Source organism: Cyprinodon tularosa, unplaced genomic scaffold (assembly GCF_016077235.1).
Source record: "Cyprinodon tularosa strain WSP-4 unplaced genomic scaffold, ASM1607723v1 ctg167, whole genome shotgun sequence".
Lineage (NCBI taxonomy): Eukaryota > Metazoa > Chordata > Actinopteri > Cyprinodontiformes > Cyprinodontidae > Cyprinodon > Cyprinodon tularosa.
Genome location: NW_024038504.1, coordinates 424,619 through 1,578,051, shown reverse-complemented (window position 1 = coordinate 1,578,051; position 1,153,433 = coordinate 424,619). Strand labels below are relative to the sequence as shown.

At 37.9% G+C, this 1,153,433-nt stretch overlaps 23 protein-coding genes and 2 long non-coding RNA genes across 40 annotated transcripts in view; 11 read left to right on the top strand and 14 right to left on the bottom strand.

The window, feature by feature from the left end:
* Positions 1–5,159, top strand: part of rnf11b (ring finger protein 11b) — a 13,583-nt gene extending 8,424 nt beyond the window's left edge. Inside the window, exons 2-3 of the mRNA XM_038281129.1 lie at positions 3,324–3,493; positions 4,332–5,159. Of these exons, the coding sequence (XP_038137057.1) occupies positions 3,324–3,493; positions 4,332–4,503 (342 nt within the window). The 3' untranslated portion in view covers positions 4,504–5,159. The remainder of the gene's footprint in view (positions 1–3,323; positions 3,494–4,331) is intronic.
* Positions 5,160–6,666: 1,507 nt separating this feature from the next.
* cdkn2c (cyclin-dependent kinase inhibitor 2C (p18, inhibits CDK4)) lies at positions 6,667–28,146 on the bottom strand. 2 transcript variants are annotated; one of them, XM_038281128.1, is made up of 4 exons: positions 28,008–28,146; positions 26,347–26,456; positions 25,386–25,698; positions 6,667–6,999 (listed from the first exon to the last, which is right to left on the bottom strand). In XM_038281128.1, the coding sequence occupies exons 1-3, from the start codon at positions 28,021–28,023 to the stop codon at positions 25,402–25,404; spliced, it is 423 nt and encodes a 140-aa protein (XP_038137056.1). In that variant the 5' UTR covers positions 28,024–28,146; the 3' UTR covers positions 6,667–6,999; positions 25,386–25,401. The 2 variants fall into 2 exon arrangements, with proteins under 2 accessions (XP_038137056.1, XP_038137055.1); XM_038281127.1 differs by lacking the exon at positions 6,667–6,999 and adding an exon at positions 23,554–23,841.
* Positions 28,147–45,887: 17,741 nt separating this feature from the next.
* faf1 (Fas (TNFRSF6) associated factor 1) lies at positions 45,888–128,862 on the top strand. Its single transcript, XM_038281117.1, has 19 exons — positions 45,888–46,171; positions 48,081–48,149; positions 51,320–51,366; positions 53,189–53,454; positions 53,819–53,910; positions 54,109–54,200; positions 64,519–64,624; positions 75,120–75,206; positions 89,143–89,238; positions 89,344–89,467; positions 89,588–89,651; positions 89,761–89,842; positions 99,836–99,990; positions 105,787–105,923; positions 106,013–106,101; positions 111,968–112,048; positions 113,074–113,151; positions 117,720–117,935; positions 127,985–128,862. The coding sequence occupies exons 1-19, from the start codon at positions 46,112–46,114 to the stop codon at positions 128,066–128,068; spliced, it is 2,025 nt and encodes a 674-aa protein (XP_038137045.1). The 5' UTR covers positions 45,888–46,111; the 3' UTR covers positions 128,069–128,862.
* Positions 128,863–150,830: 21,968 nt separating this feature from the next.
* On the top strand, positions 150,831–153,730 carry dmrta2 (DMRT-like family A2). Its single transcript, XM_038281131.1, has 2 exons — positions 150,831–151,621; positions 152,277–153,730. The coding sequence occupies exons 1-2, from the start codon at positions 151,171–151,173 to the stop codon at positions 153,167–153,169; spliced, it is 1,344 nt and encodes a 447-aa protein (XP_038137059.1). The 5' UTR covers positions 150,831–151,170; the 3' UTR covers positions 153,170–153,730.
* A 108,667-nt stretch (positions 153,731–262,397) lies between these two features.
* On the bottom strand, positions 262,398–362,074 carry elavl4 (ELAV like neuron-specific RNA binding protein 4). 9 transcript variants are annotated; one of them, XM_038281091.1, is made up of 9 exons: positions 361,460–362,072; positions 360,724–360,864; positions 323,267–323,353; positions 316,796–317,042; positions 304,165–304,268; positions 300,855–301,008; positions 280,974–281,208; positions 270,071–270,109; positions 262,398–265,450 (listed from the first exon to the last, which is right to left on the bottom strand). In XM_038281091.1, the coding sequence occupies exons 1-9, from the start codon at positions 361,505–361,507 to the stop codon at positions 265,123–265,125; spliced, it is 1,383 nt and encodes a 460-aa protein (XP_038137019.1). In that variant the 5' UTR covers positions 361,508–362,072; the 3' UTR covers positions 262,398–265,122. The 9 variants fall into 9 exon arrangements, with proteins under 9 accessions (XP_038137019.1, XP_038137020.1, XP_038137021.1 ...); XM_038281092.1 differs by having other exon boundaries at positions 280,974–281,199; positions 361,460–362,071; XM_038281093.1 differs by lacking the exon at positions 270,071–270,109 and having other exon boundaries at positions 361,460–362,074.
* A 12,196-nt stretch (positions 362,075–374,270) lies between these two features.
* On the top strand, positions 374,271–798,924 carry agbl4 (ATP/GTP binding protein-like 4). Of its 2 annotated transcripts, none has more exons than XM_038281088.1 (13): positions 374,271–374,349; positions 378,209–378,331; positions 408,746–408,870; positions 538,730–538,824; positions 605,324–605,540; positions 654,630–654,669; positions 743,775–743,864; positions 744,973–745,087; positions 748,676–748,787; positions 777,008–777,160; positions 783,688–783,850; positions 798,458–798,551; positions 798,651–798,924. In XM_038281088.1, the coding sequence occupies exons 1-13, from the start codon at positions 374,304–374,306 to the stop codon at positions 798,814–798,816; spliced, it is 1,539 nt and encodes a 512-aa protein (XP_038137016.1). In that variant the 5' UTR covers positions 374,271–374,303; the 3' UTR covers positions 798,817–798,924. The 2 variants fall into 2 exon arrangements, with proteins under 2 accessions (XP_038137016.1, XP_038137017.1); XM_038281089.1 differs by having other exon boundaries at positions 798,646–798,896.
* Positions 685,510–699,898, top strand: bend5 (BEN domain containing 5). The gene is made up of 6 exons (XM_038281090.1): positions 685,510–685,808; positions 686,706–686,836; positions 690,032–690,506; positions 691,900–692,048; positions 697,922–698,135; positions 698,309–699,898. The coding sequence occupies exons 1-6, from the start codon at positions 685,625–685,627 to the stop codon at positions 698,503–698,505; spliced, it is 1,350 nt and encodes a 449-aa protein (XP_038137018.1). The 5' UTR covers positions 685,510–685,624; the 3' UTR covers positions 698,506–699,898.
* A 2,285-nt stretch (positions 798,925–801,209) lies between the features above and the next one.
* Positions 801,210–821,913, top strand: spata6 (spermatogenesis associated 6). The gene is made up of 11 exons (XM_038281121.1): positions 801,210–801,341; positions 802,664–802,801; positions 803,501–803,549; positions 803,679–803,720; positions 803,847–803,971; positions 806,355–806,435; positions 811,757–812,182; positions 814,083–814,214; positions 814,878–814,918; positions 817,170–817,376; positions 820,502–821,913. The coding sequence occupies exons 1-11, from the start codon at positions 801,270–801,272 to the stop codon at positions 820,605–820,607; spliced, it is 1,419 nt and encodes a 472-aa protein (XP_038137049.1). The 5' UTR covers positions 801,210–801,269; the 3' UTR covers positions 820,608–821,913.
* Positions 821,394–831,596, bottom strand: dnttip2 (deoxynucleotidyltransferase, terminal, interacting protein 2). The gene is made up of 7 exons (XM_038281087.1): positions 831,457–831,596; positions 827,819–829,710; positions 826,162–826,300; positions 825,939–826,034; positions 824,638–824,802; positions 824,416–824,525; positions 821,394–821,834 (listed from the first exon to the last, which is right to left on the bottom strand). Exons 1-7 carry the CDS (start codon positions 831,529–831,531, stop codon positions 821,741–821,743), a joined length of 2,571 nt encoding a protein of 856 aa, XP_038137015.1. The 5' UTR covers positions 831,532–831,596; the 3' UTR covers positions 821,394–821,740.
* Positions 831,597–836,662: 5,066 nt separating this feature from the next.
* On the bottom strand, positions 836,663–846,209 carry gclm (glutamate-cysteine ligase, modifier subunit). Its single transcript, XM_038281130.1, has 7 exons — positions 845,832–846,209; positions 843,603–843,665; positions 842,525–842,609; positions 842,180–842,236; positions 841,880–842,082; positions 839,445–839,559; positions 836,663–837,819 (listed from the first exon to the last, which is right to left on the bottom strand). The coding sequence occupies exons 1-7, from the start codon at positions 845,967–845,969 to the stop codon at positions 837,650–837,652; spliced, it is 831 nt and encodes a 276-aa protein (XP_038137058.1). The 5' UTR covers positions 845,970–846,209; the 3' UTR covers positions 836,663–837,649.
* A 37,599-nt stretch (positions 846,210–883,808) lies between these two features.
* Positions 883,809–886,501, top strand: ccl25b (chemokine (C-C motif) ligand 25b). Its single transcript, XM_038281051.1, has 5 exons — positions 883,809–883,967; positions 884,344–884,441; positions 885,563–885,680; positions 885,873–885,969; positions 886,062–886,501. Exons 2-5 carry the CDS (start codon positions 884,378–884,380, stop codon positions 886,068–886,070), a joined length of 288 nt encoding a protein of 95 aa, XP_038136979.1. The 5' UTR covers positions 883,809–883,967; positions 884,344–884,377; the 3' UTR covers positions 886,071–886,501.
* An 8,044-nt stretch (positions 886,502–894,545) lies between these two features.
* Positions 894,546–901,730, bottom strand: LOC119780840 (serine/threonine-protein kinase NIM1). Its single transcript, XM_038281056.1, has 4 exons — positions 901,595–901,730; positions 898,955–899,251; positions 898,268–898,536; positions 894,546–895,321 (listed from the first exon to the last, which is right to left on the bottom strand). Exons 1-4 carry the CDS (start codon positions 901,614–901,616, stop codon positions 894,569–894,571), a joined length of 1,341 nt encoding a protein of 446 aa, XP_038136984.1. The 5' UTR covers positions 901,617–901,730; the 3' UTR covers positions 894,546–894,568.
* A 4,704-nt stretch (positions 901,731–906,434) lies between these two features.
* On the top strand, positions 906,435–911,459 carry pole4 (polymerase (DNA-directed), epsilon 4, accessory subunit). Its single transcript, XM_038281125.1, has 4 exons — positions 906,435–906,793; positions 907,448–907,532; positions 911,044–911,085; positions 911,199–911,459. Exons 1-4 carry the CDS (start codon positions 906,545–906,547, stop codon positions 911,210–911,212), a joined length of 390 nt encoding a protein of 129 aa, XP_038137053.1. The 5' UTR covers positions 906,435–906,544; the 3' UTR covers positions 911,213–911,459.
* Positions 911,460–932,191: 20,732 nt separating this feature from the next.
* Positions 932,192–951,139, top strand: ccl44 (chemokine (C-C motif) ligand 44). The gene is made up of 5 exons (XM_038281126.1): positions 932,192–932,418; positions 934,373–934,502; positions 936,890–937,037; positions 950,048–950,124; positions 950,229–951,139. The coding sequence occupies exons 1-4, from the start codon at positions 932,355–932,357 to the stop codon at positions 950,084–950,086; spliced, it is 381 nt and encodes a 126-aa protein (XP_038137054.1). The 5' UTR covers positions 932,192–932,354; the 3' UTR covers positions 950,087–950,124; positions 950,229–951,139.
* A 5,533-nt stretch (positions 951,140–956,672) lies between these two features.
* Positions 956,673–969,543, bottom strand: slc1a6 (solute carrier family 1 member 6). The gene is made up of 11 exons (XM_038281085.1): positions 969,415–969,543; positions 966,165–966,431; positions 965,931–966,068; positions 965,130–965,337; positions 963,902–963,944; positions 963,635–963,763; positions 963,369–963,553; positions 962,963–963,196; positions 961,775–961,969; positions 960,506–960,640; positions 956,673–958,016 (listed from the first exon to the last, which is right to left on the bottom strand). Exons 1-11 carry the CDS (start codon positions 969,419–969,421, stop codon positions 957,818–957,820), a joined length of 1,740 nt encoding a protein of 579 aa, XP_038137013.1. The 5' UTR covers positions 969,422–969,543; the 3' UTR covers positions 956,673–957,817.
* Positions 969,544–982,122: 12,579 nt separating this feature from the next.
* Positions 982,123–989,009, bottom strand: tax1bp3 (Tax1 (human T-cell leukemia virus type I) binding protein 3). The gene is made up of 4 exons (XM_038281049.1): positions 988,821–989,009; positions 986,013–986,132; positions 983,520–983,597; positions 982,123–983,356 (listed from the first exon to the last, which is right to left on the bottom strand). The coding sequence occupies exons 1-4, from the start codon at positions 988,857–988,859 to the stop codon at positions 983,207–983,209; spliced, it is 387 nt and encodes a 128-aa protein (XP_038136977.1). The 5' UTR covers positions 988,860–989,009; the 3' UTR covers positions 982,123–983,206.
* Positions 989,010–994,120: 5,111 nt separating this feature from the next.
* hsh2d (hematopoietic SH2 domain containing) lies at positions 994,121–999,046 on the bottom strand. Of its 2 annotated transcripts, none has more exons than XM_038281123.1 (6): positions 998,999–999,046; positions 998,516–998,644; positions 997,115–997,232; positions 996,863–997,028; positions 996,447–996,698; positions 994,121–995,007 (listed from the first exon to the last, which is right to left on the bottom strand). In XM_038281123.1, the coding sequence occupies exons 2-6, from the start codon at positions 998,616–998,618 to the stop codon at positions 994,546–994,548; spliced, it is 1,101 nt and encodes a 366-aa protein (XP_038137051.1). In that variant the 5' UTR covers positions 998,619–998,644; positions 998,999–999,046; the 3' UTR covers positions 994,121–994,545. The 2 variants fall into 2 exon arrangements, with proteins under 2 accessions (XP_038137051.1, XP_038137052.1); XM_038281124.1 differs by having other exon boundaries at positions 997,115–997,204; positions 998,999–999,040.
* Positions 999,047–1,004,317: 5,271 nt separating this feature from the next.
* LOC119780868 (ras-related protein Rab-8A) lies at positions 1,004,318–1,012,981 on the bottom strand. Its single transcript, XM_038281114.1, has 8 exons — positions 1,012,630–1,012,981; positions 1,009,730–1,009,790; positions 1,009,462–1,009,522; positions 1,009,038–1,009,115; positions 1,008,842–1,008,931; positions 1,008,686–1,008,751; positions 1,006,103–1,006,153; positions 1,004,318–1,006,011 (listed from the first exon to the last, which is right to left on the bottom strand). Exons 1-8 carry the CDS (start codon positions 1,012,751–1,012,753, stop codon positions 1,005,922–1,005,924), a joined length of 621 nt encoding a protein of 206 aa, XP_038137042.1. The 5' UTR covers positions 1,012,754–1,012,981; the 3' UTR covers positions 1,004,318–1,005,921.
* Positions 1,012,982–1,018,451: 5,470 nt separating this feature from the next.
* On the top strand, positions 1,018,452–1,019,841 carry LOC119780858 (40S ribosomal protein S27-like). Its single transcript, XM_038281084.1, has 4 exons — positions 1,018,452–1,018,565; positions 1,018,967–1,019,075; positions 1,019,151–1,019,261; positions 1,019,371–1,019,841. Exons 1-4 carry the CDS (start codon positions 1,018,560–1,018,562, stop codon positions 1,019,397–1,019,399), a joined length of 255 nt encoding a protein of 84 aa, XP_038137012.1. The 5' UTR covers positions 1,018,452–1,018,559; the 3' UTR covers positions 1,019,400–1,019,841.
* Positions 1,019,671–1,050,896, bottom strand: tpm4a (tropomyosin 4a). Of its 4 annotated transcripts, none has more exons than XM_038281080.1 (9): positions 1,050,580–1,050,893; positions 1,048,088–1,048,213; positions 1,026,157–1,026,290; positions 1,025,949–1,026,066; positions 1,025,048–1,025,118; positions 1,024,868–1,024,943; positions 1,023,259–1,023,321; positions 1,023,015–1,023,084; positions 1,019,671–1,020,801 (listed from the first exon to the last, which is right to left on the bottom strand). In XM_038281080.1, exons 1-9 carry the CDS (start codon positions 1,050,691–1,050,693, stop codon positions 1,020,719–1,020,721), a joined length of 855 nt encoding a protein of 284 aa, XP_038137008.1. In that variant the 5' UTR covers positions 1,050,694–1,050,893; the 3' UTR covers positions 1,019,671–1,020,718. The 4 variants fall into 4 exon arrangements, with proteins under 4 accessions (XP_038137008.1, XP_038137010.1, XP_038137009.1 ...); XM_038281081.1 differs by lacking the exon at positions 1,019,671–1,020,801 and adding an exon at positions 1,022,246–1,022,461 and having other exon boundaries at positions 1,050,580–1,050,896; XM_038281082.1 differs by lacking the exons at positions 1,048,088–1,048,213; positions 1,050,580–1,050,893 and adding an exon at positions 1,040,473–1,040,980.
* A 23,098-nt stretch (positions 1,050,897–1,073,994) lies between these two features.
* On the top strand, positions 1,073,995–1,114,522 carry si:ch1073-396h14.1 (disintegrin and metalloproteinase domain-containing protein 10). The gene is made up of 15 exons (XM_038281078.1): positions 1,073,995–1,074,243; positions 1,076,709–1,076,856; positions 1,077,369–1,077,487; positions 1,077,839–1,077,994; positions 1,084,919–1,084,998; positions 1,085,787–1,085,909; positions 1,090,819–1,090,911; positions 1,091,176–1,091,344; positions 1,105,538–1,105,701; positions 1,108,078–1,108,249; positions 1,108,342–1,108,486; positions 1,109,833–1,110,016; positions 1,111,231–1,111,330; positions 1,111,571–1,111,791; positions 1,113,877–1,114,522. The coding sequence occupies exons 1-15, from the start codon at positions 1,074,183–1,074,185 to the stop codon at positions 1,113,979–1,113,981; spliced, it is 2,040 nt and encodes a 679-aa protein (XP_038137006.1). The 5' UTR covers positions 1,073,995–1,074,182; the 3' UTR covers positions 1,113,982–1,114,522.
* Positions 1,086,428–1,089,694, bottom strand: LOC119780855. Its single transcript, XR_005280456.1, has 3 exons — positions 1,089,650–1,089,694; positions 1,087,249–1,087,315; positions 1,086,428–1,087,171 (listed from the first exon to the last, which is right to left on the bottom strand). It is a non-coding gene; the product is annotated as an uncharacterized LOC119780855 (long non-coding RNA).
* LOC119780854 lies at positions 1,090,739–1,093,673 on the bottom strand. Its single transcript, XR_005280455.1, has 3 exons — positions 1,093,624–1,093,673; positions 1,092,228–1,092,338; positions 1,090,739–1,092,124 (listed from the first exon to the last, which is right to left on the bottom strand). It is a non-coding gene; the product is annotated as an uncharacterized LOC119780854 (long non-coding RNA).
* A 1,125-nt stretch (positions 1,114,523–1,115,647) lies between the features above and the next one.
* LOC119780853 (lipoprotein lipase) lies at positions 1,115,648–1,130,075 on the bottom strand. Its single transcript, XM_038281079.1, has 9 exons — positions 1,129,849–1,130,075; positions 1,127,209–1,127,405; positions 1,126,926–1,127,126; positions 1,123,037–1,123,148; positions 1,122,697–1,122,930; positions 1,119,678–1,119,920; positions 1,119,350–1,119,470; positions 1,118,893–1,119,105; positions 1,115,648–1,116,512 (listed from the first exon to the last, which is right to left on the bottom strand). Exons 1-8 carry the CDS (start codon positions 1,129,946–1,129,948, stop codon positions 1,118,961–1,118,963), a joined length of 1,353 nt encoding a protein of 450 aa, XP_038137007.1. The 5' UTR covers positions 1,129,949–1,130,075; the 3' UTR covers positions 1,115,648–1,116,512; positions 1,118,893–1,118,960.
* A 16,029-nt stretch (positions 1,130,076–1,146,104) lies between these two features.
* Positions 1,146,105–1,153,433, bottom strand: part of lpl (lipoprotein lipase) — a 7,967-nt gene continuing 638 nt past the window's right edge. Inside the window, exons 2-10 of one of the 2 annotated variants that reach the window (XM_038281076.1) lie at positions 1,152,842–1,153,050; positions 1,151,677–1,151,856; positions 1,151,082–1,151,193; positions 1,150,037–1,150,279; positions 1,149,512–1,149,754; positions 1,148,827–1,148,947; positions 1,147,574–1,147,756; positions 1,147,376–1,147,483; positions 1,146,105–1,147,284 (exon numbers count right to left, since the gene is read on the bottom strand). In XM_038281076.1, coding sequence (XP_038137004.1) covers positions 1,147,233–1,147,284; positions 1,147,376–1,147,483; positions 1,147,574–1,147,756; positions 1,148,827–1,148,947; positions 1,149,512–1,149,754; positions 1,150,037–1,150,279; positions 1,151,082–1,151,193; positions 1,151,677–1,151,856; positions 1,152,842–1,153,050 — 1,451 coding nt within the window. In that variant the 3' untranslated portion in view covers positions 1,146,105–1,147,232. The remainder of the gene's footprint in view (positions 1,147,285–1,147,375; positions 1,147,484–1,147,573; positions 1,147,757–1,148,826; positions 1,148,948–1,149,511; positions 1,149,755–1,150,036; positions 1,150,280–1,151,081; positions 1,151,194–1,151,676; positions 1,151,857–1,152,841; positions 1,153,051–1,153,433) is intronic. The other variant, XM_038281077.1, reaches the window with a different exon arrangement.

Here is a 1,153,433-nt window from a genome sequence, read left to right as displayed (position 1 = left end):
CGCGCATGGGGGCGCTATTAGGAAATCCTATACACTACTGTTTAGGCTCTAAAACGTTCTAAATGACTTCGTTTCGAGTAAATTCTGGATGCTACCCACTCAGGACACTTGGATTACATTGGACGAGCAGTATGGAGGAATATTGACAAGTTTTTGTGGACTTTTGTGGACCTTTCTGTCTCGGGCGCCATAGACCTCCATTATTTGAATGTCAGCAGACAGCAAGAAGTCTCCCAGATCTCCAGATGCATTTGAGATATCAAAAAAGTACTCCAGAGTGTTGTTCAGCATGGAGGTGAGTAGAAAATGAAGGCTAATCATGTTTTGGGTGTACTATTCCTTTAAGTGGTTGAATCCCTTTCTGTTAATAGAATTGTTACCACTGCCCTCTGCTGGCCTTATGATGAAATGCCTTAAGAACTCCATTTTAGTTTGACAGCAAGGGATGTATGGGTCAAAGAAAATGTGAGAGATTATGACCTGACCATATTAACCTACATATAAAATGCTTTCATTAGAATTAGAGTGATAGGTCTTATTCTGTATTTTGGGCAGTACTTGTCGTCCGTCCTGTTATCATGCTCACAAATATTTCCTGTGTTGCTAATGTTTGTCTTTTCCATACGTTTAAATGATTTCCCTGTCTGGTGTGCAGTTGTCTGCAGGTTGTGTTCAAACACACAAACTATGCAGTAACTAAAGAGAGATCTTGGATGTCAAAGGTTGCAAATACTTCATGTTTGAGTCATTAATTCCTTTCAAGTGCTTGTTGATTTCTTATTTTTATTATTTTTTTTAGATTGCATGAAAGTCTAGAAATTTTGAAATTTAATATTTTTTATAATAATAATATATTTTTTTTCTCGAAATCTTTTAGCCTGTTTCTATAAAATATGTGGAGATGTGTGGAGTCTAAGCACTGCTTTTCTGCTTTCTTTTTCTGCTACTGCAATAATCAATTCCTGTTTTAATGTGACATGGTGTTTGCATAAATTTGACCCATCTAAATGGTATAAAAACTTGTGCATTTTAAACAGTCCAGTTCCAACAATTTTTTTTTTTCATTTTAGCTTCCTGCATCTGCTTTCACTTCTATCTACACAGTTTCCACCCCTCTGCCAGCTCTATGTGGGAAGCCTGAGTCCTACAGGCTGACGGTGTCCAATTTTGTGTGCGCAGCTCCACACTGAAAATAATAATGCAACCGTTTTTGGCATCTACTAAATCATATTTATTTACTTCAATGCAACTGTTTTATGTCCTACCCTGCAACATGAAAAAATTGTGTTAAAGTAATGAAACATGGTTAAGTAAATGCCAAAAACGGATGCATATTTTTGTTATTGAAGGAGGGAAAAAAAAGGTCTTCTCAGCTTCATCCTTCGGGTTACCCTGAGGTTGTTATATTATCAGGCATCGGAGGCTGGCATGACATGCCAGGCATTAAATGGGAGAGACAATGAAATAGCTGACCACTGCAGACTGAAGGATCACAGCTGCTGTCCTGTCGGAGGCCCTGCTAGTAGCTTTTATTATGGTCATACTGTCAGTCGTTGTTTTTCTTCTATGTAGACCAAAGAAGCCAGGAGAGCAGCAAACAAGCTCAGTCAATAAACATGCTGACACAAGTTTAAATGCTCAGCATCTGTTTACAAATTACATTTCTCTAAATAAAAAAAAAAGATCTCTTTAGAATATTTAGAATCACTATATTGAATTGGGGTTCTTGATCTTTTGAGTTGTTAATCTTCTGATTTGAAAACCTATAAGAGAAGAACTAATTAATTGAATGAAACATGAAAAGGAGGAAGTGGAGCAGGCACTGCAAGTAACTGCTGAGGGTGTATGAGTATGTGAGAGCTCAGTGGGAGGAAAGGGGGAAGGAACTTGTCCGGACCACAAAGTGACAAAGATTTTAGTGAATGAAAACCAGTTTAATAAGAGGGTTTAGTTAGCTATTAATCTTTCCAGGAATGTTGATTTATCTTGACATTAACATGAAATTTCACTAAAAAGATGAAAAGTTAGAGTTATACTAATGTTTAAAAAAGATTAAATGACTATTTGAGTTTTGTTTCTTATTTCATGGCTGTTTGAAAGTAAACTAAATGAGCTAAAAGTGGCCAACATTTGTTTAAATGAAAACAGCTTCGTGGAAACACTCCCACCTACTGATTTCCGCCGACATACCATTATGACTAGAGGTTTAGCTTGACCGTATGCTGACAGCAGTGAATGGAAACCTTTCTCATAAGTCATAATGAGACAGATGGTAATATACATGCTAAGAACAAAGGCTGTATTTTTGGTTCTGAAACCTACAAATTCAACTAGGTACTTTCATTGGTTTGTACTGAAGGAATTTCACATCAGTGGTGCAGACATCAGTGCAAAAATGTATAAGGATAACATAAGTCTATGTAAAGGCAGCTACCAAGTCAGCCTTTTATCAACTGACGAACATTTTCAGGATTAAAGGACTAATCTCCAAGCAGGATCTTGAAGAACTTACATGCATTTATCTTTAGTAGACTGATTAACACAATAGTGTCTTTATAGGTTTGCCAAAGAAGTCCATCAGACAGCTGCAGCTGATCTAAAACACTGTAGAGCACATCAGCATATGTCTGAAGTCCTTCCACTGGCTCCCTGCAGCTCAGAGTCTTTAAGTCACTGAATGGATCAGCACCTACATAACAGATTTGTCTTTAGTGTATCAACCTCCGAGACCACTCAGGTCCTCTAGTTCCCGCCTACTCTGTTCACCCAGAACTAGAACCAAACATGGAGAAGCAGCATTTAGGTCATATTATGCTTCACTTATCTGTAACAAACTCCCAGAAGACTTGAAAAGTGCTGAAAGCCTTTCAAGTCAAACTTAAAACCCATTTAGAAATGCCTTTGACTGTTGACATCAAACTGTTAACTGAGGTATTATTAGTTTAAGGTTGTGGTCCAACTGTTTTATTTGTTTTACACATATTTTCTTTTATTCTGCTTTTACTTATCTTCTATTTTATTATCTAATTTGTGTAAATCACTTTGAATTGTCTATGTTTAGAATTGTGCCATACAAATAAACCATGCCTTGCCTTACATTATAGTTGTGTAATTTTACAGGATGTTTATGCTTAAGCTCATTGGTGGCCTCTGCTGCTGTTATTGTCCTTGTTTATTAGATGCAGATCTTAATAAACCAGTCATGTTGGTCGAACCTCCAATAAAAGGTTTGATCTGGGGGAACATACCAGTAAAAATGTAAAGGTGTTTTTGGAGTGACCTTCACTTGTTGGCTATATTTTAATGAGAGTCTCTGTCTGCAGGAGCAGATCCATGTGCCTGTGTACCACCCGACGCCCAGCCAGGCCCGGCTGGCCACTCAGCTGACTGAGGAAGAGCAGGTCCGCATTGCTCAACGCATCGGACTCATCCAGCACCTCCCCAAGGGTGTGTACGACCCGGGCCGTGATGGCTCTGAAAAGAAGATCAGAGAGTGAGTACGAACCTAATGCTAATCTGGGTAGAAGGGAACGACTCTCCATATGTTGGATAGTTTGATTAAAAAACATTTTAAGCCTTCAGCAGCCAATATTCCTGCTTAAAGTATTTATACTTGTTTAATATTTTTAATGCAAGTTTCAGATACCAACCAGAAACTTAAATGTACTGAAGTACTAATTTGTAAATGTACTACATTTATTCTTAGTATATATACTGAGGAACTTCCCATAAAACTATATATTAGGGTATTTTCCTTTTTTTTTGGGGGGGGGGGTTTAAACGATTTATCATTACCCGTACACTTCCATAGATTAGATTAGATGAGCTTTATTGATCTCACAGCTGAGAAATTCACTTGTCACATATTGGCATAGAAGTTACAGAAGGTGCAAACAAGGAGGAAAAAGGTGCATTAAGAATAAGCTATATATACAGTATATCAAGATATAACCCACCTCTTTGTGTTGGTTTATCAAATATAGTCCCATTTAAAAATGCTGCAGTTTGTGGTATTAATCTGCCATTTTTTAAAGCAGCTGTTAAGCCAACAACTAAAAGTAGATACTGCTTCCCTGTTCCTGAAACTGCAACTGAGCTTTAAAGGGAAGATTATGTAAAGCTTAAATAATTATTATTCCAACCATCCATCCATCAATTTTCTGACACGCTTTATCCCAAGTGGGGTTACGAGGGTTGCTGGTGCCCGTCTCCAGCTTTCTTCGGGCGAAAGGCGGGGAACATCCTGGACAGGACGCCAGTCCATCGCAGTAATTATAGTTCAATAAAGTAAATATATTGACCATATCTGAAAATCTTGTTTACCTCCACAGGTGTGTGATCTGCATGATGGACTTTGTTTATGGCGACCCCATCCGGTTCCTGCCCTGCATGCACATCTACCACATGGACTGTATAGACGACTGGCTGATGAGATCTTTTACCTGCCCCTCCTGCATGGAGCCTGTGGATGCAGCGCTGCTCTCCTCCTACGAGACCAACTGATGCCTAGACCATGCTGGATTGGCCAGATCTCCACACACACACACAAAAAAATCCCTCCTCACTGCTTACTTATATCCTGTATTAGTAATACGATGAAATTTAGGCCATGATTTCAGGAGATAAAATACTGGATCAGTTTTGTTTCTGTGCAGATAAATGGACTTAATATCGAAGGCATATTAATGCCTTCATTTCCTCAGTGAGCCTGCAGGACAGGACTGAATCTGAGAAAGGACTTAGGAAATAAAGATGATGGTTCAGACAAGCAGGGGGGAGGCTGGGTGAGAGACAAGATAGGGCCGATCAAAAGATATGATTATGAATAGGTTTTAAATATATATGCACATACAGACTCTTGCACAGTTCTTTCACTTTACTTCCAGCCTCTGAAATGTTCCCACCAGAAGTGAGAGGAGATGGCTGACCTCCACTGGAGGGATCATCATGTTTCCCAGACTGCTGGTAACTGAAGAAGCCCTTAGATGAAAGAAACGTAAAAAAGAGATGAACTTTGAGAAACTGATGCAAAGAGTACCGCTGAGGTAACTCACGAGAGGATGGGGCCTGTGCTCGTCTTCAGAAGCAGACGGGCTTAGTTTTGTTTGTCTGTATGGATATCTTCTGTCTTTGATGGGTTAAAGATTTGATTGACTTCTTGTGAATGTGTTTTTGTTTTTCCAACTAAAGGGCTCTGTTAAATCTGTATTCACCAATAATGTGGGCATAACAAAAAGGACATGCAGTCTGCTTCTTATTTACTAATGTAATGGATTGCTGTTAAAAATTTTCCTTTTTAAGGTTCAGATTCCCCGTTGGGAATATGAGAAAAGCACAATTCAGCCGCTTTTGGTTTTTTTTTTGCACTTTTTAGTCAGATTTAAAAGCAGAGAATCAGCATTACTACAATGTGATCCATTATATCTGCTTTATACAGGAGACTAGGCTAAAACAATGTGTCCAAATCCATGTAGGCCGAAAATTAAAACTTCTTAAAGTCTCAAGTAAGACAATGAAAAATTATAACAGGTTAAATTTAGTTAATTATCCTGAATCATATTTTATTATGTTAATTCTTAATTTCTCTGCACTAAGAGAACTCTGGTTGGGTAATCTCTACTGTATTTTTACATTCCCATTCTCAGCATCGCCCAGTTTACTGGAATGGCACAAGAAAAATATTTGCTAATATGATGTTCTCCTTCTTCTGTGTGGGTTTTTACCGTGAATCTGACAGGATGTCATGTAAACTGTTCCTGTGCTCCTTATATGACTACAATCATGTAAAAACTAGTAAATTGAGTGTGTTAAAGTGTAAGGCTCCCACCCTGAGTGTTTTTGGAAAACCTTCACAGATGGATAGGTGGTTAGCGGCCTGTACCTTAGTTTTTTTGCACAGTACTTTATCCTTGTTGCATATATATTTAGTCTTCTGCCCCCCAGGTGGAGCTCCATGGCCTTATACTTTACACAGGTGAGAGCTGGTTGATCAATATGTCTTTTTATTCTTTATGGGATATATATATATAAAGTCTGGCCCTCTAAAAATCTGCTCTCTACTACAGTACAGCTGAAGACGTCTATCGAAATAAAACATGTTTTCTAGCTGCTTCGTATCAGATTTGGTCTAAATAATCCTGGGGTTATTTGAAAACAATAAATCATGATGCTCCTAAAACAGTGATATGTCTCACTAAAAGTAAGGTCTGCACATGGATGCAGGAAAATTTCCCTTCTTGTTAAAACTCCACAACACACAAGATGTTGCTTTGTCATCACAGAGTTGGTGTTGCACTCTGACTCATTATTTTTAATGACCTTTTAATTTAAATTGACCACGCTCGCTATTATGTGAGTTTTTCATTGATTTTCTTTTTAATTTCTGGGGGGGAAAAAACAGAACAACAAGTTGTTTTCATGTGAGTGGAGTATGTATGTGTGTTTGTGGATGCTCGTAAGAACTTTTCTTGTAAGGTTAAATATGCATATGCTCTGTAATAAAATCAAATAAAAGGAAGCAGAAAGTAGTCACTGGGGGATTAAATGGTCTCTTCATATTTTTGCCTATAAAATGGCTTCCTGGTTACCTCATAAAATGGGCTATTGAACATTTTTATAAGCAATGTTCTAAAAAGTGTTTTCTAATATAGATATTTGGACATTTTCCTATTACAATTAATGCTTTCTTGGCCCTCCTTGCATTTTTGCTGCTTGTTTTATGTAATTCTTGCACCTACGGAATAATTAGTTTTCATTGTCCCAGTAAGTGTAGATTACCCAGGTGTAATAAACAGCTGTAGTAACTTAAATGTCAGAAGTGTTTATTGACAAAAACATTGAAACGTTTAATGTTTATTTTCTATGCTAAACTCTTCTGCCAATTTATTGGCTTTTATTATGTAAGATTTCCCTACAAGAAAATGCTTAAAAAAAATACGTTTATTTTATTTTTCTTGGATTAAACCTCAGATCCTCATCTTCACTGACCATGTCCCAAGTCTGTAAGAGAAAAAAATAGATATTTTAGATGTAGCAATAACTAAACGGATTTTCAAAAATCACAAAAGGAGATAAACTGGCAGAAAACGGAATTAAATCAACGAGAATGGGCGTAAAGTAGATCGGTGATTGGTCAGCCGTCAAACGGCTTCCAGCCAATGAAAACACCGTATCCACCTTTGACTCCTCCCTCTCTGATTATACTGTGCTGCCCACCTCCATGTCAAAATAAAGTAATGCTATTTAATTTTGAATCTCTTATACGCCCTTTTATATTTACTTCTCCCCAAGCAGAAATAAGGGTTACGTGACTTTAGCGGAATTTTAACATAGAATCAAGCCAACGCCTAGACTGAACTGAACACTTTCGCTTTAAATTAGTTTATTAACTTTATTCTTTGTGAATTGAAATAGGCTGCAGCGGATCATGCTCCAATTCAAGGGCGTAGGTTTGATTTGAACTTTGGTAGGGACACTATTGGTCTGGTGCCATTGGTGCTATGCAATATGCATGCCCTTTTTTATGCTCGATGTGAGCATCCGTACTGATAAGAGGAATTCATTGTTAAAAGAGAAAAGCAACATTTTGCTCCATTAATAAAAATGTTATAAGCTCTACACTCATTAGATGCTGTTTATCAATGTTTGAAGTATCACCGGCTCTGATGAATGTGGAATTAGGACTGTTTTCCACTTTGAAAACGGTTTCATTTGAACGACTAAGAGAGAAGGTAAATACAGTATTTTCTTTTGAAGATATAGAATTGTGCAGAGTTAAACTCCACTCTAATATTTTTACCTACTATTCTCTCTCTGAACCAAGCAAAATAATACATTCATTAAAATATGAACTTCACTATAAAAGTTGAACATCTGGGCTGTAGTTACTCTGTGTAGCCAATTTCATGTATTTCATCTGGGGCTGAAAAAATGAATCATATTAATTGATTATTTCAATAATCGTCAACTAATTTAGTAAGTGATTCATCATTAACTGGAGAATAGAGACTTTAAAACATACAGTAATATAAATGTAAAATGTGCCTTTCCCCATAGAGCAACCCACTTAGATAAGTTATTATATCAAAATTGTAAAAAATAGAAACAAAAAAATGAAAACAGTAATATCAACTAAATATCGGTAAAAAGGAAACCCTCACATTTTCTTTTTTAGTTGGCTGTGGCTAAGAATCAGAAATGTTGATGCTTACAGCCTTTATTTGCCCATTTTTTCAGCAGTCTTCAGAACTCCTGGCTGACTCAGAATATTTCGTTTTATAAAAGAAAAAAAAAGGTTTTTGTTTTTTAGTGTACATGATATTCAATTTTTTTATTGGGACTAGTTTTGTAGCCTAATATTAATTGCAGTAACCGCTGCATTAGTGTGAATACATTTTCAATGTTGTGCTCCAAGCACACGCGGACTAGAAAACAGCCAATCAGAGAGAGAGAAGGCGGAACTTAAGGGAGAACAACCAATGAGAGTTGAGTTAAACAGCGCAGCACAGTTCCATGCGCTGCTAGGTGAAAGGGACAGGAGAGACCAGGCAGAGGAGCTGAGAGAGGAAAAGAAGCCACTGCTGCAACAACTACTACTGTAAATTTTAAACATGTTGCTCACATCCAATTATTGGTAGGGACAATTAGGTCGGTTCAAAATTTTGGTAGGGACATGTCCCTATGGTCCCTATGCAAACCTACGCCCATGCTCTAATTGAATGAGTCAATTTAACGGTTTAATGTGACGGGCGGGGGACCGCTTACACAGAGGAAAATCAGGGCAAATAAATCAAAATAGGCAAATATAATCATAATATATGGCAGAATATTAGCGAGGAGATAAAACAGTTCAGTTTTCAGGGAAACACTGCAACCTTTTAATTAGCCAATTGTAAAGAAAAAAAAAGAGCCCATATTAGGTCTCAGAAACCTATGTTGCAGGATCTTCACTGTTCAAAACTCAACAAAACGGAAAATCGCCTTTCGGTCGCGCAGTTAATCAGTAATATCAGTATTATATATATATATATATATATATATATATATATATATATATATATATATATATATATATATATATATATATATATATATATATATATATATATAAAACAGCTTAACAATGTTCCGCAGTCCATACATGGCAATACTACATTGATGTCTTGATTTGAGGTGGGTATATATGACAATTTGCAAATGAACTAAGATTCACATTTAGATTATGAAAAAATTGCTTTTTTTTTTTTTTTTTTTTACCTTATTTCAAGTACATAATATGTAATAATCTTATTTTAAGGTTAAAAACTCTCTTCCACTGACAGATTGTCTTATTTTTCTGCTCAGATTACGGTCGAGTACAGTTATTTTCAGGAAATTTACCATATTTTGAGGTCATTTTTTGAAGTCCAACATGTCTGTCAATAGACATAGAAATTGAAAATGCAACTTCACCTCCCACTTTAACTGTATAGAACCTTATTAAAGTTATTTTTACGAATTATGATAATTTGGCCTTATATGTTTGCTTGTAAATTAAATGTTAAACAGGTTAAAGGTAACTTGTGTGCTGCAGTTGTCATAAAAAAAGACATGTGTCAAAAAGATGTCATCAGGTAGTTCCTAGCCCCCACAAGGATGGTGCAAAATAACACAAATGTGTTTGTGGCGGTGTACTTTGTTAAAGAGATCCTGCTAAAAAAATTTAAAATCTGTTTTGTTTACAGTATAGAGTACCTTTTGTATGTGGCTCATATTTTCCAATGAAAAGCTTCCCTTTTTTTTTTTGGCTTTTGGACTCAGCAATTTCTGCACACATTATGGAAAAAAAAATCCAAGATAGTTAAAAAGTAAGTTTATTTCTGAACCAACAAAGAATTACAAGTAGAAAATGCTACATTCTTACATCTTTCAGATGTATTTTCCCCATCAGTATCAGCTTTGCACCTCTTTCAAATCCCTGCATGCTGATGCATCACAAACCAGCTCTGTTGTTGACTACATTCTTTAAAAAAAGATAAATAAACTATATCAAAGAATACACTCTAGCAAACTTTCCAGAGCACGTGTTCTTTGTCTTGGTTTCTCAGTTATGAAGCCACTGATGCTTGCATCATCCGCTTTGATGATGCAAGCATGAAAGCACAATCATGTGGGATTTTCATTTCAGTTTATAACAACTTAGGGTGTAATTCATGTACAAAATAGATTCATTTATGCAGTAGCATTGTGATGAATATGATGGGAAAATATTTTTTCTTTTATAATTGTTGGACCACGTTTACTCTTTGCTAGCTACATTTACTATCCATCCATCCATCCATGCATTTTCTCCTGCTTATTCTGCAGGCTCGTGGTGGGACTGCTGCTACATCAAGCCTTGTTCCCCCATCAGATACCGTTCCCCCCTTGCAGGGAGAACAGTGCCTGACAGAACAATTAGGCCCATCAGATGCCGTTCCCCTCATATTAAGAAGGGGGGGCGTTATCTGAAAAGGTTTAAAGGCCCATCAGATCCTGATGTTTATAAGTAGGGGATTTTCTGCAGCTTGCGCGGTGCAGAGATGCAGAGGAAACCTTATCTGATGGGGGAACGCGGCTTCATCTCTCTGAAATTGTATAGGTGCTACATTTACCTTTTATAAAATTTTATAGTTTTACGATATTTTAAATTCTATATCTTTTACTTAATTTAGGGCTTATAGAATGTATTTCAGGTAAGAATGCTTTAGTAGAAGGATGGAAAGTAACAAAAGGTGGTAGTATACAACAAATTCATGTAAAAACAAGCCACTAGCTGTCTAGTAATTTGAGCTCTGTTGTTGTTGCCTAATAACAATAATAATAATTCCAATGTGTTTCACCAAATAAAAATGTGCTCCCCCACCCTGATGATGAATGGATGTACAACCTGAGAAATATGAAGCCTATAAATATATTCTAACATGGAATAAAACTATATCCAAAACATGCCTCCAAAATAAAGACGACTGTTAAAGTGTCGTTGTGCTGTGTTTTTGAAACACCATACTCCTAAGTTCAAGTTGTGTCTTTGAGCCAGGTCTGTTAGAGAGAAGTTCAGCGCATGTTAATTTACTGTTTATTTTCTGTTCACACAACGATGAGTTACGGTGTAAAACAATATAACTTGGATCAAAAATAAATAAAAGTAGGCCTAAAGCTAGTTACTTCAAATAATATTTGAACCAATGGACATCTTCCTCATACTGCACCTTTTTCGAGACGAGCAGGTTAGCGGGTAAAAAAAAACAAAAAAAAAAAAAAACACAAAAAAACAATACGATGTGCAAAAATGAAAATATGAACAATAGCCTACACTGCAGTAACATTAAAAATCGGGTGGTGTCCAAATATCGCTGAATCATAGCGAGGATCCTTTCTGACTCCACAGCCTCGGTGGGAACTTTCAAATGGCAGCACGACTAAATACCCAGATTATTTGTTAATACCGAGGTGCCGAAACTGAAACTTTGATAGAAAAAAAAAAAACACAAACGGAGAATTTCAGGTTCAAAGTGAGTTTACGAACAAAAGGGTTTCTTTGATCGGGCGGTAGCTCCACTGAGAGCCACCATTTTGTCTCTAGGAGAGGAAGCTGCTGCGCGCCTCCCGGTTCTGATGCGCCTCCTGTTCCTGCTGCTGGTCCTGCCGCGCCTCCTGGTTCTGGTTCTGCTGCGCCTTCGCTCAAACGGATCAATGACCCAATTAGAATCAGAATTATTTTATTAATACAATCAACATACTATTACCGGTAGCTGTGACGACAAAGCGTGATTAATATCAACAGAACTGTTTACGTGTTAAGGGTAAATATTTTCTTTACCGCGCCACTGAATAAGTTTAATAAATATTTCACTGCAGGGAAACTTATAAACGTCTCACAGATACTAATCGTTCAGAGGTGTACAGGTCGTCCCGCCATCTTTACATTGAGTTTAGAAAGGAGTTACGGCCTCGTCTCACCCTAGACCTTTTCTTTCACAGCCATGTTGTCGCACACCTGGCGTTCATGAATTAATTTAAGCGCGAATTCTCAGCATGTTGATATGCGGCGCTACGGCAGTTGCAAAAAAATATAAAATAAACATATCTGGCTCAATAATGAGGTTACATGATGCAGCGACTCTCTGAGTAAGTTTGTTTTTTTTTCTCCATCTGGGGGGAATATATTCCTCAAAGGAGGTTGTTTACATGCGATACTGTGAACCCTGGTTTATCTCGGAGGTTACGTTCCTAAAAGAACCCGCGATAGGTGAAATCCGTGAAGTAGAAACCTTTATTTTTTAAAAGTTATTATACAATGACATACTCCATACAACATTGAAATCAAGGAACAAAAACGCTTTACAGGCCCAAGCATTTGTTAAACAAATAAAAATACGGTATAAACGTTGTCTTTTTTTTTTTTTTTTTTTTTTTTTTTTTTTTTTTTTACAAATAACTACTGTACTTTACTGTAAAATAATATAGTTATCAATAAATAAGTAATAATTTTAATCATTAATACGAACTGAAGAGTTAATTTTGCGGCACCGTGACGGATTGGGACGGGAGAAAATGAAAAATGATTAAGAAAAAAAATACAAAGTACAGTAGGACAAATAGTGACTGACGTGTACAGTACAGTATTTCACTGCTGCTCTGACGGAGCCGCTGCATCCTGATTGCTCTGTGGCGTTTTTTCTTCTAAAGCAGGGGTGTTAAACTGGTTCCAGAAAGGACCAACCAAGCAATAGTACACCAGAGCACTCCATTCATCTCATTAAGTCATCATGTTGACTAACTCAAGACTGGATTCACTTGATGAGATGACTGGAGTCTGGTGTGCTATTGCTTGGTTGGAAAGAAAACCTGCAGCCACACAACCAGTTTGACATCCCTGTTCTAAAGCCTGCGGTGCAGGTGTGTCTTTTGGAGAAAAGAACATATTATCGGTAGTCGTTGTCGCTCTTTTTCCTTCTGGGCCAAAAGATCCTTATAAACCGACATGCCACCATTAATATGTTTGACAAAGTTTAACAATGCATGATGCAAATCCGTGAAGCAGCGAGACCGTGAAAAGTGAACCGCCTTATAGCGAGGGTTCACTGTATTCTGAGCTGCATAACGGCTGGAGGAAACTCTTATCACTCCAACACTTATCTGGCATCTCATTAAACTCTACTAAACACTAATGTTTTCCTTGGAAATGAAATCAAGCCAATGGTTTATGTACTTACCCTGCTTTTGTCCGCTCAGGCAGATGCCATCCTTTATTTTTGACTAATCAATGCTGCTCATTGGAAGAGGCATGGTTTTTAAATACTGACAGATTTCACTGATTTCTAGTCCAGGCGTATACATTAATGGAGAAAAACTTGACGTGCATTCTTCACAGTTTCTTTTCTTTTCCACTTTTTGTTTCACTTTAAAGTTTGAGTCACCCCAAAATATTAATATTTTTTGGATTTATAGTATATAAACCTGTGTCATTTTGATAACTGTATTTTCCTTTTTTTAGTAAGATTTTTCACTTATCACTAACATTTGTCTCAAACCACCAGAGTATTGCCTATGTGGTTAAGTCATCCCTCTCACTCTTTTTCTTGCAAATAAAGATCACGTCCAATAGAAATCTATCTCTGGCATAACTGCTGTTTACATGTACAAGATTTCAAGATCAGATTGAAATGACTCAAAAACAAAAACTAAATTGGTTTGTAAAGCGAATAAAACAGCTAATCAGACTAAAGCTGTGTCATGTAAACATGCCATTCAGAATAATCTGAAATGTGGGGCATACATATGCAGACTCAGGTCAGCTTGCCTCATAAAAATAACTTGATCCTGAAAAGCATTTACATGCATGCTGATCGGAATGCATTCTTGACAGGGCTACTGGGGGCTAGTGACCTTGTAGAAGTGGTCCTGGCCGCTTTAGTGGACCCTGTAAATAAGGCAAAATAAATTTATTATAAATAATTACAAGCACTGGAACAGAAATTGCAACTGAAAAATCCCTTTTATATATATATTTTTAATTCTAAAGTTTTATTATTGCCGCTTTAAAATTTGATTTGTTGGACTTTTATTTTCAGTCACGTTATTTCATCTGCTAGATTGGAGGTTTCAAGAGCTGCAAATGGCTCTTTGGTTCATTTATTGTATTAAGTAATGAGCTGTTTAATTATTTATTTTTGTCTCATTTTTTTAAAATATCGTGACTCCATCGAGAAACTATGGCTTCACCATGGCCCCCTGCAGTAAATTTGGTACAGAATCACCACTGCTGATCAGACTGCCAATTGGCAAAAGTTGGATAACCATTTTAATGTCAATCCTGTCCGATCCAATCAGAGGATTCCCACTGACATGCTTAGATGTCACATTTTGGTGTGATCAGCTGTTTATTCCATCTCCTTATATCTATATAAATATAGTGTCCCTCATGCTACAAATGCTCACCCCCAGCTTCCTAAGCTTGACCTCTGAACTACCTCAGTTGGCCTTTTTTTTTTTTTTTTAAATGTGCCTGGGTGCTGGTTCATTTCAATTCAGAAATACTTTACTCATCCAAAAGTGAAAATAAATCAAATGAGTGAAAGTGAGATAGATTTTAAGCATGAAAGAATGATTGTGTCCAGCTAATGCTGAGAAGAAGAAATTATAAGGAAAAATAGAAGCTTAGCAAAAAGAGTTGCAGCAAAGCTCTGCTTCAGGATTTGCCACACTTTTATGATTGTGACGGTGGATCATTTTTGTTTCAGTCAGGACACAATGAATGCCAGGACTGGTGTTAAAGGTCATGACAGCTAGTTCCTGAAATGGTTTTGATAAAACTCCACCCACACATGTTGGAACTTTTCTTTTTTGTAAGAAGTAATGCAGTTGCAAAATGTGATGCTTTAAATAGGCCGCTACCTGAATAAAATACTACCGTTAATGTGGTTTAATGATTTAGGGTTTGCAAAAATGTCCTTGTCAGAAAAGATATGCTAATTGTCTGCACTGAAACGAAACAGAAAATATATGCTTTGTAGAATGAGGAAACGTGCAGCAGCCTGAACACACCAAATACGTGAGCTGAGGTGACAATGAATATTACTAATCCATATGAGTGGGCTTAATTTTAAGCACTATAATTGCAGTTGTCCAGTCAAAATTGTTCCTGTCAGGGGAGTGAAAACCAAGAGGTTACAATGTTGTTTTTTCTGCAATGGATGAGTAAGCAGTTTGTGAGTTATAATGTCTCAGAGTTGGAAACATTTTCCACAAACATGATTTTTTTTTTTTTTTTGTGGAAAAGAAAAAAAGTTTTGTTTTAAGCAAGTAGTTGGACCTCCGATATTCTTTTTTTTTAATGTGTAAGATTTTAGACTATGACAATTTAAAAAATGTTAGTCTGTGTCCTAATTTAGGCTTCTGTAACAGGAGTTTTGAAAATCGAAAAAACTGAAATGTCCTGTATCCCTTAACTACGGTGGCCCTGAAGTGCAAACTGCAACTACAAATCTAAAAGCGCAACTACATTAAGGAAATCGCAACTACATAAAGCAAAGCGCAACTACATTAAGAAAAACAAAACTACATAAAGCAAAGCACAACTACATTAAGAAAAAGAAAACTACATTAAGCAAAGCGCAACTACATAAAGGAAAACAAAACTACATAAAGCAAAGCGCAACTACATTAAGGAAAACACAATTACATTAACCTACCGGAAAAGGTAGGTACCAGTGGGAAACATGAGACATCGCTGATTGGACGACGGCGCCGTTTGACCCTTGAACCGGAAGTTGCTTTGTCTGAACAGTCCAGTTTCTTTTAAGTGTGTCTTCAGTGTACGCAAACTAACTGAAATGTCGTGATTAGTCTTGAGCATATCCAGTATCACCTCGTACGTATGTCCTGATTCAAAATATTCCTGTCGGGATCTGGAGGTCTGTCGCCCTTTCTCCAGCAGAGAAAGGGCGACAGCTGGAGCTGAAAGTTGACGACCACACCTGCGGCTCATTGGCTCATCAGGAGACCAGCATTTAAGCAGCGGCAGGACAACACTCCAGTGCCAGAGTGTTAAGCCAGTTATGGTTAGCAAGCCTGAGCCAACCAGCCTGTCTGATTCTCTGACTCCCCTGAAAACCAGAATCTGAATCTAACCAGTTTTTGTCCTCTCTGCTTCTTAGGAAGAAACCTGACTGAACCCTGGAAATCAGGAAGAGTTTCTCAGCTGAAACCTGCCTGCCTGCTCTCAGAAGGTCTGCTGAGCTCAAACTATCAGAACCTGCCTGTCCGCTCTCAAGAAGAGAACTGGAAGAAACTCTGAACCAAAACACTGACAAGTCTGAAGTCGAGCCCTGCCGTTGCCTAGCCCTCTGCCGACCATCTGCCTCTGGACCCTCCTGGTTCCCTCCCTCTGCTGCTTAGCCTGAACCACATCACAGGTACAGACCTGCACAACTCCTCTGACAAAATCATCTGCATCCTGGCTAACCTAACTATCCCTCTCTGCAGAAAACCCAGTGTGACCAGTCCAGGATCTGTTTCCCCAGCTTCAAGTTTATTAACTTTGTGTTTTTTCAATAAACAGTCAAACTTTTCATCTGACTCCGTTTGTGTTCTGCATGTGGGTTAGGAACCTTAATCCCATCATGACAGAACACTCTGGCCAACAACCTAACCCAGCAGTCCACCTCCGGAGGATGATTGAGGAACAAGGAGTTTTGATCCAAGGACACGACTCCACCCTCCGTGAGTTTAACACACGTTTGGACCAGCAAAACCAAACTTTACAGGAATAAGCCGGCTATCTCAGCAATGCTACTCCCAGAGCGGAGCCAGCTCAACTTCCGGTTCCGGAGCCAGATCCGCCTCAAAGGTCAGAACCTGTTCCGTCATTTCCGGAATTCCGTCCATCACTTCCTGAGAAATATTCAGGCATTACGAGTAAGTGCAAAGGATTTTTATTCCAGTGTAGATTGATTTTTGAACATTCGCCATCCAGTTTCTCCAATGATAAGAGAAAAATTAGTTTCATTCTCTCTCAATTGACCGGAAGAGCTCTCGAATGGGCTGAGGCCAGATTCCCCTCTGAATCCAGTTTCAGATGCACCTTCGATCAATTCATCAAGGAATTTTCACAAGTCTTTAACCAAGACTCAGACAAATTAATTGAGTCTCAAGCTCTGCTAAGTCTTAAACAGGGAAATCGGACTGTAGCCGATTTTTCAATCGACTTCCGGGTCAAAGCCGCAGCTTCTGGTTGGAATGAATGCGCGCTTAAAAGCGCCTATTTTAAGGCTCTAGACGAAGAAATAAAAGATGAACTCGCCACAATTGACGAACCAGCTACCCTGGAGGAATTAATCAGTTTAACAATTCGTCTGGATAATCGACTTCGAGCCAGAGCCAGGTCTAAACTAAGGAGCCATGTTTTCTCTGCAACTGCCCTTATGACTATCTGTTCTTCTGTTTTTTCTGCTCCACCTGAGACTGATTCTAGGCCACGGAATCGTAACCAGTCAGCTTCTGTTCCTCCTTCTTTAACCCATGGCGTCTCTCCTTCCACAGAAACCTCTGATTTAGAGCCTATGCAGATTGGTCATACCAGACTCACAACTGAGGAGAGGCAAAGGAGATACAAAGGGAACTTATGCATGTATTGTGGTGAGCCCGGCCATTTTGTGTCCACCTGCCCAGCTAAGGTAAAAGCCGGGGTCCGCCAGAGGAAATGAGGAGTCTGGCGGACCATCTGCAATCTGAAAATTCTCCTCATCTACTGCTACCAGCTACTTTGTTTGCTGCTGATCAGACCCTCACCTTGTCAGCCTTTATTGATTCTGGTTGTGAGAAGAATTTAATTGACTCTAACCTAGTTCAACAGCTAAACATTGAAACCATTCCTCTGAAGAAACCCCTTAGAGTCTCAGCCATTGATGGAAAGAAATTACATGAAGTTACTTATCTCTTATCTCTGGTAACCACAGAGAGACTATAACCTTTTTTGTTTTTCCATCTGCCTGTTCATCTCTAGTTCTTGGATATGAGTGGTTAGAGCAACACAACCCTCATATAAATTGGGCAAAGAGACACATTGAATCATGGTCTGCCTCCTGCCATGTCTCCTGTATCCGTTCCGCAGCCCCTGTCATTCAGTCTCCAAGCAATCAAAGGGAGCCAGACCCACCCGATTTGTCTTCCGTACCACCTGAGTATCACGATCTGGCACCAGTCTTCAGCAAGGTCAGTGCATTGTCTCTTCCTCCTCACAGACCATATGACTGTGCCATAGATCTGTTGCCTGGGGCTCCCCTTCCTAGCAGCCGACTCTTCAATATCTCCAAACCAGAAAGAGAAACAATGGAGAAGTACATTAACGACTCTCTAGCTGCTGGAATTATTCGGCCGTCCTCATCCCCTCTTGGTGCAGGCTTCTTTTTTGTTGGAAAGAAGGATGGATCTCTCCGACCCTGTATAGATTACAGAGGACTCAACCAAATAACCATTAAAAACAAGTATCCATTGCCTTTGCTCGCATCTGCGTTTGAACCCGTCCAAGGGGCTACTGTTTTTACCAAACTTGATTTAAGAAATGCCTACCACCTTCTCCGTATAGGAGAGGGAGATGAGTGGAAGACGGCCTTCAAAACCCCTCTAGGTCATTTCGAATACCTAGTTATGCCTTTTGGTCTGACTAATGCTCCTGCCTGTTTTCAAGCCCTGGTTAACGACGTGTTGAGAGACTTTCTCAACATCTTTGTTTTTGTTTATATTGATGATATCCTGATTTATTCTAACCCTGAAATCCCACATACTCCGTCTGCGCTCCGCTCCGCCCTGCTGCGCTCCAGACCGCCTGCACAAAGCAAAGCCTACAGCCGCCGCTGTGGCTCCCGTCCCCTCCGCTCTGAGTTCCTCGGAGATCGTAGACGGCATGCGCGAGATGAACCAGGGTTTCCGCGGATCATTAAAAATAATTACGATTCATAATTCTTTTTTTAAATCAATTAGTGCCTTAATTGGCACTAAAATTAATTAAATATGTTTATCGTGGCATTTATGATTCTTTAATAAAAATGTTTATAAAAACAATTTCGTCAGATATATTATATCGCTATTAATTTGCGTGGAACTGATCATAAAGCCGTATGTTCGGAAAGGAAGCTCCAGGCGGAGAAAAAGCTAGAGGATATATATATACGTATATATGTGTGTGTGTGTTTACATAATAATAATAATAATAATAAATCCAATTTGTACCGCACTTTTCATTAAGAAAAATCTCAAAGTGCTACACAGTGCAAATAAAATCAAAGATAAAAATCAACCATAAAAATCATGTGGTCATTAACAAAAATCTCAAAGTGCTACACAGTGCAAATAAAATCAAAGATAAAAATCAACAACATAAAAATCATGTGGAGGCAGAATAGGCTTGCTTAAATAAAAAAGTCTTCAAGCCTCTTTTAAAATCATTCGGTGGTTGTGGAGCTCTCAGATGATCTGGGAGAGAGTTCCAGAGACGGGGGGCAGCGACAGCGAAGGCCCGATCTCCCATGGAGCTTAATCTGGAGCGAGGAAGGTGAAGGAAGTTGCAGTCTTGTGATCGAAGAGATCTGGTGGATGAATGTGGAGTGAGAACGTCCTTCAGATAATCCGGTGAGGATCCGTTTAAACACTGATGGGTGATGAGCGCGATTTTGTATTGAATTCTGCAGGTGATGTACATACATACAGGAGTCATGGAACTGTGCTTACAGCTCCTTCATATTTCATGTACACTAATAACTTGTGTACATGGTTCTTGTTGATGGCATTAAAATCATTTCTAATAGCATTAAAATAGCATTAAATTAGAGTCACTCATTCCTGTATGAACCCTGTGAGCGCTTAATTTAATATGACACATTAAAAAAATCCCACCATCATCCAGCATATGTTCAGTTTCTGCCCAAATATATATATAGATTTTTGTAGATTTTTGTAACGGGGATAAGGATAATTCAAAACTGCTTTTTATGAATGAACTTGTTCTCTACTCCCAAACTCAGCATCTCTTTTCATTCCTGTAATTAGAAGTTCCTTTTGAATGGATTTCATTAAACTTTAAGTCCCTCGGTATAAAATAAATATTTTGATGGAGATGAGAAATCTGCTTCCTCGTTGGTGAATAACCAATAGTTTGGATCCAATCATTTAAATAAACGGTGTTAGTTTTTTTTTTTAATATATAAAAATTGTGCTATAATTTCTAGTCACCGATCTGTTGCTGCTATATTTTAATTTGACGAACCGGAATTTGTCGATGTTCTTTTTCCTGTTTGGTGCGATTGCATTTGCGGATCTTGACCTGGCCGGACCGGAGCGGAGCAAAAAATAGCTCGGCTCCGTAATTTGTCGGTGACGGACGGAGAAGACGTACGTGGACGGAGACAAGCGGAGGAGTAGCGGTGGATGTGGAACAGCTCTCTTTGATTTCCATGAAAGACAAGCGCTCTGCACGACGTACGTCAGCGGGGCGGAGCGGACCGGAGCGCTGACGGACTATGTGGAATCTGGGGGTAAGAACCTGTCACACCACAAGAAACACGTTCGTTTGGTTCTCCAAAGATTTCTCAAAAACAAACTTTTTGTCAAGGCTGAAAAATGTGAATTTCATTAACCTTCTGTCACCTTTCTAGGATTTGTGCTCGAGGGCGGGCAGGTGAAGCCATCGGAGGACAAGATTAAAGCAGTTCTGGACTGGCCTACCCCCGAGAATCGCAAACAACTCCAAAGGTTTTTGGGTTTTGCAAATTTTTACAGGAGGTTCATAAGAAATTACAGTCAGACAGTCCAGCCACTCACCGCTTTGACATCAGTCAAAAGAACTTTCCACTGGTCTGCTGAGGCTGAGACCGCATTCAATAAACTCAAGGCTCTTTTTTCCAGTGCACCCATTCTTATTCAACCTGACCCCTCTAAACAGTTCATTTTAGAGGTGGCTGCATCTGACTCTGGAGTGGGAGCAGTCTTATCCCAGCAATCTGACTCTGATAACAAGACTCACCCATGCGCCTTCTTTTCTCGCAGGCTTTCTCCAGCTGAGCAAAACTATGATGTCGGCGATAGAGAACTTCTGGCTATCAAATTGGCTCTGGAGGAGTGGCGGCATTGCCTAGAGGGCGCTGAACACCCCGTGTTGGTATGGACTGACCACAAAAACCTATCCTATATCCAGTCTGTCAAAAGGTCAAACCCACGTCAATCCCGCTGGTCTCTGTTCTTTTCTCGGTTTAATCTGATAATTTCCTACAGACCCGGATCCAAGAATGTTAAACCTGACTCTCTTTCTCGCCTGTACCCGCCTGATAAACCTGAAACACCTGATTCTGTCCTTCCTGCCAGCTGCACCGTTGCAACCGTTTCCTGGGAGATCTCTGACCTGATAAATCTTGCCCTAGTTTCTGAACCTGACCCAGGAAATGGACCTCCAAAACCGAACGTACGTACCCACCTCTGTAAGATCTCGACTAATCCATTGGATGCATTCTGCCAAGTTTTCAGCCCATCCAGGTGTTAGCAGAACCATTGCCCTCATCACTCGCCGTTTCTGGTGGCCGTCCCTCCACAAGGGCGTAAAAGAATACGTTCTGGCCTGTCCCATCTGCGCCAGGAGCAAACCATCTCATCAGCCTCCCTCTGGTCTGCTTCACCCCTTACCTGTTCCGTCTCGACCCTGTCCCACATAGCGGTGGATTTTGTAACCAGCCTTCCTGTCTCCAAGGGTATGACTACAGTACTCACAATCATTGACCGCTTCTCTAAGACCTGCCATCTTGTTCCCCTCAGGAAGCTCCCAACAGCCTTCCAAACAGCTCAACTGCTCATAAAACACGTTTTCCGACTCCACGGCATCCCTCAGGAGATCCTGTCCGACAGAGGCCCCCAGTTCACAGCTCAGGTCTGGAAGAACTTCTGTTCTGCACTTAACTCCAAAATATCACTTTCCTCAGGTTACCACCCTCAATCCAACGGCCAGACAAAAAGAATGAATCAAGAACTAGAATCCACTCTCCGTTGCCTGACTTCCACCAACCCGACCGATTGGAGTCAATTCCTGCCCTGGGTAGAGTATGGTCACAATTCTCATAAATCATCTGCAACCGGTCTGTCTCCATTTGAAATCTCACTAGGTTACCAGCCACCACTCTTTCCTGCCGATGAAAAAGAAATCTCTGTTCCGTCTGTACACCATCACATCTGCCGCTCCCATAAGATCTGGAAAGACACCATCTCAGCCCTGAACCGGACATCTGCACAAAACAAAAGATTCTCCGACCGTAAATGACGCCCAGCTCCAATCTACTCTCCATGTCTCACAAATCAAGCCTGTTCTGACCAGCCCTTTGTGCCCTCCGTCCGACTCCCCTCCACCCGCCCGGGACATTGATGGTTCCCCTGTCTTCACCGTTCGCCAGATCGTGGACTCCCGTCGCCGGGGCCACGGTTGGCAGTACCTGGTCGACTGGGAGGAGTACGGTCCGGAGGACCGCATCTGGGTTCCGGGATCCTTTATCCTGGATCCCCTCCCTGATCCCTAATTGTAGTTTTGTTTTTCTTAATGTAGTTGCGCTTTGCTTTATGTAGTTTTGTTTTTCTTAATGTAGTTGCACTTTGCTTTATGTAGTTGCAAATTTCCTTAATGTAGTTGCGCTTTTAGATCTGTAGTTGCAGTTTGCACTTCAGGGCCACCGTACTTAACTGTATAAGCAGCTAATCATAACAGAGATGTAGCCTTATGAAACTTAATCTATGAAGTACATGAATACATATGTAATTATACTGCATAATGGGGTTATAGTAAATGAGAATTAAAAAAAAAATACATGCTGATTTAACAAAGCTACAAAGATCAAATCTTGTCAAACAGTGATGTTCTTTCACCTGCAATTGTTCCTATTAAGCCTGCACAGCTTTTGGTACGGCACCCACAGCCTACAGGAAGTTACTTTCACAATTCATCTTTCCTGTTGAATTAACAGAAAGTATGCAATATCTTATAAAAAGCCAAACGTCAGCGAACTAAATCCTTCCTCATTAGAGATGTAAGGCATTTATGTTACTTGAGGAAATTATGACAAGGAGCCCCGTTAGTTATTATTTTATTTGTTTTTGAGGTCTAACAGAAAATCACAAGCAGTTTATTTGGGAGGGGTGGAGTTTGCATTATTTTGTTGTTCTGTCTTACTGAAGAGCAACAATGAGAAAAGTCATAGGATGATATCTTTAAAATGAAGGCATTAAAGGTATAGTAGAGGATTTTCTTTTGCCGGGTGGATCATCAAAATAAGTGGTCCTCCTAATTGTCAATCATTCTGGTGATATGCTACCTAAGGCCATCCTACGTGCTGGTCCCCAGTTTCACTTACTGGTGGTGAGTCTGACATAGTGTAAAAATTCCAAATCTTCTTTTGGGAAGTAAGCTTGTATGAGCGATGCAAACAGCAATTTTTAAACAGAGCGTGCACGAGGAGATATTGGCTCGTGCACGCTCTTGCACGCTTTTAATAGGCGTTCCATCTTGGGAGCGGGCACAGGGTTGTGCATGAGCATTTTTTTTTTTTTTTTTTTATGTGGAGAGGGTGGGTCTTTTCAAAAATTTGCGAAAAATCCTCTACTATACCTTTAATATATGTAATTCACAGGATTTCTTTAACACTTAAAAAGATTTAGAAAATTACGGCAACTTCCTGCTTTGGTCCAAAAACAAACACAATTCAATTTGAATGTTTTAGATAAAAAAGCAAAATGTTTTAGAGGAGTGCAGACAAACTCCAGGTCCTGATCTTGTTTGCCCTTTTGGCAAATCTGCAAGAGAGAGAGAAGAGAAAATAAAACACGTAGATGTATAAGGTTTATAGAATTTTACAGTAAAATAGTAATGCAGTGGCAATTAGGCTAAATGCGGAAAAGGCATCACTCTTATTGACAAAATAAGATAAAATAGGGGGGCATACTTAGATCCTTGTTCGCACTACTGCAGGTAATAAAATATCTTATCTTTTAAATTTTAATCACATTATCTACAGTGCAACATCTTTAATCATTAGACATAGAGACTTGCACTTTATTGTAATTTTGTATGCGCAGAGTGTAAACAAAATGAGATTCTGTTGCATACAGCTTACAACAGTGAAATGATATAGCTGTTGGGGTAAGACAAACATTACCATTATAAAGTGCAGCAGTGCTCACATTACAAACAATAAAGGAGAAAAGGAAAGATGATTATTATCATGCTTTGGCACATTATTTGGCACACGGTTAGTTGGCAAATTATCAGACCTGTGAAGAATTACACACAAAACTACAATAAGGCAGCCGTAATTTTCTTCAAGACACTAAAAACTTCCATCACACAAATACTAAAACCCAAATTCTTCACTCACTCCTATTGAGACTGGTTCATTAAACTGTGCTTTGTAAAAAACAAATAAACAAACAGCTACATTTACTTCCAGTCAGAGGAGACTTTTTAATGATGTATTGTGTTTATATATCAGGCAGCTTAGGGATAGGCCCTAATGCTGAAGCAAAGCAGGCACTGGATATATAAGAGATTGTTAATACACCAAATTGCCAGAGTAAAGGAAAACTGGAACAGGCTGTACAGTCGATTAAGGTGTGAACACACGAGTGTTTTTTTTTTTTTTTTTTTTTAACAACATGCATTTTCTTTTGGAATATATGCAGGCTTGCAAAATACGGATTCCATTCTCCTTTTTGCAAAAACGTGAACGGGGGAGATAAGCTGTAAATAAAACATTTGCAGCTATGAGGGAACCTGAAGCTTGAATAGGTTTAAAACCTTTCTTCTTTAACTAAAAGCACTTTCTTCTGTACCCGTTAGGCCTGTACAGAAACAAAAAGCATTAAATAATCTATTGTAATAGCTAAAATAGGCCAACCTATGTATGCTGTTGCTTCATAAATATAATTAGTCAATAATATTATATATATATATATATATATATATATATATATATATATATATATATATATATATATATATTAGACAAACAAAACCAATACGTTTTTATTCTTAACATTGCGTCAAAAAACCCACTGTAAACGTATCACACTTTGCATACTAAAGTAATGTCCCATTAAAAACTCTCAAAGCAAAATTTCATATTTCAAAACAACATAAATTGTTAGTTTGCTCGCATAGACTCCGATAAAAATAAATAATGCATCCGTTTTTGGCATTTACTTAATCATATTTGGTTACTTTAACACATTTGTTTAATATCCTACCCTGTTAACATTAAACAAATGTGTTAAAGTAAGTAAATATGATTAGGTAAATGCCAAAATCGGTTGCATTAATTTTTTAGGCCTTTTACGCGCACCTGTGGCCCTGCGCCATCATGGGCGCAGCTCGCTCCGCGTATTTGGCCCTCTGGGGTCCGCGGTGTGCTCCAGGAGCAGCTTCACCACCTCCTGGTGTCCCTCCCTCTCGGCCAGGTGAAGCGGCAGGTTCCCATGCTGGTCAACGCGGTTGACGTCAGCCCCGTGGTCAATCAGCACGCGGACGGTGTCCACAAAGCCTTCTCGAGCTGCGTCGTGAGTCACGCTGAGATGCCGCACCGGGTCGAGCGCGTTGGGGTCAGCTCCTTTGTCCAGGAGCGCCTCAACTAGTGCGCTGTGCCCCAGTTTCACCACCTCGAGGGTATAAATAAATAAATATATATAAATACATTAATTGAATGAAATTAATTAAAACAATAATTTGACCACCTCCTCATAAGGACATGTGTTCCTGGGTAAAGAAAGTATTTTCATAAAGCAACACTGTTTAGGGGGGATCTAAATTATTTTTATGCCCTCACATTGCCCTTGACCTTTTGGAAATCTAAACTGAGATAAAACAGTCACTTGCATTTTAGAATGAAGAAATTTAGTGGGTTATATGTGTATACACATTTTATAACAAAACACTGACCTCTTTCATTTTCACTAAAAACAGATGTAGGTCTACTTTTCTTATTTATCCTTTAACACATTTGACTAGCTGAGACCACGCCTGAAATATATATATATATATATTTATTTATTTTTTACCAGATATTTTCAGTAATGGCGGTTAAAGATGCATGATTATTTCAAATGCACACATCTTATTAGAGATAATTTGAAAAAACTTATTGGCAGACATGATAAAAGGAACAGACTTAATACTGTACAAAGGGAAAGATGAAACCAAATGAGGAAGTATCTCTCAGCATGTAGCAGCAGGAGTAACCGAAGGAAAAAAAGTATTTACATCTTTAAAAAAAATAGAGCAGAGAAAAAGTAAGGTTTAATACTGACCTGTAAAGCAGTTCTCCCAAATCTGTTTAGACCATTAACATTAGCTCCAGCTTGCAGCAAAAGCAACACTTTCTCTATGTTTCCACTGGCTGAGGCATTGCAGAGGGCATCTGTTAGTGAGTCCATTGTTCATGTAAAAACCTCCAAACACGAATGACTGTAGATTTCAGTGAGATTGGAAGAAGACCTGCACATCACTCTCCCCCCACTGAAATAACTCAAGCACTTCCTGATTGCTACCTCATGATCAGAGGAATTAACTGAAAGCTGGTCAAGATTTATAGAATAACAAACTAAATTGCATGAAGTCAGCTTTTAAATAAATTGAGGAAATTGATTCATTTACACATTCCAAAATATATGTACTTTCACCTAAGTTTAGAATAAAAAACAAGAATGCATAAACATTTATCTTCACAAAGAACAAAAAGATTCCATTATATCTTTGGGTATAAAAGCAGGAAAAGTGTAAATTTTCTGCTGCAAATATACACAGACAACTTTTTTTTTGTGTCTACCTATATTAGGGCCTAATAATGACTTGAAATCCTTTTTGTTTTCTACCTAGCTCTGACATTTACCCTAACCCTCACTTTAATATATACAGTTTTTTTCTGAATCTTAGACTTTTCAGTTACAGCTCAAAGTTGTACACTGAAAAAAAAAATCTAAACCTAGATAAGTCAATTTTTCTTAAAACAAGTGCATTTGTTCTTGGATTGAGGAGTTAAAAGAGACATTTTGCCACGGAACAAGACAATTTACACTTGAAATAAGAAAACACAATTGAACTGTCTTATTTCAAGTGCATATTATCTAAAAACACTCATTCAATTGGCAAATCATTTCATTTACCTACTCAAATTAAGGTTAAAGCCCTTAATTTAAGAAATGTTTTACTTGTTTCTAGATCGTTTTTCGAGTGTATATATATATATATATAGTTACAGCCCATAGTAGTTATATATATAGACAAATACTTTGAGCTGTAACTGAATAATCTATTTATGTATACATAGCCTATATATATATATATATATATATATATATATATATATATGTTATTGGTATATATATTGGTATATGTTTCTACCTTTGCATGCATATTTTAGTCAATCGAAACAAATGTTAACTTTAAACTTACAACATATATCTGGGTATTTTGGTAAATATGTCTTCTGTATTTTATTTTATTTTTTTTGCCATTTGTAAGTTTTGATTATTTCCTACATTTATTTAAGCATCCAGAATAATCATGTTCTCAACATCTATAACAGCGTTTATTCAACATGTTAAAAATGTTGCCTGTTAATCAGTTTGTGAGTTAATATTAAGCTGAAATGTTTACACTGAATAACATCCATGAGGAGAAGCAGCTGTTAGAAATTTGTTTAATTTGCATCATACAGCCTTCATGTAATATTACCGCAAACATAATGAAAATAAAAGTTACTTAAAACGAGAGATAACAGCAGGCACATCTAACACATATTGGTCATAAGGTGATATTTTAACTTATTAAAACAGATCATATATCATAAACAGGCCGAAAAACAAAATGACTGACTGGGCTATAGGGGAAAAAAAGCTGCACCCAATATGATGTCATTAACTGTCACTTCCCGCTCTTTTTTAAACAATAATCACAACAGAAATCTTACTGTATTTGTGCTTCATCCTTAGATCCTCAATTTAGGAGGGAATTATCGCTGAATCATTGCAGGTTTCATTTTCTCTCCAGAAATGACTCATTCGGGTCTCAGATGATGCTGTCACACCATCATCCCACAGATAATTAGAATAATAATAATGTTCAGAGATCGAAGATTCCTCATTCATTCAATATGCATTTTAAGAATGCCTTCGAAAGGTTTCTAAAATGCCTGACGTTTGGACGTTTTGTTTGAACTTCTCTTCAAAAACAGCTCAGATGGCCTGATTGGACAGTACAAAAAGGGGTGTGAACCGAAAGCTGGAAAAAAAAAGAAAGAAAGAAACCATCTTGTATCAACATGACAACATGGAGAAATGGGGGATTCAGGAAATGGAGGATTTAGTCCATAGAGGATCAGTAATCTGACAGAAAGCAACTGGACATTTTCTCAGCCTTATAATCACCAAGAAGTCATCAAAGAAACAAAAAAGTTTTTATAAGTTCATTTTAGCGATAAATGCTTCTGTTTCATAGCTCAATGCCTCCCTCTACTGGACATTTGAGATATTACATAAGTAGTTTATTGGAGATAAATCAGTGTATGAATAACAATATATCTTTTCATTTAATCGTTAATGTACGGAAGAAGATTAAGGCCACTGAAAAAACAAAAAAAGTTAACTTGTTTTTAAATTTTATTTCAGTATAATATGAGGAAAAGGTCAGAATACTGACTTTAATCTCAGAATTCTGACTTTTTTCTCAGAATTCTGACTTAAATATCATAATTCTGGCTAAAAACTCAGAATTCTGACTTTAATGTCAGAATTTTGGATCTTAATGTAGATGGGCACCATGAAGAAACAGATGTGGGAGCGCTCAGCTTCCTGACAAAGATGTGAGTTGTTTGAGAGGGCCAGTAACACATTAGTGGAAAATGACAAAATTAGGTGACTTCTCACGTGCACGAGGAGTCCCCAGTGATGATATTTCATTAATGGAAGAACAGAAGGTGATTAAAATAAGAGGGCCAATCTCTAAAGCACACATGGCTACAGCTTGATGCTAACAGGTAATTAGCTGTCAGAATTCAGTCAGAATTCTGAGAAAAAAGTCAGAATTCTGAGAGAAAAAAAGTCAGCATAGCAATTAACGGAAAAAAACCTGTACTCAGAATTCTGAGAATAAAGTCAGAATTCTGACTTTTTTCCCTATATTAAACTGAAATAATATTTAAAAATCGGTTAACTTTTTTTATACTTTCAGTGGCCCTAATCCTCTTCTGTATTAATGTTTCGTTCATTAAGGGATTAAAATACTTTTTTTTTCTTTTTCCCCTTTCATTTCTTTCTTTCTATTTGTGTCCTGTCTGGCAATGTGGCAATATGAATTGTTGTCATAATGCCAGAAAGAGCTCAACAGATTTTCCTTTTGCAAGTGGAGCATTATCGCTTTTGCCATAGTGCTCTGCTTGATTTATATATGCAAATAGTTTTGTTTTTTATTTATGTAGGGAATAATTAGTTTTATGTGCACATTATAAAAAAGAAGTGAAAATATTGACAAGACTTCATCCATCACCTGTAAAGAGAGATGTAAATAGAACAGCACAACCAACTGATATTGAACTGCAGATACGATACAACATACAGTATTAATCAATACGGAATGCATGAAGTGGCTGAAGATAAAAATCAGCCAGTATGTAAGTAACCAGCTCCAAGCACAGGGGTGGAGCTAGATCAAATTAAAAAGTGTGAACCACTGTGTGCCACCATCTAAAGGATTAGTTTGCTGTTGCATGTAGATAAGTGGCCACAGAAACGGAATTTCAAATTCATGCAATAAAAAAAAAGAAAACCTACTCCAAATTGCAACTTCACAAGCAAATTGTTTAATTTGATAAAAATAGAGATACATTCATAATGAATCTACAGAAAGGTAAGGATATATGTTACAGTGTGTGGGAACCTGGCTGGGGATAATATTTCAGAGCTTTTTATGAGTCTCTTGCATTCAATTTCACATTTCCTGTGAAATATCTATAAAAAAAAGTAGATATTGTCAGGAAAGTATAATCTCTCATTACCTGTAAAAATCACGCTCCCTGCTGCTGTATGGAAGTAAATCTGTGTCGCTGGGATTTGAATTAAAAATGCCACTGAAATTTAAATTTTGTTTTTTTTTTGTACTCACTGTGACACAGATATACTTCCATATTCCATACTGTTGGCATCTGGTACATCTCACCCCCCACTCTGCTTTATTATGACAATAAACATGTAAAACATGTGGAAAGCAACTTTTTTTAAATAGAGAAGCAGTAAAATGTGTAAAATATGTCAAATATATATTTTTTTTATCTCTTTCCTGACTCTCCTGTGACCAAATGACTTATTTTAAATATGTGGAGAGCCATTTTGATCTCAAATTTGCCCATAAATAGAATAGGATTGGGTTTATTCCAAGGATGAACTAACCAGCAATTAATGCCACAGATATCCACCTCTGAAATTAATGTTAACTAGATTGATTGATGTTGGAATGATTGACTTTGTCTAATCTAATATGCAAACAACGTTACACAACTTACAGGGATTGCAGGTGAAGCTTTTCAGTCATCCAGGTCATAGTCATTCCAAAAAAGTAATAATAAAAAAAAACAATCCACTGGACTTTGTTTCTAAATTTGAAGATGTTTCGCTTTTCAATCCAGGAAGGTTTTTCAATTTAAAATGTCAGAAATAGCGTTGAGCTCGAGGCTATATAGAGGGGAACAAAAACAAAGCCTTGTTTTGGCTTAGAAAATGTGCAGATTGAATTGGGTCTGCCCCTTGGGAATGGGCAGTCGTTGGGTTTTTTGTTAACGTGCAATACCCGATACCTGTCTTTGTCTCTGAAAGGGGTTTCATTAAAGGGAATTGTTTTCTGAACAGGGTGATGCTCTGCTCCCCTACATGGGAGTGTAGGCCACAACCAAATGAAAAACGATATTCTTTGAGGACAATAATGTTCACATTTTGGACAAAGAACACAGGTGGGTTGAGCGGGGCGTGAAGGAAGCCATCTATGTTAAAAAACCAACACTAAAAGGGGGGGGGGGTACGGACTCAGATTTCAGCTTACAAAAACCTACAATACAGCGATACAGTTGATTCCATCCTGCTATCATCCCGGTCCCCACCCCCAAATAGGGGAGCAGATCACCTCTCTGTTCAGACAAGCCAACAATTCCCTCCAATGACCTCCCTTTCAGAGACAAAAGCCCCATTTACACTACCCTCAAAAAACTGATCTGTCATGAGCTCTGTTCCTTAAGACCATTTACACACCGCACAAGCACGGTTCCCTGCCTCCTGCTGAAGCTTTCTAGAGGTAAACAAACAAACCATGGCATGGCAGAAGAAGAAGGCCTATGGTGAATTTACTTGACAGTTGGCTTTTGGGAAGTGGATACGACAAACGTTAGTCTAATCAGGGCTTACAGACGCAGGAAACAACAGCAGGAGTTAAGGTTCATCACACTGCTAAGCAGAATCATCACTGGAAATCATGTGGCATGGTAGGAAAGTTAGTACTTTTATGAATGTCTGAAACTTCATGATTACAGAAGTTGACTGTAAGGAGATGAAGCGGTCTGCTCATGCACTCTTTGTTATCAGAGAACCGAACCAGAACTGAACCACGCCGAGCCCTACTGATGAACTAGTACCATATTAGCATGGTTCGGTTGTGTCTGGCATGGTCCGGTTCAGTTCTGCATACCATTTACACTCAACAGTTATCTCAGTTACTGTCCTCGGACTGATCTCCGTACCGTTTAAAAGGGTAGTGTAAATGGGGCTAAAGACATGTATTGGGTATTGCAGGCTAAAAAAGTACCGAACAACTGCCCATTCCCATTCCCAAGGGGGGGATCCGTTTGCCCGGTTCAATTTGCATGTTTTCGAAGCCAAAACTAGGCTTTGTTTTTGGTCTACTCTATAAAGCCTCAGACTCAACGCTATTTCTGACATTTTGAATTGAAAAAGTTTCCTGGATGGGAAGTGAAACGTCTTCAAACTTGAACGGATTGTTTTTTTTTACATTTTGGAAACTTACACGGATTGTTTGGAAAAAAATCTTTTTTTCTGTCAAAAGTTCAAATATGAAGTGTGTTGGATCCCCCACATCACCAACAGGTGAGAAGCTCATGGCTATTAGCTCAGTTAGGGGAACTATTGTCACTGCAAGTTTTCTTAGGACAATATCTGAAGATATTTATAACTGTAAATGTGAAAACTACTCTTTATTTACCTTCACTAGCATTATTTGTTAAGTGATGTTTGTTGCACGTAGTTAATACATTAAAGTGTGGTGTTATAGTGCCATCTATGGGATTTTCATTGTTACTGCAAGCCAATTTTCATACCACTGATATGGGGTTTTCTTTTCAATTGCTGCTCCAAATTTTTAAACCCCGCTCCTCCTTAGACAATCCTCTTCACTGTCTATTTGTCAAACTCTAGAAATTGTAAACACCTTTATTATTTGGCTTTTAACACAGCATGAGACTCTGTTTTTGTGTGTGTGGTTTGTTTTAATGTTTTTTATATGGTTTTATTTGTTTCACATAATATGTTTTATTCTGTTTGTTTTATTCCTTGACACTTATGTTGTTTTTATAGAAGTTTAACTTAACTCTGTATGTTCAGCACTTTGTGGCAGCTGTGGTTGTTTTGAAGAGTAAATAAAGTTGAGTTGGTACATACTTTACTACATCTGCTTTCTGTTCTAGATACCCACGCATCTGCACACATAGAAATACTAATATTAGTGTCTGTACCTTCCTTTTTTCCCATTAACCTGTTATTAATATCTCTTCAATAAATCTTCTAAGCTGCAACATTGGAGTTAGCCTTTTCCTTCTGACTGAGAAAAATGCCATCAGCACATGTAAGACACATAAGCATCTCTTACAGGTATGATAGAGACATGGTTGTTCTTTACATGTGCACTATGAATAAGTGTGTAAAGAAATGGTCAAAATTTTATATTAAAAGTTTAATGATGATTCATGTAGTTTAGTAATAGGATATTATTGGGTCACATGCCTTATTTTTACATGCTCATTGCAGTTAAGTTACATTGTTACAACTTGGTGTTCTCATTTGTGTTACTATTACCCTGCTTAGAGGTTACTAAATTAGTGGATCGATATACTTTATTTTGTTTCCTGTTTTTCTGTAAAGAACCACATGCAGATATGAACCAACAAATAAAGAAAAGTGAAACATCTTGTCTTGCCAAAATGTCCCCCAGTGACCATAATTTATACAAGCTACATTATAAGCTAATAATAAGCTCACCCAAAGAGGTGTACAGTAACAACCATTCAAAATCTCCCTTCCCAGTCAAAAGCCAGCCAAATGGCAGCCCACTCCCCTGCAACTCCCAGCCAAATCCCCTCCAACTTCCAGCTACCGGCCTTCTCCTAGGCGTGCATTTTTTAAATTCTGATTACAGGATCTGACCAGGAGAAGGTGCTTCTCTTTAGATCGTAGTGTCCACAAATCATGACAGAAAGAATATTTTAGTACAAAGATTATTTTTTTTAAATGTATTGTAGAGGACCAGGGAAGGACCAGCCAAGAGCCCATCAAGGAAAGTTACAATCCTGTAGGGCAGGGATGTCAAAGTCAAATACACCAAGGGCCAAAAAAACTAATGTGCTACAAGCCGAGGGCCAGACTGGATAAAAGTTTATTAAAACATATTGAAATGAACATAGCCTATTGAACCAGGACCAGGAATATTAATTCCAGTATTATTAATAAACTTATTAAGATAAATACATAAATGAAAGTGTATGCATCATAAACTGAAAATGCATTACTGTGCTGCTCTGTGGTTCTACCGATCACTGCTGTCAAATAGTAAAATAAGAAAAAAAAATCTGTTTTATTCTCTCTCAGGGCTCTTATCTGCAAGTTGACATGGCCTGTGGGCCGGATCTAATGGAAATTAAATATCATCCAGGGGGCCATGGATAAACAATTTGTGGGCCGGATGCGGGCCTTGACTTTAACATATGTGCTGTAGGGGTATGTCCAAATCTTAATCTTATCAATCTTGCTTATTGAATACATCACATGATGCTATACATAAGGCCACTCCCTAATGTGACTGTGGGTGGCGTTTGGCCTGGAGCTGATGTCATCAGACGGTGCCCAATCTTCACAGGGTATTTTGACCCTTAACCACTACACCCACCAGCTGGCAGGTCAACAGTGGTGGCCAGGTCACTGCACATCATCTACAGGCCTCCAGCCCCCCTCCTCCCTCTTAAACCACAACCAGCATGTGCACAGAGGACTGGTGAGTACTGGCTTGATCTGTGACACATGGAACATTGGATGGATGCAGAGTGAAGGTGGCAGGTGCAGGCAGACGGCAGATAGGTTGATGACGGAGGCGATTTTATAGGGACCGATGAACCTGGGGGAGAGTTTGCGGGACATGGATTTGACTGGAATGTCACGGATGGAAAGCCAAACCTGTTGTCCGGGTGTGTAGATGGAAGCAGGGCGTCTTTTACGATCAGAGATTTTCTTGTTTTGTGCGGATGTCCGGTTCAGGGCTGTGATGGTGTCCTTCCAGATCTTGTGGATGCGGCGGATGTGATGGTGTACAGACGGAACAGAGATATCTTTCTCATCAGCAGGTAAGAGAGGTGGCTGGTAACCTAGGGAGACTTGGAAAGGGGATAGGCCGGTTGCAGATGAAATGTGTGAATTATGAGCATACTCTACCCAGGGTAGAAATTGGCTCCAGTCAGATGGGTTGGTGGATGTGAGGCAACGGAGAGTGGATTCGAGTTCCTGGTTCATGCGTTCTGTTTGTCCATTTGACTGGGGGTGGTAACCTGAAGTGAGAGATGATTTGGAATCTAATGCAGAGCAGAAATTCTTCCATACCTGGGCTGTGAACTTGGGGCCTCTGTTAGATAATATGTCCTGAGGTATACCGTGGAGTCGAAAAACGTGCTTGATGAGAAGTTGAGCTGTCTGGAAGGCTGTGGGGAGTTTTCTGAGGGTAATGAGATGACAGGTTTTGGAAAAACGGTCGATGACTGTGAGTATGGTTGTCATACCCTTGGAGGTAGGTAGGCCGGTGACGAAATCCACTGCAATGTGGGACCAGGGTCTAGACGGAACAGGCAGAGGTTGAAGCAGACCAGAGGGAGGCTGATGTGAGGTCTTATTTCTGGCGCAGATGGGACATGCCAGTACGTAATCTTTAACGTCCTTGTGTAGGGACGGCCACCAGAAACGGCGAGTGATGAGGGCTATGGTTCTGCTGATACCTGGGTGGGCTGAAAATTTGGCAGAGTGCATCCAGTGAATTAAACGTGATCTTACGGAGGAGGGTACATACAATCGGTTTGGTGGTCCATTTCCTGGGTCAGGTTCAGATGCTTGGCCGTGAGTGATTAGGTCAGAGATCTCCCAGGAAACGGCCCCAACGGTGCAACTGGCCGGCAGGACAGGTTTAGGTTCATCGGGTTTATCAGAAGAGTAAAGGCGTGAGAGAGAGTCTGGTTTGACGTTCTTGGATCCGGGTCTATAGGAGATGATCAGGTTGAATCTGGAAAAGAAGAGAGACCAATTAGACTGACGTGGATTGGATCTTTTGACGGACTGGATGAAGGTGAGGTTCTTGTGATCTGTCCACACAAGCACTGGATGTTCTGCACCCTCAAGCCAGTGTCGCCACCCCTCCAGGGCTAACTTGATAGCCAATAGTTCCCGATCTCCGACATTGTAGTTCTGTGCTGCTGGGGAGGGTCTACGAGAAAAAAAGGCACATGGATGAGTCTTGTGATCAGAATCTGAGTGTTGTGATAGGACAGCTCCTACTCCTCAGTCCGAGGCGTCAACTTCTAAGATAAATTGCTTAGAAGGATCCGGCTGAATGAGAACCGGTGCACTGAAAAAGAGAGCCTTGAGTTTATTGAAAGCTGCATCAGCTTCTGCTGACCAGTGGAAGGTTCTTTTGACAGAGGTTAGAGAAGTCAGGGGTTGAGCTGTTTGACTGTAGTTGCGGATGAATCACCTGTAGAAATTGACAAATCCCAAAAACCTCTGAAGTTGCTTACGGTTTTCGGGGGTTGACCAATCCAGCACTGCCTTTATCTTATCTTCAGACGGCTTCACCTGCCCGCCCTCGAGCACAAACCCTAAAAAGGTGACAGAAGGTTGGTGAAACTCACATTTTTCAGCTTTGACAAAAAGCTTATTTTCTAGCAGTCTTTGGAGAACCAGGCGAACGTGTTTCTTGTGGTCAGATAGATTTTTAGAATAGATCAGGATATCATCGATATAGACAAAAACGAAAACATTGAGAAAATCTCTCAAGACGTCGTTGACCAGAGCTTGAAAACAGGCTGGAGCATTAGTGAGGCCAAAAGGCATGACCAAATATTTGAATTGGCCAATAGGGGTCTTGAACGCCGTCTTCCACTCGTCTCCTTCCCTTATTCTGAGGAGATGGTAGGCGTTTCTTAGATCAAGTTTAGTAAAAACAGTTGCCCCTTGAACTGGTTCGAAAGCCAATGCGAGCAGAGGCAAGGGGTATTTGTTTTTAACTGTGATTTGGTTGAGGCCTCTCTAGTCAATACAGGGTCTGAGAGAACCATCCTTCTTCCCCACGAAAAAGAATCCAGCACCAAGAGGGGATGAGGATGGCCAAATAATTCCAGCAGCCAGAGACTCGTTTATGTACTTTTCCATGGTATCTTTCTCTTTTTTGGAGACGTTAAAAAGGCGGCTGCCAGGAAGGGGGGCACCAGGTAATAGATCTATGGCACAGTCATAGGGTCTATGAGGAGGAAGAGACATAGCACTGACCTTGCTGAAGACGGATGCCAGATCATGATATTCCATGGGGACCGAAGATAAATCAGGAGGATCCACAAGCTCGTGATTATCTGGTGAATGTGTGACAGGAACTGCAGCTCGGAGACAGGAGACATGACAAGAAGTAGACCAGGATTCAATGTGACGTTTGGACCAGTTGATGTGCGGGTTATGCAGCTCTAGCCACTCGAAGCCCAGGACTAAAGAGGAACAGGCAGAAGGAAAAACAAATAGGTTATTGTTTCCCTATGGTTTCCAGAGATGAGGAGTTCCAGAGGTCGGGTTTGATGTGTGACTTTATGTAATCTTTTCCCATCAATGGCTGATACTCTAAGTGGTTTCTTCAGAGGCATGGTTTCTATGTTGAGCTGTTGGACAAGATTCGAGTCAATTAAATTTTTCTCACAACCTGAGTCAATGAAGGCAGAGAGAGTGAGTGTCTGATCTGTGGTAAAAAGGGTAGCTGGTAACAAAAGGTGAGGAGATTTTACAGTCTGTAGATGGTCCGCCAAACTCCTCACATCCTCTGGCGGACCCCGGCTTTTGACTTAGCCGGACAATTGGCGAGAAAGTGACCAGACTCACCACAGTACATGCATAGGTTCCCCTTGTACCTTCTCTGTCTCTCTTCATTGGAGAGTCTGGTATGACCAAGCTGCATGGGTTCAATCTCTGACGCTTCTGTAGAGGGATGAAAAGCACGAGTCACATGAGTAGGAGCAACTACTGGCTGGTCTTGGCCTCTAGATCTGGAAAACGGTCTCTGGAGAAATGGAATAAGCAGTAGTACGATGAGAAACTGAGGCAGGCTGAGTGAAAACATGGTTCCTATGCCTGGGTCTGGTTCTGAGTCTGTTATCCAAACGAATGGTTAATTTAATTAACTCCTCCAGAGTAGCTGGTTTGTCTAAAGTGGCAAGTTCATCCTTTATATCCTAATTTAAGGCCTTGAAAAATGCACTCTTAAGGGCACATTCGTTCCAACCAGAAGCAGTTGCTTTTACCCGGAAGTCAATGGAGAACTCAGCAACGGTCTGATTTCCCTGCTTGATGCTAAGTAGGGCTCTGGAATCAATCGATTTGTCAGCGTCTAGATTAAAGACCTGGGAAAACTCCATTAAAAACTGATCATAAGTGCACCTGAAACTAGATTCAGGAGAAAAACGAGACTCCGCCCACTCTAGAGCTCTTCCGGTCAACTGGGAGAGAACAAAACTGATCTTTCGATTGTCATTTGGGAAACTAGAAGGTGAGTGTTCAAAAATAAGTCGGCATTGGAATAAAAATGCCTTGCATTTACTTGCTATACCGGAGAACTTCTCCGGAAGTGACGGGCGGAATTCAGGATGTGACGGATACGGATCTGACCCTGGAGGTGGGGTTGGCTTCGGAACCGGAAGTTGAGCTGGTTCCGCGTTAGCTCCCCTCACGTAGCTGGCTAACTCCTGGAAAGATTGCATTTGTTGGTCAAAACGGTTAGCTAACTCACGGAGGGCTGAATCATGTCCTTGGATCTTGGCGGCTTGATCGTCAAGCATCCTCCGGAGGTGCACTGCTGGGTTAGTTTGTTGGCCAGAGTGTTCTGTCATGTCTGGGCTTAGGTGTCTAACCCACATGCAGAACACCACCAGGAAACAGGGAAAGTTTTAACAGTTTATTTTGGATGCTGTACAAAAGATGTTTGGTTCAGAGATATAGTCAGCAAACACAGGAGAAACTGAAATGAGGCTACAGGCCCGAGGACTGGTCACACACGGAGATCTGGTTCTGAGTTTTCGGACTGACTTGGTTGAGAGGGGGAACCAAGTTGGTCTGGAGTCTGATCTGTGGTCAGATGGCTTGGCAGCGTCAGTTCTCTACTTCAGGCTCGAGGGGCACAGAGCTGCTTCCTAGAAGCCTCTGGATCGCAGGTTCAGTAGAAGGATCTTCAGGTCTGATACTGAGAGCAGGCAGGCAGGCTGGTTTCAGAGGGACTCTTCCAGGGATCCAGGTCTGGGTCTGAATGTTTCTAGAAGATGGAGAAGACAGAAAACTGATTAGAGTCACATCAGGTTTTCTGGGGGACAGAGAATCAGGCAGGCTGGTTGGCTCAGGTTCGCTAACCATAACTACGCAACACTCTGGCACTGAAGAGAGGTTCTGACGCTGCTTAAATGCTGCTCCTCCTGATGAGCTGATCAGCCGCAGGTGTGGCGGTGGCTTCAGCTCCGGGAGATCCAGGGTGCCATCTGCTGGAGGAAGGTGGGCAAAACTCCAGATCCCAACAGTTGGTCCTGGCTCTTTAATAAGAGGATGGCTTTTCTCCTGCCCTGACGGATTGCATTGATGGTACTTGTGGCTTAGTCGGCTGTGGTCTTCTCCTGACCTACTCGAAAATGTCAGCCATCACTCGGAGCACTTGGTCATGCCACTACCTATATCTCCCGATATAGGTAGTGGCGATTTGGCAGAGTGATTTGGCAATTTGGCATCCTGGTAAAATGAGGGCCTCTGTCCCCCTCTTTCCACACAACTGGCAGAGCGTGTCCTCCCTCAAGCCGCATCTGGCTAAGTTCGCTGGTGTCATACACAGATCTCATGAAGAAGCTAACACGGAAAGGTTCCAGCCTCCAGAGCTCAGTCCACGTGACCCTACTGTTTGGGAGGTCCTGTCTGGTCCAAGTTCCCTGGGTTGCCAGCTCCACAGCCTTAGCCTTCCATGTCTCCTCCTCCTGGTGACGAACTTCCGCTTATACCATCTACCGCCTTTGCTGGATGTTTGCCTTCTTCCACTGTGTGAAGTGAGATGTATTCTCACTTAAGATGTATTCTTTCATCATCTTCTTTTGTATTTCAAACATCTTTTTCTTTAACCATCTCACCTTTTTTGCCATTATTATTTTTTCATTGATTATTTCACTTCTCACTGATCTACTTATACAGGTAAAAGCCAGTAAATTAGAATATTTTGAAAAACTTGATTTATTTCAGTAATTGCATTCAAAAGGTGTAACTTGTACATTATATTTATTCATTGCACACAGACTGATGCATTCAAATGTTTATTTCATTTAGTTTTGATGATTTGAAGCGGCAACAAATGAAAATCCAAAATTCCGTGTGTCACAAAATTAGAATATTACTTAAGGCTAATACAAAAAAGGAATTTTTTAGAAATGTTGGCCAGTCATTTTGGAAAGATGTATGTGCCAAAATCAGTACAGCTATTGGTCAAATTGTGTCAGAAAACCCACTGATATGTTTGCTGGGACATATTCCTAAATCACTAGTAAAATATGAGCATGTTATACAGTCACTGTTAATGTTAGCAAGGAAGGCCATTATGGTGAAATGGGTGGGTAGTGAACCCCCCTCCATTTCTTTATGGAAATCGTTAATAGCTGATGTCATGACTCTGATTAGACTTGGACATTACATGGATGGAAGCCTTCAATTCTTTACAAACACCTGGAGGAGACCACTGGAAACACTGGGAGTGGAATGTAAAATGGACTCTAACGGACAATTGCTATGGACATAGAACTCATGGATGGACTCTTATATATACATGTGAGATGTAGTGCTGATATTGTTTTTGATTTTTGACCAGTCTTCTACAAAGTTTGTATGTTTGGGAGAAATTAAATAAAAGTAAAAAAAAAAAAAAAAAAAAAAAAAAAAAAAGAAATGTTGGCCAACTGAAAAGTATGAAAATGAAAAATATGAGCATGTACAATACTCAGTACTTGGTTGGAGCTCCTTTTGCCTCAATTACTGCATTAATGCGGCGTGGCATGGAGTCGATGAGTTTCTGGCACTGCTCAGGTGTTATGAGAGCCCAGGTTGCTCTGATAGTGGCCTTCAACTCTTCTGCGTTTTTGGGTCTGGCATTCTGCATCTTCCTTTTCACAATACCCCACAGATTTTCTATGGGGTTAAGGTCAGGGGAGTTGGCTGGCCAATTTAGAACAGAAATACCATGGTCCGTAAACCAGGCACGGGTAGATTTTGCGCTGTGTGCAGGCGCCAAGTCCTGTTGGAACCTGAAATCTCCATCTCCATAGAGCAGGTCAGCAGCAGGAAGCATGAAGTGCTCTAAAACTTGCTGGTAGATGGCTGCGTTGACCCTGGATCTCAGGAAACAGAGTGGACCGACACCAGCAGATGACATGGCACCCCAAACCATCACTGATGGTGGAAACTTTACACTAGACTTCAGGCAACGTGGATCCTGTGCCTCTCCTGCCTTCCTCCAGACTCTGGGACCTCGATTTCCAAAGGAAATGCAAAATTTGCTTTCGTCAGAAAACATGACTTTAGACCACTCAGCAGCACTCCAGCTCTTTTTTTCCTTAGCCCAGGTGAGACGCTTTTCGCGCGGTTTCTTGGTCAACAGTGGCTTGACACGAGGTATGCGGCAGTTGAAACCCATGTCTTTCAAGCGTCTCTTGGTGGTGGATCTTGAAGCACTGACTCCAGCAGCTGTCCACTCCTTGTGAATCTCCCCCACATTTTTGAATGTTTTTTTTTTTCACAATCTTGACTAGGGCGCGGTGATCCTTATCGCTTGTACACTTTTTCTGACAACAGTTTTTCCTTCCCTTTGCCTCTCTATTAATGTGTTTGGACACAGAGCTCTGAGAACAGCCAGCCTCTTCATCAATAACCTTTTGTGTCTTTCCCTCCTTGTGCAATGTGTCGATGGTCGCCTTTTGGACAGCTGTCAAATCTGAAGTTTTCCCCATGTTTGTGTAGGCTTCAGAACTGGACTGAGAGACCATTTTAAGCCCTTTGCAGGTGTTTTGAGTTAATCAGCTGATTAGTTTGTGGCACCAGGTGTCTTCAAAATTTAATCCTTACACAATATTCTAATTTTGTGACACACGAAATTTTGGATTTCTATTTGTTGCCACTTCAAATCATCAAAATTAAATGAAATAAACATTTGAATGCATCAGTCTGTGTGCAATGAATAAATATAATGTACAAGTTACACCTTTTAAATGCAATTACTGAAATAAATTAAGTTTTTCAAAATATTCTAATTTACTAGCTTTTAACTGTATATACACCATACAATTGTTGTTCCTCTAGTTGAGGAGATTACAAAACTTTCTGTTACATGGCACCAGCTACTGCATAGGATGTACCTAGTGCTGTGACATGGGTCCAGTTCCCTCCCAAGCTCCCTCACCTATATTCACATGGATTAATTCACCGTTGACTGACCAGATGCTTTTTAAAGGTCATGATGGGCATATTATGAGCTACCAGCTCATAATAGTTATCAGTCTTTTAAAGTGGGCAAGGCTGGTTTGGTATTAATAAATATAATTATCCCATTGAAAACTGCTTCTTGTTATGGTTCCCTTTTAACAGATTTTCTCCGTGATCTGAAATGTTAGTGAGACAAATAGGAAAAACAAAAACAGAAAGAATGTATTAAGTAGCAAACTTTTTTATTCCACTATTGTTTTTCTTTTTCTTTTCCTACAGCTTTGTTCATGTCCTGCTGTATGAATACATTTGCAAATTGAACAGAGTTGTAAAGTTAGAAATTTCACTCCAATTTTCATTTTTGAAAGAGTAATGAAATAATAAAATGTTTAGAAATGACTACAAATGTTACTTCACTCTGTATGAGGTGATGCAGTTGAGAAACAGAACATAGGACTGTTCAAACATGAAGGATCCCAAAGTTTACTGAAAACAAAATGCGGTGTATCTTGTTGTTTATCCTGTGTTATTAAGTGAATGCAATTTTTACTTTGGCTTATTATATGGTCAGAGTTTAACAACAACAGATGTCTGATAAAGAATAATAAAATCAAATTAACTTCAAATAGATTTGACATTTATGTTGTTCTTCTCATGCTCATCAACCACAGCTTAAAGTCATATCTCTATTTATCATACTCTTATAATATTTAAGCCAATTAAAGAATGCTTATTTCATTAGAGACAATGTTTAATGATTTACTGAAAAATGCAGTTTGTAATTGCAGTCTTTTACATTAAAACCCACAGTAGGGTCTAAATACGAGGAAAAACTGATGTATCAAGGGCCACCAAGGCATAACCTGGAGAATCTGTCCAATACATCTGTCCAATTCGAATGTGTCCAATACACTCTCCAAAAAAACTACAGGCCATTTATGGATCAGCATTAACTGGTTAAAGGAGAAGTTCGGTTTTTAACACTTTTAGCCCATTTTCTGTAGTGTCCAGGATGAAATCGAATGATCGACACCAAAATTTTGACAATTGGTCCTGTCTCTGCTTTTTGGCTCATTTAGAATCCACCCCTGGCTGCTTTAGAATGGCTTCCATAGAGCATGTCCGATAATGTCCTTAAAACAACCTTAAACGTTCTTTTTTTTAAATATGCTACTCACCGGGTCGTCAGCGCTGTTCAATGACGTTCCAAAAAAAGTTTCGTGAAGAAAAAACGTTCCTGTAGTGTTTTATTTAGCATTTTGTAAATCCCATTGAGTTCTGTTGGAATAGTCAATATTCCCCTGCCACCGGAAACGGAAATGGGGCCTGTTTACACAGTTGTAGTCTTTTTGCTTCACTCTGTGTACTCCGACGTCGAGAATCAAGAATCCACCTTTCGTATTCCATTTTCAGAGTTTTTTAAAGTGTTTAACAGAGACGTTAGCACCTCGACGTCGGAGTACACAGAGTGAAGCGAAAAGACTACAACTGTGTAAACAGGCCCCATTTCCTATGCTGCTATATGGTTAGGCTGCTGGAAAACCTAAAGATGATGTTCTCCATTACTTCTATATTTTGGATTATTTTATGCTATTTAAACGTTCAACTTTACATTTTCTCTGCTTTTCTCTGCTATCCTCTCTTGCTACATGTGACCTGGCACTATGTTTATGCTGTTAAAGGAATAGTACACCCAAAACATGATTAGCCTTCATTTTCTACTCACCCCCATGCTGAACAACACTCTGGAGTACTTTTTTGATATCTCAAATGCATCTGGAGATCTGGGAGGCTTCTTGCTGTCTGCTGATATTCAAATAATGGAGGTCTATGGTGACCGAGACAGAAAGGTCCATAAAAGTCCACAAAAAATGTGTCAATATTCCTCCGTACTGCTCGTCCAATGTATTCCAAGTGTCCTGAGTGGGTAGCATCCAGAATTTACTCGAAACAAAGTCATTTAGAATGTTTTTAGAGCCTAAACAGTAGTGTATAGGATTTCCTGAAAGCGCGCACATGCGCGATCACGACGCTATGGAAGCCGGCAGACCAAACCAGCGCATCCAGCTCGGCAAAGAACTCATGCTCTTCCTCAACACTGAAGTCCTCAGACATTTTTCTTTCGTTGTTTCTTTCTTTGCACAGGTAAACAGCACATTTCTTCTTCTACGCTTGCATTATTGGCAGAGCAGACGCTGAATGCGCACTTTCATCTGGTTTGGTCTGCCGGCTTCCGTAGCGTCGTGAACGCGCATGTGCGCGCTTTCAGGAAATCCTATACACTACTGTTTATGCTCTAAAAACATTCTAAATGACTTCGTTTCGAGTAAATTCTTGATGCTACCCACTCAGGACACTTGGAATACATTGGACGAGCAGTATGGAGGAATATTGACACATTTTTTGTGGACTTTTATGGACCTTTCTGTCTCGGTCACCATAGACCTCCATTGTTTGAATGTCAGCAGACAGCAAGAAGCCTCCCAGATCTCCAGATGCATTTGAGATATCAAAAAAGTACTCCAGAGTGTTGTTCAGCATGGGGGTGAGTAGAAAATGAAGGCTAATCATGTTTTGGGTGTACTATTCCTTTAACAACCTGGGGAAGGGCATTAGCAGAGCTGCTGCCATCAACAACTTCATGTTATAGATAACATATTTCAACCTATCAAAGTGTTTAGTCCTGTTTTTCTTCTGGATTTATTAATTGGATAAGCTGTTACTACACCTGTGGGCTCTCTTTCATCCTAGCCTAAGATACTGAGAGCTCATCTGCTTAACAATTCAAGACAACAGTTATGTCTGAGCCTTGTTTTTCTGGAGGTTTATTTTTTGTTAAATGGGGTTTTTCTCACAACTGTTGCTACGTGCTCATCCAGGAAGGGGTTAATGCTGAAGTCAATGACTTGATCCCATTTTCTGGGTGTCCCTAGACTGAAAATTTTTTAACCAATCTGTCTGTAATATATGAATGAGCTAATTTAAAAAAAGGCGTAAGATTAAAAAAAATATATATTAAATTAAATGTTCTCCATTGATTAAGTACCATTTCAGGCTTAAGATAACGTAAATGAATTGCAGCTCTAGTGCAGACTGATAAAAAAAAAACACACACACACAAACACAACACACACACACACACACAAAACAAAATACATACTTTTCTTCCACATTATAATATCCACTATACACTCTATGTGAGTGTGTCACCCAATTATGTAAAATACATTAAAATATTTGGTTTTAAAAATAAACCAGAAGGAAAAAATACAAACTCTTGACCATTAATGACAAGCAGGAAACAGGAATTTTTTGAGGAGCCCCCACTGTGATGTGTTTCCTGTTTGAATTCTTACTGAGCCAACTCATTGGGTCGATTCGTTCGAGTGAACACAAAGAACTGTTTCGCTTTATCCGAAAATTGCTTGATTGTACTTCTAATAACACATGAGTCATACCGATACAACACAACTTTACACATTATTTTTTTGTAATTACTAAAGGCTAGTAAATAGTCTATATTAAAGTCCCTCAGTCATACAATTTATGACAATGTTCCTATCACTTGTCATCAAGAACCAGGATCATACTATTGGTAGCATTTGTGAATCGGTGTTTAACATAATTGTTAAATATTAAAAGTGTATTTATATATTAAAGTTGTTCAAGAAATGGTAGAGCGTTTAACGCTGTTGCAAAGTATAAGAACCTACTCCTTTAACTTCTAACATGAGACGAATCCCTGAAAAGAGACGGTATTTTTCTCCCGAGTCTTCTCTGGAACGTTTTACGGCAGCCGGAGTCACTTTACGTTAGCGGTAAAGCGATGGGCTAGCTGACGATAATGATTTGAGATAACGGGGCATTGTAACGTAACTTTACACAACTTTAGTGGTTTTTGGGTCGTTAACTCAACATTTACTTTAATATCTATAGTTAACTAACACCAGTCACTCAGCCGTCCCGAAGTACTCAGTTTTATCTGTACCCAGTGTCCCACTTTTAGCCAGTCATTGCTATGGCCTCCGACAGCGGCGACAGCAACATGGATCGAGAAATGATCCTGGCCGACTTTCAGGTGGGTCTCTGCTTGTTTTTCTCCGGCATAGTGTACAGTTAGTGGTGCTCTATCTGTCAATGTTAAAACAAATTATGTTGATGTCATCAGAAAGTATAACTCTGCCAGTTGGAAACAGAAAATATCTTAGAGTTAGCACACAGAGCTAACTAACTGACAGCTTGGCAACGGACTCTGAACACACAAACCGAAAGCTCTGTGTTTACATTACAGTCTGTCGAAACTGCTGGGCCCTGTATGATATACTATTATTTTTCAGTGACAGTTTAACTAAAATTCAGCTTCTGCACTCAATAAAACTAATCATGCTTACACATTACCCCTTGTCGTTCCAGCTTGTAATATTTCACGTTTAAATGTTGACCCATCCTGTAATTCTATCTCCAGTCAACTCCATCTGCGATTGCTATTAACTTGTTTCTAAATCTACTATTTTTTTTTCTTCTGAACAATTCTAATCTGTGATCCTCTGCCTACAAGTGACAGGTGAAGGACTGAGTTCAAAGTGGATTGACTGATGTGTTTGAAAATATTAAGGGAAGGAGGAAAATGGGACTCCAAATCATCTTTTTAAAAGAACCATAAAGTTAGCCAATAAATGTTTCTCCTCTTGGATCAATGCTTCCTGATTGAATAGATGTTCACCTTATGTAGTGATGTTAAAAACAAAACAACTGTCAGTACTGGAAATTGAGTAAAGTTGCAACTAGAAATTGGCCAGTATAGTTTTTTCTTTTTTTTTTTAAGGTCGATGCTAATACCAGTTATTTTGAAATCTTTTTGCTTAAAAGACCTATGAGCCTGTAGAACTATTTAAGATACAATAAAAAAGTAAATATATTAATATTCACTACTTTATTGTGATATACACTTCAATGCATGCAACCAGGGTCTGTAACACACAGACATCATCAGTTTTCAGGTGAATGTGCTAGTAATTGAACTTCACAATGACACTATAACAACATAGATTGGGTCATCTGGTAGGAACCCGAGTCACTGTGTTTATGTCCAAAATTATTTTAAGCAAACCACAAGGACATAATTATGTTATTAGACCAATTGAACGGTATTGAACAGTTCCCGACATCCATTACACAAAGAAACCAACATCAAAATAACTATAACTCTATAATACTATAGTTACGTTAAACTGCACAAATATATATGAAAGTGTGCGGCAGCACCATGTTACTTTGAGCTACAGGCAGGGTACCATGCCTGGTTACATATTGAGATGTGCTCTGGGGTTGTGGAGATAAAGTCTCTCATGAGTGGACAAATCCGAAATGCATTTCTGCGCCATATTTCTTTCTTGTTTTTATCATTATCTATGTAAATTTACTAGTCTGCTGCTGTGAGCGGGATTCCTCTTTACTTGGCGAACTCTAACTTGCTTGTTGTGAACTTGTGTTGATTAGGCCTCAACATAAATAAATCAAAATCAGAATACACATAATAGTAAAACAAAAAAGTCAAAATCATTTCCCAAAATATTCAAAAGAAAAGGAAAAACTTTTGAAATAACAAAGTGTTTAATAGAGGCACTAGGTAGATGTTTATACATCATCAGTGTTTGTTTTCTCTTGCATTCATCCAAAACATTTAAACTTGAGTATTTCATGGATTTTTGTTAAATAGAAATAGAACAGTAAGAACGCTGGTTGGATTTTTGCGAACGTCACCAGTTAAACCTCTTGAACCTTTGGTATTAAGCATTGACACTTGTTTAACTTTTCCTGTGCTGAAGAGCTATTTCCAGGCCTGTTTTTACTATTTTAAAGCTTCTCTAATGTGGCATCTTTTGTGATGTAAGAGAGAGATGTTACAGCAGTCCTACATTTTGCATGCTTCGTATAACAGTAACTACATCGTCACATGTACTTTCTGTTTTTCTTTCGTCTCACAGGCTTGTACTGGAATTGACAACATCGCGGAGGCAATCACCCTGTTAGAGCTTAATAACTGGGACTTAGTGGTAAGTTTATTATCCTTGGTAAGGCTTTACTCTTGGACATTCAGGGTGTATTCACACCTGCCTCATTTGGTCTTCTTTAATTGGACCAGTGTTTGTTTCCCCCCTCGGTCCAAGCCAAACAACTGGACTGAGAACCACTTTTTAAGGTGGTCTCGATCAGCTTCCAAATGGGCTCTGGTGCAGTTCGCTTCAAACCATCCTCTGTCTGACCCAAATGCAGGAAGCATAATTCTCTTAAATTTCAACAAGCAAGCATAGTAGGAAACATCAGATCAAATCAAACCTGTTCTGCTGTCTGTTGCTTAGCAACACTGGTATCAGCAAGTGGTGGATCTCCCATTTTCCCACTATTTTGAACATAAAAATTCTTGAAATCTACATTGAACGAGCTTCTTTAGACATTCGTAGTGAGTTTGCAGCTGTAATGACAAAATAAATATGCAAAAAAGATGTTGCGTGCAGAAGTCCCGTTGTAGTCTACATCTATTTCCAGTTCTGTCCACCGTCCTGCCGTAGACATTTCTGACCAATGGGAGCAGCGATCAGCACAAGTGTGGCTGTGTTTTGACTTATAGTCTATTTGGAGAAAACTGCAATTTGAATACCAAAAAAAAAAAGGTCTGCTTTTGGTCCGGACCAAAAAAGTGCACCTAAGTCTTTTCAGATGTGAAATAATCTGTTCAAGTTTCAGGAGAGCTGTTATCATCCGGTGGCAAGCAGTTTTCTTCCATGCGACCTTCAGCTTAGCAGGCAGTTATGAAAATGTTTAAGTCCTCATTGGTTTAAGGGAGGGAATGTCGTTTTTTAGAAAGACTGGGTCCAGTCGGGTTTACATTAATTCATGATGAGCCCTTTAAAGTGATGTCCTGTCTGGAAGGGTCAGTCTATAATTAGATGCATGCTGGCAGGAACTCAGCAGCAGCGCAGACAGTGGGAATGGACTTCCTGCTGCTGTGGATCTGATGACTTGCACTTTCTCTGCAGTGGGTGTTGTTTTCTGTTTAAAAAAGAAAACTAAAAACTAAATTAAAAATGAAATAAGCACTCTTATGTGCGATGTCAAGTTTTGGACAGTGGGAGATAAGCTAAGCTGTCAAGAGACTTTTTTTTTTTTTTTTTTCTCCTCTTCAGCTACTCTCCGATTTTTACATTTTGTTTGGAGGAGGGATGAGTCCCTGGTATAACTTGCGTTCTCTAGCTATAACAGCTGCTGCAGCCTGATTAGGTCCTCCTGCTTATCTGTTTTATTCACATGTCACAGTAAACGTTTACTCTTCAAAACTGAAACAAAAACTAAGGTGTCTACTCTTTTTACTTGGGTTAGAACACATAAACACTACTGTACCTTTTACATTTAAGTCTGAGTTGTTTTTATTAAAAGCACAGTTGCTGCTATCAATCTCTTAATAAACAAGGACAATAGCCCTCATATCAAACATGCAATTGGAGCTAAAATGGCCGTATGGCCATTTGCATGCTTTATTTAGTATTGTATCATCAAGGTGGTGCTAAAGTCCCAAAGCTTGGTGTTCAGTCCTGTGTGCAGGTTTATATCAGTGTGGAGAAGGATGGGAAATCAAGTTTAAATAATAGTCTCTGGTGCAACGTTACGGTTGTTGGTTATACTTGACTAATCAATTTGATCCATTAATCTATTCTGAAGATAAGACCTGATAAGGAAAGCGGTAAGTAAAAAAAAAAATAGACCTATAGCTTTTAAGATGGGATGCATTTTTAGAAATCTGTGTCTGGGCTTCTGATCTCTCAGTAGGACGTCTGTAATCATGGACTGTGTATGACTGATTACTGCTGCTTGTATGGAGCAGTTAATTGGCCGCCTGCAGGATCCTTACTGGTTTTCTTCAGGAGATTTAAGCAGTCAATGTCAGAGACCATTTTTATTTTAAAGAAATGTTTAAATGAAGTATATTTTTATGTAGAGTTAACAAGATATTCCCAACCTTTAACAGTGTTCTCCTACAGAACTGAGTTAAACTTTTGAGTTAAATTTTTAAACCTTGGTTCGGATTTTATATTTAGTCCCTCCTCGTGACTATTAATCAGTTTACTAAGCCATTCTATGTTACAACTCTGAATGAAGTTTGATTGCATTTCTATGTCTACATAATCAACTTAATGTCTTTATAGTGTTTATAGTATACAGTTGTATTGTTAAAACAATCCTGTTTTCTATGTTCCATTTTAGTGCTAGGTTTAGTTCACTACCAGTAAAAAAAAATCTCTGGCCTTTCTCTCAGCATGTTTTTTTTTTATATAAAAATATTCCCATTAACAAGAAATCTCCTTTTCACTATTTGAACACATTTGATTGTGCTTTCTGCTCTAAATTATGAACTTGGCTTAGAAAAAGGAAGGAAAAACAAACTAGAGATGGATTTTGGAGACTCATTGAGTGAGCTTTACCCCCTCTAGAGTCAGTGTTTGGATTGTCTCACTTTTGATCAGCATAGAACACTGATACAAGTGGAGGAAATAAAAAAAATGTCTTCATGGGCTGTAGATCTAGTTAATTCCAGATAAATAATAAAACTTCCTGCATTCCTTCCGTGCTTCCCTTCCTCCTTCCTTTGCTGTCTGCTTCCTTCTATCCTCCCTCCTTCCTTTCTTCTCTTAAACTCCTTCCTTCTTACTGTTCTTTCTCCTGACCTTCTCCTTGTATCTTTTCCATTTTACCCTCCATTCTGCCCCTACTTTAGTAAAACTATTGAGGCTTTACTGTTAAACCAGAACAACCTAGCTGACATTGTTTTTCCCTGTTGTTTTGCATAGACTGGTGACCATTCTAGTGAACCAATTGTTCACTGAAAACAAAAGTTCACATGTAGAGCTAAAAGGGGTTATATCTGTCTTTTCAGTTGTTTGAATACTCCAGCGGGCACATTCTGTCATCGTTAGTGTGTTTAAATGAAAATTTAAGTCAGCAACTCTAAGTGTCCTTTTCATGTCAGTGTCTCTGTGAAATAAGCTCTTTTTATTGTGGCCCCTGTTTCTCTCTTTGTTGTGAATTGCTTTATTGCTTGAGATAACCTAGATTGAACTTTTTGTATTACACAGCCTGTTTAACCAGCAAGTCTCTTAGTGATTTGTGCTGTACTTGAACACATTGATAGGAATGTTTTGTTAAAAAACGTGTTTCTGCTTTTTTACAGGCAGCCATCAATGGGGTGATACCACAGGAGAATGGGATCTTACAAAGGTAATGGCTGCTTGACTCTCATTGACTGTAAATCAGATAATATTGTTTGGTTATTGGCATAAATATATAGAATTTCATCCACAATAATAAAAAAATAATTTTATTTTAGAAATGTATCAATTTTAATTTACTTAACATAAAGTTAAACTCTGATATTCCATAAATTCATTAAATACAATTTAATTCTACTGAACTATAATGTTAATTGTAAGGATTATTGCTTAAAGCTAATTAAAACTTAAAATTCAATTTTAAAATATTCAAAATTAGACCTTGATTTGTATGAATAATCAGTGCTTTAATATGATAAATATGAGAAGAAATAATTATTCAAAGGTACACATTTACTTAAAAATTGAAAAAGATTCATTAACTTTTTCTAAACATGTGAAACACATGCTGGGCTCAGACTGAATACAGTGCTGAGACTGCAATAAACTATATTCATTAAAATCAATGCATACTCTTACATTAGCCATGGTGCAGTGTGGCTGTGATTACCCAGGCTGTGTGGCTAAACTACGAAGGAAGTTTGGCTGGATGTCACGTGTCTGGGGATGCACAAGTCAAACAAGAAAAGTCTGGCAACAGACTGTAAAGAGCTCTGGGAAATTTCAGGATGAAGCCAACCCAGTAACTTCTGCTAACTTGGCCAGTGTAAACAAAACATCAAAACAGAAACATGAGAAAAAAAAGGATGAAAAGGGATAATTATGCTTATTCATACAAGTTTTGCCCTTGAACCCTAGTAAAGTCCATACGCCCACGTGATCAGGGTGCAAGCTAACGCTAACACATTTCTGTTTGCTCATGTGGATGGTTATAAAGGAATTGGAGGTTAACATAGCTCATAATAAGACTGGTCGTTTTGCTGCTTGCTGCTTCAAATCCACGTCAATCTGAAGCAGAGTGGATCGCTCAGGCAGGAATCACATGTGCAGACTTCTGACCTCATTTCCTGGACCGTTATATAATAACAAATAATGTTTATGCAGTTAATTAACAGCCCTAATAAAGGTTATCATTAGACAAAAGTATAAATGGAGAAACTGAATATTTGAATTCAAAAACAAAAGGAAAAAAAAACATAACATATGGTGATTAAATTAAGAGCTGGCATGCAAGACACTGGTAGAACTAGTGGAACAAACACTTTACTGGTTTATTGTTCTATTTAAAGCCTACAGGTACACTACGTTAGCGCGACGATGCAATCCTGACGCGATCAGTGTCTAACTGTGCAGAGTCTCTTCGCTCTAAAAAGGCTCCCGGTGGAATATGGTGTCTGGGAGAAGCTGAGATGCGTATTCTCTGCTTCCACATTCAAATACAACGAACGCTCTCAGCCAAAAACAGGGGTGTGAAGCATTTCCTTTTTTAGAATATTTGAACTCTTCTTTTGATACTTCTCCCATTCAATCTTTTAAATCCTTTTAATCAGGAGACATTTCTGTTAAACTGTTATTTTTTTGTCGACAGTGCATGCAGCCCAGTGCAATTTGGTTCGTCAGGCCATGAGAAATTGGCAGCTCTCTTGTGAGGACACAGATCGCTTAGAATAGAGACTGACTGTGACTGGGGCGGGCCAACACATTTACTGAAAGGCTGGTGCTGTTATGAGAAGGCTGCCGATGCAGCATGTACATCAGCATAAAAATCCTTTTGGGATAAAGTAAAAGATTTTCTGTTATTTATATTACTGCTGGGACCTTAGGACTTTTTTTTCCCTTTATAAAAGATCTTTACAAAAACTGGAATTTCAATTTCTGGTCTTTGTGGTCAGTTCTTTAAATATTCAGCAACTGCCTTTATCTCTGTGCAGTGACTTTACCAGCGAGGCAAGTCAGGCCACCATGTACGGACCCCCCAGCCGATCAGAAGCAGCAGAAGCGGCAACAACAAGTGAAGGTCCAGCCCCTTCTTCATCCTCTTCCTCCTCCTCTCCTCCATCGTCCTCAGCTTCAGCGTTTTGCCCCATCAGCCCTTCTTCCCGACACATTGTAGAGCGCCAGCCACGCATGATAAACTTCAAGGTGGATTACAGGGAAAGATCAGTTGAGCTCATGCTTGAGGAGAGCAGCACAGTTGGTGAGCACCACAAACATCACCCCTCATTTATGATAAGAGTTTCCTCTAAGAAATTATAGTGTTTGGTAGAGTCGCACCAATTAGGTCTGTCTATGTCAGGCACATCCTGCTAGAACCAAAACGGATTTCATCGTTTTATTTTTGGCTTTATTTTGAGGTCCTAACTGCCATTTGAATTTTAGACTGACTCACTTTTTGTCATTTATGCTCAGGGCCAGTAGACATGGGCTAAAAAAAAAGTGCTTAGTCGTTTGGTTTGTAATTTTTAATCGAGGCATAAACTGTAAATTCAACAGTAAAAGAGCTTGTGAGAATATTCCTGTTTTATGTCACTGATCGTCCCTTAAATTCATAAAACTCACAGGAGATATTAAGGGAATCCTCCAGACAGAACTTGGCATTCCAGCATCCAAAATGCATCTGAAAGGATGGAAGAGTGGAGACGTCTCAGATAGCGTGAGTTCCTGTTTTTTTTGTTTTTGTTTGTTTTGAAAATGATTTACCCACATTTTTGGTTTTAACAATTTATTGTTAAATTAATGTTAATGGAAAGCATTCCAGATTAGATTACTAATTCCAACATTACATTTCCAGTAAAGGAAAGAAGAAATATTTAATGAGTGTGTATTGGTTATTGTCTCTGTGTGTAATCAGACGGTGCTGAGAAGTTTACACCTTCCCAAGAACAACAGCCTGTATGTCCTGACCCCCGACATTGCCCCTACTGCCAGCACCAGCAAAAACAGGTAATATTCACTACAATTGTCTTCACAACTCGCCTTCTTCTTTTACTTTCATAAGAAGTCATAATAATTCATTAAATCCTGTTTCACAATTAAGATCATATGCAAAATAAATTGTCTTTGCCCCTCATTTGATGAAGGAAAAAAAACTCAATGGGCACAAAAATAGTTTGAATCAAACAAAACAAATAATTTTCTATGAAAACAAACAAATGAAAATTAGATATTGCTTTAAAGCCAAGAATGAATATAATATAACCAAAGGGACATGTTAAATATAGCACTGGTCACTAATAAACATTTGTCTGCAATCTTGTAATCAGTCATTGGTTGGATATATAGGGCTACAGGTAGTCACTTTATAAAGCATATTTATTATCACTTATGAAATTCCAGTTACTTGACATTAACCCAACCATTGTAGGGTTTTCTTAATTAAACAAGGGGGACTAATCATTTTGTCCAGGTATACATTATTCTGAGCGCAGTACTTACTGGTGAACTCCAGGTGGAGCAATATGCCAATTTATAAACCAACCAACCAACAAAAATCTTATGGATTTATCAGGCTACATTTGACCTGGCTTTGCCTATTAATTTCCTCACATCCAATGTGACATTTCAAAAGGAGCGCCAGCTACCAAAGTCCGCGCTTGTTATGTAAATAATCCTTCAATCACTTCTTATGTATTTTATTTCAACACAACATTGTTTCTTGTTAAAATGTAGCCTTATATCTAGTTTTTGGTCTCTGCTTCTGCAGAAGCACACACATACAGAGTTTTCCCTAAAAAGTCAGTGATAACAAATGTTGTAATTTTTTTTGTTGCAGTGTTAAGCTGAGCCTTTATCAGTATATGACCTCATAGTATTTTAGTAATGCTTTGTTTGCACCCTTTCTGTCTAAATGTTGAGACAATAGGGGGTTTAATTCACAGCAGTAATTTAATCATAGATGGCAGCTAAATACTCAAGATGTGTTTTTAAACTAATGATGGATTAGTAAAAGTGGACTAAAAGTGTACATAGACTTGAGTAACCATGAGTGATCATGGTCACACAAGCCCGGGTAACAAAAGAGGAGGGGTGAGGGAGATCTTGCAGTAACTAGCCACAGATATATTGGGAAAAAAATGAATAAAAATAAGTAAATAAAAATATGGTTTTAAAAATGTTATGAGAGGAAAGGGGGAGTCACCAACATTAGTCAGTGTGGTCATTCTGCGAGACTCATGAATTTGCTCTAAACCTGAAAGTTTTTCTGATGGTGGTGCGACTCTAAAGGTCCTACCAACATCACCAAAACCAGACTTGTGGTCATTAATGTTGAGAAGGGAATTTGAAAAGGTTAGCATGAAAAATTCAAGACAAAGATTCATTCTAATATAAAGGTTTGACCTGATGGTGGCACTAGGGGACGGGTCAACTCACTGATTTTTAAGGGGTTATTTATATATATTTGTATATTTATTTATATTTATGTAACAAATAAAGTGCATGTGACAAAAACATGATCAACAACATTCTGTAAATCATTTTTTTGGACCATAATATCCCTGGAGTCAAAGTGACCCCATGGTTAAAAATTGTTAGCATATTTGAGGGCAAGAGGAGAGCTAAGGGTCTTGCTCAGGGACCCAGAGTGGCAGTCTGTGGGAGTGTGTGGGACTTGAACTCAGAACCTCTGAGATCAAATTGCAATAAGGAAATGATTATTAATTCTATGCTTAGAATATAGAACTTTAAAGATATTCATTGAATTGAATCCAATATTTTTAATCCATTTTTTTTTCTTTACCTTAAAATAATTTTGCTAAATAAGTACCTCAGTAAGAATCATCTGACACTGTCCTGTTTTTGGCAGAGCCTGCAAAGTGTTCATAGTTTAACAGTACTTAAAGAAAAAAAAAAATCTTCCTCAGTTTTTACCCAAACAAGCACCCATGTCAGCAGACCCTAATGTAGGTCATTTGGCAGTTTGCCTCTTTGCTTGTTAGTTGGGCTAAGTGGTAGTTATATTGTGTTGGCAGCTAATGGCCCTCATCTTCCCGGTTTTCCCTCCCCTTCGCTCTCCTATCTTCTCACCCCCTCTCTAACTGCTGCGTCTTTTTAGCAGCGCCGTTGCCAGTGTTATCGATATCATTTTGGGTGACGGAGCTCATTATTTTGCAATAGCTATTTTAGCTGCGGACAGTTGGAGCTGAGAGGCCTCTATTGGCTCCCGTTGCGTATGTACATGCATTTGTGTGTGTGAACGTATGAGTGTGTGTGTTGACCCTTCTGTCATACGGGGAGAGGATAGGTGACAGATCACAGAAAAAATTAGTGAAGCAGCCCCCCTGGAGGGAGACCCAACAAGCTGTTAGCTGGAAATAAAAATACACTGTTTTCACACCATATATCCACAGTATGCTGGCAATTAGTTTTTAGTCTCCGTAAATTTGTCGCAGTAAATACGGGCCGTCGGCTTAGCTAGACGGGGAGCACATTATTGGCACAACCTTAACTCTACATTTGAATGAGTTAAAATAATCAACATTATCTTGATTTTACTTGTGGTTAGTCCACTTGCTTTTACAGCTGCCATTATTAGCTCAGTTAAAGGAAAGTATGGGGGGATACATCAGTCTGATAACTTAAAATATCCTCAAACTTACACAGAGATTCCAAATGAGAATCATTTATAAAATTAACTTGTTAGGACCTTAAAGCCACAATTATACCTATTGCGTCTAACATAATTCTGAATACTAAATATTACAGTTATAACAATGTTATCTATAAATATGTTTATTCTGATACATAGACTTCAGCAAAAAGGTAGTTTTCAAGTTGATCATGCAGAACATTGCACCTTTTTGTTGTTTAGCTCTTCATAAAGTTATGGTAGGAGAGTACTAGGTTAAGATTAGCTGGTTATTTAGTCAGGCCAGTCTTAAGTTTGCTTATAGTGTAGCAGTATGCTGTCTTTCAGCTGAGTGGCAGTGTGCAGCAACAGGTGTGTGTGTGGGGTGGGGGGGCAGGTCTCTGGTCAAAACTATTGCAGAAAACGTTAGCGCTTTATGTAGCTTCCCATTAGGCTGTAAACCATGGAACAGTATGTATGAAACTTTTTCCCAGTTAAGACTTACTACTTACTTGTCTCTTGAAGTCTTCTAAAAATGTGTTTTCTTATAAATAGACTTTGCAAATGGACTTAGTTAAAAGCATAATTATTTCTGACACATCAAAACACCACAGCACAAGATACATATGTTTCCATTGCAGCAGATTATTTTCCACAATTATAATGTAACTTAAATTTTATTTATAAATGGTTACCGGTAAGTTGATTTGTGCAGTCTTGTACAGTGTCAACTTTTCTAATAATTTTTTTCGTATTTACTTTTGTTTAAACTCATGCATTTATTTGTACTTTTTTGCTCTTGATTGAAATGCAGCTAAATAGGTCAATGTTGGTAATGAAAACACATTCAGACATCACTCTTCACAATGAATATATCTCTGTAGTAGAATAGCTACATTGCACTGAAGTTATTAATAAAATAAATGCATTATGTATGTATTGGAGTTGACAACACAAAGTAAAAGCTTCTTTTTGTATATCAGCTACTATGGTATCACATAAAATATTTAATCTAACACAAAATGAAACCTGTTTCCTAAAATGTATTTTTATATTTTACTCAATTCTACAAGAGTAGAAATGTTTTATTGCATAAAATGCTTTACATCCACATTCTTAATGTAAATAAAAATCTCTCAAATATAGTTTTCATGGATTTGATGTACTTAAAATTGTTGCAGAGTGACAACCCAAATGTCCCATGAATCGTTTCTATGGCGATTACTTTGTAGAGGCTGCCTCCCACTGCACACACCAAAACTGAATCGAGCGATTATGCAGAGCTGCACTGTCATTACGGTCGCCCTGAGCAAACTTTCCTTGCTCGTCTTGTTTGATTAGAAATAAATCTAGAGGCTTTGGGAGATTTTCCTCTGAGCACCAATCCTCCTCAGGTAGTTATTTAGTTAGCGATGTGCAGTTAGCACTGCAGTGTGAGAGCTCGGGTCTGAGGACGGCCACGCCGATGACTCCCTGTGAATACAAGAGAGTGTTGAGGAGGAGCTAATCTCCTGCATTAATGATGAAGGCCTGATGAATATTTCAATGGAGCCTGTTTCCTTTCGTGTTTATTCTTCGCTCCAGCTCGCAGCAGGCGTGTTTGCCAATGAAAGGTTATTTTAATTTGAACTCTCAAAGAAATTTGAAATTGCAGGAGTACTCATTAGGTTTTATGTTTGTGTGTTTTTGTTTCTTTTTTTTATTGGTTTAGCTCTTTCACTCAGCTAAGTGAGCTCTAACTGCAGACACATTACATTTTAGAGGGAGAGCTTATCAAGCTTGATGGAAATGATCCAACCATCAGCATTTTCTATATTTTTTTTGACATGATGGCAGACCAGAGTAGAGCAGAGCCTGAATGGTTTCACATTTTTCTGCTTTGTTGCGGATGCAAAATGTGGCGGAGGTAAGAAGACAATACGTGTGCTTCTTGATCCCCTCTGTGAAGGCATGGCGAGTTCTCTCATATTCTTCCTCTGTGTTTTTTTTTTTTTCAGGAGATCTGAGAAGTAAAAGCACAAATTATAATAATTTGCTTATTTCAGTGAAATTTTCATGAGGGCCTGCCTATTACCAGGGGCGGATCTAGAAAAATATTTATGGGGTGGCAAGAGGGGGGCAGGAATTTTTTAGGGGTGGCAACATATGGCATTTGTTTACACTGAATTTATTCACAGTTATCACAGTTTGGTGAGAATAGTATGTACAGTACTAGTGTTTCATGTGAAACAGTTCATATTAGAAATACATCATACAATGAGATCTCACTTAATAGGAGATAGAAGAATGATAACACTACTTCTAGAGGGGCATTATCACAGGAAAGGTATTAAGGTAAGACACAGGTGCTGAGTCGCAGATGTGACAGATTGACTGTCAGAGAAGCAGCTTTGCAGCATTTGCACAAGAAGAAACGATAGAAAGAAAAAGTTACTGATCAGAGATCTATGGACTGAGCTGTACTAAAGTGAGCAGAACTACACAGTAGAAATAAATGGGTCAAGGCACCTGACAAGGTACTGGACATCTATGTATTGTTTACTCTGAACACACATTTACCCCATTTGTTCCTCAGTAACTTGACATACAGCAGTTACGGCAACATGAAAGGGACATTTCATGCATGTAAATATGCTGTAGATAGAGCTGTATATGGAGGACCAACTCTGCCATATTTAAAAATAAATACAGAAATAAATAAATGCTCAATAAATAAATAAACATACAATTAATTGCCACCAAAAGTACAACCAACAAATAAATGTAATTAGAAATTATATTATAATGGCAGGCAGAAATGTTAAAAGGGCAGGCAGAAAGAAATAGCGGCAAAGAAATAACTAGGGTAAAAAAATACAAAGGAAGAATAAAACAGACAAAAATATGATAACATGCACATAAATAAATACTTAAAAATATAAGTAATGAAAAAATGAAGTTGAAGATAATAAATGACAAAAAAAATAAATAAGGTAAATTTTAAAAAGGCAAAGAAATAAAGAAGCCAATTAAAAGAGTTATATACCTTTATGACTAGCTGTATAATTTAATTTCTACTTACATTTATTTGTTGTTTGTATTTTTGGTGGCAATTAATTGTATGCTTATTTATTTATTAAGCATTTATTTATTTATGTATTTATTTTTAAATATGGCAGAGTTGGTCCTCCATACTGCTGTATCAACAAATCAACAAAAAGGCGGGTTCTGTATGTTACATCAAAATCTCCACAAATCTGAAAAGAAGCAACATAAAAATACATTTTGCTTGTGAGTAGGTTCATACGGGTCATTTCTGGATAGTTTCATATTATATATACAAAAAAAGAAACAACAACACTGCTTCATATTAAGCAGGATTTACACCAGTATCACATTTTTAACTTTTAACACTTTTTGGTTTTATTAAAGGAAATATCAGATTTTCTCAGAAGCCAAAACAAAATGTAACAGCTCTGTAAAGGTTCACCAGAGAGCATAACATAAAGTTAACATGACTATAACAGCTGAATGCAGTGATTTCCATGTTGCTCAGCAAAACGCTTCACAACTTTATTTAGATCCAATGCCTTTGTGCGTTTTGATTTGAGTGCAACCAAACTATATAGTCTCTTTTCTGTCATAGTTGACCGCAAATATGTCTTTATGAGCCTGAGACGTCAGGCCTAACTAACATCATAGTTAGAGAAATAACGTTCTGCAACCTGATTTTTATCATCTCAAAATCAGCCTTGCAGCTATGCTAGCAACATTGTGCTTTCATTATGATTTCATTTCTCTATAGATAGTTAATCAGTTTTTACCTATTTCATCCCGTTTCTCCTCTCCACATCACCCCTGGCTCCCTCGCTTTGCCCCGCTCGGTTTTCAAAACAAATCAGTCTCAGTCGCTCTCGCGTCATCTCGTGCTGCATTCACTACAGTCCGACATTGGAAATTAGCGGTCGCAATTCTCAAATGATCCATAATTTATAAGCCTCGCCACCCCTACCGCCAACTGGGGTGGCAGCTGGGGTGGCAAGGCTGTCATTTAGGGTGGCAGTTGCCACCCTATGCCACCCCAGTAGATCCGCCTATGCCTATTACATACATGTGAGTGTGCTAGTGTTTTTTCACATTTTGTGAATGCATGAGCATCTCTGTGTCTGGCAATACTTCTTTAATAAGGTCTGGAGTCTGCTTTGTGCCAGAGGGACCCGCAGCTGAGATGGCAGGCTTACCTCAGAATGAAACCAATCTGTTAGCCTGCTCTTCCCCCCCCTTACAATGCTCCGTTTTTGCTGTCCATAAAGTTAAATGACATTTTCCTCCCTCACCCTTATGCCCACGTCAGGTGCCTCCTGAGATGTTGCAGGCTGACCTAGATGTCACTGAATGTGTGTGTTGAGTGAGGAAAAAGATCTTTCTTGGCGGAGGCAAACACCAAGACATCCGTATTTTAACCCTAGACTGCTTCAGGGGCCTGCCTCGGAGCATCAGTGGGAAAAGGCCCCCAAAGCAAGAGCTGTAAGGCTTCAAACTACAGAAGCATTGATGAGTTTTTGTGACAGGAAACTTTAGTCTAATGATGTATATTAAAGATGGACATGACTGTGAGATATTATCAAAAGGTGTAAGAAGAGAATTTCAAATATTTATTTCTAGTGTTCCTGTCATGTGACCCTAACCCCTAAGCAAATTTGTTGTCAGTTACTTTGGTGAGGAGATGTTGTCCTGTGTGTAAGAGAAAAAAAATTGCTGTGAAGCAAGATTTGTTTATTCCTTTTGAAACAAGGACAAAATAATTGAACCTTTCTAGCAGTTTTTCAGTATTTAGAGTAAGGGTTCTAGTAGAGCTGTGTGTTTTCAAAATTATTGAGTCCTTTGTCTTTAGCCTCACAGTTTTGAAAATCACATTTCTGTCCATGACAGGAAAGCTGAGGAAGCTAAGGGGGTAAAAAAGAGCAACTATACTGTAAAACAATTTGCCTTCTTGTTATCTACCGAAAGTTTCTCCATCCTCTTCAGCCTAAATGATCCGCAAAGTTTTCCCAACATATTGCAGGAAAGACGGGATTAATTTTAAATAGCTTTGAAAATGCTTTTAATAAAAGACTCAACTAGGGCTTAAACAATTAAATGGATTAATCGTGAATAATCGATTATTGAAATAATCGTCGGCTAATTTAGTATTCCAGTAGTTCAAATGGACTTCAAACGGAGTATAGAGACTCTAAAACATGCCTTTAGTTGACAGAGCAACCAACTTAGAGCAGTAAGTATACCAAAATTGTAAAAAAAAAAAAAAATATATATATATATATATCAAAATACTTTGCATTTAGGACAACGAAAACATTTTGGTTTGTCAATATGCTCCATCAAAAACTCCACAAGTACCGGTAGAAAAGTTTTAGTTTCACCTGGTTTAAATCTGGAAAGAATCTTCTTTAGGGAATCTTTTGCTATTTAACTATTAATTTATTATTTGAAAAAATAATCGACAGATTGATTAGCAAAATAATCTTTAGTGGCAGTGGCTAGACTCTACCATTTTTTTCCTTTGTCAAACACCTCACCCCTAAAACTTAATATATCTAACTTTGAACAGTCTTCCCTCTGACAACTTGTCCACTCTTCATTGTGGAAGTTGTAACAGAGGGAAGTTAGCGTGAGCTGGCTGCGACTGGGTTAGGTTAGTTCAAAAGCTGACTTCTCATTGCATCCCTGCTTGGTTTTTATATTTATTTATGCAGCAAGATTCTTTAAACAGATGGCAAGTTACAAGGAAATGACTCATTATGTATGACAGATTTTTCATTTCCTGCACTACGAATGCAATGTTTGATGTGACTATATTTGTTGTATAGAACATCCCCCCAAAAACTCAGATTTTTAAAAAAGTAAATCTTGAACAGAACTCTATCCACATAAACAAAATGTTTTGTCAGGCTGCCATGAGTGACTGATAAGACGTTCCTTCTTTGCTTGGAAGGACAGAGTAACACTTCCTCTCAGTTTACCCTTTATCTCTGCCTATTTAGGAGTTTAGCTGCATGCCAGCAGCAGCTCGGGACCGTTTCCAAACATAATCATGATATTAGCTGGATCCTTATTTATGTGCCACAACCCCTTCTATTTCTCCTCTTTCTCTCTCTCTCTTTGCAAACACAGAAGCACACCCATCGTTCATCCTTCTGCTCAGCCCCATTACATATGCATCCATCCTTCCCATTTCTCACTTTTCCAATCTTCTCCAGTTAGCTACAACAAACATTACATTTACATATTGATTTCGTAGTTTTAGTCAATGTAAATATGCTGTCATTACAGTAAATTTGAGCTTCTGTTAACATAAGCTCGTCCAGATCTGCACAGATTAAGGGTGTGATTGCATAATTAATGTGTGCGCTACATATTAATTCCCTCATCCTGGTCTTTCTCTAAAGTCTTCCTCCTCTCCTTGGTTTCTGAGCCCTGATTAAGTGCCTGTTTCGGCCTTTAAGCCTCCCATTGCTATTCACCCTCACAGACCCAGCGTTTGCTCAAAACGCTACTTAACCTTGCAGCTTATTGTAAATGAAGCCCCAAAAGTTGAATTCCCCCCCCCATCTTCTCTTTTTTTTTATCTGTTTCTCAGGCATCACTGTAAATAACTTTGTGAGTTACTGAACAACGCATCAGAACCTGGATTACCTGAAAACACTCTTGGCTGCTGATATTTAGCAGTTCCACTCTTGGGTGAAACAAGAGCTGCAATATGTTGCCTTTGCGCTTATTGACTGAAGGAAAAGGTTATGTAGTTTTTAATAAACGAAGTTGCAGAATACTGTAAGAAATCCTGTTAGCAGTTTCTCACATGTGATTTCAGTGACAAAAGAAAGCATGAACTCGGGCCAGATGACATGGAAATTATATTATTCTGTTTACCTTCAAGGCCAATGCAATGTATCACCTTGAGCACCCAATCTGAACTAAAAGTCCAGACCTAAATACAATTCAAAAATTGCTTCAAAACCCGAGCAGTGGTCTTTACAAAGACGCTATAGAATCAAAATAAAATGGAAACCATGTGTCCTGTATTTGCTTTTTGTTTTTTACAAAAAACTTTTAATTCTACTAAAAGAAAAAGACATTTTAGATTGCAGGAGGAAAATTTCCACTAGGTAAGAAAATTGCAGAAAGGTAATTTAAATAGTTTTAACCAAGGTAATATTGCATAAATATAAAGTTAGCAATTATAGCTACAATTTCATGGTAATAGTAATGAACACTGAAGTGTAAACCAGAAATCCACCTGCCATTATGAGGGTAGGTGTTCAGTCCTAACATGTAATTTAGAGTTGGTGACTTTGTGCTGCTTTAGTTTGTATCACATGCAAGTCAGCTTCAGAGGGATTATTGGGTTTTGAGGACCCCATAAGGTTTGTTAGCCTCAAAGCAGATAGATAGCCTCCATGCTGCTGCTGTGCAGGTGGTAATCTTGCGCAAACCTGCTGTGCTGATCGGCGCTCTGGCCAGACTTGTTAAGACACAGCCAGTAAAGTGGCCAAAAGGCCCCTTGAGGGATGCATCCACTTCGCTTGGGGCCAGAAGGCCACTCTCACTGGACAAGTTTCAGCTTGCCCAATCTTTGTCACAGATAATGTTTGTTTTTTTTTCTTGCATCTGTCTTTTCTCTTGTGTCATTACCGTTTTTGTGTGTTTGTCGTTTAGTGCACTTCAGGATTCACTAAATCAGAACTTCCTGCTGGTCATTAGCCATCGTGAAGCTCAGAGAGACTACAACCTCAATTTTCCTGGCTCCAAAACTATACAAGAGGTAAGACACCGCAATATTGTGCGAGCACCGAGCATGGCCCTACTCACAGACATATAAAAGTTCTCTGTAATGCACCCACAGGCTCTTACCTACGTGTCGGTTTTATTGCACCTGATTCTCATTTCCTCATATCACAGTTTGCTTTCTATTTGCCAAACATTGCTAGTCTATCTCCACCATCGATTCATTATTCATCACAAATGATCACATTTCGGAGCACATAATTACTCTCCCAGCTGTGGTCTTGTACAACCCCCCTCCTTTCCTCCCACTCCCTGTATACACTGCATGGTTTTCCGTCTTCCTCTGCAGCTTGCTGAGGGAGAGGCAGTTTAAATCACTAAACACTGTTTGATCAAGGCATGCGGGAGCACTCGAAAAGTCCAATCGTTTTCTTCATCTGAAACTAAACAGTAGATTTGGCTGCTTATGAAATATTAATAGCTACTCATCCTGGACCCTGTGAAGAGGTAGAACATCCTCTGATCCACTGGGTGTTATACCTATCTGCATGGAAAGTAGTTTAAAGGTTATGAAACACGAACATCTAAGCGTGGGTCCATGAGCCTATGCAGATGAGTGTGTATTCATGTGTTTGTGCTTGTAAGCTACTATCACTTGACTGCTCATATATACATTACTGTCCTGGACTCACCCCATCTGTGCAAGGGGCCCCGAGTAAACATTATTCATAATTAACAACAGTGGTCTGCTGTCTAATTTTGGGAAATATTTCTCACAAAGTAGAATCAGGTGGAATCGGCATGCGGCTTAACTTAGTTGAGAACGTCTCGTTCTAGCAGAGATCCACCGATCACTATTTAAAGATTTTCTATTTCTGTTTAAGATAGATTTTAGAGAACAAAGCTGATATTTCAAAATTTCCTCAGCATCTTATTTTGGCGAAGAGTGTGACAAGCCATAGTAAAATTTCTTTATCCGTGTGCAAGGGCGTAGGAATATGTTTACAATTGGGGGGGACACATGTCGGAAATCTGAGATTCGTAAATATTCAACAGAAACATATCTTAAGTACGCTACTTAAAAAAAGGCTATTTAATCTTTTACTTTATTCCTTTATAAATGTGTTTGCAAAAATAATGCATTTAAAATTAACATAATGCATTTGTTCATAAGATGTGAGCATATCACCAAACAAAATGACTGGAGTCTTTTATTAAGCAAAGGGAGATGTCTTTCAAGGGCTTCAGCCCTTGGCATATTTAGTGTCCGCATACGCACTAGAAAATCAAAACAATTCAATAGGCCACACAAGTGCAAAGTTTGATATGTTTTATTTTGTCAAACTTGCAATAATGGTCAAAAATGAATTTATATAGGTTGACTGACAGAGGGAGCTGACAGTGTGTTGAAGAATTATGGACAGGGCGCTTTGAAGCATCTGGTTCAAAAATGCATTATCAACCTTTGGTAGAAATCCATCCATCCTTCCATTTTCTGTACACCCTGTCCCTTAGTGGGGTCGGGAGGTGCTGGTGCGGGGTCCACCCTAGACAGGTGGCCAGTCTGTCCAGACCTTTGGTAGAAATGGCGCCTTTAATTCCAGTTTGCAGTACAGAACAGAGAAAACTACAGAGTTTTCAATGTTGTGTTAATCTGTTTATAGTGTAAAAAAGAGGAGCCAGCAGTTTATTTGAGGAAACAAAGATGCAGAAGTTAATTAGTTGGTTAATTAGTGGTTGTGCAGCAGTCCGCTGCACGACCAATGCGGCCGCCGCTGCTAAGAATTAGAATTAATTCTCCCTGTGGTTTTAACTAACGATCAGGAGCGCGACAGGTATAACATCTGTCCATTTCGGCGAATCAAAACCATGCAAAAAATAAAAAATCCTCGTAAAACGCACGCCCAGACCGGGCTAATTTCAACACAAGTTGTGTTAGGTGACTGTTTAGGTGACTAACCCTCACACTGACGTTTCAATTTAAAAAAAATCTGAGTAAGTCCTACTGCTGTTTCAGCCTTTTAGTTGGTGGTGGCATTGTACTGAAATGAGATATAAAAAAAAATATATAAAAAAAACATTTTGGCTAGCGTGGCAAACGTCTAGAGAAAGTTAGCAGTTAAATATTGGATGAGTGATCAGACCAAGACTACGGAAGAGGATTAGGGCCACTGAAAAAAAAAAAAAAGTTAAGTGATTTTTACATTTTATTTCAGTTTAATACGGGAAAAAAGTCAGAATTCTGACTTTTATTTTCAGAATTCTGACTTTTTTTCTCAGAATTTTGGATCTTAATGTAGATGGGCACCATGAAGGCAGAGATGTGGAGCACTCAGCTTCACTGACAAAGATGTGAGTTGTTTGAGAGAGCCAGTGACACATTGGTGGAAAATGACAGAATTAGGCAACTTTTTATGTGCCCGAGGGGTCCCCTCATTAATGGAGGACCAGAAGGTCATTAAAACAAGAGAGCTAGTCTCTAAAAGAGACATGGCTATGGCTTGATGCTAACATGTTTGTTGTTAAACATACTTTTGTTATATTACATTTGTGTTGTGTTTTCCAAATAGTGTAGAAAATTAATGGTGGGTTTATAATGTTTACCTTTTATGAGCAGGACAGGAAGCAGAGAAGTGTAGCATTACCTCCAACTAGTTAAACTCATAATTATGAAGTTATTCAACAAATTCCTCAAGTAAAAAAGTGCAACTTTTATTTTTTATTTATTTATTTTTTTTACCAGATTTGTTGATTAATTTCAGAATTATGTATTCCTTCCAAATTTCCAAATCTGAAGAATTTTTTAAACCAATATCTACATTATTTAACATTTAGTTTGTTTTAGCAGTACTTCCTGTTATATTTCTTTATACGTATATTTTACATTTTCTTGCACAGCAAGCTCAGCAGATTTGAAATTGTGTGCTTGTGTAAACACAAGTAGTCAATCTTTACTCTAAACATACATTCTGGTTATTTTTTAGTTAGACCTTCTTGTTTTTATATATCTGTATAGTACCCCCCCCCCCCCCCCCCCCCCCCCCAACCACCAAAAAAAAAAAACTGTAAATTGATTAGAAATATTATTCATCTGTCAGATATCTGAGAAAAAAGTCAGAATTCTGAGATTAAAGTCAGAAATCTGAGAAAAAAGTCAGAAGAAAAAAGTCAGAATTCTGAGATTAAAGTCAGAATTCTGAGAAAAGTCAGAATTCTGACTTTTCTCCCCATGTTAAACTAAAAAAAAAAATGTAAAAATCAGTTAACTTTTTTCAGTGGCCCTAATCCTCTTCCTACAAGTCTAAGATGCCTAAACCAAAAAGATTCAGTTTCTATATATGAAAGTGAACTGACAACAAGACGTTATAAATAAGCAATATTCATAGCAGCATTCCCGACAGACCATTTTACCTCATTAACAAGTTTCTGACTTTCTGTATCGCTGTTTCCCTCCCGTCTGAGTGCTCAAACACTCAACAGTTCACAGAGGGGAGGGGGGGTACAGTGACGTAACGCTATGTTGCGCCTTCAAAATAAAAGCACGATAGTTAAAAAATTGTCAAAATCTAATATTTTGCGGTACAATTTTTGGGGGGGACATATCCACCTGGCTTTTATATTGGGGGGGACATGTCCCCCCCGTCCCCCCCGCTCCCTACGCCACTGTCCGTGTGTACACACTGTAGTATAGATATTGTTACCTTGAGATTGCCATAGAAACTGCTAACATTTTCCAGTCTAGCATGTTCTTTGATAAGGATTAAAATTCCAAAGCTTAAAGCACAGTAGAATGTTGGGCTCTTTGTGTGAGATTATTTTTAATTTTGGACTAAACTAATTGATCAACATGAGACAAATATCATACTCTATGGGAAAACTGTGCAGCATTGCTGCTGCTGTAACATTATCTACCTCCCTTTCATCCTCCTCCTCTGTTTAGTGTATTACTTCAATGCTAAAAGAAAATATGCACTTGTTTTATCAAGATTTCCTTTTTTTTCAGCTCAGTCCATTTGATGTTAAAATAATTTAAAATCCTATGATAAGTACCAGGCTTTAGAAAATACACTTTCCTTTAATATCTTCTTGCATTTCTTTTTTTTTCTGACTTTATTCTTGAACATCATAGTTACAGCTGAAAATGGCCAAATTGAACTCTACTTTCCTCAGTTACAGCTTCCACACTGACGAGTGTTGTCAGTTGTAATTGGCTGCCAGGACCAATGATCTGATTGCTGTCATTAGATGTTTTTCTCCGGGAATCTGTTGTTTGTATTAGCTCCTTCTGTGCCTTTGATAATATAATTATAATAAGTGTCCTGCTCTTCTGTTTTGCTTCTTCCAGCCACTGTGGTTAATTCATGGACCCTCCAAGTAGAGTAGGAACGTATAATTAAAAGTCAGGTTTCTAGCAGAGCTTGTAATGGTGCTAATTAATTAAATTAGTCTGCCTAGCATCTTAACTGGAGGCCACTTTCCTCCCTGGAAGCTCTTCTCTCCTCTTTCGCGCTCTACAACTTTCTCCTCATTTCATCATCTCTAATTTTCTTTCGTACTACCACTCTCCTGTATAGCAGATGGTTTTGATGAGCACCCACTGTGAACCTTAAGTGTTGCTGCTGGGATTACAAACACAGGGGAGGGGCTCCTGTGGTGTGGGTGTGGGAGCTGGGGCCACAGAAAAGAGACCGAAGACTGTTAGCTTGGTGGGGGGTGGCGTAAGAAGCAAGAAGGGATAGAGAAAGGACAATGTGGGCTTAAACAGGCCTTCATGTCGTGGTCTTTTTCTTACACAAGTTTGTCTTTAGGCATCTAAAGGTTCCCTGCTGGGAAAATGAGACCTAGAACTTTAACCTGCAGACATCAAATGTTTAAGCAATGTAGGCACAGTCTCCAAAAATGCTGCTGCTGACGAGAAGTGTAAAAATATTCAGCCTCGTTTTGTGATTCAAGATTGCGCCGTGGATGGCAGCCACAGTAATTTAGTGTGCTGAACTCACTGAGAAGAAGCAGGTTCTGGTTCTCCTATGCAGAATAAAATGTCAAAGCTGCTTTGACTCACTTTCTACGATGAAGATGGCAGACACTTGTGAGGAAGGTTGTAACATTTTCAACCTAACTTTGTTGTACTCTACTTGGACCTTGCTAAAGTACTCTTTTCTTTTACCGGGTTCCTATTTTTCTCAGCTTAAGATTCACCATGAGACTTGTCTGTGCATATTGGTAAAGGAGGAGTAATATCTTGTTCTCCTTTTATTTATTTTGGCCCAAAAATATCAACAATGCTCTCTTATCCCACCCTTTGCCATTTTTTCTTTAACGTCTCTCTCAGTGGCCCGCTTCAGCCTTTTTTTTTTTTTTCTTTCATTCTTTTCCATCTCCTAAACCAAAGTTTGTGTAAGTTCTTGATTGGCATAACCAGACAAGAGTTTGGGTTGGGGTGGGCTATGTTACTGGCTAGCTTCTGAGCTAAGCTGCAGAGCAAATGTTTGCCAGGGAAGTACCGGGTAGAATAGGAATGGCTGCTGGGTCCCTATTTGTCCGTGACCAGACTGGTTGTACTGGGGATTCTCCCCTCGTCGCCCCCCTCAGGCCCCATCCCCTGCCCTGCAGCTGGGAGACATAGGGGACGAAATGCAGACAGGGGATGTGGGACTGAGAAAAGCAAGGCTGGATTGAAAGCAAAAATGAAAGAAAGGCATCTGGTGCTTAGATGGGATGAAGAGAAAGAACAAGAGGGAATGAGAGAGAGAGCTTGTGACTGTTTAATGGAAACCTTTCCTTCGCTTTGATTTGCTTCCAGCCAGGGATTATAAGCAATTGGCATTTACAATGATTGGATCGTTGATTTTGTCTTTTGGTGTACTGGCCAGCAGCTGAGTCGCTTTATGTTGAAGAGAACTCAGACGTATACACAGCTCTGGAAAAACGAGAGACGTCTGCGATGTTTCTTGCAAATCAGCATCTCTACATGAATGTCAGTCATTTTGTTTCAGAACGTTTTGGATTGCAGCAGAAACATACTTCAATATATTTAATAAAGTAAAACTTTGAGATGATGGATGGAAAGTTGCTATTGCACTCGAATGCTAGTAGTCCCTTTAAGCTCAGATTTCTTAACTATTCCTAATAAAATAGTGTTTTGTTATTGTAAATGATATCACCTCGATGAATTTGCTTTGTTTGGTATATCAAAATGCTATATTAATATTAGGTGATTTTTTTTTTTCTTTTAATGGGAATTTGGAAGAAACAAAATGATCTTGAATAGAATAAAAAACCTTATTCTTATGTTCAAACAGCTTTGGTGTCCAAACATTAAAATTCATTACTTTAACCATAAATCATTTCAAAATGTTTTTCAACATTTCTTAGATTGCGGTTGGAAATATTAAATTTACTTTTTGTTATTTTCATTTTCTGTCTTCTATATTTTTACTTAGTTCCCCTTTTTGTTATTCATCTCATAATTTGTTTCTTTGTTTATTTTCTTAAATATTGCATTGAAGGATTTTATTTATGTTGCCAAGTTTCAGTTTTTAAGAGCATGTTTTTCCAAATGCAGGTTGCAAAGGGCTCTAAAATATATTAGAGAAAATATAGAAATAGAAGAATAAAAGAAAATACAATTCCATAATTTGTTTTCAGAGCTTTGTATGGTTTCCTGTCATATGATGGATATAGGACATATCTCTCTATTAAATGTATTTTTTTTTTTAATTTTGAGTAGAGATTTCTAATCTAAAGTATATATTATGTTTCGATTGCTTCCAGTTTGACTTATTTACGACATGTCGCTCTTGGTAGACAGGGGGCAGCATTAGACAGTAATGCTTCATTTATGTGGTTTGTAACAAAAATTTGTAATTTACCTGCAGTATTTCTGGAAAGATGTCATACTTCTCTTGGGGTTATTTTGTTCCAAATTCCTTTTTTTTTTTAAAGATTTTTTTTATAACATTTTGTTGACATATGGTAACACCAAACTCTCATATTTGCACCATATTTATGCACGTGTCAGGAGAGGCCTGCACATATCCTAGCTGTGTGGTTTCAGGTAGGCAGGCCGGCTGTTTAGCTGTGTTTTCTTTCAGTGCCGGGATTAGACTGTCCTCTGCCAGGTGTCTTTCGCTGTCTGTCTCCGCTCCTCTCCGCCACCACCTCTCACCTTCCCTCTCTCTGTGGTGGGCGTCAGTTTGTTGTTTCTCTGCTGCTGCTTTAACCTCTGACTGCAGCCTCTTCATTACTAGTGTTTATGCCTCTCCTTTTCCTCTCTTTCCCCCTCTCTATTCATCGGCCGACCAGCCGGTCAGTCAAATCCCTGTAGCCTGGCTGGTCAAACATAGATATTACACTCTGTAATAACACTGGCCACCCGCTTTGACCCCAGCCTGCTATCTTGGCCACGACGTCTCTTCATAAGGACTGACTCTGAGCAGTGTGATATGGGATTTACAAGAGAGAAGCAAAGTGACTGTGCCACTCATCTATCATTGTTCTTTTATAGTCTCGCCTTGTTTGTACTGTAAATTGCTTTGCTCTGTCAGGTTCAGCACAAATATATAATATATTTTGGGTAAGAGGTGGATAACTGAGATAAAATATTTACTCAATCTCAACAAAAGGTGTTCATATCCAGATCTAATTACATGGGAAACAACCAGTAATAAGAACAGTGTTTGTCCTCCAAATTAATACATTTTGTCCTTCAGATTCTCCCTTTAGGATCTAAAATTGCCTTTTAGTTTGTAGCATTCATTAAATTTCCACATCCACGAGCAGCGGCCCTCAGTGTATTGAAGGACTCCTCTTTCTTCGGCGCAGGTTACAAAGACAGGATTTGCTCCATGCATGAAGGGATCTCTTCTCTACAAAAGGTAGTTTTTTCAGTGTCCGTGTCCTGCCCCGCGGGGCCCGAAGTTCAGGATCTTCTCGAACAAACGCACCAGAATCAGCCATCATCGGAGCTCAGGAACTAACTCTGGGCTTTGATCTGCTTTGACTAGAGCACATTCGGGCTGGCGTGAGGGCTTTAAACCAACAACCCACTGGAGGGTGTAACACGGCGCTTGGTTTTAGAGCCGCTGCTGGCTGCTAACTGTTTAAAACTAAGGAATGTTATTAGGTGATGCTGATACAGGGTCTGCACATGAATGGGAGAAGAGAAATACTGTTCATTTCAGAGTGTGTGGCTGTTGTTGCTGGGAATTAGCCGAGGCATCCGAGGAATGCTGACAACACAGGCTCTGTTTTTGTAGTTTTCTTAACATCTTTTTCTTGTCCGCTCTCTGCCTCCTTCCTAATATTCCTGTTCATTTTATAGCAGATAGTTGGTAAATTGAAGCTCTATTTTTATTTGGGAAAAGCATTATAGAATGATATAAACCTATATTAGTTTTAGATGTAATGATGGATAATGGGTAGGCATTGTGGCACCATGAGACTTAAAAGGTGTGCAACATTTAGTAGTTATAACACAGCTTTGTGTGCATAGTTTTATGACATTTCATGTCAAATTTAAACACAAAAATGATGACACAATCTATATGCTTCTGCTGCAAGAACAACCCAACATATGAATTGCTATAATTTATCTATAAGATGTATGTTTACCGATTGGGGCTATACATTTGATCTAAATTACAGTATAAGAACGCTGCAAGTTATTTCACTCTTTTAGGTAATTTTTGAACAGATGATTCTCGAACACCTTAAGATAGAAATTGAATCTGCACAGTGTGTCCAATCATCGTTGTATCCATTAAACTGCCTCCCTTGTCTTTTGTGACAGCACCTCAGATCTGATTAAAGAGATAAATGGGACATTATGATATTAGATAGAATTCAATATTACAATGTTTATGCTTTTCTAATACTATATACCCCTTACCTGAAGTATAACAAGCTGATTAACTAGTTGGGCTGTCTGCTTCAGGAACTAGCCTGCAGCCGACTGCTTAACAGACAGACTTCAGTAATTATACTTTTAAGACATGGTTCCCTTAGTGAGATTGGTTTCTAGTACTCCTCAAAGCTGGGGACACTTTACCCAACTTTTACAGACTTTGAAAAGACTGTTCACAGTAAACAAACTGTTTTTTGTTTCTACATAACCTTCTCAGTAACTTAACCTGCTTCTGGATCACAGACTGTAGGGTTTTTCAAATCACATAAGGCCACCTAAGCACACCAATCTCTCATTGTTCGAAGGAATAAACATCCCAGTAGTAAGGCAAGGGGAGTTTATTTATACAGAACATCTTAGAGTAAGACAGTTTAGTGCTGTACAGTGGCATGGGGGTAGTGAAATTAATGAATATAAATAATTAAAGAGAAAAAACCCCCCAAATAATTAAAATACTTTTAAATCTAATAGAGGTCAGCCTGCAAACTTAAACTGATAATGTTTACATGGCAAAGTGAAAGGCCACTCTAAATACATACGTTTTTATCTCTATATTAAAGGAACTTTAAGTGTTAAGGGTTTCAGCACTTTTTATTTTTTATTTTTCTGGGAATTTTGTTCTATATTAGTTGAGCTCAATGACTAGAAGCTACTTCTCCATGTTTGGTTCTGGGTATGGAGAGTAGATTTGAGTCAGAAGTCTGAGAGCTGAGGGCAGATGATAGACTGACAGCAAGTCTGTAATATGGTATTCTTAATTGGAGAAGTTCTAAGAATTTGCATGGGTTATATTTCTGTTTTACTCCCCCATAAAATAAAGGAGACATTGGATGGAACCTAGAAGTGACATGGTTGACTGAATTCTTTGTTTTATATCTCTCATGTTTTGAACATTTGAATAAGATTTACATCCTTACTATAGTCATGTTAGAGGTATGAATTTGTATGCCAGGTTGTGAGGTTGTTGGTTGTGGGACTGACTGTTTTTATGCTTCGAGTGAAACTTCTATTTCATAACTTAAATCCTATTAACTCTATGTTCAAAACGTAAATAAGGTAATCCAGTGATTGCTTTTATTATTATTTATTTTTATATTTATTTATTTTAAATATATTTTTCATCACTCTTTTAATTTAATTAGCTTGGTTATAGTATGAAATATGGCCAGTGCTGTTTTTATTGGGTATGTTTGTTTAAAACAACTGAGGTCGAGTTGTTCCCCCTCACACACGTCGTCGCTCCAATCTTCACCTCTTCTCATACAAGCACATTCTTTGTGCTGAACGACTCCAATTAGCGCCAAGTAATGCTGACTACAGTTTGTTTTTTCCCCCCTGATTAGTTTTCCACATATTACAGTTTATTTTTTTGTCACAAGTTCCAGAGTAGCTGAACAGCTAAATTTCTTCCAGCCAGCTGACCAGCAATGTGCAGCAGCAGGTTGGGAAGATGCTCAACACAGCCAGAGAAACTGCCACCCCTCAGTCAAATTTTCCGGTCTCTCAGTAAACAAATTTTAGATTGATTTAGTTAAGCTGAAGGAATTATTGATAATGTGGCAATAATGTTTTGTAAATAAGGGTATATTTTACCAAATGTAAATTTTTCTGTTTTATTTTTTCCTAGGTAAAGAGGAACATATCAGACTTGACCAACATCCCAGTTCGGCATCAGCAGTGGGAGGGATGGCCCGCGTCAGCGTCCGATGATTCTGTAAGAACCACGCCTACAGTCATTAATATACCAGATTTAATCATTTAATTTACTTCCATTTCCAACTCTCAAGGATTGTTTAATGGAATTGTGTGAAATATTTGATATAAAACACAAAATGGGCTCGACTAAAACATCACTATTTAACAGGAGTGAAGCCTTTTAACAGCTCGGGGGGGAAAGCTGTGTGGAAACTTGAGGGTTGTATTTTTGATGTTGCTGTAATCTTTTCCTAAATATTGTGGTAGATTTCAAAATTTTCTCATGCAGGATATTCAGATTTTTTTTTTTTTATGTCATATTGCTCTTAAAAGTAAAACACAGATGATGTTTTACTATTAAGTGATCAGAGAGTGTGCCCAAGTACCCAGCCTGCAGTCAGCCACATCATATAAGTGAAAGCAACAGGTAGGGGAGGGTATTCTTCTATGAATTCTCACCATAAAATGGTGCTCTCTCTTTCTCATACAGCACTTTCTCTGGCTCTTGTCATTTAGGAATTTAGGGAAGATCGTTATAGATTTAAAATGTTTTAAATCATTCGTTATTATGACATAAGTTATCATCCCATACATAGGTCCAATTTATCACAAACGTAAGCATTTTCTTTTGCAGTTTGAATATTTTATATATCCTATTTTTTAATCCATGAAAGTTAACTCTGTTTTAATATGATTTTTAAAAGCGTAGCTCAGGTAGTTTTAAATAAGAAGCTGTTATACGTTGGAGTTTTAAGCCTTCTTAAAGTAAGATGTTGAAGCTAATTAAGATGTCAAAGACCATTCCCGTCCCGTGTCCCCTATCTGTGGACATTAAAGCTCACATCATTGAGTCCCGCTGACCTTCCTGTCCCACGCTTGCTCTTCCCAGCCATTCTCTTTGCGCATTGTCAAGCTGATCAGAGGTCGAACCCATACAGAATGTCAAAGAACCTTTGACCCCTTTTGTCTCCCCCCTTTTTTGACAGCATATGTGTTCCCATGCTAACTGTTTGGGATGGTTTATCATGCCACATTGAGGAGCTGCTGGGCACACATTCTTGGGTTAACCCCCAGCTAACGTTTTCCCTTTAGATCTGCATGGCGGCTGTTTGGTTTCGGGTCTTGTTGACTTTGCCTTTATTCTGAAATCCATACTTCGACACATGTGTCCTGTGCTATAAAAAGTGATCGTGTAATAAAGCTGCACAGTCGTGATTTATAAGGATGAGCTCGTTTCATTGTATCCAGTGTTTTGGTGAATATAAGCTATTCATATCTACTAGCTATTGTTGATATTTCAAACACTCAAAGTGAGAGAACAATAGCTGCACCTGACTTGTTATTAGGCTTTAAAGCATTAACAGTAAAAGCAAATACATGAGATCCTTTATGATGCACACATGGGCTGAGATTAAAAGCATACCCACCCTTTGACCTCAAAGAAAAATATTTGCTTCTTGCTTTTTTTGTTTTGTTCATCACAGTTAAGAGGCCAGTTTTTAAAGCCATCAAGCATCAAGCAACATATGTTGCTCCAATGCTTTTTAAATAACAAACAGTCTTGGGTTGCAACAAAAATACAAATGTTAATTCTTGCCCTGAAAATTATTAAACCCATGTATACTGTAGGTCAAGTAATAGATAAAATAAATAATCTGCGCTTTATATTTTTTACATTAAGGAAGAAATGTACACAGATCATTTAGATACTTTTGCACACTAAGCTTATGTGTTAAATTCTTAAAGCTAGCATATATTTTAGTGTTCATTCATTAAATAATGAATAATGAATGTATTAAGTATGTCTTTTTTAAATTGAGAACATTTACTGGGTGATCAAAAATCACTAATGCTACACTTGGTGGCATCCTCTACAATTCTCCATAGATGTGTAGTTTTTAAATTGTACTGGTTTAATTTCATTGGCTTATAAAAAAACGTGTAATACATGATTTTCTTTTCTTCATCAATTTGAAATGAAACATCAATTTATTTTAAAGCTTCTTCTAAATGGTGAGGAGAACATGCCATTTGAGGTGTAATCAGAGGTGTCCAAAGTATTAATATTTATTACTCAAGTCGAAGTATAAATCCTACTTTTTAAAAACACTTTTGAAGAAAGAGTATCAACTTAATTTTTGAATCAATTAAAAGTGTAAAAATACCTTTTTTAAAACTATTTAAAGTATAAAAGTGAAAGTAATGCAAGTTAAGGACAGATGTTTTACTGCACTACCCTATTAAAGGAACAGTTTTCTATAATTCTGGATGATAATTTCCTTAGACTTCATTTTCTTAGTTTTATAACTAATGGTAACAATGTCAAATCTAACTTGAATGAGGATTTCTTTGGATATGTGGCAAACAAGAAATGAATTCTCTCCATAAAACAAATTATTTTGATGTTTTTTTTTTTGTTTTTTTATGCCAACAGGCCTTTACGAAAATGAGCTTAAAGGAAACAAAACTAACGAGTCTATTTTTAAAATTTAAGGAGTAGAAAGCAGAGATAATTGCGAAAAAATAAAAGGATAAGAAATGAAAAAAAAAGATTGTCCAACCAATGTATAGATAGCCAAAATTTCTACTTAAGTAAGGCAACAAAGTATTTGTACTTTGTTAATTGTCACCTTTGGTTGTAATATGCATGTTGACCACTTTAAACAAGGAAGCTCATAAACCAGGATGCAAACATTTAAAAGTAAAACAATTGATGAACTTAATCACTTATATTTATCTTCCTAAATGCAAAATCAGGAAGACGTTAGAGAAAATTTATCCTCCGCACTTAAGTTTTGAAAAATGCATTGAAAAGGTTATAGTTGTTTACTTCTACAAGAAAACATCAATCAATTCATTGTTAAGGATCTTTGCCAGATAAATATTGAGAAGAATCTATGTTTACTGATAAACTAGATGAAATGTATGTTTCATGCAAAAAAAAAACATGAAACCTGTAGCCTGATATTTATTTTTGGGTTTTTATGTTATAGTTGAGAGTTCTGACTCAAATTTGTATATTTTATTTCAAACCTTTTTAAAGATAATTTTCTCATGTTGCTAATTACCTTAAAACTTCAGTTTGATTTTCATTACATAACCAAAAAAATTGTTGCTAATTAAACAGCATAATAAGGATATTATATATAGATAAATCGTTTTTTTGTTTTTTTCTTTACTTTTATTTATTTATTTATTTTTTTTGGTCTGTGGTCTTTAGCTCATAGCTGTAGATTTATTGGCCAAAGACCATGAATAAATTTGAGCTCCCTGTGCCAACAAAGGCCTGGTCCTTGGCTAACACATAACTGCAGTGTCTGTTTTTTTTTTCTTGTTTGAGAAGATATTAAAAAAAGCACAGAGAAGAGAGAGACAGAAGTGTAATAATGGCCTCTGCACTAGCTATAGCCCTCTTATTGAAACGTCTGAAGGTATTAACAGAGAAAGCCTGGGGCTTGGCTGGCCTAGTGGATGGATGGAGAGCCAATGTTAGTGTCTAGCTCATTAGCCCAGTCTCATCTCTTGGGATTTGGCCCAATAAACATGGCAGCTACAGACCCCAGATTACTTTTAGCTCCACACATTCTCCTGCTTAAAATGATTTGGTTGCTACTTAATTTCCTTGCAGCTCATATTTGTTATCTGTGCTTTGTCTACGCCTTTTTACATTCTGGGCTATTGTGAATTTACCGCTGTTTGTTGATTGTGGTAAATATTGTATTAACTACTCCTACATGAAGTAGTTGGTCACTACTTTATGTAGGGTGTCAGTTGAAGTTTTTAGGAATAACATGGGTTACTTTGACTAACATTATTTAACCTAAAACTATAAGTTTAGACAATTAGAAACATGCTGGGTCATTGTGGCACTGTTTTTATTTTTTATTTAACCGACTATGTAAAATGATAAAACATTTTTAAGAATCACACTGACTGTATTGGGTTATTCATTTCTTATATTAGCAGTTATTCCTGAATAACTTTACGGTGTAGTTGTGGATTTGTTTGCCTTTTGAAGCAACAAGTTGCACATGTTTACATCACTGTTTATCCACCTGATCAACCAGCTCATAGTTTCAGCTCATTCTGCTACCCATTCTTGTTCCTGAGAAAGTTTTTTAAACTGTTGTAATTTTAGTTCAGTGAAGTCACATATAGTCAGAGGGAAAGAAAAGAGTCTTGTAGAAACTCCTTTCAGTGAGCCTGGCTTTTGAATGTTGCATCATCCCTTCTCACTCTAAATCTGTTTTATTTTTTTATTGTGCTCAGACTTATTTGTGGCCTGATGAAGGATTGAAACTGGATGAGGATGCATAACGCTCAGTTGGCACTAAATAATGGATTGGTTTATAAAGTTTACTCTAGCTGTTTGGGAGATGGACTTCACTGCCTTGGCTGTGTTTGAGTGATGGCCCTTTGGGCCAGGTCCTGAGGTGGTTGTACCCTAATATATTTAGCTGGTTCTGAATAGGATTCAAGTTTTTTTACTCTACAAATCCATCCCAATGTATTTATTTGGAGATTTCCAAATATTAGAAATATCACTTTTCAGTCATATCTTTGAATTCAGCACATTCAAATCCTTTAAATTTCAGCTGTTCATAACTTACCAACGGGCTAAACTCTTCCTGTAATTGTTTAGTTTTCGTTCCAATGTCATCTCGCTGTATTCTCTAGAAGACAGTTTATAATGTTTTTTGTTTTTTTTCTGAGTAGCCAAATAGAGGCTCTCTAGGAGACTTGCGCTGTCTTTGTGTGAATGTTTACTTTAGCATTTGTCTTCATTTTCTTTGGGTTTTACTGCATCATAACAGTCTTGGTATTACTGGAAAAAGTTCCCAGTCAGATGCAAGTATGTTGGACTTTGCAATAGTTAAAACTTGATGGAGTTCATTTTACTCCAAGTAGATTAAGACAAATACTCTGGCATTATTTGCGAATACCACAATGTAGCTCTAGCTTCAAATTCCTCTTGATTCTTGAGGCTTTGGCAAAGCTCTGCTGAACAGTGCTGAGGATGACAGAGGTCTGTGCAACAGCTGATTTGAGAGGCCAACGGAACATTAACGTCCTCTGCTGTTTGGGAAGACTTGATCAAGCTTGGTCTGTTTCCAGCCGCGCCTTATCTCAGTTGGTGCCGCTATGATTGGCAGTGCCTCCTACACACCTGGTGTAGTGATTGACAGCCAGTGGGACATCCGTATTGCATCCCGCCCCCTCCTCCCTGCCTGTAATTGCTGACATTTATGCAGTGTTTCATGGTGTTTGCTAATGTATTAATGTCGAGGAGCCTCCGAGGTGCCTCGCCTTGTAGGGCAGCGCCTCTCTCCATTTCCCTGCTGACATTAAAGGAATCCTTCTCCACCTGATAGGCGTCGGTGAAACCAAGGGTTTATTGAGGTGGGCCTGATGGTTTCCAGAGCAACAGGGCTCAACGGTAAGCTCAGGCAATCCATAACCCCCCCCTTTTAATCGGTGGCATTCAGGACTAAATTAGACAGTCTGACAAAATTTAGCTTCTAATGCAATTTTTGTTCAATTCAGTTAGTTCAATCTATCTTTACCTTTGAGCTGAGCTTCTGAATCTTTATCGTTATTCATTTCATATTCTGTCATTTTCCTTTTTATGAATTTTGTGCTAGGCGCATATTTTCCTAAAATAATAATAACACAAAAACATTATTTCCTCATAAAACAGGAATTAAACATTTGTCTAAGCCTTTTTATAAAGTGACGGTACTCTTGTATATTTTACAAGATAAGTTTTACGTATTTATTGGGGGTGCAACAACATGAAAATTGTCTGAAACCAAAAAAAAAGCCAAAGGCCAAAAATCAAAATACCAAAATAAATGATGTCTAATATTAGAATCATATAATTTTTGGCAGCAGTGTGTACTAACCCTAACTAAAATCAATGCCTTTCAATAAATCAACTACAAAAGTTTATAAATATTAATTTACCACGGGCATTTTTTGTTATGCCCTTAACCTTGGTAGAATCATTGGGGAACTTTCTTGTGTTTCCAAACGCCTTTATATAATATTTCCATACATCCCTAATATTTAGAACTCTATAGATTAGTCTCTTTTAAAAATGTGATTTAAAAGTAATTAAACCTGAAGGCAAATTAATCCCAAGATCAATCCAAATTGTGCATAAACTCTTAACTCTACTGTATTTGGTTCTGAAGTCATGACTCAGATCTAGTGGATATACTACTCTTTTTCTTTTTTTGCACAAAATCCAAACTGGTTACTTTAGGTATTTAGGGATGAGTTAAAGAGATCATCAAATTATTGTCCTCAGAATTAGGTGGCATGTGATTTTATTTATTTTTGCTTATTCATTTAATTTATTTTAATGATTTCACCAAACCTTAGAAGACTGATTTTGATTGGCTATTGTAGTTCCATTGTCATAACATTCACAATGTCAGCAGCTTTTCTGACATTGTGGATGGTATAGAAGAAGAAGAGAAATTAGGTTCATTTGGCAGGAACACCTTACAGCCAAACCAATGCTGCATAAAAAATATTACATTCTGAAAATATAATATTAAGATATTTTTATATAGAGAGTTTCCATCATATTTATTTTTGCGGTCACCAAATTGTATGATGCAGCCATGTTGGCTAAGGTGACAAACTTCTGATCTCTCGCTGTGTTTCAATAGAGTCCAAAATCATTACTTTCATGTACAGATGGATAGCAGCACTCTTTTGATACAGGTATTTTCCTTATAAACTCTTGACAAACTTATCTCATTTCCTCCTCATCTGTCTATGTTCTCCCCTTACTCGATAACTCCCATTCTGGTGTGAGGTGGTTTGGTTTGCTGTGATTGTGGTTGCCTTCAGTGCAGCTGTCAGTGGTAATTATCTCACACTCACAGCCAGACATCTAATCCAAACACTGCCTCCTCTAGAAAATAAGAAAAAGAATGAAACAGAGAGGGAATGGAGGGAGTGAAAAAGAGAAGAAGAGGACCAGGGAGGGAAAATGTTTGAAGGGAAGAGGTGCATGAGAGGTGGGGGAAAGAGAGGCAGAAAATTCTTTCCCTGTATCAGCCTTTGAATACTTAGAGCCTCAATGCAAGTGTTAATTAAAAGAATCCAAAAAAGAGGAGCCAGTTTCCTTTGTGTGGAGATGTGAGAGAGGGTCATTTAAGGGGGGCGTTACCCACCTCTTCTCCCCCGACCTAATGCCCTCCGGCGCTTCAACCTTGTTTCCACATTTTATCACTGAACTGCCAAGCTGCACTTATGTACTTCAACATTGGGGAAAGCCATCCGGTCAAAGCAAGGAAGAATACTGAGAAGCACTCAACTCAGTTTTCCCCATTTTCAGCTCCCCTCCTGGCATCAATGTCACTTCCAAACCCTTCAGGCTGTCCTTTTGTGGGGAAGTGATCTACTTTATTTAAACACTTATTAGGTTGTTGGACAAGTGCCTCTCATTGTGAAATGCAGCCTAAAGGGTTTCAATAATCGCTGTCAGGATTCTCACATTTGATTGCCCCTCAGTTAAAAGAAATAGACTTGGGGCCACTTGTTGTCTTCCAGGAGGATCAGGCCTCGTCTGGCTCTGCACCTACAGCCATCTGCGCTAATTCAACTCTTAAGGCTTAACACATATGAGGTCCTAATTGGCCGTGGCTTTTCTTAAACCAAGGAGAATACCTGTTCTCATATCAACATTGTATTTCAAATATTGCATAATTCATTATACATAGTCCTTTCTTTTAGAAATTGGAATCTGTAGCTTAAATACTGTTACTTCCTTTTCGTTTTTCTTGTTTCAGTAGAAATGCACAAATTTTGTGTTCTATGCCTGGTTTGCTGTTTCTTGCAGTTTTTACTTGGCCATAGGCCCTTTTTCTGAAGAACTTAGGAAGATAAAATTGCTCAGTAATGCTTATTGTAGCCTTTCTGCCATGAGCAGTATTTATTGTTTGATCGGATAGACAATGATTTGATTTTTTAGTTTCTTCTTCCTCTTAAGTGGTATAGAAGACAAAATGATAAAAAAGAAGTCTCCTTTTAAACAAAAAGAAAAATTAGTTTTACTAACATATTAATCAAAACTTGACTGATAGATTGCAAATGAAAATAGTGCACTATATATGAGGCACGGCTGCTGAATGCACCAATGAACAGATGCACGTATTGACCAGCGCCGATACATGAGAGAAATGCTAATATTAGCCCAAAATACCAACTACGGTAGTCTGTCTACTTCTAGTTTTATTACTACTTTACTACCGAGTTAATATTTTAAACAAATTTTAAAATCTCTCAACCTTGTAGTTTGAATTGCATTAGTTTGCAGTCTATGTCTTAGAGGTTTTTTAGAGTTTAAAAATGTAAACCAGGGCACTTTTGCTGTAGTACGTTAAGCCTTCCTGTTCTCTGCTAGAAGTCTTGCTCTCTTAATCACTTACTGTCCCAGTAAGATGCAGACGTGTATCATAGAAAATTAATTAATTAGAAAAAAAGAATTTCAAGAACTTGACCTTTTTTTTTTTTTTTCATATCACATATCTCTGCTCCTGGAATTGCCTCTAGTTTTCCTATTATCTCAAGAAAGCCAAAAATAATTCTCAGTCATGGTCGATTTTTAGTGAAAACTACAAGATATCGGCAACTTTCATTTTTGCTTACCTGTTTAATTTGCGATTATTCTTATTATCTGTACTTTTTTCATTTTTAAGTCTTGGTAGCGATAATAATCAAGAACTTTCACTCATGTACATGTTCATGCATGTATAAGAAATAATTAGCAGGTTTATACGAATTAGGCTGAGCTATAGGGGACCATCCTCGCTTGTTTTTACTACTAATCAAAGACAAATGAGAGCCAAAGTATTTTTTTGTCCAATTTTTTTTTTTTGTCATTCTTGTTATAGTCCAACACATATATCCTTTACTGATTATAACATGGTAGTCTTGTGTTGGCGTGTTCCATCGTTGGTAATCTACTGGGTTTGGGTTGCTTAAATATTAGTCCAGTCCAGCCAATGTGCTTAAGACAACATAGGGATGACTGCATCTGGATATTATTGTTTCATAGATGGCATCAGTAATACTTGCTTTTCTTCTCTTTTAATAATGACTAAGGAGAGATCGATACAAGTCAATATTAGAAGTGGTTTCAATGTATTCTCAGTCAATGTTTTTTAAGACCTCAGAAAAATAGTTGTTTGCTTCTTAAGGATCATTATAAAAGAGTAAACATCCTGAGTTTGCCTGCTGCTGACTTGAATTTCAACAATCAAAGAATATTACTAGTGCAAAAAACATTACAGAAAGAGGAGAACTTTGGCAGATATGTTTTATTTATTAGTTCTAGTTAAACAGCAGAACATCTGGGTCCATATTGCATTCAAGGTCTGCTGGCTACACTGATCTCTCCTATTGTAGAAGTTGAGGGCATCATGGGCAGTCGCTTAGTTTCTGTGAAACAGCTCTGTTCAGCCTCTTCGTTCCTTTTCAGATTCAATTGGCGTTGCATGTAATCGTCTCTTGATTCAACCGTGTCCAGCTGCTCTTTGTGTGTCTTTGCACCTGACAATAGAACAGATCACAGGACCTCTGCAGGGGACGCCCAGCTTCTGCTTTTCCCTTATCACACTCAGTATGGGTGATGTGTGTTTCTGTTGTTGTTTGGAAGTGCACTCTCCCAGAAAAGTCTTTACATCTGGTCTTTGTGGTGGACTTTTAACACAAAGTCAAACAGTGAACATATTGTTACATTATTGTGCAGTATAACAACAATCAGGGACACATGCTTACACAATAAACAATCCTTCTTTTAGGTGTTGTTCATTAAAAACAAAACAAAAAAAAGTCTCTTCATTACCTGTAAATGTTGATGGTTACATACTTTCTTTGGTTTCAAATAACACCAAAGTTTCTTGGCTATATTGTTGCCATCCCTGGAGGTTAAACCAGCAGATACTAGATGTAATGAGTCCCCGCTGAATGCCAATATTTTCAATGCTGGCTTTGGGTCTGGGAGCTAATTAGTCGGTTGCTCCTTTTCTAAAGACATAGAGCCTCAATGGCGGCTGTTGCAGGTGTTCAGAAACCACATGGAAGTCCTCATTAGGGTGAAAACCATGCTTCTGATTTAGTGGCATTAGAAATATGTCATATGTACTATGACTCTTCCAGGCACCCATGAGTGTATCCATTGTATTAGGAAGCAGTTCTTTTGCTCAGACTTTTTCAGATTTTATGTTAAAGCCACACCTTTCATTTGTCAATCATCTAACATTCAATGCTATTAATGTAATATAGATACAGACAGTAAAGAATCAATTGAGAAGAGGTTTTTAAACCTCTTTACAAACAACCTGAAACATGTTGCTTGCATTTTCGATTGGCCTGTTTTACTCCGATACCCCTAAACAAAACCCTTTGCAATCTGTTGTTTTGGAAGTCATCCATTTAGTAAATACCGTAATTTTCGGACTATAAGCCGTGACTTTTTCCCCATTTTTCAACCTTGCGGCTTTTATAACAATGCGGCTTATCTATGGACTTTTACAGCCAACGGCCACTAGCGTAATACCTAAATCTATGGATTTTACTATCCACCATGTTGATGTCACATTTGCTTCAACACACAAGTACAGTAGCCGCGAGGGAATGCGGAGGTCCTCCGGAAGCAGACTTCTACCGCGAGTGGTACAAGACAGAACGACAGCGAGAAAGACAGACATTAAACATAAAAAAACCTGCGGCTTATAGTCCGGTGCGGCTTGTATATGTACAAATCATGCAATTTAGCTTCTGCAGCTTATATTCAGGTGTCCCGCTAATAGTCCGAAAATTACGGTAGTCAATTTAATCTCAATATAAATGCAGTTGTTCTGTGAAGGCGTCAGAGGTTGGAGCACGTTAGTAAATAAGGACCAGCAGACAGTTTTTGTATAGGCAAGGATAGGTTAGAAAGCTATTCAGTTCTTTTAGGCGTTCTGTTCAACTGACAGGATATGCTAGGGAAATAATATTCAGATAATCAGCCAAGAAATCACTTCTAACTCTGGAGGAACCGCAGAACTCCAAACCTTAGGAAGGAGAATCTATCAATAGGATGACACTGAACTGTAAATTCAGCAAATTTGGAAAAAGAGAAGGCAAAGAGTGATTTTTCAATAGAAAGCCATAAACCAGTTTGTTACAGTTTGTCACAAGGCATGCAAACAAACCAGTTTGGAAAATGTATTATTTTTTTTTTTTGGGTCATTTAAAATAAACAGAAGTTTTTGGTCTACATACGAAAGATCTTCTCTGTTTCATATGGTGATAGCACCACCGTGCTGTGGGAACGGTTTCCTTTGAAAGAAAGGACAGGTAAGTTGGTCAAAGTTGATAATGGCTTGGTAGAATACATTTTGGGCAAACCTGAGGGAACCCTTTCATAAACCTTAAACCACTTGAATATGATGTAGGTTAATCTTCCAGCAGGGCTGATTCTCCAAAAATGAGTCCTGTTGATGCTTATGGAAAGATTAAAAAAAAAAATGGTGAAAGATGCTAATCCTTGTTTATCTCCATCCAGTCTGACTGACCTTGAACTCTACTTCCCACTATTGTCTTTTTTTTTTTTTTTTTTCAAAGTTTTCAATACAACATTAATAACACAGAACAGTTCGACATAGAGAGCAGTTGGCAAAATACAGCTTGTTGAAAGTAGCGATGGATCATGGACCATCTTGAAGCACAGCACATTTTAACCTGTAGGAGTCCCATTTTGACCAAAATTTGTGAAAAATGTCCAGTTTCAAGTGAATTTTAAAAGTAATTTGTTCCATGTTTCTTATTTCAGTCATAATTTCAATCCAGTTTGAAATCGTGGGGGCTGACTGCGTTATCCATTTCTTAGTTATGGCTTTTTTCCAGCAGCAAGCATTATATTCCAAAGGTATTTGTTTACTGTGTCCATTGCCGGTGTTTTCAGTCCAAGGTACATGGTCCTGAAGTTGAAAGGGATGGTGACATTATAAACAGTTTGCATTACATTGTTCATGTCTTTCCAATATTTCTGGATAACTGGGCATTCCCAAAACAAATGATAATGATGCGCCTTTAGGCACCCACATCCTCTCCAGCATCCAGTGTTCCCTTGTGAATAATGAGCGCTTTGACATGGTGTTATGAAGAAACGTGCGATAGTTTTCCAGCTAAATTCTTTCCAGATATGTGACTTATTTGTCTTCCATTGAGATAAACACACACTTTCCCATTCATCCTCAGTTAAAGTAAATCTACCTTCATTTTCCCACTTATTTTTAATATAGGTAGTAGAATGGTTGTCTGGGTTATTAATACAAATGTATAATTTTGATATTAACCCTCTAGGAAGATTTGATTTATATGCTTTAATGAACTTCCCACTATTTTCAATTATGTTTATATATACAGTAGGGCTGCAACTAACGATTATTTAAAAAATCGATTATTTTTTCGATTAATCGATGAATCGGACAAAAAATATTTTTTATATTAACCTCTTTATTCCAAAATAAACATTTTAGACAGAACAAACAAGCAGACAAGTACAGGTTGCTCGTTAACTGTACTGGTGCAATATGAAAAATAAATGTTTGTGTTAAAACTACGCAAACTTACATGAGAAATGTAGCTGTACATCCACAAAATATAGGGTACTTTGTTTCATAAAGCGCAAAAAAAGACATTTTTGTTTTTAAAAGCCCCTAAGGGGTTCAAACAATAGGCCCCCCCATTTCAACAAATTAGTTTTTTTAGACTAGAAGAGTTCTGCCTTTTAAGACAGGAAAGTATAGCAGTTAAAGTTGCTGCTTGAGAAAATACTGAACCATAGAGATAAAAATAGCCCTGTGATTCAAATTATAAATTGTATTTGGAATAAAAATGAGAGAACTAGGGGTGCTAAAAAACACATCCTCCAAAGACAGATATTTACATGGGAATGTGGCAGATAATTAATTGACATATTACTGATCTTGCTGGATTTTATTCTGCTTTACTTCCATAAATTGCAGGATCTTCTTTACTTTAACTTTGCCAGAAGATTTAAACTTTAAAAGCCTTGCCCTCATAATTTGCAAGTTAATTTATTTATAAAGAAAATATAAACGCTGCTTAAGCTAATTCAAATGAAATTAAAGGTAAAATAAGTAGCCAACCTTATCCCTGTCTGTAACCTACTAACACGGTAAGGAAAGCATCAGATGAGCTACCTGAGAAACTAACGTAACGTTTCCCCACTTTAAAACCAAACAAACATGGTGGTTCCGTGCCATGTTAATTTCTTTTGAAAAAAGTTGCATTTTATCACTTTTTTCGCTTTGCAAAGCGCAGCCTATTTTAATTATTGTGATCAATTTGCGCCGTCAATCCCGGTGCATGCGCGCTTCATTTGCAGTCTAGACGCTGAGGGTCTGACTGCAGCGCTTAGAGGGACTCCTGCGGGAAAACGCGGTTGGGGTGGGGGAGGCGCCCCACGGCAGAGTAGGAACGATACATGCTTTCACGTAAGAGTCTCCAAAAGCCGCCAGTGACACCGAAAAAAGTCGCCAGATTTGTCGCTAGAACGCTTTTTTGAAAAATAGTCGCTGGAGGGGTCTGAAAAGTCGCTGAGTTGGCAACACTGCACCTGCGGCGCTGGCTCGCTCTGCCTTTTTTTTTTTTCTTCCTCTTTCAGTCAAGAGGCAGTGATGACGGCGCGGCGGATGACGCAATAATCGCGCGACACAACTAATCGATGATGAAATTCGTTGCCAACGCTTTTAAAAGTCGATTTTTATCGATTTTATCGATTCGTTGTTGCAGCCCTAATATACAGTATATATAATTTCTGTATTTTAATTTGTTCTGTACGTACTTTATTCTGTTTAAACTGGTTGATTTATGTGTGAAGTAAATGTTATTGTTAAAGTTAATGGTGCTCTTGTCTCTTTTAGATGACGTTAGCTCTGTCTGGAATCAGCTATCCTTGCCATCACCTCAGTGTTTGTCGAAGGTCTTCACCAGCTAACGCCCAGGAACCAACAGATGAGGTACATAGGCGGAAACAAACAAACCCAGTCCTCACTTCTCTACAGTACCTATCCAGTAGTTACCTGCATGTTAACCCACTCTAATATAAAGATTTGTTTCTTTAGTGTACAGATGTCCATATGATCAGTGACAGTGAGGGGGACGATTACGAAGATGCGTCAGAATTTGGGGTGGAGGATTCAGAAATGTTTGGAATGACCTCGTCAAGCTGTCGGAAATCACCTATGAGTATGTATAAAATATTTTGCTTCAAAACCCTAATCAGGCTCTTATTTTTACTCCACAATCATAGTTATGGTTTGAAAACAAGCATTCAGAGTTTGACAGATTGAGTCCTTTATCTTGCAGTGCCAGAAAACAGTGAGAACGAAGCGGATGCCTTACTTTACTTTACTGCCGAATTTTCTTCAAGGTGGGCATCTTGTCAGTTGATGATAGTAAGATCAATCTACAGAGGAACCCATCCTTTATGGAGGTACTGTGTTAAACAATGAACTGTCTGGTTGTTATCTGTGTATCAGATATGGAGAGACCCACCCGATGTTCTATATTGGGTCTTTGGAGGCAGCGTCTCAAGAGGCCTTCTACGGCAAAGCCAGAGATGTAAGTAAAACGTTCTGCTGTAAAGATCTCTTGGAAACGGTTTTGATTAAATGTGATACTGTATTTGGTTAAATTAGACTTTGACCTTCAGCACTGATATCATTCTTACTTCATATGGTCTTCTTCCTAGTCTGGTGAGAAGTTGTCTTTAATTAAGATAACATGGAATAATCATTCTAAATTCACTTGGGGACAGTACTTGTATTTTCTTTTTGTTACTGAGCTGGTGGGAACTTAAGAAGTTTTAGTTGGTACTATTACTAACGTCTTGACAGCTGACTTGCTTTCAAATTACAACAGGGCTACATATTTTATATATATATATATATATATATATATATATATATATATATATATATATATATATATATATATATATATATATATATATATATACACCCAACCTTTTTAAGATTGTGGACTACTTCATGATCACTGAGTCATAGCGAGCGCCTGCTCGGGTGGTCAGATCTTCTGAGGTCCTCTGCATGTCAGTGGCGTTACGCTATATGATTGACTGAACTTTGCAACATGACCTAAAACATTGCAGTTGCCCAGACAACAATAATAACAATACGTCTGCAGCATCGGAGCATATGTAATGTTAGCGTGTCAAATGACAGATGAAGTTTTACCCTATTGACAAAAAAACTGAAACTGGTTTATGATTAAAAAAATAAATAAATAAATAATTGCAAGACAATGATATGAAGGGGGAGAGCTGGGTAGCACTGTGTTTAGCTGTGCTCAGTAGCTAACAGGTTAACCTCTTTTAGCTTGGTCAGTTAGCCATATTAAGCTAAACTACTTTTAACTTTGTGTTAACAACAATCATTCATTTTCTACAAGTAGAATAGTTTTTGTTTTCTTTGTTTAAAAATCATTATAAAAGTAATTTTTTTGATGTGCCATTTTTCCTCCCCTGCCCTTAGGGCTTAATAAACAGAATAGCAAGAAGCACTGAGACTTTTTGTGTCACCTTGTTAAATGGCAATGCTCAGTTTGTCTTAGAAGGCAGAGTTTCCTTAAAGATTGAGAATGACTGTTTCTATTTTTGGCTACTTTAGATCACCAATGAAATGTAAAATAATAGCAAAAATTGGTAATAATATGCTGAGACTCCAGAAGAGATCTGATTCTTAAACAGGTGCAATACAGTTTGTCTGGTTGGCATTGCCATATGATGATGTCGTCATAAGAAGGGGCAGGCCCCTGAGCAGGTACCTACACCGCCACTGATACACAGCAGTAAAAAAACAAACAAACACAGATGAAGCAGAGCAGCAGCAGAAACAATGGAGGATTTTAGGACCCCAAGACTTAGAATCTATAGTGACATATTTATTTCAATATGCCATATGCTTTTATGTTTTAAATTTATAATGTATTTTTATTAATTAACCCGCATCTAAAAGGCTGACTGTTAAAAAAATGTAAACTGTGTTAATGTAATGTTTTTAAGGCTATCTTTATCCTCATTATATATACCTCTATTTGGTTTGTTCAAACCATATAATTTCATGTATCAGGGAAATAATTTATGACATCTTCACATATGTGAACTTACATCAAAGCAAAGCTAAAATTAAAACCTGTTTCTATTTAAAGTAAAGTACTTGGATGGATTCCAAGTGTTTTAGATCTAAGGTGTTACATATTTTAATATGTATAGACCAATTAACCTAATGGAAGCCTAATTGTTCAATTCTTAAAGACTGTCAGATTCCATGACCTTCACTCTGTGAAGTGCCTGGAGATGTATTGAATTTAAGTTCAATAAAATTTTAGCAGATTAATAGAACACCTCTTGGAGTCTGTGGTTGTAAAAGAAGTAAAACACCTTTTTTTTAAGTTTTCATTATTGTTTTTCAGTGAATATTACCAAAATGTAACACTGATTTATTAACATTAGATGAATACGTTTTCAACCTGAAAGTTGAGGCTCTTATTTTTAGCTTATTTTTTGTTAGGATTCCTGTATCAACTGACAGCTTGTGTGGATTACGGCCTTATTAGAAGGAGAGGACACAGGAACATGTTTTGGGGGAGGGATGGTTCACATCATCAGGCAAACAAAGAGCAACGGTGATAAAGATGTCTGTGATGATGCTTTATCAAGAACATTGAAAAAGAGAGAATCAGGCCAACATGTCAGCTTGAAATGAGTCAGAATGCCTATTTGTAAGATGAAAGATTGAAAGAAAAAGAAGTAAACAGACAAACTAAAAAGATATTTGGCATCCTGCCTTTTTCCCAGCTGATCCCTCGTCTAAGCCAGCACAATATGGCTGATGTCCCTGGTGTTTGCTTCTTTGTACCATTGTGCTCTACGCAGCAAAGGGGCAAGAAGTATTTATTTTTACTGTATTTTGTGAGGTTCCTTTAGCCTGCCAACTGTGCTCTGGTTAAAATGTTTTTTCAGAGAGTTGATATGTGCAGAACCATTTCAAGGAAAGCAGTAGCAACTTTTTCAATATGGACGACAACCCAAAGCATGCTCATTATTTATGTTTTTATTACACTGTAGCACGTGTGTGAATTATTCCATTTCATCTTCTATCGATACAGCTATGTTTGCTTCCATTTAAACCGAGATCCAGGCTTTGTGTAATCATGGTAGTACTTCATTAAGGGGGTGTTAGAAGAGCGCAGATCTTGCTGAAAAGAGACAACTTCTTGCTTTATAAACAAGGGAATCAGTCTCAGATGCTCATAGCCTGAGAGAGTCTAATCACTAAGCAAAATACTACATTTGATGAAGTGTTTCTGAAGGTGTGTGTTGGGGCACTGTTGAGATAGACTCAATCCATCCTTAATGAAATGCTTTGGGCTGCAGAGCTAAGTCGAGCTGAGCTGAACTCTCTCGGGGATTGATGGATAGTCAGGGCGTACAGAGTGATAGGCCACCCATCACTAACCGCGATCCTCGCTAAATCCCCATCAATGCAGTGGTTAATCACTCTAACCCCGCTCTCCTTCGCTCTTCACTCCTCTCTCCTCTCTGCCACACACAAAGACACATAAAAATTCATAGCCTTGAAGAAGAGAGGAGTTTGGGGATTTATCAATGCCAAGTATCCACTTCAGATCCTAGCGATAGCCTTGAGGACTTGAGAGAAAAGAACAGCAGCCAGATGCAGCAGAAGTCTGGTTCTTAGGTGTACTTATGTCCATCAGATGGAGAAATAGAAAAGTGAAATAGCACCAGTTAGCTGGTGACATGAACGGTCTAACAAGCAGGATAATTATGTCATCTAAGAAATTGACTTTTTTGTTGCTGTAATTAATAGGTGATCATGGATTTTGTACTCCATAAGATGTAGTCTGGGGTTACATATATTACAAAAAGATATAATATTATACTCCTTTTGTAATATTACAATAAATGTTACTATAACCTGTATTTTCTTGTTTTTTTAATTGCAGTTATCCCTTTTAAAGTTCTTAGACTTAGACTTAGACTTAGACTTCTTTATTTGTCATTTTGTATGCACAGGGTGCATACAGATCGAAATTGCGTTACATACAGCTTATGAACGTTGCATTGATATTTCAAATGGCACAAGTTATAGAAAAATACAAAAAGTGCAGCAGTGGTCAAAGTGTGAACAGTGCAGAGGATAAGAGACAGTGTGCAAGTTGCAGTGGTTCAGTGCAAATAGGCATTTGTGCAAAAAATGCGTTATTGAAAAATAGAATGAGATGAACAATTAAAGGGCTAAAAGTTAAAAGTTCAGCAGCATTTGATGCTTGGATTTTGTACTCCATAAGATGTAGTCATATCTCATATCTATGTACTTTTTAGAATAATTATATTAATCCTTTATAAACTATCTATTTAGCTTGTAAAAAATTAAGCATTGGCTAATATTCTAGTGGGCACCGAATGACGATCAGTGGCGGGCAATTTTTGTAACTTGGTGGAAAACGAGTTTGAGCCAGTAGATGTTCTGTTTCTGCTGATTGTGAGTTGGACCTGTGAAGGATTCTGTTCCAAAGCCAGTATTAAGAGCTTTATTTGTTTTTTGAAAGTAAGATGTTCCAGGATTTTTCTCTATATAATATATTTTAAATATTCCTCGAGAAAAAAAAAAAAACAAAAAAAAACAAACAAACCCAATCCATTTATTCAGTAGGAGGATTCCAAACACAATGAGTCAAAGGTCCTAATTGTAAAGCTCTGAATCACACAGGTGTAAGGGAAATATGGGGCTTAACACTTTGATAGCGATTTTACAGCATTTACTGTGATAAAACAACAATATCAGCCGGTATTTTGTTTTTTATTAATATCAGCTTTTCTCCAGTGTAGTGTGGCCCAGCAGCTAAGAGTAGGCTGAGTACCATGTGGTGTGCAGAGCGAATATTGAGAATATTAGTTTTGCTGCATTGTGGGATTTATACTTATGAGTAACATCACTTTTTAATGCGTAGTTTATTCTCTCTTGTTTTTCTGAACATATCTCTATGTAAGCCACTGTTTGCAAAAAAGGAAAGATTGTACTCCACCTAACAGAAAATATTGACAATTTTTAGAGCCAGTTTTTAATACAGCAAGTCTGCATGGAAGAAGCTTGGTTTCCTTCAGCATTACTGTTCGTAGGATCTCAATGGGATAGGTAACTTTCATCTGTTAGGGGATACTTTATATCATGTATCAGCTGTACATCTTTTCTGTTAAAATCTGGTTAAAAAAAAGATGTGACAAAGACAAGACAACAATTTAAAGATATTTTTGTAAACCAACTATTCTGTTTTCCAGGGATGTCTGGCAGAAGAGGACTGAAAATATGTTCTCTGTAACTAGGGACTGCTTTCACAGAGTTACTGTTGGTAGTCATGTTCACTTTGGATTTAGAAATGTTTGTGGTTGTTGGAGTCTCACTATTTGGAGGCTTTATTTTACTCTAGAGACACAAAGACCTCTGATTACAGCGAACATTGCTAACCACACCAGCTATAGAGATGTGAAATCAATCACCAATTGTTACAATTATATTTTGGTGCCAAGTGATCACTAAAACACCTACTAAAAAAGATGATTCTGTGATGTCCAATTCTTCTTAATGTAGGACAGACTTTGCCACAAGAAGCTGGCAGAAATGCGCAGGAGGAGTAGGTCTACATAGTTGCAGGATCATGCATATTTGAAGGTTGCCAACTACAACCTCTAAGAAGTAGTTCAAAGTTTTTACTGGTTTAACTGTGCGTCTTCAGTGTATAACTCTCTTCATGCAAATACCCCCCGAAGACAACCCCACTGCCCCTCCTCTGCAAATAATATTGCCAGGGGGCGATACCTACTCTGTTGAGAAACACTACTCTAGCTACATCACTGCCACCTATTGGTCTGGAGTGAGTTTATCAATGTTACCAGTGTTTGTCTTTATGTTTCAGTCCCTTTCTTTTTTTTTGTATTTACATAGTGGTCTGACATTCAAACCCCTAAAGACCTGTGTCCTCCAACTTTTAAGATTTGAATATTTGCAGTGGCCCTCGAAAACTAGGGTTTTTAAAAGGAGCAGAGAAAATAGTAATTAAGCCCCTTTTTCTGTCTAAATGGGATTTATAGTTTCTTTGAATTGACTTTTAGAAATTGTTTTAAAAGTACTTTCCTTGGTTAATTTTTGAAAGAATGCTGCTTAATTGATGCACATAGATACAACCATGATGAGGCTTCTACTGTGTGAAATCTTTAGTCAGTTGCTCTCACAGGGCAATCTTAGATGTGTTGAACAGGTGTGAGGAAGGGCTATGGGGTCACTATCTAGCTCAGGTTGGACCCAGTAATTTAGCTAAACTGAGGGATCTGCTCCTCCCTCCTGAGACAGGCAACACAATAGGTCTCACTTTGAAAGTGGAGAGGGAACGGAGGGGTATGGACAGTTTAACTAAGATGAATGAGTTCAGTTGGCCAAAATGCCTACTTTGATTAGTCTTTACACTTGGTCTAATTGAGCATGCATGTTTGTGAGTATAAATCCTTCTTTGCCTGTGGGTTCAAACTTAAATTCAGGTTGGGACACCAATATTCGAGTGTGTATCAGGTTCCCCCTCCCTCTCTCGGGTTGTAAAACTCTCACTATCCTAAGACTCATTCCTCCCTCTTGACTGAATTTGCTTGTCTTCTCAGCATGAGTGTTTAATCTTTTCAGGCTGGTGAATCAGCCCAGTGAATGAGTCCCCAGGTCCTCCTCTGTTGGAGCCCTGGAGATTATTCTAAAGCACTAATCGTTGAGCAAACACAGCAGTGCTCTCCCATTCCTATTCGACACAGGCCACAGTATAGCACAACTTCTTCTTTCAGTTTCCCTCACATCTTACGCACTGTGTATTTCTTTTGCTTTCTGGCGCACGTATCCTAGATTACTGCTCCTGAGAAACAGGCCCCTTAGCTCCCACCATCGCAGCCCTGCTTAAAATGAACCGAGCACAGATTGAGTGTTCTTGTTTGTTCTTTTATAAGGCCCAAAGTGACGTGTAATTTAAAGAGCATTATTTCCAACATTGTCCCCTCAAACCCTTTACGTTTGTGGGTGTGTTTGTTTTTTAATTAGATTGTCAGAAGGGAAAATCTAGCAGGCTTATATGATGGTGTCAATATCCCTGGATTTGGAGCTTCGTCAATATTGTCTGGCCTTGCTGCTACTAACCTGAGCAGGCTGCTGGCATTTGGTATAAAATAAATAGAGTGATTTGTCTGTTTTGTTTTTGCTATATCTGCCTCGCATCTATGAGAAGTTTTATTTACACCACTCTCCTTTTGATTGTGTCTGCTATTTGCTGGTTTTTTCAGCTGTGGCCTCGTTTTGAGCTGTAAAAGGCCCTTCGCCTAGTTGTCTTTAATATTGCTTCTTGTTCTCTTACCCATATGCAGTAAAAATGGCAGATAATAGATGAACCTTAATTATATTTGCAAGGGGTGCTTTTTCTGGATCAACTCTAATCAGTAGTCAGAAAGTCAAATGCTGATGATCAGGGACGTGGCTAGACCTATTTTAGGGTGGCTGAAGTCATCCCTTCGTTGGTATTAGCCACCCCATAATTATTTTGCGATTTTTATTGTTATTTTTTTATTTATTGATTTTTTTTTCCATATAACCCCAAACAATTGCAGTAAAGCACTGAAAACGAGCCACCAAGAAGGCAAGTTAATCTGAAGATAAGTTCCTGTTAGTTTATTTACAAACACAATTATTTATACAATTATTAATATCGTTAGGATATTCATTTCCTTCATTGGCTCCGCGTCCAGCGTCACGTCACGTGGTACACGGCCATCAACTGGACCATAGCAGCTGTGCAGTGCAGCAACAGCGCGCCCTTTGAATCTCCACACAGTCATCGAGCTTGATTAGGAAAGTTATGGTTGCGTGCAGATACATACGGTGAGTTTGCCATTTGATGTCAGCGGTTTACATTTTCTTCACTTTACCTGGAGTGAGGAAAGAGACAATATAGGCCTAATAGCTTGTCTGATTCAGTAGGAATTACGTTACCATGGTGAACAAAGTCAGTGGTGTGGGAAAACACGATGTTGTTGTAGCCTACTAGCATCATTATAATAGTTTTGTCACAGGAGCAGTGATGGGCAGTAGCGCCGCTACATGTAGCGAAGCTATTAGTTTAACTACATTTTCAAGTAGCTTGACCGTAGCGTCGCTGCTTTATTTATCAAGTAACTTTCCTGTAGCGACGTTATTGTTTTGATCAAGTAGCGACGTAGCGTCCACAAACGCTACAAAATCCAGGGCAAAACTAAGAAATGAAACCAGGTTTTCTATTTCTAAACAACAATCAGCCACAAAACTACTGTAAATAGCAGTTTCAGCTGACGCTTTATAAGTGGCGTAGTAGCACAGGCACACTCCGTAGGGTTAAACAAGCGCACCTTTTCCGAGGCTGTCGTTCTATTGGCTGGAAAGGTTGCTAGGCAACGATCCAACTGCAGTCTGAGAGAGCAAAACAAATCCGCAAGCAGAGCGTAACTGAGACCCGTGCAGAGCGGAGATGGAGGCAAGCGAGAGGAAAAAATATCTGTGATAATATAGAAAATATCTGTTTAAATCTGAGAGAAGAAACAAAGATTTTTGAGAGAAGAGAAAATATTTGAGAGAGAGCGCATGTTTTGAGTGTGAGCATTATAAGTTTTGAGTGCAAGAAGATGAAATTCTTTTCTCTAATTGAAGTTATGTGCTCTTGCATTATGGCAGGATAATTCTCCCATATCTATGTGCCACCAGTCTGATAGGGCGACACTGTGTGATATGGTAGTGCTTCCTTGGGTTGACTATAGTTCTAAGTTGTACGTTTCATATACTGTTGATTTTGTGTTTTCATTAATACATTGTACTTAAAAATACTTCCTTTATTTGCATTAAAACTTTGTCAGACTGATGTGAAAAAGTCTCAAGGATATCCTTCTTTGCAATGATGCTATTGCCTATTGCCTACTGTCCATTTATGCAACTTGTATTTTGTGGTTAAACTTTAGATTAAGCAGAAATCTATCAAAGATAATGCTGCATTTATTGTTAAGTTCCTCACATATATGTGTTTCTCTCTGTGCCAGGTGTAGAGAAAGACATGCCAAAGTCCAGGTCACACACACACACCAAGCACACACACAGAAACAGGGTTATTGCAAAGCAGACAGGGGTTCCTGACTAGGGGTGGGTATTGCCAAAGAAGTCACGATTCGATTCGAATCACGATTCACAGGCCACGATGCGATTCTATCACGATGCATCACGATACTTGAATTATTGCGATGCATTGCAATATTTTCTCCTCCATGTTTTGTTTTTTAATGACTCGGCACAGTATCCAACGGCCGGAAATGCTTGTGACACAAGGCAGCGTGCGTCAACACATTTGCAGCGACATCTACTGGACTGGAAGTGGTATTGCACTTGTTTTTGGCTGATGTTCGCCAACCATTCATGCAATTTTATTTATTCATTTTTTTAAATTAATAATCGATTCTTGGCATCAAGAATCGATGCAGTAGATCACGAAAATTAGAATCACGATGCATCATCATCACAATTATTTTGCACACCCCTATTCCTGACAGGTTGTGGGTGCAGGGGAGATGGGGAAAGATGAATGGCCAGGTTAAGGGTTTATGAAGATGTTGGGAGTCTGTTGGTTAGACAACTGTCTTCTGTAGAAGGTTTCCATTATGATGAGTGGCGAACCACTTGCCTTCTTCCATTTATGCAGTAATGCATGGCACCTACCATTTACTCTTTGTAATTTAGCACATTTTAACTGGTGTAGTTTAGTTGGTGAAGTAGCATTAGTGAGGGAAGTGTTTCCCAGGTATGTTGCTCTTAAAATAATGAATTTATAGACAGCGCCTTAGAAAGTGCACTGAAAAAATTTCGGCGCGCGCTCCGCGCGCAATATCTTGCCTAGGGGCTAAGCCACCCATGTCTCTCAAACCTAGTGACGGCCCTGCTGATGATCATCACTAAATCCTTTTAAACTAAGAAGTGCATCTGTTTTCCTGTCTACAAATAGTAAACATCATGTACTATGATGCACTTTTTGTTCAGTGTAATAGAAAATATTAAATAAGGGGGTTGGTGTGTTTAAGTCAAACATGTGACCTCTGTCTAAAGAACTAGTAATATTTAATGAGATTTTTCAAATCTAGAGATACTTTTCATAACTAATAATAAGCCTATAAGTGCATCTCAAGTCGAAAATAATGTAATTCTGTTTTTAAAGAAAAACTGCTTGTTTTATTGCAATCATCATTATTGCTACTTTGCAATTATACCTTAAGCTGCTTCTACGAAAGGTGAAAAAAAAATCCATTCTTTAGCCCGTTCTCTGTCTAATAGCCTTTTTTTTTTTTAAAAACAATTCATCTTCGAAATTAGAAAAGAAAAAGGCATCTCATATCACTTAGGCAAATATTTTGATTCTATATGGTAATATTCTTGTATTTTCTGCCTCTAATCTTCTTTTTTTCCTTTCTTACAGAGAAAGCTGTTGGCCATCTACCTCCACAATGATGACAGCGTCCTCAGCAACGTCTTTTGTTCCCAAATGATGTGTGCAGACTCTATTGTCTCCTACCTGAGCCAGAATTTCATCACATGGGCCTGGGATGTCACTAAAGAAGCTAACAAAGCCAGGTAAAGCACCTCAGTTCTTCTTGTTTCCATCAGTGCTGCTTTTCATCTGATTAGCAATAATACCAAGTGTGCATTTTCCAACTTAAAGTTGAAATAATTGGATTTCATTTCATTTAAAATATTAATGGGAGTCAAAAGAAGTTCCTAACATTTTCCTAACAAAAAGTATTTATGGGGTTAATACCACCTTAAAAGGTTTTGAGAATTTATTAAAAGATCTCTTTCCTATACATCCAATATATATTATACTATACATATCTACTTTTTAGTTCCCAATACACCAAGTGGCGTAGTGTCTCAGATGGTTTTCAGAAATCATAGAGATTTTATCCCTAAGGTTTAAGAAGGAACAAAATATATCATTTAATGCATCAATGAAATAAAATGTTGACTCAGCATTTATTCATTTATCTTTTTCACAGTCATTAGACTTTTGATTTGGACTTCAGATTTTTAGGACCCACTTAGCCTTTAGCTGAACTAATCAGAGGTGAAAGTAAACCAGTATCAAACTGACAGATCTGTTCTGACAGGGAGGTTAGATGTTAGAGAGATTTTTTGATTATTCCTCCATTATTGGCCTCCATGTGTTTGCTGAAACTAGGAAAAAATAAAAACTTATTTCTTTCAATTCAAATCAGGAAAAAACAAACTTAACTTGCTGTACTTGTTTGAAATGTGAAAATTGTTTTTTACCATTTCTTCGTTACCATGCTATTTTCATGCTTTTTATATCGATATCTATGACTTTAATTAAATGATTACACACATGTTTCTATAAGCATCTCTTGTACCTATCAGTTATAGTCTGAGGTATTTTATCCTGACAGCTTTAACGTTCAAAATGGCAGCAACTTTGCCTTTAAGGCTGACTGCAAGCTAAATATTTATGTTTTATTCATGTCTGAATTCCAGTCTGGAGAAGTGAACAGTTTTCATTAATATTAAGGTGGATATGAGAAAAGGGATATTGAATGTATCTCACTATAAAATGACCTGCAGACTTGAGAGCTACCAGAGTGTTCAAGAAGATTGCAGCCATCTTCTCCTTGAATCTTACTGGTTACTTCTTGGACTGAATTTTAAATGTTCAACTGTATAACTGTTGGTTAAGTACTCCTTCCAGTACTTAACCATCCCTCAACCATCTGTAGTTGAGGGATTGCTGTTGAGTCAACGACACAATGCATGCGAATGTGTAGTGTCGCTGCTCATCGAGGAGGAGCGAACCCTGAAAAGTCAATAACTCGATACAGTGAGCTGGGTTTTCTTTGATGAAAAACTTTTAACAAATCCGACACTGAGACTCGATTTAATGTTTGTAATCCTTGTAAAGTGTCTTAATATGACATGCTGTGAATTAGTGCTGTATAAACAAACTGAATTGAATTAATAAAATTTGACGCGTCTTAACAAGTTCATGCCCGTATCTCTGTTTTGCTCTCTCTCCAGCTTTATTCTGTGTTTAATCTTGGAGGTTGCATGCTAAAAAGGCATTGTGTTTGCCCGGTGAGGCCCCTGATTGGGCATTTTTGACCAAGCTGTCTGAATAGAGGGTCAGTGGGAGATGGAGTCCCATGGAATCCAAAAATCTCTTTCACTTCAATTACTCTGATAGTCCAAACCTCTTTAACCTGTTTTTGTAATGTGCTGGTGCCTACATCATCTGTTCAGTTTAATTTTCAAGCTTTTTTTAGGATTAAACTGTGAATAAAAAAAAAAAATCTTGCTCTTTTTCTCATTTATATCTCTCCGCTGACATTCTCCCTCTATCCTCTAAACTTGCTGAGTTAAGCCTGCCCTCTGGTAGTAGTCATTTAAGAAAGACTCGCTCCCTGACCTTACCCCCTTCCATTATATCCTTTTAGGAAACTCCCTCATTCCTTCATTCCGCTCTCTTTTCTCCCCTATTGGCCTCCTCTGCTTTTTGCCCCAGCTGAGCCTTTTTGTAGCACGTTAAAAGGGAGGCAACATCTGGAGCTTTTCATTGCACACAGCTAGTCGCAGCTTTGCCGCTAACGCATGCATGCACATGTGCAGGCTAACCGCTCACAAATGCATGGCTGTCCTGCATTCTCACGCTCCCCGGCTGATCTGGAGTGACTGGTGATTGGCATCAGTCACACAGGCTGTTAGAAAGGTATCCTAAGTGTGTAAGCAATAAACCTGCTGCTACTGGAATGTGCTATTCTCACAGGCCGCCTCGTTAACTGATTAATAATGCATAAAAGCAAGGCTGGTGATTGGATGCCAGAGTTTTTTGTCAAAATTGTGGGAAAAGAGCTTTATTATCAGTACTCTGTAGACAGAGCCCTGTAGATGCAATAACCAAATAATAATACCCACTTTACAGCCACAAATGTCAATGCAATTTGTTTGGATTTTATATGATGGAACAAGACAGAGTGGCAAATAATTTGAAAGCCAGTAAATTTTGTTTTTCTTCCTAACACTTTTGAAAAATATAATTCTGAAGTGTAAAATGCATTTATATTTAGTCATCCAGCTCCTATAAATAATGTCAGAGATTTTTAAAGAGAATTGGTTAAAAAACAAAACAAAAAAATACTCCCAGTAGGCCAAGGAGCACAGCAGACATGCCAGGGAGAAATTTATAAAGCAGTGGTACTCAAACTGTTTTTTATTTTGAGTACCACATTAAAAGTATCTATAGGATCTTACAGTACCACCATAATGTTGGACAAAAAAATACAGCAATATAGGCCTGTTTTGCTATAGAAAACGTTTGAAAGGGAGGCAACTGCAAGAGCAATAGTACCAGCTTAGTGTAACCATAATATTAGAAATGCTAAACATACGTTTTAATTCATAAGCTATTGAGAGGTGATTGTGTGACTCTGAACAGTTTTGAGTTGTGTGGATCAGCAGAGGAACTTTCATCTCATCTACATCTAGCTTGCTTCTCTGTTTACATCCAACTGGGTGATGGAATAGAAGCCTTTCCCAGACATAAACATTGTTCTAAAAGGCAACAGAGAGCCTTTGTAGAAAGGATTGGGTATTCATTTTTGTCTGCTTGCACAAAGTGCTGCTTTGGACCAGGTACATTGCTACTTAACCCTGGGAAGCAACATGTGTGCAGCACTTTGAGCTGAAGACAGAAACTCCAGAGCTCTGTGCCTTCATGTGTTTTTTGCTAAAGTTTCCAACAACACAGACAAAAGTCACTGAATATATCTAGCTGTTAGAAGGGTTTGAAAATATGACGGCAAAACTGGCAACAGTGCCCATATGTTACTCACTACAGACATAATGAGAAGTCTTAGCACAAAGGAAAATTAGACCACCACAAGTATTTTTTTTATTTGACACACTTCTAGAGTTCCAATATTTCATTGATATAAAAAAATGCCTTGGTCTCCCTGTGTAATACCTGGTGGTACTTGCATACCACCACTGCAGAATGAGAAAGGCTGCTATTGGCAATATTGTAAGTAATATTATGTTATAAAACAATGTTCCAAGCTTTGAATCAAATGGAGCTCTAAAGGATAGGTATGGCAATTGCTGCATTAATCATAGAATTAGCCTAGAGGTAAATGGTAACTCTAGAAGAGCTGTAAAGATTCGCTGCTCAGATTGTCAATCTTTGGTGGAAAAGCTGTTTGGTGATAGAATCATACTCTGATAAAGTGGTTTTTACAGCAGACAGAGAAGCTGATCACTCTCAATCAAGCTGATGAGCAATCCGGAAAGAAGAAAAAAACAAAAACCGTTTAGGTTATTGCTAAACATATAAGACTTCATCAGAAGTTCTCCTTCCATGTGAGTAGCAACTTTATATTTACAGCCAGAGGAATATTATTTTAGATCGGTAATGTCCAAAAGCAGCCTTCAAGAGCCAGTGTAGGCAGCAGATCTCCACAGGGTCCTGCCCCTGCTAATGCTTCCTAAAATTTGGCTCACATAGTCATCTGCAGGGCAATTATTTTGTAGTCTTAAAGAAGACTTAACGCCTTTGAGACCAATTTTCACACCTGTTCTGCATGCTTGACATCTCTTTTTGACATAAAGCAAAATGAAAACATAACTGGTTCAGAGGGAGAACAAAATGTCACTTCCAAATGAAAACATGTCCATAATAGCTCTGAAACAAAGTGTGTATGACACAGTGGGCTACAAAGGCATCCGGTTCCCAGACTGCTCCCATACAGGTGGCTTGCAGAAACATTCCCTGCAGTGCTACTGTACTTACCTGACTCATCAGCTGCTCGCTGGAGCAAACGCCAGCTCCTCCCTGTCGGCTCATATCTTAATGTGTCAGTTCGATGTGAACTAGGAGGAGATGACAGCACAGGGAAACATTAACTATTTTTGCTGTAGAGATCCATAGAGAGTAAATAAGATGGGATGGGCGACAAATTAGAAGCTGTCAATCACATTGGCTGTCGATGCAGTCTTAAAGCAGGGTATTTGCAAGTTTCGTCAGGTTTTGTCCTCTAAGTGTAGTTTTCCATACAGATGTTTAGAGGCCGTGGGTTGACAGGATTACATTCTTTACCTTGTTAAACTATGCCTGGGTGATGGTGCTGAACTGCTCATCAAAGTTCCTGGAGCAACTCAGCTTCCTCCTGGCCTCAGTGCTGTGTCCTTACTTGTTTATCTGAAATCAGAAGTGCTCCAAGTTGTAGCTGCGGCCTCTTAAATTACTAATGCAAATTTAGGTTTTGTTTCTTAGTTTTACAGTTTTTGTGTTGCTGTTTTGTCTGTTTAATTCTCGAAGATTGACTTTCCGAATTCTTGTGTTAGAAACCAAAGCAGCTTGGCCTCAGTTAGAGCTTTAAGATTAGGTTACCCTTCAGGTTGTTGTCTAGCGATTGTTCTCTGGCCTTTCATTACAGGTTAGAGTTTCCCTGTGGGCTATTGTTATGGTACGGCTGGGTCGGTAGATGAACGGGGACCAATGTCAGATCAAAATCATCTGTGAGATTAGGATGACCCATCTCTTTCAGTGCCAGTCAAGGGTGACTCAGTTCATTTGGGGAAGTTTTAACTAAAATACAGTCCATAGCATTTCCTTCCCTGGTATTTTACTATTACATCCCAGTTTTAGGAAATTATTAATATCAAATTGAGCTTTTGTGTTTAGTTTCTCCATTTTGAAGTTGTGCGAAAAGCTTCTATAGCTTTGAGCCCATCTGTAATGAGTTACACCCCTCTCTCAAGCAGCTGGCTTTCTATCTATGCGCTCTCTCTCTGACCTGCCCTCCCTCCACCCATTCCATTACTTCTCAATTTTACCACTCAGTTATTAAAGTAGGTCTTATTAAAAGGCAGGAGAAGAAGCTAATCTATATTTGCATTCAGTCTATAGCAATTCATTAATATTATGACATTTACAGGCAGCTTGGCAGGGCCCCGGCTGCCGGCTACCCTTTTCCCTCTCTGAAATGTTAATTTAAAAAGTTCTGTCTTTGTAATGGAATAAGAAATCCTCTCTTGCCCTATCAATTCTGGGCGCCTGGCAAGGCATACTAATCATCTGTGCTTCCAATTGAGATAGCATGTCATTTTGATGGAATAAGAAAATGCAGAATTGGTTTTAAAGTCCTTAATGCCATGAGTTGTGTGTATTTTTCTTTTTTTTTTTTCATATCTGGAGAGGAGTGTACCATTTTCATTTGTAGTGAAAATATATGTGCATATTTGTGAACTGCATATTTCTTCTTTATTATTATTCCAAGCTGCAAATTTTGATGAGATGATTACATTTCAAAAGAAATAAACTGTAGGGTTAAACAGAACTTGATTCGCTGGAGCTTCCTTATTTTCCAGACTTCTCACCATGTGTACGAGGCACTTTGGCAGCGTGGTAACACAGACTATACGGACATACAAGACAGACCAGTTCCCCCTGCTCCTTATAGTTATGGGCAAGCGAACATCCAATGAAGTTCTAAATGTTATTCAAGGTAAAGGTTTAATCATTATTGCAAAACATATATTTATGTCTGCATTAGGTTTTGAAATGATCTTATGAAGTTTTTATTTGTCTCTTCAGGCAATACAACAGTGGATGAGCTGATGATGAGATTAATGGGAGCGATGGAGATTTTTACAGCACAACAGCAAGAAGACATCAAAGATGAGGTAGGGTTGGACCCTAGTAAGAAAACATTGTTTTTAATAAATTCTGATGTGTTTATTGTACAAGATACTACATTCGGGGTAATACTGTGCAATGTGTGTTGAAATTTCAAGCCTTTTTTTTCTGACCACCATATTAACAATAAAGCGTTATTCCAAGTAATTTTTTTAACAATGCTTTCACTTCATGAGATGTTCGTATAGTCATTTGTTTTACTTTTTAACAAGTTATGATTTTTTTGTTCTATATTGTGACCATTGTGTCTGGCAGTTACAGGATTCCTGCATTGCCTTGTGAAAGTATTCCTGAATTTTTTTTTTTTTTTTTTGCATCTTGCCACAATATTTCTAATAATCTCAATGTATTTTGTGCGATTTTAAGCAATGCCATAATCAAAGTGATCCTGAAGTGGACGTAATAATATGTTTTTTCGAAGTCAGTTTGAAATACATATCTATAAAGTGTGGCATCCCCATTTTTGAAGTTTAACCTGAGTATAAATGTAGCTTTGATTTGTTGAAGAAAAATATGGAACAGACAGCATCAGAATATGTGTCAAAGTTTTGAACAGAAAATCTCCCTTATTGTGGCTGCATAGCAAAATTGCAAATGTAACAGGGCATGGCAACTATAACGACAGGATGGACGATTAGAGCAATAATCAGGGAGAAGCTGTAAGGTTTTGGCTTGAGCAGAAAAGTGAAAGTGATAAGAATAGACATTCACATGATATATAGCTAGCATTAGCCATTTTGGAGACAGCAATGGTAGAAGAAGGTTCTCTAGTCAGATAAATGTAAATTGGCCACCTTGTCCTACACATCACCCCAAAAGACCAACGTAACAGTTAAACAGTTAACGGCAATCAATGGCGCTTCTTTTTCAACATAGCTTAAGGGTAGATAGAAAATGTAAGGTTTAAAACTGTGGTTTCTCAGGTACCTCCGTCCTGGATCTTTTACGTTTCTCCTTGTTGCCTCACATAAAAAACAAATGGATAATTAACAGGCTTTTGCAGCATTTGATTGCAGAAGAGGAGCCCTCATTTGAATCAGGTGTGTTGGAACTGAAACATATCTGAAATTCAGAGAAGAGGTCCCTGAGGACCAGGGTTGGGAACCACTGGTCTAAAATAATGTGTTAGAAGGGTCTAGTAAGAGTCAAAAACTAAGGCTGGTTGAAAGTTTGAAGCATAACTTTCAAACCTTTGGTCACATATTGTCTCCACCTAGTCTGACTTGGTTTTAGTCATTTCTGAAGAGGCATATGCTGAAAAAATTACCATTGTAAATGCAGTGGAAGGTAATTCTAGTACTTACACTTGAGTCGATTACCAAATTCACACGATGATGCACCCTTTATCTGGCATGCACAATGAATATACAGATTCGCCATCATAATGTGATAAAATATTCAGTTGTTAAACGAACAAACATTTTTTCAGGGCTCTCTGCTTTAGTTCCTCTTCATCCTACTTTATAAATCATGATCCCGTACTTATATTGTTCCTCTCTCAAGCTGTCTTGCTCTTTTTATCCAGTTCTTATAATGGGCCACAAAATTACTTTTATTTATAATTTGATGCAATTTAAACAAAGTGAAGTGAATTTGATTAAGAAGTTTTGGTAGAAGATTTTATGCTAGAGTTAGATTTTCTATGTAAGACGCTTGTTATTAATTATGGTAAGTTTTAGTTTTGGTTCTCTATTGCATGCCTTACTAACACAGGTTTCTGTCCAGCTTTCAAACTCTTCAAAATGTTTTATTAAATAACTGTAGCTACAGATGACAGGCTGTCACTCTGGATTAGCTTTAAACTGGTAAAGACTCAACAAACCAACCAAACTAGCTCCCTTACAATACAGTCACAAGCTTCATAGCATCTCTGTTGTATCAGTAATAAACAGCTAATGAGTCACACACACCTGAGGGTTAAACTCGTTCCAAGTCAGTTCCAGGGTAATGAGCAGCAGCTTCTATATTAATATTTAAACAGTTTTCTGGCTTCTTTTGGATTTGTCACTGTTGGTGAAAGACAGCCATTAGTATCAAGTTACAGAAAAAAGAATGTATATGTAATGTTCAGTATGCTAAGACTGGTTTCCTTTTAGGGTTTTTTTTTATTGTTGCAAAAGGGATACCAGTTAATAACAGTTTCATAGACATGAGCATGTTTTTGTACAATATCCACTGCCTTTTTGGGTAAAATGCTCTGAAAACAAAAAGTCTCCAAATGTTAAATATTGTTCAAACACAAGCTGCTGCACAAGAGATGTGCAGCAAGTAAACACTCTAAAACCTGCATAAAATCAAGACCTAACATTTCACAGAATGGTTATGAATAAAATCCCAGCACGTAGCCGGTAGCATGTACACATTTTAGTTTTAACTGAAGAGCTGTTGACATTTTATTAAATATGGGAGATATTTCTATTTGTCATAAGCCTGCAATCTTTTCTTCCTTTAACATGTTTTTCTTTTTATGTATTCCCTTTTTTCATTATATTAAACCCAAAGGCATTTTGATGGTGTGTGTTACCCTAAGAAAGATTATTATAGTGAGAAAAATTTGAGAGCAAAGGTCCTCTGAAAATATGCAGCATTTCTTTAAACACGTGCAATAATTTTATTTCTGCAATGTTGTCTTGAATGAGAGCGACAGTCTGCATCCTCCAAGTGAGCTGGTCTTAAACTTCTCTTATGTCATCCTTGCAGAAGAATGTTCTCGTCAAGTTAGTTGTTTGATTTGTTTTCTTTCTTATCTTCTTTTTCTTGTTTCAACCTCAGTTATCAGACGGAGACTCAGTCCTGACACGCCTCTTTTACTCCATCTTTGGTTTCTGTCTGGAGCTGAAGCAGCTGCACTTTGACAGTAGACAGCCGTATTGACACTACAGTCATTCCTGAGGTTGTCTGCATTGCAGTTTAGTCTCTACTAGCCAAGTGACTACTACATCCAGGCTTTGTGATCTGCATCCGTCAGCAATGATTTTTACAGATCGTTCTAAGGTCATGTTGTGATACACATCCTACAAATGTGTGAGAAGTGTCTGATAGCAGAGTATAATAGGACCTTTATGAGTGAGTCCTTCTAGCTGCTGTTTTATAAGGGATGACCCTTTGAACTGCTCAGAAAACAACTCTGTACTTCGGAGGTATTTTGTAGACAAGCTTATTCTAACATTGTGTCATGCAAACCAAACAAGAACCAACATCCAGTAAAGAGTCTAGATTTACTCGCTTTAATAAGCAATCCCACAGAAATGACATCAGCAGTGAAATATGACGATGAAAACTAAAACTAAAACATCTGAACACGAAAACTTGTAGTACTATGTAATGTAATTAAAACACGGATAAGCTATATATAGGTTTTAAAATTCCATTACACCTTAAGGTATTCACATCCTCTCAGTGTTTACCTCGTCTAGGTTTGTATACAGGTGTGAATACATTTCTCTGTACAGTTTGTAAAGATGTGTAAAAAGCCTTCAAATAAATCCATCTTATATTAAGGTGGGATAACGTCATATTAAAAAAAATATATAAATTGAAACTTATATTTGAGGATATCTGCTGCGTCAAGGAAGTCATAAAGTGCTAAATAGAATTTGTGGAAATTTGAATCGACTTTAAAAATTAAAAATATAAATTAAAAAGTTGTGTCTGTTTAATTTATCAAAAAGATTTTTAGAAAAAAACAACATTTATGGCACTGGAAATAAAAAATAAAATAAAAAAAATCTTCACCTCACTAGGTGAATAATATCTTATTAAAGGTTGGAAATAAATGTAGATTCTGTTAAGGTTGCATCTTGAAACATATGTGTCTTGAGAGGATAAAGGTGAACATTAAGGGTTATTATGTCAACAGTGAAATTTCCTGACACAATCTATACATGGAGCAGCTTCTCATGCTTCAGTCCAAATCTTCTGAAAAGACTGCCATGGAGGAAACGTGAACAAAAGCAATCTCTATGAAAATATTTGGTGATATTGTTTGCTATTGTGGATGATTGAGCGGGATGTTTTAAGGCAAACATGATGGGAAAGTTGCTGAAAGATCATAAAATGGAAATTTTGGTACAGTTGAATGAAATTATATACTGAAAGAATTGGTGTTCATCATATCAGTCGATGGGGATATCATTTCTAAATTGTTCATTCACAAAAATGTTTGATAAACTGAGACATCTGGAAAAAAATTTTAAAGTTATGAATTAGTTACCATATATTGTGTAAAAGATGGACCAAATTTATATATATTAAATACAGAAAACTTGAACATATGAAGGAAAATAATATTCTATTCTTTATCTGTCACCAGTTATGCTAGAGTGGGTTTACACGCCTAAAAGTTTAGGTGTGGGGACAGGATTAAATCTTTTATCAGCTCTGCGCATAAACTGAAAAGTTTTGGTTGCTTTTTATCAATTTAGAAAGTAAATGATAAGTACTGAAGGGGAAACATTTAGGGACGTCTCAATTGATCTTCTGTAACTGAATCATCTTGATTTATTGTTCCGCAATTTCTAGATCAGTCATGTACTTTGTGGTTCTAATTTCTGTTGTTATAAAAAGACATTAATGTCATCACATTCTTTAAAATCAATACACATCCCCACAGTAATGAATATTTATCATTAACCACGTTCTTTTCTGGTCAAAAGAACAAAATGTCACAATAAGAAAAGAGAAGCATAATAAAAGGCCTTACATTGTTTCCCACCAAATAAATACAATATCTCCAGATCGGAGTGTCATATGTAGACTTTAAACACTATGCAAAGCATTGTATTTTTTTTTTCCATTTACATTTTCTCCAGCATCCAAACTTTTTTTGGAAGCAGCATAATCCCTGAGCTGCTTAGTCCCAAAATTGAAGAGAAAATTAAGAAGAGCCTTTTAAATTTCTTATTTGTTTTCAGTGTGACAGCTTGATTTTTTTTCCGCTCTCTAAATACCAAGTGTATCATCAAGACTAAAAGATGCCTAATGCCGTGCCAACTTGAACAGTAGCCACGCTTTAATTGTGGAAAATCTGTTTCTTTTTTTTTCCCTCTAAGTTGAAGCTTTCAGAGTCAGTGTTTGTGCCGATACATGTTAGAAGAACAGCTTTTACTGCTTCTCATTTGTTAAAGGTTTAAGAAATGATTTAACCAGCACTAAAGTGACTATCATACATCAGACTCTGTGACCTGTTTGCGTGACTCAGGGTCAGTCTATTGATAGCAGGCACTTTTGAAGCTTTTGTCTCTCCCTGCCATTCTTTTACAGTTTCCTTTCACTATTCCTCTATTATCTCCAACCAAAGCACATATGTATCTTTGCATTTTCTGATTCAATGCGACAATAGACGCTGCCATTTTGCTTAGCTGCCTATCTGCACAGTAGTCCTCTGATTGTCACAATGGGCGTACTTTGCCATATCCGGGTCGGCACACAGCATGGGCCTTCAGAAAACAGAAAACGAATGGCTGTGCAGTGTTAACACAATAGGACACTCTTATTTAGACTGAGTCTTTATGAAACACTTTGTAGCCACAGCAGGTAGAAAGAGAAAGGCCTCCTGTCCCCTTCCCTCTGTACAAACAGGAAGAGAGGGGCAGAATGAATGAAGGAGAAAGGGAGGGTGAAGCTGAAAATGGGAAACATAAAAGAGGTTTGGGGTCTGGTAAATGACAATCCGGTCACAATGAAATCCCTTCTACTGCTACTCTTTCATACCTGTTTGTACGTAACCACACTTGACATTATGCATTTTCTTCCTGGCTTCCACAACCGGCACTTCAGCTTAGATGTTTTGTTCTCGTTGTGTCCTTTATGATGTTGTTAAACAAGCCCAACTCTCTATCTCCCTCCACCCAGGACGAACGCGAGGCCAGGGAGACGGTGAAACGAGAACAGGATGAAGCCTATCGCCTGTCCTTAGAGGCTGACAGGAAGAAGGTACGTCCAGAACAGAATATTTCTCTTTGCCTTTCTGATGTTGACCTTTTTTTACCTTTACCAAATTTTCTCTTGTTACAATTACAAATAGCAGTGTTTTTTATTAGTTAGTATATGTTTTTAAAGTATTATTTTGCTTTAATGTCATATTCCAATATAAAATAGCTCTTAAAATATAGAGTTAACAAAGAATGATACATTTTCTGTTTTATTTTTAATACTCAAAAAATAGAAAAGGTGTTTCAAGTCTTTTGGGGTTTTCTCTCATTTTTGAAGGTCCTGAGACAGAGATAGTTCTGATTTAATTAGTTTTTACATCACCTGAATGTAAGACTAATGACAAAAACTGAGAACCAGATTTTCTAACAGCCTCTTCCAGGATTGTTCAGCCCAGAGCTTCACCAATTTTGCCTTTAACTGACTGTCCCTGCTTAGGAAAGCCTTGGCACAGCATGATGCTGCCACCATCCTGCTTCAGTGGGGCGAGAGTGCTTTCATAATAATGTGCAGTGGTGGTTTCTCCAACAGATTATTTTCCATGTCGCACAAAGAAAGTAGCATTTTTGTCCCATCTCACGTCAGCATGTTCTTCCAAATGTCATGATCTTTCATGGTTTAGGGCAAATGCAAGACAACTTATTACTTTCATGAGTTTCCACTTTTAATGGGGGGTACAGAAGGGAATCTGAAGATATGCATACCACACTTTTCACATTTATATTTGTTCAAATCTTTAATAAGTGTAATTTCCCACACCTTTGCCACAAATCTCTGTGTCTATTCTATCAAGTATGACACTAGTGCTAGAGTAAAAATAAATCTGTGGTACAAATATTTCTACAGAGCACTGCATGACTTGAAGTGTAATTCGATTTGTGTATCTTGGATTATGCACCCTGTGCATATCAAAAGAGACCATGCTTAATTTATGAAGTCAAAGTGACGGAGTCTTTGAAACATGTGGCAGGCAGCATAGTAGCCTTTTGGGTTTTGTTTACACATTAAATGTATTTTTTCCTACTCAGAGAGAAGCCCAGGAAAGAGAAGAAGCTGAGCAGGTCCGCCTGGAGCAGATGAGAAAGGAGCAGGAGGAGGAGAAGGAGGTGGGAACCCACTACCGCAATCTTGCCTTATTTCTACATGCTCTTGAACATTTGCTCTCACCAGTTCATTAGATTGTGGGTTTTGGAGAACTCTGCCATTCAGAGAACCCTGACAAATGAAGGAAATCTCCCCATTAAATCCAGTGCTTCTTAACGTCACCTTCCATAAACACTATCATTGTTCTGTAGTGAAGCTTTCTAAGGGCAACACACACACACCAACACATTCAAACCTAACAGGACAAAAGACGGCAGCAGGTCGAGGAGACTGCTTGATGGACAAACACACGCACAACCTAAGCAAACACATATTCACTTGAAAACAATTATTGTCTGTGAAATAGGGGAAAATACACACAGGCAAACACAATGCCTCGCATACAGAAAATAATAATTGTCGGTATTGATGGCGCTAATGTTGTACAGTCCAGATTAATACAGTGTAGTCCTCAGCCATTGTTTACTTAAGAGCAGGAATCGCAATGTGGGCAGAGGTATTGGGTGACCTGGCTCATTCAGATGATTTGTCGCTTTAGTTAAATAAATGATAACAAAAGAGCTCAGGACATTGCCTTCTTAATTATATCACTCTGGTGTGCCAACAAGACACAATAAGGTATAATACACAATAACCCAAATGGTACACCTACCTTTCTTCATATACTCCTGCCTAAATTAATTTTCTGTTCAGGTTCAATGGTATTTATTGGCGCTCTTAAGCTAACAGGATATTCATTTAATGAAAAGGAGTCCTGGCTTTTTTCCTTATCTGACCATCAAACAAAATATTTGTTGAAATTTCTTTTTTTTTATTTGAAAATAAATCACTAGTTTTATCAACTTGTTAGTGTAAATCTTCCTTTACCCAACAAGAGTTTTTCCCTGTACCTGCTTACTTAGAAAACAGCATTAAATCTAGGGCTGAAACGATCGTATTAATCATGATTAATCGACTATTCAAATAATTGTCAACTAATTTAGCAATCGATTATTCGTTGGAGTATAGAGACTGTAAAACATACCTTTAGCTGACAAAGCAACCCACTTAGAACAGTCATTATACTGTAATCGTAAAAAATATATAAATATTTAGCTTTTAATAAAAAAAAAAAAAAAACTTTTTGGCTGTCAATATACTCTATCCAGAACTCTATCCAGGACCCAGTTTTATTTTCACCTGTTTTAATTTCGTAAAAAAAATCTTCTTTAAGAAACATTTTGCTACGCGATTATTAATCGATTATTGATAAAATAATCGTTAGATTAATCGATTTGCAAAATAATTGTTGTTGCAGCCCTAAATGAATCACAATTACAGAGACTTGATAGAGGCACTGACTGTAAAACTTGACAGAACTTCAGTCAGGAAGACTGCATTTGATAGAGGCACTGACTGTAAAACTTGACAGAACTTCAGTCAGGAAGACTGCATTTGCCTTTACTGTGAGCATTCATTATTTATATCATTAGCAGGCGCAACATCGCATTGTGTGTTTTACTATAACAGCTAACGATTTTGCAGCTTTAATGTCTTTAATATTTTGCATTTTTTCATGGTGTGTTAAACTCATCTGCATTAGGTTTTATTGAAATAAATACTGTCACACCTATGTATACTAAAACCAAAAAAATAATGTTATATTTTTTGATAAAGATACATTTGATATAAATAAATACAAAGGTATTCCAACTTTTTAAAAAACATTTTTTTCTTAAAAGGTTCACTCATATTTTCCCGAGGATCCCATATATCCTCTTTTATTGTTATTAATCATCTGGTCTTTTTTTAGTTTAGATTTTATTTTAATCTTATGAGGCCTTGTTCTTGCACACTGTAGGTTGAGGAAGTGCAGACACAACAAAAAGCTAAGCTGCCACCAGAGAGAGGGCAAAGCTAGAGGGAATGCCTTCCCTGTGATTTTGTGCCTTTGTGCAAAGAAAAGGGAGATGAAAGTTAGAGCCTCTGAATTGGGGGTGTGGTTGTATGTGAGCTGACATTATTATTTACCTCCTTCATGGGGTCTTAGCATACAGTTGTGTGGCTGTCAGGTGCTTCTCCTCCCCCACTTCGCATCATGTGTTTGCTCTCTGCGGTTAGCCGTGCCGAGCTGCTGACGCAGGTGAATAGACAGAGATGCTCCTGATTATTTGTGCTGAGCTTCCTGGGCCTGAGGCTCGACCAGACGCGTGTACCATTGTTTTTTGTGGGACGCTGTCTCACCTGAGTGGTAGCTGTGCCCCTGTGTGGTGTTCATTCACCGCATTTTTATTTTAAAAATGCACACTTCTGTCTGTTATATGTGTGTGTGTGTATGACTGTCCCAAAGGGCCCCTTTAACTCAGTCAGCATCAGCTCGTATACCTGGGGGAGCTGATGGTGGAGCGGCACGCGCCCTACCCTGCCCACCCAACACCAGAAGCTGCTAATGAGCTACTGTTGTACACTCTTATGAAATATAATTGCATTATGGTGTGTAAATAAAGCCAGGGTGTGTTGTCACAGCATATGCTCCCCGGCTGGCCAAACAGGAACAACAAGCGGGAGGCGGGAGAAGAGGAGGTGAGGGGTGAGGAACAGAAAGAAGTGGGACGCTCGGGGGAGCAGCTGAAGCACGTTTTTCTGGAACTCAGGGGAATTGATTAGCTTTGCTGTGAGAGATGACAGTTGATGTTTGTCTTTGGTCTTGATCATTCAAACGTAGTCCAATGTCAAACACATTTTGCCACATTTACTGGCTGAGAAAAAAAATCTGCTTTGTCAAACAAGGCATAGATCAATGTTTCATAGAGAGATGCTTTCCACTATTTAGCTCCGTTTAGTGGAGGGAGAAGTCAGACGGTGAAGAAAATCCACACTTGGTGCTTTTTACTATATTTGTATGAAACTTGGCAACCTTATGAGCTACTCAAGACTTTAGGGAACAGGGTGAGAAACAGGGCAGCTAATTTAATAATAATGACCTTAAGAAAACCCCGCTGCTTAATTAAAGCTACAGACTTTGGATTGTATTTCACAGTTTTGATTGTACTCAATTGGGAACGCCATTATGAAATGAATAGTTTGTCTTAACATTTTGATAATCTCAGTAAAATTGACGATACTTATTATTCCAGATGTTATTCTTGCCAGTTTCCGGTCAGCTAAGGCAACAACAGGTTAGGTCTGGTTGCCTTGAAGTGTCAGATGTAGATTTTTTCTACATCTGGGGGAGAATCAGAGATTCTCACAGTTTTAAAATTGGCTTTACTAAATTAAAGGCTGTCAGGCCATATTGGTTCAGACAGCTCACTGCAGAGCTCACTGTCTCTATAGAGACAGAGGAGAAAGATCATTACAGACAGGGGAAACCATGAAAATCCCAACAGCCTTAACAGACAAAATGTAAACAAGATAAGTACAAATGTGGCTTTTTTTATACAGGCAAAATAACAAGAATATCAAAATACATAAAAAACCAAGTTTAAAGTCATAGTTCAAAGCCCTTTTTAGCGATGGGGCAACAGTGCTGAATGATGCAGGAGTTTATCTCTGGTTTGAAGACCAGCTCCATCAATTAATTTAGTTCTTGGGTAAGACACTTTGGCCACCTTACCTACAGATGGTGGTCAGGTTCATCGATGGCGCTGGTTTATGGTAGCCTTGCTTCTGTCAGTGTGCCCCAGAGCAGCTGTGGCTAAAATCAAGGTTTCCACTATCGGTGCGTGAATACATGAAGGTATAACTGACTTTGGTGTCTTTGAACTGGATAAAATGCTAATTAGTACTGGTCATTTACTATAAAACTATAACTGTCAACAGTCGGTTTCATCAACATAAACTTTGCTTTAGAAATAAACTGTATCCATTATCAAAAAGGGTACCTCACTACACAAATCACACCCAGCAGTGCTACTTTCTATCTATGTGTTGTGTAATAATCACCTTTAATCAAATAATGAAATGTATGGATACATCTATTGATATTATGGTCCAAAGGTTAACAGCTTTAACAGTAAACTAGGAATCCCAGACTACTAACAGTTTGTAAGTTTGCAACTGTTGTCTATTTAAATTAATCAATATTATCATGAAATGACTAAATATTACCAATTTGGTTTATTTTTCGGCAGGTATGTGATATTATTGACTAATACTTAGGTGACTAGGTTAATTTGAAAACATTTTTTATAACCTTAAGTTTTTTATATTATGTCTTTCTGTGCATTACTAAAATGAAATGCTCCATACATATTTTATATGGACTCTACTTGTCCCTCTTAGGCTTGAGCTTGATGAAAGTAGAGTGAATGGTGAATTATGTAAAGACGGTGATTAGTTTGTGATATGAAGGCATACATTATGCCAAGTAATTAATTTACATGCCAAATGATGAAATCTGAAAAAAAAGAAAGAAAATTGCTGTCAAACTGTTAAAATAATTCTCACAATAAATGTTAGTAGCTTGTTAAAAAGGGAGGTTATAGCTTGCCTCAAGGCTGTCTGCTTTCCATGATCACTATCTCTAAAACCATCAAATACTCTTATAATAACCCACTGGATTTCTGTTTGAATGTTTTTTTGTTTCTAGGCTATTCGTTTGTCATTGGAGCAGGCTTTACCGGCTGAGCCAGACGAGGAGTCCGGAGAACAAATCAGCAAACTGAGAATCCGCACACCGAGTGGCGAGTTTCTGGAAAGGCGTTTCCTGGGCAGCTGTAAGCTCCAGGTCCTCTTTGACTTTGTGGCCTCCAAAGGATTCCCCTTTGAAGAATTTAAGATCCTCACCACCTTCCCTCGTAGAAATGTGAGCATTCAGCATATTTTCTTAATGCAAAATATATTCTCACTTTGTTATATATTTATGACTTCAGATATTCATTCTCTCCAACATTCAACTAAACTACTATGTACACAAGGGAGAAAAGACTCCTGTAGTTATATACTGTCTCATTTAGGAAGCATAGAACTACAAGGATGTGAGTTTAGGGATTCTCTAGTGAGTCTTTTTCACCAAACCTCAGTGTTAATATAAAACATCATTACAGTTTACTTTACACAAATGTACACAGTGAAAATGGAAGAAGTTTTTGATTGGTACAAACATCTTTGATTGGTTGCTGCCTTATTTCTGCAGGTTTTTTGGAATTTTAGTTCTAAGGCAAGCTGATGGTATGGCATGCTAAATCACTACTCCCTAAATGCTTAAGACCCGAAACAAAAAGGTTTTTTTGTGATCGCAAAGCTTTTTTTTTTTTTTTTTTTTACAAATGTTGAAGTGGTTTTAATGTTCTTCTATGTAGTCTTTTAAAATAGCTCTGCACAGCAGGGTTAAGTTATAACTATCATCTCCTATAGCCATACCATCTGTTGGGTCTAATTGGCTCTTAGCTCAGGTACAGGCTCCAGTTGGACAATAGAAGGCATAATAGTAAAGATAGTCTGTTCTTATTTTATAATATTTTATAATTTTAACCTTTTTTTCCTTCCTGCCTTAATTTTAGTCCTGCTGTGTTTGTATTGCTGCACTTCTGCTGCATTGGTGCCTTTGTTTACGTGTCGCTGGGTTATTAAAATGTTAAATTTGTCCTTGCGTCCTCCTGTGTGCATGTATTATTTAGTAAATATTAATTATTATCGGTCCTCTGTCCCTGCAGTACAATTTGACTTTGTTAGGATACAGTTGTCAGCGCTAACAGTAGTATTCTCTTTGGCTCTTGTGTTGATGCCTGGCAGCAATCAGCTACCTTCAACCAGTCATTAGAGGACTTGGTCACCACGCTCCGTGGTAACGAGCTAATGAGCGCAGTTTTAACAACCAGTTTAATTAACCATGCTGCTAGATTTCCATTAATCAGAACAGGAGTGCATGTGGCGGGTTGGTAGTGGTTGCAAGGAGGTGTGTGTGTAGACTTGCCCAGACAGAGCATGTTGCTGTCTGCAGAGACAGTCAGGGCACAAACACCTAACACACACATTAACGCTTAGCTCACACTCTTGTTTCGTCGCACAATTCAACACATGCACAAATATTTTCAAGCAAACACATGCCCCGCTCACAACTTTGTCACTTAAAGGATTCACAGTTGTCTCTTTATAATCAAGAGTAAACATGTGTTTGAGACAGAGATAAAGATGTGCCTGCATCGCAGATGAAATTCCAGCAAAAACAGGATGGCAGGATTAGAGGAGAACGGGAGGGGGGGAGAGAGGAGTCTGAGGAGGATGGTGATTGCAGAGCTGGTTAGGGAGGAGAACAGAGAGGACAAACGCTTGAACAAAGAAAAGATTTAATCAGAGAAACAGTCTGAAAGACAAAAGGATAAAGAAGACAAGTGGGGACGATATTAAAAAGTAGAAAATGGGAGATAATTCCAGGAAACCAAAAGGCGAGCAGCCGAGTGTTGGTGCCAGTGTGAGGCTGCGAACACAGGCCCCCATCTAATCCAGCAGCTCTGTGTTGTAATTAAATGAGAGGGAGCATAGAAAGCTCCCATCCTATCCAGACGCTCTCACTGTTGCTCTGCCAGGCTCAGAGGATAGAGGATAGAGCACTATTGCATTTGTAGGACTCCACAACTGTTGAAACCTTCTCTTCGTTTACCGTCTGCAGTGTCACTGCTTGTGTTGTTTTCTTTGGTTCCTTCATCTTAGCTCACTTCACTTTACAGAATCCAACTTTAGAAATTATATTGGAGCTGATTATGGTGTTGTTTAATAGCTTAAAAATCAATATTTTTTATTGCGTATATATCTGTTTACAGATGTAATTACATTTATTTCAGCTGAAATTTATTGGCTTGAATATTTAAGTATGTCTGGTTCGTGGCTCGGCTATCTTCTTCCTTGTTTGCGAGTAAGTGTCTTTTATTCTCCAAATTTTGGACTCGGTGTCTCCCTCAGCATTTGGTATCAGAGGCTTATCTCTTCAGCACTACAGCAGGCCTTACACTGGCATCATTTGTACCAGGCTTAGCCGTGCTCAGGGAACTAACCCTTTCTCCGTTTCTATGACTGTCAGCGGGTTTGACGAAGGAGTGGAGGAGGGGGGGTTTCTCAGTGTTTCAGTTTTCAGCTTTTCATTCAAAAATTTCCCATTCTTTTCTTTGATATTTCTCTTAGAGAAAAAGGTTGTCTTCCTTCAGCATGTGGCAAAGATGTTTAGGCTGCCATTAAAACGATTTGCAGCAAGCGCTTCCTGTGCAGCCGCTCTCAGAAACCCAAACATTGTCAAACAAATGTATTGGTTTTCTCAACATGATACTGTAATGCATGTCACCTCCTCCTAATGCCTCGGCTAGCGCAGGGTTCCTGTAAAACCTGAGATGCAGGAAAAATAAACAGTGACAAAGAAAGAGCTGTGCTCTGCACTGAAATAGGTTTTACATCTGCTACATTACTGTGTTTTGTTTTTCTTGTTATCTAAAGGAGTCCTGGGACAACCTGTGGGAGGTTAACCAGCTATTGTTTTTAGATTAAATAAGGTTTAATAGGCTCTTTAGGCTTTTCTTACAGTTTCCCATCTAATATAAATACCGGCTTCATAACGTGATTCGGTTTTTCTAATTCTGGACAGAATGTGTGTGGGACAGCAGTCCTGATCTTAAGAACACCTTTCACTCAACGGTTCGTTTTGTTTATTGTTGCTTTGCAGAAAGATTTTTGGCAACTTTGTACACTGTTGCTTTTCTAAGATTAATCTCTGACAGGAGGAAGTTCATTCTGGATTTATAGCCTAGAGACAGTTTTTTATTTTATTTTTTTTAAATATTTATAGATTTTAGATTAAGATATACACCAATCAGTAAACTAAAAATTGGCCAAGCTTCCCTTAATCACCTCTAATAGGTGATTTATTGATAGGTTTCACAATTTATTAAAAGCAGAAAAAATCATAACTCCCTTAGCTATTGTTCTATAAAGCTTTGATTTCTTTTTGTTTTACACTTTGTTAAATTAATAAAGATCAGCCAAAGTGAATTTGATGGATAAAGCAAAATAATCTGTTAATTACCTTTATGTTCGATTCATAGCTGCTGCATTTTTTAAAGAAAGGGTCTCAATTGGTCAATATCAAAAGTACTTATTGGCGAATCTCGTGGATATTTTTTTAAGATTTTTTTTCATTACCAAATTATATAAATCAGTGGGCGTCTAAGAAGTCAATTTTGGGTCATGAAAGAAACCAAAGAAGCAGTCAGAGTGGGGGGGGGGGGGGGGGGGGGAGCATAAAACATATTAAAAGATAAAGTCCTTGAACAGATGGCGTGGCTCTCAGTTTCTGATGGGAGAAATATGGCGGCCGTCTGTGGTTCTACGACATCCTAAATCCTAAAACGAGTGATTAGTGATCGCATAACATGCTTAATTTGATCAAATTGTTTTGTGGTATTCATTTATATAATTTCAAATGTTACAATAAAAGGTAAACAGTAGCTGAACCAGATGCTCCTCACCCCACGGCCATCAGCTTAATCATTAATAAGTCATTTTTCTTTCTTCTCTTGGGTTGTTAATATCCAGTTAAAAACAGTCAAAAACACAATTACTGATTTAAAAATAAATAATAATTATTAATATGCATCAAATAGGCTTCCTGCATTGTTTGCACTTGTAGGATTAAGCCACAAGACAGTGTAAAGCATTAACACCAAGCATTCGTATTTATAATCAAATTCTGTGGTTGGCAAATATTAGCGTCACAGAGAGTTTATTGTTGTTACTGGATAAAATATATGATATACGGGTAAGGGACGTGATTTTTCTCCTGCTTCCCAACTCGATTATTCACTTATTTGTTCTTTTGTTCATTTAAAATATCTTTACTTATTTTTCAGAAATGTTTTGGTTTTTCTAGCATTTAGTCTTTCCTCGTCGTTCTAAACCTTCCTTAGATTTAACCTCTTAGTAACACTGTTTTTTCAAACCTTTATGATTATTATTTAAGTAAAAGCTGCCTTCTCTTCTCTCCCTCCACAGTTTTTTCTTAATTTTCTTTTATCCTCACCTTTTTTTCTAAATTTTCTTTTAAATCTTTATCTCCCCCCCCCACCTTCTCCAAAGTCCAGTCCATATCCCTTTGAAGTGCCGTTCTCTTTTCTGTTCGTCTCTGTTCACGCCCCAGCACTACATGCTGTCAACGCTCCTGGCAGCAGATAATGATCTCCCACTGCTTTTGTAATTGGCCAAATAAACACTTGACAACACTAGTTTAAAACAGACAATTTATTTGGTTTTAATTAACATAGCAAGGCCTGTAATGGCTTCATTAAAAATGCGTTATTTCAGCTGCACGTCTGATTGTGCTGGAAAGGGACATCTTGAAGGGCCCCATGTTTATTTTCCCTTTCTTCTCTTTCACAGCGGAGCGTTGCTCGGTGTCGCCTCCACTCTTACCGGCCTGCTTTATTCATTTCATTTTAGTGACGTAAAGTCATGCTGTTTAATTCAAACCTTACATTAATTGCTAATTATGTGGTTTTAACTGTGTTAAGACACCCTCTTCCTTAAACACAGATTTTATTTTATTCAAGGAAGAGACGAGAGAGAAAATTAAAGATTGCCGAAAAGCCTCCATCTGTTTTATTGTTTGGATCCAATTTTTAAGTGAGGCTTTGTAATGTAAGGTATCACATTTATCTCTCTTTTTATCTCTTTGAAATTAATCTCAAGTAGGAAGATGTAAATTTAGCTCTTTTTCTGTTGACTCATGGACGCTTTTCTCCTAGTTGATAATTAGCTCCAGATGTTATTTTTCTAAATGTGAGATAAAAACTCAGAGAGCAAATGTCATTTTTTCAGCCATCTACCTAATTCCTCCTAATGATTTCACTTTCTGATTTAAAAATCATATTGACTCAATTGTTATATGTTATCTCTGTGCCGTGTATGCATTTGTATGTATGTGTGTATTTATGAATGCATGCATGGCTGCATAGGAGAAGGGAGAATATGGCTTAGACAGAGCAGAGGAAAAACAACAGCTTTGTTTGTTGACAGATGCCTCCATGCTTATGGTCTGTTAATTGGATAACAATGTAAACAATCACCGATGGCGCCCGTCTCCTGTGTCAGTGTGGCATGTTGTTTCCCTGCTTCACTTTTCCAGAGTCAGATGCTGCTCTCTCTCCCTGGTGCACTCACAAGCAAAAACCCTTCCACCCGAATTTTACTCAAACACACACGCACACATTTGTACTGATCATGCACACACACACCTGCTCCACCACAAAGCCTCATTTACTCTTACCTGATGCTGTGGTGTCATAACAGCCTGTCAGGTTCATTAGCATGGCAGCCATTTGTGATGCACTGCTCCTGAGGTGGGAAAAGGATCGCAGCAGTCCTGTTTCCCCCCCCCACCTTTGGGGATGGAATAAGTTTGTTGCACAGCTCATGCACACAGACTTCTCTGCACCCCACCCCACCACCCATGCTGCTCTGTGAAGCACTTGACTAGGTGATGGGTATAAGGGCGATGAGCTCCCCTGCGCCCTGCTGAGAAGTCAAGGGTCTAAGTGACACATTGAAATGAGGGAGAGATGAAAACACGATCCCAGCTTCCACTCCGAGTGACATTTTCGAACACCTGTGGGAGATGGAGGGTTTATCTCCCGCTGATATATCCTCCTCACCTTCCCCTATTTCACTTGCCCTCTTTTTCCTCTTTTCTCACCCTTTAACAGCCTCTGCTGGGGCAGCTTTGAAGGGCAAGCACAACTGATAGGAGCAGAACTAAAATAACATTGGATAAAACAAAACTGAGATGGATTTTTTTCTCATTAGTCAATAAATAGGGGCGATTGAACATCTCTAAATTAGCTAAAATTTGGTTAAACATCTACTTGGGTCATTTATATTTTGGCACTGATATTTTTACTGGTATCAGGATATATAAATGTTTTCTCTTACATTATTGTTTTTAGTTGAGTCATTGAAAAGAAGGAAAAATCTTGACCACTTCAATCTGTTGACTTTTTGGAATCGTTATCCTGTAATTCTGGTTAATAATTTCAGGCAATATGAAGCTTCTATAAAACAATTCATGATGGTGGGGAACAACCAGTCCTGTTGGCAGAGAACCCCCTGAAAATCTCCTCCCAAAACAGCTTATAGTTATATAGAAATTATTATATATAATAATAATTATTATAAAACATTGGCATAAGTCATTTATAACCAGTTCTTTGTCAATGAAGAAATATATATATATAAATGAAGATATATATATATATATATATATATATATATATATATATATATATATATATATATATATATATATATATATAACAATGATTGGCTAAGTGTTTAATATGGCTCATCTCAGGGTGGCAAAAACTTGAAACCACAAAAATAAACCCTTAATGGGACAAAGTTCCATTTAATTTGCTTACATCTTTGTTAAATATATATAAGCTATTAGGTATGTTATTATCTTCAGCTGTTTCCTATGATTTACTGTAACAAATCTATTTAATTATTGAAAAGAAAAACAAAAATTACAAATAAAATCAGGGTATGTCTTTTCTTTAAAAACCAGGTGTTTATTCTATATCATTTTTGTTAAATTTATCAAAATTAAGCGGGTGATAAATGTTAATTATCTGAGTCTGAAATGATTTAAACCCCTGGAGCTAATCACCAAAGTTAAATATAAAATACAAGCTAGGTTAAAAAGAAATTGCTGTAATTCTAGAGAATTGCTGTAATTCCATCTCAAATCTTCAGATTTGAGATTGAAATAAATATCTTTTGATACGTCACATTTTATTAAATACATTCAGAGATTTATTTATAATATATTTTCAATTCTTGTTTATGCCTTTAACTCATATCTTTTGAATGAAGCTAATTTCTTTACCTTTAAGAGATGAACTTTTTGATTTTGTGACGACCGTGTTTAAGGTGATAGCTACAAGTTGAACCTTTCCCGCCAATAAGTTACTCACTTCTCCTTGCCCTCTCTGATACCTTTTACTGGTTTCCTGTCTGCTTCCTCAATTTGACACAGAATTTTTTGTCGAATTTTGGCTTGAATGTAAGAAAGGTAGAAGACAAGACATTTCTCAGCACTATCACACAGCTTCTAGGATCTGACGATGCTTGAGCTCTGAGCTCTTTAACCTACTGTTCTTATTAGTGCAGAATCCTTTGATTATTTCTGTATGGTAATGAGAAATACATGTTTCTTTTAAACCATCGAAATATATAAATTAATTGTTTATATACTTTAATTGTCTTTAGCAAAATAAATACTTTTATTCTGCACCACTCTAGATGTTCTGTGGATGTAATATTTTTGAGAAATTAATAATTTTTGATGAGACAGTTTTAGCTGTAACCTTTAAATTTTAATTCATTTCATTTTTCGCTGTTAAAACATAATTTTTACTGCAATCAATACATTGCCACATATGACTGATCAGCTAGCTAAAAATGTACTTTGCTTTAACCTCTCTAACAATAAAGGCCATTTAATCTATTTGAAAATATTATTTCTCATGAAAAATAATCTAAATCTCAGCTTCCCATGCCTGTTTCTCTACAGAGAACATTGTTACGCATATGAACCCATGTATTTTTAGATGAAATTCTTTACCCAAATCCCCCCCCCCCCTAAAATTGATTTGTAAATAATAATAAAAAAGAAAAAAAATCTACTACTATCTATATCTGTGTAAACGGTCTATAGATGGTGAGTAGAAGCACAGTTGTGGCTCAGTTCATGGTCATGGTTCATATTTCAGTCCCTATGACTGTCTGTGTGCCAAGACTGGGACTTGACTTGTCGGGGCTGTGACCTTTACGGCGCTGGGCTTGCCCTCTGACCTTTCTACAGCAGGTACAGGGAACCGGCTAATTATCCGGCCGCAGGGTTAGGAAAGGATTCCTAATCAGAGGGGGCTGAGGCAGCAGTGATCAGATAAGCCCTGAACACATCTCTGTGTCACACCAGCTCGCCCGTTCAGCCCAGGTGTTAGATTGGCCCAATGTAACGCAAAACCTCCAGTGATTAACTCACATAAGCTAAGAGGCCCACAGGGGTGGTGGATGTCAGGGAGAGTCAGATTGTCCTGTTTTTTAAAACACAGCTCAGACCCCCCTTTATGTGAGTTAACTTGATCAGCTGCATTGTGGGTGGCACAGCGTTAGTCCTCTCCTTTTTAGACAATTGCTTTTATGGGGTGTTTTTTAGCACCATTAAATGTTTCTCTCCCTTACATCATCAGCTATGCTTCTCTCTGACCTTTTTCACTGCTTGAATTAGTTCTTATTAGCCATTTAAAAAAAAATTGGTTAATTCACTCTCTCACACTCACCTCTCTTGTTCTGTAATCTTCATCAGTTTGTTCTGGATCGAAGCCCTTTTAAGAAAACAAACCTAGTGATTCTCTCAGGGTAACTAGACTCTTGCTGCTCACATTTCTGCCTAATCTTTTTTTTTTTTTTTTCAAACATTATGTTAGAATAATACACACACTTCACAAACACACACTTATAATAAACTACAGCTACACTGTTCTCCAGTATGAATAACAGGGGATATCTGTCCAGACACTCAGAGGGATTCTAATGGCAGTGAGTTAGCTGGGACCCAGCTGACTTAATATGGACAAATCTGAGGCATTCACTGTTTTAGGCATGGTGGGGGAAAAGATTCAGGGCCTTTTAACATTCAGTTGTTTTAACTGCTAAATAATCATACTTTTTATATGATCAAATATTGTATAGAATATCTTTGAATAAAAACCGATACATCAAATCTTTTTTTTAAATAAAGTCAAAGCTGAGTCGGTTTGGATGGATGGATCACCACTATGCACAATACTGATAAAGTCTTTAGACTGATTTCTAACTGGATTTGGTTCTGGACTGCCTCGACTAAATCCCTCCTCTCATCGACTTTGTTGTCTTTGCGTGAGTGCTGATCAAAAGCATCTCAACAGTAATGTGCTGCCTCCACTCTTTCTTGATGCAGTTGGTGTGTTCAGGGGGATGCATAATAACTTGGATGCTGCAAAAAACATTTTGTGTGCAGATTAAAAAGTTTAACTTTAGTCTCATTGGACCAGAGCTGTTGTTTCTACATGTTTGCTGTTTCAAGGCTTGTGTTGAACCCTAACATCATCTGCAATGGTTTTCTTTGAACTATTATCCTCTTATCTGTCTTTCATAAACATTTGGGATGGTTATTGCCCTAGGCCAATAAAAAGTTCACAATAACATTAAAATGTGTTTTCTATCCCAGAGCTACAGAGACCTAGGCACCATATAGTTCTTAAAGCTCTTTTTTGGGAGTTTTTGCTGCTTGCTATTGACACACATTCTGAGTTTCACAATGCATTTCTATTTCATTAATCTTCTTTAACAAACCTCTGATGTCAGAACAGCTAGATTTATAGAGATTAAATCACCTGCAGATTGACTCCAATGGTTAAGCTGTTGCACTAGATTTTATTTTGTCCTGTCAGAGTAAAAGGTGCTCAGTAGAAATGTACGATAAACTACATACGCTGAACTTTGTGATTATTGCATGATAAAATGTGTAAGGTTTCTGCTTTGCAGGGCAGGCTGGTTTGTACGGTTAGTTTTCAGAACAATCATATCAGCATATTAGGAAGGAAGCGTTTTCCTTTACACATGCTAAAAATATCCTAAACATAAAAATGATTTGCTTTCCTTCATTTTGAATGTAATATAGTTTGAATCTGTATTTCAAATGTACAAAATAATACAACAATTTTAGTTATTATGTGAAGTAATATTGGTTATTTTGACTGATATCAACCATTGGCTTGTATTAGGATTTTAATGCAAACACTCCAATGTTTTTCCCACCTTGTTTCTCTCCAGATCACCCAGTTGGATCCTGGGTCAACTCTGCTGGAGGCCAAGTTGTTTCCTCAGGAGACACTCTTCCTGGAGGCTAAAGAATAGGAAGTGACCTTCTGAATGCTGAGAACCTTCTCACTGACTGCAGAACTGGCCGGACGCACACTAGTCGCAGAGCGTGGCTCTTCCTCTACACAGTCTGGGGCATCCATACAAACACACATTAGCTTCCATTTCTCAGACAAGCATACACTGGCATGCACACCCACACACACAAACACACATGTTCAAATAAGCTTTTCTGCCCATGGCCTGTTTTGTGGTACATGCAAATCTGGTGTTGCACAGAGAAGAAAGGCCTATATCACAAGCACACAGCCAAAATTTTCACCTTCCGAATCTTCTGTCCAATTTCCTCAATTGTTCACACAACTGACAACTTCACATCTCCAAACTGCTGTGTCATGGTTCTCTATCTTACAACACAAAAAAACAAAAGCAGTGTTGACAGACTGAATAGACAAATCTTTGTCACAGAAAAAAAAGAATAAATAAAAATTAAGGACTTACTCCTGTTTCCTCATTTGACACACCAAGGCCACTTTTTTAGGACATGGTTTTTGTGTTTGAAATGAAACTGAAATGTTAAAATTGTAATAAAAAGAATATGACAAATAGATGTTGCCCAGTGAAGGTTGGGATCTCACACGTCCGGCTGTATTTACCCCATTAACCTTTCTCTGAGTGTCTGCTTCCTCTGGTTTTAACATGCACTGCTCCACACATCAGGTTGATTTTTTCCTTTTTAGTTTTCTTCTTTTTCCTGACATTTTTTTTTAGTTTGATGCTGTATTAGTTTTAGTTTGATATACGGTATATAAAACATATGAATACAAGCATTTGTTTGTCTTTCCCAGCAATCTGTTGAAAAATAACACACATCCTTATTTGATTTTGTTATTTGTACATTAACTATTTCAGAACAGCATTCTTATATTTTTATAGTTTCTGAGTCATAGGCATACACATGTAAACTTATGAATCATTCCATTTTCAGAAGAAAAATACCATCAAGAAGTCTTTATAGACTATTTGGATTCAAAAGTGAGATTGCTTGTGGATTTTATTTTTTACATATAACTTTTTAACAAGTTCAAATATATACATTCACATTTACTTGATAACATTTTAAACCAATCAACAAGGTCATGGCCTCATTCTGGTCGAACATTGAACTGCTCTGTTTGGAAAAATTGGCAAGAAGTAGAGTTTTGTTTGAATAGAATTTGGGGATGTCTCAGGAGTTTGAAGCTAAAAACACCCAACACCCTTTTTAACCATCCAGTTGTTGATTTGCTTTACAGTTTTACAGTGTTCTCATATTAGAGTGGCTCATCTGATCTCTACAAACAAATATATTGTGACTAAATAGCCTTTATCTTGTTTGTACATAAAACCTTTTTCTATAGTGCAAGTTGCCTTTTGTATGAGATGAGCTGCAGGTTTATTTATGGAAAAGCTGGTTCTTTCTTGTCATTGACATTGGTTATCATAATCTATACTGCAAGATTTTAACCTGTGGTGGTTCCTGCTTTTCTGCTTAACTTCAACCAATTAACTAACCTCCAAGGGTGATAGTTTGGGTCGAATTTTTAAAGCAAGTGAGTTATACTAAACACATCTAAACGGTTTATTTTTATGGATTAAGCAGGTTAACATCAAGCTTTGGAAAAGGCCTCCTAAAAACTTTGACCCCCCTTATTTCCTGACCATGCTTTAAAGTCTGCAATGGAAATCAAACCTTCAGTGTGTATGTATGTGTGTGTATGTGTGTGTATGTGTATATATATATATATATATATATATATATATATATATATATATATATATATATATATATATATATACACTTTTTGAGCCTGATTGTATCAGTTTAAATATTAAATAGACAATAACATAAAAATGGGTGTTTTAAATTAAGATCCTTCAATGTCAGAAAATGCAGAAAAAAATCAGGTGCCCAACTTTTGATAAATCAGCACTTCAATTAATATTGTTTTTTTTCAGATTTTCCATGTATAGTTTACACCATTTTTCATTGCGCCAGATCACATCTTTGTTCACACATGCAGACCTTTGCTTACCTCTCTTAACAAATGTTTTAATATCCTCACACCACCTGCTAATATCAGCCACACAGTTTGATGCATCTAGTAAGCAGAGATCACTGAGGCTTAGCCCTCCATCTGCAGAAGGGCTCCTCTGTCAGCTAAAGGCAAAGTTTGAGAAAGAGAGACCAAAACTTCCTCATGGAAAACTGTAGCTCCTTCATCGATTAAACCCTCCTACCTGAAATATACTGCAGCTTCCTCCGTAATATAAAGCGGTTTTCTCTTGTATTCAACGGACAGGACCATTTTGGTTACCCCAAAAGGAAAGATGGATAAAATATAACTTATTTTATTTTAATTCAATCTGAGGATAATTACTTCATGAATTGTTTTGTTGTTTTTTAAAAAAAAAGAAAGAAATGCTCCACAAATAAGCTTTTATATGTTATGCTGCCAAGCAGGTAGAGATTATAGGTAGACTTTGACTAGTAATAAACATTTTAACATGCTGACATCTCCAAAATAGCAAAGGGTTTGAGCTGAGGACTTTCTCCTTTAAGTAATTTCTGATTTTCCTACTTAATGAAATAAAGTTTTTATCTGCATCCTGCAAATAATATTTAGTTTAGAGTGACTACAGTAAGTTTTTTTTACTTTGCCAGCTTGTACATTCATTTAATAGTTATTGAATTCCATTTTATACTTACAAACAACCCATTTTATTTACCTTCTGCATTTTTTTTTAATCTGGCATTGCAAAAATGTTTTATTTGCTTCCTTTCAAACTGCTGTTAAATTTGGCAAATTCTGCGGTATGCTGATAAATTATGGAGAAAAACATTACTAAAAGGGACATGCGTATTTTAGAAATTTTGTTTCATTTTCTTTTTTCTCAAGAAAAGTGTTTCAATCAGTTGTGGTTCTGATCTTTTGTTTTAGCCAGCTAAAATTTCAAAATATTACCAAGTGTTTCTCTTATGGCAAAATGACTCCAAGTAAACTTCTAGTGACAACAGATTTACTGAGATCACGTCACATTTAGTAAAACAAAGTTGACAGCATATCAATGATGACGTAAATTTGATTCATTAGATGTTTAGAAACTTTTCTAAGACCGTCCCATGGCTGGGTGCTCATTTTATCTCAAAAGAAAGTCTGGTATAAGATAACCATCCATCAGAGAACATAAGGTGTGAACTGACCAGATGCTTTCCAGCTTTCTATTCTAAATCACATCAATAAATCTATACACATAAAAAAGCAAGGTAGTACCCTTAAAAGATTCTTAGAATTATGTTTATTTAGGCGTAATAGGATGAAAACCAAAAAAATATTTCATGCCTTAGTGCTAGGAAGAATATTAGTCTAACTTCTTATAGAGGATAAGCTGACTTTACCTAACTTGAAGTTGTCATGCAATCACTTCTAATGTTATTTCAAATCATTTGTAAGCTTCTTCAGTTATTAATACGTTAGTCAGTGTCTCTGTGACTGTGTTGCTTCTCACGCAAAGAATGAGTCGACCTAATGTGCTCAGTCAGCCTCACCACCTCTGGTTCAGTCTGACATGTCGCCTTCAGGCTCAACTCAGACACTGAAATGCAAATCACTCTACTACTCCAATACATTGGGAAAAATGCCTCGGCACCTTTGGTAAAATCTTTTGTTTAGAAAAAAAAAAAAAATTTAAAGGCTTTTTCAGCACTTTATACTTGAAAGAAAATCAATTACAGCAAAGCTCTCCTAATTTATAAATTCATACTCAAGTTGGTGTCTTTATAATGTACTAAATAACATCAGCTTTCTGCTCAGTGTAATCCTTGAACTATCCTTTTTTTCTTTGGTTATTGAAAGCATGTGTTTCTGCTATCGCCGTTTTTGAATCAGAAATCTTTTTTGTCATTATGGACTCATAATGGGATCTTTAAGAGACTTGGTTCAGAATACACATTAAAGAGCACAGGAAAAATTACAACCTTTAGAAGATAAATGAGAACCTTAAAAAAAAGGAAAATATACAAATTAAAGGGCACACCAAGAGGAAAAGCGGAGCACTTACAGCAGCTGAAAAAAGGCATCGCTTGGAAGTTCACACTTCTTATTTGCTTCATTATGATTAAAATTTTTCTGATGTATTGAACCCAATGCTGAGTTTGTAGCAGGAGAACATTTGAAAAACATTTAGCAAAACTTTGCAGTGTGAAGGGAACCTGTTTGAATGGGACTTACAAAAGCTGGAGAAAAACCAAATGTAAGCATCACACGTGGTGGCTTATGTAGCCATCAAGATAACTATCTCTTTTTTTTATTTTTATAATTTGATCACAGATTTTAATTGACTGACATGTTAAGGAGTTTGTGTGAGATCGGTAATAATTGCAATAGAATGTGGATGGATTCCCCCCTAGCTTTGTAGTAACACGCTGAAAAACAAACTTGAAATGATTTCCTGCTACAATTTACTCCAACATTTCCTATCTGCCATTCACTGATCCTTTTTAGTGTAATAATAGAGAAAATAGATGCACATTAAATTAGGTTTTCTCCTCCTTTCAAAGTCATTTGCCCGTGTGGCTTATTCAATTCAGTTTATTTCTATAGCAACAATTCACAACACAAGTCGTCTAAAGGCACTTTACAGTTCTACCAGATCATACAGTAAAATTGATTCAAAGTTTTCTATCTAAGGAAAACCAGTTGATTGCATCGACTCATTGACTCAAATGCAATCCCTCACACTAAGCATGCTTGTAGCGACAGTAGAGAGGAAAAACTCCCTTTTAACAGTAAGAAACCTCCAGCAGAACTAGGCTCAGTGTGAGCGGCCATCTGCCGAGGCCGACTGGGGTTCAAGGAGACAGAAGCAGAGATTATCACTCTTATATTTTGCTAGTATTGGAAGATATGCCACAGGAAAATAACCCCATCTTCTCCCTTCTATGCCTTTAATATTACATAACATAATCAGTACATACCCCCGCCTGCCATGGTTTCTTTTAACATGTTGATCATTTCTGCCACATGACATCTGTGCTTATCACACCTGATGAATTACCCTACAGATGTACCACTGCTGATGAACCAATGAAGCTACAACCTAATATTGGGCTATGCAATGCAGGTCTTTACTCACCTTGGGATGCTTGAAACTTTAGGCATCACTTACTATCCAATTGATTTAAATAGTAAACAGCTGACCATTGACATCCCTATTGATTCAAGAATCAGAATTACTTTATTACTCCCTTGCAGGATATTCTTTTCTTGCAGAAGATAAGAATATAAGATTTTAAGTACAATAGAGCAAAATAGAATATATCATAATAAGACAGAATAAAATAAGTAATGTAATTACTTGTAAGAAATGCAATGGTAATAGTTGATCCTTTAATGTTGAACACATTTTTTTCAGCCTAAAACAGTGTTGCATATAAAGAGCTCATAGCTCTGGTCCCAATAGATGGACACCATTTAGAACAGCTCTGTATAAGTAATGCACATCATTTAAATACATGATTAGGAGGATATGTTCTGCAATATCGCCCTAATATTTGTCACATTTAGAGATTTATTTTTTAACCAGACCCTGAGATAGTCATCTGGATGTTCAAGTGGCCAAAAGGGATGCTTGATCAAATCTATCAATAAAACTTTTATGGACCTTTTTTGTGGCAACTCTATTTTTGATCATTGATTAAGTTGGCTTGTATCTCAGGCTTCTTACCTTTTAATCAAGAGCAGACCTCTCTGCTTTGTGTAGGACACTCACGGCTGGTTATACAGAAACCAAAAGTCAAGGAAAAAGTATACTTTTTCCTTCAAGTAGATTTATAGTGATATTGTAAAAGAAGTCCTTAACAGTCACAGGTAAACTACTTTAGTGTAATAAATGCTTAACATTTGCAAAGTTTTAAAAGAATATATATGTCTAAATGTCAAATGGATTAACTTAAAGTGCACACAGATGTCTAGGTTGTCTGCAGCATTGAACGAGGGCTGTACAGGCACATGTGGCTCGGGGCAAAGGCGAGGTCGGAACAGGATGAGGAGCTAAGTAAGTGTGAAGCTGAGCGTGGTTATGAAAGAGGCAGACAGGTGCATTTCTGCTCCTCTCCGTGTGTGTAGTCCTCAGGGATCACGCACATAGTGGAGCTCCTGTCAACTGTGAGATTACAGTTTCTATCATGCAGCTTTCTGAATAAAATGTGCACAAACATGCTTTCCCATTTTCCTGCAAATGATGATGGTGATGCAGTCAGATATGCCCATGAGACATAATGATATTCCTCTCATACCTGACCAAACTTGTCATGAGATATTTTTGCTGGCAGAAGTCATCGGGTTTGTGGTTTATGTTGACATTTATACATCACAAGTTTCTCTTTATTACCACGGCAAAACAAAGCATGACAAAAACATAATAGTAAAGGCTTCTCATGTCTTAAAAATGTTAGTTATTATAGATAATTTTCATCAATGTAGACCCAGATGCAGACCCAGAACAACTAGAGGATTCATACAGTGACTTGCAGCAGTATTGATAGCCTTCTTCTTTTGTTCCATTTTTTCATGAGATCCCAAGCTGTTCCCGAGCCAGAAGGAAAAGGCATCTACCGGTACTCACATAGATATTTAGAGCTATTAAATTGTGGATGTTACAGCCAGAAACCTCAAGACAGGTACAGTATTAGTATGTTATGTGAAAGACTAAAAAACGCACTGCATATGTGTTAAATAGTATAGAATAGTGGATGGTTTCTACTTACAAATAAGTGGAAGATTAAATGCATTCATATTTATCCAACTTTGCTCCGATACTCCTAAGAGTAAACAGTTTATGAGTTAATTACTTCAGCACATAGAGAGGAGTTGCCTGTGATTTATTTGTCTGTGCTTATTTAAGTACAGCTGTCCCTTTGAGGTCTTAGAGGAGAGTATATGTGATCAACCTGCATCATTGAATGAAAAAAGAGAAACGCAGCAGACAGACCATGAAGAAAATTCTACTGTTTAAACTGCAGTTGAGTTAAAAAACCAATATAAATGCGTTGAAGATCTCACAAAGCTCTGATCAATACATCATCCAAAGACTGGAAACAATGTGAAGCAACAACAAACCCTTCATGAAATGGTTAGTTACAGGTTGGACAAGGACGGCATCAAACAGAAAAGCAACCAGAGACCCCATGAAGGAGCTGTGGAGATACACAGCTCAGTGAATGGTGTGCACTCCATAAATGCAATGTGTATGGAGAGGCAGCCAGAGCAGAGCCCAAAAAAGGGCAAAGGTCCTCTGGTCAAATGAGATCAGGATTGATCTATTTCAGCCTACACCAAAAATGCCATGCAAGCAGCAACCTAACACATTTGGACAGACCATCTCCATAGGAACACCATAATAAATACATAACAGCATCGGGGGTAAAATCTGTTAAAAACTGAAAAAGCCAAGAATGAAGGTTTACTTTCCCCCAGAATAATGAAATCTACTGCTACAGTGGACTGGTTTGCAATGCATATTAAGTCTCATAAATGAAGCACCTATGTTCTGCATGAATATGAGATGCGTGGACACAACGTCTGCAGCTTATACTGTGTGGAGCTTTTCCCCTTCTACCTTATATTCTGACTGATTTGAAATGGGTATGTATGACAGAGAGCATTATACACACAGGTACATTAAAATTCAGAATCAAATCCATTTGGTTCTATTTTCATAAGGAGAAAATTCCATTAGGACATAGAGTAGGCCTAAAGAATTGTAGATCTATCATCAGCCAAAGGTGAACCCTTAGAGGGACTGATTCAGCAAGCTCAATATAAAGGAAGTCATTTCATATTTCTCAGACTATCAACATTTTAAAACTGAACATTATTTTCAATTAATTTCAAAATAATGCTCTACTTTTGTTGGGCTTTCACCGTAAATCCCAATAAAATGTGTTAAAGTTTATGTTGTAACCTAAGTCAAACTGCAAGGTACTGTAAATGAATAGATTAGCAAGGTGCTGCATATTTCTTCTGGCCGGGAACATTTCGGATGATTGAGCCAGTATTGCAGTGGGGAAGATGCCTGAGTTCACATACTCACCTTCTTACCTTTGTGACCGAAAAATAGTTTTCATATGCAGTACATCTGAAATTACATTTAAGAAAGAAATGTTTCACATTTGATTATTTCAGGTTCTGATATTTCAATTATAATAGAATGCAAAATGTAATAGAAAGTACACAGCACTAGTCATTATATTTTAGATGATTTGGGTTTAGTTATCACATACATAGTGTTCTTTTAAAGTGTCTCGTTTTGGATGGATGTCTCAATCAGGGTCTGTCTAAGTTGGACAATGTGGAAAAGGGTCAGGAGAAAGCGTGATAATGAGCTCAGTCTGCTGCTTCAGCAGCTAAAGATTCAGGATGGCAACATCAGGTTGCTGTCTCGCCTCTGAGACGACAAAAGAGGAACGCATCCATGATGTTTAACCAGACCCGCCAGGGTCAAGAATGCAGCCCATTGGCAATGAAACAAAATTCCTGAGTGATCTCCCCTTCTTCCTTTTGAAGTGAGACCCTCTGTGATCTCACTGGCCAACCAATCCTTGCATTGCCGGATCCTTCCCTAAATTCTAGACCAGCCTAACCTGGAGGGTCACCCTCTAGTTTACTTTCTCAGAGACGCAGCCCTGCTCAAAGAAACAGAATCTATGCAGCTTAAACTGTTGTGTAGACACAAAAGGAGGGTCTTCTCTGCCGCTCGGTCCCCTTCTCTTCACAGCTCTGTTTGCCAGCGACACAATGGACATGAAGCAACTTTGATTTTTTTTTTTTTTCCTGGAAGGAAAAACAGGACATTTTATTCAGCCATGTCACAAATCTGATTAGGTTTGGCTTTTAAATGGATCTAAATTCCTTAAAAGCTTAAATATGTTAGACTGAATCTTGTTTTCATGTTTCAATAGAAAAGCTTTTTGTGTTAAAAGCCAAATTAATATGATTCAGTACATGAAAAGAGAAAATATAGCATTCTAATTAAATTACATAACATGCAGACGAAAGGCAGCGGTTAAAGAAAGTGACTTATTTTTCTGTTGGTTCTTAGATTAGTGCCATTTTAAGGTAATACTTTCACATAGTAAATTATTAGCTTTAAATACTGAATCAGATTTTCTAAAAGAACAAAGAAAATCCTTGTTCCTTCATTTTAAAAACTTTACTCCTCACTCATGTTTAAAGATCAGAATGTATTGCCTCAATTTTTAAAAATTATTTGGATAGTTTACATCGTTTCTTGTAATGTATACATTTATAATTACATGTTTTTTGTTTTGCTTTATTGGTCCTAATAATCGGTTGTAGTGGCAGCGTGAATATTTCAGAAGTTATTTTATTATTTCTTGTCTTTGCTGGGGAAAACTTTTTTCTTAACTTAATTAAACTTGATTACATTGTATGGTGCAGAAAATAATTCAACATTAATTAATATGAGTCAGTCATTGCTTTACAGGTCAGGTCAGAATTAGATTTATTCATACAACTTCCCTTTTAATGCACAGAGCAACACTTTTTTTCCACGCACACACAAAGAAAAAACATAAAACTGCAAATGTAAAATTTTGAATTTGTACCTTATGGTAATAAAATTGGCAAATATACATAAGATACAGAAAGATTTTACTTCTGACCAAGTAATGTTAACACAACAGACACTTTACCAGTTTAAAGATTCATTTGTTTAAAAAAAATAATAAAAAAAACTACCGTAGTTGAAAAATGCTAAATCTGGTCAACAGTAAGAGTTTTGATTGTTCTAAATCCAAAACCAACAACTATTTTGTTCCCTCTGATTGTTGATAAGAAAATATATTATGGTAGACATGTTATTTCTTTAAGAGAATATAAGTAAAACCAGTTAAATAGTTTTTATCAAAATCGGTCAAGCTTTTTTTTTTTTTTTTTTATAGTTTATATATATTTTATTTTTGTTAATTCCCCTTTTTTTGATGGGTCAGTCTTATTTCCTATTAATAACAAAAATCATAGTTGAGTAAAACTACTTTTTGTTTTAACATTTGCTTGAAAAAGTTGCAGATACATACAAATGTAAATTGAAGATCCATCAGATTCTTTATTTCTGATTTAATTCATTCTTATTTTAAAGATGTTTTCATATGGGCACCTCAACCCTACCTGATATTTATACCAATTTATACAGATTTAACAGAAAATAATTTGCCTTTTTATAAAAAGTCGAATGAAGAAAGTTTTCTTTGTGCAATGATGACTTAAAAAATGTATCATTTTGAGTTTTCTGGTTTTTTGCTTTATTTTTGCATTTAAATTTGCAGCCAACGTCAGTTTTGCATGCTGGCTTATTTAATGACAACCTAGATTCTGAAACAATTTGAGGATTTAAAGTAATCAGGAGATAGGGAAATATAAAACTGCAAATCATCAGCATTTCTATGATTATTAACTCTGCATTTCAAAATAAAGGGATTCATGCAGAGACTGAACTGTGGGAAGCTTCCCTCTGCAGCTCTGGATCCACTGGATGTTATTTGGGCTGAAACATCCAGATATGTCCAGGTTAAATCTAACGTGGCATCCATTCAAATCTATTCTAACATTGCGGTTTCTTACACTGATAAGATACAGAGGAAATAGTTTAAGCCCAATTCACTACTAGGAGCAGTTTTAATTTTTGTAACCACCCCACAGCATCATACAGCCTCCCCCAGAATCAGTAAGCTGTGGGTTATGTATCACATTCTCAAAAATATAATTTACATTATCGAATCCATACAAAAAACAATAGAGAAATAATAAAAGAAAAACTTTACCGCCTGATTTTATGATGTTGTCACTCTTTTAATGTCACTCTGTACGCTTTAAATATTGTTTGATTGAACATCTTAATTTAAACCCAGTCAAAATGTTTAGGAAGAATTAGTTACAAAAAAGTATCCTTAGATTTGCAGTTAATGCATCAAATTTGAACGTATTTTTATGCCTTGTTATAAAAGTTCATTTTATGATGTTTTGCCTTATTATCTGGTGTTAGAATTAAGGGAACACTGACATCTTCTCTCAGTTGTTATTAACCCTTAATAGGGCACTCAGTGAAATACTTTGAAAATCATAACTTCAAGCCAATAGTGTTATTGGAATCCAGGGCAAGACCTTATTACCTTTGTAACATTAAAAAAATATGGATATTTTAATGGCAAAAAATGAATGTCAGTGTAATAACAAGGAACACCAACTTGCCCGAATATATAAAGAAAAATAACAAAAGTGCTTCTTTTGAAAAGAAATTCATGAAAAACACTCTGAGAGTAGAAGAAACATTTCTTTTAGTACAACATAACCTTACGGTATTAATGCTGATAATGGCACTTACATTTTTTACTTTATAAACCTAAATATAAATGTTAACCAGGCTTATTAACCTTTGAACTTTACTTTTCAATTAGCTTTTTTCCCCGACTTAATTTATAGTAGGTAATATATTATTCAAGGGGCGTCTCTAGGTTTAAGAGACAAGGGTGGCTCAGCCCCTAGAAGATATTGCGCGAGCATGGCGCGCGCCGAATTTTTTCAGTGCACCTGCTAAGGCGTTGTCTAAGACAAGGGTGTAACTTTGTGTTGAAAGTTGGTGGGGACGGCTCATAAGGAAAGGGAGCTACCTGCGCGACGCCTTTTTTTTTTGGTGGAAAGGATAAAGCCAAAAAAATGCGAATAACATTTATCAATTTAATGCTTACAGTTGAAAACATAACTGTTACAATATTCACTTATATATTTTGTGCAAAAAATATCACATAAATCTAAACAGACAGTACAAATCAAAGAAATCAAATAAATATATCAATTTTGTAGAACATTTATTGACAGTCAATTTTGGGTCACTTTTTAAAATTAATTTACTTTTAAACCAGGACTCGGACAAGATCTTATGGGGCCTTAAGCAGAATATGATTAAGCAACTCTGTCTTTCTGTCAAGAACATCCACTAGCAGGGTATCCAGGAGGGGATTTACCATTAGGCAATACTAGGCAGTTGCCTAGGGCCCCAAGTTCCTGGGGGCCCCATAAAACTCTGTTTCCATGTATGGTTAATACAACTAATCCTTATTTGTGCACATTAATTATGTTTTTGATAAAAATCCTTTGGCTAAAATGCCATCAGAACGCTGATAAATAGAGAGGAAAAAGGGACAAGAAGAGAGGGACAAAACCTAGAACAAATAATGGATGTCTATTCTATTAACATTTCTCTATCTGTAGAATTGGTCTGTTTTATGGGTTTACTTCTCAGGGGGCCCCCTGCCTGTCTTTGCCTAGGGCCCCAAATTTCCTAAATCCGCCCCTGAGGGTATCACTACTGATTTGATAGAATCTGGGAGAGCGGACTATGTTCAACCATCCATTTTCTTTAACCTTATCCCTCAGTGGAATCAGGAGGTGCTGGTGCATATCTCTAGCCACGTTCTGGGTGAGAGGTGGGATCACCCTGGACAGGTCACCAGTCTGTCGCAGTATGTTCAACCAGCTTAAAAGTAATCGCTAATCAGATTTATTATTTGCACTTTTACTAAGTGAACTTTCTAACTCCCTTAAATCTGAAATTCCAATGCCAAAACTGTTTAAATCTTTTATCTTTGGACCCCCTGCAGAGTGACCTCACACCTGCAAGATCCTATCCTTACCTTCCTGCTAGATTGCAAATAGCAGCTTGCTCATGAGTTGTCAACATAACACGCTAAATCTTAAATGTACGTGTACATATAAAAGAAAAAGGGGCGCAGTGCTTGCTACTGAATGGCAACACTATCAAAGTCAGGAAAAAGTTTTAAGTAAAGCCGGGATTAAAACAGTAGCTACAAGAAGCTTCAAATAAAAAGGTGTTCTTTATGTTCAACCTAAACACCAACTCCGATAGACCATCAGTAGAGCAGGTGTTTAAATTAATCAATCACTGCTGCGAAAGCTTATAGCAGTGAAAGCTAATATACCACAGCCATCACTTAATAAACGCAAAATAAACAACCCTCTAAAAACGGAAAACTGTAATGGACTGAAAGTCCTGTTTTTTATGTGGGAAATTATTTGCGTGTGTTTTAGTATAATTCTGATATATTGGCGCTGTTGTCTGTTTCTATGGTAATGATACTGAATGTAGTGTAGCTTAGAGACCTGCATGGGTCGAGTTTTACCAACCCGCACCCGCCCGAACCCGTTAGGATGACTACCGAACCCGACCCGTCACCCGCGGATATCTTCAATTCAAATGTTATGGGGAGAGGGCGGAGGGGGGTGATGGGGAGAAAGCGAGAGGCAACAGATTCTTTTTTCTGAGTTTTTTTGTCGGGGTTTGTGGACGGTGAGCAGCGGGGAGAACTTTTTTTATTTTCTTTCTGAGGAGCGGCATGAATGGGGTTTTAATCAGATATACACAGCACCGAAAGCAAAATACGTGTACAAAATATTGGTGGGGACATGTCCACACCAGTCCTTAAGGAAGTTACGCCTATGATTGTTCAGATTAACTTGTCTTCTTTATGGCTTTTATTCGGTGCTTTACTGCATTTGTTTTGGGAAAATATGAGGAAAAAATAAATACAGAAAAAAAATATATTTTTTTTAAAATCGCAAAATAATTATAGGGTGGCTAATGCCAAAGAAAGGGTGACTGAAGCCACCCTTAAATAGGTCTAACGACGCTTATGATTCAAGGGCTAATCTAATTGATCAAATGCCAAAGTTAGATGCACAGCCATGTAGCAGTATCTTTGCTGAATGGCTGGATGTAGATCTTGTGCTTCTATTCTTCTATGCAAGTGATCAAAAATGGTATCTTGCCCCATAAAGGGTTAACGTGCTAACGGGGACCGGAGTTATTAATTACGAGTTTAATAATGACGTCTAAATTATTGTTCTGTCACCTTTAATCTTCCAGAGCTGCTTCCCTTTATGTTCCGTTTATTTATAACCATATTCGGGTCCGTCTCTTATTTCACACCACAGAGGCCCCTAGAATAAAAAGGTGGTCGCCTATTCGGCTTATCAGCGGCTTAGGATAAAGCAATAAATGGGCCTGCGGGGTCCCGAATGGGTGCAGCGGCGTGAAGGGGAGTGATTACAGCTTCATATTAATTGTGTTGTTTTTTTTTCCTCCTTCTCTACTGACACACACTAACACACACGCACACAGACTGGTGTCATCTAGGAAGGCCCCGTCTTTGTGCTGAACACTTCAAGTTTCAAAAACAAGGCCAATTGAAGCGGCGCAGCTCAAAGCCGCCGCCATTGTCGGTGAACACATTGAGTTTTGATTGGGGACAATGGTGTTTCTCAAATTTCGAGCAAAGAGAAAGCCATACTCCATCTGTGATCTCAATGAGCGCCTATTCATGGGCTTCCTTCTTTTCTGCGCCATTCGGCAGTGGAGAAAAGGAGGCAGATGTGGAGGGATAGAGCAAGGGAGAGCGCATTTTAATTGGCTGCAGTGTGTGCAGCCCCCCCCCTCCCCCCCCCCCAACACACACACATACACACACACACACGTTGGAGGTATATGCCGCTATAGTCTGTGCAGAATAGAGAGCGAGGCTGCCCAATAATCTCGCCGTGTTGATGAATACTTGTAGCCCATTCATTAAACAAAGATAATCCCTGCCAACCTATCTCGGGGGCAAAAAACGTATTTTGTGTTTGTGTGTGAGCAGAGAGAGAGAAAGAGAGAAAGGGAGGGGGGTCTGATTGCAAGCCAACAGCTTTGGCAGAGAGACCCTTCAAATCTTTGAAATATTCATACGCCACTCAGGGGTTATCCCCCATTTATAAATAAGTGTTATTCTAGCTTCTGAGGAGCGATGCTTCAGGGACCTCTTCAGTTTAAGTGCCTCCTCATCTCATGGCCTACACAGCCCAGCAGTCACGGCATTTAACCACCATAGACATGCGAAACCATTGCAGACGTTTGCTTAACGTCAGGAAAAATGGCTTTGAGTTCATTTGAGTACATCATGATGCTTGTTTAGAGGATTGTGTTATTAATTTGTTGAAATAACAGTTCAGACCAAGGTTGACATCAAGATGGAAAGACCAAGGTGGCTTATAGCCCCAGAGCCTGTTGGAAGCTTTGCTGCTATCCAAGCTGAGATGTCATCAAAGTGTTTGGTATTAAACCCCTTCCACAATTTAGGGGAATAGATCCACATGATCACAAAGTTTTTGTTTTTTTGTTATAGGGAACTAAGGAAGTCATCTCCCAAAAGATACTAACACATTTTAATGAAAGCATCTACTTCAAAAATCTTCAATAAAAAAGGTAAATGTAGTACTTTTCTCAGTAGACAGTGAACAAATCATTATCAACATTGAAGCCATAGAACACTACATGATCTCTGACTATTCAAAATACTTTCACTGGTGATGATTTATCTTTGAGGAAGAGCTGGAAATCTTTGATGTCTGAGGGTATCCTTACCATCACTCTATTCCTTGGCATCCTCCACAGCCGATTAAATCCACTATATCACAGCAAGGGCAGCTGCTATCTTAATAATCAGGTAACAGATCTTTACTGGTGACTCAGTGGGTTGTATTTGCTAACCGTTACATTGGACCAGTCAAAGGCTGGACCCTGTCTCAATTAAAACTTTGCAAAGGAACCTTAAGGGACCTTTATTCTATTTAATTTCATCTTTGTCCTTTTTTTACCTTGTTAATTCTTTCTATTATCTCTAGTAGACTATTGTGCAAGTATTCCTTTGCAGGTGCGAGAAACTAAATGTTTTTCATGTGTATAACTCAAGGTTGCTGTCTGCATGAAGAAATGTCTGTGCATCACATCGTGAGGAAGAGAGGTGAGTAGAGGATGTGTATTATCAGGGAATCAGAGGAAAGTCTTGTTACAAAGAGAGAAAGGATTTAGACAAGGTTACAGAGAGGGAGGAGGTGCAGGTGCCAGCTATCCAATCCTATGCTTCCAGACTGTGACCAGATAATAAACCTATCCTACCAAAGAACTTATACTAATGCGCAGCTATATTGATCCATGGTTAATCATATGTCTCAACAGGAGGGATGGTATTATAGATACACTTAATTCTTATTTAAAAAAAATGTTACTTATTAAAACTTTTTTTTTTTTGTTGAAGGCAACTTTTTCAAGTAATTCATATGGATTTTATAGAATTAAATATATGCATTTTCACTATTTACAGCTAAGCACTTCAGGTGCTATATATATATATATATATATATATATATATATACATATATATGTATATATACACTATATTGCCAAAAGTATTTGCTCACCCATCCAAATTATTGGAATCAGGTGTTCCAATCACTTCCATGGCCACAGGTGTATAAATTCAAGCACCTAGGCATGCAGACTGTTTTTACAAACATTTGTGAAAGAATGGGTCGCTCTCAGGAGCTCAGTGAATTCCAGCGTGGAACTGTGATAGGATGCCACCTGTGCAACAAATCCAGTCGTGAAATTTCCTCGCTCCTAAATATTCCACAGTCAACTGTCAGCTGTATTATAAGAAAATGGAAGTGTTTGGGAACGACAGCAACTCAGCCACGAAGTGGTAGGCCACGTAAACTGACGGAGCGGGGTCAGCGGATGCTGACGCGCATAGTGCGAAGAGGTCGCCAACTTTCTGCAGAGTCAATCACTACAGACCTCCAAACTTCATGTGGCCTTCAGATTAGCTCAAGAACAGTGCGCAGAGAGCTTCATGGAATGGGTTTCCATGGTCGAGCAGCTGCATCCAAGCCATACATCACCAAGTGCAATGCAAAGCGTCGGATGCGGTGGTGTAAAGCACGCCGCCACTGGACTCTAGAGCAGTGGAGACGCGTTCTCTGGAGTGACGAATCGCGCTTCTCCATCTGGCAATCTGATGGACGGGTCTGGGTTTGGCGGTTGCCAGGAGAACGGTACTTGTCTGACTGCATTGTGCCAAGTGTAAAGTTTGGTGGAGGGGGGATTATGGTGTGAGGTTGTTTTTCAGGAGCTGGGCTTGGCCCCTTAGTTCCAGTGAAAGGAACTCTGAATGCTTCAGCATACCAAGACATTTTGGACAATTCCATGCTCCCAACTTTGTGGGAACAGTTTGGAGCTGGCCCCTTCCTCTTCCAACATGACTGTGCACCAGTGCACAAAGCAAGGTCCATAAAGACATGGATGACAGAGTCTGGTGTGGATGAACTTGACTGGCCTGCACAGAGTCCTGACCTCAACCCGATAGAACACCTTTGGGATGAATTAGAGCGGAGACTGAGAGCCAGGCCTTCTCGTCCAACATCAGTGTGCGACCTCACAAATGCGCTTCTGGAAGAATGGTCAAAAATTCCCATAAACACACTCCTAAACCTTGTGGACAGCCTTCCCAGAAGAGTTGAAGCTGTTCTAGCTGCAAAGGGTGGACCGACGTCATATTGAACCCTATGGATTAGGAACGGGATGTCACTTAAGCTCATATGTGAGTCAAGGCAGGTGAGCAAATACTTTTGGCAATATAGTGTACATATATACATATACATGTATATACAAGTATACATATATATATATATATATATATATATATATATATATATATATATATATATATATATATATATATATATATATATATATATATAAATTGATTAAATAAATGTATTGAAGAAACTGGGAAATCTATTTGTTCAGATTTATTTATCACATTGTAAAATGTGGGTGTTTAAACCTAACATGAATTTATTGGATTAGAACATGGGTTATACTTTGTTTCTAACACCCAGATATTTTGATTTAATCTTAGTTCAATTAGTTGAAATTGTTTATTCTATTGTTCTTGAGACTTAAAACTTTGAGAGTTTATGTTATTTTGTTTTCATAGAATTATTATTTTGAAATATCCCTGCGTACTGAAAGTACTCTGGCATAGAAATACAAGTACAAGACAGCCTGAGTTGCCCATTCTACAGTATAATCTATTGTGAATGCAGAAAATTCAGAAAACAATATCAGGAAAAGAAGCAGAAATACCATTTCAATGTAACAATAACCTCTATCTATGGAAATTCATCTTTCATATGTAAAATGGATATCTGCATTTTTAAAAAAAATTTAAAAACAAACCACTGGACTTTGTTTTCCAAGTTTGAAGATGTTACGCTTCCCGTCCAGAAAAATTTCACAATTCAAAAAGTCTGGAGTAGCGTGGAGCTCCAGGCTTTTATAGACTAGCCCCTTTGTAATGGGGAGTCGTTAAGGTTGTCGCTGGCCTGCAAATAACCCGAAACTGGCCCATGCCTCTTTAGTGGAACCTGGAGCTCCATGCTACTCCAGTCATTTTGAATTGAGAAAGCTTTCTGGATGGAAAGCGAAACATCTTCAAACTTGGAAAACAAAGTCCAGATGGGTTTTATTTTTATTTTTTTAGAATAACTATGACCTGGATGACTGCGAATCTTCACCAGAAGTCTGCATTATTTAGAAGCAGGCCTATAATATTTATAATTTATATGTAATATATATTTGTATAATCACTTATGCGTTTTTTGGGCATGGAATATTATGATAAAAAACTTTCAGGTGCATGCTAAATGTGCATGCATCGTCTGCTAATATCTGGGGCTGAGGTGCCCCCCTCCCTTTCATTTTTTAGTTGCACCCCTGTTGGCAAATGATTGCCTTTAATTAACGCCAGGCTACAAATTACTCAACCATACTTCTCAAGCTTTAGAAACGATGAACAAATTAACACATTCATTAATAATTTTTTGCAAATCACCGCAGAAAGCTTCTTCAGGCTATAAAACTTTGGATGAAATGGAAATAAATAGTTTGATTCATTAAGAGGAACATTTTTGCTCCATTATGGATGGATAGTATAGGGCTATGCTTATTACTTTATAAAGATAACAGGAACGTCTGTTCTTTTATGTTTTGTGAGGTTGTATTTAGCAGCCACAGCTGTGAAGCTCTGCCTGCCTTATTTAGAGGAATCCATTTATCCTGATCCATTTCTCTGGCCCTGGAGCTGGTGGGAAGTGGCAGGTTAACAGCCTCTTGTTTCTACACTCGGTGTGCCCGTCAAGCGTGTAAATACTTCAGCTAACCCCCTCCTCCCTGTCTCCACAGGCCCTTGTCTAACTGCTACTCTAACCTCTGCCTCCGCGGGACAGAGAGCGCTGCAGCGGCGGGGCGATTGGGAGGGGATCCGGGCCCCGCCGGGCTGCGGGCGGGGCAGCGGCGGTGGGAGAGGCCGCTAAAGGAGAAGGAAAAAGGCCCCACCGGGGTGCAGGGGTAGCGGAAACATGCTGCTACATATGTTGGGTCAAGCATGGCCTTTGTTGTGATCCTGAAGGGTGTTAAAACTCCACTCATCTGTGCAGCCCTCCTGAAAGAAATGAAAGCATCGCGTGGTTTTTTAGATGCATATGGGCTTAATGAAGTGGGTAAAAGAATGTTGGATTTTCAAAGTGCTCACAGTCACTTTTAATTGCATTGGGGAGGGGGGTTCACTATTTTTAATTGGACCACGACTAATCTTTATCGCATAAAGCATATTTCACATACATTACATTTCCATTGGTCCACATTAAAGCTGAATTAACTATTAAATTATCTGGGGGGCATGATGTTCCACTTGTTTATGTGGTTTAAGCTCTTTTTAATGCTTCAGCACAAAAACATGATTCTTTCTAAAACATCTAAATCAAAATAGCAAAGCAATAAATTAGTCATTATTGCCTAAAAAGTTTTAACTAGCACACACATTTGCACAAATAGAATATTTTGAGCATCTAAACCATGCGGTGGCTCCCTGCTCAGGGCGGCATGGTCTTTGGGGTCCTCCAGTCAATTGTTCTATTACTTATGTCTAACCAATGTCTAACACCATGTAAGCACAGAGAGAAAATCTGAATATGTCAGCAGCTTGTTTAAATTGCTATCAGATTTGCAACATTGGAGACTTAAGTAAAGATATTTTTTTCTTCTGTATTGTATAAATTTTCATCATCCATGGCTTCTGGAACTCAATCCACTGAAAACGGTATAAATAGACCACAGTAGAAGATTTAGAAATCTCGTTATTCCACACAGATATGGACCTACTAACATTTTTGCTCTTATTATAGTTAGTTAAAACTTTCAGATTTGTGTTGGATAAAAAATAAATAAATGAATAAAACAATAGAAACGATTAAAGCAACCATAACTGTGCAACCCTTGTTTGGTTAGATGCAACATTTTCGTTTTGTTTGTTGTGTTTAGGCGATTGGTTCGATCTGTGTGGACAGGATGGTGATAAATCAATATAATTTAATTAGATTCTAATTTACGATATATATATATATATATATATATATATATATATATATATATATATATATATATATATATATATATATATATATATATATATATATATATATACTATTTTTAACTGTGTTGACTGGCCTGAGAGAAAAATACAATTTTTTTGCAAACAGTGAATCTGCTCATTCACTGTTGCAAAGCTGTATGGATCGAAATTTCGTTCTGTATACCCTCTGTGCATACAAAATGACAATAAAGTTTGTCTAAGTCTAAAAAAAATATCTTAAATTAGGCGTATTTACCCTTAATTTGAGTAGGAAAATAAGATGATTTGCCAATGAAATGAGCATTTTTACTCTCAAAATAAGATAATTAGATTGTATGCACTTGAAATAGGAAAATGTAATTGCTTTTTTCATATTTTAAATGTAAATTGTCTTGTTCCATTGGCAAAGTGTCTCACTTACCTCCTAGAATCGAGACAAACTCCACCTATTTTAAGAAAAAATGCCTTATTTAGATTTTTAAAATTTGCATTAATGTATCATTTTACAGAAAAACATCTAAACCACTACCTGAAAAAAAAAACGTGAAAGTTTCATCCTGAAATGAGACTTATCCATAATCAAAGTGTGAACCCCTTCAGATTTAGTGGCACGCTTGTTTTCTTCCTCTTTCATATATTGTTTATCAGCGATGAAATGCGCCCTGAGACGAAGACACTCTTTTTCTTTTGTCTCAATCTAACACTTAGACCAATCCGGTTTTTTTCTTCTTCTTCTTTTTTTTTTGTTTCTATTCCTGAGTTGAGCATCTATTAGGTTTCCAATAAAAGCCGGGCCTTCTCTGCAATTTCCATGCAAACGAGATCAACGCCCATGCAGATAATTACTTTGAATGTCAAAAAGATGTAGTTTTAATATCGTCTCTATTAGCCCGTTGGCAAGGTAATTAAGGTGCAGATGACAGCGGCGAGGGAAACAGATGGCATTTGCTTACAGTGATTCAGAAAGTAAACAATGAGCCTGGGGGGGGAGAGAGGCAGGGCTGCTGCAGAGCGCGCTCATTGCTGCAGCAGCAGCCATTTATCTCGGCTTCAAGGCGTTGATCACCAAGGCTGTTGTCATCCTCAGAGGCATTGACAATTGTTGATTAGAGAAAACACCTAGACGTTTATTTTTAATTTAGAGACGCCCAACAGCAGCAGGAGATAGTGTGGTTCCTGATCGAGCAGGTAAAGGAGCAGGTGTTGCTCTTTGGCAGCTCAGATCAGTGCGCACTGCTTCCATCACCGCTTTATCACTATGGAGCCCATAATAAAATGTTCTTTTCCCCAAACATAATAATAATTAAAATAATATACAGGAAAAATAAATGAAATAAACATAAACTAAATACTGCCTTAAAATATATAAATATAAAAAACACAATTCGGTGCAACTTCAAATAAATTTAAAATCATCTCGCTTAACAGTCAGTCATTTTTAGATTTCATCCGACTGAACGAATGTGTTTCATTTGCTGCAGACGGCATTATTTGTTCTAAGCGCTAAATAATTAAATCTAATTAGCCTTTTCTTGATTTAATTTTTTTAAATATATTTTATTTACCGTTTATAAATATTCAAAATATAGCCTAATTCTTGCAGAATAAAATGAGGAAACAAAGGAAAATAAGACACAAAACGCTTGTCCAGCATGGGTTTTTATTAAATAATAGAAATAGCAGAGTTGTCCTCATTTATTTATATTGCACATAAAAAAGATAGATTTATTCAGGTTAAATAAAGTCGTAAAAAGAAAAATATGAAAACGAAATTTAATATTTTATCACTTCTTTCTCTTTAATTTAATTTGGTTAAAGCGCTCCGGGTAAACAATCATGCAACATTGTCTCATGCCGTAAATAATTGGGAGCAAATAAGTAGTTTGTCACTCAGATAGTAAATCTGACCTCTTCTCATAACAACAAAGTAACTTATACTTACCTTACTGCAGGCGCGCTTGAAAACATTTTTTTTTATTGGCTACTCCATAATTTATATATAAAAAAAAAAAACAACAAAAACAGTAGCATATATATGAAATATACTTTTAGTTATTTGTGAAATCTCAATTATTAGATTAGATAAAATATCTTTTTAGGGGGCCATTTGATGCCATAATGCTGATTCAACTGAAGTAGCCTAATAACACACCTGCTGTTTAAAATATATTGAATAAAAATTTGGAAGCATCGATTTGAGCTTCCTGGGAACTCCCATCAGATTCTTAACACTTCTTATTTGGAAAAAAAAAACAACTCAGGTGGACACAGTTGAAAAAAAAAGAAAGAAAGACACAAACCAATCAGATCGCTCCTTCTCCCTTTGGCCAATGACAGACGCCACATTGTTGTCAAATTTGTCTAATGAAAACGTAGGAGCAACAATAGAGAGAGGAGAGAGGGATCTGTATCCACTGACGATCTCAGGAGGAAGATAGTGTCTCAGGCAGCGGCTGCTGGACACTTTTGAACTTATAATCAAAGAGGACTGATCTCTTCTCTCTGTTTTTGGATTTAAACTCGCCCGATCATTTCTGGATAGCTTCTTCCAGAGTTACTTTTCAAGTGTGCTAGTAGAAATCGTTGGTTTTACTTGTTGCGCAGAGATGTTGCAGGTGATGTAATCAGTTTAGGGTGAGTTGAACTAAAACATATCATTCATCCAACGTCGCTTACCGAGTTGGTTCCTTTTTTGGATCACTGACGAATACACAGCATGGACCTGAGACCGGAGCTCCCGACAGCATCCTCCGCTTCACAGGTTCACCAGGCGGCCGCAGCTGCAGCCTCCATCCCGGTGTCCATGGCCAGCAACCTGCTGCGCGGTCCTCCTCTTCTACTGCGCGCCGCGGACAAGTATCCGCGCACCCCAAAGTGCGCCCGCTGCAGGAACCACGGCGTGGTCTCTGCGCTCAAAGGCCACAAGCGCTACTGCCGCTGGAAGGACTGCATGTGCGCCAAGTGTACGCTGATTGCGGAGAGGCAGCGGGTGATGGCTGCGCAGGTGGCGCTGCGGCGGCAGCAGGCGCAGGAGGAGAACGAAGCCAGAGAGCTGCAGCTGCTCTACGGCACCGCGGAGGGCCTGGCCCTGGCCGCCGCTAACGGCATCATCCCTCCGCGGCCCAATTATGAGGTGTTCGGCTCTGTCAACAGCGAAAGCAACTCCGGTGAGTCAAGAGAAATGTGTTGAGTGTGAGCAGGTGGATTCATTGAATATTCTGGAAACATGCCTTGATAAGTTAAAGGTATATTTCTGTAAACATTAAACCACATTAAAATGGGACCTATTCGTTTAAAATAACAAGATTTCCTGTTTCTAATTCAGCTCTGAAATGATCGAATCCTCAGTACGTTTCTTAGCTGTAAACAAACAATTTTAACAACAAAACATTTGTGTAGAAAAGTTTGCTGGGGCCTGCTACCTAATTCTCTTTTTTGTTTTCCCAAGATGGTTAATTTAATATTCCTTTGGGGAACATTGAAGTAATTTCAAAATGAACTGAAATGAATTTTAGTTGAAATTAAATAAATTTAAATTATGAAATATTGCACAAAACGCGCGAGGCGGAATGGAGGCATAATCAAACATTTCATTGGGAACGAAACGACCAAAAAGGTAAAGTTAGAAAAGGAACATGTGTCCTGATGGTTCCAAGTCAGCAGAATAATTCTTCATCTTTTCACTGATCACTCTCAGCAGGTGTTGCTATTTGAATCCACCTTCCTGCATCAGAGCAGTTTGTCTCCAACTTTTCCAAAGGGGAAATCATTTGATTTATTCTTACCCTTTATTAATCTGAAATCCATTGCTTGTGTCTGCAGAGTCTAGTATCCAGAAGTATGAGCTGTTTCCAAAGACCCCGCTGTCCAGGTCAACCACCCCTCAGAAGTCTGTTGGGAAACCTGCGTCCACAGAGAGCGACTCTGCACCGGGCATGTCTTCTCCAGACGGCCGCCACGGAGCGGGCTCAGGCTCAGAGAACGGAGACAGTGAGTCTTTCATCAACTCACCAGTGGCCAAGCCATTAAAGGACGGAGAGGAAACTCCTGGCTCCGTCAGCTCCCTCGGCTCGGACTCCGGTTCAGAGACGGACAAAGACGAGCAGGATCCCTCCCCGTCCTCCGCGGCATCCCGCCAGATGAACGCCATCGACATCCTGACGCGGGTGTTCCCCAGCCACAAGCGCAGCGTCTTAGAGCTGGTCCTGCAGGGCTGCGGCAAAGATGTGGTTCAGGCCATCGAGCAGATCCTCAACAACAGCGGCGCACATGCCCCCAGCAAGGCCGGACCGGAGGAGACGTGGACGGCGGAGAGGATGCTTCAGAGCGCGCAGCAGCCTCCCGCTGCTACATCTGCGGCCGCAGCCACAGCGACGAGGCCGATGCTGCCCGGAGCCATGACGCTGAGTAACCGCTCTGCGTTTTCTCCGCTCCAACCCAACGCCCCGCACTTCGGCGCAGATCCTGGTACCTACCCACTGGGTACTCACCTGGGACTGAACCCGCTGCGGTTGGCCTACTCTGCGCACAGCCGGGGACTGGCTTTCATGACGCCCTACTCCACCACCGGGCTCATGCCCACATTGGGCTTCAGACCCCCTATGGACTATGCTTTTAGCGACCTGATAAGGGAGAGGACAATAATGCACAAGGAGCAAGGCTATGCCGGCGGCCTTTACGGGCCTTTAGTGAACAACACGCCGGACAAACAGTGAGACTAGACTGAAAAAACAACAACAAAACACTTCATTGTATTGTAAAAAAATTGTGATGTGTTCTGGCTGCTCTCTGTGTGTATCAGGCATAATTGTTCTGGGGGGAAAACTAAACCTAATTATGTGTAAGTTTAAAACCTATTTTATATGTTAGATTGCAGAAATTTGGACACTTTCCCCCATTTGTCACTTTCATGAAATTATTACTAACAATCTCCAAGTTCCATTGAGCTTGGAGAAACTCAGACTTTTAAAGGCAGGTTTTATGTGAAAATATAATGAGATCAATATTTATCATTGGCTTTGAATTTTCTTTTACAGTCAACTGCCACAACAAATTGGATAATGAACCAGTATTGTGTGCAGGTGCAGGCCCTTTTCCCTTGTTTTTTTTTTGTGTATAATTTTAAAAATCTCTCCGTTTGCTTGTATTATATAACCAAATGCATTTGACATGGAATTTAGTTTTGATTTCTTATCTATGCGTTAATCAGACCCACTTCAAATGTTAAAATATGTTCTGTCAAATAAACATACTGAAAATAAATGTTATTTTAAAAATGTGTGTAAGTTGACTATTACTGTTTCTTCTCTTCTATTCTTTTCCTTTTTTTTTTTTTTTTTTTTTTACAATGCTGTCCAAATTGGACTATATTTTCAAAAGACCCCCTCCAAAAATCAGATGCCCACCTCAAACTTTCATCCCGTGGTTTATCAAGTAAAACATGAGATGACAAAACTAGCAAAAAAAAAAAAAGAAAAAGAAAAGAAAAAAACACAAATTAAAGTCTGCTTATTTCATTTTTAAACAGAACTGAATAAATATTACATATGCATATCTTTTGTTGTGAATACTATGTGGTCTTGGGACCTGATTTTACGCATAAATGTTGTGTTAGTATGAGAAGTGGTGATAAGAATAATAATTGACTTATAATAATGCTATTACTTTTATTTTAAATTTGCAGTATGCAAACAACAACTTTCTCTGATTCAAATATTGAGTTTCTGTAATTATTCTCTCAACTTAATTGATCCGACTCATTGAAAACGGATTAAAAAAATGAAATCATTGGACATACAGTTAAAACATACACCGAAAATACAATAAAGATAAATAACAAAAGCCATCACTGAAATAACTTAAGTTAATGCTTATTATAGGCTTCTAATAAATGAAAAATAATAACAAAAATTTAATAAATTCTAGAGAGCTGTAATTAGCTATTTTCTGATTGTGGTTTATCAAATCTTCTAACCACCCCATAAGACTCAAAAAATCTGTATCACTGAAAATATAACCTGTTTAGAAATTATTTTAATACAAAGTTAACTATTTTAATTTGAAGGTAATTCGCATTTGGCTTTATTTCACTTCGCTACACCTAATATTAATATAATAAATATAAATCGCTTGATCCCTACTTTCTCAGCCTGACCATGACAGCGGGCTGCGTTTCCAAAGTGCAAGACCGCCCCCTACTGGCCACTGCTGTACGAGAGGTATGCATCCCTAAGATTACCAACTTTTTTTTTTCTCAAAAAAAAAAAAAAAAAAAAAAAAAAAAAAACTGAAAAATTTCCTTTGCTTTTTTATGTTGATCACCACAAGAGATGTATTTGTATGTCAAAAATAACATTCTTGAGTCAAAATGTTTTGTGTTTAATTAATATGTTGCCAGAGAGTGATTCCTCTGGGCCTTCTGCTGTATTTTAAATCAGCAATAAAGGCAGGAAGCATTTTACAGAAATAATATGGATTTTTTTTTAAACTGGAAAATCAACATGATTTAAAATGCAACAATATTCCAGATAGCGGAAACTTAGTTCACCAACCCATTGATAGTCCATGCGTCTGACAGACATTACCACTAGATGGGGGTCTTATCAAAGGAATGCCGTCCCCAGTTTAACAACTTGAAGGAGATGCGTCTGTAAATCCAAATAGGTAAGACATTTGATCATATTAAACACAATTATGTGTGAAAGGCAGCTGATGGTTTTAAAGTTTGTTACAAATAAAAAATGTGAAGGAGTGAAATGGGCATTTCTAGTTAGTCCCTTTCTCTCTGGTACCAACTGACCATTTGTCTTAAGAATTCATCTAATAAGTAGACAGAATCCATCTGTGTGTTATTAAAAATAAAGTAAGAATGCAGCTGATCAAATCTGTGATGGCTAACATGGTTGTTCACCTAATCTGACAAGCCTTATCATTAGAAGGGTAATAGGAGCTGCAGAGATCCTTAGATTTGGTCTGTAAACCTTTAGACTTGACAGTTATTAGTTATCAACTATAAAAATCTGGGCTTTATGGAAAAGATCACAAAACATAAAAAACATAAAACAACAAATGTGAATGGAAATTCTCTTGCAAAATGAAACCAAAGCTGAACTTTTTAATCCATATCTAAAAATCTTGTGATGGGACCCTGAACAGTGAAGCTGATAGAAACATGGAGGGATCTACAAAGCAATCTTAGGAGAAATGAAGGCCACAGTTGATCTGAGACTGTGGAGGAGGGTCACCTTCCAATAGGACAAGGAAAGTAAAGTGTCACATTATTTAATGGTATAGAGGAGAATATTCACAAATGTTTGAAAATACCCGCCCTCTCCACTTAAAAAAAAATGCACATGCACAACCCTGTACCCGCTCCCAAGAGGGAAAGGCTATCAAACACGTGCGAGAGCGTGCATGAGCCCATTTCTCTTCATGCACGCTCTGTTTAAAAGTTGCTGTTTGCATCACTCATACAAGCTTACTTTCCAAAAGAAGATTTGCAGTTTTTCCACTATGTCAGACTCACCACCGGTAAGTGAAAATAGAGATGAGCACATCGGATTGGCTTACGTAAACATATCATCAGAATGATTGACAATTAGGAGGACCACTTATTTTGATGATCCACTCGGAAAAAAGAACATCCTCCACTATACCTTTAAAACAAAAGTTATGGATCATTGCCCAGAGTGGCATGGCCTTAGGGTGCCTCAGTCTAATGCTCTGTAGCTTATTTTCATGTCTTCCCTCTGGGGAATGGGCATCCCCTGTTGTTCACCAAGGTGTAAGCACAGTAAGAATATAGCAGTACACCCATATTTGTCAATAGATAACCGGTTTTGGTTCTTCAATAAAGGAATATTTCAAAGTTGTTTTTCTAAAACTCCATTTGACAATTTTTCTTTTAGCAAGTCTTCTCTGAAATTGATTAGTTTAGGTATGGATGCTTAGAAATATAATTTTACCTGCACCTTCTATGCTTAATTTGAAGATAATAAATACATATATTTTTCAGGGCCAAGGGACAATCATAGTTGAGGACCTCATTCAGGAAAATAAAAACAACACCCTTCAAAGTCCTCACAAAAATCCCATCAAGAATTAATGGCACCAGTACTTTTAAAATTGCTGTTCATAGACAATCTCTATCCAATATGACCGAACCTCAGAAGACAATTTAGTATATAGGCTAACCTAAAAATACATGTGGCAGAAAGTTTTTAAAATTTTTTTTTTTTTTATTTCTGCTTGTAACAAAGATTTAAAATCACATATTAATTTTCCCTCTTCACAGAAATGCAATACCTAATGTTGGGCAATATTCATTAAAAAAGACAACAACACACAATGACCTCAAGTTTTTGTCTGTATCATCATAAAATGCTGAAAAGGAAAGGGAAATATTTTTGCAGCCTGTAGATGACAGAGGAACACATCAACTGGATTTTAATTCTAACATAAAAACACCAAACAAAGACAAAACAAAAACAAGCACAGACAGTGGGGTTTTATAAAAAGCCAGTGAACTTATCCCAACCTGAACTTCTGACCGTTTTCTGCAGAGTAAAGTCCTACATCACCATCTGCTGGTCATCTATGTGCAACGCACTTGGTTAAATCTGTCCCTGTTGCAGCGTTTTTGTAGCAGTTAAGGAGAGGAAACCTTTCTTATTTCTGCAGGTTCACTAGCACACAATAACTCCTAAGCACCACATGCTTGCCATTGTAGAAGTAAAAATGTAATTTTCATTGATGCTGTGGCATTGTATGACATCTACTACAACAGGCTATTGTTAATAACTGTACATTATTGTTTTTTTGTTGTTAATTTTCCTTGCATGTTTTCATTTTTTTTCCATTGTCCTGTTGCTTCTGAATTTCCAGCAGTAAAGTTTTTTTTTCACTAAGTTCTACTAGAGATATACACTTTAAGATTTCAATGAGTGCAAATCCTTATGCTTGGTTTAAAACTGTGGAAATGAAGAGACAGTAGGAGCAGCAGCCTGCGAAGCATTTCTGGTTTTTGCAATCATATTTTGTGTGCTCCTTTCACTGTGTTTGCTAATGAATAATTAGACAAAAGCAGATAAATAGCCACAGGCTTCCACAGTGGTGGAGGAAGACATGGGGGAATCCATTTATGTTATTACTCTATACATAAAACCCATTTTCCTTTTCAGAAGCGCTGTTTGGCTTACTGTGACAATGACAAAATGATAACAGCAAAACAAACCGCCACCAAGACAACAACAATTGTGCACATTGTTGACTGAATTTAGTGCCTCCAATCTTACAGCTCAGTAAACTTGTAGCAAAACAGATAAAATAAGAATTAAAGTTTTGTTTTGCTACAGTATGCACTAAAAGGTTTTATAGCTTGGCTGAATAACCAACAATGTTTCATCAACGAGCTGCAAGTGATGAAAATAATAAAAAGCCTTGCCTGCAGCTGCACAAATACCAACTGTTCTGCCTAATAATAAAACAGCAGAAAGATTAGCTTTAGTTCACCAATTCTCATTCCATTTACCTTCAATGAAAGAAACAATCCGAGTATTAACGAGGATGCACATCCTTCCTTTCAAAGGAGCTCAATCACATCTAATGTGGAGGTTTAGTACTTACTTAAACAGAGAGCAGCCTTAACTGTCGTTAGATTCTGTTAAGAATCAGACAGTTCTACAGTATTTCTGTATTAGGCCTCCGTAATTCAAAGCAGTCCAAAAAACCAATAAGATAAGTAATACAGGCGCACGCTAGTATTTTTCACGATATTTATGAAAAAACAAAAGAACTTATTTTTTGGATGGATGGATGGAGGGATGGATGGGTGGAAAGAAGGAAGGAAGGATAGATGGATGACCTTCTTAATGGTGGATGGGGTGTGTCTCTATATAGAAAATGGAATAATGGTGCCATTATTTTTACAACAATGGAGGATCAAAGCATTTGTCCCATTAGTACATAATTACCATTTCAAGAACTGATCGATTAGCTTATCAGGATAGTTAAATAATTGGAAGAGAGAGACAGAGTGAGGCCCTGGAAAAGAAGGCTATTTCATTTCTTTATTGGGTTTACCACAAAATTAAACATGGAATGATTAGATTACATGTCTGCCATTAAAGCTAGAAACTGTTAATGCTTACAGTCTTTTGAATATTTGTTCTGAATGTGCTGTTACGGTTAAACATTATTCAAGGTTAATGATTATTTGGAAGGTAATTGTAGAAGATCCATTCTAAAAACAATGCTATTGGAAACCAGTGAAAATGTGTTTCTTTGCCAATAAACTCCCATTTGTGTAAGGTGACTATTTGTTTTATTAAACTATTAATTTAATATAAAATAAGTTGCAGCCTATTGTGACTTAATGCAAAACCTTAGCAGCTTGTTTTTAAATATTCAAAAGGGAAAAAAGTAAAGCAGAAAGAAATCCTACTCCCTGCTGAAACAGTAATTTATGGAAATGAATGAAAAATCCAGATTAAGCAATAGAAAAATACTATAAAACATGACTAACAACTTATTAACTAATTTATAATCGACTCCAAAATAACATCACTCAGCACTTAATACAAGCTAATTTTCTTTTCTTAATATAAAATCTCTAGAGTAAGCCATTGTGGAGCAGTCAACTAAACACCTAAACAGCAATAATTAGTTTCCAATTCAGCTATTCCACAAACACAGCCTGCTGTTACCCAGTTGAGAGTAGAAAAGACAGCTTGGATGTGGAGTGGTGGTGCTAATGGGAGGTCGTGTTTTGCTGACCTACGAAAAGCATTTTAGAAACTTCTAGAATTGCCATGCTTATGGCAGCTGTGCATTGGAGTAGCTCTGCTTGCATAAGTCTCATGCTACTTTTTGGCAGATTTTTTGTGTTTTGCCTCTGGTGTTGGATGCTGTGCGGCTGGAAGGATTTTTGCCAATGTTTTCTTCTTTTTGGACATTTGCTATCATGTGGTGGCATAGGAACCACAGCAAGTTTTGTCACACACAGCAGCACCTCAATAATATCTCAAAAGCTGAAATAATGCTTCAGCTACTTCTGCAAGTACCAGCTGAATTGAAAAGGAGGCGCCAAGGATGGAGAGCAGGAGCGAGGAGAAGTGAAAAGAGCAGAAAATAAATTTTTTCTCTCCCATGAGTCATTATGGGCCAGTTTCGATCAACTTAGAAGAAGTCCTAGCAAGGACCCAGCCAGAATATCGGCATTGCAGTCTATTATGTTTTACTGAAACATGGCTGTAGGATCGTATTCCAAACCCCAGCATTCCTCTGCAGGGCTTTCTGACCATACAACAAGGCAGAGATTTAAAGAGGACAGGACAACCCGAGGGAGGTGAGCTGGCAGGGATGTAAACAACAAATGGTGTCATTCAGGACACAATACTGTGAAAATTAATCTCTGCGGCCCAGATACTGAACTGTTGGCAGTTGGTTCTCATTCATATTATTTTCTCAGAAAGTTTATGAGTGTTTTCTTGGTACCAGCTGAGTGACATTCAACACTCTGGTGTTACTGACGCTGCATGTGACGTAATCAGCTCCTTTGATGCTAAGCTATGTACAGAAACTACAGCCAAATGCTTTTCAAGTGCTTAAATTGTTTTTTTTTATTGTGATATCATCTCACATTTGCAATTTTGTAGTACAAAATTTGCTTGCATCTTGATTTATAAAGGTCTGGGTTAAAGGTAAGGCTAATCCCTACAGTCCTCTGTGCAGACCAGAACAGAATGATCCTCTCAGCAGCATTTGCAGAGAATGCTCTCCACCCCACAGCTACCAGGACTGGCCTCCCGAGCTATGTAAATCTGGTCAGTTTGGAGTCCAGAGGTTGTGTATGGATGTAGACATCCAATTGTGCTGATACAGCAGAAACACGCTAAACCTCATGTGCAGAATAACAGTCAAAACTGCTGGGACGCATACGATTTGCTGAAATCTGACAGGGTTCATGTGCGAATGGACTAAGTTATTTATGATGTATGTTGGTATGCTGTAACGCACTCTGTATCCTTTTTTCTGATGTGCGAGAACTGCATGCCTGAATAAAATTCTTGAGGAGCTGGGGTATGTTTCATTGCCCCCTGAGGCCATTGCTTTTACTGGGATTTATTACCAAGATAATTATTTGCATTAGGTCCTCAGGTCACTTCCCTCTTCATGCCAACTGCAACTTGTCTAGTGGGACAATATCCCATAAAGTAAAGAAAATAAATGAATGAGCATTGTGAGATGTGAAAATAAGCAAATGAAAGCCCACATAGGCACACTATACATGAAAAGCTGCAGTGCATGGGACTATGGATTCAATGGAAGACACTGGGAGACCGCTTGAAACGTCTTTCTTGCTCCACAAACATGGTTACACCGTTCAAGGTGCCTACTAATTTTCACTCTTGGCATCTCACACTTATAGATGAGTGGGCACGGAATGTTCTGTGGTGAGAGAAGGCAGCTGAGCTGTGAAGAGTAGAGTAAAATGTACACAAAGAGACAATAAGACCTTCACTGCAGGACATACATGTTTCCTTTTTAGACATTTAAAACCATTTCAATCATAAAAAGAAAATTCTCTTGGCTTATAGTTGTTGGAAGCTGGAGAAGTACCTCTCTTCTCCAGCAGAGTCCGCTGTGGATCCTCCTGAGCAGAGCCCTCTGCACAGCTGCTGCTCGTTACCATCATCAGGAGGACCCTCTACTTAAGCTGTCTTCAGACCTTGCCTCAACGCCGCAGTGTTGAGCCAGTTGGTTAGCACCTAAGCCCTGAACCTCTGAGAACTTTGCTTGCTCTGAGATCCTGACAGGATCCTAATCTTGTCTCTGTTTTTCCAGGAAAATCTGATCCTCCTTCGTGAAGCTCTGGAAGAACTTAACCCACCGAGCCTGCCCTCAGAGCCAAACCTGAAGACTTCCCCTGGATTCTCTTGCAGCTCTGGACCAAGAGCTGGAGATCCTAAGTCAAGGTCAGCTACCTTTCAGAAGCAAGACGCTGAAGCAGCTAACGGACTCAGCTAATCAGACTCTCTCCAGTTCCAACAACCTTCCTCTCCAAGATCCATTCAAGGACCCACAAGACTCTGGTGAACCCGTTTGCCCAGGACCATAACCAGAACATACTATCGTTGGATTGTCTTCAATAAACTCTGTTAACTTTTCATCTGTTTCCTGTGTCGTGGTGTTCTGCATAATTGGGTCACATTAGTGTACCGATCATGACAGAACACTGCGGCCAAACACAAGGCCCAGCAGATCACTTCACCCGCCACTTGGAAGAGCAGGCGGCCCAACTAAATGGACATGCCTTGGCCTTACGTGAGCTAAAAACTCGCATTGAAATGCAGAACCAGGTTATTCAAGGCTATGCTAATTACTTTAATAGTGCTAACGCCATACCGGCAGCGCAACCATTTCCGGGTCCAGTTCCACCTCCGCGGTCACCAGCAGTGACGTCATCAGAGTTCCGCCCAAGCCTCCCTGAAAAATTCTCCGGTAATATGAAGGATTGCAGAGGATTTTTATTTCAGTGCAGATTATTGTTCCAGAACTCTCCCAACAGTTTTTCGACGGACTTTAAGAAAATAACCTTTATTCTCTCTCAACTAACAGGAAGAGCTTTGGAGTGGGCCCAGGCCAGATTCCCCTCAGATGAAAGTCTCAACTGCCGATACTCTGATTTCATTTCTGAGTTCTCCCAGATTTTTAATCAAGAAACTGATCAAACAATTGACTCTCGTGCTCTTTTCAGTATTAAGCAGGGAAACTCATCTGTGGCTGATTTTTCGATCAACTTCCGGGTTAAGGCAGCGGCTTCCGGATGGAATCAAAGTGCTCTGAAGGGAGCTTATTTCATGGCCTTAAATGAGAATATTAAAGACGAACTGGCAACTCTCGACGAGCCAGCCTCCCTTGAGGATCTAATCAAACTGACAATTAGATTGGACAACAGAATTAGAGCCAGAAGCAGCTCCAAGTTAAGAAATTCTGGGTCTCATGCCTCTACATCTGCTTCAAATATTATGACTGTTTCTTCTCCTCCCACAGGGCGACCTAAAGCCCAGTCCCTCCCTCTGCCTGTTCAGGCTTCACATTCTGATGGTATGGAGGTCGAACCTATGCAGGTGGGACACACTCGGCTTACTCCTGAGGAGAGGCAAAGACGTTTTTTGAGCAGACTTTGCATCTATTGTGGTGAAAGTGGACATTTCATTGCTTCCTGCCCGGCTAAATCAAAAGGCAGGGCCCGCCAGAGGATCTGAGGAGTCTGGCGGGTCAAACCAACTCTAAGAAATCTCCTCGATTGATGCTTCCTGCCACTTTGTTTTGTGATAATCAGAACCTCTCCTTTTCTGCCTTTATTGACTCAGGCTGTGAACGGAACCTCATAGACTCTAACCTTGTTCAACAGTTGATGATTGAAACTGTTCCCCTTTCTCAACCTCTCCGTGTCTCTGCCATTGATGGGAAAAATCTCCACCAAGTTACTCATCAAACTCGACCCCTCGAGCTCCTCCTCTCAGGTAACCATCGTGAAACTATCACATTTTTTGTCATTCCCTCCGCATGTTCCCCGTTGGTGCTCGGATTCGAATGGCTGGAGAAACACAATCCACGCATTAATTGGACCGAACGTCACGTGGAAGCATGGTCTACGTCATGCCATGAGACTTGTCTTCGGTCGGCAGCCCCCGTGGTGGGGCCTCCTAGAGGGGGGGAGGAGATGGACTCCCCTGACCTATCTTCAGTCCCCTTTGAGTACCATGACTTGGCCCCGGTCTTCAGTAAGGTCAGTGCTACGTCCCTTTCACCACATAGACCATATGACTGTGCAATTGAGTTGTTACCTGGAGCACCGTTACCCAGCAGCCGTTTATACAACATCTCCAAACCAGAACGAGAGACAATGGAGAAGTATATTAACGAGTCTTTAGCTGCTGGAATTATTCGTCCGTCCTCTTCTCCTTTGGGTGCTGGTTTCTTTTTTGTTGGCAAGAAGGATGGTTCATTAAGACCATGCATTGACTACAGAGGGTTGAACCAAATCACTATAAAGAATAAGTACCCTCTGCCTCTCCTAGCCTCAGCTTTTGAACCAGTTCAGGGGGCAACAGTCTTCACCAAACTGGATCTGAGAAACGCATATCATCTCCTCAGAATCAGAGAAGGTGATGAATGGAAGACTGCTTTCAAGACACCATTAGGTCAGTTCGAGTACCTGGTGATGCCTTTTGGTTTAACTAACGCCCCCGCCTGCTTTCAAGCACTAGTGAATGATGTTCTCAGAGATTTTTTAAATGTGTTTGTCTTTGTCTATATAGACGACATACTCATTTATTCACGGAACTTAACTGATCACAAGAAACATGTCCGCCTGGTGTTACAGAGGCTACTGGAGAACAAGTTATTCGTCAAGGCAGAAAAATGTGAATTCCACCAACCATCAGTGACCTTTTTGGGGTTTGTGCTCGAGGGCGGGCAGGTTAAGCCTGCTGAGGACAAGATAAAGGCGGTATTGGACTGGCCGATTCCTGAAACTCGAAAACAGCTTCAAAGGTTTTTGGGGTTCGCCAATTTTTACCGTCGTTTCATTTGAAATTATAGCCAGACGGCTCAACCTCTGACCTCTTTAACTTCGGTTAAGAGGAATTTTCAATGGACTCCCGAAGCTCAGTCTGCTTTTGACAAACTGAAATCTTTGTTTTCCAGAGCACCGGTGTTAATTCAGCCTGACCCTTCTAAACAGTTCATCCTCGAGGTTGATGCTTCGGATTCTGGCGTCGGAGCCGTCCTTTCCCAGAGACTCGACTCAGATCAAAAGATTCATCCATGTGCTTTTTTCTCCCGCAGACTCTCATCAGCAGAACAGAACTACGGTGTTGGAGATCGAGAACTATTAGCCATTAAGTTGGCGTTGGAGGAGTGGAGACACTGGTTAGAGGGAGCTGAGCACCCGGTTCTAGTCTGGACTGACCACAAGAACCTTGCTAGCATCCAGTCTGCCAAACAGGCCAATCCTCGTCAATCCAGGTGGTCCATTTTCTTCTCCAGATTTAATCTCGTTATCTCCTACAGACCCGGATCAAAGAATGTGAAACCAGACTCCCTCTCGCGCCTATACTCCGTCGATCAACCCGAGACTCCAGAGCCAGTCCTCCCGGCCTCTTGTACTGTGGGAGTCGTGAACTGGGAGATCTCCGATCTCATTAACTCCGCCCTGGCCACGGAACCCGACCCAGGTAACGGTCCGGCTAACAGAACTTATGTCCCGTCTTCCGTCAGGTCCAGGCTCATTCAATGGATGCACACTGCCAAATTCTCGGCTCACCCTGGAGTCAGTAGAACCATCGCTCTCATCACCAGACGCTTCTGGTGGCCCACTCTCCACAGGGACGTAAAGGAATATGTGCTGGCCTGCCCCATTTGTGCTAGAAACAAGGCCTCGCATCAGCCACCCTCTGGTCTGCTTCAACCTCTTCCGATCCCTTCACGTCCATGGTCCCACATTGCCATAGATTTCGTCACTGGTCTCCCCGTCTCTCGAGGTATGTCCACAATACTCACCATCGTTGACCGTTTTTCCAAGTCCTGTCATTTAGTCCCTCTCAGGAAGCTCCCCTCGGCGTTCCAGACTGCTCAGCTTCTCGTGAAACACGTCTTCAGATTACATGGCATTCCCCAGGAAATCCTATCAGCCCGTGGTCCTCAATTTATCTCACAAGTTTGGAAAGCCTTCTGTTCAGCTCTGGGTTGTAAGTCTGCTTTGACTTCAGGTTATCATCCACAATCCAACGGTCAGACCGAGCGCATGAACCAGCACCTTGAATCCACCCTCCGCTGCCTAACTTCCAACAACCCCAACGACTGGAGCCAGTATCTCCCTTGGATTGAGTACGCCCATAACTCCCAGAGATCCGCTTCCACCGGCCAGTCACCATTTCAGGTCAGTCATGGATACCAACCACCACTTTTTCCCGCAGATGAAAAGGAGATATCAGTCAGGACGATCAACCAACACATCCGCCGCTGTCAAAGGGTTTGGAAGGAAACCATCACCACTCTCAACAGATCATCAGAAACCTCCAAACGTTTTGCCGACTCTAAGAGACGTCCCGCTCCTGAGTACACCATCGGACAGGAGGTATGGCTGTCTACCCGGGACATTCCCCTCAAGGGAATGTCTCGGAAACTGTCTCCCAGATTCATCGGTCCGTTTAAGGTTTCCCAGGTCATCAGTCCCTCCGCAGTCCGTCTCCAGCTACCTCCGAGTCTACGCATCCATCCCACCTTTCATGTGTCTCAGGTCAAGCCCGTAGTCTCTAGCCCTCTGTGCCCGCCATCCGACTCCCCACCACCCGCCCTGGAAGTCGATGGTCACCCTGCATTCACCGTCCGTCGCATCGTGGACTCCCGTCGGCGAGGTCGCGGCTGGCAGTACCTCGTCGACTGGGAGGGCTACGGACCTGAAGACCGTCAGTGGGTTCCCGGCTCTTACATCCTCGATCCTTCCCTGATCGAGGAGTATGAGCGTTCCTGCCCATCTACTTCCTCCGGACCGCCAAGGGGCGGTCGTTGAGGGGGGGTACTGTTGGAAGCTGGAGAAGTACCTCTCTTCTCCAGCAGAGTCCGCTGTGGATCCTCCTGAGCAGAGCCCTCTGCACAGCTGCTGCTCGTTACCATCATCAGGAGGACCCTCTACTTAAGCTGTCTTCAGACCTTGCCTCAACGCCGCAGTGTTGAGCCAGTTGGTTAGCACCTAAGCCCTGAACCTCTGAGAACTTTGCTTGCTCTGAGATCCTGACAGGATCCTAATCTTGTCTCTGTTTTTCCAGGAAAATCTGATCCTCCTTCGTGAAGCTCTGGAAGAACTTAACCCACCGAGCCTGCCCTCAGAGCCAAACCTGAAGACTTCCCCTGGATTCTCTTGCAGCTCTGGACCAAGAGCTGGAGATCCTAAGTCAAGGTCAGCTACCTTTCAGAAGCAAGACGCTGAAGCAGCTAACGGACTCAGCTAATCAGACTCTCTCCAGTTCCAACAACCTTCCTCTCCAAGATCCATTCAAGGACCCACAAGACTCTGGTGAACCCGTTTGCCCAGGACCATAACCAGAACATACTATCGTTGGATTGTCTTCAATAAACTCTGTTAACTTTTCATCTGTTTCCTGTGTCGTGGTGTTCTGCATAATTGGGTCACATTAGTGTACCGATCATGACAATAGTATCTAAAGACTTATGACGATCAACACAAAGTCTGTCGGGAGGAAGGCAAAATAACAGGTTTTTTGGTAACAAAAATCTTTTGCAGGAATGTTTAATCAACTCCTTTAATCCATTTCCACAAAATAAAATCTAGCACAAGCAAATGATTTCAGAAGATAAAAGGTAATGGAATGAACTTGCATGTGTAAAAAATCCTATTTCAAATAGGCTATTTTGAAAGCCTCACGGTGTTATTATTGAATAGGCATGATAATAAAGACCAAGGAACACAACAGACGAGGGAGGAATGCATTTATGGAGGTTTAAAGCAGGGTTTGGTTAAGTGCAGTAGAATACATCCACCCGTCCATCCATCTATCCATTTCTGACACACTTTACCCCAAGCAGGGTCACGAGGGGTGATGGTGCCTATCTCCAGCTTTCTACGGGCGAGAGGTGTGGCACACCCTGGACAGGATGCCAGTCCATAACAGTGCAACACATTTACACACACACCCACACACAAAAGTCAGTTAAGCTAACAGTCACCATTTTAGGACTGTGGGAGGAAGCCGGAGTATCCACACATGACCAGGGAGAACATGCAAACTCCATGCAGAAAGACTGGAATTGAATTGAATTGAACCCAGAACCTTCTTGCTGCTATTAAAGTGTTCTACCCACTGCTCCACTGAGCTGCCCTACAGTATATTTATACACAAATATCTAAAGACTGTGGTACAGCTCCCCTTGAAATGAAAAGCAAGGCAAGAACAGCCTTAGCAGGGCATTGACAGAAAAGGTAATTGTTAAAAATGTTTAGTCATGCAGAGGACATAAACATGTGAAAGAAGACTATCAAGTCATGAATGAATGAAAATTTACTTCCTTGGCTACATGCAAAACAGTAATTTGACTGAAAACTAGCACTGCACATCACCAACAAACCATCTCTGAAACATGGTGGCAGTAGCATTATACAGAGGTAAAGCTTCTCTCAGGGCACAATCTTTGGAGAAAACCTGTCAGAGGAGGAAAATAAAGCTCATAATTTGGGCAGAGGTTCTCCTTCATATTGTCATGATTTTTGTGGTCATTGCTGACTTGATTGCTCATTTCATTCACCCATCTAGCTCTGGTCTGTTCCTCATCACTCATCAGATCCACCTGTTCCGATTTCCTATTTAAAATTATTCTTGAGACTTTGGTGTTAAGGGTTCTCCAGCGTTACTAGTATAGTGTTTTGATTGTCTGATCCTGATCTGTTTCTGTATTTGGACCTTTCAGCCTGCCTGCCCCTTGCTGATCTGTTTGCCTGATCCGTCTTCAGACTTCTGTGGGATTGTTCTGTGGACTGAACCTGGATTTACCTCTTGACTTCGCCCCGTGGATTATCCTCTTTTCCTTCACCAGCTCAGATCTGATCCTATGTCAGTTCTGCAGCCTTCTAGGCTTCAGCGTCTGAAACTCTCGGGCAGCATCCACTGCGTCTCTTCAGTCAATTGGCTGGAATCATCCTTGTTCCCTGGGCATGGACTAACTTGTCAAACCAGGTTAGTAACTTTTGCGTTGATAATCACCCTTGGTCAGAGTATTTAAGTCAATAATGGTGTTTTTCTCCGATAGACGTTATTGCCTCCGATGCCCTAGCCGCTGCTGTCGCTGCCACTGCAGAATCTATCCGTTGTTTCTTGAATAAACGGTTTTTAAGTATTCCACTGTCTGTCTTGCCGAATTCTGGGTCCTACTTTCTGAGCCATCACACATATAGCCAGAGCTGCAAAGGCTTTGACCATGAACCTTTATTATGTAACAAGACCCAGTAAAATTCCAGAGTTAAAACCAATCCAGAATCTTTGGCAGGACTTGAACATGCTGTTCAGGGACACAGTCTGACTAAGCTCATTGTTGCAACCTGAGGAAAATGGATAAAAAGTGGTATGAATGTGTTTGCATAGCATTATGTATCCTTATGAAATTAAACAAAACTAAGAGGATGAGAATCTTGACTTTGGAATGTAAGGATAATATGTGGCATATATTTACGTGAGATAAGTGGTTTTCATCAGTATGCATATTTTTATGAATGCAATGGCTTAAACTATCATGCACATAAAGAAGAAATAAAAAGTTCACACCTCAAAATGTCTCAGCTGCTCTTCTTATCCTGCGATTACCAAAAGTAATCACGTCCGTACAGTCACTAATACCCCCACTGTCTACACCCCCACAATATACACATCGAGCACCATATGTGATATGCTAATAAATTCCGAACACATTGAAATGTTGCTAGCCTCTCCCTGAGCCCTTATTGCTTGCTGTTTCTCATCGGTGCTTTCTGCTGAAATGCACAATTTGCAATGTGCAGTTAATGAGTTGTTGAAGGCTAAGAATGGATCCCATTCTAGCCATAATTGTGTAAGGTTTCCCATGGGGGGCAAATGTGTGTATGTGTGCATACAAGGGAATTTTTTTGCATGTGTAATTCAGCACATATGCGTGTCTGAGCCTGGTGCCTTTAATGTGTGTATGCATGCCTTGGTTTCTTTGTGGGAGTGTAAGTGTGACTTATTCTCTGGGAAAGCGCAAGTGTATTTAATCTCTATTTAATGATGAAGTTAAAAAAGAGCAGGCAGGCAGAATAGGAGGAAGGAAGGAAGGAAGGAAGGAAGGAAGGAAGGAAGGAAGGAAGGAAGGAAGGAAGGAAGGAAGGAAGGAAGGAAGGAAGGAAGGAAGGAAGGAAGGAAGGAAGGAAGGAAGGAAGGAAATCAAAGCAAGAAACAAAATTGATTAAAATAATAGTTAACGCTGATGAAAAGGGTTGGAGAGGGAAGCCCTTCAGGAATTGACCTATTTGGGTCTTGTTTTAGATGTTCAAATGTTTTAAACCATAAATGTTGCATACAATATTAATTTAGACCTATAACAGTTTTGTTCACTGTCTAGCAAGTAATCATACTAAACGTTTGCTGTTTAAATTGGTTCAAATTACCCAAATTATTAGTATTCATTAAACTCCAGAATAACAAGGATGAGTAATAACTTAGGGTGAAAATTACTTTCTACAGTCAGAATTGTATATGTACTAAGATATTTAACATTATGGGGAAGGCAAATATTATGATGATATTGTGGCTTTCTAAGTTTCTACGAAATTAGATAATATGAGTTAAATAGAGGCATTAACCTTTTTTACTTTAAGGTGTGCAGACGAACATAGGACAGTGGGAAGAAGCTTTAATAAGAGTGCTATTATTCACAGTGAAATTTGTCTTTCACAAAATGTGCTGAAGGCCCCTCAGCAAAGAAGAAGCAATCTCTTCGCAAAAAAACAAAACAAACATAAACAAAACTAGAGTTTGCAAATGCACCCTTGGAAAGAGACAGACATCTTTTTAGCTTATGGTGTGACAGCATTATATTGTGTTGATCTTCTGAGCAAAAGGAAATGGTCGACCCTAACTTGATAGGTGATATTATGAGGAAAGACTAGATGAAGATACTGAAGACATCTCAAGAAGATGAAGCTGCTAAAAGCCTCCCAATGAACATTATCTAGAAGAACATTCCAAAAAAGCTTTACAAATGCAGACTGATAAACACTGGAAAGAAGAAAAATAAATCAGTATCATACAAATTCATTGTAGGTTCATTTTGAGACCCTTCAAACCCATTCATAGCTGAATTGGCATCATGTACCAATGTTGGGATCTGTTGTCCATTATAAACAGAATACATAATGATACTTTATTCTTTTTGTTTTTTTTTTTCCTAATGTTTTTCAACACATCAGTAATTAACTTTCAGTTATTGTTTCGTACATTCATGTTGTATTTCTGACAGTGGGCTTGTAACATGTATGAAATCATGGATTGGTAAGATAGCTTTCTATTGAGACTCACAGACACTGTTTTAATTAGTCACGCATTCAGAGATTAGCATTAAGTTTCCCACCAGTTCTTCAATTCAATTGAGTCTGGGCAGGAATAAAACTTGAGTACAGACAAAACAAAAATCCATCCTCCTTGCAGGCATGTGACGTGAAATCAGAGAGTAACAGTGATAAATTATGTTGTTTTAGTTTGTGGATCTTTGTAAATTAAACTATGAGGGGAAAATGAGGATGGCAGTGGAAGTAGGAAGTAGGCAGATGGAAAGGAGGAGATGAAGAGGAGTGAAAGAGGTAAACTGGGTCAGACAGGAGAGTAGGAAAGACAGGAAGAAAGGGCGAAACCCTAGAAGCTATATTGATGTTCCCCTCTCCCCTTTGGCTCACACTCCCACTGTCTGACCAGCAATTACAACTCTCCAAATTATGATCTATACCAGTAGAGTGAACCTGATCATGGATAGAGATAGATGGAGATAGATTGAACTCTATCTCCTCCTTCCTCTCTGTTTTTTTTTCAAAACCCATCTTTCTGACGTCCTCCTCTCTTTCCTTTCCAATGGTGACAGATGGCGTGGGCCCCTGGCCTTGGCCCCAGCAGATTGATTATTGATCAGGGGGACAGAGATGGATGGAGGAGAAGGAGAAGACACCAAGAAATGCTGGGGTGAGGGTTATGGAGCTGCTGCAGATGTGGGAAAGTGGGAGGATTTCAAGGAATTTATTTGTGAAGAGGGGGACTTAAAGTATGGAAGGTTGGAGAGAGGAAGAGGAGCGACAAGGAGAGTGAAGATGCACACTAAACATTTTCTTTCTCCTTCAGAGGGAGCTATTGACTAAGCTAGATAGTTTTTAGATTCTGCTCAGGATTTCCATTCATACTACATTTCTGTCACTGAAAGTCACACCGCAACTCTAAACAGATGTTAATCGATAGGTGTATACATAAGCAAACCCCGCAAGGAAAAAGCAAAAATACTGTTCACATAGGTAGCAACATGTGGTTTGAATTCTGATTAGCTTGAATTTTCATTTTGCAGATAAAATTATCTAAGCTTTCATTTTTGTTTGATAAACAAAAAACAGCTCAAAGTCACACTCAGAATATCTTCTTTTACTTATCAGCTATAAATTGACTTTGGTTAGATATGAGTGCCTGCCCTTGTGATTTCAGTATGTGTTTGTGAGCGTCCTGATGTGTTGGAAAGGAATAAGTGTCTTTCCTTTGCCAGACAGATGGCTATCAGCAAGGTTTCTGTGAGTAAGTGGTGCTTTACAGTGGAGCCATGAGGTTAAGCTGCAATCTTCACTGTCTTTCTTTCTCCTCTTCTTTTTCTGCTCAGTTCCTGTACCTTTCATCTTCTCAGTGTGCATCCATGTGTGCACGCTCATTTACTCCCTTTGCACTCCTATGTGTGAGCAGCATTGTGTGTGATAACGGAACAGAAGGAGCCTGTTGGCTGCTGAGCACGAGTGTGCTAGAGGCAGATACTGGATGAAATAAATGGCATGCAGGCCACAGCCCAGTACACAGTTTACTCTGGGCACCATCACTGATGGCTAAACCTGACTGTTTGTCCTCCAAAACTCATTAATTAACTTAAAATTCATTTCCAGGAAAGATCAAAGTGCCTGCAAAGTTGATAGATGCTTAAGAAATAAAAATACCACTTTAACAGTAATATTGGCATTTAGATAGCAGAAATGAAGCATTTCTCTGCAGCCTGCAGGCAGAAAGGGAGAAGAGGCAGCTTCTTAAGCACTGCTTTCAACTGTAGTACTAGATGCACATAGATTGTTGTCTATTGGCTGAGTTGGTCATTTGGGGTTTTATTTGAAACCCTTAAAGCTTGAAAATAGATTATGATTTAAGATCTTTGCTTATTTTTCTACAACATGTTCTGGTTATAAGGGTTCTAAAAGTTGAACACTACTGTTACATTTTGCAAAATTGCTAATCTGCTGGCACCTAATCCAGATGGTAGGCTTTGATTTTACATTGGCCTGTTGTTGTGATTTTATGTTCAGTTCAATTCCCAGCCAGCTGGGAATTTATTTTTCTGATACTTTAAGATGTTTATTGCCCGCCCCGGTAGAGGTGGGAAATATCTTATTCAATCAGATATTATTTCGGCTGCTATATATTGTTTGTGAACACACACCCTACTAGCTGTGTGTTAGAGCAATAAATGAAAGAGTGATCCGAGTGCTAATCATGGTCAAACAGTTAATTCTGCACATACATGGAATACATTCATCACAACTTCTGTTTAGATTTTGCCTTAGACATCGATGTAAAGTAGGTAGCTGCTGCAGCTTATTATTGTAGGTTAACACAGGAAGAACATTTAGAGAGAGGGGTTTGTAAATATATTTTAAAACAGCTATCTGTAAACAGCATAAATAAATGTACTGAAAATACAAAGAGAAAAACTAGTGTGACTAAACTACCTGTGAAACTACCTGTCCCTGCAGTGCAAAAAAAAAACTGTCCTAGGACCTCAGCCTTGCATTTTTCTGTCCCTTTATGGCTGCATTATAGTTGTTTTCCATCCAGGGGCAAAGACTATTTCAAATGGAGAGCGAATAAAATAGGAGAAATGTTACCTATTATGTTCATTTTGTTTGCTGTGTTGCCAATAAGCAGCCAAATATTCAGCCACATATATCCACTCTGCAGTTTGAAGCTGCAAACCATCTTCTGTATGCATTAGGGCTTGTCTGTTGTAGAAAGCCCTTGCTCCAAACACTTTCTTGTGACAAAAACAAATTAAGAAGTTTTACAATTTCATTGATGCATACAAGATTTAAAGGCTATGATGATATTTGTCTCTTAAATCTGGAGGAACTGAGATGCTTTCCTTATAAAAAAAATGCAGGACCCTGTAGAACTGATCAGACCTTCCTTGGACTGGATGCACAGTCCGTACTTTCCCCTTCAACAGCTTAAGTATTACCTAATGTTCAAGAGATATGTGAATTGCTTAAAGCTAATCATGATATAATTATGGACAGTGGTTCTAAAGACTAATCGGTTTACAATAGTCACTCAATAAGGTTTCATTTGGATTCGCTGTTATTTATGGTCTTCCCTTCTGTTCCCTGTTGTTTCTTAACATTTAAAAGCTATGATAGTAAAAAACCTATTTCATATTAATTCATTTTAACAATCAAGAGAGACCGGATGTCAATGACTTACCTAGAGTTATTATCTGCTGGGTTCCTTCTTTGTTTTTCTTTCTCATATTTATTCTTACTGTAATTCTTACTGGTGCACTGTGTTCCACCTGGGAGATGGTGAAGCATTAAAAAGTTGAGACAGATATTTTCCAAAATAAATGGTGTCATCAAGCCTAAATAAATCATAGTACCATAATTTATTTATTTCAGACGGACGTATAACTATATTGTTGCTTGCATGTTATACTTTCACAAAAGCTAACACAGGTTATTTGTTTTTACTGCTTGTTACTGTCACCCTCGAGGGGCCAGAAAACTATTGCGGCTAAATTGAATCAATTGAAATGACAAGAAAAAAGCTCCTACCGGGTTAACAACATTAATTTGTATTGTCTTAAATTTCCCCTTTGGGACTTAAAACAATACTAAACGGTCATATGAATATATTTGTAACAAATAGATGTTTTGCAGGCTGTGTTAGTAGGGTGAGTTTACTATTGCTAAAACCACACATCTGTATTTATGTCATATTTATCATAACATTTTCAGACACAGTCCATGAAACCCAGCCTTGTAGACGAGTTCTCAGCAATTTACTCAAAGTGTGTAATACATCTTGACGTTTACCAAGTCAGTGTTTACAGCATTAAAAGGCTGCTTTCAGCTGCATTACACATGCACATCTCGTGAAGCGGATGTGTGGCAGTGGGGTTAATGAATTTTCTCTTTGCTGTGGCGCAGAGAATTATCTAGTGAAGCAGGAGGTGGTTGTCTCTCTGTCTGAATGTCAACAAACAGTGCTGGAATCCTCTACAAATGACAAGAGGCTGTTAAACCTATGTCTAACCACCATTTGATTAAAAAAAAAAACAATGATTGTCACCATAAGAATATTTATCAATTGTTTAAAATTCACACTATGTGATAGATTGGATGCATATCTTATCATGCATATATTATGAGAAAAAGGTGTAGCGCATGAACCGAACGCAACACACGGGAACCGAACCGAGACAGTCGAACCGAACGGTTCGGACGGTTTTCAAAAACCGTTCCATCCCTAGCATATACTGGTTTTCTCTGGGTACTCTGGGTGTATGGCCAGAAAATTATTACTTGATTAAATGGCCACTCTAAGTTGCTCACAGGTGTAATTCCATGCTTGTTCATCTCTGTTACTTTCTGATTGAATTGCCTGGAGACAGGCAATCTTGCAAAGATTAATGGGTTAAAATCAGTTCTTTGAGTTGAGAGGGGATGAGGGGGGGGTGGCATCCCCCTTCTCAAAAAATTCTCAAAAATCATCCCCCTTCTTAAAAGACCATCCCTCTATACCATCCTCTTTTACATTGTATTACTGAATCTGTAAAATTTCTACTATATATTAACAGTAATGGCAATAATATTGCCTTTTCAACTTTTGGCAGGCTGTGAGCTTACGAGTAGCATGCAAAAAAATAATATCAAAGAAGTGTCCTACCATGACAATGAAGCTGATCCCAGAGGGAAATTTGTACCTAACACTGTAGGGGCAGTGATAGCCATGCCAGTCACGGGACTGACTGCAGTTATACTGTAAGCTGACTTGGTCAAGGACAATCACCTGCATACCTGACATGTAACAACAATACTATGCATATTGCTTAAGGTTAATAGACAATATTAATTAGGCTATGTATGCTAAGAAAAAAAATAACTCAACCATCCCTTTTCTTAATTTTTTACAAATAGACTGCTGGTTAAGATACTGGGTGACTGACTACAAGGTGACAGAAATCCTTTTTCTTATTTAATCTTATATTTTACTTTCATCTTGGTTACTACTGCTCTAGAAACCGCCATTTCACAAATTTCGGACACTTAACATTGAATCTTCTGCAATGACTTAAAAAACATTTTTTTGTCTTAGTGATACTTTTTATGGTGCGTTCACATTAAATACGATTCCGGCAAATCTGTTGTGCCAAAAAATCCTCTGGGAAGGGACGATTCACTCACTTCACTCGCTACACCCACTTATCAAATAGGAGGAGCTTTTATGTTATATATGTATATGTTATATTTGGCAGATTCAACTCAACATGGTTGACCTAGATTTTACTGAGCAGGTGACGGTGGTGACAATGGCTTTGGCATTCCTGAATCCACCAGTTCTGTTAAAGACGCTCACAATTGTTGGAGTCCAGGTACTTTGGCTAGATTATGGTCACTGCCCTTGGTACCTCTGTCTGACCATGACCCAAAACTATTGTCTGGCTTTGGGGATGTATCCTTTATCAATAATTATCTTCCATTTAAATTGCAAAAAGCGTGTATCCGCTGCTTTGCATCCTATCTCAGAAAAATCCCTGTCTGGTTGATGTGACGCCAAATAACAGAAAAGTTCTAATTTTTGTTTGTTTAATGTCCTCCACTGATTTTCCTTCATTCTCACTTTGTTCCCACTTCACTCTTATTTCATTCTTTTCACTCCAGTCATGCTGGTCGCATCACTAGAAACGTGTCCTTTGCAAGCCTCACCCTTCAATGCGCTTCTACAGAGAGTTAATATGTAAATTAATAATTCCAGGTGCATCATTAGGGTTTTGTACGAACAAACCATTAGGCCACTGCTATTTACAGTCTCAAGTAGTCAATCTTCTTAGGTTATTTCAATATCAAATTACTATGTTTGAAAAGTAAGTTTCTTCCTGAGTTGAAGATCTTTTAAATCTTGAAAATCTAAGCTAATGTAGGTGGGATTAATACAGCACATGGAGCTTCAAATAGCAGGGGTACTTTATTTAAAAAAAACAAAAAAACAAAACAAAACACAAAAAAAACCGCTTCCCTCTGAGTTGCAAAATATGGAGAATGACCTGTATTTTATCAGCAGGAAGCCTTAGCTTCTGTGAAATGGTGGGCTAAAAAATGCTGTTAGCACTTAACAGAGTACCAACGCAGCTTCATATAAAAACTGAAATATAACCACAGCATATAATAAACGGCAGTGGCACCTCTGAAAGAGAACAAACAAAAAAATACATAACATTATGTCATGATCTGGCCTGTTTGCTCTCCCTTAATTGGTTATTTCTTTCACCTGTCGTTTTCCCCCCTGCCTCAATTATCATTTATTCCTCTCACCTATTTCCTTTGGTTTATATTCTGTCCAGCCTGAGCATTCAGGGCCAGATCATTATTTGTTTTTCTGTTAGCCCGTCTGTTATGTTGATTCCAAGATTCTTGTCCTGGATCCTGGCGGCCAGTGGAAAGAGGTTTTTGTGTCTGTCTTGTCTCCTGCTCATCCACTGTTCCTCCCCTGCGGAGCCCTCTGGGTTTTTGGCTCTGTATGCGGGGAGGTTCAGTTTATCCAAGTAAGCCTGGCTCTAAGGTGGAGAACAGTTTAAAGGTCCTGCATTAAGTTCTGGTTCCACGTCCTGTCTCGGCTACCCTCTTCCACTGAGCCTCCCCGTCTGCATCTGATCCTGTCTGCTCCTGTGTGTGACCGCCTGGTCATGCTTCCGGACTCTGTTGGACTCTGAACCTGCCTGGGAGCTCTATGATACCTGGAAGCCGGGATCCTGCCTGTTCTTTCTGTTCCCGTTCTGTTCTGAATTCCTGACCAGGATCGGCTTCCTGCAAGACCTCTGGTACTGCGGCACTGGGGACATTCTTGGACTGGACTGTTAAACCAGGTAAGTGAACAACTCAGATAATCATCTTCTGTCCGATGATGGTAGTCACTTACCTGTGTTTCTCCCACTAATAGAGTGTCTGAGATTGGGCCGTGCCCCGCCCTTCACCTGCCGACTGCATGCCACATGTCCTAGCAGCTCCCCTTTTAGTTTTGTTCTTCATTTAATAAACCTTTTGAACTTGGCTACTGACTGTCCTTGAATACTGGGTCCATCTGTGCTCGTTTTATGACACATTAGCATAATCTCTGTAGCCTTGTCCACAGAAGAAAATTCAGTTCAAACATTAATTACCAAACACCTTGATCCTTCGCTCATGTGGCCACAGAGTGGTCTTTCCAACAAGTCTTGGCTCAAAAAATGTGCTTCTCTTTAGTTTTAACAGTTACAGTGCCATGATACATAACCAATAGTTTTTTTTTCTACTTCCAGTAATTTTAGACCTCTCTGTAACAACAGCACCACATGCTGAGAAAATCAAGAACTATAACTAGTCAGTGAAATAAAAGCCAAAAAAAACAAACATTTTTTTTTTTTACATTTACCCAGTATTCACTAAAAAAAGTTTATAGCTTTCCTAACGGGGAGAATAAGGTACCAGAATCCCTGCTATGCTATGTCCAAAAGTAATCTTTGTCAGGTATCTAGCTTTTGAAAGCTCACTTCTGCACTTAATATAAGTGGCCTTTGCAATAAAGCATTCTCTTCCCATTGTTGCTTTCAGCCAAATCTTTCTAAATATAACAGATTTAAGGTGGCATTTTTCAGTAAACTTCTCTACCTGAGTTGTAATATCAGGCAGTTTCCATTAAAGGCAGTCCCTCCACCTGCACAAGCACAGATGCAAAAGGACATTTTTTTTTTTAGATTATCATGACTCGGCATGGAACATCAGGTGTTACAAAAAAAGCCAACTGAGAAATAGATTGGAGGAAAATATTGACATACTGTGTTTACAAAATTCAATTATTATTATCATGTGTGTCTTGTGTCAGAATGGCAGCAAGAAATGGGGCTGACAAGCCTTTGACTGTCTCTTTGTCATGGAAAGGTCTGTGGCTGTGTTCAGACTGCTTTAAGATCCTGGAAGAGTTGGCCTGGTGCTCCCAGTCAGGCTGATTGTAACAGCTGACCTGAAACAACAAGAACAAAGCAGGAAAATAGTTCCTGCCAAAGAGAGTCAATCACCCCCTCCCAGTAAAACAGAAACAAAAATGATTTATTCTATTGAAATTCACAATGGACACTGAAAACACATAAGTCTACAGAGCCACGTGATGTTACTCACCTGCACCTTGTTAATAAACCACTTTCAGATACTTCTTAGCAGTGGGAACCCAGTTAAACATAAAAAAGAATACAAAGATGAGCAAGACTGATTAATACAGTAACATTTAACCATATAGTACTTGAGACAAGGTGTCTTTACCACATTGTCTGAATGAAATAGATACCGAAAATCAAGCAGGTAGGACTGGAAGCCATCCATTCAGTTTCTGGTTTAGACACCGAAAAGAGCAGAGAAGAGATAATAGATTTTTATCTGAAGATCAACAGGTACCATGCTGGAGCACAAATACATATTGAAAAGTGTTACGGTCAGTATTAATAATGCCTCTTTTTACATGGTAGATTGGTTTAACTCAGTGTTTCCCAACCTTTTTTGACTTGTGTAACTCTTTTGGCATTTTGTCTTACCACGAGTCACCCTCTGTGTCAAAAGTACTGATGATTGTTCAAAAGTGGAACCTATAATAACTGATTATAAGACTATTTTACTTATTCTCTTAATCAAAGCATTTAATTATAGGCATTTTATGCTTTCCATCTCAAATAAAAACAACAACATAAATGTGCCTGGAAGTTAGTAAGGAATCAAAATAAACACAAATTAAAACCTGTATTTATAAAACTGGAGCTCCTCTGAGTAACTGAGTAACAAAATGCAGAACAAAAATTAAAGTCAGACTGACTTAATTAGTTTTATTTGTTTTCATCAAGACACCTGAACTGCTTTGATGAGCTCCGATAGCTCAGTGTGAAACACAACAGATACCAGGCTGTTCTTTCCTTCCAGTTTGTTCCCCTGCTTGGTTTGATGTGTGTCACAAATAAAGGTAAACTCAAAGAAAAATCATTTATTTGGTTAATAAAAGCTTGTTTCATTTTTTATTTAGGTCCTAGCAAAGCAAAACAGATCCCAGGCCTATTTTATTTTACTACCGAAGAAATTATTTTCACGTACCCCTTACAATACCCTCGCGGACCACGAGGGTTACACATACCCCTAATTGGGAAACACTGGTTGGTTAAAACAATAGTTGATTTAAAAAAAAACAAAAAAAAAACACAATATCTAGAAATTTCTGTTTCTCTAAGTGAAATTAAGCCTATCCAAATGTGGGGCTGCATGAACTGGCTGTATGACAAAACTTTCTCAAGAGTATTTTTGACAGATATTTTCAGTATACCAAAAATCTCAATGGATCCAATTAAAAACAATTTCTATTATCTTGAACCCCCTGTTTAAAAAATAACACTAACCCTGGTTCTGCTGGAAGTTTCTATCAAATAGAATTCTTTCCTCCCCCACTGTGACTGTATGGATAAATCAGTGTAAGGGATTGCGCCAAAGTATAGAACTCAAAGCAAGCAAATATCTACGGTCACCACATGCTTATCAAGGAGGAGCAAATACCACCAATTAGAGACTGACACGGGAGTGGATTTTCACTCCTGTCCCGTCCCACTCCCACAGAAAAAAATGGTGTCCCGTCCCGATCCCGGGCCAGAGTAGAAATCTAAATCCTGTCCCGTCCCACTCCTGGTGAAATTACTCCCACTCCCATCCCGCTCCCATTCAGAATGACTCCCGCTCCTGCACCACTCCCATTCTTGTTGTTTTTGAGCGCGGGTGAAAAACTCAGAGCGGAAGTTACTATTGGTTTGCTCCCGCTCCCGTCTGCTCCCGTTAATGTTTAATCCTGTACCGTCCCAATCCCGTGATCGTTACTAATACTGACTCCCATCCCACGGGAATCCCACGGGAATCCCGTGACCCGTGGGATTCCCGAAAAAATGTCAGTCTCTACCACCAATGTCAATGTTGATTACCTTTAACCAATATGTCAGTATGATTTGACTGAATTTTCCCTGTAAAGTAACTAGAGTTGACCTGTGTTGTGAATTGGAACCATAAAAATAAACCAAACTGAATTGAACATCTATTGTAGTTAGAACCTGCAAACTGTACATCAGGATTGTTGTAACAAGGCATAACATGCAATCATTCAAAGACCTGAGACATTATGCAGCCTATTAACATCAATATAATTCATATCTTCACACATATTCTCTGAGTATATGTGGCACAAAAAATGCACTACCGTGTCCTAATCATCAACCTGGAATGACTCATGCTTCCCCTGATTAACTCTACCTCATTGTTGCTTTTCATCAACCTGTCCATTATGGTGCTGTCAAAAAAGAAGAACGTGCCCTGTCTCTTTTTTCATTGTAGTCTTTTTAAAAAAGTTCATTTGAAATCTTCTTAGCAACAGACAGGATCGATTCTTCATCAGCAGGAAAAGGGTTCTTAGCCTTAGCAATGCATTAGTGAAGCTGTACACCTTTAATACAAGATTCCTTTTGTTTAAATTTCTTTTTGTCTTGTTTGAAAAACTGCAAAGGGTTACGCCTAAATGCAATGTTTGATGTCCAAGTAGAAAAGACAAGGTGACAACAGATTTAAAGTTTTCTTCCCCTTAATTATAGAAAGTACGCTGGCAGTTTTTACTGCAGCAAGAGAAGACAAAAGCACATAAACAGCACACAAAAGCACAAAAACACATGTTATATCAATGATAATATGAAATCAGTGCTTTATTATTTTTACTTTTTTGTTGGCTCTGCATGATGTGTGAACAATTGTAGTTCAGAAGTTCCACTTTTCCTCCTACCTATAAGCAGTAATGTACCTTATAGGTGGGATTATTACTTTTTGAAGATGTATTTACCTGCCTCCGATTGCATCTTCTATGTATTACCACCTCTATGCATGTTTTGATGTACATTTTTCTTAAAATCTGCATCCTTTCAGTGAGTTTCTTGGTGTTTAACTATCTTTAGAAAGTTTTTATCATCAAGTAGCACCAAAAGAGGTAATTTACATAAAACACTTGCTAAAGTCAGGTAGTTAACACAGAAATCTAGCTGTGAGAGTCTCTAGCTGTTTACTCTCTTAACACTTCTTTTATTTTCTCCGCACATCATCAGTCCAACGCTTCAGGGACTGTGTAAAATCGACAGATTTAGCTGCAATTTCAGTATAAATGCTTAATATATTTAATTACATTATGTGGGGTCAATCAGTGACTTTTTTTTTTTTACATAGGATTAAAAATAGTTTGAATATGTTTTTGAGAACTTACCTTTGAAAATATAATTTTCTCGTCGATATATCTCAGATAAATAAGGACACCATACTAAGGATTCACAAGTCCTAAAAAACAGAATATCGCTCCTTTGTTTCACAAATACTTTAAATCATTTTATTAAACTAAAGATAACTTCAACAGTTGGACAGAGGCATGTTTTCACGTGGTCAAATGACACAGGCATACATGGTTAATAAACATTTATTAAGTGACTTTTGGATCTGACCCTCTATGAAAGGCAAATCATTTATTCTTCCAACAAGAACATTGCAACAAAAGAGGCTTCTTCAGTAAAACCTGATCTGCCAGGGAGAGAAAATCACCCATAGATTCTCCACAACTATTTATGCAAAACTCACTGCATCAATTTTTGAAGAGAAAAAAATACAAAACTTCACCTCATCTTTCAATGTTTTCAATGATAAAGATTATCCTTTCTCTAAGGGGGGGTGGGGATCAGGCGGGGGATTCAGGTTAATGTTTTGTGAATAAACTATAATTTGTAACTGTCAGCAGTAAGCATTAAACATGGGTGTATGTATAAAGCGAGGCTACAGCATTTAAACCAGAACAAAACAGCTCTGATTGATGTTTCTGCTGCTCATATTCCCCATGATACACTCACAATGAAGACAGCTAATGCTTACATTACTCTGTACAATACATGTTTATTGTTTCTTTTTTTGTTAAACAATAATAAGAGTTTAGATTCAAATTTGTCTATAGCTTTTATGGCCACATTTAACCACACATTCTGCTTTGAAAATGTGACTGCGATAAAATCATATTGCCAAATCTATTCAAGCAATGCTGGACATGATTAACCCGTAACATGACTCTGTTTCCATGCTGCATCTCTTCTTTTAAAGATTGTTGGTTTATTTGCTATTTTCTTTTGTGTACCTGCTTGCTCCAATAAAGAGATTTAAAGAAAGCAAGTCAGTCCCTGCGAATTAACATTTATTTGAAGCTTGATGTTGTCTGTTAGGCTGATAATGGGCAGAAAAGGAAACCGTGTTAGGTTGATTATAGTTGTGACCAGATCAGAAGAAAGGGAGTTAAAAAAGAGAATAATGTTTATTGGTGGACTCTAAATGCCTCACTATTTAATACAGACCTAAATCCCTCAAGTTCTTGTAAAAACTTCAACAATTTCGCAGCTGAGTAATCTTCCGATTTAATAACCTTAAGCTTCCCTAGCTCCATAAATCTGACGTTCTTACGCCTTTCCTCCCCAACCTCGTCCTACCCTCCTCAACCTCCCTCCGTCCTCCCTCATTTCGAGCCTCTGTGCATTTTATCTCCATAATAGCACAAAGCGGAGCGAGCTGCCTCGAAGGAAGAGATAAGGGAAATTCCTGCCCGTATTTTAATAGCTTCGCTCAGCTATCTCTTCCTACCAACTCCTCAGGAGCTGCCAGCGAGCACACTCACCTTGGACGCAGCACCCAGAGGAGAATCCTACAGGAAATGCCCCCCACCCCTTCTTTTTCTCTCTCTCTGTGTATGTTACAGAAAAGTATTTGCAATATATTTGTGCCAGTCTGTGGCTAAAGTACACCTGAATGTTTCTACTCATCTCCATTTTTTTCTCAAAAAGGCATTCAAATCTGTGCCTACTTTCTAGAGCAATGAGTCTGATTAGGCAACTATAGTTCAATCTGAAAAACACAAAGAGGAAAGACAATTAGGAGACATTCATTGATACAATTACTTTGTCTTTGGAGCTCAGACCTTGGCAGGAAACATAGCTCTTAATTTAATAGATATGCATGAACAGGAGCAAAGAGCAGGGCTGTTTCCCCCCCAGGCCTGAAACTGGTGGTTGGGGTGGAGATAGATGAAGTTGGTCAGTCTGTAGACTGCCGGTTAGCGAGACGGTATGCTAAGCTTTATGGGCCATAGCCATTTTTGATCCTCCAAAGTCCTTGTTTATATAAGGCTCATGGTGACACAGGGGTTCTTCCAATCCAGTCCGTAAGGTCTGTTGTTCTGCACCTTTAAAATTTAAAAACACCACATGAAGTAATAATAAAATAAATGCCAACTTCAAAATGTAATAGAATGTTACTAAAATGACCTTTGGTAATAATTCCCTCAACATATAATAGTCCTGCTGTTTTATGTAATAGCATTTCTGCATCTATTCTTAAAAGATTTGTGAATGACCTTTTCAATGCATTGGACCATTCTCTGCAAAGAGCTCAATGATATTGATCACAATGTCTTAAAATGATTTAGCAGGACCCTGGAAACGCAAAAGGTTTCACTCTCCATGGTGCTGAAAATTCCATGAACTTTTTACTCTAACATTTATGGGTGTTAAAGTAGAGACAGAACTAAAAGGTTCAGTGAACCAGACCAAGGGCTGGACTTGAAGAACCCTGGTGTACACAGAAAAATGTAATTTGATTGTTTGATCAACCCCTGCATTGTCTATGCTGGGAGGTGTACAATCTTCGGCTTGGACTGTGCAGATGTCCTTAACAATCTGTAAGAGTCACTGGAGGATGTCTTGGTGGGAAAATGACCGTTTCATGGCTCCCCACCAACAGTGATAATTTATTTAGGGGCACACCAAGCTAGATGGGATCAGTCCTGTTCTAGGAGCCATATACGGTAACAGCAGAGTTATTTCATTTCTGTGCTCTTAAGGGTGAAGCCCGGATGAAGTTAAGAGTATTTTCTCCCAACAGATTGTGCCACTAATGTTGTTGCTATCTTCAGGGGCCACTTAGCCTAAAAGAGCTCCTGTTTTAGAGTACAGGAACCTAAATCAGTTTAATCTCCTGCACTGAGAAATTAATAAAATCATCGGGGACAAAATTGTGTTTTCCATTTTAGGAGCCCTGGCTGATTTTATTATCGAGAGTGGCTTACAGTAGGCGGGAGGAGAGTGACCTGCTGGAGGAGCCTTGAAAATTAATGCAAACAGCTGAGCTCAGTGGTATTCGGTAAACAGACATCCTGTGGATACATTAATGAAAGTACAATTTAATTTTAAGTAAAACAAAGGATCCAAAATTTACTTTTATATCAAACCTTTAGCATTGTGACTTAACACCTATGACTGATATATTAATTTGCTGTAGATGGTGTGGCCCTCTTTTTACCTCCACTAATAAACACTTCAAAGGGAGGTTTAAATCCTATTACATTGTTTTGACGTGTGCCTGCCAAAAGTGTGATCATCACACAAAAGACCACATGTTCTATTGACCTTTAATCCATCTGAGTCTATAGACATCAAGGTCTTTATGAATGTTGGTGTCCTCAGGGTTGAGAAATTCTTAAAAACAGCTGCCGGATCTTTTGGAAATGAAACAAAACGATGGGAAAAAGTTGATCAGGCTCACAGCAGGAAGTGAGGGCTGTTAGATTTTGATAGGCTTCTTGCCACAGAGAGAGAGTGAAACACTCACACACTGACAACGCTGAGCCCTAGCCACGGACGCTCTGGGACACTGTGCCACAGTGTGTGTGTTTGTGAGAGGAGGAGAGTGTGTGTGTGTGCACAGATATGCCCCCCCACCCCCCTTCCGCAGACACCTCAGACACCTCAGACAGTGCCGCAGATAGCGTTGCATGGAGGAGAGAAAGGAGGCCTCTGATTGGTCAATTCTACATCCGCTCTAAAATATGCCCATTTCATGTTTGGTAACTTACCAGCTTGTCTTGTTTATATGACCGCCATTGTGGAAATTGACTTGTGAAGATGGACCAGCTAGAAGATGGAATCTGCGAAGACGTGAATCTTTTTGTAGATTGATCAGCTGCATCTCAGTCAAGGTGCGCTTTGGTCCAATCACCATTGTTGTTGAATGACCTCCGTAACCGGAAGAGAAACACGCCACCCACCACACCCACAATCCTAGCTAGTTGGTGATTGTCCCTCTTGATTTGTGGCTTGGAAAAACATAGACCGAGAGCAGAACACACTTCAAAATTCGGCATAAATAAAGAATATCTGCGTCATAACTGCGACGAGTTGAATGCAACACACTGCTGCAGGAGCATACACAGCCCTTAAGGCCCATTTTTCCACAAACTGTATTGGGAGGACTCACTGCTCCTAATGGGACCCAAAGTCTGGGCCTCTTGAGAAATAGTGCTGTTTATAAGTGAGTTTTACAGATAATCTGTGAACCAAGTTTAGGTTTAGGAATGTACTGGTAAAGGCTGATTTAGAGTTAGGGGTAGAGTGATGGTTAAGTCATAGAAATGAATTGACTGTTTAGTATGTTTAGCACTGTTAAAGTAATCAATGTTGACTTTTTTTAATAGCTGTAATAGTAGTGAGAGCATAATTTTCAGATATTTTATGGAAATGAACCAACTCTGTGTGCATTGTATTTGAAAATACACTTTTTTGAATTAGAATTTGAGGCAGACAGATAGGTGTGACTCACAAAAGCATTTATTGATATATGTTGGATCTGTAACTTAGCCGCTAGAGTGTCAAAAGTCAGAATCTCTGGTTTTTGAGTTCAGCCTGTGCCCAGAAAAATCCAGCTAGAAACCAGCCGGAATGCTACCAACAGCAGGCTGTGAACGATTCCCAGAGATTTCCAGGAGCCAAAGCCAAGAACGCTGTTAAACTGGCTGATGATTAGAACTAACAGAAAAGGGAAGGCAGGACTTTCCCAAAGACGAAACCAAAGCTGGCGTCAGAGGTTAACACGAGTCCAGGCCAGAACATCAGAGATTGGAGGAGGTACCGTGGAGAAATCCAAGTCGAGGTCAAGAGGCAGATCCAGGTTCAGTCCACATGCAGAAACCACCATGAGTCCGAAGACAGGTCAAGCAAACAAATCTAAAACAGGAACAGGCATGCTCAAAGGTCTGGAGGCAGAACTGGTCAGAATCAGGCAACCAGAACAACAAACAGGTACGCTAGTGAAGTCTCACTGAAGGCTTGAATAATCTGCCAGTAATTACTGGCAGTTTAAATAGAGACTAGAGCAAGTGACACAGATGAACAGTAATGAGAAATGGGCCAAAGCTAGACAGGTGAATGGAATGAACCATTAAGCCAGTCATCAGTGCCAAGATCATGACAAGAAGTCCAAGATCCAGTGTAAAAAAGAAAAAAAACTACAAAAATGTGTATTTCCAAGACTAGTTGATGGATGTGTGTACATGTTCTTATCAATGCGGTGATATAACAGAACAATGCTATTCTCAGTCTTTACATTCTTAAGCACAAACAAAATTCAAAATATATTGATTTATTGATTGGTTCTTACCTTAATGTTTTGTCTCTTCTTGTGTTTGTTATGTAAAGGGATTTTCATTTTGCTTGAGGTTCTAATATTAGGCTCTTACATTTGCTATGGATCTTCTTATTTAATTCATATCAGGAGGTTTTAGGCATTACAAGTTGTCTCCATCTGGCTTTTTCAGATAGTTGTGTGGTACTATAGATGGCGCCATGTCTATTTATGCCATCTCATTGTGCTGGGGTTCTATTTAGGCTCAAAAACAACTATTAAAAGATTACCAGGATGGACAGTTGGTGTGTGTTACCTTATTTTGTCATCTTCAAATGATTTATTTTATTTAATAGATATATAACATGACCTATCAAACTCTAATGTAGTGCTTCAACTATATGATGTTTATTGATGCAAATGGTTGCAATTTCTGGATATTCTTTATTTGGATGTACTTAATTAACATGAAAAATCTAAATTATTCTAGCAAGCTTTCTGTTGATCACTGTCTAGAGGTGGGATAAACTGGCTGATAAGCAAATAAACAATTGTCAACAATTTGCTTTTATTTCAATATATATGTTTCTCTCCTTAACTTGACTCCTTGTAGGAGCAAAAAAGATGGGACTTAAAACAGGCGCAAAAAAAAAAAAAAAAAAAAAAAAAAAAGAGTAAATCCCCCCAAAAAACAAGTAGGAACTAAATAGGGGGGATTAAAGACTTTCTTATATCCCCAAAACCCAGTTTCTCTGTCTGTTCTGGCAGCATCCCCTGGCAGTTCTGGGTAAGGAAGTGATTCCCTCTTATGTAATAGTAATTTGTGGCTTTCAACAGAGGCACGTAAGAAGATTTGGCTAATAAATTTGGAAAATGTTTGGGAAGCAGTTTCTAATGGATTAATGTAAGAGGAGTACATGTGGAGAAAGCACAAAAATAATATTTGGAAAATCCTTCTTAGGCCTCAGCCCCAGTAACAAGATATTGTGAATTGTTATACTTGGGTTGACACAGTCATACAACCCTAACCCTATGTTGAATCAAGCTAGTGTACATGTAAGGTAAGTCTTGTCAGATATCTTCTGTTGTAACTGCATCCTTGCGACACCTGTGAGTTGTTAATTTTATTTATTTCACACACACACAAAAGCACTAAATACAATTACAAGCATGCGTCACATGGTTTCCAGAATTCATGTGTAGGAATTTGTTTTCAAGGCATGTTTCCAAAAGACCCAGTGACCTCTCAATGATGATTTGGATGGTTAGAAACCTACATTTAGTCATTTCAGGCATCTTTGAATATTATGCATGAACTACATCTGTGAGAATTCTATCATAAATTATCACAATTATGCTAAGTTGTACATTTATTAAGATATAACCTCAACTGTAAAAGAACACACAAACAAAAAATGAAAAATTGATCTCAGGATAAAGCAAATGTTAAAATTTTTTTTTTGATATTTGGATAGTCAAATAATTTCAATATTATATTAAATACCTCAGCAAAATGATGAATGGTATATTGACCAATAAAATATCTAGGATTTAGTTAACATAGTACATTCATCTTCAACATATGTACTGCACACTAGAGGGATTAGCTTGGAAGGACAAGTGATGCTGAAATGTGTGATTAGATAAACATTATGAACCAAGATGTGAAAACTTCCTGAAAATAATATGTGGCAAATATGTACTCATTAACAAATAAGAGTATGTTACAGCTTGTGCTTGCAATTTTTAAACCCACATGAAGGACACACTCCAGCCTTCATAACAGTCACGTTAGCATGATCTGCAACCTGTCCAGCTAAATAAGATGGATGGCCTGAGGAGATGTGGGGAAAAGAATACATATGAAAGCTTATTGTGCACATATGGTCCATTAAGCTCTTTCCTGCTTGTTTTTATGGCTGGTTTAATCTATTTTAATCTGTCAGAAAATCAATTTGTTCACGTTGCTGCCAGGTTGCAGAGTGGAGCACTCCATCACACATCCACAGACCTTGCCTGCCTGAGTTCGGCATTGTTCTGGATGCCAGTCATCAGAAAAAAAAGCTATACAGAGATAAATGAATGCAATGGATGGATAGGGAGACAACGACGGAAACAGACTCTAAAAGTAGGCTGAAAGTCAGTTTTTTGTAAAAGAGGGGCGGAAAGAAACATTGAATAGAAGAAAAACTGCTTTCAAGAACTAAAACACATACAGGAAAGATGTGATATCATCAAGATGGTGTCGGCTTAGCAGATATATATATATTAGTGCTGTCAATCGATTAATTTTTTTTAATCGCGATTAATCGCATCAATGCCTAAGTTAACTCGCGATTAATCGCATTTTAATCGCACATTTTTTTCCTGATTGAAAATCATTTAAATACTCTCGATGACATACAAAAAAATACATACAGGCTAGGTTTGTGCCAATGTTATTTTTTTTAAATGAGAACAGGTCACAGATACTGATTTATGCCATAGAAACATATGGCAAGAAGATGGGGAGGCATGTAGCAAAAAATAACAAATATGTTGGCAAAAAAAAGGCCCTGAAAACAGGCTGATGTAAAAGACAGTCTTTACAGTTAATACAGTCTTTTGAACAAAGACAAGCATTTTACCCTACTGCTATAAAATTTAGTAGAGTTAACATTAGATGTTAATTAACCAAGATAATAATGAACAATTTTCAATCAATACATCAAAATCAATAGACCGACATCACTAGATGGAGGTAGTCTATGCTCTAGAAAGTTACTTTTCAGCCTCTTAACAAAAATGAGAACACACACACAAGCACCCACCCACCCACACACACACACACACACACACACACACACGATACCGACCTGTGGCGTACACAGACAGCAAGAGTGCCGTAGCAGATTCCATTTCACCTCAGTAATCTGTTTTCTCAGCGTATTTCAGGTTGCTACTAGTTACCAGACACTCAACTTGTTTGTTGGTGGTGGGGCTTAAAGAAAAGGCACTAGCGCTACCCAGTGTATGAGCGTCTTTTTTCCTTGAGGAGCTCCGCTCTCGAAGCCTATGAGAAATGCATACACTGGGGGAAAATAGCCCCGCCTTCTCGCAGGCTGCAGCGGGATGTACTTGGAAAATTGTACCATAAAACCACATAGCGTTAATCTCACGTTAAAAAAAATATCGCCGTTAAAATGGCCTCGCTTTAACGCGTTAATAACACGATAATTTTGACAGCACTAATATATATATACACTCACCGGCCACTTTATTAGGTACACCTGTCCAACTGCTCGTTAACACTTAATTTCTAAGCAGCCAATCACATGGCAGCAACTCAGTGCATTTAGGCATGTAGACATGGTCAAGACAATCTCCTGCAGTTCAAACCGAGCATCAGCATGGGGAAGAAAGGTGATTTGAGTGACTTTGAACGTGGCATGATTGTTGGTGCCAGAAGGGCTGGTCTGAGTATTTCAGAAACTGCTGATCTACTGGGATTTTCACGCACAACCATCTCTAGGGTTTACAGAGAATGGTCCGAAAAAGAAAAAACATCTAGTGAGCGGCAGTTCTGTGGGCGGAAATGCCTTGTTGATGCCAGAGGTCAGAGGAGAATGGCCAGACTGGTTTGAGCTGATAGAAGGGCAACAGTGACTCAAATAACCACCCGTTACAACCAAGGTGGGAAGAAGAGCATCTCTGAATGCACAGTACGTCGAACTTTGAGGCAGATGGGCTACAGCAGCAGAAGACTACAACAGGTGCCACTCCTTTCAGCTCAGAACAGGAAACTGAGGCTACAATTTGCACAAGCTCACCGAAATTGGACAACAGAAGATTGGAAAAACGTTGCCTGGTCTCGATTTCTGCTGCGACATTGTGAAGGTAGGGTCAGAATTTGGCGTCTACAACATGAAAGCATGGATCCATCCTGCCTTGTATCAACGGTTCAGGCTGGTGGTGGTGGTGTCATGGTGTGGGGAATATTTTCTTGGCACTCTTTGGGCCCCTTGGTACCAATTGAGCATCGTTGCAACGCCACAGCCTACCTGAGTATTGTTGCTGACCATGTCCATCCCTTTATGACCACAATGTACCCAACTTCTGATGGCTACTTTCAGCAGGATAATGCGCCGTGTCATAAAGCTGGAATCATCTCAGACTGGTTTCTTGAACATGACAATGGGTTCACTGTACTCAAATGGCCTCCACAGTCACCAGATCTCAATCCAATAGAGCCTATTTGGGATGTGGTGGAACAGGAGATTCACATCATGGATGTGCAGCCGACAAATCTGCGGCAACTGTGTGATGCCATCATGTCAATATGGACCAAACTCCCTGAGGAATGCTTCCAGCACCTTGTTGAATCTATGCCATGAAGAATTGAGGCAGTTCTGAAGGCAAAAGGGGGTCCAACCCGTTACTAGCATGGGGTACCTAATAAAGTGGCCGGTGAGTGTATATATATATATATTGTCTCAGACAATGGGGAACGGAAGATGAGTTGCCAGAGACTCCGTCATGGGAGGATAAGCCCCTACACGGGATGTACCACCGGAACATAATCGAACTGACAGAAAACAGGAAATCCTACCAATGGCTAGACAAAGCCGAACTGAAGGACAGCACAGAGGCACTCATCATGACTGCACAGGAGCAGGCCCTAAGCACCAGAGCAGTAGAGGCCCAGATCTACCACACCAGACAAGACCCCAGGTGCAGACTGTGCAAAGAGGCCCGTGAGACAATCCAGCACATAACTGCAGGGTGTAAGATGTTGGCAGGGAAAGGTTATGGAGCACCATAACCAAGTGCATGGTACATATTTCTTATATATGTATTTATTACTGTTTTCAAGGCTGCACTTTCAAAAATGAAATTGTCTAGCCTTTTTAAACGAAATTTAGTTTTGTATACACTCATGTATACAAAATGACAAAATAAGTCTGTCTAAGTCTAAGTGGCTGGAAAAGTATACAGGAATATCCGTGCAGAGTATGGGCTGGAAACCCCAAGGTCAAAGTGGTAAACCCCTCCAAAAGTGGTAGAGAATGATCAAGCCAAGATCCTGAGGGACTTCCAGATACAGATGGACCGAATGGTAATGGCAAACCAACCAGACATTGTGGTAGTGGACAAAAGGCAGAGGAAAGCTGTTGTGGTTTACATCTGTTGCGGCTGCAGTGGGTTTCTGCACTTTTCCTTGCAGGGTTCTGGATGCAGGCCCTCTGCAGGTGATCTGTTTTGCCTTAATTGGTGCTTGTCTGCTTTAAAAGCTGTCATGCAAGCAGCAGACAGGAGGCTTCTCCCGCTTACCTCCTCAGAACCCCGTTTGGTTTGTATTGTATCCTATGGTTGGGTTTTGTTAGTGTTGGGATCTGGAGATCTACCACCTTTTCTCCAGCAGAGTGCGCTGTGGGTCTCCTGGGCTGGAGCCCTCAGCACACCTGAGGTTCATCAGCCCATCAGGAGACCTCCTTCATAAGCAGCAGTCAGACCTTCCTTCGACGTCGCAGTGTTGACCAAGTTTGGTTAGCGAACCTGAGCCTCTGTTTATCTTAAGAATCTTAGTTGCCTCTAGAGAGAAACTTGATTCTAACCTGCCTCTGTCTTCTTGCTCACAGAAATCCCAACTGAAGTCTGAAGCTCTGGATGAGCTTTGCCTGTAAACCTGCCTGCCTGCCCAAGAAAGCCAAACCTGAAGATTTCAGTCTGGACTTCTCCTACTGGTCTCAAGGGAGAGCTAGAAACTCAAGTCAAGGTCTGAATACTCACAAGCCAGAAGCTAGACGCTGCTGCTGCTGAGCACTCTGCTGAACCTATAGTCTCTGGACCCAACCGGTTCCCTCCCTCACAAAGGATCTGTCAGAACCTCTTCAAGGTATATTCAGAATTAACTCACTCGACAAACCATCTGACTGCCTGGCTAATCAAACTATCGGTCTCTGCAGTCATCAGTGATTCCAGTCCCGGACCTGTGCCAGAACCAGTTCATGTTTTCTCTGTGAAACTCTTCAATAAACTCTGTTAAACTTTTACTTTGCTTCCAGTGGTGTTCTGCATGTGGGTTAAGTCTCTTAAGCCAATCATGACAATTAGGTTTGTTTGCATTTGCCTATTTCTGTTTAGTTATTGGTTTTGCAGTAAGCCATTTTCTATTCCCCATTTTATTTATCCCTTCTTCAGGTTTTTGTTTCTGTAGTATAATTTAATAAATTCAATTTTCACTTTAAAGAAAATCCTTGTGTGGTCTCCTTTAATGTTACCCCCACCAAACAAGCCTGGTGGACGTAACACATAGCAACACCAAGTGACTGCAAAAATAACATGAAAAACTAGAGAAATACCAGGGGCTCAGAGAAGAGCTGGAGAAAACCTGGAAGGTCAAGGCATCAGTGGTACCTGTGGTTATTGGGGCACTAGGGGCGGTGAACAACAAAATTGAAAAGTGGTAACAGCAGCTCCCTGGGAATACATCAGACATCTTGGTCCAGAAGAGTGCAGTTCTAGGAACACCAAATATACTGCACAGAAACCCTCAAGCTCCTGGGCGTCTGGTAGAGGACCTGAGCTTGGAGGAAAAAGGGGGGACCACCAACAATGGGTGAGGAAGAGTTTTATTTTATATACATATATATATATATATATATATATATATATATATATATATATATATATATATATATATATATATATATATATATATATATATATATATATATATATTAGGCCATTTTAACGGCGATAATTTTTTTTACGTGAGATTAACGCTATGTGGTTTTATGGTACAATTTTCCAAGTACATCCCGCTGCAGCCTACGGGAAGGCGGGGCTATTTTTCCCCAGTCTATGCATTTTCCATAGGCTTCGAGAGCGGAGCTCCTCAAGGAAAAAAGACGCTCATACACTGGGTAGCGCTAGTGCCTTTTCTTTAAGCCCCACCACCAACAAACAAGTTGAGTGTCTGGTAACTAGTAGCAACCTGAAATACGCTGAGAAAACAGATTACTGAGGTGAAATGGAATCTGCTACGGCACTCTTGCTGTCTGTGTACGCCACAGGTCAGTATCGCGCGTGTGTGTGTGTGTGTTTTCTCATTTTTGTTAAGAGGCTGAAAAGTAACTTTCTAGAGCATAGACTACCTCCATCTAGTGATGTCGGTCTATTGATTTTGATGTATTGATTGAAAATTGTTCATTATTATCTTGGTTAATTAACATCTAATGTTAACTGTACTACATTTTATAGCAGTAGGGTAAAATGCTTGTCTTTGTTCAAAAGACTGTATTAACTGTAAAGACTGTCTTTTACATCAGCCTGTTTTCAGGGCCTTTTTTTGGCTACATATTTGTTATTTTTTGCTACATGCCTCCCCATCTTCTTGCCATATGTTTCTATGGCATAAATCAGTGTCTGTGATCTGTTTTCATAAAAAAAAAAAAGAACATTGGCACAGACCTAGCCTGTATGTATTTTTTGTATGATTTTCAATCAGAAAAAAAATTTGCGATTAAAATGCGATTAATCGCGAGTTAACTCAGGCATTGATGCGATTAATTGCGATTAAAAAAATTTTATCGATTGACAACACTAATATTTATATATATATATATATATATATATATATATATATATATATATATATATATATATATATATATATATATATATATATATATATATATATATATATATATATATATATACAGTATAGGTTTAGGTTAGTGCAAGGCCTCAGATATCAGCTAAGCTTAATGAATCCAGGATGATTACATCAGCTCAACATAATGAATAAAGGCTGATGACATCAGCTCAGCTTAATTAATACAGGCTGAAGACATCAGCTTAATGAATGCAGGCTGGTGACATCAGCTCAGCTTAATGAATGCAGGCTGATGACATCAGCTTAATGAATGCAAGCTGATGACATCAGCTTAATGAATCCAGGCTGATGACCTCAGCTTAATGAATGCAGGCTGATGACATCAGCTCAGCTTAATGAATGCAGGCTGATGACATCAGCTTAATGACTGCAGGCCGAAGACATCAGCTTAATGAATTGAGGCTGATGACATCAGCTTAATAAATGCAGGCTGATGACATCAGCTTAATGACTGCAGGCTGAAGACATCAGCTTAATGAATCCAGGCTGATGACATCAGCTTAATGATTGCAGGGTGATGACATCAGCTTAATGAATGCAGGCTGCTGAAATCAACTCATACTGCAAAGTCAAGGTACAGAGACCGTACTGATGACATCACCACACACTGCAGACACGAGGTATAGAGGCAGTACTGATGACATCACCACATAGCTTAATGAATGCAGGCTGATGACATCAGCTTAATGACTGCAGGCTGAAGACATCAGCTTAATGAATCAGGTTGATGACCTCAGCCTAATGAATCCAGTCTAATGACATCAGCTTAATGAATGTAGGCTGATGAAAACATCTCAGCTTAATGAATGCAGGCTGATGACATTAGCTCAGCTTAATGAATGCAGGCTGATGACATTAGCTCAGCCTAATGAATGCAGGCTGATGAGATCAGCTTAATGAATGCAGGCTGATGACATCAGCTCAGCTTCATAAATGCAGGCAGATGACATCAGCTCAGCTTAATGAATGCAGGCTGATGACATCTGCTTAATGACTGCAGGCTGAAGACATCAGCTTAATGAATCCAGGCTGATGACATCAGCTTAATGACTGCAGGTGAAGACATCAGCTTTATGAATCAGGCTGATGACCTCAGCTTAATGAATGTAGGCTGATGAAAACATCTCAGCTTCATGAATGCAGGCTGATGACATTAGCTCAGCTTAATGAATGCAGGCTGATGACATTAGCTCAGCTTAATGAATGCAGGCTGATGACATCAGCTCAGCTTAATGAATGCAGGCTGATGACATTAGCTCAGCTTAATGAATGCAGGCTAATGCATCTGCTTAATGACTGCAGGCTGAAGACATCAGCTTAATTAATCCAGGCTGATGACATCAGCTTAATAAATGCAGGCTGATGACATCAGCTTAATGACTGCAGGCTGAAGACATCAGCTTAATGAATCCAGGCTGATGACATCGCCTTAATGAATGCAGGGTGATGACATCAGCTTAATGAATGCAGGCTGCTGAAATCAACTCACCTTAATGAATGCAGGCTGATGACATCAGCTCAGCTTAATGAATGCAGGCTGATGACATCAGCTTAATGAATGCAGGCTGATTACATCAGCTCAACTTAATGAATGCAGGCTGATGACATCAGCTTAATTAATGCAGGCTGATGACATCAACTTAGCTTAATGAATGCAGTCTGATGACCTCACCTTAATGAATGCAGGCTGGTGACATCAGCTCAGTTTAATGGATGCAGGCTAATGACATAAGCTCAGCTTAATGATTGCAGGCTGGTGACATCAGCTCAGCTTAATGAATGCAGGCTGATGACATCAGCTTAATGAATCCAGGCAGATGACATCAGCTTAATGAATGCAGGTTGATGACATCAGCTTAATGAATCCAGGCTGATGACATCAGCTTAATAAACGCAGACTGATGACATCAGCTCAGCTTAACGAACGCAGTCTGATGACATCAGCTTAATGAATGTAGGCTGATGAAAACATCTCAGCTTAATGAATGCAGGCTGATGACATTAGCTCAGCTTAATGAATGCAGGCTGATGAGATCAGCTTAATGAATACAGGCTGATTAGATGAAGGATTTTCCCTCCTTGGATGAAAAAGAATGTGATAAACGTGAGGAATCCACTTATATACCCCATTTACACTACCCTTGAAAAACTGTGCCTATCGTGCGTAAATTGAAAGCAAACTGAACTGAACCGAGCTAGACACAACCGAACCAAGCTAACTGCAGACCAGTTCCAGAGGTGGGCTCGGCTCGGTTTTTCCCTGGCTCGGTTTTTTCCTGGATTGGTTCTCTGATAACAAGAGTGCATGAGCAGAAGGCATCATCTCCGTCTGGCTGCACTTCGCGATTCACACTCCATTCCAGTAGTTGGCGGTAATGCCCCTCCAGAAACAGAAGAAGAAGAACAACTTCTTCCTCACTTATAAACAACATTCGAAATCTTCTCCACGCAACATTTTAAATAATGGCATTTTAAATAATAACACCGAAGTACAACAATAATAATCAAGCATAACTTTCTGAATGTGACGAGCGCCGCCATTTTGATTTGCTTGATTCCCTCCTTCTTCGTCTTTTTCTTCTTGTGTAGAGGATTTTTTCTTTGGATATACTTTACATGCACGAGTGCACTTTCATTAACTACTACAGGTGCTTGATTCCAGGTACTTAGAGATTCACTTCCGTACACAAAGCCCATATTCTTATCTTCAGGTAACACAGAATACATGTCAGATTAAATAATACTACTTATACTTCAGCGATAGTATCTAGGTGTTACTTTAGTGTATGTCTTGTACTATGTCCGTTGGTTGGGCTGTTCTTTTTACATCTCTTTGCAGGTGATGAAGCAGAAAGAAAATGTTTCATTGTTATCTCCTTTTTTCTCCTCTTTCTTTCATGTTTTCTCCTTTTTTTCTGTTTTTCCTTTCCTGTTCTACCTACATTGCAATGTCCATATAATCTGTAAAACTCCCTGCATAGTTATAATAAAGCAATTTATATGCATAAATCAAGCGGAACACTATGGCGATTGCTGTACTGCTCCACTTGTGAAAGTAAAATCTGTTGGGCTCTTTTTGGCATTAAGACAATTATTCTTATTGCCACATCGCCAAACAGGACACTGTAAATAAAAAAAAAAAATGTTTTTCCTTTCCTAGCAGAGAAATTAATTTAAGCTTGGTTTTGGAGCACTGGGTGAGGGACTGACAACAGACATGGTTGAAATTCCAACAAAGTGGTCTGAAAAGTCCCTCAGCCAGTCCCTATCATAATATCATGTCCAACAGCTTCTTGGGGGTTCAGCACTTGTACGGTGATGGTCTGGTTGTGGCAGGACACCTGCTGGTGATTTGCCCTAAAAATGGGCAAAGAAGTGGTTGATCTCCTCTATCAGTAAAGCATCAGATTTAGCTTGATCTGAAGTTAATGATGTTTTGGACCCCTTGTCACATCTGCTGCTGAAATCTTCAATCCCCTGGATGTTGTTCACTTGGGTCTCTCTGATGCCTCATTTCAGACAGAGACTATTCAATGGCTTTGGGCACAATTGTCTGAATCTAATGGTAATAGATGTATATGTCTATTTGGTGCCAACTGAAGTTTCACTTCATCAATGATGTTCGTCAGAAACCTGATATTTTAGAGAAAATTGCTGTGTTGTGGTAGTTGTGGCTTCAGGCTATCAAGGTCGAAGCACAGCATCCCCTCTCTTGCTTCCTCTCATTTTGCTGTCTCCTTTGACTGCCTCCTGGGATAGGTAGAAGTCAGGTTGTAGGGCTTACAATATGTTGTGTGTATCTAAAAAGTTCTCCATCATGCACCATTCACTGATGATGAGAGGAGCTCTGAGCCTCTGTCTGTGTCTTCCACCATCACTACCTGTAATTCTTGTTACACAAGAACATGTACATGGGCTTCTGACATCGGGAGACAGACCCAAAACACAGACTAATAAACAGAACCTCCCGCATGTCAGAACAGGGCTGAAAAAACAAACCAGAAAAGAAAAACCAACCCTTATCCTACTGACTGTCGCCCGATGGGTCCTTTTTTGGCCAGATCATTCTGTCATGAAACGAGGACAGACGGACTCAGTATTCAAGGTGAAACAGTCAGTAGGAAAGTTCAAAATGTTTATTAAATAAACAAAACAAAAGCGGAGCTGTGGCTTGCGGACACTGCAGGATGGGGAGCGGGGCACAGACACTCTGTAGTGGGAGAAACACAGGTAAGTGACCCCCATCATCTGACAGAAGATTATCTGAGTAAACAGGCCAGATCATGACACCATCAAAATTAAATTCTTTTAGTTTGCATATGAACTTACATGTGAGATTCCTGGTTATTTTCATTGTAGCTAAATAGAGATAAATAAAATAAGACAAAGTGATAAAGTTATTCTCTAAACCTCAGACCTCCATTCAGGGGCGGACTTAGGAAATTTGGGGCCCTAGGCAAAGACAGGCATGGGGCCCTCTGAATTGAGAAGACAACATATAGAACAGACCCAGTATACAGACACAGAAATTATAATAGAATAGACTTAGATTATTTCTTCTACCTTTTGTCCCTCTCTTCTTATCCTTTTTGTTGTGATTTTCTTCTGTGTTCTTTTGTCCCTTTCTGTAGTAGTCTAGGCAAAGGCCGGCACGGGGCCATCTGAAATGAGAAAACAACAGGTCAATTATACAAATTGACATTTTAAGAGAATAAACATGCATTGTTTTACCTTTTATCCCTCTCTTCCTGTCCTTTTTTTCATGTTGTCCGTTTCAGTTTACTCTTTTTTTCTTTTGTTTTATTCTCTTCCTGTCTTTTTCTCAGTCTGAATTTATCTCCCTTTTGTCCTTGTCTTTCTTATTCTTTTGTTTCTTTTACTCATATTATAATCTCTCTCTCATATATATATAAATATATATTATTTTATATATATATATATATATATATATATATATATATATATATATATATATATATATATATATATATATATATATATATATATATATATATATACATATATATATATATATATATATATATATATATATATATATATATATATATATATATATATATATATATATATACATATATATATATATATAAATAAAAGATAAAAGGTGCATGTCACAGGAAAGACTAGTGTTGTTACAAATATGACAATTGCTTAAACTACAGAACAGTAAATTATTTAATCTATAATTAATGTGACCCTTAACATCCCCAGCTGTGCACAATAACACATATCAAATCAATGTAAATACAAAGCTGTAAAGCAGAGTGAGATGTTGGTAATAACTTCCTTATGTTTTTTTAATGTATAACTTAAATTATTAAAGACTAAAACACCTAAAACTTATGGGTGATTTTACAACATTTAAAAGCCTAAGATTTTCCTGAAATTCAACATAAAAAAACACCTAAATAATTGATTTTTCATCGTTTGTAGCAAATATAAATGAAATTAGAAACTTACTTTAAAATGACCCATCTTCAATAAGGTAAATAAATACTTATCAATATAGGGGGAGTGTCCCCTTCGACAGCTTAATACTCACTGGTTGTTCAACTCCACACGATGGATCCTCCTTAACAGGTGCCAGACTTGCAGCTGTTTGCGGCAGGTTACTGCTGCTGCTGCTCGCCACTGCCGCAGTGAAGAAGCCAAACTCAGTCATTTTTGGTAACTTTGAAAGCAGCTTCCTACCTTCATTCTTTTTTTTTCTCCTCTTTTCAGCACCGCTAGGGTAACTTCTTTTCATCTTTTTTCTTTCCTTTCTTTTCTCTTCTCCGCTCTGCTCGTCTCTTCGCGCCGTTTGTTTTTTCAAATAGTTTGCTGCAGTGTGTTTGGACCTTTCTGCCCATGCGCAGCAAATGGACTGAACCAATGTAGTGGACACTGTAGGGGGGGCCCCGAGACACACTTAATATTATAAGCATTCTAATGGCATTTTAGCGAAAGGATTTTTTTCAAAAACATAATTAATGTGCACAAATAAGTAATTGTTGAATTATCCATACATGTAAAAGGAGTTTTAGGGGGCCCCCCAGGAACTCGGGGCCCTAGGCAACTGCCTAGTTTTGCCTAATGGTAAGTCCGCCCCTGCCTCCATTGTCACCTTGAACCAAGGATCGAACATTGTTGAGCTAAAACCAAAACAAAGACCTGTAACTTCTATAAGGGGTTGTGTTGCTAAGAGAGCTAACTAGACGGAACATCATGGGAGAGAAAAATTTATTTTCAGTAATAATCTCTGGGTTTATAAAGAGAAAGGGGGATATCTGCGATGAAGCCAAAGGTTTTGTTAAATCCATTACAGCACACGAGTGGGATTATTAGCACACAGAGCAGCTGCTGGAACCAATGAAGACATTGCAGTGACAGTGAAATGTGTCACTAAAACTTCTGATAGCAGGGATAGAAAGAAAAACCATTAAAATTGTTTTATTCCTCAGCTTTGAAAAAAGCAAGTCGATTCCATTGAAGTTTTTTGTAGGCACAGAGGCTATTTTCCCCTTGAGCTCCTAGGAAAAGGAATACGCCTTATTAGCCTCTACGACACACAGAGCGTTATTTGGTTATGCAGTGAAGCCTAAAACAGTGTCGGCATTTAAAGTCGCCTCGTCCTCCCATCTCACTGAGTGATTACCTCTGTCAGGACTTCAACAGAGCGCACAGGACACACAAATACCAAATAACAGGCAATATAGACATCCTTGAAAAAACCATGCACACACACAGAGCATATAAACACCTGTCCCTTAAAACGCCTGAGAGCTCGTATTCTGCCTTTGTGCTGCACCTCAACATGCAGTAATTTTGGAGAAAGACCTCTTTAAGATTTAAGGCCATAAAGGAAAAATGCAGTCAGATCCATGAAATGGTTGGTGTGTGTGCTGGGATGCGTCGGCAGCTCAGATAAAGGAAAAAATTCCTACCATTATCCTAACACATGTAGGTAACAGGGAAGGTTTTTTTTTGTGAAAAAGCCTTTGCTTTGTGATTCAAAGGAGATGAAGTTAAGCTGTTAGAGAATACCATTAAATACTATTTTTTTAAGCAGCAAAGGAAAAAAAAATAGCTAAAATAGAATTCCGGCATTCATGGGGTTTGTTCAAAGGTACAAATTTGTTGCTCCTCTCCAGCCCCTTTCTTCCTTGAACATGACATAGCTTATATTGATGAAATATTCACAGAGGAGAGTGAATAAATTCAAGCCATAGGTGCTGAGGAAATTGATTAACTGTCTAACCTTGCTTCAATTAAAATGCAGGAAAAAAGTGAGGAAAAAAACTGGGAAGTAGAAACTGAGATTTTTGCACCTCTCTGTTCTCCTTGTACTTCATCCAAAGACATCCAATAAATGATTATATCAGATCAGACAGTGGCATTTGTTATGTGGTTTCCTGTGGGATTACTACTAAACAACCAATATGGACAGGAAACCAAGATGCCATTAGATGGAGAGACAAATCATTAATTGCCCCTCTTGTCTACACTCAAAGGAGGTTGGGACAAATATTTTTGGCAGAGGGGTTGCAGATGCCTGAGACCAGAAATTATGTGCATGTTTGTGTTTTAGGGGCCTACATCCTTGACAGGCTGCAATAACAGATCTTGAAAGGCAACATATTGTGACTGGTGTGAACATAGTCCAGAATCATATTAAAGCAATGCTGTAAGATTTCCTGCACATATTGGGTGTTTTAAAAAAATATGTATATTATCTCAAGCTTCCTTTAAAAGTAGCCTGCGCTTCCTTTAGACCAAAACAGCCTAGTTTATCTATATAGAAACAAGATGTTTCCCTTTTAGCTTCAGGCATGTCATTAACCCGTAACAAAACCACTTCAAGAATATTTGTTCTTTTGACCTTTGTACAGATCTCTTTCCTTACTTACTGTAGATAACAAACTCAGATATATGTATCTAAAGGTGTTACCTTTTCCAATCACACATATTTCTTCCACTCAATTTTCTGGTTATATACAGTAATCTGTGAACAACCCTTGTTGTAAAGTCAATTACTGTCTTTTGCACATCTATCAAGTCAGCATTCTTCCCAATGATTGTTTAGAATAGATTAGAAAATCCCCTTATTCTCCCACAATGGGGTAACTATGGTGTTACAGCAGCAAGATGTTATAGCAGAGGTGGTCACAAAATGTGGACCTTAGAAAAACTGTATAAAATTAACAGATAAGAAAATAACATAAATAAAGTATTTTACTGTACAATGTTTTTACTATATTTGCTCCACATATCCATCTGGAAACCTTCCGTTGAAGTAATTTTGGGAAGGGCCGAAAATACTGGTTAGCTGATTGGCCTATGTTGGTGATAGACAGGCCAAATAAACCAATCAGATCAACGAAACATATGACGTACTAACAGCCAGGCTACTCTTGCCGAAACCAGTCGGGAGAACAGCAAAAACATCTTTTCCTCTGAGAAAAGCCTCCGGGGCAGTGTTTTGCTCTTCTTTCAGTGAAGAAATACTCTGTAATTCCGATAAAACTTGCTCAATAGCCACGCTAACGCTAGTTTCATCGGCTGAAGCCGCCATGTTCTTTAGACTGAACTGTCGCGCTTCTCGTTGTGTCACACCTCAACCCGCCTCAAAGCCAATGCTGATTCGATGTTTGTTTGGTGAACAGCTCCAAATTTTCTTCAACGGAGAGTCTCCAGACTGATTAGTGAGTGAAATCTTGAAAGCTCGCGAGATCAGGATGTCTCACGAGGCTAATGTTTGCCATACGTGGGGCATAAGTTACAGGTAAGTTATTGGATCGTTGACATACGTTAAGTGTAAGTTACTCATAAGTTTTGGTGTCTAGCTTATCTTATCAAAAACTTATCTCCTTCACATATCGACGTACTTGACATGTTCCAGACGATCACTAAATGTGTTTATAACTTAAAGCTGCTGTATAATGGCGTATTCGCAGCGTTTTGGTATGAAAGGGGCTTCACAAGAGGAAGCCATCAATGCTCCTCCAGACTGTGTACCCATCATAGGATGAGCGAAAGGGTGGGTGTGACGGATCCTTCCTGCATTCACACCTACGGCCACGACAAAAAACTTCCTAGCAGACATTATGTCGAATCTGCTGCGACTGCAAACCTACTTACTTTCTTTTTATTTATTCCTTTTTTTTGCTGGCCGTTAAACAGCTGCTTGGTTACTACCATGATCAAAAAAAATTTTTATGCAGGCCGGGCGCATCACTGCACCCCTCAGGACACTGGCTTGTGCATCATATCATGGGCAATACGCTGCCTTGCGTTATGCATAAGATAGGCTGTTGTCGGACATACGCTCTGGACTCATTATGATTACTCTATGTATAGGCAAAAAATAAAAAAAATACATAAAAAGTTCAGCGTATGCCTGCGTTTTAGAAGATTCTGGGACTTTAGGCATACGCTGGCTAAATCGGCAAGGTGCGATAAGGCCCTTGGTTAGGATCCTTTTGTTTCCCACCTCCTGCACTGAGTCCAGAGGGCATCCAATCACAGAGCTCAGCTTATCCAGCCACTATCTCTCAGTGACAGATAAGCCACCTCTCCAACAGACAGCTCCATAGAAGATGGCTGATGCCACAACAGAGTTATAGAAGGTCTTTAGGAGTGCCCCCTGCGCTACAAAAGACTTTCTTGTGGAGAGTCTCAGCGTAATGAGTTTCCAGTTTAGCTTACTGACCCAAATTGAGAGACCTTTTAAAGGCTTAAAATGATTGTGGCTGTTTTGATATAGTTTACCTTTTCTTTGCATGGTTAAACTTTTGTAAGGTTTTAGGTTGCAGTTATTGCTTTAGTAGTCTATAAGGTGATGCATTGAATTAAATTATGCATTTAATCTTTTTTTTTTTCCATTTTACCCTATCGAGATTAATTATTCTTGGAGTTTGCTGCTAACGGTTTATTTTAAGCAGGTTCTAATGTAAGAAAGCAACAGTAATTGGGTTGACTCTAAAGAGAATGAGACATTATGTTGTTTAGCATTAAATGTTTGCTTTTTTTTTACTACATTTAAGTTTACTTGTCAGTTTGATAATGTTAAAGATCTACTCAGCCGTCTGTTATATTGTTATGGAGCTTTAAAAAATAACTCCACCGTGTTGTACTTAAGTGAACTCTGATGAGACACAATGAAGAAATGAAAAAGTTTCCTGGGTAAGACGAAAGCTATGCTGAGAGCAGTAGTTTTATTATCTGTCAGATGAAAGAGATTGTTTCTTTGAAACCAGGGTCCTTGCTCCATATGATTTATGCTTATTTGCATCATCATATCCCTGCGATTCATCCATCTCTTCTTAGCTTTACACCTTTTTTTCTCTCAAGTCTACTTCCACGAGGCATACATTTTCTCTTCTCCATTCATATGTCAGTTTCTCCCTCCACAATCTTTTCCCTGCAGATTTATTCAAGAATACAAATGAAATCCTCTCCCACTTTTGACTTGTATTAAACACCGTCATTCAAGCTGAGACTTGCAAAAATACTCCCTCTAAGGAGATGCCGAGCCCAAGAGTCCTTAACATGCAGAATGTACACTCAGCTTATGCCCCCTACTCAACATATGTGACCTGACCTGTCAGAGGCTTGGATAAACAGAATGAAAAAGCCTCCTGCCATTACTAAAGTGAGGCCATTAAAACACCTGCATTCCCTCTATATATTCCTATGGGTCATATTCACCTTGTACATCTTTACTTGCAAAAGTATTACCACAAAATGGACTTTGGACTTTGCCTGCAGACCAACACAAAGTTGTGCACAATTGCAAATTGGAAGTAAAATTATACATGGTTATCAAAAGAGAAAAAGATAACAAACATATTTTTTTTATAATCCTTTTGCGAATTAACTTGAGCTTATTGCATTATTTTGCAACCACTAGATTCATTAGGAGAAAGCATGTAGTTTTAATTTTGCTCATATTTTGACTGTGTGCTAGAAAATTCAGGGTCCATCTAGAGCAACTTCTTCTACTTGTTCATTCAAATCCAAAAAGTCAATTCACTTTATTGCTTAGTGACAATTCACAACACAGATTGATTAAAAATATTATTCCTTAGGAAACAGAGGACATTTCACAGAGCCCTTGATTTGCAGCATTCTCTCCCACTGTACGAGCATGTAGCCACAGTGGACAATCACTTGCACTGTATCACTGACTTTGCATCAATCACTCATATCTCAGATGCATGCAGTGCCAATGGGAAGAAAAACACCCCTTTCACCAGTCGCAGGGTTTGTCTTTTGACACAGCCAACTAGAGGCTTGAGCAGACATAGCAGACAGTCAAAAAGAAAAGCATAGCCAGGGGCTATGTCTAGGAGAGAGACAATGATCAGCATTGAAAGACAAGACCAAGTGGATCATCTATAAAGGGGCCATGCGAGTTCACTGCCTACAGAAGCCCATCTGATGCCCCCCTCCAGGCCAATGTCTCAAATGAACTGAACACCAGGCCAAATGGCCAGAACAGATTATAAATTGCATTGTGTCGCATTAAACTTTAAACAGGACTTTTCCCCTTTCGGTTCTCTTACAAATATCCAAAATTAAGAGTGTGCAATCCTAAGCTTTGTTATCAAGATTTTTGTCCAGCTGAGCTGTGGACCTATGCATTTGTTTGTGTTCATCTATCAAAGAAATACCCTTAAAAATACATATTAAGGGGGATTTGTGGTTGGTTGGGTATTATAACTTTTGGGAGGAATAATACATTTGGATCCATTCTTGAACTAAAGTGAAATGTATGTATGTATTTTACTTCCCCTTTAAGAGGTTTCACATCTGGGCGGTTGTCCTTCAAAAGTCGAGGGGTCAAGTCATGGTTAAAATGATTTTTTCACAAAGATCTCTGAGAGAGGAAGGTGATTACTCCCTTTCATTAAAGTCAAACTTTTAGTTCTAATCATTGACGACTGAATTGGGCATCAGAGTACACTGTAAGATTTTTTGCCCTTTTCGGGCCAATTCTTCAGTCGTGTGAGAATTTTTGCAATCGGGCTGAGTTTCAGCCTCATCGTGCGTCCTGCGTTGTGAACCTCTCACGAACACCTCCCGATCAGGAATTATAAGGTCAGTAGAAAATCCAACATGTTTCAAATTCAGTCATGTTTCAAATTCAGTCATCCTGAGGTGTTTGTGGTAAAATCTTGCTGTTGAAGCAGAGCTATGAGCATCTATGAGCCGACTTACCAGAGCCTAGAGCACTGCGAACGTGCAAACAAGGGAGTTCTTCTTCTTCTTCTTCCAGATTGACAAATCCGACCAGCGCCATCTCTCAGAGCTGAGTCTGACGTGTGTTTTTTTTTTTAGATGTGCAGTGTGAGCAGTTTGATAGCATCAGAGAGTCAGGCCATACAGTGTGAGAACATACATTGGGAGCTGTGAATGTTTAAACCCTGCAGTTTCATCCTACAGTTTGAACTGTAGCTGCATGCAGTGATTGAAAATATCGCACAGTGTATGCCTGGCTTTAAGGGGGAATAATTTACATTAAATCAAATGCACCCCTCCATCGATTTTTCAAACAGCTGACTGGGATTTAAGGACAAGATCTCTTTGTGAGACCGATGAATCAGCAGTGTATTCAGCAGTCAAACAGATGTTCTTCCCCTGTTACAAAAAAAAATAAAATCGTATGGTGTCCTGCATGGGACATTTGGCACCCTGATGTCTGCCATTATTCATCCTGGGATGGTTTCCAATAACAAGGGCAGGCAGGGGGCATTCCTTCTGCATATTATCCAGAGAAATGCGTACATAATGCATGGTGGAAACGTGCGCACACAGAGCACAAAGTGGCCTCAGCTCAGTGTGCTTCCGCCTGGAGAGCTAAACTAAAGCGTTGAAGAAAGTGCCCTTGGAAAGAGAAAGTGTTTGGATGCTGATACAGGCCTGTGGGTGGTGGATGTCAGGAGCTCTTAAAGCTGACAGGTTTTATCGTCTTCCTCAATGTGGACTATAGGCGAAAGATAGAAAAGCATGTGAAATAAACTTCATCGCGAGAAAATGCTGTCTTTAAATTTTTAGTAGCTCAGAAAATTTCTACCAGAGCTGTGTTCACAGCGGTACTCTGTGGGAGAAACAGCAGGCCTTCGCTGCAAAGTGTGAGGGGAATATTTTACCTTATCCTCATGCTGCTTCCGTCCGATATCGAAGGAGCAATAGTGAGAAATTTGAGCAATGGAAATGGAAAGAAAAATGGAATACTATGAAGTACTAGAATGTCTAAAAGGTTTCAATTTGAGACACGTATAGAATAAAGTATAGATTTGTGTGCTTCCATCAACTTTGTTTTGCATTTATTGATAAGAAACATGTTTTTTTTCCCCAAAAATTATGCAATATTTAAAATAGAGTTTCAAATTCATCAAAGTTTCATTGAAGTTATTTCTTTTTAGTATTTGAAGTACTATCCATCCATCCATTTTCTGTTATGCTTATCCCAAGCGGGGTCGCAAGCAGTACTGGTGCCTTTCTCCAGCTCTCTACGGGCGAGAGGCAGGGTACACCCTGGACATGTCGCCAGTCCATTGAAGTACTAATAAAAGTTAAATGTTAGCATAATAATGAATTTAAATCTGAGATTTTGTTATTTTTTTAGTGCAAAGAAACCTCAGGAAAATGTAACAGCCTTTCCTGCATTCCATTTCTTTCTTCTCTATCTTTGGGAGTTGCTGTGAGTTGTGCCTTACAACAATCAGATGGATATTAGCATGGGTGAAAATGATTGCAAACCGGATGCAAATCAATATTCTCATAGGCTATTTGTATGTATATCAATTGTATATAATTGATAAACAAATTAATGCCTACAGAGACAAATCCAAATTTCTTAGCATTACTTTAGTAAGAAATATCACACACTTTAAAAGATTATTCTAAAATGACAATGATACAATATCATATTCTGCATATCCACTACACAAGTGTGCTCCTTGAAATGAGAAAAAACCCATCAGCCATGTGACGTTGATATTGTTTGTTAGGTAATTTATCAGCCTACATTCTGCAGTTTTATACCTAAAAAATCCACACATTGATTTTGTGGTTGTTAAATTGATAAATGAAACTCTAGAAGGTCAACATTGTGGCTTATTAGCTTTCACTCCAATACCACGACTTTCTGTTGAGTTGATTTTAAAGTTATGCATGGTAAGCTTAATGCTGCCTTAGTGGAGCCTTTGGGAGTAAGGTTTGACATTGATGACTTTGTTAAGGGGAACATATGTTTGAACAGATCACCCCTCTTTAAATATAGGCTGGTATTGAATCCCCATGGCCTGAAGGCTGGAGGCAAAGTATGTCTGCGTGACATTTTGCAGGAAGAGGGGGGTGGGAAGAACTGCTGGAGTGGATGATGGAGCAAAAACAAAATGGGGTAAGAGAGGACTTCAGGATATTAACATTTAAGCTGAGATTGAAAAAAAATCATCTATCTATCTATCTATCTATCTATCTATCTATCTATCTATCTATCTATCTATCTATCTATCTATATATATATATATATATATATATATATATATATATATATATATATATATATATATATATATATATATATATATATATATATATATATATATTTGTACACATTGATTGTTTTTCACTTCAATGAATGCTGACTTGTTTAGGGTATTCCCATAGCGTGCTCTAGAAAGGCACCAGCCCCCTAAAATCCTGTTGGACAAATGGTAGAAGCAAGACAAATGAATCGACAAACATGTACTACAGAAAGTGATGAAAAAGATACAATAATATTATAATATTATAAGATATGGTTTAAAGTACATTTGTTTAGTAATCGAGGGGCACGAACACAGCAAGAAATTATTATGCAAGTATTTGGTCAAAACTATGCAAACATTTACACATACAGTATGTACATGTTACCCAACTGGTTCAATATAGTAATTATAACATATTTTTGTCACCATCAAACATTTCTTAGGAGTCTAGGAAATTCAAGAGTTTTCCAGCTTGAGCAGATGGTAAGCAGCGAAGTGCCTGCTGACAGGTAGTCTATAACATGTTGTCTAGGCTGGTGGTTATCAGAGACACAAGACACATACATAAAAAACACACACTTCGGTACACATACTCCAGCAGCTTTAAATCCTAATTGGTACCCAGAGGTGTTTGAAGGAAAGGGAGACAGAGAGGATATAAAAGAGAATATCAACATCAAAAATGCAGACCAGCTGGTCAACTATTTACCTCGGAAGCAATGAAGGGAAAATTCACATTAAATGTTCAGTTTACTCAGAAAACAATTTGATAGAACTGAATGAAACAAACAAATGCATTACATGCAGAATGAACCTTTGAATTCTAAACACAAGAGTGACAACAGAAGCCTTTTCTCTAAAAGAGATGTGTTAAATCACAGCTCTACCTTTCTCTTGTTCTGTTAAATTCCCTCTAATCATGATGCTGGTGAAGATTCTCAGTCATCCAGGTCATAGCCATTCCGAAAAAAGAAAATTAAAAACTATTCACTGGACTTTGTTTCCAAGTTTGAAGATGTTTTGCTTCCCATCGAGGACACTTTTTCTATTCTATTCAGCTATAGCGTTGAGTTCAATGTATTATAGCCCATCAAATCCTTGTTTTTATTTTGAAAACATGCAAATTGAAACGGACGATGGGGTCCACCTCTTTGGAATGGGGATCGTTTGGCTTTTTTGTTAGCCTGCAATACCCCATACCAGTCGAAGTGTCTGAAAGAGGGGTCATTAAAGGTAATTGTTGGCCTTGCCTCTGTAAAACCTCAAACCCAACTATTCCTGATATTCTGAATTGAAAAAACTTCCTGGAGTGGAAGCGAATCGTCTTCAAACATGGAAACAAAGTCCATTGGGTTGTTTTTAATTTTCTTTTTTTTGGAATTTTAATCATGAAGCCCAAAAAAAAAATATTTAGTTATAACTTGATGAGATATTCCTAGGTGAGCTTCTATTAACTAAAGAGAAGGACATATATTTTAATTTGATCCTTTTTGTGCTTTTACTTGATTTGACCTGATCTGACCTATTTTCAGTTACAGAACTGAATGTGTTTTAAGTTTGTGCTTTCCATTTGCCCATGGTCTGGTCCAAATTAGTCACCACTTTACCAACCGGTTACTGTCTGTTATTGATTTGAATACTGTTCCTGTATTCCTGGTTTATTGCTTTAGTTCTTTGCCTCCACAAACCTTGATAACTGCTTTCTGGAGAGCTGCATTAAATCAACCTTCAAGGGGATCCTTATAAAAACAAAGGTTGCCACTGCTGTGGAATTGGATAACAAATAGATTCTAACTATTGCCTATCCCACTTACACCACACCCTAGGATGGCTGGGGTGATCTCCGCTGACAGTGCCACATAGATTGCAGACCTCAGATTCCTCCCACAGCCATGGCAACAAAACTCTAAAGGATCCATTCAATTTACTCTTCGATGTGTAGTTTTGCCTGTGAGATAAATTGCTTCTGGCTTGACTCAATATCTTGTAAAACTTAATTGATTCCAATGTGACCAAATACTACTACATATTTAAATGCTAATATTATCACCTGTGTTGCTGATCCAATGAACATTTTTCAGGAAATTTTTAAAGCTGAGATAATCAACTGAATATTATCAAACACTATACATCAAGGACTCATTAGTTTTCCTTAATTTTACTAGTTTGTTTGTGTGTCCTGTGTTTATTTTAGTAGGTTGTAGTGTTTAGATTGATTATGGAGACAAACTGGGTTTTAACAGCCGAGGTACATTGAGGTACATTGTCATGGGTAAGAAAGGTAATAACACCGGATAAATGAGCAAATCTTCAGTAATAATTATTTGACCAACATTTATGTTATTGCTCACTCTTAATTGGAATGATAAATTAATTAACTATGATATCTGTTTAAAGTTATCAATAAATTCATAATAAACCATTAAAACTATTTTCTTTTAAAGGAAAAAAGAAATGTGAGTAAAAACAGCTAAAATTGATTTGCAAAAGACTCTATTTTAATTTTATGAATGGCTCTGGTCCCTCCTTCAGGTAACCAATTACACATCCAGTTGCAAATTTTCCCTGTACCATACATTTGACTATAGGGTACCAAGCTGCTCTCCTTTTCCTCTAATTATTAAAAATGCCTTTAAAGCCAAACACTTTAATTTTGATTTAATCAGACCGCAGAAGATGTTTCAAGATGAACTCACCTATAGACAAGTGGAAATTGTAGTCAAGTGTTTAATGTCTATTTAGGAATAAGGGTAATTGGTCTGTACTCATTCACAGTTCATTTAGATTTTCACCCATGCCTTCACACATTCACACTCTGATAGTCGTTATCTGAGTTGTAGCCACAGCTGCCCTGTGGCAGACAGAGAAAAGAGATTCTGTCATGCAATAGGTGACTCTGGGCCCTCCAACCACTAACATCAGGCAAGCTGAGACGCCACTGAACCACTACCTATGAACCCCTACCTCCTCACTGTTGTAATGTATATATTCTATTCCTTTCTATTCTATTCTATTATTAGTTACTGATGTTTGGGCTAGAATCAATAAAGAATGAGAGTAATTTATTTGTTGTGTGTTTTAAACTCATTCGTTATTGCTTTTTTTTTATTTACACTGCCCTTGGGAGTAGTTATTTTTTGATTTTTTTGTGCTTTCCTTGCACAATGGCAATAAAATGAATTCTGACTGTGATTCATTGAGGCATGGTGGAAAATGTGCTATGTGTAGAGTAGTTTTGCTTTAGTATCCATGATAACAGGTAAGTTTTCACACCAGCAGCACATTAGAGCCATCTCAGTTCACCTAAGTAGCTGCAACTCTTCATCTACACTGACAGAGCTGTGAAAGACAAGTGACTACTGTCTCTTCTGGACCCAGAAGAACAGTAATGTGTGACCTACTTTGATCGACACGAGAAAAAGGTGCATGCTACAAGAGCATAATGGACATGATCCTGGGATCGACTCTAGAGCAGGCACAAGCACAGTCAGACAAAGGTAAGTCTTTTTAGAGTTTTATTTTCAGAGGAATCACAGAGTTTGGTAATCCTAGAAATGGGTGCACCAGGGAGGCCTTGACTGGATTGTTCTAGGGAAAGAGACTCAGTGAGTAATTTGGCTTCAGGAAGAATCTTTGGAGTGAAGAAAGGTTGTTCTGCTCTTACAGTTTTCTCATGCGGTGATAGGTCCGAGAGAGGTAGACTGAGTCGTTCGGGTTGAGTGGGAATCCAACCTGGATTCAGTGACTCACTTCTCTTTTTTGGGTGGCTGGACAGGCAGGTGAGCTACTTTAATGGATCCAAGAGGCGGGGAGGGAGACGGACTCAGAACCAGCACGACTGGAAAAGAGGAAGACAAGGAAGGTAAGGACACAAAGATTTCAGGTTGATAGAGGCTAGCGGGTAAGTTACCACGGTGTGGAAGTTAACCGACTAGTGTCCGTCTAAGGAAATCCGCTCCTCTAAATACTGCCTCCTGATTGAAACAAAGTGGAATCAGCTTAAAGCTCATCCTGCCGAACACACCATGAGAAGAAAAAGTTAGAGACAAGCACCCACCCTAACATAGAGACCAAACAATAATACTCTAATATAAAAAAAAAAAAAAAATCCCAATTTTTTACCTCAAGTCTTTGTGTCATTTTGAGTGGAGTACAGTGAAGGATATCTATATTAAGGCAACTTGTTTCTGTATGTAAAATATAATATATCTAAACTTTGAGTAGTTTTTTTTCCTAAACAGTAGTGTAAGTCCTTTTGATTTACTGAAATTTACTTAATCTTTTTCCAATGTGTTACCAAAAAAAACTTACATCATTATTTACCATGTTTCTCCTTCAATAGAAAACAACTTATTCTACTCTCCTACTGTAGCTGTTAAACTGGGGGAGCTTTGAGATTTGTTTTGCTTTCACACCAGCTTCTTTGACCTTTGTCAGATTTTGCAAATGTGTCCTTTGTGTAAGCGTACAAGTATGACAAAAAAAACAACAGCGAAGCCTTGTGCTGCTTTTTAGTGTGAGAAAGTTAGATCCACACAATCCAACCAATGGTCTGAGGCCAAATGGTGCATGGAGAACCTTTGCCAGCATAAGTGGCCACTTGGGGCAGTGTTAAGAGTCCTGGAGGGATACACACACTCACACACACACACACACAGGCCAGATTTACAAATGCGTAGAGACAAACTCAGAAATGAGTGTGTGTCCTGGAGGGAGTGTGGGGTCGTTACCCTACTAATGGGGCCATATGGTCACAAAACAAACACAAACTGTTCCTCCTCTTTGCCTCTAATAAGGTCACGAAGATGCAACTCTCATGCTGCTGGAGAAAACCATTCAAGGAAAATGTGCCACTGGGTGTAGACTGAACTCAAAGGGTGGTGGGTCAATAACCTGCAGCATTACTTCCTCATACCAGCCTGAGCAAAGAGGATCAGTTATTTAATAGATGGAACCACTAGCGCTTTTCTATGAGTGATTATGTAACAATGCAGCTACTATGATACAGTTACCGATGAAGCCCTATCCAGGGTAGGCCTGAATGAGCATATCTTCTGCTCCTGTTCTTTCACCAGATGCATTGAAAATAAACCATCAGATGATGCCAGATCTTCTTAGATCTAAGCACAAAAGTCGATGTGTCCTTTTTTTTTTTTTTTTACAATGTAGTCAAGTTTGCATATGCATGTTTGATTACCTTAGTACAATTCTTTCATATGATGTTTTCTGAATATCAGACTGATGCTAATAAAAAGCATTAACTAACATAACTTTGTATTTATAGGTAAATAGTCGTCTATCCTTCTGGAAAAAAGTTCCAAAGAAGAATACACTGCATTTCTTTGCGTTTTTTTTAGGGTAAACATTTTCATTCTTGAAATGTTTTGTGTGTGTAAACCATTCTTCAATGCATTATTTACCCCCTCCTTTCAACCCCTTATGTTGCTAAAATTCACATAACATTAAAATTGCACTTACAAGCTGAAATATATACAGATACTCAAATAAATACACTCTGGGAAAGTTGACAATAAAAAAAAAACATTCCTTTGATTTTGGACAAAGAAAAAAGATGGTTTGAAAGAGGGGTGAAGGAGACCATCTTTGTTAAAAGAGAAATCATCACTGAACAGAGAGGGAGAATTAGTTTCAGCTTCCAAGCATCTAAAATTCAGTCCTGGAACTAATTGGAAGTAAACTCAACAAAAATATAAACGCAACACTTTTGGCTTTGCTCCTATTTTTTATTAGATGAACTCAAAGACCTAAAACTTTTTCCACATACACAATATAACCATTTCCCTAAAATATTGTTCACAAACCAGTCTAAATCTGTGATAGTGAGCATGTTTCCTTTGCTGAGATAATCCATCCCACCTCACAGGTGTGCCATATCAAGATACTCATTAGACACCATGATTAGTGCTCAGGTGGGCCTTAGACTGCCCACAATAAAAGGCCACTCTGAAAGGAGCTGTTTTATCACAAAGCACAATGGCACAGATGTCACAAGATTTGAGGGAGCGTACAATTGGCAGCCTGACATCAGGAAGGTCAACCAGAGCTGTTGCTCATTTGTTGAATATTCCCTTTTCTGCCAAAAGCCGCCTCCAAAGTTGTTTCTGAGAATTGGGCAGTACACCCAATCAGCCTCACAGCCGCAGACCACATATAACCACAACAGCCCAGAAACCCTACATCCTGCATTTTCACCTTTAAGGCTATGTTCACACTGCAGCATGAAGTGACCCAAATCTGATTTTTTTGCCCATATGTGACCTGGATCTGCTCGTTTCATGGCAGTCTGAACAACACAGATCTGATTTTTTCCAATCCGACCCAGGCCACTTGGCTATGTGGTCCTTAATTTGATACGAATCTGCTCTTTTAATATGCAACCTGTGTCTCAACGGCCAGGACCGATTCATCTGACCTGAAAAATTAATTAAGATTAATATCCGACAAAGGTTTTGGTTATTCTGTGTCTTGCTACGCAGAAGAGGCAAGAAAAACTACAACCATGGCAGATGATGATGCGGAGAGCAGTATTTATGTTTAACCATATTAAAAATATTGAGTTTTTATGGTCGGAAAAGACCGCTAGATGCACGTCGGCACCACCATCCATGTTTACTTCCGTAAACACAGAGCACGCTGGCCTATGATGTCATTGCGTCGTCTACTGCGCATGGGGGACACTTGCGTTGTATGACTGCAGTTCACACAGGAGATACAAGCCGCATATCTTTGGAAATATGAAAAAAAAAAAAAAATCGGAATTGAGCATCAAGGCCTGCAGTGTGAACTTAGCCTAAGATCGTCTGAGGCCAGCCACAAGGACAGCTGCTGAAACAGGTTTATATAACCAAATAAATTCTGTACAAATTGCCAGAAACCATCTCAGAGGAGCTCATCTGAGTCCTTGTCACCTTGATCAGGATCTCCACCTGACACCAGCTAGTCATCTTAACCATCTTGAGTGGGTAAATGCTCACATTTACTGGCATCTGGTACATTGGAGAGGTGTTCTCATCATGGATAAAATCCAGTATACACTGTTGTGGATCTAGTGGCCCATGGTGGCAGTGGGGTTATGGTATGGGCAGGCATCTTTTATGGATGAAGAACAGAGGTGCATTTTTTTGATGTAATTTTTGCACCGTGAAGAGATCCTGAGGCCCATTGCCGTGCCATACATCTAAGAACATCACCTCAACAAGATAATGCACAGCCCCATGTTGCAAGGATCTCTACACAATTCTTGGAAGCTGAAAATGTCCCAGCTCTTGCATGGCCGGCATTGTCACCGGACATGTCACCCATTGAGCATGTTTGGGATGCTCTAGATTGGTGTATACGACAGCGGTTACCAGTTCCGTCAAAAATCCAGTCACTTTGCACAGCCATTGAAGAGGAGTGGATCAACAATTCCACAGGCCACAATTGACAACTTGAGCAACTATATACGAAGGAGATGTGTTGCAGTGCATGACGAAAATGGTGGTCAAACCAGATACTGACTGTGGGAAATTTTCTTAAAAGGTTTGTGGTTGGCTTTCTAAAAAGCTGATTAATTTAGCCCTAGACCTACAGACCCTCTCCTCCACTCTGGCGTGCTATGTGCCCAATTTATCTGATCTAGTGCTGTTATTCTCTGCTCTCATCGTTAGTTAGCATCGGCAAAATGCCACCTCTCGTCTGCTTGTGCTTGCCTTGAAATTTGGGTGTTTATGTTAATAGTAAACTGGACTGGACTCATAACACAGACGCTCTTTATATAAAGGCCCGGAGCCCCTCCACCTCCTGAGGAGGCCTAGGTCCTTTGGAATGAGCAGGCCCCTGCTTAAAACCTTCTATGACTCTGTGGTGGCATCAGCCCTCCTCTACGCTGTTGTCTGATGGGCCAATGGCAGTGAAGAGCGGGAATGAAAGAGACTGAACCAGCTGGTGAGAAAGGCCATTTTTGTCCTAGGCTGCACTCTGGACTCAGTGGAGGAAGTGGCTGAGAGGAGGGCGCTGTCCAAGCTTAAATCGATCATAAACAACACCTTCCACCCTCTGCACCAGACTGTAGAGGAGCTGAGCAGCTCCTTTAGTGAAAGACTTTTATATACAACAAAAAATCGCCATGATAGCCAGCGGTCCTTCACACACGGCTATGCCGAGAGAGGGCCGCTGCAGACGGGCTGCGGGTAGACCTGGCTGCTGTCAGCTTTGGAGCTCCGGTGGTTGCCGCAGTCCTCTCAAGTTCGTCACATTTTTTTTAAAATTACGCATTAAATCTGTGAATAGGCCATATGGTGATGCTTTAAAGTATAATGTTCTCGCCTCAAATGATCTTAAAACGTATTTTTATTGAACAACATCAACAGAAAAGAGAAAATTTAACTTAGTACTCTGAGCTCAGTGAGTTAAGCAGATGGACCGCCAACCAATGAGCAGAAGTTGACTCTCTAGGACATACCCCCTCCTCATTTGCATAATGAGACAGAAATGCATACAGAAATGTAAAAAGGGCAGGCAGAAATGTAAAAAGGGCAGACAGAAATAAACAGCGGCGAAGAAGAAACTAAGGTAAAAAAAATACAAAGGAAGAATAAAACAGACAAAAATATTATAACATGCACATAAATAAATACTTAAAATTATAAGTATTTAAAAAATAAAGTTGAAGATTATAAAGGACAAAAAAATAAATAAGGTAATATTACAAAGGCACATAAATAAAGAAGCTAATTAAGAGTTATATACAATTATGTCTCACTTTATAATTTAATTGTACTTACATTTATTTGTTTATTGTATTTTTGTTGGCAATTAATTGTATGCTTATATATTTATTGAGCATTTATTTATTTCTGTATTTATTTTTAAATATGGCAGAGTTGGTCCTCCATACTTTTACACCCTGTTTGTAAAAAAAAAAAAGGAGTACTACTGCAGGTCATTCATCCCTGTTGCAACCAGGCTCTAAAATGAAACACTAAAACGGCAATAACTTGTGCAATGTATGATGTGCAATTACTATTAAATACCCTGTGCAATAACATGTTTCTCTATATTTGACACCAAGTGCAATAACTTTATATATACATTTAAATATCAATCTATATAAATACCGATGTAAACACCCTGTGCAATAACCCTGTGTAAAATTCTAATGAATTAAAAATGAATAAAATTAAAATATTTAAAAAAAGCTGTCATATGTGGATGCACTGTATATAACCCATGCACATTTTTCTTCATTTAGCACCTTCTTCTCCTTTGACAATTTCAGCTGATGTAACGAGGAAATTTCTCCACTTTGAGATCAATAAAGTCAATCAATCAATCTGCTGCAAAGTGTTAGCGGCCAAAAAAAGTCCTAATTGATATCAAGATCTGGTATAGCATTGGGATGTTTAAAAATGATTGAAACAGTCTAATAAACCCCATGCAAAGTTTTTCTAGCTTAAAAACCTTTGATTATTTTTGCACCATACCAGAACCACTTTTTCTCTAGTATCTTTTACTTTTGAAGCATGTTTACTTGTTTTGTGATACACACATAACATTTCAAGATTGTCAGAGCAATCTGAAAGAAAAATCCAAGGTCAAGTCCACCATGAAGTGGAATTGAAATGAACAGCAGTGTCATTGATTTTTATTTTCTAATAAGACTGTCAGGGTTTGGTTGAGGTTTTTAGGACCAAGATGCGGAGGTGAGGAGGCAGAGGTGAGTTCTTGAAGATTTAAATAAATAACTGTGGCAAAGAAATCTAAAAAACAAAGTACAAAATACATGAAACCAAAATCCAGACAACTTCATGGGAAAACTCACGTGGGGTACCAGGAAAAGACGAGGAACCAGCACGGAGGAACTGCACAGGGAGAGTATATATGGGAGACTGAACAAAGACAGGACTAATGAGCTGATTGGGAGCAGGTGTGAACAGAGGATTCTAGAAGCGAGAAAGGGAAAAGGACACCAACACAAGAGGGCAACCAAGAAAAACCTAAGAACTCAAATATATCCAGAGAACACAACAAAATAATAATTAAACCAATAAAACTAGAAAACAAAGAAAACGTGGATCAAAGTGAAATTGAATACTCAAGAGAAAACTTAACAGAAACCAAGACTGTGACAAAGACAAAAAAATTGCTATTTGGCAACAAAAATGCATCAAGGGGAAGTTACAAACAGCAAAAGAACCATTTCGCATGACAATAACAGTAGCATGTATGAAGATGTTTTAGCTGTGTAATAGCTGTCACAGTCCGGGCTGCATCCAGGTGCAGGCCAGGTTTTCTCTATCTCTCTCTCTCCTCAGCAGGGATGGAGAGGTGCCCCACATCTGAGCTGATTACCACCCTTCTTAAGGAGCTGGAAACAGGAGGAGAGCGTCAGTTCATTAACGCCACAGCGCTGGTACAGACCAAACCCAAACCTTTTCCTAGTGATTCTAAACCCTTGCCTAAACCCTGCTCTGAACCTTTCTTGCAGAACCCCTGTTTCTGACCCTGAGACCCAGCCTGGAACCATAGACCTTGGATCCCCGTCTGAAAACCAGGAACCCGAGAGGGATCTCGGGTTTCCCCACCGCTCAGCCCTCCTACCTGTGCTCGCCTGCCTGTCCACCCTCGAACCATCAACCAGGGAGAGAGTACTGGTCAGCACTCTGACCACTGGGGACACTCCCCCCAAGATCGGACCACAGCCTCTCTACAGTGAGTCTCAGCCCAGCATAATCTTCCAGCAACTGTTTCTATACATTCACCAGTCTCATCTTCTCTGCAGAAGCCCAGAAGAACCTGACCAGACCATATAGCTTCCTGTTTATACCCACTATCTTGTTTTCAATAAACCTCTTAACCTACAACCTGCCTCTGTAGTTGCTCTCGTTCCGAGTCACCTTCAATTATGACACTAGCTTTTTATGGAAACAAAGAAGTTCGTTCTCTAAACGAATCAAATTTAGTTCAGCTACATGAAAGAAAATAGCATATACACAGATAAACAGCACTTTTTTACTTATTAAAACAAGCTTTGAATGTATCTTTCTCCTGACTAAGCTCAAGTGAACATTTTTTGACGGTTTAAACATTGTAGACTGACATTGTAGACATTTGTAGACTGACTTATGCAAAAAAGATCATTGCTTAGAAAAGTAACATCCACTAATTATAGGATAAAAAGGTAGTGGGAGAGTATATACGTTCATAAAAAAGAAGACTAGAACCCCTTGTTTTCTGAAATATCCTTTTTTAAATATATATTACATGCAGAATGAACCAGAAAAGAAAATACTATTTTCTTTCCTGATTGTATATCCACAATTTATAATTGTGCACCCAAGCTATTTCTGTAATGTAAAGTTATCCTTTGGTCCAACCCATATTCCATGAAAATAAATAATGAAAGGCTCACAATTAATATAACAAGCTCATGCATATGCCCATATTATGCATCATGTTAAAGTGCATTCAGAGGATGGTGCCTTTCATATGTGTTTAGATGCTGAGTGAACATGCTATTAAAATGACTGTAGTGAGGTGTTTCTGTTGAATGCATAAGGTCTTTCTTATTAAACCATCTATTGCAGCAAGTGTACAGGCTTTACAAGTGTATGTAAAGCTAACTGAAGCACGGAAGACAATAGCCAAGCAGAACAGAAAAAAATAATATTTGATGCGATTACTTAAAAAAGAAATATGTTATCCTCCTGCATTTAAACAGAAAATTGCATAATACCTCATTCTTTTTCTCAATGATCATCTTGAAATTCAGGCATGTGTTGGTGTTTAAATATGTATAGAGCAGGAAATCTACTATGTTTTCCTCACTTACAATAATGTTTAATCTCAAAGATGACGTTAAAGATTTGAATGGTTAAAATTGAGCTTTGCTGTTTAGAGGCTGTCCTTAAACAGATATACTCTTATATAAAAAAGACTTCTTTCCGCACAATACCCTTGAAAATGTCTCAGTACAATCAAAGCTGAAATCAGAACCACGACACCCCTTTGCTCTTGTTGATTCTTCATCTAATCTTTTGGTTAGGTCCAATTAATTATATCCACATCAAATGTTAATCTGTGAAATATAGATACATATTTGATTCTCATTTAAATTTCTTATATAAGTTGTCAGCCGTAAGATCAAGGAGTCAGTACTTATGATCGATCTCTAAAATGAAGATCTAGATTTACTCATGAACAATTACGCAACGGCTAGATATGACTTCACAGTCTGACAGTTCTTGTTGTATTTCTAACATTTAGAAAATTAGAACATAATCTGTTTGTCTTTTTGTTTTTAGAGGCCTTGATTGATTCTAACTGTCATTTATAACATTTTGATTTTTGGAAAATAAAGAGTCATGAGCAGATGTTGCGAGATGGAGATGACACATATTACCACTTGGTGGGGTTGTTAGTCCAGCTATCTGGTGCAAGGTGACAGGGCATCAAAGCGTAACACAGTCCAGATGTGCAAAAACAATGTTTTTTTTTTTTTTTTTTATAGACTCTAATATATTACCAAAGTACACATGAGAGATTAAAAAACTCAATGTGATCACAAAGTATTGGTTCTCTTATACTGCAAGGTGTCTACTATGAGTCATGGCCCCAGAGAGAAGATTCCCACATAAATTATTTTCTACTGGGGAACCACTTGTCATAAAATATAAAATGTATAAATTCATGATCATAAATGGCTTTCTATTAGAAAAAAAGTAATATTTACTATCATTGTTTTTACTATTATTATTTAATAGTACTTGATACCATCTGTTTCTGGAAAACAAGGTGAGTTTGTCCATAAAGGACACACAGATACATCTATTATCAGTCAGATAGATTGGCAGTGATTAATGAGAAGTGACAGCAGATAATCATATTACTATTATGCTATTCATATTCAGATTTTGTCCTGTTCCAGCTCAGGAAAACAAAGTGACTAATCGCAAGCATGTCATAGGCAGACTTTAATAGATGCATTAGGATTGATATACCCCTGGGGTGATAGGTTATTTCTCATACAGCAGAATCATCTGCAGCAGCAATTAAACCATACAGACCCACAGGTTCATTTAGGAGACCTCTAAATCATGCAGCTATAAAGAAAATGGTCAAATACATGGTAATTGCAGCAAATTTAAGTGTTTGGGCAAGAATATGTTAACGGGATTATCAAAGTTATCTCTGTGTCTGGAGCGAAGGGGAAGACTGAGCTGTGTTACATTTGTGACCTTTAGAATTAGATTCACTTTATTCACGGAAGAGATGAGAGCTTAAAGTGTGGCAAAATGAAATGTGCTCTTTTTCTGTGGGTACTGCTTTTTTTGTTGTTTTTTTTAAATAATTATATTTTCTCTAACTACTTCAGATAATTCTGTAATATTCTACTTTGAAATAAAACAGTTTAGGTTTCCATTGTACTATTGCTGTATGTATTCATCCATCCATTTTCTTCCGCTTTGTCCGGGGCCGGTTTGAGGAGGCAGCAGTCTAAGCAGAGATGCCCAGACTTCCTTATCCACACATACCTCCTCAAGCTGCTCTGGAGGGACCCTGAGCCGACACCAGGCCAGCTCAGACACATAGTCTCTCCCACGTGTCCTGGGCCTTCCACGTGTCCTGGGCCTACCACTGGGACACCTCCCGAGTGAAGAAACTAGGAAGTATCTGGAACAGATGCCCGAGCCACCTCAGCTGCCTCCTTTCTATGTGGAGGAGCAACGACTCTACTCCGAGCTCCTCCCAGATAACTCAGTATGTATTCAGAAGAAGAGTAAAATAACATTAGGTAAGGTTAGTACTCTTATTTAATTACATATATAGACAGCGGGCTGCATAAGAATGTTCACCAAGAACCTCACTCGCTTTGCTGCTTTTTTAAAACTGAATGTGATGGACCAACAACATTTGGATTCTGATTTTGAGTTGAAGGGAAAGGGCTCATTTCAAACATGTTTACACAATTAAATATAAGCAGTGTAGCATGTGTTTGTAATCAGTCCTTTTTACTCCAACAAGTTAAAATAAAATCAATTGTAACAGATTTTGTCCAGATCTCATTAGTAAATAAAGTCTAGCTGTCCACCTCAGTAAAGCTCTAGCTGTTCTGTGAGGGTATCTAATGTTTGTTAAGGAACATTGGTTAAAAGTATCTTGGTATTTAAAAAGCAGGTGATTTGTGAAGTTATGGATGAGCTCAAAACAGGGTTAGATGAGATTAAAAACTTACATTATCTTGCAGAGCCCTGTTTATGCCACCATCCAAAAAGAGGAATAGTATGGTACAACTGTAAATTTTGTAAGACGTGGACATCAAAAGAAAGTGAAAGGCTGAACGACTAAAGCATCAATTTTAGAGGTAGGGAGACCCATGGTAACTCTGGAGGAGCTGCAGAGATTAACAGCTTAGGTAGGATCTATCAAACTGGGGCACAATTTTTACAATTTTAAAGTTCTCTTGTCAGTTGAGTCCAAAATTATGTTTGCTTTATATGCAAAACAGAAACAGGGAAGGTACATCACTATAAAAACATCTTCCTAACAGTGACACGTGATGTTGACAGTTTTATGATGTAGGGATGTATTTGATATAACTGTATTTGAATGAAGTAGAAAAGCAGGAAAACATGTTAGAAGAAGCTTTTTTTGTCATTTTACAAGATTATCTCACAGTCACTGTCAGGTTGATAAAGTCAGGTATTTTATAAACATTTTGTGTTCATATTAGTGCAAAATATAGTATTATAATGAATTTATAGGGACTAGGAAGTAATAGTTAGATGCTGTAAAAAAATGTTAGAACAGTGTGAAAAATAATCAAAAACTGACTATCTTTGAAAGTATTTTTATTGAGCTTGAACTACTGTATCTAACAAAAAATATAGTAATGCATTTTTGTTTTGCAAACCCAAAGACTTAGTTTGATAAATGTTGACTAGGGGATTTAATATAAATCATGTGTTTTCATTACTAATATCCTATTTTCCAATTTTGCACTAAATTGCATGTTTCTGTTACATAAAATCCCAACACAATAGTCAAGGTTTGTGGTTGTAATAAAACAAAAAAGGAAACAGTTAAAATGATATTACGTCTTTTACCAGACACTGAAAAACATTGCAAGATAAATAACACTGTAGCATTCAGATCAAGCTTTTTTTTTTTAGTTGGGTTCAGTTTTATTCATATAATTTAGGGGAAACTGATTTCCAGAATTGCCAATTTAAACATTATTTACAATGCTTTGATATCTACCTGGGTAAGCAGTTTGACTGTTAGTTATGGTAAAAGCTGCATTAAATAAAACACCTAAATAAGGTGGGGTTCGCAAAAATCTTATCTTGTTCAGATTTGCTTTCTTGGTAAAAAAGCAGTGACACTCTGTCATCTCCATGGATGTGTGTGAAAGAGGGGGAAGGATATTCAGAAAAGGTGATATGTGTTTTCAACATGGATAAGAGTTAATATTCAAATACACTATTGGCATGCATGTGTGTGCTACTGCTGCTGCTTTTTTGCGGAAGATTAAAGCCTCCTGTGGTCAATTTGCTCTCCCTAATGTCAGATCCCCTCGAAAGACTTGAATCGCTCGTAGCCTAGCAACCATGGCTACAGCTAAGGAAAGTGCAGCCATGCATGCAAAACTCCACCTGCCAAGGTGTGTGTGTTGGGGAGGGGGGTGATTGGTAAATATGTTTGACTTGCTTATCCTTTAGGAATTTAAATACTCATATGTGAGCCTCTTTCCTTGTCAGGCATATAACTGCATTTGTAAAATGCACATCATCGGAGGTGGTCCCTGAAACACTCTATGCATTTGACCCATCCCCTTGGGGAGCTGTGCGTAGCCACCATGTGGCTCCCGAGGAACAGTGTGAGATTAAGGGTCTTGCTCAGGAACCCAGAGTGCAGGCTGTGGGGATCAAACTGGCCACTTGCAACCTTCTCGGAGCACAAGCGCACTGCAGTAACCACTAGGCCAACACTCCCAACATTCATAACAAATGTCATCTCAGGGATCTTTAGAGAGATAATTCAACCAGATCATATAGTCAAACCAGCTGATTGCATTGACTCATTGACTCGACAGCAATCCCTCACACTGAGCATGCCTGCAACAATGGTGGAGAGGAAAAGTCTCTTTTAAAAGGGGAACAAGCAGAACAAAGTTTCTGTGTGAGGCTCAGGCTTCTGCTGAAGCCAACTGGGGTTTATGGAGGTAGAAGCAGACATAAAAGAAGAAGCGGATATAGAAAGTGCAACTTTTAAGTAGCTTCACAGGTGGCCTAGTCCAGGAAAGCACAGCCAAGCAGACTATGTCTGAGCCAGTTCCCATGTCAGATGATGCAAGAGAGCTCATACAGTTAGTCACAGTAAGAGAAACAGGACAACACTCTATATTCATATACAAAGGTGTTGATTAGAGTAGCCCAGCTGATATTTCTTCAGGATGGTGTCACAGGCAAAAAGGAATAGACCAGGTGAAGCTATTATGACAGGAAAAGCAGAGAGAGCATAACTTTAGAGATTGAACTAACAGATTCTGCAAAATGAGAGCATAGAGATCGAATGAAGCAGAATTATGATAAAGAGGTCCCTATGTCCTCCAGTATTCTAAGCCTATAGAAGCATAACTGAACAGTTGACTCAGGATAACCTGAGCCACTCTAACTATAAGCTTTATCAAAAAGAAAAGTTTTAAGCCTACCTTTAACAGAAGAAATGCTTGATGGACTAAAACTGGTAGTTGGTTCCACAGGAGAGGAACCTGATAACTAAAAGATCTGCCTCCCATTCCACTTTTAGAAATTCTAGTAACCACTAGTAAACCTACAGATTGAGAGTGAAGCTCTCTGTTTGGAACACACGGAACAGTAGTAATAGTTATGGTGGAGAGGTGTCTTAGTGGTTAGGGCATAGAGCTTTGAATCTTGAGATTGGGAGTTCTAAACCCACTCCCACAGACTGCCACTCTGGCTTCCTGAGCAAAGACCCTTCACCCCACACTGTACCATGGGCGCCGCAAATGGCAGCCTACTGCTCCCCAAGAGGATGGCTAATTGAAGAGATTTAATTTCTTTGCATTGTACTTGTGACAGTGTAATGACAATAAAACGCTGGGGAAAAAAATCTCTGATTTAAGATAGAGCTTGGCCATTTAAGGCTTTATATGTTTAAATTCTATTCTTGATTTAACAGAAATCCAATGAAGAGAAGCTAGGATAGAAGAGATATGATCTCTCTTTCTAATTTTCATGAGAACTCTGGCTGCTGTATTTTAGATCAGCTAAAGGGTTTCAACTACAGTTTGTGGACATATTGATAGTAAAGAATGACAATATTAACAAATGCATGGACTAGTTTCTCGACCCCGAGAGGATATTTCTAATTTTTGCAATATTCCACAGATGAAAGAAGGAAATTCTAGAAACCTCTTTGATGTAGGATTTAATTGACAGGTCCTGATCAAAAATAAGATTTTTTACTTTACTATCTGAGATCATTTTAACTCCATCCAAATAAAGTGACTGCTCAGTTTTTTTTTTTATAGACTTTGGTCCAAAGACTGTAATTTCAGTTTTGTCTGCATTCAGGAGTGAAAGTTAAGACTCATCCAGGTTTTTATGTCTTCAAAACATGCCAGTATTCTATGTAATGGGTTAGTTTAATCTGGATTTATACGCAAAGAACTAGCAACCCCATCAACAAAATAATTTGCCTGTGAAGGGGAATAAACTAAACTTTTACCCTCTAGGGTACTGATCAGAGACACAGAGGAAAGAGAAACCGAAAAAAGATTACTTAAAATTTGGGTATTTGGATTTTAATTTAATTATTTTGAGGCCTAATCAACACATGTTCATAAAAGTTACATTGTCAGGGCAACGTCAAGCAAGCTAGAGCGCGGTATCCCGCTCATGGCAGCAGACTAGTAAATTGTATATCATGCCCTGATGAATCCAATAGAAGATACCAAATTAGAAAAAGAAGAGGTGTGATTATCCTTAGGAAACTAAGGGTTACATGTTCAAAAAGAGTTGTAATCATTAACTGTCTTTTAAGTAATCAGTAAGTCAGACCGAAAGACAGTTGCCACTCATCCTCCTCACCCAGAACCTCTAGGCATGTTGAAATTTAAATAACTAGAGGTAGTTGCCTTATTTATAATCGCATAATCCTCTTGCTGCAGCCAAGTTTCTGTAAGGCAACATAATTCAATGTGATTATCACAAATCAAGTCATTAACTAACAAACGTTTAGAAGAAAGAGATCTTATGTTATATAAATCATATTTAATCGTTTTAATTTTTTCCCCAATTGGAGTATTTTTTTATTTTAGTTAGGGTATCACGATTTACTCCTTTCAGATTCTTTTCTAATTTATTTGATTTTGGTTGTGGGTAAAGATATTGGCTCTGCCTAGACTTCCACCTGTCTGATTACACTTCTGCTTGAAGGCTGTGATCTTCTTCATCCCTGGAACATCTCTGATATGGTTTTGCTGGAGTTTGCTTTCCAGCCTCTTTCTGTATGACATCTTCCTTTTTTTATTATTTACGGGAGATAGCTAATATGGGAAGATGACATGAAAGACGCGTAAAATACAGTAGTTTCCCTGCCAAAACGGGATACTTGACAGCTATGGCCATCCCAAAAACACTCCAATCTTGTTTCTCTCTTCTGAGGCCTTTCTCTTCTTCTCATACTCTTCGTAGACACCTTTGCTTTTACGTCCCTCTGCCATTTTTTAAAGAACCATGGTGAGAAAGCATAACTTTTATGGACAGGATTTCTAGGTGCAGCCAAGGACTGGAGAGGGTCTGGTTTGGGGACCAGCGGATCTCGTCCCTGCTTTTTGTGGATGACGTAGTTCTGCTGGCTCCCTCCTGCCAAGACCTACAGCATGCGCTGGGGCGGTTCGCAGCCGAGTGTGAAGCGGCCGGGATGAAAAAATCAGCTCCTCCAAGTCCGAGGCCATGGTTCTCAAAGGTGGCTTGTCCCCTTCAGGTTGGAGGAGAGTCCCTGCCTCAAGTGGAGGAGTTCAAGTATCTTGGGGTCCTGTTCAAGAATGGAGCGGGAGATCGATAGACTGATTGGTGTGGCTGCTGCAATAATGCGGACGCTACACCGGTCTGTCGTGGTGAAGAGAGAGCTGAGCGAAAAGGCAAAGCTCTCAATTTACCGGTCGATCTACGTTCCTACCCTCACCTATGGTCATGAAATCTGGATCATGACCGAAAGAACGAGATCCCGGATACAAGTGGCTGAAATGAGCCTTCTCCGCAGGGTGGCTGGGCTCACCCTTAGAGATAGGGTGAGAAGCTCGGTCATTTGGGAGAGGCTCAGTGTAGAGCCGGTTCTCCTCCACATCGAGAGGAGTCAGTTGAGGTGGCTCGGACATCTTCTTCAGATGCCCCCTGGACGCCTCCCTCGGGAGGTTTTCCAGGCATGTCCCACCGTGAGGAGGGCCAGGGGACAACCCAAGACATGCTGGAGAGACTATGTCTCTCGGCTGGCCTGGGGGCGCCTAGGGCTTCCCCCAACAGAGCTGGAGGAGGTGTCTGCGGAGAGGGAAGTCTGGGAGACTCTGCTTAGTCTGCTGCCCCCGCGACCCGGTTCCGGATAAAGCGGGAGACGACGAGAGACAAGATGGTGAGAAAGGCGAGCTTCAATGACTGTCTAAAACCATAGCTCAGCACATAAAAGTGCCCATATGCATAAAAAGATTGCTAACTGGGGACGAGCACGTAGGACGGTCTTACATAAACATATCACCAGATTGAATGACAATTAGGAGGACCACTTATTTTGATGATCCACCTGGAAAAATAACATCCCCCACTATACCTTTAAGAGATGTAGATACTAGCTATATAAGGTTTATTTTGCTGAGGTCATAATAAAATCATGTCAGTTTTCAGCTCACTGTTCCTAGAATATGTTCCATATAATAAAATAAAATAAAAATAAAAAATTCCATAAAATCAAAAATAATAATTACTGCAAACGTTAGACATGAGGTCTTTTTAAAGCTTAGTATATATTGCATAAAGTCTCTAGGCATCTAAAAGCCTCTCAAGCAAGTCCTTTCAGTATTCACCCTAGTCTAGTCATCCCATTCACTGAGTCCTAACTGTTGTCTGCCCTTGGGTCAGCTCGCAACTCCGGTTCTGGTCAGCACAGCCAAACCAAGTAGCAGTATTCTTATTCGAAGGCATTAGCTCTCGTAGGGTAATGTCTTATTTAAAACAGCTAATTTTGCAAAAAGGTGAGTGAGTGTCAAGTTTTGTGTGGCTACTAGCTTCAGGTCCTACCCAAACTTAAAAAAGTGGCTGGTCATCACCAAGAAGAACACAAGGCAGAACACAAATCATTTTTCATTGTGTTTTATTTGTTGAAACCTGTGTTTACATTTGTCAGAAGATTTAGGATTGGTATTTAGATTTAAAACATTTAAAGAATAAATAGACAAACAGAAATTGAATTGGTTCAAATCAAAAATTTTAAATCAAACATTTTTAATGTGGCTCGACCATAGACAGAATATGAACTGGACATTACCAGGCCATAAGCCATACAACAATACCTTCAAAACTTACAACTAAACTCCTACATTTAAATAAACAATATCTTAATATTTGTAACTAATTCCTTCTTATCAGTTGTGTATCTGGTGATTTGACCATGAACTGGAACCTGCTTAGCTAAGAGCCTGTCTTTCCTTTGTCTGCCACACAGGTGTGTGCAGGTGTTTTAATCACAGGAAGGCCTACACAGGAATATCTGGCCCCCAACACAAGTTCACTCCTCTTTTCTCCTACCTTTCTTCTTTTTTGACATGAATCATTTTCTTTCCTCCTGCTGATAGCTTCTCATTCTCAAGAGACATACAAATCAACACAAACACTAAAGTAAAGAAACAAAAAATGTTTTACCTCATACATTTCGCACTCACCAGCAATGTCCACTTGCACCATAGTGGTTTGGTGACCAACTGTCTGTTCCAGCTATCTTTAAAAACTAAAACATGAACTGTGTTGTAAACTCTTCCTTCAGCCTTGGGTTGCTGTACAGGTCGAGACTGAAAATAGTTCATTAATAATAGTCACGCTCTTTTTTTCCAAATTGTTTGTAACATGGTCAAAATTGAGACACACTACAGCAAAACAATGCCTTTCCAGCAGGTTTTAAAATAATCAAAGTCATTCTGTCTTATTTCATGCTCACAGCATTTATGAAATAAAATGTAGTGTAAAAGAATCAAACTAAATATATCTTATGTGTTTATAAAGGTTCCATTTCTAGAATGAGCATTAAATTTGACAGCAACCAAGTATTGAAGGATTATTTTTTGTTTAGGACATTGGGCTTAGTCTGTGACCAGGGTAACATCTAAAAGGCGTTTTTGGCAATGAAATAGTAGAACAGAGAATAGGAGGTAGGGGACTGCAGGGAGGGAGACATGAGCCAGCAGCAACACTAGATTACATTAGCAAGGCATGAGGCATCAAGAAGGTCATTGAATCAGATACACCGGTTCGATATAGCAGCCTGGCAGTGAGGGTCGGACCTGAGCTGGTCTGCTATCCTAGCAGATTGCTGAGGAAGCCTTGTCTTTGCGAATCTGTTTAAGGAATTTGAGGATGCTGGGAATGGACAGAAGAGCTGACTCCTGAAAATAGCAGCACGTCCATTTCATCTATGTGGGAGGAGGGATTTTTGTTGCTGAGTAGATATGTACAGTATTAGCTATACAGACCAGCATTTTCTGTGTCTTTTTTGTCTTTGTTTATGTTTTGCATAAATCAGATCACACCTGCATACTTGTTTCCAGCAGTATATACTGATACGTTCACAATTTTGCTTGTTGTGTGAAATGTCTCTCTGGAGTTTGATAGATTACAGCATCACAGTAAAATGATATCCAAAGCAAAACATGCACTAGTATTTTTGTTTCGTTTTGCTGCACAACAATTTATAAAATCAATTATAGCAACATCTACACCTGAGCTGTGCTGTGAATGAATTTAAAACCTGAGTGGCTAATAGATCAAACTGACTTAGATATTTTCCCTCTAACTTTTAATGGCTGGCACTTACAGTAGATGACGAGTTCAGCACTCTTAGCCCATTATACTGTTAGTGGACACAGTGCAGGAGGGTCAAAGATTTTAGTATGCTCCATCAGTCAAGTGCACCACTCAGTAGGATTCTAATTGACCTGTTGTAAAAAAGAGTGAACAAGCAAGACCTCTTCAATTGAAAAGTAACGACTGTTAATTATCAAATTGTCCAGTAGGGGAGACCATATTACACTGTGGTTCTTTTAAACAAAAGATGTCCAAATCATTGAGAGAAATAAAACATTTGTAACAAAGCATGAAATTAAATTGATTGGGAGTAAAAGGCCTAATAACAGAACATCAAATGCATATCAATGTAAAATGTTAAGACTTCCCTTTAAATAGTAGGATATCTGACGGAATGCTAAATCAAATTCCTGAAAAAGTGTATATTTGGCTGAGTTAAAAAAAAACAAAAATAACAGAAAAACTGTGTTTTACAAATTTTTAGAGAGCAAAAGGTGGTAATACAGTTGTGCTTTAAAGTTTACATACCCTTCTATTAAAGAGAGAAGTAGTAATAATAAAGAAGTTATAAATAATAATTATAAAAATTGGAAATCATGTCAAGGATTCCGAATATATATACAGCAGGTAAAATAAATGTAGAACATGCCAGACACCATTTTTCTCAGTAAATATATTTCTAGAGGTGCTATTTGTATGACATTTTCACCAGATGTTTTTAACAATCCATGCAATCCACACATACAAAGAAATAAAACCATAGATGTCCAGAAATAAAATTATGTGTAATAATGTGGAATGGCACAGGGAAAAAGTATTGAATACATTAAGAATGGGTGGTGCAAAAAGGCATGGAAAGCCAAGACACCAGCTGAAATCTCTCAGTAATTAGAAAGCCATCCTGCCCCTTGTCAGAGCATATTAATATCAGCTGGTTCAGTCCCAAAAGCTGGCCTATAAAAAGGTGTCTCTGGTGTCACACAAAAAAACATCTCATGACCTTCACAACCTTAATGATTGCATTGGTTACAGTGAGCAGTGGAACATAATCGGGAAGTGGGAAGAACATTATTTCATCATAAACTGACCACAACCAGGTGCTCCTTGCAAGATTTCTGACAGAGGAGGGAAAAGAATAATCAGAAGGGTTATCGAAGAGCCAAAGACCTTGTGGAGAGCTTCAGACAGTCCTGAAATTAGCAGGTAAAATTGTGTCAAGGAAAACAATAAGTAATGCACTCAACCACCAAAGCCTGTGTGCATGCTCACCATGCTTTGCTGAAGAACTCAGTTTTCGAGGCGGCAAGACATGTAAGTTTCACAAAATGTTTATTTAAGATGGAACTGTAGAGAACAGAGTTGGCATCTTAGGCAAGAACCTCTGCAGGAGGAGAACACAGGTTAGTGACCACGTTTATCTGGGGGAGGATGATAATGAACGTGTGAGTCACTAAACTGGTCTTAAAGGGATAGTTCGGTATTTTTGACATGAATCTGTATGGCATCCCCATCACCAGTGGCATGCAATCACACTGACTTACCCCTGGCAGCGTCCTGTGAGCAGAGTTATCGTCCAGTTTTGGTCAAGCCGAAAGTAGTCCGGCAGGTTAAAAACCTGCCGGACTACTTACAGATTCATGTCAAAAATACCGAACTATCCCTTTAAAGTTCAGTCTGTGCTTAGAGGAGAAGGTTTAAGAACATAACAGCAATATTTTATAATCTTCATATTTCTGGTCTAATCTGTAGGTGCTTCAAAACAGAATTCAGTTTTTTCAAAAATAACGTAGATATTTTTCCACTGTTCCATTGCTGTCCTGCTTCTTGAAAGATACTTTGCAAAAAGTTTGAGATAAATACAGTGCAACTGTAATGCAGAGGACAATAACTAAGGAACCCCTTGACCAAAAAAATAAATAAATGGCTAATTGTCGAATTTTCTTTTTCAAGTTGTTTTTCCTGCTGATCTGAGACATTTTCAGTTAAAGCTACAGTGTGTAATAATTACAAGGTTTTACTGACAGAAATTTAATATATTACAAATAACTTTATTTATAACAAACATTCTATGAACTGAATGTCTTAATCTCTTTATTTGCATTGCCAGATTATTTATATAGGGCCAATTCACAACACATAAAATCTCAAGGCACTTTACAGAGACAATGTTGTCAGATTGGTTTGGAAAACCAACTGATTGGAACCAGTCATTGACTTGCAAGACATGCTCCTAAAGAATGAGCCTGCGGTTTTCTCTCGCATTTATGTAGGCAGATCACTTTGTGCAACGGCAGCGCAGAGATAACAAACTAGTGACTGTAGAGATCGTATTATGTGACAGCAGTGTGTCACAATCACATGGCCTTTGTTTTGTTAATATAATCAGTACCAGAAAATATTTGACTAAGAAAATGGAATAACAAAGCAGAAATCTAACATAATGAAAAAGAACACAAACGTTTTCAAAATTTGAAAAAATAGTATAATATAGTGCCATAGACACCTTTGTCAATCTGTTGTAAGTTGCCAATATAACAAGAATGTCATGAAAAAATAAAAATATTAGGCAAACCTACTGCAATAAACTGTTTTTCTAGCTTCCTGAATCAGCGAAAGGGTTAAGAGAGCTTTGCTAGCCTATACATAAATGTAACAAAAAGAGAAAATGTTGTTTTTATTTCTTACCTCAATAATAAAAAAAGGAACTTTTTGTTGCATTATTATCATCTATCAAGTGTAAACAGTGTTTTGCTGCTGTGTTTTTTAAAGCTACATGTGTAACTTTCAGCGCCATCCAATGGTCAGACTGCAGCGACATGAGCTGCCCCTCCTTTTTTAGTGAAGACATAGAAAATTATATTGACAAGGGATAAAGCGGGGAATGTTATTACGATGTTTGTGTTACTTAGACATTCGAAGACTGTTTCATATCCTACCAACAGCACAGACACAGACAACCTGATGCCTTTGTATATCCCAATCTGCTATCCCCTTCGGCTGCAGGATCCTCTGAACCTCAGTGGTCCTCTTTCCATCATTAGATTCTAGCACTCTAGATGCTAGTATCTAACTGCTGGCGGGTCTTTTGTCTTGCTCACGGTTAGCTGTAGCCATTCTCCCCTAGCCTTCAGACCTTTCTGCACCCAAGCAGACTAATCCAATCTTCCAATGTTCTGCTTTACGTAGATTATTTCATAAATAGTATTTTATTACTCTGTGTAGGATTGTGTACAACCAATAAATTGTGGCAGTCCATTGCAAGCTTAATGGCGATCTCTATAGCCACTAGTTTGTCAGCTCTGCACTGCCTCCACAAATACAAATGTAACATTACACATCCTATGTAATTAGAAATAGCCATTTCTAAGGCAAGGCAAACCTAAAGAATGAGACTTTCAGTTCATAGTTGATAATAACATACACATAGATAATACATTACATTTATGTAAATAAAACTAATTATCACACACTGTACCCATCCATTTTTTTTTCTGTAACACATATCCCAATCCCAATGTTGCGAGGGGTGTTGGTGCCTATCTCCAGCTGTCTACAGGTGAGAGGTGGGGTACACCCTGGACAGGTCACCAGTCCATCGTGGGGCAACACAGAGACAAACAATACAAACAATCATACACACACACAGACTCACCTAAGGACAATTTAGAGAAACCAATTAACCTAACAGTCATTTTTTGGACTGTGGGAGGAAGCCAAAGTACCCAGAGAGAACCAAAGCATGTTCAGGGAGAACATGCAAACTCCATGCAGCAAGAGCCGGGCCAGGAATCAAACCCGGATCTTCTTGCTGATCTAATGCTGACTTGCTAAACACTTTAGTCAGCATCTTGCATTTATATAACATTACTGACATGTAACTATTTAGATCTCAGTAGTAAGCAGCATTTTCTCCAAAAAGAAAAATGTTTGAATCAAAGATTTCCTTCTGAACCACATAAAAAAGCATCATTGCAGTTCTTAGGTATGTGTGTCTCCATGTGTGCCTTTCTGCTGCCTGATAGGAGCATGTGGCAGACGTTATAATTGTTTGTGTGTGAATGTGTATTTGGCGTGCAGGAGCGCAGTTGGAAAGAAGAGCGAGAATCCTAGAAGCTGTTGGAAGGAGATGATTGGCTTCAGAACATGGTGGCCCCTTTGTGACAGATGGTTGGGTGCTGGGCTAGCAGAGCCGAAATCACCCACTCGCACATATGTAGGCTCCCACAAGCCTGCACACAAAAACACACACGCATACACAAAGCAGTATTTTAAAATTCCCTTACATAATTCAACTTCCATGTCAACATGCAAACAAGAATTCAAAGGATGTGTGGCCTTCATCTATATACTTTTTTTTATTAGCAATACCCAGAAATCTAGAAATTTATAATTCAATATTTACTCTTTTTTCCTCCAATATATAAATATGCTAAACTCAAAAAGAGGAAGATAAACAAACACACATCGTGACTGTTAGATTGATACACAGACAAACCTTTAGGCACACTAGTGTGAATTTGGATAGTTGCATAAAAACAATATGTACTCTAACCAGTGCCAGTGTTTTGGTTTTTACGGGGTTTAGTGCCTTGGGTCTAACACAATACATCTTTGCTGTGTGTCTCCCTGAACAAACAGGAGGGGATCTGCAGCCTACTGCTTCTGCTAGCCAATACTTCTCTCACTGTCACTGCCACCACCATCACAGCCATCAGTGCTGCAGCAACAAATAACACCATTTCCCTTGCCATAAAATTGCATATTATTAGCGATGCCAAAACTAAACATCTTGCCAGATCTGGTGCGAAGATAAAATAGCACTGCAGATAGCATGAAAATGAAAACATACTCTTATGGTTCTCCCCTTTTGGGACTTTGTTTTTTAGTTTTCAGTTATCAGTTGCTCTGTTTTGTTGATCTTTAGTTTATTTTCTATTATATTCAAGCATTCTTCAGTTACTCTCTGTTGCCCTCTTGTGCTTGTTTTCTTTCCCCTTGGCTTCCTTCTAGTTAGTTCCACTCACACGTGCTCCATATTCAGCTCGTTAGTCCATCCTTTGTTCTGTTCCCCTTATATACACCTCTGCAGTTACTCAGGGCTGGTTCCTTGTTGTCGTTGTTTGGTTGATGTTATTTTGCTTCATCATCCCTGGCCTCCCACATGAGTTTTCCCTCATGCGTTCTGGTTTTTTTAGTTCCTAGTAAAATGTATTTAGTATTTTTGGATGTCTGCCTAAGTTATGCATTAAACCAACAAGAAGTGATCTCTGCTTCACTGGTCTCTACATTTTGGTCCTCAAACAACCCCCAGCCAAACTTTGATACTCATGCTTAAGTGGTTATGACAGAATAGGTAATATTGATAATTATAGTATGAATAATAATAATAGTAATATTAGGACTAGTAATAATGAAATCGGTATTAGGTGCAAAATATTCACGTTATTGGAGGAGTTTTTTGCTGTTTCAGTTCTATGGTTGATCATATCTTTTGAGTGTCAGAAACTGAGATTGACCAATAGAGGTTTTTTAAGAATGATGCTGATATAAATTATTTTGACATCAGTCTAACCAATATGTGGTGCCAATTTTGGGGGGCAGATTTTTTTTTTAAACAATATTTGAAATGAAGAAAAGTCAACTGCACTAAATTAAACATTGTAATAAAATAAAAGACAATCTGATTTAAATAGCTAAAACTACCACCTTTACATTTTTTTTAACAATTACACTGTAGCTATTTTTTCTACTGAGTAACAGAATTAGACATTTTTAATCAATCAATCAATAAAACACTCTTAAACTACTTTACTTTTCAATTAATTTCCATCAACTTCATTGGCACCCCATCATTTCGAAACCACTATACAAATGAATCTGTCAACACCAACATGCGCATATCGGTTGATACTGTACAAGACAAAAAATATCGGTCAGTTAATGTATTGGTCTATCTCTATAGGTGAAGCTCTAACATGCATATTCTCATTCCCTTTGGGCAATTTCTTATTCTTTATATAAATAAGTCTTATGGCCTTTAAAGGAGAAGTTCGGTTTTTAACACTTTTAGCCCATTTTCTGTAGTGTCCAGGATGAAATCGAATGATCGACACCAAAATTTTGAATTTTGACAATTGGTCCTGTCTCTGCTTTTTGGCTCATTTAGAATCCACCCCTGGCTGCTTTAGAATGGCTTCCATAGAGCATGTCCGATAATGTCCTTAAAACAACCTTAAACGTTCTTTTTTTAAAATATGCTACTCACCGGGTCGTCAGCGCTGTTCAATGACATTCCAAAAAAAGTTTCGTGAAGAAAAAACGTTCCTGTAGTGTTTTATTTAGCATTTTGTAAATCCCATTGAGTTCTGTTGGAATAGTCAATATTCCCCTGCCACCGGAAACGGAAATGGGGCCTGTTTACACAGTTGTAGTCTTTTCGCTTCACTCTGTGTACTCCGACGTCGAGGTGCTAACGTCTCTGTTAAACACTTTAAAAAACTCTGAAAATGGAATACGAAAGGTGGATTCTTGATTCTCGACGTCGGAGTACACAGAGTGAAGCGAAAAGACTACAACTGTGTAAACAGGCCCCATTTCCGTTTCCGGTGGCAGCGGAATATTGACTATTCCAACAGAACTCAATGGGATTTACAAAATGCTAAATAAAACACTACAGGAACGTTTTTTCTTTACGAAACTTTTTTTGGAACGTCATTGAACAGCGCTGACGACCCGGTGAGTAGCATATTTTAAAAAAAGAACGTTTAAGGTTGTTTTAAGGACATTATCGGACATGCTCTATGGAAGCCATTCTAAAGCAGCCAGGGGTGGATTCTAAATGAGCCAAAAAGCAGAGACAGGACCAATTGTCAAAATTTTGGTGTCGATCATTCGATTTCATCCTGGACACTACAGAAAATGGGCTAAAAGTGTTAAAAACCGAACTTCTCCTTTAAGAATATATTCAATTTATTCAGCAGCATTCATTCAAAATATGTTAGGCTTTTAGGGAGGTTATAAAAACTCCTAAAAGCCTGGCTATCCTAATAAGGATAGTTCAGTCTTAATTATCACATTCGGTGGTTCACCATCATCTTTTACTGTAGAGCTACTGCAAGAAATTTGGTAGATCTTTCAATTGGTTAGATTGTGTTAGTATTTTGATATCTTCTAACTCAGCATCCCTTTCTGTCAAGGTGTAAAGCAGGGGACCCAAGTTTAAATTCCTGTTGTGTCAGGAAGGGAATCTGACATAAAAAAAAAAAAAATTGTCAAGACTGTGAGATAGCTATATTAACTTCCTGTGGCAACCTCTGAATATATGTATCAAAACACACACGGTTTTCTTTAGAACTTTGAATGATTTTTTTCATAGATGTGCTGTACAAATAAACTAGCCTTGCCTTGTCAATTAAAGCAGGCACTGTAAAAAAAAAAGAAATAAATAAATGTTATTTAGGGCAGATCAATCTGGCCTCATTTTTGCAATTTATTGTTGACATCAAAATGTAATCTTCAGCTTCCAGCAGGTAAAGAAAACTTTAGGGACATTCACCTATTTAACGTATACTAGGAGGAATTCTGCTGATATGTCCATTTTTTTCCTGATTTACCTAACTGTAGAACATTGTAAAAGGGAAATGATAGGATTTTTTGCAATAAATTGTAAACACTAAAGACTTGAGCCATAACATACATATGAATTTGGAAAAATTACCTATAAAGGCCTCTTAGAGCCACCACAAATGTCACTGTATGTGTAAGAGTAAAGCACTTGGACATGATTTGTTGAATGATGTGCACAAGATTACATTCCTTTGTTTTTCAAAGCCGGTCACTGAATCAGAAGATTTTGGTGACTAGTCATTTTCAATGTATATATCTTTCTATTTCTAAAGTGTAGTTTAGGCAAGTAGACATGAGGTCCTTTTATTTAGGCTCAGTTCCAGTGTGATGGTTAAGTACCTCAAGTCTGTCATTAATGGCATGCATTTGGCTAAGAAATGTATTCAATCTATTAAGAATAGAAATCTTATCTTATTCTCACTAAGAACTTAGAATAGCTTAGCATCACCATAAATCTGGGTAAGCTGGCCCTCAAATAGCATGATTCATGCTTTTGTCAGCTAGGGGGGTGAGGTTGCTTGAGGACCCAAATGCAGAGATGAGTGAAGCAGAGATGAGTTCTTGTTAGATTAATGAAAAACTGAGGCAGATATTAAAAAATCCAAAATACAAAGAACCAAAAACCAGAAAACATCATGGAAAACTCACGTGGGGTTCCAGAGACTAGGAAACAACCAACAATGACAAGGAAGCAACTAACAACAACAAGGAAAAAGCAAACTGTGACTGAACATGAGGTGTATAAATGGGAGACTGAACAAAGACCAGGCTAATCATCAGATTGAGAGCAGGTGTGGACAGAGGAGTCTAGAAGGGAGCTAGGGAAAAAGATACTTACAAGAGGGCATCAAAGGGGAAAACAATACCTAAGAACTCCAATACAATAAAAAATAACTATAATAACATAAAATGAAAATTAAACCAATAAACTAGAAAACAAAGATAGACCTGAATTAAAGTATAATGGAAAATAAATAAATAAATAAATAATAAAAATAAAATTTATTCACAACCAAAAAGTGCAGTCATGACAGTACCCCCCTCTTTAGTGTGGATACCAGAGGGCCTAAAATGTCCAAAACAAAACAACCCACCCAGGGTGGGTAGACAGGAGCAGGAAAGAGGGCAAGAAACAAAAACCAAACCGCAGGAGGGTGAAAACAAAGCAGTCTCTGGAGACTGGCCGGGAAACAGCAGTGAAGGAGGGCCTCTGGAGGAGCTGATGGAGGTCGCAGGAAATTAAAAAATTTTTTTTTTTCCAGATGATGTCTGTCCCAGAGTCCTAAAGACCTGTGCAGATCAGCTCTGTGGGATTCTACAGCACCTCTTCAACCTTAGCCTATCCCTTGAGACAGTTCCAGTAATGTGGAAGACCACCTGCCTTGTTGTGGTACCAGAGAAAAATCCTCAATGTCCACAGACCTGTTGCCCTGAAATCACACATAACAGAGATCCTGGAGAGATATCTGTTGGTCATGTTAGCAGGCAAACAAGCAGCTATCAGTGCCCACCAAAGTTAGCTTATCACCATTAAGTTGGAGTTTAAGATGCCATCATACACCTGCTTCAGCAGATCTATTGTTATTTAGGCAAGGTAGATAGCACAGGACCTTGTTCCTTGATCTCTTCAGTGCATTTAACATAATTCTGCTGGACTTACTTTGTCAGAAACTCTAGACGAATCAGGTGGGGGCATCAACCATGGGTGTAGAGCCCATGGGTATAATTGGAATTCAGATCCTATACTTTTCAGAATTGATGCAATACCATACCATACCATGCCATACCATATACCATACCAAACCGTACCGTACCGTACCATACAGTACTATACCGTACCATACCCCTTTGTTTATAAAGCCCAAATAACAAAGGTCATCAAAATGCTGTACAGTACATACAACTGAAACTACTAGGAACAACCACAATTTTTTTTCTTACATGCACCTAAACTCGCCCGACCATATACTAGTTTATGTTAATGTTCATATCAGACAATAACTGACATTATGCAAGACACAACTGTACTTGAACTGTACAATGTTCATTTTTATGTTCATATGAGACAATTGCTGACATATTTAGTGACAAACATCAACATTTAGACTTATTTAGCTAATGTTTAAAAGAAAAACAAGCTTGGATTCTATGCCCCTGTAGCTTTAAGTGAGAGGAGGCATTTTGTTAGCAGGTATGCGTTTCTTCACATTACACCAGCCAGCGCCTCGCACTATAAGCCAATCACAGTCAGCACTATTTGCTTTTTTGCAGCAACAAGTTCAATCCTATGACCATCATGGGAGAAGAAGTGAAGGTGGTGGAGCAGGATAAATACCTTGGTGTTCACCTGGACAACAAACTGAACGGGAGATGTAACTGTGAAGTCGTCCGCAAGAAGGGACAGAGCAGATTGTACTTTTAAAGGAAGTCAAGGAACTCATCTAGAACCTCAGCAGATGATTTTGCAAAAAATACTTTAAAATTAAGAATATAATGCTGTCCATAATGGACAATAGTGGGCATCCTCTTCAGAAGACTGTTAAACACCAATAGGCTGTCTTCAGCCAAAGGCTTTTCCGGACTTGGTGCAAGACAGACAGCTACAGAAGCTCTTTCCTTGAAAAAAAGAAAAAGAAAAAAAGAGAGCCAATGAGTTTATACAATATTCTATATCATTTTGGGTTTGATAAAGTATTCAATTTTTTATTTAATTTTTAAATCAGATTGATAATTGTCACAGTCTTGGTTCTGTTACATTTGACTTTGCTCCATGCTTTCTAGTTTTATTGGTTTAATTCCAATTTTGTTGTATTTTCCGGATACATTTTAGTTCTTAGATTTTTATTTTGATGCCCTCTGTAGCCCTCTTGTGTTGGTGTCCTTTTCCCTAGCTCCTTCCTAGCCTGCGCTCTTCACACCTGCTCCCAATCAGCTTGTTAGTCCTTTCTTTGTTCAGTCCACCATAGGCTACGTTCACGCTGCAGCCTGAAGTGACCCAAATCCGACCTGGATCTGATCTTTTTATGGCTGTCTGAACAACACAAATCCAATTTTTTTGCAATCCGACCCAGGCCACTTGGCTATGTGGTCCTGAATGTCATTAATACCCGACATAGGTCACTATTCTGCGTCTTGCTATGCAGAAGTGGCAAGAAAAACAACAACCATGGCAGATGATGATGCAGAGAGCAGTATTTATGTTTAAACATGTGAAAAGATTGAGTTTTTATGGTTGGAAAAGATCGCTAGATGCACCCTGGTACTACCCTCCATGTTTACTTCCATAAACATAGAGCACACGGGCCTGTGACATCATTGCGCCCTCTACTGAGCAAGCGTGACACTTGCCTTGTATGACTGCAGTTCACATAGGAGATCACATACAAGTCACATATACATTTGGATATGAATGGCAACGCAAAAACAATCGGATTATACAAAAAATCGTAATTGAGCATCAAGGCCTGCAGTGTCAACGTAGCCATAAATACTCTGCTTTTGCAGTTTCTCAGTGCTGGTTCCTTGTCTTACTTTGTCTTACCTCGTCTCTCTTCGCCTTTCCCTGACTCCATGTGCTCTTTTAACCTGATGTCTCCAAGGTTCTGGTTTGTGTTACATTTTAAGTTGGATTTTTGGTTTCTTGACTCAGTTGTTTGTGATCATTAATTAAATCTTCAAGAAACTCACCTCTGCCTCCCTGCCTCTGCATTTAGATCCTCAAAAACCACAACATAATATTAATGCAAAACAAACTAGGGCATTTGGATGTTTACATCAAAGTGTATTATGAAAAGTTATGTCTTGTTTTGGTTAATGCTTAACTATTTAAATGTGTATTCACTCGAACTGAAGGACAGTACTTCCATGCACTGAAGGGAGGGACAACGAAAATTAATCTGTATTTAATTGAGAAAAACTCTGAAGGGGGAGAGCCAAAGCAAGCAAGCTAAAAAAACATTGGTTCATCCCCTTACAGTTTTTAACTTCTTATTGTGTGTCCCATGTAACCAATTCCACCAGAATTTGAAAGCCATAGATGTTGGTTTGGAATCCAAATTGTACTTGACCAATGTGAATTTTGAAAACCCAGAATGCATCATACTTTCTTAAGCTATTGAAAATGCTTTGGGATTTCGAACTCCACAGTTTTTTTCAACAACTGCAGCAGTAGTCTGTAGAGAGCTGCTTGTGTGTAGTTATTCTGCAAAGAGACAAAAGCAAAAAAGCACATTGAGGATCTCATTACTGCCTCCATTATCTGTGCTGGCAGTTTGCTTTATTGGGAAACCACACTGTGACTGGAGAATGCCCTGATGATGACAAGAACCTACCCAGATGAAGTACCCTTGAGAAAGGCATTGAATCTTCGCCAGCTCTAGGCAGCAGGAGTGCAGCTCTGAACTGTAAAATCTGCTCCCTAATTTCCCTTTGAAGCAAAGCAAATAAAAAGGGAAATATCTACAAGGGGTTTCTGTTAAAATGTTTTTTAAAGATGATTAAAGATATCTAATTTATGAAAAGTTATAAAAAGGGTACAGTAAGGGTCACAGTGAACGCACATTGAACTATAAAAAAAAAAAACCTTAGATGCCAATATATATTTATTTATGGTTCAAAAAAGTCACAAACTGTTATAATTTTGCATTTAGATAATAAGATAAGAAATTCCTTTATTGTTTTGCAATGGGGATATTCAGATATGACAGTGGCATATACAAATACAATGATACACAATTTCAGCAATGGAAATGAAAAAAACAAAAAACAGCAAATTAGTTTCACTTAAAAAGTAAATAATAAATAAGAATAAATGTTGTACAGTGAGAAAAAAAAGTTTAACAGTGGTAGACACTCCAGTCTATTTACATAACACATGATACAATGATATGCAATGTGCGTAATTGTGTAATAACAACCCAAGGTAACTAAAGCATGTCAAAGTTACCTTAGGAACTTGGGGGGCGTTGGGGTGGGGGTGTGATGGATTGGATTAGATTCAGTAGTTGAGTTGTAAAAAAAAAAAAACATAAAAAAAGAAGGGGATGGTGGAATTTTTTTTTTTTTTGGAAGCATACATAGCCTAATGAATATAGTCTGTTAACCTAAAGTAGCATGCATGGTATGGTTGTTACATGTCAGGTATGCCGGTCATTGATCTCGACCAATGCACCTTTCAGTAGAACTGCAGTCACACCTGGACTGGCAAGGCTATCACTGACCCTACATAGTTTGGGACTAATTTCCCACTGGGATCAGCTTCATAGTCATGGTAGGCCACTTCTTTGATTTTACTTTGGAAAATCCTTTGGCAATGAATCAATAAAGATTTAGAACAAAACCTCACAAAACATTGCAAATAAATATCTAAATGCTTTCAGGTCATTTTTTTCTAATTGAAATTCATTTTATTAAATAGAAACAGCTGAAACAAATTTCAAAATCTGAAGAAAAAACAGCTTACAAATTCAAATACATTCAAATTAGCATGAAAATAAAATAAGGCTATATAAAATCCAATAATTCTACCCACCTTTCAAATATTCATTTGGAGTATTTATTTTATAAAATAGACAGTTTATCAGAAAATCTGTATTGCTTCTATTGGCTAATTTAAAGTAAACTAGGCTACATGCTGGCAACGAATGAGTTAAAACTGTTCTAACAGGTCTGTTGAACTAAGTTATTTACCATTGATCAGACAACAGGCATTCTGAAAGTCACACTTTACAGTCAGATGTTGTATGACCATTGGCCAACATTTACATCACTAAGCAGTTCCTTCAAGATAATGATCTTTACACGTGTCTTAAATTGCTTAATTAAAATGCTTTTTTTCAAACCGTCGATTCTCATCTCCAGGTTTCCTCCACTGCTCTCGGCCACAGCTTCACTTGTCTTCTGACTCTTGGCCTACTTAAAACGTTACTTTTTGCCCTCTTAAAAATGAAGTCCCTCAAATCGCGTTGTCTTAGCCACTTGGCCATGATGCTGTTCATAACACCATCACCTCCTACACTGGTTGTACCACTGAGGTCGAAAATGAAATCGCATGGGCCCTCTGGGCCACCATAATTTGGTCAGGCTACTCGTAAGTGCACAGCCTGCCAAATGTTGAAATGGCAATATTATTGCCATCACTGTTAATATATATAATAGAAATTTACACATTCAGTGATAAAATTTTACAGGGGATGTTGTGGGGGGATGGTTATTTAAAAAGGGGGATGATACCATCCCCCCTCAATACTCAGTACTGATTAGACCCTTGCAATTGTTAGCATGATCTGAACAATTAATGAGTCTGTTCTGAGCAGCAGAGATTCAAAATTCTGTCTACAGCCGAAAGAAATGACCGGCAGAAGCGCTCCTTTGAACATCTGGGATGACGCAACCTGTCACAGAAAGAGCTCTCCAGCTCTGCAACACCTCCCTCCATAGGGTGGGAGAAAACCGTCCATCAGTGATGCGATTTTCCATATCGTCTTTCTGTCTCCCACCACCTGCATTGAGTCCAGAGGGCATACCATGACATAGCTGGTTCTCCTAATGAGCTTATCCAACCGCTTTCTGTCATCTACAGATAGGCTATTGCTCAAAAAAAAAAAAAAAAAAGACACATCAGAGGATGGCTGATGCCACCACAAAGTTGAAGAAGATCTTCACGAGCCATAATTCAGGAAAGAGTCGTTAGTCAGCTCATTCCTAGGTTTATTTAATTGAAAAGATCAGTTGGGTTCAGTTTTAAGCATTTGAAGAGTCACTTTGTTTGGCAGAGGGAGGAGTTAAGGCATCAAAACGGAAAGGAACAGACTCAGATGTTCCCATGAGACCACATACATTATTTACACACCATCTGTTGGTCCAGTCATCAGCGGAGAAAGTCCTATCCTGTTTACCTCCACTGCACAATTTACCAAAGAGTTTAGCCAATTTGACATGGTTGGTTCACAAACAAATGTAAGGTGAGTTGGTACAGATTTTTAGGATTGTGAGCTGGATTAAATTTGTTGCATTTATTTTGATGGTGTGACAGAGGAGCCGTCATCGGCTGGGACTAAGTTATAAGTCTGTGTCAGAAAGCGCACACACATACACAATTGCTAACTTCTAACTTTGTTAGAACCTAGAACTTTGGACCACGAATTCAGGCAGACAGACTGAAGTATATTATAATAGTGTTTATTGACTGCTTGACGAATCTGGGACTCAGCAGCTAGGACAAAAAGGCTGGAATCTCTGGTTATAATGTACAGTCCAAGCCCAGAAGGATTTTAATCAAGCCAGATGATTTTCCACAGCACACAGCGGATGCTGCACAGAGAGTTCCAAGAGCCAAAAGCCAAAAATACTTCTGAGACGAGCAGAAGCTAGCAGTCGAGGGAGAGCAGGAATTTCCAGGAGGAGAAGCCAAAGCGATGGTGTCGATGAGGTTAACAGACGTCCAGGTCAGAAGATCAGAGATCCGAAGAGGTACCGTAGGGAAATCCATGCTGGGTCAGGAGACAGATCCAAGGTAGTAGGCAGGCAAAATTCAGCAGGAGTCTGAAGATAGGTCAGGCAAACAGATCAGAACAGGGTCAGGTAGTCTCAGAGGTCCAAGGACAGAAACAAGTTAGGATCAGGTTAGATCTGAACAACAAACTGGGTACACTACAGAACTCTCACCTATGGCTCAAACAATCTGGGACTGATGACCAAGAACAAACAGTTTAAATAGGAGCTGGAATAATAAAATCCAAACATACAAAATCAATCGATAGACATGAAAAAAGTAATTTTGTTTGTAAATACTTTATAAATCATTCCTGACCAGTTAAAATGAGGTTCAAATGAAAATCCATCTGAAAAAGGGCTGTTTTGTTTTGTTCATCATATCATGAAACCAAAGTTAAAGTGATTAGGATGTTCTTATGTCTTGTTTGGTGCAGCCAACAAGGCTGCCATTATTACTTCTTAGATTTGTCATGATCTGCCATGATAGCTCACCTTAATTGTTCATTTCACTCATCTGGCTAACTCTGCCTTGTCTCTAATTATCACCCATCACATCCACCTGCATTTCTGCTTTATATATGGCTCAGTCCCAGCTATCTGGGCCAGATCATTGTTTGTTTGTTTTCTGTTTGTTCCCTTTTTTAATGTCTTTAGGTCCTTTTTTCCTTAGCTTTAGTTAGTCCAAAGTTCATATCCCTGTTCCAGTTAGGAGATTATTCTGAAGCCAGTGTCTTCAGGCGAGTTTATTCCCTAACCAGTGGTAAAAGCGTTTCAGCGTTTCCTAGTGATTCTGATTTCCTGATTCCGTTCCCTCTCACCCACTGGTCCTGTCTGTCCCCGTCTGATCTGTTCACCTGAACCATTCTTGGACTCCTACTGGATTTGGCCTGTCTGCATCTGTGCTTCTCATTATGGGCATGCATCTGGACCCGTCTGACTCTGAACCTGCCTTCACACTCTGTGGGCTCCTGGAACCTGGATCTGTCCTTTCCTGTGTGGATCGGAACCCCTGACCGGACTGCGGACTCCTGGAGTCCAATACTACTCCAGTCTGATCTCAATCCCTGTCCTGGATTGGAGTCCTCTTTACTGGGGTTGCTGCATCAGGGACGCTCTGGACGGCTCAGAGCCGCATCTCGTTTGCAGTGCATCAGCTTATACTGCCTATGATTGAGAAGATGGACTAAACTGTTAAACCAGGTAAGTTACTCACTCTGATAATCATCTCCTGTCAGATGATGGTGGCCACTTACCTTTGCTTCTCCCTCCAGACTGTCAGTGATTGGGCGGTGCCCCGCCCCCTTTTGCAGCTGCTGTGGTCGCAGTTCCACAAATCCATGCTTTCCTTAAAAAAATCTGTCGTTTCAGGGTGTCTAAATGTTCTCATCTCATTGAAAACTGTTTTCAACCATATTTTTGTAATATAATATCGAATGGAATACTAAATGGAAGGAAATAGTAAATGGAGTGTACGTGTAATTATAGGCTACACCCAGTAGGAATATTACTTTTTCAAATTTAGTAATTAAATCTATATTTGTGTTTTATATTGATTTATAAGTGCTCTATGTTTACCTATTCTTAATAAACAGTGTTTGTTCCAACATCAGGCTTTTTATTCCATTCCATATTGCCAGAATTGGTATCCCCATCTACTCTACAAATCCAGCATAATAATATACTGCGACAAATTTTCCTCTATAGATCATAATACTTATTATCACAGTAAAATCCTTAAAAATACTCCATAATAATAATATACGATTTAAATAGGTTATATGTATATAATACATGTATAATATAATATAACATATTGATATTAAACTTTGTGTTTATCATATTATTATTAATTGCAGAATATATATGTGTATGTATATATTTCATCCAGTCTGATTTCTGTTGAATTGATGTTTCATACATTTTCTCCCATCCACAGACCTGAATCTGAATGTATAAAAATGCATAACGAGCAAATCAAAGTTAAGTACATATATACAAGCAGATGTATATTCTGCAATTAATATTAATATATGTCCACTGCAAATTTTCTGGCACACATACTGTAGGACCTTTGAAATTATGCAGACATTATATGCAGAGTTGTTTTTTTGTATGTGCATTCATCAATTGGCAGATGATATTCTAATGACCAAGCTGTCCATATGGGAGGAGGATATATCAATCGACATATTTATCATGTGAAAATTAATTTTTCAAATCAGAAATGCTGTCTTCATTTTTGTGTTTTTTTACTACTTTTAAAAGTCAGGTGAAAATTCACATGCAAAACTTAATGAATGTAATTTTGGTCTCAAAGGATGCATTAGTGCAACCTTAGATAAAGAATAAAGATTCTGTGTCTATGTAAATATATTTCAACTTTAAGAAAAAAAAAAACAATAGTAGATAGTAATAGTAATAACTTCAATGGAGATACGTGCATTTTTTGTCCCACAATGTTCTTTAACAGACTCTACACAAAGCAAGTTTATGTTTCAGCCAATTATTATTAGTCAACCTTGTTTTGCAATGTTTTCCAGGGGAATTGTTGGGAGGAGTTGGTGAACTTAAATCCAGCTATTTAAGATGTTTTGTAATATGCTTTGAATCTGACGGCGTCTCTCACTGCTGGTGGGCTGGGTTGGGGGGGGACGGGCAATCAACAGAAAAATAAAACTTTCCCGGTATTTTATCTGTTAAGTTTAACTTTAACTTTTGTTTTCTTTTTCTTTTGTTCATAGCATTTGAGATACACAACCTATGTAAGTGTACAATAAATCATAATTTATATTAACATTATTATTTTTAAAATAAATTATTGTAATGCTAACCTCCAACTACATTGCTTAGAACCTCATCCTTCTTTTAGAGTCATTCTCAAATTTCCAGTAATACAAGCAATTTGTACATTTCAATAGGGCTGTTTGCACAAAACATCAAGCGAGTGATTTTTATAACTCACAGGCAAAATGTCCCCGTATTACACATGCAAAAACATTTTTGCATTTAATTCTGTGCACATTATTTTACATTTTTTGGAGATCAGTCCCATAGCTTTGCAAGAAGCCCAAAAAGTTTGGTCTAATCAGACTAAAACACCTTGCTTGCGTTTTTCCCTATGCCTCACAGCAAATAGCGTGCCATGCTCTCTTGGTTTAATTTCAACAGTAATTTGTCTGCTATTTTCCCTTCTGCAGCAAAAACCCTACACATCATTATGCCGCCATGCTGTCAGACATGCGAGCTTCTCGGTTTGCATGACCGATAATCCTGTCAACAGATTCTCCCTTTAACACTATGAATCCTTGCAGCTCCTTCAGATACAACGGACGTTGTGATGTCTTTTTATAAATGACCAGCCTTTAATCTTAGGTATAAGTCATTTTTTTTCTAGGTTTTCAGTTTCTGAATAATAGATTGAACAGCGCTCTGATAGATGAAAGATAGGAACATTTTTAAAAATCCTATGATGTTTTCCGGTTGTTTTTTTTCAAGAATAGATGTTTCTCAGAAAGTGGGTAAAAGGAAAGAAACATCTTTAAGTATTACCAGGATTTATTACAACCATGTTTGACAAAATCATTTATATATGCAACTTGAAGCTAGTGACTCCAAGTGACAAGGCTCTGGTCCACTGTTTTTAACAAAGCCTCCCTCAGCCTTTGGTGTCGATGGAGGAGAAAAATCATTTCATTTCTCCTGACCATACTGGGCTAGACCACCGTCATTCATCCCTACGCAGTTGTTCTGGCCCCTCAAGGTCTTTTGGCACTTACCACTTTGGGGGCAATTGTATGTCTTGACATGGGATGAGTTACACTTTAAGCACAAGGATTCAGAAACCCCCAAGTAACAAGGTGAGGTGCAACTGTCAGAAGAAGATGACATACACATTGAAGCATTAAGGTTATAGACATAATGCAAAATATCAAATTATATTTATAATTAAACAAACAGCCCACTGTGTCTAATCATTATCTGAATGTCAAAGCGGAAAATTAAATAAAACGAAATTCATCTGAGAGCAGTTCATTTAATAAATGCGTATCAAGAAGTAGCTGCCTCTCTTTTGTTTAGACAGTGTGAAATCAATAAAGTGGACAAAGGGTGAAGAAAGGTATCCGATTAATGTCAGGGGTGCGATCCAAGGAGAGCTAGAGAGGTAAAACAGCTCCCCCACTGCAGTGAATTGACTATGGATGATTTGTTAAAGACAAGAAGCTCCTTATAAAATTATATGCTTCCAACTGTGAGGCTCATGCTTGTCATTTGGCAGCACAGCCTTCTACATCACAGCTCAGCAGGATGCTGACATTCACACCATGCAGTAAGCGTGATCAGCTCTCACCCAGGCACACGAAAAGTGGGTTTATATAGAAACTGAGAGGCAGTTTCATATGGTTGCACCTGGTGACAGAATATGGTGAGAACTGAGCCATATTAAACCCAACAACTCCCTGGAATAAGGGCAATTTCACTTCCTTTGCAATTTAACCCTCCTGTTTGATCAGATTTTATCACTCATAAAGAAATCACTTTTGTTTTACCTCACTCAAAAGAGAAAAATAAATTGGCTTCTTCATTGAAGTTCAAATCTACAATCGTTTTTGCTTTAAAATAATCATGCCTTTTAAACTCATTCAATTCAAAAGCATGAAAAGATTCTTGCTTTCACCATTGGCATAATATGAGCTACAGATTTTTCAGTTTTACAGGCATTATTGAATAGGATAGCTGAATCAAAATCCCACAGCGATGATATTTGTCACTCTGCTGTGACTTGAATTTATGGCAAGTATTTGTTGTGTGGTACATGTGACAACAATCTCCTGTTTTCTTCATATGTATTGGGTAGGTTGCATGACGGAGGTACTATCTTACAAAGAAAAACATTAAAGGTTAATTTAGCAAAAATATATTTGAAATCTCCCAAACACAGGTGTCATTTGATGAAACCAGGGTTTAACTGCTTGGACATAATTCCAAATGTTTGGCACAAAAACATCACTGCACATACCTGAAACAAAGCATGGTAGTGGCAGCATCATGCTTTTGGAGTGTTTTTCTTCACTTGGAACTTGGGTCTTAGTCAGGGTTGGCACAACATCTTCATTCATTTGTCAGATCTGGAGCAGTAGAGTGTACAAAGTAGAGTTGGCAAATACAGCCTTATCAAGATGTGCCACACTTATTGGCTCCTACCCAAAAAGACTGAGTGCTGAAATAGAATTTTTATCTTATATTTAATAATTCTCAGGGTTCTCAGGTTGGGCTCATTTATTGCCCGGGCTGAAACTACAAAGGTTGTCAAAAACCCCAGGGAGCACTGTAAACCTGAATAAGTGTGCAGTACTTAAAAAGGAGTAAGGCAAATATTTGCCAAAATTATTTTGAGTTCTAAAACTCAAACATTTGAGTATGACTAGGTTATAAATTTGGAGCTAAAGCCACTACCCTTCTCAGAATCTGTGCAGAAACAAGGAGTTGGTTCAACAAAAGAGCTCTGAATAGTTCCTGGTTCAGTGGTGGCGTCACTGCTGACTTGTGCCACTTTGAGGGAGAACTTGCTGCTCACAGAAACAGATAGGGGCAGAGGGACAATCAAAAACTTACTTGGAAGCAGATTCTACACAGAACTCATTGGCTGTGGGACAGAAACAGGGTCAGAGCCGAGAGGTTTGAATTAGAATCGGTAGGTGGTCGGAGGGGAGAAAACAGCTTGGTGTCCCAAAATTAGAAAGTCCAGAATAGTTCATGAGGGCAAATCAAATGTTTGAAATCTATGAGGCAAAAGCAAGCTCAGGTAAGCAGGAAGGCAAGGAATGCTAGACATCAAGTCGCTGTGAGGCCTTCAACAATATGGAAACTGTAACTGGTTTGTGGTCTGGTTAAACAGGCAGGAGAGCAGGTGTTAAACTTGAGCACTAATATGGAGAGGCAGAGCTGCAGAGTTGGGAAGAATGTGTGATGATGGTGCCAGGAACAGAGGTGAATGTAAACAAACAAGTTACTTTGCCAGAATCATGACAGCCTTTCTCCAAGCTTACCAACCTAACTTGAGTGGGTCAGACTATTTGCGGAGTGAGTAATGTGACACAGAGCTCATAAAAGTAATGATAAATAGAAATTCTATAAAAATGCACAAATGAAAGTGAGACCTTGCTTTTCCACTATGCTTCCACCCTTAAAATTAAAGTGGAGCAATTGTAGAGTCCATTTGTGAACAGTTACATATTGCCTACACCACTTTGAAGAATGAGAAACCACAAAAAAGTTGGATTCACGCTAAAAAATGAAGAAGATGGCCACCAAGAATACATTGATAGGGAGGATTTAAGGACCTAAACTGTCCATATGTATCTAATGGTGATTTTGTATCTCTATTAATCCTAAGATTCATGTTTTGTCAGAGTACTCTAGAGGAAACCAGAGTATTCAGGGAGATTGCACACCAACCTGGGAACATTCAAACTACACAGAAATCTTCAGAATTGACCAGGATCTACTTACTGTGAAACATGTGTTAACAACTTTGCCAGTTCACGATCATCCTCTTTAAAGTAAATAAGAACAAAATATGTATAGGCATGCTAGCAATATCTTTCATTTAAGAAGTTGTTGTTATTTTTTTTAATTCAGAATAGATGCTTGAAAAAAACGGAAGAAAAAACGGGTCACTGAGAGTTTCCTCAGGGGAATTTTCTCAAAATATTTCCAAACATGCAGTGCGGGGGCTGATCTTTAATTAGCTATGCTTCTTGCAACTAAGGTCTGTCTTTTTTTATTAATTTCAAACCCTGCTGTAAAATATTGATGTTCAGCTTTGCAAAGCTGTATTATATATCCTTACACTTTATATTTTGATTATGTCTTGTACATTTTCTTTAATTCACCACACATAAGTAGTATGAATCTTACAGAATGAAGCCAAACATGACATATAAGACAAGGATATAGAATGAAAAATAAAATATTGAGAAGCTTAAAATATGTATTTAGAGATTTATGAAATCACAAGCAAAGTATTCCTAAACAAAATACTTTTCTTTACGTTTCACTGAAAACTTCCAAAGATAACATTTCACATGAGCTACTTTTCATGTGAAATTTTACCTGAAGTGGTTTTTAAAGAAAACCTTAAACAGTTGCAAATTCTGCCTCAGTTGCAGTTTTTGGGCAACTTTGGTGGCCACTTGCTGTGGTGCATGTAGCTTTCTGTCATGGTCCACTTCATGGAATATAAACTAAGGATTAGCTAGGAACCTGCAGCTTTCCAGTATTAGATTTTAACAACCTATTACTGGTATAGTCTCGTCACAAATCAATATAAAATTCAGTTTAGTCCTTGGACATGAAATGTATACACTTAATGGCTCAGGTGAGGAGTCACTCAAAACTCAGTTCTTAAATAGAGACATTGCAGCTTTTTATAAATAGCACAAGAAAAGCTCTGGAGTTATGCAACAGCCATTTGCCACACCAGTACAGTTCAGATAAGGTAAGCAAAGATGCTAAGCATGTTTAAAATCATCTCATAGGAGGAGAAACAAACCAGATGATACTTGGTACTTCTGCAACCACGTCGTCCTTCTTGTGTTATTATCAAAGAAAAGGTCAAAATAAAACCAAAGAAAATACAGAATAAACATGAGCATTACATACACACACCTGGATAGGAAGACAGCAGTTATATAATCAGCACATGAAGCTCATTGAAATGTCCAGGCCTCTTTTGAACAAAAAGATCCAATTTTTTAATTATTTACATTGCAAATGCATCACTTTCTTTCCTATAGCTGCTGTTAGAGGTTCAAGAAAACATTATGCAAAGTAATATATTGCTATTGAATAGCATAATATGCTGTTCCTGTGCTGGCATTGAATATAACTGTGGACATGTTTAGAGCATTTAGTGGGAGGAATGATTGTTTCACAATACCTAGTAGTTGATGAGCTTCCCAAAGCCTTCAATTTGGATCTACCAAAATTTTTATTGTAGATATGAAGAATGTTTTTTTTTTCTTTTTTACTTTTATCTGACAGGGAAAAAGTATACACATATATCAAAAACACATATTCAGACAAACTAATTTAAAAATTATGGGGGGAAACTGGTTAGTTGGATAAATGGAAGTGCATCAATGCATTATATTTAGGTAAAATCTCACAGGAGAGAAGTGCAACTGTCAGCAGGTGAAGATGAAGAATGAAAACATTATGAAAGTAAGACTGAGTAAACTCTCTTTGTGAAACAGAAAATTCCTTCTCACTGATGTCAGGTTTAGAAAACTTACAAGTTTTCATTAAAGCTGCTCTGTCAAAGGGGTCTTAGAAGTGCTCCCTGCATCACAGCAAAGAAATCCATGGGTGCGAAGAGAATCTTGGCTTGCCTGCCTTGGTCTTTTTTAGTGTAAACCGATCTGAAAACTGCAGTAGCCTGCTTCCCCATTCCTTGACTAAGCTTGCCACTGTTCCAACCATGCACTCTGCAGACACTCTCTTCCTTCTTGTGGAGAACTAAGCAGCGAAAGCCAAATAGTACTGCCTGCCTCTCTGCCAGCACGAGCCACGGAGAACCGCAGCAACCTGATTCCTTTCTTCTGGACCAAGCTTGCCACTATTCCCCTCTCTACTGGGCTTTCCAGGAGGGAGCAACAAAAGTACAACCTTTAGCTCTTTTCTTTGTTACTCTATTTGTACCTGGTCAGGCTATTTAGACATAGGTTTTAAGTTCTTTTTCTCTTTATTTGTTCCAAAAAGAGTTTGCTTTAAACTGTGCAATATTAATATTAATATTATTGGGTTCTGTGAAGGACTGCAATGCTAATCAGCTAAGTAGGTAATTTCCTCCTTTCTCTCTTTTCTTCTTTTCCTCTCTCTTCCTATTTTTCCCTATTTTTGGATTTTTGTGTTTCCACTGACCAAAGCGAACTGCCTGACTTTTTTTATCTATTGTCAGGAGATCCCTTCTCCCCTGCTGGCTGTAACCACACATGGTTTAATCAGGGCCTGGGAAGTAGGCACCTTGCATCTATGGACTTCCACAATGTCACTTCAATGCTGCTCCTCATAGTTTATGCTGCTGGTTTATTGTATACTTTTTAAAATTTTAATTAAGCAAGGCTTAGTTAATTGTTTACATTTTTTAAGGGTTTTACTGATTTTCCTTTGTGTTGTGTTCCTTGTTTAATTAGTTTTAGTGTTTTCTAGTTTTACTCAATAGAATAATTATATAGAATGGAGAATTATTTATTCAATACTATTTAGCGTATATTAAGTGTAATTTTCTCTGGTTATTTTATATCAGTGATCTCTTGTCTCTAAGGCCTATCACTGAATTGCTTGTTTTGAGTAAACAGCCTGGTTTTATGAAGACTTTCTTTGTGGTTTGGTTAATGATAAATGATTACCAATTGCAATTTTGAATTATATTTGCTCATATTTGGTAGTGTTTAATTTAAGCCCAGATTCACAAGATGTCCCTTACATCTGTTTTCTTAGATTTAAAGATGAAGATTAATCCAGCATTCATGATTTTGGACTGCAGGAGCCAGAATACCTGGAGAGAACTCGCATATGCAGGGGGAAACATGCAAACTCCATCCAGAAAGACCCTAGACTGGCAATTGAACTCAAGACCCTCCTGCAAGGCAATAGTTTTACAAATTGCAAAATAAATGCTGATAGCCGGTAATAAAAATAATATAAAATATATTTCCAGTTGATTTTGGTTAGGATAAGTAATGATTTATTTATTTTTACCTATAATTATCAAGGTTATTAATAAAAAGTACATTTGCACAACGTGATAACTTTGAAAGAACAAAGTTGTGGTATCTACTGTTGTTTATTAGATACAACCCTGTTTACAGGTGCTTCTCAAAAGATGAATGTTTCTAACATAAGTGTTTTACAGTTGTACTTCATATCCTAAAGTGTGACCATGACTCCAAGTACAATCCAAACGTTGTGAATCTTCCCCCATATTCCTTAATAGGCCATCAAAACCAAGGTTATATTTGACTTTTTCCTTCATCTTGACTTTCCATTCAAGCCTGAACAAAGATTTCTCAATAAAAATCAAAATAGCTTGAACAGCTACTTTATGTAGAATGACAGCGGTTGCCTGCTGAATGACAAAACAATATTTTACACTGCTCCAGTTATTATCTGAGCTAAACAGTAGCATAGCATTATATTTCTTCTTTTTATATTTTAAGAATACAATTTTTCATACCTAATTTCATGTAAGATATAAATTAAATCAATGCAGTATTAACTAGAATTTTCAAGATTTAATACGATTAGAAGCCCCTGCATTTAGTTTGGCTATGAAATGTTACTCGTTGCACTTTTCAGAATTGTCTCTTATATTATCCCAGATAAAACTGCTATGTTTTCTGCTTTGAATTTGTGTCTCATATTTTCGTTTTTGTCAAACATTTTCTTCATTTCTCAAATAATTGTCCATGTTTATTCATTAGAAGTTGTTTGTGTTTCCTTCCATGCTGTCCCTCCAATGACAATCTCCCTATTCAAATAACACTGATCATAATCCTTTATTTCCCATAAATGGATGAAGCCGCAGTACATTTACAGTTTCAGTTTATTAGTTTGCATTATACATTTGTACAGAGAATAATTGGAGGATTAGGCACAACTGCAGGCTAATCTTAAATGATGCAGCTGCTGTTTGTAGGATTGTGTTGATTGCTCTGTTTGTTGCGCTCAGTGCTTACTGCTAACAGAGTAAGTAAAACCTTTAGAATTACTTGCATTTCTTGCAGAACTTTATTCATTGAACTTTCTTCATAATGGCTGTCAAAACTTCTTCTTACTGTGTTTTCTAACTAAGGATAAAGAACATGGTTGCACAAAGGTAGAATACAGGGGGCAGTGTTATCTCAGCAATGTAGCTGAATTTATTTCTCCGGTTTGTCCTCCAGCTTCTCCTTAGAGGGTCTCACTGAGATCAACGGTGCGTTTTATGTCTGCACTGTTACTACCTCACAATCATGACCGTCTCAGTAGCTTAAAGGTCACACTCAAAACACATTAAACGTGTGATATAATGTTGCACTTTTGGTGTGTGGAAAAACTAATTTCAAACCTTGAGAGACAAAAAAGGGTTAATCTTGCAGGGCAGAAACTTAAACATCTGCTTTTTAACAACACAAATTAATTTAAACTGAGTTCTTAGTTGTATTGTTTTTGATCAAAAGACTTTCAACAAACAAATCTTAGCTTCATGTTTTACAGTTGTCCTGTTAGAAATTAACATACACTTCATCATCGACATAAAAGTGATATCAGTTTTGGGTTTTGATGATATGTTGCACAGCAAATAACTTCAGAAGCATTAACGGTGCATAAGTTTAATAAAGTGGTTTTGTCTATTCCACAGAGGGATAGAGGTATAGAGGACAATCTTTTATTTTTGGGTGGATCATCTAAATAAGTGGTCCTCCTAATTGTCAATCATTCTGGTGATGTGTTTACATAAGGCCGTTGTATATGCTTTTTTTTTTACCCCGTTAGCTATCATTTTCTGCACATGCGCACCTTCAGGCATATCCGTGGTGAGCTATGGTATCGGCTAGTCATTGAAGCTTACCTTTCTCACTGCGGTTCTTCAAAAATGGCTGAGAATTGTAAGAGAAAAAGTGTCTATGAAGTGCATGAGAAGAAAAGAAGTCACTGCACTGTGAGGACTTACGTGTCAACAGGGAACAAAAAGTAGTGGTCATCTGTTCGAACTGTACATTAACTGAGTTCACTATAAAGTCCTCTATATAGTCTGCACTCTATATATAATTGACGGATTTAGGGGTTAGGGCGGACGTTCGGAGAAAGCTTGCATGAGCTATGCAAACAGCAACTTTCAAACACAGCGTGCACAAGTAGGCGTTCCCTCTCGGGAGCGGGTGCAGGGTTGTGTGAGTACATTTTTAAAAAAAGTGGACAGTCTTTTAAAGAATTCAAGAAAATCCTACACAATACCTTTAAATATATAAATTGATATTTGGTTTGAGTGTTTCAAGCTGCAGACAAATATTTCTATTTTGTTGCCTTTGTTATATTTTCTGTAAATCCATTTTTTTTTTTTACAGCTTGTTTTGCTCAAAATTGTGTATATGATTTTATCTCTGCTCACAAATGGTGGATAATTTAGGTCCAGAAAGTAAAAACCCATTATCAATCTCATTGGACAGGTTTCTATATTTTGCCAGTTTCAGACACTTATTAAAAGACCTGATCGGCAGGCTCATCTCAAACAATTATAATTTATTATATAAGTTAAATATTTTTTTAAATCCTCTGATAAATTATACCATAAACAGAAATGTAAGACCGTTATGTGCAAAATACGTAATTGGGCCAAATAAGGACATAATATACTGCATCACTGAAGCATGTCATGGAGGCAATTAGCTTGTGGCACAGCAACAGCTTGCCTTTATACCTTATTTTAGTCCATCAGCATTGTTTTGTCAGGTGTATTTTATCTATCTCTTGGTCAACCAAACCCTAAACTAATGCATTCTTTATGGGGTTTATGGCCAGCTGGTTTACTGGTCAGTGAACATGATCATTGAACCTGCTTTTGGTAGCCTAAGGAGTGTAGACAGGGTCCAGGTCCTGCTGTAAGATGAAATCACCATATCAGTGGAGCTTGTCAACAAAAGGTGCTCTATAATTTCTTGGCAAATGCCTTCATTGACTGTTGACTTCAGGAAACATGGTGGGACATCAGCTAATGGCTTCTCCAAATCATCACAGTGTGTGGAGACTTCCCTTGTACATAAAGCAACATAAAACATATCCCCTCTCAGTCTTTGTCAAGACTCTACAACATTCATTTCCACATGGAAAAGTAAACTGCACTTTCATCTAAAAAGTACTTTGGATCATCATTAAACTAGACCATAGACATCAATGTCCATGGAGTCGAACCAGTAGTAAAAACATACAGGATGCCTGCGCTTAAAGGAGGGAAGAAGAAAGTAAAGGTATATTTTCCTGTTAACCTTTTTAAACACTCAAACTCTCTCATTAACCAGTTTAAAACTATGTTCATACAGCAGTTGCTAATGCTAAATTTCAATTTTGTCTGAAATGCAATCTTGTTGGGGTGGTCTTCATATTACTTATTAATTGCAACCACCAGTTAAAGAATGTGAATGCCAGCGTCTCAGTGTTATTATTAAACCCTGGAGAAAGGAGAACTGACAGTATCATTGCTCCATCATCAACAAAAGAAGGGAAAGCAAAGGCTGTGTCTGAACCTCCAACCTAACCCCTATATAGAGTCATATATGAATGTACAAATGTTTAGTGGATGAAAATGTTGTGGACCTGGTAAAGGACTGCTTCTGTTTTCCGGAGGTAGCAGCTTTTCTTAACTTGCAGTTTTTTTTATTCTCCCACCAGCATTTAAACTTTAAATATATTTTATGTTTTTACAAGTTAGCATAATATATGTGTAAAGTTCAGTTTTTGCAGATGATTTTAGTTCTATTTTCTGTCATGGCAGTATTTCTTGTGTAGAGCAAAGTTCCTTTAAATATACAGTATTTGATATATGTTAAGCTTTAATGCATTTGAAACTTACAACTAGCAAAGTAACTTACAATGCATTTTCGATTGATGGTTTATTAAATTCAAATTCTTTCCTTCAATTTTAATGTATTCCATCAATTTATAAAGAGTACTTATTTTCAGTGCTGTGATGTTACAGCCAAGTAGCAGAGGGTGCTGATGTTTACTATGAAGCAGAGCCTGACTGTTATTCAGAAGAGAAGGAATGAAGGAATGGAGAGAGCCATGCTAAAGCAGAAACATGAACCAACCGATTGTCCAGTTCAGGATTGTTTACTCTGGTTAATGTCAAAAAGGATGAAGAACGTGCTTCATGTGTTTTTAAACATAAGCAATTGTTGAATGCATCGCTAAGATATTGCCCATTAAGCCATGCTGCGCGGTAGAGCAGCATCAACTTCTCTGCTTGAAGACGAGGATGTGTTGACAGAAAAGGGGAGGGTATTACTAAAAAAATGTATATAATGATAGAAAAAGCAATTCTAGCAACATTCCAAAGCATTGCAGATTGTGAAGGTTTTTGTAGTCTAATGCACCTTATGGAGTCAAGTATTAACATTCCCCTGACAGTAACCGGAACTACCCGTTTAAAAGTGCAAGCAACAGGAAAAAGTCTCTTCCACCAGTTTGTTTGATTAAACCAAAAACAAATAACTATAAGATGACAGCAGGTCAGAGCAACATGCCAAGTCTTTATATGATAGTTTTAGATTGTGCTGCCTACATTTACATCTATTTGATTATTCAGTCAGTATTTAAGTTCAATCAACTTTGGATGAATTCATTGATCGATAATTTGCATTGCTTAAAACCACCATGTCTGCATCCTTTACCAACACAATGTTACGTAAAAAGAAAAATATTGCAATTTCTTCTAGCCTTTACATTGTGCTACCCTAATGTATATTAATGTTATCCTCATATGATTGTTGAAGAATCTGAAAGTTAATTTCTTAATGACAAGCAACCTCCAAGTTTTTAACACCTCATTTTATTGTCCCAACATTCAAAAGTACAAATAATTTAAACACAACATTTTTATGAAAAAGAAAAAACAAACATTTACAGCAAGATTTTTATTTTGTTTCCAGTTTCAGAAATGACCTAAACTAGCAAGGATAACATGAAGTCATTCATCGCAGTAATTGGATTAATAATAAGAATACTAAGAATAATAGCAATAATAATCATAATAATCATCATTGATAAGTGTTAATAACATAAGCAGGAGAGAGTAGAGAGAGCCGTGGTCACGGGGCCCTGTGAACATTTTTTCATCTTTTTTGTCTTTAAAGATTTTCTTTATAGATTTTTCAGATAGTAAATAAACACGTCTCAGGAGGAAAATGAAAACTGACAAGAGCCTAGTTCCTCTGTTCACCTTCCCTCCTCCACTACTGGCTGCGTTGTTCCTACTGGCAGGTTGCCACTATAAGGCGCTATGGGGGGATGGTGTGAGCCATAGGGGTCGGGCATAGAGCGAGGTGACGCAGCCCCATGTTTCAAACACACACAGACACACTTAACATTCACTCTTTGAAATCTCCATCACATGGTCACTCAGACATGTTCAAGGATGTGCACTGAATGAATACATTTAAAACGTTTTCACTTCACACAGAAATCTACTCCAGTATGCGGACAGACACATTCACTTCGACAAAAAGTAACAAACGTGCACAGATGTGCATCCAAACAAATGTGCACGTCTTGGGTTTTAGGTCGGGAAGACATTCACACATCCTAAGAGTTGAAAAAGTCACACAGAGTACGAAATACACACATCAGAACATTCTACTGGGGTCGTTGCATAATTCAGGCTCCCGACGCAAGTGAGGAGCATGAAGGGGTCTGGTTGGTCTGTTGCTGTGTAGACGTGATAGGAAAATGGGTATGATGATATCGAGATGACCTGGCTTTTCCAGATGGGAGAGAAGGATGTAGCTATGCGTGTGAAAGTTTCAAATGCTCCCCAACACACTTCCTTCATGTTTTCAAGCCTCAACAACAAACGGGAAAAAAAATTATTTGTATTTATACTTCTGGAACCTTTCCCTTACCTTTCAAAATATACAATATATATCATATTAGATTATATAAAATATAGACTCAGAACAATCCCCTTTTATTCTTCCAGAGTTTTTCTCAAATATAGCAACAACTGCTGCAAATAGCAGTTTGTGTGCAATTGTAACAACTTTTTAAAAGATTTGTTGGTGTGTCATTTGAAAACATGATGAATATTCTTAAAATAAGTTTTGACTCTTAAATGATTTGTTTAGTCCAGTGCAATGAATGGCCCTCAATCAAAACTTCAAAAAAATTGAATTCTACCAAAGTCTCTAAGAGCTGTACGTTAAAATGTTTTTTTTTTTCTTATTCTTATTTGTAACAGAAAACTGAAAACTATGCTTTCAGACCCACATTTTTGCATAAGGTTTCATCACAAAGCGGTAGTAAGTGGAGGGAGGGTGTGGACGGAGTGGCTTTTTTAGAACTACACAAACTTATCACAGGTTATATTGAACCAGAACAACTGTTTATAACATTCTAATAAGACTAAACTTTATTGAAAAAGATCTAGAGATTTCATTTTTAACAAGACAAGGAAAAAAGCAATAGCAAATTTAACTATTAACTAGGTTATGCATAGCGAGTAACTGTTTCTAGTAATAAGGGAAGAGCGTCCCCCAACCCTCCAAACATTTTTTTCAGTTTTCTTGACTTTTAGGTTTTTTATATTGTAATTTTGATATATTGGTACAAAGCACAAATGTACTAAAAGTTCTCTCAGTGCAGTGGACTACTGGATGAGCCTCTCCACTAGTCGCTTTGTTCCCTTTTGCTCAGAAACGCCCCCCTCCCTGTACCAGAACCACGCAAATACACAGACAATGAAACAAATAAATACATAAATACACATAGAAATCAAGAAGTTAATAAATATTGAATAAATACAAATAAATAGAAAAAATAAATAGTTTAAAAATAGATAAGTAAATAAACAAATACACTTATATCTTTAAGATTTTGTTCAGTTTCTTTTGCTGCAGTAGTTAACTTAAAAGTTAATCCAATTTTTTTTCTCCACAAGCAACATGACAACAATTGAACAGTTTCCTCACAATCGTTTTCTAAATAACTCAACCACCACTTTATAATAAACTGTCATATGAAAAAGACAAGCTCAAACGAAAGAACAGTGACAACTCAGATAAGTACAGTAGATATTGTAAAACAAATGTAGACTGTATATATATTTATATATATCATCTATTTGTACACAGCAAATAAAGACACAGTTGTCATAGATCCTTTTTAAGGAAAATATCTAGACTAACAGAACTAGCTAATCATCATTAAATTTTGACAAACGTATCACGCTCAGCAAGTAACCTAAAAGTCAGCAAGCAAAACAAAACAAAGAAAGAAAAAGAAAAGTACAAATTTGTTCAGTGATTCTTACAAGGCCCCAAGTCAGTTTAACTTCCGCATTGAAATGGTCTCACTAGATTCGTGGGCCGACATTAAACAAATATTAAACAAAGAACAGCAGCTAAATTTAATGCCAACATCAAAGTATTTTTCTTTAAACAACACATAGAACAACAAAGTTGGATATTTAAGATATGTGAATAATGTAGTATAGCACCTACGGTTGATCGCTAAAGGAAGTTCTCTTCAAATGTTAAGTTCACAAACGTAGAGCAAAGAAAATGATATAGATAATAGATATGCTCTTTAAATGGATAGATGTGTATATATCTATGTATCTCATATTGACTTGTGACTAAAATCAGGAAAACAAGTGGACAAAAGGGTCTTCTTGCTTTGGGCTCTGGACTATAAGGTTTATTAGGCCTCGGAAAGACCCCTTTCCCTTCCCTTTTGGGTATCGCTGTTGAATTATGCACTAGTACACGTGAAAAAATTACCAAAATCACCTGCCTCCATTTGCATCGTCTTTTTCACAAAATCCTCCTTTCTACAAAATCCCGACCAAACCCGGTTTCACCAAAAAACAACAATCTCTGATCCTATAAAGTACCACGGCAGAACGACAAGACAAGGTGGTGCCCCCTCCCGCCCACCCCGGCCCCCCAGTTAGCCAGTCAAAATATTTGTCTCTTTTTTTTTCAAATCCAGATTCTTGTAAAAATTCTTCAATAATTATTATTTTAATTATCATTTATAAAAATAGATCTTCTTTCTATTTATCTTTTTCTAAACGCATTTTTTTTTCCAAGCAAAGAGATCTTCTCTTTGGCAACAGTGTCTTTTTTTTTTTTTTTAAATCATTTTAAATTACTTAACATGTCATCAGGAAAGCTAACCCATCCCCTCCCTCACCCCATCTCCCTGAATCCCAGTGAAGAAAGACATTATGTTTTGTTTGCGATACAAAACAAAAACAATGTTAGAAATATTTTTTTTCTACATCTGAGTTACAGGGATTATAGAATCCCATTCATAATCAATACGGGGAAGCTTTTAAATACACGCTACAAATGAATGAATGGTTTCACAATTTAAAAAAGAGCCCCCTCCCTTTTACTGATCAGGGAGGTATATAATACTAACGACAGTGGATCCGGATTTACAAAATAAAACTAAATCCTGAATCAGACAGAGATAAGGCTCTGATCTTAAAAGGACGTTCTCTTCTCTGAAATATGGGGATTTGCTACTGTTTACACAGAAGAGAAAATATATTCAACAATCACAACAAACAAAAAGATTATACAACAAAGAGAAGCCTGCATTATCACAGGAGCTTCGAAAAAACGTATCAACATTTTCATCATTTCATTTTTGTAATACTCAGGCAACATTGGCTTATAGGTCCAAAGTTATAATATAAGCCATTTATAGTTCAATTTGTTAGATGGGCTGTAGGCTGCTTTCTGTTCCGGAGTTAATTCTGCTGTTGGATGGCTGTAGTCGGGTGGTGGTGGTTGAAGGGACCTAAGGGACAAGTGGAGGTGGAGGGGAGGGGTCGGAGGGCAAATTTGGAGCAGAGAAAGGCTCGGGGCGTCTCCCTCTAGCTGTCGAGAGTTCAGGACTTGTGTGTCTTGTTAGTCTTGAAGGAGACTTGCAAGACACGGTCGCCCAACCTGTAGCCGTTGAGGCTGGCGATGGCCATGGCCGCCTCATCGTAATTCGTCATGGTGACGAAGCCGAAGCCCTTGCACTTGTTGGTGTTGAAGTCACGAATCACCTTTACGTTGTTTACTGCACCGAACGGGCCGAACAGCTGCCAGAGCACGCTCTCGTCTGAATCCGGGGAAAGGTTGTACACAAAAATACACCAGCCGGTACCCGTGTGCCCGGGGATGTTCATCCCCACCAGGCTGGTCATGCTGTCAATGGTGATGGGAGAAAACCTAAGGGAGGAGGCAGAGTGGTGGGAAAGGACATAAGCAGGTAAGTCTTAACACAACCAGTTATGACATAAAGAGAAATTAACTGCAATTAAAGGGATTGTTAAGAATTTTTTAGTTAGGTCCAATTTAAACTGATTTAAGCAAAATGAAGCTCTCTTAGGGTCTTAAAACTAGTGTATCTAACTAAACTACAAATGAAAAGTTTATTTCAGTTATTCAATTTTAAAAGTGACATTACATGGATTTTTTGCTCAGTGACACATTTCAATGATTTATTTACCATTTTATTAATCTAAATTTATATGGCAATGGTGCACATATAATAGAAACTTCAAATTCAGTTTCTCACAACATTTGAACAATATATGAGACTGATCAAAATAGATTCTTAAAGAACCTTTTTTCGGCTTGCAAGGATTTACACCATCATGGGAAAGCTAACCTGGCCTCTCCCACACAGTGGGTGAGCAGCAGAAGAGATTTAATACACAAGAAACCTGCTGTTCACAGAGTATTGTATCAAAAAGTATGGACAGAGAGTTAAGTGAAAGGAAAGAAATTGTCAGGAAATGGACAACAATGACCAAATCTTGAGTGTGCTGCCAAGCAAAACCCAGTCAAAGGTTTTTAAGGTATTCGTAACATTTGGACCAGAGCAGGTCAGAACTTCAAAGGACATTATTCAGAAATCTGTTCAGGATACAGGCTACAGATACCACTTATGTTCAGCCTCAGTTGAGAGAAACTAAAATACTTCAAATATATCCCTCAGTTTACGATGAATATGCACAAGATTTTCTTTTTGTACAAAATTAACAAAAATTTACTTTGCAATATAATTAAAAGTCATAGTTTAGACAAAAACAGATCAAATTTTACATTATGGTAAGTTGTTCTAAAAGACTAATACTAATAGCCAGTATAAGAAGGGTAAATACCAAAGTGCATGTAATATCTTAAAAACCTTTAATCTCAAAAATGTCAAAGCAATTAATTTTAACAGACTATAACTGAACATTTATTTAGGTAGTAAAACCTCCTGTGCAAAAGGCTGTCCGGATCTGAAATTGATATTGGTCCGATGTCCGCCAAAAAAACAAATATCGTGATTTATTAGCCCCATCTGAAATCTCTGATATAACCATACTTATAGAAATACATTCAAAGTTTAGGTAACCTATTGCTTGATAATAAATGGGTAAATTGCTCTTATACCTATAGTTGTTGACTATTCTTCTTTAGAGTAATATCACTTCATCAAGCCTTTTCCAACATCCAACAATACAAAACAAGTACTGAGAGCAGATATGATTGGTGTTGATTGGGTTAATATTGTATCTGTCAATACTCAAAGTTAAATCAGCAATATCATATCATAAATTCAAACTTGTATAGGGACAACCCTTCAAATTAAGCTTATAGTGGGAAGCATATGCTGAGTATTTTTGGTGCAACCGTCTAATTGAAATTAAGAACATGGTGGTAGACGGCAGCCCCCTATCTGGCCCCTATTTGAATATATATGAGGACACCTGGGGAGTCATTTGCTGGATTAATATTGAAGACTTAACTTGCTTTTAACAAAAAACCTGCTTTAAAAATCGATATCATTGCTCTCAACAGGTAATAAACCTCAGTTTCGCCCTGCAAATGCTGTAAGTGTGAATGATAAACTACATACTATGCCATTATATAAAGAACCTATATGGTAAATTATATTTTGTAGGTTTGTAGTATGAGCACAGAGCTGTCATAAAACCCCAGATTTCTATGCAGAGCTGCACTTCTGCTGAAGAACATGCAGATGAACTTTCTCTCTTTGTGTCCATAAGTGGCTTCTTTCTGTGCCAAATTGCAGGAAGTTGTTGAATCAAACTATTGCTAGAAATTCATCAAAGATCATGCACCAGCCTGCTAAATTTGTTCTCATTCGCCTCATAATCTTTCCCCTTTTTCTTACGATGCAAGAGATTTGATTCTTCAGTTGACTTCACTTAATTGCTTTTCCGCTAAAAGGAAAAGGAGAAAAGAAATCCTGGCACTTTTAAATAAAAGGTAAATGAAATAAAAAGGTTAATTTCTTATTCCAGCTCCCTACAAGAAACTACTATAGGCATTATTGGAAGTGCTTTAATCGAGATTTCCGCTTTACTGCAGCTGTCTGGGAGTAGGAGCCTTCTCAAGGAAAAAAAGAGGCGGGGGAAATGGGGAGCAAACTAAATGGAAAATGGAAGCACTTTACAGCCCAGTGGCATTAAGGTACAAAGTGTATTCCTCCCCCTCCTGCAGGGTGTTCTGGTCTCTTCTATTTCAGAGCTCGTGGCACTGATCGATAGTGCTGCTTGCCACATGGACCCTCAAGCCTTCTCTCTCCTGTGTCTATATATGGTTGGCAATCACTGCGACCTTCCTGCATGACTTTGGTCATGCAGAGTCTGCCTCTGGCGTTTTGGTCAATGGTGAGAAATCTAAAATGTGCATTCAAACGTGTTAGCTCTCTGGTTGAGCCAGATGTAATATTTTACAAATATGTATGTCAGATTAGATCATGTTAATACAAAGTATACAGGGTGTATCTAGATATTTTTAAAAATAACATTGTGTCAGATTTTATATTTGTAACCAAAACATTTAGTAAACAAAGTAAAATATACTTTCAGAAAACATAATATAAAAGTTCAAAAGAAAGAAAATATTTTTTAACATCTATGCATGAGTCTCATATAGGATTTAATTTATCTATATTATATTCTATATACTGTGCTGTATAGACACTGTATCCAGAATCAAAATAGTTGATTGAGGCTCCTTAGCATGAATTACTTCATCAGCACATCATGGTATGGAGCTGATAAGCTTGTGGCTCTGCTGAGGTGTTACAGAACTCTGGGTTGTTTTTAACAACAGTTTCTACCTCATCTTTTATTTGGTGGTTCTGTTTTTCATATCTTGTTGGTATCCTTAGGTTTTCTATAAGGTTTAAGTCAGGCCAGTTGGTGACAAGTTAGAGTACAGCGATACTATGGTACTTTTTACTTGTGTACCCCTTTCTAGTTTTTCCTACCAGTCAACTTTCTGTTGATGATCGGTTAAAAAAGTTTGTACATTTAAAATTCCTTTGGCAAAGACTTTCACAACCTGCTGAATATCATTAAAGAAATCGGTTATCAGTTATTTGTAGTCTGAATCTAGGCTACAGCATAACAATTGTGCTATAAAATATTTTTTCATTGATCAATATTGAGCAATATTTCATTTAGGAAACCATTTTTTTCATGTCCTGTAAGCCATATTCAAGTCCAATAAAAAAAAAAAAAACAGTTTCACAACATATCACTGTGTGTAAAAAGAATTGATAAGATTAATTGATAAAGTTCCCAATTACTGAGATAAATCAGCTACTTATTTCAATTTATGCAGATGCACCTTTAGATAAACTGTTTTTATCTCTTAAATTTAGAAAGAGCTCTGCATTACCCTGCCCGAGTTAAAGCATAAACAAAGCTTATTTCAATGGAAGTTGCTAAACATGTCTGCTGTCAGGATGTGGGAGGGAGTGTTCATGCATGTACATGTGTGAAAACATGTATGCAAGTATATTAGACGAAGCAGGACCAAACACTAACCTGTTACAGATGAGACCAGGGGTTGCATAGCAACAGTATAGCTGACCAGATACCTATTCCATCCCTTCTAAAGCTAAACCATCCACCCCTAATAAGACTATAAATCTATAAATAACACTTCTTATTTGGACATCATAGAATAAACAAATATAACATTTTCTTAGAGGCTTTCATTCAACTGACTTCTGTCACTAGTGCTTGCAGCATGCAAGATGGCATTGTCAGCACATCAAACATCTATCACCACAGTAGGTGGTGCTCTGAGTTATGTAACACCTTTGGTAGCAGGACAGCAAAATGAAAGATGGGAAAGAAGGAAATTGAGAAGAGCGGTGCCGAGCAAAGCTTGAGCTGTCTGCAGTGAAACAGCATTTCTTGTTTCCAGCAGGGATCCAAGTTCATCCAACCTTATCACATGTCTTATGTTATAACTTTTGCAGAAACTGCAAATATATAAGAGATCAGTGTAGAATTTTGTCAATTCTTACATAGTAAAAATTGTGCATTTTATAATAATGAAGAGGGTGCCTAGAGTGACTATAAAATGAGAAGGCAGGAGAACCTGAATCCCTTCGAAGTAATAGAATGAAATAATAAAAGCACACACCTAGAAATGATGAGTCTTAAACCAGAGAACAAAATTCGTTAAATACACATACACAACCCAAAACAATTTAAACAACACCAGCACTTGTCAAAATCAAAACAAAGGGAATTCATCACCACTAAAAACAAAGACTGACAGTTTTCTGTTTGTCACACCTCATGTGCTTGGAAGGGAATCAGTTCAAACCGACGGGCAAAAAACAAAACAAAAAAGGAAATCAAACAAAATAGAAAAAAACAACAATGCTTTTGACCTCAACGAAGTTCAAACTAAAAATGACTGCAGAAACCACAAGGAAAACCAAATCAATAAAAGGAAGAAAAAAAGGAAGTTCAAAAATCATCGAGTCAACATGGACATCTGGCATTGGGAGAAGTTTTTAATTACCTCTTTACGCCATAGGCCATATTAAGCAAATTGTCCAGCCTGTAAAGAGAAGGAGGGTTCTGGGGTTAATGGTGGGCAGATGGTCGACTCAATCAATGGAACTAATGTTAAGTCCCTGCAGGAACTCCATGGACCTCCTCACTCAAGAACAAACAAACCCATATATAGTTGGTCCATTACACTGAGAAGCCCCAGCAAGAAATGCAATCATCAGTCTATGAATCTACATTACAATCAGTATGGTCTGCATTTGGTTGCTCACTTGCTGAGCAGGCACTGCATTAGCTAATGCCAAAGCTGTATGCTTCAGGGACATTCAGATTATTCCAGAAATTTCCAGTTACTCACTATACAAGATTACATATGTACACTAATAATTGCTTAACTTTGTAGTTATTTTACACCATGCAATCTTCATGCAGAGTGTGAGCATGGCAGTGCATCAGACATTACTGGCATGACAGTAAAGCCAGAATGACACACCATTGCGAATCATTTATTTTCATACCTGCAATAATTTGAAAGTGGCTTTCTGCACACGTTATGCAACCACACTGATGGTTTCTTAGGGATGAAGGTAAATGAATTTTGTTAATCAAGAGTTTTTAATTAGTGCTCACTCAATTAAGAGATTACCTAAGATGGCAAGGAAATGATCCAGAGTTCTGTCAGTGTAATGGTTTGGCATTTGAGTGATGGTGAGTGAGAGAGGCGATGATGATTAATTGGTTTTCTGTGTGGCACAACAAAAAAAAAACAACATAACTAGATGTTAAAGTAGCCATGAAATTGTGAATGTCTGTCTTTGTGATCAGGATCAACCTTATGAATGATAACAGGTGAGGTGGAAAAGCTAAGTGTTAGACAAATGGCGTCCGTCTGAAAGCGTTAGCTTTTGGGAGAGGTTTCGGTTTCATAATAGTTTCAGCCTGTCGGGTTCTGGCGTTGCGGTCAGCCAGTGTAAATTACAGTATCGGAGTGCTTGGGGTTCAGGAACCTGTGGGCTGTGTGAAATGTTGGCACTGCTGGATGGATGCAGCCTGCTTGGTGACTCAATGACCTTCATTTTTTACTTGGGTCTGGTCTGCCTCATGTCTTATTAACTTCTCAGGCCTAATGGATAGAGGTTACGGCTTATTGAGCAACAGCTGGGCAGTGACGGCTCATTCCTCTTTAAAATGCTACAAACTCTGACTTTGACTCGACTTTAAAGACTGTTTCTACTTATTTGGTTTAGTCAACAAGGTTAAGGTTATTTTTCTGTCAAAACCTTATTTTGCTTCTAAGATTTAAAACCGACTTCCTGAAACTAGCGCTGATAATTCCTGTTACATTCCTCCAATCCTTTGCACAATTTAAACCCATGTGAGATATTAATTTGTTAAACTGTTTAGAATTCACTATTCTACCTAGAAACATGCATAAATTACAGACTGTTAGTGGGTAAATGATCTTAACTTTGGCTTTAAAGAGAGTTCCACTCATCAAAATTAAGCAGTGTTGTTATATTAAAATATAATATTTATATAAAATATGAATATCATAATGATATAAAATATGTATTAAACTCCATATTATATTGAAAATAAGGAAACAATAGCTTAACCAACATCTTTTTAAGTCAGGGTAGTTTGTTTCGACCTTAGCAGGGTACATCACTGCCTCTAACCATTAGGTCCTATTTTTTCTATCCACCTCTTTTTTGACAGAAATATAGACACAAGCAAGTTTCAAGTTTTTTATTGTGCAAGATTTCTTGTCAGTCACTTTCAAGTGCTGGCAAACTAACTCTTAATTTTCCACTTTACAACTTTACAATAGCAGATGATACAAGACTTAGTACCATCTAAATCATTATTATGACTCTGCAGAAGAAATGGTTTACTTGGAGTCGGAGACTTTTAATCATTGTCGCCTAAAGAGAGCCAAATATAGATGCGAGGCACCATACAACCTGTAACCATGCTGGATAATGACAACTCCTTTGCCTCTGATTAAAATCCTTAAATTTCAATGAAATGAAACTAGCACCTGAATAAGGCTACCTGATACCAGAAAGATGGCTGGGCTACAAGGTCTAAATAAAAACTTCAAGGAGATGTGTCAAGAGGTTAGGAGACATAGCTAAGTTAGGTCTTAAATTCTGGTACCAACAAGGAATTGTGCATTAATGATTCTTTATTTGAACACATATAACTTCTATTAAGTTTATGTTAGTTAACCCCAGGGAAAGGAAAGAGCCACATACAGAAATCAAAGTGTTACACATACGTTTTAACGCATCTGAACACAAGGCGGACAACACAATAAAATTCTTTTAGATGAAAGATTCCATTAGATTTAGTGATGTGGCAATTTTGATATAAACGGGAAAAAAAATGTTATAGCTTACTGTTATACATAGAGTTTGCTATATAAGGGGCATCATTTTGCACACTAGTAAACTGTTGTTACATTTAAAACTTCTTTTTTTATCAAGGAAGCCACAGCATATCTTCTCTTTTATCATCAACGATAGTAACATTTATTCACTGGATTAAAAAAATCCTCATGATAAAATAACTTTTTGTGTATCAGTCTTTAAAAAAATGTCCAAAATATTAAGTCATAACTCAGAGAAACCTCTACATTGGTATGTGTCTCTGAAGTACAATTTGGTATTGAGGTCAAAATAAGTAGTACGGAACTTCTCTCATGGGCAGCCAGGGCTGGTGTTTAATCAAGTTATAAAATGGTTCTTAAAATATAAACTATTTGCTTGTTACAACCAAAGAGCCAATGTAACAATGGTCAATATAACTGTTTTCAAGTATATCACTTGACCCTCCCTCATTTTTATTTTGTGTTTTTGTCTTGAGGATCATGATGCATGTTACTATTCTAAAAATAGATCATATAATATCCTAATAATACTATAAAAATATCAACTGAATAACTGGTGCTATCTCACTTATTGTACTGAGGAGAACCTTGCTTACAATCGATGTTAAAAAATGTCCTTTTAGACTACCTTTTTAAATATCATTAGCTGTTTACTGCCAGTTTGTAACTAACATTTTAGATCAATGCCTATTAAACTTGGAAATAAGGTGGTTAGAGGCATATTATTTAAATCAACATAACCAAAAATTGTTGGTTGTAAAAAAATAAAATGATAAAATAAAATATTTTTTTGTAACACTTATGAAGACTCTAATACCAGCTCCTGATCTGCTTTGTTGGCAATGCCATTAAAAAGTAAGAGTGACAGAGATTAGGCACAGCCTTAAAAATAGGGAATTCCTAATCCAATATAGATATTGGATATCAGTCCGATATCCTGCAAAAAAATTAAATTTAATTATATCAGCTGGCATCTAAAATCTCTGCTATTAGCATACTGATAAATACACTCAGCTTTAAAGCTTAATACAACCCATTGTTTAATAATCAAGTGGTCAGTTGTTCTCATACCTGATGAAGAATATTGTTCTCTGATAAATATCCATTAATCAAACCTTTTTGTAACTAAAAAAAAAATAATAACAGTATGTATAATTTGTGCTTATATCCTACTAAGTCAATATCGGTATTGGTGCAATATCTGTATCTTTTTGGAAATCAAAAAGTTATGCTGTGACACACCTAAATAGAAAGCAATGTGGGTTTGTAAAAACAAATAATATCTCAGTTAATGTTAACTGTTATTACCCTGAAGGAGAGAAAATAACTAACAATGCAATGAGTAATCAAGCTTCTTTATATAATCCCCTACATCCTGCAGTGGGGCAATGACTCAAAGTGTGGGAGCTGCTAATCAATGGTTTAACTTGAAACAGCTCCTCTCAACCATCTCTGAAAAAGCAGGAACAGGTCCTGCTTTAGTTATGGATTAAATGCCCCTAAAGGGTCTTACTATAGTTTTTAAGTGACATATTACTGCAATTTATTGCCCATACTGTTGGCTCACCCTTCAAAATATGTCACTGTACAGGCTCCAGTCCCCAGCTCCTAGGCATTCAGACTGCATTACAAAATTTGGGTCACTCTTAGCATCACACTGGATGTTATTTACATTAGTTTAAGTGAGAAGAGCAACAACTACGTAAACAAAGTGGTAGGTACTGTAAAATAACATTGGTAGATATAGAAATGCTTCATCTACAGAAGTAGCCATCATTATGGCAACAGTAATGCACCACAAACTTCATGTGGACTTTAGATTAACCAAAGAACCTAAATCCTTGGATAGGGTTGACATGGACGAAAGGGCTGTATCTACATCTTTCAACAATATATTTAATACAGTGGTGTAAAGAACTCTATCACTGTCTAAAGCAATGAAAACATGAAGTGACAGATCATGCCTTTCTGTTCAGGATCCAAACAGGAATATCTGGATTTGATAGTTATTAGCAGCACAACACTTACCTAACTGCAAAGTTTCAAGTGTAAATATTGGTGCTAATTGATGATTTTGTGGGTTGCTTCATTGGGAGTTCCTGTGAGGAAATTTTTTTTCAAAACAAAACATTCTGAACAATTCAATACTCTCAATTCTATTAATCCCAATTTGAGTTTCCTGTTCAAACATGACGTCACATTAATGCGCCAATCAAGATTCATCGACATATGGAACAGGCAATATTAGGTAGAATGAGGTTAATTGGTTTGCGCAGACTCCAAATGTTTTTCCCACAATAAGAGAACTGGTCTAAGCAAAGCATGGTTTCAGATTGACTGCTTGGACCTCTTCACAGCTTGAATAACTTTGAACCTCCCCAAACAAACCTGACAAACGTATGAGAAGAATCAAGCTGCACCATCAGTCATCAGGCTTTCAAGCTTTTGAAGTTCACGGATGACACCACTCTCATCGAACTTATCTCTGATGATGACGAGTCTGCCTACAGGTGGGAGGTTGACCATCTAGCAACCTGGTGCAGGGAGAACAACCTGGAGCTTAACACTCTAAAAACAGTGGAGATGGTTGTGGACCACAGGAAGAACTCTGCCACAGCTATGCCCACTACCCTCTGTGACTCCACAAATGACACTGAGGAGTCTTTCCGCTTCCTGGGAACTATCATCTCACAGGACCTAAAGTGGGAGCTGAGCATCAACTCCCTCACCAAGAAAGCCCAGCAGAGGATGTACTTCCTGCGGCAGCTGAAAAAATTCAACCTGCCAAGGACAGTGATGGTAGACTTCTACTCCTCCATTATTAAGTCCATCCTCACCTCCTCCATCAACATCTGGTACACTGGCGCCAAGGACAAGGGCAGACTACAGTGTGTCATGTGGTCTGCAGAGAAAGTGATTGGCTGCAATCTTCCATCTCTCCAGGATCTCCAGGACTCTGAGGCGTGCAGGGAAGATTGTAGCTGATCCCTTGCACCTCGGCCACAACTATTTAAGTCACTTCCCTCTGGCAGGAGGCTGCTGTCCATCAGGACAAAAACCTCTCGCCACATGAAAAGTTTCTTTTCATCTGCTAACAGCCTTATCAACAAGGCCCAGAGACCCCCGTGACACTGTCACTGCCTCTCTCCCTCCCCTTATCAGGACCCTGAAGCTACACCAACGTAGCATCTCCAGACCTCCTGCATTAAATTAACACACAGCCTACTGTGTTTATAGTACATAACTACATATTACTACACACATAGTACTATATATTGTATATTATGTGTTTTATATTATGTATAAATATAGATCCTGTATTCTGTATATATATCTAATTTGTCTGCACCATCAACACCAAAGTCAAATTCTTTGTAAGTGCAAACATACTTGGAAATAAAACTTGATTCTGAGTTCTGAGTTAAAAGATGTGAATGATTCATTTTTTCTATCATAACCACCTATTTTGACTTCAGTGAGAATTAACAACTACTACTAGGGTTGCCAAAAGTATCGAAACTGAAATGTTGTATCCGGATACAATACTCGTTTTTAAAAGTATCGATACAGTGCCGTCACCAGTGGCACCTAAGCAGTCATTCATCTAAAATGCAGAATAGAGGACAATGCACTTTCAGAACACTGTGTGATTGAATAATTCTGTGCTCTTTTCAGTTTCAGACTTTTTTTTGTAAGAAGTGCAGCTGCTGAGAATTATTTTTGTTTCTTAACCGGTTTGGCTAGTGTCATTGTTATGTATGCAAAGCATAGCCAAGGAAGGAACACTTAATTTGAATTTTATACGTTTTTTATCAAGCTTGCTTAATATTATGCACAGCATACAACCTTTATTGTGTTTATTTATTATATTTTATTTATTAATGAAAATATTTCTGTAGACTTTTGGAGTCTGTTTTTATCCTTGTGGTATCGAAAATGGTATCGAGTATCGAATATTTTCCTTAGTATCGGTATCGAGTTGAAAAGTTTAGTATCGTGACAACCCTAACTACTACAAACATAATTTTTATTCTAACTAAAACGTTTATTAAATAGATAATAGTCTAGTAGCTCTGTAATCTTTTAGAAGCAATTAAATACTGTAAGATTTTGGCTGTAATTAAAAAGCATACCATTATGAACTCCAGCAGAGATTTGTCTCCTATCAAAGCAGTAAATTCTATCAAATTATTCTAAATTTATTTATCAAGTATATTCATATATATATATATATATATATATATATATATATATATATATATATATATATATATATATTTATATATACTTAGTTTTAACAGTAAATTAAAATAGAAATATTAGCTAATATATAGACCTAACCTGTGTGGTTACCTATATAGTAGTTTTTTTTGTGCCTAGGATAGCCATAAAATCCAAATGCAGCCTGAAAACAAAGAGCTACAGAGGAGAGAAGGATATTCAGAATCATTAAAATAGTAATTAGCCCATTATGTGGGAAGGGAACAAAACAGTCTTCTTTGTGGGTAAATGAGTCAATTGGAGAGGAAACTCAGAAGAGAGGTGCTCCATGCCCAGGAGCATCAAGACATCTGCTGGCCATGGGGCCACAACAAAACAACCTGCTGCAAAGAGCTGCTCCCTTCCCCTCCTCTCCCTCACATTTATATGAACACACATGGATGTAAACTCACTGTGCCAACACTCTGCCAGCTCTTTACACTGCCTCTACAATCTCCACAGGAACAATAGTGTTTTTGTCCTCCTCATCAATGCAATCTAATGGAGAAAAGGGTGATTTTTTCCCCCCCTTTTCTTTTCTAAAACAAAAATCTGTTCAATTAAAACTGGTTCCTGCCCTGAATATAATAAGGGCAAATTTGCTAATTACTAGCATTAGTTAATGACTGAGGATCAGAAACATGCCTGGGATGTAACACTAGGTGTATTGTGTTAGAGTCAATTATTTTTGCTTTCTTGGATGGATTGTGCAACAACATTAAAACATGATAAAACAGACCCGTATGAATTTGTCGGACAATCTGCATGTTTTATTTAGGGTCTTTATCCAGTTTCATAACTGGGACATAACCCATCATTACAATGCCTTTAAATAAGGAAGGTTTGTACATGTGATACTTGTTTCTTTAGTTAAAAATGTTATTCCTTTGATTTTTTTTATTTAAGGGTTTGTCTGAAGTTGATACTGCACTAGCTGTATTACAGTGATATTCAAAATGTTAACAATTTAAGAACCATTTAAGGTATTGGTTTGCATGAGATACTATATGGAAGTAGTGTATGATTAGCTTAAACTGAGAGCATATACTGTGTGTTCTATTATTATGCCAATGTGCTTTTTGATCACATCACCATTTTCATTTATAACTGCCAACTCCCAGCTGGATAAGTGTTAATGCTTTTTGGATTTCAACGTATCAGGTGATGGGTATTTGTTACATAAGATTTTAAGAGTGCGTTCCTTTTCCAGGAATGCAACCCTACCTGGACTGCCCAAAAAAACAAGATGGTCAGTGCTTGCAGACAGGGCAAAGGAAGGAGGGCAGATGACTAACCACCGCTCTACAAGAACACAACTAATTCTAAACTCATCAGAACCTACAGCCAGTTTTCAAAAGAAATTTTCTTTGAGCATGCATCTTTGTAAAAGAGAATATTTTTGAAGCAAGAAAATAAACAATGACTCCACTGTGCCTCCATTATATTTATTCTTCTTTATTCCATCTTAACCCAAAAATGAAATAGGACATTATTTTATCATCTTCATTAAACTGTTGTGATTGTTCACACCAACAGTTGCCTATTTCAAACATATGTATTCTCATGAGAAGCCTCGATCTCGCTTTGTGCTCCTTTAACGATGTTTGTTGATATTTTGGATTAAATGAGACAACTTTTCAAAACTGTAATCCAACCTCAGTAGCAACCATGTTTTTATGCTCTATTTAAAACCTTTAACACTCAGACAGACGATAGGTCAGGTTATATTTTCACATTTCCTTAGAAAATGTTGAATTACCTAAATTATTTATTTGCCTTTACGATGAAGAAAACAATACTTTATACATAAATGTTTTATATAAATGCCTTATGTTTTTAATTTACCTTTTAAAGCAACAATGCATAACTTCTAACCCAACTGTCGATTTGAGATATATGAAAGGATTTTTCCAGGTCAATTTACAGCACTTGGGATGTATAGATGCTACATGCGGACTGTGCTTTTTAAAAACTATCTATCTATCTATCTATCTATCTATCTATCTATCTATCTATCTATCTATCTATCTATCTATCTATCTATCTATCTATCTATCTATCTATCTATCTATCTATCTATCTATCTATCTATCTATCTATCTATCTATATATCTATCCATCCATCCATCCATCCATCCATCCATCCATCCATCCATCCATCCATCCATCCATCCATCCATCCATCCATCCATCCATCCATCCATCCATCCATCCATCCATCCATCCATCCATCCATCTTGTCTGTCTGTCTGTCTTCTGGACAAGCTGTTTTGGCTTTTCACACCCACGCCCTTTCCAAGGCCACGCTCCACCGACCTGCAACCATGACAACCAGTCTAAATTGTGTGAAACAATGTTTTTTTATCTTTCATGGGACTGGAGCTGGGACTTTGGGATGGCCACTTAATAACATTCATATTATAAGCCAGTTTGCAATTAGTTTGCAACCAACTTGGTGCTATGCTTACGATATTGATTCAATAATTTTCTTCCTCAAGCTCTCATCTTTTTTATTAAAGTGTACCAGTTTCTCCTGCAGGGAAGCACCTACAGAACATGAAGCTGCTACTCTAGAACTCTCAGGTTCAAAGATTTTCCCAAATGTCTTTTTTTCCTTTTGCTCTCGGTCAATTCTCTAATTTCACATGGAAACACATTCACCTTTAATCCACAGAGCGCATCTTCATCCTAAATGGTTTAATGACTTGATACTTATATGGTGCTTTAGTGCTTTAACAAATCTAGAGTTCTGATTTTAAAGAAACCAAAAAATTTCTGTGAATGTTGTGGATTTTGGTAAATATAAATAATTTAGGTGATCCTAACAGATTCTACAATTTTCAATATTCCTGGGTCTTTATTTATGGATAGCAATTTAAAAATACTAACGCTTAAACTTCTTTTTTCTTTTACCTACTTGTTTTAATAACTTCTTTTTTTAAGAATCAGTTTTCAAAACACATGGAAGTAGTGCTCACTAAGCACATTTATAACTTGCAAAGTGTTGAGGTTTCAGCGAGGGGCTCAGGAGCAGAGAGCAGGAGGACGCAGTGTGGAAGTGTCCTGTGGTTGTGAGTTGTGATGACAAACGACAGCTCTCCTGCAGAGTCTGTAAATTGGCTTGGCGTATCACAGACACACAGCCACGCAACATCGCTCAGGTGTCACACCAGGGAAGCCTCTGCAGAAGAAAAATACCTTCCAAGCTTCGACTTTGATGAAGAGTAAACAGCACGACAGGCTTAGTGTTATTGTAATGGAGGGGGAAATGTATAAGCACATGTTCTGTCTGTAATTGTGAAACATTCTTGCACTATCTGATGAAGCTTAAAACATGTCAAGGAGAAAGACAAACGCATCTCTGGATGTTGTCTGATATCCAAGCAACAAATACGTTTTAGGTCAGTGTGAATTGTAATGATTAGGTATGACATGATGAATGCAGTATGTAGGTGAAGGGATAAAAATAATGTAGCCATGGTTTAGTGTGAAGACGACAAACCCGTGAAAAATTCATTAGAATGGAAAATTGCTTAGCAAACAATTCAAACCAAATTTGTTTCATTCAATTGTATTGTAAGGTAGAAAAAAACATGTTTTTGTCTAAGCGGAAAAACAGATGAAGTCAAGATGCTGCCATGATAGTAGGGAGATGAAATGGGGAAAACAGAAAGTTGTGAACGACAGAACCCCACAGTCTCTTCTGAACAGTTCCTCTCTGATCAGGGTGGAGCCACCCAGAGCACTCACTGATTTATCTGGCACCTGAAACAGCTGCAGAACTTACAGCTGTTGTTCAAACAGAGGTCCTATTTGTCAAAATGACTGTTCACAGGAGGAAGATGAGTCTAGCTGGTATAACACAGACAAAGAGATGAGTCATGATCTCTCTATGTGTAGGTGTTACATCCACTGTTTAAACAATCTAAGACTTTCATATGATGTAAACATTTCTCAAATATCACGTTTGTTTATATCAGACATATTGACTGAGAAAAATTGTTATCAATTTTGAGGCTTATTCTTTTTTTAATACCAAACATCTAATTCTTCTTAAATATTCCTGGTTTTATATGATATGAATCATACAACAGTTAAGAATTTGTGAATAGACAAATGGTTGATACTTTCTGTCATGGCTACAAAACATATGATACTCTATAAGAAGAATAATGTTGCTGAGGTTTCAAAAAACTCTGTTTATCACATGGTATCACATATCCTGTTTAACCCTTACCAGACCCATTCTGGATCAACTCACCTGAACCTCTGCGCCTGGTGGTGAAGTGGGCCGGGGTATCGGCGGTTAGGAGACTGGTAGAGCTGTGATAGCAGGGCTTGGCTGGTCTTCTGACTTGGGTTGTTGGCGAACTTGACTGTGATTGGCTCGGCGGCACCAGAAGGTTTCTGACCATTTAGGCCCTTGATGGCCTCTTCTGCTTCTATCCTCTTATCAAAGCGAATGAAGCCAACACCTCGGGAGCCACCTGCGGGGCCAGCAGATCAAAAACAAAGGGAGGCCTCCTTTTACTTTACATGTTTTAAGGAGAACGTTAATGTTTATGTAATATATGTATATACCTTTTTTTAAGCCAGGTATTGACATTTTCAAACCCCTGTTGGTCATCTCACTTTGCAGAAATTTAACTACAGATCAGTTCTTTAAAATACTCATCATTAGGGAAAAAGGGTTTCTTAATATTTCATGACTTCCTTGGCACAGATTAGTATTCATATGATAATTTGTATGTAGTCTGTATAGCTATGTCCTTACAGGAACACAACTTATTGATCAAAACGCTTAAAAAAAGCCTTAATTGAGCCAAAAAATGATAGAATATATAAATTAGCAACTTATTTGCGGATGCGGGTTGGCTTAGATTTTACTGAGAAAACAGTAAAATCATAAAAGCATTGTCATTTACAGCATTGAGTTGTTCCTTCCAAACTTCAATTTACAAAAACTACAATAACATGAAAGTCAGTTATTAGAAATATGTGGTCTTTGCTTTTAATCTCTGTATGTGCTGCACTGGCTTGTTCTTACATTGTCATGGCGCTTCACTAATGGAACTATGGCGTTTAGTGAACGCTTTAACTTCTTTCAACACCTTCTTCCATTGCTGATTCCACAATCCAAAAAACTCTGGTTTTCACTCACTCCTCAAAAGGAAACTAAAAACTCACTGACTGACTGTAGCCCTAAAGTTGATTGATTTATTCAAAGTTTTCATGCGGGGCATATCCACTTTTTCATACGATCCAGCTGTAAAGCCAGGAGCATATTAAGCAGATGCATTGGTGGCCCAAATAAGCAAGTTGTGGCATTTGTTAGTTTACTGTTTTTTTTTTTTTTTTACCACCAAATGCTAATGTAAACAAAGAATATAGGATCTTTCTGACTTAAACAACCGTGACTTTGAATAACTTATTTGACAGCGTCGCCATGCCAGTATTTCAAAAGCAAGCATATTTCTTTTTAAAATTCATAGAAAAACTCTTTAATGAGTAATAATTTTGCATTAATTACAAAAAACTCCCTTGTGAATGACATAGTATTTACATAGCATAGACATAATAACAATCATAATTACAATCATAACAAAAGCACCTTAATGGTAGGTGTGACTGTAATTAAAAGCCTGACCCTTATAGACCTGCTATCCAGAAGAGTTCTGGTACCAGACTGCAATGTCATTTATTTGAGGAAACTAGATAAGAATAACCCAGACTATAGACTAATTCCTTGGTTTAAGCTGCATTGTCCACTCTTTTCTTCTACTGTCTGCACTCACGGTCACCACACACTCTTCATGTATTGTTCTCAGTGACATTTAAGCAGTTTCCTTGGAGACACTTTTTTGACTGCCACCTAAGAGGAACATTTAGAGATGTGCTTCCCAGGAGGTCCTTTATTGGTGTCTGTGAATGCTTTGTGTGTTTTATTGACTGACTACTTATGGATGTGTGTGCGTATGTGTACATGCACACTAGTATCTATTAATGGATGCTATGCCACGTTTTAATGAGGCTGCCTGGATGGCCCAGAGGATACTCACTCAGTGACAGCAGCACTCTGCCGAAGAGACTATTTACATAATACTGTGCGCACACAGACATGTCTGTATGACTGAAGCTGAATAAAAGAAAGGCAGTAAGAAAGAAACCAATGTTGTGTTTGGGGGATCATTGTGTGCAGCCTCTTTCTCACACTTAAAAAGCTCTCCATATTGTTATTCCCCATTTTTGTACATGCTCCTGCTCTCTATTTCTTTTAAACATACACTTTCTGTTGGCTTGCTCATGGCACTATCTCCTCTGAATTCTTATTCAAAGTAGCACCTTGACCATCTCACTCTCTTTTGTTCTTGTTTCCTCAGCGGGACACAGGCAACACAAGGTTATTTAATTTTTAGCAAAACTGCAGCATAAAAATGCACTCCTTGAAAGCCAAGCATTAATTAAATTGTCTTGTTCTGTCTTGTAGTGCTGCACATAAAAATGGTTTATCTCCTAGCTTTGGTTCTAGTCCTTAAAAAAAAAAATAAATGATTATCTTTTTGACAAAGTAAATGTATTAAATTTAGTTTCAGGGAAACTGCAGAGCAGGTCACTGATTTAAATCTCAGCCTAGCATCTTGCATACATTTTTCATGTCTCTTGGTGCATGATACTCCCTAGGTCAACTAACTTCTCTCCAAAGTCCAAAAATATGAGTGTAGTGTAAACTTTTTATTCAGAGTTGTCCTTAGTTATGAGTTTGTGCATGCATAGTTGTACTAATCTCTGCTCTCTGTGATGAACTGGTGACCTTTTCAGGGTGTATTCCATTCCTTAACGAATCATAAATGGAGAGAGGCACAAGGCCTTCCTCCACTGGAATAGATCATGTAAGGGATGGATGAATGTAGGCAAAGGTATACAGTAATGTGTCTTCATGCACACGTATACACACACTGGGTGTACATGTATAATCAGAATGTGTATTTGTAGGAGAGTGTTGAGTTTTCTTTTTTTTGCTATTAAGTTAACCAAAAATAAAATCATCAGAATTATTATGAACACATTTGGTCATAAAAGCTGCCATCAAAAAGCATTTCTACAAACAGAACATGTTAAATGCTAAATAGGGTTGAGTACCATTATAATATTAGAAAGATTAGAAAGCGTCAGTATTTTTCAGTAGCATATAGGTTATAGACTCATCTGCATTAAAATAATTTATTTATGATTTATGAGTAATCTGAAAAATATCTTGGCATAGTGTTAACAAAGCCATACACTAAAGCAGTGGTTCCCAAAGTAAGGAATAGTTTGGGAACCACTGCATTAAAGAAGCATTAGTAGAACAAGCAGTTTGGATACAACTAAACTTTCTACGTACCTAAACTAAAAACATGTTTTAATATTAAAGAGGCATTACTAATGAAAACACAGAATTGCAGCATCCTTCTGCTTGTTTTTGTAGCGTGCACAAGTACCTCACAAGGTTGTTTTTTTCACCTGCCATTGGTGTCTGAGATGAGCTGGATGCCTGTCACATCTTAAAAATAATGCTTCGATTGTTTGCTAGGTCCGGCCCATTCAACATGGATAAACTTGACATCACATCCACTAAACTTCTTACCCAAAGTACGTTCGAGAAAAAGTCTACAGGCTTATAGATACATCGCTGCTGAAATACTGAGGTGTCAGTCTGCTCATCAAATTATGTTTTGGTTGTACTGTAAAGGGTAAGTAAAAACTTACATAATGTCTATTTAAAAGAATAAGCAATATGACAAATAAATAAATAATACAAAGTAATGCAACTTTATGAACGAATGAAAATAGTAATTTAAAAACGATAAAAAACATTAAATCTTGAGATTTTTTAAGCTATTAAGCTCCAGCTTTGGATTCCAAAGACCTTAACTTGGAGTCTTAAATGGCTGCACACAATCCTCATAACCTTAGATGGATCACAATATTTTTCTTTTAGCCGTTTGAGAATTTCATTAGCACTCAAGTTAAATTATTTTGTTTCTTTCCCACATTATATATTTTTTTTAGTTCCCTCTCCCCCGACAGGCTTTCACAATTTCCCCTCTCTTTTTTACCTTTGTGCCAGCTCTGTTCCTGTACATTTTAATTAGGTTGTCACAAGCAGAAAAATACCAATTCTAATGGGATCTACACAGTGCAAACAGCCACCACTGCTGCTCCAACTGCTTAATTTATTTATTACAGTTTTTGGCAAGTGTGAGCAGAGTGTGAGGTAAAATTAGGGGCATTGGTGTATCTCTAGAGCTCCTTTTGTTCGATGGCCATGTGCTGTTCTTTTAGTGGATATTTGCAGCATAGATTTCCTCCAAGTACTAAAAACTTCCACAGCAGCATACTTCCTCAGCATACATAGAATCCACACAATTTCACTAAAGTATTTGGCTAAAAGACACTTGGACACTCCAAGAAGCTTGTTCAAGGGCACCTCTGTGTTAGTTAAAGGAGTGGAGAGTGCTGCTTATATTCATCCTTCACCACGATGAGAAAAAAGAGAGGACTCTGTTTCGTCCTTTAATCCGCATACTTGTTTGGCCTTGAGCTCCTCCTAAGCTGGTTCTCACTGGAGGCCCTCCAGATAAATGCTTGGCATACAGATGAAGGCCCAGCACAAACACGCACAAGAACGCACGCAAGTATGTTGTGACTACAAGAAATTGCTGTTAAGGACAAAGTGGGAATAGAGATGAGTTGCAATAAAAAACTATCTAAATAAAAAGTGTACAGCTGTCTTCACTACCTCTGTCACACAGATTGAATCTATTAATATTTAAAAAATTGACCCATGAATAAACTGCATAATAAGGAGGTGAGACGGCCAATGAGAAAAAGAGTAAGCAATGGAGCCAAGCATGTACACCCAGCAGAGGCTCTACAATCAGTACTGTCAGCAGATGTCATATAACAGTGTTTATGTTTGCTGATGGCGCCTAGTGTAATACTTTTAAAGTAAAAAAAAAGGACTAAGTTAATGCTAACAGTACAGTCATTTCGCATATATTGTTTTATTCAATGATAACTATGTTTTTCTTTTATGTTTATCTATAGTTGTCGTATGTGACTAGGTCCCTTTTAGGTTTAACACTACAGAGCACACTGACACATTCTAAATCAATAATGGGAAAACAGAGATTGATTGATACAAAATTAATTTCTGTGCTGTTTTTGTGATGTTCTGTATACTGCATGCACTCGTATTAATGCCCACATACTGTAGACACACATATAAAGGTGCACTGATGTTGACCTTTCCCAATGCCTGTACTTAAAAGAATAAACAAAAACATGTGCCTTTTTTTTTCATATTCTACAGTGGACTGCTTTAATATAGCATGTCAAATATTTTCCAACTCAAACTATCTTTCTGTTGCTGCCTGTCTTGATCAGAACACTTAAACAAAATACTTTGATATTAATTATCCTTTTCTCGTTAAATATATGTTTGAATTAATTAATTAATATTGATGACAATCAGATAAAGTAACAAACTTAACACATACAAATATTGTATAATTATTGATATATATTTGCTTTATACACATATTTAGTCCTAACCACCAACAATCTTCCCAGTTCCTACTTATCTTGATTCAATGCTACTCAAAAAGTCAATTAAATTAGGAACTAAACTACTTTATGTAAATATAAATAAACACATACATACAATATTCATGTGTTTACACACATCCTCGTTTGTACAATTATTACCTTTAGCCCACATAACCAAAACCATTGCAAACATATGTATACACTCATGCATAGTGACTAAGAGTATCCATTGCTGTTCACCATTCTTCTTCTCTTTCATGTCTTTTAAGAAATCCAGTGTTTGCCTTTTTATAATAAGTCTCATGTTTGCACATTGCTTTATTTCAATACTGAAGTTGTTCTAAAATTATAAAACCATTAATTGAAATGCATATTCTTTTAATGTTTGGTCAATATAAGACTTTTAAATTTGGATTATCCCAATAACTATACCCTCTATCTCTGTCAGTAAAAGTTTCTTTTTATGTTGTCTGGTAGATGTTTGGTTGTTTTCTTGCTAGCTTTATATATTAGTTGTGAGGTTTAACATTTTGACTAGATCAGAGAATTTTAACAAGCAGGGAGGAATGGATAATGTATTAGTGTATTCATGATAGCCAGCCCTATGAATTATCCTGATGGTTCTGTTTTGCAGAGTGCATAGTATATTCAGTGATGTCCTATAGGTGTTAGCTTCTAAGCAATAGCTTAGGTAAAGAAAACATTAGTGAAGAATAGAGAATGTTTAATAATTTAAAAATAGTATGGCCTTACTAAAGATTGCAATACTTCTAGATAGTTTAGTCTGGACATGTTTGATGTGAGGCTTCCAGCGGATCTTGTAGTCAATAATGGCACTGAAGAATTTTTGTTATGGTTCAGTCTTTAGTTACTGTCTGTTTCCCCCTTGACTTGTTTCCTTTTCCCTTTGCTTCCTTCTAGTTTGTTCCACTCACACCTGCTCCATATTCAGCTCATTAGCCTATCCCTTATATACACCACCTCTGCAGACACTCAGTGCTGGTTACTTGTTGTTTAGTTGCTTAATTATCTCTGGCTTCGCACGTGAGGTTTTTCCTGACGCTTTCTGGTGTTTTGGTTCTTGTATTTTTGGATTTTGCCTCCGTTCTGTCATTAAATCTACAAGATTCACCTCTGCCTCCTGATCTCTGCATTTGGGTCCTCAAAAACCTCCACCCAACCGTGAGCATTTTAGTTCATTTACTCATTCCTACTCTACCCCATCTATTTTGACTTTCACAACTATATTTCCTTTAAATTTTCAAAATAACAAGAAATAAGAATGTTTCATATTCAAGGTCAATTTGCTTTTGTCAAACCATTGTTTTAGTTTATTTATTTATGGTAGGATCTCAACCAAGAGCTACAATAAACTCTTACCTGTACAGAAAATATTTGTCTACATCTGCAGAATAAAAAATAAATAAAAGCAGGCATGTCCAAAGTCATTCCTTGAGGGCCGGTGTTCTACTGGTTTTCAATATTTTCTGCTTCAGCACAGCTGAAGTTGATGATTGTTTTTTTAGCAAAAGCCTGATAATAAGCTATCAATCAAAATCAGCTGTGCAGAAGCTGGGAAACCCCCTAAAAACATGCAGAACCATTTTCAGAGGTTTTCCCTGAGCCTGGGGAAGGACAGGACATACCTGATGAGGCTGATGTAGAGAATAAAAAGTATCAGTCAGGATATGGATTCCTGGGGGACACCACCAGCAATAACTCCCTGTAAACTTTAATGTTTTAACTTTCTGATAAATATATTGTGATCAATTGTATCAAATGCTTTAAAAAACAAGCACTTTTTTTGCTATGGAGCTGATGTTTTAGTTTTTTTATATCCAGGACTGCCGAAGCTGTAGATCTCTGCCATCTAAATCCTTACTTACTTTCAGAAAGTATTTAATCAACAGCATGACTAGCTCATTTTTATACTGATGGAAAAATTTAATCCCGAGTAAACAAATACCTTCAAAAGCTACCTAATTAGTACAACAACTACAGCCATTCTGTAAGGTACATAGAGAGCATTTAAAAAATAGAATTTTGACGGCCAAGGAACATTTTTTAAACCAGTGCTAGGTTCTAAAAAAATAATCTAACCTTTGATTATCCCACTGAGAACTTTCAGTTCATCCATCCGAAACGGAAAAAGTATATAAAAAAAAACTGCAAACCTAATCGGAAGTGGCTGTCCACCTAAACCTACATACAGTACTGTGAAGGGACAACAGCCAACAAACCAGGGCTGCAACTAACGATTATATAGCAAATCGATTGATCAGTCTATTATTTTTTTGATCAATAATAGGATAGCCAAAGATTCCTTAAAGAATACTTTTTACTAAAATAAATCAGGTGAAACTCAAATGTCTCCACTTGTGCTGGGTAGAGCATATTGATGGACACATTTTTTTAAATCTTAAAAGCAAAATGTTTATATATTTTTTTTACAATTCTGGAATAACTATTGCTTTAAGTGGGTCGCTCTGTCAGCTAAAAGCATCTTTAAAAGTCTTATATAATTATATATTTATACTCCAGTTAACGATTAAATTATTACTAAATTACTGGAAAATTATTTCAATAATCGATTAATATTGACTAATCCGAGTAATTGTTTTAGCCCTACTACAAACCCATGTGTATTTGGCAGAGGCTGTTGATATCTAACCTGGCAGTAGCCAGATTGATATGTGTAGAACGAGTTGAGTTCTACGTTATCAACCTGGGATGGCTGCCGTTCAGTCTGTCCATGAATATGAGGGACGTTTAGTCAGAGATGGGAAGTAACGAAGTACAAATACTTCGTTACTGTACTCAAGTAGATTTTTCTGATATTTTTACTTTACTTTACTACATATTTTTATGGCGACTTTTTACTTCTACTCCTTACATTTTTACACAAATATCTGTACTTTCTACTCCTTACATTTTAAAAAATTGGCTTGTTACTTTAGTTTTGAATCATTTCAATGGAGTTACCGTTATTATTTTTCACGTCATCAATACCAAAAATGTATCTAATTGGATGGGAATCTACGTTGCATTTGACGCACCACTACAACGGCATGAAAAAAGTTGTTTCTACTTTTACTTTTATACTTTAAGTAAATTTACAAGCCTGTACTTTGTTACTTTTACTTGAGTAAAGAAGTTTAATCAGTACTTCCACTTTTACCAGAGTATTTTTTTTAAACAAGTATCTGTACTTTTACTCAAGTACGGAAAGTGAGTACTTTTGCCATCTCTGCGTTTAGTACAATACTTTGTGTTGGTAGGTGACGTGCCAGCTAGTTTCCGCCTTCCATAACGCACTTTTAAATCAAACTTTTGCCAAATCCTGTCTGAAGAAAAGAACACAGGCATCTTCCCATCTACAAATGCACAAAGTGCTTCTCTCCTGTTTTAAATGAGAAATGCTATTTTAGCTAAAACCGAATCAATTGCACTATTGACAGGTGAGTGCTCCATTTTGTAATGCACCTGCAAGGCCCTTCTGACTGTCATCTTTCCTACCTACAGTACATGTCCCGCCCCGAAAAACACTGTTATGAGACGGATGCATTAGCAGGAGTCTTTCAAGATGGATTTGTTCTGAGACTGAAATCTTAGATCTCACGACAATCCAGCTTGCAGTGCAAGGTTAGCAGGTATCTGCTGCTTAAAGGGAAACATTTGTTGACTTCTAATTGTCCATCACACAAATATGTCACATTTTTTGAAAGAGTGACAGAAAATAAAGGCATATTCTGAATAGAGACCTACCAGGTTCTGTGTGGTGGCAACATGCTGTTAGACATAAGGAACCTGAGAGAACTGAAGTGGAATATAAATGGTGCTATTTGCAACTGTCAGTGCAGCAAACAGCAGTTCTATAGATTGAAGGGTGCTGAAAACAAATGTATGTCTAATAGACCTAATCATTACTGTAAAGGCTGGGTCTATTAAATGACAACATATGAAAAGATTGAGTGGTATAAAAGCTTTAGAAAGCCTCTGGATTATTTGAGACCCCTAAGCCCACAGTGTGTCGGCGCTCCCAGGTTTCTAACATCCCAGCGACCCCTATTTCCCTCTAGTACTGTTACACTATAAAATGTAAGGTTCATTCCTCCTTTTTCATTTATATTCACTCTGTCTGGCCTTATTATTCTGGAAGCAGGCCAATCCTGGTTGTTCTTGCAGTGATTCACTGTCTAACTCTCCTTTTAAAGGTGAAGAACAGTCTGGGAAATTCTGGGATAGATAAAAAAAAAATATATATTTTCTGCTAAGAAAAAAAAACAGTTGTGATAATAAACACAAAGATATGTTTATTGAGTTTGTTTTCTAACATTTCAGAGCAAACTTGTCTTCAGGTTACTCCTAACATTTAGAAAGCAAACATTACAAACACATCTTTCAGTAAAATCACATATAGTTTGAGTCAAGTCTTCGACAAAACTTCTCATTTTCAGAGAATGTGAAAGCCCAGGGGTTGTTATTTCCCCTAATGATAGAAATTTTGAAAACTATAATTCATGAAGCAGAGCGGGAGGAGAAAGAGCAGGCAAATTAATAAAACTAATCCAAGAGATCAGTAAGAAGAAGCTTCAATATGATAAAACAGGAGTTCTGTTAAGTTGCACTGCCTAATAACACACACTGATGTTCAGAAGACCTTATCTGAGGGTATTTAAGGGGCTTTCTAAACTAATAAATAATTTAGAGCTCCCAGTCTGATTTGCTTTTTATTTTATTTATTTATTCATTCATTCATTAATTTGCTGTTAGATTTTTCCCATACTCATTTTGTTATTTGAAGTTTGTTTTTTCTTCTACAAAAAAGAGAGTATAGATTATCTATATTAGAATGAATACCCAGTTAGCTTGCATTCTGATCCATTCATCTTTCTGCCACTCATGAAAAAAGTATCAGAAATCAAGTAGTCAGTTGCCTGATTCATAAAGCTTAACTGGTTGCCTCTAATTTTAGATCAAATGTATGTTATTACATTTATATTACATAGCTGAAATGAAGTATTCCAAAGTTTGTTAATAAAATATGTCTCCCTACAGTTTTCTGTTCATAGACTTTTATGGACAATCAGGACCCATACAGGACTGAGCGAAGATAAGATTGGCCAGAGAAAAATGGCACCTTGACTCGGATGACAAACTGAAGACTTTTGAAGGAAGATGTCGTAATTATTGGTGTTTCCAAACATTTTCTGCTCATACAAGAAAGCAGTTGTTCCAACAATAGTTTTTTACCTTTGCCTGCAGTCTGAATTCTTGCTGTATTTACATGCTCACAAACACACAAGAATCCCACCAAAACCATATAAGAACAGACGCAAAATGGGTCGGCCAATCCCACTGCAGTATTATGGTTTAAGGTGTGACATACTGCGGTGAAGAAAGGAAGAGGTGCAAAGCCCTGGCCTGGCCAGCCAGACTAACTTACAAAGAGCATATGTCAAACTAGTAAGGCTCGAAAATTTTCGGGGTAAAACAAATGGGATCTATCACAGTGCAGGAGGCAGGAGGTTTATTCTCTAGCAAGAATTGCTATAAAGCAACATAGGTTTTATTTCACCAAAAGAGTCAAGACTGCAGTGGAGCAAAGTTTGAAGGATTCTCTTAATTATGTTTCAAATGGGCTTAATATAGGTTTTAAATTTTAACAAATGGCTTCTGAAAGAGCATTTTCTTCAGCTTATCGACCACCGACCGAGAGGTCAAGTATTGCACCATCTGAGGTAGGAAGCCAAGGTTAGCAGCGCCATCACCCCCTAAAACAGGTGTTAGAAAAACACTTTTCCCCCCTCTGGAAGTTGTAGATGGTTTTGCCAGAATAAGCTGACTGACAGTCTTTCTCCATGGTCTCTCCAAACTCCTCCCATGCCAAGTTTTTACCTGGGCAAATGCCCGGGCACCAGAATGCTTGGCCTTACAGTACCTTACAGAAATCCCACAAGCCAACCAGGCTTGACAGGGGTCCTCCTGCATATTAATAGCATCCATTCCTGCTTGTGTCCACTAGCAGCTTTGTGAAATTCCACAACAGACACTGCAAACCTAGTGGCCGCATGACAGCAGTAGCAGAGAACATGGACCAATCAGACTCCCCTGCAGCCTGGAAACTGAAATAGCCTTTTGATCATAATGGAAGTTTAGAGTATGGAAAACAGTCTAAAGAAGATCAGATTTGATTGGTTTATTTTTCGTTAACCCTTTCAAGCCTTCATTGTTATTTGTCTAAGACTTAAGCAAACTTTTGTTAGGATTATAGAGCTGTTTAGGACTTAATAAAAACAGAGGTTGTCCTGCCCTATTTATCTGTTATATACATATGTTATGCCGTATTAGTGTAACATACCAGGAGAACAGTTTATTTTGCTCCTGTTAATCACAATAACATAAACAAACTAGCATTTTAAGAGGCAAGCCCTGTCCTTTTAAGCAGCCCCAGAAGCCCAGCTCTACTTATCAAGCACCTGCCAGCCATACCACTGATATTAGAGCACAATGTACTAACTAAAGTACAGCAGTCTGTCTTTCTCACTCATTTTCTACCCTTCTCACTCTTTTTCTTGCCTTCCTTTCCTCCACAGTAATCAACAGGGGCTTACGTAACTCGCTCTACCTGTGCTTATCTCTTTATAACACACACCGACAGGCACATTGTCTGCCTTACTAATAACACGCTTCCTCAGACTGGAGAAACAGGAGCAGAGAAGATGGGGGGGAGACGAGAAGTGAGTGCCGGGGTGGGGAAAGGCAAGGCTGAGAAGAAAAAGGAGAGAGTGCAAAAAGTGTAGACGGAGAGTAAAGGAAGGAAAGGACAAAAGGAGAGAGAAGGTGACAGAGGAGAATGTAAAGAGGTGACAGAAAAAGGATGATGATGAAAGGAAGCAGTGCTATTCTTGCTCGCTCCTTCCCAAACAAAGCCACTATTTCTCTAAAACCCACTATCATTTCCCCAAACAGTGACTGACTGACAAAGAGAAATGACTGCTCCTCTGAGAGCCCCGGAAAAAAGGAGAGGTGAGAAACCTGGCTGCCGGGTAATGAAATACACACACTTTTTCCGTTTCCTTTTCAAACACGCACAGACCTTCATCCATCTAGTGAGCTGTATTCTTGTCATTAGCCACCACAATTAAAAAGACAGAAACAAAGAAACAAGCAGCATTACATGTGTTTACACAGAAAATATTGTTGTATAAGGGGGCATTCTGCTCTGTCATTTAAAGCCATTTATCTTTCATGCAGGAACGCACAATGTGCCAATTTTATCAAATAATTAGACTTACCTTTCTAAATGATTTTAAAATATAGCAGAATGAATCTGAGACCATTTTCCTGCTGGCTTCTAATTAGAGACAGAAAAAAGGAAATGTCCTTGTTTTAAGTAGCATTAGTGAGCCTGTGTACAGATGGCATTTGAAAAAGCGGCGTGAGGAGAGGCAAAGAGACTTTGAAGAGTGGAGGTGCCCTGTGCTTTAGCCTCTGTCAGAGCATAGCTCCAACCATCTGTCTAGTATGTGCATATGTAAGAACCGATGCCTTTTTTGTGTGTTGGCTATTGCGGAGATAGCATGCACTCTAATGATTAAAGGAGAAAAGGTAGAAAAAGAAAGCACCTATCCACTCATATTACCTTGACCGCTTTGTTCTCAGATACTTGGCTAGACAGAGTGGTGTCATTATTAAAGCTGAGAATGAGGAGAAAAACTAATGCATGAGAGCAATGCTCGTCTTTTTGGGAATTATATTATTCTAATTATATTGTATATTGTAATATAATAATTATATTATTATATTACTTTTAGACTAGAAAATAGAGCCATAGACTGTTTGAAAACAGAAGGAAACGGAAAAACCAAACTAAATTGAAGATGTTTCCATTTTTATGGCAGTTGGAGCAAGTAAAATATAATTCACTTTTGTTCAATCATATTTCAGTGCAAATCAAAACTAACCTAAGTCCTCCTCACTAAACAAAGACTGGAAGGAAAAGTCACAAGCAGTATGAAAAAAAGTCAGACTTTAGCAGACCGACCCAATAATACAAAAAAAGCTATACATAGATGAATCTCCTCCTATAGCATTAGCACAGCACATATAATGTTCAGTTCCTAATTATTTCATGTTAACATTCTGGTTGCTAAAGTAATTTTTGATATATTTCCTGAAAATAAATTGATTAGCTTCCAAAAAGCTTTCAGACTTTAATCAAAAATATAGCACTTTATTTTGTGTTCAGAAAGTTTACAAAGAAATACTAATCTTTATATTTGAGAACTTTAAGAACAAACTTTAGTTTTAACTTTACACAATAATAGTTAAAACTCCACTGAAAGATGTAACAAGCAGTCATATTAAAATAGAACGGAAAAATCCTAACTTATCAGCCTAAAGCTACTGACATATAGGATATGTTTCAGATGAGAAATGTCAAATTCAAGTAGAGCCTCTGATTGATTCAGGTGTATGCTTTCAAACAAAAAAAAAGTCTGAACCTGCAGTAAAGCAGAGTTGTCTGCTACACAGAGAGGTCAGTCAGGGCAAAAGATCTTAGTGTCAAGAAAAATGGAAACAGCATCAATGTCCTTGCTGAGAGAATGGAGTGAGACATAGTCAGAGAAAAAGATGTTGTATCACTGATAAAATGTAGTGTCCCATTTAACTGCCCTAAAAATATACAGTCCATTATTTTTATTTGAGCTCTATCAAGGACAAAAAAAACCTTTTTGAATCATCTTCATTTATTTTTATCACTATAATCGTAAAGCCAAGTCAAACCTGTCCATTGGGGAGCTTTTCACCTCAAGCATAAGAGGAACCAAGTGTGTTAAAAGAAAAACAAAAGGATAATAATAATGATGACAAGATATTTTTGGGACCAGGTTTTGGTGCACTGAGCATCTCAAACAGCACTTTTTAATTTTAAACGTACACATTCAGAGAGTACAATAAAAATAGAACTGATAATAGAAGTTGTAGCAAATAAAAAACATTTAGCATTTTGAAATCTGCTTAAAATCATTGAAGCATGATGAAAATTATTTTCATTTCTTTTTGGTGTTCTTGTTAATGTGTAGGGAGGTAGTTTAACTTGGTGACAAGGTGATTATAACAAGCATTTGCTACAAACCGCACCTATTAGTAGCACCACTAGTGATCATGGAGGTATGAATCCTTACAACTTGTTTCTATGGAAATCCTTCCCATTAACACCTTCCACCTCTTTCAAAAGGATTGTGGAATCAGCCTTTTCACAGTCAATCTTTACACAAACTGAGCAGCAATTTAGTTTCACATTAGAGCTGTCGTTTGCAGAAACCATGTCTGCAGATCGATTATATTTGCAGCCATTGATCTGGTAAGCACTGACCTCTGTGTGCATGCGGGTCTAGGAGCAAGAACTAAGAAGAGTCCGCTATTGATCGGAAGCTGACGCTTATATTTTGTCTGTTTCAAACCGAGGCTTGCCCACACCGCTTGTACGAACATTAAATCACTGCCTCACTGCCTCCCCAAAGGTTAGAGAGAAAGACAAGGGAGAGAATCTGGCACTATTTGCACCAATAAAGAGAGAGAAAAAAATATACTTATCCATTCAGAGGCAATCAATACTCAGAGGGAGAGAAATAGGAGGGTAAAGAAAAGATGAAGAGATTCTCTTGTCAAGTCCATGTTGCACTTGCGCCCTTAGTCTCAAGGGCAATTTGGCAGTTATAGTGGATTTTGTTTTCAGTTTGCCTCTGACTGTGAAAGATGCAAAGAGTGATGCTCTTTAAGATGCTTCTGGTGTTTACGAACAGAAGAATGACTGCAGGGTGCATCCTGTTGATGAGGAGGTCATTTGGAGAACAGACTCTGTGTTCCCAATTTAGCAGAGCAGGAGCTGCGGATCATCAGCCCATCTGCTAATGGTCACTGGAGAGCACCCCCATACTTCAACAATGCTCTGTAGCATTGCATTCAGTATTATTTCTGTCTGTGCATCAATCCTCTCTGAAGTTTCCCACCACTATGGACATCATCTTAAAGGAAGCAATGATACCAAACATAATGGATTTATACAATAATTAAATATTTTAGAATATGCTAGAGAGAATAAAGTTTTAATTGCTTTTTTTCCTCTGAAGTGACTTAAAAAGAACTGAGTGGAAAAGCTAATATCAGGTCACTGTGCACAATTAACCAAACTCAAAAACAATCTGACAAAAGGGACAAAACATACCAATGACTCCCTCTTCCTCTGTTTTACTTTTTCCCTCTTTCTTATTTAGTGCTTATATGTTTGGCAGTCACAGGAGAGTATTAATTTGCAGCCCATTTCTCTCTTAATGGCAGTGAGTGTGTGGGTGGGTGTGTTTCTTCTGTCTCCACAGTATCAGAGAGAAGAAAAAGATGAGTCAATGATGCCAGCATACTACTCTCAGGGCCGCTCAAAGATCCTCCGTGTTTTTAATCACCAGCAACTCTAACATCTAATTAATCATTAACATTTCTCCTGCTGATCCGCGGCCCTCTGGGGGCACCTTGCAGAACATCCCTCTCTCGTATTATCTTTGTTTGCATGTGTGAATATGCAGTGAATGTGAGTTTCAGTTGTGAGAGTGGTATACTGGGTGGCTGTTAGGACAGTTGGTAAGGCTATCAGTATGCTGAAAAAACATCTCCAGCAATTCTGACCAATTGTAAATGTTAATGCAAATGTCGGGATTGCGTTGCCAGTAATGGACAGGACTTAATAGCATGAAGCAGCCTGAACAAAGAGAGGAAAGGATATCATTCATTCTGAGGTATCGATTTTGCATTTAATCGGCTCCTTCAATACGACTCAATTTCTTGGGCCCAACTGGATCTGCAGTGCGGAAAATTATAAACGCACTCAAAAGGTGGAGCAACAATCTAGTTTATTGCTGAATAATGGAGCCAAAATATAAGCATCTCAATATCGGAGTATAAAAAAAATCAATGACTGTTAAGAGCTGCTTGAAGTACAATAACTGTTGGCTGATATATATTTGAAATCAAATGTAACATTTCCAGCCCAGTGTAATAACTAGAATATTTGATAGAGTCTGACCACAATAGATGCTGACATGTAACAAAGACGTCAGATCTGCTGAAATCACGCATTAGAAAGAAGGGAGAATAACTATCAATGTTACGATATTTTCCGACATATTCCCGCAGTTAAACTTTCTAGAATCTGGCACATAAAGCTTATTTTATTATACTACAGAATCCAAATCAACCAACAAGCAGTCCTGTGTTTTATGTACCTCATCTCTAAAAATAAAACCTTAGTTTAGACATAAAAATTAAAAAAGGAAAGGAAAAAAGAAGAAAAAATGGTATAATGGGGTTACATTGAACTTAATTTTTTAACATCATGGAGATGATAAACTGTAAACAAGAAAACCAGGGCTTCAAACACACAGAAGCAGCGGCTCTAGAGGAGCTTCACTTGGGTGAAAATTAGACTTTAAGGCCTTTTTGAGATCATTATGAAAGATCGTCATCACAACATCAAATGTTTCCTCTTTCATAACAAGTAAGCTGACAGTTTTGATTTTAGTTCCCTAAACTGAATCAATTTTAAGAGCAGTGACAGTTTGTGCTATTTGCAAAACAACAATTAGATAATCCAATTGTGGATCTTTAATGATTTTTAAGCTTCTGCAGAAATCCTGAAAGCTTTCATGAATAAAGTCTCTACAAATGAAAGGTTTTTCTTCTGTTTGGCAAATTATGACAATAGTTATAACACCAGGACATGTTAGAATGCTTTGGAAAAAAAAGATTGTTCAAACATATTTATTTTGTACTTTGTCATAAAAAAAAAAAAAAAAGAACACATGTTAAACTACAGATCTGAAAATCAAGGTATTGCAGTAGATAGGGCTGAATGCTCAGGGATGATTCTGATGTTAGCTGCAGGTGAACAACAAGTAAAAGCATTGATTAAGTGTTAATGGGTCTGGTTTCTTTTAAAACACTGATGTTTTAAAATGTCAGCAGGTAAAAGAACCTGCTATTGAAACTTTTTTTTCTTTCTTTATATGCTTTTTTTTCCCTTTTTGGCCTGAGTGTTAATTCTATACTGACTGTGGAAATTAAATATTTCAGTATTTTATATGGACATGTGAAGCCTCTTCACTTTTACACAGTCAAGAATGAGCACAATGAACTATTGAGCCTCTCGTGAGCCATAAATGAAGTGAATGCTTGAAAAACCTTGACTTTATGTAACCAGGAGTGCTTGAGCTAAGCTGCTGTATTCATAGAAAGTGGCCCAGGCCTCAAATCTAAAAAAAACAGAGATGTAAATGTAACTGAAACATCCACTGTAGTTTGTGTAGTGACGTGGTAGTAAAGTTGCATGAAAGTAGAGGGATAGAAGAGTACTTTACGTTTTCTGCATGCATTTAAAAATTTTTCCATCTTCTTTATACTTTTGCATTTATCATCCTTTGCTTTTTGTTTCCATCCTCTCATTTCCTTTTCTTCTCACAGTTCTACTCGTTGACGCCCTCTCTCAAATAGTTCCTCCCTTCCTTCTCCTTTTCTCCCCTTCTGCTCAGTGTGCAGAGGACGGGCGTACACTTCACTGCCAGCAGTGATTTATACCGCTTAAGCAAATGAGAGTGGCTTACAGCATGTTGCTCCTTTTTCTACTTAACATAATGCTGGATCATGTTGGAGCCTGAAGGCAGACATGCAACATCTGAAATTGATATAAGAGACATGCATGTGGGGTTGCTATGCAGGGCAATGAACTGATGTGACTCATTTGTGAGTTTTGGATGCAACGTTTTCATGTTTTTTGGCTTGGCATCAATGAAGAGTCATTCTTTCCATCAGAGTCAAAATTATTTTAAAAAATAGTCACTCGTTATCAATAGAGGTGGAAATAAAAGTGCAAATTTATTATTCGTTCTGCTGAGATGAAGAATTTCTTCTGTTGGTGAGAAATTGCAGAATTTCTTTATAATTGAAATGAAGAAGTGAATTAATTTGCTAAGTACAAAAAGATGATATGGCATGTGAGTTATAGAAAACTATTAGGACAAACTTGTGATAAAAGATATTCAAGGGCATTACCAAAACTTTTACATAAGACCTTCTCCTTTTTAAAAAAATAAGCTCTAAGCCATTTAAAGGCTAACAGAAAAAATAATTTACCAGAAACAGCATTAGTGGAGGTAACTTTTAAAACTGTTCAACGTATTCCTATTTAGAGACTGATAATGAACTAAGTATTGTTAAGCCTCACATCTGAATGAGTCTCTTTGATACCAGAATCCCCCCAGACCCTCAGCAGATGGCTTATGTATCTAATGTAACTCTCTGACCTTATTAAACACCAGAGTTTATTAAGAAAATGTGCATAAGGTAAGTAGTCTTTGGTGTTTCTATAAATGTAAAAGGGCATATTAATATACTGTGTAGGGAATTAAGTATGTGCATGAAATAGGCTTCTATGTAAAAGTGATTGATAAGCAGATTGTAGTTATGATGTTATTTATGGAATGTAATGTATATTGTTCCAAATATATCAACAAAGCAACTGAAAAATTTGTGTTAAGTTTGAAAAAAAAAAAAAAATCTAAAAAAAGATAAGATTTTTTGGTAAGAAATTTTTCGATATGGTTTTCTTCCATACATAATAAGTTGTTATTTTGATTTTTTTTATTTATTTAATATCCTCAAATATAAAACTTCCATCAGTATAAAATGTTAATGAATGTGAATTATTATTATTAATAATAATTATTATTATTAAAAAATGCTGTGATATTTGTCTTTACCCAACTATTTTAATTATTCAAAAAAACTTAAAACAGACATAGCAAACAAAGATAATCTTGGTCATTTTAAAGGGTAAAACAAATTACGTATAATTCTTTGGTACTTTGAACAATAGCTCAATTGTTAAGTTGCCAAGGTTCATATTTTAGATTTGCCTTCTGATACAAATCAAACAGATATTAGGAGGTAATTCTGATTCAAAACCCAGAATTGCTGCTTTTATTATCATCAATCATCACAGAAGCAGGCTCTGCATCAGCAGACAAAGAGGAGTATGAGAAATGGTAAGAAATACTGCTACAAATTTCAGGGATTTGCAAAAAGATTCTAACCAAAGTACTTAAACAATACTGGGAAGTAAAATTAATAATTCCCTTAACAGATAGTGGGATTCTTCTTCAGGAAGTAATTCATGAGTAAAACACATTCCTGGAGTTAACTACAATATTTGTGTAGACTGGTCAATAAAAATGCAATGTGATTGTGCTGCAAGATCTTCTGCTTTAAAAAAAAAATAGGAATGTAAGTCTTTTATATGATTCTATCACACTTTTATAAGAATTTGCCAAGTGTGATATGAAAGCATTCCATAAAATAGATGAAAGTCTTGTTCTGCTAAAAATATGCAGATGTATTAATGTAGATAAATAAGTGTATCCCTGGTCATACTGAGTGATTACATGTAAAGTGATGGCTTCATAGAGTCAGAACAGAGGAGACGCTGCCCCATGGATACCTGTGACCTGGTCGACGAGGATACGGGACGTGATGATGCGTCCGTACTGGGAGAAAAGCTGCTCCAGCTCCTTTTGGGTCATGGTCTTGGGCAGGCCGCTAACATACAGGTTGGCATCACGGATGGAGGCAGAGCTGGGTCGCGCATACGACACCTGGAGAAGACAAGAAACAGAGATTTTAAACTTGTACAACACAGACCAAGCTTTTAAGTAGTGTTTGATATATTATAACCAGAGTTCTATACATATTTCGTTTGATAATGTGTTTTTTTGTTTAAAATTGGGGTTTAGACCATTCGATCAACAGGAAGGAAAATTAGACTGTGTACCTCTCAGACTCATGGATTTCCATACTCAGGAAAATATATACTTTAAACCTCAGAGAGAGATCACTTCATGTTTTAGTTGTTTAAAAGGAAAGGTAAAGAAAAATTAACTCTAAAGACAAAAACACAGGTGTCACTAGTTTGGAAAGAGAACTTAGGATAACAGCAAGACAGGACATCATCAGTCTCAGGGGCAACATGTCTAAATACAAATGAAAAGCATTGTTTTCTTAGCATTATTTATTATATATACTGGTTCATTAGAAAAAAACAGTAATTACAGCAATGCTTTATTCAACTTCTTCCACCCATCTTTTCTGGTCACTTGGTTGCTACTGTACCAGTGAACTTCCACAACATCCTCTCCTTTCACGAGGTGATGTAGCATGAATCCTATTACTACTACTGCTGCTGACAGAAGCAGCTTAACTTTTCAGTGCTTCCATTACCGCTGACAAGCAGAGACATAAGTCATCAAATAAGGTGAACATCTAGGTAAATAATTTGAACATTTAGTCATATTTGAGCAACAGCATGGAGATCTTGGATTGGAAAAAGCTGGCTTCCTCCAAGTAATATTTCTCTTTCACATATTTCCCTCTTCAGCCTATCTGCTGAGTTCCTCTGTCTTCTTTCACCCCCTGTAGCTCTTTCCCTTTTCCCTGCCTGGTTATTTTCAATCAGCTTCCTTCCTCCATGCTGCCTCACGAAACCTTTCCAGAACATCCCTCTTTTTATCCTCAACTCTCTCTCTTCTCTTCTTTTTTTTTGGGGGGGGGTCTTTCCTCTTCTCTTCACTGTACAAGTCTCCCTCATTTTCTCTCCTTGTCAGCCAACTCCAGATGTCTAATCCATCAACACCTCCTCAAGCTGTGAGCAAAACAGGAGTGTATGTGCGCTGCTTGTGTGCAGAAAAAAGTTAGAAAAACTAAGCGTGAAGATTAAAGTAATCACAAAGCAATCGCATGCGTGCGCTCTGGAAAAGCGTGTCTCGGATTGTGTGCACACGTCACTGTGAGCTCCTTGCACCTCCAACACGCAGCTTCCCCTTACACCTCGGCGGGAAAGCAGTGCCGCTGACTAAAATCGGAGGTGTCACGACTGAGGAAGCTGCACAAGTGAAACCAAGTCAAAGGCACACACCCAGGAGAATCTGACTCTCTGGACCAAGAACAGTGGCAGTGAGTGGGAAGGGTGTGACATGAGGAATGGCAGACATAATCTCAGAGTTACTGTTCTGTCTTTTAATTAACCTTGTTGCCTTTAGGGGGTTTGAGTCTGTTGTCGGAAGAGAAAGCAAGGAAAGAGGGTAGTGGGAGGAAGGAAATTAAGTGTGAAAGAGTGATAGTGTCAGATGGAAATGTAGTGCTGTCTTCAGTCATGACAAAGAGCCTCCTTTATCTCAGGAACAACTTGAGGCGGTCTGTGAACTCAGACTGTAACGCTACAAACAACCTTAAGCTTCCATTTTTATCCTCAGAAAACACACGTTTTCACTTATTTCTCCACGCTGACTGTTCCACTTTGTAACACCCCAACTCACATATGTATGTTCTGACCACTAGATGGCAATTAGATGCTTCTTGTTTTAAAGGGATTTATAAATAACGTAAACTAAAATAAGAAACTAGGGACACACGAGTGCAATGATCAGACTTTTACATTTTACATGTAAAATTTCAAAAATGTTCCAGACTCAAACACGTTTCTACAGCAATCAGGCTTTCATAAACACCCCGCAGTTAAAAAGGGAGGATGATAGATGATAGATGGATGGATGAATGTATGGACAGACAGATTGAAATTGCAGGCAATGGGCCAAACATTGAAAATCTAGGTTTTCTTTCTTTTTCCATACTTATTTAAACCTATAAAATGAACAAGCAGTTTGCATATTTTTTCAATAATTTTCCAAACTGTGGAGGGAACCATAATGAGGTGGTAATTTTAAGAAAATGCCCTTTAAAAGCAAAACTTTGCCCACAAAAAATGTTATACAATCTGTTTGTAAATATTTATAGGCAGAACTAATGGGTCCCTTGCAGAATAACTGTATAAAAACTTAAGCGGCTTTAATATTAACTCATCTATGATGATATTTCATGTCATTTTAATCTAGCACATTCACAGGGTACCTGATATCCATTATTAACCCCTCCAACTCATTACAAGTCTCCTAAATGACAAACACTGATGTAAAACTAAGAAAAGAATCCTTCACTGAACCAAGGCCAAGTCAGGCAGTTTATACTGTCGAGGGAATGAGGGGACTCTCTCTGGGCTTTCCTGTATGCAAACAAGATAATCCTATCCTATTAGATTACATTAGAGTGGACTAGACCAGATTAAATAGGATGACAGAGAGAGGGAATCCAGGGATTGCAGCAGAGCAACAGATTAGGCGCCGCATCAGCAACACATCAGTGAGCGCCACTCAGATAGGGATATGAGATGGTAAAATTAGGTTTTGGGTCATGTTGTTATGACAGCATCTACATACGAAGTGCAACAAGGTTTAACATGCATGTAATATGTGTTTTATAACGATTATATTACTGGTACAGATTCATCCAGCTTACTGAAGGGACAACCAAAATACCTCGCTATTTGTCATGAAAAACATGCGGAAGAGCAAAGCGGATGTTTGATAGGTTTTTCCATTTGCCTCAGTGATATCTGTATAATTCCACCTTTGCAGTTTGACATTAGGAAGGTAATTAGCACATCAACCATGGTCACAAGCTATTTAAAAGGTGTCACTTTGATTCCGGTGGTCTTTTTATTTCTCTTTGCTAAAGCTCATTACCTCAATCTGCTCCGACAGCAGATTCTATACTGGAGTCACTGTCTGAAAGTCCTTCCAGACAGTGAAAATGAAGCATGACCTGCATAACTCTGTCTAAGGCATGTTGGGTAAGCTGATTTCCTTCCTTTATTCAATTTATTGCGTGTGGTGTATGTAAACAAAGACGGCGTTGATTACCTTGATTGTTTTCGTCTGAAGTCTGAGTCCATTTAATGTGTTGATGGCTTTCTCTGCATCCTTTGGGTCAATGTAGTTGACGAAACCGTAGCCAAGGCTCTGCCCTAAAATTAAAAGAAGGAACAAAAAAAAATTTACAGCGACTGTTTTTAAATTTTATCAGACAAACAGTAGAGGTGCAAATGTTAAATTTTTTTACTTGACTAAAACCTTTGGTTTTGGCTCTTGCACCATGTTTTTTTCTACCACACTGTTTACATTTGATCACTGCTGCACTTTAAGAAATAGAAATGTCATGAAAGCTGTACAAAACAAAGACTTAGACAACAAAAAGGTGTCTAAGTCTAAGTTAATTATGCCATTACTGATAATCTGAAGGAGGAGCTACATTTCTTGTATTTGCAGGAGTACTTAAGCCCAATGAAACATAGAAATTGAAATTAATAATTTCCAAGATAGAAATATCCAAACTCTTTCCTTAAGTACTCATAAATTCTAGTAGACCTTACTCTGCAATTTATGAAAATAATCCCTTTAAACTATGTGTAATAAAAGATTTGCAACATTTTGTTGACTTCATCACAAAAATTCCAACTCACATCCTCTTTTCCTCTAAAGCAGAAATGTCTAAAGTCTGTTTTTGAGGATTGCTACCCTGCAAGTTATTGATGTTCTTTGCTTCAACACACCTGATTAAGATGACTGCTGTTCAGCAAAAGCCTGTTAATCAGCCATCCACCGATATTAGCTGATATTAGCAGTAAGATGTTGAAAACCTTGAAGATAGTGACCCTGGAGGATCAACTTTGGACACCCCTGCTCTAAAGAGAGTGTTTTTAGACATCAGAGCTCTCTGAGTGGGGCAGGTCTGACATCTCTGATTGTTTCCCCCTGTGGTTAAAGCGTTTTAACAGGCTTAAGGCTTTTAAAGCATACGTCTCCAGCCAACAGAGGCTTTCGTCAGCAGTGTTTTTCAGCAAACACCACTCTCCGCTAATACCACACACAAGCTCCAAGAATCCTAAGCAGGGCTTGTGCATATTCATCGTTAATGGGAACAGACAGCGGTTAGTCAGAGACAAAGTGAATCACAAAATATGGAGCATAGCTCTTTCACAAAATAAATACTTTTGGGCTATGGATATCACAGAGCAGTACAGCTCAGAGTAGAGCAGGGGAAGGGCCAGAAGGGACCTGTAGTCCTAACATCAAACAGCTGATAATTTTTCTCTTGTTCTCCTTCTCATCTCCTCCCTTTTCTCCTCTGGATTACTGGTGGATTATCAGACACTCCATTGTTAATTAAAAACCTGCCATCCTGGAGAGACCACTGCTATTTATATCGAGCCATTCTCTGTTCACTCTTTCTCTTGGACTCTCAGCCTGCTTCAGGTGTTTAGTTTGGCAGTTTAAATATAAATCTAAGATGGCCATTTGTTTGGCTCCAAACCTCCTGTTAAAAACATACAGAAAATGACAAAGCAAAGCAGAAAGTGACTGTAGGAGTTCATTACTGGGACTTTAATGGGACAAAATAGACTGGATATATTGCATGAAATCAATTGTTTATTATCAGGATGAAATAGTTTAGGATTAGTTTGTGGAAAGATTGCATGAATTTAGTTAGTATGTTGTTATTATCTGCCAATCTATTTCATTTAAATTTAGATTACAGATGAGCATTGGAGAATATTTATCTTCTATTACACTTCGAGGTAAAAGCTCTTTCTAAAATCCGTCCTCCTGACAACACAAGGTGCTTAGAAATTTCACTCAATATGCCTATATAGATTGATTCACTGATGCAGTAATCCTGGAGAAGCTCTTGCAGCCATGAAGGAGTGAAATGATAATAAGGAAAACATTACTGTGTCTGAATATATTCTGATTATGGTCATTTTTGAAAATATTTAGATCCATACTAAATATATACAGGTTTGTTTTATATATGCCAATTCTAAGTGAGTATTGGCCAGTGATTTTTTTTCCTCTCGTGTCTTAATTCCATCTATGGAAAGTTTAACACCAGCAAAAGCTAAACAAATGTGGGTGGGAAGCTGGGCTGGCTGATTACTACCTTTTCCAAGCAAAAGACAAAAAAAAAAAAAAAAAAAAACCAGCACCCTATAGCATAAAAAAAAAATCCAGACCAGGCTTACATCTACTATTTCCAGCTTGTAACAGAGGAGCTAACAGCAGGGAGCCACTGGCAGACTGCCTGCATTTACATGAATGGATATGAGATTGTACAACGCACCACAATAGCTGATGTGGACACATTTATACATCTGCAAAAGCAGATACAGGAAAATAATTTAGAACTATAGATTAAATAAAAAGAGCTCAATGGTCCCAATTTACTATAGTCAGGAACCTGTAAGCTGCGAGGTCAGCCCAGTCCAAAGAAATGTTTGATTTCAGGTTCTTTGCACCTGTAAGGAACATGTTCCTCTGTGGATGTATTTATTAATTTCATATCATCTTCACAACTAGCCCAAAAAATAGACCTCGTTGATCAATCTATCTGTGTTTAACAACACTGTTTGTAGTAGATCCTTCAGGTCCTGCAAGAAAGGTGGAGCCTTCATAGGTCTGACTTTGTAGAGGTTGTTTCCACAGATGCTCAATTTAATGAAGATCTAGGGGATTTGTAAGCCAAGTCAGCACCTCAAACCACTCAGATAAAATAATTACCATTCCCATCAAGGGGAATCCGCAACTGAGGTCAGTAGAACGTTGGAAAGTAAGATCAATTTGGAAGGTAGGACCTTCCTGGCAAAATATCTGCTCACTTCTCTTCCTTCCATCTTAGTCTAGGGGCTCTTGCATTTTTCCAGGTAATCAAATCACATAGAAAGATACATGCTTGACCAGGTTAAACTGCCTTCTTCCAATGCTCTAAAGCAGGCATCCCCAAAGTCGGTCCTCAAGGGCCGCTGTCCTGCAGGTTTTAGAGGTTTCTCTGCTTTAGCACAGCTGATTCTGATGATTGCAGTTCAGCAAAAGCCTGTTAATCAACTATCAAAGTAAATCAGCTGTGCTGGAGCAGGGAAACCTCTAAAACCTGCAGGACAGCAGCCCTCGAGGACCGACTTTGGGGATGCCTGCTCTAAAGTCAAGTTTTGATGCTTCTGTGCACATTGTTGATGCAGACAGGCTCAGCATGTAAATGACTACTCTCCAGCTATGGTGGCTTCAAGAAACTTTTTCATCAGTTGAGCTAGCTTGTCTGTTGGACTAGATCAAATGTTCAGCTTTTGGACCTCATGTGGCGTTTAGGACTTAGAAGCTCGGTACCATATGTCCGGTTCACCAGTCCTCCTTCCCTGGACTATCTTGGACAGAGAGGACCGTTGCATACTGAAAACAGCCCATGAGAGGCGACGGCAGGGATAATCCTCCTAGCAAATCAACTTACCATATATGGAAAATAAAGTCTGCATGTTGAAACCATGTTATTTCCAAAAAATGTGCTTGTTAATGATAGAACCAATGAATTTTCACTGATTTTATAATTACAGAAAACATGGCTGTAACTGAGGCAGTGTTAAGTAGCTAATGAAAGGGGATTTAAGCAAAAACTAATTTATCCTAGCTGTTATGAATAGAAACATTAACATATATTTTAATCATCAGCTAAATGGTAGAATCCAAATGAAGATTTGCTGTTGAAAATGGCTTTTTAATGAGGTAAGATACAGACTTGTTTTTGATTTGTTAGCCTTTTATGAGCATAATTTACAGCACTAATTCAAACTTGCTTGGTAGTGAAAAACAGTTTTTTATAAACAAGAAAAAAAAAAGCATCTGTTTTATATGTAAATGCACCAATGGTATGTGGGTCCTCAAATGGAACATGTGAAGTACATAATCCCTGAGTGTACAGTAAGTTGTAAAACGATAGAGTGTGTGCAGTTCAGATACGGCAGCAGAGCTGCCATGCTTTATCGCAGAGTGGCACATGTCCGCCTTCACTGAGAGACTAACCACAAGGGGCTGGAGGAGTAGAGAGGTGGGGGCTAAGCTCCACTCCTTTGGCAGACCTTTTGTACAATTGGACATAAAATGTATAGGGAGGTGGGCATGTTTTTCAGTGGTTAAAAATCTCTGCTATTTCTAGTGAGAAGCTCTTTGGTGTGTTGGCGAGGAGTTATGACTAAGCCATTATTTGTTTCCTGAGGAGCAGCAGGATACCCAATGTGCAAGATGAGAAAATGAGTGTACTTTGAGCTGTTGTCCTGCCTGCTGGCACCAATATGTAATTTCATTCCCCAGCCCCCCTAGTTTCCGTCTGTGCATACACACATTCATATACAGTAGGTAGGAGGGAGTAAATCAACACTAATGCAACTTTGCAAAATGATTTACCTTTATATGACCGACAAAGTAGATATATGCGGGGCTATAAAGGCACAAAATCAAGTTTCATGTAAACAACATCCTTATGATGCTATTTACTGTACGGTACACAATATTATGCACAAAAAGAGATTTCAGAGCTTATTGGCTGTCATTATTTTATGCCTTTTGTTGTGTCATGTGACTAAGAGCCTTGAACTGCAGACATGAAAGCATCTCCATCTCATACTATCATCATGCAACACACTACACTCTCTTTGATCTAAAGTGGGATCTACCAAATGAAACACATAGCTGCGAGAACCTATTTTACAGTGTGCCTCACTGCGCTCCATTGTTCCTAATAATGCTCTCTACAATTGTGCAGCTTCTATTCAAAAAAGTTAATTTGAACTGTGGATGTAGTTGTAGAATCAGATATTGTGGCACAGCAGTTGCATAATCTGCAGTGCCATTGTGTTAAAATTGCATTTAAGCAATTGTGTATTTGCATGAAAATAATGTCTTAAAAACATAGTAGCCTGAAATATTTCAGTGTAAATCTATACTGATATATTTTTTAACAGCTTTAAAAATATTTGTTTGTGAGACAAGATGTTTACAGTCAATTTGCTTCTGTTTCCCATCGTTGCCCATTTGCTGTCAGCAGCTGGATAATCTTGGGGTGCATTTTGTGGTCAGAGGTAGACACATAATCCAATTGCTGAGGGAATCCTCTGTGTGCACAGATCAATAAAAAAAACGGCACCTTTTCTATGTAACATAATATTTAGCTTGAATGAATGAAATTAAAGAGAAAACAAAAAAGTTTTTATCTGTGTGACATCCCTTCCATCTTGATCCGTCTTGTAACTTTCCAATTGCAGTTAGGGAAACTTCAGGTAGAGCTATTTTCGATGACGTGGAGCTTGTCAAGATTTAAAAAGATACCCTGTCACCTGCTTTACATCTAATCTCACTTCACTTGCCTCAAAGCCTCTCAACCCCATGGGGAACAGGCAGAGGGACTGAACACAAAGAGAACAAAAGACTACACTGGATAAGCTACTAGCAGTACAGTAAGAGCATACCATGTGGCATGTATAGAGCACATTTAAATAACTAAATTCATAAACAGAATCACATCCCCCGCACACATGCATCTACTGTAGATCCCTCTCCCACTCACTCATTCAACACATCTTTTCCTCCTGGGTTGCCAAGGTAGCAGCCACTGTTGCAGTCAGGAGGCTCCCACTTTCAGTTCCCAAGGCCCTGCTTCCACCAACACAGACACACACTTGCCCACGTAGAAGCTCAGGGACAAACAGGCGCACACGCATATAAGCCACCCCCTCACGGTGGCTCCCGGAGCCTCGGGGCCAGTGGACGGCAGCCTGCAGTGTGTGGGCTTGTTGTTCAGCAGTGTGCAGAGAAAATGGAGAAAGGCGGGCTGAGAGACTAGACAGAGGAGCCTCTCTAAAGTCATGGATAACCCTGTTATGTCAGCACAGAGAACTATAACATCCCAAACCAGCCTGGACCCCCCTGAGTTCCCTTTACCCCATTCGGTTTGCATAAAGTAGATTAAAGAGTGAAAGGTTGGAGGGCAACGAGCCAGCCTGGAGGCCTACACTGCCTTAAGGTCCAAGGGTAGCATAGGGGACAATAACAACCCATGTGCTTCATGTAAAGGCCACCCAGATTGAAATGAAAGGCGACAGAGGCCGTCTGACATGAGGGTCACAAGAGAAACAGTGCTGGCAAGCAAGCTGAGAATGGCCAGTTCTGGTTATTAAGATGAAGCAGGGAAGGAAAACCAAAGGAAGGAGAGTGCTGAGAGGGGATACAGGACATTCTCAGGACTCTGAAACTTTAATGTGTGTCTGCCTGCTTGTGTATGCACCTCTAAGCCTGTCAGCTCTCCTAATACATGGCTTTAGAGATGTCAAATCCTTTTTTCATCTCTTTCCATGTCAGCTTTGTTCACACTGTCTTCAGCCTTCAGCCTATTTTTAAGTTCAGATAAATGCCGCCTGTATGTGGGATACAAACACCAAACCGGATCTCACACAGCATGATTTCAGTAAGGATTTACAGCAGTTTGTAACTCCAGAAAACATCACAATTAGGTGCTTTAGGGGTAATGTTAGAAAAACTAGTCCAGTTTTTAACTTAAACCATCTATCTGATCAGTTTCTTCTTACAGTCGTGGCGAGATTGTTAATTTTCTGTGTACTACAACAGAGTTGTGGATTAGCTAAAAGGTAATATAGTGAATATTACCTCTACTATTCTGTTATCGTGGTGTTTTTAAAAAAAACAATAAATACTTTAGTGCTAAAAAAATGTTTTATGTTTTAGTTTCATTAAATGAATAAAACTTATACCTGGCCTTAAGTTAAAAAAACAAATAAAAAACTATATTCACAGCAGGTTTTCGTGAAAAAGTGAAACTGCTGTCTGTCAGAGGTGCTCCAGCTTGAACAACTCCACATCTGACATCGCTCTCCATCTATTTTTCATAGCCAACATCTGCTGGCTTGCTACATTGTCACTATAATTTGCATCAGTTCCCCAGATTCCCTGTATAAAACCAACAGAAGGAAAGTGACTAGAGTGCAAAAAAGATTTCAGTCACAGAGCTTTGGGATTTTATGTAGAAATAAGAATGACTTCATCTGCATGAGAAGAATAAAAGACAGGCACGCTTTTATGCTGAAGCCTTGCAAATGCTATTAAGTGATGAACGTAAGGGCAGCAGGCAGAAAAATGCTATCAATATTGTAATTTATTTGGGCTTATGGCCACTGTATTAATCAATCCACAAGATGTGGGAATGCAAAAACTGGCTGGCCGTAAAACTGTAACCCCCCCACACCCCACAGCTCCTGTCCAATCGAAGCAGTCAATCCTTGCTTCAGCATAAAAAAGCTATTTACTTCTTCCTATCATTATGAAAATAAATGTGTTCTTTTCTTCTGCAGAAATGCAGCTGATGCAGGAAAGTTATCCTGTGAAATGACTTGCTGACAAGGATCAGTCAATTCAATTTCTGTGTGTGCCGGCATATGTAGATGTTTGGCGGTGCTGATTCAGTACAAGGCCATCATGAATTTTTCTCAAGTTCTGAAGAAGTATTTAGCTTGTGCCTAGATAACATATTGCTTGGATTTAGCTAGATACTTTTTTTACAATTTAAAAAAAAGATGGGGTGGTATTAACACAAAGTGCTATAATATATTTCTCAGAATCTGAAAGCTCTGACAACAGTAGAGTTTAGCTGTAAATACACTTGGCGCATATTGCAAGCATAGCGGCTTAGGTTCGTTTTTTTAGAAAGATGACGTTTATCAAATATCAGATGCTGGACAGTATGCTCTACAGATATAGGGGTTGACAATTTCGGGTGTTGCAAACTATTAAGGATGTTGCCCACATAAACAGCGTCATTAGAGGACCTCAAAAACAATGAGAGCCTTTCGTTTTGTTGAATATTTTCTTAAACCAAAAAATTGGAAGATTTAATCAGTTACTTAGTATTTAATCAGCTTTTTTCCCCAAGTAGTTTTTTTTAAATTTCTTTCGCTTAATTTCTTTCACCATATAGGATTTTATTTTTGAAACCAGTCAATGTGCACATTTGTCCTTTGGCGTTATCTAAGTCTCCCTATAAAATATAACTAATCATGTTGGGTCGCCACAACCAAAAATGCCCAGGCCATTTATTTGGACCAATTCAGCCCTACGGCCATGTTTTCGTAAGTAATGGGTTATTCCTCACCCTTTTTGCCTTTTAATGATTATTTGAACATCACCCTGTAAGATGTATAAAACTTGTTCTACTGTATAGCAAATTACAGCTTGAAGTATCTCCACAACTGTATCACTGGCTAATCTGTTGTGTTTCTTCATCTTCCAGACGGAATAGCACTATTTAATTCACAGAACAGCAGGATTTATTGTCACATAAAATGACATGCACTCAGAGTGTTTTAACCATTTAAGTGACTTCCACAGCCTTTTGATTGATGTTAATTTTGGCTATATGATTAAGAAGGGGTTATTAGCTCATATACCGTAATACCAGTTTGCATTTGTAAAACAAATATGGTATTAATTTACTTCTAAATCACCATTTATCTGCTTCATGTCTGAATATATGAGGTCCAAGTTTTCTCTGTTGATCGTCTGGTTCAGCTACCTAGTGTAAAAAAGACAAAAAACTAAGGAGGCGACTGAACCATGCAGGACACCAGCTCTTCTGAACTAAAGTTGGGCCCTATTTGTACACATATAATTCAGATGAGATGTATCTCTTAAAATACAGAAAAGTCTGAGATTCCAAAAACTAGAAATGTTGAAAAGTTCAAGCAGTGTAAAGGCTTTTCCAATGCAATATGGGATTTTTTTTCACATCTATACAGATAGGCAGAAATTGACAGGTGCAAGCCCAGGGTCTGAGTGCAGGTATGAGGAAATGCGTAGGTTGCAGTAAGCTTACTTTAAAATAAAGATTAACCTGCATGTCCCTGGTGTTTTATGAAAGCACCAGGCAGAAGTAGCTGTGCAAAGAGGTATAAAGGTAGGCGAGCAGGCAGCCATGCAGGGAACAAGAAAGACACCCAGTGGTGGCTCGTCTACCAGCTGAAGTCAGCCGGGTTGACAGACAAAGCTGAAGTGTCTATGCCTGCCAGCACTTGCCTGAGCCTCACGCCATCCTGGCGTCATTGGATTTGACAAGAGCAAGTCCAGAGAAGGTAGCAAGGATGCTGAGGACCTGTCTGTCCTACACACCTCTGAGAAGTTCAAGTGCTAACACCTTGTCAGCAGGTTAGTCAGGACTTGAACACCACTGGAAAATAGATACGCAGAGAAACATGCCAGTTATTGTTTGAACTGGGCTTGATCGCATTTTAAATAAAAAAAAGCTGATACAGAATAGATCAAAGTATTACTTAGTAAAACCAGCCTTACCGCTAGTTACAAAATATATATCAAAGTACTTTAGTGAATATTTCAGTGATTTTCAGTCTTCTAAAAACTAGTCTTATACTTTTCACTGAGAATAACAGAATATGAAAGAATTCCCACCAGTATGAATAATTTGGAACTACTGCAATCTCTAACCCTAAAGTTTCAACATAGCTATAAAAATAGTCTTCTCTTTAAATCTTGAAACACTCTTAGAAGAAAGTCTCTAAATGTCGATCTTCCACACATTCATTTATAAATTTTAATGATAGATGAGGAATGAGCTTCTAATGTGTGCTTACATCTGAAAAAAAAGAGATCTCTTTTGACTTCCCACCCTCCCTCTCCCAAACCTGGCTTAGGCTGTAAATGATTTGGATGACTGTTAGAGAGCATGAAGCCTCTTGGCGTTCCCTCCTGGAAGGAATCAGTGCTTTGTTAGCCTAAAGGTTTGCATGGAAAAATTGCACCCATGGGAGAGCAAAACAGGCATACACCACATGGGGAGACAGAGGGAGGGCAGAATTTATTTATAACACTTTCTGCGTTGATGCTAAGTCATCAGATAGTCCTTATAGTGCAGAGCAGAGAAGCACCATAAACGGCTATGAAGAGAGTGAACAAAGATTCTCATCCCTCTCAGTCCCCGTTTAGGAGCGGAGCAGATTTACAGCGATGCTGTTCGTTTCTCAAACTCTCTCCAAGTATCTGCTTCTCGCTCGACTCCTCGCTGTGCCTGCTTGGCAAATCACACTTAAAGGGGGGGAAGAAAAGAACCAGGTGGAGAGAGAACGTGGTGATAGCGATGATGATAGCATGTGGTATCCCGGGGATATTTCTGAACAAAACATCCACCATTATCCTGACGTATCCAACTCTCAGGCTCCATTTTGTGACCCATTATGGCATAAGAGGAAGATGGTCCTAAAGAGGAGCCGTGGAGCAGCAGAAATATGCTTCAAAGAACGAGGGCCCTGGAGGAGGCAGCACTGCTCGGCCTGCTGCCGTTCCCGCTTAACAGTCAAACTGTCATGGACTTTTAGTTGAGAGGGAATCAAATTTAATGATTTAGCTTACATACGTATCTGTAAATGGGTGTGTTTCTTTCCCATCATGCTCGGCCTGCTTGCTATCCCATAGCTTGGTGATCCTGCCTGCCTGCCTGCCTGCCTGGTACTCTTTAATGAGATTATCAGGAGTAGAGTGTCAGTAAGTAGGATCTAAAATGAAAGCCATTATGGAGCATTATCAGAAAGCCGCACCACCCCCCCACCCCCTTCCTCACCGAAGATCCATCTGCTGCATGGCCACCCACACAGCCACTACGCCCAGATTACAGCCGTGATTAGGACTGCAAAGTGCTGCTTAATTTAAACACCTCTGGAGAACATGTGGCACTTTGCTGCACGGCTGAGTCGCCTGCTTCAACAAACTGAGGACAAGGACGCCGTACGCATCCCATAAAACAAATCCACTCAAACACTTGAATCGCAAGGCTTACACACAAGTCTTATGATGCTATGTTTTATCTGATTTCAGCAGATTTCTAAAACATTTGTGCACATAAACACATTGAACAAAGGCAGTGTTTTACTTACCATCGATCTTTCAATGTGGTCAGGGGTATAAACTGTTTGCTAAAAAGGAGCGCTTTTTTTAGTCAATTAACACTAGGGTACTTGTGTTTTGACAGTACAAATAAAATTGAAAGGAAATTAAATAGAAAAAAAAATCTATATGTGTATTGAATTCAAGTGTGTGCAGAAAGTCTTTGAATTTATAACAAAAACAGCTTTGAAGCTCAACCCTAAAGTTACATCCAAGAAATACTTTTGATTAAAAGTGAAGCTTTTTAGCCTAAGATGGACTTCTCAAGGAAACCTTCCTTTTAACCATATTTAATTTAATTTAACCAAAAGTTTTTTTCATGCTAACTCTCTGTAAATCCCACCAGTTCTTATTTATTTCACTGGCTCCAGAGCAGATTTGAACATTCTGCTATTAGACCATGAAACACTAAATGCTCTTGGACTGCTTGTCAGTTATAAGCCATGCTGAACCTCATGCCTTCAGAGACTTGCCTACTCTTTTCCCGGTTGCAAAACTAAACAAGGTGAGGCAGCATTTAGTCTCTATATTTCTCAAACCTTTAAAATGTTGTGTAGAAACTGATGGTTCATATAATGCAGGATGGAAAACCCTGGTAGTTTATGCTTGTGACTGAACAATCTCACTAATAAACTGTTTCAACCGTGTTTTTCTTTTAATAAATGTTTTTATGCCGATTCTTTGATATGCTGTTTAAAATAAACTCGCCTTTTTTTAAAAATTGTCTTTCGAGACATTGCTCTAAAATAAAACTATTATCAAAAAGGTGAATAAAGGGGATAAGGGAACAAAGCAATGCAGAAAATTATAGGCTGTTTAGCTTAATTCACATCAAATGCTTTACAATGTATACATCTAAAGTTACCTAAGAGTGGAATAAAAAAATAAAGAAGCATTTATGAAGCTCAGCAATTGCCAAGAAGTAACTGTAAAGACACAGGACTGCCATATGAGTACTCATGATTTAAACTGTTGCAGTTATTTTGAAAAAATCTGTAAGTGATATCAATCTTCATCATTAATATATATTTTCTGCATACAGAATGTAAAGAGACTCAAGATAATGAAATTATCTATTAAAATAAACTTTAACGCAGACCTTTCAAACTTTGTTTTTATGTGACCAAACACATTGCAACCTGTATCAGTAATGCTGAAGAACTTCATTCACAAATTCAAAACATATTAAGAATTTTGCTGCAGCTGCCATGTGGGTTTTGCATGTCATACTCTGCAGAGGCTCTACTTCTAACATCAGCTGGCAGGATTTTATAAATGCTGATGAAATAAATGCATCCATGGCAGCTAATTTCTTTATTTTCCCAGCTAAAGCACCCCTTATTCTTTATATCATAATTCCTTACCTTCTGAAAAGATATAATATTTAAGAGGATCCACATGTTTTAGGATAGAATCGTTAGATCTAAATAAACAGGTGACCCTGTTAGTGTTAGCAATAGATTATATCATAAAAGGATGATATTATGTTTACGCAGTAAATTTGATATATACACAGCATTCCCATGTACTGATAAACTAAGAGTTAACAAGTACCTATATTTGCTTACAATTCATTTCTAAACATTTACCTACAAATGGCTAAATATTATTTATTAAAATGAGTGTTTTTACAAATTTAAAGCTTCAGATCTGCTATTTGAAGGACCTAAGTTAAAATGTAATTGTGTGCTTTTCTTTATTATTTTCATACCTGTGATCTTATCACGAACTAGCTTGCAGGACTCGATTTCACCGATGCTACCAAACAGGCTGCGGAACTCCTCCTGGGTCATGTTCTGAGGCAGGTAGTTTACTATGAGGTTCGTCTTGCTGTCGTCGTTTGTTGGACCGGTCTGCATTGGTGAGGGGCAGCCACGGCTGTTGGTGTTCGGGCCGTTGGCTGTGTTGCCTCCACCGCTGGGGCCGTTTGTCACTGGAGCCTCCATGTTACTGATGATCTGCAAGGAAAAAGCAGGAGGAGAAAAGAGAAGATGGGGAGATGTTTATCAGAGAGAAAGGACAGTGTATAAGAAAGAGATGGAAAAAGATGACATTCATAATATTAATGCGTTTACGTTTCAGACACAAAAAGACTATGCAACCATCTAAATACAACAAAAAATGTACATAAAATGTATATGTTTTTTTTTTACGAAATGACCCCCACACAGATTTCCAGTAAAATGGAAAAGGAAAACCAAAAACACTTGATCTTCCACGATTTAACTGCCAAATTTAAAAGCTAGGCCAATGTTATTTTAAATGCCTCAGACATTATTCTGTTAAACTGATGACTATCTGCCTAAGTTATATATAATACATTGATAAGAAAGTTCTTGGATGTAGTATGTAGCTCCAAACTACAGTTCAGTATTGTTCCTGACATTTTTTTCTAAGGTTGCATTAATTTTACATAACAGCAGCAGTATTTCCTGTATGGATGCAGCATTTTCTGCCGCTCTACAGAGTTTTTAGCTGGATAAACGCTGGTATCTTCTGTTCTTTGCCTGAATCTACCTATTTTTCCCAAAAGGTGATTTTATTTCAAGTAGAAAGATTACTTTCATAGATGATATTCCCTAAAGCTTTTCTAAAGCTCTGTAAATCTTGGCATGGCAACACTTCACACTTCAAACCCAAAAAAGGAACACCAGGTGCTAGTTAGAGGTTTATATAAGACAGGTTTCATCTGTTAACGCATAAGGAGGCTGTGATCACTGGCAAATAGTTTGTAGCTGAAGTGCATTCAGATTGTTTTTTAATTCTTGAAGCTGACACCTAAATTTAGGTCTCATTCTATTTCTCTAATTCAAAAGCAAAAATTTAATACTTGTTATTCATTTAAAAACACCTACTTAGAAGGCAGTTTAAAGAAGATCAAGTGATAATTGATTTTAAAAAAAGCCCCAAAAATGTAAAAAATATCTATGGCATGTGCATGCATTTCAATATCATGCACATTACAGTGTCATATATAGTCATCCTTTATAATATTTATAACTTGGAACCCATCAATTTTAATGCTAATAAATGGAGTCTTTAGTAAGAAATCTAAATAACTTATTGGATTGTATAAAAGTGTCCTTCTGTGTATAAATATACAGTAAAAAATACCATAATGATGCTGCAAACACATTTAATATCTCCAAACATTCATCAACACAGCTGACACAAAGAATCTAAACAGGTAATAATCCGTCTTAATCTTTTGATAGTTCTGATGGCTGCTGAGGACTGCAGGAGAGGATGGCAACAGGGGCCGCCCTCCAGCTTCCAGCCTGTTCGCTGATGCTGCTGCTGTGACAGAGGGAGGTTTGCATATTGGTATAGGGGGCTTCTTACTGAGCATCTTTGCATAAAAGGGTTTTATAGAGTGACTACGGTCGCGAGAGTCAAATGTTTGTGGTTTCCACTTTGCTTTCTTCTGAAAAAAAAAAATAAATTTTTTTGTTTAGTTCAACTTTTAGAGAAACCACAAACAGAGTTTTATGAGACATATCAACTCATGCATAACCCAGAATGGAGACTATTTTCACTAAAGGTTTTCAATCCTGTGTTCCTCTGTTGGACTGTATTGGTGGTGATTCTGCACCAAAAATCATGAAAAATAAATCTAGAACAAGGTGTAATCATGTCTTGTGACAGAAGAGCAAAAGCATCTAATTACCCAACAATATGAGACCAAAGAGCAACGATGCAAACATCCTCTAATCTCTCAGCTCTCTTCCATTACATTTTTCCAAGATTCAGCTTTCGTTCTATTTTTACCTATCCCTAAGTACGAGCAGAAAGGCTGCATGTGGAAGCAGGCTGGTTTTAGCAAAGGAGAAACGACAAGTCCTGCTTCTCTCTATTTCTGGATTATCAAAAGGCGGGGCCTGTGTTCTAATAATATAGCTCAAAGCGCAACTTAAAAATTTCTTTCTAACTCCAGAAATAGTTTTTAAGAGGAAAGCAAAAAAAAAAAAAAAAAACAATCACACACCTACAGTGTTGGTTTTAATCGCCTCCCTTTTGTCCATGCATGTATACATGATGCAATTAATTTTACATCAGACTATGTGATTTAATAGACAGGAATTCTGAGGTGTTTAAGATCTGTAAGTACAACAAAAAAGGGTATTTCATATACAGTTAATGCATTGTATTAATTCTATCTCAACTCATATTTAAAACAGGTTTTGTTAAAAACATGGTAATGCATCTCAAATGTGGTTATGATCCTCTTAATTATTATTTACAGCTGATGATAACCCCAAATTCAGTTTTAAAGAAACTTAGAATCTTCCATAAGACAAACAAACGGGATTTTGAGGAAGGAAATGAGAAGTATGACCTGAACTGTAGAATAACTGCACCCAGAACTCGGTCAGAGCTGCCTCCTCATGCATTACAGCATTAATGCAGCATGGCATGGAGGTTCTTCTGAGGCTTTCAGGAAGCAAATGAAGCTTAATAGCTCCCTTCAAATCATCTGCGTTGCTGCGTCTGGTTTCTCATTTTCGTTTGGACAATACTCCATTACCTCTCTTCAGAATTGATAGATATTAATCAAACACAGTGATACATTCTCATTAACCCAAGTATCTGACGGTCAGGCAGTGGAGGAAGAGGGAAACTCCTTGAGAGACACCTATTCTGCCTTTGAATTTGAGAAAACACAGCAGACCAAGAAAAACAAACAGATGATATCATTCACAAATCTTCACTAAATCTGTTAGCTTCACACTACAACACAGACAGCATGGAGCCTGTTCCCTTTTAACTTTCCATCTAGTCTGGGACATTGGTTTTAAAATAAAAGGGAATAAAAATTTCACTGGAGAAGGAAAAAAAAATTGACCTCTGAGCAGACATCTTTTCTCCTTTGCTCATATAAGACGCTAATATCTCTTGTCTTCCAGTTATACCAACACCTTATGAGCCCCAAACAGTTTGTGCTCTTCTTGTATTTTGTGAGCACTTTTTAAACCACATGTATGCCTTCCACCTAATTTCCACAAACACCTATCTTTATTAGCAATTAGTTAGTTTTATGGTTTTATAGTTTTTATTAGTTTTATGAATTTTCCCTGTTACTGACTGTCTGCTGACAACTGACCATCCAATCATCCATCCATCCATCCATCCATCCATCCATCCATCCATCCATCCATCCATCCATCCATCCATCCATCCATCCATCCATCCATCCATCCATCCATCCATCCATCCATCCATCCATCCAAATATTACTGTCAGGGTTACTCTCTGTTGCCCCCTTGTGAATGTTTCCTTTCCCTTTGGCTCCCCTCTAGATAGTTCTATTCACACCTGCTCCATATTAAGCTCATTATCCCATCCTTTGTTCTGGTCTCCATATATAAACCCCCTCTGCAGTTCCTCATTGCTGGTTTGGAACTGGCAACCTCTCCAGGTTGTACCCCGCCTCTCGCCCGTAGACAGCTGGAGATGGGCACCAGCACCCCTCGCGACCCCACCTTGGATAAGCATGATGGAAAATGGATGGATAAGAACCTATTGTAAATCTTTGTCTTGTTTTCTATTAACAATATAACCCTAAAAATGCATGTTAAAAAGCTGAGGGTCTGTTTTAACTCTGCCAGATCCATCTCCCCAAAATACCTCCATCAGCAATTTTACTGACTAGGAGGTAGAATATCCATCTTCTCCCTGATTTGTAGAACAATTTTAAAGTGAGGATAGTTTTTCTGCCATCAGTCTATGCCTCATCTCTGCTTCCTCTTCCAAATACACAAAGGCAAGCAAAGGTTTTCCATGCATTAGCAGTGAGTGGAAGACCATGCACTCAAAAGGCAGCACACGCATACAGCGAGGGAACAATGGCTCAGGACCACAGCAGAAAACAAACAGACAGGGAAATGTCTAAAAGCTCTTAAGATGAGCGCTGCGTGCAAATTGTTCTTTTGACAGTATCCTTCCCTGCTCACTCACCGCTCTGCCACAACAGAGATACTGAGACAGGCTGAGAAAGACGAAGAGGGAGGGGAGAATGGCGTCTACTGTAGCCATAACAGAGTCGATTGGAGAGGGCCTTATTAAATCTGTTTACATTCCCTGCTGAGCACCATTCTGTCAGAGAGACTTTCAACTCAATGGGACATATTCTGAGGAGTTTTTACACCAAAATGGCTGCCTCTAATTAACAGGGACCTGCCGAGTCTCAGCAGCCAATTATGTTGCTCTCCTCATCCCTGCCCACCAGCGTTGGTGCTGCTCAGTGGTCCACTTCATGTTGGTTGTGAACACTCCAGCTGCCTCTGCTCTCCCACTGTGGAGCCTGGTGCTGGAGACACAATTCGTTGCATCTATGTCTTGCTGACTGTGCACAAACACAGCCCTCTTGGAGCTTTATTCCTAGAAGTTATAATTCAAGGCCTGCATGGGACAAGCAGCACATGTAAAAGTAAGTAGCTGCTAGAAAAAGTATTATAAGACATCCTTTGTTTTCTTCTATTTTTTGCTCTAAAGATATATAAAAATGAACAACAACAAAAAACAAGGGTGACCTAATATTTTTCAATATAACTTTATATCAAAATTTGACAATACTTTTTGTATCACCCTAAAAGCATCATCTTAAAAAAATAAACCATGCTTAAAACTAAACAGGCCTTGAGTTTAAAGACCTTTTATGGATTTCTACTTTCAATATTTTACATTGTATTCTTTAAAACCACCACATGTCATTGTATTTTATGGGGAATTTATGTAATAAACCATCTGTGACATGGAGGCAATAGAATAACATTTTGGTGCAATTTCAGCTCCAAGTCTACAAGGGGCTATATCCCTACAGGCTCTGCACATGTACAAGTAAAATTTCTTTCCTTTACACGTAATATAAATTCTGCTAAAAGTTTTCATTTGTTTTAATGTTAAGACTTTGATTGGGTAATTCTAACACATCTAAATGCTTTTTTAAATTAATTTTAATGTACCTCTGTCTGTCTGTTTAGGGCTGTTGCTCTTCTAATAGGACTGTCCTGTCACTTTTTTTTTGAGTTTTTACGGCACTAGCGGGTCATTTTTTTGACAGTAGGCTGACAGGAAAGGGGGTATGAGAGAGGGCTGAGAGACATGCGGTAAAGGATCACAGGTCAGATTCGAACCCGGGTCAGCCAAGTCCAGGACTAAGGCCTCCGTAAATGGGTAACCACTGCTCCACCTGTACGCCCTGACTCTACTGTCATTTAAAAAGACTAACCTATAAACTCTGACTACAGTAGCTTCTCTGTTATGTCTCTGTTCTGACAGCATGATGCTGCCAAAGCATGATTTAATATGGGCTGGTTGTCGATGCCAAGGTTACCTCCATGACACCTAGTAATTTTTTATCTTAACAGAGAGCGACGTCTAGATAACCTGTTGGCAAATTGTGTTACTGATGTTCTGCATCTCTGCAGCTCCTCCACAATTACCATGAATCCCTCTGGCTATTTCTTTTAACACCCTCTTTTCTCAGATTGTCAGCTATGTGAAAGGCCATATATTGGTAGATTTGTAGTTGTGCTGTGTACTTTTATTTCTGGAAGATAGATCTGAACAGCGCTGTGTGAGATTGAATATTTACAAATCTGTTTGTTTTTCTGCTCTTTGAAAATAAAAAGACCTTCAATTACAAATGCACAGCAGTTTAGTCAAAGCTTTAAAAAACTGTGAATAGGAGAAACATAATACAGACAAAGGTTTAAAAAGTACTTGAGTGCTAAAAACCAGGAAGAGAATGCAGAGAAAGTTAGGTAAAAACTTGATTTGGTTTCTACGTGTTTTATAGGAAGAAATGACTCTCTTATAAATCACGGCAGACCTGTGTGAATAAGTTTAACTGCTAAAGCATTAATATAAAGCTATGAATTAAAATTTCAATGCAGATGTTATTAAAATCAAGAAAAATAAGTGCTGTTATCTACTGAACCCCTTCAAATAAGTACAAATGATGAAAACACCAGCAGCAGAAATAGCTTCTTCTGGCAGCAATCCTCTCTGCTTCTTTCACTCTAAAGCCTTGTCCATCAATCTCTGTAGCAGTTCCAACTGTCTCAGTCAGCAGCATCCCCAACCAGTGCCCAGATATGTACACAGTTAAATATCAGATCATATCACTTCATGAGTGTATAAAATGGCTGGGCCATCCATTTGGCAGAAATAGTCTCCTTACCATCTTTGGCTGTGTCAGCAATCCCTTCTCTGCCCAGCCCTGGAGCTGTGGGAGCTCTGCCTGACGCCACTGTGTCTCTGTCGTCCCCTATGGAGCGGAGCACAGGGAGGGAGGGACGCACAGCCCGCCGTCAACATCATACACTTATTTTGCAAAGTTTAGGGTTATGGTGGGATTGGGAAGAGGAAGGAGGGGGGTGGGGGGTGGTGAGGGTGTTAAGGATGTTGCATTTCTTTATACACTGTTGTATCTTCATAGTCACCAGTAAAACTACAACAAAGACATTTAGCTCAGGAGCATGTTTTATAGGAATGAAAATGGAAATGAGAATGAGGAAGACATTTTTTTAGTACATTTTTAAAATTACTGCTGCTAAATGTGTTTATTGAAGCTTTCGGATTAGTGTTGTGACTGCAATGACCTTGGTTGGGGTTTATAATGAGGGCTTCCCTCTTGTTCTCTGAGGGTAAACAAGCCCCTGGTTGAAGAGACAGAAGCTCCACAAATGAGCAGGAACTGCGTTCACTGGCTTTCCAGAGTGAAGAGGAGCTTAAACGCCCATAGCTAGCTATGGAAGCTGCAAGAGCCAATTTAGCGAGAGGGGAGGAAAAAAGGAGGTATGACCTCTGCCTTCATTTACTCCTTCAGAGAGACGAGGAGCGGGAGTGAGGAATCAGCTGGGAGGACGAATAAAAAGGCAAGGGTTGAATAACAGGGAAGACACTTCCAATTGTTCAAAGGCAGGGAAGGCAGGAGTGGGAGAGAGGAGACGGAGTCTGTACATGTTCTGTTGTCAATGTGTCTTGTAAACTAAGGCAGGAATGCATAATGGAGGTCTAAATGAGAATGAACTGTCAGTTAGAGAGGAGGGAAGGGGATGGGAAGGGGCGGAGAGGTCAAGGTAGAAAGGAAGACAAGACGCTTCCCAGCTGACAGGTGGAGGTAAATATTGAGATATTTTTGGCATTACCATAAAGACAAATCATCCAAGCCACCTCTAGTTTTAATGTGGTGAGGGTCAAAGGATAACTGTCGATATTGGGTTGGAGAGAAAATTGATTGGGACAAAATGGTTGTGAAGATTTAAATTTGTTTAAATTTCACATGTTTTGTTTTTGGTGCACAAGAGACTTACAATTGAAAAAAAATAATCCACACACCTCTGTTACAACGGAAAGAGACAGAATAAATATTTTCAAAGCTTTTCCATTGTCTGGTTCCTATGTGAGCTAAAACCACATCAAGCGACCAGGTCACTCTTAAATATTGTGTGAGGTTTCCTTTGATTTTATAAGAGCCAATAGTCTTTTCAGGTGGGGGCTCTATCAGCATGCATGGCAATATATGCCTAGTCTTCTTTCCAAAATCAATCCAAATACTTTAGATTGTGAGGGTATTTTCTTAATAGAGCATTTCACAATCATCTTGTAGATAAAGGTTTTCTCATTAGTTTAGCTGAACTTTAATTGTTTGCCAAATTTATTATAGCCCCCCTACCTAAAGATATGACGGATATTTTACTTATCCTTCACAAATGCCACGCAACCATGTCTAGCCAAGAAAAATCTAGTTTTTATCTCAACTTTTCATGTGACTTCAGGGGACATCCTTGGCATACTGCTAATGCCACTGTTGCATCACTTGATTATGACTGTGTACACTGTGTTCAGTATTATATCTAATGACTTCTACCTTTCGCCTGACTGATCTCTTTTGACGGCGAGATCCCTCTGGCTCTTCAAAAGGTCTTAGTAGACCGTGGCTTTTTCTGCGAGATGTGACTTAAAAGAAAATGCAAGGAAATGGCCATTAAAGGTGATTACACTACACAGCAGCAGACATGAGCTGAATATTTCAATGTGTTCATTAATTCAGTTTTAAAGACTACAGGTAATATTAGAAACGAAAAAAGATTTGATTGTTTATTCTGGTCTCCTTTTTTAATTACAGTGGTGTGTAGAATGTATATTTAAATTGTAGGTTTACAAATTACCAAATGATGGAGTTCAGTGTAAACGATGGCATTTACACTTAAATCCCAAGGGGCTAACATGTCCTGCCTGATCTGAATTTAAAGCCAATAAATACAGTACAGCATAACTGGCCAACATTCCTTAAATCAGGAGAAAATTTATGGCACCAAAGGAAAATTCATGTGTATGTATGATTTATCTTATACATTAAATGTAAGATTGATAAGCTACCCTGAAAAAAGGAAATGTTAGGCAGAGGTGAAACATCAAACACAATTTTCACCCACTCTGCAAAGCCATCACTTTACATACTGAGTGGCGTGCTGCAGCCAGCAGACAGAGCAGAGTTTTGGCTGTATGTTAAAAATGCGATGATAAACATATAGAAAGCAGCAAGCAGATGCATATGGGTCTCATTTCCAACATCTGATGTAGAGCAGGGGTACAAAATGTCAGAAAAATGAAGCTTATGTTTCTTAAAGGGTGAGCTTATGTCTGTGCATGTCATTTTCACCATCTTTGGATACAATGTGTTGAAATATTTGATTAAAACAAAAAAATTACAGGTGACACATACACACTCACACACTTCTTTCTTATGCTCACTATCCTTAGGTTTATGACACAACACACATGTGCTGCTTCAGATAGAATCTGCAGTACAATTACACCAGCCAACCACTGAGATGAAAAACCGCTCATGGATACATTTTCAATTATTTAGGGAATACATTTCAGTCGGCTCTCAGATGCTGAAAAAAGTTATTATATAATCAATACACTCTATAACGTCATTAATATTTGATGGCACAAAAGTGCTTCCTGTCTCCCTGGGCTTCCTGCCAGTGGGATCTGGGCACTGCAGTCAAAATAGGAGAAACCTTCTCTGCCTAGAGAGAAGGAGCATTTGCTTTTCTGTAATATTTGAAAAAAAAAATTCAATTTTCAAAAGCATCACGCAAAGTCACCTGGAGCACATTTAGACTGAAATTTAACATGATCATAGTTGAGAGGAATTCTGCTTTCCTTCCAACCAGTATGGTCAGCGATGTCACTCCTCGTCTGCTTTTAGTCAATAAAACTGCCATTTTATTATTGCTGGCCTGATGCAAGCTTCCCTCTCTCCCTTACTCATACAGAGCTTAGACAATCAATTTACCCTGCCTTGGCTAGGATAGATGGAGGCTGGGGAGACTGCAGAGCAGAAGTTGTGATGCAGGATCACTTCACAGATAGACAAACTGCCCTGAAGCTACAAAATGAAGCCAGTATTCAACTGATCTGTGTTAATAGACTTTGTTTTATCATCTTAGGTAATATCCATCATTTTTCCTCTGCTTTTAATTAAATCCTGACCCTAAATCAATTGCAGAGAAAGCACATGTCCCCCTTTCTCTGCACCCCAAAACTTGTCACCTGGCCTTCTTTAGTGACTCTGAATTGCAGTTCCTATCAAACCAACTGAGACACAAAGAGATTAATATGACTTTACTATCTCAGTTCCTCTGCCGGTTGGGTTGCGTGTAATGCTCTCTGCGCTATTGATTTTTATATTTCTCTCTCCTCTCCCTTTCTTCCGGGCCGTCTCTCGATCTCACCATCGCTCCACCTCCAACAGCCTCTTCCGAGCCTCTGAAATGTCCTGCGGGTCAGACGGATGCTGGGCTGGATCAATCAGGAAAAGTAATCTGGGACGCCTCATGCACGCAAGCAGCCACTCACACATCACAGGTACTGACAAAAACACACGCTTCTCCTGTGACGCTCTCTGGCCTGCCTGCCTCCACTCCCATCGATCTGCATCTACTTTACCAAATGGATTCTTCTCTTCTTCTACTCTCCTCCACCTCTTTTCTCCCTGTGTGACTCAGAATAATAAATGTTCCAGACCGTGCAAGACGTGTATGTAAGCAATTTTTCATTTAACTTTGGCTTGACTTGTTTTTCCCCTCTTCCTACTCTCTTCTATTTCTCTTTTCTTTTTTGTGATGCTTTAGTCGTTCATCCGGATCAATGCAGCTTTCTCAGAGTCCCTTGTAGTCTCATGGTAATGGGCGCACGCTTGTGCGAGGTCAAAGGTCATAATAGATAGTGGTCTGTTACATTTGAAATGCTAACAGAAGTCAAATTTATCAGTGTACAAAAAATGTTCTGCCTGTAGAAAATTTATAGCTGTCTAAACTTCAGATTAAACGAATCGTAATGCTTCAATTTTAAAATATGAACTACAAGTGTTGACTATGAATTTATGGCAGATAATTTTACAGGGGATAATCTGTAAATATGAAACCTGGGACAAGCAAACTGGAAGAAAGAAAGGATGAAACAGTGAATTAAGAAGAAAAGACAAAGAATTAAGGGAAGACACTGGGATGTATGAAAGATCAAAGAAAGGGATGCAGTTTACATTGATCAAAGGAAAGAAACAACAGATAGAATAGAGTAAGGACACAAGTAAGGAAAGATATATGGGAAGGTGAAAGGAAAGGAGTGCAAAAGGTGCTACGTCAGAGCACAAGGAAAGAAGAAAGGAAAAAGATGATAAATAGGAGTTTATAAAGGAAATAAAGAGGTAGGTCACATAAAGGGAAGACCTATGAGAGGAATGCAGGAGGTAAGTAGCAGCTGCTAAACATTGTTAACCTTTCTATTTTATACTTTTGGAAACTTTTCTTTCTGCATCCATCCACTTAATTCAATCTCAAAAGAATTGTTTGTAATCTGATTACCTCTTACTGTTAATGTGGTTTTGTAGCAAAGTCATACCCAGGAGGTTGCTTAGTTTATCTGGTTCAATTACAGGTTTTTTAAGAAGTGTAAAATTTTTTCAATGAGAATCCAGAATCCTGAACAATCAAGTATTACATAAAATCCTCAGAAAATAAATGCCTTTTAAATTAAATCACACACGAGTAGGAACTCATCTGTTAACAGGTGTGAACTAGAATGAGGAAGCAGTGGGCGGTTCAAACTGGCAAATGGGTAAATTTACCCAGAGGTATTATCAGCAGGCTCCCACAAGCATCAGTATGTGTAAGTAACATGCATGGCTCAACCTTTCACACACCTCAATTTCATACCTACGTATTGCAGTGTTGTTCCTTCTTCCTTTTTTCACCTGCTAACAACCCATCTCCTACACGTCCTTAAAACACTATTTGAGTTACAGTTTTTGGGTTAAGTAATATGTTTCTTTGAAATATGGAAATAAATTGTTATAAACCAATTTTACAGCTTAAAAACTCAAATATTATAATCAAGTTATATCATCCTTCAACACTATTGCTATTCATTTTGGCTCTGCTCCCCATGTGGTATCAATTTAATGCCATAAAAATGCTTCAAATCATCATGTCTGGGATTCTTAGTATTTATGGTATCATGTAGGCAATTCTCCCAACTGTATGCTGTTGAGTTGAGGCATCAAGAAGGAAATGATCTTTATAGATATAAAACAGCACAAACGCAAAATGGCCAGCATTACTTATTCTAACGTAAAATCATTCCAAAAAATGTAGGACAAACAACTGATCAGTTTTAATAAAGATATGTAGGTAATTTTTCTATTTTCCTTGTAAGCAAGACAAATATTAAAATAATAAAATATAGTGAAAAGAATTGTGGCTGATGAAATTTTAATGGCTGATGCAAGTTTTCTCCCCATGATAAAAACTAAAACTGACATTCCTTCGTGGGCAGTCTAAAATAAAAAAAAAAGATCTGATGCGTTAAGCACAATGACCTGTAACTATATATGTGCATATATAGTTAAGAGCCACATTATGTCTGTAACACACACATATTAAAGCCTCCATTACTCAGCCAAACTGTAGGCGGAACTGGAGCCATTTGTCCATTGGCTGAATCCCAACTCTGCACCAACGCAGGCAGAAAATTGGTGAGCATCTTGACTCTAGAGATGACACTTCAATTTGTGCAGCTCCAGTGACTGGTGCTCTGCAGTTCCTCCCCTGTGGGGGTGTGAGATCAGCTGGACACCTGCCTGGTCGTTTGGACGGAGCCTGGAGCACGAGAGACTGGGCCTTGGAACGGATGGCCTAGCGTCGCCCGTCAGCCCGATCCCTGTCCCCGAGCCCTCCAGCCCTGGCCTTGTCCTCATCACTGTTCCTCTAGCTTAACTCCTGTGCCAGTAGCAGTCCCAAGATCTCCCCTCTTTACTCCTAATTCCTGATCCAACTGTCAGCTGTGGCGCCATCTCTACTCTCAGACATCAAATCCCCATCAACAGCTTGCCAGCCTTTGTCTCACTTCTTGCCACTGCAGCTTGCACCTCGACTTCCAGCTCAAGCCGAATCAGTAAAATGTCTTTCCTGCGAATCAGTGTCTGTCCTGTTGTAATCCCAGGGTGTGACGAATGGCTGTGATCGGCCAAGGCACTAAGGACATTTTGTGGATTAAAGAGGCTAAACCATTGTCCCATTCCGAGCTTTCCTCTCTCTAATTAAACCTAAATGTTGATAAGGTCTTAATAATGATCGTATCTAACAAGAGCTGCACGATATAAAGCCAATATAAAGGAGATGTACCACAATCAGTGTCAATGCTTATAATAACAATATTCAAAAGGTCAATTTAAGTAAAAAAAAAAAATAAAAATTATATTTTAAATGTCGTAAAAGTAAAAGTGCAGTATATGTAGCTTTATTTTGAAACATTTACAAAGTTGATGCTCACAACTGACAGAAATAACCCATAACAGATACTAGCTCTACATTCCTGTTCATTTAAATCAAAATAGAAAGCAACAGAGGGAGGATGGAAGACAAAATGTGGATATATTGCTACAAAATTTCCAATGCAATATTAAATAATTAGAATAAGGGCTTCTGCAGTTCGACCCAAGCTGATTTTATGATTTAAGACCATTTCATCTAAAATAAACACTTGTTGGAATTAGGAAAACCATCAGAATACATTAATCATTTCTTAGATTTATTTTGAGAAATTTACATTTGTATTATCATATTTTAAATAGTGCTTTAAATGATGGTTTTCTATCAACTAAAAAACTTTGCAGCCAAACCTAGTAAAAATACATGCTAGAGCAAGGGATAACATTTTACCTGCATAAACATATAATTTTTAGGTATTTTTAGGAGGAAAATGTTATTCGGGTTTGTGGGCAAGATAATATATTACTCTACTTTTTGCTCCTTTAAATGATGGGTAGAACATTTTTATTTTTATGGTTTTGTTCAAGGTCAAATTTGGACCAATTCAATTTTTAATCTGAATTACTGCTTAGATTCCTTGACAAAGGAAATAGTTTAAATAGAACTAGTCAGCAGAAAATTAAGGAATTTTAAAATGATCCCTCTTTATGTATCAAAACGCATTTACGATTTTTCTGTTATTTCAACGAGATTTATAATAAGAGCCAGTGTAAAAAATCGATGTGTATTTAAGCCTTTTTATGGTCTGCTATTAAAAAAATTTAACACAAAACATGAATAATTTTGCAATATCATTAATGCTGTTTTCTAAACAACACATTGGACTTGTCTCAGTTTGTTATTGTCTTAATATTATTACTAGTAAGATTTTAAAAAAGCAATGAAAATAGGCAGATCCTAAATTCTGGGACAGTTTTACTGATTGTTTGCAAATAATGACTTTATTTTGTTTTAATATGAATCAAGGCTAATTTTTTTTCCAGAAATCACAATACATAACATGCATTTGTTAAAACTACATGAAGATACAGTTGCTGTAACTGAATTAGTTTAAATGACCAGTGCTTTAAATGAACAGCTAGCACTTTTCTCCTGTGCCCATTTCTGTTTGCGCTGAAGTTGCTTTTACTTATAGAGTAGGACACAAGGTGTAGGATGTATGAAAACATACTGTGAGGCCAGTAGTGCGAGGCAGGCTGACCTGACTGAGTCAGCAGCACTGTGTGTCATGACAGAGGACACCGCTTCCACAAACGGCATCCAGGGGAATGGGGCTGTGCACCTGTGCAGGCAAACAGCATAAGAGTGAAGCTGGATCCTAGCTTTAGGAAAATACACCTACACTAGATGTATGTTTTTGGTTAGGCATAAACAAGTCAGCAGTATAATGCTTTTCCAACCAACTGCAAAACATCAGCACTTTACTTAAAGGCTGCCGTTTTACTTATTTGCTTGCAGGCAAAGAAAATCCTTAAAGGTTATAGAGGCAAATCAGAAACATCTAACTCCAATTTTTAGTATAGCACAGAGTAGGAGTTCTAATTAAAACTGCTTTGAGGCTGGAAGTGGTAATATTGGATATGAAGAACCAGGTATTTCAGAAAAAGCTCTAAACAGCCTGAAGGTATACGATAAGAACAATGCCTATTCCCCAGCAGTTCTTTGGAGAACAAGGGTTCTGTAGGGGCACATATCTGGCTGCTTAGCAGAAGCAGAGCTCTACCTAATCTAATAACTGCTCCACCATCAGACACATCCTGATTGTGTCTCTGTTGGTGAGCGTGCACATGTGTGTCTGCCCTGCAGCAAAGGCATAAGCTGCAGCACATAGACATTAGCTGACCATTGTACTCAAGAATTCATTTCACAGCCTTGGGTACTGTGTGAGTGTATGTTTGTTTGTGCATTTGTGTGTCTATATAATCTGCTTATTGGTTTGCCTCTGAACCGGAGCTTAAATAATCTAATAGCTGCAAGGGGAAAAGGACAGCCGTCCGTCATCTGTCTTAATGAGTTAATAAATTGATAGAGGCAATGAATAAGTCAAAACTACATGTAGCTGCAGAGAAAGCAAATGCTTTGCCAGCAGTGCAACAAGCTGTACGTTAATTCCCTTCCTGTGCCAAAACACTTCAAAATCATCCTCTTCTTTGGAGTGATGATGTGGCAAATAATTTAAGCAGGTTTGGACTTTAAGGCTATAGAGTTTCTACAGCATTTAAAATCTTAAAAGATTTAAAATCTTTATTGCTGGCCATTAATACTTTATATGTTTTAGGGGAAAGATTTGATGTAAAATGATGTTATAGTATTCTTTTACAGCAAGGACTAAAAGATTACCAAGTTTAATATTCCTTTTAGAAAACAGTGTGAGTAAGTAAGTCTCCAAAAGTACTTTGCAATGTGATCATTCTAAACCAAGTTGCGTGACAGAAGTTGTTATCTCAGAAGTATAAAACAGAGCAAGGATCTTTCTCTCACTGACTGTCTTAGTTTCTTAGAGAAGATAACCCTAAAAGTCCCAACATGTAAAATAGATTCTGCATCTCTGCTTTTAAGCATCCCATTGATTGTGAAAGCTATCTCTGAGTGTTCTTGACTCAGCAACAGAGTAAGTACCACAGCCTGTGTTTACTAGTGCAATGTAATTGTGCTTAGATAAGGGACGTTAAATGATCCAAAAGATTTTTGAGTTTCTGACCAGCCTGTTAGTGATCAGGGTTGCTCAGTCAGAAATCCATTTAATTAGCCTCCAGGTTTCTTTTTCTTGTAGCTCAAACCCATAGTAATATAAAAGCTTTGCATACAAATATAACTTCTCAGACGTTAAAAACTATCCATTCTAAACAGCTGAGTCCAAAACTTCTCAAAAGTAGCCAAAATTACTATACAGGGCACTATGTAGACGTTACGCCATTTTAGATGAGTGTACGAACGTCTAGTGGATGAAAAAGGATTGGACTCGAAATTTTCCCACAACGCACCTTGATAAGTAGTAATCATTCATGGTCACTAGACAAGCAGATATATCTCGGAGTGCTTTGCGTGGAGAGCTCTCCTCGCAAAGCATTATGGGATTTGCTGTCACAGCGCCCCGCTGTCGCCATAGGCTGTCGCTCCCCGATAGCAGCAACTAATAACAAAGATGGCGCAGGCACCACGCCTTGGAGCCAGAGTTACATGACCAACTGGGGGTGAAAAGTAGTGATAATCTCTTTGAACGGTCAGTTAACTGAGTTCACTATAAAGTCCACTACATAGTACCTGCTGTATACAGTGATTGAGGGATTTAGGGGTTGGGGCAAATGTTCAGACACAGCCTGTTTTTGCTTCAGTCTGATCAACAATAGACTAATATGCATTGCATTGATATTTACAGACAAAAAAATTTGCAGATTATGGATTATTTGTTACATAAAAGTTTTTGCATGTTTGCATCATTTTAAAAGCCACAATTCCTCAAAGCTTTTGAACATTTTGTTTTCAATCGTTTCCTATTTTCTTAGTCTATTGAGATTTTTGTGTAAGCTAAGCAACAAAAAATATGTATGATTCACTATCAATAAAAATACATTATTCAGCCATGTTTTTCTGAGTCATCTTTGCAGTAAAAATTAGCTGAAATTTGATTTTTTCCCTGTGAAATTAAAATCAACAAAAACCAAAAAAAACGAAACCAGGGTTGATGAAAGACATACTTAGTTTTAGTGCCTACTATTTACTCTTTCATTGTTTCTCAGATGAAGAACTTTTTTAAAAGCATCTATCTACATCCAAAGCATGTGGCGATGGACCATATTCGCACCATTTCTAAACTGTAGTTGTGGGCCTTATAACAATAATTTCAAGGGCTAAGAATGGCCTTTTTCCACGCATTGAACCGCTGTGATCTTAGAAATAATTTTTATTTCAAACTATCCTCTTAAAAATGCTATAAAGCTACTTGTTACAAGTTATTTCAGATTCCATTTACAGTTTAACTTTCCCATTTTCAATTGTTATAGACCTTCTCAATTCACAATTCTCACAGAGAAAACTGCTTTTGCTGCAACATAAAGACTGAGAGACAAAGGCAGAAGATGTAGGAGTGAACGGCTAACAGCCAAGGCCTGCGGCAGACCGGCCAAACCATTAAGAGTGCCGTGTAGTCAAATGAGCAGATAAATCCCCCCTGTTGCTGTATAGTGCAGAGTAATTGAAAATACCCACAGGAGGCTATCTCTGCTCATATACTGTGGCGCATGCCATGGTGACAACATAAAAAGGTGGTGGCTGATTGCAATAAAATAATCCTAGAACAGCGTGTGAGTCTAACAGCGAGAGCCTTGAGAGATAAAATACTTCTCTTTATTTTTCTCATTTTCTCCGTCCCTGTCTTTTCGTCCTCCTACCTCCGATATCAATTTAACAGGTGCTGATCATGCCTGCTGGAGATGTTTATCTGGGGTGATAAGCACTGGATATCACGTTTCCTGAATTTCAGTCTACATTTCCTTGTGTAGGAAGGAACACTATCCTCACAACTGGAAGAGGATATGAACTGATTGATTATATTTCTCGTTCCTCTCAAAAAATTTACCAACATTAATGTTACCTGTTCTCTGTAAACTACAACAACAAGCCTAATCACGTACTGTATCAGGAAAGAGGAGGTGTTTTGTATGCAGTAGGGTTTCCATTTCCAAATTGAGTCAACTCCAGTGTTATGATCTTTATACTGGGCGGTACCATCTTTATTAGCCATCGACCATAGCTTGACTTTCCATTAACCTCCTACTGCTGTTGCAGTCATAAACTTTAGAAGGTTTTGTGCCAGTAGACAAATTACTTAAGTAGCTTATTCCAGTTCAAAGTAGATTTGATATAACAAAGAAAATTTAAATGTCATATATTTTTAATTAAACCAAGAGTTTGCTTCTGGTAGGAAATGAGCCAGAAAAAAACCGAAAAGATGTAGAAGCAAACAAACAAAAAAAGAGGTTTCAGTTTTGCAAGTTGTTTCACAAATCCAATTTGCAGTATTTGAACACATCAGCAAAATAACAGACTTTCGAATGTAAAAGGGAAATCAAATTTTTATTATTTTTTATCTTTTATTGTTCATGTTCTTCCATTTATTTTTAGTTTTAAATATATAAGTAAAGATGTTTGTGTAAAAATTGTGAACATCATTTTTTTTTTGAATTATTAGGCCTTAATAAGCAAAATTGACAAATTGGGTTTGTCTATAAAATCTTCAAGCAACAGGTAAACACAGCTACACAGTAAACTTATTAGAACCCTTATTTAAACTTGCAAATCCAACAAACTCCAGCTTGTCTCTGCATTTTCCAACATTGCAATTTTAGTACAGTGCTTGTTGATCTTAAATCCTTATGATCTGCTTTTTGCATTGTGAAAATACAGTGGATCCCCTCCTCGCTATTGTTCTCGCCCTGTGTTGTACACATGTTAGCACACACATGGATGCATTAATAAGATGCCGACTTGATGCCAAAAATAATCCGTAAATCAGTTTACTGTTGCTGTAAAAAAAATTCTAGAAATTTCAATTTCTTTAAAAATATCAGCCCTCTCATCCTTCTATCTATCAGATTGTAAGAGGCAGCAGCTCCTACAGGATTTAAGTTTATTGTCACAATAACTCAGGTACTAATTGAAAAAATAATCTACAGTAATATGTCTGTACAAAACTTTATTGTGACCATTTTCTATGAACTTGTTCTATAACTTTTTTTATTAGCCTAAAAAAATGTAAAATCATCTCATTGGAGTTTTTTTAAACTCTACTTGCAATAGTCAGGCTTTGTAAAATTAGACTGCATTTCTGATGCAGGCAGTCTCTTAAATCATGATGCAAATCTGACTGGCAACCTGTCAAGGGTATTTCCCTCCTGTCCATCACTTTCTGGATCATGAAGAACAAACCATCTCCTTGCACCTGCACAAATGCATATAAACCACAGCCCAGGCTTTGCAAACTTTGCTGCTGTTGTGTGTATTACAGGATATCAGTAACATATTGTTTTATACATACTTTATATATAATGATGTAAAGCTTGGTGCGCTCACTCTAATTAGTTATTTTTTTCTCTCAAAACTTTTCATTTTATATCACTATAAATCCATAAATGAACCTGGGACAGGGCAGATGTAGGTTTGCCAAACATGTTAGCAGCCTCACCTCGCCTCTCTCACCTCACCCTCTAAGATCTCAAGTGCCCCTTTTAAAGGGTTGGGGTGCACAGGTAAGGAATAATGGCTTTAAATGATCAGCTATCATAGTTATAGCAGCAAAATCCGAAGATATAAAAACCTTTAATGCTTCATTAGCTTAATTTTTTGACCTCATTCAAATTCCTTCTTGCGAGAAAGAATAAACCTGTTCTGTTCAACCCTGTTCTTCACAGGTTACAATCACCTACATTTAACTAAGTGAATTTTCAATTCTAAATTTAACCTACAAAAAATGATTCTAAAAATTATAAAAAAAAATATAACTAAAGTATCTATATATTTGCCAAATATTCATTCATTTTTCCCTTTTAAGCATTCTTTCTCTGTATAGGATACTACTAATAAGAAGCTAAAGTCAAATTCCATTTTGTGCACAGAAACGTGTCTATTAAAGTTGATTCGAAATCAAGGAGGGTAAAAAAAGAAGAAAAATAGATTTTGGAAGAAACAGAGTGAAAGGTTAAAAAACATGGAGGGGAAAAAGTATGTGGACCTTTAAAGATGGAAAAAATAGAAAAAAATAAATAAAAGTAGGAATGAAAGTAAGAGTGTTTACATGTTCCAGATGAGGCATTTCTGTTGACTTAAGCACACATTGCAAGTGATTGTCCACAGTTGCTAAATGTTTATTGAGGAGGAGTGAATCCTGCACGTGAAGGTATCCATGCATTTTGCTGGGTTTCCTCAGATAGAAAACGTGCACCCATGTGCCTGTATGATTTGATTAATTTGACTCAGTAAAGCTCAGAACAAGTGTTATGAAAAAGTGCTCTATAAACTGAATTAAACAGGTGGACACACAAAAGAAAGTAAAGAATGACAAAAATTAGGAAAACCCAGAATTTAGACAGAAGAAATGGATTAACTTTGGAAAGTTTATTTAACTTGGTAAGTCTAGTAGCATAGATGGTTAAGGTCAGCGTTCTAAAACACTGATTGATACTATAGAGAAGATGTAATGACATAGTCTTTACTTCCAGGCCAACCAGGATCTGTCCATTTTGTAGCTTGTCCACTTGCATGCTGATTTCATAATTTATCCAGTTACAGAAATATATAAATGTTTAATACGTCCTAAGGCAGCGGGGACCTCTCAAAAGCATGACCTTGAAACGTCCTTTAAGAAATCACGAGGCAGCGCTGGAGCCAGTTAAGCTGCCAACACCAACCATCACGCGAAACGGCACAGCAGTGCTCAAATTCGTACTTGTGCACACAATTCCTGTCTGCCTGCTGATGCTTTGCACCCCCGCCCCCCTTTACTTTTTCCAAGGATGCAAAATGCAGATGAGAGGAGTCAGCCACTTGTGCACAGTCTCAGGAGAAACTGCCAGTCAAATCCAAACATCTGTATGAATACCAAAAAGCGCAGGGTACAGTCGAGGATGCTAGAAAGAGAGCTGGAAGGAGGAGGGGGAGACAGAGGAGATGAGTGAAGTGAAATAGGAGATAGAGAGGGAAAGTAGATAGGAAAGCCACAGCTTCTCTTCCTTTATGTGCTTTTGAATGAACAAAGCCATACAAACACATTCCTTCCATCATATTTTCCATCAAGAAATTCATTCTGAAAAAAAAGCTCTGCACAACAAGGGCTTGGTCCTATGTTTGCTAGTGGGCTGAGGCACTAACACTCCCCAGCTGATTATGTGTCTGTCTGTAGCAGTTTGAGCTGCTGCCAAAGGAATTAGGTCTAGTATTTGTGAATGCTGCTCCCCTTGCAGCAAAATGCCTCGCCGTGCCTCTTAGATTTTTGAAAGAGAACGAGGAAGACAGAGAGAGGGAGAGAGAGCAGTAAAAAAAAAAAAACATTTTAAATAAATGAAGAAAATCACTGTGGAAGCCTATTAAATTTTTTACATAACCATTTTGTGAGTCTTCATGTGTGTTTAGGCTTCGCACAAAAGGAATATTTAAAAACCAAGGCGTGCTAATTGGGACAGGAGATTTTTTTTTTTTTTTTTTTTTTACAGCAACGTCTTATTCAAACAGGCTTTGGGCTCATTAACTGCTTCCATCGTGCTTTTGTTTGAAGGAAAGTGGAAAAGACATTTGAAGATAAAAAATATTTTGCAATATCTACATTGACACTGTTGTGTAAAACACTGATAGGCATTAAGTGTTCATAAAATTAACCAAAGCTTGCTTTAAGTGAGAGAAAAGGGGAAATAATCAGTGGATCTGTCTTTTTTTTATTTTTTTATTTTACTAATTTTAGAGGTTAGATTTAAAAAACAGAACAATCACACACTACTAATTAACCTTCCTATGCTACATTATTCTACATATCTAAATAAATAAGGAAATAGATCTGGCTTTATATTCTAGTACTGATTTAATCCATGCATTAATTGACAAGACAACTTTAAATAATGATGTGTGTGCAGGACAAACATCCTCATGGAGAAATATATTGTCATCACTGTAGTAAAAAAAATAATCACATTTCTGAATTTTAAACTGAAGAAGATGCAAGATTTCTGTTCATTCTAGTGCATCTTTGTCTTCCATATTACACCCCTAGTCTGGCTAAATAACACAGTCCTCATTATCACTGCTATCTTCAATCCGCTTTAAAGCTCTGTACAATAAGTTGCCCGGACGCGTCAGCTCTGATATCTTCTTCAAACAAATTGACTGTCATCTGCATAGAGCTGCAGTGAGGGTTTTTAGAGTGTGACAACCGCATAAATAATACTAGAAAAACAAAGGACACAAACATAGCCAGTGTGACCATTTGAGCCCATCTAAGCTCTTAACTCAAAGCAGACAACTACTAAAAGAGGCTGTTTACCTCTTGTCATTGTCTGAGATGCACTTAGTCAAGGTCAGGACGACAACTATTCTGCATGTTGATGAAACATTATCTTGATTGCTCTCTTTCTGTTGTGCATTAACTACAATTGATAGAAAAGTCCAATTTTGTCTTAAATATATGGCACTTCTAATCTTTTCCTTTTTTTTAAGGATTATAAATGAATTGGCTAAACAGGTTTTATGTCGGCTGAGTGAATGGGCTTAAAGTTAAATATGAGTTTCTAATCTTGACATTAGAATTTGAAAGCAGGGTGCTGGTCTACATTAACTGATAGTTTCTAAGAATTGTTATAAGAGGCTTGACAAGGTGACAAAGAAGATTTACTGCTTTTATTCTCTGAGTGATTAAGTTTTAAAACTAACATGTAGAAATTAGAAGAAGTAAAACAAGGTATTCTTGTATTTTAGACTTATATGACTTAAGCTGTATTCTTAAATGTCATCAGTATTGAATAGAGGGGCAACAGCCTTAACCCAAAGGCTATAAAAACAGCCTTGGGTCTAAGTCTTAAATAGAGTACTTTTGTATGAAGTCTGCATGTAGTGTAGTGTATGTGAGTGGGTTGCCTATGTCTTGCATGTTTTCATTCTAAGGATTGTAGATTTTCCAACAGATCTGTGACCTGTATTTAATACCCCAGCATATAAATAGAAAAAAAAATCAATTAGATAATCATTTTGAGGATCATCATAAAAAGACAAGCTTGAAGAAAACAATTCCTGGCTTTGTTTATGCCATGTTTAACATGAATGTGTACACTGTAAACTTTAGAGAGTGTTTGGCATATAGAGAGAATAACAAAGACTAGGAAGTAGCTGCTTGTCTGCATCATTATTAAACATCTCCACATTTTGCTTTCATAATGTGAACTGGCATTGGATGTAATCAGTTTCTAGTTAACCATGTCACTCTGCATATGGATAAACGTCTGTGGTTACACACACACACACGGAAAACTAATAACACAGACATAAAACATAGAGATGCACCGATGATGCTTTTACCAGCAGTGGCGCCTCCACAAATGTTTCATAACCCCAAGATTTCTAGTGCCCAGATGCGGCCACTAAAAATCTTGGGGTGGCACACTGAAAGTAAAAGCCATAATTTCAGGATTTCAATCTACTATTTTGGTAAACCTGCCTGTTGAAATCATAAATAATAAGTAAAGCCCTACTCATATCTTGGTTTATTGTGTGATCTTTGTTTTTTATGTTATGTCGCTGGCTGTGCATAATGGGATAAAATGATAAACTCATGCTACTACAATTTACAGTGGCCATGGCCACCCCTTGTCGTTGTGTCCTTGGGAATGACACTTCACCTGCATTGTCTACTGATGGTGGTCAGAGGGCCCGGTGGCGCCAGTGTATGGCAGCCCCGCTTCTGTCAGTGAGCCCCAGGGCAGCTGTGGCTACAATGTAGCTTGCCACCATCAGTGTGTGCATGAATGTGTGAATGAATGTAGTGTAAAGCGCTTTGGTCAAGTCTCCTGACTTAAAAAAAGGCGCTATATAAGTACATGCCATTTACCCCTGGCCATCCCGTGGTGGCACCACTGTTTACCTGGTGACACTGATTTCTTGTTTCTGTTGAGATCTGAAGATTGCTATTTTGAACTAATCTATTGAAAACTAAATTTTTTTTTTAGTATCATGACTTAAAAGAGAAAATGTATGTAGTTTAAAGGAGGTAGACTGAAGCAGGGCTCCAACCTACAGCGATTGTTCTTAATTTGGACGCAGTAAATTAAAAGTTAATTCAAAAATGCAATCATGAGAGCTGCTCTATCAAAAGTTATATAATCTCAATCTTAAGCTTGTATATTTCTAATGAAAAATACAGCACAATAAGTCATGTTTTAAAGCTATGTACTTTACAGCCCTGTTAGTTTTGTGTGGTATTTTTCCATCCATCATTCTTCATTGTGTTTAAAAATGACTTTACTGCTCTTGCTGAAATTAATACTTTACAAAACCTTAAAAAAAAACTTAAAATAAAACACTAGTCTGTCTACTGCAATCTTGTTTCATGCTTTTCTTATGGGAAGTAAAATGTAAATCACTCTGTAGCACACAGTTAGTCAACAGGAGCTACACATTCCTAACACACCCACCCCATTAGTTCTGATGTGTTACCTTGGAGCACATGCCTGAGGGTGTATACATTTGAATAATTATTAATAAATAAATAAATAAATAAATAAATAAATAAATAAGTAATTCATACACATGTACCTCTGGGTCCTATAAATCTTCCTGATGCACACTCATCAAAACATTTAATGATAATGAGTGTTTGATATTTTTTTTTTACAACCTATTCGGCTCTTGCTCTCTGTTGGGCTTTGACATTTATTTCTGTCAAATATAGCAAAATTCTACCAGTGTGATCTATACATACAGCCTACACATTATACAGTCTCCTTACATCAGTCATGTATTACTGCCTACACCAGCATAAATCTGAACGCCTCAATGTTTCATGAGTAAATCAGCCACGAAAGGAATCGCCTTCATTTCAGTTAGCATATTGAATGCATTTCTCTAAAAGTTACATGAGTACAAACATCATTATTAAGTGTAACATGTAGCCACATATCATGAAAACAAATACTGTAGATACACATTCAGTAAAAAAAGGAGATATCATTGACTCCATTCAGAAAGAAATAAGGATGATTATTACAGAACAGGAGGATAAATGCCTGCTAATTAATTAGTGAAAGAGTGACTTTATTGCTGAATAAACTAGTATTACAGCAAGATTGAGGATGCTAAGTAAAGCTAATATAACATCATGAGTCTCCATGCTGCTACTTCTCAGTGGTCACAGCTTCGTTAGCAGTATAAAGGTATGCAAAAGTGTTAAAACTGACAACAAAAGGTTTCAAATAGTACTTTAAATGAGAGGCATTAAAAAGGTGCTGAATTTTCTCTAGCTGAAATGAGCGTAGAGTAATGAAGTGCTGTCCCTCCCACACCTGTTGCTGCACACTTCTGGTCAGCAGGCTAAGAGAAGGCTGCAACATTTTTTCCTCATCGATAGGAAATATGTCAGGTGTGTTACTACGCGGTCACCACCCATCATTCTTCTTAAGGTAATAGGCTTGCAGGTACAATAAGGCTAAAAAAACTGCGAATGTCAACCTGTTATGCTCCCAGTGTTGCTATATTCATAAAAGGCCAACAAAAAGTTAGAAAACACTTTACTATAAGCGTTTATATTAAATAAACTACTTGCTAATTTATTAGCAGGTTTATATTTTTGTGATTAAAAAACATATTGAATTATTACAGAATAAAAACTATACTGATATAAGTTATATATCATTTATACAACTATATTATATTCTTTACTTGTTTTGTTTGAAGCCAAACCAATCAAATCATTTACTATACATTTGTTTAGTAATTTTGGTGAACAAATATTGATACTGTTAGGTTGTGGTACCCATGCCTACTGTCTATTAATCAAGCAAAACAATTTAACATCTCAAAAAAATCATAATGCTTCAGGAAAAGGCATTTCCCAGCACTTAAAAAAAGAAGAAAAAAAAGAAATATGTACATGCTTCTATGATGCTTTCATGTATGGTTAAACTTCAAGCATCTCTGTTTCATCTGCCTTCACCTGCATGGCAAGCATGGTCCTACTGTGAGGACACTCCCGTACTTATTAGCAGTGCAGCATGCACATGCAACTTGCATGCAGTAATTTGAAAGTTTAAATGAATCCAGCATTTAAAAATGTAAAGTCAACCATGCTGCGGGGAAAATCATTCTTGCTGCAGATTTTTAAGGCAGCAAAGCAGGGGGTCAACACTACAGAGCTGGTTTTCACATAAAATATACTGCTCTCTAGTCTAATAAATCCTTTCCTTTTTTCTCCAGTCTCCAGTTTCCCATCCTTCTACGCATGCACCCACACAACTCCTATCATCAAAATGTTCTGCCTCCGGAATGTGGAGACAAACCCCCTGCTGCAACCCTCTACGCCACAAGTATGAACCCCACATGCTGCATATGAAATAGTTGAACTGTGCCACCGCACTGGCTTTGAAAGAAGCAGAGGCACAGTATAGAATGCAATACATGTACACATATAGTCTACCCTGGCATTAGAGGAAAGCCTCAAATAAAGAGGCAGCCTTTCTTACCATCTTATACCCATTCCACTCCATTTGGGAGATGCCAGCCGTTGTCTCACAGTTCCCTCTCTCCTCAATTACACCAGCGCCTCAGAAAGGAAACTCCCCCTCCTACACTGTTTATCTCTCCCCCTTTCTCAGTCTTCTATGAAACTGCCTCTTTATTTTTTTCACCTGCTTTCCTGCCTCCCTTTTTTCTCCCTAAATCTTAGCTCTCAGTAGAAGACTGCGCAGTTGAGGTGTACGGAGCAAACATTGCCTTCTTCCGCAGATGGTGAAGAGAATGAGATGAGTCTGGAGGAAAGAACTGAGCCGCAGCAAGTCTCTCTCTCTCTCTCTCTCTCTCTCTCTCTCTCTCTCTCTCTCTCTCTCCTTGCCCCCACACCCATCCCTCCCTACAACCTCCCGCCCAGTCGCCTGCTCAGCTGGAAGGTCAGAGCCCACCCCTTCGCTCCCGCAGCTCTCCCTAGAAGCCTATGATTGGCTGGCTGCGTTGCTTGTCATGGACCCCTCCCGCCAGCTTTAACACCTTAGCTCTCTGGCTGGCTCCGAGCCTTCGTCGGCACACGCCAACCTCTGGCCGCTTTGGCAGAGAAAAGGCTCTTTGAATCACAGCAAAGCAATCAATCGGAGCTGAAGTCTCTGCTTGAGTGAACCGGGCAAAGCAGAGCAGAGCAAAGCGGAGTGATTGCAGCCTCTGGCGTTATGGTAATAGGATGCCTGTGCAGCACAGTGTATATAAATTAGCTATTACAGGGCGCATGTTAAATCCTCTATAGTACCGCATGCACAAACCATATCTCTTTATGCTGTACTCCTTGTCTCTTGAAAACAAAGACTTTTATGAAATAAATTAATTCTCTTTTTTTTTTTACAGTAAAGTATATTAGGATGTTTGCTTTATATTTTATTACTTGTTTCACTTGTTCAGATATGTAATAGCCCATATAGATGTTAATCTAAACTATGCATGATAAACTGATATTTAAAGTGATTTTTCTTCTCCAACTTAAAACCCAATCTGATTCAGATGTAACTTTATTTCGTACCCATGCAGAGCCATTTTGTTCCTTCCCATTTCCACTTCAAAACTTATAATTTCAGAACTGTTAGGCTGTTGCTGTTGTATAACTATAAAGTGATAGATTCTTAAAAGTGGCAAACCATAATGAGCACATAAAGTTAGATAAGGATAAATTGATTACTAACAATCATGCTATTTTCCCAATCTAAATTAACATTTTTTTTTTTAAAACATCTGCGTTACAATTGTTATCCAGTGAGGTAATATCGCCAATAAATATAGACTACAGGGTAGCCATGTCCTCACACTATAATGACAAACGCAAAAATCTTATGTATAAACGTTAACTAAGTAAACTAAAAAACTTAGTTATTTTTTTTAGGTTTTGGTCCAAAAAGACTTCTGGAATAAGACAGATTACTCAGCTTTTGGAAGCGTTTCTGCTCCAGCACACCCGAATCAAACGGATGAATTTGGCCTGTTAAACCGGTTTGCAAAGGCCTGGTAATTAATGGTTCATTTGATCCAGTGTGTGTTGGAGCAAAAGATTGCAGAACATGGTAGTCCAGAAAGTGCAGTTGCAGATCCAAAGGATGTATATATATATATATATATATACTTTTTTTTTCTTTCTTTCAGGGTCAAAATCTATTGTTATCTGAACCTAACCTAATCCATTGTTTAAAGCGAAGTGAATGTGAAAAGGAGTGTTGCAAATGCAGACGAAATGCACCCGTTTGCAAACCCTTTGCACCACCATCTAAAAAAGGATATGTACGAAATAAACAAAACTACCGACGACTTAAGATGGTTAATGGGAGAGAATTTTTATGGATTAAAAACAAACCACATGGTATAATACATAAGCTCTTGCTGCAGGAGGATCTGTGTCTTTACCATGAAAGTAAAGCAGTGCTAAAATCCTAATGAAGGACAAACATGTGAAAATAAAAGTGGTTCCTACTCACTATGACCATAATCAACCACCCGACTGATTGCGCATAGGAGAAAAGAACAGTTTTTAAACAAAAGCATAAACAAGCCAAGGACAGGACCAATAAATCGAGGGAAAACAAGCTTTAGGCCGTCCTTTAAGCCCTGCCACACACTACTGTAAAAACAAACACCAGGACACACTAGTCTACCTTTTCAACAACACCCTGTGATTGGCTGAGTAGGTATGCAAAGGGTTGTGGCGCCCTGAGATGAGAGTAAAGGTTTATGGGAGTGATATGTGGAAGAGAGCAGCGAAAAACGATTTTCTTATTGTGTGCCCTTATTGTAAACTGTCACCACATGGTTAATATTTATGCAGATGATGAAGTGCCTAGTTGCTTGGACCTGTGCTATTTTATCTCAGATGTTGCTTGGATTTATACTGTATTTGTTAAGTCACAGTAATTTATTTGAATTCTTTCTGAAACAAAATCAGATCAATCCGTATTTATAGCCATACTTCATTTTATTCCAATCCCGTTGTCCTGGGAAAATTGCATTTGTTCATATAAATGGAAAACAACACTCTGCCTGTAGTAACCCCCTTTTTTTTTTTACAATAATAAAAAAAGAAAAATCTAAAAAAAATTTCAAACCCGGGATCGAAGCAAACTTGCACTAAAATTATCCATATGCCCTTTATCCCAAGCTGACAAGAAGAGGGAGCTGTTACCTCCATTAACAAAGTTAACCGACAGGCTGATGCTCTTGCCTGAACCTTTATTTTCTGGAATGCACACACCCACAATCTACTGAAACATATGTTGTCTTTTGCCACTTGGACAAAGAATCCACTCATTTATAACAGATACATTTGGACTATTAAAGCTGCTGGTATAAACAAGTATAGTTGTTTGAGTTTACATACATGTCATGGTATAAATGTATACCCTTGGATGTCAGTAAATAGTTTTTTTCTCTTTGTATTCAGTTTATTTCTATAGCTATTTACAGCACATGTCCTCTCAAGACACTTTACAACAATCAAACATCCTAATATACTAATATGACTTTAGTGTATAATGAGACATTTATCTTAAATATATATCCAAGGCAACACCCCCATTTCCGAGTCACATAAGGTTTAGGAGGGAAGACGTAAAACCTTGAAATCTAACTAAGAAAGACTTTTTCTATTCTTTAAGCTTTAAATAATTCTTTTACAGTGTTTTCTCTAAGCTTAAGAGTGCTTATCTAGCATTCAGAAAAAAACTATAAGTTTCCTGAAAATCTAATAAAATTTTTATCGTATTCTTTCATAAAATATACATATTCAGTTTTTTTTTTTTAAACATGTAATATATTTACTCAGATTAAATGCTGGATTATCCTCCATAATGGTATTGTTGTTAGTAAACCATTGCATTTAAGGGTTTTTACAAATCTTTATAAGGGGTGCCAATGACAGTAAACCATGTCCTCCATCAATTACTACCTTATAAATATTCATCATCTGCTGTGATCCATTATTGTGATTTGTACAGCCATCATTCTCATATTGCTTGTATGTGCAGTTTACAATTAATATTCCATCATGCAACCTATAAATTTTGGGAGCCATTTTTGTTCATCGGCATAGAAAGGTGCACCAATTAACTGAAAACAAGTAAACAAAAGAAGGTTGGAAAAAAAATAACTGGGGCTGACATAGAAAAGTAGCTCCATGGTTTGTCTGCTTTCTCTCTGACCTCTCCACCTGTCTGGTTAGCTGCAGTTAGCAGGCTAGCCTGGTGAAACCATGTGCCTGACATACTAATGAGAATCTTTGCTACGCCCTTAATTAGGGCCAGGTAGAACACATTCCCACACACAGACAGGCGGGAGGTGATTTAAAGGCACTCGCTATTGTTATATATTTAAAGAGAAGAAAATATGCTGGCACATGCAGTCTAGAGGCTAGTGGCAATCATACTTTATTTTTTTTTTAAATAGGGAGGATAAAGCAAAGTAAAACGCAACAAAAATCGAATGCAAATAGAACTTGTCTTGTTTGTCTCTCTTCCTTTGTCACATGCTTCGTTTTCCTCTCTGCTTGAGTAGAAAGAAGAACAATTTGCAGCTGAATGCTACAGACAACATACCCACAGCCTTCCATCCATCTTGTATCCCTTTCTCTCTGACCTTTTTGTTTAATAAAGGCTCTGGCTTGGCAGTTAGAAGAGAAAGACTTTGTGCTACATGCCTACCAGACTTGTTGTTTTTTCAAATTTTCGTCTCCGAAGAACATTGACTTAGTCACACATCACCTCCAATAATTTCATATTGCATCTCTCTTTGCAGTAACAAAAGATAGGTGATTGTTTTTGTATTTCATAATGGACAGAGTGGTGATGTTGTTTATCTCCCTTTGATATGATCTAAATAGTTGTTTTTTTTTCTAAATGAGAATATGATTTGAGAGGGAAAATAGTCTCTCACGGTTTTCTTGCATGCAGTGTTATTCTGCAAGATTGCTCCACAGGATCATGATTTTAGAAAGAAACAAGAATGACTGCCACTACTCAGTAAATTAGCTATAAAAGCAATCTGCTCCGAGCAGTATGTTGTGCTGTAGTGTATATATATGTAGTCGTGACAGAAAGTTAGAACTCTATTAGTGCCCGTGCATAATATTTCTGCTTATGGAAAACATGGGGAATAGTTTAACTCTTGCATTAAAAACATCCACGTTGAGATACTTAAAAATGATTTTCTTTAATGCTGCAGTGAAGCTGGAACCTTTCTGTTTTTTGATGCACGATCAAATGCAACAATGCAATGAATAAAAGCAGAAATGTAAGATATTTGATAAAGGTAATTATTCTTTTAGCAGTACTTCCATTTAATTAAAAAGTACATAGCGTTGATTGGATGCATTATTTGGCCTTTAAGATGATGACTGAAGCTACATTTTGTTTTTTCTTTTAAGTAAATTAATTATATTTCTTTGCTCCTGCAGCAAAACGAAAGTTAAAAAGCTTTTGTGGCTATAGCCCAGAAGTGCTGGCCACCCTGTCAGCAATGTGAAAATACCCATTTCATTTATTGGTTTTGGTCTGGATCCACAAACACACACAGGAATAAAAAATTGGAAAAGAAACACAAACACAGACATAGGAGCTTCTTGAGGTATAAAAGCCTGGAATTAAACTGCCACATACATTACAATATAATACACTATTATTAATATTTCCTAGATATTTCAGACAGTTATTTCTCTATTTTTTTGTAAAGAAGGCAGAAATGTTATAATGCTAATCTTAGTATTCATAAGAATAGATTTTCTAGTTTACAATTAGTAAGCAAACCAAAAAAAAAAAGCACCCTAAAGTCAGTAATCACACTGGGAACTTTAGAGGCTAGTGGGCTGTTCTGAGTTTGGTAACCAAGACCAATGCCACTCAGAGAATATAGTGAAAGCTGATTGATTAAATTGTAAGAACAATTGGTTTCTATAACACTGAACCTTTTGTGGGCACTGTAAATTTAATCAGCTGTACAAAAATACTCTAGTCAGGTATGATGTTATTCCAACATCCAAGCCGTTGCAAGTAGAGAAGATAAAGAATGGAATGTCTCTAAGCTAGCTAACAACCTACAGAAACATGATGGACAACAACAGCAAGATTTTCCATGCTGCAGAAAACTTCAGCAACTCTAAAACTTTGTGTTTAATCCTTATAAATATTATGATAGAAAAATATTTGCATATATAATTAAATAACTACTAATGGAATTGACCATGATGAGTGAGTCTGGACATATTTCCAAACAGACCGTTTTTTTTTTTTTTCTACAGACATAAGAAGTAGACTCTCTCTATTATACAGCTGTCTAGCAGTGCACAGCGAGAGTTGAGAAGGGTGTAACCCCTTGCTCACACTGGCTCCGGTGCGGTTACCAAGCCAATGGAGACCGCAACTCCCGCACACCCCCTCTCACACCGCCCTTTTGACTACGGTGCGGTGCGGCTCTGCGGCTCCGGCAACAGGTCCGGAGATTTAACTTGTGAGAACAGAAGTTCACTTGAGTTCACGTAACTTCACGCGATAACACGGCCCAAATAACGATATTTGCGAGAGCTTGTTGCGGAGGGCTCCGGCACGCCGCAAGGATAGCTTGCTGAATTTTCTGCAGCGCCGGAGTGTCTCGGTAACCGCAGCCGGACAGCTCAGCAGCCGGTGAGAGAGGTTTACGTCTTTTTAATGACTTGGAATCACTGCGGCGCCGCACCCACCGCACCGCAACGGTAAGACCGGCGTCGGTGTGAGCCGGGGGTAACGATCTTGGTTCTGTTGGTTTTTTCTAAATTTTCAGTTTCAAGTTCATTAGGTTTTTCCTTTTTTTATAGCTTTATTGGTGTGTTCTGGATTCATTTAAGTTTCTTAGTTTTTTCTTTGTCTGTCCTCTGTTGCCCCCTTGTGTTTTATTTTCCCTTAGCTTCCTCATCAGCTCTACTCACACCTGCTCCTTATCAGCTCGTTATTCCTGCCTTTGTTCAGTCAGCCATAAATACACTCCCTCTGCAATCCCTCTGTGCTGGTTCCTCGCCTTACTTTGTCTCACCCTGGCTCCTTGTGATGGTTTTCACCTGATGTCTCCATTATTCTGGTTTGTGTTTTATTTTTATGCTGGATTTTTGGATACCTGTTTTTGTTTAACATTTTTAAGTTGGATTTTTTGGATTCCTGTTTTTGCTGCCTGATCTTTCATTAAATCTTTAAAGAACTCACCCCTGCCTGTCAGCCTCTGCATTTGGATCCTCTCAAAAACCTCCAAACAAACCGTGACAAACGGGGCATTGCTGCTTTAGTCTATTTTCCACAACCTTAGCAAGGATCTCAAAGTTGATGATTTTTTTAAAAGCTAGGTTTACCTTGAGACTGCAAACAGGGCCATGGCTAACCCTTCACACTTTAATACACATCTAATTTTCAGCTCAAGTGTCATAAAGTGATACTTATATGAATAATTTGGGCCTGAATTGCAAACACGTTTTCAGCCTGCGATTCCAAGATGCTTCTTCTGAAAGCAGAGTTGGGGCTAATTGTCTTGAACTCTTCTTGCCCTCCTAACTACCCAGCTCCCTTAAAACTCCCAGTCATAGACTTTAATGGATTAACTGCAGGCTTTGTTGTTCCTCTTATGCACTGAGATGCTACTGCACCGTATGTCTCTGTCACTTCCAGGCAAATTGGTTTGTTGATACTGAATCTAAAGGTCTGAATTGCGGTTGTGCTGCTTGGGTAGCAGCCGGTTCTGATAACAAGTGTGAAGAAAAAGGTAAAGAATAGCGTGTGCAGTATTGCAGGTTGGCTTTAAAAAATGCAGAGCACAGGCAGTGATAATTGTGGGCGCTCTCGGTTTGAGTCTTGTTAACTGTCAAGACGCAATGTTTCAACACCTGTCTTATATTTCCCTCTGCATAATAAGGCTTCTATTTAAACTGAAAAAAGTGAGGATGCCAGCTGAGGTGTTACCTCAGCCTTCTAGAAGAAAATATCTAGATTATTAACAATAGGAATCAAAAGTTTTTCTTTGTTTAGCGAGAAAACCTCATCTTCGCAACTGCACGTTAGGTTCAGATAAAATAATTGCAAATAGGGACAAAAGGCAGAAAACACATTTTCAAACAGGATTATCACCATTACACATAAAGGGTGCAACACATTCACCAGAGACAAACCCGTATTTCAGCAAGAACTCAGGAGAACAATGAAATCCTTATGAAGTCTGAATAATTTCATTTCAAAATATCACCTAATTTACGGCAGCTGATGCACCATAACAGCTTTATACATTTATTAGTGCAGTATTTTCTCCTTCACTCCGGCTCTTTTTGATTCGCCCTTGAGGGATGGATTTAGTTAGTCTATTGAAGTTCTGGCAGAAGTAGCATCTTGCCGTGCTACTCAGACTGATGACTGCCCTTTTTCCTGGCAGGTGTCCACCCTCTGCCGGTAACAATCAGCAAATGAGAATCACAGACTTCAATGTGTCTGCCTCCCCTGGCGGTGTCGGGCTCGGCATCACCAAGCCCCAGACACCAAACAGCTGTTCACATGATAACACATCGCCTTCTCTGTGCAACAATAGCTTGTTTAGACTCGATTGACTTTTGTAAATGGCACATTTACAATGTTTCTTTGGGCATTTTCATGATGAGAGATTTGTAAAGCAATTGCCTTGGTGACGCACGTCGAAAATACAGCTTTTCCTTCTCTTTCAAAGCACAGATATTTGTGCTTTTGAAGAGAAGGAAGATGCTCCTCGAAGGAAAATAATGTCCAAGAGACAAAAAAGATAATGTGTCTAAAAGCTAGACAGGGGGCATGTGAAGTAAACCTACACTGAAATCCATTCACAAATCTAAGATTAGTAAAAATGAATTTCCTTTTATATTGAGGCTATCCAACAATGTTAAACCTGATCTTCTAATTAGAGCCATTGTGTAGAAATGAGTCTAGCAAATAATAACACCAAAGAATGTCATCAACATTTAAGTTTTAGATTTTCAGAATTTTTTTTTTAGATTACAAGAAACATGACTACAAATAAGTCACAAGTTGTTTCCATTAATGCAGTCATAATTAAAAAAAACTGTTAGCTCTATGTTGCATCTAACCTCTTTTTGTCTGTCCAGATCAGTTTAATTTTATATATTATTTCCCTCACCTGACCTAACAGCTACTGGAAAAAAGAAATTGAAAAGAAAATATATTAAAAGAAAGAAAATGCATTAAAATCTTGTGTTTTTAGTCTAAAATAATGCTTTGGCATTTCCTTTGTGTCATGATTCAATGAGTCCCTAGACATTAAAGTTATTATTTTTGTCTATGAAGAGTGTCTACTTAGATTATAAGATCCCTCCGTTGCAAAAGTATCAAATTGCTTTTCTTGTAATGTTTGTTTCTTTAGGGTCCAGCTGAATCACACAGCTAAGAAAAGGTCCGTCCCTCAACCCCCCTGCATGTTCTGCAGCCCTCTGGGTAGCCCCCTTCCAATCGCTTTTTTTTAAGGATCTGTTAGCTGTTTAATTCAACAATATAAAACTGGGATATTAAACCTTTTGGATAATCTATACCTAAAGAAAAACCAACTAAGCAGCTTCATATTTGACTGGTTTACCTCATCATTTGCATAGTTTATATAAAAATACATGAAACTGTTTTGTGATCTCGTGATGATAATGAAAAAAAAAGCTAATCTAGTTGGGACTTTACCCTAACATCCTATTTCCTGCGTGACAGTGGGAATGAAGCGCAGTAAGCTTAACCCCTGCCTGTGTCACTCTCCCTGCAAGAAACGCCTTAGATCAGAAGTGAATTCTTCACGCTGATCCCACAACAAGGCTTCGCTGCATTTGTCACAGCCACTTTCTTCAACTTTAACTCAAAGCTGTTTGCTTTGGCTGGCGCTCTGCAGACTGTGTAGATATGACAGGGGGCTGTTTGAAAGCTTTGACTTAAAAAGCTCGGTCTGCTGAGTGGTGAGCAAATGTTTCACTATGTAGGTTCTATGCGGATATATCTGTAGAAACAGCTTTAATCAATGGTCTGGTCTTACATAACAACAATAATTGCTGTTCCTTTTTAAGAGTATTAATAGTCCTTCAAATGTTCAGCCTCTTTTAAAGTAGCAACAAACATTAAAGAATTTGAGGGGGAATCTTTTTTTTTTTTAAAGTTCAACACATCCAATGAATATATATATAAGAAAATGTATACATGAATTTAGATTTAAGAGATTTTTTTAACCATTAATAATCTGGCATGGATTTCGATTTAGTCACCTTTATTTTGAAACCCCTGAATAAAACAATCCTTGAGTCACTCACATGTTGCTCTGTGAATGCTTCAGATGTTACATTTAGAACATTTCTAAAACCATCTGAGCATCTCTTGTGTTAAAACAACATAAAGTAGGAGCAAACCATTGCACTGTTGCATTAGCGGTATGAATTGGCAGCTCTGTTGGAGGGAAGACCTCTATCCCAGACTCAAGTTTTTTCAGCCTTTATTAGGTTCTCTTTTAATTTTGTCCTTATTTTAGCTCTATCTAATGTGTCCTCTGACATAATATATTCTACCTGAGTAGTTTTTCTTTGCAGCTCTTCCAAAGTTACATTCTTGGCTTTTTCTCTAATACGTGCTCTTCATGCTTGACCTTCAGTTTAGATGGATGGACCCTCACTAGCCTGCAGTTGAGCCATTCTCTTTATATTTCAATAATACATTTGGTCTTTTTGATGCTGTGATTCTCTGATATTTGCTAAGAAACCTCTGAGGGGAATTTAACACAAAGGACTCTGTTTATCATTAGGCTCCTATAGGGAAAGTAATATTTGCTAAAGTTCCAAAAAGGTTTCAGATAATTTAAAAATATTTCGTTTTTTTCTTCCTTCTACAACACAATATTGCACTGCTTAAAATGCAACATAATATGTTTACCTTTGATGTTTTACTGTGAAAAAATGTAGAAAAGGGCATCAAGATGTTTTGTTCAAAAGATATTAAGGCTAATATTTTTTAAGGCTAAAGCTGAATGAGAAATAGAAAAAAGGCTTGTGTGGACGCCCAGGAAGGCTTAGCTATGCATTCACAGTTCGTTCTGGCATGTGTTCTGGCACGGAGTATGAATTCTCAACAGGACTCTGGTGGATTAGCGTCCATTTGGACAAGAGAGGCGTCCACAGCTTGGGGTGACATTCAACTTCAGGGGTCCAGCAGGCCTCACATGGATCATAAAGTTCTGTCTTGCTGTTATGTTTTATTTGCATATCATGGACGTACAGACATGAGCAACATTAGTCTCAATCTGTTTAACTTTGAGCACAAAGACAAAGAAGGACAAAATATTTAACGTTTTACTGGAACGTCTTGTATTCTGATCCGGGCGTATTATTGGCGGCTGTGGTGCTGTGGGTCAGAGAATCGCGGGGGTTTACTGGTGGGCTCGGGGCTTTGAGGACAGCAGCACGTTTCACGTATGATCCTGGTCGGGGTACATCCATCCTCACAGAGCAACTGCTGTGGTCCATCTGGTCCAGGCTTTAATCACAACTCCCCCCACTTACATAAACACACACACACACGCTCACAACACCGCTAAACACACAGAGCTTCTCACCCGAGGCTGCTGCTCACTCTAAGAAGCTTTTATTTATATATTTTGGTATTTTTCTCATGTCTCCACTATTCCTCTTTAGAGATTAGTCCTATCTTCCTCTTTCATAGATTTTGCCACTCGGACCTGAAGCTGAAAAAAGCAATCCCTGGTATCTGTCATGGTGTTTTAAACCTCATCAAAAATCGCTCTATCAGATCTGCATAAATGACTGTACCGTATGGCTTTTGATAAGGGGTAACCTTTCAGAAATTAGACACATCCAGAGTCCTTTACAAGGCTGGCCATCGGCACTGGGGACCACAGCATGCCCATGCTGCACAAATCCATCTCTGAAAATGTCACTTCATGCTCGAAGAGAAGCAAGGGTGTAATGCAGCAGAAAAAAACTCGACGGGTTTCGGCTTAAATGCCTCCACGCTTTGAGACATGTTTCAGTTATTTTGTGTTGTCGAGACATTCGGTTGATTAGTGAGGAGTCAGGGTGGAAAGCACACACTGCACGACATAGAAAATATGGTTTCACTCTGAAGATAGGTGGACTTGATAAAAAAAAATATATATAACTGTAAGAAGTTAATTTGCAATACCATTATGCAGGAGAATCTAAAATAACATTTCAAAATAACATATTTTAAAAATCCTTTTTGTTTAGTCATGTAAAACCTTGTGTAGGCAAAATCAAATGTAGTGTAGCAGAACAGAGCAGATAGAACAGGTAAGTGATCGAAGCCAGTTTGAGGGTTAAACTCAAACAGTACAGAAAGCGTGTTTAAATATATCTTTTTTAAAGAAATATATTTTGAATTGTTCAGATTCATATGCAGGTCTCACAAATTTCCTAAATAACAGAAAGCGCGATTATTATCTCTAAATTTGATTGACTTTATATAAAAGTAGATGGATGACCTTGAGTAGTTAAGAAGTTAACATGTTGAAGGAAGGTAATTATTGTTAATCTTTAGTATTTTACGTAAGAGATATTTCAAAGTTGCTTGTATCAAGATGCCAACATTTCAAACCTCTATTTTTTTAACCCCCCCACCAAAAAATTTCTCCAACCTGTAACTGGCTGAAAGAGCACTTCTTATTTCTTTTTTTTTTTACCCTAATGCCAATAGGCTAAAACTGTGTTACCCCTCTTTCACTTTCAGAAAGTGTGCGACATTTAAGTGCGTAGTTAAAGTCTAAAGTCTCTTGATTAAGAAACAATGAAGTATTAGCTTTCTAAGCTGTGTAGCAGATGGACCACAGCTTGAAAGAGACAAACACACCTTTCTCACACTTTATTTAGTTATACTGAAATATTAATGGTAGTAAAACACATGGAAAGCTCATATATATATATATATATATATATATATATATATATATATATATATATATATATATATATATATATATATTCCCTATATTGGGCAAGTTACAAGAGATTTGAGTCGGAGAGTTGGCTGCAGGCTATAGCTACCAGAGCAAAAAAACCCAACTATTCAAAGAGCGTACTTTACTCTACAATGAGCTTAACAACAAAAAGGATAGAGTCTAAAAAAAACAAAAAACATTTTAAAGTAAATAAAACATTTTTTATAGCTGCTTGTTTTGTATTTTTAGTTATTTTTATGTTAAAAGACATTTTTGGAAATTAACAATTTTAGCTTTTTTTTTCTAAAGCCTTTGGTGTAATGCCATGAAAATGTGGTACATTTAATCCATTTTTTTTACCTGAAAACTCCAGTTTAGACCAACACTGTAAACTTGTACACAAGATTCAGGTAGTGGAAATCTTTGAGGCCACCGGTAGGGGACTACAGTCACTTCGACAGTGACCCACAATTGCACACGTCAGCTTTACATCATTTATTCATGGTGACAGAAGATACTTTGCCTCATCCCCAGCAATTAGGAAATCAATGAAAACGAACCCTGCTTTAAAACCATCAATTCTAAGAGGGGGATGAAACAGTGTTGTTCTTCAACGCATCACGACTGCAAACTCAGAAAATGGCTCAGCTATCGGCAGTATTGTCAGCGCCGCTGCATCGAAGGGAGCTCAGCTGTGAACTTATAAAGCAGGTTTTTTCTCAAATGACTGTTTTTAAAATGAAGGTAGTGCATATTCTGCTCAGGGAGGACAAAAAAAAGGGCATCTGTTATGAGAGAGGGAAAAAAGAGCACTTAATGAGGCCACTTTCTTTTTGACAGGAGATTGTGTTTGCATTATGATGTTTTTTGTCTGTGGAGGAGAGAGCTGAGCAGAAGCCATCTGAGTGAGATTATCAAAGACGAAGACGGGTCAGTGCAGGGCTCGTACCGACTAATACCTCTTTTGTTAGGGTTTGAAAGGTTGGCATACGGATATAAAGCCGCGCTTTGAAATCATTGTCAGTTTTACAATAAATTAGGAAAAGCTGCATGATCTAATGCATTTACCTCAAACATCTATTTTATCCAGAGAATAGAACCATCTAAATGTAGCTGTAAATGTGTCAAACAGTCACAAAGATATATTTTTTTCTGTCATAACATTATTTTTTTCCGGTTTTCTTTGCAGATAAAACATCTTAAAAGATTTTCAAACACAATGCTTTTTCCCAGTATCATCTTTTTTCCTTATTCTTTCTGCATCCTTCCCCTTTTAAAGGAAATAGAATGACCACAGCTAGATGAGAAAATATGGCTCTTAGTTGGCTGCACATGTTTCTCTAAAATTAAAAGACTTCTTCCTTTAAACACAAAACAGGCAGCAGGAGGTAAGATTATTATTTTCCAAATATATAAATGTACAAATCCTTGCCAGAATTGACAGCTATGTTTTGGATGCTCAAGCCGTTGCTACATAAACAGCGATATTTACAAGTTGGCCATGTTAATCCTTTCTAACATTTAAACAAACAGTAAATCAGCGCCGGACTTATAGCAGACTGAGTCCTACTTTGGCTGATGGTAGTGGATATGACACTTTGGTTTACAGATTACAATATTCATTGTTTGTTTACTAAAGAGACATTACCAGTTTTTTATAGTTTTAAGTTGTGGATGGACATCTAGCTAAGTCTGACATTATTTAATACCTATTTAAGCAACATTTTGCCCCTTTTATTTGCAGCATTCTAAGCATGAATCACATCCATAACCTTGATAATATCACCCACAGAGTGATGAGCATGAAAATGTACATTAAATTGCTACACTTAAGCAACCCCTGGGGGTAAAGTGTCATCTTGCAAAACTAAAAAGAAATGAAAGGGGAGCATGTATAGACAGCTTGCAGCATTTATGTACAGTATCTGGGAGAAAAAGGTGTGTTTTTGTGTGCGTGGATGAGGGGGGTACATGAGCCTGCAGACACCTGCTACGTTCTGCAGTGATGGCTCCCAGCGGGATGCAGGCTCAGCTGCTGATCACTAGGCCCTCCCTGCAGCACTGGTCGCCAACACACTCACACGCTTACATCTAGAAAATGTGACCCAGAGTGTCCGTGCATTTCCTGTGGCTGACACACCACATGTGCTCACATCAGCCATAAACATGACACGATGCACTCACACAGTCTGTACGGCCCCAGTTCATGTGATGCTGAATGTGAACTCAAATGTGAAGCGGGTTGGTCATAACTCGCTCTACTGTAGTGGGAGATATGCTATAGATGTGATATGGTGTGTCTTTTTTTGTCCTTTAGAAACCCTATAGCTGTAAGGCTTTTTGCTGGACGGAGAACTGTATTAAGGGAGGATATAATTTCTGACAGAATACTGCAAAAAAAAAAAACAACATTCTGCATATTTACTACAACTTTTCAGCTTTTAAATTTTCCCCCAATCACCTAATCTTTCACAACATCATACAAAAGCCACGTTTGCTATTTTACGTGCCAGCCCCGTGCTAATCAAGCACCATTGTGCTCATGGCTACGATTATCATTTCTGATCCTGCAATTCGCACATATCTCCATTTCTGTTTTTCTCCGTCTCCGAGTGTCTTTTTCTTTCCAGTGCCGCCGTTCACTATGCTTGCACCTGTTTGTACCTCAGTGACAACAGGGTCGTACGGCATAAATGAACTAATTTCCAGGATATAGACAACACAGCAATCAAGGAAAGTGGAAATGCAGCGAGTAGCACAGATGGAAGGAGCTAATTATTGTTATGAAATAGAGATGACCTCTAACTATCTCCTGGCTGCTGAGATTGTGTGGTGACAAATGTTTGCCAGCGTCTGTGTCGCCAAATGACATTTTTTACCTCACAATTTATTTATTTTTTTTTGGATCGGGTTTTTGTGGGGTTTAAACAAGCCTTTGTTTTAATTATTGAAACAAAAGATTGTAGTTGTCAAACAAAGCCTAGTGTCACATGGAGAACGACAGCTGCCTGCAGTGGGTAATCAGTGGAGCTTTCTTCAAATTAACAGCATTCAGCCCTGAAGCATGGAGCACACTATGCCAAAAGGGGGGAAAAAGCGATTCTCAGAGAAAGAAAGTAGATTATTTTGCAATTTTATATTTTTTCAATTCATATTCTATGAACAAATCTAACTTCTACTTTAAATATAACTACCTTGATCGCCTTGAATCTGGAATTGCTCAATGTGAAGTGTTACTTTATATGTCATTATACATGCAAATCTTCTTTTGCTACCTTTTAATCACATCTGTAATGAATTCTTTGAATGCTCTTTTAAAACCACGTCCCTACAGCTTTATTCAAAGGCTGCACACACACTAACATGCAGCGTGTTTGTGCCGTGCAAACCACTGAAGGTAAAAACAGTTTACTTATGTATGTCTAGTTGAACTGTTGAATAGATATGGGTAATATTTAACTATCAGCAAATTAGCAAAAAAAAAAGGTGTTTAATTAACCGAAAATATATATATATATGTGTGTGTATATATATTCATTGATGCACAGCAGTGTTTAGATAGTGCTAGAGGACATTGCTCATCCTTAAAACACAATGCAATCCTACTTTTAAGGCTTTGCACACCAAAGCAACCAGAATCTTCCAGCACATTTATCTAATGTATGCAAATGATCTCGCTGTGATTAATGAAGGCACCATTAATCACTTTAACGATGGTCTTTTTTAACCAGAATAATCATCCACACAAACACACACACAAATGCTCACCCCTCTGCACATTTTTAAACAAATACACAAATGCGCTTACACAAATGCTTGCAAAATAAAGCTAAATAAATCCTCCAAATAAACCAATGCTATGTCTTTTGCTCTGCCAAAAACCAAATTATGCATAATTAGAACCTCATAGCTGGTTGTTAATAACAATGCGTTGAATTAATGTTATCCTACTTTTGTATAATCTGCTCTTGGTGCTCTACCCTGCTTAGTCACTCAACTGAAAATTTCATCTGATAGGCTGCTGAAAGGATTAATCAAAATAGCTAATATGTCAAATGCATTTATGCATTAAATTCAGCTAATTAGTTTCAAACAATTCATGGTCCAGTACCTTTATGCAAACAGCTGATAATATGGGGTCTATGCGGGCAGTGGGAAGCACAGGGCTTTGTGTATAGGCTGATAACACCCTCCACCAATGTGCTTGAACTCCAGAAAGAATTTAAAGCAAATATTAGGATTCAGGGGCGATATTTCACCGCTTCCCCTCAGCCGTCGCATTTGCATAGGCTTGACGGGAACCCCTGGGTAGTCAGCAGCAGCATGGCGGCGTGTTATGAAGGCTTCCGGGAGGCTCCAGGGTGTGGATCTGAGCCAGTTTGAAGGGGAGCCCGAAACAATAAAGAGCCTGCAGCAGATTAGACACCCACGGCTTCGTGTCACTTCTTATGCAGCCAATCTGGGATTTTCCTGCAAGGATTTTTTTTGGTTTTCATTTTTGGCTGAACGCTTACGATTTTCTCATCCTTCTTTCCCCTCAAGTACCTTTTAAGTTGCTTCTGTACGCAAAGTGCAGAGTAATGTTGACTATGGCAGAGCATTTTCTTGCATCCCCTACCACTTGATGGGAATTTAACCGACACCATTACCTGACTTGCTGTTAAATGTAGTTTTACTTGTAGTTTCTTTTTTTGGGGGGGAAACAGGTGCGTGTAGATATATTTAATAAAAAAAAAAAAAAAAAAAGAAAACAAATGTTTTACATAATACCCACTCATTCACACATACATGCAGGCATAAACACCTCAAATTCCCCTGATAACAGGCTGACTGGCAGAGGCTAAAGACAGTGTAGGCGGCCGTAATTGAACAAACACAACAATGTAAATATTTGCTAATGCAATCCACTGGGGATAGGGGCAGAATCCCACAATTGATTTGCTCTCTTTTCTATTGCTTTTTTTTCTTTAACACACATATCCAACTTTTTTTTCTTCTTTTTTAAGCCAAACTCTAACTTACTTTTTCTTTTTTAGTATTTTTTTTTTTTTTTTTTTTTGTAAAAGATAAATATACATTAGTCCTTCTGCTATCCTCTTACCAGGGGTGACCTGTAGCCCATCTGGGCGGGCGATGACAGGGGATCCCTGGAAAATAGCGGCGCGTGCGTCTCGGGGACGGAGCCCACGCCACTGGCTGCCAGTCCCGAGAGCTGCCCGTACTTCGCCATCATCTTGAGATGCTGCTCACAGAACACACACGCTCATACACGGATACGGGAGGAGAGGGGAGGAGAGGCACAGAGATAAAAAAAAAAAAAAAGGGAGGGAAGAGAGGAAAGAGGGGTGTGAGAGACGGGAAGGAGAGCAGATAACAGCAGGTATAGGAAGATTGGTGGGAATGCTTGAGGGAAGGAAAAAAAAACACAGAAACTTGGGGAGGGGAGGAATAAAAAGAGGGAAGTAGACGGGATTACAGGAGACTTTGCGCTCGCACAGATGTGTGTGAATGTGCGCACTTACACAGTTTTAGCCCAAGCTGCGCAATTTCACAAACAAGCCAATGTGAGATGTGCAGCCTGGGTTTGGATCTAAGTCTAAGCACAGGCTCCCTGTTTATGATTACAAAGCAGAATGAGTGAGAAGCAGTTTATCTGTCCCTGTACCAACCAGTCACCCCCCCCCCTCCCACCTCCCTCACCCCCATCCTCTGGGTGCAAAGACACACACGCGACACACATGACTGAATGGGTGGCAGCAGACGTATTCACAGGTCAAATGTGGACAATAAAGGGGAAAACAAACAAACAAACAAAAAAGAAATCCAGATATCTTTACCTCGTTGCTCAACAAAGCAGCGTTGAGTGTTCGGCTTATTTCAAACATGTTGCGCGATGAGGTTCTAGATCTGTCCTTTGATTAGATTTTTTTTTTTTTTTTTTGGGAGGGGGGATTCTCTTCAGTTTTTCCTGCTCCCTCCTGTTTTCTTCACTCACTCTGTCCCGGGAAAAGGAAAAAAAAAATTAAATCAATTGGGAGGAAAAAAATGAGGATATATATATTGAAAAAAAATCCTCTTTAATTTCTGATAGGGGAGCTGTGATATTTCAATCCTGTTTCTCAGTGTTTTTGATGTTGTTCTTTCGCTCCTCTGTCTGCTGATGGACTTCAGGCTGGATGTGGCTGTTTTGTTGGAGGCGTTTGAGTGCGTTTCTCCACGCACAAACACGCGTCTGAGGAGTCAGTGCGCTGTCTTTTAAAATCTCCCCAGAGTCAGCACATTAAAGGCAGGCAGCAAGGCAGGCAGGCAGGCGGTGCGTCGGGCTGGCTGGCTGGCTGGCTCCCTTATCTTTCCCCCGCACACTGGCTCACACAATACGCTCCGATCCTCACACTGCTCGCTAGCAGATTAGCCTGTCCCAAAACATAGCACTTAGTTTAAACTCCCCTCCCTTTTTGCTCTCTCCTTCTCTCTCTCTCTCTGTCTCTCTCTCTCCTCCGCATCACTCTCAGCTACAGTTCACCATGTGACCACAAGGTGGGCAGAGGGGCCACATCCCCTTCCTCTCTGCGCATCTCATATGGTTTAGATTTTCCTAATTTTTTTCATTGTTTTGATGAGTCAGTTTATAGGACAAACTCACACTAAAGATCACCCAACAAATAAGGAGGAATATTGTCAGTAATTAGTTGTATTTTGTTATTTATGGAAGCAGATTTAGGTAATCAGTGGAGTAAAATCTCCAAGATCATAAGGGACCCCATTATAGGTTTGGTTTTATGGATTCCTCTGAGGGAAAATGAGGTTGGGCTGAGCTTGAAGGTCAGGTGGTTGTCCTTTCTCCTCAGCAGGGTGTGGCAGGGGGATGACGAAGCAGCCAGTCACAGCCATGGCAGGAGCTCCTTAACAAGTAGGATACAAAAAAGAAAAAAAAAAGACATGAGTCATTCTTTCAGGAAGTATATACCGTTGACATTTTCAGAGCTATGATTTAATGTGTATCTGCTGTTGGAACTGGCCACTGTGGTTCTCATGGTAAAATAAAGTTGAGTTAAAATACAATGTTTCAATGTCTCAACGTGCTTACGTCAAAATATGACGGAATCAGTTTAATTTAAAATGTAAAAAAATAATCACAAATATTCCTACAAAAGCTTATTGTTATGTTTCTCTTTCTGTTATGTTTTTCTTTTGATATTCAGTTTTGCTTTGCTCTTTGTTTTATAGGTTTTTATGGTTTAATTCTTATTTTGTTGTGTTCCTTGGGTTTTTCTCAGCCACTGTCTCAGTCTTGGTTCTGTTATATTTTCTTTTTAGTGTTCAGTTTTGCTTTACTCCTTGTTTTCTAGTGTTAGTAGTTTTATTTTTATTTTGTTGTGTTCTCTGGTTAATTCTTGGTTACTTCTAGCTCTAGCTCTGTTATGCTTTTCTTTTGAGTATTCAGTTTTACTTTGCTCCATGTTTAATAGTCTTAATGGTTTAATTCTTATTTTGTTTTGTTTTCTGGTTATTTTCAGTTTTCAAGGTTTTTATTTGTTGCCCTCTGCTGCCCTCTTGTGTTCTCCTTTTTCCCTAGCGCTTTTCCTCTCCTGCTCTGTGCACACCTGCTCCCTGTCTGCTCATTAGCCCTCTCTTTGTTTCAGTCTCCTATAAATACTCTCTCTGTTCAGTTCTTCCTTGCTGGGTCCTCATCTAACTTCCTCCAACTCTGTCTCTCTGAGCCTTCCTCTCCTAGATTGAATTCCCCCCTGATGTCTCAATTGTTTCTGGTTTGTTTTGACTTTGTTTTCATGTTTTGATTTTGGGGATTTTGGATATTTGGAATCCTGGTTTTTGTTTGGATTTTTTGATTTCCTGCCTCTGTTTTTCTGTTAACCTTATATTAAACCCAAAAGAAAATCAACTCTGCCGCCCTGCCTCTGTATTTTGGGTCATCCATCCACTACCTAATCATGACACTTATGTTACAGATAAAGCCAAGGACACAATGTGTAAATTTGCATATAATGCAAATAGCTTTTTACCTCTGTCTGAGATTCAGTCAGATTGAACCTTCCCTGTTTTAGGTCAGCAGGATGGCCAAAAGACTTTCTATCAAGTTAGAGTGATGCATATATTTTTAACAATAAAAAATTAAAAAGTTAACATGCATTTCTTTAGTATTTAGAAGAATGCTTTCAAATATTTTGTGCTTTCTGAAAATCATCTGCTGTAACTTGTTTCTGCCTTTAAATTCTCTCTATTCGGGCCTGAAATCAAAGCTTTGCGGTGGCCAATCCAAAACATTGAAGTAATCGTCCTTAATCCAATTTGCTGCTTTGCTTTGAGTGATTCTACCTTTTAAGACTAATCTGTACCCAAGCTTTAGCTTCCCAGCTGATGTTTACAGATGTTCCCTCAATATTTTCATATATTGGTCTTTTCTCAAGATTCTATCTGCTTTGCAATGCTCTAGTCTCCCATTTATTCAAAACATCCACAAATAATGTTGATACTATAGAGCCTTTGTACTTCATAGCTGAGTTAGAGCTTTCAGGCTCACAAACTAACTCGTTTTATGTTTAATCAGACTACAGAATATGTCTTCAGAGATTAAGGGTGACAATTATTGGCGTCATCAAACAAGTCCAGATTTGTTTGGTCTGGCCAGTGGTCAACACCGCAAGATGCAGCCCTTGGTAATCTTTTAAAAGACTGTGAATTATTTTTAAATAGTCTAGTATAACTTCTGGAGTACAGTAATGGCTTCTTCCTCGCTGAGTTTAATCTATCTTGAGAGAGGCATGTTTCTCTGTGAATGAAATCCCTTTCTTATTTACAAGAAAATTAAGAAACAAACCACTGGACATTGTTTTCAAAATTTGAAGACGTTTCGCTTCCCATCCAGAAAGCTTTCTCAATTCAAAATGTCTGGAGTATCATCGGGCTTATAGAGTGGCCCAAAAAAAAGCCCTGTTATGGCTTAGAAAACATGCAAATTGAACCGAAAAAACAGGTCCACCCCTTAGTTATGGGGAGTCGCTGAGGTCGTTTTTGGCCTGCAAAACCTGATACTGGCACATGTCTATGTATAGGGGATTCTTTGGGGTTGTTGGGCTATTAGAACAGGCTAATTAGTCTGTTAATGATAAAGAACTTGGGCAAACCAGTTTAATTGTTATGATTGTAGCCCCTTTAGCGGATCTAATTACACACTTCATTCACCTGCCGTTGCCTCCCCGCTCTCTAACTATCATTGATCTTATTCACCTGCTTTCTCTGCTGTATACACAGCTCAACCCAGCTATCGGGGCCAGATCATTATTCTCCTATTCTTTGTTTATTCGTGTTATGCTGTTGTTTCAGTTATTTATGTTTGTTTCAAGAGTTTTGTTAAGTTCCTTGTTCATGTCCTGAGTCTTGGAGGCCAGTGCTTTCAGAGGGTTTGGTGTTTGTCTCCTGTCTCCTGGTTGTGTCCCTGCTCTTCTCCATTGAGCCCACAGGGTTTTGGCTTGGCATGCAGGAGCTTCACGGGTTCTGGTCTTTCTCAGGGGAGCCCTCAGGGTTTTGGCTCGGAACGCATTGAAGGTCAGTTTTAATTCCTGTAAGCCTAGCTCCAAGGTGGAGAACAGTTTAAAGTTCAGCATTTATCCTGATACCATGTCTTGTCTATGTCCCCCTCTACCACTGAGCCTGCCTGTCTGCATCGGCGCCTGTCTCTCTGAGCATGCTGCCTGACTCATAGAACTCTGAACCTGCCTTCATGCTCCCAATAATTCCTTGAACCCTAGATCTCTCTATTTCTGTTCAGATTGGAACCCATGGTTGGGCTACAGACTCCTGGATCTTGGAACTGTCCGGTTCTGAACTATTTCTCTGACCTGGATTAGTCTCCTGCCTGCTCACTGGGGTTGCTGCATCAGGGACACTCTGGAAGGCTCTGGGCTGCATCTCCTTTGGCAGTCCATCGGCTGGATCCTGCCTTACTCAGAGAGGATGGACTGAACTGTTAAACCAGGTAGTAACTCACTCGAATAATCATCTCCTGTCAGATGATCATGGTCACTTACCCGTGTTTCTCCCACATCCAGAGTGCCAGTGCCTCCTATGGATGCTGTGGTCTGCTAATCCTTAGCAGCCCGTGTTTCTGTTCTGTTTTATTATTTTTCTGTTATTTAACGTTTTGAAACTTCCCATTGTCCGACTCACGATGAATACTCGGTCCATCTGTCCCGGTTTATGACATTAATATCTAGCAGAGGTTGTAATAGTGAGGTAAGTCTCTTCAGAGTTACAAGAAAATTGCTTGTATGTAAACACTTTCATTTTAATTTGTATAAGCTATAGAGACATTTAGAATTTGACATTTTTGTTGTTTTACTAGTTTTACTTTATTTGATTTATGTCCCAAAATAACAGTGCAAATAGCATTTAATGAGCTGCTCAGCAGGGCATTTACTCAAATGCATTTTTTCCAGGAGTGGAGCTTTGAGATTGTAAGATTGTATACATTTAGATACCTTTCATGGAAATAAATAACATTTTAAGGAAAAAGACAGATAAAACAATATCAAAAGGTAGCCCCTTCGAACTGACATGAAAAAGGAAGTAGATGCTTTAGGATCAACTCTAAATAGACAAATGTGATGCAAATAAACCTGAGTACATATTTGCTTTTTCTCCAACACAAACCACCAGAAAATATTATAGCAGGGGTTTATAGGCAGGGCCCCCGAAATACTTGTTGCCTTTCTTCCTCACATGCATTATACATTTTCCAGAATCCTGAGCTTTTGAGCCAAAATTCTAAGACCCAGAGTATAATATTATTAAAGTCAAATACCTGAGCCTGTAAATAAGGTGCAGAGAAGGTTGTTGATACTTGAAAGATCTGGGAGGGTGAACAAGGTTCAATTATGTGTTCACAACCAAACATTAATAACATTTTTTTTTTTTTTTATCAATTTCTTACAATCAACTTGATTTTCCTCCCTGCTTTAAGACAGTTTTATTTGTATTCTATAAAAAAAAAAAAAAAGACACCCTGTTACTGTAAGTGTACATCTGGTGCATTAGTCAATCTGTTTTGAGTAAATCTCAGTTCTCTCTTGGTCCGCATATGGCCTGGGGTTGTAATTTTAAAACCGTGACGCTTAAATAGGATTGATAGGTTGTGCTCCCTTATGGTTTATTACTTACATTTATTTATGATCAGCATTATTTCCAAATAGATTTTTATTTCTTGTAGTTAAATAAAAATGTTACCTTATTTCAGCAAACTGACTGTTAGAGTGCATCTAAACGTTTAGGGGTAGCATATCATTCTATGCCTGTAGAACATAGAACATGTAGAACATAGTGTGGTAGAAGTGTGTTATGTTCAAACAGTTACTTTTTAAAACCTTTACAAACTTAAACAATGGAATCCCAATCCATTTTTAATTTTCTATTGTAGAAAACAAGGACAACATTCTAAAAATAAAGCAAGAAAAATCAATGTGTATATTTTTTAATTATTAATTAGGTCATTTTACTTTAGGTTTGTCTTACTCATGACTTCATCAGCATGGCAAAAGACCAATTCCCAGTTCTTTAAATGTGCTTTTTGCTGTCTTGAATTAGAGTCAGGGAAGTGGCCAGTTAATAGCTGCCTATTGACACTGGACCATCTGTTTAGGTGGATGCTGTCCAGCACATGTGATGGAGGCGGGGGTTTAGCAGGGGGATGGAGAGACGGAGAAAGTGATGGATAAAAAAAGGGAAAGAGATGAGACGGCCAGGGAACTGCAAAGTGAGCTGTTAAGAAATTCCTGGCATAACCAATATTCATGTCAACAGGGAATGTTAAAAAAAATAAAAAAATAGCTGAGACTCACACGGATGTGAGATGCAGCTTGTAACACTGCTTACATATTTTAAATTAGCACGTTGTCCTGTTTTTGTAGCATTTTCATCTGCTGCAGGATATGTGAAAACATCACTAACAACATCACTGTTGTACGGCCTTGGCTCCAAATCAGTTTTTTAGTTGTTTCTTTTTTTTTTTTTTTTTCTTTTTTTACGCAGAAAAGCACTGCTTAGCCACATCTCTGTCTCATAAAGCTCATGGTCTCTGGGGACAGCTGGCCCGACACAGCCCTGGGGGGGGAGCTGTCAGTCGAATCATCCAAAGTGAGGGCTGATTCCTCAGTCAGCTGCCTCTCAAGCCTTCCTCTCTGACCCAGCCTCACTCCCCTGAGCCCCCTGATTGCTGTCACCATAGTGATTCTCTGTGTACCGCTGCCTGGTCTCTGCACCCCAACTGATCCCGCTGCGCCCCCCCACCCCTCACACTTACCTAGTCTTTCACAAACAGCCTGTCTCCAGCTCTGTGCCCCTTGTCCCCAATGTTTTGATTTTTGCATGACTTGTTCCTTCATTGATGATGGATTTTAAGTGTGAAAAGTGCCCAGCATGGCAGGGTAAAAGGATTTCCCTGTACTTGGTGGAATATAAATACTAAAAAACAAATTTTCTGCCTTTGAGTAAACTAATACACTACATCTGAAGATTGAGTCTTAAACAGGAAATTCTTTCTGAGTTTACTTTCCGACAAATACAATGAAGGACTCATTTGACCAGTTTACATTTTAGAAGCAAGACATATCTACCTGAAAGAAATATCACTGCAGAGCCAAAGCTACAGTTTTCCACAGGGTGTTTTCTATTGCTTCTTCCAGTCACTGGCATCCTCTGATTAAAAGAGACATCATTTTCATTGACAGTCCTGCAGATCTTATCTTAAAGCAATAGTACACCCAAAACATGGTTAGCCTTCATTTTCTACTCACCCCCATGCTGAACAACACTCTGGAGTACTTTTTTGATATCTCAAATGCATCTGGAGATCTGGGAGGCTTCTTGCTGTCTGCTGACATTCAAATAATGGAGGTCTATGGTGCCCCAGGCAGAAAGGTCGATAAAAGTCCACAAAAAACGTGTCAATATTCCTCCATACTGCTCGTCCAATGTATTCCAAGTGTCCTGAGTGGGTAGCGTCCCTAATTTACTCGAAACGAAGTCATTTAGAATGTTTTTAGAGCATAAACAGTAGTGCATAGGATTTCCTAAAAGCGCGTTCACGAGTCTACGGAAACTGCGGCAGACCAAACCAGATGAAAGTGCGCATTCAGCGTCTGCTCTGCCAATAATGCAAGCGTAGAAGAAGAAATGTGCTGTTTACCTGTGCAAAGAAAGAAACAACGAAAGAAAAATGTCTGAGGACTTCAGTATTGAGGAAGAGTATGAGTTCTTTGCCGAGCTGAATGAAAATGAAGGCTAATCATGTTTTGGGTGTACTATTCCTTTAAGCACATATGACATATTCAAATGTTACAAATAATCTGAGGTTCAAAGTATTTCCTTTAATGGCTATAAATCTGAGAATCAGAGACACAATTAAAATGGGAATTCAATGATGGCATTGTATGCTCCTCATTTATTTGTAGGTGTTTTCTTTATTAATATTTAAATTTTTAATAGATTTTTATATCAACTCCTTGACAATAAATAAACATTACAGCATTAAGTTAAACTAAAAGCTGTAGCTCTTTACAGGTAGACATTAGGTTCAATTTTGTATAAAGTTCTCAGTCCTTGTTATATTTTTTTAAAGCCAATTTATGGGGCAATAATTGTTTATACAATGTTTACTGAGATCAGGGGAAGAAGGTAAGTGTCTGAATCTGTGCACCTATGGATGAATGTTTGGTAAAGTACTTTGGAGTCCCCTGGTTTGAAAAGTCCCTAAGGATAATTTAAGTGGTTACAAAGAAAAGCAGTAAAAAAAAATCAGAATAAAGTGTGTTTTTGTTTCCACCTTATAAATGAGACATAAATAATCCACACAGGGAAAGCAAACATTTCTCCTCACTGTGCTGCTTTAAAACAGGCTATTTTTTTGTTGCTTTAATTGTCTTCTCCTCATGATCCAAATCATAATGCTTCACCCTCTGACTGAGGTCATCATCACCCCTGTCTGAACACAAAGGCAAAACACCGTCAGGGATATCTGGCCTGCAGGTGCGATGTCCCCGACTACACTAGCAGATCCTTGTGGACAAGTTCTTGTGATTACCATCATGTCAAACAGGCTATGCTGTGAGCAGAACAGACTAGTAGACATGAATTCTAAAACCTATCATTTAATAAATGTCTGAATTATTTAAATTTTAAACCCTGAAATTTAAAAAGCAGAACAATGCTGCAGTTGTTTCCTGAAAGATGTAGCTTTGAACTAGCTTGAAATACCAGTGGTGCAGCAGTTAATCATATAGATGTCAAATCAAACAGTTTCTCATAATTTGGTCTGATAGATGAGCGAGCTTAACCTTCTAGTCTAAAGTCCCTGTGCATTAAAGCTCAAGGGCTCCTACTGGCACTAAAACTTTTAGGCTCAATGGTGTCAATATCTACATTACTGCCAAAAATAAACAAAAGAATGGAGTGATTAATTTATGATACTTTTTAACATTTTATCCCCGTTAGTAGATAGAACATACATTCCTATTACATCATTGTACATTTGTGCATACTTACACATTGTTGGGGATTTCCTTATTTTTCCTCAAATGTTATTTTGGCTTCATAATTATTGCAAAATGTAGACAGGAAAACTTAATTTAGCCTTACCTCTCATCCAGTTGCCCTTCGAAGGTGTGTTGCTGCAAGCATATAAGCCCTTTGCACACCTCCGCCAGGGCCAATCATCAAGTAGGATTCTGCTTTTGAAAAGGACTGTTGAGCTAGTAGCATATCTGCCCCACAACCGGATATTTTAAACACTTTGGGATGTGTTGTCGATGCATGTTTGCTCTTGCAGTGATCCGGTATCCAGACCATTTTCTGGCAATATTCACTTTTGTTTTATATTTTTCCATAACTGCTCTCACTGTGTTTCACTGTGGTTCCCAAAGCAATAAAAGTGGTTGGTTGACCCTTGCATACTGATAGAAATCAATGACTTTGTTCCACTTTTGGCTTTCAGTTTCATCATAGAAGAGCACATGTTGTTGTTTTTTTGAGACATTTTACCATGAAAGATTCTTTTTAATTAATTTCTTGTTTCAGTAGATCAGACAGTAATAAAGGCTGTGTGTAGTTAATGAAATCTAGCCAAAAACTTGTAGCTAATCATAATAAATGTTTATGCTTTTATAACACAGACCAGATTTATTTGGATAAGTTTTAACCCTTCTTTGATAATAGAAAATCAAATTATTGTGGCATAAATTTGCAATGGATTTTACAAAAACAAACATTAGACACTGCAAACAAAAGAGACTTGAAAACACAAATCTGAGGCTATAGTACCAAATACAAAGATCCACAGACATTTATCTGTAGTGAAATGTATGGTCTGGTCCTTTATAAGTTCAATCTGAAAAACTCACACAGAGAGAAAAGATAATTAGAAGAATTTATTGATAGAAAGTATAGTCTTTGGCGCTCAGACCTCGGCAGGAACATTCATGCTGAATTATGCTTTAACATGCATGAGTAGATAAATGAGAATAGGGATGTTCCCCCGGCCTGGAACTGGTGGTGGTTTAATCGGAGCTGGTTGACAAGGTGATCTGCTGAGCAGAATGTGGGACTAGAAGACTGAGGGAGCTGACGCCAGGCTTCACTCGGAGACTCGGGAACTGTCCATGATGAGCAAGCATGAAGCGACAGTGGAGAGGAAAAACTCCCCCTTGGGAAGAAACCTCTGGCAGAACCGGGCTCAACATGGTGGTCTTCTGCCGGACCAATGCGGTGAGACAGGGGATGGTGACAACTGGGATTAATACTCTCTGATGAGGTTGAGGTGAAGACGAGTCATGGATGACGATTCAGCTGCGATGGCGGGGAAGGGGATGGAGGTGGGTGAATTGTCGTCTGAATCGAAGTCCGACATTGCGATTGCAGGATAGCGCTGGGATGAAGATTTGGAGCGTTTATAAAGTGAGAGCAGGACGCTGATTGGGCTTGTGGTGGAGTAGTTCGAAGCTGAATGGCTCGCTTCGGAGACGGATTAGCTTCTGATTGGATGGAGGTAAGTCAGAGTTTCTTCAATTGAACTTCCGCTAGAGCTTCATTTGGGGATTTTCTCCACCTATTGGTCTGGAGCTTAAAGCATTTCCTAACCTTTAGTTGCTTTTGCAACTTGCATCATTTTACCTTAGCATGTGTTTGTATATGTGCATCTTTATGTATGTTTGAGATTACTTGGAATTTGATGCATACTTGGACTTTTCTTCACTCTTTGGGTGATTACAGGCTTTTTTCTTTGCTTTTTGTGTTTGCTTGTCTACTTTTTGCAGTTACAGGGCAATTTTGCGATTGTGCTGTGTTTGAAAACTGATATCTTTACTTAGTTTGTTAAAATTGTTAGAATGTAATATACGTTATTATCTATCAATTGTGACAAAATGGAAAAACAATAATTGTAAAGAATATTTTTCAGCTTTTTTAATTAAAAAAAGTATACAAACAAGTTTATGTCATAGAATATATGAACTACACATTTTATAACATAGTATTCTAACGACAATGGTTAATCATGTACAATAGAAACATCAACACAACAGAAATATACAGTATGTTTTTCTTCAAATACGTTTAGCTAAACATAGTAAAAATATCTTTTTTTCCTGAAGTTTTCATTGTAGATCAAAGACAAGGAACTTTGATGTATCTAATTCATTCTTCTCATGCTCCATAATTCAAGTTCAAACTCTTTTGAAAACGAATGACTGTACCACCAAAAAGATCTATAAATGACACGGTGTTAAAGCAATGACATAGCATTAAGGACAGCTATTCAATTTTCAATTTTAACAAAATATTACACAGCTGCTCTGTATTCTCTTCCTGTCATCCAAGAATTAATCATTCAGACCCATCTACTCTATCGCCTGTTGATGCTTGGTGTCATATATAGATCACACACTCAGAAAAAAAAAGAAAAAAATCATTGCCCTGTCCCTGCTCTTATTCATTTTCTCCTGTTACACCCTGCTTATAAGCTGAAAATTAGCACCAACCTGCACGCCTCTTACTCCAGGAGCTGCACACTGGCTCATCTGATGTACTTAATCAGGTGCAGCCTTTGTAATGGGAAAGGAATAGGGCCAGGCTTGATTGGCCCTGATGACATCTCTGCTCCAATTGTCTAGAAAATCTTCAGCTTTAATCAATCTAGTGGATAATTCCCAATCTTTGACTGCTGCTTGCAATTATTGGCTTATTTCTCTCTGAAAATACCATTAAAATTAGTTTTATTTCAGGTATGGCAGTGATAAAACGGAGTAATGCCCAGTAATACACATGACTAATATAGAATAAACCTAACATCAGTATACAGATTTTGTTGTGGTGTAATTGGAACATTTTCTTGTATATTGCTGTGCAGCATGGGTATAGGTTTGCATAGGGACCAAAGGGACATGTCCCTACCAAAAATTTTGGACCAACCTACTTGTACCTACCACCAATTACATGTGAATAACATGTTTATAATTTACAATACAGCGTTGTTGCAGCATAAGAGGAGTTCTGGACGACGAAAACATGTTTTATCTAAAATGCAAAATTTTTTATTTATTTTTTTACAAGTTTGGTATAATTCCTGCTCTAAGTGGGTCGCTCTGTGAGCTAAAGACATGTTTTAGAGTCTTTATACTCCAGTTAACGATTAATCGATTACTAAATTTGTTAACATTATTTCAGTAATTGATTAATCCAATGAATTGTTTCAGCCCTAAATAAAATACATGAAATGGGTTAAACAGAGTAACTACAGCCTAGATGTACAGCTTGTAGAGTGAAGTTAATATATTAAATGCTCAAATACAATACATTTATTTGGTGTCCCTTGAATCTATTATTTCGCTTTGTTTCATGATACAAAGAGAACATTTTAAAGATAAGAGTGGGTTTTACCTGTTCACCTCTGCAATTCTACAATTCTATATCTTCAAAATAGAAAAAAGTATAAATCCACATATAACAGACATATATAGACTATATTCTGTTAAATAGGCACAGATTTACCTACTGTCTGATAATTTCAAATGCAAACCTTTTCAAAGTGGAAAAAAGTCCTAATTCCTCATTCATCAGAGCCAGTTAAGCTTCAGTCATTGACAAACAGCATCTAGTGTGTGTAGTGCTTATAAAATTTGTAAAGATATAGCAAGAAATGCAGCTTTTCTCTTTAAACGAAATACAACCTGATTTTTAGGTCAATCATAAAAAAAAGGAGCATGCATATTTTTGCATAGGACCAATGACATCAGAAAAATAATGTTCCTACCAGAGTTGAAATCAAACCTACATCAAACCTTGATGTGCAGAATAACAGCGTTGTCATTTTCCACAAAAAGACAGTGATGGACACCGACATTAAAGACTGATTTATCTGTTTATTTAGGTAGACAGAACAGATGTATAGCTGTACTGATATTTCAGATATACATTTAGCTCTAAATTAATAAAAATCTAATGCATAGTATGCATTAAATCAATTATGAAATTTATTTTAAGGTAGAAAAATGTTCCAGAGTTTACATAGCTGCATAGAGCTCCCTACAGGAGAAACTCACCAACTGCTCACGTGGGCTCAGCCTCTCCCTCTTGCTCCGTTGCCGGGGCAACCCCAGAAAAGCGTCGGCTGCACTGATGGAGAGGAAGATGGAGGAAAACAATGACAGAGACGTCGAGCCTGGTGTGTAAACACAAGTATTATATTGCTTTAGCGTTTCTCTGATACAAACAAAAATAAATATCTCGTTGGTCTGCTGGCTGCCGAATATCAAGCTTATGCTTTCAGCCCTCGCTGTGCCTTTAAACATTGGCTCGGTATGCTAGTACCCAAGCTAGCAGGTGAGAGGATGTAAACACGGACTTTAACATTGCAATTGTATGCTAGCTTGACTTATTATATTTTTCACTAAAATATGTCCACGCAGTATAGGCTGTTTTCCGACGGGAGGATGGACCAGGTGCACTAACTGGGTTCCAGCTGAATTACTGTGTTCAGGAATCTGCAAAACAGCTAATAATAGCAAACGGTTTCTTTGCTGTTAAACTAAAGCCAAACTAGACGAATAACGATATTCACTAAAAACAACAGAGCACAGCGTGTTTGTTTCACATTCCCTATGGTTTATATATCATCTCTTTCTTGTGCTTTTTACAGTGTAGGTAAATCAGGAGCTCGCGTGTGTTTATTTTGACACACGCGAGCTCTCATATACACTATTAGAAAGCTCTCATATACACTATTAGAACGCTCTCATATACACTATTAGAACGCTCTCATATACACTATTAGAACGCTCTCATACACACTATTAGAAAGCTAAAATATATGGTCCCCCTCCTTTAATTTAGGCAAACATTGCTCAAATATCACCGAATCCAGATGGTTTGTTGTTGATGAAGAGAGGAATAAACACAGTTTAAGATTTGCAGCTAAATTAATTTGTTTCCATATTATGGAACTGCTATCAGGCACTTCCCATCATCTTGTATCAGTAATAAAAAATTATAAATACAAATTTGGTATTTGGTGACTTGACTTTTATTTCTGTGAGGCTGAAGTGAAAAAACTTGGAAAGAGACTGATTCTCTTGGCGTTTAAAATAACAATACAAAACAGCATAAGAAAACCGCATTTATTTTTTTTTATTTTACAATTTTGTAAACAACAGCTGCTGATTAAACTAAATGTCTCAACCTTGTATAATTTTACGACTTTTTATTTAACCAAGAAATGATCCGAAAGGCCTGGGAAATGATCAGATCCACTTATGTGGCTGCAATGCGCGGCGCGCTCCCGACACAGGTGGAACAGATTTTCACATGGGAACAGAATTTCGCACAACACCGGAAAAGGATCTCTGTTGAAGCAAAAACATAAAAAATAAAGTCGAGTAATGCCCATGCTTCTGTGAGTTGTTTAGCGGATAGCTGAGCATGAATCAATAATTTTATTTGATACAATTTCGGCCGGAGATAGCACAAAATGTACGGAGCTAGCCAGAATGACCTCCGTTTAAAACAACTTCCGGTGTAATGACGGTCCTTCCTGTTTCACTGAAACACCTTCCGTTTCAACTGAAATCCGCTAATAGCTTTTCAGTAGTATGTATGAAAGCTTTCTAGTAGTGTATATGAGAGCGTTCTAGTAGTGTATATGAGAGCGTTCTAGTAGTGTGTATGAGAGCTTTCTAGTAGTGTATATGAGAGCTTTCTAATAGTGTATATGAGAGCGTTCTAATAGTGTATATGAGAGCGTTCTAATAGTGTATATCAGAGCGTTTTAATAGTGTATATGAGAGCTTTCTAATAGTGTATATGAGAGCGTTCTAATAGTGTATATGAGAGCATTCTAGTAGTGTATATGAGAGCGTTCTAATAGTGTATATGAGAGCGTTCTAATAGTGTATATGAGAGCTTTCTAATAGTGTATATGAGAGCGTTCTAATAGTGTATATGAGAGCATTCTAGTAGTGTATACGAGAGCTTTCTAATAGTGTATATGAGAGCATTCTAGTAGTGTATATGAGAGCGTTCTAATAGTGTATATGAGAGCGTTCTAATAGTGTATATGAGAGCTTTCTGATAGTGTATATGAGAGCATTCTAGTAGTGTATATGAGAGCTTTTTAATAGTGTATATGAAAGCTTTCTAGTAGTGTGTATGAAAGGTAAAGCTTTTCACCAGTTTATATGAACAGTTCTCACTACTTTGTATGAGAGCTTTTGAGTAGATTATATAAGAGGTAAATGTTTTCACTAGTTTATGTTAGAGCTTTTTACTAGTGTTTGTGTGAGGTTTTCAGTATATTATATGGAAGAGTGTAATTTAATATGTGTATATGCAAGTTAATTCTGATTTATGTCCCTGGGGGCACCTCATAGCAACCTTCCCACCCCTTAAAGAACCGCGTGCCACTAGTATTTCTGCTTTCTGTGAGCACTTTTCCTTTCTGCACCTCATTAATGCTTGTAGTCAAAGAACAAAAATGGAAATTATTGACAATAAGATTTTAAAGATTGCAACCAAAGGAGAAAAAAAAAATGATATAATGCCAAATGTATTACACTGGGAATCATTTATTTTTGCGAATTCATTACGAAAAAAGTAAAAAAAAAGTATTCACAACACACTTTTGTAATCACAGTAGCCTCCATTTATATGTGGATTACACTGATCATTAGTCCAACTAAAAATATTATAGAAATGTCCAAAAATTAAATGCTTAATGCAGTAATATAGGCCTACTTTAGAAGCATTAGGAAAATCCGGGTATTAAACAATTGTGTATTGCCTGTTCTTGTTTCTGAACACACGTCAAACAAAGAAAGATAATACTAATAATTTCTTATAACCTGAAGATATAACTGAACATATCGTAACAGATACCAGAGACACTAAGTTAAGAAAGAAAAAAATGGCAGGTTTGATGAGATACTTTTTTTCCACCATCGTTACTGTGTGGTGTGGTAAGTTGGGTGTCCTCATCCAACCTTATTTACCCCAGTTTCTATATCGGAAGAGGATGTTTGGTCAACTAGCTATTTTCCTTGGCCATTTCCTGGTTTAGAAAGACCACCACACATCTGCCAATTTGAACAGCTATTTTCCCATCTTTTCCAGTTTGAAGAGTGGCTAAAAGAACCTGACCTCTGTGCCAATCACATTAATACACCAGAAATAGAGGAAATCCTTGCATAGTCAGAATTTCTTTCAATTTCCATTTAATGTAAAATGTGTATTGTCAGGGTTCTGCCCTTTGTTTAGATTTCTATTTAGTTTCACTGTAATTCTGTGTCTTTGTAGTCATTTTCAGGCAGTGTTTTGTTTTTGTTTTACTCTCTGTTGCCCCCTTGTGCCAGTCTCCTTTACCCTTGGCTCCTTTCTAGCTCTTTCTATCCTCACCTGCTCCCAATTAACTGATTACTCCATTCTTGGTTCTGTCTCCCATATATAACCCTTCTCTGCAGTTCATTAATACTGGTTTCTCTTCATTGCTTTGCTCCTCATGTGTGTTTCTCCCTGGCGTCTTCTGCTTGGGTTTCTTTTTTATTTTGTTATTGGATTTGTGCTGCTGTTGCCACCACTAATTAAATCTACATGAACTCATTTCTGCATTTGGGTCCTCAACTAACTTCCTCCGAACCTTAAAGTGTATTATACTTATTCAAGTATTTTTATAACAGTTATTACCTAAGGATTTCTCCAATGTGCCCAATAAATATGCTTATCGATTTGTTTTTTTTCTTCTTCCAATTGACAGTATGTAAAAAAGCAATGAAAGGGGCTTTTCATGCTATTAACATGTATGCTGGTAAATGTTTAGAGTAATTTATATAAGGTTTTAAAACTTCTGGTTTTAGGGTTTTTAAATGGATGGATTGCTAAACTTGTGAAATTTTTTTTATTCCATTTAACTCACACAATCACAACTCACTATTGGAAGTATATAGCGATATATTACATTACCTACACAATTTATTTGCCTGCATTTTTTTTATGGATCTGTGTTAAATTAAATATGTTGTGTATTTCAATTTAAGGCAGCGAAACTGGAGGGGAAGATGCTTTAGTAGGGAACGTCAACAAGCTGACAGTAAGCCCACCTGGATACAATGGACCTCTACGAAAAGGACATCTGATTTTTGATGCCTGCTTTGAAAGTGGTAAGCAGCAACACTGAAAAACTAAATACCTTAAATAATGTCCCTTTTCTAGATTGATTTCCATGGCTCAAGTTTTTAGGGAGAATATAAGCTATTGGTCACTTTTGTTTTCAAAACATTATTACATTATATTTGGATGTTTAATGTAGTAAAAATACTTCAGAAATAGCGATTGCCAAACACTGTTGAAAGCAGATTTACATCCACTTTAAATAAAGACACAAGGCCTTTCCCTTGCTTTTTAATATTGAGTCAGACTAAACATTTGATTAGGGTTATTCAGATTACTTAAAATTATTACTTTTTTTTTTAAATGCTAGAATGATTAAATAAATAAGCTTTACACTTTTTTGTATTTCAAGTAAATGGCAACCAGATTGGCCTAAATATGAGGAACAGAATTAAAATCCTCAACAAGTACATTTTTTCCTAAGAAAAAAAAATCCATATTTATCAAAAGCCACATTCATCTGTCTGATATATACACCTAAAATGTAATTAGCCAGCCATTATACCATTCAGGATGAAGAAGGATTCTCTGTACCTAAGATAAATGTGGTTTTGCACAAAAGCCTTTGTGAAGATGCTGGTGGAATTTGTAAAGTAATATCATTACCAAAAGTTAAATAACTTCTCCTCCAGCTAATGCTGAAGGCTGCTAAATATGGAAGAGGTAATTAACCCAAAAGCAAAACAGAGAAGCAGGGTGAAATTATGCAAAAAAAAAAAAAAAAAAAAAATCTAATGACATTTTTGCAGATGTCCCCTGTCGTCTCATTTGATGTCAGACAACGAGAAGAAAAAGAATAAACTAGCTGATTTTTGTAAATGTGTTTTTAAAGGTCTGAGTTCAAACATATATCACATTCTTTCTTTGGATCCAAAGTGATTTTTTTTGGATGACAGTCTGCCTTCTGATGCTTTATTTCAAAAATTGTTTTCATCATATCAGAAATGACACCATGTACAACATATGTTTCCTTTATAATGTTACTCAGGTTAAAGTTCCTGCGAAGTAACGTGTTAAATTAATCTTTAGTCCTGCGTAAAATCTTGGTGTTCATACATGTAATAGCTAAGTTCCCAGTTTTTTTGTTGCTTACAACTTTGTTTAGGTCTTTTGATTTTTTTTATATTTCCTTTTTTTCTTACATTTCTTGATAGTTGGGTAGTTATGTAAGGGCTAATGCCTGTTGCGGTTGGTATTATAATGCAAAGTCTTCAGCATCAAAAATAGCATCCAACTCTTGCAATGTTAAGTCACAAGATCTGGATGCTCGATGCTCCAGTTGTTGAGCTGCTCTGTTCTGTTGTTTCAATCCAGAGAGCATCTTAGATTTGTTAGCTTGATGAGTTAGAAAAAAAAAATAGTTTCAACATGTTTTTGAGAGAGAAAGTCCACCCCAAAGGTAACCTGTTCAGTTAGTTCATTACGATTATGATCCTACTTAAATATTCTGTTCTTGTTCTGAGCTGCAGACCCCCCCCATCTGTGGCAACAGTGCCGGAAGTGCCCAGTGAACTAAACTACAAGTACCAGAATGTAAAATTTAGTACTTTTTTGCCAGGAGGTTTTACAGTTTTGGGTAATGTAGGTATTCATAAAACTTTTTCGCCACAATTCAGTCATAAAAAGTTTTAGTGGTATAATGTTGATCAGAGTTCTCTCTTTTTTCCCCTCCTTGTATCCATTCTGCTGTATTTTTCAAACCTGTGGAGTTTAACCTCTTTATATTTATTCATTTTTTTTATTTTTTTGACAGCTTTGCAGAAGATCACGGCTTGCATGTACGTTACTGTCTCCCAGAAAACTCCTGGATTAGCTTTTTCTGATCGGTTGATGCTAAGCATCAAGCTGCCATAGTTCAGATTTCTGAACTCCAGTGTTGAAGACTAAGACACTCTGATGCTCGGACGCGCCACAGGAGCTGTGTTTGACAGTGTCCACCTTAGACTTTCAATGTAAATCAGATGCGCTGACAACCAGAACACATTTGGTGTGAATGCACATTAAGAGATGAATGGACATAGCATAGTCATGAACCATCTGATATGCAAAATAAATGTATTGCTGATAAGTGAGACTTTAAAGGGCATTATCCAGCTTATACCATGGTGACTGATGAAATAAATAAATATAGAATTAATTATTTATAGATGAATGTTTTACTGACAGGATTATTTAATATCCCTTGTTATGAAGCCTTGCTAAGGTAACCAGCTTTGGCTACAGAACTGCTGCAGCTGTTATATTAGCCTTAATCAGCCGAGGATAGTGAGATGATTGCTTAATGGTAATTAATTGTTTTATCTTACCATTACATTTGTTTAGTTTAGGAAGATATTTCCGTTCAGCAGGTATGGTATTCCAGATCTGTAGGTCTTTTACAAACATGCTCTGTCCAACAGATGTTTGGCATTGAGCTGGTCTGCAGTTTTTGTTTACAGTTCAACCAGGATATTGATATTTCTAAACCATATTTTTAATAATAACAGGGAAACAGTTCACAAACACATAACTCAAAACATTTCAAAACTTAATAAATTGTGCTTTTCTTGAATTTTGCAATTGGACCATCTGGTTGGCTTTTGGTCAACTTCCTTTAGGGCTGTTATTGAAGAGAATATAAACATTTTATGATTGACTGGTTCACCTGTGGCAGCATTCATCAGCAAGCAAGATGTGACCTTCAAATTTGAGATGTGAGTGAAGGACTCAGATAATAAAATTAATTTACTTTTTGTACTGTATTCATTGAATTTTATCTGAAAATTGTCCATTGCATCTTGTCTCGATGAAACACACATTGAAACTGTTTCAGAGCAGTTTAAGAATAGACAGTCGTCCTCCAACCAAAGAGAAATTGTGACTATTTGCCTGTTTAATAGCTCAGCAGCTTTCTTTGGAGACTTTAATGAGACATAAACAAAAGTCATCAGCATACTGTATAGCTCTACCTTAGTGCAGATGGTTAGTATAAAGACAGACTAATACGGGGTCCAGAACGGAACCGTGTGGGATGCCCATTTTATATTCCTGAGTTGCAGATATGGTGCTGTTTATTTGTATGCACTATGTCCTTGACTCCATGAAAGATGCAAACCACTTTCTTCAGAAAAATTTTGCTGTTTTCATTTAGATTCAGTCCACATGTAGGTTGCACACTGAGGTAGATGTGCCCCACTACTTTTTATCTTAAGACATTTGTTAACTGACCTTGGTGTCATTATCAATAATAAAGGTTGGCAGAATAGTTATTATTCTGATAACACTGCAGGACTCCTTATTGATGTCACTTTTGGTATATGATGTTATCTACATGAATTATAAAACTAATCAAGTAAATCAGTAAGCATCAGTAAGATATGGAAATTCAGAACCTAGCAACCAGTTTTGTTCAGACAGAGCTTGTGAAGGTCAGTGGAACTATAAAGCACCATTGTATAAATATCTAAGTATGTTATGTTCTGAGGTATCAGTGTGGTTATTGGCCCTTTATGAATTTGCCTTTTCCTCTGGTAACATGGCCAGAGGAGTAGGGACATTGATTAATAGCCACATAGCTCCCACACAGAGATCAACTAACATATGAGTATGCCTCCCTCTGGCTGTACCTCCTGAATGATTTATGGAATTGATATTAATCTCTTTCCAATAAATGCATTACCAAAGTTAAAATGGGTTGTAAATTGATATTTTCAGCAAATGTCAAATTGATACCTATTCTTTGGTGCTGTGTTTATTCTTTTTATAAATCCACTTTTGTTTTACTGTGGAAATAACAAGCAATATAAAAACGACTTTAATGATCCCGTCCGTATTTAGAATATTTTAAAGGCTTTCGAAAACTGATATAAATATGCAATTCCTTACAATAATCTGTTGAAATAAAAACATGCTCCATGTTTACATCAAATTCAAGTGAAGACATTCAAACAAAAAGCCTCAGAAAAAAAACTTTCTACCTACTAAAAATGGTGACTGATTATTAGAATATAAAGAGAAAAGTATGTATGTTATTGTTGTATTGCTCTTTCATAGGTCTAGTATACCAATCTATGACTTAATCTCTCTTTCAATCCATCCATCCATCCATCCATCCATCCATCCATCCATCCATCCATCCATCCATCCATCCATCCATCCATCCATCCATCCATCCATCCATCCATCCATCCATCCATCCATCCATCCATCCATGTATTAGGGTATATTTTTCAGGATATGGATTAAGAAAGTATTATCTATTATTTTTAAGTCACTTAAAGTTAAATTAGTTTTAACAGAGGTCATAATGTCTCATATTAAGTCAAAATCGCTGAAACTGAAAACTGAAAATTTTAAACTGATTATATAAGTTGTTTACCAAATGTGTAAAATCTCATTCTCCCCGATTGTTTTAATTTCCCTTTTTATCAAGCTGTGTGCTAAAGGAATCAGAAATGGCCAACAGATTTACTGTAAATACTGTAGACGTCTAAGGCAATAGGTCTTCTACATCAGATGGGGAAATTATTTTATTTTAAAGGACAATAGAAATGAGAAGAATCAGCTAATTGTTTAAGATTAAGTTTTAAACTCTTTATAATTGCAATGATGCTGATATTTATTAATAACTATTTTCTTATTATTTATGTTTGAAATTAAATTCTTCTCCCATTTGTTCTGTTGCACACCACGAACATAACCCGGGCTTAAAAATAGATCTTTTATGACGGCTTTTTCACTGTGTTGGTAAGGAAGAAGATATTAAACACTAGACAGGAAGCTGGCAGTTGTGGCATTGTTTTACTGCACCTCTGGACCATGCCTCTGGAGTAATTAAACCCTTACTGTTTTATCTCGCCACTTTCTGTCTACATCTATGACTTACAAGGTGAAAAAGAGTCCCAAGGGGTGACAAGTGTTTAATGGAGTCTATTGATAGGCGTGGCTCATAGAATCATCCTGTTTTACAGTTAATTCACGTCACAACCCAAATATTACACCAGTACAGATCTGGCCCAATCTCTTTTTAATGCTTGTAGAACTTTGAAATTGAAGGTCCACCGTAAATTGAAGGAATCTTGCTTCTTTCTTGTGTCCATTTTATCTTTTTTTTCTGCAGAGAAAAAACTGAAGTGTTAACTCAGATTAGGAAACATATAAACTTTTCTTATGTTTAATTGAATTCCAGTATATACATTTTAAGTCAAATCACTTTACAAGCATTTAGCAATAATAACAATAATAATGATATTATTGTGGTTATCTGTATAGTCATTTTTGAAAAAAGTGTCTATTTCCTCTGACATGCATGACAAAAATGAACAGAACACTTTGGTCAAATCACAGAACTACTGTGACACTGTCACAGTGAGAATCAGCCTACTTCTATAAACTGGGACAGATGTCTGAGAGACTCCATGTTCCTGAAGCCTCACCTTTTATTAATGTGCATACTGGGGATATTTTTCCTGTTTCCTTTTCTTAGCAGTACTTGTTCTGGCATTTTTAAACTTTCCTTTTAAGCAACTTTGTTTATTTTATGTGGTGTTGTCTATTTATTTCTACCAATCCTCTCAAAAACATATTAAAAAAGTTTTAGCCTGATAGAAGAAATACTAATATAGAAACAGTAAAATAGAAAAGGAATCTATGTAGTATATATCAAAGAAAGAAACAGAGCATTAGGTGATGGGAAGAATAGCAGCTGGTATATGACTAACAGCCAGCTTTGTCAGGAGATATTTATATGCTCCAATATGCCATGTGAATCAGGATATTCAGTTGGTATTGATTTCATAAGAGAGAAGGTTTTTACAATGTTGTCAATCGTGACCTGGAGATTCCTGAACATGCCGCGGTATATTAAACTGTCTGCAACACCTAATTTTTTTTTTAAATCTCTAATAAAACTAAATACGGAAGAGTCAATCATTTTTGTAAACATTTTTGTAAATCATCACATGTTTAATCAGTATTTTCTTTTCTCTCTTTACTCCACCTGGACACTACAACTCCTCTGTGAATCGTGGAATGTAAAGTCGTATAATCTTTAGATGTTTGATGTTTTTAGTTGTGTATTACTCACCAGTCTAAGAATGGCCTGTCTTTATGGGCCTTTCAAAGGAGGTGCCACTTGTCTGTGTGGGAGGCATCACTCCTGATGTCTGATGTATTGAGAGGCTCTCCCAGTCTCTTGCTCTCTCTCTCTTACATGTCCTTGGCAGCAGAGAAGTTTCACCACTCAAATCACTAAATGGCCTCTCCAGTTTTCCCTTTTAGCAGTTTTCTCCTCTCTCTCATTCTTTTCAGTCAGTAGCAAAGTATGGAGATAAATTGGAGCTGTCTTGGGACTGTTGGAAAGACCATTTCTTCTGATTTATGCTATTTATGGGCCATTTGTATCCATAAGAGATTACTCTTTATTATTATTGTGTTGTTTTTTTTCACCCTTCTCATATCCCCTCTTTAACGGGCTCCAGAAATCATTGTTTGTTTTATCTTCACATCCCCTCTTATGGGGTGTCAGTTGAGGATATCCTATATTAAATTGACCTTTATGGTAAATTTTTGTCTGAGTTCTGCAAAGTAATGAAACTTAAAAAAAAAGAAGTTTATTTTAAATACCTATAATTGTTTTTTTTTTTTATATGTACATACATTGCATGTTGGGGCTATGAACATTTTCTGTGGAGACAATATTGATGATTGCAAATCCCCCTTTGGAAAAAACACCATTTAGAAATATGATAATCAATGAAATTCCAATCCTATCACCTTAACAGATACTGATCAAAATATCATACATAAATGTATGATTTCCTTGCCGAATCAAAAATGTTAATTTAAAAATGTACTTAATTGCCATGGTTATATTGCACATGTGGAAACTAAATAATGATTGCAATGGGGACCTACAATTTTAATCTTAAATTTAACTAACATTTCCATAAAAACTTCAAAATACACAGCTTGTTATTTACCATTAAAAACCCAGCTTATCTAAGAATCATATCATGGCTTAGCTCTTATACATGCTAAACGCATGTCTGCTTATAATTATTCTGTAAAAAATATTTGCAATGGAGTTAATTATTTTCTACTGTTTAACTTCCTTTTTTATACATTTGAGCAAATTGACTCCATAGGAGGTAAATTTATAGAATTGTGAGAAATTACAAAGAACTACAAGTCTAGTAAATCATGTTGGTATCAAGCGCTCGCACAGTGGCTTTATCATCCTTTTGGAGGGAAAGTAGAACCAATAAATTAACTTGGAATCAGGCAAACTCCTGGGATTTTTTCTCATTTCATTTTAATTTGTTCTGTCTTACTTGAAAAAAACAATAATTACTACATAATCGTTAACCTTGTGTAGCTTTCCTGTCTTTTCATCGTACTAAACAGCTGAGAAGTTGAACTGACTTTTATACAAATTGTTGCATTTACATTTCTCCCAAAGAAGGCAACATCTTCTGTCAGTGAAGTGACAGAACAGCAAATGCATTTGTTCTCTTCATCTTTTGGGCTTTGTGGTGACATGACAGTGTGTTTTACCATGGAACATATAAGTGTCATTTCAAGGAAACTTGAGAAGTTATCTTGTCTGACATTTAGGTTTTTTGTGCATGGTTATGTCTAATCACTGACTGAACACATTGCCTCAGTTTTATTGGTCAGTGTTTCCAGGAAGTAGTGCAAACAATCTTTGTGTTTTGTAAGTTAATTGTTGATGGCTCTGATATGGTCTACTCATAAGAAACCCAGTCCGTACCTCATCTTTTCAAAATGTCAGCAAATGCTAGCAGCAGCAAGCTGTTTTGAAAATTGTGAATAATAAAAGGATTTTGTTTTATCAATGATATACAAGGCGTGACAGTAAGATTTGGAAAGGTTGAGGGGGGGTGGGGGGGGTGTACCCAGTACATATTACGGGAAATGGCATGTTTATAATGCAAAATTGTCATTTTTCTTAGTTGATTTGTAAGGCAGGAGGTGTTGCAACTCAAATGAGTCCAAACCTTGTTATATTTGATAAAACTAAAAAAAAAATAATAATAATCCAGCTTCAGGCTGTTTTTGTGCTTTTAATTTTTTTTTTTTACTTCACTACTTATTGGTTTGGAGCCTACTTCCAGCACCATAATAAAAGTGTGTCAAAAGTGAATATCACTGCAACTTGATTTCCTCATTGCACAAGTGATGCTGGCAAACCAGGCTCCACTGATTCATCCGGTAATTTATTCCCTTGCAATTCCTGACACCATAACCACAGTTTCTGAGCAGGCGTCTCATTTTTCTTCTGAGACAAGATTGTGCAGTTTGGGAAAATGGTGAGGATTTGTAATGCTTTAGCGGTTCATGTTTTTCAAGCTGCCTGTGTTTATTCTGCTGATTTATGTAGACAACGTCTCTCTCAGATCAGCTTCATTGATGTGCCAGGGTTTGTTTGATAGCACAAATTCTTGTACAAGATGTACTCACACAGTGAAGGCTGAAAGACTGACAGGAACAGCATTGTAGAATATACGTTGCTTTAAATGAAAGCACATCTGATGTGAGGCTTCTATGCAAAGTCAAATGAACTGAAATTAATTCCTCAGGCCTAAATTCTACAGCAATTTCAAGCAGCCTGTATTAGTGAATGTGATGGTGATTTAAAAAAAGGCCTATTTAAGATTTATGGCAATCACATGGTCAAATGCGTAGTGTAACAGACCAAGCCTTTGCTGCTTTGACATTTGTTTGTATAATCCTCAGTTATACGAACTTAAGAGTTGAAAATATCTTCTACACACTACTGGTGTAAATCATAGTTCCAACTGGGATTCTTCTTTAGTGGCTGCAGGCCAGTAGGAGATTACCCCTCAGTAACAGCACCAAAGCCTTTCAGTAATAACAAAACCAAAGTTTGGTTTTTACTTTTGATGATTTAACCACAATAATTTAAAAGGACCGAGTGTATAAAGCAATATTTGTCAAGAATTCATCCCGAAAGTGTTAACTTCATACTTTTTGAGTCTGAATGGAATTTTTGGACCAGGGGTAAACGGCAGACCTAAATATTGTTGTATGGTGTCACCATCTGCTGGGAGTAAACACCCGCATCGACCTGCCAACTTCCGAGGCTTAAAGGTACACTATGCAACCGGTGTTGATTTTCCAGCGAGGCTCCCCCCAGAGGGCGAAAGTAAAAGTGCACTGTTGTAAATATGCACAGCTGTTCTCCTGGTTTCTCCGTCAAGCCAGGCGCGGTTGTTTTGAGCTTAGCAGACAGGCGAACGCAACGAATGACTAAGCATCTGACGCGCGTGACGGGCCGCAAACGCGCTGCTGCTCGAGATGGAAAAATTGAATTTTTGCTGCTCGACGCGCCGCGTCAACCAATCAGAGAAGCTGATCTGGGAGCTGGCAGGGAGAGAGACACAGCACTGATGATCAGAGCGCTATGATCACTCCTCTTAAACAGTTTATTGACGCCTAAATTAACTTAAAATGCAGAAATCTGCCGGCAGAATATGTTGGCTTTTATTATCCTGCTGCCTGCAGTTTAGATTATTTAGATGAAAAACACCTACCAGCTGCCGCGGTAAACCGCGAGGAGGCGACCAGGCCAGAGGCTGCTGATGAAGGGATCCCTACTGTCGGCGCACCGCTGGTATGTGGGGGTCTGAGCGGCTCCGACAGAAAAAATATTGTAAGGCAGGATGATAATCTGAATGAACTGACTGCACTGATTACGTTTTCAGGTGTATTTTCTCACTTAAAAACATATTAAAACTACTTTATCCCCACCGATCACAGCAAATATAGCTGCAAGGCAGAGAAAGGATAGTGAAGCTCCGCCCAACGTGCGTCAGACACACTTTTGCACCGCGCAGCCAGAGCAGCAAAGTTGCTTCAGCCGCGCGTCAGAACTAACTGGTACAAGCAGTAAAAATGAAGCAGCAGACGTGATTTTGCTGCTTTTGCTGCGTCCGGTGTGAAAGCAGCACTGCACAAAGATTGCCACTGTGCTAGCAACGAGCATGGTTTTAACTGGGAGGTGTAGCAGTTCTCGCCGTAAAGCAAGACCGACTCTCGCGAGACTTTTGAGCCTGTGGGTGCGGGTCGGTGCTCCTGCAATTGCAAGTGCGGTATTTCCCCCACAGACCACCAGGGCGGCCGAGAATACCTTTGTTCAACCTGAAATGACTCATTTAATCATCCAAAACGTTATGGAACACATTAATTAACTGAAAAATGTTGCATAGTGTGCCTTTAAGCTTCCACTTCAATTAACAACAATGATAATATTATTTTCTCTCTACTACTTTGACTAAAAAAAAATCATTCGATAAAGATGCCGATTCATTGTTACTGTAATAATGTGGCTAACTTCAGAAAAACATGGGATCTGGCTCGTTTACCAAAGGTAACTACACTCACCTAACATGTGAATGCTCTATTTTACAAACTGCAAATTCAAATCAACCAATTTCTTCTGAAGGGCCAGACTCTTTTAGGTACAGGTTAATAAAATGTGTTCATACCAACTCTTTCTTTGACTTATTGGTCATTGGCAAGTCATTTCTTGCCTCCTGTTGCAGCTCCTTACTCGCATCAGCTCCCTGTTTTTCTAAACTTATTACAGACCAATCAGCCCCAGGCCTTTAAGTGCGCACCCAGGGGGAGCAGTAACAGTAAATAAACACTACTGCAGGCTCTCGGATAACATGTAACCAAGACGATAACAGCCCTTCTAAACAGGCCTGTTGACCTTCTCCTTGCCTTAGGCCTGCAATGGACTCTGAGGCTCTTGGTTCTTTTGTCTGAAAATTCCTGTCCCCCTCAAGAACTTCCACTTATGATTGAAGTAAGTAGAAAGTTACCTGAAAAGAAGGAAGAGAGGAGATTTTGAGAAATAATCAAACCAGAACAGTAAATAATAGGCTTCTGTGGCTGTCCTTCATTATAGCTTCATCTGTGTACATAATGCTTCAAATAATAATATAAAATATCTCTATTCAGTGACCACTAAAAAATATATACAGGACAGGAAAGAAGAAGAAAGTTAGTGCAACGCTGACATAAGAGCAGACATGAAAGAAGTAGAAAAGAACCTGGGATGGCAGTGTCAAAAAACTCTGCTAAACCATCATTCAGTAAGCTGACATATCATCTTAAGCTCGGAAAACAGATGAGAGTAAAGATTATAATCCTGCGAGGCTCACTTTTCAGTACTAATGCCAAGTGTCTGACAGTAGCATGTCCAGAACTGAAGGGGCTGAAGCACTGTCTGGATGAGATTGATAATACAATTAAGCTAGTCCGAGTCTGAATGCATCACAATGACCCATTACTACACCAACTGCTTCAGATGGAGCGTACAAGTCTGGCTCTAGGGCCTTTTGAAAAAAAAAAATACAATTATGAAAGGCTAGCTAGAAAATGTGTTCTCTTTAGAATGTGCAGGCAGGCCTGTTCATCATCAGATATGTGTGGGCAGCCTGCATATCTCACTGCTGTCCTCGGGCCGGGCTTTCTTCATCTATATTGAAACGAGGAGCTCACTGGAGCATAGATGGACTCATAACAATATGATTTTTTTCCCTCTTATTGTCACCTCCTATTGTCTGCTTTTATCCTAGGTTTGTTTTATATTCAGATAATTTTCACATCTATTTCTACATATTGTTTGCGCAGGAAGCAGATGCATTTATGTGGTAGGTGTGAATGCATGCATATAGAAGTTGATTATAATATCACTGTTCATTTTGTATAACCATACTTTGTGAAAACCTTCTTAGACACCTTTATTTTATATGAAATATATTTTAGCACAAAGGAGGAAAAGGGCTGTAGAGTTTTTCAAACCACATATGCAGTATGTATTGACAAGTCAGTTTCTCTAAATTGTCTGCCAAACTTTATTCATCCAAAATAGGTTTATAATTTGTGCAAAAAATTCAAATTTTTAAAAGGTCCTTGATAAATAGCTCTGAAAGTTTCTTGAAAGACGTTTCAAATTTACTTTATGGACAATGAAATCGTTCTGTTTCATGTTTTGATTTTTCTCTAGAACTAATAGTTCTGAGCAGGGGCAGAGATACCATTTTTATAGTTGGGGGGCAGATATGTCAACGAATAATTTCTATACAACTTTGGCAACATTCCCACTGTAGGGAAAAGAGACCTATATCACAATTCTTCATTGCTGTGTGAACAGCCAGATTCTGATCTTTTTATCCCCCAAAAATTCAAGTTTTGCCTCTTTCATATGTGTTACTAAGTCAGATACATAGTGGATATTTTCGGATAAGTTTCCTATGTCTGAACGTTCATGTTGCGTTTCATCCATCTTTCAGCCACACATAGCAATAGCAGCTAGCACTCCATAAAATTTTGTTAATAACAGCTGTACTGCTTTCTGCCTCCTGCTTTGTCTTTAGTCAACTGACTGTCAATCAGCTCCTTTTAGTTCTCTCTCTTCAACTGCTTCACTTTCTCTTTTGCCTCCTTCTCTCTCACTCTAATCCACTCGGTCACCTTTTTGTCATCATATTCTTCAACCAGGTTAAACAGTCCAGCTATTGTTCAGATCCCTCACTGGAAATTTGGCAAGCTTTACTGGTTACATTGCAAGTTTATTCAACGTCTGTGTATGCAAATGTGTTCCTTGATCATCATTCCAATAATAAGTCGCCGCTACAATCTGCATTTTCAGCACCACGTATTTGTGAGGCAATGAGAGGCTTCCCAGAGACTTGTGGTGTAAGTGACAGACTTCATTATGGTTGAGCTTAATTTACAACATTTTCTACCCTTCTAGTTTTAGAAAACAAAATAAAACATGGTGGTACAGGACCATTAACCACACAAGGACACCCACTGCACCACTGTCAGTGAAGCGCAGAGAGAGGCAATCGTATTGTGTCTCCTCGAGTGTTTTTAACTGTACTGATCTGCTCGGTGTTCAATGTAAGGACTTTTACTAGATGTGTAGAATTTTCCTGCTGAGCAATTAAAAATTTTAACCCGCAGTAGGCGCCTCAGCTTCTATTACACGCTTCTCTTTGGGGGCTTATACAGCGAGAATGTATTTATGTAATAACAAAACACTTCTTGCAACTGATAAACCCAGAGACATGCCAATTAATTCCTCTTTGTAGAAAAATAACTTCCATATTCATGAGTGCTACTGTAGTGTTAAGGGGTTTCAGGAATGTATTTCATTTAAAAAAGGAAAATTGATTTTGCATATGATTAATTACAGTTAACAGCCCCAATCATAATGAATTAGTTCTACATTCAATTATAGCGTAATGGTACCACTAGGGCTGGGTACCGAACTTCGGTTCTTTTATGGTACCGACCGAAATGCTTCGGTTCTACAGAGTATCGAAACATGCCTCGTCTTTCGGTACCAAGTTTCGGTGATTGGCTGGAACACTTAACGTGATTGCGTCATCCAGGAAAAATACACAGGTGGTCACGCCTACAGCCAGGGTTCATGTGTATCTGTTGTGAACTGGTTGTGAGCGTCGTGGAACCCCTTTAAAATGCCCCCCAGGTCAAAAGTGCGGCTTCACTTTATTAAGACTGATGCCAATAGTGCGCAATGCAATACATCGTGCATGGAAACAATTTAAGAGTAGAAAGTTACTCGGTGTTTGACTGCAAGAAGAGCGGACCGCAGCCAGCGCGACCATCCTCCTCTCAGCAGCCCGTGGGCAGAGCAAAGCCAGAGCGGAGTGAATCATGCTGCTTTCAAACTGGACGCAGCAGGAGCAGCAAAATCACGTCTGCTGCTTCCTTTTTTGCTGCTTGTACCAGCTTCTGACGCCTGAAGCAGCTTTGCTGCTCTGGCTGCGCGGTCGAAAAGTGGCTCTGACGCGCGTTGGGCGGAGCTACTCTATCCTTTACTTGCCTTGCAGCTATATTTGCTGTGATCAGTGGGAATAAAGTAGTTTTATTATGTTTTTAGGTGGGAAAATCCACCTGAAAACTTAATCAGTGCAGTCAGTTCATCCTGCCTTCCAATATTTCTGTCGGAGCCGCTCAGACCCCCACATGCCAGCGGTGCGCTGTCAGTAGGATCCCATTCAACGGGCTTGTTTGTCAGACATGGTAATTTTTCTAAAGGAAAACTGCTAAGTAAAAAGGTCCAATGTAACAGTGAATATTAGACACTGATTTTTTTTTTTTTTATGTAAGAGGAAAAATGTAAATGGAAAAATCAGAGCTTAAAATAAAACTCAAGATTTGTACTTTTTTATGTTGTGTAATTTTCTTTTTTTTAGAATTGATATTATAAAACTGGTATCGAAAAAAGTATCGTTCAGGAACCAGTATCTAAGTGAAGGTATTGGTACCGGAACCGAAAATTTTTAAACAATACCCAGCCCTAGGTACCACTGCACCTCTTAGCTAGCTACATGCACCGGCATGCAGTATTGGCGTGTGCTTGGAAAACGTCATCAGTCCCAGCCCCAGCCCTGCTCCAATTCACAAGAACACAACAAAGAGAACAGACAAAATGTTGTTCTCACCCCTCCCTCTTTACCGAGCATGCATCAGAGCAGACGTCCGTTCTCCAGACTGACAGCTCTCCCAGCATGCACTGCAGCAACAGCAGCTCCCAGGGTTCACTATGCTGCTGCCGTTGTTCTACAAAGGTATGTTTTCAGATCATTTGTGGCAAGTACGTTGTACTTTTAAGCTTTACTTTATGGCCCATTAAGGAGGTGAAATGCAGGTTCAGATGAGCCTAGCGGGTGACGTCACGAGTACGTTTCTGTTCCAAATGACATGATCCCATTCTCCCCGAGCCCACGTGTTCTTGACAAGAACGTACTTGATGAGAACACAAGTACATACTCGCGTTCTTGTGAACTGAGAAACCTCCAATGTCTGCATGTATTAGTATATAAAAACTATTTATTTTCTAAGAATGTGTTTAAGAGCAACTATGCAAATGGAAGAAACATCTAGAAAAATTACTCTATATTATGTTATTTTCCATGTGAATCATAGATTGTACATTCTTCTTTGCCTTTTCTAAAAAGTGCTTTAAATTAGTCCTATCTGTCTTTATTCATTCTGGGTCAGATTCCTGACGTTTGAAAAAGGAGGCAGGGAAAGCAGAATAAAGCTTTAGCTTCGCTGCATGCCGTTAGCCAGGCCTTGTTGCTAAACCAGGTCCAGGAAAAAGACTAAGTGTACCATCTCCCTCTGTCTTGGACTGCTGATTAATTTTGATGTTTGGCTGATCACGTCCAAATGATTTCACCTCCAGCTTCTCTCTGTAAGTTTGCTTTAAGGGAATTCACTTCCACAACTCCAACTGTCAATCAGCCCCACTAAGACTGTGACTACAGTTCCTGCCACCTCGGGCCTTTTAGTCGGCTTGGGCCTTCCCGAGCTGCAGAGGAGCTACTGTGCAATTATAGCTTTTAACGAGAGTCTATGGCCAAAAATTTTTGCAGCCTAGGGTGGAAATACGTCACCAATCTGACGAAAAACGAAAAAGCTTTGTCCGAAATCATTAAAGATTAAATATTTACCTTGCACATCTGAAAAATATATATCTATATATTTTGAAATATTTTAGTTTTATAATTTTTTTTAATTTGTTTTTGTTTAATGTCTAAATCAAGGTCATTGGTTGTGTGGGACGACGTCCTAGCACCCTCTATTGGCCAGCTGCCTCTGCTTGTTTCACTAATACCATTCAAAAAGTGAAATTCTGATAATGCATAACTATTTTACACATTTCGGCTGCTAATGTATGTTTATATTAGATCTTCATGTTAGATGATTGTGTGTTAAATAATAAAAACTAAATAATTTATAATCTTACATAAAAATGAAACAAAAAGATTTTAAATACAAAGATATCAACGACTGCTTGCTCAAAAATTTTCAGCAGAAAGTCAAAGGCATCCACCACATGGACATTAAGCCACAAAAGAAACTCCATAAAGAATATTGGAAAAACTAAGATGCAAGTATGGAAAAGGGTGGTAGAAAAGATGCATAAGCAGCTGAGATAACTACAAGCAGGACTGTAAACCAAAGCCAATCAAGAATTGGGGACATTTTATTCTTGAACAGTAGACAATGTTAGAAAATTGTCTTATGAGCTAAAGGGAAATACCACCTGGACAGACTCACATGGAAAAAAGCTGCAAAAGAAGGTTTTATTGACATGAAATTATCTAAAACTCTTGAACGCCAGACCCTGATGGAAGGCATGCGTGCTGTATGCAGTTGATCCGCGTGCTCTAGGTTAGAGTGACTTTCTCTCTGGAGTCTGACACTGGGTGGTAGAATAACTAGTTACACATTATTACTAGTCCCACACCACAAAGGAACAGTTAAAGAATACCTTTGCGCAAAATAGTTAAACTTAAAACAGAATGAAGCATTCTTAAAAATACTTTATGGCCCATGCATCCATGAAAAACATGTCTTGTTTTTCAGCTGTTTTATGCAGAATTTTTCGCAATAACTGCTCAAAACATGGAAGATGGCTGTTTATGATAGTTCTATCATAGATTTCATATTTAATAGAGATTGGTGCATCTGCTCTTTTTAGTATCTTCTCCACACTGGCTTTTGTCAAGTTTTATTGTCATTTTGTATACGCAGAGTGTATACAAAACAAAATTCGCTTTGTACAGCTTTCAGACAGTGAATGAGCAGCAGCTTTGCAGTTAAATGAACATTTCCATTTGTTTAATATGTGTATGAGTACGAGTAAGAAAAAACAATCCTCAAGTACGGCATTCAGTTTGTTTAAAATACCTTTAGGATTAATAAAATATTTTTGAAATGAACTGAATATATACTAATAAACCATACATGTTGTGCTTATCTTGAAAATGGGGGTTGCCCAGGTAAAATAAAAGTATGTTGTCTACATAAATGTTTAACAAAACCTGTCAAACCTTTAATAATTTTTAGTTAATATTTAAAATCCTTTTGATGTGTTCTGTATAATTCCTAATCAGAGATGGGAAGTAACGAAGTACAAATACTTCGTTACTGTACTCAAGTAGATTTTTCTGATATTTTTACTTTACTTTACTACTTATTTTTATGGCGACTTTTTACTTCTACTCCTTACATTTTTACACAAATATCTGTACTTTCTACTCCTTACATTTTAAAAAATTGGCTCGTTACTTTAGTTTTGAATCATTTCAATGGAGTTACCGTTATTATTTTTCACATCATAAATACCAAATTCAATCTAATTGGATGGAAATCTACGTTGCATTTGACGCACCACTACAAGATGAATCGACAGATTCGGCGGTATTCATTGGCGGCAAATCATTGCAGCTTGGTGGCGGTGGCGTTAGCATAGTAGCATGGACGACGAGATGATTGAAAATGAACACAACGGAGATCTAGTCCTATTGGCAGACATCCATTTAAAATGTAGGCAACGGCATGAAAAAAGTGGTTTCTACTTTTACTTTTATGCTTTAAGTACATTTACAAGCCTGTACTTTGTTACTTTTACTTGAGTAAAGAAGTTTATTCAGTACTTCCACTTTTACCAGAGTATTTTTTAACACAAGTATCTGTACTTTTACTCAAGTACGGAAAGTGAGTACTTTTGCCATCTCTGTTCCTAATACTGCATATGTCCTGTTAATACAGGTTTTATTTTATTAAAAAAAAGTATGAAGGATGCCCTTAGAGTAGGCCCTTGAGGTTAACTTATAGGACATACTGTTTTTGTTACTACTTTTGAGGAAAAGTGCAATGTGCACTGAAAAAAGGACATCTGGCAGCGATTGAACATTTTTGTTTCTGTCACACTATTTTATCATGTTTTAAAGAGAGCATATTAATATTGTGTAGATACTATGACTAAAGTCATAAATCTTGCATTCATTGGATCCATTTAAGTATATCCTGTTGATTTAACATGCTTTTTTCATGGACCTAGAGAATGTATTAATATGTTGTGCATATTAGCATGTTCAATTTAAGGTGAAGTTTCCTCACAATTGCATGTAAGATAAAGTTAAAAATTAGGCATGCGCCAAGAGTTCTGTTATCTTGCATGTTGAGAGGCAAATGGGACTTATGTTAAATTTGAGAAGTTACTAAATCAAACACTGTGTGATGTTAGAAATTCAGTTCCCTAAAATGCTCAGCTTTTTGGTCACACAATAGGGGCTGTTGGTTCAATGGGTTGTGTGTTTGCCACACTCAATCATATTCTCCTCACCAGTTTGCTATCCACTAAACCTAACATCACAGTATGTGAAGGGAACAAAATATTTAAGGGATAATCAATTTCAAACAAAGGAGAGCTCACCACAGATCTTTATACCTAAATTTAAAGCTTATATATATAAGAGAATAGAGCAAGGTAGATAGCTCACATGGTAAGGACACTCTTTTAGCATGATCAAACCCTGTGATGTTTCCAAACTTCTAAAACTAAATTATTTACATTTAATTACTCTAATAGCTTTGGAACAAATTAATGGAGTGTTTATGTAAAATAAGCAGTTGATCTTAAATTAACCCAATGCTATACTGCATATTGCTGCAAACGAAAAAGGGTGGTGAGCAACTATTGTCTACTACTGAACTGAGTAGATCCAACATGTTTTCTTTTCAGAGTGGTATGCAACCAATTAGTTGTAATTTATTTCTCCAGATGTCATTATACACACTAGACTGGGTGTTAATAGTCATTTTCATGTTCCTCGGTAGCTTTAACTGTACATGGATTAAACAAATCAGACATAACGTGTTTATAAGTCATTATCAGTGCCCTCGACAGGTGAAATAAACATTCTTCTTTTGCGTTGCATGTATTTTAAACAGTGTAAAGTCAGAGCTCATCCATTTATATTTCATATAGTTTTTTCCACCTGTCAGGTTTAGAAACTTTCTGGTGACCTGTTTAATCTTGCCTGCAGATGGTGTGATAAGGCATCAGGGGAAAAGCTGGGTTGTGTGAAGTCATGAGGCACGAGATTGATGTCGCCCCAGTGACAACTTGCCTTTAGACAAGAAAGTGGGAGACAGAGTAAACCCAGCCGTTTAGCTGCAGGACTAAACTGAGCCCCCTTCATTGTTGCTGCTGGTGCAAGCTGGAATCAATTCTATCTTTATCAGTCCCTCTTACGTGTCTAGGAATCCTCCCTACACCGCAGAGAAGCCATGGGGAAAACTGATTTGTTTTCCAATAATTAAATGGAACACGGCAAAGAAAATAAATATAAAATGGTGCCTGTCTGGTCTTCGTCAGCTGCTAAGACTTCTTTTTTAATCTCATGCAATAAACAACGTTTTCAAGCAAACGTTTGTTCTTTTTCAAACCCGGACAATAAAAGCATTCAAGGATCATTGAGTGGGTTTTTATTATAGAATATATTAATTAAGGTATAGATATGTAAAAAATTAATGAAAACTACCTTCTTGCCTAACCTGGAATTAGCCATATTGATATGTGTGGAACTGAGTTGAGTTCCAAGTCATTTTTTGGATTTGTTATGAGACTAAAAACACAGATCTCTTCTCAATGCTCTTTGCAGTGAAAAGTTAATAAAAAATATCTAATAATCCAACTTATATGCAACTTCATTTTGTAGTTGCAGTCCAAAACAACTAGAAAATATATATATTCTCCGACGCAACAGCATGGGGGATACTGCTTAACTTGTCAACAGATTACAGCACAATGATACATTTTAAACGTCTGACAGACAACCCAGTAACAGCCCTCGTCTCATCAACGAAGACTCACACCCATAAGTCGTATCTTCAAAGATAGATGTTCAGTTTTTGTTATCATCATTGAAAAAAGGAGCGTCAATGAAATATTTTCGTCATCGTCATGGTTGACAAAAACAACACTATGTATCAGTCAGGTAAATTTGGGAATAACCTAGTCAGAGTTATCAGGTTAGAACCAAACATAACTTTGGATGTAACACATAAATTCCAAGTGTCGTGCTACGTTTTTGTAATTTTGTTTCAATGGCTTTCAAGCCATTAAGGAAAGTCTACAGTGAACAAATCTCCCAGTTTTGCCCAAAAATGCAACTATAAAATCTGCTCTCTGGTACGTTCTAAATTTTATATTGCAACATTGATCCTTTGGGGACACCATCTTATTGTTTTCTAGCAGAAAAACATTGCTGCATTATGGGTAATTCTGGTGCTGCGAGTTACGCATCATAAAGTTCTGCCTCCTGCGCTGTGATTGGTCCAGCCAGATGTGGTCGGTTTCATCTGCTGTGTACCAGTATGAATTGCACTGAGCGTAATTCATTCTGGCTGGCCAGGCTAGTGAAAATGTGTAGTCTCTCCAGCCATCTCTGACCCATTCATACGGGTATATAAATTTTGGGGGCAAGGAGATTCAAGATGGCTGAGGGTGCAGGCACACAGTAAGGCAGGTCCTGTGTTTTTACCAAAAAAAGACATATAATATAATATTGTATATTATATGTTCTTTCTTATATATTTGCCTGCCTAGGGACTACAGATGAAAACTAGCTTTGTAGCTATAATCCGGCATATTTACATTTGTTTTTATACTGATGTTCATTAATGTGCTTTGTCCCTATTCAAATAAATAAATAAATAAAAATAAGGGAAATTGGCGACAGGGAGGGTTCCTGTGGTGGGGAATAGAAGCCAGACTGCATAATAATTCCTTTCTGGAATTACGATGATGATGATTAATCATAATTTTGGATCAGTAACAGTGTGAGAGACAGGAATTAATGATGTGTGACTTTCAGCATCAGAGTTACCCATAAAGCAGTAGCATTTTGATTATGATTATGTGTGCATACTTGCTAAAAAGAACTAAGATGGATCCGAAACTAAATCCGAATTGCTGAGCCTACCTATAACAGAAATACAAAAAGGTTCATGAGTCGCTAAAATTCTGAAAGGTTTTCTTACCAGCTCATTGGTCTCCAGATCATTGACAGGGTAAGATTTGCCACAGTTCAATATTGAAATGTAACAAGGTGTTTGGAATTCGCACAGATTGCTGTTAGCTTTTTTTTTGTTAAATGTTGTCACATTTTGTGAGTGTTAATTTCAGAGCCTACTCACAAGACCACCTTGCTGCATTAATTGATACTAACTGTCTAGCTGGGCTACCAGCTACTCCCCTCACATAACAGACACGTTGGGTGTATTGCTGGTCAAACTCCAACAATTAACTACCATGCTACAACTGTAGCATGCTGTTACTAGCCAGTCCAGGACGAGAAAAGAGAACTCTAAAGGCACTCTGGAGCTGCTACTGCTCCAGAAGAGCTGTGCAGCTTGAAAACATGAGACCAGTGTTAATCCTCGTTTTGTCCCTTTGGTTATCATAAAACTCCTTTGTTAAAGGCAGTTGGTTTTTTGTGTGGAAATAATCCCAATAGATTTAAGGTAAACATTTTGGTCCACTGGATCCACTGCCATATTACTTATGCTATGCTGGTAAACCCTGAGTTGTGGCTGTTTAAATGTACGTTCATGCACATGTTTGCATGCTTTTGCAGCTGGCCCGGCTATGTGAAGACATCAGAGCAACACAGAGCGATGGTGTGTGGTGTCTTAACATAGTCCATCTTAAAAGATACCTTCAGTTCTTCTTAAAACAATTCTATAGTATCTTAAATAATGATATTTCACTTATTATTCCTTTAACTAAAGATTTGTGTATTATTTCAAAGGGACTGTGGATATTTTTTTCAGGGTTATGAAGAACTTAGTTATACATCAGTGTGATTCAAAACAATGCAGAACTTTGGGTGTTACTGGCCACATGTCTGCAGAGTAGGCAGCCCTGTAACCACTACGTCTATCTTACTGTGGAACAACTGGCTATTAGTGTTTTAATGGCCGGCCACATGAGTGAGTTCCACCTCCAGCCCGTGGCTGGCAGGCTTGCACTTGCAGTGCAATGATCCATCTGCATGGCAGAAACTATCCATCCAGTGGATAGCTACAGGCTGCAGGTTGGCCCATTGTGTAGAGTGAGCACGGTGACTGCTCCCACTTGTACCTCTATAATGGGATTATATTAGCCAAGTTCTTTTGCTCCCTCTTCATCCCTCTCATCTCTGTCCTCTTCTCTCACACACATACAGTACAGGCAAACACATGCACCTGTCTCTAATTACCCATGGGAAACCTCTGTGTACTGTATATCTTGGCCTTACCCAACATTGGCTGTCACAACTGAGCGTCTAACTCCTAATTGGTACTAATGCTAACCTGATTTTGCCCTTAATTTTGCAAACAAATACAAATCCTAATTTGTGAGTTACCAGTATCCAACATTTTAAGGGTCATTTGGCCCTTAGTGTCAGAATGGATACATTTTAAGTAAAAAATTGTGCATGCACTTATAAAATCTTACATGTCATTATGTGTCAACAATGTTATTTATCTAACCAAGCATCAGATTTTACCGTGCATTACTAAAGCATGCAATTTAACAAGTTCTATAGGTTGTGGCTCTGTCTTAGCTATAGTATGCATTTGCATCACCTCTAGAATATAACACTGCACACCCAATTTCATTCAATACAGTTAAATTCAAAGCTAATGTATATTGTCCATCCCAATGCCAAATTAAATGTTGTAGTTGTTGTTGCTTTACTGCAGTTGTAGATGGTGTCAACTTTTGGCCAGGAGGATATTGTTTAGTGGTTAATATTACATGGGCTGTGAAGAAGCCTCTGACTGAAAACACTCAGTTATTGTCAGAATCAGATAAGCCATACTGTATTTAAAGTCATAGGAAATCATATTTAAATGTCAAACCTTTCTGTAATATGTATATAAATGTACTCTTTATCAGACGATATTATCCCAAAATGTAGAAAATTTCTATAAAAAAAAAAAAATACTGTCTTAAAATCTGTTGTTTTTGTTTTTTTTGTTATCTTTCGTCAGCTTGTACACTTAAATTCGGCCAATCATATATCAACGGTCATCTGTCAATCAAATTCTTTGGTCATAGCCTCTTGATTCATATGTCGCAGCTAATAAAAGCAGCGGTTGAAATAAGAAATAAGAATCATTTACTTTACTTTTGAGTTCCATCCCAGTGTTCACGGGATGGAGGGGTGTGTCTTTGGCAGGCGTAGAGATAGATAACTGGCAGTGTTGCGAAGCAAGGGCTCAAGCATGTACGGCTGCAAGCCTTCTACTCCAAATGAAAGTTCTACTGCCCTGGGGTCCTTTTCGAAAGATCTTCGTCCCCACTTTCCTACTCTAGATAAAAAATGTATGACGGAGGAGACTCATCCATGACCTTCTACACAAAACTCCCCTCCTCTTGCATGTTTCTGCTGTCCATAGCGTTCCTTGACAGTGTGTTTTCTAAGAGACCAATTTAAGGACCTATCACAAAGTATAGAGCACACATGCATCACTCTTACATAATTATGATGCTTACCCCAGGATGCCAAATGATCAAAAATGAAAGTGAAGCTTATGGCTTTACTAACGGCCATACCAGTAAATATTTTACCTCTTGGATTAACTCATAAAACAATGAAATGTTAATCACTCATTTCAGTATGCTATTTTATGTAAAAAGAAAACAAATACCAAGACTGTAGTTTTATGGTGTTAATGGAAAAGAGAATTACCCATGGATGGATGGATAGGTTTCTGCATAACTGCAACATAAGCTGGTGAAAATTCTCAGTCAACCATGACTGCAACAGAAGGGAGATACATACTTTAATTACATGACAGAACTTGATTTTTCAAAGGAACCTCATAATTTTTTTATCTGATAAGGATTGCAATATATATAAAATATGATAAGGGATAGTCATTTGAGGATGATCTTCTATGAAGTAGAGTTCGAATTCAGCAGTTGCTTCCTCTGAAGGCAAGATTCCTCGCCTGATTACACCATAGCGCGGCACCAAGGCCTATTCGGATTTGAAGACTCCTCGTCATTCGTCCGAAAATGCAGCCTTCTTTTTGCCATTTTTTGAAGGACCTCCATGCCACAACTGTAGCTTGCTGATACTAGCCAGTCCAACAAGGGAAAAGCTTAGAAAGCCTTAGAAGGGTGGACCTTCTTGAATCGATAGCCAAACTCTTCCAGTCAACATGTAGCCATTGATCTAACCAGCAGATATTGGAATGTAATATGAAAGTAAATTAATAGAACTTCTGTTTTCTTTTGCTTCATACCCAAGAAATGAAAATAACTTCCCAGAACCACACATTACCACGGTAGATTTACCTAGGAAAACACAGGAGATATAAAAAAAGATACAGAAAGTACCAACATTTAAGTTTTAAAGTTTTTATTTACATCTTTTTGATACATACCCTTTAGAAATGACACAAGCATTTAGTAGAAATCTGAAATGCAATTTTGCCCATGGTTCAAAAGAGGTTCCAAAAAAATGGAATTTGGTTTGTCTTTGTCTCCCACAATGACGGAGAAACACTTACTCAAGCATGACATCAAAGCTTCAGGAGTGAAGGAAATTAGTGAACATGGAAAACTAATTTTTGCATGCTGTGTTGATGACGCAAACAACCACAAATACAACAGTATTTTTTTTTTCTCCTCTTTCCTTTTTTTTAATGGTTTTAAGGGTGTGAGAGGGAGTAAAGAAAGGAATAATCAGAGGAACACAGAGGATTTCTTTTCAGGGTTTTCCTCAAGGAGACCTTGTCAAGTGTAAAATCTTGTTTATATCCAGCAATTGTGCTGTGTTGGGCTGTGGCAGCAGGCCTAAGCTGTTCATTGAAAACCAATTTGTTAATGTCTAAATGCTATAGTAGTTTTCCCTCAAGGGTGAAGAATGATATTCAGCATAAACTGCCAAGACAGCAATGAAGAAGAATATCTAGAGAACTGAGCTCCAGAGGAATTTGTAAGAAATCTCAAACATAAAAAAAATGCCTTGTCTTAGCTCTTTTTCATCTTTTTTTAGCGCAATGTTTATTAGCTTCACTTAACACAATCTATCTGTGTTGTAAACAACAGCTGAGATATTTCTTGACAAATCTGATTTACTGTGACTGTCTCTTAAGACCAACACAGATTTAAAATAAAAAAAAATCCACTTTTATGAAGTTTGTCTTTACTGCCTTTCAACAAGATTAGCCAGCCGTAAATGTTAGTTAAATACTAAATGATATGGGATTGATTAAAAGGATCAGGCTACCATCCCACCAAACTGCTTGAATCTGGAGGTAGCCACCATAAAATTAAAACGTTGATCAATGGGGTGTCATATCCCTGCTCTCTGTGGGCTGAACATGTAATTCTAACCTTGGGACTGTGGCTATCTTTTACGTCAGGCCTCCAGCAACAAGCTCAATAATCCAGTCAGCCATGGCTACTGTCTGTTGCTGTCCATGCTACCGAATTTACAAGCAGAAGTAGTCAACAGTCTTCCTCCACCATCTCTAATATGTAGTAACAGACCTTTGATTTACTACTGAATATCAATCAAAACTTCTGAGAAAAGTGTGGAAATCAGGGGTCATCAGTGATTAATAGGTTTATGACAGGCATAACATAATTACTGTAGGTTACTTCAATTACACCATTTATTTATTTATCATGTTACATGCAAGAAGAATTGCTAAGTTGCAAATACTCTTTTTGTGCTTAAAGGTACATGTTCTATGATCTAGGTGAGCTGCTGTGAATCAAATTGTTGAAAAAGTTGGTTCTGATAGAAAGGTAACAGAATACAAAGCACATTTCTTTTTGTTGTGCATGAAACTACATAATATCAGCATAGCAGCCGGAATGCCACTGCTGAGTCCTATTAGTAGCAAATGTTTAAATGAAAATAAAGTGGAAGTGCAGTATTAAAAAAACTGGGATGAAACTGCCTTGTTTTAATTTGTTAGCAATTTTGTACACCATCAAGTGGGCCAACAATGTTCACATTAGTGTTACACAACAGACAGTGAAAGAAGGTAGGTTGATCAAATTGATCATGTTTTTTGTACATCATGTTGGATTCCACTGGAAGTAGTGTGGTGCTTACTGTATGGAAATGCTATGCTTGGAAGTCTTAAATTATATTCATACCAGAAAAGTCCATTGGTCTGCTTGTTTGGTCTGGATCAAATGCGGATTAAATTTTTTTCATTTGCTTTCGTTTGTATTTAAATTCTACTATTTTCACATGGGCTATAACTCATACTAAAGCCACTCATATAATGATCATTGCTCTTGTTGATAAGAAATGACTATGTGAAGACAGAGTAAATACATGAAAATGGTTTGCTCTGTCTGTGAGATGCCATAGGTGCCTATGTTTGGGGGGAGATTCATGAAGCTGATATGGCTTTTTTTTTCATTTACATGATTAAAACAACACAATAATATCAAATGTTAAAAAAGTCTCAATTTAAACAACAACAAAAAAATATATGAAAAAAAACAAGGAAAACAATATGGGTTGCAGCAATGCATGCATTTTATATGATCTCAAAGCATGAGTGTTGAATTTAGTAATGAATCAGCAAACGCATGCATGTATTGACAAATACCAATACAAGAAAAAAATGCAAATATTATTGGGGTTATTTTTTTGTCTACCTTTATTGTTGCAGCTAGAGTAGTTTAGTAAGCCAGCAAAATTCTATGCTGTGTGCATTTGGGTCAGAGCAAGGCTTGTATTCATCCCTCAAGCGACCTGTACCAGAGTCCATTTGGAAATCCACGTGAAAGAGTGTGTCTCAGTCTGCTTGTTTGGTCCTGATCAGAGTTTGCTGGTCTTTATTAACACCTTGATAAAAGGTCTGGGCCATTAGGGGAAACAAACTCTGGTCCACTCTGAATACACACAGGTTCGGCCATCAATGTTAATTTTACTTTGACATGGACCAAGTAATTTCCCTCTGGGATTATTAGAGTATTTCTGATTCTGATTCTGACCTACCTACGGCTAAAGACTATATGCAGCCTTTCATTGAAATGCAATTCTATGCCCTGGCCTCTTTTAGCAGGCAAAATAATTTCTTTACTAGTCTGAGGCACAAAGTAAGTCCATTTGCAGAGTTGGGGCCTTATGTGCGAAAGATTGAACAGCTTTAATACTGAAAGCGTGTGATATGGTGAAATTCCGAGGATTTGCAGTGCATAAAAAAATAAAATAATAATAATAATAAAAAAAAAAAAAAAAAAAAAAAAAAATATATATATATATATATATATATATATATATATATATATATATATATATATATATATATATATATATATATATATATATATATATAAATATATATATATATATATATACAGTGTTGGGAAAGTTCTCTTTCTACGTGAACTAGTTCAAAGTTCAGTTCACACATTTTAAAATGAACTAGTTCAGTTCATAGTTCATAATTCAAAATTTTGAACTAAGTTCACAGTTCCAAAAAATGAACTAGTTCATAGTTTTTTTTTTCATATATTGCTCACTTACACCATAGCCTACTGTAGAACCACAGACAGCAATTATTTTATCAGTTGTAACACTGAAACTGTGCGTCAGATTTAATCTTCATATCCAGTTTTGAATCCTTATCCAACCAGGGTTTACATTAGCATTGAGGGGACAGCATTTCCCCATTCTTACTTTAATGCTTTGTTGCTGTCCATTCACTTCACACTAGTAGCAGCTGCAGCTTTCACCCCTACAGTATATTCTCAAAAACATCAGGAAAAATGTGCTGCTTGAATGGTCTTTTTATGATGAATTATTAAAAGAAAAACAGGAAAGTAGTCTTTAAGGTGGAAATGTTTTTTTAATTTTAATATTTTTTTCCATTTGAAATTTCATTTCAGTACATACTAAAAAGGAATACTGGAATCCTGGAAAATTATACCAGGCAGGTTAAAGTGCGGATTTTTTTTACTGAAAGCCGGCGGGCAAAGTTTGCAGAGAAATGTAAGATTGTTGCCAACATCCTCACTGACCACCTGGTCATAAACCTGTTTTAAGTGATCATACTGCTGCTTTGTCGCCTCCACGGTCGCCTCCATGCTGCTGTGGCTTCCACGCTGCATTTTGTTTTGATGACGCACGCGGCTGTAGGCTACGACACTGGTAGCTGGTGTTGCCAGATTGGGTGTTTTTCCCGCTACATATTAAGGCTTGTTTACGGTGTGATTTAGCCGGGGTTTCGCCTGGAGGGCTCTATAGAAATTTGGCAACCTATTGAATGGAGTTGAACTGAGAGAGCGTGCCGTTCATAAAGCGTATATATATATATTTTTATATATATATATATAAATATATATATTATATTATTATATATATATATATTAGAACAGGCCATTTATCATTTAGTCTACTAGTGTTTGTTACACAGACAGACGTTTTAAATTGCTTTATAGAACCTGGATCAGAATAGAAAGGTATCTTGTATAATTTAGACTATTGATAAGTAGTACTTTTCTTTTTCTTTAAGTAGTAAATGCTGTTGTCTACTGTGCATTGGAATAAAGAAAATATTTTACGACATTTTATTCTAAATTGCATGATGCCACTTTCTTGTTTGGGTTAAATGTAGTAGAGCAGAGTGGCTTCCTTTTGAATGCATGAGAGTTCTGTTAGTTGACAGAAGGAGAGGAATCCCCTTTGACAGTGAGGCAGTTAGCCCATCTGTTTGTAATCATCTGTCTGTGTGCACAGGTCCTGCTGTTATGATGCAACCAGTCACCAGGTGGTCAACAGTACCCTGAAGTGCAGTTGTAAGGCAGCGCTAAACCTTGTGGCCTGCTCAGTGTGCTGGCAGACTTTACTATTTAGCATCTGCTAGTTTTAGACCAAAAGTTTTAATTCAAAATCAAAACAAGAAATCGGGCTGCTATCATAAGGAGGGTGCCGCATAGTTATTTTTTGGTGTGACCTCAGTGAGAAGACCAACATGTTTTTTAATACTTATTTGACTGTTCTTTTTAAACTTCAAAATCAGCCTGTAAAGATATTATAACTGTAGGAAGAGGGTACGCCCAAGCCTTGGAACAAAAATATAAAATCTTGATACCATATCGACAAAGAATCTGATCTTAAATATCAGCAAGCCATTAATACTATTTATTACATATAATAGTCTAAACTAAAATGCAATGACGAAGCAGCATATATCAATAAAGAAGGTCCCACTCTCACACTGGCTACAATGCAGCTTTGGTACAGGCCCCAAAGGGAAGCTAAACAAATAAAATTAATGTGTATGCTCACATCTTCACAGTGCAGGTGTGGTTACAAAATTAACAGACGATTCAGCAACAAGGACGTTTGACCAAAATGCACAGTGTGAGGGATTGCTGAAGAGTAAATGTCAAAATGTAAGAGTAAATCGTCTACGCAAGCTCATCCAGGAAGAGCATGTCCTGCAAGATAATAACTTGATGCAATGAACTGGTTTTCCTGGACAAAAACTTTGAACCAATCTGACTGTATTGTCTGTAAGCGCCATTAGATGATTGATGCTATATAAATAAACTGAATTGAATTGAGTTTATTCATCAGTGTATTTAACAGCCTTGTCACCCTCCTTTTGTTGTTCATTGTTAATGTTTTGTTTATTTATTAATAAATGTTTCTTTTTTGTTTGAATTGAGAACTGTAATTATTTTTTTTATCATTATGACCTTTTATGATGTAAAAAGAGGAAGAAAGATAAATATTTGCTCCAAGAATTGACCCCAAAATACCAACAGAGCTTATCAAAGATTGATTAGACTAATATCAAAATACTGTAACCGATATTGGCATCAGTCTTAAAAAAAACGACCAAAAACTCTACATTACAGCGTAGCCAAATTCACCCATGACTCCATCCAGATGTGCACACATTTCTACAAAAACATGGAGATCGTTGGGGAACTTAGGGTGGCTTGCCCAGGGACACATGCCAGAAGACACCTGGGATTGGACCTACAATGTTCTCATTGAAAGATAACCACTCCTTCAACTGAACAAAGGGTTAGATTTATTTAGCATATCTAATAACTACCTTTATTTACTGTATCATTGCATCACATTTGTAGATACAAAAAATTTGTCCTCTGAATTCAACGCATTCCACTTTGGAGCAATGGTCTGTCACTGGGGGGGGGGAGCATTCTAAGGGTCTTGTACAGAACCAGGAATTTCCAGCAGGGAACTTGCAGCCTTTTTATGACACACACTCCCTTCTCTAACAATGGCAATACCACTCCCTGAAAAAAAATTATTCTGTATTGGAAAGCTTAAATTGATTATTGAACATTTAAAAGAATAATTGGATTGACTTTCCATAAGATAATATTTGTTTACCTGATTCAATAAGTAATCTATTAAGTCATTCTGTAGGCTTCTAAAGCTGAATTGTTGAAAAAGTCAGTAACTTTTATATTTGAAAAATGTAGAGAAAAGTATTTTCTGCTAGCGTAACCTGCTTGTCTTTGTTTGCAGGGAATCTGGGCCGTGTAGACTACATCAGTGACTTTGAGTTTGACCTCTTCATTCGACCCGACACCTGCAACCCACGCTTCAGAGTGTGGTTCAACTTCACTGTGGAGAACGTCCGCGAGACACAGGTCATGATCGTCTCATGTGGTTCAGTCTTACCAACCTTGACTGTGATTTTTATGTGTGATTTTTATGTGGCCCTATCTATCTATCTATCTATCTATCTATCTATCTATCTATCTATCTATCTATCTATCTATCTATCTATCTATCTATCTATCTATCTATCTATCTATCTATCTATCTATCTATCTATCTATCTATCTATCTATCTATCTATCTATCTATCTATCTATCTATCTATCTATCTATCTATCTATCTATCTATCTATCTATCTATCTATCTATCTATCTATCTATCTATCTATCTATCTATCTATCTATCTATCTATCTATCTATCTATCTATCTATCTATCTATCTATCTATCTATCTATCTATCTATCTATCTATCTATCTATCTATCTATCTATCTATCTATCTATCTATCTATCTATCTATCTATCTATCTATCTATCTATCTATCTATCTATCTATCTATCTATCTATCTATCTATCTATCTATCTATCTAATGCAAATGAGCATCACTCACTACCAGCTATTCAAAATAACACAAAAGAATAGAATGTAATACTGCATGTGGAAATACTTTATCAGTCATCATTTAAGAACAATGAATGTTTATAATTTTCTATCTTATCGATTTTATATAAACATTATGAAATTGATAAGATACAAAAAATAAAAACATGTACGGCCAAATAGAAAGATTATATATATGAAGATTATTTTGTTTACAGTGAGATCTAAACGGTAGCAAAAGTCGGATCAAAATGTTTTTTTTAAACAGCCTCCCTCCAACACCGTCTAACAAAGTCCTCTGATTATTGTTGTAATGTCATAAATTGTGTTTAGGAAATCCAAATGAATTTAGTTTTTCCCTTGATCTGCCATTTCATTTTGCTGATGCCGTGTCTTCTCTCTGTGTATATATACTTGGACATAAATGGACTATCTCACTTTTTAATCCTTTTATAGGCTTTTTAATTCAACTTAATTTATTTATATAATGCCCAGTCATAACGGATGATTCCTGATTGCAATTCCAACCTTAAAAAACAGCGAAAGCTGATCAAATTCCCCCTACTTAAGTACTGCTACATTATTATTCTTAAACTGTATAAAAACCAAAACTAATTTTCAAATTCTGCCTAAGGCTAAAGTTTTGCAAAAATTTAAAACCTTGTAATTTGGAATAGTTCCATAGGAAAACTAGGTATACTGCATTGAAGTAAAGGTCACATTGTAATCGAAATGATCAGTGGTAAAAATTACTTGATTCTAATTCTAATAATTGGTGTTTATAAGTTATTTTAGATTAACGCAGATTTGGTCACATAATGCTATGTTCTATGATTCCATTGGAGCACTATTCAGTGACATTACACATTATGTTTAGAATAACAAAAGATTTCTTCACAGTGTTATACTCTTCACTGACCTTATTTTTAACACTAGCTGTCAAAATATTTTTTACATATTCTGCTGCCACTTACCAATGAGTTTAAAGTCTGTTTTTATAACACATATGGTTTCTCAGAATTTGACTGTTTTCCCCCTCAGTTCTTGTCACAGTTTTGAACCTGAGTCAGCCACTGGCAAACACTGAGGCTGTGATTGGCTGACAGAGCCAGTCACATGCCTCAGAGATACATTGCAACACAATACTTTACTTTTTTTTTGTTGCAGTATGATAAGGCTCACAATGTTGGTATTTATGTATAGGTAACAGCTTTTGCAGGGTTTGAAAAACAAGGGAGAAGAAAGACTGGCAAAACATGATCACATAAAGTGAAAGAACTAGTATAATCAAGATGGATTAAAAGCTGCTTTTACTAAATGAGCAAAGAGACATGACAAATGAAAAGGAAAGGGGGAAATAAAAGTGAGCAGTTGTGGAAAATCCAGCATTTTGTTGCTCCAGCTGTTCTTTTGAGTGTCCAGTCCTGCCTATCTGAAGCTATCAGGCCTATCAGCCCATCTCCGTGCAGTGCTGTAGTCAGCACTAATCACATTTTATGGCACTGAGATGAATGGAAGGCCTCAGCTCTGAGCAGCATTGATCCCAGGCCAGATAGGCCAGTGCCATCAGGCTGTAGCCCGGACTGACAGGATATTTGCTGTAAAGGCAAAATGACAGAAAAGCTATTGGAAAGAAACAGTGTAGGAAAACTGAAAAATAGCAATAATTATCTGATTCTGTTTTTTTATTATGTACACATATAAAAGCTGGAGCAAAGTCTAATGCTGCTGCAGTGTGATTCTGTTCCCACATGGCTTCTAACTACCTATTCTTTGTAGAAACTGTTTCTCATCTGTCCAAATTACTTTCTTTAAAAGGTCTTCCGTGACTTTAATCTACACCAGTAAAAAATGTTGCTGGTAAATACTGCCTTGCAATTTTTCTCAGGTGTGTTTACAAAACGTTTACAGGCAAATTAGATTTTTCTATATGCCTAGAATAATCAGAATACACATAAATCTCATTCACTTTAAACCAGAAATGAACATATGAAACACAGAATAAGCAGAAAATTAAACAGTCCAAGAATAATAGCTTGAATAAATAATCCAACCAAGTAGAGCTACAGTATAAGCAAGAGACTGTGCTATAAAGATATCAGTGAGTTCCAGGGAAGAACTGGGCTGTTGGAGTGTTTCATCCAGCTAAGCCTTGCTAACTCTCAGCTTGAGCCAAGGGAATGGGGAACAGTAAAAGCCCGTGATATTGGAAGTGAGATGGCCATTTTGAAGGAATGTAAGCTGGTGAAACAGATTTGGTCTGCCTCAATCAGCTTAGCAGCTTTGTGGAAATTGGCTTCACCGTAGCACCGGTTATGATGGGTGGCTGGATGGATGGATAGATGTCTCTTTTCTGTACGCTCTGCTTTTTTTGTGTTTATCAAACAACTCACTTACCTCAAAAAGCTAAGACTTATTCTGGTTAACTTTGTTGCAATGAGTGGAACAAACATAGATCTTTACTTTTAGGCAAACCTACATTTCAGTCCTGCGTAAAATATGATGTGGGCATACATTTTATATTCAGAGTAAGACACTATCTGATCTTATCCTTATTTAAATTGTTTGAGAATCCTTTTAAAATTCTGGTAGGATATTAATAAGATAAGAATTTGGAAAAGTAAGAACATGTTAGCCTGCTGCGGTTCAGGCATGAAATAAGGACTTCTGAATCCAATAACATTAAATGTTATGTAAATTGTTGATTGCATCTCACACAGATGCACCTTGGATAGGGAGTATAGACCTTTTTAGGGTATTTTGTTATAGTTGTTGGAATTACAACAGCAGTATTTATGTAAAAGTATTTAATTCAGTAGCCTGTTTTTGTCCAGAATCACCCACTACACAAACCTGTTCTAAGTTAATATATGCAGTTGTACAATTATGACACTATGATCCCAAAAAGCCATAAACATAATTTGTTTGGCTACTTCTTTGGCTCTCATTCCTATATCGACGCTCAAGAAGAAGCAACTTTCTTCTGCCAAAGTGACCAGCTTTACACCCTGCTCCTGTCAGGCTGACAGCAGCAGTACCCAAAGCTGACCTGTTCTCCTTTTAAAATCACTTCGAAAGATGCATTTATTTCAGAAGATAGAGAAGATTAGACTCATCAGCAGAGATGCGCCAAGAAATCTGGTCATCAGCAGAAGCAGTCGATTTTCAGCTTGATCACTACTGACCTCTTTTGCTCAATCTTTTTCATAATCAGTACTTGTGTCATAATGCTACCAAGTCACATCTATTGAAGCAATGTTTGACGAGAAAGTTGTTATTGCTTGAAGAAAGCTTAAGGTTTTTCTATCAGTGAGAGGATTTAAAAATAGTGTCAGAGGAAGCGCAAAAGTCCTCAGAGGTTATTGAAAAATAAACTTTATTTTTTCAGGAGAGCATATTGGCTGTTTTTTTAAAGGCTACAACAGAGAGGAGGAGCTTAGCAGTTGCTGACCGGTTTACACTTTATTTGTACTTTATTAGCTTCTGTTGTTTAATGCCCAACTTTGTAAGGTACCAGATTATTCATCAATCACTTCACATAGTGTATATTGGAATACAGTATGTGACTTTTTGAGTTCGTCTGAACCATGTGCAGGCTGGATTTTAATTCAGTCAGGGAGCCTGGTTTAAAGTGTGAAAACCTTTGTTTTAATAATTAAAACTGCATGTGTATATATATGTATGTAAAAATAGAAATAAAACTTTAAGTAACTTAACTAAAGTTTATTAAACAGGCATCATAAAAATCAAAGGTAAATATGCCATGAAAAACTATCTGTAAAGATTTACAGCCAATCTTGTTCTGTGCACTGCATCTGTACCTGCCACTGTTTTTCTAATGCTTTCATTCTACTTTCCACTTATCCTCCTCCTCTATTATTCCTCCTCCTTTATCATTTTCTCCTCCTCTCCTTACTCTGCCCCTCCTCTCTTCCTCCTCTTTTTCAGCCTTATGGCTGGCATTTTCTTACCTTGCAAGTAAGAGGAATTGTCGCGAGATCTGTAAATTCACACTCCAATTCCCGGAATCATCTTGCCAGAAGCCAAAAAATGCATTAGCATAGAATACAGATACGATTTAAACCACTGAAACCAGTGAAGTATATGACGTCACCCTGAAATGACAGGCTGAAGCAAAACAACCTGTAGACTCCACTATTTAGTGTATCTTAGCTGGAATATCTTCTGTTTATTTTTTTAAAAACAAGCAGATGGATGGGATATATGGTTTTGTGGACAGCAAAGATGTTTACACATTCCTCTCGAACAGATTTTAGTTAATTCTGCTAAATGTGAAACCTATCAAGAATGTGATATGTCATAGCTGCTACTGCTGCTGTTATTGGCCAAATGCTCAATATAGGAGGCAGGTGCCACCTGTTGATTTTTGTACATATCAATCTGGCTTATGCCAGGTTAGGCATTATGTTACGTTCAGACCGTACGTGCTAGAGGCAGTAGAAGCAGCTGGTTTACATGCAGAGTCAATGGTTGACGTGCATCAAGGCGCAGCAAAAGGTCTTGCAGCTCGTTTTGAGCAGCAGGAGCAGCGTGTGAGTAGCTGCAGCAGCACCTCATAGCAGCGCTGCAAAAGTTGAACTTTTGCTGCTCGACACGCAGCATCATCCAATCAGAGCAGCGGATCTGAAAACTGACAGAGACAGAGCACTACTGCTGCAGATCACTATGATCACTCCTCTGAAAGAATTTAAAATGTTAAAATGTTGAAACCAGTTGGCAAAATATGTTCGATTTTATTATTCTGGTGCCTGCAGTTTGGATTACGTACAGGAAAACTGCCTTCCGACCACCGCAAACATTAGCGGAAAAGGACCACAGGCTGCTGTTGAATGAGATTTCTAGGGACAGAGCACCGCCGTACAACCGCTCAGACCGCCGTTGTATGGGGGTCCCAACAGCTCCAACAGCAAAATAATATTTGAAGGCAGGATCGTAATCTTGATGAACTGACTGCACAGATTAAGTTTTCAGGTGGACTTTCTCACCTAGAAACATATCAAAACTACTTTTTACCCACTTATAACAGCAAATATAACAAAGCCACTCACTGCCATTGAACACAGGAGCAGCGGAAACTTCAGACGCATCTGGACACACTACTGAATGCGCTTCAGGAGCGTCAAAGCTGCTCTTGAGGAGCGTTTGACCTTAATGTGTACAAGCAGCATAAGCTTGCGGTCTGAACGTAGCATTATACTTTCCCTCTGCATTATCTTACTGAAGGTAACAAACAATTATAATCTTTATATCCCTTTTACATATATTTTAGTGTAAGAACACAAATATAATATGGAAATGACAAGGGAAAGCACCACAAAGACAATTACTATAAATAATGTTCAACTAAAGAAGAAAACAAATTGTCTAGCCTATATATTTTTTTAAATGTTTAAATTTGAAGACAGACTGTGTTGGAACACATTTTCTTCAAAGAAAGTTGAGTATTTTTCTGGTCAACCAGTAAATATTTATCTAGATATAAGGTATCAGAGTCTGCAAGGGCTGCAATTTACGAATGTATGACAAGCTAAAATTGATTGCTTGACAAATTATTTATTGATAAGCAATCATTTTCTGTTTAATAATTCTTCTTGCAACTTTTATTGTCTGGCAATGCATAAGAATGAACAGTAGTGTCCTCTTCTGGCACACACCCACACTGCAACATCTAGAATCAGTGTATTTGTAAGTCTACTTCCATGCATGTTGCTTCTTTTAGCATTGGATGGTATTGACATAATTGTTTAAAGAAATATCTTTAATTTTACTGAGTTAAACAATACTTTTAAACTGGGATCAGTATAAAAAATGCATCCAGGTCCTTGCACCAATATCTCACACCTTTTGCCTGGTAAATGATTTGATTAGAAACCAGTAAGTAGACATCATACTCCTCTGAGTAAGTTGATATGCCTTTCTTTTCTCCTGTAAGGGTGTGCTTGATGTTGGGCTCTGTGAAGGGCACGGCTGTGAGCTATTATCATAGGAGCCTTCGGGGAGCCATTCATAGAAGACAAGCAGTAAAACCTTGCACCGTGTGCTTTCAACTCCTCAGACTGCTGCAGGGGTGATTTGTAAGCCTCACTTGCTGAGAAAAGGCACAGTGTAAGGCTGTTACGCTCCATAATAAGAAAAGAATGAACCAAAGAAAGATAGGCAATGTGTTTTGTAGAATTCCAAAAGAGCCACCTTTGCTTTATCTTTTTTTTTTTTAAATACTACCCTAAATGTATGAGTTAGCCATTCCAAAGAATGCTAAAACTAGTATGGAAGCATTATAGAGCCCGCCTTGGTTATATCAACCAGTTGATGTTACCTACATTCGGCATTGCTTTAAGTATAGCCAAGAAAATCTCAAGTGATATCATACAAGTCCACTTAAGAAGGGAAAGAAAACCATTTACTGGGTAAACGTGCAATGATTCTCAATCATATGATTCAGTGTTGAGCATATCTGTAATATTATGTCACCTCCTGGAAAAAGTTGTATCAGGACATCCCTAATCCAGGTGGATAATGGCATCTAATTCCCATGTGAACACCATAAAAACAAAAGGGGAAAAAGTAGGAGCTTTTCACATTTTTATTCTTTATGATACATTATGGTCTTTTCATATGTCTTTGGTCAAATATCAATATATAGACTTACTTAACTGTGCTATATTTGTTTCTGATACTTTTACACAAGTAGAAACAAGAAGTCAACAGTGGATCGATTTTTTTGCCAATTAAAAAGTGTTAAAGGGATTACTGATATTACTGTAAATGTAACAATAAGCTATTTCTAGCACTGAGCATGTTTAATTTTCCTATATTGTTTGCTACTCATTCCATGTGTACAGCGGTTTACATTTTTAACAAGATTTTTTGTAGTCTTTCCAAGATATAAAACAACAAAAAGAAAACCCCAGTTTATTTATACTTCTATAGGTCAACAGTACTATTTATTTACCGTTTGGTTATGGTTTTCAACAGCACTACTCTTTACAGAAATGGTCCTTGTAAATGTTTATTGTTCAACTGGCTCTCAGTATTGTGGTATGCCAGTTTATGCTATTCATATCAGTTTGGTTTATCATACCAAATTCCTCTCTTAGCAAGGTTTTACAGTCACGTCACCTTGTCAACCTCACGCCTGTCTGTTCCACCTCTCTTCTCCCTATACTCCCCCTGTGTCTATTTCATCCTTTGGCCTTCATGTCTGAGTTGTGATGTCCTCCAGCAGACAGTGGAACAAGAGGATAGACAGGTCCCCAGAGAGGACCTTTGGCTGAACATGGGCTAATCATTGCTGGCGTTGCGTGCCCACAGACATGGACAGCATACCGCTAGTTGGTGGGAGTTTCTTGAGACAGGACCACACTGAGTGTTCCCCTTTTTGTATACAGTGTTTTGGGATTATACTCAAAGGCACAAAATCACATTGGTGCTTTTCAGCAGGCTTACTTATTTTTTTTGTGGTCTTTCTTCATTTTCTTGTTTGTGTTCTTTTTTCTGTTATGTCTCCCCCTGCAGCATGTGGCTCAAGGTAGATAGGCCTATATATGTTGCATGTCGTCATCTCCTTCTTTAGAAGTCTATTTCTAAGCATCCTCTGTTTAGATATAAATGAATTAAAGTAGTCTGTCAAAGGGATTATTCAACTTCAAACACATGCCACATAGACCCAGACATAGTTCCAGGGCATTGGAAGGAGTAAAGGGAGGTATAGTTGGTTCAAAATTTCTTTATTTGGTTTTAAAGGGAGGTATAGTTTAAAAAAAGGGTCCTTTTATGCCAATATGGCTCTTGGAATAGATATCACAGAACTAGATAATAGCAAAACACCTTTTCTTTCTCAAGCAGACCATTATGACTGTTGCCATAAGGTTCTGCTTGATACTTGTATGTGAAACTTTTTGAAAATTATTTGGAGTAAAATGGTGTACAATGCACACAGAGACGGACAGCAAGATGAGAAAGAAAGAGGAGATGAGAAATAAGAGGAGAGAGAGAGACAGATAGAGGCAGGAAAAATATTGCAGCCGCCCCAGGCCCCCATATCCATATGGTCCTCTCATACCTATGCAACCCAGGTAGCTCCCCCTGTGCCAAGTATGGCATGCCAGCCACCCAAGCCAAGGTGCCAGACACCCCCCAGCATCCCCCCACCGGACTGCAGGCACAGGCCATGCGCAGGGTCAGGGCAGGCAGCAAGGCAGACCCACACCACAAGCTGAGATGCATCCAGGCACGTTGATTGCTTCCCAGTCAGCTGGCTCCCCAAACACTCCAACGTCCCAGACCCAACCCAATGCCACCTACTGGCACCTACTGGGACCCAAGTCATCAAACATAGGATGGGAACGAAAGGCTCAAGATCCGAAAGAGAGCCAGAAACCCCATCCAAGCATTGACCAACCCCAAGGGCTCAGCCCAATCCCCAGGCGAAGCAGAGAGGCGTCAAAGACCCCATGCCAGCCCAACTCCTGCTTGGATGTAGTGTTGTGCCCCAGCCTCCCACCACATCGGAAGCAAAGCCAGAAAACCTGAACCATGTCCAGTCCCCGAGATATGCCTAAAAAACATTTGGGGCAGGAACCCCTACACTGAAGAATTTGCTCCAACAGATACCTGGAGAAACATCAGAGATCACAGTCCAGAACAGCCCAGTCCTACTGTAGGAACAGCAAAGATACTGCAACGTTCCCAGGCCTCTGATAGGCGACGTGAGCCTTAATTGGGGAAACCAACCACGCCGCAGGAGCAGTTATGTTCTGCATCAATTTTTTTTTTTATTTATTATAATTTTAAGTAGTCTTCATTCTTCAGATTTATATTCAGATGTCCACATTGCCATCTGTGTATCATAGTTTTCTCTATCTAAGCATCTTTAGCACGTTTTGAGAGAAAAAGTAATCATGATTGAAGGAGAAAGTTGTACAAGGAAAGAAAGGGAGAAAAATGCCGAGGTTCCAGCAGGAGGCTTTTTATGGGGACTCTATAAAGGCCTTGTGGAGCTGCTGTGCATCTGCATGAAATGATCAGCCTGGTGTCAGGACATGGATCATCCTTTTACACCGAGTAATGAATACAGATTGCACACCGAATAGAGAGGCTCTGCAATCTGCTGCACCACAAATGAAACAACTGCCGTTCTAATCAAATAGTCTTTTCATGCCAGCGCAACCCTCAACTTGGGCTAAATTCAATTCTAGATTCACAGATTTCTGGGTAGGTGGTTTGGGAGGCACATGGGCAACAGGGAGTTATAAATGTTGTAATTATGGTATTGTTTAGTGTGTGTGTATGTGTGTAGACGTGGTGGTGGGGGGGTGTTTGGGGCATTATGTTGTCGTTAACCACTTGCTTATTTTAGATAGCAGTCAGAGGACTGAGTACAATTACAGCAAAAGTGCACACAGACACAGACTCCTGCACAAATGCACACATTTAGTCAATTATGCCAACCGGTGGCTTGGGAGAGCACGTTTTGTGTATTCTGTATTTAGGGAACAGCGAGGAGCTTTGAAGGAGAGCCGCAGCGCCTCTTTGATGCTGCTTTTGTCTTTTGTTTGTGTGGTTTAATAATTTAATCAAGCCAAACGTCCTCCTTCTCTCTGTAACTGTCTGTTGGTGCAGGCTAATTACTTGGCAGATTGTTCTCCTGGTGCTAGAGATGAGAGTTTAGATCTAGAGCGGGGCCGGGGGGTGGGGGGGTGCTGATGGCTGTAATTTAACAGTGTGCTGATGGACCAAACTGTCTATTGGCTGCTGCTTTATTATGCAGGGGTGCTGCTGACGAGTTGTTATTTTAATATACACCCTATGAGGTAAGGGCCTGGAAAATAGTCATAGGATTTTTCCCCTTTATCTTGTTTAATTTCTGCCTGTATTGGACCATTTTGGGGTATTGCTGCTTAAATCCATAGTCATGCAGGAAAAGTGAAAGCAATGTCAACAGGTGGAATAATTCACATTTAAAATAAAGCAGTTTTTTTCATTTTAATGTATCACTTTTGGAAAAAATAGCTCCAATAACTTGTCAACTTAAATGTAGCAAATTAATAAAAATAATTTAAAAATTAGTTTAAAAGATTTAAAGATTACTTATACTGATGCTTAGAGATAAAGTTCCTAGTTGATGGGAAAGTATTGAAAAAAATGCTGCAGTTTTTATGCAGTTTTCTAAATGGCTGTAACATCCTTTTTTTGTTTGTCCTAATACAACAAATTAACCTTGGGCTTCAATCCAAAACAATGTCTTCCAATGCAGTATCCCTAAACTCTGTCTGCTTTTAATATGAAATAACTCTTAATACTTTCTTTGTCTAATATCCGTGCCTCTTTCTAACATGCTGATGTAAATAATTGAGTATTTAACTTCCCTATAAAGTACATCAAATTGTCAGTCAGCAATAATGACTTTCTTATGAGATTTTACCTCTTATTTGATATGAGTGCTGCTGGCTCAAATCAGTGTTCTTTTGATCAAATCAACTGGGCGATGAGATTAGCTTATACAGCTCTCCTTTATAATGCAGAGCACTGATCAGATGCATTCCCTTCACAAATGCATTCATATTATACTTAGTGGGAGGATACTATAAGGGTTCGAAATCTTAGCTTCATTGTGCAGTACCTTGGAATTTCAAGGTTTATCAAGTTTTGTGCTATGCTTGGTTCATTTAATCAAATTATTTTGCTGTTGTGGGTTATTTTGCATTCTTTCACAATGTTTGACACTTCTTAAATGTTGTCTTATAGAAATTTCTGTAATAATCGTTTCTGCCAATGTTGTGCTTCATTTTGAGTGTTCTGGAGCTCAGAACTTCAGAATATCAGAATGATATAACAGCTAGTGGAATAGGTTCTTGTTGCAAGTCAGGAAAGTAGAATTTATTATTTGCGGTGGTTTGGTACATAAACCAATTAAAACAGGATTCTTCGATTTTATGGGTTCACAAACCAAAAGTGACATTTTCACACTATTGTAGAGCACTCATTGTGACAGGATAGAGGTACAAATGAAGAGTTTACAACTATAACTCTTTACATTTTTCAGCCATGTTGGATGTTGAACTCTGGTTGCCCTGGGACCTCACCGCTTCCAGGTGAGGCATTTGCCTTTAGTGGACCGTCTGTTTCATATTTTACCAATTTCAAACTTCATAGTTCTTATTTGAACAGTGTTCAATAGATTCAGAGGACATTTAGGGCTTCTTGATCTCCAAGTTATTACGAAGTCTTTCAAACAACATTGGGTTTTAGTTTAAGCTAATATGACCTTATAATTTTGGTCTGAAGTCTCCAAAAACAACTTAAACCACTTCTTTTAGGTTGTACTTTAACCCTCTCTTATCCGGTCCAGATGTTGTCCAAACCCAGAGGCCAAGTGTAAGGTTTGCACTACAGATGCAGAAACCTTGTGGAATTTCAAAGCAGAGAGGCAAGTCTTCCACTCTCTTCAATCACAGCAGAAAAAAAAAAAACACACCGAAAAGAAAATACACCAATATTTAAACAACCCAGCTTTCTGAATCATCAGCCTGTACCCTCTCTAAGGGGGTGGAAACTTTAACATTTACATTTTCTGTTTGGGAAGAAGTGAACTAAATTAAACATCTAGAGGAAATGAATAATTAACATACATTTACAATTAACTTAAACAAATTGAAGCTGAACAATACTCCAAATCCAAACAAAACCCAAAACATCTCCCCTCACTCTCAGTCAGTGTGGATTTCCCTTATGAGGCTGATTGGAAACACCAGGTCCTTGTCAGCAATGCTCATGGACGCACTTCCATTGCAACACCTGACCAGGTAACCTCCAAGAAAAAGAGAGTGGTGAGAACCCCCCAAAAATATACAAGTTACATCAATACAGACAAAAACTTAAACCTTCCCCCAATAACTCAATTTTTCTAAAACACAGGAAATGCCTGTTTACAACACCGATTAGTGAGGGGGTAAATCCCTAACACCAAGGATGTTCAGTGTTGGAGATAAAGTTAAAGTATGTGGGTTTGTGCAAAATAAAACCTCAGATATGGTAACCTCAAAGATGTAATTATTTTCTGCTAGGTGTATCTTTTTAGTTTTTTGTCAAATCTTTAACTAAATGTGTATTTGCCCTTCTTGTTGTCTGTTTTTGTACTTTTGAAATTTCCTTTACACAGGTAATAGTTCTCAAAGATTGTGTCTTTGCATGCAAAATAACTATTTTCAGGGATTTTATATCTTGGTGGATTATGTAACTTAGTATGATTACATTGCCATAGTTTCAATTTTGCTGCAGTATGCCCTTGTATTAGCTAATAGTTACAAACCTTTTTTTTTACTTTTTCTGTTATTTTCTCTCAGTATTCAGTACAGACTTACTCAATCTGTCTAAACTTCATCTGTTCTCCTCTATTGCCCATTCAGTCCTCAGTATGGCACATGGTATTTATCGTATGATCAGATGGTCAAACCAAACAAAGTTGGGCAATTCAGCTATATTATCTGACTGAGAGTATTATTGCTTGACATTGAGCTTGGGTGTTTATTGCATTTATTTTCTGCTTTATTACCAGTAGTTGTTTTTTTTTCTGAATTGATTGCCAACAACACCTTTTTCATGTACTTTCAGACTTCCTTATGTTACAAAACCTACAACTGTGCGTTGTAAAAACAGATGACAAAACTAATTATGTCAATTTTGTTTTAATTGATAAAACTATATAAATAAAGATGTGCAAAATCTTACAATGTTAACTATATCATTTGACATGCTGATTTGTCTTCACATCATTATTGCTTGTTTAACAGCTGTTCCAAATCCCTTTTTCAACAAACACTGTTGCCCAGCTGTCTGCAGAGTTTACGTCAGGTATCACAGGCAGTGTAACACAACACTGTTTTACTTCTAATGCAAAAATATACTGGCTGGCAAGGTTAACATAGTGCAGCACTGTAAAGGGATATTGTTTTTTTTATTATTATTTAACAGACGTGTAAGGCATTGTGTTCTGGTCAATGAAAAAGCCTTTTAATTTAGTATTTTTATTGTAATAGGCAGTCTCACAACTGAGATAAACAATGTTTTGTTTATCACTGGTTGAAAATAGAAGCCCCAGTGAGATCCAGGTGATGTTGCAACACTTTGAAATAGACACTTTCAGACTGTGCTTTGACCCCACATGGCAAGGTCAGGGCAGTAGGGCTAATTCACTCCATGCGCTGTCAGTGATGGTGGGTGAGGATTTAGCTGCAGGTGGCATGGTGGCCCAAAGAGCATGCTGTGAGGAGAGAAATTTATCATCACTCCAGTGGAGATTTTACACATGCTTACCCTGTAATGCACACAAACAGTATAATATTATGTAAGGCCTTGCTGCCAGAGAGACGGTATGCTTCTCTGATTTCCTTAGGACTCCATGAGATATGCAGTAGTTACTGTAGAGTTTTATCTCTCAACTTCTATTTAAAGTTGTATCAGCAGGATTTTCCTCCTCTGTGTGACTGTGACCTGTTCGTCATTGGTCTCTGCTGGTGTCCATCCCAAATTTTGGCATAAATAAACAGTGTCTACTCAGGTTACTGTAGTTGGGCTAAGTGTTTGTACAACTGAGGAAGTGTGTGAGTATGTATGAGCATAACTTACTGCTCAGAGTTGACACGAACATATCTAGTGTCAATGTTTTATGTCTCAATGTCCAGAACCAGTTTTGGATGATACACATGCAAAAATACACATACACATTCAATGAACTTCTACAGCACTTAACCTTTTATGTCATTATTCATTAACAGCACTGAGATAAAACTGCACTAACATGGGTAAAGATATGATTTAATATAGGCAATTTAATTAAATGCTCATGGGAGGGCAGCTTATTTCCAAATTAACATATAAATTATTGTACATTTTGTTTGGATGATCTTAAATGTTTAAGATTATTTTATATATCTTTTTACATTTGGTTTGCACTAACCACGATCTCCAAAGTATTGCATTGAGATTGACCAACACCAACAGTTTTTTAACCAAATTTTGCTGCAGTAAGAATTAAAAGTCTTTTGTAGTGTGTAGCAATAAACTTTGCGCATCAGTTAGCTGGTTCCGTTAAGTTACATTTTTGCTATAAGGAAATTGGCTGAAGCTCAGCAAGATCGCTCTAAGAGACTCAGTAAAAAGCTATTTTCATGAAGGAAGGTGAACCTTCAGCCCAGTATTAAGTTTTTGCTGCACCAGCTTCCCTGTACCAGCAGAACAATGCATTCCCACCTCATAATGCTGCCTTTACCATGTTGGGACAGGTTTATGAGGGAGATGTGCAGTGTTAGTTTATATAATAAATGATCAGTTCTGCTTTATCTGAAATAAACAGAGCACTTTTTTCTCACTGATTTGTTGTATTTATAACAACAAAGATATTTGATGTTTCTTTTACTTTTTTTACCTTGCTCCACAGGACAGTGAAAGTTTGTTACTGTTTAATTAAAAGGCAATTTGACTTCTTGTCCCACAAGGTTTTACATTTCTGAATAAAATAAAATAAAAACATTAAAACTAAAATGAAAATTTGTGGCTGTTTAAGGACAATATATACAGAGAGGTTCAAAGATTCTTAGTACTTTTGGAAGGATCTAGACAATAAATGTACAACTTTTATAGAGGAGTTTTACTTTTTTAGACTTCAAACAAAATAAACTTTGCTGAAATGTTTCTCTAAAACACAACTTTGATTGAGGAGGGGGGGATCACACTGCGATAGAGACACCTCACTGCTCTGTTCACTCTGCATGTAGGATATCTCCACCATGGCGATAGTTCTGCTAGAGAGCGGTGTGTTTGAGAGTAAACAGATGTTGTTTGTCTTTCTGATGCCATGATTTAGCATCTCCAGGGAAGCAGTGGACCTGCGCCTTCCTGTAAGCTCACAAAAGAATCCAAGATGGAAATAGATCAAACCAACGAGCCCTGTTTCACAACAAAAGTGAGACAAGGGCTCCTTTTGCACAGCGGTGCTCAGAAACAATATGGTCTTGTGGTTTTTTTATCACAAAAACACACAAGGATCAAAGGCTGGTATTTTCTCTGTGCGGAATGTGATTTGATAATGTTCACACTGAGTATGCTCTGTTCACATAGCTATATCTTAGTTTTCTGTCACTCTGAAAGCCTCAGCTGTATTATCTGCAGGAATTGCAGAAGATATACCTACTTAATGTAAGGTTTTTTTCAAAGGTTTTCATGAGGCCCTGTTAATATTTGTTCACAAAAGTAGTGTCTGACTTTCATTTTTAACCTAACCATAAACGTCCTCCTGAGACAGCAAGGATGCCAGTACAGATGATGGTTGCAGAGGTAGATAGCAAGAATCACAGTGTTCCTCTCCACTCTAATTGTCCTGTCATCGTTAGCCAACATAGGACTTTGAAAGCCTCTGTGTGCTGTCAAATCCCGAATCCCAAAGGAAAAGCTTGCCTCTGTGGCTAGTGGATCCAGAAAGCATACAGACATCAGTTTACTTGAACGAAGAGCTGGAAATGTCAAGGACCAAGGGAAAGAGATGAAATTAGATGAAGAAAGACAGTGATAAAAAGACAGAGAGGCATAGAAGTTTGGTTTATAATGAGCAGTTAGAATGTGAGGGTTTTGCTGAATTAATCAGACTGCCAGAACCCAGAGAAAATAGGTACAATGCTTTTCATGTGACAAATATGTAATTAAGAATAATTTCATACAACACCCCCCTCTCTTCCCGAACACATACACACACCTTTGATGAACTACAGGTGGGCGGGAGCAACAAAGCACTGTTCCTAAGTTCGTGTGGATTTGTTATTTTAGTTCATGAGAAAACATGTATAAAAGTGAAATGGGATAGATGGCTTTAATTACAGTCCTATCAAAATAACATGGGCTCCCTTCCCCCATCGAGTCAGATGGAGTGATGGAAAAGGATGTGTTCAATTTGGCAACTTAAAGTATTTGAACTGACACCATATTCTTCAGCCAGAACATGTGGATTTTGAAGATTGTCTTTTTCGCCCACACACACAATGTTTGTTATGACTTCCCATTTAATCATTGACAGCAGAGATGTTTGATCACTGGGTTTAAAAAGCCAGCCTACAAATTTAGTTTAATCCACTGCAGTTTGGCATGATTTGGTTTTCTTAACTTTAGATGATTAAACTGGGTGTGGATCAAACTTTCATAATGGAATGATGAGACAAAAAAGTCCCAAAGCTAAAGCAGGAGAATAACTCAGTGAAACAAACTGAAATCAATTTTTGCAGCTGTATTGTCTGCAGCCTTCAGTTTAGTTACTCACATCCGGAAGAAAATTTGATTTTTAAATTATGTAATATTTTTCTTTAAAAGCAAGATGGTTGTACTTTATAAATTGATCCGATAATAATCCTTCTGTTCTAGCTCACCAAGATAGTTTGCCTGTATTTGTGTTATACTTTAATGCTGTGGATAATAATTGATCAAAACCTTAGAGGTGACTCTAAATGTTCTCTCAACTTTATATTGAAATGCATTTTTTTTTTAAATATCTTTCATATGTGAAGGACGTTGATAGCTCAAAGTGTAAAGATATCATAAAAAAAATCAACAGGGAAGTCGATGATGAACACGTTGTGCTGTAAAGATATCCTTTATTTGGAATTTGGAAATTTAAAAATTTAGTTGTCTAGTCTTTGGCGTGGCAATATATTCACAATTTAATCACAACTTAAAAAAACACAATTTTCAAAACAGAGGAATTCATTTTGGTCATCTTACCTTTAAGGAGAGAAATACACTTAAGTTTTTCCTCCAGGCCTTTAGATGGCAGTAGAGACTGATTTATACTTCGAAACTAGGTCGTCTGCGTAGGTGTCGCAGTGAACTTAAAGACGTCCCCTTGTTTTGTTTTTATGACCGCAATTGCGGAAAACGACTCATGAAGTTGAACCAGATAGAAGAGCGAGTTGCGCGAGAACGCTGGGATCTTTTTTCCACCTGGATCCCCGCTCTTTTTAGCCCTCATGTCCGTCCGTTGTCGGACAAACTTGCCCCCACTTCCTCATCGCCTCGGCCGTATCTAGACGCACAGCCTATAGCACGCTAAAAATTGAGCATAAATCAAAAATGTCTGTGTCAAGCTCACTGCGACACACTGCTGCAGGGAGTATAACCAGCCCTTAATACAGATAAAGTAGTTTTGTCACCACAAAGAAGGGAAGAGAGAGTTGCAGCTAGCACACTGATCCAAAGTAAAACCTTTTTCATGCAAAGGTTGCAGTAAAGTTAAACAACAATGGACTCTGAAAAGCAATAAGGTAATTGAAAATCAAACACTCTATTTTAAAATATCTATATACTTGTAGTTAGGAACATCAAAATAAAATCGGTTGAAAATGATCAAAATTTTAATTTTTGGAAAATTCCTTCACCTCTACTTTAATCTTTAGTTAGCTTAATTTTAGCTTTGTTTTATTGCTTCCAAGTCTTCCCATGTGCTCTCATTTTTCTTTTTAACAACAGAATGTCAATTTCAAACCTAAAGAATATCAACTTAAATAACTGATATTTGATGAGATATTGCTGTAATTTAACATTATTGATATAGGATTATTAAAAACTGGATAGTTTTACTAATTTTAATTTACTTGAAAAGTCCCCACAAGGATAGTGGGGCAGACACATTTGTGTGTGTGGGGGTGGCTGGGGGGAGGTTCTATATGTGTAAGCCGGTGCTCCTGAGGAAACCTGGCTGTCCGTCATCAACCCCACTGCATTAACCTCGGCCTCTGTGCCTGCAGGGCCAACCACTTCTATTTTCTCTGCAACAAATACAGGTCCTGGCTGAGGGCAGCCTGGCAGCAAGCATAGTTAATGACTTATTTGCCGTTTAATAGTTGTATACCACACAACAATTAATGAAAAAAAAAATCACATTTACAAACAGCGGGGATACCAGGTGGTAGAGGTTATTTTCTCCCTCTAACTTTATCTGAGTTCTGCCTTCTGCTCTACCCTGATAAACTCTTAGAGACCTTACCTGGAGACTGACAGGCTGGAAGTTGCAAGGACATTTACTTTTACTGACTCTGGTAAAAGAAAATGCATACTTTAGATTAGTTCATTCTACTCTATGTCATTCCAAGCAGCTTCCAAAGCTTAACAATATTGTTGTGTCCTCTGTTTCTCTTTTTCCAGGTTTGACTCTTCTTTATCTTCCTTTTTTCCCACAGTCATCAGATTTTATTTGTCTTTGGCCGCTCTCCCCAGCTCTCCTTTTCCTTGTGAATACCATCGCTCAAGCAGTGAGATGTTGCAGGCACTTTGTTGCTGACCATGGTGCTGAAAACCTCCTGCCTTCCAATAGCCGGTGTTCATTTCATGGTTCATATACCCAGTTCTCGACTTGTCAGGGTGCCATTAGCCCAACGCTTATTTCTTTAACCCCTTCCCATACAAATAATAACAAATCAAATGTGCATTTGTTCTACCTCACAGCCATGGCGGTCCCTCTGCTCTGTGACTTTTGGTTAATACAAACCGAACAGTGCTACATGCAGTTGCAGTGGTTGTGTTCTGTTGAAACATTCTTGGAGTTTGCTTTAAAAGATATTAATAAGTTAATCTAATCCCAATGCATTCCTGTTTGCAGTTTTCTACTTTTAAAGCCATGTTCTGCATAATATTTGATTCTTTTTTAAGTCTGATTTTTATGACCATCCTTGTTTAGGTTTTTCCAGCATCAACCCAGTGTACTCATCACAGAATTTGCATGTTTGTGTGCTGCCTCCATCTGGCCATATTAGGTTTTTGATGAAGTAAAGAAACTTCTTATTATCTGTTTTTGAAAATAAAGCAATAAATGAATCAAATAAAAAACATTTCATTTTTCAGGTCTACCCTTAGTATAACATTTGTCTCCTGCGGAAACACAAACCTGTTCAAATACAATTCTCTTTCATTTGTCATTGTGCTGACAATATGCACATTCTAGAAATATCCTTCCGTTGTGTCTGACATCTCTTAGATCAGAAGTTTTCCCCATGATTGCACAGCCTATACCATAACCGTACAGATTGTTATGCATTATCAACCATTTTTTATTGGCTTAACATAATTTTCTAATTTTCTAAGAAAGTGAGTTTAAATTTTATAGGCTGATACCCATAATCATCAAAGTTAACTAACATAACTACTTGAGTTGAAATATGTAGCATGAATCATATAATTTATAAAATGGACCTTTGTAGTTGCATTATTGAATTAAGGCAACTCATTGATTTTACTCTAATTTACTCAGATGCTCCTATATTTTTTTTCCAAATTGTTCTTTGATTCCAGCTACTCTTAAAAGCAGCAGTAAAAATAATCAAAATGTGTGAATTTTCCTTCACCTAATAAGCTCCTCAACCAGCTAATGCAGTAACTTGATCATTTTCTGTATGATTCTATGGATGACCTTCACTCCTAAAATAACCTTATTTCGCTCTTAAACTGTCCTTTATGCCAAGCTGAATCTGGGAGCAGTGCTTTGTCAGTGGCTAGCTAAATGTGTTTTTCAATCTATCTGCTCTCTCTCCCTCCCACTTCTTGACGTCCTCCCCCAGTATCTGGACTCACTTGGTCCCAAGTGTTTTTGGGGCAATCACTGTGTTGTCTTTTCTCTCTTGTCTAGCTTCCTGCTTTGCTACCTGGCTGCCCAATGCCCCTGCCAGCATTCCTCTTAGGTCTCAATAAATAACCTTGCACCTATCTGGCCCTCAGCTCTACTGGCTATTGCAGGAACACATTTGTTAAAATATCACCTGCTGTAGAGGGGAAATTGATACTGCTGCATTGTGCTCCAGGCAACAGGATTTGGTGCTGGAGTTAAAATGCCACAACAAAGGCAGTTGTGAGCAAGTTCACAGTCTGGGGTTGAGGGCGGGGGGAGGTGGTGACTAAATATGCAGGAAAAACAACCAAACAAAAATCTCTTTTTGCCATTTTCATTTTTTACTCTTTTTGATACATCTTTAAGAAAGATAATTTTTTTGTGGCACTACTGTCACAAAATATGTTTGGTTCCAGCTGGTATAGGTTTATTTTTGTTGGACTCCTAAATTTGGAGTGCAAAGAACATAATTATAGATGTCCTGGTCTTCTCTGGCAAACATCAGTCTGGTTGCATTGTTTGTTGCTTGGGCAGCCAGACTTGGGTAAATTGGCAACCGTTTTGCTTTTCTTTCATGTTAAAGATTTTCTCTTCTGTAAAGTAGTTTAATAACATGGTCCCAGGGACCCATGAGAATAAGCAGCATAGACTGCTGACTGGAAAATCGGTGGAAATATGCATTGCTGTTCGATTTAGGAACAATAATCATGTAAAAAAATATTGCCAGTATCTGCTATGCATCTTCTTTAGGTCTTTTCAACATTAAGTTGTTGTATCAGTTTATATAAATCTACTGAATGAATTTCCCCTGCTTAAAGGGTAGTTATTTTAGGAGAGAAAAAGAATACCTGCAGCAGGCTAGTGGCCCTCTGCAATAAGAACCTTCATTAAGAGGTAGAAAAACTGCTCTATCTTTTTTACTCCACTCCATTTCTCTCAAAACAGACCAATGATCAGATGAGACATTCCCAGATGACCAGGTAAGAGGAAGAAGTAAAAGTTCTACTCTGAAATCTGCTATTATCCAGATGGCACCATTAGCGATTAAGCCAGAACATTTCTCTGCTCTTATAATGGACTCCATAGGCTATTAGGCAGGTTGGCACTAGGCGAAGTCCACGGGTGTACATTTCAGATGTTGTATTTGTGTGCATGTGGGTCTTTGTGTATGCACTTGTGCACTAAGTAAGGAAAAAGCTAGACTGTTTGGCTGTTGTTGTAGGTACTTGTGGTGGGCTGTTCACAGATGGACACAGGGCCGGGTGGGTGCTGGGAGTAAGTCACATTCAATTATATCAACATCTCTATCAGTCTGTTTGTTTGCAGGCTCTCCATCTCCCTATCATTTTGTCTGTCTTTATTTTCTAGCCTTGGGGAAAGAAAGATTAAAGTGTTCTGTTTTCTGTGCAAGATCGTTGTCTTTGCTTTTTGGCTTTATCTGAAGATTAAATTAACTCTCATCTGTTCTCTGTCTTTTTAGTTTCCGTGAGCAAAGTGATGTTTGACAGACTGCAATGCCTATTGCTGTTATTAAATTGCAAATAATGCAAGGAGATACAATACCAAACACAATTATTGCGGTATACACTGTACCTAAAACTCCACAAAGATTTTAACCATTAACCTTTAAACAACCAATGAATCCTACAGAGTTCCTCGGGAGTCTAGGACAGCATGAGATTTCATTTGAGCATTTTGCTGGATCTAGACTAGTTGAGAAAGAAAATATAATATGTAAAAACATTAGCATCTCCAAATTTTATTTGCTACCCTATTCTAAAAAAATGCATATATTTGTCTTGTATTTATTTGTACTTTTCTGAAAAAAACAAAACAAAATATTTATTTGTCCAGTACAGAGTTTTCTGTCTTCCTTTGTTTCAGACAAATTTTAAATCCAAACCAGACAACCAAGTTTACACAAAATTCTCTTCTTTATGTAATTTTGTTCATTATTAATGTAAAAAAGCAATGAATAGATACAGATTACTGTAGATAAGATGCTGTTTGGAAATCATGTAGTAGTAAATCCCTGTAGTCTAATGCCACATGTAAAGTAATACTCTCAAAAAAAACAAAAAAAACATTGATTTTTTTCTCGTTAGTTCATCGAGACGCTTTGTGGCTATTATGAAACAGACATTCGTGTTCTTCTTGGTGGATATATTTTTACATGAGAATTTCTTCTATTTCTGATTTTGCTTTTTCTTATTGTTAGATCATGAGGAGTGCACTGCATGTTGATCTGTTTTTTTGTTGTTGTTTTTTTGTAACCTACTGTTTATAAAACATTGTTGTGCTAATTGAGTGGTTTGATTGGGCGGCTTGGCAATGGAAATTTGACAAATTTTTCATCTTTTTGTCAATTAGGACAGGGCAATATATAAAATATATTTCTAAGCTACATGGTGATATAGAAAACATATCTCAAGATTTTCTCATTATTAAAGTTATTAAAATCCGAAAGCTTTGTTCCAGATGTCATATAGACCAATTTATTTATTTATTTTTTTTTTTGTAAAAAAAACGGCTGTATATAGAAATGGCTGAAGAACAACTTACAAACCTTTAAGAAAGTATCCTCTCTTTAAGCTGTGGGCTGTTCAGTTCAGATTGTAATGCGTTACCCACCTTAATAACTGCAATAATATTACAGAGATTTAATTTGTAACACATTATAATACTCAGTTAAAGCTCAAGCTAATATATTACAGATACCCCTAACACTAATTGGTGCTGTTCAATGTTGCTGGGTTGCTATTTGATAAATATTGAACAGGTATTTCCAGGACAATCTGATAAAGGAACAATTGGGCTAATTGGGCTAATACAAGTTTGTTGTTACTGTATTACCAGGTGGATATGAATAGCTAAACCAGTTCACAAGCAGTAGTTTATCATTGAGTACAATCTACATATTTAAGATCAATTTTAAGAAATAATACATCCAACTATAAGAGATTTATCGGGTTTAAAGGTATAGTGGAGGATTTTCTTTTTTTCAAAATAAGTGATCGTCCTAATTGTCAATCATTCTGGTGATATGTTTGCGTAGGGCTGTCCTATGTGCTTGTCCCCAGTTAGCTGTGTTTTTCTGCGCATGTGCACTTTCAGGCATGTATCTGTGGTGAGCTACAATTAGAGAGAGTTATTGAAGCTCACCTTTCTCACCTCAGTTCTTTGAAAAAGGCCCGAGGGTTGTAAGAGAAAAAGTGTCTATGAAGTTTATGAGAAGAGAGGAAAGGCCTAAAAAAGATATATCCCAGAATGCTTTGCGTGGCAAGCTCTCCTCGCAAAGCATGATGGGATATGACATCACAGCGGCCCACTGTCACTACCCGCCAGCGGTGACTAATAACAAAGGTGGCGCAGGAACCACCCAGTGGAAAAGGTGTTACATGAACAACGTGGAGCAAAAAGTAGTGATCATCCATCCGAAAGAAAAGTTAAAGGAGTTCACTATAAAGTCAATTATATAGTCTCCACTCTATATAGTGATGGAGGGGTTAAGGGGTTAGGGTGGACGTTCGGACACAGTGAGCTTTTTTGAGCTATGAGAAAAAGAACTTTAAAACAGAATGTGCACAAGGAGAAATGGGCTGGTACATGCTCCCACACATGTTTAATAGCCGTTCCCTCTGGGGAACGGGTACAGGGTTGTGCATGTATAATATTTTTTAGGTGGAGAGGGTGGGTCCTTTAAAAAAATTGCAAAAATTCTCCACTACACCATTAAGTTTAGCTTGCTGAATGAAATAGTACTATGAAGTATTTATTCCCATGTAACCTTAAAAATGTCTTTTTTTTAATCAGATCTACTTAATTTGATTTTGTTTTAACCAGCTCAACAGTTTCTGTTAATCAGGTTAAATGATTTAAATCAATAAGTTTCCTCATATCATTTGAGTTCAGCTTGCTTATCAAGTTTTACAGTGTATCAGGTTTATCCCAATTATTTGTTTTAAATCTTACTCTGGAAAATGACAGAATTCAATACTGGCAATGAAATTTGTAAGAACCCTGATGCTTATGTCACTTAGTCACTTGTATGATTTCAGTTTTAGAAAAATCAACAACAACAACAAAAAAATCTACCTCATAAATCACCTTTTTAAAGCTACATCCCAGAATTTTACACATCCTTACCCTTTTTGTAGGTTTTGTATAACATTACCGAATGGACTTTCAGTAATTGTTTTACAGCTAAAAAAAGAGCTAAAATGCTATTAATTATTCATTTCCCCATGGCTAGCGGTAAAGAGAATAGGTGCTCTAGGGTTTCCATCAGCTATTAGTAAACAAATCAATGCACAAGGCTAAGTTCCTTGTCATTACAGAGCCATTTGCCCTTTACCACGACTTTCAAATGAGAGCCCAAAAATATACTGTTGCTCTGAATACAATAGGGAAATTAAAGTTTATTCAAAGGACGAGTTCATTAAGTTATAACATTTTGCAAACAAGAGCTGCATACATAGACTCATTTCTCAGACAAAAGGCTTTACTTAAAAGTGGCGTCAATTTAATTTGTGAGATTTGTAGCTACAGAGATCACTATTTCAACAGTGTCGGTCAAGACATCTTTTTTAAGTGAACAGACATGCACAAATCCATCATGAGTCCCCCCACCCAACGCAAAATAATTTGATGTGATCAGAGAATGCAGTTTCAAGTCCCTAATCAAGTTCCTTTCCACAAAATACGTTGTAACTAAGCATCACCATAATTATAAACTGAACAAATCTGTGGAGAAAACGAATAAACAGAAAGAGCTGTAATATGATTGGGAACTAGGAGAAATCAATACAGCACAGCTCATCATCAGCTAAACACTAACCTGAATCCTCTCTGAATGTGAATCTTTGGGGGATTTAGACTAATTTAATCTGGTGAAACATAAAGGTTCTCTGTCCCATCAACACCATGACAACACTTGATTTAGAGCAACAGAGACCTGCCAAAGAGAAACATGTGGAAAAATAGCTGCTGCTTCATCGGATGCATGTGAGTGCATCGGATATTGCAAACTACCCTCAGTTTACAGTTGGCCATCAATGTTAGACAAGAAAGCAACAAAAAACAAACAAACAACAACATACTTTTATACTTTTCATGTAGTCTTTGATAAGAAAGCCACTTGAGGCAGCTCTTGGATGGGTATTGCACACTTCATCACTGCATTTGACAAATGACCATAGCATGAAACCTCAGCCATGTTGACAAATGATCCTATTGTACAGAGATTCTCAGCCTCATAGGTGCAGTTCACACATTATAGCACCACCCAGAAGTACAGAAAGTGGTATTTCTAGAAAATTGTGAATCCAGCAGTTCACTCAAATAATTGAAGGCTGAAAAACAGAAGCACTTATTGAATTTTTCCTCCTCTTAACTCTGATTTTACAGCATCTCAAAAATATTACATTTAAACTCTTAACGGTTCTTGCCTTTTTAAACCTTTAACACCAATATATATTATCTAATGGAACAATACACAGCACCAAACAATTTTAAGGAAGGCAAATAATGCATTTACAGATCTTGTTGTAGAGAAAATTAAAATGTCGCTGAAAAATTATTACTGTAAATAAACCTAGACACAGGCTGGAAATTTGTGGCCCAAAGTTGACTGCTTATATACACTCTGTCTAGTTTAAACTAGTGTAAGCTGTTCTGAAAAGGACAACAGTTTCAGCCAATAGACGTGTAAAGCTAGTAAAGACACGCCACTAAAAGACTTCCAGGTGTAATTACAAAAGTATTGAAATGACGGGGATTAGTGCAGAAGTGAGCCACACTACTGTAAATTTAGTTTAGGAAAAAAATTAAATGAATTGGTCTTTTTCATTCTATTTTATTCAATATTTGCTGTTGATTTTTTTTTTCCTAAAATCTAAATATCACTGTAAAATGTTAAAACGTTCAGGGTGGATGACTCAGTTTTCAAGGAAATGCTTTTCATGTAATGTAGAGTTTCTGTATTTCTGTTTCTTCCTGCCTCTGATGTTTGAAATACCTTTCAAACTGTTATAAAAAAAAATTTATTTTGTTAAGAGAAAATAGTTGTTTTTCATTTTTTAATTGATTATGTGACCTTCACTATAAGCTACAACGCTTCTTGTTAAAAAAGCTGATAGCTAAGTTGACTTGATTTCTTTTTATAGAGGCTCTTTTTTACCTTTATTTTTTATCTTTACAGATAAGATAAAAAGAGAGCAGCTGCTCTACAAATAGATAATCAGAGCTGAGAGGTAAGATCACCTCTGATGGCAAGGAGAATCCAATGTCAGGAAAATCAATATATCTACCTCTTCCTAAAATCAAAGCTTTTTCTCTCCTCCAACCTAGTTTACATAGATAAAAGCCTTTTCTGCCTTGTCCAATCAAAGCCAGTACAGCAGATGTCAAATAAGAGTAAAATGCTTCATTAGGTTGTTTTAGATAAAATTCCTCAGTGCTGTGTCAACTCCTTTTCCCGAAAATCAAACATCAAGATAATTCAATACCAGACAGTTTTGTTCTTTCCCTGTCGGGTAGTGTCTTCTTTTTGATTGAGTGGGGTTTTATTATGCACAATGTGTTGTTTGTGAGTGAAGCTTGTAAAGGTTATACAGTCCGGTAAAAGCCTATCTCATTCAGGGGTAGCAGAGGATCATGTCTCTGGAGTCATGCAGAGAATGGACTGAGGAAACAAAACGGCTCTTGCTGTCTTATTATTGGGGATGCTCTGATAAGGTGAATGAGAGAATGCCAAGGGATGATTGTTGGTCTGTCTTCCAATAGACTTCTCCTTGTGATGATCAGCCATTAAATGTATTGCAATTGTTCTGCATCTGTGTTGTAAACAGAACCTTAGCCTATAGCAACCACAACACCTCCTGCGACATGATTTGCGTAGTTCCGTCCATCATGACACCCACTTAATTCCAACAGGTTATTGCAGGTCTTGTCAAAGTGTGTGCTTGTTTGGGTGTGGGTGTTTGTGCACACAGAGATATCATTGCTTGCCTGGGAGAAGGGAAAAAGCTATTCAACAGGGGCGCCCAAGGTAACAAGCCATTTCCAATAATGTCCTCTTTCTGCTACAACAATTATGTTTAACCCCAGTGGCTCCAGCTGGTCACTATTTGTCATCTCACTACTTCCTCCCTCATCTCTCTTCATGCCTTTACATTCAGAGACAATAGCAGCCAAAGTCAGGACTCATAGCTACGTTCGTGCCTATAGCTTTGCCCGAATTGTAAAGTTTGCTGCGATTTGAGATATTTTACTGAAGAGTAAACAGATTAAAACTGCAGTTTCTGTGTCTTATAATATTATGGCACAAATAAAGCTATACTACCTGTTATCATTGCTGTATTTCTTTTCCTATTTTTTTATTTTACAGTAGCAAACCCTCTTCCAACCCACCCCTGTGTCCCTTACCATACCATACCATACCATACCATACCATACCATACCATACCATACCATACCATACCATACCATACCATACCATACCATACCATACCATACCATACCATACAGTACCATACCATACCATACCATACCATACCATACCATACCATACCATACCATACCATACCATACCATACCATACCATACCATACTATACCATACCAACTTTATTTATGAAGCACTTTATGCACCGGACAGGACCAAAGTGCTGTACACAATCATAAAATACAATAAAATTATAAAATAAAATAAAAAAAACGAGTGTAAAATACAAATTAGTATACAAAGAGAATAAAACAAAGTAAAACCTCTCAAATTGTGCCAAAAGCCAAGGAAAAAAGATGAGTCTTAAGACTACCCTTGGCTGGTAGTCTTCGTATGGAGGTGATTTATGTGTGCCACTAACTAAAGTCCCTTTGCAATGACAAACACTCACACAAAGTAAAAACATACACAGAGGCATATAAAACACTTAAACACACACGTAACACTGCAGCTGTGATACATTTTAATTACAGTTTTAGTCAGAAGTAATTATGGTTTATATCTAGAGGGACAGCTCAATACACATCCTCCCATAGGCATGTCAACGTACACAGACAGAAGCAAGAGGGTACACAAGTACATAAGACACACTTTTTTTCATTATCATAATTCTACAGTTTTTTTTTTTGTTGTTGTTGGTTTTGTTTAACATTTTAACCACACAAAAAAACACAACAAAAAATAGACGCCACCTAAATTGGATAAAATAGGGAACAGTTTCTTTGATCTGCTTTATTGAAACTAAATTAAACTGAGATTGAGACATTCTGGAAAAAAAAATAGGAGATAGGAGGTTTAGTACAGAGTAATCTCACAGTAAATAACCATGTTTGCACAAAAATACATCAACATCTTCTGTGTTCATTAGAGTACTCTACATTTGAATATTTTTCAGAGGTCATGCAATGTAATGCTGTCTTGATTGTTATTTAAAATCACTTTTGCACTGTCATACATTGTTCTGTGAACATGCAAAACTGAGGGTGTGTTAAGTCAACAAAGGAAACTGTAATTTCACCTCCAATAAAAATCAAGCAGCTAACTGCACACATATGGAATAAATTCACAACAACCTCCATTCAAAATAAAACAAGTTATTAACAAAAATAATTAAACCCAAGTCAAACATCTGTCCATCTTCTCCCTCCTATTGTTGCCCATCTCCGGTCTTACATGAGTGAAATCCCGGTTACACCCTGGACCCTGTCTTTCACAGGGTAACACTTAGAAAAGCAACCATGTGAACACATACTCGCAGCCAATTAACCTAACAGTCATGTTTTTACACTGTTGAGGGAAGCTCGAGTACCTGGAGAGAACCCATTCATGCACAGAGAGAACATGCAAACTCCATGCAGAAACCATAGACCCAGATTTGAACCCAGAACTGTGCAGCCACAATTCAAATATATTTCATAAAAACTTGATTCAACTAGAGAAAAATTAACTAAACTGAGCTACTATGGACACATCAAAATAAATGATAAGTTTAAACCATAATCCATAAAGTAGTATGGATGTTATGTTTGATAAACAAAGGTTTATCTTGAAGAGTTTTGAAATAGGTCAAATTAGCTTTTAATTAGTTTAGAGCAATGGGCACAAAACAGGACTCCAGTACTTCCTTAACTTAATGCAGCTGTTTTCTGTCTTCTTTGGCCAACACAGCACCTGGTTCAGTAAGGCCAGGATCTGACTGCAAAGAACACTAAATGCTAATGTCAGTTTGCTAGTTAAAAACACATAAAACACATTTCTATGCTTTGCATCGGAAATGGATATTGAAAAAAATTAGCTGCCTGTGGAATAAAGGAGAAGCAGACTAACAACTGCAGGATGTGTCAGTGCTCTGTTGGAATTTTGTGAGCTAAAGTCAGTAAGCTGGTATCTGCTTACAATCTTTGTGAGTTAAACACAGTAGCTTAGCTATCCATCAGTCAGTTTAACCTCCAGAATTGGCAACATTCTTCTGGCTGGAGTTTTTCCAAACTCACAATTGAAATAAAAAATTGCGAAAAGAATAATATTCCACTGCATTCTCTTTTAATATAGGAAAACCACCAGCTAGTGGCTAGCTGTCAGCTTCATTGAGTCTAACAACTTCCTTAGTGGATAACTATAACTAAGCGACTTATCAGAAAGAGTAAAACCAGACCAATAATTATTATATAATGTTCCTAAAGAAATGATCCGAGAATTCATAACAACATCATATAAGTTGTGGATTTTGTAATTTGATTGGCTAAAATTGTAAAATAAGTTCACATTTAGGTAGAATATCTGCGCTGATTGAGAGCTGGATATTCTTACAGGCCCCATTATAACATGTAAAGTCATTTTTCTTTGTGCATAATTCTGTTTTGTCCATGCATTTTGTAGCCACCACTGACAATGCTTTCATCATTTGATCATGAAAGATATCAAAAAATGAATCTTTGTCAGACTGTTTTTTTTTTAGTTTATGTAATTTATGTGCAGTTTGACAAGGGGAAACACATTTTTTCCCCTCCTATTTGTCACATTTGTGGAATAGGGGGTGTGAGATTGAAGTAACCATGGTGAGGGGACTGTACTGAAAGATAAGAAAGTGATATGCACGGAAACAGAGGCTTTGCACTACAAGCTCAGTTTAGGATAAGCTCTGGAAGCTGTAGGACTGCTGTGTTGCCCTAGGGTGCTGACAGGAGTGGCAGGATGTAACCATGCAAAGGAATAATAATAATGATAAAAAAAGAGTTTAAGTTTGTGACTATTTAAATGTGTGCCATGTTATGTTGTTGTTTGGTGTACTTGCATATGTCAGGGTGTACATTCTCTGCACAGATGGAGAGACATCTTAGGGATTACTGAGTAACTGGAAGAGGAGAGAGGTGGTAATTGCATTTTAATTACAGTGTTGATGATTTTGGGCTCTGCCAGATGGAGGGTTCTTTAGATGTAAGTATAATATAAATCAACCGGCTGGAAAATAAATCCGCCTGTTGATAATTGGTTACCTTCAGAACCAGGCCCTGACCTTGAAAACCTGATGATGGTCATAATACGCACAGGCTAGTTACACTACCCTAACTAGACTCAATAAATACTGTCCTATCTCCTGTTTGTGTTCATTGGATTATTGTTTTCTCTGTTTTGTAGGTCTAGACTATTTTGGGAAAATATTAATGAAATTGAAACAAGTGAACTACTAAGACATGTTTAATGCTTTGGCAGCATGAATATTTTTACATTTATATACAAATATTGAAGTAAATAGGAACATTCGACTTGAAGAATCAGGCACATTTCAACCTCCAATAAAATTATCTGCTTGTCTCAATTAAACCTTAAGGTATTTTAAAGTACTGTGTTAGGATCTGAAGTAAGGTTTAGTTTTTCTAAGGTCCATGACAGCTTTCCATTTTCATTTTTTTTTTTCTTTTTTTTTTTTTTGCCGTTTGGGGTTTGCTATATTAGTTCGATTTGTTTACTTTTTGTCATGTGTCATATAATATATGACATTAAATAATAATTCAAAGCTTCTGTTGTTAGCTAATTGCAACCTGAAAATCTGTGGCAGTGAAAGTGATTGGATCACCTGATTTCAATCATTTGGATGAGTAAGCAAATACTTTTGGCAATGTAGTGTATCTGGACTGAAAATGTTTTATTCATTAAGTTTGACCTTTGTCTGTCCTGGGAAATGCCACCACAACACACCAAACCAAACCACACCATAGTAACTTTATTTATGAAGAACTTAAAAACAGCCAGAGCTGAAACAGTGTTGAACTGCCCAAAACAGGATGCTGATGTAGGGCTTAAATGGATGTATCCAAAATACTCTTGTAAAATATTTTCTGGATTCCGGATATTTTTGGCAAAAAAATTACAAATGAGTTTCTATATATTTTGCACTGCATCTAACAAATCAGCAGTGTGATTCTGTTTTTGCTCTGAAACAAGGAAGTTTATTGTAAACCCTTGGTGCAGTTGAAGGAACAGATTTCTCCTTTTTTTCTGCTAACTGTTTGTAAAACTTTATGCTGTCACCTGCATACCAGCAAGTTTATGAGCATGACCTTTGCCATCTTCCAGATTCAGATCTCTGTGCTATTTTCTGAACTTAAGATCTCACCTTCTCTGCTTAATGAAGCAGGCATTGCTGCAATGCGATACCTAGCGTCAGCAATTTTAGAAGTCATTCTTGTTGTCAGGCTCATTTGTTTTTATAATTCTTACTTTTCATTATAAAGGCAAACTGCATCATTTATTTTTGTATAGTAACACAGAAGCAGTATAGAGCAGTTTCTACAAATTATAAGGGCAGTAATGCGAGAGATAAAAAGAGCTAATCATTGTTAATGTTGAATTTGAAAAAAAAAAAACATATACAAAGTAGAATTATACATATATATATATATATATATATATATATATATTTATTTATATACGTTTTTTTTCTGGGCTGCAGAACTGAGTTAAACTGAGGTATAGGTCAGGTGAAAGAAGAAACAAAAATTTTTAGCTAACTTTGTTCCTGTGATCAAGGTGAGTTTCCCAGCTGTGTGCTCTGTGACAGCATGACCCTTGTAGGGCTTTGAATCTGACACGACTAGCAGCCCTGTGGCTTTTTTGACCTGTGGCTGTTTCCAACTCTCTCTCTTTCTTTCTCCGTCTCTTCCCTTCTCTTCCTTTTTTTCCTATGCCACTTTCTGTCGCTCCTGCTTCTTTGCTTTTTGCATTCTGTCTGAAGGAGATAAGGCAGTCCTGATAAGCCTTTGAGTTCTGTCAAAATGCTCTTCCATCTATGCAGACCTGTACCTCGGAGAGGAAAATGTATTTTGAAAATCACACGCTCACAGGCCTGCTCCTAGTATGATAGGGACATAACGAGTTTAAGATACCTTGGGACAAAACTCTTGCCGTCTTTACCTTTTAAACTTAATCAAAAACTAAAAACAATAGCCTAATAATAGTGTATTGTTTGACGTTGCTGAGGAGAGACGTATTAAGATGGCATCAATATCTATTTTTTTCTGTTGGCTTGGAAATATATCCATCTTAACACAATAGTTTATCTGACTTTTTTCTTTTACCTTTTAGTTAATATTGCTTGGAAGCATACATGGTGGTCAGCTTGGCTATTAGACTGGATGTGTGCTCATTGATTTATATGAAAAGCAGCAGCAGGTTTGATGGTTTGATGGTGCTGGAGCATGGGTCATTTAAATAAATTTACCAATTACAATGAATTTATTCCAGTATAGCCCCAAGCCCGAATAATTGCTGTTGTGGTATTTTTGAGCACATTACAACGTAATGCTTCATATACAGAAACCATTTCGGATAATTTTGAGAGAAATTACCTGCCTTACCTGTAGCCTTAAGTAATTGAGCTAGATTTACAGATTTTGTTCAACAAAAGCTGATTGTAAAGAGTTAAACAGTTTATTGAATATTACAGCAAAAAGAAGTGCAGATGCAATAATAAAAAGACAAAATGAGAGATGTGAAAATATTAGGTATTTCCCTTATTACCTTTAGATTTAAGTTTGCTGGACAACTTGTGTCTCAAATATGGAATGTATTATTAATAGCAATTGGTTGATCAGTATCAGACAATTGCTTACACAATGTGTAAAATCACTTTCTTAAAAAAAAAAACACATAATTAAAACTAAAAGAAAGACATATGTATTCAGTAAAATATTTTCATTACTTATCTATGATGAATGTTTGAGTTTAAAGCCTTAGATAGTTGACATTCACCTTTTTTTGCTAATACGATTAAATAACAGCATTGTATTAATTGTGATTTGGTCTTCCGATGATAAAGTTAGATCTAAGGACCTACAGTAGCAGCAATTATAAAATTTCCCCACTTTCCTTGATGGCCATAAGCTCGTCCTTTGCTGGTCCCCTACAATTCCTTTTTAAACATCAATTTTTGCACCAAAATATTCTTTCTGTCATGATTTGTGGACATTAAGATTTAAAGAGAAGCCTCATCTTCTGGTCAGAGCCTTTAATTAAGTGAAAGGGTGGAGTCAGTGTAAAAAAATATGTTGGGTTCATGGAGGGGATTTCACTGGGAGTTGGAAGGATGTGGGCTGCAATTTGGCTGGCCTTTGACTGGGAAGAACCATTTTGAATGGCTGCTACTGTAACTTTCCCAGAAATCCCAGAAACATCAGGAGTAATTATCGGGGGATCGGTCGCACTGATGTGAAAATAACTGGCATCGAAAAACCTGTCAGTCATTACTTAAAGGTGCCCTGGATTGACTGAAAGAGTAGCCTGCGTAGCCCTGGGTAGATCAAAGGATCTAACTTTATGAATTTTGTGAAAATATCTACCAATTAAAAAGTACCTGGCTTTGGCTTAGAAGAATATTTTTATTTTTTTTTGCTCTCCTAATACATCATCAAATCTGTGACAGGCTGTGACAAATCCATGAACAAGTCTACCCAGGGCACTTTTAAGTAGAGATAAGCAGAAACTTAATAAGGAACTGAATGAGATATGATTGTTTGAATTTGAATTTGCACTATATAAAAGAAGAAAAAAAAATTAATGGAAAAACTGACTTCAAAGATTTTTTGAATCACCCTGGGGCTGCTCAGTGTTCCAGTGAGTGAGTGGTTGTTTGTCCTATTTTTCTCTGTGTTGCCCTGCGATGGACTGGCGACCAATCCAGGGTGTACCCCGCCTCTCGCCCATAGGCAGCTGGAGATAGACACCAGCACCCCTTGCAACATCGCTTAGGAAAAGCATGATGGAAAATGAATGCATGGATGAATCAACCTGGAAGCCAGCTGGGCAATAACAACAGCTGTCAATTTGAATTACTTTGCATAACTTGCTGTTCAACTTTGGCTTAATGTCAACAAATTTCACTCGTTTTCAATGTAAAGGTAATTTACAGCACTGCATTACAATATTTGTGTTACATCTGTCAAACATGACACCAAATGTGAATGATGCAACACTGATGATGCAGAAGAAGCAAAGTGATGGGAAGGATATGTTGGACAACAAGCAAATTTTAAAGACCGTTTTAATTTGTGTTGTATTAACAATTTAGGGACTAGATGTTGTTGTGACTCAGGGTGAAGGAGTACAGTGGAGACAAAGCTTTTTTCAATTAAGATGGATGATGAATATTGTTGTTATAGGATTTAGTGCCTGGCCCCTTGAATTACAATCCTGCTGTCCTTCCTGAACTAAAGAGTGCCTCCTTGCCTTATCTCTGTTGTTTGACTGATCCATTCCAGAAGCAGGATAACTGCTTCAAATCCTGGACATACATAATTACCTCTGGGAGTGACTCTCTGTATGAACTGTTGGACCCAGGGACCCTGCCACTGTTGTTCAGCTTTTCAATTTAAATATAGTACAATTAACAACCAATCCAGTATCTCCCACTCAGTCCTTCTCAGGGTCGCAGTGAAGAGTACCTTAAAATTATGGTCTACAATGTTAAGCTACATAGACACAAGACAAGTGGATAGAAGCCCCTCCCATTTGATGACACTGGGAAGCAAATTAGCATTGTTTTACTTTGCTTGCAAAGTATCAAATGAGCAATACGGTAAGTATGACTTGGAGAATTTCCCATGTTTGCAGTCGTTGTAAATTTTTATTTTTATTTTACACACATCCGCCCAAACCCTACACATAGGTGCATATACACATACGGCACTTTCGTATTCGTATATTATGAGAAAACTCCAGGGAGGCTGACTGACAGCCCACTTTAAACACTATCTCCCTCCTCCTTTTTGGCCTTTGAGACAAAGGTTGAACAGAGGAAGAGAGAGAAAGCACAGAGAGTCCCTTTCATGCGTATAGATCACATTTAGACAAACACATTCAGATATTGAGATTGTAATTAGAGAAATATCTCTCAAGAAAATTTCAGTAGGGTTTTTGACCAGTATTTTCATTGTAGAATGAAAAATTGAGGAGAAATTGGATTAAATAAATATAGGGACATTGCACACACCTTTCTGATAGAACTTCAGTGCAACTCTCTTTATATGTCACATCTGATCTCTAATGGGATCCTAGTGAGGCAATAAAGAGTTGCATGTATTTTTCCTGTGATTTTTTGGATGTCCTTTTGTTGTTGTGCACTACCTCTCCAAGCATTCACTGGTGGTGTAACATAGGCAATATATTTCATAGAGCCAAAGCTATGATGAAGTACCTGGTGCCACTGAGGACAAACAGAACTCATTTCCTGTTACTGACTTTGGACTTCAGCTCTGTTCTCATTTCCTCCCTTTGCTCCGAATACAATAAAGCCACTTTAAGGTGCATCCACAGAGACATTATATTACTTAATGCAGTTTGCTTTCAGATGTTTACAGTCATCAAACCTTCAACAAGGCACATGCACCTACCTACAGAACGGACTTAAGGACTGTTCAAAGCCAATGCTGATTTTCTAAAATGTACAGATACCATACCCACTGGTGTTGCATTTTTTATAAATTGGGATACCTTTTTGTTTTATATATATATATATATATATATATATATATATATATATATATATATATATATATATATATATATATATATATATATATATATATATATACATATATACAGTTTTTTTTGTATGTGAAGTGGTCTATGGCAGGCTGTTTTTACATTTATTAAAACCACTCTCCTTATTGTTCCATTTGTTGATCACCAAAATTAGATTCTTCCTGATAAAAATCCCACTCCTAAACCTAACTGTAATAATATATTTTCCAAACTATATTTTTGTAGTAGGAACTGAATTTTAGAAAATAAAAAATACAAAACAAAATTATACTAGTAAAAATTAAGTTATATACATCTAGAAATGTCAACACATTTTAAGTGGCTGTTCTGACATTCATCAGCTTTACTGATTATGTATTTATGATACCTGAAAAACATTTTTTCATAGTTAAAATAATACAAATGCAGACCAGTAATATTAGGAATATGGAGAGCTGAAATTAACTTCGGGACATCGAGAATGTTTATTCTAGATGTGGAGAATGTCAATTTGTTTGACTTAGATTAGCATTTTGTTTAGACTAAGAAAAATATTTTTTTTTCAGATATCAGGAATACATATTCAGTAAAACTATTATATATCAAAATTGAGGTTGCTACTGTAAAAATATTACAGAATTATTTCTTGAATGGAAGAGGATCAATGTATCTGTTTAGGTGAAATATTCTTCTAGCAGGTCAGGATAAAGAATACATTTTTTTTTTCTAATATATAGAACCTGTGGATTATCTTATGTTGATTCAGTCTTGTCTTACACAGTAAATTTTCTGTTTTCAGCCGCGCTTCGGATGTTATCATCCCAATAAATATCCGTTATGAGCAGCTATCAGTCCCTTAGAATGGCTTCAGATTGTGCCAGTAGGCTCATTAGGTTATCATCGAGTGAATCCTAATCCTAACCCTAAAGTTATTTATTTTACCCCCGCGGAATCAATTCATCTATTCACGATTTTACTGAAGAACACCTAGTACCGAACAGGTCAGCTCTGGGGAGAATTTTACTACGATAACTGAAACAGAGGTTGAATAAACTCTCTTTGTGAACCAGGAAAGTCAGAGTTTCCCTGTTTTTAGTTTTAAACAACTTTGTTTTCGGTAAACCTGCTTCGTGAAACGGACCCCAGGTCTTATCCCAAGATAAGTGGTGGTCTAGTGGTCAGAAAATATTGTACTTTTTTTTTTTTACTTTGATATTTTATTTCTTTGTAGTATTTTAAAAATACTTATATAAAGTGCACTAAAAACAATCTTAGTATTATCATCAGTATTATTTTTCAAATGACTATTTTCCTTGTCAACTCTAATTTTGGAAGCTCACCTTTCTTTGTGGCCACTCTCAAACTCCCGGTTGCACTGATCCGCTAATTTTCAGAGAGCAGAAACAAACTAGTTTGCACTTCTTATAATTTGAGCAAGGAAACTTTGTAGACCATATCCACTTGTTTGACATGTGATACTTCATGTTTTCCACTTACATTACAACAACTCATTCCATTTTTTTTTTACGTCCAGGCCCTTATTGTGGCAGGACACTGCTCACTGTTGTGGAAAGATGAAATGTATTTCAATAGGAGAAGGATTAAAGGCTGAGTTTATTCAAACCGTTTGCAAAAAATAGCAACAGCTGGACACAGAATACTGAGCTGCTCTGCCGGTAATGGCTCAAACATTCATATTTATGCTGCTTGTTACAAAAGTCGAAACTGCAACTGCCCCCTACTGAGGTATTCACAAAAAGTGGTGAAACTTTCCAAAGTTGTTGAGCAACAGGAAAGATTTAAAAGCATAATGATGCATCCCCTAAGGAATAGGTTTAAAGCAAACAATAAGTTTCCTCACTGTGGGTCTATAAAGGAATGTTTGTATTTCCAGTCACCTTTTAAAGCTTTTTAAACATCTTCCTTCTCTTCAGTAGGCCACAAACTTTCCAAAATAAAAGCTCCCTCTAAAATGTGCATGGAAGACTGTAAATTTAATTGGAATTATTGGAGCAGTAGTAGCTGCAATGTAGTGCATTTTTATTTCAAGACCAGTCAAGATCAAAGTGTGGAAATGTCATTAAATTGATCTGTTAATATAATATTCAGTGATATCACCTTTTATTTTCATTACAACTGTTGCTGTCTGTTGTAGACACTAGTTGGCTTAAATTGTTATTTCCTGATAGCCGACCAACAGCGAATGAGATTGGAGAGAGGGGGAAGACATGTACGGACAGTTGAATCAAGGCCTCCTTACATTGGTTGCGGATTTAACCCCTGCATTACCGTCTTCCCCAAAACTTTTTAATTTTAGCCCTTGTTTACCCTGAGTGAATTATTAACAAACCAGATATAAAATATGTAACTTAAAGTTAAAGTGGAGGATATTTTATTTCCAGGTGGATCATCAAAATAAATGGTCCTAATTGTCAATCATTCTGGTGATATGTTTACGCAAGGGCGTCCTATGTGCTCATCCCTATATAGCTACCTTTTGATATGCATGTGCACTATTAGACGTATATGTGTTTCAGCCAGTCATCACAGCTCGCCTTTCTCACCACGGTTCTTTGAAAATGGCCAAGGGGCGTAAGAGAAAAAGTGTCTATGAAGTTTATGAGAAGAAGAGAAAGGCCTCAGAAGAGAAAAACAAAACCAGAGTGTTTTGGGGAGATTGTTACTCGTGATGACGTACAATGAAAGCCCAGGTCGGGCTTCCCACTGATGCCTCAGTTACAAAGTTTCTACTCAACAGGTAAAGTTTGGCATGATTTTTGGAGAAATCCATTTTACATCACTTATAAAAGTTATCTACCTCTATATTATAACTTTCCAGGGAAGATAAGTTTATTTATTTTGTAATTTGCATTATTAGTAGTTATACGGTGCCACAGATCCTTATTTACTCTGCAAACATGTCCAATAATTTCTTTTTTTTTTTTTTTTTTTTATCTACCAGCTGTCTTATTTGCAGGGAAAGTTTTTTGTATAGAAATATGATTGGGATGAGATCCATCCCAGCGACTGTCTTATCATTGAGTGCATCCCCGCACCTCCTTGCGGAGAAATAGGATTCTTGCATGCTCCTGCACATGTTTAATAGGAGTTCCCACTCAGTAGCAGGTACAGTTTTGCGCTTGTGCATTGTTTTTTAAAGTGGGGAGGACGGGTCTTTTCAAAAATTTGCAAAAATCCTCCACTATGCCTTTATTGGAGCAAAAAACAGAGTGGAGTGTTTCCTTTCATAAAGTGAAACAAAACAAAGAGTTTCTATTGTTTTGGTTTAGTATTTCATAAAATTTTCCCAATGAGTAATGGATGCATGTTATTGAACATTAACAGTGTTAAATGGTAGTGCTGCTCAAGAAAATGTGTATAATTTAAGTACAGAAACATGTCCTTTTTCATACCACACTTTCACAAGTTGTTAAAGTTTTCTATAAGTTCAGACCTGGGAAGAAAGATAGGATAATGCAAGATGATTATCCAATTGATGTTCTCCTCGGTTCTTAAGTCAAATTCCCAATGTGAGGTGTGCACTCTAAAGTAATAATCCTGCCTAAATGGAAAACATGGCTTGGTCATAATCCAGCTGCCTCTCTTTTCCCCTAGTGTCTTCGTTAAACAATCTACCATGGTAATGAAGTGTTAATCTGCTCAGCTCTTTACACAAAGCATCTTCATGTCTCCTAGAGGCAAGAACAGGTACACAAAGGAGCACTCTATTCTTTGTTTCCTTGTAGTGCTCCAAAAGAAAAAGACCCTGAAATGTGCAGGGGGATGGAATAAAATTAGCTGTAATAAGTTCCAAGGAGAACTTTCGCAGCTGTACTTTGAACAAAAAAAGTAAATACTTTCTGGCATTTGCACATAGTGTGTAAACATTAGTTTAAAAAAGATGGGCTTCTTTGGCCTTGTTTCCAATTGTCAGTTTCAGGACAGAATCAAGCTTTAATCCTGACAGCACTGGGTTGTTTTTCACAAAATATGCTATCTGTCTACCGCTTTTCCAATCTTGTTCCTAAAGCAACGCATACATTTGATATTAAGCTGCTGTGCTCCATAATCTGGGGCATTAGGGTGTCTAACTGTATTAATCTATTTGCACTTTCCCCTGTTGATTAGAGCGCATGTGAAATGTGATGGTGGTTTGGCTGGTATAGGGCACCCGTAGCCTGAGGTTACAGTGAGGGTGTGAGGTTTCATACAGCCATGTCTGCATTCGGATCATGATTTATTACCTTTCTTACCATACAGACTCACTAACCTCCCAACACACACAGACACATTTCTTCTGCTATATGTAGTGAGGACCATGCATTGACTCTCATTGACTTCTATTCATCTTCAGTCTTTGCAACCCTTTCTATGACCTAAACCAAAATACTTCCCCCACATTGTAGGTTAAACAAGACCACACCTAAATTGTCCAGTTAATTCACTTTTACAAACATAAAATTCATCAGAATAAAAAAGTTATATAATTTGCTAATTTTTAAGGACTTGGCTGCATCTGTAAAACAACATGTGTCCATGAATTTACATTTACCATTGTGCTTCAATATCATTGGCAAAAAAAAAGACAGAAAAAAAATGAATGGGCTGATAAAAGAGCAGAGAGAACGGAGGAGAGAGATCAAAAATCCCATACAGTTGAGAGCACTAGTCCATTCCAAGTGTGTCAGAGGTCACAGTCAATTTCAAAAGGAGCAGGTCTTGTATATTAGAGTTTGGAGAGATGGGAGACCCCTTCTGCTCTCTATCATAAAGGGCCTATGCTGGAGCAGGGCCACTTGTGATCAACATGGACCTATTGGAAATCCCCACTGAACTGAATGGTCTTATTAAAGGTCTATGAGGAAGAAGAAAAAAAGGCTTTGCATTAGTCATGATTTACAAAGCTAGTGGAATACCTTTCCTTGGTCTACCACAGGAAACTACTAAGTTCAAAACTTAACTCATCAAATTCTCAAATCAGTAAAGTTCTTAGTATTATTTACAATTAACTTACAGATTAACTTTGAATACTAATATTTATTCGATATTTTCTTTTGTCATTCCACATCAGCATAGGTCCCTGTATGAAATTCTAATCTCACGGAAACTGATGATAAAATTCCAAGGTAGCTCAAAAATAACAAAAATCTATTGCAAAGTCTAATTTTTGTTTCTCTTTAATTGCTAATCTTCATGAAACATATAAGTACCTTTATGTCATGCAGTGTAATTTTCTTTCATTTTTGGGGAGAACAGCTTGAAATGTTTTGGTACTGAAACATGTTCTATAAATAACCCCAGCCTTAAAATGGAAAAGCGAAAATGACATCATCCACCCATCCATCTTCTCTCGCCTACTCCGTCAGGTTGCCGTTGGGACTGTTGTCTTTCTCCAGCTGTCTATGGACAAAAGGCAGGTTACACCCTGGACAGGTTGCTAGTCCATTGCCTTCAAAGGTTACTTAAGCAATGGTATGTCAGTGTGCTTACTGATATATAGAGTTGCTTTTAAGTTATTTAGTTAGGGTTTAATTGTTTTTTTATTCATAGATAGACATGCAAAAGGAAAGCGAGAGCATATGTAGGAACATGTTCATAGTTACTCCATATCAATCATGTCATACGCTCATGTCCTCAAAATGTTTAAATCTGGGCTCGTATTCAGACAGTTTCTCAGGGTTCTTAAAATTCCTGCCAATGGTGTTTGCTTAAAAATGATTAAGAGAGTTGCTTAGGGCAACTCTGAGTAAAAACTTGACAGAAATACCTATCCGTGTGAAGATGGCACATTGCTAGTTATAATCTTAGCTTTTTAGACCTGTTAATAGTTGGTTCATACAGGAAATGACAACAACAAAACAAGAAAAAGAATCCCTGCCAAAAAATTACCCCTAAATGTGTTCTTAGAAATCAATAGATAATATTAATTACTGTAGAATTCAGGCTTGGATAAGGAAATTTTCATAATGATGAAACTTGGAAAAATGACATTTTCCAAAAGCATCAAAATGTTTGAACGTACCGTAATCACAATGTTATCTTTACTCTAAATGTGAATATTGTTGTTGTCTCAACATGCTTTTCATTTTACTGCTTCATTTACTATGTTTGATATTAATGTAGATCCATCTGACAGCATCTTACTCTGTTTTCCCATATGTTTAATTTTGTTCTGTTTAGCGAAACGAACTGGACAGGGAAGGAGCGCTACAAATATACATCATTGCTATAGTATCTATCTATATTTAAACAAATACTATCTGGACAGATGAAGGTACAAAGTATTTGAAAATAATTCAAATTGTTTGCTATCTCAGGCATGATATACAGTAAGCTAAATCCGGAGTATGCATGGTGAACTGAGTGGTCTGTGCAACTCCTACCCCTCAGAGATGAGTGTAGTTGTACACTAATTTAAAAATTGCACTTGGTGTGTTTATTGTAATAAAGTACTACCCCCTTGGTGGAACTCTATATCTGTTTTTATGTCTTCCAATAGTTTTATGAGTTTTAAGGCTAAAGCTCAGTGGGCTATATTAGTCCTATGGCACAGAGTTAATAACTGGTTTGGTCAATTTGTTTTGCCCTTGTTCTTATAGGGCAGCTTTTAATAATGTTAGAAAGATTTATTAGGAACACAACCAACCTTTACCAACATTAGTGTTAATGCTCTTTATGACTGATACCTGACCTACTTTATGTAAATAATACAGCCTTATGAGTGAGCCAGTTTAAATTTCTTAATGTCAAGTAAAAACTTCTTAAATGAAGTCCTAACATCGGTCCTCTCCAATTGATTAAACAAGGCAATGTCACTGACAGGTAGAGATATTCACAACCATAAAGGAAAATATCCAAAATGTGATCAAGACGAAGCCCTTTTGTGTTTCAGAAGGCCTGTTTTAAGCAATGAATTGTTAGAATTATAAGTTGTATTTGAGATAATTGTTTAGCATTTTTAAAATTGTGGTAGTGTGCTCCATTTTCCTGCCGTTTCATATAAACATTGTTGCCATTGCTGCCAGCTAACATCTTATCTCTTGCCAAAGCTTCTGCCCTATAATTATCTGAGCCATCAAAATATAGCTGTAATGAACAAATGTGTACAAAATCTAGATTCAGAAAAAAAATACTTAACTTTCTTTGTTCCTTGTAAGATCTTGTCAAACTTTCCAAATTCTTTCCTTCAGATGTGCTGTTAGATCATTGAAATATATTTTGCTCTAATAAAAGAAGGAGCCAAAAGCAAAACCAGAAAAAAGTCACCTGAGTTATTTACAAATCCTGAAAAAATTTCCTAAAATTTCAAACTTGTGAGAACTGAAAGAGAATCAAACAAGATTTGGTCATACATCCCAGTCCTTTTTGCATCATCAGCTACTGCTAGTTTCTAATCCGAACTTAATTTCCTTGTGATGAGCTCTGCTACATTTGATTTGCATCCTTATGGAGCCAGGTAAACATAACTGCCCCTGATCATTTATTTTCTCCACTTTTCCTAATGAATCCAAATTGTCTAAAGTCACATAAATGAACAGACAACCTTTTGTTTCGAAGCAATTGATTTCTTTTAAAAGATAAAAAAAAAAAAAATCAAGATAGCTTTCAACCAGTAAGTTAAGGATGGCGGGAATGGCAGGGATGTGGATTGAAGTCGCCATTTTTAGTGCACACTTAAAAGAAGTGCTCCAAATAAAGCACAAATGAAAGTTCTACCTACAGCTCCCCTCAGTTCTTTGACTCTGCTCAGCTTCATGAAGCTTTTGATTATTGTAATGATGGAGTGTCACATGTTTCATTTTAGGGTCAGTGCTTTTGTGATTAATTAAATTCTAACTTTAAAAAGAAAACCCTTGCAAACATAGCACACATTAGAGTTTTCTCTCTCAGCAGTATGGCTCTTCCTGCCCTCCCTACTTTATAAACTATATGTGGCTGATCATCCTTTGCCAAGCATACCATCTCAAAGAGGTGATACTAAACATTCTTTAATTTCTACCAAAATTAATCCCTAAATTATATCCAAAGAAAATATTTCTTTGAATACTGTTTATTTTTGGAGAAAGAGCTTGGTAAAAAGGTACATAGATATTTGAATATTTCTTTCTCATAGTTCTTGTTTCTATCTATTCAGATATGGTGTAAATGTTCCCTATATTGTCATTAAAACATTTCCTCTGTTTCCTTTATATATTTCAACATTTTAGTTAGCATATTCATTCAGCTTATGTCTGGATTGCCATGTAATGCATGGCAATCCAGACATAAGCTGAATGAATATGCTATGTACGTAGGTTATCTCTGTATTTTTTTTATATCAAAACCCTGTTAATTTAAATCTACTTTCAACCCTGAGCAACAGTAACACATTTAAACTTGGCTCACTCAAAGTAAATTAAAGAAATAAAGCCAAAACGGCCGAAGTTGAAATAATAATGTTGTTGTTTACTTTTACTTTTACCTTTGATCTGTGTGTAATGGACAATTCATAGTAAACTAGGAAGTATTTTTTTTTGCTTTCCGATGGAAACCTTGTATGTCTAAAATCATTCCTTTACTGTAAATTTTGTTAGCTTGTCTGATAGATCTGCTATTTTCACTGCTTTTGTGAGACACTTTTGTATAAAGTAGGGCATTAATTCATAAAACAAGGTTTATTTGAATTCTAAAAGTCCAATCCAATCCAATCCACTTTATTTATATAGCACGGTTTAAATAAACACAAGGTTTCCAAAGTGCTGCACAAAAAGATAAAATAACTAAAATAAATAAAAGTAATAAAATAAAATAAAATAAAATAAAATAAAATAAAAGCACTGCCCGCACAGGATAAAAATATGCATGTGTATACATAAAATCAACATGTGTACATAAAATCAACATGTGTACATAAAATCAACACTCTACATGGTGTTAAAAGCCAAAGAAAAGAGGTGGGTTTTAAGAAGAGTTTTAAAATGAGACAGAGAGGTGGCCTGTCTAATGTGCAGCGGCAATGCATTCCAGAGTTTTGGAGCTGCAACAGAAAACGCTCGATCCCCTCTGAGCTTAAGCCTTGCTTTAGGCACCGTCAGGAGCAGCTGGTCAGCTGACCTGAGAGATCGGCTGGGAGTGTAGGGGTGCAGAAGCTCAGAGAGGTAAATTGGGGCAAGGCCATTCAAGGCTTTAAAAGTAAATAAAAGAATTTTAAAATGAATCCTAAAATGGATGGGCAGCCAGTGGAGTGAAGCTAAAACAGGTGAAATGTGCTCGTACTTGCGTGTGCCAGTTAAAAGACGTGCAGCAGCATTTTGAACAAGTTGAAGACGAGCAATTGAGGACCCAGCAATCCCCACATAAAGTGCATTACAGTAATCCAGCCGAGTGGTCACAAAGGCGTGGATTACTGTCTCAAAGTGCTTTTTCTGAAGGACTGGTTTGATCTTTGCCAGCTGCCTTAGCTGGAAAAAGCTAGATTTCATTACAGCTTTTATCTGGCTGTCAAATTTAAGGTCTGAGTCCACTTTTACCCCGAGGTTTCTTACAGTTGGTTTACTGTATTGCGATAGAGAACCGAGATCAACTAGGGAGGGGGTCACAGATGTGCCACCAAAGACCATGACTTCTGTCTTTTCTTCATTAAAATTCAGAAAATTTAAAGACATCCAAGCTTTAAGGTCATGTAAACACCTTAACAGTGGTTCAACAGAGTAGGAATCAGCCTTTTTGAGGGGGACATAAATCTGGCTGTCATCAGCATAACAGTGAAAGGAAATGCCATGTTTCCTGAGAATGGAGCCAAGTGGGAGTAGATAGAGAGAAAATAAAAGAGGGCCAAGCACGGAGCCCTGTGGGACCCCACATGAGAGAGGAGCAGTGGAGGACACAGAGTCATCAAGGCTGACACAGAAAGTCCGATGTGACAGGTAGGACATGAACCATTCCAGTGCTAAGCCCCTGATGCCCACCCACTGTTCCAAACGAGCAATCAGGATTTCATGGTCCACTGTATCAAATGCTGCAGTCAAATCTAAAAGTACAAGGACAACACAGTGTCCAGAGTCAGTAGCTAAAAAGATGTCATTAAAAACTCTTAAAAGCGCTGATTCTGTGCTGTGCAATGTTTTAAAACCAGATTGGAAAATCTCAAGAACATTTTGTTCATTTAAAAAGTCCATGAGCTGAGAATAAACAATCTTCTCTAAGATTTTTGAGAAGAAAGGCAACTTAGAGATAGGTCTAAAATTCGACAGAACAGTAGGATCCAGCCCAGGTTTTTTTAATAAAGGCTGCACGACTGCATGTTTAAGATTTAAAGGGACTACTCCAGAGGACAGACTGCTATTAATAATTGTGAGACACGATGGCCCGATAGTGGGAAAGACCTCCTTAAAAAATCGGGGTGGGACAGTATCATCTGGAGACCCTGAAGGCTTCAAGTGACCCACAATCTCCTGCACAAAAGGCAGGGTCACAGGTTCAAACATGTCAAACACAGCAGAGCAGGGGACAAACACCGAAGGATCAGAAGCAGGAGGTGAAATAAGTGCTCTGGTAGAAGTGACTTTATCAATAAAGTAGTGAAGAAAGTTCTCACACACAGCAGGGGAGGCCTCAATTACAGTCTGAGGTGCATTCAGAGCAGAGTTGATAACTTTAAACAACACACGAGGCTTACCACAGTTTAAAAGAACAATATTGGAAAAATATCTTCTTTTAGCCTCTTTCACAGTGGATTGGTAATGATGCCAACACTCTCTCAGTAATTGAAAAGATATTTGCAATTTGTCCTTTTTCCACTTTCGCTCAGCTCTTCGACAATTCTGTCTGGCAGTCCTGGTTGTTTCATTCAACCAAGGCTCTGATTTAGCTTTCTGCTGCCTGATCTTTAATGGAGCTGCAATGTCTATGGCAGTTTGACAGGTGTCGAGAAACCATGAGTTAAGAGCCTCTGTATCCTCATACAAAGACTCAGGAATAACGCAGTTCTGACTGTACACTGCGGAGAAGTGAGCAGCAGTGGAAGGGTTAATCACTCTGCATCTGTGAGCAGCAGCGTGAGATTTAACTATGTGACAGCAAACAGGAGCTTCAAAAAGTACAGGCATATGATCTGAGAAAAAAGCGTCACAGACCTCCAGGTTAAGAACAGGCAAACCATAAGATAAAACAAGATCAAGTGTGTGACCACGTTCATGTGTAGGCCCGAGTACAGACTGAACAAGATTAAAAGAATCAATGATATTTAAAAATTCCCGCGCTAAAGGGCTTTCAGGGCAACACACATGAATATTACAATCTCCAACAATAAGGACCCGGTCATATTTGGGCATAATATCAGCCAAGAACACAGAAAAGTCTGTTAAAAAGTCTCTGTTATATTTTGGAGGCCGGTAGACCACAGCACACAGTACCCTGTGAGAATGCCCCAGCTCAAACAAACTGAGTTCAAAGCTGGTAAAGGAGGTTAAGAGCGATATCTGTTTACAATCAAAGTTACTCTTAAAAACAGTCGCAATTCCTCCTCCTCGGCCAGACGTCCGAGGAGAGTTAAAAAAGGCGCACTCATCAGGTAGAAGATCGGTGAAAACACTGGACTCACCAACCTTCAGCCAGGTCTCAGAGATGAAGAGGAAATCCAAATTCCGGGATATGAAGAAATCCTTAAGAATAAATGATTTATTCACAAGCGATCTGGCGTTTACCAGGCCAAATCTAGCATGAGCTGGCGGGTCAGGGCGATCAGCTGACCGGGAGGCCCGACACAGAGGCCGCAGGTTCCCCAGATTTACTCCGCGCCAGCGGGGACGAAGAGAGCAGAGTCCGCGGGGTTGAAACATCACATCCGAGCCCGCTACCGGTACCAACCAGGCAGCGACGGGGTCCAGGGAACGTCGAGAGACACAAAGGCGAAGCCCCGCTTCAAAGCAAAAGTCAAAGCAATGATAATAGCAATCAACAGCAATGATAAACTGCATTGCAGCATTCTATATCCAGCAATTGTAGCATCTTGGCAAGAGCTGTCAGACTGGTAAATAATCATGTTGTTATTCAAAATTGTAAAGGTTAACTTTGTTTAACATAAAACCGACTAAAACTAAACTAAAACTTTTTAAAGTTTTAGTCGATTAAAATTATTACATTTCGTAATGACTAAAATGCGACTAAAACTAATAATAGTTTTCATCCTAAAGGCTAAGACCAATTTTAGGGAAAAAAAACTCCATATTAGAACAGAATATTGTCAGTCATCCTTATGATACCATTGAGTCAAAAGCTGCTTCCCATTAGAGTAATCAATATTTTGTAGCTTTTCTTTGATATTTCATCTTAGTGGTGGTAGACTGATGGTTTGCCTCCATCCAGCTTTGAGGTCACACCTGCCAGAGTTCAGGCTTAATTGGCTGCAGTCTGTCTATACATTTCTGGCTGGCTTGTTGGCCAGTTGGCCCACTTGTTAGCTGACTTGATATTGTTGGCTTGAGTGCTCAGTGCTGCTCTGTGTACGTCCTGATAAAGTTATCTTTGTTCTGCAGTGTGCTTGAACATCTGCCCTCTGCAGATGCATTACTGCTGCTAGAGCACTTTCAAGTGTGTTCTTTTATAGAGTTACAGCATTTATAAGCATGTCTCATTTAAACAAGAGAAAACAATCTGCCTGTACGTGATTAAATACTGCATGTGTCAGTTTTTGACTCACATTGGTTATATCAGACTGCAACTTACTTTACTTTTACTTTAGCAAAGTTTTATCTCCCCTGTATTTTCAGGATAGACTTTCAATGTTTAACTTTAAAATCTGAATATTTATTTATCTGTTTTTGCTTACTTTTTATTTAAATTCAGTTAAAAAATCCTAAAGGGAAATTAAAGGTTGCAGTAATGCAGGGTTTCTGTCATTGAGTTGTTGTAGGTTTTAATAGCTGTAGGCAGCTTCTGTAGTGTTTTACTTTGCCCCAGAAAGCCTCTGACTGAAGATACTTTGTGTCACGGTCTTGGTTCTGTTTTCTTTTGAGTATTCAGTTTCACTTTGATCCATGATTTTCTTGGTTTTCTAGTTTGAGTGGTTTAATTCCTATTTTGTTGTGTTTTCTGGATATATTTGAGTTCTTAGGTTTTTCTTGGTTGCCCCCTGCCATGCAATTGTTATATACAACTGCTGGCTTCTGATTGCTGGACACCAACCTCCTACCTTGCTTTTGCGCCTGTTTAGATTTTCCTATCTGCCATAAATGACCCAAACCTGAAACTTGGATTTGCCTCTGTTCCTGTTAAAAATCTCGTCCTGGTTAGTGTTCAACCTGTTACCAATTCTCTTGCTGTGATCCAAGATTTGCCACCTGTCTGGCCCTTCTAAAAACCTCTGCTCTGTAAGCTGTTTTCCTCTGCATGACCCCTAAATTGAGGCCTTATCTGCTAGTTTTTACTCTTTGTTTAATGACTGGGTTTGGTTCAGTCAATCAGCAATCCAAATAATCTAAACAGAGCCGCTGGGATGATTCTTAAGAACCAGGGCAATCTTCTTGTATCCAAGAAGGATATTGGCTCTATTCAGTGCAACTTAAACAGCACTGAGTTTCTCTCCACCACTAACTCGGATCTGCTCCCCGCAGTGATACCAGATCTAGTTCCTGTTTCAGCCACAATAGTTCACTAATTGATGAAGTCTCTTATACGGCTTTTTCTTGTTGTCAGTTGCAATCTCAGGTCTCAAAATTCTTTCCAGGCATTACAACTTTCATGTTTTCTGAATAAAGGAATTCTTTAGAGTAATTTCGGAGTAATGGATCTGAACTCCGCAGCATGTTGCATTTCAGGGACAGCACCTTTGTGATTATGCAGAGTGTTACTTAAAAAAAAGGCATGGTAAAATGCAGACTGTTAGGTTTTAGTGAAGCAGGGCTGACTCATACAACTTCACTGCAGCACTATCCTCCTGTCACGCAGCCATAGCACTATTATAAATGGGATGGAGTGATTTCTTTTATTTATTTATTTTTGTTTGGAATTTTGTTAAGTTTTTTACCCAGACAGTGCACTCCATTACCGGGGCAGCACAGTAAACAACCACTTTGAAAGTCTCACCAGTCCACCCTCTAGCCACAGGGAGACTTTCAGCTGCAGCAGAGATTATTTTTCCTCCCTTAAATGGGTAAATGCATTGGTGCAACTTAACTTTTTTTTCTTTGGCCGTACCTCAAAAAAAAAAAAAAAAAAAAATTGTGGAATGAGTCCCAAATTTCTATCAATCTGTATCAACTGCCTGTATCAAAAGACCGTTGAGATACAGCCAGAAAAACATTTTAGTGAAAAATGTTAACAAAGGTCAGGCATTTGAAAGATGATTAGCAAAAAGTAATATATACCTATGAGGGACAGCACAAACTATTCACCTTTTATTTACCTTATATATAGATCATAGTTTAAATTTATAATTGAACTTTTTCAATCTTACAGTAATTTACCTCTGCATTGAACCCATCCCCTTGGGGAGCAGTGGGCTGCCATTGTGTGGCACCCAGGGAGCAGTGTGGGATTAGGGGACTTACTCAGGGACCCAGACTGGAGGCTGTGGGGATTGACCTGGATACTTGCAACCTTCTCAGAGCACAAGCGCACTGTTATAACCACTAGGCCAACACTCCCCCGACTTAAGTAAATTTAAGTGTGTAAACAAGACCCATGTGCTAAACGTAATTGAATAAACCAAAAATCTCATTGAGCAGTTGCATTATACCAGATGTTAGAATGCACTCTAAAAACTTATATACATTTTGAAAAGTCAGGTCATTTAGTTTTTTTTCTTGTTTGCTGTAAACATGCAAATGTATTTTTGTGTTTCAGATCTGCACCGATTTATAGATCCTTTAGCTATAGAAATCAGACTATTTAATTTGTTTTCTAAACTATTGTGTATCTAGTTTAAATTTGAGTAGCAAAAAAAAAAAAAAAAAAAAAAACAACTTGACAACTTTTGTACCACTGCTGCAAAATGTTTGGACACTTCAGCCTCATCAACAAGTAGAGCTCCCCATGGTGCTGTACGTTTGTCAGTCTCCTCCCTGTCAAAGCAGAGGTATTGCCTAACTTAATTTCAGCTTCCTCTGCAGGTTACCATGATAACTTAATGAATATTAACTTAGCCATTGTCATGCAGTAGTGAAACCCTGGTGGAATATCGACAAGTTAGGGTCCAAATTTGATTGGTAATCTATATTCAAAAGTCCTTCATGTGTCAGGGGTCTGCATGCACGTTGCCATAAAATGTTTAAAACGTAAAGAAAATCCATATAAGGCTGGCTAATTTTGGACCAAAGTCAAGGTGGATTGAATGTTCTGACTCAATCATGGTCAGTCTGCATTTTACGCTGTCTGTGGTGCTGAAATTCCAGCTACACCACATGGGGAATGGAGAGCAACTCCTTCTGATCACTGCACAGGTCTTTCCCATTGTAAATCACTGCACACTACGAAAATATTAACGCTGGCAGCTCAATTAGCTTGAGGAAATATTCATGGCTGTAGCAGTGATCTGCGGCACCCCAAAGAGTCAGTGAATAATATGATCTGCTACTAACACCTGTCTGCCTGGTTCTTCTATTTATGTGTAGAGATTAGGGAATAATCATGCTCTCTGTTGCCTAATACTGCATGGTTAATGGACAAGGAATAAATAAACAATTTTACACTAATTCAGATACAAAAAAAAAAAAAATAGATAAAAAAAAAATGCATATATATATATACCCAATAACTAAATATGAACAATTTCATAAACTGTGCGTCTGGTGCCAATTGATGGCTCATCCAGGCCTAGTGGAGTTTGAAAAACTTACACTCGATGTGATCTGGTCTGGTCAAGCTTTGGCTGCTGATCCCACACACTGCTCCAGACTCTGTCACTCAACCTCTGTTGTCCTCCATGGTTGAGAGAGACAGGATAGCAGAGCAGATTTCTCTGTTTCCCTACACCCGGCGATGGCAGCATCTGCCAACACACGTCAGCTTTGCAGCACCTGAAGGCAGTTGACTATCTCTTCATAAATACATGGAGAACGGGGAGAACGGCTTGTTTTGGGAAGGATATGTTTTGTTTTGTGTGGAGATGAATGTGCACGGCAGGATGATAGATTGCTTCGAGATATATTCAAATTAATCTATTTAATTGCTATGCAAAATATTTTAATATGAAATAAATATGTTGTAATTGTAGCTTTTGTTCATCAAGGTGAAACTGGGAGAGATGGACAACTTATGTCTTTCTTTAAATTATCCTTAATGCTTTAAATTATACATCATTTTTCTTGTCTCCATGGCAAGGTGTTTATTTGAGATTATGAACATTCAAACATAAAAACAGTACCATTTTGATGGTTTCTTTGCCATGTCTGTATAATTTTCAATGCCATCTATTGGCCTGTGCCTGGTTTTTAATCTTTTTTCCCTTCAATCAAATAATATTCATTCACCACAGAGAATCTGGGGGAAAACATTTTAGGAAATCTTCCTCTCTCTCTCTTGTTGTCAATACCTTTTCTTTTGCACACTGTCACTCTCCGTAGCGTTCCTATCTCTCTCCCACGCCTTTCTTTGCCTCCTAACACTCGTAGGAAATCAACTTTTCCTATCTGAGCGTCGATAAATGTAAAACTACATGGAGAGCCAACAAAATGGGAGCGATCCTTTAATGATACCTCTGAGGTCTTTCTTTTTATCGCTCTCACTCTCTTCATGGTTTTTCTCCTCAATGTCCTTTCGATCCGTAATTGGAAATTTCCTCCTGCTTAGCCCTGTCGGAGTGAGGGACAATGTGGCATCTATGTTCTGTCGAGCATGGTCGAAAGAAATAGAGCATTGTCTCATGAAGGCGATGCAGGCAAGGTCTGGGGACTTATCTAAATTGAATATCTGTCTTGTTTTTTAGACTTATAATGAGAGTGACACACAGAGCATGGGGGTCTTTCACACCACTGACAGCCCTGCTCTCAGTGAAAAGTTGACAGATAACATGAAATAGAATACATAAAAGCAACATCAGTGGGAATATTCAGACCCAGTAGTGTAATATTATAGAAAACAATGTTCACACACAAATGCAGGAGAACAATTTCACTGTATCTGTTGTAAATTGTTAAATAATCTAGACAGGCATATAGTCCCATTCAGAAGTAGATACCTTTTTGATTTAGGTGATGTAAGGGATTTGTGTTTGCAGTTACATCCTTTCAAATGCTTTATCTGATGAAAACTCTGATTAGATAATTGTGTTGGAACCACTGCCATGTTGAAGAAATAGTTTCATCCATTTGACAAATTGTCTCTTTAAATTAAAATACTAGAATAATCAGAAAGAACAAAATAACAACCAAGACCAAAATCTACAGTGAACTAGAAATTCCTGACAAAGCTGCAGGACTGTCCGCATTGAAGCCACATTACAGAGCTATGGTTTAAGAGGGTCCTCACCTGGAACAGACAAGATGATACAAAGCTAGAGCTGTCTGGTCATGATGAAAAACACTATATTTGGGTCTGTTTTGCTTTAGTGTTATAAGTGTCCCTCACACAAAAAAATAATAATAAATAATCAGGACCAGCATTTTTTGACTACACTACATAATAGCACTGTATGAGCCTTCAGATGGGTCAAACATGTGATAAACTGACTTGCATTAAGCTTCAGGATTAACCCTAGCATGTGGCCACTATACTTAAAAGATTGATGCCAGGATAATGACAGATCATTTTTAATAAGAACTGCTGAAAAATATCCAGCCAGAATAATTGCTGAAGGTGCTTGATGGCTGAAAATGCAGTAATCGTGTGCTGAGGCTATAACTTGTTGGGGGGAAATTTAGGCAAATATTAGCTGGGAACTATGTAAATTAGGTAAAAAGTATTGAACACAGTACCATTTTTATAGTTTCCATATTTCTAAAGGTGTTTTTGACATGAAATTTCACCAGGGGTTGGTATCAACCTAAGTAATTCATACACAGAAAGAATTGAAAACACAATCAACAGAGTTAAGTTAAGAGTAACAATATGAAATGACAAAGGGAAAAAGGATTGAACACAGTTACTGATGTTCATTAAACATATGATGTTTTTGGGTTGATGTGCAGGGCATTTCATGGTTTGTATCATGGCATCCAAAGATTTTAGTTAGATTTTTTCTGATCTGACCAGACTATGTTCTTCCTTTATTCTACAGGTTTGTTCAAAATTTGTGCAGAAAACTTTAAATAGCCTCAATGTGCTTTTCTTGAGATAGGGAATCTTGCTTGGTGAGTGTGCATACAAGCCATGGTCTTTGAGTGGGTTGCCCTTGTTTCCCTTTAAATAATTGTACCTGCCAATTTAAGGGTTGCCATTTATCCAGGATTGTGGGGGTTTTTACCAAAAGGGCACGCCCAATAGGTGAAAATAGAGTAATAGATAAAAGCTGTACCCTAAAATTGGCTTACAAGGCTCCCCTCCTCCTCAAGTGGTCCATACAAAGCATCACGTGAATGTCAGTGTGTATTTAAAAAGCCAGCTGATTGATGTTTTTTAATGGTTACTTATTGCAACTACAGCCAAGAGAGGGGAACATAGCCAATGCTATCAGAATGTTTTGCAACAACAGGGTTGCAAAGTTCTTTGGAGAGCAATTTGCTCTTACCCATAATGTCCTTGTGTGAAAACTTGGTAATGACACACCTTTTTTAAAGGTCATGCATTTTGACTGAACCAGCAGATTTTATCTGCTCTGACGAGGGGCTGGATGGTTTTCTGATCATTTCAGCTGGTGTGATGACTTTCTTAGTCTTTTTTCCTCTTCTTTTCTGCTTCTGTTCAACACTTTGCTGTGTCGTTCAACATTATTATTCATAACATTTCTGGGCTTATTTGTTTTGCTGACTTTCTGTAAATGGATTATTTGAGCTATTACTAACTTTTAATAAAAATGTTTTCATTTGCACCTTTAGAACAATGTTTACTATTTAAAATGTTGCCATTTTCAAAACTTACAGTATTTTACCTGCAACGTGATGTAACCCTCTTTCTGGAGCCCTACATTTCTTATAGGTTTTACTTATGTTACACATGCTAAAACTTGTTTCACTGTTAATATTTTTAAAGAGCTTCTTACCTCAAAAGCTTGCATTAAATAACCTCTTTAAATTTGCTTGCTAGTTGTGGTATTTATTATATTTGTATTTGTTTAGTTTCCATGTATTTTCAAAGACACTGCAAAGATTGTAGAATTTTATTTCTTTTTGGCTGACTGCTTCATCCTCCAGTTGGTAAGATAGCTTGGCTTAGATTGTTTTTAAATTGACTTTTTCTTTTAACCTTGGCTTCTGATAATGTAATCTTTTAGAGGGAATTACAATAGCTTGTGGAACCAATTGAGAAATGAGAAAAATGTCCCCTTTACTATTTTAGAACTATTGCTGTATCCCTTTTTCAGTATGTTTTTTATTTGTATTGTTAGTATTTTACCGTCTGTATTGTATACTTTTTGTACCTGACATAAAATACACAGTAGTTATATTTTTTATTGCCAACATCATATCGTAGATCCACCCAAGAGAAAGAAACTTTCTTATAAACCATTATTCTGTCTCAAAGTACGTCTAATGGGAAGCTCTTTGGAATAGAAATAGGACGTTTTAGCTGTGATGAAAATGTCGATGTAAAGAAAACATGTCAGTCCAGAACAAGAGTCCGTGTATAATGAGCAGGGATATGGTCTTAAGGAGAATACTAAGCAATGGTGATGACAGACAGGCTGACAGGCCAGCAAAGACCCTGCCACTGACGAGACTGAGGGAGAGGCCAGGGCAGTTTCTATCACTGTCAGTGCCCTGGCTGCCTCTTTTCTTATCACTGTCTCTATATGTTTGTGTCTCAGATCTCTCTTAAAATATAGCCTCACATCTTTTGTATTTTTTAAGCAACATGAAGAGTTTTATTTGCTGTATAGAGACAGTTTCTATACAACATAAAGAGCTGGTCAGAAGTCATTGTCATGAATTTGATATTTTTGGGGCCTTTAAATAATGCATTTAAATTTTCTTTAAGAGCAAGGATATCTGGCAGTCAATCAATCTTATTAAGAAAGCCTTTTTCATAAAGCCAGGCGTAACCTAAAGATAGAATGCTATCTTTAGATTACTCCTGGAATGCTAGAATCCAGAATTAAAAGTGGCACATAAATTGCTTGTGCAAACAATGGGTGTGCGCAGTTGATCTACTAAGACTGTTAACATATGATAACGGATGTAAAAGGGGTCAAAGCGCCTTTGAATTAGGATTTGACATTTTGTCACAAGACTTTAGGAGAGCGGAATGGATTTAAGTTTAGGTTCCAAAAGGCAGATGCGATTTTCAACAGCACTGCACAAAAATGGCAGAAATGATCACACTTAGGAGAAGATGCAAACAGAGAAGAAGAAAAACAACTTTCACTCTTTTCCAAAATAAAAAAAAAATATTCGAGACAAGGCACAAAAACGACAGAAGAGCCTCTGGCATCTTGATCATTCCAACTGAATTTCCACTTATATTCATGAGTGCTGCAGTCCCTCACATAAAGTAATATTTCCATTTTCTAAAGAGAGACTTTTTTTCTAAATTTTTTTCCCCCCACTTGATCTGATGATTTTTATCGGCAAATGTTCTGTATGTTCATGCAGGTAATCACTACACACCTTTCAATCACTTTCTTAAAAGTATTTTTTTGTTGGATTTCTTAATGCTTGTGGTTTATTTATTTTACTCCCGGCCATAAAAAAGTCCCTCTGTGGAAAAAAAAAAGTATATCTAATTATAACTTTGTTTTCTTGTTTTCTCATGTAACAGATACAATTCTCACTGCACCCTCTTAGTAGATCAGCTTTCCTATCAAATTTGTGCCTGTTTTCATCCACAAAAACATTTAGTAGATCAGACATCAACATCTTTGTCTAGAGAGCAAAAACTCACCCAAGTCTCCAGATTTTTTTTTTGGTCAGGGCGCTCTTTATTTTGTCATCATCGCGTTATTTTCATGAAAAAAAAAATCTTTCGTTAACAAATGAATCATCGTCACCTAAAAGAGCACTGTCTTGCCACCCCCTGGGAGGTCCTGACCCCCACTTTGGGAATCTCTGATGTACCAAACAGACTTTAAATTAATTAATTAAGAATTTTGCTTTAAACAACTAAAGATATTATGCTCCTTTATTTTTATTCTATAAACCACACTTTAAACCATGTTTCCTGCTTAACCAGATGAGAAATACTAGAAAATAATACACAATATATTTTCACTTGGCTCCTTGAGAATAAGGTTCCCAATTAACACCAGCAAGAGTAAAGAAGGTGAGATCCTTGGCTTTAAATAGATGTGATAGGTTTTGCAAGTTTTTTTTTTTTATTTTCTTCACAGCAATATGGTACTCTTGATGTGTAAGCTTGCTATACATATAATTACATTTATTTAAACTATATTATTGAAGCTAATGTTGCTGAGTAACATAATGGATATTTATAGCAATAAAGTGTCAATTCTGTCCACCTCTTATTTTGCTGCATTTCATTGCTCAGGGTCATCCGTCTGTGTCTCAGGAGAACACAAGCATCAGGTTTTTTATCTCTGACGGTAAACTAATATGATAGAGCAGCCCCATAGAAAGTAAGCTATATATAGGACACTTTGCTTCCTGTGGTCGGGCCTCTTGCGTCCTGTGCTGCACCTCATATTCACTCTTGTTGAGCCTTCTGGGAGACAAACGCTCTTTGTTACACATTAGTGAGTTATTGAACTGATGGATATTGCGTTTCACTGACAAACAGAAACTCTTTTTCTAAGGTTTATATGATGAAACAGTAACAGAACAGATATTTTATACTGCTGTATAAACTTATGTTTGCTGCAAGGGCATCTTGTTTTGCTGTCTGACATTAATTCTATATTTCCCTTTGCCTTGTTGAATAATTCAGCTTGTTATACCTTTTTTTTTCATTCTTTTATACATCTTTCACAAGCAGGGTGAATTTTTTTCCTTACTTTGAATTATTTTACATTTTCACTGTTTGGTCTGAGGCTTTCAGGCACTAAGTGATAATGTCTGCAAGATAAATAAATGCATTTATGCATCCCTAAATGTCTTAGTGCAAACCCCTTTTTATAAGTTATCCCTTGTTTTGTTCTCTGCTGTTCTCAAGTGTCTTCAGAACATGCCTATGTGAAGGTCATCAGTGGAACTAGAAAGTGCTCTTTGCAGAGTCAAACAGATGTGAGGTACAGATATGTCATTGTTTATCTAATCTTGTATCAGTCCTGTAACAAAGTACAAACAAAGTTGTCACACAATCAGATGAGGGTTCAGAAGACTTTTTTTAATCAAGGTCTTGGTATATCTGTCCTAAAGGTTTGAAGAGGAGAGCCTTTTGGCAAGTGTTTATCTTTAACTTGAATAAATCTAGACCTATATATACTATATAGAAAACAAAACATGTATGGTCTACCTGAAAGCTTCTATTTTCTGCTTTCTTTCCTCCCATTGCACTTTGGGAGTTGGCAGATGAGAGTGAATCTCAGAGTGTGGTTCTTGGTTTAAAATGGATATCACAAAAAACTAGTTATTGATGTACTTTGACCTGTACAATTTAGCCTTTTCTCTTGCCAACCATCTTCTTTGTTACCATGACATGAATAACTGTTTTAGATGTTCTAATAATCATTACCATCATCACCAATGAACCTCATGAAAACGAACTGGCTCAATTGATTAATTTTAAAGTAGTATGAAGTCGATTCAACTCACATTCCACGCCAAATATCTATCAAAAGAAACTCATTGCTTTGACACTAAAGGCTTTTGTGTTGTAATTCATGTGGCTATAGCTGGTTCCCATGAGTGAGGATAAAAAATTATATCTACCCCCTCTATATTTACATAAAAAAACTGCAGTTTGTGACATGAAGCCTAAAGTACTGCCAGGGAACATATAAGACCAAGGTATGCAGCAGTGTTTAAAGTAACAGCTTTTTTAACTGCCCATCTCGATTTCATGGTGATTATAATGTCATAGACTTGGCAATGTTGACTGGCTTAATGGTTCATTCAATTCATCTACCTATCCCAGCCCAGTTTTTTTTTAATCAATGTTCATTTACCCACCTGCTCCTGCCTCTATTTAAGCTGCTTGCTCCCAATCACCAGTGCCAGATTATTCAAGCCTTCAGTGAGAGTTCTCTAGCGTACCTGTTGGTGTTCTGATTGCCTGATCCTTACCAGTTCGGTCCTCTGACCTTTGAGCCTGCCTGTTCCTGTTTTAAATTTGTTTGCCTGACCTGTCTTTGGACACCTGCTGGTTTCTGCTTGTGGACTAAACCTGGTTCTGCCTCCTGACTTCAACTTGGATTCCATTGGAACATTGGCTTGCACTTCATCTTCTGGAAATTCCTGCCTTCCTTTGCCTGCTTGGGTCTTCTTGTCCGGCCAGTTCGGCAGTCTTCAGGCTCCGGCTCTGGGAACTCTGTGGGTGGAGATGTCCGCATTCTGTTGTTAGCTATCCGGCTGGATTCTACTCCTTCGTCTGGGCACGGACTGACCTCTTAAACCAGAGATTCCGGCCTTGGACACCGTTGTTGCTGAGTTGCAGATCCATCGTATGTCAATAAACGCTTTTTGAAATCACATGGATCTGTCCACTTCAAATTCTGGGTCCTCAGTTCTGAGCATTGACATATAAAGGGACTTTAAACCCAGCTTACTCCTTAAAGCAGTTTTGAAATGGAAATTTCAAGCATTTAATTGGTCATATCTCCTTTAACTTTTTTTGATATTAAGAAGTTTGACATAATTGGAAAACAGGCTTGGCTAAATCTGTTCATGAATTTGCCACCACATGTCACATTTACAATGTACTAGACAAGTTGTCTTTTAAGCTATGGTTTAAAAAGGTCTCACCAAAGGTCAAATTTCTTTTTTCAGCTTCCTTATTGAATGTCTTGATAACTGATGTTTCCCAGAAATTGACTGCGATTTTCCCTTTGCTCGGCAAAGCCCCTGAGTAATTGTGTGCTTCTCTTTTGCTGGAGCCCAGGCACTTTGTGGGTAGAATAATGATGGCAGTACATTGACTGAGGTCTTAAATTAAGAGTACTTATCTTAATTGAACATCTGAAATAATGTTTTATTTACAACAAAGGGAAGGTGGTGGTGAAATGAAATAGTCTTGGCTGCTCTATTACCTCTGCCTCTCTTGTGCTCTATTTCTCTGTGGTTGGTTAAGCTCTACTTGCTGCAGTATACATTTCTGATGAGGCTCTCATGACTTTGATGTGGGACTCAGGAATGTAAAGGTCATCATATCATTATGATTCTAGTTCATTACCTGTTATCGGTTCTGTAAAAAATTATCTTGGACTGTTTTCATTTTATATTACTTTTTAATATATTTTCCTTATATGAAGGAATTTCCAAATATGGCCTGTTCTTTAATACATGTTTTATACTCAAGATGTAAATCTGTTTATCTTATAAATACATATACATCCTCTTAGAAAATATATTTTAATCTGACAATAACTGTTCAGATAGAATTAAAAGCTAAATAAAATTTCTCCCATGTTACAAAGCAGTAGTTGGATTTGGTAAAATGGTAAATTCTGCTAGCTTCCCCAAATCCTGCTTGATTACCCAAATCATTAGTAGTGGTGTAAAGTTGCTGACACGGCTTTGTAAGCTCCTGAAATCAAAGACTTTCATTATCCACAAGAAGTTTGTTCCAAAATATACATATATATATATATATATATATATATATATATATATATATATATATATATATATATATATATATATATATATAATGACTGTTTTCTCACCCCTTGTGGGGTGGTATGTGTTATCCTCAAGCTCGGGTCCTCTACCAGAGGCCTGGGAGTTTGAGGGTTCTGTGCAGTATCTTAGCTGTTCCTAGGACTGCGCTCTTCTGGACAGAGACCTCTGATGTTTTACCTGGGATCTGCTGTAGCCACTCTCCCAGTTTGGGGGTCACAGCCCCCAATGCTCCAATTACCACTGGCACCACTGCTGCTCTTACTTTCCACATCTTTTCTAGCTCCTCTTTGAGCCCTTGGTATTTCTTAAGCTTCTCGTGTTCTTTCTTCTTGATGTTGCTGTCGCTTGGGATGGCCACATCTATCACTACTGCCTTCTTCTGCTGTTTGTCGATCAACACGATGTCTGGTTGGTTAGCCACCACCTGTTTGTCAGTCTGGATCTTGAAGTCCCATAGGATCTTAGCTCGATCATTCTCAACTACCTTAGGAGGTGTCTTCCATTTTGACCTTGGGACTTCCAGACCATACTCATGTACACTATGACAGCTACCTGGTTGTGGCGTTCCATGTATGCACTTCCTGCCTGCATTTTACACCCTGTTGTTATGTGCTGTATTGTTTCAGAGGCATCTTTGCACAGTCGCACCGGGGGTCCTGCCTGGTGTGGTAGACACCGGCCTCTATTGATCTTGTACTGAGTGCCTGTTCTTGTGCTGCCATGATTAGTGCCTCTGTGCTGTCCTTCAGTCCAGCCTTTTCCAGCCACTGGTAGGATTTTTTGATATCAGCCACTTCTTCTATTTGTCTGTGGTACACACCGTGCAGCGGCTTGTCCCTCCATGATTTTATATATATATATATATATATATATATATATATATATTTTTTTTTTTTTTTTCCAAAAATGAGCTCGAACATATTTATTAAATGCCTTCCCTATTTTTGAGAACCATAATACACTGATATTTATATTTATAGATGTTAGAGAGATGCCTTTTAGTGGCTTACAAATATAGGGCCCAAAAACAGCAATGCATTAAAAAATTCCAATGCCAAAATTGATATATCATGCATCCCTAGAATTACAATTTAAATTCCATCCATCTAGAAAAAAATTGTATATGCTGCATTTTTAATATGGCATCGTATATTTTTTCTTCTAAACTTTCTGGTTAAATTGGAGATATATTTCATTGCATGTTGCATACCCCCGTAAATCTGTTTCACCTTTAAATCTGCAGCTCTCCCTACTTCTATCTGTGCTCTGCTTAAAATTTATGATTTATGAACCTTTTTACTAATATAATGATGCCAAAAACTAAATTTCAAGATATGTAGAAGCTCTGCAGTCTGATTCTGTCTGTACAATAAGAAAACATGTTTATTTTAACATGTAACTGGGACTCATGGTCCTCTGAGAAGCCAGGCTTTTTTAAATAGTAAAGAAGAGCAAACTATGTTTTCTCAAGTTTCTTGCATTATATTACTAACTGGTTTAAACGTATAATCTGTTGCCATTTTTTGCTGAAAAAGCTCTGTGTGTCTAACGAACAGATTTTTCAGTGGCATGATCTAAAATTTTTTAGCCAACCCGTCTCCTTACTTTTACTTAAACATCTATTAATGTAGCTGCTGGTTAATATTCACTGAGTTTTGCTCTGTGACTCTACTCCAACCACATAGCTACTCTCTACGCAGTGAAATGGGACTGCAAATCAGATGTCTTAAAGCGACAGATCTGATGATGTTAAACCGAGATGCGGGACGGGAGCAGCAGGACAGAGGAAAAAAAAACTCTCACTCAAAACACTCTGAACACAGATAGCTGCACCCAACCTCTGTTACCTCTGATGGCTCCCTGCCCCTGTCCGCCGGGGTTCCCGACCAGCCCCAGAGCTAACACCTCGGTTGGAGTGCCAGGTGTGTTTCGACTATGTGCTGCACTGTAGTCAACCAAAATCCCGGACGATTTTGAAATTCCCCCTGGATATTTTTTTAGGTCTAAAGAGTAGGACATGTCCGGGAAAAAGAGGACGTCTGGTCACCCCATATCAACTAGAATTCTGACACTCAAAGACCTGTTAACCTGCCTTCAAAATCCCTTCATAGTAAGCCAATCGGAGGCAGAGAAGGACGTTTCATGCTGAGATTAATATTGCTCACATATTAAATAACATTCACTTTTTCAATTATTTACCTTTAGGATTTGCAAAGAATTGGTAATAAAAAGCACGATAGTCAAACAACACTTTCATTTCCTAATTACAAATCTCCTTGTGAATTAACATTAGCCAGCAGTTCAGCTAATGTTAGCAATGCTACCACCTTATGGTTATGCCTAATGATGATACCCGCTCTGCCCCCCATCCCTGTTGGACCAGATGCTGTCCATAGACATAGATAGAACCCGCATCATTGGGTGAGAGGCGTACCGACAGAGCAGCCAACTTCGGTCCGACCAGGCTGCTGTCAGAGACCATATGCATCAATTGAGGCCTACCCTACTTTATAACTTTAGACACTCTGAATCCGAATCTGAGTGCCAAATAAAGACATGCACCTGTAGATACCTGAATTAATGCGTGGTGGGGATATTATATTCATTTACCAGCTGCTCGATTGACATGAACACACCGTCCCTAAAAAGATCCCTTGAGCTTTTCAGTCCATTCCTGAACCATCATTTAAATGCTGTATCCACGAGTGAGTTGGAAAGAATGCATTGGCTGAAACTGGAATAGGGGGCATTGCCTGTCTGAATTCAAGTTGGTTCTGAATTGGGACCATATTCGAAGTAAGTCAATTATAATCGGGCTGTTTGTATGCCGCTGCTTACTGAGTGGCAATGGTGCACAACAATGTTGTTCCATTTCAACCCATACAGGCCCACTCCCATCGTAATAAGAACAGACCCTAAATATTAGCTGCTCAGTAATATTGCAAACAATGTGGCATTGCTAGGCCTCTTTCTGTTTCTCAAGATGTGCCCTCCTTATTCGTGGGATGATCCTATTCCAGATGAAGGTGGATATAGATTTATCCAGCTCTCTGAAAAAGGATAAATACTGTTATTGTTTCAAACAAAAACAAGAACCTGGGCATGATTATAATCTTGACAGAGTTAACCCTGCCAGCAAGAATAAAAGCAATAAACCTAGAAAGACAAAGTCAACATCTCAGATTGTGTTAAAAGCCAAGGAAAAGCTGTTACTATTATACAACTGGGTTATAGACTGAATGTAAAAAAAAAAAAAAAAAAAAATTAAAGCCTAATTTCCTCTTACAATACTTTTAAGCAGGCCAATATTCAAATTATCACGACCATTTTGTTTCTCAATTTCCACAAGTTTGACATTATTTGAAAGATTGTACTCTACTTTTTCAGGATCTGCAATTAGCTCAAAATGACCCCTGATAAACTTGTCCCTAGTTTTGCCATAACTTGGCCCATTCAGTCCTATCTGACCTTAAGCAAAAAAACCTTAGGTTGATTAAATGTCAGACAGAGGGAAAAAGGTTAGGTGTTGTTTTTTACAGCCTTCGTAAACAATTTCTTACAACTGTGCTTGGGTAAAAGTTAATGACTTACATTTTTTTCTGAAGAAAAAGAAAGTATTTTTCCGGCTATTCTTCAGGTAAATCAATGTTTCTAATATAGTTATTTAAATGACCTGCTTTTATACAGCAAACAGTTTTGCATGGCTTACCATAACATGACATTGCAGTACCTAATTAGCTCAGACCCCACCGTTGGAGTTCATAGTGAGGATGTTTATGTGTGTTAGAGAAAGAAAGAGAGAGCAAGAGCCGTAAAAGCAGAAAATAGTTGCTCTCAAAAACTTGATTATAACAATGAGGTTTCCCCACAGCATTAATCAGTCGTATTGTTAAAGCTATTGCCATGATTGGCTTCCCATCAGAGTGATTATGCTAATTTCAGCCAACCAAATGTCACATCCAGCCTCCAGGTACACCTCTCTTGCTTTCCCAAAGGCTATTCTGCTGGCATGATTGAAATAGCTGATATTTCACTGAACACTGCCTTACCTTCTTTTGATCACTTCAGTGATTACATGAAATTACCAGCTTTGAGGAAGAATGGCATTAGATAGCATTTAGCCAGCAAGAGTGAGAGGGATGGAGGAGGGAAGTGTGTGTGGGGGGGTAGCATTGATTGAAATGTTCAGCAATGATCTTTTATTCTTTGTGCAAAACATACTTGGTTGTTTTTGCTGCACCTTGCATTTTTTAAACTGTTTATAATTTGGCAAATTTTTGTGGTTTTAGTGTTTTTTGTTACTGTCAAAATGATTAAGAGCAAACCACAGTGAAATAGAGCTAGCAAATTTACTTAATAATTAAGATCTATGAAAGTATTGACAAAACATAGAATATAGATCACTTTGACTAGTAACAGTCTCAGTAATTAGATTATAATTAGGAAGTTTATTTTTTTCAGTGAATCAATCCAACAAAACTGTGTATTTTATAACCATTTACTTACATAGTTTTGTAACATTTTTTATCAATGTCGATGAACAGCAATTGCATTTCATGATAAGACAATACTATGACTCTCAGATAATTACATTAATTACATGGCTCTATTGAATAGATTTTAAAGGAATAGTACACCCAAAACATGATTAGCCTTCATTTTCTACTCACCCCCATGCTGAACAACACTCTGGAGTACTTTTTTGATATCTCAAATGCATCTGGAGATCTGGGAGGCTTCTTGCTGTCTGCTGACATTCAAATAATGGAGGTCCATGGCGCCCGAGTCAGAAAGGTCCATAAAAGTCCACAAAAAACGTGTCAATATTCCTCCATACTGCTCGTCCAATGTATTCCAAGTTTCCTGAGTGGGTAGCATCCAGAATTTACTCGAAACAAAGTCATTTAGAATGTTTTTAGAGCATAAACAGTAGTGTATAGTATTTCCTGAAAGCGCGCGGCGGCGAGTTCATGACGCTACGGAAACCTCGGCAGACCAAACCAGATGAAAGTGCCCATTCAGCTCGGCAAAGAACTCATGCTCTTCCTTAACACTGAAGTCCTCAGACATTTTTCTTTCGTTGTTTCTTTCTTTGCACAGGTAAACAGCACATTTCTTCTTCTACGCTTGCATTATCGGCAGAGCAGACGCTGAATGCGCACTTTCATCTGGTTTGGTCTGCCGGATTCCGTAGCGTCATGAACGCGCCGGCGCGCGCTTTCAGGAAATCCTATACACTACTGTTTATGCTCTAAAAACATTCTAAATGACTTCGTTTCGAGTAAATTCTGGATGCTACGCACTCAGGACACTTGGAATACATTGGACGAGCAGTATGGAGGAATATTGACACGTTTTTTGTGGACTTTTATGGACCTTTCTGCCTCGGGCGCCATAGACCTCCATTATTTGAATGTCAGCAGACCGCAAGAAGCCTCCCAGATCTCCAGATGTATTTGAGATATCAAAAAAGTACTCCAGAGTGTTGTTCAGCATGGGGGTGAGTAGAAAATGAAGGCTAATCATGTTTTGGGTGTACTATTCCTTTAATTCTATTTGAGGCAGTGACTTATTTTTTATTTTTTTTATTCTCTGATCCAGAAATTTAGTATTTTGGGGCCATGTTCATAATGTTGTTTTACCCATCTTTTTTTTTTCTACCTCTTGGCAAACAGTTTTATTTAGACTTTCTTTGTTCTATCAGAAATATATCAGGAATAGTAACATTTACAATATTTCATAAACTGAAAGGAAACCTTAAATTAGGTGCTAAAATGTCTGAGTTTTTGTCTGAGATGTCTCAGATTTTGTCTTAATTTGTTTTGTTTTATAATTGCAGCTATATAGTTTTAAAACCCTTTGTGCTATATATGCACTAATCATTACTTTTCTACAGGTTAGAACTGTAATATGAATAATCCATCCATTTTCACCATGACCATTGCAGTGAAGCTGGTACCTATTGCAGGTAGTCTTTGGGCGAAAGGCGCCGTACATCCTGGAGAGTTCTTCAGTCTGTCACAGATATGAATAATATTATTGTCATACATCATATCATTGTAATAATGCCAGTAGTATTCTATCTATGTTGTGATACAGCATTGCAACATGGATTCTTAATCTCTACATTTTCCTGCATTTACCTTTAAAAAAATAACCAAACTAAATGTTAAATGTGTAAATGTTCAGAACCTTTTCTGCTCATCCCAAATAAGACACTTCTTACATAAGCTCTAGTTTAGGCATGTGCAAACATAGGAATTATATACTATATGTCTGTGTTTGTCATGCATTCATATATAGGGATGTTATATGCCTATACTATACAAAGAAATACACCAAAAACTATTTTATCATGTTAAAATGAGGTAATACAAATCAATTCAAATTTTTTACTGATTGGTGGTTTGATGGTACTTTTTGAGCCTAAATAGAATCCATGAACTAGGTGAGATGAGTAGCCATAAACAGAAGAGTGTGCCATCTGCCCGCAGTACTGCAGAATTAAAAAGCTAGATGGTGATAATTGACGCAGCTACTTAACCTCTTAATATCTACCTTATTTCTTGGAAATGTGCCTATTTTGCATACCCGAATGGAAAGCAAATAACTGTAAGCCCAAATTAAATGTGTGAAGCGTTATTTGAAAGTTAACATCTTTTTAGTTTCTGAATATATACATGAAAATTGGATGAGTAAAACACCCAAGCTGCATCAAGCCTAAGCTGCATCAGTTCAAACATGATTCAAAGTTGTTTTTTTATTCTAGAAAATAATAAGTCTTTTGTGAACAGCAGTAATAAAAACATGGTTGCTTGTTGTGGCTGCTTTGTCATGCTACGTTTCGACATGTTGCTATAATTGTGCTTTGTTGCTCGCAATGTCCATAAAATGAACTAGGTGGTTAAATTGTGGAGAATCTAAGCTTTCCAACGATGTCTAACATGTCTATATTGGTAAACATTTTACCGTGTAATTTTCATGCATTCTGATTTATTATTTGTAAACGCTTTAAAATGGGTCGCCGGCGACCCGGTGGGTTTTGAGAGGTTAAAAGAGTCTTGGCATAGTCCAAGACTAATTGAGTTTAATGAAAAGAACCATTCAACAGCAACCCTTACTTTAAAGGGGAATGCCGTTTTTTTTTACATTGGGCCCTTGATTTTACGCTATTCCATCATGTTCTACTCACCCATATGAGTTTTGTGTCATTTGGAGCTGTTCTGAAGATATTCCGTTAGGTTATATCCAGTAACGTCTTCCTATGGGCAAACGACTTGAAGGCACAAACTAAACTGTTCATAATTTATCATTTATGGTACGCCAGCATTCATAACATGTAGGCGAATCACTGTCCCCCAGACATCCGCGGTTATATTTTTTATATTTATATTTTTTAAAACAAAGCGGAGTGTGTAAAATTAGAAAAAGTTGCTGCTTTTGATTTACATTTTTTACCGACTGAGATATACCCATATGCTCTTTGGAACTACATAAAACTGTTTGATTTTCATTTATATATCATATGTGTCAATATTTCCTGCATTTACCTATATTCAAATAAAGGTGTGTGTTTTTTTGCAAGCCCGTCTTTGAATAGGCATTTTTGTGCATCCCAACATTTGTGTGAGTTATGGCTCCTCTCCAGTCATGTGTGCCATCTGCTGCCTCTGCAGGAGGCGCCACCAAGGGCTGATGTTGTTGATGCATCATCACACCCTTCTCCATCACCTGTCCCATGCTATTACCACACGACGCACTGACTAATGAACCCAGAAGATACACTTTTTCTTGTGATTCCCTCTGTGCGTGAGGTGGCGGTTTCATCCAAGTATATGAGGGTGCATGTGTCGTATCAGCGCTATTTCTAATGGGCTCATTTATCATTATTAATTGTTTATACCAACACGGGTCATGGCAACCAAATGTCAATGAGTTTCTGTACAGAAATTGAATTCTATTGGCTGTCTGTCTTTGTCTGCATCAAACAAAACAATTAAAAGTGCTTTCAGCCCTTGTTTCTGAAGTATATAAGAACTAATTCTCCACAGGGAGAAATCATATATAATGGATGGCTTCCCTGTCACTACTATTTAGTCTTGAGTACTGAAAACCCTCATAAGTTTTGAAGATCAATGGTGACTTCTGTCTGTGTGTGTCAGTCAAAGTGGTAGTCCTATGGCGTGACACATAGCTTATCTTACGAGCTGGTTGTTAGAGTGATTCTAAAAAGTGAAGTAATCCCACTTTGTAATGTCTGTGAGGCCTTTTCTCATTAATTCTTCCCATATGTTCTTTTTTAAAAACAGTCTGCTCTGTAGTTTTCCTTTTTCTTTGCTCTTTCTGTAATTTGATTGGAAAGCACCTATTTTGTCCAGTTTGCTCTTTTTTTTGTTTGGTTTCCATTTACTGACGGTCCCACTAGTGCGCACTGTTCTGGTTCTGTTTCTATTAAACTGAAGTCATAATGTCTAAAAGCCATGCATATGACCTAGATCCACTGGAATATGTTGTCAAACAAAGCAAGGAATGTTATTGTTTTTGTAGGGATCTTTTTAATTTTAACTTTACCAATGCTTTAGCTATCCATAGAATCCATACAAAATGTTTATGCAAATGTTGTTTCCATGTAGAATCAGTGTCACAGTCTTTGTTAATGTTAGAGAGATCATCAAAATACTGCATAAATCAAGACAGACAGACAGATGGATTCAATTATTGGGTGATGAGTACCAGTTTTGGTGTGTCACCAAAACACCAGCTAGTAAGATAAGTAATGTGTCGATCCATAAGACTACCGCTTTGACTGACACACACACATCCAAGCCACCACACACACGCATACTGGACAAAACCTTGCTCAAGGGCACCTTGACATCACTTATTACACGAGAATCACCTGCAGTGTTACTCATTTCCTCTCTCAGCTTTTTTCTCCCCAAGCAACTCACAGCTTTTGAATCAGTGACCGGTTCACATCATGACCTTAGCTATGTATGCACTTGTCATTAAAAGGAAGTCTTAAAAACCCCGCAAGTGGCAGTTTTGGCTTCACTAAGATTTAAATTCCAACCCCAGGGCCACTCAGCAGACACTCATTGCTCCAGAGTGCTTAACACCAGGAAGTTAGTTCCAAACCACTTCTTCTAATTAACCTCAAATAAGTCCAGCGTTAATGTTGCAGAGATGCTCACTTTTTTGTGGTTGAGTGGGCAGAAGCATTAGTGGGTGTGTGTGGTGGGTAGCGGGTGTGATTGTATGTGTGTGAGTGTTTGTGGGCAGGATGTGCAGAAAAATGGGCCATCTTGTCATGAAAAAATATAGTTTTAAGCTTAATGCATTATCTGTCCTTAACATGCTTTTTCTTCATCTCAACAAACAACTAATTTTCCTAAATCCGTAAATATTCTTTCATTCGTACATTTAGAGCTGTATGATTGCTCCTACTTTTCTAACTTACTTCCATGTTTTTTTTTATATTACTTACGGTTTATATCGGATACATTTTAACTGTTTAACTAATGTAATGCATAGCTCAATCATCATTTTCATTTATTGAAGATGCAGACACTTTTAGCCCGGATTCCTGTTATTTTCTTCCAGATGCCTAAATGGAATCTTCTCAACTTAAAGGAAAAGGTTTAATTTAGCACACTGCAGTGGGGTTGCAGAGTTTTACTTTCTGTTTTTTTGCATTCTCATTATAGGTAACATGTAACTGGCTTTAAAAAAATTGTTCACTAACCAAAGGAAAGGGACTAAAGCTGCATAAAATAACAAAACAAAACATATTAAGGTTTATAACCTCTCCAAACCAAACTGAACGGTGAAAACATTTCAGCTTTCCGTGGTGATTGTTAATAAACACCCTATCACTATTTTACCCCTCAAAAGGATTGCTTTCTGTTAAGGTTTGTCATCTCCTGGGTTGACTGTCTAGTCACAATGGATAAACAACTCTCCAATCAGTCTAGGATAGCTCTGTGTAGGAAAGGAATATCTTTTGTCATTTCTAGCTAATTCTTTTTGACATACAGTACAATATAGGTCACATGTTAAATTTGAGTCCCGCAAGCCAATTCCTGCCTGCAATGGCAATTTTTCTGACACTCAAGAGCCAAAAAACGATATTTCATGTCATACAGTATAGGATTTAGTTGTTTTAAAGTGTAATTGCCTAAAATCATCAAATAAATGGGGGTGAAGTTATAATAACAAAGCAGTGTGCTTCTTGTAAATAATATGATTTAAGCAAATATTTGATCCATAAAGCTACCACCGGCCTTTTCAAAGCCTAGAGGTGCAGAGGTGGTGCCGATTGATGTTTCCCCTTGCAGTGGCAGAGCAGCATCTGATACTTTGCCATGGATGCTGATGACGTTCGGTTTTCCACGTCACATACTGTAGGGCGCTGTGACTGGCTCTCAGCTGCAGAATTGAATAGACAACAGAAACTTGTGACATTTTTGTGAGGTTTAGGAAAAATGTATTGGATGAATAGAGATTCTCTGATCTATTTATCTTTTAATATTTTTTCCTTAAGCAGTCAGAGATATTATTCAGCTCAGCAAAATTCAAATTGTGAATGAACTATTACTTTAGCCACAGTAATTTATATAATGCAAGCCTTGATATTGATTCACCCACAAGGAAATTTAACCCAGGCAAAACTAACTTCTGATAAACAAAAGACACAGTACTCATAATAGTGGCTAGAGAAGCTCAAGATACAGATAGTCTCCATATCTATAGTGAAACTCAGAGCCAGGGCTGTGCTTTAAAGAGGCATTGCAGAGTTTTTGATACTGCCCTCTGTGGCCAAAAAACATGACTGCAGTACTGTTCTCATAGCTCATGCTCGTAAGGTTATTTTTCTTCTTTTTTTTCCCCCACCTTACTTGGAGTTACCTTTCGTCTCTGGGTTGAGCGGGATGCTGGTCACCTTTGAGTCTCCACAATGTCCATCCAAACTCCAGAACTTCGGTCTGGAACTTCCTACTCCAAGTACATTCACAGAAAACAGGCAACAGGATTATAAATACTTTTGCGCTGAACTACTGAGGTATCGGTCGTTTAACAATGTTTTAGTTGTAAATGGCCTCTAAAAAAGGCTACTTTAAAGCTATTTTTAATGTAAAACTTACAAAATCTCTCTTTAGCTAGTGTTCAAAGTACTTTTCAAAAACCGTAATGCCGGATATACACTGTGCACTTCAGCCATTGCTGATGATTTATCCAAAATGCGATATATCTGGAACAAGGCCCCTCAAACAGTTCTTAAATCAAACCCTCCAAATCACTCCCTGTCAGGGATAGCTTGTTCAGTTTTTTTTTGTTTTTTTTTTTTTACATGCATACAGTACTGTACTTGTCTGATCTGAGAAAGCAAACCACCACATGGAGCATTGACCTGCCCTGCAAACAGGTGCATCTCAGCTGCTGTGTACATGTCAAATGGCACACCGGTCACAAACCAGTTAGAGTTTTTATAATTCATCTCTTACTGTGGCAGCCTATACAAAGACCTTATTTTTTTCCCAACATATTTTTCTTCCTGTTTATTTTATTTTATGCACCTGGAGTGCAGAGTAAGGCTATTAGGACCATCATTTTGTGATTAATTGTTTTAAAAGGACCTTGATGTTTTATGAACATATTCATCCAAAGATAACTCTTTAATTTATTATTGGACTGTTTATCGTTGCACTTATTCTATTGCGATTTTGTTTTGGAAGGATTTAAAAGTATATCATGGGGCATAACAGCTGATTATCTTTGTTTATATGAAATACAGCCGGCTTGCACAGGTAATCCAGAAGGCTGATGTATTTGTATATTGCCCATAAAGGTTGGATAACTTCAACTCTCCCAAGTTGGTTTCTTTTTTCCCAGCCATGATGGTATCTAAATTCTACTACTCTCTTTTATTTCTTCAGATTTCTTTCAATCTCACTGGAATCACGGATGGAACAAACACAAATTGTTGCATGTCATAAGTGATTTAGAAGTAACTGGTGATCGGACAATGTGCACACATTAAACTTGATGTTGTGCCAAAGATGATTAAATCACATCAAAAAATGAGCTATGGAATGTAAAAATCAAATAGTATAAGAAGGCCATTAGGATCAATAGTTTGAACCAAAAAACTATTATGGGATTATTTGAAACCATGAGAAAAATAAAATAATGAAATATGATTATTATAAAAGAAAAGATAAAAAAAGAAAATTGGACTGAAAACTTAACTAATAATATTTAGATAGCACATTCAAAGGCCACTCTGAAAAATATATTTTTTTATCTTTATATAGAGCAACTTGGGGTTTCTGTACTTTCATAGTTTTCTTGGAGTCTATTCCTGATTTTTGAAGTATAAGAAATAAAAGTATCTGCTCCATGTTTGGTTCTGGGAAATTAGAGCCACAAGCTGTTAGAGTGCTGGTGGGTTTGTAAACTGACAAGTCTGTAATGTATTCTGGTGCTAAGCTATTTAGTAATTTATAAACTAACCAAAGGGTGTTAAACTGTGTACTTTGAGACACAGGGAGCCAGTGTAATGACTTTAGAAGGAGATGTGTTGCATTCCGTGAGGCAGATTGTGGTCACACCAGATACTGACTGGTTTTCTGAGCCCCCCCCCCCAATAAAAAGGGTGGCCTTTTATTGTGACAAGTTTAAGGCACACCTGTGCACTAATCATATATTTAATCAGCATTTTGATATGGCACACCTGTGAGGTGGGATGGATTTTCTCACCAAAGTGCTCCCTATCAAAGATTTAGGCTACGTTCACACTGCAGCCTGAAGTGACCCAAATCTGATTTTTTTGCCCATATGTGACCTGGATCTGATCTTTTCATGGCAGTCTGAACAACACAGATCAGATTTTTTCCAATCCGACCCAGGCCACTTGGCTATGTGGTCCTGAATCCAATACCAATCTGATCTTTTCAAATGGTTATATTGTGTATGCAGAAAAAAGTTTTACCACTTGGAATTCATTTCATAAAAAATGGGAGCAAAACCAAAAGTGTTGCGTTTATATGTTGTTAAGTGCCCTGTTTAAAATGTGCTGTTCTCGTATTTCATACAAGCTTACTGTGTCCACATACAGTGGGGACAGCCTATAGCGACAGCGGGCCGCTGTGACAGCAAATCCCATAATGCTTTGTGAGGAGAGCTCTCTGTGCAAAGCATTCTGGGATATTACTGCCTCTTCTGAGGCCTTTCATTTCTTCTCATAAGCTTCGTAGACACTCTTTCTCTTACGACCCTCGGCCATTTTCAAAAAACCACGGTGCGAACGGTGAGGTTCAATGACTGTCTGAAACCGTAGCTCACCACACATATGCGGCTGAAAGTGGGTATGCACACAAAAAGATAGCTAACAGGGCAAGCATGTAGAATGGCCTTACATAAACATATCACCAGAATGATTGACAATTAGGAGGACCACTTATCAAGATGATCCACCCGAAAATAAAAGACTGTCCTCTATACCTTTAAATGGTAGTTTTATGTTCACCTTCACATTTCAAATGCACTTCATTTTAATTTCTTCAAAACTGTATTCAACTTAAAAAAAAATGTAAACCATATAGTTATAAATGGACCGTCGTTTTTAGACTTCCTTTTTCTTTTTCCTGTATTGTATTTAACCTGTATTACTATTATTCAGTAAATTAATTCCTTATTCCTTTCAGCCTAAGATCTGGAACACTGCCTCTCATCATTATGGACTTCCTGCACCCCCCATAATGTTAATTATCTTATTGAGCACAGAATCTCCAAAAGATGAATGTAAGAGATGTACTTTACTAAGGCTTGAGGCTGGGGAACGAAGGGAGGGTTGGCAAAGTGGGAGGAAGGATATAATTATTACTGATAAGTATCGATCCTCCATCTCTGCCCCTCTGTTTGCCCTGCTCGCCCTCCCCGCCCTTCCCTGCCTATTGAGTTACGGGTCTGCAGTGCCTAAGTAATTTGTAATGGGCATTCACTGTGGCAGTGCAGAAATCCTATTTTGTGATGGCCAACTAATGTGATCAGGACCATTTTAAGCTGGGTTTTTTTTGGAGCTCTGAAATTACATCTGTTCCTCAGAGGACTCTCTCTCACTCTTTGTCTGCCTCACTTTTTCGCTGTCCCTCGCTCTCTCCCTCCCAGACTGATGTAATTAGATTGGTAAACTACGATGCTTGTTTGGGCTTCCTCCCTGTATGACAAAAGTCACCCACGTACTCTTAGAAACAGACATTGACCAACTTTATGCGAATGCATTGTCTGACCGGCATTGTCTCAAGCTGAGGTGGTTGTTTTAGTGTAGAGAGATCAGAAAATTGACTCCCAGATATCTAATTCATACACAATATTCACACATTTTTAGATGATATGTATGATTTTAGATGATTTTCATTTTAGTGTCTCTCAAATACCACCCCTGGTAATATGCCAAGTTTCCTTAATTCCATTTTAAGTAATTTAAAAGCTTTGACACTTTCAATGTACAATTCAGCTGAAACATGTATCTGTTAGACAGCAAAACATAACAAAAAATTTTATAATTTCTGAAGCCCTTATATTATTTAGTTTTAAAACTATGATTTATTTTCATCTTTCATTCTTTTCTTTAAGTTTTAGGTTTGACTTATTCTAGCTCTGCTTAAGCTAAATGCATGTTGCAGTAGCACCGCTAGCTCAACTCTTGCATTCTTTTTTACTTTAGTTTAGAGATCCCAGAAAATGGTACCAGAGTCAAATCATGACCCAAACTATTTGTCAAGTAGACAAACATTTCTTTAAAATCAGTTAACTATGGTTGTGACAACTACATCAACAACTAAAGTAGCAGAGTTTTGTCAATTTCTAAATTATGTTTTTATATAATTAAGCACTTTAACATAAATATGTATAGTTTAGTTTCATTTTTTTAGTAGATCTTAATACCCTATATCAGATGACTCCAAGTTTGAACCCAACCTTGGGAATCAAAGCTTTAGGTCCACTGTTTACATTTTTCAAATTTTTTTATTTTGCACCTGGTGTTTGGTGCTTTGGAAATGGAAGTATTTTTGTCAGCATTTTTTCTGTTATTTCAATTATAATGCATAACCATAGCAACCGTAATAGCATCTCTAATATATACTACTTTCACAAGTACCACCTAAGCTAAAAACGAGCTGCCCAGGATGCGGAGCAGGAACACAGAAAATATATAGAAGCAGGAAATTGAGACATCTCATCTATCAATCCTTTTGGGGAATGTGAGATCTTTAGGAAACATGTTGGGAGAACACTAAGCCAAGGCAAGGACCTATATTGGCAATGCATTATTGAGGGTTTTTACTGAAATGTGGCAGCTAGGCCTTATCTCTGACTCTATGGCCATATCCTTTAATCAAGCGGACCAGCAGACAGAGATTACTCTGAGAAACTCATGAGGGCAGTGCTTGTGAACAACAACTGGTGTCATTCAGGACATGTTAAAGATATTAAACTGTTGGCAACTGGTAGTTGTCTATTTTATTCACCCAAAAAGTTTACCAGTATTATTTTGGTAACTCTTTACATACATGGTCACAGGAAGCTGTAAAAGCCCTGCAAAGGTGTTCTGAGGCTACATGCTGGAACACACTGTCAGCCACATTAAGTAAATTCAATGACTGAGTATGTGACTGACTATATACATTTCTGGCTAGATACCACCCCCACCAGAGCAGTCAGATGCTTCCCCAATAATCAACCAGTGATCACCAGTGATATGAAGGAACTGCTAAACAAGACTTTAAGGAGGGAGACATTGATTTTTTTAGGAGTATAAAAAAGCAACTTAAGATCAATGTAAAATAAAGGTACAAGGCATACAGGAAGAAGCTTGAGAGCGAGCTCCAGTAGAACAATATCAAAGATGTGTGGTTGGTGATAAAGGCTTCAAGCAGAAAGTCTCATGGTCTTGGCGCCAAAGGCTCTCCTAACTGATCATTCTATTCACCTGTCTAATTTGTCAGGTTGCTCTTTACCGTTCATCTGACCCACCTGTTTCCAGCTTCTATTTATGCTGCCATGGCACCAGATTATTCAAAAAGAAAGAGGATTATACACAGACTTTACAGAGCCTTCCTCCTGTCAGTTTCTAGAAGTCAATTGAAAAAGTACCTGGATAGACTAAATTGGAATAAGTCCACGGGTCCAGATGGTGTCAGTCCAAGGGTCTTAAGGGTGTGCAGAGCAGCTTAATGGTATTCTACAACACTTCTTCAACTTCAGCCTGACCCAGAAGACAATTCGGGCATTGTGAAATACACTTTGCCATGTTTTAGCACTAAAGAAAACACTGTCCTCAATTACTATACAATAGACCTGTTGCCCTAATACCCCCAATCATGAGAGTCTTAGAGAGACTCTTGTGCGTCCACCTAGGAAAGCAAACAAGCAGCTATCAGGACCTCCTGCAGTTTTTTATGGCTGTTCAGCTGGAAGTACAGATGCCACTGTACACCTTTTTCAGCAAACCATCTGTCATTGTTCTTTGATTACCCCAGTGCATTTAACACAATTCATTCTGACTTACTTTATGAGAAACTCCAGAAGACTTGGGAGGAGACATCAACAATCTCCTTGATCAAATTTTACCTGACAACAGACCAGAGTTTGTGAGACTGAAGGGTCACCTGTCTAATCAAGTTGTTTGCAACACTGTAGCAACACAGGGGATGATACTCTGACCATTCCTTTTTACTCTGTACACATCTGACTCCTAGTACAAAGCAGATGCAGATGGCACAGTCCAATCACCTGCAGAAATATTTAGATGACTCTGCAGTTGTTGAGTAGATATAGATGGCCTAAATCATTCATTGCATTCTGGGTCAGATGATTTTTTTGAAGAATTTAGCCCCAATCCTCTGTTTTCCATGGGTCACTTGTATATCAGAGATGGACAAAAAGTGCAAAAAGAGCTGGTGAACCGATTTGTGGAATTGTGTGGAGAAAAAAAATCATCTAATCCAGAGTAAACAAAACAAGAGAGTTGATTGTAGACTCCAGAAGAAAAAGGAACAAGGCTGTTAACATCATACGCAAAGAAGTAGAGATCGTAAATGAGTGTAAATTCATGTTGGACAACAAACTCAACTTGAGACTCAAATGCAAAATCTTCTACAACAAGTGACAGACCAGTCTGTACTTCTTAGGGGAGCTTAGGTCTTTCAGTGTTTGCGGCAAGATTCTGCAAATATTCTATAAGTGTGTTGTGTAGAGCGGTATCTCTTTTGCCATCATTTGTCGGGATAATAGCAACATTGCAGATGATTTATAAAAAAGCTTAAGAAACTAATAAAGAATGTCACCTCTGTCCTGAACTCCCCTTGAATCTCTGGGGATTATTTCACAAAAATAATGTTGATAGATGAAGTGCATTATGGACAACAGTAAACATCATCTTCAGAAAACTGTTAAACACCAAAGGCTTCTTCACATCCAGGGCAAGACAGACTGCTACATAATATCCTTCCTGCCTCAAAACTAATGAGTTTCTACAGCATTTAATTCCACTTTGGGGTTAAGAAAGTACTTTTTCATTGAATTAAACTGAATTAAAAAATTGCCACTTTTACCTTCTATAAGGTCTCCAGTCTATTCTCCAGTCTCCATCCATTGTTCTTTCCTCATAACTCCCCATATATTTTATCACATTTTTTATGAGTATCTGCTCCTGTTTAGTTCTTTTTTTGTGTGTGGTGATTTTGATATTTGCTCTGATTCCTTCTTTGGAGCAGAATCAGAGGTATTTAGAATTCAAGTCAAAATATATAGATTTCATGACTAATTTAACCGTACACAAAGATTATAAATAGAAAGCTTTAAATTTCTTGTGCAAATAAAAGATTTAACATGCAATTAGGAATTGTTTTCAGTGATCAATTAGATTGCAATTGATAACAGGTGCAAAAGTGGTGAAGACCACCTTATGTGAATGAGGACTTTGTGTGTGCTGCTTGCTGTCAGCAGAGTTTTGGAGAGCGTTGTGGATTTAATTTACCCTTACCCAAGCAGCAGCAATTTGCAAAAGCACTGTGTACTGATCAGTATTAGGGGATGATGCTGGAAGATCAGATGAGAAATAACCTATTCTTTCCATTCAAAAGGAACAAAAGTAATCAGGACCTATTGCCTATAATCTCAATTTGAGGCACAAAGATGGAGGAAAAGCCTCAGGCATCTGGATCTTTTCATCTGCTGTTACCACTCAAGGTTAATTCTTCAGTCTCTAAAGGCATCATGACAATGAAACCATTGTCTAACTTTTTTGCAGACACCCCAGACATAAGAAAAACATTTTTTCTAAAGAAGGTTAATTTCATTGCTAAATCATAACCTAAATGACAAGGCAGGCAAGTGAAAGAAGCCTATGCAGATTGCACTTTTTCAGCACTGCAGCTGTGTGAACACTGGGGAAAAAATTACACACTGGGAGATGCTGTTTTTGTATTTCATAAAATCATGTAAAGCAACAACTTTTACCACTGATCAGCAAATCAGAAGTTTCCACTCTTCTGAAAGAAAGAGGACGCTAATCTCTGTCAGTGCTACAGCAGGTTACATGTTTATTATTTCTTTTAGCTAAATATAAACTTGTTGCAAACAAATTTGCCACTTGACCTTGTGAGTGAAATAAAAAAATGAAGAGAAAATGGCAAGGCAACACTACAACCCCCCACCTCAACCCCTTTCACACACACACACACACCACCACATTTATAATCAATATGGTGCTTCTGGGCAGGACACCAGTAAGAATATCCTAGGACACCACACTAACTAAAGAATGCACTGAAATTATCCATTTAGGCACAAGAAATGGCGAATACATATCTTCTGAAAATAGTGTTCCTCAATAGAAAGTGTGTCCATTATTTTAATTTCCTACAGTACTAATTTTTGGATATAGGCTTGGAATATTCTTTCTATTATGTTTGTCATTACACTTATGCCTTCTTCTCATTCCAGTGACCACAGAGGCTGTTTCATGCCACTTTACACCTGATTTTCAAATTTCAAAAATATAGTTGAAGAAATTTCAGCCTAAATTTGTTTCAGATTTGATAAACCACTTTTTAGGTGATACATAATTTATTTGCATATATCCTCCTACCAGAAATGAAAGTCATGAAAGCTGTTTTACTCGTGTCATAGATATAAATATTTGCACGTGGTTAATACCAAAAATATTTTAAAAAAGTAAAAAAAAAAACACTGGATTTTAAAAACTTTTTTGGAATGACTATGACCTGGATGACTGAGAATCTACACCAGCACCTGTTTAATAGATCAGTTTTGTGTTCGCTGTCAAGTTTGCTTAAGTTTTTAATAATGCAAACCTTCGGTGGATTAGGGCCCAAGAGTACTTGGAATAAACCAGCGTCAAAAAACCTCAATGAACTGAAGTAATGTTGTAAAATCAATTCATTTCCTGCTGCTAAAGCTAGTTTTACCATCAACTGAATCATTCTGTATCTATTTGTGCAAGAGTCATCTAAGATATCAATGCCTGTAAATAAAATACAATAATTTTGGCCTTCACCATTTATTATCACCATATTTTTATCAATATTACCCTTGTCTGTTTTCCATTCCAAATATTCCTTTGCAGATTGTCAAAATATAACTTATACTTAAAATATACTCTGGTTTCATAATCCAGTTACCTGAAGATATTTATAATGGTAATGTATATGTCAATCAGTGTTTCCACAGGCAAATGAATCTATGCTGGATATAAGAAAGGCCTTATTGAGGCACAGTTATTAAACTCCCAGCTTTAGTAGTTAGTAAGCAGCCACAGAAGATTGTTAGAACAAACATCCACTTACAGCTCACACTTCCCTTTGCCTATGTCTGAACATAGCAGCCCACCCCAATGCCAAAGTGCTGTCAGAAAACTGTTCTTTCATCAGAAAACATATTTATTTCCTTTTTGCCAGCCTGTCTGCCAATCCCCACGGAGCTGTTTGGTTAAGGCAGAGGTTTGACAGAGTATAGACAGACAGAGGGAGACTGGGGGCTTTTGCACATTTATGTGTTAAAATCAAAGTGCTTTGTGTAAAATGGGGATTTTGTGTGCTTGTGTGCGTTTGTGCGCCTTCGTAAATGTGTACGTGTGCCTTACTGTGTGGCAGTGATAGCTGGCAGCAGGTCTGTGTCTTGCTGTGTGGTAGCTCTGGGGTGCAGCTCACACTGGTGGGGGTTACAGGAGGAAAGGGGGAGGATGTGGGGGAGGGTGACAGCCAAACGCTCGCCCTTGGGCTCCCCAGACACCTAACTGCTGAGGAGGAGGGTGAAATATGTATGTATGTGTGGGGGTGTGTAAAAAGAGACCGGGAACGTGGGTGCACACACATACAGTACACGCATGTGTGTCTCTAAGCGCTCTGATTCTGCTGATCCAGCAGCCTCCGCCTAGCTCCCTTCCCTCTCTCTTCCTCTCTTCCCCTCCACTCCTCTACTCCCTCTTTATGGCAATGCACGTAGGTCACCTTCTCAGTTGCTGAATTTAATACTCAGCTGGAGAGAGGTAGGAAAGGAAAAGGCAGCAAAGGACCAGCAGAAGTGTGGATAGTGGAATTTTTCATTTCTTTCACAGTGAATTTTCAGATCATTTATGAGACAGATTGTGAGGACATCCACATATGAGCATCTGCCCGAGCAGCACAAATACACATACGGGGACACACAGACACATGGTGCATCACAGATCCGGCGGTTGATTAGCAGTCGGGTCACCTTTCTCCAGCTGTGAGTGTGGTATATTTAGATGAGAGTGATAAAACAGTGAACATACTATAGCTGCGGGCTCACAGCAGATAGCAACTGTGGCCACCACACAGGGAACACATCGGTAACCCACGTAACTCCCCAAGCAACCAGTGGAATTTCTTTGTTCCTGACTATATGAAATTCTGGGAAATACTTATTGAAACCTGGGCTTTTTTGCTATTTAAGAGTATAAGCTGTAGATTTCCAACATGAAAAGCTTTTCATCCTCCAGCAGAGAAACTGAATTCTTTTATAGACCAAACGAACTAAAAGCATTCAGAACATATTGTTATTCATGCAACTCATAAAAAAAAATGTTTCACAGTTCATATTATAAATTATACTTCAGAGTGGATGATACCTGAATTGAATTATTAAATCTGAATAAGTTTATTCTTGTTTGGGCCTATTTCTATATGGTGCCATGCTGTGACTAATGCTACATGACAGTGAGTTACAGAAAATGGTTTTTAACCTCCTATATAGTTCAAGAATCCATCATTGTGAAATGTTTTATTATGTTCATGAAAACATGGTAGGTATGACTGTGGTTTTGACATATTTAACTTAGGTAGATTTTATTTGCATTTAAATGGCATTTCTATTTTTCCTCATATCTTAAAAAAAATACAGAATTTAATACTGAAAGTGTAATATGATACAACTATAATGCTTGTCTTAGTCTTAACAAGACAAAAAATATATATTTTTTCTGATTTTGAATATTACATTTTGTATTTTAAGCACTTTGCACACTTGAAACTTATTTGTACATCTCGTATAAAATAATTCAAGCTCAATAGGATTGAATGAATGTATATATATTTGTAATCATATATTTTCAAGTTTTCTTGCAGGTTTTAATTAGATCTAGATCTGAACTGCTTTGATTTAAAATCCTCAGAGGCTCTGAAGGGTTATATTTACCTGTGGTCTAAGACGTTTTGCAGCCTTTTATTTTTTGTTTTCCAGCTGTATTCATTCCACTGAATTCTGTGTTTCATTAAGACAGTTGGTAGGACTTGGTTTTATATTTAGGTAACAGAGTCAAATATGTGAGTTAAAAACAAATAAACAAACACCATACTTTTCCTTAATTTTATTTGTAAAACAATTATATTACCAGGTACTATTTTTGTTCCTCGCCATAAATATGCAGTATTTCGTGTTTGTCCTTTATCTTCTGAGTGTGTGTGGTTAACAAAATGTTAAAAAGGTCTGGAGAGTGAATGCTTTTTGCAAAGCACAGTATCAATAAACAGAGCACAGTGTTTATAAAGAGAAATGGAACAATGGCTGAGATGAGATATCAAATTCCCTCACATAGGCTTATTTTGCCTGTTATCCAACTGGACAGCCACTCAGCATTATGCCATTGATCAAAATTAAAATGGATAGAGTGACAGACAGAGCTTAGTCTTTCACCTCCTCAGGACTTCTGCCACATGGGGGCATGCCTCGTCTAATGTACAGTCTCACCACTCACCACTGTCGGAACGTAAACACTGGTTAGGGTAGCCCCTTTGTGCGTGTTTGGATGTGTAGGTGGTGAAGTCCTTGTCTTTACCTGGCTGGCAGAATGCCTCCTGTTCAATCTCTGCTCTGTCAAACTTACTTACCTTCCACCACTAACAACAGATGTCTGGCTCGCAGAACCTGCCCCTTCGGTTGTTGTTTGCGCCCTTAGGTATCACACAGACACACATTCACAGAGCTGGTTGTGTTAGCCGTCTGTCAGTCAGCATCAGTAGCTAGCACCTTTATTACAGCAGGCAATAAGCCGGTGAAGTGAGGAAGACTTTGATGGACTCAACAACAGAGGACAAACAAAATCTCCAAAAAAGGTCAAGAGTTAGCTTTAAGCATTTCTTTCCAAGAGAGTGCTTTGAGACATTGCAACATATCTGATTAATTCTGTTAATTCATAGTTTTTTAAAACTATATTTATACTAGGTGAGATCAAGGTTAGAAGCACCTTTTAAATAGAGCAGAAAAAGGTAGAGGGAAATAGGCAAAAAAAAAAAAAATCTAAAGATTGAGAGCTTTTCAAGCTTTAAAATATACAATATAAAACATTAATGAAAGAGCAGCACCAGCCAGCTGGCTCTCATGATGCTGTTAGGATTTTGTCAGACATCTGCAGATTAGCTTTACCTGTTAGCAAATTCCTATAATCCGTAAACATGTATCAACATGCCATGCTTACTTGCCATTGCATATTTGTTAACATAACTATTAAATTACATAGTGAAATTAAACTGTCTAATTTTGCCATTGGTGTGTTGAGATACGCATCTTCCAATACTTTGGATTGTATTACTACTTTGGTATATGACAAAAATTGTTTTACTATTCCATCAGAATGTCCACCTGAATTCAGAGATAGTACTTTGGAGATGATCAACAATAAAAAAAAAAAAAAAAAAAAAAAAACACGATCTTCTTACCTGGAGGTAGTAAATATGCATATGTATGTAGGCTAATCTCTTATCCAACAGAGGCAAGTGTGATGAAAAAGAAGCAAATCAAATCAAAATTCACTTTAAGGGAAAGTTAAAAAAAAAAAAATATATTTAAACCTTAGAACCATAAAAAAAAAAAAAAAAAAAAAAAAAAACATTTTTTTCCCACAATAGAAATTAATTTAATGTAGAAAAACATTATGGTTATATCACCCTGTCTGTTTTTCTGTTACCTTGAGCTTCTAACCGATACTGCTTATTTAAATAATGTATTGATAATTCCAAGTCTGCTCACTTTATATATATGCACCTTTTTTTCTAAATAGTGCAAACCTGGTTGGTTTACCTTGTAATTCTTACATTTTAATTAGTATTTTCCCCACAGTGGATGCTTTACTTTATAACACTGTCACTTATCCTGTCTGAGTCATGGCATTATGGGGGGGGGGCGATTTCATGCTGATCCCCCCATATGGTAAAACCGCCATCGACGGCTGCCCAAGTCACTCATATCAGGAAACCGCTGACCCTCCTTATTTTTTTTTTTTGTGTGTAACCTTTGGTATGAGCTAATGCAAGGCCTGCCTTGATCTGGTGAAGCTATGCCATTACCAATTCTGTCAGGGTTATTGGCTGATGATTACTGTTTGCTTTTGTTCCAAAGTCAATGCAGTAACCACAACACAAGGTATTGCCTTCGTTTTCTTACCTCTTGACTGTTTGATTTATGAGACCGGTTGCTTGCATGTTGTGGGATTCCTGCCCTACCAACTACCTAATTAATTCCGTAAATTCTATTGTTTTTCATACAGTCAGCTATCGCCACAAATTGATAAAAAAGTGGCATGCTTTTTACAGCTAGCTTCATCCGAGGCATTATTTATTGGTCTGTCTAATTTCTTACTCTTGGTGCTTTCTGCTCCTGGTCCCCTGTCAACCCTTCTCCCTCAGTGGTTGCTCTGATTAATGCTGAACTGTGTTCTTTTTCTCCAAGTGGTTTCTCTTTATTCATGCCTGAGTTAGGTGTTGGGTTTTTCCCTATTTGTTTCAACTCAGAAGGAAAGAATGTCCTTAGAACAAATCTTCGGTCTCTAATACCTCACATAGCCTAAGATCTTTTTGCCATTTACTATCTTCCAATCCAGCTTCTTTATATTCTATTGATATATTATGTAGAGTGAAAATGGTAAATGATTTTAAAATTGTACAATATATATAATGAGTTGTTTTTTTCCTTTGGTCCCATGAGCTGATACTAAGTAAAACCACCTTCTGTTGGTCCATGTATTTGTTACTTCAAGGCTGGACTATTGTAATTCTTTGCTATCAGGAAGTCCACAAACTGTGGTTACAGTATAATCCTTCAGCTGATCCAAAATGCTGCAGCCAGAGTTTTGATGAAAATTAAAAACAGAGATCATATCTCTCCTATCCTCTCTTCTCCTCATTGGCTTCCTGTTAAATCCAGAATAGAATTTAAAATCCCCCTCCTCACATGTAAAGCCTTAAATGACCAAGCTCCATCTTATATGGAGGAAATGATTGTTCCTTATGTTCCCTAACAGAGCACTCCGCTCTCAATCTGTAGGTTTACTAGTGGTTCCTTGAATTTCTAGAAGTAGAATGGGAGGCAGATCTTTTAGTTATCAGGCCCCTCTCCTTTGGAAACAACTACCAGTTTTAGTCCGTGAGGCAGACACCCTGTCTACTTTTAAGGCTAGGCTTAAAACTTTCCTTTTTGATAAAGCTTATAGTTAGAGTGGCTCAGGTTATCCTGAGCTAGCTCTACAGTTATGCTGCTATAGGCCCAGACTGCTGGAGGACATTGGAATCCCTTTTTCATCATTCTGCTTCATTCTATTTCTGTTCTCCCACTCTGCAGAATGTGTTTGTTCAGTCTCTAACCCTATGCTCTCTCTGCCTTTACTCATCGTAGCTTCACCTCGTCTGTTCCTGTTTGGCTGTGACACCATCCTGGAGAGAAATATCAGCTGTGATGGTGCCATCAACTTCTTTGTTTATAGATGTTGGAGCTTGGCCAGTTTTTCAGTGTAGTCCTGTTTCTCTGCCTGTGACTGGCTAGATTTGCTCTCTTTCATCCTCTGACATGGGAGCTTTCTCGGAGCTCATCTGCCTAGCTGTGTATTTTCTGGACGGGGCCATCTGTGGAGCTGGTTTAAAGTTGCCCTTTGTATCTCTACTTCTTCTGTATGTCTGGTTCTGTCTCCTGGAACCCCAGTTGGCCTAGGCATGTTGCCGCTCACACTGAGTCTGGTTCTGCTGGAGGTTTCTTCCTGTTAAAAGGGAGTTTTTCCTCTCCACTGTCGCTACAAGCATGCTAAGTGTGAAGGATTGCCTTCGAGTCAATGCAATCAACTAGTTTTCCTTAGATAGAAAACTTTGAATCATTTATACTGTATGATCTGGTTAAATTGTAAAGGGAGTTGAGATTACATGCTGTGAATTGGTGCTATATAATAATTTACCATAATAATTTATGGTATGTCCATGAATATTTACATGAGTTGTGTGCTGATTGGTTGGTTTACAATGAGCGAAGCTACTGTCAAAGATGCACCATAGTAACAAGCACCCACCTTAACCCACACACTGCTCCCTGGGCGCTGCACAATTGCAGCGCATTGCCCCCTAATTTGGGTCCCCAAGGGGATGTGTTAAATGCAGGTAAAATTTATTTATAGACTATATTCTGTCTGTATTCTGTATATATTCTGTCACTGAATGGATCAGCACCTTAATACATAACAGATTTGTTGTCAGTGTACTGTATGAACCTCCCAGACCACTCAGGTCTTCTAGTTCCAGCCTACTCTATACACCCAGAACTAGAACCAAACATGGAGAAGCAGCATTTAGTTCCTATTATGCTCCACTTATCTGAAACAAATTCCCAGAAGACAGCAAAGTACTGAAAGCCTAAGTTGTTTTAAGTCAAACTTGAAAACCCATTTGTTTAGAGCGTCCTTTGACTGTTGAAGTTAAACTATTAACTAATATATTATTACTACTTATAATTAGATATTATTATTACTTACTTATTATAATTTTGTGGTCCAACTATCTGCTTTTATCATCGTTACTTGCTTCTTTTTTATTTTGCTTTTTATTTTCCTTCTCTTTTATTCTTTAATTCATACAAAGCACTTTAAATTGACTTAGCACTAAATTGTGCTACAAAAATAAACATACCTTGCCTTACCTAGCCTTACATACAGTCTATAGCCACCCATACAAGTGCACTTGTTTGCATTTGAACACTAACGCAAATTGTCCCATCCCCAGCCATATCAAGACTTTCATTATGCCTCACAGTCCTTGGTAATTAGGTGTCCTCTGCTCTGGCTGCCTTTCTTGCCCACGGTAGAGAAATAGACCTGTCACGATTTGGCCACTCGTAGATTCAACAAATGCTAAGCAGCAGTGGCTTGCTTTCTATCTTGCAATACATTGACTGCAGGGACATTTGAAAAAGTAGGACCTTTTTTATCTTTTTTTTTTCCTTTTCTTTCATTTGACTTCTACTTCCAGCAGCTGCCTGAAACTTTGACAGTGCACATTTAGGTTACTGAATGGGACTAGTCAAAGACCTTTGTCTACATGGAACTGTGTTTTTCTTCTCCGTGAAAAAGGAATATAAAGAGATGCATAACTGTGGAAGAAAGAACGACAAAAGAAAATAAAGATAAGGGTGTAAAATAGGAAAGAAAATATAGGTGTTTGGACTAGAGGAGAAGAAAAGTAGTGTTTCTAATCCCCTTTTTACTGATCTGGCTGTTACATGGCAGCTGAGACCAGCACACAGCCAGGACTTAGTCTCCAGTCACCTATCCTTATGCTCAGTTTTCATTCAGAATTATTATTCATGCCACTTATTTGTTGTTCTGACCTGCTTACTCTAAATCAGAGATGATAGGCTGGCTCGTTTTTGATTCCATCCCATAATATGCTGGACAGAAAACACACTTGTCTGTCTCATGGCTATGAAGTAGTTTCTCCATCAGAATGGTTCTGGTTCTTTTATTAAGCTGCTGAAATAATGCCTAATGTAATATGTCTCATTACCATTGACAGCAGTCAAGGACAGTGCATAGACATCACAGATGTAATGTTTGTGAATCTACCAAGGAGAGAGCATCACTCACACAGCTAAGTTGCCAGGCAGTGAATGGAATAGTTATGACTTACATTAGGGAAGTCATTACACAGATGCCACAATGTCAAGGGGTCAGGCTAAGCTGCCAGGGACCAATCATCTATAAATATTTATTTACTCTATGCTAGCTATTTTATCTAATGGATATTTTTAAACTTTGTTTTGTCAAGCTCAGAACAAAAGGACACAGTATTCAAGGTGCAAAAGGCAGTTAGATTTAACAAAACGTTTATTAAAGACGGAATCGCAGTGAACAGCATCGGCCCCTAAGGCAGGAACCTCTGCGGGAGTCACTAACCTGTTCTTAAAGCTCAGTCCGAGCACAGAGGATGTGGTTGGTTCCAGCCGGCCAGCTGCCAAAGTGACGCAACAGGCGCCGTCCAGAGAAGTCCCGGAGGTCGGAGGACAGGTCGGAGGACAGGCAGGAGATCAGAAATGAGCAGACGAAAGAAGGCAGAATAATCCGGAGGGCGAAGCCAAAGCTGATGTGAAAGACGTGCTTGGCAGTCACAGCCAGGAGATCAGAGGTCCAAAAAGGTGCACCAGATGAACGGTAATGAGAACTGGGCAGAGAGAGGCAAGTGAATGAAATGAGTAATCAGACCAGTCATCAGCACCCAGATCATGACATGTTTTGTTGTTTGTTTGTTTGTTTGTTTGTTGTAGTGGCTCTCCCCTGTACATAAAAACAAAACTTCTTCTAAGGGGAACTAATAAAAAGACCTTGAATATATCTCTCTGTCAACCTCCTCAGATAGAATGGGACAAGTAAGAGGAAGTTTGATACCATCACCTCCTCTTTACCAAATAAGCCCCTAATATAGCACATCATGTAATTTGAAATTACATTACTATGTTAGAACCAAGGCTAGGGAATGTGTCCACGTGGTAAGAGGACTGTGAAACTTAATTTGGCCTTTTTATTGGGCAAGTTTTAAAATACACTTTTAAGACCATCTCTGTGTGAACTTAAGAAAAGTATAATTATTTCTACCATTTAGACTCCAAGTATATTGGCATGGATGCAGTCAGATTCAGCTCAAATAAAAGTAAACTGTATTTCAAGCAAGAGAGGTGGTTCATGTCAATCCAATTCAAACAGTGTACATCTAAACACTGCTTTAATCTTGTCCTTTTAATTTGGGTCAAACTGGCCTGTGCCTGTGTGTGATGGAAGAAAGTCCTTTTATTTGTTTTCACCTGAAAAATATTAAATCAGACTAGAATTTTCCTGTTTTGGTCAGTTGGAATTTAAAAATAAATTTGCGAATTCAAGAATAAAGTAAGATTTTTATATTTTTATTGCTTTCTTTATGCTCAGAGGTTTCCTCAGTATTTGTCTGAGTTGTCTTTAAACAGTATGACTTCGACCAAATTTTAGGGTGTCCTTGCACAAATTTCTTATAAGTTGTTTTAATTCTGCCGTATTCCTTCTGAGAGAACTGCTGTAACTGAGTTATTAGATCAACTTGTTCTGACATGCATATGTAGCTCTGCCCACTGAGGTCCTAAAGACAGAATTAGACGTTCCAAAACAATTACTTTGTTTTCTTTAAACCCCTTTTCTAACTAAACTGGCAGTGTGACTAGGGTAACTGTCTTAATGAAACTCTCTTGAGATGTTGCTTTAATATTTCCACATAATCTTCGTTATTTATTGTCTACTTCTGGCTTCCCTCTATTTGCCAGAAAAGGCAAGCTGTCTTAAAGTGGACCATGAAACATGCAAGCAAGCTGAGAATTAAATGTAAGGAGCTATAATGCCTCCATGGGTACACGCTTTTTATTAAATATGCTTATATGCAGTTATTATTCCTGAATGACTTAACAACATAACAGAAACTTTTCTTGCATTCTTTGGGAACCAAGGGCAACGTTGACTTATTAATAGTCACACTGTGTTTTTGAAATGGAACACTGATATGTGATTGCTTTGTTTACTATTTTATTACCCTGATATTACATTTATCATGGTTTTGCCAACCAGTGTAGAACGCATGCATGCATGTACAGAAGGTAAAGATAAGTATGTAGCCTAGCTATAGACCTCTATACAGATCCATTGTGGCAGGCGTTTTGAACTGCTTAAACAATAAATTATCATAAACAAGGACTTTGATTGAGTAAGTATTTGAACTTCCTTTTTCATGAATCATGAAAACTGATTCTCTTTCTGAACAATTGTGATTTGCATAGATAATAGCTTATCCTGGTTAAATATTGTAAAACGCTTGATGTCGGCTATCTGAAGCGTTCTCACTAAGCTGATTGTAAGCATCTCTAATGCTTTTAAATAATGCTTTTTGTTCCGCAGTTTGTCATTTTTTTTTCATGGAGCACAATGCATTGAATTCATGTAGCTAATTTCAATTCAGACCCCGTGAACGGCTGTTTAAAGGCTTCCATCACTGGAGCTCCGTTCCATCACGAAGTGAGAGGGCAGTTCGAATGCACTGAGGCCTCTGCCTGCCGGATAAATAGGGCTGCTCTGTAGTAGATAATGGCTGAGTCACATATTATATTTATCCAACTCAATAAAGCAGGAGCAGGCAGGCAGATTACTCTGCCCTGAGTCAAGGAGATAATGATATCTGGCTGCTAGCTGGCCCAGAACAGGTTCCAGACAGACCAACAGGCAGGAAGACTGACAGAAAGTGCTGCTAAAGGAGTTGTAGATGCTGTTGCCATGAGATTTTTGTGGCCTTCCAAAAGCCAGAGACTGCTTATGTCAAACTTCTGCTGTGCCTCAAATGTCACCTTTCTTGTTACTTTCCACCAGCAGTATATCTTCCTTTTACTTTTGATGATTATGGCTTTCATTTGGGATATGGCTTATTCCCAAAGCTGCCCTGTGCAGAAAAAGTATTTAATTTTTGGCAAAAACAGATTTAGCTTTTTCCAGGTGGGCAACGGGGTCATACTAACAATTATTTGTTGTCCAAAATCTGCAATGATACATTTTTTAAATTAACCTTTTTAGGTCCTGAAATAGGAATAAGATATCCTCATAAAACACTAAACCCTACACTTTTTAATTAATGATGATAATGCCAAATGTTTTGGGTGAGAGGAGACCAAATGTGCAACAAGGTAACACAAACACCCCCTGAGCTACAAGGTCTGCAAAGACAACTCACTCAACCTCAAATAGAGAGGCACTTGAATCTCACTCTGTTTTACAATGTCCTCTGAACACTTCCCTTGGTCATAAAGCTCCCCATTTACCCAACTGCATCCCAGAGTCCATTCCAATTTCTACCTCTTTGAAAGTGACAAGTGATAAGGATGGATTATCGTGAGAGCCAAGAATTCCTCAGGATAATCCTTCACAAACAAAAGACTGGGACATGCAGGATTTTTTTAAGGGAGACTCAAAGTGCTGGTTTGTTGGGCACAGCTGTTTGACTTCATAAATTTTCTTTATTCAAGGCTCAAGAGAGACGTGATTTGAGTCTGTGCGTATTTTCCACTCTCTGTATAAAGTCTTGTCTTTTTTCCCCCACTCTTCAGTGATTGCTATAAAAATGTCTGTGATTACTCAAGCTCTGATTGGGATTTTGCAGCTCTGTAAAACTGTCTTTGCAGAATAATGTAACAGAACAATTCGCTGAAATTAAACAAGCTGTTTTCACCATTTATTTTGCTTTTTATAACCCAACATTTAGGCTGATATATTGTTTGTATAAGCAGTAAAATAAGACAATTAAAAATAGAGTTTATATATAACTACAGTAATAAAAGTAAACTGTTAAAAAAAGTAAGAAATAAAACTCTTACATTTTCACAAAAACATTTACCTTCATTATGTTTGTGGTTGGCTGTTGACATTTTTAGCCTTTGTGCTCATACTACACATGCAATTGATGCCCTTTCAGAATAATATTGGATTTAACACTTTACAAAATATTTAATTAAATTGGTGGCTGCTTTAATATACAACTAGGCTGCAGATTGTATCAACTTTTAGAGTACCATATGTTTTTTTTTAAATGGTAGGTTTCTTATCGTACAAACAACAAAGGGGAAAATTGATTTCTACTTTAATAAACATTTGTTTATAAAATAGCGTACACATTCTTACCTGTGTCCTTATCAATTAATGTAACAATTCCTCTAGTTTTTCATAGAAAGCTTATACATCTAGTTAAAACAAACCCAAATCATGCTGCAAGTAGACAATACAACATAAATTATGTTTTTTAGTTTATTTATATAGTGATGCAATAAGTTAGTGGTACATGTCTTTTTTTTAAGTCTTACTATAAAGAGTAAAAAACATTAACTGTTTTTCAAAATTAGTTGTAATTATTCACATTATGAGGTAAAGACACAATGATCAACGTTTTGTCACCAAATCATTCTCTTCAGGCAATAAAATATAGAAAATGCCTAGCAGTATTCCAAAAATATTGTTGTACTTTTCCTAATATGGATGGTAATAATTGTTTATATAAAGAATATAAAGTACGTGTTGTCATCTATGTGAGGTAGCTGTTACTTTAAGACTTTTAATCTTAAGATTTTAAAACATTTTTAAGAAGACCAACCTAAATTAATTCATTTTCGTTTGCATCCGTAGAACCAATTCAGACACATATATTTACATTACTATAACTATTCTGGCGTTCACAATTCAAACAGTTATTTATCTCTTTAGATTAGCAAATAAAGCAGTTATTGCATCTAAGTGTGCTGCAACAAATGTGTTTTGTAATTTGTAGTGTGTGCATCCTTACCTTAAATATGACATACTGTATCTCAAAGACTGCCAAGATTTCCAAAGTAAGTAATGTTTTTAACACACAGCATTTAGCTTTAGATTACACAAACTAAAACATTTTTAATAATATTGAAATATATTTAATCTGGTCTGTAAACTAAATGATACAAGTTGTTTATCACAGCACAATGGCCTTTTAGAAGGTAAAGTGTGGATAGGGTAATTAAGTCAGTAAGAAAAGTACATTAAAAGCTTTGTTGATACGGTAAAACAGCTGATATCACCCAGAAGAAACATTTTGATTCACCTCAGAATTCAGGTTGAAAATATTTTTTTTTTTCCAGTAGCCGATTTCTCGTGATAGATCTTTGCATAAACCTGCTGCAAGCACATGACCGGAAAAATGATCTTTATTTATCACGATTCTTATCACTGTTGCAAAATTCAAAAAAAAATTTTTTTTTCATGGGATTGAAACGGAAAAAGCATTTTAGCATGATCAGAAGGTGAGATGCAATTAAAAAGCAATATGTTCATATGGACAGAATTTAATTATTAAAGGGGTCATAGAATGATTATACAGGGTATTTGGTGCTGGTCCTTAAAGTCTCTGAATAGGGTGCGTAACATTGGTTGGGCTAAAAAAGGCATATTTGCTGTTTTGAGCCCTAATGCAAGCCTGGTTAAAAGCCCTAAAATTAAACCACAGGTTTTCTTTCTTTTATGGTATGCTCATGAATATTAAGATGAGCTTTGTGCTGATTGGTTGGTTTACAACGAGCGAAGCTGCTGAGCAAAGACGTATCATAGCAACAAGCACTCACTCTCTGAAACATCAATATTGTTGATATGGTAGGGTGACCAGACTTCCTCTTTTTCCCGGACATGTCCTACTTTCATACCTCCGGGGGAATTTCAATTGGTCGACTACAGTGCAGAATTCCCGAATTTATGTCAAATCGTGCTTCGTTTGAATTCGCCCATTTTATGGTGGATGTTTGGAATTGTGAGATTTGCAGAGAAAGGAGCTGTCCATGGGGTTTGAACTTCTATGTACGTCCATTTCACCCACTGAACTATCGTTATTCATCTATGTCAATGTAAACTTGCATTCTATGACCCCTTTAGAACTTACTCTGTGTACTACCTGTAGTGACAAGAAGAGCATCATAAACCTATTTAACAGTTCATCAATGGTGCATTTTGAGATTGATACTGTGAGCTTCAGAGATGCACTCGCTTTTAAGAGTATGTGATTCCAGTCTACATTCTGTCTTTGTCAAAGGACTGGGATCCTTTTGAAATATTTCACTTTTTACATCCATTAAGGGTGTGTCATCTCAGCTTACATCATCACTTTGTCAAACAGACCAGGGCAAGCTATGTTTTTATCCATGTTGCTTACCTACCTTTGTGATGAAGTTGCACATAAATGTATTTATGGTCTCTTCAAAGTAGATTCTGATATCTTTAAAATATATTTAAGAATCAAAAAGCAAACGAACTGTGGTTAGCAGTCTGTTCAGACTTGTTTTAATTAAGGCTTCTAACGGTATGTACTGTAATTAAATCATTTTGTGTCAAAAGATTGCTAATAAAGCCTAAGCAATAGATTTAAAAGGGTATTTCTTTTTTAAAACAGCAGCCAATACAAAAAAATACTAAAGTCTTTTACTAAATTTACATGCAATATTAATTAGATATGTGATGAGGTTTATAGCTATAGTTTTTGATTGAAAATTGAAATAGAAAATTAATGGTTTTCCTTCTTGGATAGTTAAATAGTGGACTGCAACCTCTCAGCCTAGTATTAAGATTTGTGAATTTCTAAACAGAGCTCTAATCTGCTCCTTTCTCCACTTCAAACCATTGGTTTACTTCTGACGAGGGATTCTGTGACTAGTGCCTCAAGCTGCACTGACATGATTCTCCAGAGACTTTTCTACATGTTTTTTTTTCTTTTTTTTTAAATTGTTGTTACTAATTATTTACCTATACATAGCTCAGACCTTTCTGATTAAACAATAATTGCCAGCTTCATTCAGTGGAATTTGCCACTTGCAACAATGCAGCTTTCAGCAAAAGCCCAAGCTTATACATTTATTTTAAACCATAGAAATCCCCATCCTTACAGTGTTTACTGATTCCTGCCCTCTAAAACTTTTTCTTTAGGCTTAGTCTTTAAGAGCATTTCAACAAATGTTTCCATCCCATTTATTCAGAAAATGATTAGAGTTAAACACACAGTCCCCGACCTGCAAGAGACAAATTAGCAAAGGCCTTATTTTTGGCTTTTTTGGACTTTTTTTTTCTATCAGCAACTTAATTTGATGACACTGCTACGTCTTGAAAGTGCCCACTGGGTTCTGGTGAGATATAATCATGTTGCAGTGTTAAAATGGTCAAGAGTGTGGGAAACGCTAATTAAAACTTTGGTTAAATGTATTCCTAAAAAAACGAGTGTATTTTGATATATAAAATCCAACGTATTCATTGACTAGAATTTAGTAAGAAGTTGAAACCAAGAAAGGAAACGTTTTGTAGAAAATAAAGCTGGTAGAGAAACATCTGCAAGTTTTGAGCCTCTTCATTTAAAAAACCTTGCCTCTTTCTAGCTATTTGCTTGATGAGCTTTTCTCAAGTCTGCACTAAAATCAACACAGCCCCATTGGTTCTAAAATTACAGTAGCTATTTCCTACCATAATATCTAACTAGATTACGAGACAATTTTGCCCCCTAGAGGACCAATCTCTTGCTCTCTGAGAGTTTGTCAATGTCTTGAATTGTCCTTGCGTGTTAATTCAATAAAAAGTAAAAAAAAACATACTGTAAGGTTTTCTTATGTAAATTGCACAGAGTGTCACTAATTTTCTTCCGCTGTCCTCCATTTGCCTAACAGAGCCAGTATACAAGCCGAGAGTCTCTTCGCCATGGAGTAATTTGTTCTCTGTGCCTTGTTCTTGCTCCTTTTCTATTCTGGCTTACGCTTAGTTCAGAGCAGATGGTTATTAGGTCTGAGCTTCCCCTCTCAAACCCATTTCCCCCTTCTTCAATGTTTGTGCTAAGTGGAGACCTTGAACACTATGACCAGTTCATCTGCTTCACTGCAGGCCCTCTAGACTCCTTTTAAAGGTGCTTTCATTTAATCATTTCTTTAAAAAGATTTTTTTTTCCAGGACCGTACGAGGTCACAGATCACATCAGAGCTGCTTTCCGACTCAGTGACCATTTAATCAAGCCAAGGTCCATTTCTCAGCTGCTCTTTTCAGACCACCTTTTCTTCCTGGGGCTCAGGGGTGAACTTTTTGGCCCCGGTCCTCAAAATCCTATTCCTACCTAGGCTTTGAGGGGACTGGGTAACTTACATCTATTCCGCGGGATTTAGAGCTTCACTGGGTGTTCTGTATGGGCCCATGGGCCACCTATAGAAATGGACCTTGACCCGAAAACTCAGTCCATTACCAAAATAGTTACTTTATGACTAAAGGGTGGAAGCAATGCAGAAGTAGTCTTTTAAAGGTTGTGGTTGCAAACATTTCTGACTTACATTTAACTTAAGATATACCTGTAGTAACAACAGACAATTGTTGAAAACAGTTTGATCCAGTGTGTTCTGGCTGTAAGAAGTTCTTTTGATATCAGATGCCTTCCAGTTCAAGTTTGAGCATTTTCTGTATTTCAATTCTCTTATGTGTGTATATACCACGCCAGGTTAAAACAGATTCCTCAAAGAACATAATGTAAAAATATTTGTCCCAATTTCATCCACAGCTTCAATTTGCTAGTATGTAGGCAGCAGAGCAAACATGGTTAATGTTATATACTGATTCTTTATTTAAATGCCTGTTGTTTGTGGTTAGATCATAGTACAGTATAGTTAGAAAAGGAAGAGGAAATATCCATGTGGAGGTTAAAAATTTGCGTTGCCCTAGGAATAATTTTTCAGATTTAATATTTTATTGGGAAATCTAGATAATGAAGTTGTAAAGACAGAAAACTATTTAAATATTCTTAGTTTGTTAACATAATTAATATAGTGAACATTTTACAGCTGAATAACTTCCTTTCAGCATTGTTACCGAATACATTTTTTTTATTTTTCTAATGGCATGCTAAACTGCCTGCTGGAATTCAAAGATAACTGCATTCTGTTAAAATCTACATAAATAGAGATCGGCTCAGTTCTTCAACCGGATGCATCTAATGTTTGATAAAAATCAATTATTGTAACTGTTTGCAACATTTTGATGACAGTGTTCTTTTCTCTTTTAAATAATGTTGAATATTCTTTGTCTTTAATAAAATTGTAATTTCTTTTTAATATAAAGTAAAATTTAATGAGCAATGTGATATATTGATACAAAACAGCATATGTTTCAGGAATATATGCATAATGAATTTTCTGTGTATTATTTGATTATTTTAATTAATGTAACTTGCAGCCCAGCCATTTTAATAAGTTTCTTTTGAAGCGATTACATACACATCACGTCTTTGTCACCATTGTGTTTTTAACGGGCATCATTTTAAAAGGTCAGCAATTATTTGCAACTATTTTAAGGCTAAGAATATTTTAAGTCACTACAATTTTTGAAAAAAGACTGGGTGTGTCAATAAATTAATTTGTCAAGTATGATAGGTAAATACAGCGTGGATTTAAGTAATATTAATTATAATTCCGAGACAAAATCTGGGTGATAATTGACTTATCTTATTTGCCTATTTCAATCGTTATTCCAACTCTGAAAGTCATGTTTAATCAAATATGATAGAAATTCTTCTATCAGTGTAAAGTAAATGGGTGACTGAAGCTTTTTAATTAGCTCAATAAAGATTTGCTCTTTCACTCTTAAAGTGTTTTTGCTTTTAAAATATGCTGTGTGCTGTATATTATTTTGATCCGTTAGTCTGCCATGTGTGCTGATGTTGCTTTATTGATCTGTTTTGCTACCAATCAATGATGGGTGTGGTGTCTTTCATGCTTATCAGACCATAATCAGTCAGCTCTGGAAAAACTATTACATTTTGTTATGCATGGTGGTTCAGAGGTTTATTCTGACATTAATTTCATCACCACATTTGTAGACATTGGGAACATTTTTTTGTATTTTTTCTTTACAAGGGTTTAAAAGGTACAGTATATTTTCCTGAAAAAAAAAAAACTGACAATAGCACTATTCTTAACGATCAGATGACTCGAGGCAGCCCTTGTTCATACCCGTCATCCCTCAGCCTCCATCCTGTCAGTTGCCTGTTTTTTCCCCCCATCTTTTCTATGTTCTTTTAAAGCAAATGCAGCTAAGTTGTCAATTTTAATTTTTTTTCATCCACAGACAATCACAGACAAATCATTTCAGGCTGATAGAAAATGCCACAGCTGAGATTTTATGCTGTGCCATATTTTAATTGACGCTCTTGAAGAGAAATAAGCCTGTGTAGTTGTGTATATGAGTGCATTCATCCGCATACGTTGATGAGCTCAATAGAGAAGATTGCTTTTTCAAAGCATCTCAGTCACAAGGACATGGCCAAACCCCACTGCTCCTTTAACAACTGGAACCACTTTGTAATTACTCTTCCACATCTGCTTCAATTTTTTTCATCATCTCATGGTACATCTCAGTTTTGTATTAGTCCTTTTCTATCTTACTGTCAGTAGGGACTGCCATATCTTAGATCCATTCTTCATTTCTTGTCAGACACCAATACAAAGTCAGTAGGTTGTTGGGAACATAAACTCCCTCCTGTTCTAGGTTTGTTGTCTCCAACAATATTTTCTGGGTTGCCTTAGTATTGCCCTGGATCTTCCTCATGCATTCCGGACAGCATTTAAACATTAGCTACAAACTTTTAATCAGAACAATAACTTTTTTTTTATATTAATGCATCCATAGAACATTTAGAGTGCTGCATAATAAAAGTCAACAGTTTACTAAAAAAATTATTGTCTTTATCTATTAAATGGGTAAAAATGGTTATGACATTAGCATTGACGCGAAAGGATTCTGCACCAATAGGAACATTACCGTATGTTGAAGTTATTCGATTTGATTTCTCTGAGAAATGGCTGGTTTAAAAAATAAGCAAATGCTACAAACCAGGCATTGGCAATAAGAACCAGGCAATAAGAACACTACAAACCAGCATTGACCTCTCATCTACGACCACCAACACCTGCTGGAGCTACAGACACAAAATGCTTTAAATGCAGCCACTCTTAACCGGAGAGCTACAGACGGACGTAAACAAAACAACAGGGGGCTCACTTACGAGGCCAGGCCAAAGGAAGGCTGCGAGTATTAATAATATAATAAATAATAAATTAATAATATAATAAATAAGGCTGCGAGTAATAATAAATAAAAAAAGCTGAATGGTGGAAAAACTGTAAATCAAATCACAGTCTTATATTTTCATTTGATCACCACAATCCGCGTTGTGGCGTGGAATAACATAGCGCAATACACTGCTACGGGACTATACACAGCCCTTAAGTTAAACCGAGAGTGGTCGTGGTACCGACTTAAGAAAGAAAAGGTGCTCACAAGCCTTGCTGAGGCAGATACTTTTCTTCTGACTTTATATGTTAAATGTTTTGTTTTCATTAGCAAATGTTTAGCAAATCTGGCACCTGGCTGGCAGACAGTAGCCTACAGATGGAGAGTGCACTCTTACTGGCCAGGAGAAGTTAGCTTATGGCTATCACCTTTAATGCCTTGAACTTTACAGTTAGTGACATCTTGTAGCAGTTTATTTTTGGACTATGTCAATAACCTTTATGTCAAAAACCATCTATTGCTTATGATACCTTTTTATCTTTCTCAACATGCTTCTTCCTCTTGTCTAAGATTGCCTCAACCATATTTTGCAACTTGTCATTTTTTTTATCCTTCACAGTTGTTTGTAATAACTTTTGTCAAAAATTATAGAAATATGAGTTTTTAATAAAGAAGTATTGAAATGGCTCATTTTAGGTTTTCTATATTTGTTCAAGCAATATTTAGATTTAGTTTCCACAACAGATTAACAGTAACGCCCTGATCTGCATAAGGAACAATGTATCCAAACCAAACAAATAAATAGGTAACATCCATCCATCCATCCTCTCCGGCTTATCCGGGGTCGGGTCGCGGGGGTAGGAGCTTCAGTAGGGAGGCCCAGATGTCCCTCTCCTAGGCCACTTGGGCCAGCTCCTCCAGGGGAATCCCAAGGCATTCACAGGCCAGCCAAGAACATAGTCCCTCCAGCCTTCCTGGGTCTCCCCTTGGGCCTCCTCCCAGTGGGACGTGCCTGGAACACCTCACCGGGGAGACGTCCAGGAGGCATCCTAATCAGATGCCAGCCCAACTGGCTCCTCTTGATGTGGAGGAGCAGCGGCTCTACTCTGACTACTCCCCGGATGACTGAGCTCCTCACTCTATATCTAAGGGAGAATCCAGACACACTATGAAAAAAAAACTTATTTCAGCCGCTTGTATCCGGGATCTCGTTATTCCGGTCATGACCCTAAGCTCATGACCATGGATGAGGGTAGGAATGAAGATCGACTGATAAATCGAGAGCTTTGCTTTTTGGCTCAGCTCTCTCTTCACCACCACAGACCGGTACAGTGCAACCTTCACAGCAGACGCCGCACCAATCCGCTTATCGATCTACTGCTCCATCGGACTCGTTTCCGGTGAGGGTTGGACAAGGTTGCCCTTTGTCACCCATTCTGTTCAAAACTTTTATGGACAAAACTTTTAGGCGCAGCCAAGGTGTTGAGGGGATCTGTTTCACTGGCCTTAGGCTTGCATCTCTGTTATTTGCAGATGATCTGGTTCTATTGGTTTCATCAGGGCGTGATCTACAGCTTTCACTGGAGTGGTTCGCAGCCAAGTGTAAAGCGGCTGGGATGAGGATCAGTGCCTCCAAATCCGAGACCATGGTCTTGAGCCAGAAAAGGGTAGAGTGCCTTTAGATAACAGTCATATTGTAAAATTCCAGGCTTACACCCGACAACTAAAAACAGCTTCCTACATTAAAAGTTAACTTTAGCTATAAAGATTATGCTGAACATCAGCCAACAATTCTGCAAGCTTTTCATAATTTCTTTTTTTTTTATTTTAATTCAGACATTTGAAGTAGAGCCGCAATCGTATTACTGTGCTACTGTGAAACCATGTGCTTTTTGCTTCCAGTTATCATCTTATCATATATTTAAGTAATGCTGATGGTTCTGTAATGTCTTTTTTATGCAATCCTTTTACAATGTAGATTATTTAGTGTAAATCTAGTCAATAATTGATACAGATAATGCTGTTCTGTCTTTTGGACAAACTGCAGCCTGACAAGTGCATATGTTTCCCTCTTCTGCTTTGTAAGTGAGAACGCCTCTAAATCTGCCATTTTGGGAGATATTTGTTGCAAACAGATGATCAAACTGTGGCATCTGTTATTCTCAGCATCCATCCTGTATGTAGAATCTCAGCATTCTGTTTTTATCCCAGGGTCTTTGGGTGAAGGCTTTTTACTCGGTCTGAACGCCGACCTGTGACATCACTTCCTGGTGATACAGCACAGCTGTCAGTATTAAACCTCTGTCCTTCAACCTAAACCCTCTCCTAGTGATGTTGCTACTGTGAAAACAGATACATAAAGACCCACACTCCTGCACAGCCTTTGACCCATGTTGTATTCAATGTTTTCAGCAAGCTTTCATATTAGTTAGAATGTGTAATATCGAAGTTGGCCTAATTAAAAACATACAAATGCTGGACCGAGAGAAGAGACTATGAATATGATCTGCATGTTGAGAAGGACTCTCATTAACCTTCCCACCTCCTCTCTCTTTACCAAGTCTCCTTCATCAACTTATCCTGGCCTGAAGTGATACATGTGCCTATGAAGTGTCAGGAGCGATAAAGATGCTGCCACTTCACTGTTTAAATTGGAACCTTTGCTGTTGATGTGTGAACAGCTGCAGGATGGAGAAGGGCAGATCAATCATCATTACATTCCATAGACAGCGTAAGCTTAAATAGCAAGGGATACTGGGATAGAAAACCCCAGAAGCTAGGGTTTGTTTATGATTTTATTTTTACAATTGTACATCTGTGTATTAATAAGTGCTGGTAAAATTACTAAGAGCGCATGTGTAGGGGTAGGGAGATGATGAACAACGTGAATGGCGGGTTTTTTATAGACGCAGTGTTGGGTTCATACAGTCACACTAGTTAACACCTGCTGACTTGTATAGTTACACTCACTCAGATAACCATATCTAAATTCTTTAGTCTCACTGCATAAACAAATCCATTATTCATTTCAAAGTAACTCATTTTTTGCCCCATGGCTCCTGGTAGGGGTTTGATCCAGGACCAAGGGGGAGTGTTTTTCTTATTAATGCAGATTCTACAATGAAACAATATATTGTCTCTGATGCAGATATTAGACATGTGTTGATGCTTAACATTGGTTCTGGCAAGATTTAGTCTAACTCAATATTACCCTTTTCACACAGTGTTACAATTAATTCCTTAAAGGACATATCTGCTATGCTTTCCTTGCTTTGTTTACTCGATTAATGCGTTTGAAAATAGAGTTGCTGGTAATGTATTTTTTTTCTTTGTTTTACATTTTAGATATAAATGGATTTACAATTACTTTATTATCCTCTCAAAACCCACCTGATCGCAGGCAACCGTCTTTACATCTAATAACTCAGAATGCTTGAAAATTACAACGATAACATTTTTACCTGTTAGACATCATTGGAAAGCTTAGATTCTTCACAATTCAACGATGATCATTTTCTGGACACAGAGAGCACCAAAGCACAATTAACACAGATATAGCAGCATGTCAAAATGCAAACATTAGAAAGCAGCCACAACAACATATATTTGAAGGCATGTTTTATAAATCGTCTTCAATTGTTTATACTCCATTCATCCATAAGGGTCCACAGATTAAAAGTAATCCAGAATATTCATAATATTACAGCTGAGTTATTAAAGCTGAGACTGGATCCGTGCACACAGTTCGAAGCAGATTACTAACAACAATTAGAAATTTTTGAAGTTTGGACGCTGATTTTGTTTTATTCCAATGTCTAAGGCCAAAACAAAACAAAAAAATACAGCTCTGAAAAGTCACTGGGGCTTATTTTAGCTTGAAAAGCAGCAGTTTCACTTTTTTTTTTCTTCTTTTTTTAGATTTGTATATTTTTTTATGTTTATAAATGATACATTTTGTCATATACTCTGATTCTAAAAAAAAAACGTGAAAAAATGTTTGCTTCATAAATGTTTTATGGCCATCAAAATGCTTCAGTGTTATGGGTCAAATAGTTGAGTAAAAGCATTTGGTACAATTTGGCACAATTTAGCACATTTAGAAAGGTTTGGAGATGCTGGTGACACCAAAGGTTCAAATTCCTACAGCCCTGGAACTGTTGTAGCTAGAGGTCTGACTTTTTCTGCATTTGTGTTTGTCATGATGTAGAAATGGGTAATAAAACAAGACATGCCTATTCTCAAGCATGTCTTTATCACTGCTGCTCAAGAAAGACCTATTATTTTCGATAATTAAAAAGAAAACAACTTTGAGTCATGTTTCAACTGATGCAGCTTAGGCTGTGTTTTACTCACTCTATGGGTATGGGTGAGTAGAATAGGTGAGGATAACTTCAAATTTTTTGGGTGTTTGTGGGTGTGGATGATATATACCATACTATTCGCGCAGGTAGAGACCCAATTGATAAACGCAAATCTTTAGAGTACTTAAGCTCTCAACAAGGTTCTTTAAGTAATAAGGTTTTATGAGCTTACATTTTGTTTCTGTTTAAGTTTTATTTGTTTTGAGGTTCACATGTTTGCTTTGTTTTGTTCTGTGTAGTCTAAGTTTAGTTTTTCTATTCTTAGTTTTGCTTTTCTCGATTATCTCTTTTCTTCAACATTTTTGGTATTAATTATTTCTTGGCCTAGTTTAGTTATAGTTATTCTTTCTCTTATCTTTAGGTTAGGTTTTCCATGGCTTCAGTTATCTTGAGTCCCTTCTCTTATCCTATAGTTTTTCATTTGGTCATTCCCTATTTTGTAGTCATTAGGTTTATCCCCCTTTATCATTATTTAACTTCTTTTCTAGTTACTTTTAGATTCTGTTGTTTCTCCCTGGTTATTTTTTGTTGCCACCTTGTGTCAATTCCTTCCTCTTAGCTCCTTCCAAGTACTTCAGTCTACACCTGCTCCCAAACAGCTAATTAGTCCTCCCATTGTTTCCGTCCCAATGACAGAAACAATGTCTTCAAACTTGTTTTCCAAGTTTGAAGACACTTCCTAAAGAAAACAAACCCAGACCTAAGATGAGCAGAGTGGTGTATGCAGTTCAATGCAGTGAGGAATGATCTGATATAATAGTTTGTTTGTTTTTTCAGATCCATATGATTTTGTTTTAATCTACTGTAAATCCAGTCTGTAAAAAGAACATTTCCAATGTATCAAAGGCCTTTTTATTTATTTATTTATTACCCTTTTTCACATGAGTGATACAAACCTTTTCAGAAACAGTTCAGACAAAATTCCCTCAGGCTTTCCTTGATATGTGACCAAAAAGTAAAGAATGAACTAAATGTCAATGGTTATGTTTATACATTGACAGGAAAAAAACGAGACCATCAGGGATGATAAATGACCTCAGCAGATGCACTCAACATACAATTAGACAGGCAAGCATGGGCACAAATATTCACAAGTATAACTTTTATTAGTAGATGCATTTATAGCTGAAGCCATGTCATCTAACACAAAAATTTTATAGGTAGAGACATAGTTCTGCTCTGCATGATATTAAACGGCAATATAAATACCATTTACATGTCATTTATGCTTATTAAATTTTCTGAGGAGTTGTGTCAGCATTGTGTGCATATTAAATCCCATATCTATTCTGCTCACCAGCATGATTCCTCTAAAGGATTTGCAAATGAATGCAAATATGGGCTACCGTCTGAGACAAGGTTTGAAAGGTAGTGGTTATAAGAAATGGTTATAAGGCTTGAAGATATTATTTTTGCAGAAATGTCTTGTTTAGTTTGTGTCTTTAAAGTTTCATTGAAACTAAATATGAGGCCTTTGTGAGTTGGGTTTTGTTTTTTCCTCTATACATTTGCAAATTTTATATCTGTGGATGCCCTGATTCCCCTGATAGCTAGCTAGATTATGAATCATATCATTTGTGACTATATGTGTACATGGTAGCTGTCTTTATTTGCTTTGTTGTGGTCAAGTCCTAAATGTTACTATTTACACCCAAAACTGTGTGAAATGGAATAGAATGAAATTAAATGGAACAGAATAGGATGGAATAGAATAGAATACAATACAATACAAATATCCATTGTTCCACAGTAGGGGAATTCAAGTTAACCATTTGCAAACTGACAGGGAAGTAGAAGCATGATTGTACACAGAAAGATACAAAATAAAAGTAATACAAAATGTTTACCTTACCTGTACAAGAAAATAAAAATAACTTTGCAAAGGCAGCAGGGGTAATGAAAATTATAAATACCTTCTGGTAGGAAGGATCTGCGATAATGCACCTAAGTGCAACTATGATGCAACAGTCACTGAAGGAGCTCTCAGCTCTGCAACAGCTTCATGCATTGCATTAGAGATATTGTCTAAACGTAATTTTGTTTTTTTTCCCCAGTCCTGTTATCCTCCTACACTGGGATAAGGGGACATTCTAGAACAAGCTTCAACGAGCGTATCCATCTGTTGTTTATAAGCTGCTGCCCCAACAAACTACTCAATAAAAAAAGGCTGATGTCGCCATTATATAGAAAAATCTGTCAGTGCACCCTCTGCACTCCAGAACTCTGTTCTGACCCTTACTGTAAAGATCATTTGTGTTATTCCTCCTGTCCCAGTTATTGTTCCAGTAATCACTCAGGTACTTAGTACCTTGGTACTATAGAGTCCACTATATTGTTCATCCTATTTGGGTCGTTGCTTTTATAGAAACAAAAATAAAGCTGCAGATTCTTTGGTACACCTTTATCAGATTTGCATATCTAGACTTCATTTTTTTTTAAATAACTGCAGCTCTTTGATCTCCAATGTGTGGCATATGTAAAGATCATTTTAAGAATAGCAATATATTTTTTAGTTTGATGTAGTTTCAAACTGACTGACTTTTGAACACACTAAAATGCTTTAAGCCTAAATCTTCTTTATCTTGGTCTATGGATGTGGTCATTTGTCTGCTAGAGGGTTAACATCCACCCCAGTCTCATGTTTTGTAGCTTTCTAGAGGTTTTCAACCTGGATGCCTTGTATTTAACCGTATCCGTCCGTTAGGATTATATTTATTGATTATGTGTGAGTGTTAAACCCTAATAATACCTGCCTGTTGCATGTCAGAACTAATGTTTTCCCAAGTTGTTTATCTAAAGACAGTTCCTCTGCCAGAATAAAAAGCCATCTTTATTATGTTTATGGCAAAGATGTGGGAATGGAATGAGAGCAGTGTCCTTGATCTTCCTGGCTGAGCATTTCTCAGGAAAGAATAGGGGAGAAAAAGCCTAATGGTGTAAACACAGAGCTTTTCTTTACACATCTTAGCTATCAATGACAAGCAGATTACACCTCCTTACTGAAAAAAGTTATCACCACAGCATGATGTCACCACTGCTATGTTCATTCTGGGAAATGTAAGTTCAGGTTCAGCCATATTTTCTTTCCACACAAAGCAGTTGAATGTAAATTCTGGTCTGATTTTATTAGATTGCAGATTTTTCCGTATCCTTATCACGTGCTGGAAAGTTTATATAGAATTGCTTATTGCTTTCTTTCATCAATCACTTATTTTCTTGCCACTTTCCCACATAGACTGCAAAACCAAAGGTTTGCCTGTTAAAAAAAAAATCTTCTTACATGAACTTTAAATCTTTGCACTTTTGGTATTTTTTTGTTCTCTAATGTTTTTTTGATAAACCCAGAAGCTTTTAGTACAGCAGTCTCTTTTCCAACCCATCAAAAAATTGGTAAAGCCCCTTGTGTATCAGATACTGATGTGATGGGGTACCTCTCTCTACATTTATTGATATATTTGTTGCATAACAGGATTGTAGTAGGAACTTGCAAATATCTTTTACATGAACCACAAACTGAACACTAATACTAAACCCATCCCTTACCCTACTCCTTATCTCATACCTAAACAAACACCATTACACATGCTACAATAGCATACTCCCCTAAAGCTACCAACAGTAGACTATATTTATTTAGCACAGGTCACATGACTTAATGTAATTTCAGTATATGAAATGAGCGATTCACCAAGCGTCAATATTTGACATATTACATGGAATGATATGATAAAATTTCTAAAAGGTTGACTCTGTTTAGCGAGATGCAACCTTTTGAAGGCAAGCAGTTATCCAAGCAATACAGAGTGACCTCTTTATTCATTGGATTCCAAATTTTGAAAACTATGTATCATGGTAGGTTTACTTTGATTACATGCTAGTCTCTGTTTGTCACATACAGTCCAAGTAAGTTACAATGTGGTTTTTGATTTAGGACAATATACCTATGCAAGGCTTTTTCCCCAATGTTTCTATGGTCATGGTTTGTTGCCATTTTAAAACAATATACAATATAACTTTCCTATAAAAATTGAGTTATGGCTTGACGTTCAGTAGGATATTGCTTTTTCATGGACTGGAAGTTGTTCACTATATGACTTGTAGACGTTTATGCCAAAGTGTTGATCAAAGATCATTTTTCATTTAGCTATAAACAGCAAGAAATTTATGTTAAACTTTATTATAGCCTTGCAAATACAGTCTTTTCTAGCTAGAATTGTAATGAATTCATTTAATTGCATTAACATAAAGTCTTTGAATGATCATAGTGTGATAGTAGTGATAATAAAGCAATTACTATTTTGAGACAGCAATTAGCCTGGCACCTTTCTCCAATGCTATAATTACCAATGGCAAGAGGGGTGTGGATGGATGTATTTGTTGGGAGTCTTTGAAGGAGCTAGAAGCAATAGAGAAGATGAAGATGGGAAGGATAGGCTGTCAAAGACCAGGCATATCATCCCAAACATGCTATTCCCTTCTGACACTTCCACAATAACCTTAGAGAGGAGCAATTGCTTTTCTCTGTCCACACAGAAATTTCAATGTTGTTTTGCACACATCTCTCTATTATAAGTGTTTTTTTTCTGTTATTTTTTTTTTTTTAACTGAGCGGATGTTGTAAATTAGGGAGTGAGAAGGAAGATGTGTGGCGGGCATGGAAGGAGCGGTGGGGGGATGGTGAGAAAGAGAGATTGGTTTTCATGCCTGGTAGTCACCGAGCCTGTAAATCTCCCAGGAGCGTAGTGGAAGACAGCAGAAGGTTGATAGTCATCCATCACTCCTGACAACCCCGGCACTCTGGAAGGGCCTGACAGCACAGCCCTGCCTGAGAGAGAGTTGGAGGCTGCATTGCAAAGGGAAAAAACAGACGAAGAAAGATAAATACAATGAGATGCCAACTATAGAATGAGCAAATTAACTTTTCCATGTTTAAAGTGGGCACTGAATTAGGCAAGGAAGGCAAGAAGATAAATGGGAGGAGAGAATTGAAGTTGGGAGAGGCAAAGGTGCAGCTGTTGGTTTTAATAGCTGCTCTGCTCCACCTGCATTGAGTGCCTATGAAGGACGTTATAGTGGTAAGGAATTTAAGCTGGACGGGCAATAACAAGCTAATAAATTCTTAATGTAAAGCTTATAGTGGTGTGGTGTGCTGATCGATTGGCTACCGATCATAATTGATAGATTTTCAAGATGATCACCGATCACCATCTTGTGTTACTAATCACAGAAACCAATCACCTGTATGTCTTACTTCACAACCTGTAGAAACTCCATCTGCAGGGTATCTCGCTCTTTCCTACACACAGCGCAAGCTTGGCAGCAATTCTTAGCACTGTCATGTGGAACTTTTGTGCTTTGAGAATAATGTGAAGTTTGAGTCTAGCAATGGAAAAATTCTTCTGAGGTGAAGTACGTCAAAATGCATTAATACAAAGGATACAAAGGAACATTAAAGAACAAGAACTTGATGGAGTATGACTAGTTATTTCGGCAGATCACATAGCCAGTTGTAGCATTTAAGACTAAATCAAAAAATTAACAGCCAGTCCGTCGGATCGGTTGTTATCAGCCTTCACAGTGATCGGTATCGGGAGTGGCGGCACAAATCCTGATCTGAATATCCCCAAAATCTTAGTTGTTTTGTTGTTGTTTTTTTCACTTAATAAAAAAATTCAAACCCAAAACTCAAATTTGTCAAACCTTTTAGCTCAACTGTGGAGATTAAATAAACAAAACCAACAAAAACTATTTGAAGCTGTGTCATTTCTCCAGACAAAACTGCTTTGCTTTTAGTGACAAGAAATCTCAAAATTATCTCACCCCTTCACGAGAAGCCTCTTTAATACTTTGTAGAGCACCCTTAGTTGTTACGACCTATTAAAGATGTGATTCATAGCCAGACATAAACCTCTAGAAGGGCTGCTGAGGAATCTTAGCTCACGTCTTGCGGACTAAAGCCTCTAGTTCATTAATATTCCATGGCTCGTGCTGCAACTATGATTTTCAAATACAACTACAGATTTTCAATAGGGTTCAAGTGTGTGATGGCCGCTCTATTATCTTTTAGGCCTTCTTCTGAATCACAGTCTGTGAACTTTAGAATATGCTTTGAATCTGTGTCCTGCTTGAAGGTTCAGTGAACCCCAAGCTCCATTTTCCTTACTGACATGAGACGTTCTCCCAATATTTCTTGATCCTTCATTTAGTCAGTCTTCCCCTCAGTATGCTACAGGTGTCCTGTTCCAGATGAGGCAGTCCAGTCCTGGAGTATCAATTACTTTATTGAAAGAATATTGCTCTAATATATCTTATTGTAGCTCCCCAAATATAGCAGTTATCAATTTATCTGAAAGTTCCTACTTTGTTCTACTTTCATTTTTAGCTCTTTAAAGAGAATCCCAAAGCTATTTTGTTCATTTGTTTAGTTATGAGTCTCCTCAGCCTCTCTGCCTTTGCATTTGGGTCCTCAAACCTCAACTGAACCCTGACACTTTGTAAAAAGGGAAAAGCCATCACTAAACATAGTATTGCAGTTTTAGCCTTAGATGCGAGCAGATAGAAGTGACAGAAGACTCCTGGATATGTGTTAAAACATCTTTGGAAAAACTGGGCCAAGTTCCCATAGCCTCTGACTTAAGCCTGTTTTAAGGTTTTGTTTAAATAATACCAATTAAGAACATATGCAATCTCAAAATGCTATTTTGAGAAAGCATTCCCCTCATGATGTCATAAAGGGAAATAAGCTGTCCAGAGCGGTCTGTAGCAGCCCATCGGTAAAACTACAGCCTTCATTTAATGTATTACTCCATGCTTCTACCTGCTACCTTTATGAAATCCACTGGTTGTCATGGTAGCAGTTTGTGGGGGTGCAGCCATTGGGCGGAGGGGGTGCGGAAAGGCAAAATGCTGGTCCAGAGGAGGGCTGAATTTGGTGGTTTTGGTATATGTGTCTGCCTAATTTGAGAGGAATTTTCCTGCACAAATGAAAACAACATGCTCTAGGGGCCTCATTGTTAATGTTTTTTTAATTTTCAAATGTAATATATTTATTATAGGACCTTTTTAATAACTTCTGCTGCTGACCAGCAGTTCCTTCACTACCTGTGTAAATGAGGGGTTCAAGAATATCTTTATGATAGATGCTCCCTTCAGAAGGTACCTACAGTACCTTAACTGGACTGTGCTGGCACTGTAAACGAATGCCCACTTACTCCGACCAAGGAGGGGGTGAAGTGAGGCAGAGCACAATTCCGAATCAAAGATAATACTTCATAACACACTTGCCTTAAAGTGACTTTGAATGTAATAAGAAAGCATGATATAGGACCATTAATAATTTTTTGATGCAACTGTTGCTCTGATTCTTATTTACATAAAGTGAAACAGAGATTACACCAGAGCCATTTGCAACTGACCCCTTTAAGTCTGTGGGTTTTATGTTTTGTTCTGCAAGCCTCAATTTGTTATTATTCAGTAGCCACATGGGAGAGATTTTGAAGCTGATCTTCCACTGTTGCATCTCTGAGGTTGTACTGAAAAGTAGTGCTGAACAATAATATTTTAAAAGTATATTTCCAAAATATTTACTTTGACAAAAAAATGTGCAAGATAATGCATTCCCCTCATTTTTAAATCAGCAATATACATAGCCAGAAATCTAATTATTTTGTTATATGATTACTTGTTTATCCCTTTTAGATTTCCAGTTGGTAGAAACGGCATATACTTCGGCCGAGAAAGAAAATGCTATGAATATACATTTATATGTATATAATCATTAGGTGTTTTATCTGATGTTAATAAAAAGGAAACTTAGGCTGAAAATTGTCTGGATCAGTAGAAAATACAGTAAATACTCTAAAATTATTGACATATATTGTTGTTAATTAACAACAGTTTCCTGCTTTTATTTAGTAAGACTTTTCCTCCTTGTGGAAGTAATGTTTACTCTTCGATTTACTATGAGCTATTTATGTGGTGTAATATTTTATTAAACATGTCTGATTATTGACTGTGATAGTTTCTATATATTGAATAAATAAATGTGCATCTGTGTCTGTGTGTGACATTTGTCGGTGTCTGGGGGTTATTGGCCTCACTTTGTAAAGAGGAGCCCTAATTAAAGAAGTTCCAGTTGACCATTGTGTTAAAAGGGAAGGGAGAGACTGCCTTTCAACTTGCTGTCCAATGCAGAAACTTCGTCCTCTTCTCAAATAAAAGATTCTGATACAGAAAGCCATGAATGCCTGATTCAAACAAAGAGTCTTTAAAAGAGAGTCACCATGCTATCTGACATCCCCTGGACCAGCACTGCTTTGAATAAATCTTTTTCACTGAAGGAAGGGAAAAGGAAATTAAAAGCTGACATTTAAAAGGCTGCTGCAAGGGCTCAAGGCCTCTAGGATCAATACCAAGGTATCTCACAAGTTTCCCTGCATATTAGCCCTTGTTTCCACAGGGTACCACAGACCAGATAAAATCAAACAAAAAAAAAAGAAACAGTTTTTGGAATAAAACTGTTGTTTTGTAAGTTTCAGTCTGTGCGAGTGCTGAATGAGTTGGTAGAAGTGGCACTGTGTTCCTGTGCTTGTGTTTTTAAAGACTCTCTTTTTTGTATCAGCAACTACTGTAGAGTTGACATTGTTCATTGAAGATTACAAATCTTATCAACAGTATCATGCTGGAGAAAATCTGAATATTTGGAAACCAGTCAAATCAAGAGAGAACAGGAATAGTAAGGTGTGGGATTCTCTGTAGATAAAAGGAGGGGTTACTTAAAGCTCCATCATGTTGATTTGTAAAGGCCTGTGCACTCAATTTAAGAACTCTTCAGACATATTTAAATAGATTCCAGTCCAGACTCTGGCTTGGCCACTTGAGAACATGTACAGAGTGCTTCTGAAGCCACTCCTTTGAGATCTTGACTGGAGTGCTTTGGTTTGCCTCAGTCTGTGGACAAGAGTGCTCTGAAGGTGTTTATCCAGTATTTGTCCTCATAGCACAATGCTACCATCACTTCAGAGTTGGTATTGGCCTGGTGATAAGTGTTGCCCATACAATATGTTGCACAATAACTTTATATTAATGGCAACCCAAGTGGCAACCCAAGTGGAGGTGGCAAATATGTTATTCAATCAACTAACTTCAGGACTGTCACATATTTTGTGAACACACACCCACCTGGCTTTCTGTTAAAACAACAAATGAAAGAAACAAGCTGAAATCATGGTCAGACAGTTAACACTACACACATATGCAATACATTAACAACATACTTTCAAAATATAAGAATTTATTAGCAGACATTGTTCAATTCCAAGTCACATATACACTCACTGGTCACTTTATTAGATACACCTTTCCAATTGCTTGTTAAGGCAAATTTTTATCAGCAAATTACATGACTGTAACTCAAACTGAGCATTAGAATGGCCAAGAAAGTTGATTTAAGAGTATTTTCGAAACTGCTATTTTTCACGCAAAACCATCTCTGGGGTTTACAGAGAATGGTACAAAAAAGAAAAAATATCCAGTAAGCTGCAGTTCTATGGGTACAAATGCCTTGTCGATGCCAGAGGTCAGAGAAGAATGGATAGATTGCTTTGAGCTGATAGAAAAGCAACAGTAACTCAAATAACCACTTGTTATAGCTATACTATAGGATGCAGAGAACCATCTATGAATGCACAACGCATAGAACCTTAAGGCAGATGGGCTACAGCAACACAAGTCCACACCGGGTTGCACTCCTGTTTGCTAACAACTGGAAAATGAAGCCACAGTTTGCACAGGCTCAACAAGATTGTACGGTAGAAGATTGGAAAAATAGACTTAGACAGACTTTATTTGTCATTTTGTACACACAAGTGTATACAAGAAGAAATGTTGTTCAGTGCAACTTTCAAGACATTTTCATTTTTTAAAGTGCAGCCTTGATAAAGGTAAGCAGCTGTGATAATTTAAACTTACGACTTTATAGTTATTGTTCCAACATTCAGAGTTTTTTTTTTTTTTTATAACGCCATTTTATATAACATTCAGCAGTCTAATGGCAGTGGGGAAGAAACTGTTATGGAATCTGCTGGACCTGCATTGTATGCTTCGAAGTCTCTTCCCAGAGGGCAGCAGGGAGAACAGTCCATGTTGGGGGTGGGAGGGGTCATTTATAATGTTACATGCAGCGCTGGGATGACATGTCTTTAATGGAGGGAAGAGGAGCCCCAATGATCTTCTCTGCTGTTCTTACCACTCTTCTCACCTTCTTCCAGTCTGACGCGCTGCAGCCTCCACACCAGACAGCTGGTCAGAACGCTGTCTTTGGTGCTTCTGTAGAAGGTGGTAAGGCTGGGTGGGGGCAGGTGGGCTCTCCTCATCCTCCACAAGAAGTACGGGCGCATTTGTGCCCTTTTGTTCAGTGAGGTGGTGTTTCCAGTCCAGTTGAGGATGTCTGTGATGTGCACCCCCAGTGATTTGGTGCTGCTGACCACCTCTACAGCTTAGCTGTCAATGGCGAGTGGAGCGTGGTTAGGCCAGTTCTTCCTGAAGTCAATGATGATCTCCTTTGTCTTCTCCATGTTCAGGATCAGGCTGTTATCTCTGCACCAGCCCACCAGCTGCTCCACCTCCTCTCTGTAGTTCTGGTCGTTGTCGTCTCTAAACACGGCCCACCACCGTGGTGTCGTTAGCAAACTTCACAATGTGATTGGTGTTGAACCTGGGAACGCAGTCATGTGTCATCATGGTGAACAGCAGGGGGCTCAGGACACAGCACTGAGGGGAGCCTGTGCTTAGGGTGATGACATCAGAGGTGTTCTCTCCAAGCCAGACTGACTGAGGTCTGTCTGTGAGGAAGTCTAGCAGCCAATTGCAGAGGGGTGTATTGAATCCCATCTGTTCCAGTTTGCCGATCAGATGCTGTGGGATGATGGTGTTGAAAGTTGAGTGTAGGTGTTCTTCTCCAGGTGTGCCAGGCTCAGGTGGAGAGTAGCAGAGATGGCGTCCTCAGTGGAGCGGATCCTTTGGTAGGCGAACTGGAACTGGTTGAATGTATGCAACAGACTGGAGATTATGTATTCTTTAACCAGCCTTTTGAAGCACTTCATCATGATTGGAGTCTGTGCGACAGGCCGGTAATCATTAAGTGAGGTATTTGGGACCGGAATGATGGTGGCAGACTTGAAGCATTGTGGCACTACGGATCAGTCCAGCAAGGTGTTAAAGATGTCTGTGAAGACACCAGCCAGCTGATCTGCACACTCCTTGTACACCCACCCAGGTATGTTATCAGGCCCTGGGGCCTTCCTTGGGTTGACTCTCCTCAGACTGTTGCTCACTTCAGCTACTTCCAGGTTTAGTGCCTCCCCCTGCTGTGGAACGGCTTTCACTGCTTGAGTGCTCTTTAGTGCCTCAAACCTTCCAAAGAAGTTGTTCAGTTCATTTAGGAAGTTAGTGTTTTCTGTATCTACCAGGGGGGAGGGTGTGTTGTAATCTGTGATCACCTAAATGCCTTTCCACATCGTCCTGGTTTTGCTTGCTTTGTGTAAAGCATCCTGGATCTTCTAGCTGTGGTTCTGCGAAGTGATATAGATGCTGTTCTCAGTGCATCTATATCACCAGGCTTGAAAGCTGAGTTCCATGCTTTTAGCGATTTCTGAACCTCTCCATTCATCGAGGGTGGTTGGTTGTCCCGGGTGGTGATGTTCTTTTTGATACTGACATCCTCAATACATTTGTTAATGTAGGCTGACACAGTCATGGCCAGTGTTGGGAAAGTTCTCTTTCTACGTGAACTAGTTCAAAGTTCAGTTCACACATTTTAAAATGAACTAGTTCAGTTCATAGTTCATAATTCAAAATTTTGAACTAAGTTCACAGTTCCAAAAAATAGTGCATAGTTCTTTTTTTTTTTTCATATATTGCTCATTACACCATAGCCTACTGTAGAACCACAGACGGCAATTATTTTATCAGTTGTAACACTGAAACTGTGCGTCAGATTTCATCTTCATATCCAGTTTTGAATCCTTATCCAACCAGGGTTTACATTAGCATTGAGAGGACAACATTTCCCCATTGTTGCTTTAACGCTTTGTTGCTGTCCATTCACTTCACACTAGTAGCAGCTGCAGCTTTCACCCCTACAGTATATTCTCAAAAACATCAGGAAAAATGTGCTGCTTGAATGGTCTTTTTTATGAGGAATTATTAAAAGAAAAACAGGAAAGTAGTATTTAAGGAGAAAATGTTTTTTTTTATTTTAATTATTTTTTCCATTTGAAATTTCATTTCAGTACATACTAAAAAGGAATACTGGAATCCTGGAAAATTATACCAGGCAGGTTTAAGTGCAGATTTTTTTACTGAAAGCCGACGGGCAAAGTTTGCAGAGAAATGTAAGATTGTTGCCATCATCCTCACCGACCACCTGGTCATAAAACTGTTTTAAGTGATCATACTGCTGCTTTGTCGCCTCCACGGTCGCCTCCATGCTGCTGTGGCTTCAACGCTGCAATTTGGTTTGATGAAGCACGCGGCTGTAGGCTACGACACTGGTAGCTGGTGTTGCCAGATTGGGTGTTTTTCCCGCTACATATTAAGGCTTGCTTACGGTGTGATTTAGCCGGGGTTTCGCCTGGAGGGCTTTATAGAAATCTGGCAACCTATTGAACAAAGTTGAACTGAGAGAGCGTGCCGTTCACAGACACCAGAATGAACGAGTTCACAATAACGTTCATCAGGCAGTAATGCAGTACGTTCAGTTCACGTTTTCCCAAAATATGAACGAGTTCATGAACTTTCGTTCAATGAACGCGTTCAGGCACAACACTGGTCATGGCATATTTATAAATTTAATAAGTTGTCAAATGTTGCTGCAGCCTTAAAGATGTTCCAGTCAGAGCATTCAAAACAGTCTTGGAGTTTCTCCATGGCACCCTCAGACCCCACTCGGACCTCTTTAACTGTCGGTTTAGCCCTGATCAGCTGGGGCTTATATGCAGGGATAAGCATGACCGAATGATGATCTGAGGACCCAAGGTGGGAGCGGGGGGCTGCTCTGAATGTTGGGAATATTTTCTTTGCATACTTTTGGTTCCTTTATACCAACTGAGCATTGTGTCAACTAGGGCTGCAACTAACAATTTTTTTGTTAATCGGTAAATCTGCAAACTCTTTTAATTATAATCGGGTATCAAAATGTTTCTTGAAGAAGATTTTTTACAGAATTAAACCAGGTCGAACTGAAACTCATCTACTTATTGAGTTTTGGATAGCGCATATTAACATTAAGTAAAACATTACACAGGCTACACAGTAGTTGGGATGTGTTATTGCACAATGAGAGAGAAGATGCACATGAGTGACAATAGGTAATGTTTTGCAAAAGATGTCCAAAGAAGGGGGTGCTGACTCTTCCTATCACCTCCTCCTTCCCCCAAGTAAGAAGTTGTACAGCTTGTTAGCTTGGGAAACAAAGGAGTTCAGCAGTCTTTTGATCCTGCATTTGAGGAGGAGCAAGCTCCCACTGCTAGCGTGCATTCTTCATAATGTCCCGCAGTTTGTTAAGTTTCCTTGTCTCTACCACGGTCTCCAGTCTAGCTTCTTGCCAATCACAGAGGCTCACCAATTTTTCCAGTCTGGAGGTGTCTTTCATGGATGTGCTCCTCCCCCAGCACACCTCGGTGTAGAAAAGGACAATAGCAACCACAGACTGGTAGAACATCTCCTATAGCTTATTACAGATGCTCAACAACCTCCGTCTCCTCAAAATTATAATATACAATCCAACTCAGACCGTTTGTCTTTAACAGGACAATGATTTCACTGAACTCAAATGGCCTCCACAGTCACATCTCAATCCAATTGGGCACCTTTGGGATGTGCACAGCAGACAAACCGGCAGCATCAACGTGATGCCTTCATACCAATATGCACCAAACTCTTTGATACCCACAGCACCTTTTTGATTCTATGCCATAAAGAATTAAGGTAGTTCCGAAGCAAAAGGGGTTCCGGCTTTGTAACTGCAAGGCATACCTTATAAAGTGGCCACTTATTTTATTTCAGCTAAAAAGTATTGAATAAACTTGTAAAACTCATCTCATCTAAGCTACTATGTGAACAAAGAAAAAGGAAAAAAAAATGCTATAATAAAACATTTCGGCACACATTTTAGAATGACAGTTTTACCTGCACAATTAAAGTTGAACTGAAAAAGAAGGTTAGATCATTTTGAATCAATTCAGGGCTTAAGGCAGGGATAGCCGATCCCTGGATGACCAAAAAAAATAATATTTAATATCTCTGACACAAATGCGGAGACTTTTCTAGATCCTCAGTCCTGCTCCTGAGGAATCTGTGTCCCCTGGTCATGCTCCTAGTCCTTGGAACAACTACTTTGATCTAGAGATTTTATTAATGGACATGCAGTTTAGTTTCATCCATGCATAGATTGCTAGTTGCGCTTTGGATAAAGTTATTTAAGGCTGGCTGTGGATTTATCTCAGTATGGTTCTGTGTTGAACCTTCCTCTCACTAAAGAAGAGTTAAGATAGATTTAAACTTTCTAAAATCCAAACAAGATTTTTGAGGGAAAAATAATGTTCTCTCATACTTTCTCATCTTTCTGTCGAATTTCATCATTAAAAATTACATAAAAAATCCATGCTTCAAGTTGAATGGCTGTGTAGAAACCATTATTATTAATGTAAAAATTTCATGTTTGTTATACATAAAAACAAACAAACAAAACAACACACAAAAAAAAGCCAATTTTAAGTTTCAGATTGTTTAGGGATGATAACCTGACAAAGGAATAACCAAGCTAGTACGATATTTAAACAAAAGCAAAATGAAAGCATTCAACATAATCCTTTTCTCTTTTTTTAAGTTGGAAATATCCTAATACAGTGTATTAGAGCTTACAGCCCAAATTATCAGCTTAGAACCTTCCACCTGCTGGATTCTGCATCGGTCAGTCAGTTCTAGCTTGTTTTTTTAAAGATTAAAAAAAAAAGTATCTTAATATACGAGAATAGGTTGCTCTCCTTGACTTGACACACTGTGCTTTTCATTATTAAAATATCACCAAAAAGTCAAATATGTGTTGCTGTTGGAAAATAACTGTGCAGGATGTTTTATCAGTCAGCTGACTAGAATAATGCAGTAAGCGATACAAAGGTGCTGTGCTGCATCACCGCATACAGCTTCAAAACACCAGCTACATTGTTTATTCTCTTGCTTCTCATTAAAAGAACTTTAGACCAATGTTATATCTGAAGATGTAAATCAGAAAAGGCTCAGCGTATTTCACTTTACCTGCTCATCTTTGCTGCACTCTGATTCTACAACACTAGACAGTAGATCTGCCTGCTCTGTCCATAACCATCAGATACAGGCAGGCTAATAGCTGCTGACAGCTCTGCCTGTTCTTCTCTTTCAGTCGTTGATCAGTCTGATCACTGATGAACATCATGCCCATTCCCTAAAGTATGAGGAACTACCTGACATCAAGCAGACAAAATACTCTTTATAAACTGACAGACTAAAAGCAAAAGATAGAAACAGAAATGCATTGACCACGGTTATGGTATGTAGATAATTCATTTACTAAGCCCTTTAATGGCAGTTTTTTTATATTCTGAGTTGGTGCTCATGATTTATTGCATAATATTGAATTTTAGAATTACTATTTAATATTATGCAATAAATCATGAATGGTAAAATTACATAAAAGGACCACTTAAACTGATTATGACCTCTTAAAGTGCGGGCTATTTATTTTAGCAGTAATGTAAGAACATGAGCCATTTTATTGGTTGCATGAAACTCCAAAGCGCAGTATTGTAGAGAAGCTGTGTTCAGGAAAGCTGAAAAATGACTGAGCTTATATGAAGGACAGCAACAGGAAGTAGGGTTACCAATAGGTGGGGATAACGTTGTTACAGGGCAGCACAGAGGGAAGGCCTAAGGTGCTGTAGGAGAGGGTTCATACTCGAGTGTAAAGGTGCAAGGGAGGGGCACATTTTTACATGTCAGGGAAAAAAAGACAAGTTTTAAGCCTTTGGGAGAATGTAGAGTGACATAGAGTAAGGCTTCTATGCATGACTTTGCACAAAGTGCAATGCTGACATTTTAAACCAGTACAAAAGTGTCAGGAATGTTGCTTCAGATATACTGCAAAGAAGAAGGGATTGGAATGGAATGGGATTCTGAAGACAAAGACTTCAGAATCCCATTACAATCAAGTAGGTTTCCTTAGATAGAAAACTCTTTAAGCACTCTGTCTGCAATACTTTTTTAGAGTGTCTTCGTAAAGTGCCTTGAGATGACAGGCGTTTAGAAATTAGGGCTAGCGATGTCACTATGAACTTTAATTTCTTTGAAAAGTCCCCGAAGGAAGGTAAATACTCTATGTACATAAGTGTGTGCATAAGCTTGCGCTATTATAATTAAAAGGAACTTGAGGCTTTAATTGCTGCTAAAGGTGGATCAACAAAATATCTATTAAAGGTTGTGAATACATAAGTAAAAGTGATTTCTTAGGTTTATATTAGTAATAAATGTTTACAGGATTCATTATTAAACAGATCAAAGTATTGAAAATTTTTAGAAGATTTCAACTTTACACAAAGAATTCACATCCAAATCTTTTTTTTTTGTTCTACATGAAGACTAAAATTTTAGTTTAATGAAGCAAGAATATGAAAGACGTTATCTGTTGCAGCTACTGTAAGAGCATATGAGCACCAGGTATTCCCTTAAATAGTTTTAAAGGAGTTTGGCAGCCACAGCTTACCTTAAGGAATGGGTTTGCGACAGCGTTAACAGTTTATGATTTTTGTAACAATCTTTTAATTTTACAAAACTGCCATTTGCAGCTGATGGCATCAGTAACTTATTTGACACCTTTATGTACCTAGATGAAAATGCACTTTGAACAGTAACGTGTTAACATTCATTCAGTATTGCTGTTTCAGCTTCGAAGCATCTTCAATTTGGTCCTGGAACTCATTTCAGAGAAATTACCATGAGAATATGTCTCCATGTTGCTTAAAACATCAGCGCTTCTTCTAAATAACAAACTGACAGAATTCACAAAGTTCCTGGATAGTGAAACATCTGGGTTTAGAAACATCTTCAAAAAATCTGAGCGACAGTTTGTTTGCCTCAGATCTAAGCCTGTTTTGTGGTTGCCATGCAAGAATGATGATTAATGTGTGGTAAATTCCACTTGTTATGTATTCATGGTATTGATGTATTTTGAATTCAATAAATAGTGTGTTATTGTTTTCTCTTGATCTAAACTGCACTTTGTTATCTGATTTTACTTCACTAAACTGTCTTCATTTAAGACCTGTGCAAAACCAGGAGACAATAGGCCATTCAAATCTAAACATATTCTATCTTAAGTAATGTGACCATCACATCTGGTGTAACTAACTACTTTTGAACTAATTTATATTTCTCTTTTTTACTATTCTGATCTTTACTTTTGAAATCAGCAAGTCCCATTTACGATGGCAGGTTGTCTGAATGCATTGAGGTCCTGTTATTGGATTGGCAATGTTGCTACTGAAACAGGTGTAGTTGTCAGTAAATGTGTATACACAGTGTGAATGGGATCAATCTTAAATAACATTTAGAATTTGAAATTACAGGTGTAATAATGTAATTAATCTTATCAATTCACAACAAAAACATGCATTATAATTTTATGATAATAGTAATGTGGTATTGAACTGTGATAGCATATTAAAAGGTCATATTATCTTTGGCTTTGTTTTTATCTGACAAAATATGCAACTTAAATCTATTATAGTTCATAAAAAAGGGGGCTGCTCAGTGAAGCAGTGGGTAGCACTGCCGCCTTGCAGTTTGCATATTCTCCCTGAGCATGTGGTGGTTCTCCTCGGGTACTCCGGCTTCCTGCCACAGACCAAAAAACATGACTGTTAGGTTAACTGGTTTCTCTAAAAATTGTCCTTAGGTGTGAGTGTGTGCGTGAATGGTTGTTTGTCTCTGTGTTGCCCTGCAATAGACTAGCGACCTGTCCGGGGTGTACCCTATCTCTCGTCCGTAAACAGCTGGAGATAGGCACCAGCACCTCTCGTGACCTCACAAGTGATAAGCGTGACAGAAAATGTATGGATAGTAAAATTTGTGTTTAACTGTTAATTTGAGAAGGTTATTTGGCAAGCACTTTTTCATTCTCAGTGTTTCTTTCTCCATAATCACTCGAACCTCAGTGTGAACATTATTTTCGTAAAAAACTGCATTTACATGTTTACACATGCATTTTAAGTTATTGGTTGAACAGCATCCAGGAAGCCACCATTAGGATGGATTTTTTAATGCAAAATGCAGTCCTGACCCCAAGCAGCTGCAGCCAATCTACTCTATAGCCAGATGCTGTGAGTGACAAGTTGTGGTAAAGGTTAATAAAGAGGCCAGGGTTACAAATTAGTAGCTTAATGTTTTGAATGAGATGTCTGGTCTTTCTTTAACCCTGTTGGATACCTGATTTCAGACATCCGTTTACTCAATATAAAATAATTGTAAAAGAATACAGCAACTTTTAGGATTATCTTTTCCTTTCTGTTGGCTTTGTAAGGAAGTACTTTGTGACTCATTGGTTTTGATCAACTATCTCATTAATTTCCTGCAGATCCATTATAGTTAGTTTCAGCTCTGAGAGATGAAAAGTCTTACTCCTGCACTGCTAATATTTATGGATGACGTTCATAGGAACGAAAAAAAAAGACTTTAAAAAAATCTAAGTATACATACTTTAAATGTTTATTAAAATACTGCAAAAATGTAATGAACCCCAAAATTATGTTTAAGATATCAGTATCCTTAAAGTCGTAGGGAAATGGCTGCTTCAACCATTGCATTTCCGAATTCTCCTGTGTAGTCCACGACTTTAGTGAATAATGTGAATGTGATGGGTTGTTAATCAAAAGGGCGGGATTGTTGGGGTGGAACGTTCGCAAACAAGTTTGATTGTAGCCGGTTTTGCAGAAGGATCTTTCTAACCAGTTAGCAACTTAGTGCTAGTAGGTTCCCAATGGGAAATTACATTGGTACCAAGTAGCACTAAATAGGTGACTTAGAAACGACACTGTAAAGGAACGCTATGGACAACGGAAACATGAAAGAGGAGGAGTGTTTTGTCGGAGGTCATGGATGAATATCCTCCATCTTACATTTCTTTATTTAGAGGAGGAAAGTGGGGACGAAGATGTTTTGAAGAGGATGCCAGGGCTTCAGAAGCTTGGTTTGGTGTAGAAGGCTTACAGCCGTACATGTTTAAGCCCATGCCTCGCAATGATGCCAGTTATTTTAGCTCTACGCCTGCTGAAGACACAGACGCTCATCCCCATGAACTTTATCACTGCTGAAACATGTGGTGATGCTTTGTTGGTTAAAATCATTTCTTTTCCTATGATTTAGAGTCCATAAAGAGAACAGTCATCATGGAATGAGAAGAGATATTTTCTGAAATTGAGAACAGCTGTATTGAGTTTAATTAAAGACAACACCTTAAAGCCTTCCATTAGTTCATTTGGGCTGGCTCAAATTTAAAGTCATTGGAAAGTCATATTTAAATTTCAAATCATTCTGGTTTAAACATGTATATACATGTTCTCTTTTTCAGACCTTATTGTCCCAAAAGTTAGTAAATTTCTGTTTAAAAAAAAATCCTGTCTTAAAATCTGTGGGGGGTTTTTTTCGTTATCTTATGCAGGCCAGTTAATTATACGTCAGCTTGTACATCTAAATTCGGCCAATCATATATCAATGGGCATCTGTCAATCAAATTTTTTCGGTCATAGCATCTTCATTCATATGTTGCAGCTAATATATGCAACGGTTGAAATAAGAAATAAGAATCAGTATTTGCTTTACCATTGAGTTACGTCCCAGTGTTCACGGGGATGGACATCTGTGTCTTTGGCAGGCGTAAGGTTAACAGAACTAGCAGCGTTTCGAGGCAAGGGTTCAAACATGTACGGCTGTAAGCTTTCTACACCAAACCAAGCTTCTGAAGCCCTGGCGTCTTCCTTCACAACAACTTTGTCCCCGCTTTCCTCTAAATAAAAAATGTATACAGAAGAGACTCATGTAGCACTATTTAAATTGTAAAAGGACTAGATGGAAGAAATTCAGAAGACTAGAATTCGTCTACTGGAGCCGTTGTCAGTAATCAATAAAACGACACAAAACTGCTTTCAATACCATGTATTAGACAAATTTAAAGTAAACAATACAAGACAACATAAATAGAACCCAAAATAAATACAAAAAATATATATATACACAGTACTGAGGCAATTCTTTTGTTTGTGCACAACTGGTCTTAAATTCCCCGCTGATCAGTCCAGAGTCTGACCGACACACATTCAGAAATCCATGGTTGGATTATCCAGATATTTAAGTTGAAGAATGTCCCAGCGCAAGTTGTTTCAGATGAAGAGGTGAATAATGGAGTGTATGCCTGAGTGGTGAGATGGAGGGGGGAAATGATACAGACCAGTCCACTGTGGAGTGATTCTTAAGGCTCTCCTGGCTCCAGCCAGTTTTCAGAAGCTCGCCATCTTTTTCCCTAAAAAGGGATCACCTGGCCAATTCCAATAATAGATGAGAGTATGGCAGCTCCAAGGCTCCAAACTCACTGGATTTCTCGGATCTGTAGCTCCTTTGTCTCCAGCTCTCCCCCTCACATCTGACTGGGGAAAGCTGGAGCAAACCTAAATAATTGCCTCAGGTGTGTCAATTGGCTGCATGCACTGTGTGACTGACTGTCACTCTAACCAATGGGGCAGTAAGGCGGGACTAAGGGCAGTTTTCACCCTGGGTTACACCCATCAACGACCTCCGACACAAAACTCCTCTTGCATGTTCCCGCTGTCCATTGCGTTCCTTGACAGTGTCGTTGCTAAGTGCTATTTGTGTCCCAATGTAATTTCCCATTGGGAACCTACTAGCACCAAGTTGCTAACTGGTTAGCAAGGTGCTTCCGAGACACCGGCCACAACCAAACATGTTTGCGAACCATCCGCCACAACAATCCCGCCCCCTTGATAATCGACCAATCACATTCACTTCATTCACTCGTGTAAAGAAAGAGAATTCGGAACTGCAACCGTTGAAACAGCCGCTACCCTAAGGCTCTAAACTTTTCTTTACCACGGATTTCGAATTGCTGACTTTTTAAAATTGGTCATACTGAAAACAAACAACAACCAAAAAAAACAATGTTGAAACTGTGAGCTATGTCCTCCATTCTATTTAATTTCAAAATCATTTTCTATAATATTTGAGGTATTTATTATGATTATTCCATATTTTCCATATCTCCTTAATATTATCCTTATTACCTCAATTAATTTCTTGTAATATTTTTCTTGCTGCTTCTCATTAAATTTGCTAAATTATTTTTATATAGTTGATATTTCATCTCATTCTCATTGTTTTTATTTTTCCTTGTATAGATTTTTAAAGGACAACTTTGGAAAACAAACAAAAACTCAAACGCCTCATCAGTTCTTATCATCTCAGATATTGCAGTGCAATATTGCTGTTTTGTTGATTTATTGTTAAAATTGATAAATGATTGATAATATCATTCACAACAGACCGCTCAATATCTTTTGGTCAGATAAGAGTCTCACTGTGTGATGTAATTCTTGATATTTTTGGGGGGGTTTTTGGAAGTAAATGTTAACTGTAAATTGTATTCATAGATTCTTCTGTTGCATTATGATTACTATTAATGATTTTTTTTCATCTTTTTTTAATCTATTCTCAGAATTAAAAAAATAATACTTTTTTTGTTTGACAAAAATTACAACCAGGGACCATTGAAGCTACATTTCTTTTCAATACCAATAAAAAGTCTTTGATTTATGGAGTCTGTCAGTCTCTTAATTTGTCAAAAATCAACTATTTGTGTAGCTGCAACCACAAGCTGCCACATGTTTTGTTTAACAGAAGTTCTAAATAGGGTTAACTCATATGAGTAAGGTGGCAATGTACCGCAATTTGGATTTCATTCTTATTGCCTTTACTGGCCATGCAGATATGTAGGTTATGTGATGGAGCCAAACTTGACAAAGCTGGATGAAAATAGATGCTTCAAACTCCCTATTAAAGACCCACACTGAGTCATGTGCGCTTGCAGGCAGGTAAACACATATTCTCCCACCAGCAGACAGAGAGCACAACCTTTGAAATCTGGTACGGGTTGGCCATAGAGAGGATTGGGATGATTCCCAAACAGCTGGTCTGTTTCTTTGGCTGTTGCTCAGGATGTGATTTTTCTACCCCAGAAGACACAGTAGCACTGCTATGCCAGTGTGTAGCAGTCCTCAAGGCTGTAGGTGGCTCAGTGCATCATACAAAGGAGATACTAATGCCCCTTGTCAATAAAAAAAACAAATTAAAATAAGAACTAGAGAAAAAGGACAGGTTAAATGAGCAAATATGCTAAAAGAGAAAGAGATGGATGTCCTAGGGAAAGTTTGTGCAGGTGCCACTAGTGTCAGCTGCTATCTGGGAGTTGATGCATAGGAGTGAGGAGGAGGAAGAGACAGAGACTGATGACAACAGAAAAGGGAATGTAGAAAAGGTGATGGAAAATGAAGAGGAGAAGAGCAGGAGAATGGAGCAGAAACCACCAAACAAAACAGTGCCAGTGTATAGGGCTCAGTTGGCAGTCAGTGTTTGCATAGAATTATATTAATCTCTAGAGATCTAAGGATCTTCAAACAGTGGAACATTTTTAGATTTCAGAGCTTGCTTGTTTTCAGGATACAGCTATTGTTTTGGCTCCTTAATAACCTGCTTTGATTTTTAAAATGTGATTAAGTAAACTTTTAAAAACTTCAAACAATTTTTATTTCTATTTATACATACATAGACACACAAAAATGTACACTGTACATAAAGTATACGTTTTTAAATTAGGGTCTCACTGACATGCATCTATTGAGTGGATTAGAGGCTCCTGGGCTGAATTTTATTTTACCCACACGTCTCTGAAGAAGACAAACTGAGAAAAAGTTGGACAGAGAAGCTTTGGCGAGATCAAGAAAGAAAAGTTTGAAAATAAATCAGGTAAAAACTCTCCAAAAATTATATTAAGACATTAGATAAGGAAATATGCAGTAAGACAGCTAAAATATAAGGAAATGAAGAGATAGATATATTAATACACCAAATATGGTACATAAAAGATAAATGAAGAATATTTTTAAATTATTTGAATTTAGCTATGTTCTGTCATCAACCCCCTATCTAAGACCAAAATCTAAAGAGGAAACAACTAATGGATAGTTTCCTATTTGTCCATGTTTAAGTGAGTCTAATAATCAAGACACCCACCTTTGTGTTACAGTCTTTACCCTACGCTCACCATTATTATTTCTATAATTTTTTTGCTGCTGTAAACACCACATTTCTCTTTTGTGGGACAATAAAGGGATTTTCTATTCTACTCTTCTATTCTATTACACATGAATAGACCCTATGTTGAAATCTACTACATTTTTATGTTTACAAATCTTGGAGCTTGAAAATATCCATAAAAAGCAGAATTCCCCCAAAGGTAACAACATTGTGAAAGTGACGACCCACTGTTGCCCCATGTTCAACCTGTAGGAGTTTATGCTGCAAGTTAATCACTGGATGCCATCTGCTGGGTTTCCATTGATGGGAGAATTTAGAAGCAGATCTTTCCATATTATTTAGGTGTTGTGAAATGGCACTTAATGAATAAACTGAACTGGAATAAACAGGAAAAAATATGCAGAAAGAACCACTTACTCCTATTACAATGTAGCAAAAATTGCCCTTTTTAATAAGATAGTGAATGAGGAATTTCATTATTCTTTTCAAGCTTTGCTGCTGTGAATACTGTATCAATAGTGGAATAGTGAATAATTATTTAACCCAGTTAGTGTTAGCTAAAACCAAACTAAACTTCCCAGAAGTTTAGCTTGGTTTTAAACAAAACACTATTGTGAAATGGGACAATTTGGAGGAAAAGCAGAGCGAATCTACACATAAACAATTTGTACATATGAATATTTCATACAGTAGATTACATAGAAATAGATCATAATGTTTGGTACAGACGGAAACATGCAACAGAGATTCACAGGTTGAAAATAGAAATAATTCAACCAATAAATCCAACTTCTAGTTGCTTTTGCTGAAAGAGCCAACGAAGGCAATGGAAATTGTGATGTGATTAAATGTAAACACAAAGCTTTAAACAGAATATGACAAGATTTATACAGGAGCTTCAGCTTTCATTTAAAAACACATATCTATAAGCTAAAGATAATGAAACAGTTATTTAGGAATAAAAGAATTTTGAAAATAACCCCCCCCCCCACATACATATATATAAAGGTATTTCTATAGTACATTTCTTCACCAATTTATCGCTGTGAATCTCTTTCCTTTTATCTTTTTATTACTGTTTTATATTCACAGTACCTGATTTAACAATCTCTTCATTCACTTCACTGTTTGCCACATTTGTTTTTTCAATGTTTCAATCTGCCTGTCTGTCTTCCTTTTTCTTTATTTTACCTCCCTCTTTTTCATTTGTCAAAACTTAGGTGCCTAAACAGGCAAAACGCAAAGATTACAAAAAGTGGGTAAAATGAACCTAAAGAGGAAACAATCTGAATTTGTTGTAAATGAAGAATGAGGCTGGAGCTGTGCAGTCAAATAAAGGCAGTGGAGTCAGAGTAAGGCTGTATTTGCCTGAGGGGAAAAGGCTGAAAAGTAGCTCTCTCAACAGATGTGCGGGGCAGTAAAGTGTAATTGAAATGCCAGCAGCAATGGTCTTATCTCCCTGCTACAGGAGCCTGCTGCCAGTCTCAACATCAGTTAGATGTCATTTTACCTAAGTCTGAATCAGCCTGCCACAATCCGCAATCCCCATTCCTCTGATGGTAGGCAGAAGAAAAAGACAGAAATGGATGAGGGGGAGGAGAAAAAAAGGGGGAGAGGGGAGGGTGGGGATTTTGTAATAGGATTTCAGTAGCACCCAGTTAACTTCCACCACCTGGACTTAGTTGGTAATTTGATATGCCCCATCAATAGGATTCATTTACACCACCATGGCATTACCGTTGCCATTTCTTTGACTTTTTTGAAAAATATATAAAATGGATTCATTTCTTCCCACATATTTCCTTACTTGTCCTGATCCTAATCAAGCTGGAAGAGGGAGGGAGGAGGTGCGGGAGATATGTTCCATAACTTTTAAGCAACATACAATGTCCCTAGACCCAGAGGACATTTACAGACAGGCAGCATGGTTGTCCTGGACTCTGAGCAAGGTTACATTTATTTTTCATTTATTTATTTATTTATTTTTTTAGGCCTTGCAGCATCCCTATGGAGAGAACTATAATGTCCTTCCAGATTAAAGGCTGACACTCCTGAGCTGCTACTTTTTATCACAAACTCTGTTTCCACAACATGGGATCATCTGCAGGACATTAAAGCTGACTTATTTCTAGAATGTAATCCTAACATGGCATGATTTTGGTGCCTGCGGTTATATTTGTGGCAGCGATGAGACTTCTCTCCTCAATCTCACCATTTATGGCTTATATTTTTTTCAGGTGCCATATGACATGAGTTGTAGTAAACCAATAACAAAGTACTTCTAAACTAAAGTGTGCTTTATATCTGATTATACTTGGTGGCTAAATCACTGTCAGATCTCCTGTTCATGCATTCACATTAAAAGTTATTTTTTATGCACTTAAAATGATCCAGATGTATCAGATTAAAGAGAGCTGAATGCACAGAATACTTTTCAGATTTGTCTTTGCTAAAAATTTAAACCAATTCCTCCCTTTTCTTCCACTTCAAAGTAGTATTCATCTGTTATTCTGGGAAACTTTTAGTTTCTATTAAAAACAGTTTTTCAAACATATTTTAATTACTTTTGTCAAATTACGTTACATTATAATTTGAAAGTACCCGTTTTATGACCACATGTTGTTGTTGTTTTTATTTCAGAGGGTGATTTTCAATGTGGTCAATTTCTCAAAAACCAAGAGTCTGTACAGAGATGGCATGTCCCCTGTTGTAAAGTCTACCAGCAGGCCAAAATGGTGAGTAAACATAAAGATTTATATCCATCTTTATAAATACCCATGTAAACACCCTGTGCAATAACCCCTTATAATAATCCTACCAAAAAAAAAAAAAAAAAAAAAAAAAAAGCTGTCATATATGGATGCACTGTATATACTGTTTATATCCCATGCACCTTTTCTTCCTTTGGCACATTCTTCTTCTCTTTTGACTATTAAAGTTGATGTAACGAGTACATTTCTCCACTGTCAGATCAATTAAGTCAATCAATCAATCATCAAGTTTATGTTCTACATCTATGTTTGTATCTTACACTTTATACTTTTCATGTCTGTAGTGTATTAATCTACTGTCAGGATACTCAGAGTATTTTTATTTAAAGTATATATATATATATATATATATATATATATATATATATATATATATATATATATATATATATATATTAATCTAAAGCTTGTCCAATCTGACCAATGGTTTATACACAAAATCACCAACAAACACACTCACTCACATGTTCACTTTACAAACTGAAACTTCACCTGTGCAGACTGGATGCATCTGGGTGCATTAGCATGTTACTTATGGCTTCAAGTCTGATGGCTGTCTGATGCAATATCGCTTGACTGATGGAGATGCAGATATGTGAGCATGCGTGAGTGTGAATGAATAGGTGGGGCAGGAGGGAATGGGCACGGTGCAGTGAGGTTGGGTGTGATGTCTGCCAAGCAGGCTGGTGAATCCAGCGGGGCGAAGAACAGGGGAGTATGATGAAGTGTTGCTATCCAACAGGAGCCCTGACATCTGTCACCGGTTGATGGAGGGCATCGGCAAAAACGGCAGGCATCTGCCACCCTGAGCTGTGCACGTCTGCTAGCTTGGTGCACGCACCAACCATAGCGTGCTGAGTGCAGGCTAATAGGAAGAGACAACGGACACGACAGGATAGTTTGAAAAGATGAACTGCTGTCTGCAGTACAACGCAGTGCAACATGGTACAGCTTAACTTAACCTCTCTGCTCTTTTTGTTTTCATTACTTGTTTAGTTTCAGCTGTCTCTGTTGTTTGCTCATGCAGAGGTATGACTGTTTTCACAGTTTCTATCTCCTAGTGACTGTTTTCACAAAGAGAGACTCTTTAGCTATTTTTTAAGATAGAAATTTTATCTAATTGTTTTATATTTTGTTAGTGTAGCATTATAACCAGCAGTGTATCCAAGTAATTTCTGTGTACAACAAAAGTCTAAATGTCTAAATACGAGTCTTCAATTACTGACCTCTGGACCCACTTTACTGCAGGTTTTCGGTTTTAAATAAATGGGTGATTAATAGGCCTCTGCAGCCCTTGATGGCTGCTGATTAGGGAATCCAATTATTTCATTCAGGTGTGGTGGAGCACAGACTTCTAAAACATTCAGAACAGCTAGTCTTAGGCACCAGGGTGTAATTTTTTTTCTTTCTTTTTTAAAGGCTGAGTGAAATTAGGTTTTTAAAGTGAAATTAAAAAGTTTTTTTTTTTTTTTTCCAGAATAACAAATTTAATATATTTTATATAAGCACTAGAGATCATTGTGGTTTTTATTTTGAAGGCTGATTCCAAATATTTAGTTTGAAAATGTTTAAAATATTCAAGTTGCAATAACTGTTTAGTACCAGGACTGAAACAATTAATCGGATTAATCACGATTAATCGATTATTGAAATAATCGTCAGCTAATTTAGTAAACAATTATTTGGTTGCGGAAGTATAAAGACTGTAAAATATGCCTTTAGCTGACAGAGCTATACACTTAGAGCAGTAATTCTATAAAAATTTGAACAAAATATTTAAACATTTTGCATGCAAGAATAAGAAATTTAAAAAAAGGATTTTTTCATCTGTCAATATGCTCTTTCCAGAATTCCTCAAGTGGAAAAGTTTTGGTTTCCCATGGTGTATTTTTGTAAAAATCTAATTAATCAAAAAAATAATTGACAGATTGATCGATTTTTAAAAATAATCGTTAGTTGCAGCCCTGTTTTGGACCCTCAAACAAAAAAACACAAACTTTAGTTCAGGGTCATTCAAAAGGTACTACTGTACTTCTCTATCGAAGCATTAAAAAAAAAAAAAAAATCCACCATTTTAATCTAATTTTGTCCTGGTTCTGCCACTGAAAATGACAAAGTTGAAGAATAGCCTCAAACACCTTTCTTGGTTGCTGGAAATTGTTCCTTCAGTGGAAATCTACCGTCACATTGTGAACAAATAGATGTGGGTGATTCTAACTTTAAAACTAAAATTAACACACAAGGTATTGATTTGTACAGAAAGCCTCTAAGCTTATTAAATCCTGTTTTACTTTCTTAATCTCTCAATGTAAACTCTAAAATGCTAAGCACCCATGCTTTTAGTGTTTGTTTGTCTTTATTATCCTGTTATTTAGATACAGCAGAATCTGACACCTGACACCTCCACCTCCATTTTCCTCCAAAGGCTAAAATCTGCTTTAACCAAACCTTTCAGCAGCATGCCAGCTAAGGGACATAAAGTCTCCTGCACTTGCAGTGCTATTTTCTAGGCTTCCAAGACCCCAGCTGTCATTGTCTGTGTCCCCAGAAAGTGGCCAAGATGCTTTTAACACAGCCTCCTCTATTTGACTTTCTATGAGCACAACAAAGCACAGATAGCTCCTAAACTAGCAATCTTCTTTTTGACAGTTACAGATATGGAATAAATAAATAAAGGCAGTGTAGAGAGCTTCACATGTCTAGTCCAGACTCACTCATCTTAGGCTGAGGGAGAAGGAAAGAATGAAAAAGAGGGGGGGAGAAGCTTAGACATCAAGAAAGACATTGAGTTTGGAGGAGAAAAAACACAAAAAACAAGACAGAGATTACAAAGTCAGGTAGACATGAAGGAGAGAAGTAGAGAAAGTCAGCAGCAAAAGATTGCTCCCCTCCCCCCACCAGCCTTATGTCTGTTTTTATCAAAAGGATCGTCAGTTTTAGCTAAGGAGATGAAGCCTTTATCTCCCCGTGCAGGTGCCTTATGTCCCGGGGCTCCGGCTTCATTTGGTGCTGGAGGCTGCAGAGCTCAACTGGCCTCAGCAAAGCTGGGCATCTCAGAGACAGACGACTGGCAGATTATAGTCCAGCAGGACATTCACTGCTACAGGTGGAGGGATCTATCGTTTATCCCTTATCCAATCCCCTTTTTCCTTCAGTCCATCCCTCCATGACATTTCTAGCCAGGAGACACCAAAAGCCTTTATTATCTCACTTTATAGCACAGCTGCAGGCAGCATGTTTGATAAGAACAGATTTTCAGGCAAAAAATTAATCGCTTTCTAAAAATATGCAATAATAATGATTAGATTGTCAAGAGTAAATAACTAAACTCAAAGCAGAATTCACTACCTGAATAGTGAAAACAGCTGGATGCAAGCAGAGCTGTTACTTTGCACCATTAGAACCATATTCATTATTCATAGTGACTTCCAAAAATACCAATCAACACTAGAAAGTGGGAATTGACTTAACATTCGGAGTGAAAAAGTGTGAGTACTTATGAGTCAGAGGAAAGAGAGCAAACCATATTTTTTTATACTACACTGTCGAACAAAACAGCCCCCTCGGTGACAGTAAGTGCCAACTGCGCTCCCTGCGGTCTGCTTGTTGTTAGACTCTTAGAGCAAAGAATTGCTCAGGATCCTTATTTCTCGAGATAAGCTAATTAGAAAGTCAGAGAGTGTGGTGTAGTGCAGCTGTTGGAGGCCGGGATGCCATGACTTGGATAATGGCCTGCGAGGTTGCACAAGACTGCATTGAACTTTTAAGGAAAATTCATGATAACATTTTTAATACTCTGCAATAATGAATTGTTTTGTCATTACCAATGCAAATTATTAAATATATTATTCAAAAATGAAAAAAAATGATGTTAGAGGGCAATGTTCTGCTTTAAGGCTTATTAAGACACCTGTCACTTTCCTACTTCTGTCCAATTGCATAGTGAATCATTTCAGTATCTAGATGTAGAGTAGGTTAGTTGCTTATAAAACTGAGCATTAGAAAGGTGAAGATAGATGAATTAAGTGACTTTAAAAAGGACATGATTGATAATACCAGACGGACCTGACGGATGGACTGATTTTCTATGACTTTATTGCAAAACCTCTCAGGTTTGGAGGATGTTGCATGGGTAAAACACCTGGATGATATCAGAGGGCAAAAGGCACACTGCCTTAGGATGATAGAATAATCAGCAGTAGCTTTGATAAACAGCCATATACCAACTCTGAGCAAAAGACATTTTAAAGCTTCTGAAACAGAACACCACACTGGATGTCACCTCTACTCAAATAATTGTATTGCACAGACTGACCAAATAGGTCAGGTCTACTGTATAAAGAAGTATACCTGAGCTTGAGCTGCAACTTTCAGATAGCAGGGTCAGAACTTGGCATTAAAACATTCAAATGGATCCTTTCTGCCTGATATGAACAGATCATTCTGTTGATGGTGGAGTAATTCTATCTGCATTATTTTCTTGGTATAATTTTGTTGTGCATTTTTTAAATACCAGGGGAAGGGCAGGCATTTATCACACTCACCATCTGCATTGCCATTTTCCCCTGCTTCCAAGTTGTGCGTTCCAATACAAATGGGTCAGAGTTGCCGTGACGGACCTCACGTTTTCACTATTTTTTATTTTTTAATAGAGCACAAGAATTACGTGGAAGTGGCGCGAATACAAGGTTTAAGCCTTGTATTCGCGCCACTTCCGAATAGGAAGTGGCGCGCGAATAGGAAGTGGCGCCCACAGATGGGCAGCTAACAAAGCTGCATCAACTCATATCACATCAGTTTAGACCAAAATCTCTAAGCAGTGTTCCTAAAGCAGTAAAAGACCTGTCTCATTATATAAAGGCATCGCTAAAGCATTCAAACTGGGAAAAGTGAGGTTTGATTAAAAAGTAAACTGTGAGCATATTTTTGAAGGACTAGAGGTCAACATTGCATCTTTAGATATCTAATTTTGGTCAAATTACATAATGACATAACAGTGAGTGTGACAATATAAGAGCTGCACTACTTATTCTGCATCATAAGGTAACTATCAAATGATTAGTTATCAAATCCTATTGTTGCTTTCTTCTAGGTGAAGCTCTGATGTGTATCTTTGTTAACTACCATTTATGTGAAAATTATTTTCTTCTCTACAAGAAAATATTTTATTAGAATATTTTGTAATCAACCTAATTGACTTTAATTAAATGCAGATGCCAGGTTTGTATTTTATAAATTTCTTAACACAAATTATTAGAAATTGCTAACTGTACCTTCTAATTTCATATTTTCACATCATCACTTTTTAACAGACTTCTGATGTTTTACATTTGGAAATCAGTCTCATTCGGAATGTGTCCTTTAATTAACTTTCCACTTCTTTGTAAGTCTGTAGGTGTGCAGTTAAAAATAGCTTCACCTTTAACTGAGCTAACAGATGAACAGTCAGGGTTGGAAGTTAGCTGCCAAACATTGCTTCTAAAGTTGGAACCAGAAAGCCTTGATCAAGGGTAAATTTTCCTTTTTTTTAAAGAACGTTATTATTACAGGTGACAAATAAGACAGAATACTTTTTTTCTCTTTTCAAGCAGCTGCATTCAGCTGGAAGTCTGACACATAGACATATAGTCAGTCAGCCAATAAGTCAGTCAGGATGATTTTGCATTGCATCTGAAATCCCTCCTCTAAGTAGTTGATGCATCTGCAAAGTGAAATTCTATTTGGAAGTGTCTGATTCCCCATGGAGGTGCATGTTTGCAGTAATTGTTCTGTCAATCAGCCATGCCCCATCCTGCGTTTTGTTTTTTATTTTTGACTTCCCACCTGTTACGTCCTGGCAGAGGGTGAGAGGTGAAGAGAGGTGTGACCGAGCACAAGAGGGAAAGGTTGGAAACATCCACTGCTCTGATTCATTCTGCTCACATTTTTATTTGGTTTGGGTGTGTGTTTGGCTTAATTAATTCATAGGTTGTCTATCAGTTCACATTTTTAAATATGTTTTTAAAATAGATTTTACTCTAAAAGAATATAATCTTTTAAACTTATAATAAATGATCTTACTTGCTAACTTGTTTTATAAATTACATAGGTACTTTAAATAAACATAGTCAAATGTTTGCTAGTATACAGCACTAGCAAACATTTGACTATAGACTTACCGGGGGGAAGTAAACTGTATTGACTATAATGTTTTATTCATTAAATGTAAATTACAGCCTTGATTCAGGTTGACAACTAAAATCCAGCTCCATTTTTTTGCTTGATTTGATCTAAAAGAGACAGTAGGATAAAAGTAGCTGCTGACTAACCAGGGTTTTGCAGAATGTAGCTCCCAGTTAAACTGTAAGTTTAAAAAAAGTTTAAAAGTTTAAAAAAAAAAAATAAATATATATATATATATATATATATATATATATATATATATATATATATATATATATATATATATATATATATATATATATATATATCATCTATAAAATCTATGCTAAAAATGTTGTTTTCAATTGGTTTCTTTGCAATTCAAGATGAGCTTTTTTAGTAAAACCCAAACTTGCTTTGTTAACCTGAAGAGAAGATTGAAGGCAAATTATGCTTGGTATTAATTTTGTTTGTCAATGGCAAACATTTTTCATAGAAATGTTATAATATGCATGGCCCAGTTTGTAGCACTGTTGCTCTGCATGGAGTTTGCATGTCCTCCTCGTACATACAAGGATTCTCCTTAGATACTTCTTACCAGAATCAAAAAAACATGACTTCAGATGATGATTTAACAGATTTGGGACCTTCCTAAAGTTTTGCCGCATAAGTTAGATGTCCCCTTTCTTTTTTTTAAGTTTCAGATCAATGTTCATCAGCCAAAACCGTTAACTATAAAACAAACAAAAGCAATTTTTTTCAATTTATTTATGTACCAGTTTCAAACAGATTTTACCTTAAAGCACCCTTTAACACATACAAATTAATTCATACATAGTGTCATATTTGTGTGCATTCATCTTAAGGCTGGAAAACTAGTCTATATATTTATCTATATACATTTAGGCTATCACCATTTCTGAAATTAAGTTATCTTATGTCACATTCTTTATAAAAAATGCAAGACCTGAGTTTCACAAACTAACAAAGTAAAGTCAAACATAATCAGAACTGGACCTGCTTGTGTGTGTATTACTGATATGGCTTGTAGTACCATGGAAAGATGCATTCTAAGAACTTATGATCAACGTGAATAAACCTTTTATCCAGTATTAATCTCCTCTCGTTTTCCAACTGCTGCAATGCTGAGCAGGCCATCTGAGTGAGAACACAGGCAGAGTGTGATGATGGGGAGGGAGACGGTCCCTCTTTGGGGGACTGAGGATCAGGCAGCAAATTGCAGACGAGCAAGATGTAAAGGTTGTATGATAACTACAGCAAATCTCGGAGACTGGTTCAGCACACATCTGGCCCTGCTCCTCGTCTGCAGCTGAACCATTTGCACAATTAACTGTGTGCCATGCCTTTTAATAATAGACATTTTAATTGCCGACAAATGAAGAGTGATGTAAAATAGCTAATAGCTTGTGCTAATTAATAGGGGGATTGAATGCTTGTTAATTAAGGGCAAACAGGACAAGGACCGTCTCGCTTAATTTGAGCAATAAAACCGAGACGAACGCCTGATTTCTTAACAGATCATTTGCAGAAAAACACCTAGCAACCTTCCACTATGCTGTCTGAAAACACTTGCTGTCCTTTTCCTTGCCTTTACCTCTCTGTCCTGTGGTCAGAATCTTAGATGCATGCATAATCTAAGCATACACAGAAGTAATATAAAGAAAAATAGCCTGGCCTCCTGCATACTACTCCCCGAAGATAAGAAGAAATGAAATAAATCCTACCTATATAGTGTCCTCAGAATGTAATAACAAAAGCTATTAGCTTCAAGTGTTTTAGAGTTATAATAAAACGCCTGATTTGTTTTCATGTCTGGCTGATAATTTAAACAGAAACCAATTTCTGTTCATATTTAGTACGTAGGTGTTCTGCTTCAGTTATTTCTTTGTGTCCTCAGCTGAGCTCTGAACTAAAAACCCCCGAAGTTTACTGTCCATTCACACCCATGCTTCTCAGTTTTAAAGCTTGACTGCCTTTATGCTGTGAAACAACATTTTTATGACACCTGAATTATACTGTGCGTCAGTCCCCCATCTCAACAGAGAAACCTTAGATAATTTAAAACAGAGATTATGTCTAATGTCGTCTTGTTGGTTTCATAAGCTGACCCCATTTGACCATGGAAATCATCACAATAATATGAATTTGCTTGAGTTATGAGACACGGTCTAAATATTGAGGAAATTTGATGTACGATATTCCATTTCAATCAGCCTTGTCTAAGGATAGAGGGCCAGGTAAAGAAACCATGATACGATCACCATGAAGAAAATAATTGTAAGTATTTTTACCCTTTAAACCTTTCTAAATTTCATAACATAAAAATGGCTTAATGTAGTTGGGGCTCCCTCATGTACACTGGGACAAATTTCCAAAAAACTAGAACGGAAGAAAAATGAAAGATTTTTTCTACTCATTGTGCACCCGGCGCGAAAGGGGCGAGGGGCGATTAGCGATTAGCCTCTCATGACCACCTCCCGATGGGGAATCGTAAGGTCATGAGATAATCAAACTTGTTAAGAATTGAGTAGGCCCTAATGAGGTGTTCTTGGGCAAATCCTGCTGTTGAAGTAGAGCTACGAGCATCTACGAGCCAATTTACCTGAACCTCACGCACTGTTCATGTGCAAACAAGGGAGTCCAACCAGCGCCATCTTGTTAGATCACATCAGAGCGTTGGGCCTACAGTGTGAGAACATACACCGTGAGCTGGTAACTATTATGCTGTTTCCAAACCTTATGGCTGTTGCCATATAATTCTACTTGGTAATTATGTATGAAATTTAATTAAAAGTAGTTTTAGAAATAAAATCATATGCAATGGACACAGACTGAAAGGTAGATGACAAGAGGAGAAAGAATATAAATTTTGGAGACAGAGCGATAAAGAGAGAAGAGGAAAAACAACACAAACAGCACAGGAAACGCAGACTAACTGCTAAAAGTCTGCTTCAAGACCTGCTTGAAATGAGAGGAAAAAAGTTCCTAACCATGCACGACACCCTGAGACTGTACGCTAGCCGTAAGGAAGGAGGCATCACTATCCAAGATGAAACATCCATGGTCCAACAGACGATGTGCTCAGTGAATGTCTCAGACAATGGGGAAGAGAAGATGATGTGCTGGAGGTCCCGTCAATGGATGTCAAGCCCCTACATGGGATGTACCACCAAAATATAACCAAAGTGGCGGATCTCACGAAATCAATGGCTAGACAAAGCTGGACTGAAGAACAACACAGAGACACTGACATCATGGCTGCACAGGAGCAGGTCCTGAGGACAAGACAAGACCCCAGGTGCAGACTGTGCAAATATGCCCCTGAGACAATCCAGCACAAAACTGCAGGGTTTAAGATCCTGGCAGGGAAAGCTTATGGAGTGCCATAACCAAATGGCTGGAATAGTATACAGGAACATATGTGCAGAGTAGGGGCTGGAAACCCCAAGGTCAGAGTGGGAGACACCTCAAAGGTGGTAGAGAGTGACCGAGCAAAGATCTTGTGGGACTTACAGATTCAGACGGACCGAAAGGTAATGGCAAACCAAACGGACATTGTGGTGGTGGACAAAAAGCAGAGGAAAGCCGTTGTGGTTCACAAAGCAATATCAAGTGACTGCAACATCAGGAAAAATGGAACATGAGAAACTAGAGCTGGAGAAAACCTGGAAGGTCAAGGCATTGGTCAGTGGACAGTGGTGCCTGTGGTCATTTGGGCACTCGGGGCAGTGACCCCCAAACTTGAGGAATGATGGAGTGATGGAGGAGGAGTGAACCTTGGAAATACATCAGACATCTCGGAAAAGTGCAGTTCTCGGGAACCCTCAAGCTCCCAGCCCCCTCTCTTAGACCCAAACATGAGCCGAGAAGTGCACCACCCCCAAGCAGAGACCCCACAGTGCCAGGGGGCCCAGGAAAGGACCAGAAGCTGATGGAAATGAGATGGTACCCATCAAAGCCCTGCACTAAGATAATCAGCAAAGAGTCAGTGGATTGAGGAGCCAAGAAGCGCTGAGGCAACAGAGTATGGTACACAGCCCTGATCTACTTTCTAAAAATGTAAAAATCCTTTTAACTCAGCCCGTCTGAGTAAAGGCACACTACACCTTTCAGATTTCTGTTTGCTAAATTTCAAAACCACATAACTACTGTATGTTAATCTATGGCAAGCATAAAACAATACAATTAGATCTGTGGTTAAAACATAAAAAAATGTGTAACATTTGAAAGGATATAAAATTTTTACAGCACTTTATTTTTCATTGGCCCATCTGCCTTAAAGAAATAGTAGACCCATCTAATAATCTAGTTTTACTCAAACCCAAACCTGGGCGAGAGTCTGTATGTTAAGCTATTTTATTTTTTAGAGTTATTATTGTTTTTAACTTTCTCTATTTTCTCAGGGTTTAGTTGGTGAGAAACATATTTAAAGTGCTGTAATATCGAAAGGGTACTTTTCTGTCTCCACTTCTGAACACCTTCTGTGAGTCTTTATTCTTTTAGGTAATTTCTTAGGAAATTAAGCTGGGGAATGAGAGAGAAGAAGCTACAACTGCAAGTCAACAGCTCAGGCATTTTTCTTGTTCACAGAAACTCATTAGTATGCTGCCAGAGGTTGTGAAAGAGGATTATGTGGAGGAAATAATGGGACAAAATGTAGCAAATAGATTAATAATCTTCTGGATGATAAGGATTTGATGTGTGTCTGTGGGTGTGCACACCATCACATATGCCCAGTTTTGCAATGAAACATTAAGTGTATTACAACAGAGAGGCAACCTGCCCCTGACTCCCCATTCAACCCACAAAATGACTTACCTGGACAGTTTTATGTTTGCCTGGAGGAGAATTAAAAAGCCACTTCATTTCCTCTTTTACAGGCTGGGTAGGCATGTCAGCACAGCCCTCCCTCTGAAAGCGCTCTAATCTAAATGGTTTTGTCAGGGGAGATTTGGTAGATTGCAGAAGGCAGAGGTACAAATTGGTTGTGTCGTCTTATAATGAACTAGGTTTTTGCAGCCAACAAGCCAATGATTACTATACTGTAAGTCACAGATGCCTTGAGTATTGCAGAGGACCCCACCTTTACCTAACCTTGCTTAAGAAGCTTGTTTTCGTGAACTTGGCAAAATATTTTGCCTCTAAACACATTTAGTTTTCTATCCTTGGGTTTTGCAATGCAACGGCTGCAGAACTTAAAAGTTTAAGCTTCCTTCACATAACAAGTATACCTACCACAATATTCAATGTGTGGAATGATTATTATATCTTTTCATGCATAATTGTACATGTTTACAAATATCTTTCCTATCAGATCTTGCTGATCTGTTATGAAATTTGATCATTTTGATGAAGATTACAGAGTAATGTCAGATGTTAGTGAAGCTTTCAACAACAAAGTTGTTTTACAAAATACACTTCGACTCAAATTCCATATTTCTTTATTAAGTTAAATGTTGTACCACATATTACCAAAACTTATTTAAATAGCTTCATATATTCCTATTGCTGTGGGTGGGAAGAATCTCCTGTTATGGTAAGCATTATGGCAGACTTGAAGACACTCTTTAGTTGCATAACAGCCTCACTGAGAGGAAGCTTAGGGTTTGCTGTAATATTTTACATCTTATAAAACACCCTTCTTTGCTCAGTCCTCTCTAGAGGCTACCTAACAGAGCCCAGAACATAGACAGCCTTCTTTAACAGCTTGTTGAGCTTTTTAACTCAGACATATGCTGCTAGCCCACATACAATAAGAGATGATATTGCACTTCCCACTACATATTAGTCAGTGTCAGAAGCAAGAACCTGCATATCTTCTAAGTCTTCTAAAAATATACATATATAGACAGCTTCAATGTTGTTTCCAGTTTAGACTGTTGTCAAGGTAAACTGTCTATCTTAAAGAAAGATTACAATATTATTCTCATAATATATAAAGTTCAAGGTTAGTGTTAATTTTGCCGTCTATGAATATTGCTGAAATTTAGCATAATAGTTTGCATATAGAAAACAACTGCCAGGTTAATGCTAACATCCTCAGAATTTTTTTTTTTTTTTTCCCATTTGGAATACATTTCCTAATGAGGAAATTATACGCCACTTCTGTCATATTAAACCCAATAAGAAAATATCCACAGGCTATTCATTGCATAATGTACAATATTTAAGGAATTGCAGATTGTCTTGGTAGCTGTTTTGTAATTTTAATTGCATAAATACACTGCTGTAGCACCGGCTGGTTAAGGTTTTTCACAGTCAACTGCTCTACAGAGTTTTGATTGGCTTTTAAGTTTCATCTTGATAAAACTTGAGGTTTTGATATCTGAAAAAAATATATAATAATAAAACTGGAGGTGTTGATATCTACAAAAAATAAAACTGGATGTGGGAGCTAGGCACAAAGACATGTACATAATTAGAGGGGCTGTATTTAACCCCTGGTCTGGTAGGTATCTGTGCCAGAAATGTAGGATTACTGGTTAATGGGTTTAAAAAAGTGTCTATAAAATGACAGGAAGTGGTGTTTCCAAGCTTCCAGGTTGAGTTATTTTTTAGATAAATTTTTGGAACTCCTTTGGCTTTTGCCTGTTGCCTACCTGCCAGATATTTATCAACCCTTTTTAAGATACGACTACAAAAAATTTACTCCTGTATGGTAGGACTAATATGTATACTTATACAGCTACAGCTTAATTCTGTGTGACTCTGTAGTTTTATACTGTAGCTACCTGTATATCAACATATTATGATATCAGTCTCCCATTGTTTTTGGTTAAACTAGGCAGTCATTTGCAGTGAGAGGTAATTTTTCAGTGATAAATAAGTTAGTATTTTTCAGTTTGGCAGGAAGGTCTAAACTATCCTTTTTTCACTGGATTCTCCTTTTCTCTATGCTATTTTAAGTCTCTTTATCTTCCTGCATCAGCTTTCTCTGTGGAGATGGAACCCATCAAGTGTAAACACAAATGCAACCTCCATTAGTTTTCAGTCAACCCTCTGTCTTTGCCAGATTGCGTTTGAACATGTTGGTCTCCAAAGTTTTCCAAATACTGCAATCCCTGCCCTTGCTGTTTGCTTTTTGGGGGCTTGAATTTTATTTTTATTTTTTTTGAAAATGCTCAGCTGTCTCTTTGACTCAAATGTTTCTAGGTGTTTGACAAGAAAGTGGTGAGCTGGAGTGTAAATGTTTTGGGAAGTGAACCGTCTCAAAACCCAGAGCTGTAATTGAAATCCTTTTTGTCATCTGAAATGTTTTTCTGTTATAACTTAGATGGGAATTTGAGAAACTGATAAAAGGTTATGATGTTTGCTTTCTCAGTCCTAGCATGTGATATTAGTTATTTATCCCATATTTTATGCCAAGAAAACACCAGTCATTTCAAGAATCCTAACAGTTAAAGTATAAAATATTAGCCATTACTAAAAAGAAAAGTCTCCTAATATCTTGTCAAACTGACTTAACCTTTGTGTGACTGAACTAAATAGTTGTTTTGATATCTAAAAATGTCCAGCGGACCATTTGCAAGATTGCCATAGAAATCCTAACCCGCATCTCTGTCCAATTCAAAATGCCAGATAAAAGCTTGATTTGACAGCATAAACTTCGGAAAACCATAAAAGCTATCATGTTCCTGTAGAGAGCACTGCCACCCGAGTCTGTGTATATATAGGTTGCCTTCTGCCTGGGTGGCTTGGGGTGTGTGCACCACATGTGTGCTTGGCTTGCTCTATAAATGTGTGCATCTGTTTGTACTTGCATGTGTTTGTGTTTGTCAGCAAGTTTGTTGACAACACTGTAGGACATCAGGGTGGGATTGCTCTGACTGTGAGGAAACAGTTCATCTGAATATAGATGGGTCCCATCTGGAGGCAGTTGGCTTCGGCCCTTTATAATTTTGTAAGCAGCTAAGCATCTGGGGCCCGCTAATGAAACCAAAGGCACAGGACAAGGCCCTGTGCTACTGCAGGCTGCCTGTAGCTGTCAAAAATGCAGGACTGGGGATAGGGATAACAATTTAAAAATGGATGGAGGGAGGCATGAGCCAGGAGGAAAGAGTGTGTTGAGAATATTGGATATCTTAAAGAGACCTCGATGACTCCTATGAGACAACATTCAAGAAACCCAAGTAGGCCATTAGAAAACTGAGCCATAAAACGAAGACAGTGGTGTCTTTATTGTGGCCCATTAACTTAGATGTTCATGTGGAGCTTGCTGCTCAGTGTGGTACTGTAATGAGCAATACAACCATGCCACTGCATGACTGATGCTTTGGATAAAAAAGAAAAAGAAAAAAAAAAACTTTCTGTAGTTAAGCAGGAATAACAAATGCTAGCTTTTGAGCAGTTTTATACCAGAAGCTTGCTTGAAATTTCTCTGTGGCCTCAGTTTTTCCATCGTCTGGTCTTGAAATTTCAAATTGATTTCTCAACTGAGGGGCAAACAAAGGATTGTTCTGTTTCATTCGAATTAGATCAACCAGTAAGTGATGTAATGTCCCTTAAGGTGCATCTTGAATTCCTTTTACCAATTTTTTTTACCAGTAGATGTAACTCATTTGGGATTAAATGCATATTTGATATATAGCAGACATTGAGAATTTCTCAACATTAAAACTTAAGAATGCTTTTTCAGATTGGATACAAGACTTTTTCAAGGGTTGAAGACTAATCCTTTGCAAGTCTTTTTATGTTGAGTAATATTCCAGTTATTTGCCTTTGGGCACTAAAATAAATGTTTTTTACATTTTACAAGGGCATGATATGGTCTAAGAAAGTGCAAATAAAACAAGAAGAAAAAATAGTAGAATAATAGAAATACACCAAGCTAATAAGAAGTCAAAAATTTATATTTCAGCTAATTTTGGAAAACAAAATGGATGTTGTTACTTTGCACAGCTTTGCACTTAACAGCTTATATTTTATAAGCAGGATGTCTCTTACTAAAGAAGTAGATGTTAAATTAGGGTTAGGGTTATGGTTGATACATAAACGTGTTTTTTTCACCATAGAAATAGTAATTTTGTTCATAAATCCTGGTTAAGTGGACTATTTCATATCTCTCATTTCGACACATTGCCACGATAACCAGATATGGCCACATAACCTGCAGCTTGATCTGCTGCACTGTTATATTAGGCCTTATTAGTGGAAGGTAGTAAGATTGATTGTTTAATGTCTTGCCGTTACCAACTAGTGTTTGAGCTAGCACAATAGCTTAGAACACTGAGCATATTTGGTCTAATCTTTTTTTCGTATAGGACCTATAACAATCAATTCATATATTTTTTATGTAAAAACATATAATTTTCAAGCTAATTAATAGAAAAATGTCTCTTAAAACATATTTCTGGTTCTTTTAATCTCATTCTTTTCCATCTTATAAAAAACGCTAAAGCTATTGATACCGGTATATATTGTAGTAAATTATTTAGCTCTTTATATACATTTTAGCCACTATTAAGAGCCGCTGGAGAGGGTCCAAAGAGCCATATGTGGCTCTGGAGCCGCAGGTTGCAGACCCCTGGTATAGGTGAATCAAGTAATCAGAATCGAGAAAGACAATTACGGTACATAAAATGTATAGCTCTATGAGTAACACAACAGCTTGGAATTTTGTACAACCTCACTGGTTGTAAATCATTTACTCATAGTGGCTGGTTTTAGCTGGTTGTACTTAAAACATTTATTAAGTTTCTCATTGGTTGTTGCTTAGCAGGGAAGATATAACCTAAATTTCATGCTTTTAGTAAGCAAATAAAACTTACCATATGATTGTTTTTTAAATATGTTCACACTGCCTGGGTTCCACCAAAGAATGAGCTCTGGTAAAAAAGTACATCAACTCCAGAACAAAAGCAAAGGACCCTGTGAAGATGCTTGATGGAGCTGCTTAGTGTATCAGTATTGATAAATCTTTGCTGCATTACATGCAGCAGTGTAGTAAGTGTACAGTACTGCATGAGGTGCAGCAGTAAAAGGTCCTGGGTGGAAATAACACTTGGCACAGTTCCTGAGCACTGCAATTGAGTTTTTAATTAAATGAAGCAAAACAATTAAAGCAAAGCCTCATAATAATAGAATAACTCAGATTACTCAAATAATTGTTTCAGGCACAAAGAATAACATCGAAAATGTTAACAGCCTAAAGGCTTTAGGCAGAATTAAATATCTTTTTATCAATTACAAAGAGAATGCCACACCCCTTTTTAGAGAGGTCTCAATCATTAGTAATAATGAAAAAAAAAAAAAAACTATTTCGAGTTCAGATTTTAAACTTTTATTATGTGCATTAAAAGTTAGCACAATATGCATAATTAAAGCACTGCTTTCCATGTGCCTGGCATCTTTTATGATCTTGAAAAAAATCCAGTCACTGATTATTCAGTTACTAAGTAGTTCTAGATTATTTAAAAAATCTGTTAATCACAATTAATCTGATTAGCTGTTTCAGCCAATTTATATCAGTTTTAATCAATCTCTCATTGATTGAAATTGCACTTATAAATCGGTAAATAATTTGACAGTAAAACAGAGAGGTAGAAAGGCTTAATTTATTTATCAGTTCTGTGTCTCAAGACTTGCTCTTCCTCTTTTTTCACATTTCCACCTTCACTTAGTTATGTGGATGACCCTGAGCAACTGTACAGTCCACTGTGTTTAGTGCTAGTAGTTTGCTAAGGGCATGGCCAGCCATAGGTCCTTTTTCCTTAACTTTATTATAGCACCTTTATTACTATGTCTGCCTGATTTCCCAGTGGCAATGAAATGAAAAAGCAATTGGTTCTCCTTTTTATTACTGTCATCTTTGTTTTTAGACCTAGAGAGTAAAATTTCCCGAACTCAAAGAGTTGCACTTTTACCCCTGTCTGAAACCAGGAGAAAGAAGGACAATAACTGGGAAAATAACAATAGTGATGGTAAAAAAAATGACATGTCACAAACACAGCTGAAACCAGAGGGCCACTAGGATGTTGTTTATGACTAGATGAGTCAATAAGTGTCGGATGGTGGCCTTCGCTATCTGCCAACTCCCACAGTAAAGGAAAAGATGTTTCAGAGGAGATTAAGATCACAGATGGTGAGGAAACAGGGATGTGGAGAAAGGAGGATGAGGTGGAGTGTGGTAAAAGAGAGCTGGACATTTAGAAAGAAGCAAAATTAGGCTTTCTAAAGGGAGTAAAGACAAATCATGAAGAGGATTTGAGGTTTTTAGTAACTCCATGAAGACGTGCTGATGGGAGATTGGACTTCTCTGCCACAATGCCTCAACTCATTTATCATTTATACTTCATTAGGGGACAGTAACAAGGCTGTGTAAGATCTTGCAGGTCCGTTATTATTCAGATATTTTCAACTTTGTCATCCATCTATTGGCCTAAGCATTGTAAATTATCAACACTTCAAAAAATACCAATACCGTTCTATTGGGACTTAGTCTTGTTCAGCATTTTTATCTTGTCACTTTAAATCAGGACTGCAGTCTCTACAATTTCTTGTGTCGTCTTTTTTTTTTTTTTTTTTTTTACAATAATTCTAGAGACAGCAGCAGACAGTTATAACATCTCAACGGCTGCCCTCCGGACCTTCACACGTGTAATTATAATCGAGAAAGATAATTAAGAAGGCGGAGAAGAAGACAGATCTTGTCATTCGGAGAACAATGTTGTCCAATCTTCTCATGTGTATTCTCACTCAGTTATCAGTTGACGTGTTGGTGCAATCAGCCAGAATGCTTGCTGCTAGGTTTGAAAGCTGTAAATGTCAACACACAAACCTCTAATTTAGTTAAGATTCAAAAGTTAATGACATCAGAAAGGTTGTTAAGGGTGTAGAAAGATTCATGTTCGTGTGATCTCTCTAATCATCTTCCAGTCATCTGTCACACAAAGATTCATGGTTTGATACTGCACAGTGCTTACTGCTGGTTCTGCTCAAGCAGAGAACTACAGGGATAGCCAGTGATAGATTATTCTTTCCAACCACAACTGAATTCAGATTTCTGCTTGTCTGGCCAGTTATGTGTTTATTTCCCACAAACCTTAGCCCACTTTTGCAGATAAGGGAAAACCTTATGAATAGTGACCTACCTATGTGAAAATCCTATTCAGCTGCCTTTATATACTAAGCATTTACCCCTTGTACTCTTCCAAACACCACTCTGCAGATGTACAATGCAAAGTTTCACAGGCCTAAATCAGTTTTGTTTTTTTAATGTTTTTTTGTGTGCAAATTATTAAATATCTTTTTGTTATGACACTAAAATGCTTTCATACTGTACTTCTAAAAAGAAGAAATAAATAGCAAATATTGTATCTGATATTAATACACTCAAACAGCTTTCCGTAGCCTTGAAGTATCTCTGTCTGTCTGTGGAGAGAACTGGCTTAGGTTCTGCAGTTATCTCCAAAAGCAAAGCTTGCTCTTGTCTAAAGACACAGCAGCTTAAAAGGCTAGCCCATGAATGAATCATTGTCTACAATTAAGTAGTGCGACTTCATCGTTAACAAAGGCGTCAAGTGTTTTGTCCTAGACTGTCCAACATGTACAGGTCAGGCTTTCTTACAAAGAGAGTGTATCTGTTGATTTGCTCACCAAGTTTAAATTTGTGAAGCCCTGTAGGGAATCCAGTGTAACCAACAACATTTCTTTCACTCATTCAGTTGTGGTATGTACACTCTTTGGTTTTTAACATTCAAAAACCCTTTGCAATTAAGCAAAAACAAATATGAAATATTAAGTGGTAAAGACATTACATTTCTTCTACTGCTCCCATTCCTTTTAATTGTAATATTTTTAGCTTAGGATGACAAGTTGGTATGTGGGCATTATATGCACAGCTTTTCTGGGTTTATTTTTAATCTCATGGATGGTAATTACCACTTTACTGGAGTAATTTTTTTAGGCTGACCAGTCCTTGGATGGTTTGCCAATGTTCCATCGATTCAGATGGATTTAAATGTTGTTTCAATATCTTTTGAAGATGGCATGTTTTTGTTTATCTCCATGCCCATTCTTGTCTCACAGGTTCTACAGGTGCTGGTCATAAAATTAGAATATCATGAAAAAGTTGATTGATTTCAGTAATTCCATTTAAAAAGTGAAACTTGTATATTATATTCATACATTACATACAAACTCATATATTTCAGATGTTTATTTTGTTTAATTTTGATGATTACAAATGACAACAAATGAAAATCTCAAATTCATCATATCAGAAAATTAGAATATTACTGAAGACCAATAAAAACAAAGGATTTATAGAAATGTTGGCCAACTGAAAAGTATGAACATGAAAAGTATGAGCATGTACAGCACTCAGTATTTAGTTGGGCCTCCTTTGGCCTGTATTACTGCAGCAATGCGGCGTGGCATGGAGTCGATCAGTCTGTGGCACTGCTCAGGTGTTATGATAGCCCAGGTTGCTCTAATAGTGGCTTTTAGCTCTTCTGAATTGTTGGGTCTGGTGTATTGCATCTTCTTCTTCACAATACCCCATAGATTTTCTATGGGGTTAAGGTCAGGAGAGTTTGCTGGCCAATTAAGAACAGGGATACCATGGTCCTTCAACCAGGTACTGGTAGCTTTGGCACTGTGTGCAGGTGCCAAGTCCTGTTGGAAAATGAAATCTGCATCTCCAAAAAGTTGGTCAGCTGCAGGAAGCATGAAGTGCTCTAAAACTTCCTGGTATGTGGCTGCGTTGACCCTGGACCTCAGAAAACACAATGGACCAACACCAGCAGATGACATGGCACCCCAAACCATCACTGACTGTGGAAACTTTACACTGGACTTCAAGCAACGTGGATGAAGTGCCTCTCTTCTTTTCCTCCAGACTCTGGGACCTTGATTTCCAAAGGAAATGCAAAATTTACTTTCATCAGAGAACATGACTTTGGACCACTCACCAGCAGTCCAGTCCTGTTTCTCTTTAGCCCAGGCAAGACGCTTCTGACGCTGTCTGTGGTTCAAGAGTGGCTTGACACAAGGAATACGACAGCAGAAACCCATGTCTTTCATACGTCTGTGTGTGGTGGTTCTTGAAGCACTCACTCCAGCTGCAGTCCACTCTTTGTGAATCTCCCCCACATTTTTGAATGGGTTTTGTTTCACAATCCTCTCCAGGGTGCGGTTATCTCTCTTGCTTGTACACTTTTTTCGACCACATCTTTTCCTTCCCTTCGCCTCTCTATTAATGTGCTTGGACACTGAGCTCTGTGAACAGCCAGCCTCTTTAGCGATGACCTTTTGTGTCTTGCCCTCCTTGTGCAAGGTGTCGATGGTCGTCTTTTGGACAACTGTCAAGTCAGCAGTCTTCCCCATGATTGTGTAGCCTATAGAACTAGACTGAAAGACCATTTAAAGGCTTTTGCAGGTGGTTTGAGTTAATTAGCTGATTAGAGTGTGGCACCAGGGGCCATCAATTTTGAACCTTTTCACAATATTCTAATTTTCTGATATGATGAATTTGAGATTTTCATTTGTTGTCATTTGTAATCATCAAAATTAAACAAAATAAACATCTGAAATATATGAGTTTGTATGTAATGTATGAATATAATATACAAGTTTCACTTTTTAAATGGAATTACTGAAATCAATCAACTTTTTCATGATATTCTAATTTTATGACCAGCACCTGTACTAGGGTAGCAAATTAAAAGGAATTCAAATTTTAATGAATCAATTCACAATTTATCGGTGGTAGAGATTCCTTACCAACTTGGTCTGGATAACTTTTATCGCTCGATAGTTAAAATCAGTTTAAGATGTTTTTTTCATGCTTGGTGAGTTTATCGAAAGAGCTTTTTTTGTTTTTTAAATCACTAGTGGCTTGTTTATTGTAAAGTGGGCTGACAGGAAAGATGGTACAAGAAAGGGGAGACATGCGGCAAAAGACTAAAGGCTGGATTTGAGCCCAGGTCGACCACGTCAAAGATTAAGGCTGACATGTGTCATGTACGCTAACCACTGCTCCATCAAAGCATACCCTAATTCATATAAAGAACTCTAATTTCTTTATTTTGATGACAAATATATCTCATAGAAGGAGATGACCTTACTGTCAATAGTTGACATCAAGAACTGATAGGCTATAAGATTCTTTAAAAATGGAAATGTGATATTTTTTTCAGAATAAAAATACTGGACTACCTAAAAAAATCCCTGCAGTTGAATAGTTTTTTTCCTCCATTCATTTTTAACCAGATTCATTAGTGGCATAAACTTGGTATGACCAGTTGTACTTCAGCATGTTTTTATTTGTATTTTTTACGCGTTATTGATAGTATAGGTGCAAAGGCATCTGTACTGATATGTTTAAACACCAATAAGCTTGCCATCAAATAACATCATTGTGTGTATGTGTTTGTGTCCGTGTGTGTGCTGGGTCTTCACTCACTCACTCTGGCATCTTCTCTGCTCTCTTGGCCAAACTAGCAGCTGGCAGATGGAGATTGCCCACTCATCAGGCCACTTTATCACTTGGCCCACAGAGTTCAAGGAGGCTGTCAAAGACCAAGCTGAGGAGCCTTCTCACTTATCAACTACACACACACTCACACGACCAGTTTCAAGTGGAACAACTTTGCCAGCTAGCCCCTATAAAGAGCAGCTAGGTGCTTGTCGTACCACAAATAGTTTGTTGAAGAATTAAAAGAACAAGTTCTCATATTCTAGACACACTGTGACATTTTTGTCTGTTTTAAGTTTCTTGGCAGGGTAAAGTGTTCCTATACATATATATATATATATATATATATATATATATATATATATATATATATATATATATATATATATATATATATATATATATATATATATATATATATATATATATATATATATATCAAGTCATAAAACTTAAATAATATGGATATGGTTTCTTAAACCTGGTTGTGAGTTCACTGTACCCCAAAGATCTCCACAGCTACCCAACCTTTAATGCCTCCTATGGGATGTGGAGGAAATGGAGATTCTGCAGCATGGATTTGCAGCAGGTAAATATGAAGCAACTGCATGATGCATTCTTTTCAATATAGATCTACAAATTTGAGGAATATTTATACATAACATATTGGGAATTCATATTTCCTAGGATTAAGGTAGAAGACCACATTCCTCTTGAGAGGAGTATTGGAAACTTTAGGGAAGGTAAACAATGATGGAATTCAAACAACCATTCATTTTTAACAAAAATAATTATGGGGCAGCAAGTGGAAAAACATATCTCTTACATTTATTTACCAGAAATTACCAAACCTGGGATAATAGTGGGAACTTGACTTACAAATGGGGGAATTCGCTTTTAAGCAGGATGCTATGGAGAAACTAGATTTTAACAGTGAGATCACACTCTGTTATACCTTTAGACAGCAAATAAAATGCATCTGGACCAGTCAGGCACCTGGTCCAAGTAGTTCCCTCCTCTGATGCTTTTCCATCTCACTTACTCCCTCCCTCTTTTGTCCTACTTACCCAACTACGGCAAAATCACTTAACGTCACCTTGCCTCCTCTGTCTCCTGCTAATACACATTAGCAGCCAGCAGCCATATGTAATAGGGCTTTGCGTTCCCCTGCTGGTATAATGGCTTCACTGACACATCTCCCATTAAATTTGGCCAGGCAATGCAGCTCAGGAAGCCTCTGCACATTTTAAAATACCATTATGTATCTTCCATAAACAAGCAGGCAAGTGTCAGTAACTTAGGGAATAGTTTGGAGACTATTTTTCTTGTTTGTTAAACTTTTCCATTTTCCTCTTATTTTTAAGACTTCTTTCCTCTGGGCTCTTCTATCTTGGAAAAAAAAACAACTTTTACTGGCAAAACAAGGAGTTATACATGGCTGTAATATGAAGTTAATCAGATTACTGTGTAACTAATTGGACATGTGTGCTGTATCTAATGGGCTACTTTGTATCTTCCAAACATGTACAGTACCACATATAATAAGATAGAATCTGTAACATCCTCATCAGTTTTGCGTGGGTAACTGGTGCCCAGACCAAGATAACGTGATCATCATCAGGAGCTGTTAGCATGGTGAACAGGAGTGCTGATCCCACACAATAATTGACATGTTCAGTTGTTTAATTAAAGCAACCTGTCTTATCATGGTGAGGGCTCATTCTGGAGAATATTTGCCTTAAAACATGCAATTAAGTAAAATCCAGGTAAGAAAAACCTACAAAGATAGTTGCTTTAGCCAGCAGGGAAGAAAAACTTAATCTATTCCTTCTGAAATCCCACAAGGTTGCTGACTTTATTAAAGTCTGATGCCACAACCACTGCCCACCACCCCCACGTGATGAAATATGTTCTATAACTGCTGGAAAGAAGAAAAGAAGGGAGCAGGAAGGAAGGGAATACTCTCAATCTCATGCAGTAAAGTCTATAATACCCCAACTACACAAAATAAAGGCAATTAAAGACCGCTTGTTATCTTGTCTGAGAACAGGAGAAGAACTTGTACAGCAACAAGCACCTTGACAAAGAGATTTGTTTGGCCAATGGAGTGTGGCGTTAATTATCACAGCTTGATTAAAAGCAGCAAGCTGGAATGAATGTCGTTTGTCTTTTCAGCCTTAGACAATGCCATCGCCACCAGGGTCATTATATTGGAGGTCTCCTTGGAGTATTTTTGGGAATGGAATGAAGGAAGTTTTTTTTTTTCCAAATGTTGAGTGATACAGTGGTATATTTATAGAGTTTGCAGGGTCATGTTCCAATAACAGAGGATAGCAAGTAATACACCAATAAATGAAAGCTTCATTTCATTTCCCCCCCCACATAAATTAGAATGAAGAAAATAAAAATGCAAACACACAAACACACACAAAAAACAAAAAAAACAAAGTAATGCTGCTCATGGAAAATGCTGCAGCTACCGAAATCCGTAGCAAATTGAAAAGAAAGGAAATTTGCTCTCAAAAAGGTAGTTCTCCAAACCCCAAGGGGTCTTTCAGCACCAAGACCAGAGCAGGGCCAGACCCGCAGTATGGACACAAGGACTGAGATGAGGAGGAAAAAAAATGTTTATTTATAAATTATTATTTTTTTGGTTATGTATCAGTAAAAGCAGCATTGGTGTAGGTAGAAAAAAAAGACATTGCTGTGTGCCAGCAAATACTTGCTGTGCCAAATGTATTTTCAACATAAGACCTCTACAAATATTAAAAAGAATATAACTGTTTTGACCTGCGATAGACTAGCGACCTGTCCAGGGTGTACCCCGCTCTCCCCCATTGACAGCTGGCGATATCACCAACCCTCGCGACCCCAGCAGGGATAAGCGTGACGGAATATGGATGGATGGATGGATGGATGGATGGATGGATGGATGGATGGATGGATGGATGGATGGATGGATGGATGGGTGGATGAACTCATGAGCACATATCCAGCGCTGTGTATGTTCAGTATGTAACACAATAATTCAAAGCAAGTCTAAACATTTACACGTGCAATAAATCAACAGCTATGTAATAGAAAGGCTAAATTTAATGCCAAAAAACCATTACAAAGACAAAGGTTGCTGCTCATTGAGAATAACGTTGTGAAATATAACACACACATGCAGGTACGTACCACAGTTCGCATGATCAACAAAGCTATTAACCACCTGAACATTTCCATTGGCAGTAGAGCAAATTAAACAACATATTTCAGCTTATTTGTGTGCACTGTGGAGCTCTCGGTTCAAAGGGCAAGAAAAAGTGGCTTTGCCTTGAATGCATTTATTATTTCATTGGGGTCCAGTTTCTCCACAAGCTTTTAAAATTTGGTCAGGTCAGTAGGTTGCCACATCTGCCTGCTGCCTTTGTGGGTGGCACCAGCACATCCGTGGCTATGCTAGTGAAAAGCAGTAACCTATATCTCTTACACGGATTTGTTTTTGAGCTGTGCATTTCAATGCAGTTAGTCTGAAAAGACAGATGATAATTAAGCACTAATAATTCTCCTCTATTAGCAGTTTGTTTTTAAGTGCATTGTAATTTTTCTTTTATCAGCCAAAGTGTTCTGAAACAACTTTTCTAATTATAAAGTATTTAAGATCTGGTGGATTTACCCATTGACTTGATGTATCAGACTGCAGCATTTACCTGTATTTTTTTAGATTAACAAACATTTAAAAGTTGTGGAGACTGTTTTCAAAAACTTTGATTTCCTTTTACTAACTAATGTAATGTTACCTAATTGCCATGTACTGGGGAAACCTGTACTCTGAGATTACTGCATCCCCTTAGCCAGGATATAGCCTGTGGTTCCTCAGGGACTCAGAGTGAAAGTCTAATATCTAACTGGTGATCTTTGCAGTCTCTTCAGGATGCAAAATCTCCACTCTCTATCAGCTAAGCCACATCTACCCCCATTGGGAGAAAATGCTACTGTGGTTAGTTTGCACAATGGAAAATAAGGGTCCAGTTTCTAGTAACACTTTCAGAAATTTGTTTTAATTTCTCAATAAAGAAATAAACATTTAAGATAATATGGATGTACATTTTCAGCATTACGGACTTTAAGGTGAGAATGTTGTAAAATGTAAAACAGAAGAGATACCAAAACCAGTAAAGGTCTGCATATATTTAGGCTTGAACAGTGAGGCCATCCATCATATCTGGTCTTAATTTCTCTTTTCTATCAACCTGATCTTTTTCTGGCTTTCTCCAAATTGTTTACTCAGAGTTTAATGTGCACAGCATACACTCAAGCAGAAAAAAAATACAACACTACTGTTCAAGTCCTCTCAAGGCCAGGAAAACAAATATGCCCATTTTCCTATTTGATTGGGTGTCAGTGTGTGGAGGAAGGGGAACAGGTGTGATGCATAAAATGACCCTGTGACTCCATCACGCGCACGACAGCTTTATGGTGAGGAGGTGTTTCAATCACGCAACTGCCCTGCAAAGCATCAATCAAGACACGCATGCACATACAGACACTGCACACACACTTGTTTAGACTCTTATCATGATGACAGAGAAAGAGCAGCAGAGTAAATGAAGTGCACTTGATTTTAAAGGCAAACAATCAGTTAACATTAACTTGAATATATATTCTTTTCAAACTTCTGTATTACATAACATTAAAATCCTACATTATGTGTAAATTAAACCTTTTACTCTTTATGTTATTTACAGTCTTTCAACCCATAAAGGATTACTAAATTATCACAGTATACAATCAAGAAATCACATTAGCAAATTCTGATTTTTTTATTAGTCTTTTTTGTCCCTGAAAACACTTTAGATTAAAGTAAAGACCCTTTTTCTTTCTACGTATCACTTATGTTGAAGTGTTAGCTATAGGCAAAACAAACCGACAAATGGAGGTTGCCAGTACAAACAGCACAGGGTTGGCTACACAATAAGCTTAATTCAGAATATAGCATAGTTGTTGGTGGCTGAAAGAGTAGACAATTAGAAGTTTGAGCTCATACCTGCTTCCACTGCCAGACAAACAAAAACAAAAAAATATAGTAGCTGTGGTCAAAGGCAGAGACTTAGACAGCTCCGGTTATAAAAAGAGAAAAGTTACCAGGCAAATAAAGGTAAATATAATATTGTCTATATATATATATATATATATATATATATATATATATATATATATATATATATATATATATATATATATATATATATATATATATATATATATATATATATATATATATATATATATATATATATATGAAACAAAATCTAAAAATATGTTTCTTTGTGTTTTAAGAAACATCAGAGAACCCAATATTAAGCCTGACTTAGTGTTCTGCACTTAAAAGGTTAATCAAAGTTTATAATAATGAACTGCAGTTAACTCAAACTGCAGTTAATAGCAGACAGGCTGATAGCAGTCTTGCAAAGCCAGATGATGACTGAGTTAGCTTGTGAGTAGGCAATAAAGCTAGAGGCACAGTCATAAGCTGGTGAAAATCCTGTGAGGACAGGGCAGCATAGAAACATATGAAGGTGGATATTGGAAGTGACTGATGTAGGCAAGGAGACAATCTGGCAGAGACTGACAGAGAAAGGTGTTTACAAATTGTGCTATAACAGCTTGGTAATGTTAGAGTGATGGGAGAGAGGCAAGTGCATCTCCCCCCTCTAATCAATAAAGATTAATAGAACAGAGAGTGGCAGGCTGCAAATAAACCTGAAAACAATCAAACAGGCAGCCTACATGACACCTCAAGGTCTGGATAGACACACACTCATGACAAAGCAGGACTGGGTTCTGCATTTTCCATTTTCTCGCTGAAACAATACCCTAACTGTAACTCCATGTTGCAGAAATGCTCTGCATGGGTGTGATGGCGGAGTCGTCATCAACCGGGGCTTAGTTATAAGGTTAATTCCGGATTGTAGAGCGCCGGGAGGGAGTCGCGTGGTGACGTAGTGATGTCATCAGAAGTTTATTTTTATTTTCTCATTAGTATTGATTTTGTTATTTTTATTATTATCATCATTATTTTTGTATACTTAAGAGTTTATTTGATTTAGAAGTAATTGCTTAGTTTTGTTTTATATTTACTTTCTGTGGGCGGAGCCTGTAGCTTTAAAAGCAGGTCTCTGTCGGAGAGACTCCTGAACACTGAAGGTGATGGACCCTGATATTAAAGGTACTTCTGTTTGTCTGATTTTAACCTGCCTTAGCGTCCTTGTAAATATTCTACACCAACCACTACACTCAATAAAAATTACTAAAGTGATCTCCGGTCCTTGCCAGAAATTTTTGTTTGACCAAGTCATAGAACCCCGTCACAATGTGTTATTAAATAAAATATTCAAATGGCTAAACTACATTCTAGCATGCAGTCCAGCTCTGCAGAGATCTGCTAATGAGCTTTTATTGAAGTCAGGTGTGTTAAAGCAGAGATTAATCAAAAGGTTACATGACACAGGCTCTCGAGGACTGGAATTTAAGACCATTGGTCTGAATAAATCAGTAGATTTTTACCACCATGTTTCTTTTGACTGGAAGAAATGTTAACCTTTAAAAGTAGGCCAGACAGAGCCTTGACTAGAATCTGCTAAAAAATCTGTGGAGGGATTTAAAGATTAGGGTGATGTTGAGGCCTTTCCGATATCAGAGGACTTTGATCGTTGTTACACCACTGAAGATTTGTTCTTTTTATTGGAAAGGGCCATCAATGATTTGAATTTGTCTTTTAAGAAAATTAAATGCAAATGACAAAATTGGTTCTCCTTTTTCTTCATTTTGTTTTGCAGACTTTACTATCATTCCACTATAATCAAGCCTTAGGGAAAATTAACATATACTGTATTTTATTAACCTTGATGAGCAAACGCAGTTAGTGATATTGTTCTTAACTCTATCTGTTGTCATAACTAATTTTATTAAAGATAAATGACGAGATTCACATTTTTGCAGGTATCCCAAGTTTCCACATCTCACTTTTACAAGAAAAATACTAAGCATGCTTGTGAGAGTAAATGTTTATAAGATACAAAATAAAAAAAATTTATTTTGTTGTTTTTCTTTTAAATGGATGTATTGGATACCTTTATCCATCAGTTCTGTGATTTTCCAAAGTGAGTTTACTTTGACAGTCCACTTTGGCTGAGACAACCATGATGAAAAAAAAAAGCAAAAAGCAAAACAAAGACAGTCAAAGTATTGCAGTGGAAATGTTTTTTTTTCTTTCTTGCCTTTGTATGCTCTTCTTCAGAATGAGGATATAAATAGATTCAGAGCCTTTCAGAGTGGCTTCGTCAAGAAGGTTAAAGAGCTTCAGATAGAAGGTTTAGATCCCACTTGTGATATAAGGTTTTCACTTTACTGTGGTGTCCTAGAGTGAGAATAACTCCTTACTGGCTTAATGAATGCTGCTCTGTTGGTATTTTCCACCACTGAGATGTTGTTCTACTTAGGGCCAATCTTAATCTTTATTGGTGACTAATAGGGCATGTTGTCTTAGTAGACCTACTTACCTTGTCAGATATAAGCAAGAGTAGTGGTCCTAATCTATTACAGTGTCTTGAGTGTTTCATGCATATTGAAAGGAATAATGCCTTCATCCATTTTAAGCTTAGAAATGCAACAGGGGAATACAGGGAGAAGCTATTTTTGCATAAGAAAAAACAGACCGAGGAAGGGTCGTCATCATGCATGCAGGTAAATGTGAGTGAGTGTGTATTGTGTGGGGTTAAATGAAAGTCAGTGAACACACATGGGGCATCATAAGCAGACAATGAAAAATGAGAGTGGAGAAGCTGTACAGCTTATTTCCCTGTGGGAACAGCTACAAGCAGCCATACGTACCTTTGGTGATAATCGCTTTGTGTATGTGTGCGAGTGCGTGTTTTTTCTTTGTATTTTCAGTGTGCAAGTGGCAGAGCAAATTGAAAACGGGAATACGTGACAAACTCAGGCGGTACCTCAGTGCTGGTGTGTGTGTGTGTGGATATCACATTAACCCTTTTCATTTCTCAGAGGCTGCCATTTGATTAAAGCAGGAATCGATTTCTTGGGAATGTCATCTTCATAAGGCATCAATTCGTCATCAGGCCTGCAATATCTTCTGTGTGACGAATGTTGTGTTTAAACATCCGTTAGCTTCAGATACACCATTTATTGCCGATTCCTTAGCTTACTTTAGAGCAGTGTGTTTTAAAGGAGGTTTTGAAAATGTTTTTGCTGAAGATTAGACTGTTTACAGCTGCTGGAAGAAGTTGGCTGAGTCAAGTTTGTAAGTTTGTTTGTCAATTGAAGGAAAGTCTACTGAAGTCTTTGTAGAAAAACGTATTTAGAGGATTTAGCAATCAACCACTGGGATTAATTGTACTGCTTAAAATATTATCTCCAAGGATGGACCTGTTTGTGTTTATTAACAACAAACTATCTAAATGTTCTCTCAGCCAGTATTCTCTCAAAGATTAGTATGTATTTGTTTGGAAGAGATTTCAAATACGACATAAACTGGAATGCCTGCTTCACAACATATGTAAATGCATCAAATGAAGGCTGATGAAACTCTAAGGTCATTGCTGATTATTTTTTGCAAGTTTCATCCATTCCACTACCATTTGAAGTACCATTTATAGATTTCTCTATGATTAATTTTAAATACATAAAGTATAACCAAACCACCATTGTTTTTAAATGCTGTGAGTCTGTCCATTTGCATGAATACTTTCACAAAATAGTTGTGGATTTAAAGTTTTGTATTGAAACATTTATGTAAGGTGACCACAAAATTATGGACACCATGTTAGGGCAGACAAGAGAGAAGACTAGATGAGAGAAATGATGGACTGACAACATCCCAAATTCTCATCAAGCCCAAAGTGAAAGTCCAATACTATACATAAAGTCTGATGAACAACCTTAATATGAGGCACCGTGTCCTAAAGTTTGAACTCTCAGGATACTATCACATTTTCCTTTGCAGACTCCAAAGTAGGTGAGAAAATCCAGCTCATCAATAAGATGGTTTTCTGTAGCTACAGTTGCAACAAAATAATTATTATCCATTATTTTTTGTTTTATCCAGTTTACCACAGAGGAGCAATGTGTGAGCCATGGTTGTTGAAGAACAGCATAAAAAGAATTAGAGTAAGGATCTGGTGGATAATACAAATCTACAATCAGAAGATGCTAGTTTTCTTACAATTTGAATGGGGGAAACTAAGGATTAAATGTTCAAAAGAATTTTAATTATTAACTTTTTTGGACTAATCAATAAGTCATACTGAAAGATTTTTGCTACTCCTCCTCCACACCTTGGATTCCAGGGCTTCTGAAAATTTGAATAGCTGTAATGAGTTGAATCATTTACCATTTATTATTTATATATTCCTACTTCAGTCACATTTCGTAAGACAAAATAAATCATTCTGATTATTGCAAATCAAATCAGTCACACAAAACTTGTTTAGAAAAGAGATCCTATGTTTAATAAACCATTAAGTTAAAATTTGTTAAATTTTTGTTATGATTAATTTCCATTAGCTCATCATGGTTTACTCATTTAGGGAGTTTTGATTTTTGGCATGGCGAGGATATCTGGATAAGTTAAAGGTTGGGTGACAGAAGAGAAGTTGCTGAGAAGTCTGTTAAAATACAACTCTGCTTCCTTGTCTGCACCCTGGGGTGTCAGGGTTTTGGAGGGCTAATACATTTGGCTAGATCCCTAAAAAGAATCTGGACTAAATCAGATCAGGAAAAAAAATGAAAATAAATAAATAAAATAAAAAATTGTATATATATATATATATATATATATATATATATATATATATATATATATATATATATATATATATATATATATATATATATATATATATATATATATATATATATACAGTATGTGTGTCATTTTTGGTCCTCCATATACTATAAAGCATCCAATCCCATTTGTATGCCATTTAAGGAAAATGGCATACAAACAATTCATTAACCGAAACAAAGAGCTATCCACAGAGTGTAGACCACAAATGCCCAAGAGGAAGGGATCTTGGATCCCTGGAGCTTTTATGTAGTCCATTCATAAGGAAAGTGCATTCAGACCCTTTAAAATAAACAAATAAAACTCTCCTAGGAAGAGAACCTCAAGAGGTCAGAGGTTGTAACGCTTGCACTCCACAAATGTGGCTTTATCAAACAGTGGCCTGTGAAAACCATTGTTGATAGAATGCCATAAAAAGTCACATCTGCCACTTGTCAGGAAGTGCTCAAAGAAACACTACTCCAAAAGGTATTCCTGTCAGATTGCACGAAAATGTAACTTTTCGGCCTATGTGTTGAAACATGTGTCCAGAAAAAAAGCACAGTGAAAACTCCTTAGAGTGAAATATCATGTAAGCAAGAAAAGGGAAAACCAGTCAGTGTGGATGGGAAGCTGGATGCAGTAAATTCAATTCTAGAGGAAAACCTTTCAGATACTGCAACAGAATTGAGAGTGGGGGTTGTCTTTCATTTTCTAAAAAGACCACTCTTAATAAAAACCCAGAACTCATCATTTACTATGGTTTAGACCAAAGCATTTTCTGTTAGAAACACAAAGTCCAGTTCTTAGCCAAAATGGAATAGATGCTTTTTCTGTCAATGGCACTGTTAGGTCAGGATGTTATCTGGAATTAAAACTACTGACTACAGGGTCAGCAACACAAGGAATCCCAACATCTTTTTGTGCTACTGGTTGCCAGAATAAACAGAGTATAGACAGTTTAAAATTTGATCACCTACCAGCTGCCACTGCCTGACAAATATAATTAAAAATAACAAAGGGACAAGATAAATTAAGGTAAATAAAATATTGTCTTTCTTTGGCTGGGATTATGATTTGGTTTAGTACTATTACTCAGTATTTAAAATGAGGCCAAGGCGCAGATGGGGAGAACCGTGGATAGTACTCTGTGAGTTTTTCTATTAACTAGGTGTAGATGTAGGCCCACTCAACCAGAGATAATCCTGTCTGATCATCCATCCATTGAGTGAGTGTGTAGGGGTCGACAGATCTGGTTTTGTCCATTAAAGTTAGCGCTTTCATATAACTATCCTTGTTACAGAATTTGTATAAACCTACATATTCAGAGAAAATAAAAATTTGTGCTGTAATTAATTACAGCAAATGTTGCTAGATACCCTTATTAAAGTGGATCCTTTCTGTCTCCTGCTATGCTCCATCCACAAAAATATGTCACAATTGTTGTGCAATAAACCATGTTAATAATTCTGGACATTGAGAACCAATGTCTATGTTTAATCTTAACATGATCTCTTGAGAAGAAGAGGCAGTTTTGCTCATAAAATAGCTGTGAGATCTCTCCTTTCTGCTCTGCAACCCCCTATTAGCCAACTTGCTCTTCAGGACTCCTCCCACATAGGTGTGCCTTGGCCCCCCCACAGAGCTGAGAACAGTAAAAAACCACAGCACAGTGGAATCCTTTCTCTTTCCGTGAAGCTTGGTTCACTTTGGAAGAGGACAAAACCATAGCGCCCAAAGGCCCAGATCTCCAGAATGATCAATAATAAGTCATGATGGTTGACTTTTCAGAACCAAACTGCTACAAAACAGAATTTTTGAAACACATTTCTCTGAGTTTAGAACTTACAGCGCCGCACTGGAGGGGAAAGTCTCCTGAGAAGATGTTCCCTTAGTGTGAGCTGCTTGGAACAAAGAAAAGCCCCCTTTTGCTGTGAGCCTGCCGTGCTACAGTAAGCTGCTGCTAGATGAAAACTCAAACCTTCCAAAGTGGACAGGAACAAAGGTATAAGATCTGGCACAGTTAGGGAGAGATTCTAGTGAAACAATATGTCTTTTGATGATTTTGATAATTTCATGTATTTACCGATGAGTAAAGACAAAGCTAACAGGATGGATCACACTGTACGCTTTGCTACAGTAATATGTTTTAAGCTATTGTTGAAGTTTGGATAAGCTTTATTTCACTAAGGGTTTAAACACTGATATAACATTAGTGTTATAGTGTTATGTGTTTCTCATATGCTCATTACATTTCAATTACCAAGTTATGACCAAAAGTTGTTTAATGCAATCCTCATGTCTATTCACTGCTAGCTCTTTCAAAGAGGGTATATAAGCATTTAGCTGAAGGTTAATGGTTCCCGATTGAGCCAATCATTTGATAAAACAATTGGTTTGAAAACATTAAAGGGACACTATGCAACATTTTTCAGTTAATTAATGTGTTCCATAACGTTATGGATGACTACATGAGTCATTTCAGGTTGAACAAAGGTATTCTCGGCTGCCCTGGTGGTCTGTGGGGGAAATACTGCACTTGCAACTGCAGGAGCACCGACCCGCACCCAGAGGCTCAGAAGTCTCGTGAGAGTCAGTCTTGCTTTACGGCGAGAACTGCTACACGCCCCCAGTTAAAAGCATTCTCGTTGCTAGCACAGTGGCGATCTTTGTGCAGTTATGCTACGTTCACGCAGCAAAAGCAGCAAAATCGCGTCTGCTGCTTCCTTTTTGCTGCTTGTACCAGTTAGTTCTGACGCGTGGCTGAAGCAGCTTTGCTGCTCTGGCTGCGCGGTGCAAAAGTGTGTCTGACCCGCGTTGGGCGGAGCTTCTCTATCCTTTCTCTGCCTTGCAGCTATATTTGCTGTGATCAGTGGGAATAAAGTAGTTTTAATATGTGTTTAAGTGAGAAAATACACCTGAAAACGTAATCAGTGCAGTCAGTTCATTCAGATTATTATCCTGCCTTCAATATTTTTTCTGTCGGAGCCGCTCAGACCCCCACATACCAGCGGGGCGCCGACAGTATGGATCCCTTCATCAGCAGCGGTTCACCGCGGCAGCTGGTAGGTGTTTTTCATCTAAATAATCCAAACTGCATATTCTGCCAGCAGATTTCTGCATTTTAAGTTAATTTAGGCGTCAATAAACTGTTTAAGAGGAGTGATCATCAGCGCTGTGTCTCTCTCCCTGCGTCAGATGCTTAGACCGACGCCCGACGCGCTGCTTCAGCTGCTCAGACGTGCTGCGCCTGGTGCTCAAAACGCGCCGCGGGACCTTTTGCTGCGCCTTGACGCGCGTCAACCATTGACTTTGCATGTAAACTCGCTGCTTCTGTCGCGCCAGCTACGTCCAGTGTGAACGCAGCGTTAGTCATTCGCTGCTAAGCTCAAAACAACCGCGCCTGGCTTGACGGAGAAACCAGGAGAACAGCTGAGCATATTTACGACAGTGCACTTTTACTTTCGCCCTCTGGAGGGAGCCTCACTGGAAAATCAATACCGGTTGCATAGTGTACCTTTAAAATTGCTCCAAATTAGTGAAAAGCTAATTTGATCACATCCCAAATTCTTCACAAAAAACTTTGGCTGTCAAACACAAAATCCATGTTAAACTGTGATAATGTTTTCCACCATGTTTTCCCTTCCTCTTTGTACATAGTAGTTTAGTTGAATTTCTCTAGCTTTTACTCAAGAGTTCTTAAACTAAAATATGTTTGACTTGAAGCTGAACTCATGGTACTAATATTTTTAATGGAAGTAAGGTGCCCGAATATGTATGTCATACTTTACCTTAACTGTAATACACACCTTGGCCTTAATCTACTGGCCACATTTTAAATCAAAAGTAAGCAAATGGTTGCAACATGGCAAAAAATATGACAAAGTGGAAAGAATATGTTCACTTATTTGAGACTGTGTAACTGTTTAACACTTTCAAACCTTTCGTTTTCAATTCTAAAACATTTCATGACAATTTAAAATTACCTTTATCCCAATCTTGTTTTTCATCAGTTCCTGAAAAGATTCGTCACACTGTGTAATATGTTATGACCTTTGGATGTTTTTGAGAGAGCGCACAATGCAGTGTTTTAAAGTTGTTGTTTTCAAAGATGTTTGCTCCATTGCCCTTGAGAGGAAATGAAAGGTAGGTGGTCAACATCTACTTTCTCCACATTTACTCTTTTTAAGGCTTTTGTTCCCTTACGCAGGAGTGCAGAGTACTGCATAGCTCTTTGTCTACACACCAGCTGTGTATTGAAAGGACTGCATCAGTAACACAATAAAAGCAGTTGTAGACCTCTGTCAGTCTCTATATCAGAACTTTTCTTCTGTTGTACCTCTGTGTGCTCAGGAGCAGTACAACAATGTTTAAACTCTCACATACAAGAGAGTACAAATTTAAAGAGAGCTTTTAGCTCCAGAGCACCAGTGTTGTTGTTGCACGGGCATAATAGATTGCTGGACAACCAAAGACATGGTTAGCTCTTAATAAATCAAGGACAAAGAAGCTACCTTAAGGTTCACCTTGTATTTTTTTAAGGTAAACAGTGGGGTTAAATTGATTTCTTTTCTTACAGTATACTGAGGACTTTATTGGAGCCTGTGATGATCACACAACCCTCTCGACCCACTGAAAGGTGTACTTGTTTGTATTTCAAATCCAATCTTTGTAAATTAGTAAGGATAGCACAGTTGCTTGATGTTACCTGTAGCTGTAATAGTTTAGACACTTCACCTCAAGTGTTAATTTGTGTAAAGGTTCATCTCTTTTCTAAGAGAATACCAGAGAGACATGTAATTCAATTTATAACATAAGGTTTATACTATTGCAACTGTTTTTACATTTGAGTTTTGAATTCAGTCATATAGACTGAAATCTGTTAAAAGTGTGGGAGTATGCATTGTCAAAGGAATTCAGAAATGCTATAATTTTACATCCATTCTTAAATATTTACCCTATCCTGTGTTAAAGATATGCTCTCTGTGTGTCTACACCTTGGAGCTTTATCTAAAAAAATGCTCTCTTCACCGAGCCAAGACAGGAACAGGGCACACTCAGTGGATAAGAGACAGATCAGAATATCAGGAACACTATAGAACATTAAAAAAAAAAAACTTCTCTCTCCACTCGCCCCTGAGAACAAGAGCATGAACTAGAGCATCAACATCACATTACATAGTCTGGCCCTGATACCTGGTACTGAGCCGTATATAAAGAAGCAGGAGTGGGTGAATTAGATGTGTGGTAATTGGAAACCAGGCCGAGTTAGGCAGGTGAATGAAATTAGCATTTAGGGGAGCCCTCAGAGGTATGATCATAAGATATCCACTTATTTAACAGAGTAATGTTAATTCTTTCACTAAACATCATCAAAACTACTTCTGTCAGGGGTCGGCAACCCAAACTGCTCAAAGAGCCACATTGGACCAAAAAAACAAAAAATAAATCTGTCTGGACCTGGAAAAATGTAGAAGTCCTCTATAAGCCTTGTATGGCAACTAGGGGTGTAAATCACATCCATCATGGCGATTTGATTCAGTATCGATTTCCTGACCCAACGATTCGATTATTTTCGATACTTAAGAATACACCACGATTCGATTAATCGATTAATCGGTTAATTTATTTTAATTATTATTATTTTTTTTTTTTTACACCTTACACCTTTTTTTTTTACAGGCTAAACAAAGTTTCAAGTTTGAAATAAATCAATGAAAGCTGTAATATCATTATGCATTTTCTTTAGAAACAACAGCAAATAACAGAAGTAGAAAAGTTGCATCAAAAAATACTGCACAAATCAGTGTAATGAGTTCAATGCAATACCTCGGCTCCAGAGAAACTGTCCAACATATTTTTTTAGAATGTAATAAATATATTCAGGAAAGAGAGATGTTGTGTAGAGAGTTAGACAGGAATAAAAATAAACTAGATATAAGGGAATTGTTTCAAAGGTCATCTGGGGATGTAGTTTTTGGTAGTATTTTTAATTTTCTAAGAAGAACGGGTATTTTAGGGAGAATATAATAGTTTGCCTGGTCCATACTCCATTCTGGAAGGTGGCGGTAATGCACCTATAAGTTGTTTGCCAACCGCCATTAAAAAAAAAGAAGAAGAAGAAGGCTCCAGAGTGTTGACGTCACCGCCCCTTGAGAGACGCTCCGCTGCTCCTCTCCCAGATTGTAGCTGACCGCAAACAGTGCACCAGACAGGAGGCCGGCTTGTTTTGTTTTTATGACCGAAATTGCGGAAAACAACTCGTGAAGTTTGACCCGCTAGAAGAGCGAGGTGCGCGAGACCGCTGGGACCCTTTTTCCAGCTGAATCTCCGCTCTTTTTGCGCCATTGTCCCTCCGTCGTCGGACTAAACTCGCCCCCACTTCCTCATCGCCTCGGCCGTATCTAGACCCACAGTGTGTAGCTCAGACCACGCTTCAATACTGAGCATAATTTAAAAATGTCTGTGTGAAGCTTGCTGCAACAAACTGCTGTAAGAGTATAACCAGGAAGCGCGGTAGGAGGGCAAAATAGGTTTAGCGGCACCGCAGCACGGGAGGGAGAATTACGCCCAGGAGCAAATGGATAAAAATAGACCGGAGGGAAAAAAAAAACATTAATCGATTATCTTGCGGACGTGTCGATGCATCGGATCGTCGGCTTTTGGATCGATGCATCGATACAAAACGATTATTATTTACACCCCTAATGGCAACACAAGCTCCAAGTGTATTAGCCCACTATGAAAAAGGACTACGTGGGCTTAAATATATAAGCATTCATGATTAAATGTTTACCTGGCGACCTGTCCAGGGTGTGCCCCTCTCCACCGTAGACAGCTGGAGATAGGCACCAGCACCCCTTGCGACCCAAGCTGGGATAAAGCCTGATGGAAAATGGATGGATGGATTAAATGTTTATCTTCGAGTGAATATCACATAGTAGCACGAGGTGAGGGAGGAGCAGTGAACGCTCTCACTGCGTGGAATTCATCGCGCGCTGCTTCACCGTGTGTGTTTTTGTTGCAGTGATGAAATTATTGAAACACAATAAAGGAATCTTTCTATGGTGGATGTGTTTAGGTTGGGAGGACTTGATTGAGTCATGAGGAACCAAGAAGGAATTGACTTCCATCAGAGCAGTGCTCTCTAAATCCAAGTTCCAGTTCCTCCGTCACCAGCAATCCTTGGGGAGGAAAAAAAGGAAGAAAATTCACATGTTTCCAGCATTGGAAAACATAATGAATGTTTGTTTGACCTCCTGCACACCATATTAAAATAAACAAAAGAAAAAAGTTCCAGGAAGTTGCAAGGGGGGCACTAAAGAGCTGCATGCGGCTCGGGGTTGCCGACCCCTGATCTTAGTTATTGATCTGATAAGGATCACAATTTTAAAATTGTTTTAAAAACTTACTTCCTTTGTTGTTTCTTTCACTTACCAATTGAGGTCTTCATTGCGCTTTTTCTTAGTTTCGTTTACCTATTTATGACTTTGCTTAGATTTACTCTATGTCTTCTGTTTTTAGTTAACAGTTGGTCATCAGTCTTTATTAATATTACATTATTTTTGGGATGTGTATGTTTTATTTGTTAGGTGATTTTCTTTTCCTTCCTTTTATTTGTTCTTGAACATTTTATTGTGGAATCAGTTGTAGGAAAAAATAAAAACTAACATAGAATCGTCCTTTAAAACAGAAGAGGTGGAGGAGGGGAAAAAAGAAGAACAATCCTTCTCCAAAAAGTTCCTTGCTACTGTTATGAATATAAACATGTGTTACACTGGATATACAGAATTGATATGTACTGTGAGGATTAGTCTTCAAATGCAGTAAATGCATAATTTAATTATCAATATGTATCTGCAATAATTTAGCATTTTTAATTTGCAATCCTATTGGAGTTTGATAAGATGTTAGATATATAAAAGCTTTATTTTATATTTTAAATCATTTAGCATTAATACTTTTTAAGTCAAAAGCCAAATTTGTCAGTTTAATTTGTTATGTTTTGTTATGGTGATCTATATCACAGTAGTCTGTTGCAATTAAACTTAGCACCATGTGGATTTCTAATAAATGGGGGTTGTACCCACTTGTAAGGGAAATGTTCTATTTTAATTACTTCATTAGTAACTGCTGCAGTAAATCAACACAATGACCTAATTACTACAATTTAGTTTCTAATTATCCTAATTATGCAGCCCTTATTTTTTAAATCCATTATATTTAACCAACCTCAGTTTGTTGTGATTGACTCTTTAGACCTTTATATCTGGAAGCTTCTTTAAATTATAAGAAGGAATTTCAAATGTATCTGCTCTCTCTAGGCCAACAACCGTGTTTTGATTTTATATTGAATTTCTCAGGTCAGTTCTATTGAGAATAGCAGATTTCAGTCTTGGAACAAGAACATCTAATGTGCTCTGCTTTTCCAAGGTTTCAATTTCAGGGTCAGTGGCAGAGATAGACTTTTTTGTTCAGGTGGTCAGATGTGAACAGTGCTTTCTCTGGGGTTCACAAACTTCTAGAATTAATGTGTTTCTCAATGAATGATTGCAATTTGAGTTTCTAAACATTAGATATGTTTAAATATACATTCACAAAAATAAGCATACGTAAATTTAAATGCTAGGCACAAAGAAGGAAAGATTTGTATTTATGTATAAACAATGTGCAAAAGTAAAATTTAAAACACAACATGACATATGTCAGCATCTGACTGTGTTTAGGAACACGCGCATAACACAGAGAAGCAAAATAAAGTGCTATACAAGTGAAGCCATTTACCCATAAAAAGCAATACTGGTGCACAAAATGTTAAATGTTAATAAGAATAGTAAGTGCCGTAAAACCTGGCATTATCCAATGAGTGTCGTTATCAATTGAAATGTGAGCTGTGTGTGTCGCTTATTATTCTCAGAGTGGACGTTGCTCTCGTTCACATTCATTACCTCAAAACAGTCCTTTCAGTTCACTGTTCACTAAAAATATGAACATATTCGGTGAACGCCGTTCATTGAACACGTTCGTGCAAAACACTGGACCCAATACACATCCAGCAAGCAAGCAACCCAGGAGTTTCCTAAGGCAAAAAAGTGTAATATGCTTAAATTGCCAAGTCTATCACCTGATATCTGCCCAACTGAGAATGCATTTCAGTAATTTTCCTTATCTTTTATTACTTTTAAGTAATTTTACTTACTTACTCCATAAAAGAAAGGGACGGTTGTGTATAAATGTAAAAATGTATTGAGTTCAATCAGTTTAGAATAGAATATAATAGAATAGAACGGAATAGAATAGAATAGGAATTTTCTTTATTGTCCCACAATGGAGAAATTCTGGTGTTTAGCAGCAAAAAGATTATACAAAAAATGGTCACACATATGTGGACCTTAGAAAAAATGTATAAGAATAACATAATAGTTAAGAATTAAAAAATAATGAATAAAATGTTGTAATGTCAACATTGTTTTTAAAATATAAATACTGTGCACCTGGAGAACATATAACCAATATACAGCTATGGACATTTGTACAGGAATGGTTATTTGACAATCGCAGCAACACCAGAGATGTGCAAAATGACAACAGCATGTTTAACTGACTAAGATAGAAACTATGCAAAAATCAGCATGAACAACTTATTAAGGTTGGTGGGAACAGTGGTGGTTATAGAGTCTTCCAGCTGCTGGGAGGAAGGATCTGTGATAACGCTCCCTGGTGCATTTAGGGTGTAGCAGTCTGTCACTGAAGGAGCTCTCCAGTTCTGCAACAGCTTCATGCATGATGTAGGAGACATTATCCTACAGGGATTCTGATTTAGTTAGGATCCTTTTGTTTTCCACCTCCTGCACTGAGTCCAGAAGACATCCAGTCACAGAGCTGGCCTTCCTGATCAGCTTATCCAGCCGCTTTCTCTCAGCTACAGATAAGCCACTGCTCCAACAGACAGCTCCATAGAAGATGACTAATACAACAACAGAGTCATAGAAGGTCTTTAAGAGCGCTCCTTAAACTCCAAAAAACCTCAGTCTCCTGAGCAGGAAAAGTCTGCCCTGACATTTCTTATACACAGCCTCAGTGTTGTGAGTCCAGTCCAGTTTGTTTTTCAGATGAACACCTAGGTACTTATAACAGTCCACTGTCTCAATGTCCGTTCTCTGGATATTCATCCGTGTCAGTGGGGTAGATCTGCTTCTGCGAAAGTCCACCACTAGCTCCTTGGTTTTCCCTGCATTAATCAGAAGGTGGTTCCGGGTCCACTGTCTGTACTCTGAGTCATGCCCACCTGTGATGATGAGGCCAACTATGGCAGAATAGTCAGAGAACTTTGGAGCTGGCAGTGTGGGGAGTTGATGGAAAAGTCTGCAGTGCAAAGGGTTAAAGGGAACGGTGCAAGCACTGTTCCCTGTGGGACCCCCATACTGCAAACCAACCTATCTGAGACACAGCGCCGTGCCATCACATACTGTGGGTGGCCAGTGAGGTAGTCCAGAATCCACTGGACTACCTCCATGTCCACATGTCCTGGAGTTGTACTGCAGGGGTACCATTTAAGTCTTCACCAGATTGTGGAGATTGTTTAAGACCAACCGTTCAAGAGTCTTCATCAGGTGTGAAGTTAGCGCTACTGGCCTGTAGCTGCTGAGGCCCTTTGGATGTTTTATCTTTGGCACCGATACCACACAAGAGGTCTTCCCCAGCTGCTGTACTTCTCCCTGCCTCCCTGTATGATTTTGTTTAAACTGAATAAAAGCTGTAAATTTGAAATCTAACTGCATCTGAATTGTTTTGTTAAATATTTATTGTGTTAATGTACAGCACAATAGTTTAGAGAATGTTGTTTCTGTCAAAATATTTATTAACCTAACTGTATACTTGTGAACTCTGATTGCATGTTTCTACAGTATAGAGTGTAGTGTTATGTCTGCTCAGTATTTTGGAATCACAGGCTTATTCCTCAGTCCAGCAGCATCTAACTGTCTAGTTGGTCTGTTCTTATCTCATGTCAGTCCAAACAGCACACTCCTGACAAGTGGTATTTGACTCCGTCAGACTCTGACACACAGAGAGGGGGCAGACAGACAAACAGGGAGGATGTTGAAATGGAGAGAGAGAGAAAGAGTGATTCTGAGAGGCGAGTCATTCCAGAGTACCAGGGTGTGAATCACTGCCAATCTTTTCATCACACGTGGACCTCTTTTTGTCTGATAGAATGATCAGCGCACACTCATCAGGAGGGGGAAAATTGCCATTTGCGCTCAAAAACATGGCAAAGATAGTCAATTTTCTGCAGGGTTTGTTTTTCTTTCTGTGCTATCCATTTGCATACTATTTCGCGAGAAGGTTATTTTTATGTGCTTAGAAGATTATTGTCAGTCTGATATTATGCGAATGTGTCTTATTAGTGCGCAGAGAATTCAGACAGGGAAAGGTCATAATGTTTCTTTGTTCCCATGGCTCTTTTTCCTCAATTAAGACTAATCACTGGAGTCTAGCATTGATCCAGCCTTTCAGCCTTTCTCATAGCTGGATTCTGACATGTATAAGTGTTACGGTTTCATTGTGTGTATCAGAGACAGATAGATGAGGTTCAGAACCATAGACACATAAAAACTGTGTAAATCCTGCTCATAGATGAACATGGAAATGTGTGGGGATAGAAATGCTGCTCTCTGATCCCCGGCACATCGAATGATTTACCTCTCATATGTAATGGAGTAATTCCTGCCTCTTTTTTTTCTCAATACTCCATCTCCCCTTTCTCGTCTTTTTCAATTTACACTAAAATATTCTATGGTTCAGCTCTTTGACAAGTCATCTGTTTCTCTGAACAGTAGGAGAACAAGGCCATCAGGCGGACATGGGCCTGTATTCGTATATTGGTAAGGGTGTTTTTGCATAAATAAAGCGGTTTATTTGTTTTATTCCTGTTCCTTTTTCTTATCATGCTGGAAATCCTATTGCAGAAACTGCCTTGAGCATTTGAATAGCATTCAGTTGTAAGACAACATGCTACTTTTTGTTTTCCTCCACCACCTATAATGTACAGCATCAGATCTCAGACACAGAGTGAAAACACTGCTTGCAATTTATAAACACCAGTCAAAATATTCTCAATGTCAGCTCTCTTCAGTTCAGGAGCTAATATGAGGTAACTGTTAATTAGCTTTAAAAAGCTTATAAATTATAATTGCTCCAATAGTGATTCATTCAACAATTTTAGATCATTTTACAATCGCTTACTTGACAATAATGCGTGATATAAGATGTTGAGATGCACATCATGCAATATTTAAACCAGAGATAGTTCTTGTAAAAATTAAATGTTCTGCAAAGTGTTATCTACCCACTATCACCACATAACTCTCTGGAAGTAGATGTATTCTTTTGAGCTACATGAAGCTACTTAAAGTAAGTGGTAATAAGTAAGTAAAGTCATCTGCTAAAAATTCTAACCGAAAAATATAGAAGAAATTTCAATCTGAAGAGACAAGAGAACAGAAGAGATAAAATAAATACCAAGCATCTGAATGATCCATTCCCATCAAGTGAAAATGAAAATGAACACTAAGCACCATGGACAGAGTCCATGGTGCTTAGTGTTCATTAAGCACCATGGACAGAGTCCCAGTTCCCCCAGCGTCAAAAAATACCTTTGATCAGAAGGACAGACATTTTTGCACTGGTGTAGTCCTAAAAGGGCATTCACATTTATAGTTTTGCAGTGTAGCACCCAGATAATAAAGCTTGGAGCATGCCATCCAATGTTATACTTTATCATAAATGTTTTTCTGTGCTTTATTTTACTGTTATCTCAGTTTTTTTTTTTTTTTTTTTTTTTTTTTTTTTTTTTTTTTTTTTTTTTAGGATGTGTGTTAGGTGCTTTACCTGATTAGGCAAAGGCCCGCTACCACTCTCTAGTTATACTCGGTTAAAAAAAAAGAATAAATACAAAAATTAAAAATAAATAATAATAAAATAATTGAAATTTATTGATCTCACATTGGATAAATTTACCTCTGCATTTAAGCCATCCCTCTGGGGAGCAGTGGGCTGCCATTGTGCTGCACCTGGGGAGCAATCGCGGGTTAAGGGTCTTTGCTCATGAACCCTGAGTGGAGCCTTGGGGGATTGAACCAAGTACTTGCAACCTTCTCAGAGCACAAGCCCACTGCTCTAACCAACACTTGGCCAACACTCCCCAAAACTGCTATTGCAAAGCCAGTAAGACTCAGGATCATAATAATACTCAATATTTTAGTAAAAGTCACAGTTTAATAGAAAATTAAGTTTTCTTCAGCAACATGGAGCAGATCTTCAGTACCCTAACTCCATCCTTACAGTTTCACCAATTGCTATTTTTTGTAAGAAAGAAGGTTGATTTTTAGAGAAGTAATGACAATGTATCTAAAGGAGTCCTACTCAATTATATTGTTTTTTTTTTTATTCCTTAATATGGTCATGGAAATATGTACCTTATATTAGTTAAAACTAGTCATTGGAAAACAGGTTTTTGAACATTATAAACAAAATTCTGGTCAATGAAATACCATTACCAACAGCACTGTTCAGTTTGTGTTTCTGAAAACTTTTTTCTGTCTGACAATAAATGGAAAAACTTTTAACGATCCCTACAAATTCTGGGGATAATACTGCTAGCTAAGGAGACAAAATTAAAAACTTTGGGGAGTGTGGAACTGGTCAGAAAGTGGCATGAAGCAAAAAATGATATATATTAACAGTCCAAATATTCTTGTGGTTGTATTATGCCGAATGGCTGCTTTTTTGATTGATATGATCATGAAGTTTGCTCTGTACCAGAAATTCTAAAGAAAAATATCTATCTCTGTGTTTGTAATTTTTAAGCTTACCTTACCATGACCCAGCAGGACAATGAGCCAAAGCACTACAGTAAGTCTCTGAAAGGCTCAAAAACTAGTAAAAGTTTGAAGTTTGTTATATGACCTTTAAATGGACGGCCATGAAAATATAAAAACAGCTTTAAGAAAAGTTGGAAAATAAATTATCTACAGTAATTTCCAAACATATTCCCAGTTTTCACAAATCCTTGATGTCGGTTGTTCCTGCCGACTTTGGCACAATCCCTTTTGTAAAAGAGTTAAATAGTTTTGTTCTGATACGATTATGTTAAGATTTTGTTTCTCATATATCATCTGAAACGTCTACCTCATTTGAAGTATTCCTCGCCTATGTTGCATATCCAAATAGACAAGCAAATAACTGAGGAACTGTAAGCCCAAATTACATGTTGATACATCATTTGAAAGCTAACACCTTCTAGTTAAAGGTAAAAATATAAATGTAGTATTAGTAAAACACAGCCTAGGCTGCGTGAGTTCAAACTGACTGAAAGTTGTTTTGTTTATTCTCAAAAATAATAGGTATTTTTTTGAATAGCAGTAATAAAGACATGCTTGAGAATAGGCATGTCTCATTGTATTACATTTGTTCTAAATCATGTCAACCATGAATGCAGAAAATGTTAGACTTCTAGCTACAACAGTTCTAGAGCTGTGGGACTTTCAACTTTTGGTCTCTCAAAATGTGCCAAATTGTGTGAAATGCTGTTACTCAGTTATTTAACACAAAGAATAACACTAAAGATTTTTGATGGCCACAAAACTTTTATGAAGCAAATTCTTCTCCACTTTCAGAATCAGTTCATATAACAAAACGTAACATTTATAAACCTAAAATAACATATAATATATAAAAAAAGCGAAACTGCTGCTTTTCAGGCTAATGTAAGCCCCAGTGCTTTTTCTGATATGTATTTAGTTTTTTTTGTTTTTCAGCCTTAGGCATTGTAATAAAACAAAGTCAGCGTCCAAACTTCAAAAATATCGGATCTTTGTTATTCCGTAAAAATAAAAAAAGTATCCACTGGACTTGGTTTCCAAGATTTGAAGACGTTTCGCTACCTCTCCAGGAAGCTTTCTCATTTCAAATGTCTGGATCCACAGTGAGTTTGAGTCTTATATAGGCAAAGCCTTGTATCGCTTGGAAACATGCAAATGGTAACCGATGAATGGGTCGTTTAGTTCCATTGTTAGCCTGTAATATCTGAAACCTGTCTATGATTCTGAGGGTCGGTCGTTAAAGGGGGGGGATTGCCGTTATGGGGGGGATTGTCTCCTGTAATACCTGAAACCTGTCTATGATTGTTAAGAGTCGGTCGTTAAGGAGGTGTTGTTCACCGGCTGGAGCGGGTACTGTAGGTCCTTCGTTCCTTTGTGATGGGGTGGGGGGTTTGGTGATATTTGGAAGGGATCATGTCTACAGTATGATTGAATTGTATGTTTTTGGAAGCTGGAATCTGGAGTCCACCACCTCTGTTTAAAGTTGGTTTTTCTCTCTTAACATAGATGGCTTCCTTGACACCCCTCTCAAACCACCTATTTTCTTTATCCAGAATGTGAACATTCTGGTCCTAAAAAGAATGTCCTTTGTCCACCAGGTGTAGATGTACTGCGGAGTCTTGTCCAGAGGCGGCCGCTCTTATGTGTTGGACCATGCGTCTGTGGAGAGGTAACCACAAATGGTAACCCATTCATCGGTTACCATTTGCATGTTTCCAAGCGATACAAGGCTTTGTCTATATAAGACTCAAACTCACTGCGGATCCAGATTTGAATTGAGAAAGCTTCCTGGAGAGATAGCGAAACGTCTTCAAATCTTGGAAACCAAGTCCAGTGGATATTTTTTTTTATTTTTACGGAATGACTATGACCTGGATGACTGAGAACCTTCATCAGCATCTTTGTTATTATTCAGCTTCGAACTGCGCGCTTTGATCCAGTCTCAGCAATGAATTTCACTCTTACGCAAGCCGGTAACACGGCTCTGCTTTATGCAACCCAGCCACGTCTACCCTTGTTTGAAACCTTATTTCATTGGCTACAAAGCCAGACACCCCACATGGTCTTAAACAATAACAGCATGACTCTATGAGGCGTAATATGGCTCTACTCGTTGCGTCATTGGCTGACGCACAAGGAGCGCTTGGGAGACTTCAGCGACTGTTCCTGACTCAAATAGTCATACAAAGATGCGGTCACTTTTGTCTTGTAGATAAGAAAACGATGTTAAGAAACCTACAAAACATTGCGGGCAAACAAATGAGAAAGTAAGTCTTATTAGCAAGATGCTTAGCATTAGCTATGAGCAGCTAACTTTTCTGATGTCAAAAACCAGACGTTATGTGGCGATTTTCTCAGCATGGAATATTTTTATTATGAATATTCTGGGTTACTTTTAATCTGTAAACCCTTATGGACAATTTGAGTATAAACAATTGAGATTGGATTCATAAAAACTGCTTCTGGATGCCTTCAAAGGCATGTTGTGGCTGGTTTGTAATGTTTACATTTTGACATGCTGCTATATCTGTTTCAATTGTGCTTTGGTGCTTGCTGTGGCCATAAAATTAACTTAATTGAATTTTGGAGATTCTAAATTTTCCATCGATGTCTAACATGTCTATATTTGTAAAACTGCTACCTTTGTAATTTTCATGCATTCTGAGTTATTAGTTGCAACGGTATAAAAACAGTCACCGGCGATCCAGTGGGTTTGGAGAGGTTAAGCAAAAACAGAAGAGATTTGTAAGAGGTTGAATACTTTCCACTCTTCACACGCCAGTGTCAGGTTGCTGGCATGATAAATTAAATTCAATCCTTTAATTTTTTGTCTTTTGCTCTCTTTTTATGTCAATTGGGTCATCACTATAACAGAAAATAGTTGTTTGTTCTTTGAGAAAACAGTCTATCAAACTAGACAAACCCTTTTTTCCCTCACAAATGGCAAGCACTTTGTTTTCAAATAAAACTGTAAAATAGGTCCACTACATCTCAGTGTAGATATATGCTTGTTTTATATATTTATATCTTTGACATTCGGCAGGCAGCTGTGTGCTGTGGGGGGAATAATAGGCTGCCTTTTTGAGAACCATAAGCCTTTAAGGGAAGTGAGGCTCTGGCTGCTGAGGGCATAGGCTCTCTTCTGTAATAGCCTGTAATTCCTCCTGTCTATTTTAATCACAAACACAGCCTGACAGCATGTACACACATCCAAGAATCTGTAAATGTGCAGAGCTATTGGAAATCCTTTCTCATATTACAATCAAATATTTCAATGGTAAAGGCACATTTTTCTTTAGACTTCCTCAATTTTGAAACCATCCAAAACCATAAGATACGTTTATTTAGAAGGGAGAGCAAATCTGGTCAGATGGTGAGAAAGAAAGTCCTAAACACTGAGCAATTCTGAGGGAAAACCATCTTTAAAGCTGCATAAGACCTCAGACTTGGAGAGTGGAAAACCGTCCAACAGAAGAAAAAAAATCAAATGTGAAAATTGCCCAATCAAAAAGTAGACATAAATCTTGTTTACAATCTTTGTAAAACACCGAATAGCAGTTCAGACATTTGACAACCTATTTAGTTTAACTAGTGTTTATATGCAAAGAAGAAAGGACCATATTATCATTGTCTGTATCCACTAAACTCCTTGGGACAAATAAAAAAATATCAGTGGTTAAAATTGCATCAAAAACTGGTTCTACAAAATATTGATTTAGGCAGCAGACTGTAAATACATGCAGCAATTTTCAATCTTTCATAAACATAGAATTTAGTGCTTTTTTTAACTTCAATAAAACACTCTATTTTACATTGGTCTATCCACAACATCCAGGTTAAATGTGTTGAAGGATGTGAACTAGCTTAGATTACTCCAATTGGATGAAAGAAAAATTGGTTCCTTCGTATTATATATTTAGATTTCTTCGCTCCTTTTTTCCTGCCATTGAATTGACTTTTTTTCGGTCTCTTTTGAGACTGAAAAGTAATGAATTGAGGATAATTCAGGCAAAGGTCAGAACAGTTAAGCAGTTAGTGTACCATAGACCAGGTGTCTTTGTATTTCAAAATCAAGCTCTTAGGAGAGATGTGGCCCTAAACTCATCTTCTGTGCAGGCTGCTCACATAAATACTACTACCTTCAACACAAGAAATGGTGTGTTTGGGCGGGGGATAGGATGGTACAGGTGCCAGACTTCACTCCCTACAGCCCCGTGGCGGCCGGAGAAGTTAATTGGCAACATCTGGCTGTCTGAGAGCCCAAGTGCCCATCCATGCTTCTCTTCTTTCCACCCCACCCTCCTCTTTTCCATTCGTCCTTCCCTTCGGTGGGAGCTGCTACCCCTGGCCCTCATGTGGTGACACCAGCCCTGCTGCAAGCTGTGAACGTGAGGCGTGTGCATGTGTATCTGTGATATACTGAGGTGTATGGAAGCAGACAGGGCAGCCAGGCCCCCAGCTGCTCCCTCTGAGCCAAGGGAAATGTGGGGAGACAAGCTGGCATCTTTCTGCAGGGCCCTCAGGGAGGATCAGAGGGAGATGAGCACGCAGGAAGAGGGAAGGAGGGAAATAGGAGTGTGAATGAATATAGTTTTACTGATCAGTGATGGGCAAAACATGCATTTTTAAAGTTGATCTTTGGAAGGTGTTTAAGTTTGGCTTTAAGGTTAAATTATGTCTTTATTTCTGTAAAAGAAGAAAATATCAGCATTCTTTTTTCGAGATAAGGGGCAATAATGCATTTTGGGCAATAAGTGGGCTTGTTGTACACATGCAACAAAAATTTTTGTTCAAATGTTAAAATGTACAAACCAGTTTGGTTCCAGACCATTAAAATGACCAGATTGTGTTCTTCTGGTGACCAAAACTTAGCGGACCACTAGATGAGGGACAATGCAGGACTGCCTCTGCTTTTTCCGCTGTGTGTTTCTTTTGTGGCTAACTTTTCCCATTTTTCTTTACTTTGTGCTCCCTTTATATCAAACTGAAAAATTATTTATGCAAACTTCACAAAAAGCTTACTGAGAGTCACCAGTCACTGATCCACACCGGGTTATAAACCTTCCTGCAGTATTTGGTGATGCTTTATTTTATTTTCATTTAAAAGTACCAGTAGATTTTTTATGTAAACACTTTTCTGTTTTCAAAACATCATGTGCAGGTTAATCATGACGTGGGGAAATGGCACAGCTCTGTGACAATGACTGTAGTTCTGCTTTCTATGCACTTCAGTAAAGCCCATGTGATTTCCTTTTAAAAAAAAAAACATTTTCTTCTATTTGACCCAGTCAAATGTGGTATATTATTTAAATGTTTTGGGATGGCAGGAGAGAAGTAAAGATTTTGGCACTTTACTGCACAAAATCAGGAAATCTGGCCACCCTAATTACACGGGCAGTTTGAGAGTGGTCGTAAAAGAAAGATGAGCTTCATTCAAGGTGTCTGGATTCTAGTTTGCATTTCTTATCCATGTGTGAGGGTTTTTGTCCAGGCTATGCATTTGGTGAAATTGGCAACTTGAAATTCTACTTTAAACATGAAGGTTTGCTTTTGTGTAGCTTGTGGTTTACTTTTATGTTTAAAGTCTTACGTATTATGAGAGTTTTAGGTGCTCTTTATTCAGAGTGGGGCATTTTCAAGAGTTAAAAAAGAAATCTAATTGTTAGGTCAAACCTAGGTTAAACCGACAAAAAAATATTAATAAACATCATGGTGCACATTTTAATAAAAAGTGTGTAAAAGTTGAACACAAAAAAGATAGTTAAAAACATGCCATTGGTTTGAATCTATGGCTTAATGGTTATACAGCAAATGCAAATTCAGAATGACAGGAAAACAAATGTCAGGAGGCAGAGACTGTTTGGATTCTTTTCCAATTTTTGGGTTCCTTATGAATTATCCTTAATTTAAAGACCATGTACAGATAATTCCCCAGTTGTCTTCTAAGCACTTAGATTTAATATTAGATTTTGGTTTCAATATTCCTTTGTTTCAACATTTTTAGGTATATTTAAAAGTGCAGCCTTGTGTTGTCATACAGCTGCCTTCAGAATAGGCCTGTCCCCTTGCATTAAATACACACAGCGGACGCTGCCAGAGAGTTCCAGACGCGGAAGCCTAGAAGGCTACTGAAGCAGACGAAGGAAGACAGGATAATCCACAGGTTGAAATCCAAGAGGCAGATCCAAGTTCAGTCCACGGATGAATCAAACAGGAGTCCAGAGACAGGCCAGGCAAACAGATCAGACAGGGGCAGGCAAGCTAAAAGGTTTATATACATAAACAGATCAGGCAATCAGAACACTATGGAAACGCTAGAGAACTCTCAACACCAAAGGCTTAAGAATAATGTGGCACTGATGGCTGGGAACAAGGAGTTTAAGTAGTAGCAGGAGGAGGTGGATCGATTAGCAGTGATGAGAAACGGGGCAGAGCTAGACAGGTGAATGAAATGAGGAATCAAGCCAGCCATCAGCGCCAAGATCATTACAGAACATGCATTTGTTTCTACTTTACAGTCTTTCACATAACATTTTTTTACAGACTTGAATGATTATTATATTGTATTACTTCTGTTGCTGAATAACTAAATAGTTAAAAGCCTTTGGCCCCAACAATTTACTTGTTGATGTTGCATTACTCACTTTGCTGGTTATTTTCTACAAAAGAGAGCCTCTCTGAACAATGAGATGGTGTAAAAGGTGACCTCATTGCTGTGAATGATTTAAAAAGCGATTTCAGAGCTTGTCATGTGAGTTTGATTTCCCTTCTCTGAGTAAATTCTCCAAAAGAATGAGCTCATCACACAGTTGCCCTATTCTCCACCCAGACACTGTAGTGTCAATGTTGGTGCTTGATCTGAGATCAGTTTTGTCTGTGAAACAAGGTTGACTCATTGTGAGATCAGGCGATGCTCTCATCTTATTTTTTTTTTAATATATAATCACATACTTTAGGCATCAATGACTTAATTGGCAAAAACAAACCACACTCAAAACAAAGTGCAACAATGAAATCACACATTTTGTATACATTTTGGGTGGAATTCTAGAATTAGGAACATAAATAATTATTATTCCTCCACCATTGCTGAGCTGTTGTGCACCACATGATTACTGATCTATTGTAAGCATATTAATGTGTCTGTACATACATCTTTTGTCTCTGGGCACTTATCTGTTATTATAACGACCTTCTCTGGCGCCAGTCTGTCTGTTCCATTCCACACTCTTGTACACACACATGCTGTCGATAATGTAATAGGAGTATAATGTTGCACTTTGGGAAATGCTGCATCACACAATTATAGGTGGATGGTCTCATGTTTCTACTGCCTTAAACACGCTCTCACACAGGGTCCGCCGCCCGCTCATCTCCTCCCTACGTTACCATTTGTCTCTCATGGGAGGGCTTAACGCTGAGATCATCACTTTGCTGTTTTTGATTTTATGTTGTTTTGATGGCTGCCTGTACTTTCTCTGGTCCCCCTCCTTTTTTCCAGACTAAGCTGCACCTGCCAGGTTGCCCCATAGGGGAGCTTTGGTGCCACTCTGGTGAGGGCACAATGATCATCTGCTCTTTGCTAATTGCCCCTGTGCCCCACAGGACGTAGGGGATTGGGTACCATCAGACCCAGCATGTTTCTTTTAGGTGAAGCCCCTGTGGGATGGTCTGTGGGCTTTTGCTTTATCACAGGATCTTACCTATAAGTACTTTAAGAGGCTTTCAAGTGCATCCTCCTCTATTTTTCACCCTAAATCTTTTTTTTCAACCCTTAACAATTAGCTTTTAACTGTTACTCTTAAAAAAAGTAATGCCTATTGAATGATTCAATTTTATTTTTTAAGCATATAGTGTTTTTTTCTTTTGTTTTTCTTGTGATTCTCTTCCAAAGGTCACCTATCACTTAATTATGTGGCCCTCTACTGGCACTTTCCGGCACTACCACCATTCTAGCTGTCTAGATAAAACATACAAAATAAAACTATTTATAATTTATATTCATATTTAAATATGACTTTAAGTATATGCATGTATGCATTCATAAACAATAGCTTTCAAAACTCATATTTGTGAAGGCAAACTACAGTGGAGAGTTAGTGAGGAGATATTTTAGAGAAGCAAGCTAGATTTATTTATTCACTGGATATTTTCCTCATTGTCACTATCTCTGAGAATACCAGTTAGAGCTGCTGCTGTAAATCCTCTTTCAATTTCCTCTCAGTGTGCTTCCTAGGTGGTGATAAAAGCATCCCATGTGAATGTTTGCATGCTGTACATCTCAGGAATTTCAATCAGATTCAGCATGAAAGAGATTAGAAGTTTGAGTTACATATAGTCTAGTGCTCACTCATGTTTTAATGGAAGTTCATATTATTTTTGTGTAGTACTAAATGCCGTATTAGACAGTTTTATTAAGGAGAGATTAAGCTCAACATTATGACCAGGTAAAGTACATAGGACTTATCTCTTTATTAAGGCTTTTTTGATTAGATTAGATAAGATAAAATTTATTACCAAGACATGTTACATTAAAACATTACAACTACACACAGAATTTTTTTTTTATAAAAGTCAATTAAAATGTATTCAGGATCATTTTGTCATCAAATTAAAACAGTTGATTCGAAAGATATTTAACTACTGGTAAAACATTTTAAGCATCGATATAGAACTGAATGAGAATACATGACTGACAGATGTGACATGAGCATAAGCACACTTCAGTGGTTCATCAGGTCAATGATCCAAAGCACACTATTCGGCTGACCTCAGAGTGGCTCAACAAAGAAAATATGGCGTCTGGGAGTAGCCCAGTCAAAGTCTATGGCATAACTATGGTAACTATGGTAAATGCTTGTGTGTAATAATATGTGTGTATGTTGATTTTTATATTTGAGCATGGAGGATAATGAGACGTGTCAATACCAAAGAAAATAGGCAATGAAAGTATAAAGGTAGAAACAAAAATATAAAATTTGAAAATGAAAGCAGTAAAAAACACCATAGAAAAAAAAATACTTTTTTAGAAATGTAGGATAATTACTTACAAGATGACATCAAGAATGTGTGCTACAGATATTTACAAAAAGAGATACAATCTTTATAAGATATACAGAAGCAACTAATTCTTTCTGGTGTTAGATGGGCGTCCACGATTTATGACTGCTCTCAGTTTTTATGGAAATAACTTTTTCACTTTATGTCAGCTGCATAATATAAGCTCAGGAAAAGCGCTGCGGGTATCATCTGATATTGACCGAGCTGATTTGGTGAACTCACCTTGAAATTCATTGAGGTTTAAAAGCTGCCAATCCTGTGACAGATCAGCTAATGAAATTCCCCAGCAATACATGAATATCAGAGCTAACACCGAGGGCTGAAGATAACAGCTCTCTGCTGTGCCTCTAACAATAGGCAGCGGGTAAAATAGCCACATGATGGAAGAACACCTGGGTGTTTTGATGCCACCATCAAGTGAGTGTCTTTTACGTGCTCATGTTTCAGTCTCATCAGAGGGTTGTTTCTGACCTTAGAAAGCTGCAAACGGTATGGTGTCTCCACAGGTGGGCAAGTTTTAGCTTCCTTGTTACAGAGGAGTCCATAAGTTACAACTGTTGTTGTTTCCTGCAAATGCTTATGGCTGCTGGATAGAAGATCCAAGCATTGGTATTAATCCCCTATGGCAGGGGTTCAGCAAGCCAAACTGCTCAAAGAGCCCCATTGGACCAAAAAAACAAATTTGTCTGGAGTCGCAAAACTGTAAAAGTCTTCTATAAGCCTTGTATGACAACATGGGCTCTAAGTGTATTAGCCCACTATAAAAAAGGACTACGTGGGCTTATATATATAATTGGTATTCATGATTAAATGTTTAACTAGCGACCTGTCCAGGGTGTGTCCCTCTCCACCGTAGACAGCATGGAGATAGGCACCAGCACCTCTAGCAACCACTGCTGGGAAAAGGCATGACAGAAAACGGATGGATGGATTAAATGTTTATCCTCACAATGTCACATAGTAGCGAGAGGTGAGGCAGGAGCAGGGAAGGCTCTCACCGCGTGGAATTCATTGCGTGCTGCTTCACCACATGGTTCAGGTTTTGTTGCATTGATGAAATGTAAGAAACCCGATAAAGGAATCTTTCTATGGTGGGCGAGTTTCTGTTGGGAGAAGCTGATTGAGACATGGGGGGCCAAGCAGGAACTGATATCCAGCAGAGCAGAGCTCTCTAACCCCAAAATCTCAGATCCTGCATCACCAGCATTGAAGAAAATTCACATACTGTGCCTGCATCAGAGCGCTACCTGTTCGATCTGTGAAAGGTTTTGCATGCTTACAACAAAACTAGCAGCACTAGTGGAGCTTGGAGATGCAATTCATGTCTTAAATATATCTCTGTGCTCCGCTAATTTATCCAGAAGTTCTGCAACAGTGCTTTTTCACTCACTCCTAACCTTGTGATTGGCTTTATATTGAGCATACCTTCCCCAGAAATGCCTTTTCATATTACTCTTTTTATTTTTTGACAAACTCTTATAACAAAGCAAAAATGCAGGCAATCCATCCGCATTGATAATAAAAGCAAATGATTCAGTCCATTCTTTGAATCCTCTGTTCTCATCAGCTATCTTCCTTTTTTTCCCTTTGGGATCAGTGGTCCAACACACAATCACTGCCTTGTTTGCCTGGCACCCTGCCACGCTGAAACCTGTGTTGCAGATTATGACCACTGATCTCTGTTTACATTTATTGTTTAAATCTATTTATTATACAAAGGTTCCCAGCCTTGGAAAACATATGAATGTTGGTTTGACCTCCTGCACACCATATTAAAATAAACAAAGCTAAAAAATATTAAATTTTTCATACATTTTTGAAAAAACTCCAGGGGGCCACAAGGGGGGCGCTAAAGAGCAGCATGCAACTGCGGAGCCGCTTGTCTGCAGCCCCTGCCCTATGGTTATTTTCTTACTTTGCCCCTTCAGACCTCAGTCAATATGATGACACAATGAAGCCGACAACAAAAATACACCTGATTTTATTTTAATTGCTTTGAGCCAATCATTTTGAGACAGAAAAAATAATGCAAAGGTTTTTGCCATATACTTAATCATATTTAGTTACTTTAACACACTTGTTTTATGTCCTACAATGCAAACATGAAAAAAATGTGTTAACCTATCTAAATATGAATAAGTAAGTGTTAAATACAGAGAGCACAAATACAAAGCAGCATACCTCTGTAAAGTAGGACAAGAAGACTTTGTTTAAGCCTAACCTTTCTCCCTGCTCTCCAAAAATGTTACAGAACAGAAAGCTAGTTTGTTGCAGTATCTTGTATTTATAGGTATAGCAGTTAAAAAAAGAAAAAAAAAGCTTTTTACAAATGCAATGCATATATTTTTAATATTTCTAACTTTCATAGCCATGAATTACAGATGTTTACTTCATTAGGGGGATCTTATACACACAATTCCAATAAATTTGCTTACAGTTTTGGGATTTTTCATGTGAGTAGGTACACATTTCCAAGGGGTGTCAATAGTTTTACAAATTTAAAGGGCAGATTTACTAAGCTGTAGTCAAATAATACATTTTACCACCAAATACAATATATACAGTAGCGGCCAAACCAAAGTACAAAGCCAGCACAGGTTGCCTAGTAACTGTGTTTCCAGAAAGCTTTGTTTCAACTTGATTTGCATCCAAAAAAAGTGGATGCTCCTGGAATATGTATGCACACCATCATGCACATAAACATGCATGTCCTTACTTCCACATGTTGATATGAACTCCTTAGGTGATTCAAAATCTGTTTTTCTGCTTGACTTAGTACGCAAGTAAAAGGCACAAAGCTTTGCTTTAAAAACAAAGCACCAAACATTTGGTTTCATTTAAGAGCGCAGGAAAAACATGCCTCTTTAATTTTTGGTGTGGTACAGACCAAACATGTTACCCAGGACAAAGTGTTTGCCAAAAGGACATACTCTTTGTTTTCAGAGAGTATGAATGTGTGACGGTTGAAAGCTTTATGGGTGCACCCAGACTTTTAACCTTCCTAAACGTTGATGGGATGACAGGCCTAAAGGGACAATGGTGCTATGGAAAATTAAAAGGGGTTCTGCTAGCGCGTGTAGGTGTTTTGTTTTTAGGCACCGCGACTTTAGTCCTGCAACTTTCTGCCTCTGTCAGTGAAAGCACTCAGAGCAGCCTAGATTGGCATGCCCTCTACGCCTGAATGATTTCAAAATACGGACAAAATGTCTCCTGTATAAAAGCCACCAATTTATAAGCCTTCATCATTGCACCATCAGAATCAAAGCAGGAGTTTTTTTGTAATATATTTTCAAAACAAAAAAGAAAACATGGCATAAAACTGAGACATGTCTAAAGGTTGCTAGCCAGCTCTACAAGAAAGTGCCTCTTTATCTTTGACTTTGTCTTTTCACTTGTTTCTGTTTCTGCTTGTCTTCCACTTTCTGCATTTGCATCTTATTTTACTCTGTATTTTCCTCCACTCCTTGTGTCTTTGTATTCTGCGTGACTCTTAGGTGATGCTCTGGAGGTTAACTTGTTCCACAGCTTGCTGCAAAAGAAATGAACTTGATGTGGCTCACATACGGGGCCAGTGTGTGCTGTTGTTTCTCTGTGCACCACACTGTTAATTTGTTTCTGTAATCACTAAAATGTAAAACTTGGTGTGAGTGTGTTTTTATACCAGGAGAGATTCTCCTTTTATTTTTTTTCCTTCTGTTAAGCAACGACACCTCTGTGCCACGTCAATAGATGGGCAAGTGAAGAGGCACAGGAAAAAAACCATTTAGATAAAACAAATTGGCAGGTTGAGAGCAGGAGTGCGGACTTCTAACATAACCAGAAACCGATGTGCATATGTTGTAAATATTTGTGCCTTTTGTCTATGAATCTGTGGCTCCTAAATGAGCTAAAGACATCTTCTTCGACCATTGCTTTCTATACTGTCCTTTCTTTCCATAACAAGTCACTGAGCTATTTTCTCCAGCGTATAACTATAACGCTGTGATGGGACAAGCAGATTTAATTAAAATCAATAGCCAGGACTTTTTTAGTCTCTGGCAAGGTCACAGATTCTACAGCAGGGAGAAGGAGAAACAGTGAGAAGGGGGATCGCATGGATGGACACAGCAAACATGGAAATATGTAAAAGAGGTGAGGAATCATCATATTTTTAATTAACCTGCATCTCAGAGGACTGGTATGACAAAAAGCATTGGTGCACGTATGGAGCCTAGGGTTGAAACTCATTGGTGTCACAAGGATCTTTGGTTTGTCCTTGCAAGCACATTTGAAACCCAAGTGGTCATGGAGTTTTAAAGGGGGAAGAGAATTTCATTTATTTCATTGTAGAATTGATATTTTCCTTTTGCTCTTGTCCTTTCCTCTTTGTCCAGCTTTACTGTTGGACAACTCTGGTATGCTGGGTGTTGTTGGCAGCCAGGGTGTGGTATAACTATCCATTAGCTGCATTAGTATTCTGCAGAGATAGTCACATGCAGACATATTCTTTTCTCTACTGCTGAAGGAATAATCAGCCTTGGCGTTTGTTCTTTTTCCTCTATTAGAGGTTGATGGATTTAGCTTTTTTGATTCACTAGGTGCCTTCAGAGGTTTTTCACATTCTCAGTGATGCTTGTATGCACACTACATATCTGTTCAAAATCTGCTAAATTAATTAAGGTATCTGTGCATACATATAGAAGTCTGGCTCTCCTGCCTTCTCCTCTTCTTCGTGGGTGACTCGGGTAAAAAAGCTGGATCGGTCTGAGCTGGCAAAAGTGGTTTGATTAGCAGGTCTTGTGTCAGTCTCAGTCCTGATAACATCATATCTGATCTGTTTGCCAGAGTCGCCACAGAAGAGACTGTACTGCCAGCCACCATGCTTTCCTGTATATCTATGTATCAGTTCCAGATATGCCATCACCCTTCTCTGTCATCTTTGCCTTATCTCCTTATTCCACCTTTCTCCCAGATCCTAGTACCCATAACACACCAATCACTCAGGATCTTCATGTTTTCTCTGCTTTTATACTGCATTTTTTTTATATCTTTTTTTTGCCTTTGTATATTGAGCTTAGGCTTGAACTTTTATAACTCGATGATTAAAAGGAAAAGACAAAAGAAAATAGGAGAAAGACAGAACAAAATATGATTAAAAAATGAAAGAATACATCTAAATAAGAATATTTATGAGGAATCAAATAGGGGCAGACTGAAGCCAATGAAGTTTGTTAAAAGAGACAAATTTCTGTGGTGTGCAGCATTTCTATCCTGAGCGATAATAACTACAGGTCCAGGACAGTTTGCTTTACTCAGATCCAATACATTGCACTCAATGCTATATCAGAAGATTAATCTGACTACAAGCATACTGATTCATATTTGAGATTAAAATTAGTTTACACCATTACACAGTAGTTTCAGACAGTTAGTAAAAGTGACTCAATTTTCCTAAAAAGAAACAGATTTAAACTTCTCTTCGTCCTATAAATATCTGTTAGGCAAGTCAAGTTTATTAAGCACATTTCACTGGCAGGGCAATTTAAAGTGCTCTAAAAGAGAAAAAGAAAAGCATATTGCACTGGCAAAGAGGCAACACAAATTAAAAGTTAATAATCAAAGTAAGACTGTTAATAATAGAAAGATAAAATGGTTGATTAAAAAGAGAAAGGAATGTTTACTTAAACTTAAGTAATGATGTTTATGTAACAGTCAATGGCCACTACAAACAAATATCTTCTTAATCTAAAACAGCCGAGAGTTTTCTTTTGTAGTTTTCTTGAAGTTTAGTGGAGCGTGAGAACTACACACTGCCTAACCATATTTGGTACTGTTTCAGGGTATGTAGAGTAGACTTAAGCCAGAAGACCTTAGAGGTTTGGGCGGTTGATACAAAAGAATGTAATATTTTGGTGCTAAACTATACAAAGATGTATAGAGTTAAAGAAGTACTTTAAAGGGGTCATATAATGATTATATAAGGTATTTGGTGCTGGTTCTTAAGGTCTCTGAATAGGGTGTGTAACATTGGTCCTGGCTCATTTTCAATAGAGAATCTGCCTGCTTTGCAATTCTTGTAGATGTAAACCCAACTGTAGGCTAAACAGCTAAACTGGTGTCTTATATCAACCTCTTTCATATTCTTGGGCCGTGAACTAGTGGGCTGGTCTGTATGTAAATTTCGGGGCGTGACAAAAGTACAGGCCAGAGGTAGAGCTAGCAAGTCAATATTAAATAGGGAGCAATAGGAGGGGCTTTAAGATGGACCATTGGGAAAAGCCAAACTGTCATGATGGGTTTTTTCTAAGTCAAGCCCAAGATGCAGAACACACACGGGAGAACTGGGTAAAAGTCCAAAAGAGTTTATTTAGAACACAAGCACATGAATACTGGAACTGATTCAGGCAGGGGGGCTGGTTCACTGGGGGCTGAGCTGGAAAAGGGAGATGGTAGGTAACAGAGTTCATGTGAGGCTAAGCATTGCTAGCTTAGGGTTGAATGGCAGTCCTGGGTTGGAGCTTCCAGCTCACTGCAGGGGAAAACACAGAGTCTTTCAGGCTGAGCTTCCAGCTCACCGTAGGGAACAACAGGGGAAATCCACGTAGGAATCCTTGGGTTGGCTCACCAGGGCAGATTAGCAGGTTCACTTTCCTAGAGCGTCAGGCGTGGGACTGGCTTCCTATGATGCAACTCTCCCAGAGCTGCAGGCCAGAGACAGGTTGCCAGAGAGACAGTTCTTCCGAGCTTCACAGGGAAACAGGAGGTTAAGCTCATCCAGAGCTTTCACGAGGAGACAGGTGGCCAAGCTCATCCAGAGCTTTCACGAGGAGACAGGTGGCCAAGCTCATCCAGAGCTTTCACGAGGAGACAGGTGGCCAAGCTCATCCAGAGCTTTCACGAGGAGACAGGAGGTTAAGCTCATCCAGAGCTTTCACGGGGAGACAGTAGGTTAAGCTCATCCAGAGCTTTCACGAAGAGACAGGATTCCTGTGAGGCAGAGACAAGGAAGAATTAGATTCTGATCTCACACTAGAGATAACAAAGAATCTTCTGTAACAAAGGCTCAGGAAGCTAACCAACTAAGATCAACACTGCGGCGTGGAATCCAGGTCTGAAGGTAGCTTAAATACTGTGGTCCTCCTGATTACCAGATCAGCCACAGGTGTGTGAGAGGCTCAGCTCAGGAGGACCCACGGCGCACTCTGCTGGAGGCAGAGGGTAATCTCCAGAACCTGACCGTGACTCCAGCCCTAAGAGAAAGAGACAAAAGAGAGCAGAAGAGGATCCTCGGCACCCTCTGGTGGGCAAGCCTGAGGACCCCAACAGAGCCCCCCCCTCAAGGGCGGATTCCAGACGCCCCCTGAAAAAAAAAAGTCCAAAAAACAACCCACCAAGGGCGGGCGGAGGGGGCACTAGGGTGAGGAGGGCCAGAAACAAAAAACAGAGTCCAGAAAACAAAAAACAACCCACCCAGGGCGGGCGGCGGGGGCACTAGGGCAAGGAGGGCTAGAACCAACAGAAAAAGAGGTCCAACAAACAAAAAACAACCCACCCAGGGTGGGCGAAGGTGGAAACAGGCCAAGAGGGCAGAAAACAAAACCAGAATCCAGAACAAAAAACGATCCACTTATGGTGGATGAACACAAAAGAAAACCCAAAAACCCTCTTGGGCAAAGTCTCTGGTGGCCGGCCGAGGGACCGGCGGCGGGACACAGTCTCTGGTGGCCGGCCGAGGGACCGGCGGCGGGACACAGTCTCAGGTGACCGGCCGAGGGACCGGCGGCGGGACACAGTCTCAGGTGGCCTGCCGTGGGGCCGGCTGCAGGACACAGTCTCAGGTGGCCTGCCGTGGGGCCGGCTGCAGGACACAGTCTCAGGTGGCCTGCCGTGGGGCCGGCTGCAGGACACAGTCTCAGGTGGCCTGCTGTGGGGCCGACGGCGGAGGCGTAGTTGCTGCTCAGGATGTCGACCGTTGAGATGAAGGTGGGGCAGCGTCTTAGGGGGACCCCCGCCGGGCCGGAGACACGGATGAAGTTCAGGAGACCGGTCTACCATCCGGCAACGGAGCAGAGTCTTAGGTGGCCGGCAGCGGGGTTGAAGGCGACGCTGATACTCTGGGGGTATGCCATGGGTTCGACGGTGGAGATTATGCTCCGAGGGTCTGCCGCGGGACCGGAGGCGAAGCTGACGCCCAGGGGGTCCGCCAAGGGGCCGGAGGTGAAGCTGACGCTCAGGAGGTCTGCCGCGAGGCCGAAGGCGAAGCTGACGCTCTGGAGGTCTGCCGCGGGGCCGGAGGCGAAGCAGCTTCTCAGGAGGATGACGCTCAAGCTTCAGCAGGTACCCCCACGGGGTACCCCGTCCCCTCCTCGACCGCTCAGGCTCTGTAGCGACCGCCGACTGCGGTTCTGGGGGAGGCTCTGGGGAGACCGTCGAGAGTGACTCTGGAGGAGACCCTGAAGAGACCGTCGAGTGTGGCTCTGGAGGAGGCTCTGAAGAGGCCGCCGACTGCGGTTCAGGAGCAGGGGAGCCCGCCGACTGCGACTCCCAATCAGGAACAGGGGAGCCCGCCGACTGCGACTCCCAATCAGGAACAGGGGAGCCCGCCGACTGCGGCTCCCAATCAGGAACAGGGGAGCCCGCCGACTGCGGCTCCCAATCAGGAACAGGGGAGCCCGCCGATTGCGGCTCCGGGTCTGGAACATGCGGGATCACCGACTGTGGTTCAGTCTCAGGAACTGGGGAGGCCACCGACTGTGGCTCCACCTCAGGGACATGCGAACCCACCGACCGTGGATCCGCCTCAGGAACATGCGAACCCGCCGACCGTGGATCCGCCTCAGGAACATGCGAACCCACCGACCGTGGATCCGCCTCAGGAACATGCGAACCCACCGACCGTGGATCCGCCTCAGGACAATGCGAACCCACCCACCGTGGATCCGCCTCAGGAACATGCGAACCCACCGACTGTGGATCCGCCTCAGGAACATGCGAACCCACCGACTGTGGATCCGCCTCAGGAACATGTGAACTCACCGACTGTGGATCCGCCTCAGGAACAGGGGAGGCCATCGACTGTGGTTCCCCCTCAGGGACAGGAGAAAACACCCATGGGGGCTCATGTTCGGTCTCTGAGGTGGCTTGAAGGGCCAGCAGGGAGTTCTTGGAGGCCTGAGGTTTCTGCAGATAGACTCTAGGAAGAATCAAATCACACACCCTACATTCTGACACCTCTTCTAAAGTCTGCTCAGGGGTCTCTGGACGGCACAGAACTGACTCAGGGGTCTCTAGACGACTAAGAACTGACTCAGGGGTTTCTAGATGGCTCAGAGCTGGCTTAAAGCGACGCCGTTTCTTACGTCGGGAATTAATGGAAACAGGGCCAATAGATGCGGAGACTGACTGAGACAAAAGGTAAGCAGGTGTGCTAGTGGATTCAGACGCTAAACTAGTTGGTTGGTTGGGAGATGAACGAGGTGATAAGAAGGGGAAGAGATCATCTCTATCCCCATAGAAAAAATTCCAGAGATCGGATTCTTGGATTTCAGGTGCTCTGACTGTTCGGGTATGGAGCTGTGGTATAATTTTAAGTTTCTTAGTGGATGGTACTAACTGATGGTCATGTAGGTGATGGCTGAACTGGATAGTACTGTACGGAAGTTGACTGAACAGGGCTGTACAGGACTGTATGGGGCTGGACTGGTCTGGACAGGACTGGACAGAACTGGGCTGAACTGGACGGTGCTGGGCAGAAACGGACTGGACTGAACTGGAACGGAAAGGACTGGACTGGACTAAGCTGGACTGGGTTCCAAGATCTGCACCTAACTCTGGTTCGTAATCTGTGATCCAGATAGCTAGCTAAACAGAAGAGTTCCTCCAAAGTTGCAGGTTCATCAACTTTTGCCAGCTCATCTTTAATCTCAACATTTAAAGCATTCAAGAAAATGTTTTTGAGCATGGCATTAGTCCAACCGGAAGTGGAGGCTCTGACCCGGAATTCAATTATAAAATCTTTGACAGTTCTATTCCCCTGTTTTAAATCAGCAAGACCCTGAGATTTGGTTGAGTCAGAAAAGGCTAGAGAGAATTCCTTTAAAAAACGTTCAAAGGTAGAAGAAATACTGGATTCAGGAGAAAAACAGGTCTTTGCCCATTTGCGGGCTTTTCCGGATAATCGTGAAATAATAAAGTCTATTTTTTCCCTGTCATTAGAAAAACTAGAGGAGGAGAGTTCAAGAAATATTTTGCACTGAAAAAGAAAACCGTTTAATCGACTAGGAATGCCAGAAAACCTTTCAGGAAGTGACGGGCGGAAAACCGGAAATGACGGGACTGGTTCTGACCTAGGGGGCGGGTTTGGCTCCGGAACCGGAAGTTGAGCAGGCGCCATCTTATGATTCCCTCGAAGTCCGTAGAATCCAGAAACGTTGGTTTAAACAATCAAAACTAGAGTTAAACTCACGGAGGGTTGTGTCTGTCCTTGGATCTAAGCGTCCCGTTCCTTAATCCACCGGCGGAGGTGTTCTGCTGGGCTTGTGTTTTGGCCGCAGTGTTCTGTCATGATGGGTTTTTTCTAAGTCAAGCCCAAGATGCAGAACACACACGGGAGAACTGGGTAAAAGTCCAAAAGAGTTTATTTAGAACACAAGCACATGAATACTGGAACTGATTCAGGCAGGGGGGCTGGTTCACTGGGGGCTGAGCTGGAAAAGGGAGATGGTAGGTAACAGAGTTCATGTGAGGCTAAGCATTGCTAGCTTAGGGTTGAATGGCAGTCCTGGGTTGGAGCTTCCAGCTCACTGCAGGGGAAAACACGGAGAGTCTTTCAGGCTGAGCTTCCAGCTCACCGTAGGGAACAACAGGGGAAATCCACGTAGGAATCCTTGGGTTGGCTCACCAGGGCAGATTAGCAGGTTCACTTTCCTAGAGCGTCAGGCGTGGGACTGGCTTCCTATGATGCAACTCTCCCAGAGCTGCAGGCCAGAGACAGGTTGCCAGAGAGACAGTTCTTCCGAGCTTCACAGGGAAACAGGAGGTTAAGCTCATCCAGAGCTTTCACGAGGAGACAGGTGGCCAAGCTCATCCAGAGCTTTCACGAGGAGACAGGTGGCCAAGCTCATCCAGAGCTTTCACGAGGAGACAGGTGGCCAAGCTCATCCAGAGCTTTCACGAGGAGACAGGAGGTTAAGCTCATCCAGAGCTTTCACGGGGAGACAGTAGGTTAAGCTCATCCAGAGCTTTTATGAAGAGACAGGATTCCTGTGAGGCAGAGACAAGAAAGAATTAGATTCTGATCTCACACTAGAGATAACAAAGAATCTTCTGTAACAAAGGCTCAGGAAGCTAACCAACTAAGATCAACACTGCGGCGTGGAATCCAGGTCTGAAGGTAGCTTAAATACTGTGGTCCTCCTGATTACTAGATCAGCCACAGGTGTGTGAGAGGCTCAGCTCAGGAGGACCCACGGCGCACTCTGCTGGAGGCAGAGGGTAATCTCCAGAACCTGACCGTGACTCCAGCCCTAAGAGAAAGAGACAAAAGAGAGCAGAAGAGGATCCTCGGCGCCCTCTGGTGGGCAAGCCTGAGGATCCCAACACAAACATGTGGTCTCTGATACAAAGTTAACCACTCGCTCAAAAAGGCCATTTCCCTTGAGTAAGATTTTAATCAGTCCGGTGCTGTACCAGAAAGGCTGACCTGGTGGCACCATCCTTAAATATGTGTTTTCTTTTGACTACCTGAGTCATTTGAAATGATGCTTTTAAAAATAACATAAAACTGTTTAGTTAGGACGCTTTAGAAATGTTAAGGTGTTGAAATATCTGAAAGGCTGGATGCAGGCGAGAGCGTATCGGGAGATGGAGAAGGAGACCAACAAGACCTCCCTCATCCTTGGCCCTATCTCTAAGAATTTTTCGAAATATTTGAAAAATTGAGCTTTCAATTCATATAGTGGCATCCGGCTGTTTTTTTTTAAAGGTTAATTTATACTTTACTACTCCACCTCCTCCCTGTAGGTGGCTTGTACATGTATATCAGTATGGGTGTCCTCCTTTGCCCATTATTCACTCATTACAAACAAAATTTTAAGTATATATATTCAGCATTTGTTGCTTCCTTTGTCTCTGTTGCAGGCAGAGGCTTCCACCAAAAAACGTCTACTACTACCGCTGCCCTGACCACAGACGCAACTACGTGATGTCATTTGCTTTTTGCTTCGACCGAGAAGATGATGTGTACCAGTTTGCATACTGCTACCCCTACACCTACACCAGACTGCAACATTACCTTTCTAGCTTGGAGCGCAGAAACCTTCCCTACCTGCAGAGGGAGCAGCTTGGACTTAGTGTGGTAAGTTCCAAAATAAAAAGACACACACACACACAAGCAGGTGGACAAATAAAGATATTAGGGTGGTGGAAATGTTAAGGGTTGAGGCAAGGAGCTATAATGACTAGGGTTAGGATGGGCTTCGTAGGAGTTATTCATATGGTGTGTGCCTTTACAGATTAAGGAGAGCAAATTTGGTAACTTTACTGTGCCTGCTAGCAATGTTTATATAGGATGTTACACTGGTAGATTACAAACTACAAGCTTCTGAATACCTATGTTCAGCAGTGCTTTCACATCGGCAATGGAAGCAAGTGTATCATACATGCTGCCTGCAGTCCCGTCTGTTCTTATCAAATAATTGACAGAGAAAAACTCATTAGAAATGCTTGAGAGATTAGGACTTTTCTTCAGTACTCCAACATTTCACAGGGAAAGTTATCTTCCAGAGAAATACCATGTAGTACAGGTACTTGAATGGAGCATATGACCATAAATTACAGTAACTATTTAAAAATTTAGAAACAATATTAAACAGGTGATAGTACTTTTTATATCTTTATATATTGAATATGCAATGCCATGTATTAGAATTAAAGGGTAGAAAATTAAGAATTATACATTTTCTTTCTTACTGTGAGGTAAGTGAAGCATTTAAAATTTGAGCACAAGCTTTTAAATTTGGTTTGGCAGGTGGCACCAGGGGCTGTAAAATCAAATGTATTTTGTAATTCATCCAGAAATGACTGAAGAGGTTATCAGTTGGATATGTACAACATTTCCATTCCCCCAAAGGAAAAACAAGATTTTTTTCCTGATAAATATTGGCTTGTTATAGATTCAAAAACATTAACACATTCAAATGTTTCAATAACACTTTAAATGTTTTCTGGCCAAGTCAAAATATGATAAATATTTTGGTTAGTTTTATAGTGATATAAACTTAAATTCCATGAACACAGTTACGGAAGACCCAAATCAATATGTGATGTGTGTATGCACTTGGATTTTTCTATTTTGTATTTTTTTATTCATAGAACAACTGCAAAGTTTAATGTATTTTACTAACATATATTTAAGACCACCACAGACTATGGGAAGTAAAGGGAGTCAATGTTCATAAAAAAAGTTTCAGCAAACATATTTTTCGGATATATGCTTTCCAAAGTGTGGTGTGCAATTACGTTCATCCACCCTTATTACATGCCTATTAGAATCACCTTTAACTGCAAATAAAGCTGAAAGTCTTTTTGTTCATGTCTCTAACACCATTAGAGTTATTGAACAGAAGTTTTCACAAATTTTCTTTGGAGTGGTTCAAATCTAATCTTGTTGTCTGCTGCTTTATCATGTTGAAGGGGCAGCAGTTACACCAGAGATGACTTTGCTCTACCCAGAAAGACCCTCGAAACATTCAAGGTTTACCTCATATTTTTAACTAAATTTAGGTCTTGATCTAAACTGGGTTTTGATTATGTTTACAGTTGTCATGCTTGAACGTGAACCAGGTGTGAACCCCCCTTAGTTCACAAAAGATTTTAGCTTAGCAGCGTTTTCTTCCAGGATTGTTCTTTATTTATTGTCTTATTTGTTCCCATCAACCATGACCATAAAAAAGCATCCCTACAGCCAAATTAGGACCACCTTAACACTCTTTCGAGTGCATGTCCACCTTGTAGTGACACCCGTAAGGCTGGCGGCTGTCAGGAGTTCTTTTCCTACCCTGGATAAGGTTCTTACTGTTGACCTCATAAAAGTCGAAAGGATAGGAGCTAGGAAAAGGAGTACGGATCTACAATTTGTGTCATGATCGCTGCCTTGATAGCATACCTAATTGCTCATTTCACTCACCTGCCTTACACTGCCCAGTTGTTAATTATCACACATCTTATCCACCTGCTCCTACTGCTTTATATAGGGCTATCGGGGCCAGATCATTGACTATGTGTTTTCAGTTTTAGTTGGAGATCATGGCTGATTTCCAGAGTTCGTTTTCTCTTTCTCGAAGGCCTGTGGTTATAGAAGGTTTTCTTTTAGTCATGTCTTAGTGTTTCCTGATCATGTCCTGACTCTTGTCCACTGAACTTGCCCTGTTCCTGTTTTGGCTCAGTGGAGCGAGGTAGTTTATAGTTCAGTAGTTTTCCAGATAGCATGTCGTGTTTCTGCTCTCAACTACTAAGCCTGCCTGTTACCGTCTGAACATTTCTGCCTGAATTGCTGCCTGAATTACTTATTTTGTTGTCGCATTGGCACACATGGAATGTCATAAATTTTATAATCAGTCTTTTGGATTGTGGCTACAAAAATTATACTAACTGTTTTATTTAATTAAAGTGTTTGACAAAGGAGGGGCTATTTGTAATTTCACTTTAACATCTCAGCAGTCTTATAAATGTAGTGAAAAACTGCTAATCTGCTGTGCTTTATAAATAAAATTAACCCAAGTTATGACAGCAAACAAATGAAGGCTCCATGCATTTCACTAGGGCTGATAACAAATCTTCTCTTGTTTAATCTGTGCTACTGTTATGTGTGTAGCAGTGAAGAACTAAGATATACAATTCAGGCTGTGCAGCACACTCTTTTCGCTTTATTTCTAAGCTGCATCATTTCTCTTTGCAAGACAAAAAGAATGGGGATAGGACAGACTTGGTTGGTTGGCTCACAGAGTCAGTATTAGTATTCATAGTCATAGAGAGGTTTTATGACCGTATTTTTCTTTTTATGTTCTCTGGGCCTTGGTCGCAGACAGCTTAGCTCCACCCTCTCATATCTCTTTCCCTGACTGCTCCCCCTGTCTCTCACTGTTACCATTTCTTCTCTCTCCTTCACATATACATATGCAACACCACACACACACACAAACACCCACGCGCCTATGTTATGTCCTGCTATGCTTACGGGGACCTTGCCTCAACTTCCATTCATTGTAAATTCATTTGTCTGGCCTACCCAAGCCTTTACCCTAACCCCAACCATTACCAACAAGCAGCTAGCACTAAACCTAATCTTAGCTCAATTCAACGCTTAGTCCTAAACCTAAGCCCAAGATGAGAGCTTTTCCTCAATCCGGACTAATGTATCTCCAACTTTCAACAATGTAGCATATTCCTGCAAAAAGGGCCTTGCTCTGCCCCTTTAAGTAAAAAATAAGTAAATAAAAGCACATGACCACATATACAAACATTTTCTTCTTGATATATGTAGTGCAGACCATCTGTTGACTTCCATTGACTTCTGTTGATTTTCAGTCATTTTCAACCATTTCTATGCTCTACCCTTACAATAATCTCAAACCTATACCATCATCACTGCATTCTTAACTCTAACCTAAGCTAAATTCCTAAGCCTAATTGTCAGCAAAGTAGAAAGTGAAGGCCAGTTTGGTAAACGTTTGGAAAAGCCTCATTTTGGTACAAACCGTCCTCAAATTGATTGTGAAAATTGAAAAATGGTCCTCCCTCTGAGGCCAAGAAAGGAGCACACACAGATTCACACACAGGTCAGTAGAAAAGAGATGAGAATGGATAAAGGAAACCTTTTAACTGCATCAAAGTTAAAAGACAGATTGCTATAATTTCTGAGGTAGAGTCTTTGGATAAACCAGAATGTGGCTGGGACACCAGAATAGTTTTAACCGTATTATGGATACAGTTACCTTAAAAGGATGGAAATAAGATCCAGGCATGCTTCTGTCATGCTTTGTAAGGTATTTTCCATGATGTATCCCTCTATTTCATAGACAAATTTGTCTGCATACTTAAGCTGAGATATGTCAAGAAGTTCTGTATTTGTAATTAAATTTTTTTTTTAATTTAATTAAATTTTGAAAACTATTGTCAAGATTAGCATGTTCTATTTTACAATACAAACAAATGTTAATAGACACAATCAATTAAATATACATAGAAAAAATAATAATAAGAAAAAATAAACATCTGTTCATGCATCCCCATTTTATTATGAGAGAAACATTTCACCTTTTCATACCTGACTTTGCGTTTTCTCATTTTGTATTTGGAAATGTATATGACTTGTTTCTTCTTCCCTTAATAACAGACTAAATCTCTATTGCTGATGGGCTCTCCCTTGTGCTGCATTGTCAGTGAGAATTACAGCACTAACTAGAAAGACCTCTATTTATAATAGAGAGAAGACACATGGATGGCAGAGTCTGTGTGAATTTGTGGTAAGCCAATTCTTTTTAGATTTAAAGCAAAATGTTTAGGAGCATGCAATTTAATGCTGCTGTCCTGACAGCTAAATGCTGTGCCTGCCATGCTGTTCACAAAAACAGGTATGGTAAATAAAGAATAAAATACAATGAAATATTTGGAATAAAACAGAAATATATTTTATTGTCTCACATTTGGGAAATGCTTGCATCAGTGTCAAAGCAACTAGACAACAAAGCATATAGGTGCACAAGAGTATACATTTAGAAAAAAACTAAAACTAAAAAAATGTTAAAAATAAATGGTATAGCAAAGAAAAACAAAAATCTGAAAGGTAGAAACACTATGCAGTGGAATAAAAAAAATTGCATTATCAGATTTAATAAAACAGAACAACAGTTGCCTGTTTACATATGAAATAATTAAGAACTGCAAATAAGTGCTTGGATGTGGAAAGCAATCATTGAGCGGGTAAAACCTGCAAAATACCTGATAAGACTATATAAGCAAAATAATTGCTGTTCATAAACTTTGAAAAGAAATATATGTTTGCAAGTGACAGCGTAGTGGTAAAAAGTTATCTGGCCTTTTGGGAGCAGAACATAAGATCTAAAATCAGCTTAGGGAAAGGATCTGCAATAGTGCACCTTTTGCTACTAGGGTTCAGTGATCTATCACTAAAGGATCTGGAAAAACTTTGTTTATGGGGTTGAGTTCAAGATCTAACTGTGGACAATAAGGAAGCTTTAACACAAATTACCAGAGTAACTTCAATTGTACAGGTTCACACTTTGCTGAATAAAAGGTCCTGTTCTGGTATATAGTGCTTTTAGATTCCTCCACTATTGTATAAGGGGTGGAAGCGGATTGTTCAAACAGAAGCAGCAATGGTGATGAAAATGATGTATCAAAATTTCTCCCACGCTAAATATACTTTCCAGATGTTTTAAAGCAAGAATGTAGCTGTGCTTGCTCAACATATCAACCTATCTTGTAATTGCCACATAGTTGTGATGTTTTCTTAGACAACAGTTTCATCTGTGCTAATATCCAGCTCACCATCTGTCAGCGGACTCGGTTGTCCAGTTTTGCTATTCCTGAGAGAAGCGCCTGATTCAGGGTTAATTGCCTATGAGTGAAAGTTCAATAAGATCTAATTCATTCAGAGGATATCAAATCATTCATTTTCATTTCACAGTACTTTTTTCTTTGTTTGTCGTGAGAACAATTATTTTTTCTTAGATGTAAGTTAAACTGCATAGTAGAGAAGTATATGTACTTTTCATATTGAACAGGAGAATAGGAGAGTACTCAAGATATATAAAGTTATTAAAATTAAAAGCTTTTGTTAAGGTACAGCTTGATTCCATGCAGAATTTAAGAAATATTTGAAGGGGGAAGTACTGTGAAGGGCATCAACATCTAAATGCTATGTCTTCTTCAATTCTTTTTTGATTTTTATAAGTTTGACAGTTAAACTCTATTCAAAATATCTCACTAACTCAATACAGCCTCAAATAGACTTGCTCATGTTTTCTTTTGTTGTTTTTTTTTTTTTTTTTTTGTCATGGCCTGTCACATTTATTTAAAAGTTAAACTTTAAAGGTTTCCAAACCTTTCCAAGCCAGTTTTTCTATGACAAAGGTTTGGCTGCAGCTTTAGTAGAGGTAATAAGCTATGTTACTTTTGTGAGCTTGAGGTTGCTGGTCTCCACATTAGAATGACTTAGTTAGGGTGGTCAGACATCTTATTAGAACGGTTACTGGCCATTCCCATTTAAAATCTTTTCAGGGTCAGATTAAACAGAAAGACTATGTATCTGCCCTGGTATATGTTATGGGAAGGGCATGGGATCCAAAAGAGTAAGCAGGCAAGTTTTCCTTGGAGAAGGAATGATTGGTTTCCCCCTGGACCCCAAATAAGCAAAGGATGGATGGATGTTTTTTGGTGTTTTTGCATTATTCATGTTAGGTCTTTTTCACTGTGGTATATTTATTTTTGTATTTGTAATATAGACCTTACGTTTTTTCTTAAACATAAAAAGTGAATATTTGTTTTGAGCTTTGTTGCAGTTTCTAAGTAAACCCAATCCCAACACAGACAACTTTAAAAGACATACTCCCTGAGACACTCGGATACACATTACACACAGATTTAAAGAAAAATGCCAGAAAAATCCAACTTATTTCCCAAAGGAAAAGTTCTTGATACTTCCTGTGCTTGCTCTGCTGGATTCATGGACTTATGTCTGCTTCTGGTCCCCATCTGCCTGTACATTTCCTTTAGAGGACCACCCTGACAGTATCTGATAAAAACGCTTTATCTCTTCCTCCTGAGGCTTCTATGTCCACAGAGATTCAGAAAAAGAGACAACAGGCTTTCAACCTGCTGCAATACTAACAAGCATATTTGAAATGACCCCCACTGACTTTATCTTCACACTATTTCCTCACTTCTTTATGCTCCTCAAGCTTCTCCTAGCAATCGAGAATTGAAAGCACCTTATTTGCCCAGCTTGTCTGTTGACAAAGCATTTTTCTTTCCCTCTCACCAGCAGTCAGGGTGTGCCCTGGAGTTGCGGAGGCAGCAGTTTGAGGTTTTTCTTGTGCTGGCCCCAGCGGGGAGGGAAGGGCTATGACACTATTAGTCACCTCTGACACAGCACAGCCTCTGCCTGTAAACCAGATGAAAAGACAGTGTAAATGAGATCGCTGCCTCATGGTAGAGGAAAGAACGTGAGATGAAGACTCCACCAACACTATATATACTAGGAAACAATTTTATTACCAGACCTGAGTGTTTAGCCCTGTGGCTCTTCATTAGTGTTAGAGAGAGAACATGCCACCTGAAGTGTCCATGCAACGTGCGCACCATCAAACAGAAATCTGGTTTGCAAAGTCACACCAAGTAAAAGCTATTGATCTGTGCATCATTGAGCTGAAGCGTTGCATGCACTCAGCTCTGTTTTTATGTTTAAATTCTACAAATCAGATCAAGAATGTGACGGATCACTTGTTCTGTGCTAAAGAAAAGCATCATGCACTGTCAGCTGCAGTGATTTAACTTTGCTTACAATGATGTGATTGAATTTGAGACTTAATCCTGTGTACGGTGAGTGTTCATTTACCATGTCTAGGTCGTCTGCTCAGTAAGAGTGGTCTTCAGAAACCTTTTTTTGGGCTGCGTCTTGAGCAATAGGAGTGGAGTGCATGCGGTGCCTATATCTGTTTGCCTGCCACGCTCTTTCCTTATCTCTGTGTTGTACACTGTGTGCTAAGATCCAATCAATAGCGACTCCAGCCATGGAGAGAGAGAAGAGAGTCAGCAGCTACACTGGAGGAGCCTGGGCGGGAGAACAGAAAACAACATGCTTCAAGCTGGGGTCCATGGACTCCCTTTGTTTTAATGGGAGACCTTTTTCCCCTGTACTTTTCTTAATCAAATGTGGTATTGGCTTTTGCACATGTCATGCACATCATAATCTTCAACACTCTTAAACCAGCATCTGTTGTAGATAGTGCCACTTTTAATTACATTTACTTAGTATTTTTCAAGGAGACCAGAAAGGAACCTGGGCCAGAGCACTATAAATGCAAAGGCAACTGTTGCTGGAGCATTACATTGACTTGTAAGGTTGCAAAACCGTGTTAGTTTGAAAGCTGTTAACCCTTCATTGGAAACAAGAAGTATATTTATAATACCAGGCATTTTGACAAAACTAAGACAGAAATCCAGCCTTAACTTGGCCAAAACAACCTTTGTTCCACTACACTTAAAAATATAAAATGGATTTCTCAATCATTAGATTAATGCTTTTTGTAGGGGTATTGGGGTCATACCTTTATATCAACTGTACTTTAATTCATTTTAAGATAAGATTCCAATATTTGAAAATTTCCCAGCTTTACTTCTGATGGAGAAAGTTCAGAAGTTACAACCCCTTGGCAACCGTACTGACACAGTTTGAAAACTGCAGCAGCAGGAAATTGAAAATAATCTTCAGGTAATCGCAACAAGGTTTAAATTGCTTTGAAAGAATCCTTAAACTTTCAAATCCTTTCTGGGTTAAAGAAAAACTTGTAAAACTTACTTTTGATCCTTCATTTTATATGTCTGAAATATTTATACAAATTTATAATTGGAAACTCCATGGGAGATCTAATAAAAAAACTATTAGGATTGTTTCTAACTTCTCATTTTTATTTCATTTTTGTTGCTCTTTTGTGTTTTCTTTGTGGTGAAAATGTTAACTGATCCTGGCAATTTCACTCCTGGGATATATATTTTGTACTCATTTTTCTTTGCCTGCCTAAGGAACATTAGCATTTTCCATGCAAAAGACTGGTTGGCATCTGGAAGAAAAGAGTCCCTTCATCATCTGGTTATATGTTAATCTTTGCCTACAGCAGCTGAGCATCAGAAATGTGAGGAAAATGCTTTGTAGATGGAAAGGTCATCTCTGTATTGGTGCACGTTTCTTGGCAACTGTGTTGGTGTTTTCTTTTTTATGTAATTAGTGAATGACCCCTAATATATTGGATGCAAGCATAGGAATATCTTTAGGTTATCACAAGAATCTCCAAGAAAAGGTTGAAGCTGCAGTAGGCTGCCTTATGCCCTCAGACAGCTGAGTAAGATGGTGATCCAGGGGGAACTGAAGATAAGCAGGTTTATGATCTATGTCCTTATGTTATAGTGCTGTATGGCATCTTATCTGCAGCTAATGGTTCCCCCAGGATACTTGCTGCTTTGTTACGCATTTCCAGCCTTGCATTTCTGTCTTCTCTCTGGTGATGAAGAACTCAGTAATGAAGGAGAAGACGTCAAAGCTGGAAGGAGGTGTGGGGTGTGAGTATGTGTGTTTTTGGGTAGGTGGTGGTGGGGTTGCATTAGTTAGGTTCTAATGTTTAGCTTGCTGTGAAAAGAAGGTAGTGCAGTTTGTCTTTTTGGAAAAATTTTACTTAACGGCACAGCTAAGCTGTGTGCGCACTTAAAATAATATGAGCAATAAATAAACTGAAAGTACCACAGGTGAGGGTGAAATAGTTTTAGGCGATGATCACTCAGCCTTGTTGATCCTTATTATTACGCTGGTGTTAAAGCACACAAAGTTTGGGCTTCTCAGACAGAGATAATATTTATTTAGACAAATGGAACGTATTCATACTTAAATGGCTTTGCAGTCTGTCTCTTCTCAATCCCTCTCCTAGCTTCTTTTGTCCTCTTCTGCTTTTGCATGAATAGAAATTAGGCTAATGAAAAGATCTCTGAAATGGCTGGTGTCTCGGGGCATGCAGTTCATTGAAGTGGAGACTCTCTGGTGGGTTGATAGTTCAGAACCGGCTTCATAAAATTAAATAAAAAGATTAACATTATCCCGAACTGATCCTTTGTGGCTGATAGCAGACACGTCTTTCTTTCTGCTTCTCGTTGTCTTGCTTCCTTTTAAAGCATCAGTGGAAAATCTATTCCCATCCTTGCAGCTGAGATACAACCATCTTTCTGTCCTTTACTGCCAATGGAAATTTACTCTGCCTGCTTCTGAGATGACTCCAAGGATGAAGCACTGAGCAACAAACACTTACTCCATCTCATTTGGGTGTCAGGACTCAGTTCCCAAAGGGGACACAATGAGGAGCAAAACAGATAGCATTTAAGGCTTTTAATAAATCAGAATACACCTTTCTGACAGTGTAATTGCTTTCCATTGCCTGGACCAAATTCAACAGCATGCAGGGGAGAGGGGAGAAAACAAGAGAGTGGGTGCTGAATAACGTAGAGAGGGCTATACAGTAAATCATTTGTTGGAGGGAAAAGAATGAAAATTAATGAAAAAAGAGTTGCCTGCCCCCCAAAGGCAGCCAAGCTTGAAATTCACTTTGAGGGAAACTTAATTTGCTGTAAATGGGCAAAAAACATATTACTGCAAAACGCATGGCGGGGGTTGCACGGTGTGTCCGTCTGCTGCGTTTCTCTGTTGGCATGTGTTTGTGGCAGATGAGGAACGCTATGCTCTGAATAGCTCAGCTGAGCAGGGGGAGACACAGGAGCCTGTTAATAACTCCAGTAACAGCATTCTCTTTCTACATGACTGCTCTCCAGAACTCACTTCTAGCACGTCTGAATACAACTCCGGGATGTGAAGGAGAACTTGTCAAAAGTTACTTGAGGAGGATAAACTTAGCCCTGTTGGCTTTGCATCAGTTTTTTTGTGATCTATGCACATATGTTTGCAAATACATAATTTTATTTACGCCTCACTGAGCATTCTCTTTTTTCTAAAACTGATCTGAAAGGATACTGACTCCTAATAGCTGCACATCCACTCAGTGATGCAAGATGGGCAAGTCACAACCTTTTTTCAACAAAACCATTCTGAATGATGTGTCTCCAAAGTCATGTTTATTAACTAACAATTAAGCTCATCAAACTGATTGTATTATCAAAATACACAAAACTATTTTCAGATTATGATTTCATTTAATAAGGGGATAATTGTATCCCAACCAGCCTGGACCTGTAGGAAAATATATCTGTCCCCCTCTTATAGCATGAGTCAGCTGTGAACAAACATGCATTTTGGCTCAGTTTCACTAGCCATAACCAGACATAATTACTTCCTGCTAGATGGAATCAAGAAATCACTTGATTTGAACCTGCCTAACAGCTTCTAACATCTAAAAAACGTCAAGAAGAGATGGAAAACGATTAGATTTACACCTAATAATGTTGAAAGATTTTTTTTTTTATTATATATATTTTGAAGATAGAAAACTCTAGTGATGAATCCCAGAGTGTCCAACCTAACCAGGGCGTTTTGAAGACATATCGATTAGGACACCAACAGAACAGCTAAACTATGCCAATATTTACTTATCTCAGATAAAGTCAGTGATCACATTGTTAAGTATGATTTTAGACTGGAAGAGCACATCAGCATCCTACTTGTTAGTCTAGTACCTAAAATGAAAATGCACCTCTGATAATTTATTTTAAAAGGGATTTTTAGCAGTATATGTCCTTAGTAGTGGTTTTATTTGGATGGAGAAAAAAGTGAAACAGGCCTTAAAGTTTAAAAGTAGTTTGTTGAGACCAAAATGATGTGACAATAATAACATTTTTTTCAGGTTTAACTTTACACTGTCAAATGAAGTCCTGTTACTTCTGACTAGTACAACAACATTCATATCACCCATAAATTTGTTTGTGTGCATATTTTAGTGTCCACATGGTCACAGCTATGTCTGCAAGCTAATCTGTATTTGCTAAACACAGACTGGTGTTTTTGCAGAGTAAAATTACTAATTAGTTTAGTTTATTTCTGTTCTCAGGAACTGTCTTCTGGACCTAAGCAGCAGACAACAACTTCACACAACTTCATGTCCAAAAACCTAAACTATCTCTTTAAATTATTTTTTTTATTTTACCTTGTGTAACTGTGATAACATAACATTTTCAGAAAACAATTGGGGGAGTCATAACAATCAGTTATTTTCCTAATAATGTTAAGGCTATACTAAAGAGGCTAAACCTCCCCAGTACTCGCTAAACCTCCCCAGTACTCCCCTGTACTATATATATATATATATATATATATATATATATATATATATATATATATATATATAGTGATCTTTCCACTATTCTGGTCAGTCATACTTACAGGAGCCCTGACTTCCCAACTCACAGCCCCTCTGACTTAGATGAGCAGCTGAGCATGTCTGGGGGGCCTGGAGACCTTAGATAACAAAGGGCTTTTACTAAGTGATTGGACTTACCACTCCTGTCCTTTTCCAAACATTAAACCTGAGTTCTTCCACTTCTATCAAAAAAAAAAAAGAAAAATAATGAAAACTACAAAACAATTAGGACAGAGATGGAAGTGGTTCCAATTTATTTCCCAGTCTTACGATTCCTCATAAAATGCCATGTTCTTAGTCTGCCATTGTTGCAAGTCTATGTATGTGTGTCTTTTCCCCCATGGTTTAGTGTTAGTGTGAGGAAGATGGATGCCAGAGTCTCTTTCTTTCTCCTAGGGAACCATGTCTCCTTTCTCTCTCCTGTCTAGGCTCGTCTTCACCTGCATATTATGATATAGTGCCTGTGTTCTGCCAGTCGATTGCCTTTAACAGGACTTGGGCTCACTGGCCAAATTGAAAGGAATGGAGGCCTCCTTTTTATCAGAGTCACGGCAGAGCAGAGTGCAGGGCCCATGGGGTGCTTGGGGACATAGAGGAGATGTGTGGGTTCTTTTTCTGGTGCACTCTCCCTCACAATTTCTGCCTCTTGTAGTACCTTTCCTTCATTCCCTTTTCTATTTCTTTATCTCATTGTTTGATGCCATCTGATGGCTGTGGAAACATTTCACGGGAAATGAGTATTCTGTTTCCCATCAATCTCTTTCCTCCATTTCCATGCAGGTGTTCCTATTGATAGCAAGGGAAAAAGAAAATCAACACTAGTCTAAAAGAAAAATGTCTTAATTTTACATTTTCTTTGCCTCATACTTTTGAGACATGTCATATGTGGATGTCTTCCCTTTTCAAATTTGTCTCCTCTATTCTTTTGTTGAAGAATCAGCTTGAAAGGAGCCATCTCTTTAATGAACAATTCCTATGTAGGTCTGCTTTAATGAAAAGAAACACTCAAACATAGTTTCTGCTTGTTATGTAGTGTGAAATGGCAGTGAGAAAGGAAAAACCTACCATTATAGTGAAGAAATTTACTCCTCAATATTAATGCTCTTGATTGTCACATTGGGTTTATTATTTTAAATTTAAGTAAATACATACTGCAGTAACAAAAATAAAAATAAACTTTGATTCACAGATGTAGTTTCACAAGACCTCTGTATTAATCAGAATTTTATTTGTTCACATTTTGTCATACATACAGTGAAAATAAAACAGTTTGACATCCTTTTTCAAAGCACCAAACTAAGCTGTGCTTTCTAGATGCTATTAATTATTTTGAGCTACGTGTACTAAATCACCTCAATTCATTCCTTTGGTTTCTGCTTCAGCAACGTCCTTCATGCAGTATCAGTTCTATTTTCAAGAATCTGGCCTTCACTTTTGGCAGCAGTAAATACATATTTTACAAATGCAAATTGCTATCTTTGTAAGGTATGAAGAGCAAGGGTGCTGTAGTGATCCAAAGTACAAAGACGAGAGAGAGGTCAGTTTTGCCTAACCTGTTACTGATGTTACATTACATTAGTTTCTAATGATTGGTGTTAATGCCAGTTTCCTTTGAAATGTGAAATAGGCTTTACTTTGCAATGATGCTCATCGGATTGCACTATTACTGCAGAATTGCATCGAACTGGCCAGTTTGTGCCATTGGCTGATTTGTAAGGTATATTTTTGTCCTTGTCACTGTCTTGGTTCTGTCAAAGTTTTCTTTTAGTTTTCAGTTTCAATTGATCCATTTTTTCTTTGTTTTCATGCTTTATTAGTTTAACTCCTATTTTGTTGTGTTTTCTAGATATATTTGAGTTCTTAGGTTTTTCTTGCTTGCCCTCTTGTGTTGGTCTCCTTTTCCCCTAGCACCTTCTCTAGAAGCCTCTGTTCACACCTGCTCCCAATCAGCTCGTTAGTCCTGTCTTTGTTTAGTCTCCCATAAAGACTTTACCTATGCAGTTCTTCAGTGCTAATATCTCCATGATTCTGGATTGTTCTGTACTTTTATGTTGGATTTTTGAATTCGTGCCTCAGTTACCTGTGAGTAATTTCATTAAATCTACAAAAACTCAGCTCTGCCTTCTCATTCCTGCATTTGGGTTCTCAAAACCTCAACTCAACCTGACAGTCCTCTTATCCTATTTTATTGGTAATCTTGATATTTTTATAGTCTTACTCTCTTAATATGAGACTACTAATGTTCTCATATTTAATGCCAAAAAGGTGGGAGAGAAGCACAATTTTAATTAGCCTGTATGTACGACATACATATGGTGGCTGATAGTAAAAATTCTTGAATTTTTATTTTCTCCTAATTTTGAGTTCTTGACCACCATGGTTTCTCCTTACCTAGTTTTGGTTTAGTTGATGTATTCTGTGTCAACCTGTTCCTCAGTGGTTTACTCTGGACTTGAATTCAAATATACAGTTGCTTGGAAAAGTATTTATACCTCTTAATGCACATTTTTTGAATATTTATTTTACATTGCAAACACAAAAAACAAACATTTTATTGGGTACTTGTATGAAACACTTACCGTATACAAAGGGTTTTACACTCAAATAGAAACAAAAATATTCCTGATTTAATTATTTTTTTTTTTTTTTACAAAATAAAAATCAGAAAAGTGAGTTGAGCAAAAGTATTCAGCCTCCTTTTCTCTGAGTGCAACCACTTGCTCTTAAGTTGTCTGGCAATGCTAAGGACTAGGTACATGTGTGTAATTTAATCTTAGTACAAATACAGCTGCTGTGGCGGCTTCAGAGGTCGGTTAAGATAAATGGGGGGACCAAAAAGCATAAAGTTAAAGAAACATACTAGTCAGAGAAACAACTGTGGAGAAGCTTAAAGCAGGCGTAGACTGTAAAAGATTTCCTAAGCTGTAAACATCTACTAGATCACATTTCAACTCAACATCCAGTCCTGTTTGTAGTTTGCCAAAAGCCATATTGGGAAAGACAGCAAACATGAAGATGTTTAGTCACATAAAAATTGAAAATTTGTAAAACGTTACATGTGGAAGACAACTAAGACTGCACATAAATCTGAAAACACCATCTCCACTGTCAAATATGGTGGTGGCAGCAAAATTCTCTAGAGCTGCAACTCTTGAGCAGGGACATGTTATCTGATGGTGAGATGGATGGAGCCAAATACAGGGCAATCTGGAAAGAGGCTTTGTTGAAGTCTGTAAAACATTTGGTAAGGTTAACCTTCCAGAAGACCAAAAATCCTTAACATAACACCAGGGCTACAATGGAAGGATGTAAATCAAATCATGTATTTAAAAAAAGCCCAGTCAATGTCCAGACCTAAACCCGATCCAGAACCTGTGGCTATACAGGTGCTGGTCATAAAATTAGAATATCATGAAAAAGTAGATTGATTTCAGTAATTCCATTTAAAAAGTGAAACTTGTATATTATATTCATACATTACATACAAACTCATATATTTCAGATGTTTATTTTGTTTAATTTTGATGATTACAAATGACAACAAATGAAAATCTCAAATTCATCATATCAGAAAATTAGAATATTACTGAAGACCAATAAAAACAAAGGATTTATAGAAATGTTGGCCAACTGAAAAGTATGAACATGAAAAGTATGAGCATGTACAGCACTCAGTATTTAGTTGCGCCTCCTTTGGCCTGTAAAACTGCAGCAATGCGGCGTGGCATGGAGTCGATCAGTCTGTGGCACTGCTCAGGTGTTATGATAGCCCAGGTTGCTCTAATAGTGGCTTTTAGCTCTTCTGAATTGTTGGGTCTGGTGTATTGCATCTTCTTCTTCACAATACCCCATAGATTTTCTATGGGGTTAAGGTCAGGAGAGTTTGCTGGCCAATTAAGAACAGGGATACCATGGTCCTTCAACCAGGTACTGGTAGCTTTGGCACTGTGTGCAGGTGCCAAGTCCTGTTGGAAAATGAAATCTGCATCTCCAAAAAGTTGGTCAGCTGCAGGAAGCATGAAGTGCTCTAAAACTTCCTGGTATGTGGCTGCGTTGACCCTGGACCTCAGAAAACACAATGGACCAACACCAGCAGATGACATGGCACCCCAAACCATCACTGACTGTGGAAACTTTACACTGGACTTCAAGCAACGTGGATGAAGTGCCTCTCTTCTTTTCCTCCAGACTCTGGGACCTTGATTTCCAAAGGAAATGCAAAATTTACTTTCATCAGAGAACATGACTTTGGACCACTCACCAGCAGTCCAGTCCTGTTTCTCTTTAGCCCAGGCAAGACGCTTCTGACGCTGTCTGTGGTTCAAGAGTGGCTTGACACAAGGAATGCGACAGCAGAAACCCATGTCTTTCATACGTCTGTGTGTGGTGGTTCTTGAAGCACTCACTCCAGCTGCAGTCCACTCTTAGTGAATCTCCCCCACATTTTTGAATGGGTTTTGTTTCACAATCCTCTCCAGGGTGCGGTTATCTCTCTTGCTTGTACACTTTTTTCGACCACATCTTTTCCTTCCCTTCGCCTCTCTATTAATGTGCTTGGACACTGAGCTCTGTGAACAGCCAGCCTCTTTAGCGATGACCTTTTGTGTCTTGCCCTCCTTGTGCAAGGTGTCGATGGTCGTCTTTTGGACAACTGTCAAGTCAGCAGTCTTCCCCATGATTGTGTAGCCTATAGAACTAGACTGAAAGACCATTTAAAGGCTTTTGCAGGTGGTTTGAGTTAATTAGCTGATTAGAGTGTGGCACCAGGGGCCATCAATTTTGAACCTTTTCACAATATTCTAATTTTCTGATATGATGAATTTGAGATTTTCATTTTTTGTCATTTGTAATCATCAAAATTAAACAAAATAAACATCTGAAATATATGAGTTTGTATGTAATGTATGAATATAATATACAAGTTTCACTTTTTAAATGGAATTACTGAAATCAATCTACTTTTTCATGATATTCTAATTTTATGACCAGCACCTGTATCTGAAAACTGCTTTTCACAAACCATATCCCTCTAATATACACAGGAAACTTTGCAGTGTTAAGTACCAATCTAAGAGTTAAACTTAACACCAATCTGAGTTACTCTAGTTTTTCTAATAACTCTAAAAGAGTCAATGTACTTTGACACTGCAAATTTACTGTGTAATTGAACTGCTTTGCAAAGTAGAATGGGCGAAAATCTAAATCATTAGATGTGTAAAGGTGCAAGAGACCATTAGAGACTTGCAGCTATTGCAGCAAAAGGTGGTTGCACAAAGTATTAACTCAGGGGGGTTGAATACTTTTGCGCAAGGCTCTTTTCAGTTTTTTTATTTGTTTAAAAAAGAAAAAAAGGGACCCAAAAAGCCCAAAGAAAATGTGTATTTCTCTTTATTTTTCACGACTGTATACTACTTTGTGTTTGTCTTTCACATAAAATCCCAGTGAACTATGCTTGTGATTGTAATGTGAAAAAATGTGAAAAAGTTTAAGGAGTATACATGCTTTTGCAACCTACTATATTAATGCCCACCATTTTATGTAACCATGGCATTTTGTTGTTGATTATGAGGTCCTCAATTTCCTCTGTTATAGATTGTTTTTCCAAAAGGATCAATACCTTTGCCAGACAAAAAAATTAATTGTCTTCAAAAAAAGCAAGTGAGACAGGCTAAAACAGCCAGACATAATCTGCATTAGAATTGTGTTTGTGAAATTCAAGCCTGTACATAATTGTGATCTTTGCTCTGCTTATCGTTTTCAAACTTTTTAGAGTTTGATCTTTGTTTGCTAATTCTTGGTTTTTTTTTTTGATTGTCTTAGTTTGTCTGGCAGTAATAGTGGACAAAAGGGAGGCTCTCTTAAACAATGGTTCAGTCTTTTTTTTTTTGTTTTTTGTTTTTCTGATTGGTGTGAGTTAGAAAATTCTCCCTGTAGTATGCCGGCTGTCAAACTGCCTTTCAATGAATTCAGAGAAGACACTGGAAAGGTACATAACAGCATGTCAGGGGCTCTGCCAATGTCCATCTTCTTTAATTTATGGATCAATAGTTGTCTTTACTTTTGATTTCTTCTGCTACTTGTTCTTCTGTCTCTGTACATCCCTCTATTTGTCTTTGACACAGTAGCCTTAAATGTCTACTTTAACTAGCTGCTCACAGCCCTCCTCAAAACACATTTACATACACATCAATCAAGCTGTCAAAGGTAAAGGCATGACGCCGTGTAAAAACCTGAATTGGATTATGGCCCTGTCTCATCCCTGACACTGATTGCTTGGCTGGCTTGCTGACAGGCCTGTTGATTCGCAAGCTAAACAGCTTGAAATGTTATGGACCACTTTTTTTTTTTCTTCATTCTCATGGTGATTGTTTTCTGCATCTATATTATATAAGTGAGAAGAACAACCTCTGCAGACAACTTTATATTTCACCTGTTAAATGACAAAATATCTATAAGAGCTTTTAGTTGTGCTGTATTATTCTTACAAATATTAAAAGATGTTGTTTTTATTTTAGTCATGAAGCAAAACTAATGTTTATAGGTTGTAATAGACATTTTCAATACACGTGAATTCACTGAAATATACATAATCAGATATATTGTTATGTTGATATAATGTATTGCTCTTTTATTGGACTTTATAGCTGTTTTCAGTTAAATCCAAAACTTTGATTTGGATGATGACATAATCTGACATGGTTCAGATCAAGTCACAAGATGCCACAAATACTTTTTTAGGAAACAGAAAGGACAACAAGGAATTACTTTGTACAGGTGTTTTGGGTTTAGAAAGTGAGAAATATAATTTTGTGATTTATCTTTGTTTACTTCGGTGTGACTGAGGATGATATACTGAAAGGTTTCTCTTTGATATGAAGCGGGGTATGCTGATGAACCGCCATGAATCTCTAATATTACAGTTGCACTGTTTTTTAAGATAAGTCACAATTAGTCCCACTATAAACACTGAAAAACTTTTAGGCACTTGAAAATATATTTGCACGTATTTCACCAGACTGCTCCTTATTTGTCAATATTAAAAGACCCAATTAACCAGCAGCATGTGGCCCAGTAAAATACTTTCTATTAAAAAATGTAAAGGTCCTCTGAAGTTGAGTTCAAACGCTTAAGCCTGAGGTTAAGGGCCAGGAATGTGAAACGAAGTAGTAACAGGCTGGCATAAGAAGCCCTTTGTGACTGAGGATGAGAGGCAGCAGCATGTATCAACAGGCTCATCATCACGGCTCATTTAAGTGTTTGATCCCAGCAAAGGCACTCAATCCTAGACGAAAGGTTCATACCACCCAAGGGTGGCATCTCCATAGCTTATGCGGGCAACCACAGTATGGCAAGAGAAGGAAGCTTAACCCCCAAGAAATTACCATCTGCCAGCCTTATTCCCTCTTTCAGATGCTGGTAATTACTCTGTAGTGTAAATGCTGTTTGTGCAATATATTTGAACTCGGTGGAAAACCATCACGAGAGCTCATGCTTCCTAATTAGTGTATATTTATGGCAATTAAATGTTCTGCTTTTGCAGCTTGGATGAGATTAACTAAAGGAATTCTTAATGTCTGACCCTGAGATATGTACATTTTAACTAAGGCAGCTCTGATTGCAAACAACAAATTTTGGCCTAACCATCAGCTTTTTGTGAACAGTAATCATACTGCTTTTACTTGATAGCTCAGTAGCTTTTCGGTTAGTAGTTTCAATCTACAGGTGGACACAATAAATATGGTGTCATAAAAAGTTGACTGATTTCACATTATTACCACCATTAAATGCGACAGTCCCCGTCATTTTTTGAATTCTTCTCTGCATTAGGCCACTGTCTTAGAAAAGAGAGTTTGACCACATATATTTCACTATCCAATTATCAGGTGAAATTGGCTATTTAATTTTACAGCCTCAGTAAAGGCGATTTCTCTCTTAAAAGGATGGCAGTTCAGTTAATCCCCAAACATCACCCTGGGCAGCCTGCTCATTTGAGACAACTTTAATGTGTGTATGTGCACAGGTGTGTGTTTACTCTAAAAGCACCAAAGAATTATAAATCAAACAAGTTGATGATAACTTTGGTGTTGACACTGTGATCCATCGTCTTACCTCCGCACTGGCTGTTCCATTTTAGCTACCAGCAGTCTGTGACTGAGAGGCTTTCTACTAAAATATAATTGTTTGGAAGTAATGAGGTGGAAAAAAAGGACAGAGAAAAGGAGAAACACAAGCGAGAGAGTTTATAGACTAATAGATTGGAAGGGTCAAGGATACGTGAATTGAATATTTTCAATATTTTACATTGAATTTAATTTGTTTTATATATTTACAGTCAATTCACAAGAGATTTTGATGACGTATTAGAAATAATAAGGGATTTGGAACCTTACATGTCCTATTGATGTACATAAAATTTAGTGAGGTCAAAAGCATTTTTGATTAAAAACTCCTATGTCATTGCATAACAAAAATTCAGTTGGATTCAAATACAAATAGATATTCCAATTCTAGCTTGATTATAAATTAATGAGAACAATGCATTAAGTTACAACGAGAAGTATATTGAATTAATAGGAGCAATCATTTGTTATGAAACAGGTCAGGGGGTTATCAGATCCAGGACTGGTCTCGACAGGGTTCACTGCAGAGGGGGACAGAGGAGTTAGCAGAAGTCCAGGTAATATGCAGGATGTGGAGTTGCAGGTCTGTACCTGTTCTGGAGTTTGAGCAGAGCGGCAGAGGGGGGGAACCAGGGGGGTCCAGAGGCTGTCGGCAGTCTGAGGGCTTAGTGGAGGCAGAGCTTGGCTTGAGTGCATGCAGATCACAGATTTGAGTTTCCCTTCCAGATTCATCAGAGAGCGGGCAGGCAGGTCTTTTGACTGGTTTGATTCTCCAGGGTTCTTCAGAGATCAGACAGACAGATTTCCAACAGAGAAACTCTTCAGGGTTTCTGGTTTCAGACAGGTTCAACCTGGGAAGCAGAGAAGACAAAACAGATCAGGTTCAGGTTTTCAGGGAGTCAGAGATTCAGACAGGCAGATTGGCTCAGGCTTGCTAACCATAACTGGCAAACACCGTGGCATCGAAGTGAAGTCCACTGCCTCCTTATATACAGTGTTGGGAAAGTTCTCTTTCTATGTGAACTAGTTCAAAGTTCAGTTCACACATTTTAAAATGAACTAGTTCAGTTCATAGTTCATAATTCAAAACCAAAAAATGAACTAGTTCATAGTTCTTTTTTTTTTTTTCATATATTGCTCAATTACACCATAGCCTACTGTAGAACCACAGACAGCAATTATTTTATCAGTTGTAACTCTGAAACTGTGCGTCAGATTTCATCTTCATATCCAGTTTTGAATCGTTATCCAACCAGGGTTTACATTAGCATCGAGGGGACAGCATTTCCCTATTGTTGCTTTAACGCTTTGTTGCTGTCCATTCACTTCACACTAGTAGCAGCTGCAGCTTTCACCCCTACAGTATATTCTCAAAAACATCAGGAAAAATGTGCTGCTTGAATGGTCTTTTTTATGAGTAATTATTAAAAGAAAAATAGGAAAGTAGTCTTTAAGGTGCAAATGTTTTTTTTTTTTTTTTTTATAATTTTTTCCATTTGAAATTCCATTTCAGTACGTACTAAAAAGGAATACTGGAATCCTGGAAAATTATACCAGGCAGGTTTAACAAACAAGTTACATGGATAGTAAAACCCTCAAGAACAGGGGTCTTCTATGTTTTCCAGACCAAGGACCCCCAAGCTGATGGCGAGATGGAGCGGGGACCCCCTAACTATATATATAGTATGAAATTGTGTCCTATAGTCACTCTATTACAGATGGAGTAATGTAAAGAAATTAATTTCTCCCTGGGATTATTAAAGTTTTTCTGATTCTGATTCCTGGTTGTTGTGAAGGAAACGGTGCCCAGCTTGAAAGAGCTTCTGTGTGTCGCTGAATGTGTGCATTGATGACTGAAAGACATCTTCTGCCTCCATTTATCTGTTTACTACAGTGTGTTGATTTCATGTTAATGAGTATTTAAAGACATTTCAATTAGTGGGGGAAAAAATTGCAGGGGGGGGGAATATAAAAATATCAACTAACCATGCAGACCCTCATGCAGTACCTCCGTAGACCCCCTAGGGGTCGCGGATCCCCTGGTGAAGACCTCTGCTCAAGAAGATTTTACTAACACAAACTGAAGGACCAGGCTGAGGTAGGAATTTAAGGTTACTGAAGTGCGGATTTTTTTACTGAAAGCCGGCGGGCAAACTTGTTGCCATCATCCTCACCGACCACCTGGTCATAAAACTGTTTTAAGTGATCATACTGCTGCTGTGGCTTCCACGCTGCATTTTGTTTTGATGACGCACGCGGCTGTAGGCTACGACACTGGTAGCTGGTGTTGCCAGATTGGGTGTTTTTCCTGCTACGTATTAAGGCCTGTTTACGGTGTGATTTAGCTGGGGTTTCGCCTGGAGGACTCTATAGAAATCTGGCAACCTATTGAACGGAGCTGAACTGAGAGAGCGTGCCGTTCACAGACACCAGAATGAACGAGTTCACAATAACGTTCATCAGGGAGTAATACAGTACGTTCAGTTCACGTTCGCCCAAAATATGAACGAGTTCATGAACTTTCGTTCAATGAACGCGTTCAGGCACAACACTGCTTATATACTGGTCTCCTGATGAGCAAACGAGCAACAGGTGGTGCAATCAGCTCCAGCTCCAGGAGACCTAGAACGCCCTCTGGTGGAGAAAAGTGGACAGACCTCCAGATCCCAACACATACATATTCAGACAAATAATCAAAAATCAAATATATTCCTCCTGTAGCCTGCTTTAATCACAATAACATTATGGAGGAAAAGTGTTTTACTGGTCGAATGGTAGTGTATTATAATTTGTTGGAGTCACCTGGCAGCAGGTGAAGATGAAGATTAAAAATGTTGTTTAAACAGGTAGGACCTGTGCATCATCTATGGGCTTCTTCCTAATTCTGATTCTGTTTTACTTTTCACAATAAATACTAAGTGGCTGTTTGACTGTGAGGTTGTTTTCTATCAAGCTTTTATCAAACACATAAATGTTCTCTTATTGATATCAAGTTTTGTTAAATACCTGTTAAAGAAGTCCTTAATGCTTAAGATGTGAAGACAGATAAGGTGGATGTTATGGATCCTCGTTAAAAGGACAGGTGTTTTAAGGTGTCTAACAGACCTACTGTATGTGAATAGTTTTTTTGATAGTTCACACAAAACTAGGACAGAACTCTGCTGCATGAATCAGGAAATAAACTAATGTAATTGGCTTTGAGGAAGGCGAAGACAGAGGACACTGAGTTTTTTTAGTAAAACCTGCTTCTGACCAGGTTAGCTCTCGGGATAATTTTACTATGGTAACAGAAACAGAAGTTGTGTAAACTCCTTTGTGAAATGGAAAAACTCAGTTTCCCTGATCTTATGTTTAAAAAATATGGAGTGTTCAGGGAACCTGCTTTTTGAAACCGGCCTCAGCTCTTTTAAAAGGTTTAGTTCTTTAGGCTTGGCTTCTGTTTGATGCCTTATTTAATATCACCCTGAATGTTCTATCTTACTCTTATTTAGTAAGATACAAAAATTCAAACAGTTTGTGAAATAGAAAGCATTTTTTCTTCAGTGTTTTCAAAACGTCCTTAGTTTCTTATATTAAAAGATAATAAAGTCAATAAGGTCAAACATAATCAAACCTTGGAGTGGGCAGTCATTCAGGATCAATCCATACATCAATATAATTTTATTCAATAATGGTGAAAATGACCTTTCTGATATTTCAAGATACATCACAGTCCATAATTGCAGCATTTGTCACTGACTTATGTTTCAGGTTTCATGTAGGTTTATGTGATTTGTTAAAAAAAAAAAAAACCTAAAAGGTAATATTAGAGGAGATTTAATAAACATGGTCAGGAGAGATTAAGTAATTACATTACACTGATTAGACACCTTGAGAAGTTTATTTGATATTAAGATCAGAAGATTTAGCTACAGACATTATAGCTGGGTTTAGCTGTTCACATGAAGTAAGTATAAAGATCAGCAGAACCTCACGTGATCCATTCCGGTCAGAAGGGAAGCGTGGCAGTCGTAAGGTAGAATTGTCCTGATGTCATGCCTCTGAAAACGATCTATACTTTTGAGGATCATAAAGCATAACAAATCCCCCATTTACCTTGGCTTTGAATACAGAAGAAAATGAGAGAATCATGTAATACTATCATGTATTACATGGTAAATGGCCCGTATTTATACAGCACGTTTGAAATCAAGGGACTCTTAAGCATTTCACCCTACATTCAATGTTCATACAATAATAGTGACAAGCTACATTGTAGCCAGACCTGGCCTTATAGTGTGAAAAAAAAAAAAAACTTCTATTATATAGGCTTGAGTTAAGTAGCTTAAGTCACAGAACACTGAAGTTGCTCTTCCAACCAGCTCTCCCTGACCTTAATGAACTGAGGAAGAAATCAATCAGTTAATGAAGCGATTTGATTCCGTTTAACATAAATGATTTGTTCATTTGATTGAAACATTCATTAACAACTCTGCATTATATAAATATAGTAATAATAAAATGTGGCAATAAAATGTGGTGGCAGGGAACATATTTTTTTTTCTTTTTGGAAAAAAAAATAGAATAGAATAGTCTGAGTCCAAGAGATTCTAATAAAGAAATTTGTCTCAAGTTATTAACATCACACTTAAAGGAAGTAATGGAAGTTTATATAGACCATATAAACTAGGTTCATAATGACTTTGAAAGCAAGTACCTCACCCTATAAAACAACCCTTTGCTGCATCTGGTCAGATTTTACTAGGCAAGTGAGCTGCAATCTTTTTTATTAATAATTATTACCTTCATTAAATTTATCTGCAAATTTGTTCAATCAACAGAATCGTAAACAGTTTGCACATATAATTGAGGTAAGTTAGTTGTAGCTCCTTATCAAATGTTAGAAAAGAGCAAGGGATACCAAGTTGTGCAGATAACATTGATTCTGGAAAAATCCACAGGGATGGAGAGAGCTGTAACAGGAGGGTGTCTGCAACATATCTACCTTTCCACTCTTAAGATCAAAATTACCACCTTAGATGGGAATGAGAATTTTAATTAGAACTCTAGGCTATCTCATCTCAGAGAGTGACTAGAGCTAAAAGACTTAATTCCCACCACACGTTCCTGTATACCCCTGCCTTCCTTCACTGGCCACTTTGTCTATTATTTAATAGGTTCTTTGTTATCTATCTACTTGGGCTTGCAAGGTACTTAGAGCTCCTCATCCAGAATATTAGGTATTCTGATGAGGCAGGCAACTGTGTGCTTTACATAGATGGTGCCGTTCATAATCAGGACTCTTGAAAGAATGGCTGTGCTATCTCCACCAACGTATCCTTTGTATGACCATAAAACAGAGCTGCAAATTGTTATAAATAAGATACAGAAATATACAGTGCTGACAGCATAAAATACAGTAGCACCTAAGAATGTATCCCTTTTTTAAGTTGGATTTATATAACTGGAGGCATTCTTTAATGATTTGTAATTTTTGGGTAACACAGGCTATCAATGACATCCGGCTGCATGCTCTGCAAATGTATTATATGCTAGAATGGTTAAAACCAAAGACCTCCATGTATTGCGTTCAGTCTGTTTTTCAGGCAGATCAAATAATGATTTTATAAACTTCAAATCCTAGTTTGACTTTCTGTCTGTCAAATTGGTATTTTAAATCCATCTATCCATTTTCTGCAGCTTAGTCCTTGTCAGGGTCACGGTGGGGCCAGTGCCTATCTCCTGCAGTCTATGGGCGAGAGGCGGGGAACACCTTGGATAGGTCACCAGTCTGTCTCAAGGCAACACAGAGACACGCAAAGACGCACAACATGCACTCACACCTAAGGACAATTTAGAGAAGCAATTAACCTAACATAATTTAAATCCACAATTACAGATAGTTTTAAGAACTATGGCATTTCATTTTCCTAGTGATTAAATTCGGATCATTTTAAGGGTTTTTATGAATGGTAACTATTTGCTTGTGAATTCACATCTAGGGTTAACTCACCAACCGGGCAGCCATCACTTGCTAACTACACAAATCTGGTCTTCATAAATACATTGTAAGAAATAAAACATTATTTAAAGAGAGCCATAACGCATCTCTTAGACAGTTATAAATGCCTGGAAAACACTAATTATGAGGAAGATATTCCACTGATCTAATGGAATAAATATGAATGTATGTATGTTGCCTTAAAGCAAAGTGCACTGTGGACAAAGCTACTGTAACACTGACAGCACTGTGAATGCACCACCAGATTGATGGCATCATCAGATGTGGATGTGTTCTTTCGGGTGGACAGCGATGCTGGTTACAGATGATGGGTAGATTGATGGAGCAACAGGTCCTTTAGGGGAGTGGCGGCCTAGTGGTTAGGGCATGGTCCTGCCTTACAATGGCAGCCCACTGCTCCCCATGGGGATGGGTTAAATGTAAATGGAAAAGCTTGAACAAGGGCCAGATCTCCAACAGGAAACCAATCCCAAACGTAAAGACCAGTGTTGTAGTACTCGAGATCGGTCTTGGTCTCAAGACCGGTCTCGAGACCATTTTTTGATGGTCTCAGTCTCATCTTGGACTTGACCGCATTTGGTCTCGGTCTTGTCTCGGTCTTGGGCGCTGAGGACTCGGCATTTTATTTCAAGACTAGTCAAGACCACAACTGTGGAAATAACACTAATCATCAGAATATTATCAATTTCTTTAAGATCCTTCTTTCTATTGGATGCTTGGATTCAAATCCAAGCAATAACCTGTCTCATTGGTAAATGCAGTGAAGGAGATCAATCTATTTTTTCAACAAATTATCTGTCTCATAACATATTTCACAACTTGGTGACAGATATAGATTTATTTAAGAAAAGTTATCTGATATAGCTTTAACCTGTATATGAGAGAGAAAGAAGAGAAATGATTGGCTTTTTTTCAGTTTTACACATTTTACAGAATTTTGCAAATTGTTTTGAAATAGCACATTTAAAAACAGGATAAATGTATGTACTGTTAATGAACGGCAGAGAAAATACAAATGTGATTTTGATACAATTTCTATGATTAATTGTTTGAAATTCTGTGATTACTACACAGAAGTACTAAATAAAGATGTTAATGTTTAGTCCAGTTCTGTGTGTTAAATATCTAGGTTTTTTTATGTGAATGTGGGTCTTTTAGATACATTTTTGTGATTTTGATCATGTTTCACATTTTATTGTCACATACTGGCGTGGGTCTTGGTCTTGTCTCGGTCTCGATACACTCTGGTCTTGGTCTTGTCTTGGTCTCGGGTTAGGTGGTCTTGACCACAACACTGGTAAAGACAATGCTGTTATGAAATTATTTAGATCAAATTCCAGTGGTAAAATAGCTCACTCAAGACCAGACTTAAAGTAAATCAGTTGAGAATGTTTGACACATCAACTTTTGAAGAGGTTAACTATCCAATCTGTCAGAACTAAAGCCAGTTTGGAAAATGAGTAGATTTTCTTCTTTATATGTGCAAAGCTGGTAACATTTATAAAAATGTGACAATATCATTGCAAAAGGTTTTTCCTTTAAGTATTCATGGAGGTATTTCTGTAGGTATTCATCACAAATACCTACAGAAATAAAAAATGAATTATTTTTCTTATGTTTTGCAGTAATGAATTGTTGGTGTGGATCCATCTTGCAGTTAAAATAGAAAAAAAAAATTAAGGAGACGCAACAACATTTTTCCAAAGTCGTTTGCAAAGGACTTTCCATGTTTACAATGAAATATTTGTACTATTACAGTGAATAAGGAAGTACCTGATATCAGGTTTGGACTCTAACCTTATCGATGAAGCGACTCAGGTTGTAATTAGCTCTATAATCACCTCCCTAATTCAACCACTGATGAGAATCTCACCCAGTTTCCTGTTTTAATCCCTCTCATCTATCTTTTTATTTACTTTTCCAGTTTTTCATGTTTTAGTTAATCGCATGAGTTATCTTTCTCAGTCGATTATATATTTATTTTTAACCTTGTGTGCTTTCAAATATAATTGCTTACCATCTCTTTCCATGTGAATCTGGCCAAGGCAAAGTCATATACCGTACAATAAATCGTTGCTATACTCAAAGAGTTTTATAATAGAAGATAAAAGGTACTTAAAGTCTAAAATGACTATAGATTTCTTCTGAGTATTGTGTCAGTTCATTTCAGGGTACAAGCCTGAAATAAATGCAGTTTACATAAAAAGGTTTTCAGATGGGGTGTCAATCTGATTGAGTATATCTACACTTAACCAGTTTTTTTTTTTTTATTATATCCACAGCTCAAAGAAAAACAAACCTTGCCGTTATATCAGTCTGCCAAATGTGCAGCTGTTAAGAGACCTTTGAGAGTGGGTAGAAGTACTGTACAGATTTTATTTTAAGTTTTCCAAATATGCATGGGCTGCTCAGTGGAGCAGTGGGTAGCACTGATGCCTTGCAGCAAGAAGGTTTTGGGGTCTATTCCCGGCCCGGGGTCTTTCTGCATGGAGTTTGCATGTTTGGGTTCTCTCCGGGTACCCTGGCTTCCTCCCACAGCCCAAAAACAAGACTGTTAGGTTTATTGGCTTCTCTAAATTGTCCTTAGGTGTGAGTGTGTGCATTAATGGTTGTTTGTCCGGTTTGTCTCTGTGTTGCCATGCGATGGACTGGCGACCTGTCCAGAGTGTACCCCGCCTCTCGCCGATTGACTGCTGGAGATAGGCACCAGCACCCCTCGCGACCCCACTCGGGACAAGCGTGTCAGATAATGGATGGATGGATGGAAATATATGTATGTCTACAGAACATACATAGTATATAATAGCATGTATTAGTGAAACAATGTATAACACCTGTATAACTGGCAGGGCTATTTTTCAAGCTATACATTTAAACAAACCAAAATCTATAACATGTCAAAAATATAATAAGGAAAACCTGATGAGAACAGATTTAAAATGCTGTAACAATATTGTGCTTGTGATAATATGAATCCATAATTTTCTAATTTACCAACGTCCCTCGGAAAACACCTTCAAGTGCAGATTATGTAAAAACTTCGACTGTTCTGTAGTATGCACTGAAACACACTAAAATAGCTGCCATTTTGCATCACAACTTTTTTTTTTTTATGTCTAATTATCACAATATACACTGCATGAAAAGTGGGATTTTCGTCAATATGCGGCACTGTATATTGTCGTGGAACTTCAGGTTAGCGGCAGTTTACGGCAATTTGCAGGCTTCGCCGAAAACTCCCGTAAATTGTCAGAAATTGATGTGGACTTTCTTAGGCAGTGTTCCCCCCATGCCTCCCCCCCATGGAATTATTCTAGGGGAGGCTTTAACATGTAAATGAACATGCTGTGAACTATACAAATGCAAATCAGGGTTGCAGGGGGGGTTTTACTCCAAGTGACATTTTTCTAAAAGGTAAGAAAATCTCTGATACAAAGAGATCAGGCTCAGTATAGCCTCTTACATTTTAGCTTGAATTGATTTATTTAATTAAAGTATAGAGACCAAAACAGATCTTTAGCTGACAGAGCAATACATTTAGAGCAGTAATTATTAAAAAAACAAAATTGCATTTAAGATAAAAAATAAAATGTTGTCTGTCAATATGCTCAATTCACAATTACTTAAGTGGAAAAGTTTCAAGAAATGAGTCTGAGATGATTCACTTTATAACATGGCGCATTATCCCGTTGGAAGTAGCCATCAGAAGATTGGTACACTGTGGTCATAAGGTCCGGCCAGGTCAAGATCCGCAATTGCAATCGCACCAAACAGGAAAAAGAACATCGACAAATTCCAGTTCGTCAAATTAAAATATAGCAGCAACAGATCGGTGACTAGAAATTATAGCACAATTCTTATATATTAAAAAAAAAAAACTAACACCGTTTATTTAAATGATTGGATCCAAACTATTGGTTATTCACCAACGAGGAAGCAGATTTCTCATCTCCATCAAAATATTTATTTTATACCGAGGGACTTAAACTTTAATCAAATCCATTCAAAAGAAACTTCTTATTACAGGAATGAAAAGAGATGCTGAGTTTGGGAGTAGTGAACAAGTTCATTCAAAAAAAGCAGTTTTGAATTATCCCTATCCCCGTTACAAAAATCTACAAAAATATATATATATATTTGGGCAGAAACTGAACATATGCTGGATGATGGTGGGATTTTTTTAATATGCCATATTAAATTTAGCGCTCACAGGGTTCATACAGGAATGAGTGACTCTAATTTAATGCTATTTTAATGCTATTAGAAATTATTTTAATGCCATCAACAAGAACCATGTACACAAGTTATTAGTGTACATGAAATATGAAGGAGCTGTAAGCAGAGTTCCATGACTCCTGTATGTATGTAAACACACACACACATATATACGTATATATATATCCTCTAGCTTTTTCTCCGCCTGGAGCGATATAATATATCTGACAAAATTGTTTTTATAAGCATTTTTTATTAAAGAATTATAAATACTTCGATAAACATATTTAAATAATTTTAGTGCCAATTAAGGCCTTGATTTAAAAAAAAAAAGAATGATTTTTTAATTATTTTTATTGATCCGCGGAAACCCTGGTTCATCTCGCGCATGCTCTTTACGATCTCCAAGAAACTCAGAGCGGCGCGGTGTGCAGCCACAGTGGAGGATGTATGCTTTGCTTTGTGTAGGCGGTCTGGAGCGGAGTATGGGGGATTTCGGGGTAAAACTCCTCTTGGACGCGATGGCGACTCTGCATCGAACAAGACGAACTCAAAGAAGAGATGCTAGCGGTAAATATATGTTCGATTACTGCCTGCTTGGCTAAAAGCAGCCTAGCCTAAGCTACGGCTAATAGCAGCCTAGCCTAAAGCTACGGCTAATAACAGCCTAGCCTAAAGCTACGGCTAATAGTAGCCTTGCAAGAACAAGCTTTATTAAAGTGAACGCCGTCTTCACAACTCGGAGACTAATTGCAGGCGCTATGAACCGGAGCAAGGGTAAGATTTAAAGAATATGCTTTCATTCTGCGGTAAAAAAGATGCCGTCGTTGGCGGTGTCTCTAAGCTACAGTCCCGGTTAGAAGCGATGCCGAAGTACAGGGCCACGCACAGTAGGCGTCTGCACATCGGACCTGCCTCGGAGGGAATGCTGCCAGTTACCTCCAACCCCGAGGAAGCAAACGAACCGTTCACGGAGTTGTAATTTTTAGATACGCATGTGTTTGGATACGCGTTGTATATAGTTGTGTGTGTTTTAATAAAGCTCTTTCTTTGCATAAACAGCTTCCTGGCAAATGTTCATTTCCTGTATAAATTCATTCATGTCCTTGATGGTAGCCTAATAATTGTGTATTAGTGAAGGATAACATAAATACACAGCATATGAATGAATAAATATATGAATGAATAAATATATGAATGAATAAATATATATTCATAAATATATATATATATGTAAATTTATATGTAAATATATATATATATATGCCAACCAATCACGAGCGACTTTGCTTGTTTAAAAAGAAGTGGTTCTGTCCAATACTCAGTAAGAAAATTAAAGCCTGGCGTGGCCACGTTTGGTTTTGCTGCCAATCACGGGCGATTTCACTTGTTTGAGAATAGTGGTTTCAGCCAATACTGAGTAGGTTATTCAAGCCAGACCTGGCCAGCCGCGCGGGTTTGCTGCATTCATATGCTAATTAGGGCCATTAGTACAGCTGATCGCTCTCCACATACGTCAGAGTCCGTTTCCGACAAGCGTGGATAGCAAATTGTCGGAAACTGACGAAAATCAGGGAGATCTGCGGGAGTTTACGGGGGTTTACGGGGACGAAAATCTCACTTTTCATACAGTGATAATGTTAAATACTGTCCTTTAAAAGGAGATATTTTTCTTCCACTATCTGCATTTTTGGGAAACATGAAAAGTTTTAGCAAACTAGGATAAAAAATTATTCTTAACTAGGAATCCCTCCTATATAGAAGTCCTTAAATTAAAGGATAGATTCTTCTGCATTTTTCAACTTCAGTTCATGTTTCAACAGTAAGATCTGTGTCCACATCTTCTAACGTGGTAGCAGCAGTTGCAGAGATCTGTTTGATTATTCAGTCAGACCATACAGCTTATGGCAGCCACCAAAGAACCACTTGACATGTAGCCTCTCTTGCAATGCCCTGTAATGTGATTTGTCCTGTCTGTTGATACCCCAGAATGCTCTCATCTTCTGCCCCTATCCTATTGTTAGCCCCCATCCATCCCACTTCACCCCACCTCCAATGTTCACACTAAGCCAATTAGCACCTCATCAATAATGCTCAGCATTTCATTTCGGTGCTTTAATTAACAAATTGAATCTGCCTGAAACCGCTGTGAAAACAAATTAAAAGCGCGGCAAATTAAAAGCCATCAGAACCAGTGGATACAACTAAGGTGATTACAGAGGGGAGGTGACATTTTTCCTGTTTGTTTTATCTCTGTAGGGCTGAAGAGACTCTTAAGAGGAGAGAAGACCTTGACTGAACTACCAGTATAGGATGTCAAACTCTAGGAGAGAAGGAAGAAGGAGATGGTCTGTTTAGCAAAGGTCTTGCCTGTGCATCTTCAACCATGTGAAGCTGCCACTACTGATTGTAAAAAAATATTCTCTTAATGTAGATCAGCTCAACATGTGACATAATTGTAAACACATTTTCTAAAGCAGAGAAACATTTGGCTTTCCTTTTATACACGACATATAGGTCTGCATTTATATCAAGGGCTAAGTACAGTTTTCTGTTTAATTTTTATCCCCCCGTCTTCACCATTGCAGTGCCTTCACTCTCTATTAGACTGAAACCCTTCTAAATATAACTGATGGTTCTTAGAGTACTTAACCAAAGTATACTGGCAAAAAAGTTAGCAGTTTTTGCTTTTATTTTGGGAAATTATTGTTTCTTTTTTGAAAATGGTAAATTCTTAATTGGACATTTCTGATAGTTGTACGTATGTATTAAAACCTCATGTCATAGTACATTAGGTGTAATAGAGAACAGGCATTAATTTTCCTTTTAATGCCATACATCATCAAAATTAACTTCCTTTTAGGTTTTAATGATGTTACACTGCTATTTCCTCATGGGAATTGTGCAGGGATTGGTTTTTTATTTAAATCATACATGTCTTAGTAATCCTCACAAAACTTGCCATCTGAGCACCAGCCCCTGCCTGTCCTTTGAAAAAAAGTGGATTGGGCACCTTCTTTTGGCAGCTCATCTTTTTTAATTTAATTGGCACAGTGATAGCGACCTCTCTTTTTTTAGCTAATGTCTGAGTCATGAAAATCTGCTTTTTTTTTGGCCTCGATAGGACTCAATCTCTGTTAAGCCTTCAGAAATGATGTGATACGGCATCGCCATGATTGGTGCTGCCCAGGAGAAAATAACCATTATTTCACAAACAATATTAATACTTAATAGCACTTAAGATATTGCTTCATAAATGTCTGTAGTTGACTTTGAAAAGCTAAAAAAGCATGATATGGGACCTGTAATTGGCTTTTGTCAGTGATACTCCAGATAGATGTAGAAAAACTGATTTTTGTAATGAAATCTTTGAGAAAACTAAGGAAAATTTGTTTTCCCAAAAACAATAAAGAGAACTATTTACAGCTTGTCTTTGCAGATTTACAGTCATCTTTGAGTATATGAAAATGCGGAGGATGCATCATCTTCTCATCTCCCTCCTCAGCATTTTGGTCTGTTTCTCAACTGTAACAATGGATGCTGTCATTCTCCAGTTTTTCTTCAGTTGTCTAAAAGTAAAAAATTTATTTTTAACTGATTTATAGAAATCAATTACGATGACTTATCTTTAATCATTTGTACCGTAAACACCTGCTCACCAGTATTTAGGAAGCCCCCCCACATTTCCAACAGCACACAGCAATGACCCGTTGTTTGTTCAGTGTCCTCTAAAAGAGAGAAAACTTTGGTTTTAGAGGTGGCGGGACATACATGAAAAAAAAAATGAAGTTGGAGTCTGGTTGTTGCTTCCTACCAGAATTTGGGTTGAAAAATTGTTGATACTACTTTCTAATAGTAAACAGAACACATCATACAATCACAAGCTAACTTCTTATTCTTATTCTTTGAAAACATACTGTATAACTACTCATAAAAACAATAAATCTTGCTGCTAACAAGCACCCTTCCAGTCGGAACTGTCAATGTACAAATAACACATAGTAATACCGTAAATACAACGTACCATTACCGATATCCTCTCTTCAGCTTCTTTTTCCTGTGGTTAATATGCTTCTTCCTCCAGTGAAATTGAGCTTTTGCCCATCTGCTGGATGAACATATCTACACAATTTGTTTTTGTTTCCTTGTGTTATTTTTCTTCCTCCTGCACTGACTGCCAACAAGGGATGCACTGTAACTCATTGGGTTGTTCCGAAAAAACTGGTATTCTACAGTGATGGTTGCTAACTGATGTAACTGTTCTGGGACCTCTTTTGTTTGATCAAAACAGGCGAAATTTTTAAACAGTATATTATTAGTCAACGTAGGATATAGGTTTTATATAGGCCTTAGCAAGTGAATATACGCATTATTGGTGGCACATCGTCAACATGTTTTAGTGAGCTGTTTATATCACTATGCTTAGCATAGTGATATAAACAGTCTCCTGTTAGTGAATGTAGTCATTTAGTATGATAGCAAGATTGTGTTGGCTGGAAGCACATATATCACACTTTTACAGAGTCCAAGCCTTGATTGTGGCATCAAGTTTTTTAGAAGAAGAAGAGGGTGAGGAAGGGGGGAAAAGACGCCATGCAACCAGGACTAGGCGAGGGAGAGGTGCTAGTGGCATGACTGGAGCCAAGGAGGCAAGATTTGAAGCTCTCCAAAGAAGCTGGGGAGGAGTAGTATGTATCCATAAAATTATGTTGGTTTATACCTACTTGGTCTGTGTTTTATATAGATAATTCAAATTCAACATTTTTATTTACAGCACTGCTTTGCTATATGTAGTAAAGTTACTTTTGTCAGTGGTCTGAGGAATAAGCTCTGAGTAATGTCATTCCTCATTACCTGTGAAACGTTAGGGCCATTGCTGAATAAGTATAAATGATGTAGAGTAACAGCATGGTTGGTGTGTTGCTGCCATCTATTGTTCACTACTGTCTCAGGTCAACCATCGATATCCAAGCGTTATGGCGATCCCTATAATCACTAGTGTTTTAGCTCTGCACTGCTTTGTTCAAAGATTTCTGCCTTCATCCTAATTAATTATAAACAGCAATTTCTAAGACAACAAAAACATACAAATTGAGACTTTCAGTGGATAAATGATAATAAAAAACATACCTATGTGTAATATATCACATTTCTGTGAGTAAATCCCTTTAATTATTACACACTGTAGATTTAAATTATGTAATCATTACTATCATTGTCATGTAACTTTTGCTACCATCTGGCGTAGGACTCACCTGAAAAATAGTTTTTTAAAATATCAATGGGAATTAAATTAAAGGCTTACAAAGGGACATGTAGAACAAAATGGAAAACGATCAATTCCAATGGCAAAAGTGATCCCTGCAACATCCCTGCAACATGACGCTGACTTAAGATATACCACTAAATGCACCAAGGACTGGTTTAGAAATTAAGAAATGGCAGGCATCTGTTTAGTATAGTAGTAGAACCTATGACCTATGAATGATGAACAATTCCTCGACACAGCAAAGCCACTCATTTCCTTACTGACTGCTTTTAAAAGGAAGAAGAGCAATTTAATAAATGTCCAGTTCTGGTTTTAGCCAAAAACTTTAAATCGAATATCTCAGGCTGATGTGCCAAGGACTGATAGATAAAGTTGTGTTATTTCAGTCAAAGAAGGTAAGCTTAGCTTTTATACTCTAAGGTTGTTATGATTGAATACGTTTTTTTTTTTGTTTTTTTTTCACATTTTCTCTTTGAATAAAAAAATATATATTTTTGGTATTTACATGTAAATAAGTTGTGTCATTTTCCAGAGATCATTTAAAAAAAAAAATCAACAATAATATTAGCCTACAACAGCACTGGGATGACTTGAACCTCTCATGCTCCCCTATTCCTTACAGAAATCCCACAGAAATGGCCAAACCTAGGATTCAAGTTTTGGGTGAAATAAGATTATAGACGTCTATAGTTGTACATGTGTATATGTGATGAGAAATGTAGGTTAGACAACACCTAATATTGTCCTATTTCTCAAATAATTTGTGTAACACTCAGTCTGAGCTTTGGTGAGTTTGTCTTTTTCAAACAAATGTTTGAACACCATCCTGCTTTGTCTTAATCTGTCTAAGCTCTTATCTCACTCTAAACTGTGTTAGAAGTTCCTAGACACCATACAGTGTATCCATCTGGTCCACACATCAACATCTGCAGAAGTTGTTGACTGTTTTGACACAGAGAAGGCACACACATCTTGCAATTTAATCATATTTTATGATTACCCCCCTTCCCCCAGTCCAAACACACACAGGCACATACACAAAATCCTTTCTGTTCTTTCCATGCAGCTAATTATTGTCCTGCTTAATTGCCAGTAAACACAGCAGCCCAGCCTGTTTCCACTTTAAAGAACTTTTCAGCACTTAATTCCATCACCTGATTGAACTCAGCTAAATGGGAAAAGTTGTGCTGGAGAAAAGGCTTTAGTCACAAAATATTTAGTTTCATTTCTTTCCTAATAGTCTCTAACTGTCTGCTCATTTGAAGATAACAGACATTTAAATCAGTTTAGGGAATTGTTACAAAAAATAAATAAATTACAGGCAGAAAGACACGAGAGCAGAACTGTTTTAGAGCTTGAATGTAGACACTTTCATTATTGCTGTTGGATCCATTAATGCAATAAACCTATAGAAAAATACACATCTCCTGACCTTCAGCTCCAATTAGGCCCTCAAGGAGATATGGGTGAACTTTTCAACCCTGAGCCCTGTCTATTGATACGCCAATACAGTTGCTGTAGAGATGGGGAAAGCGGCGAGTCAATATACAAGTTCATTGTTGTTAGAAGCAGGAGCAATAGTTTCTGTCAGACAAACATAAAAAGTTTGTTGACATCTCTGAAGGCTTGAGCACCAAGTCCCATATGGAGGAATCTCAGTTCCATTTTCTCTCTCTCACATTTGATTGAACCCACCTGATAGAAAATAATGGAAATATAAAACCCCCAAAGCTAGGTGGATTTTCCACTATACTGCTTGTATTGTGATGTTTCTTAAAGATAAAAAGTTTTCACCCCACACCTGAATACAGAACACATCATAATAAAGATTGAAAGGTCACCCTTTTAAACTCTTATGGAGTAGTGTTCCATGAGCTTGAGAATAAGATAAAAAAAAAAATCAAATAAAAAAACATCCATTTGGTGCCCTATTGTCATGAAGCTTGATCTTATTTTTCAAGATTCTGCACTCATGTGCAGTCATGTTTTTATTTTATTTTATTTATTTTTTTGCTTAAAACTGATTAAAAGCATAATTTAGCCTAATTTTGACTTTGTTTAAAAGAAAAAGTTTCTCCCTCTTTTTTTTTTGTTTTTTTTACAGGTTTTGATTTCATGAAATCTTCTTGAAATTTATATGATGTTGTTTGTTGAAGGCACAAATGAACCAGTAAATGAACCATTTATTATAGAGGTAGAAGGCTTAACTGAAACATTTACAAAGACCTAAGCCTATTAACGCAACTACAGTGCTTTAGACTCTTTAGTTCCCGGTCGTCACCAAAAAACTTGAGCTTAGTTAAAGTGTTGAATGTACAAACATGCGAACCAAAATCATTTGTATCACTACCTCATCCAAGAAGGTTATGCTTTTTAGTGAGGTTGTGTGTTTGTCTGTCAAACACTGTACAGGATAACTTGAGAAGTCATGAACAGATTCTAATTAAATTTTTACCAAAGGTGCATCTCAGTCCATTACATTTTGGTGATGATCCACATCATTATTGCATGGAATTTTTAAAGTATTCTTTAAAATTATTTGGTGGAACAAGCAGATCCCCTCCCCAAACCAGAGAGTGGCAGCAGTGACTATTGACAGCTTCAGCATTGGACTCAAAAAAGTCCAGAAGTATTATACTGAAGACAAAAAATACAGGAAAGGTGAGCTATGCCTCCTTCAAAGTCTTGATATGGTGATCAAACAAAAAAGCAGAGTGCAGAGTGAAAGAAGAAGTTGAAGAGCAGAACAAACACCAGAGGCTGCAGAAACACACTGTTACTTATTTGTAAGCTTATGAAAGGATTTTAAGGAAATGATTATCAAAGGTGCACCTCGTACCATGGAACAATTCATTAAAAAAATTTTAATGATCCAGATCATGTGCGAGTTTAAGCTATAGGTGTACAGTAAGTCACAATATGGGGCACAATTTGCTGATTAGCAGAGGTCTCTGAGTGCTTTTCTAGTTTATAATTGTAAAGATTAAAGATATTTAAAAAAAATTTTTTCATTGCATTTGCAAAGTCACTTATAAAATACAAAACATCTTTTCTTGTTGGAAGAAGACAGATAATCCCATGTAGAAATGACTACTTATACAAAATCATTCATTATTGGTTCCCCTACTGACAACACTTGGGCTGTGTCCGAACGTCCGCCCTAACTCCTAACCTCTCAATCACTGTATAGAGCAGGGGCTGTATAGTGGACTTTATAGTGAAGTCACTTAACTGGCTATTCTGACAGGGCATCACTACTTTTCGCTCCCAGTTCGTCAGGTAACTCCACCTCCCTGCACGGTACCTGAGTCATCTTTGTTCTTTCACGCCACCACAACAAATCCCATGATACTTTGCAAGGAGAGCTCTCGCAAAGCATTCTGGGATATATCTGCTTGTCTAGTGACATGGATGATGACTACTTTTCTGGGTGCTTTAGAGAGAAATTTCACGTCCACTACTTTTTCAACCACTAGATGTCCGGACACTAGTCTAAAATGGTGTAACGACTATATAGTATCATCCCATTACTTCATTCTAATATAATTCATGTCTTGATTTGATAATATATGTTTTAGTCATCATGTTAAAAGACCATCCTGTAAGCGTCCGGTGCCTTTGCTGCCAAAATGCGTAGTTATACTAACCAAAGCACATAGTAAGTTCCTGAAGCAAAGGAGCAAATGCTACAATTAATGAATTTGTAGATGGAACAACAAGCTTTTTGCTTGAATGCTTGTTAAACAATGGTTTGGGTGAGGATTGAACCTAAAAGATGCTATCCTCACCACAGACATACATACTTATACATGTCTATGACCCTTAAATTGTGACCCCAAGATTGCTCTCCTGTCTTTAGTTTCTGAAAGGAAGCTATGGGGATTGTTCTTTTTTTCTTCACCTTCCTTGCCGTCATTATTGCCATGTGACTACAATAGATTATTTGGTCTCTGTACAGGCCTGGAAATTGCCTTATATCCCACAATATATTTTAAAACCGAGAACAGAGCATAGTTGATTACTTAAAGGAGTCATCACCCAGAAATCTGAGAGCACAGCTTCTACAAAGATCAATTTTGCCCCTCCTTGTTGATTAGTGCCATTCTTGGAAGGGTGCTAACATTAGCTCCCCTTGCCTTCACCACTCCCATCTCTATTGCACCAAAAGGGGTGATTCCAACAATCAGCGACCCACTTGCAACAGTCGGTAAGTATTGCTGCTTGTTTAAATTCATCTATTGTATGAGACCAGAGAATAATGGTAAACAACACATGTATAGAACTTATATATGTACAATAGCAGGTTAGGGATGAGCTGTACTACCTGAGCCACATGTGTTGTAGAGTCCATCTCATGCTACCACAACTGTGAAAGCACCAGCAACATTCAAAACATCAGCCAGACAGCATACTGTAGGCACTGATAAGTGGTCTGTGGTCCCCACCTGCAGATTCACTCCTTTGTTTAATGTGTCTTGCTAATTGCCAATAATTTCAACCTGTTGTCTATTTAATCTGCAACAAGAACAACAGCATGTGAAATTTATTGTCAATCAGCGTTGCTTCCTAAGTGGACAGTTTACAGAAATTTGATTTAATAGAAGTTATATCGTGTTCTTTACATTTTTTTTTACATGCAATGTATTTTCAATTCAATCCAGTTTATTTATATAGCACCAATTCACAATTCATGTAATCTCAAGGCATTTTACAGAGACAATTCAATCAGATCATACAGTTAAATTAGTTAAAAGTTTTTTATTTAAGGAAAACCAGCTTATCCACTCATTGATTCGAAGGTAATCACTCACACCAAGCATGCTTGTAGTGACAGTGGAGGATAAAGCTCCCTTTAAGGCTCAGTGTGAGGCCCTCTGCCTAGGCCGACTGGGGTTCAAGGAGACAGAAGCAGACATAGGAAAAGAAGTAGAGATACAAAAGGCAACTGTCAACCAGGACACACACCCCATGGCAGATGAGCTCCAAGTCAGCTCACATCTCGGAGGATGAAAGAGAGCACATACAGTTAGTTACAGGCAAAAAAAAACAAGACTACACTGAAAAACATTTTATCTCTATATTTTTTAGAATACAGCATTCAGATTTATTGAAGAGCTTCCTTTTTCTCAAATATTTAAAACTCCAGTTCGTGTGCCAACTCTTTGGTAGTTGAATATAGTTTATATTTTGATATTTATTTCAAAGCAGGTCATAAGCTGGAAAGGATTTTTTTTTAAAGAATGGCACCACCAATGCAAATGCTGAGTAACGAAAGTCAATTAGGCTAGCATTTGATACTTTTACATACTCTTTCCATAAACACCTGGCTTCACTGAGTCTGTTTTACCAGTAAAAAAGCAATGACATTTTTCATATTATGTCAACTTTATTTTTTAAATAATTTTTTCCCCGCTGCCTAAAGCAAGTAATAGTAATGGTGGTCTTACGTCATAGTCCTGCAGCACTAGTGTCTGCAACCTGACCGGCATTGATTTGCTGCTTCCTGGTAAACATCAGGTCAGTCCTCCATCACTCTATCAGACAGGGGTCAATCACAGCCCAGTGGGAATATGATGATAGATAGAGCCCATCTGTATGTGTCGGAGTCTGATTCAGACTGCTAGTGCGTGGATGTATCAAGTATGCTATCAGTGTTTTGAAGTCATTGATTGGTCCCCAGGGTCAAGATGCCACCATTGATTCTTTGCCCGGACAGGCTGAAATGTCTTGGCTCAGCAGATGCTCATAGGTTACTTATCAACACATTCATTGTACTTCTAAATACATGTATGCAATTGGAATAGATAGGTATCGAAAAAGCAAAAGGCATCAGCCCATTTATAATTTACACCAATAATTATTATTATTTTGACTTTTGTTATTGACTTCACCTGAGTGTTTTTTGACTAAACACCAAAGAGATCAGTATTTAAGGTAGTATGGCGTTACATTAAACAGCTACCATATATACAGACCCCAGATGGCAGTTAGTGAGGCACAAATTGCTGTGCATGCTGCATTAGTTTTAAATCCTCAGTCTACTGTAGCCTACTGAGCTCTGACCAGCAATAGATCCCCTAGCAGGTAGTTCTGAAAACTGCTCAGATGTTTCATGCACAATGAAACTACTAAGAATCAGATCCAAGTGAAATACTTTTTTTAAAAATACAAACAAACACGGATACATTTAAAGTAGCCATGTTTACATGTACAGAATGACTTCATGATATTGAAATGTGTCCATGTGTTTAGTAATGAATAGTAATGGTGTTTTACGAGTGCCCAGAACTGACCTGCCTCAGGTTCTGAAAGCTCTTCAGATGTTATTGGCTTTCAAAATTAGGGTCTAGGCTCAGCACTACATGCTGTTAATGTCCCTGCACTACAGGATGAGAGAGCAGGAAGAAATTGCCCATCCTTTAAAGGTGCTGCCCAGGGCTGCGCCATGTTTGACACTCATGCACAGTCAGGTCATTTTGTACAAATCTGCATGGCATGATGTAAAAAGTGTTAAATTGGAAACTGATTGAATTATGGATGAGCATATAACTCCACAATTGTATCATGATCAGCTCTTTAATCTGAATACTTTACTTCTGTAACTTAGCCAGTGATTGCAGTGGGATGATAATAATTGGGTACCCAGATTTCTGTCCTTTGCCTGTGTTAGCCAAAAATGACATTTTCATTCTTCTATCATATGCGGCACTAATTTGCGTTCAAAAAAGAACACAAATCCACATCATTATGGCAAATACTATGGCCTATACAGTACAATGGGGGTTCCAACCTTTTCAATTCAAAGATCCACTTTTGCCACCACTGCTACAACCAAAAAGGCCTGGGAAAGATGGCTAAATAGGAAAAAAATCATTAAACTTTTACAAAGGAAAATAAACTGAAACTACCTTTTGTGGCATAGGTAAAGCTGAGTGAGCCACCAAAAAGAGGAAAAAATAGTCACCTAAAAATAAAAAGTACATAGGTAAATCTAAAAAGATATGTAACAACCTACGGTTAGGACTAACTATAAGTCTTGTTCCAATAGTGCTATGCTATTATAGATATTCTATGTAGATATTGCATTAAAAAACAGTCCAAACCAAACAGTTTAGCATTACTTATCATAATTTGATTAAGCATGATATAATTCATGAATGAATTCCACTGAGGTAAAATTAAGATCTGTTTTTTTAATTGTGTGAGCAAAGACATGTACACAGGCCTGTGTGCCACTGCTGTTTGTATGCCACTTTTAACTCACTTTATTTCAAAACTGCACCTACCACTTATCTTTAGAAAACTTACATTACTGCAGTTAAAGTGGCAGAGGAAAGATTGTGTTCATTGTGCAGGTGGCCACCCCCTCCATTCCCTAAGGAAGAAGCAAGTCTCTGCTCTCTGAAGAGATACATTTTTTATATAATTTGTTGTATTTTTATCTAAGAGCTCCTGGTCACGCTACATCTCCTTACATGCCATCTTTGCTGCTCCCATCTTCTCTTTTCCAATTTTTATAACACACCTAACATTACCTGACACTCCTATGTAAATAGAGGGATGATCTCTTTCTGTACAGGGAGGCAGCTATTTCCACTACATTTTACAGATTTTGTAACCCCTATGTCTTTAACATTTTTATTTCTCTGACTTCATTATGTATGGGATTTCAGTAGGCCAGACAGCTATGCCCAAAAATAACCTGAACAGCTCATCCCATTACTTCATTCTTACCTCACCTCCGCTCTGTGCTGCCGAGGGAAAATGACTTAGATGCTTTTATACCCACAGAGAGTAGAATGTTTTGATGTTAAATCTAAAGTGCTTCTTACCAGTTTAGGTGTGGCTGTGCTTGTGTGGTGGGATTTTAACTCTGATAATGGTGACTCAGTGCATATAAGTTATGCAGAGCTGATACAGTACATGATGAAGGCCCGGGAGGAATATGCAGGATTAGTCATAGTGTTGACAAAGATGATATCATCCTGAACACCATCGACCACTAAACCCTGCTGTCACACTGTCTATATAGGCGGATACTTCTGTGTTTTGTAGATTTGCCTTAGTGCTTTTTTCTGTGGACCTAAGGAATCTTTTGATTGGGCTTTATTACATTTCATTGTAGCTCTGGGTGCCTGTTTAGGGTTCTTCTCGTGATTGAATGTGAACCTCTTCCACAGTCTCAAGTCTTTTGCAACCTAAAGGTCACACTGAACGTGATGTCAACAACAGTAGTGGTGTGTATCACTATAAAAATGGCATGGGCAAGAGCGGTTAAGTGGCCAGTGGTAAAATTCCAGCCACTAAACAGTTAGAGCAGTCACCTCACTGCATGGGCAGAGTGGCGCAGTGACAGCTGAAGTTAAAAAAATCTGAACTGTTTTCTGAAATGGCAGAGAAGCAACCAATCAGGGGACTGGTTGTTATATTGTTTGATGGAGAGCAAGACAAAGCACTTTACAATTAAAAAAAAGAGAAAATCATGTTGACAAACGGTGAAATAAGGAATGGTTTTAAGAGGTTTGTACAGTAATGGTGATTTAAAAGTAACCCTGTTTCCATGGTGTCCTTGACTGGCTGACTTTTATGCTTGGCTGAACTTGGTTGGAAACCAGAGGCCATTGGGCTGGCTTTTAGCCTGAATGAGAACTTTTAATGCTACTTCTTGTAGGTGCCTTTTCAAAATTAGTAATCATTTATTATCAATAGTCATCCTAGCTCCAGCCCAGATGTTGGCCAGCCACTGCCTCGTCCCAGAACTGGTGCTCTGTGCCCAATAAGATAAAAAAAAGATGTATCGCTTAATATGACCGTCATTCAGATGCACTTTTGGAATACATGGTGTGATTCTCTAAACCAGGGGTAACCAATTAAAAATCAGTGTTGTCCGAAAATAAAGAAAATCATCAACCAGTAAAGGTCCAGAGACATTTTTAATTGTAATATGTTACTTTAAACAGAATTTAACAATGAAATACATTTTTTCTGCATCCCTGTAATACATTGAATTTTTAAATAAAAAAGGAAAAAGGAAATCAAAGTTTTTCCATTTTAAATGTTTTTTTTCTAAGCAGAGAACTACAATAATTTAGTTTGGTATATAGACAATTTCCTGATTCACAAATTTTATAAAACACCTGAACTGACATCTGTTTTTTTGTTCTTTCTTTTTTATGGCTTAATGAGAGAAATGGGCTTTACGCTGCCCTGCAAGGCTTTTAATCCTGGGTATGAATGGTGACAAAGCCATTCTCAAGCACATATCAAGGTGCTCATTTGTGAGCTTGGATCAATATTTATTTTTGATTCTGTTCATGGAATAGAGAATCCCTTTTCACAGCAGTAGGTTGAGCCAAACATACTCAAAATGTGCAGGGTCATCTTTGAGCACACCATTGCACTTTTCTTTCACTAGTTAACTGTGCTTCTTCCTATTTCAAATGACAGGGCCTGATCATAAATATATATATATAGTTTTACTTTATTACTTGAGACAAATATTTCAAATCCAAATGAACTGACTTACTAATCAGCTTATTTTTCAAAGACTCTGGTCCAAAATAAATTCAGTTTATTTATATAGTGCCAATTCACAACAGGTCATCTACAGAGACAATTCAATCATATAATTTAATTAGATTGGTTCAAAGTTTCCTATCTAAGGAAAACCTTCTGATTGCAACGACTCATTGACTTGAAAGCAATCCCTCATATCAAACATGCTTCAAATGAGAGTGGAAAGGAAAACTTCCCTTTAACAGGAAAAAACCTTCAGCAAAACCAGGCTCAATGTGTAAGCAGCCATCTGCCAAATTTGTACACATAAAACAGTTCAAAGGAGTTCTTAAGGTAGAGTCTGATAATGTTCAGTAGCTCATCTTTTGATTAGCAGTAGAAATTTTAAATATATTCTAACAGATGTATGACAATTGTCTTTGGTAACAGTCAAATCAATCAGGTTGCACTTTATCTCATAATGAGCAATTACCAATAAACATATTGTCTATGATGTCACACCATTGAGATCAGATGCACCAAGCTCAGTAGGGGTTTGTCCATGAAGCTCCAAGTTCAGGAAGCATCACAGACTCAATGGTCTTTTGGGTCAGGACCACTCACAGCGCAGAACATAAAAAGGACACTTTTCAGACACTTTGACGCCTGACCAGGGCGACAAGCTGGAAGTTATTTGTTAAATCATCAGGCAGAGATTAAAAAAAAAAAAAAAAAAAAAAAACCTCCTCATCCATTGTTTTAACGGGCATCAGGCACTAGCGATGCTGTGGTGGGATTTCAGCTCAGAGCTTTCAAAAAAGATAAAGTTGTTTTTGCCGGAAAAAATGGACTAAGGTTCCAGGAATTGCACCATGTGTACAGTGATGACCAGCTGGATTGTTGGGCTTCTCCAAGATCTTTTCTCTTTCGATCTAAACGAGCCATGGGAGAGTGTGCAGGATGTCACATCAGACGGGCAGACCGTCACATTAGACACAGATCCAGAATCTGATGCTCTCTGATATGGAGGTTGTAATCCTGAACCTGGAATTTATTAGTTCCGGGTTCAGGAAGTTTTATTTAACACTAATGTTTTTTAGTTTTTGGTAAAGTCAGCCTTACCATGGTAAGGGATTTCAAACAGCTAGTGTTTTTATATCCTCATGTTTTCTAGGCTAAATCTTGTGTTGAATTTGCTTTAACTTAATCTAGGATTCTATCTGGAACAAAAAAGAGAATATAGTTCCCATGGTCAAAGTTCAAACCTTGATTGAGAGTACGGTAGTTAGAAAGTAGTTCGTGAAACTCTCACCAATGAAAAATTTTGTTAATAAAATCTTTGACTCCTGAAAACTCACCTCAAGTCTCTAAACACGGAGAAGCTTATAGAGTGACAAAGTTGTCATTCATATAGCAGCTGAAGTTCCCTGTATTTTCTGTAATCTGTTGCAGTCTATGTTCAGGGAAGTAAAGCTGGGCTGACTTCACCCAGTGTGGGATTTCACAGCTCTCAGCTATGTTTGATAAAGATTAATTCAATCCTATTTTCTGCTCTGAAATGCTTTTTCCTAATAATATTCTGTCTGAGTCAGAACCCCCCCATCCCCCCTCCCATTCTCTCCCTCTCTCATTGAGAAAGTATCCTACTCCTGAGAAACACTAAGCACCTTATCCATTTTGGGACTAACTAAAGCAGCAGGAAGGGAAAATGGTTGTAATGTGTTGTTACTCTTTATCATAGATTCATCTCCGGTTTATACAGTTCGTATATTGTGTGACTGTTTAAATCCGTGAGTTGGTATGTCGCTATGAAAAAAAACTTGGTGAATGTTCTGTTTGTATGTTTGCTGTATTTCACCCTATATATATGTTTATGAAATTGGAAGCCAGTGTACAAATGTTTCACCTTTCTAAATCCATAGAATAAGCAGAGGGAAAACATATGTTGTTTAATACAATAGAATAAAGTTTCAGCTGCTTAGTGTTTCCCATTTTAATGAACAATCAATTCTGCCAGCAAGATTAAAAATTGATCAATTACATATAAGCATGTATTTCTCCTTTTTAACTGCTGTACTTTATACCTGAATTTTTACTTTTGTGTTTTATTTAAATAAGTCATTATTTACTGGAATGCTGTGGTTATATTCAATGTCATAATATGCTATGCAGCAACTGTACTGTACATTTGATGCCCACCCCAGTAGAGTTGGCAAATATATTATTTAATCAAATGACTTTTGGACTATCATACTAAACATTGTTATAGAATATCGCATATCCAACTGGCTGTGTGTTAGGACAACAGAAGAATGGAGGATTCCCATCCACCCTGCATGGTGGAGAGGTTTTAAAAAGGCTTTGTTGAAAAATATAACATGTTTCTGGCACAATCAAATGCATTTTTAGCTCAGGAACTTCCTATTTTGGAGCTTGAGCAACATCTGTTCAAGCTCCACATCTGCCTGATTGTGGAAAGTTGTGGCACCTCTCATGGTTGGTGGGATAAATACATGTGTGTTTATTTCTGTGTAAGCAGAGACCATGAGCCCAGCTTTTTTTAGTTTAGTGTTGTTACAGTGACCTCTGCTGCCACAGATTTAATGACTCCAAGTATCCTTACTCCTTTTACAACCCTCAGTGAGAGACCGGTGTACCATTCCACAAAAGCTCTAGATGAATGTTTTTCTAAATTTGGTTTGTGTTTGAATCCACATAGATAGTTGAGTGTTTTGTACAGTATCTATTCACTTGATGTTTGTTTATCTTTTCATACAGTATGTTTATTATTTAATTTAGATTCTATGTAAGGGTGTGGCAATTTTGAAAATGATGCAATATTACACTTGGCATCTTTATCTGGAAAGTGAATAGTACAGTGTGTTCATACCATACTGTGTTTAACCACCAATTTTCTTGCCATTTATCATTGCCAAATTCAAAGGGCTGGAGATCTCTGCCTCTTCATAGCTTCTCCATAGACTCCATCAGGGTCCCTTTAGATGCTTTTCTTGTTAAATAGTCTTGTATAATGGGTTTACAGTTGTGCCATAATCTAGTTATTTTTTGGCTGATTGCCTTACAAACTAACCCTGCTTTAAATGTCAAAACTTCTTTATCCCTCACCTTTCTACTATTTTCATGGGTCTCGATTGTGTCCCCTTTGATCACTAACATTCTCCAGAGAGCAATCTCAGATTAAATCATTAATAATGAATTCCATTTTTGATGGGTCGACCAATGAAAGTACTTGCCTTTTTTTTAGGGATACTAGAAAAAAAGGCAAATACAGTATATCAATATACCATAAACGTCATATTCATCTTTGAGTAACATCTATTTAGTACTAAAAAAGGAATTTAGCAGGTTCATTAGAATGACTTTGGGGTGCAGAGTTGTCTTTAGGCAGAACAACCTCCAAGTGTGCTCAACATATTTTGCTCTCCCCTTCCAAATGATTAGAAGGATGCTTGCATTTTAATGGGATCTATAGCCACAAATTCTGGTTTTGACTTGGACCCACCCATTCTGTGTCACACATTCACTGCTTACACTCCATATAGATAACCACAGACCCCTTCATCCTCTACTTGGATGTGAATATCTTCTTACCTCAGGGACTGGTAGATGAGCAACTCTGAGATGTTGATTACTTTGATACTAAGCAGTTAAGTTTCAGTGTGCAGCTGTTCTTGTGTGTATGTATGTGGGCTCTCAGCATGTTAAAAAAGGAATGAAAACCTGATTCTTTCTCCAGGTTCCTTAGCTGCAGGAGAGATCAAGGGTAAAATCAGACACTCAAAGCCATACCTATACGTAGATGCTGAACAGGAAAGTAATGGAGAAGGAGTCCTTACAACCATGACTTATCTTAACAGCTGTGCTATTTGGATATTTGGAGTGTAGTTTGTTATAATGCCTTCCTCTACTTTTATCCTCTTTTATAGTAAGAGCTAATTTCAAGTCCACAACTGTTCCAGAATTACCTGTCTTTTATAAAATAAAGCTGTACACATTAAGTCCATATCTCATTATTAAGCTGCAGCCCAAACTGTTACTGGTTTTATTCACAGAGGTAAATCAATTTCATACATGGGGGATAGATCAATATAATTTCTACAAAGCAAAAATATGAGAATTGATGAAGGTATTGATTACAGTTTTGTGACATTTATCTTCTTTTTTCTTCTTCCAGCAACAAAGACAACTGGACCTGCTAACCATCACCAATTCTGGTAAGTCCCTGGGATTTTATTTCCCTGGCTTTACTATCACCTCCGATCGACCCAACATGACACCACCTCGGCAAAGAAATAAACATAATTTGCTATGATCCTAAAGAAAAGCTCAATATCAGTAAACGCTCACAATCATTATAAGTTTTTTTTTTTTTTCTGTTTTAGAACTTGGTTTGATATTGATTGGAAATGATGAAACGTGCCAGCAAAACTATGAGACCCACTTAGAGACATTAAAAGGAAGAACATGCTGTTTTCTGGGTGCTGTGTGCACATATCTGCACAGTTGGACAGTGGAGTAAGAGCAGAGACAGCTTTGCTTTTGCTGTCAAAAGCCTTGCAGCAGGACCACCGCTGAGCTGTTGCTTCCTGATCTGGTTTTGGAACCTGTTTTAAGGAAGGCTGTCTATGGCTGTGATGTTATAAATGTCAAAAGATAGCTGATTTTTAAAGTCACAATGTGCACAGCATACATTTTGTGCTGTTGAAAGACTTTTTTTTTTTTTTTTTTTTTTTTTAACTTGACCTCTAATTTCAAACCTTTAACATGAATCTTTAGGTCTAGAAACTGGATTACAAGGATAGAGAACACCACAAATTATATTCTTTATCAAGGAAAGATGTGACTGTGATTTAAAACTCTAACTTGAGAGGTCACGTAGTGTCTTCTAATCTGAACTTAAAAACCTGCCTGGTATTGTCACAATTTTTGGAAAATCTTTCTTGGGAGCTGTACACTCTATGATATACATTAAAGCGTTATAGTATTCAATCAGCCACACTGTATAGCCAATCACTATCTTTTTAAAGACTATCATGTCGGATCAATTAAGTAAAGCTGTGAGTTAAAGATACTTTTACATCCAAATATGCATCTTTTAATTATTCTTTGACAAACCGACACAAAATGCTAAACGGCTGAAGATTTATTAAATGTGAGCTTCACTTATATTACTTTTGAAGCCAAACATAAATCACTCCAGCTGTAAGTTTGAAGAAGTTTCAGATGCATTTTGACAAATGATGTGCTGACAGCTAAAAGCAGGACATGTCAAAATGTAAATATTTATAAAGTGTAATAGTAATGTGCACATTATTCACTGAGAAAGGATTTCAGCTTTTTCCCAATTTTTCTGTGCTCAATGCCCATTATGATTCAACACACAAGCTATGGAATATATATATATATATATATATATATATATATATATATATATATATATATATATATATATATATATATATATATATATTTTAGTCGTTAGACTTTAGTTTTTCAAGAAGCAGTTTCAACTGCATACAATATGCATCTCAGAACAACACTATGCAGTCAGACATGCATATGGTGCCCTAAGTTTGACTGAAAGTACTGTAGCAGCATGTCACAAAGTAGCTGCTGCATTAGAAATCGTTGCCAGCCTCTTAGAGAGGCAGCTGTGCGAGCGAGGGATCACTGAGATAGAGAGTGGGAAGAAGTTTAGAGAAACAGATGGTAACTGGAAGGAAGATACCGAGACCCATATGTCTAAAGTATCTGGATGATCTAATATGCTTTGATTAGAATAATGCATATGTGAGGCTCACAGAGACCCAGTTAATTTAGCATGTTTACACTGCAGCTGTTCCTCAGGTCCAAAGCTGAGGCAACACTCAGCTGTGGCCTTGACTGTTTGGCAGAGGGCAACCAGAAAAACTGAGATTTGGCAAAGAATGAGATCAAAATAGAATCAAAACAAATAACTTAATCTCCAGTTGTGAAGGAGAAGGAAAAATCTCTTCCTCCTCTAACTGAGGTGGCTAAAATCATCCTACTTGTCAACTTTCTGTTAAATGACAGTTGGCTTAGAACTGATTTGAGCTTTGGTAATCTTAATTTACCTTCCCAGCTAAGTGATTTCCAAGCTTTGGTCTGATCATAGGCACAGTTTTGTCTTTTTCACTTATTGTTCTTTACATTCTCTTAACATAAGAAAAATACATGCAGAGTTTATTGAATATTTTTCTATTTTGCATTTTAAGAAATAGATATCCACAAAGGATTCATACATCTACTAGATTTAGATTTAAAATTATTTTCGAATCTTAGAGTGGCTATAAGCTAAGTAAGCTAAACACCAAATATAAATGAACAAAAAAAGCAGAGGAAACGGCTAAATACTGCTTTCAGCAGTGATAAAAATAGGCTATCTGTAATGCCAAGAGAGGTTCTACTATAAATTATTTGGAAAGGCATGCTATGTTTAAATTGAAGTGTGTGTGTGTGTGTGTGTGTGTGTGTGTGTGTGTGTGTGTGTGTGTGTGTGTGTGTGTGTGTGTGTGTGTGTGTGTGTGTGTGTGTGTGTGTGTGTATATATGTATATGTATATATATATATTCCTTCTTTTTTGGTCATCTTTTGAGAGATGCCCGTGTCATGTCCAAAAAGAGACCAACTTCTTTGAACGAAAATAATTTTATTTCTAAACTTGCCTAGGGTATTAATAATATTTGGCTTATTTGCAGTTTTGAGCTGCTGCACTTCAGAAAGGATGAGTCATATCAGAGGTGGTCCTGATCAAAGCATTTTCCTGCTAAGACGTATCAGAATCCGCTCCATGCTTTGAAGGAATCTAAATCTTTTTAAATGGATTGATAGAGTTTTGATAAACTTCTTTGAAAGGGCACTTCCTACTGTGTATGGCCAGGTGGTGACGATTTGGAGTTCTGGTAGTTCAGAAAGTTTTCTTTTAATGAGTAAACTGAGATTGACATGTCCTGGAACTGTTTGTCTTGCCTGTTTATGAGGTACTGATTTCACAGCAATAAGGGCGTCGTAGCTATCAAGCTGAAAGTGAAAGATTTTTATTTATCAAAAGGGAAGGTTACTATTATTGCAATTTTTTAAAGATGTTGTTGAAACATATGAATACAATTTCTATGATGTTGACCACAACATCAAGTTCACTAGAGAGGATGCCAATGACAACAACCTACCTTTTCTGGACTGTTTGGTGAGCATGAAAGGAGATGAAAACCTCAACATTGAATTGTATAGGAAATCCACTAACACAGACCAGTATCTTCTTTTTGACTCACACCACCCACTGGAACACAAACTTTCTGTCATCAGAACCTTACAACACCAGGCCGAGCATGTCCCTACTAAAACAGAAGCACAAAGAACAGAAAAACATCAAAGATGCTCTCCAAACCTGTGGATACCCAAGCTGCCTATTTGTCAAATAAGCAAGGAAATCCAAAAGAGACCAGTAAGCAGAAGATACCAGTAAGAAGATTAAACACAAAAACATCCATATCCCATATGTTGCTGGTGTCTCTGAAAAACTCTAGAGGATTTTCTCCAAACACAAATTCCCAGTACATTTCAGACCAAGCAAGACCCTTAGACAGAGGCCAGTGCATCGTAAAGATGAAACCCCCCAGACCTAAGATGAGCGAAGTGGTGTATGCAGTTCAATGCAGTGAGAAATGCACTGATCTTTATTTTGGAGAAACCAACCAACCTCTCCACAGACGCATGGCTCAACACAGACGGGCCACCTCCTCCGGATAAGACTTGGCTCTCCATATACACCTTATGGACAAAGGACATTCTTTTGAGGACCACGGTGTTCACATTTTGTACAAAGAGTGAAGGAAGCCATTTATGTGAAGGAAGCCATTTGTGTTAAGAGAGAAAACAATAACCTTAAACAGAGGGGGCACTTTTAGGTTTCATCTCTCAAAAGCCTAAAATGCAGCAACAGAGTTGATTCCTTTCTGCTATCATGACCAGATCGTGGTCAGATATTATCCAGAATGTCTTATGTTGAACACACGCCCAACTGGCTGTGTGTTAGAAGAGCAAATGAAAGTGTGAATAGAGCTTAAATCATGGTCAAACAGATAATTCTGCATATACATGGAATAAATTCACCACAACTTCCGTTCAAAATATGAGTTTATTAACAAAAATCCTTCAGTTTGTTAAAAACTGACTAAAACTAGTGAAATTAACCTTAACTACTATGTACAAGGAGGAAGGAAATAAATGGTTGAAAACCATATCACAGTTTAGGATAGATTTTCTGTTTGACAACCAAAGTTTATCTTGAAGAATTTGGGATGTGATAGAATTAGCTTTTCACTCATTTAAAGCGATTGGAATGATTTCAAACCAATTCACAATGCAAATACATGAGGTGAATAAATTATTTGGCCAAATTATTATATGTAATTAAACAATTTGCTTAATCAGGAACCAATAACCTTTATTTAAATGGTTCTATACTCTCTTTGAAATAGCTAGCAGCAAATAGACATGAGGATTCCATTAAATGACTTTTGATCATAATTTGGTTATCGAAATATATTAAGCATATGAGAAAACACATTAACACGTTTTATCATTGTTTAGACCCTTGGTGAAATAAAGCTTGTTTTAGCGCTAAACAAAACAGCTCAAACATATTACTGTAGCATAGCGTACCATGCGGTCCATCTTGTTAGTTTTGTCTTTAATCATCAGTAAACACATGAAATTATCAAAATCATCAGAAAACATATTGTTTAACATTTCAATCTGTCCCTAACAGTGCCAGACCTTATACTGTACCTCTGCCCATGTCCTTTATGGAAAGTTTGAATTTCCTCCAGCAGTTAGTAGCTAAGCATGGCAGGCTCACAGCAAGGTCCCACATAGCTCAAACCAAGGGAAAGGCTTCGTTAGGAGGAGTCTTTCACCTCCACTCTCTGTAACTTCTGAAACAGAGGCTACGTTCACACTGCAGGCCTTAATGCTCAATTCCGATTTTTTTGTGAAATCGGATTTTTTTGCGTGTCCGTTCACACTTCCAAGTATATGCGACTTGTATGTGATCTACTGTGTGAACTGAATGCGTCCAACCGAAGTGTCCCGCATGCGCACTCGAGGACGCGATGACGTCACACGTAGCAAGCGTCCTCAGTGTTTGCGGAAGTAAACATGACTCGTAATACCGCAGCGTATATTGCGTTCTTTAAGTTCTTCTCCAACAGGAGCAGGCACATTACGAACGAAATCTTTTTAAGAAGATCAAAAAGAAAGACCCTCCCCCGGTTCCGGTAAGACCCTTCGAGTTTGGTCTGAATCGAGCTTTCTAAATATGAATTAAGTCAGCAACCTCACTTTCTCTCCATTGACTGCTCTCTGTGTTATCTTCCGCCATGGTTGTTAGTTTTTCCCGCCTCCGCTTAGTAGGACGCAGATTAGTAACGTTTAGTAATATTTGTCAAGTATCAATGACGTGTAGGTCGGATGAATGCGACCTGGCCGTACAGACACAGGTCGCATTTGAAAAGATCAGATACGTATCGGATTCAGGACCACATATCCAAGTGGCCTGGATCGCATTTGAAAAAATCCGATCTGTGTCGTTCAGACTGTCATAAAAAGATCAGATACAGGTCACATATGGGCAAAAAAATCGGAATTGGGTCACTTCAGGCTGCGGTGTGAACGTAGCCTTAGAGAAAACATTTTGCATAAGGTCTGTTTTGTAGCAAGTTGGTTCTAAAATTTCAAGCATCACGACTTAGCTTTGGTTATTCTGGAGATCTGGGCCTCGGTCCTGGCGCTATGATGTTGTCCACTTCCAATGGGAACGCCCAGACAGCTTCACGGAAAGACAAAGACATCTGTGTGCTGTGGTGGTTTACTGTTCGCAAACTCTGTGGGGGGCCATGGCATACGTCTGCGGGAGTTGTCTTATGGAGTCAGCAGTGGGAAGGTTTGCAGAAGCTTTAATAGGCCAGCAGCACTATGGTGCAGAACTGCACCCTCTACTCCAGTTAACATGTTAGGATGAAACATTGACATATGTTCTCAATGTCCAAAATTATTATCATGGTTTATGTCCCAACTCATATGATAAATACTGCATTTATTTTGGTTATTTTATTCAACCCTTAATGACTTGGATCACAGGCCTCCTGTTAGTTATGTTTTGAGAGAAAATGGTCATGGACTCTTTGCTTTAAGTTGTCAACCTTAGCAAATAAAACTGTACTTCTTTATATTTTTCTTCATCGCTATTTTAATTCAGCCTGTTTCATGCACAGTGACTTAAACTAAATAACCCGTGTTTGTACTTTGTCTAACCAAGTTATCTAGGGAAAGTCCTGATTTATTTTATTTTTTTCTGTACCCATCATATTAAAAGTTAATTTATATTTGGCCATCTTATAGTAAAGACGACCCAGTGGCTCTCTGAATGAAGCCTAAGGATTACAAACATAAACTCAGGTGTATGTTACTGTACTTTTGCTTACTTTCAATCTCTTTTTATCTTGTTTTTTCAGTGCTGTTTTTTTTTTATGTTAGGTGGATCCACATGCAACTATTCTGTGTAGTTTCAAAAATGTAGGCTATATCTCCTAACTGTAAGACTACAAAGTCTTAGAGGTAAACCATTTTGTGGAATATGCAAAAACTATTACAGATTCTTCTTCTTTAAGGTTTATAGGTTGTTAGAACATTACCAAGGACAGGCCAAACCCCCACATCCTGAGCCACCAATAATTATGTTTTCATCATTATTGTAATGTCCCTCATTATTGTAATTATAAAAACATGTACCAGATTAAGCCATTACGTGGCCTTTTAATTGGCTTGAAACATGCCAGAGACAACTCCCGTTCTTTTGCGCCTGCAAAAAGATGAAGATTAAAATGTTAGGAGACTGATTTATTTCAACTCTACACAATTGATTTTCATAGTAACATGTGGGCTTTGAAAGTTTCATTTATTAGGAAGGCACAATGTTTCTTAAAAACCACAAGTGTGATTTGAGTGTTTTAATGCACAGATCCCAAATGTTTCTCTGAGCTGTATCAGAAGCTTAGTTTCTATTGTACTTGACATCATTTTAACCTTGATGTTCACTAAAAAAAATTGTTTATCTTCTAATAATTAGAACTTCTTATTAACAATTAAGGTATGTGTAAAAAAAATACTAAGCTAACCGTTTGAAAACGAGATAGATTCCATGTAGTGGCTCTCTAAATAGCTCCACACCTCTGTTATAATGCTGGGTATTTGCTTCAACTTTTCTCACATTTTCCTACTATTTACTGTTTAATTGGATAATTTACTTAAATGTAAAATTTTAAGAGAGGTTGCCAAGGATCCAAGCCTGATGTAGTCCTACTCAATTCTAGTCAGAATATGAGTCTGATACTGCTCCATAGAGCTGTGATTACAGTATGGGGCGTGTTTTGAACGGACCAGGAAAAAATAATGCCTCTGCACTCAATTGGATAGACCTACAACCAATAAGAGCAACGGAGTGCGTGACGTGTGTTAAGCCAGGCATAGTTGTTGTCAACAAAAATCAAAGCGTGCAGTTGCGCGCCTAGAATAAGAAGATGAGCCGTGATCGCGTTTCTCTTTTAAAATTAATTTGCTGTCGATATCTTCTAGAACAGACCTAATAGCAGAATCTACTCACCTCAACTCTCCGGCGGCAGCCATTGTTGTTGTCACCCAAGCGCGCTTTGGTCACGTGGTTGATTACGTTACTGTTGATCATCTGTCCATCATCGTATAAAGCCCGCCCTGACAATTTGATTGGATCGCCAGAGGGTGGGCGATCATACTCGCGCTACTATGGAGCAGAGCCAGACCGAACTTCCCGACCTCAAACCTTGTGGGCGGGACTAAGTTCGGAATGGCACCCAGGCTACAAGGATCCACCCTGACATAGTGAAAGCATTTGTAAAGGTGGATGGATTTGTGAATGATTATAAGCTTTAGATCCAGAATGTTCACATTTCAATAAGAAAGTTAAAAAATAATGTTGTTTTTTTTTTTTTTTGTGAGGGTTTGAATGGCCTAGCTATTGGTGAAGAAAAATATGGTCACCTGGAGAAGGCTAGGAACAAAATATGTAGATATGTATCTGGTAGAACTGGTGAACCTTTTGGATGCTAAGACCTGCTAGAGCTGAATTAAAGTTTGAAGTTATATTTTAAAGGTCTGCCCATTTATACATCTTAGTTAGTTTTTTATGTTCATTTTCTCCCTCTACATATGTGTTATAGTAGTCAGCTTTGTTGTACAAAATAAAGCCATTGTCATGGTTCCGGATGTGTTTTTCTTTTTGAGTTTTCATTGGTTTTATTTCCATGTTGTGTCATTCTAGTTGCTTTTGGTTGTATTTGACTTCTTATGTATTTCTTGTTTACCCTCTGTTGCTCTCTTGTGTCAGTCTCCTTCTAGCTTCCTTCTAGACTATTCTGTCCACACCTGCTCCTCATCTGCTAAATAGTGCTACCTTTGTTTCTGCCTCCCATATATACACCTCTGTTCAGTTAGTTTTTGTTGGTTCCTCTTCATTCATGCCCCCATGTGTGTTTTCCCTGATGTCTCCTGTATTTTGGTTTTCAGTATTTTGTTTTCGGACTTTTGCTTCTGTTGCCTTAAATTGTGCATTAAATCTTCAAGAAACCATCTATGTTTCCGTCTCTGCCTTTGGGTCCTCTTCAAACCCCCACTCAACCTGACAGCCATGTGTTGCCATCTTTGATCTAGATTTTATTTTGTATTCCATAAAAAATAAATAAATAAATCCTCATGCTTTAACAAGGTTGTCTACATTTTTGAGAGTCCCTTAACAACACTGTTGCTTTGCAGTAAGTCTAAAATATTGTAGAATTAGGAAACAATCTGGCTTTTTTTGCATGCAGCCCTAATTTTACCTTTTATGATGAATGAATGAATGATGAATGCCAAATTTGTTTGCTTTCACTCACAAAATGTTATTTGATTATTCTAAAACTCTTGACTTATTTTGAAAGACTTTGAAATCTTGGCATTGTAGTTCTAGTTTCATTCAGGGTTCTAGCCTCACCGTCATAAGTTGAAAAAGCTTTTTGAATATTTATTTTCTATGTCTCTGCTATTGTACTTAGGACGTACAGCGTAAATGGTTGCAGGTTATTTTTCAGCCTGTTGTACAGCCTTGAAGAGAGGCTTATTGCATCTTAACTTTCTAAACATGTTTTATCCTGACCTGCTACTTTATTACTATTAAAAGCAGGTGAAAGGACATGCATACATACTTTGAGAGCATGTTAAAGCTTATTATGCTCCTGTATGTAAACCAGGTCACTGCCTTAAGAGGAAAGACACTGATAGGGAAACACAGACAGGACAGTCTCTCCCTCTACCTGCTGATTAAAGGAGTTTTTGCACCTTTGCTTCCTTTCTTCTCATCATCCCCACACCTGTTTTTCTCTCTCTTGATAATGCTTTGCTCTGTCTGATTTGCTCAGCAGCTTTCTCGTTAGCCACAGTTATTTATTAATGATCTTATTTAATCAAATTGCTGCTGTTGTTGTGTATTAGCAGCAAAACATTGGATCTTTGCCTCCATACTCAATCCATCGTTATCTTTTCACCATCTTTCCTTTACTGCATGGGCAGCAGTTGGAATCACAGGCTGTGAAAAAACTAATAGGCTCTAGTGGCTCTATAAAGCACTGTGTCCGAGAGGGAAAATCTGATTTGATGAGGATTCTGCCCCTGCTGTTCTGTTGCTCTCTGTTTCTAATGGTGTTCATTAGCTACCATAAAGTATGAGTAACCCTGAAACATCTATTCACACACAATATAACTGTAATAGAAAACCAAAGTAAAACTAACTTACTAAAGGAAAGAAAAGAAATCTTTGAAGGGGTCATAGAGTGCAAAACCGCGTTTACAGTCATAGATGGATAACGATAGTTCAGTGGGTGAAATCGACGTACAGAGAAGTTCAAACCCCATCGACACCTCCTTTCTATGCAAATCTAACAATTCTAAACTTCCACCATAAAACAGGTGAATGAAGCGAATGAACCAACTGAAGCACTGAGTGGAGGTAAACTCTGGGATGTTGCCTTATTTGGTTCTGGCCTATACTTTTGTCACGCCCAGAAATTGACATACAGACCAGCCCATTGGTTCACTGGCCCAAAAACATGAATAGAGGTAGATGTAAGACACCAACTTAGCTGTTTAGCCTACAGTTGGGTTTACTTCTACAAGAAATACAAAGCAGACAGTTTCTCTGTTCAAAATGAGCCAGAACCACGGGTGTACATGCAGTGTTCCAGGCTGCACGAAGGAAGGGGAAAATTTTTACAGGATCCGATGACTTGACAGGCCTTGCAAAGTTTGATGCTCAGCTGTTAATTTGCTCTAAGCATTTTACCGGAGACAGCTTTCAAGATCTTGGACAGTTCAATCGTCTACTGAAACGAGGGGCTTCTCCGACCGTAAGGCCATCACAACCGCAAGCTGCAAGTATGATTCTGTCTCTAAGCTGTTGATAGCAATGCTAGTATATGTAGGATGACCGGGGGCGGGGGGACCAACCAATCAGCACACAGTTCATCTAAATATTCATGAGCATAACATAAAAGGAAGAAAACCCGACGTTTCATTCTGGGGCTTATAACCAGGCTTGCATTAGTGAGCATAGAACAGCAAAAATGCCAATTTCAGCCCAACCAATGTTACACACCCTATTGAGAGACCTTAAGGACCAGCACCAAATACCTTATAGAATCTTTCTATGACCCATTCTAAAATGATGAGTGAAACTTTATGTAATTATGTTTTCCTCACTAAAACAAAGTGATATTATTATTATTTTTTTTTTGTTCTTACAGACCAGACTCACTTATTCATGTTTTTTTGCACTTTCTTTGTGCACTGTTGTGGTTATCTTAGAATAGGATGGGGCAATTCTTAAATTGTCCTGACAATGTTGGGAGCATAAACTTGTCTAAAAGGTCTTGGTTTACTTAATAACTAAAACTTTCAACACATGAAAACTGCACCTTCACATCTCCTCTAAAACCTTTTACTTGAGACAAAGATGTTGGGTAATTGCAATTATTTGAAGAAGCAGTTTCTGTCTATAGCAACACCTGATATCAATGAGGATGCGTTGCCAACACATTCAACAGTATCATGGACATGTTGTCCAAAACTGTATAATGTTCCTTTTAAACATTATTAGTAAGTGAAAAGACTGTTGTTGTTTTTTTTAATGAATGGCTGATTAAAAAAGCTGGAAGAGAGAATAAACTCATAAAATTTACATCCACACATACCATAGGAGTAACAGATGCAAACAAGGGTAAAAAAAACACCTAACAACGAAAAAAAAAAAAACACACACCGCATCTCTACCCTCCCTCCTTCTCATTTCACACAAAGTTGCACACACACTCCCACACACAGACCCACTCAAACCTCACTCGGCCCTCTTTAATTGGACACTTGAGCAGCGCACGACTGCATCTGGCTCCTGTTGAACACAGCCTGACATTTCAGACTGCTGACCTTTCCAGCCTCGCCACAGCTAAATAATGATTAGTCCTGGCAACTGTTCCACCGCAGCACCATACATGTACACATAACACACGCTCACAGGTGCAAACTGCACAAAGCAAAACAAGAGCAGCACCTGCACTGGGGCCTTTGTCTTTTCACTGTGAGAAAATGGGGTGCAGACATTGATTTGAGGGGTCATTGTCATTCTTTCGGTTTATCGATCAGATTGTCCTTTTCCATATCTGCTGTGAGCACCCAATAATGTGTTGTTCTAAATTAACTCTGCTTGCCTCTGTTTAGTTTCTCCTTTCCCCTTTATGCATGCTTAGCATAAAGTAAAAAAAAAAGGTCAATCATATTCATGAGATCTGTGCCGACTGAAGAGGATGATGTCTTGAGTGAGTGTGTGGGTTTTTGTGAGTGTGTATGCTTCTTACTTTTTGGTCTGAGCATGGAAGCATGTGGCACATCCGTCTAAAGCTAGGAAGGAGTGTGGAGATAATAGGCAGTTGTCAGATCTTCCCTCCAACTTTTCTTCTGCCTTTCATTCAATCACTGCACCCTTTGCATCTCGTTTTCCACGCTCCCTCTGTCAGATCAGAGTACAAATGTTTTTCATTAAGGCTCAACTCCTTACAGTTGCTTTTCATGTTTTATACATCTTTTTCCTCATGAAAAAAAGTACTGTACTAATCTATGAGGTCAGAGGGCACATTCTGATATCCATCTGATGTACAGGTAGATGGATATACCAAGGAAAAAAACTCATGTGACCATCAATGTGCTTTCAATCTAATTTTAACTTAAGTTACAACAACTTGGTTATACTATTACATTTTTTCCACTGCAGGGTTACATCTGCTGCAGTTTATGAATCTGTTTGTTGAAAAAGATTTGTTTTCTGAACTGATGTTCAAACAGGACCAGCTTGTCTTTGGGATAAAAAAGGGATAAGTAGGAGTGTTGAAAATGTTCAAGAGTTTCATGCCAAATTGCTGCATTATCATAAGACAACTTTGGGCAAATTCTGTGTATTTGCAATCCTTTTAACCCTGTAGCAGCATGTTCATTTGAATCTCTTTGTGACTTTATAAAATATAGCTATAAAGCAAATGTGCAAAACTTTTAACAACTTTTTTTTGTTTAACCATAACAGCATAAATATTTTCTCTTTTATCTAATTGACAGAGATTTTTGGTTTGCACTTGCACAATATTTTGTAAAACGGAAAGCTATTTCTTTGAGTATAGGCCATTGATGTAGTTTTTGATGTTAAATATTTTATGTTGTGTCCTAAAGTTGTAGATTTGCAGGCTTCTTGGGAGTTCAAATAATTTCAAATAATTTCTTGATGCTACATGTCTGGCAGCAGTAACGTCTTGCTGTTGCAGTTTGAAGTTAACTCAGCTTTACCATATTTGCTGTTGCCCAAAGTATTGCTCCAATTTTTTTTATTTTTATTTTTTTTTTACTGTTGCACTGAATCAAACAATTTATTACTTCAAACCAACATAAAAGTGAATAATTACAAGATACTACAAGTGACATAAAAAACACTCCAAACAACTAAAACATATGTGCATAAGTAATGGAGACTTGTTTATTTTTAAATGAAAAGTGTCAAGATGAGTGGAGGTTTGAAGGGGACCCAAATGCAGAGACTGATGCTGAGGTGTTTCTTCCAGATTTAATATTGATCTAAAGGCAATCAGAAGAAAACTAAAAAAAAAAAAAAAAAAAAAAAATACAGCAAAGGCATGATGAGGAATCAGCAAACTGTAACTGAAGTGGAGGAGTATAAATGGGAGCCTGAACAAAGGCTAGGCTAATCAGCAGACAAGAACCATGTGTGGATGGAAGTATCTAGAAGGGAGCTAGGGGAAGGAGAGGGCAACAGAGGGTGAATAAGAAATGTATAAGAACTCAAAGACAACTAGAAAAACACTAAATTGATCTGAAACAAATGAAAACTCAAAAAGAAAACTTAAAACAGAGCCAAAACCATGACAAACAGAAAGTTTTTTGCCCTTTGTCCTTCCTGATCTACCATGCATACTTAATATTGCCTTTCTTTCTTACTCCAGGAATGCATCACCCAGCAGACCCTCCCAAACAGGTTTATAATTAGTGCCTATTCAGCTCCACTCTCCTGAAGATACTTCTTTTTCAGATGAGATGTAGTAAAGTCATTAAAAAGAATTGCAATAGAATATAATCTTGAAGAATATCTGACTCCCACCTCAGACCTTCGCACACGTGTTTAGTTTGAAAGGCACCCCATGTTTTTACTGAAAATTACAATTTCTTTAACAAAAGGAATTATGATTAATGCATAGAAGGCTTTCACCAGCTACACACAGGCCTTACTAGACATTTAGATAAAAAAAATAAACTTATTTGAAATCCCAAATGGAACCTGTTTTTGAAAATGCTGTGAGCTAAATATCTTAGAAACACACGTTTGTTTAAGAGTAGTTGGTAGGTAATGGAACACATTCTCAGATTCACAATGTTTGTTGGGCCTTTTTTCTTTTGCAGTCCCGTATATAATATTTGAGACATAATTTATAATATATCATGATTAATGCAAAAGTATATATGACTTGGCCAGTGCCGACTGTGTTTTTTGTTATACTTGTATGCCAGTTTTGTTGTAATTTAAAAATGATATTCCTACCTTAATAGGTAAAAATATCATGTTGTACTTGGCTGTAAGAAATATACAATGTTTAATTAGTAGATTTATTTGGAAAATGTTTGATTCAGAAATTTCTATTTGTTAGATAAAATCCTATGTCCTTAATATGCAATACGAAAATTTTGTGTATTTCAGTTTTTCAGTATTAAACGTCCAAGAACCTGCTATTATAACTATTTTGATACTTTGTGGATGTAATTAGAAAGTTATTAGCTTTTATCATCCCAAGTGCATTTTCTATTTCTAATTCGTTCAGTTACAAATTAAGTAATCAATGCAACTATTGGAGACTGGTATAGACTTTTCCTCGACTGAAAATCGGCCAAAATCATGTAGTGTGGCCCAGATTATAAGTAGCTTTATTTATGATTGACCTAATGTTGGTGAAATTGCTGTTAACACTTCAGGTTCATGATGTGACTTTACATGATACAGAGATAAAAGCAAAGCACTCATATCTGAGCCACAGTTTTAGTGGAAGTACTTTGCATCCAAAATATTTTGAAATGTGTTTGAATAGGCAGCATTGAATGCCATTAGTTTTGGTAATTTTGCTTGGGGTGCTTTAAGTGTTCTCCAGCTAAGCTTAGACACAGCTCTCTAATATTCTGAACCTACATAAATAAAGCAGGGATACAAATCTGATTCAATATAAGCTTTTACTGAAATATTAGATAAAATATGGGGTTTCTTACCAGGTAAGCTCTTAAAATTGCTCCAATTGCCAGAAGGAGAAACAGTTAATAAAGAGCACGACATTAGCAATAAGTAGAGCTGTAAAAAACGGTTGGGCTCAGCTTAGCTGTCTTATTATTGTCAGCTAAATCAACCCCCTGAAGCTAAAAACATGTCTACCCTGTTTTTTTGCTTCTCTTGGAAAAATAAATTACCCCCTTTTATTTTTATTTGTGTTATTTTTATTTCCTTCTCCCTTAACTTAATATTTCTCTTTGATGTCTTATCATCAATTTCACTGTCATTTTTACATTTGGTACAATATCCGCCAAAAAAAAAAAGAGGAGACAATGGAGTTGGGGTTTTTTCAATCCACATTTCAGAAAGGTTTTATTTCTTCAATACACCACCAAGTGCCCCCTGTTATTTAAAAGCATCTATCTTAGATAAAATACTTTGGGCTTTCAGCCAAACAATACAGCCATACGTCTGTATGTTTGTCCTTGTTATAGTGGCACCATTGCTTTTAATAGGATGTACTTTTCTTCCTGCTGGCTAATTGCATTGAGGTTTGTGTCATCCTCTGAAACCTTACGAAAGCAGACTGTTCGAGATGGTGTCATTTTAACTTTACTCTGATAAAAAAAAGATGTTTGTGTCACTGCATTAATCTTTGTTTCTTCTTCCTGCAGATAAATAGAAAGTAAACCCCTGGTGTATTAGAGGCTTTTTTGTTGTCTAGACTTTAATCAGCTGATCTTTATCAGCCTGACCAATTTCCCTTTGAGCTTAGATAAAATGGGGGGGAAAAAACACATTTATTCATTAAGCTTCCATTTCCTATTCATTTAACCAGATCTTCATACATTTTAGTGTTTTAAAAAACAAAGATCTGATGGGGATGTTTCATGTTTTACCCATGCGGACTGTATCCGGGAAACTTTTGCTTATAATAATTAATATATACATTAATATATTAAAACAATAGCTAAACTAATGTAGTTTGATTTAAAATATCCTTTAAGAACAAATAACAGTATCACAATGAATAATTTTAACACTGTGATCTTAGCATGTTTTTGCTAGAGAACTAGTAAGTAAAGAATTAAGGTGTATTTATATAGCACCTTTATATAGCATCACAAAGTGCTGTACAATATAAGGCATAAAATACAAAGCAGCCCCATATACAATACATATAGGCAAAATAAATACAATCATAGCAGCCCTTGATAAAATGAGTCTACTACTCTGGGAGCTCTAAAAGTTTTTTAGCATTTCCAAATCCAACAGATAGGTTGAAAACGTTAAAGAATAAAATAGGGCAGCTTTGCTGTTTTCCATTCAGCCTTCCTGCTGTCTGCTGACAGTCTCTCTCTTTTGCTGCCTGAACCAACTAATGATGATAATAATTGAACATCATTGATCTCACATTGGAGAAATTCACTTCTGCATCTTAAACCAGCCCCATGGGGAGCAGTGGGCTGCCACTGTGCAGTGCCTGGGGAGCAATTACGGTTAAGGGTCTTGCTCAGGGATCCACAGTGCAGGCGGTGGGGATGGAACCGGGTACTTGCACCCTTCTCAGAGCACAAGTGCACTGCTCTAACCACTAGACCAAACCCCCCACTCCCTCTCCCTACAACCCCCAACTACACACATTTCATGGAAAAATAAAAGCCATTTAAATATGGCTTTTATTTATTTTTTTTTTATAAATGTTGTCACATTTTAAAAATGTCTAAACACAACTTTAAACTCCTCACTGCTACTGAAAAAAGGGATTTTTGTCTTTTTCACTAAGCTGCCGCTGATACACTGGTATACTGTATGCTTATATACTGTAGGAGCCGGCATAATGCAACAGAAATTCTGATCCAGTGAACCCCAATTGGAGTCGGTCAAGCTAAAAACAGTCACATTCTGACCAAAAACCAATATCTAGATGCATGTCTTCAAAACGCGGCACTTTTTTTAACCTTTTTTTTTAGATTAAAAAAAGCATGCTTGAAATATTCTCTAACAAAGCTCCATCCAAGCTCGCTGCAGTATTGTTAGAAATTATGATGTCATAACACCCCAGATCATATAATTTAAATAATCAAATGAATAAAGCTGCAAACACCCAATACACTACACAAATGCAAAGCAATGTTTGATGCAGTTTTACAATTAGATTTACAAGTGTAAACATTTCTTCTCTGTAGATGCAGAACATCTTGAGCTTTATGTCACTCCATTTTTCTGTGCTTTACATAAACAGAAGAGGAAGGAGGGAAAAATAAAAAAAAACAATAGTCACACATACCAACAGCAGATGGTCTATGTTACAGATTAAGTTACAGCGCAGCTGCTGCACCTAACAAAACATATCAGGAAATAATCCCCAAAGTTACCACACCCAGATCAGATCCTCAATAAAAATACAAAACTTTTAAAGCCAAGATGTGACAGATAAACAGAAGTCAACAGGACAGCACACCTGGCCGGCAGACAGCCTCAAACCCAGTCCAGGTAACACGCCTTTGTCTAATCCAGGGCAAACGTAATCCTTGCCAAACCGCTCTGATAAGAACATGTAAATAAAAAACGTATCAAGGCTTCCATAGCTTTAGGATTAGCTGTTCTGGTTCTGGTGATAGCATTACTACCAACAGTATTGTTAAGAATAATATATAAAAACCACACTGCTACAAAGAGTTACAGATTGGTGAAAAGGAAAAACTGAATCCCAAACATCATTTAGCTGTTGATTGGGATTGTTTGATGTTGTCCACCTGCTGGTTTACATACCCACACTGAAGAAGGATCTCTGAATGGCCCTTATAGATGCTGTTCTCTTTCCCTTTTGTAGACATGTAGAGATGTGTACGGCTATAAAAGCTGGAATGGAAGTATTATTTATATGAAAAATAGCTATCAGCCTTTTGTGTAAATGAACAGCTGTGAAAACAACACTTCCCATTACTTGCCCTAATTATATCCTTTCTTTGTAAATTTGCATATTTTATCTCCCTCCTACTCATTATGGGAGACCATGCTTCCATTTCGATGTAGTAGAAAAAATACATAAAACCAACAAAGAAACGATGGATGGATGGGTGGGTGGGTGGAGGCAACGGAGGGGAGAAGGGAGCGCTGTCTGCCTCATATTGAGTATTTTCCAGTTGATTCTGTTGAAGCTTTCTCAACAGCGTAGCTAAATAAGCAGCGGCATGCTAATGAATGGAGAACGAGTGTGATAATTTACCAAAGAATGGAAGACTGTGAGAGATAGGAGTTGGAGAGGAGGGAGGAAGCGGGTGTTGGTGCCAGCAGACAGCTGAAAATATTTATTTTCAAACAATTATTTAACACCTGTCACTGGTCTATATGCCTGATGGTTCTTTTCTGTCAAGCCTATATTCATAATACTTAAAGTAAATATTCCCTGTGTTGCAAATGTGGTAATTTCACGCACTGTACACACAGCCGGCCATGTGTTTCATGCTTTTCCATGCATAAAAGGGAGAGAGAGAGGCAGAGAGTGCCTAACTGAAGGGACACTGAAATGACAATATACTTTAGAAGAGCAGACTGTTCGTCCTCTTTCTAAAAGGACGATGTGATGGAGGCAGTAAACAGTCTCTGCACCGGCTGTGGGCTCTGAGATTATTTCTTTGTCACCAGCAGAGCCACCAGTGTTGCTAAGCACTGCCGTGGAGAAAATCCTCCAAGAGAGGACTGATTGGATTTTTGTTCCAGGGAGCCTTTTGTGTTAGCAGCATAGGGACTAGATAATAGAGGTTGATGCCACTTGGTCTCTGTGTTATGGCTGAAGGATTGAGTTTTTTTGGACTCTTCAATGTGTGTGCAGAGTTAGAATGTCAGTCCTGACAGCTACCAGATCGATATTTGCAGTCTTTTGCATCATCATTTCTCCGGAGCCCTTAGGATGCTAATTATCACAACATCTGGGCACTTGTCTAAAACAAAAACTTTTTTTCTGTTTAGGAAACTTTTACAAAAACTGTTGGAGAAATATGCCAGTTTCCTGAGGTAAAGAAATGCTCCAAGTTGGAGGTTTATCCTTCTCTTGGTTATTAGGCCTACATAATTCTAGTAAAACACAGGATCTTCTGGTAAGATCCTTTTTTACAGGATAGTAACATCACAATATATCATGAAGATCCTTTTGACAGGCTTCAAATAGCCTCTCAGGTCTGAGTAAATATTATCTGTGTTAATATTAGTTTAGAGGGTTTTATTGTGAGCAGGTAGATTAGACTACATATATAGCATACAAAGAGCAGCATACCTTCACTGCATCAATTATAGTTCCTTGTATCGAGGAAATTCTTCAGTTCACTTTGTGCTCCTGCTGTCCTGTTTGTGTGTGCGTGTGAGTGACTTTGTACTGACCTCTGTTGGAGACAAAGGAATGATACAGAAATATATTTTTAATGGCCAGTCTTTCCTTGTGTTTGAATTTTGCATGTTTTTAGACATATTTAGTTTTTTTTATTGTCTCTTAAAATACTGGATATTTTCCAACACAAAACAAAGGTGAGACAACTGTAAATCTTTGTGTCTCAGGCCTTAATACTGCTGCAGCTGATGTGGTACAGATGCAAACCTTGACTAGACACCAAAGGAGATGCATAACTTGTTAAACACAACGTATTCAACTCATGCTCTAACTCTAGTGGGTTTTTTTGTTTCATTAAGCTTACAAACTTCTATGTATTTACAGAGTTTAAATCAGTGGCAGCTGCTGCTCTCTGAAACAGGTGACGCTCAGTGGTGTTAATTAAATTCAAGTGTCATGTATTGCTTTAACAAATACTGATACACATCAAACACATCACTAAAACAGATGAAAATAGAAACAATGGCAAGGGTTAAGCACAAGATAACTGTTCTGACTGAATGATCAATTTTCCTTCTTGATTAAGAAAACCTCCTTACTGTCTGCCACTGTCAGCCAAAGTAAGTTTGCCAATCAGCATCCAGCAGCAAGGCCCGCCTCTGGCTCAATAGACCCTCTAATAGGTTTAGCCTCACGGGAAGTGACGTGTTTTGGCGTGTTATCCAAACAGGCTCTACTTTCTCTGTGCTTACTTCATTAGACAGAGACATTGCCTCAACGGGGATTTCGCATTGAAGCTCACAGTTGGCGTTCTGTTGCTCCAGAGTGGAGGGGAGATCATGTCTGAGAGCGGAATAGACAGCTGATTAATGCACATCACACTCATTAACTCAGGCACATTTTAACACTTTAACGCATTTATGACGTTTGACAATTAATATTTTATCAATAATTTTACGAAATTTACAGGGAAGGTTTAGCCTCCCCAGTCTTCAAAGATAAACTGGTTTACATGTTATGGACCAACAAAAAGGAATTATGTATAATTACTTAATAGAGGAAAGTTGACATTTTTTTCCCATTTCTGCATTTGTATTCAGCTCCACTTACTAAATAAATCTGCTTGAACTAATTCAGGATTCAGATATTCGATTGCAGTTACACTGAATGATTTGCAGAGATTCATAGTTTAGGCTGGGTAATCTGCTGAAAGTGTCCATATTAGTTTTGCACAAAACTACTCTGGTCTTTATGAGAGATTGGCAAGAAGAAAGCAACTGTTTTGGGGGGCAGTTTATAAAGATTTTATTATTGTATATTTAATCTTATTTTTACTTCCCATCAAGCCATGCTGGACAAAACATGTTGACGAAGTTGCTCTGATCAGAAGAGATCAAAAATTAACTCTTTTGCCCATTGCAGATAGTTATGGACTCAGCCATTTCTAAGAAACAGATGAAAGATCTTACTGAATCTTAATCCAATGGTAAGATCCTAAAACACATTTATTATTGATGAGAGCATTCCAGACATTGATTACCATTGATTATATGTCTCTTCTAACTATAAAGTTTTTTTTTTCCTGACATCTTTGCAGTCCTCTTAAAAAAAAATTTTTATTTATACTGACAAAATTTTAAATAAATAATTTTACAGTTATGTTATCACTGAAGTAAGTAACCTTTTTAAATAGATCTAGCTAGAATCTCCATGAGCAGGTTCCTACTGTTTTTTTTAATGTGGCAAGACACAAAACAGAGGGCACAGGTGGGATTTGATCCTACAGGCACCAAGGTCAAAATCATGCAGGCTGAACAGTCAGCCAGAGGGAAATCCTTGTGGTAAAGTAGCCAGGATGCATGATCAGTGGAAGGCATTGTAACAGGACCCCACACTGTCACACCTCTGCCCCTCTTTCCACTATAATATAGCCAAAGCTTTTAGTATTACTCTGCCTCAGGTGAAAGTTATCTGCTCCCTGTTCCTCATGATGACCTTGGTTATGCTTATCAGGGTTAACCTCCAACACACTTAATGCTGGGTTGATGGACAATTAGCTGCAACGTACAATTATCCCATTCTAAGTCAGTATTAAGGTTCTGCTGCTAAATTAAGCCTGGGTTGATCCACTTTTTTCATGTCCTTGTGCGCAAAGATGCACCAGACGCCAACTCTTTGGCTCGCTGCTGCTCTAAAATGAGCTGTGTCCCCCTGTTGGAGCCTTTTCTGAGGTGCTTAGTGTAATTCTTTGTGTAATTAATGAGGCAGGCTGATGGCTCTGGACTAAGCAGTCGGGTTTTTTTTTCGTTAAAGGACGGACAAGCCACCTATGCATCTCCACGTGTTAGCATAGTTTCTTATGTGCAATTTTTTTGTCTTTTTCACTCTTTGCCAGGCTATTGTGTTGTGGGTAGTGATTATATAAAATTGAACAAAATCCAATCTAATTATTTTCCATTAATATTTTTAAATCTATTGACATTTTAGGGCTTAATGCATACTTTTTAAATCAGAAATCCTTAAGAGGCTATATTCAGAAAAATTGGGGTTTGCAGCCACTTTTGGTAGATACTGTTTTTTTTTCTCAATTCCTCCACTGCATCATTTTAGAAAAAAATGCTATATGTTGGTAGATGTTAGAATAATTATTTCGCTTGGTAGAAATGATTTTGAGGGATTAATGTATTTCTTTTCTTGGCTTGAAGCAAACCTAGACCAAGCATATTGAAACAGTTTTCCAGGTTCTGGAGGAAAGAAATACATAAAAAAAAGGAATTAATTCATCTCAACAAATAGTGGCCGATATCTGGTGTTTTGGTGTTAAAAATAATTAGTTGTAGCTTTTAAATGATATAACAACCTTGCCATCTCCTTACTTTCTATAACTTTTTTATGCTCCATTAAACCAGTTTCATTAGGTAATTAACAGGGATAGAGACCCTGAACTTTACATTTATCATTTATAGATGTCCAAACAGTTGGTCCCTATATGCACATTACACACAACAATGATTGGTCTGTGATACCTTGTGCAGCCAAGGCGTGAACTAACGCAGCACATGCACAATTTTACCATCGCCACAATCATGTCCACTTCCCGGTCTGGACATATTTTTCAATAAAAATGTGGTGAGAGCTGACGAGAACCTTGATGAATGTCAAAATTGTCACTTTATAGGAAAATATTGTAGAGGTTGAAAATGACTTGATTCAGTTACGTGTTCATTCTCAAAACAAACAAGGGACCTAAACAACCCAAATGATCATGTAATGGTGCAAGTGTCAAACTTCAGTCATTTAGTGCAATTATTCTGCAAGTTTTCCATATAATCCTTATCAAGTGAGTTGAAAGTTATGGTACAATGAAAAATGTAAATAAGAAAATAAGAAATAAACATTTTTGAGCGAAAATTTAAATTTCCTACAGAAATTATAGGACATGTTTAAATTAATTTAGCAATCCTAGAAAATAAAAGAGTTATTTCGAATTAAAAGTAAGACATGATTGCACACAAGTACAATATTTCATCTCGGGTCTAAACTATTTTTCCAGCAATCGCCTCTTATATAATGCCTCTACAATGTGCAGAGTCTTAAAATTCCCAGTAAAGATTAAAAGGATGATTATACAGTATACTTTCTCACTATAGAGCGGGATTAAACCTTTTATTAAAGAACTAAAGGTCTGAATTTAAAATATGCACAAGATAAGAAAAGATCAAACACAAATTGTTGACGTAAAAAAATGTAAGTCAAATGTTAGCAATGGATTAGCTTTTCTTAGACACAGAAGTTGCAACAGCACTCTGTATAACACAGAATCAATCGTCCTCCAAATCTACTTTAAGCTGGAGCAATGATTCTGTGAAGGGATTTGAGATCAGAGACCTTGTCTGTCCTTGACTTTGGTTTGTGTGTGTGTCTGTGCATGCCTCCATTGTGGTCAAATATGAGCCGTTAGTTGTCAAATCACATTGCCCCTCAGTGTGCCCCTGCCCCTTATCATCTGATCCCAAACCCAGCCGAGCACAAACAGGTCTTCGATCGCCCCAGTGAGAAGCAAGCTGCCAGTTGGCCCTGGTTTTATCTGCTATTATCTGTCAGACGCTGCACACCTTTGAGTTCGGCTACCCCTTTGGATGACGACCGATTTGGATTCACCAGTCCAATCCCACCAGCTCCCTGCTGTCAGCGACGGCAGCAGAAGAGAAGGTCTCTGGCTGCAGGCGTCTCTGTCTGACAGCCTCCCAGAGGAAAGAGTAAGAAGTAAGAGAAGCACAAGAAAGAAAAGGTGGCAAAAAAAAAAATGATATTAGGATGAGCGGCATCCCTATCCCTAACTTGCCAAAGCTGCCCACCAGCCATGTGCTGCAGCTCATCTGACTGCCAGATAAGTGAAGATTAGAGCAGAGGAGACAGTGGAAACGGTTTTAGAGATATGAAATATTCGCTCTCAACCCTGGTAACAGCTGTGATACTTTCAGGACTTCCTGTGATATGTCTGACATTTGATGCGGACACAGATGGATGTTTTTCATTACAAAAAAAAGCACTTTTTTATGCAGGTTTGTTGCTTGTTTTTTTTCCTTCTGGTCGGTCGTTGACTGTATAAATTGCATATTTGTGAGTTTTCTATCTAGTTAGTAGAGAATAACAGTCTGGTGACAGTAGCAGGATCAATAGAGGTCTGTAGCAGGAGGTAAAGCGCCCCTAATAAACTAAATTGACTTGAGCTGAAATATGATCAGCATTTCTCTGGTGGTCATTATATTCCTTATGAAGAAGATCAATGTCTTTGGGGTGGATCACTGAGCATGCACAGCAGGGCCAATGTTGATACTCTTCTAAATACATAATAAAGGATTTATCTACTGTGTTTTTTCATGGTTCTGTTTTCATCAAAGATCAGTTTTCAGGCCCTTCAGTAATGACTGGGGTGCTGGTGTTAGGCAGGGGTGTTAATTTCATGGGCTATCACTTTTAAATTGGTGAATGCCTTCTTCAAGGTTCATTAGGAATTTCTGAACTGCTAATTAAGAGGCATGATAAGCAAAAGTCTGAGATGCCTCCAAGCAAATCAGAAATACGGACAGTAAGAAGTTGTGATGGATTCTAAAAGCGAACCAGACAAACCAGACAACCAAATCTTCATGTTGCAGCAAACTTAGAGGATCAGTTGAGAAAGTTCCCCCTGCACAATTTTTCATCCTTGCTGTCAAATGACGGTTTTTGTCTCACAGCTGGGTCTGTTGCCTGTTTGTAGTCTGCCTGCCTGCCTGTCATGCCAACGAGCCTCACACATCCACCTGTACCAGCATCTGTCCGTTCTGCAGACTGGAACAGGTGCTCTCTCTTCTTCCTCTTCTACACATTGTACACTTCATACACACTTTCAAGCACTGTATACAGAGCAGAGATTTTATTTTAAAATATACTCCCCTTTTTTTTATTATGCGACGCCTACTGGCGTTGTTAACTTCAGCTCCGGCTCCATCTGTCTGTCTGTCTGCAGGAACTTTTTATGATTCCAGTTGCAAGGCTGCAATGATGACGTGTGTCTAATTTCATCATCGGCATCATTACTGCTATTATCCCGTGTCTCCCTTTAATGCAGGCTAATGGATGACCAATAAAGATAGATGAGCCTGGCAGTGTGGAGCTAATAGACAGGACATGATGTCTGGCTCCTGTCCTGACTCAAGCTTTCAGGCGATCAACTTCCACACGCAGATAAAGCAGCTCCGTTTTTATCTTTACTTGCTGCTCACTTTTTAATGGGTAGCTTTATCATCAGCTAATTATCATGCCAATATTTCAGAACAAAATAAGAGTGGATTTTTTTTTGTGGTGCATGACTAATTAGTGAAAACAGTGTGTTCTGGGTTTAGTAAATGAATAGCAGCTGCGAATTAAAGTCACATAATGATGAAAAATAAATACACAACAAAAAAAGAGCACACAGCCTCTGACATTTTGGGTATTTCATTTATTAATAATTTAGGCAGTGAAAAATACATCCATTTGATGAAAATCATCTTATCCTTTCTTTAACCAAATGCAGGAACTGTAAAAATTAGGACACCCTATTACAGCCTGTGTCTTATGAAACCGGTGGATATTGTCATTTTGACGGTGATAAAAATATCAAGAAAAAGTCAAAAAAAGGTGAGGAATAGTTAAAATGATATCAGATGTAGGTGACGAGAAGTTTGTTAGGTTTTAAGGATATTTGCCTCATTCAAATCTTAGAAATGTAGTTTGATCTGGATCACTGCGGTTGTACTGTGATATATAATGACGATCAAAGACTGTTAAAGTGAATTTCAGGGTAGGATCTTCTAAGTTCCACTCAGTTCAAGGAGTTCACAAAGCAAATTGTAGCAGCTTGAGAACATGTTAAGGGGATTTAAAGAGGTCTCAAGATGATTTGAAATTAACCATACAATCAAAACAAGCCCAGATTTGTCTCACCTAGCAAATTCTGAAACACAGAAGATGGGAAATGGCCTGTATTTATAATACACTTTATTAAGTGTGGAACCCAGGCAATTTACAATCAGATGCACATTCATGCACTTAGGTTTGGCTGCAAGAAGTGAGGCTGCCATCAAGTCAGCACCACAAATCCACTGACTACCAACAGTAAGTTAAGCAGCAGAAGTGACTTTCACAAAGCCACCATGAGTGAGATGGTCAGAGGAGTGGGGCTGATAGTGCCAATCCACTGGGTACAGGGCAAACTCCTACCTACTGAGCCACTGTCACCCCATCCATCCATCCATCCATCCATCCATCCATCCATCCATCCATCCATCCATCCATCCATTTTCCTTCACCCTTATCACTGCTGGGCCCGCAAGGGGTGCTGGTGCCTATGTCCAGCTGTCAATGATGAGAGGCAGGGTACACCCTGGACAGGTCACCAGTCTATAACAGGGCAACACTGAGACAAACCGGACAAACAACCATTCCCACTCACACCTAAGGAGAATTTTAGAGAAGCCAGTTAACCCAACAGTCCTGTTCTTGGGCTGTGGGAGGAAACCAGAGTACCTGGAGAGAACCCACAAATGCACAGGGAGAACATGGAAACTCCATGCAGAAATACCCTGGTCCGGGAATCAAACCCAGAACCTTCTTGCTGCAAGGCATCAGTGCCACTCATTGAACCACTGTCACCCCGCAAATGTTAAAGGAAGCCCCCAAAAGGGTTTTACCTCTGTTCATGTATAAGAGCTTGCCAAACTACAGCATGCAGTTGCTATTCACATAACTACCTGTCTGTAAACTACTTTGTTCTTATTGTTTATTGCTCTGTCTTAAATTCTCTATTTGAATGGCAAAGCTATATGCCTTCCAATTTGACTTTGTTTCTTTTGCTCTTAATTGCTATTTTATTTTGTGTTGTATTTTATGTTACATTGTTTGCAGTGATGTAGATGGTACTGTGAAAGAACATTTCCTCCTCTGGGATAGTTTTTTTTTTTATTCAGAGCTTTTTTTATTTTTAAAGAATAGGAGTTTTAATTAAACAGACTCCTGTAACTCACAAGATTTTGTCCTCTTTAGATTGGGTTACATTTTATACTATACCCCTTAAAAAATATATCAAATAAGTTCCGTAATTCTACAACTATGCTATAAATACATTATTCTTGTCAATAATAAAAGTGTATCTTTACGTCATCCTATTTACAGTCCTAGACATTAGACTAGTATGATTTGATTGACCTGAAGTCCTGTAAAAGTGGACTTTGCCTCTTATTTAATAAAAAGATATACTTAAAAAAAAATTTTTTAGCTAAAAATTCACATTAAATTAGTCTATTCATATATTTCTTGTTTATAGCAAATTCCATCTTGGTTAATTTTGTTGAATCTATGTACAAGACACATCTTTAATTTAACAAATATTAATAATTGTTATATATGTATACCATATATGTATATGCCCTAAGATTAACTCCTGCTATGTTTGTGATCATTTGTTTTTCAAACAAACATTAGTGCTCAAGATGACTTTACAGCTGTGGTTATCGTAGCTGTGAGAAATACACAACTGCCTGTACTACATAAAGATTGATCAGTAATAACTTCTGATTCTAGTTTTTCTCTGTCTAGTTTTTACATTAAAAGTTGTTTAAAAACTGTTTTATTACAGGTCAGTTTAAGAGGAAAATATAACGTGTTTTGTATAATGTTTATCTGTTAGATAATTTTCTTTGGCAGGTACAGATATATATTGCGCATATAATCAGAAACTGCACAAAAACTAATTAGGCTTTTAAGGAAAACTTCCATCAAAGTAATAACTGCATTTGGTTCTATTTATTTGGATTCGACTAAAAACCCAACATCAAACATTAAAATAGACAGGTGTTCCTTATGTAAACCATGACCACTTAAGACAAGAAAGCATCTGAAGCTGAGGAGCCTTATGTTGACAAGCCCAGCTTTGAGGACAGAAAAGCCATTGAACAAAGGCTCAGATTAGCAGTAATCCTCTGTGTGGATTGTGGAGAAACGTCTCCGATCTCTTGTCTATCACTCTCCTTCCTCATATAGTCAGCTGGGTATAATGAAGATAAAAATGCATATGGATTAACAATTTTCTGTATATATATGTATTTATGTATGTTTATTTATATATATATATATATATATATATATATAGATATATATATATATACATATATATATATGTATATATATATGTGTGTGTGTATGTGTGTGTGTGTGTGTATGTATATATATGTAAGCCTTCTTTGTGGTCATATTATAATATGATCAATTTTCAGCACTAAAACTTCAAAGGAATGATTACAACTCAAACAGCCTTTAAAGTATAAATAACACATTTTTTTATTTAGTCGACATTTTTGTTTGTTTTTAAACTATCTTGTATATGTGACTCTAAGACCAGTTACACAGCACACTGAACAAACATCATGAGGAAGTTGGCATTTGAAACATGAATAATCATAACTATATAAATGCCTGAAACTACAAAACATTTTAAAGAAAGGGGGAAAAAAGCTCTGTATTGTTCTGCATCAGTTAATTTTCAATTACATCAGCCGAAGCGGAACGAAATTGTTAGTGTCATTTATCGACTGTGGTGCCCTCTATTAGAGTAACAACTGAGAAATCCATCCTGTTGTAGAAACCACCTGGCTTACAATAACAAAGAGTTCGTTTCTGTCTGATGTCTATAAGTGTTTTACAAGGAACAGATGAGAAGCAGAGATCACATGAGTGCACACAGGGACCGATCACATCTAACTGGGCAGGTAATCATCCCGAGGACTTTTCTTCCGAAAGTTCCATGAAGCTGTTTCCTTAGAAGACAAACCGAGAGGTAATTGGTGTCCAGATCGATTATTTTTAATGACTCTTCAGCCTGAAATGTCCCTCCAGACCACTGAAATTGTTTAAGATGTTTGGAGGGGACATTTTATCAAAATTGTTGCCGGTTTCTTATTAAATGCCACACTTCTTTACTGAGACACCTTGTATGCAGTTTTGTATTGCTTTGAATCAGATTTAGCATATTTTTAGTTAATTAAAATGGACACCTTCAAAGTATGGATTATATAGGGCAAGGGGTCTTCAACGTTTTCCAGGCCAAGGACACCAAAACTGATGGCGAGATGGACCAGGGACCCCCTAATTATATATATTGTATGAAATTGTGTTATATCAAACTGTTCTTATAGTCATTCTATTACAGATGGAGTAATTTAAGGAAAGTAATTTGCGCCCTGGGATTATTAAAGTATTTCTGATTCTGATTCCTCATTGATGGGACAGGTGTTGTGAATGAAACGGTGCCCAGCTTGTAAGAGCTCCTGTGTGTCGCTGAATGTGTGCATTGATGACTGAAAGACATCTTCTACCTCCATTTATCTGTGTACTACAGTGTGTTTCATTTCAATTTGTGGAAAAATTGCAGGGGGAACATAATTAAAAGTATATTTAACCAAAACTTTTCACCGTATCACTCAGTCCATTATATAAAAAAATGAAAATGCGCACACTTTTTACTAAATTATTTAAGATACACTATATTGCCAAAAGTATTTGCTCACCCATCCAAATTATTGGAATCAGGTGTTCCAATCACTTCCATGGCCACAGGTGTATAAATTCAAGCACCTAGGCATGCAGACTGTTTTTACAAACATTTGTGAAAGAATGGGTCGCTCTCAGGAGCTCAGTGAATTCCAGCGTGGAACTGTGATAGGATGCCACCTGTGCAACAAATCCAGTCGTGAAATTTCCTCGCTCCTAAATATTCCACAGTCAACTGTCAGCTGTATTATAAGAAAATGGAAGTGTTTGGGAACGACAGCAACTCAGCCACGAAGTGGTAGGCCACGTAAACTGACGGAGCGGGGTCAGCGGATGCTGACGCGCATAGTGCGAAGAGGTCGCCAACTTTCTGCAGAGTCAATCACTACAGACCTCCAAACTTCATGTGGCCTTCAGATTAGCTCAAGAACAGTGCGCGGAGAGCTTCATGGAATGGGTTTCCATGGTCGAGCAGCTGCATCCAAGCCATACATCACCAAGTGCAATGCAAAGCGTCGGATGCGGTGGTGTAAAGCACGCCGCCACTGGACTCTAGAGCAGTGGAGACGCGTTCTCTGGAGTGACGAATCGCGCTTCTCCATCTGGCAATCTGATGGACGGGTCTGGGTTTGGCGGTTGCCAGGAGAACGGTACTTGTCTGACTGCATTGTGCCAAGTGTAAAGTTTGGTGGAGGGGGGATTATGGTGTGGGGTTGTTTTTCAGGAGCTGGGCTTGGCCCCTTAGTTCCAGTGAAAGGAACTCTGAATGCTTCAGCATACCAAGACATTTTGGACAATTCCATGCTCCCAACTTTGTGGGAACAGTTTGGAGCTGGCCCCTTCCTCTTCCAACATGACTGTGCACCAGTGCACAAAGCAAGGTCCATAAAGACATGGATGACAGAGTCTGGTGTGGATGAACTTGACTGGCCTGCACAGAGTCCTGACCTCAACCCGATAGAACACCTTTGGGATGAATTAGAGCGGAGACTGAGAGCCAGGCCTTCTCGTCCAACATCAGTGTGCAACCTCACAAATGCGCTTCTGGAAGAATGGTCAAAAATTCCCATAAACACACTCCTAAACCTTGTGGACAGCCGTCCCAGAAGAGTTGAAGCTGTTCTAGCTGCAAAGGGTGGACCGATGTCATATTGAACCCTATGGATTAGGAACGGGATGTCACTTAAGCTCATATGTGAGTCAAGGCAGGTGAGCAAATACTTTTGGCAATATAGTGTATATACTAAATCTCACTTATCATCTTATGATATGATAAGAACAGACAGATTAAACACAATTTAAAATATATTTTACCTCACCAATCATCTTATGATTTAATTTGATAAAAAACAGACAGATAAATGGATCATTTGATTTTTTTTTAAATGGAAAATGTAATAATCCACTTGTTTTTTGGAGCTGGTTTGTGATATGAAAATCTCATTGCAAAAACATAAAAAGACAATTAAATCTTCCCTTTTTTATTTATTTTTTTTATGCACATGAAACAGTTTTTGAAATAGTAGCATTCCTTATATTCCATATGGTCCAATACTCAGATTTGAGTCCAGCATGCAGTGTTTAAGAATTAAAACTGTAGAAATACATTTGACACTATACAAATCTAAACATAAAGTAGACCAGGTTAAAGCGATTTCTACTAGTTTTGCCTTGATGATACACTGCTGATGTGGACCAGTCAAGAGTAGCCGAGCGCAGAAACAATCCCCCAACCCCCCCATGAGTATATTTTTTTAATACTTTGTGGGGGAAAAACTGTCAACCATATCCAAAGTGCAGGACCAAAGACATCTAAATAATGTATGCTTTTGTTAGATTTTTTGAAGACGACATGTGCTACGCATTACCCGTTTCAGCCATCGAAGATTTCAGACCTCTGCAAAGAACTGATTTTGATCATCAGAAGGTGTATCTGGTTCACAGAGCTGGAGAGAATGGCTGCGCAGGCCAGCCGTGCGAAGCACAGATCCTTGCCCTTGCAGGTAAGCTACTCGTCTTAAAACGCGGAAAACACCACTTTAAACTATAATATCATCCGCCGGAAAGGCGACCGTTCCTGTGCGTGTAGCATAGAGGAGCTGTCAACGCGGGTGTTTTCGGTGGATCCGTCAGACGTGATCAGCTGGAATCTGACAGCAACGTCCTCCGCTAGCAATGCTAGCAATGTTTGCTAACTTTAGGTTACTGATGTAGCTTGTAGGTGCTTCATGTTTTTTTTATATTTATTAGTGCAGCCTCTCATTCTGATAATATCTCGACATCAATCAGCCATGGGGAGTTTGTGGTTTATACGCGTTGCCTTTATCAATGACGAGCAAACGTGATTGTTTACACCTAGAAGCTAACGATGCTAGCTGACGTTAGCATGCTAACGACGAGACGCATACAAAGTGGATATAGGATTGTCATCATGTCAACAGTGAATTCTTTTATTTGTTATTTAGAAGAGCCGCGGTGTATTATTGCAGCTTTAGCCTGAGAGCATTTATAAGCCGGTTAGCCAGTTAGCTTCTGTGTAGCTTTGGGCTACATTTGCGATGTTGCAGCCATTTCCGTGTCAGTTAACATTTCAACGTCCTTGCAGTTCGGAAATGTAAGGATAAATAACAGATCAGTGGAAGCGAAACCGTGTCTCGCTGTGGTGAAAATATTTGTTTCCATTTGCACTAGCAGTTTAGCTGCACTCTTAATCCTGAGAGTGAACCGTCTGGGCTGTGAGATGTTACAATGTCAAAGTTTACCGCAGTCTGTCGGAAATTTTCCCCTTTTAAATAGTGCTAAAGTTAGCTTAGTGGGGACAAAATAACGTTTGGATTTTTTTACACACTGTTTCCAGCTTCTATTATTAATACGTGTGTTTCTGCTTAATGGTTTTACAGATACAGTAGATGAATTTGAAGATAGTATTACACAAAAGAAGATGAAAATTCCCAAGATGTCCATCAGGAATTCAGGAAAGTCTATCGAGAATAATTTTGGAGAGGAGAGATTACCACTGAGGCATAAAAAGGTAGGCTGAACACCTGTTTTTGTAAAATACTAACTCATTTATAACAGAAAATACAAACTACTCCTTATTGAAAAAAATCACAGTCTTATTGTCCTTTAATCACACACTTGTAAATCTAATCTAAACCTTAAAATCATGCATCCTTTACCAAGTAGTGGCCCATTTAATAGTTATTATAGGGCTGATGTTTAACTGTGTATTTTCCTTGCCATGTATACACCTCTTGTCTTATTTCCGTTAGTTGTCCTTTCATGATTTAATATCACCTTTTCATAAAGTTGGCTGACTTCCAAAATCCCCTTCGCTATTTTTACCATATGCTGGATTAACACAAATTCAGCACTCTGGACAGCTGCCCTTTCACCGGCAAATCCGCTGAGCAGCTCATCAGAGAACTCTATGACTCCTATCCTCTGGTCTTACTGAGATGTGCACGGTCAAACAAATTGATTGTAGTCACTGCCATATCCCTGCATAGATTGAATGTTTTTTTTTTTTGGTTGCTTTTTTTTTTTTTTTTTTTTTTTTTTTTTAGTTTTTAAATCCTCTTAAGTAAAAATTATTAAACATATTTTTGGAAAATCAATAAAAAAAAAATAGTTGAATGCCCTTATGCCATGGCCGATAACTAGAATAGTTGTCAGTGTGTAGGAAATATTATATTTACATTGTTTTATTGGCTAATACTATTTAACAAATGTTGTTAATCTAATATGTTTGTGGTATTTTGGAAAAGACAAAATTGATGTTCTCATTTACTTTCTGGTATTGTTTCGCTAACTGCTAAGAAACTTCTTGGAACATAGCTTCTTGAATTCTATACTTCATTCCCAGTTGTTTTGTGACTTATTTCCTGATGCAGAAATGTATATTTAAGTCAGTGTGTGCTATATTGCAACAGTATTTGGAAGGCTAGAAAGCTTAAGTCCAATGCATTCCAACAATATAGTAACAACTTGGTTTGACTTTCACTTTCCAGACCTGATTCACAGTTTGGTCACTAGAATGCTTAAGCACATGGAGAGAGGTGTGGACATCACGATGATGGAAAAGGATGAAAATCTGGGTTAATCGTAATTGATAATAGGCCTGGATGATTAGTCAGTTTCTATTGATTAATCAAATATTTTGTTTATGAAGATTAAAGTTCTGAAAAATGTGGATTTCTTTTTCATCAATACACCCTTCGGGCCTCCATAGCTCAGGGATACATCAGTTCTTCACTTTTGGTTCTTGGATGTCTCCTCATATGATACACTGTGTGATACTATTAGCTGCAAACATTTACTGTGTTTTTCGTTACCATTTAAAATTTAAAATTAAGGTTACCTCCCAGAAGGGATTAATGAAATTGAAGCTGCTTCTGATAGCAATATAAGATATTTTTAGTAAAAACATAACTGAAAAAAATCGATTAATTGGATTTGGTAGGGGAAAAAAGCATAAATTAAGACTTTTAAATCATATGCCCAGCCCTAATTGAAACTTTCCTCAAAAACATACACCATTCAATTGTAATTTCAGTTTTTTGGGTGTTTTTTTTTTTTTTAGAAACCATGCCATGCCATCCTTATATTAGAGGACATATATGCCAATATCTGTTTGCAGTGTTGTTTTTTTCAACGATGTGATGAAAAAATTATTTCTTTGACATTCCTTTTTTTTCATGAGGTTTAAAAAAAACCCCGATGAGCTAAACGTGGATCTTTGATGACTAAAACATAACTATTCCTAGGTTTGAATTTTAGTCGACGACATGAGACTACATAAAAATTAGCGGATGGTCGGCAAGACATTTAAACTGCATTATTGTGCTGTGATTTGCTAAGCAGTATCAGCCATGCTACTGCGTCTTGTTAGATCCTGCCGCCCATCGGGCGTGCAGCATTGCACATTCTGCATGACCACAGATAAATAATGGCAGCAGCGGCAGGGTCTGTGAAAATAACCCGGAATCATTCTGGTACTGCACACTCAACACTGACAAACTCTGTTCTTCTAGCTGTATTTTTGCAGAAATGCGTCTTTGCACGCTTAGCTCTGAGTTTTTGCTTCACGTTCCTCTCTGATGTTTCACTCTCGGCAGTATGACTATTCCTGCTCTCGCTACTTAATAATCTATCTGGCTGATCATCCTCTACCAAGCATAAAAAAATCCCTTTACTATCAATATTTTATTTTTGCTGCTTATGAAACGTGATACTAATCCTTCTTTAATTTCTACCAAAAGGAATCCCTAAGTTATATCCAAAAAAATATTTCATTGCATACTGTTTATTTTTGGATAAAGAGCCAGGTGAAAAGGTACATAGATCTTTGAATATTTCTCTCTCATTGTTCTCGTTTCCATCTATTTAAATATGATATTAATGTTTCCTTGTTTCCTCTGGATTGGCATGGCATTACAAGGCAATTGTGTAGGTTCTCTCTGATTCACAGGGTTTTTAATCAAAACCCTGTGAATTGAAATCTACTTTGACCCCTGAGCAGCAGTAACCAAGGGGTAAAAAGAAATAAAGCCAAAATTGCCAAAGTAGGAAGAATAATGTTTTGGTTCTTTGCCTTTTTGGATAATGAAGATTTTATTGATCTGTGTGTAATGCATAATTCATAGCAGATCAGGAAGTGTTTGCTTTGAGTTGGAAACCTTGTTTGTCCAAAACCGTTCCTTTATTGTACAATTGTTAGCTTGTCTGTCTGCTGTATTAACCAATATGATGTGTTGAATTAGATCTGCTATTTTCACAACTTTTGTGAGACTTTTTTATGAAGTGGGGCATTAATAAAAAGAAAAAAGCTTATTTAATCAAAGTTTTCTGCCCAACAGCGATGATTAACTGCATGGCGGCATTCTATACCCAGCAATTGTATTATCTAGGCAAGAGCTGTCAGTCTGGTAAAGAATCTGGTTGTTATTCAAAATGGTAAAGGTTCACTTTTTTGCGACACTACTAAAATTAGACTAAAACCTTTTTAAGACTAAAACTATCACATATCATAATGACTGAAATGGGACTAAGACTAATAATGGTTTTCGTCCTGAAGACGCAATCGCAGCAATCTAAGATGGCTGTCAAAAACAACACTGTCTGTTTGAGAGTTAGAACTGCAATTGTCAGCATGATTTCTTTTATGGTCATAGCTTTGTTGTCATGCATCTGCCCAAAGCCTTTCCTAACATGTCATTTTGTTTAGGCCCTGTCTCATGACCATGGGAAGCCTCTCTCTAACTCCTCTAAGAGCCTTGCAGCAGTAGTGGCTCGCCTTGAGAGAAATGCAGCCAACTCTTATATGGAAGGTGAGGAGGACTTGGATGAGGACCGGTTGGCGGAGGAGGGAGAGGATGCAGATGATGAAGAGGAAGAAATGGAGGCAGAGCACGGGCAACGTCATCATCATCAGCAGCAACATTTGGAGGTGGACACGCATTGTGTGTCAGAGGTCGTGGCGGCCGTTGTTCCAAGGGTTTTGTATGAGGAGCTGGTTCACAGCTACAGGCAACAGGAGGAGGAGATGAGGAGACTGCAGCAGGAGCTGGAGAGAACCCGCAGACAGCTGGTGCAGCAGGCCAAGAAGCTAAAAGAATACGGCAGCTTGCTGACAGAAGTTAAAGAACTGAGAGACTTCAACAGGAGGCTGCAGGATGTACTCCTCATGAGACTGGGCAGCGGTGAGAGAACAGGAGAATGCACTCCAACACACAACCCTCTGCAACCTGTGGTACTCAGATGATTTATGACCTTATCAGTAAAGTTACAGTTATTTATACCAAAGCAATTAAATTGAATTGTGAATTATTGTCAATCAAACTCAGAGAATTATATTGCTAGAATTTTTTTTTTGATTGATTAAAGTATTTGGAGTTGAGTTGTTCTAGAAGTTTGCTGATAAAAGTCAAATTAGGGGACTTACAAATTGATGCTTTCGATGCACAAAGAGGAGGAGAACATTAGCAAGTTATTCATAAAGGACCAGAAGAAAATGGCCTTTTAAAAGAAATAATGATATCAGAATAGGGGCTTTTTTTCAGTGATTATAATTAGAATCTTTTTGTGTGCTCGTATCTCTGCATCATTTTTAAATTTTCTTGACCCATCTACCATCAACACAGATGCAGGACATACAGTTAAGCTCAAAATTATTTATGCCCAAAGAAAGTTTTCTTTTATTTGAACAGAAAGAAATCCCTGCAAGAAATACCACGGCAAACTGCCGAAGGTGACAAACTGCAGAGCTTTCAGATAAAAGCTTATATTGGCTCATGCAAAAATAAATGGGCGTATTCAGAGATCAGTCTGTTAGATAAACACGTTTACAGAGACTGTCAAAATACATAAAAAATAATCGATTAAGATTTTTATTGAGGCTTATATTTTAGAACAACAAAAATATCTTCATTATTTCTGTGAATCAACTATTTGCTACAGAACATTCATAAGGAATACTCTAGTTATCAAGCTGGGACTTCAGCAATATGATTCTTTCAGCTGGATTGGGTGTAACATTTGGCTGATGGTAAAAAATAAATTAAAAGACAGATTCCTCCTTGATTCTGTGTTTTATACTAATTAAGTCATTTAAAACTAGTGGAATATTGGGATATTTCACCCAAATAATTTTAACAAAAGCCTAAGAATGTCAAAAAGTCATGTCCAAACTTGAACCTCAGCAAACATAAATTTTTAAATGCAAATAAAGGAGCCTAAATGCTGGTTAGTTCATCTAATGGACCGACTAGAGATTAGAGCACCCTGGGAGTCCATCAGTCTGGGAATAGAGTGCATCGCTGACCGATATTAAAACTCATCAGCTGCACTAGAGCTTAGTGTGGCCAGCTACCAGAACAGCTTAGTTACTGTCGCAGGCCATGGGGAAGCCCTGACCTAAAGCAGGGAACAAACATACCATTGACACTGTTCCAGGATATAAAAAACAAACAACTTAAACAGAGTTTGTATGTTTATATTTAACGATTGTACGAGCATCGGTAAATGGCTGATTCAGTGGGAGATGAGGGTCCAGTTACTGTCTCTGTAATGTTGAATGTCACCTTTGTCTCCTAGAGCCTATGCATGACAATGGCACTCAGACAATCAAGGCTGAAGTGGTGGAACCTATAGTTGAGGCCCAGGAGACATGCAGGGAAGAAGCAAACACAAGTTCAAGTTACTCACCCTCACCCAGAACCGTGTACACCTGCAATGATGGGAAGGTGAGTCTAACTGGGCTTAACATTTTACTCAGAACTGGAATCTATTACATTGGTGCCCATTTTAAAATGTTTACTTTTAATTTTAATGATGAGTTAACTGCTCCTCTAATAGGCTTTTTGCATTTTCTCACTTTAGTTTTTCAGAAGTTCTTTTCTTTGATCTTTATGATATAAAACAGAATTAAGCAGAATGAAAAGTGAATCTTCTTAACAACACTTATGATATGGAACCAGTAAGATGTTCCTGAATCAGATTTTGAAGTTATTTATTCTTTGATATATTCGATTTCTTATTAAATAAGAGGACTACAATGTCTTTAATATAAAACGGAAACTGCGTAAATCAGATATTTAAACTATGGTTAAGCAAACATGTCATGAAAGGACTTTTTATTCACAAACATTAATATGTTATAATTGTAATATAGTTTAGATGTTTGCATATTTTTATTCTTCATCATTACCAATTAAACCCAGTGATGTACTGCAACCAAATTGACAATAAATAGATAAATAGTGATAAATAAATAATAATTTAAGTAATACAGAAAAAATATTAAACAAATATGTATTTTATAGTTTGGTAAAGTTGACATTTTCCTGTTTGACACTGTGGCTTCTTCAATTGTTAAATATTTAAATAATCATAAATAAAGGTATTTTCAGTTTTATGTTTTTATTTCAGTTAAGAGACCCCCATATAAATGAACCCAACTATAGCAAGCCCTAAAATCTTTCACCTCCTGAATTAGTAATCCTGGCCATTTTCTTGTGCGTGACCATCGAAAGAGGCCTGATTTTTGTAGGAAACACTGCATTTCCTGTTAACAACCATAAACAGTGAAACAGGCTGTCATGGCTGATCAGTTCTTTCCCTTTTGCTGCCCTGTCCTAGCAGGTAAACAAGGTTGAGAAGATTATTATTGTTCCTGTAAGCCCAGCCAGCATCATCAGTGTTTATTAGCCTGTTGGGGTTCTTTGCTTCCCCCACAGCTGTAACTCAACCAGCCGCCCCGTCTCAGATGATGGGGGGATTGGTGCTTCAAGCTCTTGGGCCTGTGGCCACTTCAAGCGTGAAGAACACTTGCAAATTAGAACGCTCCTACATCTGGGAACCATATTAATTATTTGCACGAGAAGAATTTAAAGTGACTGACAGGTTAGGCCTTCAGAGAGTGCAAGGGGAGGTTAGGAAAGGAGGTAGGGGAGATGGTGAGAAAAAGATAAAGAGAGGAAAAAGGGCTGGATGGATGAATACAGCCTTGTCTAACTTAAGGCCAGTAGAAAGCTTGTCTGCTGGCTTGAAGCCTAAAGCACATAAACTGCACAGGGAAAAGCTTTTTGGATGCTAGCCTAAAGACTTTACGGTGATAAGAGAATAGAGAAGGAAAACAGAGACGCATTTGCCCCCTGTTGCATTAGCTTACCTTTAAGACCAGGTCTGTCCTCATTGCCAGGGAATCAGCTTTGACTGTTTTGCAGCGGTTTATGTAATATACTCTCACATTATGCAGAAAGCTGTAGGGTGAGGTATAATGTAGGCAATCAAAGCTAAAACCTGTGACCCGAGTTTCTTTAGTGGTCAAAGCAGGTAAAATAAGCTTCTCTTTAAACTATATTTCCAAAGAGATAGCTTGCCCTTAGTAACATCTGTGCTGGAAAAATCAAGTAGCAGAACCCTTTTAAGCACTTAGTGTTGAACCAATATTGTTGTGCACCATTTCAAAATAAAGTTAAATGTATGGTTTAAGAAATAGAAATCATCAGGGGGAAAATGTCTGACTCCAGGTTTGCTTCAGTCCACACTCTATTTCTTCTGCACATCATGGTGATGCTACATGAAAAAAAAGATTCAAATGTGAAATTGTGAAAATTGTGAAATTCTCTTAAAATGGATTTAATGTACGAAAGTCAACAATGATGTTAAAACACCAATTGGATCATGTTTTATGTATCTGCTCTATACCAGAGGTCAGCACTCTTTACAGTCCATAGAGAGGTTTTCTCTTGACCTAACTTTATCTGGAGCTACAAGATCTATTTGACCTTTGCACACACACATACATATATATATAAAGTTTTATAATAAATATAAACAGAGCAAAATGTTGACATTTTATGGAACCTAAGGCCTGATGCACGAAGCGAGCTCAACAGGATTACGTCCAGCCTATCCAGTTTAACCAATCCACAACAATGGCAATCAGGATCAGCGGTAGTGAAAATGGTGAAAGTCCTCAACCGCAGCCATAAATGTAGATAAATACCTTAACTTTTTTTTTCTACTTAAATGAAAACTCGTAGCATTTCACTTTCAGTCTCCTACAGACTCTTTGCTCTACATGATCAATGTTCTATTTCACAGAAACATTACAGCCATCTTCTTAGGTTTTTTTTTTAACCTGGTGATTTACTATTAATCCCTCATCGGTGCAGCTTCAGTATAACATTTCCCCTTCTCATTTATCCTGATACAGCAAACAAGAAAAATGATATACGGATGGATATATAGAGATATGTATCTGCCAACAATTTATAAAAGCCTGATTTGTCATAATGCATTGATTATGAAATTCACAGAAATCCAGGTAATGACTTACCTACAATGGCATAAATCCCTCTTTTATACAGTGTAATGCTACATTCACACTGGACGCAGCAGAAGCAGCGAGTTTATGCAAAGTCAATGGTTGATGCACGTCAAGGAGCAGCAAAAGGTCAAAGGTCCCGCAGTGCGTTTTGAGCAGCTGAAGCAGCGCGTTGGGAGCGTTTAAGCATCTGACGCGTCAGAACTAAACTGGTACAAGCAGCAAAAATTAAGCAGCAGACGCGATTTTGCTGGGCCTGCCGCGTCCGGTGTGAACGTAGCATAAAGCCAACACGTTCTAGGATCTGGCATATATATCCCAGTCCAGCCTGTAAAAAGCTGTATCACTCATATTGTCATAGTGAGCCAAATGATTTTCTCACAATTTGTGCTTTGATTTTTATTTTCTTATATAGATGTTAGTTTTTTTTTTTTATTTAGCTTAATATAACATTTATATGATAAACAAGTGAATGCCAGTGGTGTATGAGGACAATATACATGAGAAAACAAATACAGAATAGTAAAAGCTTGGCGGGTCAAAAAGTATGGAGGACCTTTATTTAAAAATAAATACAGAAAAAAAAAAAGCTCAATAAATAAATAAGCTTACAATTAATTGCCCCCCAAAATACAATAAACAAATAAATGTAGGTAGAAATTAAATTATACAGTGAGACAAAAATGTATATAGCTCTTGTAATTAGCTACTTTATTTATTCGCCCTTGTAATAATTACCTCATGTAGGTATTGTCCATTTTAATCTTCTACTTTATTTATCTGTTACTTATATTTTAAGTATTGCATGTGATATTTTTGTCTGTTTTATTCTTCCCTTGTATTTTTTTTACCCTGTTTATTTCTTCCATGCTAATTATTTCTGCCTGTCGTTTTTAAATTTCTGTCTGCATTTCTGCATCATTATGCAAATGAGGAAGGGGTGTGTCTTAGAGAGTCAACTTCTGCCCATTGGTTGGCGGCCCATCTTCTTCACTCACAGAGCTCAGAGCCAATAAATTGAAAACTGATTAATGTTTAAAACATTAATATTTCTGTTACTATATCTCTTGGAAATTTCTAAGACTAGCCTTTGCTTTCACTTTATTTCATAAAGACAGTTCATATTATCCTGGATCAGTTAATTAGAGCCCACAGAGTCAACGGATGATATAAGTTAAGTAGATGTTTTGGTTAAGTGAGTTTTATTTAATAAGGACTCAACCAAATACACATCAAAACACATATATGATGTAATTAGTGAATTGCATATAGTCAAGTTAAAGTTCATTTAAGATTATTTAAGATAATTAATGGTAACCCTACGAAGTAGCTGACTTGCAATGGTTTCTATTACATGGATGCAAACTGCTTTGTTTGAGGTTACTAGAATGAAAGTAGGAAGGGAGGAAATGACAATACTGTCTGATTGAAATATGGATCCAAAATGGCAAAGAAGGCTGATTTAAAACAACCTTTATGAGGCTGCTGCAGTATAAGCTTAGTGACATCCCATTTCTGGACAGAGGTCTGAGAGATTAACGTCACTGTGACCTTTGTTATGCAAGAAAATATTCTTGAGACTGCCTGTTTTGAATAGAGTGAATGTATAAAAGATATTTTATGGTGAGATGGTATTTCAGCCTACGTTATATGGCATGGAGATCTAATGGAAAGGAAAAGTGCAGATTTTATTGTAGGTGGTGAATACATTTAATATTTGGTGTCTTGAACATGAGAAGCATTTCATAAAATGAAGTTACTGACACCGAGTAGAACAGTATCAGAGTGGATTTAACTGAGACCAAAGTTTCAACATCAGTTCAGACTCTGCTCTCTAGGATTCATCTGGGCTGATGACTCTTGGAGGGATTAGTGCCACTCTAAGAATTGCAGACGAGTGTTGGGCCAACAACAGGACAACAAACTCATCACCTCTGCTGCACTGATCCATTGAGTAATTCATTGTGTAATTCTGCTACCTGAGCTGATACCAAACCACGTTGGTCACCTATAGGACCTTCTTTTCTTTTTTAGTCTGAGGAGATGCCTTTACCTAAAGTTTCTAAACATATATGATATGTTAACAGCTTTTACACATGTGCAGAATTCTGTCTATTTTAAGCAACAGGGAATCAGTTTCCCTTCTAAAGTGAGTGGGGCAACAAAATAAAAATAACTACAACTTCATAAGAAGTGTGGTTTTTGGATCATTTGGCTTTCATGCACTGCAGCCTGGCATTATAACATCCTGCTAGAATGATATTTAGTTTAAAGTGCCTTCAAAAGTGTTTGAACCCTTCAAGCTTCTGCATATTTGTTTATCATATACCTTTTTCATGATTTTATGATATATATATTGATACATTGTTAACAAGTACTTTGCAAATAAAAGTCAAATTTTATTTATTTGTGTTTAATCAATAGTTTGCAAGACATTTTTTCTCTTGAAGCACATATCTTTTTTTCTTTACAGAAAAGATCAAGTTGGCTGTAATGTGGGTGTGAACACTGTAAACCAGTGGTTCCCTGGAGTAAAAGATATATTGTTAATTAGAGATGTCCCGATCCAGGTTTTTGCACTTCCGATCCGATACCGATATTGTTTTTGGACTTCCGATCCGATACCGATACTGGCCGATACCAGCCTATCCGAGCATGTATTTAAGTTTAAGTTAAAGTATTTAGCCTTAGTTGTAAGACTCATGTTGAAAAGGGTTTTAGTACTCTTGATAACATCTAGCCAGCTAAATTAGGTGAGATTGAATAAAACACAATGCTTGGTAACAACAAACTTACCTGTTTATTAAGAGATAAACACAAACTGGACAAAATTATGAATAGCAATCTGAAATTGCACAGTGAACAGTAAAACCGTAAACAGTTAAAGGTGCAAGTATTACTGTAGGTTTTAATAAAAATGCAAAACAGGGAAACACTGGCGCAAAATAGTGGAATGGATCGTTTCAATCAGCGAAACTGGAAAATACGGACCGGATTTTTTTTTAAAAACTGGATCGGCATTTTACATGCTTTGCCGATACGCATTTTTTTGCCAAAATCGGCGTCCCGATCAGATACGTGGATCGGATCGGGACAAGCCTATTGTTAATCCTTTACCTCTTTTTTGTTTTGTATCTCCTATAAACCTAAAAACAAATATTGAATGACTTCAGTAGACTGACTTTGTGCTGGTTACAACACACATTCTCAATGTGCTTGAAACTGCTCATACAAACTTTCATTCAGTGCCTCTTTAAACCCCCCTATTTCATTTGTTGTCTGAAGGTACATCTTGGTGGTGGAATCTGGGTGGAGGAAGAGAAATGGCACCAGCTTCAGAGGACACAGGGAGACTCCAAGTTCACAAAGAACCTCGCTGTGATGATCTGGGGAACTGAAACCCTTAAAAACCGTAGTGTCACAGGAGTTGCCACCAAAAAGAAGAAAGACGCTCTGCCCAAGCCTCCACTGTCACCCAGCAAACTGAAAATTGTAAGAGGTAAGCTAAATTAAAGTCATGACTTCAAAGCTCCTAAAGAAGATGGTTAGGCTTAAAAACTAGAGGTACATAAATAAAATAGTTTATTTACAAATACCTATGTAGCAGAAATCAAAATAAGATAAGCAGCTCCTCATCTGATGCTCTGACTCTCATAACTTGATCCTCCTCAGAGTGTCTCTACGACAGAGTGTCTCAAGAAACAGCCGACAGCGCTGAGATCACGCAAAGATTGTCCAAAGTGAACAAATATATCTGTGAAAAGATTATGGACATCAACAAGTCCATCAAGAATGAGGAGCGGCGGGAGTCAAAGCTGCTAATCAGACAGACGGTCAAGATGGAGAACTTCACCTATGATGGCATATAGTGATCAACTGTCACGTCAGCGCCTTCTGCCCCGCGTGGCCTGCAGCATATTTAGGGGACTTGGTACTGGTGGGTTGGGGAACGGGGTCACTGTTCTAGAAGCGGTCACATTTCTTTCACACAGGTCCCATCCCACCTTCCTTTAGGGCCAGCGTCACATTTATCATTTCTTTCATTGGCTGCCAGACAGCTTTACCCACCAGTACATAAAAAAGTTGGATATGAGCTAGAGTGAGTGTTTTATAAGCTTTACCAATGCATGGGTACAGAAATGTGTGCATATGTGTCAAAAGAGATTAGATATGATGCTGATTTATGTTCTGTGTCAGAACATCCTTTCCAGTCCTGGAACTTTTAAAAAGTAAGAGGTGATTCCTGTAGGTAGGTCTTCTGATGCTGTATAATCGACCATGCTAGCTAATGTTGGGTCTTAGACTGTTGGTGGTTTGACTGTTGGTACTAATTGCGTTGAATGGGACGTCAGGGTCTTGAATGCACAAGTCTTAATTATTAACAGCCATATATGATGGGTTGCTCCAAGAGATTATCTTTGAATGTGTGCTGTCTGTCAACTCCTTAACACATCTGCCCATGAGGGGGCCTAGTGAGGGTTGGAAAGAATGACTCCAAATTATGAGTCAGTTATGCTTTAGTTGATGTGTTTTATGTATTTATTTTTTTAGTGATCCTATCAACCATTAATGTAAGAACCCATAAAAGGATGATACAAATCCCAATTTCCTGAGGACTATAAGTTAGAAATGAATAAACATTGAACTGCAGGTTCTTTGATAGACATGATTGTTTTGAATCTGATATAAAATGAAGCAATTATTAGATCTATGTCCCTAGCCTGTATCTAATAAAAAAAAAAGTCAGATTGATAGATTTAAAGACCAATACTAGGGGGTCTTAGTCTTGGTGCATTTAATGAGTAGGTAGAAAAATCTGATTTTTCAGTCTTGGACCATGGAAATGCATAAAAAGTTATCAGTTCTGTTTCACAGCTAATGGAATTGAGCTTCTCTGATCTAATTGAATTAGTCTCAGTCTTAGTCATTTAAATAAACTTAACTATAGAGCTGTTACTGGCATGTTGATGCCTTTAAAAAGGCCTAAAATGGATTTGGCAATCTCCTGGGACATAATGTATCTTACAAGAGTACATTCCTTCCATATTTTTAAAAGCTTTATTATATATCTTTTATGAAAAGATATGTTGAGACATAAAAAAAAAGGTTTGTGCTCACTTTTGTCAGATACGGTGTTCGTCCTTTTTTCTTTTTTTTCATTTTAGGAAGCTGTGATTGTAAATGTTGTAAGCTGAAGTGATGAAACTTCATCTGCACTTTGCTGGGTAAATGTAAAATGTGGCCAGGTACTATTTTAATGTGTGGTTTGCCCCATTCGATACATATAAACAGAACTAGCATAGAGGTGAAAATCAGCTCTTTATGTCCAGCTCATCTTGCTGTTAAAGCATTGTTAGTAGTGGGTAAAGCTGTCTGTCGCACTATTTTTCTTTCCTTTTCTAAAGGTTGTTTGCCCCTGCTGAACCTCATCCAAACCCTCTCTTCTTTTAGTCACACCACTGGGGAAAATAGTAAGGTTGCTCCAGTGACAATTTCCTCCGAGCTATGCCATCAAAAGTTTTAAAATGGTCTTTCATCTTTTATGGGGTTTTTTTTTGTTGTTTTTTTGTTGTTGTTTTTTTTTTATATATATATATATATAGGATTTCTCTCTACTGTTATATTGTTTTGATCTGAAACGGTTTGTGTGGCTGTCTGCAGGCTGGAACTAAACGCTGCAGATTGAAATCTCGACTGTGACCTAGCTGTGGCTAACTGTGAATCTGCTGTAGAGCTGCCCATCAAACCTCTCCTTCTTCTCTCTTGTAATTCCTGGATGTGTCAGTTTATATTTCCCCATTTTCTTTTGTTTGCTTGACTTGGTTTATGTCATACCAGAACTTCATAGCAGCCTTTCGTTAAGCTATGTTTCTTGTTCTGAGATAGCATTGAAAGAAATACGCATATTTGTCCAGAAAGTTGGTGACATAACTGGGTTTGTCAGATCAGTTTCAAGTTATGAATCTGCTAATTTCCTGCAGTGTTTTCCATATTATGTGAGTTCCTTTTATTTCTTATCCAAGCTCTTTCCTTTTTTTTTTCTTTTTTTTTTTGTGTGTTTTTAATAACTTTTATGAACTGTTGGCTTTAAGCTACATACTCATTAGTTGAGTTTACAAACAGTAATTTAATCCACCTCACTCTTAGCCAAAGTTATCCCACAGGAATAAGATGGAGAAAGAGTTTCCTTTACTGTCTTCAGCCTGTATATTGCAATCTCAACACATGATATTTGGTTAACCTTACTTTAAAATCATTCAAAATCTATAATCTTAAACCGTTGGGCTCTTATTTAGATGCAGTAATGATCAATTCATATCTATTACATCAAATGCACTTTAAATTTTTCTGCAATTTCTTCTGTTTTAAACAGTTGTTTGTTGCAATAGTTCTTATAGATTATAGGGCCATGTTGTCATTTTATTTTTTTTCTTCATGAAGCACCTTATGATGTTTTGATTTATATTTTTTTTATTATTAATATTAGAACAACACATAGTTATTTGAATGCCTCTGACAAGCTAGTCCCATTATAAGCTTGGTAAGTTTAATATATAAGACTTATGTCTGCAGATTGTTAAAAAGTAACATAAAGAAACTGGAATTTACCACTTTATTATTGCCTCCCGGACATTCATCTGCCACCTTAGCAAACTGGAAAGCAACAAACAGTTCAGTTTAAAAAAAATGGAATAACCAGTTTAAAGACTTTACCTCTGAAAATGTTTAAGATGACTGGAAATTCCGTTTTAGTTGAAACCTCTAGAATTCAAATGGAGTATTTTTTTTAACAAATGAGTTTTAACTGTGAGGATGAAATGATAAAGCTGAAAAAATGTTGGATGCAGACTGAGGAATCCGCTGGGGTTGCACAAAGAAATGGCCAATGCAAAAGTATTGGAGCGTCATGAATAACAAAAGTCACCTAAATGTGATGATAATGTCATTTTTTTTCTTTGTAAACCGGTCCCCTTGTTTTTCTTTTTCTTTTTTAATTCTCTGTACAAAGATAAAGCCCACATGTTCGAGCATGTATTGCAATTTGAAAGAAAAAAAAAAAAGCTTTCTGCTGTGCAAAGCCACGTTACTGAAATTCAGATGCATTGTTGTTTATTGTTTATGGGGTTTTTATTCTTTTTTGGTGTTCGATGCCAAAAGGGTGTGGTGGTGGTGATGCTTAAAGAGAGCATTTATACAGCCATTACATCATCGTGTTGAAAGGCTGGTTTCCTAGAGTGAGACTGAGACCTATAATCCCTTAACTAAAACCATCTTCACTAAATGAAAGCTGTGCTGTCGCAGATTTAGCCTAATCTGCGACTACAGACGGAGCCGATCTATCAAGACGGTTGCAGGAGTTTTGGCAGCCAATTCGTGTAAATGAAAACTTGGGATAGTGTGCAAGTCTGGCTCAGTTACACCACACCACAGCAGTAACCATGGATGAACCCCGCCGGATATGATCCTCTTCTTGTGCCACTTCGTGATCCTTACTCTCCTGCTTTATGGCTTACGCTTTAAATACCTGTTAAAGTTCCACGGGACAATGGAGCTTTTTTTTTTTCTTACATTTTCAGTTTGACTGAAACAAGATGTTGAACAAGGTGGATACCATGTAGTTTTCAGAGCCATTCTATGTACCAGACGCATTACTGTTTAAGTCTCAGACACATTGTAAAAAAAAAAAAAAAAAAAAAAAAAAAAAAGGAGATGTACAATGTTAGGCATATATTTTTCTTAAAAATATCAGTAACTTTGTATACAATCCACAAACCTGGTTCTACTTCATCCAACTTCACCTTCCTACCTCATTGTTACTCTGGTGTTTGTCCGTTAATGTAAACTATATGTGTGTATAATATAAAGGAAATTATAGGAAACGGTAAAACTGACAGCTCTCAACATGTACAGCATATAAAGCACCTCAATACACAAAAATCATTCTTAAGCTAAATCAGTTTTCTTATCTGCTTAAAGATGCTGCTGTAAAGGGGATTACTGTGTGAGGGGGTTGTCTGAATATATGAATATATATCTTCGCTCTTTGCTATATTGTGCAGTTGATCAATTGCTGTGTTCTGTCTCTGTATTGCAATCTGAGATTTTTACTGGTTGACGGTGCTACCAGCATACGGTTTGAGAGAAAAAAAAAACTGATCTACCGGACCTCAAATGGTGCTGTTTTTCTATGTTTTTAATCGTCATACAGCTCTGTGTTATTCAGGTGTGTTAACCGCCGCTATCCCCTCAACTAATCAAAACCCTGAAGCCAAAATGTTTTCCGCAAGGCCTGCTATTACAGATTTGAAAATATATGCTATCCATCCAAATATTGTAGATAATGATTATACTCTGTTTCAGAAGTACCTCAGAAGTTGGTGATTTTAAAGTGCGTGCATCTGCTTCTTTTAATGTGTTTTCAGAAATATGCATTCTTTTACTGCTTAGATCAGGTTTTCAAATCAGATGGTACATGGTTAAGGGAGCAGTGTGAACTTACGCAGAGCCATATTCCATTTGGTTTGACCTTGCTTTGTAGATCAGGGTCCATTTGTAGTCCAGGTTAATACCACACCCATATCAGCAGATATTAGGAATGTGTGAAATAAAAGGAATACGGGGCTTTCTTAAACTTGCTTACTCAGTTGAATCAGTTTATTTTCCTCTTGGTATTTTCTGTGCGTCTCTGTAAATGCTATCCTTCAGTTTTATATCTGGGTTTTGTTTTCGCAGGAAGTGCATTGCATCCTTTCATATCCTGTCCCCTAGCCCCTACGCTTCAGTATTTGTTTTCTGCACCTCTGTGTGAGACACGTTAGTAGGTGTTCTCTTTCTGTCTTCTTAAACCCAACTTTTGTCATACTGACGCCTCTCTACTGTGAGTAATGTGTGTTTAGACACAGCAGCTGGTTTTTGAGGAAGCACTTTTAAGCCATTTTTTGAACTGTTTTTGTAACAGTTAGCTGTGAGCATTTCTCCGTCTGAATTGAGCCCAGAGAGTCGTGTTTGTAGATCCTATGCAGGTGTAGAAAAACTAACCTGGTAACACGTCACTGTTGGATGGAGGGAGAACCTTAGAGATATATAGCAGGAGATAACTGTGTCTGCTCAGCCTTGAGGTTTAGTTAAACAGGACAATGGCGATATGACAAATCTGTACTTAACTATTATTATGTTTTAAGCTCTTTGAATTAAACTGAGCTAAAACAGGGCTGCTTGGTAGAAATGAATGCATTGCAGTTATAGTTGGGGAAAGACAGGGTTTCTACTTCATGGATTTTTTTTTTTTTTTGGTATAATGTGAAAAGATCTCAAGACTATTGCAGTAAACACTTCCTTTATCCTTCTGTAGCCTCCCAGTGGCAAACCACATTTACAGAAAACCTTAGAAGTATAAACGATAGAGTGTACATGTCGTCGCTAAACCAGCCACACCTCTGCTATGCGAGCAAACTCTTTGACGCTTAGCATCCTGTTCTGTGTTTTTTCTCTTGCTGCATTCAGGAACACCTGTTTAAATGTATAGATAAACAGAAATAAAACAAAACGTTTATTCTATCAGCACAAACCTGTCTTGTTTTTGTGTGTTGTTTCCTGCTGCAGAGATAAAGCTTCTTATGCTCAAAGGGTTTTAGCTTCCAGCTGTTGGTGTAACTTTGTTTCCCAGACAAATGCAGTTTTTTTCCCCTTGTTCTGGCTTTGTCCTGCTCCTGATAGAACAGAATCCGTAGATCCCAGGACCAGTGCATACACACAAGACATCCAACTCTTCATAATGACATTTTATCCTGAGATTAGTTTGAAACACATTTTTTATAAAAAGTAAAAGCCAAGCATTGAGTGCCAAACTAAAGTGTTTAGTCCTTGACCTTTTGCACGTTTTTGCATCGCTCCAGTGTATTATATTGCAATGCGATGCAACACTGTGTTGTAGATAGTTTACAAGTGGGAGGATAGGAATACTTGGATTTATCAATAAAGATTACAGGAGGCATTTGTGCTTAGTCACTTGATACCCTCTGGTATCCCAGAATAAAATTTGGTACAAAGAATATTCTTTAGAAGCAATTTAATTGTTAATAACAATTTATCTGTATGCAAATGTTTTTCTTTAAGACCAAAATATGAAAGTCTATGAAAGACTTGTGAGGATTGTTAGTGAAGAGTTCTCATTGCATATTTAATAGTTTCACATTTTAGATGTGAAATACCCAACAAAAACCCTTTGCAGGACTTGAGTTCCTATCTCCCTTAACTTATATTTTTCCCTCACTTTACAAGTTTTTGTCTGATTACCTTAGATAAAGCATATACTTGCCGGGAAAATCCTCAAAACCACCTTCAATCTTACAATGGATCCATTATGTTTTATATTTTACAGATGATGAAAGGAAATACTGCTGTAATTTTTTTATGTCATTCTTTTTTTTTTATTCTATAATTTCCTGATTCAGTGCTGCTCTAGCATACACCCTTTCCCTCATGTTATGTTTGAGTGCCTGCGTGTGTGGGGGTTTCAAAATGTGTGTGTTTGTAGTTTATGAAGTTCAAAGAAAGATAAAAATCTTTGAGGATGCTGGGATTAGAATTGCTTTTAAAATTACTTTTTTGCTTAGTGCATTATATATTGTTGCTTTACTCTTTATCATAAGGTTTAATTCATTACTCAATGTTAAAAAAAAGAGGCTGCACTCTAATCTATTACAGGGATAATACATTTGGCTTAACTGTGTGGCAGTCAAATAATATCAGCAGTTACCCGTTCAAATTCTCAAGATGCTTCAAAGACGGTTCATTGTGACTTTTGCTCTGTTTCGCATTTTCATTAGTCTGGAGTCTTCAAAGAAAGCAGTAGCTTCATTTTCACAGATGGTATTTTCATCTCACTCTGTTTTAATCAGTTAAACCAGGTCAGCAACTTAAAGCAAAATCCTATTTCAGACCTTGAATGTGTTATTTTAACTTTGGAAAACATTTTAACTGGAGTCAAAGGGGTTTTCTTATTCTTTAAACTGTCTCTGTGTGCTGAATGGATTTCATAAAACCCCAGTGACCCCTCAGTTAATGCAGATTCTCCATTTTGGGAACCCAGTAAACTTTTAATTTAAATGCTGAGCGTAAAAATTAGTTTTTCACATTGTCATGTGGGTGCCTGGATTAACTTTTCCAATTTGTCATTGAGAAGTCGGACATCATCAAAATGGGCTATTTTCTATACAGGCTAACAAAACCAGGGGAGCTATGTACGATAAGCTATCATTATCTTATAAGACTATCATTTATAGATTTGTATCATTCAATAGGTTTCCTAAGCAGTCTTTACAGTATTTTTGTGTATTTTCCATTAATTAAGATGGAAAAGAATATGGAAAATATATATTTTTAAAAATGCATCATCTGCCATTCATTTAAATGTCTATTCACCTATCATTAATCCATCACTCTATCCATCTAATGGTTTGTCCAGCAAACATCTATCAAGCCGTCTATTCATCATTCTATTTATCCATCTGGTTGTCCACTATACAGTAACTGTTTATCCATCCATCCATCCATCCATCCATCCATCCATCCATCCATCCATCCCCTCCTAAAATCACCTGACCAAGCTGGAGACTGTCTGCATTTAGTCCTCTCATACATGTATTTTGTGTAAAGTTGAGAGTGATACTGGCAGAGTTGCTCTTAACGCCTTCAGAGCATCCAGCCCTGCTCCTAACTTTGCTGTATCGGCTCTTTATTTGTCATGAGACTGACCGCCCTCTCTGCATCACAAAATGCAAAGATTGGGAGCGCTCTATCTCGCCTGTCACATGTCTAAACCAAGTTGCAGTATCAGCTGAGAAGCATGAGAGCAAGATAAGGTAGAAAACGAGTGTCGTCGTGTCAGACTGGCTGCAACATGGCTGGTTTGTGGAGGCTTGAATTTAACCCGAGCCTCATCACTGAATCCCAGATTTGGACGAGTCCATATTGGAAACGGATGAAGACGAGGTCATTGAAGGCTACTTCCTCCCTCCTTGCTTATAAAGACCCCGAGCTTAACTTAATTCTCCCACCCTCCTCGAGTCCCAGTTCACTTCTTGCACACCGATACATTTCCATACATTATTGCTTCTGTAAGCAAGAGTGTTGTGAGCCCAGGCTTTTCTTACAGTCCAAGGAGAATTTTCAATGTCATTATCGCCAAAGGCTGCCCCATGTCTGTAATGTATTACCACCCGCCTTTATTGACAGCACGATGATTCAGTAGTGGCAATGATGGATTAATGCTGGATGGGTCAGGCTGGGCTGGGCTGAGTTGGACCAGACTGGGATGGGCTCTGCAGCCACTGCAGCTTGCCTTTCTGTCGCATAAACACCATCTACACTGCAGTACTCAGTTAGATGAGTTGTATTTATGTCAAACTCCCGAATATTTTACCCAAGGTTCATAGAGCACTGAATCAACTAGCCCATTATTTGTATCTCATGGAGTGTAAGAATCTTAGTCAAAGCGTTGTATTTATTTGAGAAAAATAAATTATATCAGGATAATGTGTTGCCTCACAGAAGGAGAATTACAAAAGAAATGTTCTTGACATATGATTAGTTTAGCAAGTTTTAGTATCGGCAAGATTATGAAAATACACAACTTAGACCGAAGACCCTTACTAGCTTTTACTATGAAATATAAAAATAACTCTTCAGGACTCAGCCACCTAGCTGAACGACCTTTTAATTTATAGCTAGCAATTAAAAATCAAAACACATTCATCTAACTCTGCAAGCCTTTGCTAAACTTTACCCTAACAGAACGCTGTTCATTACAACTGGGGTTTTCCTCTGTTAACATTTCAAGCAGATAAATTACACTAGTCTTAATTTTGCTGATGTTCTGGTGTCCTGAGAACCCAAAGCTCACCGAACCAGGAAACAATCCCTTAAAAAACACTGGAGATATTTAAAAGGGAATCTCCTCACCTGTGTGGTTGGTCCATCAGTGGCCCTCCTGGAGTGATACAACTTATTCAGGTCTGGGCACTGGGCAGAAACACCATTTGTTAAAGGTTGGCTCTGTGTGTGATTACACCTTGAAGCTTTCTCTCGCCGTTTTTATTTTTTTTCCTGAAAAGAGATCAATTGGGGCAACCTCTTAAAATAACGCTTCATAATGTTTATGTATTAAATAACCATGAGATATGACAACAGATTTTGATATAAACTAGAATCTTACTCAGAGCAGATAAATTGCTTAGAGCTATAGAAGGCAGTGCATACCAGCCGGGCTCACCTTACAGGAAGTTAAAGAAGCATTTTATACAACTCCCATCTGCCACATCATCACATTTTACTGCATACACGTTTGCAGAGTAGGAGACATCCATGGCTCCAGCCTTATCAAAATATTACACTTTGTTCTTAGCTGAAGGACACCGCTCTCATTCCATTCCCAAATCTTTGCCACGTACAAAACAAAGTTTATAACTGTACATGGTCGGATTGAGGAACTGGCCTGAATAGATAAACTACTGGGAAAAACACCAGTTTGGACACGCAACAGGTAGCTAATATTAAGGTGTAATAAACTCACACATCATTATGATATCATCATGATAATTATCCTAACATTGACCATCTAAATTGCTGCTCTTTATCTTCCTGGCCTTAACAGGAAATGTAAATATACCACACATCTTTTGGAGAACCTGTTGAATTTAGCATGAGTGTTCAAGTTACCTGCAAAACCTAGAAATGATTTCACACATTTGAACATTCACTGAGGGAACCTTCCGTACCCGACCCAGTGCAGAACTCTAATCTGCACACAGACCATCTAGTAGCTAAAACATTACCAGCTTGAAATCATAACTATGACTGTGTTTCTAGAGGTTTGACGAGATCTTCCGTCTGACAGCTAAATGTTCTGGGTGAAATCGGCTTGGGTGTGATGTGATCTGCTGTCGTGCTGCTGGAGAGAACACTCTGTACATCCAACACTGCTCCATCCCCCACTTTTTGAAATAAATCATAATGTGACAACTTTAAAATCTTGCCATTTGAAACATCCTTCTTATATTCATGTATATGATGTTGAGTTTGTACTGTTTTTTTGGCCCATTTAAGCAGGCAGGTTGATAGCATAAAAAGAGTTATGACATGAAAGAAAGACTATATCCAACAGGATCAAAGTATCTGAATTTCTGTATTTTAAAAACAGGAAATTCAAAATATTGTCATGGACAGAAAAGAGGCATCTCTTTTAATTCACTTCAGGTCAATCTAGTCCTCTGTGTTTCATGTGTTTCCCTGATCTCACAAGATTTATTTAAATTAAAAAGTCATTAAAATGCAAGTTTTTATGGCAAGCTGTAGAACTAAAGCATTTAAAGCAGGAATTAGAGAAGAAAAAAATCATCTCTTTTGGGGGAACCCTCCTGATTAAATTGAGTCTTGGACTTTATAGCAATTCCTGTAAAGTACTGAGTAGATTAAAGTACTGCCAGTAGTTTTAACATTTATAGGATGAAAAACAAATATCCACAATGTTTATGGTAGTAATAGCAATAGAGAAGAACAAGAAAAATTAATAGCACTCCATAAATCCATCAATGTAGAAGCACACAAGGTGTCCTAGTTCATATCTGGGAATAGTTTTTACAGGAAATAGAACCTACTAACCAAAAAAAAAAGAGAAAGGAAAATACAGAATATAAAAAAAAGATTCCCCTCATTTAACCAGATTAAAACCCCACTGAGATCTACATCTCATTTTCACCACAGTGGCCCTGAATAATTCAGAGCTTTCTATGCAAGAAGAAATATTTTAAATTCTTCTACCAACAAGGTGCTAAAAGATCACGTTAATGTATCGACCCATCTCAGAAGCATCCCTAGTGTTTAGAAGAGCTTTCTTTTCTAATGATTCTTAGGTCAGAGTTAATTGTTTTTACAACCAGTAAAACAGTTTTCTCTGAAAATAGTATATGTAAAATAAGTGTCACCTGAGGAAAATTTAAAAAGTACAACACAAGGAAACTGGCTATCTGGGAAGAAGGGAGGGTACCTGAAGACCTTTAGTAGAGAAGAGCAATCCTTCCCAAGTGTAAAGAAGGAATTAAAATTTTGTTATTGTTAATTCACTAATTATTCATTTTAGCATAAAATTTAAAACAACCATCTCTTTGGTATAAAATCCAATGAATGGGTTTTATACCAAAGAGGTAGTTTTTTTCTGTGTAAACACCTGTCTACTAACAAATTGGATCCTGACTTATAAGACATGCTACTTATAGGACATTGTGTCTGACATTACACGCTAATTCTCTGCCTTCAATCATATCCAGAGACTCTTATCATTTCTAATGTGCTTAGATGCTGCTTCAGTGATAAAGAAACTGGCAAATGTTGGACTGTATCACATGCTTTAGGAGTTGAATACCAAACTATTCTGCCTTAGCATAAGTACACTTTCACACTTTCACACACGTCCACATGGCCGATGTATGCAGGGGCGCTCACACACATGCATACTTAAACACAGAACATTCAAATGGCCTCTATTAATGCAGATTGGCTCCCCCAATTAACAGGATTCAAAGTGATGATGAATTTTTCATTCTCTGAACATTTAAGCTAATTATGGCCCAAATGAAGCAGGTTCCAGTGAATCACCGTGGCAGGGAGTGCCAATGGCAGCCAATGTCACTGTCACAGTGCCACTCCACGGCACCTCCCTAATCACTACAACTGCTTAATATTCAGCTCCCACTGCTCTCATGTCGCCTCTATCCTTCCTGACTCACCTCACTTCCCTTCATACAGCTTTTTTTCCCTCCTCTCTCTTGCTTCTTTGTGTCTCATAACTTCTACCTCTCTCTCACACTGACTACCCTCACCCCTTTCACCCGCTCTCCCCCATGCGCCTCTGTCTCTTGGTGCCTATCACTTTAGACAGAGTTGTACAAAATGGAAATCAACTAATTGCGCTAATAGCATTTTAATGGTAATTTAATGTTGGAAATAAAGCTTGTTACAAGCTAAGCAATTTTGTTGGATTTCAAGGACAATCAATCTGTGTCCGATACAATCTGCTCACCTCCTTGATGATGGGTGTGGGATGTCAACAGTGTGTTTTCACTCATGCAAGCTAACGACGGTCTCGCCAACATCTGAAGAGACACAAAATATAAATAAAAGGCAGAACTACAGAGTATGCATTTATCCCCAGCTGTTCAATAGTATTTTATTTATTTGCTTAAAGAATGTCATGAATCAAAATATTCGCTAAGTAGGACTTTGACCTGAATTGTGTCCCTTTTTCAAATGAGACAAAGCTTTTAAACAAGAAAAGGTCTGGCAAAAAAAAATAAAAATAATATATGCAAAAGCAGCTCACACCAGCTGTTAAGCACAACGGGGGCTCTATGATGCACTGGGCTCTTTACTCTTCTAGCGACCACTTGAACCTCGTTAGAGTTCATAGAATTATGAACACCGAAATAATAGGAATGTAATAAGAGAAATCAAACTTACTTTGCCTAAAACTGAAAATCATGTGGACTTTGAACAAGATAAATGCCTAAAATACAGAATAAAATCAATCAAAAATATTTTAACTGACACAAAAGCAACCATTTAAAATAAATCATACACAACAGCCTGTGGGATTATCCCATAAAAAAAGAGCCTATTGCAAAGGACGGTTTTTTTTATATATATATATATATATATATATATATATATATGAGTAGGGAAGTAGTGATTTCCTCACTATATATGATGCAACCTTATGAAATGTTATTGACTGATAAAGCCTCAGTCCCATTCACAAAATGCTTTTTTGTAATTGTTTTTTTATTTAAATTAATTGATGTCACATTGGAGAAACGTACCTCTGCATGTAACCCATCCCCTTGAGGAGCAATGGGCTGCCTTCGTGGGGCGCCCGGGGAGCAGTGTGGGGTTTAGGGTCTTGCTCAGAGACCCAGAGTGGCCGTCTGTAGGAGTGGGGCTCGAACTCAGAACTTCAGGATTCCAAGCTCTATGCCATAACCACTAGGCCGCCACTCCCCATTTTATTTTGTTTCCATTGTAAAAGGACTGTTACTGCAAGGTGAGGTTAATTCAGCTGGCCTCTGTTACACCATGTGACTCTAAAAGAGACTTGGTCTAAGCAGGCAGCAGGCATCAGCTGATTTATGAAAGGGCTGTGATTATATACAGTTTGTGTGAGTATCCGCATGGTTCTCACATGAAGAATGAGTAAATGAGTTGCCTGTCCAGTACTCACCTTTGTGAGGTTTTGAAGGTTTTAATACAAGAGGATATTGTTTGCAATAGTGGTGACAGTACTGTAGATGTCACGGCATCTTGTAAAAAAAAAAAAGAAAGGTACATTAAAATTAATAAAAAAAAATGTTTCTCCACTTATCAAACAATAGTAGAGTAATATTTAGATTTAGCTGCTGCAATAAAGGGCACTATATAGCATTCAGCTTATAACAAAAATTCAAATTATTAAAACCAATTGGAGGATTAGAAAATCAAAATTACAATTACTTCTATGGGGCGTAGTGCCGTGTTATCGTGCCATGTTATTTTGTGTGCCATTTTCAATTTGTATTATTCTCTGAGGATGCACATTTTAGAAATTGCCACATTGCTGTAACTTTACATTTGTACATATTGTTCTTTCAATGTTTTCAATTTCTGTCTTTTTGAAGAAAAAAAAAAAAAAAAAAAAAGGAATCATTCACTGAAAGTATAAATAGAGTTTATCAAAACTGTGCCACAGGCCTTGCAGTTCTCTTTTTGTTGTGACTGATTGAGTGCAGTTCTACTTTAGGACATTGCCTCTTTTCATCATAAGGTCTGATCTGAAACCAGCTCTGTGCCTAGTGGTTATCCCTGCCATTTTGCTTGTTTTTGTTGTTGTCTTAGCCTATTATCAATTCTCTTTGAGAAATTAACATACCCGAGTTGTTTCATGTCAGTTTATCTGAGCAAGTCATTGTTCTCTGAAGTGATTAGATTTCGCTCATAATCCCTTATAATCAAAGATGAATTGATCATTTTGCATTTGGACTCCTCTGCACATTTTTATCAATCATTACCCCCTTTAGACTAAACAAATTAAAAATGACAAGGAGCTCAAACAAGAAAGAGAAAGAAAAACAATTTAAATTGTCTTTTTATGTTCTTGCAGTGGTTATTTAGCAGGCCTCTTTATTTAAATGGTAATGTGACACGGACTAAACAGACGTGGCAAATCACCCAGACCAGGGGTGGAAAAAGCTGTGGTGTTTTCAGGCCTTGGGAGTTTATCTTAGTCTTTGAGTCAACTGTTTTGAGCTGATTGAACAAAGCTATGAATTTTCAGTGTTTGACTGTTATTAATTAGGTGTGAACGATTAGCCCATTTCTAGCAAACTCTGGAAGATTGCTTTAAATGCATGTGAACTGTGCAAGGACAGAAACAGGTTCAAAAAATAAAACAAAGACTTTCACATTTGCGAATAGACTTTTAGGGTAAAAAACTTAATGTGTTGGCTTATAAAAAGCTTGTGGAAAAAAGGTGATGTTTATGAACCTTCCATTTCATATTCTTAACTCAGAATACATTTACTTTGATGGGCATCCAAAATAAAGCTTTCTTTATTCTTACATTTGTATTGTCTGGTTTATCCTGGTTTTTGCATCAAGTGATCCCCTCTTTCTCTCAGGCAATAACAGTCAGCAAGTAGCAAAACCAAATAAGTTAAATAAGCTATAAGCTAAAGATACTCCAATGTTTGTTCCAGAAGACCCAAAAAGCAACAACTTGGCCTCTTAAACAGGAACTAAATGCTTCTTGCCCTAGATGCTCTCTCTCTCTGTAGGTTTTTATCATTTTGAGTGTCCTGCAGTTGTTCCCATAATTGTACTTAACCTGCAAATTGCTTTGACTTGGCTCACAATCCTTCAGCTGTACTTTTATTTCACAATGATCTATGTGACATTTCCTCCTCTTTGTAATTTATCTATTTGACTCAAATAACCATATATATATATTTTTTTTTTTTTCCGTTAATATAGGTAAACACTCTCCAACTCTCTTTATTCTCTCAATTAGGCAAACCTAAAGGCAATGACGGTGTTAAAAGATGACCTTGACCTTTAACCTACATGGGCCCATTTCAGTCACAAAAATGTAACTTCTTTTGAGCTATTATCAAGTAAAAAAAAAAAAAAACAGTTTAGACAACTAGATCAGGTTGTGCTGGGAAAATAACAATTCTTTCACAGTTGGTCCAAAGCTGGACAAAGGGTTAGGCTTTTTAATCTATGAGTTTAATTTGGAAGCAAATTGACTGTACATGCAAAAGGGAAAGAGAAACTTCTTAAATAAAACATTTTTTCCCCCCAAGTTCTTGTTGTGCCTCACGGCTGTGCTGTCTTGGACAGAAGGGTATATCACCCACAACTGATCTTTAGAAAAGATCAGTTGTGGGTTTAATTTCAAATTTCAAAACAAGTCATATTTTCTATTAGCCTGAGGGAAGGTTCTTCTGTTTTAGATTCATTACACTATGTGAAGAGAAGAACACTAGATTCCCCACAGTCTGTGGGGAATCTAGTTTCTGCTATGATTGTTTACAAGCAGTGTGTGCCAAACACGCATGCTTTCTCAGTTGACTTGGAGTTAATAGCACAATGCAGATCCTGAAATGTAAACTACTCTTTGTGGTAAAAGTGTAACAATTGTCTGTAAAAATATGTGATATTGTGATTTTGTCTATAAAAGCTAAAAAAATGTTAAAAGATAATTTTAACATTTTCAGTTATTGAATGACTTCAGTAACGGCAGCAGGCTATACACTTCAGTAAATGGATAGACTAAAGTTAAAGTGTCCTGGCAAAAAATCTGATCATTGTCACAAAACTCAATGTCTGTTAAAACAGAGGCAAGGTAAGGCAATTTTTATTGGACTATTCAGTACATGGATAATTAAAAGTGCTTTTTACATGAAAAGATAATAAAATAGAAGAAACATAATAGCAGACTAAAAGCAAATAATGATAAAAACAAGATAAAAGCAGGTAGTAAAACAAATAAAAAACTTGGACCACGACCTTAAACTTATAACACTTCAGTTAACAGTTAACTTCAAAAGTCAAAGGCAGCTCTAAATAAATGTTTTTTAACGTTGACTTAAAAGAACTCGGGCTTTCAGCACAGAAGGATTTTAAAGTCTATTGTCTGAGCAACAGGAAGCCAGTGGAAGGACTTCATAACTGGGCTGATGTGCTCTACCTTATTAGTTCTAGTGAAAGCATGGGCAGCAGTGTTTTAGATCAGCTGCAGCTGTATGATAGACTTTTTAGGCAAACCTATGAAGACACTGTTGCAGTAATCAATTCTTTTCTAGATCCTGCTTGGAGATTAATCCTTTAGTCCTGGAAATGTTCTTCAGATAATAAAAGGTTGACCTGGTAACTGCGTTTTTGTGTCTCTGAGGTTCAGGTCTCAGTCCATCATGACACCAAGATTTCAGCCACAATCAGTGGTTTCTAGCTGTAGTAGCTGAACTCTGCTGACTGCTAACTCTGTATCTCTCCTCCTTTGGTCCGAACATTATTACCTCAGTATTTCATTCAGATAATGAAAATTATGACAAACCCATATATTAATTTGATCTATGAATCTAGCCAACACCAGGATGGGTTCATAGTCACCTGGTGACATTGTGATATAAAGCTATATGTCCTCTGGATAGTTATAGTATCTAATGTTGTTTGCTGAACTAAGGGGATAGATATATAGAATGCAGATATTGAAGAGGAGGGGCCCCACATGTGTTCTGGTTTAAAGTTTCCTACTGACACATAAAAGTCACTGTCCTTCAGGCAGGAGTTAAATCAGTCCAGTGCGGTACCAGAAAGGCCGACCCAGTTTTCCAGAGGCTGTAATAACATCAAGTGATCAACTGTATCAATAGAGGATGGCAAAATATAATGTGTCAAATCTCTTCAGTGTGTACTTGTTTAACCTGCTATGTTTATTTATTTGATGTGTAATTAGAGACATCTATTACATGACTATGAAGTACTGCTGTAGTATTATAAACAAAAAGAAACAAGCCTGCCACTCGTATCCAATAGTTGAACATCTGTAAAGTGAAACCAGCTTTAATCTTTCTCTGTCTTCCTGTGAGGGTTTGTGCTAAACATATTACCACCATTTAAACATAAAGACACATAAAGAAGACACTTCCTTGCATCATATCCCCTTCTCTAATTATTGCTTTTAGATAACTTTTTGAAAGGATGTACAATGCAGAATCCCAAAATGTGAGCCCAAGTTTTTTAATCAGTTGTTGTGATGTAGCTGAAGCTGCCTCAGAGTAATTTTTGGGTTGTGTAGAGCAAAGCTGCTCACTTGTAAGTTTTCCAAAGGCACAAATATAGATTTAGTGTGTGTAAATTGTTTAAACTGATATTGATGTTTCTTTGAAATGTCTGCGCTGCTCCTTCAACCTTGAAAACCTTACATAACTGTTTCTAAGTGTACTTAAGCTTTCTGATGGAATTTGTGGCTGAAGACCAAACTGACACCTGTCTCCTCTGTTCAGCGTCAATGTGCTCCCCCTTGTATTTGGCTAAGAGTAACACACAAACACACAGCTAGCAGGTGCTTTTAATGGGTTGGTGTTAATGAGAGTCTTGTTTAGAGCTGTCAGATGACCCCGGGTGATCCAGACCGGCACCATCTCCATGTTCGCAGCTATGGAGGTCACTACGCAGACCATGTATGTGTATGAAGGTGCAGGGTTTTGAATTTTAATGTTTTTCAAGGGATCCTGTGTGCTTTTTTGGAACCCATCTTACTGAAATACCACCAGATATATTTCTGACAGTTTAGTATCCTGTTATGTTTGTCACTGCTAATCTTAGGGGATGGTGGCTTGCGTTTACACGCTAGACAATAAAAACTTTAAAGCCCCCCACAGAATTCTATAACATTTATTATATGTTTTAAGATGAAAAAGATTATCATTAAGCTTCTTAAGAACGTTTAATAACATAAATTCTACTGGAGGCTTCTTCCTGTTAAAAGGAGTTTTTCCTCTCCACTGTCACTACAAGCATGCTTGGTGAGAGGAATTGTCTTCGAGTCAATGAGTCGATGCAATCAACTTGTTTTCTTTAGATAGAAAACTATGAATCAATTTGACTGTATGATCTGGTTGTGTCTTGAGATGACGTGTTGTGAATTGATAAATAAACTGAATTGAAATTAATTTAAATATAGCAGTAGTTTAAATAATTGTTCAAAGCATCTCTCTTAAAAGTGTTGGTAACGCAACATCATATGCTGATTTTGTTTCTCAGATTTACATTAATAAGGTGAATCTGTGAAAAAAACAAAAATTGAGAAACTGTCTTAGTGGTTTCTCTCTATTCTTACTTTACTCTTCGAAAAAACAAACAAATAACTCAAAATTGCACATTTCACTGGATGATTTAGACTGAAACTTACTTTAACAAACCAAAACTTTTGTTTCTTGCTGGAAATGTTGAATATTGCTAAAAAGAAATCAATTTTAACCCAAAAAATTAGGTGTTCGAAATTATTTAGAATTTTCCTTAATAAGTTAATGAGCATTACAGCGGTTAGAGCCTTCTTCAGTGGTTAGCTTCAAGGTTTTAGCTTGGAAAACATCTTTACCTTCTCCTTAATTTATCTCTGCCTCCACATATTCTTAGAGATTCACTATGGGTTTTATTACTCGAGAGTGAGAGTGACACAGCATTATTAATTGATATAAGAACCTTAATATAAGATGTAGCAAAAGTGCACCACAAACTATTATTTTTTTCTATCTAGGAATGTGAGTGTTTTACAGTTTTATCCAAAAATAATGTAATTTCTTTCTGTGTGTCCAGTAAGTGCTTGCCAACCTTTACTGTTAGTGTTTCTTTATGTGTTGACAGTGAGACTGTAATCCAGCTCGCTGTGGAGACCAATTCAAAGAGTGAGAATTGCCTATGTTGGAGCCAAGCTGTGAATGCGTGTTTAAGTAAAGGAGACTCAAGCTGACAGTTTGCCGGCAGCCTTGCACCTGCACTCGGCAAGGTGTTGATCTCAGATGGGGGGTGAAGAGAGGAAGGAAAAGAGATGGGAGGAAGCACAGCAAAGGATTCAAAGCAAGGTGTTGAGGATGGATTAAAAAAGACTTGTGGATTTTTTTTTTAAAATTATAAGAACTCTAAGAGGTGGTATAGATGCATGGTTAAATTGCTTTTTTTACCTGAATGTCTTCTTTCTGTGGGTGAGTTCATGCATATCACAAGTTAGTGTAAAGGAGAAGCAATACAATAGAAAAGGCAGAACAGCCAATTAGAATGATAAGTTCTTTCATAAGTAATTGCCAAAACCAGAGTGCCGCCGAGCTCATTTGTCTGAGTCCGAAAAATACCATCACATCATGATGTTTCACTCGGTTTCTTGGCAAAGGAACAAAAAAATCCTGTATCTGTATGGCTAAAATTCAGTGGTTAATTCAGTTAGAAAGACTGACAGAGTAATAATTTACAATTAGAGTTTGCTCTGCCCTCTAGGTTTGCTCGTAACTTTATCTCCTTGTTTCCTTTGCATTCATTAGTTGTTTTTAACCTCTGGGCAAAGAGGTGGGTTTGTTGCTACCTCCACTGCGCCTCTGGAGGATACTCAGTAGCAGGTCAGGGAACCATTGCTCTGTCAGCAGAAGCATTACTTGGTAGCCTGAATTATTAAATACCCTGCTGACGATAATTTAATACATTTTATCTAATCTGATGGGGGATAATTAAGTTAAATATATATATATATACTGTATATATATATATATATATATATATATATATATATATATATATATATATATATATATATATATATATATATATATATATATATATATATATATATATATATATATATATATATAAAAATAAAAATAAGTTTGCATGTGTTATGATAAAAATGTCTCCTGTTTTTATTGAAGAAAATTTTGTGTTTCAATTTTTACAGCATTTTCTGGGGAGGTTTAAAATCCTGTGAGTGAAAAGAGAACTAGAGACAGACAGATGGGAGGGGATTTTAAATGGAGATGATGTGTCCAGTGTGTTTGCGTCCTCAAATGGCACCTCACTCTCACCCATATGCTACTGTTGCCCAACTTAGTCTTCAGATCAGCAGCATCTGCACTCCAGTTTTACCATGAAGAGGACATTTTTTCCTGGAAAAGATATATTTTTTTATTGTCATATTTTAGAATTATTATCTTAAAGCTTTAATGTGTGTGAAAGCACTCATACAGAACACAGTTATTTTTTCTGAGCAGTCCTCTTTTAAAGGAGATTCACTCTTTAATTTCTAATTTGGGTCTTAAAAAAAACCTTCCTTTAAAATGACATTTTCTTTTCTTGAATAAATGTAAAATTACTTGAAAATAAATTCAATTGGCCATTTATTTTGCTGTACATGATAAAACATTTAATAGTTTTATAAAATCATATTTACACAAAATTCTTAACAAAGCTTTAATGCATTTAAACAAAAGGAAAAAAAATACTTCTATAGAAACAGAATATAGCCATTTAAAACCTAGAATATATATCAATGTTGATAATTGTGTATTGGCAAAATTAAATTGTGAAGTTTAATAACCTTTAAAATCTCATCTGTACAGCCATGTCATCCCATTCCAGCCGTATCCCTCATTCTTTAATAATCCATACAAAATTAGTTAAGTTTTATGGAGATTGTGAGTGGGAGTTTCTCATTCTGTCTGTTTTTGGCGCTGTCCCTGAAGGCTTGCCTTAGACTGGCAGAGTGTTGATCTGAGTGTCAGTGGGTCTCCTTTCCCAGCATTCCCCTTATCCACCAGCTGACAGACAAGGTCAGATACTCATCCTTTCTGTCTTCCGCCGCTCCTGACAGCTTTTCCTTTGAGAGACCAACCCTGCACAACCCTGCACTCCATGGCACGCACCGACACCAATTAATATTGCATCACCATTTTCCTGGCTGCTCCCTATGGACCTACTTCTCAGGGTTTGATTGGGCCACCAAAGCCCTTTCTTCCTTGACCTCGCTCAGCCCCTTTGAGTAACGAGAAAACTAGATTATATAATGTGCTTCACGGATTTATTGTCTTGATGAGCATTTACTGATCTTGTTCATTTGAAATTAAACAAAGGATAAAATCATTAAGAACATTTATTTAATTTGGCTGAGATGCTCTTGCGTAGCATTTCTGCACAATGAATGGTTTTTATTCAGCCTTGCTTATAGGTAAAGATATTAGACCTATTTTTTCAGGTAGGTATTTTTTTAACCTTTACTTTTTGGATATAGGAGCCTAGTCACTACTATGACTTCATAAATTTCTACACCAGTAGCTTACACTTGTTGCATACAATGGGTTTCAGTTTCAATGATGGCTCCCTGTTGGCTTATAATTATTATCTTTGTGTTGCACTTTGTTTTTGTTGTGTTTTTTTTTGTAGACAAAGTGCTTTCCCATATTTTTATCATAAAAAAGACCACATGAATGGCGATACAATATTGTGCATACTGATCTCAGTAAATATGGAACTGTAGGTGTTGACTGCTTTAAGCCAACCTTCTTAAAACCTAAAGAAGTAAAATGAGAAGAAGTAATACAGTACATAAGACACAATAGAGCTAAGCAAGACACCAACACTCAGTGGAGATGGGAAAGGAAAGACAAAGGTCTAAGAATAAATGTGAAAAAAAAAAATGCAAAAAATCTTTGATGCTGGGATGGATAAGACAAGAGTAATATAAGGAATAAGATATGAAGGTTTGTGTTCACTCAAGTGAGAGCTAAAGCACCGTAAACATTTATCAACAAATTTCTATGCCGAACTGATGGATGTGTGAGTACACTGCCTTACTAACACTGAAACTGGTGATAACAATGCTATTGTTAAACTCTTTGTTAAAGCAATTCAAGATAATTTTATATAATGTGTATGATATTTGCCATTGTTGTAGTTTGCAAGTTTGTTATATAAACTAGACATGATATAGAGTATTGATCAAGTATTCCAATCATACTACTATAATAATTGTGATATTTCATTGACATGCTTACTCTATCAAGAAAGTTCCCCATTGCAGGGACAGTAATTTGAACCTCTTGGTGCCTGTGTCATATCACTAACTAACTAACTAACTAACTAACTAACTAACTAACTAACTAACTAACTAACTAACTAACTAACTAACTAACTAACTAACTAACTAACTAACTAACTAACTATCATATCTGCCAGCAGATGGCACAGTACAATGTACATGTCCTAACTGGTGCAAAAAAATATTTTAGGTCTTAAAAAAGACAAATTAAACACTTTAAGACAAACAGTATATATTGTCATATTTGAAGATAAGGATGAAGATGTGACTAGGTCCCTTTAATTTTAATTCTGTAGCTCATAATTTTGAATATAATAGCTCATAATTTTGAAATAATTTGTTTCTGTTTCAAGTAAAGATTGTATAAAAGAAAACAAATAAAAGGTAGCAAAAAAAATCTACCTGAAGTTGGCGAAAGATGAACTTGCGAGTGCAATGTAATGACAGTTCTTCAATGAAAGCCCCCATTACAATTTACTTTATGTTTGTGACCCGCCCCCCACCCTCACCCATTTATAATGGTGCCTAGGGTTGGGAATTGAAAAGGTTTTCACGATTCCGATTCCCTTTTCGATTCTATGAAACGATTCGATTCTTTATCGATTCTTTTTTCGATTCCAATTTGGGGTAAAAAGGAGAACAAACAGTTTGATTACCAGAATCAACTTTGTTTACTTAACTATTGCACAATCTTACAAACTCAACAAGATCAAGATGTCCACAGGAAATATGAAACTGGAGTAACATCTGTGTTTAAATGAAAAATGAATACAAGAACAAACTTAATAACAAGTTATGGAATAATAATATATTTTAAATAACAAAAAATACTAATTATAAAACAGTAGTAGGGAAAATTAACAATTCTTTTGCAGAAAGATGAGCATATCTGCTTTTTCTGGAAGGATACGGGATCTTTCAGGGCTTATGGTGTCTCCAGCCATGGAGGACACCCTCTCAGATGGGGTGGAGGAAGCCTGCACACAGAGGTAGTTTTCAGCCAGTCCAGATAGCAAGGGCAGCGTATCTTGCTTGTTCCACCACCACAGTGTGGCGCTATCCCTGCAGGGGATGGAGGGCAAGCTTTTATAGAGCTGGATTTCCTGATCTACCCTCTGGGCTAAGGAAAGACGGGGCTTTAATTCCCAAAGTGACCGCAGCTCGTTGTCTTCCTCCTCGAATAGTTCTTCCAACTTGCGTAACTTGCATAACTTACGTGAAAAACGTGACGTAAGTCGTGCTCCCGAGAGCCGGCGCTCTAGGCTCTGGTGCTGCGGGAATCGAAAATGCGTAACTTGCATAAAAAACGTGACGTAAATCGTGCTCCCCAGAGCCGGTGCTTTAGGCTCTGGTGCTGCGGGAATCGAAAAAAGAATCGTTCAGCGAGCTGCCAAACGATGCCATGGAATCGGAAAATACGGAACCGGTTCTGAACAGGAACTGGTTTTCGATTCCCATCCCTAATGGTGCCCTAGTCATCCAGTTATATGACCCATATCATGATATGCCATCTCCTTTACTATCTACAACTGTGTAACAACCATACTTTATGTTGGTGAGCCGTTTAGCATCAATGTAAACAATATGACTGACGAATGAAAGAAGCTAAAGTTAAACTTTTTTTCAATTGTTTTTGAAATTTAGTTGAGGAAAAAACTAAAACTACAACTACCTTCAAGTCTTCAACTGACTTTACTAGTCAGTTTGTGTTGGTAAATGTGTCTGCTATAGTGTGTGCCTGGTCCAACACAACTTGTTGGACAATGGCTGGCAGTCTTGAGTTTGAAATATGTGGTTTAGGGAGCATAACTTTTCTTCTACCAAATACACAGTAGTTAAAAAAACAAGTCATGACCAAATATTTTATATATTAAGTTCTTCAGGAAGTATCTATACATTAATGTTGAATCATTTTTAAGAGAAAAAAGTTAAATAGCACTTATTCAACCCCCTCTAATTGCACATACACCTAGACTATGCTAGTTGACAAGTTGAAAAACATCAACTTCTTCATAAAACACATTATAAAATGTTACAGCTTTTTTGTGTTTTTTTTTTTTATTTAATATAATTTTTTCTTATACAATAAAAAATAATTGGGCATTTAAAAATGCAAATGTGATGTGACTGTTTATTGTAGAACCTCAGATTGTCCGGAAGATTTACTTCTTAAAATAGTTCACAAAACATGAGTTAAATTCCTAATAAATATTTATGTATGTATGGCCGCTACATCTAGCAAGTTATTTCTAAGGATAAAATATATGGAAGTATCCATCCTTTTTGTAACATCAGATGCACAGGACAAGGCCCATCAGAGGGAGATTACTTTATGGATTTCTTCAGCATGTTGGTATCTTCTATCATTCTGATTGTGCAGCTACCGTTACAGCCCTGTGCCTCTATTTTTCAAACTCCAAACTGCTTGCAGTAAAAGACACAACACCTCCCTGTGACCTTAGTGGATGACTTATCCTCCCACCTTGGGGACTGAGTAATGTGTTTGTGGCTTTGAGAACCGATATGGTACTGTCCATCTGGACTGGGAGCAGCTCAAGCGGTGAGGATGTATTTGTCTGAATCACAGCTCCTGGTGCGCCCATTCGACTTAGCCTCTCATGCGTGCACACTCATACAGTTTGCTGACACAAAGAAACAAATGCATCTTAGTATAGCTTGATGGCGAAACGTGGGGAGGTGGTCGCACCTTTTCTGCTAAAGCACTAACCTGGCATCTCCACAGCAGTGATTTAACTTGACCTGCAGGGGTGACGCAAACACAAACAGTGTGGATCACGTTTTATGGTATATTTCTTATAAACAGATGAGCAAGCCGATGTGAAGGAGAGGCAGAAGCGTCAAAATGTCAGTCAGCAGTTATGGCTACTTCTTATTTTCATCACAGCAGAGTGATAAAAAGAGTGTAATTTTCTGCTCAGGAGCTGTCCGTCTCTGTGTTGTTGATTTCATTTTGAAAACTGACTTTTCAACGACTGTGTGTGTGTGTGTGTGTGTGTGTGTGTGTGTGTGTGTGTGTGTGTGTGTGTGTGTGTGTGTATGTGTGTGTTTGGGTGTGTGTGTGTGTGGGTGTTTCTGTTCACAGATTGCTAATCTCTCTAAAGTTGTATTTGTTCTCCAGGTTTTTCCCCACTACAAACATTTCCCGATCAAAGCTTTTTAAAAAAAACCCTGCCACTTCAAACAAGTACACACACTCAGACATACATGCATTCCAGCACAACTCTACGTGTTGTCATGGAAACCCTGTTAATCCTAAACCAACCATCAGGCAGTTGTTGCATCAGGCAAGCCAATCAGGAGGAGGTACGCACAAATGGTAACGAAGAGCTGAATTACTGTTTCACTTCTTGTTTAATTTCACATCTAAAAGTTCATTTTCATCACTTGAATTATACATCAGCTGAACGTCTGTATTTACTTGGCATTAGATGCATTTTAATTCTGAAGCTGTCGTGTCCTATTTTTCAAGCTTTCCCATTAAATATTTTCCATTTTCTCCTAACATTTAAAAACCCATTTAGCAAGACTCCCTCAGAAACTTTAAGGTTTTTAATTTTTGGATACAAGTACTGGCAGTGTCACATAAACTGTTTTGTCAGCTTTGTCAGGGACTAGCACAAACAGGAAGTACTATTGCTGCTTTAAAATCTATTCTTGCAGTTAAATAAAAAAGAGGGTGATTGATCCTATATTTGTTTACATTTCTTTTTTTTTCATTGCATGAATTAAAAGTCAAATCATCTTCAAGGTGGAATAAATTACATTAAATATTTCTAGTAAGCTTAGAATGGTTTCTTTTGGCTTGATTTTAACTCTATAACACAGGTATTAACAGTAAATAAAGTCCTGTGAACGGTCTCTTTAATGTTATACAACTCTATAATGTCTCTTTTATTATATTAATGTATATCTCTTCACAAGGAATGGCCTTCTAACAGATACATGGATAATATTTTAACGGACCCTGTTGTTTCTGGAAAGTTCTTTAATAAGTCATTCTACTAAAAAGTAATGGTAACTCACTCTGGAGACTGGAATTTAAAATCCTGCATGGGGCATATATATCATGAGTATAAAAAAGGCTCATAACCTCATACAGCATTGGTCATAGGCAGACCATTCAAGCTGTCGCCTACCTCAAGATATTAAAGGAAAGAAACATAGGCCTCGGCCTGGTTAAACAAGGTCTGCATCAAGTGCAGGGGACCAGGGTTCTATGATGAGAGGCGGGCTGGTAGAACAAGAAGACAATGGAATCAGGATCATAATAGGGCCCCAATGGAATGCTACTACTCCAGAAATCCTAACCAATGGGGTTATATGAATAGACTTAACCTGGTGCAAGCCAGATTAATACTATGTGGAATTCAAATTGAACTACAGTATCGATCTGGAAAGCCTCGTGTAGAAAGTTGTTCACAAAAGAGAGGGACATTCAGTACAATTCTTTGAGCTGGTTGGGTACCTGCCATTGATGTCAAGTTGTTGGCCAATCACAGCTGCAGTAGCAATTTGATTTGTTTCACAACTAGTGGAGTTAACTGATGAATCAAACTCTTATGCAATCCTGTCAGGGAGAACATGCAATCATCTTCCTATCAACAAAGGCAAAAATCTTGACCTTTTGCTTGTTTTTCAAAAAGAAATAGAGTGTATTTTAGCTTAAACCGGCATAGCCATGTTTGTTTTACATCAGCCTCCCGCCTCTGGTTGGTGTTTTGATGTCATATACTACATTTTAATGGTCCGAAACATATCTGTATCAAGGCAAACATATCTGCTGGCTCCTTGCAAGATGTATTTTTGGGAGTTTTCTGAATTCACAAATCTCGCAACATTTTATCTTGCATGCAATGTAAGTGGGAACCATGGATGTTTCAATACCCACAATCTGAGCTAACAGCTAAATACGCTCCACTGTAAGCTGCTGCTGCTGCCGTGCATGCTGTGGAAGCTGTCAATCTCAAGGAAGGAAAAGTCTGCTCTGATGCATGCTGGGTAAAGAGAGAGGGGCAAGAACAACATCCAGGCACTTTGTCCGTTCTCAGTCTTGTGTTATTGTCAATTGGAACAGTACTAGGGCTGAGGCTGATGATGTTTCATGAGCACACCAGCACGTGAGAACGCACAAGTACACATATTGCGAAACAACAAAAGATTCCTAACAAACAAATAGTCAGAAGAGTCCACTGATCAAACTTCACTGTTGCATCCTGTCTGCAGGTCAGGGTTAACAAATAAAATTAATTCTGTGCTTCTATAATTTAATAAAAGAAAATTCCACTCCTTTCATAGTTTCCGACAAACAAATTAGTAGATTCTCCATTGACTGGGATCTGTTGAATTGTAATTAATGATAGACCTGAATGTCATCTACATAAAAACTGAATGATACATTAAAAAATTAGTCCAGAAGGATCAGCTAAAAAGAAAATAGAATAAGACCTCATTTTAAAATTGCGGCACGCCATATTTAAGGGGTACTTCAAGAAAAATATGTGTTAAAATGTTAAATACTGAGGTGTACAACATGAAAAACCTCCTTTAGCAATCTGGAAGAAATGTTGTCAGCAGAGCAATATGGAGGACTCAGCTTTCAAAGCATCTTGGAAATCTGAGAGATGGACATTAGTTCACAATTATATCATACCAGCTGCACCTTTAGGAGGTAGAGCACGGTTAACGATGCAAATGAGTGTAAAAACCTGCTAGCAAAAACTAAACTGTTAAAAACATTTCATGAAGTAAAACAAGAGGAGTCTTTTACTTGACTCTGTGAAACACCCTTGTGATACCATGAAATGTGATACTCTTAAATAGAATACATTCCAGTGTAAAGAACTGCTTTCACAAGTCAAATAATTGATGAATAGACTACTTTAAAATAAAAAAAAGACAGTTTTATACATACTGGTGAAGACACAAGCACCAAAAAAGGTTTATGCTATGCTTATGTTTTTATGTTATATTTAATAGCACAGATAAAACTTTATACCTGAACATTTGCTTTCCACATGCAAGCAAGTTTGCATGTGTTTTAAGATACACAAACCTTTTGAGATCAGTTGTGCTATCTTCAATTTGTCACAGGCAAATTAGACCCAGCAAACAAGAGAAGTTGAAGATGCTCTAGATAGATGGAAACAACTGAAGTTTTTGCCCATATGTAAAAAATTGTGAATCGCCCTAAATACCACATCCTTTTAGTGAAGCATTCTTGTGGCAGTATGATACTTTTCTCTTTTGGAGCTACTATGGAACTGGTAAGATTTGATAGTAGTAAGGACAGATAGGACAGACAAATGCTATAACGAATTTGAAAAAGATTCACATTTGTAACATAATTGTGGTAAAGATTCCTCTGATATAACTTTTTTATGGCATTGTTAAAATTATACCTTAAAAACAAAGAGTAACAAAGGTCACGTAGGTTACAGTTTCCTTTATAAGAATTTCCTGAAAAAAGAGGTGGTGTAAAAGCTATTTAATTTCTCTTGGAAATGTTATGCATATATATTTATGACAGGGTTTGTATTGGTCACTGACACAGAACACCTATTTTCTTTTTGGTCTTTCATTCTTTTTGCTTTTTTCCTCTTGTGTTTTGCTGCTAGGGCAGCTCTTTTGACCAGTCCTCACAGTTTCTGTCAGTAAAACACAACTCATTTGGACAGCACACTATTGGAGCCATTTATACTGACTGAATGTCACACAGCTCTTATGTCAGAACACAGAGTGCAACTTTCACAATATAACACTCAAATGTCAGGAATAAAAGTGTTAGAAACTGCAAAAACAGTGGCAAAATACTGCCATTTGGAACAAAGCCATGGAGATTTTAATTTTATTGCTACATTTAAATTTGTTTCTAGGTGTTATCCATGTTGTGAAGGTATCAATCTTTTGTACAATTCAAGGAAAGCCACACTCCTATAGTAGACAAAGGCCCTGTAATTCATTTCATTTTAATTTAAAGAGCTAGCCAAAGGTGTGTGTGGGACAGAGATTACAATTAGTGTCAGATTACAACAGTGTTTATAGTTTAGTGCCAAGGAATTTAGTGGAAATTTATATAGGTAATATAAACATGCATGGGGACTGATACTATACTACCTAAATTATTAACTTGTTTCTATTCTAACATACATGAACTTTGTTAATACCTGGTTATTAATCTAAAGTGTTTTATGTAATGTTGGCCTTGCTGCTTTATCTCTACCAGTTTGAACTCTTCTGGTAAGGCTTTCTTCGAATTTAAGAGAGCATTTATGAATGTTGTTGACCACATACTGTAATCCACATGCAGTTAAAGTTTCGCAAAGAAATCACATCCCTCCTTTTATCTCTGGCATTGTTTGGTTTATTTCTGCATAAAACACTCTGGAATGCATAATTTTACGAGTGTTTTTTTTTTCATTATATCATTGTAAAATTTTGCCGGTAGTCTCAGACACCTTAGATATATATTAAGAAATGCATAGATTAAACATAGATTCTGGCATTACCATTTGAACACTAAAGATGTCTTGTTAGATGTCTCTAACATGCTGACATTTTGAGTTATGTTGCCATACATACAAACATACACACATGCTTAGACATATGTGTGTATTCATACAAGTGTGGCAAGGTACACAACAGAGCTTTTGGAAAGAGGGAGTGAAAAGTCAGAGCGGGGTCATGTCACAATTTAATCATGCATCCTGGCTACTTGGCCTTGGGGATTTCCTTTGGTTGACTCGGCAATACGTGTGACTTTCACCTGGGAGTCTGTGGGATAAAATCCTGCTTGGGCCCCTGTTGTGTAGTGTTCATTGCATGCATACATAAGAAAATGATTCTTAGGTAGTGTCTTAATCAAAGTACCACTATTCAGACAGCAATTTTTTTAATTACATCAGTAATTCATGTAAACATGAAAAAAAAAACATTACCAAGATCTGGCGTTTTGTGTTAATACTATAAACCCTGCATATCACTTTTAAAATTAGCTTAGGATATTGCACATTTGAAATTCTTTATATTGACCTATTAAAGTTGTTAGACAATTTTCTGAGTTGTGAACTGCTTTAATAATAGGAAAAATAACCTGCTTTACCATTGTATGCTCTTTTTTTTTTACATTGGGAGCTCTTTCATGTGTAAATTAAGGAGGAAATGTGCTTGGCTCCTTTGTTAATGAAGAGTGCATATTATCACATTGTCTTTTGTTCTTTTAATGTTGTTTTGGTGCGTCCCAGCGGCCTGTTGATTTCTGTCGAGCACTAAGTGGCTGTTAATGGCACAAACATGACTGTGTTTTTAAAATAGCAGACTGCCCATTAGACTGGTATTAACAAGGTAATGGGCTGTTACTAAACTGCTGAATGACATTGCCGCTGCTGCTGCCGCCCCAGTCGAGCCAAGCCGCACAAAGCACGCTCATACACCGCATTCAATAAGCGATAAATAAACAATCAATAATTTAAGCAAAGCCACAGAGAAGACAGGTTTCAAACTTAGTGCAGCTGTGAACAAAAAAAGAACAATAAGGTAAGAGGTTACAGAGATGGAGGAAGAAAAATACTACTCAAAGATATAGCTGGGAGGCATGAGTGTGGTTATTAAAGCTGGGATGCTCTATGGTTGTTTACTTCAGCCCAGCCGCATTTTTGTGTCTTAGAAATTATTGATAGGTATGAAGTGAGAAAGTAATAAAGAACTACACATCAGTTGTATCTGCACATTGGACTCCCTGTTTGCTCTCTGTTAAATTAGGTTTAGTTGCAGCCTCTTTCTGCTACCTAAATGATATTCAGGACCAGGCTCTGTCCTCTCTTTAGATCACACGCAGAGGCATGTGGTCATGTATTTTGTATCAGTTTGTGCACATGTAGCTTTTTAAAAAGTTGATTCTGCAAACACACAGTCACATATGTGCTCCAAAGCACACATGCGCACAAACAAACTCTTTCAGTGTGGTGCGGCGATAGGCCAGCACAGCGGGGGGTATATCCCAGGGAAATCATTTCTCTCACCCCTTTCTTCCTATTTGTAACTCGTCCTTTCAAGCAAGACAGCCCTTAAAGTTCAGTGGTGCATTCTTCAAAAAAGGCTATTACTGGCTGCCTATGATTCTGTATCATGCTGCGCACACACCAGCCATCCCTCCTTTTTATGTGCCTCTCCTCCTGTCATCATTTTCTGAAGCCATGAGAAGAAGTCAGGGTTTCCGAAAGGCCTGTGACCAATGCCTTGAAACCCTAAGCAATCTATGCCTTGACTTTGCTCCAGATGTCCGTATCCTATTGCTAAAAGAGGCCTTTTGCTTTGATACTTGACAGAGCTTCTGCTTTGTCTCTGCCTTTGTGGATCTCCGTCATGCCCTTTATGCTGACTGTCTATCACAGTAATTCTGAAGACTTAGAGGGCTTTTAGAGAACAGCATGTGACTTTGGGAGATATGGGTGGCATCTAAAGTATATAAAGAAAATCCCGATGTTGCTCAGCTGGGTCTGTAGAGAAAGAATAAAGATGCCTATGCAGACAACAGACTATGATCAAAGAAAAGAGGGTCTCTTAGATGCCTTTTTGTTAGCAAAAGGGGCTCCAGTGAAATTCAGGACCACAGTTTTAACAGTTGTTACTTAAGGATTGGTTAAAGCCTTTTTACTAAGATGGTTTGAGGCAGGATTAAAAAAAAAAGGGTTTTTCTTTTTGATTAAACATGTTTTTATGTTTCCTTGTAAAATACACCTTGTTCATTTATTTTATAAGGAAGGACCTGAAAATAGCCATTTTAGCTGCATGTCTGCTCTTTTACATTACAGTTCTTCTGTAATGTTACATTACAAACTTCTTACATATTAAACTGTATTTGTCAAAAAAAGGTTAATGAAGCCCATGTAATTCAGTATGTAAAGGTTAAAAAAAGTAGTGCTGAGGATAAAACCAAAATTCTTTAGCACATCCGATGCTCGAACATGTCGCTTGGCCTCCCGACACTGTCCCCCATAGACTTTGCATGTATATCAGACGTTTTCACGCCCAAAATGTAGGCTAATGTCTTTTGAGACGCTCTTTATTAAGACAAAGGTCCACCTTCTATAAAAATTTATTGGCTTCGGAGAGGGTGCGGTACGTCGTTGATTGGCCAAGCAAGGCACATCAGCAGGTGTTACAGGCGAGGCTGAGAAACAGTCTTAGAGGTAGAATTTTTTCCTAGTTTCATAATAACAGGCCACAAACAATTTTAGTTTCTAAATCACACTTACTCTGAGACAGATATATGATTGCTTTAAATAAAAAACAAAAACAATGGTCTTAAAGGAATAGTACACCCAAAACATGATTAGCCTTCATTTTCTACTCACCCCCATGCTGAACAACACTCTGGAGTACTTTTTTGATATCTCAAATGCATCTGGAGATCTTGGAGGCTTCATGCAGTCTGCTGACATTCAAATAATGGAGGTCTATGGTGACCGAGACAGAAAGGTCCATAAAAGTCCACAAAAAACGTGTCAATATTCCTCCATACTGCTCGTCCAATGTATTCCAAGTTTCCTGAGTGGGTAGCATCCAGAATTTACTCGAAACGAAGTCATTTAGAATGTTTTTAGAGCATAAACAGTAGTGTATAGGATTTCCTGAAAGCGCGCACACGATTCTACGGAAGCCGGCAGACCAAACCAGCGCATTCAGCTCGGCAAAGAACTCATGCTCTTCCTCAACACTGAAGTCCTCAGACATTTTTCTTTCGTTGTTTCTTTCTTTGCACAGGTAAACAGCACATTTCTTCTTCTACTCTTGCATTATTGGCAGAGCAGACGCTGAATGCGCACTTTCATCTGGTTTGGTCTGCCGGCTTCCGTAGCGTCGTGAGCGCGCGTGTGCGCGCTTTCAGGAAATCCTATACACTACTGTTTATGCTCTAAAAACATTCTAAATGACTTTGTTTCGAGTAAATTCTGGATGCTACCCACTCAGGACACTTGGAATACATTGGACGAGCAGTATGGAGGAATATTGACACGTTTTTTGTGGACTTTTATGGACCTTTCTGTCTCGGTCACCATAGACCTCCATTATTTGAATGTCAGCAGACAGCAAGAAGCCTCCCAGATCTCCAGATGCATTTGAGATATCAAAAAAGTACTCCAGAGTGTTGTTCAGCATGGGGGTGAGTAGAAAATGAAGGCTAATCATGTTTTGGGTGTACTATTCCTTTAAGATGCAATCTGTAAGAAGACAGACAGCTTATTGGAAATGGTGCTAAGAAAAAATAATTTTGTATCTCAGATGAAGCAAAGAAGTAAAAAATTAACACAGTTTCACTTTGTTTCCCTATAACTACATAAGATTATGCTTAATTCCATTGATTGTGGATGCTCTGAAATACTTAGACTTAGAGACTTAGACTTAGACTAAATTTATAGTCTTTTTGTGTACACCAAGTGGATACAAAACGAAATTTCATTGATAACAGCTTACAACAGTGAAATGAGTAGCTTACAACAGAGAAATGAACATTACCATAATAAAGTGCAGCAGTGATAATCATGTAAACAGTATAGGAGAAAAGGAAAACCAGTTTTAAAAATAATGGTGCAAAAATGCATGAACATGGAAAGGTTCAGTGCAGCGCAAAATAAATATGGTGCAAAATGCAGAATAACATTGAGTTGTTTTCTTTTTTTCTTTTTTTTTTTTACAGTGTCCTGTCTGGCAATGTGGCAATAAGAATAATTGTCTTGATGCCAAAAGGAGCCCAACAGATTTTACTTTCACAAGTGTAGCGGTATGGCAATTGCCATACTGCTCTACTTGTTTCATGCATATATTTTGCTTTATCATAATTATGCAGGGAGTTTTACAGTTTATATGGACACTACAATGTAAGTAGAGCAGAAAAACAGAAGAAGAAAAAGGAAAAAAAAAGAAAAAGAAAAAAGGAGAAAAGATGAAAGAAAGAGGAGATAGAAAGGAGACAAAACATTGAGTTGTTTTCTATTTAAAAGGGCAAAAGTTTCAGCCACATACTGTAGGATGGTGCAAAATAATGTTGTGAGTATGATGCAGAGTCTAGTTTAGTGTTTCACAGTTCAACAGTCTGATAGTAAGGGGGAAATAGCTGTTGCAGAACCTGCAGTGGATGCTGCACCAGGAAGAACAGTCTATGTTGGGGAGTGAGGCATCGCTGATGATGTTACTTTGGCCAGTTTCTGTTCAAAATGTATACTTTTTAAGATCAGAAGTCAAAATCACCAATAAACATAATCGTTTTAGTGGTAGTGATTTGTCATGACATTATTCTACAACAAAAAAATATATGTATATTAGCGATTTTTAAACACTGATATTAGGGTGAAGCAAAATTGTTCATACTTTCACATTTTAAGTTTACTCTATACTAATTTCTAATCATGCAAGTGCAGTTGTTATGTAGATGACACCGATAGTGAAATATGAGTCCCAGGGGGATAGAGAGGAAATGTTTCTTTTTTTAAATTTAAATGCAGAACATTTATTTCTTTAAACTCTTGCAGTAATCTCCCTGACAATTGTTGCCGCCATATGGGAATCCCTGCTGCTGCACTGATGGATCGAAGAAGAGCTTGTAGAGACAAAGACGGCTTAAAGAGTCCTGCCCTCAGCTCGACCATTTTACAGATGAAATAGCAGCACTGCGTGCTAGTGGACAGTTGGATAATTTTATGGCTTGACATTGGGAAACCAGCTGTGCTGTCCATGGTGCTGAAATTACAAACGCAAATTTACTTAGAGGTCATGTGTTAGAGTTCTTTTAATTGTTTAAGATTTCAACATTCCATTTTTTCCTTACTGAAAGGTTCACATCTGACAGTAAAATTACAGTATTTGTATAAAAAAGGCATTAAAGAATATTTGGTTTATGGTTTCAGACTGAGTATGAAGATTAAAGATCAATTAAAGATCACACAAAGAACAAGTCACACTTTTGATAAAATGTTTTTTAATCCAAATATTACTGTAAATTTCCAGTGTAACACTGGAACATAATAATTCACTTAGTTGAAACAGTTTCTTGCTGTGACAAGACCTCTTTTCTTAATCAGCTGATATGTATAGGGTCATTAACCAGTTTCTTTTTACCTGCAAATAGTGATAAGACTTATAATACATCCGTCCCATCAATATTTGAAGTAAATGCTTCCATGAGAACCAACAATAACAAATACTTAAATTGATTTCATTTTGTTTTACAAGCTATAAAGCTAGCAAAACAAAAACAAGTTGAAACAAGAAACAAATCAAGTATGTACCATGTAAGAATAAAAAAAAAAAGGACAACTTAACTGTACACCATTGGGCCTCACAGTGATCTAGTGAAGTCTCACTCTCTCTCATTAAACACGTTTCAATTATTCTAAATCTGTTTAAAATAAATTTTCAATTCCTCAGTATAAACTTTGTTTCTCAAACATAAAATCCATGCCAAACTGAGATCATATTGCATTGTTTTGATGATTATGGTTTTTAACTGTTTTTATTTCTTTTCTGTGTCCATAGCAGCTTAATTTAGTTGAGTTCCACTAGTTTAGTCAAGATTTTGTAACTGAACCATGTTTGAATTGTGAGATGAATGATTTTTATTAAGAAATATTTATATTTTTAATAGAGGTTGTTGTGAATCTATTTCATATGTCTGCATGGCAAACACACATCCCGTTGGGGGGGGCGGGGGGGGGGGGGGGTTCACAGTACAACTCAGGACAGTCGGAAAGATATTTGATTAAAAAGAAACATACAGCCGCATTTAATTGTAGTATATTCATTTGCCATCCCCCTGGTGGGCTTTGACTATAAAGTTATTGAATAACACCACAGTCTTATTTGTCCCATACCTCCTGTACAGAGACTGTTGGAGATGGACACATGTCTGCAGAGAGTCTGCAAGCACTAAGTGTGTATAGAAATGGGAGAGATGGATGTAATTAGTAGTTTTTGTGCTGTGGATAGCAACTGTTTAGGCTTCACTGAATCACAGTGATGTAAAAGAACACTCCAGTGTGTTTCCATAAGGCGTTATCACCATTGCCCCAAAACTCATATTTGAAATCATGTTGTAAAGGGTTTGGTATTCTGATTTAGAGAGTACAACTTCACTTAACTATCACATTTGAAAGGACATTCATAGTGTTTCTATCTATGTCACCCAAATGGTCCCGCAGTTTACATCGATAGCTCTCTGCTGTTTGGTCAATGATGGCCAAAGCCCTGTGTTTCATCAGCATCTCCCCATTAACATAATTAGAAAGCCCTCAAGGCTCAGGCCTGAATACTGATGGTGGGATAGCACCTCGTTTCCCCACCTGCCCATCTCTCCAACACTCGTCTCCCTTTGTCTGAGCGCTTGAGTACGTCATTCCCATCGTCTGTGACCTCCACTGTCATCGCGCCTGCCCTTGAGAAGCAAAAATCTCTCTATTTCACAGCGACCAGCCATAAGGGGGCTTGATTGTGGCAAATTGATCCATAATCACACAGTGCTCAGAGCTTTTTTGTCATGTCGCCTCTTCATCTCCACTTGTGAAGCACACTGTTGGCTTATTTACATGCTGCCTTCTCAAGTGCTTCCTCTGTTCCCAACCTTCTATCGTTTCCTTTTTCATTCCCTGTCTCTTGCTTCCTTCAAGTCAGTCCTTTTATCACTTTGCCAGCCAATTTTCTTTGCCACCCCCCCTCTCTGTTCCTCCACTTTCTTTCTCAATGTGATGCCAATCACAGAGTCCCAACATGGCATTGTAATCCTGTTCTTATGGACCGCTGACCAAAGCACCTCAGCTGTTGATTGAGCTCTTCAGATAACCCTGATGTTCATGATAGAGGAAATGGACATGTAGGGGTGACTTAAGGAGGAAAAAACAGTTTACTATGCCTGTTTTTCCTGACTTTGCACAGCATCTAAGTTAAAGAAATTATTCTTTAAATGAAAAATAATAAGCTGGTTTGCCTCAAGCATATTGAAAATGTGATAAAATTATATATTTATACAAGTAATAAAGATACAGTAATGACTTTTCTATCATTAAAACGTAGGGTTGCATCGGTCGTGACATCAATCAGCGGCTCGTCTAACTCAATTAACATTTCAACTTTGTCACTACCGGATTAGTTTTTAATCCTTATGTTGAGACCATCCCACTGAAGTACTACCAGTCTGCCTCCTGCTGCAAAGCATTACCACACTCCTCTAAAAACCACCTAGTATTTGGAAAAATCCTCGCTGTCAAATTCCAGACAAGTGAGGCACAACAACAATTTTCAGATCCAGGCCTCCGTTCTGTCAGAGAGTGGGGTGAAGATCGATGTATTTTTTTTAACACCCCAATCTGCTATCACTTCATAAGTCATTTTAAAATGTCAGCTAGTTAAGCCAGTATGGCAAGTCATTTTTCATCAGGGTAATTTACAGCAAGGAGAGCAAAGAGGTTTTATTTCTAAAAGAAAGAAACTAATTTTCTCTTTGGAAACAGATTTTACATTAAAACATTAGACTAGCCTGCATTTGAATAAGGATATTTTTATACATTATAAATAATTATATCACAGTACTATTAGGGGGCGGGGGCATTGTGTTAAGTGATGATTGTTATTATAAATCAATCTCAATTGGTATGAGTGTTGGTGCTTCTGTTCATTTTCATTTAAAATCAAAATATATCTTCTAGTTTTTTATATTTCATAATTCCATGGAATATTTTTCTTTTGGAAGAGAACAGAACTTCTGGCATGCATCACAGTGGATATTATTTCTACACATCATGACACTAGTAATGAAAAAGCTTTTTTCTTTTTACTAGCAGGTTTAATACCTTTTTTTGGAGACCTAGTGATCCTAATCTTCTTTTCTTTCCAAAAATCAAGGCTTGAAGCCAAATAGAAAGATGTGAATTATCAAGTAAAATCAGAAGAAACTAAAAACGTTTTGGAAAATATAACAGAATTGATTTTAAAACATTTATAATTCAGGTATTTTCTAAATTAAAACTATTTTTTCAATGGGATTATGGCATCACCTGCAATTTTGTTTAAAACTTTTGTTTTCAAATGTGCATTTTTTTTCTCTTGCTGCAGAAATTCACTTAGACATACTGTTGCGTTACTCAGAATGAGATTAGGGCTTTTTAAACACTATAGAAATGGGTCCCAACAGGTTTGTACATCAGTATATACTATTTCCAGTGATGTTCATTGTTTATCTTAGAGAAAATCAAGGCTCTATTGTAAAACAAGAAGCTATAATTATGCAGTTTTTCCCCCTGCCTCCTCTCTCCTTGCCGCTCTGACGGTTTAGCTGTGTTACACGTGCTGCGTTTCATGACAGAAGATGCTTTATAACTGTATGGGAAGGCCTTGGCAGAATCCTTGCATCCCCATAAGATGAGCTGAATTAATCTGAAACAATTCCCAGGCTCTCTGGCACCTATACTTTCATGCAAGCACAAAAGTGTAAGCCGTGGAACTGGTCAATCCCTGGGAAGAAAACAGAATCATAAAACTCTTATCACTCTAGAGCCCTTTGCACTTGGACACACAGCTCCATCCCTCTTTTTCTCCCTCCTTATTTCTTTCCCCTTCCTCCTCTCTGTGTCTGGTCGCCCTTGAGGTGGCAAAGCAGTGGTGTTTCAGAGCTTGGAGTTGGGGTGTGTGAGTGTGTGTGTAACGGCTTGATGGCCATTGAGCCTCACTCGACTGGCCAGTGCAAAGCGCTGCACCGCGTTTCAAGGCTCTGTATAAATTCAACGTCAGTGACAATTTACGGCTCACACCCATCCTTGATACAATGCTGCGGGCAGAGCGTCAAGCGTGGCTTTATTCCATTTCACCAAAGTGAAGTCAATTTATTACAGTGTAAATCCACAGAACAGAGATATGGGGATGCGTTGGTTTTTGAGACCTGCAGTGGATAACTGTCTGTTTTGTTTTTTCACTATGTGTGAGGAACAGCAGAGCAATGTATACCATAAGAAATTTAGATTCTGTTTTTTTGTTTTGTTTTTTTTTTGGCTTTTTCAGTTTTAAACTAAATGCTATTTATATCATTTAGATGGTTAGGGTTATGTGGCCTTCATGTCAAAAAAGTTTAAGCCCAAGAGAGGTTTCCAAGCAATTCATTGATTGAATTTTCTTTTAACATGAGTAATTTCTTTTAAATATATGCCCCGTCTATAAGAAATCCTGACAGGGCTTTCTTTGTACGGGCTGGAGAGAAATGACGACCAAGATCTCAGTTAATTACATCATGTCACAACTTATGAGAGCAGACCAAAAGTTCCTGAGAGGGCTGTCACAGAAAGAGCTGACCAGCACAATCAGGACTGACCTTCAGAATCCATTTGATTTATGAGGTATTTTGTTTTTATTCTCAGGCATTTTCCTTCAAGGAAGTAATTTACATATTTATCTGAACTGATCTAAGTTTGACATCATATATATATATATTTATATGTAGTTTTTTCAACCCCCTTTCTGGCAAGCAGCAGGAGAATGAACAGCAGTGCCTTGTGGTGCATGACTTTGGCAGGTGAGAAAAATGCTGAGGGAGCACTTTGATTTGGAGGTGTGGGCATAAATTGTGCTTCTTGCTGCTTTCACTCACTCATTGTCAACAACCCCCCTCAAACACACACACACACACACACACGCACACCCACACACACACACACACACACACATCCCCTCCTTAGCTTCTACCCCTTGCTGTGGCATATACATTTTTTTCTTCTTGCCCTCTTATGTAGTCCCCTGTCTCCCACAAAAATATATGTTTTCTTCTAAACCATGTGTAACTATTCCAATCGTACTCAAAAGATGTCAGAAATGGCCTCTCAGGAAAGGAAGCTGCTCTCTGAATAACGGGAATGCAAATAAAAGTTCTCATCACAAAACATTCTGGATGCTTAATAACTGTAATGCAGTGTTACATGAACTCCAGGAGGAAATTACAGCATCAACTTGACATGAAAGCAAAGTGAGATGGAGAAAAACTTAATTTAAATTTAAGTACTGTATCATCATGCTCTTCATTCATTTTAACCTGATCATGTCAACAGTGAAGCTCATAAGAAATATTAGCATATGCTAATAAAGGACAATTGGGGTGTGTTTAGGACAAATTGGAGGGAGCTCTGATTAGGCCATAAAAGATGTAAGTTTAGGATTTTCATCACTCTTAAATACTATGTTTGTTTTATGCCCGGAAAGTTCCAATGCCAACACAGTGCCATGCCATATCTTATAAAAGCTTGTGACGATACATTTAGATTGAGCTTTTTCTTATTTGCAATAGAATTGCAGAAAAAAAGGGATCTATGTAATACATAACTAGATGAGTGCTTCCAGACAAGTATGAATATTACAGTAATCAATGATACAAAATTAGCAAACTCTAAATTTAAAATTTGAAATTTTTAATGAAATAAAAAAAAACATAAACTGGTACATTACTTTTCTGCATTAAAGACTGCATGGCATACTGTTGGTTTAAACTGGTTGCACTTTTTCATAACTGAAAATAGAAATATCCCTTCACATGGGAGGATAGCATTGCTAATAAAAAAGAACAAAAACTTTGTTCTGAGGATATAGTCGCTCTTGAAAGTTATATTTTGGTAAAAAGGCCATCTAAGAATGTAGGACAAATTAAGAAGAAACATAACTCTAGACAAAACTTTAACCTAGAAATGCTTGACTTAGTATTTACGAACTGAATCAGCAACACTTTCCCAGCCTTTTGGTAGCTTTTTTGTGATGTAATGAAAAATCCTGAGATGAGGAACTTCAAGTAGAAGAAAAGTATGACTTTATAATAGGGACTTATTTAAATGTTTACTTCAATAGAATATTATTAAAAAAAAGTAGAATGGTGAATTAAGCCTAATGGCTTCTGGAACTACTGGTAGCTGTACGTAGTCAATAAATATTGAAATAAATTATAAATGTTATGATAGTCAAAAGTCTTAAAAGGTTTTGTTTACCAAAAAGAAATGGGAAGTATAAATTATCTGAAACGTTTTTGGATGAAGCAGGGTTTTAGATTTCAGGCTGGCACAAGTGCACAAACCCCCTCAAAAAAATACTAGAAATGTAGTTTATAACAGTAAGATCAAAGCTGCTATTTTACTGAGCTGTGGGTTTCCCCTCACTAATACAGATACAGATTATGACAGTTTAAACACTAAATTTATCATTTTAAAGCCTCCAAAATTGTACTTTAAAGCGGTGAGTGGTTTCTATATATCTCCAACTGAATTATTTTGCAATAGAAAGAATCATGTTCTTTTTTTATATATACACCACTTGACATATGACAATGACTTAAGATTTGATTTCACATTTAGCTCAGTGCTTCACCTGGAAATAAGTTATTGTTGATGGGTTGTTGGGCTGCACAGTAGAGCAGTGGGTAGGACTGCTTCCTTCCAAGAAGAAGGTTTCGGGTTCGATTCTCGGCCCAGGGTTTTTATGCATGGAGTTTGCATGTTTTCCGTGGGCATCTCCTGGTACTCCAGGTTCCTCCCACAGTCCAAAAACATGGCTGTTAGGTTCATTGGCTTCTCTCATTAGGTGTGAGTGTGTGCATGAATGGTTGTTTGTCCTGTTTGTCTCTGTGATGCCCTGCAATGGACTGGCGACCTTTCCAGGGTGTACCCCGCCTCTCGCCCATTGACAGCTGGAGATAGACACCAGCACCCCTCATGACCCAAGAAGGGATAAGCTGGATGGATGGTTTTTTTCTGATTTTTTGAAAACTGACAAGAAAAGCTCTACAGAGTTTAAGGACTTGTGTTGAAAGATACTTTTCAGTCTTGTTTTTGACCTTTGCTTTTTTTGTGCTCTTTTTTATCTGACAGCCACTCTTTCTGTCTCTTTAATGCCCCAACTGTTGATCTTCACTGCCACCTCTGGGTCAGGAGATGCTGCTACATCACTTTGCGTTTGAGGCTCAACCATAACTTAACCCAAACCTTTCATGTGAAATGCCACCGTCAGCTGAGTCAAAATGATTTGTTTCTGTACATTCACTCCATCAATAGCTGTTGTTTTCTGGTTACCTGAGCATGTTGTGTGGAACATGCATAGAATAGGTTGAATTCATTTTGTTGTACAGTGCTTGGTTGCTCACATCCAGATTTAAACAGCAATGAAGAAATCCAGGTTAAAACACTACAGCTACTCGGGGAGTATTTGTTTGTGCTCACAGAAGACATCCCTATACAGATACACAGAGTAATGTGAGATTAATCCTACATCTTTTGTAAGCTTCAGGAGCCTGCTATAAGATATTGTTTTAAAGAATGGAGCAAAGGCACACTAATAGTTAATGCAGCATGGCCTTAATGGTTGAATTCCCAAGTAAGTCGAGTCCTTGGCAGCTTCCTCTGCTCCTGCTTCCTGGTTTTACTGTAGTGGAAATTTGTGTCTGTCTGTTTACTGCTATGCTCTCTGCATTGTGTAGGTCATTTTTATGTTCTCATATCTTGGATCTGTGTAGTAACTTCAGGTTAAAGCCAAAGCAGAATTTCCGTCTGATGGAATTTCACAGCCACCGAGCTCCCTGCATCCAGCTAAGGCACAAGTGGTCACATTTAGAAGAACCATCCCACTCCGCCGCATGAAAACTCCTGAATGGCAAACCCATTTGTCTCTGTGGAGGGCAGAAGAAGGAAAAAGCAAAAGAAATCTTACAGAACAAAGCTTTTTCGACAACTTTTATCTACTTAAACAGACACACATACAAGCATTGCACTGAGGTTAAATTGGAATTAAGTAGAAGGAAAGAAGCTTAGCCTGTTGCTAATTAGCATTTTCTCTGCTCAGCAGAAGAAAACAGAGCGATCGATAAGATATTAAGTTTGTGTATAGCAAAGAGGTGCACAATCACTTTAATCTATTACTGCAGATTAGAAGACAAACACTGGCAAAAAGAAAGCACAACAAAACTTTGAACTCTGGATTTCAATTGAACCTGAGATTCAGTGGGTGGATGTTACATGTTTGACTGTCTGTAGTGCTGCTTTTAAATCTTTTCTTAAAAACTAATTTTTGCAAGATTTTGTGGCCTTTGATCCTTACTTTTTAAAAAAACAGATCATGTGATAAATAAGCTCAGAGGACCAGCATAATGACACAATTTCCCTTTTTAGTGCCTGGTTAAATCCCTTTTTTGCCTTAAAAGCTGAAAGTTACTGTGAAAATTTCCACCATATCTTGAAGAATATTTATTATATATTTGTTAATTGTAGATTAATTAATCCATGTTAACAAATCCAGTCTCAGAGGATTTAAAATATATCACATTGGTATTATCTGGCTGGTAGTATTCATCAGCAGAAATTGTGGTCCTCAACTGTTGGAGTTATATGAAGTTCCTTTTTATAATAAAACGGGCCAAACTTTGCCACAAAATAAATTCCTCTACCTTATTACACCATCCCTGTTCTGAAAAAGTATAAGAGGGCAGGATGAACATTTTCTTGTTATTTATGATAAATTTGGAAACTGAATCTAAATGTTCCATCTGCATTTAAAACTCTTCAAACCTAATCTGGTCGGTTAGTCCAGATACAGATGTTGACAATTGGGCTTTGTTTGGTCTATCTGATTGTGTCCCATTTTAATCCAATAATAGATGCTGAAAAGACGTTGAATACTGGAAATTGAAAATTACAGCTTTTCACCTTTCACTTTTCAACCAAAAGTAGACATTGTTTGGATGTAAATCATGTCGTCTTTTCAGTGTCTTCAACAAATTTTTGCTCGATGGGTTATGTCGATGAGCCTCCGCAAACTCTAGCCTCACTCCTGTGCTTAGCTCACATGACTGGCAACTGGACTTTTTCTTATCTTTTTCAACGCTCGATGCTTTGTGTGTTCATAGGTGGTGATTTGGTTTTACATTTACTTTCCTATCACCTTGAACAAGTCTCCATTTTCTCCTTTTACCTCTAATACACAAGAGCAATTCGTCCACGCACCTGCTGATTACTCATTTATGAAATATTTTTTGGAAACCAGAGATGGTTGTGTATAAAAATACCAATCAGTAAATCATGTGATTTACTGATTCATAATGTAATCTCAGCTGAACAAGTGTAGTCAATAAAGTGGCTGTTTTGGATATAACAGAACATCCAACTCTAAAATGTTTGTTTTTGTCTTTTTACTGGGTTTTTAAAACATCTCTGTCAGATGCGCAGCTTTTAACAGCTGATACGTGTAGTACAACTATTTTAGATTTTAAAGTACTTTATTAAATTCAGTCTAGACTTACTTAAGACTGTCTATATTAAGTCTTTAGTGTTAGGATTAGGTATTTTCTCTATGCCATCACTTCTTTTATCCTCTTAGCGGCCAAATGCTGTCAGAAAAATGAGTTGAGTGTTGCTGACCAACCAGGGGAAAAGTTTATTGGTGCTCGTAGCACTTAGCTAAGCGGACACTATTTGATTTTTTTCTTTAAAAGAGGAAAACAGATGAAGGACAGGAATCAAGGAAGGACAAATGATAATTGGAAACAGACTGTCCATCAACCTCTATAAGGTCAGAGGCCAGAGATAAATTTTTACGCAGATGTGAGAACTTCACTCAGAAATCTCCCTTAACTTACACCTGTTGTACTCTGATCCTGACCTCTCTAGATCTATAATTCACTACAAATGTTTAATATTCTGTGCAAAGTGTTGGTTTGATGTTACGCAGTCCAGTGTGGAGATAGATATCCAAGTCCTTTAGTTCAGAAACATTCCTTTTTAATTAAACAAGAATCAGGTGGACATATTTATATGACTAATTTTCTTACCTTAGGCTACCCCATCTTTATTCTTTGACAAAACAACCTCTTTTCATTCCTTGTTCCTTTATTTGCTTTTGCCTTTCTCTAAGCATTCATTCTCTTCAAGCCTTTTGTTTGTCTTTTTACAGATAATGTGAGTTCAGAGAGGGAGAAGAAGCTGGTTTTTCTCACAGCTCGTGTTCACCCTGGAGAGTCTCCGGCCTCTTTTATCTGTCAAGGTAAAATATTTATGTTATTTATTTAGACATTGTTAGAGGGTGAGACAAGTGGACATAATGGTATTTATCTAGCTTCTTAATTAGGGCCAGGTGAGGGTGAATGTTGCCCTTTTGCAGGTGAATATGATTGTGCTTCAAGCTAAAAGTCCCATCTTTTGGCTCCACAATTTTCTGAGATACATAGGCTTACATAATATACAGTCTGTTTTTTCTATCAGATCAGGTTGTTTAATGGTATGTCGAAATCATATGTTTATTGAATACAAATAAAGGACGAGCTGTGCAGTGATATAGCCTGGCAGCATGTTTTTGGGATGTTTGAACCCTAATATTTAATGAACTTTCACAATTATTACATAATGTAGGCTCAGTCTATATTCAAGGACTAACAAATTTATTTGAAATTTTATATTAACTTGCAAGGCTATGTGTATTGTTGTAAATGCAAATTAGGAAAAAAAAAATATTAGAAAGGCTGGTATTTTTTTTCATGAGTAAAAACATCTGGAGGGCTTTCAAAGGTTCCCTCCCTCTGCACTCCTGCAGTCTAAAAACATATCTGGTCATCCTTTCAATGTTTCTGGCAACCGTCCTTCTACACATTGTCTTAATTCACCCATTCTACCATATATGGCCTTCCTTTATCCAACCATATTTGTTTCATTCCATCCATCCATCCATCCATCCATCCATCCATCCATCCATCCATCCATCCATCCATCCATCCATCCATCCATCCATCCATCCATCCATCCATCCATCCATCCATCCATCCATGCATCTATCCTGTGCTGTTTCCCCCTGTTTCTGTGTTGCTCATTAAGAATCAGATGATTTGGCTTTAAGCCTGCTGCACGCTGTCTGTTTTTCTACCGTCATCAGCTCCATTCCATTTGCATCGATTTAGGCTTGACGTCTCCCATTCCACGCCTGACTCTGATGGTGCCCCCTTACCGTCCTTTTCTCTCTCCTTTTGTTTCTCAAAACTCAATTAACCGCTAGGCTCGCCCCTGGTTTTATTTTCAACTCCTTTTCTTCCTCTACTGTTGCTCTGTGTGTGTGGGCCTGTCAGTGTGTTCCTGGGTAAATTTATATGCGTGTCTAATAGGTGTCATTGACTTCCTGGTGAGCCAGCATCCAGTTGCCCAAATCCTGCGTGATCATGTGATCTTCAAGATAGTCCCCATGCTTAATCCTGATGGAGTCTATCTGGGAAACTACAGGTACAAAACTAATAAACACTTTTGCATTTCCATCCCTCCATCCATTTTCTCCTGCTTAATCCTGTCAGGGTCGCAGTGGGGCCAGTGTCTATCTCCAGCAGTCTATGGGCGTGGTACACCCTGGACAGGTTGTCAGTCTGTTGCAGACTTTTGTATTTGATCTTTATATTCTGCACTCTGTTTATATCATCTAATGTTGTCCTTATCTCCTAAGATCTATATTTGAGAAGCCTAATAAAGTTATGCAGCTAACAGCAGTGTATTTGTTAGGAGATGATATTTGGCTTCAGGGCAGTTATTTCTGCCAGCTTTCTGTCCTACCTCTCCTTCTCTCTCTCTTTAACACTGTTGCTGCTGCTCTGTGGGCATCCTCCTCTCCTCAGTTTTCCTCTCTTCTCTTTCCCGTCCTCATAATTGCCTTTTACTTAATAGGCTCAGCCCCCAGAATACTAATGCTCACTGAGATAGGCATCAGCAGTGTTCTCCTACTGTGTTTGTGTATGCCACCTAGTGGCAATCTGCCACTACTGCTTCGGAAATGCATTTGCAAGTATGGTCTCAAACCTGTAAGTAACCTCAGCTTAAAGGCTATTTACACTAGTTTACTTTCATACTGAGTGTTGATGAGCTTCATATTGACAGAGGGTAAATAGTGACAGTCATCACCTCACCAATAACAGCTGCCAATTTATGGACAATAGTTTGCTCCCTCGCCCTCATAGAGAAATATAGCGTACAGAGCAGCCATCTCTGCAGGATACAGAGGAGAGCAGACTGGAACATGCAGAGCTAATAATCAATGGCAGTTAACCTGGGATGAGCTTCCTGTTCATGGCTGGCTGCTCTGCCGTTTCAGGGTAACAGTAACACCTGTGCTATTACTGGCAGCTTCAGCAAATGTCAAAGATCCAAAAGACAATGAGGAGGGCAGATCAGGGTGCATCCCTGCATGTCAGTAGCTATTATAGCAGTTAAAGGTGGCTGTAGGTAGAACGTGTATGAACCCATCACTGTCCACCTTTAGGCCAGACTATTGTATGTTACAAGACTTTTATTCAAGCATTTTGGCAGTATTTATTCCTGCTATTATATGGAAACTTCAAAATTGTTGGAAAGAATAGTTACACTCTAGAAAAATCTTATTTTAAAGCAATGTCCTCCTGTGAGATGTGTATGCTTTTACTTTAAGCTGAATGAATGCTTTTGCCTTTCTGAGCTCTAGGCAAATGATGGTAGTCAGGTCAGGTAATTTGAGAAAAATAAATCCTCTTTCATAATAAAAACTCTTATTTTCTAACTACAACATTGACGATGGATGTACAAAAGCAGTCGCATAGAGGATTTTTTTTACTGTAAAGGTGTTTTTCTTCCAAAGCTGTCATGGTAACCGGTCCAGGTTGGTTTGAAAGCAAGATTTGATTTTGTTGCATAAAGAAAAGATAAAAGCTTATTCGGTTTTCCACTGCATCATAGTGAACACAAAGCCTGGTTATTGCATAATCTACAACATTCCTTTTATCTTTAGTTCTGTTGGTCGCATTCAAGTTGAAGTTAAACCACACAAATCCTAACTTAGTATTCTGGAGGAACAGGCTAAAATATAAATTTTTGTTTGTAAAAGCACAGAAATTTAAATCAGCATTTTTGACATTGATCTGTTAGACCGGAATTTATAAAGGTCAGCTGAGTGTATTAAAATGTCCTAATGTGTTTATAAACAAAGTAGCATAAAGCTTTGATAAAATTATTTTAAAAAAACAGCTGTGAACACAGCAGTAAGCTGCTCCTACTGCTGAATGTTTAGAATAGAAAGAACCTACGCTGCTGAATGTTTTGTTAAGGAATACATAATTTAATACTTAACCTTGGCAAGGTCGTTTTCTTTTTACTACATGTTCATTGCAAACTAGGATCCAGCTAATTGAAACAGTTAAAAGGAAATTAATCACTTCCTAGTTAGCCACATACTTTTCATGAAAAGTTAGCATCTGGTTATATTTAGGCCATAAAACAACCTAGATAAGAATTTCTACATTTCTTTACCAGAACATCTTAATGGCCTCAAAAATGTGTTCTGTTGCATTAAGCAAGAACTGCTAAATATAACTAAAGAGGACTGGTACAGAGAGAAGGCTTTTTGTTGTTTTTCTACTGAAAACAGCAATGAACCCATATTCTTAAAGTGAGTGTGTTCATAAATGTCAGTTACACTCATGTAGAGTGTTAGAAGGCCAATATTTTGTAAGGTGCTTAAACAAGTATTTTTCTGACTTTTTTTTATTTTATTTTTTTTATTAAACATTAAAAACATGCATAGAATAATAAAATTATTCAGAAAATACTTGAGGTTTTTGCTAGAATTTGAACCAAAGCATTGCATTAGCTAAACCCTTATTTATGTTGCTCCCTGCCACTGGTATACCATCAGTATAATCTTTTTAACTGGAAAATGGGAAACTTTGTGGTAGAAGATTTTGTTTTTACAAAAGCAAAATAATTAATAATTAAACATTACCCCCTGAAAATACCTGTTTCATCCCCTCAAACCTGTTTCAGATATAAAATCGGTACATCTGTCCTCAGTCAGTGGTCACCATCAGTCCATATAGACCGTGTTTTATTCCAGCCAATCACCGGATTTTCCTGTTTTCCTGTTCTTATCCTAATGTTAGTTCTACAGTGGAGTGTTTTTACTTTCCTTCTGTTTCGCATTTAAATCATAATTTGTAAATGTGTAATCTGCCTTCTGCCTGCTTGCATTTGGGTTCTTGCTCTATGAACTTTACAGACTTATCAGGAATTTCTTATTTCAGAAAATGACTTTGGTCTAAACGCATCTATAATCCTGCTGCCCATCTAGAGCTGGTTTATTTCTTTTTGTATAATCATTTGTGTCAGTACATCAGAAAAGAAAAAAGCAGGAAAATGTTTTCTGTTTGTGTGTGGGGGGTGCGCGTCTGGTTTTTGTATCTTCTGTGGATAGTGTTTGGTACCTTGTGGGGATATTTCCAAGAAATATGCAACATTTTGGGGACTAGCGGAGACGTGTGGGGACCAGTGGACCTCATAAGAAAATATCCTCTTCTTGGGTTTGGCTTTGGTGTTTGGTAGGGTAATGATCTTGGTTAGGCCATATAAATGAAGGTGAGTCAATACAAAGGTAGGATATGACATATAACATGGATTTGTGTGCCTGTATACTGTATATTGTTACTTATTAGGACAGTTTTGGGTATATTTAGTAACCCTTTGAGAGCCTTGTAGGGACCAAAGGCTGGTCCTAATGTGGTGGGCCCCATTTTTAGTAGGGGAGTCAGTTTCATTATTGTGTGCATTCACTTCAGGTTAAGGTTAGGGTTAGCAATCTACTGGTAATGGTTAAGGTTAGGATGATGTCAGGGTAAGTCCTAAATGCAGTAGCTAAAATGAATGTACCGGTAATTCAATGTAAAGTCCCAATTTGGATAGAAAATCAAAGTCTCCTGTGTGTGTGTGTGTGTGTGTGTGTGTGTGTGTGTGTGTGTGTGTGTGTGTGTGTGTGTGTGTGTGTGTGTGTGTGTGTGTGTGTGTGTGTGTGCAAACAAACAGGTGTTCTCTGATGGGCTTCGACCTGAATCGCCACTGGCAGGATCCCTCTCCATGGGCCCACCCCACGCTGCACGCCGTTAAACAGCTCATAGTGCAGATGAACCAAGACCCGGTGAGCATGCCCACACAGATACCCCATAGATCCACACACATTTTTTTATTTTATGCCCTTAAGTTCCTTCTCTACACAATTGTCTGCTGGTTCAAAGTACTGTGTTTTGTGCCCCTGCTTGGTTCAGCACGTCTCTACAATTTCTGTGCAGGGCTTGCACACAGGGGAGATTGAGGAGGGTAGTCAGCACCTCCAGAATGTCAGCTACCCTCTCTGAGGCATCCAAAACACATTAGTGAAGCAGGTCTTTTCACTTTGAGTCTTAAACTCTTCGTTAACTTTTTTTCCATCTAGTTTGAGTCTTTGAGTTGGAGCAATGCTACGCAAGCAGACCAGGGGGACTTTTCCCTCTGTGTTCCTGATGTTAATTATAAGCTGAGCGTCAGGTTGGTGGGATTACTGAAGGTCAGTGCGTGTCCTGGGAATGCTCTGCCCTTTTGTACTCTCCTCTAATCCTGATAAGAGAGGGAGCAGGCTGGGGTGGGATGCAGGGCAGGCCAGAGATGTGGCGAGGCGAGGAGCTGGCATTGGGCAGATTAACCTTTTCCCCCGGCGCCGACAAACTGATCGATAGACTCTGTCATGGCAGGGGGATCCACTCATGCCTGTCATTCACACACACACAAACCCACACACACCAAGACACATGCTGCAGATGAAACAAAGCTACAGGCGCAAACGAACACAGCTATAGCTGTTTGCTGGTGCATGGTCCAAAGTTACTGGATTATCTAATATCAATTTTCTTTATTTATGCATATGTATTTTAATTAGATTTGTCTATAAGTTGTATCAGACAAGGGCCTTTAGCCTTGAGCATCCACAAGGTCTGGTGCTGAGTTCGTTTTAGCAAGAGGAATGTATATGAAGTTAGGCAAACAATAGTGATCATATTCAACTAGAGAATAAGTTTGGCTGTTTTTTGCTTTCTTTTGTCCTTTATTATAAACACAAACTGCCACAGACAGCAGTAACCAAAATGCAGGGTGAAATCAAAATAAAATGACAATGGGAGGCCATGATAGGCGATCTATACAGTAAGGATGTCCCGATACAATTTTTCACTTCCGATACGATAAGGATATTGCAGCTTTGAGAATTGGCCATACCGATGTTGACCCAATTAAATATTAGCGCAAATTACACCAGATGTTATTTTATACTGTTATATATTAGAAAAGGCTTGATAAAGTAATATTTCTTCAACAGGGAACAAAGGTGAACAACAAAATGTATGAAAACTGAGCCATGTTATATTAACCAATGAGATACAGAAACTTAACAGAATCTGTGAGTTTATATAGGCATATATTGGAGATTTTAGATGCTGGCTGATAAAATCCAATATAAATTTTTTGGCTAATATTAGACTAATATCCAATCTTTATAATTCATTTGAATTTGGTCTTAAACATATTACCAAGTGGTTTGCAATATTTACAATCACATTATTTGCATCTAGTGTTATTGTAAAAAGTGATCAACTCTTAATGTAACAAAGAAATGGAGACTTGTAATGATCAGAAACGAAAGACCCAGAATTCAATCAGAGACAGTTTGAACAGTTTATTAAAATATGAAACTGCAGCGGATTGGGAGGGATTCACAAGAGTCAGCAACTGGAACTTCTGGAAGGACATTGGAAAGTTGAGTGACCAGGCAGAAGCAGGGGACAATGCTTCTAATGTTGAATTCTGGTCCATTCACCTTCTCTGTCTCTCATGTCTATCTCTCTCATCTCTATCTTTCTCATCTCTATCTCTCATCTCTAACTCTCTTATCTCTCTCTCATCTCTATCTCTCTCATCTCATTTTCATCTCTATCTCTCTCTGCTTTCTCTCATCTCTATCTCTCTCATCTCTATCTCTCTCCTTCTCACTTCCGGTGAGTGTGAGTGCAGGTGGTGGACGTGAGAGTGGCGCGGAGATTTGAATGTTTTTTTTTCTTTTCTTCCTATGGTCTGATTTTGGTTTCTATTGTTTCTCTGACTGCTCTGAAATGCACCAAACCAGGTAAGGTTATTATTATTTATTTTCTCATTGAGGTTTAGCCAGGTAAACGGTAGGTGCGTTAGTTAGTTGTTTCCAGGAGGCATGGCGTCCCCCGCGACGCCTCCTCCGTCTATCAGGCAGGGAGTGCGGATAGTCCCGCCGGATGGCTCTGTATCTGTAGAGGAGGTGTTGTTGGCTGTTGGTGAACAGGTAGGACACGACAAACTTTCTCACGCTTCACGAATGAACAAAGCAGTGGTGGTGTTTTTGAAAGATGAGCCGACTGTCCATCAGCTGATTGAGGCCGGGGTGGTTGTCAGGGATTTATTCCTGCAGGTCTCCCCGCTGTCAGTGCCATCCACACGGATCACCGTATCCGGTGTTCCGCCGTTTATACCAAACAACCTGTTGGAGAATGAGCTCCGTAGATTTGGCAAACTGGCAAGTACTTTTAGAACAGTAAGTTTGGGGTGCAAGGACCCCAAACTGAAACATGTCCAATCTCTGAGGCGGCAGGTGTTTATGTTCCTGGAATCACCCACACAGACCCTGGAGGTGGCATTCAGAGTAAAACATGGAGATGGTTTTTACATGGTGTATGCCAGCTCCGGACTCATGAAATGTTTTGAGTGTGGAGATGTTGGACACAAAAGATCTGGGTGTCCACATAAACAACAGGAAGGAGCTCACTCAGCGGATACAGCTGGTGGCTTTGCTGCCGGGTCTTCGGGGAGCGCGGTGTCGGTCGCCGCGGGCCCGGTGCCCGCGGGTGCAGCGCCCGCTTCTGGCGGGGAAGCGCCCCGCGCCGCGGGTGCGGTGCCCGCGGGTGCGGCGCCCGCTTCTGACGGGGCTGCGTCCCGCGCTGCGGCCGCGGTGCCCGCGGATGCGGCGCCCGCTTCTGCGGGGGCCGCGCCTGGTGTGGGGGGTGCGGCACCCTCTACGGAGACTGTAGTGGCGGATTGTAACGTTGTACAAGAAGCAATTGAACCGAGTCAAGTGGAGAAACAGCAGGTGTCTGAAACTACAGAGAGCTTAAATGAGCAACAGTCAGCAGGAATTGCTGAGGACAGAGCTAGCAGCAGTGTAACGGGACAGAGTGACGTCTGCAGTCAGATTTCATGTGAAGGAGATGAAATGGAATATGAGTCTGAGTCAGACACAGCTTCTATTCCTGAGGGTGTAAACCGAAGGCGTGATCTATACTCTCTAGATGAAATAAATGAGTTTCTGGATGCAACTTTTAATAAATCAGTTAAAGTGAGCGATTACTTTGAGGACACAGATAAGTTTATCAAATCGGTCAGCACTTTAAAGAGACAGGTTGGCAATGACCTCCTGGATGAAAAGAGGCGTTATCGTCTCAACAAACATCTGGCAATACTGAGGAAAGCTAAGAAAGGAAAAGTTGGTAAGAAAGTTAAGAAATAGGAAAAAAAAATGCATCATCACATGGTGGCCTCTTCTTTCTACTGTTTTCTACTGGTTTCAGCCTGTATGTTCCTTCTTTTCTTTAATATCTCTATGCAGAGCCTAAAAATAGGATCTTTAAACATTAATGGAGGGAGGGACAAACATAAGAGAGCTTTAATTTCTGAGGTGGCATCTCAAAAAAACATTGATGTGTTATTTTTACAGGAAACACACACTATTGAAACAGATGACACAGATTGGGCCTTAGCATGGGGTGGATTGTGTTTCCTGAGCCACGGCTCTAATCTGAGTGCAGGTGTAGCTATCCTTTTTTCAAATCGTATTGTTCTGTCAAATGTAGTAGTTTCTGATATAGAGCAGGGTCGGATGCAAATAGTACAAGCAACAATCAGAGAGACACCTTTTGTGTTTGTTAATGTATATGTTTCCACCTATGCTGGTAGCCGCAATGATTTTTTTCATAAGCTTAATGACACATTAAAACAGTTTAATAGTAGTTCAGTAGTAGTGGTAGGAGGGGACTGGAATTGTACCACAAATGATTTGGTTGACAGGAATGGAAGAGAGCCTAATTTATCATCAGCTTCTCTTTTATCAAAAATTATTCAAGAAAATGATCTTGTAGATGTCTGGAGGAAACTCCACCCAAATAGTAGACAGTATACGTGGGTGAAAGTCACTGAGGGCAGGGTTAGTGCAGCCAGACTGGACAGATTCTATGTCAACCAAACATACAACAATAGGTTGAGTGCAGCCATGATATCACCTGTTGGTTTTTCGGATCATCATTTACTAACTGTTCATTTTTCTTTAATGGTGCATCCCCAAAGATCTCCTTTTTGGCATTTTAACATCAAATTGATTTATGACAAAACAGTATTTGTCAGTATTTTTCTGATTTCTGGGCACAGTGGAGAAGAAAAAAATCTAGTTTTGAAAACATAGGTCAATGGTGGGAGGTGGGGAAAACCTAAATTAGAATATTTTGTCAGCAGTACTCATCACACACAGAAGCAATAGAAAGGGATCACCTTGAATTATTGGAGAAGGAGATTCTTTTATTGGAAGACGGCATAATTAATGGGTTGGATAAAAATAATGATAATAATCCAACTTGGGATACGAAGAGGACATCTTTGAGTAGGTTTTTATATGAAAAAGCTAAAGGTGCTCTAATTAAATCAAGAACCCTGTCTATTAAAGACATAGATGCGCCCACTCGTTACTTTTTTAAGTTGGAAAGGAAAGTCAGGCAACAGAACCAGATGATACACCTCAAGAACCCTAATGGAACAGTGACTGCTGACCCATCAGAGATGAGGAAGTTGGCTATAGACTTTTACAGAAGCCTGTTCAGCGCTGATGACTGTAACTCTGACTGTGTGGAGGAGATCCTGGAAGGACTCCCTCGGCTGGAGGAAGCATCTTCAGCCTTACTGGAGTCTGTTATTCATTTCGATGAACTGTCTGCAGCGGTGAAACAGCTCAGCTGTGGTCGGTCTCCGGGCATCGATGGACTTCCTGCAGAATTCTATAAGACTTTCTGGAATTTAATTGGAAAGGACTTCATGGAGGTTTTCCAGGGATGTTTGGACTCTGGGACACTACCAACGAGCTGTAGGAGGGCAGTCCTGACATTGCTGCCGAAGAAAGGAGATCTGGGTCTACTACAGAACTGGCGGCCTGTCTCACTTTTGTGCACGGACTATAAAATTCTGGCTAAAGTCTTATCGAATAGACTTAAAGAATGTATGGACACGATTGTACATGCCAGCCAAACATACTGTGTCCCTGACAGGACTATAATGGATAATTTGTTTTTGATTAGAGATATTATTGATTTATCTAAATTTCAGGAGTTTGATATAGGTTTGTTTTCTTTAGATCAAGAAAAAGCCTTTGATCGAGTTGATCATAATTATTTGTTTAAAACATTGAAAGCATTCGGGTTTGGTAAAACCTTTATTTCATGGATTGAGTTAATATATTCAGGAGCCACTGTATTGTTAAAGGTAGGAGGGGGTCTTAGCAGACCAGTATCTGTTCAGAGAGGAATCAGGCAGGGATGTCCTCTATCTGGGATGCTGTACGCTTTAGCTATTGAGCCTCTTTTGCATAAGCTTAGGCAGAGTCTGTCAGGGTTAAACTTGGTAGACAACATAAGCAAATCAGTCAGGTTGTCAGCATATGCTGATGACATCACAGTTTTTATAACATGTCAAAACGATATTAAGATTCTGGAACAAGGATTAAAACTATATGAACAAGCTTCTTCTGCTAAGGTCAATTGGTCAAAGTGTGAGGGACTTCTACTGGGAGAGTGGAGCAATAAAGAGCAGCCAACCTTACCAGCAGGGCTGCAGTGGGGCACAGAGGGAATGAAAGTCTTAGGTGTGTTTCTGGGAAATGAACATTTTCAGTCCAAAAACTGGGAGGGTCTAGTTGAGAAAATAAGCGCCCGATTGTCTAGATGGAAATGGGTCCTGCCCCAGTTGTCCTACAGGGGGAGGACTTTGGTCGCCAACTGTCTGGCTGCATCTATGCTCTGGCACCGTGCCATGGTCGTAGTTCCTCCAGACAAAGTCATTAAAGAAATACAGAAGAAACTGGTGGATTTTTTTTGGAATGGATATCATTGGATTAAATCTGCAGTACTGTTTTTACCTGTGTCTGAAGGAGGTCAGGGACTGATTGACCTGAGGAGTCGCATAACTGCGTTTCGGCTTCAGACGGCACAGCGTTTTCTTTACAGGACACAGCAGCCCTGGACTGAAACGGCTTCCTTGTTGATGCGTAGAGTGAAGAACCTGGCTTATGATAAGCATTTTTTTCTCTTGGAGCTGGACGGTATGGAGGTAACACAGACTTCCAGTTTTTACCAGTCGGTTCTACATGACTGGAGAACAGTTTTAAAAAGTAAGAGAGATTTCTCTCAGTTATATGGGTCGGTGGAGGAGGAACCTTTGTTTTATAACCTGGCCATTCAGAGCAAGATTCTGGGCTCTGACAGCGTTCGGAGGATCCTTACAGCTGCTGGGCTGACGAAGCTGGGAGGACTGAGGTCAGCGGGTCAGTGGAAAAGTGCTGCCAGACTGTGTCAAGATGTTGGAAGTAAGTCTTTGCGCCTCATGGACAAACTGGTGGAGGAGGTGATGAATGGACTTCCTGGTTCTTTCAGGTGGGCATTAGAGACAGAACACCATACTGAAGGATTTCCTGAGCTGTCCATCTGTGCTGCAGTGGTGGAGCAGGAGGAAGCGCATGGATTTCTGTTGTCCTTCAAAACACCTGAGTTGGGGAACTTCTCTGAGGCATCAAAAAAGAGTTTGTACGCTGTGTCTGTGAAGGTCCTGAACAGAGCAATGTTGTCCGGGGTCAGAGAGTCGAGGTGGGCTGATGTGTTGGCGCCAGGTTCATCTCCCAGGGGTAGCTGGAGGTCCCTGTACAAAGCTCCCATAGAGAAACGCAGTGCGGATCTCCAGTGGAGGGTAGTACACGGGGCCGTGGCCATGAACAGACATGTGGCGCGTATTGATCACAGATCAGGGAGTCAGTGTGCCTTTTGTCAGGCTGAGGAAACGCTACAGCATCTCTGGCTCGGATGTTCCAGACTGGTTCCTCTCTTCTCACTGCTAAAGCAGTGGGTGGGCGGATTGGGATTCAGTTTTAATAATGAACTGTTTATTTTTGGTCCCAGATACTCAGTAGCACAACGGCGTAATATTTGTCTGGTTAATTTTTTGTTTGGTCAGGCAAAGATGAGCATTTGGCTCAGCAGGAGAAATAAAATGAAGGAGAAAGGTTCTGTAGATGTTGATCTGATGTTCAGAGGGCTGGTAGCTGCACGTCTTAGGACAGAGTTTGCCTTTTATAAGATGGTGTCAGACTTGAAAGAGTTCATCTGTATTTGGGGAAGTAGAGATATTTTATGTCGTGTAATTGATGAACTGCTTACTCTCAGTTTTTGAGGGTTTTTTTTGTTTGGATTTCGGGCTGTTTGTATGACTGTATATATATAACTCACTTGTGAGTTTTTTGTAATGACATATTGGACCAATAAAAGGAGTTCATGGTCTCTTATCTCTAACTCTCATTTCTCTCTCATATCTGTCTCCTAAGGCTCCTAAGATTAAAGCTCTTCGTTTGTTTTGCCAGCATCCCAAAAACATAGAAATGGCTTTGGAACACCCACAGAGCCATAGAGATTATACCAGACAATGACCTTTTTTTTTACTGCTGCTGTATTTTTATGATTTTGTTACCACATGGTATTTTACAACCAAGATTCCATTTGGATTTTACATGTGCAGGCCAGGTAAGTCATTTTAACGACTTATTTTCACTTACTTCTTCTCTGTGGGCCAGGGTGGTTTGGAAGGATTTGATAGATTTTCTCCATCAATGAATGAAACAGTACTTTTTTTTTCATGTAATCTCAGGTTGTCTTTATGAAATACAAAGTTAATTTATTTCAAAAATATTGGTAGGACAAACTATCAATTGCAAAACTAACCTGTTAGAGGGTAAATATATTTTCACAACATTCCATGTTTTAGCTTCTCTTTTTGGACAGACTCAACTCTCTTTCATCGAAATATTGGAACATATTGGTCATAGTTCTAGAAATGTCTAAAGCAATGGCAATTCCACAGCCTTTCTCCTCCTTTTCACATACAGATGACCCCCACCGCTTCAGACCCTGTCCTTGTTGACGGCTCCCTTTAATTTTGCCGAGTTAATTTTTTTAGCTTGGGCGACCTCTGCCTTTTCCATTTCTCTCCTGCCACAGCCAGTTAATCCCATCAGACCCATTATTGATGTCCAGGGCTCCCTGATGCCAGTTTTAGTGCCAATTCTACCGCCACGGGGCCCTGTGCCGGTATCCCCTCCTTTACCATTCATAATCATTACACGCAGTGGGCATTGAGCCTAATGAGGTGGATAAGGGTTTGAGGGTTTTGCTGCCACAGAGAAAAAGTTAAGCAGCATTTGTCTGCACTGCCTTGCAAAGGTTTTGCCGTCTACATCTGCAAAGTATCTAATATTTTATTTGTTTTTTAATATATGACAGACCAACAAAGTAGTGTTTAATTTTAAAGTGATTATTTTTAGATATTTAGCTCCTTTACTCTTACATCTGTGAATAAAATCCAGTGCAGAAAAAAATGCCTTCAGAACCCACATAATTAGTCAAATCCTCTACTTATGTTTAATGTAATTTCCGTCTAAATATAGCTTTTCAGTCTCTGAGGCTTTTTGATTCACGGGGGCCAAAGTTTAGAGCAGACAGTTTAGATTAAAGCTTTGGAGAAGTTAATACTGATATTATGTCATAAAACAACGTCCTATTCTTTATTTATCTATCTATTCTACATTATTTGAAAACTTAAGTGGTGGGCAGTTGGTAGGTAGGCAGCAACTTGCATGTTTGCATCCAAAACGCTAACCTAAAACATTATTATTTACACAAAGAGGTTGAATATTAATCTATGCCTTTATTTTGAGAATTTTCCAATTAAAAATATCTTAAAATAATTCTCAGCTTCCATCCTTTCACTTTCCAGATCTGTTCTAAATCGTTTTAGGATTTAAAACTATGGTTTAGCGGTTTATGGTTTTGAGTTGTGAGTTTTTATTCAAAGGATCCCCATTAGCTACCGCTATGCTGCAGCTATTCTTCCTGGTGTCCTGAAAAATTAATAAATTAAAAACAAATCAAAGAATACAGCAAATAAATGAAAGGAAAAGAAAATACACAAACACATATACAAATACATATATAATATGTACATATATCAATATACATATGTACCCTCATGCGGGCATAAAATATACACAAATATAAAAACACATTCTACGCTTACACCTGTAAACATACTTACACATATAGATGCATATTCACACACAAATATAAAAAAATATAACATTCAGTTATATTATTTTGATAGATGCTCTTTTACATATAATTTGTTGAAACATGACAAAAAGGTTTATGCTTTTGTATGCTCCTTTCTATGAGGCCCAGGTTTGTGTAAGAAAGAATTGCAGTTTTTGAAGTTTTCAGTGCTATTTTAGTAATTATTGAAGACAATAAAACTTCACTGTATACCATTGCTATATCAACTTCTACCTTTCAAAGTGCAAAGGACTGTTTTGATCCTGTATTTGGCTACATATCAATCAGGCTTTGTATGTAATTTATATAACTGATCAGATTAATGGTCTCTTCCAGCTTATGATGATTTTTTTTTTTTTAGTGCTTCAAAGGCTTTAAATATTCACCAAGAGGCTTGCAGTAGATGTTTATATGATATTGAGCAGCAGTATATAACAAAGAAAATTAAACATATAAAAACAAGCCAGCTTATGAGAGTCATGGAAGAAATTCCTCAACCATGTATTCAGCAGATTTGTCAACAAGCTACTGGTCTTGGCTAAAACATATATAGATTTATCCATTGTATCGCATTGTCTTTTATTTGTTATAGTTTTCCTTTAAGGAAAAAAAAGGAACTTTAAAATATATATTATACATCATGTAATTAGATGTGTTACAATTTGTGGCTGCAGAGATTCACCAATATAAATCAGCTCAGAAGGCTTTAAAAGAAAACTAGATTTTTTTCTTTTACATCCCTAAAGTCATGCAGTTCTATGCATAAGCATCATAAATCAGAGTCACGTTGCCATCTGTTCCATAAAGGAGAGTTTTCCACTTTGAGACCCAATCAACCATTTGAGTGAGAGTCACTTTAGTCTCTCCAAAGTGAATCCCTATCACTGTGGATTCAGCAGCTTTCTTTTTTCTGATGGTGAAAAAGCTTTCTTCTCCTGTTCAGGCAATAACTTCCAATTACTGGCTGTGAGCTCTTTGACAAGTGTCATTCGAATCAAAGCTTGTAGCAAAAGCAATCTATTCTCCATTATATTAATGTCAGAAATGTTTTTTTTTCCTTCATTTGTGTAGATATTAAAAAGTTTTTCAGAATATTTCTACTTACTAATTTTATAAAAGTGGAATGCAAACATTTTACTTAATTAGAATTTTTCTTTAATGTGCAACAGAAACAGGTTTTATTGCTGCTTGTATATGCATAGATTTTGGGGGTGAAAGTTATAACAACATAGAAAATATGGTCAAAAGATACAGGTAAAGTCAAAACAAATAAGGGTTAATAACTATGGAGCTAAAGGATTATCCACAACAGGTAGCCCTGATGAGTAAAAAGTGTTTTATCTGGAATTACAAAATCTACCAAATTCCATCTATTTTAAAGACCAGGGAGTATGTGCATGTTTCATTTGCATCTGATATTGTAGCATCGATATTCAGCTACCATAGCTTTTAGTTTTTTGTGTATTTCACGTGATCATTTCTACTCTCAAACGCACCGTATGCTGCACATATTAAACACTGCTGCATGATACACTCACTTGTTTGCAAATGAGCTCCATTGTTTATGTTGAAGCAAAACTCTAAACTCAAGGAAGGTCTGAGAACAATGTGAATATAAAAATATGATATAAAGAATATGTATGTAAAAAAAGGAGAATCAATCTGCCTTTTACTATACTCTTTAAGTCTTAGCCCTGTATAATATCAGTAGCTACCATTATGCAACATGAGTTAGTGTTGAGCGTGTTCTCACAAATGCTGTCCCCTTTTATTCACCTTTGTTTTTCCACCACTCTTCAGCATATGTGTAAGCAGCTGTAGATATAGAATATGATCTGTTCATTGGACAGATAGATAGAAAATACCTGTAAGCTGATTTACCATTTTACAATAAAGATATCTATTTCGATGCTTAGGGCCATTTTAATCAGGCACATACTCGTATCTAAATAACAAAAAACACAGATTAACATTAATTCAAGCAGAAGATTGCTTTAGAGTAAATATTGTTTTATTTATTCAAGGAAGAACAACAGAGTTTATAAAAATTCTTAATGAAAAATATTTTATTAGAAAAAGAGGGACATTCTGTAAAACATGAATGCCATTATCTTTTTTTATTTTACTTTCCAGAATTTATTTTCTACGTTGCTCTGTTTAGTGTTTTTGGTCTTGTTATTGATAAAAAAGACAGATCTTAAAATAAAGATACTGTAACCACTGAGCACAAAGATATTTATGGATATTTAAAGCTTTCTTAACAAAAAATATCCATGTAGTAAGATCTAACCAATGTCTTATTGTCTGTTTTAAGAAATAACATTCAGTGTGTTTTTGTTAGTGTTGGAGTATTTGGTATTTTCACCAGAGAAATACAGTCTACATTACCTTAAAGCACTGAAATAGCCTTTTAATATATTTACTATCCAGAAGCTGTTTATAGGACACAACAGAGAACTTGTTCAGCTGGCTGATGTTTTGCAACCCACCTGGCATTGAGTCATGCCACCTATATTGTCATTACACATTGTCACACGTACAAAGCGACAAAATGTAGTTTCTATCTATCCAGAAGTGCTATACTGGATATAAATATTTATTTACATGTGCACATATGTATGGACTGACTATAAATCTTTTTTATAAAAAGAGTAATTGTAAGAGGCTTTAAAATAGATAAATATAAAATCTATATACAGATTATACAGGAAAGTATATTGTCAGGGTTGGATTGAGGTTTTGTGGACCCAAATGCAGAGGTGAGGAGGCAGAGCTGAGTTCTTGTAGATTTTATGAAATCTCTGAGGCAAAAATCCAAAAACCAAAGAACGAAAAACAAGGAAACCAAAAACCAGACTACTTTAGGGGTAAACGTGGGGAGCAAGGAAGAGACGAGGAACCAGCACTGAGGAACTGTACAGGTAGAGTATACAGGAGACAGAACAAAGACAGGACTAATGAGCTGATTAGGAGCAGGTGTGAAGAGAGGAGTCTAGAAAGGAGCAGAAAACACCATAAAATAGAAATTAAACCAATAAAACTAGAAAACAAAGAAAACATGGATCAAAGTGAAACTGAAAACTCCAAAGAAAACCTAAGCAGCTGTGCCTCGTCTGTTCCTGTTTGTCTGTAACACCATCCTGGAAAGAAATATTAGTCCTTCTTCTATATATATATATATATATATATATATATATATATATATATATATATATATACACCGTGTATATATATATATATATATATATATATATATATATATATATATATATATATATATATATATATATATATATATATATATAAAACACTGGGATGCCAACAACATGCGGCGTCCACCGCCCAAAGCGCCCCAGATGCTGCAGCCCCAGAGAACATGCAGGAGTCAGAAGCCAGGTCAGGCAAACAGATCAGAACAGGAACAAGCTGGTTAAGGGGTCCAGAAGTCCAAAGAAAAATTCCAGCAAAGCGTTCAGACGGGAACAGGCAGGCTCAGTGGTTGAGAGGCAGAACATGTCAGGATCAGGTAATCAGAAACACACAGGTACGCTAAAAACCCTCTCATCACGGGCTAGAGAGAACAAGAATAATCTCGCATTGATAACTGGATGCAAGCACCTTAAAAAGAGGCAGGAGCAGGTGGATCAGATAAGCAGTGATTAGAAACCTGGCAGAGTTTAACAGGTGAAGTGAAAGGAGTTAGGAATTAAGCCAGTCATCAGCGCCAAGATCATGACAGTTATAGTACAGAATAAATAATGACAGATAATAGCTGATAAAAGATTTGCAGATTATATACAGATAAGAAATAATGATAGAGGCAACTGGGGTTTCTGCATGAAAGAAACCAAAATTTTTGTCTTTAATAGCTGAATTTTTGTTGGCTTAGTTTAAGCAAAGATTTGGAGCATAAATAAGTCATATCTAATGTGATTGAAAAGAAAACCTACCTTATCTATGTTACTTTTACCGCCTCGTAAAGACACTTGAATGCTACTTCGGTTAATCTGTTGCATTACGCCATTACATTACATTTATTACTTTTCCTGTCTAGCGCTATGAAAATGTAATTATCTATGAACTCGCAAACTAAGACTGTAAACTTTTTCTCCATCCACGCGGAGACAAACATGCTTAAACTGTTTTACAAAAATTCCATCATTTGCCATCTGTATCTGAACATTGGTCAGCAGGGAAAATGGCTGAAAGACTCAGTGATGCAAGGAGCTATAATCTGTTCCCAAGCCACTGTGTTGTTTGTTTTGAAAAGAGAGAAATGGACAGGGAAGGAAAATAGGGAAGGAGCGAGAAGAAACAAATGGACCCATCTTCTTCCTAAAGCACTGTTTTTCCAGCTCATTTATCAAAAGCAGAAGAAGAATTCTTTTTGATTGGCTGATTACCAGAAGCATTCATCACTTGGCAAATGTATCCCCAGCAGTCTGACACTGTCATTTTGGATAATTTGTTAAGGATGACAAAGAGGTCATTGTTTCCTTGGCTTATTTTTGACCTTTTTAATATTAGAAAATTAATTTTCTGTGTGGAACAAATGTATTAGGTCCTGTCACAGCATCTAGATGGATTCTGTGCTCTGAAATTCTTCATAATGCCCTTCTTCTGTGTCTCCTGCAGTACTGCTTCACAGTCTTTATCTGCTTTTGGTCTTTCTTTCTTCCTCCTTTGTCAGGTTTGCCTCATGTGAAACGCTGACTGACTGCGCATGTTTTTGTATGAATATTTGTTTCCCCCTTGGTCACCTGTATTCTCTCTCCTCTCTCCGTGTGCATTAAAGTGTCCTCTGGTGTCATCATTTCATTTCTGATCCATTTCTAAAATATACGGCCAATTTCTCCCCATAACCCCTGTGTCGTTTCAATCCCTCCATCAGCACTCTTTATTCTCCCTCTTTTGGAGCCTGAATTGTCTACTTATCACAGGAAGATACAGATAAAATTGTCCCACTTTTCAAGTCTTTTTGCTATCTTGCTCAACTTATCTCTGAAAGGGCTTTAAAATGTTCTCAATTATTCAACACAATATTTCAAATTATTTCACGCCTGCTCTTTTACTTGTGGCATTTTCCCTTCTGGGGTGACTTCTTTCTCTCTTTCTCCTGGATGGATGTCTTTGCTAATGTGTCACTAACAGGCCTGAAATCCAGAGCTGGCTGTGACCGTTCAGCCTGATTACAAATCACCTCTGTGTTCATAAACAGACAAATACCACCATTAATTTCAGGGGGCTTTGCAGAGTGAAGAAGAAGCAAAGAGCTGTAAAAAGTTAGATTAACATGGAAGGGTGGAGATGGGATAGAGAGGAGATTTTTGTCATTTACTCTCATCCATGAAGCAGGTCATACCATCTGCCATGTCTTGTCACTGGTACAATATTTCTGGGTCACTGACCAGATGCCCCTGTGGCTTCTCTAAGTGATGCTCTATTACAGTTTAACTTTCTACGCTCATTATCGTTTAATTTTTCAAAACTTATTCTAGATCGTAGATCAGTAGCTACTTCTGCCCTACAGTACACCGACAGTTTATGAGTAAACCATATCTAATGCAGTGCCTTGCAAATGTTTCTTATATCCCATGAACTTAGAAAGTAGGACGTGATTATGAAATGAAACAAAATCTGTAAAGTATTGGCTTTAGAAGTCAGTAAGAAAGAGTCCACCGAAATTGAATCTTAGTTAAAAATGTAGCTTTCCTCTGAAGACCTAAGGGCTTAGTTAAAGAATATTAAGAATATCATGAAGACCTAGAAGAACAGCAGACAGGTCTGACAGTTGTAGAGAAGCTCACATCAGGGTTACACAATTATGTGTCTTAAATTATAAGTATATACATGCATGTAATATTTATGTATGTATTAGAATATATGTGTATGCATAGGCCTCTGTATGTATGTATGTATGTATGTATGTATGTATGTATGTATGTATGTATGTATGTATGTATGTATGTATGTATGTATGTATGTATGTATGTATGTATGTATGTATGTATGTATGTATGTATGTATGTATGTATGTATGTATGTATGTATGTATGTATGTATGTATGTATGTATGTATGTATGTATGTATGTATGTATGTATGTATGTATGTATGTATGTATGTATGTATGTATGTATGTATGTATGTATGTATGTATGTATGTATGTATGTATGTATGTATGTATGTATGTATGTATGTATGTATGTATGTATGTATGTATGTATGTATGTATGTATGTATGTATGTATGTATGTATGTATGTATGTATGTATGTATGTATGTATGTATGTATGTATGTATGTATGTATGTATGTATGTATGTATGTATGTATGTATGTATGTATGTATGTATGTATGTATGTATGTATGTATGTATGTATGTATGTATGTATGTATGTATGTATGTATGTATGTATGTATGTATGTATGTATGTATGTATGTATGTATGTATGTATGTATGTATGTATGTATGTATGTATGTATGTATGTATGTATGTATGTATGTATGTATGTATGTATGTATGTATGTATGTATGTATGTATGTATGTATGTATGTATGTATGTATGTATGTATGTATGTATGTATGTATGTATGTATGTATGTATGTATGTATGTATGTATGTATGTATGTATGTATGTATGTATGTATGTATGTATGTATGTATGTATGTATGTATGTATGTATGTATGTATGTATGTATGTATGTATGTATGTATGTATGTATGTATGTATGTATGTATGTATGTATGTATGTATGTATGTATGTATGTATGTATGTATGTATGTATGTATGTATGTATGTATGTATGTATGTATGTATGTATGTATGTATGTATGTATGTATGTATGTATGTATGTATGTATGTATGTATGTATGTATGTATGTATGTATGTATGTATGTATGTATGTATGTATGTATGTATGTATGTATGTATGTATGTATGTATGTATGTATGTATGTATGTATGTATGTATGTATGTATGTATGTATGTATGTATGTATGTATGTATGTATGTATGTATGTATGTATGTATGTATGTATGTATGTATGTATGTATGTATGTATGTATGTATGTATGTATGTATGTATGTATGTATGTATGTATGTATGTATGTATGTATGTATGTATGTATGTATGTATGTATGTATGTATGTATGTATGTATGTATGTATGTATGTATGTATGTATGTATGTATGTATGTATGTATGTATGTATGTATGTATGTATGTATGTATGTATGTATGTATGTATGTATGTATGTATGTATGTATGTATGTATGTATGTATGTATGTATGTATGTATGTATGTATGTATGTATGTATGTATGTATGTATGTATGTATGTATGTATGTATGTATGTATGTATGTATGTATGTATGTATGTATGTATGTATGTATGTATGTATGTATGTATGTATGTATGTATGTATGTATGTGTAGCTGTGTATACATACACAGTTGTAACCTTCCATTTAAGACAGAAAAAAAACCCGCTGACTGTAAAATAAATGGACAAAAGTAATAATAAATAAATATGCTAAAAAAAATGTATAAATATGTATACATATGTAAATATGTATAAATATTTTTATATATAAATAAACAAGCCTGATGGAGCAATATTTTGTTTTACTAAATTATAATTTGGTAAATTTCTATTCGTTAATAAATAATTTTCTTTCAAGCACAACTGTGCTGTAGGTGCATATTGCATGTTGTGTAGGTAAATTGCCCCTTGGGGACAATTTGAGTTTTATTTACTTTGATATATCCCTAACTTAAAACCTCTAAGAAAATGCTTTTCAACTCAAATAAGAGAAAGAAAGAGTTTGGTTCCACTAGCAAGTCTGGCTTAACATTAGTGTTATATCCTATTGGATTTGTGGCTGCAGCAAAATTTATCTTTCAGTTTGAATGTGCAACTTATGTACACATTTTTTTTTTTTGTACAGCTTTAAACAAACATGCTGCATTTTTCTATCATTTCATGTTTATGCACTGCTGTCCTACAAATTAAATTCCAGTAATATACACTGCATTCATTTGTAATTTGACAAAATGTTAAAAACCACAAGGGCTGTAAACATTTTTAAAAGGCACTATATGAGGGACTGCAAAGTGCCAGGAGTAATTATTGACAATATCTGATGCTTTTATTCTTTAATTTTATTTTCATTTTATTCTATTCATTTTTCATTGTTTTATGAAATGCAAACAACTTTTTTGTGTGCTTTACTTTCTTTTTCACTAACTTTATGACAGGTATGGACATAAAGAATCGTTAAAGTCATTCATCTGGACAACAGACTTATTACCTTCCTGTGAGTGAATGCATGACAGATTAAATATGATAGATCACCAAACATGGCATCCAGACAATATTGTACCACTTTACTGATAAGCAGCAACCACATTCTTCAATAATATGTGCCGTGTTCTGCTGTAGGAGTTGTATCAGAGTTAAAACAACAAGAATTAATCAAGATGGTTCTTGCAGGGACACAAATGTGTTAGGAAGCTACAGGATTTTTATTTTGAGCTGTGCTGATTCAAGGAAGCAAGGACTTGCTTCTTAAATCACTACTTATTTCCTTATCGCCTATGACATGAAAAATGAGTCCGCTCTTGTTTATGGTGAAGAACTGAAAGGATTTGGAATTGGAATTGTTGCGAGAATATGTTGTTTTTTGTTTTTTTTTTATACCTGTTGGCCCTGCCCTTTTTCATAGCCTCTTTTTGGGGGGCAAAGTTGTTAATAAGCTCACTCCCTTAAATGAAAGCCATTTCCACACTTGGATACCTCACTTTTGGCACAGCGGGAGGCTTTATGCTAGTGCTTACTATTTTTTTCTCTCAATATTTAATTTTCCAAGTTCCTGGATGATGAGATAGAGTTAAAATGGATCAAAGGAAGTAACTGCTGCAGTTGTCTGTCATCCATGAATGGACTTCTTGCAGAATTCTAGGATGTTCTCAATTTCATGTATGTTTTGAAGTGGGTACTCAATGCTCTTTTCACCACAAGCAATTTGATTAAAAGTGTTTAAACAATGCCTGCGCATACACTCAGTTCAACCTCTTTAACATTTCCACAAAGGTAAGGCCATCTTTCAGGACAACATTAGAGTGTTTATGTAGCTTAAACATTTATTAAAGAAGTAAGATTGTGTGCAGCAGAAAATGAACAGCTTTGTTCTGCAGTGATTTTTGAAAGAAAAATGTTGTGATATTTTACATGTAGATTATGAACATATAATTAACTAGGACTGGGAGTTGATGTTAATTGATAGATCATTCAAAATCAACGGTAAAACCAGTTGAATGTTCTTAGTTGAATAATTATATCTGTAATCCACTTACTCACCAGGATTTTGGCCTCTCTCAATCCAGGTGACTTCTGGACCAGCTGTCAAAATCCAGTTATTCTCCACCAATTTATTGACAGGCTAGGCTATCAGCAGAGCTATTAATTACCAACTAAAGAAATGTCTCTATTTATTCAAATCTCACCAACAGGATTGAAGGAGAATGTGACTTGGGTGATAAACCACTCGCTGTACAATAACCACAAACTACTATGGGTTAAAATAATGAAGTCTTTATTTCAACAAACCAGGATCATTGAGAAATCTATGTAGAAATGAAATCTATATCTAAACTTATAAATAAGAAACAACATTAATGCAAACACTACACACTACTAGAAAATAAACATGATGTAAACTAAATAATTTGGAAGATGGGGGAAAAGAGATCTAAAAGTCCGTTTAAATGGCTTCTGGGGATTGTCCAAGGTAGGCCAAATGTCAACACATTCAATAATGTCGGTTCAAAATTAGCAGCAGATATAATGAACAATGATAGGGGCAGTTAAAAACAGCTTTCAGTTTACAATTGTTAATGTTAATGTATTTATAATAGAGCGTTGTTGCACGTCGGCGAACCTACATTCATCTAACCCAGTTAGAGGGGGGCTTTGCTATGATAGGGAGTCATAAAAGAAAATGGCGGAACCCTACCATGTGGTCAAAGGAGGTGGAGCAACAAGCTGGAAAAATACTGGAGGTTGTGAATCTCAAAATGGTGGATATTATCATGTGACTGCAAAGGGAGGGTTGGACTACCAATGTAAGCGTACCTTAGGTTATAAAACTCGGAAAATGGCTGCTCCTATCCTATGACAAAGAAGAGGGTGGACTACAAATCTCCAGGAAATGGCCGCCCTATCATGGTGTTCAATACAGTTTAAAAGGCGTACAAAACTCTAAGTTAGTGTAATTCACCAACCTAAGGAAACAAAAGGAAACCAAGAAATCCAGATTCAAGAAACACATAAACTCGCTCACACTACATTCATTCACACCATGAAACCAGGGCTCAGTTTAGAAACCCTTTTTAAATTAACCATCAATTTAAGAGTCCCAAGGTTCAATAAACCCTTTACAAAGACTTGGCTTAACAATGCTCGCCCAAGCTAAGCACCTTATTTGAGCATCGAATGGAATAATAGAAAGTTTTTACTATGAGTTGACTTGCTGGTCCTGGATGAGGAGTGGAGCGGCAGCTTCAGATATCAGCTCAGCTCAGTTCAGTTCACACCAGTCTCTCTCGAAACCAGATCAGCTCTCAGAGAGATTTAGATCAGTGTGATGCAAGCAACAAGGGAATCTGATGGGCTTCAATCGATGTAGTTAAATTATGGCTATCTCCGGAGGCATCCCCCCATGATTCTACCGCAAAACACACTGCAACGCTTGCTCCTCAAAAGGGAATATCAGTCCAGTAGGCGCAGGACACTGGTTAACAAGACGGAGGCTCCGTCTTCTCACCCGAAGTGAAACTATTGGCGCGCGACTATACACTGTGATCAGAAGCTCTGATGGCAGGATAAAGGAAGCAGCTATGGCCAACTAGCTTCAGAAAGATCCACATGGAATTTGCCTCTCCTGACAGGCCATAAGCCCTGGGGAAGAGAGACTGGTCGCTTGTCCGCTTTGGGTTTAAAGCTGTATGATGTTGGGGGTTATCTTGCTGCATCACATCCTTTTCTCCAGCTTATTCGTCTTACAGTTGCGATGTCAGGGTTTTGGTTTGCGCAGTTGTGCTGTCTGAGCTTGTAGCATCTTCAGCAGGAGCGTGCAGCTGCGCAGTCATTGGACCATTGTTAATTTGGCTGCAAGGAAGCAGTGATCTTCCTTAAAGAGGTATGATCCCAGTCACAAAGGGGTTTGGTGCATGACTGTCATTCAGTGGTCAGGCTTTAATCAGACTCATCATTTCATCAATGTATCACAACATTATAAATTGAATAATGTAGGAATAAAATGGTATAATGCCTCAATGAAGCTGAAAATTTCAATTGTTTATAGTAAGGGGCCGTTCACAATTTTCAACATTTTAACAAGTGTACAAAAAATAATCCTCTTTGACAATCATTTGTATCTCTTCATTTCTTTCTCTGTTTGTATCCTAGTTGGGTTTTTTTTTTTTCCATTTGTTCTCGGAATAATAGAAAAAAACAATAACTTTTCACTTTAAACCTGTTTTTTTACACTTTAAAGAGAAGCATTTCTTAGATATCCTTAGCTTAAAGCAGAGTGCTCAAGGTCTACTACTACTGAAAGATTGTTTGCTAAAAAGCATTTTAATTTTATAATAATTTCTACTTGAGTAATTATAAGGGAACAGTCTGAGCTACAAGATGAATATAATTATGATGTGCCTTATGTCATCTGTATGTTCAAGGTCAGTGTTTTTCTGCATCCTACAGCAGAAATAAGCTTTTCTCAAATTCAACTTCCAATTTTCATATTAAAGACGTTATTGCAGTCAAAGTAGGACCAACTCAACCTAAATTATTTAAATTTTCATTAAAGATAATGTACCCCAACCCTGTTAGTTTAACATTGTATATTCACAATAGCACAAGACACTTTTATTATTTTCCTGAACCAGCAGCAGTCCCCTTCTTTTCAAAAGGTATGCTGCTGATGCAAAGTGCTTTTTTTCGGGGGCCTGTAATCCTGCTTCAATCAGCTACTTTTCCTTTCCGTGTACAGATAAGCCCGCCATTTATGGCCCCCGCTGCACTCCCCGCACCCGGCTCTAATTAATATGCAGCAGATAAGTACTTGTCTGACAAAATTCATTCGTTTGACCTTCTGGGTTTTACACTAAACTGATTGCCGTCGTTGCAAGTTCACCCCGAGTTGAGAGTTCTCTGGTGTTTCTGCAGCAAGACAGGGCTTTTATTTTTCTCAGAGAGGCTTAATTTGGACACTTGCACTCACTGCACTTCTATCTCTCTCTCTCCTAAATTGTCTTTTGACTTTCATTCAGTAGTCTCTGTTTCTTAATTTCCCCTAATTGCTTGATTACAATTTCAAATGAACAATTGTGGAGGTCAGAGAGGGTTGTTAATTGAAGCATCAATCACTGTGGTTGGGCCTTCAGATCCGTCTTGGTTTGATTGACAGTGCATTAACTAAGCAATGTAGTAGACTTGGACATGACATTGTCGGGCTCCATGGCTGTTAGTACAGGTCCTCTGATGTCCTTCAAGAAGAACTTCACAGCTTCATGTGAGAGCTTTCAGTTTTAAGCCGAGTGACTTGTCACAAAGCAATGGTTCAGGTGCCTTAAATTTAGTTTTTCTTTCAGCTTTGCAATTAAAATAAAATGTAGTATTGTAAGGTTTTCCACAAAACAAAGTGAACAGACAGAAATAAAGCTGAGGAACGATGAATCTATTTCACTGCAGAATGTGACAAAATAACATTTTTAGAACGTAGAAAAGTGTTTTGGTTTGTGTTTATTTGGGTTGATGCATCTTAAGGAGCACAAGATCCAATATGTTCAGCTCAAGTTGGTACAAAGATTTAGGCTTTTGACAGATTTTAATTTTGGAGCTCCCATTGCATTTAACTTGCAAGGGGTTCAACCTCATGTTTTGAGTCAGAGTTTATTCCAACTATAAGAGCTTCAAAAGTACTAGGAAGGTATGTAATAACATTTACAGTAGTAGGAGACACTGGTGTTGTAAGGTTGAGATCATGGCTCTGAAAAGAACGGTATAGGTCCTCCCAATCAAATGTTTCTTATTTTATGAACATTGCTTTGTGCATTATCATGTTAAAACAGGAAGGGGGAATCCTTAAATTTTCCCCACTTTGTTATACTGAAGTTTTTAGTGCTGCTTTCTTGGCAAATGCCAAACCTGGATTTTTCATTGGATCACAAGACCATGAAGCATGATTCATCACTTCAGTGAACTTCACTAGTTTAGAATCCAGTGGTGAAATGTCTTACCTGACTGTGTCTATGTCTTTGAAATTTCACTTTCTAAAGTTCTCTCAAATTCATCTCATAACAACATGATATGTAAGGATCTGAAGCTGCTGACATTGCAGAAAGAAATCAATCCTCCCCCACAATGACCCTCAGAATCTGCTAATCTATCTCTTGTTTTCTGTTTATGTTACATATGCATTTGTGGCTAAGCACTGATATTATGAATGTCTTCCACATTGTTATGCTACCTCTACCAGCTGATTATGTAATATATAGGATTAAATTAAATGACCGGATTTTATGGATAAGTGTGCCCTTTAATGTTACCAGCCTGGGAATTACGGTACTAAGCTTAGAGCCGCCCATTGTTAGAGTTTGTAGGATCAACCTTGATTGCTATATGCTGGATTGCTTGACCCCAATGAATTGATAAAAACACCACTACGTATTCAAAAGTGTAATGTGGTAACAAAGTGCAGTATTGTGATCTGAAAATATGAAGGCACTGTTTAAACTTAATGAGATCCATGTTTGATCTTTTTAAAGATGAAAGGAAGCACTTTTTCACCTGTTGTATGACTATAAAAAATCCCATGAATGGCCACATGTTATCTGTCCACAAGCTTATTGATGTCCTCTGCTTCGGTGCTTCCTATTTTATGTCCAACACTCTCCTAAAAAAGACGTTTCAGACTCGGTAGCAATGGATAATTGGAAGATATAATATCAGCCTTAACCTTGAGCACAGCGCCTTTTCTTTTATAAGTCAGATGAAATTTATCATCGGTTCAAAATTGTAAATACTCAATAAAGCCTCACAGAGAAGAGGGATTATTTAAAACTTTTTTTTAAATCTATAATTATTGTTATATGTTTGTGTAGCACTTTGATATTTTTACTTTGAGACATGTTAAACAGAAAATATGGTTTAAAAAGAAGACAAAAATATTCCACTCTGGTTAAAAGATTCTTTAAAACTTTATAACAAGCTTTCGTACTTGTGAAATCATTATAGAATTTGCAAAAAGGAGCAAAAGTTTTTGTATTTTTCCTTTAACGAATACTAAAACATTATCATTTCCTATATTTGTGATCCAAGCATCATGTTCTCCTTAGCTACCTGACACATAGTCACTGCTGTGATAAATAAACAGCTGAATTAAATGTATGAACACCTTAACTGGTTTTACATAACGTCATCTCCACCCAATGTGTTACTTTGATCAGCTGCCTGTCCACCTTTCTGTAACCTAGCCCTTGATTGCCTCCTTGTTAACTTTCTCTCACCTCCTCCTGAGGGGAGCCCTGGATGATTATTATTCAGGTATACCTTGTAGAGACCCTGTTGGTTGGACCTTGTACCCTCCCTCTTTTTTTTCCTTTCTCTAATAAACCTGAAATCTTCTACCCATCTTTTCTATCATTGCTTCCTTCTTGTATTTTTCCCTTTTTGCTGTTCACCTTCAGTTTTATTCATTTATTTATTAACCTTTTTGCTTCATGTTATTTTTCTTCTCTCTACCTCGCATCACCGCTGCTCACTTGACTGCATTAAGCTTTTTTTTCTCTCTCTCTCTCTCTCTTTCTCTCATTCAGTCTTTTTCTCTTTTTGTTTTTCGGTTGTTTCCCCTCACCTAACCACCTCCCACCCCTCTCCTCACCCAACCCCACCTTCTCCGGCTGCTGTTCCTCTCCTCTGGGGCTCCATCCATCAGGTTGTCGGGGGCTGCTAGCGGCCGACTCCCAGCCACCATATTTCACCGCCAGCCAGCCAAGCAGCTGACAGCCCAGCCACCGCCAGGAAATTGCTTTGGCTGTGAGCAGAATTTCAAACACAGCCACACTGCGTCGCCTGGGCCGCCCAAGCATCACTTCCCTCTCTCTGTCTCACCCCTGCCAGTCTCACATCTTTGTTTCTCTCTTTTTCTTTTGCTCATTTCCCTCCTCTCTGTGTTTGTCTTCATTTGCTTATTCCCTCATTTTTTCTCTTTGTCTCCGACCTGCTTTTTTCCTGTAAGCTCTTCAATGCCTCCTATGTTAATTCGCAAAAAAACACGTTACTACAAGCATATGCATCGTTTCCCTTTTATCCTTTTTCTTTTCCATCCCACTATCTCTATTTCTCTCCTTTTCTCTCTGATTTCTCCCACTCCTCCTGTTTATGACCCACAGGGAACAAGGTGTGGAGCTGAATCTGTAATGAGCGGAGAGGGAAGATAAAAGAGAGAATGAAGGAAGAGTAGAGGGCTAAAACTAGGAGAGAGCCAACACTGATAAGATAGAGAGAGCAAGCAAAGCGATGGGATGCTGGTGGGTGCCAGTCTGTTGCTAAGGGTCACAGGGTGTGGTGGGTTGTTTATATTTTGTGGTCTTTTTAAAGTAATTGAAGTTATCATTCTTACTAACCTTCACCTCCCCCTTTTATTTAGGCCCTTATTTAGGTAAAAGATGTTAGACCAGGTGTATATTTTTAATGAACTTGGAAATGATGGCCAAGATAAAGCACAGACGGTCTGATTAAGTCTCTAATTAAGATCAAAGATATTTAGAAATATATGTTCATAATTTGAATTGGTTATCTTTGTCATTATCCCTCTCAAAGCTGCTATTCAGATGTGCATTGTGTTATGATTCATTTGCAAGTGTGAAGTTTACCCAACAGGTTTGTCAAGTAGACCAGGGTTTCAACAATCTATAACCGTCTTTAAACACATGGTTTGTGTTCTGTAAACACAAAAGATCATGATAAACTATTTTCAAGATATAACATGACATCTATATTGTAGCTTTTAAGTGAAAATAAATCTAATAAAGAATAAAAATGATCCATCCATCCATCCATCCATCCATCCATCCATCCATCCATCTCTGCTAATCCTTACAGGGCCTAGGATAAGACACATAAACAACTTTGCATGCAAACACATCTAAAACTATTTAGAATAATCATGTAGCAAACCGTCATTTTTATGTACTGTCAGAGGGAGGTACTCAGAGAAAACCGGTGCATGTACCAGGAGATAATGCCATCTTAAGCTTCAGCCTTTTTACTGCGAGGAAACAATGCTATAAGCTGTGCAATTTTGAGGCCCTTAAGTAAACACCTATAATCAATTACAAAGATATTAATGAATGTAAAATAAATTTAATCTGCTCTAGTTTGTTTGCAAACTTTGACTTTAATGCAATTCCATTCAGTTTATTTATATATCGCCAATTCACAGCACATGTCATCTCAAGGCACTTTACAGTTCAACCAGATCATACAGTCAAATTGATTCTAAGTTTTCTAAGGAAAACCAGTTGATTGCATCGACTTATTGAGTTGAAGACGATCCCTCACACTAAGCATGCTTATAGCAAAAGTGGAGAGGAAAAACTCCCATTTAACAGGAGACGAGCTCCGAGGCAGCTCCCATGTCAGAGGATGAAGAGAGCACATCCATCCAGTCACAGTCAGGAAAGACAGGACTAAACTGAAAAACAGGCCGATCTCGAACATCTATAAACAAGGGTGTTGATGGCAGCAGCACAACTGATATTACTCTCCAGGATGGTGCCACAGCCAAACAGGAACAGACCAGATGAAGCTACTATGAGAAAAAGCAGAGAGAGCATAACGTTAGAGATTGAACTGACAGATTCTGCAGAGTGGGGAATAGAGATCAAATGAAGCAGAATGATGAAATAGGGGTCCCTATGTCCTCCAGAAGTCTAAGCCTAAAGCAGCATAACTATAGAGATAGCTCAGGATAACCTGAGCCACTCTAACTATAAGCTCTATCAAAAAGGAAACTTTTAAGCCTACCCTTAAAAGTAGACAGGGTGACTGCCTCATGGAGTAAAACTGGTAATTGGTTTCACAGGAGAGGAGCCTGATAACTAAAAGATCTGCCTCCCATTCTACTTTTTGAAATTCTAGGAACTCTAATTCTAGTAGACCTACAGATTGAGAGTGAAGTGCTCTGTTAGGAACACAAGGAACAATCAGATCTCTAATATAACATGGAGCTTGGCCATGTAAGGCTTTATATGTGAGAAGGAGGATTTTAAATTCTCTTCTGGATTTAACAGGAAGCCAATGAAGAGAAGCTAGGATAGAAGATATATGATCTCTCTTTTTAATTCATCTAAACTCTAGCTGCAGCATTTAGACATAGTTTCAAAAGTTACGATGTACCATGATGGACACAAACTAAACTCTTCTCTGTTATACATGCAGTACATATCCAGACAGAATGATGCCAAATTTATTTTGATCGTGGTCTGACATTATGCTTTTTAAGATCTTTTAGCAACATAATTTTGTCCTACAGCTTCTATTTATTTGATTTCTTGATTCTACAACTGCAGAAAGGAAGTTGGACTGACTGGTGAAACTGAACAATAACGATTTGACCAAATACAGCTAATGATTATTATCAGGAGGAATTTATATTTTTAAAAAGGAACAGGTTGGCTCAGATCCTCTAATCTCTGAATCAACAAATCATGATTTTGTTTTTTTAATATAATATATAGGTGGGGCTAAAAAGTAAAACTTAAAACACTCTGAAATGTTTTCCACAGTAGTATATGGTGCATATAAAAACAGTTGTTAATGACTTGGGTGCTTTACAAATGATCACATCTTAGGGTTCTCATTAGGATTCTTTATGAGCATGGGGGGTTCTAGATCCTTTGTCAGTCTAATACTGAAGTATTTTATAGATTGTTTATAGATTGATAAATTACAAAGCTCTATTTAATATCTTGACTTGTTTGATAATCTAAAGTTATAACCATGTGTGTTTTTGACCTGGATTTATACTCAGACACTAAAATTAGCAAACACCAGCATTACTAAGGACAATAAATAAGTAGGCTTTTCAAAACACAGTTTGTAAAAATATCATCAACAATCAACGCTACTTTCTGTTCTTTGCATCAAATATCTATACCTTTTATTTCCTTCATTTGTTTGATCCATTAGCGTTCATGTTTTCACGAAGCTTTTCTCATATATGTGCAAATAAGAAGGTAAATGTGTTTAAAGACACCTCTCCTTCTCTGACCATTACACTAATTAGAAGTCAGTGTATCGGCCTAATTTCAGTTAAATTTGACAACTTTATTATCATGAGCATTTGTACTAAAATGCGCTGGACAGAGCCCAGGGATTGGAGGCCAGATGTCAGTCAAGGAGCCAACATATTAAAAAAGCATAGCCGTGTAAATTTCATCATAAGGGGGAAATATATATATATTTTTTTTAAGTTTCCACTTTTAAATAAATTTAGGGTTGTTAAAGGAATAAAACTGGTGAATGAATTGTCCAGATTATTTGTGTTTATACCTTATTCCTCTCAGCTCAACAGGGCATATGCTTTTTATGGTTTGCCCTTCAGAAGGACAGCATGATTGAAGTTATGTCTGGGTGGCTGACTCCTTTCAGGTAGGGCTCTAATCTCAGTCCACCGTGTCTGTAGTGGTCATAGCTGTCCCATGGGTCGCGGTATTTCCCAGAGGAGAAAGTGTTTTGTAGGCCATTGCTCTTGGACAGAAAACTATCCCAACTAACCCTTTGCGCCTTTTTCTATTTCCCTTTTTCACCTTTAGAGTGTGAGTTTGGAGTTCTATATAGATGTGCATTCCCACTCCACCATGCTAAACGGCTTCATGTATGGAAACGTGTTTGAGGACGAGGAACGTGTTCAAAGACAGGCCGTGTTTCCCAGACTGCTGTGCCAAAATGCGCCGGACTTCTCCTTTGTAAGTCAGACTAACACAGACACACAGACACAAGAGTGAGAACTCAGAACCCAGAGTTTTTACTGCTTTGCTTAACAGCGTGAAATAGTCTTATCTCAGCAAGTCCTGGTGAAGTGGTGTTTGGTGAGGCACTGAACTGCTGCACTCTAAGTGGCAGACGCTTGGGACCATAGCTTGGACTGTCTGCCTTTAAAGTGTAGTTTTATGCATTTATTGTAGGTGCTGATTAGAGAAAACACATGCTTCACTAGTTTTAGATTAGGAGAACATTTCCTCATATAGACTGCATGGATGAGGTAATTAGCAGTATATCTTAGGCTTCGAACACTAAAGTGCAGATTCAAACTTGTTCACACATATATAGATGTGAACACAATGAAGAGGATACCTCAAAGAGTCAGATTAGTATATAAAAAGATGTTCACTTTGGTCACAGCTGTGGCAGTCAAGAAAACATTAGGGAAATACTGATAAATGTATATTTTATTGTTTATTTGCCTAGAAACAAACTACAATAAAGTATAAACATGAAAAAAACATGTAGCCTTTGCTGTTTTGCTAAGTATTCATTCATTCAGTGAGCCATAATTTTGACTTGCACGTTATAGTTAAATTCCATGATAAAAATATGTCTAATTTAGTGATTAAGTATGAATCAGATATCTGCAAAGCAACTGCAAGAGGTAAGGAAGCAACCTCGAATCTGCTTCCTTAGTTCAAAGGTATAATTTAACATAAAAAATATCAAGATAGTGAAAGAGTTTATTTTTTTTATCAGTCGATATTCTGTTTTTTTCATATTAAGGAAATTTTGATTATTTGATACCAAAAAACAGTCAAAAATAGGCTTCTAATAAACATGATATGTAAAACATAGACCAAGCCAGAGTCCACCATGAAAACTATTTGACCTAAACCATAAAAATAAAAAAAACATTAAAATTTAAGCCTGTTCCTATAAAGCCCCACCGCATTTGATAACAACTGCTTTGACTTTACTTTAACAGAACTGGTTTCATCAGCGTTCTCACATCCTTTGCTAAGCCTGCACATTGTCATAACCCCCATCTCACAGGTTTGTGGATTTTTTGTTTGACCTCATTGCTTGGGTTTTATAGAGACAAACATTAGCAACTGTGAGACCTTCTCTAGACCTTTCCTGATTACTTCCAATTAATCCAGTTCTGTTCAGGTGGACTCCAATCACGATATAGAGGCCTCTCAAGGAGCTCTTCTAGCTGTGGGATGCTCCACCACCTAATTGCAGATGTCATAACAAAGACTGTGGACACTTAAGTTAATGGAATACTTCACTCCTTTGGTTTTTAATTAATTAACAAAACACTCCAAAAACCTTTGTCATTTTGTCCTTTTAGAGAACAGCCTGTATGCAGACGAGGGAAAATATGTATGAATGTCAAAAAACTCTAAAGGACTCTCCCAGCCTTCTTTGCAGGAAAGTAAAAAGTCAAAGTGCAGTTTTTAAGTTTAAAAGTTGACTTTGGTTGGTTACCCAGGGACTGAAATCTCAATTGTATGAATTAAGATAAATGGAAATACCTCCACTTACTAACAAATATGCTTAATCTACTTTCTACTTCTGACTTTCAATTTCCTTTGTCACATTGACCTTTCACTGAAAAGCAACTTACATGTATGATATAGAATAACTTTATTAATTATTGTTATTTAAAGACATCCTATAGATGACGAGCAAAAACTCCATTTCAGGACAAACTGCTTTTCTATACCCAAGATGTCTTGCGTGACAGCTGGCTCCGGGGTCATCTCCCCTTCTGTGCCATTGTCCCCATGCCAATTCAGCACTACCTAAAGCCCAGTGCAGCAGCAGCACAACACAATCACAGCAAACTCCCATCGGCTGCCACGAGTCTGCATTTCAGCAAGTCCACTCTTGCTGCTGGAGTTTGAGTTTACAGTGAATGGAACGTTTTTTTCCACACACATCCCCTGACAGTGTCAAATTTTGTATAATAGCTGACACGCTCACGGCTAAAATAGATTTTTTTCCCACACCTTGCCCATTTTCAGCCATGGTTTGTAAATCTGCTACAATGAACTCCCCTTTGCAAGTGACTCGGAGAGAGAAATCCCAGGACACAAATGCATTTTAACTAATGGCATGTCATTTATTAATTATTTTATTTGATATACATTCACACACAAATGTTTTGACATTGTACGTACATTTTGTGTGTTTGAAATACTGTAGAAATATTGAAGGTGGTTAAAACAGACCAGATAAGGGCTTTAAGATGGTCACTAAAATATTCACATCCCTGCCCTTAAGCCAACTTATTACTAATTTGAAATGATTAGTGATTTTCCATTTCACACCAAACTTTAAATTCTTGACTGACTTGAGATGTTGGGCAGTATTTCCACCTAATAACTAATGTTCAAATTAGGTCAAAAATCTGTATTTGTTGCTTTACCTCTTTGCCTTCACATAGTATTTATCATAGAATAAAATGACTTTCCCTAAAACAGGGGAAGGCCAAAATGGTATTTTTCTCTCTTCAACTGGAAATCATGTTCATGATCAATCAATCAAAGAAACATAATTCAAGAAACACTTTGCTATATCATGATGAAACCAAAGTGTTACACAGGTGAATAAAATATACAAGCTAAAAATATATAGGAACATATGCACACAATGACAACATAGTAACAGAGCAAAATAAGCAATAAAAAGTAGTGTAAAAAGATTATTATTTAAAAGAAACTTCAGATACTGTCAGATACATGTACCCTGAAACTCACTGCCCTCACTGGTGGCTTCCATGTGCTTTATGCTGAGGTTTTGTTTGTTTTTTTCCCCAACCTTTTATCACGCCCGGCAAGGGCAAGGTGTGAGACAAATTTATTTTTTATCCTCATCTACCCCCTGTTTATACTGTTATTATCTTCTAACCCAAGGGCCCTGCCTTCCAATGGCTGAAGCCTCAGGCTCCTAACACCCCCCCCATGTGTGTTATTGCATTGTGTCTCCTGGATGGCTTTTCATGGAACAAGTTTTGTTACGCTCTGTACAATGACAAATGAAGGCATTCTAATTCTGAAATTTAACTAAATCAATCACAAGCCAAGGCAAGTTTATTTATATAGCATATTCCAGTAACGAGACAATTGAACATTTTGTACAAGAATGAAACATAATAGCAAAACAGAAAAAGTACAGTGCAACTACAAAGTAGGAGAAAAACATAAAACTGATTATTAAAGGTAATAAAGGATGAGTAAGAATGAATAATTCAAGTGATGAAATGATTACAAGAAACAATTGATGAAATTATTAAAAAAAAACTAAAATTATTATTTGGGTAAAAAAAAAAAAGTTTGATTACAAATTTTGAACAGTCAAATGCAACTCAAACAAATTAGTTTTTTATATTGATTTAAATCAAATTAGGGTTTAAGCTCTTTAAGCTTTAAAAGCTGCTTCTCAGTGTTTGGTTCTGTTTGTGTTGTGCAAAGGTCTGGGCCCTTTATTAACTGACAACCAGTCTGTAACCAATATGCTGATGAAGGTTCTCAGTCATCCAGGTCATAGTCATAGTCATAGTCATAAGTCTGTAACCAACTATCAGAAGAGTTGGAACAACTCAAGAAGAGGGGAGAAAGAATCTGGATTTCCTTTTAGATAGAAGCATATAATGAAGATGCAGTTAGGGAATTAGTGACAAGAATTTGTGAATGACCATTCAGCGCTGAGAAAAATAAAAATACTGACATAAAACATAATGGAACATCAGTTCTCTAGCTTGCCATCAGGTCAGCAACAGGCCAATTTCGGCCGTTTCTGTAACGTTGTAACAAGTAACGTTGTTGGCTCTTGCAACAGCAATGTTTGCTCGACCCATAAAACCAAGCAATAGAATTGGAAAACTCGATTGATCTGATGCAAATATCTTTGCAATTCTACTATCCTTTGTTTGGTATGTATATAATTTGAGAGTATAGGAACAATTAGATAATAATTTTCCATTGATGATGTAATTACTAATAACACTTTCTCTGAAGTATTTACTGTGCTTATTAACCTTGCATTTGGTTTTTCCAGCTTAGCTATATTAAAGATGTTTTAACTTGCCTTTCACAGATATTTCTTTCCCTTCCTGACCAATTGTGTATGAGACAATATGATGCGACAAACTTGTTAGCAAACAGTAACTGAATGAAACATCCAGCAGTTTTTGGCCTTCTTTGAATCCTTAGATGTGTATATATGGCTCATTAGCTGCTAAATGTACCCATGTGTTTTCAAACTCCATGCTAAATTTGCTGTTTGATGACTGGCAGGTGGCATTAGGTTGCTGTTTAGAGCGCTATTTGCTGAAAAACAATGCAGATGAAAGCAGCGAGAATAAAAACAAGACAAAGCAGCAGACCTCTGAGTAAAGCTCCAGGTATTCAAAGATTGTAAAGCTCTGTAGTTTAGTTTAATGCAAAATTTAAATAAACTAAACATTATCTTGTATTCAGAAATATCAAAAAGGCTATTGATTGTAATATACTAGATTGGTGTCCTAATAAAGTAATCTTAGAGAGAGAGAGAAAGAGAGAGAATTCATTAGATGGGGCAAATCTTTTTCTGTCCCTGTCCAAGGTACTGAAAAAACTGCAAGGAAGTTTTCTTTGACTTTATTTCCAGGTTTGGAACCCTTGTAGAGTTATATATGCATCAAAGCTGTAAATTGAAGAGTTCAATGTTTCAGAGTGTGTGCAAGCTCCTGAATATTACCGACACACCTCCTTTAATGGGCAAGAGGAATGGATTTGATAAGACTTTCTTACATATTATGCTTTAATATTATGTGAATCAAGATCAAAATTGTCACTGTGTACCCCAGACTACCACAGTTCATGACGTATGGTGACTGAATCCACACCTTATACTTATCTATGGAAGGGAAGACTGCTGTGGGATATGCAGTCTCACACAGCGAGAACCCAAATCTAGAAATTGTAGATTTTTTTTCTATCTGGAAGAAGTTTTAAAATAAGTTTACACGATGGCAAGAGCACTCCTCCGCATAAGAGCAACAGAAATGACCTCAGAGCAAGAGAGCAATCCTGCAGCGTATGTGACCTGTTGTTTGTCAAAGAGGATACAAATAACAGAGAAGCTTAAAGCTCTAAGTGCTATGGACGGGCCCATGGTTGTTGCCACATGCCCTGTTCTAGTGCCAAATGGGATTCAAGGTCCTAAACGCAGCCCAGTAATGCATCATGACAGACTCAAACACCTTGACAGTGACGACATATATCTATCTGGGTTTTTCTGTCAAAGAAGGAAGATGTTACAACAGTACCAAAACCCAGGCCTTTAAACAAAAGCAGAGTACGAACCCTTGGTGCTGCCAGTGCCAACATGTCTATTTCTATGTCATTTAAACGGTTTTCCCCTTTCCTCTCTGTGGTTGCCTTTGTTAACCTCGGAATAACTTTGATCAGCTGGCTCATTCTATTATACATTACCATTTATGATTTTCTTTGCATGGAGCACTTATGCTTACCGGTAAATGTGGACAAGTAGATGGCAAAACAAGAGGCAGAACCTTGTAGGCAAATTCAGAGGTGCAGCTGTGATTAATAAAAGAAACATTCATGCTGGTGAGCATGTGCATGGTTTTATAACCCTATTTCTTTTTATTGCATGCAATTTTCTAAATTTTTGGTGTCAGTAAACCTTTAGGATGGATCCCGTGCAATCTTTTTCTTTTAAAGGCCCCTGCTATTTGAAAGAATTAAGAATGCCACACTCTCATATTAGGTCCTTTAGTAGAAAAATAGGCCAACAGTACCACAAAGTCTTTACCATGCAGTTGAAGCTTTGAAAGATTTTAGATTTTTTTACATTTCTTCTTGACATGACGCATGTATAAATGGGAGCGGGATTTATTTTAAGGTCTTTAATACATTTTTCCCAAAGGTGCCATTCAATGTTTATTTAATTAGCAGTTCTTACAGGAGGAGCAAATCTCTTACTGTGATGAGTGTGAGTCCCTAATGAATATGGTTGGATTCTGCTCTTACTCCTCTAACTCATTTTAATGCCATAATACCTCATTTTAATTGATTGTATATTCTTTGTTTACGTTCCTTTGTGTCTTTGCCTTACGTTTCTGCTTAAAACATGCGAAATAAATAAAACTGATTAATCTGTTGTAGTAGTTTCCTATAGGTGATACTTAATCATCCCTAATTTGAGTAACATGCACTTATATGACACCTTGGTGGGAGGATTGTTTACTTTTCAATTTAATATGTGCTTCCTTTATTTTTTTTATTGAGACAAAATCCCTTATTAATCTCAAAAGAGGAGAGTTTTGATTTAGGTTGACTTAGCTTTAGGATTCATAGATTAACTGAAAATATTAAAATGAGGTGAATGTTCACACCTTCCATATGTCCCCTAATCCAGTCCAAATTTTGAGAATTGGTTTTATATTTAACTCATATGCATTTAATTTTCTCCTTTTCTTTCCTTCTCTCCCCAGTCAAACACTTCTTTTAACCGGGACAAGGTGAAGGCCGGTACCGGTAGGCGCTTTCTTGGCGGTCTTCTGGATGATACTTCCTACTGCTACACTCTTGAGGTGTCCTTCTATGGCTACATGACAGCTGGCAGCACCGCCCCTGTGCCATACTCTGAGGAGATGTGTATCCTTTATCATGTGTTATCATGGGGCTCAAATTGCAGAGAACAGCAATAACCATTTCATGTTTTTTGTTCTCTCATCATCTGGCGCTACACACACTTGCAACAATCAAAATACTTGAATCATTATTTCAATGTTATTTTATGTTTAATTTGCAGTGTGTTCATTCATTTGTGACTCCACATGTCAAGTCGTTTGTACATTTCCAGAGAAGCAAGTTGCTCTTTTGTTGCATTTTGTTGCGACAGATGTGCAGTGACAGAACACAGAGGATATCTGCATCTATTGATTTCATTTACGGAAGAGAAAAAAAGAGCAGGGGGTTTGCTGGTATGTGTAGCACTTTGTGTGCATGGTTGAAGCTGCCATTGGAATAAACAGTAGAACAAACAATAGTCCCATCTGCTTCAAGCACGCACCCACAAACACAGATGGGTTTTAGCACTGAACCCCGAAGGTCACAGGAGCCATAATAGAGCTAGATAGGAGGGAAGTTTTCCTTCGTCTGACCTTCTCACAGGCAAGGACCTCCTGAGAGCTGGCCGATAGTGGTGCGATCTTACCGATAAAGTGATGGAAAAGAAGGGGAAAGAGATTTTGAAAGCGACAAGGGTCCTACATATGAAGAGTATGTGCTCTCATGCACTTGCACTGCAGGTGGAGGGGCAGCTTGGTATTAACGCAGCCCTAGTGCCCTCTAGTGCCAAGAAGTGGGGGTCTTCAAAGATCAATTAACACACACTCAAAACATAACAAAAAAAAAAACGAAATAACATTGTACATCACCCTGAATGCAATATGGTGAAAACATTCACTTGTGGAGAAAAGTTTTTTTCCCCCCAAACGGTAACTGGTAAGAGCTGAAAGTAAGATTAGACTAGAATGGAGGGTCATCTGCCAGCAAAATTATCCATAACATAAAGCCAGAGCTAAAACAGAGTAATTTTGACCAGAACAAATTTATTTTTAGAAAAAACCTGTAGCATTCAGACCTAAATTAGACTGACAATATATCATATAGATTGAAAATGCTCTGTTAAACTTGCATTCTCTTATTTTGCACTTGTCCTACTTTAAGATGTTCTTTGCTTAGTAAAATATCCTGATAGTTAGGATTGTAAAGTGACAACAAATATTTAAAAAAAGACTAAAAATACTTTATCAGTCCAACGCACCTGTTGATAAATGTGTGTGTTAGTTGAGCTTTGAAAGGGGAGGAGGAGGGGGAGGAGGAGGAGGAGCCCCAGAGGTTAAGCATTCAGCAGCGGGACCTGATATACAGTGGATATTGGGGTCAGACAGGTTGAAGGAACAGACCATGTCACTCTTTACGGCCCAGTAGTCTGCCTGATGGAGCATGTAAATCATCAACAGAGACCTTTACCATCTCCCTCATCCTCTACCTGCCCCTCTTTTTTCTTTTCCTCATCTCACCAACACATTTCTCCAAACTAATTCACAACAAATAAAAACCTTTGGCCCATAACCGCAGCCACCTTCCAAGTGTCTTTCCTCACCTTTTCATATTTTCTTACCTCCCTCACCATGGTGACTTGGATGCACCAGAATTGAAATCTTAACCTTTCAAGTGGCAAAGACTTTTGTCACAGTTGGAATTTGCTGAGGAAAATGTATGATCCACCTTCTATGGCTGCTAGTGTGTTTTTGAAATCTTCTTTGCTGCCCTCTTTTCTCCTCTACCATGTCCTGTTCTCTGTCATCCCATCAGCCGCAACATAACGGCTCATTATATCATCTAGTCAAGCTGAGAAGGCTCCTCTCTGAAACAGCAGGGACAGCATGTCTTGTGTATATGACCTTTTATCGTCCTCTAATCATTTCACAACAATGTACATCTCCTGCTCTTCAAAATGAACATCTATAAGCTTAATAGAGTGCCCATTTAAATTATAACCATTGTAATTTTTCACCTTTTGTCATTTTACAAACACAAACATCAGTGTGTTATATTGGGATTTAAAGGAAGTGAACTCAAACTGTTAAATGGAAGCAATAATAAAGCAAAGCCCATGAAAGGTTTTTACAGATATCAATCTGTGAAGTATAGAGTGTATTTTTTTCATCCTAATAATTGAAATATCTTTAATTAAAGGTATAGTGGAGGATTATTGCGATTTGTTTAAAAGATCCACCTTTTCGACTTAAAAAAAATGCACATGCACAACCCTGTACCCCATTTCTCCTTTTGCACACTGTTTAAAAGTTGCTCTTCTCATAGCAACTTACTGTGTCCGAACGTCCGCCCTAACCCCTAAAGCACTATATAGAGCGGGGACTATAAATTGGACTTTATTGCAAACTCAGTTAACTTACTGTTCAGACAGATGATCACTCCCTTTTGCTCCTCCTTCACCATGCGGTGCCGGCACCATCTTTGTTATTAGTCGCCACTGTCAGGTAACGACAGCCTATGTTGACAGCGGGTCGCTGTAACAACCAATCTAATAATGCTTGTCCAGGATATATCTGCCTCTTCTGAGGCCTTTTTTTTTTTTTTTTTAGTTTTTGCTGCACTATTGGCTGGTTTTTTCGACAGTAGGCCGAAAGCAAAGGGGGTATGAGAGAGGGGGAGGGACCTGCGGCAGAGGACCACAGATCGAATTCGAACCCTGGTCGGCCGCGTTGAAGACTAAGACCTCTGTACATGGGTCGTGCGCTAACTGCTTCGCCTTCTGCCTTTCTTTTCTTCTCATACACTACTAAGACACTTTTTCTCGTTTTTCCGGGGTGAAAAAGGTGAGCTTCAATGACTGGCTGAAACCATAGCTCACCACACCTATACGCCTGAAAGTGCACATTTGCAGAAAAAAAAGCCAACGGGACGAGCACGAAGGACCGCCATACATAAACATATCACCAGAATGATTGACAATTAAGAGGACCACTTATTTAAATGATCCAGTTAAAGATCGTCCTCCATACCTTTAAATCCCAATGAATACAACTGCTTTCAAAAGTATCCTATTAGTTTACGTAGTCCATATAAATCCCATCTCAGTATAAAAACATTTTTTATTCAACATTGTAAAACGAACAACATCATAAATATGAACAAACACAGCAGAGTGATCAGGGGTAAAGTTGTGTGAAAACTTAAAGCAGGCTTAGGTTATTGAACAATAGTTCAGATCATTGTCTGAACCGGGGGGGGGGGGGGGGGGGGGGTGGGGGGTTTAAAGCCTTCCTAGAAATAACACTAAAATGATTAGAGTGGGCAAAAAAAGTATTAATCAGAGGATGAGTCTTGTGGCAATAAGTAACTCTCGAGGAACTTAATAGATCTACAACTCAGGCTGGAAGACTGGTGACACAGATGCTTGTAGTTGTGAACACTTGTGAGAGGCAAAGAGTTAAAGTTCTTAGAATTTGCTACCAGCCATATAGGAGAGATAGCAATATGGAAGAATTAGCCCTTATTAATATTAGATCATGAAAAATGAAGTTCTTTTCTTATATACAAAACAGTGACAGTAAAATACACACCACATCGCCTAAAGCACATCTGCAGGGGGAAATCTGGTGATAAAAGCATTATGCTGTGGGTTATAACACCTGTCAGACTGACTTTTGACTAAGACTGGAGGATGAGTTTACCACAGTGAAAGATAATTTATGAGCAGAAGTAGATGAAATGATGTAGTTCAAAGCATAATTCCTATAGACTATGTGTTGCATGACTTGACATTTCTTTAAAGATAGAAGTTCACCTTGCAGAGAATGGTCATAAATACACTCTTATATGTGTGTGAGATGTAAGTGTTATGACTACTTCTGTATGGAGTGTTGGAGTTGGTGCTTTTTTTACATGTTATTTATAGTACAGCAACCTGGGTTTCTGCTGTCCACTCCAGACTGCACAGTTAGAATATGAGCATAGAGCAGATGAAGGTTAAAGGAATCTGGGATCTTGTTCAAAACAGCTTCTTGTTTGCACTGTGTCGGAGTGCATTTAGGTTTGTGGGGATATAGAAAATGTTGTTTTATGTATGATTACAGAACCTACTTATCTCCTATTTGCATTTGGGTGTTGTCTCTTTCTGTTTCTTTGAAGAAACTTTGAGGCATTTTGAAAGTGACTGAGGACAGAATGCCTCCCTGAAAGATTTGGTATTTGTTTCTGCTGCAATTAGTTGAATATGTTGATCTTGTTTGGATTTTCACAACAAAAACAGAGCTTACTTTTCTACCTTTCCAACTCAGCAAACTTGCCGATTTTCATCAGAGGTGGTCACTTGCGGTCTAATCAAGCGGAGCATTGTTAGGGTACTCACAAGCTCTAAGTGACGTCAGAAATTGATGGGTGCGTCAGCTCTCGGCAGACGCAGCAACACTTGACGTGCACGTCTCTGTGACAGTGGGACTCAGTGAATACCAGAGCCGCTGGTGGAAAAACAGCATGCATCATTGAACCTGACTCCCAAAGCACAGACTGTGACAAGTATGCAAATGATATAGCTGGGAGGCAAATATGCTTCACTACCACCCATCATGCACATCACATCACACCGATATGCACAAATGGCTAGGTACCGGTACTCGCATATGCAACCAAACACACACATTTATACACACAGTTGATTACACAAATATTATCAGTGTGCTCAGATGAACAGGTGTCCTCACATGAATTTTCCCAAAATTGTGAAAGCTGACAAATCCAAAAGTGTCCATTCTTGGACAGTCTCGAAAAAAGTTTTGAAAACCAATTTGAACCAAGAAATGTACCCTCTAAGAAGGAGGATCAACTTAATAACGATTTCCATTTGGTCTTCTGCAAAATAATACTGTGAGAGACACAATCTAAAACAAAAGTCCAGAAATCATAATCTATGATTTTTTAAATCTATTCATTTGTAAGATACAGCTGCAAATAAGTATTTGACCACCTGTCTATCAGCTGGAATTCTGTCAAAAACCTGTTAGCCTGCCTTCAAAATTTACAACTCCACTCCATTTATTATCCTAAATTAGATGCACTTGTTTGAGGTCATTAGTTCACTGTTTGGAAAAATCCGGGTTAGCGCATTATTTTCAGTGGGAAAGAGGCTTCAGCAGCTCTATCCTGGACAGCTGCTCTCTGCTGAGTCACTTCTCCTTCAACCAGTGGCTCACTTCAGGACTGTAAAAAATGATGGAAGGAAAGTGAAATTGATAACTGATGCTTGGTGACCTATGATATTAAGTTTATGAAACATCATATATTAGACTAGAAAGATGTGGTACAATCCTTGTACAATTTTTTCTTTTGCATTTTTTCCTTTTTAATTTTTTATCATGAATAATGTTAATAAATTATAATTTTTTCATTTGGATGTTCATGATCATGGAAAATTCCTTAAAATTAGATTTAAAAAATAGTCTGCATTATATTTTCAGTTCAGTATAATGATTTGGTATTATTTGTCAGTCAGACACTTGACCTACGATAAAAAAAAACATCAAATCTGCAATGAAACATTTTTTTTCAAAAGAGAAAATGCATTCGAATTTTACTAAAAGGAGCAATTCTTGTATTTCTAGTACAGTAGGTACTAGAAAGGTAATAGGTGGGCAGTTATTTGGTGTCAAGAAATGAAATGTATGAATTTTGGTTTTTGAAGAGTGTTTTATTTAAGACTTTTATTGACTCTCTTTATGTGATCCTGCAGTGATGATCTGCAAAGCCAGTCAGTAAAGAATCTGGTCAATGACCTGGTTTTAGAGTGCATCAGAGCTGCTGGTGAGCCGTCAAAACAACATAGGCTTTCAGATTGGCATACAATTAGTTTTGATCAAACACAGTACACACAGTATAGGCCACAGCCAATGTCTTCTATGATTTTAAACATGAAAAAAAAAATCTAACCAAATATAAATTCCTGCACACATGTTTTTTACTACTAAAGTAAATTATTTTAAAGTGATATTGACTGATATGGTTTTATTTATAGAGGCTTCTTCTCTTAATCATGTCTGACAGTTTCTACATCCAAGAAATAACAGCATAATCAAAGCTGGTACACTTGTGCTAAAATTCAATGTAGGTGTATTTATCCACTGCGCATGTGCTCTAATGCATATAAGAACACAGTATGCCTATCTGACAATGTATGCTTTTCTGACAGAACACCGGACCTTTAACTTATTTTATTACACTGCTGTCAGGAATCACAATTTTTTTCGTCAGTTTCAAACCTGTTTAACCTTAAAAGGCGAAACATGAATCAAGTACGCAGTTATAGAATGGACAACAGGATTTCTCTGGGTTTGACAGCTCCCCTCTATGCCACAAGTAGCTGGTCCAATATGCTGCTGTTTATCTGTAAACCCATGTGGGCAACTTATATTGCCTGTGCAGCAATATGGTCACTTTGGGCATGGAAGTGTTTGGTAAATAATGTTTGATTATGCATATTTTATGTTCAGCGTTTGGTCATTCGTTTTAGAAATAAACTTAGTATTACCGATTATAAAAGCCAGAGATATTGAAAGTCGAAATACAGTATGGTGCATACAAATACAAATTGTTAATTCCAATAAATTCCAAATTGATATATTTTTACCTTAACTGAGGTCTTCTATAATTTTCATAAAGTTATTCTACAAGTTAGATGGATTATTTGTATAACAAGGTCAATATGTTTTATGAGAGATTGACACCAGCTCTTTTTTATCCTCTTGGGCCCCTAGACGTGAGGTCTTTCACTTTCGGCTTGTTGATTTGCTTTTGGGGACAAAAATGTCTCTTTCTGTATTGCTGTTGTTGACTGTCCTTGTAATTAGCATTGATAATTAGTTCTCTACGTGTCAGTGCACTGACAAGACCTGCCAGTCGCCAATATTGATAGCTCTAATGTCCCCTTGCCTGTCTCCTTGTTAACTCTTTTCCAATCTAGACAGCATTTTCAACGTGCCTTGTTAATTTCTCCACTAGGGGCCTTGTTTCTTTGTCACATTGTTTCACTGTCTGGAAGGACAGGGAACGAGGGATGAGTTGCTGAAAGACACTAAATGCGGGGCTGACAGCAAACAGATGCAGTAAACAAGTCATGTCCCTCCCTCTGTCTTTTGTCTCACATGCCCCGTAATCTCATCAGCGTCTAACCTGGCATGCCCTTGAGCCATGACAATGACCTGTGATTGATTAAGCAAGATCATTATGGTGTACAAAGAATACATTTCAGTGGAAGGCAGGCAAGACGCTGACATACAATCTAAACAATATTGTTAGCATAATCAATGTGGAGATTTAGTAGAAATCGCTTGTATGCAGATTTTAGAAACTTTAAGTGCCTTGAAAAAATTTCCATTTTCAGTTTTCACTTTTTTGTTGCATAAATCTTTTTTTTTTTGTTGCAAAAAACACATTTTAACCATACTAAATACAAAAAGCAGTTTTCAAATTAGGATGTTTTTATCATCTGTCAAGGTAATAAATATTCCAAAACAGCATGACCTTGAAAGAAAATATTGATGCTGCTCTTTTTAAATTTCAAATGAACTTAAGTCAACCACATGCTCTGCTTCAGTTTGGATGGACACATACAGGCCTGAAAATTGACTCGTTTTCTTAAATATAACTTGTTAGAAGCCAAAACAGATTTCACAATGAAACAATGTTAACCTTGATCTGAAGAAATTCTGGAACAAATGAGAAATAAAGTATTGATCATTCTGGAGAGGGGTGGCCAACCACAGGTATTCACTGAATGCATCACCTACTCATCCAAAATAATGTCAAATAAAGGTAAAGTTTTCTTTCTTTTTAGAATTCAGCAATAAGGAAAGATATGACAAAATGACCTACATGGTGAATTCCAAGACAAGAACCAATGCTTAACAAAAATAGCACTAAGAACTGTTTTACTTTTACCAAAAAAAGATCATGTGTAGACTGAAAAGACAAAACTAAATCCATTTGGAAGTTTATATCTTGTCAAAAATGTGCAAACAACATGTACTTATAACATGGAAAAGAAGCAGAATGTTTGACCATTATTATTAAATTACTTCATGGTGAATTTGTTTGTGTTACATTTGATATTTAAAATGTTTAGATCAGAAACATCAATGTATGACAAAAAAAACAAACAGAAAACAGTTGAAACCTGTAAGGGGGAAATACTTTTCACAGCACTGCAGCTATTTTGAGTACCTCCTGTCACCTCACAGTGTAATCCAAACTAGAGCTTTCCTGGCTGCTATACACAAAACTTCCTGCTGCATCCATGGCGTTATTCCAGAACCTACGGTTTTCCCCGGCACCAAGCCAAGCTGCAGTCAGGGCATCCTCCGTGTCTCCTACCACATACTCATTGGAAGAAGTTCTCCTTCAGAAGCTGACCGTCCATCTCAAAACCTCCTGTAATAGACAGTGAGTCGTGACGAGACAAGCTGAGAGGCCATCTGCGCGCGGTGGGGTCCGGGAGATATTTTTGTCACTGAGCGTGCCTGGCTGAAGAATCCGGGACTGGCAACAAACTCTGCTGATGAGAGAAAACTGAGAAAAACACCAAAAAACTTTCTAGAGGTCAAAGTGGAGACATCAGGATGGAAGGATGGTTCAGCATGAAAAATGATGTTCCTTCCAATTTCTCTATAAGGGCAAATTACAGGATTTAATTTTTGTTAGTCAAAAATAAGAAAACTGAAAACCAAAAATGAAATAATCATTTTGAAAGCATTTGGACTATTTTACCTATAACTCTTGCAAGTATGATCTATCAAAATGTAACTGTTTGTAATAGTTTAACACTTTAAATATAACATTTCTCCGAGTGCAATTACAAAGAGTTTCATCATCCAAGGTGTATAATTCTACTAAATTATTCAGAGAATCCAGGGAAATCTCAGCTCACGAGGCATAAGACTCATAATCAATTATGGCAATGATAGCAGTGATCTTGAGCCCTCAGGCAACTTGCATCAAAAACAAACAGGCCCTAAATAGTAGAAATTCATTCTGAAACTCTAAGATGCACTAAAAAAAAAGTTATGATGGAAACTTTGCAGTGTTTCAGCTCAAACAGAATAAGGGGCTAGTGACAGCACAAATTTATTCATTGTTCTTATGGCAATAGAATAAAGCTGTTTTTCAATTTGTTTTGCTTCTTAAGCTCCTGCACTGACTCCGAGAGGGTAATAATAAACTGTTTGATGGTGCTTCTGAGTTTTTTGAGGTTTCTCTAGCTGGTAATATCCTCCACAGAAGGAAAGAAACAGCTAATGATAGTGGTCGTCATGACCTTCTATGAGGTCTTCATGTCTGCTAGTGTACAATACTGTGAGATAGCATGTTGGGCCTCCTACTGGTGTTATTTTAGGAGATAACAGAAATTCTTTGAATTTGGAAATGGTCTCTAAAGGAACTCAGGATTTGAAGACCCACTCTCTCAGTGGGTTTTGTACTGTTGCCCTTATAGATCTAGCACTATTGTCTTGTTTTTGTGATGATTATAGCCTGGCTGTTGGCTTTTATTGCATTTGGATGGTGTATAACCTTCTTCTTTGTGTGATTCACAGGTGTCCTCTTGAAATCAGGCCAATCATTGTTGTGTCACTTGCAGATTTATGGATTGTGTTTGAGGTTTTGGAAAAGGCCGCAGTCATGGCCATGCAGCATCTAGAGGAGGCAACTCAGCACAATACTTTGTGGAGAGCCAGTGTTGTACTGTTGTGGATGAACTGAAGCAAATCTTGTTGACTGCCTTAAAGCTACAGTGTGTAATAATTACAGGGATATACAGTCAGAAATGTAATATATTATACATAGCTATGTTATTTATCATCATCTATGAGCTCAGCCTCTTAACCTTAATATTTGCGTTGCCTTAGAATTCATTATTTATAATTACATAGGAGCGGGTTTCGCAGCCATGGAGGCAGACATCTTTGCGCTACGGCAGCGCAGAGCCAACAAACTAGCGATTGCGAGATCGCCCATTACTCTCGAAAGTAACTACGCCAAGTTGAGAGAGATGAACTGAGAACACAGACTAATGAAATACTATCTGTAAAATTATCTATGTAAACAAACCTCAGCACTTGAGAAGGTAGGTGATGCGGACGTTGTGGAAGACATTTTGTCCCGTAACGCTCGTCGTACTGTTGGGGGGGAGATGTTCATGTTGCTGCGGTCTGCAGTCTGGACGTTAGATGTCGCTGAAAATTACACACTGTAGCTTTAAAGTATGGAAAAACATTTTATTTTCCCTTCCTTCCTTCCTTCCTTCCTTCCTTCCTTCCTTCCTTCCTTCCTTCCTTCCTTCCTTCCTTCCTTCCTTCCTTCCTTCCTTCCTTCCTTCCTTCCTTGATATGGATCATTCTAAATGTCATAATGACTATGTGCCCATTTTCTCTAGGTAAATTATTGCAGCATTAATGAGTTATGGAATCTTCTCTGGATTGGTCAAATCTGGATCTATACTGGGATAACTGTGGCAGATTTTAAGCAGAAAGGAACAGTGGTGTGAGGGAAATGTTAAAACTGAGCAGGTTCAGTACTTTGCTGAGAAATCCATCTGGTCCTGCTGATCTGTTTGGATTCCTAATTTTCAGCATGTCTCATTCGTTCCTGTAAGGTGGTTGTGTGGAGAACAGTAGCCTATAATTGCATAGTGACTATGTGTGGAGTTTCAGTCTTAAATACGGAAAGAAACGGTATAGAACTAGTCAAAGTCCACAGAAATAGTGCAGGTTTCAGCTGATGAAAGGCTCCCAGACAGCCAGATTTTGAATAAACTGGAGTCATGTGGAGAGTGCTTCCATCAGACCGTGGTGAAAAGAATGATGTCCAGTGGTGACTTGAGAACATTCAAAGGCCAAAAGGTGACAGACCTGCACAGAGGGAACTGCTTGCTCATCACAGGTCTAATTTAGCAGGTGTGCTGGCTGTGTGTGTGTTACTTAAGGTTCTAAAAGGACAAACAGCTCTGAACTAAACACCCAGGCTGTCTGTTATAATACAGGCTATAACTGTGTTATAAATAAATAGATAGAAAATATGTGTGATTGCTGATTATGAAGCACACAGGATTTTTTTGTTTTTGTTTTGTTTCAATGACAAAACTGAGACAAATGAATTGTTCATTAGATGACATGCTGTATCTCAGAATCAAAAAGGTAATGACCAGAAAACAGAAATATTATGACACTCTGCTGCTTCATCATTCTCTTGTCTGGTGAAAAATGGAAGCAGCCAAACATCAATGGAAAAAAACTCACAGATCTGTTTGTTCTCCGTCTGGATCCATTTGAACATTACTTATGGATGGAACATGATTAAAAGGGAGGATGGGATGTACTCAGACAGACTGGCAGCTCGTTTTAAAGTGTTTTCCTAGTGCCCTGACTTTAACAACTGAATGAAATTTACCCCTTTTAGTTAAAATGTTCTTATTTATCCGTATTCACAGTATCGTTTCTCTTGTTGATTGGGAACATTGTTGGCATTTTCTGCTTTTCTGTTTTTTCATTATCTGGAACTGACTGCCATCATTACTTGCCTTGCTGTCGTTATAATGACAGGCTTGGCAAAAGGACCCATTAATGCTTGACTCTTCTATAAAAGCATTCAAGCTAATGTAGTAAGGGACAGCCAAGACAGTGTGTGCACTCACCTCTGAATTTGAATTAGGATTCAGTTTTAGAAGTAATTGCTTTGTCTGATTCATACCAGCATCATACATTTGTCTGGTGTGAGTGAAATGCAGTCGTTTTGGCCAAACTTAATAGGTTGTGCAGCCTGAATGTTTGCACTGCTCGTGTCCCCATGTGCTTGTCTCTAGTTATTTATTGCTGATCGTCAGGTCTGTTTGCAAGGACAAGGACATTTTAGGCTTTGTTAATATTCATTCTACACGTGTCTGAGGATTTTATGCATGTGAAACATATATGTCATCAATATAAAAAATGAATAATGCCTTAAGCACATTTATAATTGTTACTATGTGTAGGTTCCCATGTTCTACCCTCATCTCCCGATTCTCAGGAATTGGGGAAATAACTAATAACACATGTACCCATCTCACCCATTTTCTTAATCTTTCTAATAATGTAAAATTTTGTTTAGTCACAGGTTAAAAATACCTTTCATAGATCTCTTTTGTATGATCCCCTCCTTTACTAATATAATAAAATGTGATTATAAGACTATGATAGATATTAGCTACCAGAATGTTGCCACTCAGTCATTTTGCTTTGATCATAGGCCTCAATTGCTTATATGGAAGTAAACAGATCCATGCAGGGATCACAGCTACAATCAATACACAAAAGATGTAGTGTAGCCTATAATTATTAAAAAGTAAAATCCATTGAAATTAAACCCTATGGGTTCTTTCTAGGTATGTTGTTTCGGTCTAACAGTCAGATGTGTGCTTGCAGCCATTTGATGTGATCAGTTTTTTTTTAATTTTTTTCAGTTTTGCTTGCTGTCTTGATGACACGTCCAGTTGTGCATTGATCGACACCGGTGAGAGGAAAAGTCCTTGCTTTCTTGCTTGTGCATTTGAAACCACATGTTGACATGCACTATGTGGAATTATTCAAAAATCTATCCTTATTGTCTGCAGTGTTGTTTTCGAATTTATTTCATTGATGCCCCTTGGATGGATCTTTGATGACGAAAACATGACGAGCCATAGGTGTAATTTTTTGTCGACGAGACTAAATAAAAAAATTAGCTTGTGGTCGGGCAGATGTCTAAAATGTATCATTGTGCTGTAATCTGTTAGACAAGCTAAGCAGTATCAGCCGTGCAGCTGCTTTTTGTTTGGTCACACTGCTGCCCACCTGGTGTGCAGCAGTGCAGATTTTGCATGAACACAGATGGAACGTGGCAGCAGCAGCAGGGGATAAAATAACCCAGAATCGTCCAGTACTGAAGGCTCACCTCTGGCAAACTCTGCTCTTCCAGCTGTGCTTATGCTTCTCGCTTCACTCTGATGGTTCGCTCTCAGCAGTATGGCTCTAACTACTTAATAAACTATATGTGGCTGATCATTCCCTGCCAAGCTTAAAAAAATCCCCTTGTCTAACAAGATTTTATTTCTTCCAGCTCATAAGAGGTGACACTAAACATTATTTAATTTCTACCAAAAGGAATCCCTAAATTTTATCCAAAGTAAATATTTCATTTCATACTGTTTATTTTTGGATAAAGAGCCAGGTAAAAAAGTACATAGATCTTTAAATAATTCTCTCTGATCCTTCTCGTTTGTGTCTATTTAAATATGATGTAAATGTTTCCTTGTATTGTCATTAAAACATTTCTATGTTTCCTTTAAATATTTCAACATTTTGGTTAGCATATTCATTCAGTTTAGGTCTGGATTGCCATTGCATTACAAGGCAATTATGTAGGTTCTCTGTATTCTTTTATTTTTTATATCAAAACCCTGTGTATTTAAGTCTACTTTGACCCTTGAGCTGCAGAAATCAAGGGGCAAATTGAAGAAATAAAGCCAAATTGCCAAAGTAGAAGGAATAATGTTTCTGTTCTTTGCTGTTTTTGGAGATATGAAGATTTTATTGATCTGTGTGTAATGCTTAAATTATAGTAGATCAAGAAGTGTTTGCTTTTGAATGGTAACCTTGTATGTGTAAAACCTTTCCTTTATTGTAAATTTTTTAGCTTGTCTGTCTGCTTTACAACCGAAATGATGCGTTGAACTAGATCCAATTCATAAAGAGTTTATTTGAATTATATAAATCAAAGTTTTCTGCCCAACAGCAATGATCATTTGCATGGCAGCATTCTATACCCAGCAATTGTAGTATCTATGCAAGAGGTGTCAGTCTGGTAAAGAATCAGGTTATTCGAAATTCTAAAGGTTAACCTTTTTGCAACATAAAACTAGACTAAAACCTTTTTAAGTTTTAGTCGACTAAAACCGACTAAAACTGTCAGATCTCCTGACTAAAATGTTACTAAAACTAATAATAGTTTTCTATCTGAAGACTAACTCTACGAAGGCTGTCAAAAACAACACTGATTGTCTGTCAGTAGATCTAAATAAGTTGTTTGGGATGATTGCTCAATCTATCGCTGAAAACTAGTAGCAGTTGTTGATTACAGGCAATGTCTGACTGATAAATGGTAAAAGGGTTAAATTGGCCCATTCTGACTTGTCCTTCTGAAAAAAGTGCATGTGTTAATCCAGTCATTTTGTTCTTCCCGGGAATAAGAGAGTTGTTATGCTTTGAAATGTTTGCCAGCTGATGTTAAGTCTGGGAGGTATTGCTCTGAAGCTTTTTAAGTGGAACAGCTGTCTCCTGCCAAGAGCGGTCAGGCAAACAAAGGGAAGGCTACAAGTGATAAAAATTAAAACACTCAACTATAATATGCTAAAAGGCTTGGTTGGATTTTGGGTGCCAGCGAAATTAGGCAGAAAAGAGTTTTTCTATGGCTTTACAACAAGAGACCCTTCACCTTGCATGATATTTTAAGAACTATAATTTGCAATACAGAATTTTTTATTTTTTTTGTACCACAATAAAAACCCTAATACTTACTCCACATTTTCCATTTCATCATGTGTTTCCCTCCTGGTTTGGCTTTAAATCTTCAGTTTAAGGAGTAGAACAATCCTTAATTCCCTTATTTAAGATATGAAACTTGGTAGAAATGTGGCTCGAACCTTCCTGGATTATTACAAGCTCAACAACCTCATCAAGGAAAATAGACCAACTAATATACAAAGGTAAAAGTATATGACAAAAAAAAGAAAATATGAAGGCGCAATAATTTTTTGTGACAACTTGCATTGACTTGTGTTGATATGTCTTTGTCTTCAGCGCAGATGGGATGTCCCAGAGAGACAAAAGCAAGACAGGGAGCAGCACTGGTGTTGGCAGGGACACAGGCGACAGGAAAAAGGAGAAGAGCCAAAGTTTTGGACACTAGTAGAGACGCAGACTAAGGACGATTCTTTAGACTCTGCATTAATGAGAAACACGTCTCCTTGACTATCTATCCATATATACCTCTTATTGCTGTTGATTAAGGTCTCCAAACAACTAGAAGTGGTTACCAGTCCAACACAACTTATAGTAGCATGCACTTAGACCTCTGCTCATATTTAAACCTAATTAAACCTATCTCACATGGATACATGCAAACTTCATGCAGAAACCCTTATAAATAACTATTTAAAATACATAACAGTCATATGTTGACATTCAAACCAGGTGTTTCCTGCTCTTTTATTTGTGTTTATAGTAAATGTAGAAGGACAGCGGATGTGTGTGTGTGATTGTGATGTTGGTTGGCCAGGATACCAATTTAAGCTCAATAAGGCATTCATGACTGCTCTTTTTTTGGCAGAGAAAAATGCATGTGCTTATGTAATGATTGACTTTTGTCATTTTGTCCTGTGCAGTGTTATGTTTTCTTTATCCGTTATAAATTATTAAATATTTAAAAAGTCTAAATGCTTCTGTTCTACTTGGTGTTTTTTTGTAGCAATATTATAAAGAATATATACCTGTGATTGATGTAAATGAGAAAGATATCAGGTAAAGTTTCAATTTTATTTAAGACGCTTAACTCTTGGGCAGGCATTTGATTTATTTATTGATTAATTAATTGATAGATTGATTTACTTGATGGATCTCACGGTGGAGAAATTTGCTCATTACATCAGGTCAAATGGTCAAAGGAGAAGAATGTGCCAAAGGAAGAAAAAAATGCATGGGATATATACAGTATATACAGTGAGTCCATATATGACAGCTTTGTTTTTGTAGGATTATTATACAGGGTTATTGCACAGGGTGTTTGCATGGGAATTTATATAGACTGATATCTATATTTATATATATAGTATTTCACTGGGTGTCAGATATAGAGGAACAGGTTATTGCACAGGGTATCAAATAGCAATTGCACATTATACATTGCACAAGTTATTGCTATTGTAGTGTCGAATTGTAGAGCCTGGTTGCGGCAGGGATGAATGAGCTGTGGTTGCTTTAATTAGACCTCCATATTTTCTTATAAATAAAAAAAGTATTTACACTCAATACGTTTTTCAAATTTATACCTTTTGGAACCAAAAATTCAACTAATTAACCAGAATCCCATTTTCTAGAACAATACAAAGTAGTTCAATTCTCAAGTGGAAGGGAATTAAATGTGGAATTGAAATCATTTTGCAATACATTTTATAAAGCATGGTGAGAATTTGTATTCAGCTTGTTGACATATTACTTAGTAGAACCATATTTTGCTTAATCATTTCAATGATTCTCCACGCTGTTAAAAAGCACCTGCAAAGAATATTTAATATAATAGAGGACCTAGTGTTTTGTAAGGAGGTTTCAAAGTTTTTTTGTGTGGGTTTTCTGGTCTTACCTGATGAGAGCACCTTCTTTCTGCTATCTGCTCTGCCCTGTCCTGAGCTTGTGCTGCAAATAATACTTTTTATGGTTTTCAGTTCTTTTTCATTTATAGATTTATCCAAGTAATCAGGAAAGTAACCTGTCGTAACTTTCCTGACTTATTAATCTTCTTACCTGCCAGGTTAGGTAGTTGTGAAATCCAAGGAGAGTTTGCAGTTGTGACACAATTTATCTTAATATGTGTTCATTGAGATGTTCTAAGTTTAGGATACTGTTTCAAAGCCAAGCTCCATTTAAGATATTACCACTGTTTAAAAATCTAATGATAAGGGATGATGGAGAATGATGACTTCAACAAAATTCCAATAATCATTTTAGTTTTTTTTTTTTTTTTTTTTCAAAAAATAATAACTACCTAGATAAATAAAGGTTACATGCATGATGCGATTTATTCCCAGCTAGATCTGGCAACAAGAAGTGCTCTATTTATAGTGAAATAATTGTAAACAAAGGTTAAACAACAGACATACCCACTACATAATATCTAATATGATAAAATACCTTGTATTTTGTTTGCAAATAAAAAAAGGTGATGTTTAATGGAAATAAAAGCTTTAGTTAGGCCTTAACATGCATGGGTTTGATTTCCAGGTAAGGAAAATTAGAATTAAAGGCTTGCAAACAATGACTAAAAGATTACCATGTAAGAACGTTATAATTAGTTCTTCCTTCTTATTTTAATGCAAGGTTGTTTACCTGTAAAATAGAGATATAAAAAGGAGTAGACTTTAAATGACCGACAGAAGTTTACAAGCACATTTTTCTGTTAAATAATGTCTTAAACTTTAAATTCAGATCAAGATATTCAGTCTAAATCTGAATAGCTGATATTCTATCTATCTATCTATCTATCTATCTATCTATCTATCTATCTATCTATCTATGGTCAGACGATGAAGTTTTTTTTTTTTTTTTTAGAGAGCTCTGATTGGTTACTTTGTGGTCACATGACTTCACATCCGCTCTGTGGCTGTTGCTGTTATGACAACGAAGTTTAAAGCTTCAGAGGAGTGGTAACGATGAGGAAGAAAAAGGTTAACAAAAACCAGCAGAAGGTTCTACGATGTACAGTGTACCTGGATATCCAGAGAGTAAGTGTGTTCCTTCGCTGGCACTTCGGTACAAATCTCAGGAAACGGGATTGTTGCTACAGTTTGGGGGAAGCAAGCTAGTTAGCAAGTTTACATCCTGTTTTGTCAGCAAACAGGGTGTCTAAAAGTCCTAGTTGGAAGCTCACCAGTAACATTATGACGATATTATGCTTATATTCTTACCTTAGTATCAGTCACGATGCTGGTCGTGTTCTATACAGATGGCACATCATGTAAAACGTGACATTGTTGTTATCAATATTAAAATCAATAGACTTAAAGCTTCAAATGGAGTCATTTTTGTTCCACAAATAAGTATTTTGTTTTTTATTTTAGCAATTGTTTGTTGGCTTATTTTGATTTATAAATCTCAGTGGTATATTTAAAATATTTTATGTTATTTTTGATGATTTTTACTCCGTTTAAGAATAATTTAATTTACTTGTTTTTTTTTTATTCTTTTAACTTGTCTCCCAATCATCCATGTATTCAGTCATTCATTTTTTCCATATATCCACTTAATATTGTTCATTTCCATCCATCCATCCATCACCCATCCATCCATTCATCCATCCATTCATCCATCAATTCATCCATCCCTCCATCCATCCCTCCATCCATCCATCCATCCATCCATCCATCCATCCATCCATCAATTCATCCATCCATCCTTCCATCCATCCATCCATCCATCCATCCATCCATCCATCCATCCATCCATCCATCCATCCATCAATTCATCCATCCTTCCATCCATCCATCCATCCATCCATCAATTCATCCATCCATCCTTCCATCCATCCATCAATTCATCCATCCATCCATCCTTCCATCCATCCATCCATCCATCCATCCATCCATCCATCCATCCATCCATCCATCCATCCATCCATCTAACATCTTTTCTAATGTCTGCAATGTTTTGCAGGTTCAGTTTTTAGACTCTGGCCATTGTTTAATTTAACTTTTCTGTTTAGTTTATTTATCTTTTTTTATATCCTTAAAAGGACTTTTGATTTTTTTGTGTGTGCAAAAAGTAGAATTTCGACTAGAAGGAATCCATACTCAAATTAATGTAGATTATCAGCTGGGCCACAGTATTTCAAAGAAGTGGTTCCCTGTTTGAAAGATTATTTAGGTTGACTTCTACTAAAGTGTTGCATGATTAAAAAATTATGAGAACAAGTCATTTCAATTTCAAAATGAAATATAGCAATATAAAAAATATATTTTTCATAGCAATTGAATATACTTAGAATCATCTGTCTGGCAGAAACTTGTAAATAAGTAATAAACACATCATCGCTATAAACTATTTGCAGGTGACCTGCCCAGGAGTCCTCCTGCACAAAAATAATGACGTTTACCTCCGCGTGCGTATAATGGGACTGTACAAGAGCACTCCGTGTTTGGCACCTCTTTTCCCTTTACTGTTTCACCACAGAATGGTTTTTGTCAAGGTAGGAATAAAACAGATAAATTAAAGGTATAGTGGAGGATTTTCTCAACCCTGTACCCGCTCCCTAGAGGTAATGCCTATTAAACACATGCGAGAGCGTGTTTACATTGCTCATACAAGCTTACTTCCCAAAAGAAGATTTGCAATTTTCCACTATGTCAGACTCACCACGGTAAGTGAAAATGGGGACGAGCACGTAGGAGGGCCTTACATAAACATATCACCAGAATGATTGACAATTAGCAGGACCACTTATTTTGATGATCCACCCAGAAAAAAGAACATCCTCCACTGTACCTTTAGGGGCAAGCCATGAAAAAATGTGTTCAATGCAAAAAAAAGAAAATGTTCTATGTGGAGAGGTGGTTGTGCAAAGTGTTGATTCATTAGAGCAAAGTGCAAATGTACCGCCAGGCTGTTCGGATTTTAATTTTAAGAATATTTTATCTCATGTATTTTTTCCATTTCCCCTCAAGAATTATTTGCAGCTTTCCTTTTAAATATGTTGAGGTTTGTGGTCTTGAAGTGACACAATGTGCAAAAGCTGTTTAGATTCACACTATTATCAGGTTACTGTTTACAGAATCAATGCAGTTTGACTGTATCTTAATTTTTCATGATAAAAGTCTTCCTGTTTACAATGAGGAGACTGATCTGGTTTTGAATATCGACTTGTTTTGTTTGTACTTTGTTTTATCAGACCTTCTCTGGCGTTGTCGACCCCGCTGATGTAACTGACCTCCTCAAAGGTAAATGGCCATCTGGGAATTGCTTGCTCATCTCTTAGTCTTAATTTTTTGTTCGTTGTGCCCTTAACAGCTATTAGCTGAGATAGCGATCATTAGCTAACAGACTGTTTATGCTTTGCTTCTCCACAGCTGACACAACACTTTTTGAGCTGATTCAGTTGGTCCCTCCAGGTATGCTCTCTGATGATGCCATATGGGCATGTTAAACTCCTCTCCATCAAGCCACTGCACTGTGAAAAAAAGACCTTTTAATGTGGATTTAATGTAATTGTATGTGTTTCTATGCATTGCTTTCAGAGGGGGAGACTCTTGCCACGATGGAAGAATGCAGCAGAGATTTTCTGTACCCTGGTCCCAGACCAGTTGGCAGCGAAGGAGCTGCAGAAAGAAGCGCACTGATGAAAAGATCTCCATTGTTTCTTGTGAGCTGGTTATCTTCTGTTCTCTTTACTTCTGGGATCTTTTAAAGGATTAGGTTTGTTAAGGTCACACTTAATGTGGTTCTTTTTTAGTTATTTTCTGATATAAAGAGATAGACTTTATAATTAAAGAACTTTAGAACTTATTTCTTGTAACAAAATGAATGTGGAGAATCAGTATAGTAAGATTCCAATTTGCCTGTAAGCTTCTTTAATGGTGATTCTTATTATGTCTAAAATACTTTTATTTTATCATAAAAAATATATATCTCTACCTTGAAAGAAGCAGCTGAAGAGGCACTGAGCACTCAGTAAATATAAGTTTGGAATTCCGTAAAAGTTTAAAAACAATCCACTGGACTTGGTTTCCAAGGTTTGAAGACGTTTCGCTTCCCCTCCAGGAAGCTTTCTCAATTCAAATGTCTGGATCCGCAGTGAGTTGAGGCTTTATATAAACATGGCCTTGAATTGCTTGGACACATGCAAATTGAAACTGATGAGCGGCTTGTTTGGTTCCACTTTTACGGAATGAGTATGACCTGGATGACTGAGAATCTTTATTGGCATAAGTTTGGAATGTGTAGAAGTTTTACTTTAAATATATTTTAGCCATGATTTTTTTAAAGTCTTTTAATTCTTATTGTTACTGGTTTAGGATCACTTATATTTATCAAAAATGTCACCTGAAAAACATATACAAATCTGATAATAATATTAGAACTAGGTGTTACTTTTTTTGTTTCCTGCTTTAAAAAAAAAGCACAAAACGGAAAAAATTTAAAAGTGAAAAATTTAACTATTGTAACAGTCATACAAGAAAAAAAGTCCTTATTATAAAGTTTATTTTAACCGAATCTAAATGCTACAGAAATCCCCATGTGATATTCAATCATCAGAAACAAGACACTACCTTTAGGGGTGCCCCAATACAACCTTTTGATTTCCGATATGATACACATATCGCAGCTTTGACCGATATCGATTTTGACCCAATACAATATCAGTATCTATCATACATACTTTTATTATTCATTTTATTTTGTGGAACAGGGTCATCAACGGGTGGCCCTCAAGGATCACATGGGGTGCCCCCAGTGTCTTCTTTAAAACAGAAAAATTCCCCAGTGAGCTAAGTTTGACATTTTATTTTATTCTGTTGCTCTTCTTTTTTTAATAATTTAAAATTAGGAGCTTTTGAGAATGTTTAATCATATTAATCAGAGAGTATTTAAGCAGATTTTAAAATGACAATATCTGAAATAAAATGAGAAATGATAGGAAACAATAAAAATCTGTTTATTATATGTGAAGTTCAGATGAATGCTTACCTCTCTGGGTCATAGATCAGTATTGGCAGGCCTTCCTATAACTCAGTATCCATAAAGTAGCTCCAAGCCTTTAGGTTGGTGACCCCTGGTGTGGAATGATAGGAAAGGCTGGATCAAGTGATATTTCTCAAACACAGAACAATATTTAACAACACGAGGTATGAAAAAACATTTATTATTCCCTAAAGAGTTAAATAAACATTAAACCAAAGTAGATAGAAGTACAGTGTTTCTATGAGCTTGATGTCTGATATTTTAGAGAAAGTGGCTGATATCGGACTGACTTTCGATATCAATATTGGACTAATAATAATACTTTATTGATCTCATATTGGAGAAATTACCTCTACATTTATCCCATCACCTTGGGAAGCAGTGGGCTGCCATCATGGGGCACCCGGGGAGCAGTGTGGGGTTAAGGGTCTTACTCAGAGAGCCAGAGTGGCAGTCTGTGGGAGTGGGGCTCGAACTCGTAACCTCAGGATTCCAAGCTCTATGCCCTAACCACTCGGCCGCCACTCCCCCGCTTATCTTAGGGTGTCTTATCAAATTGTTAAAAAAGCTTCACTTTGTGGTTGATAAAGTGTTTTCTTCATAAAAGTTAATATTTTCCTAAAAAGCAGTCGCCTATCTTGACTATATCAAAAAGTTGGAAACTTGTATGTTTATTTCTCCTTTTCTCTTCCTATCACCTCCTGCTTTCATCCCTTCATCTCTCCATCTGCAGTTTTGTTTTGCTATTATCCCCCTTGTCCTCCAAGGCACCAACTGGCATATTTAAATGTCTTTAAACACCGCTCCCCTTCGCCAGCGCTTTTATGTGTTTGTGTTTGAGGAATACGTAGCAATTTAGATGTCTCTACTAAAATGCCATATTATTTAAACATCACTGGTGGCTTTCTCCTTTTCTGCTGTTTGTTTGTTTGTTTTTCTTGACTCAGGAACAGATTGAAGATTTGTGCTCGTAAATTGGTGTCCCTTGCAGAGCTTTTATGTTTCCTTTTGTCTTCCTCTCGCTCTTAAAGGGGTTGTTTTCTCTGTTGTCCTTCTCTTGCCAGGGAATCTCCCCTAAAGTGGAGTTTGCAACGGCGTCAGTCATAGAGGAGAGTAATGGGAGAGACAGCTGGGCTCCATCACCTGTAAGTGTGTCTGTTTAAAACACCTTTGTGTGTTTGTTTGCTCTCGCCATAGATATATGATCCTGCATGTCCTGAGCGCTAAAGATTAATCTATAGTGGGACATAATGGGTGGTGTTGCTCGCCATCACATTTGTCTGTTTTCACTAAACATATTCAGCCTCTGTTGTTGCCATGACTACTGTCCATACGAGCAGCATTTCCAGGTTGTTTGTTCCCTCTTCGTAAATGTAATTATGTGGAGGCAGATCAGTGATGCTGATACAGAGGCTTCTCTCTCATGTCCTTAAGTTTTCACAAAACAATATGACTTTCCATTTTATATGCTACTCATTGCTGTATTTTAAGGTGGAGCTACTCATGTCCAGATTATCATATTATACTTAAGCATATATATATATATATATATATATATGTATGTATATGTATGTGTATATATATATATATATATGTATATGTATGTATGTGTATATATATATATATATATATATATATATATATATATATATATATGTATGTATGTGTATGTATATGTGTATGTATATGTGTATGTATATATATATATATAATATATATATATATAATGTATGTATATATATATATATATGTATGTATGTATATGTGTATGTATATATATATATATATATATGTATGTATGTATGTGTATGTATATATATATATATATATATATATATATATATATATATATATATATATATATATATATATATATATATATGTATAGTGGATTGCTAAATTTAAATAACCTGGTGAGACCTCTGGTCTCTGTGTGAATTTATTTATATAGAAATAACTTTAAATGCTTTTATTTCATCTTGAGTACATCATTGCCTAATGACATTTAACAGGGATTTAACGCCTGTCTTGGATCAACTCTAGTGGCTGACAGTCAATCGGGCTTCAATTTAAACTTTTCAGACCCTACATTTTTTGTATATGCTGTATGGGCATCAGGCATTTCTGGCTGAAGAACCCGGATTAAGTCTTAATGCAAAGTCAACTCTATTGATTATTTAAAAAAAAAGACAATTTCAAACAAACAGGCATGTAATTAATTGTGATGTTTATTTTGCTTTGCTTTTCTTGCGTTCTGTGAAACGGTTTCCTACCTGTCTGTTACCATTGAATTACTGCAATCAAACTAACCTTTCAATAATATTCCCATGCATCTGTTGGCTCAGCTTTTTCATTACATTTTTTTAAACATACTAAACATTCAGGCTACTCATTTATAAAGTAGATAATATAAATATTCCTCTGTTGTATTGTTTGCTTTTAAATCAATCGTGTTATGTTGAAGCACACTTTATCTTATTCAAAGAGAACTTAGAAGACCCAGTAAGAGTTAAAACAGCATGAATAAAGATTTGTCACAATTTCTTTGCAGCATATGATCTTTCACACAGCGGTTGGCATGTTGTACCAAACAGACTACCATGCACCTCCCAGGTGTGGCAACCTAAGCTAAGCTATTAGTTTGAATGGGATGTCACTGTCACCAAAGCAGATTGTCACAGTGTTGTGCAGCGGCCCCTTAGGGGGATGCCTGGATCAGAGCACCGCTGTGGCTGTCAGACAGTAGGATTTCTCCATTTTCTCTCTCCTAATGGCTTCTCAGCATAGGCATTTTCCTGACTACATGTCTTCCATGCTGACAAGCTATGTTGTTTACTAAAACAGCTTTAGGAGGAAGGCTTCTCCCACAGAACCTCTGTACCCATCAGTGCAAACACAATCATTACAGACATGTTAACTTCAGAATAACAGTGCCATCTTTTGATGGGATCCTTTTGTTTCATTTTTTTTTGTTTCTCTTCCACAAAAGCTAAATTATTATTAATATAATATAATCAAGGTGTCTTAGAGCAAATTTGAATTTATAGCAACTAGAAATTTTTTTCTCTCTCTTTTTGTCATGCGCTTGAGAAAGCAAACAGCTTTGAAGCCAACAGAATGAACACACTTTTAATTTGCCTATAACATCATTAACATCTGCCTAATGGATTACAATCCATAAACAGCTGCTATATGTCCTTTTCATACACTGTGTTTCATATTTAATACCTAAAAATTGTGCAACAATTACCCTATAAGTAGTCTGGGGGGAAAAATGTTTGCCTTGCAGATACGCGGCTTACATACAGACGCACAAAGACAGAGAAAGAAATTTGAGTTAATAGTTAAAATATTTACTCTTTCTATGGTTTTCAGGTCCTCCGTCTCCTCTCATAAATGTCCACTCACCTCGACATGTCCAATGCTTGGTGTGGTTATAATGCAGATGTCTAGAGTCTGACCAATTTGGTGACAGATGTGATATAATAGTGTCACAAAAACATGCACATCAAGAGGCGTGTTGGCCTAGGGGTTAGAGAAGTGCACTTGTGCTCTGAGAAGGTTGCAAGCACCCGGTTCGATCACCACAGCCTGCACTCTGAGTTCCTGAGCAAAGACCCTTAACCCCACACTGCTCCCCGGGTGCCGCACTTTGGCAATCCACTGCCCCCTAAGGGGATGGGTTAAATGCAGAGAGTTCATTTCAAAATATCTGATTGAAATCAGTGAATATTGTCCAAGTCTGGACAGGCAAGGCCAAACTACAGGCCATCAGGGGGGTGGGACTTGTAGTCACTACATAAGAAGTTTCCCATGAACCAAATAAGTTAGTAGGCTAGGCATCTTAGAGCAACATTTTAGTCTGGACCCTGTAATGCTAGGAAAATGTATCTATTTTGGATCAACTCGGGTAATAATTGTTTGACCTCTTGGGGGCACTCTTAAATTGAATAGAGCTTTCAACCTTCAGCTCAAGATGATCTGCAAGCCTTTAAGTCGAAGATGAAGAATAGATCTATAAATCAATAAATTAATATTGATTTATATTACAATGCAATTGTGTTTTGTTTTAAAGTAATCATTTCTAAAATGTTATATTCAAGTTTTAAAAACATGGCGAAATAATTGTCACGAGTTAATAAGGGCATCTGTTGTTGGCATTTTTGTTACTTTGTTCCTGGCTTTTATTTTGCTTATATCAAAGCCGAAATCTAATTAAATTCGATTTACTTTTTTTTTTTATAGCGCCAATTCACAATACATGTCATTTCAAGGCACTTTACAGAGACAATTCAACCAGATCAAACAGTCACATTTAATAAAAGTTTTCTATCAAAGGAAAACCAGCTCATTGCATCGACTCATTGACTCGAAAGCAATCCCTCACACCGAGGATGCTTGTAGCGACAATGGAGAGGAAAACCAGGTTCAGTGTGAGCGGCTATCTGCCGAGACCGACTGGAGTTCAAGGAGACAGAAGCAGACATACAGAAAGAAGTAGAAATAAAAAACGCAAATGTCAACCAGCTCCACAGGCGGCCCCGTCCAGGAAACACACAGCCAGGCAGATGAGCTCAGAGCCTGCTCCCATGTCAGAGGATGAAGGAGAGCTCATACAGTTAGTCACAGTTAGAGAAACAGGACTACACTGAAAAACAAGCCAAGCTCCGTCATCTATAAACAAAGGTGTTGATTGCAGAAGCACAGCCTATATTTCTCTCTGGGATGGTGTGACAGCCAATTAGGAGCAGACCAGATGAAGCTACTATGATGAGAAAAAACAGAGAGAGCATAATGTTAGAGATTCAACTGACAAATTCTGCAGAATGGGAGAATAGAGATAGAATGAAGCAGAATGATGAAAAAGGTGTCCCTATGTCCTCTAGCAGTCTAAGCCTATATCAGCATAACTATAGAGATATCTCTGGATAACCTGAGCCACTGTAACTATAAGCTTGATCAAAAAGGAACGTTTTAAGCCTAGCATTAAAAGTACAAATGATATGAAATGATATGAAATTATAAAATTATACCAATTAGGTTGCAAGTTTTGCTCATATTGTCCAGCCCTAATTATGCATTCTTCATACCAGTGACCATGCACAATACAAAACAAGAGGGTCACACATGATTTAAAAAGGCAGGATGATGCTTTATTAATCAAGTACATTTTATTTTGTCTCACTTAAAAAGTAATCTTAGATTCGCCTGCATCTGGTGCCACAACAACACATTCTAATAGTTAGTTAACTGAAGTGTTATAAATATATACCTTTATTTCTAATTCAGTGAATGTAAAGGACATTTTAATTTGTAATGTACTATTTCTCTTTTTCCTTAAGTATTATGTGTTACACAAAGACCAGTTTTTCCTCTCTTCAAAGTGAAAAACACAATCGGACACCATTCAAGTAAGGCTGATGTGTGCTGGGCCTCATTGGACAGTGGTGCCAATAACTGTGGGAGGAGGTATAATTTTTTGCATCAGGGCTGATGTACTCATTTTTGTCCTTTTTCTCAGTCGATGTCATGCTAGGATGATCACTGCTTAGCCGTTCCCTGTTTACACTGTGATTGTGGGGATTTAAACATGATATAAGGATTAACATTCTGAAGCATTTAGACAGAACCAGCTTCACAGAGCTACCAGGGTAGCTGTAGACGTTAACCTTCCTGTGATTTATCAACATGCCAAACTTCGTCCAATGATGTCTTTATCCTCTAAAAAACCTGTGGTGAAAATCACAGCTAATCACGTTAGTCAAGCCTTCTGTTCTGAGGACTGGAAAAATAACTCTCTCTCTCTCCGTGCCTGTCCAACACTGAAAAACAGATAGAAGTCACAGATGTGGGGGATTCAGGGAGGAGACCGTATGTCCTATTTCCATTACATCAGATTATTGTCAAATGGCAGCTTTGATGATGATTTATTCAACATTTGGTTTCTCTTAAAAAGAGTTTTAATACGCTGAGATATTTCTAATTAGCATTTAGATTATCTTTGTTTTACAGCCTGCCAATGTCTCTCTATCATATTAGACTAAGAGATGGCCATCAAATGCAATTAACATTTTATCTTAACTTATTTATCCCTGGTTGGCATTACCTGCAGGAAGTGAGATATTGCTTCAGAGAATGATGTTGGTGGCCATTAGAGTTATTGGAGTAATTCTGCAGAGGTTGTCTCCATGGCAGTGTGGAGCAGCAGAGCTGTTTTCTTATAACACTTAAGTGGAATCATTTAGCTAATGGTTTAATGGTTTTGTCCAGCGAGAGCAAGCCTGTCAAACTGAGAGCAATGGTCTTAATGGTTAAAGTGGAGGATGCTTTCATAAAAAGGAATAAATTATGGCCTTCAGAGAACTATGAACTTGCTCAGATGTTGTGTGTTACATTAACATTTAGACAAGAGTGTCAGCGTGATCTGACGAAGTTAACGGTGTTCTTTCTCTGTCGCCACAAACAGGCCTGTCGTCTTTCTCCGGTGAGACCATCTTTAACCCTGTTTCAGCAAAAATCCACAACGAAGTTTTCCCCATTCAGGAAAACAGATGATGATGTTTCTGATAGTGTTGTGGGGAAAGAGGGGAAGGAAAGGATGAATGTCAAGGCCCTGGTCACAAACTGGGTTCAAACGACAGCGTCTAGACGTCCTCCTTATGCATCCCCGTCTGACCGCAGTCCTCAAAGAAACAAGAGTCACGGTGACACTAGAGCTTCTGTGAACGCCGGGTACCAACGGCCCACTGTTGCCTCCAGGTCAAGAGCCCTGTCCCCCTACACCCACCGCAAGATGTGCCAGCTGTCCGAGGTCACCAGGCAGCGGCTCAGCCATCTACAGCTAGGGCCTCACCACTTTCGGAAGGAGACGGAGAGCCAGTCACCCTTTTTGGTTTGATTTTTTTTTTTTTTCTGCTATGATTCTTCTGTTTTGAATCTCAAGCATTAAGTATTTGGCAAGCAGTAAGTTGATTTTAGAAGGTTTTGAGGTATATGAAGAAGGACAAGGTTCGTACACGGTGTGGAACTTATTAAACCTCATTTAGGTGTTTTGCTTATCTGAGTAAGAAATGGGAAACATAAAAATGTATTTCTATACTCTTCCAGGCCTTAATGAATTCTTTTTTGTCCCTTCTGTCTTCCTTCTTGTTTCCCTGTCATGTCCTTCCTTTATTATTCCTTTCCTTTCTCTTTGTGTCCTTATTTCATCATACACTTCCTTCTTCTGTTCGTTCAGATTCTTCTAGAATAACCTGACTGATGCAAAAAACAAGGAATTTAATTTTATATGGCCCTTCTTTTCCTACTTCCATCTATTTTACCCTCTTTCTTGCCTTTGCTCCATCCTTGTATTCTACCTCTTCTTTCTGTCCATCCTTTCTTGTGTCTTAAATCTCTTTTTTCCATTTGCCCATTCCCAATGTCCCTCCTGTTATCCTTCCTACCCGGCTTCCTTTCTTTACTTTTTAAACATTTCTTTCTCTCCGGCTTGTGCCTTAGGGCCAATACATGCTCACCAAGAACACAGCAATTAGTTTTTCTTCCTGAGGTGGTAAGAACAACAACACCAAATAAATTTTTGGCAAAAAGATTTTAGATTTCAAAAGAACTGAAGTGTAGATTTTTTGGGGAAGTCCTGATAGGTTCTTCTCATTATCCATCCATATATCCATATATTGCCTCTACCTGCCTGTCATTGCAGTCTGGAACGTTGACATGAAAGATGGGGGAGAACCCTGAAATAATATCTAAAATCTTTTTAATACACACAATCAACATGCAGTTAAACTTCTGTTAGCCCAACCCATAAAATCAACATCAAGCTTGTGTAGCTCTTATGGGCATCGGTGTAGTATTTTTAGTTTGACTCTGTTTGAACATTTCTGTAAGTTCTTACAAGGTAAAGACAGCTAATAACATAAGCATAGTTGTCTCTGTTTAAAAATCCAGCAATAGATGTGTTCTAAGCACACGGTTTATAAGATTAATTAGAGGCTGAGTTCCTGTAGGTCAAACCTCAATGGGAGCTTCCCAAAATTTTACTTAATCATGCAAGCAGATTAAGTTAAGGATGTAGTAATAAGGCAGTGTTAATCTTTTTATCTGAGCTTTTAATGGATTTTGACGACATGAATAGACTTCTACTACTTTTGCTTAGTTATCTTCACTGGGGTACCTAGACTTGATTTAAAAACACACATCCTGCTTAAAAAAAAAAAGGAAAAATCTGGTTAAAGGCTTTGGTGTCTAGAAGTTACAGATAAAACAGCAGATTTTTAATATAGTCCAGTCTAATGGGGATCCCAACTCCCTAAAGTATGGGTATCAGGCTTTTTTTCCTATTTGGTCACACTAATAAATGAAACTTACTCAACTAGAGCTATTGTTTTATCAGAGGAAGGAACAGGCTTTTCTGCCTCTGCATTTCCTGGGGGGGGTGATCCTCTTTGTATAATTAACCCCATTAATTGAGTGTCAGGCCGCATTTAACAAATAAACACCTCATGAAGTAGTTCAGCTTCTTGAGGAAAGAATCTGAGCAGGTTTCAGAGGAACAACCCATTCTTGTGTGCAGAAATGTTATAAAGAGTATCCAATTTGCTTCAAATATGTAAAAAGGAAAATAAATATGTTTTTGCATTGTCAATTGTTTATTTTCTTGCAGGAGGAAATGATTTGCCTTTGTCTATACTTTTAAGTTTGAGGACATATCAATAAAAGAAAAATGCTTTTTTTTCACTTCCAGCATAAAATAGTCTAACAGCAGATCCCTTTACGCTGTGATGTTCCAGGTCCCTCGTCGCTTTAACACCTCTGGGATGGGAACACCCTCCTCCTCCTCCTCGCCACTAAACAACAGCATGCATCAGCGCTCTGTCAGTTTCTCAGCTGGTCACACAGGTAGACCTCAGAGACTTACAAAAGCTACAATTTAATCTAACACGCATGTTGGCACATTTGGTGAATAACTCATTTTACATACATCGTTAATGTCTGACTGAAATAGAGAGGGTGAATATTTCTACACTAGGTACTTTATAGTTTTAGGAATTCAACACAAATAGGCTTTGCTCCTTATCTAAACACTCTCAGTATATTAATACAGATATCTCTAAAGGATTCAAATAATGTATTCCTGTTCCACTTCCCAAATATATATATTTTTCTGTCTTTTTTTTCATCTTTCAACTTTTCAAACCAGTAGAATATATTAAAAATTCTTCTTTAAACATAAAATACACACATTTTATTAGTGAGGGAAGCTGAGGTGGTCACTGGAGGGCCCTTACCCTCTGTTCAGGATCACAGCAGCTTCAGGAACCAGAGTTTGAACTGTTCTTATTACACCCTTACCATGAAATGTCTGAGCTTCTGGCAAACTTTGCCGTATTGTCACAATAGAGCTTATTATGTGTCGGCATCAGACTGAGGTTGTTTAATTTATTGAGCTTATTTATGTGTTTTATTTATTTTGTATATACTAATAGTATTTTGTTGTACAATGTTATAGATATGCAATAAACTTAAAATGGATTTGATTTTAAAATTCTGCTTCAACTCTTAAGATTGTCTTTGTCTTTATTTAGATTCTTCGCTCATTGGAAGGAACAGACAGGGAGCAAAGCAGGTAAGTCCGGACATCATCTTGGAAGCCCTGACATTTTGCCAAAGATCAGCAGTTGGAATTAAGCCAGGACTTGGTTGAGCCATTTCTTTTAGCTCTCTGGTGGTTCAGCAGTCAGCGTCTCTGTCCTACTGGAGGGCACATTTTCAGCACACTCAACATAACCTAATCAGGCATTTAACTTCTCAGCAACTTTATCTCTAACTTGTATGCTGTGTTCCTTGGTCTTAGTTAAGCTGTTTATTTACTAGTATTGTCTGGGTCAGTAAGGTCAGCTGAATTATCAATGTTTCATCTGAAGATTTATATAAAGGAAAAGTCCGGTTAGCAAGGAATAACCAATGAGTCATTATACCTAAAACTAATACGTTCGCTGTGATTTAATTAATTTAGCGTTAATCAGTAAAAGATAGAGCACTGGGACTTTCTCAACAGCCGATACCGCACCGTGACGTCACACAAACCGTTAGGTGGGAGTAGAGTTCTTTTAGAAACATGGATGACTCCAGTAAAAAACATTCAAATACTTTCAGAAGTTTGTATTCTGAATGTGACCGGTCTTTTCCTTTAAAGGTATCAGATTAAATGCACTAAATAAAGCCATATGGGCCGGATTTTATTTTGAAATCAGTTTGAAAGGAATACTTTGTTCACAGTCAGTTTCTCTGAAGCTTTATGTTTTTTTCTAATGCATACAATCCTAATAAAAAATATTGAAGTTGAGTTGAAGAAGTTAGAGTTAAAGATTGTGTGAAAACCTTTTTAAGTCACCTGTCAGCGGCATGTTTAAACTAGGGTTGTCAAAGATATTTATTCTCTGTAAAATATCCCCATTTAAACACTGTAACCTCATACAATACTAATGTGGTTTGGTATTGACTCTTAAAGGTGCATTTAAGTATCAATTTGGTATTTGGTATTTCTTAAATGTATATGCCACTAACTCACTCAAGTTACATGTTACAAGTGTTTTTGTCCTGGCATAGTATTTTTTGTCCTGGCATAATATTTCTTACTTTTGGGTTTTATGCTTTTTTTTTTTATTTGCTCAGTTTGTTAGTAAATCAAGCCCTTTGCGTATATCTACAGTCCAATAACAATGGAGGTATGATACTGCACATGTGAGCAGACGCTAAACAAGGCAGCACTCTACTGTGGACAAGCCGTCTCACAGTGAAGCGTCAAAATAATGGAGCTAATTCTAGGGTCCAATGTGAAAAAAACTCCACAAAATATTTGATTCCAAGGGAGATAAGAGTGGAGTATCTTTAAAATTTTTCTGAGCTGTTAATTGCTTTACTGCAAGGCATTGCTTTTTTGGCTTTCTAAAAGGTCTGTTTGGGGCTGAAATAATTAATTGGATGAATCATGACAACTCGATTATTTAGATAATCGTCAACTAAGGCAGTACTCCTGGAGTATAAAGACTCTTAAACATGCCTTTAGCTGAGAGTGACCCTCTTAGAGCAGTAATAATATCAAAATTGTAAAAAAAAAATATATATATATAAACATTTGCATTTAAGATAAAAAAAAAAAAACTCAGTCCGTCAATATGCTCTATCCAGAACTCCTCAAGTGGAAAGTTTTGGTTTCACCTGGTTCTGGTTCTGTAAAAAAAATTTATTTAATTAACCTTTTGCTACCAATTACATTTTTGAAACCAATGTTAATAATAGAAAAATAATTGACAGATTATTCGATTAGCAAAATGATTGTTAGTCGCAGCCCTAGTTTTGTGGTACTGCCATCAGATGGCGCCGCTCTGTTTACATCTGCACATTACACAGGGTGCTGGAGTTCTATTTAGGCTCAAAAAGGACATTACCTGACTATGCACTTTTTAAGACAAGTGTTGTTTGCTTTATACTTTAAAAGACACGTTAAAAGATTGTTAAATTGTCTTATATTTATTATTTCTTAGATTTATTTTGTATTTATTTGAACACATCTATGAATCTGTTGAGAAAGCAAGTCACATGTCTACATGAGTTTCTTATCTTAATGAAAATATTTTTTGACTTATATTATTTTCCATTATTTTTATCCCCAAGGTATTTAAAAAATAAATTGAGTATTAAATATTTTCCTGGTTATCAGTTTTGTTTTGTTTTTTTTGACTATCATGACATTCCTAGCTTAGACATTCTGAAACATTGCCAACTTATCAATAATGAAAGCCTGGATATAGATGACTTTAAAATATATTTTTTTTGCAGAACGGCATACATATTTTTCTTTTTTAAGTTTTAAGGTTGAAACTGTCAGAATCTTTTTTTTTTTTTTACCTTTTCCAGATAGAATCAGCTTCAGTGAGAGTTCAGGCGTCTCCAGAGATAAGATCCCAACAACAACCCCAGATCAAAAGCCCAGTGAGGGGGTCTGCATCAGTTCGCTCCAGCCTGGCCAGGACAGAATCAGGACAGCTTCTGAATGTCAGCAGCTGCTCCCTTAGAGACAGGTAAATCCCTTCTCCTGACAGGGTTTCCACATTTTATTAAACCTTTTCAACATGGAAGAATTTGCCCAAATGAATGCATCTTTGGTTCACTCTTAACATGTTGCAAAAACCAAAAGCAGCCAGAGAGCTAATGGTGATTCGTGTATTTGAGACTTAACTAGACCTAAACAGATTTCATTATCATTTTGTACTCAGAGTGTATACAAAAATAAATATCGTTCAGTACAGCTAAGGCATTTTCATTTTTTAAAGTGCAGTGATAGCCGTGATAAAGGCAAGCAGCAGTGATAATGTAAACATACGACTGTATATTAGTTACAGTTCTATCATTCAGGTTATTTTTAACTAATTATCACGGGAGTTGGAAATATAATAATTCAAGCTGTAGTGATACAGAACATAATGAAAAAGAAACCCAATTATATTTAAAATGGAAGGAGTTACTTGTATTCAGTTATTTGTGATTAAATGATAGATGTGAAAAAATATTTCCATAAACTGAGGATGTTTGCTGCAAAAGAGTCCAACTGTTCTCATTGTCACACCGAAGCCAGAGCCGCCATAATCCTCATTTTTCTTCCTGATGTTTGTCCCGAATTTGTGGAGATCCGTCTGTGCTCGCTGTTTGTGTTTGCCTAGAAGATCTCTAAACCAAAACTGGCACCCGTATGAGTTCTTAATTGCCATGTACGGCAAATATATGGAAATCCCAAGAGGTGTCTGCATACGGTGGCGCCGCCGCTGCCGCCGGGCAGATCTGTGTGTGTGTGTGTGTTTGTGTACATACACATCTAATCTTTAATTTTGATCACACTCGACGGGAGGCATGAATTCCCCTCCACCTTTTAAATTACAGAAGCTGATGTCTTGTCATGTTTGGTCATTACTGACAAAGAAGGCAGCGAGAAGGGTAAACAAAGAGGAAATGGTATTGATTTGTGTTTCTGCTTGAGACTGATGTATTTGACCCGATGCACACTTTAATACGTTCGGAGAGACCTTGTCATCAATCACAGGAGATGTGAGCTGAGCGCGCTGATAGAACCGATGTCCCGTTCTGTTTGTTTGCTCTGCTTTGTTCAGTCCATAAGTAAACATTAAAATCAATAAACAATCCTAAACTGCAAAGTAAATTGTGGGAAATGAATGATACTTTTCTCTCATCTGGAAGCACTGCAGGATTTGCTGGGTGGGAGATTAGACTTGGCCTTTGTAGATTCCCTCTGACAGGGAAGGGGGCACGTCTTTCTCACCAATCTCTGGTCTATAAAGAAAATGACAGATGCCAGTGGAAGCTTTTTGCCCTCTAAGCCTCTGAGTCTCAGTCTATTCATGTCTCAGGATGATTTGTCCTTGATGACTTTTTGAAGCAGGTACTGAGTTTATCTGATTACAAATGAAAAGCTCCTGTTCCAGCAGTGCCAGCGAGGACGAGACACCAGTCAATCTGTCAGTTATCACCCCTGCAGTACCGACAAATGGACGTGGATGAGAGGCAATAAAGAAGGATCTGTTTTTATCACCGCAACCTTTTGTGTCCTGACTTCTCGGAGAAAACCTATGAATTATTGTGCCCCATTCTGTTGGTCATTTGTTTAGATGAAAAATAAACTATTGTTAAATTATTTTTATAAGGAAAAATTTGAATTATTTAGACAAAAAAAAAGGGAACATTATTTTTGATAAAGACCTGAAGTGTTGGGGTTTGATCTCACCATCATCGCTCACAAGTTTGGTTGCAGCGCAGACTAGTGGACACAAGTAACATTACAGAAATATAGTGTATGTTTTCACATCATAGAAATCAGTCGAAGTAAATTTGAGTATCTTTGAAAAGAGTAAACCTTGTTTAGATAGTTGTGTTCTGATATAAAGAAAAACAAAATTCTGTCTGGAAAGGGTTAAAAACACATTTCTTAGGGCTTCAGGGGGCTTTACTTTGAAGAACCCAGAAACCACGATGGACTCAGATGTCTGTTACTTACCTCCAGGATTTTTATAGATGTCTCTCTGCTGTAAGACAACCAGTTATAAAGAAATTACTTAACTTATCATCAAGCTCTAATAACGACATTATTAAGAGAGTAGCAGAGTAATAAAGCCTGCAGCTTAGAGGATACTCTTGGTTAGGTTATTGATTCAGAGGATTCCAGGTAGATTATGCTGGCTGCTTGGTAACTTGGTCAAATCCCAGCCTGGATCTCTCTGCATGGGGTTTTTATGTTTTCTCAGAGCATGCAGGACTTGTCTCTGGCTACTCGATTCCTTCTAGTGTCCTAAAATCATGACTTAGACTGAGATCCAACTTTATTTATCCCTTGGGATTACTCCTTCAGGGACATTCTGGTTCCTGGTTTCTGATGTAGAGTTAAAGCAAGATGCCATTAAAGATAAAAATACAACAAACAACATAAAAAGACTGTATATAGTACAAAAGAGCATATGAAAAGTTGTAATTTCCTGGAATATGTTTCCATATTGGGGGAGTGGCAGCCTAGTAGTTAGGGCATAGAACTTGGAATCCTGAGGTTGTGAGTTTGAAACCCACTCCCACAGATTGCCACTTTGTGTCTCTGAGCAAGACCATTGCTCCCCAGGCGCCCCACAATGGCAGCCCACTGCTCCCCAAGGGGGAGGGGGATAAATTTAGAGGTAAATTTCTCCAATGTAAGATCTATAAAGTTTAATTATTATCCTTGTGATATAGAAACATCTGCTAAGTAGAGAGACGGTTAATGGTCACTCAGTATGAGGGTTAGAAGTAGGGTTTTTGCTCACTGATCAATCGATGTTCAGTCCAAAAAAGTTCAAAACAAACCACTAGACTTTGTTTTCCAAGTTTGAAGATGTTTCGCTTCTCATCCAGCAAGCTTTCTCAATTCAAAATGTCTGGAGAAGCGTTGACCTCCAAGCTTTTATAGATAAGCCCAATAAAAGCCTCGTCATGGTTTAGAAAACATGCAAATCCACCTTTCAGAGACGAGCAGATATAGACGATGAATAAAAGAAACGTACAGCTTAGTTCACCAACATGCATTATTTAAAACAATCCATCTTTCTGTTTTATCTCACTAGCCCTCATAGTGGATGAAAATGTGATCAAGATATTCTTTGGTCTTTCTCAGACTGCAGCCTGGTCCGTCCTACTGGGAGCAGATCCATAGCCGGGTCCAGAAGATTCTGCAGACACACAAAACCAGCTGGGACCCCAGAAGGAGCTGCGACTTTTAATTCACTGCATGAGCGTTTTTACTCCCTTAATACATAATTGTTTATTAAGACATCAATTGTTTTCCCAATAAGGTCTCTTGGGCTAAAAAGTATTAATTCTTAATTGCACCTTTTTAATAGAAATCAAACCATCTCTCAAATGTTCCTTTTATTCCAGTTCATGTTTTAAACATCTGGAGAACACAAAGGCCATTTCTTTTTCCTCCCACCCATTCTCTGTTCTCTAATGGCTGTGCAAACCAAATAGAGCTGTTTTTTTTTTCTGTTTTTGCTGAAGGCATTTACTAAACTGGCTCGGGTATACAGAAGCACCGCTTTGCATGTGTGGGAAGGAGACGTGGAGGATGTAAGCTGCAGCTGTTGAGGGCTCGCCTCGTAACACAAAAGAGGCATGACGATAGCCAAGAGCTACTGCTGGGAGCCCTGAGCTAAAGACTGAAGAGATTTAAACGAGAAAAAAAAAGGAACAAAAGTAATCCTGAATTAAAAGAGCAGATGACACAAAGACTCAGACGCCACTGAAATAAAAACATTCATCTTTATAAGTGTTACATGAATGGATGGCGTGTAGTTCTCCTGTTCAGGTGTTTATCGCAGCTAATCATGATGTGACCTCTCTTCACTTTAACACCGAATTAAACCCGATTTACATAAAGCGACAAAAATAATGGAACATCTGGACCAACAGCAGTACCGGTAATAATAGTTTGACTGCTGCACAGATTCCTGTATTACTTAGGTCACAAAATTAAAAGGTCTTAAAATAAAAACTCCAGTCAATCTGAGAACACTTTTTTTTTTCTCTTTTATTCTGCAGCTCAGTGACCATTATATTCAAATAGAATCGATACTTTTAAGTTTCATTTTAATCACCAGAATCTTTTTAGGCAAAATTATTTAGATTTTAGGTATACATTTTGAAATGTCTTATGTTTTAAAAAATGAACCCAGGTGACAAAATGAAGGCCTATTTATTGATGACTGTACAGAGTTATGGAATCATCTCGTCTTCAAAGATCAGGAGCCACAGCGGCTTAGTGCCTCGCCGTCGATACGTTCATCGTCCTCTTCAACGAGGGACCTCATGATGAAGGACTGAATATCAGCGTCTATGATGGAGGTTCACCACATCCTCACTTCTTATGGAATTTCTTCTTCTTGTTCCTCTTCCCAGCTGTTAGTGCTGCTTTCTCCGCAATAATTTGCTGGTACTTCTTTTTGTTTTTTCTGGAAAGAGAAAATACATTTTTATTTTTGTTTATTTGAATCCAAGTCTGAACAGCAATAAAATGTCACTTTATATTCACAGGATGGATCTCGTTTTGTTTACCTATTAATCTTTGACCATTAGAGAAACTAATTCACTGCACTTCACCTACTAATAGCTTCTAATGGGCTTTAAAAAGAGGATGTTTCTCAACAAAGGTCCAACGGGAAATTAAGGGATTAACTTAATTTCTACAATTACTTGACACAAGAAACAACCACTTAGAGAAACCTCCACATTCATCAGCAAAATAAACGTGCAAAATAAACAAATACATACGGTAATAAAGAAAGGCCACAGTTGTTTTCACATAGTACTGACAGCCTCCCCTAACAATCCATATAGACTGAAAGTAATCACCAAAATTTGAATTCATATAGAATTCAACTTATTTTCGTTAAACTGTAACAAGTACAAGCAACGAAATGTAGTTTGCATCCATCCAGAAGTGATACACAAGATATAAATTTTATTTATTTACATATGTACAGAACCTATGTATGCATAGACTATAAATGGTATATATAGGCAGAGAATAATTGTAAGAGGCTATAAAATAAATATATATATATATATATTTATAGCTCCCTGAATTTTAACATGAAATGGGCTGATTTTTAATCGCAATTGCAAAATTTAACAAAACAAAATTTTCAAATTGCAGAAGTCAATTTCAGACATTTAAGAAGACTAGGAGACTTTTTTTTTTTAATTTTCAGTCCAGCACTTTAGTTTGCAGTAATAACTTTAAAGTAGAAAGGAAAGAGTTTCCAGTGAGCACACAGATCTATGCATGCAAGTAGAAGTGAGCGCCTTTCAGGTTACAGTAAAGTTCTGCAATGATGGACATTGAACAAGCAAGCTTTCAAGATAATGAAAAAATCTTGGAGTGAAACATCTAAAAGCTCGTGCTTAGTGCAAAGGAAAATCTAAACTATATCATATTATTGGTTGGAAATAATTACAGTTTAAATTTTTGGCAAAATAGTTCAGCCCTAATAAGTATTAAAAAAGATTAATCAATATATTAATTGTATTTCATAAATTGATTAATCCCGCTAATGCCCATAAAGAGCAGATAAATCTGTTATTCCATAGATTTATAACCCGACTTAAATTTATTATAGAAATAGACTGAATGAATCTGCCCCTGTGGATTAGACCCATTTTCCCCAATAACGCGCCGATGCCATTTTTTGGCCCCGATAACGTTACATGACTGTGCAGTTTTGGCCGATACCATCTGTTTGAAATTGATGCGCCTGTGTGTGTGTATATATGAAGAGCTGCATACTACTTGGATGTAAAATAATTGCCATCATGGCTTTGTCAAGATGCTGCCTACCTTTGTAAAGCAAGAAAAAGACTAAAACAGTGAATCCAGTAGAACTTTTTATTGCCTACCTGGAATGGATGACAATAGTTGAATAAACTTTTTGCTCTCAAAATGGTATCGGTGCCCTATTTGTTGGTACTCGCAGATACCGATGCCTACATTTTAGTGCTGGATCGGGCCCCGCCCGATACTGGTATTGGTGAAACACTATTAAATACTGGGACCAATATAAACACTGGATTAATGCAAACCAAGAACTGTGACAAGTAAAGCTAGACCAGCACCAATCAAGCTCAATCAATTACTGATCTTAATGCAGTTTGTTCAAAAAGGCTTCTATGAAAACGCTCCACGGGATAGTCCAGTTCAAAGATGACACCTGACAGGAAGCAGAGGGGGCTTCAGTTTGGCTCTCCCCTTAAAAGGAGGAATGGCCTTATGAGGTCACCACATCTCCATAACAACCCTTAGAGGCTGTCTAAATGCCAAATGTATAAAAGGCATGTCAAAAAAATGTTTACTGACCCAATTACAACTACCAGAACCTTAAATGGGAAAATTTGTTTTTAACAAATAAATCGTTTTGGTCGTTTCAAAAGCAAGAACCACAGTTTGGTGTGAAACAGAGACTGGATATGTGGAAAAGGATCAGTGATGATTTGGCCCCGTTTCTTTTGCAAAGCTCTAGCAGAGCACAGCTTGGACAACCAGGATGTTTTTGAACACAAACTCTGCTGGTAGGAACTGATCAAACTGGATGTAACCTCTACTGCCCCACAGATGAACCGCGCTGAGTCCTCCTGTTGAACTAGTTCTAGATTTTGGGCAGTTCAATGTGTCTGGAACAGACCAGGTCAGTTGCATCCAATTTACACTCAGTTTTCTCGGTTACCGTGTTCAGATTGTTCTGGCATGGTTTTAAAAAGGTAGTGTAAATGGGGTTTTATGTTTCACTAGAATGCTGACCCACAACATAGGACCAAATCAAATTAAACAGTTTATCTGAAATCACACACTGCTAATTTTCACAAATCATCAGAACTGAAGTGGCCGATTAGCTGGACTCCAGCCCTACATGATGTTTCCACAGTTTTAACTCAGATTATACCACTGTAATAAAAACATTTAGTGTAAAACAATTTACACAGAACAAACTGTTAAATTCTTATCTTACAGAATGCTAACTCTTTATATGTTTAACTTACAGTCTGAACTCGGCATCATTCAGCAGCTCCTCCACCATGGTTCTCTTCCTCTCCTTCTTGGGAATCCGGGAATGATAGAAGTCAGCCGGGCTGTCCACCACTGTGCCCATCTGGGTCAGTCATGTAGAATAAGGGATGCAATAAAACAGAGGCATCAGGCATGAAATTTCAAAAGACTGCAATGTACAACAAGATAATCATAAGGTGAACTGTGTCATCAACCTGGAAATATTTGGGGAACCCATCTCTGTCATTCTTCTTGTAGAACCTCTTGGGATCCAGGGACCCCCTCATCTTCAGAAGCTTAAGGTCCCCTTTCAATTCCTGGGAAATCTCTGGAGCCTTCATATTGAACCAACCGTCTCCTGTTGATTTCTCCCTCTCTGCCTAAAAAAAGAGAAATATCGAAGAAGCTTTGCTGATGCTGAGGTTGTACAAATAGTTAACCCTTAATAAGGAATTCAGTGAAATACTTGGAAAATCAAAATTTTAAGCCAATAATGTTATGACAAGACCCATTATAGACCTTATTACCTTTGTAACATTAAAAATAATATGGATATTTTGATGGCAAAAATGAATGTCAATGTAATAACAAGAAACGCCCACTTGCCCGAATATATTAAAGGGATAGTTCGGTATTTTTGACATGAATCTGTATGGCATCTCGATCACCAGCGGCATGCAATCACACTGACTTACCCCTGGCAGCGTCCTGTGAGCAGAGTTATCGTCCCTCTGCCGCGGAAGGAGACATGGCTGTTGTTGGGCTCGCTGTCTGAATGACGGCGCCCACTGATACGAACAGAGAGAAAATAGGACCAATTGATAACGACGTGTGACTTTTTCCACTACAATGTTTTTGGGATGCGAAAATATCACTCTTTTGGACACATAATGTTTTGGGAAGAGAAACGTTTTATTTCGCTGTTCCTAAAAACCTGCAGGACTACTTTCGGCTTGACCAAAACTGGACGATAACTCTGCTCACAGGACGCTGCCAGGGGTAAGTCAGTGTGATTGCATGCCGCTGGTGATCGGGATGCCATACAGATTCATGTCAAAAATACCGAACTATCCCTTTAAGTAAAAATGCAAAAGTGCTTCTAAAAGAAAGAAAGAGTGAAAGAAACATTTTTTTTGGTACAACATAACCTTAGAGGCATTAATGCTGATACTGGCACTTACATTTTTTAGTTTATAAACCTAAATATAATTGTTAACTAGGCTTATTAACTTTTTTAACTTTACTTTTCAACTTTTAAATTAGCTTTTTACCTTTTTTTCTTGACTTAACTTTTTTTTTCAAGCTTAATTTACAGTAGGTAATATATTGTTACAGCGCTCATCTAATTGGTCAAATGTCAAAATAAGACGTACAGCCATGTAGCAGGATCTTTGCTGAATGGCTGAATATAGATAGTGCTTCTAGACCTCACTGAGGGACGGGGGGGACTCAATTTGTAAAAGGGTCAGCAAGAAATAAAAAACGGTAACTATAAAGGATTGTGGCTTTAACTTACTCTGCGTTTTAACTTTAAAGCCTGTTTCGATTCACTGTAAGGAGGCACAGCATCCTTCTTCTCAAAGTCCGGTCCGATCACACTTTTCTTCATTATCTGTGGACAAGAGAAAGAAACGAACAAAGAATCTAAAATCCCAAACTAATACTTAGTTCATTATTCATTCTGCCCCTCAGCTCATTTTCTGAGAAACAAAGGATGAAAAATCTAATTGGTAATTTACCTCATCATGGCTCTTCTTCTCCTTCAGCTTTTGCAGTGAGCTGGAGACAGGTTTTGATTTGCTGCCATCAAAACTGATGTATAAACCCCCGAGCTCCTTCACCCTGAGGCCGGGGTCAATACGGCTGGACAAGTCTTTCCTGAAATTAATAGGCAGAGGGAGAAATTCTCATGAGCAGCCGCCATGTCTTAAACTCTCAGTTTGGCAGCAAAAGAAATGGAAAGCTCTACTGTCTGCACCACATTACCTAAACTATCTCCTTAAAAAATATATATGCAAGTGAGCAACTCCATAACAGACTAAATAATGACGCAGCTTTCAAAGTAATGGAGGATTTTATTCTGCCAATCTGTAAAGTCTGACCCCCTCCTACAGGAATGAACTCATAGTTTCAAAGGTTTCTTCAAACCAAAATCTGAAAATCCCAACTGCCTATTTGAGTAGCTTTTACATTGTGGGGAAAAAGGGCCCAATTAAATTGATCAGAAACTCCAATTTGCCTCCATAAATTTCTGTCACCCTTAGGAGAAAAACAAAAAAGAAACAACATGAGGCCCATGAGGGGGGGGGTGTATGAAACGAGACCAAGAGAGCAGCTGCTAGCCCATCCGTGATCTTTTCCACTGACATTGTAATAATAGTTTAAAGTACCAACTAGGGGAGAAATAAAAAAGGCTAAAGAAGGATCCAGGGTTGTTCTGTGACCCAACACACAATCAGTGACCTCCTGGTAAGGGAAGTCTCATTATGCAGGTGAAGATTCTCAGTCATCCTGGTCATAGTCATTTAAAAAAAGTAAAAAATAAATAAATGAAAAAGACTTGACTTTGTTTTCCAAGTTGAAGACATTTTGCTTCAGGAAGCTTTTTCAATTCTAAATGTCTGGATTAGCATTGAGTCCCAAGTTTTATAGAATTGACCAACAAAGCCTTGTTATGGCTTTGTGACCAAGGTCCACCCCTTAGTAATGGGGAGTCGTTGAGGTTGTTGTTGGTCTGCAATACCTCACCTGTCAGCCCAGGCAAACTTTGACCCTAACGACTCCCTCTTCAGAGACATGGGCCAATATTGGGTCTTGCTGGGTCAACAATGACCTCAACAACTCCCCATTACTAAGGGGTGGACCCGTCAGTGAATACCTGGTGCACAAAATTGCTAAAAAGGTTAGAAGAGAGTAGCTATAAAAAAAAAAAGAATGTTTCTCCTAAAAGTTTAGACTCTTTGGCCAAAAACGGATGCCCTTCTATATATTTGCACTCTGCTCAGCAGTCTTCTTTCATAGTGGCAAACACAGCACCTGATATCCTTTATCAGTACGCAGCCTTAGAAAACTCCAGGAGCGCATGTCCTCCAGGTCAACAGGTTTCCACAACAATCCGTCAATCTGAGGCTTTTGTTCTCGTCTTTGTGGGATATGACAGGAAGCGTGAAAGACGCTCACCTTGAATTTTATCAGAAAGGTGATTGGCGTATTTTTTGCCTCAAAGGCTCTTCAACATTCACTAAGGCCGGGTTTAGAAATAACTGAGCAGTGTTCACACTTAGGAACTAAAACTGTTTTCCTCATGGCTGGATGGGAAAGAAATAAAAACTCTTCTGATATGTAGAGTCTAAACATTGTTCTCTCCATAAAGCTGAAAGAAATTATTTCACTTACAACTGAGGGTTTCTGCTGAAGAACAGGACTTTTGAATCCTCGTCATCCTCCTCATCCCCCTCTTCATCTATGAACTCTTCCTCGTCTTCCTGCTGTGCTTTTCCATGAGCCTCTTCCTCCTCCTCCTCTCTGTAGTACTGCTGGTCAGCATCTTGTCCGGGTCGAGTGTCGATCATGAACAGCCCCTCCACTGCAGACGCTGAGGCAACTTTGGACACGCTGGAAGAACCTGCTCTTTCTTCTCTGCTCCCTGAATCATCCTCAGACATTCGATCCTCCTCTTCCTCGCTAAAGCTATCTTCATCATCGCTGCTATCGAGGAGGTTGATGTTTTTTGTCTTCTGGACAACAGCTGCCTTAGGTTGCTGCTCAGACTCAGACTCTACTGAGACCTTTCCCTGCTGGCTCGCCTTTACCTGAGCTTCCAGCGTTTCCTCCACACTGGGGAGGATTTCCACATCAGCATCAGCTTCATCTTCATCCTCCAGAGGCTCGTCTGCAGCTTTCTGCTTCTCTTCGATCAGCTCTGTCATTTCAGAGTCTGTGCCACCTGCTGTTTCTGGGACAGATTGGAGAGTCTGCACTGGCTGTGATGGTGGAATCACTTCCTCCATGTCCATCTCTAAGGCCTCTCCGGCTTTACTTTCAGAGGACAGCTCTTCCTTCAGGTCTTTGGTGATCACTGCAGGCTCACTGACATCTTCAGCACATGCTGACCCTGGGAGCTCCACATCTTCTGATTCGTCCACTTTTTCATCATCCGCTCCACTGGAGATGATCTTAGCGTTGACTAAACTTTGCTGCTCTCCAGATGTTTGAACCTGTTGTTCCTCCACCAGAGTGCTGTCCATGTCCTCTCCGAACACGGTGCTTTCTAACTTGGAATCGTTGAAAGAACTCTCCTCTTCAGACGGCTCTTGAGTCGTTTCTAAAACATTGCTGCTCCTTGTAGACCGCCTAGATGTTGGAGCTCTCCGACTGCTGCTCCCTGACCCTGCACGGCTGCTGCAGGGAGTTCCTTTGCTCCCCCCTGATGAATTCACATCCTCAGATTCTGAATCCAGAGCAGTTTTAGAAACAGCAGACTGGCTCCTGCCTCGTCTACAGGTGCTCAGACTGTAGGTGGGTCCAGACTCAAACCCCTCAGAGTCACAACACGGTTCCTTATCATCTTCCTCTGTGGAAACTGCTGTCCTCCTGCTTGCCTTGGTTTGTCGAGTTGTTCTGGTAGGGCACTGGGAGCTTTCAGGTAGCTCATCCAGGTGAATGGGAATAGGGCGAATAAGCCTTCTGGACCTTCGCCCTGAGATGCTGGATGTGCCGCTCTCTGCCTCAGAGAGCTCTGAATCCTCGGCATGTCGTCTTACGGAGGCTCTGGCGGGAGCGGCTTTCCTCTGACTTCTAGTAACTCTCTGAGATTCAGACACGGCAGAGCTGGAGGGCTCTGCTTCCGGCACCGTTCCAACTTTTCCGCTGTCCACCTCAGACTGTGATGAAGTCTGAGCAGGCTTTCTTCTTGTGCTTCGGCTGCTGCTGATTTTTGGTTTGGCTGGAGACACGGCAGAGGAGCAGGACTCCACCTCGGATGTCTCATGCTCCTGATCCTTCCCATTGAGCGGTCTCATCCTCCCTCTGGCCCGTGTAAGTGGGGGCTCAGCATCTGACACCGCGGAGCAGAGCGACTCCACATCAGACATCTCCCCTTCCTGGACGGAGCTTACCGGAGTGGAGGGCTCCTCTGGACTGTGGAGTCTGGAGGATCTCATACATCTTTTCTTTGAGGTTGCAGGAGTTTCTAAAGGTCCTGTTTTGCAGGTTTCTCCGAGGGTCTGCTGGGCATTGCATTCATCTTGTTGAGCCCTCCTGGTCCTTCTGGCAGTAGAGGGGGTGGCCTGTTTAACAAATAACAATATAGAGATATATCTCCATGAACTACAGTATCATTAAAAAATAAAGTTCTTTACACAGTAACATTATCTTAGGGCTTATTTATATTTATTTAAAGGCTTGTGGCTTTTAAATTTACAAGTATAGGGACATAACAGGTCAGCAGAATATAGATGTCCTTCAAAAGGAAGGAAAATCTCATCCTCTGTATGTCAATCATCCAGACTAAAATTTCCAAAATACTCCGTCCTTTGTGTTCATTTTAAAGTAGCAAACGCAGATATTTACCATGAATGCATCACAGATAAAAGGACGCAAATAAACCAGAAAAGACAGAACAGGAGGAAACTTAGGAGGACAAATGCAAGTAAGGGAAAGGGAAGGACATAAAAATGGAATAAAGGTGGGGGAAGGAAAGATTTGGGGTAAAAAACAAGGAAGAAAAGAAAAGTAAGAAGGACCCAAGGAATGAAAGAAAACAAATGTTTAAAGCAAACACGTAAAAAGGACAGAAGAATGGAAAGGGAAGACAAAGGGATGGACAAATAGATGGAATGAAAGAAAGGACTGCTGCTATATTAAAGACAGGGAGCGTCGGCCATCTTTGGAGCAGACCACTGTGGGCTGGATCTGGATAACAGATCGCTTCACTAATTAACAAGATATCAGCTCGTTGGACTCCAGTTCATTTGAAAACCACAACTAAATTAATAAGGTGGAAAATGGGCATTTTATTCAAGTCTTCCACCCATTTGTGCATCCATCTTCATCATTTAACAAGAGTTAAATTTAATACCGTTAAACCCATGACAAAATTATATGAGATATTTGAAATTGATTTTAAAACCGTCAACACAGCCAACCGTCTTCCTTTCAGGTCTGCATCCATGGATCATTTCTCAACATGAGATTCCCAGCATATGGTAACTAGACAAAACAGCATAGTGGTGTTATCATGTTAAATAACATGACTGCTACAGGAACGTATATCAAAATTACATATTATATTGACATTAATTGTAGCTATTTTCACCTTATACAAAAATATCAATTAATATTGCATGTTTAAAAATAATGTTACATTTAATACGGAAACTATACTAGTTATATTAAAGCAGCCAGAGCACAGCTGTTGCATCTCTGTTATAAATGGAAGCAAATATCATTGTGTGATTTAATAAAAAAAGAGGTACTGTTTGGCATTTCCTTCCAGTCGACAGTAAAACTGTTTTAAAATAAAAGACAAATTGAAAAATATTATTCCAAACTAGCATTCAGTGGCTACAAAATGTGATTTATTTTCATATTTTACCAAATCTAATGTAAGTTACTAATAAATATAACTCATTACTAGCTTTATTTAAGTTTACTTTGTTATTAGTCAAGAAGAGGAGTCTATATTATCCTTAAGCTAATACGAATTGATGAGACAATAAATAAATTAAGACCAGATCAGTGGATTTTGGTATTTCTAAAATCCTCCTCAGAAACCATGTTTACAGAGCCTCCTTTCATGTCTGAATCCATTTTTATCATTTAGCTACTCCGTCCAAGTATTTTGTTTTGTTTTGTTTTCCAGTAGCTTCTGTTTTGAAAACACATGTAACCTCAGATCTCATCCACGTGAAGAACTGGCAGATCCACGCGCGTGAACAACCAGCCACGAGACACTTTGAAATTAACACCGACCAAACCTCCATAGAGCCTTTGATGTGTTTCCAGCTTTAAATACTTTTATCTACAACACGTACCTGGACAACTGACTGTTTTTCCTCTACTTTTGTGGTGGGAGAGCTCACGCGTCCTCCTCTTCTGGTGGCCACCATCTTGGACGCAATATTCTTCTTTCTCTTCCGGGTGTGACAAGACCTTAATAATCGATCCCGATACAGTGAGAGAAGCAGCAGACCGAGCAGATGAACACAGAGAACATATAAAATCCAGAATGCGAGTGTTATGAGTAATGTTTATCATGCCTGAAAGGCAGGGGCATCTCTAGGTTTAAGACACAAGGGTGGCTCAGCCCCTAGAATATAATGCGCGCGCGCAGCGCGCGCCGAATTTTTTCAGTGCACCTGCTAAGGCGTTGTCTAAGACAAGGGTGTAACTTTGTGTTGAAAGTTGGTGGGGACGGCTCATAAGGAAAGGGAGCTACCTGCGCGACGCCTTTTTTTTTTTTGTTGGAAAGGATAAAGCCAAAAAAATGCGAATAACATTTATCAATTTAATGCTTACAGTTGAAAACATAACTGTTACAATATTCACTTATATATTTTGTGCAAAAAATATCACATAAATATAAACAGACAGTACAAATCAAATAAATATATCAATTTTGTAGAACATTTATTGACAGTCAATTTTGGGTCACTTTTTAAAATTTATTTACTTTTAAACCAGGACTCGGACAAGATCTTATGGGGCCTTAAGCAGAATATGATTAAGCAACTCCGTCTTTCTGTCAAGAACATCCACTAGCAGGGTATCCAGGGGGGGATTTACCATTAGGCAATACTAGGCAGTTGCCCAGGGCCCCAAGTTCTGGGGGCCCCATAAAACTCTGTTTCCATGTATGGTTAATACAACTAATCCTTATTTGTGCACATTAATTATGTTTTTGATAAAAATCCTTTGGCTAAAATGCCATCAGAACGCTGATAAATAGAGAGAAAAAAGGGACAAGAAGAGAGGGACAAAACCTAGAACAAATAATGGATGTCTATTCTATTAACATTTCTCTATCTGTAGAATGGGTCTGTTTTATGGGTTTTCTTCTCAGGGGGCCCCCTGCCTGTCTTTGCCTAGGGCCCCAAATTTCCTAAATCCGCCCCTGAGGGTATCACTACTGATTTGATAGAATCTGGGAGAGCGGACTATGTTCAACCATCCATTTTCTTTAACCTTATCCCTCAGTGGAATCAGGAGGTGCTGGTGCATATCTCTAGCCACGTTCTGGGTGAGAGGTGGGATCACCCTGGACAGGTCACCAGTCTGTCGCAGTATGTTCAACCAGCTTAAAAGTAATCGGTAATCAGATTTATTATTTGCACTTTTACTAAGTGAACTTTCTAACTCCCTTAAATCTGAAATTCCAATGCCAAAATTGTTTAAATCTTTTATCTTTGGACCCCCTGCAGAGTGACGTCACACCTGCAAGATCCTATCCTTACCTTCCTGCTAGATTGCAAAAAGCAGCTTGCCCATGAGTTGTCAACATAACACGCTAAATCTTAAATGTACGTGTACATATAAAAGAAAAAGGGGCGCAGTGCTTGCTACTGAATGGCAACACTATCAAAGTCAGGAAAAAGTTTTAAGTAAAGCCGGGATTAAAACAGTAGCTACAAGAAGCTTCAAATAAAAAGGTGTTCTTTATGTTCAACCTAAACACCAACTCCGATAGACCATCAGTAGAGCAGGTGTTTAAATTAATCAATCACTGCTGCGAAAGCTTATAGCAGTGAAAGCTAATATACCACAGCCATCACTTAATAAACGCAAAATAAACAACCCTCTAAAAACGGAAAACTGTAATGGACTGAAAGTCCGGTTTTTTATGTGGGAAATTATTTGCGTGTGTTTTAGTATAATTCTGATATATTGGCGCTGTTGTCTGTTTCTATGGCAACGATACTGAATGTAGTGTAGCTTAGAGACCTGCATGGGTCGAGTTTTACCAACCCGCACCCGCCCGAACCCGTTAAGATGACTACCGAACCCGACCCGTCACCCGCGGATATCTTCAATTCAAATGTTATGGGGAGAGGTTGGAGGGGGGTGATGGGGAGAAAGCGAGAGGCAACAGATTCTTTTTTCTGAGTTTTTTTGTCGGGGTTTGTGGACGGTGAGCAGCGGGGAGAACTTTTTTTATTTTCTTTCTGAGGAGCGGCATGAATGGGGTTTTAATCAGATATACACAGCACCGAAAGCAAAATACGTGTACAAAATATTGGTGGGGACATGTCCACACCAGTCCTTAAGGAAGTTACGCCTATGATTGTTCAGATTAACTTGTCTTCTTTATGGCTTTTATTCGGTGCTTTACTGCATTTGTTTTGGGAAAATATGAGGAAAAAATAAATACAGAAAAAAAAAATATATTTTTTAAAATCGCAAAATAATTATAGGGTGGCTAATGCCAAAGAAAGGGTGGCTGAAGCCACCCTTAAATAGGTCTAACGACGCTTATGCGAAAGGCTTGTTGAAATGAAAAACTACTTAGTTCTAATGTTTAATTAGTTTAGTACATTTACTTGGTGACTTAACTTCAGTATTTTTTGAGTATCTGTATTTTAGTTGAGTATTTATTATTTATCTTTTTGTATTTATTTATTTTTTTGGGTGGGGGGTACTGTCATCTCAGTGTCCTTACACGCTCACACTCCATATCCACAATTTTTCCACAATTAAAACTCAACTCCATTCCACTTATAAATATCAGGCTGATAAAAATCCACTAACTTAGTGATCCATTCATCCCTAACTGCAATAAAGAGACTCTAAAACATGTCTTTAGCTGACAGAGTGACCCATCTTGAGCAAATATGTAAACATTTTATATTTCAAATAAAAAAAAAGTCATCCTTCATTATGCTTTGTACCCCCCCCCCCCCTTTTTGCGTTAACCTTTGGCTATCCAATGATAAATCGATTAATTGAAAAAAACTAATCGACAGGTCTATTTGCAAAATAACCATTCGTTGCAGCCATCTACAGCCTCCTAAAAGGTCTTGATTATTTAGCGGTTTTGTCAATTGAAAGAAAACTTAATAAGATAATGAGTTAAGATTTTTTAATCCTCAGACTATCACCAAATATTCGAGATTTGATTGCACTGTTCCTGTATTAGTGCCAGTAATCCAGTAATTGCCTATTAGTTCCTCATTGTTCATTTTACTTGAACTGCATAGAAAAATTAATAAACACAGTTGTGAAATTTTTAGTTTACAGTATATTTAGGATGCAATAATCTTAGTAGGGCCTGTACTTCTTTTTTCAATTCTCTAAAAATCTCCAGAATATAAAAAATTATGTATATATTTTTTTAAATGTTACACATATCTACAGATAACTTATTGTTATTCAGTAACATCTACTGTTCTATTAACATTGACTGTTCTATTTTGCCACGATCCACTCAGTTAAATCCTCTAAAAACCGACAACCGATAGCTGCATCTATCCTCATAGCCTTTCAATCTAACCCTGACAAAGGTGGCCTGTCCAAACTATTTCCAAATCTCACTCCAAGCTTTGGTGAAAGGTTGGCAGCCCTGTACCTGTAACTTTAACTCCACAACATTTCAAAGTCAGTATTGTTCTTTCTACTCCACTCAATATCGAGGAAGCTGCTAGTTACTTCTTACCACAGCTGTTGCTGTTTATCTTTCTTGAAATGTAATTTCAACATGCAAGAAAGCAGCCCTTAGGATTGCTTTAGAGATTTGCATGATATTCCACAACTGTGAGAAACTCAGGGCAGATATTTGTAGTTTATACATTGAATTAAGGTGTTAGTTGTTGCCATGTGGCCAAGTTGTTCAGCAGGATGAGTTTCCATATCACAGTTGGAGTTACTTTGTGGTAATAAGATTCAATCTTAAAACACTATTCCTTAGTTAAAGTGTGAGGAAAATCAAGAAACTTGTTTTAGTTGTTTTGTTTATTTTTAAATAAGAAATAATAAGCAAAATAGCTGTCCTTATTTTTGTGGCTTTTTTATGCTGAAGTTCTTTACAAGTGGTGTAGAATGGGAATAAGAGTGGCTCTATGCATCAATACATCATCTGAAAGTTCTTTAACATCACTGTAAAAATTATACAGAAATGTACTGATACTAGAAAATTGAATTGGCATTTTTCAATTCTTAAGCACTTTTAAATGCATCTACTAATGAATAGTTAAGCATTTTCAAAAGTAAGTCATTCCATACTCTAACCTGAGTAGATGTTTGACCAAGTAGCCTTTACTTGTAGCCTAATAAGAATTGACTTTGAGTATTAATACCTTTACTCAAGTAATTCTGTTGAGGACTTCAACCAACACTCCTTTTGATAAGGAATTTAAAAACTTTTTTTTTACTAAGCATAATGAAGTTTAAAATGACTCCTGCAGAATTCAAAACAGACTGTACTTTTATCAGATGTATGTCAATTTTGTGCTCTTCAACTCTTTAATAAACCTATTTTCTCTTTAAAATCTGTAATGAACTGAAACCATTGGCTCCAAACTTGAGAACAACTTTATGTCTTTGCTTTCCTGTAAAACATTTTAAATTGCATTGAGGATAAACACTATCTTACGAGTTGAGATTTATGCTCTGAAGATTCTGTTTTTTTACTTAAATGTAAAGGTTGAAAGCTGCATAGGTTAATTTATTATTTTACTTTATATAAACATTTTATATCTAACAAGATATAAGTGACTGGAGGTAAAATAAAATGATCCTTGCAGTAAATACGTTCTTGAATACAGTTTTCTTTAAGCTTGTATCTGTGTCGTTTAAGGTTTTTAGTGTGTCATGTAACTTCTCCACAAAATGGCAATCATACCAAGATGGATTATTTTCTGTTTCTGTTGATTATAATACTAATAAAGTCTTAAATGAAAAAATATATATATACCGATTAAATGAAGCACGAAGTTAAGTGCTTTTCAATTTTTGGTCCTCATGTATTTTTTTTAAAACCTGAAATATTAAATTTCACCATGAATATATTTAAGGATATTTCCACAGTGGACAGGCTCTAAATATTGTATATGAAAAGAGCAAAGCCTGAAGGAAGAGAGGAAGGACACGAGGAAGGAAATTATAAAAAAAAAATGTAGGACAAATGCATGAAAGACAAAAAACAAAACAAAAAAAAGTAATAAAAAACAATAAAAATAAGGCAGTGGAAAATATAATAAACAGTAGTTAATAAAAATCTATTTTAAATTCAGACTAATAGGTCAAAAACACACTTTCATCACTTTAATAAAGCCAGTTTCATAATATACAGATATAGCATTTTAAATATATTGATAAAACTGAGTTTGTTTTTTTTTTTTACAGTGAGTTGATGGAAAAACAGTCGTATTTAATAACATAAAAATAGAATTTGCACGTTTGTGTAGATTCTACAGCGCTATAATCATAACATATAAAGGTCAAAAGCCTGCTAGTTAATCTCATAATAGTGCTTTTTTCTACCTCAGATTATTCTTCTGTGTATGGTCTGATTAAAAGTGTCACTGCAACTACAAAATCAGTTGGAAAGCATGATAAATGAAACATTTCTATGTATGCAGCTGCACATTTACCGCAAATGTAATCATGAAAAATAGAAAAAAATTACACGCTGAATTTGGGTTTCAATTTGAGCATGTTTCTAAATTAATGGAATGAAAATTATTTTATCCGAAATGCTTAAAAAAAAGTGTTTCCCAATTTCAGATATATGACAGCTTCTTTTTAATCTACATTCGATATGTTCAAAACTAGAAAAACATTTGTTAAAACCTTTCTTTTATTTACAGTACCAGTAATATTTTTACTCAGACCAAAACTCAAACCAGCCTTCCCGCAGATCAAGTGGAAACAGGTAAGTGTAAAAACAGAGGGGGGCAGTAGAGAGGCACTTTACACCAAGACACAATGAAGCAACCTCCAATCAATGGTTCCCATTGACATTTTCATCATGTGCTGTTTCTGGTTGGCTGCGAGAGCACTGCTGCTGATGGTGATGATTCACCAAGTGTTTGTGTTACTTTACAGAGATACTGGTAACAACTAAGTGCATCTGTCAGAATTAGAGACTAGGAATATCAGGAAGATAAATTACTTTAATCACTTCATGACTTGCAGTGTCCATTAATCAAAGCTGTAACTTTCGGTGTGAGAATGACAACTGAGGAAAATGGCTTCATCCGTGTTTCTACCGTCCTCTCCCTCTTGTTTTGGGTACTACGGGCTCGCCCTCCTCGCACTGACCAGGTAACCCTTTGACTTTATAATGCCGCGGCTCTTAACGATAACAGAGTAGCGAAGGACCCAATCGAGCCTCCAGTTGGTGGTGCTCAGACCAGGTGCTCCTTCCTGCATTGCCTCCTGGAATGCGGCTGCCGACATCAGCTCTAGGAGAAGAGCAACAAGATATTATCTATCAATATAGATTGTTTATCTTAGACCTACAGCTCCAGTTCTCACTTTGAGTGAGGAGGTTGCTTTCCTGCATGGTGGGGGTTTGTATTTTTTTTCTACATTGCAATAACAACACAATCAGAGCCATTTATCATGGAACTGACTAATGCAACTAGTTCATAAAAAAAAAAAAAATACTTGTTTATGTTACAATTTTTAATAAATAAATCAGAGTACATATTAAGGACATAAGTAAATGCTATTTAAGGTCTAGTACAGAACAAAATCTATATTGTAAAGACATGTTGAGGACCACAATTACTGTAATATTAAGGCCCTGATTTTGCAGAAACTGTGTATTTAACAAATACACACATGAAGCAACATGAAAGCCTCAATCTGATTGGTGAAGACTACAAAAATGCTATTAGAAACATCACAGAAGGAAAATTCTTGCATGGCAGTGAACATTTGCGACCAAACCCATTTGAATCTGAGTTTATGCATTTTAGGGATTGTTGGTGCTCTGAAACTCTAAAATATACCCAGAAATATGTCATCACCTTAAAGTTAAGGATATCATGGTAGAATAGAGAAACATTGATATTTCATTGGGTGATTGGCAAGGCAATACTAAAAAAACACAGAAGGAAGATATGGCTTGGTCCTATAGCTGGGGTTATTTATCCATGAGGTAACAAACTTTGGTCACTTTGCTTAAAGAAGCTTTTCTCTATAACTTTGTAACTCGGTTACTAGTTCCCATGTCATGTTTATTTTGCCTTTTCTGCCATTTTATCCAAAAGCCTTACAACCCTTAAAACTAACAAACCAAAGGTTTTGTTTTGAGTGTTTCTCTCACTAAATACCAAAGAAAATTATTCCTGTTATAGCACACAAAAATCTATATTTCTAAACTAAATTAGAATTTATAGAATTCTATTTATTATTTCTATTCCAGTTTTTATGTCATTTGAATTATTATTGTGAGTTTATCATTTTCCTTAATGGGATCTTAACTTTAAGTACAACTGTATGCTTCATTAAAAGGTGATTTGCCTCAACCTACTTTGTTTATTTTTTTTTATGTAAAAAAAAAAAGAATGCATCTAAATAAAAAGCTTGGATTAAATCGTCTGTTACATTATCCTGATTATTTGTTCTTTTTCTGGTTTGTTTCTCATTGGACAAACGAATTGTCCTCCATTGCAGCAGAATGTGAAAATTAGAAAGATCTACAGTTTTTTTTAAACTCCTCTCTCACTGAAAACATGTGTTCAGATACATTTAAAATGTCTAAGTCTGAAAAAATTGTTCCCTTTTGGCTGCTCTTTTCGAGAATTGCGACACAACCGGGCATCTTCTATTAGGTGAAACACCCCCTATTTGTTTATAGACTACTAATTCTAGGTTTGATTAACTTTTTTTATGTAATCTTAATAGACTTTTGCAGGATACGCATTTATTAAATCAATAATAAAAAAATAAAAAGTAAAGCAAATTACTTTGTTTAAACACACCGTCCCTTTAAATATCGCTAGTTTGTAATTGAAAATTTACATCACAAGTATTTCAAACTCTGGTAAATAGTATTTTTAATGAATACAGTATACTTTACCTTTGGGGTCATTGTGTGTGAGCAGCTGGATGTCGAACTCTTTGGCGAAGGCGGTCAGATCAGGAGGCATCACGCAGCAGGAGGCCAGGTTCACCTGGTTACTGCTGGGCTTCACCTGCTCCGCAACAGGAAAGTAGCTTTTATTTCACACACGACTGATCAAAACAGAATCCTGTTACTTCATAGTAATACTTCAAACAGGGTTACTTCATAGTTTTAATTTGGGAAGTCCTACTTTTCAAGACTGAAATTCCTTGGAAATTTCCCAATTATTTTTAGATCCAAAATTCTTATTAAAAAGGAGAAATGTTACTAAAAATATAATTTTTATGTGAGACTACAAGGATCTTGGAAAAACTACAACCTAGTAACAGTAAAATATAAGACCAAAGGAATCGCACATTGGCTCGTAAGTTTAACGGCTGGCTAGCTCAAGTAGTAAGTCACCCGTCCCGCAAACAGGAAGCCTGGGTTTCTATCTCAGCTGGGGGGGAATGAGCTGCCAGTGTGGGTCCTTAGGCAAGACCCTTTACACCAATGCCTGCTTTGGGGAGTTGTGGTCTAGGGCATTGTGCTTGGAATCCGTACTTTCTGAATTCAAGCCCCACTCCCACGGACTCTCCCTGAGCAAGACCCTTAACCCCTATCACACAATGGCAGCCCACTGCTCCCCAAGGGCATGGGTTACATGCAGAGTTAATTTCTTTGCTCTATACTTGTGACAGTGTAATGACAATAAAAAACGCTGGAAATATAAGAAAATGCCCGTTGTAGGAATAAGTTTGATTTTTAAATGCATATTAACAAGGATGCAATGCTGTGGAGTAACACTAAACAATAAAGATATATATCTCCATTACTGATATAGAACTGATACGATAGCATGAATCATACTAGCTTCTATTACTCACTGTAGAACGCTAGGAAAGTCTTGATCAAGTAATATTGATAAGTATATTATATTGGGGGAACAAAAAGTAAATGACAAAATGTATGAAAACTACTGATCCATGTAAAATATAACAAAAACAAACCAGCAATTCTATTGCAAGGGAAGCAAAACTTTAGCCGACATCCCTGTTTCTACACATTGGGGACACTTGGAGGCCATTTTGGATAGCTGTCATTTATTCTACATATGAAAAGAACGTAATCTATTAATCCCAATGTTTAAAGTTACCCAATCAGGTAACTTCTGACATTCAAACCAGAATTGTACAATAGGTCATAGAACTCGCAGAGAAAGGGTCAAGCTTTAATCTAACACGTTATTAATGTCAATATAAGCAACATTATCATCATCAGTGAAGAACTAAAAATGCAACAAAGACAGCATACATTTTATTGGCTTTAGGTAAGTATAGCTTCCTATTTTTTTATGGTTATCTTAACAGTACAATGCTATGAGCTTCTGCAGGTCTTTAAGGAATTAACAGCAAGAAGCAGTGCGCCGTCTTATCTATGAGCGGTTGGATGTGGCTCTAACACCAAGAACGATGGGAACTGTGAGCTGAGTCATGCTAACTGAACCAGATCCAGTCTATACATGACCATAAATGTGAGAGATTAGTAAAAGGCTTTTACTGAACACTACAGCAGGGTTGGCCTGCGATGACTCATGCATTCTAACATAGGGGTTAGGCACAGATGTAAAGCTGGCATAATGAGGGATTGGTGGTTTCCTGATGTATTTACATATCCCGACATGGAACACCCTGATGCACATCCAGCCTATGCAGTCTCATTATGTGTAGAAAGATGCAGAGACGACCTACTGCTGTCTGCATAATTTCTGACGTAGATTCAGATGAAATGTGTGGTTTCTGCAAATAAGAGTTTTGAAGCATAATAACCAGAGTGCAAAAAAAATTTTTTTCCTCTTTGTTTGTTGTAGTTTTCTAAATAAAAATACATTCAATTTAAATGCTCCAGTCTCCCCCAGTCCCCAGAACACTTCTGCATTCATTACCTCTAACCGTATATCTGAATCATTCCAGAAGTGCACAAAGTTAACAGACGTCTGATTTTGCACATAAAGCATAAATATCCGCTGAGTCTTTATTTTCACACGCCTCATTTAAGAGGTTCTTCAACTCACATCCAATGGAGTTTCCACTTGTTTCTGGGTAAACATGAGTCTTAAACACGTAGCCGGAATCTATTTGTATATGTAAAAACTGAGTGAGTGTATGGCTGTTTATTTTGGATTAGTCTGTGTCGCCCTATGGACTGGTTAGATGGTAATTTTAAATTCCCCCCTGAATCATTTGAAATGATATTTACTGAAACAACAGCTAATTCTGCTCCCAAGCTGTTAAGGGTTAAATACCAATGAAAATAAGCATGCATAAAGAGAAGGAAAAGAAAGAAAACAGAGTATCTTTCTGAAAGAGGAATATTGTTTCTTTATTTCGGCCTATTGCCGATCCATCTACCTGGGCCCAGTTGTAGAGCTGCTCCAGCAGATCTTTGTCCAGATCTGAGGTGCCGATGGCTGCGATCTTCTGCTTCCTGACCAGAGCCTCCAGCTCCTCCCAGGCCGGCTGCAGGTGAGCCAAAGTCTGGTTGTCGCCCTCCGCAGGCCCAGAAGGTGCTATGATAACAGAGTCGAGCTGGGACACTGACAATGTCTGGCAAGCTGGAGTTGAGGAAACAAAACGGTTTGGATAATAAAAACAAAAACCAGTGGCACAGCAAAGCATGTGGGGATTTTAACGAAGGGATATTAAACTCACCCATTTCTACTGCATCTCTGATTGCTGACTGGTCCGACTCACAGAGGAAGAGCTTCACTGCAAAAAACAAAACAACATGAGGATGCCGTCCTCTATCAACTAGTTAAACCTGGTGTGCCCAAATTTATTTAGATATATTTATTAATGAAGGAACTGGTTTCTCCACAATAGAGAAAAGTGCTTAAACAGTCAACTGTCCAGACTGATGATTCTTTACTACTATTTAGCAAAAAAGTGAAAGACTGGATTATTTTATTTTGCTCATGTCATTAGGGACAAAAATGTCTGGACTGAAATAATCTACAATTTTGGGTTGACGATCAAACCGATCAAAGCAGTTCTGACCTGAAACTTTCACTTCATCTCTTTCTTCAGGCGTGATAGCATCTGTTGCCTCTGGAATGGAGCAGTCAAGTGTATCTGGAAAGTCCTGTTGGAGAGGAAATATCTTAAAGCCTATGCACACAACTGTAAGAGTTTTTTTCTTTGCCATTGAAACACCTGGTTAAAACACTTAATTAATTTAACCGGCAGAAATAATAGGAAATAATAGGTCATTTTTGTTGCTACATCGCTTCTCTACAATTTCCTTTGCTTGCATTAAGGTGAGCACACGCTCCAACTAGCCTGCAGTCGCCTGCAAAATAAGCTAACATATGCAGGTTTTGAAACACCCAAAACCTCCATATGTTAGCAATAACTCTCAAACTGATTAAAGGAGTCAACCTTTACTAAGCTGTTATTAACAAAGGAAACACATTTAGTGTATAAATTCTTAACCTTCACTGCACATTATGCTGAGACACCAAACAAACGTTGGCCCCAAACGTTCAAATAAAAATCTGATCCCTTGACTTTTCTGATAACAAATTCCCCAAATTTCCCTGCAGGAAAATTGTTGCACAAGCTTTCAGAGGGGATAACACCCTTTTACATCAGCTATTCAGAGGCCCTCCATGTCCAGCAGAGTGTGATGATAAAAGCTGAGGCAGATTAGCTGAGCTCAGCAAAATATCCAGTTCATGGCAATATCCTGTAGCCTATTTAATTTGACTTAAGTCTGAGATATTTGTTAATGGGATCATTTTTAAGTATTGCCATTTAAGAGGAATTTCAAAACTCTTGTAGGAAAGGATTTTCACCGTCAAACACTTCTTTAAACCAGCAGCAAGATGCACAGAGGGAACAGGGCCATTGGTAGGCAGCGCTGCATGAACATCGACTCTGACAGCTTCTGTCCTGAAAGCCAGAGGGCTTTGATCTGCATCACTGCTGTTATTTCGCCTTAAAAAAAACAAAAAACGCTGGAATCTAAATAGCCGATGGCACGGCTGCACACCGTGCACAAGCTGCTCATGTGACCGTACAACCATCTCGATGCAAATATTATTTTCTTAACAAAAAACAAAAGCCTTCTACTCACTGCATTTGTAGTTTTAGCTGTCGACAACCAGTCACTCAGTGTGGCCTGGATGCAGTCTCTTAGCTGAAAAATAAAACAAAAATCAGGTAATACAAAAAACCCAGCAACAGAGAGTGCATAGGTTATAACAGGTTATAAACAAGGAAATCAAGCTGTACCATCCTTAGCAAAACACAACAGAAATATATTTTATATATGGATAAAGCAGAGGAGCTGACCCAGTTCTAAGGGACAGAGCTTAAGTTATTTTGTCAAGGACAGTTTCAAGAGTCACAGCAGAAGAAGGAAAAGCAAAGCTAAGAACAATTAAAATAATGGGAATATTGTTCTGTTTTACTGGAGTGACTACACCACTGAAGAAGGATCAATATCAAAACTAGCTTCTGCACAATAGAGAGATTTTGCGTGAGCAGGTAAACAGATGAAAAGTGCTGTCTCATTACTTTAAACTGAGGTAAGTACACCGCAACCTTTGTCCTTGATAAGGAATTATAAGTCCAAAGAGCAAGCTAGTATGACAGGAACACTAACTGCTGTGTCATGGTGCAGAAAATAAACTTCAAACACAACAGCAACACAATGAATAGTCAAAATAACCTAAACCAATCCCTCTTTGTAAACAGGCACCATATATGCCCATAATAAAATCTGTCAGCAGCCGATTTGATTGACGAACCGCAGGGAAAAGTATCATAAATCATAAACAGATCCATTTCAAATGGTAAATACTAAACGTACGCCTACTAATTTTTTATCAGTTCACCATTTAATTATATATTAAAAATAAAATTTTTGAATGGCATAAAAAAGGTTTATTTTTATAATTCAATTGAACTCCTACATTCAGATTATCGTTTATATTTGTTGTTTACATTTATACCAAACATGCAGCTCATTGGAAAATAGGAATATAACACAAAAAATAGGCTCTTAGTAAAGAGTAGATTGCCTATAGAATAAAAATGATCACAGGCAACCTGACTGCTGCCGATCGTCCAGTTACTTGTGTTAAAGGTCTCCTGAATGAGAAGGCGAGTTTTTAGCTTGTAGAAGAGATGAGAGGCAAGAATAAAATCAAAGTTTTGATAATTTAAGGAAGCCGTGTCATGTTGAGGTTATTGTGCTTAGCTAATGTGGCTTTGGCAAACCAAACACAAGTTGCTGAGGTAGCACTTTAATTGATTGTGTAAAAGTTGAGCATCAGTCTTCATAGGAGCTGTGCCATCCTCAGATTTCTGCTTTGGTTTGCTTTCTGCAACACACTTAATACATCTTCTTTTGTTTATTCCTCCTAATGTTAAGTATCTTCTTTTCCTTCTTACCATTCAATGATCTGTTCTAGTAGGCATATAAATATCTCTCCTACTCATCATGTGTAATCAGACATACCACAGATGTCTGAAATGTATACAGGGGAGTGTTACCTGTAAATAAGAAGAACAGTACCCTCTAAATAATGTAAAGCAGACAGGTTGAGCACAAAGCCCCGTCTTTATATTACTAGGTGTGAAAAATGCTCTGCTATTTTCAGTGTGGTTTGATCTGGTCCTGAGAAACAAAAAATAATCATTTACAGCTTGTAAGCATGTTTTCTGCACAATGTTTTTTTTTCTCCCACACTGTTTACATTTGATCACTGCTGCACTTTAAGAAATAGAAATGTCATGAAAGCTGTATAAAACGAAATTTCGTTTTTATACAAAATGACAATAAAAGTTGTCTAAGTCTTTTTGATGTAGCTGACTTAAAATAAGTCTGAATGTTTAACATTTTGACCCCTTTATGTCTAGAGCTCCTCAATGAATGAATTATAATGGTCATCTTATTACTATAAAGACACTCTTGTTGGTCACAATATTCATAAGTATTTACATTTATTAAGGGAACAGTAAATTATATGTTCCTCTTTAATCTAAGTTGATCTAACTTCAGAGTATGCCTCCGATAATCATTGATCAGACGTTAGTCTGTAAACTATTCACTTCAACCTGACATGATTTCAGTGTAATTGTTAATACATAACCTGAAAATGTTAAATTCAATTAAAACACATGGATCCATATGGATAGATGTAAAGTTTTTAACTCTTATTGTTTTTTTTTTTTTATATATATATTTTTATAAAAAATAAATAAATAATTATTTAACCTATCAGGTTAAATGATTTAGTAGCTTAGCCTAAGTTGGCAGCTAAGCTAACAGGCTAACAGGTAGCTTGGCTGTTCTTACCTCCTCGCTGGGAGAGCCTGGACACTTCCTCTTCAGTCTGCTCCGGTTGACTAGATTCCCGGTGTGCAGTCGGAGGGTCTTGCTGTGGTTAAGCAGCCCCTTCCCCTCAACGTTCATGTTGCTGTTTTGAGGATCCATGTGGCTGTCGGTTGCTAAGCTAACGGTTTATAAACAGTGTTTATGCTGCGTCAAAATGAAACAAAATAGCTGTATCAGCCTTGTGAGCAAATAGTATTCTACAACCTTCACAACTAGATATAAACACACTGAGAGCACGACTGTTGACAAACTGCTGTGTTCAGGATGACTTGCATTCAGTCTTTCACTTGGTGCCTGTCGAGCGACCTTACTGGCTGTTGTTGGAGTGAAGCCGGTCGGTCACGCCCACACGAGTCCCTGCTACTTACGTGACCTGCAATGTTTTTGTTGAACCAGTAGATGGCGCGGTTGTGTTTGTAATTATTTTAATATGGCGGAATGTTGGTCTGAAAGGATGTTCAGGTTATTGTCAGAGGCTATTTGGCCTTTTAATGCAGGCTTTACACAAGCATACATTTTCTGTGTGTTTGCACAACTGTTTGTCAAAAGATTTCCTTGGTAGTTAACTAGTTACCAGACCACGGAAGAGGATTAGGGCCATGGAAAAATAGAAAATAAAAAGGTAACTGATTTTTAAATATTATTTCAGTTTAATATGGGGAAAAAAGTCGGAATTCAGACTTTTTTCTCAGAATCCTGACTTTAATCTCAGAATTCTGATTTTAATCTCAGAATTCAGACTTTAATCTCAGAATTCAGACTTTTTTCACAGAATTCTGACTTTTTTTCACAAAATTCAGACTTTTTTCCCCCCAGAATCCTGACCTTAAATCTCAGAATTCTGATTTTAATCTCAGAATTCAGACTTTAATCTCAGAATTCAGACTTTTTTCTCAGAATTCAGACTTTTTTCTCTCAGAATTCTGACTTTAATCACAGAATTCTGATTTTAATCTCAAAATTCTTACTTTTTTCTCAGAATTCTGACTTTTTACTCAGAACTCTGACTTTAATCTCAGAAATCAGACTTTAATCTCAGAATTCAGACTTTAATCTCAGAATTCTGATTTTAATCTCAGTTAAAAACCTTAATTTTGGATCTTGATGTAGATGGGCACCATTAAGGAAGAGATGTGGGAGCATTCAGCTTCACTGTCAAAGATGTGAGTTGTTTGAGAGGGCCAGTGACACATTGGTGGAAAATGACGGAATAAGGTCACTTTTTACGTGCCCGAGGGGGCCCCCAGTGATGCTATTTCATTAATAGAAACGCAATGGTGATTAAAACAAGAGAGCTAGTCTCTAAAACAGACATGGTTATGGCTTGATGCTAACCTGTTTGGTTAGCTGTCAGAATTCAGTCAGAATTCTGAGATTAAAGTCAGAATTGTGACTTTTTTCTGATATTATACTGAAATAAAATTTTAAAATCAGTTAACTTTTTTTTTTCCCAGTGGCCCTAATCCTCTTGCGCACCAGACTGCTCTACATTTTTTTTTTTTTTTTTTTTTTTTTTTTTTTTTTATGAGAATCTTCATTGGTTATTGCCCTGCTGGATGTGATCCTCGGTCCCAGTCCCAATGCAGGTTCTAACAAGTTTTCTTAACTTTGATCATTCCATTGTCCTATTAAGTCTGAGAATGTTTCCCAATCTTACTGAAGTAACATTTCCCCAAAGTGTGATACTTTAAAAAAGGATACTATAAAAAAAGTTTTAAGGATGTTTCAAAATCAAATTATAAAAGTTTTTAACTGGCGTGAAAAAAATGAAAATGTAACAAGTATAGATATAGGTCAAAGCTTGATAACTGTTTGTTAAAAAAAAAATAAAAAATAACTAAGCTGCTAAAATGTGTATAATATCAGGGGTGGAGCTAGCTGGGGGACCTGGGGTGGCCCCTTGGCTACTTTTTGCCACCCATACCAGGCGGTCCCCATATTTGCTTAATTCATAGGCAGTTTCCTTCAAAAGCAGAGGGTGGCAGCAGTGATACTCTACTATTTTCAGATATTAATTGTTCATATATTAAAAATAATAAGAAGCTAAATAAAGTAGTTAATTACTCACATCAACATACTAACATTAAATATGATGGATACAGAATACATGCTCTTTTCAAAACTACTTTTTTGTCTTTTATTCAGTAGAAGAGAAAGTTATATGTCTTTGCTGTCATCTATGAGTTTTCTATGTAATTAGAGATAAATAACAACTAAACTGTATGTATTATTGCATGCATACATGAATTTGATGCAGAACAATTACAGATAAAATTGTAGCAGGCAATTTTTCCATTAATATAGGTAATAAATATTAAAATCTTTTTTTGTATACAGTACCCATGTGAATATAGGGGCCAATTCTTCCTGCTCTTCCACCAGCATGTAAAGAAGTATCTCATATACACTCTGGTCTACTTTTTTTTTTTTCTAAGGCCTACCTCTTCTCTTCATAAACGTATAAGACTGCTTCTTGTGACTCTCAGCCATTTTCTAAGTTATACAGGGAGAGTTGGAGCAGGCTGAAACCAAAGTGCACATGCACAGCAAGAGCAGGCCAATAGATAGGATGTCCCCCCTGGCACTAAAATACAAAAGAAGATTGTTCACTATACCTTTAATGCAGACAACATGAATGAGTAAATATCTGCATTTATGTATTAGCAAAAGGTTTAGGAAAATCTAGTTGGTATTTATCTGGAAAATGCAGATGTTGTGGTTATTCATTTGACTTGGTACAGTGTAGATTGACCCTGAACTGGTCAGTGGTTATTGTAGAAATATTTAATGGACAATTCTTAAAAAAAAAAATGCATGCAAAAAATTCTACAAAGGATAATTTTTTTTTTTCCTTTTTTTTTAACTGCAGCACTTATTATTTATGTTTCTAACGAGTGTAAATAAGTTGATAATCCCAAGTTGAGTTTGTATGGTTTTCTTTTTGTCTTAGTGGTCCTCTTTCCTGCTTTCTATTTCTCTTTTTCTTCCATGTTGTTTTTTTTATCTAGTGCTGTGAATAAATACTTTTAAAACAATTATGTTTTTCAGTCCCTGAAGTGGCTTTTTACTAGAAAGACCATTACTGCTGCAAAAAGAAAAGCATTTTTTCCCCCCGTCCTCTTTAAAGTCAGGAAAATGTTAAAATAACAATGTCAGTTTCTTTTGTTTATAATTTCTTTGAGCAGCATCTTTACTGACCCATGTTTGCCCTATCAGTGTTTGGTGCCAAGCATTTTTTTAAAACTATTTTCAACAGGATTCCTAGAGTTTGGTGTGTAGAGGTCTATAAACTCCAATGCTTTGATCTTTAAGCCATTTCTTTATCACTTTTGCCTTGTGGTCGGCTGGTCGCCTAGAAATTGAATATTGAAAGAAGTTGAACTCCGGGTGAATTTCTTGATACACTTCTCAATCCATTCCAATATTCTGGGGTAGTTTTGAGAAAGTCTACTCCACTGTTTAAGAAACACACATGGGTTATATCAGGAAGCCTGGCTTATTGGCAGGACCCGTGAGTCATGATAATACACCTTCTTCCTGCAGTCAACTTATTTCCCAGATGTTCCAAACAATTCTAAGCAGGATTAATCCGTTCAAATTTCATAACTTTTATTTCACAAAGCCAGGGTCCAAAAGGTTCTCGTCTCAGTCAAGCTGTATGTTCCTTCAAACCAACCTGCTGCTGATTAGCTCTGCAATGGTGGCAGCAACATTGATTCAATAAACACCAAGTAGGAAACACATACCATGCCTGCTGAATCATCGTGGATTTCCTGAAGTTTTCATCCCAACACTAATGTTGAAGCTCAGATCATGCAAAAGAAAGTTCACCCTCTTTAAATATTATTTTAAAAATGGAAATATCTTAAAGGATGTGGATGTGTGGTTTTAGGACACTTGTGGGTTTATAGGATTTAACCGATATGTGTTTAGGTTAAGGACCCACTGTGACATCGGTGTTACCGCCCCTTTGTGTGTTAAGAAAACTCTTTTTTTTTCAGGTTTAATATTGACTTTTCACTCATCAGGTCCCAAAGTGATGTCCAATGAACATCCTGATTCAGTCATGTGGCTAGTGGGGGTACAGACTACATCATTTCTAAATGTGTTTAGAGGACACATTAGATGGCCAGTGACACTAATTTTAGTAAAACTGTTTTCTTCGTGCAATGGTAAGTTTTCCTTTGCTCAGCAATTTTAGTCCCTAGATAACAATCTATGTAACAAGTATAACCTAATTTGACTGCATTTCTAAAATATTTTTATGAATTATTGATTGGTCAAATATTATATCGGATATTGAACTAAAAATTTTGGGGAAAAAAAATCATGTGACATATTTATCACAATAAGATAAATAGATGCAAGGGTGGATAAAGAGCACAACATGGTTATTGTCAAGTGGTATGACAACCAGGGGCGCTGTATAGGGGGGGAAGTTAGGATGATTCTAAGGGCCCTTAACTGAGGGGGGCCCAATAGAAGAAGAAAATATTATTCCTGCAATATTTTTCTAATATAAAAAAGAAAATTCAGTAGTAAAATAAATAATCTTCATGTTCTCCCTCATTTTTCAGCAGTAAATAGTGAAACGAAGCATGAATATATTGACACTCCCCCTCTAATGAATTTGCAATCAATCGTTTGGTCCTCAGGTCCTGCATCGCATCAGGTCTCCCCGTCTGTCATTGGCAGTTTGCTTGTACCGGGGCTAAAATGCCACGCACGCATTATTTGAAAACTACATAAAGCAAAGCGCAACTACATTAAGGAAATCGCAACTACATAAAACAAAGCGCAACTACATTAAGAAAAACAAAACTACATAAAGCAAAGCGCAGCTACATTAAGAAAAACAAAACTACATAAAGCAAAGCGCAACTACATTAAGAAAAACAAAACTACATAAAGCAAAGCGCAACTACATTAAGAAAAACACAATTACATTAACCTACCGGAGAAGGTAGGTACCAGTGGGAAACATGAGACATCGCTGATTGGACGACGGCGCCGTTTGACCCTTGAACCGGAAGTTGCGTCGTCTCAACAGTCCAGCTTCTTTTATCTATTTTTTTAATTCTTTTTTTTATTTTTATTTTTTATTGAAAACTTCAAAATTTACAGACAAACATGGCCGCATAGAGTTAGTTTCTTCAAGTCAGGTTACATAGAAAATATAGCCAGGGGGGACATCTCTTCACAAAAATTGAAATATATCTATAACATAGCTATAGAGAGCTGAATAGATGATAACACATGTACGTTCTATGAAAATGACATTGAAACTACGGACCATGTTTTCTTCTCATGTTCAGTGGTGCAAACATTTTGGAGTGATTTGCATAGGTGGATTAAACAACAACAATTTTCATTCCCAACCGTTATCTCCAGGGACGATATCACTTTTGGTCTAATATTGCAAAGTAAAACTGATGAGCTCTGTATTAATACGATTGTATGTCTAGCTAAATTTTTCATTCATAAATGTAGAATTGTCAAATCATCTCCCAAACTTGTTGTTTTTTTAAACGAGTTTAAGCTTAGGTTTTTGAAGGGTCCTAAAGCACAAAACATATATGATACCCTAAAACGCTTCCCTACAGAAGTAAACAGCTAAAACAAAGACTGAATTCTCCCCTCATGTTATACTTTCTTATTTTCTTTTATTTATATTATTGTTTTTATTTTAAAATTATCTTTATAAATTTCTATTTTGTTTATTTATTTGGTTTAATGTCTTTGATGTTTATGTTAACAGCTCTCTATAGCTATGTTATAGATATATTTCAATTTGTGTGAAGAGATGTCCCCCCTGGCTATATTTTCTATGTAACCTGACTTGAAGAAACTAACTCTACGCGGCCATGTTTGTCTGTAAATTTTGAAGTTTTCAATAAAAAATAAAAATTAAAAAAAGAATTAAAAAAATAAATAAAAGAAGCTGGACTGTTGAGACGACGCAACTTCCGGTTCAAGGGTCAAACGGCGCCGTCGTCGAATCAGCGATGTCTCATGTTTCCCACTGGTACCTACCTTTTCCGGTAGGTTGATGTAATTGTGTTTTTCTTAATCTAGTTGCGCTTTGCTTTATGTAGTTTTGTTTTTCTTAATGTAGTTGCGCTTTGCTTTATGTAGTTTTGTTTTTCTTAATGTAGTTGCGCTTTGCTTTATGTAGTTGCGATTTCCTTAATGTAGTTGCGCTTTTAGATTTGTAGTTGCAGTTTGCACTTCAGGGCCACCGTACTGTGTTGCCCTGCGATGGACTGGCGACCTGTCCAGGGTGTACCGCGCCTCTCGCCCATTGACTGCTGGAAATAGGCACCAATACCCCTTGCGACCACGATTGGGACAACGAGTGAGATAATGGATGGAGGGATTAATTATTAATATTATTCTGAAACGGAACATGATTGCAAGTTTTTTTAATGATTATTTGTTGTGTTTCGTTTGTATTTTTTCAAGAGCAATTAAACCAGGATTAATCCAGCATTTAATGAGCCTATTGTGTGTCTCTAAATAACAGAGGCCAAACAGCTCAGCCAGAAAGCTCATAGAGCTGAGAATTTAATTTAATCAACCTGACCAGGCAACAGGAAAACGCTGTAGTTATCTGAGGGTTAGCATCAGCTAAACACTAGTTGATATTTAGCAGGATATTTATATTAAATAACTGTATTTGTCCCTCCTTCATCATGTAAACAGATGATCCACCAGTTTCTTCAACGCCCCGCCCTCCGCCCTCTCCCACTGACAGGCGAGCAACATTGTGTTCAGGGACAGGCCACTTTGCATCAGTACAGTCTGTTGGAATTTTCCTCTCTTTAAAATTATATATATATATATATATATATATATATATATATATATATATATATATATATATATATATATATATAAAATTGAAAAAAATATTTTTTTGAAATAATGACAACTATAAAATATCAATTTCTGTCATGGGGTCCAAAATCCCTGATGACAACAACTACCCTGATCTCCTCCTACTGTGCTTCTGATCCAGTAGATAAAGTCCGACTCTTTAGCAAATCAGACCAGGCGTTTGTGGAGGTAAAAAAAACCTCCATATTGTAAAGGAGTGCAACATCTTCTTTGGAGCCATTGACACAAGTAATGCATGAAGTCCAGGAAGTGGTATCTCTATCTGCTCTGGCAAACCATCATGCTAAGCGTTAATAATGTATGGTTGATTTACTTCCGTGATTGCACTACTTGGCGTCCCAAAGCCATTGAAGCAAAGAAACTTCCAGGCAAAGGCTGCCACTAGCCTGATCCTTCTGTAATCATAAAGGGAACGTCCGCAACAGAACATCTCAACACCACCTCCACCTCCCAAATGTGTTTGTGTTTGATTACCAGATGATGTCTGCACGGATAGATTTGCACATTGGCCTGGAAAATGGGAAAAGGGGGAGGTCCTTCCCAAACATTGCAAAGTTAAAGCAACCACCACTATCTGTTGAAAAAAAAACGGGATGTGCGCCTTTCCTTCAATAAGGAAAGGAACTGCTTCAAATGTTATCATCCGGTATAGAATAAAAGTCCAATACAGCCTTGAGAACAAAAGTTCAAAAAGGGTTTGAGTTGAAATAATAATTTTTGCTCATGCTTTTAACATGCTCGTGTTGTTTTCAGTTTATTGCATTTATTTCATCTGCTATTCTGTTTTCTGTAATAATATTCTCAAAAATGCATCAAATATGGGAGAATATATTTTAAACAACACCAAGTAATGCTATGATCACCAAACTTGTTAAAAAGTTGCAAATAAAAGAAAAGTATTTTGTTCATAAACAATAAATGGTCACGTAATTCATTTCCAACTACTGAAAACATTTACAGTACAGGCTCAATGTGTCATAACTGTAACATTTAAGATCTGTACCAGTAGGTGGTGTTATTAAAAAACAAATTCAAAAATGCGGTATGTATGATCCAGTTGATAAAACTAACAACATAATTTTCATGAAAGTACAAATTGGTCTTGGTTCCTGTGGGTTAAGTCTTAAATTCCTTTCCAAGTGTTCATAGTGTTTACTAATAATCATCTGATTAATTGGTGTGATGATTAAAAGACTAATTTCAGTGTGTGCTTTAAAACTGAAATTACAAAGTTTGCGAAAGAAACCAATTTTGTTAAAACTGTTGGCTATGATTGTCTTTATCTGAAAATAAGGGCCAGAAAACTAAGGTAAAAATAATTTATTACGTATGTTTAATAAGTCACATATTTGTTTTTCTAAAAGAAATCAATTACTAACATGTTACTCTTTATGTTCAATGATGTTGAAATGAAATGAAATGAAAAGGTTGAGAGATTACAACATCAAGTTCAATCTGAAAAACTCACACAGAAATAAAAGATAATTAGAAGAATTTATTGATAGAAAGTATAGTCTTTGGCGCTCAGACCTCGGCAGGAACATTCATGCTGAATTATGCTTTAACATGCATGAGTAGATGAATGTGAATAGGGATGTTCCCCCCCGGCCTGAAACTGGTGGTGGTTTGATCCGAGCTGGTTGACCAGGTGATCTGCTGGGCAGAATTGTGGGACTAGAAGACTGAGGGAGCTGACGCCGGGGCTTCACTCAGACTCGGGATATAGAGGTCCTGCTCGGTGATGCAGGTACCGTGAACTGTCCATGATGAGCAAGCATGAAGCGACAGTGGAGAGGAAAAACTCACCTTTGGGAAGAAACCTCTGGCAGAACCGGGCTCAACATGGTGGTCTTCTGCCGGACCAATGCGATGAGATGAGGGATGGTGACAACTGGGATTAATACTCTCTGATGAGGTTGAGGTGAAGTCGTGTCATGAAGGACGATTCAGCTGCGATGGCGGAGAAGGGGATGGAGGTGGGTGAATTGTCGTCTGAATCGAAATCCGACATTGCGATTGCAGGATAGCGGCTGGGGTGAGATTTGGAAGGAGTTTAGAAAGTGGAAGCAGGACGCTGATTGGGATTCGTGGTGGAGTAGTTCGAAGCTGATTGGCTCGCTTCGGAGACGGATCAGCTTCTGATTGATGGAGGTAAGTCAGAGTTTCTTCAATTGAACTTCCGCTAGAGCTTCATATTAATTTATTTGTAAATAAGTAGTCAACAGCTACTACAAACTACTTGTCACATCAGCTGCTGTGACCCTCACACCTGCAGGTCATTCCCTGATCAGCAGCGGGCCCTATATAAGGATGGAGCCTCCACCTGCTCGTCGTCAGATTGTTGTCTAATCCCTAGTGGTAAACACTCTCAGGCCTTCTGTCCGCTCACGTCTAGTTTTGGCTAAGCCGAGTTTGTTCCTTCTCCTAAACCTGCCTGTTTTCTCCCCCCAGAGTCTCGTCTGATTATCTGAACCCTCACCCTCGTCTGTTGTCTTGGACAATGGTGACGACCTCCTGCCTGTCCGACCACTGATTCAGGGATTGCCCCAAACTCTGACTGGTTTCACGGATCTGACCCTTGCCTGCCTGACCAAGAATTAAATAAAGCATCTAACTGTGCCAACTGCTCTGTTTGTCCATTCGTGCCTTTACAGGGTGACACTACTGGTCATTTTCAAAACAAGTAACCCCATGTCTGTTTGTTTTTTGTGAATATTTTTGTCTCTAGTAGCTTTATTTTACAATTTCTTTAAGTAGGAAGACAGGAAATGGGTTTAGAGAGAGGGGAAAGAGGTGGCAGAGGTCAACAGGCTGGGTCTGTACATAGACCAAATTTTTTCCTGTTCAGAGAGAGAAGAACTATAAAATTCAATCAGTAGGATGCAAATTCTTTCAAATTATATAAATATTGATTGTTTTGAAAAAAATATTTACACCCTAAAAAAATCTGTATTTCTTTTCCAACTTTGTGTCACACATAAATGTTGTAGATGATCAAAAAATTTTACTATAGCATACTAAGCACTGATTCATTCATTAAACTATCCAAACATAGCTGGACTTACTAAAAGGTTGCAATTTTCCTAAAGATTTTGAGATTTTTGGCAATGATTCTTTTTTATCACTCAGTGGGGAAATTTAGGCTTTTTAGTTGAATTTCTCATTTAGCCACAATGCTTTCAAATAGGAACAGGCTGCTCAAGGTCCCCCCCTCAGTATATTCAATGAGGATGTCCTTTAGCTGAAGCTAATCAGACCTGCAGTGTGCTTCAGTGACCTTTTGTTCAAATTCTCAGTCTGCCCCAGGAGCAGTTTTGGTAGGTGGCCACTCCTGGGAAAGTTCCTCCTTGCATGTTTCCCTCCTTTGTGGATCAGAGAAGCTATATCTAAGTAAACACTTGATCCATAGAGAGGTTATTATCTAGAACTGAGTGTTGTTGGTTAAACTGTCACGCTGTGTGACAGTTGATGGATGTATGCTAATGATGATGGATAAACTTATGGGAGAGTAAGGCACCGAGGTAACAGCAACTGTAAACGGAACAATTGACATGCAAAGAACAGAAAAATGGTATTTGGAATATTACCACCAATAATTAAGACTACATAAAACACAGGTGGGCCTAATTAATGAAACACAAAGCAGATGTGAACCATGACATAAACAGTAAAGAAAAAATGGACTACCGTAATCGCACAATATTCATGACATCAAGTGGGGGAAATTATATTTTCACTTAAGGCCAAGTAAAAAACCTGTCACAACCACAGCTATGCTCAATTATATAAAAAGAAAATCCTGGGATCAAATCCAAATCAGACAATAACTCCATTGCAGTTATCATTTAAAATGGCTTGTATTTTAAATACACATTTTTTTCATAACTAAAGATGAACCAGGTGTTACTCTGAGCTGATACCAACACGGATCACATTAATTTCACCAAATCTACTACATGTGGCCTTTTAAAAAAAATATTTTGAATAATTCACGCTTCCTATCATTCGTTTTTTAATGATAATTTTTTTTAATAGAAAATAAATTAAACGGAATGACATGAAACCAAACAATTTTAACTTGTCTGTTAACCTTCTTTTACTCAGTCATTGGTTCTTGTATTACACCGCAGTGTAGAAAACACAAAGTGCTTTTTTAATTTTATATTTATAGTGAGTTCTTGCAAAAATATATTTTAGACTGAGAAGGAAAAACAGGACACAGCAGTCATCTCAATAATGTTGAAAAAAACAATTAAACCAAAAACACAACAAATTTATATAAAGTTCAATGTAGACATTTTAGGAGGTCTTGCTTAAAATTGCAATCTGCCCTCATGATGTGGGGCATTATTATTATAGACCCCCCCCCCCCCCCCCCCCCCCCCAAGTCTAAAGCTGCTGGAATTTAGTCACTCTACCGAATCCAACCAGGACATGTTGGACTATCTTCTAATAAAAAAGGCCTGTTGCAACAACTCGGGATCAGAAGAGAATAAAAAAAAAGAAAAAGAACAGAGTATTGAGCAAGATACAGAGCTATTACTTTCACTCTCTGTTCTGTCCTGAAATTGCCCCATCAGCAAAATCTCACGTAGAATGTCCTTTTCATAGTCTTACGCAATCATCGGGTCTATTAGTGCATTGTTGTTCCTGAGGTGCAGACCATATTAATCAACGTACACATTTGGAGAGCAGAATGACATCAACACTTATCCTACAGTTTGAAAGGGTTTCTCATTGCTGCCTCCCAAACCTCGTAATAGCAGTGCAGAGAATGTAACATCAGCATCCAGTTATTTCTACTTGGCATTGGGGCAAGCTTGAAAACGTAGGATTTTGGAAGAGAACAAACTAAAATTGAGTGTAGGAACACTGGAACACACAGTGGTTACAGCTTTAAGTTTTTGTGATCATTGAAAAACAAAAAACTGCTGCAAACTGCTGTTACAAATTAAAATATTGTGTCAAAATGTATGGTTTTGGAAATCTAAAAAATCAATTTAAGAAGGTTGTAAAGAATTTGGTGACCTTGGCTGTCTGAAAAGCATGGCTACTTCACTTAAAATATATAAAGAGAGAAAAAGAAGGTGCATATTTTTCTTTTCTATTATTAACAAGCAAGTGAAATTTGCTTCCTGTTTTTAAAGAACAGTACTCTAATCCCAGTGCTGGATCAAAGGGGTGAAAGTTTCTTTGCCTTTTTTTTTGCAGGAAGGAAAAATTGCTTCCCTTAGCACGGAGCACTGACCTTTCTAGTTTTGGCCGTAAGTAAAGCCTCTTCACCCCCACTTTAATGGCTGTTCAAAAACAGGAAATCCCTGTAGACATGGATGAAAAATAGAAATCTGACACTCTCCCTCGAATCTGCAAGATGTTTCTCAGTTGCACATGAATGTACATTGTGCTACAGAACTTCTAGCAATGTAATTTGTTGCATATGGTGCCGTAAAACCTCAACATGTGGAAAAGTTTTTGCATAAAAGATCAGGGGAATTGTCTTGTAACAGATCTCCTCTCCATAAATACTGAGTTGGATTGATTTACCATCAAACTCTAATTTTTTGCTTCTGACATCAGTTCAAAGAACAATGGTGTGTGAGGTGATGACAGCAACCATGAGTACAAGAAGTGTTTTGAGATGCAAAGCATTTCCCCATATCCCCCAATATAATTTCATCTAAGAAATACTTTAAGCAATGCTTTTGTTTGACTCTAAGATCAGATTCATTGAGTTTTTGCTGCACAAGTTTGCATGTTTTAACAACTCAGGGGTATTTACACAGTTTTCCACAGGGGCTTCAACATCTTTTAAGGGTTTAACCAATATTAAACTTAGTTAAAATGTGTTCATTTCATAAACCAGTCAGTGTCATGCTGTATCAGAATCAGTCTGAAAGATATATTTTTCTAACTTGGCGAAAGTCAGATATATTCAATTTGAACTACACAAATCGTTCTGGGAAGCAACCTGTTAAATGGATGGAATATGTACTACAACCCTTCAAGCCGATTGGGTACCTGCTTCCCATGTTGAGTTTTTAGCCAATAACAGCAGTAGCAGCTTGATTTCTTTCACAACTAGCGAAGTTAACTGATAAATCAAACTCTTACCAAATCCGGTCGGGTGTCAAGACTCAGAACAGAGGATCCAGTATTCAGACAGAAAGATGTTTCAAAGGGTGTAACACCCACCCAATTTGAAGTAATACTAGCCTATTTTGCATACCCAAATTGAAAATAACTGAGGAACTGTAAGCCCATATTACATTGCATGATACATCATACATGTGAGTAAAACACAGCCTAAGCTGCATCAGTTTGAAAACATGACTCAAAGTTGTTCTTTTATTCTAGAATATAATAGGTCTCTTTTGAACAGCAGTAATAAAGACATGCTTGAGAATAGGCATGTCTCATTGTATTACATTTGTTCTACCTCATGTAAACCACAAATGCAGAAAATGTCAGACCTCTAGCAACAACAGTTCCTGATCTGTGGGACTTTGAACTGTTGGCGTCACCAGTGTCTTCAAACCTCTCCAAATGCCTCGCCAGATTGTGCTAAATTGTGCCAAATTGTCTCAAATGCTTTTACTAAACTATTTGACGCATAAAATAACACTGAAGCATTTTGAAGACCTTTTATTTCAGAATCAGTGTATATAACAAAATGTAACATTTAAAAGTCTAAAATAACATAAAATCTATAAAAAAACAACAACAACAAAAAAACAACAGAGAATCTGCTGCTTTTGAAGCTAAAATAAGCCCCAGTGCATTTTTCTGAGCTTATTTTGTTTTTGCAGCCAAACGGCTGCCAACATGTAATGCTGCCCAGAGAGTTCCGGACTTGAAGACTGCAGAACAGGCAGATCAGATCCAACCAGATGAAGGAAGGCAGGACAATCCCGAGGGCAAAGCCAGAGCCGGTATCAAAGAGGTTCACAGGAGTCCGGGCCAGAATATCAGAGATCGGAAGAGGTACAGAAGGGAAATCAAAGGTCGGTTTCAGAAATCAGTTCCAGAGTCGGTTAACAGGCAGAATCCAGCAGGAGTCCAAAGACAGGGCAGGTAATCAGATCAGAACGGGAACAGGTATTCTCAGAGGTCCAAAGCCAGAATGGGTCAGATCTCTCACCAAAGGCTTGAATAATCTGGCTCTGATGACTGGGAGCAGGTAGCTAAAATAGAGACTGGAGCAGGCGACACATATAAGCAGTAATGAGAAACTTGGTGGAACTAGACAGGTAGATGGACTGAACAATCAAGCCAGTAATCAGTACCAAGATCATGACATAAGAAGGAACGCGTAAACATATTCCCACCCACAAAGGCATTCCCATCCACGTGCTTTGCACATTTGTTAAAACAGAAATTTAAGGTATTCCAGCTAAAACTGGAATAAAACTTTTACTGGAATAAACTGCTAAAACGGTTACCTGTTTTGTTATGCTTTAGCCTTCCCCCTCTGTTTAACCCTGTGACGTCATACACATCCCTGCATTTCATTGGTCCGCAACATTTCGGTATCGAGGCTACTGGATCTATCGGCTTCTGACAGTATGTATTTTATAGAAGTTTGTTATTTAACAAATCTTGTGACTATTCATATTGCTTGCAAGATAAATATTTTTCAACTTTTCTCTATCTTTCTTACACAAACAGGAGAAAAAAAGTTTTTTCTTTTTCATCTTGATTTATTGAAAACCTTTTAAAATTGACCTTAGCTAAATCATTTATAAAAAAATCTGATCCAAAATCTGTGGTTCATTGAAATCATTAGTTACATGTATTGTCATTAATTTAATCATTATCTATTCACTAATGACTTTTAAAGTCAAAATAAGCATCAAGTATCAAAACGTATTCATTAATTTGCAAACTAAAGACTAAATTAGGATTTTATTAAAAATGACAGACAATTAGTAAACAAAAAAAAAAGAGACATTTGGTAAGTTTTTACTAAAAATGTCTTTATCATAAAACAAAGTTTGATGAGAAGATTGATACAGTAGTTCTGCGGCAATGTCTTTATACGCCCGTAGCCTATTTTCCCTGATATTACCGTAATTCAAGTCAGAAGTCATTGTGCTGTTTTGCGGATGTGACGTCAAGCATGTCCATGTCAAATGGGTCCGATCTAGCAAACAATGGAAGCGTTATATTCAAGATGGACTTGAATATAACGCACAGGTGGTGGTATCATTATAAAACTCTCTCATGTCACTCTGTCATTTATGCTTTACCTATAAGATATATTAAAGGGGTCATAGAATGCAAAACCAAGCTTTCCAGTTCTGCAAAAACTTCATGCATGGGGTGGAAAACATTATCCAACAGAGATGTTAATTTGGTTAGGATCCTTTTGTTTCCCACCTCAAAAGGATCATGATACAATTTTTCATAATGAGGCGAGGAAAGGAACATAGAATGACTGGTAAATCGAGAGCTTTTCTGGATTTGTCAAACACCTCTCAGAGTTTGAGGAATAACAGTTGGCTTGATAAGACTTTGTTAAGGATTATTTTAAAGTGACTTGAAGAAAAGCTTGAGGTATGCTAGGCAAGAAGTCAAATCTGACATGTTTGTGTGTTCCTCACTTTTTAATGGAAAATGACAGCAGATAAACAAAATGATCAAGAACTATATATTTACTAAAGATACCATTTCACAGAGATAAAGGGAAGGTTGAACCACTTCTTTATTTCTTAGGCCTGAAGCCTGTGATACACATAATTCAACAAATAAAGAAAAAGGCAAAACAAAAAAGAAAAGGAAAGCATGAAGAACAGGCAGTGAGTCCAATAAACATTTTAAGAGCTTGGTCTGGAGATGTTTTACAACAGTAATTTCATTTGGGTGTTTTGGAATGTTTCTCAGATTTCTTTGTTGTTTGTCTTTAGCACAAAAATTCTCATAAATGCTGCTCAAAACTGACCACCAACAGTTTAATTACCAAAACCCCAAAAGCCTCTTTGTGTAAAGATTTTACCTCAACCAAAAACAAAAACACTAACTATGGTTGCATTTAAAATGTAGTTAAACAAAGTTTATTGTACTAATAATCAATCTTCAACTTTGTTGGGTTAATTAATTGTACATAAGTTATTCTACTTTAATCATATTATACTTACACATTTTGTTATCTCTATCTTACTCATATTACAAAGAGTGTTAAAACATTTAGTTTTGTTTGCTGTGTCATTAATGTTTTTTAAGTCTGTGCAGGAGGGATGTTGACTGCGACTGCTGTTAACAGATGTCGTTAAGGGTGTGGAGGAGAATGGAGAACTGTGCAACTAGATAAGGAGAGGGGTTCTCCTTATCCTCTGATGTTGTATGATGTTGTACGAAAATTCTGGTTTCAACTGGGTTCAGTTCCCTCCCCCTTTAGCGGTTGAAACCACATTGTAATCAGGGCGTTTCTTCAATAAAGGGCTTGGAGAGCAGATACTGCTTCAGAGTGGGTTTGAAGTTGTAACTGAATGCAGTTTCTGATCCCCTCTCCTTGCAAGTAAAATATACTAAATTCTCTGTGTCATTCTTTGTGCAGGTTGCTGAATAAGGTGTTTGGTGTTCAAACCTAACATTAATTGGTCCTTCGAGCCGGATTGCAAGATACCCGACGACCCCCAGCAGGTGAGTGAGATCCAGATAAGCCTGCGGCCGCAGCAAAGAGACCCTTTACGGGACTGGTCTCTCCCTTACAAGCTGGGGTCCGACGGTTGAAGCATTTCGAGGACGCAGAGAATTGTGAGTAGTTTTTCTTTTAATAAGGAGTGAGTGAATTATTGGAAGAAAAATATATAAAATATAAAAAATTTATAAAAATATAATAATATAAAAAAAAAGAAAAAAAGATCGAAGTGAAGGGCGTGGGGTCACGAGATTCCCCTTTTGAAGTCCTCTCAGCGTGGGGTCACGAGATTCCCCTTTGCAAACAGTTTAAACCTCGTGAAGGACGGCGGTGTCCTCTATCTTAAATAGTTAAATTCCGCATGGGGTAACGAGGTCCCCCTTTTGTACTAAAACCCTGACAATTCTAGACTCTATCAGGTAAAATAGAAATTTTAAAACAGTTAAAGTCCGCGGGAGGGCAGGCTCCCCTAGTTTGTAAGGGCAGGCTCCCCGAGTTGTAAACTAGTTAAATTCTGCGTAGGATGGCGGCGTCCTCTGTGTTTAAAATAAAGTAAAAGTTAACTGCGCAGTGTGAGTGTGTGTGTGTGTGTGTGTGTGAAAGGAAATATAGATATCACTAGATATCTGTATTTCATACCAAAAAGACAAGGGTTAAATGGTGAGCTTTTGTGGATGTTTGTAGACAAGAAAACTCCACCTGTAAGGGTTGAAGTGAGTTTTACCACAAAAAGTCGTTGATCACCATCTTGTCTGAAGCCCCAGTGTTTAGAACACGACAGGTGTTGAAAACCCACTGGGCCCAAATTTAGTTCAAAATGGGAAAGGGGCAAAGTAAAGAAAAACAGAAGTTATTGGAGGAACTCCAGTGTAAAGACTGGAAAGCAGTTGAAAATGATGACCCATGGGCGGTAGAGCCGTTGTGTTACTGGATAAAAAACTACGGTTTTAATGGTAAATTGAGCACCACAAACATAAAGGAATTGCAGCAAAAAATAAAAACAAAAAGCAAAAATAAAGACACTTTGATGGCAAAAGAAGGTTACATGCAAACCATGGGTTGGATGAAATTAGCAGGACAGAGAGAAGAGGGAGAGCGCAGAGCTAAAAGAGAGAGAGAGGAGAGACAAAGAAAAGAGAAAGAAGGGAAAGAAAGAGAAAGTGAAGAAAGAAAAAAGGAAAAGGAGAGATAAATAATGTTTCATAGAAAGGAAGATGATGAGTACGTAGGGCCCTATTCTGACCTGCTACATCAAATACATAATCTCCCACAAATGGGAGGTGCTGCCGCTGCAGCCGATCCCTCAGCTCCGCCACTCACGGGGGATCCTCCACAATATACTCCCCCACAGCATATACCTCCTCCAGAAGGATCATTGAAAACAGCCCCTCTTCAAGCAGCTTCTCCACAAGCTAATACCTCCCAGGGATATATTACTAGGTCCAAAGGTTCTGTAGGAGATTGGTCAAAAACTTTAGCGACAACATTTAGTGACATTCTGTCCCCACAGGCACTCCGAGTGATGCCTGTAAAACAGGAAGGTGTAGGAGAAGTCCTTACGCTTCCTTTAATAGAATTACCAAACCCCTTAGCGGGCCAGGTTGAAGGAAATAACCGACAACCAGCCACAATAATGGTATATAGAACCATACTGGAAGAAAGAAAAGCAGCAATACTGCATGCGCCTAAGCCACTTACAAAGAAACAAATGATGTCCTTCTTAGGACTCACTAATTATTGCAGAAGCTGGGTACCAAATTATGCAGAAATAACTGCACCGTTAAACTTACTTATGTATAAAGAGGAACTGAAAATGTCAGACAACCTAAAATGGACATCTGAAGCAGAAGCGGCCTTCTGTAACATTAAGCAGGCTATGGTGAGCAGTTGCACGTTAGCACTCCCAGACTATGAAAAAGAATTTGTACAAATGGTGGACTGTAACGGTCATTTTATGACCTCGGTCTTAACTCAAATGCATGGGAATAAATTACGGCCAATAGCATACTATTCTACTAAATTAGATGCTGTAGCATGTGCACTTCCACACTGTGTGCGAGCAGTGATAGCTGCTTCATTGGCAGTAACGTCCAGTGCTGACATAGTATTATTCCATCCACTGACATTAAAAGTTCCCCACTCGGTGTCTGCTTTGCTTTTACAAACTAAAATGACTTTTCTATCCCCAGCCAGACACCTCTCATGCATGTCTTTACTTCTGTCACAGCCGTATTTGAAAATAGAACGCTGCACGGTGCTGAACCCAGCAACACTTATCCCCACACCAGATGATGGGGAATCTCATGATTGTGAGGCTCTGGCTGAACAAACTGCTAAAAGTAGGCCAGATTTGAAAGACACTCCTTTGTCAGAAGGAGAAACATTATTTGTTGATGGATCCTCTAAAAAAGATGAAAAAGGGAAAACAAGAACTGGTTATGCTGTAGTGACACATACCGCTGTGCTAAAAGCGGAAGCTTTACCACAACATTACTCTGCACAAGCAGCAGAACTGATTGCTCTTACTGAAGCATGCAAATTGATGAAAGACAAAATAGTAACTATCTGGACAGATAGTCAATATGCTTATGCTACAACACATACCTTTGCACAACATTGGAAAAACAGAGGCATGATAACATCAACCGGGAAACTAGTGACCCATGCCAATTTACTGAAAGAACTTTTACAAGCAGTACAGCTGCCAAAGCAGCTGGCAATATGCAAATGTGCGGCCCACACATCGGGAAAAGATGCTGTTTCAAAAGGGAATTCCTTTGCAGATAAAATAGCAAAAGAAGCTGCTTTAAAAGAAATAACAGTATTAACATTAACAGACAATTCACTAAAAGACGACATCTTACAAGACATGCAGCAGCAAGCTCCTAAACAGGAACAAGAACAATGGAAAAGCAAAGGAGCACGATTAAAGGAGGGGATTTACACCTGACCAGAAAATAAACCAATCCTTCCAAAAAACTTATACAAATGGGCAGCTATGTTGACCCATGGTAAAACTCATGTGTCAACCGGAGGGATGGTAGGATTGGTAAACCAAACATATACGACCTATGGTTTTAATGCTTATTCAAAAAATTTTTGTAGAGCATGCTTAATATGTGCAAAGCACAATGCTCAGGGGAACCTAAGGCCTAAAAGAGGACAATTCCCAAAGCCAAACTACCCCTTTCAACATATACATATGGATTTTATAGAACTAAGCCTTAGTGAAGGTAAAAAGTTCTGTTTAGTAATAGTTGACTCGTTTTCTAAATGGGTAGAACTGTTTCCTACAAAACATCCAGATGCACTAACAGTCGCAAAAGCATTATGCAAAGACATAATTCCCCGTTATGGGATTCCAGAGAAAATTTATAGTGATAATGGCACACATTTTGTAAATCAGATAATAACCAAAATAGGACAAGCCTTTCACATAGATTTGAAAAACCACTGTGCTTATCATCCACAAAGCGCAGGCCTTGTGGAAAGAACGAACGGATTCGTTAAAAACCGACTTAGGAAATGTATGGAAGAAACGGGAAGATCATGGACTCAATGTTTGGATTTAGTTAAACTACACATAAATATTACAAGTACGACCGGGTTGACCCCTTATGAAACAATATTTGGCAGACCATATAGACTTCCCTATTTTAATAATAGCTGGGAAACAGATGATGAAAGTACTCTAGCAGACTACATGAGAAAGATGCTGGAGCAACAAAAGCAACAGCTGAACCAAACTGACAGTGTCCCACCCTCTGTGTCTCCACAGGAAAACCAATTAGTTGAACCAGGTGATTGGGTCCTCATAAAGAGCATAAAGAGGAAACATTGGTATTCACCTAAGTGGGAAGGACCCTATCAGGTTTTGTTGACCACTCCAACTGCATTAAAAATAGCTGAAAGAAGCACATGGATCCACTTGTCACACTGCAAGAAAGTGATAGATAGATCAGATGAGTAATGTGTAAAATCACTTTCTTAATTATTCTGTGGAACCTTACCGTACTGCTTAGCACTCTAGTAATTCTACTGTGGTACCTGTTATAGAATACGCATTTGGTCTCCTTCACCGACCTTCAGAGGAAGTCCATCGTACAAAGGGGGTTGTATTTTTTAGCATACAACCATCTCAAACTGGTGAAGGTTCAACAACTCTGCCGAGAGGTCATAGGAAGTAGACCACTGTGTAAAAGATTACCCATAGGAAACTTTTTGAAGTTTGAACCTAGATGATGTTGCAACTTTTCATATTAGTTTTGTTTTTAGCTCTCACTCAGGGCAAGGATTCTTGTTGCCCCCATGAGCCAGCTATTTGTAAAAGGGACGTCTATCTCTGCTATAACTCTACTAGAGTAATCAGTGTAGTGACTATTCCTTTTCAAACATTCTCGCAAAGATTTAAAATTGACCCGGGAGATTGGCGAGGTTATGATTTCTACCTATATCCCCGTGTAGTTCAAAGAACTCAAAAGAGTTGGGGAGACGTTTTCAGAACCACTGGACAGTGGAAAAAAGGATCGTATGGATGGACATCTTTAGCTAAGAAATGGATGAGTAGAATATCAGGGTTCACTGTTAACCATGCCTCCAAAGTTTTCACTATGACAATAAACTCCACAGCAGAACCCCTTGAGAAGGAAGGCTGTTCTTCCTCATTTATATGTGCACGGTCTACTGAAACCGATCCGTGTTGGACATTGTATCTGTGCTCTGCAAATGTTACACAAGAAGAAAATGAGATACAAGGGATTCTTACTTCTGCCCAAGGTGAACAGATAAAAATTCAAAATATTAATGACCCGCTTAAAACGGATGAACTGTTTCAAGTCACCACTGGAATCTCTGGGCAAACAAATAACTGGCTTTTAATGGCAGAACAAGCAGCTAAAACAGTGTCCACTGATTGTCTTGTGTGTATGGGAGCCAGACCGCTGTTACGTGTGGTTCCTGCCACCATAACTCCTCAATGTCTTCTAAATATAATGAATTATACAGTTCCAACTGATAATTGCACCTATTGGGATAAGATCTATCCCCTGACCACAGATGAGAAGAAAAAACCAATCTTTTTGAAGAAAGTGGCTGTGGCAAATTTCACCTGTGTAAACAGGACCGGAGTGGGCCCAAAATTGGGTACACTAAATGAAAAACAATGTGCAAGCATTTTACTGGTATCCACCTTTTTTAAACCTCAATCCCGCAGTGACATCTGGTGGTGGTGTGGAGATGACAAATTGTTTGACAGACTTCCATGCAACACCACTGGATTGTGTGCTGCAGTCACCTTGATTTTACCTGTTTCTATTACTTCACTCACAATGGATGAATTGTTAACGACTGTAAACAGTATTTTACCTCACACATGGCATACTAGAAGAAGGAGGGCATCTGAAAATGCGTGGAGTCCAGATGACCCTACTTATATTGACAGTATTGGAGTACCCAGAGGTGTTCCAGATGAGTATAAACTAGTGAATCAAGTTTCTGCAGGATTTGAATCTTTCTTATGCTGGTGGTGTACTATAAATAAAAATGTAGACAGGATCAACTACATCCATTATAACGTCCAGAGGCTGGGAAATAAAACAGAACAAGGCTTCTCCGCCGTCCATGAACAATTGTCAGCTACCTCTCTGATGGCTTTCCAGAACCGTATTGCTGTTGACATGTTGTTAGCTGAAAAAGGTGGTGTGTGCTCTATTTTTGGAGATCAGTGTTGCACCTTTATTCCCAACAACACTGCTGCAGATGGCAGCCCCACAAAGGCCCTTGAAGGCCTTCGCTCTCTTAACAGCAAAATGAAAGACCATTCTGGAGTTGACACAAAAATGTGGGATGGATCTGGAGACATTTTTGGTAAATACAAACAACTGGTACTTTCTATTTTGATGTCTGTAGCTATATTTGCCGCCATCCTGACCTTATGTGGATGTTGTTGTATTCCATGTATTAGAGCGCTGCTAAATAGACTAATTACCACTGCAATACAACCCATGAAAACAGAAATGTATGCCCTTATGTCCACTGAGGAACACCTATCGGATGATGAAGACAGCGAAGAGGATGAATTCTCTTTACACTTTCCTGACTTTTATCCTAATCCCAACGACAATAACCCACCAGTTTAAAGTACCTCTGAGTGTACCCTTTACAGCTAAAAAAAGAAAAAAGAATGATTTCTTAGTTGAAAATCTGAAAAGAAGTAACTATTGAATGATAAAAATAAATAGCTTAAAGTGAATAAACAGGAGGGAAATGTTGGGTTAATTAATTGTACATAAGTTATTCTACTTTAATCATATTATACTTACACATTTTGTTATCTCTATCTTACTCATATTACAAAGAGTGTTAAAACATTTAGTTTTGTTTGCTGTGTCATTAATGTTTTTTAAGTCTGTGCAGGAGGGATGTTGACTGCGACTGCTGTTAACAGATGTCGTTAAGGGTGTGGAGGAGAATGGAGAACTGTGCAACTAGATAAGGAGAGGGGTTCTCCTTATCCTCTGATGTTGTATGATGTTGTACGAAAATTCTGGTTTCAACTGGGTTCAGTTCCCTCCCCCTTTAGCGGTTGAAACCACATTGTAATCAGGGCGTTTCTTCAATAAAGGGCTTGGAGAGCAGATACTGCTTCAGAGTGGGTTTGAAGTTGTAACTGAATGCAGTTTCTGATCCCCTCTCCTTGCAAGTAAAATATACTAAATTCTCTGTGTCATTCTTTGTGCAGGTTGCTGAATAAGGTGTTTGGTGTTCAAACCTAACAAACTTAAATTTCTAGGAGTTCCTGTAAAGAGGGAAAGGTCAAACAAGCGAAGGATTGTGTCTTCAGTCTGATTTGTTAAAAGGTTTCTTGAAAATTCATTTTAGGCTTTTTCAAACCTATGAAAATTTTTTAAACATAATTAATTTTTATCTATAAGGGCTATTTATCTTACGATTTAGCAGTTATCTGTAATCCAATTCCCATGATTAAAATGTTCCCACTGTTTAAAAGTTAATCAGGAAATTATTGGTTAGAGACTAACAAAAATATTTAAGAATAATAAATGCAATACAGACAAAGCCTTGTCTGGATTCAGTTCAAGATTTTACTCATTATACAACAATTCTGGGAAGGGGAACACTGGAGGCAGGCCAGCAAAGATCCAAAAATGGACAAAAAAAGAGAGAAACGGAGGGAAAAAGACCATGAAGAGAAAAAGCTGTGTAGTTCTGCAATAGTGCAAAAACAACACGCTAAAATAAATTATGTTAATAACCACCAAGTGCCAGAGCATTACCAATACTACTATCTGTTTTAACTACTCTATGTGTTTGAAGAGGATCTTGTTGGGAGCTGGAGAAATACACCTTTTCTCCAGCAGAGTCAGCCCTGGATCCTCCCTGCTGAGCTGCTCTGCACACCTGCAGCTGATGATTTCATCTGGAGGACCTGAACTACTTAAGCTGCCTTCAGACCTTGCCTCGACGCCGCAGTGTCTTAATCAGTTGGTTAGCACTTAAGCCGTAGATCCCTAGTGAACCAAGTTTCCTTTGAGTCCAACCTGGATTCTAACCTTTTTGTCTCTGCTTCCAGGTTTCCTGTTTTTTCCTCCTGTGAAGCTCTGGAAGAGCTTAACCTGCCGAGCCTGCCCTCCGAGCCAAACCTGAAGACTCACTCTCTGGATTTCCTAGCAGCTCAGGTTTCCGAGCTGGAAACACAAGCCAAGGTCAAACCAGCCTTTAGAAGTAAGACGCTGAAAACAGCTTAAGGACTCTGCCAAACCAAGCTTTCTCCGGACCCAACAGTTCCGCTCTCAAAGCCTCATCTACATTAATCAAGGTACAAATCTGAACTCAATCAAGTCAAGTCTCTGCCAAGCCTTCGCTAACCAAACTGTCTCTCTCACAGACGCCAGTGAACCGGTCCCAGCCCAGAACCATTGCATCAGTCTTTATTATATGTGTGAACTTGCAAATAAACTCTGTTAAACTTTCCATCCGTGTCGTCAGTGTTCTGCATATTGGGCCTCCCTGATACCCATCATGACAGAACAATGCGGCCAAACACAAGGCCCAGCAGATGATCTCCTCCGCCGATTGCAAGAACAAGATGTCCAAATACAAGGACAAACTCAGACCCTCCGTGAGTTGTACCGTCTGGTTGATATGCATAATCATATGCTTCAAAACTACGCTAATTACGTGGGTAATGCTAATCCCGCTCCAGTAACCCAACCATTTCCGGGTCCAGTTCCTCCGCCGAGGTCACCGGCTGTGACGTCATCCGAGTTCCGCCCAAGTCTCCCAGAGAAGTTTTCTGGTAACGTAACTGATTGTAAGGGATTTTTATTTCAATGTCGTCTCATTTTTCAGAACTCTCCTGCCAGTTTTCCCACGGACCACAAGAAAATAACGTTTATCCTTTCCCAGTTAACAGGAAGAGCTCTGGCTTGGGCTCAAGCCAGATTTGCCTCAGATGAAAGCTTAAGCTGTCACTATTCAGATTTCGTTTCTGAATTTTCCCAGGTATTCAACCAAGACACTGACCAAACCCTTGATTCTCGAGCTCTGCTTAATTTAAAACAGGGAAATTCTTCTGTGGCCGAATTTTCTATAAATTTCCGGGTTAAAGCAGCTGCTTCCGGATGGAACCAGGGTGCATTAAAGAGTGCTTATTTCGAGGCATTAAACGAAAATATTAAGGATGAGTTGGCTACCCGCGATGAACCGGCTACACTCGAAGAACTAATCCAATTAACTATAAAATTGGACAACCGGATTCGGGCCAGAAACAGCCGCAAACATAAGAGTTTGGCGTTATTTTCCTCTGCCCCCGCCTCTAATAACGTGACTGTTGTTTCTGCCCCCACAGAACAGTTATCCAGACCAAAGCCAAAGAGCCAGCCTCTCCCTTTGCCTGTTCAGGCTACTCATCCTGGAGAAACTGAAATGGAGCCGATGCAGGTTGGACACACAAGGTTGTCTCCTGAGGAAAGGCAAAGGAGATTTTTGGGCAGACTTTGCATTTATTGTGGTGAGAGTGGACACTTCATTGCTTCCTGTCCAGAAAGATCAAAAGCCGGGGCCCGTCAGAGGTTTTGAGGAGTTTGACGGGCCATGAAGAAGATGAAAAACCTCCTCGTCTTTTGCTTCCTGCCACGTTGTTTTTCCTCGACCAGAGCCTCTCTCTTTCAGCCTTCGTTGATTCTGGATGTGAACGTAATTTAATAGACTCTGATCTCGTCCAACAGCTCCAAATTGCTACGGTTCCTTTAACCCAGCCTCTCAGAGTCTCTGCGATTGATGGGAAAAAACTTCATCAAGTCACCCACCAAACTCAACCCCTTGAACTTCTAATCTCAGGTAACCATCGAGAGTCCATAACCTTCTTTGTTTTTTCATCCGCATGTTCCCCACTGGTACTGGGTTATGAATGGCTGGAGAAGCATAATCCCCATATTGGGCCGATCGTCATGTGGAGTCCTGGTCCACATTGTGTCACGAGACCTGCCTCCGTTCTGCAGCTCCCGCTGTGGGGTCCCCTAGAGGTGGGGGGGAGATGGACGTCCCTGACCTTACTCCGGTAGCCCCTGATTACCATGATTTGGCTCCTGTTTTCAGTAAGGTCAGTGCTTCGTCCCTTCCACCACACAGACCATACGACTGTGCCATCGTGTTATTACCCGGTGCCCCGTTACCCAGCAGTAGACTTTATAACATTTCCAAACCAGAACGTGAAACAATGGAAAAATACATTAACGAGTCGCTAGCTGCAGGAATTATTCGCCCTTCTTCATCCCCGTTGGGCGCAGGATTTTTCTTTGTTGGAAAAAAGGATGGTTCTTTGAGACCCTGTATAGATTATAGAGGCCTGAACCAAATCACTATCAAAAACAAATATCCTCTTCCTCTTCTCGCCTCAGCCTTTGAGCCTGTACAAGGAGCTACCGTTTTCACAAAGCTCGATTTAAGAAATGCCTATCATCTCCTTAGGATACGTGAAGGAGATGAATGGAAAACGGCATTTAAGACTCCTTTGGGCCAGTTCGAGTATTTGGTCATGCCTTTCGGCTTAACAAATGCCCCCGCATGTTTTCAGGCCCTAGTGAACGACGTCCTCAGAGACTTTCTCAATGTGTTTGTATTCGTATACATTGATGATATCCTGATCTACTCCAAGAATCTATCTGAACATAAGAGACATGTCCGCCTGGTTCTTCAGAGACTTCTAGAGAATAAACTTTTTGTAAAGGCTGAAAAATGTGAGTTTCACTAATCTTCAGTTACCTTTTTGGGGTTTGAGCTCGAGGGCGGGCAGGTTAAGCCTTCTGAAGAGAAGATAAAAGCTGTTTTAGAATGGCCCGTTCCAGAAAGCCGTAAGCAGCTACAAAGATTTTTGGGCTTCGCTAATTTCTACCGGAGGTTCATCAGAAATTATAGCCAGACCGCCCTCCCATTAACTGCATTAACTTCTTCCAAGAGAGTTTTTCGATGGTCCCCCGAGGCACAAGCAGCTTTTGACAAACTCAAAACCTTGTTTTCCAGAGCTCCAGTCCTAATCCAACCAGATCCATCTAAGCAATTTATCCTAGAGGTTGATGCTTCTGACTCCGGTGTAGGGGCAGTTTTGTCTCAGAAACTCGACTCTGATCAACGAATCCATCCGTGTGCCTTCTTTTCCCGTAAACTCTCTCCCGCAGAACACAACTACGACGTTGGGGACCGAGAACTTTTGGCCATTAAGTTGGCTTTGGAAGAGTGGAGACACTGGCTCGAAGGAGCAGAGCATCCAGTCCTGGTGTGGACTGACCACAAGAATTTCGCCTACATCCAGTCCGCTAAACAAGCTACTCCTCGACAGTCAAGGTGGTCTCTCTTCTTTTCACGTTTTAATCTCATTATCTCCTACAGACCTGGATCTAAGAACACCAAGCCCGATTCTCTCTCTCGTCTCTACGCTGTGGATCAACCTGAGTCACCCCAACCTGTCCTCCCTGCCTCATGTACCGTTGGAATGGTCACTTGGGAGATAACGGATTTAATCAACGCTGCCCTGGCCACAGAACCTGACCCAGGTAATGGACCACCTAACCGTACCTATGTCCCCTCGTCTGTTAGGTCTCGTCTCATTCATTGGATTCACTCGGCAAGATTCTCTGCTCATCCGGGAGTGAGCCGAACAGTTTCACTGATCTCTAGACGGTTTTGGTGGCCCACTTTGCATCGAGATGTAAAGGAATATGTGTCTGCCTGCTCCACCTGTGCACGGAACAAAGCCTCTCATCAGCCACCCTCCGGTTTGCTGCAACCGCTCCCTGTGCCCTCACGTCCTTGGTCCCATATTGCCATTGATTTCGTCACTGGTCTCCCAGAGTCTCGAGGTATGTCAACTATTTTAACCATCGTAGATCGTTTCTCCAAATCTTGTCATCTGATCCCTCTCAGAAAGCTTCCTACGGCCTATCAAACCGCCCAGTTGCTGATCAAGCACGTCTTTCGCCTCCATGGTATTCCCCAGGACATCCTCTCAGATCGTGGTCCCCAATTTGTCTCACAGGTTTGGAAGGCTTTCTGTTCTGCTCTAAATTGTAAAGTGTCACTAACTTCTGGCTATCATCCCCAGTCAAATGGTCAAACTGAGAGGATGAACCAACACCTCGAATCCACCCTCCGCTGTCTCACCTCCAATAATCCCACCGATTGGAGTCAATATCTCACCTGGATAGAATACGCCCATAACTCACTCAAGTCTGCATCTACCGGTCAGTCCCCCTTCCAAGTTAGCCTCGGCTACCAACCACCTCTCTTCCCTGCTGACGAGAGAGAGATATCGGTGAAGACTGTCAATCACCACATCCGTCGTTGCCAGCGTGTTTGGAGAGAGACCATCCAAGCACTCAACCGTTCCTCTGAGTCCTCTAAGAGGTTCACTGACCCCAAGAGACGTCCAGCCCCCGAATACAAGGTCGGCCAGGAGGTCTGGCTGTCCACCCGGGACATCCCCCTCGGGATGTCCCGCAAATTATCCCCGAGATTCATCGGCCCATACAAGATCACTCGAGTCATCAACCCCTCCGCCGTCCGTCTTCAACTTCCCCCGACACTCAGGATTCACCCTACGTTCCACGTCTCCCAGGTTAAACCAGTCATCTCTAGTCCTATTTGCCCTCCATCCGACTCCCCTCCACCCGCCCTGGAAGTCGATGGACATCCGGCCTTCACCGTTCGCCGGATCGTGGACTCCCGTCGGCGAGGTCGCAGTTGGCAGTACCTCGTCGACTGGGAGGGCTACGGTCCGGAGGACCGACAATGGGTTCCTGGTTCATACATCCTCGACCCTTCTCTCATCGAGGAGTATGAGCGTTCCCTCCCGTCTACCTCTTCCGCACCGCCAAGGGGCGGTCGTTGAGGGGGGGGGTACTGTTGGGAGCTGGAGAAATACACCTTTTCTCCAGCAGAGTCCGCCCTGGATCCTCCCTGCTGAGCTGCTCTGCACACCTGCAGCTGATGGTTTCATCTGGACGACCTGGACTACTTAAGCTGCCTTCAGACCTTGCCTCGACGCCGCAGTGTCTTAATCAGTTGGTTAGCACTTAAGCCGTAGATCCCTAGTGAACCAAGTTTCCTTTGAGTCCAACCTGGATTCTAACCTTTTTGTCTCTGCTTCCAGGTTTCCTCTTTTTTCCTCCTGTGAAGCTCTGGAAGAGCTTAACCTGCCGAGCCTGCCCTCCGAGCCAAACCTGAAGACTCACTCTCTGGATTTCCTAGCAGCTCAGGTTTCCGAGCTGGAAACACAAGCCAAGGTCAAACCAGCCTTTAGAAGTAAGACGCTGAAAACAGCTTAAGGACTCTGCCAAACCAAGCTTTCTCCGGAACCAACAGTTCCGCTCCCAAAGCCTCATCTACATTCATCAAGGTACAAATCTGAACTCAATCAAGTCAAGTCTCTGCCAAGCCTTCGCTAACCAAACTGTCTCTCTCACAGACGCCAGTGAACCGGTCCCAGCCCAGAACCATTGCATCAGTCTTTATTATATGTGTGAACTTGCAAATAAACTCTGTTAAACTTTCCATCCGTGTCGTCAGTGTTCTGCATATTGGGCCTCCCTGATACCCATCATGACAGATCTATTGTAGAATTAGGGCTACATATATGTGTCAACAGTCCACTTTTAACTATTCAGTGCGTATATATATATATATATATATATATATATATATATATATATATATATATATATATATATATATATATATATATATATAGATATATATATATTTGGTGTTGGTTTGAGGACCCAAATGCAGAGGCTGGTAGGCAGAGGTGAATTTAGGTGGGTTTAATAAGGTTCACAGGAACTGCGGCAGGAATCAAAAATCCAACAAAAAATAACAAACGAACCAGAACCAAGAAGACATCAGGGGAAACCCAAACTCTAGGAACCAGGGAGAGACGAGGTAGGCAGACAGACATTAGATGAGGATCCAGCAAACAGGAACTGAAGAGGGAGGCTTTTAAAGGGGACAGAGACAAAGAGAGGGCTAACGAGGGGATTGAAAACAGGTGAGGGCAGAGCAGAAAACAGAGCTAGGGAGAGAGGACACAAGAGGGCAGCAGAGGACAACAAATAGAAAACCCAGACTGTGACAAGTACTTATGTTTGTTCTAATAGTTTCAGTTTTTCTTTTATATTTGCAGCACTCAGCTGAAGAAATGAACAAACATTTCTTAAACATATTTTTGGAAAATTAATTTGTTTTTTTTAAAAAGTCATGTCTATGTAATTTTTTAAATCACCTACAGTTATCGCAAATAATCTGATTTTTTGTTCTTTTTAGAAGTTAGGTGAATTGCAACTGATAATCCAACTAATTGCAAATTTACAATTCATTTGAAAGGTTTAATTTAGTTTAGTATTTTTTTCTTTTGTTGCACAAATACCCAAAAAAGGCAACAGCATTCAGGAGACTGAAGATCCACTGGAGAACAGATGTGATGCTGGCTGCTCTTGTTCAGAAAACACATCGTGACCAATGTGATAAATTTAGGAATATGATAACAGTAAAACCTTGCTGATTTAAAAAAAAGCAGATGTTAATCCTGAGTATAACATTAACAGACTATTAACGGCCTTACTGTGGTTGGAATATCGGCCTTCTCTTTTAATTCAAAATTGCAAATTTGATCTATTTTTCTAGTTAAAGGGTAAAACCTGCAGTTGAAAAAAAGCTTTGAATCTTTTTTTTGGAGAAAAAAAAAACATATCATAAAAAAAAAAATAATAATTATTGAGCAAATGAATGAGCAAAATAGGACTTCTATGCTTTTAATTTTTTATTTTATCTCTGGAGGCACAAACAGAGACATTAGGCCTATTAGCTAATCAGCAGCAGATGACCTAGGTTTTTCACATTTCTATTTTTCTAAAGCATTAATCATTGCATTTAATAAAAGACTTATACTCCTACAAGCATTGACTATAGTATCAGTTTTGTAATTCACAGTATGGTGATATGTTTCACAGCGTTCTCACTTACAAGCGTTTGTGTGACTGCAGAGTGGTACACTGTTAAAAAAGTAAATGGCAATTGTTGTTCTAACACACAATTGTATTGTAATCCGACTCAGAAATATAAATTTGACATCTAACAAATAAATACACGTTTGCCCAACTCAAATTCTCAGAAGTTGGTTTAACAAGGAGTTTTAAATCGCCTATACAAGATTTTTTGAGTTCCCTCAACTGTAAACTCATGGGCATGCGCACTGCTTATGTTCATGGACACGCCCACTACGGTACGGGGTTTCCTATCCCTTTCTTCAAGTGCACAGCCTTTTTCCCTCGTGTTTGAGAAGATTGGCGGACATTGTGATTTTATGCATCTGGAGAACCATGGAGGAACGACCCTGGGACCTCACCAGTTTTCTGAATCTTTTCTTTCCCCGGTGAGTGCTGCAAAGTACAGACAGTTAGCGGTTAGCTCCGTGAGTTAGCATTCCCTTGTGGTGTATTGCCACCGAGTTGAAGCATGAATTCACATGTTTTTCACGTTCTGATGAAAGGAAAAGCCGCGCACGTGCGCGTTTATAATGCGCTTGTGCGCGTGCGTGTTTGTGCCGCGCATGTGCGGGTGAGTGTTTATGCATAGAGAAAAGAGTGTGCCTGTTATTTTCATTGTACAAATGAAAAGAGACATTAAGTTGAGTGTAATAACTTATGAAATTTCTAAATTGTTTTATGTAGTGCAGTGTTGTTGCACTCAGGCACAGAATATTACAAGACTACATTATTTTACTTTCTTAATCCGATGTGGGTATTTACTGTTGTTTACATTATTTACATGTGGATTTTTTGCTTTCATGATTTTATTTGCTTTACAAGAAAAACAGTGACATTAACATTTTATATGTTAACCCTGTAATGCAGCAGTTAATTCGTAATGAGTTAGAAAAGTTACATTACACACTGAAATTTATCATACTTGGAGAGATATAAACTGTACAGTTAAGAACAAGAAGTGAATGGATTTAACTAAGCCCTGTTGTGCTATCCAGGCTGGGTTTTTTGGATACCCTGGATTCTGGATTCTCTCCGTAAATGGAGATGGCGAGCCAACCGTGTGAACATCTGGATTTGGACTGAAGAGAAGGATTTGGACTGAAGAGGACTTTCTTTTTTTGCATTCATCGTCCTGTCGGAGTGGTAGGACTAAAAAGAAAAACTCAGAGATAAAAAGGGAAAACCTTTTTCTTTTTCCGTTGGGAAACAAGACATTTTATTTCATTTTATTTTTTTTAAAGGGTGCACCCAATTTAAAGAGACTACAATTGAAAAAAACAAACTGAAGGCCGTCCAAATTTGTAAAACTGTTATTTTTTCATATATGCTAATACACTTACTTCACAAAAAATACCTGTGTGTTTTCCTCTTACTAAAATGGTGTCTTACTGTTTTTTTCCCTCATCATCACTCTTACGAATCTAGAACATTCTGGTCCAGTGTCAGGTTACTTTGATCTGTGCAGTTAAGATTATGTTGTTGAACATGGTTTTATACTGTATCTATTGATGCAATGTTTGGCTTGAAGCAATAAAAATGTTGTATTAACATAATTTTTTGTGTGTTGAATGATTGGTAGTGAAGACGATTGGTAGGACTAAAAAAACTGAGTTGATAGAACTCAACTTGCAGATAACACTACAAAATCTGAGTTTGTAGAACTCAAAATCTATATGTCAAACTCATAAAACAAAGTTGATAGAACTCAGAACTTAAAGGTGAAACTCAAAAACCTAAGTTGGTAGAACTCAAAATTTCTATGTAACACTCCAAAAACCTAAGTTGGCAGAACTCAAAAATCTTTGTAAACTCAACCACAGTGAATTTAAGTAAGGAAAACTCAAAAAACCAAATGCATCACGTTGCCTAGAAAATTTAAGTTCTGTCAACCTCTATTTTTTTTTCAGTGTATTAATTTTAAAGCTACAGTGTGTAATTTATAGCAACATCTCATGGTCAGAGTGCAGCAGAAGGCTTCTGCGATCCACCGCTGTGCTCCTCCACTCTCCTCCTGAGCTGGTTCTGTGGTTTCTTAGCTCTTCCTCTCGGGTATGGAGCTCTCTCCGGTGTTCTCGCACTGACTTCCCACTGCTGCTATCTGAGCTCTAGAACATTGCTCACCTTACCTTGATTCATCCCCAAGTTTTGGAGAGTCTGACCAAAACAGACATGGACCAAGCACAGGAGAAAGATCCGAACATTGCCAAGATTAATTTTTGTGGACACAAATTAATACACTGAAAGCCGGAGCCGGAACTTGAACTGACAAACCCTCCTTTTGCATGGCAAACCAGAATAATTAACTAGGAGTAAATAAAATATGAAAATAAAACATGCAAATTATGCAAAGTTCTTGGTCATTTCTGCAAGTAACGTAAGAAGTTCACCACCCTGAATTTGAGAACCAAACTGGCTTGATCGTGCTCACCACAGACATGTCATCACATACAGTAGTAGCCATTCAAAATTTTCCCACTTTCCTTGATGGGCCCTTGGCTGGTCCCCTTTTTAAACGTCGATCTTTGTGGTAAAATATTATTTCTGTCATGATTTGTGGCATTAAGATCTGAAGAGAAATATCATCTCCTGGTCAGACCCTGTAATTCAGTGTAAGGGTGGAGTCAGACTAAACAAAATGCATGCCCAGGAGAAGGCCAGTGGAAGTTGGAGCGAATTCTGCTGGGAGTCACAAGGGAGTAGGATGCCAATCGGTTGGCTTTTGACTGGGATGGGCCATTTTGAATGTCTGCTACCACCATAGGAGGAGCTTTAGCTACTACTTCAACTCCATGGGTCCACAAAATTCTCCAGAGACGAAACCTTCTTGGAAAGTACTGCCACCAACTACAGTACAAGAGCTGTGTCTGGTTAACGTCAGGTTCTGCTGTACTACCTTGTATCTATCTGGGTAGAGAAATCAGTACTGGGGAGAAGCAGCGGCTGGCCAGGGTCTGCACTGGACCAAAAGGTCAGTCCCTCTAGAGCTGAATTGAAATGGCTTTTTAAAAACCCACCTAAAACCTCTTAAGAGCATTCCTTATACCATCCTTTGTCAACATGATTTTCTCTGTAATCCATTCTGACAAAAAAAAAAGCTTTGTCATGGCTGCACTCCTCCATCCTAAGTCACAGCCACAACCAGTCCCTGATTGGCTGCTGCAGCACGATATCACAGAAAAGTTCTGATTTTTCTAACCAAACTCTAACCAAATGGAACTCATCGCTTGCTGCTTCACCATCAATGTTTGCAGGGTTTGCATAGCGATACCATGTGAATCCAAAACCTTTGCCATAGACACTAACCTGACAACAGCCAGATGCATGTCTCGCTCCGCCTAGCTCCACTCACATACATCTGGGAACCCGCCATAGGAATTGCCTTTACTGAAGGCTGGGCCTTATCAAAACTCTTTGCATATGATTGGATAAGCCACTTGTCTGTCATCTTTATTGACGTGCTATTTCAACCACTCACACCGAAGCTAACCCGTGACGCTGTGAGAGGAGGAGCCATTTGGTAGATCAAGCTCTTGCCAAATCCGGTCGGGAGAAGGGCGAAAACATCGTTTCCACCAACAAAAGCCTTCAAAGCCGTTCTCTGATGTTCTTTTGATGAAACAATATCAGATAGATTGGACAACACAGAAGAATTAGCAGCATCAATGCTAACGCTTGCTTCCTCAATGCGAGCCGTCATTGTTGTTGGAATCGTCGCCTCTCCACTCCAGGACACACCCGCCCTGCGTCCTGATTGGCCAGACCATAAATTCGGTTGGGGAAATCACTTTCAATGAGCGGGTTCCCAGATGTATGTGAGTGGAGCTGGGCGGAGTGAGACATGCATCTGGCTGTTGTCAGGTTAATAGACACAGCATTTGGTGTGATTGTACCTTAACAGTGAAAGGCAGTTTTAAACCAACTGATTTTAAATTTTACTTAAAAGAACGTTTACAGTCTTCTGGGATTTTGTTGAAAATAATTGGAGCAAAGGAGCTTAATGCTGCTTCTCCATATTTTGTTCTGGTCCTGGTTGTACAGAATAGGCTTGAACTAGAAGACCTGAGTGGTCTGAGAGGGCAATACATTCACAAGAAATCTGTAATGTATTATTGTGCTGATCCATTCAGTGATTTATAGACAGAAGGATTTTAGAGTTTATTCTTTCAGCTACAGTCTACCAGTGTAAGGATTTCAGAACCAGGCTAAGGGGCCTTTGTATGCAGACTGTTTAAGCCTTCAGCATGCAGCCCGTCTCACTCTATTGCAAGCAAAATCCATCTATCATCATTTCATTTTCTGGTTTTCTGGTGGTCTGGTTCCCTCTTTTCTACATACTTAGCCTTTAGCCAGATGCTTTAATCCTACAATCCATTGTTGCTCTGATGCATCAAACTTAGATAATTAATACAGCCAGAGAAAACTATGAGGGATTTGCTGTCCAAATACAGGACAATGTGTTATCAAAGAGTGGTGGTGCTCTAAGTTCTTTAAATTGTTAAATCGTTATTGATTTCTTTCACTTTAAATAATTCGTGTCTGTTATTATTGTAATACTTCTGGGATCCAGAATGTGTATGCGCCCTAAAAGAAATTTATTTTTACTTCCCATATCTAATATGCGACAACTTCACCAACCAGGTTGAATTCATCTCATGAACATTTTTCAGCAGACTGATCAAGTATATTTTGAGCAATCAATCATAAAACTAGTAGCCATACTGACTTAAATGCTGACGTAGATCCCTCAGTCGATTCTTCTCCAGGCTGCCGTAGATAGCCCACAAAATTAACACTTTTCTTGACTCTCATTTATCATATTTATCGCCGGCAGCTAAGTTTCTATTGACCTCTCAACTTCTAAAAACTGCCTTTTGCAAGCGTACTGTAGATCAGGCCTAATCAACCACTTTGCCAGATGTCATAGGTAAGTTCATATCACTACCCATACTTTTTACGGGCAGCTTAAGCCAGCAGTCTATAAGCCTTTGCCAGGCATTACAGCCCATCTTTATCTTATTTTTATAGGCATTTTTTCACAGGCTTATACTTTCGGTTCTCATCCCACCTTTCATAGGCAGTAGGGTTGGGAATTGAAAAGATTTTCACGATTCCGATTCCCTTTTCGATTCTATGAAACGATTCGATTCTTTATCGATTCTTTTTTCGATTCCAATTTGGGGAAAAAAGGAGAACAAAAAGTTTGATTATCAGCATCAACTTTGTTTACTTAACTATTGCACAATCTTACAAACTCAACAAGATCAAGATGTCCACAGGAAATGTGAAACTGGAGTAACATCTGTGTTTAAATGCTAAATGAATACAAGAACAAACTTAATAACCAACAATGTCTAATAACAAATGATGGGATAATAACCTACTTTAAATAACAAAAAATACTAATTATAAAACAGTAGTAGGGAAAATTAACAGTTCTTTTGCAGAAAGATGAGCATATCTGCTTTTTCTGGAAGGATACAGGATCTTTCAGCGCTTAAGGTGTCTCCAGCCGTGGAGAACACCCTCTCAGATGGGGTGGAGGAAGCCTGCACACAGAGGTAGTTTTCAGCCAGTCCAGATAGCAAGGGCAGCGTATCTTGCTTGTTCCACCACCACAGTGTGGCGCTATCCCTGCAGGGGATGGAGGGCAATCTTTTACAGAGCTGGATTTCCTGATCTACCCTCTGGGCTAAGGAAAGACGGGGCTTTAATTCACAAAGTGACCGCAGCTCGTTGTCTTCCTCCTCGAATAGTTCTTCCAACTTGCGTAACTTGCGTAACTTACGTAAAAAACGTGACGTAAGTCGTGCTCCCCAGAGCCGACGCTCTAGGCTCTGGTGCTGCGGGAATCGAAAAAAGAATCGTTCAGCGAGCTGCCAAACGATGCCATGGAATCGGAAAATACGGAACCGGTTCTGAACAGAACCGGTTTTCGATTCCCATCCCTAATAGGCAGTCTATGTTTATCCTCTTCTCACGCCTCTTGCAGGGTATTTCGGTTTTGTCCTCATCTCACCTTTCATAGGCAATCACTGTTGTCTTCCCCTGCTTTTTGCATACAGCCTTTCACAGGGATGATTTAGCTCCCTCCATGCCTCCACAGGTCTCTCACGACCTTCGTGGTGAGATTACTAACTTTTGTCTTCCCCCATGTCCAACATCCTACTACTGTCTCCTTGTTAGCCCCAACCTCCACCTCAGCACCCTCTTTTTAGGGAACAATATTTCTGACCTACATCTTCCTGCTTACACAAATCAGCTGAATTCAACACTGATGTCTCCTGCCGGGGTCTGAGCACCAAAGACATCCATTTCTTCATGACCATAACATTTTATAATTGCTGCTTTTCTGCAAGAGAGTGTGCTCTTTTATTTCGTTGCCATAAGTTATTGCAAGAAATATTTAAAGGAGGTTTATGTTCGCTTGTTGTCTCTTTTCTTTTTGCAAATATGAGATTGTCCCTTGTGTCTTTTTTGTCAGCTCAGAGTTTCCCTCAGTAATTATCCTGTAGGTGCCATTCTAGCTAACTTTTCTCTACAACTGAAAAAAGTGAGGTCTTTGGTTCTTGAAATATTTTTTGGAAACCTCCTGGATAAGTCGATAATGTTTTTGTGGTTTACACTTTTCTTCAATTTAAATAATATATTGATTCTAGAGTTTGGAATTACTAAGTCACAGCATTGTCTTTAAAGCACTGCCCAATTCCACAACACTGATATCCAATTCAAAACTACAGAAATTCCTATTGTTGTATAAGAGGTGTCAGGTGGGTGTTGATCTTTATCTTTGTGTGATAACACGCCTCATTGTCATAACATGACTCATTTTGTGGAAGCACACATGAGCAAATATCAAGCTGCAGATCTATGGATGGCATCTGTGAAGGAGGTGTGGTAAAGACTTAGCAAGGGGGAAGGCAGGCTATAAGAATACAGACTCCACGCAAACTGGATCAGAGCAAAAGTTTTTCCTGTGAAGACATCGTGGGGGATCCTGAATGTGAGCATGTGAGTTTTTTTATTCTCAGATTCTCTTGGTTCTGCAAAGATTTTTTTTTTATAATGAGATAAATTATGTGCAATGGATAAATGATGAGAGGGATTTCTAGCTGTAAATTTTTATGATCTCGCTTGATTCCCGTAAGCAACATTCTGTGTTCTGGAGATAGAGCAGCTGGACACAGCTGGATACCAGACAAATTAGATATGCTCATCAGAGGTCAGAACATGTTTCATGCAGAGGCGGAAAGCAGTGGGGAGCTTTTGAAAGTAGTTATTTGTTTTGATATTAAATAATCGAGGGAGGGAGTGAGAGACTTTGTTTGCATTTTTTTTAAATTTTGCTCTACTTTCTGATTTGTTAATGTTCTTTATGTTTGTCCAGCAAACAAGCAGAAACAGTGAGGAGCGCAGCAACCATGAAACTCCACGTTCTTGTCATCCTTCTGTTTTTCACCTGCATGTACCTAAGTGTGGCACAAGGTGAGTGAGTGATATAGAGTTATTTAAGGCTAACTGCCTCCAAATTATGTAAAAATTTTTTGGGGAATCAGCATAGAACATACATTTTACCACAAATGTAAACAGTATATGTCTTGTTTTGTCATAAAGAGGCACAAAGAAATTGGAAATCTTGGTTTATTCAAATGTTGAATCTTCATGAGCTGATTTTGCAAATCACAAGAAGAAAAAAACACTTGCCTTTCTAAAATAGGTCATCAAATTTTTCAAAGGCTTTAACCGCTGCACACAAAGTATGTATCTGTCGGGACTCGTCAAGTATAGATCATTTGTTAGTGATGACAGATAGGTTAAATGCCGAAGGAAAAACTGTTTGGATTGAATGACTGATGTATTTGCTTTCCACAATAACTTTCTTATCGACAGATATGCAAGAAACCTCTTGTTTAATGTTTTCTTGCATTTCAGATAAAACATTAGGGCACTAAATTTATTTAAACTGGATGCAGACGCATTCAGGCATGCTATGCATGGCTTGTTGCTTTTTATCTGACATTGTCAAAACAGAGCAGTGAGCTTCACACACATGAAAAACATATTTGTTTGATTAAGCAGTTATTTTAGAATGTAAAAAATCAAGTAATGCTGCTAAAATTGCTGCTAGGGTATAATTAGTGGTTCTATTTGTTGTAACACAGATTTCTCTTTTCCCTTTTTTCCTCCCTTGGTCAATTAATGGATTGAAAAGCTTTGCTGCACACACAGAACATGGGAAAATTATAAATATTGATGATTTTGTTTTCTAACATTTATATAAACTAATCAGAATTAACACTTTTACAATACTTACTTATATTGTTTCTTAATCAAACACATTTTGTAAGTGCATGAGGGATCTGTGGAGGGACATTCTTGGATTATGTTGGCTCGGCGTCCCAATGTTTTAATAGGCTCTGCCCGTGGCAAAACAGGAATAAAGTTTATAGAGATTTTCAAAAGACTAATTTACCAACTGATGAAGAAAATTGGTAAAACCTTAAATACATTCAGAAATGCTTCTGAAGGTAACTGCTAAAGAGTGACCATATCTTAAACAAATGTCTTAACTTTTTGTATCTTTCTTGATTTCTCCTCTCTTTCAGGCTCTTATGATAACTGCTGCCTTGGCTATGTTACCGGGATTGGAAAACGGATGAAAAAGAACATTGAGAGCTACAGGATACAGGAAACAGATGGCGATTGCAACATCAGAGCAGTTGTGTGAGTATCAAAGTTATGTCCTGCTCTTTACTGCCTCAGCAGCCTTTTGTGTAGTTGCATGGATGGAATTGGCAGCCTTTGGTTAAAAAAGCAATAAAATGTATAATGAGCATATGTATTAGTTCAGCTGTAGATCCAAGCAGTAAAATGCATGCAAGTAAAATTGGTGTAAAATGTTTTTACTATACGTAGGTTTTTGACAAAAAAGAAGCGCACTATCTGTGCCAATCCAAAGGACAGCTGGGTGAAGGAACAAACAGGCTTTCTGGATAGAAAAAACAGCAGAAGGGTAAGAAAAACAACATGTATTGAAGTTAAATACTAAAAAAGCCTCACTGACGTTTTCAGCCATTCATCATTTTAAAACATGTGTCTTTGCAGGCTACTTAAAAGTGAGACGGAAGAGGATAGAGAAAAGGGGTCGTCTAACCTTCCTGTCAGGCTTCGTTCATCATCTTTACTCACATGGATTGTGTTTCAGTTGTTATTGTATCTCCTTTTATTGAGAGAGAATGTAAATCATGTGCGCAGTCTTTTATACCACAAACATACTGTATCCTGAAAACTATAGCCAGTATCAACATCTTTTATGAGCCATTGATATGAGACTTTTCAGTTGTATAGCCTGCTAAGATTGAGCCACTCTTTGGCAGCTTTAAAATGTAAGTGTCTGTGACCAAAAAAAAAGAAACACCTTAGTAATAAGCTGATTTTTCTTTTTTATATATTCATGTATACAATAGACATACCTAATTTTGTATCTGCACTCTAAATGTACATTTATTTTTCCTACATCCAATAAAAATGACAAAATCCAAAAACTCTGGGTTGTTATAGTAGTTTTTGATTTAATTAGAAAATACCAGCACACATCAAGTGGTTCAAATCAAGAAAGACCTAAGCTGATTCTGAGGCAATTGTTGATTCATGTGAGAGAAAGTAAACTGAGCTTTCCTGGAATGAGCTCTTGTTTTGTGTTACTTGGCATAAGCATGATCCAATAAAACTGGGTCTATACAAAAAGTCACTTTTCATGTTTTTTTGTTTTGTTTTTTTTTTTCATAACATTCTGAGACCGTTCAGTACAGTTAATTAAAGAATTACATCTATGCTTGCCATATTTGTTATTGAAACCTCAGGTTACTGCAGGAAGCAAAGCTCTCTGATTGAAAATCTTTCTAATATAGTTGATGGGGGTGATAGCCATAGTAGTTACTAATAAAAAATAATAAGTGGTTCTTAATCATAATTGGAGCATCTGATGGTAAAACATTCAGCTGACATGTTAATTAATTATTATTCTATGTATTACTTATGATGTAACACAACCAAATTACTGCAGTGATTGAATGTATTATCATTTTTGATATATATTGATTTATTTGATGTGAGAACATTTCTTTAAACATCTGTAGTGTCTTTAAATTTTATATATATATTTTTTGCCTTTTACACAACAAATATGTTAATGGCGTCTGTAGGAATAAACCATTATCGCCATTACCATATTCAAATTGTACAAAATGTTGTCATAAGGATTAATTATCTCCTTACAAGTGAAGAATCTTTATGAGAAATTAAAAGGAGTAATTGTTAGCCTTACAATGATAATTATTGAGATGATGTTGTGACCCTTTTTACAAGGAAAACCAAAGTTCACAGAATAATTATAAGAAAAAAACACGAAGACCTGATAGAACATAATCTGATATAAAATAAACACAAAAACAAGGAAGACACAGCAACAAACTGGCTGGTCCATTTCTTCGGTTCTAGAAACTAGTGCTATTGTAATGATGAAACGTTATGAAAAATGAATTAAATGATTATAATGTTATTAAAGATTATATCATTTGAAATTTTATTAAAAGTTGATTTATCTCAGGCGCCAAAAGATTTATTTGCTCATTTTGTCTTTTAATTCAAAATGGTTATTTAAGGAGAAAAGGGGGAGATCAGCATTTCAGAACTAGTTTTAAACAATAAGCTTCTTATATCCTGAAGAATAGAAACAGAAACAGAGCCTCACTGGTTATACAAGCTGTTTATTTTCTGTGAAAAAGAGCAGCTTGGTCTGCCACAGCTCTCAGCCTTGAGTGCCTAGTTTTACTGATCTCCTCTGGCCTGTTAACTTCGACTTGGAGCCAAACGATTGGTTCAAAGACACTTTCTTTATTTTATTTTATTTATTTTTTTGAGCTGTACATCTTCTAAGCATGGAGGACAAAAAAAAGGAATTTTCCCCTCCGACATTAAAGGGACTTACATAGTATTTATACAAACAAATATACTTATGGTAACTGAATGTGGGAGGAGGATAGGTCAGGGTCACAGAACTCAGTATCTCTGGAGTTGCTTGGGAGGGAGTAAATAAGAAGACCTACTTAACCAGTTGGAAGTAAAAACTCTAATGAATGTGTAGCCGTGAAATGATGTGTAGACTGCACATAAGAAAAGAGGATTCTTTTTGTTTTGTTTTGATTTTTTAACATATTCTTCGACTCAGAAAGACACTGGGACATCCAAAAGAAAGTTTATTAAATGGTCCAACAACTGCTTTAATTACTGTTTATATATCACCAGGAAATTCTATAATTTGACTGAAGGTAAAAATAAATGAGACATGTATATTAACAAATCATTAAAAATAGCAAGAGAAATGTGCATTTCAACTAATAAAAAAGTTTCACCCATGGGGGAAAGAATTTCAACGAACTGTTTTTTTTTTTGTCTTATTATTACAAGAGGCTTAAGAGAATGCGATATTTCGCAAGACGGGCAATTGCACTTAAAATGTTTATTGCATGCTTGTGGAAAGTTGAACACGCTGTAAGCAGGGTAGAGAGGTGGATGATGAACAGACTGATGGCGGGCATGAGAAGGCAGAGGATGACTGAACAGAGTGGAGACAGACAGAGACAGTCTAGATCGGAACCGGAAAGAACCTCATTCAGGCAAGAAGATAATCTGGAGAAGAATGACTGAGAGGCGGGTATTAACAGGCAGAGTAACAGCTGGGAGGAATGAGGGCGATTTGAAGAGGCAGGTGCATCTGGTCCACTCTGAGTGGAACCAGGCAGAAAGGGATAAGCAGCCAGCTCAAACACCACCCAACAGAAGCAGGCTGCAATGACACATAAAGCAATCTATCGGTCCTCAGTAGTGAGATGTCTGTCTTCATCTACAAAGTATCTCAATGAGATTAAAGTCGTAGGGAAGTTATATTTAAATGTCAAATCATTCTGGCTTAAAAATTTATATAAATGTACTCTTTATCAGCCCATATTGTCCCAAAAGTTAGAAAATTTCTATTTTAAAAAAAACACTGTCCTAAAATCTGTGTGTGTTTTTTTTTTGTTATCTTATGCAGGCCAATTAGTTATATGTCAGCTTGTACACCTAAATTTGGCCAATCATATATCAACGGTCATCTGTCAATCAAATTTTTTCGATCATAGCATCTTGATTCATATTTCGCTGCTAATATATGCAATGGTTGAAAAAAGAAATAAGAATCAATTTACTTTACCATTGAGTTCCGTCCCAGTGTTCACGGGGATGGACGTCTGTGTCTTCAGTAGGCGTAGGGCTAACAGAACAGGCAGCGTTGTGAGGGAGCTTCTCAAACGTACGGCTGTAAGCCTTCTAGTACACCAAACAAAGCTTCTGCCGCCCTGGCGTCCTCTTCCACAACAACTTCGTCCACGCTTTCCTCCTCTGAATAAAAAATGTCGGAGACTCATCTATGACCTCAGACACAAAACTCTCCTTCTCTTGCACGTTTCCACTGTCCATAGCATTCCTTGACAGTGTTTTTTTTGTTAGTCAGAAATTTAGTGCTACTTGGTCCCAATGTAATTTCCCATTGGGAACCTACCGTACTAGCACTAAGTTGCTAACTGGTTAGCAAGATGCTTCCGAGACACCAGCCACAACCAAACTCGCTTGCAAACTTTCCGCCACAACAATCCCGGCCTCTTGATAATCAACCAATCACATTCACTTTATATACTCGTGTAAAGTCAGGCACCACTTGGGAGAATTCAGAACTGCAACCGTTGGAACTGTCGCTTTGCTTCCCTGCGATTTTAAGATCCATACTTTGAACCAATCAAGTGCTTTGCATTTCTTAATTTTCAGGCAATCCTTGGCAGACATGTTTTGGATCATTTGTATATTTAGGGTCCGATACTCCTGCAGCTTTTTTTGTATATTTTCCACATTTTCATTGACAACCCTCGGATACATAGTGTAATTAATGGAGGACTCTATAATGTGAGCTTCTCAGGTGCTGCTGCAGTAAAGCACCCCTAAATCATAACACCTTCACCTTTTTATATCTGAATTAAGAGAACCCTGCCAAGATCAGCTGACTATAAAGCACAACGATTTGCACAATACAATTTTTAACGGTCATTTAGTACTAATATCATATGTTTTATATTTTAAAAGGTATTCTGCACTGGTGTGTTTTGAAGCATATCATGTTTTATTAATTTAAAAACCTACATTCCAATTTTAAGACTTGATCCTTTGCCACAGCTCAGATATTATTATGATTCATATTGACAATCTTTGTTAAGTCGCCCTTTGTCTGGTAAAAATCAGACCTTCTTTCACTTGTTGAGTCAGATCTTTTGTAATATTCTGAGGGATTAGCTGTTCCCTTAAGGATGGAGACATTTCTCCTGCTGCTTGATCTAAGTAAACTGTATAAATTCCATCTAGCAAAGCTTAAAAAAAACTCAAGTGTCACAAAAACAGATTTCATGAGCTTTAAAATTTTAGATAGTCTCTTATTCCAATAGAAAATTATGTATTTTTAAAGAAAATTGACCTTTCTTTTGAGCTTTAAGACAAAAAAGTTTGCATTTGAATCAATTGCTATATTCACTGTTACAGTAGATAACAACTTTTATATAGAGCTTGTTTTCTTTCATTGGGTTAAATCAGCCTTTCACAATTACAAACCACACAATAGAACAAACATTTCAGATAAGCCTTTGGCTCACCAGGAGCTCTGAGACACAATGTTGGTTTCTTAAACTTTCTTTTATTTCTTATTTTTTTAAATTTTTTTTAAATGCTGACCTTGGATGAAACTGCAAAACCTTCAGTACACTTTATCCCTCAATAAGATGTCGCTCATTTAGCACATCCTTACAAACATGTTGTGAAATGCCTTCGGACGTCATTCCTGTCTTCGTCTACGGGCAGATTTGCAAAGTCTAAACAGCAAAGTTATTTCAGGTGTGGTGCCTGAATTACCATGTAATAAAAAAAAAAAAAGGTAAAAGTAAATGGACAGTGTGCGCCTTTGAAGCTTTGCCCACATTGCACATTAAAGCGAATCCCACATCACAATTTCATCTCGGTGCAAAGTTTTTTAACTGACGTCTCTTTTGTGTTAAAACACTTATCTGACATCAGCTTTTTAACCTTGGTCATTGTCATGGTATCCTGCTTCTACAAAAATGCTGAACACTGTGTGTTTGTTTTGTCTACTTGAATCCATTAGGCTAATTCCACACTAACATTTTTTTTTACCTGCAGAAGATGCAACTACTTTGTATGTTTATTTTAGGTAAGTTTGTATTTACTAAGTTACGTTCATCTTAGTTAAATAAATCTCCATTTATTTCAGATTAACTTTATCTGTGGTTAGTCTACCTTAAAGGTGTCATAGAATGATTATATAGGGTATTTGGTGCTGGTCCTTAAGGTCTCTGAATAGTGTGGGTAACATTGGTTGGGATGAAAATGGCATATTTGCTGTTCTTTGTATAGAAAGGAGTTGTCAATGGGGTTTGAACTTCTCTGTACGAACATTTCAACCACTAATCTATCGTTTTTTGATCTATGACAATGTAAACTCAGTTCTGCATTCTTTGACGCTTTTAAGTTTTGATGAGTTTAAGTCATTTTCTGTCCTCAGACATCTGCATGTTTTTGTCAATTTATTAACATACAATTCTTTGCATTTAATCACCTTGAGTATTTTTAGTTTAGTTTAGCAGAGCTTAATCTAACTTTCTTATTTTTGCCTGATTTATTTTAAATCACATTACTTAGTTTAGTTTAGTTTAGTGTAGTTTGGTTAGTTTTATTTAAGTCCAAACGCGTAACTCAAAATTAAGTGTATATGTTTAATATGCACACAGGTATTATGTATATTTTGTATTTTTTCTTTAGAGTAACCATATCTAGCCATGTAGTAAACCCTTGCTATATAGGATCAAGAGATTTAGTGACTAACACTTTTACTTACCCAAGATTCTGGTTTCTTCATTAAGTGTTTCAAGCTAAATCTGTAAATGGCATGAAAGGCAGTGCAAACATAATGTGCAGCAAACAACAAAAAAGTTTAGAGGGTTTTAATTTACTTGGATCTGTCAGGGAGAACATACAGCAGATAAGATGTTAACTCTGACTATCATTTTATTCTACCTCTTCTCCCAATAAAACATCGGGTTCATATGGGGCTACATATTTTTGTGATAAGGTAATGATGAAAAGACAAGCAAGCAAATGCAAGTCAAAACAGCTTTTGATAAAGAGGAGAAGGGTGAGACCATAAACGAAAGACCTTCCCAGAGTTTATTATAATTTAAAATAAGTTAGCAGAACTGACTTTGTGGCTCAGTACATCAGTGCAAAACATCAAAATCCAGATAATGATACCAGCTCAATGAGAAGCAGCTTTGGTCTCAGACATTGCACGTGTTACTCTACTCACGTAGAGTTTGTCACTGTAGCTTATTAAAGAACTTGTCAAGTGAAAAGAAAAAGCATTTGTAAGAGGAATGCTTCCTAGTTGTCAGACTTGACAGCTTTGTGGTTTTATAATTTTTAGCTAAGTGTAGCATTTTTTTATTTTTCAAACTCCCTAATATTGAACAGATCATTTTAAATAATTTGGTTGTCAAGACATGAATGACCTAATCTTAGAGGATTTGGCAAGTTGAGCTATCTGTTTGTTTCCTACACAGTCTTCTTTCCCCATGGATTCTTATTCCAAGCAACTTGTCTTTATAGAGCAAAGGGAACGTTATTTCACAATCACATCGGCCCTGTTTTCCAAGCATATTAATCAGTCATGAGAAATGTAAGGCTGATCTTCTACTGCCAAAAAGCAATTACTCCCAAAAACAAGCTTTCCCTCTCAGTTCACATTCTAGCTTGACTTGATAATCCTAAAAGTGAAAGGACAAGCAGGGCAAAGAGTTTTGGAAATATGTCAAATATACAAGTGGAGGCATAAAGATGAGCTTTAGCTTTCAGCTTCTGATTTTCAGTTATAGATGAGTCGAGAGCATTAAAGATGTCTATTTTAATTTAGATTATATACAAACATATAAATATATATAGATACATACATACATAGACGGACAGACAGATAAACACGCACAGACAATCCAGCAAATTTTTTTCCCATTAAAGCTTATCTATATCTTTAAGTTGGCTTTTCACTGATATCACACCATATAAAAACATCCTGGCTAAGACTGGCTTAGCAGACACTACTGAAGATTTCTTTTTCTCAAGTGGAAACACATTGAGCAAGAACAGGTTTTCCTAAATAAACAGCTATTCAAAAACATCTTGGCACTTAAATGGACTTTGATACCATCTCAGTATTGGCTCCAACCATTGAGATGTTTACATAATTCATGTGTTAACAGGCAGCGGGCTGGAGGCATTGCGAAACCCTAAGTCACTATAACTGGCATTTTGACAGAACAGGTGCCTGCAGACTGTTAGGACTGGCAGTAAACTGTGAGCCGACAATCATAGGAAAGTGTTATGCTTGGGTTAGACCCCTGAAGGCCAATCTGAAAATGTGAGGTACAAGTGAAGTGAAGAAATGCTGTGGGAGAACATTAGTTTTAGAGGTTTAGAGATTGAATCTGACAGAAACAAAATAAAGATTTTACAGATGCTTTGCATGTTTAAATGCAGAGTTTTTTTTTACCGTAAGTACATGAAGTAAATTCAAAATCTGTTTCTGAAACACGTGCAAAAACATGAGGCTTTTTTTCTCCTTCAGGCCTTTAAGCAAAAACCGAATCATTCGACACTAACGCAAACAGCTTGCAAAAGAGAAAAAAAACTGTTGTGACGAATAGATCTTACTTTTCTCATTATTATAATCATATGGACACAAATGGCACTGAATTTAATCCAGTTTTCTAAAAGCTTTCATCCCCATATTGGCTTAGATCAAAAAAGCAAACAGAAGAGTGTTTATCAGACACTCGTATTGTATGTGTCCCAGATGTGTCCGACAATATGTGAAAGGCTCTGCATTTACAGCCATTTAGATTAAACATGCACATTTTCTAAGCTTTAGAATCAGCTCTTGTAGAGTGCTCTTTTGAATTTCAACTAAAACTGGATATGCAATCTTAGCTTATATATACATACCCCCAGTCCTTATTTCATTTGGAAAAAATTATCTGCATCACCCTCATCAGGATTACCAGTGGCCAGGCATTACTGTGGGGGTTTATACTCTGATTAAGAGGGATTGCAAGGTGCTGATAGGCATTCAGATATAAGGGTCTGCGTCAGAAAGCCTGCTGTAATCAGAACAGAGAGCTACAGCTTATTGCTTAGATGACCTCATCCTCCATGGTCCATTTTGATTTGCGTCTGATACGACACTTAAGCAAAATCTGAACGGAGTGAGGCAGCAGAAATATTGTGTTTGATTTTTTGAGCCAATACTGTGTTTCCTATCAAAAGTGTTATAATACCAGCCTCTCCAGGTGGCTATTTGAAATCTTTTATACAATTCTCAGTAAACAAACTTTGATTTGCAATTATTCACCTCAGTGTGGACAAGGCCAGAATGAGAGTCAATTAGTTGGTCCACTGATATGAGTTTATTAAAATATCACACAGACAGCAGAGGGAACATGTTTGCCAACAGATGTTTCTGACCACTTGTTAGGACTCCCATACTCATCAGGATGATGCGCTGAATATCCAACAGCCTCCACTAGTCTCCTCTTCTGAGCCCGATGGAGGAGGATCCTGTAGGTCCCTGTCAGCGGGCTCCTACAGTCTAAACATGGGTTGTTCTCCAGATGAACCTTTGAAACACCTAAAGCGGACAGGAAATTCTTCACCTCTTGCTCCTCTATACTCAGAGTCTGATTGGCTTGGATAAAGTGGGCAGGAGACATTGGTAACAACTCATATGGGCGAGGATACTCTATCCCCTTGAGCCAAGTGCTGTTTGTAATCTGGGTGATGGAGGAGCGGTCAGCAGGCACAATCCGCAGCATACCCTTAATGACTAGCTGACAGGGATCGGGCACAAACGAAGGGATGCTGTAAGACCCCTGCAGGATGCATCGCTTCAGCCTCCCAAGGTTTTCTCCGTAAAAAGGTAAAGTCGCCGTCACCATGAAGTACAAGAGAATACCTAAAGCCCAAATGTCAGAATAACGTCCGATGTAACCTTTTTGCCTGAAAAGTTCAGGTGCAGCATAAGGTGGAGAGCCACAGAAACTGGTGAGAAGCTCATTAGGGCCACATCCTGTGCTGAAACCAAAATCCCCAACCCTGATGCAATAACTGGTGGTGTAGAAGATGTTTTCAGCTTTAAGGTCTCTGTGCACAATGCTGTTGTCATGCTAAGAGGAAGAAAAAAAAAGATTTTTCAGTACAAAGAAGTAAATCTCACTCATCTCGTTTAATAAAAGACAGAATGCTTCAGACCAGATGGGTATGTGTGAGCCTAGAAAGCAAACATTTAACAACAACATATCTCACAACAGACTGTTTCAATCAGTTTGACTGTATTATCTGGTTGAATTGTCTCTGTAAAGTGCCTTGAGATGACATGTGTTGTGAATTGGTGAAATATAATTAAATTGAATTAAAGTGAATTGAATAGTACTGTAAAATAATTTTAAGTTTTTCACTTTGCTACGCTACTTTGAGAAAACAACTAAAACAGTTAATCTACAATTGCATTAAAGGGCACTGTATTCAACTTTTTAAACAGAAGCACACGATAAAGAAAAGTGGCTTAAAGTTGGAATTGTAGGATGGAAAGTTGCGGCTTTCTAACAAACGTATCGTCAACTGTAGAAGCCTGCAGCGAAATATTTTTATCTACACTTCAATTCCATATCTCCCACATCACACAATAATCTTCTTTGGTGACAGCATTCTACAGTGTTTGAAATAAAAACTGAAAAACACCGAAAAATAAAACTGCTTTTCAGTGTCTAACCTAATTAAAATGTGAAAAGTTTTATCTTACACTCAACGACAACACCGGCATTTATGATTCAGAGCATGATCTAAGCTAATTTTTACGTTTTTATTTTGGTAAAATGAGAGGTTTTTGTCCCTTTCAGCAGCCTCTGATAAATGTGCTAACAAATTTATTTTTTATTTATTTTATTTTATTTTTTATATTTTATTTCTTGGCTGTTTTGGGTCAGTTTGCCTAAAGTCACTTATAACTGTCCATATTTACCTTGTTAAAATCCTTTGAACGTGCTCTTGGTTCAATAAAATTAGGATGCAGGTTTTGTTTTGTTTTTTTGCTTGTTTTTTTAATTACACAGTTTAGACTCTTCTGAGACATGTAGAGGCAACTTTCTAGAGTTGAACTAAATCTAGACTTCCTTACACATTCTTACAATTTATGTTTATTTACTGTATTTCAGGTCTACTAGAGAAGCAAGCTGCTGTTTTGTACCAATTAGTAATAAACTTCTTCCTACCAGAGGAATGTTTTCAAGTATGAAGCCAATGATTGGAGTCTACCAGCAGGAGGTCACTTAGAGTTTTTTTTTTTTCTTGCTTTGTTCACCGCCTGTCTTATATAATCAGAACTAAACTCTCCAAACAGGGTCAGAACCAAACACACACGAGTCAACATTGACAATGTTTTGTAAAATTGACCATTCAACTGTCTAATGAAAAACTTAAATCTGTTTAGTGATGTTGATTATCCTGCTTAATTTTTAGATTAAAACTTATGTGAAGTCTCATAGTTTTGTAAAGTCTTATCTCATTCTTATCAGTGTAAAATATATTAAAAATCAAGAGTATCCATTGCATACTTTACTGAAAGGAAAAATAATAGAATAATAATAATTTTTTTTAAATAACAATTTTAACACTACTGCATGTATTTATTGCCAATAAATACCTCAATTTGCTTTAAAACATTAGCAATCATCCTTAAATATTTAACTACTTAGGTAAAAAAAGAAGAAACATATAATTGGTGAAATGTATTGTTTTTCAGCGTCTTTTTTATAATACATAATTCTGAGATCTGTCTTAATTTGTATTGAGGCCTGGCAGGTTCTAATCCCAGAAACCTTAGATAACCTAATAAGCCGTCCCTTAATCCTGACATGGCTCTTGCTGTGTCACCTCTCAGTCAACCAAACGGTGTCCTAAATAGTTTTGTACACTAGATTTTTGCCTCCCATTTCTAAGGCCAGTGGATAAGGAAAACTCTGCAATGACGGACAAAACATTTAAGGGAAGCTGTTTTTATTTGACATCAGTCTTGGATGTTTAGCGGTTCCTCTTTTCAGAATTTAAAGTGTTATTTACTTGGATTACAGCCGATTATTGGTATGGTAACAATAAATACAGTTGTTGAATACAGTGGATTTTGTCCCAGACAGAGGTGCATATAGGTAAGCAATAAACATATCTGAACTCATATTAGAAATTATGGTATTAAAAGTAAAGTAAATAAAATCACTTAATTTTGCCACTGAATCACAAACTAAGAGATATATTTGTTTCAAACATATTGAATTTTATTTCTTATGGGGAAAGTTCCAACCAGTAGACAGTAGAAGCTAAGGGGTCCAGTCATGCCATAACATGTACTAACTCTGAGGATCAGGTATCGTTGCAAATAAGAACAACTAAATTTGCCCATGTTGTTAAACTCTGGTTGCAGCAACATTATGATAAATGTTGTCTGCTGCTGGTAGAATACCAATGTTTAAGTGGGCCAAACACCATTCACAAAGCAAAAAATTATTTTTGCATGTCACTTCTATGCCAGAAAATGTGGTGTTTGTTTCATCTTGCTATATTTTCCTGTAGGCAATCATGTCACTTTGACTTCGACATGGAGTTCCAGGCTAAATAAATCAAAACTGCTCCAATTAAATCCAGGTCTCTCAGAGCAAGTTTAAACGATTCTTCAAAATTCCTTAATCCTTTTTTATGGTTTTGCTGACGAATGTTTATGGAGTGTTTAAGCAAAACTATTGGATTACATTTGACTAAAGTAATAATCTTGGCAGACTGCTTGTAATAATATAGTATGACTGCAGCTCGCAAATTTCTTTGGCATTTTAAGCTACTCCTGCCCCCATATATTTCTTTCTTGTGATTAAAACAATAAGTGTATTCTGTTACCTGAGGGAAAATGATAAAAAAAACACTACAAATATTAAGTCTTTAGAATAATTCAAACTATTTTCACATAATTCAGTTAATGAATAAGAGGAAGCCCCAGCAACCCTTGGCCCATTTGGCACAGTGTCCTGTTGGGTAGTAAATGATTAATAGTGACAGTAAAGGCTCACCATGTGTTTAACAGCAGAGATTATCTGAGCAAAAACCAGCTTTGCTTCCAGGTCGTTAAGCTTCCCCCTGGTGGTGATTCTGGAGAAAAGATCCCCACCACTGCCATACTCCATAACCAGATACAGCCTTCTGGTGGTCTCGATCACCTCGTAAAGGCGGACTATATTGGGGTGGCTCAGTTTCTCCATGCAGCTGATCTCAGAGGAGGCTAAAGGTTGGCTCCTCTTATCCTGACGCAACTTGTCAACAATTTTTACGGCAACTCTCTCTGCAACAAGAGATGGAAAGATGAGACTTTCAGTGATAAATTCAACAATATGATGTAGTGAAATGGTCCAATGAGAACAAAGAGAGTTTATAATAAATATAAGCGAATTTTAGCTTCATCCATATGAAAACAGTAAATCCTCCGACGGTCATTTCTGATATGACAAAACAGGAGATATGACAAAAGCAGTTTTCATTTAAATGCATTTAATCCAAAAATAAGAAGCACTGATAAAAACAATATTATGGACTTCATGTTTTCATCAAATTGCCAAAGAATAACTTTGAAAATGCTGAGGTATTGGTTTCCCAATAGTATAAAAGAAAAAAAAAAGATTCAATGTGTACAAAGAAAAACTCTCTTTAAGGAATACTTACTGAAAAAAATATGATTAAGTCAGCTAAATATTTTTTTTTACCTTTAGTTAATGCATGGATGCCTAGCTTCACTGTAGAAAAGTTTCCTTGGCCAACCTCTCCGCGTAGCTCGTAAAATCCAATCCTTCGACCGAGCATCAGGTCGCTTACTATCCTCTCATTGTGGGCCATGTCATAGATGACCCTTTCAATAGGAGTCTGCCTGACCCTTTCCGCCTCAGTGACCTGTGGAATGGCCCTGGTGGCAGCAGAGGGCAGAGGAAATGCTGACCTTTCCTCCTTCATTGAGTCATCTTTTTTGCTTGTTTTTGGCTTTGGCCATAACCGTGTTTTGATTACTTGAAAAACAAACAAAAAGGAGTGGGGGATGAGAAGAAAGCAAAGAGACTTAAATTACTGTTATTGCCATTTTCTATAAACCTAAAAGTTTACTAAGTCTAAAAGTGTGATTCCTTGCTAGAATAAGCTTTTGCTTCAATAGCAGGTGCAAGACTATTGTTATGAACAAACCAGCTGAAAATTTTGAGATTTTTGTTGCGAAAGCTAGCTAATACTAAGATAGATTAAAACAAGGCATTTTTATCATTAAATTTTACCTTTACTGCAGATTCCTCACCAGTTTTAAGTCAAATAAAGTCAGATAAAATAAGTTTGCCTGGCACTACCAAGAGTTTTCCCGGATTTTCTATTAATCTTAACATCAAATTTGACCCGCTTCCCTGCATCTACAGGAACAAGGCATCTCCACAGCATGATGCCTCCATCACCGTACTTCAGAGTAGGGACTCTGTGTTCATGGTGAGGTGCAGTGCTAGTTTTCTGCCACATGTAGCAATCTGCACATAGGAGAATATGCTTAACTTAGCGCTTCATCTGGTCAGAGCACTTTTCTTTGCGTCCTCTATCAGTTTAGATGGATTGCCATGTCTGAGTAGGTTTTTAGTAGGCCTAGATTCTTTCTTTCCTGAATGATTTTGGTATTTCACTGCCTTCTACAGTATTACCTTATTTAAATACATAAGAAATCAGAAGGCCCCTGCAGCCCGTGGTGGCTCCTGAGGAAGGGAGTGCAATCTTTTCATGCAGGTGTGCTGGAGCAGAGATGCATCTAAAACACCTGGGACAGTGGACTAGTTTTAATAATGCTTGAGGTAGAGTTTTATGACCTAACTTCTTTTAAAATTTCAAAGGTATAATTTCATCACTTGATTGCTTTATTCAATTTTCTCAACCTTTGAGGTAGAATAATAAAGAGCTACTTTGTGTTAACCTGCAGGATATAAAAAAAAAACATTAAGGTTATAGCTGCAGTGTGACACGGGGGAAAATGTGGTAAAATATTCACAAATAAATTGGAAAGCGATTATTTTTAAAGCAGCACTTGCTTTTATTAGAGACCAATATTTGCTGTTTTGCTATAAGACTGTTTGACTCTGCTGGTAAAGCTGTACGGAGACAACCAGTAAAGCTGTTCCATAGCTGGAACATTGGTAATGGGATTAACCTCTGTGTCATCTTACTTTGTCCTGTGTGACATAAAACGTCTGCTGTCTTTTTTAACACCCTCAATAAAGACTTTACTAGAGTTTCATTTCTGGATAGAATTTATACACTACATGTACAGCTTAAAGGGTAGTAAATTCAAGCACTTTAAACTGATATAATCCATTACAATGATCTTTGTTTTCTGTCCAAAGAGCTGAATCATAATAATGAACCCGTACTGACAGAGAGCTGATTTCTTAAAATCTTTGGCCAAAGCTTTGGTTTTCGTTTCCACATTTAAGACAAAGTTGCACAACGTTCCTTTTTTATGGGAAACGAGATTCAACAGCTTTTGTGTTATGTAAGGAGCTGGTAGAACAGGGTCAGGAGTTTTGTTCACTGTCAGCACATCTATCGTTCACATGCAGCAAAGATAAAGAAAACAGCTGTTGAACCTAAAAACAGACTCATTCACTAAATATTTAATTTGAGCTTCCTGCTACTGTTTCCATATTGCTTTTGCTCCTGGTCACTCCTGGCTAAACTAAGTTGATGCCTGGAAAACTTCCCAGTATAGTGGGATTAATGCCTCTCTTAAACTGTACTTATAGGTTACTTTTAGAGGTTGGAAGTTATTTTTAGAAATCTTTGTAGCACAATCGGTTTTTAAAAACCTTCCAAATTTGGGTCGGTGTCAGCGCCTAGAATTTCTCTGAACAAAAGTCAAGCCCTTTTCAGTGTAACGTTACCAAAACAACAATATTAGTTGTTCTTTTTTGTTTAGATGTATTTCTCATTTTTTACATGTTGACAATTTAAGACACAATAAAATGACATTGCTTACTTAATCTAGATATTGTAAATAAAAAAACTTGAATTTCAAAGATTTTTCTTCTGTACAAAACTACAAAAGAACAGTGCAGTATAAACTCCACTGTATGAAAAGAATGAGGCTGCTATAAATGCTAAACAATGTTTATAATCAACCACATATGTATTTATAAATATAAAATAATATTTAAATGAAGTTAACCTAACGCAAAATGGCATGAAGTGTTTGTTTTATTTAAATGACACACAAAATAACGGGATGATTTAAACATCTTATTTCATGATCTGTCACCTGTTAGTTAATAAATACATATGAAATGAAATATATAGATTAATAAAAAACAAAAAACAACTGAAAATCTCACCTGGGAGTTGTGGGTCCTTCATGTCTTTCCGAGAGGCTTTACCACCTGACTGAGACCAAACATGTGAATAGAGCTTCCAGAGACTAATTCACTCCCCTCAATCCTATTAATACGATGTACCAGTGGACGGCTCATTATCTCCTCTGGCACAAACTGACCTCATAAAAGTGCTGAAAACATACTTCTAGAGTTTAGAGCACCCACGTGCCCACGTGCATGCAGATTATTGTGTTTCCGTTAATAGCATGATGTTTGAAATTAGAATGTAAAGTAACACATTGTGCAATTAAGACGGCCAGATTAAACTTGATTCAGTGCTAATGAATAAATAAAAACTTGGATATGCTCAAAACATATTAGATTGCTACATACATATTTCCCCTATGGGAAAATCAAATATTACACATTAAAAACTTTATTTCATTAAAATTAAGATCTTGCACAATAGTAGGCCGTCTATAAAAACAAATGATTTGCATCTTACAATATAAGTCAAAGGTTTTTGTACAGACATTATTATTGACTGGTTTGCCATAATTTTCAAGGCTAGGAACTTCTTCAAGAAAAAACATTTCAGGTAACTACACTATATTGCCAAAAGTATTTGCTCACCCATCCAAATTATTGGAATCAGGTGTTCCAATCACTTCCATGGCCACAGGTGTATAAATTCAAGCACCTAGGCATGCAGACTGTTTTTACAAACATTTGTGAAAGAATGGGTCGCTCTCAGGAGCTCAGTGAATTCCAGCGTGGAACTGTGATAGGATGCCACCTGTGCAACAAATCCAGTCGTGAAATTTCCTCGCTCCTAAATATTCCACAGTCAACTGTCAGCTGTATTATAAGAAAATGGAAGTGTTTGGGAACGACAGCAACTCAGCCACGAAGTGGTAGGCCACGTAAACTGACGGAGCGGGGTCAGCGGATGCTGACGCGCATAGTGCGAAGAGGTCGCCAACTTTCTGCAGAGTCAATCACTACAGACCTCCAAACTTCATGTAGCTCAAGAACAGTGCGCAGAGAGCTTCATGGAATGGGTTTCCATGGGCGAGCAGCTGCATCCAAGCCATACATCACCAAGTGCAATGCAAAGCGTCGGATGCGGTGGTGTAAAGCACGCCGCCACTGGACTCTAGAGCAGTGGAGACGCGTTCTCTGGAGTGACGAATCGCGCTTCTCCATCTGGCAATCTGATGGACGGGTCTGGGTTTGGCGGTTGCCAGGAGAACGGTACTTGTCTGACTGCATTGTGCCAAGTGTAAAGTTTGGTGGAGGGGGGATTATGGTGTGGGGTTGTTTTTCAGGAGCTGGGCTTGGCCCCTTAGTTCCAGTGAAAGGAACTCTGAATGCTTCAGCATACCAAGACATTTTGGACAATTCCATGCTCCCAACTTTGTGGGAACAGTTTGGAGCTGGCCCCTTCCTCTTCCAACATGACTGTGCACCAGTGCACAAAGCAAGGTCCATAAAGACATGGATGACAGAGTCTGGTGTGGATGAACTTGACTGGCCTGCACAGAGTCCTGACCTCAACCCGATAGAACACCTTTGGGATGAATTAGAGCGGAGACTGAGAGCCAGGCCTTCTCGTCCAACATCAGTGTGCGACCTCACAAATGCGCTTCTGGAAGAATGGTCAAAAATTCCCATAAACACACTCCTAAACCTTGTGGACAGCCTTCCCAGAAGAGTTGAAGCTGTTCTAGCTGCAAAGGGTGGACCGACGTCATATTGAACCCTATGGATTAGGAACGGGATGTCACTTAAGCTCATATGTGAGTCAAGGCAGGTGAGCAAATACTTTTGGCAATATAGTGTACCTCATGAAGCTCGTTGACAGAATGCCAAGAGTCTGGAAAGTAGGGTTGGGAAATTCTATCGATTTTGCGTTGTAAATCGATATATTGTCTTTAAGAAAGTTTTAATTTTTAAGCTGCACGTATCGATACATAAATGCCCTTCACATCCTCTGTGTTTACCCCCGTTCGATTTGCAGGAAGAGCGATTTGGTCAGCCGGCCGCTAGTGTTGCTGTAGAGCTACTGTCTCATGTAGATACTTTCTTTACACATATAACACATATAACTTTACAGTCTAAGCAAGAAAATGGCAGAAAATATAAATCCAGGACCTTCAAATTCAAAATCCAATGTTTGGAGGAGTTTTGGTCTTAAAAGACATAAGAAAAGCGAGAACCTAGACAAAAGCTTTGCAGGGTGCAAGCTGTGTCACACAAATATAAACTACTGGGGAAACACTACCAACCCCCCTAAAATGCCATCACCCAGGCATGGTCATATTAACGGAAGACCCAAAGAACCTGTGACGTGACCCAAAAAAAACTATGCTGGACATCAATGGTGGTTGTTTCCACGTTTTGCTATCTGCTTCACCAAGGTCATAGAAAATTGTGTTTCCCTGGCACTAGCGTTTCCTCAGAGAGGGTCTTTTCCACCGCTGAAGATATCATCACTGCTCAGAGAAGTGCACTTCTCCCAGAGCGTGTTGATCAGATTCTATTCTTGGACAAATGTAGAAAATTTGGTCTGCAGTTTTGTGAAGAGGAGAGTTTCTGTTTAGTGTATGTTTAAGGCCTTTATATTATTTGTTTATATTTTCTCTGCTATAATGGGTACAATTTTAAGTTTGCTTAAATGTTGCTCCGTGGACTTGAATTACTGGCTGCCATGATTTATTTTTCTTTTCTGATGGCTGGACTAGCTTCCCCACATACTTAGGGCCCACGGGCCCTAAACTACTCTGCTAAGGTGGGTGCATTTAAAGTTACATGTTCTTCTTAATGTCTTAAATTATTGGATGTTTTGAAGCCATAGTACTGTCTGCTTAATTGGTAGCTAGTGTGGCTACCTCACATGTTCAGTGCTGTCAAGCTAAAAAAAAAAAAAGAAAAGCTGTTGCTGTGCCTGTTTCTTGTTACATTAATTGTAATAATGCACTTTATTTACTTCAAAGGCTTGTAAGCTACAGTTTGAACTGTTTTAATAAACGAAACAAATGTTCGTTATACTTCTGTGGTTAATTTTATCCAGTATTTGCAAGCTGTAGGCTTTCTGTCCAGTTAGAAATATACTATGTAATTGGTGTTTCCAGTTTTTGGTTTAATTAATTCAATCCAATTAAATTAATACCCATAAGATGTCACTTAAACCACTCCGTCAGAAATTATTTAGGTGTATCGGATTATATGGAACTATAATGGAACTGAATCATATTGTTGTCTGAATATCATTATATATATCATAATGTGAGCTGAATATCATGTACTGTATTGTGAGATTAGTGTATTGCTACAGCCCTAGTGCAAAGCAGTTTTCAAAATAAAGAGGGGCCAAAATATCTAAATGTGCTTATAGCTCACTGAAACCGTGACCAATGATAGCACTTAACTGTCTCCTGTAGGTAATACATATTTTAACAAAAAAGATTAATATTTTGTTGAAATCCTTCTGCATCTGATAACAGTTCTCAGCTCTAATCCTGTGACATTGAAGACAAGGTTTGTCTCTCCTCTGGGTTTTATCTACATTCCTAAAGTAAAGCATAATGAATCAGGAACTTGAGAAAGCCCACAGTTGTGTCACCAAATCGAAACATGTCAACTAGAATAGCTATCTAACCTGGAGTGTGACTATGCCCATAACACATTTCTCCTCTGCTACTGTTTTTATTTTATTTTTTTAACCATTTTGCAACTTTACTTGGTTATTAACCTCCCTTATTTCCCTATGCAAAACACATGTCTCTGTGCATCACCCCCTTTTGTTCCTGCAAACATATCTGGTCCATAACTATCTCTGCTTCAGCTGAACATAACAGTCAGATCTCAATCTTAAATTCTAATACATTATAGACTATTGTAAAACACAGAACGTATAAAACAACATAGAAAACTGGGACACCAAACAAAATAAAAATAGCCAATGTTTTTTGGCAACTTGAAAGGAATTGGAAATCTGCGTTTAAATATTTAGTGCCGTTGGCTAAAGTGCATCTTCATTCTGAGCATGTCTTTCTTGTCTTATTGCTGACACTGAATTATGTTGTTATACCCTTGATCACTATTAATTCACTGGATTGCTGATAGGCCGTTGGTAGTGCACGTTGCTGTGAAGTCATCAGCCGCCATATTGGTACTCCTTAGTTCGACCAGTTGGAATGTAAACAATACATGTGCTACAGCATTGAACAATGAGGATGTTCTCATTTTCAGGGGGGCTTAAGACTTTTAAAAGTCTATCTAAATGAAGTCTATAACTCATGTATTATAACATATTACACAAATCCATCGCAACAAAATAGGTGTTTTAATGGAGCATAATAATACTGTAGTCAGATATAAAAAATATTTTAAATTTACACACACATTATCTGATGATGTGCCAAAAGTGCTAAATTAAGGATGTACACATAATATGCATGTACTGATTACATTGTTAACATGTTATATGCATATATATTTATTCCCCACTGCTGGATAGCTTTAGTTGACATGTAGCGTCCTCCAGTGGACAAATCGTGAAGTGACTTCAATAAGTGATCCTCAGGCAGTTTTACTCTAAACTCTGCAGGACACACAATAAATGTAAATGTAACAAAAACGTTACAAACAAAATGAAATTAAAGTGGCATTATAAATTAACTAGACCTTATTCGTGACATTCCTACAGCATCCTTCTCAGTATCCTGGGTGGCGGTAAGGTGCTTTGATAGACATTTCACTCAGACCAATAGCTTTCGTGCTGATTCACACCTGACCAATCAGCAGTTAGCATCTGTTGGCGGCGCGTGATTCGACTGACCAATAAACAGATGGAATTCATGGAATAACCGGAAGCACATGCTGGCGCGCTGCTAGAGATGTTTGTGTTGTGACATCTTAGAGCTGAGTGGTTTTTAACTAATTGAACGCTGTGATTGTCATCATAGAATGGCGGCTACCGTAGAAACAACTCTGCCGGTAAAGATAGACTCTGCGCGGTGTGGGACCGAGGAGGAGGAGAACCGCGGCCTTGAAATGGAGGAGAAGAGCCAGCAGCAGACAGGCTCAACCGGGCCCACCGTCCCCCACAGCCGCCTGTCCAAACTTCCGCTGGCCCGCATCAAAGCTCTGATGAAGACAGACCCAGACGTGTCCCTCGCCAGCCAGGAGTCCGTGTTCATCATTGCTAAAGCCACGGTAGGAAGGGAGAGCTGATAGATTATAGATGCTCTCTGAAAGTCTGCAAATAGTCAAAAATAATCAGAGCTTTAATTTCACTTTTTCTACGTGGTATTCGGGTGTAGAAACATACAACTTTTTTCTTTATTTTACAAGTGAATCATAATGAAATACAAAAAACGACCAAGACTGAAATTTATTTACTATTTATATACATTTGAAACAGGAAATTGAAATATAGATAACTCTGATATATGTGAAGTATTCCATAATATTTTATTACACAAGGCTAATAGAAATAAATTCGAATACAAATTATATTTTAAAGCCTTAACAATAATTGGTAAGATTATTGACAGGAATATTCGGGTTCCTTTATTAATGTCTGGATGCCAAACAAGCTGGTTGTTCATCAAATGCTCTGATGGAAGGAAAGACATCCATCTGCGAAGTTTACCTGAAATACTTTGTATTAATCTATATAAACTCATGCCATCTATTTGTTTTTCTGTGCCTGTATCATGTTTACATTGAATTGCTTATAGGAATCAGTACAAAAGTGGAAGTTTAAGCTGAACTGTTTATAAGCAATAAGGATATTTGAAGAAACCTATTATAAAATATATGAATGGCTAATTTCTGTGTTCATTTATTTTATTTTTTATCCTCCAGGAGCTGTTTGTTGAGATGATTGCCAAAGATGCTCTTGTGTATGCCCAGCAAGGAAAGAGGAAAACCTTACAAAGAAAAGACTTGGGTAAGTGTTGGGTCTATGATATCAATGGTCTCTGACAATGCAAATTGATAGTGTGCAGATCTAGATTAATTGTAGGTTGATTTGTGTTTTTTGAGGTTTTATGTGAGCTGATTGACTAAAAAGAAATTATCACAGAGTGGAGACTCTGCAGACATTTTTATTTTATACATAAACAGAGTTTCCGCGGGTCATTAAAAATCATTAAAAGTCATTAAATTATTATTTTTTTAATTAAGGCCTTAATTGGCATTAAAATTCATTAAATTTGATAATCGTGGCATTAAAATGCTTCGGAAAAGAAGCTTGAGGCTGAGAAAAGGCTAGAGAATGGGGAAAAATGCAAATTTGAACCAAAGTGGCAGGAAGACGAGGACCAAGGAACTCGGGACATGGCTGCAGCCTTTCCATGTTGAATATGACGAAGGATTTTGCCAGATATATATATATCATGGGTACTTGTTGGTGGCATTAACATTATTTCTAAGAGCATTAAATAAGAGTTACCCATTCATGTATAAACCCTGATAAATGTACCTGCGGCACTGGTTTCTAACAAATTTTAACATAATAGAACCAAGGAATAAAACCTGTAACCATTTATATGAGGTAAAAGTGAGAGTTTACAAAAAACATTTAAAGGTTACTTGTCATGTTCTATCAAAAAAACAAACAAGAAATATATGTTAAAGCAAAGCAGAAGATTCCAAGTGTTTTTCCTGATATGCTTGATCCTTTCTGAGCCAGAAGATATTTTTTGCATTACACACTATCAACAGACATAAACATTGCTGTACGCCGTCGCCATCTGCTGGCAGTACCTACGCATGCATCGGTTAACTTGACAACTTTCCCAGCTTTACCTGCAAATTCAGAAAACACCAACGCTCATATTCTATTCTGAGTCCTAGTCGTGTCCCTGCTGGTATCAAATATTTTGTTGTGCTTTTTCACACTTGATTCTGGACTTTTCCTCTTTCTTTCCACACCACCACTGAGAGGGTAAATACACCATTGAAAACACAACAATAAATTATAATAAGCCTAAAAATAACCATCATTTAATTGAAAAGTTTTGTTTGCAGCTAAAGTTAGCTGCTGGAAAGTCATACTACATTACATTTCATCAAGTACACTTTGACAGACTCTTAAACTACATTCTAAAGGAGCTCTTTGATATGTTTATAATATTTGGTTCAAGTCAAGAAAATGGATTAAGGAAGACTAAGGCTCAGTGTCACAAACATCCATTGTTATAACGGCATCATTATAATCGATATTGACTCTAATATTATTACTCTGTAAAGTACTATGGGTCCTGATAGAAGTTTGTGTGGATATTTGGTGCCTCAGCTCTAGATTCATGATAGAACATATTTTATGTAGGTGTGAAAGGATGTTAATCCATGATGATGATTTAGGAAAACAAAGCATACCAAGCCTAGACTGATCTGCACATAGAATCTACAGAGGTATTGGTCTCAAACTCTTGTTCCTGGATAAAATCGCTAGAATTGAAAAAAAGAAGAAGATGATTGGTTGGACTGTGTGGAACTCTGTTAAGTGCTGAGGAGGAAGTTATATAAGTCGGTCTTGCCTGACCAGGGATACATCTTACCCCCACATTCCACATCCATCCACACCACCCCGCTCCGCCCCACCCCGCTCACGTAGGTTTAGTGGAGCACTTACTCAGTCATGTTAATCAATGAGAACTGTTCCACATCCACCGCTACTTCTCCGCATGTCATTGTCCACGTACATCTTCTCCAACCTTCACCGTCAAAATACGGAGGAAAAAGAAGATCGAGAAGATCCTGTTTTTCAAATTAAAATATAGTAACGACAGATCAGTAACTACAAATTAGAGTATAATTGTCACATATTCCCAAAAAAACTAAGACATTTTATTTAAATTATTTAATGCAAACTATTGGTACTTCAACACACCAGGAAGAAATCTTCTAATTTCATCAAAAAAATATTTCTTTTATACTAAAAAGCTTAAAAGTTTCATCAAATCAAGTCATAATAACTTCCAAGAGCGCATCTCGCTACCTCAAAGGAAACTTCCTATCGCAGGCATGGATGAAAAGAATCTGAGTTTGGAAGTAGAGAATAAACCCATTTTGTACGATCCTAATTATCCTCATTATAAAGATCCACAGCGAAAAGAAAATGTTCAGGCAGAAACGTGTGTGATTGATAGTGAACATCAGGTATGTCATATTAAGTTAAGCGTTCGTTTCTGTAGCCTGACGTAGTCCGACTCAATTCTAGTCAGAATATGAGTCTGATACTGCTCCATAGAGCTGTGATTATGGGGCGTGTTTCGAACGAACCAGGAAAAAAAATGCCTCTGCACTCAATTGGATAGACCTACAACCAATAAGAGCAACGGAGTGCGTGACGTATGTTAAGCCAGGCATAGTTGTTGTCCACAAAAATCAAAGCGTGCAGTTGCACGCCTAGAATAAGAAGATGAGACTTGATCGCGTTTCTCTGTTCCTCTTTTAAAATTAATTTGCTGTCGATATCTTCTAGAACAGACCTAATAGCAGAATCTACTCACCTAAACTCTCCAGCGGCAGCCATTATTGTTGTCACCCAATGCGCGCTTTGGTCACGTGGTTGATTACGTTACTGTTGATCATCTGTCCATCATCGTATAAAGTCCGCCCTGACAATTTGATTGGATCGCTGGAGGGTGGGCGATCATACTCGCGCTACTATGGAGCAGAGCCAGACCGAACTTCCCGACCTCAAACTTTGTGGGCGGGACTAAGTTCGGAATGGCACCCAGGCTATCGTTTCTGCATGTTTTAATCATATTTAACAATAATATCGAGCATGCTTTCCTCGAGCTCCAGGAAAGTCGGAGCGGAGCAAGACAGGAGGAACTGTGAAGGCTTGCTTTGGGCAGGCATTCTAGAACCTAGTGGAGTGGGGCGGTTACTGAGGATGCAGGATTTCAGGGTTAGTCGATGAACACGCACCATCAAGGACTGGGGTTTTCCATCTGTGTACTGAGTTTTCAGCCTAGCCTGCTGCATCAGTGTAATCATTCCAGTAATGTTGGTAGTTTCTGTATACTGTAGAGAAATAGGAGTTTTGGATTGACCCCCAGGTGTGGTAAGCTCTTCGTCAGGAAGCATTTTCACTGTATTAATAGATTAAATAATACATTACATTCCTTGTTCAAAATATAACTTTAACAAATATATACCACTAGAATATCATAGAGTGCAATAACTTGTTTTTATGGATGTTTTGTTTTTGTTTTTTTTATCAGTGAAACACAATTGTTAGAAGAAGCTAATAAATTCTTTGTTTTTCAAATGTAGTTTGAAGATAATTTGCATACATTTATCATGTAAAATATTCTAATAATGATTAGCTAAAGCCTTTTATAAGCCATTTCGCAGAGTGTAGGAGATCGATATGTTATTGATAGATGTTATAAATTGATGTTATATAGAATATTAAACTTGGCTATAATTTTTTGTTCCCACAGACAATGCTATTGAGGCTATAGATGAATTTGCTTTCCTGGAAGGTAAGCCTTGTTCAGATAAAAATTAAATCAGTTCAGTGGTCAGATGTCTCCTTTTCTGTACGGTTTTACATTCCTAACTCATTCAAAACAATTTTTTTTTTTTTTTTCTGCAGGCACACTGGATTAAAGACTCTTACAAGATCAGTGCGCCGGTGTAATTTCTGCCGTCATCCAATAAACAGTTTGCAGCAGCGGCAGCAGGGAGGAAGCTTCCTGAGGCGTCTCTTAATCAAATTTAACTCCAACATTCAGTGTTTGACAGCTTTTATATAGCGGACACCCTGGAATTTTTTTTAACTGTAATGTGTATATTGTTCTGTAAATATTTGGGAATTCCTTGCATACATTGAAATAAATTTTATGTTTTAAACAACATATTTGTTTGTACCAAAGTTTTGTGACTCCTTGTTTTTATAGTAAAACTAAATTGTGGCACAACTTTAAAGGTGTAGTGGAGGATGTTCTTTTTCCAGGTGGATTATCAAAATAAGCTGTCCTCCTAACTGTCAATCATTCTAGTGATATGTTTACATAAGTCCTACATGCTAGTTCCCATTTTAACTTACCGGTGGTGAATCTGACATAATGGAAAAATTGCAAATCTTTTAGAAAGTAAGCTTGTTTAAGCGATGCAAACAGCAACTCATGAATGCTCTCACATGTGTTAAATAGATGTTCCGTCTCGAGAGCCGGTACAGGGTTGTGCATCTGCATTTCTTTTTTTAAAGTGGAGCGGGTGGGTCTTTTCAAAAATTTGCAAAAATCCTCTACAATATCTTTAATAATACCTCAGTAAACAGTATAACTTCATTAGTCAAAGGCAGTTTTAAACAAGTGGGTTTTTAACTTTGTCCAGACTTTCAGCACTTTTCCAGTCTTCTGGGAGTTTGTTTCAGATAAATGGAGCAGAGGAACTAAATGATGCGTCTCCATGTTTGGTTCTAGTTCTGGGTGAACAGAGTAGGCTGGAACTAGAAGACCTGAGTGGTCTGGGAGGTTCATACACTGACAACAAATCTGTTATGTATTGAGGTGCTGATCCATTCAGTGATTTATAGACTAAAAGATTTTAAAGGCTATTCTCTGAGCTACAGGAAGCCAGTGGAAGGACTTCAGAACTGGGCAGATGTGCTCTACTTTCTTAGTTCTAGTGAAAATACGGGCAGCAGCTTTCTGAAGGACTAGGCAAACCTATGAAGACATTGTTGAAGTAATCAGTTCTACTAAAGATAAATGCATGAATGCATTTTTCTATATCCTGCTTGGACATTAGTCCTTTAATACTGGGAATATTCTTCGATAAAAAGAGCATGTAGATATTGAATAGGAGGGGCCCAGAGTGGAGCCTTGAGGAACCCTACATATGATTTTTCAGGTTTCTGAGGGAACGTAAAGTTGACTCGATGCTGTTAAAGGATGCAATTTCAGCAGAGTTGTCAAACACTGCTGTAAAATAGTATTTTCATGCTTAAATTTATGTTTTTACTTTACATTATTGTTCAATTAATAATTATTAATATCTAAATTATATTTGAGGCATTGACTTCTCTTGCAAATCCCAGTCTTCAAAAAAATCATCTGTGGTTAATCAGTCATTAATCAATTGATTCACTGGTTGCAGTCATTTCCAGAAAAAGATTGAGGACAAACAAAAGTTATTACAGTGTGTGACTGAAGGATGGGAAAAGGCTAAGGTCTGAAAACCCAGTTAAAGCAGATTAATTAGTGTCTAAAACGACACTAATTAAGAAATACTAAGAAATACTGTTGGGGGAAAAAAAGACACAAACAACCAGTCAGAATCCTCCAGCCCCAGGATTTCCAATCTTTTCCATTTTATACTCTCAACAACATTAGCTTCTTGCTTGAGACACATTTGCAAATCAACAGACAATCCTACAAAATTTATATCAGAAAATCCAAACTGAAATATTTTTCTCACTTTTTCACTTTATCATAAGAATTTAACTAACAATGCTGTATAAAACGGGATTTGATACAAATTTTAGGTCTGTGAAATACGTGATATTCACAGATTTAATAGATTTGATTTTACTGACAAGCTGCAACAAAAAGACCAGAAAATTGGAAGTGGGCTGCCATCGGGGGGCGCCCAGGGAGCAATCAGGGGTTAAGGGTCTTGCTCAGGGACCCAGAGTGGCAGTCTGTGGGAGTGGAGCTAGAACTCAGAACCAACATTTCTCAGAACCGAAAACAAGGCTTTGTTGGGCTACTGTATAAAACCCCGAACTCAACGCTATTCCAGACATTTTGAATTGAAAAAGCTTCTTGGATGGGAAGCGAAATGTCTTCCAACTTGGAAATAAAGTCGAGTGGATTGTTTTTAATTTTATTTTTTTGGAAATATTAAACTCTACAGTTTAGTTAATGATTCTCTGAATACATCTTCAGATCCCAGGAGAGCAATCATTTAGAGCTGTGGCCCCCAGATTGCGTTAAGTTCACCTCGTCCTGTCTTTATTCTGTTGATTCTTTTAAGAAACAGCTTCAAATTTATTTATCCAGACAGATTTGGAATAAAAGCCTGTGTGATTTATATGAATGCTGTCATACTTTATCCTCTGTGGGGGTGTTTTATGTCTGGTTTCATACTATAGGACTTCGTGGCCTTTAACCTTTCAAATCAGCCTTTCTGAGCATGTTCAAATAAAAGTCAATTTCCTTTTACATTTGTAGGCATATAAAATAGTTGCTCAAAGTTTATTTTTAACAATAAAAGCTTACATTACAAATGAGCTATAAAGTTGAATAAAATGGATGAGGAATTAAAGCTACCAAAATGACTAAAGTACAAAAAAAAACAAAAATAAAGATGTAAGTATAGGAAAATAATACCTGCTTTTTGCTAATGTTTGAACATTACTCCATATATTCAAAATATTCTCACGCATTGAAAAATACTAAAATTAAAAACAAGAACAGTTTATATTACATTACTATGCTGTGTCATAATCATGTAAAATGTACTGGCTGTTTTTTTCTGTTTTTTTTTTTTTGTTTTTTTTAGTTGGTGCAGAAGTTCTAAGAGTTAAACCCGCCTGTGGGGTAGTACTGCGGTTCAAACATCTCTCTTAACAACGTGACACTGAGAAAAATCACATCGTACAAGAAATACACAAGAGCCTCCCGAGTCCCGAGACTGTTGTTCTTCCAGTCAGCTCTTGCAAAACATCCAAAATCTCCAGTTTCAGACTTCAGGCTCAGTCAGGACCCTGTAAAAGTTTATCGTTGAGATTTCAAAAATAAATTCCCGAGTGTGTTTCAGCTGATTTTTCTGGGTTTTGAGTTTCAGGGGTAGTGAAACAAGCTTGTGGGAAGTTGGGTTGTTTGGTTTCAGGAGTGCAACAGTCTGCTCCCTGCAGAGGAATGTTCTATTTGCACAGGGAAATGTGGAGCTTTCTATTCTAATCAAATAAATTCACATGAAGAATAGTGTTATTTTCTTGGCGATATAAACTAGGTTTTTGAGAAACCTTGTGTGAAAAATGCTGTGCTGCATTTCCCTTTTAAATACATCACAAGCTATTAATTTCGAATTATGTGGCCCTTTTACTAACAAAATATGTATTGATTGATTAACTTAATTGATCTCACAATGGAGAAATTTACATATTCATTGATTAAAGTATTACATGACCTAAGTGACAGTGTTTGTGTTTTATATCAAATAAAACACAATCAAATAAACTTTTCATTGATTAAACCAATATAGACAGAAGTCCTGGGTCTTGTTGTATGATCCTATTCCTTGCCAACAACCTGATTCTGTGCGGGACTTGCTGAGGTGATGCCTGTGGTCTGGGACTGCTGGGTCCCTCTGGGGCCGAGTTCACCTATCATTTGCTGCTATCTGTGGGTTGTGGACCTTTTACAGTTTTCACTATTCTCCCAACTATGAAAGAGTTGTGATATTCTCATTTCTTCGCCCACATCTACACACACTTTCCATTGACTTCCATTCTTTTCCTATTCATTTGTATGGCCTGACCCAGACCCTTATCTTCTTAAAGTAACCACCAACCCAAAAAGGAGAGCTTCTCATGAGGAACAGTTCTTGGTCCTTACAAGCACTGGTTCAGGTCAGGTAGAACAGACGGCAACCATTGCGATTGGAAAAATTGACTTCCTGTTATCAGGCTTTGATAACACTACCAAGTTTGGTCTTTTTTGACTGGTCTATGTGAAAGTTAGTGTTTCTACATTATCAGTGAGAACGCAAAGCCCCCACAGTGTAGCACAGTCCTAGGAATTCATATCCATAGGGGAACAAAGACATGGCCACTCATACATCCAAACAATCCTTTCTTGCTATATGTTGCATATCCAATTGACTTCAAATGATTTTCAGTCATTTTTAAGCCTTTCTATGAAAGCCCAAATTGGCAAAGGAAAATGAGCCAAACTATTACCAGTGAAACCCTAACCACATCTTGGTCCTAAACCTGTCGGCAAAAAGGGAAGTGGGGACCAGCAAAATATCCTCATAATGGTAAAATGGGTCTCACTCTGATACTTAAACAGGAGCACAGATCTATATACCAGCAAACTATCTAAATGCTAAAAGGTCATACAAACACAGGTTACTATTACATCACTCTGACCTGCATACTTTAAGCCTGGGCTGAATCTAGTTATAATGAAGTAAATTCCTGCAGTTTGGATACCATTCATTTTAGTTGAATACAACTTCTCTAGAACATGACAGCAATCATCTGCTCTATAAAGTAAGACTAAAATAATGCAATAAGACACAAAAAGAAGCACTGGATGGCGAATGCATATTAATCTTTATCATGAATTAAGTAGGTACAAGGAAATACCTACTTAGGAAAAATATTCAAATAGTTAAACCAATGAATAGAACATTTAAAACAATTGGGACACTAACAAACTTATTCAGGTTTATCTAGCACAGGAAGGAGGGTGGTATGCAGTGTAAAAGATAACCTCCAAACCTGACTGAAGGGACTGAAACAGAAAGCATCCTCTTTAGGTTACAATCTTTATAAGATTAGTTTATTTTAATGCTGCTCAACTCATCTTTACCAGGAATTGCAATTAACCGTAAAGGTAGCTGTAACCTATTAAGCTACTTCTTTTTAAATATGTTTTGAAAATGATGTATATCTACATGCATCAATTTTACTTGAATACCGTGTTCTCTAGCCCCCAAATCTAAGAAAGATATTTGGTGCATAATGATAATACCACAGGGAAACAATAAGTCAGTATTTCCTTTTAAAAATGAATGTAAGTTTCTGGAAATATGATTAAAGAATAAGACAAAATATGCTACATTTATTTTTCTTTCCAACAAATGCCGACAAATAAAAGAAACAAAATAAAAGAACAACAAAACATTCAAATCTGTTGTGGGATGCTTTTTTCCCACTGAACAGATGTGCAAATACATTCAGTATTAGTTCATGTCAAAACAAACCAATTTATATTTTAAAGAGCTTTACCAGCTGTGCAGCAATAGTAAAGCACACTGTAACCTACTGATTTGTGTGATGCTGACTGGATAAAAAAAACAGCTTTTGAACAAGTTACCATAGATGAAACCTCAAAAATCAACTTCGCTTTAGACTGAAGTCATCTGAATTGCATTCCTCAAAGCTTTTTGCATGTTTCTCAGTCTTCCCTGCTTGCCTACATTTAAACATTATGTTAAGTATCCCCACCTATATCCCTGCTTTTTATCTCAGTAATCTGTTTCAGCTCCATTAAGAGTCTGATAAGTTGAACGTTCAGCTCACTTGGGCAAACATCAACCCTGAGGGCACAACATACCTCCTTACTTCCCCGGATACTTCTCCAAGTGAGAGTAGCTTTTCATTTTAGATCCATAGTTCCTGGGATTGTTTTCGATTTGTGATTCCCAAACTTTGTGAGTCAGCAAGACAAATATTTTCAATCAGGACAAGGATGATCACACAGATGTATCTGGCTCACAGACATACCAGTAGTCAGGAGAAAGGTATGTTTTTGCACTTTAGATTCCAGCCTGATTTCTTGTGTCAAATTCTTAAACCCACTCTCATTGTGCACACGCACTAACATTCATTCATATGTATATAGAGTGCACATTTTTACACCAGCCTCACCCCTCGGCAAAGACTGCATATTTTCATAGCTTGAATTCCATTAGGACATATTGTTGCCTTCATGTCTGGACAGTTGTTTCCCCTCCAGCCCCTCAAAGGTATTTCACGCTTTCTCTCAGGAGTGTATTAACATAATGCCAAGAAGGAATGGCATCAGCGGCTGCCTTAGAGAAGACTTTTCTTCCTTACGGTGACAGTAGTTGTTGGCTGCAGGGAAGCTTTATGCTTTTCTCTTTGGAAAATGTTTCCCTTTGGTTTTTAGATGCCTGTAAAAGAAAGTCTGCTAACATTTATGGATTGCTTTAATACATTTAATCAGAAATCTTTGTCTCCAAACTTAATGTTGATTACAACCACAGAAAGGTGATATATTAGGTAGAGGCGGCTTAAAAAAGGGTTACCTCAAAATCACATTTTAACAGGTACAGTAATGCAATGCAGTTGGTCCTCATTAGAGAACCACAAACGGATGAATAAAATGAGCCATTTAGCTGCTTTTATTCAACCGAATGTAAGGTAATGTAATGTACGCTATTCTGGTAGTACGGCTGTTTGGAAAAAACAAAACAAGAACTAAACATTCATCTTAAGGCTGCCAAAATGTAGCTATTCTAAATTCCAGTTTTTATCAAAGTTCTCTTTGATCAATGTGGCAAAATGCACAATGAGTGGACTCCTTGTAGAGCAATTTCAAATCTCTGAATATGTAAATATCAGGCACACACAAGGCTCAGATATGATACACGCATCGCATCCTCCTCGACGTTCCTACAATATGTAACAATACGTTATCTGTGTTGGCTTTTGTTATGTGATGAGATTTATTTGCAATCTGAAACTATCCTGCTAAGAATAAAGTATGACATATGATTATTTTTCCTCCCCTCACCTATTGTGATCCCTTTCTTTTAGTTTTTCTTATTATAAGGACTGTGCCTTTTTCTGGCAGCAAGGCTTCGGACACCCCGTCCCCCCGTGCCTGTATATTGTCAGTGTTTTTTGTCTTTTCTTGGATGGACTGTACCGAAACTGCAATTTCGCCCCACTGGAGTGCCCCTACAGGCTGGGTGACAAATAAAGACATTTTGAATCTTGAATTTAAACTTTGCCAGATATTTTTTATTGTCGTGGGAAAGATCGCCATATGCAGTAAATCTTTGCCTTATGAAATTACATTTGAAAATGTATGCATACACAAGTAGAGCTTCACTGCAGGTGAAACAGAATAAATCATTCCCAGGGAATGTTAATATCCAATGGGCCTCACTGTCATACTTACAGTGACTTATTCTCATTTGCAGATGATGGTTTAAACAGAGTTTTGTTTTATGTTCAAAGCTTAGGATTTGTTTTATAACCTAACACTGCTTTAAACTCCTCCACAACTTGTTCTCTGATCTGTCTGCTGGGGTTATCTGTCTTTACTCTGTTTTCCACAAACCTCTGAAAGCTTCACAGGACAGATGAATGTATACCAAAATTATTTTAAAAAGAAAAGAGATCTGATTACAAGTTATATGATGTAATTGTTTGTGGAGAATTATACCTAGGAATAAAAGAGGTCTGAATACAAATGCAGGACACACATTTATCTTATAAATGCATATTTTTGGAAGGCTTGACTGTAATAAAACACCATGCTGTGTAGGATGTTGCTGTTGCAGCGACAGGTCTTCTTCACATAATAGAGGCCATCATGAAGGAATAATATTAATGGAAAATTGAAGCAAGACATCAGCCAAAGAAATTAAAACTTGGGGACAATGGTTCATAGATGGATAAGGATGAAAAAGGTGTGTATTAAAGACAAAAAAGTCAATTTATTGGAGAGGCCAGTAGTATTTATTAATAAATATCTAGCCATCCATTTTCTGACACACTTCATCCCAAGTGGGGCCGCAAGGGGTTCTGGTGCCTATCTCCAGCAGTCTATGGGCAAGAGGCAGGGTACACCCTGGACAGGTCGCCAGTCCATCACAGGAAACAAACAACCATTCACACACTAACAAGAATTTAGAGAAGACAATCAACCTAACAGTCATGTTTTTGGACTGTGGGAGGAACCCGGAGTACCTGGACAGAACCCATGCATGCTCAGGGAGAACATGCAGACTCGACCCGCAACCTTCATGCTGCAAGGCAGCATTACTACCCACTGTGCCACTGAGCAGCCCCAACCTAATGGATAATAAACAAGTTTTACATTTTTTCATTTTGAAATCTCTATACATGTACACATAAATTATTGAAAAAAAATAGCCACAGACTCAAATCAAATTTCAGACAGCCCACTGGTAAGTTGTTTTGTTTTCAGAAGATGCTGAGGGCACCCTGTGCACCATGTTGGTGACCCCAACATGGTGCATGAAAGGAGAGCTATATTACCTATATTACCTTGCAGGAAGCAGTTTGCGAGTGTGAACATTGACTCCAGCTTCTCTGCATGGTTTGCATGCCCTTCGTATGTATGGGTTTGTTCTCTTTGCATTCTATTACTTCTTCCTGTCAGTCATTTTGAATTGCCTGTAGGTATATGTGCATGCATATTTGTTTTTCTTGTTTGTTTCTAAGTTGCCCTTTGATGAATCAGCATCCTCTTCTCTTTGTCCCCCACTGGCTGGTTGCAATAGGAACATCCCTCTATGACAGTGCAAGGATAAGTAAACATGAAAAATGGGTGGATGAACTACAAAAGTACTAATGATTAAATAAAGAAAATATTTTGACAGTCATGTTTTTATAAAAATAATCCTTTATAACAAAAGAATTTGTGGCACCAGGAGAAAATAATTTGCTTTAACTGGCCACTGCTACGAGAAGGGCCTTAAGTTGAGCATGTACAGTATGACTGTATCAGGCCCACAGGAGGGTTTTTATTAAAGAAGTAATCTGTTATGGAATATACCTCTAGGGATGATTTATTACAAACAATCAGCTTTTCACTCTACAGCAGCTGAATCTGAGTGTTTTGTAACGTTTCTTTTCCCTGCTGAGTCTAACCATTATAATTCCTATCTGAAACAGATGCAAGGGCACGTTTTCTCTGGTTTTTATCATGTAATCTTGCCACTGTGCTGTTTTCCATTTAAACTGCAATGCTACAGATAATTGCGCTTTACTGGCATGTTGTGGCTCACCCTTATGCTGTGTGATTATGGACACAAAGGTCCAGCTTCTTTATGATTTATGCACAGAAAGGTAGAGGCTGAGTTCAAGAATAGACTGATTATTCAAACATCCGTACAATTCATAGGCAAAATATTTTCCATTGCTTTGGGAACTTTTCAGAATCAGCCAAGATTTGAAATCAGCCAAAGTGCTTGGATAGTTTCATACCGCTGTAGGACAAGTTTTATAATTTAAAATGTTGCAGAAAAACGACTTGTTAAAAAGGGGTAGAATTCATTACAGTCGTTTTATTTCCTTTTACAGACCTGGTTTTAAGCATGGAGCATCAATTTTCTGTAGATATGAGGATGGGCCTACCCAAAATTCTAAGTTTAATCTGTGTTGCATGTTAACTTTTCGTCTGGAATGCACAGATGTATTGGAGTTTCTACTGGCTAGCTTGTTGGTTTGGAAGACGTTTAAATAATGGGAGTTAATCCTGTTCATGCCATCCACTTTGTGCTCTGCACCAGTAACACTGTAAGCAAAACAGAACCTTAGCGTGGCCTCCATGCTGAACAGTCAAGGCTGATTTATACTCAGCAACCACGTCATCTGCGTGTGTGTCGCAGTGAATGCAAATGTGCCTCCGTCCCTGCCGCATACACTCGGCTGCAGCTCTCTGAAATTGTAGGTGACTGCAGACAGTGCTGCAGACAGGAGGCATCTGATTGGTCAAATCTACATCTGCTCTACTATATGTGCATTTCCTGTTCGGTACTTTACCGGCTTGTTTTGTTTGTATGTCCACCATTGCGGAAAACAACTCGTGAAGTTGGACCAGCTAGAAGAGCGAGGTGCACGAGAATGCTGGGACCCTTTTTCCACCTGGATCCCTGCTCTTTTTCGCCCTCCGTTGTCAGACAAACTTACCCTCTCTTCCTCACCGCCTTGGTCGTATCTGGACCCACAGCTAGTTCGTGATTGTCCCTCTTGCATTGTGGCGTGCAATAATATAGCGCAGACCACGCTTCAAAATAGGGCATAAATCAAAAATATCTGCGACAAGCTCACTGCGACACACAGGGATTATGTTTGTTAGAATTATCTTCTGTTATCCATGTATGTGCCTGTTAAACCCTTATATTAGCTACCTGTAAAGTAATAAGACTAATATTTTACCAAGCAGTTTATGAAGTTAATGTCATGACTCTTGAAATGCATTTATTAAAAAAAAACAACGGTTGATCAGAGCAGCTGCGGCTAGACCATCTATAACAGGTACGTATATAAGAGAGAAACACAGGTTAGTGACCACAAAAAATCTGATGGAGGATGAATATGAACACGTGAGTCAATAACATGGTTTAACAGCTCAGTCCTGCCTAGAGAACAAGGATGATTCCTGCCGGTCGGCTGACAAGACGCAGCGGACGCTGCCAGAGAGTTCCAGATACGGAAGCCTAGAAGGCTGTAGGAATGACAGGAAATCAGATCCGAGCTGAGGAAGTCAGAGCGAAGTCAAGAGGCAGATCCAGGTTCAGTCCACAAAAAAATCCAACAGGAGTCTGAAGATAGGTCAGGCAAACTGATCAGACAGGGGCAGACAGGCTCAAAGGTCCACAGAAACAGATTCAGGCCCCGTCCACGAAGTCAAACCCTGGCCTAAACGCACAAATTTTTCACCAAACCAGCCTCTCATCCATGCGAAGCTGGCGTTTCGGGGGTCTGTAAACGATCTTTTTTTTATTAAGCCTTCAGAGTGGGAAGATTTTGAAACGCCGTTTTCGCGTTTCCATCTTTAAGCTATAACCGCATTTTTTTTCTTACACGCATGCGTCATAGCGTCGCCTCTAAACACGCATGCGCGACACAGTATCACAACAACAATGGCGCTGTACTGTGTTGAATGGTTGCTGCTCATGCTACTCACCCTGCTGTCGGGCTTACAACAGAATCTTCTTCTTCTGGAATATCTCCAGGAAGAACAGAGCAATATAGACGACATAGTTCATCACCTCAATTTGACTGAACCACGAAAATGGACCCGCAGGGTCATTTTCCGGTTTTCCGGTTTGGTTGTTGTATAAATATTACTGCGCATGCCCAACATTTCGTTGCCTGTTTTCGCCTATTTTTTCTTTGGCACCGCAGCGCCACTTACAGGCCTGGCATACATTTTGCAGCGTTTTCATGCATTCATGTGGACGATCACATTTATTTTACGTCTCCGTCTTTACGACAAACATTCTGGAAAATATTAGCGTTTCGTGTTCGTTTTGACTTTGTGTGGACGGGGCCTCAGAATCAGGCAATTAGAACACAGTAGAAATGCTGGGGAACAAAGGCTATCAGTGTGCATTTAATTGTCCTTGATCTAGAAGTGTGTATTATCTCAGTATGGCTGCAGCCAGTGATGTCTCCTCATTTGCAAAAGTGTGGATGGTGTAATGATGTGTGATGTCGCACTGTGTAACTCTGGATATTTATAAAAAGCTTCTTTTAGCTGTTATTCAATGCTCTCTACTTGATGATGAAAGCCTGATGATAATCACTGTCATTAAAGGGGTCATAGAATGATTCTATAGGGTATTTGGTGCTGGTCCTTAAAGGAATAGTACACCCAAAACATGATTAGCCTTCATTTTCTACTCACCCCCATGCTGAACAACACTCTGGAGTACTTTTTTGATATCTCAAATGCATCTGGAGATCTGGGAGGCTTCTTGCTGTCTGCTGACATTCAAATAATGGAGGTGCCCAGCGCCCGAGGCAGAAAGGTCCATAAAAGTCCACAAAAAACGTTTCAATATTCCTCCATACTGCTCGTCCAATGTATTCCAAGTGTCCTGAGTGGGTAGCATCCAGAATTTACTCGAAACGAAGTCATTTAGAATGTTTTTAGAGCATAAACAGTAGTGTATAGGATTTCCTGAAAGCGCGTTCACGACGCTACGGAAACCACGGCAGACCAAACCAGACGAAAGTGCGCATTCAGCACAGCAAAGAACTCATGCTCTTCCTCAACACTGAAGTCCTCAAACATTTTTCTTTCGTTGTTTCGTTCTTTGCACAGGTAAACAGCACATTTCTTGTTCTACGCTTGCATTATTGGCAGAGCAGACGCTGAATGCGCACTTTCATCTGGTTTGCAAGGGCGCAGATAGCGTGTACGTCAGGGGTGTTCTGACGTACACAGATTCGAATGACCCTCAATCCGTCCCCCCCACTTTTATAAAAAAAAAAAAAAACATATGGCGAAACTCACAGAAAATCAAAAAGCTTTTTCTAATTTACTGCTTTGCAACAACAACATAAAACAGTCAGATCATAGACGGGCAATCGTTTTGTTTAACTGCAGGCTGCCTGCGTCGTAGAGATTCAAATCTAAAAGTTATCCTGTCTCTGGCATTTACGTCTCGAGCCTGGTTTCCATGGTTACTCAGACAGACAGTAGTGGCGGGACAGTTCCCAATTCCGGAGTCCGGACATCAACATGAGGCCAGCCAAACCGAAAAAACAGAAAACAATTGCATCCTTTTTTCGAAAAGCACCAACTGTAATTAAACTGTTCATTGCGGTATCATATCACCTTGCATTTTTTTGGTTGTCTGTTCGATGTCACCGTGGAAAAAAGAGTGGAGACGGTCAGTGAGAATAGCGTGAAGAGAGGTGCCAATGTCATAAGGCGGGAGGCAGGGGGAATCGACTGGCATTTATTTATTTATAATTAAATCGACTGTTCCGACTTTTTCTGGAGTTGTTGGGGGTCTTTCAGAAATATGTAGGCTACAGTAGGCTACTTGAATCCGTATTTATGCCAAGCCAAATGGTTTAGGTTGTTACAGGTTGAATCATGAGAAAAATGAACTTCAAAGCTAGACAAATTCCACTACACAGGGGCGGATTTTGGAAATTTTGGGCCCTAGGCAAAGACAGGCATGGGGCCTTCTGAATTGAGAAGACAACATATAGAACAGACCCATTATACAGATACAGAAATTTTAATAGAATAGAAATTTGAGGATGTCATGTATCTTCAAGTTTGTCTATGTCACTGTAACTCGGAGGAAAGAATCTCTCTCTCATATATATATATATATATATATATATAATGTGTGTGTGTGTATATATAAATAAATAAAAGGTGCATGTCACAGGAAAGACTAGTGATGTTACAAATATGACAATTGCTTAAACTACAGAACAGTAAATTATTTAATCTATAATTAACATGGCCCTTAACATCCCCAGCTGTACACAATAACACACATTAAAGCAATGTTAATACAAAGCTGTAAAGTAGAGTGAGACGTTGATAATAACTTCCTTATGTTTTTTGAATGTATAAATTTAATTATAAAGGACTAAAACACCTAAAACTTATGGGTGATTTTACAACATTTAAAAGCCTGAGATTTTACTGAAATTGGGGCTACTGGGGCTCACTGGCCTTAGATGTAATGAGCGAACTGGAAGTGCTGAATACATCGCTCCAAAAAAGCACCCAGACATTGGAGGGCATGGTCTCTGCAGTCTCAGTTGTCCAAGAGAGATTACGGGACAAAAGAAAGCCAGCCCACTTTGAGGCAGTCTTTAAGGAAGCAGTGGATATGGCTGAGAAGCTGTCTCTAACACATAGGCCCCCAAAGAGATATTCTGGGCCAGCACCTGCACACAGGCCAGAATCTGCTGTGGAGTACCACAAAGTGGAGTTCTACAGAGTTCTTGACAAAGTAGACACACAACTTTCTTCATTTGAGGCCATTTATTGAAAAGCCATGTAAAGTACTTATTTACAAATTTGTTTTTGTATATATGTAGGCTTTTCTGTTCGTGTTTCTGTGTGTTTACAGCCTGCACTTAAAGTCAGTCCATGTTTAAATAAAACCTTTTTTTTTTCACACGTCATGTGGCATGTTTGGTGAGTACTTGGTACCAATACATGTTATTTTCTTGCAATGATGGGCAATTAAGATTGATGGGTTGTCATAGCTGAGTAATAGCCAGTAATAGGGCTCAGGATCCACGTTGCATTGTGGGACATCGCAGCCATATTGACTGCTACGCAAACGTAAGCATAGCTCTGACACAACGTTGTTGTTGAAAGAAGAGACAGAAGTAGAGAGAAAAAAGATGTTAAAATCCCGAAAAGGATCTGGAATTTACCGGGACACATTAAATAGAGAAGCCAGGGACCGGTATGGTGACAAAATCAGCATTGTTAATCATTTGGATCCATATAAAGTTCCAAACAATGAGTGGAGCACCAATGAGTGAGCGCCTATACTTCAAAACAGTTCCCAAGCTACAAGTCCCTGGAGTCTCATGTGCAGTTCATGAATGGATGGGTTCAGGAGCTGCAGATCATAAAGCCAGCAAACAGTGGGAACACAGTAATCCGTACGAAGGTAAGCTGTGATCAGAGGGGCTCTGGAACCTGCTAGTTTAGCAACTGCTAACCGCTAAGGCTAACAACCACTCACGCATGTAATGTACTTTTAACTAGCTGCTATGTGTTTCAAAGGTGTATTTAGTAACGTTAACTGCCAACCCTCCGGGTTTCTCGTGTATTTGAGCCTTTTCCCGCTGCCGTTTTTATTATTTTCCCGTAAAAGATCCCAACTTTGAAGGAAAGAAACACTGTAGGCTATAAAATAAAACCGTGCATCTTTAACTTACCAGAATGAAAATGCAGGGAACACACTCTCATTGACATCGGAATACTGTGGAAAGTTATGTTCGGTCGTCTTACAGCCGCGATCCAAGCTAGCCGACGACTCTTTATCTCTGACGCTTGGTCTCCATGGTTACGCCTCCAGTCAGGAAAGCGGTGGAAAGTTAACCCATTTTCTATGTTTCCATGGCGATCATGTGTTGAGCTGTTACAGCCCACAATACAGCAACGGTTTACCATGGTTGAAATCAAGTTAAGGTGAAATTAATCAAATTAAAACACGGCTGAGAGGGAGTACAGTACGCGGTAGTCATAGGCAGTAGTCTGAGCTGCTGTAAAAGACGCATTCAACATGGCGGCGACGCGAAGTGCTTACGTCACGATGACCAAGCCCTATAGTAACTGTCCCCCACAGTTTCAAAAACCTATCTGCGCCCCTGCTGGTTTGGTCTGCCGGCTTCCGTAGCGTCATGAACGCGCAGGTGCGCGCTTTTAGGAAATCCTATACACTACTGTTTATGCTCTAAAAACATTCTAAATGACTTCGTTTCGAGTAAATTCTGGATGCTACCCACTCAGGACACTTGCAATACATTGGACGACCAGTATGGAGGAATATTGACACGTTTTTTTGTGGACTTTTATGGACCTTTCTGCCTCGGGCGCCATAGACCTCCATTATTTGAATGTCAGCAGACAGCAAGAAGCCTCCCAGACCTCCAGATGCATTTGAGATATCAAAAAAGTACTCCACAGTGTTGTTCAGCATGGGGGTGAGTAGAAAATGAAGGCTAATCATGTTTTGGGTGTACTATTCCTTTAAGGTCTCTGAATAGGGTGTGTAACAAAGCTAAACAGCTAAACTAATGTCTTACAGTGGGGCAAAAAAGTATTTAGTCAGCCACCAATAGTGCAAGTTCTCCTACTCAAAAAGATGAGAGAGGCCGGTAATTTTCATCATAGATATACTGTACCTCACCTATGAGAGACAAAATGAGAAAAGAAAATCCAGAAAATCACATTGTCTGATTTTTAAAGAATTTATTTGCAAAATATGGTGGAAAATAACTATTTGGTCAGTTAGAAACAAGCAAGATTTCTGGCTCTCACAGACCTGTAACTTCTTCTGTAAGAGGCTCCTCTGTCCTCCACTCATTACCTTCAATAATGGCACCTGTTTGAACCCATTATCAGTATAAAAGACACCTGTCCACAACCTCAAACAGTCACACTCTAAACTCCACCATGGCCGAAACTAGAGAGCTGTCAAAAGAACACCCTAAACAAAATTATAGACCTGCACCAGGCTGGGAAGTCTGAATCTGCAATAGGTAAACAGCTTGGTGTGAAGAAATCAACTGTGGGATCAATTATTAGAAAATGGAAAACATACAAGACCACTGATAATCTTCCTCGATCTGGGGCTCCACGCAAGATCTCACCCCGTGGGGTCAAAATGATCACAAGAACGGTGAGTAAAATTCCCAGAACCACACGGGGGGACCTAGTGAATGACCTGCAGAGAGCTGGGACCAAAGTAACAAAGGCTACAATCAGTAACACACTACGCCGCTAGGGACTCAAATCCTGCAGTGCCAGGCATGTCCCCCTGCTTAAGCCAGTACATGTCAAGGCCCGTCTCAAGTTTGCTAGAGAGCATTTGGATGATCCAGACGATGACTGGGAGAATATCATATGGTCAGATGAAACCAAAATAGAACTTTTTGGTAAAAACTCTACTCGTCGTGTTTGGAGGAGAGAGAATGCTGAGTTGCATCCAAAGAACACCATACCTACAGTGAAGCATGGGGGTGGAAACATCATGCTTTGGGTCTGTTTTTCTGCTAAGGGACCAGGACGACTGATCCGTGTGAAGGAAAGAATGAATGGGGCCATGTATCGTCAAATTTTGAGTGAAAACCTCCCTCCATCAGCAAGGGCATTGAAGATGAAACGTGGCTGGGTCTTCCAGCATGACAATGATCCCAAACACACCGCCCGGGTAACGAAGGAGTGGCTTCGTAAGAAGCATTTCAAGGTCCTGGAGTGGCCTAGCCAGTCTCCAGATCTCAATCCCATAGAAAATCTTTGGAGGGAGTTGAAAGTCCGTGTTGCCCAGCGACAGCCCCAGAACATCACTGCTCTAGAGGAGATCTGCATGGAGGAATGGGCCAAAATACCAGCAACAGTGTGTGAAAACCTTGTGAAGACTTACAGAAAACGTTTCATCTCTGTCATTGCCAACAAAGGGTATATAACAAAGTATTGAGATGAACTTTTGTTATTGACCAAATACTTATTTTCCACCATATTTTGCAAATAAATTCTTTAAAAATCAGACAATGTTATTTTCTGGATTTTTTTTTCTCATTTTGTCTCTCATAGTTGAGGTATAACTATGATGAAAATTACCGGCTTCTCTCATCTTTTTGAGTGGGAGAACTTGCACTATTGGTGGCTGACTAAATACTTTTTTGCCCCACTGTATATCAACCTCTATTCACGTTCTTGGGCCAGTGAACCAGTGGGCTGGTCTGTATGTAAGTTTTGAGGCGTGACAAAAGTACAGGCCAGAACCAAAAAAGGCAACATCACTGAGATTAGAATTGTGAGATCTGCAGAGAAAGGAGGTGTCGATGTACGTCTTCTCTGTACGTCCATTTCTCCCACTGAACTATTGTTATGGGATCTATGACAATGTAAACTCGGTTTTGCATTCTATGACCCCTTTAAATCCTGAGCCATTACTCTGTCTGAGTAAGATTAAATTCTTTTAACCTGCTATATGTTTTATAGTCATTCAATACATATATATTAGAGCAGGAGTCTGCAACCTGTGGCTCCAGAGCCACATGGGTTTCTTTGGACCCTTTAGAGTGGCTCTTAGTAGTTTCAAAAATATATAATGTACTATAATAAATACCAGTTCTAAAAGCTTTTGTGGTTTTTATTACATGAAAAGGAATGATATAAAAGAACCAGAAATGTTTTTTTTTACATAAATTGTTGGTTGTTTAAGATGGCAACTAATTTCCTATGCAAGATAATAAAAAATAGGCTGTTATAGTCAGATTATATTTATACTCAAACAACTTTTACTTGTCTGGACACAAGGCAAAATGGCTCATTGGATATGAAAGTTTGCAGACCCCTGCATTAGAGAGTGTTATTGTAATTGTCTCGAGTCGGGGAGAGAAAGCTTAAAGGTGTAAGCACTAAGACTTTCTTTACAGCTAAAAAAATAAAACAAACAAAATATTGCAACACTTGAAACTGCTTAACCAGGGAATTAAAACACTGCTCAACAGATGTGCCCTGTGCGGATATCAAATTCTTTGCAATATTTTTATTTTATTTTATATACTCTAATAATCCCAGAGGGAACTTACTTCTCTGCAATTAACCCATCCCCTTGGGGAGCAGTGAGCTGCCATTGTGCGGCGCCCGGGGAGCATTGTGGGGTTAAGGGTCTTGCTCAGGGACCCAGAGTGGCAGTCTGTGGGAGTGGGGCTCGAACTCACAAACTCAGGATTCAAAGCGCTATGCCCTAACCACTAGGCCGCCACTCCCCTAAATATAGAACAAATATAGAAAAAATAGAACAGTAAGTGGCAACAATAGCTCCTTTAGTTGCTGTGTTGAGGATAGGCAAAATCAAACAGAAAGACAGGTTAAATACACATGATTTGTTTCATCTCTATAGTAAGAACATTAGGTTATATGTGAAGTTTTTGTTTTATAACCTCACTTTGACTCCTTTAAAACATCTTCTAGCCACTTTAGATAATAACCTTAGTTTTCATGTCCTTCGACAATTACACTACTCTAGAGGAATTTGGTTTACCCAAGTGTGCAGCTGCAATAGTTAGTTGAGCTTGAAGATGTTTAAACTGGAGCAGCTTTTTCAGCTTTTTCCTTTTTTGTCTCCACTTTATCATTCCACAATAATTTAAATCTGTTTGCACAGGAAGAGCATGCAATCTCCAGACTAGAAGGCAAGGCCAGAATGCTAAACTTAGTAAGTTATTCTAAGCCAAAATTTTGTAGGGGTGTATGTATCTATTTATGCATTAAAACCTCTGCCCCTGTAGTGGTTGGAGAAAATCCTCAATGAATTCAAAGCTCTGCTTCTAGTACACATTTAGAAATAGAATTACTAAGTACAGGTGCTGGTCATAAAATTAGAATATCATGAAAAAGTAGATTGATTTCAGTAATTCCATTTAAAAAGTGAAACTTGTATATTATATTCATACATTACATACAAACTCATATATTTCAGATGTTTATTTTGTTTAATTTTGATGATTACAAATGACAACAAATGAAAATCTCAAATTCATCATATCAGAAAATTAGAATATTACTGAAGACCAATAAAAACAAAGGATTTATAGAAATGTTGGCCAACTGAAAAGTATGAACATGAAAAGTATGAGCATGTACAGCACTCAGTATTTAGTTGGGCCTCCTTTGGCCTGTATTACTGCAGCAATGCGGCGTGGCATGGAGTCGATCAGTCTGTGGCACTGCTCAGGTGTTATGATAGCCCAGGTTGCTCTAATAGTGGCTTTTAGCTCTTCTGAATTGTTGGGTCTGGTGTATTGCATCTTCTTCTTCACAATACCCCATAGATTTTCTATGGGGTTAAGGTCAGGAGAGTTTGCTGGCCAATTAAGAACAGGGATTCCATGGTCCTTCAACCAGGTACTGGTAGCTTTGGCACTGTGTGCAGGTGCCAAGTCCTGTTGGAAAATGAAATCTGCATCTCCAAAAAGTTGGTCAGCTGCAGGAAGCATGAAGTGCTCTAAAACTTCCTGGTATGTGGCTGCGTTGACCCTGGACCTCAGAAAACACAATGGACCAACACCAGCAGATGACATGGCACCCCAAACCATCACTGACTGTGGAAACTTTACACTGGACTTCAAGCAACGTGGATGAAGTGCCTCTCTTCTTTTCCTCCAGACTCTGGGACCTTGATTTCCAAAGGAAATGCAAAATTTACTTTCATCAGAGAACATGACTTTGGACCACTCACCAGCAGTCCAGTCCTGTTTCTCTTTAGCCCAGGCAAGACGCTTCTGACGCTGTCTGTGGTTCAAGAGTGGCTTGACACAAGGAATGCGACAGCAGAAACCCATGTCTTTCATACGTCTGTGTGTGGTGGTTCTTGAAGCACTCACTCCAGCTGCAGTCCACTCTTTGTGAATCTCCCCCACATTTTTGAATGGGTTTTGTTTCACAATCCTCTCCAGGGTGTGGTTATCTCTCTTGCTTGTACACTTTTTTCGACCACATCTTTTCCTTCCCTTCGCCTCTCTATTAATGTGCTTGGACACTGAGCTCTGTGAACAGCCAGCCTCTTTAGCGATGACCTTTTGTGTCTTGCCCTCCTTGTGCAAGGTGTCGATGGTCGTCTTTTGGACAACTGTCAAGTCAGCAGTCTTCCCCATGATTGTGTAGCCTATAGAACTAGACTGAAAGACCATTTAAAGGCTTTTGCAGGTGGTTTGAGTTAATTAGCTGATTAGAGTGTGGCACCAGGGGCCATCAATTTTGAACCTTTTCACAATATTCTAATTTTCTGATATGATGAATTTAAGATTTTCATTTGTTGTCATTTGTAATCATCAAAATTAAACAAAATAAACATCTGAAATATATGAGTTTGTATGTAATGTATGAATATAATATAGAAGTTTCACTTTTTAAATGGAATTACTGAAATCAATCTACTTTTTCATATATTCTAATTTTATGACCAGCACCTGTAAGTTTCTTTGAAAAAAAAAAAAAAGGAACTGCTAATGGGTCATTAAAACCTCCAAATAATGAAATCATTGCTCATCAGGACTGCATGTTTCCCTGTACAGTTTCTACAAGTGGAAACAGAATGCTATTATCCTATTTTCTTGTTAAATAACTGAAAATGCAGTTTGAATTAATGTGCTATCATCTGGATTATTATTTGTCCTCATAAGTCTTATGAAATCTATTTGGTCCTTAAGGTAAGGCATGCAGCAGAGAGGGAAAAGGGATTTTAATGCCTTAAATCAAACAAACTGGGCTCGACATCCTGAGTGAGGACATGAGAAGAGAGAAACAGGGGAGAGGTGGGATGAGGAAAAAAGGAGAACATGAGAGAGGAAGAGAGTTGAGCGGGAGAATGACTGAGGATAAACAAACAGACGGTGGGAGGGAAGGATGGTAAGAGACAGAAAAAGGAGAGGTAGTGAAAGTGAGTGAGAGATGGGCAGGGAAGTATAAAGAGAGGGAGGGAGTAATCTACAAGAGGCAGCCATAGAGGAAGAGGTGACAGAGTAGATTATCCTCTCTTCCCTGCCAGTCTCACCATGTTCATGCTGCAGACACTGACTGTTGTCTCTTTGGCTGTCATCTTCCTCACATCTGTAGAAGGTAGGACACCGCTATTCTTTAAATATCTGCGTGTTTTGTGTCTGGCATGGATTGCATGCACCCTGCAGGTGGACAGGGTGGAAACTAAGCGATGGCGAACACAAAAAAAGAAAGAGGAGAGAAAAAGGCATGGCAGCAGCAAGGATTTAGGCATGGATGTAAACAGAAGCAGGAGAAGACAGGATGAGCATCTGAAAATTATACACATGCAGAGAGATATGCTAGCTTCTTTTTGAAAGAATAAAGCAATGGAAGTGCCGTCATTCTGCATCTTCTACGGTATAACTAAGCATCTCTTTTCTTTCTTTTCAGCTCACATTATCCCTACTGTTTCAAATCTCACTTTATTTTGTTTACACATTGCACAATGGAACAAATGCCAAGAACACACTCCCCCTCTACATATCTCACCTCCGCTCATCTCTCACACTATATTTGGTAAAGCACTGTATTTCCTTACAGTGTGGAAGAAGGATTTCTTTATATTGTATATATATATATATATATATATATATATATATATATATATATATATATATATATACACTCACCGGCCACTTTATTAGGTACCCCATGCTAGTACCGGGTTGGACCCCCTTTTGCCTTCAGAACTACCTCAATTCTTCGTGGCATAGATTCAACAAGGTTCTGGAAGCATTCCTCAGGGAGTTTGGTCCATATTGACATGATGGCATCACACAGTTGCCGCAGATTTGTCGGCTGCACATCCATGATGCGAATCTCCCGTTCCACCACATCACAAAGATGCTCTAGTGGATTGAGATCTGGTGACTGTGGAGGCCATTTGAGTACACTGAACTCATTGTCATGTTCAAGAAACCAGTCTGAGATGATTCCAGCTTTATGACATGGTGCATTATCCTGCTGAAAGTAGCCATCAGAAGTTGGGTACATTGTGGTCATAAAGGGATGGACATGGTCAGCAACAATACTCAGGTAGGCTGTGGCGTTGCAACGATGCTCAATTGGTACCAAGGGGCCCAAAGAGTGCCAAGAAAATATTCCCCACACCATGACACCACCACCACCAGCTTTAACCGTTGATACAAGGCAGGATGGATCCATGCTTTCATGTTGTAGACGCCAAATTCTGACCCTACCTTCCAAATGTCGCAGCAGAAATCGAGACTCATCAGACCAGGCAACGTTTTTCCAATCTTCTATTGTCCAATTTCGATGAGCTTGTGCAAATTGTAGCCTCAGTTTCCTGTTCTTAGCTGAAAGGAGTGGCACCCAGTGTGGTCTTCTGCTGCTGTAGCCCATCTGCCTCAAAGTTCGACGTACTGTGCGTTCAGAGATGCTCTTCTGCTCACCTCGGTTGTAACGGGTGGTTATTTGAGTCACTGTTGCCCTTCTATCAGCTCGAACCAGTCTGGCCATTCTCCTCTGACCTCTGGCATCAACAAGGCATTTCCGCCCACAGAACTGCCGCTCACTGGATGTTTTTTCTTTTTCGGACCATTCTCTGTAAACCCTAGAGATGGTTGTGCGTGAAAATCCCAGTAGATCAGCAGTTTCTGAAATACTCAGACCAGCCCTTCTGGCACCAACAATCATGCCACGTTCAAAGTCACTCAAATCACCTTTCTTCCCCATACTGATGCTCGGTTTGAACTGCAGGAGATTGTCTTGACCATGTCTACATGCCTAAATGCACTGAGTTGCCGCCATGTGACTGGCTGCTTAGAAATTAAGTGTTAACGAGCAGTTGGACAGGTGTACCTAATAAAGTGGCCGGTGAGTGTATATATATATATATATATATGAAGCTGTCATTTTAATTAATGTTTCCTATTTGGAAAAAATGCATAATCTTTATGAAGCGATCATTTTAATTATTCCTGGTCACAAACAAACTTTTCGAATGCATTTCCTTTTTGGTCTTATGACGCAGTGTATAGTCTAATCTGAGGTGTTTTTAACTGTTGTCCAGGTAATGGTGTGCAGATGCAGAGGGATGTCCAGTGTTGCATGCTGTACTCCCAGGGCAAGGTGCGTACCAAAGATGTGCTGCGTTTTGAGGTGCAGACGGAGGGACCCGACTGCAGAATACAAGCCATCATGCAAGTATTTTAGCTATCCACTCCTGGAGCTCAAGAGTAGAGAGCAATTTGAAGGCACGGAAAAAAATGCCTCTCATTAGCGTAGGGGCAGGGCTGCACGGGCCAAGCGGCATTGTCATCTTTCCAGGTCAAATTGTTATGGCATTGCTTCTCTCTGCAATTCCCAGGGACGTAAAAGTGGAAATATGTTTGAATAACAAGCTGTCTGAACATACCTTTCAGGCCAGCTTAACCCTGCAGCATTCAGTCAGTCAGAACAGCAGGGTTTTGTTAAGTAAACTACTCTATGATCTCTGATGTTTCTAGGAGTTCTCTGAAATCTAATGTATTAATAAAGTTTACTTTTGCATAAGATCCAGTTTATACAAACACTGTAGTCTTTCCATTGACTAAATACCATTATGTGCTTAAAGGTTTTCCCTACCCTTTATCTTGTAGAACCACAAATTTTAATGCACATCATTGAGACTTTAAGTGACAGACCTATATAAAGTGATGCATAGGAAAGTCTTCCTTTGTTTCAAGAGCTCAGCAGTAATTACTGGGCCACTACAGAGATCCACAGCTCAGGTGACAGAATCTGTCAAAAAGTCAGCTGTTATGGTGCATTCAATTTATGTCTGAAATCTGGAAATGTTGCCATCAATTCATTGCAACACAGCCATAACAGAGTTTTGCATTCTAGCTGGATGCTACTTGAATGAGCAGTTCTAAGATATTCTTACTTTTACTGTTTTTATGCATGGGTTTTCTATTTATGTGATCTTTATGCCCTGTTCATATAAGGACAGGATTACATGTATCCGTCCATATTGTGTCCACAGTGTATATCCACATGGATCCAGCATTTTTGGAGACCATAAAGAATCACTTTTGAAAATGGATCCATGATTGGAAAAACTTTAAAACATTACATTCCTTTGTATGTCCAAGGGGAATCTTTTCATCTACAGTGATGTGACTGGCTAGCTCAGGTGGCAAGTCACCCATCTTGCAAAAAGGGGTTTGTATCCCTATTCCTTAGGCAAGACCCTTCACGCTAATGCCTGCTTTGGAGAGTGGCGGCCTAGTGGTTAGGGCGTTGCGCTTGGAATCCTGAGTTCAAGACCCACTCCCACGTACTGCCACTCTGGGTCCCTGAGCAAGACCCTTAACCCCACACTGCTCCCTGTGCACTGCACAATGGCAGCCCACTGTTTCCCAAGTGGTTGGGTTAAATGCAGAGAGTTAATTTCGTTGCTCTGTACTTGTGACAGTGTAATGACAATAAAAACACTGGAAAAATTATGTTCTACAGTAGGTCCATCTCTCTGTGCTGCCATTTTACCGAGTTCCTCGCATGAGCTATTTTTGCATGCCCGGTGTTTTTGTCAATTGTTTTTTAGTGGCAACTCCACAAAATGGCCCTGTTTATTTACCTGTTTATTCATGTAGACTAGACCTTAGTCAGTTATAAACAAGATGTTTCATTACTCAAAAAACCAAGTAGACCAGAGTTTTTGCCTATATCATTATAATAATATTGACCGTAGTGGCCAGTTCAAACAATGAAGGAAATTGTAAAGTGGAAGGCTATTACATCTGCAACTGTCACTCCAGCACAATAGTTCAAAGGTCAACAAGACACATGACTAATCATGCACTCAACCAATCTGGGCTTTTAAGAAAGAGTGGTAAGACAAAAAGCTGGCATTATATGACAACATAAGAAAAAAATCCATGCAAGGGAACAACTTGAGCATGTGGACATTGACACCCTTGTCATACGAAACAAAAATTAAATATTTTGGCTGTCATGCAAAATCTGTGGTTAAAATGATAATAACAACAATAATAAAAACAAACAAATGAGGCACACAAATCATCTTTATTATGTGAAATGGTAGTAGTTGCATCATGCTGTGGACTGGCTTTTCATCAGCAGGGACAGGGATCCTTGTCTGAGTTAATAGAAATACAGATGACAATGAATACTTCGCAGTACTGGAAGAAATCATTTTACAGGCTGAAAAATCTTGAGATGTTGATGGAAACCCGCCAACATGTCAAAAAACCCTAAACATACAGTCATCCAAACCAATAGTTCAGCTATGGTGAAATGTGGTTCTATCAGGAGAGAAGAAGATGGCACAACTAAGAATTATTTAAATAAAAAGTAAAAAAAAAATAACAATAAAGTTACACTTTGTGTTGACATGTCACAACAATAAATCATACTGTGATTTGCAGATTTAAAGCAACAAAAATCACCAAAGTGGTATGAGTATTTTTAGAATCTACCAACTGATGTTTTTTAGTAGTTTGCTCTTTTGATTGTTGAATGTTTAAATGCATAAGCCGAGTGTTTGCTTAACCTGAGTGTGAGATTATGTATTTTCCTTTTCTAGTCTCTACACAAAGAAGGCAGTGAAATGTGCGGACCCCAGAGATCGGAAGGTGAAGAGGTTGTTAAGGAAGCTTTTGCAGAGACAAACACTCAAGTACCATCAATCCACGTGGCTGCGTCCTCATGACAACCTGCCTGTCATGTCAGAGGTCAGCTTCTAACCACCTGGCAGCTTTTAACCACTTCTTCCACAAGAAACTGGTTATATTTCTAGTGTAGGAGCACCCAGCTGACACTTGGAATTAAAGGGAAGGGCAACTCAAGTATAATGAGGTCTGCATTCCACTTAGATGAAGTTCTGCTGGTGTGCAGTTGAATCCAGGCCTCCTTAATATACTCAGGTTACTATCTCAAGGCAAAATCTGTTCAGTGTAAGAGCACAATAAGGGATCTGTAAAAGTTCTTACAATTCTACATTTGCATGCCAACTTGGCTTCAGCCAGGATGAGATTCTCACTGGATAAAAAAAAAAAAAAACAGGATTCTACTGTGTTGCAGTTTAATATGCAAGTTTAAAACAAAACATACAGAATTAGTGCAAATATTTGATAGATATTTAATTGTTCTTCTGAAAAAAGATTTATTTATTCCTAGTGATTATACCCTAATAACATTTGTCGTGATCTCAATATATAGAAAATGGGCATTTTACCTCCAAAATGATTTGTAAGTCACTCTATAAATGACTTTAAATGCAATAAAAATATATTTTAAAGTAAAAGTCCGGTCAGCGAGGAATGATCAATGGATCTATACCTAAAACTAATAAGTTTGCAGTGAATAAAGCATTAATCAGTTAAAAATATAAATAATTTTTGTCGCGATCACTGAGTCCGGGATGAGCCATTTTTGCCCAAATATAGTAACACCTCACTCCTGACATCTGCAGGTAGTGACGTTACGGTGCGGTAAGCCTAGCGCCATTCTCCCCGCTTTACAAGAAAAATCAATGGGAACTACTAGAAACATCTGCAATCAACAACAATTATTTTGAGAGTACTACACCAATGAAAATCCCGAGAGCTATACTGACAATGCCCACGTCTATGGCAGTTGGATGTTGTAATACATCACGTAAAAGTGAAAAAAAAAAGCTATTTCACCTTTCCGATTCATCATCCACCATGAGTTCATTGAGTTGGATTGCCAACTTGAAGAGGGAGGATTTGCCATCGAACTTCTGGCCAGAGAAAAAACAAGTGATATGTAGCCAACATTTCGAAGAAGAATGTTTTTTTCAAGATGACTTGGATAATAGGGCGTTGTGACAAACACAATACAGCACTGGGACTTGATCAACAGCCAGTGTTCTTTGACAAATATGGATGTCTCCGGTAAAGCACATTCAAATGAAATTACTTTTAATTAAAAACAGTTATCATTTATTGAACAGTATGTAATAATTTCATATCTAAAGTACTTTCAGAAGTTTGAATTCTGAATATGACCAGACTTTTCCTTTAATGTTTTTATGAAGAAACGCTGCTCATAGCTTGTCAGTCATACTTTTAAAGCAACAGAACCTTAAAAAGAGTTGGTGGGATTCTTCAGTTTCCACACCATGAAAGTTTCTGTTTATCCCAATTGGAAATGTTTCTACACTGCAGATTTTTTTTTTTTTTTTCATATACGTGAGCAGAAAAGTTAGCATCTTCTTTCAGCAAGCTATCTGGTGTGAGCAGTAATAGGTTGAGAACATAAAACCATGGTGAACCAACAAAAGATTCTGGATTCATTGGGGGTCATCTTCAAATCATTAAAATCTTTGAAAATGCATGGTGATATTAATCATTTCTAAACTTATTTTTTGCAATTATTCAGACACGTACAGGAAACATAAGAAGTAAAACTTCATCTCATTATGATACTCGTTACTCGTTACTAACAATAACAATAGAATTATTTACTGTAAATGCTTAATAATTTGCATCTTAGGTTCTTCTGACTACTATTCCCAAAGCCCACCAGGGTCTCCTTGTATGGCACACAGTGCCCTGAAAGATTGATTAGGGCTGTGTCCAAACGTCCTCCCTAACCCCTAAATCCCTCAATTACTATATAGAGCAGCGACTATATACTGGCCTTTACAGGGAACGCAGTTAAAGGTATTGTGGAAGATTTTTTAAAAGACCCACCCTCTCCACCTGAAAAAATATGTGTGTGCAAGAGGCTGGTAGCCATGCTGGTGGAGTATGCCTTCCATTTTGAATAAATCCCCAACAGTGTCACCAGCAAATCAACACCCACGCCATTACACCTCCTCTTCCATGCTTTACGGTGGGAACCAGGCATGTAATGTCCATCCGTTCGCCTTATCTGTGTCGCACAAAGACACAATGTTTGGAACCAAAGATCTCAAATTTGGACTCATCAGACCAAAGCACGTATTTCCTCTGGTCTAATGTCCATTCCTTGTGATCTTTAGCCCAAGCAAGTCTTTTCTGCTTTGTTGCCTGTCCTTAGCAGATGTTTCCTACCAGCTATTTTACCATGAAGGCCTGATTCACACAGTCTCATCTTAACAGTTGTTCTAGAGATGTGTCTGCTGCTAGAACTCTGTATGGCATTGACCTGCTCTCTAATCTGAGCTGCTGTTAACCTGCTATATCTGAGGCTGGTGACTCAGATGATCTTATCCTTCACAGCAGAGGTGACTCTTGGTCTTCCATTCCTGGGGCGGCCCTCATGTAAGCCAGTTTCTTTGTAGCGCTTGATGGTTTGAGAATTGCACGAGGGGACACTTTTAAAGTTTTGCCAATTTTTTGGACTGATTGACCTTCGTTTTTTAAAGTAATGATGACAGGGGACACCTGTGAAGTGAAAACCATTTCAGGTGACTACCTCTTTAAGCTCATCAAGAGAATGCCAAGAGTGTGCGAAGCAGTAATCAAAGCAAAAGGTGGCTACTTTGCAGAACCTAGAATATAAGACATATTTTCAGTTGTTGCTCACTTTTTTGGGAAGTATATAATTCCACATGTGTTAATTCATAGTTTTGACACCTTCAGTGTGAATCTTAGATTTTCAAAGTCATGAAAATAAAGAAAACTCTTTGAATGAGAAGGTGTGTCCAACCTTTTGGTCTGTACTGTATATCTGCCTCCTCTGAGGCCTTTCTTTTCTTCTCATACACTTCGTAGACACTTTTTCTCTTATGATCGTCTGCCATATTGAAATTACTGTGGTGAAAAAGGTGAGCTTCAATGACTGTCTGAAACCGTAGCTCATCACACATATACACCTGAAAGTGGTAGAGACAGCCTATGGCGACAGCAGGCCGCTGTAACAGCAAGTTCCATAATGCTTTGCGAGGAGAGTTCTCCGCGCAAAGTATTCCAGTATATATATCTGCTCGTCTAATGACCATGAATGATCACTACTTGTGATGTGCATTGTGGGAAATTTCGAGTCCAGTACTTTTTCATCCACTAGACATTTGGACACTCGTTTAAAATGCCTATATAGTTCCCTATATAGTGATTAGGGCGGACATTCGGACACAGCCTTGATGTCAAGAGAACAGTTTAAATTACAACAGGTGATCAGATCAGATCATTCCTGTAAAGACTGCACAATGTCAGCACAAATCTTGGGCTTTCGTTCTGAGATATTGTCATTTGCAAAAGCCTACCAACTCCAGCTTCTTTAAAACTGAACTGTTGGTCTTGCAATCCAAACCAAATGTTAACCACTATATCTGCATCTTAGCTGGGTCCTACCTCTGTAGCATGGTCTGATTAAATATTGCTGGAAAGATCCACTCAATGCTTCCAGAAAAAGGGAGTCCCTTAAAGATCCAGCTCTCTTAAGGACCCATGCTATCCTTTTTTTTCTGTCGACTGTGAACTGCGAAGAAATGAACTAGTTGTCTTATTTTTATGCATTTTATTGTGATTTTTAAAAATGCTGTATTGTTACATCCTTATATGTAAAGTGCTTCAAATAAACACATCTGGACAAAAACCAAATCATAATATTTAACTAAATTCATCACTGTTCAATTCAAAAAGTACTCTATCAATCCAAAAAAGGAAAGTAAATGTTGCAGTAACTCATAGGCAGTTTTTGACAAGTTGTTATAGTTGTAGATTACTGTAGGCAGGAAAGATCTTCTGTAGAGTTTTGTCTTGCACCGCATCTGGAGAACCTTCTTATTGAAGACACTCTGTTCTTGTTTATCAAACCTCTGAAGAGGAGGGTTGCTCACTGTTGTCCATAATGTTCTTCCCTTTATGAAGAATTCTTCTTTTCGAAATCATCTCCAGATGTTCTAGAGGAGTTCCTAGAACAGAGCTGACACTCTTTATTAACTTTTTGAACTTTTTCCCCAGCAGATGATGAAGGAAGAAATCACACTGTCCATGAAAGACTTTTAGAAGATAAGCAAAATCTTCCTGCAAGCCATAAAGGACCTAAGCTTCCTTAAGATGTAGTCAACTCTGTCCCTTCTTGTAGGCGACTTAACAGTTGCATCTTCAGTTGAGATTGTTGACCATGGTATTTATACTCCTAAAGCACTATTATTTATTTTCCAATGGAGTTAATAGGATTCACTTTGTTCCTGTTTCTCTTCTAAAATCTACAACAATCTCTCTTGTTTTGTTGACATTCAGCAATTGGTAGCTTGTTTCCAGACCATGCTACAAACTTGCTCACTCTACTCAGTTTCTTGTCTATCTTTGATGCACTCAATGACTGCAGAGTCATCTGAGAGAGAGTATAAGGACACACCTTATGTCAAAAATGATTGATGATGACCTATGACCTTATGTCAAAAATGATTGATGATGACCTATGACCTTATGTCAAAAATGATTGATGATGACCTATGACCTTATGTCAAAAATGATAACATATGATGTATATGACATGACCTTTTGACTTTTGAATTATGAACTCTATGACCCGCACCTGATCAAAAGAATTTCTTATAACCCTTTTATGACCCGTAAATTTCTGCACAGTCACGCATCATCACATTTTTGCTTCATCAATCAAATTCTTGAATATAAACATTGTTTTCTTCCCAATCAAAGACAGTCCCCACACAAGGAAATTTCCCTCCCACCACCCATCCCATCAGACACCCCCATACACACATACACAAGAACTATGAACTCTATGACCCGCACCTGAACAAAGGATTTTCTTATAACCCTTTTATGACCCGTAAATTTCTGCAGTCACGCACCATCACATTTTTGCTTCATCAATCAAATTCTTGAATATAAACATTGTTTTCTTCCCAATCAAAGACAGTCCCCACACAAGAATTTCCCTACCACCACCCATCCCATCAGACAACCCATACACACATACACAAGAACTATGACTCCATCATCAACCCCCCTTTCCTAAGCTAGCCAATGAAAATAGGAGGGCGTAATTATGTCCTCTTTAAATATTGCTGGGGAGAAAAGATTCTGTATTTTCAGCAAGAGAAAAAACACTTACTTTCCTACCGACAATGTCAAGAATTCCGAGAGCTATTCTTAAAAGCAGAGAACTACGCTCTGCATTGGAAAAAGAATCGGTGTTACCTGAGCAGCTTGAAGCAGGTGTAAAAAACGAGATCCGTTTTTCCGTCTGCAAAGAAATGGAGGACGCGATGGGAGAATTCGGGATCGAACCTTTGGTGAAAGATGCTTCATCTTCGACAACCCTGGACGCTATGGAAGACTCTGAGACCGCACTGTCTGTGAAAGATGCTTCAACTTCGACAACCCTGGACACTATGGAAGACTCCGAGACCAAGCCTTCCCCGGACATTAGACCGGCCGAAGAAATGGAGGACGCGATGGAGGTGAATAAAAGATGTGCGTTGCCGAGCGGAACATCTTTATTATCCGAAACGCCAATTTCCGTATTCCAAGCTTCGATCCACCCTCTCGAAGCTCCCAAGAAATCATCGTTGTATCTATGCCGGGTTCAGCACCCTCCCTTAGAAACACTGCATGAAGAATGGTCTTTAGAGGATTCTGGCATGGTTGGGGCGTGGGGATACATCTTCAAATACGAATCCGGTGAGCTCTACCTTTACCAACTGGATCAAGAAGAGAAGCTCACACCCTTTTCCAACACATGCAACCTTACCTATAATGACTGCGCAGTGCTGAGGTTGGTGGTCCCCTACAATACAGAAATAAGTGGGGAATTGGCTACACCAGATCGGTCAGAGTTGATCGGTTTTCCATCCGATGTTGAAATCGTCAACGGAGAGATGCTTTTTAGCGCAGTTTGGGAAACAAAATCTATCACAAACGGGGCCTGGTCTCTCCGAGCGAGCAGGCGACGGAGCTACGAGGCTTTTTCCCCCGACCTGTTTGTTTTAGAAGTTTTCAACATAGAAAGTGGGATCTTTAGGACCATGCTGGCGATACCTTTTAGTGTATGGCGCCAAAAAATGTTCGAAATTGGGGATCGAATTTCCAACCTGTTCCGGAGTTCGCGCTGCTGGCTTGACATTCTGACTGTGAAAAAAACCCTCTTTTAGACACGCCCTCCATCCTCCACCCTATATATTTAGCGGGAGGAAGCATACCAGCACACATCCCTTCAAGAAGAGGCGAACCTACAGCTGATAGAATGGGGTCGTACTGGGATTTATACTCTCCTATTTCCCCCACACTGACTCCATTTCTCCCACCTTCACCACCCTACCCTCCATCACCGGTGCTTTTTCCAGACGAAGCTAATCATCCACCATCCCCAGCGCCTTTTCCAAGCGAGACTAATGAAGTAAATAACCTGAAGGAGGAAAAGAAATTGCTTCCCACTCTTTCCGAGTCTGATGAAGACAGGGCGGCGGGAGCCTCACCTGATTCGTCCGAAGACGAACAAACCAGCCTCATCGTGCATCCGGCGCAGACTCCACCGATTATAAACGGGGAGGTGGATGAGGATTGGATCTTTTCCTCACACATTGCTATAGTAAAAACAGCCGTGCTTCATTTGCTTAACAACGTCGCTTTGGAATATAATCGAGAGACTTGTTACGGATGTCAAACAGACCACCCAAGTCAACTACAGCATCAATGTCTCGAAGCATTGAAAGAAGAATTCTATCAGACTAACTTTATCACGCTTCAACGTCGACTCAAAACACCGCATCTCATTCCAGCCATTCAACATCTGATGAAAGAACGCGGACAAGAAGCGGAGGATTTCAGGGTGAAGATAATTGTGGAGACTCTTTTGTACGAACTCAGATCTTGTCTTGACTGTGTGCCGCTGTTGAAGAAGTGTATCGGAACAACAGAGAAATTTACAAAATCAAACAACTCTGTACTATTTCAAACATCTTTGGTCGCACTGAATGAATGATGTGCTATTTAGTTGCTTTTTTATCTTCTGTATCACTCGGAAGTGATTGAAAAAAAAAGAAAGAAAAAAGATTTAAAAAAAATAAATAAACGTTTTTTCTTTTTCATTCCTATTTTGTTTTTTTTACATTTCAAGTTTTTACAATTTGTAGTTTATAGATGTGATTTGAAACGTTTTGTTTTTACATTTTAAAAGTTTTGTTTTTACATTTTGTAGTTTGTAGATGTCATTTGAAAAGTTACATTATGAAGAATTTTTCTGGGTTTTGTGTTTTTGTGTTTTGTTGTTTTACTCGTTTAACCGATGTAAATAAAGGAGAAAAGAATAAAAAAAGTCTCGTTATTTTTTGAGTGCTGATGTAAGGAATAGGATGTCTGACCGTGAAGCTATAAGAAAAGTCTACTATAACCCTTCCAATCCTGGAAGTTTTTGGGGAAAAGATAGGTTAAGGAGAGCTTTGCAGAATGAAACTGGGGAAAATATTAAGGTAGCTGAGGTTGAAGATTTTTTGTCGGAGCAAGACGCTTACACTCTCCACAAACCGGCAAGACTTCATTTTCCAAGGAACAGAGTTTTTGTCTCGGGGCCGATGAAACAATTTCAGGCAGATCTTTGTGACATGCAATCTTTAGCCGACCAAAATGACGGATACAATTATTTATTAACGGTAATTGATTTGTTTTCCAAAAAGGCTTTTGTCCGACCTCTTAAAAAAAAGACTGCCTCAGAAGTAGTAAGGGCGTTTGAATCTGTGTTTAAAGACAGTAAAATTCCTAAGAAGATTCAAACCGATGCAGGGAAAGAATTCTTTAACAAAGACTTTAAGGCCTTAATGAAAAAATATGGAATTATCCATTTTGCGACAGCCAGCGATGTGAAGGCCTCCGTCATAGAGCGATTTAATTGTACCCTCAAATCAAGAATGTGGCGATATTTCACCGCTAATAACACACGGAGATATCTGGATGTGCTTCAAGATCTTGTAAAAAGTTATAATGACACCTTTCATTCCAGCATAAAAATGACCCCTATGGAGGTTTCCTTTGAAAATAAAGACCAAGTCCTGAGGAATCTTTACGGTCGGAAGGTGGGGAGAGAAAGAAAGAAGGCGGCAAAGAGGAAATTTAAGAAGGGCGACCCGGTTAGAATTTCAAAGTTAAGAGGGGTGTTTGATAAGAAATACGAACAAAGCTTTACGGATGAAATCTTCACCATATCCGAATGCGCCGATCGTTCTCCTCCTGTGTATAAATTAACGGACTATGATGGAGAGCAGATCGAGGGGTCTTTTAAACGAGTTAAACCCAAACAACAAAACACAAAAACACAAAACCCAGAAAAATTCTTCATAATGTAACTTTTCAAATGACATCTACAAACTACAAAATGTAAAAACAAAACTTTTAAAATGTAAAAACAAAACGTTTCCAATCACATCTATAAACTACAAATTGTAAAAACTTGAAATGTAAAAAAAACAAAATAGGAATGAAAAAGAAAAAACGTTAATTTTTTTTTTTTTAATCTTTTTTCCTTCTTTTTTTTTTCAATCACTTCCGAGTGATACAGAAGATAAAAAAGCAACTAAATAGCACATCATTCCTTCAGTGCGACCAAAGATGTTTGAAATAGTACAGAGTTGTTTGATTTTGTAAATTTCTCTGTTGTTCCGATACACTTCTTCAACAGCGGCACACAGTCCGAACGAAGATCTGAGTTCGTACAAAAGAGTCTCCACAATTATCTTCACCCTGAAATCCTCCGCTTCTTGTCCGCGTTCTTTCATCAGATGTTGAATGGCTGGAATGAGTTGCGGTGTTTTGAGTCGACGTTGAAGCGTGATAAAGTTAGTCTGATAGAATTCTTCTTTCAATGCTTCGAGACATTGATGCTGTAGTTGACTTGGGTGGTCTGTTTGACATCCGTAACAAGTCTCTCGATTATATTCCAAAGCGACGTTGTTAAGCAAATGAAGCACGGCTGTTTTTACTATAGCAATGTGTGAGGAAAAGATCCAATCCTCATCCACCATCCCGTTTATAATCGGTGGAGTCTGCGCCAGATGCACGATGAGGCTGGTTTGTTCGTCTTCGGAAGAATCAGGTGAGGCTCCCGCCGCCCTGTCTTCATCAGACTCGGAAAGAGTGGGAAGCAATTTCTTTTCCTCCTTCAGGTTATTTACTTCATTAGTCTCGCTTGGAAAAGGCGCTGGGGATGGTGGATGATTAGCTTCGTCTGGAAAAAGCACCGGTGATGGAGGGTAGGGTGGTGAAGGTGGGAGAAATGGAGTCAGTGTGGGGGAAATAGGAGAGTATAAATCCCAGTACGACCCCATTCTATCAGCTGTAGGTTCGCCTCTTCTTGAAGGGATGTGTGCTGGTATGCTTCCTCCCGCTAAATATATAGGGTGGAGGATGGAGGGCGTGTCTAAAAGAGGGTTTTTTTTCACAGTCAGAATGTCAAGCCAGCAGCGCGAACTTCGGAACAGGTTGGAAATTCGATCCCCAATTTCGAACATTTTTTGGCGCCATACACTAAAAGGTATCGCCAGCATGGTCCTAAAGATCCCACTTTCTATGTTGAAAACTTCTAAAACAAACAGGTCGGGGGAAAAAGCCTCGTAGCTTCGTCGCCTGCTCGCTCGGAGAGACCAGGCCCCGTTTGTGGTAGATTTTGTTTCCCAAACTGCGCTAAAAAGCATCTCTCCGTTGACGATTTCAACATCGGATGGAAAACCGATCAACTCTGACCGATCTGGTGTAGCCAATTCCCCACTTATTTCTGTATTGTAGGGGACCACCAACCTCAGCACTGCCCAGTCATTATAGGTAAGGTTGCATGTGTTGGAAAAGGGTGTGAGCTTCTCTTCTTGATCCAGTTGGTAAAGGTAGAGCTCACCGGATTCGTATTTGAAGATGTATCCCCACGCCCCAACCATGCCAGAATCCTCTAAAGACCATTCTTCATGCAGTGTTTCTAAGGGAGGGTGCTGAACCCGGCATAGATACAACGATGATTTCTTGGGAGCTTCGAGAGGGTGGATCGAAGCTTGGAATATGGAAATTGGCGTTTCGGATAATAAAGATGTTCCGCTCGGCAACGCACATCTTTTATTCACCTCCATCGCGTCCTCCATTTCTTCGGCCGGTCTAATGTCCGGGGAAGGCTTGGTCTCGGAGTCTTCCATAGTGTCCAGGGTTGTCGAAGTTGAAGCATCTTTCACAGACAGTGCGGTCTCAGAGTCTTCCATAGCGTCCAGGGTTGTCGAAGATGAAGCATCTTTCACCAAAGGTTCGATCCCGAATTCTCCCATCGCGTCCTCCATTTCTTTGCAGACGGAAAAACGGATCTCGTTTTTTACACCTGCTTCAAGCTGCTCAGGTAACACCGATTCTTTTTCCAATGCAGAGCGTAGTTCTCTGCTTTTAAGAATAGCTCTCGGAATTCTTGACATTGTCGGTAGGAAAGTAAGTGTTTTTTCTCTTGCTGAAAATACAGAATCTTTTCTCCCCAGCAATATTTAAAGAGGACATAATTCCGCCCTCCTATTTTCATTGGCTAGCTTAGGAAAGGGGGGTTGATGATGGAGTCATAGTTCTTGTGTATGTGTGTATGGGTTGTCTGATGGGATGGGTGGTGGTAGGGAAATTCTTGTGTGGGGACTGTCTTTGATTGGGAAGAAAACAATGTTTATATTCAAGAATTTGATTGATGAAGCAAAAATGTGATGGTGCGTGACTGCAGAAATTTACGGGTCATAAAAGGGTTATAAGAAAATCCTTTGTTCAGGTGCGGGTCATAGAGTTCATAGTTCTTGTGTATGTGTGTATGGGGGTGTCTGATGGGATGGGTGGTGGGAGGGAAATTTCCTTGTGTGGGGACTGTCTTTGATTGGGAAGAAAACAATGTTTATATTCAAGAATTTGATTGATGAAGCAAAAATGTGATGATGCGTGACTGTGCAGAAATTTACGGGTCATAAAAGGGTTATAAGAAATTCTTTTGATCAGGTGCGGGTCATAGAGTTCATAATTCAAAAGTCAAAAGGTCATGTCATATACGTCATATGTTATCAATCATTTTTGACATAAGGTCATAGGTCATCATCAATCATTTTTGACATAAGGTCATAGGTCATCATCAATCATTTTTGACATAAGGTGTGTCCTTATACTCTCTTCTGAGTATTTCTGCAGGTGATAGTACTCTGTCTGGTAGTGGAAGTCAGAGGTGTACTGAGTAAAAAGGAGTGGGTGATAGCACAGTACCCTGTGGTGCTCCTGTGTTGCTAGTTACTTCCTTAGTCTTTCCAGTTTTACAAACTGAGGTCTGTTATTTATGTAATCAATGATGCAGGCAATTGTCAATACCTCCACTTGAGTCTTTTGGAGTTTCTGAAAAAGTAAGTCAGGATGAATTACGTTAAATGCAATGAAGAAATACAAAACCAAGTTTGTCAGGGGGCTGTCTGCCTTGTCTAAATTATAGTGGGTTTGTTGAAGCAGGGTGTCTGATGGCATATTTAACTCCAGCTCAACGGCAATAAGCAAACTGCAGGGGGTCCATAGCTGCTTGTATTCTGGCTCAGATGGACCAATAAGAGTCTATATAAGATATTCATGATGTGGGTTGTCAGGGCAACAGATTTATAGCCATTGAAGACTTTTGGCCTCTTTAGTTGACTTCTAGAGACAGACAGGTGAAAAGGAACTTCCAATTTGTCTGAAAAACCCATAGAGGCAGTATATGGCCAAGGGTAGAGGTGGGAGATAAATTATTTGAGGTGTAACAGAGAAGCTTTGGGTCAAAGGAGGACAAGATGTCCATTGGTCTGAGGGCAAGAGAGCAGGAGGATTAGCTTTTTCCTGAACTGAACAATTTAAAAATGTATTCAGCTCATTGGCTTTGTCCAGACTTCTCTCTGTCTAATCATTCTTCTGCTAGAAGCCTGTGTTATTTATCACTGACCACAAATGTCTGATATTCTTCTGTCAATGCTTGCTTTCCAGCCTCTTACTGTATGCCTCCTTGCTTTCTCTTATCTTCACCTAAAGTTGCCTCTGTTAACTCTTTAAAAAATGACTGTCTCTTTTCCTGGAGGCTCTCGTTTTCTTGTTAAAAAGTTCTTTCAGATCATTTCTGATCTATGGATTCTTTTTTTGGAAGAATTTCATGGTTCTTGTGGGGATAGTATTGATAGTCCAAGGTGTACCCTGACTTTTGCCCCACTGCGGCACTGACAGATGAAAAAAAGGGAATGGGTGGGTGGATGGATGGATGGATGGATGGATGGATGGATGGATGGATGGATGGATGGATGGATGGATGGATGGATGGATGGATGGATGGATGGATGGATGGATGGATGGATGGATGGATGGATGGATGATGAGGATGGTTTTATTCACACAAAGGTTTATGTAGGCAGTCATTATACAAATGTCCTCTCCATGTAGCTGACACACCCATTTCAGTCTGTGGCCTCAAAAAATATCAGTGTTCTTTCATTTCTTATAACCATGTTCTTGCAGTTGTTTGTAATGCAAATTGTTTATTATAAAGTGGCTTCTATTCTGAGCAGAGAAAAACAAGATTGTGAACCGTTTTCCCAAGAGAAAATCTTACTTTAGAGATGGATAAGTCCTTGTCATTTGCATAAAACCATTCCATAGTTTTGTTATTTCTTGCATTAATTAAACTCTAACCTTGTTATAAATAATTCTTCAACTTGATATTTATTTATAAAATACACTTATCAACAATTCCTAACCTCATTGTTGCTCATTGTGGATCACCTTCTCAACTGATGAACTGTTTGCTACTTTTGCTTCCACAGGACAAGAAAGACAACTGGGCAGTTGTTAATGGACAGTGATAAAGCACCGTCAGCAGTGGAGTTAGTCGTAGTCATACGTGAGGCTTCTATCATTTTATTAGAATGAATGAGCTTTTAGTGAATTTGATTAATATTTTATCACATTTTTTATATCTAATCATAATTTTTTTTTATTTTGCAGGCCAAGTAATCATTCAGCAGCTCGTTGGCTAGACCCTGCGATGCTAGCTGACATTCTAGTCATCTTGTCTCTCCTTATCTGTCTCCTTGGGACCAGACCTAGGCAGCAATACTTAATCATATATATATATATATATATATATATATATATATATATATATATGTGCGCTTCAAATATTCCCAGCTGGAACAGTCTCAGAGGGGGGAAGATTATTATTAATAAAATAAGTTGCAGTGATTTTTGTTTAATGGCTTGTACTGTTATTTGCCAGAGTCTGCCTGAAAGTATTGCCCTCTAAACCAGTGTAAACTAGTGGCAGATGTGAGATCAGTGAAACAGCATTGACATTCATATATTATATCTGCAATATACTCTGTGCTTATTTGTGACTTGTGGTGGATAAATAATGTAATTATATAGATGTCTTTTTGTCAAATTCAGCTGAATGTGAGAAAAATTGAAAAACTTGTTTTAATATAACCTTGCACCTTGCTCTTTTCTCCTTTGGTTTTATTTTGAGGATTTTATACTACAGCTTAAAAGTCTTTATTCAGGCCAGCTTGGAATTTCATCACAAAATGAGGGTTTCTACTGGCTTTGATATAATTTTTAACATATTTTGTCTACTTTGTATATTGACTGTAAAATATCTGCATTGGATCTTTTGAAATTTGAGACATTGGCATCAGCATAAGATCTACTTATGATTTAGAAATTCACTTTTGCCTCTTAAATTAGTAGTTTGTCATTGAATTATGCCAAAGCACTCATGAGGCAATCCAATACATGACGAAGCTGTTAAAAGTTAGAGGGCTCTAATATGTTTGAAGCACAAAAAACATTGTGATGTAGAGGAATGCACTGTATATCAAGCAAATTATTTTATAAATCAAACTGTAACATTAACCAAAGCTGATTTTGTGTGTTTTTCTTTTATTGAGGGGGGGCTTTATGTTTAGTACATGCTCATACAGTCTACCGTGAGGAGGTTTGTCATAAGAGTACAAATGAAGGAAAACTTACAAGCTGAAAAGCAGGCCAGATTTACCTGAGAAGGAAGGCAATCACAGGTAAAACAGAAAGGGGGACACATGTGGACTGAAACGGAGAGACGCATATGGAAAGAATCCAGAAAAAGGTCTGAGAAGCAGAAGGATCTTAAGCTTCACTAGAGATGCAGGAGATATTAGGTGGATGTGTTCTCTTTTCATGTTAAAACTAGTGTGTAGGTATTTGGGCCTCAGTTAAAATCTGCCAAACAATCTGAAGAGTGTAAGTAGGCTGGATTTTATTGGAGTCTAAAGGCACAAATTCCAAAAAATGAGGCAGGGTGCTACAGTAACATTAGCCCGCCTTGCTTTAATCACGTCGGTCTCTATCCCACCAAAAGGGGTGATTCCAACAATCACGGACCCCCCTGCAGGTTAATCGGTTAGTGTTGCTGCTTTTGCAACTTTTTACCTATTCTGCAATAGACTGGGAAACTGTGGTAAGAAAAAACATTGTAAATGCAAATTTAGCTAATGCTACATTCAAAACCCAAGCCACTCTGTAAGTTCCAGATTTAACAAGGAAAAGAAGAAATAACTCAGAGGAACAGCTAAGCTGCAGGAAGCCTGATCCAACTGGGTGGGGCTGGTACTGACTGGCAGATCCTTCTTTCTTGGCTGAAATTCTGAGGTTAACCTCAGTTTATTGTGGGGATTTTCCTAAATATCCCCACAGATATTTAGAGGTGGGATATTAGAATAATTTTATATTACATAGAATTGGTTAAAAAGACAATGTGGAATCTCATTTTAAAAATGCCTACAAGAAGAAAACTTCCCCAGCATGTGTATATATTCAATTCTACTAAATTCATTATTGATTTCCTTGTACTTTTCTATTGTGCTGGATGTTGGTCAAACCAACGTGAATCATTAAACAAATCCTTGTCAGCATTAGTGATTTATTATTAACAAACAGAAGCATTTAGCAGCTTAAAAAACTGTACCCAGATGGTATGTTACTTGCCAATGAGACTCATTTGTATGCTGCACTTATAGACTTTATTTTCAAAATTAACAGACAGAAAATGGTATGGAGAGTTCACACAAAGGGAAGAAGTTAGGCCTCTAGGAGAGAGACCCCCGTACAGAGAAGAAGCTGATACATCTTGCATGTATACATCTTATCAGGCTTGCTGGACATGTTAGTGTCCCCTTGTTTAAACCAATACATTTCCTGGCCCATCTTAATTTGCCAGAGATCATATGGACCAAAAATAAAATTTTGGCACAAACTCAACCCTTTAGACTAGAATATGAATGCTGAGTTGCATCCCAAAAAAGGATCATAGGCAGAAGTTCAACTGAAAAAACTGATTGCTCTCCTACATCCACCTGCAATACAGCCAATCAGCTTTGAACCACAGCTTCACAAAAGCCAATCGGCATCCAAAAATCATCTTAAAAGGCCTCTGATACGCACCTGTCTGCTCCTGTGTGCAGGTGGTGGATGCGTTATCTTACTGCATTCAGATGACCTTGTTTCAACCCACCTCCAGCCCATCCTCCACAATCGTAGCTAAAGCTTCATCAGAGTGTCATTCCTCCCGGACTCTTACTGCATTCCCTGTCTCATCTCAACCGATCCGTCAGAAGACCACCATGTTGAGCCTGGTTCTGCCAGAGTAGTTTTTCCTGAGTGAAGCTCTAATATCAGCTCACACAGTCCACTGGATCTCCCCATAAATCTCAGCAGACCGTCTCGCTAACCAGCAGTCTACAGACTGACCAACTTCTCCACTCCACCACCAGTTTCAGGCCTGGGGGGGAAACAGCGTTATTTTTTGCTCCTGTTCATGCATATCTATCTAAATTAAACGCAATGTTTCCTACCAAGGTCTAAACGCCAAAGACAAAGTAATTGTATCAATACATTTTTTTCTAATTGTCTTTTCTCTTGGTGTGAGTTTTTCAGATTGAAATACCATAGCCATTGTGAAGCATGGAGGTGGAAACATCATGCTTTGGGTCTGTTTTTCTGCAAAGGGAACAAGATGGCTAACCCATGTTATCAGAAGAGTGAATCATGATATTTTGAGCCTAAACCTCTTTCATCAATGAAAGCACTAAAGTAGTAACTGGGCTGGGTCTTCCAGCATGACAATGATTCCAAACACACCACCTGAAAGAGTGGCTCTGTAAACAGCATTTCAAAGTCCTGGAATGACCTACATTAGCTAGTCTACAGACCCCAACCCCTTATGAAATTTGTGGAGGGAATTAAAAGTATATGTACCCCAATGAACAGCCCCAAGACATCACTGCTCTAAAGAGGAGCTGCGAGGAGATAAGGGCCAAAACACCAGCAACACGGTGTGCAAATCTGATGAAGACTTTAGAAAATGTGGTACTTCTGTCATATCAACAAACAGTTGAAGTGTACCCATAATGAAAATTACACCCTCCCATCTGTTTAAGCAGAAAAACTTGCACAATTGGTGGCTAACTAAATACTTATTTGTCCCACTGTAAAACACAAAGGGTATTTGCAATGAAAATATAAACAAAGTCTGTTATGAGAGCTCATCATACACTGATAAATTACTTAGGGCCAGATTTATCAAGATCCAATTTTGCGTGCAGTAATTTGGGCTCGCAAACTGGAATTTTGCACAAGGGGCTGAACCATGGTTTGCGGGTGATTTAACAAGAGCGATTGTGTAACTGGTGGCAGGTGCAAAACTGTTGGAGACACCCTATTTAAATAATGGTTTTGTGCGTTTTGTGGTTTGCGGCAAAGTAGTTTGTAGTTTGTGCAAACTAGTGCATTAAGAAATTTAAATCTTACAGTGACACCCCCACCCCCTCCAAAAAAAAAAAAAAATATATATATATATATAATAATAATAATAAATATATATATATATATATAAACTTTGGCAACCTTTATTCCCTAAGGTGGTATGTGGCTGAATTTCTACTTCACTGCAGTAAAAAAAAAACAAAACAAAAAAACAGGTGTTTTGTATTGGCCTGTAGAAAAATGCACATACCAAATGGCTCACAAGAAGTGACTGTGGATGAGATTACTGCGCGTACGCATCCCCGCAGCATTGGCATGTTGCTCCACAGGCGCAGGGGGGAGGTCGGGGTTCTCCGGTAGGGCGTCAGGGCGACATGGCATTTAGAACGTCGGACAGCACTTCTGAAAAACGAGATTGGGAGATCCCAGATGCAAAAAAATGCAATGTTGCAAGGAGTTTTGTGATATCTGGTATTGCGTGGGTCCTCCTTGTGGCTGGCCTCAAATCCATTCGGAGTTCCCCCAACAGCTCCAAAATGGCAATGCTGGATAAACGATATGTTTTGATGATCGTTTCCTCGTTCATTCCAAAAATATTCACAATGAGTGAAAAAAATGCGTTCTCTGTGTCTCCTTGCTTCATTTCCATGTCTCCTTCTTGCGACAATAACCGCTGCCATGTGTGCGCAATTAAATATAGAGTCAGATACCGTTAGCAAAATTGCTTTCAGGTTTGATAAATCACTTTGCGAGTGCTAAATCAATATATTTACATGTTCTCCTCCTACAAGATGCACTTTTGCGTGTAAACGCCCCATATTGCATATTCATTGCAGAAAAAGTACTAAATGGATAAGAGGCGCTATTTAGCACATTTTAAAGACCAAATCCTTTTAGCACGCTGTTGATAGATCAGTTTGTACATTTTTTAGCATGCGCAGTGAAATAGCTCACATTTTTATACACGCAAAACAACAGAGGTTGTAAAGGGAGTGTGGTAGTTTGGAATATTGTATCAATTGCACTGATTTATTTAATAATATTCTCTAAATATTTTAGCATTAAATTACACAACCATGTTTATTTTGTCAAGAAATTTTTCTTTCTTTATGTCTCTGCAGCACAGGGTCTGGTATGGTGGCCCTGAAGTGCAAACCACATCAACAAATCCTTAAACACAACTACAAATTTAAAAACACAAAAACATATTCAAAAAACCCTAACATATCAAAAAATGCAACAATACATTCAAAAACACAATGACATTAACTTGAAAAAAAATATGTGTAAAAAAAAACCACAGCAGCATAACATAACAAAACTGTTCAAACTTTGAATGAACAAGCATAAGCAGAATTACCTCCGGTTTAAAACGGTGCCTTAGGTCTCAAGTTTCCTATAATATCTTCCTTCTCCAGTACATTAATGTCATTGTGATTCTGAAAATGCTGTCGCTATGTAACTTTAATTTACTTTTGTCAAGTAAAAATTTTTTTTTATATATATATATATATGTTGGGGGTCTTGTATATGTTGTTGTGGTTCTAAATATATTGTTGCCCTTTTTTTGTTTGCTTCAAGTTAATGCCATTGTGTATTTTAATGTGTTGTGTTTTTGAATTTGTAGTTGTGATTAAAGATTTGTTGATGTGGTTTGCATTTCAGGGCTATGGTACCTCACAGATTTGAAACAACTCAGGTACTTACAGAAAGTAGAAGGATGAACTTCCTCCACTAATGATACTGTTATCATATACAGTTCTTCAATTCAAATCTTTGTCAAACCACTAAAGAGAAGAGCAGAATTTTAAAGACAGATTTGTAGAGTTCAATTATACCTGGTATTTCTATTATTTTACGAATAATTTAGCCCAATTTACACAGAACCAGCAACTTAGGTGTATTGGTATAAGTATAAATAAAGATGCATTATGAAGACCAGGAATACAGCATTTTGCTAGTCAGAAAGGGAACAAAAACATAAATTTAGATGGGCAAACTGAAAGAGTAGTATGTCCTGATATTTGCACCTATAAAGACAGAAAATTGTGTTTTTGCAAAGTAATTAACTAGACCAGTTAAATCAAAACAATACTTCTTATGTATTATTTTGAAATAATATGAAAAGTATGTACCCTTTTGTATGCTTTGTGCTTGTACAGTATATCATGTATAATACATTGTGAAAAAATGTGAAATATCATGAAGGGAAATTAATATCTTTCAAAGCACCACTGTTTATTTTCAATCCACATATTTTTTGGATTTGCTGAGAATAGCTGAAAATATATTTTTCTACAGTTATAGGAAGCCAGAGTAGGACGAAATCAATTCTTGTTTAAAAATGATAGAAAATGTGTCACTCAAAAGGAAAATATTTGCAAGAGGTTCATAAGAAAAGAACAAGGAACTGAGACAGGTGCACTAATTTATTCTGTCTGTCTGCTTTTTTAAATATAATGCATTTTTTGTTGGTTAGATTGAGTTATTAAGTTAATATAATGGATCCTAATAAAACATTATTAAGTGTAAATGTGTAGAATTTATTAACCTATAGCTTTATATCCTGAGTTATTCTAAAGGAAAGCAAACAGTACCTTATGGATAGCATCCTCCACAAGGGGTAGCCACAATCACAATAATGACAAAAAATTTCATTTCCTGAGACATTTATTCATCGCATTTTTCATACAGTTTCCATTTAGTCATATAGCTGCTCTTCCATAGAAAATAAGTATTAAGTAACATCGAGCATTAAAGCCAAACTTTATTTCTGGACAAGCCTTGCACATGGGCAGGTAAGCCTAAATTCACTTGCTGTTATAGCCACAGGACATAAAAGCAAATTCATATTAGAATCTTTAAAGCCTTCACAATGTTCCTTCAGAGTACTTTCCTACAAACCTAGAACAGTCAATACAGATTTTATGTTTCAGTTTTCATGTAATGATGATAAGTTACTGGTTTACATAATAGAGTGGCATACTTAAATACAGGAAATAATGAAAACCTGCACAATCTTAGTTAAAAATAACAGTTCAAGCATTTTTGCAGAAGCCAATTTTGTAAAATGACAGGGTTACAATAGCACCAAATAAATATTGGACATAAAAAAATATCTAAAAGAAACAAAAAAACAAAACAAAAAAACACTATAGTATCAAGTTACTACACACTTTTTAAGTGTAAAACTGTCCAGTACATCCAAAGTCTTTGATTTAAGTTATGTAAGGAAACTGAAATCTAATTTTATATTCATATTTACAATCTGCTGTAAATGAGTGTTTTGTGGAAACTCATAAAACTCCCATAGGAGAAGTAGTCAAGATAAGAGAATTACAAAAGAAAAAGAGTTTATAAAGGAAGTCATGTTGGTAGTAAGTGCTGATACTAGTAAAGAAATTGGTTCAATGCTTGAATGTCATGCTATAAGGAAGAAAAAGAAACAACTAATTCCCAATATCTGAAGTTCATAGATTATAAACCATATAATTCATCCAAATACAGGCTAAAATCTGTCAGAAAAGCAATAATCATAGTATGTTTTTATAGTAATAAAATACATTTTTCTGAATGTAAACTGCACATCATTTGCATCCAATTTATGTTACCTTAGCTTTCTAGGATAGGATCCGTATTTCTTTAAGAAAGCCTTATTGCAGTTATGGCACAAGATGCCGCTAGTTGATATATTTCATTTATCACTTCCTTTAGAAACTTCTTTAGGTCAAAAACTCTCACCCTCTTTGTAAAATGTTATTTATTTATAAAGTTCTGTCAAGTGAAAACAGCTGTCCTCACATTGTGGTCTCACTGTTCAGGTGGTTGAGGATGTCATTGTCCTGGCAGATGAGTTGATACGGCTTCTCGTTCTCCTCAATCACAGAGTTATGCAAATCAGCATCTTGATTCTGCAGTTCTTCACGGGAAAGGTATTCCACGATGCCGGCACCAAGGGAATCACCCAGTACATTGGTAGTGGTGCGCAAGCGATCTCTGTAATATTCACAGAATGAGAAAATATCAGATGGTATAAAAAAAGGAAGGCAAGTACATTAACATGGACGGTTCTAGATGGGAGGATAGATAAGGCCGGTAGAACTGGTCCTGCTCATTGTAAAGGTACTAAATCCCTTTCTGACAATGAAATGTGTTGGCACAGAAACCCTAACGGATTGGTCCCTGGCTGGGTGACCTGTGCGGGACATGTGGGACCCGTCCCTGGGGGGGCTTTTACTGGGGGTCGTCTGGTCCGGGTGCAGGGCGATGGGCAGGGTCCGAAGCAGGAACTAGATGGGTTAGTTTGGCGGTGACACCGCTCTCCTCCCCCCTATCTGGGTATTAGGTTTACCTATTGGCCCATTCGGTAATCCGGGGACCGGCCACCGGCACTGCTGGGTCCTCGGTCCTGGGATTATTGGATGTGAGTGTTATGTGTGAATGTGCGCTCGTGTTTTTTTTTGTTTTTTGTTTGTTCCTCCTCACAGAGACTGTGTGTTGCAAGTGGGGGCACTAGGGCAGGTAGACGTGATTGAGACTGTATTTTTTTGTTGTTGTTGTGTTTGTCAGGTTGGGGTCTGAACTGCTGCCTCTCCCAAGAACATCTCATGTCTCTGCCAAGTGCGGAGCACATTTCCCCCGTCCTGTTCTCCCTCCGCTGGCTGGCGCCTGGGCTCGCGGGTGCATTGGGGGTGCTCGGTGTTTAGGGGTGGATGCCCAGGCTGGTACTGGCATATTCCTGGCTGTCTGGGTCCCTTAAGGCCCATGGCCGGATCCACTTCGGGGTGGCTGGCTGCCAGTGGAGCCTGCAGACTCATCCCCGTAGCTCCCGGGGGCTCTACCTTTGTGGTGGCTGGGGAATTTCCTCGGGGTCCTATCTTCTCCTCCCTTGGTGGGGGGTCGGATTACCCAGGTTTGCCCAACTTGGGAGCCGTTGCTCTTGGTGTCCCTTTGGGCGTCTGGGGCTTTGAGTCCCCTGGGCTCGCCTCAGTGCTCTGGAGGGGCGCGTCTTCAGCTCTTCACAACAACTATTGAGCATTTCTTTTTGGATAAACTTTACATGCACAAGTGCACTCTCACAAACAACTACAGGTGCTTGGATCCAGGTACTCAGAGATTCACTTCCATATAGGAAGCCCATATTCTTATCTTCAGCTACCACAGTATACATGTGAGATTAAATAATACTACTTATACTTCAGCCATAGTATCAAGGTGATACTTTATTGTATCTCTTATACTATATCTGTTGGTTGTGCTGTTCTTTTTATATCTCTTTGCAGGTGATGAAGCAGACTGAAAATGTTTTATCATTATCTCCCTGTTATCTCCTCTTTCTTTAATCTTTTTCTCCTTTTTTTTTCTCCTGATTTTCCTTTCCTGCTCTATTTACATTGCAGTGTCCATAAAATCTGTGATACTCCAACCGTGAATTATAATACAGCAATTAATATGCATAAAACAAGTGGAACACTATGGCGATAGCCGTACTGCTCCACTTCTGAAAGTAAAATCTGTTGAGCTCTTTTTTGGCATCAAGACAATTATCCTTATTGCCACATTGCCAGACAGGACACTGTATAAAAAGTAAATATATATAAAAAAATTAATAAAATAAATAAATAAATGTTTAGAACCAGCATATCGAAATCTGTGGGTAAGTTGGGGGCTCGCAAAAAATGGCACAACAAGCTAGAGACAAAATAGAGAGATGGTAAACCCCCTAACACCCCCCACCCCCCCCACCCCCCACCCCCCGTTGCTGCACACTGCATAAGTACTTTATAAGAAAAGGCTGTGGTGTAATTGGTCTTCCTTTCCTAGCTGAGCCAAATTTAATAGTTACTTCATTTCGTATAGTAGTAGCCGTTCAAAATGTCCCCACTTTCCTTGATGTGCCTTTGGCTGGTCCCCTACAATTCCTTTTTAAACATCTATCTTTGTACTAAAATATTCTTTCTGTCATGATTTGTGGACATTGAGCTCTAAAGAGAAGCACCATCTCCCTGTAATTAAGTGAAAGGGTGGAGAGTAAAAAAATATGCACACCCAGGAGAAGGAGGGGGTCACTCCAGTGGCTGGAGGTTGGAAGGGATTCTGCTGGGAGTTGCAGGGAAGTGGGCTGCCATTCAGATGGTGTTTGACTGGGAAGGGCCATTTTGAATTGCTGCTACTGTAACTATATTAAATCTGCTGTTGTACAGAGTCTAAAAATGAGACTAAGCAAACCCGGACTGGAGTATCTCACACTAAACAGAGCATTCCTAACCTTGTACTGGACAAATGTATCTTTAGTCAAGTCAATTGAATTGTTGGGTTTTTTTCTTATCAAGCCCCCTTAACACAATAAAATCGGTTGCTCTGCATTATGTATCAATAACCTTTGAAGATGTGCAGCTTCTGAGTTCTATGAAGCTCTGCAATGACATTTAGGCTGACACAGTCCCAGACCAATCGCTGTCAAGCTGACATTTATGGGGACTCACAAGAACCAATCCACGGCGATGATCAGTGTTATGTCCTCTGTGGGCAGCCCCACCGATGTCAATACGATCACCATGGTCACCAGGCCAGCCTGAGGGATGCCTGCTGCTCCGATGCTGGCAGCCGTTGCTGTGATACTGAGTGGGAGGTGGGAGAGATGGAGAAGAGAGTGGAGACATTCAATAAAGAGACACACAGCTCATGTGCACTCCTAGTGGGAGTAGTAGCTTGATGAAACCAAACATGGTATTTTTACACAACTTACTACAAATGTGTTACACATTCACCCCACATTTAGGATACTTTAATGAGAAAACATAACTAATGCGATATGTTGTTGAAAATCATTATACAGTAAGTTTGTCTTTGTAAGAAAGTAAAACAAACCTTTAGTTAAGAAGATAAATCAACTAAATCTGGATTTTCTTGTTCACTTTATTTGGAAAGTTTGTTGACTTCCAAAAGACTGATAGAACCTAAATCTCTGCTAGAAACCATTTTATCAGTCATACAATGTTGTAGTTTTTATTAAAATCTCCATGCTTTTAACTAAACAATAACCTCAATAAGTGGTTACATTGATGGTGGTTTTTGCAGTTTCTGTCGCACACAGTTAAATAACATGCTTCTGTCATTTTTTTGCACATCTCTGGTGTTGTTGCTATTTTTCCCATATCCATTACTGTAAACATGTCCACAGCTGTTATTGATTTTTGTAATTCAGTGTAAAAACACTGAACCCATGCAATACTCTATTGTTTCATGTTCCTAAATGTTATTTTTATACACTTTTCTAACATGCATATTGTGTGACCACTTCTACTAACCTTTTGCTACTGTAAACACCACAATTTCCCCATTGTGGGACAATAAAGGGATTTTCTATTATATTCTATAATTACAATAACAAATGAATAATTGTAGTTCGACAAGAACAAAAAAAGTTGAACTAGATGTTATGAAAAACATTTATAGATAAATGACACAAATCTTTGAGGGGTATAGCTTAAAAAATACAAGGTACATTAGGCTTAGTTTAATTAGTTTTTTTAGTCTACAACTGAAATTGTCTCTTGGCATTTAGGAATTAGAAAAAAAGTGTTTTTGTTTATATTATTGATCCTTTTAATCAGTAATATTACACAAAAGTTTTATACTATATTAAAAAACAAATTGTCAAAAATAAACATGACCATTTTGATTAAATATTGATTCCACTCTTTTATTCATGTCTTGTATTTTTGTGTTAGATATAAGTAAAAATATTTAACCTGATGGTGAGAATCTGCCCAAAGTTCAGGTCCATGTCATTTACTTGAGCGATAAAGATGGCCGCCACAGCCTCATACAGGGCAGTCCCATCCATGTTGATGGTGGCTCCCACAGGAAGGACGAAGCGCGTCACTCGTTTATCAACATGATTGTTTTCTTCAAGACATCGGAAAGTGATGGGCAGTGTAGCAGAGCTGAAACAGAGAGATAGAGCAAAAGATGGAGTAATTAAGGTGCTTGTGGTAACAACTCATCAGCCATCCATTGTTTTTCCCATGTCAATAATTGGGCTTTGATGGCCATAGGCCCAGCAGGACAACATATCTTTTATTCACTGACAGCCTGCTTAAAGACATTTCCAAGATGCTGTCCTGAAGGAATTATCAGACTTATTGCCATATAAACACTTCCAAACCTTTTAGACAGCCTCTAGGTACAGTGTCCTACATCATGCATGCTAAAAATGTATTGATGCAGCAATATAGGGAAATAAAATAAAAGCAGATCATTAAGCTTTGAAAAAGCCAGGAGATTAACATTTTTTAAACTTTGGTGTCTGGACCAAGAAACAGATTTAAGATGTGCAAGGCATCTATTAAGAACTGATATTTGACACAGTGAACAACCCCTACTAGCTTTTCAAAAAAGTTAAAAAGCAATCTACTGGACTTTCAGGCGGTGCAGTGGGTAGCACTGCTGCCTTACAGCATGGAGTTTGCATGTTCTCATGTTCTCCCTGAGCATGCGTGGGTTTTCTCCGGGTACTCCAGCTACCTCCCACAGTCCAAAAACATGACTATTAGGTTAGTTGGAGATAGGCACCAGCAACCCTTGTGACCCCGCTTGGGAAAAACATATGGATGGATGGACTTTGTTTCCAAGTTTGAAGACATTTGAATGTTTTGAAAGATTGGTTAGAAGCCTTTTTCTAACCTATCATTCTAATTTTAGCTACATTTCGCCCATGTATCAAACATGAATGTAATATACTATCAGGCATCCATTTCTGGGATCTTATTTACACCCCAGAGTGTTCTGGGAGTTAAAATGTCTTCAATAAATTTGCAAAGGAGATGAGTAGTTTTGTGACCAGTTTTTACATGAATAAATATGCATTGTGTCCTACATCAAGAGGATGTGGGACGCAAAAGAGAAATCATGACACTAAGGAACATCATGTAACTCACCTAGAGGATGTCCCTAAAGCAGTGATCAGGGCCTGGAGCAGGCCGCCAATGAAACTGTAAGGGTTTCTTCTGGTAACCACAAAGTAGAGCAGCGGCAGGACAAATAGTCCATGGATTAGAAGACCCACAATGACAGATACTGTGTACATCCCCAGCTGACCGCCCACTTCTGCCAGATTCTTCATCTCCACTATTTTTCCAGCGATCAAAAACAAGATTCCAACAGGAGCATACCTGCAAAAGGAGATCGTTCAGACACAAATATTGCTCACTGGGGTAAACAAACATTAAAAAAGCTGTAGATTGTAAATTTTTCTACATGCGTGTTTCCATTACAGGTAACATTTTTTTATTTAAGTCAGAAAACAAATTTGACATTAAGAGCAGCAAATGTGCTTTTATTTACCAAATAATAATGGCAACCAGCCTCATTATGGCCTCATTTAAACCATCAAAAAACTCTTTAAGAGCCTGTCCCTGATCTTTCATGTTGCCAATGACCAGGCCAAAGCATATGGAGAAGACCACCAGACCCAGGGCATTCACGCCGGCCGAGGACCCGGACACAGGGACCGTTTCCTCCACTGTCTCCTACAGAACACAACAGAAATAGTAGTTTTTAACACAGAAGAAGGACTTTAAACTCGTAAACAGTCCTAAATTTGAATTGACCTGTATAGTGTGGAGCACCCTGCTGAGGTTTTCATTCAGGTGAGAGTCTGTTATGTTGAGAGTGTTGGTGAGGTTTAGAGTCACTGTCACATTCCTTGTGTGAATGATCTTCTTATACACTGTTTTATGCTGCAGAGAAACCCATATTTCAAGTTATCAAAGAGATATTAATACTTCAGCACATTACCTTAAATGGTATACTATTGAGAAAACTTATTCTTTATGTGAAAATGACCATACATTCCAAGAGGAAAAAAATAGATTTACCTGAGTGAAGCATGCTTCTACTAGATTGGGGGGGAACATGTTCCTAGATGGAAAGAAAAAAAACTCCAGATGGGTGAAAAATACATTACTGAAACTTAAGTTCACTAATAACCTTATGTAGCACATTTGATGTAAGTAGTGTTCAGATTCTTGTTAAAATGTGTATTTACTGTCATAAAAGAAACAATCAAGTTTTAGAGTGACATTTTTTATTTCAATATTTCAAAGGAAAGCAAACTAAACTAAACTGATACTTTGTTGAAGAAGTGTTTAAACGTTTTTAGTAACGGGGTTTTTCTTTAGCAGCAGGATTGTAAACCACTGGCCCACATGTTTCAAAAGGACAGCAGAGAGGATCATCGGGCTCCTCTTCCCTCCATAAAAGATTTCCTCCCAGCACTGCGTGTCCCGAGCCTGTAACATCATCAGTGACCCCTCACACCCACCATGGACAGTTCTCCCTGCTGCCCTCTGGGAAGAGGCTTTGCAGCATTCAATGCAGATCAGGCAGATTCTGTAACAGCTTTTTCCACGCTCCCATCAAAAACTCTAATTGAGACTCTGCATCACACTTGTAAACATCATATTTGCACTACATGGCTGATTTTTTTAAATAATCTCTTTAAATAGAGCACGACTCAATTTTCCACAGAATATTGCATCACATTTATTTATTTGCACTTCACCTTTATTTATTAATACCTTTTGCAGCATGTCTTTAAACTGGTTTTCCTTTTCTCCTACACTGTTTACATCCTTTATAAATGGAAATGTTCATTTTACTGCTAAGCTGCTCATTCACTGTTGAAAAAACTATATGCATTGAAATTTCATTTTGTATACACTGTGTATACAAAATGACCATAAATTTTGTCAATTTCTAATTAATAAGGTGAAGGTGGAAATATAGTTAAGTCAAGATGCAGACAGACTCCAACCAGAGACCAACATTAAAGCATAAGTTTAAAAATATACAAAACTCTTGCACCCAGTCTGTTTTCCTTTAATGTTTACTGCTTAATTATAAAGTATTGTAGAATTGAATTGAATTTATTTTAACAAATAGGTTTTTATGTTTTAGTTTACAGTTAATACAAAAAACAATATTTACCAAGTTTTCTCCTTTTAACATCAGAAAAAGGTTTAGACTTTTTAGAACGCTTCAAATAACATTACATTTCATATTTTTGGCAAAAACATTGCTCTCTCGAAACCTCCAAGGCCTTACCTGATGAGGTCCAGAAAAGCATCTGTAGTTTGAATCGGTTCAATATTTCCATTTTTCACCACTGGACTGTCCCTGCTGCCTCTGCCCGGCCGGATGATCATCACAATCACGATACCAATAAAGACTGCGATCAGTGTGGTCACCATGTAGTAGACCACCGCGCGTACACCCATTTTGCCTGATGCCTTTCTGTCCAATGAGGAGATACCTGTGACGTGAAGTAGTTGTTTGTTTGCTGGATCTTTAAACTTAACACAATACCAAATACTGAGGAAAAAATTTTGATTTTACAATTTTTTTTATAGATTACATTTAAAAAAAAAGCAGGGATGTGTATTGACATATGTGTTACGATACAATACCTGTCATAATACTTGGGTCACAATACGATATCACAATATTACAATATTACTGTAAATTGCTGTATTTTTCCCAGCTATCAAAATTAAATGTATAGATGAAAAAGCAAGTACTGTAAAGGCTTATCAGAAGATATTGACCATTAAGTTATTTTGGTATTTATGTTGTTTGGGGTTTGAGTCAATCCACATCTTCCACTGTGACTGCCTCAACTACAGATATGGTGCTGCAAAAGTAGACTATTTTCCCTCGTTATTTTAGGTAAAATGTATTGTTTTTTTTATAAATTTGATATTAGAAACTGAAAAATCAATAATATCTCACGATATATCACCAAATAGATTTTTATCCACACCCCCTAAAAATAATCTAAAATATTAAAACCATTTAAATGATTGAAATATGAAATAGGTTGTTTCTGAGTATTAATTAGATGCCAACCTGTGACCAGACTGGAAACAATCAGAGGCAGCACCAGCATCTTCAGCATTCTCATCAGCAGCTCCCCAGGAAAGGAAAAGTATTTTATTTCCCTCATGGACAGGTTGCGTGGGCGCAGGGCGAAGCCTAGGATTACACCTGAACACACACACACAAAAAAAATATCAAATAAAGTAAAATAGATCCAAGTAATTCATACATTCACTGAGAATATGTTGTTAAATCTCCACTGACCCAGAGCTACAGCAGCGATGGTGAACAAAACAAACAGGTTCCTCCTGAGGAAACCTTTGAGGCTTTTTCTGCCAATGGAGCCAATCCTCTGCTTCATGCTGCTCGCTTTCCTCTCCATGGCTCGGCAAAGGCGTCTCTTAAGGTCAGCTTTGACCGGCGAAGGTGGTTTTTCTGTGTCCTCGTTTAAGAAAAGACTTGCACTGTTGGGTGGCTTCTCATTCATAATAAGCTCCAACACCTGGTCTAGGAGGCAGGTCTCGTGTGAAACTGAAAGAAGTTAAAAAAGGAATGTTTGTCCCACCTCTATGTTCAGTCTCAGATATACATGTTATACATCTCAGGAGGCATTTTATGATTGTTCTCTTGTTAATTAAAATTATTTTATGTTTTGTCAAAAGACTCCACAAAACCTCATTTCAATCAGTTCTAACCAAAAATGTCAAAAATCAAATGGAAATAATCATACAATAATTACAAATTTATTTTATATGCAGAAAGTAACCGTTAGGCTATTTTTCAGTCCTCTGTTTGAGAAGATTGTGCAAGCAGCAAAGTGAAACACAAAGTCTTTGGCAAACCGTTTTTCTATTCATCTGTTCCCTAACTATGAAAGTACATCTCTTTAGTTTTATACACTACAGAACATGTTACAGGTTTATTTATATTTAATAGTAACAACATTATTTTATCTGTGAAATAAAATCCATTATGATTTATGATCCTTTTTTTAATTATGGGCAGTTTTTTTTTTTTTTTTTTTAAGTTTCGCCTTTACTAACATTGAGATCATTAGGTTCCCAAATTATCACTAAAGTGAGATAAAGCTAAAAAAGTAAGGATTCTTTTTAAATGCCCTGAATTAAAAAGCTGTCACAGAAAAATGTGAAATAATAGAGCTCTTTTAAGTCTTACCGTGTTTGTCTTTATCTTTATGGAAGTAGAAACACGTGGCTGCTCGTATTGCTTCTTCCTATTTAGCTTCCAAACCTCTTCCTCTTTAACTACACCCTCTGCAAACAGACTCGACTTCCCGCGCTTTAACTCCGTGACGTCTGAGACATCTGTTTATCTAACTACTGCCAAATCATGCCTTCACTTCAGTGAAGTTCCTGCAGTCATTTCAAATTTTTCATATCAGCATTTTACACTGGTTCAAATCAACCAATCTATCTGTCTGTCTGTTTAAAGCTAGACTGTAAAGCCAAATGAAGCATAAGTGAAAGTTTGGTTTAGCTCTTGTTAGTTGTATTTCTGCCTAACTCTGCAGAGCCGCTAGCAGCCTATTTCCTCTTCCAATTTCTGCATCTAATTGTAAGGTGAGAACGCGGTTTGTTTTAACTAGTCCATGTGACTGAGAGCAGTAGGTTTATCTTTGCAAAGAGCAGAAACTGAAATCAAAGAGAATTATTAAATAATGCACATTTTGTTATCAGCATATGTTTCAGATACGTATAAAGGCAAATACACTTAAATTGTTGCAACTGATGTTTCACTGATTTTACACACGGCTATTCAATTTGGTAGTTAGTAGATCAGCTTTTCAAACACCATAGAGCTTGTGCATGTTTTTATACATGCAAGCCTTTGAGGATACGACACAAAGAGGCCTGGTTTTCACAAGGTTTGAGCTGCTTAAAAAAGGTGCAATCTTGCAGACCAGACCTTTAGAGAAGGAGCAAGGTGATTTTCACTCGCAACATAGCAGAATGTGTGAAGAGAACAATCCATTTGGGACTTTCCTTTATATATTTAACTTTAACTTTTGTTATTTTTATGATTGTACCATTTTTAATGTTAATGGCACTTTAAAATAACTATGACAAGAGCACTGTAAATGGTATTTAGCATTATAAATAGTATTTTATAAATAATCATTGTCATTTTTACCTCTAATGTCTTATGACCTTATATGCCACTCTCAAACTGCCAGTAAAACACAATATGCTGATGTGTTGCACACATGCACAAATAAAATGTCTGTACATTTTAGCGTCCCTTATCTAGAATCTTTGAAGTTTAGTACACCCATAGTGAACTGTTCTGTATTTAAATAGCCCCCTAAAATTCGGCTAATATCTTTTCAAAATCCTTTCATCTTTGTTTTTTTAACTAAGTGTCATATTGTGTCATATTTTATAGCAGTTAGAGAGCCAAAGCAGGAATCATAACAAGAATCAATTAAAAACTCAAAATTACTTAAATCCTATCGAAATAATAAATAAAAAAATAAAATTAACAATTAATCATAACAACCAAAATGGATAATAATAATAATGGATAATACATTGGTAACAAAAGGTAGCTTTGCTTTATTTGTGTGTAGAGTAGTAGGCTTAAATAAAATGGCAATAAATGCCAATTCATTAATTGGTATTTGTTTCTATTCAAATGCTTTTTATTATTATCATTTATTTAAAAAAAACTAAAATCTACCAACCAAGATTAGTCTACGCTTTAAAACCATGTGTATACATCACTCTAATCAGACTGTTTCTTCTCTTTAAAGGAACAATATGTCAAGTTTATGTTGATCCAGATTAAGAAAGGTTAAAGGGATTAGTTCCCTTCAGCTTAAAGTCAGTCATACATTATCAAATTTAAAGCCTCTATAGATTCACAACCATTTTGCTCAGACCATTATCTTGTCAAAGCCTGTAACAGTGTAGTTTTAGAGAAAACTGTTTTACAGAGAGTGCCTTGGGCTAGTTTTAAAACAAACCTGTCTCATTCAAATGATTGCAATATCATTTAGCCAAGTAGATCAATAACTAATAACAGTAAAATAAAATCTGAAAACTGAGATGACCAAAAAGCCAGAATACACTAAAACATAAACCAAGTGCATATCTGTAGGGTCTTCAACAAGACAAGACAAGATAATCTACGTCATAATACAAACAACTGAACTTAGAGATCTGGGAAAACACTGCATATGAGAACATTAAAAAAATAAGTGATTGGATAGATGCTGGAAGGTGAAGCATATTTTAAACCCGGAAAGGAAAATCAGACCAGCAATTTAAAAAATACACAAAACTATACTTTCAAACTGCCTATATGTCCTGTATTATACAAATATAACTTCAATTTAAGCTTCAACAAGGAAACACTAATTGTTCCTTAAAATGAAACAGGTACACGCCCTCTGTACAAATATATCAGTTTCTATAATTTCTTTCTAACATTGAGCATAAAGCTGTAGATAGATATTTCTCATAGAGAGCCAGGTATAATTTAAGGAACTACTCACCACTCATGGTTTCAGAAAGTCACTTTCAAGCAGGCCAACTGAAGTCAGGTGACGGTCAGAGCTTAACGAGCGCACACGGCAAAGTGTATGGTTCTCATATGAGCAGCACAATGTTTAACACGCTATGCTCCCAAACAGACAGACATGAAAAGGTTTCTCCTATGGTCTGACCTTCTCATACATCCACACATCCACCTGAAACACACACATTCACACACGCACAAAGGACAGACAACCTTTCATTGCATCTACTGTAAGTGAAACATGAGTACAAAGGGCTACATTGACGACATAGAAAACATTTTACTACTATTCACCCATTTATGCATCACAATGAATCAGTGTAATCACTTTATATATTTTAGGAATGTCCTGATTCAATATCGATACTAGAAATCGGTCTGATATCAGCAATAAAAATGATATCTGAATATATCAGCTTTCATGTAAAACTACTGACATTAGCCTCCTGATAAAAACACACAGCAAAATTAGCAAAATTTAAAGTAGGTAAATTTTTCTTCAAATAAGTGCATTTTTTTCTTGAATTGAGTCTGGTGTGTGACCAGTAACTAGTAACTTTGATTGTGCAGCAACTGAGTTAATAGCTCAGTTACTTTTTTGGAGAAGTAACTAGAAACCATAACTTCCCAACAGCTGCAATATCTGTATTGGTCAATTTACCAATTGACTATCATATAGACAATTGGTCAATTGGTCATTTAAAAAAAATCAATATTAGCAATATGGATAAAAACATTTCTTGGATAAAAAAAATTATTTTCAAAATCATATTTCTAAAATCAGAGGTTATAGACATCTTTCTCAATAAAATAGAATAGATTAGAATTCAACTTTATTGTCATTACACTGTCACAAGTACCAAGCCACGAAATGTAGTTTGCATCTATCATGATGTGCTATACAGGATGTAAATATTTATTTACATATGCATAGAAACCATATGGATTATAAATGCTATATATAAAGTGAGAGTGATTTTAAGAGACTGTAAAATAAATAAATATGGAAGCCATATAAGGATTATACTGGAAAGTTAGGATGTGGATTACATACTGTATATATAGTAGGCTTAAAATACGGGAGAAGGAAGAAGGCTTGTCAAAACAAAGGTAGACTGAGAAGTCTCTCAGCTTTTTAAAATGATCTCAATTCTTGTCAAGATAGATGTTTTTATACTTTAAATTTGTTTATATATATTGAACTTAAATTCCAATTTAAACTTTAGTCATGACTAGTCGTTTCATTTGCAATAAATGCTCTTAGACAATAATACAGGTTATAGATAAAATGGGAGTGTAGGCAGGGTGTCAGCACGAGTGTGTTAAAGGCACACTACGCAACATTTTTCAGTTAATTAATGTGTTCCATAAAGTTTTGGATGATTAAATGAGTCATTTCAGGGGAGGTCGTTGGTTGTGCTTGGAGCGGAGGTTTTTCGGAGAAAAAACTGCCCAGGGAAGAAGGCGGAAAATCAAATTACAAATTGAAATTGTCAAAGGCGGATTGAGCATAAACTGGTATGTGAATGGTTCGGTTGGTAATGGAGTTAGGAGATGAGGAAGATATGGGTTTTGATGGGTGGACGCCAGTGGGGAGAGGAAGAGGGAGAGGACGTGAAAGAAACAAAAAAGACGAAGGAAAGGGAATGAGTGAAAGTCAAGGAAGTAAACGAGAACTGGAAGAAAGTAGCTCAGAGGAAGAAAGGATAGTTAGGAGGAAAGTTGTACGAGAGGAATTTAAAATAATATTAAAACTAAAAAATGAGGAAGGACAAGATAACATTAGCCCCATTGTGGTGTCAAGAGAAATAAAAAAGAAAATTGGGGATGTTGAAATGGTAAAGATGTTGAGAGATGGGAATCTGTTGGTGGTTTGTAAAAACGAAGAACAAAAGAACAAGGCTCTTAACGTGGAGAGTATTTGTAAAAAGAATGTGTTAGAGAAAAGAATCATTGGAGAAAATAAAAAAACTAGAGGAGTGATTTATGGGATCCCTCTAGATGAAGATCTTGATAAAATCAAGAAAAGTGTAGTTGGTGCCAAAGTGAGTAACTTAAAGAGACTGTCAAAAACAATAAACGGGGAAAGAGTAGGGAGTCTGTCAATACTAATGGAATTCGAAGAGAAAGAATTACCACTAAACATCAAAATAGGTTATCTCAGTTTTCAGGTCAGGCCTTATATCCCTCCACCACTTCGTTGCTTTAAATGTCAAAGATATGGTCACATAGCAGCAGTTTGCAAAGGAAAGCAGAGATGTCCAAAATGTGGAGAAGATCACAAATTAGAAGAGTGTAAAGAAGAAGTACAAGAAAAATGTTGTAACTGTGGAGGGAATCATAGAGTTACATTCGGAGGATGTGAAGTCAGGAAGAAAGCAAAAGAAGTCACTCAGATTAAAATGACCAAAAATATAAGCTATGCAGAGGCAGTTAAAAATGTGAAAGAACAGAAAATAAGAGAGGTTGAAAAAACGAGGCAAATTCCACTGCAAAGTGAGATACAGACAGAGGAAAAGATCGTGATACCAGTAGAAAAACTAATATTATTCATGGCATATGTCATCAACTGTACTGACCAAGCCAAGAATAAAACGGAGAAGATTAAAATTATAGTGAGGGGAGCGGAAAAGTTTTTGGGGTTTAAAGAGGGATCATGGGAGAGCATAAACAAAAAATTGGAGGTAGACGGGAAGCCAGGAACGTCTGGTGGAAATAATTCATGTTAATACTACAATGGAATGCAAGAAGTTTGATTGCTAACGGACAGGAACTTAAAGGATATATTGATAGTCTTGAGGAAAAACCAGAAATTATTTGTATTCAAGAAACATGGCTAAAAGAAACGTTGGATTTTGTGATTAACGGATATGGTAGTGTAAGAAGAGATAGGCAGGAGGGAGGAGGAGGTGGATGTGGTATATTTGTAAAAGAAGGGATACAATATCAGGTTTTAGGGAAAGGGAAAGAACTTGAATATATAATAATTGAAATTTGGGAACAAGGTGGTAAAGTTAAAATAATAAATTTTTATAATCCATGTAAATTATTATCAATTGAAATAATGGAGGAATTAACTGAATATTTGGAAGGAAATGTAATTTGGTGTGGGGATTTTAATGCTAATAGTACATTATGGGGTAAATGTAATGATAGAAATGGGAAAATAATAGAAGAATTAATAGAAAGTAAAAATCTTGTATGTATTAATGATGGGAGGGGAACTAGACTTAATATAAGAACAGGGATGGAATCAGCTATTGATTTAACAATAGTCTCAAATGGGTTAGCTAGTAATTGTGAATGGATCATTGATAAAAATACAACAATAGGTAGTGATCATTATCCCATTACAATAAAAGTAGGATTAAATATAAATAATAAAAATAGAAAGGTCAGTAAAAAATGGGATTTTAATAAAGCAGATTGGATTAAATTTAGATTTTTAAGTCAAATAAAATTAGAAAAAGTGGATATGGAAATGAATATAGATGATATAAATTTAAAAATTTGTGAGATAATCTTGGAAGCAGCAGATAAATCTGTGAAGAAAGTAGGCTGTAAAAATTCTAAGAAAATAGTACCATGGTGGACAAATGAATGTAAAGAAGCAATAAAAGCAAGAAACAAAGCATTTAAGGTATTAAGAGGTAACTTAAAGTATGAGAATTTAATTGATTATAAAAGAAAGCAAGCTATGGTAAGGAGAATAATTAAGAATACAAAGAGAGAATACTGGAGAAATTTTTGTAGCACAATAGGGAAGGAAACAAAAATAGAAAAAATTTGGAAAATGATTAGAAGAATGAATGGCATTAAAAGAGAATTCGAATATCCTATATTAAAAGTAGATAATATAAATATAGTTAAAGACGATGATAAAGTAGAAATATTGGCAAGAACATTCAGTAAAATCCACAGTTCTGACAATATTAGTGAGGAGGGTAGAAAAGGAAGAGAAAATACAAAACTCAAATATAAAGATGTGTTGCAGAATGAAGAAGAAGCAAATAATTTGTTAAATGTTGAATTCACAAAAGCTGAATTGAACTCTACATTTACAAAACTTAAAAATACAGCACCAGGGAAAGATAAAATATGGTATAGAATGATAAGTCAGCTCAGTGAAAAATCTAAAGGGATAATATTGGAATTTTATAATAAAATTTGGGAGGAGGGGAAATTACCAATGGAATGGAAAGAATCAATTATAGTACCAATAGCAAAACCAGGGAAAGATAAATCAATACCAGGAAATTATAGACCAATAGCTTTAACATCAAATTTGTGTAAAATAATGGAAAAAATGATTAACAATAGACTAATATTTTATTTAAATAGCAAGGGGTATATAGTAAATTATCAAAGTGGATTTCGAAAAGGGCGGAGTACTAATGATCCAACATTATGTCTAGAGCATGAAATTAGAAAGGCACAAGTTAATAAAGAAAATGTGGTGGCAGTATTTTTTGATATAGAAAAAGCGTATGATATGATGTGGGTAGAGGGATTATTAATTAAACTATATAGGTTGGGCATTAAAGGAAAGATATATCAATGGATTAAAGACTTTTTACTAAATAGGAAAATTCAAGTTAGAATCGGTGAAGTAACATCAGGAGTATATAGAGTAGAGAACGGTACACCACAGGGGAGTATAATAAGTCCGTTATTGTTCTCTATTATGATAAATGATATTTTTAAAGGTATTGATAAAGAAATGGGATGTTCACTCTTTGCGGATGATGGAGCGGTTTGGAAAAGAGGGAAGAATTTAGATTTCATTGTTAAAAAATTACAAGATGTTACTAATGAGCTAGAGAGATGGGCATGGCAATGGGGATTTAAGTTTTCAGTCGAAAAAACAAAAGTAATGGTATTTACTAGGAAAAAAATAAACAGGGAAGTAAAATTAAAATTATATAGTCAAGAGTTAGAGCAAGTAAAATGTATTAAATTTCTAGGATTATGGTTTGATGATAAACTAAAATGGAATGTACATATCCAGAAAGTTGTTGATAAAAGTAAGAAAATCTTAAATATTTTGAGATGTTTGGCTGGAAATGATTGGGGAGCAGATAGGCAATCTTTGAAACAGGTTTATACAGGTATGATAAGAGCTAACATAGATTTTGGTTGTATTGTTTACGGTTCAGCAGCAAAAGCACATTTGGTTAAACTAGAGGTAATACAACATCAAGCATTAAGATTGTGTTCTGGAGCGTTTAAAACCACACCAAGAGCAGCAATGGAAGTAGAGATGGGAGAAATGCCATTAGAATTAAGAAGATTAAGGTTGGAATTAAATTATTGGTTAAATTTGCAGAGCAATAATTCAGATCATCCAGCTATGGAAATTTTAAAACCATGTTGGGAAAAAGAAACAAAAGATATGGGGAGTCTTGGATGGACAATTGAAAATAAAATAAAAGAATTTAACATGAATAATCTGGAAATTAGTCATACAACACCAACATCAGTAATACCGCCATGGATTTTACCAGAAGCAACAGTAGATATGACAATCATGGAAAAGAAGCAGGATAAATCTTTCATCATTGATAGTAGTTCAGTACAGGTACATTTAAACAATTACTATCAGTATATTCAAATCTATACAGATGCATCAAAGATAACTGGAAAAGTAGGAATAGCGTTTGTTGTACCAGAATTCAATATAAGAATAGGAAAACGAATTACAGACGATTTATCAGTATACACAGGAGAAATGATGGCAATTTTATTGTCCTTACAATGGGTAGAAGAGATAAAACCATTAAAAACAATAATCTGTTCAGATTCAAGTTCTGCATTATTAAGTATTAAAAACAAGCAATCGGATAGTAGAATGGACATATTATTAGAAATTTTTCACACATTATATAGAATTAAAAATATGGGTGTGATAGTTATTTTTGTATGGGTTCCAGCGCATATTGGAATAGAAGGAAATGAGAGAGCAGATAAAATAGCAAAAGGGGCAATTCAAAAACCAATTAGCATTAAAGTTAAAACAAGTAAAGCTGAAGGAAAGAGTATGGTTAAGGAAAAACTGATGGAAAAGTGGCAGAAAAGGTGGGATGAAGAAATAACAGGAAGATGGTTTTATAAAATTCAGAAGAAGGTTAAAGAAAGAAGAAAGGGAAAAAGAAATAGAAAAGAGGAAAGAGTGATAACCAGGATAAGATTTGGGCATACTGGACTTAACTACTCACTTTTTAAAATTCAAAAACATGCAACTGGTAAATGTGAATATTGTGGAGAATGGGAAACAGTAGAACATGTTATTCTAGAATGTGATAAATATGATAGAGAGAGAAGATGTATGATAAAAGAGTTTGAAAGTATTAAGGTAAAATTTATGTTAATAGATATTTTGAGGGAAAGTTTGGAGAGCAAACATATACAAATAGTTATTAGATTCTTAAAGAAAACTAAGATATTCAGTAGAATTTGATAGAGTAGACATAAGAGTGAATGTGTGGATGATAGTGATGAGTAGAATATAAATATGGATGTAAGTTTGTTTGTGTGGGTTGGTAGGTGTATGTATGAGTATATATAGATATATATATACAAAAAGAGCGTTAGACCAACGAGAGCCACACTCCATACCAGTAAGTGGCGGTAATGCTACTATTAAGTTTGTTGCCAACCGCCAATAAACACAACAAGAAGAAGAAGAAGAAGAAGAGTCATTTCAGGTTGAACAAAGGTATTCTCGGCCGCCCTGGTGGTCTGTGGGGGAAATACTGCACTTGCAATTGCAGGAGCACCGACCCGCACCCACAGGCTCAGAAGTCTCGTGAGAGTCAGTCTTGCTTTACGGCCGAGAACTGCTACACCCCCCAGTTAAAAGCATTCTCGTTGCTAGCACAGTGGCGATCTTTGTGCAGTTATGCTACGTTCACGCAGCAAAAGCAGCAAAATCGTGTCTGCTGCTTCATTTTTGCTGCTTGTACCAGTTAGTTCTGACGCTCTGGCTGTGCGGTGCAAAAGTGTGTCTGACGCGCGTTGGGCGGAGCTTCACTATCCTTTCTCTGCCTTGCAGCTATATTGACTGTGATCATTTGGAATAAAGTAGTTTTAATATGTGTTTAAATGAGAAAATACACCTGAAAACGTAATCAGTGCCGTCAGTTCATTCAGATTATTATCCTGCCTTCAATATTTTTTCTGTCGGAGCCGCTCAGACCCCCACATACCAGCGGTGCGCCGACAGAAGGAATCCCAGAGGCGTGTCACGTCCTCGCGGTTCACCGCGGCAGCTGGTAGGTGTTTTTCATCTAAATAATCCAAACTGCATATTCTGCCGGCAGATTTCTGCATTTTAAGTTAATTTAGGCGTCAATAAACTGTTTAAGAGGAGAGATCATAGCCTCTGATCATCAGCGCTGTGTCTCTCTCCCTGCTTCAGCTGCTCAGACGCGCTGGGCCTGCTGCTCCTTTGCTGCGCCTTGACGTGCGTCAACCATTGAATTTGGATGTAAACTCGCTGCTTCTGTCGCGCCAGCTGCGGTGTGAACGCAGCATTAGTCATTCGTTGCGTTCGCCTGTCTGCTAAGCTCAAAACAACCGCGCCTGGCTTGACGGAGAAACCAGGAGAACAGCTGTGCATATTTACGACAGTGCACTTTTACTTTCGCCCTCTGGGGGGAGTCTCGCTGGAAAATCAACACCGGCATAGTGTACCTTTAACTCCCATTTCATAAATTTTGAGTATATAACGTGTATACCTGAACAGGAAGATAGGGAATTATACTTTAATTCCATTTCCTTCTCATCACTTAATGAAAAGGTTTAAGATGAATAGGGACAAAATTATAACCAATCATAAATAGACACAACATTTCTTAAGAAAATCATTGATATTTTGAAAGTATATTGCAGCTCGAAAAAATCTTACTTTTTAATTTAATTTCCAGACTTAGTGAAACACATGGTTAGGCAATGTTTTTTATGAGGTCAAATGATCTAGTCATTAAGGTGTTTTTTATTGCCGATATCCATGTGGAAAAGTAGTCAGCCACCTTTCAGACCCAATAACCTGTGCAACATTTGGCTGCAACAGCTTTTGAGCATTTATAAAAACTGGCAATCCTTCCTTTAAAACACAGAGGAAGAATTTTAACCCACTACTCTTAGTGTAACTGTGATAATAAGCCACATTAGACTAAGCATCAATAGTCCATTTAAAACTATGCCACTTACGTTCAACAAATTAAGATCCGGACTTTGTGGAGAATTAAGGGGTAAAGCAATTTGTTGAGGCCTTTAAGCGGCAAATCAGTTCTTGGACATCCCACTACTTACACAATGTTTCAATGTACGAATGATGGTTTTTCTGTAACACATTTTCTAAATTGGAATAGCATTTCCCCTTCATAGATGACATCATCATTATAAAACAGCTGTTCGCGTTTACTCAGGTTACGTTTGGCTGATATTTGAATTTACTTTAATATGAACAATTTATAATCAGTTACGATGGGACATGGAAAAAAAACACATGAGGGTAAAAAAAAGCATAAAAGGAAACAAGCTTTTGGAGGAGTAGTTTTACTAAATTACAAGTAAAACAGATGATAGATAGATAGATAGATAGATAGATAGATAGATAGATAGATAGATAGATAGATAGATAGATAGATAGATAGTAAATTAGAGTTGACCAATCTCTTTGTTTCAAAAGGTCCCTTTTCACATATATCCTGTTTTTACTTAAAATTAAAGATAAAAACAATGTGTCACCCACCTGTTTGTCCAAGACGATGCTCACTCCATCACGTGAATCTCTCTATCTTCTCTACTACACTGTTTGCTGCTGCTAATGAAGCACTGATGCCCACTCACAGGCTCTCCCCTCATCATCCTCACTGTAAACTCTGGCTTTACGAGGCGATGCCGCTGCTTGTGCTTTGCAAGGATGCATCTAGGATGTATGCGTGGGTGGAGAGGATGTTGAGGATTCTTAAGGTTTAAAAATTATAATTTATGGGAACAGATCCTTGAGTTTCTTTAAGTTTGATTAAATGATTGTATAAGAGCACATGGAATGTAAATGAAATTGTATTTGGGTCCTTATGCTGACAGTACAAATAGTACTTTCTACACAATAGTAATTGCTATGACAACATGAATGTGCTAACTGCTGTACACCAGGGATTCGGTTGTATCTGCTACCCTGCTGGCATCCAGATGCCCAGTTCTCTGCTCGCACACCCACACATCACACTCATGTTCACAACAGCTGCATTAAAATGCATGGATAAAAAGATGATAATCGTACACAGCGTATTATTCTGAAGGGATAACAAAGCTAAGAAACATTTTAAAACACAAGCAAAAAATTTTTTATACAAATTGACAAAAGAATAAATACATTAAAGATTGAAATTCGGAAACTGTTAACTGAGATTTAAATTTTGAGTAACAAATGACAATCGCTTAGCTTTACTAGAGTCTTTTGGTGGCTTCTCCAGAGCTTTGCATTTATATTGTTTTATTCTTGACTGTGGATTCATTTCATTAAACTGTTTTGCACCTCAGTTGTGCAATATTGTACAGATAAGTTATTATTTTCATACTCTGTTTGAAGCAAACTTTTTCATTGATCAAGGAAGTCATGTCCTTTTATCATATTGCAGATACAAAATAACAAATATCTGAAAAATTAAAAACTACAAAATAAGTTATTAGACCTGTACTGTTTGTTTTGGTTGCAAGGAAAAAATTGACAAGATCTACCACTGTTCTGAAAACACATTTGATTTACATGGCTTTTAGAGCTAAGGCTCACAGTGGGTAACCAAATTAAAGAAGGGTGTTCCTTGGTGAATCAACACCAAGTAGACATTATGAAATTCACAGGGGAGAAAGAATGAACCCCCATGACCTGGATGGGGGACATAAAATTCAAACAAGGATACAAAAGATAAAAACAAAGCTTTATAAAAGCTCAATTAAGTATTCATCTGAACATACAGGACTTTAAAACTACCATTACAATCTGTAACAACTAACGCAGCTCACCATAAGTAAAAACCTGGATGTATGAAGATTTTGGAGGGGCTTTGGTAAATCACTATGGGTTGCCTTCAACAAAATTTATTCTGAAAAAACGGCCACCATGTCTGCTGATGAGAAGGAAGTTCAGTTTTATTGTCTTGGTAGAAGTTGATGAGGTAATCAAAGTGCTCAATAAGGACAGGGAACTTGGAGGGGAGATGTACTCCTAAGTAAAAAAATAAAAAAACAAAGAAAGAAAGAGAGAGTGGTTCAGCTGTGCTATCAGCCTCCTTGCAAAGATTAAGCCAAAAATTTTCCGATAAATTGACATGGGTCATTTTTTGTTTTTTACCAGAAGCTTAGGAATTCAAATGTATAGCCAACTTGTTAATGAGTGTTGGTTTGGATGAAAAAGGAGCCTGAATGATGAATTGGATGATTTTCTGCAGTAATGAGGTACATGTACTACTTTGGACTTTGGTGAATAAAGAGCAGATCTGAAAAGCAAAGTTCCTAATTTAGTGTCTATGTACTTTTCAACCTATTATCACAAGATATGAATCAGGACTGAAAAATGTAAAACCTGGACTATATAACCAGATGAAATAAGCTTTCCTAATGTACCTGATTTACTGCCCGAATTCCCCCCTAAATCAAATGTGGGGAAATTCAGTGAAGATTTAAACAGTTTTGACATCCTCTGACCAGATGCAAAAAAAAAAAAAAAAAATATCAAACTTTTCCTGATTGTTGAGAGAACAAAGAAGAACTTCTTGAGGAAGAAGCAGTTGGGGCATGCAGCGTTGCTAATCAACAACTCTGGGAAGGTGAAGTTAATGATAGTGTATAAATAAGGCACCTTAACCCAATCAAAAAGCATGGGGTTGCTGGTAAAGAAGGCTCCACCTACACAGAGTGAGAAGATGGCCAACCGCATCACTGTGTGATTCTCTTTCCAAAGTGCTCTGCTGTATACAACTCAGAGCCAAAGTATTTTATATTGATAACTTTTTTTAATTTTTTTTATTTTAGCATTAAAAACATTTTTATTCCTAGTAAAATGAGTGAAAGTTTTTGCAATTTTTCTTCCCACTTGAAAATGTGATTTAGTCTATACATTTTTTAAGCCTAATTTTGGTTATTTTTAGCAAAAAAAAAAAAAATCTTAATAATTGTGCCAAAAGTCTCATTGAGTTGAAGAAATCCAGCAGTTAGAGTATAATCTGAAGATAAACCCAGCTGAATCTATAACACAGAGGTATTTAAGAAACTAATCCATAATTTAAATAAACAAATTATCTTTTAAATGTGCTGAACCCACTGAATGCTCATTCATTGATTAGCACAGTTTCATTTTATTATTCCTTATGCTGGATATGGGCTTTTCTCCAGTTCCAGTTTGGTGTAGGACCAAAGCGATCGAGGCAGACTGCATTACCATGGAAACGCAATTATCATGCCATAATGTAGGAGGCATGGATCATGTATGAACCACGCTTAGGTATTGTAATTGTTCACCAACCGACAGAAAAATATCTCAGTGTTCTTTATAACTAAATGTCCTTCTGTCCCCATCGGTTCATCAAAACAATCATATTTTTATTGAAGACCACTTTAAAAATGAGTTTTTCTGAATACACAGAAAAGATTAGGATCATCATGTCCTCATCCATATTAAACATGATCATTGCATATAATGTGTGTTGATTAGATTACCTAAAACAGTGTCTGGTAATCAATTTAAATGCTTGTTGCTTCAACCTATAAACTGTCCATTAGTTACCCAGCAACATGTGATATATCAACGTCGCAGCTGTGAAGCAGCGAGTCGGAGCTCTGAGATGTTTGTGCAACCATATTGTCTCTAAAACACTATGAAGGGCAAAGAAGTGGAATGAAGCATGCTTCCCTGTCCCTGAAGCACACAGAGAGAGACTGCTTGCTCATCAATTATTCCTCAAAGGAAGGATTTTAGCTCAGCTTTGCTCTAAGACACACCTCACCCCATGATGGAGCAGGTGTTACAGAAAGGCTATAAACAGATTTAAATAGGATTCTTCCTCCCAGCTCCTCCCTCCTGCAATTTAAATATGATCAGTTCATCAATAAAGCACAACTGTTGCAGAGTAAAACTCAGTAGGAATTCTTTAGACTTTGAATATCCAATGGACTCACTTCATCTTAGATGGTTTCATTTGGTATAGATCTCCGATATTTAGGAGATAAAAGCCCAAAAAGCCCTCTGCACCAGAAAGCACAGTGGAAACATAAAGGTCAGAGAATAGATTTTTTTCCCCCTTTGCTTTGAAATGTCAGCTGATCATGAAAACCTGAGGCTGCAAAAATGCCTGAGAGCTAAAAAAAAAAAAAAAAAAAAATACAAAAAACAATAACATTCAATTTCAGCCTCATCATCTCTTTGCTGGAAAACTCCACATACGTTTTGTGAAGGCAAACAAATCTAATAAAAAAAAGGATAAAACTAAATAAATGTAGAGTTAGTCCTCAAAAAATGTTTTGATTGTTCTATAAAGTACAGAGCATGTTCAATTTAAATTGCTGAATTAGGATATAGAACAAGACAATTTAAAAAGGAAGCCTTATTTTCACATCTTACCTGAACCAGAACATTTAAAATTCATACTTTTAAGAATAAAAACATTAGACAACAAACCTATTGCCTCAAAGTTTTTTTATTATATGAATCAAATGTAATCAGTGGAAAAGATAAAACCGCATTTTAAAGTAATATACCAAAAAAATATAATAGTAAAGTATTGTTAGGCATACATCAGGGGAATATATGCCATATGTCCACTAATACACACTGAATGTTAAACTTTCAGTTTAAAAAGTTTGTTAGCTGTGTGCCACAATAACCAATGCCCAGAATAATGCAATTTAAAATTAATACATATAACTATAATTTGGCTTCTGCTCAGTAATAATTGTAAAAACACCTGTACTAGGCCAATTTTATAAAATATGATTTTTTTAAACTTTTAACCTTGTATCAACCAAAAATATAAAATATTCAAAGTTCAGTTCTTATGAATTTTACTTAGATTTAGATATTCTGTCCTTCTAAGCAGAAACAGAAATTTTACCAAAAGAAAGAGGCGAGTAAATAATTAGAAATCCTGAAAGTTGTCATTCATGCACAGACTATATAAAATAAAATGTACCATTTGTTAGAAGGGAAAAGTAGGAAAAACTCTGCATTAAATACTGAATTCAATGCTTGGTAGTATCTTTGGTATCCACTGTAGTAGAAGTTTGATTCTTTGTTTTAGATGAACAGAAAACTGCTGCCAAACTGAGAAACATGTTTTTTATTAGAGTTGCTGATTCTAAATGCTTAGAAGTTAGTTTGACAAATTTATGAAAATGAAAGTCAATAAGTCATTTTGTTCTACACTCACAACACAGCTTGTAAATCAATGCTGCAGTAGATCAAATATTACATTCTTATGGTGAAACCTGAATGATTCATTTAATCTGCTGTTCAGGTTTGTCAGTTTGTAAATTACACTAAATTACAAACAAACCTTAAAAGAACAGCTAATACATTTCTAGCAGTCATTGATATATTCAAGCCTCAGATAAGTCCCCTAAATGTTTGACTTCTCTCTGTTAGCTTGTTTTGCATTGATGGTGTTTAAAGGCCACAGTGAAACAGCATTTGGGAAATGTTTAGCGCTTATTAAAATGTTCGTTCCTTTGCCGTCCTTGCATTAGCCTCTACAGTTAACACCCTTGGATCACTGTTTGGGATGACATCCCATAGACTGTTTAACGGTTTCTTCTAGGGACTTTCTGGTTATTAATAGCCTCACAACGTCCTCCTTCCTCTTTGTCAGTTTTTTACGAGCTTGGTCGTGAGTCACCATGGTCATATCCCAGCCGTTCACCTGAAAGGAAGAAGGATAGTTTTCAAGATTCCGGGAGAAGCATTAATCGATTTACAGCCAGAACAAACCAAACACACATTCAGCGCTCGGCTCACGATTTAAAGTGGGAAAGAGTGCCATCTTGTGGCTTTAGCATGTAGTAGGAAAATTTTTTACTGCCCACCTGCATGATTTTGTCTCCCATCTTCAACCCTGCAACTTCTGCCGGTCCTCCTGGAGTTATCCTGGTCACATAGATACCCTGAGGAAAAAAAAAAATCACATTATTTTAAGCAGAAAATACATTTATTGCAATTTAGGGCTGAAACAATTAATCGGTTTAATCAATCATTAAAACAAATGTCAACTGCTTTAGTAATCATTAATCGCCAACTGGAGTATAGAGACTCTAAAACAAGACTTCACCTGACAGCACAACCTACTTAGAACAGTAATTAAACCAAAATTGTAATTATATAAACATTTTGCATTTAACATTTAAAATAATTCATCGGTCAATATGCTCCATCTAGGACTCCAAAAGAGGAAAAGTTTGAGTTTTACCAGGTTTAATTTCAATTGTAATTTATTGAAAAATAATCAACACATTAATCGATTTACAAATCGTTAGTTGTAGCCCTAGTCAACTTTAAATGCAATAATAACTGGAGCAGCTCATGTCAGCTCGTTTTTCAGGTCACTGAAGCGGAGAAGCCATTGCTCATCTAAAACCTTTACTTCCTACTTTTTCCCTTCAAAATGAACTGGGTAAAACTACGTTAAAGTAAGATAAAGCTAAGAGCAGGGCCAGATCCCCTACTTTACTGTGGACTTCTGGTGAGCTGGCTGAAAGAATACTTTAATACTTTTCCTTGCAGTTCACAAGAGGGACAAATTCAGTTTTCACATGGCTGAAAAATGTATAACAATATAAGGTCCTGAATATCAATCAATGTTGATAATTATTGATTAGGTCTTTTTGTGGATGTTGATTCATGTATTTGAAAAAAACGACCAGGGGAGAAAAAGCCTGAATTTAAGTTGATATTTATTAGAGATGCACCGATCCAATAGCTAGATCAGATATTGGTGATTTGATATCTGAGATCCAATCCAGCACACTTTACATGGAACTGTTATTTCTTTCTTTTTGGTGCTTATTTATAAATAGTATTTAAATAACATGTCTGATAGATAATGTCTCCCACCCCATGCATGAAGCTGATCTGGAAAGCTCCTTCAGTGACAGACTGCTGTACCCTAAATGCACCAGGGAGCATTATCACAGATCCTTCCTCCCAGCAGCTGTGACACTTTATAACCATCACTGTTCCCAACAACCTCAATAAATTCTTACCATTATGCTGATTTTTGCAGTTTATGTCAGTTATATAACCTGCTGTCATTATTTTGCACACCTCTGGTGTTACTACTATTTTCATATATCCACTACTGTAAAATTCACAGCTGTATATAGATTTTTCTCCAGATGCACAGTATTTATATAGTAAAAACACTATACTGTACACTATTTTAGCTGTTTTTTTTTACTCCGTCACTTATTCGGTTATTCTTATACCCTTTTTAAGGTCAACATTTTTGTGACCATTCTACTATAACCTTTTGCTACTGTGACACTACAATTTCCCCATTGTGGGACTATAAGGGATTTTCTATTCTGTTCTAATAAATAATGTAACTTCTATTTATATCTGTGTTCATTTTTTTTTTTTTTATCTTTTTTTTTAACAATGTTGACCTCATGGCTAAAGCCTCAAATCAAATGGCAAGATATATTGTTAATTCATTCAACAGTTGAATCTGATCGTTATCAGATATCTGCTGATACGCTCTACCCAGGTATCAGTATCGGATTAGATAAAATAAAAAAAACTGGATAGATGAGACTCTAATATTGATCAGATGTCTATCATGATTTTTACTGTTATGTTTTATCGCCCAACCCTAAAATCTCTCAGACCATTCCAGACATCTGGTGGAGCATTTCCACTAAATCTGTTAAACGAGCGCAATTACAACACAGACGGCTTCAAAAGCACAATAGATCTCTTTTAAAAATTGTGAGCACCTTATTAATCTCTTCTCTTTATGTAACAGAAACATAATGCTATCACTATGATTCATGCTACTGGACATGAAGTCGTCCAATCACCACATAAAGTGGCTTCCCAAACACAACTTTACGAACCAGTGAAACAATGTTACTTTTCAGCATTGAATAAAGGCAGATCATGTTTTATATTTGATTTCCTTATGCCTAAGCACCATAAAATAAATATCAATAAACACAGGTAATAAATTTTGAATTTAATTCATCTGTAACAGAATAAGCAGAAGCACACTGTATATTTCCCAAATTTCCCTGCAGCTTTGAAGGATCATGCAATAATCAGATAGTAGATGGCTCTGTGTAAACCTGCAGTATTTCTCTCCATTACTCACATATTTGAATCTGGCATGTTTTCACACGAAGCCATCAATTTTCCTTTCAGGCCTGTTTTCATTTACAGTTCACCATATTATGCCAAGTTAATAATTAAAGATTGTTTATTGCCTTCCCTTTTCTCTGTCACATAAAAGAAAATACATTTTAATCCAACTGAAAGTTGAAGACCAGTAATAGGAAACTGAATGTTTAAATGTTTTTTTTTCTGACCTTATCCGACTTGTCCTCAGAGAACGGGTTCTGCCCGGGGTCTTGGTCAATACCGCCTCCAATGCTGAAGCCTAGGATCAGATTTTCTCCTTGCCGCAGTTTCTGGATCTCAATTCTTTGCTGTTAGGAAAAAAAAAAAAGTGTCCAAAATGATATATAGATTAAAACATTAGTTTAGAGGGAACTAATCCTCGCATATAAAATCTTCCAGAGGGGTCTGTCAATGCTGCCCAGTTGTATCATTGTGTAGTTCAATACTAAAATAACAGCGAAGCCGGTTTCAAGCTAAGTTTAATCCATAAAGATTGAAACGTTAATACGCAAGCCTGTACTTGAACAGCCGCAATCATTTGCAAACAGATGGATGGATGAGTCCGACTCCAGAGCTCCTCAAACACAAAGACAGGCTGTGTGTTCAATGATGAATAACCACCGAGTCTCTAATACAATGAAGTCTACAGATGACTTCATTGGAGATGTCAGTCAGCCAAATGAGTAAAGATTTCCAGCTTGAGAAGTCCTCCTTTTTAAAGCCTTGCAAACAAATAGGGAGTTTAAGTTGATGCAGAATCTAGGATATCTGAACTGGAAATCCAGGACTATCAAATATGATATGACATATATCTTTGTTTCTAACTGCAACACTTCAACAGAATCCTTGATTTGTAATCAAAGGCATTGCTGTGGGACTTTAAAAGCTTGATAAGTTGTCAAGAAAACAGCTACTCCACAAAACAATTAGCACTGTGACAAACAATTACCCAAGTTTATCTGCCAAACCTGCACAATGATCAGGATGGTACGGAAGAGGATTTGGGACACTGAAATAAAAAAAAAAAAGTTGACTGATTTTTAAACTATTTTTCAGTTTAATATGGAAAAAAAGAATTGTTTAATGTAGATGGACACCATGAAGGAAGAGGTGTCCCCGGTGATGCTACCTTATTAATGGAAGAGCAGAAGGTGATTAAAAAAAGAGAGCTAAGACATGGCTACAGCTTGATGCTAACATGTTTGTTAGCTTTCAGAAAACAGTCAGAATTCTGAGAAAAAAAAGTCAGAATTCTGAGGGGGAAAAAAGTCAGAATTCTAAGATCACAGAATGCTGAGATTAAAGAATTCTGAGATTAAAGAATTCTGAGATTACAGAATTCTGAGAAAAAAGGTGTCAGAATTCTGAGAAAAAAGGTGTCAGAATTCTGAACTTTGTCATATTATTAGGGGTGTGCAAAATAATCGTCATGATGATGCATCATGATTCTAATTTTCGTGATCTACTGCATCGATTCTTGACACCAAGTATCGATTATTAATTTAAAAAAATTAATAAATAAAATTGCATGAATGGTTGGCGAACATCAGCCAAAAACAAGTGTAATACAACTTCCAGTCCAGTAGATGTCGCTGCGGATGTGTTGATGCACGCTGCCTTGTGTCACAAGCATTTCCGGCCACGGGATACTACGCAGAGTCATTCAAAAACAAAACATGGAGGAGAAAATATTGCAATGCATCGCAATAATTCAAGTATCGTGATGCATCGTGATAGAATCGCATCATGGCATATGAATCGTGATTCAAATCGAATCGTGACGTCTTTAGCAATACCCACCCCTACATATTATACTGTATTAAAATTTAAGAATCAGTTAACTTTTTTATTTTTAGTGGCCCTTATCCTCTTCTGTATGATGGTCATCTTTTTAAAAAAAATATATAAAACTACAGCAGTACGTAGCGTAGTTGAGTTAAAAAGTCTTCATACCGATCATAAAAAGCCTACTTGGATCTGGCTGCTAGGAAGATATGCCAGGGTTTTTCTGTTCAGGCACCATAAAAGTAAACATATCAAGTTTTCATAAACTCTGCAGAAGATTCAACTGAACCTGCACAAATGAATCTAAGGTTGAGCGTTTTAGAAAATGAAAATAGATTAATATACTATTGTTAAGCAGCAAAAATTAACACAGAAAAGATCTCAGACTGAAAGGCCTACAGAAAAACACTGAGATGAATTCAGAAAAGAACAGACAGTATACAGGAGAATAAAGATAACAGACTAAAAGCCTTTAATAGATTTCAGTGAAAAACAACTTGTCTTTAACCAAAATTATAATCTTGAATAAAACAAAAAGACACTCTTGTAGCTCCATCCTCATAATATGAATAGAGGATAGTTTAGAATAATCCTGTAAAGCACGTGCAATCTTGAAAATGAAAACATAATTAAAAATTAGGATATAAAAGGCAGTAATGGTGTCTCTCTTTCTTCACATGATTTCGATCAACGGTAGGTAGACAAGCAACATCTTCTCTAGAGATGAAAATAAAAGTCCTAACTACCATAGCTAACCACTGTTTGTGCTGAACTATTGCAAATTAGAGCCATGATAAGAAAGAAAAAAGAAAACGGTAGTTAGAACTTTGGTGTTGCGTTCACGGACTAAGAAGAAATCACACACCTAGGGGGTGACGCCCCTGATAAGCAATGTCCATGGTATCCAAAAGTACAAATCAAGTAAAATCGTTTTTAAAAATACTAACTTCAGAGTATTTATTAATAATAGTTATATGGCTAAAGCTGGATTTTCAACCAGACATGAATGCACTGAGCATAGAATGCACTGAAACAAATGTTCTCACTATCGCTAAACAAAGAAAATCTTGCTAGTAAATACAAGTATTTGACGTTAGTTAAAGTAATTTTAGTTAAACATATTTAGCTAGTAACCCTACCGGGAATGTTAGTCAAAGGATGAACAATAGAGTCTAGTTCATTGAAAAAAACGGCATATCTCTCAATCTTACCACAATAGCAGTCACTGGTTGACCTGGAACAAACGACATCGTTTAGCGTGTGTTAAAACAACACAGGGTAAAGAGGTTTAAACTAAATGTTTCCAAAAAGTTTTACAAAAAAAAGCGTTTTCAACGGAGACTCAACTTCCGTGAGTTAACCGCAGGCTGATCCCGAATCCAAAAATCAACGTCTTCCCAGGTGACGTAATGTTGTCCTTGGAGCGAAGCGCATGATTGTTTCATTCACCAAGACAACTAGGGGTGGCGGTGCTAAATAGCTAGGTCTAGCCCATTGGACTCTGCGTCAGAGGAGTGATGACTGACCTTAAACGCAACTGGTCTACACACACCTTCTTAATGGCTAAATTCGTCTGAAATAGTGCAATTTATTACAGTTTGAAGGAATAATAGCAGATTTAATTACGTATCAGAGTCGCCAATCCCAGATTAAGATTAGTTCATTAGATCAGTCATTTTTCTTCTTTTTTTAAATGAAAACTTTATTAATGACTTTGGAAATTAGGTCCATAGAGAGAATTAGTAAATACTACTACTACTACTACTACTACTACTACTACTACTACTACTACTACTACTAATAATAATAATAATAATAATAATAATAATAATAATAATAAATATATTTAAAAATAGAGCAGAATATAAAAGCAGAATGGCGTCACATTTAAGAGGTAAATCTAACAGAGCTTTAATGGGCTTGTATGATTGAGTTAGGACTGCTCACAGCCCTGCACATAAATGTATAAATAAAAGTCCATATGACTGCAGGGCAGTAGTGTTCACCACAGTTCACAAACATTTCCCTTACACTACTGTGCCCTGGGACCTTCAGTAGTATTCTGATAAAATTATTGTAGGCAGGCAGTTTCTGCAGGCTACTCTTTTTGTACTTGTTCCACAAGTGGGCAGTATGCTCTGCAGGGGAAAGCAAAAACAGCATGGTATTAACATTTACTGAGCACATGTTAATCTTACAGGCCAGCACATTAGCCTGTCCGTATAATTAACAGCACAGCCTCTGCATATCTCCATCATCTGAGAAATCACTTGCAACAAAATGTCCAGGATACTTAAATACTCATCAGTATCTGGAAGAGCCTGTCCACATAAATGGAAATCAGGAAATACATTTTTTTGTTTTTGTTTTTTTTATCATTGTTATTTTTCACAATCATGATTTTACTTTTGGTATTATTGAACCTAATGTCAAATTCAAGACCATACTTGGAACAGGTATTGAGAGGCTGCTAAAGGCCTGCACTGTATGGACAGAGGAGGATCATGTCATCTGCATGCATCAGATGGTTACATAAATAGTCACCAATAATGCATGCAGTTCTACACCTGCTGAGCTGTACAGATAGGCCGTGAGTGTAAACATTACAAAGCAGAGGGGGACCTTGATAAACCCCATTACTGACCCTAATAGAGTCTGAGGCAGAGTCACCCCACCTCACCTGCATGGTCTGACAGGAGTAAAGAGTATAAGTATCCTAACTAAATATCCAGCTACACCTCGCCCTAAAAATTCCTTGAATGACTTACAGTGAAATACATGTAGATCAAAGGCTTTGAATGCATCCAGAAAACACAGAAAAACAGAAGGATTCTGATTGTGATATTTGTCAAGAATTTCCTTTATTCCAAATATACGCGTCAGTGCCATGTTGTTCCTTGAATCCAAACTTATTATATGTAGTGCTAAGATATGGCTTAAGTCGGTCTGAAATGATCATTTCAAGTACCTTGGATAAGGCTATAGGCTGATAGTTATTAATATCCCTGAGTTTACATGCTTTTTCCTTTTATTACATAATCAAATGCAATTATGGGAATTCTGGCTAAATGCTAGGAATCAAAAACCCTGTAAAGAAGATAGCCAGTAGAGCTACAGCCTAGTATAGGTGAATTGTACCTGTTCAGATGCTACTTTGTCTGACCCACAGGACTTACTTTTCTTTAGCTTAGAAACAGCATCCAAGATCCTTTGTGGTGTTACTATCAATCCCGTGTCACTTTTTATGGCCTTAGTAGAACTTACATTGCTTTTGACGCAATTAAACAATTCATCATAACATTTCTGCCGAAGCTGACTTATATTATCAGAGCCACAGCATTGATGGAGCAAAGAAGAAATGTTCAGCAGCTATTTAATCCTTACCTCTTTCCAATCCTGCTAGTTAGCTATTTTGAAACCGAGGGGTCAACCCTTAATATTTTTTTATTCCTCTTTATATATCCAAGAGTATACCTAAATTTTGTATTGACACAGCCCAGGCCTTAAAGCCCTGTCCAGCTTCAGCATGTGCCACTTCTACAAACAAATCCCATCCTGGTTTACCACTATGGTTATTATTATTACATAAAGGCTTACTATACATACGGATTGCATTTAAAATAGAGTCATATAATTTCCACAATTGTATACCATGCTCTGGGTCCGTGCAATTTACATCACAATGCAATATGGCGTTACTAGGAAGCTTTATATCCTTGAGACACTGATCAGTTATTTGGATTTATTTAGGAAAATCTCCCCAGCTTAGTTCAGACCAGTCCAGACTCTCTCCACTTACTAGAGTACTTACTGGTGTCAGTTAGAAATTATTTCCAGATTACAATGAATAAGAATTGGCATATGATCAAATGTTGCCAAATTATATTCAATCAGCATATCAACAATGGAGGCGTGAGCCACAGATGTAGACAGACAGTGGTGAAGCCAGGATATTGTGTGCCAAGCATCACTGACATAAGTATAGTTTTCATCAGGCAGGAGCACCGGACTGGATAAGACAAGACCACTCTAACAAAAAAACAAAACAAAACTGTTTTAAAACGTTGCAGAAAAAGGATCTATTATCAGAAATGTTGGTTTTCATATCTACAACAATTTTATCATTATTATTACCTTGTGAAAAAAAAGTTTGCGAAGATCAATCAGGCAATGAAACGGTGTTTATTACATAATACTAATCTAACTTTCTTTTTATTGGCATGCTTAGATATTTACAGCTTTTCCTGCACCCACGCCTTGAGTAGTATATATGAATAATTAGGCTTTTATAAGGCTGCTCAGTGGAACATTGGGTAGCACTGCTGCCTGGCAGCAAGAAGGTTCTGGGATCAATTCCCGGCCCGGGGTCTTTCTGCATGGAGTTTGCATGTTCTCCCTGAGCATGCGTGGGCTCTCTCCGGGTACTCCGGCTTCCTCCCACAGTCCAAAAACATGACTGTTTGGTTAATTGACTTGTCTAGATTCTCCTTAGGTGTGTGTGTGAATGGTTGTTTGTCTCTGTGCTGCCCTGCGATGGACTGGCGACCCGTCTCAGGGTCTTGCCAATTGACTGCTGGAGGTAGGCACCAGCACCCCTCACGACCCCACTCGGGACAAGCGTGTCAGATAATGGATGGATGGATGGATGGCTTTTATAATTAAAAACACACTTTCTCAGTGTTGTACATTTTCAAGGCCTAATTGTTGCACTTTTTTTTTTATTACTTTCTTAAATTTAATGGCTTACAATAAAGGCATCAATTAAATTACCTTAATTACTAGTTTTTTGCTTGACCCTCATTTAAGTTTCATTGGAAGCAGTGGATAAATGGTAAAGACATGATTTTTTCTTTGACTTATTCATATGATCTAGTCACATTCTTAGGACAGCATTTATTTGCAGCCAAGTTTAATCAGAGGTGTCACTAGGCATAAAAAAAAGTTACAGTACAGTGTCAGAGTTTGTGACATTAAATTGTATCTTATAGGGTGAATTAAAACTCATGGGAACCAAAAGCAACACACTTTAAAAAAAGAAAAAAATCACTATGTTTCCTATGTTATTGGTTAATGATAAGAGAAGAAGCATAAATGAAACACATTTATGTGTTCATCAATAATTAAACCTGCATATAACGCATTGAACATATGATCATTTAAGTATTTACATCAGTTTTTAAGCCTTATTTTTTTTTCTAATTCATTAAGTTATATTAAATCTTATTGACATTTTAAAGTATTTCGTATGTAAAACATTGATACAAATGTAAGGTCATCTTTCATTACTAAAAATTTGGTAATCTGTAATCCATGCAAGATGATGAGTGCTTGTCTTTGCTCCTATGGCGTGACGTCCTAAGCAGCAGCATAGTTTACTGGTGGCATCAGCCGGATCTTTGATTTTCTTCTTTACAACCAAAGCAAAGATAAAACATTTAGTCACAAGTTCATGCCTCCCCATATATTTAATATTAACAGAACAGTAGAAATATGTGATGGCCAAAAAGATTCTCTTTTGAAAATTAGACCTGTGTTCCAGTGGGACCCATTTCCTTACATAAAGGTTATAAAACAAAACAAATTCAAATTGCTGAATGCATAAATAGGCTATTATTTTGAATAAGATTATTTCTTTATTCAAATTAATTTACGGTGTCTTTGTTTTTGCTTTTTGTCGAATTTTCCAAGTGAAATTTTTAAATTCTAAAGGTTTAAAGCTACACAGACGGTATATACATTTTTATTTCCCTGGGAGACGAACAAAAAACACCTCTATGTAATTACTTTGTTTTTTTAAAGTCTATCTTTAGAATGAGCTTTTCTCCAGCAAGATGATGACCGTGTGTTTCCTATTAGTCTGGAATTCATGGCCCCAATCTGTCTTGACAAATGTTATCTACCAGATCCGAGGTTCTAGTAAGGATCAGTTTACTGAAAGGTTTGGTGTTTTTTAGTGCAAACTGCACGTTTTTTTGCAAATACAACAAAGTGCATATTTAAATTACTTTATTAGTGCAATTTAACAACACTGCAACTATATATCAAAAGCACAAATGAATGCAAACATATTATGTCAATGCGTCAAAGTGAGCATCAATTAAATGTTACCGTGTAAATAGCAAAGGTACATACAGATAGTCTCAATGAAAACTGTTTGCAGCAACTTATATTTATGACTGTAAAACCAGTATGAACAGTATTTATTTTCTTTCTTCCAGCCGTATTACATAATCTTAATAACAGATGCTATTAATACATAACTCATAAATCTTTAGTACTTAATAATATAAGCTCCGTACAAGCTTCTGTTGCTGGGATTGTGTTACTTCACTGAAGTTTAAAACATTTCTGGAAAATTTTAAAGCCTAAGCAATAGAAATGGCAGCTATAGCATTATTTACATATGTTGCTTTACTTCTTTATTGGTTAGTTAAGAAAAAAATACAAACAGTGCAGCAGCTATACTGATTCTATCTAGGAGGCACACAATAATAATTGAAACCCAAATTATTTTTGGATTGGAGTTTTGTTTGGTTTATCAGTTTTATGAGGATGATGCTAATCTTTCAGTTTTGTCTTCAGAAAGTTGTTTCATATCTCAACTAAGCAGAGCTAACTGCCCGGTTTAGCTTCTTTGTGAACATCTTCAGAAAAATGAATGCATTTGCGTGTTTAACACAATGCAAGCCAAATATTTATATGACATCATGCATTCAAAAGGACTAAAGGGATGATGTGTTTTAAGCCTGTTTCTCCTAATAGAATACATACAATCTGTTCTATCTGACGCATTTGCTGAATTGATATTCAATGTAATCTTTTTCAGCATATCACAAACTTTTACATCAAGATTTATTGATCTATTGGCCTCTCCTTCCTTAATAATAGGGTTACAGTGCAATACCAACATAGCCATTAGGGGAGCTTTAAGTTGTGTCAGTAGCCTGGAGCAAAGGGTGGAGGTGATCTGTATTCCTGGGGTAAATTTGGATTGTCTAGTCCCTCATCTCTGTGATAGTTTGGAGGGCCACTACATGTGAAATCCCCTGTGACTTCCTGGTATTCATTCTCCTCCACTTCGCTGCTGTCGCCCGGTACTTTAGTTATCTCTTCATACACGTTTTCCTGTGGGTTGCTCATCTTTTTCTGGAAGATCTTCTTGAGGTTTTTTAGGTTTGTGACCACTAATGGCCTCAGCTCCTGGAACTTTACTGGATTCACATTGGCGGTGAGTTTTCTCTCTGACGCTGAGGGCGTAGAGGGGATCTCGGACCCCATAGTCGTTCTGGTGCAGGCCGGGTTCTGAACCTGGGTGACATGATTCCTCAAAGGGACTTCAGGAGGCTGTTTCAACGGAGAGCTTTCAGCTGTAAATCTATCCCTTATCTTTGGCACAGGCTGTGGAGTACAAGCATAAAACATTATATTTCAGGATCTCATGTCTCTGAAACAATAATGGCATGTGTTAGAAAAAAGTATTATCTAGTAGCTAAAAATTATGACTACACAATAGCAGATTTAAACAGATATAACCATCAATCCACCTCAATTCAAATTGAAATTAAGCATTGCATTTTCCTTTAAAAAACAGTTTGAGTTACCTTTAATATCTCTATCAAATAAAAATACCATCTAATAAAAGCCAATGATAAATATGGCATAAGAATATAAAAGGAGGCAAAAGCAACCTTTTCAAATACACAGAACAACAGAAAGACCCCTTTTATTTATGAAATGACATTAACAATATGTATTCACCAGTTATTACAGAATATTAGTATCAGTTCTAACAATCTGATGTTTTTATTTTAACTTCAATCAGTAAATACGCCAAATGAATAAGTCACTATCCTTTACACTGCATTACTTGTTGATCTTACAAAGGTATTCTAACAGAATACCTCAGGGCAGACTTTCCTAAGGTTTCAGGAGTATCTGTTAAAAAAATTCTGTTTAATTAGAGTTGTTATAGAGATTTTGTTTTAAGCCATGTCTTTGCGATCAAATATTAGTATGTTACACAAGAGGCTCAGTTTTTATGTAGCATTTTCTTGATACCTTTGTTTGTTTCACAGCAGAAAAATGTAACAGTGGATAAAATGTGCAATTTGGCTGTTTTAATTTTTGAAAGGAAGACAGACAAGTTGGAAAGCACCAATATTTAAACATACTGGCTCCTGCCTATATCTCCAGATCTCTTCTGACTTATTACAATAAGTCCCCAGGTCCTTAGTAGCAACTTCACTTGACCGCTAGAGACAGACTCACACCAATTCAGAGTGACCGTTTAACTATTAGTGTGTAATTTTGGATGGTGGAAGGAGGTCAGAGTACCTGCATGTAAAATGAGAACATCCTAAGTTCAGAAAGAAAGGCCAAACCGGGGATTCAAACCCAGATTAGGCAGCAATGCTAGCACCAGCCCACTGTCCAAATATGTTTCAATTTCTCACCCAGTGGTGTCTCCATTTCACAATAGGTGTAGAGTAAAAATTTAACGAAAAAAAAAAGGGTTTTAAAAATCATGGGTTAGCTGTGAACCAACTTGTCTTTTACAACTTTTGGAGGTATATTGTTTTGTGAAATGTTACTTCCAAATATTTTTTAAGACCAGTTTAAAATCTCCTGATTCTCTGATGTATAGAAAACATTAAAGAAAAAAACTTTTGTCTCTTCTCCAAAATGTTAGCACTGCTCTTGAAGCTGTTCATGTCTAGAGAATGTATGAAGCAAGGTTTTGTTTCCAGTAAAAGCACTTCAAAAAGTTAGGACTCATTTATGCCTCCTCTAAGTTAACATTTAGCCACAACTAAAAAGCAATGTTACTGTCACTTTACCGAAGCTGGAGAAGGAATGGTGACGTGTTTGAGATCTTCCCCCAAACAAGGGTAGAGCCTCTTTGGTTGGCTACTTTGGACAATAACAGAGTTCCTTAGGTTGTCGGGTCGATGTGGAAGGGCAGGTGGCATCTCTGGTTTTGGGTAACTTATAGTGGGTTGTTGGAGGTTGTTAGGTATCACACTGGTGGTATAGCTTCGGGCTCTTGGGGAAAACAACAGTTCTGCATAGTCTGCACGGCTGGCTGGGGACTAGAATGAGAAGAGGCATAGCAGGTGTTCATTCAGTTTTGGACTTAATTCAAACTACACACCATTGCTAATATTTTTATTTAATAATTTGCAGTATTATGCAAATCTTATAAATTTCAGCATCTAAATCTGTATCAAGAAGAACAGGTGGTTCATGTCCTCACCTGTCCACAAGCAACTGTGAGCACCTGATTGAAAGGCATGATGGGAGTCCTACGGTGATACTCCACCAGGTCCTGTAGACTCCTGTGCTTCCTGTTCTCCCCTACTATGATGTATTGGCCGTCTTCCAGTACATCAATCATGAAATGTCTGCAACGTTCATCCGTACTGAGGTGGACCAATAAAAAATTGGAGGACTTTGACACACTGGTGTAAATGGTACAGGAAAGCTGTTTGATATTGCAGACACATACCAGAATGAGAGGGTGTAGCCAATTCGGCTCTCGCTGACTCTGATGAGGAAGTAGCCAGGCGGCTTGAACATTAGCAGTTCCTCTGCTATCCTATACAAATCAGCAGAGACAAAGGCCTCTTTCACACAAAAATAATCTAATCTGGAGTTGTATTTTGAACATCAGCACCATGACATTTTCAATATGAACCTATCAATAGTCACAGAGCAGAAGACTTTAGCAAAATCAAAGCCACATATTCTCACATTGCATAATTATATGAAGAGAACTAACAGTGTTTGATTTGATGCAATTGTTTTAGGATCACAGTCATCCAGGAGTTTTGACAATAATCTAAAATATAACACCCTTGACTCTGCCTATATTTAACCTATTTTCTGTTATGTAAATTGGGTGCGGACACATCTGTTAAGTGGGAAATAATACTAATATGTAGCACAAATGAAGGTAAGGTTAGGGTAAATATTAGATTAAAGCCATGGTGAATGATAGTATTGTTGATATGATTAAGCCAACAGTTGCCTTTTAGTCATTTTGCAAACAATCATGAACAATTACTTGTATGCTATATGCACTATTGGTCTGCAAAGGGAACAGAACAATGAAAGGAACTAACTTAAAAAGAACAAGCATGAACAGGACAGAGAAGTGGAACATTCTGTGTGCAGTTCTGCATCTGTCTGATTATGATGATGTCTGCTATATTTTAAGCGGATCCTCCAGTTTGGGAGAAGTTTAGCTTTAAGACGACCAGATGACAAGTACTTGTGTAATTCTGCAGCTGAAGAAACTTCGCATCAGCATTAAACTTGAAAAGAGTGCCACACAAAAAGGCAAGAAATTTTTTTCACATTTTGTGACATCGCATCTACCATCGTGAGTGTGTTTAGTCGGACTGCACTGAATGTGATAGACTAATGCATAGCATAGCGGTGCATAACTGTAAAGTGTGAGTAAAAAGATGCATTGATTTATACATTTATTGCAATTGGAAAAACTAAATCAACAACAATCCATGATCCTGCCAAAGACAGCAACCCCCTACCATAATGTGGCCGCCACCATGTTTTACAGTGAGGAGTGTTTTTAAACCCGCAGTATGAAGCTGTAGTCTTATAGTGCCCAAATGTAAAAAAGCTGTGGTGAATATATTTGCACTGCACTGCTTCTTAGTTGTTTCCTCCTCTGTAAATGGTGAGGAGTCAACACTTGATTTTTGTTTGCTTTATCACTGTTTCATTACATTTAGTTCTTACTGGAATATTTTAATATCTGATACATTTTCGCTAAATACTAAAAATCATAATTGTGCAAGGTTTGTAAACAGGTGGCTATCTAGTAAACATTGCTCTGTTATACGCCTCAGCCGGCAGATGGTAATGGATTCAAAAGAAAACATACTTCCTTGTGATGATCCCATGAAACCAATCTGGGACCGAGCCGTTCCTGAACACAGACTGGATCTGGGACTCTGTGAACCAGGCAAAAGGATCCTGTCGGCCATGTGTCGGCTGACTCTGCTCCATCATCCTGACAAAATAAAAATAACATTCAATTCTATCATTGTGGGCTTGCAAATGAATTGCACTGCTCACTGACTCAATTTAAATCTTTTGTTGTGTACTATAAATGTAATTTCACAAAAAAAGAAGAATTTCACATCTATATTCATGCAAACCTCCTAAAACGAACTGCTTTTATATAAGAGAACAGTTTTACAGGCAAAAGATTTAAGAAGACAGTCGTGATTAACTGCTTTTCCTGCTACACCTCATATCACTTTGATATCTGATGAATCATCTTAAAATTTAACTGGATTTTTAGAATGAATATCATATTATAGACATTCAGCTCTTTCGCTAGTTTAAAGCAAATATGACTTACCTTCTGCCAGCTTTACAGTGAAATGAAACTGCAGAGTGATAACACCTGCACAGGGGAGGGGCAAAGTTCTCCAGTGGCAGCAGCAGCTTCAGAGTTAAACATGTGGAAAATAGATTACGGTGTTTTGCATTTTGGTTATTTTTCATGCTATGAGCACAACTAGATGCATACGTAGTGGATAATCTGGCAGTGTATGCAAATTATGAACCAAGTTTATTTGTTTGTAAAAAAAAAAATAAAGTAACAAAAAAATAAATAAAAAACAAAAAAAAAATAAGAAGTTTTGAGTCACAGTCAATTCCCTTGAGTCAATGCTTTGTAGAACTATGATTTCTTGCACTGAGGAGTGATCCAGTCTAAGTTTTTTGTGGCTTCTAACAGGTTTTCCTCGAGGAGTCTCACAATTAATTTTCGCTGTACCTGCTAAAGCAAAGCATCCCCATAGATCAGGGGTGAGGAATTCCTGTTCATGAAACATTTAGATCCATCCTTGATCCAACACACCTGAATCAAATGGTGGAGTGAACTCCTCTGTATGTCAGTTCCTCCTGAGTCCTCTCAATTATCTGATTACTTGATTCAGGTCGATCGAAGGCACATCTAAAAGTTGCAGGATACTGGCTCTCAGGAACTGGAATTGCCCACCCCTGCCATTGAAGGATCATTCCTTCACTTTGTTTTATAGTTTAGGAAACCAATGCTCAGTGTTCATTTTTTCCACTGATAGCATTTCGGCACGTTAGCTGCCAGTTCAGTCTTGGTCTCATCTGATTTTTACACATGCTTACTGAGCCTGGTTCTGCTGAGGGTTTCTTCCTATTAAAAGGGAGTGTTTTTTCTTCTCCCCTGTTGTTGCAAGCATGCTTGGTGTGAGGGATTGCCTATGAGTCAATGAGTCGATTCAATCAGCTGGTTTTCCTTAGATAGACAACTTTTAAATAATCCGACATTATGATCTGATTGAATTGTCTCAGTAAAGTGCCTTGAGATGACATGTGTTGTGAATTGGCGCTATATAAATAAACTGAATTGAATTATGGCTCTAAATGTGGCTTCCTTTTACCCTTAAAGGCCAGATTTGTTGAACAAATGAGTGATCCCTTTTCTGATTAATGCTCTTCTTGTTTGGCCAATCAGTTAAGGTGGCTTCCATGTCTCTGTGGTTGAGATATACGTATTAAATTGATGTTTAATTGATTTGGATTTTGTTGCATATCTTCACACCAAACAACTCTAATAATAGCAAACTCTGAGGGCAGAGTTTTTGGATAATGACCAATGCTTGTCATACTTGTTAGGATTATTTATATTTAGTCATTATAAACACAATAACTAATTTGTGATGGTTAAACATTTGTGATTGCAACATTAGAAATTGTAAAAAAAAAAAAAAAAAAAACATTTATATGGCAATATGTCTATCAAAATGTCTGGTTCTTGTTCAAACAGATCACCTCTATGTGTTGTTATCTTACTGTTGCACCCGTCTCCATGTGTTTAGGATTATGAGTAAAAAACAAACTGAATCTTTTGACCTATGCTCCAGCTGTTCTTACATAACTAACATCTATTTAAGGCTATAAAGGAGATTATGTGAATGTTTTTAATGTATTATTCCATCAACCATCGAGTGAATAGTTAGACTTTTAGTTGAGAGGACACAAACAGTGTTGTGAAAATTTTAGAGAAGCTTTTGGTTGGAACTTAAAGATGAACAACTCTGATAAACGACACTCTGTACGTACAAAACTCCCTGTTTAGGTGATTCAGTTTGAAAGTTATTGGATTTCATACTATTAATCAATTCTTCATCCCCAGAAGTATTAACAGAAAATACTTTTTTGGAGACAATAAAAACCCAGGGATCGCATAAATTTCATTGACATTTTAATAACTCGATGATCATCAGAGACATTTTAGAGCGGCTTTTTCCTCCCACATGATGAATGACTCAAATATTGCCACAATAAAGGTCAGAGTACGCTGGTTTCCCTCTGCGGCTGTTGGTAAAACAGAAGTGTTAAACTCCAAGGAAGTATTTGACAGCGTTTCTTCTCCATTTATGCTCTTTACAAGGAGAAATGCACATGATTCCAGGAAAAGGAAACAACAAACCTAGAGGAAAAACATTTCTAGAGCAACTTTTCGGCATTATTTGAGAGAAACAGCAATTACAATAAGTCAGACAGACCAGGTCATTTTATCATAACCCCATAGTGTTTGCCTTGCATTATCTCTAGACTTAAACAGAGCAAGTATGGATTCACATAGGTAGTTCATAATGTTTAACAAGATAACTACAAGCTGCAATTTATATTATACACATATTTGCATTTAACCTACTATCTAACCAAAAAGGAAGTGCTATTTTAGTTAGAGGTGAGAATAAAGGGCCATTTAATGTCTGAGCATGTGTGCATTCAGATGGCTTGGCACCACCTGCTAGTGTATTCTGATGATCATTTGCATAGCACAGAAATGAAAGTGTGGCACTCAGCAGTAAAGCAGAACAACTTGCAAACTGAAAGTCATGTGTTGCAAAACATTACTTCTTATCAAGCACACACAGTGATCCTTTGATCTATTAACACAATTTGTCCCAAGAATGAACAAAAGTTTAGCTGTAGAGTTTGAATTAACTAAGGAGTGTTACAAACATTAACAATTAAGGAACAGGACTTTGGTTAAAACGTTAAGACATTAAGCTACGCAATAACGGTATCCTAACAGTATGATTAACTTTATTAAATCCAAGATGAATGTAGGCAGTAACAACAGTATTATTAATGTTTGTTCTGCTGTATGCAGAAAGTTTGCAGTCCACAGCTCCTATGAGCCACGAGGGGCCTGTAGCAGTCCATGTCAAACAGACAGAAGGCTTCATCCCCGGGGCAGCCATAGACCCCGACAGAGGCAGATGATTAGCGGGTAACAGAATAAGCAGCCTCCAGACTCACCAGAGCTTGGAGCAGCACCACCTGCCCACTGCCAGTCCGGCAACCCCCCTGGGCCATCAGATGGGAACCCCCCCCATCTAAGATATTGCACCACTAGGACAACCCACTCCAGAGCCCCCAGATTTTTATTAGCCATATTTACCATTTGAAAAACAAACATTTAAACATTTAATTTCAGAATAATCTATAGAATAATCTATCTATCCATCCATTTTCTGACTTGCTTGCTCCATCGAAGGGTGACCCAGAGACAAACATGACAAACAACCATTCACACACACTCACACCTAAGGTCAATTTAGAGAAGCCAATTAACCTAACAGTCATGTTTTTGGACCGCATGCTACCCACTGCATCACTGAGCAGCCCAGAATAATCTATAGTTTATTAATTTCAGAATAATCTATAGTTAATTTAGTATATTAAAAAAAAAATCATCAAGTGTTTTATATATTAGAAAAAGCAAATAGTCTTTTATTGTTCATCAGGGCGACCTCATTTAGCTTCTTCTTTCTGTGGCAAAAGGTATGAAATCAAAGTGAGAACAAATGTGAGACATTACTTAAATTATATATATAGCTGATACTCTTAAAAGCTGCATTTTTGTAATATATAATTATATATAATAAGCTTTTAAAATTTGTAATAATAGTGAAAAAAACTAGAAATTCTTTCATTTAAGTATAAACAAAACACAGACATTGTCCTCTCTCCATTCTATACTTGCTTAATCCTTACAGGGTTATGAGGTAGGATCTGGCTGGAACTAGGTTAACCTTGGATAGTTCTCCATGCCATCATCACGCTAAAGGTCAACAACGTAAACACTTCATCTGACCAAAAGGCAATTTAGACTCATCTGTTAACCTTAACATGCTGTATTTAACTATTTGGAGGAACCAAAGCTCGCACATGTGGAACAGTATGCTCTAAGTATGATCCTAAATGAAAAGTTACCAATGACATTCTGTACCTTCCGAAAGTATATCTACCTTGAATCTTTCCATAGTTTCGTAACAACTAGAAACTTTTCATAAAACTGTGTGTAATTAACTGTAGCAATGTGGTGGAAGGAATATGTTATGGGTTTCTATTAGTTTGACTAACATTTTAGGATCTGAAAAGTGTGTCATATATTTTGTTCAGCCCTTTTTAGTCTGGGACTTCTTAAAAACAGAACCTAATGTAATCTAAGCTCAGTTTAGAAGCAGCTGATCTTTGAATACCACTGAAATATTTTAAGATCATTACTGTCACAGAGGGTAAGACTGAAATTGTGTTACAAGCTTCGAAACAAAGATTATCATTAAACCGTTATCGTAAACTAACCAATGTATAGTTGTCCATCTAATCTGTCAGCTGTGTAAACAACCTAGAGAGGCAGCCCAAAATAACTCAAGGGAAGCTGTATTAATTTATTAAAAGGAGTGGAATTGGTAGGCCACTTCACAAATATAGCTTTTATGGCAGAGTAGCAGAAAGACATTATTGAAAAAGAAACAATAGGAAGTCCCTAAGGGAGAATCAAATGGAAGCTGATACGTTCAGATCAGACCAAAATTTAACTTTTTTTTTATTTATTTATTTTTTATGTTAAATGTGGTGGGTGATGAAAAATGTAATTGTACATCATTTTAAGCAAACGTTTCCCACTTTAAAAAGGGGGTAAAGACAGAGCTGTACACCAGGGGGGGAAATGATGGAAGCTTCATAAGAGACTGAGGTTTAATTTCTAGCTTTATAACAACCTCACAAATACAGCTGCTGTTACAAATGAATGGTTTAGATCAACACATTCTTCATTGTTAGATATGACCTGCAAAAAAAAAGTATTTTCTATGGGACATTTTAAACAACTAAAATTACAATTATCATAAACTGTGACAAAAAAAATAACAACGGACCGTTATACTCACTATTCTTCTGGTTTTGTTAATTGCTTAAAATCTCAATAGAAAAAAATAGGCTTGTGGTTGTCAGGCAGGTATACAATGAGCTCTAAGAACCAAATCAAGCTAAATAGTTAATAACTGTAATCAATTGCTATTTATTGCAATAAAACAAGCATACTCGATCAATCTCATATGTTACTTGATCTCTTCACCGCAAATGACTTAAGCTTATTAAAGGTATGATTTAGAAAACCTGATAACCTAAAACGAAGAATCGCATCAGGTGTATTTATTTTGATGTTTTGCATATCATCTAATATGCAATTTAAGTGTAGTAGAATAAAGAAAAAAATTACAGAAAACTATTGAAATCTGAGCGAGGCACTGCAGACAAAAAGAATGACATCAACAACTATATAAATGATGAGATATAAACACAGTCCAGATTTATGACAGAAAACCACAAAAAATTTCAAATGATCTTTTTAATAAATCAAAAGGTACATATATCTACAAAAAGTGTAGACCAACAGGATTTATGAAACTACAATACAATCATTGAAGATCTTATTTACAATTGCTGAAGTTTTTATTTTATGTTTTCCACATGGAGTCCATCTATAATCTCTGAGAAAATCCCAAACCTACTTTAGGAATGTTTAAGATATGTGAACACTGTCAGATTCATGAGGAATTCATTTACTCATCAAATGGTGCCTTGTTCTTCAGTGAAACCAAACCACGAACAGGAACTATAGGCTGACCCCAAACTACAAAATGGAGCAACTGGCTTGATTCTCTTTTACAGCACCGTCAGTAATTAAGACTCAATGGAACGACGTTTGATATCTCAGATTTCTAATGATTTCCTATTTTCAATCCTTAAAACCCATAACATTAAGCAGGTTCCTAATTTCAATTTATCCCCGCCAAGCATCTAAAAAGAGAGGCTGTTTGCAGGCGTTTAGGGATGCTTAAATTAAACCATAAACCCTTTTCATGTTGAGTTCGATGGACTCCCTGGCCTCCAACAGTGAGGCGCCCCACCTCCCGTGTTTTCAGGTGGGCCAACACCGTTATGTAAATCTCTTGTGCATGAATATTTTTTACTTTGTTTTAGTTAAGACTTGCAACGAACAGTCAATAAATGTTAAGAACATTTTTTTTTGTATAAACAGGAAGAACAAAAAGAAAAAGTGCATACTCAATAAGAACAAAAAAAGGGCACTTTGTCATTTTGGTGCTATGTCTTGTTTCACTCCATAAATACTGCTACAGCACAGCCCCAATCCAAGGCCCAGGAAACTGTTGAGTACGTGTTCCCCCATTGGAACAGACATATGGATATAGTAGAGAAAACTAAGTGTAAAAGAATGATTTCATCATTGCTGCGATTCCTCCAGATGTTTGGGTTTGAGCGCGGCCATCGATCCTAAGTTAAATGGAGGAGCGACATACATCACATTGCACATCAAAGTGTCTGCCAAAAGCGTGGAATGTCTCAGCCAAACGAATCAAGAGCAAACAAGATGGATAGGAAATGTAAAACCCACAGTAGATAAAATAAAAGGAAAAGATACTTTCTCATAATTAGTGATACACATATATATATTTACATGCTGCATTTTACAAGTCCTGGATGTAAAAACAAGAAAATATCTAGTATCGAGGCATAAGTGCAAACATGTAGCAGAATCTGGGGTCCCGTTTGCTTTTAGGAATGAAATAAATATACTTTTAATGACATAAGCCAAGAGATGTGGGCGGAAAAGGTTTGATCGTCTTCAGTGTCTCACCAGGAGACAGCCTTTAAAAGTGAGTAAAATCTCTCATTCAAGTCAAACTGTCAGTGTGTAACAGAGGCCGCAGCAGCTAAATCCACAGGTGTTGTAAAGGAAGACTAGAAGATAAATCAATGGAGGGTTGTGTTTTTTTTTCCCCTATGTAATTATTGGCTAAATCATTAAGGAAGACAAGGGAGGAGAAATAAACAGTCATCAGAGTGTGCTCTGTCCAGTTCTGTCCAGTGGGGGATGCAGTTAAGGCGATGGTGGATGCCAACGCTTCCATCTTCTCACAGAAGCGTGCAGCGGAAGAAGCTGCTCTTCTTGGGTTGCTCTGAAAACTTGACTCCCTGATTGCTGCTCTGAGGGTTGTTGCCCTCCTGGAAATACACAGACGAGAGTCCGTATTCATTAGAAAACGACTAAAACGACAACACTGACTGCTAAACTTTACGTTGCTTGTTTCCTTACCAGTTTCTTGTCCATCTTTGCTTTGATATCTCTGGCAAGAGTTAGGAAAGCCTACAGATAAAAATATGCAAATACGTTAGTTCTGTCTTAGCCGATGCTTCAGGAGAGTTGATAGTTTGGGTAGTTTTTTTTTGATAAGGAACATTAGGGGAAGCAAAGTTTAGAAAATAACATGAAACTAGGTGTGTCCCGCATGCACCATGTTTAAATAAAGTGGTTATTTAGCGGAGACAATGCCACGCTATAGCATTAGTAACAATGATACGCCCCCTTCAGTGAATCATTTTTAAACAAATGGAGGAACTAACTTATTTTAATTAATTTATTATTTATTTATTATTAAGATAGCAAAACTCTGATTGACACACACTGGACAGTGTCAGACACAAGCTGTCCTGTGAGGCATGGGTCAGCTATCAGGATCAAGGTTAAAGATGGTAAAAAAAAAAAAAAAATTCTGTATAATTTCTGTGCTTTAATGGTCTTCAAATGATATCACACAGAGTTTTTTTTTTTACAGCTGTATAGAGCCAAGAGTAATGTAGGGCCGTCCCTCTCCCACTTGTTGCTGCACCTAAAATAGGGTAAAAACACACTTCCTGACTGATAACTAGGGCTGGATATTTTCGCCAAAGTCCTGAATGGATTAGATTTTGATTAATTCAGTTCTAAATCGATTAATTTCAATTCGATCTGTTTTTACAATAATGAAAGTGGTTCAACTGTGTTTTAAAACACATGTATTTTATTTTTTTCCTGTCATTATAAACAAAGTGCCATCTTCTAAGTCGGACAGTTTAAACTTGAGATGTGAACAAAACTGTCTCAAAAGTGCAAACTTGTTTGTGAAAAGTGAAAAAGCCTCACTCGAGAAAACAGACGTGACACAGCAGGACACAGCAGACATGCAGGAGCTGCATTATCTTCAATGCTCAAACCATATTTGCAGCGTTGTCTGTAACAACTACAGGGTGTTTGCTGGTCAGCCTCTACGTGTCACTGTCTTTTCAACCTATTAGCTATATTTGCAGCTGTCTGGCTTGAAGTATTTTGAGTGCATCTTTCCTGCTCATTTGAATACGAACGTCATGCCACACTATAACACTAATCGATTTTTTTACCCAGCCCTACTGATAACACTAAATAAAATGGCTGTTTCCAGATATTTTTAGCAACCAAAATACAAACGATGAAACTGTGGGTAAAACCAAGGTCACGGTATTTAAAATCTACAGGTGGTCCTCTGCGGTTACATATTAGGAAAAGGTACAATATTTTTATGGCGGAAACAATTAATCGGATTAATTGATTATTGAAATAATAGTCAATTAATTTAAAAACCAATTACTTGTTAACTGGAATATAAAGACACTAAAAATTGCCCTTAGCTGATGAAGCAACCCACTTAGAGCAGTAATTATACCAAAATTGTAAAACAAAATATTTAAAAATTTTGCATTTAAGAAAAAAAAAACTTTCATCTGTCAATATGCTCTACCAAGAACTCTTTAAGTGTAAAAGTTTGTTTCATCTGATTTAATTTAGTAAAAAAAATCTTCTTTAAGGAATCTTTGGCTCTCCGATTATTTATCGATTAATCAAAAAAATATTTGACAGATTCATCAATTTTTAAAATAATGGTTAGTTGAAGCCCTAAATATTTTACAAAAAAAGTACTATAAGTCTACAACTAAACCAAATATGTAATAACATGGTAAATAATCCAAGTAGCTGCTAGGGAAGTGTTTCCTGTTTTACCAAAATCAGTCATTAGATATTTTGCTTTAGTGTCCAATCCGTGACACCATGGCATTTACACACATGCTTCTCATAACAAAACAACCTTGTCATTTCTCTAGAATACCATGTTTTCACACTTTTCTGAAACTGAAAGTCTACAACTTCTAATAAAAACATTCCAGGACAAAAAGAGTCTCAAAACTAATTTAGTGAGGAACACTATTTTTTTATTTTTTATTTCTTGTGTTCTGCCATAAGAAACAAAAGAAAAAATATCAAATCAAACCATAACCTAGAAAGGCTTAGCCAAATGACTATTATTCTAAGAGAAACTTAGAAGAAGTTCTATGCTTGGATTATAGAAGCAGGTATTATTGGTAACGTTTGAAGTTTTGAGGGGTTTTTTCAGACTTAAAAAGCTCTCTTTACATCACCAGCTTTTAATAATTAAGCAGCAACTGAAAACTGTCTTACTATGCAAACTAGCTTAACATTAAAATCTCTATATGAATATGATCTCTACTGAAAACCCTGCAAACAGCTGAAACTATTTTAGCTGTCAAATCATTTAGGTGTGTCTAAATATAAGACTTTCTCATCATCTGAAAGCCCATTATTATTATTATTATTATCAGGAATCTACGAAAACATAAATCCTCCAAAATTACATTCTGCAGATTATTTGGACACGTAAAGAAGTTTAAATTTTAAGTCATCCTGAAACTAAATGACACCAGATCATTGAAGCAATCAGGCATTGCTGGATGTCAGGAAACTGCTGCACTAACACGAGGGCAATTTGGCTGATTTTATATAATAAAACAAAAAAAAGTATGAACTCACATTCTCCACATTAATGTTCGCCTTTGCACTTGTTTCCATGAACTTGATGCCGTACTCCAGTGCCAACTGAACAGGATAGAGGAGAAGAAGAATTAAAAAAAAAAAAGTCAGAAACTATGCTGAGGTGAGACACCATGATGTTAAAGCTGTCCTTACTTTCTCTCCTCTTTCTTTGGACACCTGTCGTTTGTCGTTGACGTCACATTTATTGCCGAGGACCATCCTTTCTACATCTGCTGAGGCATGCTGCAGAGAACACACTGATGAGATTAACTGCATATTTCCGTATTTCGGGACGACACAGCGGTTATAATCCTTAGAAAATATGAGCTCTCAAAGCTGAAATGCTTACCTCTTCTATATTCCTTATCCAGTTCTTGATGTTGTCAAAGGATTTCTCATTGGTAATATCATACACTAACATGATTCCCTGCAGAATTTAGAGACAAATTTTAGAACACAAGAAAGAGTCTCTGAAAATAAACCAATTTTCTAAGCAATCTTAATACCAAGTCAAATATAGTCTATAGATTTTCAAATAGTAAAAGAAAAAGAAACAAAACATCGGTATGTGGCCTAACCTGAACTAAAAGAGAGGCAAGTAAAACACACCAATGGCAGACTATTCAGTTTGCTAGGTGTGTAAAGCATTAACAAGAACATCAATACGAGGCGTGGCTGTGAAAGGTTTCGGATTAACCGCTCATAACTTAATGAATGCCACTGCACCTGTTCAGTTTCAATGCATCATCTGGAAACATGGCAATGCAGCTTACCATGGCTCCTCTGTAGTAGGCTGTTGTGATGGTCCTGAACCTCTCTTGCCCCGCTGTGTCCCTAAAGACCAAAAAAAGAAAAAAAACATTCAGCCAAGTTTCCTTCATACTGCAGCTTAATTAGATTCCATTCGATACGACGCTTCTCCCAGCTTGTTTGCATGCTTTGCAAAGGTGCTGCTATAAGTAGCCAGCAAAAAAAAATAAAAAAACTAAGCTCAGAGTGATACAAAATTCAATTTAAAAACTTTACATTTGTCCATCTCACCATATTTGTAGTTTGATCTTCTTTCCATCTAATTCTATTGTTCTGATTTTGAAGTCAATGCCTAGAAAAAAAACAACAAAAAGAAAATGTAAGACTTTTCACGAAGTAACAGAAAAACATGGTTTTCATTTATGAAACAGCCCAGAATGACTTTGTTTCTTAAGGATGAAATCGGTTCAGATCTTTAAGGATCATATAGCACATGGACAACCAGGGTCTTTAGACTGTATATGTTTGCTTTCACTAATATTCTTCCAAAATCTGTTTTTCTAAAAACTTTATGTACGAATAGCACTTTAAAAAAACATAAAAAAAAAAAAGCTGTGATATTCTCTAAATAGGAATATTTAATGCATTTGGCACTTAGGAGCAGCAAAATATTTCACATTCCGACATTTTATCTTTATCTTACATATGTTTCTTTGGTCAAGAAGGTGTAACAGGGATTTCCCCAACTTCTTTTATCTAGTGGATGATCTTACTGCAATGGTATATTGCAGTAGTGCCACTAACAAAAATAACTGTGAGGGGGCATCTAGATGAACCCAATTAGGCTAGCAATGCAGTTATTAAATGCTAGGGCAGGGGTCTGCAACCTGCGGCTCCAGAGCCACTTATGGCTCTTTGGAGCCTCTCCAGCGGCTCTTAATAGCGGCTAAAATGTATATAAAGAGCTAAATAATTTACTATAATATATACCGGTATCAATAGCTTTAGCGTTTTTTATGGAAAAGAATGAGATTAAAAGAACCAGAAATATGTTTTAAGAGACATTTTTCTATGAATTAGCTGGAAAATTATACGTTTTACCATAAAAAATAGATTAATTGATTGTTTGAGATGGCAACAACTAAATTCCTATACAAGATAAAAAAAAAAAAGGTTTTCTAGATAAAGTCATGATATATTTTGCGGCTCTAAACAACTTTTATTTGGTCGTACTCTGGGCAAAACGGCTCTGTGGATATGAAAGGTTGCAGACCCCTGTGCTAGGGCAAGTTTCAGCTGTGTTCAGATGCGTTTTTATACAATTTTAGTAATGTATACTTCTCTAAAACAACAATCCAAATGGATTATTTTCTTTAAGAGTGTCCCAAAAGAACTATTTAGATTTCTGTTACAGCACTGATGTTTGAGCTTTGAGTACTGACCAATACAGTTATTGACAATATCAACACAAATCGCACTTATATGTTTTTTTTAGATAGTTTGGGGCGTTAGCACAGCTACATTTCTCATGTAAGTTTGCGTAGTTTTAACACAAACATTTATTTTTCATATTGCACCAGTACAGTTAATGAGCAACCTGTACTTGTGTGCTTGTTTGTTCTGTCTAAACTGTTTATTTTGGAATAAAGAGGTTAATATAAAAAAATATCTTTTGTCCGATTCATCGATTAATCGAAAAAATAACCGGCCGATTAATCGATTTTTAAAATAATCGTTAGTTGCATTCCTACACCTGACCCATTTACTATTATCCAATAGGTTTAATGAACCTTAAACAGAGAAGGTGTGTTTTTATCACCTTGCTTTTATCAGTATGTAGGCCAATATAATCCCATATTGATTTTTTGGCTGATATCAGACCTGTTTCTCATATCAATATCGGCTGTGGACATCCCTAACTTTATGTACTGATAATCATTAGATACACCAGAACTAACACCTCCCACTTAATTTGGTCTATTCACGAATCAACAACCTCATCCATGTACTGTCTGTAGTTTAATAAAAAAATATATAAATTCTTAATCTCATGTAGAATTCAGATCTAGACATTATTAATAGAGTGTGTAATACACTGATTCTTTATATCGCTTTGAGTTATTGAAATAAAAAAGTAGGAACTGGGAAAGAATTGCTCAAAGAAAACTTGAAACAGAATTGGCCAGAAAAGGGCCTGATCAGTGAATCTTTACCTATAATGTATAAATATCTCAAGGCATAAAAGAACATTAAATCATTTACTTTTAATAATCTATAAGTACTACCTTGTTAATATTATTCTGTTGCATAACAGTGTCATAGTGTTTTTTATTTGCACAAACTGACAGCCTTTCAGATGTATATTGGTTATTTATTCTCCAGGTGCACAGTATTTAAATTGTTTAAACACTTTACAGTACAGTAGTTTATTTGTTTATTTTATTATCACTATTATGTTATTTTTATACACTTTTCATATGTGTGACCATTTTTCTATAATAATTTTTGCTGCTGTAACATCAGAATTTCCCCATTTTCCCCATCGAAGCAGAGATAAAATGTAAACATGGTGATCCAATGTAAACATAAGACTGATGATTTACAGTTTTTACAACATTCAGCTTTTTTTCCCTTTTATTCAACGAAAGGGGATTTTCTATTCTATTACATATGAAAATTTCCCTTTAAAATGTAATGATGATTATTGTAATAGGAATCAATACAGCTAATTAAAAATGTCGAACTAGATGGTAATTTAACACTAGTTATTATATGTATATATAGTCTTTGAATAAGTTTGCGTGGTGGACAGATAAATGAATACCTTTCGCTATCGTTGTCAACAACAGATCGAAGTACAGGCCAGCTGGGCATAAGGGAAATGACACTGCCAACTAACTTGCTTAGCTTTTTAGCTTGTCAACTCTGTTGTCAACGTCTTTGTAGGCAATAAAATAATTACAGCAGCTCCAAAATATCGACATGGCATAAATACATCTTCTTATGAAGCACATTAGTCAAGTAAAATCTAAGTGAAGGTTTCATATAGACCCCCCTCTCAAACCGGTTGGGCATTTCCTGAGTCGCAGAATGCTAGCCTGAAAAGTTAGCACCAACTTAGCATGACGGGATGGGCTGCTCCGGTGTCGCTTTCTGCCCGTTGCGGCGTTATTAATACGATTACCACTCACCTATAGTTGAAATAAACGTTGAGTTGAAAGCATCTTCTGAAAATCTGAAAAGCACGCAGGTTTTCCCGACACCTGAATCGCCGATTAAAAGTAGTTTAAACAAGTAATCGTAAGTCTTCGCCATGTTATTAGCTAGCTTACTACTGCGGATATCCCGCCCGTTGTAGAGGCGAAGAGCTGGCTGCTGCACCGGGACTTCCTGTTGGTCAAATCAACTGTCACTCTGCGCTGTAGTCGTGGCTCCCGCCCGGGGTGGGTGTGCTCGTTTTGGAGGTTGTTGCCACCCGGATAAGACTTTAGTAGATGTGATGTTTAACTAAGGACTACACAAACTAGTTCTCATCTGAACGATGTATGTGATGTGAAAAAATGGCGTTGGCTGATGCTGACACGGAAATGAGACAATCCTACACGATCTGTGACAAAGAGGGGAGGCTAAAATTAGTTTCCTTTTACACAGAAAGGAAGCAACGACTTCACTATTGATAATAGAAAAAAAAAAATTCAAGGCTTTATAAAGAAAAGCCTTAATAAATATTGACTATAATTAGATAAAATATGCAGTCTTTAAAATTAGAAAGAAAAGTTCAACAATTGCAAATTTTACCAAAGAGACTGTCAGACCTATGGAGGACCAATTTTGCCATATTAAAAATAAATACAGAAATAAATAAATGCTTAGTAAATAAATAAGCATACAATTAATACCCGCCAAAATACATCAAACAAATAAATGTAGGTAGAAATTAAATTATACAGCTGCTGATGAAGGTTCTCAGTCATCCAGGTCAAAGTCATTCCGTAAAAATTCAAAAAATATCCACTGGACTTTGTTTTCTCAGTCATCAGAACCTTACAACACCGGGCAGAACATGTCCCTACTAAAACAGATGGGAAGCAAAAAGAACAGAAACACATCAAAGATGCTCTCCGAAACTGTGGATATCCAAACTGGGCTTTTATCAAATCAGCAAGGAAATCCAAAAGACACGCAACAGAAGACAGCGATGGGAAAATTAAACGCAAAAACATCACAATCCCTTATGTTGCTGGAGTGTCTGAAAAGCTCAAGAGGATTTTCTCCAAACACAAGATCCCAGTACATTTCAAGCCAAACCAAACCCTTAAACAGAGGCTAGTGCATCCTAAAGATAAAACCCCCAGACCGAATATGAGCGGAGTGGTATATGCTGTTCAGTGCAGCGAGGAATGCCCTGATCTTTATATTGGCAAAACAAAACAACCTCTCCACAGACGCATGGCCCAACACAGAAGAGCGGCCGCCTCTGGACAAGACTCTGCAGTACACTTACACCTTGTGGACAAAGGACATTCTTTTGAGGACCAGAATGTCCATATTCTGGATAAAGAAAATAGGTGGTTTGAGAGGGGTGTGAAGGAAGCCATCTATGTTAAGAGAGAAAAACCAACTTTAAACAGAGGTGGCGGACTCAGATTCCAGCTTCCAAAAACATACAATTCAATCATAGACATGATCCCTTCCAGATATCACCAAACCCCCCCACCCCATCACAGAGGAACGAGGGACCTACCCGCTCCAGCCGGTGAACAATACCTCCTTAACGACCAACCCTTAACAATCATAGACAGGTTTCAGGTATTACAGGAGACAATCCCCCCCCTTAATGGCAATCCCCCCTTTAACGACCGACCCCTAGAATCATAGACAGGTTCAGATATTACAGGCTAACGACCCATTCATCGGTTACCATTGCATGTTTCGAAGCGATACAAGGCGTTGTCTATATAAGACTCAAACTCACTGCGGATCCAGACATTTGAATCGAGAAAGCTTCCTGGAGAGGTGGCGAAACGTCTTCAAATCTTGAAAACAAAGTCCAGTGGATATTTTTTGAATTTTTACGGAAAAATGATACAGCTTTGCCTCATCTGTTCCTGTTTGGCTGTGACACGACCCTGGAGAGAAATATCACCTGTGCTGCTGCCATCAACACCTTTGTTTAAAGATGTTGGAGATCTGCCTGTTTTTCCAGTGTAGTCCTGTTTCTCTTACTGTGACTAACTGATGTGCTTTATTCATCCTCTGACATGGGAGCTGGCTCTGAGCTTGTCTGCCTGGCTGTGTGTTTCCTGGACGGGGCCGCTTTTTACAGTTGCTTTTTATATCTCTGCTTCTGTCTCCTTGAACCCCAGTCGGCCTCGGCTGAAGGCCGCTCACACTGAGCCTGGTTCTGCTAGAGGTGTCTTCCTATTAAAAGGGAGTTTTTCCTCTCCACTGTCGCTACAAGAATGCTTAGGGTGAGGGATTGCATCCAAGCCAATGAGCTGATGCAATCAACTCGTTTTCCTTAGATAGAAAACTTGGAATCAATTTGACTGTATGTTCTGGTAAAAGGCCTTGAGATGACCTGTTGTGAATTGACGCTATATAAATAAACTGAATTGAATGATGATTTTTTTAATTATGTAACCTGGGCAGGCCACGGTCTATCACCTTCTCCTAAAGATCATGACCAACTACAGCTGATAGATTCACTTTTCAAGCACAAACTGGATCTGTTTGAGAGGATGTAGTTCACTGACAAATTCCTGCATTAAAGGTCTAAGAAACACAAAAAAAATGCAAAAACTATAGATTTGTATCTGCACATGGTAGAGAGATCCATCGGAATCATTTTAAGCCACTGCAAGATTTTAAGATCAATTTAATTAAAGGGACTTACACAAGACAGTGCAGGTCTGCTGCAAGTATTCTGGATAATTTTCCACTTAACAAAGGTCTAGATGAATACCTAAACTATAGCTCGCCTATAAATTGATTTTGATGTTCTGTGGGAGGATGTTAACAAATTGCTTAAAGAATCTACAGAAATGCAGATTTTACATCAACTTGGATTTCCCAGCAGGAAAAGTGACTTAAAAGAAACATAAAAAAAGATTTCAATCTTATGTTTCTGAAATTGCCATGCCAAAATCTGCAAATTTACTCAGTCAAAAGCAACATTTTTTTATTTGACTCACAATCTTTCAGGTTGATTTCTAAGTGGTAGTGGAGCATAGTCAAGGAGGTCATCATCTGATGAAACTCTCATAATCATTTCATCTATAGGAGGTGAAGTTTGGGAGCACTGATGGAGACCGGTCCATTTATGGGAAAACTGAAATTGTGCAGAGAATGGAAACAGACTTTCATATTATTATCCAAGGACTGGGTAGAACTCGAAAGCAACACTACAGAATGCTTCACAATCCCATTATCGCATATGACTCACATTCTCCTGATCCCATAAAGGTATGTGGACAAAAAAACACATCATATATATATGGTAAAATATCATTTTATAAGTTAAAACTGTCAAACTAGAAACAGAATGGTTTACTAACTAGTTGTGTGTAGTGACCTATTTCATTCTGAAATGCAAAAAGGTTGAACTACAAAATAGGAAAAATTAACCCCAAACTTTATTGTAGATGTGCAAAGATTTCTCTAATTTAATAATGTTTTGTTCACTTTTTTTTTTTTTTTTTTATTAACAATCCTAGGTATAATTCATAGATGTAAGATCCTCTAGCCCCTCCCCCTGAACAGAAGGATACGCCCCTTTTAATTTCTCTCCTCCAGCACATCAGAGTTGTAAGCTCATCCTTGAAAAGAATATATGATGTTTTAATTCGATCTGTGTTGGACTATGGATGTATTGTTTATAAATCAGCTGCAAATTCTTTGTTGTTAGATTTAGATAGAATCCAAGCCAAAGCGCTTAGGATATGTAGTGGTGCTTTTCGAACATCTCCAGTTCCTGCTCTTCAAGTGATTACTGGAGAAATGCCACTGGACTTAAGGAGGATGAAACTGTCAATAAATTACTGGTTAAATTTACAAGGGCATGAGGAAAATCACCCTACTAAACAGATATTCAGAGAATGTTGGGAATATGGCCATAATATAAGGAGTTTTGGATGGGAAGGAAATATTTATGCAGAGTATTCTGGGATAAGTAATATAACATACTGTAAAACTGTAAGTACATCTAAAATTGCTCCATGGTTTTTCGAAATGCCAATAGTAAATTTAGAAACTAAAAAAATAGAAGAGTCTTGTGGAGGTTTGTATCAAATTATTCAGCAGCATTTAGAAGTAAGGTATGAAAATATGACACAAATATATACAGATGCATCAAAAGAGGAAAATGGTAAAACAGGAGTAGCAGTATATATTCCAAAAGAAAATATTTCTATCAAGAGAAGAACAACAGATAATTTATCAATTTTTTCAGCAGAGATGTTGGCAATTATTTTAGCATTGCAATGGGTGCTGGAGGTGAAGCCTAGAAATGTAGTTATCTGTTCAGATTCAATGTCTTGCCTGACTAGTTTTAAAAGTGGAAAATCTGAAAGCCGTCAAGATCTTTTAGATGAAGTCAGTTATTTAATGTATGGTATAAGGCAACAAAATATAAGTATTCAATTCACATGGGTTCCAGCACACAAAGGAATCTTAGGTAATGAAAAAGTAGATAAGTTAGCTAAAGAAGCAGTTAAAGTAGGAGAAATTGAATATGATGTCCCGCTAAGTAGAACAGAAATAAAAGTAATTATTAAAGATAAAATAAATAAGGTATGGCAGAAGAGATGGAATTTAGAAAAAAAAGGAAGACATTTATATAAAATACATAAAGATATTAGCATAGGATATAACAGTATAATGAGTAGAAGAGAGGAAATATGGATAAACAGGTTAAGGATTGGGCATACTAGTTTAAATGCAGGTCTAAAAATAATAGGGAAACACCCAACGGGTAATTGTTGTTATTGCGGAGAAATCGAAGGAGTAGAACATGTGTTGATCTATTGTAGCAAATATACAAAAGAGAGGAAAGAACTGGAAAGTAGAGGTGGGCGATACCGGGATTTTTTAATCGATCCGATACCAAGTAAATACTGGGTCAGTATCGCCGATATCGATACCGATACTTTTTACATTTAAGCTGCACTTGCCTGTTGCTTTTTTTCTATAAAGTTCTCAATCGTGGAATAAATAAGAGATTATCTAATGTTAGCTTATTTTAGCTAACAATTTTTAATGGGATAAATGTACTGGGTTTTTTCAAGGTCTTAACTACACTTTCTGAGTAATATATGATGTATAATGAAGTGCTGCAGACGATGACCACTGTTATCTACCTGGATATTCTCTGGAGGACTGAAACGCTTGGGTCAAAGATGTCTGTCTGAGGCTGGAGGCGGGTCTTTGGTCTCTCTCTCCATCCAAGTCTGAGTGAGCACTCACCCAGCAACCGGCAGCGCGGTTGTCTGTGTGACGTAGTGCTGAGTGGGCAGGCCAAGCTAAGCCTGCGCGCTGATTGGCTGGCGCCGCTGAGCCATGTGACTGTAGGAGAGGGGAGGGGGAGCAAAGTGCTGTTACACATATGGGGAAACTGGTGACTCCGCAGCAGTCAGCGCGCGCGAGAGAGGATAAAAAGTATCGATCTTGTTAAACGAATATTGTTCAATATAAATACCAGCGTTGGTATCGATAGTATCGATCCTGGGATCGATCCGCCCACCTCTACTGGAAAGGGTAATGGGGAGTTCAGTAAAGATGGCAGATTTATTAGGGAAGCATCAATCAGATAAGATAATTAAAGCACTTATTAAATATTTAAAAGATACAGAATTAGCTGGGAGAATTTAGTGTGTGTATGTGCGTGTGTGTAAGTATAGATAGAATTTAGTTTCATGAAGATATAAAGATATACAGACATTATATTTCTGAATTACATCTCCGTCCAGTTGATGGCGGTAATGCACACAGGATGCAAACTGCCAGAAAACTCAATAGAAGAAGATCAGAGTTGTAAATAGATCAGGTGAATCCAGGAGCAGACTAGTGCACCATATTCTACTTGTTTCTATCAGACAGAAAACCCCAGCTGATCAACAAAACCATGTCTGTAAGTAAAAAAAAAAGAAAAAATATATATATATATATATATATGTATCAAGTTTGATCTTTGTTCTATTATTTTTTTTATGATTGTGTTTCTGTTCTTACAAACATACTGCTTTTCACTGCACATTTTGAAAACAGATATACATTAAGTTAGAACATGAATTTCTTTGCACTGTAAATTTCTATTTTTCAAAGAGCTGTAATAAGTTATCCATTTAATTTCCTATACTTGTTATAAATGATGTTGGAACTTGTCCGGGCATGTTTCTTCAACCGGTAATTCATTCATAGCACTGTAGGGGGCAGTAAAACTCCAGCAAAGGTTTGGGCTCAGGTTCCCTGGGACCTGACCTCAAAGTATTAAATCAAATGTAAAGATTGACCTTTGGCTGACCTTTGCAGCTGGCCAAAGATTTGATGCACCCTAGTCTTTTAGAGGAGAGGAGGAAACACAAGAAGAAGAGGCTGGTGCAGAGGCCTGACTCATACTTTATGGATGTCAAATGCCTTGGTAAGTGTTTCTCCAAAGCTGCATGAAGCAACACAAGTCCCATAAATTACTAATATTTCTGGTTTATTTCATTAGGCTGCTACAGGATCTCCACAATCTTCAGCCATGCCCAAACAGTGGTGACCTGCCCAGGCTGCTCGGTTATCCTCTGCATGCCACGAGGGGGGAAATGCAGACTGACAGCAGGTAGGAGCAGCATATAAAACCAGTGCTAATGTAATAGAAAAATAAAAGAAGCCGTATCGATTATATGCATACATGTCAGGGAGATGCCTACATTATGTTCTCTATTTAGGCTGTGCCTTCAGGAAGAAAAGTCCCTGAGCTGTGATTTGCCATGATATCCACTAGGAGGCAGCAAAATGGACCATAAAATGACTGGATCTGAGCCACACTCCCAATGTGGCTTGGAGGTGTCATGCCTGAACTATCTGCATCTTGAATTTGGGGATGTTTTTAATCCTACTGTGGGTTTTAATGAAAACACAAATGGAGGAACATGCTTGTACGCTAAATTCAAAGAAAAATGTAAGAGGATAATTGTCTATCCCCAGAATAGAATACCTCAAAATGCAGGAGTCGAATGAATCCGAAATTCTGTAAAACATTTTATTTTGAAGGTTGAACATGGAGGGGGTGGTAAATGAAATTAAAAGAAAAGTAAAATGACCTCGATCATAAATTTTACCCCACCCCCCCCTCCAAGGCCTTAACATGAGCCGAGACCGTCACAAAAAAAATATAATAAAACATTTAAAGATCCGTTTGTCTGTGTCATGTGTTCTTTGGTCTACGCATTTCCCCTGGAAAATAAAGAAGTGGTGTAAAAAGCAAATAAAAAATATCCAAAGCATTACAGCTTATCACATACCTAACATTCTCCTACTATATACAATAGTTCTCCATGGTTTACGAGATGCAACTTCGTTTGTTTTGGGTTGAGCTCACTCAAGTGTTGTGATACTGTAGGAAAGGTTCTGCAGCCTGACGACTCTACAGACTCATGAAACATGTACTGTAGAACATCCAAAACGCTGCTCTCAGGTTAGAGTTGCTCTGAAGCTGATTGTAAATCAGATTAAAGTGAAGGAGCAGCTTCTCCCTTAATAGTGTGTTTATTAGTGAAAACCTTTCCATCAGGCGAGCCATGATTCGGATTAAAACCAAGCAGATTTGGGAAGATCCAGATCAGACATGGATGAGCATACGGTAATGTATATTTAGCTGCACCCACTTAAAAATCAAAAAAAAAAAAAAAAAAAGAAAACTTGCATGTCTGAGAAATTAAACCTGTAGGATTTCCCTAAAATACCCGTGGAATAATTTATATGCTTGTATGATGTTAACTTAAGCCAGGTTATGTTCATTACAGACCAAATCGTAGGCTTATTTAAGTGAACCCATCATCTCTTCTTTCTAAATAATTGGTCCAAAACTTTCCTAAAATAATTTTCTGCAATCTCAGCTAGAAATAAAAAGAACAAGAAACAAAAGGAGGAGAAAAAAAAAAAACATCAAGGGACGAGCATTAAGTTAAGCCTGTGGGGAGTGAAGGTTTTACAGCTCGAAATGTGGAATGGAGTTGAACATTTTAATGGAATGTTAATGATGATCTCATCCTCTCCATCTTCCTCTCTAGGCATTTATAAGCTGTTCAGCTCCTGCAGGGTCTGGTCCAGGACTTGGTGCATGCCCAGATTCTCCTCTTTGGCAGACGATAGTTTCTCTGGAGAGAGAAAAAAGGTGACATGTTTAGCTCCTAAGAACAGCCAGTGATAGAGCTCAGTGTCTGCACAGAGGACCGTTTTCCAGAGCAGAGGTTTTGCATAGGTACTTGGGTTAAGCTGTGTCACATGCAAAACTCTAACCACAACACTGTGCCTGTCATGCACAAAAAGAATTCTTAATTGTTAGAATACAACAAGGATTTATTAGGTTGAACTATTAAGGTGCTAAAGGCCTACAAATTAGTTTTAATGGAAACTAAAATCAGACCAGACATTCCAAGGAAGCCTCACCTTGTTTACATGACTGCCCAGTTTGATTTAGACAACAGAAATGTACTACCTCATTAAAAAAAAAACAAAAAAAACAGATGTTTTAACATTGATGCAGTGGATCAGCAATTGGTGCATCATTGGGAAGGGAGGGGGACATTTTCTTCATTCTTCTCTGTAAAGTTGCCTTCATGGGCCATACAAACTAGGGGCGGGGCTGTAACAAAACAGTGCTTTCCTCTGTAGCTCTGGCATAGGTATGTGTAGCATTTCTTCTGCTGCTTGATGAACCATCAGTCTTAGTCTCAAATCTTTTACAGCCTCCAACAGGTTTTCCTGCAAGGATCATCATGTACAGCTGACCCAAACTCACAAGAACTCTGAACAGATTTCTAGTTCCTACTGTAAATATAGAAAAGCTTCCCAGCAGCATGAGGTTTCCGCCACTATTTTTCTCCCTGGCGATGTTGTAGTCAAGGCAACGTAGCATTGTAACGGTACCCTTCATCCAAACAAGTGTTTTTTTAATATGTACTGTTGACCAAAACGTTATTGAAAACTGGTTTCAACAGAGCTTCCACACATTTCTGCATCCCCCAAATGGCTGCCATTGGAACATCTTGTGGGTTTTATTCCCACAATGGTTTTCTGCTTACCACTCCTTCATAGCAGTCAGATTCATGAAATGCAAGAAATAATAGTTGACCTTTCATCAGATTATTCCACCAACACCGTTTTGTTTTCTTTTGTATCCATTTCCACCAGACCCATCTAATTAATGTTTCTCCTTCTGCTCCTTCTCCTTCTAGTTTAAATGGGTGATCAAGTTTTAATAGGTCTGATGTAATGCCATACCTTTACAATTTCAGATGTTAGTTTGAATGGTTCGCCTTAACATGATCAAATCTTGGAATATTGTTTTACAACCAACCCAATCCCTTTGAGGCCATTTGTTTCCAGAACAGTTGTCTTGATGGAGAGATTTCTAAATGCAGTTTATGGAGAATCACAAAAAAAAGTTCAAACCAATTTCATTTATGCTTCAACTTCACAATTATATGCTGGTTTTCTTGGCCCATTAAATTAAAAGATTCCATTGAATATTGTTTGAAGCTGTAATGTGACAAAAAAAGAAAGTTTCTGTTAAAGGCATAATTAAGGACAGAGACATGCAGCAAAGTAGGAAATAAAGAGACTTTAATGAAATAGTTTTGCAAAGCAAGATGAGCAAAAGGCACATATGATCTGTAGGGAGAAAATAAGCTACACAGGTTCTGAGAAGAGAATCAGCGCAAGCAGAGGACGCCTAAAGAGACGTCATGTCATTGAGAGCATGGTCCAGCTCCTCGCTAATGGCCTTGTACTTCAGCTTCTGAGCATACAGCTCGTCTGTAGATCAGAGGTCAACAGCCAAGTACAGGCGGGTGGCAAGGACAGCAGCAGCACAGACAAGCCAAAAGCAGCATGAGGAGCAGATGGAGGCAGGAAAGAGCAGAAGAATGATAGAAGAGACAAAGAGAAAAAAAACAGGTCAGGCTTTTAAAAAAAAGATGCAGAAATGCTTTCATTAAAAGAATGATACATGTCTAACTGGGCTAATAGCTGTATTTGTCGGGTGAGCTGTGAAGGTTTAAGCCTGCTCTGTGTCTCATAAAGCTGTTCCAATAACACTATAAAGTTAGCTCTCTGGGCTTCATCAGCTAAATAACGCTGACCTAAAAAACATGCAAGCACATTCTGTCCTCTTTGCAGCCTTGGAAAAGAGGATATTTTCATATTTCGTGGGTGGTTTGCATAGAATTAGTGTACATTGTTTTATTTTCTCCAGATTGTTTTCAGACCTTTGAAGATTTCCATCAGAACTTTACCTGCTTGCATCGAGTGTAAATTAACCTGAGAAGCAAAGAACAGCACTTTAACCAGAGCGGCAATGCTTGCATACCTTCCAAGTCATCGATGGACTTTTCCAGTTTGGCCACTGATCTCTCAGCAAACTCTGCTCGGGTTTCAGCCTGGATAGAGATCAAACGCACAAAAGAATCATTTTCACCACTTTAAATCCTGGGGGTTTGTAGTAAGAATAATAACTTTCTCTTTTTATTACAGAGACACCTTCACAATTAAACTAATCACAAAAAAATAGAAAGATCACCTCAATGCCATAAAAAGTTTTATTTGGCTCTCACCTCCTTCAGTTTGTCGGTCAGGACTTTGATCTCCTCCTCATATTTGTCCTCTTTTTCAGAGTACTGTTAAGAAAAAAAAAAAGAATATAAATCATTGGTATTAATTCAAATTGGTTCTGACTTGCTTTTGCAAGCAAATTAACTGGAGTGTGAACATAAATGAACCAATGCAAGAACAAGGAGGAATTAAACAGGAAAAAAAGGTAATTTCCTGGCAGGCAACTATATTGATTTGTTCTGGGAACACTCTGAGCTGTGCCGCCATCCATGACAGGCTTGGCTGAGGAAAGTTAACAGCAGACCAAATGGTGCGATGCAAAGAGAAAGCAGGCATGTGATTAAACCGGCATGTCGTCATACTGCATGCCTCACCTTGGGAGGAAAGTTCAGACCCAAAAGGGCAGGATCCTTCAGCTGGCATTCACAGACACACCCTACTGTGTCTTACACAATCTGTACGTCCAATCATGTTTGGTCACATTTCAAATCAAAAGCAGTGTATTTTACTAGGGTTTTATGGTGTAGCTGACACAATGTGGAGCATATGTTTCAACTAAAAGAAAATAAGATAAAATGAAGCCACTTTTAAAAGAATGTATAGCCAGATGCCGTTTTTAAGTTTGTCTCTCTTACAAGCTCTGCAGGCTGCAATTTCTGCATTATCTCTACAAAATAGCCTGAAGCTCAGTCAAAGTACAAGGAGAGCATCTAGTCATTAGTTTTTAAGTCTTGTTAAAGATTCTGCTCCCACAGCCAAGTATAAAAGTTTGTCCAAAAAAAGCTTTCATGCCATCTTATAGCTTTCCTCAGTGGCAAAATTGTAATCAGTAATTTTACTTCTACTTCTTTCGCCCAAAAATGTTGTTTTTGCTGCTCTTAAATGAACATTAAATAAACTTTCTAAATCACAAAAACAATTCGTGCCATAGTCTTTGCATTTTCAGATGATTAAACTTTAGGTCTGTGGATTTTTCTTGATCCTTATGATACCGTTTGTTCACTAAAGGTCAAACAAATTAGATTTTATTTATGGCTATTTAATTACAGATGGCAGAATTGTTTGTTTTCCCATAAAACGGCCAGAAAAATACAGTGATGTCAGTTGCTATAAAATGAAAATATGTGAAAAAGTTCAATACGTAATCAATACTTTTACTGGTCACTGTATTGATGCATTTGTTAAACACACACTAATGTCTATATGGTGACTAATTGTTGACAATCATTAGCTTTGAGGGACTTATCTGATCAGTTTAGCAGGAAAACACTTGATTACACAGAAAGGAGGACTTTGTAATGCTTAGCTACTACAAAACAATAGTGATGTAGTGCAGTTTTCCTAAATTACTGCCTAGTGAGCCACACGGAGGCCAAATAACAGGAGCAAGTGCAGAGAAGTATGATCTCAAAGCCAGACCATCTTCATTACAAGTTTTCCCATGTAATAAACAGACTGATGTGATAATAGATCAGACTATTAGATTAGACTCTTTACTGCTGCTTTCCATATTCTGCTATATTCTTTCTATACTATATGTTACTTACCAATATTAGTTTAAAATTAATAACTTGAACATGCATGTCTGATTTCCTCAGTGTTGGTTCTCACCTTCTCTGCCTGGGCTTCTAAGGACTTCAGGTTGTTCGTCACATTTTTCAACTCCTCTTCCAGGTCGCTGGCTTTACTGCACAATGAGAAAAATTTTTTGCTATCATGCGAGAGCTTAAAACATGGAACATTCAGGCATTTTTTATATCTATATGATGTGAATGTGCATCTTTTCTTTACCATTCGGCTACTTCAGCTCTCTCCTCCGCCCTCTCCAGCTCCCCCTCCAAGATCACCAGCTTACGAGCCACCTAAGACAAAAGACATTCTCATTAACATTTGAACAGTTTCATTAGGCTGCTCACACCTGGGACAGACTGTCAAACTAGGTCCACATATAAGCATATTGATGCTTTAAATGCTTTAAACTACCCAACACACCAACAGGTAGTCAAATTACGTACAAGAAAGTCTCTAATGCTTGATCCGCTTATATCTTGTTTAGGGCTGAAACAACTAATCCGATTAATCACATTTAGTCAATTATTAAAAAATATAATTTAACTAGTAATTTAATTCAACTAATTTAGTAATCAATTAATCCTTGCATGGAGTATAGCGACTGTAAAGCATGCCTTTAGCTGACAGAGCAATCCACTGAGAGCAGTGATGATATTGAAATTGTAGAAAAATATCTAAGCCCTATCCAGAACTCAGTGGAAATGTTTTAGTTTCAGCTAGTTTCATTTCTTAATCTGTAAATATAGATCTTCTTTAAAGGAGCCTTTGGCTAACCGATTATTAATCGGGAAAAAAAAAATTTAACAGATTAATCGATTTGCTAAACAATTGTTAGTTGCAGCTGTAATCTTGTTAGCTGCTTCTCATAATTACTCCTCCTCATTATGTTATGCTAAGTTTTTTTTTTAAATACTGACAGGTTCACGGTAGATTTAACTACAGCCTGAAAAACTGGCTATTTATCTCAGTCACTTAACAATAAGTGCCACCTAGTCTAGGGACAATTTGGAGGTGTGTGTGCCCCTCCCTGTCTGAGCCTGTATCTAGCCATACCACTTCCTACCCCACTGCACCCTTCCAGGTGAAAGCTGCAGAACTTGGAGCATGTAAGCAGCTTTACCTCCTCGTATTTACGGTCAGCTTCCTCTGCAATGTGTTTGGCCTCCTTCAGCTGCATCTCCTGGATCTCCATCTTCTCCTCATCCTTCATTGCTCTATTCTCAATCACCTTCATCCCCCTGATATGAGAAAAGGCAACAGATGCATGTTTAAAACAATGTCTACATCAGTTATATATTAGATAATTGACAGAAGCAAAACGCATCAACCTTTCGCTCTCGTCTGCAGCCTTCTCAGCCTCTTCCAGCTTCTGCAGTGCTGTTGCCAACCTCTCCTGGGCTCGGTCCAACTCCTCTTCCACCAGCTGGATCCTACGGTTAAGACCTGCGACATCACCCTCTGCCTGTAGGATAAAACAGAATGGAAGAAGAGAGGTTAACTTGGTCCCTTTCATAGGAAAGCATCAGACCAGTGTCCTGTTATGGCAAAATAAAAGACAGGATGAGAGCAGTGGAAACGCAGAGGAAATACAAATATGAGGAGGAATTAAGTCTTTTTTGTGTGTTTCTTAGGTTCAAATGTAAAAAAGGCACATAAATGCAAAACTTCCCTGGGGAATAAATTTTAAACATTTTTAAAGTGGCCAGGCTTTGAATATGGAACCTGCAAAACCAGAGGTGGTAAAGAGGAGGAATGGATGGATCATTTATAAACAGAGAGAAAAGCCTGCCATCATAAATATCTTTGGATCCTTCATTTTATTTTCCCAAGCTTATGCTGGAAAATATAGTTTTAAAAAAATTTAGAGACAATAATATAAGGTGGACTAATGCATTCATCTTATAGAATAGCTTAAGTCACCAAGTTCCTCATGATTATGACAAGTTTCCACCAAACCACTTCTGTTATTTAATGATTCATTTATTTTTGCAAAAAAGCAACCCGTTCGCCTACCATACAAAATTAAAGGCAAGGTTTTATTTTTGTATAGGTTTAAAGTGACCTTATGGCAGTTCAACACTACACAGGCCTTTACAGTTGTTCTCTCTCACAAAACATCTGTTAAAAGATATTCAAACATAACCACAAGAGCATGACCCTGGCACCATAGCGACAGGAAAATATTCTGCTTTATCATTGGGACATTTTAATAATTCAGCATTAACTGCCTAAATCCAAACAGAGGGAATGCTTTGCTGCAGGTGGACTGAAACATATGTTGTTATACCAACCAGAGATAAAGAACAGCTGGAGGTCCACAGAAATGCTCACATACGCTGCTGTTTGAAGCCAAGATCTTTAGAAAGATCTGAATGAAACACAAACTTAATTTCCGGTATAAGTGGATGTAGAAATCAACCAAGCAAGAGGGCAACCCCCCCCCTCATCTGCCCTCGGTAAACAGAGGAGGAGAAAGGGTAAAGAGAAAGCAAACATTCAGCTATACAAAAATACCCGTTGCTGGAAATAAATATTAAATGGAGTAGGTGCTTTCAAACTGGACTCTAGAGTCTAAAGCGTTTCTGATAAGATGCACATGGGGTGGACCTTTGAATCATTACAATCAGTGACAGTTGCAAATAAAAATAGAAAAAAAAAAGTAAAAGGTGCAAAGCAGCAGGTTAGTGATTCATTAGCTCATAATGAGTACAGAAGGCAAAGTGCTTGCCATTCAGTTTGCAGGTGGTCGAGTCATTCTGAGAGGCTTTGGGTGAAACTGAAGAGAAAAGACTCAATCAGGGAGGGAAAGAGAAAGCAGTCTGAGGAAATAGCATTGTGTCTGTCTGAGTTAATGTCTAGACTCCTACTCTTTCATATTCATATTCCAGGAAAATGAAAGTACAGTTTTTCAGCTTGCATCAACTGTTTCTCCACCTTTCTCTTTTCCAACTCTGTTGGCTACGGACCAAATCTTCCCATTGATATTTAAACCATCTCCTCTCTGCCTCTGGTGCCAAGGGAGGGCCGCTGATACCAGACAGGAAACGTCTGTTAGCTCGTAGTTTGTGTCTCCCATAGCAGTCAGCACACGAGAGGAAAGACAGCCCACTGCAAAATGAATGAATGAGGAATAAATCTTTCAGACCATCTTGAATTCTCATCAGCCTCCATTGGCCAGGTGAGAATTGTTGCACAGGGTTAAACTGCAGCCTGAAACAACAAATACCGTCATTTCCCAGCATAGCGAATGAGGGAGGAAGACAGTGTGACTGTGGACGCAAACATACATGAGCTTCTGGCCAGACACAGAAGTGATCTGAACACACAAAGATATAATTACCAGACGGTAACATTCCTGCCGCTAAGAGTAAAAAGAAAACAAAAACTACACAAACTCGTTTAAGTTACTACAGTGAAAGCGTGCCTTTGCACACAAATGATAAAGGCGTGACCTGGTGCCTTATCCATCATCAGGCTTTCACAAACATTGCGGGGACAGAGATCCCCTCATGCACACAGACAGCTCTGTGCAATATCAGAACTTTATGTGTGTCCTGAACATATTCTCATGCCTGCAACTCTGCAAAGCGTGACCGTATAGGGGAGGCCTGGAGATCCTCCTGAGGGTGCAGTTGTGCAGTAAGAGGCTGCTTTCCTCACTCTTTGCCAGCTGGATTATCTCCTGGCTTCGTCACAAGTATCAGGAATGATGAACTTCTCTGCTTTCATTGCTTTTCAAATAAGGATCTTGGAAAAAGGTGACAGGAAGTTAGCTGCCCACCATTCTCTCATTTCCTCCCTTTGATTGTGCTCTCCTTCAGCAATGCCTGTCTCTGGTCACACCCCTTCCCTGAGCATTAACTCCACATTCTCCCACTGCCATGGAGTCACTCTGCCTTATAAGGTAAACCAGCTCTGGAGAATGCTTGGGGTTGAGTAACAATGTGTGACAACTGGCAAAGACGCCCAAAGACACAAACACTGAAAGAAACCCTAAAGACATTCAGTCTGAATCACCATTTCCTTTGGTACCCCTTCACCCCCCCTTCCTTTTTTGTAAGAGCTAATTAAAAAGAATAGATGATTGCTTTGATATCATTGGTTGTTTAAAGGAAAATCAACCAATGATATTAAACAAAATATTTCAATATTTTCTGGGATCTAAATAACTCCTTTCAAGTTTTTATTTTTATGATTTTTACATTGCTTTAATTTAAAGAATAATAAAAATTGATCAAACAAACAATAGAATAAATCTGAGTGGATATCAGAATGGCTTTTAAACCACTTACTTTCCCTCCACCCTCCCCCTCCCTATATTTAATAAAAAACATCTGGGATCACTCATGGTCAAGATGTAAGGGCAAGGAGTGGAAGGCCTGCCCCTTTCAGCCAGCTCACCAGCAGTGACAGGCAACACAGGGGGAACGGTTAGAGCCATGTTACTCTATGAGTACTCCAGGTAGCATAAAAAAAAGATAATAATAAATAAAATAGTGATTTTAGATCAGTTACTTTAATAAAATGGTATACCTTCATACAAGAGATGAACTGATCTAATACCCATATGGGATATAGGGTCAATGACTAATTATCTGGATCAGATATTGAATGAAAGATGCAGATCCAGTATTCTGATCCAGTCGTTTCTTTTTTCATTAATATCAACAACAAAAAAACAACCACATTGGTCTAAATTGAGTTTCAGGCAGCTGCTATATTTTATATGGATTGTATTTGCTGATACGTATAAAATAACATTTACATTTGTATTTATTTTTACCCTTTGTTCACATTTATTTTTTTATGTTACGGCAGATTCCTCCACTTGCACAGCAAGGCACACGGTTCATTTATTCAACAGTAGTATTGGCTCCATATCTGCCTATATTGCTCAGCCCAGGTATTCATATTGGATTTTATGAGGAAAAGCTGGATCAGTCTACTTGACATAGCTAGCTATATGAGTCTAAAGCCCAAATTAAACCAATCATTTTAAAAACCCATTTTTATTAATTTTTTTATAATTTTTTTTAGGGGATACCATACCGAATTTGAAAACAATTGGTGATGAATATCTGATTAAATGGACTCCTAGTCTCAAACATTACTTCCAGGTGGATTCCAGCTCTTCTCTGTTCAAATATCAGACTAAACATGCAATCATTTTTTGCAGTCAACATAGTTGTTTTCCAAACTGTATTTAGGGTCAAACATACCTGACTTTATTAAGAGAATTAAAAGTTGAAAAACTCCCAGTTTGACCAATGCAGATTTGATAAATTGATCTGGAGTTTTTTTCCCCCTTTTTAACACAAACAGAAAATACATAGTATTGAAGGTATATTCTATATATAACAATTTTCACTGTAGAACTGTTTTATGTTTTGAGGAAAAATAACTGATCAATTTTGACTTTACTGTTTAAGAAGCTTTTAAAAGAAATACCTCACAATGGGAGATAATCTGCTTAAACATAATTTCTGAAGCTTCAAGCTTATTAGGATAAAGCCTCTCTAAAGAAACTTTAGAGGCCTTCAAGCAAAATCTAGAAATTATCCTTTCCCCCCTTTTTATTAATACACAAACCAAGGAACTTCCAATATTTTCTGTTTTTTTTTCTTCATTTTTAAAGCATCCTTTTCTTTATAAAACCCAACATGAATGGTGAATCAATTATAAACAGGTTGGATCAAACAGTAAATACTGGCATTTACTACATCTCTAATAGAAGGATTTCCATCCAGGCTCCTCACTAAAAAATATATATAAAATCTGAAAATCGGAGCATTTGTTTACACATAACCATCAAAGACTGCTGTTATTGTTTTACTATGTAGTACTTTGGGATTTGTTTATATATAAAGTGCATTGCAAGTCCAAAGTATTATTATTAAATATTATTATTATTATTACTATTAACAGTTAATTACATGCAAGTGTAAAATAAAATGTAGGCACAGTAGATAAACAAGTAATGTCCGTATATACCTGCCAGTGAAAACTGGGAAATGAAATAGATCCAAGAACGATTTCAGCCTACTCTTTAGAAGCTTTAATCGTTCCAGTGACACCAATGGATAAAAATGAAAACAATCCCTCAATACAGCTTTGAATTAGCAGACTGATACAATATACACAATATATGAATGATAAAGGGTTTACTTTTTTATATATACACTAACTATAGGGTTGGAAGATATCAGGAAAACATGCCATTGCAAAAATAAGACTTAATTTTCACTATTTATATTTACTCCTAATTAACCAGCATTTTCTTTTTTTTCCATAAATGTAATGTAATTTCCTACTAGGTTCTGTGAGTTTTAGAATCTCCCCCACCATAATAAGGACCTGGCATCCATTAGGGCTGGGCATACACTGTATGATTTTTGCCCTTTTTGGGCCGATTTTCCAGTCGTGCGAGAATTATTTCGACCTGGCTGTGTTTCAGCCTCATCTTGCGTCATGCGTCATGTAGTATACAGGGGGTAAAGAGGGGCGATTAGGCTCTCACAGCTACCACCCGATCAGGAATCGTAAGGTTGGTAGAAAATAAAACATGTTTGAAATTCAGTCAGCCCTAGTAAGATTTTTGTGAGCAAATCCTGCCGTTGAAACAGAGTTACGAGCATGTGCAAACAACGGAGCTCCTCTTCTTGCAGATTGAAGCACCCGACCAGGACCATCTCTTGACGTGTGGTTTTCGGACATGAGCAGGTAAATTGCATCAGAGCGTCGGGCCGTACAGCGTAAGAACATACTTCGTGATCTGTGGACTTTTAAACACTGCGGCTTCATCGAACAGTTTGAGTTGCAGCTGAGTATAATTGAAAATATCGTACGGTGTATGCCCAGCCTAAGAGCTGCTAGAAACCATCAAACTGGCCCAACGTGTTATTGTCAAGGAAAGTGTAGAGAAAATGCACCTGAAATATGATATTCTACTAAATATTACGTTCTTCACAATTTTAAATACCCAATAGAGTAATAAGGAAATGTTTTGGATCATTACATTTATGGAGATCTTAATGCACAGTAGTCAAGTTAATAAAAGTTGGCCTCTACATCTCCACCCTTCATTCGCTGATTTGACGGAAATGTGATCCTTCAAATAAGCAGAGATGTTCAGCAAACATTGATTTTTACAACAGAGAAAAAACTATTTTTGTCAGATTATTATTCTTGTGTAGGATATACAGCACTAAAAGCACAGTTCTTGGAGATGCAGCACAGTTCAGACTGACTTTAAGTGTCTTTCACACATAACAGCCAAGATCAAGGACAAATGAAAGAGAAATCCAATTAGCGGCTGATTTCAGGGCAGTGGGCTAATGAGCTGCACTGTGCTGCTGGAGTTCTGGGGAAGCTATTCCTGACACAGAGGGTTGCTATGCTCAGCGTGGACATGTATACGGAGGTGTGAGAGACAAAAGGCATGTAATCTCTCTCCATAAAGACCTGGCATGCAAACACAGTGGCATGAAGTATAAGCTCCTCTGTTCTGAATTACGATATCATTTAACATCCAAGACAAGCTCAACAAAGAGCGCTGTCTCTGAACCAAATGCTATCTGCTGCGCTAGCCCAGCATGTTATCACACTTTATTTGGATTCTTTTTCCTGGGCAGAGGCTTTCAGAAAACTTTAGACAGCTAAATGAATTAGACTGTTAAACAGCTTAAATGGTTACTTTTCTGAATTCAAAATGCAGTGTATGACAACTATTTTGCCATTTAAGAATAGATTTACTATTTTTTTTTTTTGTTCATCCTATTAATTATCTGATAGCAAAAAGGTGATTATTACATTTTGTACATAGTTTGAGTAAGGTAACCCTAAAAATATATAATTGCTTAATTCTGCTTGTTCTCTTAACAAATGGCATGTTTTAGATGCCATATACTCCAGTCAACCATACATTAATCAAGTTTAATTGTTTCTATGGTTACAAGTTACAGCCTAAACATTTGTAGCTTTTTCAAGGTAAAGGAAGGAAGCTAAGTGTGCTCCTTGAAACACTGTGAAAGTCCAACTGAACTCCTCTTTTCCCACTGGTTGCAGAATTGTGAGACTGCAGAGAGTGAAACCGTTACTCATACTGTCTAAATGCCATCCATTGACACTGCAGCTAATTTAGCCCTGCTTGCCCTAAATGCACAAATATATTCTGCTCCTCACTCAAGGGAGAACCCACAGCCTCGGCCTGCATAATCAGCGAAGCCACCAACATGGGGGTGTTCCTCTGAATGCTAGGGACCGCCAGAAAGTATCAACATGTGGCAGTTATATTTGGAAAGTTGAGCTATTCCCAGGGATTAGATCCAACAAAAACATTGAAACCAGGAAGAAGCATTTTGTAAAGGCTCTGCAAAGTGTTAGAAGGCCAGCTGAAAAATCTGCAGGTCTGTGCAGAGCAAAGCAGCACACAGACAGGCAGCTACGGATGGCTGAAGCAAATTAATTTAACTAGATGAAACTAAACAAAAGGGGTTTTGAAAGCTAACCAAAAAGTACCAGATGAGTTATTTTTTGAGAAGGTTACAATGACAGCATGTGGGACAGAACAGTGCAGAAACTATGTGCGAGGAAAGCTTGCAAACGGATCACTGACAGTTAAATATTGGGTGTTTCAAGGCGATCCTTATCGCAGCAATATTAACCACGTTTGGTTGCAAAAGCAGATTTAAAGATAAACGGCTGAAAAGTTATGATGGTTATCTGCCTAATGTATTTCAACTTGCAGTGAAAAAAGGTGAGCATTTCAGGAATCTAGACTTTCTTTATGTCTTCAGGTGAAACTGAGTTTTTCTTTTTTATGAACACAAAAAGAAGCAGCTAAAGGGCCTGGAACGCAGAAAATCAGAATCAGAAATACTTTAATAATCCCAGAGGGAAATTACTTAAAATGACTCTGAAGAAATGCTCACCATGTTGCACATGCAACCTTCTAAAATGTTTCATATATAGTGATTGTTGGTTTGACTAATTTTGATTTGTGTTAAAAACTGAATCTTGTTTGTTAATGCAAACTTGACCAATAAAGTTGGTTCTTCTTATTCTCTGCGTACTTTGTGTCCATGGACACCCGACACGGCTCACCAACACGAAAGCACCAGTATTTTATCCATTTGGGATCAAATAAAGCACAGTGTTCTCCTGTGAAATATACTTTGTTCACTTCAGCCAAAATAGCTCAGTTGTGTTTTTGTTTTTTTATCCATCATTAATTAAAAGGAAGTTAAAGGAAGCAACTACTTCAATTCAAAACAACCTTGTGGTCCCGAAAGATTAAATCTCCACATGCAGGAAAGAGAAGTCAACTCATACACTGTACTTCTTAAAAGCAGATCATTGCTTCTCCTTTATCAGCACTGGAAAATAATGTATAAATAAATAAATAAAAAATAAACGTATTGAAAATAAAAAGTTATGCAGTGCTGTTGTTGAAATTTTGTGCAATTTTTTTAACAGAAAAACTGGAAAATTACCAAAACCTGCATCAGTTTTCATTAAAACCTTTTGTTTTTAACCAAAGTTATTAAGAGCGACTGTAGAGGGCCCACAGAGCCACTTGTTGCTGCAGATATTAAGGGGTTAGAGATCCCTGTTGTGTGTAGAACTGAGCAAATTCATAAAATTTTGTGAAGGTAAAAGCATTGGTCACTGCAGAGACGATGCATCAGGAACAATATACACTCCCCGGCCACTTTATTAGGTACCCCATGCTAGTAACGGGTGGGACCCCCTTTTGCCTTCAGAACTGCCTCAATTCTTTTTGGCATAGATTCAAGAAGGTGCTGGAAGCATTCCTCAGGGAGTTTGGTCCATATTGACATGATGGCATCTCACAGTTGCCGCAGATTTGTCGGCTGTACATCCATGATGCGAATCTCCCGTTCCACCACATCCCAAAGATGCTCTATTGGATTGAGATCTGGTGACTGTGGAGCCCATTTGAGTACAGTGAACTCATTGTCATGTTCAAGAAACCAGTCTGAGATGATTCCAGCTTTATGACATGGCGCATTATCCTGCTGAAAGTAGCCATCAGAAGTTGGGTACATTGTGGTCATAAAGGGATGGACATGGTCAGCAACAATACTCAGGTAGGCTGTGGCGTTGCAACGATGCTCAATTGGTACCAAGGAGCCCAAAGAGTGCCAAGAAAATATTCCCCACACCATGACACCACCACCACCAGCCTGAACCGTTGATACAAGGCAGGATGGATCCATGCTTTCATGTTGTAGACGCCAAATTCTGACCCTACCATCCGAATGTCGCAGCAGAAATCGAGACTCATCAGACCAGGCAACGTTTTTCCAATCTTCTATTGTCCAATTTCGATGAGCTTGTGCAAATTGTAGCCTCAGTTTCCTGTTCTTAGCTGAAAGGGTTGGCACCCGGTGTGGTCTTCTGCTGCTGTAGCCCATCTGCCACAAAGTTTGTCGTACTGTGCGTTCAGAGATGCTCTTCTGCCCACTTTGGTTGTAACGGGTGGTTATTTGAGTCACTGTTGCCCTTCTATCAGCTCGAACCAGTCTGGCCATTCTCCTCTGACCTCTGGCATCAACAAGGCATTTCCGCCCACAGAACTGCTGCTCACTGGATGTTTTTTCTTTTTCGGACCATTCTCTGTAAACCCTAGAGATGGTTGTGCGTGAAAATCCCAGTAGATCAGCAGTTTCTGAAATACTCAGACCAGCCCTTCTGGCACCAACTATCATGCCACGTTCAAAGTCACTCAAATCACCTTTCTTCCCCATACTGATGCTCGGTTTGAACTGCAGGAGATTGTCTTGACCATGTCTACATGCCTAAATGCACTGAGTTGCCGCCATGTGATTGGCTGCTTAGAAATTAAGTGTTAACGAGCAGTTGGACAGGTGTACCTAATAAAGTGGCCGGTGAGTGTATGTCTTTATTCTTTTTTGGTTTCAGCGATTTAATGACTTTGTGATCTTCAGCGCTGTGGGTCATGTCCTTTTTATCTGGTGTCAGAATCAAGGGGGAGGCTATGTGTCGGAAGTATAAATTGGCCTTAAAGGGACATTTTTTAAATCTCCACTCTAACGATGAATCATTACTAAATTAGTTGACGATTGTTTCAATAATCGATTAATCTGATTTTCAGAGGGCAGTAGGCCTGAAACACTTATTTGCAACATCGCTGGAAGTTTTCCTGTGACTCAGCATCACATTTTACAGAACTCAAATTTTGTATAATTGTTGGAAGTTTAACAGCCTTTTGTGGCCATGATTTAACAACTTCCATCCATTCACCTAGGCTGCTGCTGTGAACTGATAGTTAGGTGGCTAAAAGAAGAACATTATACTTTTTTTCCCCATGCTTGTAACAAAACCCAGACTGTTTTAGATAATTTAGGATCAAAGCATTATATCAAAGCATTATACAGGCAGTGTGGAAACTTAAGGGGCTGTATTAAGGTAATTCTGGGTTAAATTTGACTGTCAAACAACTCACTGTAGGCTATAGCACAGCAGATAACCTGACTAAGGTACTAACCAACATCAGTTTGTTATATTTCTAGTCTCCCAACTATAGATAATAGCATAGGGTATAATGGTATAAAAAGAAAAGCTTAAAGCTATTCACTTTAAGCAGCACATTCTTTCTTTTAGATATTAGCAACTTGATCACACAAATGTCTGTTTTGCTATGAGAATCCTATGATGGCCCATGTGAATGGGTGACATTTTAGCTTTGATTAAAACTTTGATCCATAATGAAATTCTGACAGAAATTACTCATTTCTTACAAACAAAAATTATTTAGGATCCTTTACCAGCTTCTAATAGAAGGACTGAGTTCTAACCCTACTTCAAAGCACCTGCTGAGTTTCGTTTTAAACAATCTGTCAGGCATTGATTTATTTCATAAATCAAAGGCTTTCTTGTTATTATAGATTAAACACTTGAACGAGATAAGAGTAAATGCTGAAGTCGTAGAGCCACACCAAAGTTGTACACAACTATCTGGGATCCAGCTCCACCTCAAACACTAATCTTCCTGTTGATCAGGGCTGGATCTCAGAGGCAGGAAGTGTTAGGAGTAGAAAATACAGGAAGTCCTCAAGAAGAGTCGCCAGAGGACATCCTGGGAAGGGCTCTCAGGGTGGGGAATACATAAGCGTGGGTTTGAGTCCCACTTCCCCATTTTGAAAAAATAAAATAAAATAAGGGGAAAAAATGATCACAGAAATAGATCTTAGGATCTAAAAACAAACTGTCACCATGGTGACACGAATGTCACAACTTCCCAGCATAAAAATGCTGAACAAGCAGAAGATCTTTTTAACATCAAAAGAGGAATTGCATGTTTACCACCGCTCCCCATTTAATTATTTGACTACTTTAAAGCATCATGCTAATGTTTCATGCTGGTAAAAGCAGCTAATCTCGTCCAACCAGGCTCCTTAAACAGCTCACAGCCCAAATGATTGTCTAGGGCCTCCCCAGGAGTAACCGCAGAGAAAAGGGAACAGCTCATTGAGAATTATGGCTGGAAATAAACAAGTGTAATGGACAAATAAAGACCAGATCACCACTCTTAAAGTACCTTTAAAGTATCTCTGAGAACCCACAAAAGATTAAACTCCAAGCAATTACTTTTTTTTTTAATAATTTGGTGACAGATGTGGCAAGCACTGGCCATGATACCTCAGCATCCTCATATTCATTGTACCCAGTGAGGTTCCTGTTGTTAATCTCCCTGTACTAGGATGAAAGGGTGTTTTTGTGCGAAAAGGAATGGCTCCAGGTTGTCCTAATTACTTGCATATGGGACCACACCGACCTTGCAACACAGGCGTGCACCAGAGTGGCTGGCTGAACGCAAAAAGAGAGAAATTGTACAACGTCTGAGGCTATTCTTTACAAAAAGCAGCAAGCTTAGTAGGATGACAACCTCCTGAGATTATAAAATGCTAAGAGCGATGAATCTAAGACTTATAATCCTTTACTATTGCATTTATGTAGACAGTTACTTTCCAAATAAATCAACTCCCTTGTCAGTGTTTTTCCCAAGCTGTTAATGCTGTTTGGGAATCAATTCTTAAACACCATGAAGCAAACCAACAAGACAACCATGAAGCAATGACAACATTCAATCAATTTAGCAACATTTTCAGAAGTGTTAAGGTCAGACATGATGTAATGCTATGTGATGTCAATAACTATACCACAAGCCAGGCAAACACCCAATTGTCAGATGGAAAAGGGTGCCCTGTTACCTAATAGGCAGCCTAACAAAAGGAGGCAAGTCCTTTGGCAGGGCTGCTCCTTTGATCAGTTCAGAAGCCATATCTGCAGAGCCACACCTTCCCCACCGCCCACTCAGCCTGAATCTTCCCGCTGGTCCTGTAATTATATTGGGAAGAAGAGGGTATGCCGCTATAAAGCCTTACCCAACTGTGCCGTTAAGTATTTTTTTTCTTCCTTGTACTACTTTTACTTTTTCCTGCTTCAAGCCACCAGTTGAGGCCTGAGTCAAAGAGGCAGAACGAGTGTGAATATTTCCTACAAGTCTGAACAAGACGGTTTGCGGAGCTTCGGTCATGACGTTTGCCAATTTCAGACCAAGTTATGTAACTGCAGCGAGTTGAAATGTAAACACATGCAAGATAAAGCTCTTTCTACCACTTCTTTTTCCATTGATAATTCATTCCTGGGTCATATGAAGGTGGGTTCTTTACCGATGATGGCCTTTTAACATCTAAGCAGGCAAAAAAAAATTAAATAACTCTCCTATCCAGTTACTGCTATTAAAATAGACCAAGGTTTTCAACAGCTACTGAATCCTAACTGCTAATGTTTTCCATCGCACCTTTCAGATGGCAATTAATCATTTTAATAGGAAGCCAGGCAAATTAACAGTCTAAAAACACTTCTGGTCGCAAAAAATAAAAGACATAATTCATAATGCGAAAATTTAAATAAGTCCTTCCATCACTCTTTTTATAGAATGATGTTTCACTGCACAGGTCAGCTGAAATAAGGCTCCTATGGGTGTCCTTCACCTACATGTGAGAAAAAACATCTGATCACCAAGCAGGGGCAGAGCTAAATGGGGGGCCAGTGGTGGCCATGGCCACTCTTAGCTAATCATTGGCCACCCCTACCATTTTTTCCTTCTAATATAGAAGGTGGCAGCAGTAATATTCTCAAGTGGAACATTCAAAACATTTACATTTTTGTGGTTAATTATACAAATCAATATAATAACATTAAAGATGATAAGTACAGAATGTTCTTTTCAGAACTAGATTTTGTTATATGGGGTAAAGAGAAAATGATGCGTCTCTGCAAGCCATCTAGGAGTCTTTAGTGAAATCACAGCTAAATAACAATTTTAATAAAAACTTATCAAATAATCAATTTATGTAGAAATTAGTGCTTGCAAATATCATTTTTATGCAGAATGTTTATTGATACAAGTAGGTAAGTAATGACGACGGCAGATTTACGCCCCAGAAGTCAAAACTGTAGAATTTTATCCACTATAAGCATGGATGTTTAAATATCTATTTGTTAGCAAAGGCTGTATGAAAGTATAGTTTGTCTTTATTAAAAAAATAGGGATGTATTGCTTGTTAATTTTTGCCTGGCCACCCTTATACAAATTTTCCATGCATAAAGCCTGACTATTAAAACAGCCGATATCTGCTTGTGTTACTCTAAAATTAACTAAATGACAAAATTATACATCTATTAAAATGATGTTTACTTGAAGAAAAAAATAGCATACTTTTATTATAAATTTAAAATGGACCTCAGTCCGTTTTAAATTTAAAATAAGGAGGACAGAACAAGAATTTAGCTGTTTTAGAGGAATTTTTATATGAAGTTTTTGGCTATAAACTTCAATTCAGTTTTAAACATCTGTTGTATTTTCACTTTAGAAAATAATATAGCATATATATGGAAGAGGATTAGGGCCACTGGAAAAAAATAATAAATTTAACTCATTTTTAGATTTTATTTCAGTATAATATGAGAAAATGTCAGAATTGTCTCAGAATTCAGACTTTTCCCCATATTAAACTGAAATAAAATATTTTAAAAAAAATCAGTTACCATATTTTTTTCCCCCAGTGGTCCTAATCCTCTTCCGTACATATACCACGTCTCAAAAATAACAAAAAAAATAATTGGTATAATAAATCATGTGATAAATTCAACAGTTGTGATTACAAGGTTAGGAAAAATAGAAATAAACTAACATTTAAATGTGTCCAAATCTTAGACTAGATGGTAAATATGTATTATTTCCTAAGAGGAAATTAGAATTAAACATGGAATATTAATGTCTACGTGGTTCATTCAGGACAGCTCAGACGCGGCCTGCGGCTCAGACCCTACTGCGCATGCGCACACAAGAATCCAAACTTTTTTTTTTTTTTTATTAGACCAACGCCTTGTATTGTGGCATACAATCACGCCCGCGAATGAATCAATGGCATGATCTAATGAGACGTTTTACAGCCGCGGAGGTGATTAAGAACACTCCGAAACCAGTTCACCAACATGACACTTTATAAGTAAAGAGAGAAAGTTGGGAGAGGAGCGGCGCGGTTCAAAAGTGGGAGAAAAGTAGAGCAGAAGGAGGAGAGAAGTCTCACTTTTTCTCGGAGCTCCCGTTCGCCGTCCAGTTCTCTCTGTAGGACCTGAGCCCGGTCCTCTGCGTCATCGGCCTGCTGCTGCAAACTCTGAATCTTTCTCTTCACAGCTTCCAGAGAGTTCATACCTGCCATTGTTCTCTGTTTGGATACTTAAGACTAGAAGGTGGAAAAAAGGCGCGTGCTACAGCTTCCTACTTGCTTGGTCAACCCAACTGTAATGATTATAAACGGAATAACGTAAATGGCGTCTTTATAAAATACTAGATGTCGGTCCGGACCGGTATCTTTGGAATGTACAAAAAAAGTCGTTCAAGTCCGGTAAAAAAAAAGGAAAGGAAAATGAAGTTAAATAGGTGAAAGGTGTGAGTGTCCAGGTGAATTCCAAAGATGGCTCATGGGCAGAGCAGATTAGTGGTCCTCAGGAATGTCCTTAGCAGGTTTTGGTCCCAAGTTTGAGGAGGATCACAGGCAGAGTGCGGAGAGGAGAGCGCAGGGAGCCGGAGTGAGCAGGAGGAAGGAGAGAGATGATTGGTGAGGTCAGAGAGGGGCGGGGCCTCTATGAGCCATGGGCCCTGTCACTGATGAGAGGACGGGGTAGCCAAAAGAATAAGTAAAAAAATAACAACACAAACAAACCTGTGATTAATTAAACAATTATCTGAAGTCCTCCTTTATTGTGACACCAAAGCTCTGATCTGTTTTTCTTTCCTCAGTCAGTGGGGAAATAACCTTCTACATGAGAATAAAGCTGCAGGTGCCTGTCACTGAAAGAGAATTCAATCCAGTTTATTTATATAGTGTCAATTCATAAAACAAGTCATCCAGGCAATTTACAGTTCATCAGATCATACAGTCAAATTGATTCAAAGTTTTCTATCTCAGGAAAACCAGTTGATTGCATCCACTCATTGACTTAAATGCAGTCCCTTACACTAAGCATGCTTGTGGTGACAGTGGAGAAGAAAAACTCCCTTTTAACAGGAAGAAACCTCCAGCAAAATCAGGCTCAGTGTGAGCGGCCATCTGCCGAGGCTGACTGGGGTTCAACCATGTGAGCTGAGATTTGATAATCTAACTCAGATTTTTAGTTCAAACACTGAAATTTGGAATTTATATTGATGTGAATATATATATTTATATATATATTTTTATATATATATTTCTTATACACAGTTCTTGAGCAATTACAATGTTTGCACCTTTGATACATAAATAAAAACAAACCATAGTAAACCAAGTACAAGTATCTGTACTTTCTATTCCTTAAATTTTTTAAACAAACGTTACTAATTTCTTTTGGCTTCGGTTTAATGTTTATAAATATTTATATCACGTCATGTGCGCCATCCAATGCAGATCATTGGCGCCATCCACATCTAGTGAAAACTAGTGTAACTGGATGAGTCATATAACGCAAACACTCATTGGTTAGCTAAAGGAAATCATCAGAAGCAAGCAGGTGTTCTTCAAACTGTAAACACGAATTGTCTATGCCATGCTACAATGTAGGATTCAGAAAAAGATGTAGAAATGTCTGAAAGGTCGGACACAGGCGAGAGCGTATTAGGAGATGGAGACGGAGACCAACCAGACCTCCCTCATCCTTGGCTCTAGCTCAAAGAATGTTTCGAAATAGTCGTAAAATTGAGCTTTCAATTCATATAGTGGAATCTGTCTGTTTTTTAAAAGGTTACTTTATACTTTTATACTTTAAGTAGTTTTTGGAGCAGTTACTTTTTCACTTTTACTTGAGTAAAGAGGTCAATTTGATACTTCAACTTTTACCAGAGTGTATTTAAACTGCAGTATCTATACTTCTACTCGAGTAACAAATGTGTGTACTGACACCACTGAGTAAAGGCCACATAAAATGGTTATGTATAATTTCTTAGACCTAGACTTAGACAGACTTTATTGTCATTGTTTACACACAGAGTGTATACAAAAAGAAATTTCATTCAGTACAGCTCTCAAGACACTTCCATTTCAAAAATGCAGCAGTGATCAAATGTAAACATGGTAATCAAAGGTGAACATAAGACAGATATGATTTATAGTTTCAATCATTCAGTGGATTTTTTTTAAACCCCATTTTATATAACATTCAGCAGTCTATGGCAGTGGGGAAGAAGCTGTTGTGGAATCTGATGGACCATGCTTCGAAGCCTCTTCCCAGAGGGCCGCAGGGAGAACAGTCCATAATGGGGGTGTGAGGGCTCATTGATAATGTTACGGGCTTGGAACACACAGCACTAGGATGAAATGTCTATTATGAAGGGAAGAGCAGCCCTGATGATCTACTCTGCAGTTCTCACTACTCTGCATTTCATTCGAGTTTCATTTTTTAAAATGGAAGTTGACCCCCTGAAATAGATTCTGTTTCTGCCATTCAGCTATCTGGGAATGGCTTAGTCATCACTGGACATCAGCAACTCTAGAGAGTATGTCACTTCTACATTCAATACATTTAAAAGTCTGACATGTTTATTTAAAACCCCAGATTACAATCAGTTTTTCATTAGATTCCAATGAAATATAAATTGTTTGACCTTTCTTGAACCTCTATGCTTGACAAAGACAAAGTAATTCATGTTTAAAATGAAAGTCAAAAATATGTCACTTTCCAAATTTTCTACAAATGAAGATCAAAAAAGAAAATGTTTACGATATGAGTAAATACTTTGTAAAACAATTATTCTCTATAGGAGCTGTAGATATTTTGGGGAAGGTCACCACCATCTTTGCATATCTACAAGAACAAAATTTTCCCTGTGATTCTTTGCAGAATAAGTTAAGCTCTTTTAGAAATAATGGAGAATCTCTGCAAACATTAGGTTATACATCTTAATGCGGATTCTTAATATGTTTGTGATGCATGAATTTGATTTGATCTGAACAGAAAGATAAAATATATCTTTAGAGCATCATGCAACTTCTACTTCTATGCTTAATTTGGGGTATGTCTATTTCAGGATGATGTGCAATTTTCTGACCAACATGGCCTTTTACATGTCAGTAAAAAAAAAAAAAACAACAAAAAAAACATCAGATTCAAACAAAAATAAAACTGTTTACTCTTTACGTTTTCTCGTTATGTTCAGATTATCTAGTTTTTCTTTGTAGAGTTTTTCCATGCAAGGTTTTCTTTTCTCCTAACATTCGTTTTGATCCATCTCTTTCATTTGTGATCAAATACTTTAAATTCTGTGGTTACAACGTGACATTTAATGAAAAGAATAAAGGGATATTAAAACATTCATAGGGCACTTTACTCTTTATTAATTCTATAGATTCAAACATTGCTGTGAGATCAAATTATTTCATAAAATAGCTCAAATAAAGCACCTCATCTCCAAAAAATCATTAGTTTAAATGCATCTGTCTGGATCCCTTTAAAAAGCTTACATATTGTTTTTTCGGTGTCTAACTAGTTCATCTTGAATTGCATATTCAAGTTTGAGTAATTGTCATAAATTGTTGTTCTTTTGAGGAACCATGCAAGTGTTTGTCATGAAAGGCTGAGCAAACATGCTTTAGTCCCCCTCCTTGAGGCATCAAATAATGTGCCTTGCGTGGGTGTGAATTAGATTTATGCTCCATCCTTCATATGTCTATTTTAGCCCTGCCTGTATTTACCCTTATGGTCTCCTTTTGACATGAACGGCCTGGGAACAAACATTGCTGCATGAACTGCCAAGGAGGCAGCAGAACCAAGCGTTGCTTCTTCTTTAGCTCAAATTCAAACATGGTGTTCGCACAAAGAAGAAAATCTTTCTCAAATCAGTTTCATGTGTTGATTGAGCCCCCTCTCTCTGATTCGCCCGTTGCACCGGAAAAGCTGGAAGCACGGATTTTTATTAGACACAGAAGTGTGGGACTTTCTGTTTGCCTTAGCTGCATTCCTTACATACCTCTGCCCCCCTGCTTTCTCTCCCTCTTCTTTTCCCAATCTGGCCGAACACTGCAGACTTTTCCCCTTAAAAAGTAACTGTTACGGCCTCGGGTTATAAATCCACACACAATGATTAAACGGTGCCATCGTTATCTCTGCAGCCCGCGCAAAGGTTGGGATCTTGCGCTCATGAGTACGGACTCTGTCTGGTAGCCTGTGCTAACAATAAACATCGATGGCCTAGATATTGGCACCACTGGACTAGTTTCTTTTTTAGAAAACACAACTTATTGCTTCCAGGGTTCCGGGTCAATTCTCTGTGAATTCAGATGTGTAATGACTTGACTGCTGCCTCTAATGAGTGACATGCTGAGGAGAATTTGTGCAAGTGGAGCAGGACATCTTTACTTCTTGTTATTTTCCTGTCACTGGCTTTCCCAAAAATGTCATGCATTTAAATAAAACATCTGTGTCTCCACTTTGTGGCTTAACCCACTGAAAGTTCAATACAGAGGTTTACATCCACTGATGTCCTTCTGTTACTGTATTTTAGTTCATCTATTCATTTATGAAGGCGGAATGATCGGGTGGCATGAAAAAGTAATGGTATTTAAAAACAATACTTGGAATTACGACTTTGAATTTATGATAACATTTCTCTAACCAAAGCTAAATAATAATATATATCAAACATGTTCATATGCAAAGTTACATATGCATGTTGTTTTTAGCCATCAACAAGCTTCTGGCACAATTCCGCTAAAATATTTGTTCACTCTTCAAGGCAGAATTGGAAAAGTTGATTTAGTTTAACTTAATTAGTTTCCTGGCACAGATTAGGTTTTTATGGATAGATGAGGTCAATGCTTTGGGAACGATAGGACAGAACCAGAATATATCCATTTCAAAACATGTTCTAACTAGAGATGCACCGATCCAGTTGTTTCTGATCCGAAACCTGGTCTTAGCATATTGGCCAATATCCGATACCAATAGGATTCAAATGTTTTACTTTACATTATGAATGAAAAAATAAGCAGCAGAAGATATAACAGTGTAAAGTGTACAGGATTGGATCTCCGATATCAAATCATGATATTCGATCCAGCTAATTAGTCAATATCAGAGCCAATGTCCGAGTGGTGGCCTAATGTTTGGGGCATTGAATTTGGAATCCAGAGGTTCTGAGTTCAAACTGCACTCACACAGACTGCCATATTGGTTTAGGGGTTTATGTCAATACAGGCATTTCTATGGAGTTAAATAAGGTCTATATAATGGCTCAATGGAAGATAGGTTGAATATAGACATATGGAAATCCTTCACATCAGCTAAACATCAGCTAAAGGTCTATGACAAAATAATAACCAATTCAAATTAGCTTTACAAATTCTGCCACATTATTAAACCAAATGTCCCAGAGGTTCCGATGATGGTTTCATAATTTCAGTGGGGATGCCTAATCCTTTTAATCTAATCCAGTGAGGGATCTGTCTAGATATTTAGTCCATATTCTAATTTTGATTTGGTGTGGATTAAACAAAATGCACTAGAAATGAAAACTATTTGGAAATATTTTTATTCTCATTATTTTACATGCTTGTATGATTTTGTTTTATAGATAAATAATTAATAAAATACTGAAACTGATATGATATAAATGTCCATGTTGAATGCCCTCAACCAGAACTGAACTGATCTAGTAAAGATATTTTATACTGTTACTCAAGAGCCTATTTTATCTGCTTTCTTTCTAAAGAGTGTGTTTAGTCACTACATGGAGATAATCCTGCAGGTCCCAGACTCCAGCTGTGTGTCCGTATGGCAAACCCCTCCCTCGTCCTTGTGTGGACACAGAACAAAGCTGCATTTCCCTGGGATATCCTCCATGAGCCTCTAACAATGGCACATCTTGGTGGTGGTTAGATGAGTTTTTTTCCTTGACTAAACTCTCTACACTCAGCCTATGTATTTTATTTTATTTTTTTAGAAACAGTTCACAAGATTCTAATTTGTTTTTCTTTTTTTTTTATTCATTTTACCCACATACATATGTAAATATTATCTAATCTTTGGTGTGGATGTAAATGTTTCTTTAGGACTATCATTTGCCTCAGCCTTCCTTTCTGTGCTTTCTGCACACACACATAATTACTGAATCAGGGAACAAAACAAAACACACTCTGTGCACAAACACGCTCTCCAGTGCCAAAGAGACCAACACTGACAGAAATACAGTCTTATGGTTTGTGGTGGCGCTAACAATCTAAAATATGGCCTTTTAACTTAGATTGTACTGATTAACTACAGCGCTGCCTGGCCAAAGTTATTTCCTCCATGCTAAGTTTTTACACAAGGTTTTTTTTAACTTAAAACCTTTTTGGAAATACCAATTCTATTGAGGTAAACTGTAATGTACACAATAAGGATCTTATTAGATCTGGTTATGTTCTCATTCTGACATACACTATAAATCAAACAGCACTTTGCCAGTTGATGCACCACATTATGTTATTAATAAAAATCTCTCTGGTTATTTAAAATATATTATATATATATATATATATATATATATATATATATATATATATATATATATATATATATATATATATATATATATATATATATATATATATATATATATATATATATATATATATATATATATATATATATCTGCCAGTGGAAGTTTCATTTACAAAGTTTAGACAATGGGACAAATGTAAATCAAGATTTATTTGGAAATTAAAATACCATTTAAAAAGTTGGAATTGGAGATACCTGGAGAGGTGTGGATAGAGCGATGGGAGTCCCAGAGCTGTACATCTTACAGTTTTCTTAGGTGTTTTTTTTTCTTGGAAGATCTTATGCTACTACCTTTTTGCACCTTTTCCACAATCAGAGCTTAATCCTATTGAGCTTCCTTGCTTCCAGGAGGGTCAAACCCATAAATATGTCAGCTTTTCAAAATAATTGACAAAACTAATGTTCACAATATGAGGTGTTGAAATGTGTTCTCCTTTATACACTGTTCTTAGGTGTTGCTCGAGGCTATTTATGTAAGAGCTTGTATCTTTTTTAGATACTAGTCATTGCGTTTAAAAAAATATATCATCAAATGTTGGCTTAAATAAGTTCTACCTTACAGTAATTAGAACTCTGAAGAGCATCCACCGCATGAAGATGATGAAATGGGACTGCTTTGTTGAACCTGAGAACTATTAACAATTTGATATTGATGACTCTAAGGATCTATCTCTGTGTCCCTGACCTTCATTTCTGGTCATATTTTGTTTGTTTTGTCATGTTTTGAGTATTGATTGTTACGTTTTTCCATTAGTATAGAATCAATTAAAGTGTTTTAATAGTGATTCTCTCTAATATAAATTTGCTGTTTTCAGAAGTGTCTGTTTAGGTTTTGCTGGATAGATCACAGCTTAACAGTTTGCTTACCTTTTTGAGGTGGGTGCACAAGAATGTTAGTCTCTGTGGAGAGCTCTGAGCCTCTCTCGCTGCATCAAACTAAACTTACAGCTGGTGCTGGCTCTGAGAGTCCAGCTGCAGGCGTCTCTACGTTGTTATGGTTATATGTTTGAAAGTGTGTGGTCTGTGTGTTAACAGAGCAAGTGGTTGATGACAAGAGCAGACGCCTCTGTTGCTGAAGAGTTTTGCTTGTGATGTGTATTATAGTGGAAGTGAGTGTGAGGCTATTTGACTCACATCAGCAGCCTTCTTCTCAGACAGTTCCAGTTTTTCCTGAGCGTCTTTGAGGCCCTCTGAGAATTTGTCCAGTTCATCCTCTGTCTGTTTCAGCTTCTTCTGAAGATCCAGCAGCTCATCCTCCAACTGCAAGAAGACCAAAGGTTACGTCTGTCCATTTTCATTTGATCAGAGCTCTTACCTGACTCCACCCTCTTTTTCCATACCATGTAGAAATATTAAACCACTTCCTGTTTCCTTAAAGGTAAATTTAAAGTAACACAAAGGTTCACTTCTTTTGCCATCAGACAACCAGGCTGAATGACCATCCACACTTATCTCACCTCTACACAAATTAAGCTAGATGGTTGGGGAGGGAATAAATAGGGTTTTCCATCTTTTATAAAAAAGCTCTATATGGCCTCTACATGCCAAATAATTGGGTATCACAAAGAAAGCCTTACATCTTATTCTGTTGAAAACATAAACTTGTTAGGTTTGGGATTTCAGCAGAAACTGTATGCTATGATTAAATTTGGATTAAGCTACTGGGCAAAAAACAAGCATGAAGCGGGAAGAATGAAAGCTCCTTGTGATCGCTGGATTGGGGGAAGATTTTTGATGCTGAGCAATTTTCTCTTTTAAAGTCCATGAGAATGCATTGTAATCAATTATATCTGCATTATAATTAATTTCAACCACCAGGAGTTTCTAAGCTAAAATCTGCTGACTATAAAACTTGGATCTTTCAACAATTATCAGGTCTTCCAACAAGCTCATGATTCTAAACATAAGCTCAATTTTCCTCTATGGTCAGTCCATCAGACGTGAATCATATTTAAATCCTGTGCGATGAGCCAAATAGAAGGCAGCAAAAGAGAGGACCTAGAAGCTAAGACTAATTTTGTGGGCAGAAATGGTTAAAAATCCATCTCTTTGAAAGCTTCAATCCTGTGACAGATAAGAGAAGGTTCTACTGTAAGTAGGGTTAGAAATAATTATGCCACTGTTATTTATTTATTTTGCCAAAAAAAAGTTTTTAAGCTTCGCTATATAAGACACTTATACAAAATAAATTTAGGGTTAAATGAGTCTTAGCATTTTTTATTTTCTTTAGCACTTCACATTGTCCATACCAAAGTTTTAATGTTGCAGCCTTTCAATTTTTTTTACATAAGCTAAATAATATTTGTTATCAACACTTATGTCATGTACAGGTCTACACTATGGTACCAAATGTTTCCCTGCTCCAAAGATATTATGATGGCAATTGCCTTTTGATAAATCGTCACGCTCTACTTTTTTTTTTACCTTCTTTTTTTTTTTTCTTCACTTTTAAATGTGTTTTCCATTAAAGATGTAATGGAAAAAATCTAACCTACAAAATCTAATCTACCGGTATCTGATATGTTTAAATGTTTTTACTAGCTGAGAAGATGCGTACGACCAGCTCTTTTTACTCAACACATTTCATAAACATCAGTTTAAAATGCAATGAATTTCAATTTTGTGTGCCTAAATCAAATAGCTCATGCAACACATTACATTTAATGAAGTTATTTTTCTTAAAATATCAGCGAAGAAGGAGTTAAGCCCTACTGATAGGAAAGAGGTAGCTCATCTGAGAGGCTGATTGTGTTTATTATGTAAGACAAAATTTAAATGGACCCAGTACTTATCAGTCTCTTCTGACAGAAACCCCAGTGTACAGCTGATAGCTCTGTTTCTCTCTCTCACACAGAGAGTTAAGTGTTTGCCCTAATCAGTGTCACCCTAAGAGCCCGTGAAGAACGTCTGATAATCCAGCTATATTCCATCCTGCTGCTCTCTCCAGATGCCAAAAATACAGCTGTTATCAGTGAGGACAGACATCTGGAACCAAAGAGCTGCTGTATCTTTATGGGGTGTCTTTGTGTTAGAAACACCTTTGCAAATGTTTAATTTAATCTGATTAATTAAAAACTGCTTAACGAGCCTTCTAAGTCAGCTTCAGGTAGAGCTCTTGGCCTTACTGTGAAAACCCTTCTTCTCTCAGAGACTAGTTCAAGATTTAGCTTGTGCCGTTTTTTAGTTTTTTGTTGGTGACTTTGAAAGTGGTTTGTAACCATAAAAAGACATGAAAAACAATGTGTTTATGTGCAGGTTTTGCAAAGTTTTGCTTTTCATTTTGACAAGCTTTTCCTTCCTTTTTTCTAATATTAGCAGGTTATTTAAAGAAGAAAATTAGCTAACTATTAAAAAGTATTTCCTCAGGAGAACAGAAGAAACCAATTCTAATAAACATTTCATGTCTGTAATAACTTAATGATGCCTATAAATGTTTATATGTTTTCAGATTATTTCATTCAGGAAATGTTTGATACTAAAGAAGAACATACCTGAAACTTAGGATGAAAAACAAATATTTTAGTCTAAAGCTTATACCATGTGGATATTCTACTTTTAAAACAAGATTTATAATCAAAAGACATAACAACATACTATTATTACTCCTCTCTCTGCATTTGCCCCACCTGTTTACATTTGTCCTCTGCAGCCTTCTTATCCGTTTCTGCCTGCTCTGCACGGTCGATTGCGTTCTCCTTGTCCAGTTTCAGCATCTGCATCTTCTTTTTGATGGCTTCCATAGTTGCAGCTAGATTCCCTTTCTCTCAGATTTCAAGAAAAGTACTTTTAAATGTTCTTTTTATTTCCACCTGTTGTGCTTTTGATGCAGGGGATATGTAAGCCTTCAAGTGCAAAGATCCTGAAGAACAACAAAAGCGACAGAGACAGAAGCGAAGGGAGCAGAGGGAAGGAGACAGAGAGAGATGTGGAAAAGAGATGGAGAGCCCAGCCCTATATGGGTAGTTATTTCGGCTCCAGCAGAACCTGCCTCCTGTCTCCAGTCACCCTCTCCTCCTCCCCTTTCATCTCCTCCCATGTTTCAGGACTCCCTCCCTCTCCATCCATCCTCTCCATCCTTTCCTCCTCTCTTCATTCCTCCTCTCATCCTTCCAATCACCACTCTGCTTTCACCCCATCCTGACTCCCTATCAGGCCCTCAGGAAGTCTCCACCCTATCAAACTTATTTCTCTCTATTAGGAACTGCCAGGCTGCTCCATTCCACTCCACTTAATCCTTGGCCCTGCCAGATCTCCTTATTTGGGCTGCTGGGTTTTCACATACCGACAGCACCTTCTACATATAACCTCTTGTATGCTTCTCAATAGTACAACGTATTTTACACCTAGGGGACACACCTGATTGGTAGGACATATATATATATAAAGGTATAAATATAAAGATGACTATATTATATTTATATCAAGATAAAAATAAAGATATTATATTTACATAATTATAAGCAAAGAGATGAGTTGCAATTATATTTTTTCTTTACCTCCTGATATGGGTGTGGCCTTGAAGCTGTTTCAAGAAAAAAATTACTGCCTGCTGTGAAGAGTGTTGACAAGTTCATTCAGTGTGCTGCAAATACAACAGTGAGCACTAGCCATGAGGACAGCATCCATTCAATGAAATATGGTGCCATCAGCATCATGATATGGAGGTGCTTTTTTAATGGCAGAAAAGCTGGTCAGAGTTGATGGGAAGATGGATGAACTGGGGCAGGGCTTAAACGTCCTACAATAATGGCAGCCATAGCATTCTACAATTATGTTTGTTTCTGATCAGTAATAACCAGTGGTGTCAAAAGTTGCAACCTATTCTCATTATGAGTTCGTATGAAATCGTATGGAAAGTTATGCACACAATTTCATACGTTTTGAACGTTTTTCCTCAAAAAACCACATCAGTGCGCATGCGCTGGCAGACAGAAAAAAAAAGCAGATCCGCGGACGGATGTAAAATTGGGAAAAACAGTGCAATCAGCACTTATTCATGTCTCTAACTACGTTGCTTGCTGTTTTATATTTTAGGGTTAGGTGTAGGGTCAGGGTTAGGGCAAATTGTAATTTATATTCTATATTCGTGAATGGTGCGTCAAATGTGCATGCGCATACGACATAAAAAACATCCAAAACGTACGAAATTACGGTGCATAACTTTTCGTACGATTTCATATGCACTCATAATGAGAATATGTTGAAAGTTCACACATTTGTTACTTGAGTAGAAGTATAGATACTGCAGTTTAAAAACACTCTGATAAAAGTTGAAGTATCAACTTGACCACTTTACTCAAGTAACAGTATGTGCTCCAAAAACTACTTAAAGTATAAAAGTATAAAGTAATCTTTAAAGAAAACAGCCAGATTCCACTATATGAATTGAAAGCTAAATTTTTCGACTATTTTGAAAAATTCTTTGAGATAGAGCCAAGGATGAGGGAGGTCTTGTTGATCTCCGTCTCCATCTCCCGATACGCTCTCGCCTGTGTCCGACCTATCAGATATTTCAACACCTTCTTCTGAATCCGACATTGCAGCATGGCATAGACAATTCGTGTTTACAGTTTGAAGAACACCTGCTTGCTTCTGATGATTTCATTTAGCTAACCAATGAGTGTTTGCATTATATGACTCATCCAGTTACTCTAGTTTTCACTAGATGTGGATGGTGCCAATGATCTGCATTGGATGGCGCACATGACTTGATATAAATATTTATTAACATAAAACGGAAGCCAAAAGTAACAAGTAACATTTGTTTAAAAAAGATAAGGAATAGAAAGTACAGATACTTGTGTGAAAATGTAATGAGTAGAAGTCAGAAGTAGGAAGAAAAATAAGTAATAGAGTAAAGTATAGATACCTAAAAGTATACTTAAGTACAGTCACAAAGTATTTGTACTTTGTTCTTGACGCCTCTGGTGATTACCAAAGCTGCTTTGGTTTTATAACTGCAAAATGGTATTCAGCAACTATAGTATCTAGAGCTGCTGGAGAACCATTAGCTGGCAGGAGAGAAAAAAAGGGGCTTTTGGAAATTCTGCTAACCTTATTTTACAGTTTGATGAGGGAGCAATGAAACCAAAAGGGGAATATTTTCATGACACTGAACAATTTCTCTCAACTTGTAAAAAGTTGTAAAAATGCAGAAAGCTAACAGAGCATGTCTGAAGGATATGTGCATTGGCATGTAGGTAAAATGATCTGATTAATCATGAAGATAATCAAAAAGGATAATTAATAATTTATTATTAAATAAAAATTCATCCTTGGTTTCAATTCTCAGATATCCAAGGGTACTACACTCATCTTTTACCATAATCAAATGCCAGTGTTTACATTTAGAGGAATAGGGGGATGCTTGTAAGCATAAGAATGTCATCCAACACATGTGAAGTGCCCTTTACAATATAGACAATGTTGTGAGGAAATGTGTTAGAATAAAAGCAAAAGGTGTTGATAAGATTTCTAAGATCTAAGAATTTAAGTTCTGGAAACAAAGTCTACAAAATAGAAAAAAAAAAAAAAAAACTGTCAAAACGTGCTTTAAAATCAACCTATTGGACTGACCCCTACTAAAGCCATGCTTAGTTTCATGGTAAATTTGTGGAAAATGATGAAACGGTGCACTGAGGAAAGCGGCCAACACACTAATTCATACCAGTTCGGTCAGGCAGACTCAGCCAAAACACCAGCAAACATGTTAGATGCTTGTGGAATAAGCCATATGCCAAACAAAGACATTTCTATCAAATATTGACGAAGTTTATGTTCTGAATTTGGATAAACAAAAAAGAAAAAAAGTATTTTTATCAAAATAATTTTGTTTATGCTATCTAATAAACAGGATTTTAAGAAATATCTTAGTTTGATTTAATGTCAGACAGTGAAATTGTTTTTTTATGTATTTTTTTATTTTTTAGGACAATTCTTTCCTTGTAATTTCTGGGTTATGTCTGTGGGCCAAAACCACTAATTGCTCACTAGGGCCTTTGAGTGGTCTTACTGTTTTTCCTTGAGTTTTAAAAAGCAAATTTACAATCATATTTCTCTTTATTTGTTCTGGAATTTCCAGATATAATTAACTGAAAGAACCAACTTCATCCTAAATCTGAAAACCAACCTTATTAGTACTTTTCTGCACAGCTTAGTTGTTAGTCGCTTACACAAACTGAATGAATTTGGCCGTGTTTGGCGAGTCATTCATGGACCATGAGTGATTTTTCGGGTATTTTCTCTTGTTGTTTCAAGCATGCTTTCTTCATGTACTTTCCAGACACAGGAATACACTGCATGAACCCAGAATGAAGAAGAAAAGGATCCGATTGAGGGAACGTGTTTTTTTCTTCTCTAATTGTTATGTGTGATTAATACCAGATCATGCTGAGTAGGAGGATGCAACCGCAAAGGAAAACTTCTGCCAGGCTAAACACACTTTGCAGAACTTCAGATCCTCCTACTGTAGTTTGTCAGAGCACTCACACCCTCTGGGTGGAAACATTAAGCATGCCTCATGCAGCCTGTAAAGCACGGCTCCTTGTATCTTTCTTGGCCCCTTGTAGACAGAAGTACATATTTCCTGTATGACATTAAGCTTCTAAAACGCCTGTAATGACGTCAGGATTCCCACTACCAGCCCCACTTCCTTACTCACACCTTCTATTCAGGCTTTACTGCTTTAAATGAAGCTGAGCTGAATTAGGTCTGCATGCCAGAACATATTTGTATAAAACACATCACTGTGTCACAATCTGCTTAATGCTCACTGTTTCACAACTTTAGCTATCCTCCCAGATGTGCCTAACAAACATGTTGTAACTCACTGCCTGAGTGAAAAGAATCCATTGTAGAAAGAAATGTACATTTAACAACCATATTCTATTTGATCCAATAACCTAAGTGATTTTTAAGCACAAATAATGACTCCATGACAGTCGTGCTGCCTAGAAACCAAACCTGCACCACAGGTTCAGGTGGTGGGAATTAATGTGGTAAGGAAAAAAAAGCACACATGCAATGTAAAGAAAAATGCTCTCAAAGGCCCAGAGCAGGTTTAGATCTTTCTGGTCACGGTGCATTCTTTTGATGTAAAAAAAAAAAAATAGAAGCTACTAAGGTAAAACAAGGGGGAAAAATATTATTTTTTAAATATTATATTTGGTTTACTAAATATTTTGGTTGTCAAACCATAGTTCTCAACAAGGGGAAGGTTTTGCTCCCAGTGTTGGTGTTAATCATTTGCTAAGTGACATATTAACGCTTAGCTGTTAAGAAAAGCAGGAATGTTTAGTTCTGAAGCTCATACTCAGACCTGAGAGGACATCAACCAAACGTAACAGTTTTGTTGTTCCAAATGTTAAAAACGTGGAGGTTTGATCATGATCATGCTTAAAAACCAGGCTAACTATAGCATTAAAAGATTTAAAAAAAAGAAAAAAAAAAACAGCAATTCAATATGGGTCAGATTTGAACTCACAACTAATCTACTCTGTTCAGGTCCTGCATATCATAGGTGTGTCCCTGTTCTAAGAAAGCTGCTTCAAAAGGCTTAATTACTTCCTCTGCATGTTAGCCAAAAACATTTGTTGTATTCAGGTGTGCTTAAACAGGTAGACATCTACGGTCTGCTGGGTGGTGGCCATTAAGGACTGACTATGAGATGTGCAATTTTTTCAATGGGTGTGTTTTTTTCTGCTTTATTTCTTTACTTATTATTTTTATTTTAAAACAAAATAAACTTAAATTTATCTTCTGCAGCAGTTTTGGAAAAAAACAACAACAACTTAAATGCTGGTGTTTGGAAAAAGTCCTTAAATGTTTGAAAACTGTAGAATTACTTATTATCAATATTTTGCTATTAATTCACAGATCAACTCAGTATGAAATGCAAAACAAAGATAAATAAAGGTAAAAACAAACCTTTAAATGTATTCAAATTCTGCTTTACTATACTTCCGATTTACAACATATGTACCTTCTTAAGGTATTTTGTAAAGCAAAATATATAAAAATATGGTCAATTAATTTCAGTTTTATGTTAAAATTACTTACATTCTATCTCAGTCCTTGAGATAAATTGACTTATTTCACTTATTCACTTATTTATTCTGTTCATTGATATAATGATTTCTTTCTTAGAAAACAAACTGCATCAAGTTGCCATCTTTGCAGCATTCCCTCCTCCTGAATATAGATATAACTACAATGGACAGTTTATTGCATCTAGTTTTCAACTCTGCAGCAATTCCTCCGACCATTCATGTGGCAGTGGACAGTTAGTTCCATTGAGTGGTTAACTACTGTATGCAGCAATTCCTCATTCTGACTGTAAATTGAATTTAACATTTAATATAGTAAAGAATTCAAAGATACAGTTAAACATTCTTCCCTTCCTTAGAATCTGCTATATCAGCTGCAGTATGGAAGTATTTTGTGGGCATAGTTTAAGTAAGCTTGCTTTTAGCTTCTCCTTTCAGATTAACGGAGCAAACATCATTTTGGGAGTAGCTTTGTCCTGAACTTCCCACTTTGTAAGCAGCATCAGCAAGTTTTCTTTAAACTCAGTCTGAACTAATTTTCTCTAGGTTTGGTTTGACCTTCAAACTTCTCTCTTTCATTGCACGTTTTACATAATTAATCTAGACGGTTTTTGGGGTGTATCTGCAGTTACAGTTATATCTCCTGAACAAATTATGGTTTATTCATGCCCCGCTGACTGGAGTAAGAGATGTTTTAAATGGATTAGTTCAATAATGGATAGAGCTACTTAATTATGATATTGCTCACTTTCTAAGTATCAGATCCATGTAAAAGGGCAGCTTTTCTGTTTATGTTTAAGATTAGGGTCCTCCTATGAGGAGGAAGCACCTTATCTTATGATAGTAGAAGGATTTTAAGGTAAGTTAACAGACTAATGTAGTTGTCCTTTGATTGTTTTTCTACATGCTTGATCTTTACAAGGTCACAGGAAGTAGATAAGTGCATTTCCTGAACTCCATGGATGAGATGTGAGATGCATTCCTCTAGACACTAAACCATCACAGGAAACAACACAGACAAGGGACCAGCAACCATTTACATATTGCACATCAAAGTAAAACAAAATTTACAACAGAAAAGCCCATCTACCCTAAAATCTATGTTGCTGGAAAGTAAACAGCAGTTAGGATAAAGGGCAAAAATGTGCCAACTCCAAACAAAAAAGTTTGGATATTCAGTTGTTTCCTCTGCTGTTGTTTTGCTGTAATAGAACAGACTCCTTCAGTGAGTCCAGCATGCTTGCGTCTATGCTTAAGTTTCTCTTCAGTACGATTCCATTCTCTGTCTTCCAGCATTAGCAAGACCACAGAGTTCATAGTAGATTATAGGATACCCAGGAGGACTGACCAGGCTCCTCTCTGCACATAGAAGGAGGTAATGGAGGGTGTAGACACCATGAAGTTTCTGGGCATTCAAAAAGGTCCAACAAAGTCTCCTCTTTCTTAGGAAGTTAAAACGGTCTGGGCTTTCACCTCAGCTACTGACAAACTTATAAAGGAGGAGGGTGGGAAGCACCCTGTGTCTCAGCATGTGTTATGGGAGCTGCAAGGCACAGCAGACAAAGCATGGGTGGTAAAGACAGCACAGGGGGTTATGGGATGCCGTCTGCCAGACCTGGACTCATTTAACAAAAAACTGTCTAGGGGTCAGATGCATCGTCACAGATCAGGCCTATGAGTTGTTTGTACCATTTCCATCAGGTCCACTTTCCATTCCACTAGGAAATGATTCAGGGACATCACATCTAAAAGGAATAGGGCTAAAGTTTCTCTCCCACGGCTATTAAAACAATCTGCCCCCTTCCGACACAAAACTAGGCTGGTCTTACACAAGCCATGCATATGCTGTTATACTTCATATTTTATACTTCATTTACAGATGTTTTTTGCCTACTATTCATGCTCCACTTTTTTTTCTGCATGCCTTTTTTCTCTTTTACTTTTTAAGGGCTTCCAAGAGATTTTAAAGGGTCCTTATTAATGTGCATTCTGAGGGGAGTTTCCTTTTGGGTTCTTACTGACAAAAATGCTTGATTTATCTGAGCTTGGATCACAGGTGTAAGAAGACCAGGACATCTTTCCCAGAGACACTGCAGCCTATTCTGAGGGATCCCAAGTTTTGGTTTTTTTTTTTGGCCTAAGCAGATACACAGTTCCTGCAGAGGGTTTTAATTCAGGTCCCCTTCTATCCTCATGTGCAAAAGACTTCTGTATGGGGGGACAGGGCATCCAGATCATATTGACTTTTCTATTAACTTCCTCTCTTTCAGTCTGTAAAATGGCCACATTAATGTAGTGAAGGGCTTTGATTAGCCCCATGATTCTGGAGGCTATTTTGTATCCGCCAAAGCCCTTGGGAAGATATCAATAATCGTAGAGCAGGGATTGTTGGTAAACCTTGTGAAGATTTGATGAGCCAGGTCTGTAACCATGTGTGCACTAGGTGCTTTTATGGATTAAAGCTGTCACACAATAACTGAAGTGTCTTTCTAAAAAATTTGCGGCCATGTGGCAAAAAGAGTTTAAAAGCAAATAGGTTTCAAGTATAAACTGACATGAGTAGAAAAGTGCTTAGTACACAGAAAGTGTAATGCAGAAAAAATCCATTAACACCTGAGTTTGATATGGATGCAAATGCAGGTCAAAGGAGACACAGTCACATGGTTGAAGTGTGTGATAAAATTTCATGACATGTTGATGACACACCAGCCTCAGGAACTCTATCTTCTAGTGACCTTATAAGGAGATTATTCCTGGGAGTCATTTACTATCAGACAGACTGAATGACATGCTAACTATTCACAGAGAGGCTGATGGGATGAGACGTATAGTCAACACAAATCATCTACAGCTTTGTAAAGCTGCAGTTATTATCACCGCTCTGCACTTCTTCCCTATTTACAACAGCTGTAATTTAGTTCCTGTCTCCTCCCAAGTTTTAGTCCCATACAATGTTTTTCTTTTCTTTCCTGCTTCCTCTTCTTGCCTGCTGCTTTACTTCAGGTCTCATATTACAGAGACTTCCTGTTTGACCGTGTTCTCACCTCCCGTCAACTATGCATACACTTAATCATGCATAATCTTTTGCTATAACCGGATTTCAACTCTTTGGTCACAGAGTAAGGAGCTGTGTGTGTGCGTGAGTCTTGAGGGGGTGACTTTTACATAGTGAGCTGCGTGAGGATGAGGATGGGCTGGACTTCCAACTCCAGAGTAAGAAAGAGGAAAACCCTCCCACAGGAAACAAGTGCTCTGCTCCACATGGCCTTTTAAGGTAAAAAACTCCCCAAAACTCTTCTCACTGGGGAATATATAGTCACATTTAAAGCTACAGTAAGAACAAGGGAGGACACCATGAGATTTTAAAAAAACATATGAGAAGTTAGAAATAATTACACATGTTAATAATCAAAGACTAAACTTGAGCAGAGGAACTTTTTTTAAGCACAGCAGCTTGGCTTTTTGTGCTAGCTGTGGGGATAGTTAAGCCACATTTTCATAGCATTTCACTATCTTAGCATTTATGACTGAAATTAAACAGGACTACAGGTCCTGGCTGTTTCTCGCAATGATGAGAAACATTCCCATCTGCTGTTAGAGTCAAATTAAAAGGAGTGTGGGAAACAGGCCCCATACATCTTCACCACATGGGAAAATCATCAACAACCGGAATGTACAGTAAACACAAGAGCACATCCACTAACTATACCCCTCAGTAAAGGAAATTGTGTGTTAAAAGGAAAATTGCATCTACAAAATGAAACAGAAAAATGCTGAATATATTTAATAGTGCATTAAACTTGAGTCCAGGTCTCAGACATTTCTGTTTCTTTGATACACAAAGGCTAGGGAAAACAAGGAACCAGGTTTACTCTTTAAACTTATATTATTAAGTTCCCAGTGGGGAGAGTTGGTGATGCAGATTAGTAGTGCTGATGCTTTATGGCTTTTCTGACAGCAGAATAAAATGTTCCCATTTTATGGGACTAGATGACATGGAACTGTGTTATGTTAATATTTCTTAGCGATAATGTTTCGAATTCAACTTTAAGATCTTGAGTGACTATATTTTATTCCAACCTTAATGCCCTAGTCGTATTATTACTGAAATATCTAACGTCTTTAACCCAACAAAAAAAATGTATTAACTATGGATGAACTACGCAGAAAAGAAATGACCTGATAGACCTTTAAAGACTCAGGCTAATACGTCTGTCTCGTAACAACCAGTGAGTCGGAGTCGCTACGCTCGAGGACTCACCTGTCAATACTGCAATTAACTCAGTTTTAGCTAAAATAGTGACAATTTCTTGTTTAAAAAAGGAGCAAATAAAAGCAGCTTTTGAAACATCCAACAATGGCCTACATTTCAGTAAACACGTCCCGAATTGTGACGTCGGAAATCGATGCTACGATTGGCTGAAAACGTATTATGGATGGTGGGTACCAGCTGGTACATCACCCAATCAGCTCGAAGCATTGTACTAACCGTCCTCCCTTTTTACGGACAGCCATCCCAGATTGATAACGTAGAACTTAACTCAGTTCTACACATATCAATCTGGCTACTGCCAGGTTAGTTTCACTAACCTCGGCATGCCAAATGCTCAGAGCTTACAAATTTATTAGGAGAGTTGGATCTGCTTTTAGATTATTTACCCCTTTTGACCACTTGAGGACAACTATCGGCCGTTCATAGAGGTTAAATTTGTCATCCCAAGCTAGTTGTGTCCTTTTAGAGCACCAAAGTGGGATTTTTGTACAAAGATAAAAGCAATAAACAAAATGGGAGCAAATGGCATGATTAATTCAGATATGTGAAGAACTTCATGAACTCATAGCATGAGCCATGCTTGCTGCACAGCCTGGAGGAAACTGAGGAAACACTAGGTATGTGTTTGTGTCCCCACTTGGGAGCTGTCTCATCTTGCCTGCTGTTATCTTCACCCAACATTTGCCTGCTTGACATTGTTTATGAAGGTTTTGTAAATGATGATCTGCAGCTAAAACAGCTGTCGTCTCATTGTCTGAGTAAGTCATACTTTCTCACCTCATCAAGTCTCATGAAGATGAGCTAATAGTGAGGGAGGAGAGAGAGAAAGGAAACCTGAGGTTTTTTCTGAGCATTAAACCTCTACTTATAAACAAGGATTGTATGTGATAGATCCGTACAGTGTAGAGCACATTTTGTTTTAAATAGAGTTGAAATGTTTGGGTTTTTTGTTGGTTTTTTAAACATACAAGATTTTTCAACCTTTCCATTGTGGATGATGCTGAATGTTGTTCTGCTTGAAGGTAAACTTCTTCCCCACTTTCAAATAAAATCTTTTGCAGCCTCAAACAAGTTTTCTTCCAGGATTGTCCTCAACCTAAATCTTTAGATCCTTCTATTACTGTTTACAAGCTTCCTGTTTAAGAAAGTTATCTCCCCAGCATACAGTAATTCTGCCACCACCATGTTTAACCATTGGAATTGTGTTCAAAGTTCTCTTCCCAGCAGACATAGCCTTAAGCATGTGGAACAAAAAGTTGCATTATGGGTTCAGTTCAACAGAGAACCTTACTACACATAAATGTAACATTTATTATTTAGCTTATTTAAAAATTAAACTGCATGTATAATCCTTTTTCTTGATTAATTGGACCTTTCCAGTAATTTTAGAATTCAAACACACCAAAACAATATCCCAAATGCTCAGTTAAACATCTTTTATTAATACTTTTTTTCTGCATATCACATTTTCAGACATTGATAAGTAAAAAGGTAATATTTTCTGAAAAACCGATCTCAAAAATACATGATTGGTGCAATGGGTTTAATGCTATCTGATACAATCTTTTAACCAAGTTTCAGGTTGAGGTTACATTGCAATGAATTGAAATGTTTGCCACTGTATCATAATTTGCAATGAGCAGGTTACATTTTGTCGTAAAATAGAAAAATATATATTACCTACAATGATGGTATTAAATCTGCAAAGCACCGTTTTCAGGCATTTTTTTTACATTATCAGACTTAGACTTAGACAAACTTTATTGTCATTTTGTTCACACAGTGTATGCAAAATGAATGTGCACACACATTTCAATACATACAGCTTTCTGACAATGAATGAGCAATAGCTTAGCAGTGAAATGAACATTTCCATTTATAAAGTGCAACAGTGATCAAAATGTAAACAGTGTAGGAGGGACATGGTGCAAAAGGCTTTGATGTTGAAGTTTCAGAGCAGTGCAAGAATAAATTAATATATATGGTGCAAAATGCAGTAGAAACACTGAGTTGAGTTATTTTTTGTATTATTATCATTATTATCATGATTTTTAAATTTCAAGTCAAATTATTTTCTCTTTAGTTAATCTACTAGGTGCCCATATTTTACTGTTTAACCTCTGAATACTCTTGGGTTTCAGTCAGCTGCCTATTGAATTACTAGGCCTACTGGAAAAGGGGTTGATGAGAGCGGCAGAGGAGCATAAAAACTGTAACGATGTGGGCTATAAACCCAAAACAATTACTTTAAATGAGCTATAAAGCTCCATAGAGCTGAAAGAAGCCACAGAGTTTGATGCACTGACAGCTCCTGTACATTAGTCTTCAGGATATTTAAGATATCCAACACATTTAGTTGTCCCTTCTGTCATTTTTATAAATGATATCAGACTTAACCTCTCAGAAGAACCCAAGGTCAAAGCTGTTCTTGTTTAAACAAAACTGTATTAGAGAGGTTATCTCATGGCGAGCCTTTCAAATCCTGAGTAGGAAGAATGCATGACGTTAACCCACAGTCATTCTGCTGATACACTGCTGATAACTGCAAGCACTGCCCTGTTAAGTGACTCATAAAGTGCTGCTACTGCCATCAAGTCATATAAGGTCAAAGGTTCTACTATGATTGATCAACACTCCTGAAACTCTCTCCTGAATTAGAAATGAAAGGCAAATAGAAAAAGAGAGATGTTAGGGGGGTATGAGAAAAATCCCCACTGCTTATCGCTGCAGATATGTCTAACTTTAAATTGAACTAATTGAACAGCTGTTATAGATTTACTTCTTAAGGCAAGCCTTTTTGTTCACACAGAAGCCTTTAATGTAACATTAAACAGATCGCTGCTTTGGGTCTGTACATTCTCTTCACCCATCCCCTCATGTGCAATCGCCTCCAGGCTGCAAATCCTCGTTCTAAAAGTACTCCCCAAATAATCTGCAGAAGTTGAACATCCTTCCCCACCAGCTGCTGCAGGCTTGAGTTTGCTACTGATGGCTTCCTGCGCTGTCTGGGCTTTAAACCACCCAGCATGGCCTGTAGATTACCCATTGACGGCCTGAAAATCCCTGGACTGAGGAGTAGCTTGTTTGATAACTGAATGTTCTGCTCTTGCTAAGTAAATTTGTTCCCTCGAGTATTAATCTTTCAAGCGTTTGTATTACTCTACCTATATTCAGAGTAAAAATCTATCTGCAGGTAACTTTTTGCCCTCTTGACCAGAGTGCAGTTGTGTGTGCTGAACTCTGATCTTAGTCCAGGGTACACACACTTTTGAAAATATGGTTTCATTTAGATACTAATGCAAGAGTTGTCTTTCCATGCAAGCAAAGGAGCACCTGCATCCAGACCACTGATATAGTTTTAAATATTTGTTTCACATATCAATTTTTTAATATGTCAATTTTTTCAGATTTTTAACTCCCTCCCATTTTTTTGCTGAAAACATGACTTGAAATGTAGGTTTTCACATTTGCAATGTCAGCACCTTCTCCCCGTGTCCCTGGTTTGAAATAATGCCAGTTTCTATTTATAAGGATGTCCCTAAGTTAATGTGCTGCTTACAGGCAGTTTGATAACCCTGAGTTAGCATCTCCCTCTTCTGGATGACTGGGATACCACACTCATTTTATAGTAACTTCTTTTCTGGTATAAAAAATAACCTAATTGCTGTCTTTCAAAATTCTTGCTGCTCTTAAAATTGATTACATTGTCATTTTCCATCCATCCATCCATCCATCCATCCATCCATCCATCCATCCATCCATCCATCCATCCATCCATCCATCCATCCATCCATCCATCCATCCATCCATCCATCCATCCATCCATTCTCCCACTTATTCCCTCAGGGTCAAAGGGGCCCAATGACGATCTCTTGCAGACTATGGGCGAGAGGAGGGGTACACTCTGGACAGGTTGCCAGTCTGTCGCAGGGTAACACAGAAAAACACAAAGAGGTACAACATACACACACACACACCTACCTAAGGACAATTCAGAGATTTCAATCATCTTAACAGTCAGGTTTTTGGACTATGAAGGAAGCCAGAATACCCAGAGAGAACCCACACATGCACAGGAAGAATATGCAAACTCCATGCAAAAAGATCCCGGGTGGGGAACTGGACTCAGAACCTTCTTGCTGCAAGGCAAAAGTGCTACAAACTGCACCACTGTGCTGCATTGTAAGGATGTTAACCAAAAACTGCATAATATTTTACTATTATTTGTGTAAATTTTCCTTTTATGTAAAATTGATCTTAAAAGTTTAGTTTTCATATGTATACAGCCCTGCTGAGACCGCACATGCACTGCTATGAAGGCTTCAATATTAGATATTTGTTTTAACCTGCTTTCTATGTCTAGAAACAGACTTCTTATTTGCCAAATAATTTAAGTTTAGTTTGATTTCATGGAGGCTTTTTGTAAACAGACGTTATAACCTAAGGTCTTTTTGTTACATCGCCAACAGTGTTAACAGCCACCCCCCGTGCAGCTTATGCCAGAAGCATCTTCTTCATCTTGAAGAAATGTTTTCTTTTTGTTTATTGACAAATCAGATGTCTCTCTCCAAACTACACGTATCTTCATCTTTCTGTATCAAGCAAATACTGAATATTACCATAACATATCAGTCCGGGACTCTTAAAACACTGATAAATCTAAAAACAACAGCAAATTAGCAAAACTCAGTTTTCATTTAACATGATTTTTTCTTAAGTTATTTTTATATTATCCAACCTAAGTAATGTCTATTTATTTTTTATTTATTTCATTAGAAATGACTGTAACAGTTGATCTGCTGTGGAGAGGCCTAGTCTGCCTTTTTGGTTTTGTTACAAAAAGAAGAACGTCTTTTTTTTTTATTCATATCCACATTCTACCAACTCTTAAAGTGTTACTAATTGTGTTATCACATTTGTGCATTATATGAAATATATGAACTTTGTCTGTTTCAGCATCAAATGTAAAACTGCAGTGCAATAAAACAAACAGCTACAATATTTAGGTATTGACTTAAGAAAATTTTTAACAAAAAAACCCAAACAAGATTCTAATTTTTTTATGGCTTTTTACTTCTTTTTTTGGTACCAACAATATCTCCACTGTAGTGGAAATCCAGTAACTTTTGGAAACTTTTTAGAGAGATTCCCAAGCATTCTAGTTGCAGGATTAATTCTTACGGGTTTGACTCCAGGAATTTCCCACAAAGCAAAGATAACGCTGTGGATGGTGAGGTTCAAACAAATTATGGAAGAGCAAGGATTGTCTTTAGAGCTATAGCAGATTTGAATCTGTTTTACATTCTTCTTTAAATCCCTGCCTTCTGTGTTTTAACATGTTTTTACTGGCAGTGTAACACCCAGAATTGTTGTCTGAGTTCCAAGGAGACGCCTTAAAGATTTACTTTCACAAAAGTAAACCTCTCTCTCTCTGTTTCTCTAAAAAGCCAGAAATAACTAATAAGAATATCAAGAGAATGCTGCTTATTTGCCTTATGCCTTTTGTGTTGCCACCAGAGCCTTGAATCAGTAGGACCTTATTTTTGAGGTAGAGTAGAGTAATCTTGAGGGACACATACTACAGTATATCTAAACTGCATTGAATTGAAAGATATGAATAACTATAGACCCATCTCTATTTATTAACAGCATTGTCAAACATTTCTCTACAACATTTAACCTTCTTACATTTACTAATGATATATTTCTGATTTTAATATTAATTTGTGCAATGGTGCCCTATTTATTGACTTAGACCCAAACAACTTTGATTGTCATTTTGTATACACAGAGTGTCTGCAAAAACAAATTTTGTTTAGTACAGCTTTTCAGACAGTAAATAAAAATTTCTATTCCATAAAGTGCAGGAGTGGTCAAATGTAAACAGTGTGGGAGAAAAAAAAAAAACAAAAAACACATGGTGCAAAAAAACACATTGATATGGAAGTTCAGAGCATTATTATATATGGTGCAAATATGCTGTCTTTTTGGTTTGGTGTTATCAGTGTGATGCAGAGTGTGTGAGATGATTTAGAAGGTTTTTTTTTCCCAGCAGTCTGATTGCAGTGGGGAAGAAATTGTTGCAGAATCTGCCAGAACTACATCGATTTCTGCAAAGCCTCTTCCCAGAGGGCAGCAGGGAGAACAGTCCACGGTGGGGGTCTGAGGAGTCACTGATGATGTAATGGGCTTGTAAGCACTGGCATGAAATTTCTTTGATAGAGGGAAGAGGTGTCCCGATGATCTTCTCTGCTGTTATCACCACCTTTCTCACTTTCTTCAAGTCGGAGGAGCTGGAGCCTCCACACCACACAGTGAGACAGTTGGTCAAAACGCTCTCTATGGTGCTTCTGTAAAAGGTGGTGAGTATGTGGGGACAGGTGGGCTCTCCTCATTCTCTGTGGAAAGTACATGCGCTTTTGTGTCCTTTCGACTTGTGAGGTGGTGTTTACTGTCCAAGTGAGGTTGTCTGTGATGTGCACCCTCAGGAATTTGGTGCTGCTGACCACTACTACAGCTGACCTGTTGATGAGCAGTGAAGTGTAGTTAGGCCGATTCTTCCTGAAGGCCAAGATGATCTCTTTCATCTTCTCCATGTTCAGGATCAGGCTGTTATCTCTGCACCAGCCCACCGGATGCTCCACCTCCTCTCTGTAGTTCTGGTCGTTGTCATCTCTAAAGACGGGCCACCACTGTGGTGTTGGCTGCAAACTTCATGATGTGATTGGTGGTGAACCTGGGGACGCAGTCATGTGTCATTAGCGTAAATATCAGAGGGCTCAGGATCCAGGCCTGAGGGGCTCCCTGTGCTTAGGGTGATGACATCAGAGGTGTTTTGTTGGATCCGGACTGACTGAGGTCTGTTTGTGAAGAAGTCTAACAGCCAATTGCAGAGGTGTGTATTGAAGCCCACACTCCTTGTACACCCGCCCAGGTATGTTATCTGTGCCTTTGTTGGGTTGACTCTCCTGAGAGTCTTCCACACATCAGTATTTACAGCTCTTCTCCTCTTTGGTTTAACTCATACTGGCATCACACATCAACAGAGTGTCTCCTTTAAAGGTAGCATTCTGTTTTTTGCATAATAAAAAGAGGTGTGCATCGGGGTTTCTCTCTTTAGCATCTTTTATTTTCATTCTTTAGTAATGACCCTCCTCTTGCCTGCACGGACTGTAATTCACTTTAATGCTGATGACACTGTTATTTACTGCTCAAAATTGAGCCTTTACAGATATTTAGCATTCTCTTCAAAATGTCTTTGACAAAATACAAATTTGGCTTAAATCCCACAAACTACTGCTTAATATAACATAATCTTATGCAATGTTATTTCACCTCACCTGTCTGGACTCCACACCAGTTAAAGTTTAAATATATAGGTGCTGGACTCTTCATTTTCTTTTACTTCTCATATTCATTCTGTTACAAATAAAATCACATGTAGTTTAAAACTAATTTATCAGTCAAATAACTGTTTCACTCTCTTTGTAAGGAAGACAATTGTTGCTCAGTTATTACTTATCATTCTTGATTAAAGTGATAGCATTTATCGGAATACTTGCTGTATAACAGTCTGAGCAGTCTGAGCAGATTGATTAAGAAAACAATTTCACTGATTATTATTCATATTCAAATGGTTTAATGCTTGTTTTCCCTGACTATTTAAGACAATTATTTATTCACTTTACCTCAACATATAGTGCATGACATTCTATTCAAAAGTTTTTTGTTGTTACAAGAATCAACAAGGAAATGAAAATTCTTGTTTAATATAAAGCACCCTTTGACTGGGACAATCTCCCATCATCTCTCAGCTCCACAGCCTCTGTTTAAGTGTATAAAAATGCCATTGTTAATCATTTACAAGTATATCTATTTTTTTTTCTTCAAATAATTAGTTTAAAACTTTAATATTGCGTAGCTGTTGCTGTAGTTGTGTGTAATAATTGTGTGTGTATGGTAATGTTGTTAGGTTTTGTTCACATTAATGTTTTGGTGACATGTGTGCTGCTTCAACTTAGGGGGTTTATCCTTTGAAATTAAGTTAGTCAAATAACTGGTAAAAAAAAATAATAATCACCAACCTTAACTTTAAAAGAAAATAAAAAGACTGAATAAGCACTTTCTTGGTTTGCTTTGCTTTATAACACATCCCTCTAGGAGGCAGCATTGTATAAAAGCTGATTTTAAAAGTGATGCTTTTCTAGTGACCAAATTGTGTTTGGTTTACTATACAACTGGAGCTGGGAGCTCATTTGTAAAGATTCTCATATTCTTCCACACCAGATAATCTGTTTTGCTGCACAGTAACCTTTTTTAAGGATTTACCACTTTATGATCTTTTCCTGATATTTTGTCTTTTGTGTGCTAGTAAGCTTTCTTCTATTCGTTTTGATACTGATACAACCAACGTTTCCCACTATGGCACAATAAATGTAGTTCTCATCCTATCTTTTGGAAGGACAGCTCTGATCGCCTGTAATGTTATAATTTTCCCACATTTATGAACCTCTGCATGCCATATCTAGAGCTGCACGACGTTTATAAAAAAACAAAATACCCCAAAACAGCAGCCATGCTCCTCACTGCTACACTCCAGTCGAAGTCATCAGTTAATGCCCAGACCAAAAACAAAGAGCAGATCTTTTTCCAGGTTCGGTTAGAATACAATGCATTCATTATAAATATGCCACAAAGTGAATATTGTGCTGTGCCTGCACACAGAGAACGGGAAAGTCGTGACCTTTAGTGAAGTGGGTTAGGTGGGTGAAGGGGTTAAATCTTAGCTGTGTCTGCAGAACGATTTGATTTGATAATTCCCACAACCTGTGAACCCTTAGAGAAGAACAATAAAGGCTGCAATATATATCCTATTCTTTTTGTGAGGCTCCAAATACCAGACATTTGTAGGTTCAGATGGGATGTCATGAGTGGTGTTGGCTTGAATTAGCCTGAATGGCAACCAGAAATCACAGAAATGAATCTGCTGGTAGACATGCAAATCTTTTTGCTTTCTGCAGAAAAAGAGGAGGAGAAAAGAAATATGCTCTGAGCTGAGACTCTACACATGTACTGGAGTGGTTCCCAGATCTGACTGCATTAGTTACAGTGGGGTTTTTTTCTTTGTTGGCAAACACGTGTTCCTTTACTGAAAAAGTAACAAGAACCATCTTGGAAACAGATATACATAAAAGACCAGCAATGAAAAATCCAACAGAAAAAAATGCTTCATCTCTATCAAGAATATCCTTTTGTAACTCTTCTGAAAATTGCACAATATGTGCATTTTTTGACCCTGAGACGAGATTGCATCTCCAAAGAAACATCCTGAGCATTGGCAATTGCTTTGTCTGAAGTTCTTAAAACATCAAAAAAAAAAAAAAAAGATACAGGTTACATTTGAGGTAATGAGGACATTTTGTATGTATTCCTGGTACCAATTATATTGCTGGAGAGGATTAATGAGGAAAAGGCAAACTCATAAATTAAACACTTAATGCTATAACATAGAATCATACTTCTGCATGATGGTGATACTATGTGTTGGTGTGTGTGGGGGAGCAGGGGGAACTTGGCTGAATGTGTAGCTGTGGGTGTGTCTGAGTGTGCTATGTTGTGGCTTGGATCCGGGTGATTTGCTCTCAGCCAATCAGATTGAAGCGGGAGGCGTTTCTTTGTAATGGGGGGTTGTCAGTCAATGATTAAAGGCTGGGGGAGGTTAAACTCTCCACCAGGCCGTAAAACACTGACCCTCTGAAGTTAGGAGTGTAGTATGATGTCTGTAGTAGGTCTCAGGCCAAAATATCTGCTTCAGCTCAAGTTTAAAATCTGAGGTTGATGCTTCTGGAATAGGTGCCAAGACTATGTTGATACAGTATGAAGGTCCAAATGTAGATGTGTATGTGACATCACTTCATTTTGACCCAAAGGTCACCGAGTCCATTCAACTATTTTTAAACTTATGGAGTGTGTTAATATTTATTTAAATTATTATTCATCACAATATTAAATGAAGCTGCACCCTCAACAGAAATATAATTCCAGTCCAAAATGGTTGATTGTATTTGTAAACGTTGATCATGATCTTTGAAAAGTTTCCATGAAATGCTGGGTGGCTTTTTCACAAATTTTCTATCCAGACCCAGCTGTGATATTTTAGGAAAGGAGGGCAATACCAATTTTGGATACCTAATCAATACTCGAACCCTCTAAGAAGAAGGAATGTAAAAAAAATAACAAAACAAAAAACAGTTTTTCAGGAAGATGTTCTCCATTTGATTGTTTTTTAAGGTACCTGCTGAGGACAAGTTAACCTCTAAGAGAGTAGAATAAATCCTGCAGATTTTTCTGTGGACTATAGATAAGTCATATCTGCTGCTTGAAGCTAAAATACTTTCAGAACATAATGTAGCAGCTGTGTTCATTTAAGATCAGCATCAGTTGCTATTTTTTTATATGACAGACATGACTACCTACTCATTATAAATGAACTTTATTGATCTCACTTTGGAGAAATATACCTCTGCATTTAACCCATTCCTTTGAATCGAGGTTTTTTTCAGGACCCCAGAGTGGTTGGATGATCATTAAGCATGGTGAACTACAACAATAAAGAAATATACACCTTTCATACCATACCATACCGACTTTATTTATGAAGCACTTTATACACCGGACAGGACCAAAGTGCTGTACACAATCATAAAATACAATGCAATACAATACATACAATACTTCATCCTATTACATTTTCATTATACGGTACAAAACAGGAAAATATTATAAATGAAATATACAGTTTATAATGGGTCAAGACTTGATATTTTCACAAGATCTGGTAAAAGATCAGTGAAAGAAAGTATTTGACTACAGTGTCCTGTCATACTCTTACACCGTTAAATATTCTGTTTCACAGCAGAATAAAAGTGTTTTTTAGTAGTACTTTTTTACTTGATTTTTGTGCTGTCACAAAAATATCCACCATCTACTCTTTAGCAGAACGTGGGCTTCATTAATTTATAGTCAAAAACCTTTGGCTTACTTTTACTTGACTTCCTCCCTCAGATAAATTATGTCTCAGTTCCTCCTTTTTGGGATAATGTGTAGAAATTGCTCTAAACAGTCACTCTTCGTTTAGAATGGGGCATTAAAATACCTTTCACATAGAGTTAATCACACTAAATAGTACCTCTTTATTATATTTAGAAGTATTATCAGTCATTTCATAATTCCTCAGATATGAATAACACCCCACATAACATGTGGGTTAAGGTGGGCTGATTATTTTCCATGACTTTATGACTTTATATGAAATTTGATCATCAACGTTTCTCAAACATTTTTTGGAATAGCTTACACATGATTGAAATGTGCAGAATGTATGTCCAAATGTCATAGCAGTAATCTGATAGCCCTGCTAAACTATGGAGATACTCTGTCTGTGCCGATGAAAGGTTTCTCACCTTTATATCCTGAATTCTCAAAAATGGCTGACTCAGAAGGTCAGTTTGAGAAATTATATTTGAATTCAGTTAATAAATAGGAAAACATTTGTAGGAACTCATAAACTGTAAAGCACATAGTGCGTGTGGGGATCAGATGGCCCCAGAGGACCTATGAAGAGCCCACAAAATCACACAGCCCAACAGCAAAGTGCAACCAAAACCTTATTCATCCCTCATTTTTTATTACACTTTTTTTATATAAATTTGAATATTACAATAACTAAACCTGCTATAAAAATATGTTTATTATACATGAAGTTTAAGTGAGCTCTGAATTGTAGTTCAAAGGTTAGTACTAGTAGCTCTCTATATGACTCAGTACACATCAAGTAATGCTCACTTTCAATATGATCTCTGATCTCTGGTATGGATCATTGAACCTGCATGTCAACATGGTCTCATTGGATCTCACAGCATTTAACTATAATTTTTTACAATAAATATCTGTATTTTCACATTACAAGATCTGATTACATTATTTGCAATATAGTACTGTAATTGAATGTTCTACTGTGATATTGATGTTCGCACTATAGATTATTGTAAACATTACTTTTCAAAAACTTCCCAACATTTTAAATGTAAATCTTTATTGTTCCACCATGGGGAAATTTACTCTTTTTTAAATCCATCCCTTTGGGGAGCAGTGGGCTGCCACTGTTGGCACTTGGGGAGCAGTCTGTGGTTAAGGTTCTTGCTCAGGGACCTAGAGTGGCAACTAGGCCCCCCTCCAACTACTCCACCCACTCCGGTAAAATACTGTAATCACACCATCCTTTGTAATAACACAATACATTACAGTACAATTTGACACACCCAATTTGCTAGTTTGTAAAGAGTCTAGGCTTTCAGTTAGAGTTGTTCTGATATCAATGCCAGCATCTAAAATGTTGCTAATACTGCTCAGAATGCTGTTATCTATAATGGAGCTCAGGTACCAATCCTATATCTATTTGATTAACCTAAAATCTATTTACTGAATAGCTCTATGTGCTGCCTTCTGCTATTTATTAGGGATGAAGAAGAACTGATCACCCGAGTTTAAGGATTTAACAGGGTTTAACCTGAGCCAGACTTTACCACCATTATGGCCAAATTACAGTTATGCAGGTGGAATATAATTGTTTTTACAACATAGTAGTGTCTGTACTCTGTGTTGGCACATCGGAACATCTCTTTCATTACTACAGTAATTTCTTTCTTTGGTGATTGATTTACTTACAAGGAAACTGAGTGTAGAGGATGTAGCTTGCAAAAATCAAAGATGAATTTATGTAAAACTGAGAGCTGTTCTTTTTGTTTATTGTTTACAGGTACTTCTTGGGCTTTAACCCTGAAGCAGGATCGAAGTCAAGGAGAAAGTCTACCAGCCCACCTGTGAGGACACCGGGCCGTCAATTGATCGACTTTGAATGAAAGATGTGAACGTGCAAAGTAAATAATTGTGTTGATTTTCAGCTCTGTCAATATATTTGTTGTTTTATTTCTTTTACTTTGTGTAATAAAATTGTCAGTGGTCTTGGTGTTTGTGTTCAATGATCCTGAAGCAAATTCACAGCATGTTTTGATTAAATGTGAGATCGATGCAATATTTTTACAATATTTAAGTAATTCGCTACTGAGTTTTTTTATTTTTACAGTAAAAATATAAAAATCCTGTGATTTATATGTTGTAACATACTGTGATTCCAAAGCAAAATACAGCTATTTCATAATAATCACTGTAAAATTACATGTGGCTTTTATTTTGGTGGAACCTACTGTGAATATATGTTATATATATTTTCAGTAAAATACTGTGATACATTCCCTGTTGTTTACTGTGAAAATACTGTGAAAGTAATACAATCATTATCCAGTATTTTACTGTGAAATCATAGTGAAAACGTTAACAGTGCAGGTGATTAATAAGTTTAAAAAAAGAAAGAAACCATGCAATATAGACATCACCACAATAAGCTATTGTTGCAAATACATTATACACAGTTCATTATATATGCACTGATCAGAAAAATTACACTTAATAAATTACTACATAGGCAGGATTGGGGTTTAGATTCAAATCAAAATCAAAAGCTGTTTGAGTTTCAGCAGCATATAAAGTAAGATAAGAAACATTAATCATATGCAGATGTACCCCTATCTCTTTAAATGTTTTCATTTCAAAATCTTCAAATGACAGCATAACATGCACAGAAACAAGTCTGAATATGCCCATCCACAGTGTGAATGTTCATTGCAACAAGTTCAGTTGTGGCTTGAACCTCCTATCCAGATACATTCCAGCGGAGAAAATCTGCAGGAACAAGACTGTTGAACAGAGAAGTCAGGAAAAAAGGGATGAAAGCAGGACAGAGACGAGCCCAGGAGGAAAAGGAAATAATATTTAAAAAGAAGAAAAGGAGAACATGGTGTTCCAACACTACTTGCTGATGCTGCTATTGGTCAGCGACCATGAACTTATTACAGGTAGAGTTCAGCAGGAATCTAGGGATTAGTTGGATTTTTTTTACATCTTAAATAAGTAAAGTTTTCTCTTGTGTTCTTCTTCCTCTGTGTTTGTAGTTTTTGAGGATGTAGGAAAACATGACTGTCTTGCAGCAGCTCTTGCTGACTGGCCTCTTCTGGCCCTGAACTTGTTGCAATGTGTGCTCTCTGGAATTCATTAAAAAAAAAAGAAAATCCTGCATGGATGACCTGATGACAATACAGATATGATTATTTATCGGATGGGCCGTGATTCTAGACCTGCATGAACTTCTTTAGAGATTTGTTGTAAGATTCAGCCAACAATATGGTCAGGAAAGCCTGAACTACTCTGAGGGTTGTTGGTTTTTTTTAAGCAGCTTACAGAATCTCAAACCTCAGTGAATACAGGATTAAGACTGACTAATTTTTTTTCATGTTAGAACTTTTTTAGCAGTGGTTACAGCGTTCAGCCAGATGCTTCTATGATGGAGGTCAATGAAAAGATATTTCATCAGTTCTGAAGGTTTTTATTGAGAAGAATACACCAACTTTATTCAAAAGATTTAAGTGTTTTTCAATTCCCTGCAGGAATGAATATTAGCCTCTAGGCCAAATCCTGATTAATTTTAGTTTAGTTTAGTAATTTTTTGGTTTATTAGTTTATTTTAGTAGCAAACAAAGACAACAAACAAACAAAAACAAAAAATGCCAACACAGGAAAACACATGGATTTGAAAACTCAACAGGAGTAGGTTGAAGTTGACAGAACTTATGAAAAACCCACTCCTGACTTATCATACATGAAGCTGCAGTTAGATTTTCACCTTACAAAAGCTATTTACAGTTTAACTCTTTATAGATACCAGGTATAAAGGGTGCATAGCATCTGTTTGTATGCCTGTATGATAGTACATATTATGCATTTGAAAAGTTGAAAGGAAAACAAAAACATTTACTAAGCACTTTCATAGTCCTTTGATGGGTCCATAATACCACTATTATATTATTTAAGATCGTACGAATGGAAGAGGAGTAAAAAAAATACATATTCACCAACCATTTCATCAGTAATTTTGATAGGTATATTATACCACCTATTTAATCGTTTATGATTGTCCAAATTACAAAAAGAAAGTAGAAATACAAAGCATTTACTGCATATACCAGGCATTCCCTGAATTTTTAGGTTCATAATGCCACCTATTTTATTATTTAATCATTGAACAGATGATAAGCGTAGAAAAAGAGATGAAATGATGACCTGCTGTGTCCATGCATTATCAGTGATTGGAGTTTAAGTTTGTAAAGTTCACCATTTGATTAGATATAATGACTAAACTTTTATATTAAATTCCATCTTTTTGCTTGCTTTAGCATTTCAGTCTCTCACTAATGTGTGCTTTGATAAGAGGTCATTTATTTAAAAAAAAAAATTATTTTAGGTCAGAATCTAAACTTTTCTGTTCCATTTTCTTGGCCTGTTCTGCAATATTGTCAAACAGGCCATTTTGTTATCCTCTTAAGCAGACAAAATTCTGGCATTTTCTACCCTTTCTTGGCTCATCAGAAGCTTTAGTTGCAACTGAGTAATGGAATAAACCTTGCTGGTGTTTTTGCTGCAGAGCAGATGCAAAATGTTGAAGTAAATTTACTGTTTAGCAACTAGATGGTACAGTAGAGCCATCAGACAATCTATGTAGATTTAAACTTTATTGAGTTCTACAGTATAAGAGACTAAAAACAAAACAGAAGAGGCTTTTCTTCTATGCTTTGATTTCTGACTAATATTCTGCAGTAATGGATGTAGTTAAAATATATTTTTCATATTGGATTCGTTGGATTACCCGTTAAGGTCATATAGAGGAATGTTTGTATACAAAGTCTTAACAATATTAGAAACTTCTTATTCAGGATTGTGGTTAAAATTTTCTCTTGCTTTCTTGTTTTCTATTAACAGAATTACTCAACACTTTATTATAGCATAATGCATTGAACTGATTATATTAGGTTTGTGCATCAAAGGTAGTGAGAGTCGATTGAAGCGCTGAATATATTATTTGTTTTCAAATTCTCCGTAAGCTCTCTAAAATATAATTTTGCATCCAAACAGTCCTTAGCTATTGCACACATTAACATTGCTATGAAGATTACATTTTGCAGACCGGCATAATACTTTTGATCTCCATCTGAATTGAGCTTTTTTTTTCTTTTTTTTATAGGTAAATTCTCTTTTTTTTTTAGTTCTGTTTCATTATTTCTATTAGTGCTCTTAGTGCTGAGCTGATCTGTTTGTCTCACTTAAAGCTTTGTTTCTCAATACAAAACTAAATATTTATGAATATCGTATGTAGATAAGAAAAGAGACCAATAAAGGTAAACATCAAGAAAAACTGCAGGGAATAAATCATGGTTTATATTTGCTGTGCATTATTTCAACTAACATTTCTTTTCTTTTTTTCTTGCAGGTGGCGGAATTAGCATCAGTCCTTTTATAAAGCATTATGAGGTCTTATCATATGACAGAGGGGATCTCCACAGGAAGCACTTAAGGGCCAGGAGGGACACACAACCTCTTGAATATACACTGGATTTGAATTTTACTGCTTTTCATCGGTAGCTTCTCATTTCATCTTATTTTTTGCATTATTTATATCTCAGATAGTGGAGGGAGAACTATTGGTTTTATCATAAAAGAGCACAATCATTGAAAAGACATAACAAAACCATTTCAATGACTAAGATTATCATTTAAAACTGAAACTGAGACATGGAAATCAGTTGCTTTAAAAAAAATTTATTTCAATTTTTTTATAAAAAAAAAAAACATTATATTTAAAAAGGTTTAAAGTTGCAACACAGTCCAGATATGAGGTGCAAGGAAAACAGCAGAGAGATCTTCAATGAAGTTTTTGAATTTGTATGATTGTAATGGCTAAAATGATGAGTAACATGGGAGGTAAGCAGAATTTTAAAGTCTTAAAAACCTTAAAGTTAACAGTCTACATGTATTAACATTAACTTATGCTACTGGTTAGTTATCTGTCAGTTGATGATAGATTGGCAGGCTTAACATTTACCTTACAAGGCTTTGACCACATCTGCAAACTGTGTTTTGTTACAATCAGAGATTTCCGTCTGCTATTGAGGCAGGATCCTGGTGGGTTTTCAGAAGAGTTCACGGTGGTCAGTGAAAATGGCCCAGCATTGGCGGACCTGTCCCACTTATACTCAGGAACAGTAGAAGGTTAGTAGCCTCCAGACCGTTTAATGGAACAACTAACCCAAAATAAGGACAATTCAGATGAATAAATAAAACATTAAGTTGGATTTTTATTTCCAGCAGAAGCGGCACAAAAGGAAAGTAAAAATTAAAAAGAAGAAAAAGTTAGGGTAAATATTTAATCTACAGATTTCAGATGAAATATATAGATAAAGATGTTTACATTGATGGACTAACATAAACATGCATAATATTTAACAAGATTATTCTCCAATACTTGTTTGGTCAAATAGCACTCCTTCAATCAATATATCTGTGTTACTCCTCACCATCTCTCTGATGCTATGTTGTTTCTTCCCTTGATTTTCTCTGCAGGAGAGGATGGATCGTCCTGCTACGGCTCTGTATTACAGGGACAGTTTGAGGGAACCATCCATACCACCAATGGCACTTACCACATAGAGCCTCTTCACAGATACACCAACAGCATAGCAGATCATCACTCCATCATTTACCAGGAAGAGGATCTGGGTAAGGCTGATCTTATTCAAGTGGAAAAGCTTAAAAGATGCTTAGAGGGTCTGCAGCAGGTCTGATCTATGTGCAACAGGGGAGAAAATGTATCCAAACTGCTGTCAAAACTCTTTGCAGGTGACGTGAAAAAATCAGAATAGAAATGATTAAATATAATTTATGATCAGCTGCATTCTTGCTGGTCTCATCGGAAGAGAAATAAACAGATTAACATTCCCCCCACCCCCCCCCCCTTGTCGTTACGTATGTACATGCAAAGAAAGAGTATTCATACTTCTTAAACTTTTTCACTTTTTTTCACATTACACACAGATTTCATCATTATTTTCATAGTCTTACTTGACAAAATGTGTAAAGCAATTTGAGTATTTGTGTTGTATGCCAACTGTTCCTGCATTAGGAAGAGCTTCCAGCCTGATCAGGGCTATTGAGGGCCAATGTACTTGGTAGTAGAAGACTTACAGCGTGCCAGCAGTGCTTCCTGAGGGCTCCAAGTGGGTTTTGAGGTTTTCTCCACATGGACACTAGCCAAAGAAAACATCAACTGTAGATGGTGTGATTTTTGTAGGAGGAGGGGATGAGGTTTGAGGAAAATAGTTGTAAAGCGGTTTAGAGGATCAAGAGGTAAAAAACATTTAAATGTGATTAGTTAGATACATAGAAATGTATTTATCTCACTATGGCGAAATTTGCTCGTGATAAAAAGTAGAGTGGTATGTAATGGTTCTGAGAGTTTTCAAGGTTTTAAAGATTATCTAAAACAGATTCTAACTTGTAGTTCTTTTCATGATTTATCCAGATGAAAGCGATTAGGAATAATCAAAATCTGGGAGTGCATCTGCTTTAGCGTGTGTGTGATTCTTTGGCTGCACATGCATGTTTGCATTAGTATAACCTGAGCTCTAAGAAAGCATTTACTGGAAAAGCAGTGAAGGCTGTGCCAGAACTCCCCTCAACTCCCACGTTTGTCCCTCAGTCTGCTCTCCATCCACCCTACTTCCCACTCCAACCAGAACGTCTTCATGCTAAGGTATAGTAAAAAACCTCGCTTTGGTTCGCCAGAGACATCCTGTTCCCTTAGCTGGAGGCAGTCTGCAGGAAACTGTAAAAGATGGACCATGTGATACTACAGTAAACAATCGATGCTTCCATAGAGAATGTAAGATTAGGTCTCAAGATGGTGACATAATGTGTGTATTTTGACTTCCTGCAGTTGTCCTCTGGAGGACTCAGTTTTGATTGAGGAACTTCAGTTTTCCCGAGGGAGGCTGGATGTCATGCAGTCTGTTAAATCTGGAGCAAAGGCCAATGCAAAAATGGACTGATACCTGGATGGATTAAACTCAAACCAAAAAAGACTCTTTAAAATATTCAAAATAATTGTAAAGAGTATTCATAGTTGAGATAAAACAAACAAGTAATGCAGAAAACATGTTACTAGTAAAGTATCCTGGAGCATTTTCTGTTTTCATACAGATCCAACGTGTCTATTGCATAACATACTTTCTTGATCCCTCTCCAACTCATTTAGTTTCGATATGATTCCTTTAGGAGACTCCATTTTGACCAAAAGGCGACGCGTTGATGCTTATTATTGTAAACAGTTATCTAAGCTACTTGGTACTAGATCAGATTGATTTTGCTGGATACATTTTAAGCCTGCTATGATTCTCCAGATTCATTTTAAAGAGCAAAGGCAGCAAAACCTACAGATTTAAAAAATTCTGATAAATCAAATACGGTAATTTGTATTATTCTTTTATTGCAAAATGAAGAGAGGAATGTACCTTGTTTTGATTTAATAGAAAACATTAATTAAGCTTTATCATCAGGATGACATTATTGCAGATGGAAATGTGAAAGCTGAATGTTGGAAATATGGGATTTCTGTTCAATCAGAAGAGCTTAGAAGATACAGGGTATACAAGAAATGTTGCTTTTTAATACAGAGATCCAAATTGGGCCTGAATGTCTAATTAAATCGGCCTTTTATTGGTGTGTTTGAGCCTGTTCACTTTTTGTCAAGAATTATACAAAAAATAAAGGTTTAAACAGGGCCTAACATTTTTGACAGCTATTCGCTTCTGTATTATTTTTAATAAAGAATTATTCACCCATCCATTTTCCATCATGCTTATCTCAAGCAGGGTTGAGAGGGGTGCTGGTGCCTGTCTATGGGCGAGCTGTCTATGGGCGAGAGGCAGGGCAACACAAAGACAAACAGGACAAACTACCATTCACGCACTCCTAAGGAGAATTTAGAGAAACCTGTAATCAACCTAATAGTCATGTTTTTGGACTGTGGGAGGAAGACGGAGTACCCGGAGAGAACCCATGCATACTCAGGGAGAACATGCAAACTCCAAGCAGAAAGACCCCAGGCGGGGAATCGAACCCAGAAGCTTATTGCTGCAAGGCAGCAGTGCTACCCACTGCATCACTGAGCAGCCCCCATTTTGCTATTCAGATAAATAAAATAAAGCAAGGGAATTTGGTACCTCTTTTCTTTGTAGAATTATTTTAATTCAAAAACTTGGGAGAATTTGAAACATAACTGGCCTGTTTAAGCTCCTGCATCAGCATCTTAATCAGGTTTAATTTTAGTTATTCAGCTTAACTTTCACTAGGCTTCTCAGAATCCTTTTTTATTTCTATGTAATTGCCCTTTATGAGCTATGCCTGAAAACACAATCTGATGGTCAGATATTATCTTTCAGGGTTTTAGAAATTATGTTTCATGTTATGGGATATGTGTTGGTACTGAGATTGCAAAGCGGTCCTAAACCATTACCCTATCAACACTGTGTTTAACCACTAGTAATATGTTTTTTTTTTGTTATTTCATATTCAAATGCTAGGTTACCTTTATTTAGAGTTATTAACGTGCAAACATTTTGTTTGACTTTTTCTGTCGTCTTCAGACGTTATCAATGAAGTTTCTGCAGCTGCCCATAGACAACTGAAATGTCTCCCAAATAAAAGTGTCATGATCAGCTGAGACAAAGATGAAGCTATTTGTTTATATTCACCAGTTTTACGTCTTTCCTCCTATAACAGAAAATCCACATGTTTGCATCGATTTCTCGTCAAAAAGAAAAGCTCAAATTGAAAAAGACTATCCCTTAAATAAAAAATAAGCCAACTAAAGCACATTTTTTATCCAACCCAACATTAACCTTTTGGTTGTTCAGTTTAACAGCTGTGTAAATACTCTTTCACCTTCCTTTCACTTAAATTAATAACATTTGCTGCTTGCTATGCTTGGGAAAGGGTTCAGCCACTTGTTACCCTCTGTGTGTTTTGCAACAACAAAAAGCTGATCAGTGTTTTGGGTTTGTTCCCAACCATGTTTGCACCCAGCCATGGAACGATTGTGTGTGCATCAACCTGATATTGATCAATGTGTAAGGCCTCTTCCTATAAAAAAAAAAAAAAACTCTGCGCTATGAGGCGGTCAACCTCTGTAATACATGTCAACATTAAACTGTAGTTTCATTTGGAATTATCAGAAAATAAGACTGAGAAAGAAACAAAGACACTTATTTTTATGCAGTATGCAAGTACTTAAACTCACAGCTATGAGATATGGGTGGATTAAATGATGAGCCATAAATTCAGTTATATCGTTATTCTGGGGGGATTAAAGAGACAAAGAGTTTTTTTTTGTTTTTGTTTTTTTTTTACACTGGCTACAGATCATCATTAAACACTGCATAACAGAGTTGATTCTTAAAAGTTTGGTGAAGCAAAGCTGATTTGAGACTGGGTTTGGCATCTGCTTTCTGCACCATGCTGCTCAGCAGGAACAGTTTTCAACAGCTGCTGGAAACATGACTCCTGCGGCTCAAATGTGACTAATTCCTCATGTGGGAGAAATCATCTTTCTTTTAAAATTAAGAGAAAAAACTCTATTCCTTAAATAATCTCGGATTGACGCTGCGGTAACACCATTCAGGTTTAGAGGAGGTTTTCTGCCGATGTTGAAATGTCTGATTTCTTTGAAATGCAGAGAAATATTGAATTCCTGTTGCACAGAAAAAAGGGGGATATGCTGACAAAGGCAGGGTATGAAAATAGACATGAAGAAAGGTCTGGAAGCAATTCTGGGTAGACACCCAGCATTTAGGGCCTACACTTCCAGCCCCTTCCCCCACCCAGGCCATACATAGATCTTACTGTGGGGTCTGTGATTGGCTGAGGCACTTCAGGAGGATGGTGTGATTCAATTATGTGCTGCTTTGTCTGTGGCTGAATGTAAAAGGTCAGAAAGACAGATTCACAAACTCTTTGAATAGTTTCTTGTATTTCATGGTTACATTTTAAAATACATTTACTGCTTCATAACTCCTCTGCATCATACCGAAAGATAACGCTTAGCTCCTCTGATTTATTATTGTATGGACATGTTTCAAAATGTTGCACTTAACTGAAAAAAAAATGCCTCTCAAACCTTGTACATTACCCTGATAAAATATGTTGCAAAATCATTTGACCTCTTGCTTTTTTGTGAAACCCTTCTTCATGACTGCAGTCTCCTCATGCTTGCATCAGTTCGAAATGAAACAGAAGTCTCTAAGGTATTACAAATCACAGACAACAGCCTGTTCGTGAAATTTACCCAAAAGCATCTTCACAGATTGATCCACCAGAACTTCTGCTCCATGGTCTGCTACAGTACACTGATTTCATAATGCTCGATTTCAGTTTCTGAGAATGTGAGGAGGAGGATATCTGCTTGCAAAGGATGTCATGTTTAGCATGTTTATAGAGTCAAATCTATACATTTATAAGTCACATTATGAGGAACAACATGTTTGTCTTTATAACAGCCTTGATTTTCACAAGTAAAGCAGATTTATTGGTTGCTCATACATGGTGAAAGTCTAATAATCCCACATGTGCTCCGTTGGGTGGTCAAATTATTCAACATTTAAACACCAAAACATTTTAAGACTCGACTTTGTTCCAACATAATTTTAAAATCACCCTTCTTCATATTTTTTAGTTGTTACAACACAGACACTCCACTCTACTCTCTCGTACCTGGTAGTTGAAATAAAAACATTAAGCTGATGTAGAAAGTTTAAAACTTCAGTAACACCACAAGTTTCCACAAAATACCCTCTTGCTCATTTAACTCACCTTTCCAATTCTGCCTGATTTCTCATTACCTCATCTGATCCACCTGCTCCTGCTTCTATTCAAGGTGCCTGTATCCAGTAATCAGGGCCAGATTATTCTTGTTCTCTCTAGCCAGTGGTAAGAGTGTTTTTGGATGATTTGATGTTTCTGATTTTCTTATCCTGACCTGTTCTGCCTCTCAACCCCTGAGCCTACCCGTTCCCATCAGAATGGTTTGCCTGAACTGTCTTTGGACTCCTGGATCTCTGAGCCTGTCTGTTCCTGTTCTGGTCTTTTTGCCTCTGTTTGACTCTTGCATGTTCTGCTGGGCTTCAACATCTGGCACACTCTGGCCAGCGCCCGCTGCATCTTGTTGGCAGCCCACCGGCTGGATCCTACCCCGTTATCTGGGCATGGACTGAACTTGTAAACCAGGGTAGTGACTCACATGGATAATCATCCTCCATCAGAGTATCATGGTCATTAACCTGTGTGTCTCTCCTCGAGAGGTTCCAGCCTCAGATTCCCTAGCTGCTGCTACTTAGATCCGCTAGTTTTAAACAAACGCTTTTTTATTAATCCCACTGTCTGTCTTGAATGCTGGGTCCTCTGCTCTGAGTCATGACACCCTTTATTATCATTTTTACAATAATTTTTTGCAGACAAGGCAGAATAAATCTACAGCAACTGGCTAAGCGTCTCAATGAACAACACTGATGTTAATGAGTAATTTGAAAATGTCAGCAATACCCCAGTTTCAACATCAACAAAGTATTAACTATCCAGATTGCTAATAATTAAACATATATATTTAACTATAAAGGTCTAAACAAGGCTGTAGTAACAAGAATCTGCTTTAGGACCTGATTTAACAATCAATTACACTGAAAAAACAAACTCCTCTACCCTTTCTGAGGAAGTTTTGGACCTTATTAAGCAAAATGTTTAATAGCATTTCATGTAAAAACTGTAAAGTAACCTAACCATAATGTTATAAATCTTGTATGTAATCATCTAATAAAAATATATATATATTTGTCTGAAAAACGTGCTTGCCTTATCCCAGACATAAGGAGAATGCAGGACGCTTTTCATATGTGGAACAGAGTATTTCCTGCAGCTCCTTCAGGCCTGTTTGGCAGCTTTACTGACCAGTTTCCAACTGTTTTTTGGGGCAATTATGAAGAACATCCAGTTTATCTAATAACATCTTTAGTGATCCTTGTTAACTCTGCCAAATCTGCAAATATTAAAGAAATCCTTTTTGCTTAACCAGACCCACTAAAATGAACAGTAGGCAATAGTACATTCAGACAGGTTTGTATCAGTTAAATGTGCAGGAAATCAGAGCTAGAAAACATTTACATTGAAAATTCTGGCATTTTAGCAGAGGTGTTTGTTCCCTCTTGCCTTTGTGTACATTGCTGTGTCTTTTATTAGATAAACAATGTGCAATTTAAACTGGATGGGGAGAGAAAATTAAAAACTGACACAAATCAAAAACATTTTCAATATATTTCGTTTTTTTTTTTTTTTAAACAGAGCTTATAACACTGATGCTCAGAGCCGTATTATATACCATTCTGCTTTTGTTTTTACTGTTCCTTTGTTTGTCTCCATAAAGAGAGTTTTAGCAGAACCGCCTTTCTCTTTGATGAGTTATTCGTGTTTTCTTCGTGGCTTGTGAGCATTAACTTTTAAGAATGTTCTGGCTGATTTGTGACAACAATAGGAAAACAGAGGAGAGAAAATATTTCCACATGTGTGCAGCTTTAAACATCTGTATTTTTCTCTCTCCAGTTCTTCCACACATGATGTCGCGCACTGATGGATTCTGCGGTTCCAATCATCTTAATGCCCTCACTGAAAAATTCAGCCAGGTACAAAAAGAAGCTGCCTGACTTTCTCTCTCTCTTATTTTCTCATTACTGATAAGATTTCCTCTTATAAAACTTCTAATACTATTTATAACCAAAAAAAAAGCACAACTCATTGATGAATAAGTGAGGTCATTCACTTGTGGGTCTGATTCATAATTTTCACCTGATTTATTAACACATATCATTGGTCACATTCATTACCCCTAATGATTCATAAAAGTAAAATGTGTGCAATGGCTGCAGCAGGATGTTGTGATACAGTCATAATAACGTGTAAGATACAAAGCAGCGATCTGGCTCCTAGCAGAGAAGCTTGGCTGTGTTGCAAGACGATGAAAGGAACTTTAAAAAAAAAACATCTGCCATATGTATTTGGCTAATATCCCCCCTGGGTTCACTTTTAATCATTAACCTTTGACCAACATGAGGGAGGCCCAGCATCTATTGTGAAGAGTGGATGCTGGACATTGCTGTAGATCCATTTATAACAACATGCCTGCTGATGGAGATCATTTCCACTGTTTGGTTATGAAATATCCGGAGCAGATGTTTTTTTGTTTGTTTGTTTGTTTTCTTTTCTTGATGAATGAACAAGACATTTTCCTGCCAATACTGATCTGCAAGTGGGCAACATATTTCGATTCATTTTTACCGCCAAAAAAAAATTATATCAATTGATTGAATCTGAACTGAAACTAATGGTATATCATTTAAAAAAAAATCAATGTCTCCAAGTAGCTCCAAGCAGAAATTTGTGGTTCTTAATGTTATTTGTTTTACTCCCACAGGAGGCACCAGTGAGCCGTACGAGGAGAACAGTTGATGAGTCGAAGACTAGCTGTCTGCTCCACCTTCATGCTGACTACCTCTACTACAAGAAGTTCAAGTCTGTTGAAGCTGTTGTTGCTCAGGTTAAACATCTAGATTCACATGTTTTATATGTTTCTTTCAGGTTGTAGAAGGACTCAACCAAAAAGGACTTCTTATATTCTTGTAGTTTTAAGTAGAGATTAGAGAAGAAAATGACTCGTTTATGTATTTCTGTCAGTAGAAATACTGCAGTACTCAGGCTCCAATGAAAGGAATCACTTCTTCAATTATTTATTTTATATTCTTATCGGTCCGACAAAAATCCTTTATAGCAACATATTTAGCCTTACTGTCTTATTTTAAATTTAATGTCTATAGTGTCTGTTTGCAGTCAAATAGATCAACTTCATGAGGAAAAAATAGAGGTTTTTATGTTTATGATATGGCTCTCTGCCCTCGTTGGAAAACACTGGGGGCGCCACAAGAAAAAACAAAAAGTTATTCATCCGTTGGTGCCCAAACTTGCCTCTTATTTTGGTTTTCACTCAACAGTACAAGTACAATTAAAAAGTTAACGGTATCTGAGGCCATTTACAGTAAGTTTGTCTCTGAGCTTCTGTCATCACTGAAAGTCTTAAAATCTGATCAGATCTAAGAATTTGATTCTACACTTTTCAGAAAATATATATAAAAAAACAACAATGTGATATAAATTTTTTTTTCCGAATTATGCAATATAGACATTTTCAGTGCTTTCTTGTCACCGACAGCACTTTCGATTAAGACACACTTGAAATCACTACATACAAAATAGGATGATTAAACCCGGAGCTCTTATTTATCTTATTCCTCCAAGTCTTATGAAAATAAGTATAACATTGGTGAAATTATCACCTTTGCACTTCTTTTTTTTTTTTTTTACTTTTACGGAACACCTTTGCACTTTTTACTGGAACTGAACAACAGTATCACTTAATATTTTAGTTTATGACAGTAACTTCACAGATTTAAGTGACCTTTTCTCTCTGAATAATGTTATGATTTTGTCCTTGAAATGCGTAGAAATAATCCCAATAAAGAGTCTTACTATTTTTCAGACTTATTAATTGCAAACATTTATAATTAATTTATCTGAATATTTATCTAATTTCTAATTGAGAACTGAACAGCCAACCTAATACATACTTTTGGATATGATAATTTTGAACAAAATGAGAAAGTCAGGTTATCCCCTGCAGTTTTCTTGTAGCCAGACTGAGGGTTTCCGCTTCATAGTCTGTGCTTTAATAAAATCATCTGGACCTCTTCATATTCTTTCCACCTCACTTGTTGTTGCTGGTTGAGAGCCAGACTCCTGTTGGGCCTGGCCAAAGAGTATTAGGTAAGCGAAGCTGTAATAGAGTATAAATAAACAAACTGCAGTTTACAGTCTCTACTGACCTGATTTCAGCTGCAGATCTTTACATTTGTGGAAAATTCCCACCAGGCTCTCCAGTTCATACATATCCTGCAGTAAAGAGACAAACATGTGACGTGTTTGCACGTGCAGCAATGAAAGTGGGACAAAAGGTTTCAGCAAGACTAAAGCCCCTGGATGATAACAATCTTTTAGAGATTACATGGTGGTCTGTTTGGTTAATAGGGGTTACACTGTTAGAAGCATTTAATGTTCCACCTACAAAGTTTTCTGCCTCTGTTGCTTCTCAGTCACTCAGGGTCATGGCAGATGAGAAAAGAGAATAAAAAGCAACAATTTTTAAAAATGCTTCTTTAATTTTTTTTAGTCAAGAGCTCCTGGTTTGAATATGTGGATCTGTGTTGTTTGTGTTGCCTTTCATGATGTTGACACATTTATGTCCAGTTAGGCCCACTATCTTGGTCTCTTGTATTCCATTTACACTAGCCTTTTGAAACCATACCAGACACAACTGAACCGCCCTAATATGGTACTAGTTTATCAGTAGGGCTCGGTGCGGTTCAGTTCTGGCACGGTTCTCAGATAACAAAGAGAGCATGAGAAGAACGCCCCATCTCCTTACAGTCAGCCTCCGTAATCATGAAATTTCAGACATTCATGAAAATACTAGCCTCCCAACCTTGCCACACGAATTGCAGTGATGATTCTGCTTAGCAGTGTGATGAACCTCAACCTCTGTTGTTGTTCCTGCATGTTCCTGATTAGATGATCGTTTGTCGTATCCACTTCCCAAAAGCTGATTGGCAAGTAATTTGACAAATGCTGCAGAATGAGCCACACTGGCTTGTTTGCACATGCATGTTCCATCAATAAAAAAGATGTGGTGGAAATGTGTTGTCTTCATTGCATAAACCTTCTTGAGCATAGTCCTTAAAAAATATGAGACTTAAGTCACAGGAGGTTTAAAGTTGGTCTGCCACTCACTTTTGATGCCCGTTTTGTATCATTTCACTGTCCAAATACCCATATTGTCAAGTTTCAAGCATCTAGCCTTAGATCTGAGATAAAGATCAAGGTGAAGAACTTGGAGGTTTTCCTGCTTGTTCAGTTTTCTCTTCACCTTTTGCACTGCAACAATATCCATGATGCCTTCCTACTGTATGCAAAATATAACAATTATAACCAAAAATAACTTCCTGAATGTTACAGGGGCCACCATTTGATTTGCTTGATTCCCTCCTTCAATCCTTGAGAACAATTGTACCTGAGATTGTCACTAGGAGGGAAGGAACCATGCTAGCATGGTATGTAAACAGTCATATGGTCATATGGAACCAAACTTAGCACGGATCAGTTTCAAAATGATGGATCTTGAAGTCACTTTAGATCCTAAAGCAGGTCCTACATGCTTTCCTTAAAGAAAGACATATGAAATCCTCATTTCTGGGTCAGTTATTGTATTTTTCTTTTATTTGTCTGGAAAAAAAACCTTGATATACATCGCTCTCTCTTAAAAAAATGCTCATTAAATTTGCCTCATAAATGGATCTATTCGAATCTTTTTGTAGATTTTGCTTTCTTTTCAATGAATTTAAGAAGTAAAAGAGAACGGACAAATACTTTCTGTCTCTCCTGTTTCCTCTTTCATTTTAATCCCGGATTCCACACAAAATCTAGCCTGACGTAGTCCGACTCAATTCTAGTCAGAATATGAGTCTGATACTGCTCCATAGAGCTGTGATTATGGGGCGTGTTTTGAACGAACCAGGAAAAAAATGCCTCTGTACTCAATTGGATAGACCTACAACCAATAAGAGCAACGGAGTGCGTGACGTATGTTAAGCGAGGCATAGTTGTTGTCCACAAAAATCAAAGCGTGCAGTTTCACGCCTAGAATAAGAAGATGAGCCTTGATCGCGTTTCTCTGTTCCTCTTTTAAAATTAATTTGCTGTCAATATCTTCTAGAACAGACCTAATAGCAGAATCTACTCACCCAAACTCTCCAGCGGCAGCCATTATTGTTGTCACCCAAGCGCGCTTTGGTCACATGGTTGATAACGTTACTCTTGATCATCTGTCCATCATCGTATAAAGCCCGCCCTGACAATTTGATTGGATCGCCTGACAGTGGGCTTTAATACTCGCGCTACTATGGAGCAGAGCCAGACCGAACTTCCCCGAACTCAAACCTTGTGGGCGGGACTAAGTTCGGACTGGCACCCAGGCTACACAAAATCCTGTAGTGGGTTTTAAACCGCTCCTTGGACACCTGGTATCTTAAATGGAGGTTTTACTAAATCTGTCTAATCAGTGATTATATTTTATATTAGTACATTCTCACCGCCATTTTTAAACAGTAAACACCAGTATATGTTTTATATTTTGGTTTCTTTTTCAAAAACAAAGAAGAACATTAGACCCACTTATGCATCCTTTATAGTGCCTGTCCTTTCAGGATCAGGGGCTGAAAAACAGAGACAGACCATGAACAAACACATTTATACCAGAGGACCATCTAAACAGGCCAATTCAGTCATGTTTTTGGACTGTGGGACAGGAGGTTAACCCACTCATCCGCATTCAAACACAGGCTAATAGAGGATGTTTTGCGTGTTACTTTTTCACTCTGCAGTCCAAATTTTCAGTAGGGAAGACTTGATGTTAAAGCACCTGAAAATTCAATACTGCACTGCCCTTTGAAATATAGCGATAGATGCATTAATCAACTACTTATTTGAACTTGCGGCAGTTTATCATTAATTGCTTTGTTTCCATGATACTAGAATAGAATAGAATAGAATAGAATAGAATAGAATAGAATAGAATAGAATAGAATAGAATAGAATAGAATAGAATAGAATAGAAAATCCCACAATGGGAACTTATGGTGTTTCCATCAGCAAAAAAATTAAAGAAGATTATACTGTACAATACTATAGAAATTGCTTCATCAGTGCCTTAATACATAAAATTGAATATTCTATTATTAGTCAGTAAATAACTAAAATATCCACTATTTAGCAAATTATAAAGGCTTTCCCTCTTACAACAGGAAAATGGTTTGTTAAGTGGTTAGCCTGGCCAGTGAGACTGACTTATATGGAGCATAAGACAGTCAGGTAAGGCTGAAAATCTGGACCAATAACATCACAGCAAGCAGAATGCAACCATAACAGCCAAGATGCAGCAAAACACTGAGCAAAGTTTTAATGATGGCTTTTAATATTTCTCAAAAAACTGTCAATATAGTTAATATTTCAACAACTGGCTGCTGTTTTTTTTTTTTAAGCTAGGCTAGGGTTTGGTATTTGTTCTAAGGTTTAACTTTGCAGGTAAGTAAGCCACTTTTGTCTTTTTTTATTCTTAGATAATCTTTACTATGCTTGTCTTTTTTAATGGTCTCTATTTAAAGCGAACATGATTATTTATTTTTTTTCATTTATGATTGTGGCTTTGCATTTAACTTGCGAATAATTGATAGCAAACCCTCCTATAAGTACCATCAGTTTAGGAGCCTTGGATATGAAACACTCCACAGATGTTTTTTTTACTGTTAATTTGTTATTATTTTCTTATCTTTTTTTTTTTTTAGGTTGCCCTTTATATGCGGGCAGTGAATGACATCTACGACAAGACTGACTTTAATGGAATCAAGTTGATCAACTTCAAAATTAAGACCCTTAGAGTAAGTTTGGTGCCAAAACAAACAGTTAGGATCCTCAGGCTTGCCTGAGGATCCTAACTGCTGCAGAGTTTTCTGTGATTTCACAAGTGCAGAAACAAACAAAACCTCAAAGAACTACTGTGGCACAGCCTCTCACACAAGCCTGTCTGATTCCTAACATGCCAGATTGTTATGATGCTCAAAAATAAAAGGTTTAAAAACAACAGTTACTACATTGCGTCCTTGTCAGTTTGGCGAATTAAGTAAACCTCTGTGTTTCTCCAGGTGATGACAACACAAAACAAGAAGGATCCTCTTAATCGACTGTTTATTGGACCGGAAAGTCTGTTGAGTCTTTACTCTGAGAACAACTGGGGAAACTACTGCTTGTCCTATCTGCTCACTAACAGGGACTACAGTGGAGTATTGGGGCTCGCATGGGAAGGCAAGGCTGGTAAGCTGTATAAATAATCCAAAATTCATTTAAAGGCCGTTTGAAACTGCAAAACGGAAGCTTTAAATACAAAATGTGTGCTTTGGTTCCATTATGTGGGAAAAAAACACAAGGCATAAAAGAAACCTCCGCTCTGCTCTGTGGGGGCCTATGAAAATATACTTTGCCTCGAGGGAGATTTCATACAATGGGTTGCTTGAATAACAAGCAAAGTCAAACACTTGAGCTTCTTCCTCAGCAGGACTTTAGCCTCATGTATCAACACTCAGTGTATAATAAAACTTATTAGATGGGATTCTTGTAATGTTCATTTTGATTCCACTTTAATAGTTTGATATTTTTATTTTCATGTTTATAAGATTCTATGAACTGAACAGTTTCATTGAGGATGTTTTCTTACCAGCTGCCTAAAGTGATGGATAAAACATTAGCATATGGACAGAAAAATACCTGTTTTATTTTGTGCATCTTTTTTTTTAACTTAAAAACTAAGTAGGGAGTAGCTTAAGAGGGAAAGAGTTTTCCTCTTTCAGGGGATACTCCTCTCCGTTTGATGTTGTGGCTCCACTCTTGTGACTTATGGCTCCCATGTTGGGAGGTGTTCAGCTGGCCATGCTTGCTCTAGTGAGCATCCCTTCCTCTTGACATTCCAGGGGCTAGCTCACCAGCTGGGATGGTATGTGTTTTCACTACCATGGTCCATCCAACTTCCAGCTCCAGGAGCTGGTGCCTTGTTGGTTGGATCTCTAGGCCATCGGATGGACTGGGTCTCAGCTTGCCCTGCAAAGCAAACCATGGTTTTGTTGCATGATGAGGGCAGTTTGTTGACCTATGTCTCACCCTGTGTGTCTTTTGCATGAGGCTGCAGCTCCTAGGCTCCTACCTCAATGCATTGTTGTCATTTGTCTGTCTGCTTGGAGCTCCTACCGCCACTCCCTCACCTGACTCCCTCTGATATTTCTTGCTTTTTGATGTGTTTCTGATGCTCCCACTCCTAAAAAAAAACAAAAAAAAAAAAAAAAAAAAAAACCTGGACATATCTAGGTAACACACTCAACTCCATACACACACAAAAACACTTTCTACAAATAAACAGAGACGAGCCTGTCTCACTGTGATCAGTAGTCTGCCATGACCGCCTGGAGGTTTGAGAAGAAGGAGCAGAAAGATACAAAACCACAGGAGACATTTTCATGATTGTAGTTCCCAAACATTGTGTTCTGGGTGTCAAAACAAGCATCGCACTTATACACGTTCTTCAATTCGCTTAGGGGAGGACAGAACGTCTAAATTATAGGTGTATGGTCAACTGTGGTTGATTTTAAACATGGAATTATATTAACAAGTTTTTTTTTTAACTTGATTATTACCAGTTTAGACAAAGCATTGCATTAAACAATAATATAATTCACATATTTTAGAGCTATTAAACAGCTGTAGAAAATAACTGTCACCGACACCTTTATCAAGAATATACGGTGTCTTGATAACAGAAAAACATGTTAATAACTCACTGTAGACCAAACAGAAATGTGAGATTAATACAAAACAGAGTATCTTTAGCTTAGTAAAGTATATAATATCTTTATGTTCTGCTTCTCTGTGTGAATTCCAGTGTGAATCTGTGCAGATTTGGCAAATCAAAGTATCGTTTTCAACTCCCAGGACTCCCTGTGTCTCTTAACATAAAGAAAAATAGCTGTGGGTTGTTCTTAACATTAATTACACAAACTTTGCAGTTTTACAATTTGTATTATTCATTAACTTCTGCTCTTATGTTTCAAACATCTGTGCAAAAATGACTTGTAGAAGCTTTTACACAACTTAAGGCAAAAAAAATCAGACGAAACTGCATAATACTTGTTTTTATTAGATCATTTCATCACACTTTGGCACACAGAGCCTGAGTAAACATAGTTCAAATTTAATCCTGCTGCTCATACAGGCTTTAGCTTGAAAAAGCAGAAAAACCATGTCAGAGGACCGAATCGTCAACATTCTGTTAAGATTTGCATGAAAATCTCTTTCAGCTTTAACTGTGTCCTTCAACAGAGCATTATAAAAGAGTTCCAGTTATCTAAACATGTTTTGTTGATCTAATGTTGAAACCAAATTCAGTAGCTGCCAGATAAAATAAGACAAACAGCCTTGAGTCCAGAATAGCATTGACATTATTTCAAACAAATTCCCTCTTCTCCTGCAATGGGCCTGCATCAGGTCTGAGTTTAAGACCCTAAACACAAACTGATCAAAAACAAGCATGAAGCAACTCCACTAACCTCTGCCAGCTCTACAGAGGGGACTATCTCTCAGTGTGTAGTATTATTTCTGTGCAGGAGGAAGTTATTTTGGGACAAGTAACCTTTCAGGGACTTTATCTCATGTGCAGCTTTCTATTGGCTAAAGTGGAGGGCGTGGAATGAGGCAGACCACCACGGTGACATGTGACAAGAGTTCAACAGACCTTTGCTACCCCCCCTAAAAACACACACTCATAATCATCCTATAGAGGTTCTAGCACCTTGCTGAGGATTGATGGCTGCATTCCACAGTGTGGTTGCCATGGAGACGTCTCACATGGTTGACGAGCACTTACACACATGTTCGGTTTAACGTCAGTGGATTATGTCCAACCTTCGAAAAGCGAAACACTCTACTCACTCGGGTTTGTTAGAGGACAGGAGTAATAGCTGGTCTGACCATAAACTCAAAGACCTCAATATCTGTAGAAAAAAATAACCCCCCTGAAATAAAGAACATTTCTTTATCTTTATCAAATTGGTTCAAAGTCCGTAAGTAAACACAGTTCAATTTTAATCCTGCTACTCATACAGGATTTGGCTTAAAAAGCATAAATACCATGTCAGAGGACCCGTTCGTCAACAATCTGTTAATATTTGCATGAAAATCTCCTTCAGCTTTAACTGTGTCCTTCCACAGAGCATAATAAAAAAGTTTCAGTTATCTGTTAAATCAGGTTTTGCTTATTTAAAGTTGAAACCAAAGTCAGTAGCTGACAGACAAAATAAGACGTTGTTAAATTGCAAAAGATATTCAAAGAACATAAAGCAATGAAAATGCATTTTGTCTGCATTAGTTCTGCAACATAGATGTCAAACAAGTGAAAGAAAACTAATGTCTGAATTTATAATCCAGCAATAGGGCTGCTTTTCTGCCTTTGATAAGACCCCTTTTAAAACGCTTGCTTTAAAATTCTTGGGTGTCTCAAGATTTGCAGCTATAAGATATATTTGCTCCAACATCTATGCATCTGATGGTGTAGCAATTTAATGTGAAACCCAGCCTAGACTCACAGCCACAGTGGCCTGTGAACATGGGCAGATCTACTGTAGAGGGTGGGCCCAGGGGGGCCAAGGATTTGTTGTTCTCATTGGGATTTAATCAAGCAGTTTTCCTCTGAATCAGAGGGTGGCAGCAGTGACACCATATAAAACTGACAAACAAACAAAAAATATAGCAATTAGTTATTTACAACTATATATTTAAACTATATACAAGAATTAAAATGAACTTGTAATGAACTCAGAATGTTAAACCCAGAATTCGAGGTGAGAGAGGCAGTGGGAAAGTTCTAATCGTTAATTAACATAAAACAAACAGAAACAGAACAGGAGAGCGGGGCTGTGGCTCACGGCGACTGCAGGAAGGGGGCGGGGCTCCGCCCAATCACAAACACTCTGGTTTGATAGTCCAGTCCAGCACCGTCACCTCTCCATGAGAGGTGCGCAGGGCCAATGGGCTTCCAACCAATGCAGCATGCGTAACACAGAGTGTCCCCAATGCTGCAGCCCCACAGAGCTTGCAGGAAGCAGATCCAAGTCAGGGGAAGACAGATCAGACAGGAAGAGTAGGATCCAGGCTTCCAGGAATCCTCAGAGAGCTCAGGCAGGTTCAGAGTCCGACAGAGTTCAGGAGCGTGCCTAGAACGACACGCACAGATGCAAACAGGCAGACTCGGTGGTTGAGAGGAAACAGAGACAAGACATTGAACCAGAATGAGCAGGACTTTAAACTGCTCTCCTTCTGCCAGGCTTACGGGGGAAAAAATGATTCTCCCCGCGTTCCGAGCCAAATCTATGAGAATTCCATGGGAAAGGAACGGGACACGATCAGGAGACGAGACAGACACAAAACCCTCTCTTTCCACTGGTCGCCAGGAACCATGAAAATAACTAAAAACTGACCAACAGATAGGGTTGGGAATTGATAAGATTTTCACGATTCCAATTCTCTTATCAATTCTGTGAAACAATGAATTTGGTAAGTGCACGGTGACATTCATCTACCTTCGCCTGGGACATTCTATTTCTGCCTGCCTCAGCGAAAACAGAAGGCAGTGAACAGGAGCTGCCATCCTCTGAGCCAGCCAGGCTACCTGTCTCGTCACAGTCATCTAAATCTAATGGAGAAGGCATCCGTTTAATGAAAAAACATAACTGTACAATTTCAGGAAATAAACTCATCTCCCCCTGATTTAAATAAACAAGTGTCACCTTTTCCTCGGTCCCTGAACTGCGGAGCAACTTCGTAGCATGTTTCATTACATCCATTGCAATAGCTAGAATCATGTAAGATTTCCAGCTACCAGTATTTCAAAATAAACATGCTAGCAATGAAGGTCTGGATTAACAAGAAAGGCACACTCCCTTAATAACCCCAAATACAGGCAGGAAATTGGTTTATTTCCAGAAAGGGAATTTACTAGGAACCACATTAAGCACAGCCAGTGATATAAAACTAGTTGCTTACCACCAGAGTTGCCTTCCATGCTGGTCGTAACTTTAGCTTCTGTGCAGAAGCATCAAATACACACATTCGTTAAAATGTATGCCATGTTGTGTGCGCAGGTGTTTCTGCATGTTGGATGGATTTCCTCCCGTGGGTGTAATTGCCACTTTGCAATGATTGCAAAGCGCCTTGTTGCCATCTTTCTCTTCCTTAAAACGAAGCCAAACTTTCAATCGCTATGACCTCTTTTGTTTTGCTTTTCTAGACTTACACCTGGTCACGTCGTACTTGCTAACTGAATGTCGTGTGCGTAACTTGCTTAAAAAATGTGATGTAAGTCGTGCTGCCCAGAGCTCTAGGCTCTGCTGCTGCCTGGAATCATTAAGAGAGTCTTTAAAACTGCAGTCTGTAACATTGAGGAGAGAGCAGACTTCGACTGAAAATTTGAAGAAAAACAGGTTTCACGCCACTCCCCCACCCTCTCTCTGCTTCACTCATGCCCCACCTCCAAGCTCCACCCCTCTCACAGCATCTGCGCGGCTACCGCATGCGACCAGAAGGGGGGGGCGGGATTCAGCGTGTGTGAGCTGTGATTGACACTTCCAGACGCTCCTCTGGCTGTGATTGGTTGTTTTGACTCGTCCCGAATTATTCTTTCCAGATTGAAATACAGGCAGTAGGCGGTACCAGTTGAAGCAGTTTTTTTCACAGGTTACATATCACATGTACTGCTGTCTGGGCATAGGGACAGTTTTAGCCAATATGACAAAAAAGTGATTTTTAAAAACTTACAGACTTCAGCTTTAAGCGAGCTGCCAAACGGTGCCATGGTTCTGAACAGAAACCGGTTTTCGATCCCCATCTAACAGACGAAACAGAATACAAACAAACAGAAAACAAAATAATGATCTGACCTCGATAGCTGGCCTGGATATAAAACCCCAACCACAGGTGGATGAGATGAAAAGTAATTAGACAGCCGGGCAGGTACGGCAGGTAAATGATATTAGCAATTGAGGTCAGCTATCAGAGCAGATCATGACAGAACTAAGAATTACTTTTAAGGTTTTGTAGGGGAGATTTTGTCTCTGCAGTCATCAATGAGTCTTAAGATAAAAAAAACAACAATTGATAAACCCATTTAATGTATATATTATATAAAGCCAAAAACAGATTTAAACACCAACGTACAAATATGTTAGTAACTTTATTAGCAAGGGCATCAAAAAAACTTGTCTGTCTTCAGTGGATATTGGTCCTTATCTGGCCACCCCTATGAAACAGGATAAAGCATACAGCGCCACAATATAAACATGCTACCCAAAGGTTGCAGCTATCACTGATGTTATCTTTGCTTAAAGTCCAATTAAAACAAATCCGCAGACATTAATATTGCTCAAATTCTTTCAAAAACTTCCACAAAGCATACAAGGGAACCATTTCTCTGAAGTCAAACGTCATTAACTTAAGTTAGCCCACTTCAGCAGTTGACAAAACTTGCTTTTAACAGTTTTGTCAACTGCTGAAGTGGGCTAACTTAGGGTGGAGCTACCAAGCTGCGACAAAAGTGAGCCACCCTAGGGGGCACACCCCGCCTTTTGGGAACCACTGGCCCAGAGCATGTTTGTTTCAAAGCCACTTCTGAGCTGACAGTTCACTTGTTAAAACAGTGACCGGACCAGTATTATCCTTAGTAGACTATATAATTTTAACTATAATTTTATAAAAGTTTAATTTATAGAACTGCAACCATCCTTTTAAAAAAACTTGATAACTCTATAAAGGCATTATATAAAAATGAGTATGACACTATTTTCAGGGTCTCGATGATTTAAATCCTCTCCTCTAGTTATCCGAAAATATATGTCACTCGCTGTAATTTAGGGGCACTGCAGAAAAACACATATGTTTAACCTTGGATCTATTTTTAAGTGTTTACAGAATGACTTTCACGCTTTGTTTTAAGCTTCCTGTTACCACATGTACCACACTGCAGGGGTTATCCTTGTAACGTGCATTTTAAGTACTTAAAGAACTCTTTAGTGTCCAGGAAGAAATATACAGGTGCTGGTCATAAAATTAGAATATCATGAAAAAGTAGATTGATTTCAGTAATTCCATTTAAAAAGTGAAACTTGTATATTATATTCATACATTACATACAAACTCATATATTTCAGATGTTTATTTTGTTTAATTTTGATGATTACAAATGACAACAAATGAAAATCTCAAATTCATCATATCAGAAAATTAGAATATTGTGAAAAGGTTCAAAATTGATGGCCCCTGGTGCCACACTCTAATCAGCTAATTAACTCAAACCACCTGCAAAAGCCTTTAAATGGTCTTTCAGTCTAGTTCTATAGGCTACACAATCATGGGGAAGACTGCTGACTTGACAGTTGTCCAAAAGACGACCATCGACACCTTGCACAAGGAGGGCAAGACACAAAAGGTCATCGCTAAAGAGGCTGGCTGTTCACAGAGCTCAGTGTCCAAGCACATTAATAGAGAGGCGAAGGGAAGGAAAAGATGTGGTCGAAAAAAGTGTACAAGCAAGAGAGATAACTGCACCCTGGAGAGGATTGTGAAACAAAACCCATTCAAAAATGTGGGGGAGATTCACAAAGAGTGGACTGCAGCTGGAGTGAGTGCTTCAAGAACCACCACACACAGACGTATGAAAGACATGGGTTTCTGCTGTCGCATTCCTTGTGTCAAGCCACTCTTGAACCACAGACAGCGTCAGAAGCGTCTTGCCTGGGCTAAAGAGAAACAGGACTGGACTGCTGGTGAGTGGTCCAAAGTCATGTTCTCTGATGAAAGTAAATTTTGCATTTCCTTTGGAAATCAAGGTCCCAGAGTCTGGAGGAAAAGAAGAGAGGCACTTCATCCACGTTGCTTGAAGTCCAGTGTAAAGTTTCCACAGTCAGTGATGGTTTGGGGTGCCATGTCATCTGCTGGTGTTGGTCCATTGTGTTTTCTGAGGTCCAGGGTCAACGCAGCCACATACCAGGAAGTTTTAGAGCACTTCATGCTTCCTGCAGCTGACCAACTTTTTGGAGATGCAGATTTCATTTTCCAACAGGACTTGGCACCTGCACACAGTGCCAAAGCTACCAGTACCTGGTTGAAGGACCATGGTATCCCTGTTCTTAATTGGCCAGCAAACTCTCCTGACCTTAACCCCATAAAAAATCTATGGGGTATTGTGAAGAAGAAGATGCAATACACCAGACCCAACAATTCAGAAGAGCTAAAAGCCACTATTAGAGCAACCTGGGCTATCATAACACCTGAGCAGTGCCACAGACTGATCGACTCCATGCCACGCCGCATTGCTGCAGTAATACAGGCCAAAGGAGGCCCAACTAAATACTGAGTGCTGTACATGCTCATACTTTTCATGTTCATACTTTTCAGTTGGCCAACATTTCTATAAATCCTTTGTTTTTATTGGTCTTCAGTAATATTCTAATTTTCTGATATGATGAATTTGAGATTTTCATTTGTTGTCATTTGTAATCATCAAAATTAAACAAAATAAACATCTGAAATATATGAGTTTGGATTTAATGTATGAATATAATATACAAGTTTCACTTTTTAAATGGAATTACTGAAATCAATCTACTTTTTCATGATATTCTAATTTTATGACCAGCACCTGTATAATGTAAAAACCATACAGTGGATTCACATAGATATGTTTACATTACATAGAGAATGCTGAGAATCTCCAAAAATAACTTTTTGAGTATTTGTTTCCTCAACTGTTTTAACCAGAGACCTCCACAGATAAACAAGCTCCCAATTCTTTTTCTCAAAAATTTCCAGTTTACACTCCGGCACTAAACATCTCAAATGGTGTCAAGGTAATTCTAAAGACTTGGTTATGAACTTTATAGAAACAGTTCTTCATTTGCGCAAAATAATCTTAAGCAACATCTGGTAGAAGCTAAATGTAACGTTAGGTTTCCTTTTTAACACTTACAGTTCAGCCTAAGCTCATTTTACAGTAATTCGCACACCTGAGGATATCAAAACAATTATGGATTATGTTTAGTTCATCAGTGGCGCCAACATTAGAGTGAATATAGGTCAGTGATTTACATGTCCTTGTGACCTGAGTGAGCAGGGTTACATGTGCACAGAAATGCAAATGTACTCTGATTACTGGGGTTATCAGATTTTGAGGTGAACATGTAAGCAGCAAAATGTGGTAAATAATACTGACATTGTATTGTCCCAGCTAGATTTCTCCTTAATAATGTGATTATCTTGAGTATGTAAACAGTACTCTCTGCAAATTGGTTTAAATCTGTGCGTATCCAAAGAAAAATCTGTAGAGATGCTAAAGGAGGATTCTTTTTTCTCTTTTTTTGCAGTTGTCATCTGTAAAACTTGCTTGCAAAATGGGACATAACTGGCTATGTAGTATTTATTTTGTTTAATTAATCATTTATTTACATTGTTTAATAGAAGGAGTGTTAGCTCAATTCTGTTAGCACCCTGTTATCTCTCGGGTCCAGGCGTGATTTATGATCTCCTCTTCTTTCAAACAGAAATGGGGAAAACATCCAGAGGTGCAGTCAGATGGGCTCTTGTCTTGGTGGAAGTTATTCAATCCTTTGTCAGCTGTCAAAGTCTTTTTTATACTGTCTGAGACATCCTGAAGGTGTAGTGCATATAAATGTGTTAGATGTGATATAGTGTTTATTTGATTTTCCAGTGATCAGATTTCCCCTGTGCAAGCAAACAGGCTCATTTCTGTGATTTTTCTTTCCTGAAATCAAGCAAACAAAACAAGGAGTTTAAAATTGAGTAAGATCTTTAATGCATTCCAGACAGATTAGGTCTTTTGTTTTCAAAGGTCAAGATAATGTAACAAAAGCGTGGTTTGATTCCTTTTGCGATATTCTGCTTTGAAAAGGTCGATAAAGTGTTCAAACAAAGGATGGCTGTGATGAGAAGCCACCTGATGCAGTTACATTATTTGCAGTGCATTTGTGCAACTTCCGGGGCCTGTAGAAAACACTCCCCTATCAGTAAAAAGTCCTCCTTTGTCTGTTTTACTGCTAGCCGTTTTATTTATGGGCTTCAACTTCCCCCAGATGTATCTGAGGAAATGCTACCATTGTTTGGTCATTTTAAACAAATATACATGCAAACTGTTTTATGTCAAACCACATCTGCTTAAGTTTTTCTAGCTGTTGTTTTCAACTAAGAAGTGTGCACTGCGTGTAAGTGATGCAGGTTGTGATCGAGATCTCTTTATCTAATGAGACTGATAAGGAGCTTTAATTTTGTCTCCTGTTTGCGGAAAATACAGAGAGCAAAGGAAAAAAACAGCAGCCCCTCTCTGGTAAATCTGCCAAAACCCACAGCAATCTTTCTAAGAAACAAAGCTCCTCGAATGGTCTATGTGAGGGGGTGGGAGGGCTGTGTGTGTGTTTAATGAAACATCATTTTGTAAAGTTCGACAAACATGTGGCGCTGTCTTTGAATTTCAACAACAGTTTTGTTTTGGCATTGAGTAACTAATGTGTTTCAAAAGGAAATAATAAGCAACTTTAAAAAATCAAAATTATTGAATCAGGCACCACTTCATATTTAGAAATGAATAGCAAAAAGCTCACATATTGTCAGTTATTGTTTTAAGACTACCTGCCTACAGAGGTGTGATATAGAACAATATGAGGATTGGGTTTTTGCACTGGTTTTTGCAATAGAAAGTAAATACAGACCCATTATCCCCAAAATACAAGCGTTTATTAACAAAACACTTGTACTTCCAGTTATAATGCTTTGGTCAAGAGACTTTTAAATTGATTGTAACATATAACTAAAATACTAAGTAAAAACAATAAAAAATAAATTATAAACTTGATAACATATATAAAACTGTAAAAAAGCAACAAAAAAAAGAACATGAAAAACAAAATACAGTGGTTTAACAGGACTGCCTGGATGTAGGTTATATTTAGAACCAGAGTTTGTTATGGGGAATTTAGAAGAGGACAAATTAGCTTTAAAACTAATTTAGAAAAACATTTTGTCATGATCGGTTCTCTAATGGAGACCCAAAGATGCAGAACACCACTGACGGACACAGGATGAAAAGTTTAACAGGTTTATTTGCACAGTTTCACAGAAAATGCAGATGGCTGGTTCGGGCCTGGATTCAGGTTTCACCGGAGTCTGCGTGAGAGACAGCAACGTTAAGGACTGTTGACGGAGTTTGGTTTCCAATGATGCACAGATAGTACCTTGTGGTTTCTTGAGGTTCTCTTTGGGAGAGTCACTGTTGGTTCTGGAGAAGGATTTAGTAGCAGAGTCCGTTAGCTGCTTCAACGTCTCACGTCTAGCTTGAGCAGACCTTGGCCTTGGTTTCCCAGCTCTAGCCCAGAGCTGTTTGGAGTTTGACTGAGAATCTTCAGGGTTTGGCTCTGAGGGTCGGCTCGGCAGGTTAGCTCTTCCAGAGCTTTCACGGAGGAAGCACAAGTTTCCTAGAAGCACAGAAACAGAGGTTAGAATCCAACTAGGGATTAAGGTCATGGAAAATCACTGAGATCTAGGCTTTAGCGCTGACCAACTGGAACAACACTGCGGCGTTGAGGCAAGGTCTGAAGACAGCTTATGTAGTGGATCCTCTGATGATCTTGATTAGCAGCATCTGTGCAGGAGGCTCCCTCAGAGGATCCACGGCGGACTCTGCTGGAGAAAGATGGGATTTTCTCCAGCTCCCAACACATTTTGTATCTACCTAAATTTGAGAATGCAAAGCAGAAGAAAATAAAAAAAATATTTTTTAAGTATAGTACATTAGTTTGTAGCATTTAAAGGAACAATGCCAAAAAAGTAAACCCCTATGTCAACATGCCAGACAGATGTAAGAAACATACATATACAAAAGAAAAAAAAAATTGAGGCCTAGGTATGAATGTCCCACAAAAAGTCACATTAAATACAACAAAAACATTTTAAATAAATACTTAAGTTATGGGTTGTCAATATTTACTCTCCACCTTCTATTAACGCATCTGGAAGGTCTGTTATTTCCATATAGGCAAGGAATTATCTCCAAATCTGATCCAATAGCTCTTCTTTACCCTTCAAAGTGTAAGATTCCCCTATCCAAAGACATACATATAGTTTTTTCCAATACTGATAATCCTTTAGCTTATAATGAGGAAATGTTAAGTAGTTCAATAGAGTTATGGTTCATATAGTTGTTTGGTGGCTATATTTCAAGAATTAACAGTTTTGGATTCCCTGGAATATTTACGTTTAGTATGCTTTCCATTCCAATTTCTATAGTGTTTCAGAACTTTTGTACCCAGTGACATTCCCACAAGCAGCTCAACAGAGCCCTTCGGCTTTATTTAAAATCTTTTTATTGCACTTATAAAAGAGAAAGGGCTCTGTTACGACCCGTCTAGGGTTGCCAGACCATAACATATTAAAGAGTGGATCCATCCTCTTCCCATCCCAAGTAGCTCACACATACGAAGTTGCACCTCTTTAGAAAGTGATTTATTTACAAAAAGGAAAATAGTTTTAAAGTTACATAATAAGTGGAGTAAATGGCTTCAGAGAGAGCTATATGCCAAAAATAACAAAAAAAAGGCAACTGTCTAAAACAAAGAAATGAACCAACTTACCTACTGCAGTATAAGTAAACAAATGACAGTCACCTTACCTCCCTAACTAAGAAAAACAGGAGAAAACTTAAACAACAGAAATGGCAGCTCACTCTTACAAGCTCCAGAATGTTCAGGTGTTAACAGTGTGGCCAGTTGGGAAGAGTGGAGGACGGAACCAGGAAGTCCACATCAGCAGCCTTTTTATAATTGTCACTTCCAGGAAGCCACCAATGGGATGTGATGTCGTCATCGTCCTGGAACCAATCAGCAACTGGCACCTGCAGACTTACATTTGCACACAAATTAACACCAGCTGTAACAGGCTCCCTCTTTGAATTTGGAACCTTTATTCGCCCATGCCAGGACGCAAAGATCAACTGTTACACCACAAAACTACTTCTTCTGCTACAGATACTACTCCCGCTATTAAGAGTGACCTACTGTAGGACCCAGATCAGCTGCACCTGAACTAAAGTAATCAGATGTAATATTTAAACAATAGATTTGAAATGACTTGAAAAATAAGGTATAATGAATAAATCAATAAAATAGTGAAAAAATGATACTAATCAAAATTAAATATGTCCAGGTTTCAGTATTTTGCTGTGCAAGGAGAACAGCACACACAATTTCCCATGCTAGTAAGGACTATATGGACATGTTTAATGCACGTAGGTAAGAGTGGATGAAAGTAAGACAAATAAAACAGAAATCATTATGTTTCCATACCATTAGTGTGATAGTGAATTAAAGTTTGTTGCACATTTCAAGCACAACCCAAAATATACTTGCAAAACAAAATTAAGTTAACTATATCTAGATTGCTTTAGCCTAAACTAATTATCTCTGTTTGGGAAAAAAAAAAAAAAAAAAGAAAGAAAAACATCTTTAAATGCATCAACATGGAGAAAACAATGATAGTTTAATAGCATGATTTAGAGAGATTGCTATTAGAAAATATTTGCCTGGCTTTTTGAACTGTTAGGTCACTTCCTATCCATCCTTCTACCCCAATTCAACCAGCTGTTTTGTGTTGTAAGAGGGGCATTTAAACTTATTCCATATCTCAACTAGAAAGTGTGCTGGTTCTAAAATGGGTGTGTAGGTTTTGATAACAGTCGTGGGGTGGGGGCAGAAGGAAGGTAGCATAAAACTTATGCAACAACTCCAAACTGCAATGAGTCTCCCTTCTTGGTGAGAACTGATTTTAAGCTCTTCCATAGAGTTTGCACTATGTGGGCATTTATAGTCTTTCCAAACCCTGCAAGCTACATGTTTCAACTCTTTGTAAGTAATCATGGATGACGGTTGTGTGATATTTTAAGTAGTTTTTTAACTCGAGCTTCGAGGACCGCTGTCCTGCACCTTTTAAATACAGAGTGGGAAGAGCTTGACTGCATGCTGAGGATGGGATTCAGCCATTTGATTAAATTATTGAAGCAAAGACACATCTCAAATGCACAGGATGTCAGATTTCAGTAACTGGAATCGAGGAAGCCTGACCTAGCACAAACCAAGGCGTTTATGCATTTAAAATTGAGGGATGAATAGATCTAAGGAAGGATTAGTAAAGCTGCATGAGATCAGACTGATCCAGAGAGTATCTGTCCAGTGCCTTATGTGTCAACAATTCAATTTTAAGACACATTCTTACATTTTTTTATAAATCTGTTCTTTCATCATCCTTTATAGCTTTGTCCAGGATCTGTTAATTGGAGCAGCATTCTGAACAGAGACACTCAGACCTTTATGAAAACCACACACTTGTCTCTGCTTCTTCTTTTCTCTACATTAGGTAACTGGGGAGGAATATGTTCACAGTATACGGGCCTCCGTAATGGCCGTATGTCCACCCTGAATACGGGACTGATCACGATTCAGAACTACGGACAGTTCCAGCCTCCTCGACAGGTTCAGTTGACCTTGGCACATGAACTGGGTCACAGCCTGGGATCTCCGGTCAGTCCTCTTTCCTAACACTCAGCATCCACACCTATGTATAACTCTAAAATGTGTTTATTAAAACTATCTTTAAAATTGGATCAGGACAATTTCAATTTCAACACAGACTATACCAACAATAATGACTTCTTGCTTTTTATGTCTGACTTCATATTAAAACACCACACCACTTTAACTATTTAACTTGTCATTAATTGCTTAACTCCAGACTTGATTATTTCAGTGAACCTTGTAAGGGGAAAATTGGTTAAAAAAAAATTTTATGATTGTGTTTTAACCAGTAGTCGCTTTCCTCTCATTCTAATCTGTGCTTCCATCTATGTTAACTTAACCTGTGGCCATGAAACTCTGTCAAACTAGATATATAATATATTAGCATGTAAGAGCATGTTAATACAACTAGGAATATTTTTACTAAAAGTATTGCTTTCAAACAATCCTATTTCTTATCATTTCTGCACACCCTTTGATTTGTCTATTAACACTTTAGTCTTAATAAATGTATTTAAAAAAATAAATTGATAACTGGAAAACAAATTAGTCTAAATGTTTTCCCAGATTTTTGCAGCAAAACAACCTTCCTCCCATCTTTTTAATATAGTCGCGTTTGGAATTATTATTAAGATTTCTCCATTAAGGTTTTAAAATGAAGTTTGATTCATTTACAATTTTTAATACTTCTTTATGTAGTTTCATGTTTCATTTTTCAGAAATAGATTTTTATCCACAAACTTCATGTTTATTTTTCCCTTCTACAGTGCCCCTTCCTGCAGGTCCATATTTGCATCTTAAATGTAACATTAACAAGTGCTTTTCTTTTATTTGTTTATTTATTTCCTCCAAAGACATCTCAGGACAGTGGCCTAATCACTTCATTAAACCCAGATTCATCCAGCATGAAGTAGGCATACCTGAACAATATAGTACTGCCGCCTTTTATGTATGACCTTCAAATATTTGGAGTGATTGTGTATTGATACTTTGGTAGGTGAGCACCCACAGTACTTATTTAGTTTTCACAACACCTGTCAATAAAAAGAAATACCATGATCTGACTCAAAGTAAATATTTTTTACTAAGCATACATGTGTGTTTGCATCAGGCTTGAACAAATTGTACCTGTTCACCTGAAAAGACACTACAGACTTTGGCCTATTGATTGTCTATTTTAGAAGAGACACTGGCGTCACCAAATGAGCTCTGATGTCACTAACATTCATCCATCCATTTTCCGTCATGCTTTATCCCTCCTGGGGTCGAACGGGGTGCTGGTGCCTATCTCTAGCTGCCTACTGGCAAGAGGCAGGGTACACCCTGGACAGGTCACAAGGCAACACAGAGACAAAAAGGACAAACAACCATTCACGCACACACTCACACCTAAGGAGAATTTAGAGAAGTCAGTTAACCTAACGTGCAAACTCCATGTCACTAACATACAAATTATTTTATATCAGATTAAGAATGCAGCTCATTTGGTCTTTGACGTATTGTCTGACATGACTTTCTAATTATAACCCTTTTCACTCTTTTTATGCCATACATTTTTTCTGGAAATATATATACATGACTTTTACAAATAATAATTGAAAGCACAATAATTTTGCTTTCAATCATATTTGCTTGTGAGCTAAAGGTCCTGTGAAAATACAATAAAAAAAACATAATGTAGTGTAAAATTGTAACACATGGCAAGAAATAATTCAAAACAGAGAACATCATAACCAAGGAACTACTTTAAGAAAAACAAAGCACTAACATCTGCTGTATCACATCTCCCTCTTATTACCCAGAGATTTAGGCTCTGGCTAATTCAGAGGGGAGCATAAAAGTGTCATTTATTACAACTGTCACAGTAATCAGGAGCAGATTCAATAAAACCATCAAGGTTAGTTCCATAAATTTTTATATGTTCATTTTAAATATTCAGACTGGTTTATTAACTCTACTAATGGTCTAAAGTTCAAGAGAGGGCGAGTTTTACCAAATATTGCATCACAATACAGAACAGGAACCCGCTGCTCTGTCCTGGTTGTCCTGCATGAGGAACATCCCATTTCCTTCTTGTTTTCTGTTCAGTGATGAACAGAACATTTAATCGCGACAGATTGCTCCGAATAGGTTTTACATTTCTGAAAACCTACTAAGTAGTTTAAGCTTCACCACATCCAGCTGAGAACATTTTTCTGACCTGTAACAATTTTGAGGTCAGCAATAAAGGGAGTTAATTTCCACATCTGTAATAAAAAATGGAGCAGCATCATTCCAGTTTGGTTAGATGATTTGTTTTCTCCCGCTGTTTCTCCCAGCTGTTTAAAGTCACAAATTCACAACAAGAAGATATCCAAGTCTGTTATTTTGTCTGTGCCTCAGCATGATGAGGGCTCTAACTGCGGCAACCTTGGCTCCTCTGGTGGCAAAGGCCGCTACCTGATGTTTCCACACGCCACAGACGAGGTGCGCGAAAACAACGACAAGTTCTCCCCCTGCAGCATTAAACATATCAACAAGATCCTGAATCTGAAGAAAGATGAGTGCTTCGTGGGTGAGACACAAATACTAGCCCAACTGCATCTTTTGCTACGTTTAATACTCAAGCTGTAGAACCTCCTTTTAAAATCTTTTTTTTTTTCTCAGTCAATGATCAGCCCATCTGTGGAAACCGTATTGTGGAGGAAGGTGAGGAGTGTGATGTCGGTCACAATGACACAGATCTCTGCTGCTTCAGTGCTAGAGAGGTTGTAGGAGTCCAGTGTCGACTTAAGCCTGGTAAAGTCTGCAGGTATTTACTGCTTAAAACGTGTTAATCTAATCTATCAGCTTTTAGTTATTATTAACATATTGAGTGCCCAGCAAAACCATGCAAATTAAATTTAGTTTTAACACTTTGTCAAGTTACAAACACAAACCCCTGTGTACGTATCTGGTCCACAGAATCAGCCCTATGTACTCTTTGATGCTTTAACACTTTTATTCTGCCCCCTCCATGTTTATCTTGGGGGGTTGGGTAGGGGTATATGCAGCAAACTGCAAACATGACTTAAGGTTTTTTTCAATAAGGGTTTTGTTGTTGCCGCTTTAGCAAAATGGCAAAAAGAAAAGCTGCTTTTTCTGTTTACAGATTCTCCTGCCTGAGCTGAGGATCTCTGCAGCTCCTGCAGAGTTACCAGAGGCCTAAAGGCTGATACTCTGATTAGTCTTGTCTGTATGAGACACATTAGTTTAGGGGGACTATATCTTAGATAAATTGTAATCCAGGAGATATTCAGAGCTTGGGATTCTGTTTTTCTGTTTTAAACACCAAAACCTGCTTTTTGTGCTGTTTCACCAATTTTATTAATATTTTTTGGTCATTGTGATGTTTTAATTTGAGCTTTTTTAAACAAAGCTCTGAGGTCTTTACAGAACAACTATATTAGTAATATTATACATACATGCTTCATTTTTAGGTCATTTATTAGCTGACTGGTGGGGGAGCTTTATAGGTTGAGTAAAGGTTTGAAGGGGACCCAAATGCAGGGACTGAAGCTCATGGTGGTTTCTAGCAGATTTAATAACAAAAGGTGATAACTGACGCAAAACTCCAAAATAAAGAATTACCAAAATAAACAGAGGGACATCAGGAAAAACACACAAGGAGCCAGGAAATGACAAGGAACCAGCAAACAGTGACTGAAAAGGAGGTGTATAAATGGGAGACTGAACAAAGGCCAGGCTAATCAGATCAGATCAAATCAGATTAGGAGCAGGTGTGGACAGAGGAATCAAAAAGCGAGCTATGGGAAGGAGACTGACACAAGAAGGCAAAAGAGGGTAAAAAAGAAATACTTAAAAACTCAAAATATAACATAACCAAAAACAAAATGGAAATTAAACAAATAAACTAGAAAACACAAAAAGACATGAATCAAAGTATAACTGAAAACTCAAAAAGAAAACTGTGCAGAATCATGACAGCGCTCTTTCCGAATTTTTATTTTCAAAAAAGATTTTTAAAATTATCCTTTGAACTATTTATTTAAAATCATTAAATCATGTGAAGTTCTAATGTGATAATATGTAGGTAAAATGCATTGGGAGTGAATGTTTCCATAATAGTGTAAATTTTTTTACCTGTTTCTTTATCAGTCCTAGTCAGGGCCTGTGCTGCGGTCCGAACTGTGAGTTTAAACCTTTGGGTCAGATGTGCGAAGAGGAGGCCGACTGTGAAAAGGAGAGCATGTGTTCAGGCCTCTCTCCATTCTGCCCTGAACCAGACCCCAAGGACAACCTGACAGTCTGCAGCGAGGGCACACGCGTCTGCCTGAATGGGGTGAGGCACAGCCACGTTTTAGACTGTGACCCAACTCTCTTTCTCCATTACCCAACAATTCAGGCAGCAATCCTGCAAAGCCGGTCTGCAAAGGGAAATGCTTAACCTTTAGATCCACACTGAGAAAGGGGAAAAAAACTGCTGTCATGATCCCAGTTTGACATATCCAGACTCTAAAAGATTGATTTATGCTTACTAAACTCACAGTTAAACTTGTTATTTGTTTATTAAATTCACACATTTGTGAGCTTCCTGTTTTGGTTCTAGCCTAATTATTTCAACAGCCATCTGGGATTAATTTGACAAATCACAACAGAGCTTTATTTGCAAACAACTACTGCAAAGAATTAGTGGGAAAGTAGCTCCGAATCACACACCTCCGAATCCTGTAGCATCCAGTACACTTTTTTTTCTAAGTGAATTTATTCCAGCTGTGATTGTTGCTTTATCCCTCTCCAGATGAGCAGATTGCACTAATCTCTGATGACCTGATTTAGTTAAAGGAATTGCAGTACCTGGAAAAGGTTTCTGAGAAAAATTATTCATGCAGAAATAATTAAGAAACAAAGCATGATTAAGGTTTTAAAATGTGTCAAGATTTCTGGTTACTCTTTTTTTCTGAAAATTGTATTTTGAGGCAAAAAAAAAAAAAAGTCAAAATATGAATGGAGAACAGTAAAGGACAGAAAAAGACTAGGGAACAAATTGTGGAAAAACAGAACATGAAAACATAGCGATAAAGTCAACAAAGTTCACTGAAACAAAACCAGAAAAAAACAAGCAAAAAACAATCCAATTCAAAACAAAATCACTCCAAACTCATTGACTAGGTCTAGATCACATTTGGAAAATATTCCATATATGGGATAAATATGAAACACTTTCTCCCAGCCATCCAGAAGGTAGGCTCTAAAACCATTGACTCCAGAATTTGACTCCTAATGTAAAAGTAATTTTTCCAGATGGAAAATTTCTCAGATTCTGCATCAAATCAGGCTAAAGGATTTCAATTATTGAAACACTGGAATCCTGGTGACTTTGATGCAAGTTCTTGACCTTTTTACTTCTAATTAAAGATTGTGTAACAAAAACTCAGCTAATTGAATTCAACATGGTTTAACCTGAGCTTGAAGCCCCAATTTACTCATTAAAAACTTTTTGATATATTGCTATTTGCTTCATCAGTGTGAATGGGTGTCTGGTTCTGTCTGCAGGTCTGCTCTGAGTCTGTGTGCATAAAGCACGGCCTGCAGCAGTGTGACTGTCCAGGATCCAACATGAAGGAGAAATGCCACGTGTGCTGCCAGCAGCCTGGTAAACACAGAACCCTGTGTCCTCCACCACTGAGCATTCTGTTTACAACTCTGAGCCCAAACAGCTTATCCAGATGTTCTCTCCTCTCCAGATATTTTTCAGTCTATAAATCAAGTTTTACTTTGATCATTAACACATTTGTATTTTAAACAATGACCAGACACTGTTACCAGTTTACCTTAACATATATAGATACCCTACAATACAATAGATAACACAGCCTAACTGTGTATGTTTCAGGTAAGCCACAGACATGTGCCAGCACCTCCTCCTCGGTTATGTCCCGTCACTTCCAGAAAAGGTTGCTGCCTCTGGTTGCAGGCGCTCCTTGCTCAGGGAACCAAGGATACTGTGACAAATTCCACGTGTGTCGGCTGCTGGATGCAGACGGCCCAATTGCCAGACTGAAGAACTCTTTCCTTCATTTGGATGATTTTGACGATCTGGGGGAATGGATGAAGGTGATTTTTTATTTTTATTTTTTTTTAATTGTATCTTTTTTTTTAGGCACATAATAAAAACTTTTGGTTAATGAGGTTGACTGGTGACTAATAAATAGAAAAATTAAGGTTTTAGTGATCAACAAGGTTATTCCCTATTCATGCTGGATATTTACCCACTCTACTTTGGTGGAGTTAATAATTTCTCGAAAGCTGAACAGTCTGTAATTTCCGGCTGGGATTATTAAAGTATGTCTGATTCTGAGTTCCCCTCCATATCCATTATTCTATCTTATTAGTTCAACGCCCCACTCACACCGGCAGGCAAACAGACCCACACTATGACGATCCCACCACTTTTCTTGGCCGTTGTTGGTAGCCCTAATGCTCTTTTTTCTAACCACACCTTGTTTCCTTCAAAAACACTTGTGTGTCAGTGTTTTTCCATGTTTTCAGTGTACACTATGCGAAAAAATTAAAGAACATTTTGTAATCAGAGTATAGCATCAAGTTAATTAAACTTCTGGAATATTTATTTGGTCAGGTAGGTAGCAGAGAGGGTTGTGATTTAGTTTCAGCTGCTTTGGTGTTAATGAAATTAACAACAGGTGCACTAGAGGGGCAACAACGAGACGACCATGAAAACAGGAATGGCTTTACAGGTGGAGGCCACTGACATTTTTTCCCCCTCCTCATCTTTTCTGACTCTTTCTCACCAATTTTGCATTTGGCTAGGGTCACTGTCACTACTGTTCGCATGAGGCGCTACCTGAACCCTACAGAGGTTGCACAGGCAGTCCAACTCCTCCAGGATGGCACATCAATACGTGCCATTGCCAGAAGGTTTGCTGTGTCTCCCAGCACAATCTCAAGAGCATTGAGGAGATTCCAGGAGACAGGCAGTTACTCCAGGAGAGCTGGACAGGGCCGTAGAAGGTCTACTACCCATCAGCAGGACCGGTATCTGCTCCTTTGTGCAAGGAGGAGCAGGAGGAGCACTGCCAGGGCCCTACTGGTGTGAATGTCTCTCACCAAACAATCAGAAACCGACTTGACAAGGGTGGCCTAAGGGCCTGACATCCTCTATTGGTCCCTGTGCTCACAGGCCGACACCTTGGAGCTCGATTGGCATTTGCCACAGAACACAAGAATTGGCGCATAATTTTTTCACTGTAATTTTTTCTTTGAATTCAGCCCTCTGTAGGTCAATGATTTTCATTTCCATGAAATGATGTGGCATCCTTTTGTTCCTAACACATCACCCAGTCCATATCAGTATAAATAAACAGCATGATTTTTTCCCCCATTGAGATCTGATGTGTTTTCAAAGTGTTCCTTTAATTTCTTTGAGAAGTGTAGAACCCTAAGCTTGTTTGTTTACCTTCCAGCCATGATCATCCTCAGCATTCAGAGTTTCCATTGCAGTTGTCTTTGAGGTTTAGTTTTACACAACAACGTGGAGAATCTGGAATGCTCATTTTGTTTAACCACTTCTCTGGTGGTTTTAACACAGCAGGGTTCCTGTAATCTATTTCACTGACCGGACAAGTAGTCTATCATCATTAACTCTTGATGTCGTTTCACAAAGATATTTTAATGGAAAAAAGAACAAAGGTGCACGGAGTTAACACTCTGGTAAAATGCCTCAGGACGTTTTAAAAAACTCTGCCCATTATTACACAGACAGTCCTGTTTAGGAGAGAAAAAAAATCTTTGACAGATGTGTCCTTCTACTTACGAATCGGCTGGTTTGAACTGTGTTTACAAAAGTTAGTGTTGTATTAATATATACTACTGTTTCAGCTATGAGCTAATTTCCACCTGCAGGGTCAAAGTAGAGCAATATGCAGATATATGCATGATACAAGATAGTGTAGTTTGAAATTTATAATTTTAACAGTGCTATGAATATTTTGTCATTGATTATTCTTGTGAAGATTCTCAGTCATCCAGGTCATACTCATTCCAAAAATGTTAAAAAATTGAAAAAGCTTCCTGGATGGGAAGTGAAACATCAACAAACTTGGAAAGCAAAGTTCAGTGTTTTTTTTTTTTTTTACTTTTTCATAATTGATTATGCATTTTTTTTTTTTTCCTTCTCTGCAGGCTCATTGGTGGGCTATCCTGATCGCTATACTGGTACTGTCTGGAGTAATGGGCTGCACAGTCTGCCTATGTGGCAGGACCTTGAACACTCGGGACCTGGACTGACCCTTCATATATATGATGTTGATTACAAAAAAAAATTATTAATCTCTTTTGCAGACAATAGGAATTTAATGTATCTGAACAATGCTAAAGTGATGCATTTAGAAAGCCTTGTGCTGTCTTGCAATCTGAGATCTTGAAATGACCTCTGTGGGTGCTAAACACCTGCTCAGCTCTCCTCATGCTAGCTTGTCACCTGATATCTTTGTATGATTTATTTTTATCTGCTTTTAGCAATCCTTAGGGAGCTGGTTCGCAGTAAAGGTTCCTCGATACTTGTGCTGTGGAAAATGTTTCCAGCCACCATGCAGACCCTGTGTAGATTTCTTTAAAGGGTATTGCAAGCTGTATTTTAGGTTGGCCATCTAATTGCACCTGTTACTGCAAATGCTGAAGTTAAGTAAGTGGATTTGTGCATTGGATATTGTCCATCTTTCCATCTTAGTTTAAATTAGTGAGCATATGGAAAGGATGTCTGGAGTCAGGGCTTAATTATGTAAAAGGTGAACATCTGACAGCAGTTCAGAACAGACTTGCAAAATGATTCAGACTCTTTGAACTTTTTTCACATCACATTAGGATTTTATTCTATGGAAAAAACACAGTAGCCCAATATTAGCCTGTTACCTAGCTGCTAAAGTTTGTGTAATTTAATTTTTTTATTTCTTTTTTATAAACACAGCTGTCCAGTCAAGACTTAAATATCCATCACAGAGTGAACAATAGCAATCTGGGTAAAAGTTTGTTAAAAGATGAGTTAATTTTTACTATCCAACAATACAATGACCAAATATGTGTGTAGGAGCAGCCTAGTCAAAGTCCAGACAAATCTTAAAGGTATAGTGGAGGATGTTCTTTTTCCATGTGGATCATCTAAATAAGTGGTCCTCCTAATTGTCATTTTTGGGATATGTTTACTTAAGGCTGTCCTATGTGCTAATCCCCATTTTCACTTACCGGTGTTGAGTCTGACATAGTGGAAAAATTGCAAATCTTCTTTTGGAAAGTAAGCTTGTATGAGCGATGTAAACTGCAGCTTTTAAACAAAGTGTGCATGAGGAGAATGGGCTCATGCATGCTCCCGCAGCGTTCAATAGGCATTCCCTCTCAGAAGCGGGTATATGGTTGTGCATGTGCAATTTTTTCAAAGTAAAGAGGGCGGGTCTTTTCAGAAATTCGTGAAAATCTTCAAATATACTTTTAATCTAATCAGTGGCAAAAAATATAATTTGTTTCAGTGCACTGACTTCAAATGCACCTTTTAATTTTTGATAATCAGAATTGTCTTTTTTTTCTCCTCCAATTTACGCTGATGCACCATTTTTTTGTTTTATGCTGAACTGTACATGTTTTTGGCCATTAAAAAAGGCAAACAGCTGTGAACTCCAGCTGTGCAGCTAACTCGCATGTCTGGATTCGAACACGCTCTGTGTCACCTTGACACAGTCAGAGAAAAAACTGCGTCACAACAGCAGGAACATGAAGAAATAACGCATGTCATTAAGACATGTAAGCTAAGACCTTGTTGATTTTTTTTTATCACAACTGTGTGAGAGTTTGACATGTTCCTTTGGATCAAAAACAGATTTTGTTTTTGGGGTAATAAAGTAAAACTGGGCGACAGTGGAAAGAGTAATGTTCAAATAAAGTAGTCTTACATTTAGAAAACACAGTTTATTGAATAATGTATATTTAGTACAGTGCTTGACGTCACAAATTACAAAAAAAAATTATACATTGAACCAAAGAGTTTACCTTTAATATTGTTTTCAGTCAAAATATGCATTTTATTTCATAGTTGTATTTACATTGATTCACAGTAAAAAAAAAAAATACTGTTCTTTTTGTGCATTAGTATCACTTTTCCACTTTTTACAGTAACAAGGATAGTAGTGCCAATCCCTATAGAGCTAACGGTCACATTTCAATTAAAAATAATTAAAAAGGAGGATAATGACCATAAAACTTAAAGGAAATATTTATGTTAGCTAAACGCTGCACCTAACAGCTGAATTCATAAGTTTAATGCAGCGATAAATTACCTTCATATGTCTTTGAGTCATAATTTATATAATGAATTTAGATCAATATAACAGCAGCACAAATAATGTAAAAGTAATGCAAAATTAGAGCTTTGTTTGCTTCATAAAAGTCAGAAAATCAAAATGACAGAATTGAAAGTCACTAAGGTGAAGAACAGAGAAAGGCTCACTGATACTTGTGCCAAAGTCATGAACTGCACTGAGATCCACAGTGGTGAGTGTTTAGTTTTACTGGGTATACAAAAACAGCAAGATCAAATCTGACCAAGTCGGAAGCTAATCAATGGTGCATTTTAATGTAAAAATTCATTTATGAGTACCTTCACTGTCAGGCATTCTTCAACGTAGTTGTAGACAAAAAATAAAAAAAAAGGAGCCTCTCACTTTTTTGAAATATGTTATGGTTTCATCCTCTGTTTATCCAAACATTTAACAAATGTGACTTCCCCAGAAGAATTGTGGGAATCAGGGTCTGTCAAACAGAAAATGATCCTGCAAAAAAGAAACATGTGAGACGGTCATTGGCCCCTTCATTAACAGGCTCCAAACTAGTCTGAATGCTTACGCCAGATTTGTAACAGTTATTTCTACAGAGCAAATCCATTTTTATTTGGAAGCAGACATTTCTGCCGTTCATGGAACAAATAACCAGTTTTAACTTCATTTATAAGTTAAACCAACTAGAATACTTTTCTTTGAAAGCAGATATTTACATACTATTAATGCAGAAACTGTTCAGACCTGATTAAACAAGTGGAAAAAAATGGTAGACAAGTATTTATGATGCAATATTAGGGAAGCCGAGAGCAGTCGTGTCCCTCAGATACTTTTTCACTGTGGTTTTCTTGAGAAAACAAGTTAATTTTCTCATTATCTTAAGATAACAAAAGCCGTTTTCTCGTCATAACGAGATGATTGGTGTATGTTAAAACTGATTATATCCTTCAATACCACAACAGCGGGAGAGGATTTATAAGTATGAGTCATGGAGGCCAATGTGAAATTCTTTAAATAATCCTGTGTTTAACTTTTAGGTATAGAGACGACGTTGTTGGTTTTATGATTTGCTTCCACTTCTGATTCATAAAAAATTAGACCTATGCCTCCTGCCCCTTAGCGCCTGGTTTTACACTTGTAACGGGTATAAGATGCATTAACCCCAAAAATGAGTCCAGATTAAAGTTTTTCATTAAAAAGGCAGAGTTGTTTCTACTGTAATCCAATTATCAACCATGACCTGACAATCAGAAGAAGGGAGTGGGAGATCGACAGGCGGATTGGCGCAGCGTCTGCCATGAAGCGGGCGCTGTACCGGTTCCGTCATGGTGAAGAGAGAGCTTAGTCAAAAGGCAAAGCTCCTCTCTCGAGAGGAGCCAGTTGAGGTGGCTCGGGCATCTGATTAGGAGGCCTCCTGGACGCCTCCCTGGTGAGGTGTTCAGGGCACGTCCCACCGGGGGGAGGCCGCGGGGAAGGCCTAGGACAAGCTGGAGAGACTATGTTTCTCGGCTGGCCTGGGAACGCCTTGGGGTTCCTACTGAGGGGCTAGAAGAAGTGGCTGGGGAGAGGGAAGTCTGGGCCTCCCTTCTTAAGCTGCTGCCCCTGCGACCCGACCCCGGATAAGCGGAGGAAGATGGATGGATGGATGGATGGATGGATGGATGGATGGATGGATGGATGGATGACCTGACAATCATTGAAAAGAAATAGGAAACTTAAAATCTTAATATTTGCGCACAAGCGGTACCCCCGACTACACACTATGATTACCGTAGGCATGGATGGACTGGAAATCCAGGGCTGTTGGCCAGCCTGGTTCATTACTCATACAGGTTAATTATCTTGTTATCTCAAGAAATCAATTACTGTTTTCTCATGATAATGAGATCATTATCTTATTATCTCGAGAAAACAATTAATGGTTTAACCGTGATAACGAGATAGTTATGTCATTATCTTAAGAAAGCAAAGGGAAAAAAAAAAGTCGAGTACGACCGCTCTCGGCTTCCGTAGGGAAAATGTATCTTATTAATTTAAAGCTACAGTGTGTAATTTTCAGCGACATCTAACGTCCAGACTGCAGACCGCAGCAACATGAACATCTCCCCCCCACCGCTTCTCCCCCCCAACAGTACGGCGAGCGTTACGGGACAAAATGTCTTCCACGATGTCCGCATCACCTACCTTCTCAAGTGATGAGGTTTGTTTACATAGATAATTTTACAGATAGTATTTCATTAGTCTTTGTAGGGTATAGATTTCAGTTCATCTCTCTCAACTTGCCGTAGTTACTTTCGAGCGTAATGGGCGATCTTGCAATCGCTATTTTGTTGGCTCTGTGCTGTCGTAGCGCAAACATGTCTGCCTCCATTGCTGCGAGACCCGCTCCTATGTAATTATAAATAACGAATTCTAAGGCAATGCAAATATTAAGGTTAAGAGGCTGAGCTGGTAGATGATGATAAATAACATAGTTATGTATAATATATTACATTTCTGACTGTATATCCCTGTAATTATTACACACTGTAGCTTTAACATTTTTATCTTTACTGCAGTGAAACAAACATAGATGCAAAGCATGAAGAAAAGTAAACTCAATACTGTTTTTGAGACAAACTTAATATAAGCGTTCTAATAGCCTTTTAGTGAAATTATTTTATCAAAAACATAATTATTGTGCACTAATAAGGATTACCATACATGTAATCAGAGTTTTATGGGGCCCCCAGGAACTTGGGGCCCTAGGCAACTGCCTAGTATTCCCTAATGGTAAATGCCACTAATACAATGAAGAACTACATCATTATCTATGCAATATTGCAGGTGACAGACAGGCAAGCTTTAGTTTCATTAACAGTTTCCCTTAACTTACTTATTTTGCGTCTCACCAGATCTGATACGAATTTTGTCAACCGGAACACTATCTGAGTCACTTGACCATCAAGAGGAAACCATCTTCAACAGGCTGGAGACAGACCAGCTGTTTGTCTCCATCCACTTAAACTTCAACAGCAGCGGGTCACCGATATCCATTTCAGCCATCAGAAGGAATGATTGTGTCATGTTTGATTCAGGTCTTTCCCTCCTGAATAGAAAAAAAAATGCTAGTGCTAATAAAAAAAATTCTTGTCAAAGGATGGTGAAATAAGAATTATAAAACATACACTTGGACAATAAAAGTAAAACTGGTTAATGTGTGTAGGATTATAACACTGTTTATTGTTTCTGTCTGAAGCTACTACTTGGAGTTAAAAACTGCACATGACTCCCATAAATGCAAACATGGTGTTATAAATCCTTTAGAATAAGCATGTAAAATGCTGACTCACAGCTTAAGCTCAAGGTTTTCAGCCTCTCCTCTTGTTCCATACAGAGAGATGGTGAGAGAAGGCTCCATCTCTGACCATTTCACTTTACCTGAGAAGTGGATCTTTACCTGGTAGAGGTAAACTGGGAGGACAAGAGAGAGAATGTGATATTTTACTGAACTGAAAACATGCACCACTTTCAGATTAAATAAAGCCTCAAGTAATTGGAGTTTTGCAACTCAAATCTCAAATAACTAATCTCTTCTCCAAACAAATATGACTTGGTTTAGAGGATTAGCCCTACTGCAGCTCTCTTGTTGACCAGTTTTACACATGAAGGTTTTCTGACCTCTGAATGGCTTGGAGGCCCGTGTCTTGGTGTACATCTGAATGCTGCGAAGCTTGCGGACTTTGCTTGCGTCGTAGCCCAGCTTGTTGCAGCGGCCTTTGCGGCAGCTCAGACACATGCCGCGGTCAAACATGTCATTGCTGCCGCACTGGTAGGCCTTGGCTGGTTCCTGCACATTAAGCAGGGAGTCGATGAACAGATGGATGGAGCGCTCATGTTCACACTTCACTGCATCATTTATAGCTAAGGAGAAAAGATGAATGAAGAAATGCAGCTTAAAGGAGAGATTAAATGGGTCAGTTTGCTCCCACATAATTGTGTCTGGCCTTTTCTTAGCTATGTTTTGGCCCAGTGTTTATTTTGATGCATGTGTGAAATATGTTATGGTTCAACTGACCAAAAAAACGTTAATTCACAAAAATTATAAAGTTATAAAAAGCGCTAATGATCGATAGGACTGCCATCAGGATTGGTCAATATGGCAAAAAATTAAATCATGGTATGTTTCTTAATTTTAGTCATTAAAACTTTGTTAAAACTAAGTTAAATCTTTGATAGCGATCAAAACAAAATAAAACCCTCATCCAACATAATACTTTTGAAATATTTGCTTTAAAACTAAACTACTAAATTACAGTGCGGCCTTCACATTTATACCATGTTTAACGACCTTAACACTCTGACATGATAATCAAATATATTGCCTCTTTCACAAGCATTCATCGCAATTCAACTTGTTCACATTTTGTCAAGTTACATCCACATACTTCTTTTTGTAATTTACATGATAGACAGACACATAATAGAGCTGGATTGTGTAGTCAAGTAGGGCTGAAACAATTAATCGATTATTGAAATAATCGTCAACTAATTTAGTAATCGATTAATCCTTAACTGGAGTATAGAGACTGTAAAATTTACCTTTAGCTGACAGAGCAACCCACTTAGAGCAATATATATCAAAGTTATAAAAATAATATATAAACATTTTGCATTTAAGATTAAAAAAAAGTGTCTTTCAATATGCTCTGTCCAGAACTCCTTAAGTGGAAACGTATTAGTTTCCCCTGGTTTAATTTTGATAAAAGGAACCTTTGACAAAATTGTTAATCGATCAATCAAAATCAAAAATCGATCAATCAAAAAAATAATCAACATATCAATCAAATTGCAAAATAATCGTTAGTTGCAGGCCTATAGAGAAGGAAAACAAACAAACAAAAAAATACATTTTTAAAACTGCACCGCTCCACTCAATGTGACCTTTTCCTACTTTTGTGCTTTCACTGACTCAGTAAGTCAATGGACATCAGTTGTGAGCCATCCAGCATTGCTATAATATGCATAAAAATCAGCCATACTTGTCATTCTTTCTACTACCTCAGTGAACACCTAATTTCTTGTCGCCCATTGAGCTGCAGCTGAACATTGCAGTCTCATTTGATGCTTAGAATAGTCTATATCTCATCGTTGCACCAAGGTTTAAGCTTTCTGGTTACATTTACCAGGATTTCCTATAGTTTAGCATGTTTGGGAAATGCTAGTTTTTCTGCTAATGGACACTTCTGGCTCAACCAATCCATACCCATCCAGTGAACAGCAGTCTGTTTGCATTACGCTTCAGCTCCAACAAAACCTGCTGCTGAGTGGTTACTAAGAAAGCCAGTACCATGTCAAAAGTGGAGTGGAATTGGCCAAAGAAGAACCTTTGATGAAGAGAAAATAACAGCATAGGACAGGGGTGTCAAAGTGGTTCCAGATAAGGCCATGTGGCTGCGGGTTTTCTTTCCAACCAAACAATAGTGCATCAGACTCCATTCATCTCATCAAGTGTGTGCAGATTGGACTCATTTGGTTAGATGACTAGAGTCTGGTTTGCTATTGCTTAGTTGGAAAGAAAACATGCAGCCACACTGCCCTTTCTGGAACCAGTTTAACACCCCTGGCCTAGGACATAAAAAATTTTACTTTTGTCTATCCATTGCAAATTGCTCTTTGAATTTCAAGTCCAAAGTTCCTCTATTGGACTTTACTCTGGACTTTGTCTGTATTCTATTGGTTGAGGTCCTAATGAAAGGTGAACCACCACCACTAATGGCAAGTTATCCTTCAAGCATTGCCCTACATTTAGCTCTAATCATTTCCCTAAAACTCTGACAGTTTGTCCATGTAGCAGAAAAGAGACATCCATCCAGCTCCCCACCCCAACCCACTTAACCCCTTCAGTATGATATTTCCACCACCATATTTTACCATGGTATTATAATGATATCAAGCAGTGTTAACTTATATTTCTGCACATCATCCAATGCATCTTATTATCATCTATCCATCTTATTCTACATACACTCATTTGTTATCTGTCTGACTAATAAACTACATGAAACATTTGGGTTTATAATGCCTGCAATATTTGTTTGTCAGCACCTCTCTCTTTATACATTGTCTCTATGTTTTTGCTTTATTTTCTTTCTGTCTTTCTTTGTGTCTGAATGTTGGTGGATAGATTGTTCACTAATGTTCTCTAACATACCAATGAGGTGCTCACAGAACAGCTGCAAATATATTTTGACTAAAGTGAATCTATTTGTTCTCTCTTTAATGAACACAGTGAGCAGGGTTTCAAAATTAAGAAACAAAATAGATACGCAAGCAGCACCTTTTAAATATTTAAATGTAAAACAAGCTTAAAATAATCTTGAGGCTTCATAATTATTCACTGTGTTGTGTCATTCTTTCTATTAGAATTCATATATGAGCTATTTCATTATTTCATGACAGAGTGAATAAAAGTCCGAGGGGTATAAAAATATTTGTTAGGGATGATTAAATCAAACACTAATATATTAAGTAGCTTTATAAAAAGCGGGTAGATGTACCATTTTTTTGATGATATGTGCACCAAAAACTTATTAAGTACATGAGTCTTTCAGGGAAAAAAAGGTTTTTTAAAATATAAATATATGAACAGCATAAAATAAAATATCAGACAGTAAATTAGTGTTAACAGAATCGTTACCCAATATCCCAAAGTTAGCGATATTCTCCAAGGCGTCTCTCAGGTTACAACCTGGCTGGAAGCTCCCTCCGTTGGGGTAAATATCAACATGGCCGACAGGCTGCTGCATCCCAATGCCGAGACCCAGGGAATCCCGACTGAAGGTGTGGAGGACGTCAACAAAGTTGGCGTCATCTGGAGAAAGCCGCCTGTTGGCATGTTCACCCTCGAAGTCAGGTCCAGCTGGTTCAAGACCTGCATGTAAAGAAAATAAGCCAAACAATGATAATGGGATCAGCTAAAGAAAAGAAAATAGCATTTGGTAAAAAAAAAAATAAAAAATTTTCATTCAGTTCTTTACCAGTGATTCGTCCGACTTTATTGCAAGCATGGCTGCCTGCAAATCCTGCTACATGAGCTCCAAGGCTGTAGCCAATCAGGTGAAGCTTGTCAAGAGGCATGTTGGTGCTTTCCTTTTAAAAATATATGTAATAATGATAAAGAAAGTTATTTTATGTGAGACAAATACTGCCTTATTGTGTAAAAGAGAATTCACTATAGAGCACCAAACATTAAATGTGTTTCTTCTAATTAATTTAACTTATAGAGTGTTGCTTTTTTATACCCTTTTGTCATGCTTACATTTTTTTAGATCAGGCTGTTAAATAAATTTTTATATATCAGGCCAGTTTACATTCATCAAATCTTTTAAAGGGCCAGCTATAGTGGTATAAATCACCCTTTTGATTTTAACATTCTATTTACAAAGATATCACTGCTCTAGCATTTATGGCTGTTACTTTACTATCATTTATTTAGCCTTTTTTAGCCACCTTGTGTCAATGTCTTGTTTCTAATGTGCTTTACTTTTGTTTTCCTAGTTTTATTGGTTTAATTCCTCTTTTGTTGTAATTTCTAGATTTATGTTAGTTCTCATGTTTTTCTGTTGCCCTCTTGTGTGTGTGTGTTCCTTTCCCCTTGGCTCCCTCGTTGTCTCCTCTCACACCTGCACCTTGTCAGCTCGTTAGCCCTGCCTTCGTCTCAGTCAGCTATACAGGTGCTGGTCATAAAATTAGAATATCATGAAAAAGTAGATTGATTTCAGTAATTCCATTTAAAAAGTGAAACTTGTATATTATATTCATACATTAAATCCAAACTCATATATTTCAGATGTTTATTTTGTTTAATTTTGATGATTACAAATGACAACAAATGAAAATCTCAAATTCATCATATCAGAAAATTAGAATATTACTGAAGACCAATAAAAACAAAGGATTTATAGAAATGTTGGCCAACTGAAAAGTATGAACATGAAAAGTATGAGCATGTACAGCACTCAGTATTTAGTTGGGCCTCCTTTGGCCTGTATTACTGCAGCAATGCGGCGTGGCATGGAGTCGATCAGTCTGTGGCACTGCTCAGGTGTTATGATAGCCCAGGTTGCTCTAATAGTGGCTTTTAGCTCTTCTGAATTGTTGGGTCTGGTGTATTGCATCTTCTTCTTCACAATACCCCATAGATTTTTTATGGGGTTAAGGTCAGGAGAGTTTGCTGGCCAATTAAGAACAGGGATACCATGGTCCTTCAACCAGGTACTGGTAGCTTTGGCACTGTGTGCAGGTGCCAAGTCCTGTTGGAAAATGAAATCTGCATCTCCAAAAAGTTGGTCAGCTGCAGGAAGCATGAAGTGCTCTAAAACTTCCTGGTATGTGGCTGCGTTGACCCTGGACCTCAGAAAACACAATGGACCAACACCAGCAGATGACATGGCACCCCAAACCATCACTGACTGTGGAAACTTTACACTGGACTTCAAGCAACGTGGATGAAGTGCCTCTCTTCTTTTCCTCCAGACTCTGGGACCTTGATTTCCAAAGGAAATGCAAAATTTACTTTCATCAGAGAACATGACTTTGGACCACTCACCAGCAGTCCAGTCCTGTTTCTCTTTAGCCCAGGCAAGACGCTTCTGACGCTGTCTGTGGTTCAAGAGTGGCTTGACACAAGGAATGCGACAGCAGAAACCCATGTCTTTCATACGTCTGTGTGTGGTGGTTCTTGAAGCACTCACTCCAGCTGCAGTCCACTCTTTGTGAATCTCCCCCACATTTTTGAATGGGTTTTGTTTCACAATCCTCTCCAGGGTGCGGTTATCTCTCTTGCTTGTACACTTTTTTCGACCACATCTTTTCCTTCCCTTCGCCTCTCTATTAATGTGCTTGGACACTGAGCTCTGTGAACAGCCAGCCTCTTTAGCGATGACCTTTTGTGTCTTGCCCTCCTTGTGCAAGGTGTCGATGGTCGTCTTTTGGACAACTGTCAAGTCAGCAGTCTTCCCCATGATTGTGTAGCCTATAGAACTAGACTGAAAGACCATTTAAAGGCTTTTGCAGGTGGTTTGAGTTAATTAGCTGATTAGAGTGTGGCACCAGGGGCCATCAATTTTGAACCTTTTCACAATATTCTAATTTTCTGATATGATGAATTTGAGATTTTCATTTGTTGTCATTTGTAATCATCAAAATTAAACAAAATAAACATCTGAAATATATGAGTTTGTATGTAATGTATGAATATAATATACAAGTTTCACTTTTTAAATGGAATTACTGAAATCAATCTACTTTTTCATGATATTCTAATTTTATGACCAGCACCTGTATATACTCTCCCTCTGCTCTCACTCTTTGTTGTTTCCTTGTCTTTGCTGTCCTCCCATGCTGTTGTCCACCTACCTCGTCTCTCCCTGGCACCTCGTGTTTGGTTTCCCCGAGATGTCTCCATAGTTCTGGTTTGCTTTTCATTATTAGTTGAATTTTTGCATTCCTGCCTTTGTTTACTGTTTTGCCCCAATAAACTGCAAGAAATCTCGTCAGCCTCTCTGCCTCTGCATTTTGGGTCCTCAAACCACAACGAAACCCTGACACCTTGTACATTTTAACAGAGGAAATGTCTTTACTTTATGATATGACAAGCATATTTTGGTTCTTGAGGGTAATAAAATTGTTCTGATATGCCAGATTCGGCCTGCAGGCCTTGAGTTTGATGCAAGTTTTGGATCATCAATAACATTTTACTAAAGGGTTTTTTTGTTTACAAAAATTTTTGTTTTTTTTTCCACACAGACAAGACCCTAAAGGTATAAAGGTAAGCTCTACTAGCAGACCAACACATTGTACTTCAGCCTAAGTGAATCAGTAAAACATGTATCCGTCTGGAAAGGTTTTAAATACTATTTCTAAAGCTTGGGACTCAGGAAAATCACAGTTAAAGCCATCATCTGCAAGAGAGTGGATGCACATCAGAAGAGGGAGGAGTACATTAATGACTCATCTAGGAGGTTGCAGAAGATTTTAAAGCAATTATCTAAAGCACTGCAGGCCTCACTGCTTCAGTGAAGGTCAGGGTTTACGATTGAACAATAAAAATGAAAATTAGCAAAAAGAAATTTATCTATGAAAGAGGCTAAAACTACTGCTGATCAACAAGGACTTAAAGGCCTGTTATGAGTCCAAAGACTTCTGGAAAAATATTGTGAGAACTAAAGTGACAAAAGATAAATGTTTTATATATATGCTGATTCTGTCTGACAAAAGACTAAAACATTTTCTAACAACATACAGTTAAAGTGGGATGGTCTGGAGCCATTTTGCTGATCGTGAACTTGGGCAACTTGCTGTAATGATGGAAAGAAGAATTCTGCTCTCTACCAGAATATGGTTATCAAAATGTTTACTTTATGCATGAGCTCATGTGGGTTATACAGGAGCTTAATGGAAGGAAAAACACCAGCAAATCCAACTCTGGGTAGAGAAAAAAATAAACTGGAGGTTTCCAAGTGGCCTACTGAAAGTTCAGACTAAAATCTGATTAAATTTTTTTTTATATTTTCCAAATTAGGGACTGCTTATATTTAAAAATGCAAAATATGGAAAAAAGCAAAGAGTGCTCCAAAACTCTTCAACATTGGTATAAAAGGTAAATCACCAGATTTATAAATTAGATTTACAGGGAACTGACTCATTAACATAATAATCAGGCTGGTATGGATGGCTCTGTTTTAATTTATTAAGTCAAACCATTTATAGATTTGGTGAACCATCATCTGATTTAAAAAAAATGCTCATTTTAAAATTTCCCCCTAAAATAAAACAAAAACAGAAGAGCCCGTTTAACAATAAACACTTTTAAATTCATGATTTACGAAGTAGATCTCATTAAAAATGACTGAGAGGACCACTCACTTCCATCCAGTCAATGAAGCGTGCAATCTCTTTTCCCACTGCTTTGGTTTTCTCAGCTGCAACAGCATAATGGTTCTGAGCCGAGCTGAGCCAGTCAACCACAACAACGTTAGCCATCGGCTCTCTCTGGTACAGTGCCGACACCAACTTTGGCATCCAGCTTTCAAACATACCGCTCAGCTGTTGGCAAGACACTAAAAACTTTAAAGACCGAAACAGGTTATTAAGCCACGGAAACTTTGAAATAACATCTAACTGGGGTTTTAAAGGTCCCTGTACTCACCGTCCATCCGTGGATCACCAGGAAGGTCTTGGATGTGCTGCTGTAGTTACATGCAGACACGGTTTCTGGCTGGCCAGGAATAATATAGCAGAGGTCATCACCGGGATGGGATGGATTACGAAGGGAGAATTTTGCTAAAGGTGCATGATGGTCATCCTTTCCATCAATTAAATCTTTCAGAGGGTCAAATAAGTTGCCTGGATGAAAAGAATTCCTCTTTAACAAATATCAGAAGAAACAGTAAAAGAAGATGCCTAACTAAATAACTACAGAAGAACCATGCAGAGTTCCTCTGTAAAAAAAAAAAAAAAAAAAGCTTTATGATTAAATAAGAATAGAGCTAAAAGGTTTACTTGGCCAGAGCAGACTTTTACATACTCGACTGATGCTTTTTTTTTCTTTTTTTTTTACCTTTGTTCCTACAGACTGAGACTTTAATTACGGTACTCTGGTCCCATTGATCCTTCCATACCACTGATCCTTAACCAGCTGAGCCCATTTTGGGATGATTTTCAAAGTAAGGAACTCAGCAACTGGCAAGGACCACAGGAAAAGTCTGGACTTAAATCTTCTCATTACAAAATATTGCAAAAGAATTTTATTTTTAGTTTTTTCCCAATTTATCAGCAATCAGCCAGCGAGTTCTTCTTTGCATTTTAACTGGATTTTATTAGATAGACCAGCAAACTGCAGCGGATAATTGTGAAGTGGGATGAATTTATACAATTATACATGGTATTCCATTTAGGTATCTGATAAATGTGTCATGTACTTGTTTTTATAGTTGTGAAGGCAAAACTTAAAAGAACTAACATTTGCTGCCATTACAGCAGCTAATGTTGTGACCATTACGTCACCCAATTTGCACATATGAAAACCTAAATTGTTGTCCTTATTTCACCCAACAGCTTAAGCTCATTAACATTGGATGTTAATGAGCTTAAGCTTAAAAAAATAATTGTTCCACTCTAGACCTGGTCCCCTTCTTTCAGTTTTTTTTTTTTTTAGTTTAGATCTAAAACATCTGCTCTGCCTCTATGTTTGATGTTCTGGTCTGAAAGATATACGTCAAACCCAGTCTCAAGTCTTTTGCGGTTTCCAAAATTTATTTTGAGGCTTTTTTTTTTTTCCAGGACTGTCGTGCAATTAACACCCTCCATAATCGACTCTAAATCTTCCGGTTCCTGACCCTGTTCCTGGCATTGCCACAGCATGATGTTTCCACCACTGTGTTTAACAGAGGTGTGCAGAGAGTGAATTGAACAACAGATAGCTTCAACAACAGAAGTCATGATTTAGGCTCATCTTATAAATGCGACGTAATACAAAAAATATTATTTTACCTATTTCAATTCATTCCTCAAGGATTTTTTTGAGGGGTATCAGAATAATGAGGGGGGGGGGTGCACACATGACTAATATTGAATATTAGCTGAAAAGGAGTATCACTTTCCAATGATGTACTATTTAGTGTTAAAACAATATATTTTGTATCTCAGTGTAAATGCACACTCCATTATTTTCCACTCATAAATGTCCCTATATCTATATCTCTAATAATAAGTTGAGTAGCCTAGTCATAAATGAATAAAAAGATTAGTTTGGGCATCAACAGGTGTTTTCATTCAAATTTGGCCACAATCATGGGCAATTCTAGACAGGGGCCAACAGGGGCCAGGGCCCCTGTAGATCACGTCCTGGCCCCTATTAGGGCCCATGAAGACATAATACTCAAATAAATTCTAATGATGATATGCGCTGGAACAGACAGGGTTACTGATAGGTCCTTTGGATCTATTTCATTTTTTTTCCTTTAAAAATTCTGCTTTACTAATTATTTAAATGGTAAATGGCATGTACTTATATAGCGCCTTTATTCAAGTTAGGAGACTTGACCAAAGCGCTTTACACTACATTCATTAACCCATTCACGCACACACTCACACACTGATGGTGGCAAGCTACATTGTAGCCACAGCTTCCCTGGGGCTCACTGACAGAAGCGAGGCTGCCGTACACTGGCGCCACCGGGCCCTCTGACCACCATCAGTAGACAATGCAGGTGAAGTGTCTTGCCCAAGGACACAACGACAATGAAATTCGGAGTTGGGGCTTGAACCGTCAACCCTTCGATTTCAGGGGAAACTCCTACATCCAACGCCACTGTCGCCCTATCACAATAAGGTGATAGCTTAGGATCCCAGTTTTCATCTGCTAAATGTTTTTTTTCAAAACAAATTTAAAAAAACTTGTTCTAATTCAGATTTTATAGAAAACGGTACTTTTAACTTAAATTAAGTCAAAAATATGTAAAATTCGTAAATTATGAATGTATATTGACCTAATAAGGCATAGAATTTTAATCAAACCTAATTAAATAAAAATTTCACTTCATGCTATCTTATAATATATTTGAATCCCTTGCCCTGTTTTTTTATTTCATGCTTTTCTGTGCCCCCATGAAAACAGGCTTCCCCCCCTCCTGCCCCCCCTGGTACATTTGGTCTAGAACCGCCACTGGACAAAATTACAAAAATCATTAAGGCGTTAATTATCATCTGAACTTTTTAATTTTTTTATTTATTTATTTTTTGCTTGCTTTAGTGATAGGAAGACTTATCAATATAAATGTGGGCTCACCAAATGCAGAATCGGTGAGATCTTCTTCCAGGGAAGTTATTTTTTGCGCATCTACATTCACCAACAGGAAGCACAGAGACCAAAGCTGCCAGGCTCTCATCTCTTCCAGCCGCGCTGTTTTTAGCGAAACCCTCTAATCAATTTCAATCTCGCGCCCCAGAGGACAGTATGGATATAAGGATCCTTCCTGCTGAGCGCTCAGCGCTGTTATCTGAACCACCTTCAACTGGATGCGTCTTAAATAGCGGATGGAAACTTCTGCATCGCCATTGGCTGCGCACCTCCGGGCGGGAGCTAAATGATTAGACTGCTTTATGGGAGAAGTTCCAACACAGAGTGTGGAGGAGGATAGACTTTTATTTACAAAAATAACAAAAAATAAAATCAATAAATCATCAACTAGGAAGGGTTTTAGATAAGTGTGAGACATTTCATGTTTAAAGACTGGGACCAGGTAAATAAGCATATTACTCATCCATACCTGTTAACGATAACTCTTACAGGATTCATTAATAGAAAAGATTATTATTTTTAGTATACCTTTAAAATGTTTAAAGGATATGTTTTATATGTTATCTTTAGTTTAGTTTGACCCTTTCAGGTAATTCAAGTACAACTTATGCAGAATGAACTTAAAAAATGTAGAGGGACGTTTTTGTGCATCTATTTCATTTCATTTATCAGCCTATTTAATAGGGACAGTGCATATTAATGAACCTCTACACTGTAGATATGCCAGACTGTAGCATGAGTGCTCATTTAAATCTGCAGTCCTGCAGGTGACCAAGAAAAACACAATAGACAGAAAGGCTAAGCATTATATATATGTATGTATACATGAACATAGGCACAAAAGAAACTTGCATTACATAGTCGCCTGCATGCATGTACGCACACACTAAAGCAAATACTAAATTAACAATAAAGACATATCAAATGCCATCGTGAGGACAGTCTACTGATAGCCACAGGTTTGGTTTTCTTTCATCCATCTTGTGACTCAAATATGTTGTATGATTTTGAGTTTCTTAATCTTTTCCAGTATTTAGCACCAGTGATTGTGAATATTATCTATCCAAATGCAGTGCACCTACATGGCACTTCACAGTCCCCTTGATCTGCGGCCCTGGTGGCCATTTTATTGATAGTCTGAGATTTAATAGTCTATCGAGGGAGGCAGGGCCAGTCCCCATAACACCTTATGAATCAGGGAAGAGTTCTTTGAGTTAATAAAGTTATCAACATTAAGAAACTTAAATTTATCTAAAACAATACAGTGCTGGAAACTAAACAATTTTTAATCAAAAGTTTTTATGGCTTTCTTAAAAAGAGATCCTATGGGTTGGAGTGTTGTATCACTAGTTAGAGACCAAGAGGTTACACAATATTCAATGTGAGAAAACAAAATAGTGAATGTAGAAACATCTTAGCAACATGAAGGGACAGTTTTGCAAACTAAATTTGACTTTTTGTTAGTAACTTCCATATGATTTCAGGCATGTCTCGAAGACATAAAAACCTGGATGACTCTTAACTTTCTGCTCCTGGATGCAGAAAAAACAGAAGTTATAGTCTTTGAACCAGAGTCTTTGAAAAAGAAGCTGATTAGTCACTTCATTTGGATGGGATTAAATTGATATCAGATAATAAAGTGAACAGTCTTGGTGTTATTTTTGATCAGGACCATCATTTAAATCCCATATCAAAAAGGTTTCTAGAATTTCCTTCTTTCATGCGGAATATTGCAAAAATTAGGACTATCCTGTCTAAGGGTGATGCTGAGAAACTAGTCCATGCATATGTTTCTTCAAGGCTGGACTTTTGTAATTCTTTACTATCAGGAAGTCCACAAACTGTAGTTAAAAGCCTTCAGCTGATGCAAAATGCTGCAGCCAGAGTTCCGATAAAAATTAAAAAGACAGATCATATCTCTCCTATCCCAGCTTCTCTTCATTGGCTTCCTGTTAAATCTGGAACAGAATTTAAAATCCTCCTTCTCGCATATAAATCCTTAAATGGCCAAGCTTCATCTTATATCAGAGATATGATTGTTCCTTATGTTCCTAACAGAGCACTTTGCTCTCAATCTGCAGGTTTACTAGTGAGTCCTAGACAGACAGTTGCCTTTTGTATCTCTGCGTCTTCTTGAACCCCAGTCGGCAGATGGCCGCTCACACTTAGCCTGGTTCTGCTGGAGGTTTCTTCCTGTTAAAAGGGAGTTTTTCCTCTCCACTGTCACTACATGCATGCTTGGTGTGAGAGATTCAAGAAGAGTCAATGAGTAGATCCAATCAGCTGGTTTTCCTTAGATAGAAAACTTTGTATCAATTTGACTTTATGATCTGGTTGAATGGTGAAGTGCCTTGAGATGACGTGTTGTGGTTTGGGGCTATATAAATAAACTATATTGAACTAAATTTAAAATTAAGAAATCAAGATGCCAGAGTCTGGAGAGAAGTCATTGATTGTTTGGGATATCATAGCATTTGCTAGCTTGGTCCACTTTGTTTTCTGTAATCAAGGACATTATAAGGGCACTTCATGCGTCGATCTGCTGCAGAACTTGGCATATAGAAATATGTATGAAATATATATTACCACTACAAGAAAAAAATGATTGTTTACATGTTAATATGTATAAGAAAGTAAACAATTATGCAAATTATTATAATTAACAGAGACAATTTGCATGATGTCATCACAAAGCCATTGGAATGACTGTGTGCTTATTTCATGTTGGCTAATAGTGAGCAAGGTTTTATTCAAGTAAAACTTCTACACTTTTTCCCTGCATTTGAAAAGCAATGTTCCAAAACAAAAACTGCTCCTCTCACAGTGATGTAAGTATTTCAGATGTTGGTCCCAGTGAACACCAGCTGGCTGATGAGCTGTTACCCTTCTCTGAACATGACAACACTTCCTTGAAAAGCAGTGACTGCATTTGTTTTTCAGCCTCTGTTGCTGCAGTCCAGCTACAGTCCCCTTTTGCAAGTAAGAAATTCTGATTGGATAAAGAAAAGAATGTGGGGAGGTCTACAGCAGAGATTTCCAGGCTCCAGGAGAGAGGAAAGAGGACTGGCAGTATCTCATAAGTTGGAGAAAAATTCTTTGATTTTTATGTTCTTCCAGGACTTATTCCCAAATCTTATTTCTAGGAATGGCTCATATTATTGTTTTACACAAGTCAGATGCTGTGAGTACTGTGAGGTTTAAACAATTATTATTCATATTCTGCTCATTCTTTCAGTTTTGGAGAAAGCAACAGATTCATTTTTTTTATTTCTTTTAGTTAGGTATGTAGTAAGAAGTTTAGTTTTAGTTTTCTTAGTCAGATGCAGTTAAGGACAAAAAATAGTCAAACTTATGACAGATTAGCTTTAAAGTAATATTTAAGCCTAATTATTTCTTAAGACTCAGAATCCTACATTAAAAGTGACCCAACTTAAGTTTTGATTCGACCTGTGATTTAAAAGTTAGGGTAATATTGGGGCTTATCAGAAATATTTTAAAATACCTATTGGAAACACAAGAAAGCTAACTAACATTTATATAAAAAAAACAGTTTATCTGATTGTTGAGGAGGGCATCCCTTTTTCACAGGAGGCAATTTTAGACAAATGCATTTCTAAATATTTAACTTCTTGGTTTAATATAAGACATTCTAAATCTGACAGGATTTAGATTGCAAAGATTTTATGTCTTTTCAAATTTTCACCAGTTTGACACTTTACACTAGAAACCTGGGATTTTATGTAGTGGACAGACACTATGTTGTGCATGTGGTTCTTTCAATATATTACATAGCACTGTTTAATTCATGACTCAAGCACAAATCCTGAAGGTCACAATGGAAACCCCATAATCATGGTAAAGCATTGGGTTGGCAGCATCATTCACATGGGGATGATTAGGGTTCATGGAAAACTGGATGAGGCTAAAAGCAGGTCGATCCTGCAGGAAAGCCTGCAAGAAAAACAAGAACAAAACTTGGAACTTTGATGGAGGTTAACTTATAAGCAGAAAAACACGGGCGATAAATTTGATTAGAATGGTCTAATTAAATTTCGGATCTAAATGCAATTGAGAATCCAACAGAAGCATAGCCCTATAGATGCTGAGATTAACGCCATTTAGACCCCACCTCTGATGGAGGTGTTGGTGATAAAGATAAAGAGTCAGAATCTGCAGGGGAGGTAAGTCCAGACTAATAAATAGGGCTTCATATTTGTGCAAAGAAAGAAACTTTTAACACGTTTACAGGTCGTATCGGCCAGAAAATGTGTCTGACTTATCTGTTCTGTCATCATATATGTTAAACAGATTTTTTTCACCTTCCTCCTCATAAAGCAGCTGTCAGCAGTCGCTTCTGAGAACAGAGGGAATGAATCTTCCGTTATGCATAAAGAGCAGTTAGAAAGTACATAATTGCACCTGGTGGTTATTGTCTGATAATTAAATATTTTTTTGGCTTTAAAGTCATTAAATCAAGATTTAAAAAAGGTAAAAGGAGCGGATTCATCAATGGGAAATATTCCAGATCTAAAAACAAGACAAGGCCAGATGTGTTGGAGTTATTTTCCCAAGTATCCTTGTTTGGAAAGCAGGTCAAGCCAAGTGAATGTTTTGTCTGGATAATACAATCACTTGAGGATATGATTAGCTCCAAGGCATCTGTCAGCTAATGGGTTAGATTTGACTTTTAGGTTCCAAACCAGCAGATAAAGCCAATATAAATAGTTGTTCAGAAAACCCATGGAGTGGATGTAATGTCCTGCATAGCATATCCTGTCGCACCTCTTCCAGTCCACATGGGTCAGCAGATATAGTTCTTCATCAAATATCAGTCGATTAACTTCTTCTTCTCGTTGCAAAAGACTTTTCAGCATTTTTACAACTCACTGAGAATCTCTTTAATGTGAGCTTATCACACCCTCAAAGATTTAGAAACACAAAATGTTGTTTACTCTTAGCCTTGCCAACATGTAGTAGAGTTATATCATCTGTTTTTAACAGAAGTCAGTTATATTTTGGATGAACATGACCTAAGTAGACATTTATAGGCCTCGAGGGAAGGTTCTGGAGTTTGACTGTATAACAGCAGAAACAACCTACACTGTTACAGGTCAATGATGCATCTGATTTTACTGAGAACCATAAAAAATCAGAACACACTTTTGGGGCTCTGTTCTTTGTTTACTTGATGTAGGGCGACAGTGGCTTCAGATGTCAGAGTTTGCCCATAAATCAAAGGGTTGACGGTTCAGGTCCTGGCTCTCAAGGCCGTTGTGTCTTTAGGCAAGACACTTCACCTGCTTTTTCTACTGATTGTGGTCAGAGGGCCTGGAGATGCCAGTGTATGGCAGCCTTGCTTCGGTCAGTGAGCCCCAGGGCAACTGTGGCTACAATGTATTTTGCTACCATCAGTGTTTGTGTAAATGGGTGAATGACTGAATGTAGTATAAAGCACTTTGGTCAAGTCCTCTGATTTGAAAAAGCGCTATATAAATACAGGCCATTTACCATTTGATCATCTCCATTTTTCAATATGGTCAGTAGATACCTGTTTAGTAGTACCTGTATGATACCTTCGGTTACTTTCCCTTGAGATATGACCATAAGCCTAATGTTTATGGATGAGGCATGTAAAGTTTAGGCTAGAGGATTCAATATTACTTAATTAACTTCCCATTGGGAACTAATTCAAGTGTGTAATCCGGGTATGGATTGTAAGAAAGGTGGCTTCCTGCCCCTTGTGGAGTTTCCTAAGAGTCATTGAAGTGTTTTTTGGCTCAAATTAGATGCAATTGTGGAGGCAAAACAAAGTTTTCCATCCATCTATTTTTTTCCCACCTCTATATTAGCGTCACGGTGGCGTCATCTCCAGCAGTCTATTGGCGAAAGGCAGGGTCCACCCTGGACAGGTCAACTGTTGCAGGACAAGGTGCTTTCTGAATTGCAATTTATGAACTTCTAGGGGAGGGCTGGCTTTGAGGAGTTCACAGGATTCTGGTTAGGCTGGTGGAAGAAAGCTGAGTCTTGTTCAGGGAGAGCTGAGGTAGGCTGATTGGTACTAAACAGAAAAAATGAAGATAATAATAGGATCTTCCAGCATTTGGATCAGAAGCAAACTTCAGGGCCTGGTGACATCTTCCCTGACCATCTTCCCTCCTGTCTCAAATGCTCCACCATCCTCTTGCCTCTCAAGCAATGCCCCATTACAGGGTTAATTGACTTCAGAACTGTTGCTCTGATATCTCTGGTCATGAAATCCTTTAAGCATTTGGTGCTGAAACATTTGAAGTAAATTCCAGGCTGGACCCCCTGCAATTTGCCTACCAGCCAAACAAGTTGGCGGAGGATACAGTCAAAGTACATATCATCCTGCACCACCTCAACAATCCAGAGAAACATAGCAGGATCATATTTGTAAACTTAAGCTTAGGCCTCAGCATCATCAACCCAGCATCCTCCATCAGACGCTTACCAAGATCTCAGGGTTATAATTAATCTGTTGGTCACCAGTTTTGTGATTGATCTTCAGCAATGAATGAGTCTGAGAGCATCTCTCCTTCTCAAACACCAACATCACTGGAGCTCCACAGGTGTGTGTTCCATACATAAACGATTTAGCCTCAGCTGACCTGAGTATGAAGCTCCTGAAGTTTGCAGATGGCACCACAAAACATTGACATAAACAATAAATCTATGTATAGACAAGATATGGACCAACTGGTCCACCGAATGTCTCAGAACTACCTTGAGTTAAACTCACTAGTGACAGTGGGGAGGAGGGCATAATGTAGTCTGTTTTGCATTAATCAACCTAGCTGTGATTTGGCTCATGTACTAAAATAGAATTAGTCCAAACTGCAACAATTAGGTCTATAGAAAGAATCAATAGTGCTTATCCTCCCTCTCTTCAAGACCCATAGTCTTCTAGGGCCAGAAAAGGGCCAACTAACACCTTTAAACCCCAAACATCCTAGTCAGAAGGTGTTAGCCTTTTACCCTAGCACCTGGGAGATGTAGAGTCAAAAAGTCATCTCCATGTCATATATTTGTTCTGCCCAGCAACTAAACCAGGTGAGTTCAATCTTTAATTCAGTGGACTTACTTGGTTCAGTGGCTTCTTCAGTGGTTTCTTATACTAAAAAGTATTATAGGTTTGTAGACACATAAACCTATGCATACTGCTCCCTGACATTGTTTTATCACTTTTAAGTGTTTGTTAATTGGGCTGCTCTGATTTATGATTAAAGTAACAATTACATTTAAATTAAATCAGTTTATTTATATAGCACCAGATCACAACACAAATCACCCAGAAAACCAGTTGATTTTATCCAGTCATTGACTTTAAAGACATGCTCTACTTGGATGAGCTTGCAGCAATGGTTTTTGTTTGTACTTTCATCGTTGATATTTCAGGGCTTTTGTTGTAACACTGCAAGGTGGCGATGGCTTACCTGAATATGATAAATGCAAAGTTATGTATTTGATGTGCAAAGTGGTCAAGTTAGGCATAGTTTTTATATATTCATTAGCTAGATACTGGAAAGGTTTTGGGATGTATCAAATATATATCAATAGGCTTTACAGGTACACATACTCCACCTTGGCTGTGTAAGGGTCTGAGGGAATTATCCAACAATAAGGGGTTTTGATTATCCAGAAGGTTATTCATTAAACTTGGTCAGTATCTGAATATTAAGTTAATTTTATGATATGATGTGCTGCAACAAAAACTTTGTCTTTTACAATGAGACATATAATGTGCCCAAACGAGCATAAAAAATATGCTGGGAGATTAACATTAACGGGAGATGAATGTTGTTATGTGCATTATAATAAGACGCTCGTCCTGCAAGCATAACCTTTGGATTTTTTTTCAGTTCTACATGCTTCATTTTAAAACTGGAGATAGAGTATCTGAAAAGAGACTTGACAGTGGGAAATAATTGACTTTTGAGAGGTGTTCTGTGAGGCAGTGTGTGCCTTACAAAAGCTGGAGGAAATGATGTTCTCTGTGTGTACAAGCAGGGACAATTTGTAACAGAACAATACATGGTTATAAAGAAAGGAAGAGGAGGAGAGAAATTGCATAAGAGGGACTATAATTAATCTACATTGATCAGTTTTAGGTATCATTTGTTGGGGTTTTTGAACTTATTTTAGACTTTTCTTGAAGTGTGGTATTTTATGTATTGAGTGAGCCTCACCTGTCAGTCCTCAAAGGGCAGACTAGTCTCACCTATCTTATGTTTGATTCTATTGTACATCCAATAATCTCCCTGTCCGTCTGCCTATTCTAAAAGACCTTCTTCAGTTCCTACCAGACCATCCTACATTGGTCCCAGGTTAAGAGGAATGTAGGCTTTGGGTGTTCCCAGCGTCTTCTCATGACTTGTCGAGGAAACCACATAAGGGAGATCAGCATAAGGAATTCTAATGTGATGCCCCAATCCCTTCGGCTACATGCCTGTCAGTGTTCTGCACAGATGTGATTCTGACAAACATATAGCCTGCATTCTGGGGATGCAGGAGGTATGCACAATGCATAAAATCTGTTTTTTACGTTTCCCCCATAATGTTATCTTTAACCAGGAAGACAAATTTATTTCAGCTAACCTGTTTTTTAGCCAAGTAAATATTTTGAATTCCACGAGTGTATACAGTGGAAATGCTGCTGGCTCATCACATAGCCCCAATTGTCATCATTTTATCACTCCCTCGACTCGTCAAGCTGAATTGCCATATAGAGAGTTCCCACATGACATCACCCTCCCTCTGTGCCTCCATTGTGAACGTACAATGGAACTGGAAGCAGCTTTGCAATTCACTGATTGCACATGGAAGAACCACAATGGATGAATATTAATGGTTTCAAAGATGTAAAAAAAAAAAAAACACAGTAAAACATTAAAGAGGAGTAATTACATTCTGAATTAGAGGTAGTGAATTTGAGCAAACTTTTCTATTAAGCATGAAGCTTCCAAGATTGTGGTATGGATTTGCTCTCATCACTTTGTTGCTGGTAAAAGAAAACAAAATCAGTTTCAAAAACATACATAGAGCATTAGGAAGGTAAAGCTACATCCAGGTAAATTATGGAAAGTAGAACAAAGCAGCTAGCTATCACAGCTAAATGTACACATTTCTGTCACATGATCATAAAAAACCTTAATGTAATTTGAAATTTACATGAAATCCAATTCTTACAAATGAAGAGACAAACAAATGAAGATCATACAAGCAAATAAGTGTCTTATATGGAAAAATAACACTGTTTACTTACCTAACATTTTGAATTTATACATCTATGGATCTGTGCCAGCAACAGCTGCCGCTCATAAAGCTGTTCCTGGGTAACGCTGTTTACCAGTAAACTATCAACCTAGCGAATTTCCAGAATCACTTATTTGCTGTCTGATCTTGTGAGAGCTGTCCTAAGAAGTCAGCCAACATGAGCCTGTAACTATTTTACTTTGCAAATGTGGTGAGGTATACAAAAGGATCTGGAGAGGATTCGATATCCAGACTCCTGGGGAAACTCCAAACGGATATCCCCTTGGCCAAATAGCCAAGACACATCATGAGTTGGAGGCAAAGTGTCAGGACCCCACGCTGTCTCACAAGCAATAAATGGAGAGACCTATGATTGATTTTAATAATTAAAGAGAGGTGTGAGAATAAAAAGGAAGCAAAAAAAACGAAGATATAACCCAATAACATGTGTTAGACGTGTATATCAAGCATCTCTTTGGGGAAAAAATACACTAACAATATTACAAAAGTAAAGTTAAACACAGAATATCATTTTCAGATACTACTGCAGATTCCGTTCAACTCTTTCCTCATGGAAAACCTTTAGTACTTATTACACCCTTTAGTTGGTATGACAGGTTGACATAGTGATTCATAACCAGACTCAAATGTTTGTGTTGGGAGCTGGAGAAAATCCCATCTTTCTCCAGCAGAGTCCGCCGTGGATCCTCTGAGGGAGCCTCCTGCACAGGTGCAGCTCATCAAGACCATCAGAGGATCCACTACTTAAGCTGCCTTCAGACCTTGCCTCAACGCCGCAGTGTTGTTCCAGTTGGTCAGCGCTAAAGCCTTGCTCCTTGTGAATCTCCATGACTTTGAATCCAGATTGGATTCTAACTTCTCTCTCTGTGTTCCCAGGAAACCCGAGTCTCCTCTGTGAAAGCTCTAGGAGAGCTAACCTGCCGAGCCGACCCTCTGAGCCAAACCCTGAAGACTTTCTGAGAATCCCCAAGCAGCTCAGGACTAGAGCTGGAAAAACCAAACCAAGGTCTGTACGAGCTAGACGTGAGACGCTGAAGCAGCTACGGACTCTGCTGATAAACTCTTCTCCAGAACCAACAGAAACTCCCCCAAGGAGAATAACTCAAGAACCCTCAAGGTACTATCTGAGCTCACTTGAAAACCAAACCCTGCCAGCAGTTCATAACAGCTCTGTCTCTCACGCAGACTCCAGTGAAACCAGGACCCAGGCCCGAACCAGATTCCAGTACATTCTGTGTTTGTGCTTAAATAAACTGTTAAACTTTTACCCTCGTGTCCGCCTTGTGGTGTTCTGCATAACTGGGTCTCCATTTGAGAACCCATCATGACAGAACACTGCGGCCAAACTCAAGGCCCAGCAGAACATCTTCGTCAACTACTAGAAGAGCGGGATGCCCAAATCCACAGACAAGTTCAAACTCTGAGTGAGTTAAATTCACAAATCGATTTCCAAGATCATCTTGTCCGTAATTTTTCTAGTCGATTGAACAATGCTAACGCTACCCCATCTCCACAACCATTTCCGGGTCCAGTTCCCCCTCCGAGGTCACCAGCAGTGACGTCATCAGAGTTCCGCCCTAGTCTACCAGAAAAATTCTCTGGCAAAATGAAGGATTGCAAGGGATTTCTATTTCAGTGTCGTTTGATTTTCATGAACTCCCCTGGTTGTTTTCCCACGGACCACAAGAAAATAACGTTCATTCTTTCTCAGTTAACAGGAAGAGCCTTGGAATGGGCTCAGGCAAGATTTGCCTCTGATGACAGTTTAAATTGCCTTTTCTCTGATTTCATTACTGAATTTACCCAGGTTTTTAACCAGGAAACTGACCAAACTATAGACTCCAGAGCTCTTTTCAGCCTCAAACAGGGAAATTCTTCGGTGGCAGATTTCTCGATTAACTTCCGGGTTAAGGCGGCAGCTTCCGGATGGAACCAAAGCGCCTTAAAAGGAGCCTTTTTCATGGCATTAAATGAACAGATTAAAGATGAACTAGCAACCCTCGACGAACCTGCTTCCCTCGAGGATTTAATTCGCCTCTTCATTAGACTTGATAATAGGATTCGAGCCAGAAACAGTTCTAAGAAGCAGAGTAATTTCTCTCCTGCCCCTCTTAACGTGACTGTGTGTTCTCCCTCTACAGAGCAGATGCCCACTCAGAGGTCTAAACCCCAGTTTCTTCCATTGCCTGTTCAGGCCTCTCATTCGGGAGAAGGGGACTCCGAACCCATGCAGGTGGGACACACTAGGCTCACTCCTGAGGAGAGACAGAGGCGATTCCTAAGTAAACTATGCATCTACTGCGGCGAGAGTGGACATTTTATCGCCTCCTGCCCGGCAAGATCAAAAGCCGGGGCCCGCCAATGGATCTGAGGAGTCTGGCGGGCCAAATTAACACAACAAAATCTCCTCGTTTGTTGCTTCCAGCCACCCTCTTCTGTGATAACCAGAGTCTCTCTTTTTCCGCCTTCATCGACTCACGCTGTGAGTGTAACTTAATAGACTCTAACCTCGTCCAGCAACTTCACATAAAGACCGTTCCCCTCTCTCAGCCTCTCTGTGTGTCAGCCATCGACGGAAAAAGACTCCACCGTGTTACCCACCAAACCCAGCCCCTCGAGCTACTTCTATCAGGTAACCACCGAGAGACAATAACCTTCTTTGTTTTTCTCTCTGCATGTTCCCCGCTGGTCCTCGGTTTTGAGTGGTTGGAGAAGCATAACCCTCACATTAACTGGACTAAACGTCTCCTGGAATCATGGTCCACTACGTGCCACGAAACATGCCTTCGTTCTGCTGCCCCTATGTTGGGGCCTCCTAGTGGTGGGGGGGAGATGGACTCTCCTGACCTTTCTTCAGTTCCCTCTGAGTACCATGACTTAGCCCCTGTCTTCAGTAAGGTCAGTGCTATGTCCCTACCTCCACACAGACCATACGATTGCGCCATTGAACTTTTACCTGGTGCTCCTCTTCCAAGCAGCAGACTGTATAACATTTCCAAGCCTGAAAGAGAAACTATGGAGAAATACATCAACGAATCATTAGCTGCTCGAATTATTCATCCTTCATCCTCTCCGTTGGGTGCAGGTTTCTTCTTCGTGGGCAAGAAGGATGGTTCCCTGAGGCCATGCATTGATTATCGGGGTTTGAACCAGATCACAATTAAAAATAAATACCCATTGCCTCTTCTTGCTTCTGCTTTTGAACCTGTACAGGGTGCTACAGTGTTTACTAAGTTGGACTTAGGAAACGCCTATCATCTTCTGAGGATACGAGAGGGCGATGAATGGAAAACTGCCTTTAAGACTCCTTTGGGCCAATTCGAATATCTGGTAATGCCCTTTGGTTTAACCAACGCTCCTGCCTGTTTCCAGCTCCCTAGTAAACGATGTTCTCAGAGATTTCCTCAACGTGTTTGTTTTTGTGTACATTGATGACATTCTCATTTATTCCAAGGACCTCAATGAACACAAGAGACATGTTCGCCTAGTCTTACAGAGACTACTGGAGAATAAGCTGTTCGTGAAAGCCGAGAAGTGCGAATTCCATCACCCGTCAGTCACCTTTTTGGGGTTTGTGCTCGAGGGCGGCCAGGTAAAACCTTCTGAGGATAAGATCAAAGCTGTTTTAGACTGGCCAGTCCCTGAGAACCGAAAACAGCTGCAGAGGTTTTTAGGATTCGCTAACTTCTATCGTCGATTCATAAGAAACTACAGTCAAACCGCCCTTCCATTAACTTCTCTTACTTCCATCAAACGAACCTTTCAGTGGACCCCCGAGGCTCAAGCAGCATTTGAAAAACTAAAATCCTTGTTTTCCAGAGCTCCTGTTCTAATTCAACCTGATCCAGCTAAACAGTTCATCCTAGAGGTGGATGCTTCTGATTCCGGAGTTGGAGCGGTTCTCTCCCAAAGGCTCGACTCTGATCAAAAGATACACCCCTGTGCTTTCTTCTCCCGTAGGCTTTCTTCAGCTGAACAGAACTATGACGTGGGCGACCGTGAGCTCCTGGCTATTAAGCTGGCGTTGGAAGAATGGAGGCATTGGCTGGAGGGAGCTGAGCATCCAGTTCTCGTGTGGACAGACCACAAGAATCTGGCTCACATCCAGTCAACTAAACAGGCAAATCCTCGCCAATCCAGGTGGTCAATCTTCTTCTCACGTTTCAACCTTATCATTTCCTACAGACCCGGATCCAAGAACGTGAAGCCCGATTCTCTCTCTCGTCTCTACTCCGTCGATCATCCTGAGACACCTGAACCCATCCTCCCAGCTTCATGTACCATAGGAGTGGTCAACTGGGAGATATCGGACCTCATCAATTCTGCCCTAGCCACAGAACCAGACCCAGGTACCGGTCCGCCATATGTCCCATCTTCAGTCAGGTCCCGTCTCATCCAGTGGATGCACGCCGCCAAATTCACCGCTCATCCAGGAGTGAGTAGGACTATAGCTCTCATCTCCAGGCGCTTCTGGTGGCCCAAACTCCACAGAGACGTTAAGGAGTATGTGTTGGCTTGCCCCACCTGTGCCCGCAACAAAGCCTCACACCAACCTCCTTCTGGCCTGCTTCAACCACTTCCTGTTCCCTCGCGTCCATGGTCTCATATAGCTATAGATTTTGTCACCGGCCTCCCTGTCTCCCGAGGTATGTCCACTATTTTAACCATTGTTGATCGTTTCTCGAAGTCCTGCCATCTGGTTCCCCTCAGGAAACTTCCCACGGCCTTCCAGACAGCCCAGCTGTTAATAAAACATGTTTTCCGACTTCATGGCATTCCCCAGGAGATTCTTTCGGACAGAGGTCCACAATTCATCTCGCAGGTATGGAAGGCTTTCTGTTCTGCTCTCGGCTGCAAACCATCTCTCACTTCAGGTTACCATCCTCAATCAAACGGCCAGACAGAACGCATGAACCAGCAACTGGAATCCACCCTCCGCTGTCTCACTTCCAACAACCCCGTGGATTGGAGTCAATATCTCCCGTGGATAGAATATGCCCACAACTCTCTCCGTTCTGCATCCACTGGACAGTCCCCGTTCCAGGTCAGTCTCGGATACCAACCACCTCTTTTCCCTGCAGATGAGAGAGAGATATCGGTGCTGTCCGTTAACCATCACATCCGTCGCTGCCAGAGGATTTGGAGGGAGACAATCGCCACACTCAACCAATCAACCGAGTCAGTCAAGCGTTTCGCTGACGCTAGGAGACGCCCCGCCCCTGAGTATTCTGTGGGCCAAGAAGTTTGGCTCTCCACTCGAGACATCCCCCTCAAGGGGATGTCTCGAAAACTCTCCCCGAGATTCATTGGGCCTTTCAAGGTTTCTCGCATCATCAACCCCTCCTCTGTTCGTCTGCAACTTCCCCAGTCCCTCCGTATCCATCCCACTTTCCATGTTTCCCAGATCAAACCTGTTTCCTCAAGCCCCCTGTGCCCACCGTCCGACTCCCCACCACCCGCCCTGGAGGTCGATGGCCATCCGGCCTTCACGGTGCGCCGCATCGTGGACTCCCGTCGACGAGGTCGCGGATGGCAGTACCTCGTCGACTGGGAGGGCTACGGACCTGAAGATCGTCAGTGGGTCCCTGGCTCGTACATCCTCAACCCTGCACTCATAGAGGAGTACGAGCGTTCCTGTCCTTCCACTTCCTCCGGACCGCCAAGGGGCGGTCGTTGAGGGGGGGGTACTGTTGGGAGCTGGAGAAAATCCCATCTTTCTCCAGCAGAGTCCGCCGTGGATCCTCTGAGGGAGCCTCCTGCACAGGTGCAGCTCATCAAGACCATCAGAGGATCCACTACTTAAGCTGCCTTCAGACCTTGCCTCAACGCCGCAGTGTTGTTCCAGTTGGTCAGCGCTAAAGCCTTGCTCCTTGTGAATCTCCATGACTTTGAATCCAGATTGGATTCTAACTTCTCTCTCTGTGTTCCCAGGAAACCCGAGTCTCCTCTGTGAAAGCTCTAGGAGAGCTAACCTGCCGAGCCGACCCTCTGAGCCAAACCCTGAAGACTTTCTGAGAATCCCCAAGCAGCTCAGGACTAGAGCTGGAAAAACCAAACCAAGGTCTGTACGAGCTAGACGTGAGACGCTGAAGCAGCTACGGACTCTGCTGATAAACTCTTCTCCAGAACCAACAGAAACTCCCCCAAGGAGAATAACTCAAGAACCCTCAAGGTACTATCTGAGCTCACTTGAAAACCAAACCCTGCCAGCAGTTCATAACAGCTCTGTCTCTCACGCAGACTCCAGTGAAACCAGGACCCAGGCCCGAACCAGATTCCAGTACATTCTGTGTTTGTGCTTAAATAAACTGTTAAACTTTTACCCTCGTGTCCGCCTTGTGGTGTTCTGCATAACTGGGTCTCCATTTGAGAACCCATCATGACAGTTTGGCTGATTTTCTAAACCTATTATTGATGGAAATATGAAATATTTAATATGAAAACGTTAGTGATCATCTTAGATCTATCTGCAGAAACCACCTATTTTTAAATCCTAACATTGATTTTTAAGAGATCAACTTAGGGGACCCATTACCCCGTTGGTATCTTTTAACCTGAATACATTTTATCGATGTCCTCTTTTAAGATAAAATTCATTTAAAGATGACAGTACATTTTTTTATTGATTTTCTTGATGAGCTCTTGCTCTTATCTTGTTCAGAGTCTTAAAATCTGTTAGGTTGGTTAGAGGACAGGTGCATTTAGAAAAGGTGGTATGGTCGTCACTTGTTCAGCATTGTGAGAGGAGCAGGCATGCATCTTCATCTTTAGAATTTAGAGGCTGTTGTTTCCAATCATTGAAGATGACCAGGGTCCACCTGATGGAAACAGCAGGTGGACAGGCCCTAGCCAGGTTCCTGTGAAATCCCCACAGTCCAAAGTACTTTTAAAGCAAATGATTATTGAAAACTTTAACAACCTAACAACGTGAACAGGAAGGGATACCTTGGTGTGGGGTGTAGCTCTTTATTTAACCATTCCTGGGTTCTATTTTTCAAACAGTTCACCAGATTTCAGAGCATGGAGCTCGGCCTGATCAAACCTTTCAAAATCTTGTTCGTGAAAAAACATTAAAAGTGTTTTACTTATTGAAATACAAACAGCAATGCAAGCCTGCCAACATATATTACAGTTTCATATACAAATATATAAATGTACAATCAATAAATACAGTACAAAGCTTTCTTCTTGAGATGTTTGGTGGACAACATATTGGCCAGTCCATCAAATATTTTAAAGGCTTGGTTGGTGTTTTATTTCAAGATCAATTTCTGGTCAGCAGTATGAGGTGGAGCAAAATATCTGGAGGGGTTCACAAAATACCAGATTTAAAGAATGCAAATCCCTAATGGAGAGCAGTCTGAGCAATCTTGAGATCAATCTAAGAAAAACAAGACTTCAAGAGATTAGGTGTGAACAGGTGGCTCATGTTAAAAAACGAAGGATTGCCGATGCTGATTACAGTATTTACAAGGAATGCTGTGATTGACTTCAGTAGATAGCAAATGTTTCTTTGGTCCCTGTCGTTTGTTGGTATATAGTGGTTAAAAAAACACAAACTGGGCACAAAACTATTGATTAAACTAAAGCAAACACAGAAATGTGCCATGATCATGCCTATCACTATGAATCATTTACGTGTTATCAATAATCCAAGTTCACATAGGCAAAGGAAACATATCATTTCAGGGTTCTGAAATACAACACAGTCGTTAAAGCAGTACATACAGAATACATGAGCATAAACAATGATTACAATTCAGCCAAAGCTACGTAAAGTGGAGAGTTGTTCAAAGAAATTTCAATCATCATAAAGGAAGCCAGTAACATATTTGCAGCTGCAGAACTTGAAAAGAGACCCAGGAAGTCAGGAGAACACTGATTACATAAACCGTGAATGAGGTTGGGTTGGTTTCATTGGAAGCTCAGGAGGGGGGAGATAGGAAGAAAGGAGCATTCATTAAGCGTCCAGGTTTCTGCAAAGGATTCCCCAGTGTTTCTGTGTGCTGTCCATCTTTGGCTACGCAACTAGAGATGGATGATTCAATTCACCTGGTGGGTAAATTCTTAAAGTTTCTTCAAGCTTCGTTCTGGTTGAACAGACTACCCTGTGTCTTGAGTCTGTGCATCCTGTTGATAAAAAAAAAATATTAAATCAGACACAATACTAACACTGGTTTATTAGGACTCGATCTACTGAGAGATCAATGAAAGTAACTACCTTCTTTCTTTACGGCTCAGATTGTCTTCTTTCGACTTGACAAAGACTGCATTTTCCCCTCCCCTGACGAGGTAAGCAAACTCTCCTTCCTTCGCATTGAAGATAACCCTGTTATCACACAGAAAAAAAAAGATTTTAAGTCATCAGGCTTTCATGTTAGCAAGACTTTGTGTTGTAATTCAATGACCGAACACTCACTTGGACTGAGTCTCCCCACACTTGATGCGGAGCTTTCGGAGGTGAAACTTGCTGCTGCCCCAAAAGTCAGACCAGCTGAAGAATGCGTCCTTCTCCCATCGGATCTTGACAATCATCAGGTCACCAATGTCCACATCGGTGGTGATCAGGAAGGACAAGGTGGTGTTACCATCCAGGGTGGGGCTAAAGGGTCAATGGAGGTTTAAAATGTTTAGTTTGCTACATTATATTGCTGTTATTGGTCATAAAGATGCACTAAGAAATTAGCTGCTGATCAAATAAGCAATAATGCCTAAAAGATAACAGCTTTCCAATAATAAAGGGAAGCTCTGTGTTTTTTGGGATGAGCTGAGCTAAACAATCTTTGATGTTAAAGTTTTGACTGAGGTAAAAACACTTAAAGGTTTTGGAGATCTCACAATAATGGTAAAGATATACCTTCACTAAAGGGAAATAAAAGGCACTGCTAATTGCAGGATAATCCTAACAACCGTTCCAATACAAGTTCATGAAGACAACTTGAACCTCTGTAATCCTTTGTTTTAAAACATTTGTGAAATCCTTTTTACTCCGGAGCTAATAACCTACTCTCTAAAGCACACAGTAGCCTATGACATTCCCTCCGGTCCTGGTGTAAATTATTAGAAATTAACCACAGAAATACATATAAAGTTCCAACAGATGAACAAATGATTTGGCTACACAGATTAATAACAGTATATCAGCTTTTTTTCCCTCTAAAAATAAATTTGCCAAAGCTTTTTTTATTTTGTATGGACATGGAGAAAAATATTATTATACTATAATATTTTGGGTTTTTTCCAAGCCAAAAATAAACATTAGCAAGCAATAATCTGCTCTTTTAAATTAATGAACGTGATGTGTTCATTTGTTTTGCTTTTAATTCTGGTTTTAATAATACATCAGATTTTAATGTATGTTTAGATTTTTAGTGAAACAATAAAAATGCTTTGTAACTCGTTGTTGTTTTCGAGATTTTTTTAAGTAGTATTTTTAGGTTGCACATTTTATTGTAGGAACAGTAAAGCTTTCATTTTATAAAAAGAAAGACGGAGGAAATATTATTCGCTGTTCTTGAAACAAATTGGCTACAATACAAAACAGCAGTTAAAACCCTAAATATGACCTCAAATCCTCGAGTCAGACCATATATATGCTGACAACCTTCATTTCTGTTAAGCTGAAACTTTTTGAGACTGTGTTTCATGAATTGGGGGGTCTCACATACGTACAGGACAATAGGGATGTCCTCCTTCTCTCCGTGGGTTCCATACAGTGAAATCTTCATTGGCTGCTCAGTGAAGCTCTGTTTGTCTTTGCTGAAGAGGTGCGCCTTTACTTGGTAATGGAAAACTGCAAGATGGGGAGAAGATTCACTGTCAGTGAATTGTCAGAAAATCCCTTAGGCTTTATTCAGTTTAATTGGAACTTTAAACATAACTAACATATTCTTGGTTGGTAGATTATCAAATAAATTTAAAATGTTCAAACTTCCTACTTATCTTTAAAATAAATTAAAATTTAGGTATATTACCCATTTATGACAGCGTTGATAACGATTGATGATAGCATACATTGTTAGGGAACAGTCTTAATGGAAATAAGAGTTTCCCAAAGGTTGCTAGGTCCGCACTAAATATGTTATAGCTGGTACTGGGGGAATGCTGATGCTATCTTGGCTGTGTACGTAATACAAGGGATTTGCTGCACATTTACAACAATGGGCTTCAAGGGGTTAATGAAGACATGTACATGATTTAATTCCCAGTAATGCACTAAAGTACATAACTCCAGGTAGATTTTTCTACTTTTCTAAATGTTAAATGCATTTCCCTTCTTGCTTTTTAGGTAATTTCCCTCTCCACACAAAAAAGAGCCATGTTTTGTTTGTTTCACATCATTTCTGTTGGTATTTACCTTTGTAAGGCATCATATCACGGGTTTTGAGGTACATGGTGGCACTGCGGGCTGTGCGGACCTTGTTGATGTTGTAGCCAAGCTTATTGCAGCGGTTCTTTCTGCAGCTGAGGCACATCCCCTTGTTAAAGGTGTCCTTGGAGTTGCAGCGGTAGGCCATGCTCTGCTGCTGAGTGTTCAGCAGCGAGTCAATGAACAAGTGGATGGAGCGCTCATGGGAGCATTTGACAAGCTGATCCATATCTGCAAACAAAATTACAAAGAAAGCCTGAGTTTGTTTTCTCCTTTTTCATTCACATATTGTTACAGAAACCTAGAAGGCCTCCACAGCTAGGTTCTACTTTTGTAAAGCATCAACCAGCAGACTACAAAGAAAAACGGTTGTCTCTGTGGCACTATCTTTGCAAGTCTGTTCACTATGCAATATATTTTTTAAACTTAAAAAGATGTGCAGTCAGGTATATTTTTACCCATTAGAAATATGGTTTTAACAAGAAATCTCAACAGAGGGTTTGAGTTTCATACTTTGGAGACCCTTGATTCCTTCTGATGCAATCCCCAGTAAGGTGTTCTGGATGTCGCAACCCGGCTGGAAGGTTCCTCCATTAGGGTAGATGTCAATATGACCCACAGGTCTCTGGATGCCAATACTGCGGTCTGGAGAGCCCCTTGTATTGGTGTGCAGGACGTCCACAAACTGGGCATCACCTCGGGACAAAGTGCTCTGTTCATCTGCATTCTCGAAGGTTGGACCAGCGGGATCCAGACCTGGAAAGGGAGCAAAAAACTATTTATTATGAATATAATAGGAGATAAAATCCTAGAGCTGGTTCACTTATGTCACAAAGTATTAATCAAAGCTTGGAAGTTCGTGCCAAGTCTGGCCTCTTCCCGCCTTGAACAAGTAGGAAAAAAAGTATATAATGAAAAGACTGAAGGTGCTTAATGGCCCCCTGCCCTAAGATTCAGTAAATACGCCATTATTTGGAGCAGGTCAGGGAGATTTCAAAGGTGGATCAACTTCATAGAGGCAAATGGGAGCTTTAAATCTGACACAAATTGGCTGTATCCACACATAAAATGGAGGCCTGGAATGTAGGGGCTGACAGATTAGGTTTCCTTTGTGTAATGTGCAAAGAACAGCAATAATACATTCCACTATGGTATGTAGACCTAATCTTATGGTGTGAATTTAATACCAAGCAGTATTTGTAAAAGTTTACTGCTGAAATTTATTGGAATTTTCAAATGAAGATAACAATTACTAGGTTTCTACTTGTCAAAGTTCTGTAAATGTTCAAATCTTCTCCCCCCTTTAGCAATATTTCTTATATAAATAAAAGAAATTCCATATTGGTCACAAACTATTCCTAGGGACCTTTCTATGGATGGATGGATGGATGGATGGATGGATGGATGGATGGATGGATGGATGGATGGATGGATGGATGGATGGATGGATGGATGGATGGATGGATGGATGGATGGATGGATGGATGGATGGATGGATGGATGGATGGATGGATGGATGGATGGATGGAGAACCTGATAATGTTTGAACATTAGTCACCTGTGATCCTGCTGATCTTGTGGTCAGTGAGGTCTCCAGCAATGCCAGCTACATGCGCTCCCAGGCTGTATCCCAGCAGATGAATCCTCTCCCAGGGCAGCTGCAGCTCTTTCTGTGAGGCAAGAAACAGGTGAGATGTGAACAAAGAGCTTATGAGCTCCTCAGTATGATTTAAGCGGAAGGCTGCAGAAATGCAGGCTGTACTTGGCAAAGCTCTGAAGCATTTTGCCCCAGGAAGAATCTGGGATAGAGGCCAAAGTAAGGATTTGGTGCAATTACATGCTATGCAAATTCTAGGCAGCTTTTGAAGTTTGTAGTTATTTAAATAAAGGAGAAACATTAAGCCGTTGCAATGTTTGTGCTCTGTTAACACTGAGCTTCTCAATGAGAGCTGCACACATGCCTATAAAAAGTGTTTATAGCCTTTAAAAATCTAAACTGTGGACAAGCATAACCACATGGTCTCCTTGTGGACAAAGAATTACAACATACATACCATATTTTAGTCAATGATTTATGCTCTCAACCAACATATTTACATGTTGTATTTACAGCAGGCTAGAGCTCGTGCATATAGCGTGATCCAACTGCTCACCTGAAGCCATGTGACGAATTTGGCCACATCACGGCCAACCAGCTTGGTGGAGGCTGCAGAGGTTGGGTAGTGCTGGCTGGCACGTGTCAGCCAGTCCACCACAATTACATTGGCAGTTGGCACACGGTCATACAAGGCAGACACCAGCTTGGGCACCCAGCTCTCAAACATTCCTGTTACCTGCAGGGACAAGAATAAAAACAAAAGGTGAAATAGAGGCCTATGTAAATGAAAAGAACACACCCTCAACGCATGAGCAAATAGTCATGTTGTTATTGGTAAAACCATTTAAAGTTCTATTTGTGGAGCCAAACTTAAAAATTGCATCCATCAATTTCTCAACATTAGTTTAATAAATTGACTGATCTAGGTTTCATTCAGCTTTAAGTAAAATGATTGCAATGTATAAGTGTCAGCATGATCTTAATGTTTCAATTTAAATCTAAAAAGGCAATTTATTAAGCTCTAACATAGCATATTATAGTTATAATATTGTTATCACACTTCTGTATGCAAAACACTCAGTGTTTGACAGAGAAGCGTTTGTCTTTCCACTCCTTAAATACACCACAGATATAATAATCGGGTGTCAGCTGCTTAATTTGTAAAGATATCTACTCCAGTAGCCATGCTGAAATCAACCAGCAAATAGATACACTAACTTCAGCTTCCAGTGCTCCCTAACCTGCTATGGCTGCCGGAGTTTTCGGAGACTTTAAACACTTCAAAAGTTGTCCTACAGGAAGCTGACGGCAAAAGGTTAATAAAGTGACTTATGTCAAACACATTTTTGGGGTATTTTCACAGAAGCTTAACTTTTGCAGCATTTCAGCTTCCTATGTGGGTTACGATCCACACATGGTCAGGTCAGTGTCTGAGGTCAGCTGCCATATGGCGTGATTCATTCAGCTCTGCCTCTATTCTGTTGTTGGAGACTGGCCAAGGTATCATCAGGTTCAAATTGTGCAGCATGACTGCTTTTAAATCACATTAGGAGCATAAATGCATGTGTCTTTTCTGCCATTTTTGCCCGCATTTCATGTTTTTACAACCCTATATTTAGTTGTTTTTTTTTTCTGGTATTTTTGATGCAATTTTGTGTTTTACTGCTACTTATATCTTAAGCTTTGTATGCAAACAAAAAAGTGCTTTTATTGTTACTAACCGTCCAGCCGTGTATCACAATGAAGGTCTGGCTTTCTGCATTGAATTCACACTCAGTGATTGTTTCTGGTCTGCCGGCCACCATGTAGCACATATCATCATCTGGGAGCTCGGCGGTGCGCAGGGAAAACTTGGACAAGATGTCAGTGTAATCCATCATCCATTCAGTGGTGGTTGGCACAGGCGCATCGGTGGCTGTGATGTTTCCTGCTGCAACACAAACGCAAACAGAGAGCGCAGCGGGTCATTTGGTTGAACCGTTCTCTCAAGTTGGATTATTGAACTTTAAATCATTCACAGGGATCTTGGAGCGGTTCCAAATCTGATTTACTTGGTTGTTATCACAGAAATTATGTGCGCTTACGCTTATTGTCAACATCACATTTTTTACGCATAAGTGGCATTTCATCTTTGCGCTCAGGTTCATAAGGCATGGTAGTGTCGCCCCCTTTAGTCTTTACCTTTCACGAGGACGTGTATATAAAGTGATTCTAACAGAAAATCATAATTGTGTTAAAATTTTATTAAAAAACAGAATTTTAAAGAGTCAGTGGTAAAAGTTCAAATAAAAAAGGCTGATCCAACAGAAGTTC

Coding starts and splice junctions, on each gene's coding strand:
- tax1bp3 (XM_038281049.1), bottom strand. CDS start 988,859: ATGTCGTTTGTTCCAGGTCAACCAGTGACTGCTATTGTG. Junction 986,133..988,820: donor AACCAGTGACTGCTATTGTG/GTAAGATTGAGA, acceptor TTTTCCTAACAG/CAAAGAATTGAGATCCAGAA. Junction 983,598..986,012: donor CTGAGGACAAGTCGGATAAG/GTCAGAAAAAAA, acceptor TTTTTTCCTCAG/GGTATCTATGTGACCAGGAT.
- LOC119780858 (XM_038281084.1), top strand. Junction 1,019,076..1,019,150: donor TATGGATGTCAAATGCCTTG/GTAAGTGTTTCT, acceptor TTATTTCATTAG/GCTGCTACAGGATCTCCACA. Junction 1,019,262..1,019,370: donor GAAATGCAGACTGACAGCAG/GTAGGAGCAGCA, acceptor TTCTCTATTTAG/GCTGTGCCTTCAGGAAGAAA.
- ccl25b (XM_038281051.1), top strand. CDS start 884,378: ATGAAACTCCACGTTCTTGTCATCCTTCTGTTTTTCACCTGCATGTAC. Junction 884,442..885,562: donor GTACCTAAGTGTGGCACAAG/GTGAGTGAGTGA, acceptor CCTCTCTTTCAG/GCTCTTATGATAACTGCTGC. Junction 885,681..885,872: donor TGCAACATCAGAGCAGTTGT/GTGAGTATCAAA, acceptor TACTATACGTAG/GTTTTTGACAAAAAAGAAGC.
- cdkn2c (XM_038281128.1), bottom strand. Junction 25,699..26,346: donor TTGGGAGAACTGCTTTACAG/GTCAGTATTAAA, acceptor TATACCCTCGAG/GTGGTGAAACTGGGGCACAG.
- dnttip2 (XM_038281087.1), bottom strand. CDS start 831,531: ATGGTGGCCACCAGAAGAGGAGGACGCGTGAGCTCTCCCACCACAAAA. Junction 826,035..826,161: donor AGAAGAAGAGCCATGATGAG/GTAAATTACCAA, acceptor TCTTGTCCACAG/ATAATGAAGAAAAGTGTGAT. Junction 824,526..824,637: donor GGTTCCCCAAATATTTCCAG/GTTGATGACACA, acceptor TGACTGACCCAG/ATGGGCACAGTGGTGGACAG.
- spata6 (XM_038281121.1), top strand. CDS start 801,270: ATGAGGAAGAAAAAGGTTAACAAAAACCAGCAGAAGGTTCTACGATGT. Junction 803,550..803,678: donor TGTAACTGACCTCCTCAAAG/GTAAATGGCCAT, acceptor GCTTCTCCACAG/CTGACACAACACTTTTTGAG. Junction 814,919..817,169: donor ACAGACAGGGAGCAAAGCAG/GTAAGTCCGGAC, acceptor TTAAGTTTTAAG/GTTGAAACTGTCAGAATCTT.
- dmrta2 (XM_038281131.1), top strand. CDS start 151,171: ATGGACCTGAGACCGGAGCTCCCGACAGCATCCTCCGCTTCACAGGTT. Junction 151,622..152,276: donor CAACAGCGAAAGCAACTCCG/GTGAGTCAAGAG, acceptor TTGTGTCTGCAG/AGTCTAGTATCCAGAAGTAT.
- elavl4 (XM_038281091.1), bottom strand. CDS start 361,507: ATGTTTGAAATAAGCCGAACACTCAACGCTGCTTTGTTGAGCAACGAG. Junction 304,269..316,795: donor AGTTCGTGATAAGATCACAG/GTATGAAAATAA, acceptor TTTTAATTTTAG/GGCAGAGCCTTGGCTACGGT. Junction 281,209..300,854: donor CCTCGTCGACCAGGTCACAG/GTATCCATGGGG, acceptor TTTGATCTGCTG/GCCCCGCAGGTGGCTCCCGA.
- pole4 (XM_038281125.1), top strand. CDS start 906,545: ATGGCGGCTACCGTAGAAACAACTCTGCCGGTAAAGATAGACTCTGCG. Junction 906,794..907,447: donor TCATCATTGCTAAAGCCACG/GTAGGAAGGGAG, acceptor TTTATCCTCCAG/GAGCTGTTTGTTGAGATGAT. Junction 907,533..911,043: donor CTTACAAAGAAAAGACTTGG/GTAAGTGTTGGG, acceptor TTGTTCCCACAG/ACAATGCTATTGAGGCTATA.
- tpm4a (XM_038281081.1), bottom strand. CDS start 1,050,693: ATGGAAGCCATCAAAAAGAAGATGCAGATGCTGAAACTGGACAAGGAG. Junction 1,026,291..1,048,087: donor CTGAGAAGAAGGCTGCTGAT/GTGAGTCAAATA, acceptor TTTATCCTACAG/GCAGAGGGTGATGTCGCAGG. Junction 1,026,067..1,026,156: donor GCTGCAGACGAGAGCGAAAG/GTTGATGCGTTT, acceptor TTCTCATATCAG/GGGGATGAAGGTGATTGAGA.
- faf1 (XM_038281117.1), top strand. CDS start 46,112: ATGGCCTCCGACAGCGGCGACAGCAACATGGATCGAGAAATGATCCTG. Junction 48,150..51,319: donor TTAATAACTGGGACTTAGTG/GTAAGTTTATTA, acceptor GCTTTTTTACAG/GCAGCCATCAATGGGGTGAT. Junction 89,239..89,343: donor CCCAGGAACCAACAGATGAG/GTACATAGGCGG, acceptor TTGTTTCTTTAG/TGTACAGATGTCCATATGAT.
- agbl4 (XM_038281088.1), top strand. CDS start 374,304: ATGGAGAGGAAGATGGAGGAAAACAATGACAGAGACGTCGAGCCTG. Junction 654,670..743,774: donor GCTAACCATCACCAATTCTG/GTAAGTCCCTGG, acceptor GTCTTTTTACAG/ATAATGTGAGTTCAGAGAGG. Junction 798,552..798,650: donor AGACCAACTAATATACAAAG/GTAAAAGTATAT, acceptor TCTTCAGCGCAG/ATGGGATGTCCCAGAGAGAC.
- gclm (XM_038281130.1), bottom strand. CDS start 845,969: ATGGATCCTCAAAACAGCAACATGAACGTTGAGGGGAAGGGGCTGCTT. Junction 843,666..845,831: donor CAGGCTCTCCCAGCGAGGAG/GTAAGAACAGCC, acceptor TTTATTTTTCAG/CTAAGAGACTGCATCCAGGC. Junction 842,237..842,524: donor AGATGAAGTGAAAGTTTCAG/GTCAGAACTGCT, acceptor TGTTTTTTGCAG/TGAAGCTCTTCCTCTGTGAG.
- ccl44 (XM_038281126.1), top strand. CDS start 932,355: ATGTTCATGCTGCAGACACTGACTGTTGTCTCTTTGGCTGTCATCTTC. Junction 932,419..934,372: donor CTTCCTCACATCTGTAGAAG/GTAGGACACCGC, acceptor ACTGTTGTCCAG/GTAATGGTGTGCAGATGCAG. Junction 934,503..936,889: donor TGCAGAATACAAGCCATCAT/GCAAGTATTTTA, acceptor TTCCTTTTCTAG/TCTCTACACAAAGAAGGCAG.
- LOC119780853 (XM_038281079.1), bottom strand. CDS start 1,129,948: ATGAGAGCCTGGCAGCTTTGGTCTCTGTGCTTCCTGTTGGTGAATGTA. Junction 1,127,406..1,129,848: donor TCTCACCGATTCTGCATTTG/GTGAGCCCACAT, acceptor CTTTTCATCCAG/GCAACTTATTTGACCCTCTG. Junction 1,119,471..1,119,677: donor GGCCTCCAAGCCATTCAGAG/GTCAGAAAACCT, acceptor TTGTCCTCCCAG/TTTACCTCTACCAGGTAAAG.
- slc1a6 (XM_038281085.1), bottom strand. Junction 965,338..965,930: donor TGTTTCCAGTCTGGTCACAG/GTTGGCATCTAA, acceptor TTCACGTCACAG/GTATCTCCTCATTGGACAGA. Junction 961,970..962,962: donor GCTTTAGGGACATCCTCTAG/GTGAGTTACATG, acceptor TCTCTGTTTCAG/CTCTGCTACACTGCCCATCA.
- si:ch1073-396h14.1 (XM_038281078.1), top strand. CDS start 1,074,183: ATGGTGTTCCAACACTACTTGCTGATGCTGCTATTGGTCAGCGACCAT. Junction 1,090,912..1,091,175: donor TCAAAATTAAGACCCTTAGA/GTAAGTTTGGTG, acceptor GTGTTTCTCCAG/GTGATGACAACACAAAACAA. Junction 1,105,702..1,108,077: donor GTCACAGCCTGGGATCTCCG/GTCAGTCCTCTT, acceptor TCTGTGCCTCAG/CATGATGAGGGCTCTAACTG.
- hsh2d (XM_038281123.1), bottom strand. CDS start 998,618: ATGGCCGACAGGATCCTTTTGCCTGGTTCACAGAGTCCCAGATCCAGT. Junction 997,233..998,515: donor CATGGGATCATCACAAGGAA/GTATGTTTTCTT, acceptor TTTGTGTGAAAG/AGGCCTTTGTCTCTGCTGAT. Junction 996,699..996,862: donor TCACAGTTGCTTGTGGACAG/GTGAGGACATGA, acceptor TTCTCATTCTAG/TCCCCAGCCAGCCGTGCAGA.
- LOC119780868 (XM_038281114.1), bottom strand. CDS start 1,012,753: ATGGCGAAGACTTACGATTACTTGTTTAAACTACTTTTAATCGGCGAT. Junction 1,009,116..1,009,461: donor CCTACTACAGAGGAGCCATG/GTAAGCTGCATT, acceptor TAAATTCTGCAG/GGAATCATGTTAGTGTATGA. Junction 1,006,012..1,006,102: donor CAAAGATGGACAAGAAACTG/GTAAGGAAACAA, acceptor GTGTATTTCCAG/GAGGGCAACAACCCTCAGAG.
- bend5 (XM_038281090.1), top strand. CDS start 685,625: ATGTATGCTTTTGTTAGATTTTTTGAAGACGACATGTGCTACGCATTA. Junction 685,809..686,705: donor ACAGATCCTTGCCCTTGCAG/GTAAGCTACTCG, acceptor ATGGTTTTACAG/ATACAGTAGATGAATTTGAA. Junction 692,049..697,921: donor ACACCTGCAATGATGGGAAG/GTGAGTCTAACT, acceptor TGTTGTCTGAAG/GTACATCTTGGTGGTGGAAT.
- LOC119780840 (XM_038281056.1), bottom strand. CDS start 901,616: ATGAAGGACCCACAACTCCCAG. Junction 898,537..898,954: donor CATCCATGCATTAACTAAAG/GTAAAAAAAAAT, acceptor CTCTTGTTGCAG/AGAGAGTTGCCGTAAAAATT. Junction 895,322..898,267: donor TCTCTGCTGTTAAACACATG/GTGAGCCTTTAC, acceptor TCTTCCTCTTAG/CATGACAACAGCATTGTGCA.